This window comes from Toxorhynchites rutilus, chromosome 3 (genome assembly GCF_029784135.1).
Source record: "Toxorhynchites rutilus septentrionalis strain SRP chromosome 3, ASM2978413v1, whole genome shotgun sequence".
Taxonomy (NCBI): Eukaryota; Metazoa; Arthropoda; class Insecta; order Diptera; family Culicidae; genus Toxorhynchites; species Toxorhynchites rutilus.
Window position 1 is genome coordinate 142,885,344 of NC_073746.1, and position 1,096,919 is coordinate 143,982,262.

A 1,096,919-nucleotide genomic window follows, 5' to 3' on the forward strand; every position below is an offset into this window, starting at 1 on the left:
TAACCGCTATGGATGTATGTCGTATCGCCGCACCCTACACGGCTCTGGGGCCAAAAACACAACCAAACAAATGGAGCAGGGAAAAAGCCCCTTTTAGTGTGCTTGAGGAGCTCGCTTCTAAAAAGGGCGTAAAAAACCTGCTCATCTTTTGCTGAAATTAGAAGAGAAAACAAACGTAGTTTTATCGGTATAGGTAGATTTAGTAATTTGACATTAGATCTGATCGAATAAACCTGTATCCTTTAGGAAATCGATGGTCCTTTTTTGCTCGACGGCGTCGTCCGATAGTGCTGTCCTTATGGTGTCTGCAACCTGAAACTTTATTCTTGAAGCATTAAATTTAGGGCATGTGATTAATATGTGTTCCACCGTGAGTCTTACATTGCACGACTCACATAGTGTTGGTTCCAATCTACGGATGATAAATTTGTGTGTTAAAAATGTATGCCCGATACGTAAACGTGTCAGACATACTTGAGTAGATCGGAGAATACTATCCTTCCAGGGAAGGGTAGTATTCTTGATCCTTCTTAAGAAGAGGTCACGGAAAAAAACCAACTGTTCTCCCAGCTCAATCTGAGGGATTGCATGACCCATTTGATGGTGTCATTTGCTGGGTGGGAGGTGGTCCATAGTTCGGAGAGCCTACCCTCCTTGGCGAGACGATCAGCCTGTTCATTACCCTGGATTCCGCAGTGTCCTGGGACCCAGCAGAAAGTGATGTCCTTCCCTGTAATTTTTTCCTCAATGCTTTGTATCCAAGGATGTTTACTATCGTCGCTTTGTAGCGCCCGTAATGCACTATAGGAATCCGAGAAGATCACCACTTTACTGTCGTTATCACAGAGTGATGTCGCGACAAGGAGAGCGGCAATTTCGGCGGAGTATACCGAACATATGGAAGGCAGTTGGAATTTTAGCTCCGTGTTATTGGCAAAAACTCCAAACCCTGTTAGGTTTCCATCAAAAGACCCATCTGTGAAGATTTTGTGGTGGGTGTGATACTTGTTATGAAGGTGGTTATTAAAACAGGCCGTAACAATGCTGCTGGCTTCCCCAGCCCTGACAGCATTTTTGATTGACCAGTCTATCTTTGGCGGATGTGCATGCCATGGGCGTTGACCGACTCTGCTTAATGGGGCAATAGTCGGGAGGGTGACTTGGCTAATATTTTGCAGCCAAATGTTGGCTCTGGAGTAAATGGATAGAAGATCCGAGTATTTCTCGGACGTCCGGATGGCTTTAGTGGCTAGGATATTTGTGAGGAAGTGTTCGAAAGGAACTACGCCGGCCTCCACAAGCAGAGCGTTTATTGGGCTGGTCTGAAGGGCTCCTGATGCATATCTAATCACATTATGGTAGACAGGCTTTAAATAATTCAAGTGATCCCAAGAGGCACGGCTGAAAAGTTCGATGCCGTAACAAATTTTAGAGAAGATAATGCTTTTGCCTATGTTGTAGATGGTTTTACGAGAACTCAAGCGGCATCGGCCACCTAGAGCTTTCACCAGCCGCAGGCGGCACTTCATACTAGCTTTAGCATTTCTGAGGTGTTGTCCGAAAGATAGTTTACTGTCAACTAGCACTCCGAGAATTCGGACAGAGCTGACTCTCTTAATAGGCCTGCCATTGATTAGACATGTTCTAAACCTTTTCCTATGACCTTTACGTTTGCAGCAGTGCATTATATTAGACTTCTCTGCCGAAAACTTAAACCCGATGGAATTTGCCCAGTTACTAACCGCCGAGATTCCTTCCTGCAGTCTTCTGCGGGCCATTTCTGGGAAAGCATTTCTTGCCATCAGCAGTAGATCGTCTGCATAGGCCAGTACCTCGGTGTTTTTAGGGATAACCTCTAGAACCGACTGCATAGCAACGAGGAAAAGGGAAACTGATAGAACCGAACCTTGTGGTACTCCGTTTTCTAGGCAACGGTGATCCGAAAGTACTTCTCCGAAGTAAACTTGAAAACCTCGATTGGTGAGGAAACAGCGAAGAATGTTGAAGAGGGAGCCTTCAAAACCCCATCGGTGGAGTTGATCGATAATGTTATGACGCCATGTGGTATCGTAGGCTTTGGCTAGATCGAGTGAAGCGATTTCGCTATGTTGGCCCTTTTCGATAGTTTCTTGAAGGAAATGATCGAGTTGACTGAAGTAGGTGCCCGTACCTTTACCTCGGCGGAAGCCATGCTGTCTTGGGTCTAATAGTTGGCATTCTTCAAGGGCCGTCCTAAGTCTTCGATTGATCATTCTTTCGAATACTTTCCCTAAGCAGTTGAGGAGGGTTATGGGACGGAAGTTGTTCGCGGTCCGTTTACTCTCCTTCACCTTTGGGATAGGTATTACCAAGCCCGTTTTCCATGTATCTGGGAAATAGCTGTTAGCCCAACATTCGTTGTATATCTGAAGGAGTAGAATTTTTGCATGAAGAGGTAGATGCTTGATCATCGGATATTCGATTCCGTCTGGGCCAGCTGATTTGCTTTTGGATATTTTTATTGTCCATAACAACTCGTCCAAAGAGAACTTATCGTTGTATTTGTGGACCTGTTCCGAAGCAGGAGGAAAAACTTTAAGTTCCGCCTTCGCCTTAATAGCCTTGAATTCGTTGGTGTAGTTGGAGGTGGCTGAAATAGTGGCAAAGTGTTCGGCTAGGTGGTCGGCTATGATGCCTGGATCTTCGGTGAAGGTGCCATTAATCTCGAAGGAATAGCAATTTGAAGCTTTCTTGCCACTAAGTAAGTTGACCTTGTTCCAAAGTTCAGATGTCGAAGTATTAGGGTTGATGCAATCAAGAAATTCCATCCAACTGTTTTGCTTGGCTTCGGTTATTACCTTCCTGGCTAGAGCTCTAACCGTTTGGAAGTTGGTTAGGGCAATCATTTTGCAAGCGCTTCCATCAGGAAGGCGTCGTAGGATACGGAGGGATTTTCTTCTCCTTTTGATGGCCTGTGCAACTGCATCGTTCCACCATGGGACAGCCTTTCGGCCGGGTTTCCCACTGGTACGGTGGATATTTTGTTCAGCCGCCAAAACGATGGCGTGGGTAAATTCTTCCACGGAGCAGCTTTCATGTTCAGAAAGTAAGCTGTTGATTGTGGATTCGAAGCCTTCCCAGTCGGCCGACTGGTATATCCACTTCCTGCGCAAACGAATGTTTGGGTTTCTTGACAGGGTTCGGATGTGGATGGGGAAATGATCACTACCTCTGAGGTCACTATCAACTGTCCAGCTCAACCTGGGGGCGAGGTCCCAGGAAGCAATCGTGATGTCAATGGCCGATGATGATCCGTGATGGATATCTATCCTGGTATGACGGTGATCGTTAAGTATGATGAGGTTTAGTTTTTGGACGATTCCCAAAATTGTTTTACCTCTTTTGTCACATTTGTTTCCTCCCCATGAAGAGTGGGAGGCGTTAAAGTCACCCATCAGGACGAATGGGTGCGGTAACTGTTTGATGGCATCCGTAAGTTGAGTTTCAATGTCATTACTGTGCAATGGAGGAATATAAATGGAAGCAAGGGTTACCTGTAGAGGTCCCTTCAGTTGTATCGCACATATTTGTAATGATGATGTTATGGGGATGACGGTATGAGGAAGGTCACTCAGGACAGCGAGGCAGGCTCCAAAAAGCCCCGAGGATGGCCCTTCCTTAAAATACCAAGAAAATTTGCCGCTAAATGACCGCGCGATACATTGATTTTTTTAGCTTCTTGAAAAGCCAGTGCTAGTGGGAGATGTTGTTCCTCAGCTAACATTAGCTTAATTTCATTCATGGAAGTGGATAGCCCACGCAAGTTCCATTGAATAGCAAGTTTTCGGTTGGGTGTTTGGTTACGGGACGAAGGGTTGCTGTTAATAGCTATAGGAGTGAATTTTAAAAAAGAGAAAAAGGTAAGTGGGCTGAGGTAAGTAAATAGGGGTTCGAAGATGGGAGAAGGGTATGAGATTAGGAATGGGTAGATTTGCTGGATTTGTTCTTCAGTCTAGGATCATTTTTGGAAACGTTGGCAATTGATTTGTTGCCAGGTGGGGTGGGTTTGTTTGAATGGTTGGATTGGTTGGAGGTTTTAGTTTTGGATGCGGTGGTTGGTTGGAATGAAGTGGATGGTTGGGGGGAAGTGGATGGTTGGAGGGAAGTGGATGGTTTGGGTTCGTTGGATGGTTGGTTTGAGTTGAATTTTTGGTTTTTGGATTTCTTCCTATTGGATTCTTTTCCTCTAAAAATTTCCTCTTCTGATGATTTGAATTCATCTGAGGTTGAACTTTTGTTTGTATTTTTCCTCTTGTTGGAGGGGGTAGTTTCAATTTCCATTGAAATATCTGGGTCGGATTCTGAATCTGACGAGGAGGTGCTGAGTTCCGATTCCTGTGGATTACTGGACGGGATTGGAACTGCTTTTTCTGAAGAAGTTTGCTTAGCCTGATTGCAGTTGCATTTGCATTGAGAACAACCAGTATTCTGGATTTTGACTAGTCTTTCTTGAAGCTTACTAGCAAAGGAAGGACCATTTTTGTTCTCAAAAATGGATTTAGCTTCCTTATATGACACACCTTGGTCAATTCGGACTCTGGTAATGCTATCCTCTGCGATCCACGCTGGGCACTTCCTACTGGTTGAGGCGTGATTTCCCTTGCAGTTCACACAAGAGGCAGGTGCATTGCAGATAAAATTTTTAATTTTGTCTTTTTCATTACTATTTGTGTTAAGTTCAGGGTGGGCTACACCGCAGTTACGACAAAGTTAGATTTTTTTGGCGCACTTTTTGGAAGTGTGGCCGAAAGCGAAGCATCCGAAGCATTGCATCGGGTTTGGGTAGAAGTTTCTGGTTGAAGCACGGAGGAATCCGAAGTTAATTGCTTTAGGGATAACTGTTCCGTTAATGGTGAGGATCATGGTTGAAGTAGGGACTCTTTCCTTCAAGACTGGGTCAAATCGTAGGATTCGGCTAGTTCAGATAGGAGGACGTCTTCGTTTAAAAACATTACGTCACGACAGGACACAACGCATTTGCGTTGGTTTAAGGTGGGATGGTATAAAATTTCAATGGGTGTTTCGTCGATCAGCGACTTTGTACCCAGAAGCAGTTGAACAAGTTTTTCATCTCATAGATGAAGCGCATATTGAAGGCGATTTTTATCATCGCGTTGAGGTTTCGCGTCTTTAAATTCCTTACCGATCACTCCTTGGATCGATTTGGAAACGGTAAAAGGATTTGATGGGAGAATATTACCTTCAGTGGCTCTCAACAGTAATATTTGTAAGTTGCCACCGAAAGGGTCAGCCCATCTGGGCAAGGTACGAGTGGTGGTAACACCGTTATAAATATTGGTTGGCCTTCCGGCGCCGGAGCTGCTGGAAGCCATGATCGGGGCCTGGCTATATCGAAATACAGCCAGGCGCGGAAAAATATTCACACACCGAGGTAGACTATACGACGTGCGACGGGGGACGAAAACGGCGGAGGACAGTAACGGCGGGGGACAATGCGAACGCAGTTACAAGAACAAACACCGAAATCACTTGAGGAAAAGTTCACTGGCAGAAAAGCACTGTTTTAAAAACACTTAGAAAAATCACTTTTTAAATGTCAGTTAAATTGAAATCAATTTGGGATATGTAGTAAAAAAAAATTCTAACCTATACCCTATGGGCGTCCTATTTCTCACTAGCTCCTGGTATTAAGAAAGGTTTGGTCACTCACCGATCGTGTTGAAGAACCACTCCTAATACACCACCAAATGGTAGTGGGGTAGCGGGGAAGGGACCGGATACCGCCGACGGCAGGGCAATCGACGCAGCGGTTCGAAGCGACGAAGCGAAGACGACCTCTTTTCACACCTCCTGAGTTGCTGGTGGTTGAAGCAGAAATTGCGCCAAAATCGCGCGTCACTGGCAGGAAAAACGTTGCTGATGAGACGGGCGCAAACAGCGGGACACGCAAGGGGCAGTGAAAACTGCCGGTCAAAGTGGCCAATCCGACCGAACCAACTTCCTGAATGGCCGTTGGGGGCTTCTCGGCTGCTTCCTCCTTTCCTGGTATCCGGACAACTGTTGCTATAAGAAACGCTTTATTTAGGACCGAAATCAGCTTTGAAAAAAGCTTTGCATCCGGTTGTAGGAGAAAACTTCTATAGTTATTATTCTCTTTTAGAATGGCGCTAAAAACATAACCGTTGCGGTCGAGTGTCAGTAGCACCATGTCGAATTAAAGATTCGGGTTTTTGTATTTAGAGTGATCTGATTTGTGTGCCAGATATTTCGTAGACCTGCAAAGGCAGCACTGGCCTTTCTGATCCGTATGGCAACATCGGTCTTGGTACCACCATCCAGCGTTCTTGGGCTCCCAAGATATTGGAACGTTTCCACCTGTTCAATTCTTTGTCCCGCTACTGTGAAGCTAGAGGTATTGTCAGTGTTCACTACCATGGATTTAGTTTTGGCGACATTTACTGCGAGACCTGCTGCTTGGGAGCTCTCAGAGAGGTCGTCTAGCTTGCTCTGCATATCACTTCGACGTTGGGAGAGCAAAACAATGTCGTCGGCTAAATCCAGGTCGTTTATGTGCTCCATTTTTAAAGGATTCCAAGGCAATCCTCTGTTTGGTCTCCTGTCAATAGCTCCAACTAGTACCTCATCCATGACGATAAGAAACAGTAGCGGTGATAATATGCAGCGCTGTCTCACACCGGCAGTAACCCGTATTGGGTCGGACAAGACGCTATACCTTGCACGAAAACGCCTCGTACTGAGCCTCTATAAGATGGCCTAGCTTCTCTGGGACTTCTCTACGCCTGAGTGCGCCCCAGATGTTTTCGTGGTTGAGTCGGTTGAACGCCTTTTCAAAATCAACGAACACCAGCAGGAGAGAGTCCTGGAATTCGTTGATATGCTCCAGAATAATACGGAGCGTTGCGATATGGTCTACGTATGATCGGCCGGCACGGAATCCGGCTTGCGGCCGCCGGAGAGTAGCGTTGATTTTCTCCTGAATTCGGTTAAGGATTACCATGCAGCGTACTTTGTAACACAAAGCAGTGTGATGCCGCGCCAGTTCCCGCATTCAGTTGGGTCTCCATCCTTAGGGACTTTAACCAAACTGCCCTGCATCCAGTCCACCGGAAAAGTTGCGGTTTCCCATATAAAGGGTGTGTCACATCAAATTGCATCACGGAAAAAACGCTGTAGAAATTCGCCCAGTAGACCGATCCTTTTGAAAATTTTAGACAGTAAAATAAAAACTATTAAACAACTTTTGGCATTTTCTTTTTATTCATACTTCGAGCCCAAGCCCGTATGCTCGCACCTTCCTCTTTACCCCGTCCATAAGGTTCTGTACAACGTCAGGTTGTAGTTTTTTTTGAACAGAAATCCATTTTCTCTTGAAGTCCGCCTCCGATTTGACAACTTTTGGGTTCTTCCGGAGGGCCTGCTTCATAATCGCCCAATATTTCTCTATTGGGCGAAGCTCCGGCGCGTTGGGCGGGTTCATTTCCTTTGGCACGAAGGTGACCCCGTTGGCTTCGACCACTCCAACACGTCCTTTGAATAGTGGCATGAAGCGAGATCCGGCCAGAAGATGGTCGGGCCCTCGTGCTGCTTCAATAGTGGTAGTAAGCGCTTCTGTAGGCACTCCTTAAGGTAAACCTGCCCGTTCACCGTGCTGGTCATCACGAAGGGGGCGCTCCGCTTTCCGCAAGAGCAGATCGCTTGCCACACCATGTACTTTTTGGCAAACTTGGATAGTTTCTGCTTGCGAATCTCCTCCGGAACGCTGAATTTGTCCTCTGCGGAGAAGAACAACTGACGAAAGTCCGCTTTGACGTAGGTTACGTCGTCCATTACCAGGCAATACGACTTCGTCAGCATTTCGGTGTACAGCTTCCGGGCTCGCGTCTTCCCCACCATGTTTTGCCTTTCGTCGCGGTTAGGAGCCTTCTGAACCTTGTATGTACGCAGGCCCTCCCGCTGCTTGGTCCGCTGGACGAATGAACTTGACAAATTCAGCTTATTGGCGACATCCCATGACCGAACTTCTCGGATCACGACTAAACTGCTTAACTACGCGCTTGTGATCTTTTTCACTGACGGAGCATCCATTTTTGCCGTTCTTCACTTTCCGGTCGATGATTAGGTTCTCGAAGTATCGTTTTAGTACTCTGCTGACCGTGGATTGGACGATTCCCAGCATCTTACCGATGTCCCGATGTGACAACTCCGGATTCTCGAAATGAGTGCGCAGGATTAATTCACGACGCTCTTTTTCGTTCGACGACATTTTTCCAAATTTACGAAAAATTGACAGTGAAGCATGGCCAACGTGATCTATATACTCTTATCTGATTATAAGCGAAAGCTAAAGATATAATTCCTAAAAATTAAATTTCTACAGCGTTTTTTCCGTGATGCAATTTGATGTGACACACCCTTTATTGCTAGATAGCTGATGAATCATCTGGGCTGACAAGGCTGGGTCAGCTTTGAGCATCTCGGCTGAAATACAGTCTATTCCTGGCGCTCTACTGGACTTCATATTCTTGATTGCCACTTCAATTTCAGACAGCGATGGCGCATCGGAGTTTACGCGATTAATGCGACGAACTACGGGTGCTAAGCGCTGTTGGTTTTCTTGGTTACCGGCATTTGAGACTCGAAAGAGTTGCTCAAAGTGTTCAGTCCATCGTTTAAGCTGGTCTGTACGGTCTGTCAGTAACTAACCAGTTCTATCTTTTGACGGCATCTTCGTATTCATCCTAACACCACTAAGGCGGCGAGAAATGTCGTACAACATTTCACCATTAGCGGCGGCGGTTTCCTCCCCTTCAGCTAGGGAGTTGGTCCAGGCTCTCTTGTCCCGTCTACAAGCCCTCTTAACAGCCCTCTCGGGCTCGGCGTATCGTTAACGAGCATTTGTCTTAGCCGCTCTGGTACGCGCTCGCTCAATTCCAGCTTTCGCTTCTCTCCGCTCGTCGATCATCCTAAAGGTTTCATCTGAAATCCACTCCCTCCGCGTGCTGCGTACATTGCCGAGGGTTTCATCACTTGTTGTGATAAAGGCGTTCTTGATGCTACTCCATAGCTCTCCAACAGATCCACTAACAACTCCGAGGCTCGTAATACAAGTTGTTCAACAAATACTCTTTTCACCTCAGGGTTCTCCAACCGGCGGACGTCGTAACGACATCTAACTTTCTCCTCCCGCCATTGAACGCGAGCGACGCGTAGGCGTATCTCAGCGATGACAAGGTGATGATCGGAAGCAAAATCGGCGCTGCGCTTGTTACGTACATCAAAAAGACTCCTTCTTCATTTTCGGCTGATGCAGATGTGGTCGATTTGGTTTTTTGTTCGGTCGTCGTGGGAAACCCACGTGACCTTATCTGCCGTAATCTCGCAAAGTGACGCTAGCGCCAGAGGTAAGAATTTTTAGTACGAGACTTTTGACGTAGGACTACGTCTTTCATTTCTATACCGGGGTGTAAAATCAAAGTTTCGAAAACGAAAGCGTTACGCCGGAGACCGAGATTTTGAGTGTTAATAGCTCCTAAACAACTGAACGAAATGGTATGATAAACACTTCATTCGAAAGATAAAATGTCTACGCGTTCTATACTTGTTACTTTCTGATCCAAAAACTTGTTTCAATAGTCTTAAATTTGCTTTCAAAATAGGCTATTGAAATCACCAATCGGTATATAAGCGAGCGCCGCTCGGAAATCCACTCAGTTCTAATTGAACAGCGATTGGAGCATGTTGTCGCTGTTGTGGTGAAGCTCTTCAATTATCATGAAAGCGCGGATGAACGGTGTCACCAAGAGCCTGTTTGTGCACCTTAGGTCAGAAGGGAATCCATCAGGAGGAGAGTGATGCTACAAACGGTTCCCCGGGAAGATCTCGAAGCAGCCGCTACACACACACACACACACACACACACATACACGCACGGAATTCTTTCCGTTTGGATCGAGAAAGATCCGGAAAATAATCTGCCAGTTCCTCTAGGAATTTAAAAATACATTCATGTGAAAGAGTTTATTTGAATGTTTTCTATCCATGTAACACTGTGACCAAATATGTTTCAATCAAGTGCTATTAACAGATGGTTATCGAGTTAGCATTAACCACTGGTGGGCTTCCAGTATCGAGGAAAATGTGGAAATATCTAATCGTTACTGAAAATAATCTGCCAGTTCCTCTGGGAATTTAAAATTACATTCATATGAAAGAGTTTATTTTAATGTTTTCTATCCATGTAACACTGTGACCAAATACATTAGGTTTTGTGATTTTTCAATCAATCGCAATCAACAGGATAGCTTCTGAAGATAATTCTTCCCCATCAGTAGGATATTTCCGTATCCAATATTGGATGCATAAAACCTTGTGCCTCCAACGTAACGCTCTCGTTTTCGAAGTTCTCCAAATATTCATTCATTCAGAATGAATTCAGATTCAACTTCATACAAATGATCTCTAAATCAACGATAGTCCTACGTCACCCTTGCGGTTATACCATAGATATAACCCACTTCCTGTTTTTGTAAAATTGCATACGCGTACATTACGAAAATCTGATCTGTACAAAATGTGTGTTGTTGATGGAAAAACAGTGCCATCGACTTGATTTTTGAAACAATGCAGTTTTTAAAAATGTCAATGTTTGCGCTTGCGTCACTTTGCGAGATTACGGCAGTTATGTGCTGGTCGGTGGGGGAAGAGCGATCCACCAATCACCATGTTGTTATTACCACAGAATTCTGTAAACAGCTCTCCGTTTTCGCTCATCTCTCCTAAACCATGGCCTCCCATGACGCGGTCATGGTCCGTATTGTTTGAGCCAATCTTCGCATTGAAATCACCTAAGCAGATTTAGATGTCCCCCTTCAGGACTTTCTCAACCACACGGTTTTCTATGCTGGCTACAAAAAGATGGCCGCATAGGACCCCCTGTGACACACAACTAATTGGACAGTTTCGCCGCTAGTTGGACATTTTTGTAAACATCGAGTTGGGGACCCAAATTATGGCCCCAGATTGAAAGTCGCCACCAGACGTCGACACTGTACCACTGTCTTAAGTCTCAATCACCTCTAATGAGAGACTAAGTGGTGCCTCGGTATGTCGAATTAGAGGTAACTTGCTGTACTAGAGAGCAGCTAAAGTTGAGTTCGCTCAAGCCAGTGAAAACGCCAGAGGAGGCACTTAATAAATCCTGCAAGTTCTGGTCTACACAGCCGGTGCTTAAGATGGACGAAAGAATAGCGGTGAATGAACTTAAAGAGGTAGACAATTCCATGTTTCGATTCGATTATCAGCCGATTTTTTCGAAGTGGCCACTTCAACCATCCGGTTGGCGTTCGGAATGGTACTGTGGAGTAAGAATCAAGTACGACCGTCTGGTAGGATTCATTTCGGCTTTTCCGGGACTCTAAATACACACAAAACAGACAATGATTGAAATTAATGTCTTGTCTCGATTTTTCGAGAGGTTACCAGAAAGGTTAATCTTATTCAGATCTTTCAAGCGGTCTACACGACGGGTGTTGTCCTGCCAAAACCGGTGCCTTCTTGTCGCATCGGTCTATGAAACCGAAGAAACTGGTTGAAGTAATTTCTCGTAGATTAGCTTATTGATCAAATGGTTGCAGGTCGAGTTTTCTCATCCCTCACGGAACATCACGATACAGAGAACGATCAAACTGTATAAACTGTCGGACGATGCGAAAACACTCGGCTTCCACAAAATACAGGAAGCGGATTTGAAAGAGACCTATCGATTGCTGGAGCGCTACCTCGCGGGCTTCACTCAAACGCCGGCGTTCGACGAAGACGAGTTCCGCCTCTGGCTTTACTAACGTAATATATAAATAATTTTATTTATTTTCTACTAGCCTAAAGTTGCTAATGTGCCTATAGCGGATTTAAGTAACAAGAAAAAATAATAGCTAGCAACAATAAAGGTTTTTCATTATTTTGAATTATTTTCGACCATGTTTAGGGTATATGTTAAACCAACGTTGAACCGACAGCTTATACTGGGTTATACTGACCGGTTTGACATTTTTTTACAATTGTTATCGCGTAATATGTAGAAATAATGTGCGCTACACATACAACGTCCCGTCACCGTCAAATATTTTCTTGGACTTATTTTGTCGACGTCGAAGTTTCCGTTGCTGGTGAATATGAATGTGACCATACGATTTCCATGTGAGAATATTTGACATTTCATTCGTTTACGTTGACTTTACGGTGACGGGATGTTGTATGTGTAGCGCACTTGGTTCGTCCGGCAAAAAATGACTAATCATTGTTATTTTTACCATTTTTTCCTGAGTGTACTTTGAGTACCAAATGATGTATTGAGTCATAGTCTCATATAAGTAGGGCAGAGTATATATTAGGGCTATCCGCATAGAAGCATCATCCAACCGTAAACGAGATCCCTGGAATGACGGGAACGCACACAGGAAGTGTTTTATCACAACACGAAACCAGAATATTCATCTAAACACTAAAATCGCCTTATATTGCATACCATATTCCAAGTGTAAAGATTGTGCAGACAATATAAATAAAATAAACTTTTGGTATTATATAAAAGGTACACCTTACCGATATTAATAAATCATCGACAATAAAATGTGTGCTCACCCATTTCTTCCGGGAAATGTACAAATATAAAGTGCGATAGAACATGACTAATTTAATACTAATGTTCACCAACAAATTAGTCATATTTACAAATTATTACTATAAGTGCATTCATTACAAATGATTAAAAAAAATCATCAGTACAAATTCCGTTTGACGCTTTTGTTTTCGTTTATGCCAACGACTACATATAGAGGTGAAGCAGTAGGCGAAGTGTATCTGTATTGGCAGGAGAAATATCGTGTCGTAATTATTTGCATTCAATATGGAATGTATACGGAAGAAACAACACAATGTTTAAAGTACTCACGGTTGCATGATAATTTAAGCCAAAATTCTCATGAAATTATCAACTGGTTGTTTTTTAACAGATCACAATTCTATCGTGGCTTATTTCGATTATTCATGTGGTAAAAATGTCCAGAGAGCAGTCGTATGCTTAGTTCTCGAAAGCAGTAACATTTTCGGTGAAATTTTGATTAATTGGCGATTATTATTTCACAACATACACAACGACACTGAGAACCTTCGAAACAACAATTTCATAACGGTAAAATAATGAAACCATGTTTGTTTCTATGAACGTGGAGGAGTGAAAATGTCGAATGGAAATATCATTTTTATCCGTCCTTTTCGACGTGATTTCACAAATATTCACTCCACGCTATCACATTAGCCTCATATTCAGCGGGCTACAAAAATGTACGTTTTAATTGATAAATTACTTCCTGAAAATATCATTTTTACATGGATGCGGTGGGCAATCAAAGATATACACAACGACTGACGTCACTATTTGCGAAACCAACCAAGTCTCAACCAAGGCGATTATATCAATGTATAACAGGTGAAGCAACATCATCACTTTAATAAGAAGGGGGTTACTGTTTGTGGAGCGAGGGTTGTTTGTTTTGTTATTGCTAGGATACGCTATTTTTGCATTTTCACATGCGAGAGCGTGGGAATGAGAATGAAATTCTACAAAATCATCCCTTCTTTTTCACATAAATTCGCAAAAGCCGAACATAGTAGGCATCGTTCAAAAAAGCGTCGTAGCAGTTTGTAGAGAGCCGCCGGCAGCGTTCTGATGCTGTTTGTAAACAATACCGACAGCAATTCCAATATGGCTGAAAGTGCATTTCATAGGATTGTTTCACCTGGTATATATAGAGGCGCCTTGGTCTCAACCTGAGAGAGAGGAGCCAGCTCGCGTTTGTTGTGATCACCCTTATGTCAGCGCGAACCAGTCACGGTGAACCAAGGGGAAGTATTGAAATATGTAGAAAATTTCAACATGACATTTTTTTGCAAGACGTTTTATGTGAAAATAATGTTGACGTCGGACTACATCTTTCATTTCTATACTGGGGTGTAAGTTCAAAGCTTCGAAAACGAGAGTGTTACATTGGAGAAACAGGATTTTGAGCAATAAAACCTCTTCGCCGGTTGAAAGAAATGGTATGATAACCGCTTCATTCGAAAGATAAAATGTCTACGCGTTATATGTGTGTTACTTATTGATCCAAAAACTTGTTTCAATAGCTCAAAAATTGTTTTGAAAGCAAGCTATTGAAATCACAAAAATCTGTATATAAGTAGGTGCCAGCTCCACTCAATTATAATTGTACAGCGGTTAGATCATTTTGGAACAGTTACTGCTGCAAAAAAAAACAAACTTGCTGCTGTGAAGAAGGCGACCAGCAAGAAGAAAGCTGCTGCTACTGCTGGTGTGGCTGCCCGAAAGCAAAAGTCAAACAAATCCTCAAAAATCGTTGCATGCAAGCCGAAAACGCCGAACTCATAGAAATCAGTAGCAGCTTCGAAAAAACCTACCATCGCCACACATAACGCACAACTAGAGAGAAAACAAGATAGTGTTTTCAGCAAATCAAATCCAGTTCTTTTCAGAAAGAGTTTATCAAATACTGCGGTCAAATACATTCTTTTTTAATTTCTTCGATCAAGTGCGATCAACGTAAGATTACATCTTTCGAGCACTTATTAGGAGTACAGTGAATCTTGAGAAAGACAATTCATTCCTGCTCGAAACTCGCACCAAAAATGTTCACTCATCAATGTCACACACGGGAAGTGGGTGTTGTGAGGGGGGGCAGAGTGAGCGCAACATTTATGCAGACTGATTGGAAGCGACAGATATGTTGTATATGGGAAATGGTATACAAATTATATCACACATAAAGGGGAGAAAGAATCTTGACCCTTTTAGTTTTTTGGACAAGACTATTGGTTCACCTTCACTATCGGTCAATTCGATTGGATCTTCAGTGATACTAGTGCCTTGATTAAACCTACATGTCAAAATTGAATATTGCATATGAATGTGAATATCATGGCATAATGACGAGAGACTGGTAGTATAATTCTCATCTTCATCCGAATGCCTGTTAAAAATGCAGACACAGCATCCTTTTTAGTCAACCTAGTATTATTTCCATCGGACACAAACAAAATTCCCTCAAAATACACCTGAGAGAAATCAATGTTGGCTATTTTCATTGGAAGATTAGCTCTTATTTTATGTATTCCACATACACACAGGTTTTTTTTTTACGCGGGGGATACGTATCTCGTAAAAAAACCGCGTTAATTGGAAAATCCGCGTAAAAAAACCTAGGTGTACGCTGCATATTCAAATTGCATCGGAGATAGACAATCATCGCCCACATTGCAAAAATCGATTCGTCGAGCTTGCAGTAATAGATCAACCTGGAACCAGTGAAAGAATACAAGAATTCGCGAAAACTGAATGTACGATCGGAAAAAGTCACAAATGGGCCCAAAACACCCATAAATTCACACAAGATCTCCACCGACAAACAAATCATAAAAGTCAGTTTGCTTCTAATTTTGGATTTTGTTTTAGAAATCATCGAAATAATTCTTTAGGACAACTATATCGAAATTATCAAAAGTAAAAAATGTTTGAATGGGCCGATGCCGCTAGAAGCCATGATGTGGGCTGGTACATCTTTTATTATTTCCTACGTGATCAGTGTTCAAATTTTTACCCCCATATATTCCTGTTAGACGCAGTCCTATGTCAAAAATCAAATCGGGAATAAAACGCACAAAAATACTCACTAACAAAGGTTCACGTCAAGTTTGAACACTTTTCTCATAAATGAATGACAACAACTTGCTTGATTCATTCGTCTTCGTGAAGTCGAGGCCGCCGGGTGTATTTTCTCCCGTCTGGTGATACCGTTATCTTGTGATACTGTTGTGATACCGTTACTTTCGCTGCTGGTGAAATAATTGTTTCACCCAAACGGGATTTTTGGACAGCAATAGTGTGAAGCAAACAAAGCGGAAGGAAGAAGACCTGCATCGCGGGCGCTGTGTGCTGGCGTGTTTATCGCCATATCATCGTCATCGAAATCATCATCGCACTGTGGAGCCATACACCGTTGCAGCTGTGCTGTACGATCGACACGCGGTTCGCTGGGAACCGTTCTAATTCAACCGCACGGGTGTGCGATATAAGTATATTTTTTATTAGATTAAGGTTTTTAGTTTAAGAAATAATCAGAAAAAAAGATTGAGAAATCACTGAAAAACTGTACATCTGCCACTTTATATGGCAGAATGCGGAGAACCCGTTGACATGGAGATTGAATCCACTGTCTATCCCTCCACATCTACGGGAGGTGGGAAGTCGCTTAAACGCGTTCCCCCTTCAGAAGAAGTCTTTTCGGGGGAGGAATTAACCCACCTAAACAAGCCCCCCTCAAGAAAATTTGCAAACCTCTCCTCTTCACCCCCTCAGTCTCCTGCTACCGTTCCTCCTCTCGCTCCCGTTCTCGCTCTCCTTCTCGCTCCCACTCCCGTTCTCGCTCCCCCTCACGCTCCCGCTCCCACTGAACTCCCGATCACGCCACCCAACCCTGCTGTTTCCGCTTCCGCTCAACAATCGACCCCACTTTCCTCTCCTGTTGTGTCTCCACCCCGTGTCAAGGTTTATCCAGAAAATGCAACTGGAACTGGCCCATGGGTTGTTTTCTTCCGACCTAAACCTAAAGGAAAATCTCTGAATGTCATTCAGATCATGAAAGATTTGACAAAAAATTATTCCTCCGTGGTCGAAATTTCCAAGGTTCGCCCGAACAAACTGCGTGTTGTCGTGGCTGATCGGAAGCAAGCTAACGAGATTGTTGTCGACAAGCGGTTCATTTTAGAATATCGCGCATACGTGCCCTGCCATAACGTAGAAATTGCGGGAGTGATTACAGAAACGGGTCTGACGTGTGAATTTATTAAAAAAGGAAATGGAAAGTTCAAGAAGCTCCCCTCGATGGAAGTCGAGATCTTGGACTGTCGCCAATTAGGCAAAGTCTCCCAGGAAGGGGGAGAAACTAAATTCACGCCGTCCGACTCGTTTCGAGTAACTTTTGCTGGTTCCGCTCTCCCTGACTACGTTATGGTGGACAAATTGAGACTACCGGTGCGACTCTTTGTGCCAAAGCCCATGACTTGCAACAAATGCAAGTCAGTTGGTCACACTTCAGATTATTGTGCCAACAAGGAGCGCTGTGCAACTTGCGGAGAGCAACATGTGGGGGAATCCTGCAGTGCGACTGAGCATAAATGTCCATATTGCGGGGGAACTCCACACGCGCTCTCAGCTTGTGAAACTTATAAGAGTCGCTGGGAGAAACAGAAGCGCTCTTTAAAGGAACGCTCGAAGCGCACATTTGCGGAAATTTTAAAGGGCGCTTCTCCACTGACTCAACAACAACAACAACCAATCTCAACACACAATACTTTTTCCTCGTTGCCAGTTGATGAAATGGAAGCGGACACAGCTAGCGGGGACACACCGTTTATTTCCAAAGGGAATCCCCGGCGCAAGAATGTGACCACTCCCAAAGTTCAAGAACAAGTCCCCCCGGTGATACCCCCTGTTAGCTTGCCTAAAAAATCGAGTGCCGCGGACAAGCTAAATCAGGTTCCTCCTGGCTTCCGTGGGAATAGTTCACCTTCGAACGACCCAGCACTCGAGGGAACATCAAAAACCCCAACTGTCCCTATTTTTTCGTCCAGTTCAACTTCCCAATCGGGATTTATAAAGTTGTCTGACCTTCTGGATCAAATCTTCAAGTGTTTTAATGTTTCCGACTCCATCAGAACCATTGTCATCTCAATGCTTCCAGTATTAAAGACAATTTTGCAACAATTGATGCAAACATGGCCCCTCCTTGCAATGATTATCTCTCTTGATGTCTAATTTAAATAGAGAGGTCGGAGATATCACTGTTTTACAGTGGAATTGTCGTAGTCTCATCCCTAAATTGGATACATTCAAATTTTTAATTCATAAATTCAATTGTGATGTTTTTGCTCTGTCCGAAACTTGGCTTTCTTCGCGAGATGATCTCTCTTTCCATGATTTCAATATTATACGCTTGGACCGTGATGACAGATACGGAGGGGTGCTATTGGGGATCAATAAGTGCCACTCATTTTTTCGAATTGACCTTCCACCTATTGGAGGGATTGAAGCTGTTGCTTGTCATGCAAACATCAGAGGCAAAGACCTCTGTATTGTCAGCTTGTATTGGCCTCCGAGAGCTGCGGTTAGCCGCAAGCAACTTGTTGACATGTGCTCACTTCTTCCTGAGCCACGATTGATCTTGGGAGACTTCAACTCTCACGGAACTGCCTGGGGGGAACAGTACGACGACTATCGTTCATCGTTGATATATGACCTTTGTAACAGCTTCAATATGACCGTTTTGAATACTGGGGAAACAACACGTGTTCCTAAACCTCCTGCTAACCCAAGTGCTCTTGACCTCTCGCTTTGCTCGAATTCACTATCGTTAGATTGCAAGTGGAATGTAATCCAGGACCCCAACGGTAGTGATCACTTGCCAATCAAAATTTCCATCACCATTGGGTCGAATTCTTCTGAATCTATAAACATGGCATATGACCTCACAAGACACATTGACTGGAAAAAATATGCGGACGCGATTGCTCTAGCCATCAATTCCAGAGATGGTTTACCTCCATTGGAGGAGTATAACTTCCTTTCTCGTTTGATCTATGACAGCGCAGTTCGCGCTCAAACGAAACCCATTCCAGGTTCCACCATTTCCCGAAGGCCTCCCAATCTATGGTGGGATAGCCAATGTTCCAAGCTTTATATAGAAAAATCGAATGCATTTAAAGCTTTTCGGAAACGTGGAACTCCTGAAAATTTTCAAACGTATTTAGCCCTTGAGAATCAGTTCGAAAATTTGATCAAAGGGAAAAAACGTGTTTATTGGCGAAATTTCGTGGGAGGTTTGTCACGAGAAACGTCAATGAAAAAATTATGGAAAGTGGCTCGAAACATGAGAAATCGCTCTTCAACGAATGAAAGCGAAGAATATTCACATCGATGGATTTTTAATTTTGCACGAAAGGTTTGTCCCGATTCCGCTCCCGTGCAAAAAATTGTTCGAAATATACCACAAGATAGGTGCGATCTTGATTATGAGTTTTCGATGGTAGAATTCTCTCTTGCTCTCCTTTCATGTAACAATTCTGCTCCGGGATCGGATCGAATTAAGTTCAACTTGTTGAAAAACCTCCCTGATGTGGCGAAACATCGCTTGTTGAATTTATTCAATCGATTTCTGGAACATAATATTGTTCCAGATGATTGGAGACAAGTACGAGTTATAGCTATTCAAAAACCCGGAAAACCCGCGTCCGACTTCAATTCGTACCGCCCAATAGCAATGCTGTCTTGTATACGGAAATTGTTGGAGAAAATGATCTTGTTTCGCCTTGATCGATGGGTTGAAACGAATGGCCTACTCTCAGATACACAATATGGGTTCCGCAGGGGCAAGGGGACAAATGATTGTCTTGCGTTGCTTTCTTCAGAAATTCAAATGGCTTACGCCGAAAAAAAACAAATGGCTTCAGTATTCTTGGACATAAAGGGGGCCTTTGATTCAGTTTCAATAGAGGTCCTGTCAGACAAATTATACTCTCGGGATCTGCCGCCTCTATTGAATAATATGTTATATAACTTGCTTTGTGAGAAACATTTGAATTTTTCTCACGGGGATTCGACAGTAAGTCGGGTCTCCTACATGGGACTCCCCCAGGGCTCATGTTTAAGCCCCCTTTTGTACAACATCTATGTAAGCGACATCGACAATTGCCTTACACAAAATTGCAGCCTAAGACAACTTGCAGATGATGGAGTGGTGTCTGTCGTAGGATCAAACGAATCCGACCTGCAAGGACCCTTACAAGATACTTTGAACAATTTTTCAACCTGGGCCATTGGGCTAGGGATCGAATTCTCCACGGAGAAAACAGAGATGGTGGTTTTTTCTAGGAAGCATAGACCAGCAAAACCAAAGCTTCAACTTTTGGGTAAACCGATCACTCATGCTATGTCATTCAAATATCTTGGGGTCTGGTTCGACTCCAAATGTACTTGGGGGGCCCATATTAGGTATCTGAGTAAAAAATGTCAACAAAGAATAAACTTTCTCCGTACAATTACCGGCACCTGGTGGGGAGCCCACCCCGAAGATCTTATAATGTTGTATCGAACAACTATTCTCTCAGTGATGGAGTATGGCAGTTTCTGTTTTCAATCAGCTGCCAAAACACACCTCATTAAACTCGAGCGAATTCAGTATCTTTGTCTCCGTATTGCGTTGGGATGTATGCCCTCAACGCATACCATGAGCCTCGAGGTTTTGGCAGGCGTACTCCCACTAAAAGATCGCTTCAATTTATTATCTCTTCGGTTCCTCATCCGGTGTAAGGTTATGAACCCATTGGTGATCGGAAATTTTGAGCAGCTGATCGAGCTAAATTTTCATTCTGGATTCATGAGCTCATATCATGAATTCGTCTCCATGCAGGTTGATCCTTCTTCGTATATTCCCAACCGTGTTTGTTTTCCTGACTACATCAATTCCTCTGTGCATTTTGATCTGTCCATGAAGCAGGATATCCATGGAATTCCAGATTATCATCGATCGGGGATCGTTCCTACGATTTTCGAAGCAAAGTATGGGCGTGTCAATTGTGATAATATGTACTTTACTGATGGGTCCTCTATGAATGAGTCCACAGGATTTGGAGTGTTCAACAATTTTTTTAGCACCTCACACAGTCTTCAGAATCCTTGCTCAGTGTATATTGCTGAATTGGCAGCAATACACTGGGCGCTGGACAGCGTCGCCTCACGACCTGTTGAACACTATTACATTGTGACGGATAGTCTGAGCTCTGTCGAAGCTATCCGTTCAGTGAGGCCGGAAAAGCACTCGCCGTACTTCCTTGAGAGAATACGAGAAATTTTGAGTGCTTTATCCAGACGCTGTTATGTCATTACCTTTGTCTGGGTCCCTTCACATTGCTCAATTCCGGGTAATGAGAGGGCTGACTCATTAGCAAAGGTAGGTGCAATTGAAGGCGAAATTTATCAGCGTCAAATCGCCTTCAATGAATTTTATTCTTTAGTTCGTAAAAATACCATCGTTAACTGGCAACGCAAATGGAACGAAGATGAATTGGGCCGGTGGCTCCACTCAATTATCCCTAAGGTTAGCCTCAATCCGTGGTTCAAAAGTCTGGACTTGAGTCGGGACTTTATTCGCACCTTCTCCCGACTCATGTCCAATCACTGTTCGTTAGACGCGCTGCTTTTTCGTTTTAATCTTGCCGACAGCAATCTCTGCGGTTGTGGCCATGGTTACCACGACATCGAACACGTTGTTTGGTCGTGCGAGTTGTATCTTGTCGCCAGATCGAATTTAGAAAACTCCCTTCGGGCTGGAGGAAAGCAGTCCAATGTGCCGGTGAGAGATGTGTTGGCTCGGTTAGACCTTGATTACATGTCCCAAATATATGTTTTCCTTAAAGCTATCGATCTTCGAGTGTGATTGTTCATACATCCTTTTCCCCTCCTTTTCGTCCTTCGCGAGCTATCGGTTCCCTTCCTACTAACATTAGAATAAGTTAAATTGTAAACATATATTAAATGTAAGGATAGTTTTAAGAATTGAGTGTGAAGTGTCAGTGTGAATGAGAATGTGAATGTGAATGTGAATGTGAATGTGAGTGCGAGTGTAAACACACATCTCCTTACATCCCATCCTTTTCCTAATGAAAATGTGTCACCCTTCTAAACTCGAGTCGACCGCGAGTAATCGGTTTCCTATTTCATTAACCATAGAATTAAGGAAACAACATGTTGATATATGCTAGTTGAAATATAGTTAAGAGTTTGGCTCCATTAAACTTATGTAACTGAGCCTGTAAAAATAATCGGATTAATAAAAAAAAAAAAAACTTGCTTGATTGAAATTGTCAGTTTGGAATTTTCTTGATGAGAATGCGTAAAAAGAATAAGAAGAAAACAAACTATCTGTCATTCAGCTGGCTCCTCTCTCTCAGGTCTCAACCAAGTCGCCTAGAAGTATATCCTAAGGTGGGCCAACTTGCTAAAACCACTCTTCAGCCATCTTGGAAGTCTACTGTGTTTTGTTTGTAAACAAAACACAATACGCTATTGCCGAAGCTCACTCGTGATCAGTCTGTCTCTTTCACGCTACAAACAAATAATTCCCCTTCTGCTTTCTTCCGTACTGTTTTCATATACCGCTCCCCTAACCCACCTTATGACGAAACGGCCCCACCTAGTACCATAGACCCGTCTTGGTCTCAACCAAGGCGCTTATTTCAATGTATAACAGGTGAAGCAACATCATCACTTCAATAAGAAGGGGATTACGGTTTGTGGAGCGGGGGTTGTTTGTTTTGTTATTGCTAGGATACGCTATTTTAGCCTTTTTACATGCAAGAGTGTGGAAATGAGAATGCAATACTACAAAATCATCCCTTCTATTTCACATAAATTCGAAAAAGCCGAACATAGTAGGCAATTGAAATGTCAAAAGAGATCCAACGATCAGGAGTGTTATTTTTCTTATGATAATCAACACTATAAAAGAGGTATTGTTGTCAAGGTCAAAAATAAGTAAAATTATAAAATGAACGAACTACATTTTTCCGTCAATTGTTTAATTAACCATTGCATCTCTAAAAGAGCATCTCAGTCTTTCACTGAGCAACGCATTTTTAATGTCCCCTCTCTTTGTCATAACGTTTTTCCGAACGTAATAAAAACAACGCAGTCAGAGTCACGTAAATGTTTACTCCTGCGATTTGGAAATATTCGATAAAAAGTGGAAGGAAGAGCTGCCAGATGATTTTTAAAAAAAGTCTGTAAAAACATGTGAATGTCTGTTAAAAATGTGGAAAAGTCTGTAAAAGTGTGCAGATCTATAGAAATGTCTTTTAACGTTAATTTTCACTTATTCATTAATACTTTGTACATCACGATGCACGTAAGATTGTATTCTGTATATATATACAGCCATTCCATGCCAAACTAATATAGTGGTTCTCAGATCTTCGTCAATAGTGGTAATTTTGTTCTTTATCGCAAAACATTAAACTCGTATTTTTTTAATTTGTCATTAGGGTGCCCATTTCCATTTTAGGGTGATCCCAAAAATCATTTTTTTTCCACTTTTTCCCAAAATGACTTTTTTCAAAAATTTATAACTTTCGAACCACTCAACCGATTTAGATGATCGACATATCAAATTTTAGCCAATGAGCTTTAATTGAGAAATTTTTAACTTGCATATCTATAAAAAAAAACATCGATATCAGAGATGCTATTTTTTTTCGTTTTTGAAATATGATTTTGCAAAACTAATCGATGGTTCGAAAAAGACGGGTGGGTAATGTCGGGGACATAACCGGAGTGACGTAGGACTATACAAAGGGGACAGCTTTTGTTAAATATATATTTTAAATATATTGTTTTATTTTCTTCTCCTACGTGAATACCTACCTATCTACCTGAAAAATGGATTAGTTTACTGTTTACTCTTTATGAATATGTTGATGGTTCTGAAAAGAACCTTTGGTGTTGTGTTTTTGTTATCACTCGATATTCCCATCTTGTTCGATTAAACCTTCCTGTTTAGCTATTGCGTTTGCCACTCGCCACAGCTTTCACAGTTGGAAAATTTCTTCCCATCCAGCTTGTGACATGTTGTTCAGTAAATTACATTTAATGCGACGTGCCGGAGAAACACTTTGCCACTCACTGAAACTAATTGTTGCCTTGATGAGCGCCGAACCGAAGCTGCTCTGTTCTTGATGCGGGTTTTCTGATTGTCGTGAGCAGCTTTGCAAGCCAACTCGAGCACTCCGACGGCCGAAAATCTATAATCGCTGTTAGGTATACTGGTGCTCCGGCACCAATCCGTTCGGCCTAGTTACCCTTGCGGAGCAATCAGTGAATGCGACCAACAGGGAACTGGAGACCTGCACGGTTCGAGTGAGATTTTGCCTTTCCCTTAACTTGTCCTCCTTTGTTACGTCCACGATGCCGATGCCGTACAACCACACGGGTTTACGGTTTGAAAGAAAATAAGATATTTTTTTAGGGTCCGCGTGTTTAATACTCTAGCGGTACACACTCACAGGATAGAGACAAATCGGCAGACTCAGCCAGAGGGGCGAGTCCAACGAATAAGCGTTAAAAGGGAGCGATGGCAAAAAATACATTCATTACGATTTGTTCGCTCGTTGGATTTACATGCAGGCTAAAAAGGGTCCTTTTCAGGATCACAAAATTATCTTCAATCTAAAGAGTTTATTGTTTTGTTATTACTCGATATCCCCATCTTGTTCGGCTAAACCTTTCTGTTTAGCGATTGCATTTGCCACTCGCCACAGCTTTCACAGTTGGAAAATTTCTTCCCATCCAGCTTTGTGACATGTTGTACAATAAATTACATTCAATGCGACGTGCCGAAGCGCCACTCAGTGTCGCATTGGAGGCGATTTTAACCTGTAATTGAACATTTGCGATGACAGTGGTACAGTGTCGACTTTCAATGTGGGGTCATAATTTGGATCTCTATGTTTACAAAAATGTCCAACTAAATAAGTCGCATTACATGTCCGTCCAATTAGCTAAATGTCGAACTAATTGTAAATTACTGTACTTTCAATCTGGAAACAATTTAAGAATTGGTGAAAATTGAATAATCAGGAAAGTCCCCAACTATCAATAAGCTCAGAACAACTGTCAAATTCACATACTCATCAGATCCTGGCAAACAAATTATGAAAATATCAATTTGTGTTTTATTATTATTTTGGATAATGTTTTAGAAAGCATTGAACTGTATTTCCTAAACTCTTTTTTGGAAGGTTTAATGGCCCTGAAAAGCGCCTTGTTTTATGGAATGGTTCCAATTTAGAAAACTTTGTACTCGTGGTTTTGAAAAAAACCATTTCGAACGCCCTCGATGCCGCCTTGTTCTGGATTTGCCACCAAAGCAGTTTGTATAAAGAACAACCTTTGTTCTTCTGCTACCTGCTGCCGTTTTGCGATTGCGTTTGCCACTCGCCACTCGCTGCAACTGCCTGTTGTTGTCTTGATGTCCACCGAACTGAATGTGTTCTGTTCCGAATGCGGGTTTTCTTATCGCCGCGAGCAGCTTTGCCAGCTTACTCGATCACTACGGCGGCCGAAACTATATAGCGCCGGCTAGATGGACTGGTGTACTGGTACTAACGCGCTCGGCCTAGCTACCCTTGCGAGGAACTCCAGATCAACACGGTTCGAGCGGGATTTTGCCTTTCCCTTCACTTTTCCTCCTTTGCCATATCCAACCATGACTGCTTGTGTTGGTTTGTTGATGTGAGGTGATGCGAAACGATGTGGTGTACGGTTCGGATGAGAATGATCGTTACGGCAGCGGAGAGGGGATTTTTAAGCTGACTGGCTGGCTCGAGAATTACGCATGTGTGAGACTGCGACCAATGTTTCGTTCATTTTTTTCTTTTTCCTTTCCAATCGTGCTTCATTCTATTTCGCTGCTGCTCTGGTTGCCCGTTTTGGTCGGTACGATTTGAGGAGCACAAAATGGACCAATCAAAAATGGGCACATAGTGTATATGGACAATGCTTGATATTTCACAATTATTCAATTATTTATCTCAAGAAAAATGAAATGTTATTCGTTATGATAGATGCGTAGATATATTTCCTATCAATTGATGCAAAAACCTTTGCGATCTATTGAGAAATGCTCGAGTTATAAGCGTTCCAAATCTTGCATTTTTTCCTACTTGTTCAGTGCCTAGATTTCCATTTCACCCCCTATATCTTCCGGTTAGACGTAGTCCTACGTCAAAAAACTTACCATTATATTAAAAAATTATCTTCAGACACAATTTTTGTATGACATTTTTTCAGCACATGCATGTAAAAGTAATTTTCATTTACATAGAGTACTAATTTGGTTTGAGAAAAATAATCTTCATTCATAATTCGGATTTTAAAAGTGTGTTCATCCCTTCTGCAAACCCATATTGTCATGCAAACTCCCCTAACTGGTAACAAAGCTCAATGCCGTCAACGCGGATTGTTTGGCACGGAAAAAAACTCGTGCACTTGTGAACGTTCTAATTTGGCCAAAAAATTGTAAGAGGTTGTATCTAAGACACGACCGCATTTCCGACGTAGAACTACGCAATTTTATTATGCAATCCATTTGTTTACCACTTCGAATATTATTTTAGTTTTATTTTAATGTTACTACTTCAGTAGTAAAAATTTTCATTTGAAATTCGAATAATTTCAAACTGATAGGCCTGGCCTGGTAAACTGATAGAGAATATAATGAATATCGCTACCAAACTGTAGATTTACATATTAGATAAATAATATATTAATATATTACATTTACGATTGAACAGCGCTGCTAACCCGCACCATGATTTCCCATTGCCACTCAGATATCCGATCTCAAACTATAAACACCTTTGTTTCTATATTCCGCTTGAAGTGGAATCGATCCCCACAACATTTAATAGTAAGGTATAATGACGATTTTCCCAGACTTCTCAATTTAAAAGTGCGTTTAAGGAAAACATATTCCGGTCTGCACAACGGCAAGCGAGTACAAAAGTACTGAACACAAAAAATACCCCCGACTTGCATGTATTTGCCAAGCGGGTTCCACCAGGCACATTAATTTTGAAGTCCGTGTTAGGGAAACACAGCTCGGTAGGAACAAAAATAACCCCGACTTGCATGTTTTGACAAAGCGGATTCACCCAGGCACATTGATTTTGAAGTCTGTGTCAGGGAAACACAGCTCGGTGGGAACAAAATACCCACAACTTGCATGTATAGTTGCAAAGCGGATTTCCACAGGTACATAGATTTTGAAGTCTGTGTTGGGGAAACCATAAATCGGGCCAATCAAAACTTGGCAGTTAGGGCGTTTGGATAACGCTTGACATTCTGCAGTTATTCAATTCTTCATCTCATGAAAAACAACATTTCGTCAATTGTGATAGACGCGTAGAAATATTTCGTATCAATTAATGCAAACATCTTTCCGATCTACTAAGAAATGTTAGAGTTATAAGCATTCGAAATGCGGGTATGTTTAGCACACAAATCGACAGAACAAATGTATGGGGAAAGGAAATTCTTCCAGTTTTCATGAATTTAAACCGTTTAGAGATTAGCGAATTTTAATGTATAGCATATCAAACAAATCTTAGATAATTTCCAATTCGATTGGTATGCAAATCATGAGAATTCGTTCACAGTGAAAATAGTAATGAAGCTTAATTTTATTTCATAAAAACTTGACCTGTTTTCTGATTTGGCACCCTTCCTGAAAGACGTAGTTCTACGTCAAAAAATAGCTGCATTTACAGTGTAATACCATGGACAGACATACAACTGTACTAGCGCTGTACGTGTACAGCGTTGTACAGGTACCACGATAGCATGACACACATACTTTGGTTGTACATTGTACCGCATGTCAGACTGACAATCAGAAGTTTGAATTTATTGCATTGTATTTTCACCAATATTTCAATGAAAAAGGTTTTTATTTAGCGTCTAAACTATCGAACACAACAAATATGTTTCCAATCTGAGTTATTAACTCAAGAGAAAGTCAATGAAAAGATTGTATACCAAATGTTTTGATTCGTTTTGTTCATGCTACCCACCACTAATCGTCTATGGCGCTGCGCACAGTTCAACTGTAGCCATGTACAGCGGTAAAATAGGTCGGTACAGGTACAGCGATTGTACCGAGTTGCTTGCATGGTTCTAGCGCTGTACATGGTGACAGACATACAATTTTCGAAGTACAACGCAAGTACAGCTGTATGTCTGTCATAAGTATAACGTTACTATTTGCATTTTATCAGCGTTGAACTTCGTGAAATTGGATACACAAAAGGTTTCCACTATAATTTCATGCGATAATGTCAATTTTTATAACATAATTGTATTCGAATGTAGCAAAATCATATAACGTATATGATTGATACATAACTGCTTAACAGCCGGATGCTATGATTGATGCCTTAATCATTAGGAAAATCCCAAACAAAACCGTCAATGGGAACTCTGTTCAGGAGGAAACAAAGGCAAAATGTCAGTGGGGAACTCGATATGTTGGCACCTGTCAGTTTAATAGGGGTTCAATTGGGACACCAGCTACGTGTTTTTTACGCACTCCCAATCAAAGAGCTTCCTAGTTAAACAACACCCTGTTAGCGAACTATTACTGTAATTGATCGATTATACATTTGCTCTAAATTGAATTATGATATTAAACAATTGCACAATGTCAGAAGCAAATCGCTGAAATTTCTGCTATGCATTCGACACTCCAGTATATTCCTGCATATTATTGTATTGTGAAACGTTTGGTTTGAAACTGTTAATGTAGATTTACTATTCCCAGTATCTTCATTGATAAAACAGAGTAGGTGCTACATAAAATAATGGTTGTTTTTGTAGAGAGATATATAACATTAAATTGATAACACGTTAATATGTGCGCTAGTGTCAAAAATATGCTTTAAAAATGAACTAATTTCGAATAGTGATGAAAAAACAACAAACTATAACAAATTTTCTTTAACACTCCTATACTCGCGCATTGGTCTGTCAGACCGAGAAATCAATAATTCGTTCATTTCTCAGAAAATATCAACACTACGACTTTGCGTTTCTCTCTAGCTTTGTTATTCGTCGTTCGTCATCGATTAGCGTATCGCATGTGTTGGTACAAAGGGGACGTATGTCACTTTTTTGACACTTACGGTCTGACACACCGACTTGAGTATAGGAGTAACTTTTTTGGACAAGTGCCTTTTTTCATATTCTAGAATATTGTTGAATGAAATGTTTAAACTAATGTTAGTGGCGTGGAATATTTATTAAATATAATGCATAAGATCATTACCGGACTATTCTTATTTGATTTCAGTCCCTTTTGTAACAGGATTGAACGGATCCATATACATTCTTCTCTTCGATAAAAGACCCGAAAAACACGCAACAACTGCATGAAATGTAAAAAATATGTTCGTTTCGAGCATGCAGTTATGCTATCCCAGCACACATTAAATCGCATAACAAGCGTATATATAACATCATATGCCCTAAATTTTGGTTGGCATATAATGCGCCTAACTGGCATATGCATGCTAAAGTGGAGGCCAAATACATACATGGCAAATGCTTACCGAATTTGTTTGGATGAATTTGCAACTTCGACCGGCTATAATAGCGATTATGTTGAAATTGAATTGCGATCTAATATGAATATATTCATGAATTGTCAACGCACCTAATATGACTTTTGCCATACTCATATACGATTTATTACAGACATAGAGAAAAAACAAATGGTGCAAAATATTTTCGTAAAATGTTTATTATAGCCTCACGAATCGCCATTTTTATATATGAGTATTTATATTTGTAGAAATAATAATTATTAAATTTACTTGTGTTAGGAGTGGAATATATATGTTTAAAATGGCACAGATTGATGTTTGGAGAGAACTGATCCGATGTGGGTTCGAACTCCAGTCGTCTGGATTATCATCCACCAGCTATCTCGCGCAGCTATCTGAAATTTAATTCAACAGCGGTTAAAACTCATATATATGATTCGATATGATATAACCTAATACATTCTATGCAGTAGAATCAGTCATTCCTGGTTTCCGAGCCATATAAGAGCCACTTTTTTTAAATTTAATTATTTTATTCTTTCGTATGTGTTCAGATTTTGCACGCGAGTACAGGAGGGTTAAATCCTACACCCGAAATAAATATTTTGCAATTTTTTTGACATACAGATACGTATAAATACTTCATATCAATTGATGCAAATATCTTTGTGATCGAATTTATGCATTATTTTCTACATGTTCAGTGTTTAGTTGTTCATCTAACCCACTATATCCTCCTGTTACACGTTGTCATACATCAACATAGTTTAAAAAAATTGAAACAACAGTAAACAACGAAGCGACGTTAATTTGGGAAATACCAGAACTCACATCGCTATTTGTGCAATGCTGCCATTGTGGTGCAATAATTTCGAGGTCGTGGGATTCAGTGCCTTTGTTTCGTTAAAATAAACAATGAAGGTTGAACATATAAAAAGCCGGATACGAAAATCTCGTTGGGGTTTAAAAAAAAGGTTTTATTTAGCATATCCAGTGAATTAGATACATTATCAGGTATTATGATTATTGCGGTACCATTGTTTTATCCTTCTTACCATGTTCAATCTTTTCTTCGTTTTGCACGATCCCTATTCCGAGCACTTGTTCAGCTGCCAAAGTCCATGTTCGCTTGAAATCCTTCAGTTTGATTATCAGCTTCGCGATTGGCCAGTATTCCTCAATTGTCCTTAGATTGGGAAGTATTGACCGGATTCACCTCTTAAGCGGCCCGTACACGATCAGTAGCATCGACATTATCAGTAATGGCAATACTAGCAAGACACACTCCATTCGGCATCATCATTATTCTTCAACCCTACACGATCATTTTTATTGCTTCGAGGAATGCAGCAACTCTAGCCTTCATAGTCGTAAGAGAAATATACACATATTCGGAATGAAAACTATCAATGAAAATAAATTTTATTGTATCAAATAAACATCCACATCAATAATTTGAAAAGTTTTCTGCGAACAATGAAAAAATCTAGAATGAAAGTTGTTCCTAACAATGGTTTCTAATTATGATTTCAACAATTTGATCTGTTAATATAATGTCTTTCAGTGATGGATGAAGAAGATTCAAAACAATATGTTATGAGCATTCGAAAACCATTTTGAAATTCTTTTCATTGATCTATTCAGAATTTAAAACTGTATTTTCAATAGTAATCTCAATAGCTTATGCTTGATTCATTACCATTTAATACCTTCGTAGGTGTCGACACCGTATCTCACCTGTATGCTTCACCCACTCATTTGGGCAAAAGATGTCGACACTGCACCATCGCTATCGCGAATTACGAATTTTAAGCTTCGTGCTCCATCGTTGTGAAGCAGCGCAGACACTGTCCGGGGAGTAGCATACAGAAACAGTCTGAGAGGTCGTGTTGCCCGTAAAATGTCTTTCATCTCGAAGATGAATATGAAAAACAACTACAGTTTGCTAAGGTATATGTAATCAGACTTAAGAAGTTCTGTAACAAGTTCATTTATACGGATAAGACGAAACCAATCTCTTTGAATCGGATGGAAGACAGATGGTGTAGAGGAAACCAGGATCGGTGCTCCTGGTTTAGCTGGTTCAATTTGGTCCCCACAGTGAAACACGTCGGCGACAGTCAACTGATATATAATACGATGGCGGCTTCTGGAAATGGAACCATGGAGTGTATCAATTGGGCGATGGACAAGATAGCTTAATTGAACATCCTGAAACGTAACCTGTAGTCTCCCGTGCAGAAATTGGGCATCCTTAGTGATAACTACTTTAGAGGCGAATGAACTGCAAAGTTTAAAGCCTCTTAAAAACAAAGAAAGAAAGAAGATAACTACTTTCAACAGGATAATGACCCCAAGCAAACTGATCTCATCGTGCGGGAGTGCCTTTTCTATAATGTCCCAATGTCACCTCCGCAATCAAGTGAAGATTGAAGATTTTTTGTTTGTTTTTCAAACATGAAATAGAAAAGTGACAATTTCCATTCTTTCCTTATCACTAAGTGAGAGTAAAAAGGATCGATTTTACGATGATTATAAGTCGCTTATAATTATTTACCTTTTGACTCCTAAAAACTCAAAAATAGCAAATCAGCACGGGGTGTACACTCAATTTTGCGATTGACTGTATATCCGTATCGTTGTTTAGATCCCCTTTGCTCACTTTGACCTTTGCAGCAGCCTTTGTATTGATGATGAGCGCGAACTTTTGTAACGTTTGTTATAAAAACAATACATTCAATTTACCATTGTGCACGAAAAGAAACAGATCCTCAATCTAATGGTGTGGTGACCAGAACCGTTCTGAGTAACGAATCTCATTCTTTCAATCAGTTCTTCGTGAGACAAGAACGCGTTTACATCGATCATTTCAATGCAGATTTCAAAAGTTTGAAAATTTATCGCTAGTGCCAGTTGGAAATCGTTGTTGGTCTTTGTCCAATTTAAGCTGAAGCCGTTAGAATTTCAAAGCTGAAATTCTATGATCACGTGTTTTCTTCGAAAGGCAAGCAAAGCCATTGAGTCTGGTTGAACTCAGGTTTGTACCAGGTACGATTACCTCTACCGGAATGTTTGTTTAGCATCTTTTTCCAATCATCCCACACCTTCCATTATAGAGCGACAGAACCAGAATTCTTTTATTTGAGCGGATAGAAACTTTAAAGATGAATATAATTGTTGATCGATTATATGTAGTTTACGGTATTGATAACTATATGGTATACGGTATTGATAACTTTGCGGTAACTATCAACATTTCAGAAAAAGTTAGTTCTACGAACCCCCTTTAATTAGGGTTTCAAATAGACGTTTGTTTGAGAAACCCCATAAGTCCATGTTTTCAATTATCACCACGGACGGCACGGCGATAGATATACAATTTCATTCATTGTTTACCGATACTGTAAGAAGAACGCGCAACTTAACTTAATCGGAATGTCTTCTGATTCGAATTGCGACCCGTACACGACCCCGAAATGTAAGTGTGGTGTTCGGTGGAACACCACACCCGGTCAAAATTTTGAGAAAAACAGTTTTTTGTCTTTTTCTCGCAAGTGTCAAATGGACTTATGGGATTTCTCAAACAAACGATTCAATTATTTTCAAACCCTTTAAACATGTTTAGGGTTTATGTCAAACTAACGTTGAACCAACGGCTTATACTGCCGATTTGACATTTGTTTACCATTTTTATCGCGTTTTATGTACGAATAATTCGCCCGGCAAAATATATAATTAATAATTTATAACTGATAATTGGTAGCTTTTACCAATCAATCGGGCCAATCAAAACGAGGCAGTTAGGTCGTTTAGATAACGCTTGACCTTTTACAGTTATTCAATTGTTCATCTCATGAAAAATAACGTTTTATTAATTGTGATAGACGCGTAGAAATATTTCCTATCAATTGATGCAAACATCTTTCCGTTCTGTTAAGAGATGTTATAGTTATAAGTATTCGAAATACGGGTAGGCTTAGCACACAAATCGGCAGAACAAATGTATGAGAAAAAGGAAGTTCTTCCAGTTTCATAAATTTAAACCGTTTAGAGATTAGCGAATTGTAATGTATAGCATATCAAACAAATCTTAGAGAATTACCGATTCGATTGATATGTAAATCATGAGAATTCGTTCACAGTGAAAAAAAGTTATTAACGTCAACTTTATTTCATAAAAACGTGACCTGTTTTCTGATTTGGCACCCTTCCTGAAAGACGTAGTTCTACATCAAAAATTCGTCATATATACCATTTTCTGAGAGTGTACAAGCAATCGTTTTCAATTGCTCACAGAGTATCAGTATAATGTGGTAATGTTCAGCGAATACCTGTGGGATAACGTTGGGAAAGCGTCGGTGTATACCAAATATGTTCAGAAGTTCCATGGTCACAATTTATCTGGTGTAAAAATGGTGGAACTACATCATTAATTTTTTATATAGATGGAAAAAACCGCTTCCGATTTGCATAATTAATGAAAGCTTACGGCGAGCATGCTCTCAGAATGTTATTGCAATGTTATGATTGGTTCAAAATGTGGTAATTTTGACAACCGAAAATATTTGAAGATACCAAAAATCGGTGAAACTGTTAATAGTGAACGCTACCGAAAACAATTTATCGAATTGCACCATACTCTGTTCTAAAGACAATCAGAATAACAGAAAAGCCAACACAAAATTATTTTTCTTGATTGACTTCAATTCTCACGAAACCGCCTGGGGAGAACAATACGATGATAACCTTCATCTTTGATATACGGTCTATCGCAAAATTGAGTGTACAAATGCTACTTGACGATACATTTATTTGGTATGAAATATTTTAAATACATTGATTCTTTTGATGCATATTTGTTACTCACACATTGACCTAGCTGTACGTGCAACAAAATTCCCAGAAAAGTTTTCTGCTAATTGTTTATTCCTAAAAATTGAAAACAATCTCTATTCTAGGCATTGCAAAATTGCGTGTACACCTTAAATTTCCCCGAACAGATTAGTCTTGTAAGTAAGTTTCTTTGTGAATTAGCGTACTTTTTTCATCAGCGATTGGTGTCAACACTTAACCATGGCTTGGGCAGTGTTGGTTTTTATTTTTTATTGATGTTTGCATTTTTTTTATCAAAATGGCAAGTTAAAGGAAAGAAATAGATATTGTTAAACGTACAATGATAATAAATATGAGCTGTCGTGGAAATACAGGGTTTTCCATTTCGGGCTTCCGAAAGTATACAGCCCTGCGCTGACAACCGTTTGACATAGCTGTCAACCAAAGCGTAATATCGTTAGTTGAATGTCTGCCATTTTACAATATGGATCGTTTTAGCATCGCACAACGTGTTAATTTTGTTAAATTATACTATAAAAATGATGAAAAATCGGCAAATGTTTTTCGAGCATTACGGACGGATTTTGGTCGTCATGGACGGCCTACAGAGCACACAATCGCTAATGTAGGGCCTAAATTCGAACAAACTGGATCCGTAGCGGATATTGTGAAACCTGTGCATCATCGTAATGTGCGTTCGGCCGAAAATATTGCTGCTTTTGCTGCCAGTGTGGAGGATGACCTGAATGTTTTGATTCCACGGCGTGCTCAGCAATTCTGCTTGTCAAACACATCATTGTGGCGAATTTTGCATTTGGACTTGCACCTACAACCATATAAAGTCCAACTGGTACAATAATTAGAGCGTGGTGACCATGGAATGCGTCGGGCATACGTCGATTGGGTGAACGAACAACAGCAGCAAAATGCTGAATTTTCGCATCAAATTTTCTTCAGCGATGAGGCACATTTCGAGTTCGGTGGCTATGTGAACACCCAAAATTTCCGTATATGGGGCTCAGAAAATCCACACGTGATTGTTGAGAGGCCATTGCATCCGCCAAAAGTCACTGTTTGTTGCGCATTATGGTCTGGTGGAGTCATCGGGCCGTATTTCTTTGAAAATGAGGACGGCGAGACGGTAACTGTGAATGGTGAGCGCTATGGTCGCATGTTAACTGATTATTTTTTTTGCCACAAATTGAAGATATGGATACGGATGACATGTGGTTTCAGCAGGACGGCGCCACGTGCCACACAACACGACCGAACATGGCCATATTGCGAACGAAATTTGAGGGACGCATAATTTCGCGTTTTGGTGATGCCAATTGGCCGCCCAGATCATGCGATTTGAACCCGCTAGTCTTTTTTTTTTGTGGGGTTATGCGAAAGACCGTGTCTATGCCAACTCTCCGCAAACTCTTGAACATTTGAAAGACAACATTCGTGAAGTTATGACCGAGATACCGCCCCATATGTGCCGAAAAGTCATCGAAAATTACCTGTTCTGGTTCAAGGTGTGCGAGGAAGCCCTAGGTGGACATTAGAATGATGTTGTATTTAACACATAGTGGCATAAACCAAACTTTAATTTGAAATAAAAGTTTCATCGAAATTCGAATTCTTCGGAATTTAATTTCGGAATTTAAAGTTGGAAAACCCTGTACATTGCAGGAAATAGCAGATATAATCGGAAGACCTTAAATACGAAGGAACCATGGAAATCTCCCGAGTAGAAGACACAAACGTATCCTGTATTCTGATGATGAACGAGTAATTATGCGAACATTGCGAAAGAACCCTATAACAAACATTCCTAAATTGACTACCGAAGTGGCCGGCATCATTGGAAGACCTGTCAGCGCAGATACTGTCCGGAGAGCAGCATACAGGAACAATCTGAGAGGTCCTATTGGCCGTGAAAACTATTTCATCTCAAAGGTGAATATGAAAAAAACGACTATAGTTTGCTAATGCATGTGTGAACAGACCTAAGGAGTTCTGAAACAAGGTCTTCTATACGGATAAGCCTAAAACCAATCTCTTTGAATCGGATGGAAGACAGATGGTATGGAGAAAACATAGCGGCTTCTGGAACTGGAACAATGAAGTTTATCGATTCGGCGATGGACAAAATGGCTTAATTGATCTTCCTGAAACCCGCAGTCTTCCGTTCTGAAATTGGGTCTCCCTTGTGATTACTACTTTCAACAGAATGATGACTCGAAGCAAACTGACCTCATCGTCAACTCAAAACTTCTCCGCGATCACTGGACTTCAACACTATTGAGTATAAATGGTGGGAAATAAAGAACCATCTGTAGAATAAAAATTCCAGGGGACAAAGCGGAACTCAAAACGACGGTTACGGAAATCTGGGAGGCACTTCCGTCGACAGTGTACAGAAATCTCGGGGACCATCCAGATACTAGGGGATTGATTTTTGTTATCTGTTAACATTTCTGGACTCAAGCTCTAGAATACGCGTGACTACAGTGCAAGTCAAATGAAATTTCTTTGACGTAAAATCCCCCGGCCAGAACGGGAATCGAACCCGAACACCCGGTATGATAATGTGAGACGCTAATCACTCGGCCACGGTTGCACACTGCGGCGGCAATAACGCAATCCATAAATTCCAGAAACGGTTTACCTACATTGGAGGAGTATAACTAACTTTCTCTTTTGATATATGAATAAATTTAAAAAATCGATCAAAGGGAGAAAAGTGCACAATCGGCGAAATTGCGTGGGATGTTTGTCACGTGAAACTTCAATGTAAAAGTTATGGAAAGTGACTCGTCAAACCTCGTGGAAAATCGCTCTTCAACGAATAAAAACGAGGAATATTCAGATCGATGGATTTTTGATTTTACACGGAAGGCTCGTAACGATTCTGGTCTCGTGCAAAAAAAAATTCGAGATATTCCACAAGATAGGAGCCATCTTGATTCCGAGTTTTTGATGGTAGAACTCTCTCTTGCTCTTTTCATATAACAATTCCGTTCCATGATCGCATAAAATTAAGTTCAGCTGCCGAAAAATCTCCCTGACGTGGCGAAACTTGTTGAATTTATTCAATTCGTTTCTGACTCACAATATTTTTCAAGCTGGGCCATTTGGCTAGAAATTGAGTTCTCCATGGAAAACACAGATGGTCGTCTTTTCCCTAGAAAAGCATAGACCAGCAAAACTAAAGCTTCAACTTTTAGGTAAACCGATCACTCATTGGGGTATGGTCCGGCTCCAATTTTGATCTGTCCATGAAGCAGGCAACCTATGAAATTCGAGATTATCATCGTTCGGAGATTGTTCCAACGATCTTCGATGCAAAGTATGGGCGTATCAATTGTTATAATTTGTACTTTACTGATGGATTCTCTAAGAACGAGTCAACGGAATATAGGGAGTTCAACGAAATTTTCAGCACCTCTATGTAGTGAATTATTATAAGACAAGTGACACTTTTTCCTCCTGATTAGTGCTGGAAATAATCAATTCATTCATTTGAACTCGAACGAACAATTACCATCAGCCATGCTTGACAACAGTTCTCGCGTAACTTTTGAAAAAGGTCCAATGTAACATTTTAGTCAACTCGAGAAAAACGCAGTTGAAAACCCGAACATTATTCCACGAATTGTCTTAAAAGCATTCGATCTTTATCGCTACTCTCACTTCTAGCAGTCAAGAATAACTCTGAAAAACCAATCGTAACTGTTGTTCCGTGATTTGAGATTAAAGTTGAAGTTTCGGAGTGAAAAATGTTACTTTGGACGTTTTGACTGCCCGCGTTTGCACATTGGACATATTACTTTGCACGATAAGAATTTGAAACTGACTACTAAACAACAATCCAAATATCAGCATTTCGTTCTTAAGACAGATTATTGTTGTTATCACTCGTTGAATTGCACTGAAATCGATAACAACACCTGTAAGAAACAATAACTCAAAACGACCGAAGTACGACATCGTGTTGTTTTGACTGCTTTAGTACTTCGGGCGTTTCGGGCGTCGGAGGTAAGTGACGTCCGAAGTAACAGCCGGGTACTTAAAATCCCAATCTGTACATAGGATATTTTTTGCATCGGCGATAAAAAGATGTAGGAAATAGATACGTGAACGATTGTTTCTGTAATGCATCCAATGATTGAAAACTAATAGCGTGCATCCATTAACTCGATTTGTTTACATTTGTTACATAGGACCTTTTCAAAAGTTACGCGAGAGTTCTCTTCACACGAATATCGCGGGCTCACAGAACTAACAAAAACAACTGTCAGTGGTGTGGATTAGCATGGAAAAAGTGGGGAAGAAAACAGACAACGATCAGCTTAGATACAAACGGCTAACAAGAATTACTCATAAAGTTGTTTTCACTCCGTAGTACGGAGGAATTTTCAACAATATTTTCATTCATCATCCAGACGAAAAAAAAAGTTCAGCGTCTTTGAAATCAGGCTGCGGGCCGCATAAACAAGGCCTGACATGCGAAAACATGTTTTCGTTTCATGATTTGTTAAAAACACTCGAAGTTTAAAGTGATGACATGTCTTCTCATCTGGCATCTCTGGTGAAGACATGCGAAACAAAGGATTGCTAAGATTGCCGCCTTTTTGTAGCCAGCATACAAAATCATGAGCATAGAAATCATAACCTTAAATTAAAAATGAAGTGCTCCGCGCGTTTCTCCAGCAGTGATTTTAATGGCAAATCGCCAAGAAAGCACTCGGATGGGTATCCAAACATCGCTTGCCAAAGGAAACTATCCAACTTAATCAAATATTATCATAAACATTAAACAATACGTGAGCTCCCTATACGTAAGCCCCGTTTTAAGTGCGCTACACATACACCGTCCCGTCACCGTGAAGGCAACGTAAAGGAATGAAATAATCAAATATTCTCCCATGGAAATCGTATGGTAGCATTCACATACACCATCACCGGAAACTTTGACGTCGGCAAAATAAGTCCAAGAGAATAGTTGACGGGACGGTGACGATGACGCTATATGTGTAGCGCACTTTATGCTGCCTATGCTCAATTTGCATTGGTTGGGATAGGGTTGCCAGAGCCCCGGTTTTCGCAGTAATTCGGATGCAATATACAGTTGTTCACGAATCAATCCGAAGCAACAAAGTTTTTCAACCCGTGAGGAGATCCGATTGAATGAAATTGCATCTATATCGAAAATTTCATTGAAAACTTGAGAGTTGCTAAACATATCCTTTTACAGTTCACGGTGAAATAATTTTCAGAATGTCTTGGGACATTCAAACGTGAACATGAACGGGGAAATATTTTGACGTCTATATTCACCACTGTTTTCGCGTTCACGTCCACCGAAGTCGGTGAACTATGGTGAGTTTACCAACATCTCGATTCCACGGTGGAAATTCAGAAACGTTCTGAAATATTGAATTGAATGTTTAAACATGTTTTTCAATTAGAAAATGTTTCTTACTGTCGTTTCAAGATGTTTTACTCGCGTTTTATATATGGACTGATGAATTATTAACAAAAATGGGTAGGTTGTATCCAAGGCGCCTAGAAGTATATCCAAAGGTGGGCCAATATGCTAAAACCGCTCTGCAGCCATCTTGGAAGTCTACTGTGTTTTGTTTGTAAACAAAACACAATACGCTTGTGCCCAAGCTCACTCGTGATCAGTCTGTCTCTTTCACGCTTCAAGCAAATCATTCCCCTTCTGCTTTCTTCCGTACAATTTTTATATACCGCTCCCCTAACCAACTTAGTGACGAAACGGCCTCACCTAGTACCATAGACCCGTCTTGGGTTATATATATGATATAACGCAAGGTTGACGTGGGACTACCTTAGCTTAGCAATCATTAGTTTGTATTGATTAAAATTTTGATTGAATGAAACAATTTCCGAATCCAATTGAATTCAATATATTTGCTTTGTGAGTAAAAAGATTGTATAATGCCATGTAAGGTCAATTCATGCAATAGATTATGTTCTTCGTTACAAGTAAATTTAATGACGGTCCTTTTACGTTTGGTATGATGACATCTTGGTTTTGATGGCTATGCTAGGCAAACATATTTCAGTCAGAACAAAAATGACCCCGATTTGCATGTATTTGCAACGCCGATTTCCCCACACACCTCGGTTTAGAAGTCTTTATTAGGCAAACACATTTCAGTCGGAACAAAAATACCCCTGACCTGCATAAAAACCCAATGTCAAAATACCCCCGACTTTCATGTATTTACAATGCTGATTTCTCTAACGCTGCTTGGTTTTGAAGTCTGTGTTAGGGAACACATTTCGGTGCGAACAAATATCCCCATACTTTCATGTGTTTGCAATGCCGATTTTCCTAAGGCTGCTATGTTATGATGGCTGTGTTGGGGAAACCGTAAATCGGACCAATCAAAACGAGGTAGTTAGGGCGTTTAGATAACGCTCAACATTTTACAGTTATTCGATTGTTTATCTAATAAAAAATAACATTTTATTAATTGCGATAGAAGCGTTGAAATATTCCGTATCAATTGATGCAAACATCTTTCCGATCCAGTAAGAAATGTTCGAGTTATAAGCATTCGAAATCTTGCATTTTTTCCTGCATGTTCTATGTTTAGGTTTTCATTTTACCCCCCATATACTCCGGTTAGACGTAGTCCCACGTCAAAAAAGTGTTTGTTCACGTTCACGTTCACGGGGACTCTAAACCTGCCTCTACTTCGCACATATCGGGCGTTAGAAGAAAGTGGCGTCCCAATGTCCTGGAAAAAGTAATAAAGATGGTAGATTTTCGAGCGACATAGCATGTGCTGCCATAACTATTTCTCAAATAGTTACGTCAGTCGTTGTGTTTATCTTTGATTACCCACCGCATCCATGGAAAAATGCTATTTTCAGGAAGCAATTTATCAATTAAAAACGTTAATTTCGTGCAGTGAATATTTGTGAAATCACGTCGAAAGAACGGATAAAAGTGATATTTCCATGTGTCATTTTCACTCCCCACGTTAATAGGAACAAGAAAAGGCTCTCAGTGTCGGTGTGTATGTAGTGAGAGAATAATCGCCAATTAATCAAAATTTCACCGAAAATGTTACTGACTCGAGAACTATGCGGACGACTGCTCTCTGGAACTTTTTACCACATAAAAAATCGAAATAAGCCACGGTTCAATTGCCATCTGTTAAGAAACAAACAGTTGAATGATTTCATGCGAATTTTGGCTCAAATTATCATGTAACAGTGAGTACTTTCAACATTGTTTTGTTTCTTCCATATACATTCCATATTGAACGCAAATAAGGGGCTGTCCACATACCACGTGGACAACTTTAGGGGGGTAGGGGTCGCGAAAATGTCCACGGTTGTCCACGGTGGGGGAGGAGGGGTTTTAGATAATATCCACGTGGACACGATACATATTTTTTCAATAATGTGTTTATGAAGAAAAGTGTTGCGCTGCACATCCATATTTTTTTCATATGGCTGAACTTCTTCCCTGGAATGTGTATTCTGAAATTCATCCATATGAACTGAGAGCAATCGATTTATTTCCATTGATAGGAAAGAATCACGCATTCCACTAGAACGAACGAAATTTTATTTAATTTTTTGTACCGATTTTTAAAAAGTACCAGAAACAGTTCTACTATAGTATTTCTATTGTATAGTGTTGATTGTATAGTTGATTTTTCAAGTAATTTCAAAGATTACTTAAAATTTTCGACTTCACACTGTGTACCTCTAATTTTTTTTCGGATGTATTAAAAGCTCGACATTTTACTGTGTCAGATTGGATTGGGAAAAAAATCTGTATTACGAGCTTCTACTCTCCCAGATGGAATCCCCTTTCTCACGGGCTCTGCTCGGAAAATGCCAACTTCTCAATTCTTAGTTGGCTTAAGAAACTGTGGAAGTGCCTAAATCTCAGCTTTCAGTAGAGTTCGAGAGCTGTCCAAGTGCTGACATGGCAGCTGACCATTTTTGAGGCGAGTTCAAGGCCACAATTATCCAATATGATGGGGGTCGAATTCCTCCAGGACAATTTCAAACCTTATGTCTGTTGAACAATTCGGCCAACAATTTTTGTAGTTTGGCTGGGACTCTACCTGTCGTATTCACCAGATATTCCTTCCTTAGATTATCACCAGACAGCATAGAAATACAAAACGGTTTTAGGTTTAATACAGATTAGGTACAGATTAATTGAAATCTTCAATCACGATTATATTGCAGGTGTTTAGTTTTGACAAGGTTCATTGTAGCCGCTATGCACTACCCAAGTTTGTGTAATGTAAATGATGCTTAGAAAAAGAAATTTTTTATTAATAAACTAATTTTTATAGGTATGATGAACCTGCGGATCTCCTAAGTGCACGGCGTCAGGAATCAGGCACTGACTAACATCTATTTGAGCGACAATTCGCCCGGAAAGCGAATTGAAAACTCAAAGAACTCAGCAAACTTGCGTCGACTTTTAATGAGAATGCGTGAATAATATTTTCATATGAATTTCAGCGGACAAAACGAACTAAAATGTTTCCCGAGCTCGGTAAAAAAAGGGGAACAAACCATTTGATAGTAATAGCTTACATTTTTATCAATTGAAAAAATGGAATATAACATAGAAAATTCATTTATTCTTTTCAAAAATGAAGGGATGTCCACGTGAATAAGATGGGGAGGGGTATCAGGAATGTCTACGCTTTTCCACGGAGGGGGACGGGGGTGTCTAAATCGTGCCTTTTCTGTCCACGTGGTATGTGGACAGCCCCTAATTATAACACGATATTTTGCTTGCCAATACAGATATGCTTCGCCTACTGCTCCACCTCGATATGTACCTCATTGGTGGCGCCCAAAGTAATAGTCGAGTGCTTGAAATCCGAATCTGCAAATTGAACATTTTTGTATCGGCGATTAAAAGGTGAGGAGGATAGATACTTGAGCGATTGTTTTTGCAATGCATTGAATGATTGAAAACTAATGTGCGATTCACATAGAACGTTACGGAAAAGAACGTTTATGTTCCGTCAACGTTTCCACCAATTCACACATGCAGTCAATGCTTGTACCAGCACCGTCACGTCAAATGTCAAACGAATGATTTATTCAATGTTATTCATGGTGTCACCATCTACAACAATTTTAAATTGCAATGCCCTCTTTCAAACCAACATGCCTAGAATCAGTCCTAAATTTAGAAAAATTCAATGAAAATCATAGAACTATATTATTTAAATGCCTAAAACCTGTAGTTCCAACCTTTTTTTAACAATAATAATATATAGGCTGTTTTTCTCAGCTAGTCGTGAATTGATTTTAACTGAGAAATTTGAAACTGGGAGATATTTTGGCATAAAAAATGCAGCCAAAATCAAAACAAAAGCTCGTACATACAGCTCGTCGCGCGGATGTCGTCTATAGACGACACTCTTAACGAAAGGTTAATAGTGTGCATCCATTAGGCCTTGTTCTTACTGCAGCGAGGCGTCAGTGTGGCTTGGGCGGGGCGTGTGACGCTTACGATTAATCATGTGTGTTCTTACCGATGTGCTCACACCAGGCTAACGTGTGGCTGGCGTGCAAACGAAAACACTTCACGCTGGTGATATTTGTACTTCTCCGCTTCTCTCTAGCATATGTTTGTTCGTAGTAGTGACATAATTTAAATTGTTTTGTTTTTTTTTTAATTTTTTACGTTTTTCACCCTCCGAGTTTTTAACCGGATACGTCCAACGATGTTGGAATATTGCAAAATAAACCAATTTTCATTCTTTCATTCAAAAACACACATTGACAATTTTTATAGAACACGCCGTAGACACGCCGCTGGCACTGTGCAATGTGAGTGAATTAAAATATCGTGGCGAGAAGTGAACACGCCCCGCTCACGCCACGTTGACGCCCCGCTGCAGTGAGAACATGGCCTTAATGTGAAGGTGGAAACTAGCCATAAATGGCTGTCACAATGGCGCTCATTTCTTTCATCTCCCTCCCTCATCCCTCGCCCGAAAATCAATAATTTTGCGAAACAGTGTGAAGAAAAAGATCGTTTTCGCACACTTTCGCATCAACCAAACTCTAATCAATTACTCACAAGATATTAAATTTTCATCTGTTGTCGCACTGTATAGTGAAAAACGTTGGAAAACTCGAGCTAGTGCTCTGAAAGTTAAATTTTCAATTTACGGCAAAGGTTTTGTTTGTATTGGTGAAAGCATCGTTATTTTTTCGACACTGATGTGAGACAACATCATCGAAACAGCTATAAAAACCACCCAATAAAATGTTATTCCTGAGTCATAGCGTTTCATGTCATGAAAATCAATAGAATAAAATTGTGTTGATATCAATACAATTATAATTTTTACGTTTAATGGGTCTATAATGTAAGTTTTAGCAACTTTAACATTGGGTAAGAAAATTTTATTGCAGAGCTCGGAACACTGCCACGGCTGTCTATGCTTTCAAAAATAGTAAACGGAAAAGAATTATATTCAATCAAAATGCTTCGGTCAACGAAGAGCAAGGTTTAAGCAACGTGAATATGTGAAAACAATATGATCAACGAAGGAAAATATTAAGGAATTATCAATATCGAGTTACTATGCGGAAGAACTTGTTAATACCAAAAGAGCCCCAATTCGCATATGTTATAAATTTGCTCAAAATTCTGACGCTCGCCTATAATCAGAATTTTACTTCATATGCAAATGCACCTTCTATGTATATTTATATTTGCAATTGTTCACCGTTCACATATCGTTCATACATTTTACTTTAGTATTGAATTGTTATTTTTTCTCAAATGTATTCAAACACTCGTGTCATTGAAGCACCGCTCAGTCTGATAAGTGAATTGATCTATTTACGTGTGCTTTGCTCTTCTTCCACAAACACTATTACCCCATTTTTACACGTGGATTTACCTATACTACTACAATGGCTAGCTTCCACCTTCACCTTAACTCGATTTGCTTACATTTGTGACATAGGACCTTTTCAAAAGTTACGCGAGATTTGTTAAAAACACCTGGCATCCCTGTCTGCAAAATTTACATCGTAAACAACGCGTTCCTACACTGAGAGAAATAATTAGTAAATATAACGAATTTTTTGGTAAATACTACCAATCTATAGTCATTTTCGACCGTACTAATAAACACAAACACATAAACAAGCAGAACCATGATTCGGAAGCCCAATATCGGCTACATTTTCTCGCCGAAAATGCACGTATCAGAATTATATCCTTATTATACCTCCGTATTGCCTTATGGGAACAATGAAAATGGTTAATACGCGCTTTTCTCACCAATTTTCAGATATGACAATATACAAGCTTACTAATGTTATCGAGTAAAATATACTAATCTCTGGTAGGGATGCGGGTTTGTTGACAATATGTACAAAAAAATTTGTACATTCTACTAATTTTGCATTACCAAATGTATTTAGTAGTTTTCGACCGAGGATTTTTCTAAGGGTAGAGATACCCAAGACGGGTCTATGGTACTAGGTGAGGCCGTTTCGTCACTAAGTTGATTATGGGAGCGGTATATGAAAACAGTACGGAAGAAAGCAGAAGGGGAATTATTTGCTTGAAGCGTGAAAGAGACAGACTGATCAGGAACGAGCTTCGGCACTAGCGTATTGTGTTTTGTTTACAAACAAAACACAGTAGACTTCCAAGATGGCTGAAGAGTGGTTTTAGCAAGTTGGCCCACCTTAGGATATACTTCTACGCGCCTTGGAGATACCGTCAGTTCTGTTAGAGTTTTGCTTTCAACTTGGGGGGTTTTGTTTTCACTCGTAATTAAGAATTTAAGGGTATAAGGTAAGATACAACAATATTGAACTGTATTTCCAATATGTTTTGTTCTTACACAATCAATCAACCTGAGAAAAACCTTGATACAAAATCTATTTTTCAGTTTGAAAAATAATTTCTTATTAATATGGCGGCGGTGTTTGATGCTAAAATTTTCGATGGACTCTTCCCCGAAACTTGCATATGGCCATTGTTTAGCGTCGCAAATTTATTTTTAGCATACTTTTTCACTTCAGAACATTAAAACGTCGGATAGCAAATATCAGCTGGATCCGGCATCTAAATAAAGTACTATTCATGCAGACGTACTTAGTAAATGTCTCTTTTTTATCATATTTTGCAGTCGCTGGATTGCATGAATCATGTCGTCCCGTCTAAACTTGGTACGCACATACCTCAGCCAATCGGGGTCATCCGGCGATGCAGACCGGACCCAGCCACTTTCAGAGGGAACCCCTAACGAAACAGTCGATAGTGGGTTCCAAACTCGCACCCCGGATAGCACACCCGTTGTCCAGCGCAGGACCATTGGTCGGGGGTTGTTGACCTCAGGTTTGGGAACAACCGGAACTGGTCCATCCGGGGGGGAATCGTCTGGATCGGATCCACAATCCAGCGTTGCATCAGTTGCTCCATCATTCACCGGCCGTGGGAGAGCCCAGTTAATGCAGGCACTAGTTCGTATGCCTGTGGAAACCGCTCGTTCAACCGAACTAGATGAGTCAGGTTCGATCAGTTCAGCCAGAGTGTCGACAATTGGAGGAGGACGAGGGCGATTTATTCAAAATCTGTTGAACACGGCGTCGAATGTTCAAAGCGTGGTAAGTCCAGCTCCATCTAATGGAAGCAAGAAGGATGATCTGTCGGAGCGAATGTCGCAAGTGACTATCAGCGCAACGGAGACCGCTCCAGTTGTAAAAATTGGAAAAAGAGGTATGTGTTGAGTCGTTGCTCGTAGAAATGTATTTTGTTTCAAGAGAACATCAATTTTAGGGGCACCCGTTGAACTTATGACCAACTACATTCGGCTCGCTTGCGATGCGGATCGTGGAATTTACGAACACGAGGTCCGCTTCCATCCCGTAGTTGATTCTAAAGCAGCCCGAGCTCGATACATTGCTCAACATGCCGCAGTCATCGGGAACGCAAAAACTTTCGATGGTGTCAAGCTTTTTCTGCCGATAAAACTTCCGGACGTGGAAACGATTCTCAAATCACAGAATCCAGTCGATGGTCACGAGATAACGATTAAAATCATATACAAGCGAAAGCAGAAAATGAGCGAATGTATTCATTTCTACAATATTCTTTTTCAAAGAATAATGAAGGTTTTGAAGATGGTCGAGATGGCTCGAAAAAATTTCGATCCGTCTGCACCGAAATTGATTCCACAACATAGACTGGAGATTTGGCCCGGATACGTGAGTGCCGTAGATGAGTACGAAGGAGGGTTGATGTTGAATCTGGATGTGTCACATCGTGTGCTACTGCAGACTACGGTATTGGATCACATCAAAGTTCTCGCGAGAATGAATCCTCAAGATTTTAAGAATATGGTAACGAAATCGTTGCTTGGTGAGTATTTTTGCTAAAAGATTCAACATTTACACCAATGTTTGGTTTCACTCTAGGTGCCGTCATCCTGACTAGATACAACAATAAAACCTATCGAATCGACGATATTTTGTTTGATGAAAATCCCACTATGACTTTTATGGCGAATGGCAAACCTATTTCATACATCGAGTACTACAAACAGCAGTATAACATTGACATCCATGACTACAAACAACCGCTCCTCATCCATCGCAAGGAGCGTCGGGTAGCCGGTCATGATAAACCGCAGGAAATGATTATGTGTTTGATTCCGGAAATTTGCTATTTAACCGGACTGACCGACGAGATGAGAAGCGATTTCAAAGTGATGCGTGATATTGCATCATTCACAAGAATAACGCCGAATCAACGTTTGAACAGTATGCGTCAATTCTGCCACAATGTGAACACTAATCCGGAAGCTAAAGAAATTCTGGGGGTTTGGGGTTTGCGACTGGATATGGATCCTCTCATTATGAAAGGCCGCTGCTTCGACGAGGAAAAGGTTATTTTCGGTAATACTGAGGTCGGAGTGGGCAGAAATGGTGATTTTAACCGCGCTGTCACCAGCAATCACATGATCCAAGCAGTGAACATCAGAAACTGGCTGTTGATTTACACAGGAAAAGATTCAAAAGTAGCACGATCATTCATGGATTGCGTCGAACGAAGCTGTCGTCCAATGGGTATACAAATTGCTCCCCCAGCGGTTGAAGTACTGAATTCGGATCGAACCGACCAATACGTGCAAGCACTGCGCACAAAGATTCGAAACGATACACAAATAGTGGTTCTCATCTGTCCCACCGCTCGCGATGATCGTTACGCTGCCATCAAACGTATCTGTTGTTCGGAGATTCCAGTTCCATCGCAGGTCATAAATGCCCGGACGCTCAGCAACGAGGCTAAGAACCGTGCCATCGTGCAGAAAATCATCCTACAGATGAACTGTAAGTTGGGAGGAACACTTTGGAGCATTAAAATTCCGTTCCAAAGCGTAATGATCGCTGGTATCGATACTTATCATGATCCGAAGCAGAAGAGCAGCTCGGTTTCTGCGTTCGTTGCTTCGTTGAACGGGAATTACACCAGATGGTACTCGCGTGCTTGCATTCAGAACAAAAAGGAGGAGTTCATGAATGGACTGTGTGCATCGCTGGAAAAGTCACTGAAGGCCTACCAAAAGATGAACTGTGCTCTACCGGAGAAGATTATTATTTTCAGGTGAGTTTTGTTTTTATGCTTTGCATTTTTCTATTAAGTATTTTCAAAGTTGGACCTATTTGGGGAATTATAATGGAAAGGAACAAAAAGCGAACGAGTTTCTTTTTTTTTTGCAAAGTGTTGGACTTTCAGCATTCTTTTTCAGTTAAAATCTTCTCTCCAGCTCTGCGATTGACACCGATCATGTCAATATAATGCGCGAAGCTTAGAAGCAGATGCGACTTGGTGATGTTTTCGTTTCTCTGTAATCTATCCTTCGTACAACACCACCCAATTCACGTTGAACAGTAAATTCCCTGATTCAGATCACCTAACATGTCCCAAATCCTGCCCGCAATTCTGCCGTCACACTCTCTGATTTCATCGAGGATCTGTCGCGAGATAAATATTGTGTCCATAGAGGGACCTCGAGGCTAGACTGTTCATTTTATAGCAACGGTCGTAGTAGGCTTATCAGATATTTTTTGACAGTGAATTATTTGGAAAACCTTTGTCTTTCGACGGTAAAAATTTCACTTTGATCCGGAATGTGTTCTCGATATTGTTTTCGTGTGATTAAATAGTTTTTTTTTGACATAAGACTATGTCTTTGATATCTATATAGGGGGGTCACTTTACGAAATATGTAACGATTCTTTAAGAGTTTACAAACGCATATTACTCAAAACCGTTATTGCGACATATGTTGTGTTATATACCATTATACAGGGAATTTATCCAGCATTTTTTAATTTAAAACATGAACAGTGAATATAGTACAAAAAGTTAACAATTTGACGATTAAAATGGGTATGTTTTCTTTCGATTGCACTAACAACTTGCTTTCACCCCGACGCAACGAGCAATCTTTTTGCCTTTTCGAGCGTCAGCTCACAATGTAAGTTGATGCGTATAATGAACTATTCTCCATTTACCAATAAAAGGCATTTATCAGTTATTGTATTGAAAGTTGCCCAATCAATTCGTGCTCAATTCACGTTTTTATCGTGTAGGATGTCATAATATCGATCATGTTGTTTGGTTATGTAGAAAATGCAATTAATCAATTTAACCGGCTAGAAGATCGAAACGGTATACTCACGCATATCAGATTATGATAGCTTGAGTAGTTGCGATCTTACTATTATGCCCCATATATGTCTTCCTAAGAAGCCCGCTTCATTTCCTTGAATGCACATGCTCATCCTCCTTTTCCTTTCCTATACCTAAGCAGAACTTAGCACTCAATGAAATCAATTCACTACAGCAGCTACACGAACTTCCCAAGAGGGCATTCATGGCCGTAGGATACTCAATATACATCGACTGGTTATAAAGTTATTACAACCCCCTACAAACAATGTTCCAGGCAACGTGCAACGAAAGGGAAAATGCTATTTTAATCTATAATATAATTCTTTGGTCATTGTTTTATTTGACTTAGCTTTATAATTATGTAGATCTCGACTATTTTGACTTGTGTTCAAAAATAATACATGATGATTCTTTGTTAATTGAATAACAGAAGAAAAGGTTAGTAGTGGCTTTAGTGGTATTTTCTGTACATTTATGAACAGAATGTTGTTCTGAAGTCTACCACGATATCTCATCTTACCCGTTAAAAGGATACAAGTTCATACAGGAAACGGTTTTTTTCAGAGTTTCCATTTGATGTATCAAAAGAGAAAAAATTACAGATTTTGAACAATGAAAATACTCAATTCAAATGCAATTACTACACACAATCACAGTCCTATGTCAAGATCCCGTACGTGCCCCTAGGCTCAGACCCATCAACTTTTTTAATTTTTTGGGTCTACCCCACCTCATACGCTTCTTTTGGAGTGGGATTGACTGATTATCTTATACAATGACTTAAATCCGTAATCGTACTCCACTATGCATATTTCTTTTCCCTTCTTTTGAAAGTCGAAAATAAGTTTTCGCAACATTCTATTTATATAAAATTATAGTGTCATATAAGAGTTAGAAGGTTTGCTATCTGTTTTTAGAATAATGTTTTTTTTTTTATTTAAAAAAAAATGGCGAATGGATGTGCTAATGCAGGGGTTTTCGAATGGTGCTCCGCCGGAAATAAGTACTCCGCTATGTTTCACTGGGCGTATGTGATTCATCTTGTTCACTCTGGGTCAGATGTTGTGTAACTGCGACGTGTAACTGAAATAGAGTTGTTTCTAGTTGGGTAATGTCAATGCAAATAGGATTTGCAGGTGCTCTGCCATAAAAAAATCTGAAAACCCCTGTGCTAACCCAGTCTACTTTGTTGTGTCAAATCGGTTCCAAAAAATGGTGTCGAAAACGGTGCCGATGTCGTGTCATTTTGCAATGATTGTGTCGACCTACAGTTCGTATTCGATAACCAATTACGAACCAACACTTTGCCAATCTGGCACCTCGTCGACCGATTGAAAAATTGCTCGGCTCTTATTTTAGCATAATTTGTTCTCATAAAAGTTGAAATAAACATTAAAAAAAACGCCGTCGATGGAAATTATTTCATCTATCCACAATGCTCGCCATAAAAATGAAACACAAATTTCTGCATTACTCGAGAATTATTCAAGCAAATGAAACCAAATTGGGCATATTGAGGTATTGGGGTGCAATAAATGTTTCTATGTTGGCTAGACTCTCCACCCCCCTCTCTAGGGGGGGCTCCCATACCAATGGAACACAAATTTCTGAATTACTCGAGAAATAATCAAGCAAACGAAACCAAATTTGGCATGTGGAGGTTTCAGGATGCAATAAATGTTTCTATGATGGTTAGACACTCCTCCTGCTCTTTAAGGGTGGGCTGTCATACAAACGAAACACAAACTTCTGCATAACTCGAGAACTAATCAAGCACAATTTGGAATGTGAGGGTTTTTGGGTATGAGAAATGTCTTTATGATGGTAGGACACCCTTCCAAATATGACAATTGAAAATTTTCGGAAAACTCTGAAGGAAAAAGGGAAAATTCGGAAAATTTAATTCCCATATATTCTACAATTACATAGTGACAAGTGCTGTTAGTCCATTTGATGTTTGCGCTAGCGAAAAATTGATCTTTGTTCGAAACTGGAAATGGATTTCAATGTGATGAAACGCACTCCTATATCTTCTTCTATCTTTACCAAAGAAAGGATCGCCGGATGTGTTGATAAGAGAATCTCGAGAAACTCGAGGAAGGAATTCTCGCGTAACTTTTGAAAAGGTCCAATGTAACATTTTCGTCAACTCGAGAAAAACGAAGTTGAAGACCCGAACATTATTCCGCGAATTGTCTTAAAAGTTATCGATCTTTATCGCTTCTCTCACCACTAGCGATCAAGAATAGCTCTCCAAAACCAATCGTAGCTGTTGTTTCGTGATTTGAGTTTAAAGTTGAAGCCAAGGAGCGAAAAATGTTACATTGGACGTTTTGACTGCCCGCGTTTGCACATTGGACATATTACGTTGCACGATAAGAATTTGAAACTAACTACTAAACAACAATCCAAAAATCTGCATTTCGTTCTAAAGACAGATTAAAGGGTGTCAAATTTTATCACGGATAAAACGCTGTAGAAATTTAATTTTTAGGAATTATATCTTCAGCTTTCGCTTATAATCAGATAAGAGTGTATAGATCACGTTGGCAATGCTTCACTGTCAATTTTTCGTAAATTTGGAAAAATGTCTTCGAACGAAAAAGAGCGTTGTGAATTAATCCTGCGCACTCATTTCGAGAATCCGGAGTTGTCACATCGGGACATCGGTAAGATGCTGGGAATCGTCCAATCCACGGTCAGCAGAGTACTAAAACGATACTTCGAGAACCTAACCATCGATCGGAAGGTGAAGAACAGCAAAAATGGATGCTCCGTCAGTGAAAAAGATCACATACGCGTAGTTAAGCAGTTTAGACGTGATCCGAGAAGTTCGGTCCGGGATGTCACCAATAAGCTGAATTTGTCAAGTTCATTCGTCCAGCGGACCCAGCAGCGGGAGGGCCTGCGTACATACAAGGTTCAGAAGGCTCCTAACCGCGACGAAAGGCAAAACATGGTGGGAAAGACGCGAGCCCGGAAGCTGTACACCGAAATGCTGACGAAGCCGCATTGCCTGGTAATGGACGACGAAACCTACGTCAAAGCGGACTTTCGTCAGCTGCCGGGCCTGTTGTTCTTCTCCGCAGAGGACAAATTCAGCGTTCCGGAGGAGATTCGCAAGCAGAAACTATCCAAGTTTGCCAAAAAGTACATGGTGTAGCAAGCGATCTGCTCTTGCGGAAAGCGGAGCGCCCCCTTCGTGATGACCGGCACGGTAAACGGGCAGGTTTACCTTAAGGAGTGCCTACAGAAGCGCTTACTACCACTATTGAAGCAGCACGAGGGCCCGACCATCTTCTGGCCGGATCTCACTTCGTGCCACTATTCAAAGGACGTGTTGGAGTGGTACGAAGCCAACGGGGTCACCTTCGTGCCAAAGGAAATGAACCCGCCCAACGCGCCGGAGCTTCGCCCAATATAGAAATATTGGGCGATTATGAAGCAGGCCCTCCGGAAGAACCCAAAAGTTGTCAAATCGGAGGCGGACTTCAAGAGAAAATGGATTTCTGTTAAAAAAAACTACAACCTGACGTTGTACAGAACCTTATGGACGGGGTAAAGAGGAAGGTGCGAGCATACGGGCTTGGGCTCGAAGTATGAATAAAAAGAAAATGCCAAAAGTTGTTTAATAGTTTTTATTTTACTGTCTAAAATTTCCAAAGGATCGGTCTACTGGGCGAATTTCTACAGCGGTTTTTCCGTGATGCAATTTGATGTGACACACCCTTTATTATTGTTATCACCCGTTGAATTGAACTGAAATCGATAACAACTACTGTAAGAAACAAAAACTCAAAACGACCGAAGTACGACTTCGTGTTGTTTTGACTGCTTTGTTACTTCGGACGTTTCGGGCATCGGAGGAAAGTGGCGTCCGAAGTAACAGCCGGGTGCTTAAAATCCGAATCTGTACATTGGATATTTTTTGTATCGGCGATAAAAAGATGAAGAAAATAGATACGCGAACGATTGTTTTTGTAATGCATTCAATGATTGAAGACTAATAGCGTGCATCCATTAACTCGATTTGTTTACATTTGTTACATAGGACCTTTTCAAAAGTTACGCGAGAATTGTCCGATTCAGGGCAGTCTTTATTCTATCGTATTTTTTGTATAAAACATTTATTCCACGTAACGGAGAAACATGTTATTTGCAAGTGGTTGAAAAATGTTGAACGAGAATTGTGTCTGAAAATAATCTGATATTATAATGATAAGTTTTGTTAGAAATACTAGGAATTTTATAGTAAAAGGTAAATTCAACGGGGTCGATTAAAAGATCAATCAATGAACAGTTCTGCGGACCCGTGAACTTGCTCATAGTAAGAAAACGTGAATGTTTGACGGTATTGATAACAAAAAACTATTCTCTAACAGATTAGTCGGCCCTAAGGTAGTTTTAAATTGCTAAAATTTGAATGAATTTTTTTTTCTTAGCGTTATTTACCTACTAGAAGTACGTTGTTCTGACCCTAATTTAAACTATTTTCTATGAAGTTTCAGATATTCTCACCAAAATTTACCATTATAATATAAAATTATCTTTAGAAACAATATTTGCATGATATTGTTTCTCTATTTGCAAGCAAAAGTGATTTTCATTTACATAGAGTACTAATTTGATTTGGGAAAAATAATTTTCATTCATAATTTTATTTTTAAAGTGTGTTCGTTTCTTCTGCAAACCCATATTGTCATGCCTACTCCCCCATTCTGTAATACGAAGCTCAATGCCGTCAACGCGGATTGACTCAAACTCATAATCGTACGCTGGTTGAAATCTCTACTCGATTTCGAAGGCGTTCGTCAATTTCCTAATTCCATCATAATTATGGTATCCCTTGTGCATTCAAACTATCTTTAGCTGTCTTTAGATTTATCCACGAGTTTTTTGGTGTATTCGGAAGGTATATTTATCAATTTTTTCATTAAGTGGTTTTTAAAATTGTTATTTTGGAAATTTAATGGTTTCTAAATTTCCTACACAGATAACTTACTTAGTTTTTTACTGGAATTGATGGCGGAAGATTGTGCAGGAATATTAATAACTTTTGAGCAATTGTAATGATATAATATAGAGGATTAAAGTTTTGCCAAGACAATGACTCAGAGCTAAAGACATATAAAGTTCACACATTGTTACATTACACTTACTCAAAAGTTAATGATATTCCTTCACAATCTTCTAACATCAATCCCAGTAAAAAAACTGAAGAAGTTATCTGTTTAGGACATTTGGAAATCATGAACTTTTTTAGAATAACGATTTTTTAAAAACCACTTAATGAAAAAACTGATAAATATTCCTTTCTAATGCACCGTAGATAAGGCCAAACACAGCTAAAGATAGTTGCAATGAACAAGGGATACCATACTAATGATGGAATACGGAAATTGGCCAACGCCTTCGAAATCTAGTAGAGATTTCAACCAGCGTACGATTATGAGTTTGAGTCAATTTTCATTCATTCGCCATTTTCAGAGATATAAAAACCATTATTTTGAAAACAGATAGCAAACCTTTCAACTCTCATATGACACTATAACTTTATCTAAATAGAATGTTCCGAAATCTTGTTTTCGATTTTCAAAAGAAGGAAAAAGAGATCTACATGGTGGAGTACGATTACGGATTTGAGTCACTGTAGATTTGTTGATGTGCTTTTGCTGTAAATATATCTCTAAGCGCTTGTAGAATATTCTCTATATTATTTTGTCAATGAAAACACTATATTTATCATTACCTTTACAAACCCATGTGTCAATTTCATCGTATATTTGTAGCCATGTTGAGTATGATATTCAAATGAACAAATTAATCATATATCCATTCATCTTTTAGGGATGGCGTTGGCGATGGCCAGCTAAAGATGTGCGCAGAATATGAAATACCTCAACTACAGGAGGCCTGCAAGTTGGTAGAAACCGATTATTGTCCAGAATTTGTGTTTATTGTCGTTCAGAAGCGCATCAATACCAGAATGTTCAAGGTAAGGTCAAATATGTGACAACAATTGAACCAGTGTTTTTTTTAATTTCCCACCTTTCAGATCGACGCTCAATCGAACTTGGACAACCCAAATCCTGGGACGGTTCTTGATCACACGGTTACCAGACGAAATCATTTCGATTATTTTCTGGTTCCGCAGTCCGTGCGACAAGGTAGTGTTTCCCCGACGCATTACATTGTCGTTCACAATCAGCCCGATTACAGTCCGGATGTGCTGCAGAGATTAAGCTATAAGCTGTGCTACTTGTACTACAATTGGCCTGGAAGCGTTCGTGTCCCAGCGTGTTGTCAGGTACTTTTTGTCTACCTATTCTATATTTTTCAGTCGATAATCAATACTAATCATTTCTCGACAGTATGCTCACAAGATGGCTTATCTGATCGGTCAATCAGTTAAACGCAACCCGGATGAAGGCCTTAACGACAAATTGTTCTACCTCTAAAAAGATTGACTCTCTATCGCCATCTTGAGGAAGATCTCTATCCCAAAGAAGTTCGCCGTTTAATCTTTTTTCAGCATTTCCATATCATATTGTTGCGTTTTACTGTTTAATTTTTTTTATACGAAAAGAATTACACAATTTTAGTTGGCTTGTGCCGTACTTTAAATGAACTTGAGGTAAAAAAGTGTCGGTTTGTGTGATTCAAGAAAAAACAATTCCAAACTCATTACAATTGTTATAACTTGTAGATGGACAGTTTTGTTTATTATCATTTTCACTTTGACAGCTGGAAGTGACCATTCATGGCTCCCTGTATCACACGTTTAAATGTTTAACCCAAAAAAAAACTGTTAAAGATTGTTGTATGGCTCTCGTGCTTCATTCAGTTGCACAGATATTCTTTTCACAGCTTGAACATTTGCAACATTTTTCAATGATTCTCATTGATTTTATAGCCACTGACAGAAAGAATAACATACGTAATGAATCCTAAAAAATAAATTTGAAAAGAAGAAATATAATTTCGAGATGTATTATTTTCATCGGAAGTTTACAAAGTGTGATAAGTGTGGAAAGCTCACTATTTACACTTTTTATAATAAAAAAAAATACTCAAACCAAATGATTTTTTCCCGGTACACGTCTTATACAAGTATTATAGATGACAACGCCAAAACCATTCAGCTCGCGCAGTCCGAAGACATAGGTCGCAAATTTTATTCGCGTCTATTATAGAGCGAAGATTTTACCGTTATCAATTCGTGGCTGGTGAAGTTATTTCGCCCTAACGGGGTTCTCTGTATGGCGCGAGTGAGGAGAGCAGCAATCACAACCAGCGTGAGGAAGAAGTCCTCCACCGCGGGTGCGGTGCGTGTGCCGTATCAGCACTGTGTGTGCATCATCATCGTGTTATGGTGCGATATACCGTTGCAGCTGTGCCGAGCGAGAGATTGCCTCGCGATTCGATTGAGACACCGTTTCATTCCATTCGCATTTGTGTGCGAATTAAGTATAATATATATTAGGTTTAGGAATACGGAAAAAGTAAAAATTATATTGTTTTATATCTGCCATAATGACAGAAGGATCTCTCCTCGATCTCCCGCTTCCGCTCAACTCCCGAACTTGCCTCCCAACCCTACTGATCCCGCTTCCGCTCAACAACCGACCTCGTCCTGCCCCTCAGTTGTTTCCTCTCCTCGTGTCAAGATATTTCTAGGCGATGCACCTGGAGCTGGTCCATGGGTTGTTTTTTCCGGCCCAAACCAAAAGGATAGTCTATTAACATGGAGCGCTGTGCCACTTGCGGAGAGCAACATGAGGGGAAATCCTGCAGTGCGACTGAGCATAAATGTCCATATTGCGGAAGATCCCCTCACGAGCTCTCAGCTTGTGAAACTTGCAAGAGTCGCTGGGAGAAACAGGAGCTGTCTTTGAAGGAACGCTCAAAACGCACTTTTACGGATATTTTAAAAGGCGCTTCTCCACTGGTCCAATAACAACAACAACCAATCAACACACAAAATACCTTCGCCACGTTGCCCGTTGACGAAATGGAAGCGGACACAGCTAACGGGGGCACACCATCAATTTTCCAAGGGAATCCCCGGCGCAAAAATGTGACCACTCCCAAAGTTCAAGGACAAGCCCCTCCTGTTATACCCCCTGTTAGCATGCCTCAAAAGTCGAGTGCAGCGGACAAGCAAAATCAGGTTCCTCCTGGTTTCCGTGGGAATTATTAACCTTCGAATGGCCCAGCACTCGAGGGGACATCAAAAACCCCAACTGTCCCTGTTTTTCCGTCCAGTTCAACTTCCCAATCGGGATTTATAAAGTTGACTGACTTTGGGGACCAAATCTTCACGTGTTTTAATGTTTCCGACTCCATCAGAACCAATGTCATTTCAATGCTTCCAGTATTAAAGACAATTTTGCAACAATTGATGCGATCATGACCCCTCTTTGCAATGATTATCTCTCTTGATGTCTAATTTAAATAGAGAGGTCGGAGATATCACTGTTTTACAGTGGAATTGTCGTAGTCTTATCCCTAAATTGGATACATTCAAATTTCTAATTCATAAATTCAATTGTGATGTTTTTGCTCTGTCCGAAACCTGGCTGTCTTCTAAAAATGATCTCTTTTCACGATTTTTATATAATACGCTTGGACCCCGATGACAGATACGAGGGGTACTATTGGGGATTAATAAGTGCCACTCATTATTTAAAATTGACCTTCCACCTATTGGAGGGATCGAAGCTGTTGCTTGTCATGCAAACATCAGAGGCAAAAACCTCTGTATTGTCAGCTTGTATTGGCATCCGAGAGCTGCGGTTAGCCGCAAGCAACTTATTGATATGTGCTCACTCCTTCCTGAGCCACGATTGATCTTGGGAGACTTCAACTCTCACGGAACTGCCTGGGGGGAACAGTACGACGACAATCGTTCATCGATGATATATGACCTTTGTAACAGCTTCAATATGACCGTTTTGAACACTGGGGAAACAACACGTGTACCTAAACCTCCTGCTAACCCAAGTGCTCTTGACCTCTCGCTTTGCTCGAATTCATTATCGTTAGATTGCAAGTGAAATGTAATCCAGGACCCCAACGGTAGTGATCACTTGTCAATCAAAATTTCCATCAACATTGGGGCCTTTGATTCTGTTTCAATAGAGGTTTCGTCAGACAAATTACACTCTCGGGGTCTGCCGCCTCTATTGAATAACATGTTATATAACTTGCTTTCTGCGAAACATTTGAATTTTTCTCACGGAGATTCGGAAGTGAGTCGGGTCTCTTACATGGGTCTCCCTCAGGGCTCCTGTTTAAGCCCTCTTTTGTACAACTTCTATGAAAGCGACATTGACAATTGCCTTACACAAAATTGCAACTCAAGACAACTTGCAGATGATGGAGTGGTGTCTGTCGTAGGATCAAAAGAATCCGACCTGCAAGAACTCTTACAAGATACTTTGAACAATTTTCCAACACGCGCATTGGGCTAGGGATCGAATTTTCCACGGAGAAAATAGAGATTGTGGTTTTTTCTAGGATGCATAGACCAGCAAAACCAAAGCTTCAACTTTTGGGTAAACCGATCACTCATGCTATGTCATTCAAGTATTTTGGGGTATGGTTCCTCATTAAACTCGTATGGCACCTCATTAAACTCGAGCGAATTCAGTATCTTTGTCTCCGTATTGCGTTGGGATGTATGCCCTCAACGCATACCATGAGTCTCGCGGTTCTGGCAGGCGTACTCCCACTAAAAGATCGCTTCAATTTACTATCACTTCGGTTCCTCATCCGGTGTAAGGTTATGAATCCAGTGTTGATCGGAAATTTTGCAATGCAATTGAGCAATTGATCGAGCTAAATTTTTATTCTGGCTTCATGAGTTCATAACTAACATGCCGGGTGTTCGGGTTCGATTCCCGTTCTGGTCGGGGGAATTTTTCGTCAAAGAAATTTCCTCCGACTTGCACTGTGATCACGCGTATTCTAGAGCTTGCCACTCAGAATGCATTCAAGGCGTGTTATTTGGCATAGAAATCTCAACTAAGTACTAATAAAAATGACGCAAGTAATACTACGTTGAGACGGCGAAGTTCCTCTAGGAACGTTAGTGCCATTGAAGAAGAAGAAGAAGAAGATGAGTTCATATCATGAATTCATCTCCATACAGGTTGATCCTTCTTCGTATATTCCCAACCGTGTTTGTTTTCCTGACTACATCAATTCCTCTGTTCATGAAGGAGAAAATCCATGGAATTCCAGATTATCATCGATCTGGGATGTTCCTGTGATCTTCAATGCAAAGTATGGGCGTATCAATTGTGATTATATGTACTTTACTGATGGGTCCTCTATGAATGAGTCCACAGGATTTGGAGTGTTCAACGAAATTTTCAGCACCTCCCACAGTCTTCAGTTTCCTTGCTCAGTGTATATTGCTGAATTGGCAGCAATACACTGGGCGCTGGACAGCGTCGCCTCACGACCTGTTGAACACTATTACATTGTAACGGATAGTCTTAGCTCTGTCGAAGTTATCCGTTCAGTGAGACCGGAAAAGCCGTACTTCCTTGAGAGAATACGAGAAATTTTGAGTGCTTTAACCAGACGCTGTTATGTCATTACCTTTGACTGGGTCCCTTCACATTGCTCAATTCGGGGTAATGAGAGGGCTGACTTATTGGCAAAGGTAGGTGTAATTGAAGGCGATGTTTATCAGCGTCAAATCGCCTTCAGTGAATTTTATTCGTTAGTCCGTAAAATACCATCGCTAACTGGCAACGTAAGTAGAACGAAGATGAATTGGGCCGGTGGCTTCACTCGATTATCCCTAAGGTTAGCCTCAAACCATGGTTTAAAAGTCTGGACTTGAGTCGAGACTTTATTCGCACCTTCTCTCAACTCATGTCCAATCATTGTTCGTTAGACGCGCTACTATTCGTTTTAATCTTGCCGATAGCAACATCTGTGCTTGTGGCCAATGTTACCACGACATCGAACACGTTGTTTGGTCGTGCGAGGTGTATCTTGTTGCCAGATCGAATTTAGAGAACTCTCTTCGGGCCCGAGGAAGGCAGCCCAATGTGCCGGTGAGAGAAGTGTTGGATCGGTTAGACCCCGATTATATGTCCCAAATATATGTCTTCCTAAAAGTTATCGATCTTCGTGTGTGATTGTCCTTATATCCTTATATTTTCCTTTTCCTTCGCGAGAAAGCAAATCCATTCTTACTAACAATAAAATAAGGTGAAATGTAAATACATATTAGATATAAGATAGGCTTAAGAATTGAGGTTGATGAATGTGAGTGTGAACATTGTCAACATATCCTTATATCCTTTCCTTTTCCTGAAGAAAATACGTCACCCTTCTAAACTCGAGTAAACCGCGAGTAATCGGTTCTCTACTTCATTAACATTAGAATTAATAAAAAATGTTTATGTATACTTGTAACTATACAGATAGGAGTTTGGCTCCTTTAAACTTATGTAACTGAGCCTGTAAAAATAAACGATTTAATAAAAAAAAAACGCCAAAAACAAAAGAAAGGTAAGGGAAACGTTTATTAAATACTAGCTGACCCGGCTTTGTTTAATGTGAATTGTTTACACTTTGTGAGTTGGTTTCATCAGGTGTGCAAAAGTTTTCAAGATGGCGACGAAAAAACAGTGCGTGCGTGAGAAAGCATGAGTACTTCGAGAATGAGGATCTGTCGCATTGTGCCATCGAAAAAAAGTTGGGAATCGCGAGTCCCACGGTGTCTGGTGCCATAAAACGGTTCGAAGAACTTATGACTTTTGATCGGGAGCGAAGCGGCTTCTCCTTCTCATGGAGGCTCGCGACGGTTAGACTATCTTCTTGCTGGATTTGGCATCTTGTCACTACATGAAAGACGTGCTAGAGTAGTATGAGGCGAATGATGTCGATTTCGTGCCGAAAGATATGAACCCCCCAAACACTGCGGAACAGCACCCAATAGAAAAATACTGAGCCATTATGAAGGGACACCTTCTAAAACGGCCTAAGGAGGTGAAAAATGTAGAAGAAATGATGAAAGCATGGGTTAGTATAAAAAAAACTGGCAAAGGTTCGCGCATTCGGATATAAAGACGAAATAAATTAAATGATTCCAAAACTAACTTTAATTGTTTCTTTTTACTCCCTCAAAATTTGGTGATAATCGTATGAAAACTTGAATTTTGAGAATTAATTTTGTCTGTGCGAATTTAAAACGGTCTTTATACTTCCTTTCCTCCGGTAGCTGTTGCGTTATGTTTGTTCCATTTAGAATTTGGTTGAATAAAACTTCCAATTTCTCCACGAGGGACTAAAGCATAAAATCGAGAAAATATATTTTTGTATGTTCTTGTATTCACCTTTCAGAGAAAAATACAAGAAAAAATATTTTTAGGTTTTGGGGGACAAGAAACATTTCTAAGGTGGTTCAACACTCCTCCGACCTTTCTAACGGGGGGCTACCATAGAAATGAAATGAAAATAACTCGAGAACTAATCAAGAAAATGGAACCAAATTTGGCATATTGAGATTTAGGTAGCAATAATTTTTTTTTTATCTGTATTTTAGTGACTTTCAACACATTTGGCTGGTTCGTCACTTTGCTTCCATTTTTTTGGAAGAATGTCGGGAGTGAGAATTGAACTCGTGACCTTTTGCGTGAGAGGTATGGATGTTTCCACTACGCCAGATCGCCTCCAACAGGAGGAGCAATAAATGTTTTTATTGTGGTTTGACGCTCCTTCCCGCGCTTTAAAGAGAGAGGGGGGGAAGTTGCTGAACAACTCGAGAACTATCAAACAAATGAAATCAAACTTAGCATATAGAGGTTTTAGGGATCGATAAATGTTTCTATGGTAGTTTGAAACTCCTCCCCCCTCTCTTAAGGGGGACTCCCAAACACAAATTTCTGCATAACTCTGGAACTAATCAAGCAAATTGAACCATATTTGGCATGTGGAGGTTTTAGGGAGCACGAAACGTTTCTATGTTGGTTCGACACACCTACCCCCTCTCTGAGGGCATGGGGGCTGCTGGACCCATGAACGTGCGCTTAGTAAGGAAACATGGATGTGATAACGGAACATAAATTTTGAGCGAGACGAAGTTTTGAATTTGACCTCAAGCGGGAAAAAACATTGGTTAACCCGGTTCTTAACTGATTTATGATGAAGACACTTTTGAAAGAATTGCTACGAGGTGTTGACAATCCAACCTGCCTATATTTTCATAGATAGGAAAGATTATCTTGAAGGGTGTACCGTTTAAAATCCGCAACATTCAAATTGCTCAACTCAGGGGTGTTCAGATTTTGTTTATGGCAGAGCACTTTTTATAGCAAACAAATTTGACGGAGCACCTGTATTTTTGAATCAATAAAACAAATCCTATTTGCATTGACATTACCCATCGGGGAACAACTCTATTTCAGTTACGCATCGCAGTTACACGACATCTAGCCCGGAATAAACAAGATAATTCACTATAAGTCCAGTGAAATTAAATTAAAGAATTTTTTTTTCAAGTGGGAGCATTTGCTATAACTTCGCGGAGCACTATTCGAAAACCCCTGCTCTGACACTTAATCCGTTGGAAAGGTGGGAGGAGTGTTGAACCACCTTAGAAATGTTTCTTGTCCCCCAAAACCTAAAAATATTTTTTCTTGTATTTTTCTCTGAAAGGTGAATACAAGAACATACAAAAATATATTTTCTCGATTTTATGCTTTAGTCCCTCGTGGAGAAATTGGAAGTTTTATTCAACCAAATTCTAAATGGAACAAACATAACGCAACAGCTACCGGAGGAAAGGAAGTATAAAGACCGTTTTAAATTCGCACAGACAAAATTAATTCTCAAAATTCAAGTTTTCATACGATTATCACCAAATTTTGAGGGAGTAAAAAGAAACAATTAAAGTTAGTTTTGGAATCATTTAATTTATTTCGTCTTTATATCCGAATGCGCGAACCTTTGCCAGTTTTTTTTATACTAACCCATGCTTTCATCATTTCTTCTACATTTTTCACTTCCTTAGGCCGTTTTAGAAGGTGTCCCTTCATAATGGCTCAGTATTTTTCTATTGGGTGCTGTTCCGCAGTGTTTGGGGGGTTCATATCTTTCGGCACGAAATCGACATCATTCGCCTCATACTACTCTAGCACGTCTTTCATGTAGTGACAAGATGCCAAATCCAGCAAGAAGATAGTCTAACCGTCGCGAGCCTCCATGAGAAGGAGAAGCCGCTTCGCTCCCGATCAAAAGTCATAAGTTCTTCGAACCGTTTTATGGCACCAGACACCGTGGGACTCGCGATTCCCAACTTTTTTTCGATGGCACAATGCGACAGATCCTCATTCTCGAAGTACTCATGCTTTCTCACGCACGCACTGTTTTTTCGTCGCCATCTTGAAAACTTTTGCACACCTGATGAAACCAACTCACAAAGTGTAAACAATTCACATTAAACAAAGCAAAATTTCAATTAATTTTACCCAACGGATTAAGTGTCAGAGCAGGGGTTTTCGAATAGTGCTCCGCGAAGTTATAGCAAATGCTCCCACTTGAAAAAAAAAATTCTTTAATTTAATTTCACTGGACTTATAGTGAATTATCTTGTTTATTCCGGGCTAGATGTCGTGTAACTGCGATGCGTAACTGAAATAGAGTTGTTCCCCGATGGGTAATGTCAATGCAAATAGGATTTGTTTTATTGATTCAAAAATACAGGTGCTCCGTCAAATTTGTTTGCTATAAAAAGTGCTCTGCCATAAACAAAATCTGAACACCCCTGAGTTGAGCAATTTGAATGTTGCGGATTTTAAACGGTACACCCTTCAAGATAATCTTTCCTATCTATGAAAATATAGGCAGGTTGGATTGTCAACACCTCGTAGCAATTCTTTCAAAAGTGTCTTCATCATAAATCAGTTAAGAACCGGGTTAACCAATGTTTTTTCCCGCTTGAGGTCAAATTCAAAACAACAAATTATCCAAAGCGTGTCAAATGAAGTTAATTAATATCGATTAGTCTGGTCTATTTTTACACAAACTGCCCTAGATATCCTTCGACAGGATGTTGAAATCTCGCACACATCAAAGCCATCACCTTCCGCCCATTCTTATGTCTCCTCAGTTAGTCTACACGCTCCGGATGCTGTTCGATGGGGCAAACGATGGTAGCTACACGTTACCCACACAGGGGAAAAAGCCTTTCTCAAAAACCGTAACGCTAGGCGTGCGTTACCGCGTATCGAGAAAACTATAACTCACTACCACCATCGAGATGGCAGACACTGAGCGCGGATTCACATACACCTCTTTATACAATCCAAAGGATATGGATATAGACAAACGCCAGAATGTATGCATCAAGCGCGCGTCGTATATTAGCGTGTCTGCTTCGTTGGGTGGTAAAACAAACATTCTGCGACGCAAAAAAGCGACGTATTCCTGCGAAACGAAAGCACTCACAACTCTTTCTAATTTATTTTTCTTCTTCCTATTGCGTAGTTCATGTCAGTCGAGTGAACACTTTGATGGTTCAGAAGGTAACCAACTGAGATTGGTTTGGGTAGGTTATGATTATCATTCGGCCAAGAGCATCGTTTGAAGTGGATACGAATTGCTGCGTTTGGGCAGTTACAAACGGGGAGAATATGTAGTGTTTTCAACTTACAACTTGCTTTGGCAAAAGTTCTCATTAACAACTTTGTCATTATACGAAAACAATCCACTAATTATGGCTGGAGTTACTTCAATTGTAAACCTGAGCTGTATTTTGAATAATAAATGAGTAACTTTTCGATAAGACGCCAATTTCAAGAATTTTACCTCCTGTCAAAAAATGTTTTGACGTAGGACTTTTTGATTTCTATACAAGTCTGTACAGATTCATTTCATTCGAGTTTATTCAAATAGCAAAAAGTAGATTAAATACATATTACTCAAATGAACATACTTCGACTTTACTTTTGTTTTTCTCATTTGTTTCGAAATTGAATGAAGTTCGAGTTGAACCCCGATAGGCATTGATTTTAATCGCACTGGTAAAATTCTGATTCGAAAAACAAACGAAAATAAACAAAGTTCGAGTCACGAAAACTTTTGTTCATTTGATCGGGAAAAAGTTAAAAGACAATGGAGGGGAAAAAGCATTGCAATATTTTTTTAAGCAAATTAACTTGGAAAATAAATTTGATTGACACCGCATGCCCTTGAATGGGACATGTAACGACAGTTTAAAAGATTTCAAATACATGCAAATGTTTGAAAAGCTATACCGCCGTTCTACGCATAGTTGTCCCATGTTACTTTTTGACGATTTTCATTTTTTCTCATAAAACGTTGTTTTTATGCATAATCTTACGGAAAAACACAAAAAAATATTTTTATATATATATATATATATATATATATATATATATATATATATATATATATATATATATATATATATATATATATATATATAACATGTTATTTTCTTATCTCTTCCAGTAGTGAAAATTGTATAAATATTGACAATGGTTGAATCAAAGACGGAAATTCGAGAGCACCATCAAAAACAAGTAAAAAATGCATGTGACCTTGGAAAGTCCGGAAGTAAAACATACGTGATTTGTTTTTCAATTTTAGGTTACCTTATCATTTTCTTAGCTCAAAAACAGAATCCAGATGTCTCAGATGACGTTAGATCGCCAATTGTCCCATGTTGATATTCTATTCATAACTGTCCCACCATGTATTTTTTGTAGATCCATATCGAATAAGTCGGTTCAAGGTCAAGAATTTCATGTCACACTTTCAGCAGGCCTTATGCACTTTTTTCTGGTTTGGAAGAACGAACTAATTTTCAAACAAATAAGAAAAAGTTTAATAGAACACGTGCACACATTGTTAACGAATGCCTAATAACAATTAAATTTATATTCTGGGAAGGTTTTGCAGATCACCCATTTCTTCATAAAACGATGTTTCTATGCATAATCTTTCGGAAAAACACAAAAACAATATTGTTTGTTCCCAGTATATCAAAAAACAACATCAAGTTCGATTGTCCCATGTTGATATTCTAGGTATAACAGTCCCATCATGAATTTTTGAACCCGTAATCAAGCTTGATTGATTCAGTGAGGGGATCTCATCACATTTCATTAAACAATAGTATAGTGCTTATAAAAAACCCGGTGTATTGCTAAATCAAAATGCTTAAAGTTTTTGGTAGACAAATATGCGAGAAATTTTTGATTGCGTTTTTCTCAGTTGCTGATTTTGAAACATGAGACAACTATGCGTAGAACGGCAGTATAACTTCTTAAAAAATTAACGCATGAAGATGGGATGCCCATAAAAAATCGTTTTCTTCTTGTTTTTTAAATTTTTTTGTGGACTAACACATTTTTGCAAACTAAGTCTATAGCGAATCCAACCAACCTTATCAAACAGCTATCTTCTGATTTCTAGAACGTCCCTGTAGGATATTTCCATGCAGAGATATTTCTGTTTAGATGAAAAGTTACCTCTTCGTCTTTGCTGATGAATAATTGAATAAACAATGATTGCAGCGCAAATCAAAAGGTAGTTTTGAAAATTCCAATAAATTCTGTACGAGAATAATTGTTGCTTTGACGAAAAAAAATATAGGAGGTTGTGTCCAAGATACGACCGCATTGTTGACGTAGAACTTCCCTCTTATTTTATAATAGTCGCTTGTTTATACCTTCGGATATTATTCTATAATGCTGTTTTAAAAACAACTACTTAGTAGAATACTCTCTAATATTTTTTTTTCATTGTAGAATCAGTTGACGATAATTGATTGATGATTCATTCTTGCCTTCACAGAACAATACACTAGCTGATCGTATGTCACAATTTATTTCATGTCAATGCATTGAACATTTACCTCGAACGCTATTCCGAAGGCCTTTTTCGCAATTGACATAGACTCGTCTTCAGTAGATTAAATACATGTTGCACCAGCACAATTATTCCACATCTCATAACTACATTAATATATTTTTGGCACCGCGAGGAAACAACAACAATGACTACACTTGCAAGTATCAAATATCATGCTACATGTTATTTAGTATTGCCTCAGTGGAATTGCACCTTTAGGCATCGTTCGTACAACGTAAACCAAGCGCCAAACAAGCGTTCGCCATAGCATGCATACATAGCCATACATTGGTGGCTTGAAACTACTAGGAATATAAACACTTCTCATCATTTTGCGCTATTCTAAAAAAAACGCTTCTGTTAATATTACAAGCCTCGGATAAGGTTGCATTACTTTCTCATGCTCGAGATAAGCGCAGCTGTCACGCAGCTTTAGTGGAGGAAGTTTTGCTACTGGTAAGCGAAACCTAATTACATACAAAATTCCAGAACGACATTTACTTTCTTGGTGACTAAACAAACGAAATGAACTCTTTTAGTTAATATCAACAACCTCGAAAAGGGTAGCATTGCTTCATTATGATTAAGATTTGCGCAAATGTAATCCTAATTAAAGGCAGTTTTACGGCTGGCACGCGAACCCAAATAACTTATAAAATTCCAGTACGACATTCAAGATGCTTGGTATTCCCCAATGGATTTTTTGGCGCACAACCTTAAAACCAGCTTCGCCATAACGTCAGTTTAATGCATTCATGCAATGTCAAAGGCACCAACGAAGCCCTTACGATGACGAAAAACAAACAATGTTAACTGCTTGGAAAAAGACTGAATTATGTCACACAGCTTGTACTCTGCTGTAACACCCATCGATGCGAAATCGCTGATGAGTTTGTTGATGAGCGACCGCCTTCACCACCAGCGGGGGGAGCTTGAATCTGATTGCTACCGAAGTCGCCGTTTTTCGATGCGGTGTCACACTCGCGAAGGCTCGGTTCAGTGCGAGCGCTTTTCACTGCACCAACATCGCGTGCATCATTGGATGACGCTTCGTTTTTTGCAGGGCTCGAGCCAGCCTTCCTCTTTTTCTTGCTCATCACACACTTTGCGAAGCGTCCAATTTATAACGCGGAAAGAAAAACACACGATACGAATAACGCGAAAAACGAACTGGAAAAACCACACGACGATATCCAAGTTGAATTACCACTGGTAGGGTCCAATCTAGATTGCTCAACAGTCCGATGCCGAATGAAAGTTTGCCTCAGCGAGCTCCACCGTTTATACTCTAGGCAAGTATTCCCCTTCATTCTTATTCTTTTCCTTTGTTCACGGAGACTTTGAATCCTACTATTTCCCCTTCGTTGCTCGTCGATAAGTTGCTCGTTATTGACAGCTCTGTTCGGGAAAGCACACAAATGGACAGAACAAATGTATGGGAAATTGGAAACGCTTAAAGTTTTCATGTACTTTAACCATTTACAAACCAGGAGATTCTAATTTATTGTATATTAAACAAATCTTAGGGAATTTCCGATTCGTTTAGTATGTAAATCGCCTAAATCCGTTCGCGGCAAAAATAGTTATTAACGTTAACTTTATTTCATAAAAACGTGATCTGATTTCAGATTTGGCACCCTTAATGAAAGACGTAGTTGTACGTCAAAACAATTAAAAAATTTTTCTACATCGATTTAAAAAAAAGGTGTCAAAAACAGGTTATTTGTAGTGTTTTAGGAAATCTTCTGTTATTTTGCAAGTACTCCAGTAAGTTCTAATGTTAGTGGATACATTTAGGAATAGCACTGCACTTTCGTCGTTCTAACATTTTTTTTCGAACATAGCGATTCGATACATATTACGATTTTTTCTTCAACTGCCGATAGGAAGCACTTAGTAGATGGCAGAATTAACGGAATGAAGATGATCTTGGAAGATAATTATACCCTATGATTCCTATTCCTATGATTATACCCTAAGTTCCGACGAGCATGGTTTAAAGAATTTAATGTTGATAAAAATGATATTAAAATGATGTCCAAGTTGATGTTTGATCGTTGAACTCGCTATTTGATTGCCGATTTAAAAATTAGCGGGTCGTGATCTTAATTTTATGTTCTCTTTATTGACTTTTTTAAAAATACAAATGATACTTTCTAATCCCCTCTACTTCCTCAAATCTTCATGCCCATTCTATTACTTCAACTCTTGCAACTCGTTTACAAAAAAAACAATCCATGTAACAAACGACTCTTTTCAACGTCACCTTTGGAATATTAAATAAGTTAAATTCACGAATTTCAATGAAAAGAACCAAATTTGAGAACATTTTTTTCGAACAATAGCAGTCCTACGTCAAGCCTTCAATCGAATCATTAGGTATATTTTTTTATTCTTTTTGACATCAAACGACGTCTTTCGGTAAGGAAGCCATATCGAAAAAAATGTAAGGGGTTGTATCTAGAACACGACCGCATTCTAGACGTAGGACTACGGAATTATATTATTCAATCCACTTGTGTATCACTTCGAATATTATTTTAGAATGCATCAAAATTATTGAAATAACTTGTAAGTTATTTAGTTGTTTTTACTACTTCAGTAGTAGAAATTATCATTTTGAACATCATTTGAACAATTTGAAATGCCTTCGGGTAAACTGATAGAGTATAGTATACCTCCCTAAAAAGATATCGATCACAAACTATAACACTTTTGCTCCTAGGTTCGGCTTAAGGTGTTATCGAATCCCAGAACATGCCAAACAGTGATGTTTTCATACTGGGATTTGAAAGAATACTTCCATGAAAGATACCTTGTATCTAGATAAATGCAGTGTATGTCCATATTCCAAAAATCAGGACACTCTTGCACTCCCTAATCCGTAAGCGGTTAAAACTAATGAAAATTGGAAGCATTTCCATTTTCCTATACAATTGTTCTGTCCATTTTGATTCTCATCTATCTGTGCTGTCAATGAGGAAAACTAATACCTTCGTTTATGTCCGTTTTCATCTTATTTGATATAAATATGCCATCCGCGATTTGGAATCACAGTTACGATCCAGCTAGCGAGCGGCCAACATTCATTTCTAATGCTGATATCACACATATATACACACAATACAAGAATGGAAGGAATAGAAGATCTTCCAAAATAGCAGTTCCGAAGTAACCAGGAACCCACTATAAGATGATGATGACGCCTGGTTTTGATCGTCCAACAATGCTGAGCAACCGTATAGTGCAGCACAAGCTGAAGAGGGAGACCGAGAGTAAGGTAGCCTGATCGTTGTGAACAAATAGATGGCTAAAATGGCCGTGTCTGAACAGCAGACAACCACCCAAAATAAGTGGTTGAAGATAGATGTTCGAAGTCTGTCAACCCTCCCAAAGTCACCCAGCTACGATCGATAGATAATTGGAGGTGGTTGTACAGAATCTAATTACAAAAGTTGAAACGATATGCACAATATCACGTTACATCCCCCTACTTTAAAAATGGTTCAAGTTGATAAAAATTGGAAGCATTACCATAACCATTATGCTTACACTGTCAGAGAGTAAAAGCAGAATATTATCAATTTCTATTGACCAGTCTTGCTGGTCTCACAGTGTCGGTTTTTATGCCGCTTGGCGGAGAACACTTGTGTATTTTTGCATCACAGGTACACATTGTTATTGGTTTTTCTGTGTTGCCGAATGTAGATTGAAACGGTTACCATTGAGCGGTATTAATGTTCTATTTATTAGAAATGTGGGATAATGGTGGGATACAACAAACATATAATCACCCGTTACCGTGCGTATGTCAACTGCATCCAAAACTAATTTTTAGCAAATGTTTAGACATCCTGATTCATAACATTCAATGAGCCTAACAGTTACAAAAAATGTGCTACCCTCCCATACTAGTACAGCAATTGCATAATATATAATTGTGGAATCACATTACAAAAAAGTAAATTTAATATTTATTCTTCTTATAACCCTTACAAAAGGTCCATAAACACTAGTGTCTAAATCGTGACTGTGGTATCGTTTCAACTTTCTGATGCTGTTAAGTTGTTATTTTACCTAGGCTACGTCCTATCTGGTTCTAATGGTACGTTGGTATTAGTGACATAAGCTACTTAAGGTGCGATCCAAAGCAATGATGGTGGCTTAGTGATAACGTGGCTTGGTGATAGCGCGGCCTGTTGATAGCGTGACAAGACAGTGATATCGATACTTGTTGGCTGAGCGTAATCGTACGGGTCTGGTGCGTAACTATATATGTCTTCTTGCCCCTCTAACCTCGAGTAAACCGCGAGTAATCGGTCGAATCCTACTAACACAGATTCAAGTTGAAATTATGTACAAACAAATATTGAATTAGCGGCTCCGTAAAGCTTATGCGATTGAGCCTTACAAATAAATGAATTGGGAAAAAAAAACTAAATATGTCATAGCAATATGAGAGAGCGAAACAAGAGACACATCGCAAATAAGCACACATTAAACCTTTTTGCATACTTTGCCACATACGCGGTCTACGTCCGAAAAGGATACAGATTCATGTTTATGCTTTCCTTTTTACTCTTAGAAAACACTGTCAAGACCAAACTTCATTCTATAATATGGCGTAATATTCTCACTTATATGTGCAGCAGCACCATTGCTGGACGAAACTTTTGGATTTTATTTCAATTTTAAATTCTATCGCTCATAAAGCCTGTTTCAGTTATACTTTGGTCGCATAAAGTAGAACATTTCTCAGCATAAAAACAACGTACGAAAAAGGGAAGGATTTCATTTTGTAGTTTTTTTTTTTTGCTGAACTTGAAGGGAAAATACATGGAAATTGTTCGTCAACTATTCGAATGAACCTTCTGCCCAGTACTGCTGGTAACCGTATTTGTTATCTTGTTCCACCACTTCACACAAAAAGTTCGAAAATTCATTCGAATAGCTGACGAATCATTTCCATGTATTTTCCTCTCTAGTTCATCAAAAAAAAAACTACAAAATGACATCCTTCTCGTTTTCGTACGTTATTTCTATGCTGAGAAATGTCCTACTTTATGCGACCAAATTATAATTGATGCAGGCTTTAATGTGAAACCTTTGTGAAACTTTTTTGGCTGTCCGGAACGTTCTTCGTCTTCCAAGTCAAAATTAGCACTTTTAAACCGTGCAAACCACGTCTGACACGTTCGCTCAGTTGGAGCATGGTCACCATAAAATTCCACCAAAATGCGATGACTTTCCGCAGCTTTTTTCTTCATATTGAAGTAATGAAATAACACTCCCCGCAAAAACACTCTCGTTGGTACGAAATTCAAAATATTCGAAGTGGCAAAAAACTATGTTGCTTACGCTTCAACTTTTTAACATATACTGAAGAAGACGCGCAATGACAGTAGCTTTCCAACGAATGTCTGGAAATTTGATTCACTGGAATAATAACTAAGTTACGCCATCTGTTGTAAAACCGAAGAAACTTACTGCTACAGCTAATATTTCCATGAAACACTCATCATTTATGTGCCTAATAATTACAATCACAATTCTTCACACAACACAATCATCACAATTTTGCATGCATGCATGCGCTTGTCAAAGAATTTAAAAAAAAATTACAACTACGTCTATCATTAGCTGTGAACTGTGACAAAGATGAAAACATGTCATATTTAAATGAAATAGTATTGATATTATTCGATCTTTTTGTTGCGTGTGTATTTGAATGATTTACATACAAATAGTGAATTATTAAATTTCGTTTCAATAATATTCGAAGTGGTCGGTTTTAAGTCAGACCGGATCATGTGACATTTTTATGATTTCGAGAAAAACGAGTTTGAAGTTCAGTGCTCTGCAATTTTCAAAGCATTTAATTTTTTCGTTCTATATTGTTCTCAGAAATGTTAGCTACTCTCTGGCAATACTTTGATGTATGATTATTGTAAAAAACATCAAGTATCATACCAAAAAAGGAAGTTATTTGGCTCCCTATACATACATGGTCCACTCTGACTGAACCAAATGAAGCTTTTTTTAAGATATGGTTCACTATGACTGAACAATTTCGAAATATTTCTCAATCAAATCAGTTGTGAGTCAAAGTGTGCCATTCTGTTATGAAAATTAGAGCGAGAAGGGACGTGAGGTTGAGCTGCATAAACATTTGGTTGTGTTCAGCATAATAGTCTCTGCCATCTTATACAGGGTTTTCCATTTCGGGCTTCCGAAAGTATACAGCCCTGCGCTGACAACCGTTTGACATAGCTGTCAACCAAAGCGTCATATCGTTAGTTGAATGTCTGCCATTTTACAATATGGATCGTTTTTAGCATCGCACAACGTGTTAATTTTGTTAAATTATACTATAAAAATGATGAAAAACCGGCAAATGTTTTTCGAGCATTACGGACGGATTTTGGTCGTCATGGACGGCCTACAGAGCACAGAATCGCTAATGTAGTGCGTAAATTCGAACAAACTGGATCTGTAGCGGATATTGTGAAACCTGTGCATCATCGTAATGTGCGTTATGCCGAAAATATTGCTGCTGTTGCTGTCAGTGTGGAGGATGACCCGAATGTTTCGATTCCACGGCGTGCTCAGCAATTGGGCTTGTCAAACACATCATTGTGGCGAATTTTGCATTTGGACTTGCACCTACATCCATATAAAGTCCAACTGGTACAAAAATTAGAACGTGGTGACCATGGAATGCGTCGGGCATATGTCGATTGGGTGAACGAACAACAGCAGCAAAATGCTGAATTTTCGCATCAAATTTTCTTCAGCGATGAGGCACATTTCGAGCTCGGTGGCTATGTGAACACCCAAATTTCCGTATATGGGGTTCAGAAAATCCACACGTGATTGTTGAGAGGCCATTGCATCCGCCAAAAGTCACTGTTTGGTGCGCATTATGGTCTGGTGGAGTCATCGGGCCGTATTTCTTTGAAAATGAGGACGGCGAGACGGTAACTGTGAATGGTGAGCGCTATGGCCGCATGTTAACCGATTTTTTTGCCACAAATTGAAGATATGGATACGGATGACATGTGATTTCAGCAGGACGCCACACAACACGACCGAACATGGCCATATTGCGAACGAAATTTTAGGGACGCATAATTTCGCGTTTTGGTGATGCCAATTGGCCGTCCAGATCATGCGATTTGAACCCGCTAGACTTTTTTTTGTGGGGTTATGCGAAAGACCGTGTATATGCTAACTCTCCGCAAACTCTTGAACATTTGAAAGACAACATTCATGAAGTTATGACCGAGATACCGCCCCATATGTGCCGAAAAGTCATCGAAAATTACCTGTTCCGGATCAAGGTGTGCGAGGAAGCCCTAGGTGGACATTTGAATGATGTTGTATTTCACACATAATGGCATAAACCAAACTTTAATTTGAAATAAAAGTTTCATCGAAATTCGAATTCTAAGTGTGTTTTATTTCAATTTACTTTCGGAATTTAAAGTTGGAAAACCCTGTACAAGCATGAATATGATTACATGTTACAGCATATATTCCCCATTTTCAATCATATTAGACAGTATTCGTCGATAGAATCGTCAAATTCGAATTCATTGTCATCACTAGAGTCTAAACCGCACTATGAAATAGTACATTTTGCTATCATTCACACTGAAGACCAACATTTTTCACCGATCCGTTCAGCCAGAGTGGACCAGGTTTATTTCTCAATATACTCAGAATGTGAACATTTTACTCTAACGGATTCAAGCACATTTCAATAAGGTACCTATTAGCTTCAAGAAAAAGTTTTGTTTGTTTGAATTCGGCGCTTAAAAATGGTTTAAATTCAATATACAAATGATTGTCACATGGTCCACTCTGTCTGCACATGATATAGAGCCATTTCGCCATGGTAAATGGTACATGATCCGCTCTGATTGCATACAATCGGAGTTTTTCGTTGATCAATCATAACAATTTCGATCCGTTATTCCTGCTGTATGCATTATTTTCCGAATGTTATAAATGTGGTATGTAGCTTACATAATGCTTAACCAAATGTAATAAATAACTCGAAATTTTCAACTTTGCGGCTTGGTCCCCTCTGACTTAACACCGATCAAGTGATCAACATGTTAATAGAACACCCAATTTTTCACACTCACATTCGGTAACAAATATCTAGCAGTCATTTGGTGCTGAATATAGACAGGACACCGGATGCTCAATTAATCCGATACATTCAGTACTCAAATATTGGTTAATTACAGTGGAATCCGATTATAATGATATCGAAGGGATTTACAAACGTACCATAATAGGCGGAGGTCATACAAAACGTTTTGTGAAAATATGATTGGACATAATTTATTAAAAATGGATCATAACAGACGACATGCCACTGCAAATGAAGTCATTACATCCGACTTTTTTACAAATAATTTTAAATGAAACCAAACTTCGTTGTGTAATTACGTCATAATGAGCTATTGATCAATATAAACGGAGTCATAATAAACGGATTCTACTGTAGATGAAATATGTGACATATTATTCTAGATTTATACCAATTTAGTGCATTGTGTGAGTTACAAGTGTTTGAATTAGTCCAACACGACTGAAATTGTATTTCGATTCGAGAGATTTTCTGCATGCTGCTCAATTGTTAAAGAATAAATTTTCGCATATTTTGAACACCATAAAGCAAAACATAGCTAAACATTTATAGCTTACCCTCTCCTAGCTTATATAACAACAAACCATCTCTTGAAATCTGCCCCGAATATACATGGAGTTGCATTTATCAAAACGCCGTATCCTTGTGACCTACTTTCCACGTTGAGCCGCTCCGGTTTTAACTCCCCTCGTATAATTTTTTTTTGTATCTCTGTCCCTCTCGAACACATCCACACGTGCCGCGGCTAGAAGGTTCGCCAGTGTTCATCATAACACACGATACGGCGCAAAAATGGGCGTTGTACGTGAAAAATCACACGAAGAAATCCCCCGTGTCTTTGCTCTCTGTCCGCTTCATGTTCCTCCTCCAGCAGAAGCCAGGGCCATCCAACGCCACCGGCCGCCAGATGGTGTAAGCGGGAGGTGGATCGGTGGAAAATGCTTTCATGTTCACACGCATACCATCGTAAGTGGTAGCATAAAATAAGGCGCATTTTCTGTTTCGTTGAGTGGAAACGAGCGAGTCGTTCTGCTGGTTGCCGCCATTTGGATGTAAACAGTGAGCACTCACCGAATTAAGCGCGCGTGAATCCTAATTTTAAGAGGAAGCTTCATCGTTGTGACGGACAACATTCAAGTTATTCAATATAACTACAACTTATAATTTGTGATAAAAAATATACATTTGGTCTGAGGTGTAAGAAACGATTAGAACGATAAACGACAAGATTATACGAGGTGGAAGCAGGAGTAAGTAGCCTTATATAATTAACTTCTTTTGAATTTATTAGTCAATTGGTAATATTTGCATCATGGGTTTGACAACGTACACTACTTTATCACATTTTTTACCAAAGGTGTCAAAAGACACTTTCCAACGCTGTTTGTACTACGATTTTGTGTAAACCTATTTCGATAAAGTGTCCTTTGGTACCTTTGCGTTTTAGTAAAAAAAAATTATAGGAGCTTGTGTCCAAGATACGACCGCATTGTTGACGTAGAACTACGCTGTTATTTTATATAAGTCGCTTGTTTATACCTTCGGATATTATTCTATAATGCTGTGGAATTTTCGAAACAACTGCTTAGTAGAATAATCTTCGAAAAGGTTTTTGATTGTAGAATCAGTTGACGATAATTGATTGATGATTCATTCTTGCACTCGCAAAACAATACACTAGCTCAGGGGTTTTCAGATTTTTTTTATGGCAGAGCACTTTTTATAGCAAAAAAAAATAGATGGAGCACCTACATTTTTCCATCAACAAAACAAATCATACTTGCATTGACATTACCTAACTGGGAACAACTATATTTCGGTTGCGTGCCGCAGTTACACGGCATTTTACCCGAAGTAAACAAAATAAAGCACTGTATGCGCTGTGAAATCGAATTAAAGATTGTTTTATTCCAAGGTGGGTTTTCAAGTGGAGCATTTGCTATAACTTAGCGGAGCACAAATTTCCGGCGGAGCACCATTTGAAAACCCCTGCACTAGCTGATCGTATGTCCAAATTTATTTCATGTCAATGCATTGAAAATTTACCTCGAACGTTATTCCGGTGGCCTTTTTCGCAATTGACATAGACTCGGCTGCAGTCGATGCAACATGTATATAGTTGCACCAGCACCATTATTCCACATCTCATAACTACATCAATATATCTTTGGCACCGAATGGAAACAACAATGACAACACTTATAAGTATCAAATATCATGCTACATGTTATTTAGTATTGCCTCAAAGCAATCGCACCTCTAGGCATCGTTCGTACAACGTAAACCAAGCGCCAAACAAGCGTTCGCCATAGCATGCATACAGAACCATACATTGGTGGCTTGAAGCTACTAGGAAAACAATACTTTTGTTAATATTACTGACCTCAAAAAAAGTTGCATTACTTTCTCATGCTCGAGAAAAGCACAGCTGTCACCCTTAGTGGAGGAATTTTTGCTACTGGTAAGCGAAACCTAATTACATACAAAACTCCAGAACGACATTTACTTTTTTGGTTCCTAAACAAGCGAAATAAACTATTTTTGTTAATATCAACAACCTCGAAAACAGTAGCAATGCTTCATTATGATCAATATTAGCGCAAATGCAATCCTAGTTGAAGGCAGTTTTGCGACTGGCACTCGAACCTAAATAACTTATACCATTCCAGTAAGACTTTCAAGATGCTTGGTATTCCCTAAACATTTATTTGGGGCATAACCTTAACGCCTGCTTCGCCATAACGTCAGTCTAATGCATTGATGCAATCTCAAAGGCACCAAGCCGTTAACATTTTTGACCGACGCGCCGAAATCGCCTATTTTGCTGTTGTTCAATGCGGTGTCACACTCGCGAAGGCTCGGTTCAGTGCGAGCGCTTTTCACTACACCAACATCGCGTGCATCATTAGATGACGCTTGCCTCGAAATTTCATTGCTTCTGGCAATGCGTTCGATTTTTGCAGGGCTAGAGCCTGCCTCCCTCTTCTTCTTGCTCATCACACACTACGCGAAACTTCCAATTTATGACGCGGGAAGAAAAACACACGATACGAATAACGAATAACGAACAGAAAAAGCAAACGACGATATCCAAGTTGGATTACCACTGGTGGGTCCAATCTTAGATCGAAGCGCAGCGAAAGCAAAGTGAACTGAATTGCTCAACAGTCCGATGCCGAATGAAAGTTTGTCTCAGCGAGATCCACTGTTTATACTCAAGGCAAATATTCCCCTTCATTATTCTACTTTTCATTTGTTCACGGCGACTTCAAATTCTACGATTTCCCCTTCGTTGGTCGTCGATAAGTTGCTCGTTATTGACAGCTCTGTTCGGGAAAGCACACAAATGGACAGAACAAATGTATGGAAAAATGGAAACGCCTATAGTTTTCATAAATTTTAACCATATACAAACCAGGGGATTATAATGTATAGCATATTAAACAAATCTTAGGGAATTTCCGATTCGTTTAGTATGTAAATCGCTAAAATCCGATCGGGGCAAAAATAGTTATTAACGTTAACATTATTTCATAAAAACGTGACCTGTTTTCTGATTTGGCACTCTTAATGAAAGACGTAGTTCTACGTCAAAAACTATAAAAAGAATTGAATGTTGCAGAAATGCTTTGACACTTTTGGTAGAAATAGTGTTGAAGCACAGTTGTTTGGTAGTTGTCACGAACTTCCAATGGATTTAAGTTTATGTTATCTTTTGGCTGTTAGGTATTCGTTCATAGTTTGTCTGACGGGTACATTTTCCAATTGACCCTATTATTATCATTTCGATGATCCGGATAAGCAGAAAAGTATTCTTCACCATTATTCTACAGAGTTTGATTATGTGTATTCATGTTTGAAATTCAGAAAATGTTCTTAAGGACTCGTGATTTTATCAGGATATGAAAAAAATATTCGAAGTTCAACGTGTTAAGCAACTTTGCATACATGAATTCTCGCGTAACTTTTTAAAAGGTCCTATGTAACAAATGTAAACAAATCGAGTTAATGGATGCACGCTATTAGTTTTCAATAATTGAATGCATTACAAAAACAATTGTTCACGTATCTATCTTCTTCATCTTTTTATCGCCGATACAAAAAATATCCAATGTACAGAATCGGATTTGAAGCGCCCGGCTGTTACTTCGGAGGCCTCTTTCCTCCGACGCCCGAAACGTCCGAAGTAACAAAGCAGTCAAAACAATACGAAGTCGTACTTCGGTCGTTTTGAGTTTTTGTTTCTTACAGCTGTTGTTACCGATTTCACTGCAATTCGACGAGTGATAACAATAATAATTCGCCTTTAGAATGAAATGCTGTTATTTGGATTGTTGCTTAGAAGTTAGTTTCAATTTTTTGTCGTGCAACGTAATATGTCCAATGTGCAAATGCGGGCAGACAAAACGTCCAATGTAACATTTTTCGCTCCTAGTCTTCAACTTTAATCTCAAATCACGGAACAACAGTTACGATTGGTTTTTCAGAGTTATTCTTGACTGCAAGTGGTGAAAGTAGCGATAAAGATCGGAAGCTTTTAAGACAATTCGCGGAATAATGTTTGGGTCTTCAACTTCGTTTTTCTCGAGTTGACGAAAATGTTACATTGGACCTTTTCAAAAGTTGTGCGAGAATTCATCAAAAAAAAATTAGAAAAGTCTTTTTTTCTCAATTATTTACCAAAATTTACAACTCAACAACTATTTACAAAATTTTGGTCAAAAATTAAAAAGAGGAAAAAAAAGTAGCAAATTGCTTAAATTTTAATGTTTTTTTTAAATTACACTGTAAAAAAATTAATTGAAAATAAATTTTCTCAAAAACGGCTTTTTTTTAATTCTCAATAATAAATTATAGGAGCAGTCCTCACAATTTCCAACAAGTCACCCATACATTGGAAGATGGGCACAATCACAGGCAAAAAGTTTTTGCTAACATGAACCTTTTCATGTTTTTTTTTAATTACAACTAATCCTAATTTTGTTCAAAGTTGAAAATAGTGAACACTCTGCCCAACTTCTATAAGACCAGGTGATGATCTTGCTGCTTTGCGTTATTGGTGATTACCATATACCGTATGATTTTCATATGCGTGTGTGCAGGCGCTGAGTATAAACAAATGTTTTTGCATTTTTCAAATGTCAAGTCTGTATAAGACCAGTTACATTTCCCATTGTTTTAGTTGTTTTGATCAATAAATCTGGAAAATGCAGAATGGAAGAGTGCTCACAGAGAGAGAAGAAAGACAAATCGATACATTTCACTGTCCGGGATAAGCGGGAATTAGTTAGAACAGCTTCGAAAACATCAAAATCGCTTATACAAATAAAGCAATCTGTGCATTGAAATGTTTCCCGGGAGACAATTCGTCAAGTTTTGGTGAAAAGTACTTACATGAAGAGGGCTAAAAAGGTTTAAGGTCAAAGTTCACATGAACCGACAATGAGGCATGGTATGTCATGACAAATAATGTTTTCAAAAGAATACATTTTGCTATATAGGGAAGAAGTACCTATTATCGCAATAGTACCGATTATCGCAATAGTACCTAATATGGTAATACGGGTGAGTTTTTTATTATTTTAGAAAACATATCTTATTTTTAAAGGCTCTAATATGATTTTTGAACATCACAAATCTCTTCTTTGTCGATGTTGATACTTGATTTCATGCGAAATAATGTTATTTTGTTGAAAAATGCTTCTTAGCATTATGCTAAGGAATATGCGATCAAAATAATGAAATTTCGACGCATACATTACAACCTTCTTGATGTTGTGGTTTGGCCGATTTATACGATTTTATCGAAATAAACATGTATTTTTGTTCTAAGGTACACCAGGGCAAATGATTTTTTTCGGAGTTCAACTTGAATATTATCTTAAAAAATCACTAAATTAAAATCTGTTTGCAGCATATACAAGGTATGACAGATGACTTTCGATAAAAAATAGAGATTCACACATGATACTTCGAAAAACATCAATTTTTAAAATGTTTAGCTATCATATGCATTGTATCATTAGATATGCAGTTTTGCTTCTCGACTACCTACAACTGATTTACTAATAACTGATAACACTAAATTGAAAGGATTACATATAAACATTTGAAAAAAGGGGGTTAAGTACACGTGAGATGTGGGGGAATAGTCTGAAACATACAAAATGGACACTACATACTAGAATTAATATTCGAAACAATATCATCAAGAATACTACTTTAGACGCTTTCATGTCAGAGTAGAGTCGCTGAAAACGGTCACAAATGAGGTTTGTGGGATCAAATAATATTCAAATATTACGTAACGCACTCAGAAAGGGAGTAGGGGATTGGGAAGAGGGAGTCAAAAATAGTAAACACAGCAAAAATACAATTTAAAAAAAATCATATCTTTTAAAGGACTGGACCGATTCATATGATCGATATATCAAATTAAAGTCTAGCTAGTCCTTTTTGTAAAAATATTATGCTCGCAAAAAAATTGGTTTTTGCTTTTGTAATTATTGATTGTATTTGTTTCCCATAGTTTACATGGTTTCGGGACCAAGGGCGCTATATCGGTATCGATACCTGTAAATGATGCTAAAATGAAGTCTATAACTCAAAAAATGTCAGGGTTTTGAATATTAAATTATTTATAACATTATAGTTCAGTAAATTCACATTGAAAAATGAAGTGTTCGCGATTTGAATCATACGTAGAAACTTGATTCATGTTCCGAACACCAATTCTAATGAACATTTCTGTATAAAATATCATTTCATTTCATCGATTTATTGTAGATTCATACCGTTTCTAGCACATAACATGAAAACAAGAAACAAAATTGTTGAAAAAACTACAAAAACTGAAAAATTAACCATGCTTGTTTTTTACGAAATTTGCTAATGCAAACATTTTATCGTTGGTTTTGATTGCCACTTTTTTAGAAAATGCTTGATATCAAAAATTATAGGCTTTATCAATTATTTATGACATTGAAGTATAATAAATTTACATTTAAAAATGAAGTGTTCGGAATATGAGACAAAACGGTACGAAATCGCTTTGGTATTCCGATAATAGGACTATTATGGTTGTACGAAAAGCTCACGTTTCAATCTGTGCAATTGCATATCATAGGGCGCTTTCGAACGCTCAGCAGAGTAGTGAAATAGCACTATGCGTGACCGACCGAAGCATATTTGTTTGGTCCACTCTATTGAAAAATGAAATATTAGGTTAATGGGTTAGTATCCTTTGTTCAGTTCCTGAAGAGAAGCGATAACTACATCACCACCCTCACCTTTTTGTGTTTCTCCTGTCAGCTAGAAGAGATACCTAACAACGAGGAGCAGGCAGTTATTTTCTAACCGGGAAGAAACTCAACAACAGTCTAATCTAGAGATGAAACGGATATCCAACAACTATCCGGCATCCGGCCGGGTAGCCCGGATATATATATATATATATATATATATATATATATATATATATATATATATATATATATATATATATAACAAGCGACTTAAATAAAGTAACAGCATTGTTGACGTAGAACTACGCTGTTATTTTATTTATGTCGCTTGTTTATAACTTCGGATATTATTTTATAATGATGTGAATTTTAGAAATAACTGTTTAGTAGAATGGTTTGATCGCCCTGAAATGGTATTTTAAATTGTAGAATTAGTTGTTGATAATTCATTGATGATTCATTATCGCCCTCGCAGAACGATACCCTAATCCTATCGTATGTCACAATTTGTTTCATGTCATTGCATTGAAAATTTATCTCGAACGCTATTCCGGTGGCCTTTTTCGTAATTGACATAGACTCGGCTGCAGTCGATTATATACTTGTTGCATCAGTACCATTATTCCACATCATATAACTACATCCATATATCTTTGGCACCGTATAGAAACAACAACAAGAACAATATTCGCAAGTATCAAATATTATGTTACCTGTTTTAGTATTGTCTCAGTGGAATCGCACCTCTAGGAATCGTTCGTACAACGTAAATCAAGCGCCAAACAAGCGTTTGTTATAGCATGCATACAGAGCCATACATTGGTGGCTGAAAGCTACTAGAAATATAAACACTTCTCATTATTTTGCGCTATTCTCAAAAAAAAACTCTTCTGTTAATATTGGCTGGTCTCGAAAAAAGTTGCATTACTTTCTCATGCTCAAGATAAGCGCAGCTGTCATCCTTAATGGAGAAAGTTTTGCTACTGGCGAGCGAAACCAAATCACATACAAAATTCCAGAACGACATTTACTTTCATGGTGATTAAATAAACGAAATAATCTCTTTCTGTTAGTCTCAACAACTTCGAAAAGAGTAGCATTGCTGAATATTTGCCTCAGCTGAAATTCATTACTAATACCCTAGCGCAAATATTTCCCTCCCACTATCTTTCTTCCTTGTTTAAATTTATCATTACGGCTGCATAATTTGCACCACCAATGCACACGGGAGCAGATACAAATGGGGTTTCAGCGTAGCGAAGATGTACTATTTTTACGTACGGGTTATGAAGCAAATCCATATATCGAAATATGAAAATATCCATATATCGATGGCTTGAAGCATCTAAATGTACACACACTTATCTCCGTTTTGCGATCTTCTCAACAGCCTTTTCTATTAATATTGCCTGTCTAGATTAGCTGTTAGCTGTTTTAGCTTAGCTATTAGCCTTGGTGGAAAGAGTTTTGCTACCGCCATGCGAAACCAAATCAGAGGCATAATTCCAGAACAATTATTTTCTTGGTGAGCCGACGATAGCCTAACTTGATGATTTCCCACACAATTGTGTAGCTCAAAACATTAATGCAATGGCATCAGTTTGATGCAATGATTGCAATGCGATGCGAGTGAGTAACTTGCAGTTTATTCGCGTCTAAGCTTGCCTCAGCGAGATCCACTCTTTATAGGTACTGTAGGCAAATATTTCCCTTCGTTCTTCTTCTTTTCCTTTGTTAACGGAGATAGTGATCCCCGATAATCGTTCGATTAATCGAATACTTCCTACAGAAATCGATTATTAATCGAACGAATACTGCACAACCAATAATCGAAGCGAACGAATAATTTACGTCGATTAATCGATCCAAACTCAGAGAGAAAAAAACGTACGGCCGCTGCAGTTTTATCCTGAAAACAAATCATTATCTTTGACGCTCCCCTAAGTTCGTAAACAAAGCTCAATGCCGTCAACGTGAATTGAGCTTCGTTTACGACTTTAGGGGTGAGTAAAAGATAATAATTGATTTTCAGGCGGAATGAACACTTTTTTGATTTCATATGGCTTTCTAGCAAATGAGAAATAATAATCTAACTAATTATTTCTCTCAGTGTGGCGATTAATCGATTATTTGGGCCGATTAATCGTATCGAATAACAAACTGCTGAAAACTATTCGATTAGCTGATGAACGATTAATTTCAAAAATCGGGGATCACTACACGGAGACTTTAAATCTTACGAATTCTCCTTCGTTGCTCGTTATTGACAGCTCTGTTTGGGAAATTACACCAATGGACAGAACAAGTGTATGGAGAAATGAGATTGCTTCCAATTTTCGTCAATTTAAACCATATACAGACAATGGGTAGTAATGTATAGCATATCAAACAAATTTGAGAGAATTTCCAATTCGATTGGTATGTAAATCGTGAAAATCCGTTCATAGCAAAAATAGTTATTAACGTTAACTTTATTTCATAAAAACGTGACCTGTTTTCTGATTTGGCACCCTTAATGTAAGACGTATTTCTACGTCAAAAAACTTTTGTAGCGCTCTTATTGAAAAACCCGATATCGAGCAGACTTATTGCCGGCATTGGAAGGGCTGACGTTCAACTTTGAGTAATCGTGCTAAGCGGCTGACAGTCAAAAATGACGAGTAGGATAAGTTGGGTGATTTGGACCACCCCTTCATCTCGAAAAGTACGGCTTAACTTGGATTATTTATAATATCATCTCCTATTATTGTTGAACCGTATGTACCTAACGCAAAAAACTTTGGTAAAAGTTGACAGGTGGGGAGAAATGGTAGCATGAACAAATTGGCATTAAAACTTAAATTCTTAAGCTTTTGCAACACTGTCTTCTAAAAGATTGAGAATCAGAGGCAAAACAGTAAACAACAACGCCGCACAGTATACTCTATTTGTTTTTTTTGGCGCACAAGAAAACTGCTAAGCGACGTTAACGCTTAATTATTCCGTCTCTTTCTCCCACATCAACAGAGCGAAGCACAGTCTGCTGAGTGGTTGAGATCCGAAATGAATGAGTTGCACAGTGCTTTGGATTCCCGTTAGCTCACCACTCGGTGCTGTCGCTCTTCCGCTACTGCAGTATTATTTTGATTTGGTGGGCACACGTGTTAGTGAGAACGGCAAGCGTGCTCTCGCTATGTGTGTACGCCCTGAGGCTGTGTGCGTGCGAAACACTCAAAAAAGCCAAGATGGACGCGTTTTACTACGTAGTGAAAACTTGTACTGCTAGAGGAAATAATCAAAACACATGGTTTTCCGAATGGATTTTCGGCTGATTTTCGCTCGATTGGACAGAATTCCCGCTGGTTTGTACCGTGATCGAGATATTCGTGCGTGCCGTGGTAGTTTTCAGTGAAATATCGGTAGTGTTTTGTGTTGGCGCATTCAGAATTTAAAGGGGAGCCAAGTATATTGGATTGCGCTGGGGGTAATTTGCTCTATGGCGTAGGATCTGTTTTTTACCTATGCTTCTCTTGCGCTCTTCTTCGCAATCGTGCAGTGCTACCAGGATTTGTACTAATAGTTTCAGTGACAAGGTTCGCGAAAGTCTCCTAGATGCATAATCGTAATAAACAATCACCTTCGAAAGAAACTTTAGTGTATGTTTGGAAAACTGGTGTTTTCCGAAAAAAAATCCTGAATGTATCAGAATGCCGCCCCATAGATGTAACATCAACGAATCTGAAAACACTGGATCACGTTCAATTGAAGAAGCATTCAATTGTTTGATCGGGAGCATCTTTCGTGGATGTGTGGGCTTCGCCCTCTGATCCTAGAGAGCAGAGTACCTTGTTAAGTGGCAAAATACGAAAAAAAAAGTGAATCTTCCCATCGTCAGTAGTCGCGGAAATTCCTGAAGAAGAGCGCAGCAATAATAACAGTGGCTTCCGAGAATGGTGGCAATAACAGAAGCGCGTGTTGTGTGAGGTTTTTGTTTGTCTATCCCTTCGATAATAATTCGATCGGATCATAATAGGCACTGGCATTGCGTTGTTTTGATACAAAAATAAATGATTATTTTTGTTTTGATCGGGTAGAAGACAGGAAGTAGCGCCGTATATGTGTGGCATAAATGTGTTGCTTGCACAATTGCTGTGTAAAATGGAGAAGAACGTGACGAATAATGTTTTGCACAAGAGTGGCCAAAAGCAGTGGACTTTCGGAATTGGACTCGGTGAAACAGCTTCCTGATGTAGCATTCGAAGGTGAGTTCACTCTGGATGTGGGATGCTTTATGTAACGGTGGTGAAAAGTAAGTTTAGTGAATGTTTTCTAATTTCTGTGCGGTGAAACGATTGGAATGTGAACCATGGCCTTCAAAATACTGGCATGTTTAGAAAGTGTTTTCTGTTTATGATAACTAATGGGCAGAGCTGCCTGGAATGATTGAGGAAATGAACAATTTAAACTGATTGATAACTCATGAAGGTATGCGTTGTGGCTGCTGTTGTTTGTCTTATATTTCGACGTCCTTCCTCGTAATACACAAATTTTAGCTTCAGAGTGGCCATACACAGACCTCTCTGTCTGTGCTTTACATCCATACGCTTCTTATTTGTCGAAAGCGAGAAAAATGTCAATATAGTATGCTAAACAACAAACAAGTTTTTTCCCAGTGATCATTTCCATTAACACAACATTCGTCTTGGAAAGATAAGCAAAACTTCACTGTCTACCTCGAAATTGACATGTTGCTCTTGATTATATGATCCTTCTTGGAAGGAGCTATCATCAGTTAGAAATCATCTTGATTCGGGATCAAGTTTTGACACGTTCCGTTTCGATTCGGTTTCATAGAGAATGTGAATCGCATTAACACTTGAAAAATGAGGGCGGGAAACGGAAAACTCATTTAATACGTTATGAAAGAAATTATACTTCAGAAAAATGAAGGATACCAGCAATTTAGAATAGAAATTTAAATTGGTGCTCTGCTATGTATCTTACTGTCAGCTAAAAAGAAATTTTCGTGAATGTTCCATGACACATTCTCATTGACATTTGATTTCTTTACTTCTCAGTAGATCTTTGATATAATTCGAATTGGAGTTATCATTAAACTCACTCTACTCACTCTAACTGAATTGTCGTATAAATGAAACGTGATAATTAGACGTCCCACACGCCTAGAAGTTTAAACAAATAATATTATAGCTACAAAACTTGGCTGGGTCACTCACAATTCCCCTTTTCTGCTTCACAATCTTCGCTTGCGTACCGGCACTAACAGTGCATGGAATTCTTGGGCAACTTGTTTCCGCATCCAAGTAACAAATATTCGCACAAAATTGTCTTCATTTGGACTGATGCATTGTCAAATCTTCATTGATCGTTTCGCTACAACTGAAATAAATGTACGTTACTCCGGAGTGAGTTATTGAAACTTTTCATTTGAAATATAACCAAATCACTGGTTAAACTAATCCCGTTGTTTTTTGGAAAGAACTAATAGTGCGACTATACATCAATGAACCGAATCGTGCGCCTCGTCAATGAGTTAGATTGTTATGAATTAATAGTTTGCTTTCAAAGCAATTTTTGACCTTTGGAACATGTTTATAAATTTTTAGGTTATTGAAACAAGTTTTCGGATCAATAAATAACAAGCATATAACGCGTAGAAATTTTATCTGTCGAATGAAGTGGTTATCATATCATTCAGTTCAGCCGGAAAAGTGGTATTAACGCTCAAAATATTCTTTCTTCAATGTAACGCTCTCGTTTTCGAAACCTTGAACTTACACTCCAGTATAAAAACGAAAGACCTACGTCAAAAACATTTTTAGCCAAACAAACGGTTAATCAAATAGGCACTAAAATGTATTAAACGGGTTGTTGTGGTCGTGATGCTTTCTATGGTATGAAATTTCTACTATAAGTGAGCTTCGAAAGCGTCGAGATGTGAACGAATTTGTGCAAGAAGTTAAGGATAGACACCCGTGAATTGTGTTAAAAATAAACATTCGTTTGGTCGATAGCAGTCCCAACCAACCAATCTTGCACAGGTCAGAACAAGGTGGAAGATTGGCATTGCATGGAAGTCGGCTTGGGGAGAATCGTAGTATCACATTTTATTTTAAAGCGCATTTACTTTCGAGAGCTTCATTGGACGAGAAACCCCAAACGCTTCCATTAACACGTTCGACGCCCAACGCGACGTTTTTGAGTTTCTTGCAGAGCCCAACATGCGATTAAATTATTAAATGAAGATCAATAAGTATAAGTATAAGTGGTTTCATCTCAGCTAACATTGAATCGTGGTTCGCCCCGTAGTGTTAAGAAGTAATGTTTGGGTTTGGGGAAAATGTAATGATCCATCAAGAGTTTTCAAACGCATAGTGAAAAAGCTAACAATATGACGATTAAAATGTGTATATTATTTCGATTTTACTTGCCACTCGTTTTCCCCAACAACGCAACGAGGAATCTTTTTGCCTACAATTCGGCGTTAGATGCGTATTATGCATTATTCTCGATTTGCCGATAATGTGCATCTACCAGTTGACAGAATCAATGGAGAGATGATCTAGGAATGATCTTAAAGATATTGAATGGTTTCATTCTATTCTCCCCAAACATTTGACGAGAGGCTGGCTCAAAAGATTAAACGTTGATAGAGATGTTATTAGATTGAAGTTCAGGTTGTTGTCCAATCAGTTCCTGCTCAATTTTCGTTTTATCGTGTAGGTCTTGCTACTAACGGTTCATGTAATTGTGGTCCAGGATGTCATTATATCGTACATGTTATATTTAGAAGTTCGAAAGGGTATTCTCACGTATATTTTCAGGGCTTCCATGTGATGTATCAAAAGATAAAAAAATATTTTGAACAATGAAAAAACTCAATTCAAATGCAATTACCACACACAATCACAGTCCTATGTCAAGATTCCGTCCGTGCCCCTAGGCCCAGACCCATCAACTTTTTTCCGGTGCTAGCATCGATGAAAATGATCAATGAACAAAGATGTATGTTTTTATTTGGATTTCCGTTCTTTTAGTCCAGAACTAAATTTGTGACAAGTACTAATATGAGGAACATTAGTTCTAAAAAGATTGTGATTAATTGTTTAATTGGATCTTGTAAGCATACTGTTTAACTTGTTCAGTTTCCGATTGGTTTATCGACTGAAGCTTCAGGTTCACGTAAACCAAGAAGAAGAGAGGAAATCAGCCGAACGCATACGGTGATTCAAGGTAAAATATTTCTTTCAAAATTTTTGGAAAAGAGGAAAGATTCAGTAGACATATATATGCAATGTCAGAAGCTTCAAAACTCTGAGATAATATTCTCCAGTAATCGTTTGGACAATTGGATCAAACATCTTATAGAGACTTAATAACATATACTTTTTGATCCGTAACATAATTGACACACTGTGTATCATTTCGTATCTCTTGTATTTTCCAAGAATGAAAAAAGAACAAGTTGAAAGTCACTGAGTGGGTGAGTACGTAAATTGCGTCGTTAGTTGAATTAATCATCCTCGTTTCGCTTACACAAGAAACTGGTAATGCGAATGCGCGCCACAAATCTCTGTAAGGTGTGTGTGGTACGTGGGGTTGTGCGTAGTAAAAGCACCACCACTACCACTAGGGGCGTGTTTGCTTCCAACCCAAACAGGGCAATGAGAGACACTCACTCGTGTGCACATTCTTGATTCATAACATCGTAGACACGATACTGTTTACTGTCGCAGTCGCGGACTTTAGACGTGCATAGGTGTGTTTGTGCGTCGTCGTGTTTCTGCCGCTATGGATGTGTATGTATGGGTGTGTTTTTAATGAAAAATAGTATGAATGACCGACGAAGTCAGCAGCAGTCGTGATAGAGAGAGAGAGGAGGTAGCGAAAAGAATAACAATAATAAACATGTTTTTCAGTTCGTCAAAGGGAATGAAAAACAACGGGTCGTGAAGTGAAGTGTCGATATTCAATTGGTTTGTTTACATGTTTGCTTCGTTTTACGTCTCGTTCAATTATTGTGTGAGCAGCGATAATGAGCTTTTGGGAGTATTAATATGTTATTTCTTGTTATCAGCAGACCAATGTTGAGGTATTACGATAACCAGAACCCGACTGTTTCAGACGATGATCCGAAGGTAAACATTTTGTGTGGTCGGTAGAGTATAACTCGAAGCACAACGTAATATAGCAAAAGATGTTTGTTAACTTGCAGTGCAGTGCATTGTGGGTTAGGTGTGGAGCAGGGGGAGTGAATATTAAGGGAAGCACCATTCATAAAGGGCCATCGTCTGCATAATGGTGAGCTGATTGCATGCTTCGCTCGGTTCCGCTGCATGAGGACTGTATCGTCGCTTCCAGCCCGTAACCGCGTTTAAAGTTTGTGATGAGGATTGGACAGAGAGATTAGAGTAGCTTGGATTCTACAAGTTTTGGGTAAGCTCTTTTTCCTTCACTTGAAACAACATATGGACATAGATGTAACATTTTCTAATTGTCTGCAAACAACAAATGTCAGCCGTATGTTTACCCAAAACCTATGATATTTCAATCAACGTTGTTGTTTGCAATGGGTGTGTCCGGTAATTTCCACTTCCCTCAAAAACATCTTTTTCGTAACTCTTCCTGGCAAAACGCCACTAAAGCTAAAGTGCATTATTCGGAAATTGTTTCTTCGGGGTAGCTGGCCCAGTTTTCTTTCTTGCTGTTGCAGTTTAAGTCTATCAAAGTTTATGTTTTCCTGTTTCTAGCAACCATAAATTCTACTTCAGCTAACACACAACACTCCTCGGGAGCTGTGTAGTGAGCTTAGCCATGCTGCAGTTGTGAAGGCAAAATCCCCCAACCGATTGCATCGTCGTTGCACCTCTAACCGCATTTCTCGTTTGTTGTTTTTTATCTTTCTCTTTCCCTCCCGTCCGGTGCATTTTTGCGTCGTAGCGTGTTATGAGTTGGGTTGGGTAAAATCGCGAGTGTCTATCTTTTTACGATGTGTTTTTGTTTACTCATTATTTTACGTTTCTTCTACGTCGAACCATTACGGGCTATACTACCTCTCCCTGCACTCCACTCTCTGAGGTCTGGTTTGTGGTGGCAACACACGAAGAAACACACCTGGCCAAGGCTGCGGTGCGATTTGGTTGTTTGGCTTAGATGGCGTGTCTCGGCGATTCTACGGCGGCTCGGTGGAGGTCGTCGGCGTTGTAATTTTCGTCGTTCGCTCACTTACTTGAATGTCTGATTGGTACAGACGGGTGGACCGGCCCTACCGAAAGTGAGATGTGCGCTATTAGCCTGCTGTTGGTCTGGTCGGGAAGTGCACTCATTGCGGTGTGGTGTAGTTGCACCCCGTTTGTTTGTAATGGTCAATAGAAACATTCGCTGCAACAGAATTGTTTGCATTCGGTCTTTCGTCTTATCGAGTACAGGTCGGACTCGATTATGTACAACTTTGGACTCGAATATACAGTGACTCAAATCCGTAATCGTACTCCACCATGCAGATCTCTTTTCCCTTCATTTGAAAGTCGAAAACAAGCTTTCAGAACATTCTATTTAGATAAAATTATAGTGTTATATGAAAGTTAAAAGGTTTGCTATCTGTTTTCAGAATAATGGTTTTCATTTCTCTAAAAATGGCGAATGTATGTGCTAATGTATGAAAATTGAGTCAAACTCATAATCGTACGCTGGTTGAAATCTCTACTCGATTTCGAAGGCGTTGGCCAATTTCCTAATTCCATCATTATTATGGTATCCCTTGTTCATTGCAAATATTTTAGCTGTCTTTAGATTTATCTACTAGTTTTTTGGTGTATTCGGAAGGTATATTTATCATTGTTTTCATTAAGTGGTTTTTAAAATCGTCATTTTTAGAAATTTTATGGTTTCTAAATTTACTACATAGATATCTTCCTTAGTTTTTTACAGGGATTGATGTCGGAATATTGTGGAAGAATATCAATAACTTTTGAGTAATTGTAATGTAACCATGTGCGAACTTTTTTTTTTGCTGAGAAACGGTTTGTCTCTCTGTGCTCGGACATTCAAGCTGCCCTTCCTAGGCACATTACAAGCTTTTTGTTTGCTCAATTTGGTTTTTATCGATGGTGTAATGGATCAGAATGTTTACTTGAACAACCTAAAGGTGTAGCATGTAGCAAAGTGTGAACAAAATGAGATGGAATCGAGGATTCAAGTTTTGCCTAGACAATGATCCAGAGCTCAAGACATATGAAGTTCGCACATGGTTACATTACAATTACTCAATAGCTATTGATATTCATGCACAATGTTCCGATATCAAGCCCAGTAGAAAACTAAGCAAGTTATCAGTGTAGGAAACTTAGAAACCATTAAATTTCTAAAAGTAACGATTTTAAAAACCACTTAATGAAAAAATTGATAAATATACCTTCCGAATACACCAAAAAACTCGTAGATAAATCTAAAGACAGCTAAAGATAGTTGCAATGAACAAGGGATACTATAATAATGATGGAATTAGGAAATTGGCCAACGTCTTCGAAATCGAGTAGAGATTTCAACCAGCGTACGATTATGAGTTTGAGTCAATTTTCATTCATTAGCACATACATTCGCCATTTTAAGAGAAATAAAAATCATTATTCTGAAAACAGATAGCAAACCTTTTAACTCTCTTATGACACTATAATTTTATGTAAATAGAATGTTCTGAAAGCTTGTTTTCGACTTTCAAATGAAGGGAGAAGAGATCTGCATGGTGGAGTACGATTACGGATTTGAGTCACTGTATGCAGTTATACAGGCAAAAATATGTGCCGTGAGAGTTCCTAGCGGCCACGTTCGGCGAGGACACCAGCAGCCATTAAGGTTGTGAGGGGCGGTTTCTTAGAAAATGAACCGCTCGATCCTGAAGACCGCAGCTTACCTGGATATGTCGATCGGAACTGCATACACCATCATGCCGAAGGACCTGGGATACAAGCCGTACAAGAAACGCAAGGTTTACGGGGTAACGAAGGCTACAACGAAGAATAAGCTGGACAGAGCCAAACTGATGCCGTAAAGGTTCTCAATAAACATCGCCTCAATAAAAATTGACGCAGAAAAGAATATCTCGTATTTTTCATTCTTTTAACACATTTTCAAAGTGTATTCGAACTTACTGATCACCCTGTATATTGGCATGACAGGTCGCAAACAAATAGTAACAAATTTATAGATGCCTGTGTCCTAATCGCTATTCACTCCAATTCACATGTGCCTCAATGATCCCGGTAGAAAACAAACAAGAACATAACATTTTGCGGACCGCTACGAGATTTCTCGTGTTTCGCGTTTCGTCTGTTATGGATGGAACCAGCGTTGCCAATGTTCCAGTTTAAACTGGATTCTTCCAGTTTTTTTTCTTCGATCCAGTCAAACAGTTAAACCTTGAAATCTTCCAGTTTTTTCAAATATTGTCTAGTTTTATCCAGTTTTTTTATATTGTGCTTCAGTTTTACCAATTTTATGTGAAATAAATTCACAATGTATAAATATTATCCCTCCCTCGCCCTTTCTATTCCTTAACCATTTCGTATTTTGACATTATTCGTTCGATCGATCAAAGGGGTATTTGCCTTGAATCGATACTTCTTTTCTTATACGCTCTCAGTGTTATTTTACTCCTGCTTACACTTCCGAATTCTATACGATTAGTGCGCAGAGCGTGTGGTATCTACCCAAGCAGCAACGTTCTAGGTTTATATACATATTATATGTTCTAGGTCCTCCAAAACATGCTGAAGTTCAGACCAATTGATCTACCATTTCAACAACGACTGGTGCAATGTTCATAGCAAGAAATCTAACCCTAAGTGGTTCATAGAGCCCGCGTGCTATGCTGACTTTGAGTTTATATACATGTTATATGTTCTAGGTCCTCCAAAACATGCTGAAGTTCAGACCAATTGATCTACCATTTCAACAACGACTCGTGCAATGTTCATAGCAAGAAAACTAACCCTAAGTGGTTCATAGAGCCCGCGTGGTATGCTGACTTTGAGTTTATATAAGCATTATATGTTATAGGTCCTCCAATTCATTCTGAAGTTTAGAAGATCATAGGATCAATGTGCTCCATTGACTTTAATTGATATGAATATTAAACCCAAGTAATCTTGCTTCCGTTTACATCCGTTTACATCAATCGACCCTTCAACGAAATGAAAATCCGAAAATCTCATGTGTCACAACATGCGACAAAGATTATTTTTAGGTAACCTAAAAAGGAAAACCTGTAAAATTAATTAGACCGGCTGTATTTTCCTCAATCGAAATCCATTCCATCCAATCCAAAAGAGCTTCTCACAATTAAAACCTGAGAAGGTATCCGAGAGAACTTCTCTAAAATCAATCGTCCCGGCAATACGTTATTCATAGCTTTATAGTACTCCATTCGCGACGGCGGAGAGTTATCTTTGGGAAACATGAAAAGATAAACGGAACAATTCTAAAATCAATCGGACCGGCGTTATATTCCGTTATTCATCCATATTGAATTTCCATCTCGAAGGGACATAGTTATCTTTCTGAGAAGCCGAGAGAACTCCTCTAGAAACAATCATCCCGGAGCTATCTTCTAGCTTTATAGAAATTAAATCGCGACGGAGGAGAGTTATCTTCAGGTAACCTGAGAAGATTACCGAGAGAAATCCTCTGAAACCAATAGAAATTCCTCGAATATTGTTTCACAGTAATGTTCGAGTGGTGGGAAACGTTATTTTGATCTGCTCGAATGGTTGATTAATGGTTCATTTCGCTATTCATGAGCTACATGTAAATATTACACGAAGCTTCGAAGTAAGGTCTATTTCTCAAGCACTGGAATAGATAAAAAATATGTTTTGAATAACTCAAAGCAGAACTTCTTAAAATAAATCGATTTTTCAGGATCCAGTTTTCTTCCGGTTTTTTTAGGAGCCATCTCCAAGTTTTTTGAAAAATATTATTGGCAACTCTGGATGGAACACGAAATAAGGTGTGTTTTCTACACTTGATGGTTAAATCCATGGTCTGCCAAGAATCTCACAAGGCCTACCGATGGTTCGCCTTCGTCTCATCCACACCGAAGGAAACGATCTCATTCGTAGCATCCGAACAAATGAAGCGTACAAGTTTGCCCCAAAACGTGCGGTCCTTGAAGTGTTAACCTACATTCTACTTCTACCAGTTCCCACTTATGTCGAAGCAGACAGATTTATGGCATAAATTTATTTTTAATGCAAAACTGTTCAGGCAGTATTCTAGTCCAGAAATTTGAAAAAAAATCAGTTTTCTTTTCCTTCATATTTCTGTAGTTGAGGCATTCAAGAATACACCCTAGGAAGGCCTTATCGAAAATCCTATTATTTACCGAGTTAGAGCTATTTTAGTGATGTGGTATCTAACCTGGTACGGCCATAACAATAAACTTCAAATGCGTTTTTTTTCGAAACTAGTTTTTTTTTCAAACTGGCGTACACGATATCTCAAGTTCTACTGAACCGATTCATGTCGAATTTATATGGAAATAATCTCTCTATTACATGAACCTCTAAAAACGATATTTTCAAAATTTTACTTTTTTTAAAAAATCGGGAAACGTAAGAAAAAGTGTTTAAAATCGCATTTTGTTTTTCAAACGGCCGCCATTTTGTCAAAAAAGATGCTTTCTACTTGGGTTCATACGATAGCGGCATCTTTTCTGATTCAGAATCTGTTCGATTTTGTTGTTTCAGATAACCAGAAGGACTGGAATCATGTATGCCATGGCTCAACTTTTTCTTGAACCCTCTCACCTCATCAGCTCTTAACTATTCTAGTTATGAATATTTTTTCGCCGTTCGTTTTTTGTTTTATTGTTAAAAGATAGACGAACAAATAATAATATAATGAATAGTAAAAATATTCTTTGATTTATTTTTACGGAGCTCGAAAAAAGGTCCGAAATTCGTGTCTCTACACTAGAATACCCCCTGGATCGTATGCAGTCAGAGTGGACCAAGTGCATACAACCATAGCGACTAGAGAGTAGCCACGTTTTCCATCAGCCAGAAAGTGGAAGGAATTTAAAATGAAACATTTGATTTCTCCGTATCAGAAAATTCTTCCCTTCGTCCTTCAATGAACGCGGAAAAGTAACTCATATCAGAACAGAATGTATATGTTTTTCGAACAATTCAAAGTTATCGAAAAACTAATCGAATATATTATTATAGTTTGTTCAGGCGGAGTGGACCAAAGGCCGAAGAGTAAAAAATTGTGATTACTAAACTTTTCATGATTGATTTCAAATCCAACCATGGTTTTTCATTGACTGGGAGTACAGGCAAACATTTTTTTTTCAAAAAAAAATCTGTAAAAACTTTACCAGTAACTTTAAATAATCGTGTTCGGTACACAATTTGGAAAAAACTTTTTTGTGTGCGGTAGATAGGGACCGTATAAAAAAGTTACTCCCAAGAAAATAACTGGCACTCGAATCCACGCCGGTCACCGTTCGATTTCCTTTTGTTTTTCTGCTTTGCGATGGGAGAGTTTGCCGTTTCGGTTGTGCGTGGCGGTGTTGTGCTTTTAGTTGCATGTCTAAACTTGTTGATGTTAGAATTCATGTCATGCGCAACTTAGAACATTTGATGGAAGGATGGGAATTATTTGAGAAGTGGATAATTTAGACATAAATATTCTTCATTCGCACTGAAATGCATCTAAACCATCGAAAAAAAAAACTAAATGGACGATAACTTCGTCAAATATGCTTCTTTCCATATACCGCACAAGAACAGAAAACCGTCCAAAAAATCGCACAAATGTTTAGTGAAGGAAATTCTACAGTTTAAAATCCACGTCGACTGTGTACTGAATAAATGATATGATAAAAAATATTTTTGATTCGGTCAGAGTGGATCAAGTAGGTGAGATGGGGGTAAGACGGACATATTAAGGAAAACTTCAATAGTATCTTTCTCATGTTTTCCAAAACTTAAAAGCAGTTTATATACTGGTTTTCGAAATAATTGGCCAAATGTTTAAAAAAATGTGTTTTTTCATGTTTTTACTGAAATCAAACAAGCCGAAAAGTAGAACATTTTTATCGATGCGGGTATAATGGACATGTAGTGGGGGGAATATGGATAGGTCAATAATATACGAAGCGTAGAAGTTTATCGCTCGCGAGAGGAATAATTTCGCTCTCTCTGAGTGTTTGTGCGTCCAGTAACTGAAATAGAACAAAAAGAGAAAGCAAAATAAAAAAAGTGTTCAATACTCTTCCCTTCAGTTTCCATCATGCATTGGATGTTATTATGGATGTGACCCAATCAGTGCAATTATTTCAATAATTGAAATTTACCACTTAAGAACGAATTTACTATTCCGTACATACCTGATATCGCTCCTCTGTCAACCCACTAACCATAATATAACCATCAGTGAATTCAATTTTGCAATTAAACCACTCAATATCGAAGCCGCAAAAATTACATCCACACGCGGAATCATGTTTGATTTTCAGTTTTTGTTTCCCTATTCCACTTTTGATCAGTATTCATTGTCATAGGATGATTTAAATATTCTAGAATAGCATGTAGAAGGAGTTCCCATCAACAGAAATTTGAAATTCATAATCCAACTATACAAATGAACCACCTGTCCATCATACCCCCTACACATAGTCAGTCGTAAAACCCCCTTGATTGACCTTACAAAGCTTTTTTTTGTAATAATGCCACTACGCGACATTGCTAAAGATTAACTAAGAGATGTAGAAAAACAATTGAGCAGAATGATTGGAAGCTACTAAAACTACGCAGATTCAAACTTTGAGTTCGATCTACTTGAAATTATTATTACACCGACCTTATAACTCTTTCGAATCACGTCGCACATGAAGCCCGAGAACAATATTGGGTGTACAAATAAGTTTGACTCAATAGGTTCGCCATTTCAAACATACACATCGGACAACACTGAACACAACTTTATTATGAAGATAAGCGTTGAAACTTCAAGTATCAGTGCGTATTAAGTCCTCAAAGTCAAAACAACATTTTTCCCATTACTCCAAAAATGGAAAATTTCGTTCCAACGAAGCCGTTTTTGTGGGGAATTCTTTTGCATTACTGCAAAAAAAAAAGAAGACAGCAGCTGAGATGCATCGGATTCTTGTGGAGAGTTACGGCAAGCATGCTCTGTCAGAACCAACATGTAGAGCTTGATTTCACCGATTCAAAAGAGGTAATTTTGACCTCTAGGATGAGCACACCGACGCAATATGATATCGCTATCGCCTTTGTGGAGCAACACATATCGCTAGCAACACGACGTGTTGGTTGAAAAGCAACTTATTGCTCATAATTTGGCAAGTTTTGTTCATTGAGCAGATTGTTTGCATAATGTCAGGCGTTTTTATTGCTTTGGTATGCGAAGCACAACAAAATATGTTGTCTTTTTGTATAGCTTTCTGAAGAAAGCTATACAAAAGAACTTCGATATAATGTACCCTCGATATGATCTTACTGCTTTGTGTCTCTGTAAACACACAATGGTTCAATTTACATTCTAGTGTATTTGTATTGGTGACCAGTGTTGCCATATTTAAATCTATACCAGAAGGGCTAAAAATCTTTCTTATCTGTAGTTTTTTTTCCAAAAATCCGTACCATAGAAAATTTTCGTTGTAGAGAAAAAACTAATTTATTAGTATGAAAAAAAATACTCATTTCTTTACTACAAATACTACATTTACATTTGCAAGTCAATCATGTGTTTGATGCTGTTTATACATAGTTTTTTCTGAATCTATTTTGCACCATCCATTAAAATTTCCGAGCTGCCGCCACGATGATTGATCAAATATTAGGCTGTCAAAAAAGTCCTGCGGTATTTTTTTTTGAATTTTCATTTGATCATAAAATTAGTTACAATCATCTCAAATTAAGTCAAATATGCGCCGTTTTGTTCGATGACTTGTTCCCAACGAGATGCCAACTTCATAATACCCCTGTTATAGAAGCTCGCTTCCTTATTGGCAAAAAACTCGGATAGCCAATTTTCACAGGCCTCTTTTGTGGCTAACTTCTGACTATCTAGCTCGTACGCCATGGTCAAAAACAGGTGGTAGTCACTTGGTGCAAGGTCCGGACTATACGGCGGATGCAAAAGAACCTCCCATCCGAGCTCCCGGAGCTTCTGGCGCGTCACCAAAGAAGTGTGTGGCCTGGCGTTGTCCTGATGGAAGACAATGCGGCCTCTGTTTATCAAAGATGGCCTCTTCTTCATGAGTGCTACCTTCAAGCGGTCCAGTTGTTGGCAGTACAGGTCCGAATTGAGTGTTTGGCCATAGGGAAGCATCTCATAATAGATTATTCCTTGACAATCCCACCAAACACACAGCAGAACCTTCCTGGCCGTTAATGAGGGCTTGGCCACCGTCTAAGCTGCTTCAGCGGGCTTCGACCACGACCGTTTGCGCTTCACGTTGTCGTAAGTGACCCACTTTTCATCGCCAGTCACCATCCGCTTCAGAAACGGGTCGATTTTGTTGCGATTCAGCAGCGATTCACATGCGTCGATACGGTCAAAGATGTTTTTTTGCGTTAACGTGTGTGGCACCCATACATCGAGCTTCTTTGTGAATCCAAGCTTCTTCAAATGGTTAATAACGGTTTGATGACTTATCCCCAGGTCTTGGCCGATGCTACGGCTGCTACTATGCCGGTCTTTCTCGGCTAATTCAGCGATTTTGTCGCAATTTTCGACGACAGGCCTTCCGGAGCGTGGCGCATCTTCGACGACCTCTACACCAGAACGAAAACGTTGAAACCATCGTTGTGCGGTGGAAATGGAAACTGTATCGGGTCCATAAACTGCACAAATTTTATTGGCAGCTTGAGATGAATCTTTGCCTTTGTCGTAGTAGTACTGTAAAATATGTCGGATTTTCTCTTTGTTTTGCTTTATATTTGCGACACTATAACTCACGAACGACTTAATCAAACAAAACACTGTCAAAGACTATATTATAGCGCGCAAAAATACCTTTCCAACAAGCTATAGTATGACTCGATACAATGAATACAACTAGAACTACGTGCTTAGAGCCGTGGAGTTGCCGGCCTAGAATAGCACTTCGGGTCTTGGTCCCTGTCCCTGTCGTATGAGGCGACTAATCGGGTGACAACGCGAGTAAGGGCGCGGTAAAGCCTATTGGAGATTGCACGGGGGAAATACCGTGTACAGGAGCCACGAAAGGAGTGCCAAGCACATCAGGATTGACGCCAGTAAGATCCTGATTACGACATACTGGTTACGACATAGAAAACGGACACGATACGGAAACGATTTCAACACGACGCTAAAGGCTGACAGTCGTGCTATCCTGTTCCCTGAGTAAGGAAGGGTGACACCTTCCTGAAACGGCGTGTAGGCTAATAGTGCGATTGCCCCCGTCCCGGTAATAACTTGGCAAGTCTTCGGGTACGTTCAATGCTCGTCTAGGCTCAGGCACTAGGTACTAGGCGTCAGATGTCACATTCCTGACTTGCGCTGATCTGGCTCTGAACACGGTCCCTATGAAGGACCGTGTCAACCCCTGCATGGCCTCACTGCTTGCATAGACAACCATGGGATCACTGATAGCGACTATGTACAACGAGCGGAGATAGCGGCCCGAAGTTGGGACCCAACAGACATGAATATCATCGAACAATTCAACAGACGAAACGACGGTAATGAAGACACACCAACGGGAGAGGCGAGCGTGTTCGCAAGGAGCGGTAAGCTCCAGAGATCACCAATTCGCAACCAGACAACCATAGCGAATCCTATAGGACACCAACAGCATCCACAACAAGGAGAGACTAGCCTGATACAAGTGCATAAAGCCAACACCACCACTTCTTTAGAAGGGCTGCAGGTCGGGAGGTCAAGCTTGATGGAGGTCAAGAAAAAAGTGAACGAGCTCTACGAGTTCATTAAGGACAAAAACAATGTCCATACTAAGATCAAACATTTAGTCACAAGCATCAAATCCGCCGTTACGGCTGCTGACCGCGAACAGAAGGAGATGATCACGCGAGCAGAGGTTGTTGAAAAAGCACTCGCTGAAGCAAGGGAGAAGATGTCCGTCGAGATACAGGAGACGCCGAAGACGCCACGAAATCCACGATCGGACAAAAGGAAGAGGGATACCCCAGGGGATGAAGAAGACCTGAAGAAGGTTAAAAATGACAACCTGGAAAACAAAAAGGAAGGTGAAGGCAGTGGATGGCGAACTGTCGAAAAACAGACGGAGAAACGGAAGAAGAAAGAAGAAAAGAAGAAAGGTGTGCAGGAGACAAAAAAAAAAACCAGGCCCAGACGCGAGCGAAGTAAGGGAGATGCTCTGATCGTCGAGGTGAAGGAAGGAGTGACTTACGCATCACTCCTGCGGAAAGTGAGAGACGATCCGGAGTTGAAAGAACTGGGAGAGAATGTGGTGAAAACCAGGCGCACCCAGAAAGGAGAGATGCTCTTCGAGCTCAAGAGGGATCCGGCGGTCAAAAGTTCAGCCTTCAAGGAACTGGTTGCGAAGTCGCTCGGTGAGGAGGCGAAGGTGAGGGCTCTATCCCAGGAATCAGTGGTCGAATGCAGAAATCTCGACGAAATCACGACAGACGAGGAGTTAAGGCGCGAGTTAATAGAACAGTGTAAGCTGGACAATACACCAATGACGATCCGTATGAGGAAGGCGTATGGTGGCACGCAGACGGCGTCGATACGGCTCTCAACAGTCGCAGCCAATAAGATGGTAGAAACGACCAAAATAAAAGTTGGCTGGTCGGTTTGCTCGCTGAAGATGGTGCCCCGGGTGGCCAAGCGGATGGAGAGATGCTTCCAGTGCATGGGCTTTGGACATCAGGCAAGAAGCTGCACAGGCCCCGACAGGTCTGAACTGTGCAGGAGATGCGGTGAGAAAGGGCATGTTGCGAGAGACTGCACGAAGCAACCGAAATGCTTGCTCTGCAAACCAGAGAACGGCAGCGACCATGCGACAGGAAGCTTCAAGTGTCCCTCGTATAAGAAGGCGTTAGCAGAATCGCAGTAACGGAGATAATTCAGATCAATCTGAACCATTGCAACACAGCTCAGCAACTGTTGTGGCAGTCGACAACAGAGACAAAATGCGACGTTGCAATCATAGCGGAGCCGTACCGAGTACCCCGTGATAATGGCAGCTGGGCGACGGATAGCTTAGGGATTGCTGCAATACAGGTGATGGGCAGATATCCTATCCAGGAAGTGGTTGGAGGTTCACATGAAGGTTTCGTAATCGCCAAAATTAATGGAATCTTCATGTGTAGTTGCTACGCACCCCCGAGATGGACAACTGAGCAATTCCACCAGATGCTAGACGCAATGACCGAGGAACTAATCGGCAGAACACCGATCGTCATTGGAGGCGACTTCAACGCGTGGGCGGTGGAGTGGGGAAGTAGATGCACCAACATCAGAGGGTACAGTCTACTGGAAGCTCTAGCAAAGCTGGAAGTAACGTTACTAAACGAAGGTACCACTAGCACTTTCCGGAAAGATGGGCGCGAATCCATCATAGACGTTACTTTTTGCAGTCCGTCGCTGTTGGCGAGTACGGAGTGGAAAGTGTGCGAGTCGTATACGCACAGTGATCACCAGGCGATCCGGTACAGAATCGGTCAACGAAACCACGTGCTAGTTCGGAGGACAACAAGCGGTGAGCGGAAGTGGAAGACGAATGCTTTCGACAATGACCTTTTCGTCGAAGCACTTCGTCTAGCTGGCGGAGCTTCAGATTGGAACGCAGAAAAGTTGACAGATCTACTGGTGAGAGCATGCGACACTACCATGCCGAGGAAAGTTGTACCAAAAAATGGAAGACGCCCAGCTTACTGGTGGAACGACTCTCTTCGCAACCTTCGCGCTAGCTGTCTTCAAGCCAGAAGACGCGTTCAGAGAGCACGAAATAGCGCTGATAGAGAGGAACGAAATACGGTGTACCGAGCAGCTAGAGCCGCCTTGAAACGGGGAATTACACTGAGCAAAGCGAACTGTTTCAAGGAGCTGTGCCGAGATGCAGATGCCAACCCATGGGGCAACGCGTATCGAGTCGTGATGGCGAAGATCAGAGGACCTGTGACGCCCGTCGAATCGTGTCCCGTGAAGCTGAAGGTCATTGTGGAGGGTTTATTTCCGATGCATGATCCTACGATATGGCCACCGACACCGTACGCCGAAATAGCTACCGAACGTTCTCAAGTTTCCAGTGAAGAACTGGTAGCAGTGGCGAAGAGACTGCAGGTAAACAAAGCGCCCGGCCCCGACGGAATCCCCAACGCGGCCTTGAAAACGGCGATTCAGGCGTTCCCGGACATTTTCAGGATAGTGCTACAGAAATGCTTGGATGATGGTCACTTTCCTAAGAAATGGAAGATCCAAAAGTTAGTGTTGCTGCCAAAACCAGGAAAGCCCCCGGGGGTACCAACATCCTATAGGCCTATATGCCTGCTGGATACTCTTGGGAAACTCTTGGAAAGGATTATCCTCAACAGACTGACGAAATGTACGGAGAGTGACCATGGTCTGTCAAAGATGCAGTTTGGATTCCGGAAAGGTAGGTCCACCGTTGATGCTATCCGGACAGTGGTTGAAAAGGCAGAGAAGGCGTCACAGCAAAAGCGGAGGGGCGACCGACATTGTGCTATAGTAACGATCGACGTGAGGAATGCTTTCAACAGCGCTAGCTGGGAAGCCATTGCTGAGTCCCTACACCGTATGAAGGTTCCTGGGTACCTGTGCAGAATTCTAGGAAGCTACTTCCAGAACCGCGTCCTAGTCTACGAGACGAGCACGGGGCAGACAACGTTGAATATAACGGCCGGAGTACCACAAGGCTCTATCCTGGGCCCAACGCTCTGGAACGTAATGTATAACGGAGTACTGAATCTGAAGCTTCCCAAAGGCGTGGAGATCGTGGGCTTCGCGGATGATATCGCTCTCACAGTGGCAGGCGAGACACTCGAAGAGGTGAAGATGCTTGCAATCGAGTCCATCGTCTCAGTAGAGAACTGGATGCAAGCAGCGAAACTGCAGATTGCTCATAATAAAACGGAAGTATTGTTGGTGAGTAACTGCAAAGCCGTGCAGCGAGCGGAAATCACAGTCGGGGAACACGTGATAACTTCTAAGCGTAGGTTGAAATACTTGGGAGTTATGATCGACGACCGGCTGAATTTCAACAACCACGTCGACTACGTCTGCGAGAAAGCAGAGAAGTCCATTAGCGCGATAGCGAGAATAATGCCGAATAACGCAGGACCTTGCAGTAGCAAAAGGCGTCTCCTGGCTGCTGTATCCTCGTCCATACTGCGGTACGGAGCACCAGCCTGGTCTGCGGCTCTCGAAACCCACCGGAATCGTAGTAAACTGGACCGTACGTTTCGGCTCATGGCGATGAGAGTTGCGAGCGCGTATAGGACGATCTCGTTGGAGGCAGTCTGCGTTATCGCCGGCATGATCCCTATTGGCATCACTCTGGCGGAAGACAGAGAGTGCTACAGACGAAAGGAAATCAGGGGTATCCGGAAAACAGCGAGAGTAGAATCACTCTTGAAGTGGCAGCAGGAATGGGACACGGCGGAGAAAGGCAGGTGGACGTATGGGCTCATACCGGTACTATCGACCTGGCTGAACAGGAAGCACGGGGAGGTGAATTTTCATCTGACACAGTTCCTGTCTGGACATGGCTGCTTCAGGCAATATTTGCACCGGTTCGGGCACGCAACGTCGCCACTCTGTCCGGAGTGTGAAGATGTGGAGGAAACACCAGAACACGTGGTATTTGTGTGTCCCAGGTTCACCGCAAGACGCGAGGGGCTGCCTGCCCTTCATGCCGGGAACATAGTAGAGAAAATGTGTCGCGACGAGGGCACCTGGAACGCTGTGAACAGTGTAATCATACACATCATGTCCGAGCTACAGCGGAAGTGGAGGGCCGACCAGCGTAGTAATAACCCCTGACCATAGAAGAGGAACAAATGCGAGGGCTGTTGCAAAGTGTAGTACCCCACGAGAGTCGTTGTGACGGAGTGCGCGTTATGTTGGAGGGCACTGCCTAATCGGCGCTCCGTTGGGAAGAGAAATCCTGCGAGGGTGGCTGTGACGGGGCGCGCATCAAGTTGGAGGGCGCTTCCTAATCGGTTCACGTCTCGACAGGTGAGAAACCCCGCGAGGGTGACTGTGACGGGTTGCGCGTCAAGCTGGAGGGCAATTCCTAATCGGTACACGTCTCGACGGATAAGCGGAATCTGGAGAGCAGGGTCAAGAAAATGCTGGCAATGCCTGTTGGTGGATTGAGAGAGGAACATTGCGAGGGTCGTTTCGGCGGAGCGAGAGCCTAGGAGAGCATCATCAAATCGGTGGGTACCCCCACGAGAGTTGCTGTGACGGAGTGCGCGTTATGTTGGAGGGCACTGCCTAATCGGCGCTCCGTTGGGAAGAGAAATCCTGCGAGGGTGGCTGTGACGGGGCGCGCGTCAAGATGGAGGGCGCTTCCTAATCGGTTCACGTCTCGACAGGTGAGAAACCCCGCGAGGGTGACTGTGACGGGTTGCGCGTCAAGTTGGAGGGCAATTCCTAATCGGTACACGTCTCGACGGGTAAAAGGAAGCCTGTGCTGCGGATGTGCGTGGCGGAGTACAACGGAAACGTAAATGAGATGTATAGAGAAAAAGGGAAGGATCAACGCTAGTTAGCGTTGAAAACTCGTGAAGTGCATGAGCACAGCCGCCCCCTGAAGTAGTCGCCTAGATGTGGTCCCGGGGGGAATGAGGCTACGAGTAGAGGGCTTGGTTTTTGTGGGTGCGATCCCCACTCGACGTCTGGGTTATCCCTTCCCAGATAAGGCTGGAAGAGCGTTCCTCACCTCTATAAAAAAAAAAAAAAAAAAAAAAAAAAAGAACTACGTGCTTACAACGACACCTCGCGGAAATACCGCAGGACTTTTTTGACAGCCTAGTATTTTGCACCATCCATTAACATTTCCGAGCTGCCGCCACGATGATTGATCAAATATCTTGATCTCAAAATAGCGCTCATTGTATCGTTGCTGTACCGGTTTCGTAGCTTATTTTTATTGTTTATTGTTACAAACAAGACATCGGACTGCCGAAATGCGAGCGAACCGTCAATCCTTTTTAGACATCCAATTTTTGTCCACTAACCCTGCACATGCTTGTTTCCTGAAACTGTACCGTATGAGTACGGAATTAATTCTCCACATTTTGTACATTCCCATTGTAGAATCCTGTAGAATTCTAACACGTCAATGCTTGTCAAATTGGAAATGTTTCTGGGATTTAACATTGCCGCAGCCTTGAGCGTCGGATCATCGAAATCGAATCTTTTTCTCATTTGCTGCGACAACTGCGACAAATATCCTTTGAAATGATCTGCCTTTCGCTGTCCATTGTTCTGGCAATTTCTTCTGCTGCTATTCCAACCTAAAAATTCTTGTCGCTTTTCAAATGTACCTCAATATTCAAATGTAAGAAATGGAAAGTGGAGAAAATCTGTACCAATCTGTACTTTTTGACGAAAATCTGTACTCTGTACCGTACAGAATCTGTACCAGAAATAACGAAAAAATCTGAACCATTCCAGATAAATTTGAACGTGTGGCAACACTACCATACTGTTGCGGGGGTTTCGGAGGTTCTTTTCGGCACGCGTGTTTACAGTTGAATATAGCGAGCTCAAAGCTGTATTTATTCAAGAAAGCGTTAATTAATTACAGTTTAATATTACAAAGTATTACCTACATTTGAACTTCTCATTTTTATGTTCAAAAGCACGACAGGCTGATTCAATTAATTTACTATTTATAATAATGAAACTCTATTCCATATTTGTGGTTAGCAAAGAATGTGTGGTACGAGTGAAAACAAACTTCAGAATGACAGTGATGACAGCTAGCTGTCAACTATTGTCAGTTTTTTGGGAAGAAATATCAATAACTTTGAGTAAAGTTGAGATATTGACAAGTTCTGCTTCGAAAAATGTTTGTATTAGTAAGCTCTAAAAGTCTTTCGAAGACAATTTGTATGTAAAATTTGAAATAGAAAAGTTAGAGCAAAATAAACAGTTTTTCTCATGGTGACCCTAACGTAACTTAGAAAATCGGCTATATCGGTTATTTCAAGAGACAGAGAAAAACTTTGTTCCACAAAGATGTCTCAAATAATCTCTTTGTTCTACAAAGATGTCTACAACATTATCGAACTATGTTTACCTCTATCTATAAAGATAAGAAAGTTAGATTTGAAATGAAATGAAATAATCGACAATTTTGGTCACCCTATTTTTGACAACAAAAAAACGAGCGTTTTATCATGAGTAACATCTTTGTCTAAGACAGTTTTTGTCTAGAGAATAACTGTCAACCTCTAAATGCTAATTTCCACTTAAATACATCTCCTGGACCATTGTGCAGTGGGGTCAAAATCGTCATTTTTGAAGATTTTGCTTGAATTTTCGCCAGGAATTGTTTATATCAATATTGCAGAGAAATTAAGACAGATAGAAGTTGGGTGTCAAAGAACAAATTGTAGAGCGGTTAGACAGCTTAAATTTAATTTATAGAAAAAAATTAAATTCAATGTGAATTTTTAGGATAAAATTAATAATGACCCATTAAAAATTACTAACTTTGAAATGTATAACTTTCAAAATGTTATTTAAATCCACTTATTTAGATGTTTCACAACTATATCCTGTACTAAATTTTCTCATCTTTCTAATGGAATCAATAGAATGGTCTTCTGTAGCGTACTTTTTTATGTAGCGCCAGTTTGAGGCAAGAGAGTCAGAAACAAACAAATAGTTCTATAACTCAGTCATTGGTGAAATTCGAAGGATTTTTTCATCAAATATGATCCTCTATCACCTCCTGAAAGAATTCGGATTTTTTATGTGAGAAAGGTATTTTATGACGTCAAAGGGATGAATCAAAAATTAAATCCTTTTTATGTTCAAAAAACGAAAAATATATGTATAAAAAACGATTAATTTTTTTTTATACTCGATTATATACAGGATTCGATTATATACGGTAAAAATAAATCCATAATTGTATATAATCGAGTCCGCCCTGTATTGTATTTTCTTCAAACATGAAATGAACATTTCACATTTCTATTCGAACGTCAAAGGCATTTCAGTTTGATTCTCAGAATAAAGGTCATAAAAACATGAAAGCCCAGAAAAATGTATTTTTAGGACATTCATCTTGAACCATTATGGAATTATTTGATTAAATAAATTAATTGAAAATTAATATTGAAAATTCAAAAACTGATATTCATCCAGAACTCCGCTGAAAATCCAGTTGAATCCAATCGTATCATACGTCTGGTATTTAGTCGAAATTTTGGTAGTAGTCCCAGTTCTAGAAAAGAACGCTTCAGCTGGACCTCATATCACCATCCCATCTCGTCACAATTTTCACTGTCAGCCTAGTGAATCTGATGGTGTAAATATACTTGTGACCACTTGTTTTGTAATGACCGAACATACAAAACTGGTTCTTCTAAACATACGACCACTAATTTGACAACCTTGAAAGAAATGCAATGTTTATGAAATTGGTTCTTGGTGAGAATCAATGTTTACTGAAAAACAAATTTACAATTTTCTTTCTACGATCAAAAAGATCGGGAAGATAGCGAAGAAAAAAATCGATTTTCGCGATTTTTTAAATAGAAGAATAGATCCGAAAAATCGGAAATCGGAAAGGAAAAGATCGATCTTCTAAATATCGATCCAAGATCACCCAATCCTATCCACTATCACTAATTTGACATCCTCGAAAGCTATGTTTATGAAATTTGTCAAGTGATGAGATTAAAATCAATGTACACTGGAAAAAACTCTAAGATCGAAAAAAATCGAAGGAAAAAGATCGATCTTCATGATTTTTCCGATTACAATGAATCGATCCTAAAGATCGGAAATCGAAATGGAAAAGAATCGATCCAAGATCGCCCAATCCTTATTCGGTGACGAAAAATTTCAATTTTTTCAATTTGGATGGTCATGATGCTCAAGATAGCTCAAGATGATGAAAACTCAAGATAGCTTTCACATCATTCGAACTGAATAGCAAGGATTACAAGGATGTTCTCGAATCCTCTCTTCTACCATTTTTGCGTAGATATCGTGGCAAAAAAATCACATTTTAGCAAAACAATGCTACTATTCATACCAGAGAGGAAACTGAGCAACTGACCAAAAACTTATTTTCTTGGACTGGCCGGGTCGCTCACCATACTTGAATCCTGTTGAACATTCCAGAAGGGATCCTTGTACGCAGAATCTACACTGAGGGAAAGCGGCGGTACACAATGATTGATGAGCTCAAGGCCGCAATATCGGAGACATGGAAAAACATCGAGAAATCCGTTCTGCAGAATTGGATAAATAGTATACCAACACGAATTTTCCAGGTTTTGACGTAGGATTACGTCTTTCGGGAACATATTGGGGTACAAATTGAAAATCGAAAATCGAGTACATCGTGAAAATTGTCCAATTTCAAACGCTTATTACTCAGTCATTTAATAATGGATTGATGAAATTTTTGCGTCAATCGATTTCGGCATTCCATAACAATTTTTTATATTGAAGAAAATAATATATGTCATGAAACTAACCATCGAACAATTGAAAAATCTCAGCCCCTATCCTAACGGAAATACCCTCTTTTGATTGGTCGAAATTGACGACACAAGCGGCGGGTCCCTAACAGAGACATCAAAAATCAAGCTGCCTGGGGAAAATCGGCATTGCAAATACATGAGAGTAGGGGGAACTTTTGTTCCTACCGAAATGTGTTTCCAAACAGAGACATCGAAACCAAGCTGCCTGGGAGAAATCGGCGTTGCAAATATATGCAAGTCGGGGGCATTTTTATATTGCAAGTAAGGTGAGTGATACGATTAATTCTAGCAAATAAAAATTAAATTTGGAACTTTAATGTTTGTTAAATTTCATATCAATGACCGATCATGTATTGTGAAAAATTTAGTACATGTGTTATTGTAAAATTGTATATGGTAGCAGTTGTGTTAAATATGACTTGATATATGAAACGATTTATTTCAATTTTCATAAATAAAAACTAAGGTGTGTTCCCGCTCGAGAACGGATCGTTTGGTTTAAGTTGTCTGTTTTGTTGTTTTCATTTTCACCCAAAGAAAGTTTATACGGCGAGAAAAATTGGAAAAGTAAAGAAATATTAGAAAAAAGTTATTTCCCATATGCTCTATAAATAGCGTTAGGTGTTGTAAGTCCATTGAAAATTCGCATTGGGTTGAATAAACACTCAGAAAGTAAAAATTATAAAAGAAAATTACCTTTTCCATTTCAAATATGTTTTCTCTATATTAAAGAAACCTGTTTTTACTGATGAGAAAAAATGATAATTGTGTTCGGTATTGGTAGTTATCTTATATTACATTGGTGAGTTTTTTTTTTCTTTATTTCATCCATACATATCACAGGAGGTATCTCGTCTAAGATCGATGAGAGCGATTTTCATCATATCTCGTTCCACTTCAGTATCTTTTATCTGATACGCACCAGCAAACGACTATTTACCATCCTTCTGTCATCATCACTCGGTAAACACTGGTGGAGTGAACAAACAACACCCAACAACCAAACAAAATGGCCCTTTTCAGGGCCACCAAATCATTATCAAAGAATTTAACGATGTAATTCTTCAAACATATCCAAAATCAACAGATAGCCTAACGGAATCCTACGGCAACTATGCGGTCGTGTCTCGGACACAACCCTCCAGTGACTTTTTAACCGAAATGACAAGGTTGCCGATTATTGACAGGTAAATCAAACGATCGTTTTGAATTTTTCATTGATAATACTTATGAATTTTGAATGGTCTAATAGAAACTGGACAGCTGAAATCATTAAATTGAATTACTCCGCATTGGACGTAAGCCCAATAAATAAACAAACGACTCTTTTGAACAAAATTGACGTTAAATATACTTTACTCTAAGCATTCAACAATGTATGAAAATATCTCGTTGAAATTATAACTGTTTGTGGTACAACGAAATATATTCAGGGTGGTCTTATAGAAGTTGGACGGAGAGTAGCTTACTTAAGGTTGAACTATGATTATAGACAACTTTTCTTATTCATGTTTTGGTCATTACTCGAACCGTTTTAGTCACTAATGTCATTTTTTCTAACTATCCGAGAATATAAAATTGTGTTCAGGGAAGTTGATGGTCATTAAAGATACAAAAGCCAGATCATTCGTTTAGAAAAAAAATAAGTTTATACTTCAATGCTCTAAGATGATCAGGAATTTTACGAACTTCTTCATAGAAACATGGAAATTAACGGAGGATCTGCAAAAACTCGGGAAGCTAACATTTTGCTGAAGATCTCGAAGGGTGATTCAATTTGAGAAGGATCTTACAATTCTCGATTACCAATAGGTTCATGATTGCGTTTCGATTTATGAAGCGAAAAGGTAGTTGCAAAACGTTATCTGCATTGATGAAACACCTATCAGGACTCTAAGACTCATGCTTATCTAAAAAAAAAAATCTCTTTATTACCCTTCATAATTTGGTTTGAGGGGCTTAGAATGAAAGGAGTGTAAGTGATTCGATCGATTTCTCTACATCGACTCTCTCTTTTGGTCATAACTTAGCTGCAAATACATTCCGTACTGTATTTGGCAATGTGGAAGATAGGTCAGAACCTCATCTATCGGACTCTATAGCAAACTTAAATTGGAACGTTTTTGCAGTTGAGTTATTAACTAAAGAAAAAGTTGATGAAAAGAAATCGATCAAGTCACTTATACCCCTTGCATTCTAAGCCCCTCATATGTTTTTGTCGAACTGTGGTTTTCCATCATTTAGGATGACATTTTTTTCAAATGCCAGATTAAATGTACTGGTCCACAGTATTCGCACCCTACCATCGAACCGTGTCCGTGTAATTTAAAACGATTGAAGGTGAACCTAAGCGTCACTCTTTTGGTTTATATCACTCCACTGCAGAAAAACCCCCGGTGCTGTTTTGCGGTACTAGAGCAGCGGCTCAGAGACTGCAACTGATTGCGTGTTGGGATAGGTCTTGTTCAACTTTTACGTTGTTCTAGCCAGTTGGTGCAGCAACTCGAAATGCAAAATTGAATGGAATGCACGACCACCGACGGCACGTTCCCCCTCTTAGATAGGAGAACAAAAAAATCGGTTCTCGTGATGATTTATACTTATTAAACCACATGTGTGCACACAGTCGGCGTCAAATGATGCGTCTTCGATACTGGCAGGAGGAGAAACAAATATTACGAACCTTCATCGGACTTCTGTGTTTATCAATTATTTATAAGCCTTTGTGAACTTTCATTGGCAAACACTATATATTATTTTCCGCCGCTGGTTTAAGTGTTTGCTGACTAATGGATGAAGCCGACCGATTTAAATTAAACATCTTGTTTACGATCCCGCTTAATGCCTGAAACACTAATCTAATCATTGCGTTTTATCCGTCTCGTTTCAGACCTCTTGGAGGAAAATATACAAAATTGTGTAACTGTGTCGTTCACAATAAAAAAAAACTTTTACGGGAATCATTAGTTTTTTCTTAGAATCGAAAACTCCGAGTATCTGATAAAGAGCAGGTACCTAGTGCAACTGAATATTGCCAAATTGTCGTGAAACCTCATACATCGAAGATTTATTCGCTATAATAGTGGTAGTGAACGTTAGCGATCTGAGAGTAATAGCAGTAATACATACAAGTAGTAATATTGATAGAACAACTTATTACATGTCCTAGAGTGATTGCTTTCGAGGAGTCGAGAAATGATTCAAAGTGATTCAGGCGAAAGAAAAGTGCTGTTCGTCTGAGCCAGGTGCTTATTGTTAGGTGTGTAAATAGTGAAATTTGTTTGTGTTATTTGTGTGAAACAAAAGTCTCGAAACGTTGTGAAAAGTTTTACGCTGGAGCTTCCGGACGAGAAAGTTACGCTCTTCGTAGAAGGTATGTACAAAATGTTTTTTTTCTCGATCACCTAATTAAATTGAGTATATAAATAAGAATATATCACACACAACACTCATTTTCATCGCTGATTTATGATTGATGCATGTTGACGTTTTCCTAAAGAGACGTACAATCTTTAGCTGATAGAAACAGCATAAAATCTCCTTCTACTTGGGTTTTCCGTTGTTTCGCAGAGGGGACATTTTTCAAGCCACAGTCGAGAACAACTAATTTTGTTTTTGTTTTGCTTACCCTAGCAGTATCCGATCTTATATAATTCCGTCTAGTCGTCTCACCGTGTCCTATACACGTATACGCGATTCAATTTCTACTCCAGGAGGGCTTGATGAAGTCGTCTCATTTTTCTGTCGGATTAAAATTACTCTGATGAAGCGTAAAATTGTTTCTGCAACTTTTCGGAGCTTTACTGTTTCGTGTGATGCTTGGTTGGGATGGGTATTACCATCATCAGCACCACTAGCACCACCCAAGCCGGACCGACTGGACCGGACTCAATCTCTCGATCTGGACGATTCGAATTAGTTTCTATGTACAAATTTCAATTAGTTCGGTTTGTGGTTCGACGAGGTTTCGGTACAACTTTGCTGGTGTAAGTTACCGTCGTAGAATGATTAACGAACGAAATGGTCCATAGTTTTCAAATAGTTTGAACAAACATCGCTAATTAAAATACGAGAGACATGTCACTTGTATTACAGTGTTTTTTTGTATTTCTTTCACAAATGTTCCAATAATATGACGATTCCATAAAAAGGATTTCGGTTCGGAAAATTTCTGGATCCGTATTGAGTATGTATATTCTTTATAACGTTTTCAGTATTATTGGATTTTTGGAAATTGTTTTTGTACACGTATTTGTTTTTGTTTTTATATATAAAAAAAGAATTCAATTTTTTATTCGTCCCCTTGAAGTGAGAAAACGCTTTTTTCAAATAAAGAAATCAATGTTCAATATCAAAAAATTAGAGCGATAATGGAACGGAATCGCAAATATCATCTTTTTTTACTCCCGCCCGTTGGAATAGGTCGCAAACGGGTGGAGCTCAAGTTGCAATATTTTCATTCGCCACAGTGTCCGTAGAGCAACACGCACTGTGCTTGCATTTCGAGTGAGCGGTTCTCGTGCGACTGATTCGCAGTGGCATATAAATATTTTGCCTCGCCGCTACATAAGCTGCTCGTTCGTCTATGACCGTAAACAGGTAGGAAAGAGAAGCACAGAAATACACAGAGCAGTTGGGAAAATGGGGATACTCCAATTTTCGTCAATCTAAACCGTTCATAGACTGTGAATATAAATTTTTTAAATGTTCTTAACTCTTTAATTTTTGACAGATCGCAGATATGATTCCATCGATTGAAAATATTTTTACGCATCTATTTCTATGAAGAATATTGTCATGTCATGTATTATTTTTACGAAAATTTCACATTCTGATTGGTTCATTGGCATGAGCAATCTGTGTTCCCCCAGCTGTGATGTCAAAAATGAATAAGTAATGGCGACGAGTCACAATTCAACAGACAAGGGTAATAACGTCGTAATGTTTCTTTCTGTTTCGCTTCAGAAAGCGAGTAGTTAACACTAACATATGTATGTTGAGTGACTTCTTGTTAATTTTCTGTCGATGCCAATCGATCGCGCCCAAGATATCGATTAGTTAGGTTTTCTTATTCTATTCGTAAAAACTGAATTTCACGAAAAATTCCTTAAAGGGGTATTCTAGTGTAGAGGCACGAATTTCGGACTTTTTTCGAGCTCCGTAAAATTAAAACAAAGAATATTCTCACTATCCATTACATCATTATTTGTTCATCTACTTTTTAAAAATAAAACAAAAATTGAACGAAAAAATATTCATAACTAGAATAGTTAAGAGCTGATGAAGTGAGATGGTTCAAAAAAAAGTTGTGCCATGGTGTACACGATTGCATCCCTTCTGGTAATCTGAAACGAAAAAATCCAACAGATTCTGAATCAGTAAAGATGCCGCTACCGCATGTACCTCAGACAAGTCAAAGACATCTTTTTTGACGAAATGGCGCCTGTTTGAAAAACAAAATGCGGTTAAAAATGTTTTTTCTTACATTTCCCAATTTTTTGAAATATGATAAAATTTTAAAAATATCATTTTTTTAGAGGTTCATGCGATGGAGAAATGCATGCAAATTGTACTCATATAAATTCGACATGAATCGGTTCAGTAAAACTTGAGATATCGTGTACGCCAGTTTGAAAAAACTAGTTTCGAGAAAAACACGCTTGATGTTCATTGTTATGGCTGTACCAGGTTAGATACCGCATCACTAAAATGGCTCTAACTCGATAAATAATAGGATTTTCGATACGTCCTTTCTAAAGTATACTCTTGGATGCCTAAACTATAGAAATATGAAGGAAAAAAGAGATTATTTTCAAATTTCTAGACTAGAATACTGCCTTAAATACAATGCGCACAAAACTGCCGAATGGCTACCGAGAGAGCGATTTCTGTTTTCATTTATATTTTGTCATGCAACACCTCTACTGAAGTACGGGATAACCCAATAGACATGAAACTCTTCAAATATAGGGTGACTATCAATACGGCATCAATAGTCAATAGTTATACTACCAAACAAGTAAGTGAACAATTTGCCCTCAATGACAACTGTGCCCTCATCACCCCTAAATAAAAATGAATCGCCAAATGTGTTGCTAAGCGCAAAACTAGAGAGCGGATCGTTCGATTTGAGCTAGTTTTATTTTGTTGTGCTCGTCTCTGTTTTTAAATCAATTATACGGCGAGAAAAATCTGAAAATTTTGGAGGAAAATGGGATATTTCGGGGAATATAATCTCCATATGTTCTACAATGATAATTATTCTACAATGTTAAATAGTTATTCGCGTTAATTGAATTGATCCTCGTTCGAAAATGGTAATGGATTTTCAGACGGAAAAACGCACTCCTATATTTTCTCTTCTATATCAACAAAAATGATCGTCCGATTCGACCTGTCTTTATTTTTGTTGTGTTCGCCTCCGCCCATAAATCAATTTTATGGCGAGAAAAATCGTTTTTTTTTGTAAAATATTTATGAAAAGTAGAAAATTCAATTCTAATAATATGTGGATTAAGGGGGTAGTACATTATGATCACAAAAAAAGAGTTTTTCGTGATTTTTTTCAACGAAAATATAAATCACTATGATTAATCTGATATCACAGTTTTATTAGGTATGTATTATTGATTAAACAAAGAATGAATTGGTACAAATTGGACTGTCCCCTGAATAACTGCAACCGGTTTGTTGAATCCTTGCAGCCAAAACCTCGTAAACTGATGGGAGCTCGGCAAGTTTTTCTAGTGGACCGATTTCAATCATTTTTTTTTATTTTCACGTGATCTTGGATATATTTCCTGTCATCGTACGTAGGATTTTTTCAAAATATTAATTTTTACGAAAACGCGAAAAACGAAAAATGCGTTTTTGCCTAAAAAATCGAGACAAAAACATTCACCAAAATATTATTTTTCAAAATATCGAAAGAATCCTACCTACATGGCAGGAAATTTAGTGGAGAATCTGAGAAAAACAATTTCATCAAAAACAGATAGGCCGTTCCGGAGGTAGAACTCCCACCAGCTTGCAAAACATGGTTCCAATAAAAACGCGTTTTAAATTTTAGATACACTTATTTCGTTCATTTTACATCGTATCCTCAGTCTGCAATCCCTGGACCATAAAACCAACGCTTAAAAAGTGATCTTCCTGTCATTTTTTTGTTGCCAAATTAGACTTGCGGGCTTCTCTAGTTGCTTATGACATCCACTACTCTGCGCGTTCGATTCGTTCCTTATCCAATTTTCCGCAGAAATTGTTGCACTCCGGTCCAATTTCAAGCTTAAGTTCATTCATTATCTCCAAAACGTCTTGTAGACCATCATTGAAGTTACAGGTTGCTATATTTGCTGCAATTTCCAAAACTTTTGACTTTTGGTTGCTTGCATCAATATTGCAAATCCACCGCTCTGTTCGCGATAGTAAACGATTCGAGTTGTTCGAATCTTTGATCGACAAAAGCACTTAGGAGCAATTCAAAAGTCATTCCTCACGCGCTCCTTAAGCAAAGACTTAGGTTCACTAATTCGCTTGTAATTTCGGAACGGAGCATCGGGTAAAACTGTGACAAAATCTACAGTAAAGTAGACAACCCATAGAACATAAGCCCTTTTTTCATTTTTTGACGTAGGATTACGTCTTACGGGTACATATTGGGGTACAAATTGAAAATCGAAAATCGAGTACATCGTGAAAATTGTCCAATTTCAAACGCTTATTGCTCAGTCATTTCATGATGGATTGATGAAATTTTCGCGTCAATCGATTTCGGCACTCCATCACAATTTCTTATATCGAAGAAAATAATATATGTCATGAAACTAACTATCGAACAATTGAACAATCCCAACCCCTATTCTAACGGAAATAACCACTTCTGATTGGTCGAAATCGACGACACATGCGGTGGGTCCCTAACAGAGACATCAAAACCATGCTGCCTGTGGGAAGCTTTCGTTCCTACCGAATTATTAGGGAATAACAGAGATTTCAAAACCAAGCTGCCTGGGGGAAATCGTCATTGCAAATACATTAAAGTAGGAGGAACTATTGTTCCTACCGATATGTGTTCCCTAACAGAGACATCTAAACCAAGGTGCCTGGGGGATTCGGCATTGCAAATATATGCAAGTCGGGGACATTTTTATATTGCAAGTAAGGTGAGCGATGCGATTAATTCTAGCAAATAAAATTTAAATTTGGAACTTTAATGTTCGTTACTTCGTGAAATTTCATATCAATGACCGATCGTGTATTGTGGAAAATTTAGCACAAGCGTAAGTGTAAAATTGTATATGGTATCATTTGGTTTAAAAATGACTTGATATATGAAACGATTTATTTAAATTTTCATAAATGAAAACCAAGGTGTGTTCCCGCTCGAGAACGGGTCGTTTAGTTCTTGCTGTCTGTTTTGTTGTGTTCATTTTCACCCAAGGAAAGTTTATACGGCGAGAAAAATTGAAAAAGTGAAGAAATATTAGAAAAAGTAATTTCCCATATACTCTATATATAGCATATTAGGTGTTGTTAGTCCAATTAAAATTCGCATTGGGTTGAATAAACACTCAGAAAGTGATAATTATGAAAGAAAATTACTTTTTCCATTTCAAATATGTTTTCTCTATATTAAAGTAATATGTTTTTACTGATGTGAAAAATTGATAATTGTGTTCGGTATTGGAAATTATCCTATATTACATTGTTTGTTTTTTATTTATTTATTTCATCCATGCATATCACATGCTTCCTGTCTTGGATCACAGAGGGCGGTTTTCATCATATCTCGTTCCACTTCAGTATCTTTTATCTGATACGCACCATCCAACGACTGTTCGCCATCCTTCTGTCATCATCACTCAGTAAACACTGGTGGAGTGAATAAACAATACCCAACAACCAAACAAAACGGCTCTTTTCAGGGCAAATCATTCTCAAAGAGTTTAATGATGTGATCCTCCAAACATATCCAAAACCAACAGATAGCCTAACGGAATCCTACGTCAACTATGCGATCGTGTCTCGGACACAACCCTCCTGTGACTTTTTTTTTCAAGTTTCCACAGTGTACTACCCCTTAACGCACTTTGAAAATATAAACGTTATGAACATGTTTTTTGTAAGTGAATCTTGAGTTGTGTCTAATAATTATTTTTAATAATGACGAGTTCTGGTACCATAGATGTTGATACTGTATATTCGTCATCGCGAATTGAGTGATTGATTGATTTTTGAACTATTCTTCAGATTACAAAGTTCTTTGGTTGGCTTTTAGTCTTTTAAAATTCCAATCGGAAGATCAATCAATGAACTGGCCTTATATTGAACCAACGAACATTGGCTTTGAACGAAAACGTAAATATTCGAAATTATTCATACTAAAAACTCAATTTTCGGCCAGACGAAGATTGTCGGGTTAGCTAGTTATCTGGTTTATGGTTTTATAACCACAAAAATTTCACCAGGACGCGATGAAAAAGAATATTTGCGACTTCAACATTCGATGACATCGGGAATGAACTGATATTTCTGGCGATGAAACGATGATTAGATCAAAACAAACGCAGTCAAATATTGATAAAAAGAAGTGAGTATCGGCGGTGGAGCTAAAAACTAATAAAAATTTACTTTCCGTATTCAACATGTTTTGCCGACATTTTGCATCCCTGGTTGGGATCACTGATATATAGTGAATCATTTAGTTCAACATTGTTTGTCTCTTCGTCGGCTTAACTGTGCAGACGGCAGAACAAAATAAAATCTAGGCGGTTATTCTATATCTAGAATAACACAGCAGCAAAATTTTGATCATGAATTTTTTCCTTGATAGTTTTTGTATTTGTCATAGATATAATCTAGTAATTCTCATACCTACAAACTTAGTGCCCATCTTCTCAGTTAATGTAACTCATTACATGTCAAGGATACGCTGAAGTTTGAAGTCATAACTGTGTCACATACATGCGCGGTTGGTGGTATAATACTTCGTCAAGTATCGTTCATTTTTATAACATCCAGGGTGGCTTTCCACTTTATTGCATCACTCTGAATATACTTTACTTTCTCCTTGTAAATTATGCATGCTTTCCTAGAACTATTCTTTTTTTATTGAATCTGTCACATTGGAACATTACAACTTCTGTGTGTTTAGCCTCATGTCATTTAACCTCAGTGTTTGATCCAGCTACAAAGGAGTGTGTTTTTATCAACACGACGCAGAACGAGAACAATTTTTCAATCACCACAAATCTAGTCCAATAAACGCAAAAGAAGAAACTATGTAGCGTCAAATGCGTTTCGGCGGAGCGTTTCATGCGCCATAGAGAGATTTGCCTCTGCCAGAAATACGACGCAATTACAGCTTCCACAAGTTACGGGCGTAATAATAATGTACATCATTATGTACACGTAAAGCGTGGTGAGTACATGCTTGTATACTCTGGTTACAGTCTATGGACTGCTGCTGGTGGTGCACCAGTCGGAGCGAGAGCGATGGAGAAAGAGAGCTGCATCATCACAAGTTTTGTGTGGATATGTGATCCTGACCCAATTTCGCATCGCTTCTGCTATCTTCTATGGCGGCTATGTGTACATATGCATATCGATTCGTTTCCAACGATGGAGACAATTAAGCATCCATTTCTCTTACACGTTCTTTGATGCATAAGAATAGAAAAAAAAGCCCACATTGCATAGAGCTCTCGGGTGCGGGGAGTGTGTGCACCTTGTTCGGCGCGCATACTTATGTTTTGAGGTTTACCTACTCGAATCTATGTGGGTTCTGTACGAGGGCTCAGGCTTCAAATTCTGCCATGGTTTTATGTATAGCAGTTTCATTCACTCGCGGTGGGTTTGAATCTTCAAAAAATGTCGTTGAGGTCTGCGTGTTTCTTATCTATGTGGTATGAGGCAGGCTATGTCTATGTGGAATTTATATTGGATGGCTAGATTTTTCATCTACATTAGGCCATCAAACTCAAAGGTTCCGATTTTGAGATTCTGTGAGGCAAGTTAGACATTCATTATCCCACAGCTGGATGACAATAAAGACATGTCTACAGCTCTAATAGAAACAAATCCATCGTTATTTCGTTATTTTCGTTATCGTTCGTTATCGTTATTTTTAATTTTTTGTGCAATTCGCGTTCGCCGATAATAGATGTACTATACATCTATTATCGGCGAACTATACATCTATTATACATACATCTATTATCGGCGAACGCGAATTGCACAAAAAATTAAAAATAACGATCCCCGAAGAAAGCAATAAAGAACCGAAAATGAGGCTTTTTTGTTATAAAAAAAGATATTTCTGCATGAAAACTACGTTATACCAATACTGAAATTATTGGAATACTCATCTGTAAGGTCGTGTACACTATGTGAAAGTCATGACTTGCAAAATAGCAAAATAGCAAGAGCCTATCACTCAGTGACCAACTTCGGGAAGGCCTATATAACTATTATGTTATATAGGCTCATGAGTATTATGGAACTCGCTTCCGCAAATAATCGGAGGGAAATATCTCAGATGTAGAGGCGAATTCCTGGTCGTCTTCAGGTTGCTTATACCTTCCGCATTGACACAATCCCTTAACTACCTCAGTGAATCCTGATTATTACCTCTTCTCACCAGGGCCTTACAATTTCACTTCAATTGATACATCGTTACTCGATAATTCGCCTATTGCCTTTCATTTTCATGCAAACTCATGCAGGCTGAAAATAGTGCTACTCTTCACGCTCAATAAAAAGAATATCACTTCATTTTCGTACAGTCTCGTTTCATTTCACGTTCATTTCTTTCATTATTCATACTGAAGCGAAATTATCAAATCATCAAATGAAAGGATCTTATATCGAATGAAAGCGTCTCTTTTCGAGTGAAAATTTCGTTGGAGCTCGAACCGTATTCACTAATGAAAATGACGATGTGAAAGAATGTGCAGTATGACAGCAGGTGTAATCTGTTGTTGGCATAGCTGGTAAGATTCATATGCCATTATAATCCATTTTATGGAAAAAAAAACGGTCCGGGAAAGTTAAGTTTGGAAAAAAGAAATCGAATGAAACTTTCAGTTAAAAGCATTGATCCTTCTTTCACATATGGAACTGAAAGTGACATATAGCCCATTCAAATGATAATGAATGGAGCAGTTTCAATCGTCAACTGAAAGCGTCTGCTTTCAAATTCAAAGGATATGACTGCAGAACGAAAACGAAATTGAAGAATAGATGTTTCAGTATGCGTAGTGAATACACACAATCGAAATTGAAATTGGCTGAAGAGAAAGGAAGAAGTAATGAAGTCAATGTAATCTTTTAGAAATCTTTTAGTAATTTAGAAATTGCCAAGCTCTGTTCCTCACTAACAAATAGCCATTCTATGATTATCGCAGGGGAACGTTTTCTGGCTGCGAATGTTATACTAACATTCCATTTTCGACAGTTTTAAGTCAGCAGTAGGAACTAGTGCGACATCTCCTTGCCCTAGATTCTATAGGAAGTCCTTCACGAAGTCAGTAAATTGGCTTTTGAACTGACGGAAAAACGGACGGAAGCATTCGTTCTATAAACCAACTCAGATGACTAATATGGCTGAAATAACCCAACTTAGATAGACCTGAAAAAATGAGAAAAGCTAAAAGGCCCTTCTAGCCTTCTAGGTGATTTTAGTCATGCCTTCTTGTTCGGTCATTTTGAAGGCCTATTTGAAGTCCTCAACTTATTGAGTACATCGACGTGAATTACAAAATAAAACATTCCAGTCCATCTGTCTATCCTTCCCTTCAAGTGTCCGTCTTTCCCGACTCATTCTTTTTTTTTTGACGTAGGACTACGTCTTACATTAAGGGTGCCAAATCAGAAAACAGGCCACGTTTTTATGAAATAAAGTTAACGTTAATAACTATTTTTGCTGCGAAGGGATTTTGTCGATTCGCATACCAATCGAATCGGAAATTTTCTAAGATATGTTTGATATGCTATACATAACAATCCCATAGTCTGTATATAGTTTAAGTTTATGAAAATTGGAAGCATTCCCATCTCTCCATACATTTGTTCTGTCCATTTGTGTGCTTTCACGAACATAGCTGTCAATAACGGGCAACTTATGTAGCCGCTAGAATAGAAACATCGAAGGGGGTAGTGAAAAGAGAATCCATTAAACTGTGTTACAGGTTTGTACATCACTAAAATTTAAAATAAAATTGTAATTTATCAATCATACATATGTGTCCATCTCCCTATCCTGTCGGTTTTTTTTCCGAACTTCCCCGCCCATATACATTATACATTTCCTCAATTAGTCATTTGAAACACAATATAGATTAAAAATAGTTTTACGAGAAAAAAAAATATTTCCCTTTTCCACTTTTGATCAGTATTCATTGTCATAGGGTGGTTTAAATATTATAGAATAACATGTAGAAGGTGTTCTCATTAACAGAAATCTGAAATTCAAAATGTAACTATACAAATCAACCACCTGTCCATATTACCCCCACTGTCCGTATTACCCGCGGTTCCCCTACTTTCAATTTTCTTACTGATTTCCGAGAACTTTTTGATTGAAGTGTCAGCAGCTATTTTATTATTTCAATTATTATTATTTAAGCTCAAAAAATCTAGCTTAGCGAAAGACTGAATCTCTGATATTTCTATGGTAATGTTCATGACACGGTTTTACGCCTTCGTTAACGTCAGTTAACAAATTAGGAGAAAACTCATAAAATATTCCCTGTTACGAACCCACCGTGAGAGCTGGTGACGGTGAATTATTTCGCTTGGTCTCTGGTCTGTCTCTCTACGTGTTTGGGTGGAGTACTTCGTAAATGCGCGCTCGGCAAGGCGAAGGAATCAGACGTAAAAAGGGTGGTTTGTTTTGCACCTGTCCCCGTCACTGCGCACCACCACTCACTCTACTGCCTGGTTGGTTGGTTGGTTGGTTGGTTGGCTGTGTGGCAACACGAGCGGAACTGTACTTGGTGGAGGTCGGTCGGATGGATGTTGGCGCTAGTAGTAGTAGCAGTAGTAGTGGTGGGTACTACGTTGTTTTTGACTCCATCTACGGCTCTCCACGCAAATTCGCCAAACGCTGGCAAGAGACGCTGGTCCCGCGCAGAACTTCTTGTTTTGACTAGGTCGCGTTCGTGCTGCTGCATTGGTGTGCGTGTGGAATGTGTTCGCCCAGACGCCCAGTTTGCTCGGTCTGTACATATCCGCAAAAAGGGCTCTGTGGTGGTGGTGATATATTTACGTCAGGGAGCTCACTCCGTCCGTTCGTAATATGTAGTCCAGACAAACATTTCATTTCATTTTTTCTCTTGCCAGCCACCATCACACATCCGCAGTCGAAAAGATAGTGAGAGAGACATGATGATGAGATTTGGAATTCTCTCCCGCCCAGCGGAACAGGAAAACAGAGCCGAACTCAACAGTTCCCCAACTGGTGGCGCGATGCGACTGCTTCCACTCTCGGCTCAACGCGTCACAACAGCGGGGCAATCATTGGAGCAACTTCCGGCTCAGTAATTATGAATGAACTTTACGTTGCGTAATGATTTGTTTTTGTTCGGTGTCCGTATAGACACGGTGTGTGTCGTCGCGTTGGGTGGATTGGACGACTGTTCGCTGACTAACCGCATGTGTTTTTCCTTCCACCGAATCCTTGCACGGACAGTATTCCAACGATGGATGTAATTCAGTTTGTGTATGTGTGAATAACGGTGTGTTTGCGGTTTACAAAGAGATTGCTGAAAGAGATCTTCGAGAGAAGCAATTGATCGAATCATCGATACAGCGTCGACGTAAAATAAATCTTTTTGTGTATCTCCAACTCTTGTTTTATTACAAACCTGATGATAATTTAGATAATCAAAAAACAATATTGATTCCAATTCCAAAACAATACATAAATGTGTAGTAAATCGTTCTTGGTCCGTACCTAATTAATGGAAGTATAGCATGTGTCGTGAGATACTTTCTAAACTTTATCCATGTAGTACAAGTATATGTATGAGTATTAAAATTACTCAACCTATCTTACTATAGCTTTCAGTCTTCTACTTCATCAAGAGGCAGTAGATAAGCTTGGAGCGTAGTGGAAAAAAATGGGGCATACCAAAATAGTTCAAAATAATGGACGCAGTGGTTCACACCCAACAAAGGGCAAACAATATAACTGTATCGCATTTGAATGTAGAGTATATCTTATTTTCTTGATTGGATTTGATGCATTCTTATTCATACAAGCTGTAGTTGTTGAGAATGTAGAAACGGTACTAGAGGCAAGTCCGCACAGGCCTGTTACCACCAGATCAAGTAACATAATTGCTGACTAGTTTTTTTTGTAAACAAGTGTACAGGTCGTGTTGTTTGTGCTAGAATAGTAGTTTATGACCAAAATCGTCTTTTTTCAAGTAAAGGATATTTTGTCTAGAGGCATACAACTTTAAGTTGAAATGAAACACAGATAATTGTTGTTAATTGTCATGAATTTGGCTTATCCCATAAACAAATTTTTTTTTGAATTTTTATTTGAATTTTTATTTGAATGTGATTATCGGTTTTTGACTACCTTGGTATGCTCGGAATAAGTCCAATTTTCGATCTTTTTCTGTAGATTATTGCGAATGTTGCCGTTAATCGTCTTCAGCTTTTTTGCGTAGACCTTAATCTTCACAAAGCACCACAAAATATAATCCAACCGTGTTAAGTCGCAGCATGATCTTGGCGACTAATGCATGGATCTATTACGCGAAATTATTCCTTCACTGAACGTTTTCTTTCAATAAATCAAAAAAAAATCCTAAAGTACACCAAGCATCTTCACGCACTGTACGAAGTCTCTGATGATGCGTATTAGGTGCGATTCACATACAACATCCACGTCACGTTCACGCCCCGTCGCGTTCCGTTACGTCAGTTATTCTACCATGCAATTCTTATGAAAACATTCACATACACCGGCAACGTAACGACCCGTCAGCATACGTTCAACGAAAACGACCGGCAGGATTTGTAGAAAAGAATAATTGACGGAGACGGACGGCTCGTTTCTTATCCTCGATTGATGGGGACTACGGCCCCATTACGTTGACCTCAGACTAAATTTAATTAAGAAAAACCAATTTATAATGAAAATTGCGCTCCGATGGCGTTTATACTTAAATACCCCAAATCCCAAATACGCATTTTCGTAGCCCTAAAAAAATGACAAAACACTGCATACAACAAGGCAACAACAATACAAATAATATTTGAATGCCAGTGCGAACAATAAAAATGCTATCTATTGTATTTCGACTCCGGTGACGTTAATACGAAAATAACTATTTTTCATTGAATTTTTCTAAATATAGAACTGATTGTAAGCATGCTGATTCGAAAGAGGGCATTGCAATTTGAAACTGTGCAGGTGGCGACACCGTGAATAACATAATAAATCAATCGTTTGACATTTGACGTGACGGTGCTGTTGCAGGCATAGATTGCATGTGTGAATTGGTGTAAACGTTGACGGAACGTGGACGTTGTTCTCCGTAACGTTCTATGTGAATCGCACATTATCCTGTAGCGCAAACAATTCATGATTGTTCGGGATGTTCTAGTGTAGAGGCACGAATTTCGGGCGTTTTTTCAGCCTCCGAATAAATAAAATAAAGCATATTTTTACCATCTATATTATTTCATTATTTGTTACTTTATGTTTTAACAATACAACAAGTACTAAACGCAGAAAAAAATATTCAAAGTAGAATAGCTTGTAGGTGAAAGGGGGTTAAAAAAAAGTTCTGCCATGGCGTCCGAAAAAAAAATCGAACAGACGAAAAATGAAACCTCTGAAAAATAAAAAAAGAGACAAAATGGTGGCCGTTTGAAAAAAACAGCTTTCAGCTCGTTTTTAGTGACGATTTAAAAAAATTTCAATAGGAAAATTGAAAAATAATATTTTTTATTGATTCTTGCGATAGAGAGATGTGTGAATCGGCTCAGTAGAACTTGAGATATCGTGTACGCCAGTTTAAAAATAAAATAGTTTCGAGAAAATTGCCTTTGAGGTTTTGTGCCAAGGCCGTTCTAGATTACACACTGCATCACTAAAATGTCAATAACTTTGTAAATAATGGGATTTTCGATAAACTTAACACAAAACAAGCGACAACTGTCAAAATAGTGCAAGTATGTGTCACCGATGTTGATGGATACATGCTCAGACACGCACAATGAATATTGATTACAGTAGGGGAAATGGGGGGAATTTGGAGGGACCCGAGGGACCGACACAGGGCCCAATAGTGTTAACGATTCATTCTTGTCTTCGTGAGAGAAATACACGCGCCCTGTTCTGAATATTTTTCGCGAACGTTTTATTCTTCATGGTATTATAGCTATAACAGCCATAAGGGCGGTCTTTTTCGCAGTTGACACACAAAAGCGAATATATAATATGAGTACCGGTAAGTTTCTTGTTTTTTTTTCAAAAATTAATACTTTATTCCGCCAAAATGGTTACAAATTTAATATTCAAGGTATTGTCCATCGCTAGTCACAACTTTTTCCCATCTTTCTGGCAATTCACGGATCCCTTTGCGGAAATAATCGGCCGGTTTGTCGGCTAACCACGAATCGATCCAATTTGTGACTTCATCAAAATTGGAGAAGTGCTGGTCAACCAGGCCATGTTGCATTGATCGAAAAAGGTAGTAGTCGGACGGAGAAATGTCTGGAAAATAAGGCGAGTGGTATAGGACCTCCCATTTCAGCGTTTCCAAGTATGTTTTGACCAGTTTCGCGACATGCGGCCGAGCATTGTCGTGTTGCAAAATAACTTTATCGTGTCTTTGCTCGTATTGTGGCCGTTTTTCCTTCAGTGCACGGCTCAAACGCATCAATTGTCGTCGATAGAGGTTCCCCGTAATGGTTTCATTCGGTTTTAGCAGATCATAGTACACCACACCCAGCTGGTCCCACCAAATAGACAGCATAACCTTCTGGCCATTAATACTCCGCGCGGCCGTCGATGTTGATGCATGGCCGGGGTATCCATACGTTGCCCGATGTTTAGGATTGTTAGGACCCACTTTTCATTGCCAGTAACGATTCGATGCAAAAAAAACCCCTGGTTTGCTGAGGAACCCCAAGTGTATCTGCAAGTTCTTGTTGCGTTTGTGACGGATCTTGATCGAGTCAAGCCTCCAATTCTTCATCTTCAAACTTTTTTGGCGGTCCGGAACGTTCTTCGTCTTCCAAGTCAAAATTACCACTTTCAAACCGTGCAAACCACTTCTGACACGTTCGCTTTGTTGTAGCATGGTTACCATAAACTTCCACCAAAATGCGATGACTTGCCGTAGCTTTTTTCTTCATATTGGAGTAATGAAGTAGCACCCCCTGCAAAAACACTCTCGTTGGTACGAAATTTGACATATTCGAAGTGGCAGAAAACTATGTTGTTTATGCTTCAACTTTTTGACATATACTGAAAAACGACGCGCAATGACAGTAGCTTTCCAACGAATGTTTGGGAATTTGATTCACTGGAATAATAATTAAGTTACGCCATCTGTTGTAAAACCGGAGAAACTTACCGGTACACCTATTTGTACCAACACCAACATCATTCCATGTTTTTCAATCCCATCAATTTTTCTTTGGCAACATATAAAGATAAATAACAATCTGTGCGTGTGATGTGCCATCTAATAGTAAACATGTCCCCTAAGCTTTCTACATGAGTGGCAGTAAACACGATATTTTTTCTTTTTTTTGTGTGGCTTCAATGTGAGTAATCCTCTTGACACAAAAATTGATTAGAAGCATACAATGACCGGAAATCAACTTCTTGTTCTCAACAAAAAAAATAAACAAAAAAAGAAAAAGACGGGTGGGCAATGTCGGGGACATAACCGAAGTGACGTAGGACTATACAAAGGGGACAGCTTTTGTTAAATATATATTTTAAATATATTGCTTTATTTTCTTCTCCTACGTGAATACCTACCTATCTACCTGAAAAATGGATTAGTTTACTGTTTACTCTTTATGAATATGTTGATGGTTCTGAAAACAAATGGCAAACTGGCAAACAAATTATGAAAAAATCAATTTGTGTTTTATTATTATTTTGGATAATGTTTTAGAAAGCATTGAACTGTATTTCCTAAACTCTTTTTTGGAAGGTTTAATGGCCCTGAAAAGCGCCTTGTTTTATGGAATGGTTCCAATTTAGAAAACTTAGTACACGTGGTTTTGAAAAAAACCATTTCGAACGTCCTCGATGCCGCCTTGTTCTGGATTTGCCACCAAAGCAGTTTGTATAAAGAACAAACTTTTTTCTTCTGCTACCTAATGCCGTTTTGCGATTGCGTTTGCCACTCGCCACTCGCTGCAACTGCCTGTTGTTGTCTTGATGTGTTCTGTTCTGAATGCGGTTTTTATGATCGCCGCGAGCAGCTTTGCCAGCTAACTCGATCACTTCGGCGGCCGAAACTATATAACGGCGGCTAGGTGGACTGGTGCACTGGTACTAACGCGCTCGGCCTAGCTACCCTTGCGGGGAACTCCAGATCAACACGGTTCGAGTGGGATTTTGCCCTTCCCTTCACTTTTCTTCCTTTACCATGTCCAGACATGGCTGCTTGGGTTGGTTTGTTGATGTGTTGTGATGCGAACCGATGTGGTGTACGGTTTGAATGAGAATGATCGTTACGGCAGCGGAGCGGGGATTTTTAAGCTGATTGGCTGGCTCGAGAATTACGCATGTGTGAGACTGCCACCAATGTTTCGTTCATTTTTTTCTTTTTCCTTTCCAATCGTGCTTCATTCTATTCTTCTTCTTTTTGGCTTTAAGAGGGTTTAAACTTTTCAGTTCATTCGCCTCTAGGCCGACGCTTCATTCTATTTCGCTGCTGCTCTGGTTGCCCGTTTTGGTCGGTACGATTTGAGGAGCACAAAATGGACCAATCAAAAATGGGCACATAGTGCATTTTGACAATGCTTGATATTTCACAATTATTCAATTATTTATCTCAAGAAAAATGAAATGTTATTCGTTATGATAGATGCGTAGATATATTTCCTATCAATTGATGCAAAAACCTTTGCGATCTATTGAGAAATGCTCGAGTTATAAGCGTTCCAAATCTTGCATTTTTTCCTACTTGTTCAGTGCCTAGATTTCCATTTCACCCCCTATATCTTCCGGTTAGACGTAGTCCTACGTCAATAAATCGAAACAAATATTCAGCAGTAAATGTGACCTCCTTTGGCCTCAATAACCTTTTGCAAAGTTGCAAAATAGTTGTTTATTTGGCACATCTGTTATGTTCATCTTTTTGTCGTGGATAACCCAAAGATGTTCAATTGTGCTCGAATCGGAACTCTGGAGTGGCCATTCTATGGTTGGTTGTTGGTTCGATGGTTGATGGTTCGTTGAAGATATCTTTCCTGAAGTCCCTCGTCGCTCTTTCGCTACACTCTTAATCGCTGTTTCTTATTCGACAGCTCGAACGACAGCTTTTCAAAAATTAATGCTTCATTCTGCGAAAATGGTTACAAATTTTATATTCAAAGTATAGTCCATCGCTAGTCACAACTTTTTCCCATCTTTCTGGCAATTCAGGGATCCCTTTGCGGAAATAATCGGCCGGTTTGTCGGTTAACCACGAATCGATCTAATTTTTGACTGCATCAAAATTGGAGAAGTGCTGGTCAACCAGGCCATGTTGCATCGATCTCTCATTTCAGCGTTTCCAAGTATGTTTTGACCAGTTTCTTGACATGCGGCCGAGCACTTTATCGTGTCTTCGCTCGTATTGTGGCCGTTTTTCCTTCAGTTTCTTCCAATTCTTCATCTTCAAACTTATTTAGCGGTCCGGAACGTTCTTTGTCTTCCAAGTCAAAATTATCACTTTTAAACCGTGCAAACCACGCCTGACACGTTCGCTCAGTGCAGTCGCAGCCTTTTTTCATATTTAAGTGATGAAGTAACATTCTCCGCAAAAACACTCGTTGGTACGAAATTCGACATATTCGAAGTGGCAAAAAACTATGTTGTTTACGCTTCATATACAAAAAAGACGCGCAATGACAGTAGCTTTCAAACGAATGTCTGGAAATTTGATTCACTGGAATAATAATCAAGTTACGCCATCTGTTGTAAAATCGAAGAAACTTACTAGTACACCTAATACATATTTCTAAGCTTGAGATTCGTAATGTTCTAAGTCACGCATAATCAGATTTCGTGTTTCATTTTGAAAACAGCAAAACAACAAATAGCTTCAAAAACATTAAATATTATCTTGATCACAAGAAGTTAGCTAAAGAGCTCTAGGGTTCCGTCAATGTAAAATACACAATAAAATATTTTTCAACAATAAACCTTTTTAATGGAATAATTGATCATGTGTAGACAAATTCATGCATGACAGAATGAAAAAATGGTAACTATCAATGACCGTCTGATCAATACTTTATTGATTTAATATTTCATGAACCTTCCTTCAAATTTTCATGAACAAGCATTGTGTTAATAATTTGTGAATAGTTTATTGTTTCTTTGCTAAAATGAATAACATTATGATGCCATTAGAACTCCACGCATAGTTTGAACATGGATCAGCCAAAAACTTCCTTGAAATCAAAAAAAAAATTATAGGAGGTTGTGTCCAAGATACGACCGCATTGTTGACGTAGAACTACGCTGTTATTTTATATAAGTCGCTTGTTTATACCTTCGGATATTATTCTATAATGCTGTGATATTTTAGAAACAACTGCTTAGTAGAATAGCCTCTGAAATGTTTTTTTCATTGTAAAATCAGTTGACGATAATTGATTGATGATTCATTATTTTCCTCGCAAAACAATACACTAGCTGATCGTATGTCGCAATTTATTTCATGTCTATGCATTGAAAATTTACCTCGAACGCTATTTCGGTGGCCTTTTTCGCAATTGACATAGACTCGGCTACAGTCGATTATATACATGTTGCACCAGCACCATTATTCCACATCTCATAACTACATCAACATATCTTTGGCACCGCATGGAAACAACAACAATGACAACACTTGCAAGTATCAAATATCATGCTACATGTTATTTAGTATTGCCTCAAAGGAATCGCACCTCTAGGCATCGTTCGTACAACGTAAACCAAGCGCCAAACAAGCGTTTGCCATAGCATGCATACAGAGCCATACATTGGTGGCTACTAAGAATATAAACACTTCTCATCATTTTGCGCTATTCCCAAAAGAAACGCTTCTGTTAATATTACTGGCCTCGAAAAAAGTTGCATTACTTTCTCATGCTCGAGAGAAGCGCAGCTGTCACCCTTAGTGGAGGAAGTTTTGCAACTGGCAAGCGAAACCTAATCACATACAAAATTCCAGAACGACATTTACTTTTTTGAAGACTAAACAAGCGAAATAAACTCTTTTTGTTTATATCAACAACCCCGAAAACAGTAGCAATGCTTCATAATGATCAATATTAGCGCAAATGCAATCCTAGTTGAAGGCAGCTTTGCGACTGGCACGCGAACCCAAATAACTTGTAACATTCCAGTAAGACATTCAAAATGCTTGGTATTCCCCAAAAAATCTTTGGCGCACAACCTTAACGCCTGCTTCGCCATAACGTCAGTTTAATGCATTAATGCATTCTCAAAGGCACCAACGAAGCCCTTATGATGACGGAAAACAATGTTAACTGCTTGGAAAAAGACTGAATTATGCCATACAGCTTGTACTCTGCTGTAACACTCATCGATGCGAATTCGCTGATGAGTTTGTCAAGAGCGACCGCTTTCAGCACTAGCGGGGGAGCTTGATTTTGGTTGCTGCCTGGGTAACGACGTTTACCTTTTCGACCGACGCGCTGAAATCGCCTACTTCGCTGTTGTTCGATGCGGTGTCACACTCGCGAAGGCTCGGTTCAGTGCGAGCGCTTTTCAACATCGCGTGCATCATGAGATGACGCTAACCTCGAAATTTTATTGTCCCTGGCAATGCGTTCGTTTTTTGCAGGGCTCGAGCTTGCTTTCCTCTTCTTCTTGCTCATCACACACTATGCGAAACGTCCAATTTATGGAGCCGAAAGAAAAACACACGATAAGAATAACACGAAAAACGAACAGAAAAACCAAACGACGATATCCAAGTTAGATTACCATTGGTGGGGTCCAATCTTAGATCGAAGCGCAGCGAATGCAAAGTGAACTGGATTGCTCAACAGTTTGATGCCGAATGAAAGTTTGCCTCTGCGAGATACACTGTTTATAATCTAGGCAAGTATTCCCCTTCATTCTTCTACTTTTCCTTTGTTCACGGAGACCTTAAATCCTACGATTTCCCCTTCGTTGGTCGTCGATAAGTTGCTCGTTATTGACAGCTCTGTTCGGGAATGCACACAAATGGACAGAACAAATGTATGAGAAAATGTAAACGCTTAAAGTTTTCATGAATTTTAACCATTTACAAACCAGGGGATTCTAATGTATAGCATATTAAACAAATCTTAGGGAATTTCCGTTTCGTTTAGTATGTAAATCGTCAAAATCCGTTCGCGGCAAAAATTGTTATTAACGTTAACTTTATTTCCAGGGGGTCTCCGTAGCCACATTGGTTGCGCGTTCGCTTAGTAAGCGATCGATCGTGAGTTCAAAACTCAGGGCCCCCATTGACCATCTTTGTGTTGTTACAGAATAACTACGTCCACGCAACGATCATCAGCGATGGAGATCGATCCACGGTCGAAATAAGATCGATTTATCCATTTAACTGCTCTGCTCTGCAAGAAACATCGGGCTGCTGTTCTATAAATAACTCAACAATGGATCAACAACTGTCTCCGCTGTCCAGTCTTAACTGGATAATGGAAGAACCGATAGAAAAATCTTACGCCTAAATGGCTACTGTGTAAATGTGTTCCATATGCAAATGGTATAGAAGGGAATACTCTAACGCCGAAAAATGGCAACTGTGTAATGTGCTAATTATGGATATGATAAATATGTGACATGTACACGATTAAAATTCGGCTCTGTTACAGCTAAAATCCTGATGAGCCTAAAATAAACAAAAGGAATAAAAAAAAACTTTATTTCCTAAAAACGTGACCTGTTTTCTGATTTGGCACCCTTAATGAAAGACGTAGTTCTACGTCAAAAAAATTGGATACCTGTAAAGCATCTATTCGTCAAATTCTGACCGAACATGTTACCTGCGGAAAGATTTTTTCACGCACGAATTGATTAGTTCACTTTGAAACGCAGGAGAAAAAAACAACATCCGGCAGTCATTATCGACATCATTCATTACCATTAATCTTTTGGCAACGTTGTTGTTTTCATCTACTAAAATTACAACCATTTTCCGCCACCCTCGAAGGTCGGGGGACCGCACGCACACACAAACACCCACCCATCCGCTTCCGAATGTTCCTCTCACTTGTTCGTTAATTTTTGTTTGTATCTTAGATTAGAGAAGAAACAGCGCGAAAAATAATAATACCCACACACAATATGTTTAGATAATTTCAGGAGTTGCGAGGCCAAAAAATTGCGCATTTGAAAAAAATCACTCTTCGCCCCCACACGCACACCCACAACGAGCGAACCAGCATCGTCGTCGTGTCGTGCAGACGAATCCGAATCATAGAAGATATGCTTCCCGTGGGGAAAAGCGGAGGCAGGGGACTAGACTAGAGTGCAGCGGGCAAATGTTTGCTTCCAAACAAACATCAATGTGTGAGGGTGGACAGCAGAATTTGCTGCGCGTGGAGAGTCTCGTGAATTTTTGCAATGTTTTATCTCCGGTGGTGATGTCGGTTTATTTCTATTCCGGGCCCGATGCTGTCAATCGTGTGATTGAATGCCTGAGGAATGCGGCGAAGCACAGTTGTTTGTTGCTGTCGCGTGCAATTTTTATCATCTAACATCATTGCCGCGGGGCAGAGTTCTGTTGGAAAAGAGTTGTGTTCAGTGAAACCGGAAATACAGAAACCGCTGTCTCCGCTGGGAGAATCTGTAGAATTGGTGCACGTTAATTCAGAGCGGAGTAAGTAACAAACTCGAAAAAATTAGATAATGATTGCGATGGATCAAATATTTGCAAGTATCTACTGCGATCATATTTAATAAATGTTATGAAAACCATATCACATGAAATTCATTCAAAATGATCAACGTGAATAATGTGGATTACGCCTTCAATCATGACAACAGGCGAAAAGTCTCACTGCTTGAATTTGAGAAAATGGAAAAGTTTATTCACGATTCTTCAGGCTTTCCTCATTCTCGGGAATGTTTCTTCCATCCTGAAATCAATGTTGAATGTTTATAGCATTCCCGGTGCAGACAGAGTGAACCAAATATGAAAAAACAAAAGCTGAAATATTTGGAGCTTTCATAAACGACTGAAAATAGAAATATTACTCTTTGCAAGCAGCTCATCTTAGAGAATTGTCGATTCAGTTGAGAATCGATTTCTCACCTGCTCAATTTTTAAAGATAAACTAGCTGACCCGGCAAATTTCGTCCCGCCCAAAACTTATTTTTCGTCATCGCATCCACGTTTTCTTACTAAGCGCACGTTCATGGGTCCGATCGCAGAACTTTTCATTGATTGATCTTCTAATCTACCCTTCAAAATTATTTTTTACTATAAAATTTCAGTTCTTCGTCTAAAACTCGTCATTATAATATCAGATTATTTTCAGACACAATTCTCGTGTAAGATTTGTCCGTTACATGGAATAAATGTTTGAGACAGAAAATATTATAGAATAAAGACAGCCCTAAATCGGACAATTTCTTTCTCGAGTTTTGTTCTTATCAACACATTTTGCGATCCCTTTTTTATTTATATAGATAGAATAAGATATAGGAGTGCGTTTTAGCACATTAAAATCCATTTCCACTTTCGAGCGAAGATCAATTTCGTTAGCGCAAACATCAAAGAGTTATGCAGAAATTTGTGTTTGATTTGTATGGCAGCTCCCCCTTCGAGAAGGGGGGAGGAATATCTAACCACCATAGAATCATTTATAGTACCCTAGAACCTCCATATGCGTAATTCGGTTTCATTTGCTTGATTAATTCTCGAGTAATGCAGAAATTTATTTTTATTTGTATGTCAGCCCCCCCACCTTAGAAAGGGGGGAGGGGTCTCGAACTATCATAAGAACCTTTTCCGACCCCAAAAAACCCTATATACCAATGTTCTTGTCGATCGGTTCAGTAGTTTCCGAGTACATAAGAATCAGACAGACAGACAGACAGAAATCCATTTTTATATATAAAGATGTTTACATTGAAAGAAAATAGATGCTTATTTGAAAGATGTTGATACATTCCATCTTACATGCTCACATCTCCTGTATAGTTTTATTTGAAGCTCATTCATCGCTGCTGAATGGGGTTAAGGCAGCCTATTAGAATTTTTCCTAAGAATATGCGTAAAACGATACGAATGAAAGCACTTCGGCAGAAGAAAACAAAAGTGAACGAAATATATTTTAATCTAATGAAACCATGTTATTGCTTCCGCTCCACGTGCTCGACAGGTAAGCTACGTGTACATACTCGTAATTGTATTGCTTCCTCCACCGGGAGGCCACACCGATGTCTGACCTAAATTTCGACGACACCGATTTGGTTCTGCCTTTTTTCATTTTCGTGTTTTGCCCGCAAAACAATACTACAAAAGGTTCCGCATAATTTGTATGCGTTGAAATTCCAAGCGAAGGTAATATCTAATGTTCGGTAGTGATTTACATTGACGCGTTGGAAATTATCTCCAAGTACTGATGTCATCCTAGACATCTCTTATTTTTTTTTTGTAGTATGAAATTTGATGCGATCAACTGCTGGAATTATGGGAGTTGAGCAACATTTCATACGTTTGTCATTCTACAAATTCGAAGTACATTACACAGTCCCTGGACGTGGCTTTTCTATGAAGAGGAAATGGAGGCAAGTTTTCGTACGAATAAGATGAGAAGCGTTTCTTTCCTCTGCGTCAACTTCGCAGAAACCATATTTTCCAGGATTGCTTACGACGCTAATGGGATACCTTGAAGACCATCGAAAGAGCAACTTGATTTCTGGATTCCAGAAATATGAAATATATCCGACTCATGTACAGCCGCTCCTAAAGGGCACCTCCATGTTTCGAGTTTGCTGGAAAAAAGAGGACAATTTCAAAGATTTTCTCAATTCGACACGAGAGGTACTTTTTGAAGGCTACACACGAAAACGACGAAATAAGTTAGATACCTCTTCAGCAACCAACATCACGGCAGAAGATGTCGTCGACGGCGGAAATAGGGGAAATCTTCATATCCTTTCGTACTTCTAGGTGGATTAATACTATTTTCGTAACTCAAATAATCATTCATGACACTTATATAGGGGTAGTGGGGGCGAATTAGTCATGGGGGGCAAAGCGGTCACTTGTTTGGTAGTATACCTTTTGACTATACATGCCGTATCGATAGACACCTTATATTTGAACAACTTAATGACTTTTGAGTCACCCTGTACTTCAGTAGGGCTGTCAAATATCAAAATACAAATAAAAACAGAAATTGCTCTCTTGATAGCCATTAGGCCGTAGTTCTGTGCGCATAGTATATGAGGAATTTCTCGTGAAATTTAGTTTATTCAATCTGATATATTGAACGAATCATCAGTTTGTACGACTGTTCACATATTTTAGGAGATATTTTGTTTAATCTCAGCGATTAATTCGCAAAGAAAATACTTTGATGTTTGGGGGCAAAGTGGTCATAGGTGAACAACGACTTACCATGTTTTGTATACTAAAGCTGATATACCGCGTCACATTCTGCTCTTGAAGAGGATCCGTTTGTGGCTTTGACCCTGGATAAATATCCAACTAAGCTAAGCCTCATTATGCGAAACGTTCTGTGTTTCTTACTACGTGTTTGTATGCATGAGAAAATTTAAAATGAGACTCTAGGTTCACCCTAAGTTCACTCTAGGTTCACCAGACCAAGCTTATTTCATGCATGTACCTGCATGTATCAAATAAGGTTTGAACAAATTTGGACGAAAAAAACGCATAAATCTATCCCATTTAGCTTGATATGTGCGTGTGACCACTTTGCCCGCACTAGGTGACCACTTTACCTTCAAGCAAAAAAAATGTTCGTTTTTTTCACCTTTTTTTCTAATGATGAAAAGTGTACTATTTTAAATTCTTATAGTAAAAGCCAGTGGCTATCTTGAAGAACAATTAGTTGCACTATGATATTCTTCGAGAAACGGAAATTGAAGCGGTATGTGGACGCTGAAAATGGGCTTATTCCTTAGGATGACCACTATGCCCCCACTTCCCCTATTGTCAAATTATCTAGATTTTGCTCAAAAAATTATTTCTAAACATATTTCTTGAAAGAAAGCAATATTCATTACATTGACCGATTGTCACTAACGTGTGAGATTGGGTCAACTCTCATTTAATCTCAGTTCAGTGAAAAACTGATACAATTTTTCTCTGAACAATCATAAATTCATTATTTGAGAGTATATCTACATAATCATAAGTGCGCTCCACTCTAATTTACGCTAGTTATCCAACAAACAATTCGAACAGTTCCTGTTTTGGTCCCCAACAAAGGCACTTCTATACAACATACAAGACTATACAACAATTTCCCTTTGAAGGGGGGGCAACCCCTTCAAAGTACTCCCCATCGACTGCAACACACTTATGCCAGCGCTCCAATCCTCGAGAGTTATATTCAATTTGCGGTATGGCCATCAGCGCCATCTTCGATTTTATCTCATCTCGGGTGCTGAAACCTAGTTTCTTGAGTCATTCGAATAGGAAAACGTCGCAGGGAGCCAAATCAGGTGAATTCGGAGGTTGCGGATGTTTTTAGTCAAATATTCACGAATAATGATTGATTTCGCAAATTTTGCAAATTGTACAGGCATACACAATAGCAGATGTACCCAATACAGCGTAACTTTTAGAAGTGTAAGTGTATTAAAGTGTATCCCACTACAAATTTCATAGAATGTCAATGACAGATGAGCCAACCTACAAAATAGAAGAAAAATAAAACGGGTGACTAAAAGCGCCACACGGTATTTATTCCGTGAACTTTTTTTATCAAGATGGTATATAGGAGTTCAATTAATTTTATAGGTTATCCTTCTCAGGATACCTAAAAATAATTTCTGCCGCGTGTAGTGACATATCAGAGTTTCACATTTTCGTTTCGTAGAGTGGTCGTCAGTTAGCGTTTATATAATCACATCACTTACCGCAGTGAATCCTGATTCTTACCTCGGCCCACTAACAACTAACCGCTCCATGATAAACGCTAGGGAACCACGCTATAGAGGCGACCCTTCTGGCCTTCGGGCGGCGAATATCATACTAACATTCCTTCCCTTCCCCTGGTGACTGTAAGGACGTGGCCGGCGTCGTTATTGACCATTTAAAGCTCGAATCACCGAAAATTGCACAACGAGAATGATTTGCTAGTCCCAAGCGTCATTCTGTGTGTTCTTTGTGCAATTTGGTTGGTTCAGGTTCAGGTTCAGGTTAGGCTAGAACATTCTTCGAAAAACGGGGATTGTAGCGGTATGTGGACGTAGAAAATACGCATATTCCTTAGGGTGTTTATTTTATCACCTCTTCCTCTACCAAGAAAATAGTCCGTAATTCGACTATAGAAGTAGTCACATATCATAAAATATCCGAGAACAATTTTTTTCATATTTCATTATTTTGAAATTGCCAAACCCAGTGATCGACGTATTTCTAACGAAAAGTTCATCGTCAGTGCCTAGGTACCGATACGGAGCTCAACGTGTTAATTAATTTACTCGAACTATGAGTTCTCACCTGAAAAGAAAAAAGGCCAACTGGCACAATCGGTTGAAGATACAACGTTAATCTTTTTTGTGATAAAATGTTCAAATCTGTTGAAAAAAGTGTATTTCAGTACAAAAACTATTTTGGAAAATAATATTTTGACGTAGGACTACGTTTTTCATTAAGGTCAAATTATTTGTTTTGATATGCTGTACATTACAATCACTCGGTGCGTAGAGTCTTTAAATTGATGGAAACTAGAAGCACTTCCATTTTCCCATACATTTGTTCTTATGCAGTCGTGAGAATGGATAACTATGGGGGTACCTCAAAGAATATTTGCGACGCAAACTCTACCCTGGCACAGAAAGTACACTGCCGCTATCGTATAAATATTGCATATCTTAAGAGAAAGGTTTTCAACAAACACAAACAACAACAAATATTCAAATGCGTGTGGTCAATTGTGTGTTGCAAATGCGAAAAAGACCGCTGTGAGCGTGATGAATACTCAGCGCAATGCGTGCATTTACACGAAGAAACAAATTGCAATATATGATCCCATCGTGTATTGTTCTCACAAAGGCAAGAGAGAATCTCTGCTTCAAGGTTCTGCTTCTACGAAGCCAAGGGTTAATGCTTTACCCATTTTTAGGCACACTGGAACTAATCTAATAAAGAGTGATTCATGAAATTTCTTCGCATTGATGAATAATATCCGAAATGATGAACAAGCAAATTGAATGGAACGAATGCGTAGTCCTTCGTCCTAAGCGGCCGTGTCTTGTACCGTGTACCCCCTACATTTTTTTTTAAATAGCTCGTTTAAAACCATGTAATGAGAAAAAAATATTTCACGGCCTCTCGTAGTATACGACTAGTCGAAGACGGTGTAAATAAATAAATAAGTATAGTATACATTGATTATCTCCTATTCACTATTGATTGTTGATTATTGATTATTCTAATTGTTTCCATTTTTCTAATGACTTTCCCTTTTCAATTTTCAGGTACGTACAGTTGACTTTTATTGACCATGCGAGGAACTTATTATGTTAAGTAAGTAAAATCGATTTAAATGCTATTGATATTCCCGTTTTCAAGCGTGATGGAAATCGCTTCAAATAATGTTGAACATTTAAAAATTCAGCACACATCTGGTTAATAGAATAATTCTAGCGGTTTTTGTAAGACCAGAGATATCGTCTGCGAGTATTTCAGATAATTTTACGATTCAAGATCGATTTCCGAATCCGAGATTCAAGTATTCCATTAATCTCCAAACCAAAATACCTATAATTGTGGAAATTTCTTCAGATCGTGGTTCAATAGTTTGGAATTGCAATGAATGATATATTTCAAAACAAAAATTAATCGAGCAAATGTAATGCACCAGGCAAACGTATGCCATCCGACGCTCGCTAAAGCTCGGTCCTTGCTAAAGGATCGTATTCTGTGTTTCAAATTAACCGGGAGCTAAGTAGAACACAGGTTTGCGTGCGGGAGACCGCCGCTTCCGACGGCGGGTTGGCGGTCGACTCGGATCGCGTCATCTTAGCGACATGGACCGCCTCGATTCCTGATCCTCGTTAAATGGGGACGTTTGTGAGCGGTTGTTTCTGTTGCAGCTGTTTTCTGGGACGATTTTTCCGGCCACGAACCTAACATAATCCTAAGGAAAATAACCCGATGGTTTGAAATCGATCTCGATCTCAGCGATCTCAGTTGTGAGAGCCATTTCGCAATATTGTCGAATCATAGAACCTTCCGCACATTCAATCTATCGTAAATCTGGCTGTGTGTACACGGTAAAGCCATCTTCAACTCAGGATCGCCTGGGGACAGTTTCTCGGTCAGCATAAACCAAAAATCATTCGGGCGCTTTCGTTGTTATCTGCTCTACGATGGATCGTGTTTTTTTATTTTTCACCGTCAGATGAACATTACCGCATATTGGAATGAGCTTCCCAGACTGTATTGTCTCTCTCAGCTGCAAATTGTGGATGAGTTCACGGTGGGTAAACAATGGCGCCATCCATTCATGGGGTAACTATTTTTTGACGTAGAACGTCTTTTAGGAAGTGTGCCAAACCGGAAACAGGTCACGTTTTTATGAAATAAAGTTAACGTTAATAACTATTTTCACTGCGAACGAGTTTTCATGATTTGCATACCAATCGAATCGAAAATTCTTCAAGATTTGTTTGATATGCTATACATTACAATTCGCTAATCTCTAAACGGTTTAAATTCATGAAAACTGGAAGAACTTCCTTTTTCCCATACATTTGTTCTGCCGATTTGTGTGCTAACCCTACCCGTATTTCGAATGCTTATAACTCGAACATTTCAATTCAGATCGGAAAGATGTTTTCATCAATTGATAGGAAATATTTCTACGCGTCTATCACAATTAATAAAATGTTATTTTTCATGAGATGAACAATTGAATAACTGTAAAATGTCAATGTCAATTATCTAAACGCCCTAATTGCCATGTTTTGATTGGCCCGATTTACGTTTCCCCCAACACAGACTTAAAAATCGACGTACCTGTGAAAATCCGCTTTGCAAACAAACATGCAAGTCGGGGGTGTTTTTGTTCTCACCGAGCTGTGTTTCCCTAACACGGACTTCAAAATCAATGTACCTGAGGGAATCCGCTTTGTCAAAACATGCAAGACGGGGGAATTTTTTTTCGCACTGAGCTGTGTTTCCCTAACACGCACTTCAAAATTAATGTGCCTGGGGGAATCTGCTTTGCAAATACATGCAAGTCGGGGGTATTTTTTGGTGTAGTAGTGATGGAGTCAGGTTGAATGGAGAGGTAGATTTGTATTCATTCGCCACGCCAATTAGACTGTAAATCTCGACGTGTCATGAAATTTTAAGACATTTGGCACAATTTTTTTTAAAACCCTGATTTCCGGTGATTTTTCGGTTTTCAAAAAACTCAAATTTTAATGTTTATGACACCAGTAAATGAAGCCCGAATGAGCTAATATTTTGTATAGGGTATATTACCGTGCAAACCAACATTTCGTAGTTCCCAATGGAAAATCGAGGTAACTATTTTTATTGGCACCCAAAACCATACTTTTCGATTCGTACTCCGGAAAAAACTAAGTTCCAGAATGCCGATTTTTGACAAAAACATTTTTTTTTCGAGATGACACTAGATCTCGACGTTTCATGCAATTTTAAGACATTTGGCATTAATTTTTTTTTTCGAAAACCCCGATTTCCTTTACTCTCCCCTTGGGTGATTTTTCGATTTTCAAAAAACTCAAACTTTGACCGCTTTGCGCCACTATCCCTTAAGTCCGATTAAGCTGAAATTCGGCATAGGGTGTTTTTTCGAGGTGGTGAACATTTTGTATAGGGTAACTTTTTGAAATTTTAGGGTCGATTTTTTCCCATACATTCATTGGCACCCCTCTAACTGTCATGCCGCTAATAGATGACCATTTACCTCTGGGTAATTGAGGAATATAATAATCATCTCAGGTGTATTTTTGTGGAAAATGATTGCTTTGTATGTTCATAAATGACGATATCGATAAAAAAATCAAACGATATTAATTGATGAAACTCTTCAGAACATAAAGTAATTCAATTGTTTAGTAACCGATAATTATTTTCATTTTATAAAATAATTTATCATTGAATATTTATTAGTACCAACGTTTTTCCTTCTATAAAACCTCTCAAGTCTCGGTCGAGAATCAATAATTTTGTTTTTTGAAGAAAAATATTTTGTGGGATTTTTTTATTTCATAATTTTTTTTTACTTTTTTTTTTCTTTATTATAGTGACTTTCAACACATTTCGGCTGGTTCGTCACTTTTACTTCCATTTTTGGAAGAATGTTTCGAGTGAGAATTGAACTCGTGATCTCTGCGTGAGAGGTATGGATGTTACCACTACGCCAGATCGCCTCCCTTTTTTTTTTTACTCTAAACAACGGTAAAAATTGCAAAATTACAGAGACACGCACAGTCTGTGAGACACGAATTATTATTTTGCGCGCGAGTATAGGAGGGTTAAAGCTATGTTTTATTGCCTAGTACTGCATTCATTTTGTAATGACTTTTTGATACAGTAAACGTTGGTAGACCGCGGCCTGACATTTGAATAATCAGTCGCCCGTAATGCCCAAAAGTTTGACCACCCCTGGTATGCAACATAACATATATCGCAATAACTATTTTGCGTAAAATGCGTTTGAAATCTCTTATTAAATCGTTACATGCTTCGTTTTCAATTTCGTAGAGTGACCCCCCTATATAGAAATCAAAGACGTAGTCATACGTCAAAAAATGGCATCGCTTACTACTGATGGAGCTCCTTGTATGGTTGAAAGACATAATGAATTAATGAGTTTACAATTGATTATGTTATTCCAAAGGGCCTGGCCTGGTAAAAAGTGCCCCCAAACCAAATCACCAGCTGTATGGCAAATATTGTATAGGGTACTAAATAAAACATTTTGGCAGTTGAACAATATATTTGAGTCCTTATATGGTCCATATGATCTATGGTGAAAAATGCACCTTTTCGTTTTTTTCACGCCATTCTCAATAGCTTTGAGACAAACATATGGAAAAAAAACCGAAAGTACATCTTACTAAGGTTATCGATCAATATTTTCAAAAAATTTTTCCAGCAGAAAATCAAACATTAAAAAAATTAAATGAATTTCTATTCTAATTTTAAATTAAATTTTAGTTTAGTTTTTTATTTTGAGATTCAGTACTACTCTAGTTTGTATTAAATTTTTTTCCTACGTCTATTTTAGGTACATGTGATTTTTTTCAGAATTTTTGGAGTGTTTTTCGTAGTACAAAAAAAATTATATATATTTTCAGGCATTTCGAAATTTTGAAAAAAAAATATTGCTTTGAAACCCAATTTTACTCTAATTTTTATTTAAATGCGTTCGTATATGTTGTTTTTTTCTACATGTAGCGTAATTGTTTCTCGAAGTTTTAAGGGGATTGAGCGAAAAAAAAAAAAATTACAAAAATTGTTTTTCTCGTATCTTAAAATATATGAGATTATATTTACATTGGATTTAGATGGTTTAACAAATTCATAAGAGTCAGCAGTACGATAGAGCTCTGTGAGAAAAAATAGAGTCCTTGTGGAAAGATCGTTCGGATTAATGAGAAGAACACTTAAAAAAATCCAAATTATTTTAATTTTTTATATTTTAATCTTTTAATTGAAAACCACGAATACCATAAAATGATCGATTTCAAGAAAATAAAAATAATAATGCAGACGATGAAGAAAATTATTTTTGTGTCTCGCGATGCAGGAAAATTCAGGAAAAATTACGCCACATGTAGGAAAAAAAGGACACATACGAACGCATTTAAATAAAAATTAGAGCAGAAGTGGGTCTCAAAATAATATTTTTCTTCAAAACATCGAAATGCCAGAAAATAAATAACATTTTTTTTTGTACTGCGTATTTAAATTTCATTTCATTATTAGATTTTTTGATGAACAAATAGTTTGAAGATATTCATCGACACACCTGAGTAAGATGTACTTTCAGTATTTTTTCATATTTTTGTATGAAAGCTATTGAGAATGGCGTAAAAAAAGAACAAGAAGATGCATTTTCACCATAGATCCTATGATGTACCATATAAGGACCAAAATATATGGTACTACTGCCAGAATGTTTTATTTAGTACCCTATACAACATTTTCCATACAACTGGTGATTTGGTTTGGGGGACTTTTTACTCCCTTACTAAGCCAGACTTTTGGAAATATAAAAAAAATATTTTTTTGTACCACGCAACACTGAAAAAAATCTGAAAAAAATCACTAATATCTAGAAAAGCCGTAGGAACACATTTATATATGAATTAGAGTAGTACTGAATCTCTAAATCATAAAAAAAAAATTCTACACATGAGAGCACAAATGAATACGATCGTTAAGGTGATAGAAAAAAATGGTTACGAAATAAGTGTGAAGGAAGATTTAAAGATATTTAAAAAATACAGCACTTAATGTATTTATGACATTCCCATTCAACACAGAAGAAATATCAATGTCATTAAAAAGCACTAATTGAAAATCAAATCCGCAGAATAGTCGGGCAAGGTCAACCCATAGAACGAAAATCGCGGATAGCGCAATAAAAGGCTAGAAATGAGTTGCAAACACGAAAAAAACATATTTTAGCATGAAAACTATGTTTCATCATTACAGAAATCATTCAACTATCCATCTGTAGGGTCGTGTACACCAGTAATCAGATAATGTGAAAGCTATGACCACAACAAGAGAGCAAGATCCTACCGCTAACGTTCAATTTTTGGATTAAAGGGTGTGTCACATCAAATTGCATCACGGAAAAAACGCTGTAGAAATTCGCCCAGTAGACCGATCCTTTTGAAAATTTTAGACAGTAAAATAAAAACTATTAAACAACTTTTGGCATTTTCTTTTTATTCATACTTCGAGCCCAAGCCCGTATGCTCGCGCCTTCCTCTCTACCCCGTCCATAAGGTTCTGTACAACGTCAGGTTGTAGTTTTTTTTGAACAGAAATCCATTTTCTCCGATTTGACAACTTTTGGGTTCTTCCGGAGGGCCTGCTTCATATATTTCTCTATTGGGCCCAATATTTCTCTATTGGGCGAAGCTCCGGCGCGTTGGGCGGGTTCATTTCCTTTGGCACGAAGGTGACCCCGTTGGCTTCGTACCACTCCAACACGTCCTTTGAATAGTGGCACGAAGCGAGATCCGGCCAGAAGATGGTCGGGCCCTCGTGCTGCTTCAATAGTGGTAGTAAGCGCTTCTGTAGGCACTCCTTAAGGTAAACCTGCCCGTTTACCGTGCCGGTCATCACGAAGGGGGCGCTCCGCTTTCCGCAAGAGCAGATCGCTTGCCATACCATGTACTTTTTGGCAAACTTGGATAGTTTCTGCTTGCGAATCTCCTCCGGAACGCTGAATTTGTCCTCTGCGGAGAGGAACAACAGGCCCGGCAGCTGACGAAAGTCCGCTTTGACGTAGGTTTCGTCGTCCATTACCAGGCAATGCGGCTTCGTCAGCATTTCGGTGTACAGCTTCCGGGCTCGCGTCTTCCCCACCATGTTTTGCCTTTTGTCGCGGTTAGGAGCCTTCTGAAGCTTGTATGTAAGCAGGCCCTCCCGCTGCTTGGTCCGCTGGATGAATGAACTTGATAAATTCAGCTTATTGGCGACATCCCGGACCGAACTTCTCGGATCACGTCTAAACTGCTTAACTACGCGCTTGTGATCTTTTTCACTGACGGAGCATCCATTTTTGCCGTTCTTCACCTTCCGGTCGATGGTTAGGTTCTCGAAGTATCGTTTTAGTACTCTGCTGACCGTGGATTGGACGATTCCCAGCATCTTACCGATGTTCCGATGTGACAACTCCGGATTCTCGAAATGAGTTCGCAGGATTAATTCACGACGCTCTTTTTCGTTCGACGACATTTTTCCAAATTTACGAAAAATTGACAGTGAAGCATGGCCAACGTGATCTATATACTCTTATCTGATTATAAACGAAAGCTGAAGATATAATTCCTAAAAATTAAATTTCTACAGCGTTTTTTCCGTGATGCAATTTGATGTGATACACCCTTTAACAGTCCCAGCAAAATTTTGAACCACGATTCCATAGATCGGTTTCAATCTTTAATATTTTGAAGCTTCCGAGAATGTGTTACATTTAAAAAAATATGAAAATTTTGCGAAACAATGCACGTTTTGAATTCTCACGAATGTTGACGTCAGCGAATGATTACTCCAAAACTAGGCGGAATATTTCGTTCCGAGAACAAATTCAAATAATGAGAATCGTATCTTCCGATTACACAGCACGCAGAAACATTGGGTGCAAACTTTCCACATTCCCTGGCATATCCCCGTACCATCGGTAAATACGGATTCAGGATTCGACTACTACGTCTCTGCGTTCGCAATTTCTCCGAAGCACATAGCCGTCGGCTATGGAAGCGGGATACATAAACCAATCCTTTCGGTGGAAATCATCACCCCACTTTGTCGGCAAAAATCACGTTATGGCACTGCTGCACAAATATCGTCCATGTTGCCCACGGTCTGGGTCTGGATGCTCCCAGTTTTCTAGTAATATTGAACTTTCACACTCACACAGCCCTGTGCGATTGCGCTTCGGTAGTATTTTCCCCCGTCGTATACACACGGTGTGGTGCACTTCGGTCCTGACCACAGACGACGACATCCTTTTTTGTGCACGCGAAACACACGGAATAGGGTGCGATGGGGGTGCATTTCTATCCCGCCGTGGCGAGAGATGGATGCGCGCAGTGTGTCTAGTGTTGGGGGAGTGAAAGATGGTGGCAAACGATGCGACCAGGTTCACATCATTTTCTGGAGATCCCCGTCTCGTAGCATCCTGGAAGGTTAGTTCCAAATCGATGGTTCCCCACAACGGACCGTTCTGTTTTCTGCAGATTCCGAGCGTAGAGAAAAAAAGTTAGACGTAGGAGCGCCGCTATAACGAAGAAACACCCCAACAGCTTGCAACAACTTGAAGCACATGGTTTTTCAGTTCCGTGAACATTAAAATGCAATTAAATTTCATGTTTTGCGACGGGTTGTTGAATACTTTGGTATCTACGTGTGAGTGTGTGTGAAGTGCGGGGAATGTATTCTTGCCCCGTGAACAAGAAAAGGAAGAATAAGAAGAAGGTAGTTGATACGTAGTTGACCTTGAGACAGTGGCTAGGATCTTTGTTTGAGATTGTTCCCGTCTTTATTTTCGCTTCAAGTGTACACCATTAAGAGGAAGGTATCAGCCAGCCAGCCAGCCAGCAAAGGACCAAACCTCGAAAAGGAAACGGATCTTTTATCGCAATTTATTGTTTGTTTTCAAGTACCGAGCAAGGAGCAAAAAAATATGGGGGAAATGTTTGCCTCTGTCGTGGTTGTTTTGTATTCCCTTTCCATACTCTCCTCGTCCTTGTCCGTCGATTTCTCGCTATTGTGTCGAAAGACTTTCTTTTAATGAAAACCAAAGAAAAAAGATACCGATCGTCAGGATACGGCTTAAATAGTTAGAAATTAGGGAGATATCGTTTTCATTTTTCATTTGCTACCACTATAATGAGGAGCGGACAGACCATTCGAGAATCGCGGAAGTGCGGAAAATGAAAATCTATTTTTATATGTTTTGCGATGGGGAATATTCGCTTGTTGTTTTCCATCGGGGCGATGGGAGCGAAACAAAAGGATAATGTTTATTTTCCGCGATTGAATCGAACGTTGTCTCTTTTGTGTGTGGACTTGTGTTTCTCTGAGAACATGCTTTTCCAGCATCATCATCATCATCATCATCATTTTTTAGAGGGGACGGAAATTGCGTTTTGGACACTCTTAGAATTGGTTTTTAATTGGATTATAAAAGGACAATGCATTTTTGTAGAACTAATGAAACAGGCTTTTGTTCGACTGGAGTTTATTTAAATAGGATTCTAGGAATAGAATGAATTGAATGGTGTCAACAATACAGTGAGTCATTGAGGGAGGGTTGAATAATTTTCTTTAGATGAAATAGATAGCCGTTTGAAAATGGTGGAAAATTAGAAGATGAAATGAAGAGCTTCCGTTTTCGCTTCTAATCAAAATACGAGAAATGTACACATCTTATAAACTTCTCCCCAAAATCATGCGCACTGTTTTAATTTTCATTATGCAAATCTGTTTGCCAGCGATGAGTGTTCTCACCTTCGGTGTTTTAAAGCACGATAGCGCGGACCATGTTATGACTTGCCACCTAACACAGCTCCAGAAACCGCACTCTGGGCGGCCGTAATCCAATTTCTGCTCGAAATAATCCCGTGATTAATCATCACCTGTCCCCGCTCCCCACAGGTCTCAACCTTATTTTTCGCCGTTCCTCCCAGACGTTCTCTCTGCGGTGGGCGAAACGAGCCGCAAAAGACGACACGAGGCTTTAGTGTAAACAACCAGAACTGGTTTCACGTTCGCACTCTCAGTTGTTCACCTTTCTTTATGTCTGACCGTTGTTTTGCCGAGAGGGTCCAATGCCGACAAACAAAACATCATCATCGGCGATATAATCGAGCGGCATCAGCATCTCATCCACGGTGTCCGATTAGGGAGGGAGGCGCGGGGGCTGCGATCTGTGCCAAACGAGTCTGGAGCAGCGGGCGAGATTCGCGCAAAGGCCACCAAAATTGACAACAACCACCCCGCGTTCGTACTTTGTGCGTTCGCTACATCCGGTTCGGTGAACTATTAGATCAAACAGACGGAGCAAACTCGAACACTAGGACGGATTGAGCTGTGGGATATTAGATGTTGTTCAGGTTTTTCAGGGTGTGTATGTGTTCAAGGGGCGAGTATGCGGACTGTGGTTAGAGGCTGTCCACATACCAAGTGGACACAAATAGCACGATTTTATACTCCCCTCTCCCCCTGGACAAACAAACGTGGACATCGACCAGACCCCTCCCCCTGTTATCCACGTAGACATTCCTGAATTTTTTTAAATTTAAAATTACCATGTAAACACCTCGATTGCACTCTTGTTCCATTTCAAATTTAGTTCAGATGACTTTTTCCACTCACACGAATAAAAAGTTAGGAGTTCAAGAGTTTAGAGGCGTACGAACTGAAAAGTTTAAAACCTCTTTAAAACAAAGAATGTCAATAGGAGTTAAGGAAGTATTCCTGAATCATTTGCTGCCGTTTGCATCGAAACCACTGTGCTATTCCAACAGAATAAAGCATCATTTCAAAAAAGTCACTGGAGGGTTGTGTCTGAGACACGACCGCATAGTTGACGTAGGATTCCGTAAGGCTATCTGTTGTTTTGGATATGTTTGAAGAATTACATTGTTGAACTCTTCGATAATGATTTGGTGGCCCGGAGAAGGGCCGTTTTGTCTGGTTGTTAGGTATTGTTCGTTCACTCGACCAGTTTTCACAACCGAGTGATGATGATAGAAGGATGGTGATTAGTCATTGGATGGTGCGTATCACGATAGAAGATGCCAAAGTGGAATGAGATATGATGAAAGCCGCCCTCTGTGGCCCTGAACGAGATGGCTCCTGTGTTATGTATGGATGAAATGAAGAAAGAAAAAAACTCATCAATGTAATATAAGATAATTATTATTCTCGAACACAATTATCAATTTTTCTCACCAGAAAAAACGTGTTACTTTATTATAGATAAAATATATTTGAAATAGAAAAGGTAATTTCATTTATAATTTTTACTTTCTGAGTGTTTATTCAACCCATTTTCATTTTTGCTTTAAACCCAACGGAACACTGAACTCCTTCATTTGTCTAATTTTTCTCGTCGTATGAACTTTCCTTGGGAGAAAAAAATCGTTTCATATTTCAAGTCATTTTAACACAACCGCTACCATATTCAATTTTACAGTTACATTTGTGCTAAAAGTTTTACAATGCATGATCGGTCATTGATATGAAATATCACGAAGCAACCAACATAACAGTTCCAAATTTAAATTTTGGAACTGTTATGTTGGAAAACTTGATTCTTCCAGCACTACACCTCCACCCTCATTACCTTGAGAAAGGCACTCGATCCCTCGTCGTCCAGCTCGTCCAGCAACGATGTTGTCCAGTCGGTGTCCTCACGAAGAATGTTTTGTTTGTTAAACTATCGACCACGAGGGTATTTATTTCCCCCAAGTACCTTGGTATTTGAAATCTCTGTTAGGGAACACGTATCGGTGGAAACAAAAGCTCCCCCGGTTTCATGTATTTGCAATGCCGATTTCCCTCAGGCAACTTGGTTTTGATGTCTCTGTTAGGGAACACACCTCGGTGGGAACAATACTTCCCTTTAATTTGATGTATTTGCATTTTAAATTTCGACCAATCAGAACGAGGTTTTTTGGTAATCAGTTTGGAGATTTTCTGATTGTTTGATAGTTAGTTTCATATGATATATTATTTTATTCATTGTGATGAATTGTTATGGAGTGCTCATATCGATTGATGCAACTATCTCGTAAATCCATCAGGAAATAACTGACCAATAATTGTAAGTACATGAGCCGCCGCATGTGTCGTCAATTTCGACCGATCAGAAGTGAGTATTTGCGTTAGGATAGGGGTTGAGATTTTTCAATCGTTCGATAGTTAGTTTCATGATAAATATTTTTATATTTAATCTAAAAAATTGTTATGGAGTGCCGAAATTGATTGACGCAAAAATCTCATCAATCCATCATAGAATGACTGAGTTATAATTTTCACGTCGTCCTCGATTTTCGATTTTCAATTTGTATGTTTGTAGGTTCAATATGTTCCCGAAAGACGTAATCCTACGTCAAAAGTCAGAAGTCCTTTACATGGTTTATTGGACTGGGGCTTCGATTCTGGATTACCCTGTTTTTTTTACCAGTTCCAACCCCAATCGATAACTTATGTAGAATGATTGCACGAAGAATAGAAGAATAGAACTGCTGAAGAATAGGCAGTATGTGAGTTTTATTGAGCTTAAACGAGCAGCTACCTCTGCGTGGAGCGAGATTCAAATTTCCACATGCCGTAGCTTGGCCGAATACGTTGTTTGGATAGATTGGAAACTAAGGACGGCCTACGAATTATAAACTTGTTGTCATTCGTGCGAAATTTGTGGTTAGTTTTGTGAAAAAGTGAAAATTTTTTAATTTTGTTCAAATTGCTCGTATTTCAATTCCTCGCGGAAGTGTACATTTTTGGAAAAAGTAATGCAAGTAAAAAATTAAATCTTCGCGTTCGTATGTCTGTTCTCAGCCAAAAAAAACCCTTTTTACCGTGCAAAACTAGTCAAAAACCAGGACCTCATTTTGAGGGACTGTTTCGAAAGATGGCACACGAACGAGAGTTTTTGAATATATTTTTGTTTATATACAGGGTTTTCCATTTCGGGCTTCCGAAAGTATACAGCCCTGCTCTGACAACCGTTTGACATAGCTGTCAACCAAAGCGTCATATCGTTAGTTGAATGTCTGCCATTTTACAATATGGATCCTTTTAGCATCGCACAACGTGTTAATTTTGTTAAATTATACTATAAAAATGATGAAAAACCCGCAAAGGTTTTTCGAGCATTACGGACGGATTTTGGTCGTCATGGACAGCCTACAGAGCACACAATCGCTAATGTAGTGCGTAAATTCGAACAAACTGGATCCGTAGCGGATATTGTGAAACCTGTGCGTCATTTGAGGGACGCATAATTTCGTGTTTTGCTGATGCCAATTGGCCGTCCAGATCATGCGATTTGAACCCGCTAGACTATGCCAACTCTCCGCAAACTCTTGAACATTTGAAAGACAACATTCGTGAAGTTATGACCGAGATACCGCCCCATATGTGCCGAAAAGTCATCGAAAATTACCTGTTCCGGATCAAGGTGTGCGAGGAAGCCCTAGGTGGACATTTGAATGATGTTGTATTTCACACATAATGGCATAAACCAAACATTCATTTGAAATAAAAGTTTCATCGAAATTCGAATTCTAAGTGTGTTTTATTTCAATTTACTTTCGGAATTTAAAGTAGGAAAACCCTGTATATGTGTCTCTAGTTAACACAACCAATCCACATGGCACACATTCTGTTCTAATTGCAAACAAATTCACCTACACATATTTGTAATTCTATCCCCCCTCACCGTCCTCGTGAAGTTTCCGTGAGCATCGTTAAAATTTGTTGGAAACCGGACCTCTATCAACCCCATCTCACGCATTTTAATTATGCTAACAGCATTCCCATGTTAAGGAAGAAAACTTGTTCGGTAATTATTCCCCGGTGGTCAGTTTTCCCCCACATTACGGTGCCTATGGTTCCGAACCAGAATACCTACGGTTTAGATTACGTTTTCGGCATTGCTCCTCGGGGCCCGAGAGACATTGGATCGGCTCGGAAAAATGGGGAAAACAAGAGCCTTTCTCTCGAAAAGCTCCTCTATGATGAGTGCCCCCGATTCGATCGTCTCTCACTTTTCCAACCACTCCTTCCGAGCTGCGGGTATGTATTACGTAGTTTGTTTTTATTGGCACATCCTCCACCCAATCTAGAGCGCAAAGAGTTTGTGCGGGCAAAAACGGAAAAACGGCATATCACGATATGGGGGGCAGCACACACTCTGATACTCACGGAAGCAAACGCCACCGCTTCACGTCGTTCGGACGACAAGTTCGTGTTCGTTTGTACGCTATCCTTTCTTCCTTCGCCACAAGCGAAGCGCGGCGTTTCGTTCGTAATCGATCCACCGAGAGCAGCCCGAACACACGAAAACAAACATGTGGACTGCTGCTGCGGCGTTTGTTTTGATTGTGGAGTGCTTGCGTTCGGTATTTTCACGCGTCGCATTTTACGATTCTTCTCGCGTTGCCGCGCCACTCACAGCCAGGGTTGCCACTAATATTTATAAACAAACCTGGAAGATTGGTCTTAAAAAAAACTGGAAGAAAACTGGATCCTGTAAAATCGTTTTATTTTGGAAAGATCAGCTTTGGCTCATCAAAAATTCTTTCCAATGCTTGGAAAATAGATTCTTTTCGAAGTTTCGTTTAGTATTTATATTGTAGTTTGAGCAGATCAAAATAACGTTTCCAGCAACTCGAACATTACTGTGAAACAATATTTGAAGATCTTTTCATCTAGTATCACTAAAAATGCTGATAGATGATAGAAAATGGTCGCAACACTGCTCGATAATGTGATTGATTGAGGTGCATGGGGATAGGATTTCTGGTTATAGATCACTACATCGAACAATACCTCTGTTCTTATTCTTCTAAGGCGACATTTTGACATTTATGTAGTGTTTCTGTTGACCATTTTCGTTGCTAGCTATTCGCACTCACGAAAAACGTAGAAAAAAGTCACAGGCATAGTTGATGTAGGATTCCGTTAGGCTATTTGTTGATTTTGGATATGTTTGAACAATTACATCGTTAAACTCATTGATAATGATTTGGTGGTCCTGAACAGAGCCGTTTTGTTCGGTTATTGGGAAATGTGTGTTCACTTCACCAGTGTTTACCGAGTGATGATGGCAGAAGGATGGTAAACCGTCGTTGGATGGTGCGTATCAGATAAAAGATACCGAAGTGGAACGAGATATGATGAAAACCGCCCTCTGTGATCCTAGACGATATGCCTCCTGGGTTATGAATGGATGAAATAAAGAAAAAAAAACTCACCAATGTAATATAAGATAATTACCAATACACAATTATCAATGTTTCTCATCAGTAAAAACATGTTACTTTAATATAGAGAAAACATATTTGAAATTGAAAAGGCAAATTTGTTTTATAATTTTTACTTTCTGTGTGTTTATTCATCCCAATACGGATTTTATTGGACTAACGAAAACTAATACTAAATGTAGAGCATATAAGAAATCACTTTTTCTAATATTTCTTCACTTTTCCAATTTTTCTCGCCGCATAAACTTTCTTTGGGTGAAAATGAACACAACAAAAAAGACAGCTTAAATCAAACGACCCGTTCTCGAGTGGGAACACACCTTGGTTTTTATTCATGAAAATTGGAATAAATCGTTTCATATATCAAATCATTTTTAACACAACTGCTACCATATACAATTTTACACTTACACTTGTGCTAAAAATTTTCATAATACACGATCGGTCATTGATACGGAATTTCACGAAGAAATGAACATTAAAGTTCCAAATTTAAATTTTATTTGCTAGAATTAATTGTATCACTCACCTTACTTGCAATATAAAAATGCCCCCGACTTGCATATATTTGCAATGCCGATTTCCCCTGAGCACCATGGTTTTGATGTCTCTGTTAGGGAACACATCTCGGTAGGAACAGAAGTTCCCCCTACTTTCATGTATTTGTAATGTCAATTTCCCCAAGACAGCTTAGTTTTGATGTCTCTGTTAGGGACCTGCCGCATGTGTCGTCAATTCGACCAATCAGAAGTGGGTATTGTTAGGATAGGGGTTGAGATTTTTCAATTGTTCGATAGTTAGTTTCATGACATATATTATTTTCTTCAATTTAAAAAATTGTTATGAACCACCAAAATCGATTGACGCAAAAACTTCATCAATCCATCATGAAATGACTGAGCAATAAGCGTTTGAAATTGGGCAATTTTCACGATTTGCTCGATTTTCGATTTTCAATTTGTACCCCAATGGGAACATACGTAATTCTACGTCGAAAAAATCAATATATTACTACACGGAGCCTAACCTTACCTTTCGTTTGACGTTTTTGCTCCCATTCGTTAACATTTGAATAAATGCAAATGGAAATTGCGACGAATAGGAGCTGAAACAAAATACTCAAAACTGTCACAATGTACTCCGTGTACTGATTTATGCAGTGATCCATGTGCAAAAATACTGGAATATTTTTTTATTAGGTCCCACAATATTATCCCATCAATAAAATGAGCACTTCCAATATCAAAATAACACTGCTCAAGTATTACTTTGATATTAAAATTATCAAATTTTGGTATTGAAAAACTACTTCTTTCCAACTTTTTGGATTTATTCTTTGGTATTTTACTTTTCATATCAGGTTTGCTGAAACAAAATTTTGGTATCAAGATCAAAAAGAAGGTATCGTCAAGTATTCTCTCCTCCTTGAGGAAGTATTTTTGAAAAAATATATACTTTGTCAAATATAATATATATTTGTAATTTCAAATCTTCCCGCTTATTTTTTCTCATTTTTTAAATTGGTACTGCTGCCAGTGGTCTAAATGTCAATTTTGAGCAGTTCGAGTTTGTTTACACCGTCATTAGGAACAAATTAACTTTTGTTTGCTCTGCAATTTTTGGTATAAATAATTCTATTGGTCAAAGATATCATGTGAAATTTTGTGTTGCAAACAAAATTTCTTGTGCAGAATACATTTGGTGACTCAACTATGTCGAAAACACGGGTTTATGAATGGTATAAGGAATTCCAACGAGACTGTTTGTCATATTTTGGTTAATGTTTTGGGCATGAAAAAAGTCGCAGCACGACTAGTGTCAAAAGAGCTCAATTTTCATCAAAAATTTTATCGCAATCAAGTCTCATTTGCACGTGAAGTTACTGGCGATATGGCCCGTGTCACTTTTACTTACTCAAATTACCGCTTCGTGGGATTGTTGTTTTGTTTTGAAGGCGGTAATATAAATTTAGATGACGAATAAATTATTTTATTTAAAACCACAAATTTCCGTTATATATTTGACAGAGTATAAGGGAAAGGGGGGCAGTTTCGGACAACGATTGTTAATATTAAGTGGTACAATTTTTAAACCAAATTCACAATATAAATAAGTTAACAGCCCTTCCACCAACAGCTGTCATATGGTTTGACATCTCCTGGTCGTTTGTTACTTACGAAAACGACACAGTGCTCTTTTTGATACACATTTCGAAACTTTTGAGCTTGACGTTGTAAGTATTTCCCTAAATTATAGATATGATAAACATGTGACATGTACACGATTAAAAAATTCGGCTCTGTTACAGCTAAAATGCTTATGAGCCTAAAAATAAACAAAAGGGATAAAAAAAATGTCCGGAAGTGACCCAGGACTATCCGAAACTGCCCCACACATGGGGCAGATTCGGACAAAAAGGCAATTTTCAAAAATTCGAATAAACCATTCGTAATCGCATCAACGCACACCTCTAACACGCTCATATGATACATTGATGTCCAAAAGACATCCAGAATGAATTCAGGGTTTTTTTAAGTTTACAAAAAAATATTAAAAATCAAGGAAAAAAAGTGTCCAAATGTTTGACTGGATCGAGTAAAAAAAACTGGAGGAATCCAGTTTAAACTGGAACATTGGCAACTCTGCTCACAGCAGCCACTGCTTTGTATTGTACTCTGAGATCCGGATTGGGGGGATTCGCTGTTATTGGGTCAATTTTCTCCCTCATTCAGCCGAGAACCGAAAATCACCGAACGGTTCTCATTCGTTCTCTCGCTCTCACTCTCCGAGAGGGTGAACGACTATCGGCCACTGCGGCCGCGAAATTTCCGCGGACACCTCTAATTCATAACAAATTTGATTCTTGTTTTTAGTTAGTATCCGTCTCTCCGATAGAAGTGAGCGTTTTTCTTCTCTCGTGTGGCTTTCGTACGCGTGCCTCTTTCAAGCGCATATTTTCCGGATTTTCCTCCTACTTATCGACTGTGTTGTTGTCACAATCGTGGTTTCGGTTAGTTTCCACCTTTCGGCACCCATTGTTTTGTGCGTGCAGAGTCCGCGAGGATCCGCGAGTGTGTATGTGTGTCTGTGTGTTTCTGCGTGTCACCTACACTCAACAGGCGACCGAATTTCTCGATCAGGATTCGGATCGGGTGGGATAAAGGGAGAACGGTGATCCCGGTAGTGAAATATCAAGTGCCGTGGTGTGATAAGCGGCACATTTTTTTTTTAGCCATCAACCCTCGCCAGGAGCAGCGGAAGCAACGAAAGCGACGTCTGCGGTCAAATATTGGGTAATTGTGCGCGAAACACTTCGTGTGTTATTTTTCTTATTTCATGCCTTCGCGAATTATCGCGAATATGCTGCTGCTGTTGCGGTGTGTGGGGTGAATCGAAAATACCACGAAACATGTGCGTGATAAGTAGTGAGCACGGCATCTAGTGGTGGCAAAAAGAGACGAATAAAGTGTGTGCGACAAGAAGAATCGGAAGAATAAGGGCGAGGGGAGGCGTAAAGAAGAAGTTTGGTTTTGTCAAAGTGCGCGAGGGGATCGCGCAGTGCGTTCCGATCAAATGGCCGCGGAGCGAAAGAGATTGAGCCGAGGATCGAAGCGAAGATTGTTCCGCAGCTTCTGAGGGGTTTGTGGGTTTGTGTGTATGAAAACAGAACGTGTATATCAACTTGTTCGAAGTGATATTGGCGTAGCTAGCAAAAGAATCTGTTATAAATTGTGGTGTATCCATCTCTCGCAATCGATTCCTTCATCATAGAACACAGTTCCGTGGGAAATACAAAAACACCATTCAAAGTTGTTTTTACATTCTCCAGGAACCAGTTTCGCATTGTGAACACACTTCGGGCAGTGATTGCATTCGAAGAGCAAACCGCATGAATCAGCGAAATTCCGGATATTAATGGCGTTCGGCGTAGAGCAGTTCAATCGAAGCCTAAGTATTCACTTAGACCCGAATTCGCCCCGCTGACTTCACAATGATGATTGAGATGATGATGGCGTTAAATCGTTTGAGGGACCGAGAAAGCACCCGTCGGATATGTGGGAAAGGGAAGCACCGCATCGTCGTTACAAGTGTTTAACGATAATCACGATAAAACGTGGAACCGTGGGACCTCCTAAATATGTGTGTTAGATAACATTGTGTGTCGAGGATTTTTTTTCGCCTTCTGCTATGGAAAACATGTGTTCATCTGTGGTTTTTGATACGGATGTGTTTATGCTCTTCTTATTTTAGAAGTGCCGTCCATGTCGTTAAAGTATATCGATCAAAAGATCCATTCATGCCAAACCATCAATATGTATTCTATCAAAATTGTCCAATATTGAATAAAAAAAAATTGGGATCTTTTGTATGCAAGTCAGAAATTATTAGTTTTCAATGAAAAAAAAATAAAACTCTGTCAACCGAATTCAACGTTGCAGTAGACGTTGATAAAATTATTGTTTCCTACGTCAAGTGGTCAATTCATATTCTGACTGAGAGATTTTTCCGTCGAAAAAAACTCCTCCGATTTGCACTGATGTAGTATTTCAGCAGAAACATTTGTTCTAAATAACCCCTTTCATCTCCCTTTTATGTTTTTCGACCTTACTGTGCCGGAGGCATAGATGATATTCATGAACACAGTTCAAAATAGGGACCATAGGTAGTCGGGCGAGAGCTCACCTTAACTACAGCCTCGAGTTCCGTATCACGTATCAGTATTTCGGTTGCTAGGTGCAGCACACATTCCAATTGAATATTGATAGCCTTGCTCATCACTTTGTAATTCTAAGCTACTCATCTCACTAAACCATATATTCTTCTGGGCACATAAAGTTCACGCCGGTAGAATATACATGCATATTTATCGGTTTCTCGATCTTTGACAGCGCAGCAGCTGCTCTGCCTTTGTGATGAGATCCATAAATCTCCTGGAATCAATGAGCGATCAACATCTGACATCGACAAAGATTAGCTCGACCTGATAAGTTGGTTTTCATTACACCCATCACTCATTAACTTCATGGGATGAGATTGATACCTTTGCGGTTAAATAGATTGAGTCTGTTGAATTTGACCGACCATGGTCAGAAAAGCTTTATAAAATGTCATATAGAGTAACAAAATTACCCTCACTGAAGAAATTGATGACAATGACATTTGTTCCCTTATTATTGAGCATAAAGGAAAAAAAAATCCAAAAATTATTATCGGTTATCATGCTCAGCAAAAATTCAGAACCATTTCCATTGTCGACCGCCATCAGAGTAACAGCGGTTCTATCTAAGCGTATTCCAACGAACGATAATCGCAATCATCGATCCACAGCTCTGGTATTTTTCATGATATTGAGTTTGATCTTTGCTCATCCATTTGACGGACGAATTGTGGCATCTAGGTTACCACGATTCGCTCACAAAATTGCTGTACGATTTCTGGCTCGCTCATCTACGCGAAGCTCGGGACAAGGTTTAATAATTTCCGCGAATCACTTTTCATTACGAGCGGAAAGCTTAAACGTAACCTCGAAGGTGGCTTACGGCGCACGTTGTCGTCAAGGAATAGGTATCCTTCTTCTGATTAATCTGGCGTTTCCAGGACAGTTCCGATACGGATTGACCCCGTTTGATCCTAGTGGGTAATTTTTACATTTTTTCGATAAAGCAAGCGGAGAACATTACAAAGCGAATGTTAGCTCTCAATTGGAGGAACAAGTTTCATTCCATCCAACAACGACGTGATTGATATAATACTATATTAATTGACATGACTGAATGAAGAGAGTTTGTGATAGTGTACATGTTAGTTTTCATAATTTGAAGTTTGCTCCATTTCGAATTTGGCCGCACAAAATTTCCGATTTCTCCATTGGAAATAAAGTACATAATCGGTTAAGATATATTATATTTTTGTAGAATTTTCATCAGGCTTTAATAAAAAAAAAACTCTGTCTTCCAATAAAACCAACATAATTATTATAAGTGGTTTACGAGCAGTTGGGTACCGATTTGAAAAAATCCGGAGTTAACCAAGCTCGGATACGTTAATACTTCTTGGGATCAATGATCTTTTTCGAACGAAAAATCAATTTATAGAAAAAATAAATTAAATACACTACCTGTTCTAATTTCGATGACACGTTCAAACATTTCACGTGCCCGAAAACGAACCGAATCTAAAGCTTTCACCTTCCATTCCTTGGCTCTCTGAGTTCATATTCGGATTAACATAATAAAAAAATTGTAAACGACCGCATATTTTCGACGTAGAACTACGCAATTATATTATGCAATCCACTTGTTTACCACTTCGAATATTATTTTAGAATGCATCGAAATTTTTGTGGAAGATTATGTTCTTCGTTACAAATAAATTTGATGATCGTCCTTTTACGTTTGATATGATGCCTAGGACTACCAAAATATGTGAACGGAAGAATTGTCAAACGATCATTGTATTCTACATTTTCCTCTGAAATTCTCGAACCGCGAAAGTTCATTCACCTCTAGTATCTGAAATGATGATTTTCCCAGGCTTCTCAGTTTAAATGCACGTTTTAGGGAAACATATTCCGCTCTGCACAACGACAAGCGAGTACAAAAGTACTCAACACCAAAAAATACCCCTGACTTACATGTATTTGCAAAGCGGATTCCCCCAGGCACCTTTATTTTGAAGTCCGTGTTAGGGAAACACAGTTCGGTGGGAACAAAAATACTCCCGACTTGCATGTATATTTACATAGCGAATTTCCACAGATACATCGATTTAGAAGTCTGTGTTGGGGAAATCGTAAATCGGGCAAATCAAAACTTGGCAGTTAGGACGTTTAAATTACGCTTGACATTTTACAGTTATTCAATTATTCATCTCATGAAAAATAATATTTTATTAATTGTGATAGACGCGTAGAAATATTTCCTATCAATTGATGCAAACATTATTCCGATTTGTTCGAGTTATAAGCATTCGAAATACGGGTAGGGTTAGCACACAAATCGGCAGAACAAATGTATGGAAAAAAGGAAGTACTTCCAATGTTCATGAATTTAAACCGTTTAGAGATTAGCGAATTGTAATGTATAACATATCAAACAAATCTTAGAGAATTTCTGATTCAATTGGTGTGCAAATCATGAGAATTCGTTCACAGTGAAAATAGATATTAACGTTAACTTTATTTCATGAAAACGTGACCTGTTTTCTGATTTGGCACCCTTCCTGAAAGACGTAGTTCTACGTCAAAAACCGAATCGCTCCAAAATCGAACGGGAACATTTCTAGAATACACTTCACAAATACTGTACTACATTTACAGTTGTGTTCAAAATAATAGCAGTGCTGATTTAAAATCTGAAATAGGATAATAATTTATAATTAGCGCTTTGCTCCGAATTTTCTTCATCGTGTATTTTGAACAGAGTTTCAATAGAACAAGTTCAGGTATTGGTTGCAAGGTTTCATTTTATTATTCAATAAAATAATCATTTGTTCAAAAAAGTTACTGTTCAAAAAAATAGCAGTACTTCAGTCAACGCCAGGAAAACATGATAAAAATGATGAAAGATTTCGAAGTTGTTCTGTAACATGATTATCCACCTTAGTACTTTGTAGCGTAGCCCTTATTCTTAATAACAACAGCACACCGTTTCGGCATAGAGTCCACAGGTGCTTGGCAGCGAGAATCAGGTATTGCAGCCCACGAATCACGAATTACAGACCACAATTCTTCCACATTTTTTGGTCTGGCTTCAGAAACAGCGTATTTGACATTTCCCAACAGATTCTCAATAGGGTTTAAGTCTGGAGACTGCGCTGGCCACTCCATAACCTCAATATTCTTCTCCTTAAACCACGCCTTAGCACGTTTGCTCGTGTATTTAGGATCGTTGTCCTGCTGCATCGCCCATTTTAGTGACATTTCCTCCTCAGCATAAGGTAACATAACCTCACTGAGTATCTTGATGTAGCCATGTTGATCCGTGATGCCTGGTATGCGATAAACTGGCTCGACACCGTTGTACGAAAAACTTCCCCATATCATAATTTTTGCTGCGCCCTGCTTAACTGTCTTAACCGGGTACTGCGGTTGATATTCCGTATTGCGTGGATGTCTCACATACTGACGACGACCTTTTGACCCGAACAAAACTATTTTGGACTCATCCGTCCACAAAACACTACGCCATTTTTCTTTCGGCCAATCGATATGCATTTTAGCCAATTTGAGGCGATTCGAAACATGACGTTGTGTCAACAATGGTACTTTCCGAGGACTAAGTGCGTATAGTTTGGCTTCCGTCAATCGTCGTCTGACAGTAGAAGTGCTCACAGTCAAGTCTAGTTCATCTTTGATCTTATTAGAAGACAAAGTTGGATCAGTTCGTGACATCTTGATGATTCTTCGATCAATTCTTTCAGAAGTGCAACGTTTCCGGCCACGAGTCTTTCAAAGCATTGCTTATCATTTTGGCCGAGCACCCCACGGTTTGCTGTACTTGTCTGTAAGTTTTGCCTTGATTTATCAACGTTTTGATAAACTTGCGCTGCTCCTCAGAGCAATGCAAAACAAACATATTTTCTTACACATATCTTAGTTTTTATATACTTACCGACTAACAAAATAGCAAAACTTGTATCAAACTCCGAATAGAAACAAACTTTGTTTGAACTCGTTTTTCGCTGCTATTATATTGAACAACGCGAAACGGACTCAGCCGGAAGTGTCAAATGAAATAAACACTGAACGAAATTGTATTGCTATAAACAATCGTCTTGCTCACAACTCTGGAGCGGAAAGCGGCGGGCCCATCATTATCATGAAGCAAATTAAATTGGGAGACCATTTTTAAAATTTATGATTGAAATTAATCCCAAGTTAGACAAGTTAGAATTGGCCTTCTGAATTTCTCCAGTATTCAATCATTCTCGTAATGTTGGTGTCACATCATAATACTGCATTAAATTAGATAAATGTGAGAAGAATAAAACATTTAAGTCCCTTAATATTTGTCCAAGTTAAGAGTGCTTCGGTTTCGACCAAAAATTTTCTCATCTGTAGTCATTCTAGTACAATATGTAGCGGAACTATTGGACGGACAGTAGTGATAGTCATGCGGTTGATTTGAATAGTTAACCGAATTTCATATACAAGTCGGACTCGATTATATACAGACTCAATTATGTGATTCGATTATATACAATTTTGGACTCGATTATATACAGTTTGGAAAAAAATATTTTTTTTATATTTCAAATATGGCCTATTTAAAGAAGAAATGTAATCTTTCAACGTTAAGGTGAAGTTTTAGTGGCTATTACATGTACAGTGGGGTAAAATCGTGATTTTTGATGATTTTGCTTGAACTTTTCACCAGGAATTGTTTATATCGATATTGCAGTCAAATTAATAAAGATAGAAGTTGGGCGAGAACAAATTGTAAAGCGGTTAAAGAACTTCAATTCAATTGGCAGAAACAATCTAGTTCAATATAATTTTTTAGGATAAAATTAATAATAACACATTAAAAACTAATAACTTTGAAGTTTTTCACTTCCAAAATGTTAATTAAAACCACTAATTTAGTTGTTCTACTACTATATCCTGTATTAAATTTTCTCATCTTTCAAATGAAAGCCTCAGAATCGTCTTCCATAGCGTACTTCTTAATGTAGAGCCAGTATGAAGCAACATATTCAGAAACAAAAGAAAAAGTTCTATAGCTCTGTCTGTGTTGAAATTCGAATATATGCGTAGGAGGATTTTTTTCATCAAATATGATCCTCTATCACCTCCTGAGAGAATCTGGATAAATTTATTTTTTCATATGTGAAAGGTGTTTTCTGGCTTTGAGGGGATGAATCAAAAATCAAATTCCTCTTTTATTTTCAAAAAACGAAGAATACATGCAAAAAAAAACAATTAAATTTTTTTTTTGACTCGATTATATACAGGTTTCGAGCGCAGCAAAAAACTGGGGATTTACTACGACAGATCGTCAATAGTCAGCCAAATTGAGAAAGATACTTCTATCTATGGGTGTCAAAGAACAGATTGTATAGCACTTAGAGAGCTTCAATTTAATTGATAGAAACAATCAAATTTAATATAAGTTTAACACATTAAAAATAATCAACTTTTAAGTTTTTCATTTCCAAAATGTTATTAAAATACACTAATTTAGATATTCCACTACTATATCCTGTATCAAATTTTCTCATCCTTCAAATGAAAGCAACAGAATCGTCTTCCGTAGCGTACTTTTTAACCCTCTAAGACCCATGTTTTTTTTTTATCTAAAAAAACCTATTCCACTTTTATCTCGAATTTCCGGCTTTCAACATAAAATACTCCTAGCAGAAAGCTGCCAGCATAAAACCAATGTGTATGTGTGGAAGATGAAAATATTCTAAAGACGTTCCAGTAGGGGTGACAATAATGTCTGAATAATTTGAAAAGAGAATCCGTGAAGCCCGCCTAAAGGCGGGCTTGGGCAGTAGAGGGTTAATGTAGAGCCAGATTGAGGCAACAGAGACTGAAACAAAAAAAAGTTCTATAACTCTGTCATTGTTGAAATTGGAACATATGCGTATGAGGATTTTTCATCAAATATGATCGTCTGTCACCTCCTGAGAGAATCTGGATAAATTTATTTTTTTCATGTGAGAAAGGTGTTTTCTGACTTTAAGGGGATGAATCAAAAATGAAATTCCTTTTTATATTCAAAAGACGAAAAACACATGGTGCCAATGAATGTATGGGAAAAAATTCACCCTTAAATTTCAAAAAGTTACCCTATACAAAATGTTTACCACATCGAAAAAACACCCTATGCCGAATTTCAGCTTAATCGGACTTAAGGGAGAGTGGCGCAAAGCGGTCAATGTTTGAGTTTTTTGAAAATCGAAAAATCACCAAGTTTTCGAAAACTCGGGGTTTTCGAAAAAAAAGATTGATGCATTGATGTCTTAAAATTGCATGAAACGTCGAGATCTGATGTCATCTCGTTTTTTTTTGTCAAAATCGGCATTCTAGGACTTATTTTTTTTCGGAGTACGAAACGAAAAGTATGGTTTTGGGTGCCAATAAAACTAGTTATCTCGATTTTTCATCCGGAGTTTGCTACGAAATGTAATGCAATTTAAAGACATCTGGCACTATATTTTTTTTGAAAACCTCGATTTTCGGTGATTTTTTGTTTTCCAAAAAAACTCAAATTTTAACGTTTATGACACCTGTAAATGAAGCCCGAATGAGCTAATATTTTGCATAGGGTATATTATCGTGTAAATCAACATTTCGTAGTAAGTTCCGAATGAAAAATCCAGATAACTATTTTTATTTGCACTCAAAACCATACTTTGCGTTTCGTACTCCGAAGAAAGCTAAGTCCTAGAATGCCGATGTTTGACAAAAAAAAATTATGAGATGACACTAGATCTCGACGTTTCATGCAATTTTAAGACACTTGGCATCAAATTTTTTTTTCGAAAACCCCGTTTTCCTTTACTCTCCCCCCTTGGGTGATTTTTCGATTTTCAAAAAACTCAAACTTTAACCGCTTTGCGCCACTCTCCCTTAAGTCCGATAAAGCTGAAATTCGGCATAGGGTGTTTTTTCGAGGTGGTGAACATTTTTTATGAGGTAACTATTTGAAATTAGATATGACAATTTTTATTGGCACCCTAGTATACATGAATACCCCTAAAAATGGGCACTCTAAGGCGTTACTGACACTTCCTTTTTTTTGCTCTCAGAAGGATGAAGATAGAATAAATTAAATTGTTTTTGACAAGTGCCAACATGATCTTTTTTGAAGCTCAATGTGGTAATGCTTCTCATGGTGTTTTAATCATAAGTTTCTGCAGTATCTATTCGAACTAGTGACTATGGTTAGGAAGTGATTTTTTTCTTTATGAAATTGTTTCACCCTTCGTTTTTGCTTGGACGGTATATAACTTTTTTGATAGTAGAATATTAAAATGACATCAAAAACTTCTTTCAAATATCCTCTATCCATGAGGCACCAAACATATAATGTTGTGTGATAATAAAACAAATATTTTGAACAACCAAATACAAAAAATCTCAAACAGTTTTATTTTTTCAAACAGTTCCTCATCGAAACATAAACATAATACAGGTCGGACTCGATTATCCGGAGTATTGATTTTTTTTTTCACTCCGGATAATCGAGTCATTAAAAAAAACGGATTTTCTCTCGGTAAACGTAATATAATTATGATTTGCACTTATTTATTAATCATTATAAAACTGCGTATTCCATGATCTTGAAAATCCGAGATGGCGGCCGCTACAAAATGGCGGATTAAAGGGTGTGTCACATGAAATTGCATCACGGAAAAAACGCTGTAGAAATTTAATTTTTAGGAATTATATTTTCAGCTTTCGCTTATGATCAGATAAGAGTGTATAGATCACGTTGGCCATGCTTCACTGTCAATTTTTCGTAAATTTGGAAAAATGTCGTCGAACGAAAAAAAGCGTCGTGAATTAATCCTGCGCACTCATTTCGAGAATCCGGAGTTGTCACATCGGGACATCGGTAAGATGCTGGGAATCGTCCAATCCACGGTCAACAGAGTACTAAAACGATACTTCGAGAACCTAACCATCGACCGGAAGGTGAGGAACGGCAAAAATGGATGCTCCGTCAGTGAAAAAGATCACAAGCGCGTAGTTAAGCAGTTTAGACGTGATCCGAGAAGTTCGGTCCGGGATGTCGCCAATAATTTGTCAAGTTCATTCGTCCAGCGGACTAAGCAGCGGGAGGGCCTGCGTACATACAAGGTTCAGAAGGCTCCTAACCGTGACGAAAGGCAAAACATGGTGGGGAAGACGCGAGCCCGGAAGCTGTACACCGAAATGATGACGAAGCCGCATTGTCTGGTAATGGACGACGAAACCTACGTCAAAGCGGACTTTCGTCAGCTGCCGGGTCTGTTGTTCTTCTCCGCAGAGGACAAATTCAGCGTTCCGGAGGAGATTCGCAAGCAGAAACTATCCAAGTTTGCCAAAAAGTACATGGTGTGGCAAGCGATCTGCTCTTGCGGGAAGCGGAGCGCCCCCTTCGTGATGACCGGCACGGTAAACGGGCAGGTTTAGCTTAAGGAGTGCCTACAGAAGCGCTTACTACCACTATTGAAGCAGCACGAGGGCCCGACCATCTTCTGGCCGGATCTCGCTTCGTGCCACTATTCAAAGGACGTGTTGGAGTGGTACGAAGCCAACGGGTTCACCTTCGTGCCAAAGGAAATGAACCCGCCCAACGCGCCGGAGCTTCGCCCAATAGAGAAATATTGGGCGATTATGAAGCAGGCCCTCCGGAAGAACCCAAAAGTTGTCAAATCGGAGGCGGACTTCAAGAGAAAATGGATTTCTGTTAAAAAAAAACTACAACCTGGCGTTGTACAGAACCTTATGGACGGGGTAAAGAGGAAGGTGCGAGCATACGGGCTTGGGCTCGAAGTATGAATAAAAAGAAAATGCCAAAAGTTGTTTAATAGTTTTTATTTTACTGTCTAAAATTTTCAAATGGATCGATCTACTGGGCGAATTTCTACAGCGTTTTTTCCGTGATGCAATTTGATGTGACACACCCTTTATGTACATATTTTCTCAAAATCACATCAATATGAGTTTTCCCAAAACCCCATCAATATGGGTATCGAATGAAAGGGCTTAACCAGTAGAACACAATCATTTATGGAAAATGAAAATCAAAGATGGAGACCGCTACAAAATGGCGAATTACATATTTTCTCAGAAACGCTTCAATGTGGGTATCAAATGACGAGGGCTTGACTAGTAGAACACAGTTATTTATGAAAAATGTAAATCCAAGATGGCGGATGTTACAAAATGGCGGATTACACATTTTCTCAGAACCCCATCAATATGTATATCAAATGAAAGGGATTGACTAGTAGCCATTAAAAAGTAAAAAAAAGTAATTGGATTTGGATTTTTCATGATCTATTGTGTTCTAACATTCGAGCACTTTCATTTGATACCCATATTGATGGGGCTTCGAAAAAAGGATGGTGCCGTTTTGTGGTGGCGGCCATTTTGGATTTGCATTTTTCACAAATAACTGTGTTCTACTAGTCAATTCCTTCCATTTGATATAAATATTGATGGGGTTCTGGGACAAATATGAAATTCGCCATTTTGTAGTGGTCACCATTTTGAATTTGCATTTTTCATAAATAACTGTATTATACTAGTCAAGCCCTTTCATTTGATACCCATATTAGCTATTCAATATGGAATTATTATACAAATTATTCAATATTTCCGAAAATCAAAAATAAAATACTCCGAATAATCGAGTCTAAAATTCCGGATAATCGAATCCCGGATAATCGAGTCTCCGGAAATTCGAGTCTCCGGATAACCGAGTCCAACCTGTACCTAGCGTTGTCATGAAGGAATACCGCTACCTAATATCAGATCGTATATTTCGGTCTTTTCTGGTTCGGCCGTGTTATTTTCAAACGAATGAATCGTTGTCTATAAAACTAACTCTTAATTATTCGAACCGATTTTATCAGTTCATGGACGACATCTGAAAAAAACAGGGCATTACTCCAGTGCTATGAATTTTTGGTTTATGCGTGAATAATTTTAGAGATGTTAATTTTTTTTTAGTTTTCCATATTCTCCATTTACCTTCTATTCAAAGAAATGGTTCAGTAGTAATTCGACACATGACAAAAAAATTATTTCGACACATTGAAAAACTGTACCCACATTTTTATTTCTTTTGAATATATTCTCCAATGAGCAACCACCGTTTAAAGGTAGGCGCAAGTAACGTACGCATTCCCGCCCGCTCGAAAATCGGTCCCTTTAATCGGCTTAATCGCCAGGAAAACATTTTCTCACGAGCTCGACCCATGCCAATTTATATTGCTTTCGCCACGACTGCTGCTATCAGCGCGACCAGGATCTACACGTTGACGGCCCCCGTCCAGTTCGCGTTTCTCGATAAAACAATAACCCCAATTTATAACAGTCAACTCGGTGCAAGCTATACCGATCTCACTGATGGTCGCGCCGGTTTTTGGTTTCAGGCAAATGCACGCCAATTGTGTGTGTGTGTGTACAGAGAGGTGCAAGCGAGAAATAAAACATAACGTAATCGAATGAAGTATTCGTGAAAATAAAACAAAAAATAAGCAGGAAGAAATCTCCATTCCCGAAACGGGAGAAAAAGTGAAAGGGAAAAGAAGTGCAACGAAGAGATAAAAAAAAGTGCCCGACAAAGAATGTAAAAGTTGGAAACAATCAAAGTTGAAGTTGTAAGTGATTCCATAAGAAGACTGCTGCTGCTGGGTGCAGTTGGTGGGTTTTTTTCCCGGCATGTGCTCTCGCTCTTTCGCGCGAAAATAAAACCAAACGAGTGATTCATAAAAAAACGAGTATCAAAAAACACTTGTTTTTCTTCCCTTTTTGGGGGTGCACAGGAAAATAAAATATATGCGTGTACAGCGAGAAGGAAAGAAATATATCGAGAGTTACACACGAAATAAGGAGCTTACGTGAAGGTGTGAGCCATAAAGCAGCGAGTATCCAGAAATTTATGAAAAAAAAGCAGTCAAATCAGCCGAGTCCCCTGCCGTGTTGTGGACATTTTTTGTACGTGTGTCAATGTCTGTCAGTGATTTTTTGGTGCGCTAAAAAGTGTGTGTGTGTGAGTGAGTGCGTATTGCGTTGAAATAACGTCAAGTAGCGATCGAATGATTGCGTAAGTTCGTGAGTCGAACTAATGTGATTGAACAACACCAGTTTTCCCCAAGTGTCTTGAGGTCCTTGGTGCCGTTTCGCGGGAAGAAAAGAAAGCCGATTTTACCGCCCGAATAGTTAAGCGATTGTGGTTGAAGAATCGAAAGGCATCCAGAGTTGGTTTTCGCTGAGAAGGAAAAAAAAAGATCCCTCCACCGGTCTGTTTAGTTTTGCTTGGAGGGAAAATCCAGCGTCCCGCAATCGGAAGACGCAGGAGAAAGTGTTGTTACGTGATCAAAGCTAATAAATTGGAAATTGATTTTTTACCCCTGTTCAAACCAAAGTGCTAATGTAATACACCTCATCTAGAGGGCAGTAGCGAAGTGTGTGCGTGTGTGTAATCATCGGTGCGACTTCTCGTGTTCGAAGAATAGCAGAAAATTTCTAATCCGCCAAGGGACGGTTTGAAAATATATCAGTTGATCCGGCAAATCACGTCGGAGTGGGTGGCCTTGCGTTGAGGCTAATACTTCGATTGCCTAGCTTCAACTTTACGTAAGTGTTGTGTTGACTCATATTTTTACTGTCATGTCCCGTGGGAACATTAAAAAAAATTATAATCTCATCCCGGAGTTCTCCCCCATTATGCACCGATTTTTCGCGACAACCACATATATTCGTAACGCTCCATTCATTATAGCGACGACTTTAGCCGCCGCTGCCACCGCCGCCGTTCGCCGTATCCGCTCCGCAGATTGGGGCTATAAATCAGACATTCCCGCCGTCCAGTTACAGGAACAATGGGACCGTCGGTTGGAGGAGCACTTCCCCGGTGCACGAGTTAATTTTCGGAACAAAACTTTCGCAGAAGTAAACAAACCATGCTCTTTCCAAATACCTTTCGTCCGGTTCTTCCAACCAGACATCCCGGGTTGTACAGTCCGAGATAGTATTCTTCAAGCAAAACTCGTTCAGTGTTTGGTGGTACGTATGGCCGGTCCGTGGGATTAGCTTGGCTAGAGAGGAAACAGACGAACATAAATTTAAATTTTCGCTCCCACATATTTGTACGTTATCCTCAAACCGCGTTTGTTCAAGACGGTGCGACTGTTGGACGATCTTTTCAGCTCTTACTGTCCATCGATCACAATGACGTTTCGATTGGGTGTGATAGTTTGTTTTCAAATTCGGCCTATTTTTGTTATGTATGAAATACAAATACAGTTTCAATTAATAATGTTTGATATGCAGAAATAATGTGTGATATGAATGACGTCATTTCTCAAACTCTAATTTTTCAAGCATTTCTAGGAGTGCATATTTATCCGAAAACTGCTCCAGATGTAGGCAGGGTATACAAATTACTTAACGCTAAAAATGCGGTTTTTGTACCATCCATCCACGTTAATTCCGAATTATGAACTGGCTTGATCATTCCTTGATTCAGAAATAATATCTGATTCAGGTAGCACGAACACCCTTTTAACGAACTGCAACGTACATTGGACCACTGTGTTCAACTGTTTCAGCATGACCAAGGGACCCTAGCTTTATTTTGCATCCTGCGATAACGACGGTCCGAAACTGTTCGAAGTTTACTTCCAATCAGATTCAGATATCGAAACACTGTCAACAGTACGAGAATAGTTCCTACCCATTATAAGGGCTTACAAAACAATATAACTCGGAAGCTATTTGATCAAAATATGGTGTTCGACAGATTTGGTGGAATGTCCACGAAATTATAACCAGATAAGTCAGGCTTTCCCAGACTTTTTGGCACGTTCCCTGATACACTGACCAACGCTCAATTTTGCCTGATTTTTATGAGATCCTGAATTTTGTACATTTAATTGTATTACAATGAAAATTATCCATAGTAAATATACTGGGATCCCTGCCAAAGTTTTCCTAGCTGGAATTAGAAATATCATAACAGTGTTTCGCGTTCTCGAAGGTACAGTCTATCGTAAAATTAAGCATACACTTCGTGTGGCTTTGTTTTTTTTTTTGAGTTTTTCGTAGTTAAAAAATAAATAATTAAATTCGACTCATATTCATCGTAAAATTGATCCATTTACTCTCATGTAGCGATAAAAAAAATTAAAATTGTGATATTTCTACTTCATATTCAATACAGTGCGAGAAATTCCTATAAGCGCACATGTATATTTTGGCTGTAAGATTAACTAGATATATATTTCCGAAATACTTTCATGGGATTTGAATGACCTTCGAACATCAAGTTTACCTTGCCAATAAAAGTCCCAATCCTATTCGCAACAGTTATTCAGAATGAGAAAAACGTGTTTTCAAGGTAGAAATTCTTATAAGCGCACATCAGACTTTATTCTCAAAGAAAGATTTATACATGAAAATGACAGCATTCAATATTTGGTTGGTTTACCATTTTTCAGAATAGTTTCATAGACACGGTTTGGCATTGACTCAATCAGATTATCCAACATTTCATTTGGAATTTTATTCCACTCGTCCCTTACACATCTCTCCAACTCACGAACTGTTGCAAATTGCCGTCCACCACTGTAGACTCGCCTTGGCAGGATTCCCCAGAGATTCTCGATGGGATGGAGATCCGGGCTACGAGCTGGCCAGTCCATAACCTGAATGTTTCTTTCGAAAAACCATGACAATGATTTCTTGCTTACGTGAATGGCAGCATTATCCTGCTGGAAGATGAAGTTGTCGTCCATAATGTCTTCAGTAAATGGCACCAAAACACTGTCCAGTAGCTCTACATAGTTGTCGGAGTTCATCCTTGTCGAAATAGTGGCGATAGGAGTCTTCCCTTTTCTTGAAAACGCAGCCCACACCATGAGACTTCCACCACCAAAATTCCTACTCAACTTCACTTCGGGATTTTCTCGTAGATCATGCCAATAACACTCGCAGCAGTCGGGACCATCAAGATTGAACTTTTTCTCGTCGGAAAAGATCACTTCACCCCACTCTGCCTTCCAATCCATGTGCTGTTTAGCGAAATCCAATCTTGCTTTAATGTGCCTTGGGTGAGGTTTGGTTTCTTTGCCTTCTTCGTGTAAACCAGATGTCCAGATCCTCGCAAAATTTGGGAAACACGTCGTTTGGATATGGGAAGGTCCAGTTCTTGCTTTATTTCCGAAGCATTAAATTTTCCAGTCTCCCCAAGCTGAATGATGCGGTTCCGGTCGCGGTTTGAAATTTTGCAGTTATCTTTATTCTTTCTTCTGATGCCATATTTTGGGCCCTTTTTGAAAAAATTCCGGACCACTGTTTCTCCTCTATCGATCCTCTTTGCTATCTCCCGGTTGCTTAAACCAATATCCTTCAATTCGGTTATTAATCTCCGCTCACTTTCGTCCAAGAACTTTCCTTTCGGCATCGTGCTTCAAATTCAATTGCGCTACTTCACTGCTTAGCTGATTGTGGTTAACTCGTTCTCATGTTACAACCTTACCAGGATGTGCTGAAAAATGGCCAAGATGTTTACATATTGGTGGGAAAATATTTAAAATGCCAGGTGCGCTTATGAGAATTTCGCACCATAATTTTAAAAATGTTTTAGTAAAAAAAATATGTTTGCACCAATGATGACTTAAACAACAAAGTTAGTACACATTTAGTCATTAGGAAATCACTACGTAAAAAAGGAATGGTTTTATCTACTATATATCTAGAACTTTCAGAAAACAAAGGTGCGCTTATAGGATTTTCCCCCACTGTATACAAACAAAAAATCTCCAATTAAGACGTGGAAAAATTGAGTGTACAGTTAAAGTTTTTCCTAAAAAGAAAATTAAAATCAGTTCAGAAATGTTTACATGTTAACAAAAATCAATCCCCTAGTATCTGGTATGGTCCCCCTTTGGCGGCTAGCACTTTCTGCAAGCGCCGTGTCGAGATTTCTGAACACTGTAGACGGAAGTACCTCCCAGATTTCCGTAATCGTCGTTTTGAGTTCCGCTTTGTCCCCTGGATTTTTATTCTTCAGATGGTTCTTTGTTTCCCACCATAGATATTCAATAGTGTTCAAGTCCGGTGATTGCGGAGGTGTTTTGAATTGATTGGGACATTATAGAGCAGATATTCCCGCACGATGAGGTCAGTTTGCTTCGGGTCATTATTTTGTTGAAAGTAGTAATCACAAGGGAGACCCAATCGATAAACTCCATGGTTCCAGATCTAGAAGCCGCCAATGTACCATAGGGGAAGTGGGGACAGAGTGGTCACCCTAAGGAATATGCCCATTTCCAGCGCCCACATACCGATTTAAATCCCGTTTTTCGAAGAATATTATAGTTCAACTCATTGTTCTTCAAGATAGCAAACGGCTTTTACTATAAAAATTCAAAATAGTACACTTTTGATCATTACAAAAAAAGGGGAAAAATCGAACTTTTTTTTTCATTGGAGGTAAAGTGGTCACCTAGTGGGGGCAAAGTGGTCAACCGCACATATCAAGCTAAATGGGATAGATTTATGCGTTTTTTTCGTCCAAATTTGTTCTAATTATATTTGTTACAGAAGGTACATGTATAAAATAAGCTTGGCCTATTCACCTAGAGTCTATATTTAAATTTTCTCTTGCATACAAAAACGTAGTAAGAAACACATTACGTTCCGCATAATGAGGCTTGGTTTAGTTAAAGTGGCATATTTATCCAGGCTCAAAGCCACAAAAGGATCTTTTTCAAGAGCAAGAGTGTGATGAGGTATATCAGCTTTAGTAAACAGAACATTGTAAGTTGTTATTCACCTATGACCACTTTGCCCCCAAACATGAAAATAATTTCTATGCTAATTAATCGCTGAGATTAAACAAAATATTTGTTCACCGCACCTAGAATATGTGAACAGTCGTCCAAACTGATGATTTGTCCAATATATCAGATTGAATGAATTAAATTTCACGAAAAATTCTTTAGATACCATGTGCACAGAACTACGGCCGAATGGCTATCGAGAGAGAAATTTCTGTTTTTATTTGTATTTTGACATGCGAGAGCTCTACTGAAGTACAGGGTGACTCAAAAGTCATGAAATTCTTCAAACATGATATAGTCAATATTTATACTACCAAACAAGCAGGTGATCACTTTGCCCCCCATGACCAATTTGCCCCCACTACCCCTACATCATCTGACTACCGCAGCCGTGTTTTACTGTGGGAACCAAATGCTGAACCTGGAGCACCGATAGTGGTTTCCTCCACACCATCTGTCTTCCATCCGATTCAAAGAGATTAGTTTTCGGCTCATCCGTATAAAAGACCTTGTTCCAGAACTCCTTAGGTCTGTTGACACATGCATTTGCAAACTATAGTCGGTTTTTTGACGTAGAACTCCGTTTTTCATTAAGGGTGCCAAATCAGAAAACCGGTCACGTTTTTATGAAATAAAGTTAACGTTAATAACTATTTTTGCCGCGAACGGATTTTGGCGATTTATATACCAAACGAATCGGAAATTCCCTAAGATTTGTTTGATATGCTATACATTACAATCTCATAGTCGGTATATGGTTTAAATTGATGAAAATTGGAAGCATTCCCATTTCTTCATACATTTGTGTGCTTTCCATTTGTGTGCTTTCCCGAACAGAGCTGTCAATAACGAGCGACGAGCAACGAAGAGGAAGACGTAAGATGTTAAGTCTCCGTGAACAAAGGAAAAGAAGAAGAACGAAGGGGAATATTTGTCTAGAGTATAAGCAGCGGATCTCGCTGAGACAAACTCTCATTCTTCGTGAGTAATAAATATACATCAAAACAATCAATGTATTCAAAATATTTCATACCAAATAAATGAAAAGTATCGTCAAGTAGCATTTGTACACTCAATTTTGCGATAGACTGTATATTCGCTATAACAGTTGAACAGTGTCGACGTCTTATGACGACTTTCAAGTTCATGACGATATTTTGGGTCCTAAACTCGAAAGCGTAATCTCTATTAGATTAGAAACCACGAAACGAGTTTTTAAATGCTAAATTTAGAACGAACATTTTTTACATCACGTTATTTAATTGTTTCACCGCCTGCAAAAAAGTGTTTTTCATTTACATAGAATACTAATTTGATACGGAAAAGTTAATTTTCATTCATACAGGGTTTTCCATTTCGGGCTTCCGAAAGAATACAGCCCTGCGCTGACAACCGTTTGACATAGCTGTCATCCAAAGCGTCATATCGTTAGTTGAATGTCTGCCATTTTACAATATGGATCGTTTTAGCATCGCACAACGTGTTAATTTTGTTAAATTATACTATAAAAATGATGAAAAACCGGTAAATGTTTTTCGAGCATTACGGACGGATTTTGGTCGTCATGGACGGCCTACAGAGCACACAATCGCTAATGTAGTGCGTAAATTCGAACAAACTGGATCCGTAGCGGATATTGTGAAACCTGTGCATCATCGTAATGTGTGTTCGGCCGAAAATATTGCTGCTGTTGCTGCCAGTGTGGAGGATGACCCGAATGTTTCGATTCCACGGCGTGCTCAGCAATTGGGCTTGTCAAACACATCATTGTGGCGAGTTTTTCATTTGGACTTGCACCTTCATCCATATAAAGTCCAACTGGTACAAAAATTAGAGCGTGGTGACCATGGAATGCGTCGGGCATACGTCGATTGGGTGAACGAACAACAGCAGCAAAATGCTGAATTTTCGCATCAAATTTTCTTCAGCGATGAGGCACATTTCGAGCTCGGTGGCTATGTGAACACTCAAAATTTCCGTATATGGGGCTCAGAAAATCCACACGTGATTATTGAGAGGCCATTGCATCCGCTAAAAGTCACTGTTTGGTGCGCATTATGGTCTGGTGGGGTAATCGGGCCGTATTTCTTTGAAAATGAGGACGGCGAGACGGTAACTGTGAATGGTGAGCGCTATGTTAACCGATTTTTTTTGCCACAAATTGAAGATACGGATGACATGTGGTTTCAGCAGGACGGCGCCACGTGCCACACAACACGACCGAACATGGCCATATTGCGAACGAAATTTGAGGGACGCATAATTTCGCGTTTTGGTGATGCCAATTGGCCGTCCAGATCATGCGATTTGAACCCGCTAGACTTTTTTTTGTGGGGTTATGCGAAAGACCGTGTCTATGCCAACTCTCCGCAAAATCTTGAACATTTGAAAGACAACATTCGTGAAGTTATGACCGAGATACCGCCCCATATGTGCCGAAAAGTCATCGAAAATTACCTGTTCCGGATCAAGGTGTGCGAGGAAGCCCTAGGTGGACATTTGAATGATGTTGTATTTCACACATAATGGCATAAACCAAACTTTAATTTGAAATGAAAGTTTCATCGAAATTCGAATTCTAAGTGTGTTTTATTTCAATTTACTTTCGGAATTTAAAGTTGGAAAACCCTGTATTTTTATTTCGAAAGCGTATTCATTCCGCCTGAAAATCAATTACAATCTGTGATGCTCCTCAAACTCGTAAAACGAAGCTCAATACCGTCAAAGCGAATTGATGACATGGAAGAAATCCAGTATTTTACTTCAAGGAAGACAGATCATGAGGATAGGTCATAAACTATATATGATACCGCTAGGATACCGATTTTTATATATTTAACCCTTTGCGGTCGGAATTAACTTCCCTTGAAACAGACCCTCTTATCTTTCCACGCTAATAATATTTTGTTTATACCGAGTACCATTACCTACTATTAATAGAAAATTCGTATACGTTCGTAAAAAAGTTCTTAGACATAAAAATTGGTTTAGAAAAAAAAGAACTATTATATCGTTCAATAAGGTATTTAGTATAATTCCGTGCTGTGGTGGCTGAAAGCAGACCAACGACCGCAAACGGTTAATACCGATTAGGGTGGTTCTATAAAAAACTGACTAATTTTGTTTTTGTATTTTTTGCATAAATTTGTGTTGAAAAAATACATATAATCATATATAACCGATTTTCACGCCAATTCTCTATTTTTAATTGAGATATTTGTATTTTTATATAAATAATACCAAATGATTGATCCGTCGTTTGTTTTTCGAACAGTACGAATTTATTTACGTTGTTAAATAACATATGGCACTTCGTCTCTTCATCGAACTTTCAATTCAAACATACGTAAGTAAACTCAATTCGGCTAAAGCTAGGCGCATCGCCGGCGAGCTGTGAGCACAATGAACTATTGAAATTATTCTAATCACACACACATGCGCGCTATTGTCGACAATCCTGATAAAAACCAACTGGAGAGCACGTGTGTAGATCCAATGCGCCACAGTTACTGCAATCATTAAGAACATCATTATTCATTTTGAACTAATATTTTCGAACGTGTTGTTGGAGAAGACGAAATAAACAAGAGAGTGCGATCGATAGATTTTTATGTGTGTCGTTTGATGAATTGGCGCGGTCAAGACAACGTCATTCTACGATGTCTTGAGCTGTGCCAATAATCCATGGTCAACATATACGCAAAGGTAGAGCGCGAACGACTGCGAATCCTATGACACAATAAACAGAAGCGGTTTGAGGAAGAATACATCCACTTGCGAGACGCTATCATGAGCAACCTTTATTCAAACGACAGCACGTGTGTTAAAAAAAATGAAGTATTTAATGAGCTCCATTACAAAATTACACAGACACGAAAAATGTCTCTGATAATGATTTTTGACGTGGAACTACGTCTAACCGGAGTATATGGGGGGTAAAATGAAAACCCAAGCACAGAACATGCAGGAAAAAAATGAAAGATTACGCATGCTTATAACTCGAACATTTCTTACTGGATCGGAAAGATGTTTGCATCAATTGATAGGGAATATTTCTACGCTTCTATCGCAATTAATAAACTGTTGTTTTTCTTCAGATAAACAATTGAATAACTGTAAAATGTTAAGCGTTATCTAAACGCCCTAACTGACTCGTTTTGATTGGCCCGATTTACGGATTCCCCAGCACAGCCATCAAAACCAAGCAGCCGAGCAATCGATTAATTTTGTAGATCTTTAAAACATTTAAACACACTTACAGTATATTAGTTGTTTTTTTTATTGAACAGCCAAAATATTCACTAGAAATAATTTATGTGGCAGAACAACCTTTGCTGGGTCAGCTAGTTTTGAAATAAAATGAATAAGCCGGTGTTTCATAATTTATTGAACTCCTTTAACATTGTTACTCCTTTGCAAAATGAACATAAATTTCGGATGGGTTACAGCAAGATTTTAGTACATACGACCTCTTTTTTTCTCAATAAGTCCAAATAATGTATCCGGCATGCCATCAAGCAACCTGCGACATGTCTCGGTCCTCGCAGTTTTTTTTAAAGTAGGTTGATCGGAGATCTTTACTTTATTCATCAATTCGATTTTTTGTCAGTTTCGTCACAACACGAAAAAGTGAAGAATGAAGTTGCTAGGAATAATAAATTTATAGAACACCTGTTTTGAGTACAATTTTTTGTTTACTAAATGTTACGATGGAAATTTCCATCATCATACAAACAGGGATTAATCCTTCTTGGCAATAGTGAGAAAAAATCTTTGTTGTTTTCTTAAATTTATTTTTATCCATAATATATATTTTTATTAAGGCTCATATGACGTCAGCCTAACGGGGCCGGGAGTTCAATATTTTGACAATGTTTGCTTACACCTATGTTAGTAATATGAACCGATTACTCGCGGTTGGCTCGAGGTTAGTATTACAAGTGTCCTCATAATTGGGATGTTGCAGTCTTCAATGCTCTGTACGTGTGCCCGACACGGGATACTTCCTATTGGGATGCAGCTGACCATTAATCAGCAACGCCCCCCTAGTCTGTACCCCATATCTAGCGTGGTACTTCTTTCTCGACTCAAGGAATCCAGGATATAATGATCACTAGCCGGCGCAATCATCAGCTCGTGTAGAGTTGTCATGAGCGGTACAACCTTTGGCTCTTGTTGAATCATCATTAGACTGCACAACCTTCGGCCCGTGTAACTGTAAAGAGTGTGTGTATGTATTGCCGCGACTAAGTAAAAGTTTATAGATCGGATAGGAGGGATATGAAACAGGGGCACAACGAAGGAAACATCATTAAACGTTGACATCGGCGTTTCTGAGGAACAGGTATAGATGGAGCAGAAGATCAGGATCACGGCTACCTAAGATATTCCGGACGGGGATATCCGATTGTCTGCCTTGTGCCCTCAATGCTCTGGAGAGCTGAGAGCGGGCAGCATTGAACCGGATACACGACCAGATAACATGCTCGATGTCGTGGTAGCCATCGCCACAATCACATAGATTGCTTGCTGCGAGCCCAATGTGATAAAGATGCGCGTTTAGGATGTAGTGATTGGACATAAGCCGAGATATCACGCGGATTGCCTCTATTGAGCTGAGACTGTTTGAAAAAATAAAATAATGGTCGATGGGCAATGTTTCAATGATCCCTAGTGTGTAGTATATCGCACCCAGTTCAGCGACATACACGGAACAAGGATCTTTGAATTTGAAAGAGGCACTGGAATTTTCATTGAAGATGCCGAAGCCAGTGGACCCGTTTATGTATGAACCGTCAGTAAAGATCATTTTATCAGATGTAACTTTCCCATATTCTGCCGAAAATATCGGCGGAATAGAATCGGAGCGTAGGTGATCTGGGATTCCATGGATTTTTTGTCGCATGGACAGACCAAAAATGACAGAAGAATTGCAAAAGTATGGGAAGCAAACTTGATTGGAGATGCCTGGTGAAGGGTGCACGTCGTGGGTAGGGTACTCATGGTATAAAGACATAAAACTTGACTGAGGAGTCAGTTGGAGTAGATTTTCGAAGTTATCAATCACCAATGGATTCATGATCTTGCAACGAATGAGAAATCTGTAGAATAATTCTGTGAACCGAAGAGTAAGCGGGGTTACTCCTGCCAAGACTTCGAGACTCATCGTATGTGTCGAATGCAAACATCCCATGGCTATACGCAAGCAACAATATTTTATCCGTTTTCCCAAATGTCTGACGTAATTATTCCCGCCCACGATATTATCCAAATTAAGTGAATCATTAAACAGTTAAGTTCACTACAAGTAGAATCGAAGAGGTGAAACACTAAACGAGGGAGGTGATAATGGTGCTGCATATCCTCTCGGATGCATGACGAGATCACAGCATAAACAAGCTCGAACTCGCAGGTCAGCGATTAACTTTCAGCTTAGTGCCGGCAGTCGTTGTTTTCTATTTTCGGAGGCAGAAGCCGGTCGCGACAGTAAACAAGCTGTTCAGCTGCGGCTGTTGTCGTTGTTGTTATTATTGCTGCTATCTGTTCATCTACATCTTTTGCACGATGCTTTCGTCGGTGTGTGTTTTCCTGTCGTTTCTAAACACCAAATCCACTGCATTCGTCGTTGCCGCTAGCAGCATGCCGGGAAGTCCCTCCATACGTGCGGGTACGCACACAACCTGCGTACCGGCTCTTCCTGATGCGGTTAGAGTGAGCCAAACACACAGTCGCAAGGCGCACACCAGTCCGCAACGCACCAACAACCATGACACGGCATCGTTGCGCGAATTTAGACAGAAATGTCAATGAACGGCGCCAAGGTTACCGCAGCTTGATAAACAAATTAATAGTCATTCTAAAAACAAAATTCAGCCATAGCCTTGAACGCGCGGTACGCATTCGGGCACCAACACATCCACAAAACTGCGTCGCACACATCGAAGGGTGTGAGGGAGACGAAACGGGCCCCCGCGTAAGGAAGCACACAAGTACTTCATGACGAATGATATCGAAAAAGGTGCTCCAGATTTGGCGTGGCGGCGGAAGGCAGGGGAGGAACTTTGGGAATGTTGAAGCCATGTTATCGCTGGAAATGTTGACGTGAACTTATTGAATTATCACCAAGAAATTGGGGGCAATGTTGAATTTCAAGCTAACAATTATCAAACCGTTTAGGTGCAGGAGCAAAATCACGCATGAGATATGTCGATTTATTTTTCGGAGTTTGATACGTTTCCTCAAAACATACACACATACTCACACCCTCCCAATACAACGCAGCGTACCCGTTTAGAAAATACCACCAATATTTTGCTCGTGAAATTTTTCGCAACATTCGGAAATCTAAAATATGCGCATTTTACGATCGCACTCTGCTGGACCGACGAACAGGCTTTCGCGATCGCGATACACGCCCAAATCAATGAATTAGATGCGGATTTCTTCGCTACCTTTCCGCAGTCGTCGTTTCACTTTGCTGAAGTTAGTAATGAAACGGACGAAAAAATAAGTGCGAATCCAAAGAAAACCACAGACCAGTACACTACTGGAATGTAGATTTTTGTTCGTAAAAACTATCCGGACTGAGTGGAATAATTCGAGTTGTAATTCAATTGGGCTGACTTATCAACTAGTATCGCTATGGATTACAAGAGAAAAAACGGGAAAATGCTCGCCATGGCGAGGTTTATTATCCCCAATCGGATGCTACCTCGTCCCGCCGTTTGCCGCCGCCAGATCGGAGTGTCAGTAAATGGCAAATTGAGTTTATGATTCGCTCAAACATTTATTGCCACACAATAGTATCGGCGGTGTTACGGTGCAATTAAATACATTCTGGTATAAAGTGGGGTTTTCTGGTTTATTTTCGGCAAGACGACCGCCAACCAAACATATGTGTGATGCTAAAAATAGTTGGGCGAAGATCCGGTTTAAACTGTTCGGACCATTCCGGATAGTAGTAAAATCCTTGAATCCATCACCGTCTAGACACTCTGTCGAACTATTTTGTTTTGTGGATGTGTTTGGCTGCTAATAATGATGAATTCTATTTCGAGGGATTTAGTCGAAAGGTCCTATAAAGTTTGACGCATTTTTTTACTCAAAATTTACTTAACTGAGACGTTACTCTTATTTGTTTGTGGCAAAACAAAGTGTCATATGTTTATTAAATATTTCCTTTCTCCGAAACGATTTTCTTCTATTTTCTTTACAACGCACTAATTTCGCCTCAAATTGAAACTGATCATTTATGAAGCTATCCAGGAATCGATCCACTTGATTCCTCCTTTATAAATTCGTAAGTCATCGTTCGCAAAAGATGATAGATAGTCTATGACTGATGGGGTGGAACTCCACATCGCAACGAACTTCACCATTTCCGTAACATGAGTTCGAGCATTGTCATGCCACAAAAGCACTTCACGGTTTCTATTGATATGTTGCTTGAACGCTTCGTCGTTTGTTAACCTTTTTTTTCAAACTTGTGCTTACACTTGTATTTCACTTCAGGCGGTGTGGTTGACTTGTCGCTGGAGTAGTAATTATCATTTCCTGGAATATGCGTTTTGACAGCGGAAAATAGCTTTCGTCGTCCAGAACGAAAGACGTCCCGCGGTATTTCTTGGTCATCCACCGACACTGTGATTTAACCGTCTCAATCTTCTCCTCCGTGTACTCCGGCGACCTCGTCTTCTTCCTGCAGACGATTCCTTCCATCTTGAGGGTCCGATGGATCAATACGTGGGAGCAGCCATATTTCCAACCGGCGTCACGCAGGCTGGTTGCGTCCTTGTTGTCAAACAGCTTCTTTAACGATGTCTTCCTCGGCTTCGTCATTATCGTCACCGGACGACCATTTCCGACCTTCCGCTCTACGTTCAGGGAACCCAGGATACGATATACCGTACTGACAGGTACATTTTCTTCCTTAAAATGTGCCACCGTGAACTTTTTTCCTTGCTGGAAATGCGTTTCGTAGAACCGTACAATACGTTCGCGTGCTGTTTCGACGCCATCTTTGCTTTGACTAAAATCAAACTAGCAAAACCAAACACGCCTACTGTTTCTAGGGAGCCCAAAGAGCAATTTTCTTGGAGAAAGAAAATTTTACGCTCTTTATTTGAGTTACTGAAAGGTATTGAAAAAATTCTCATTTTTTATTTAACACCCGTTAATATATTAGACCGAATCCTATATAGATTTTGAACTTTTAGATCATCTTAAACATTTTCTTCATCGAGGGATTACTCCGACATATACTAAAAGCGCACGAATATATTTTATTGCATAAAACGATTCAGTCTTTAAAATATTCTTCCAGATTTATTCTTGCTATTATAATTATGTAGTTTATCACATTTTCACAATTGTTTTGAACCTAATGGCAAGCATATTGAGCTTGAGCTTGGGCTTGGGTAGACTGTACAATTCGTAGTTGCTCTCCGTGATTGACCTGAACCAACCAAATTGCACAAAGAACACACAGAATGACGCTTGGGACTAGCAAATCCTTCTCGTTGTGCAATTTTCGGTGATTCGAGCTTTCAATGATCAATAACGACGCCGGCCACGTCCTTACAGTCACCAGGGGAAGGGTAGGAATGTTAGTATGATATTCGCCGCCCGAAGGCCAGAAGGGTCGCCTCTATAGCGTGGATCCCTAGCGTTTATCATGTAAGGGATAGTTTGTTAGTGGGAAGGGGTAATAATCAGGATTCACTGTGGTAAGTGATGTGATTATGCTAACGCAAACTAGAGATCACTTGACGAAACGAAAACTTGAAAACCAAATGCATTTCGTAGCCGTGAAGATATTAAAGGGTGACCTGAAAAGGTCTCTGCAAAAGGATCATAACTCTGGTAAGTGAATTAATTTTGTAAGCGTGGACCCAATTACTCGTTGAAACGAAAACTCGAACATCAAATGCATTTCGTAGCAGCTGAACGGTAACCTGAAAAGTCTCCTCTGTTCAACGGAGCAAAAACTCGAAAATCAAATGCATTTGAAGATTGAATATATTGAAGGGTCACCTGATAAGGTCTTATCAGACTCGGATCGGACTTAATACTTGTGCCTAGTCGCACGTCATGCTCTTCCATTGTAATACACGGAAATCACGGAAGTTTTCCGAATTGGGACTCTAGCATCTTGAACCTAGTCTTGCAATTTATATTTGAACCTCGAAAAGGAAAACTTGATACCTGCGATTTGGATTTGTAATAAAAACTAACAATTTCTCAAGTAATCAGTCGAGCAATTATTAACGAAATCATTGTTCTTGTAGTAAGGGTTAGAATGACATAATTGAAGGAAAAGCAACGTCAATCCTCTATTCAAAAAAAAAAACCGAAAAGGAGATACATACAAGAAGAACTCACTGACATTCAAGGTGAACTACTAATCCCAAGAAAAAACATGGGTGAGCAAAAGAGACAAATGTAAGTTAATTCAAACTTTTCTCTGGACCTCCGTCCCATTCTCATGGTCGAAACGCACACTACATTGAATATTCTTGCATGGAAATCTTATGGCCGCTTGTACATACACATTTGAACCTAATGGCAAGCATATTATACATAAAATACAAACGGATATATTTATCGCACATTTTTTTCCTCTATTTTCAGGTAAGCATCCATATGTTCTGAATCGTTTTTGCATGTTGCTGAACAATAAAAAAGGTTTGACTTTTTGGCATCTTTAGTTCGATCTTTTCAATATCTAAATTAATTCGTGTGGAAAATTGTATTAACGCTTTCACGTACAACATCGAGTCTGCGCTTGCGTATCACAAGGCGCTAAGGCGATCAGCAGAGTAGCGCAGTTATTCGATGCGTGACCCATCGAAGTGTTTGCATTTGGTCCGCTCTTTTGAAAAATAAATTGTACGCGAAGGGGTTAATGAAGAAATTTTTCTGATGCACAACTAATGCACGGCAAATTACCTCAGAGAATTTTGGCCATTATGTTCAATATTTTCAAAAGTCGATTAGTAGGGGAATTGCGGGTAATACGGACAGTGGGGGTAATATGGGCAGTAGGGTGGCAGCGAAAATGGTCAAGTCAAATTGCAAAAACCGACCATGTACATTTTGTTTATTGGCTCGAAAAAAAGACCTGTACAAAATTTCAGCTCAATCGGACATGATTTAGGGGTGCCTCAAAGCAATCAAAGTTTTGATTTTTTGGTCACTCAGTCCCAAAAGGTCGATTTTCGGCAAAACAAATTTTTTTTATTCGTTATGACACCAGATCTCGGCGTTTCATGCATTTTCAAGTCAAGTCAAAATTTCGATTTTCCAAATTTCCTTTACTCTCTTGGAAGATTTTCGAGGATCAAAAAACAAACTGAGCGCTTCGATGCACCCCTAAATCATGTCCGATTGAGCTGAAACTGTGCACAGATCATTTTTTTAACAAATAAACAAATAAACAACATGTGCATAGTCGGTGTTTGAAATTCGATGATGAATATCTTTCCATACATCCATTGCCACCCTAAGGGACAGGCAGGGTTGCCAACTATAATTTGAAAAAATCAGGAAGAATGAAAATAAAAATCAGGATAAATCAGGATAGCTCATATTGGATTGTCCGAAATGTTAATGTTGATTTTTGGGAAATTTTATTCATTAATAAGCATGGTATAAGTCCTCGCATAAGCGGAAATGTTAGTGTTTCGCCTGACTTTTTGATCGTTTATATTTTTTTCCGAAAAACCTACAGCCTACAGTCAATTGCAGAGAAATCAATATTCAAGTTTTCACTGAATTCATCATCCATGCTTCGGAATAAATTGTTACTCAACAAATGAGGAGAGCATATCAGTAGTGGAAGACTTGTTGATTTTTTTCCTAATTTTTATGATACAATTACATATAAAATCTTTCTATATTGACTGTGGATTCAAAAATTTACTCTTGAGTAATTTTACACTCTGAAACGTTTTCCTACATTAATAACTCTGGGGATACATCTACATACGCATTATCTCCAATGAAGCAATGTTGTTCCTCAAACTTAATCTCGTGGTAATTTCATAAATTCGTTAGGCAATCTAGTTTCATGAAATTTTCTAGCACTGCTTTGGGAAGCGACGAAACAATTGAGGGTAGAGATAAAAAAAGTGAAGTACACAGTTTAACTTGATGTATGATATATACAAGTGCGAACCGGAGAACTAACATGACAGAAAACTTTGGCATGGAAACCAGTAGATTTATTACAAATGATGTAAAGAGTACAAAAATCAGGAAAAATCAGGATCATTTAAAAAAAATCAGGATAAATTGAGTGTTCGCCAGGAAATCAGGGAGCGTGCTAAAAAGTCTGGGAAATTCTGAAAAATCAGGAAGGTTGGCAGCTCTGTGGACAGGCATTGTATAGTTACATTTTGAATTTCAGGTTTCTGACATTTTTAATGAGAACTTTTTAATGGGAACACCTTCTACATGTTACATGTTATTAAAACCAAATAACATAAATGATTCCACGTATAGATGTATTTTTTGCGGCTTCGATATTAAGTATGATGCATGACGCTGATGGATGGATTTCGGTTTGTGAGTTAACAGAGAAGCGATATTAAGTATGTACGGTAAATTCATTCGTGAGTGAAAAATTTATATTAATGAAATAATTGTACTGGTGGGGTGGAACGGACAGTTGCCAGTGGGAGTAAGATGGGCTGTGAAAAGTCTGTTTAATCTACTCCTACATAATGCCCTGCATCTGTAAACGGAAAGCAAATCGCCAAAGATGGATTGTCTAGAAATTGATTGGAACCATAAGCAAGATATTTGAGGATCTGTCCGTTTATACTGCAGAAAAGCACAATACCACTTATAGGTGGATTTATTCGATTACGGACATTCGTGATGTGTTCAGATCTTGGTTGAATAAAATTATTTCTCTCACAAACGACAAACCTCTCCGCTTCGTATATTAAAAACCTGTCCATATTCCACCACCATATGTCCATTAGGGTACCAATGAAAATGGTCATCTCGAATTTCAAAAAGTTGCCCTATACAAAATGTTCACCACCTTGAAAAAACACCCTATGCAAAACTTCAGCTCAATCGGACTTCAGGGAGAGTGGCGCAAAGCGGTCAAAGTTTGAGTTTTTTGCAAAAAAATTTTTTGATGCCAAATGTCATAAAATTGCATGAAACGTCGCGATCTACTGTCATTTCGAAATTTTTTTTTGTCAAAAATCGACAATCTGGGGCTTACGAGACTTCGGAATACGAGGCAAAGCGTGTGATTTTGGGTGCCAATAACAATTGTTGTCTCGATTTTTCATTCGGAACTTGCTGCGAAATGTTGATTTGCACGATAATATACCCAATGCAAAATATTAGCTCAATCAGACTTCATTTACTAGTGTCGCAGAAGTTAAAATTTGTGTTTTTTAAAAACCAAAAAATCCGGAAAATCCGGAGAAAACCGGAAATCGGGGTTTTCAAAAAAAAATTGTTGATGCCAAATGTTTTAAAATTGCACGAAACGTCGATATTTACTGTTATCTCGTTATTCCTATAGCTTTCACTTAGTTTTTGATTTATGGCTCAGCAACGGCCGCACTATGCTTTGGAAATACGAATAGGTATCCTGTTGTTGAAAGTATTAAGGTGAGCTGATTTTCGCACAGAATGTGCTACACTAGACACTAATCTTTTTGTGTCCACAGAGAATCAATCCACTTGTTTTGGCTAGCAGCCATTCAACTATTCGTCGTTCTTCAGTTGCTCCGAGAACAATTACTTTTTCAGGAGCTGGTCTGAAATACTTTCCTAAGACTTTCTCGTACAATGTTGATTATATGATTCCATGAAATATGGCCGCCTTTCGAAAGGAACATACCGTTATGTTTTTTCTTGCTCTTAGTTAACCGTGACTGAAGGTTTGTCGCAGCATAGCTACTATGTATAACTTCAGTTTGGGCTTATACGTAGCATAGAAGCGAGTATGAAAGAGACTTTATATGCTATTTGCATCGTTAGTCGTTTCTATCAATGAACAACCAACAACCTTTCTTATGGCTAAGCGTGTATATTTGTATTTTCTGCGTTTGTTCATCGTATCTGTGAGTAAAAGCGGAAAAATCTCCTCTACAGTTTATTCCTAATGCTTGTGCCATTTTAAAATGATATTTGAATTGATACACAAGCGAAATGAATGATATAATTTCTTAGTCCTACATCAACAATGCGATCGTGTCTTGGAGAGCACCTTTTATATTTGTTCTATCATGGAACATCATTGAAATCACAAAGTGCATCTGCCTTCAACAAGGAGGGTCCTGCAATTCAAATCATGATCGTTCGCTCAAACCATCCCTCCTCCGATTCACCGGGTGTATGTATATCAAACCGGAATTCACATACTGATAGTTAAACATACCAATGTAAAAGGTTTATAGTCATATCGATCGACCTTATTTTACGTTTGTGACATCTGCCCACAGTATCCAATTAAAAATATCAGAAATTTTATGAAGCCACAATTGTTGATTTTGATGTGCGATATGAGGTACGAGGAAAACAACCGACATCAAACTTTATTGGACGAATACGATGGACAATCAACAACTCACAGAACCATGTAATGTTGGCCGATTGACTGTTTCCTGACATTTCAAAGCCACGGAAAGATCCTGAAGATTGATATTAGGTTCAACGGTTCCCGGGAAAAATCGCTCCAGAGAACAACTGCAACAGGAACAACCGCTCAAAAGAGGGTAAGGTCACAAGTAGCACAGCTTTGCGTACGAGAGACCGCCGCTTCCGACGGCGAATCGGCGGTCGACTCGGCTCGCGTCATCCTGGCGGCTTGGGCCGCCTCGGTTACGTATCTTCGTTAAGTGGGGACTTCGTCCACATTACATTGACCTCAGAACAAATTTCGAAAACGACAAAATTAACTTATAATAGAAATTCTACTGTTTTCTGTGAGGCATTTATACCCAATATGTCTTTCCCGCGCCACAATATTTCTAGTCTACTATTGCAGTTGTTCTCTGGAACGATTTTTTTTACGATCACAGGGTTCAACATAAGCTGACCGAGCGATTACAAGAAAACCGTAAACGCATTTGAGAAACTTCGCTTGTTAGGTACAAAAAAGTTACCTGAATGAATAGAATCCCAAACGCAAAATCGGTCACATCGACCGCAAGGGCGTCGGTAAACAAACTTTTGAAAGAAGAAAGTATTATGAAAGTGTGAGAACGGGCAAAAATTGATCGAAAAACTAGAAATGAGTTATATTTGTGGATATCTGTGATGGGAAGGAAGGTAATGAATTATAGAGACTTTAAACTTTTGCAGTTCATTCGTCTCCAGCCTTGAGCAAGACCTTTGGGAAGCTTTACTATTGCCTTGAGAAATGCATTCGATTCCTCGCCGTACAACTTGCCCAGCAAACGATGTTGTCCAGTCGGTATCCTCACGAAGAATGAGCACGACGATCGATTGCGGCATTCGTAAACAAATAATTTTGTAACGCTGCTTTCATCAATATGATTTCTTTGGTATGGTGCAATATTCACTATATCATATCAAATATTTTGCATTCTTTACTGTCAAATCCGTAGCCACCTGTCGAATCACTGTCAAATCAATTATCATCGAAACCTCGGGTTTCGCTCAATGCTCCGTTCGGTCCGACTGCAGAAGAGAAATGGAATTGGGAAAAAGAGCATAATGCATTGACCTGAGTGTGACCTTCCGCATCTCACATCGCCGCATCAACTGAATGGATTTTCAGAGTGTGCGCCAGCTTAAGTATGGTTTCAGCCTGTTTTCAAAGCAATTTTTAAGCTATTGAAACAATGTTTCGATAAGTAGCATGCATATAACTCTTTGACATTTTGTCTTCCGAATGAAATAATTATCATACCACTTCGTTCAGCCGGCCAAGAGGTATTAACGTTCAAAATCTTGCACTCCAAGTGTCACTCTTCCGTTTTCGAAACTTTGGACTTACACCTCGGTACAGAAATGAAAGACGTAGTCCCACATCAAAACGAATGGATCATCAAAAAGACAACACCCCCGTCACACCAAGCAACACCGGCCAGGGGAACATGAGCTACTCAATTCGGATCAACTACCGCATGCGGGTTTGTCATCAGGTTTTACTCCTACCGGTTGCAATTCATTTTAATCGATAAATTATGAACTCGCTGAACAGCACTAAAATCCTCACGATATTTGTAGTAATTACTTTGGATAAAATATTTCAAATCATCCGATAAACGTACATTCTATATGGAAAAAAATATAGGAGGTTGTGTTCAAGACACGACCGCATTGTTGACGTAGAACTACGTAGTAGTTTAATTCAAGTCGCTTGTTTATAACTGCGGATATTATTTTATAATGCTACGAAAATTTTGAAATAACCATTCTACCAGTTTGTTCGCCCTGAAATGTTTTTTTTTATTGTAGAATCATTTGACGATAATTGTTTGATGATTCATTCTTGTGCTCGCAGAACAATACACGCTCGAGATAAACGCAGCTGTCATCGTTAGTGGAGAAAGTTTTGCTACTGCCAAGCGAAACTAGTTTCGAATAGAATCGTTTTCATGATTCTAGCTCACAGGTGGCTCACAACTGGGTCCATTGTCTTAGCTAATTTCCCAACTAACGGTCGCATAAACGGGAAAACTGTTTCTCAATGTTCTGGAACATTTGAAAAGTGTAGCAAAAAGCAACGTAAACGAATCAATTTCAAAAAAATCAAAAAGTCATTGCTCTTTGGAAACAATTAAATATTGCCGAGAAAATTGCACAATTCATGTATCTTTTCCAGCTTATGTCACAAATCGCTGACAACCGCTAGATAATTCAGTTATGGGCCCTTTCAAGCAAAAGCTCTCAGTTTCCCAGAACGATTGGCTACTTTTGAATGCTCAAATGATTTCACCTACTGGAGCGGAGGTAGCAACTGATTCATCGGGTAATACACCAATGCTGCAAAACATTGCGTCTATAGCACAGATAGATTTCATTTTGGCAACTTTGTCCCCGGAAAATGTTGAACCTTTTCCAAAAACTTCACCACGGAAAACCATCACTCGAAAACGGAAGGAAGCAAAATCACGATTTTCTACTGACTTCCATAGCAAGCAGTTTTCGTTCAGACAAATACTGATAAACAGAAAAATGCAGAATATGCTGGAAACAAGAGGAAACAGAAACAATTGCTGATAAACATAAAATTTTAATTTTTTTTCGTTGTCCGAAAGTGCCCCAGGACTGTCCGAAACTGCCCCACACAAAAAGGCGAAACATTCGGACAGAAAGGCAATTTTCAAAAATTCGAATAAACCATTCGTAATCGCATCAACGCACACCTCTAACACGCTCATATGATATATTGATGTCCAAATGACAACCAAGATGAATTCAGGATTTTTTTTAAGTTTATAAAAAATATTAAAAATCAAGGAAAAAAAAGTGTCCGAATGTGCCCCCCTCTCCCCTACTTATTGAATAACTTGATATTCCCCGAATAATTTTTTGATGCACAACCTTAACACCTGCCCCACCATAGCGGCAGTTCAATGCATTGATGACAGAAAACAAACAATGTTAACTGCTTGGAAAAAGGCTGAATATTTGCCTTAGCAAAGATTCATTACTAATACCCTAGCGTAAATATTTACCTCCCGCTATCTCTCCCCCTTGTTTATATTTATCATTACGACTGCATAATTTGCAACACCAAACAATCTTCAATCATAGCATAATAAAATTAGGCGATTGTTGCATCGTTACAGAGCCACGGGAGCAGATACAAATGGGGTTTCAGAGTAGCGAAGATGTATTATTTTTACGTACGGGTTGAGAAGCACGCACGTACGCATACAAAAACCCATAAATCGATGGCTTGAAGCAACTAAATATACACACATTTATCTCCGTTTTGCGCTCTTCTCAACAAAAGCCCTTTCTGTTAATATTGCCAGTCTAGATTAGCTTAGCTGTCATCCTTTGTGAATAGAGTTTTACTACCGTCATGCGAAACCAAATCACAGACAAAATTCCAGAAAAATTATTTTCCTGGTGAACTGACGATAGCCTAGCTTGATGATTCCCCACACAATTGTGTAGTTCAGAACCTTCATGCAATGGCGTCAGTTTGATGCAATGATTGCAATGCCAGAGACATCAGCGAGTGGGTTATTCGGTCGCGTCCACAGCCTAACCCGAAACGAAGACATGTGATGACGCAAAAACAGGAGGAACAAGCGATATCCATTGCTTTGAATACAGAACGAAACTGAAAGTTTGCCTTCCTTCCTTGCTGGAGACTTTAAACTTCTTCAGTTCATTCGTCTCTAACCTTCAAAAAGGCCTTCGGAAAACTTTACTTCATGCATTCGATCTCTCGTCGTCCAGCTCGCCCAACAACGATGCTGTTCAGTCGATTTTCTCATGAAGAATGAAAGCTTGCCTCTGCGAGATCCACGGTTTTTACTCTAGGCAAATATTCTCCTTCGTTCTTCTTCTTTTCCTTTGTTCACAGAGACTTTACATCTTACGATTTCCCCTTCGTTGCTCGACGATAAGTTGCTCGTTATTGACAGCTCTGTTCGGGAAAGCACACAAATGGACTGAACAAATGTATGCGAAAATGGGAATGCTTCTAATTTTCATCAATTTCAACCATATACAGACTATGGGATTGTAATGTATAGCATATCAAACAAATTGGTTTGGTATGTAAATCACCAAAATCCGTTCGCCACCAAAATCCGTTCGAACGGTTCGCGGCAAAAATAGTTATTAACGTTACCTTTATTTCATAAAAACGTGACCTGTTTTCTGATTTGGCACCCTTGATGAAAGACGTAGTTCTACTTCAAAAAAACATTTGCATACATACGAATGTATATCTGGTAGTACTTTATCCTAGTTCTATCAGGTCCTTGGGGTGACCTACATATGCAAGTCTGTATAATATTTCCTAGATATCCGATTTCGACGGCAATACAATTGTTGTATTTATTGTAATTCGATTCTACGAATTGCGTTGATACTGGAGTCCGGATTGAGCGGTGATGCGAACAAGACGTGCCCGTTGCGCTTGGTGCTGGAGTATCGGTATTTGTGCGGCGTTTCGTTTGAAAAATTATTTTAATCTCGTAGAAAGTGTCCTTCTGCCTCGGCATATTTGAATCCAGTAGTGTTAGCTAATAATACCAGGATTATTTTACGAAAAAATAGAAATGAAAAAATGATTTGCCCGGCGAATGTTTTCATTTTCTCATGTTTAGTGTGGTCGCGTTCGCTGCTCTCTCGATTTCTCGTTGCTACTTGTCTCTTTTTTCGACGCGTGTTCATCGTATGTGTGAGTGTGTGTATATGTAATGAAACCATTTATATGTGTTGCGTTGTGTTTTATTGAAATGATTCCGGTTGTGTGAATATTGCGCTGCAGTGTGTTGATTATTCGAATTTTCCGATGCTAAGTTATGATAAAAAGTGTATTACTGTGCTAACCGCGTGAATCGACTGTATGTGTGCGTTAAAGCTGCGCAAATAGTCCGTGCATTGAAGAATAATCCAATCGGTTTCAAATTTCCAATTGGAAATTGATGTGTGAAGTGAATAAAATCGCCCAGTGCGAAAATTTTGAGTTAGCTTTGTATTTCAGTTTCTTTTTTTATTTTCACGATAGTAAAGTGCGTGTGTGAAATGCTTACGTTTCGAGTGGTATTTAGCAAAATATTTGGAAATTAGATGAAATCGAATTTTGCAGTGATTGTATCACCATGCCCTAACAGAGATGGACTGTGGTTTATTATGACAGTGTTTATATTTTATATTTTGAATCCATATTTAGTTTCATATTTTAGATTATAGATTATATATGTATATAAGTTTTTTTTTGTGTTGAGTGCATGATACCAGATGTTAGAGGTGATGTCTTTCTCTGGAGAAAAGAGTGGAAGCTTTCTCGGAGAGAATATGAAAAAGAGAAGAATAGCACAGGGTGTACCATGCAATGAAAGATAAGTAGTAATAATGAAAAATAAAATTTCAATTTAAAATCACAAATCATATGGGTAAATTTAACGGAATATATCGTCAGTTTGATTGGTTTTGGAGGGGTTCTCTCGATTGCTCTTCGCCGTCGCAATAAGATATCTAATCGCAATGCCGCAGAGTTGTCTTTCGGTGACCTAAGGAGAGTTGCCGGGAGAGCTCCTCTGGGACCGATCGAACCGGCGCAAAAGCGTACGCACGATGAATAACGGAAAATGTCACCGGGACGTGTGTTTCAGGAGAAGTTTTTTTCGGTGACCTTCTTAGGTTTTCCAAAGATAGCTCTCCGTCACCGCGAATGAAGTTCGATACAGAGTACAATTGTTTCTAGGGAAGTTTTCTCGGTGACCTTCTCAGGTTTACCAAAAAAAAAATAACGAAACATTTCGTCGGGACGATTACCTTTAGATGAGTTCCGGCGATTACCTTGTCAGGTTTCCCACTGCTAATAGAGGCGACCCTTCTGGCCTTCGGGCGGCGATTATCATACTAACATTCCTTCCCTTCCCCTGGTGACTGTAAGGACGTGGCCGGCGTCGTTATCGACCATTTAAAGCTCGAATCACCGAAAATTGCACAACGAGAATGATTTGCTAGTCCCAAGCGTCATTCTGTGTGTTCTTTGTGCAATTTGGTTGGTTCAGGTCAATCACGGAGAGCAACTACGAATTGTACAGTCTACCCAAGCTCAAGCTCAAGCTCTACGAATTGCGTTGATACTGGACAACTATTGCATCGTGTAGCGAAGAAGCCTGTTTTCGTTCATTGGCATCCAGAGTATAGTAAAGACAAACCGCACCATCTGTTTTTCTGATGAAGTTGAATATTATGTTGATAATTACTTCTGATGTGGGCTTCCACTACTAGCCAAATTTCAATCCATCGTAAATTTGTAAATAAACTCGTCGCATTAGAACACACTGTTACCATCGCTACCCCAATAAATTATTAGTGTTATAGCGTTTCGAGAGATCGGCCAATGTTCCAATCACATGACTGCGAGCTCTTATCACGCTGCTGCCTATGGCACGTTGCGTTGAAAACAAACAGCAATCAGCTGCTTCCGTGCTGATAGCGCCGCATACACCTATTTAAACAGAGCCCGAAAGCAGAAGCGCCATCGCGCGTCGAGTAATACCATGGCGATAAGAGAAAAAAAAAGAGCCGTTTACCAATCTGAAACACATCCGCACCCCCCGTCATAGCTTCTTGCAGCTTTCCTGAATCTGAAATCTGAGGTAAGACGTGACAGACAAATCATCTGTGATAAGAGCAGCTATTGTAAGACGGTCGGTTGATCGACTAATCGAGATCCGTCTGGCTAATGGCGCCCGGTTCCCCGGCGCTCGGCCGGGAGAGTAAACAAAACACGGACGACCCGAAACGTTTGCCAGTCATCTACAATTTCATATACATTATAGAGAGATACCGTGACCATAGTGACGGCTTTTTCACTAACCACTGATTAAAATTTCCTACAATATTTGGTGTACACGCTAAGAAATAAACGCCCAATTTTACAGTCAACGTGTCAAAATGACGGAATGATTCAAAACGCAAATCTCTTCCCCTCGGTGCCGTTTTCATTGTATTCGGGTTTGGGTGCACATTTGCGGCTATGCACGCATGAGAATTGTTGAACACAACGCGTCAAAACAACATTTTATTCATATGTTTCCATCCATTCTTCGGCTCGCGAGCTGTTACCTGTTACCAGCCAACCGTGCGAACGCACATACGACAGTAGCAAAAGCTCACGACTCTAGCCATGAAATCACCTATTAGCAGGTATAACATATACACAAGCACACGAAGAAGAAAGAAGAAAAAAAACCTTCCGAAATCATCGAGTGACCGTCGAATAGGAAATCCATTCGCCGAAACCGCTGCTCCTGCTGCTGCCTCCTTTCCCAAGGCTCTTCAGCTACAGCCGCGTTGGTGCTCAAGGTGTTGAATTAGTCTAACTGTAACAAACACAGGCGGAGGCGAGCGAGAGCACACGCATATGAGAGCCGGCATTAGTCGCTTTTAATTCTTCGCTTCCCACCCTCCCTCAATGGTAACGAAGAATGTGTTATATTTCAGCAGGTCTACCTTGGCCGGATTTTCGCTGTTGTGTTATGTTTACATCGCTTGGCTTTGACCACATTTCGTTTTTTTTTCGGGGTGGATAGAGCTTCGTAAGGCTGCTGAGTGGTTCAACGGTGGTTTAAATTTGGCCACGATCGATCGGGGGACCCACCGATTGCTTGGCGTAGCCAACTTGTGTCATTCAGTTTGGGGTACAATAGGTACCCTTCGTATCATCATTCATTGAGGTTCGAAAACAATTTCTTCACTTGCGTTCCTCGCATAATTCAGCCAGGTGAGCTGTAGTGACGCACATTGGGGGCGTAATTTCGGTGAAACGCTTGGCACTAATTGGTGCACTGGGGAAGTTTGGCCGTCGAACGTGACTCCACGTTCGCTGGATTACGGCTCCACATTACAGCGTTTGGTAATAATCATAAAAATGCCTATCGAGAAAGCGTGCTTCCTGCGCGAGATCACTCCCAATAAGTGTGTGAGTGCGTTTCGTGAGCGTTGAACGAATGTCAAGCTGCTAATTGTCGGGTGTCGAAAGTGAGGACCCTTTTGAAGAGCACCACTGTGGGAAGGGTCCGCGAAAAGGGGGCTCGCCTATACCGCTGGCTGCGATTGTTTTCCACTCTAACGTCACGCGGGTCGTCAGCGGCTGATCGAAGAGCTGGTCGAAAAATTAAGCAACGCCCACAGTCAATTAGTGCGGCAGCAGTGGTCGGCTTTATTACGGTTATTTCTCAGTTGGGAAATTATCAGCCCCCCACCGGTTGACGTCAGGGGCACCGCGCCATTTTTCGAAGGTTATGTGTGCCTTGTTTCGCATCATTACTCGGGGAATTATTTCGTTCGAATAATTGAGACATTCCTCGCTTCGTTGGTTTTGCCTTGAAAATTTGGCTTCCTCATCGGTGGTCTGTGAGTGCGGCACACATTGCTTCGGTAAAAGCCGGTACCCTTTTAAAGCCATAATTAGACATCTCTGTGGTCCTCGATGTGTGCGACGCGGGATGAAGATCGCATGAAAAGTTCTCTCCGGTTTTTTGGTCTTTTCTTTTTTGGGTATTACCATAAAAACTAAAAAGGGGGTCTCCGTAGCCACATTGGTTGCGCGTTCGCTTAGTAAGCGATCGATCGTGAGTTCAAAACTCAGGGCCCTCATTGACCATCTTTGTGTTGTTACAGAATAGCTACGTCCACGCAACAATCATCAGCGATGGAGATCGATCCACGGTCGAAATAAGATCGATTCATCCATACAACTGCTCTGCTCTGCCAGACACATCGGGCTACTGTTCTATAAATAACTCAACAATGATCAAACAACTGTCTCCGCTGTCCGGTGTTCTAACTAGATAATGGAAGAACAGAAAGAATACCCTTACGCCTAAATGGCTACTGTGTGAATGTACCATATGTAATGATATAGAAGGAATACTGGCGAATGGCAACTGTGTAATGTGCTAATTATAGATATGATAACCATGTGACATGTACACGATTAAAATTCGGCTCTGTTACAGCTAAAATGCTAATGAGCCTTAAATAAATAAATGGGATAAAAAAAACTTTAAAAAATAGTTTAAAAATTGCATATGTTAAGACGCGTCCACATTACGCCAATCGGCCTTGGCCGCCCGGTAAAGCCGGCCAAATGTGGACGTACCGCCCGGGCTTGCCGACGTGCCGAAAACCGACTCGAATCAAACCGAACCCAACCCGAAATAAGTGGGTCCGGTTCGAGAAAGTCGAACCAAAACAAAACGAAGTAAATTAGCGTTGACGACATAGTGCTTCGTGTGTTCGTGACGGCTTCGTGCATCCGATGGGACTTCGGCTTCGTGCACCCGATGGGGCGTCCACATTACATAACGAACCGAATATGCCGCTTGGTACAGGCCGATCGGCATCATTCGGCATAATGTGGACGCGCCTTTATAACAGGGCGGGTTTGATTATATAAGCTCTTTTTTCACAGTATACGATTATACTGTATATAATCGAATAGAAACAAACTTGTTCATTGTTTTATTTTTTGTTTTTTGAATATAGCAGAAGAATTTAATTTTTGACTATGTTAGTAATAAGTACCCGATTACTCACGGTTGGCTTGAACAGGACTCTGCATAGTCATAGTCAACTGAGGATAGTCGACTGACTATCTGACTGACTATATCCGTATTCAGTTAGTCATGACTTTTGGCGTCTTCACGCAGTTTCTCCGCCAAAACGACTAAGCAGAGTCAGTCGGGCGTTTAGTCGCTATCTCCCTCTACCGACTCGACTACATCATTTCATTCTTCCTAGTCCAATTGTCCTCATTGCATTTTGAAGAGACATCCCCCAAAACGAATTCGTTCCTCTCTTTCTCTCTCTCCCATGTATGTGTGCATGCATCGATGTTCGAGTTCAACGTGGTTTGACATACGTTACAGGTGAGCTAGATTCTTTTGTATCGTACACGAAAATTACTCACACGTATAAAATAGCGTGCAGTGTGTGCGCTATTTTGCACGCTATTTACTAATACTAACGCGAGGACCTTTATAGCATACTTGATAAATGTCTAAGTTCGTTGGTTTGAATTCACGATAGGTAGACAATAAACCGCACATTGATGGGTAACTTCTTTTTTGCATCAGAAATTATGTTTTCGTTCCTCTTTAAAATAAGATTGCGTACGCGGGAATAAAATTAGTGTCAGGGGGGAAAGGAAATGTGGATTGAAGTCAGTTCAATGAAGAGGCAGATTTGTATTCATTAGTAGTATAAAATAACCACTGACTGGACTAGTTCAGCAGTCATCCTCGCTAGTCAACGCTAGTCAATTCATTTTCTAGTCAAGTCACTTTTTGTTGGCGGCGACTGCCGAAGCAGTTCTAGTCGAAGCGAAGCTACGGAGAGTAGAGTCGGTCTTCATTTTTCACCTTCGAAGATTTCGGGCCCTGGGCTCGAAGCTAGTATTACAAAGGTTCTCATAATTGGAATGTTGCAGTCTCCAATGCTCTGTACGTGTAGCCGACACGGGATACTTCCTATTGCGGTGCAACTGACCATTTATCAGCGACGCCTCCCTAGTCTGTGCATCATATCAATCGTGGTGCATCTCTCTTGACTCGAGGAATCCAGGGTAGAATGGTCACTGGGCGGTACAATCTTCAGCTCGTGTAGAGTTGTCATGAGCGGTATAACCTTTGGCTCTTGTTGAACGATCAGTGGCCTGCACAATCTTCGGCCTGCAGGTTCACTTTGAAAGATGAGAAAATTCAATACAGGATACAGTTGTGGAACATCTAAATTAGTGGATTTAAGTAACATTTTCGAAGAAAATAAATTAAAGTTAGTGGTAAAAAGATTGCGCAGTCCTACGTTCTAAGCGGTCGTGTTTCGGATACAACCCCTCGAATTTTATTTTTCTAATTTCGCGGCAATCTCATTTTGAACAATTCCTGGTAAGTCTTCAATTAGAATCTTAAAAAATCACGATTTTTACTCCACTATACTTAACCTGTACTTGAGCGCGGGAGAAGGGCTATAAATTGAACAAATCTAGATTTGTTCAAAATTTGAAATTTCTTTCATCGTGTCGTGATTTTAAATCCGAACACTTTTGCTTTCAAATCCGGACACCTGTTTTTTTTTTGCAATTCTTTGAGAGAAATTATTTATTAATTATTGTAGAACTTATTAACGGGTGCGTCATAAGTAGCAGGATTGGAGCCGATCTGGCGTGGAGGTAACATCCATACTTCTCACGCTCAAGATCACGAGTTCTCACTCCCGACATTCTTCCAAAATGGAAGGTAAAAGTGACGAACCAGCCAGAAGCGTAAAATGTCACTATAATACAGAAAAAAAAGTAACAGGACTAAATGGAAACGGGTATGGTACAAAAGTTTTTTATTTAATTAATTGTTTATTGTATTTTCACAAAATGACTACTACAAGATGGCGCCATTTATATATATTTTCAAAATCCTATCAATATGGGTATCAAATGAAAGGGCTTGATTAGTAGAATACAGAAATTTATAAAAATAGGTAAATCCAAAATGGCGGCCGCTACAAAATGGCGGATTAAATATTCTCTCAGAACCCCATCAATATGAGTATCAAACGAAAGGGCCTGACGGGGCCGTGCATGACATAATTACATAGCAGAACAGAATTATCGATGAAAAATGTAAATCCAAGATGGTGGCCGCAACAAAATGGCGGATTACATATTTTCTCTAAACCCCATCAATATGGGTATCAAATGAAAGAGCTTGACTAGTAGAATACAGTTATTGATGAAATATATAGATCCAAGATACCCATATTGATGGGACTTAGAGAAAATATGAAATCCGCCATTTTGGATTTTCAAGATTATGAAATACGCAGTTTTATAATGACTGCAGAGATAAAGGTGTGTGCCAAATTTCAGACCAATCGGTCAACAGGAAGGGGTTAAATTTTTATTAATGTGGGACAGCGCTACAGACAAAGTTACAAAGTTACCCACGTACATACAAACGGGTCATATAATCGAACCCGTCCTGTATACCGAAGAGTTTTGCGGTTTCCCGGATCGCAACTCCTTCAATGATAAATGAGAAAGTTGACGATTAAAACTTTTGACGGTCCGGATTTAAAATCATTTTCTGAATGCTTTTCATTCCGGACATGTGTTTGTGAAGTTCACATTGTTTTTTTGATTTTTAACATTTTTTTTTTGTTAACAGCTAGGTACCATGTTTGACACTAAACTAAACTGACACAATAATAACTATCAGTCATATCAATTCAACATGCAAAAAATGTCATGGTTTTGACATAATATTGAATGTAATGAAAAAGTTTCCGGATTCAGAAGCATCACTGTATGTTCACAAAATTTTCTCCGCACTCAAACGGTTCAAATAGCCAATTAGCTTTCACTTCAATGTTGCAATATTACATTATTTCTTAAAGAAGTCATATTTGAAATATATAAAAAACGGTGTGCGAGTTCAAGAATGTATATAATTGAAGAGTATATAATCAAATCTGTATATAATAGTATACATTTTACTGTTCCTACCAATGAAACCGCTTCTTTTGTTCTAATGCCTGGGTTCGCCTGGTTTTATTTAAGCTTCTTCGCATGTTGGGTTCTTATAAGAAAGCAGTTATCATATCTGTTAATTATTCGATGCAAGAAAACCTTTCTTTTTTATGCAAACAATTTATCGAGTCTCTGAATTGTTGAACTATTTCCATTGCTTGTTAGCGCAAATTCACGCCAACTTGGTCGACAAATAGTCGATTTGAACCCGAACCTGATGGACTTTCTAATAAAATAAAAATTATTCACACTGTTGAGAAAAACTTACTTTAAAATTAATTTAATACTAGAAAATTTGAATAAATATTATATATTTAAAAAAAAACTTTATTAAAATACATACTCATTTCTTTAAAGCTTGTGATTAGAGGTGCGGCGATGCACTCACGGAAATGTAGACAAATTAGTTTTCAAAATAGATGAACATTTAATATTTTGCCAAACTGTATCTTTTACAAGAAAAGTAATACAAAAATAACTTCTATGCGAAGCTCGACGTTAAAACTGTATGAAGATTATGAAATTATGAATTAAGTCTAACCCTTCTTGAGGTACAATATATTATTACATTATACTTTTTTAACATTTCAAGGTTGTATAATTCCGAATATTGTGGTAATTTGGATTCCACAATTTCCAACGGGATATTTTTGAGTAAATTTATGCGACAACAACGATCCGGTTTCATGGTGAATTTGTCGTTAAACCTGTAATATGTTTTTTTTTGTAATTCAAATTGTTTAGTGTAATTTAGACATTGTTCAGCAAAATTAAGTATAACATTAGTTGAGAAGGAATTACCTAAAAAGTAGTATTTAAAACCATGTAAGAAATTATGAAAGATTTCGAATGCTTATTACTCAACCATTTTTTTTATGGATCGCAAAGATGTTTGCATCATCCAAGCGTATTGAATTCCACGTTTTGATTGGTCCCATTTGTGCTTCTTAATTTGTCTCGACCAAAAGCAGCAGCGAAGTTAAATTTGAATACATCAATACTACTGCGAAAACAATCGTAGCTGTCCACCGTGCATATCATTCTATCCAAGGAAAATAAAAATAAAAGATGGTTCCTCATTTTCTATTTTGCTACCATGTTGAGCGAACGTTCAATTTTTTTTTCTTCAGAATACATTCTTGGAACATGCACAAAGCAAGTATAGTATAGAGCTTGCCCTGACGCATAAAAGGGAACAGAAGAGAATTATTGTGAAATACCTGTGCGAAAAAGATTCATTCTTCGCCCATCGAACAGTGGGTTTTTCTCGAATCGCTTCAGAGAAAGAGGAGAAAGAGTGTTAATAAAAGATTTCAAACCGCGTTGCTATTTTGATTTTTTTAATGTTAATTCTCAAATTCATAGAGACGCAGCCTGCGTTCGATTTCGTTATGTTTTTTTTCATTTTGTTCACCTGGAAAAAATGTTTTGCCGATGAAACACAGTAGCTCTACATGGACGGAATAATCAAATTAGCCGAGAAATGGCGAAAGTTTATAGATAATAGTTTTTTTTTACTGAATTATAGAGACCTTCTACACTGGTTTGTCACTTTACTTTCTTTTCTAGAAGAATGTCGGGAGTGAGGATTGAACTCGTGACCTTTAGCGTGAGAGGTAAGGATGTTACCACTACGCCAGATCGCCCCCCAATTTTCAATAGAGAAAACAATCTTTCGAAAATTGAACAAAAAACTACGATTTCTCAAGTAGCTCAAGTAAGAGAAGATTTATTAACTTTTTCTACTAATATACACTTAGGTTTCTGTCCCTGTCAAAAATAAAATCGTTTGTACGTCACTATTGACAAAAAACCATATGGCATGGTTGTTGTTTAACTTCGAAATTATTTAAATTAATTCGTTTGTTTCTCAATTCGAATACTATTTTAGGATCGAAATAATTTTAGAAATAACTCTTTAATATAAACTTTTGGTTTTGTTTTGTTGAAGCAGTAGAAGATGGTTTATAGATGATTCGTTCTTGCAGTCGCAAGAACAATACACAAGCTGTTCATATGTGTTGCTGTTTGGGTGAGGAACTAGAAGACAAAGTCAGTCTTGCTTATGATGTTTCCCTTCGTACTGTGGATTAAAGAAGCATGATTCATTTAGAATCCGAAATCACAAAACCAATTATATTCCGGGATTGGTTAAAGGTACAAAGCTTGTTTTAGTATAAGAAAACAGATAATTTATTGTTCTTTCAGAAAAAAACGAGGGGTTGTATCCGAGACACGACCGCTTAGGACGTAGAACTACGCAACCTTTTTTTTGAAATTTGTTGGTTTATTATTTCGGATATTAGTTGCGAATACGTCGAAATTTCATAAATAACTCTATGATATCAAGGATGACGTGGGACTATCTTAGCTTAGTTATCATTTGTTTGTATTGATTAAATTTTTGATTGAATGAAACGAAAAATTTTTTTTTCGAGATGACACCAGATCTCGGCGTTTCATGCATTTTTAAGTCATTTGGCATGGAAAAAAAATCGATTTTCCAAATTTCCTTTTCCCCCACTTGGAGGATTTTCGAGGATCAAAAAATCAAAACTTTGAGCGCTTTGAGGCACCCCTAGATCATGTCCGATTGAGCTGAAACTTTGCACAGATCATTTTTTGGGGCCAATAAACAAAATATATATAGTCGGATTTTGAAATTTGACATGACCATTTTCGCTGCCACCCTGGTAAACAGATTTCAGTCGGAACAAAAATACTCCCGACCTGCATGAATTTGCAATCCCAATTTCCCTGGACATATTGGTTCTGAAGCCTATGTTGAGGAAACCTTTTTTTTTGGTCGGAACAAAAATGCCCCCGACTTGCATGTATTTGCAATGCCAACTTCCCCACGCTCCTTGGATTTGAAGTCTATGTTAGGGAAACACATTTCGGTGGGAACAAAACCTCCCCCTGCTTTCATGTATTTGCAATTCCGATTTTCCCAAGGCTGTTTGGTTTTGAAGTCTGTGTTGGGGAAACCGTAAAGCGGGCCAATCAGAACGAGGAAGTTAGGGCGCTTAGATAATGTTTAACATTTTACAGCTATTCAATTATTTATCCAATCAAAAATAACATTTTATTAATTGCGATGCAAACATCTTTCCGATCCAGTAGAAAATGTTCGAGTTATAAGCATTCGAAATCTTGCATTTTTTCCTGCATGTTCAGTGTTTATGTTTTCATTTCACCCTCCATATATTCCGGTTAGACGTAGTCCCACGTCAAAAAATTCCGGGGACCCTTAAAAGGTTCAATGGCTTGCGTGGTTTTGTAGTGGTTTCGAGAAGTAACGATTCTTTCTTGCTTTTGCGAAAGCAATACACTAATTGGTCATATGTCGCAATTTTTTCTTTATATCAATGCACGCATTGCACTGAGTATTGGCCGAGAGGCATCTTCCTTGCATCGCCATTCAACAAGCATCAAACATGCTTCTAATAGATGCACATAGTTGCAGCGATACAAAATAAAACATCGCGAGAATGATCGTTTATGAAAAATCATTTCTCGACTCTCGGTCGAGCAAACAAAACGAGCAGAATAAACGACCTTCATTGTTTCGGGCACAGAAAGATACGGAGAATTTTTCTCAGAGGAGATGCAATACTTATACAGCTTACTTACTATGCATCCCTTTCGTTGTTTCTATTCCGTCGGCTGCATAAGTTGCCCGTTATTGACAGCTCTGTTCGGGAAAGCACACAAATGGACAGAACAAATGAATGGGGAAATGGGAATGCTTCCAATTTTCATCAATTTAAACCATATACAGACTATGGGATTGTAATTTATAGCATATCAAACAAATCCTAGAATATTTCCGTTTCGATTGGTATGCAAATTGTTAAAATCCGTTCGCAGCAAAAATAGTTACTAACGTTAACTTTGTTTCATGAAAACGTGACCTGTTTTCTGATTTGGCACCCTTAATGTAAGACGTAGTATTTGCACTTACCACTCAAAAAATCATTATGGCATTGACATAAAAATCACAAATAAGTATTGAGGAAAATGATGCAAGTAATAGTAAGATAAGAAGATGAAGTCCCTCTTTCAAACGTTAATGTAATTTAAGAAGGAGCAGAATGCCGCAAAACGCAAAAAGCCTCCAAAGATGAAAAAGAATTTACGCGATTAACTGTCGTCTATATAATAAAAACAATTAGATGTAAAACAAGGACCTTCGAAGGATGGTTCTCAACATATACGAAAAAGCAAAATTTTTCTTTCGAATTGTGAAAATCGCTTGCAATAAAAAACGTTACTTACTACCACAGCACCAATAATTTGCCCAGTTCATTGCTCCAACGATAAACCCTCTGAAATAAAACGTCCCACTTCTCATCCCCTCTCCACCGGTTGCACCGCACGACGCAATTGAGGCAAGGAAGAGAGGAATAGTTTCGCCACTTAAAATTCAAAACCACACCCTTCCCAGCAACTAATGAGCGGCCGAATGCCACCGAAGTTAGGAAAACGGGTGGCGCTCAATGAGCAGAACCGAATGATTTAATTCAATTATCAACCGCCACCGCGCTGCTCCTCTTCCGCTTCCAGACCTGGAACCGTGCCGTTGCGGCCGCTAAATACTCCCGAAGGCAGATGCCTACGTTCTGCCTTCGCGTGCTTCTCGCTTTCCGGTCGGAACGCCGCGCTCGAATACACGGCGATAGACACCTACCACCGCCAACCGATTGCGGAAATGGCTCCTCTCCCTGTCAAGAACCCTGTCGATTGCAATTAAATGTGGGGCCACAGCAGTTGAAGGGGAGAAACATCAAAATATTCCATGATGAGAGTTGTTTTGTTGTCCATCGACTAGCGTTTATCGTCCGGACACACGGATACACACACATCCATGTTTGTGTCTTTCGAAACGAAAAGAAAGCGAACGAAATTTTCCACTCTCAGACGCTTTTACGGGGCCAAAATTTTATTACATTACAACAGAGTTTACCTTGGTCTGCTGTCTTGCGTTGAAGATCGGATGGCTGTAAAAAGTTGTTTACATGGCCGCGACAGATCTACGACCGTGAATGACATCGAGGGCACTGTTTGGAGGCCAGAAACTGGTTACAAAACAGAGAAGGTTAACGTAACCTGGGCAAATATTTGTGCTTCGGAGAATGACTTCTGCGAACGTACGAAAATGGAAAGGTTCGCGGTAAATCCATTCCCCCCACTCTAAGTTAGCTTCGCTCCGCTCGATCGAAAACGTGAGGATGAGCGCAATTATGGAGAACCGAAGGAAGTTTTGACTTGAAGCGGCTGCCAACTCGAATGGTTGCTAATTTTGGTTGAAGCCTACGGCAGATTCATTGAAGAATAGTTTCTTTAAATTAGAAACCGCTGACTGCAACGATGAATCTCTTGTCAATGAAAATCTAACTCGGGGTTATTGTGTGGAATTCCTGTGAACTGGAGATTTTGACTCACAAATTGTTGGAACATCTCACTTTTTCTAGAATAATGAAAGGCGGTGCATTCAATAAATCACTCGCTCAGCTACTTGCACCATTTGCAAGAATTGTTTTAAGTTTTTTATCGGATTACATGGGATCGAACGGGAACTAACCTTTTCCATCGAATGACGAGCCATTATGCATGCTGGTGAAACCAGTGCCAAAGTTTGCCTCAATTTTACCGTAATGATCTTGGTTTACTATTAGGAGCTGAGATAATTTTGTTTTCATCAGATGCCGCCACTAATGGAGTTAACTTGTTCAGAATGACTGACCACATTTGGGTGCGTAATGGGCTGTCTCATCTATCCAACCATGGTCAATGGTCTCGTTGAGTCAAAAAAGGTCCTGCGGATAAGGATCACATTCCAGCGCGAACGAAAACCGTTTTGCCTCTCACTTCTTGCTTCGGACCCCTTGCACAGACAAAGACACCACGGCGATTGATTGCTAAGAAATGGGCTCGGCTCGTCGTCGTGATTAAGCGTATATTTAAAATTAGTACCCTCGCATACTTCATCTTGATTTGACGCCTAAGGCTATCGACGCACTTTGCCAAGTTGCGTTTTTTTTTCTTCTGCTTCCTCATACAGACAAACTCTCATTTTCTTATGCTTTGCAATTTTGCGCACACGCAGTTACGCACACGGCTTTAGCGAATCGAATTGTGCTGCTCGAAGCGGTCGGATTGGAGTGTTAACTTTTTCGCGAGAGATTGATTGGTAATCATCGATTGCGGAGATAAATTAATGGGCCAATTTATAAACTACCATGGGACCGAATCTAACTTCAAACCTTTCCCCGCTGTGTTTCGCACAATATCAACGCAAACCTTCAATTATGCCAGCCGCCTTTCAGCATTGGCTTCATGTTCGTTCCGAGCCGTCTGTCCACTTCCACTCCGCAGCCGTCTTTTTGTTTGCATAAATTTACCTGTACGCAAGACGTCACATTCGATTAACCTGAAGTAACCTACCCCCGCTTATTTTGTCGTTAGGGAGCCGTTCGCCAAAAAGTCAATAAAATGCAAAGCCCGAACCGGATGCAGGTGTCACTGGACTCGATGCGACGTCCACGGTCACCATCACCCCGTTGTCTGGACTGTGCTGCGTTGATGGAGGGGGCGGTGGTGGCGGCTGCGACAGTAAGCTGGCACCGCGCCGCAGAGCCACTCTGTTTCGACCCTTCTCTGTCGGGGAGGATTTCAGTAGGAACGTGATTTGAATCAAGGGAACGTTGGTTAAGTCAATTATGCTAAGGATCTCAGCGAAAATACTGTCGAATGCATAGTTTTCTACATTATGAGAATTAAACTATTTCAACAAAAAATCCTCAAAAAACCACATAATACAGTCTTGTTTGGAAACTTCTTTTTGCTAAATCAGGCTGTAAACTCGAATTTGATTTGATTCGAATATTTTAAACTTTTGAAATATTTTGTCTCTTTTCTTCTTATATCTCGCCCAAAATTTATTTTTCGTTGTCACATCCACGTTTTCTTATTAAGCGCACGTTAATGGGATCAATTGCGAAAATATTCATTGATTGATTGAAATTCCTAGTACTTCTACCAAAACTCGTCATTATAAAACCCTCACATCCCAAATTTGGCCCAATTTGCTAGATTATTTCTCGAGTTATACAGAAGTTTGTGTTTTATTTGTATGGCAGCTACCCCTTTGTGAGAGGGGAGCAGTGTCTATTCACCATAGAAACATTTCGTGCCCCCTAAAACCTTCACATGCCAAATTTGGCTCCATTTACTTGATTAGTTTTCGAGTTATACGGAAATGTGTGTTTCATTTTTATGGCAGCCCCCTCCCCTCCTTAGAGAGGAGGGTGGAGCATCTATCCACCATAGAAATATTTATTGCACCCTAAAACCTTCACATGCTAACTTTGGTTATGTTTGCTGGATTAGTTCTTGAGCTATGTAGATATTTATGCTTCATTAGTTTGGAAGACCACCATAGAAACATCTTATAAACCCTAAAACCTTCACATGTTAACTTTGGTTTCGTTTGCTTGATTGATTCCCGAGTAATGCTTGATTAATTCCCGAGTAATGCAGAAACTTGTGTTTCATTTGTATGGCAGCCCCCCCTTAGAGATGGAGGAGTGTCTAGTGTCTAACTACTATAGAAACATTTATTGCACCCTAAAACCTTCACATGCCAACTTTGATTTCGTTTGCTTGACTAATTTCCGAATAATGCAGTAATTTGTGTTTCATTTGTATGGCAGCCCCCCCCTTAGAGAGGGGGGAGGAGTGTCTAACTATCATAGAAACATTTATTGTACCTTAAAACCTTCACATGCCAACTTTGGTTTGGTTTGCTTGATTAATTTCCGAATAATGCAGAAATTTGTGTTTCATTTGTATGGCAGCCCCCCTCTTTAGAGAGGGGGGAGGGGTCTCAAACTGTCACGAAAACCTTCTCCGGCCCCAAAAACCCCTACATACCAATTTTCATGTCGATCGGTTCAGTAGTATCGGAGTCTATAAGAATCAGACCGACAGACATCACTCCATTTTTATATATATATAGATAACTTCCTGCAATTCACAATATTTGTTATGTTAAGGAACCTCTCAACGATATCGTTGTCAAAAAAAAAATAATCAATGACTCACTTTGTTAATATTTTGATGCCAAATAAACTTCGTCAAAACAAATAATCGAAAAGAATAGTAAATTCAATACTCAAGATAATTAAGCAGCGCATTCATTTGTGGTTGATTTCTCTAACAATTTTAATGTCCAACCTAGAGTTTTCCCCTCAGATTTTATAAGTTTCGTATGTTCATCTCATAATGTGATATATTAAGGGATAGATAGATTTTTTCGTCATGACTTCGACGCACATGATCATGTAGGATACGAACATGAAGAAGTGTCTATTCACCATAGAAACATTTCGTGCCCCCTAAAACCTTCACATGCCAAATTTGGCTCCATTTACTTGATTAGTTTTCGAGTTATACGGAAATGTGTGTTTCATTTTTATGGCAGCCCCCTCCCCTCCTTAGAGAGGAGGGTGGAGCATCTATCCACCATAGAAATATTTATTGCACCCTAAAACCTTCACATGCTAACTTTGGTTATGTTTGCTGGATTAGTTCTTGAGCTATGTAGATATTTATGCTTCATTAGTTTGGAAGACCACCATAGAAACATCTTATAAACCCTAAAACCTTCACATGTTAACTTTGGTTTCGTTTGCTTGATTGATTCCCGAGTAATGCTTGATTAATTCCCGAGTAATGCAGAAACTTGTGTTTCATTTGTATGGCAGCCCCCCCTTAGAGATGGAGGAGTGTCTAGTGTCTAACTACTATAGAAACATTTATTGCACCCTAAAACCTTCACATGCCAACTTTGATTTCGTTTGCTTGACTAATTTCCGAATAATGCAGTAATTTGTGTTTCATTTGTATGGCAGCCCCCCCCTTAGAGAGGGGGGAGGAGTGTCTAACTATCATAGAAACATTTATTGTACCTTAAAACCTTCACATGCCAACTTTGGTTTGGTTTGCTTGATTAATTTCCGAATAATGCAGAAATTTGTGTTTCATTTGTATGGCAGCCCCCCTCTTTAGAGAGGGGGGAGGGGTCTCAAACTGTCACGAAAACCTTCTCCGGCCCCAAAAACCCCTACATACCAATTTTCATGTCGATCGGTTCAGTAGTATCGGAGTCTATAAGAATCAGACCGACAGACATCACTCCATTTTTATATATATATAGATAACTTCCTGCAATTCACAATATTTGTTATGTTAAGGAACCTCTCAACGATATCGTTGTCAAAAAAAAAATAATCAATGACTCACTTTGTTAATATTTTGATGCCAAATAAACTTCGTCAAAACAAATAATCGAAAAGAATAGTAAATTCAATACTCAAGATAATTAAGCAGCGCATTCATTTGTGGTTGATTTCTCTAACAATTTTAATGTCCAACCTAGAGTTTTCCCCTCAGATTTTATAAGTTTCGTATGTTCATCTCATAATGTGATATATTAAGGGATAGATAGATTTTTTCGTCATGACTTCGACGCACATGATCATGTAGGATACGAACATGAAGACCACAAAATTGGTGCTATTTGGTGCGATTCGCAAACTATCCTATATAACTGGAACTGTCCACAGAATATTTGAACAACCATTATAGGAATCGAATCAAATCGAAAAAGGAGAAAATTGCGGGAACATTCTACATTTTGGTATACTTCCCCCAATTTTGGAACGAATGACAATTATGTGTTATTCGTGAACTTAACTGTTCAGGAAAATCCAAGTCAACTTCAAAAACGATAGGAGGAGCCTTCAGTAGTCTTTTTTCCATGCTGTTATGAAATTTGGTATTGTGGATGGTTCGAATATAATGGTTTGCAAACAAAAATTCTTTATATTTGTTCTTCTTTTATTGCTGTCCTTCTTCTTCATCTTTTTTTATTTTTTATTTTTCCTGCAATCTTATATTTTTTCTCATTTCTTCCTGTTTTTTTGTTGCTTCTTCTCTTTTCTTTTTCGTTCTTTCCTCAATTTTCCTTCATTATTATTATACACTAACTCTTCTTTTTCATCCTCTTTTCTAAATTTTCTTCTTAATTCATTTTTCTCTTACTGTTCTTCCTTCTATTGTTTTTTTTTCTTACAATATATTCTTTGTGCTTCTCCTTATTATGAGAATATTTTTTCTTGAATACAAAAAATCTCTGTTTGGAGATATTCTAGACGTTTATTGGAAATATTTCGTTTAATGCGAATTTCTAAAATCTTGTATTTTAGAAAAAAAAATGCTTTTTCGTCGCTCATTTAGTGCTGAAAATATGGAAAATGGAACAAAAGTGAAAAATCAAAACTAATTTGACCAACCTGATTAACCTGACTTGACTAATCTCTCAAATCAGAACCGTTGTTGACGTGCGAGAAAGAAAAAAAAATCTGAAAACGAGACCATTTTTCGGCAAATCATAACTCGCCGAAAAATAAAAAATTGCGTTTCTCGCGAAAATCGAAGTGAGCGTACAACATTCCCTCGTTTCTCATATTCTCAAATATCTCTCGCAGGAGTGAAAATGGATGTTTTCTTTTCTCAAGTAGGCGAACATTTGGGTGAAAAAGCATCAATAACTTCAAGTAGGATTAGGATATTGACAAGTTCTGCATCGCAAAATATTTGTCTTGATAAGCTCTAAAAGTCGTTCGAAGACAGTTTTGATGTAGGGTTTCAACTATAAAAGTTAGAGGAAAAAAAAGTTCTTTCATGGTCACCCTAATGAAATTTAGAACAAAAAGCGCTATATCGGATATTTCGAGAGATAGAACAAAACTTTGTACTACAAAGTTGCTTAAAATAACTGAGGCTACAACATTGTGAAATTATATTTACCTCTATTTATAAAGATAAGAAAGTTAGATTTTCTTCGAAAATTTTGGTAACCCTATGTGAATGAGCCTCCTATCATATGTAACAACTTTGTCGAAGACAGTTTTTGTCTAGAGAATGAAGATCTTCTCTAAAGTTGATTTTAGCGCTTTCTTTTTAAGTTGCGCTTGGGTCACCATGAAAAAAACGTGTGTTTTGCTCTAACTTTTTTATTTCAACCTCTACATAAAAATTGTCTTGGAACGACTTTAAGAGCTTATCCTGACCAACATTTTTCGATGCAGATCTTGCCATTATCTTGATCCTACTCAAAGTTATTGATGGGTTTCCACCCAAAAACTCTGATTCAATTTTAATTTACTCAAATACAAAAAATAACATAGTTTTGGAAATATCACATTATGTAGAGTGAAGTATGTTCTTTCAAATGCCGTCAGCAAACATTTTTTATGTTTGCCCCAAAAATAATGACAAGCGAATGGAGAGAGCGTATTTGTTGGAAAGAATTATCAACAACTTTGAGTAGAATTTAGATATTGACAAGTTCTACATCGCAATATATTTTCTTAGTAAGCTCTAAAAGTGTCCTGAAGACAGTTTGCATTAAAATTTGAAATATAAAAGTTAGAGCAAAAAAATCGTTTTTTTCATGGTGACCCTAACGCAACTTATAAAAAAGCGCTATATCGGTTATTTCGAGAAATAGAAAACAACTTTGTTCTTAAATAACTAGGGCTATAACATTGTCGAACTATGTTTACCTCTATCTATAAAGATAAGAAAGTTAGATTTTTTATTTCTTCGATCATTTTGGTCACCCTATTTTTGACAACATAAAAATAAACGCTCTATCATGTGCACCAACTTTGTCGAAGACAGTTTTTGTATGTCGAGCTCTAAATGCTGATTTCCACCCAAATGCACCTCCTGGAACATTGTGCAATGGTTTGGACGCGAATAGGGTATTTTGTTTCTATTCAATTCACATTATTTTTTTTCGTTTTTTCCTATTCTCTTTATGTTTTATTTTGCTTTTCACAGTTCAATATACTGGTTTTCGAAACAACTGGCCAAATGTTTTATAAAAATGTGTTTTTCCATGTTTTTACTGAAATTAAAACTATCGGTGCGGGTATAATGGACATGTAGTGGGGGGGGGGGTATATGGACAGGTTCATAATATACGAAGCGTAGAGGTTTATCGCTCGCGAGAGGAATAATTTCACTCTCTCCCAGTGTTTGTGCGTCCACTAACTGAAACAGAACAAAAAGAGAAAGCGAAATAAAAAAGTGTTCGATCCCTTCTTTTCTTCACTTTCTATCATGCATTGGATGTGATTTTGGATGTGACTGTCCATTTCATTCCCCCCCCCCCCAGTGCAATTATTTCGATAATTTAAATTTACCACTTACGAATGAATTTACTTCTCCGTACATACCGGATATCGCTTCTCTGTCAACTCACAAATCGAAATATAACCATCAGCGAATTTTGCAATTAAACCACTTAAAATGCTTAATATCGAAGCCGCAAAAGTTGCATCCACACGCAGAATCATGTTCGATTCTCGGTTTTTGTTTCTCTATTCCACTTTTGATCAGTATTCATTGTCATAGGATGGTTTAAATATTATAGAATAGCATGTTGAAGGGTTTCCCATCAACAGAAATTTCAAATTCATAATGCAACTATACAAATCAACCACCTGTCCATCATACCCTCTCTGTCCGTCTTACCCGCGGCTCCCCTAAACTGGTACGACCTTCTGGAAATGTTAACAGTAGACGACTTTTTCACCATACCTGGCTCCTTCTGATTTACGAACGAACATACTCTTGCAACCAGGTTCAAAATCAGGCAGAATGAAAATAAAAATCAGGAAGAATTCAGGCTAGCTCACAGCAAGTTCGTGCCGATTTTTAGGAAAACAAAACATCATATTCATAGAAAGGCTTACATCTGTTCAATATGATTCTATATTCTACATTCTAATTATTTTGTTCTACAATCATTTGCAGGGGGTCTCCGTAGCCACATTGGTTGCGCGTTCGCTTAGTAAGCGATCGATCGTGAGTTCAAAACTCAGGACCCTCATTGACCATCTTTGTGTTGTTACAGAATAACTACGTCCACGCAACAATCATCAGCGATGGAGATCGATCCACGGTCGATATAAGATCGATTCATCCATACAACTGCTCTGCTCTGCAAGACACATCGGGCTGCTGTTCTATAAATAACTCAACAATGATCAATCAACTGTCTCCGCTGTCCGGTGGTCCAATTGGATAATGGAAGAACAGACAGAATACTCTTACGCCTAAATGGCTACTGTGTGAATGTACCAAATGTAATGGTATAGGAGAAATACTGGCGAATGGCAACTGTGTGTAATGTGCTAATTATAGATATGATAGCCATGTGACATGTACACGATTAAAACTCGGCTCTGTTACAGCTAAAATTCTAATGAGCCTTAAATAAATAAATGGGATAAAAAAAAATCATTTGCCATCTTTCACGCAGCTTAAAATTATATGCTCCCAGAACTATGTTTATTTTCTCGCGGAAAACTATTCAAATTATTTTGTGTGCTGGTCATAGATTGAAGCTTTTGGTTAATTTTTGTTTGTGCTAAGGTAAGGACATTTGACACCACTCACGATAAGGAACTAGGACACATCACTTATAGTCCTCACAAACAGTAAAAACGATTAAAATTACCTTTATCGTCGTGCGGTTTTGGGCTCGATGTTGCCCATCTACTGGACGGTGTCCGCCCTTTTCTTCAGGTCAGAAAGGTCGGACACCGCCCAGTAAATCTTATTATATTCACTTTGAATTCAAAAAGTATCTCTGGATTAATACTACACTCTGAAAAATATTCCTTCATGAATAATTCCGCGGCTACTAATACATAAATATCATACAAGGCAATGTTGTTCCTCTAACGCGTTATTATTTTTTAAATTCGTTAGATATTCTGATTCCATGAAATTATCTACCACTGTTTTGGAAAGCACCGAAACATTTGTGAGAAATGAAAATTATCGAAATTTTCACTCTGGAAAAGCTTATTCGGTCGATTTGCAACGATCGTACATATTAATATTAAAAAAAATAGATTTTTTATTCCATTGGCAATTATGGTCACCCTATTTTTGATAACATAAAAATGAGCGATCGATCATATTCAACAACTTTGTCGAAGACATTTTTTCTGTAGAGAATAACTGTCTAGCTCCAGATGCTAATTTCCACTTAAATGCACCTCCATTGTGCAATGAGCAATCATATAAAATAAAATATTTTGATTTTTTTCTAGAACAATAAATGTGTATTCCAATAACAAAAATTGGGTCTCATATGCATACACCTGGTATTTGATATTCATCATCATATCTATTCAGAAAATTGAAGGCAATTCCAAAAAATAGGATGTAATTAACAGGTATCATCATTGTGTCTCATGCAGTTATACATATAAATTTGACCCTTGTGGTGATATTTCTAATGGTTTGTACACGAAGATTGTTTATCCTTCGTTTTTCTTCTCATTTTGACTTATTTTTTCATGTCTTTCAGCAATGCCCTTACTGAAAGTCATCGGAAAGCATATCCCATTTTTATGAAATAATGTTAACGCTGATAAATATTTTCATTGCGTACTAATAATTTACAAACCAATCGAATTAAAAATTCCTTACGATTTATTTGATATGCTAAACATTACTATTCCTTCATCCAAACATAGTTTAAATTGACGAATGCCCATGCAATTTTCCGATTCATTTATTCTGTGCATTTCTGTGCTTACCCACTCATGCCGTCAATGATTAGTTACTTGTAGCGATGATAAAATAACCATTTGCGATTCTTAAATCACTGGATTTTTTTTTCTATATCATAGTGACTTTCAACACTTTTGGCTGGTTCGTCACTCTAACTTTTATTTTTGGAGAAGACTGAGAATTGAACTCTTGACCTTGAGCGTTACGGATGTTACTACTACGCCAGATCGCCTCCGCTAAATCACTGGACTGGCCAACAGGTGGCAGTGTTTCATGAGGCTGTGACTGTGTTGAGGATGAGACTTGAAGTAAGAGTTGGAAAATCTGCCTTTCAGACAGTACGAGAAACTTACAACAAAATCTAAGGGCCGCCAACAAATATACTCTTGGACACCATCCTTCTATTTTTTTTCTCCTTTTCCTTTTTTCCTTTATACTTGTTATTTTTCCCTTCTTATTCTTTATTTCAGTTTTTCCCTTATTTTATATTTTTATTTCATGCCTTTTTTCTTCTTGATTTGCTTTTTTATATCCTTATGTTCCTTATCTTTTTCAATTTCCTTAATTTTTTTTACTGTTCTTTTATCTTTTATCTTTTTATTTTATTACATCCATATACATTAGGGTGCCAATGAAAATAGTCATCTCGAATTTAAAAAGTTACCAAATTAAAAAAATTTTCCCACCTCGAAAAAACATCCTATACAAAATATCAGCTCAATCGGACTTAACAGAGAGTGGCGCAAAGCGTTCAAAGTTTGAGTTTTTTGAAAATCGAAAAATCACAAAAGGAAATCAAAAAAGGAAATCGGAGTTTTCGAAAAAAAATTTTGATGCCAAATGTCTTAAAATTGCATGAAACATCGAGGTCTAGTGTCATCTCGAAAAATTTGTTTTGTCAGAAATCGACACTCTGGGACTTAGTTTGTTTTCGGAATACGAAACGAAAAGTATGGTTTAGGGTGCCAACAAAATTAGTTATCTCATTTTTTCATTCGGAACTTGCTACGAAATGTTGATTTGCACGATATAACACCCTATGCTAAATATTAGCTCATTCGGGCTTCATAGTATAGGGTAACTTTTTGAAATTTTAGAGTCGACTTTTCCCCATACATTCATTGGCACCCTAATATATATGCTTATTATTTTATTCTTCTTCGTTTCAATTTTGCTCTATTGCTGTATTTCAACCTAAATAAAAAAATTCTTGGAAACGGTTAGCTTCTAAGAAAATTTCGGCATAACTTCTAACTTAATTGTATCAATATAGATCACCATGCCAAATTCACACCTGAAATTTTTTTTTTTTAGCTTGGGTGAAACGGACCGTTCGAGAAAGAAATAAATGAGGAGCAAAATTTATCCCTCGCCATTTTTGTTTCTCTCATCGTTGGTTTGTCTCTCAGAATTACTAAAATGTGAACAGACAAAGAGAAGAAATGTGAACACATGAGAAAGGTAATCTCCAGGACACGATTGAATTGTTAATGTAGGATTACGGAATTTTTTTATTCGGATATTGTATTAGAAAGGAACGAAAATCAATATTTACCTTCTTAGAAGAAAATAAAACATTTTAAGAATGACAATTACAAAACCTGAAAATCAACTCTCAACTTCAGCATATGCTGTTAACCGCTTGCTGGAGCGACACTGGATGGAAAATCACAAAAAAAAATTCATACTCTTGTACAACAACATGTGCCGACCGATCCACACATCAGCATAAAAACAAGCAGTAAATACATATTTTGTTCGTTTTTGATCGTTCATTTAAGAGTCGCTAGTATTTGTAAAGAGCCATGGCCCGGACGCTCTTTCTGACGAACTTCATCATCTAAGCGGCTCCTGAGCCTTCGTCCAACTCTAGTTCAAGCTAACAATAATTAGAGGCCTATTAGAGGATGTGTTTGAAGTCGTTGAAGATAATGCCGCTCAAAAAGACCTTTAATTATCCAAACTGAAAAAAAATGTGGAACCGTGCGATAGAGCTGGAGAGCGCTCACGTGCCACTTGTTTGAAACGATGAGCTTTTAAACTAAGTCACGGACATCTGAGTCACGGCACTCAAATGAACCACAGTTCTCAATAGAACAACGACTCTCTAAAGAACCACGGCTCTCAAATAAGCTCAGGTTCGTTTTACTGAATGCATGGTTTTGAGACACTCAATAAAAGGAGCCATTTTGCCCATCTCTTGTGTGTAAATATTTGAGCATTGAGCGGCTCATGTAGCCATCGATAGCCACAAAAATAGATAAAGAAAGAAGGGTGATGTCCAAGATACGACTGCATTGCAAACGTAGGATTACGAAATTATAACCGACGAAAACAAACTTATTCATTAATTGAACTCTTTATACAATCTCTCGGTAGCGTTGACAAGGCCAGATGAACGAATGCCTCAATTGAGTGTGTGATCAGATTTTTAATTAAACTCTCAGAATTAACATGCACTGCTGATTCCTCGCTGCCTAGATCGGCACTGAAACGAGGAACTTGCAGAACATCCAAGTAGATTTTCAATATCTCTTAGCAAAATTACATTTCAGAAAAACTCATAAAAACCGAACAGAACCGGATGTTTGGTGACGACAGAACCGGATTCACGAATTCACGAAAGTGAATTAATCGATGGGGAAAAGTTATCAATAAGTAATTTACGATTTATCAGTCATCCTGCTAGCGACCAGATGCCAGTGGCCAGTAAGAAAATTCTAAAAATGAATTCGCTTTTGACAACTTCGGATATTATTTAAGTATGTATCAACATTTTCAAAATAATTTCTTAGCCGAAAGTTTTGGTGGTCCTGTAAAGAACCCGTTTTGTGGAAGCAGTTGAAGATGGGTGATTCATTCTTCTTCTCGCGAGAACAATACGCGAGATTTGTGTCCTTGTTGCCTACGTACGTAGCACACTAGTATGCGTTGTGAAAATTCTTCTCGTGATTCAGCCCAAGGCTATTACATATTTGTTCCCCACTACCGTTATTTATCGGTGCAAGCTTTGCACAATGCTTACATATGCGTATTCTGAGAATGCATTCTGGGGTGAAAAATTTTGCACGTCCGTTCAACACGGAACAGTAGAAACTGAGGTTGGCCGGGGCGAGCACAATATTAATAGTGCTTCCACGGCGACATGCATCAACCGCGGAGCAACTTTGCTTCGATTGTTTTTTCTGGCACTATAATAAAGAGAGAAAAAAAGTTGACTTCCTTGTAGTTCTAAAGTTATGGAAAAAGGCTGTTGTGTCAATAGCTAACATACATCAATCATACACATTTTATCTATCGAAAGTGATTGTCATACCACTTCGTTCAGTCTTCTTCGTCTTCTTCTTCAATGGCACTAACGTTCCTAGAAGAACTTCGCCGTCTCAACGTAGTATTACTTGCGTCATTTTTATTAGTACTTAGTTGAGATTTCTATGCCAAATAACACGCCTTGAATACATTCTGAGTGGCAAGCTCTAGAATACGCGTGACCACAGTGCATGTCGGTGGAAATTTCTTTGACGAAAAATTCCCCCGACCAGAACGGGAATCGAACCCGAACACCCGGCATGTTAGTTATGACGCTAACCACTCGGCCACGGGAGCACTTCGTTCAGTCTGCAAACAGGTATTAACGCTCAAATCCTCGCACCCAAACGTAACGCTCTTACGTTCGAAATTATAAACTTACACAAACCAGTACAGATGCAAAAATGATGCGGTGCTAAAATACAGAAACACTTTCTACCAGACGGCATAAAAATCGGTGCGGTGTCTCCACCCAACAAAACTGCATCATTGTGTGCTATATCTATCTTGAATAATGATGATTTTTCTATTTTTGATCTATAGAGGCTTTAAAATTTCGCAGATTATTCGTCTTTAGTCTTGAAAAAAAAATTATTTTGCAAAACTGAAATATACTCTCGGCATTGTGGATTGCTCCACATTTTGATTATTGTGCATCCGTGTTATTCCTAGCAAACAAGAGATTTATGTTAGAATGCCTACAATGGATGTCAGTCGGCCAGCGTATTAAATACTGCACGCTCACGTTTATATTCAAAATGACCACCAAAAAAACTTAAATTCCAGTATTTCATAACTATAGAACCAGATGGAAAAACTATCACTCCTTTACAAAATAAATGTCAAATTCCCATGAATTACAATAAGTTTCTAATTCTTAGGTCATCTTTAGTTCTCAATCAGTTCAAATAACCCATTCGGGATGGTTTCGACCAAGATGTGCCATGTTGTAGTGTGTATCTCGTTCTACGCAGAGGATACAGCTCGTTTAAGCTCTTCAAATCGCTCATACTATTTGTAAGCTGCATTTACTATTCGTACAATCGCTTCTCATAAGTTCTTGATAGGGTTTTGATCCGGTAAACAAGCTGGCCAATCCAGAATCTGAAGCCCTTATTCATTAAACCATGCCATGACTGTCCGAATTTTATGAATTGATGCCAAATTACCCAATTATCACTGTATTTTTCATGCATTTTTATGCAAAACCAGCAGTAAATGATTCTGAATTACTTCATCGCTTTTTTAACTGTGCATTCTTGTTGGTGAAACACTATCTGAACCAGGCGTTTTTGAAAATATTTTCCTCAAACCATCAAACTCCCGCCTGCAAAGTTACGAATTGAAAAATTACATGATGCCCTCCGTAAGTCCTTCCAGTATGAAGAAAGTCTATTCAAGTTGAATTTCTTGTGATCAGCGAAGTTCCCCTGAAATATTGAAACTCATGGGATTAGCTTCCACTTTAGTTTTTGGACCCGCAACTTTGGAGATTAAATTTTCACTGTTTGGGGTGATTTTTCTCAAAAAGGCCTGATTCAGAAAGCTTACCAGCAACACGCATTAACAGTCAGGAGCAAGCAAACCATTTGTCATGACAATTGTCACGCGTAAATGCGAAAACAGAATAGAAACATACGGTATGAGGCATGATGTCGACGCCAACCTCTCTCAGTTTCTATTCTGTTTTCGCATTTTCGCATGACAATTGTCATGACAAATGGTTTGCTTGGTCAGGAGTGCAACGAAGTATTTCAAATGCATTTGCTGCTGTTTTTGCATCAAAATCAATGTGATAATTGGGTAATTTGGCATCATTTCATAAAATACGGAAGATCATAACATGGTTTAATGAATAGGGTCTTCAGATTATGGACTGGTCGGTTTGTTTACCAGATCAAAACCCTATCATGAACTTTTGAGGAGTGATTGTACGAATAGTAAATGCAGCTTACGAGTAGTATAGTGATTTGAAGAGCTTAATCGAGCTGTATCCTCTGCGTAGAATAAGTTACAAACTACAAAATGACGCAGCTTGATCGAAACCACTCCAAATGGGTTATTTGAACTGATTGAGAACTAAAGATGACCTAAGAATTAGAAACTTATTGTAATTCATATGAAGTTGACGTTAATTTTGTAAAGAAGTGGGAGTTTCTCCATCTGGTTCTATAGTTATGAAACACTGGAAACCTTAGTTTTTTGAATATTTTGCGCCTGAACATAACAATAAAGTTCAAATGGCCAGTCTTATAAATGAAGATAGTTATTATATCCTACACTACATACGTCAATCCAACCGACTTCTTACATAACTCAAAATAATTACTCTGGAAACTCAGAAAAATATATAGATTCTATAGTTATGAAATGCAGTGTATATTTAAAAGGTCATTTGGAAAGCCTTGCTGGTCGCTAACTGATGATTCGTGAACGCTGTGAAATATCGAATATTTTTTTATACTCAATAAATTGCAATATTTCAATATTTCCTCTATTCACATTGTCCGTAGAACGAACCAACCCGATGGGCCAACCGGAGAGCGGGCCACAGGTTGAGCAACGCGGTCCTAGAGTATTTGAAAGACTTATTCCGTCGTAAAAAATCATGATGATTTTTTTTTTGTTCAGAAACTCGTTTTCAACCCACTCTGTATAGCAATTTGTTCAACTTTTTTTCAGACATGTGAAACCTTCGGAAGTATAAATTCATGGTTTTCTTTTTAATAAAAATTAATTTTAATATTTTAATATATAAAAACTAGCTAATTTAACAAGCCCTCCCCGCTTAAACCTATCGTCCCTCGCAGGATTCCGTACAGGTTGGATTCGATTATCCGGAGACTGGATTATCCGGGATTTGATTATTCGGAATTTTAGACTCGATTATCCGGAGTATTTTATTTTTGATTTTCGGAAATTTTGAATAATTTGTATAATAATTCTATATTGAATAGCTAATATGGGTATCAAAAGAAAGGGCTTGATTAGTAGAATGCAGTTATTTATGAAAAATGCAAATCCAAGATGGCGGCCACTACAAAATGGCGGATTACATATTTTCTCAGAACCCCATCAATATGGGTATCAAACGAAAGGACTTGACTAGTAGAATACAGTTATTTATGAAAAATTCAAATCCAAGATGGCGACCACTACAAAATGTCGGATTACATATATTCTCAGAACCACATCAATATGGGTATCAAATGAAAGGGCTGAATAGTAGAACACAGTTATTTATGAAAAATTAAAATCCAAGATGATGGCCACTACAAAATGTCGGATTACATATTTTCTCAGAACCTCATTAATATGGGTATCTAATGAAAGGGCTTGACTAGTAGAATACAGTTATTTATGAAAAATTCAAATCCAAAATGGCAACCAACACAAAATGGCGCCATATATATTTTTTCACAACCCCATCAATATGGGTATCAAATGAAAGGGCTTGATTAGTAGAATACAGTTAGTACACTACTATATCCTGTACTAAATTTTCTCATCTTTCAAATTAAAGCATCAGTAAGCGTCTTCCGTAGCTTACTTTTTAATGAGAGCCAGTTTGAAGCAACAGAGTCCGAAACAAAGAAAAGTTCTGTAACTCTGTCATTGTTGAAATTCGAACATATGCGTAGGAGGATTTTTTTCATCAAATATGATCGTCTATCACCTACTGAGAGAATCTGGATAATTTTTTTTTTCATGTGAGACAGGTGTGTTCTGACTTTAAGGGGATGAATTAAAAATCAAGTTCCTCTTTTATTTTCAAAAAAACGAAAAATACATGCAAAAAAACCAATGAAGAAAAAAATTGTTTCGACTCAATTATCCGGAGGATTCGATTATCCGGAGTGAAAAAAAATCAATACTCCGGATAATCGAGTCCGACCTGTACCTCCAGGCCATCCTCGAGTTATTGTCCGCATGTGGGGTGTCGGCAGCAATCTAAATTCAGCTCATGCTCAGCCCGCTCTCGCGGACTCGTTGCTGCGGATCAGCATGGGGTCCCACACGGTCGTCCACGAACGTGTTGGTACCGCAGAAGAAGCCCCACTGTAGCGCGCGAGTGCGCTACATTTTCAAGTGGCGCAAAACTTTGTTTTCAATTTATTTTTACCGCAGCTGTGTTTATTTCCTCTGTCTCTGCGTCGAAGTGGGGCGTATAGAAGACATGAGCAGCCAGCCAGTGTGTTGTGTAGTGCAGTGGTTGTTGTCGTTTTGGCTCGGATTCTTGTTTTGCTGCTTTGATGCCCCCATCGACGACTGATGACGGTAGGAAGGCATCGACTTCGGAGACGAGTCGAGTTCTTACCTTCTTTCTATAGCAGGGAGTAGAAAAAAAATTAGGACGACGGGTGGCGGAGGATATCAGCCGGCGAATGTCTCAGATGCGCTTGTTTCGCCTTTGTTCAAAGTTGGCAAAACATTTGTAGTAACAATTGTATGGGAAAAGTTGTTTCGTGTGCTCTCCGAAATGGGCCATTGGACGGGGAGGGTGTAGTGGGTGCCTCAGATGGCGGGTGTCAAAGGGAACATTAGCTATTAGATGACGCGGAATCAGCTTGGTGTGTTTGCTGCATAGGGAAGGGTGAGAGTCGTGTTGGCAGAACAAACAGAGAGGAGTTGAACAAGTGAATCCGTTTTTTGTTGGCAATGATTTCTTGATAGTGCGACACTGCGAGGTGCACAATCTGCGATAGTTCTGGATACGGATTTCTGGCAAAGTTTGTGTCACTGTGGATGAGAATAGCTATGAGAAGGTCATAAACTTTGGCACCAATAGTGTTGAAAACATTTTTTATTCGTAACTTATTTACTCATCAATTCACATTCGGTGCTCGAAGGGAGTACCCTAGAAGATGGATGGAAATCGTGATTAATACAAATTTGTTAGCTTCGAGTTTTCGGCACGAAAATTCTATTCTGACCAATGGTGTCCGTCATCGTGTACTCAAGTGGGTTTCCCCGCTGCCTTACCACCTATCGTGCATTACATCTTGGCACGTTAGTCTGCTTGTTTAGAGTGAAAACTTATTTTTCGGTAATGGTGCGGTATGATTCAATTACGTTTTATTTATACTCTTGTTTTTTTTCACGTGCTCAAGTTGGGGAGAGACCAATGTTACCTTCGTGCGGTGTCTGTAAAGTTATTTTCTCATATCCACAGAATCGGTTTTCAGGTTTGTTTTCAGGGCAATGACATTTTTCTAGCTTGCTTCGAACGGATGAGATGAGCCAGACATGTGCAGCAGCCCCCTACCATTTGTCGTGGCGTTGTGACTAATCAGATAGTAATTCATCTTTTTTTCCTGTCTATTTTCAGACCATCAAAACGTCTTCAGAAAAGCCGCCCTCTCGGTCACAATCACACAGTTCTCATGGGCCACCGTGGCGCAAAATTGCCGCCGCGATGTCCACACTCACTAGCAGTACTAGCAATAACAACAACAACAACCTTATCATCAACGCGTCCTCGCCACTTACGACAACGTCGTCCAGTCTTAACAACAACAACAACAATAACAACAGCAGCAACACGATTAACAACAATAACAACAACATCAGCCCAAATACCCCAGTGTCAAACACAGCGACGCTCCACCATCACCACCCCCATCAAAGTGCGCTTGCTTCCGGTGTTAGCAGTGCGAAAAGATTGCTTCCGTTCGCCCGTAGCATGTCGTCGTCGAACGGCGGAAATACCGCGGCCGGTTCGGGCGCCGCTTCGGCGGGTGGTGCTGCGGTCGGGTCCAGCAGCATCGCGGCCGGTCTAATTCCCGCCGAGTTGAATGTGGTCCTGCATGGGTACCACCGGAAGCTGAAGACCAACAAGAAGAAGTACTTTGTGGTGTACGACGACACGCCGGACAAGAAAGCCCGGCTCGAGTACTTCGACAGTGAGAAGAAGTTCAAACAGTCCTGGCTGAAGAACAGCTCGGTGCAAGCCAAGCGAAGCATAGTGTTGCGCAGTTGTTTCAACATAAACAAACGGCACGACACCAAGAAGCACGTGATTGCGCTGTACACCAAGGACGATTGTTTCTGTATTGTGTTCGACAGCGAGGATGAGCTGAACCGATGGCTGCGGACGCTGCTATCGCTGCAGCGTGGCGAGGAGTCCGAGGGCGAACCTCCGAGACCCACTTTCGGTGAGTAGTGCGGAGATTCTTTTTTGTTCTTCAATGTTTCGCAGGAATGTTTTTGTTGGTTATCACGGGTTTTTTTTTAATGTAGTTTCTGAACGTTTCATCATTCTGTGTTCGATTACATACAATGGACAGAAAAGGTTAACCAATTGAAAGAGCACTTCTTTGATTCTGCGACAACCTATGACTCCATGTAAAGTGTGTTTAGTAACAAATTTAATTTCAATACAAGTTATTTCACTGATTTTTTGGTGAAAAAAAAACATTCGTGATTAATACCATTTCGTTAGCTTACTGTTACGTTATCCAAAGTCGCTCTATCGGAAGCCACAATCATGACCCATTTTTCAGACAATTTTCAGGTAATGTTTGAGGACTACAGCGGGTGAGATAGAACCTCCCAGTTCGTTCTTTCTAGATTCTTGACGTACCCATGAACATGTGTTCTGGCATTGTCATACTGTAAAATTATCTTGTCTTGTCTATTCTAACATTCTGGTCGTTTTTCCTTTAGAGCTCTGTTCAAATGTTTTAATTGTAGTCGGTAGCACTCATCAATGATAATTTCAGAGTATAAGTTGGAGTGCCAATGAAAATGGTCGAGACGCGAATGACGATATCGTTAAAGCGTTTATAATAAAATTTAAAAAAAATTTAAAAAAAAATTAAATGGTCATCTTGAATTTCGAAAAGATACCATACAAAAAATGTTCACCACCTCGATAAAACACCCTACGCAAAATATCAGCTCAATCGAACTTAAGGGAGAGTGGCGCAAAGCGGTCAAAGTTTGAGTTTTTTGAAAATCACCCAGGGGGGGAGTAAAGCTAATGGGGGTATTCAAAAAAAATTTTTGATGCCAAATGTCTTAAAATTGCATGAAAAGTCGAGATCTACTGTCATATCGTTTTTGACGTAGAACTACGTCTTTCAGGAAAGGTGCCAAATCAGAAAACAGGTCACGTTTTTATGAAATAAAGTTAACGTTAATAACTATTTTCACTGTGAACGAATTCTAATGATTTGCACACCAATCGAACCGGAAATTCTCTAAGATTTGTTTGAAATGCTATACATTACAGTTCGCTAATCTGTAAACAGTTTAACTGGAAGAACTTCCTTTTTTCCCATACATTTGTTCTTCCGATTTGTGTGCTAACCCTACCCGTATTTTGAATGCTCATGACTCGAATATTTTTTAACAGGTCAGATCGGAAAGATGTTTGCATCAATTCATAGGAAATATTTCTACGCGTCTATCACAATTAATACAATATTATTTTTCATAAGATCAACAATTGAATAACTGTAAATAAGCGTTATTTAAACGCCCTAACTGTCAAGTTTTGATTGACCCGATTTACGGTTTCCCCAACACAGACTTCAAAATCGATGTACCTGTGGAAATCTGCTTTGCAAATATACATGCAAGTCGGTGGTATTTTTGTTTCCACCGAGCTGTGTTTCCCTAACACGGACTTCAAAATCAATGTGCCTGGGGGAATCCGCTTTGTCAAAACATGCAAGTCGGGGGTATTTTTTCTCACTGAGCTGTGTTTCCCTAACATGGGCTTCAAAATCAATGTGCCTGGGAGAATCCGCTTTCCAAATACATTCAAGTCGGGGGTATTTTTTGGTGTTGAGTGCTTTTGTACTCGCTTGTCGTTGTGCAGACCGGAATATGTTCCCCTAAAACGTACTTTTAAACTGAGAAGGAAAATTGTCATTTCAGATACTAGAGGTGAATGAACTTTTGCGGTTCGAGAATTACCTAAACATGAGATATGCAATAGTTTCAGAGGAAAATGTAAAATACAATGATCGTTCGGCAATTCTTCCGTTCACATATATTGGTAGTCCTAGGCATTATATCAAACGTAAAAGGATGTTCATCAAATTTACTTGTAACGAAGAACATAATCTGTTACAAAAATTTCAATGCATTCTAAAATAATATTCGAAGTGGTAAACAAGTGGATTGCATAATATAATTGCGTAGCTCTACATCGAAAATATGCGGTCGTGTCCTAGATACAACCCCTTACATTTTTTTTGTCAAAAATCGACACTCGGACTACTAGACAAAACTTATGGTTTTGGGTGCCAATAAAAATAGTTATCTCGAATTTTCATTCGGAACTTGTTGTCCACAATATTAGCTCAATTAGACTTCATTTACTAGTGTCGCACACATGCTAACTTTGGCATAATGTTGATAGTACGACATTCATATGCTGAATCCATAAAGTTAACATGTACATCTAATTGTGTTTCTGAATCACCATATACGAGGTTTATGAGAATTTCTATATAAAACACAAGCATATCAATGAAAATTTCAGTTCAAAATAGTCCCCTTGCAACTCAGAACAACAATTCCAACGATGCTCCCACGATTACGGGCAGCCTTGATAGTCTTTCGCAGCAAAGCCATTTAGCGCCTCGAAGCGCTTCGGTCGAAGCTTTCTTAACTCAATTTTTGGACTTTTTTCCCCCAATGTTGATTTTGTTTACGGGAATAATTTTCAGGGAACGTGAGTGTTCGAAATTATTTAAATCAAAATAGGAATTGTGGGCGGGACGAGATTTGCCGGGTCAGCTAGTAAGCATTACTTTGGCGTTTCAATATATCACACATGTATCACTCTTAACACTTGTTGGTTAGTAGTAACTCAAACATATTTTCGGCACCAGCCAAAAGCGACCACGACGTTCTAGTTCGCATGCTTGTGTATCATGAAGTGCCATCCGAAGCAGAGTTTTCTCTGGTTCTGATGGACTCGCACCAGAGCTCCGGCATCCCTATCCCAACCAACGCAAATTGAACGTATGCAGCATAGAAAGCTGTGCTCCCTTAGCCGAGTGGTTAGTGTCATAACTAACATGCCGGGTGTTCGGGTTCGATTCCCGTTCTGGTCGGGGGAATTTTTCGTCAAAGAAATTTCCTCCGACTTGCACTGTGATCACGCGTATTCTAGAGCTTGCCACTCAGAATGCATTCAAGGCGTGTTATTTGGCATAGAAATTTCAACTAAATATTAATAAAAATGACGCAAGTAATACTACGTTGAGACGGCGAAGTTTCTCTAGGAACGTTAGTGCCATTGAAGAAGAAGAAGAAGCATAGAAAGCTGGGAAGTTCCTAATGTTTGAAGTTTGTTTCGTAGTTTCGTGATTTTTCATACTTGACCTCCGTTTCAAATATACTGTATGATTTGAAAGCGTTTCTTGAAAGTCCACTGCTCGATGAACTGTACCACATCCAAAGCAGTCCAATGATTGGCTTCGTTTAGGTTAATTTCAACGGCCTTCATAATTTCCACGGAATCTTGGTATCTCTAGCGAAAACTGTTTTTCCAAAACTTCATCGTAGAATTTTTAAATAAGTAATTCGTAAGAATTGACTTTTCAGTTCGTTGTCTGATTTTTCGAAACAACATAATATTAGGTTGTCAAAAAAGTCCTGCGGTATTTCCGCGAGGTGTCGTTGTAAGCGCGTAGTTCTAGTTGTATTCATTGTATCGAGTCATACTATAGCTAGTTGGAAAGGTATTTTTGTGCTATAATATAGTCCTTGGCAGTGTTTTGTTTGGTTAAGTCTTTCGTGAGTTATAGTGTCGCAAATATGGAGCAAAATAAAGAGAAAATCCGACATATTTTACAGTACTACTATGACAAAGGCAAAAATACATCTCAAGCTGCCAATAAAATTTGTGCAGTTTATGGACCCGATACAGTTTCCATTTCCACCGCACAACGATGGTTTCAACGTTTTCGTTCTGGTGTAGAGGTCGTCGAAGATGCGCCACGCTCCGTAAGGCCTGTCGTCGAAAATTGCGACAAAATCGCTGAATTAGCCGAGAAAGACCGGCATAGTAGCAGCCGTAGCATCGGCCAAGAGCTGGGGATAAGTCATCAAACCGTTATTAACCATTTGAAGAAGCTTGGTTTCACAAAGAAGCTCGATGTATGGGTGCCACACACGTTGACGCAAAAAAACATCTTTGACCGTATCGACGCATGTGAATCGCTGCTGAATCGCGACAAAATCGACCCGTTTCTGAAGCGGATGGTGACTGGTGATGAAAAGTGGGTCACTTACGACAACGTGAAGCGCAAACGGTCGGGGTCGAAGCCCGCTGAAGCGGCTCAGACGGTGGCCAAACCCTCATTAACGGCCAGGAAGGTTCTGCTGTGTGTTTGGTGGGATTGTCAAGGAATAATCTATTATGAGCTGCTTCCCTATGGCCAAACGCTCAATTCGGACCTGTACTGCCAACAACTGGACCGCTTGAAGGTAGCACTCATGAAGAAGAGGCCATCTTTGATAAACAGAGGCCGCATTGTCTTCCATCAGGACAACGCCAGGTCACACACTTCTTTGGTGACGCGCCAGAAGCTCCGGGAGTTCGGATGGGAGGTTCTTTTGCATCCGCCGTATAGTCCGGACCTTGCACCAAGTGACTACCACCTGTTTTTGTCCATGGCGAATAAGCTAGGTAGTCAGAAGTTAGCCACAAATGAGGCCTGTGAAAATTGGCTATCCGAGTTTTTTGCCAATAAGGAAGCGAGCTTCTATAACAGGGGTATTATGAAGTTGGCATCTCGTTGGAAACAAGTCATCGAACAAAACGGCGCATATTTGACTTAAAACAGATGAATGTAACTAATTTTATGAACAAATGAAAATTCAAAAAAAATACCGCAGGACTTTTTTGACAGCCTAATATTATATAAAAATATATATTTCAAATCCAACTGTTTACTTTGTTGTCATCATCCGAGCGTATACTATAAACTATTCGCAAGGCAATGAAAAGTCAATTTGAAAATTGTCAAATTAACATTCAGCATTAACATGTATTGATGAATGCTCGATGTCTAGAGAGACACCGAAACACTGGGATTTTCGTTTAAATAATGCTCTACAATTTTCACTTGTTAAATAGTTTGTTTCAAAAAGTATATAGGGTAAATGATCTTGGTTTGTCCAATTTGGGGTGTTTTTACGCAACTAGTAAATGCAAATCGATTTTTCTTCATGAAAATCACACATAATCGATACGAGTTTGGGTTTGTTGAAAAGCCCCAAGTCTCTAGTTGCTAATACTACCATAAGGTGTTGAAATTATTCAAATTTTTATGTTTTTTAACGATTTTCCTTAAAGAAGAATTATGATCATGGTTTGACCACCTCTGATCATGGTTTGCCCAAAAAAATGATCATGGTTTGTCCGGTTTTAGAAATCTCCATTTTCGAATGAAAACATTCGAATTCACAATTAGATGTTGCATTTATCATTGCTTGAGTTTACTGTCATCATATTGATTCATTCATAATTTAGGCTTTCTTCAGAATATTGCCTTTTCTTGGGCATTTTAGAAGTGTTCACCTCAACACAATCAACACAGAAAAACCATACTTCTGCTATGCGCGAAGCACACCATAAACAAACATAAACAAACTGCAGCGCGCCAAGCGGTTGCCATAGAAATCATGTGGACAAAACAACATTATTGAATTGGACAACTCATGATCAGAATTGAGTTCATCAAAATGCGTTAATTTAATGGTTTAGCTATGTAAATCCGATACAAATGGTGAGCAAGCATGATGTTTACAATAGTTATAAGTGTTGTAATCCAGAAAAGGTCTGAATACGTGCCAAATAATCATCTGGTGATCGATTAAAAGTTAGCTCGAATGAGGGGCGCATTGACACAAATAGAAGGTGTATTTTATAATCCTTTAAAACATGTGATTTCGTAAAAATATACTATCAAACTACTATAAATCATGTAAAAGGCAATTTCATTTATATGTTTCGAAACATTCGAAGGCCTTATTTGACATAGGAGCGCTGAATTAGAGCATTCAAAAAAGTGGGCAAACCATGATCATATTTTCGACTGGACAAACCAAAATCATTTACCTTAATTTTCTTTACTGTAGTAGGTGCGTGGAAAAATTTTCAACAGTAAACACATAATTCATTATGTTGCTTCTTATACATATTATTATGCACACATTGAAGATGTAATATAAGCCAACTAATTGCTTGTACTTAGCGGCGCAAACGATCACACACAAAGCAATAAACATATGAAAAAAATTCAAATTGTTTCTCATCCTCAGCATTAACATGTAGTGTTGATTGCGTACTGTCGAGAGCGAAACTGAAACACTGAACTTATGCAACATCCAAGTAGTTTTTATTTAAATTTCATTGTTTTAGATAATTAAATCTTCTTTGAAACTAGAACTACAGAATTAGTAAAAAATTTGATTACTAGACTACATCAGTAATTTTTCTGAAAAAGGGTCTGGCTGGGTATGGGTGTAAAAAGTGCCCCGAAACCAAATCACCTGCTCTATGGCAAATATTGTATAGGGTACCAAATACGAAATTTTGACATTTGTTCTTTGAACCCCTATGAGGTTCACCATAGGATCTATGATAAAACACGCCCTTTTCAATATTTTTGCAAGTCATTCTCGATAGCTTCGAGATAAAAAATTGAAAAAAAATACTGAAAGTGCGTCTAACTATGGTGTATCGAGAAATATTTTCAAAAATAGTTTATATATTTTCCCATCAAAAATTGAAAATTGAAGTACTAAAAATATCTTGAAGTATTTTTTGGGGATTTAGAGATTCTGTACTGCTATAATTGGTATTTAAATGTTATTCTACGCCTTTTCCTCGATATTTGTAATTTTTTCAGAATTTTAACAGTGTTTTATATTTCTAAAATCAAGTTTTTTTTTATGTTGAGACCCATAACAGATTAAATTTATGTTCGAATATATATGTTTATTTGTTTGTGTATGTGTTTTTTGATATTGGTGATCTTTTTTCGGAATATTTCGAGAACTGCACGGTACGAAAATATCTAATAAATTTTTAATAAAAAAATTTTAATTCCATTTTTTGTAATTTTGAAATATTTTTTTATTTTCCTAAAATATACTATGGTATTGCATTCGTGTATTCAAAAAAGAGCCCTAAACCTTATAACCAGCGCTATGGAAAGTATTGTTGCAAATTAGTAAATTAGATAATTTTTCTGATTCACTATATGGCTCACTATAAGAGCTATGGCTAAAAACGTAGTTTTTTTTTCTTTTTTTCACGACATTCTCGATAGTTAGAAAATAAAATATGGGAAAAATACTCATAGAACATATTACTATGATAAAATTGCCATCGCAAATTCATCTTTTTGGCATTTAGATTTTGTTATATGAAATTGAATAATTCTATAAATAGATCAGATGTTGATATGTTTAGTCTTATGAACTTGAATTCACGATTTCATAAATATTAAAAGAAATTTAGACAGTGAAAATTAGGAACAAAAATAATACGTTCAATCCTCGATACATCATGAAAAAAAATATCAAAAATATAAAGAAACACCTACGAATACATTTCAAATCGGTAATGTGTCTCAAAACTTAATTAAATAATTTCAAAATTTCCAATTACGAAAAAATTTTACCGCACAATTCTTAAATTCTGAAAAAAATCATATATCAAAAACAGATATATTTAAATGAAAATTATGTTTTAATGTATATTTAGAAATACCGTTTTGTCTCAAATTCCAAACAGTCTCAAATTCCGAACACTTCATTTTTAAATGTAAAATTACTGAACTTTAATATTTTCAATAATTGAATAATAAATACTCTGACATTCTTTGTGGTGTATGCTGCATTTTAACATCATTCACATATATCAATACTGTATATAACTTATAATACTAAGCATTTGCAAAAAAGTGACTGTCAATACCAGCGATAAAATGTTTGCTTTAGCAAATTCGGAATTGGAATCAAGTTTCGAAGCACAAAATCCAAATTTTTGGGAGTGTTATATTTTTTCCAAAGAAGAATAGCAAATTCGCTTTGATTCGATATATAGATCATCTGAATCGGTCTAGTAGCTCAAAAGTTATAATTGAAAAAAAAATGCATTTTGGGTGTTCGGAATTTGAGACAAATGTGATCAAACATATTTTTAGTTTTTCACCATGAATATGAATTTATAAATTAATTTAATGGTGGCCAAATGAAAGAAAAGGCTCTATTGTATCAAAAACCACATTAATTTCGCTAAAAAGTACCATTTTGAATGATGAAGCACTGTTTAATGGCCAAAAAAGCTTAAGTGTCCGGAATTTGAGACAAAACGGTACCAAAAGCAAATTTAAATTTAGAAATTTTATTTTCCATAAATATTTTTTATAATGTTTTTCACGAACACATGCATACGATACAATTATAGATTTTAGGAAAATAAACAAAATAGAAATAAAAAAATTAAAACATTACTGGGTATTTTCGTACAGCGCAGTTCTCGAAATTTTCTGAAAAATATGACAAATATTTAAAACAAAAACGAACAAAACACGAACATATTAAAATAGAAATGAAACCAGTACTGAGTCTCAAAATTTAAAAAAAAATCAAAATTTTATAAATATAATAGGAGTACTGGTAAGTTTCTTCGTTTTTTTTCAAAAATTAATACTTTATTCTGCAAAAATGGTTACAAATTTAATATTCAAAGTATTGCTAGTCATTGCTAGTCAAAACTTTTTCCCATCTTTCTGGCAATTTACGGATCCCTTTGCGGAAATAATCGACCGGTTTGTCGGCTAACCACGAATCGATCCAATTTTTGATTTCATCAAGAAGTACTGCTCAACCAGGCCATGTTGCATCGATCGAAAAAGGTAGTAATCGGACGGAGCAATATCTGGAGAATACGGCGGGTGGGATAGGACCTCCCATTTCAGCGTTTCCAAGTATGTTTTGACCGATTTCGCGACATGCGGCCGAGAATTGTCGTGCTGTAAAATAACTTTATCGTGTCTTTGCTCGTATTGTGGCCGTTTTTCCTCCGGTGCACGGCTCAAACGCATCAATTGTCGTCGGTAGAGGTTCCCCGTAATTATTTCATTCGGTTTTAACAGATCATAGTACACCACACCCAGCTGGTCCCACCAAATAGACAGCATAACTTTCTGGCCGTAAATATTCCGCAAGTCCGTCGATGTTGATGCATGGCCGGGGTATCCATACGTTGCCCGACGTTTAGGATTGTCGTAATGGACCCACTTTTCATCGCCAGTAACGATTTTATGCAAGAAAAACCCTTTCTTTTATGCCGTTGGAGCAGTTGTTCGCACGTGAAAAACGGCGTTCGACGTCTCGTGGCTTCAACTCATACGACACCCTATCTTTCGGATCATTCCGATTGCTTCTAAACTATCGGATATGGTTTGCTGAGCTACTCCAAGTGTACTCTTGTGTGTAGTTCTGTGTAGTGTAGTTCTTGTTGCATTTATGACGGATCTTGATCGAATGAATACTCCAATTCTTCATCTTCAAACTTTTTTGGCGGTCAGTCTTCTTCGTCTTCCAAGTCAAAATTACCACTTTTAAACCGTGCAAACCACGTCACTCAGTTGGAGTATGGTCACCATAAACTTCCACCGAAATGCGATGACTTTCCGCAGCTTTTTTCTTCATACTGAAGTAATGGAGTAACACTCCCCGCAAAAACACTCTCGTTGGTACGAAATTCGACATATTCGAAGTGGCAAAAACTATGTTGTTTACGCTTCAAATTTTTGACATTTACTGAAAAAGACGCGCAATGACAGTAGCTTTCCAACGAATGTCTGAAAAATTGATTCACTGGAATAATAATCAAGTTACGCTGTCTGTTGTAAAACCCAAGAAACTTTCCGGTACACCTAATATATTTTGTTATCGCGTAACCCTGTTAAAATTCTGAAAAAAAATCACACATATCCAGAAAAGACATACATTTAAATACGAATAAGAGTAGTACAGAATCTCAAAATCCCCAAACTTTTTTTTTTGCAATATTTCAAAATTTTTTTAGTGCTATAATTTTTGATGAAAAAAAATTTGATAATTTTTCTGATACACCATAATAAGACACACTTTCAGTATTTTTTTCTTCAATTTTTTATCTCGAAGCTATCAAGAAAGGCGTGTAAAAAATGGAAAACTACGTTTTTTTACCATAGGTCCGAGGTTCACCTTAGGACCTATGGTAAAAATCGTACTTTATAGGGGTTCAAAAAAATAGTCAAAATTTCTTATTTGGTACCATATACAATATTTTCCATAGAACGGGTGATTTGGTTTGGGGGCACTTTCTATTTTCTTATCAGGCCAGGCCCTCACTGGAAATCAGGATTTTTTTTGGGTTTTGAGTCCACACCCTGTCATAGTCTGAATTGTAGCAAAAAATATGTGGCGCAGAAAAATTGTTGAATAATAATTGTTAGTCTCTAGGTCCAACAAAATCGTAATTGTGGCCAATAAATGTAGTTTTGTGTAGATCATGGTTAATCATGTTAAATTGCGCGTTATAATTTTTGTTTTGTATAAACCAAATGAACGGAAACGGAAGTGGGTTTCGTCCAGGTTAGATTCAAATAAACGCAGTGTTGTAACTGGGCCATCGAAAGCGGTGATACCAACCCTGAGACGCCGAAGATACAATATTTCGAATAGAAGCCTGATTCTAACACCCTCGAAACACTGAACACATGAAACAAACTGTTTCATGTATGTTCGTCACTCGCGAACTGGACAATCACTGGGGATAACTAGACTGTTGATGGTACATAGTATCTATCATATTCTCGCACATCACCGTTCGCCCTTGAACTTGGACTTCAATACAAAAATCACATCATTTAATTGTGACCACCGTCCACTACTGTTGCTATTTGTGTATAGTAACGCCATAAAACGGTCATTGCTTTTGCTTTACAATGAATGCATAGTGAACGGTTTACCGTAGTATTCCCACGTTAGCTGTGCACGAGAAAAAAAACCGCTCAACTCAACTGTTAATAATATTATTCGGCTATAGGAAAACTTATGGGCGTTGTTTCTAGAAATGGTCATCCATCTCAGGGTTCAAGGCGTTCCTCAGAATATTTTTGCAAATTTTTGTCGTAAATGTAATTCCGAAGGCGCTGGTCGTTGAAGCTGTTGTAGATGTCGATGAATTGGTTTTTATTTTATCAATTTGAATAAAAATCAATGATATAACAGAACGGTACGTTCTATTTTTATTCATCGTTTTGAATCCTGTTACAGTACACACTTTTTTTCCCGTGCAACCCCCGATGTTTGCACTTTGACGGGGAATTCCCATCAATGGAAGCCCGGCGGTTGGTTACGAGTTCTATCCCCAATACACAGTGTGTAGGTTTATGCGGCACAAAACTCGGTGGTTGTGCCGCACGGAGCGAAAACAAAACAAAAACAAAAATCTGCCCCGGAGGCAACCCGAGACTTTGGCAATTTACACGGCTGGAACAATGAACTTTCGTCGTAACGCCGCGGCACGGGAACCGAACGCGTCGTGCACTGCGAAACGCTTCATCGCCCATTCGTCGTGTTCTACTTGACGATTTTTACGACCGGTCGACATTGTTGCATGGAGAGTCTCGCCCGTTAATTGAGCTGCTGAAATGTTATGGCTTTCGTTGAATTTTAATATGAGACAATTGTTCGCCCGGATGTGTTCGGAGTAAAGCTTTCGATTCGCACACATTCCCACCGTTAGTTTGCGATATTTACGACTGTCAATCGGAGTATTTCCGGATATCGCAACAAAAAAAAATCGCATGTGCTAACTTTTCAACCTTTTCACCACACGTTTCACCATCGTTGTCAAATGGGTGATTATTTTACTTCGACGGCGACCGAGCAGCACCTTCGGCCGAGTTCATCGTTCTCACCCCAGACAGTATCGGACACCAATTAATTTTAATTATCTCGAGGTACTGCTGCACTGCAACAGCCCCTAAAAACCGTACCATATTTTGCTACAGGTACACCACACCGAAGCCGTCGTTGCCGTGGAGCCGAACCGTGTCCTCCGGCGAACGAAGGGAATCAAATGTCGAAAGAAGTAATTTGTTCCTTTATTGTCAATCTCTGGACATGACACCTAATTATGAGGAACTAAAATAGCCGGCCCAGGGCCTGCAGAAATCACTACAACAACAGGTTAAATGCTTGCTGCATTTCCGTATTTTCGGGCTCTGTGTTATCAGATGTTGAGCGTCGTCTCTCCGGGTAACCCCGTAGCGGAGCTGAATTTGAGCCTGGATTGGTTGTATCGTAAAATCCAAACCAAAGCTAATAACGGGCTGCCGAACATGCCTGGCATGAATTTGCGCTATCCGATTGGATTCCCATCGTTCGATGTGGACGCGCATAGCGGTGCCCCTGCCACTCCTCCTCCCGGTGCAACCGTTTGCTGCCTGCCAGGTGCGATTATCAGTGCATGAATTCTCGGTTTCGGCAGCCGCCGTGTACCGTTTTGGATTTATTGAACGTTCCCAGGGACGGTGGATGGTGGCCAACTCTCGGGCTTATCGCGGGTGGCGGTGGTAAGTGTGAAGACAAAAAGCTGGTGCGGCGTGGTCAACAAATTCTCCCCACTCACGGACCGGATCTAGTAAGCCACTAATTGATCGCGAGCGGTTTGTATTAATTCTCGGTGATTGGATTGGGTAACCTCTCCGCGGGACTGACGGAGGAATCCGTTAGCGAAATGTTTGATCATATTGGAGAATTGTGGGAATGCGAGGAATTTTTCCTGTCGCAATAAGTTGACTATTTCATAGATCGGTGATTCCTACAGATGAATGAGCATCACCATAATTTCTACGCTGTCAAATGCCCAGCGTAACGTTGTCAATTCAACAATATACACTGAGCAAGGAAACTGAAGACAGTGGCATGTGCCGGAAATTTCGGTGAATACTCCAAATCCTGTGGACTTGTTCATAGAGGATCTATCAGTGAAGTACCTATTACCACAATTGATCTCCGACCTCTCTATTTAAAGTAGACGTCGAGAGAGTAAGTCATTGCAGGGAAGCCATTTCTGCATCAATTGCTGTAAATATGTCTTCGTTATAGGGAGCATTGCGTCGGACGGCGTAAATTTCGTTTTCCCCTTCATGGGAAATGTTCCAGCATGTTCCGAGTTGGCAACAGTCCACAATGTTGACTTTCCTCGAGTTAATCTTTTCGAATCAATTTTTTCACTTTTCATAGCTTTGTACGTCAAACCCGCTTTAGTTATCACTCAATTTCTACGTCATGCGAAGGGATGTAGACACGCTACTTCAATGTAAAGTGTTCATCAGCAACAATCTCATTTGTGTGCTTCCGGTTAGACACGAAAACTCACAGTTTGTTCGGTCTAACCTTACACATTTCTGTTACGGGAGGATACCTGGTCAGAGCTGTCATGATTCGAATGTCCTTTGGGCTTTATCATTCGGCTTGGATCGAAAAAAAGCATGAACCGGTTTCAAAGTGAAAGGAATTGTCTGATCTAGGGCTGTCTTTATTCTATTTTATTTTTTGTATATATCTTATTTTTTGTATATTTTGTAATATTTATTCCATGTAACGTAGAAACATGTTATTTGCAAGTGGTTGAAAAATCTTGAACGAGAATTGTGTCTGAAAATAATCTGATTTTTAATGACGAGATTTGGTAGAAGTACTAGGAATTTTATAGTAAAAGGTAATTTTAAAGGGTAGTTTAGAAGATCAATCAATGAACAGTTTTGCGATTGGACCCATTAACGTGCGCTTAACAAGGAAACGTGGATGTGATAACGAAAAATAAATTTTGGGCGAGACGAAGTTTGTCGGGTCAGCTAGTATAACATAATATTGGTTATAGAACACTTACGTACTCTCTTTGATATTGATTCCACGAGGTTCCTGCTCGTATTGACAGTATTAGCGTACCATGTTTCCGAGTTTTCTCATCGAGTCATCTTCAATCCATGATTACCCAGGGTTCACGAACTTTTCTGGGATCCTGAGACCACTTCTTTACAGTGCGAGCTGCATGCTTCCAAAGTCATTTTCTTCCATAAACTTATCTATTTTGTGGCATTTCCTATGATAAGTTCTTTTCTTCATCCACAAAATACAACCAACCTCATATCAGGAGGAAAATCCCCATGATTGATCTCCTCCGTCTTTGAATGCGGGAATTTGGGCAGGCAATACAATACGCATATCGAGCTTTGGAAAAATTTGATCAAATGCAAGTTTGGATTTGTGTCAAGTAGATGTCACTTCGGGACAAAAAATCGGCGTGGCAAGTGAAATGGGAAGCGAAAATGCAATACAACGGAGAGACGAATATTTGCACAAACGTAACTAATCAGGCACTGACCACCACTGGAAATACCAAAACGGAAACGAAATTAAAAAAATAGGGAGTGGGCTATAACTGTGGTATAACCGCAAGGTTGACGTAGGACTATCGTTAGTTTAGTGGTCATATGTTTGAAATTGAATCTGAATCAATTCTCAATGAATGGATGAATAAATATTCCGGAGAATTTTAAAACGAGAGAATCACGTTGGAGGCACAAGGTTTTGAACGTCAAAACCTCTTTGTCGACTGTCAAACGAAGTGACATGATTATCATTCCATTCGAAAGATAACATGCCTTCCAAGCAAACTATTGGTAAAGTCTAATTAACTGAAGAAGTTGTATGTCTCTATAATTCAAGACAACAATAATTGAAATCACAGCAATCTGTAAATATGGGTACCTGCTTGGAATTTCATCTGTCATGATTAATATGCTGGCGATGCAAAACACGGCTACCAAAGCAAGATTGTCGTTCGCTCTGTGTATTTGTGTACATTGCTTGCCACTTATTCTGAAACAAAAATAATTAATTATTAACAAAATGTATTTACTCGCAGTATTATATTTCAAAGAAAAACTATGTGTGGCGGCAGTCTTAAATGCCTCAAACCTTTTCGATGCTGGTGCTTTCTTGGTCGCCTTCTTAGCGCATTCCCTTTTGGCCTTCGGGGGAATTTTTAACGAAACCGACGCACCAATGCCGTTTGTGTGCACAAACATGCTCTTGGTGACACCCTTCATTAGTGCTTTCATGATGAACGAAGTTAGCTTCGCCACAACAGCGATAACATGCTCCAATCGCTGTACAATTATAACTGAGTGGATTTCCGAGTGAGCACTCGCTTATATACAGTTTTGTGTGATATCAATAGCCTGTTTTGAAAGTAATTGTATAGCTATTTAAACAAGTTTTTGGATCAATAAATAACAATCATATAACGCGTAGGTATTTTATCTTTCGAATAAAGTGTTTATTATACCATTTCGTCCAGTTGTTTAGGAGGTATTGACGCTCAACATCTTGTTCCTACAGCGTAACGATTTCGTTTTCGAAACTTTGAACATACAGCTCAGCATAGAACTAAAAGACGTAGTCCTACGTTAAAAGTTTAAATAAACACCGAAACGGAATTTACCATCTCAAAACAACACTTGTTGTACAGTTGACAAATACTATCATCTGTTACGGATACCTGATTACAGATTTCGACTGCATATTACAAATTCGATTCCTGATGACAAACCTAGTGTTTAGATCCAGATTACATCTGCATACTTTAGATCTTAGATCAGGGTTGCCATAATAAAATCTGTGTTTTTGGTCTCAAAAAATCTTCTTATCTTAGTTTTTTTCTTAGAAAATTTGTATCGAAATCTGTATTAAAGGGCCTGGTTGGCTCTATAGAAAATATTATACAGGTCGGACTCAATTATATACAGACTCTATTATACAGGTCGGACTCGATTATTTTTAATCGCAATTTCACTTTCAACGTTAATTTTCGAATCGAATACATAATCGAATCACCAAAAAAATATTTTTCTATTAATGTTTGACATTTATACATTAATGAAAACATTGTTTTCTTGAGATTCGATTATGTATAGGATTTGATAATAATTGTTGAAAAAAAATGGTCGACTATATATAATCAATCTGTATATGATTCGATTATATACAGTTTTAATTTTTTTTAATATATATCAAATATGACTTATTTCAAGAAAAAATGTAATATTGGTGAAATTTATTTGGTTATTATAGGCGGAGTAAAAATCGCGATTTTTCAAGATTTTGTATGATATTTTCACCAGGAATTGTTTATAACGATAAAGAGGTGAAATAAAGGAAGATAGAAGTTTGGTGTCGAAGAACAAATTATAGAGCGGATTGATGACTTTAATTTGGTTGGTAGAAACAAACAAGTTTATTATGAATTGTTGGGTTAAAATCAACAATAACACCTTCAAAAGCACTATTTTTTGAGTTTATCACTTCCAAGATGTTTAAATTCGCTAATTTAGATGTTTCACAACTATATCCTATAGATAAAAAGTACTATTTATTCAATGTAAAGCTAGCCGGCGACACAGACTTTTGTATATTTTTGCCTGATTAGACATGAGGAAGCAGTTCTTCACGCTACATATGAACGCCAAAATGGCTCTCATTCAGACTGATTCGAATGTTTTACGAATAAAATTGGTGAGATGGGAAAAAATATCATTGAGGTCATGCCATAACTTATATTGGATCATTATTTTGAAAAATCTGTAAATCTGTAATCTGTAACTACTGATTCTTGGTTTCAAAAAGTCTGAAAAATCTGTATAAATACATATTATTCTGTAGATATGGTAACCCTGTCTTAGATACGGGTTCTAATATACAATTCCAGGATTTCAGATTTTCGTTCATAATCTTTTGAACTTAGATTCCTGAGCTCCAATTTTTAATTTCAAAATTCAGATTATTGGTTTCAATAAGCCATCTGTAGCTAAATAGTCAGCAGTGTCAATCAGGGTTACAATATCTACAGAATAATCTGTATTTATACATATTTTTCAGACTTTTTGAAACCAAGAATCTGTAGATACAGATTACCGGTATTTGGGGTTTCATACATAATATATAGATTTTTTGAAACAAACCTTTTAAACCTAGTCATGGCTTGATTTCAATATTTTTTTCCCATCTCACCAATTCTATTCAATCTTGTTTTGAATCAGTCCGAATGAGAGTCATGTCTTTTCGACATTCATACAAAGCGTGATGTCCTGCTTACTCATATTCGATCTAAGACGAAAAGATGCAAGTGTGCCCCATCGGTTTAAACTGTTTCCTTCGATGTGGATGAGACGAAGGCGAGTCATCGGCAGGCCTTGTTAGATTCTTGGCAAACCAAGGATTTAGCCTTCAAGTGTAGGAAACACGGGTTATTTCGTGATCCATCCGTAACAGACGGAACGCGAAACACGAGAAAACTCGTGCGCGGTCCGCAATGTGTTAAATTTATGAGTCCAATTTTGAAGCATGAGTACCACTGATTGACATATTTAGAATTGTTACGAGGATGTTGTTGGTTTCCAAGTGGAGCCTGCAAACATTTGCACTGTAGTGAAAATACAATGTTTCTCTGAAGTGTTTACATTGTTATCAGAGCATGCTTGTTTTTATTACGCTGCGTAAATACCTTATGAGAACAAATTTCTGGTACAAGTGTAATGGTAGTTATGAATTAAAAGGTAACAAAAGTTCAAAAACTGAAGAACTGTCAACGCTTCAAAAAAGAGACATAAAGTTGCTATGATGCGAGAGTATAGAGTTTCTTCTGATGCTGCCTAAAAACACAAAAAAAAGAGATAAAACAAAAAGTGAAATGTTATGATTTCCGAATAAGAATAAGAATCTTCTAATTGGTTCTTTACAATTCCTTCCTAGTATAATTTTCTTATTATTTCTACCAAAACTCGTTAATTTTATTTTCATACTAGCTGGCCCGGCAAACTTCGTTCCGCCCATTTTTTTTGTTATCAATATCTTCAAACATTCACGTTTTCTTGCTAAGCGAACGTTCATTGGTCCAAACGCAGAACTTTTGATTGATTGATCTTCTAATTGAATTTTTACAATTTTCCTTCATTATAAATTCCTTAGTACTTCTACCAAAACTCGTCATTGTAATATAAAATTATTTTCAGACAAAATTCTCGTTCAAGATTTTTCAATCACTTGCAAATAACATGTTTCTCCCTTAGATGGAATGCACATTTGATACAGAAAATATACTAAAACTATGACATCTCAAATATGACGATTGCTTCTTCGAGTTTTGTGCTTACCCCTTTGCTTGATTAGTTCTCGGGATATGCAAAAATTTGTGTTTCATTTGTATGACAGCCTCCCCTTGAAGAGAGGGTAGGAGTGTCGAATTATCCTAAAAACATTTCTTACCACTTAAAACCTTCATATACCAAATTTGGTCCCTTTTTCTTGCTTAGTTCTTGAGTTATGCAAAAATTTGTGTTTCTTTTGTATGGCAGCCCCTCTTTAAAGAGAGGGGAAGAGTATCGAATCACCATAAAAACATTTCTTACCTCCTAAAACCTCTATTTTTTCCGTTTGCTCGATTAGTTTTTGAGTTTTGCAGAAATTTGTGTTTATTTTGTATGGCAGTCCCCCTTTAAAGAGAGGGGAAGAGTGTCGAATCATCATAAAAACATTTCTTACCTCCTAAAACCTCCACATTCCAAATTTGGTTCCGGTTGCTTACTTAGTTCTTGAGTTATGCAGAAGTTCGTGTCTCATTTGTATGGCAGCCCTCTCTTAGAGAGAGGGGTGGAGTGTCTGACTACCAGAGAAACATTTATTGCACCCTAAAATCTCCATATGCGTAATTTGGTTTCATTTGCTTGATTAATTCTCAAGTAATGTAGGAATTTGTGTTTCATTTGTATGGCTAACAACGATGTCATTGTAGAACACATGGGAATTATTTTTTTTCGAACTTTCTCACGAAATTTTTCAAAAATTAAAAAATCTAACCATAACATAACATTGATCTACGGGCAGAGACGAATACAACAAAATTATGAAGGCTCAAATCGGTCCATTCTTTCCTTGGGTTTTGCGCTTACCAACACATTTGACTTTCCATTTTTATATACATACACCCAAAGTTAATTTTTAGCACATGTTATGGCATCCCAATTTATTACATTAATTGAGCTGAAAAATAACAGAAAATGTTCTACTCCCCAATACATGTGTATCAATTGTATAATATACAGGGTTTTCCATTTCGGGCTTCCGAAAGTATACAGCCCTGCGCTGACAACCGTTTGACATAGCTGTCAACCAAAGCGTCATATCGTTAGTTGAATGTTTGCCATTTTACAATATGGATCGTTTTAGCATCGCACAACGTGTTAATTTTGTTAAATTATACTATCAAAATGATGAAAAACCGGCAAATGTTTTTCGAGCATTACGGACGGATTTTGGTCGTCATGGACGGCCTACAGAGCACACAATCGCTAATGTAGTGCGTAAATTCGAACAAACTGGATCCGTAGCGGATATTGTGAAACCTGTGCATCATCGTAATATGCGTTCGGCCGAAAATATTGCTGCTGTTGCTGCCAGTGTGGAGGATGACCCAAATGTTTCGATTCCACGGCGTGCTCAGCAATTGGGCTTGTCAAACACATCATTGTGGCGAACTTTGCATTTGGACTTGCACCTACATCCATATAAAGTCCAACTGGTACAAAAGTTAGAGCGTGGTGACCATGAAATGCGTCGGGCATACGTCGATTGGGTGAACGAACAACAGCAGCAAAATGCTGAATTTTCGCATCAAATTTTCTTCAGCGATCAGGCACATTTCGAGCTCGGTGGCTATGTGAACACCCAAAATTTCCGTATATGCGGCTCAGAAAATCCACACATGATTGTTGAGAGGCCATTGCATCCGCCAAAAGTCACTGTTTGGTTCGCATTATGGTCTGGTGGAGTCATCGGGCCGTATTTCTTTGAAAATGAGGACGGCGAGACGGTAACTGTGAATGGTGAACGCTATGTTAACCGATTTTTCTTGCCACAAATTGAAGATACGGATGACATGTGGTTTCAGCAGGACGGCGCCACGTGCCACACAACACGACCGAACATGGCCATATTGCGAACGAAATTTGAGGGACGCATAATTTCGCGTTTTGGTGATGCCAATTGGCCGTCCAGATCATGCGATTTGAACCCGCTAGACTTTTTTTTGTGGGGTTATGCGAAAGACCGTGTCTATGCCAACTCTCCGCAAACTCTTGAACATTTGAAAGACAACTTTCGTGAAGCTATGACCGAGATACCGCCCCATATGTGCCGAAAAGTCATCGAAAATTACCTGTTCCGGATCAAGGTGTGCGAGGAAGCCCTAGGTGGACATTTGAATGATGTTGTATTTCACACATAATGGCATAAACCAAACTTTAATTTGAAATAAAAGTTTCATCGAAATTCGAATTCTAAGTGTGTTTTATTTCAATTTACTTTCGGAATTTAAAGTTGTAAAACCCTGTATATGCTAGAGCCGATATGAGCGAGTGAAACTGGAGACACATTTAAATGAAAGCATATGAAAGCTTTTGGTATAGTTTTCCAAATACACAGAGAAAGATATATTCTCGATATATTCTCGTTCATGTTCTTCTTTATCCTCTTAGAAAACACTTTCCAACTTCATTTTATGATGAGGTGTAATATTATCACGCTTTTATATGTCAGCGCTGGCAGCTATATGGATAGCGTGGTTGTGTGAAATGTCTTTGCATTCCAGTCGGCCTTGGTTCGATCCCCGTTGACGTCGTATGGACTTGTTTTTGGCACAATCCCAAATGGAATTAGAAAAGAAAATAGAAAGAGATGTTTGCTCGCATACATACAAACCATTTTTAAGCTTCTAAAACAGCTCATTTTTGTGCATTTGACCCTCCAGCATACGAAATGGCATCATTTCTGCCAAAGATGAACTGTTTTCTGCCAACGCTAGTTTGGGTGTAGATACAAAAGAATCCGAAGTTTCTGACAGATAATGAGCTCCAAAATGCTTTGCCTATTCATTATATAGAGAGGACTATCCGTTGGTGTCTTTGTACAACTATTTTACATTCGTTTTGGAATAGGGGGTTATTTTATGATCGCTTATTATTTTCGGTAGGTGACAATCATTGAAAAATACTGAGCCGCAAACAGATGACTGACTGATGGCACCCAACGATATTTTTGAATTAATTTTTCGTTTTGTGAACGACAACTACGTGCCATCTTTCAATGCGTGATAATTTTCTATCGTTCTTGTATACGACGCGTACCGAAAGTTATGGCGCAACCGTTGAGAAAGTGTAGTGCCACAGCTGGAATCGCGCGCAATGCGTACAGATGATCATTGCGTCGAACGGATGCGTGACTCCAATGTCAACCGCGCGTCTGATGTTGTTGTGGTCGCGAGTGACCGGAATGGATAAACGTTTCTGTGTTCTGTGTGCCGAAATTGGATATTTTTCAACAGCAACAGCAAACAGTGATTGCTGCCGCTGCCGCCGAAAACGATATAATTGCTCCACAATTTAATCCGATTGTGTGCAGTCATCTCTTCCCCCTCCCATCCCGCGTACGCACTTCTCCTGAAATAATTGCATCAGCTCGACAGGAGTCCATTGAAGTTCAATTATTGCCCTTGGTGTGCGGTTTGTCGAAATCGAATCAAACGCTTCAGTGCAGATATACCAAAGTGATGATGAGCAAAAAAATGGAATGGATTTTCGGTGTGTGTACGAATGATTAAACCCATATTTTCTAATCCAATGCGGCATCCAAAATCGAGTATCACTCGATATTTTTTCAAATATATTTGCACAATTCATTAACCCCCAAATATACTCCAAAGAAAAGAAAACCATGGATAGCCAATTTCGCATGCATCGAAAAACTTAACAAGTTTATCTGTGAGCTTCAATTCTGATCCAATGCCGTGCTAAACTTTATGACAGGAAGTATCCGTAACAATAAAACAAGTTCGAAGCATTAGTGCCGCGTTATGCATCAAACATCAGAGAGTCGAAGAGTTCAGTGCCTCTCCTTTCAGGACTCAAACGGATTCACATCTCGAGACAGCCGCGATACGTAATGTGACAGATTACGAAAAAGTTTGCCGCCGTAATTTCGTCGATTGATTTTCAGTAACATTTCACTCTGTTGGCTCGCTCGCGCGCAGGGAAAAGTGTCTTTTTTATGTCGCACACGAATCAATCTTCCGCGACCGATGGACTTCGAACAACGAAAGCGTCCGCGTCCATTCATCGGGGCGAACTTATACAACGCTTGACAATTTTATAGGTGATCTACGGTGTCGTTTACGATTTACGACTTGTTGTCATAACCAATAAAGAACCACTCCGCCTCCATTGTGAAAAGACACACACACAATTTCATACCGTTTTCTCTGCTCCATATTTCGATGCACTGTATCTCGATGCAATGGCTCAAATTGTTTATTTTTTCTCGTAATCGTTCACTCGAGCATGATCATCTGCCTGTACCTTCCCACTTTATCTCTGCCACTGTTGCTCTATCGTGTTTTATGGCCTATAAATGACTAAATGATCAACTAAATCCATCTCTAAGAGTGCGTTATTAATGTTTGCTCTGCAGTTGCACTTGTAAGGGGAAACACTTCAGCGGGGATAGCAAGCGACTAACTGCTCACAGTATCTCGCACTGGTCCCTTCTGGGGGATTCACGTCAATTCGAAGTAATTCTCCCCCCACAACACCGACCCCATTGGCGATTGCACGTTGACATGGATTCCACGAACCGTACCGATCGGTCAAATATGTGCTTTATGTTATGGTCTCGGCGTTCTGGTCGCGGAATGAAGGTTATATCATTTGCGTCATTGCGGACTTCTCAGAAGCATGCTACAAGGCTTGTTCAAAACAATATATGTTTTTTTTCGGCTATGCTGATTCCTCAAATCATACACGCACGATAAAAAGACGGTGATCATAGCCTGGCTGGCTGGCTGGCTGGCGGTGGTCTCCTGACACGGATAGAATGATTAATGACACCGCCACACCACTGGCATCATTCCGCTGGTAGATAGAAACGGCTCACCTTAAAGTGCAATCGGTGCAATTTGAGCCATCACTCAGATGAAAACACGCATTAGGAGCGAGCAGTCGCCAGACCTGAATTCAGCCTGTTTTCGATTGAACTCAGCATGGGAATTCTTTTTTTTTTGCGCTGTTGCTATCAGTCACCCCCTTCAAGATATTGTTAAATGTTTATGCATGAGATAATATGAATCGAACCGATTGTGTGGCGGCGGCGGATGCGATAGCAAACGCTGCGGAATGAATTTTCACCTTCAGTTATCAACCGAAGAACACTGCGCTCACTGCTGATAAAAATCTTCTTCGCGTCCGGCTTTGAATGCGATTAACTTTTACGCCCCTTTTAATCCGTGAACAATTCATGAAATTTGAGTGATCGATTGGAAAAAGTCACCAGTAAACCCAAAACACACTCCTAAACTCATGCAGGAATTCTCATGAAAAAATCAATCAAACGCAATTTTCTTCTCATTATTTTGAGTATTATTTTAGAATGCATCGAGCTTCAGAAAAAGTTTTAGTGACCTTGAAAAGAACCAATAGTTTACGTGCGTTTATGGAAGCAGGTGAAGATGGTTGATTCATGATTCATTTTTGTTCTCACCATATCATTATACAAGCTGACCGTATGCAGGAATTTTGTTCCTTAATGCCAATTCACATAATGCATCTCTTCTTCGCACACACTAATCTAACAAGCAAGACATTGAACTCACTTAATAGTGACTATTTCAATCTACATTTGACAACGTGTTATGCGTGTGATGCACGAGCGCTCTCCACCAGACAGCATGAAAACGTACATTTTGTATCATTTCATCGAGTTCCACCTTGAATTTAAAGTTGCGAACAAAATCAAAATCATTCACAACACTACAAACTATCGACCACCCAAAATGGTGTTGAACCCTCACTGGCAGGACCAGACAGATTAATTGAAAATGAACATGCTCTGTTTTTACACTCTGACCGTGTTGCTGCTTGCCATCGAGCGAAGCTTGAATTGCAATATTACACAATACCACATGTGGCATTTTATATAATACAGTAGAACCCCGATTATCCGCGGAATAGTCTGGCTAGGTCACCGCGGATCACGAAAATCGCGGATAATGCAAATAATGACAAAAAAAGAGATACAAACACAATATTTCAGCATGATAACTATGTTTTATTAATAAATGAATCATTAAACTATCTGTAAAGCTGTGTACACCAGAAGTCAAATAATGTGAAAGTCATGACCAAAACAAAAATGCAAAATCATACACCTCACTGATAGTTTCCGGGAAAGTCCACAGCATTACTATGGCACTCGCTTTCGCGGATAAACCGCATCGCGGATCATCTGCTCGCGGATAATCGAGGTTCCACTGTATATCCAAAAATCAGATATTTATTCTTTTTCTTTTTTATGTTTCGTTTTTTTCGCAATTAACCGAAGGTCCGAAAAATATTTTTTTCCCCTTTTTCCAAAAATGACTTTTAAATTCATAATTTTTGAACCACTAGATGACTAGACCGATTTAGATGATCCATATACTAATTTGAAGTCTTCTAGAAAAGATATGAAACATGCGAAACAACTGGATTTTGTTTTCATGATTGTTTTTTTTTATTCAGAAATATATATTCCGGGAGTTCAATATTTCGACAATGTTTGCCTTACAAACTATGTTAGTAATATGTAACCGATTACTCGCGGTTGTCTCGAGGTTAGGTATTACAAGTGTTTTCGTAATTGTGATGTTGCTGTCTCCAATGCTCTGTACGTGTGCCCGACACGGGATACTTCCTATTGGGATGCAGCTGACCATTAATCAGCAACGCCCCCCTAGTCTGTACCCCATACTCGAGGAATCCAGGGTAGAATGGTCACTGGGCGGTACAATCTTCACCTCGTGTAGAGTTGTCATGAGTTGTCAGTGCACCCGTGGCCGAGTGGTTAGCGTCTCACATTGTCATGCCGGGTGTTCGGGTTCGATTCCCGTTCTGGCCGGAGGATTTTTCGTCAAAGAAATTTCTTTCGACTTGCACTGTGGTCACGCGTATTCAAGAGCTTGCCCCTCGGAATACATTCAAGGCGTGTTATTTGGCTTTGGAAATCTCAACTAAGTATTAATAAATGACGCTATTTAATGCATACGTTGAGACGGCAAAAGTTCCACAGGGAACGTTAACGCCATTCAAGAAGAAGAAGAAGAGTTGTCATGAGCGGTACAACCTTTGGCTCTTGTTGTATGTTCAGTGGGCTGCACAACCTTCGACCTGTGTATCTGTAAAGAGTGTGTGTATGTATTGCCGCGACTAAGTAAAAGTTTATAGATCGGATAGTAGGGATACGAAACAGGGACACAACGAAGGAAACATCATTAAACGTTGACATCGGCGTTTCTGAGGAACAGGTATAGATGAAGCAGAAGGTCAGGATCACGGCTACCTAAGATATCCCGGACGGGGATTGTCTGCCTTTTGCTCTCAGTGCTCTAGAGAGCTGATTCATGATTCATGATTGTTGATTGTATTTGCTTTTTATAGTTTACATGGTTCAGTCTCGAGACCATGTAAACTATAAAAAGCAAATACAATTATTATTATTTTTCTTGAAAGCTGAGTTGTTTTTACATTACATATCCAAAAATCAGAGAGGTGTTTCTTTTCCCATTTTTGAGTTATGATTTTTCAAAGTTGACTTGTTTTCAGTCTTCCTTCAATATTCCTATGGAACTAGACTAGATCTTTTTTGACTGGGATCCATTTTTTTTTAATTTTTAATTTTTCAGACAAGCTCATTGATTTCAATTTAATATGTCGATTATCTGAATCGGTCCAGTAGTTCAATAGTTATGAGTTTTTGAAAAAAGGCATATTTGGAAAAAAGGGGGAAAACTTTGAACAGTCATAGCTTAAAAACGAAAACGGATACATCTCTGATTTTTGGATACGTTATACGTAAATCATCAGTTACCTTTAGTACCGAGACCCATGTAACCTATAAAAAAAAGAAACAATAATTACAAAAAAAAAATCTTTTTTTTACATAGGCAATAATTGGCCTTAATTTGATAAATCGATCGACTTCGATAGTTGTTCAAAGGTTATGATTTTTGGAAAAAAAAATTTTTTCAAAAAGGGGAAAATTAGATTAGATTTGACACAATGGAAATGTGAACAAATAAGATTTTTTTTAGATAACTGTAAATCTCGACGAGTAATGCAATTTGAGGACATTTGGCATCCAACATTTTTTTTCAAAACCTCGATTTTCGGTGATCTTTCGTTTTACAAAAAAAAACCACCAGTAAATGAAGTCCGAATGAGCTAATATTTTGCATAGGGTATATTATTGTGCAAATCAATATTTCGTAGCAAGTTCAGAATGAAAAATCGAGATAACTATTTTTATTGGCACCCTAAACCATACTTTTCGTTTCGCATGCCGAAAAAAAACTATGTCCCAGAGTGTCGATTTTTGACAAAAAAAAATTTTTTTTGAGATGACACCAGATCTCGACGTTTCATTTTAAGACATTTGGCATCAACAAATTTTTTTCGAAAACCCCGATTTCCTTCACTCCCCTCTTGAGTGATTTTTCGATTTTCAAAAAACTCAAACTGAAAGCTGAAAACTGAAATTTGGCATAGGGTGTTTTTTCGAGGTGGTGAACATTTTGTATAGGGTAACTTTTTGAAATTTTAGGGTCGACTTTTTCCCATACTTTCATTGGCACCCTAGGCTGTATATTAGGGTGCCAATGAGTGTATGGGAAAAAATCGACCTTAAAATTTCAAAAAGTTACCCTATAGTAAATGTTCATCACCTCGAAAAAACACCGTATGCAAATTTTTAGCTCCATCGGACTAGTAGTCCGATGGAGCTAAAAGTAGAGTAGTCAAATTTTGAGTTTTTTTGAAAATCGAAAAATTACTCAAGATGAAGTAGGGGAAAAGGGGGGAATTTGGACCACCTAAGCAAATCGCCTTATATTTCCAATCCAATAACGTCTAAATCAAAAATGTCACATTGTATACTGAGCTACACTTGTTTTCTCTCAATCGATAATGTTTAATCATTATATCAAGCTTCAAACTACAACATATATCATAAAATAAAAGAGATGATTTGGGATTTGGACCGTCTGTGGGGTGATTTGGTCCAGTGTGTGTTTCATCGAAAAAAAACATGCTTATGTTTATGTAAAGTATTTTGGGATAATGTTACAATCAGTAACAGTGCTTTGGGATCGATACCAGGTGTCTTGGCCAGATTCCAGACCAGAAAAATTGGATTGACACCATCTTGAATTCTGCATGAATATTTTCACTGTTGTTCGAGCATTTTCAAACACTTTCGTTGATGGTCAAAGAAAATCCGTTCTTGATGGCCTGAGTTGCTCTTTCAAGCTCCTACTTCTTCCAACGTTGTCTGCCAATTGTAATTCCATGACATCTGGAAACAATTAGATCAAAGAAAAGCCTCAAACCTGTAGGATCAATTCACCCCACAGAAACGTGTCCATGTCACCCCACACAACATGCAAAAATTAAAATGCAATTATTTTCATTTATTGTTATCAAACTTACAGTTTCGCTGCATCAAATTGTTCCTCTTCTGTAGGCGAACAGAACTTTACTGTACAATACTCGAAATATTTGTTTAATCAGCGGGAAAAACCTTAGCACCACGATCACAAAACTCACATTTTTTGACAAAGTGCTTGCTGTGTTCATGCTACCGTTTCCTTCCACCTGTCGAATTTTACCAAAGTTTTATTTACGTTAGTTCCATACGGTTCAATAATAAAAGAAAATGACATTATAAAAAATCCAAGTTGAGCCGTACTTTTTGAGATGAAGGGGTGGACCAAATCACCCCGTGTTACCCTACATGAAAATTGTGTTTTCGAAAAAAAAAATGTCTTAAAAATGCATAAAACGTCGAGACGTACGGTTGAAAATGGTCATCTTTTAAAAAGCAGACGTTAAAATTTATGTTTTTTGAAAAACGAAAACTTGGGTGATTTTTTTGATTTAAAAAAAAAACTTAAACTTTGCGTCACTCACCCTTAGGTCCGATTTAGCTGAAATTTTGCATAGGCTGTTTTTTTCAAGGTGGTGAACATTTTCTATAGGGTAACTTTTTGACATTTTTAGATCGATTTTTTCCCATACATTCTTTGCATACCCTAATGTATATTGCAGTGAAAAGATAAAGGCATTTGATCGACATACACATATTTCGAAAAGATGTTAAATTTCGATGGATATTGTGGAAATTTTATTATGCAGGAAGTCGAGCTAGAGAAATACTGTTCTAGAGAAATGCAATTTTCTTCACGATGGTCCATGTCTCGAAGCGGATCATAATATGCATTTATGAATTGAACATAGCTCATCTCTGGTGCGCTTACGCCAGAGAATTTTTCACGTTCTGTAATTCCCACCAAAGAGCAAAAAAAAATGCAAGTGCGGTTGTTGGCTACGAAACGCATTGCAGTCACGTTGAGCATGATTAAGACGATGGTTGAATTGCGAAAATTGAATATTCATTCGTGCAGACGGACGGGGTATTTCAGGGCGAAATTACTGGTGGCCACAAGCATTTTTGGAATTTATGGTTGAGTTTAATTGATTTCGATGACCGCATAATAAAAAAAAGGAAAACTCATCAAAATTACATAAAACACGATTCGAATCGAACAGTTTGATTCGGATGCTGATGGTGATCGTCATATTAGGAAAAAAAATCGTAATATGAAAATATGTTTCTCATTGAATACGTCGCAACACGAGAACGGAACAGTGCTGATTCGGCAAACATTCTGCTATTGGCACAACAAAAAAGAAGCACAAAAACCATATGCCACCAGAAACCTCCTTTGGCAGGAGAGAACTTCGCGGGCAGGGATTGAAGGATGCGTGCGGTTTCTGGGACGGTGGAAAATCAAACCGTGGGAAGGGGTCATCTGCTGAGCAAGCACTGTGTTTGCTGTTGTTGTTTTATTGTGTCTAAGGTCTGTGGCGGCTTATTTCGTTCTGTTCGTTCGGTGGCGCCCTCCTCCTCGCTTTCTACGAAATAAAATAAGATGAGATACTTTATGACTGTTTTTGAAATTTATATCGAGTGCGTTTCGGAATATTTCATGCTTCATTAGGCAAGCTCAAATCGGCTGGAGGCCGATTCTGTCGGCGAGCGGGCGAGCTCTCGCTCAGTGCTTCTGTTTCTTTTTCTCGAGGGTGGCGATGGTGATGGTGAGGGGTCGTAGGTCAAGTGTAGGGTTGGCGTTTGATGCGCCGAACGGTTCGGTGGGTGAATTCTGCTGCTGCTCTGAACCGTTAGCATTGAGCAACACATTCCTGGAACGACAGCAGCAAACAAGGCTTGTTTGATGGATATTTCATATAATCCATAGTCAATGAGGGCAACAGCAGAGATGCCATATTTATTTTTGTGTAAATCCGTAAAATTTTTCGACTCCCTCGAATTTCGCATTACATTTGGGAAGATGGAATCAGGATAAACGAAATAGAGAAATGTTCTGATTTTTTCTAATACGGAGTAAAAGAGTAAAATTCTCGAGTATACACGTTGTTTGTCGAACGCAAACGGAGGCCACGCACACATCCTGAAATTAAAACATCATCTTCTCCGGCACATCATCTCCGCACCAAGGAGAGGGTGTATGGAACCGGTTCGATCCACCTGTTTGACGTCAACACGCGCGGCATATGTCTTATCCCAAACTACGGGACACGTGTTATCTTCACACATTGCGCATCTGTCATTCCGAGACGATGCGAAAGCAAACATTAAAGTGCGGCGGCATAGTGCAAATGGTCTACTCTTTGCTCGCCTAATCGAACCAAATGTTCGATGATTGTGGGATCCGTGCCGTGGTCATACTTTTCCACTTGCTTACCTCGCGTCTGCTATTTTCCTTTTCGTCGACCCCATGGAAACCACAGCCGTCATATTGTGAGAGGCCATTAATTCGAAATCGATACAAACAACCTGATGAAAATCACAACCGAAATACGCTCATTAACAATGAGTGCTTTTATGATGTTTTATGCGATAATTGCGCTGCGCTAATATTCTCTGAGTGCGATTTCCCCTACCCGCTCCAATGTTTCGCTTGTACCCGGTAACGGGGGTTTTGGTTGGGCTCATCTCTGCGCAACACTGTTCGGCAAATGGGGTTTCAATTTTGGCAACGAGGCATTTGTACTGGTTGGACCAACAAGAAATTCACGTTTGCTGTTGAGAAAAATGAGTAAAATGATAATGATGAATCTATTTTCATTTAAACAGCATTTTCGTGCACTACTTTGTTTCTAAGTTGTTTTATGGAGCAGTGGCTCTGTGTAAACAAAATTACTTCTCGTTTCTCTGCAACAAAACTCCACGCCAGTTAAGAGTTGCCACCTGTCTTGTGTGAAGAGCAGCTAAAAGAGACAAAAAACAGGTGCATTTCCCCCTCCACGTTGAACTTTCAGCTCTCTCACAGAATCCAGGTTTATCAAATTTACACCACAAATCTGCGCCCAATGGCATCTTGCGTTCTGGTGCCTGTAGGGTAAGGAACTTCTTTATGTCAATCTTTCTCTTGTTCACTGGTACTGTCACTGCACAGTAAGTGAGCTGCTAATTTATTCTGGGAAATAGATAAAATAGTTACGATGGATTTTTTTTTTGCTTTTTACCTGATTGTTAACAATAAACCTGTGACCTGAATGCTCGCTTTGCGATTTTTTTATCATTAACTAGCTGACCCGGTAAACTTTGTACCTCCCAAAATTTGTGTTTTGTTATAAATACTTTCAAACATCGACGTTTTCTTACTATGAGCAAGTTCATGGGTCCAATCGCAGAACTGTTCATTGATTGATCTTCTAATCGACCCTGTTGAATTTACCTTTTACTATAAAATTCCTAGTATTTGTAACAAAACTCATCAATTTTCTATCAGATTATTTTCAGACACAATTCTCGTTCAAGATTTTTCAACCACTTGCAAATAACATGTTTCTCCGTTACATGGAATAAATTTTTCATACAGAAAATATGATAGAATAAAGACAGCCCTAAATCGTTAAATTCCTTCCTCGAGTTCTGCTCTCATCAACACATCCGGCGATCTTTTCTTTTTTGTATAGATAGAAGATAGGAGTGCGTTTCATGACATTAAAATCCATTTCCAGTTTCGAACAAAGATCAATTTCGCTAGCGCAAACATCAAATGACCTAACAGCACTTGTCACTATGTAATTGTTGAACATATGGGAATTTAATTTTCCAAATTTTCCCTTTTTCCTTAAGAGTTTTCCGAAAATTTTCAATTGTCATGTTTGGCTGGAATATTTTTGATTGAAATATGTGTAATATTTTTATGGGATCCCCTTTCCATTCCAGAGGAGGGAGGGATGTCATACCATCATAGAAACATTTATCATACCCAAAAACCCTCACATCCCAAATTGTGCGTGATTAGTTCGCCTCCAAATGCCAAATTTGGCTGCATTTGCTTGATTAGTTTTCGAGTTATGCAGAAATTTGTGTTTCATTTGTATGACAGCCCCCCCTAGAAGAGGGGGAAGGTGTATCTAACCACCGTTAAAACATTTATTGCACCCTAAAACCTCAGCATGCCAAATTTGGTTTCATTTGTTTGATTAATTCTCGAGTTATTCAGATATTTGTGTTTCATATGTATGGCAGCTCCTTTTTAGAGAGGGGGTGGAGTGTCTAACCACCGTAAAAACATTTATTGCAACCCTAAAACCTCCACATGCCAAATATGGTTTCATTTGTTTGATTAATTCTCGAGTAATACAGAAATTTGTGTTTCATTTATATGGCAACCCACCAACCCCCCCACCTCCCCTTAGAGAGGGGCAGGAGTATCTAACCACCGTAAAAACATTTATTGCATCCTAAAACCTCCACATGCCAAATTTGGCTCCATTTGCTTGATTAGTTTTCGAGTAATGCAGAAATTTGTGTTTCATTTGTATGGCAGCCCCCCCCCCCTTAGAGAGGGGGAGGAGTATCTAACCACCATAAAAACATTTATTGCACCCTAAAATCTCCACATGCCAAACTTGGTTTCATTTGCGTGGTTGATTCTCGAGTAATGTAGAAATTTGTGTTTCATTTGAATGGCAGCCCCCCCTTAGAGAGGGGGAGGAGTATCTAACCACCGTAAAAACATTTATTGCACCCTTAAACCTCCATATGCCAAATTAGGTTTTGTCACACTATCACGAAAATCTTCCCCAGCTCCAAAAATCCCTACATACCAATTTTCATGTTGATCGGTTCAGTCCGAGTCCATAAGAATCAGTCAGACAGACAGACAGAAATCCATTTATATATATAGATAGATAGTATGCAATCTAGATTAAATGAATATTTTTTCATGCTAAATTTCTACAACGAATATTTTGGTACAGATTTTTGTTGCAGATTTATGGACGAAAAAGTACAGAAGAGAAAGATTTTTAACTCCTCTGTTTTTTTTTAACCCAACCAACCCTGCACATGCTCGTTTTCTGAAATTGTGATTGCCTTACGGAGTAATTTTATCTTTAGGCTACAGAATTAATTCTCTACATCTTGTACATTTCCATTGTAGGATCCTGGAAATGCTTCTAACACAACGTTAAGTTCAACGCTAGCTCAAATTGGAAGAATTTCTAGGATTTAACATTGTCGTAGACTTGAGCTTCGAATCATCATAATCGAACCTTTTTCTCATTTGTTTGATCAGCTCCATGGAAAAACAAATATCCTTTGAAATGATCTGTCATACAAATGAAACACAAATTTCTACATTACTCGTGGATTATTCGGGAATTAATCAAGCAAATGAAACGAAATTTAGCATACGGAGGTTTTAGGGTGGAATAAATGATTTTATGGTGGTTAGACTCTCCACCCCCCTCTCTAAGGGGGGGCTGCCATTCAAATGAAACACAAATTTCTGCATTACTAGAGAATTTATCAAGCAAATGGAACCAAATTACGTACATTGAGGTTTCAGGATGCAATAAATGTTTCTATGATGGTTAGACTCTCCACTTCCCTCTCTGCCATACAAATGAAACATAAATTTCTACATTACTAGAGAATGAATCAAGCAAATGAAACCAAATTAAGCATAGGGAGGTTTTAGAGTGCAGTAAATGTTTCTATGGTGGTTAGACTCTCCACCCCCTCTCTAAGGGGGAGGCTGCCATACAAATGAAACTCAAATTTCTGCATTGCTCGAGAACTAATCAAGCAAATGAAACTAAATTTGGCATGTGGAGGTTTAAGGGTGCAATAAAGGTTTTTACGGTGGTTTGATACTCCTCCCCGCTCTCTTGGTGGTGGTGGGAGTTTGTCATACAAATGAAACACAAATTTCTGCATTACTCGAGAATAAATCAAACCAATGGAACCAAATTTGGCATGTGTAGGTTTTAGGATTCAATAAATGCTTTTACGTTGGTTAAACTCTCCAAACCCCCCCCCCTCTCTCTAAGGGGGGCTGCCATAGAAATGAAATTCAAATTTCTGCATTACTCGAGAATGAATCAAGCAAATGGAACAAAATTTTGCATGTAGAGGTTTAAGGATGCAATAAATGATTCTATGGTGGTTAGATACTCCTCCCCCTCTCTTAGGTTGAGCTGTCATAAAAATGAAACACAAATTTCTGCATAACTCCCATAAAAATATTACACATATTTCAACCAAAAATATTCCAACCAAACATGACAACTGAAAATTTTCGGAAAACTGAAGGAAAAAGGGAAAATTCTGAAAATTAAATTTCCATATGTTCTACGCACGATGAAACGCATTCCTATATCTTCGTCTATCTATACCAATGAAAAAATATCGCCGAATGTGTTGATAAGAGCAGAACTCGAGGAAGGAATTGTCCGATTTAGGGTTGTATTTATTCTATAGTATTTTCTGTATAAAAAAATTATTCCATGTAACGGAAAATGATGATTATAATGATGAGTTTTGTTAGAAATACTAGGAATTTTATGAAAATAAAAAAAAAAGGTAAATACGATGGGGTCTATTAGAAGATCAATCAATGAACAGTTCTGCGATTGGACCCATGAGCTTGCTCATAGTAAGAAAACGTGAATGTTTGAAGGTATTGATAACAAAAACAAATTTTAGGCCGGACGAAGTTTGCCGGGTCAGCTAGTTCCAGATAAATCTGTACGTGTGGCAACACTGATCATAAGCACCAAGTTTAAAAAAAAAGTAATCGGAGAGGGTCCTGTCATAATTTGCTGTTTTCAGGCCGATTTGGCGTGGAGTTGCTCAGCAGTCCAGATATGTGATGTTGAACTTTTGTGAATATTACAGGAATGAAATTATGGTTAATGGTTATGGTTAATGTTTTGCAAGTGACAGTGTGTTTGTTGGATAGGTGCAGATAGTTTTTTTTGTTTGTTTAGGCTCTTCTAGAAATTTGTGAGAAAACATACCCAAGTGCGTTGATAATAAGCTTATGTTGTCGTCCACATTGCGCCTATTGTGCGCGATGTTTCATATTCCTCGGCGAATAGTCACCAGCTCCAGGACACGTGTGAGCGAACGGGGGCTCTGTTTGGTGACACAGGATGCACCACGACCGCCCCGTTAAATTAGAACACGTTTCACATCACAACCATTGTGCAGCATAATGCCATTTCGGGTGGCACTTGTATAGTGTTTCTACACACATTCATATCCACACCCACAGTCACACAAATATGAAACTAAACGATGGAATGAACCGCTGGAAACATGGTTTGGAGCCTTGCCATCATACTGCATGCTATATACTCCCACATGCAACAAAGTCCTGTTCCTCCAGTTCTGGGTCGTGTGCGGATGATAGGATTTTCCTAATGAAATTGAACACTTTATCGTTATGAGTGCGCTGAGAAAGAGGGTAAGTCTCACGGAACACAAAGCAACCGTTCGGCAGTACTCCCGGGCAGGATAGAAACTAGTGGTGGCATTGGCTGAGAAATGGGGAAGTATGCAGTATATGAGCATACCCCGATTACACGGTTATGTTGATAATATATTGTAACAGTGATGTGATTTTGTAATCTGAGTTATTGCGAATTAGTTTAGGTATTGCTTGCGTTGTTTTAATTAGTACTTGGTTAATACTTTATTGTCAGTTTTTTTTGGGACGACATCCGCATGTTACCAGCAGGTGTAAGAATTGTTTTTTATGACATGAATAATATAGCATTCTAAATTTGGTAGTTTCTTGCATAAAAATTCACAAAAGCGATGATCAATCAACTTGTTTTGGATAATTACGGCACATTCCTTTACCAGCATTCCTCAGTGACAATCCAACGAGCACAAATTGGAATGCCGTAGTTCATACAAGTGGCGGACAGCGAGTCGATGCACCTTATATCACCGAGGCACCCATATATTCGCTTTGGTCTATGCGTAGTTGCGTAGTGGTTGGCATTCAGTGCGTGCTTTCCGGTTACCACCAAAATTGTAAACAGCACCAGCCGGTGCAGATCGTGTTGTTAATGGGATGGCCGTGGTCTTTGCATCTTTGTTAACCACAGCCCTTCAAATAGTCACGGCTTTAATTACTGTCATATAAGACGCTGACGCTGTTTCGCAGGGAATGCGTCTCACAATCCGTGGTACAAATAGAGTCTCACGGGGGAATTTATGTGTATGCCTAAAATAAACATGGTATTCAATATAAATGAACCGGAGCTGCTTAGCTACCCAAGGTTAGTATGATTTCTCATACCTTGACGATAGAAACATTCCAACGTTTTAGCAATCACTCATTGACTACTTTGCTCCAAGTGTTATTCATTATTAGCATAGCCGATATTCCGTTGGCTTATGTTCCTCTTTCATCTGGTTAAATTCAATCCCTTTCCACTAATGAATATAAAAAACCCCATAAACGCCGATAATATTAATAAACTCATCACAGATTGCCCGTCAGTATACGCCACTAGACATGTCACTTCGGGGATAGTGTTTCCACTACCAACCGACAGTGGCTACCAATCGGTAACTAACGTTTTCGAGGCCACTCGAGGGGCTCTCAGTGGGGAATCGGAGCGGATGCTCAAACGACCCAAGCCGCCTTACTGTCGGAATTTCATCGCCCAGCCAAAGATATCGTTTTACATTGTCATCCCCAAATAGAGTAGTGCCGGCGGCGCGATTGGATGTGGCGAGGACAAATACCGCTCCTCGGGATTACAAGCCGAATTTTCCCTCCCTCTCCCGTTGTGCAGCAGCAGCACTTCAAAGCAGCAGAGATGGCAATCGTTTTCGTGTGTTTGACACGCGGTAATCCAACGCCACTTTCGACAAATGCGTTCGCTCTCTCGTATGACGTTCGATGGGAAATTTGTCAAGCAACTCACACAATCCACGACACACGAACTGCTCGCAAGTTTGGGTATAGGATTACGTGCGGTTCGAAACCTTCAGGGTTCTTCCCGCGCAGGCAGGCAGGTTCTGATTATCGCTCCGAACAAATGGAACTCGGAATGAATCATGATGGAGCCCCCTGAAGTCGCCGTTGTGAGTGATTACTTAACCAGCAAAGTAAACACTTTCCGCGCGGAGATATGCAAATTCTTCTTCCCAACCAAACCCAACGCAGCCGCTTCGATTCGTAACTTTCCTTCATTTTGAATACAAATTTGCTCATTTTTTTTTCGGCTGGGCGGGAGAGAGTAGAACGCCATCACCACCACTGACTGATATTATGTCAATTTTCTCCCCCCTAATTGGAGTGACAAATCGGCATCATTACTAATCCTTGTTACTCATGCAAACAGAGTTCGTTACCGCAGATCCCCTCCACTTCAAACCTCGAAAGCCGTATGTGTGTGTGTTCTTATGATATGGAAATTGCGTGCGGGAAAAGGGGAGCTGGTCGTCGTAAGTGAAAATGCGGTTTCGTGTGTGATTTCCCAGTGCTCATCTATTTCGACTTGTAGCAGGTAATAATTGGGAATTATGGTGTTCTGTGATAGGGTCGTACAACATTTCCCACTAAACAGCGTCCATTTTCTTTATTAATTAATGTTGAATGTGGGTCTAGTAATGTCGAATATCTATCCTCTGTTATTTAGTACACTGAGTTAATTGCTATACATTTGTATATCTTCATAGCCTGTTAGGGAGTGTTGTATATTATGGCTTTTCATATTGCTGAATACACACTGTGTGTTGCATTTACAAGGCGAACTCGATTATGTACAGTCTCTGATTTCTTTTCACTGTATATAATCGAATCCTTTACAGGCAAACCTGTTTTTATGCGGTCTTTTTTTGCGTGATTCCTCGTTTGTGCGTCCTTTTTGTGCTATTTTATTATGACATCGAGTCTCGAATCACACAAACTAATCGCATCTAAACAGTCACACAAATGAGAAATCGCGCAAAATGCAACCGAACAAAAACAGGTTTTGCCTGTATATAATCGAGTCAAAAAAAAAAATGAATGAATGTTTTTATGAATGTATTTTTAATTTTTTGAAGATAAAAGAAGAATTTTTGTTTCATCCCCTTAAAGTCAAAAAACACCTTTTTCAGATGAAAAAAAAAATATCCATATTCCTTCAGGAGGGGATAGGCGATCATATATGATGAAAAAAATCCTTCTACGCATATGTTCGTAATTCAACAATGACAGAGTTATAGATTTTTTTTTCATTTCGGATTATATTGCCTCAAACTAGCTCTACATTAAAAAGCACGCTACCGAAGACGATTATGTTGCTTTCATACTTAAATTTTACCTTAAAGTTGAAAGGTTTCATTTTTTCTTGAATTACGTGGGCGGTCCGATAAGTGCTTAGCCTCATCGCCCGATGGTGTCAGTATCGCAAGAGAGATTACTTATCGTGTGATTATCGTGACATTCTCGTAAACGGTTACTGTCAAAATTTCAGCTGAATCGCAGTATTGGTTTGACCGTGTGTGGAAGCGGACGTGTCCGCGGATTTTAGAAAAATGGAAAAAACGGAAATTTATGTGTAGTATTTGCAGTCGCCACGGCCAAATTGGTCGAATTACACTACGAACTGCTACCCCATCCACCGCATTCTCCAGATTTGGCCTCGTGCGACTTTTTTTTGTTTCCAAACGTGAAAAAGTCACTCGCCGGACAGAAATTTGAGTCGGATGAGGAGGTCATCGCCGCCACGGAGGCCTACTTTGCAGACCTCGAGAAAACGTATTTTTCAGATGGATTAAAGAAGTTGGAGTGTCGCTGGGTCAAGTTTTTCGAGCTAAAATGAGACTATGTTGAGAAATAAATCGCCACTTTTCTATTTTTTTTGGTTTTTTTTTGTAGGCTAAGTACTTATCGGACTGCCCTCGTAAGTCATATTTGAAATATAAAAACAATATTTTTTTTTACAAACTGTATATAATCGAGTCCAAAATATATAGAGTCGAATCATATATAATCGAGTCCGGCCTGTATTATGTTTTATAGTCTTTTTTGAGAATTTATCAGCCCTCAAGGGTGTAGAAAATTAATTGGTACAATTTTCTTTCGTTTTGGCGTTCCTAACACACCTTCTAAAACACGTATCGACGGATCGAATCATCGACACGTGTTTTAGAAGGTGTGTAATATTTTTGAATCGATTTTTAAGTCATAAGTTCCAAGTAGCAATCAATTAATCATTTAGTTCCCATTCCAGTGATCCAATCGGATCATGAAACTGAAACTATTGAGAAGGCTTAAGGTATTATGATAGTTCATGAAGTGGTTGAAATGGACACAATTTCTCGCTATACAAGGCTACTGCGGGTCAGGGTTGCCAATAATATTTTCCAAAAATCTGGAAGATTGCCTTTAAAAAACTGGACGTAAACTGGATCTGTAAAACCGTTTTATTTTAGGAAGATCGGCTATGATTTATCTAAAATGATGTTTTTTTTCCAATGCTTGAGGAATAGAATTTTCTTTGAAGCTTCGTAGTAGTATTAATATTTAAATCATACAACTGTAACCGTAACTTCGATGGGTCATAAGGTCGTTGCAAATCGATGTGACCTTCCATCTCTTCCATCCCGGTGATGACCCCATCGCCATCTAATCAATTTAGGAGACTCCCAAGTTAATCGTTCACGGTAATTACCTTCAAGTACATATAAAAGAGAAAAACAAGTTTTAAAGTTATAGACACGACCGCATTGTTGACGTAGGACTACGAAGCTTTGTTAATCACATCATTTGTTTATCGCTCTTTAGTATATTTTTTACACAGCGTATTACTGTCGTACGAATATTAATCGACTGCATGCCTCGAGTTCTCGAATGTACACGTACCGAACCCCGAAATCGGCTATTGATGTAGTTATTCAGCCATTCCATGCTAAACTGATATAATGGTTCTCAGATTATCGCCAAAAGTGATATTTTTTTTCTTGTGGTAAAACATTAGACCCGTATTTTTTTATTTTTTTTTTATTAGGGTGCCCATTTCCGTTTTAGGGTGGTCCAAAAAATCATTTTTTCCACTTTTTCCCAAAAATGTTATTTTTTTTCAAAAATTCATAACTTTTGAACCAATGAGCTAGTCTTGTATTAAAAAAGAATGAACTTGCGGGAAAAATGGATTTTATTTTCGTAACTACTGATTTTATTGTTTTCATGGCTTTGGACTAGAGGGTGCTATATTTTTTAATATTTTTTCTTGAAAGCTGAAGATTGTTTAATAACATATATCGATATTAGAGATGCTATATTTTTCGTTTTTGAGATATGATTTTTCAAACTTAATCGATGGTTTGAAAAAAACATTTTTTGTATTTTTTGAATAAAAGTCATTTTTGAGAAAAAGTGGGAAAATTAATTTTTCGGAACACCCTAAAATGAAGATGGTCACCCTAACGAAAAAATAAAGAAAAACACCGGTCTAGTATTTTGCGATAAAGAACAAAACTACCGCCGTTCATGGAAATCTGAGAACCACTATATCGGTTTGGCATAGACTGACTGTAATTTCAGTCACTTGCCCCGTAACGATACATCAAAAATCTTCCCACGTCGACCGACGCACATACACACACACACACAAACAAACACTTAAGAGCTCAAAACCAACTCTTGTAGCCTTTCAAACGACAGTGGAAATTTTCTAAGTTAGCTATAGCATTGTGAAAGTATGTTGCCTGCTCGCTGTCGTGAGTGAAACTGTAGTGAAAATCGGTTTCATTCTTATTTATACTCTTTGGAATTAAAATCGCCAATTAAATTTTCTTTTATACACGCCCAGCGTAAGGGCGAATCTTGAGTTATTCTTTCTCATCCCGTTTGATTCTGCGCGTCAGTGCATGCGCTACACTAAGCATGTTTTGTGCGTATTCTAAGAATACATTATAAAACAATTGATTTTGTGTATTCGTTCCGCATGGCGGAAGCAGAATTTATTGTGCTGTTTCTTCATTGACGGTTCGGTTTATGAAGCACATAAAATGTACAGAACAAATGTATGAGGAAATGGGAATGTTTCCACTTTTCATAAATTAAAACTTTTTGAAGACTAAATCATAATGTGTAGTATATCAAACAAGATTAAATAATTTTTGTTTCGATTGATTGAATCATCAAAATCTGCATGTGTGCATGAAACAAGTAAAGGAATACATTTTAGAGGTAAATAAACACATTTATATTTAAAAATAATGAACTATTATTAAATTTTCCATTTAGAATAAATATCCTTTGATGGGGTACCAAGTATTCTGCAAGAAATCATGAACAGTTTTTTTTTCTGGTAAGAATTTTCTACAGGGTAACTTCGATATAACGTACATTTTGCTTTCAAAATTGTACGTTGTATCGGATTGTACGTTATATCGAAGCATAATAAAGGCACACATTTTGAAAAACCTTTTTTGTGCGGTAGATAGGGACCGCATAAAAAAAGTTTCCCCCAAGAAAATAACTCAAATCCACGCCGTTCACCGTTCAATTTCCTTTTGTTTCCCTGCTTTGCAATGGGACAGTTTGTCTTTTCGATTTCCCGTGGCTGAGTTGTGCCTTTAGTTGCATGTCGAAACGTATTGCTGTTAGAAATCATGCCATGCAAAAATTTAGAATAACATTTGATGGAAGGATGGGAATGATTTCAGAAGTGGATAATTTGGACGCAAATATGCTTTTTTTCGTACTGAAATGCATATAAACCATCGAAATAAAACTAAATGGATGATAACTTCGTCAACCATGCTTATTTTCATATACCGCACAAAAAAAATCGCACAAAAACAGGTTTTACTGTACTTCGAATTTAAATAAGCAAAGAACATCAATCCGTTATTTTCAAAATCAATCAGATAAAAAAACTTAGAACAGTCTTCAGGGATGATATTCTGAGAAAAGGCACACGGACTCACAACAGTGGTGCTTCAGGGAGCAGTGTATTAGGCTCCTTTAGCTATTTGAAGGAAGAAAAATACAAGTTTGGGCCTCTCCTGTATATTTAAGGTAATTTCGCATGTTGCTACATAAAAAAGGTATTCGGATAAGGATGAGACAGCAGATATAACATCGAACTTATCTCACATGAGAGCATCTTTAAACACTGGATTGGGAAGTCGTTTCAATTACTTATCAGAAGGCTCAAATTATCAAATCTCAACCTTTTTGGGCCCGACTTTCAAGTTCTTGAAATGGAAACAGCCCGGCAGAATTTTTTTTTACAGTATATTAAATATCTTGCGATGAATATTCTGAAATTTTCAAAGCATTTATGAGCATTTCAGTAATCAAACCCTATTTTTAATTATGTATGCATTATGTCAATAAGCGGTTTTGTTATGATTTATCTTGTGTTAATGAAAAATTATTGATTTTTTCTAATATCAGGTAACCGGCCGGATAGTTATCGAATATTCGTTTCATCTCTAATAAAAATGTGACATGTCTTCAGAACAGTACAGTAGGAAAGAATTTGAAGAGAATAAGACTGTTTCGAAGAAGAAAATCACAAGAAGGAGAATTATAAAATGAATTTTTTTTTATAAAACTGCGCATTAAAACAGCTTCAAATTGCATGAAACGTCAAAATCTACTGTCATCTCGAAAATTTATTTTTTTTTGTCAAAAATCGGCTCCCTGGGACTTGATTTTCAGAATGCAAGGCAAAACGTATGATTCAGGATGCCAATGAAAATGCTTTTTCATACGGGACTTCCAGCGTAATGTTGATTTGCCCGATAAAATAACCTATGCAAAATTTTTGCTCAGTCGGACTTCATTTACTAATTTCGCAGATGTCAAAAGGTCAGGTTTTTTGAAACCCGAAAAATCACTCAAATGGGGAAATGCGGGTTTTAAAAAAATGTTTTAACATTGCATGCAACATCGAGATTGACAGTTACCTTAAAAAAATGGTCAAAAATCGACTTTTCCGACGGAAAAACGATCGTGCCAAATAGGCAATTTTTGACAAAAAAAAACATTTTTACGGTAAATCTCATCGTTTCAAGCAATTTTAAGATTTTTATAATCAAAAAAACATTTCTTAGGACTCCGATTTCAGGTATGATATATTGGGGCTATATTGGTGATTTTTCGGATTTCAAAAGACAGAAGTTTTGACATCTACGACACTAGTAAATGAAATCCGATTGAGTTAAAATTATGCGTAGGGTATTTTATCTGGAAGTCCCGTATGAAAAATCGACATGATCATTTTCATCGGAACCCTAAACCATACGTTTCGTCTCATATTCCGAAAAAACAATTAAGTCAGAGGGAGTCGAGTTTTGAAAAAAAAAATTGTGATGACAGTCTCGACGTTCTATGCAATTTGAAGACCTTTGACATCAAAAAATTTTTTTTAAAACCCGTTTTCATGAACATTTTATCAGAAAAATACGTATATTCCGAAAAATCGACAAAAAAGTCGATTTTTCAGAGCGCTCCGATGGGGAACAGTCCATCCTGAGGACGAAATAAAACATGGGCCTAAAATTATTCAATAGAGAAAAACATTCAAGTTTTGACTATGGGTGATAGCGCATTGAACAAATGGATTGGTAACATTTTATTGTATTGTTGATAAAAGTGCGGTAGCGTTTGGGGACAGATTTTTACATCCAATTGTTGGTGTGATGAAAAATGGATTCGTTGAAACAACTGGAAGCGCAACGAATAATATGCAAAGTACGCTTACCCTGAAACTTGAATATATATGACAAGATACGATGTTGAAATTTTCCATCATTACAACGCTCGGTGTCATGTTGGTGTATCGATTGAGAACTACTTGATGATGAACATAGATGGAAAGTTATGCATCACTCTCACTCAAACCTTGTCTTTTCTGACCTCTACCCGTTTCGCACTTCCACTGGGATACGTTTTTTAGAGAATCATTCTATATGAAGATTCAAATAGAATAAAAAACGATTTGTTGTTTAACATTGTGTCTGTGCAAATCATAAAAGCAAAATTTGTTTCCTGGTGTAGATTATCTAAACTAGTTTTCGTGATCTCGAACATAATATCAGCACCGGCTGACAACCGTAAAAAGTGATGACCACCGTTTCGAACACATCTGTAGCGAAAGCTTCAATTCCTCTATATTAACTATGCATAGAATTGGTCCTTTCTTACATCTGCCTTCGCCGTACGGATTCGCGATTACACTTCTTTCTTCTTCTCCCACGGATAAGTGCTATTGTGATAACCCACCCGTAAATAACCACCTAAACAACACTACGATCGTAAACTAGAATACCCTCCCCCCCTTTCGGTAGCGCTTACCGTATGAACCCAACCAGATACCGGTTGCCGATTACCTACCAATTCGGGATAAACCCTACGCTTCACAGCCCTTTGTGCCGGCACTATCTGACCTTTGGGCGGCCCCATTCCTAATAGGATCGGAACCTGATGAAGGTCAGGAACCGGGCCGAACTCTGTATTGGCTGGCTGTGTTTTTGTGTGTGTGGCTTGGTTTGAAGATTGCGGAATCGAGGCGCACTGTCGGTGGTTCATTGCAATCGGTTGGAGCGGAATTTTCCTCTCTCACACCGGGAATGGCACCGAAAAGTCGAGAAGAGGAGGTGTGAAGGTGGAGTACACAAATAGAACTTACTTTGTGTGTGTCAGAGAGGAGGGGTTCATTGCGAAGACGGAAATGGTGATATTTTTGGTTGCAATCGATGATAGACAGAGGAAATCCACTCCCGGAAATGTGACACGAAACCTTTCTGTGGACAAGTCGTCACTGTCGCCTTCGGGCGGACGGAGGAAGCCTGTTGACATCCGTCGCTTGCTACCGAATTTAGGTGATTTGAATAAACTGAATCGCCTTTGAATGCCGATCGTAGAACAAGTGATGTTTATCGAGTTGATGATAATCACGGTTGAAAATCCATTTCATATAATTTATATCCCTCATTCAGATTGAATAAAAACTCATAAAAAAAACTTCTGATGCGTTCAATGGGGCCCCTCCAAAACACCACCAGTGGCAGGATGGGTTTGGTGGTAATAGATGTGGAAGGTGATTGGAACGAAAGAAAAATATTTGTCGTCATCATTAAATGGCAGCAACAGCAGCTAGCATTTAATTTTCATCAATAAAAACTTCCAGAGAGGCATCTGTTCTCTCTAGCATTATCCCGCTGGCCGTTCGAGGAGGAATTTGCAATGGGCATTCATTGCGAGGCCGAGGTGAAATGAACATAATCATTGCCGATAAGGATCCATGGAATTTATGTGTGCGATTTGAGGCGTTTATTGAATATGCTAGACACTGGGAACGTTATAGATCCAACTTATTACGGTGAGACATCGTTTTTTTTCGCAATGGCATTTGACAACAGAACTTGCAGTACGAATCAACGAGGCAACAACCATAAAAACGCGACCAGAGAGCGGTTCAGCCAATTGTCAACTCGGTCGAACGGGATCCGACAGGAGGCCGTCTCGTCAGATAGACACGCCTGAGATCCGCCCGAACGGTGGCAAAATCTTTGACGTGGTGAGAAGCGAAGTGCAACAATAACCATTACGGTGGAAAATCGTTTCATTTCATCGCCCAGGGCGAGGCAAGGCACGCGGGGAGACGTCAAGCAACGCGAAATGCGCGTCTCGTGCAATCATATGGTGACACAAGGAGCGTGACGTTTCTTCTTCCCTCTTAATAATATAGAATGACGAGAATAACCAGCTGAACGTGGGAATAAACTCAGTCATCGTTGGGTATATCAGTGACGAATCGAATCAGTGGCGTTTCGATTGGGAGATTGTGAGCTAACCGAATAATACGATGGATGCCGAGATTGTCAGCGTAATCAGCATCCTGTAGTCTCTTCGCCGAGAGCAGTTTTGGGTTGGAGAACAAAATGTATTAAGCATATTTAGCGAAGAATGGGCAATACAGGGTAACTTCGATATAAAGTACATTTCGCTTTCAAAAATTGTATGTTGTATCGAATTGTACGTTTTATCGAAGAATAATAAAGAACCTACAAACGTAGCCTATAATACATTATTGTGTTGCTGTTTTAGTAAAGTTAATAAATAATTTTAATTAGAAGACGAAGCCAGCCTTTCTCATGATGTTTCCCTTCGTACTGTTGATTAAAGCTTGATTTATTTAGAATCCAGAATCACAAAACCAGCTGTATTTTGGGACTGCTTAAAGGTACAAAACATGTTATAGCATCACAATACAGATAATTCATTGTCCTTTCAGAAAAAAAATGTTCAAAAAAAATTTCCTTTACACTTTGGAAATGTGTACGTTATATCGAGGTAAAATGTACGTTATAAATGGGGGTACGTTATACCGAAGCTTCCCTGTATTCGAGATCGACGGAACTAGGGATTGCATTACCGTGACAAAATTTCAATAACCGGTTATTCAGTAATGAAAATATCACTACCGGTAAAACCGGTAAATTACCGGAAAAAATACTATGAAGTAAAGCATTTTCTTGAATGAACGACTTTTATTGATAATGATCAGTTTACAGGAAAACAATTTGCGAGGTTTTGCTACCCAGTTTTTTGGTTAAAGTAATACTTAGGGACATAAATAATGTTAATTTTGTCGCCTTCTAATCTAGATCGGACCTCATCAAAGAAATTTCCAGAAGAGGGAAACGCACGTTCAAAGTCCAATGGTGCTGGGCGTACAGTACGAAGAGCATCGGAAGCCATTGCCATGTACAGGGTTTTCCATTTCGGGCATCCGAAAGTATACAGCCCTGCGCTGACAACCGTTTGATATAGCTGTCAACCAAAGCGTCATATCGTTAGTTGAATGTCTGCCATTTAACAATATGGATCGTTTTAGCATCGCACAACGTGTTAATTTTGTTAAATTATATTATAAAAATGATGAAAAACCGGCAAATGTTTTTCGAGCATTACGGACGGATTTTGGTCGTCATGGACGGCCTACAGAGCACACAATCGCTAATGTAGTGCGTAAATTCGAACATACTGGATCCGTAGCGGATATTGTGAAACCTGTGCATCATCGTAATGTGCGTTCGGCCGAAAATATTGCTGCTGTTGCTGCCAGTGTGGAGGATGACCCGAATGTTTCGATTTCACGGCGTGCTCAGCAATTGGGCTTGTCAAACACATCATTGTGGCGAATTTTGCATTTGGACTTGCACCTACATCCATATAAAGTCCAACTGGTACAAAAATTAGAGCGTGGTGACCATGGAATGCGTCGGGCATACGTCGATTGGGTGAACGAACAACAGCAGCAAAATTCTGAATTTTCGCATCAAATTTTCTTCAGCGATGAGGCATATTTCGAGCTCGGTGGCTATGTGAACACCCAAAATTTCCGTATATGCGGCTCAGAAAATCCACACGTGATTGTTGAGAGGCCATTACATCCGCCAAAAGTCACTGTTTGGTTCGCATTATGGTCTGGTGGAGTCATCGGGCCGTATTTCTTTGAAAATGAGGACGGCGAGACGGTAACTGTGAATGGTGAGTGCTATGTTAACCGATTTTTTTTGCCACAAATTGAAGATACGGATGACATGTGGTTTCAGCAGAACGGCGCCACGTGCCACACAACACGACCGAACATGGCCATATTGCGAACGAAATTTGAGGGATGCATAATTTCGCGTTTTGGTGATGCCAATTGGCCGTCCAGATCATGCGATTTGAACCCGCTAAACTTTTTTTTGTGGGGTTATGCGAAATACCGTGTCTATGCCAACTCTCCGCAAACTTTTGAACATTTGAAAGACAACATTCGTGAAGTTATGACCGAGATACTGCCCCATATGTGCTGAAAAGTCATCGAAAATTACCTGTTCCGGATCAAGGTGTGCGAGGAAGCCCTAGGTGGACATTTGAATGATGTTGTATTTCACACATAATGGCATAAACCAAACTTTAATTTGAAATAAAAGTTTCATCGAAATTCGAATTCTAAGTATGTTTTATTTCAATTTACTTTCGGAATTTAAAGTTGGAAAACCCTGTATTTGCCTCTGATGCCCTCTGAACGAAAACTTTTGTCTGAGTGTTTTCATCAATCCGTTCATAGACGTTAACCTGGGGCGAACGTTGATACCTTTGATCGCTGCAGTCACCGTTCAAGGTTTTCCTTGATGCTCAACTATTCTGCAGATTCTGCATCGTTCAGTGGATTTTTCCCTCCTGTTGTCCAGCTACTGAATCATTATCATAATCGTCGAATTTCATAAAGTCACGAACGATTTCAAATGCCTGCTCGATCAATGCATTCCGTGACGTTTGATAGGAAACGCCGAAGTCATCATTAATTGTGTCACGACCACGAGCAGAATGATTATTCATACACTTTGTCCAACTTCTATAAGACCAGGTGATGATCTTGCTGCTTTGTGTCATTGTAAACGAACAATGCATAAATTTATATTCTAGTTTGTAGGTATTGGTGACTACCATACATTGCATGATTTTCATATGTGTATGTTTGTAAGCGCTGAGCCTAAACGAATGTTTTTATATTTTTCAAGTGTCAAGTTTCTATAGACCAGTAACCAGGGTTGCCATAATAAAGTCTGTGTTTTTGGTCTCAAAAAATCTTTTTATCTCAGAATATCTGTATCGAAATCTGTATTAACTCTTTACGGTAGTTTGTCTGCTTTTAGCCACCACAGCAAAGAAGTATACTAATACTATAATTCATGCAAAAATTCATCAGTTCAAACTTGTTCTAAACGAAGTTTAATGTCATGTGAACTTATTCACGAAACAAAACGGTTCTACTAGGAATAATGGATAACGGTACTCAGTATAAACAGAAATTGGCATCCGTGCTTAAGTAAAGGATTAATGCAAAACTCCATGTATTGCGGTGCTGTGTAGATGTAACGAGCATTGTTCTGCATGTTCAAACAGAAAGATAAAAGGCGAAAGACGCCAAACTAATTATTTTTGTGTTACATACGAAAGATATCACACGAAAAAGAATTATAGCAAATATTTTTAAAACATAAACAAAAAAACTGTTTAGTAAATACTTATCAGAAAACATAAAGAATCTTGTTCATCCTTCATAATTTCACATCACAGCCTATTCGTGTAAAAATAATTGCGACCAGTACGACACACATGTCGAAATTTAATACGACTCCAAAGGATTACATTTATAAGTTCAATCTTGAAGCATAATCTTAGTATCATCGATTGGCATAGTTATTATGAATTTGACGATGTTGATGGTATCCACGTAAAAATTCGTATTCACTGTGCTTTAGTAGAAAAAATGTTATTTATTTATTGAAAGGCTAGCCGATGACGTAGATTTTTGCATTTTTTCGCCTTAGATTGAACATGAGAAAGCAGTACTAAACGCTACATATGAATGATATAATGGCTCTCATTCAGACTGATGTCGAATGATGAAAAATCTGTAATCTGTATCTACAGATTCTTGGTTTCAAAAAGCCTGAAAAATCTGTATAAATACAGATTATTCTGTAGATATGGTAACCCTGCCAGTTACATCTTCCGTTGTTTTAGTTGTTTTGATAAATAAATCTGGAAAATGCCGAAGGGAAAAGTACTCACGGAGGGAGAAGAAAAACAAATTGATGCAAGCCAAGAAAATTTTGGTAGCAGAGAAATTGCTCGGATTGGACGATCCCATCAAGTAAGGTAAATGATTTTGGTTTGTCCAGTCGAAAATATGATCATGGTTTGCCCACTTTTTGAATGCTCTAATTCAGCGCTCCTGTGCAGTGTTGTAAACGGTCGACATTTCTCTCAACCATCACATACTGCTCTTGCGCGAGAGTCACAGCTCAATATGTATTGCGAATGTGACCAAGAATGCATTGCTCGGTTCCAACAGTCACCTATGAAATAAACGCATAGCCGCAAACACGACAATCAATTGAACGTTTATATTGGGCTGTCAAAAAAGTCCTGCGGTATTTCCGCGAGGTGTCGTTGTAAGCGCGTAGTTCTAGTTGTATTCATTGTATCGAGTCATACTATAGCTTGTTGGAAAGGTATTTTTGCGCGCTATAATATAGTCCTTGAAAGTGTTTTGTTTGGTTAAGTCGTTCGTGAGTTATAGTGTCGCAAATATGGAGCAAAATAAATAGAAAATCCGACATATTTTACAGTACTACTATGACAAAGGCAAAAATGCATCTCAAGCTGCCAATAAAATTTGTGCAGTTTATGGACCTGATACAGTTCCCATTTCCACCGCACAACGATGGTCTCAACGTTTTCGTTCTGGTGTAGAGGTCGTTGAAGATGCGCCACGCTCCGGAAGGCCTGTCGTCGAAAATTGCGACAAAATCGCTGAATTAGCCGAGAAAGACCGGCATAGTAGCAGCCGTAGCATCGGCCATAAGCTGGGGATAAGTCATCAAACCGTTATTAACCATTTGAAGAAGCTTGGATTCACAAAGAAGCTCGATGTATGGGTGCCACACACGTTGACGCAAAAAAACATCTTTGACTGTACCGACGCATGTGAATCGCTGCTGAATCGCAACAAAACCGTTTCTGAAGCGGATGGTGACTGGCGATGAAAAGTGGGTCACTTACGACAACGTGAAGCGCAAACGGTCGTGGTCGAAGCCCGCTGAAGCGGCTCAGACGGTGGCCAAGCCCTCATTAACGGCCAGGAAGGTTCTGCTGTGTGTTTGGTGGGATTGTCAAGGAATAATCTATTATGAGCTGCTTCCCTATGGCTAAACGCTCAATTCGGACCTGTACTGCCAACAACTGGACCGCTTGAAGGTAGCACTCATGAAGAAGAGGCCATCTTTGATAAACAGAGGCCGCATTGTCTTCCATCAGGACAACGCCAGGCCACACACTTCTTTGGTGACGCGCCAGAAGCTCCGGGAGCTCGGATGGGAGGTTCTTTTGCATCCGCCGTATAGTCCGGACCTTGCACCAAGTGACTACCACCTGTTTTTGTCCATGGCGAACGAGCTAGGTAGCCAGAAGTTAGCCACAAAAGAGGCCTGTGAAAATTGGCTATCCGAGTTTTTTGCCAATAAGGAAGCGAGCTTCTATAACAGCTAACTTTTAATTGATCACCCGATGATTATTTAGCACGTACTCAGACCTTTTCTGGATTATAACACTTACAAATATTGTAAACATCATGCTTGCACACCATGATCATTTTTTGGGCAAACCATGATCATTTTTTGGGCAAACCATGATCATAATTCCTCTTTAGGGAAAATCGTTAAAAAAACATAAAAGTTTGAATAATTTCAACACCTTATGGTAGTATTAGCAACTAGAGACTTGAGACTTTTCAACAAACCCAAACTCGTATCGATTATGTGTGATTTTCATGAAGAAAAATCGATTCGCATTTACTAGTAGCGTGAAAGCACCCCAAATCGGACAAACCAAGATCATTATACTCAATTATTTGGCGAATCCTCACGGGTACGGTAAGAAGGAGAGAGCTCCACGTAAATCGAAGCTCTCTGACCGGGATTAACTGGAAAAAGCTAGAACAGTTTCGAATACCTCAAAATCGAATACCTTATGCAAATAAAGCAATATTTCATTTTAAATGTTACTCGGGTGACAATTTGTCATGCTTTGATAAAAAAATCATCACATAAAGAGGGCTTAAAAGGTTAAAGCTCTTCATCTTACACCATCTTACATCGGAAGACGTCTGAGTTTTGCCAAAGCTCACATGAACCGACAGTGGGACATGGTATGCTGTGACAAAGAATGTTTCCAGAAGAATACATTTTGCTATATACCATAACGAAAAGTTCTTCATTGTATAGGATGGTCCTGATCTATTGCTTCAACGGGTACTGGCGTGATTTACGGAAAAAGGAACAGTATTTTTTAACCAGGAATTTTTGTGGAGGCTCGTGCATGGTTTGGGCGGGATTTTGTACAACCGGAAAGCTCAAGATAGCTTTCAAGGATTACACATATGTTCTGGAATCCTCTCTCCTACCGTTTTTGTGTGGATATCGTCACAAAAATAATCACATTCCAGCAAAACAATGCTACTATTCACACCAGCAAGGAAACTAAGCAATGGATCATTTTTATTTATTTGCAACGTCTCGAATGTTATAAAACGATTCCACAGACTGATCTTAACCTAATAGCCCTTAATCCTATTTTTAAATACATTTTTAGACATGTCAAATTCAAATACATCACAAACACTGTTGAACAAACGAAAACAAACATCCAACGGATTATTGAGACCATAAGAGGTTCTATGTCGTCTAATGAACAGTAAGTCACGCTCACGAAGTTGACGGGAAGGTGCATAAAACGAAACACTGGACAACAAAGATGGACAGTCGATGTTTCCCGAAATCAAATCAAAGACAAAAACCCGTTGTAGATTGGATCGTCTGGAGGCAAGCGTTTCGAGAGCGATAAGTCTACAACGGCTTTCATAATCGGGCATGTTCGTTGGGTCAGACCACGGTAATGAGCGAAGGGCGTAACGAATGAAGCTGCGTTGCACTCTCTCCATTCGGATTGTTTGGGTTGTGTGAAATGGAGCCCACACACATACCGCATACTCCAAGATACTACGAACTAATGAGCAGTATAGTGTCTTCATGGCGTAGATATCCTGGAAGTTGCTGGTACTACGTCGAACAAATCCTAGGACTGAGAACGCTTTGGTAGTTGTTAGGTTGATGTGTTCGTTGAATCGAAGCTTGTTGTCGATGGTCACACCGAGATCGCGGATGGAAAGAACACACTCCAGGGGTACGGACCCGATTGAGTACATGAATTCGATTCGTGATTGTCGGCGAGAAAATGCGATAGACTTACACTTTTTCACGTTTAGCTCCATACCGTTCTCAACGCACCATTTTTGCAATTCATCAATATCGGCCTGAAGTGCACAGCAATCGAGGTGAGATGCGACGGATCTGTAAATCTTCAGGTCGTCGGCGTAAAGCAGCTTTCGTGATTTCAATCGGAAGCACAGATCGTTCACGAACAGCACGAAAATTAGTGGCCCCAGCACGCTGCCCTGTGGCACACCGGATGTAATTTGGAACACACGAGAATGCGAACCGTTGATATTGACGAACGCCTTACGTTCAGTCAGATAGGAACGCAACCACTCTGTGATCCAGTGAGGGAAACCCAGGTGACGAAGTTTCGTAATGGCGAGGTCGTGAGGTACTTTGTCGAACGCTTTCGAGAAATCGAAATAAATGGCGTCTACTTGTTGCTTTTTCTCAATTTCAGACGATATAAAGCTGGTGAACGCCATGAGGTTTGTTGTGGTTGACCGCTTCTTTACGAATCCATGTTGAAATTCGGAGATAGTTGTTCGGGATGCTGAATAGAGAACGTTATGCACTAATTCCTCTAACACTTTCGCCAGGCAACACAAAATGGAGATACCACGGTAATTTTCCACGAGGTGATTCGAATCTGTTTTAAATATCGGGCAGATAGAAGCTGTCTTCCATAGCTTCGGGAAAACACTGTGACGAAGCGACTTATTGAAAATCGTTGACAGTGGCTTTTTCAGAGACTCCGCACATTCCTTCAGGAACAACGGTGGAAGATTGTCGCTCCCGGGTCCCTTGGAAGCGTCGAGTTTATTCAAAATAGTCCAAATTTCGAATTGTGTTATGTTGAAAAGTGGTAGATTCACATTCAACGTAGGGCAGTCTCTGATGCTGACAGGTGAAAAAGCTGGTGAGTTAGTGCTATACACACTTTCGAAAAAATCAGCGAACAAATTAGCTACACCGTTCGGAGAATCAGCAGTCTTGTCCCTTAACGTCATCTCAGCGGGGAATTGCTTACACCGTTTACGATTGCGAACGTGCATCCAAAAAGCAGAGGGATTTTGCTTCGCGGTCATCTCCAAGTGAGCAATGTAATCACGAAACGATGCAATCTGGCATTCGTTGTACAAGGTTTCAATTGAACGAAGATGATTGCGATTATCATCTGTCCTTACTCGGAAAAAGCGTTTCCGAGATTTTCGAACAACGTTGCGAAGTTGTTGCAGCTCGGATGTCCACCAAGGATGCTTGTGAGAATGCTGTCTGCACCGTCTACGCGGAACTAACTGATCCAAAATTTTATACACTTTGTCATAAAATGAACATACCATTTCGTCTGTGTCAAGGCCGTTGAAAATCATGTCCCAGTTAACAGCGGAAATTGCAGTGTTCAGCTCCGCATAGTCGCATCGTCGAAAATCGTATTTGTCAGTGTCGTTCAGGCTTCCAGGAAACTGCATAAGAAAGTCGTCAACATCAATACGAAGAACGAACGGCATGTGGTGGTTGTCGAGTTTGAGGAGAGCTGAAGGCGGTTCAATCAATTCAACGTCACTTGGCTCGTCCACGAATGCTAGATCAAGTATCCGACCATTTGAATTCAACAGGCTATTGATTTGGTGTAAACCCGAAGCAACCAAGGTTTCGATTAGCACGATCTCTTGTTCAGAGGATGCGTTTGATGGCAGCAAACCCTTGACATCGTCGTCTTTCTCCCATATTAGACGAGGTAGATTGTAATCGCCGACTACGACAATCTTGTCAGAATCCGAGATACGTTCGCGAAGCTGTTGAATTGCCTCGGAATGTGCAGAATACAACGACGGTTGCGAGTTGGGTCGGAGGTAAATTCCGCATACGTAGATCGTTGAGTTCAAGAGCTTTATGCGAACGACGGCTTGTTCGAGATTACTGCAGTCTTCCAGAGTAACCGAACTACAATTCATAGAGACTTTAACTGCAATCAAAACTCCCCCGCCGCGTTGAAGGCCGCTGGTGGCAGTACTCCGATCGCATCGAAAAATGCTGTATGTTGAAGCTAGCTCAGCGTTATTGATGTCCGGGCGTAACCATGTTTCTGTGAGTACAACAACATCATAGTCGCAGGACGATAGCTTGAGAAATAGTTCCCGCGTTTTAGTACGGATGCCTCTAACATTTTGGTAGTATATCGTCAAGTATTTAGAGCAAACGTCAGAAGAGCCTGAAGGGGGATTGCGGGTATCGGATGGATTTATATCTATAATGGAACTTGTTGATTGGGCTGGTGTTGCAGCAGATTCGGGGAGGTTGCTCCTGGATCGAGACGCTGCGTAGGTTTCCAAAAATGCCGAACATTACAATCATTGCTGATAAACTCTCGAAATTCTATTCCTTGTGGCCATGTGGCAGGATCCATTGCTTTGGATTTGAGATTCTTAGGAATACTCACTTTGAAAGACACGAATGATAGTGATGATGGCAGTTTTCCTTTTGGAATCAATGATTATATTTCATGGACTAAAAACTTAATTTTTTGGACTGGCCGGCTCGCTCTCCAGGCTTGAATCCTGTTGAAAATCTTAAGGGGATCCTTGTACGCAGAATCTACACTCAGGGAAAGCAGTACACCACGATTGAAGAGCTCAAGGTCGCAATTTCGGAAACATGGAAAAATATAGAGAAATCCGTTCAGCAAAATTTGGTAAATAGTATTCCAATACGAATTTTTCAGGTTATTAGCCGAAATAGCAAGGTTGCCAATTATTGACTTGTAAATCAGTCGATCGTTTCGAATTTTTCATTTCATTTCACTTATGAATTTGGAAATGGTCTTATAGAAACTGGACAGCTGAAATTATCATATTTAAGCACAATGAATAAACAAACAACTCTTTTGAACGAAATTGACGTTAAATATACTTTATTCTAAGCATTCAACTGTATGAAAATATCTTGTTGAAATTCTAACTGTTCGTGTTGCAACCGAATAGAATCAGGGTGGTCTTACAGAAGTTGGACAGAGTGTATACGTGAACAAATTTACATATACGAAACGTTTTTCTGCAATCCTTTCAATCAGGACTTCTAGCGGCCGCTTCGAAATTTCGGATGGTTGCTCCGATAGCTGTTCTAGCATAAATTGCAATCCGACGTCAGCTTCATAAAGGGTGCAGTTCTTCCGACATAGTAGTTCAACAGCCAGAACCAGAACTGGTTCGAGAGCATCTACCAATTCCTTTATCGCTGTCAGTTCTTCATCGTTGAAGCCTATTCTGTGTCTCGTTTTCTGATCGACCAGCGATTTTTGAACTGAAACTCGGAGGTCGTAGAATCGACGCAACACTGCCAGTTGGTTTTTTCGATCTTATTTTGATTCTCGAGTAATATTTCAAAACGGCATCAAGGCGATTATTGTTTATAGTCCAAAAATGAAAATTACCGGCTATTGATTGTAAAATTACCGGAAATTCGGTAATGAAAAATGACCCGGTATTACCGATAAAATCGGTTAACAATTTCTCGACGGAACAGAATTTTTACTTAAATTGAGTGAATTATTTATGAATTCTATAAGGTATACAAGTCTGACTTCACGTTTTTTCAAATAAAAAAAAACACACATTCGTTTGAAACACAAAATTTTATTACTTACTTCAAAGAATGCTCTACCGGAATGTGGCGGGTGCACTCTTTCTACATAATTCTTGACGTATCCATGAACATGTGGTCTGGAGTTCTCATGTTGTAGAATGATCTTGTCGTGTATATTTTCATTCCAATCGTTTTTCTTCAGAGCTCCATATTAATTATAGCCGATACTATTCACTAGTTATATTTTCAGGCGGTTGGTGCTTCTAATTGTGTGTCTTGATTTTTTTGTGGTTTTACATGTGTTTTATCATCCAAATAAAAGCGACATTCGCCACATATTATAAATTCGTAAAGTCATACTTGTACATCATTGTACAACATTATCGAACACAAGTATTGATAATCCCATGGACAGTATTATATTGACAAACATATTAGAAAAGACGGAGTAATATTCACATACCCAATATATGGACGTTATTAAAATTGTAACTCGGATAAAAACAACTGCTCAGTGAATCCTTGCCACTTCCGGCTAGTAACCAACAATTATATTTCCTCCGGCCCAGCATATCTTTAGCTCTAAGAGACTGCACAAAATTAAAATTCTTCCAATGCGACGCGAAACGGCGGATGCCGTTTGTGCCAGAGTTAATGAATTATTTGGCATTCTTTTGGCGTTGGTGTGGGCGTTCGGTTTAGTGGATGGGCCGATAACTGCGCACTGCCTCAGTCATCGGTACATGCATGTCACAAGACAAGGTGGAAGAGCTGTGAAGACTTCCGGCGCAAAGCACCGGAAGAAGACGACAGGGAAGATGGCAGTAGCTACTCGTGGCGCTTGAAACATAAGGCGCCAGTAGCCGCCCCGTCTCGGGTTTTCGAGCGCCCTTTGACCGACAAAGAAAAAAAAACGTATTGAGGTTCGACAGGGCCCATCAAGAGCGAAGCAGCGACAGTTTTTCGCAGCCATCGTCGTTAATTGGTATTCATCTGATTTGTATGCTAATCGCGCGAGCTTCAGCGTCATGCTGTTTTCCGCCGCTGCTCGGCTCGGAGAATGCCTGGTTTTTTTTATTTCAAAAGTGAAAGCAGGGAGGAGTGAGAACCAGCCGATGTTGAGGATACAAGATGGTAAAATTGTTAACAAACTTTTTCGAAAGTAGTAGTAGTGACCAATACGTTTTACCGTTCGATAAGAAAATACGTCTTTATTGCTTAAGATTAATTTGATTATTATATATAATTTTCTCAAGCTTCAATGCACATGTTCCAATAATTGTCTAACTTATGCATTCCATCCCTAAAGTAATTTTCATTATAATGTACTGATTTTTACAACAATTTTTAAGCCGTGTAAGAGTGTGCGTTGTTTTGATGAAAAAAATGACAGATTCGCCGGTCTAACAGGTTACAATATTAATGTGGGTTTACTGTTTCATCAATTAAGATGTTATCCACGAATTAAATTCGTTTTTGCACTAAAAAAAACCAAGACTGCAATTTCTGGAATTCAAACCTGTACTTCGAAGCCAACATACCGGGACCAAACCACTGTTTGCCTCTCGTTTTTATTTGAGTTATTATGGTGGTAGATTATGGTGGAAGTCACATCCATAGTAATAAAGAGACGCACAACATGCTTTTTTTATTCCTAAAATACTCCAAATTCTGTTGAGACGGGGTTTTCTTTTCTTTTATAAGCCCATTCGGCGCCAATTGTTCTGAAACTCAAAATTTCCGCTCTAACTCTAAGAGTACGCTACTAAGAACAACTCTGTTTGATTCCATTTGAAGATGCGAAATTTTTATACTGGATACAGTTGACATTTAAATTTATGAAATTGAGAACTTATAAACTTTTTTTTTGTTTATTAGGGGTTTGCATGATACCATTCCAGGATACCCAAGAAGGCACGATACAGTTGATTGTTTCTATTAACCAGATTAAAACTCTAACCGCTCTCTACTTCGTTCTTCGTCACCCAAATCCTATCATTTTTGATCCGCTACAATTACAACACTTCCTGATGAGCCTTAAAATCGAATCTTCGAAAACCACTATTTTGACTCCTCTCTGGCACAAAAACAATTGCTAAATCACAATCATCTTAATGTTGAAATATTTTATTGAAAGTTTCAGTATGCGTAGAGAATTGAGGTTCGACAGGTTACTTATCAATTCTTATTTTTGAAAATTACTAGTAAACTGGGGAGAATTTCCTCCTTTGAATTGCTCTAATACACAAAATTGAACGAATTAATTTGCCCATTGAAAGTTTTGACGTATATTGCAAATCGATTTTCGGCTGTATTAAATCTAATTATTATTTTTCCTCTTTCAGGTAAGAATGGCACATGGATGTCCAATTCGCGTTTATCGCGTATCGTCTGACAAACAGTAAAATATCTATCCTATATTATCTACATAAGGTCGAGTAAGTATTCGTCCAACCGTGGTATTTATTCGAATCCCAATTATCATGTTTTGGCATGAAAGAAATGTAGGAGGTTGTGACTGGAACACGACCGCATTTCTGACGTAGTGCTATAAACTTATATTTTTCAATCCGGTTGTTTTTCATTGAATCGAAATTTTTGTAATAACTTTTTATTTAGGAAGTTCTAGTGGAGCCGCGGTTTTGGAGAATCAGCTTAAGATGTTCGAGTCAATGAACAAGCGTCGTAAGCGTTGTTTTTCTCCTTGGTTTTATCGCTATACAGCAATTCCAAATAAAATCGTCCTAAAAATGCAGATTTTAAAAACTTGTATTTTTGATTCCAATGAAAGTGTGTGCTCCGTTTGGGTTGGAGGAAATATGAGTTTTTCACAGCAACTGGGAATTTTTTGACTCAAGCGTAATTTTTGAAAAGGTCGTATCGATTTTAGTAAGAGAAATCTTTGATAATTTATATCTCAAAAACTATGAGTCGTACCGGAATATTGTCTTAGAAAGAGTTATAGAGATCAATACTCTATAACTCTTTCTAAGACACTATTTCGGTACGACTTTCCACTTTCGATATTCCACAAAGTTCGTCAAAAATAGTTTTACCATCTTGGGCCCATTTTTTTGATATTGCAAATTGAATTTTTATTTTGTAAATAAAAAAAGAGTACTAATTTTTTTTCTCAGTGTACATTTTTTTCATATTCAACCATCAATAGTTTGAATATGAAAAAAATGAACACTGAGAAAAAAAAATAGTGCTCTTTTTTTATTTACAAAATAAAAATTCAATTTGCAAAAAATTGGCCCAAGATGGTAAAACTATTTTTGACGAACTTTGTGGAATATCGAACTTTTAGAAATTTTCGAAACTTTGAGTTTTTGTATATTAGTAGTCATTTTTAATCACAAATTGTGAATCCTGATGTTATTTGAAACAAAAAATGTTATTATCAATCTCCTTCTAAATGCAACCATTCTCGAGATATTTAAAAAAATATTTCTAATTTATTGTTTTTTTTTTATAGTAAATAATCCCTTTTAATATGTGTGTCGTGTTATACAGTCATGTTCATGAAATTTTATGAATTTGCTTATAATTTCCAACAACTTTTCCGAATACATCATTATGGTTAATTTTTTGACACAAGTGTTATTTAAATCACATCAGGATACATAATGTGGCTAAAAATGATTTTAACATACAACAATTCTAAGTTTCGAGAATTCCCAAAAATTCGATGTTCCACAAAGTTCGTCAAAAATAGTTCTACCATCTTGCCCAATTTTTAAATTTTCTGCATGACTTCTATTTTGTATGAAAAAATAAAAAAAAAAATAAAAAAATTTGTATTTTGGATATTGCAAATTGAATTTTTATTTTGTAAATAAAAAAAAGAGTACTAATTTGTTTTCTCAGTGTATATTTTTTCATATTCAACCATCAATACTCTATAACTCTTTCTAAGACACTATTTCGGTACGACTCATAGTTTTTGAGATATAAATTATCAAAGATTTCTCTTACTCAAATCGATACGACCTTTTCAAAAGTTACGCTTGAGTCAAAAAATTCTCAATTGATGTGGAAAACTCATATTTCCTCTAACCCAAACGAAATACACACCTTCATTCGAATCAAAAATACTCATGTTTTGTTATTTGTCGATTTCATTTGGAATTGCTCTATAACGTTAACGATTCCAATTGACATACACACGTCCACGAGTGTTATTCTAACAACACAAAACATTAAATTCATCTTATGGTAACCGTTTCAATCTACATTTGGCAACGCGGGAGAACTAATAATTTGTACAAAAATACGCAAGTGCCAGTATGAAGATCGACATTATGTATCATTTCATCGAGTTCCACCATGTATTTGATGCTGCGAACCAAACACACACTGTAGAGCCTTCAAACAGATGTTGACCGCTCGCCGGCAGGAGCAAGACTGGTTATTAGAAATTGAAAATTCTGGTGTTACGCTCAGACTGTGTGAGTTAGTTGTCATCGAGCGGAGCTTAAATTGCAGTATTTTCGCTGTCCACTTTGGCCGTAGAACCAACATAAGATTTGGATTCTGAACGTTCGATTAAGATGCGCTTGATTCAGAGTGGTATACTTCGGTGTGCTTGGCTGCTGTATTAGTTTGAACTATTCGACAATCATCAAAATCTGTTCGCCGTAAGCTGTAAAGAAAACAGGTGAACAGAAGTAGAAAATTATAATGAGAAAATTGCAATGCTAAGTGGGGCGGGCTAGACCAGCAATATTTGCTTTGCCCTCATCGTCCGTAAAGGGATCATTGCATGTTCAGCGAGCGATTAACATGTAACTGAGACGCAGTGATAAAAAGTTGAAACGCATAGAAAAATGCATGGATGAATTCCATTGACTGAGCGCTGGTTGGAACAAGACTATATGCTAGAAATCGCGAAAAATTAGCTGATCCGGCAAACGTTGTTCTGCCAAATAAATTATTTCTAGTCAATATTTTGGTTATTAAATAAAAAAAAATCACTAATGTATCGTAAGTGTTTTCGAATGCTTTAACTATCTATGAAATTAATCGAATGTGATCAATAAAATAGAACGAATGAAATGATTTGAACGAAAGTGTGTTTGATGTTTATGCTGCCGGAAATGACGGTGCGCATTGTCATTCGATGAACAAACGTGAAACGCTAATAAAAATGACGCAAGTAATACTACGTTGAGAAGGTAAGAGTTCCACTGGAATGCTAGTGTACGAGGCAATCCTCGCTGTTACCTTTCGGACGAATACATTCTACAGCGTGTGAGATCGACTACGCGTAATGTTGTAATAAATCTCATCAAAGACATCATTTTTTGTTCGAACACACGTGTCATGAAACGTCATGAAAATGCATTGTGTTTTGGCCTGACAATAGCAAAGGTTGTGTCGGCGTTGCTCCTGATAGCGTCTCGTAAGAGAATGAATGCTTCCTAGAAATCGCAGCCGTTCGCTCTCTACCTTCGAGTAAACAGCGACAGCCCACGACATCGTAAAATAACGCTGTCCTGACCACGTCGGGTCGTCATACAATACACATCAAAATCCTTCGAGCTCTCGCCACTCTCTTGTTTGTTTCGTCTCCTCTGATTGCATGTTCATAAGTATTGATTCAAAATAAGAATTGACGTTCATAATGAAGGAAGTAATTGTGGCAAGATCTTGTTGTTTAATGTTTATGCAATATCCGTCTTGTCTGTTGAAAACGGTCGCGGAATTTTACGTAAAAAAATTCTTTCTCCGGATTATTGTTTCTCCTTTCGAATCAAAATTTCTCGCGTTGTTCTGGAGTCGCCTACCATGATTCCAGTACCTTCTTCAACAGCATGTACATTCGATCAATAGCGTGATTATTATTTTGCAATCCGAGCATCTGTGATTTGAAGAATTTTCAATAATTCATTGTACTCATTCAAAAAGGCTTTCAGTTCGCCGGCGATGCACCTGGCTTTAGGCAAATTGAATCTGTCATTTAACAACGTATATAAATTCATTCTGTTTGAAAAATAAACGACGATTAAATTATACTACATAAACATGAATACTAATATCACGAATTAAAATAGGGTATCGTGGTAAAAATTTCGGCTTTTTGTTTTTTGAAAGAAAGTTTTTTGTTCTGCACACAATCACACTAATCTGAATTAAATGTAAAGTAATCGGTACCGTAGCTGTATCATAACAGTTCGTCTGAAAAGTTTATAAGGTAACACAGTAAAACTACTTTTTTTTGCAAAATTCAATTTTATTATTCAACATAATTCAATATTTTCGATACCATTTTGATAGTATTCTTTCGGTTTTTCCAAAATAGGCCTCAGTTTCGGTAATCACTTCATCATCGGTCTTGAAATCCTTGCCAGCGAGCATTCTCTTCAGGTCTGCGAACAGAAAATAGTCGCTGGGGGCCAGATCAGAAGAATACGGTGGATGCGGAAGCAATTCATGCAATTTTGCCATCGCTTTTTAATTGATTTGTGATTTTTCCATTTTTTTCACAATAACAAAAGTTGCTTCACTCTCAATGCTGTAACTCACGAACCAATCGACCGATTTCTGTCATATTTTGACACGTATCCTTTGAAAGATGGTGCTTTGTGATAGTCAAGTAGATTTTTGCAAGAGGCGCCATCTAGACGTCAACGTTATGAACTTTTCAGCCGAACTGTTATATAGTTTACGACCTATTCTCATGTCTACCAAGTTATTTGTGCATAATTTCACAGAAATCGGCCGAGCTGTTTCGAAGGAGTTCGATCACGAACATCGTGACCCGAGATTTTTATATATAGAATAAGTTATCAACAGAAGGTGCTTAAGCTGCAATATTTCCTCTCTTCACTGTGTCCATAGAACGAACGTTGCGTTTGATTCGCAGTGGTATATGCTCCCAAAAATAATTTTAACCACATCTTTTGACGTCCTGATTTATTAAATTAAATGAGCTTAAAAATAACAAAAAATATGCTACCCTCCCATCAGGGTTGCCACATTAAATTCTGTAATTTTTTTTTGAAAAAAACTATCAAAAAACTAACGGAAAAAAATGAAAAGAAAGATTTATTTTCATTTGGAATTTATTTTTCTTATTTATGGCTTGTTAAAGTCGTATCAATACAACAAAATAAATCATGAAAAGGTTTTCTCATGATAAATTGCATGATGTTTAACATGGTTTTGTTGAATTTGTCTTAAAATTTTCCGTCAATTTTATCCTTCACACTCCTCCTCGAGCCGGTTCACAGTTCTTCGCTTTCAAAATAGAGTTCATCATTGTGAGAGCCAACTGATTTCTAAACTTTGTTTTGTTGGCAATGTAAAGCGAAAATATTCGCTGAATACATGCTGATGAATGTGGAACTATCAAAAAGTGTCCCACAAAATACCTTAGCCGGAGTGGAGAGGTGAGGTGACATTTTCTTGACATCTTCATGACTCAACGAAAAAAGAGTTTATTAGTAATAAGGTAGACAGAGAAAATTTACTGTAAATAATTGAATATTTAAAAACGAATTTAAAAAAAAAATCTTCAAATTCTGTATAGTTGCTGAAAATCCCTGTATCTGCAATTCAGCGAAAAATCTCTAAAATACAAAATATTCTGTATATGTGGCAACCCTGCCTCCCATACTGGTAAGAGCATTTTTAGAGAGCGAAACAGGAGACACATTACAAATTAGCACACATTAATCCCTTTGCAACATACACGAGCACCGTCCGAAAAGGATTGGGTTCACGTTTATGCTCTCCTTTTTACTCTCAGAAATCATTACTCAGATGTAGAGTAATGTGGGGCAAAGGTGCACACCTATCTGTTGTCGTCCAATAACTCTTGAAATAAAAGCAAATAAAATACCGTTTGCTTACCAAATTGTAACTATACATATTTTCTTCGAAACGTAGTACAAGCATTTCTCGAGTTGTGTTTGTAATTGGACAAATACATATTTTAATACAAAACGACAAACGCGCATCTTTGAACCATAGTGGGGGCAAAAGTGCGCACCGTGCGGGGCAAATGTATTGAATTGAACTTCTGAGATAACTTATACCAAAACAAGATGCTTTATCATCAGAAGCGGCAGAAACATCATTACTAGAGAGTGTAGGCACCGTCCAGTAGGCAGGAGGGGGGTGTTGTATGTTTTTTTATGGGTGGAGAAGAGTGGGTGTTATGGTCGAACATACCACGTGGAAGTTTTTGGGGGGGAGGAGACTGACAATTTAATAAATCCGAAAATGTCGAGCATTTGGAACAGAATTCGTTTTTATTAACAAACTAGCTGACCCGGCGAACTTCGTCCCACCCACAATTAATATATTGATATAAATCATTTCGAACACTCAAGTTCCCGCAGAAACTATTTTTATGTACGTAATCTATACTCACGGTATATAATTTCTTTTTTGACATTTAAACCTGATGCAGACTTAGACTCATCAATTCTGATACTGACTGTTTAAATCCGTTGCTCCGTTCTTGAGTTAAATCGTGAGGAACGAAAAATAATTTTTATTTATATAGACTTCAGTCGGGCCATTTCGAGTATTTCTGGAGTGCATTTCTTCAAATTAGTTTTCTTCTTGTGAGTTCCGTTAAAAATTTTGTTGAAAACATTTTATAATTTTTTTCAGAGCAAAACGCTAGTGCGAACTTTGTGGAGTCACTGCGAATTTTTTAAAAAAGCTCTTGAACTTTTTCACAAAAATGAATACGCACTCTCATCTACTATAGAATGAAGATTTCCTTGACAGTGTAGTTTCGAACTTCCCAGTTATTTTAGGTAAGTAAATCGTCATCTCCAAAACTGAATACATCGCATATCTCTTTTTACCGTATAACTTTTTGCCACTTTCATGAAATGTATCTTGTATATATGTGTGAGCTGCTGGTGTAATAATGTATCAAACGAATACACTTTTGTCAAATTTTTATGCTCGTTTGCTTCAAAAAGGCCAATGCGTACTTTTGCCCCGTGCGCACCTTTGCCCCGCACTACTCTAACGGTTGTCTGGAAGCCCTCTAACAGCGTCATGTTTATGTTGCTTTTGATTCAAGGAATCGTTTTCTTTTTTTTTTTTTTAGACAGTTTACATCCCCAATCTATGATCCAAGATGATTCGTTTCCATCCAAATTGCCACTCTACCATACTTCTAAAATCTCTTCTCTTTCTTGGTGTTTCATTCACACACACGCGCACACGCACACACACAGAAAAGTGGCTAACAATAAATACTCGGTAACTATTGCTAAGTAATCCCCGGCAATTCATCACCACATGCCGAGAGTGTCACGACTGCGAAAAGTATAAGATAAACCTATCTTCCTTAAAATGCGTCCTTGATGTGTTCCCTTATCTTTCCGATCTATTTGCTGCTCTCGGGCGGAAGACGAAGACCGCCTCTCTCGCCCTTCCGGTTCCATACAATTAGTGCGCTTCGGGGAGGTACGGATACGTGCGTCTCAGGGGACAAACCCGTGCTCTGCTGCCTTCCGTAACAACGCGCGGTCTCTTGTGTGTCTTCGCTTGTCCCGCGAAAGCTTTCCTCTCTTCCGTGGAAGTGAAAAATTGGCCCAGTCGGTTCAACACGACGCCGCCGCAACCGCCAGCGCACTCCTCATTCTCGAGCAAACAACCCAATTTCATTGAAACGGTTCTTGTCCGGCGACGGACATGTGGCTATTTTTTCTCGGATTTTCTTTTTAATTTCAGCTTTGGCTCTCTGATAAAGTGAAAGAAAAATCACTTTTCCATTTGTTTACCGCGTCAGTCGCCGCGCTCTGCTATGTGTCCTATTGCGCTCGGCTATCTCTATGTTTCGGTCGATTGAAACCGAAGATGGGACATCTAGACTTACCTTACTTCTGTAGGGGTTGGGAACGGGTGAACTCCATCCACAGTAGCAAAGTTTTTTTCTGAATAGACCCACGGGACATTTCAATCGAGTCGGTTCCAATTTACCCCAAATGGGTTTTTCTGTTTCGCCAATATTATGGGTGAATCTTTGTTGGGAGGATAACAGGCGAGAGGGTGATGGCTTCCCTCGTACAGGCCGTGGAAGGATATGGGCGCAATATTAATATATCTGTCATTTGGGAGTAGATGGGTCATTTCCTAAAGAAAGAAGAAGAAAACTTGGATTGTTGCAATGAAGTAGATAATACTTTTTCATACAAACCTTATGATTTTTAGTTCTGTGCGCGTCTTTGTGGAAAACGCTGAATCCTGTGCTGAGCAACGACACTCCAGACAGAATCATAATTATTCGTGAAAATAGTTGGTAAGCAGGTTTCCTAACATAGAAAAATAAAGAAAAAAATACCGTTCAAACTAATGAGCTATTCACGCGAATCCCTATCCTTATCGATTGATTTCAATTCCTCGCCATGCGATGGCTACCCATTTTTTTGACGTGGGACTTCGGCCAACCAGAATATATGGGGGGGGGGTGTTAAATGAAAACCTAAACACAGAACATGCAGGCAAAAAGGAAAGATTTCGAATGCTTATAACTCGAACTTTTCTTAATAGATCGGAAATATTTTTCCGTCAATTTATAGGAAATATTTCTACGCACTATCGCACTTAATGAAATGTTATTTTTCATTAGATAAACAATTGAATAACAGTAAAATGTCAAGCATTATCTATACGCCCTAACTGCCATGTTTTGATTGGCCCGATCTACGGTTTCCCAACACAGACTTCAAGACTAAGGAGTCTGGGGATATCGGCATTGCAAATACATGCAAGCTGGGGGCGTTTTTGTTCACACCGAAATGTATTTCCTAACACGAACTTCAAAACCAAGGTGCCTGGGAAAATCCTCTTTGTTTGATGATTAGGCAAAATGCTGTCATTAAATTTCCTTTGAAACGAAGAACATCACATTTGTTCAAATTCTTTACTTACAAAGCAAATATGTTGAATTCAATTTAATTCGAACATCGTTTCATTCAATGAATACATAGGAATGATTACTAAGCCAACGGCAGTCCCATGTCAACCTTGCGGTTATTTCATAGAGCAATTCCACGCCAAACCATTTGACCAATTTGAATTACGACTGATTTATGAAAAGGGCGTATCAATGATCTTTCTTTTAAAAAAATTGTTACTCAAAATCGAGATCTCTGATAAAAATATGATGTTTGACAAAGTTGTTGGAAAATAAATTAGCTGTTTAGGAAAAATAACATTCAAAATACACTGTTAAAAAATCTTACTCAAAAATTGAATTTAATATTAAAGATTTTTATATCTCAAAACAACGCTCCCTTCGATATTTTTTGTATATTTTTATTGAAAACCCCTTCTAATTCAACGTATTTGCGTATAGTGGTTCCGTGTTGGACTCATTTAAAAGGATACTTTGTGAAATCGTAACTATTTGAGAAAAGTAATATGAAAAATAGAATCTACATACGATTCAACATGAAAAACTATATATATATAACATTCTGTCCAAGGACTAACCGTTCTCGAGATATGACCAATTTAAACTAATAGAAATCATGTTTGTGAAATATCAGAAAATGCATACTGCTGATGCAAACTACGACTGATATTCCAACACTACACTAAAATTATTTTCATTATAAGAAATTGGTTATATCTCAAGAACGGTTAGTTCAAGGATAAAACGTTATACAGGTCGGACTCGATTATCCGGAGTATTGATTTTTTTTTCACTCCGGATAATCGAGTCATAAAAAAACAATTTTTCTCTTGGTAAACGTAATATAATTATGATTTGTACTTATTCATTAAACGGTTTTATCTGGCTTGACCCGTTTGTATGTTTGTGACTTTGTAACCTTGTAACTTTGTAACTTTGTCTGTAGCGCGGTACACCACATTAATAGAAATTTAACCCCCTTCCTGTTGACTGATTGATCTGAAATTTGGAACACGTCTATATCTTTGGTGTCATTATAAAACTGCGTATTCCATGATCTTGAAAATCCAAGATGGCGGCCGCTACAAAATGGCGAATTATGTACACATTTTTTCAAAATCCCATCAATGTGGGTTTTCCCAAAACCCCATCAATATGGGTATCGAATGAAAGGGTTTGACCAGTAGAACAAAATTATTTATGGAAAATGTAAATCTAAGATGGCGGCCGCTACAAAATGGCGGATTACATATTTTCTCAGAGCCCCATCAATATGTATATGAAAGGGATTGACTAGTAGAATAAAGATATTTATGAAAAATGAAAATCCAATTTTTGTTTTTCAAAACTTCATCAATATGGGTATCAAATGAAAGTTCTCAACTAGTAGAACATAGCAGCTCATTAAAAATCCAAATTCAAGATGGCCGCAGTCCCCGAACAACTAATTACTTTTTCAATGGTTTCATTCAGCTTGACCTGTTTGTATGTATGTTTGAATGTTTGTAGGGTTGTCCCATATTAATAGAAAATTGACGTCGTTCCTTTTTATTGATTGATCTGAAATTTGGAAGACACCTTTGATTCTACTGTCGTTATAGAACTGCGTATTGCATGATCTTGAAAAATTCAATTTGGCCGTCGCTAAAAAGTAGCTGAATGACTTGACTTGGAGAACACGAAACATAATAAACAACAAAAAATTTAAAAAGGTCGCCGCAGCTAAATGGTCGACTATGATTCTGCAGTGCAATAGATCAAACTAATAGTCGCAACGGTACAATGCTCCTACAGAAGATATATTTTATTTATTCATATTTTGATGATGTACTGTATTCTATTAGTTAAATCAATTCATTTGATACCAGTATTAAGGGGATTACACAAAATACATAGTCGACCATTTTGTGTCGGCGACCTTTTCGAATTTATGTTGTTCATAGTGTAGTGTATTCTCCAAGTCAAGCCATTCAGCCATTTTTTGTGGCGGCCAAATTAAATTTTTCAAGATCATGGAATTCGCAGTTTTATAATGACAGTAGAATTAATGGTATGTTCCAAATTTCAGTTCAATCAGTGATGAGGAAGGGGGTCAAATTTCTGGGATAACCGTACAAACACTCCAACATACAAACAAACAGGTCAAGCTGAATGAAACCTTTAAAACGTAATTGTTTATTTGGGAACTGTGACCATTTTGGATTTGGATTTTCCATGATCTACTGTGTTCTACCAGTCGTGCACTTTCATTTGATACCCATATTGATGGGGCTTTAAAAAAAATGTGGCGCCATTTTGTGGTGTCGGTCATTTTGGATTTTCATTTTTCATAAATAACTGTGTTCAATTAGTCAAGCCCTTTTATTTGATATCCATATTGAGGGGGTTGTGAAAAAACAGGAAGTGGGTTATATCTATGGTATAACCGCAAGGGTGACGTACGACTATCGTTGATTTAGAGATCATTTGTTTGAAGTTGAATCTGAATTCATTCTGAATGAATGAATATTTGGAGAACGTTGGAGGCACAAGGTTTTATGCATCCAATATTGGATACGGAAATATCCTACTGATGGGGAAGAATAATCTTCAGAAGCTATCCTGTTGATTGCGATTGATTGAAAAATCACAAAACCTAATGTATTTGGTCACAGTGTTACATGGATAGAAAACATTAAAATAAACTCTTTCATATGAATGTAATTTTAAATTCCCAGAGGAACTGGCAGATTATTTTCCGGATCTTTCTCGATCCAAACGGAAAGAATTCCGTGCGTGTATGTGTGTGTGTGTGTAGCGGCTGCTTCGAGATCTTCCCGGGGAACTGTTTGTAGCATCACTCTCCTCCTGATGGATTCCCTTCTGGCCTAAGGTGCACAAACAGGCTCTTGGTGACACCGTTCATCCGCGCTTTCATGATAAATGAAGAGCTTCACCACAACAGCGACAACATGCTCCAATCGCTGTTCAATTAGAACTGAGGGGATTTCCGAGCGGCGCTTGCTTATATACCGATTGGTGAAATCACCTATTTTGAAAGCAAATTTAAGACTATTGAAACAAGTTTTTGGATCAGAAAGTAACAAGTATAGAACGCGTAGACATTTTATCTTTCGAATGAAGTGTTTATCATACCATTTCGTTCAGTTGCTTAGGAGCTATTAACACTCAAAATCTCGGTCTCCGGCGTAACGCTTTCGTTTTCGAAACTTTGATTTTACACCCCGGTATAGAAATGAAAGACGTAGTCCTACGTCAAAAATATATATGGCGCCATCTTGTGGTGGCGGCCATTTTGGATTTGCATTTTTCATAAATAACTGTATTCCACTAGTCAAGCTAGTCAAGCCCATATTGATTATCCAATATGGAATTATTATACAAATTATTCAAAATTTCCAATATAAAAATAAGAAAAATCAAAAATAAAATACTCCGGATAATCGAGTCTAAAATTCCGGATAAGCGAATCCCGGATAATCGACTCCGACCTGTATTAGGTTGGGGAAAAAGTTATCCATTATTTTTGGGTGAAATTCAAAACTATTTTTAATATATATCGGGTTGTCCGATCTGGGTCAAATATGCACCGTTTTGTTGTAATTTTTTTTTACCATTCTAAAGGTAGTTTCATAATGTCTCTATCATGGAAGTCTTGGTCCTTATTGGCGTAAAACTCTAGCAATATATTTTTACAATCCTCTTATGATCCCAATTTCTTGTCGCTCAGGAAATTTTGCAATGCGATAAAAAGGTTGTAATCACTTGATGCCAGGACTACAGGGCGCTTGCACAAAATGATGTATTTAATCAAATAATTATTTGAAAATCGTATATGTATTGAAATTTACCTTTTTCACTGCATTTACTGCATTTTCTTTCAAACAATGAAACTTTTTTAATGGATTTTATTTGAAACAGTTGCCTTCATAGTCGCTAGGTATTGTAAGACTGCTGCAAGCTTATTTTACCATGTCGCAATTTAGTGACGTCATTAGCTTCATGATTTTTGACTCCAATTGTTCCAATTGTTGCGTTAGAGGCTTTATTAGTGTCCCGTTCATTGACGCCTTACACAAAATAATCCAATGGATTGATATCAGGAATGCTAGGCGGCCAAACTTCCTTCTCCCAGAATTCTGGAACATTTTCCGCAAACCATTTCTTCGTTTTTTAGCAATAGCTCAGGAGCATATGTTGTTTTATCCATTTTCCAGGCGATCTTTATGTAGTACACTGTTCTTTTCGACACGTTTACGTGTTGAATTATATCGTTTACACTCACTCCGGCGCGCAGAAAATTGACTGAGTTGATTGAGGACAATGAGTATCCTCTTGTTTCGCCATATTTCTCTCTTTAGCAGTTATTATTCGTTCACGGATACCTATCAAATCACCAGCTGTATGGCAAATATTGTATAGGATCTAATCACACATATATAGAAAAGTCGTAGGAACACATTTGAATATGAATTCTAGTAGTGCTGAATCTCTAAATCCCAATTTTTTTTCAAAATTTGAATATTTTTTTTAGTACTTAAATTTTTGATAAATTTTTTTTTGATAATTTTTATTGATACACCGTAGTAAGATGAACATTCAATATTTTTTTCAAATTTTTATCTCGAAGCTTTTGAGGATGTCGTGAAATAAACGAAAAAGTACGTTTTTCACTATGGATCCTACGTCAAACCACATAGGGGTTCAAATAAACCGTCAAAATTTCTTATTTAATACCCTATACAATATTTGGTTTGGGGGCACTTTTTACTTCCTTACCCGGCCAGGCCCTTTGTTACAATCGTACAACAAGCTCTCGGAATTGTGTGTGAGTTTTACGCCAATAAGGACCAAGTATTGCACACAAAAAAAAATAACAAAATGTAAAAAAAAAATTAAAAATAATTTAAATTGCGCGTATTTTAAACACAATTCACAATTTCAGCGGCCTGACTTGCATTGTCGCCTTTATAAAAAAAGACTGTAAATTTCTCTTTGTTGACCTCCATTGTTAACACCTTGTTACTCAGAACTGAATGGAACAAACAAAAGACAGCAAATGATTTTTTTTGTGTGAAACGTCACCTTGAATCATATTGAATCGCATGAATATTCTATTATTCATATTACTTTTCTTAAATGTTTACAAAGTATTAAAATCTCATTTTTTTTGTCGATTTTGCGTGGAATTGCTCCATGGATATAACCCACCCATTTCTTTTTTACATAAAAAAGGGAATTTTCTATTTAAATGGAAATTTCAGAACGGCTTGACTGATCGAAATCAATTATCCGAAAATATTGCTCTTGAAAAAAAGTACGTTAACAAAAAATAATTTACATCACCGAGTAATCGTTCAAAATACAACCGATTTTGTCCCAACACTTTCCGATTTTTTTCGTATCATATGTTAAAGTTTAATTACAGCTGATTTTTATGTGGTCATGTTCACAAACATTTTTTAAATCGTAATTCGAAATCCAGCTATTGGAAACGGATTGCGTTGCACATATACATACACACACACCCATATTAAGTTTCAATGAACTCATTCCCTTCTTCCTTCCAAGCCGCCCGTCCAAATTCAATTGCGTTTTTCATTGCGAAACAATGTGTGTACACGCAGCCGTTATAAATTATGATAAGAATCTAATGTGTAACGCGTTCCTGAGATCTCTCGCGCGCGCTCCATCCATCCAGCTCAGCCGGTGACGGCGGGAACTGCTGAGAAATCCGACCGGGGGAAATAAATCCTGAATTCGGCGCTTTATTAGCGAACGCAAAACCGAAAAAAAAGGTACACACAGGCAGAGGAAAGTGAGGCTCGCGCCGTCAGCCTTCGAGGGCGTGTTGAACGCCGCCACCTCTTTATGCTTTTCACTATGTTTTTTTTTGTGTGTGTTATTATATTCTCTTGTTGACTGCCATAAATCTCGGCCCTTTTATCGCTTTCTTATGTTTTTGTTTCCCCGGCCATAACAGCGGCAGCGCAATATTCAAAGCAGCCCCAGCAGACTCGGGGCCACGAAAACACCCAGTTAGGTCGTATGGTAAGCGCGCTCCGACCATCATGTGCCTGGGTGGTTGCTAGTTGTTGACGGTTTTTTTTTGGGGGGTTTTATTAGAAAACAGAGCCGATTATCGTCACAAGCAAAGATTTATTTCTCGCATGGAATAATGGTTGGGGTATATAAATATAATCCTTCGAATAAAAATTGCTGATGTACGGGAACGTGGGAAAATCGTGGTTAGTAGTAGCGATCGGAAAGGGTGAGTATTTGGACGGGGGTCACATTTTGCTGCCTTGTTGACAAACTTCACCTTATTCCTTGTATACTCTTCCATAGTATTCGAGTGAAGGGTTTTTTTGGGCTTTCGAGTTAAAGTTCGACGTTCTGTTCCGACGACCGAAAGCGTTAGAACAAACGGGCATCGCAAATATTGAGATCCCACTGCAGGCAAAATTCATCATGAAGCAGTCGTGATCTCAGAGAAAAAAAGAATAACTAAATAAAACATCTTCTCACTTATCGTTCGGTTGCAGAGAAACTGCACCACCGACGACGAAAAGAGGAGATTCCACAAAGTGGATAAATATAAAATACACCATCGAGCATACGGGCCAAAAGTCGCAGTCATCCGCACGAAACGGGACGAATGCGATACAAATTGATGAAAATCTCCACTGAATCCGCTTAATCCACCTAACGGCTAATGGAGGATAAACAATTTGACTGGTGCTGTGGGTACATGCAAACATTATTGTATCTATCTGGATTATGTCACATTTACCCTAAAACCACTCACCCGAAAGACAGTTACCCGAAAGACATTTACCCGAACTGACACTTACCCGAATGCAACAGTTACCCGAATGCGACAGTTACTCGAATGTAACGATTACCCGAATGTAACAATTACCCGAATGTTACATCTACCCGAATGCGACGGTTACCCGAAGGAACCATATTTTCGAATAATACGCGAATTTTATTATTAGAAAGTATTTGTACATTTATTTCTGATCAGTGTTATTGTTGCCGCGAATTCCAGTATTGCTGGGAACCCTGAGGACTGCTTGAAACCACATGGCCTGCCAAAGAGTAGACCATGTAGGTGACAGGAAAGTTGAAGGTAGAAGATGCCAGAGAATAAAGAAGAAGAGGAAGGTGGTCAAAAGTAAACATAAACAAAAAATAATAAAGATAAAAGATAGGATCGTGAACTATTGTGAGATTTGAAAATTAATATTATCTATCTACAGTTAGAAAGTATAATTTAAATTGAATTGAAAAGTGTAAAATTACTTGTATTAAAACAATAATCAGGGGGTCTCCGTAGCCACATTGGTTGCGCGTTCGCTTAGTAAGCGATCGATCGTGAGTTCAAAACTCAGGACCCTCATTGACCATCTTTGTGTTGTTACTGAATAGCTACGTCCACGCAACAATCATCAGCGATGGAGATCGATCCACGGTCGAAACAAGATCGATTCATCCATACAACTTCTCTGCTCTGCAAGACACAACGGGCTGCTGTTCTATAAATAACTCAACAATGATCAATCAACTGTCTCCGCTGTCCGGTGGTCCAACTGGATAATGTAAGAACAGAAAGAATACTCTTACGCCTAAATGGCTACTGTGTGAAAGTACCATATGTAATGGTATAGAAGGAATACTGGCGAATGGCAACTGTCTAATGTGCTAATTATAGATATATGATAACCATGTGACATGTACACGATTAAAATTCGGCTCTGTTACAGCTAAATAGCTAATGAGCCTTAAATAAATAAATGGGATAAAAAAAACAATAATCACCTGCAATGAAATTCATAGGTACAATCTTATCGCGCACAGTTATAGGAATTGTCAAAAAACATTTTTAAAACAGTTATTGTAAGTAGAACTTTAAAACAAATGAATTCTAACTAAATAAGTATTTACGCAGATAAAAAAATTATTCGATACCGTGAAAACAGTGATTAAGTGAAAATCTACACTGAATTATAAGATGGTACAATTTTTAATGTTATATTACCCAACTAAATAAATATCATAGCTTTAGCAATCGCTTGAAGAAAGTGCTCGCTTATTCTTACGAACATTTATATAAAAATCATATTTGTCCCGTACGTTCATTTCCATTCGAAAAGTATTTTTCGTGGGTAGTGCAATTTGAGAAATAGTGGCGTTGAATAAAATTCTTTTCAAAGTAATGAAAAGTGTAAGAATGCAGTTTTATAACGTATTATGAAGTTTATCCATTATATGGAAGACACAGATCGTTTACTCAAAGGAAAGCTGCCAATTTTGGTACATACGTATTATGGCACTGAAGTGCAATTTGGATTATGAATTTATTTTTTCGCAATGTAATTAATTATGAGATCACTGCAATGGGCAGCAAATCACGGCATGTCGATTGTCCCTACACCAATTTCTAAAAATAACACAGCGAAGTCTTCACATCGACTTCGAATTTCTTCATTACAATTTCTCATTTCACTTCGTAATTTCGTAACAGGAGATTCGACAAAACTCATAATCTTAATTGTCGGAATTTTTCATTCGGGTAAATGTTGCATTCGTGGAAATGTCCATTCGGGTATTTGTCGCATTTGGGTAAACGTCCATTCGGGAATATGCTACATTTGGGTATTCGTTACATTCGGGTATGTGTTACATTCGGGCAAATGTGCTCCGGGTAAACGTGTTTCGGGTGAATAGGACACAACCAGCTATCTTATAGTAAAATTGTCGTTTTTCATTTTCAATGCGTTTGCCCTTCTCGTTGTAGTATTTGTAGAAATTTGATCCAACTTGTATTATATATATTTGAAAGCCCCCGCTCACCTCCATCTCTGAGAAACTCTGTGATGCGGATAGTTTGGGTGTATTAAAAAAACTGTTTAGGTCACAAAAGATGTGCCAATGAAGAAAAAAACACATGAAACGGGCGGTTTATAAAATTGATTAACATTAACTTATTCATATATATATATATATATATATATATATATATATATATATATATATATTTGTAGAAATATATATACATATATATATATATATATATATATATATATATATATATATATATATATATATATATATATATATATATATATATATATATATATATATATATATATATATATATATATATATATATATATATATATATATATATATATATATATATATATAGGTAGCTATTCCATGCTTACGAACATTTATATAAAAATCATATTTGTCCCGTACGTTCATTTCCATTCGAAAAGTATTTTTCGTGGGTAGTGCAATTTGAGAAATAGTGGCGTTGAATAAAATTCTTTTCAAAGTAATGAAAAGTGTAAGAATGCAGTTTTATAACGTATTATGAAGTTTATCCATTATATGGAAGACACAGATCGTTTACTCAAAGGAAAGCTGCCAATTTTGGTACATACGTATTATGGCACTGAAGTGCAATTTGGATTATGAATTTATTTTTTCGCAATGTAATTAATTATGAGATCACTGCAATGGGCAGCAAATCACGGCATGTCGATTGTCCCTACACCAATTTCTAAAAATAACACAGCGAAGTCTTCACATCGACTTCGAATTTCTTCATTACAATTTCTCATTTCACTTCGTAATTTCGTAACAGGAGATTCGACAAAACTCATAATCTTAATTGTCGGAATTTTTCATTCGGGTAAATGTTGCATTCGTGGAAATGTCCATTCGGGTATTTGTCGCATTTGGGTAAACGTCCATTCGGGAATATGCTACATTTGGGTATTCGTTACATTCGGGTATGTGTTACATTCGGGCAAATGTGCTCCGGGTAAACGTGTTTCGGGTGAATAGGACACAACCAGCTATCTTATAGTAAAATTGTCGTTTTTCATTTTCAATGCGTTTGCCCTTCTCGTTGTAGTATTTGTAGAAATTTGATCCAACTTGTATTATATATATTTGAAAGCCCCCGCTCACCTCCATCTCTGAGAAACTCTGTGATGCGGATAGTTTGGGTGTATTAAAAAAACTGTTTAGGTCACAAAAGATGTGCCAATGAAGAAAAAAACACATGAAACGGGCGGTTTATAAAATTGATTAACATTAACTTATTCATATATATATATATATATATATATATATATATATATATATATATATATATATATATATATAGGTAGCTATTCCATGCCAAACCGATATAGTGGTTCTCAGACTTTCGTTAAAATTGATAGTTTTGTTCCTTATCGCAGAATATTAGACCCGTTTTTTTAATTTTTTTTTTCATTAGGGGGCTCATTTCAATTTTCGAAAAATAACATTTTCCTCTTTCTCCCAAAATGATTTTTTTTCTAAAAATCAAAACTTTTGAAGTACTGTACCGATTAAATGGTCAACATACCAAATTAACGCCAATTAGCTAGTCTCCTTTGAACACTCGCAAAATAATGGATTTCCCATGTTTCTATTAATTACCCGCAACCATTAAACAACCGCAACCAAAACAGCTTAAATTTGAAAAATCATAACTCAAAAATGACAAAGATTACATCTCTGATTTTTGGGTAAAAATAATAAAATCTGAGTGATCAAGAAAAAAATATAAAAAATATAGCGCGCTTTGTTTCGAGATCTTGTAAACTGTAAATAACAAATACAACTAATTATTACGAAAACGAAATCCTAATTTTCTGCAATGTAATATTTTTTTTCAAACAAGACTATCTATTTGGCTTTAATTTAACATGTTGATCATCTGAATCCGGTCCGGTTCGCCCTAAACTGGAAATAGATAACCTAATGAACAAATTAAAAACAACAATTTTAACGAAAATTTGAGAACCACTTTATATCGGTTTGGCATGAAATGACTATATGTACAGTAAACGTTCACTAACTGGGCGAAAAGAGAAGACCAGTTGTCGACCTTCGCGTTTTAACTGGTCCGGCATGTTAAACGTCAAATAAAATCGAGGGGAACTTCAATGAATTGTTTGATTCGCGCGTTGATCATGAAATTGGATAAACAAAGGGATTCCGATGGAAGTTTCGCATTCGGTGCGACAACTGGTATGAAATATAATTTGAGGAAATTATTTTTCTGTAATTCAATCAATGGTTTTGTCATGCGACAATAATGTCAATTTTCATAACATTTCAAATTACATTCGAATGCCCCTCACAGCAAATCATCCATTTGAATATGGCGTCCTTGTTTATGAAATTCTGCTTTTTAACTGGTCCAAGGAACAAGGACGTTCGCCCAGTTAAGAACAGACCAGTTAAACCGGGACCAGTTAGCGAACGATTACTGTATATATATTTTTTTAATAATGAAAAAATGATGGCTTGCTGCACAAAGCGCGTGCAGTCCTCTTTTACAAAATTTCCTGGTAGCTTTTCAAGTGCCTTTTCTTAAATCCATCGAAAAATAGATGACCAATACGCGATAGAATCTAGATTTTTTTCAATTTGTACCTCGAACATGTTTCCGAAAGACGAAATCTTACGTTCAAATGTCAAAAATGCCAAATTACACGCAGTTTTGGCATATAATTTGGTACCGTGAGACTTTTATAGAAAAATCATCTCATTTTCAGAATATTTTCAAAATAAGGTTACACATTGAGCTTGGGTAGACTGTACATTTCGAAGTTGCTCTGTGTGATTGACCTGAACCAGCGAAATTGTACAAAGAACACACTGAATGACGCTTGGGAGTAGCAAATCATTCTCATTGTGCATGTTTCGGTGATTCGAGCTTGCAATAGTCAATAACGACGCCGGCCACGTCCTACAATCATCAGAGGAAGGGAAGGAATGTTAGTATGATTCTCGCCGCCCGAAGGCCAGAAGAGTCGCTTCTATAGAGTGGTTACCTAGATTATCATGGGAGGGATAGTTGTTAGTGGGGAGAGGTAAGAATCAGGATTCACTGAGGTAAGTGATATGATTACGTAAACTATCGACCATTTGACGAAACAATATTCCAAAGATCTTATGAGTTGCACACGCGGCAGAAATTATCTTTAGATATCCTGAGAGAAAAAACATGTGAAACTATTTGGATCGGCTGTATATTCTGTTATCTATCACACGTAATTTTATCGAACTCCAATCACGACGGATTATTTTTGGGAAACCTGAGAAGGCTTCTCTTCAATTGCGATGGTGGAAACTCCAGATAGTGGAGATTTAACTGTGTGAAATCTGATAAGGTAACCGAGAAATTCCTTTAGAGCCAATCGAATCGATACATTCATTCCGTTAGAAGTCGCGCCAACTTTGTATCGAACTCCAATCACAACGGTGATAAAGGTAACATCACTAACATTAGCAATATTTTCCGACCAAAATAAGGTTACACATTTAGTGCACCCGTTGCCATGTGATTAGCGTCACACATATTTCACATATTTTTCGTCAAAGAAGTTTCTTTCGTTTTGCACTGTAGTCACGTGTATTTTAGAGCTTGCCACTCAGAATACATTCTAGGTGCGTTATTTGGCAAAAGAGATCTCCAGAAAACCGATAATGAATTTATGGAGATCCGAGACCTGGATTTTACTGACTTCATTGTAAACGAACGCTAGGTGGCTTCTTTTGGGGTAACTGCCATACAAATGAAACACAAATTTCTGCATTACTCGAGAATTAATCAAGCAAATAAAATCAAATTTGGCATACGGAGGTTTTAGGGAGCAATAAATAACAAATGAAATTAAACTTAGCATTTAGAGGTTTTAGGGATCGATAAACGTTGCTATGGTGGTTAGACACTCCTACCTCTTCTTTAAAGGGAGGCTACCATACAAATGGAACACAAATTTCTGAATAACTCGAAAACTAATCAATCAAATGGAGATGGAAATTTCGCATGTGAAGGTTTTTGAATATGCTAAATGTTTCTATGATGGTATGACACCTCTCCCTGCTCTGAAATGGAGAGAGTGTTCCGTAAAAATAATGCACATATTTCAACCAAACATGACAATTGATTTTTTTTAATGTGATGAAACGCACTCCTATATCTTCTTCTATCTATATACACCCAGGTTTTTTTTACGCGGTTTTCTTAGGAGGTTTTTTTTACGCGGATTTTCCATTTAACGTTTTTTTTACGCGGATTTTCCAATTAACGCGGTTTTTTTACGCGGATTTTCCATCGAACGCGGGTTTTTTTACGCGGTTCCCGCATAAAAAAAGACCAGTGCAATATCACATCTCCCCCTCAGCTTACATTTTTCTCTCGTGTTCCCTCAGAGCAAATTACGGTAATTAGTGCTTGTAACGGAGTTTGGTGCTTAGTGCCGCACCTTATCACGATTCTTACGTGGATTTTAGGTGTTGGGTAACGGGGAGCTCGCCGGGCGATACAACGGGACGTTTTTACGTTTACGTTTACGGTTTTTACGGGCAGCTATGAATGAATGTCTTTCCCTGTCTACTTAGCTCTGGACGGAACAAAAGTGGTACTGCACGTGCGTCGGCAGAAGAGTGTACAAATTACTAGGGAATCTTCTAGCAACAGCAGATGACCTCATTCGTGAGGAAAACCGAACTATAGCTACCAGTAACCAATGAAATTGCAAGAAAAAACTACGGGTTTTCGGAAGCGAGCAGCACTCAACTTTTTACTTCCGTTCTACGTAAAGATAGTTCCATTTGATATCTATCGTTAGGTGACATGGTTTTTTTTACGCGGATTTTCGAATTAACGCAGTTTTTTTTACGCGAATTTTTCAATTAACGCGTTTTTTTACGCGGATTTTCCAATTAACGCGGTTTTTTACGCGGATTTTCCAATTAACGCGGTTTTTTACGCGGTTTTTATTTACGAGGTACGTATCCCCCGCGTAAAAAAATAACGCGTGTAAATAATGGGTGTAAATAACAATGGATCACTGAATATGTTGATAAGAGCAAAACTCGAGAAAGGAATTGTCCGATTTAGGGCTGTCTTTCTATCATATTTCCTGTATCGAGTTTTGGTAGAAGTACTAGAAATTTTATAGTGAAAGGGTAGATTAGAAATTCAATCAATGAACAGTTCAGCGATTGGACCTATGAATGTACGCTTAGTAAAAAAAACGTGAATGTGATAACGAAAAATAAATTTTGGACGGGACGAAGTTTGCCGGGTCAGCTAGTTCATAATAAAAATAACGTCCCGGTGGCGTTAATACGTAAGTACCAATGCTACATACTAATACTGCCACTGTATAACCTATTTTTTTATTGATAATATAAACAAAATTGAAAAAAAATTAAAAATCAACTCATTCAGCTTTATTTCAGTTGTGTTAAAGAAAAATCCAGTTTTTCCCCGTTTTTTCATATTTTTCCACCTTTTTCAAAGATTTGGTTGATATCACTGCCCATGATATGCCACTCGGAATTTTTGATCGTTCTTTTGCACGACTCTCAGGAATAATAGTTTTTTATGTTATTTGAGATTAAATTATCAATTAAAATAATAAAAAGAATAGGGTGCTAATGCAAATCTACTGTTTCAGTGGTCAACGATTCTATCACTTACTTTTTTGGACTAATCATACCCAATATAATTTTCATAATGTGCTATCTGCACAAATCTTGAACTGATCTAAATAGATAAAAATGGAAGGCTAAATGTTGCATTCATCTTATTCCGTAGATCAACATAACGGAGAGATAAATCGGAAAATTTTCGGAAAACTCTGAAGGAAGATCGGACAATTCGGAAAATTTAATTCCCATATGTTCTACAATTACATCATGATAAGCATGGTTAGTCCGTTTGATGCTTGCGCTAACGAAATTGATCTTTGTTCGAAAGTGGAGATGGATTTTCAGGTAAAAACGGCCTCCTATATCATCTATATAAATAAAATAATATATAAATAAAAATGGATCGCCAAATGTGTTGGTAAACGCAAACCTCGAGGAAGGAATTTTCCAACCTGCCTTTATTTTATAATATGCACTATATCGAACATCGAACATGTATTCCATGCAACGGATAAACATGTTGTTCGATGAACGAATGCAGAGCCATCTGTATGAACTGATCGACATCGTTTGCAAGAAAATCTATAACCTTCAAGCTACAAAAAACACGAACAATTCAATCGAAGTAAAGGGTGTGTCACATCAAATTGCATCACGGAAAAAACGCTGTAGAAATTCGCCCAGTAGACCGATCCTTTTGAAAATTTTAGACAGTAAAATAAAAACTATTAAACAACTTTTGGCATTTTCTTCTAATTCATACTCCGAGCCCAAGCCCGTATGCTCGCACCTTCCTCTTTACCCCGTCCATAAGGTTCTGTACAACGTCAGGTTGTAGTTTTTTTTTTGAACAGAAATCCATTTTCTCTTGAAGTCCGCCTCCGATTTGACAACTTTTGGGTTCTTCCGGAGGGCCTGCTTCATAATCGCCCAATATTTCTCTATTGGGCGAAGCTCCGGCGCGTTGAGCGGGTTCATTTCCTTTGGCACGAAGGTGACCCCGTTGGCTTCGTACCACTCCAACACGTCCTTTGAATAGTGGCACGAAGCGAGATCCGGCCAGAAGATGGTCGGGCCCTCGTGCAGCTTCAATAGTGGTAGTAAGCGCTTCTGTAGGCACTCCTTAAGGTAAACCTGCCCGTTTGCCGTGCCGGTCATCACGAAGGGGGCGCTCCGCTTTCCGCAAGAGCAGATCGCTTGCCACACCATGTACTTTTTGGCAAACTTGGATAGTTTCTGCTTGCGAATCTCCTCCGGATCGCTGAATTTGTCCTCTGCGGAGAACAACAACAGGCCCGGCAGCTGACGAAAATCCGCTTTGACGTAGGTTTCGTCGTCCATTACCAGGCAATGCGGCTTCGTCAGCATTTCGGTGTACAGCTTCCGGGCTCGCGTCTTCCCCACCATGTTTTGCCTTTCGTCACGGTTAGGAGCCTTCTGAACCTTGTATGTACGCAGGCCCTCCCGCTGCTTGGTCCGCTGGACGATTGAACTTGACAAATTCAGCTTATTGGCGACATCCCGGACCGAACTTCTCGGATCACGTCTAAACTGCTTAACTACGCGCTTGTGATCTTTTTCACTGACGGAGCATCCATTTTTGCCGTTCTTCACCTTCCGGTCGATGGTTAGGTTCTCGAAGTATCGTTTTAGTACTCTGCTGACCGTGGATTGGACGATTCCCAGCATCTTACCGATGTCCCGATGTGACAACTCCGGATTCTCGTAATGAGTGCGAAGGATTAATTTACGACGCTCTTTTTCGTTCGACGACATTTTTCCAAATTTACGAAAAATTGACAGTGAAGCATGGTCAACGTTATCTATACACTCTTATCTGATTATAAGCGAAAGCTGAAGATATAATTCCTAAAAATAAAATTTCTACAGCGTTTTTTCCGTGATGCAATTTGATGTGACACACCCTTTAATCAGGAAATTAAAATTTTCACTTCCGCCAATTAACATCTATAAAAGGCTGTTTAATTGTATGCGGGGTCGTTTGGAGGCGAATGAACTGCAAAGTTTAAAGCCTCTTAAAAACAAAGAAGAAGAAGAATATGCGGGGTCTCTTTTCACCGTTCGGTTTTGACCGATGAAGACCAGCAGCTGGGAGTGAACCTGGAAAATAATTCGTGTTGTATTATTGAAATACTGAATTGTGATGTGAAATTATGGAGAAATAAAATTAGTTTACTTACCTGCATCGCGTCGTCACCGTTCCGGAAAACGCTACTTGATAGGAAACCTGCCTTACTTACCCTCAAAGTTGCTGCCCAGTGATACTGCTCTTCTTTGCTATCGACACATGTTATTTGCAGGTGATTGGAGAATCTTGAACGAGAATGGTGTCTGAAAATAATGTTATAATATAATGACGAATTTTGGTAGAAGTACTAGGAAATTTATAGTAAAAGCAAATTCTAAAGAGTCAAAAAGTAATCAAACAATGGAGAGTTCTGCGATCGGGCTCACGAACGTTCGCTTCGTAAGAAAACGTGGATGTTTGAAAGTATTCAAATAAAAAACACAATTTTGGACGGGACGAAGTTCGCCGGGTCAGCTCGTGAATTTATAAATATTCTGATTTACGATTTCATTAAAAAAAAAAATTTCACATCTATTTTTTTCTAAATTACATTGATTGTATCTTTTAGAACTTCAAAATCTTTTTCTTATCATCAACTAACTGAACGACGAACATATATTTCTCTATTCTCGTTATTCAAACATTCATGTTTTATTTTTGGTCCAAAAGTTTGATGAACTCCCACCAAAAGATGGTTAAAAAGATTATTGAAAACGATATAGATAGATTCTTGCTCCTTTCCCCGCATTGCAAACGACGATGCCGAGGTGAAAACGAGCGGTTGTTGGAAAAATTAAACATTTTCCCAGACGTCTCGTCGATTTGCCGTTTTTTTTGTTTATTCAATTTTGATTCTGCCCCAAACACTGATTGCTGGCTTCTGTTAGATTTTTCTTGCTACTTCTTTGTTTCTTTCACTGTTGCACTTTTTTCTATCCTTCATCAGGCAACTGCCAACAGCTTGCACACAGCCACCCAGACATGGCACATCAAGGTACAAACAAGGTTGAAACACCATCGGGGGCGTGTTTTGGAAAGCTTTGAGCAACTCGTGTGCGTGTGTGTGTGTGTTACGGAGAGGAAAAAAATCAAGACCAAGTCTGCAATTTTGATGAAACATGAAACATTCTTCTACTGCAGTGCGCAGCAGCGTTTGTCGCAATTCATGGCGGTCGATAATTTTGGAGATCATGTCAGATTCTCACGCACTCAGCCAAAAGGAGTTTTTTTTGCGCTGCTCTCCATCCCCCCCGGATGGCACGGCATCAAATTATCGGCCATAAAAGTGTTCGACAAATCAAATTATTTGCCTTACAAGCTTCAAACAAGAACGAAGCTCTGGGGGTAGTTAAGGAATTCCTTACGGGCCATAAATTCTTTGCTGCCGTTGTCGCGTCCTGCACGTATGTGTACAGAAGGAATCTTGTCCGCCGTCTGCTCGCACGGGGGCATATTTGCTCTCCGGAATCGTCTGACAGATCCGCCGGTGAAATGAGTATGTAAATTGGCGCAAGCTTATGTTGGCATTCCCGGAATTCATAAAATACACTTTAAAATGACATTATTGGCCAATAAATTTAGCCCATTGCTCACGGAGTAGGATCTCGCATGCCATAATGGTTGCTTTGGCTTTTCCTCTGGCGACAGCAAAGCAAACGGATTGCAGCAGCAGCAGCGAATGCGATGGGAAGAGGTCAGGCAAATCGAATACCATTAGTTGCAGATTCCCTGGGGTTGAACGATTGAGCGGACGAAACGATGGAATAAACGCCGCGATGTCTTGTTTAGCTGTGGGAATATGTGTGTTCCTGTGTGATCTACAGATATAACTTTCGGTTCGTGTACCTCTTTTTCCCATTTCCTTCTTTCCACTAGCTCACGGGTATTTTACGAGCGTTGGCGTACTTTATCAATTGCTTCATTTTGTGTACATACTTTCTAACCCAGTTCGGTGCACAGTTGGGGAATTTCTGCGACAGTGGAATAATGGAACTTTTCAGCAGTGGGCAATTTGCATTGCCCTGGGCGCTGAAATGAGTCATTATTAGGCGCCTAATGTATGCTCTTAACCCTGCAACTCAATAAAATTCAATATTTCAAAATATCCCCCCTAACAGAGATAATGATAAATCATAACAACTTTCTTCTGTACGCAATGAATTTTACGAGTTCCATACAAATGAAGGCTCTATTTCAGCCCTCTCTGGTTGGCAGAAGTATAGCTTTGCCCGTTCTCCGTTCACAAGTACCTTCCATCGTTTGACTGTTGATAGCCTACTCTCGTTTACCGAAGTGAACATCTACCCATCGCTGCCGGCCTGAAGCGTACCGAGGTAGTGGAAAAGGGGGAGGAAGTGAGGCATGCCATAAAGGGGTGAACCTCCAACCCCATTTCTGGCAGAGCTCTTCGGTATACTACTTTCGGTTTTCTTAAAATCTTCGCAAATTTATTCATGACCGATTGTGTCTCTTTTCCTGGTGTGTGCGCGAGGTGGTTACCCGAAGGGTGGGAAGAGCGGTGACGTAAACCGTTCCGATATAGACGAACCAAAAAAAAAAAAAGGATTACTCTGAGTGAACCATCGAGCGCGCACTGGAAGGGGCATGTCTACAAAACCGCTAACGGCAATAAAATTGCCGAATTTATATCTTATTAATTTTTATCGATGTTTGGCTGATTTAGGGCCCGAGTTGTGCCAACACGGGACAGTTCCCGATGTTCCGTAATACACGTGCAGCTTCGTAGCGCCATTGCGTGGTTGCATGGAAGAAGAAAAACAAGGATATAGCCATGTTACTACAAGGTTGACTTCGAGGATATAGACATCGGAATACCGTTCACCATGTACGCAGTGTAATATATTTTCATTCGCCTTGAAGCTTTCACTAACTGATATGTAAATGAGGTGATAGTAAATATGGCAATGATATACTCCGAGCTGTTAGAACTGAACGAAACTGTTACCGATAATGTTTACTGTTGCTAATGCGAAAAACCAGCATTTGCAAGTAAGATGCGCAAAAATATGAATGAAGAATGAAGAATCAAGTAATAATATGAATGAATAATGAAGAATCAAGCAACCATATTCAGCTGCTTGTACAAAACCACACATCATATCGTTAGGTGGAGAGTGTTTGTTCATAATTGAGTCATACGTAAGTATTTTAGATTTTATGCGGTGTCAAAGGTGGTGGCGTTAGAATAGCCTATGGTTGTAATGTCTATCAGCTATGCATTTAGACAGCCATCCTAAGCCAAACCGATATAGTTGTTCTCAGATTTTCGTGAAAAGTGGTAATTTTGCAAATATTAGACCCGCATTGTATTTGCATGCATTTAATTACGAATATAAAACCCATTTTTTTTCGAATGTATTGTTATTTTTTTTTAAAAAGACTATCTCATTGGCTTTAATTTGGTATGTTGATCATCTAAATCGGTTGAGTAGTTCAAAAGCTATAAATTTTTAGAAAATAAGTCATTTTTGGAAGAAATGTGGAAAAAGTTGATTTTTCGGACCACCCTAAAATGGAAATGGACACCTTAATGAAAAAATAGAAAATACGGGTCTAATATTTTGCCATAAGGAACAAAATTACCCCTTTTCATGAAAATCTGAGAACCACTATATCGGATTGGCATGGAATGGCTGTAGAAGAAGTGGTGTATTCTGAGTGTCATGACATATCTTGACATATGACCTGCTCGTGTATTATTCTTGTGAGAACAAGAATGAACTACGAACCAACCATCACCAGTTGCTTACATGAAACCACCCAAACCATCGATTCTATTCATCAAATATTCCCCAAATATTAGGCTGTCAAAAAAGTCCTGCGGTATTTCCGCGAGGTGTCGTTGTAAGCGCGTAGTTCTAGTTGTATTCATTGTATCGAGTCATACTATAGCTTGTTGGAAAGGTATAATATAGTCCTTGACAGTGTTTTGTTTGGTTAAGTCGTTCGTGAGTTATAGTGTCGCAAATATGGAGCAAAATAAAGAGAAAATCCGACATATTTTACAGTACGACTATGACAGAGGCAAAAATGCATCTCAAGCTGTCAATAAAATTTGTGCAGTTTATGGACCCGATACAGGATAAGTCATCAAACCGTTATTAACCATTTGAAGAAGCTTGGATTCACAAAGAAGCTCGATGTATGGGTGCCACACACGTTGACGCAAAAAAACATCTTTGACCGTATCGACGCATGTGAATCGCTGCTGAATCGCAACAAAATCGACCCGTTTCTGAAGCGGATGGTGACTGGCGATGAAAAGTGGGTCACTTACGACAACGTGAAGCGCAAACGGTCGTGGTCGAAGCCCGCTGAAGCGGCTCAGACGGTGGCCAAGCCCTCATTAATGGCCAGGAAGGTTCTGCTGTGTGTTTGGTGGGATTGTCAAGGAATAATCTATTATGAGCTGCTTCCCTATGGCCAAACGCTCAATTCGGACCTGTACTGCCAACAACTGGACCGCTTGAAGGTAGCACTCATGAAGAAGAGGCCATCATTGATAAACAGAGGCCGCATTGTCTTCCATCAGGACAACGCCAGGCCACACACTTCTTTGGTGACGCGCCAGAAGCTCCGGGAGCTCGGATGGGAGGTTCTTTTGCATCCGCCGTAAAGTCCGGACCTTGCACCAAGTGACTACCACCTGTTTTTGTCCATGGCGAACGAGCTAGGTAGTCAGAAGTTAGCCACAAAAGAGGCCTGTGAAAATTGGCTATCCGAGTTTTTTGCCAATAAGGAAGCGAGCTTCTTTAACAGGGGTATTATGAAGTTGGCATCTCGTTGGGAACAAGTCATCGAAAAAAACGGCGCATATTTGACTTAAAACAGATGATTGTAACTAATTTTATGAACAAATGAAAATTCAAAAAAAATTTTTGACAGCCTAATATTTGTACCAAAGAGTTCATTCTTGAATTTCTATAATGTTTATTCTTATCGGTAATAATTTTGTATTCTACGTTAACAATGGTCGCGTATTGAGCACCACCCTTCCATTTATTTTTTTAATCAAGGGTGTCAGATTAAAAAGCATGTGTTTCAAATGGTATAGTTTTAATTTTAACAATAATTTTTTTTAGCCATATTTCTTGAACATACAAGCGGAAAAATAGAAACGAAGGCAATACATTGTGCCATTGATGCGTCAAACAGTCAGTTGTCGCTTTGCTACCGTGCGGATTGGTCGTGCCAGATCTTTTTTGACGTAGGACTACGTCTTTCATTTCTGTACCGGGGTGTAAGTTCAAAGTTTCGAAAACGAGAGAGTGACGCTGGAGTGCAAGGTTTTGCACGTTAATACCTCTTTACCGGCAGAATGGAGCGGTATAATAATCTCTTCATCCGAAAGATAAAATGTCAACAAGTTATATGATTGTCACTTATTGGTCCAAAGAATCGTTTCAATAGCTTAAAAATTGCTTTGAAAGCAAGCTATTGAAATCATCATTGCTCATTGATGATGATAGGTGATCGCAATGTGTTCCCGAACACGGACGCAAAATCTTGGCACCTGGAGAAACCGTCATAGCGTATACATGCAAGTTGCAACTTCTTTTGCTCGCTTGCATTGGGGAACCACAGCGGACACAAGGCGTGAGTACTTTTACTCGCATCAGTTTCTGTTCTGCTTTCGCATGGAACAGTCATGAAAAATAGTTTGCGTGTGAATGCGTCCAAACGACCGAATATTCGCATTTGCGCATTCGACTTGGTATTCCCGTGATGCAATCCAATTGACGAATTTACGCAAAGCTGGATCAGCTCATGCGACACCTACATTAGTGTTCAGAACCACAAAAGTGATGATGTTTGTTTATTCTACGCACTGAAAAGCAAGATTCGGTCGTGATTATTCATTTCATTTCTATTTAGATTCATGTCAACCATTAAATGTCTTCAGTATATGGTAAGAAAGTTAGGGCTTTGTATATTTACGATGATTTCAACACGCGATCGTGTCAATGACCAAAGTCATTGATAATCTTCGAAAATTTTGAGTTTGATAATGCTTGCAGGTTCTGAATACTATGGATAATGGTGATGAAATCGATATCTTATTAAGTTGGATTATATCATTGATAATGTAAGGGCCGCTACACGAAGGATTTGCAGTATGTTTAGCACGACACATGCTACTCATCGTTTATCTAGTTGAAAAAAAATAAAGTTACAACACTTATACCATTCTCCTTTTCCTTTTCCTTCGCGAGAAATCAAATCCCTTCTTACTAACAATAGAATAAGGTGAAATGTATATACATGTTAGATATAAGATAGGCTTAAGAATTGAGTATGATGAATGTGAGTGCGAATGTGAGTGTGAACATTGTCAACAAATCCTTATATTCCATCCTTTTCCTGAAACAAAATGTCTCCCTTCTAAACTCGAGCAAGCCGCGAGTAATCGGTTCTCTACTTCATTAACATTAGAATTAATAAAAAATGTTTATGTATACTTGTAACTATACAGATAGGAGTTTGGCTCCTTTAAACTTATGTAACTGAGCCTGTAAAAATAAACGATTTAATAAAAAAAAAACACTTATACCAAGCCATTTTTCAAAATATACATACCACATTGTAAAATGGCGATTTTCTAACCTTTTCAGCGTAGAAAGAATACGGGAAACCGGAAAATTTGAAGATAAATTGTGATTTTTTCAAAAAATTTGAACGACAAAAAAAACAAAACATCATCATTTTACTCGCTGCACCATCTGGTTGTAAATCTAACGTAAATTCGTCAATAGCATCAGTTTCTGTTCTACTTTCGCATGGATAAATCATGAAAAATTGCCACATCACGACAAAAAAGAAATGAATTTTATGCAAGGTCATATAGACTTTATTTCGTTTTCACCGTGAGGTGGCGCCCTCAGTTTCTATTCTGTGCATCGAGTGATCATGAAAAATCTCGTGTTATTCTCACGAAAACAAAAATGAATCATGTATCAAACATCTTCAGTTGCTTTTACACGGCCACTCAAATTTCATCGGTTCTTTTCGGGACCACCAACAAGTTCGAAAGAGTTCAAATTTATGTTAAAAACAATTCCATACTTATACTCACCCAACCACACACTAGCAAGAAAAACTTTCAGCAATCTTTCAAACTATTCATTCATTCATTCAATTGGAATTGATTCAGATACAATTTCAAATAAATGATTACCGAGCCATCGGTAGTCCTACGTCTACCTTGCGGCTATATCACAGATATAACCCACTTCTTGTTTTTTCTGTTTGGTTTGGCTGTTTGCTTGTTTGATTTTCCTGGAGATTAAAACATTATTTTTATAAATCCTAAAAAACATGTTACTGAATATATTGAAAAAAAAGCTAGATGTGGGTTATATCTGTGATATAACCACAAAGTAGACGTAGGAATACCGTGGCTTTGCAATCAATAAGTAACAATCATGTAGCTTTTAGACATTTAATCTTTCGAGTAAACTGGTTATGGTAACTACTTATCCGGAAAATAATTATTCACGCTCAAAGGAGGAATCGGTTCCTCCTCGGAAATACCCTCTCGAACCAAATACTACCTCTCGAACCCATCGGTCGATAGCGGTATTCGTGAACATTCGATAATAGAATTGCTGCTTTTACCAAAGCGGTTCCGTTCGGTCCGGCGGCAGAAAAAAATGGGATTAGGAGAAAATAGCATAGTGCTTGGCGAGCTAGCGAGACCATTCTCACGTTGCTTCGGAATCACAACTGAATGGTTTTCTTCCTCTCCTTCTTCTAGTTGTTGAATTTCGAACGTTTGCAGTTCACTCGTCTTCGGGCTCTTGGGACTTGACAAAGACACTTCATTGTCCGCTTCAGCAAATATCAAATGACGCTCCTGAAATGGATTTCCGAACGGGCACCAGTTTATATACAGATTTGTGATTTCATTAGCATGTTTCAAAAGAAATTTTTAAGCTTTTTCGAATCATCAAGCAGCAAGCATATAACTCTTGGACATGTTATATTTAGTTTGAAATGATTATCATACCATTTCGTTGATCCGGAGCAGAATTATTAACACTCAAATATGAAATGGATTCCTCCTCGGTATTACATAGCACAAATAATAACCCGCTTCCCAACAATTGGAAACGGTGACCAATTACAGCATTGATATGGTGAACTATCCACTACACCGTATTAAACATTTCGTATTCTTCACTATCAAATCCATAGACAATGGCACTCATCTGTATCGAACTATCGTTTGTACTTCGATTTTCGCTAAATATTCCGTTCAGTCCGGTTGCAGAAAAGAAATGGAATTAGGAAAGAAGAGCATAATGTATAGGCGTGTGAGCTTGACCTTCCACTTCTCACGTCGTATAACACCTGAATTGTTTTCCAAGCGGGCGCCAGCTTATATACGGATTTGTATGATTTCAATAGCAATTTTTATAGCAATTTTTGTGTGGCAGTTTTTCCTTTACTGCACAGCTCGAACCTATCAATTGTAGCCGTTGGAGATCATCTGTAATTATGTTTCATTCGTTAGACGATTAAACTTTTTTTTCGGATCTTCTCGATGCGAAAGAGCACCAAAATCACGATTTTTAAAACATGTAAACCAAGCCTTTTGCGTTGTTTTCGACAGAGCTTCGTCGCCGTAACTCCCAATAGGAATGTTGTGTGCTGCATTTGCTGATTTTGTCTTTCACTTTAGTAGTGTAGTGATATTCCACGCATGTTGAATTTGAAGATTATATATGTATATGCAAGTCGTGCTCCCGTGGCAGAGTGGTTAACGTCACACCTAACATGCCGGGGGTTCGGGTTCGATTCCCGTTCTGGTCGGGGGAATTTTTCGTCAAAGAAATTTCCTCCGACTTGCACTGTGGTCACGCGTATTCTAGAGCTTGCCACTCAGAATGCATTCAACGCGTGTTATTTGGCATAGGATTCCCAACTAAATACTAATAAAAATGACGGAAGTAATATTACGTTGAGACGGCGAAGTTCCTCTAGGAACGCTAGTGCCATTTAAGAAAAAGAAGTTATGTATATAGAAGTGATATAATCCGTATAGATGCGCTACATTCTTAAACTATACGTAATAACTGTAATAAAACTGAATTTGTAATCAATACGCAGTGTGAAATGTGGAGCTGTTTATTGAATTCAGAGATCTGGAATTAAAAACAATCTGAATATGAAATCGGAAATATCTACCTGAGATCTACATCGAAAATCACTAATCTAGTGTCTGAAACCGGAAGCCGCACTTTTGAGGTAGGGTCCCATATACGGAAGCTTAGATTCAACTCCGATTTGGTAACCTGATCCGTCATAGTTGTGGATTTTGGAATTACAAATGTGCAATCTGAATAATATGGAATCGATAATCTTAATTAATGATTAGTGATATCGGCATTTTGAACAAAATTCTGAATATAGCACCAAATCTCTAATCTCTAGTTTTGAAATTCCATTAATATCTCAAGATCCATTCCCATTCCTATCCCAGCACTAAGACCTCAGAACTCAGATTTAACATTTTACACCAAGAACCCATTTTTTTTATAAAAGCTTCAAATTCCCTACTCCCCGCTTTCCAGTTGGATTCGTGTCCTAGAGAATAAACGCAGATTTCTTATCCAAAGTCAAGTAGCAGACTAATAACTGTTGTTCCAGATTCATATTGATATTTATGAATTCCGAATCCCGCCCAGTTCTAGATCTTGATACTGTAGGGTCTTGAACCAAAAAGCTAATATATGCTTCTGTAATTGTTTGTACAATGCACTCAAAATATAGCACAAATTGAAGCTGACACCTTCATCTCGAAAGGCAAGTCTGGATCTTATTCTGAAATCAATATTCGGAATCTGAAATCGGATCGAAATCGGATAACGACCCTAGATTTTGTACTTGAAATCTAGTAGCATACATAAAACAATATTTTTTTATATTTTAAATGTGAAATCCACAATCTAAAAAATCCGTAATCCACACATCCGTATTCCAGATCAGGAATCCAATTTCGTTCTGAACACATACTCTGTCATAATTCTGAATTCTGGTGTTTAGAATGTAGAATCTGCACATGATCTGGAATATTGATTCAGGATGCTTCTATATGGTTCTGAAATTCACAATCTCTATATATATTGCAGTAAAAAAATTTAATTCAATCTGAAATAATGCATATCGATATAAAATCTGAATTCCGCAAGCGATTGTCACATTTCTGTAATCGAAACTGATTTTTTTTTCCGGAAAATGAAGTCTAGTACCTCGAATAACGGGGGATCAATATTAGGAAGAATCCCAAATTAATTTTCAAACATTTTTTAATCTATCTCTGGATTGGAGATAACGATTCTGCATTTCGAACCAGTGAAGTAAATCTGTACATTCACGTTGGTGAATCCGAAGTTTGAGGTTTTAGGATGGTATCTGATTGGAAATCCGGGATCTTTAATCTCAATTTTAGATCTGAAATAGATTTGAAATCTGTGGGATCTAGGATCGGAGATCCATAATAGAATCATGATCAAGTTTTGAATAATGAGTTTAAATTCTTGAATTTTGTTATTTTTTCTAGAAACAAATCACTGATATGTTACTTAAGAATTTGGTGAGTCTGACAACTGTATCAGGGACTCAACAATTACTTCTAGAATCGATAGTAAAAATATTGAATCTGAATTTAAGAAATCCCTATGTCAAATTTGAATTCAGGTATCTTGAAACCGTAATTCACAATCAATAAATGTTTCGCTTTTATTGACGAAAATAATAGACGAAGTCTAGGTAGAATTGCCGCACTAATATTATTGATTCCTCAATCTCTAGCGAAAATTAAAATAGTAAAAAGATTGAGATTAAACTAAGGGAACAACTATAAAAAGAGGGAAGTTGGAGGTAGCTTTGTGTGCACCCGTGGCCGAGTGGTTAGCGTCTCACATTATCATGCCGGGTGTTCGGGTTCGATTCCCGTTCTGGCCGGGATATTTTTCGTCAAAGAAATTTCATTCGACTTGCACTGTGGTCACGCGTATTCTAGAGCTTGCCCCTCGGAATACATTCCAGGCGTGTTATTTGGCTTAAGAAATCTCAACTAAGTATTAATAAATGACGCTAATTAATGCATACGTTGAGACTGCAAAAGTTCCACAGGGAACGTTAACGCCATTCAAGAAGAAAGGAGGTAGCTTAACTTTCAGCACAGAGATATAAAATGAAAAATCTAACTAAGTATAGGAATTGGATGATTTAAAGACGTAGGTGTTGGGAGAGTAATGAGAATTAGAAAAAAATAGACAGTGAGTATTGAACAACTTCTGGATGTTTACTCTGTATTTTTTTTTCAAGCATATTCTTCATTCTTTGTATTTATTTTTTATTTGTTTTTGCTTTTCGATAATTCTTTTCAGAAGTAAATTGTTGACTGTCTATATGCTCTCATAAGATGTGTTTCTTCAGTCAGTCTAATCCAAGAATTTGATTGGCATTCCATGAAAAAAAAAATTTCAATATCTATGAGCTTTAACTTTTTTCCTGTGAGCAGGCCGAGGCCGAACGTCACGGGTTCAAATCCCCTCCCGACAAGTCACGAATGACCCTTAACGGTTAAAGAGATTACAATCGAACAAAGAAAACTACATACATGCAACTTCTTGTGTGACTTCGAGAATGTGCTTAGGGTTCACACATTCCGGTTTTTGTTGAATCTTGGCACGTTCCTTATTCGACCGAGGGAGAAAACTGACGCGCACAGTTTGGTACACAGAAAAGTTTAAACTAAATTTCATCTTTCTTCCTTGTTCGGAGTTGTGCAGCAGTTTTTTTTATCTCTCTCTCTCTCTTTTTCCCTGATGTTGATGCTGATATAGCTTTTCTCATTTACTTAAATGCTGCATTCATACAAGTGCTGCTTCTGCTGCTTTCCACTAAACCGTGAACAAACTTCGCTCAGACTCCCTTGGTTTTCCTCCCCTCACTCCTGCTGCGCCTTGTTGCGCTTTCCGAACCAAGGAAAGAAAAGGGGTCGCTTTTAATTAAACTGTTATTATATAGTAGCTTCGCTGCACCTGCCTTGGCTCTCTTGCGGCGCTCCTCCCCCCACCAACGAAAGGGGGAGTGTAAACTTTATCTAATTTTTGTTGCTAATTTTCTTTATTTCGCCCCTCTCTTTCTCGTTTTAGGTAAGTTGAAAATTTAATCAAAGGATGAACCACAAGATAAACCGATCAGCCATGGCAGCAACGGAAGCAGATGTGCCAAATTTGTGCCAGTAGGACATCGTTTAACGGAGCGCACTTGGGGCAAGTGCGTAGCTCGTAATTGGTCACTGATCAGGATGTTCGTTTCATGATGGTAAGGTTAACTTCAATGTAGGTACCCCAAGGATATGAGAAATATTTCAGTGACGACGAAGATTTCAAAATGAACACAGCTTTTCGCACTTATTATTTCGATGTGACAACAGGGCTGAATCTGAATCGATGAATCTGAAATCCGGATCAAGAATCCAAATGTGAATCTTACGTATAATTCTGCCTTTTGAATCTAGAATCTAGAACATGTGTCAAGAGTCAGAATTTGGATCTGACGTCTAGCAATACTTTATTTGAATTCTAGAACCTGTTCATTGATATCTGAAGTCTAGGCCGAAGTCTAGGATATAAAATAGGAACTAGATCTCCAAGGAGACATATGAAATCGACATATAAATCTAGACTTCGAATTTCGTTTCGATCATTCTCACTTCCTTACAGTTCATATAAGTATTTTGCATTATTTTTGACCCGATTATAGCTAGAAGCATAAAGTATTTCATACAATAATACTTTCCGTGACCTGTGTAACCAAAATAGTGTCTCATCTGATGCTTTCGCATAGCGAAAAGTCGTTTAGAAAAACTATATTAGTTAAGGACTTCAGGTTCAATGAAACAGTGATAGTGTTTGAGCTCTAGACTAGAACTAGTTTATTTCACATTGTTTCCCATTTTTATACACGGCTAGAAACTTTACTTTATCTACCCCTCCCAGCATAGGCGAATTACCTGTATCTCCTTTATTTACCCTGTTTCCTAGCATTGTCCTCGTTCAATGCGTACCCACGTGGAAAGTATGCTCTATGTTGCTTCTATGGTTGTTTACCTTATTTATTCTTTCCAATAGTTGTTCTTCATTGAAAAGATGGATGACGTTACGATAACAAACAGGTAATACGCTTCAATATTTGAATAATTTTCATTTCTCGAAATACAAATTTGTAAGCTATCCGAATATTGGAATCTGAATCCCAATACGAAACAAAAAATCTGAAACTTGGAATTGAGTTTTAAATCCAGAATTTAGATGAAGATTTTAAATCTAGTATCTTAATTCCTGATTTAGAACAAAAATTATTATTTTGACGTAGGACTACGTCTTATATTAAGGGTGCCAAATCAGAAAACAGGTCACGTTTTTATGGAATAAAGTTAACGTTAGTAACTAGTTTTGCTGCGAACGGATTTTAACGATTTTCATACCAATCGAATCAGAAATTTTCTACGATTTGACATGCTATACATTACAATCCCATATTCTGTATATGGTTTAAATTGATGACAATTGGAAGCATTTTCATTTCCCCGTACATTTGTTAGCTGCCATTCGTATTTGCTCTCGTGAGCATCGGCTCTGTTCTGCTGCAACAAGTTCCTAGCTTTGTTGATGGTTTTGACCGAGAGTCGAGAAACAATTTATCATAAACGGTCATTGTCGCGATGTTTCTTTTTTATCGCTGCAACTGTGTGCATCTGTTAGACGCGTGTTTGGTGCTTGTTGAATTGCGATGCACGGAAGATGCCTTTCGTTAAATACTCAGTGTAATGCGTGCATTGATATAAAGAAACAAAGGCAAGAAAGTATAGTTGCTTCTCGAAATGATTCTACAAAACCACGCAAGCCATTAAAGCTTTTCAGGGTCCCCGGAACTTTTTACTAAAGAGTTATTTATGAAATTTCGAGGGATTCGAAAATAATATTCGAAATGATAAACAAATTTCAAAACAAAAAAGATTGCGTCCAAAGCGGTCGTGTCTCGAATACAGCTCCTCGATTTTTTTTTTATTATGCATTCAGTTATTGTACTCTATCATGCGGAATGTAAAGTTCCGTTTCTGGTATTTAGATAACTGAATCCAAAATTAAAGATTTGGAATATGATGAATCTGAATCTAAAATCTAAAATAAATAAAAATCATAATTTTAAGAATGATTCTAAATGAACCTAGAATGTGTGATCCAATGTGGAACATAGCATCTGAAAATGAAAATTCGGAATTCATGATCTGAGACAAGCAAACATCGCAAACATCGATGATCTGAATCTGAAATTCCAGTCTAGAATCCAATGGAAAACTAGGTCTAGTCCTAATGAACCTAGAATCTGGATGTAAATCACAATATATAGGCTGAATCCAGAAACTAAATCCAAAATCAAAGTACCAAATTTAAAAATCAGGATTTGGATTCGATGTCTATCAATATATTATTTTAATCCGGAGTTCGGATTCTGAAAGCTATAAATAGAAACCTGAGATCTAGATCTAGCTTAAATGAATCGAAAATCTGAATATCAGATCAGAGCCTGGAATGTTAATTTAAATTGGAACATAAATGATGTTGTGAAATAAAACCTGAAAATTAGGTCTGACTTTAATGAATCGATAATCTTGATATAAAATAAGAACCCGAAGATTGGATCTAGATTGTTTATTGAAACTAAATTAAAACATAGAATATGCATAAAATTTTATTTCAGACTTTGAATTCCCAATTCAAACCTTGAATCCTAATTTAAAATATGAAGTATGATACTGCAATCTGCATTTGGCTCATTGAATGTTGATCAGTGGTTGGGATCTGCATTTCTGTATCGAGGTGTAAGTTCAAAGCTTCGAAAACGAGAGCGTTACACTCGGAGTGCAAGGTTTTGAACATTAATACCTCTTTGCCGGTTGAACAGAGCGGTATCACTTCATTCGAAAAATAAAATGTCCAATAGTTAATTGCTTGTAAGTTATTGACCCGAAAATTTGTTTCAATAGTTGAAAAATTACTTTTAAAATATGCTATCGAGATCACACAAATCTGTATATTAACGAATACCCGCTAGAAACCCCACTTAGTTACGATTGGGCAACGGATGATGTACGATCACTGAAATGTGTTCCCCCAACACAGACTTCAAAACCATGCAGTCTGGGGAAATCGGCATTGCAAATATAAAAAAACTGCAGGTACTTTTGTACCCGCATGCATTTTAGCACCCCGGAATGAGTGCGGACTTCAAAAGCGGGATGAACACAACGCTTTGGATCGATTATTCAAGACTGCATCCCTTCATGTCTTCAGCTTACTGAACTACGGTTACTACAAAATGGCGGATTGCATATTCTGAGAAAATATGCAATCCGCCATTTTGTAGTAATCCCCATCAATATGGGTATCTAATGTAAGCGCTTGACTAATAGAATACAGTTATTTATGAAAAACCCAAATCCAAAATGGCCACCACCACAAAATGGCGCCATATATATTTTTTCACAACATCATCAATATGGGTATCAAATGAAAGGGCTTGACTAGTAGAATACAGTTATTAATGAAAAATGCAAATCCAAGATGACGGCCACTACAAGATTGCGGATTACCTATTTTCTCAGAACCCCAATATGGGTATCAAATGAAAAGGCTTGCCTAGTAGAACACAGTTATTTATAAAAATGCTCAAAAATGTATCAAAAGAAAGTTCTCGACTAGTAGAACATAGCAGATAATAAAAATCCAATTTCAAGATGGCCGCAGTCCCCAAACAACTAATTGCTTTTTGAATGGTTTCATTCAGCTTGACCTGTTTCTATGTATGTTTGAATGTTTGTTGGGTTGTCCTACATTAATAGAAAATTGACCCCGTTCCTGTTGAATGATTGATCTGAAATTTGGAACATACATTTAATTCTACTGTCATTATAAAACTGCGTATTCCATGATCTTGAAAAATTCAATTTGGCCGCCGCAAAACATGGCTGAATGGCTTGATTTGGAGAATACACTACACTATGAACAACACAAATTCGAAAAGGTCGCCGTCACAAAATGGTCGACTATGTATTTTTTTTTGCAATTCCCTTAATATTGGTCTCGAATGAAATGATTTGACTAATAGAATACAGTACAGGTCGGACTCGATTATATGTGATTCGATTATATACAATTTTGGACTCGATTATATTCAGTTGGGAAAAAAATATTTTTTTTCATATTTCAAATATGGCTTATTTCATGAAGAAATGTAACCTTTCAACGTTAAGGTGAAGTTTAAGAGACTATTACACGTACAGTGGGGTAAAAATCGGGATTTTTGAAGTTTTTGCTCGAATTTTCACCAGGAATTGTTTATATCGATATTGCAGCCAAATTAACAAAAATAGAAGTTGTGCGTCAAAGAACAAATCGTGGAGCGGTTACAGAACTTCATTTTAATTGATAGAAACAATCTAGTTTAATATAATTTTTTAGGATAACACATTAAAAATTATTAACTTTTAAGTGTTTCACTTCCGAAATGTTATTAAAATTCACTAATTTAGTTGTTATCCTGTACCAAATTTTCTGACCTTTCAAATGTAAGCATCAGAATCGTTTTCCGTAGCGTACTTTTTAATGTAGAGCCAGTTTGAAGCAACATAGTCCGAAACAAAACAAAAGTTCTGTAACTCTGTCATTGTTGAAATTCGAACATATGCGTAGGAGGATTTTTTTCATCAAATTTCATCAAATCACCTCCTGAGAGAATCTGGATAATTTATTTTTTTCATGTGAGAAAGGTGTTTTCTGACATCAAGGGGATGAATCAAAAATCAAATTCCTCTTTCATTTTCAAAAAACCAAAAATACATGCAGAAAAACAAATAAAGAAAAAAAAATTTTTTGACTCGATTATCCGGAATGAAAAAAAAATCAATTCTCCGGATAATCGAGTCCGACCTGTACTAAAAAAATGCAACCACAGAACAGACAGTTTATTTCACTAGAGCAAACGGTACGCAAATTCTCACGATACTCACCTCATAACCCTCATGAACAGGGTTGCCAACTACAATTTGAAAAAATCAGGAAGAATGAAAATAAAAATCAGGATAAATCAGGGTAGCTCATTTTGGGTTGTCCGAAAAGTTAATGTCGATTTTTGGGAAAACAAGAACATCATTTCTAATCAAAGCATTATAATTTAATTTTATATCCATAGTTCTGTTTCACAATTTTTCGCCATCTTTCTTTGAGTTCTTTTTTCAACTCAAATATTCTATTCTCCCAGAAAATGTTTGCTTCCTCGTCGAAAACTGCTGCGGACCATACACGTGAGAATCCATTCCAAATTCCACCAGAAACAGAGTATATCTTTCTCGGGTGAAGACCGGATCTGTGAAAGAATTAATAACCATGGTATAAATCCTCGCATAAGCGGAAATGCTAGTGTTTCGCCTGACTTTTCGATCGTTTATATTTTTCCGGAAAACCTGCAGCATCACTACAGTCAATTGCAGAGAAGTCAATATTCAAATTTTCACTGAACTCATAATCCATGCTTTGGAATAAATCTTTACTCAACAAATGAGGCAGTCCCATCATTAAAGTTTATTCTACTTTGAATCAGACGAACAAATTACATATAATTTTTTTTTATATTAACTGTGAATTCAAAAATTTTCTCTTGAGTATTTTTATACTCTGAAACGTATTCCTACATTAATAACTTTGGGGAAACATCTACATACACATTATCCTCAATAAAGTTATGTTGTTCCTCAAACTTAATCGCGTTGTAATTTCAAAAATTCATCAGACAATCTGGTTTCATGAATTTTTCTAGCACTGTTTTGGGAAGCCACGAAACAATTGAGGGTAGAGATGAAAAAGGTTAAGTACAAAGTTTCATTTAATGTAAGATATATACTATCATGACAGAAAACTTAGCATGGAAACCAGTATATTTATTACGAATAATGTAAAGAGTACGAAAATCAGGGAAAATCAGGATCATTTCAGAAAAATTAGGATAAATTGAGTGTTCGTCAGGATATCAGGGAGCGTGCTAAAAAGTCTGGGAAATCCTGAAAAATCAGGAAGGTTGGCATTTCTGCTCATGAGCGTGATGAACCAAATATTAAGATTTCATCATTCTTCAGGATGTAAAATCAATGCAAGAAAATGGATTCACACAGCCGTCACTGACACGCAACAGGGAAGATCGAGAAATGTAGAATTTATCAGTCGACATAACTTTGGAAAAATTACATGTTTATAAAGTTATAATTGAATACGAATACGACAATCACCCAATTCACCCACAATACCAGCAGTAGAGCATTGTCATGTTATTCCCGACCCGATTACGCGTTACTAAACCTCAGTTCCACGCCGTTGAAAACAACACCTGAACGCTGCAGACACTGCATCATTGTCGTCCAGTCGTCCGCCGCCGTATGCCAAATGAAGTAATAAACATAAATTGCAGCACCACCCCCTGCCGTGGGACCGACCACAACACATTCCCAGTAATTCGATACGCGCGGTACCGTTGAGCCGGTCGGGTTAGACCACACAAACATCCACGCGAGACCCCTTCTCACCAGACGTTCCAAACGCGCTCGCTGGTGGCGCATTGGCATTGACAGGCAGTAGGTCAAAAGCTAAACGCCACTTCGCCAACCACCCACCCGTCGGGCGTTCAGGACACCACCGTGGGAGGAACCGTCAATCCAAATGCTCGTGTACACATGCACATACACACACACACACACACACACACACACACACACACACACATAAAAAAAAGCGTAAACAAACAGCAAACTTAGGAAAACACTTAAAATATTAATCACGGTAATATATGACAGTTTGCATTTATTTCAATAGACTACGGCTCGTTGCGGCGGATGCGAGGAAGGAAGGGAACGACTGAAAAGTGGTGGTGGCAAAATAAAACCATTAAAGTGAATTTGCTCTTAACTCAATTTCTTTTTAAGTCAAGATTTACTGCAGCTGCCGTTTGTTTGTTGGAGTGCGACAGTGCATAAAAGCTAGTTAGGCATTTCGTCGGAGGAAAGTTATGTGCAGTTGTATCTCTGAGGCATTCGGGGATTCGAACCCTGGGAGGACCAGCGGAATGGGAGGGTGTGATGAACGGGGTGGTGCAAAGTAACGGCAGCACTTTTCACCTCTATGTACATTCCGTTTAAGTACGCGTTCACATTTTTGCTCGCAGCCAACTGCCGGAGCAGAGACTGTTTTTGTCTGTGTGTTTATGTGTTTATGTGTTTATGTGTTTATGACTATTATGTCGGGGATGAGCGGTGTAATGCTTCTTGCATTCGTGGAAGGGAACTTTAGCCTGCCACCACCTCGCACTGCTCATTGACGAGTGCACGAAGGGTTCGTGTCACGCCATGTGAATAAAAGTGTCAACCCAAAGAGGGAGCTACAGAAGACACCGTTTCGGCAAAACAAAACATTTCACGAACTCAATAAAATTGAAACATTTAAAAATGCAATAATGATTAAAATATTTGTTATTAAAAGTAAAACAAGTTCAGTAGGAGGAGGAAGAAAAGCGACGACACGGAACTCCCTTTCACCGCGTGACCAAAAAGAGAATAATGAGCAAACAATGATCGAAAACATGCACCACTCGGTTAGATTACTTATTATTTGCCTCGCCTGTTGCTACAAGAAGGTTTATGTTCAAATCGACAATCTCGTTCCCACGGTTTCGCCAGGTTAGCTGTGCAAGCTTTCTCCTTTTGTGAAAACGAACGACGTCGAAATATTTCGGGGGCGAAGGAGGAAGTTGTGCAATGTGCTGCTTTGCTGCCGAGCTATAAGGGACAGGTAAAAGGCAGCACACCACCTCACGTATCAGGAGAGAGGGATACGGGCACGGGTACCCTGTCGGAGGTTTGCTGGTGGCAGTAGCGGCCCAGGCGGAGGCGGTCTGTCCAACGAATACTCGTTCCTGAGTATTGAGAACACTGAGGAGTGTTTGTTTTGGTTGGGTGACGTGTGAAGGTAGCGGAGACGAATAATGGAGTCATTTCAGGTATTTTTCTAAACTTTATATTACACAATCGTGCATCGATGAAACGACATTCGCACTAATATTTTCTTTATTAAACTGAAAAAAAAGTAATAATTACCTTATTACTAATTACCATATTTTGAGACGTAAGTTTTACAAAACAACTTGAAAAAACATACTATCGCGAGTTGGAATTGAATAGAAGAACTGTTTCTTCTGCTCTGACTTTTTTTATCCCATTTGTTTATTTATTTAGACTCATTACCGTTTCAGCTGTAACAAAGTCGGATTTAATCGTGTGCATCTTCTATATCTATTATCTATTATATATATAAAAATGGACTTCTGTCTGTCTGATTCTTATGGACTCGGAAACAACTGAACCGATCACCATGAACATTGGTATGTACGGGGTTTTTGGGGCCGGGGAAGGTTTTCGTGATAGTGGGGGGGGGGGGGGGTGCTGCCATACAAATTAAACACAAATTTCTACATTACTCGGGAATTAAACAATCAAATGAAACGAAATTTGGCATGTGGAGGTTTTAGGGTGCAATAAATGATTCTATGCCAAATGGAGCCAAATGGAGCCAAATTTGGCATGTGGAGGTTTTACGGGGCACGAAACGTTTCTATGGTGAATACACCCCTCCCCCCTCTCTAAGGGGGGCTGCCATACAAACGAAACACAAACTCCTGCAAAACTCGAGAACTAATCAAGCACAATTTGGGATGTGAGGGTTTTTGGGTATGAGAAATGTTTCTATAATGGTATGACACCCCTCCCTCCTCTGGAATGGAGAGGGGGTCCCATAAAAATTTTACACATATTTCAACCAAAAATATTCCAACCAAACATGACATTTGAAAAGTTTCGGAAAACTCTAAAGGAAAAAGGGAAAATTCGGAAAATTAAATTCCCATATCTTCTACGAATACATAGTGACAAGGGCTGTTAGTCAATTTGATGTTTGCGCTAGCGAAATTGTTCTTTGTTTGAAACTGGAAATGGATTTTAATGTGATGAAACGCACTCCTATATCTTCTTCTATCTATACCAAAAAAGGATCGCTCTGAGATTATTATATTTTTATTTTGACCAAATCTCTAGTCCAAATATTCAGAATAATACGTAAAAACGTGAACAAAACAGTTCATGTTAAAAAGAAGCAAAATTTTCTATAGAATGATATTGTTCTCTTGCCTCTCAACCAGCGCGGAAAAAAAGGTGTTTTGTTTAAACTAATTTCCATAAATGGAATGGCGAAATCGTTCAGATTAATTTTCAACTTCGTCATTGCTATTTCTGATATAACGTTGTATTGAATTGATTTTATTGATCATTAGGAGATTTGACAAAAGTTATAATCATATTCTCGCACAGATTCTGTACCATTTTGATTTTTGACAGATCCCAGACACCGAATAAACATTGTAAACCGTTCGAATGGTTAATATGTGTGTTGGAATCGTTTCCCGTTCCTTCAAACTGATTTGTTATCGCCAACACCGTTTCATTAAATACAACTGTCACGATTTTAGCTCATTTAACCCAAAGACAATTACTCGAATGTAACATTTATCCGAATCACACATATGAAACAAAGATTTGGTTCGTACGTATAACTGATCATCACAAGAGAGCGGATAGTTAGACTTCAGCTGTCTTTATTTTGTTGTGTTTGTCTCCACCCAAATTAGAATGATAGAATAAATTCGAGAATACTGACAAAAATAAGAAAAATCGATTATGCATATGACGAATGCCAACTTGTCGTAGCTGAAAAAAAATTTTTTTTTATAAAACTCATTTTTCTCAAAAATGTATTTTTTTAAATTCTCAAAAAATTATATGAATAGTTCTTGCAATTTCCAACAAGTCGTCCATACATCGGAAGATGGGCACTTTTACAGGGGAAACTGTTTTTCTAACAACTTTTTCATGTTTTCTTTGTAAAATTTTTGAAAACATTACAATTGAAATTTCGAATAAAATTTGACACAAATTTATCAGACCTATAAAATTTTTGTCAAAGAATGAGATGTAGAAAATAATTCATGTTTTCAATGAAAAATATTGAACAAATTTTTGAAAATAATATATTTTGAAAATTAAAATTAATTTTCCTCGAAAAAATGTTTTTCCAAAATTCTGAAAAAAAATATATATGAATAGCCCTTACAATTTCCAACAGGTCACCCACACATCGGATGACGGGCACTTTTACAGGGAAAAAGTTTTTCGAACAACAACTTTTTCATGTTTTTCTTTGAAAAATTACTATCAATGTTTAATTCGTAACATTTTTATCGTGATTAATATGCTCTGCTATCTTTTTTCTGTTTACAAACATATCAAGAACATGCCAAACGCAAGAATTCACACAAAAAAAATGTTACGAGTAAAACATTATTTTTTCAGGAATCTTAATAATAAAATATTTTCTACTCCAGAAACTATAAAAGATAGAAAGTTGACGTCTTCGATCATATTTTAGTAAGATCCAAAACTTTGTCGAATACATTATATCGCTATCTTGACTATGAAGAAAATTAGGATAAGCTGTGATTTTTTCGTAGAAAACATGAAAAGTTGTTGTTAGAATAACTTTTGCTCTGTATAAGTGGCTTTCTTCCGATGTATGGACGATTTATTGGAAATTGTAAAGGCTGTTCATATATATTTTTTGAGAATTATCAAAAAAATACGTGTTTGAGAAAACATAATTTTAATTTTTCAAACTAAATATTTTAAAATTAAAATAGTTTTTTCAGCGTAATTTCAAAAAAATGGTTTTTTTATGAAAATTTAAACTATTTCCTACATTTTATTCTTTGACCAGAATTTTGCAGATTGAGTGATATTGTTTTTTGTAAAAAATCAAGAAAGGTTTTTTGGCCCTTTTCAAAAAGTAGTCTTATTTATTTTTTGAATATTTCAAGTATGTAAAGTTGGGGGTCTTCGTAGCGCGTTCGCTTCGTAAGCGATCGATCGTGAGTTCAAAACTCAGGGCCCTCATTGACCATCTTTGTGTTGTTACGGAATAACTACGTCCACGCAACAATCATCAGCGATGGAGATCGATTCAATGTCGGAGTCCTGGCCTCTCTCTATCCATATGCAAGCCCTTTTTGCAACAAGAAAAACATCGGGCTGTTGTGCTGTGAATAACACAATAATGATCATATCAGCTGTCTCCCGCTGTCTGGTGGTCTAACTGGATAATGGAAGGACAGAAAGAATGCTCTTACGCCTAAATGGCTACTGTGTAATGTACCATACGGTATAGAAGGAATTCTTTTTCGCCGAAAAATCGCAACTGTGTAATGTTCTATTTATAGATATGATAAACATGTGACATGTACACGATTAAAATTCGACTCTGTTACAGCTAATATGCTAATGAGCCAGAAATAAACAAATGGGATAAAAAAAGTATGTAAAGTTGCTTAGAATGCCCATGTCTTTACACCCACATCACTGATATCTGAGATGGTGCTGCCAACGGCCAGTCGTGAAAAATTGAAATGACATGAAATTTGTCATATGTTCTACAGCGAAAATTTTTTCCAATTGGAGTGAATGTGAATGAGAAAGTGAATGAGTGAATGAGAAAAATAATGAGATAGAAAGCGAAAAAAAGAAAGAAAAAGGGAGAAAGAAGTAGAGAGAATGGGAGAGAGGAGGAGAAAGAAAGAAAGGAAGATAAAGAGACAAAGAAGGAGAGAAAGAGAGAGGGGAAGAGAAAGAGAGAGAGAGAGAGAGAGAGAGAAAAAGAAAGGGAAGGAGAGAAAGAGAGATAGAGAGAGAAAGATAGAGATAGAGAGAGGAAGATAGAGATAGAGAGAGAGACAATAAAGAGATAGGAGGGGAGAGAAGAAGAGATAATATAAAGGGAAAGGGAAAAAAGAGAAAGAGAGAAAGAGATTACGGAAAAAGAAGAGGGAAAGAGACAGACGGAAAGAGATAGGGAGACAAAGGAAAAAGTGAGTCAGAAAGAGAGAGAAAAATAGAAAAAAAAACAAAGAAGAGAAGGTTGAGAGAAAGAGAGAAAGATTCACTCTAGGAAGCGAGAGAGAGAGAGAGAAAGAGAAAATAAGTTTGAGAGAAAATAGGTGACAAAGAAAAATAGAAAGAAAAAAAGATAGGAAGAAAAAGAGAAAGAGAGAGGGTAAGAGATGAAGAGGAATATGGAGTGAAAGAATGAGAGAGGGAGAGAGAAAGAGTGGAGGAAAAAAATAGAGAGAAATAAAAAGCGTTAGAAAGAGAGAAAAAGAGATTGAGGGAGAGAGAAAGATATAGAGGAAGAGATAGAAAGAGATAGAGGGAGAGAGAGAAAGAGATAGAGGGAGAGAGAGAAAAAGATAAAGAGAAAGAGAGAGAGAGAGAAAAAGAGAAAGAGAGAGAGAGAGAGAAAAAGAGAAAGAGAGAGAGAGAGAAAGATAAAGAGAAAGAAAGATAGAGAGAAAGAGAAAAAGATAAAGAGATAGAAAGAAAGAGAAAGAGAGAGAGAGAGAAAAAAAAGATAAAGAGAAAGAAAGAGAGAGAGAGAAAAAAAAGATAAAGAGAAAGAGAGAGAGAAAGGGACAAAAAATAGAGAGAAAGAAAGAGAGAGAGGGGGAGAAAAAGATAGAGAGAGAGAAAGGGACCAAAAATAGAAAGAAAGAAAGAGAGAGGGGGAGGAAAAGAAAGTGAGAGATAGAAAGGGACAAAAAATAAAGTGAAAGAAAGAGAGAGGGGAGAAAAGGATAGAGAGAGAAAGGGACAAAAAATAGAGAGAAAGAAAGAGAGAGGGGGAGAAAAAGAAAGAGAGAGAGAGACAGAGAGAGAGAGAAAGAGAAAGAAAAAGAAAAAAAGAGAAAGAGAAAGAATGACAGAGAGAAAGAAACAGAGAGCGGAAGAGGGAGAAGAAAAGGAAGTGTGCAATCTTCCCGAGCTGAAGTCCTATCTTAGAACAATATAAGTAATCACGAGGTACCAACCCAAGTAGCAAGGAGAGAAAACGTTTCAATTCAGCTACCAAAACTCTTAAAATTTCCGAAATCCAAAATGTATGATGTTCTGCAACTGTCCGGGAGGAGCATGCTCATCGCCCGGAAATCCGGAAGTTGCAAGCCGGTAAAGCCAACGAATCCTAACACATTTGTTGAAAGTAATGGGTCGTTTCAAGTGGAACCCGAAACTAGCAAAGCGGAAAGGCAAATGTTTCTCATTCGTACTTCCAAAAAGGGATGAAATCGACTGTACTCACTTTCAACGGGATAAGCGTCTATTACCTTGATTTTGTTTAATTTTTTTCGTATATTGACTTTTTGTTCGATATTCATCTTGCGCCTACTGTCATTCATGAAGCTACAGCTCGACTCGATTATATCGTCCATCATTCGTATTTTTTTTACATATCACTGTTCAGCCTATCCAACACAGGTGATCATCAATAGTCAACAGAATGTGCTATTCTAAAAATAACTTCGATTCCATAAAACGCACATTGTACGCATACTGCTACATTCCATTCTTTTCACGCCAGGTGAATCATAATCAATTAGCCTTTTCAGATCAGCCGAGAACAATTTCACAGTCAGCAATGTCCGTTTGCGCCGACTCGGGGTCGTTTTGCGCCTCTGTCCACGACATTGTCGGCCCAAAACGCGCTCAACGCGTAGACACAACGAACAGCCTTAGCAGCAAATTGTTGCGCCGCATTGTGAATGCGGGGGATGAATGAAAACCACTCTCGCAGCCGCGAGTCGCGCTCGACACACGGAATTGTGAAGTGAAATTATGAATGAATGGATGAAATATGAAAAGTGAGTAACGGGTTCTCTACTGCGACCGCCCTCACCCAATCCTACTCTCAATCAGTTACCAGCCATTCGCTTTTTAAATTATGACCACCATAATAACACGGATGGCGGTAGTGGTTGATGGCAACACTCCGCCCCAACAACGGACTCCTCTATCCACCGGGGCTCAGAGTTTTGTTCGCGCAAGAAATCACATCATATTCATAATTGTGATGGAGATTGAAAATGAAAAAAAACGAGCGCTGTTTGTAAGGTTCGCTGAATGGACCCTGACTGAATAGCAACAGAAGCAGCAGCAGCAGCAGCATGACAACAGTCAACAGACGCGCGGGGGGAAACAAATGAATGACGTTTACGGCGGAGACTGACTGCGCGCCACTGTTTTCGCTGACTTTCATGAATGAAAAATAAACGCGTTAAACCGCGAAACCGCGCCGAGCGAGTTCGGCGCGCCGAGCTTTAGTTTTTTTTTTGGCGCGGGAAATAATGAATGGGCCACGCTACGGTGGGAATAACTAATAGGAATGGAGCACTCAATAATTGCAGATAGCGCTGAGTTTGGAAGTAGCAGAAGCTGCCCGAGAATTGCGGGAAGTGGGAGAGATTCCAACGCGATTGCCACTTTTGATCAAATTGGATATTCTGCGATGCGCGGAACCATGGCCAAGTAGCAGCTGCAGCTACACTCCGTAAGGTCAGTGAGCTTCTCGCACGGCTTCCGTTTTCTTTTGCGCCATGTTTTCCACCGGTCTTGCCACCGATGATGGCATTCGTCTCGGCGTGGTGTTATTTTTGGTATGTTTATTGATCATTAGGGAGCTTTTCTGCCATAAGACAACGAACACTCTTTCGGACCTCTTGAGTGGGGTCCGGCAGATTTCACGATCTCCGACGTTCCGATTCAGCTTTGAAGATAAGGAAATGAATTTCGGAAATATGTTTATGAAAATGTTCCCCAAATGCAATTTTATTGACATGATGATGTTCCGAACAGACTTTTGGGTACGTTACTTGATCCACAGACAGCCACTTTGATTTTTATATCGTTTCCTACGGCAAATTTAAAATCAATCCGCAATCTGTTTCGATCTGCGGCATTCGATTACTGGAGAATCAGTCGATTCGGAACGTGATAGGTATTCCATGAAAGTGACGATTGGGCTACTACTGCAACCGAACAATTCCTGCGAAGGTCAAGGAAACATGAAAAATGACAACAATGACCATAATGGCGAATCCAATTTTGTGACAACATGAGATGCCATCAATACCCCATATGTACAGGATGGTCAATAGTAAAGTTTCTTTTTTCAAATTATACACTTTGTGAAAATTCAGAAAACCCTCAGGTGATCCAGATATTGGTACAACAGGAAACATTGTACAGTCATTCCATGCCAAACCGATATAGTGGTTCTCAGATTTTCGTCAAAAGTGGTAGTTTTGTTCTTTATCGCAAATTATTAGATCAGATGTTCGACACAGTAAATTAAAGCCAATTAGCTGGTCTTTTTTGTACAGAAAATTTGAATTATGTTTTCATTATTATTGATTGTATTTGTTTTTTATAGTTTTCATAGTCTCGGGACCAAATGCGCTTTTTTATATATTTTTCCTGGAAAGCTGAGGATTTTTCACATAAAATATCTCGAAACCAGGGAGGTGTTTTTTTTCGTTTTTGAGTTATGATTTTTCAAAGTTACCCGATGGTACCCCTTGGATGGCTTTTTTCCCAAAAATTACCTTTTTCAAAAGTTTATTACTGTTGAACTACTGGACCGATTCAGATGATCGACATATCAAATTAAAGTCTACTAGCCTTGCCTTTTTTGAAAAAATAACGCACTTTCCAATTAATTGGATTATAGTCACATACATCCAGTCCAGTCGCATAGAAATATTGAACGAAAGCTGAAAATATGTTAACTTTGAAAAATCATAACTTAAAAACAAAAAAAAAACGCCTGCCTGGTTTCGAGATATGTTATGTGAAAAATGCTCAGCTTTCCATAAAAAATATAAAAAAAGCGCATTTGGTCCCGAAACGATGTAAGCTATAATAAACAAATATAATCAACAATTACAAAAACAAAATTCATTTTTGTTCAGAGTGTAATATTTTTTCAAACAAGACTAGCTTATGTTGATATGTCGATCATCTGAATCGGAATGATTTTTTGTAGTGGAAAAAATGGAAAAAAATGACTTTTCGGACCATCGGTTAACTATGATGAAACATAACTCAAAAACGAAAAAAAACGCCTCCCTGGTTTCGAAATATGTTATGTAAAAAATCCTCAGCTTTCAGGAAAATATATAAAAAAATATAGCGCCTTTGGTCCCGAGACCATGAAAACTATTAAAAACAAATACAATCAATAATAACGAAAACATAATTCAAATTTTCCGTAACTGTAGTATTTTTACAAAAAAAAGACCAGCTAATTAGCTTTAATTTAATGTGTCGAACATCTGAATTGGTCCAGTGGCTCGAAAGTTATGAATTTTTGAAAAATGTCATTTTTGGCAAAATGCAAAAAAAAAAAAAAATTTTCGGACCACCTCAAAATGGAAATGGTCACCCTAACAAAAAAATAAAAAAATACAGATCTAATGATTTGCGATAAAGAACAAAACCATCACTTTTAACGAAAATCGTAGAACCACTATGTCGATTTGGTATGGAATGGCTGGTAGTTCGTTTGGTTAGGGACGTGAAAAAACATATTTGTTTTTGCGCAACAACTCATAAAAAATAACAAAAAGAAGCCAGGGTAGAAACAAATTGTTGTATCGTGTTATGAGAACGAAAACTGTAGGGGTTTGTGTTCAGGACACGACCACATTGTCCACGTAGAACTACGAAATTATTTTAATCAATTTATATATTATTTGTGAATGCATCCAAATTTTGAAAATAAATCATTCATATGGCCTTGAAATGAGCCGCTTTGCGTGGTTTTAGTTGAATATGACGAATTGGAGTTGGCAGCACCATTTCAGATAGCAGTGGGTGTAAAGACATTGGTCATTGAAGAAACTTTGAAACTTGAAATCTCAAAAAAAATCAGACCACATTTTTAAGAAGGTCAAAGTTTTTTTTTCTCAATTTTGGAATAAAAAGTTAGCAACAATAGTTTTCATTTTCTTACTTTTTTTTTGAAAAAATAATCTATCTCCAAATCTAAATACCTGAAATATTTTAGACAATGAATGGAATGTAAGAACTTATTTAAATGTATATTCGAAAGTATTGAAATAAATTTGAAAAAAAATTCAATGAAAAAAAATATTTTGAAACTCAAGAATCTTTTTTTTGTTAGAAACTCATTTTTAGAAAAAAAAATATGAATAGCTCTTACAATAACCATGGAGTCATCCATGCATCGGAAGAAGGGCACTTTTTTTGGAAAAGCGATTTTCATACATCAAGTTTTCCAAGTTTTCTTTGTTTTCTCCTTTTCACGTAAAATTGCCTTATATTTCATAAGCTATAACAGATAGAAAGTTGACATTTCAACCTACCTTTGATAACGCACAAAAACAACAAAAATACAGAAGCGCTTTTCATCGTTTAATCGAGTGATCGGATTGGATTTGAAGAGTCGAACAAAATCGCACAGCTGTGCACGACTTGTATATTTCACTCACAATATGCTTCGAAGAGATTTCTCTCTCGCATTCCGTATCAAGTGAAACCGTTTCGTGCGACCGCAGCGTTAAAAAAACACTGTTAACCATCGGTGACTGCAGCGAGACTGTGTAATTGTAATAGCAATTCCCTTTCTTCTCAGTGTCCGTTGAACGAACACTGCATTCGCATTTTGAGCGAGCAATTCACACGCGTCTGATTCTCAGTGGTATGCAAAAATTGCTCTGCACTGAGCTTGTTTCGTGCATATTCTGAGAATGTATTGTGAAGTAAACAACTTTTTTTGTCCGATCAGTACGATAGCAAATTATAAATTTGTGCCCACTTTTTTCCAAGAACGACCTTTTTAAAAAAAATTGAGCTTTTAACTTTTTGACCGATTGAGATGATTGACATATTATATTAAAGTCAATGAATCTTTTTTGGAAAAATATTACATTTGCAAAAATTTTGGATGTAGTTTTCTTAATTATCAATTGTATTTGTTTTTTGGTTGTTTCGTGGCCTTGAACTAGAGGGCGCCATATTTTTTTATATTTTTCTGGAAAGCTGTGGTTTGTTTACATAACATATCCAAAAATCAGAGAAGTGATTTTTTCCGTTTCGGAGCTATTATTTTCCCAAGTCCAAAAATTACCTTCCTCAAAAACTCTTTTTTAACTTTTGAACTACTCAACCGATCCAGATAATCGACATATCAATTAGAAACCACAGAGCTAGCCTTCTTTAAAAAAATATTATTGTATTATATATATTAAAATATTTAAAAATATTGGATTCTAGTCGCAGAGGAGTATTGAACGAAGACTAAAAACAAGTTAACTTTGAAAAATCATAACTCAAAAACGATATAAATCACATTTCTGATTTTTGGACATGTTACGTAAAAAAACCTTAGCTTTCAAGAAAAAATATAACAAATTATAGCGTCTGTGGTCCGAATCTAAGGAAACTATAAAAAATTAATACAATCAATGGGGGTCTTCGTAGCCTAATTTGTTGCGTGTCCGTTACTGAGAGAACGATCATGAGCTCATTACTCAGGGCCCTCAACTGACCATTTTTGTGTGTTACTACGTCTACGCAACAATCATCATGCGACGGTAATTCCAGCCCCTTACCGCACACATTACGATCTGCTTCATCGGTAATTGGCACTATTAATAACGCAACAATGGAAGCCTCATATCAACAGTCCTGCTGTGAACAGTCCAACTGTGAACATTCGAATAATAGGAGTATTCTTACGCCGAAAAAGGCGATATGTGTCGTGTATCGATAAAATATGAATACTCTTACGCCTGAAAATGGTAACTGTGTAATATACAACGAAAATTGGCTCTGTTACAGCTGTATTGCTGAATGAGCCTAATAAACAGATGGGATAAAAAAATACAATCAATATTTAGCAAATAAAATAAAAGTTTTGTGCAAATGCAATATTTCTCCATAAAAGAACAGTTAATTGTCTCTGATTTTATATGTCGCTCATCTGAATCGATTCAGTAGTTCAAAAGTTATGAACATCCCAACCAGCATGACGAGCGTTGAGAGTTTGAGCGGTGCGAAAATGGGCATAGCAACAACATTCCCAAATAAACTCTCAACGTCAATACATCAAGCTGGTCGGGGTGTGACTGAATGTTGTATTTCCCGCCCTTCTCTTATATATGCATCGCGCATTGATGGAATAGAATAAGTTTTTCGTTCTTTCAATAATTGAAATTCGAGTTGTGTCATCTGTTTTCGATCGCGGATATTCGATTAAAAATATATAAAAAATCACTCTATGACATGTAAAGGAACTGGTACAAATTCGGTACCCCATTTTGTTTTTTTGAACTTAGCTCTTGGCCAATGCTCGGAATTTCTTCATATTACGTCAGCTTATGAAGGGATCTATTGCTGACATTTCCCCGCAAACCGATTTCAAAAAGCTTGATTTGGCTCGGAGCTTTGAGCATAGAAGTGAACCAACTCAATTTCGAGTACCCGAGATGCCTGGGTATAAATTTGGCACCCCATTTTTTTATTTTTTTCAAATTGAAAGAATCGTCCTGAAATCACTGAAAAAGGCATTTTTTGACATTTTCATACAAAATAGAAGTAAACTATCTTACGTAAATTAACTCAACTTTGACAAAAAAGCATGCAATTTTACAAAACAAAGAGGAACAAAAAAACGATTTTTTCAAAAAGAAGTGAACACATTTCATCTCGATTTAATTCTAACTAAGATAGTAAAACGAATCAAAAGCCTTTACAAAAGTCGCAAGCGTAGTAATCAGTCTCGCAATCGGTGCAGGCGGAATAGCATAGTATATCATCAACACTATGTTTACATTGGGGTGCCAAATTACCCGCATACCGGATTTTCACTTTGGAATGAAATCTATGGAAAAGTGTGATTAAAATCTCGATACACTTACTCGAATTCGTTGAAGAAAATCAATTTCTTGATCCAAATCAGCTTTAATATTTAAAATCGGCTTACTACTCGTTTTTTAATGATTTTTCAAAAGACGCACATGAAAAATTTTCTAGATTTCAAAAACAACAAAACTTGATTTTTTGTTAAAAACACAGATATTTTGGGTTTTTGGTATCTGACGTTTGTTACTACATTACTGGAACACTTTTTTTTTATTCACCACCAGAGTGCGCTTATTACCGCCGGAAATCCGGGTGGGTACCAAATTACCCACGGGGTACCGAATTTGTACCAGTTCCTCTATATATTTTTTTATTAAAAAACTAGCGGAACTGACGAACTTCGTCCAGTCAACAATTGATTTGTTTAATTAAATAATTTTGAATATCACATTTCTTCCTGAAATTGTTTTCTTGAACGTAAGCTACGTCGATTTAGTATCAATTATTGATTGAACTCAACAGGATGAGCAAATCACATGTAGTTCATTTCAATGCTTTGGGGTAGATTATGTTCTTCATCGAAGGTACATTGATTCTGGACATCCGTAATTCCTCATGTACGTCAACATGCGACTTGGGTATATTCATGCTTATGTCTAGGACTTTCGAAATATGTGAACGGAAGAATCAATGTTTTTAACTGTTTCCTCCGAATCTATTGCATCTCTCAAGCGTGCGTACGGAAGCTGATGAAGTTTAGGAACTCAGTCTCAATTTTGACGCACACGTCCAACGCATATTGTTAGAACAATCGAGGTAAATGGTTATCAACATCATGTCTTATCATTAAATGCCCCAAAAATTGACAGGGAAATCAAACAACAAATGTAACAAAATGTAGTTTTCATCAGTCGGTTGATAATAGAAATCATTCAGCAGATAAATTAAATGTGAATAAAACTCACTAAATGAATTACTTTTTAATTTTCGATTATCTTTCATAACTTTTTGACCTAAGAATAATTGTTTGAATTTATTGATCCGTTCCCGAGTTGAATTGTGACATACGGACACTAAATCTTGTTTATTTATACGGATGTGGTCATGTCACCTGAGTATCCTTTATAATATAATCCATTGTCGCGAAGTGAAAGACAATGGAGCACTAATTGAATTCCAATTGGATCAACGAATTCCAGTTGGACAAAGTTCCCACTACAGAAAACATGGTACATAAAACTTTTTTTTTAAATGTTCGTATTTTCCTCCAAATAGTTTCAACTTTTCTCACCGCCATTTCTCTGTGGGAGTCGAACACAACGGCTCTACGAATGCTATTTTGTTTTATATATAAAAATGAATTTCTGTCTGTCTGTCTGATTCTAATGGACTCGGAAACTACTGAACCGATCAACATGGAAATTGGTATGTAGGGGTTTTTGGGGCCGGGGAAGGTTTTCGTGATAGTTTGAGACCCCTCCCCCCTCTCTAAGGGGGGGGGCTGCCATACAAATGAAACACAAATTTCTGCAATACTCAAGAATTAATCAAGCAAATGAAACCAAATTAGGCATATTGAGATTTTAGGATGCAATAAATGTTTCTATGGTAGTTAGACTCTCCACCCCCCTCTCTAAGGGGGGGGGCTGCCATACAAAAGAAACACAGAAATAATCAAGCAAATCAAACCAAATTAGGCATACTGAGGTTTTAGGTTTTGAGGTTGTTTTTACGGTGGTTAGATAGTCCTCCCCCCTCTGTTAGGGGGGGCTGCCATACAAATGAAACACAAATTCCTGAATTACTCGAGAATTAATCAAGTAAACGAAACCAAATTTGACATGTGGAGGTTTTAGGATGCAATAAATGTTTCTATGGTTAGACACTCCTCCCGCTCTCTAAGGGGGCTGCCATACAAACGAAACACAAACTTCTGCATAACTCGAGAACTAATCAAGCACAATTTGGGATGTGAGGGTTCTAGGGTATGAGAAATGTTTCTATGATGGTATGACGCCCCTCCCTCTTCTGGAATGGCCATACAAATATTACACATATTTCAACAAAAAATATTCCAACCAAACATGACAATTGAAAATTTTCGGAAAACTCTGAAGGAAAAAGGGAAATTTCGGAAAATTAAATTCCCATATGTTCTACAATTACATAGTGATAAGTACTGTTAGTTCATTTGATGTTTGCGCTAGCGAAATTGATCTTTGTTCGAAACTGGATGTTTGAAGGTATTGATAACAAAAAACAAATTTAGGGCGGGACGAAGTTTGCCGGGTCAGCTAGTAATCGAAATTAAAAAATTGCGTAAAACTTTTCGAAAAGGAAAATATATCGAAGAAAAATCAGAGCAATCAGAGAGCAAGATCAGAGCAACACAGCTTCATTGTTACGTGCTCGGAACATTCAAATTCTGATAATATATTTTTGAATTACACCCTACAATTCATAATAACCAATCTATATTAACTCTAATTTTAGATGAGGTAAAGATTCTATTCATGATGAAATCACAAACAAATATGATCGCTTGAATCATAACAATTCAAAGTTTGATGACGAAGCTAACAACAACAGAAGATAACCACTGCGATAACTTTGAAGTCAATAACACTTATTCTATGTCAAAGAAGCAAACCTATGGGTAAGCAAACTCCGCAACAATCAGCTCGCTTGTGAAGAGACACGCTTATTAAATGTGTTCTCATCAGTTGCTACCGCCCAGGATATCGACTTCAGTTGTGTTCCGCCACAAAATCACACAGAAGACAATCTTCTTCAGATTTATCCTTCCCCCCATAACCACATAATTATTACGATTACCCCCCTCATAGTTCCTACCACACTTCCAAAACTTCGACCAGGGGGAAGACCCTGGGCCATTGGAAAGGTTAATGAATGATGATGGTAAAATCTTGGGGTCCAACCAATGAAGCGCAAAGTAAACACTGCTCAGGCTGCCTAGCTGGCCATTGGCATCTGATATTGCAGCTGGTGCACTCATCATTTCCTTCCGTCAATATTTACGATATGTTTGCTGGAGGGTGATGGGTGTGGGGAGCGGCTCCTCTGGTGCTGGCCGCAAGCTAGCTAGCTTTTCCGTACCATCATCAGTTGGTGAGATCATGAATTTCCATCTTAGAAGTTGGAAGGAGTTACCGTTCTCTGCTCATTACATTTCTTGCCCTGCAAACAATGAGATTTCTTTTTCTTCCTCTGCCCGAGCACACTGAGTTTCTTTCAAGCATTCGTTCGAGTGGGAATGGTGAGGAAAATTGCATAACTTTTGAAAGAGCGATGATACTTCCGTTGGAATGGATCGGGATGTAATCTCCGGATTTTTTTTTGTATTCTTTCTTACGTTATTGTCTCATACAAGCGAGGGTGGTTTCAATAGCGCTGCAATTTCTATCATTCCGTGTATCCGGAACGATTCGACCGAACAGCGAACTTCAACCCTGAGATAACTTCCGTCGGCTCGCTGATCCGAATCCAAATTTAGCAACTGGTGAAGCATAAAGGCCCGCTTCTGTACTCTCAGTTCATGAATCTTATGCACCACCATACTATTCATACATTGTTTGGAAAAGCAATTCGCCGGGAGTGGACCGACAAAATTGAAATGAGGCACACAGCGCGCTGTCGGTCATAACGCTACAAATAATGCTGTAGCCGCTTTTGACGTGGGCAGCAGCAGCAACAGAAGCGGATCGTAATTTGTCTGCTGCTCGAAAGATGAACTCATTGAAACTTCCTGTTCTCATATTTTCACTTATTATTCCTGCCACAGATTTCTCAGCCAGGCAGCGCGCATCGTGGACATATCGCTTTCGGCGGGGGTGGACAGCTACAATTCAAGCAATTGTTGATTCCGTGAGTGAGTTGTGGAATTTTCAATCTAGATAGCCCTCGGCTGGCAAATGGCGAACATCTCCGCGGGAAGCAGCCTCGGAAAAGTTGCTCAAACTCGCGCACTTCAAAGTTCGAACTCATCGATGCGCGGGGAAGGGGGCAGATTTGTTGCTTGAAGCTTTGAAATTTAAAACACCACTTAAAAACTCGAAACTGTTCCACTGTTAAATCCTGGAAAATCTGTCCTACCTTTCAATCACTTCGGAAAGTTTCCTACCACATTTGCCAGGTTGCCTGTAGCAGTTCGAGCGAAGAATAAAAAAAGATTTCTCAAATCACATCACTTTCAGATGCATTCTTTTATTTTCTCCCATTTCCAAGATTCTCGTGTTTTCGACAGGTAAACTTGAGTGTAAAACCAAATCACACCCACACACACACACCCACTTAGCAGGTGTGCATCTCACCCAGAATCCGAATTGGATCCAACCTCTCTCCTGGGCGCCATAAATGGCCATAAAAGTCTGCACCACAGCGAGAGATTCTCTTCAAACTTGCAACATTGTATTATTCTTAACCGCCTCAATTTCGGTTTGGGTGTCTGTTTTATTTTCGTTTGAGTTCTCAACAGGATTGGCGAGCTGAGAAGCACTAAATGAAATGAAAAGTGCTAATTGGTGAGACTATAAAACTGCATTCCAGCAGGGCTTTTTTCTCCGTATTTCTTAGCTTGAAGTGGATTCTAAAACGGGACGTTTTATCAAAGCAACCGGAGTCAATTCAACGTTTCAATATGAAACCGTTTGTAACAATTATATTCACGAACTAAGAACTTTTAAAATTGCCTCATGTGGAAGTTCCTGAGTAATTTAAGTGGGTAATCTAGTGGTACGAATTTCGGACGACGTTTTTTCGAACTCTGAACAAATGGAACAAGGAATATTTTTACAATATTTTTTTTTTAATTTTTCGTTTATTAATCTTTTAAAAATATAAAAATAATTAAAAAAAACTAACCAATTCCAACCAAGCAAATTTGCGATCCGAGAAATATGTAATTAAATCAAATTGAAAATAAAGGATCACATATATCTCTGCTAGCCCTATACTTATATAAACCTAAGTTGCGTACAAATGAATGCGCATATGAGCTTTCTTCATTCTGTTGTGTTGGTCTCTGCCCAAAGACAGTTTTTGAAAATCATCTTGGAGTTTTGAAACCTTGGAATCTTGAAATATTGGAATCTCGGAGTCTTGAAATCATGAAGTCATGGAACCTGGAAGCTTATAATGTTTTAATCATGGAATCTTGGAAATCTCTAATTTGAAATCTTTGAATCTTTGAATATTGAAATCATGGAATCTTGGAATATTGGAATCCTGGAATCCTGGAATCATGAAACCTAGAAGCTTGGAATCTTGGAATCTTAGAAACTTGGAATCTTGGAACATTAGTGCCTTGAAATATTAGTACCTTGGATTATTAGTATCTTGGAGTCTCGGAATCTTGTAATCCTGGAGTCACGGAACCTGGAAGCTTGAAATCTCGGAATCTTAGAACCTCGGAATCTTGGAATCTCGGAATCTTGGAATCCTGGAGTCATGGAACCTGGAAGCTTGGAATGTTTGAATATTTGAATTTCGAAATCTTGAAACTTTGGAATCTCAAAATCTTAGAATCATTGAAATTTGAATCCCTGGAATCTTGGAATATTGGAATCCTGGAATCTTGGATTCTTGGAACATTTGTATCTTGGTATGTCGGATTCCAATCCTGGGGTCACGGAATCTGGAAGCTTGGAATTTTGGAATCCTGAAGTCATGTAACATGGAAGCTTGGAATGTTTGAATTATGGAATCATGGAATCTTATCAGCTTGGAATCTTTGAATCTTGAAATTTCGGAATCTCAAAATCTTGGAATACTTGTATATTAAAATTCTGGAATCTTGGAACATTCGAATCCTGGAGTCATGGAACCTAGAAACTTGGAATCTTGGAATCTTAGAATCTGGTAATCTTGGAATCTTGGAATGCTGGAGTCACGGAACCTGGAAGCTTGGAATCTTGTAATCTTGGAGTCTCGAAATCTTTAAATAATGGAACCTGGATCCTGAAATCTTGAAATTTTGGAATCTTGGAACATTGGTATCTTGGATTATTAGTATCTTGGAATCTCGGAATCTCGGAATCTTGGAATCTTGGAACACTGGTATTTTCGATTATCTAGGAATTTCGGAATCTTGGAATCCTGGAGTCACGGAATCTGGAAGCTTGGCATCTTGAAATCTTGGAATCTTAGAATATTGGAATTTGAAATCATGGAATCCTGGAATCTTGGAAACTAGAAGCTTGGAATCTCGGAACCTTAGGATCTGGTAGTCTTGGTTTCTTGGAATCCTGGAATCTTGGAATATTGGAATCATGGAACCTGGAATCTTGGAAGCCTAGAAGCCTAGAAGCTTGGAATCTCGGAATCTTAGAATCTGGTAGCCTTGGTATCTTGGAATACTGGAATCTTGGAATCTTGAATTCTTGGAATCTTTGAATCCTTGAATCTTTGAATTCTGGAGTCATGGAACCTGGAAGCTTGAATCCTGGAATCTTGGAATACAGGACGGACTCGATTAGATACAGACTCTATTATATATGATTCGATTATGTACAATTTTGGACTGAAATAATGTGCAGTTTGAAAAAAATCACAGGAGTGTTGTGTCCAAGACCCGACCGCATAGTTGACGTAGGATTCCGTTTGGCTATCTGTTGATTTTGGATATATTTTATGAATTACATCGTTAAACTTTTTGATAATGATTTGTGGCCCTGAAAAGGGCCGTTTTGTTTGGTTGTAGGGTATTGTTTGTTCACTCCACCAGTGTTTACCGAGTAATAATGGCAGAAGAATGGTAAACAGTCATTAGAAGGTGCGTATCAGATAAAAGATACCGAAGTGGAACGAGATATGATGAAACCCGACCTCTGTGATCCTAGACGAGATGCCTCCTGTGTGAATAAAGAAAAAAAAAACTCACCAATGTAATATAAGATAATTACCAATGCCGTACACAATTATCAGTTTTTCTCATCAGTAAAAACTTGTTACTTTAATATAGAGAAAATATTTTTGAAATGGAAAAGGTAATTTTCTTTTATAATTTTTACTTTCTGAGTGTTTATTCAAACTAATGCGAATTTTAATTGGACTAACAACACCTAACGCTATATGTAGAGCATATGGGAAATCACTTTTTCTAATATTTTTTCACTTTTCCAATTTTTCTCGCCGTATAAACTTTCCTTGGGTGAAAATGAAAACAACAAAACAAACAGCTTGAACCAAACGACCACACCTTGGTTTTTATTTATGGAAATTGAAATAATTCGTTTCATAAATTAAGTCATTTTTAACACAACTGCTACCATATACAAATTTCACTTACACTTGTGCTAAATTTTTCACAATACGCGATCGGACATTGATATGAAATTTCACGAAACAACCAACATAAAAGTTCCAAATCTAAATTTTATTTACTAGAATTAATCGTATCACTCACCTTACTTGCGATATTAAAATGCCCCTGATTTGCATTTATTTGCAATGCCGATTTCCCCCGAGCACCTTGGTTTTTTTTTTTTTTTTTATTAAATCGTTTATTTTTACAGGCTCAGTTACATAAGTTTAAAGGAGCCAAACTCCTATCTGTATTGTTACAAGTATATATAATCATTTTTCATTAATTCTAGTGTTAATGAAGTAGAGAACCGATTACTCGCGGTTTGCTCGAGTTTAGAAGGGTGACATTTTTTTCAGGAAAAGGAAGGGATATAAGGATATGTTGACAATGTTCACACTCACATTCGCACTCACATTCATCATACTCAATTCTTAAGCCTATCTTATATCTAACATGTATTTACATTTCACCTTATTCTATTGTTAGTAAGAAGGGATTTAATTTCTCGCGAAGGAAAAGGAAAAGGAAAATTTAAGGATATAAGGACAATCACACACGAAGATCGATAACTTTTAAGAAGACGTATATTTGGGACATGTAATCAAGGTCTAACCGAGCCAACACATCTCTCACCGGCACATTGGGCTGTCTTCCTCTGGCCCGAAGAGAGTTTTCTAAATTCGATCTGGCAACAAGATACACCTCGCACGACCAAACAACGTGTTCGATGTCGTGGTAACCTTGGCCACAAGCACAGATATTGCCATCGGCAAGATTAAAACGAAAGAGTAGCGCGTCTAACGAACAGTGATTGGACATGAGTCGAGAGAAGGTGCGAGTAAAGTCCCGACTCAAGTCCAGACTTTTGAACCATGGTTTGAGGCTAACCTTAGGGATAATCGAATGAAGCCACCGACCCAATTCATCTTCGTTCCACTTACGTTGCCATTTAACGATGGTATTTTTACGGACTAAAGAATAAAATTCATTGAAGGCGATTTGACGCTGATAAATATCGCCTTCAATTGCACCTACCTTTGCCAATGAGTCAGCCCTCTCATTACCCGGAATTGAGCAATGTGAGGGGACCCAGACAAAGGTAATGACATAACAGCGTCTGGTTAAAGCACTCAAAATTTCTCGTATTCTCTCAAGGAAGTACGGCGAGTGCTTTTCCGGCCTCACTGAACGGATAGCTTCGACAGAGCTAAGACTATCCGTTACAATGTAATAGTGTTCAACAGGTCGTGAGGCGACGCTGTCCAGCGCCCAATGAATTGCTGCCAATTCAGCAATATACACTGAGCAAGGATTCTGAAGACTGTGGGAGGTGCTAAAAAATTCGTTGAACACTCCAAATCCTGTGGACTCATTCATAGAGGACCCATCAGTAAAGTACATATTATCACAATTGATACGCCCATATTTTGCATTGAAGATCGTAGGAACGATCCCCGATCGATGATAATCTGGAATTCCATGGATTTTCTCCTTCATGAACAGATCAAAATGTACAGAGGAATTGATGTAGTCAGGAAAACAAACACGGTTGGGAATATACGAAGAAGGATCAACCTGCATGGAGATGAATTCATGATATGAAGTCATGAATCCAGAATGAAAATTTAGCCCGATCAGCTGCTCAAAATTTCCGATCACCAATGGGTTCATGACCTTACACCGGATGAAGAACCGAAGAGATAATAAATTGAAGCGATCTTTTAGTGGGAGTAGGCCTGCCAAAACCTCGAGACTCATGGTATGCGTTGAGGGCATACATCCCAACGCGATACGGAGACAAAGATACTGAATTCGCTCGAGTTTAATGAGGTGTGTTTTGGCAGCTGATTGAAAACAGAAACTGCCATACTCCATCACTGAGAGAATAGTTGTTCGATACAACATTATAAGATCTTCTGGATGGGCTCCCCACCAGGTGCCGGTAATTGTACGGAGAAAGTTTATTCTTTGTTGGCATTTTTTACTCAGATACCTAATATGGGCCCCCCAAGTACATTTGGAGTCGAACCAGACACCAAGATACTTGAATGACATAGCATGAGTGATTGGTTTACCCAAAAGTTGAAGCTTTGGTTTTGCTGGTCTATGCTTCCTAGAAAAAACCACCATCTCTGTTTTCTCCGTGGAGAATTCGATCCCTAGCCCAATGGCCCAGGTTGAAAAATTGTTCAATGTATCTTGTAAGGGTTCTTGCAGCTCGGATTCTTTTGATCCTACGACAGACACTACTCCATCATCTGCAAGTTGTCTTAAGCTGCAATTTTGTGTAAGGCAATTGTCAATGTCGCTTACATAGAAGTTGTACAAAAGGGGGCTTAAACATGAGCCCTGAGGGAGGCCCATGTAAGAGACCCGACTTACTGCCGAATCTCCATGAGAAAAATTCAAATGTTTCTCACAAAGCAAGTTATATAACATATTATTCAATAGAGGCGGTAGACCCCGAGAGTGTAATTTGTCTGACAAAACCTCTATTGAAACAGAATCAAAGGCCCCCTTTATGTCCAAGAATACTGAAGCCATTTGTTTTTTTTTCGGCGTAAGCCATTTGAATTTCTGAAGAAAGCAACGCAAGACAATCATTCGTCCCCTTGCCCCTGCGGAACCCATATTGTGTATCTGAGAGTAAGCCATTCGTTTCAACCCAACGATCAAGGCGAAACAAGATCATTTTCTCCAACAATTTCCGTATACAAGACAGCATTGCTATTGGGCGGTACGAATTGAAGTCGGACGCGGGTTTTCCGGGTTTTTGAATAGCTATAATTCGCACTTGTCTCCAATCATCTGGAACAACATTATGCTCCAGAAACTGATTGAATAAATTCAACAAGCGATGTTTCGCCACATCAGGGAGGTTTTTCAGCAAGTTGAACTTAATTCTATCTGTTCCTGGAGCCGAATTGTTGCAAGAAAGGAGAGCAAGAGAGAATTCTACCATCGAAAACTCGGAATCAAGATCGCACCTATCTTGTGGTATATCTCGAACAATTTTTTGCACAGGAACGGAATCGGGACAAACTTTCCGTGCAAATTTAAAAATCCATCGATGTGAATATTCTGAGCTTTCATTCGATGAAGAGCGATTTCTCATGTTTCGAGCCACTTTCCATAATTTTTTCATTGACGTTTCTCGTGACAAACCTCCCACGAAAGTTCGCCAATAAGCACGCTTTTTCCCTTTGATCAAGTTTTTAAATTGATTTTCAAGGTCCAAATACGTTTGAAAATTCTCAATGGTTCCACGTTTTCGAAAAGCTTTAAATGCGTTCGATTTATCCTGATAAAGCTTGGAACATTGGCTATCCCACCATGGATTGGGAGGCCTTCGACGAATAGTGGAGCCTGGGATGGGTTTCGTTTGAGCGCGAACCGCGCTGTCATAGATCAAACGAGAAATGAAGTTATACTCCTCCAATGGAGGCAAACCATCTCTGGAATTGATGGCTAGAGCAATCGCGTCCGCATATTTTTTCCAGTCAATGTGTCTTGTGAGGTCATATGCCATGTTTATAGATTCAGAAGAATTCGACCCAATGGTGATGGAAATTTTGATTGGCAAGTGATCACTACCGTTGGGGTCCTGGATTACATTCCACTTGCAATCTAACGATAGTGAATTCGAGCAAAGCGAGAGGTCAAGAGCACTTGGGTTAGCAGGAGGTTTAGGTACACGTGTTGTTTCCCCAGTATTCAAAACGGTCATATTGAAGCTGTTACAAAGGTCATATATCAACGATGAACGATTGTCGTCGTACTGTTCCCCCCAGGCAGTTCCGTGAGAGTTGAAGTCTCCCAAGATCAATCGTGGCTCAGGAAGGAGTGAGCACATGTCAACAAGTTGCTTGCGGCTAACCGCAGCTCTCGGAGGCCAATACAAACTGACAATACAGATACCCCAATAGTACCCCTCCGTATCTGTCATCGCGGTCCAAGCGTATTATATTAAAATCGTGGAAAGAGAGATCATTTTGAGAAGAGAGCCAGGTTTCGGACAGAGCAAAAACATCACAATTGAATTTATGAATTAGAAATTTGAAAGTATCCAATTTAGGGATAAGACTACGACAATTCCACTGTAAAACAGTGATATCTCCGACCTCTCTATTTAAATTAGACATCAAGAGAGATAATCATTGCAAGAAGGGGCCATGTTTGCATCAATTGCTGCAAAATTGTCTTTAACACTGGAAGCATTGAGATGACAATGGTTCTGATGGAGTCGGAAACGTTAAAACACGTGAAGATTTGATCCACAAGGTCAATCAACTTTATAAATCCCGATTGGGAAGTTGAACTAGACGGAAAAACAGGGACAGTTGGGGTTTTTGATGTCCCCTCGAGTGCTGGGCCGTTCAAAGGTGAACCATTCCCACGGAAACCAGGAGGAACCTGATTTTGCTTGTCCGCTGCACTCGATTTTTTAGACATGCTAACAGGGGGTATAACCGGTGGGGCTTGTCCTTGAACTTTGGGAGTGGTCACATTTTTGCGCCGGGGATTCCCTTGGAAAATGAACGGTGTGCCCCCGTTAGCTGTGTCCGCTTCCATTTCGTCAACGGGCAACGTGGCGAAGACATTTTGAGTGTTGATTGATTGTTGTTGGGCAAGTGGAGAAGCGCCCTTTAAAATATCCGCAAAAGTGCGTTTTGAGCGTTCCTTCAAAGAGCGCTTCTGTTTCTCCCAGCGACTCTTGTAAGTTTCACAAGCTGAGAGCACGTGTGGGGATTTCCCGCAATATGGACACTTATGCTCAGTCGCACTGCAGGATTCCCCCACATGTTGCTCTCCGCAAGTTGCACAGCGCTCCTTGTTGGCACAATAATCTGAAGTGTGACCAACTGACTTGCATTTGTTGCAAGTCATGGGCTTTGGCACGAAGAGTCGCACAGGCAGTCTCAATTTGTCCACCATGACGTAGTCAGGGAGGGCCGAACCAGCAAAAGTTACTCGAAACGAGTCTGACGGCGTGAATTTCGTTTTTCCCTCTTCTTGGGATACTTTACCTAGTTGTCGACTGTCCAAAATTTTAACGCCCACCAAAGGGAGTCTTTTGAATTTACCAACTCCTTCTTTTATCAATTGGCACGTCAGACCCGTTTCAGTTACCACCCCCGAGATTTCTACGTCATGGGAGGGCACGTAGACACGATACTCTAGGGTGAACCTCTCGTCGATCACAATTGCATTTGCGTGTTTCCGATCACTCACGACAACACGCAGTTTGTTCGGCCTAACCTTAGAGATTTCGACCACGGAGGAATAAAATCTTGCCAGATCTTTCGAAACCTGAATGACATTAATAGATTTTCCTTTAGGTTTGGGCCGGAAAAAAACAACCCATGGACCAGCTCCAGGTGCATCGTCTGGATAGACCTTGACACGAGGAGAGGAAACAACTGAGGGGGAGGACGAGGTCGATTGTTGAGCGGGAGTGGGATCAGTAGGACTGGGAGGCAAGTTCGGGAGTTGAACGGAAGCGGGAGATGGAGGGGGCGAAGAGGAAAAGTTTGCCAATTTTCTTGAGGGGGGCTTGTTGAGGTTAATTAACTCTTTCTCTGAAGAGACATCTTCTGAGGGGGGAACGCGTTTGAGCGACTTCCCAGCCCCCGTTGTAGCTAGTGAGGAGGAAACAGTAGTTTCAATCTCCATTTCAACTTGACCTTCTGCCATTACGGCAGATATGAAATAATATAATTTTGAATTCTTCTATCTTCCTAAACCTAATATATATATTATACCTAAATCGCACACCAATGCGAATGAAATGAAGCGGTGTCCCAATCGAACCGCGTGGCAATCGCTCGGTACAGCTGCAACGGTAAATCGCACCACCACACGATGATGGAATCGATGACGATGATAAAGCACACACAGCGATGATACGGCACACGCACCGCGCCCGCGGTGGAGAACTTCTTCCTCCCGCTGGTTGTGATTGCTGCTCTTCTCACTCGCGCAATAAAGAGAACCCCGTTAGGGCGAAATAACTTCACCAGCCACTGATAACGGTATAATCTCCACTATATGATAGACGCGAACAAATTTGCGACCGATGTCTTCGGACTGCGCGAGCTGAATGACCTTGGTTTTGATGTCTCTGTTAGGGAATACATTTCGGTAGGAACAAAAGCTTCCCATACTTTCGTGTATTTGCAATGCCGATTTCCCCCAGGCAGCTTGGTTTAGATGTCTCTGTTAGGGACCCGCCGCATGTGTCGTTAATTTCAACCAATCAGAAGAGGGTATTTCCATTAGGATAGGGATTGAGATTTTTCAATTGTTCGAGAGTTAGTTTCATGGCATATGATATTTTCTTAAATATAAAAAATGGGTCTGGAGTGCTGAAATCGATTGACCCAAAAATTTCATCAATCCATCATGAAATGACTGAGCAATAAACGTTTGAAGTTGGACAATTTTCACGATGTGCTCGATTCTCAATTTGTATTCCAATATGTTCCCGAAAGACGTAATCCTACGTCAAAAAAATTTTTTTTTTTTATATTTCAAATTTATATATATTTTTTATATTTGAAATATGACTTATTTCAAGAAAAAATGTGACATTTCAATATTAAGGTAAATTTAACTGGCTATTATAAGTTCGATGGATTAAAAATCGTGATTTTTGAAGATTTTGATTGAATTCTCACCAGGAATTGTTTAGAACGATATTGTAGCGGAATTAAGAAAGATAGAAGTTGGATATCAAAGAACAAATTTGGATCTTAGAATCTGAAATCTGAAGACTGGATTTTGAAATCTGACAATTCGCAACGCGAAGTATTACGAAACATATCGTCGGTCCGTTTCACTATAGAAATGTTTTCTCAGTTGCTTTCTCAGGTGGCCTATGGATACCCTTCGATGTCGGTTATTGAAATATAGTATTGTTTTTATAATACGTGACGCAATCAATGGCAAAATATATCGTGGGTCCGTTACACTATAGAAGTTTTTTCCCGGTAACCTTCTCAGATTGCTCATATCCTCCGTTTTCGTTTGTGAAAATACGTAAAGTATTTGAAATTTTGATTGAAAAAATATTGTTGTTGATATTTTTTAGATATTTCATAATTCAAGACGCGAATAATCCAGAAATATATTATCGGGCCTTTTTTACTGTAAAATGTTTTTCTCGGTTGCCTTTCTACCTAAAAAGGCAACCGAGAAAAACATTATACAGTAAAAGTAGTGTAGTAGTGTTACAGTGTAGTCAGCCTTGTCTATGGATAACCTTCCGCTGCTTTCTGAAATATGTGATGGATAGGGAACAGTATGATGTAGAGATGGGCGAGCGCTCACGAGCCACTCATTTGAGCCGGTTGTCAGAAAGAGCGTACAATCTTCAATTCTTTGAAAATGAGCCACGGCTCTTAAATGAATCACGACTCTCAAATGAACCACGAATCATAAATGAACCACGGTTCGAAATTAAACCTCGCGAATAATCCAGAAATATATTATCGGGCCTTTTTTACTGTAAAATGTTTTCCTCGGTTGCCTTTCTACCTAAAAACTGACCTAAACCTAAAAACTGACCTGAAAACTAAAAACCTAAAAAGGCAACCGAGAAAAACATTTTACAGTAAAAGTAGTGTAGTAGTGTTACAGTGTAGTCAGCCTTGTCTATGGATAACCTTCCGCTGCTTTCGGAAATATGTGATGGATAGGGAACAGTATGATGAGCGAGCGCTCACGAGCCACTCATTTGAGCCGGTTCGTCAAAAAGAGAGTACAATCCTCGGTTCTTTAAAAATGAGCAACGGATTCTCAATGAATCACGGCTCCTCAATGAATCATGGCTCCTCAATGAATCACGGCTCTTAAATGAACCACGAATCTCTCACGGTTCAAAAAAGAACCTTAATTCATAAAAGAGCCGCTGTTCAAAACGAACCATGCTTCAAAAAAGAGCCGCGGTTCAAAAAAGAGCCGCCGTTCAAAAAAGAACCTTGGTTCAAAAAAAGAGCCGCAATTCAAAAAAGAGCTTCGGTTCAGAAAAGAACCACGGTTCAAAAAAGAGCCGTGGTTCAAAAAGTAGCATCGATTCAAAAAAGAGCCACCGTTCAAAAAAGAGCCTCGGCTCAAAAAAGAGCCTCGGTTCAAAAAAGAGCTGTGGTTCAAAAAAGGGCCGCCGTTCAAAAAAGAGCCTCGGTTCTTCAAAGAACCAAATTTAATTATTTTATAATGATTTTGTTTTTTTTTTACGTTTATCGGCTTTCTCCCTGACGAGTGAAACTGATTGCCTTACAATACTATTGAATTACAATAAAATATTTGCTCCAACTAAAAAAATTGAAATGCATTCTACGAAATCATCTCCACCCACTCGCAACTAATTTCACTGTAGCACTAGAGAGTCATTCTCGGAATTACCCATCCACCCACGGATGACCACATCAGTATTAGCGCGAAAATTGATACTATCATCTCGCAACACTGGATTCGGTATTGTTTGTAGCCAACCTTCCCCCCCTATCCAGAATCAGCGCGGTGTATCGATGTGATTAGCAAAGCGCGCACATAAATTATCGCTGTCAAGTGCTGCTCGAGGTGTGTGGTTTGCACAAGAAAACAAACCGATGGATTATAGATTAGTTGCATTTCAAAACAGATAACGAACGAATTTCGACTGGCTATTTTTGGGACAGTCGACCCCTCGCCCAACGTTTCCACTCTCCGTAAAACTTTCCGACCCCGCGCGCGTTGTTGAACAATTCGGAAAGTACAGGATCTGTCCTCCCCATGTTTGTGTCGCCACACGTGAACAAGAAATTTCGCACTTTCCGGGAGATTTGATCTGTAGATTTATCTGGAAAATTGGGATAAAACAAGCGCACGCTGCGGTCAGTGCCGATAATGGGAATAATGGGGTTGAGAAAAACTTTGGCACATCGCATTTGGTCGATTATCGGCTGGCGTCGATCTTAATTTGTTCTAATTAGCTTGTAGCTCTCGACGATTTGCGATTTGCGGTCGGCTGGGCGTGTTTCGGATGCGTTAATCTCGGCTTCGCGGCGGTGTTATTGTTGTTGTTGTATGTTTTCCCGGATGTGGCCGTTTAGGTGATGCAATGTACAGTTTATTCAGAACTGATCATCATTTGCCCCGATACAAATTTGCAATTCAGATACGATACACGGATAAGACGCCTAATGCGCCGGGGCGTCTGGGCGTTGGCTTCTTCGGAAATAATCATTAATACATTACACGAAGCGACATGCCGTTCGGTTTCTTTTCATCTTATTAGTTGAAAGGGAAACTGCGTCTTGGCTAGGGGATTTGCCCCAAATAATCCATTCCGTCGAAGCGGAAGGTTCGCTGTGACAGCCTAATTCCAAACGACAAGGACAAGCAAAACAGGTCGCAGAGAAGGGAAAGAGCGAGAGAGAAAAAAAAACATCCTATCGAAGCCAAACCAAACAAACCCTGCATGAATGTAACAATGAAATTCACGTGAGATGACATCCCGCATAATTACTTCTGGCCTTCGAATTAATTACTGTTTCCCATTTTCACCCCACGAAGCAAATTTCGTACGGGAGAAATGAGCAACCAACTCTATTACTTCCGTATGGTTGAGACCTTATTTTTTTCCTCCACTTTCAAGCTCGCCATAGGATTATTTTACCATCCCCTTAGAGGGGTTTACGAAATGACGATGATCAAGTTGACGATTTAATTATTCCGCGATGACAATGTATGGAAGTAGCCAGTAGCCAATTCCGACACTGAATTCGGTTTCACATTCCAGTGCAACCAAAAGTGATGTAATACGTAAATTTACTCTACAGTCATAAATTTTTTTTTTGCTGTCCGCCTGTCTGATTCAGTTGCGATACGAAACGGGGGATGGAATTGAGAAAACGTTGTAACTGAACGTAACCATGACACATTCGCTTAGCACACAGTGGTAGGTATGACTCAGGAAAAAAATCATCATGGTGTCATCCACGCTCTGGAATGAATGCCCAATTTGTGGCATTGCAGTGTATTTGGTAATTGAGACTAACCATAGTTACGTGCATTTTTTTTTAAACGAATGGTTTGAGTTCAGATACATACACACAAAATATCATTTTAATTCTAAACCTGCATTTTTCTTTGAAGTTGTACTAACTTCATATTTACATTTACTTACATTAATGTTTGCAAGCCTCGAATAACTAGTGCGTTTGATGATGTTTATACATACTCTTTCTTAATCTTAATTGCATAGTATCATTCAATAAAGTTTTCGATCCGCCGCCACGATGTTCAATCAAGTCTTTTGATTTTAAATTGCTTTCATCGTGTCATTGCTGAGCTGATTTCGATGCTTATTTTGTCCTGATTATATTCAGAAAAAACGTATGCCGAAGAGTGCGGCATGATGAAATTGTTAACCACCGGATTAACGAGCGAACCGTTCACTCTGTCAGGAATTCAATTATTGTTCACCAATGCAATTTTTTTTTCTGAAATGGTGATTTCCTTACAGAACAATTTTACTTTTAGGGCAAGGAATTCGTTCTCCAGATCTTGTAAAAACCCATCGTAGAACCCTGGAAACGCTAACTATACAATATTGATGCTTTTTGAATTGGAAAAAAAAATCTGGGATTTAACTTTCAAATGATCTACAAATTCTGTACCATTGGACATTGAAACAGCGTAAGATTGGTTAAATTGGTTAAATGAAAATCCCCCAGCGTCGTGAATTCAGGTACTTCAGTCTGGAACAAACAGTTCAATCTGTTGATTTAAGGTAAAATATACTCCAATAAAGCAACAGAGGTTATATCATTGCGTCTTTGAGGGCAGTCAGTATATTTTCAGATGTACTATTTCTTTCAAGAATCTGTATCGCAATCTGTACTATTCAAAATATTCATTAAAATTCAGAAAAATCTGTTGGAAAAATAGAACTCAAGGCACAAATTACTCATTCGTTAGATGATTGTTGCATACACTCTTGCTAAACTTTGACTACTTCAGTTATCAAAATTTTCGAGCTGCCCTATACTGTTTGATCAAATGTTTAAAATTCAAGATGGTGATCATCGTATCGTTGCGTAGATGATTAGTTTTGTTATTGTTATTGTTTAGTTTGAGGCAATAGATTTTTGATCAACAGAGATTTATTCACGGAGCAATTTGAAATTTAGACACGGTATTTATTCCCTATCATTAGAACCTGAAAACGGATCCAATACTCGAATGCTCGTTAGATTGGAAATGATTTTGGGATTCAACATTGCAGCAGCCTTGACGGTCCAATCATCGAAATAAAAACTCTGCCTTATCTATGTTACCAACTTCACGTGTTATCAATTTATTACTCCAGAAAATCTGTACCTATCTGTACTTTTGTACCGCATAGAAAATTTAAAAAAATCAGTATTTTTCCAAAAACCTTACCCCAATACATAATTTCACTGGTTCCAGATTGACTTATTGCTGCCAGCTCAGTGATTTTTGCGATGTGGACGATGATTGGATACTCTCCGATGCAATGGAAATATACAGTGTACAGGCAAACCTTTTTTTGTACGCGGAATAGGGACCGCACAAAAAAAGCCACATAAAAAAAATCATGCAAAACTTCACCAGTAGCTTTAAAAAATCGTGTTCGGTACACATTTTGAAAAAAACTTTTTTTGTGCGGTAGATAGGGACCGCATAAAAAAAGTTTCCCCCAAGAAAATAACTCAAATCAACGCCATTCACCGTTCAATTTCCTTTTGTCTCCCTGCTTTGCAATGGGACTCTTTGCCTTTTCGGTTGCGCGTGGCTGTTTTGTGCTTTTAGTTGCATGTCGAAACATGTTGCTGTTAGAAATCATGTCATGCAAAAACTTAGAAAAACTTAGAGCATTTGATAAGAGAAGGGAAATTATTTCAGAAGTGGATAATTGAGACGCAAATATGCTTTTTTCGCACTGAAATGCATATAAACCATCGAAAAAAACTAAATGGACGATAACTTCGTAAAATATGCTTTTTTTCATACACCGAAAAAAAATCTCACAAAAAAAAGAACGCACAAGAACAGAAAACCGCACCAAAAAAAACCGCAGAAAAACAGGTTTTACTGTATGTGAAATACATAAAATAAGAAAAAAAAATACAGAAAATAAGAGCCCAAAGAAAAAAGTCAACATTGATTTATCACAGATGCAATAGACAAAATATCTGTCACTTCCAATCAGTCTACATAAATGCTGCGCTCACTCTGTCCTTCCTCACAACATTCACTTTTCGTTTGAGAAATTGTTGAGTGAAGATCGTTTGTTCGAGTGTCGAGCGGGAATGAATTGTCTTACCCAAGATTCTGTAATCTTACGTTGATCGAAAAAAATACTAAAATAATGTATTTGATCGCAGTACAGGTCGGACTTTCAACGTTAAAGTGAGATTGAAAGGGCTATTATATGTACAGTCGAGTAAAAATAATGATTTTTGAATATTTTGCTTGAACTCTCAGCAGGAATTGTTTATATCAATATTGCAGCGAGATTAAGAAACATAGAAGTTAAGTATCAAAGAACAAATTGTAAAGCGGTTAGGAAGCTTTAATTCAATTGATAGAAAAAATCAAGTTTAATATGAATTTCGAGGATAAAGTGAATAATAACACATTAAAAATTACTAACTCTAAAGTTTTCACTTCCGAAATGTTATTGAAATCCACTAATTTAGATGTTCCACTACTATATCCTTTACTAAATTTTCTCATCTTCTGAATGGACGCAACAGAATCGTCTTTTGTAGCGTACTTTTAATGTAGAGCCAGTTCAAGGCAACAGAGTCCGAAACAAAAAAACATTCTATAACTCTGTCATTGTTGAAATTTGAACATATGCGTAGAATTGTTTTTTTCATCAAATAAGATCGTCTATCACCTCCTGCGAGATTCTGGATAAATTTATTCTTTATGTGAGAAAGGTGTTTTCTGACTTTGAGGGGAAAAAATCAAAAATCAAATTCTTCTTTCATGTTCAAAAAATGTTTGTCCCGATTATATACAGGATTCGATTATATACAGTGAAAAGAAATCAGAATCCGTATATAATCGAGTTCGTCCTGTATTTGATAAACTCTTTCGTTTCAAAGCATTTTGGAGTTCTGGAAAGAACTGGATTTGATTTGCTGAAAACACAACAAAATCTATCGTTAGTGGAGTAAGTGGATTCCCAAGCTGGCACTTGCTTATACAGGTCGGACTCGATTATATACAATCTTAGACTCGATTATACACAGTTTAAAATTTTTTTTAAATTTTTCAGATATGACTTTTATATGTACAGTGAAGTAAAAGTCGTGATTTTTAAAGATTTTACTTGAATTGTGTACCAATTGTTTATATCGATATTGCAGCGAAATTGAGATAGATAGAAGTTGGCTGTAAAAGAACAAATTGTAGAGCGATTAGAAAGCTTTAATTTAATTAATAGAAACAATCAAGTTCAATTGGAATAAATAATAAAAAAATAATAACACCACATTAAAAATTACTAACTTTGAAGTATTTCACCTCTAAAATATTATTTAAATCCACTAATTTAGATGTTTTTAAGTCAAATTTTTATGTCAAATTTAAGCAACAGAATCATCTTCTGTATCGTACTTTTTAAGCCAGTTTGAGGCAACAGAGTCCGAAGCAAAGAAAAAATTCTATAACTCTGTCATTGTTCAAATTCGAACATATGCGTAGAAGGATTTTTTTCATCAAATATTATCCTCTATCACCTCCTGAGAAAGGTATTCTATGACTTTGAGGGGATGAATCGAAAATTAAATTCTTATTTTATATTCAAACAACGATAAATATATACATAAAAAACAATTTTAAAAAAAATGTTTTTTTGACTCGATTATAAACAGAATTCGGTTATATACAGTGAACATAAATCCGAAACTGTATATAATCGAGTCCGCGCCGTATACAGATTTTTGTGATTTCAATAGCTTGCCTTCAAAACGATTTTTGAGCTTTTGAAACAATAAGTAACAAAGTAACAACGTGTAGACATTTTATTTTACGATTGAAGCGGGTATCATATCATTTCTTTCAACAAGGTATTAATGCTCAAAATCTGGTTTCTTCAATGTAACGCTCTCGTTCTCGAAACTTTGAACTTACACCCCAGTATAGAAATGAAAGACGTAGTCCGACGTCAACATTATTTTTTCATTAAGAGTATTGGAAAATCATTTGATGTTAAAATTTTCTACAGATTTCAATATTCCCCTTGGTGCACCGTGACTTGTGCACGCTGACACAAGGGCGATCACAACAAACGCGAGCTGGCTCCTCTCTCTCAGGTTGTAAGTACACAATTGAGCAGAACAAATGTTTAAAAAAATGGATATGCTTCCAATTTTCTATCAATTTAATTCATTTGCAGACTGCACAATTCTCAGAGAATTTCTCACTCGATTGGTGTGCAAATAGTCTAATTCTATTTGTAGCAAAAACGTTATAAACGTTGAAAATATTTCATGAAAACGTTACCTCTTTTCTGATTTGGCAACCTTACTGAAAAACGTAGACATACGTCAACAGTCAACATTCATTAGTGGAAGATTGTTTATTGATTTAAATTTCAGTCTTAGATTCTGGCTTCCCGATTTTAAATTACTATCAAGATTCGAAACTTCGTGTATACCATTGCCGTTTGCAGATTTTTGGATCATGTTTCCATTCTCAGTCTTTTGATCATAATTTCAGATTCCAGAATTCAGATTTAATTCCAACATTCAGATTTAAGATTCTAGGCTCCATAATTAGATTCCAAGAAGTTGTTCTTAATGCAGATAATGGATTCAAATTCCAAGATAATGTTTCCCAGTCTACTTTCGGAGTGCAATCTTAACTCCACCATGTTTTTCACGTTTTTTCTTCTTAATTTTATATTGAACGTAAAAAATAATTGGTTTTTTTTTAATGTGCTCATTTTGCCACGTATTAATTATTTGTGGCTAATTGTACTGTCTTGAATGAAAAGAATTCAACAGTTTGTAATGAAAATGGTGTTTTCGAAAAAAATTTATGCCAAATGTCTTAAAATTGCATAAAACGTTGAGATCATCTCGAAAAAAACTTTTGAGTTATGACACAAAAACTAAAAAAATCTATAATTATTGGATATGTTATGGAAAAAAAAACTCAGCTTCCAAGAAAACATATAATAGAATATAATAAGCGCTCTTAGTCCCGAAATCATATAAACCATATAAAATGAATGTAATAAATAATTACGAAAACAATTGCAGATGTAATATTTTTTCCAAAAAAGATTAACTCGTTGACTGCAATACAATATGTCGATCATCTGAATCGGCCATGTAGTTCAAAAGTCATGAATTTAAAAAAAAACATTTTTCAGAAAAGGGGAAAAAGTTTATTTTTTGGACCTCCCCAAAATGGAAATGGACACCCCAATGTAAAAATAAAAAAATACGCAAGAACAACACACGAAATTTCGCTGAGCGTGCATTGGGAACGTTTTGACGTAAGGTTACGTCTTTCGGGAGCGTATTGGGGGCGCATTTCAAAAAAGAAAATCGATCGCATCTGACGGATTTCATGCCAACTCGTCTTAGGAGTTGGCAGTACAATATCGGATAGCAGTGAAACGATGTGGATATGAAGACATTGGTCATTTAAGCAACTTTACATACTTGAAATGTTCGAATTAGACATTTTTAGACATTTTTTTTAAAGGGCCCCCTTTTTTTACAGTAAATTATAACCCAAAAACTATCATATCTACCAAATTCTGAGTAAAAGATGAAATTGTTTAAATTTCCATTAAAAAAATACTACAATTTTTTTGAAAAAAAATTTACACTGAAAAAAAATATTTTAAAAATTGAATATGAAAAAATGAGGTTCTCAAATGGGGATCAACACTAGGGTAGGAGCCTACCTGTTGGTCTCAAATGTTCCTATCTCACGCCTCCACGAAGATCATATGACGACATTTTTAGATCGGGCGTGAACTGGAAACACACACCTGGTCTTGGCTCCGAGAACGGGTGTCGAAAGTGGCTAAGTGAGGGGGTGCGAGCGAGTCAGAGCACTATATCTCTCCCGGGGAAGGCCTCCCGGGTCATGGAGGCCTTGCCAACCCGCTGTCTCCCGGGCAAAGGAGATACACCCAGACAATGGAGCTAAGGTCAAGACGAATACTACGAATGCGATCACCCGAGGAGGGTCCCCGAACTGGAGCTGGTCCTGGAACGGGCGTAAGAGCGAGCGGCCAGCGGCTGGAGGGCGATGTGCAAGAGCGGGCCACCAGCCGGGTTCAACCCGAAGAGCTACCGCCACACGGAAACAGCAGCCATCGACATCACCAACGAAACGCTGCGCCTACGAGGCGTGTTGCGACTGTCAGACGACTGTCGTCCACACTTGTGGGTACTACTAGGCGACGGATCATGTGGACACACGAAATGAACGAATTCGTGATCCGCGCCTATTACATCTGCACTGCTTTGGAGACGGACATGAGCGGTCGCCCTCGAATACTCGCAATGTTCGAGGAAGCGTATCCAGAGTTCGTCGGGAGGCTTGACCAAAACGCGATGAACGCGAGGCGTAGAGCGATTGTACGCAACAATATGCTCTCCCAAACGCAAGTCGACGAGATCAAGCAGCAGGTGCAGAGAGAAAAAAAAAAAAAGAAATTTATTTTTCTCAAATTTTTTCTTTTAAGATTATCAAAAAAATATGTGAATCGCTCTTAAAATTCCCAACAAGTCACTTTAAACAAAATTAGGATTAGTTGTATTTTTTTCAAAGAAAACATGAAAAAGTTGTTGTCCGAAAAACTCCTTACCTGGAAAAGTGCCCATCTTCCGATTTATGGGTAATTTAATGGAAATTGCAAGCGCTGTTCATATTTATTTTCTGCAGAATTCATAAAAAAAATATTTTTGAGAAAATTTAATTTTAATTTTCAAAATATTTTTTTGTTCAATGAAATTTTGTTTTAAAAATTTGTTCGATATCTTTTATTGAAAACATAAATAATAATCCTACATTTCATTCTTGACCAACATTTTGTAGATCTCACAGTTTTTGAGCTAAGATTTTACGAAACAAAAATTGATAAAAAACTCTAAATAAAAAAAAAATACTCAAAAGCTAAAAGACCTACAAAATATTGGTTTGAGGAAGAAATGTAGGAAATTATTGAGGTTTTAATAAAAAATATCAAACTTTTTTTTAATTTCGTTGAAAAAAAATATTGTGAAAATTAAACTCTTTTTTCTCAAAAATGTATTTTTCTCTAAATTAGAGAAAATATGAATGAGCGGCCCTTATAACTTCCAACAAGTCATCGAAATATATCAAAACACATCAAAAGATGGGCACTTTTACATGGAAAGAGTATTTCTGACAACAACTTTTTCATGTTTTCTTTGAAGAATTACTATTAATGTTTAACTCGTAACATTTTTATGTATAAATTTCAGCGATTTACTGCAAACTTTTTTCTGTTTGAAAACATGTCAAACGCAAAATGTTGCACACTAAAATGTTTACGAGTAAAACATTACTTATTTCAAGAGTCTCCACACAAAAATGTCATGTACTCCATAAACTATAGAATATAGAAGGTTGATTTTTTTTAATAATTCGTTTATTTCTAAAGGCTCAGTTACTTAAGTTTAAAGGAGCCTAATTCTTAAATATAATTTTAAAACTATATATATAAACAATTTTCTTACATCTATGGTTAGTAAGGTGGGAAACCGATTACTCGCGGTGTACTCGAGTTAAGAAGGGTGACATATTTTTAGGAGAAGGATGGGATATAAGGAAATCGTAACAATGTTGATGAACACTCAATTCTTAAATCTATTCGTATATCTGTATTGTATTTACGTTTCAACTTATTCTACTATTTATAGCAAGGGGACGAATTACCCGCAAAGGAAGGAAAGGAGGGTATAGAAGGTTGATGTCTTCGACAAAAGATCTTGGTTTCAAACAAAATTATGATTGGTAGTATTTTTTTCAAAGAAAAAATGAAAACGTTGTTGTTAGGAAAACTTTTCCCCTGTAAAAGTGCGCATCTTCCGTTGTATGGGTGACTTGTTGGAAATTTTAAGGGCCATTCACATTTTGAGAATTAAAAAAAAACTTTTTTTAGAAAAATAAATTTCAATTTTTAAAATATTTTTTTTCAGTGTAATTTTCTTTAAATTTTTTTTGGCGTTTTTTTATGAAAATTTAAACATTTTTGGCCTTTTTCAAAATGTAGTCTAATTTTTTTTCAAATATATCAAGTATGCAAAGTTGCTTAAATGACCAATGTCTTTACATCCACATCATTTAGAACTAACTATCGAACAATTGAAAATTTTCAACCACTAACAAAACGGAACTCCCGTCACCTATTTATCATCGAAGTAATTTTTCAAACATTCAAAAACATATATCTGTTCCACCAGTTCCACTATAACCATTATTCCACGTTTCTCACAAAAACGCAAAACTACCTATCTATCCAATTTGAATTCATTACAAATTTTAAGTTTCTTCTTTCTTTTGGAACAATCAAAGAACAATGGTCCAGGACATGCATTTAAGTGGAAATTAGCATTTAGAGCTTGACTGTTATTCTCTAAACAAAAACTGTCTTAGACAAAGTTGTTACTCATGATAGAGCGCTCGTTTTTATGTTGTCAAAAATAGGGTGACCAAAATTGTCGATGAAATAAAAAACCTAACTTTCTTATCTTCATAGGTAGAGGTAAACATAGTTCGACAATATAGTGGCTCCAATTATTTGAGACATCTTTAAATAACCAATACAGCGCCTTTTTTCTAAGTTACGTTAGGGTCACCATGAAAAAAACAGTTTTTTTGATCTAACTTTTATATTTCAAATTTTACATGCAAACTGTTTTCGAAAGACTTTTAGAGCTTACTAATACAAACATTTTTCGATGCAGGACTTGTCAATATCTCCACTGTACTCAAAGTTATTGACATTTCTTCCCAAAAACACGCTCTTTTCATTTGTTTGTCATTCTTTCTGGGGCAAACATAAAAAATGTTTGTTGACGGAATTTGAAAGAACAGATTTCACTCTATATAATATGTGATTTTCAAAACTATGTTATTTTTTGTGTTTGTATTAATTAAAATTGAAATCATGAGTTTTTGGATGAAAACCCATTTTGATGTAGAGTTTTAAATATAAAAGTTAGAGTAAAAAAACCCGTTTTTTCATAGTTACCCTAATGCAACGCAGATAGGAGACGCTAAAAACAACTTTGTGGGAGATATTTATTGTTTAGACAAAAGTTGTCTTGGACAAAGTTGTTACATATGATGGAGCGCTCTTTTTTATGTTATCAAAAATAGAATGACTAAAATTGTCGATGAAATAAAAAATATAACTTTCTTAGCTTTATAGATAGAGATAAACATAGTTCAACAATGTTGTAGCCTCAGTTGTTTTAAACAAGTTTGTAGAACAAAACTTTTTTCTATCTTTTAAAATAATCGATTTAACGCTTTATTCTAAATTGCATTAGGGTGACCATGAAAAAACTTTTTTTTCTGCTTTAACTTTTATTTTTCAAATTCTACATCAAAACTGTCTTCGTACGACTTTTAGAGCTTATCGATACCAATATTTTGCGATGCAGAACTTGTCTGTATCTTAACCCTACTCAAAGTTATTGATGGTTCTTTACCCAAAAACTCATGATTTCAACAAAAAATAACATAGTTTCGAAAATCACACATCATGTAGAGTTATATATGCTCTTTCAATTGCCACCAATAAACTTCGTTTACTTTTACCTCAGAAAGAATGACAAACAAATGGAAAGAGCATGTTTTTTGGGAAGAAATATCAATAACTTTGAGTAAAGAGGATATACTGACAAGTTTTGCATCGAAAAATGTTTGTATTAGTAAGCTCTAAAAGTCTTTCGAAGATAATTGCATGTAAAATTTTAAATATAAAAGTTAGAGCAAAAAACAGTTTATTTTATGGTGACCCTAACGTAACTTTGAAAAAAGACGCTATATCGGTTATTTCAAGAGATAGAGAGAAACTTTGTTCTACAAAGAATTCTCAAATAATTGGAGGTACAACATTGTCGAACTATGTTTACCTCTATCTATAAAGATAAAAAAAGTTATATTTTTTATTTCATCGACAATTTTGGTCACCCTATTTTTGACAACATAAAAACGACACTCTATCATGAGTAACAACTTTGTCTAGAGAATAACTGTCGAGCTCTAAATGCTAATTTCCACTTAAATGCATCTCCTGGGCCATTGTGCAATGGTACAGGGTTTTCCATTTCGGGCTTCCGAAAGTATACAGCCCTACTCTGACAACCGTTTGACATAGCTGTCAACCAAAGCGTAATATCGTTAGTTGAATGTCTGCCATTTTACAATATGGATCGTTTTAGCATCGCACAACGTGTTAATTTTGTTAAATTATGCTATCAAAATGATGAAAAACCGGCAAATGTTTTTCGAGCATTACGGACGGATTTTGGTCGTCATGGACGGCCTACAGAGCACACAATCGCTAATGTAGTGCGTAAATTCGAACAAACTGGATCCGTAGCGGATATTGTGAAACCTGTGCATCATCGTAATGTGCGTTCGGCCGAAAATATTGCTGCTGTTCCTGCCAGTGTGGAGGATGACCCAAATGTTTCGATTCCACGGCGTGCTCAGCAATTGGGCTTGTCAAACACATCATTGTGGCGAATTTTGCATTTGGACTTGCACCTACATCCATATAAAGTCCAACTGGTACAAAAGATAGAGCGTGGTGACCATGGAATGCGTCGGGCATACGTCGATTGGGTGAACGAACAACAGCAGCAAAATGCTGAATTTTCGCATCAAATTTTCTTCAGCGATGAGGCACATTTCGAGCTCGGTGGCTATGTGAACACTCAAAATTTCCGTATAAGGGGCTCAGAAAATCCACACGTGATTATTGAGAGGCCATTGCATCCGCTAAAAGTCACTGTTTGGTGCGCATTATGGTCTGGTGGGGTCATCGGGCCGTATTTCTTTGAAAATGAGGACGGCGAGACGGTAACTGTGAATGGTGAGCGCTATGGCCGCATGTTAACCGATTTTTTTTGCCACAAATTGAAGATATGGATACGGATGACATGTGGTTTCAGCAGGATGGCGCCACGTGCCACACAACACGACCGAACATGGCCATATTGCGAACGAAATTTGAGGGACGCATAATTTCGCGTTTTGGTGATGCCAATTGGCCGTCCAGATCATGCGATTTGAACCCGCTAGACTTTATTTTGTGGGGTTATGCGAAAGACCGTGTCTATGCCAACTCTCCGCAAACTCTTGAACATTTGAAAGACAACATTCGTGAAGTTATGACCGAGATACCGCCCCATATGTGCCGGAAAGTCATCGAAAATTACCTGTTCCGGATCAAGGTGTGCGAGGAAGCCCTAGGTGGACATTAGAATGATGTTGTATTTTATTTCAATTTACTTTCGGAATTTAAAGTTGGAAAACCCTGTATATTGACTGACTGAGGAGCGCTTCCATTTATATTACAATGCCAAAAATGGGTCGACTTATAGATAATCTCTAAAGACTGTCGTTTTCTTCCGACACTGAATTCAAATGCGGCCAATAAGGTGGGCAAAGGTAAAGTTTGAAATGAATTATATTTTGAGTGTTGTGTTGCTGTGTTGCTTATTCGGAAATTTTCAACTCACGAAAATTGTTAAGAAATTACGAGTATGATTATCACATTACTCCACTTCTTCTAAAACGGTAGGAGGGAGAGGCTTACCATACCGTATCTTCTGTCGTTACCGTCATGGTGTTTATGCAGTCTTAGGTCGTGAAAACAATTTTGCCTCCATACAATCGACATCTAGTTGGATCATATATTTCATCCTCCTAGAAAATTTCTCGTTTTCCCAAATACTTGTTATAACCGGTCGCGAACTCGATATAGTTGCGGTGACATCGGGGTGCAATCTGTTCGAATCCCACAAAACATGGTCCCAGCTCGAAGCTGCCAATATGTGGCATAGGTTCACGAATTGAAACACATCCCGAGCATATTTTTCGTGCATGTAGCGTGTGTACGGGCGCTCGGCTGATCTCTATTTATCTGCGAAAAGTGACTGATTTGAATATTAAGTCAACTGCCTTCGAGTGCCCTAACCAAGGAGCACTACCACTACTGACTGGGTCGGAGTTTGTCTTGTTCGTGCTGTCTTCCCCTTTAGCGATTCCGCGCGCGGATTGTCCCTGGTAGGAAAAAAAAAAGAAGTGGCAGGCAGGCTATCTTTACTGTTCGCTTGGGTTGTGAGTCTCTTTCGTCGAAGACTTATGTCTGGACGTGAGGTGACACTGCGATCTCAACGATTCGCCCCTCGCACTGTCGGTTCGCGAGCCTCGGGTTTTGGTGGTGGCACAGCCGGTCTCTTATTATCTATTTCACAATATGGAAATTGGTGTGGCGGAACGCTGCAATGAATTAGTTCAATCTATATGGAAATCGTTCCGCTGCTTGTTTAAATTGTGACTACACAATTCTCATGTTGGTACTGCTGATAGCTGGCATTCCGTTTGGCCACAGATAACTAATGGAGTTTTCTTTTTCTCTGTCTTCTCTTTTTAGGTACGTACAATCGAACGGGGCATGGTTTGACAAATATTCGATTCTCTTACAAGGACTTGTGGAGAGTTTGGTGAACGTTATGAATTCGTGGGCTGTGTCTAGCCCTTGAGTGGTTCAATTTACAGAATTACAGTGTAGGTATCCCCAAGAGAATTCGTATGGCGCATATAAATCAATCAATTTGTCGCATTGTCCCGTCGTTTCATTTGTTAATTGAATCTATCGATGGATTAAGACAAATTGACTAACGCTGTTCAGCGAACCGTGGTCCCAAATATGGTTACCAACTGAACTCAGCAATGGATGCCAACAATGCGAACAATCATACGTTTTGTACGCGCCTAGCAAAAACGCAGTCCCAGTTCACAGCAACTCTAATCGAGCCGTTCCAGCTGGTTATCGCCGCCCCCACCCGCTGCTGTTGTTCCTTCCGCTCTGCTGTGCTTCTGTGACCCCACGCTGCGGAACGCCATGTTGTTGTTATACGTGCTGTTAATATGGCTGGCGACAATGTGATTGAAACTGACAACGAACCACTCCATACCGAGCCGTAAGTGGATGCTAGCCTGTAGGATTGAGTGCAAAGTCTTACAAAACTTACTTTGGTTGCCGCCGTCGCCGCCATTACCACACACCACTAACTGACCGGCTCTGCAAGACACTAGGCAAACTGAGGGCGAGTAATCTAATAACAGCTTGCTCGAACGCCTCCTTCAGCACATCCCAACTGCTGCTGCAACCCAAATACGAGCGCATATAAGAGTAAAGAAGTTTCTGGCAGTTTTTTGCCTCTGGGAGGATGTGTGAGAACAAGAGGCGGAACTACGGGGTGGATGTATTTAGTGTTTTTGCCCTCCTCCCAATCGCTGCTCCTGTTGCTTGTACGCTAGGGAATTTCGGGCAGTGATGAGAGATCTGGTGTGGATGTGTTTCTACGCTTCTAGTTTGGCATCATTCTTGGGCTCTCAAAATATTCGCCAGAGGTTTGGACCTTTTCAAAGAAGGCATACTATAGTTCGGTTATAGCCATAGTTACATAGTTGGACTAGTTCTGCCACGATGTCGATGCTCTTGAACTTGGGTTGAGGTAGACTGTACGATTTGTGACTTAATGCCTTACCACACAATTTTGTGCTTGAAGTAGCAACCCATATTTATTATTCTAAATACGGTTGAACGAACTTTGAGTACTCGATAATGATGACAGCTATGTTGTTGGAAGGGATGAATATTCCGAGAATGAAATGTAGGAAATTATTTATGTTTTCATCAAAAATATCAATCAAATTGTTGAAAAAAAATTTTGAAAATTAAAATTTATTTATCTTGAGAACATGTTTTTTTTAGAATTCTGAAAAAATAGATATGAATAGCCCATACAATTTCCAACAAGTCATCCATACATCGGAAGTTGTGCACTTTTACATGGAAAAAGTTTTTCTACCAACAACATTTTCATGTTTTTCTTCGAAAAATTACTATTAATGTTTAATTAGGGACATTTTTATATATAAACTATCGTGATTTACATGCTCTGCTAACTTTTTTCTATATACAAACATGTCAAGAATTGAGATGTTCTCAAGAACGAGCATTTACACACAGAAATGTAACTAGTAAAACATTATTTTCCCAGGGGTCTATATCGCTATCTTGACTTTGAACAAAATTAGGATGAGTTGTAATTTTGTCAAAGAAAACATGAAAAAGTTTTTGTTAGAAAAACTTTCCCTATAAAAGTATCCATCTTCCGTCCATCCCCGTATGGATGATTTGTTGAAAAATATAAGGGCTATCCATTTATTTTATTTGAGAATTTAAAAAAAAACGTTTTTAGGAAAATTCAATTTTAGTTTTTAAATATTTTTTTTCAGTAAATTTTTTTTTTTAATTTCAGGTAATTTTTATGAAAATTTAAACAATTTCCTACATTTCATCTTTTGATTACAGTTTTGTAAGTACAGATCGAACTTGATTATCCGGAGTATTGATTTTTTTTCACTCCGGATAATCAAACCCTCCGGATAATCGAGTCATTAAAAAAACGGTCTCTCGGTAAACGTAATATAATTATGATTTGCACTTATTTATTAAACGGTTTTATCTAGGTTGACTCGTTTGTATGATTGTGACTTTGTAACTTTGTATGTAGCGCTGTGCCACATTAATAGAAATGGATAGTGGCGCCGACCTTTTCGAATTTATATTGTTTATTATGTTTTGTGTTCTCCAAGCCATTTTTTAGCGACGGCCAAATTGAATTTTTCAAGATCATGTGATACGTAGGTTTATAATGACAGTATAATTAAAGGTGTTTTCCAAATTTCAGATCAATCAGTCAACAGGAACGGGGTCAATTTTCTATTAATGTGGGACAGCCCTACAAACACCCAAACATACATACAAACAGGGCGAGCTGAATGGAACCATTAAAATGAGGTCATCTTGGATTTGGATTTTCCATCATCTACTGTGTTCTACCAGTCGAGCACTTTCATTTGATACCTATAGTGATGGAGCTTTGTGATGGAGCTTGTGAAAAAAATATATATGCCGCCATCTTGTGGTGGCGGCCATGTTGGATTTTCATTTTTCATAAATAACTGCGTTCTACTAGTCAAGCCCTTTCATTTGATACTCATATTGATGGGGTTCTGAGAAAATATGTAATCCGTCATTTTGTAGTGGCCGCCATCTTGGCTTTAGATTTTCCATAGATTACTGTATTCTACTTTTCACGCCCTTTCATTTGATGTCCATATTGACAGAGTTGTGAAAAAAATATTAATGGCGCCATCTTGTGGCGGCCATGTTTGATTTGCATTTTTCATAAATAACTGCGTTCTACTAGTCAAGCCCTTTCATTTGATACCCAAATTTATGGGGTTCTGAGAAAATATGAAATCCGCCATTTTGTAGTGCCGTCTTGGATTTGCATTTTTCATAAATAACTGTATTCTACTAGTCAAGCCCTTTCATTTGATACCCGTATTGATTGGATTCTGAGAGAATATGTAATGCGCCATTTTGTAGTGGCCGCCATCTTGGATTTACATTTTTCATGAATAACTGTATTCTACTAGTCAAGCCCTTTCATTTGATATCCATATTGATGGGGTTCTGAAAAAATATGAAATCCGCCATTTTGTAGTGGCCGCCATTTTGGATTTGCATTTTTCATAATAACCTGCATTCTCCAGTTAAGCCCTTTCATTTGATACACATATTAGCTATTTAATATGGAATTTTTATACAAATTATTCAAAATTTCCGAAAATCAAAAATAAAATACTCCGGATAATCGAGTCTAAAATTCCGGATAATCGAGTCTGACCTGTATTATAGTTTTTGAGTTATATTTTTTTTGTAAAAAATAAAAAAAAATTGTTGGCCCTTTTCAAAAAGGAGTCTAGAAGTAGTTAGAATATTTCAAGTATGCAAAGATGCTCAAATGACCCATGTGTTTACACCCACAACGTTTCACTGCTATCTGAGACGGTGCTGCCAACTCCTAAGACGAGTTCGCATGGAATTCGTCAATTGTTCTATATTGTTAAAGATGTATTTCAAAATGTAAATTTTTTTTCCTCAAAATGGTCATTTCGGAAGTGACGTTAATCACTGAAAATAGAATGGGCATATGTCGGTAAATAGTATTGTTACACTATTATATCTTCATGACAGGAAACTATTATCAAAATAATATTCAAAACACGAGTGTTTGATTCCATTGCAGTAGACATATAAAAGTTGTTGATGGAAAAAAATCTTTCCATTTTGCGAAGTTTGGACGACTTGCAGCCAAGTATATTGCCTGTCAGTTTTCAGCAATTGAAGCCGTTTCCGAAATTAGTGAATTAGGTTCAGGAAAAAAATAATTTTTGTCTTGGGATAATTTTTTTCAGTGTGACAATTGAAATTTTTTTATAAATTTTCTATGAAACATTTATAGATTTTTTTCCTCCTTCAAACATGAGCTGTTCTTTCGCATTTGTTTAATCCGCTATGAAACATTTATAGATTTTTTTCCTTCCTCAAACATGAGCTGTTCTTCCGCATTTATTTAATTCGCTCTAAATATATAAATGCTATAATTACAGAAAATTAGTGTGTCTTTGACAAATGAGCCATTCGTTGCCGTAGTGTTCAACTGAGTTTAATTTATTATCAGGATTATTAACAAAATTGTGATCTTTTTCCGAAAATTTCTTTCTTTTTCGGGATTATCTATCATTCGGATGAATGTTCTACCTATATAAATTGTTTTTAAAAAGTCGTTTTTGGGAAAAAGGCGAAAAATTGGATTTTTCGGACCGACCTTAAATGGAAATGGGCACCCAAATGAAAAAAATTAAAAAATACGGGTCTAATGTTTTGCGATAAAGAACAGATATACCACTTTCCACGAGAATCTGAGAACCACTATATCGGGTTGATATGAAATGGCAGTATATAATAATGTTTTCAAGTTCATTGTATTGAGGTAGAATTTATTTGTCGGATATTCAACAAAATTTCGTAGAATTGATCATTCAAATAATTATCATTTCAATGTATTGTTTGTCTTTCTGTGTGTATGTTTTTTGTAAGCGCTTTTAACGCTTATTATTATTGAATATTACTTATTCATTTTCCCTGCAGCCAGATTCATTTTCGATTGATTCATTTTAGACTATCGGGGTAAAGTGAAATCGGTGTATTCTTTATGCATACTGAAACACCGATTCTTCTGTTTTGTTCACTTCTGTTGTATTTTCCTTGCAATTTCCAAAAGGACACTCGCAGCTATTCAATTTAAAGTTTCATTAGTGTCCTCTTTCATCCATTTCATTTGGTTGAAAGGGATTGCCCCTTTTTTCAAAAGAAATGGCATTTAATGAGACTTATGAGGGCTCAAGCTTACCACTAAACCACCGCAGCCTGCAATTAATTTCACTGTTTGCATTTGAATCGATTGAAAACTTCGCATCGGTTTAAAGCAGGGATTCTCGAAGTGGTCGATAGTGGTCACGCAGGGGTCGACGAAGTCTAAAAATCGATTCTTATTAATTACAACAAGTTCCCACTTGAAATTTTCAAGATACTGTTTAAATTGTGTTACGTGTACCAACTTGTTATAAGAATGCGTAATATTTTAGTAGAAAATATCATTGTTGTAATCCCTATTAATAATTACTAAAAAAAATTACTTAATAATAATTACTAATTACAATTGATATTTACCGAATTTTATGTTAGTTATTGATGGGAAAATGATGTTAAGTTTACTTACATAGCCAACCCCATAGTTTTTGAATCGGTAAGTAAGATTGAAATAAATTTTTCAAAGAAATTTGGCTATCACTTCATTCTGGAAAAGGGTCTCTTGCCCAAATAGTTTGAGAAGCCCTGGTTTAAAGAATGAAATGAATAAACGTGAAGCGACATGAGCATATACGATGGAGAAGGGATATTTTTTTCATCGAACGTGAACAAAGAGCAACATTACATTGTGCCAGCTTGAATAAGATGCAACTTGAAATGCTGTAGGTTCAATATTGAGTGATGATGGTCAATGAGAGTTACCCTGCAAGGCTCTTTTCGTGAATGTTGTGCATCAGATCTGACGATTATTTTTTCTACAATACGCGGCGGTAATAATTTCCTAAGCTAGACCACTGCAAGATCTCGCAACCAGCTTTTCTGAATAATGCAAACAAACAAACATAATGAATGTTTACTCTTTTTTTATTTATTTAATAATAAAATAACCTGACTTGTAACCCGTAGTTTGTAATCTGTAATCTGAATACTGAATTATGAATTTATGAATGTTTATGTAATACTGAATTATGAATTTATGAATTATGAATGTTCTCATTTTTTAAGACGTGGAGTTTAAAATTTGAATCCGAATTTTATCCAGAATTTGCGATTGTAATTTGATCCTAAATTCTGAAAATGGAATCAGGATCTCGAAACAGTACCTAACACTAATTACGATATTGCAATGGTCTATTTGACATTGAAGATCTGTAATCTGTATCTAGTCTTACCAGTTTACCAGTTTACCAGTCTGTACCAAATTCATAAACGCCGAATGAACACAGCACATAATTCAGCTACTAAACATCACTTCTCATTTGTGTGATGCGCACCTCATTTTATACATACACACATCAAATTCTAGGGTCCGTTCAGTCATCGCTCGTTTTAAGCAAAGCATAAAAGCAACAGCGCGCCTCCATACCAACCGTATACGCTTGTGTGAAAAAAATAACTCAACAGAGAAAGCAAACCAAATTCAAGTGCGATGTAAAACAGATATAGAAATACGGCGCAAACTCTTTCGCCAGAGCGCATGTGTATACAAGGGGTGAGAGCAAAAAACTTGTGGAAAATGTTTATTTTTGAATGTTCAAATCAATGATAAATTAGAAGTTGTAAACAAACTTAACAAATCAAATCTGAAAAAATACATTGTTAAATTCGCGGACTGAGTTTAACGCATTTTTAACACACGTTGTATGAAATTTTCACAGTCTAAGTGGCACTAAAACCATGCATAAGCCAACAATTGCATCAACTTTAATCAAAATACAAACAGTCACAGACAAACCGCAGTAATGCTATGTTATTCCTAATAATCTAATTTAATCTGAGGTTTCGATATGAGGACGGCAAATCAGTTGGCACCCGCCTACAAATACCTCTACCACGAGTCACTACATTAATCACCATTCGCTTCAAATCAGCCCTCGAAACAATTCCACATGAGTGAGTAACGTAGCAAACTTTACCTTTGCCGCGCAGACAAACATACACTCACACACGCACAATTCCACGCCTCAACAAATAGCGAATCGTTTGCTGCGTTGTTTACACCTTAAATCCCCCACAATCAATGGGTTTGGTTATTTCCACCATTATATGCTGGGGGGGGGGGGGGGTACTGGGGGATGAACATTTCCATTCTTGTGGCGCGCGCAAACTTTGTGGCCACGGTGGAGGAGGCGTTACAGTCTCTCACACCACTCCCACCGGCCAATAGATCCGGCTTTCATATGACGCTGCTGCTGTTAATGAGAGTGGGGAATTGGAGCCCACCGCATTTGAAACTGTAAACAACAACAAAAACAACAACAGCTACGACGGGATTCATACGCACAGTTGAAAGCAAAACTTGCTCTTTTCGTTGGTTGAGTGGGGAAATAACCCAATGGTTGGACTTCCCGAGCACTGGTTACTGGAAGGAACCCTTCACAAGTGTAAAGTTGATGAACGATGTGAATTCGAATGACGAATGTGAAACTTTTGTACAGGCGGGTGGGTATTATGTGTATTACAGATATGAATTAGTTTTTAATTTACATCATGACGGTCATCTAAGTAAATACATGCTACTAAAGGTTTGAGTCATGCTAGGAGCCGAGTAACTAACGGTCGTAGAACTATGAGACACAACCCGTGCAACATCGGCACAACAAAATGCTTGTTTGAAATATAGTCGCGAACTTTTCCATGGTTTACAATAATTTCATTCGCGAATTGCAAGCTGAAACTATCATTTATGTCCAAAAACTGTTTAATACCTTCACGTACGATATCGATTCTCACTCGTGATGTACTTGCATATCAAAGGGTGCTAGGACGCTTAGCCTGCCATACAACTGAACAAAAACAAAAAACAAATTTTGGGCCGGACGAAGTTTGCCGGGTCAGCTAGTGTAAATTAAAAAAACAAAAAATCTGGGGGGTTGTTCCCAAGACCGTATTGTTGACGTAGGACCACGAAACTATTTTATTCTATTATTTATTCTATTTGTGTACTAATGGTTCCATTTTAGAATGGAACAAAATTGAAAAAAAAATTTACTCTTTATAAAAATGTTGATGTATTCTAAAAAGAATCTTCGGCGTTGTCATTGACGTTGATGCTGCTGGATCATAGATTTGGTGCTGTCGATGGTGTTGCTTGATGATTGGTTTTGCGCTGACGTTAATGTTACTGGGGTAATCTGTATTAGGGTGCCAATGAAAATGGTCATCTCTAATTTCAAAAAGTTACTCCATAAAAAATGTTCACCACCTCGAAAAAACATCCTATGCCAAATATCCTCTCAATCGGACTTAAGAGAGAGTGGCGCAAAGCGGTCAAAGTTTGAGTTTTTTGAAAATCGAAAAACCACCAAACTCCCCAGTATAGGAAATCGGGGTTTTCGAAATCTTTTTTTGATGCTTTTTTGTCAAAAATCGACACTCTGGGACTTTTCGGAATACGAGACGAAACGTATGGTTTTGGATACCAATAAAAATAGCCATCTCGATTTTTCATTCGGAACTTGCTGCGAAATGTTTATCCCTTTTATTTATTTTAGGCTCATTAGCATTTTAGCTGTAACAGAGCTGAATTTTAATCGTGTACATGTCACATGTTTCATATCTATAATTAGCACATTACACAGTTGCCATTTTTCGGCGTTAGAGTATTCCCTTCTATACCATTGCATATGGTACACATTTACACAGTAGCCATTTGGGCGTATGAGGTTTCCTTATGTTCTTCCATTATACAGTTAGACCGGACAGTCGAGACAGTTGATTGATCATTGTTAAGTTATTTATAGAACAGCAGCTCGATGTGTCTTGCAGAACAGAGCGCAGTTGTATGGATGAATCGATTTTATTTCGACCGTGGATCGATCTCCATCGCTGATGGTTGTTGCGTGGACGTAGTTATTCTGTAAATACACAAAGATGGTCAATGAGGGCCCTGAGTTTTGAACTCACGATCGATCGCTTACTAAGCGAACGCGCAACCAATGTGACTACGGAGACCCCCCGCTGCGAAATGTTGATTTGGACGATAATATATCCTATGCAAAATATTAGCTTATTCGAACTTCATTTATTACTGTCACAAACGTTAAAATTTGAGTTTTTTTTTGAAAAACTAAAAATCGCCGAAAATCGGAGAGTTGAACGAGAATTGCGTCTGAAAATAATTTTATATTATAATGAGTTTTGGTAGAAGTACTAGGAAATTTATAGTAAAAGAAAATTGTAAAGGTTCAACTAGAAGATCAATCAACGCATAGTTCTGCGATTGGATCTACGAACCTTCGTTCAGTAAGAAAATGTTTGAACGAAAAATCGATCTTGGACGGGACAAAGTTTTCCGGGTCAGCTTGTAACTGAATAAAATAACCAATTTTCTTCAGTTTGATTTATTTCTAGATTTTTTCCGTCCATGCCGTCTACAGGTCTTTTCACGAATGACCGTTATTTTTTTATGTTCATACAAAGAGTTGTCCAAACATCCTCTTAAGGAACTAGCTGAAACGGAATACACACTAATCAGAAATATATAAGACATGGAATATAACGGATATACTCGGGAAATAAAATTGCTATCTGGCCTAGGATAATTCTGGATTCGATTTTCGTTCGATACTCATTAGTTATTTTATTGCTAAACCATTTTCCAATTCCTTCTGATTTTCTTTAGGATTCTTTTTCTTTTTCTTTTTTTCAGGTTTGGCTTTGTACTTAAACGTTCATTCGACGGGGATGTTTTAATTGTGATGATGTTGTCTTGAACGATAGAGATTTTATTTTTTTCCAGTTCATTCGCCTCTAGCTTAGGAAAAGGTCATTTTGAGAAACTAAATCTAAACTATCAAAAAGAGATAAAAAAGTTCAAAACCTACACACATTCCCCACCGTAACATTGGAATAAAGTCAAAATAAAATTGTTTTGCCACTGCACTATGGTCCAGGAGGTGCATTTAAGTGGAAATTAGCACCTAGAGCTCGACAGTGATTCTCTAGACAAAAACTGTCTTCGACAAAGTTGTTACATATAATAGAGCGCTCATTTTTATGTTATCAAAAATAGGGTGACCAAAATTGTCGATGAAATTAAAAATCTAACTTTCTTATCTTTATAGATAGAGGTAAACATAGTTCGACAATATTGTAGCTCTGGTTATTTTAAGTAACTTTGTGAAACAATGTTTCTTTCTATCTCTTCAAATAACCGATATAGCGCTTTTTCTCTAGGTTGAGTTAGGGTTACCATGAAAAAAAAGGTTTTTTTGCTCTAACTTTTATATGTGAAATTCTACATCAAAACTGTCTTCGAATGACTTTTAGAGCTTTCCAATCCACGCATCCACGGTGCATAACTTGTATGTATCTTAATTCTACCCAAAGTTATTGATGTTTTTTCCCCGAAAGCATGACCTTTTCATTTGCTAGTCGTTCTTTTTGGGGCAAACATAATAAAAAATTATTGATGGCATTTTAAAGAGCACATTTGATTCTACATAAGGTGTAACTTTCAAAAGAGTGTTATTTTTTGTATTTGAGTAAATTAAATTTGAAATTATGAGTTTTTGCATATAAATGAACAAGTTGCAATTTTTAAATGCATATAGTAAGCGTAGACTTTAAAGCAGCATGACTTCAGTTCAGACTTATAGCCACTCAGCAAGGAGGTTCAAAGAAGACACATTTTTGTTTTTGTTTTCGGTGGACGAAATATAGAAGACGTTATACAATTATTACGAGAAAAATGCCAAGATATATGTGTTTTGAGTGCCAGAAAGTACCTGAAATTTGAGAAGTTAAAGTTCTCAACACGGTGGTCGAAATGTGCTCGTAAACGCCCCCGATTTGAACGGCAAAATGCCACGTGGCTCGAAGAAGTCTTGGTTTTCTCAAAAAATACCTTTTCTAATACTGCTAGAAGGCAAGAAAGGAAGCTGAGCAAGAAAAGAAGCTCTGAGCTGAGCCAAAGGTTAAAGCGTAACCGTGTTCGGGAGATTACAGAGAAATTTTCTGCTGAAGAACTGGGCTTCGCAACAGCTTCGGATCCAGTATTATCTCTTAGTAATAGGCAAACACCAGAGTATTCCGATCTTCTGATTCCGGAAAATGCTAAGCATTTGATTTTGTAGTTTTTTATTTGTATGATTTTTATTTATTACTATGAATTTAATTTCCATTATAACAACTAAAACAGGTTAAAATGTACATACAGAAGATTATAAAAATAAATTTGAATAAAACAATAGGAACAACAAAAGTTTGGTAAAATAATGTCATCAATCAACTCATCGCCAGTAAAATATATCAATATATAACTAAATTAGAAAAAGAAAATTTTTCTCGTAATAATTGTAACTCCTTCTATATTTCGTCCACCGAAAAAGGAAATCAACAATGTGTCTGTCTTCTTTGAACCTCCATGTTGAGTGGCTATAAGACTGAACATAAATGATGCTGCTTTAAAGTCTACGCTTACTATATGCATTTAAAAATTGCAACTTGTTCATTTATATGCAAAAACTCTCATAATTTCAAATTTAATTTACTCAAATACAAAAAATAACACTCTTTTGAAAGTTTCACTTTATGTAGAGTCAAATGTGTTCTTTAAAATGCTATCAATAATTTTTTATTATGTTTGCCCCAAAATGAACGACAAGCAAATGAAAAGGTCGTGTTTTCGGGGAAAAAACATCAATAACTTTGAGTAGCATTAAGATACATACAAGTTATACACCGTAAAATGCGTGGATTGGAAAACTCTAAAGATCATTCAAAGACAGTTTTGATGTAGAATTTTACATATAAAAGTTAGAGCAAAAAAACCTTTTTTTTCATGGTAACCCTAACTCAACCTAGAGAAAAAGCGTTATATCGGTTATTTGAAGAGATAGAAAGAAATATTGTTCCACAAAGTTACTTAAAATAACCAGAGCTACAATATTGTCGAACTATGTTTACCTCTATCTATAAAGATAAGAAAGTTAGATTTTTTATTTCATCGTAAATTTTGGTCACCCTATTTTTGATAACATAAAAATGAGCGCTCTATTATATGTAACAACTTTGTCGAAGACAGTTTTTGTCTAGAGAATCACTGTCGAGCTCTAGATGCTAATTTCCACTTAAATGCACCTCCTGGACCATAGTGCACTGGTACCGGTAATAAAAGATTCTTGGATTGTGAAAATATTTAATGATTTTATAAAGAATGATTCTGTTAGTGAAACCATGTATTAGGTTGGAGGAAAAGTAATCCATTATATATGGGTGAAATTCAAAACTATTTTTTATATGCTTCAGACAATCGATTTGGATCAAATATGCACCGTTTTGTTGTAAAGTTTGTTTTTATTCTAAAGGTAGATTCATAATGTCTCTATCATAGATGTCTAGGTCCTTATTTGCGAAAAACTCTAGCAATAGGTTTTTACAATGTTTCTTTGATCCCAATTTCTTATCACTCTGGAAATTTTCATTCTAATTATACTGTTGCGATGTCGACACCATAAACACTATTCACAATTTCAGCGGTCTGGCTTGCATTTTCTCATTTATAAAAGAAAATGTGTAAAATGTACCGAATTTTCTCTTTGTTGACCTCCATTGTTAACACCCTGCAACTGAATGGAACAAACAAAAAACAGCAAAAAAAATGTTCTAGTGTGAAATCAGCTTTACAACGAGCCTATACTTGAAATTGAATGATTGATCTTACGCGAGATATTGATCACTGAAGCCAGCTATCGAGAAAATAATGGATAACTTTTTCCTCAACCTAATATTATACTGACATTGGCACATTTTTGGCACAGTGGAGTAAAAATCGTGGTTTTTGAAGATTCTAATGGAAGGCTCATTGGGATGTGTTTAAATGATATTGCAGTGAAATTACAAAAGATAGGATATAGGTGATACATAACAGCTATATATTGCCTTGTTTAACGGTTTCTATTTGCCGTGAAAAGATCTAAAATCGATCAAGCAATTTTTAAATTTCAAAATTTTGTTTGCTGACAAAAATTCAAGTATCTTTTCATAGAATTATTGACAAAATGCGAAAGAAAGCAAAACAGAGAGTTCGTTATCAAAAAACTGCGATTTTCAAAATACAACTTCTGACGAATAACCCACAAATAAGCGGATCGTTTTTGCGCAGCGAACACACTCAACAACACAAGAAGCCCTCAATCGAATCAAGAACGAGCAAAAAAAAAGTTCCTGAAGTCTGACTTATTGCTATCATTAATCTACCCAGCAACTATATGAAATGAGCAAAGCAAACCGATTACTCACATAACTACTTTACACACACTTCCGAGCAGCGAGAGAGAGAGAGGGTGCCAACAAATTTTGCTAATTGGATTGTGTCCTCGAAGCTGTAACTTCTGCGGTACAATGGAAGTTAACAGATGCATACGACACATTGCCCAAAGGCAATTATAATGACGACAGCAATAACGAAGAATTTCGATGGCGGTGATGAAAAACCAAATCTTCAAGCTTTGCCCCTGCTGCTGCTGCTGCTGCTGCTCTCTCACTGTGGAATAGTAAAACGAATCCTTGAACCGCGCACATTGTGTATTTTCCAAGTGGATTTCATGGTGGCAAAAACGCCTGCAAAGATGGTGACGACGACGACGATGGCGATAACTTTCATATGCGCCATAATGATGATAATAATGGCGAGAATGTGCTGAATTCGAAAGAACTGTATATTAAATTAATATTCTCATTATTCGGGCCTTCCGGATGAAAAGGTGTAGTTCGAGCACTATCAGCTCTGAGACACTGTTAAGCTTCTACGGATCACACTGCGTAGTATATCCATCTGAGTTGTGACTGTCCATTGAGCAATTTCAAAAGAAATCGTTCTAAAAATGCAGATTTCGAAAACATGAATTTTTGATTCGAATGAAAGTTTGTATTCCGTTTGGTTTGGAGGAAATATTAGTTTTCCACAGCATTTTTTTAAAATTTTTTTAACTCAAGTAAAACTTTTGAAAAGGGCGTATCGATTTTAGTTAGAGAAATCTTTGATAACTATAAGTCGTACCGAAATAGTGTCTTAGAAAGAGTTATAGAGTATTGTAAAAGTAAATATACACTGAGAGAAAAAAAAAATCACAAAAAACCTTCAATTTGCAATATTTAAAATATGTATTTTTAATTTTTTCATGTAGAAAATTCAAAAAATGAGTCCAAGATGGTCAAACTATTTTTGACGAACTTCGTGGAGCTTCAAATTTTTATGAATTTTCGAAACTTCGAATTTCTTGTATGTTAACAATCATTTTTAGTCACTGTTGTGTACTATGAAATAAGTCAACTGTGAACATCCTTCTGTCACAGTATAGTTAGAGTGAGGCAGAAAAGAGGCTGTCAGTTTCCCCTTTTTCTGCTCAGATGCCATTAAATACAGGCAAATTCAATACACACACACACATAGTTAAGCTTTATAACACAGATAGGGAAAAAGCTGATAAAAGGAATGAAAGCTTATTGAAATATATCAGAATAGGTTTTGTAGTCCAAGAATCCCGTCCTAGAGAATTAAATTCAATTAAAAGAAGAATTGTTCGCGCAATTGTGTTCCTGAATAATAATTTTGAATTTGAATCCAAATCGAAGTGAAGTTATCCGACCGCTTTCGAACCATTCCCAACAGTCACAAATTATGAATCCTGACGTGATTTGACCCTTTGCGGTCGTATTATTTTTTTATGGGCGTCATACTGGTCGGAATAAATTTCCTTTGAAAGAGAATATATCACTGCATTTATCATGTAAGATTATGAAAGCTAAATAAGATCTGTTTATTTCTTGTGAATTTTAAATATCCATTTACTGAACAATGTGTTTCTTTGGGTTTTCGTATAACAATTATCTATACAGTCAAAGCTCTCCACAACGACAATCTTTATAGCGAGAAAACTCTCTATAACGACATATCCAAAGGTCCCTTCAAAATCGCATAGAAATTATTTTCTTTACTGCGACATTTCTCTATAAGGACCTTTCCCTATAACGACACATTATCGATTCTATTTACTAAAACATAACATTCTCTATTGCGACAATTTTCAATTTCACTCCACTCATAGTGTTTGTGTCAATGTCAGTGCCCACGAACGTAAATAGTCTATGTTGTGTATTATAAGGTTAAATCAACTGTGAACATCTGTTCACGCCCGCGCGCTGCAGTTTGTTCATTGTGTATTTCGCACATAGCAGAAATAAAGTTTCTCTATGTTGAATGTGTTGAGGTGAACATTTTTAAAATGCCCGAATAAAAGGCAATATTCTGAAGAAAGTCTAAATTATGAATGGATCAATATGATGACAATAAACTCAAGCAATGACAAATGCAACATCTACTTGCAAATTAGAATTTATTCATTTAAAAATAGTGATTTCTAAAACCGGACAAACCATGATCATTTTTTGGACAAACTATGATCAGAGGTGGTCAAACCATGATCAGAATATTTCTTTTTGAGGAAAATCGTTGAAAAACATAAAAAAATAATAATTTCAACACCTTATGGTAGTATTAGCAACTAGAGACTTGGGGCTTTTCAGCAAACCCAAACTCGTATCGAATATATGTTTTTTCATGAAGAAAAATCGATTTGCATTTACTAGTTGCGTAAAAACACCCTAAATTGAACAAACCAAGTTCATTTACCCTATTGTTTGCGCAATTTTCATTATATGGATAAAGATTTTGATATCAAATCCAGGCAATGACTTGAAGTATCGATTGTTTCACTTCGAAAACATTCACTGCCCAAAATGAGTTGAAATACACGACAATCCTCAACGCTAAAATTGGACATACAGTAGAACCCCGATTATCCGTGAATTAGTCGGGCTAACTCACCACGGATCACGAACACAAACACAAACACAAAAAAAAAGATTTTTCAGCATGAAAACAATGTTTTATAAATACAGGAATCATTGAACTATCCATCTGAAAGGTCGTGTATACCAGTTGTCAAGTAATGTGAAACCAAACAAAAGAACAAAAACTTACCACTCATTGACAAATTTAGGGTAGGTTCATAGAATTACTATGGAACTCGCTTTCGCGGATAAACCGCACCGCGGATCATCCGCTCGCGGATAATGGGGGTTCTACTGTAATTAAAAAGTTCGAAAAGGGTACAAAAAAGACAACATTGTCTAATGAATTCAATGTGCCGCACAATATAAAATAATGCATCAAAAGGATGCAGTGAAAGGGTTAAGATTATTGGCTTCTAGATGTTCAATTGGTATATTTTGTCTGGCGATGAGATAAATGAAATCGAATCATTTATTAAATCAATGCCTGAAACTATAAGCGCACTCTCTCAAAACCAGCAAGCAGATGCTTTCCAGATTATCTAAACTGGTTTATGACCAAAAATTCAATTGTTAATTTACTAATTTTTCTATCTAGAGAAAAAATTGTATCGGACGAATGAGCTGAATTTTATATTCATTGTTCAATGTTTTTTGTTTCATGATGGTTAGTCATCAATTGTTTTTGTTTCTAATATAATTTGATTGTTTGGCGTGAACTTGGGCATTTCTCTTCTTATAGTGACATCTAAGCTATAGAGAGCTTTCACTGTATATATAAAAATGGATTTCTGTCTGTCTGATTCTTGTGGATTCGGAAACTACTGAACCGACATGAACATTGGTTTGTTGGGGTTTTTGGGGTCGGGAAAGGATCTTATGATAGTTCGAGACCTCTCCCCCTCTCTAAAGGAGGCCTGCCATACAAATGAAACACAAATTTCTACATTACTCGAGAATTAATCAAGCAAATGAAACGAAATTTGGAATTTGGAGGTTTTAGGGTGCAATAAATGATTCTATGGTGGCTAGACACTCCACTCCCTCTCTGAGGGGGAGCTTCTATACAAATGAAAGACAAATTTCTGCATTATTCGAGAATTTATCAAGAAAATGAAACCAAATTTAGTATGTGGAGGTTTAAGGGGATACGAAACGTTTCTATGGTGAACTCCTCTCCTCCCTCTGAGGGGGATGGGGACTGCCATACAAATGAAGCATACATTTCTGCATAATTCAAGAACTAATCAAGCAAACGGAACCAAATTTGGCATGTGGACGTTTTAGGGAGCAAAAAACATATCTAAGGTGGTTCAACACTCCTCCCACGTTTCTAGGGGAGGGCTGCCATAGGAATGGAACACAAATTTCTGCATAACTCGAGGACTAATTAATCAAATGGAACCAAATTTGGCATATGGAGATTTTAGGGAGCAATAAATGTTTTTATGGTGTTTTGACCTCTCTCTAATGATGGGGGGAAGGGTGCTGAACAACTCGAGAACTAATCAAACAAAAGGAATCAAACTTAGCATATAGAGGTTTTAGGGATTGATAAGCGTTTCTATGGTAGTTCGACACTCTTCCCCCTCTTTAAAGGGGGACTGCCATACAAATGAAACACAAATTTCTGCATAGCTCGAGAACTAATCAAGCAAATGTAGTCAGATTTGGGATGTGAGGGTTTTTGGGTACGAGAAATGTTTATATGATGGTATGACATCCTTCCCTCCTTTGGAAAGGAGAGGGGGTCCCATAAAAAGAATGCACATATTTCAACCAAACATTTTTTTTTTACCGCGAAAAACGTTTTTTATTCAAAAATCAAAGAAATTATTTACATCGCATATTTACCAAAAAAAATGGATTCATGAACTATTTTTCTACAAATATAATGCTTATCACATGTTCTTATATTATTTTAACAATTTCCGCTTCAACAAATCGTAATTTCCATAGTTTACATATTTTGGAGTTAGGAGAGGAATGTAGAATGCTCTATAAAGCTTGTTCGAACTTTTTGTATTTAAAAATTTTAAACTTTTCACTATTTCCCATGTCTTTGGAATAATTTGGTTCTACATCCTGAATGTTATAGTGTTTACCATCATCGAAATTGATCAAAAAATCACAGTTTGAAATATTGACCAACATATACTCATTCGCACGATTCATGTTGTTGAAGTAGCTATGAATGATGGTTGTTCCATTTTCAGATTGACTGAAATATGTGTCTTTGTAATAATTTGGTTCTACATCCTGAATGTTATAGTGTTTACCATCATCGAAATTGATCAAAAAATCACAGTTTGAAATATTGACCAACATATACTCATTCGCACGATTCATGTTGTTGAAGTAGCTATGAATGATGGTTGTTCCATTTTCAGATTGACTGAAATATGCCGGTAACATTCCATTGAAATGAGATCTTATGAACCGTAGGTTGTAATTGGCAGGTATGAAGAAACTACCTGGAAATCTGTGCCATTCATTTCCAACACAAATATTTTGTTCTGTAGATGTTTTCTGGAGTGGTAATGATATTCTCATTGGAGCATGATAATTACTATACAATGAATATAATCTTGATGCACATAAAACAAAAATACACCATTTTAGTACATGATTCGTGATTTTGGTTAGTAAATGAAAGTATGTTTTCTTATCAAATCTCAGAACATGGGCAAAGTAATTCGCGATTATTCCTGTCGTACAAATGGATACGGCTCCACACAAAGTCAGTAAAGGGTACACTGGAAATAAAAATCTACAAAAGTCGAAACAACTGTAAGGAAAATGGGAAGTTTTATTTTTTTACTCCACCATGCCGAATGTCAAATACATCGAAAACGAGCTTGGGAGTAACGCTGTACCAGATATGAACAAACCCGGGCTTATTAGTTGAAAAGTCAACCACCAACTGGCAATTTTGTTTCCAAAACATTGACTAATAACTTATTTACTTTGTCTTCTTTGCTTCTTGCAGTTCACTATATTCTCGACGGTGTGACCTTTCTGCTGACCGGCGGTCGCCAATTTTTTGTTGTCCTGTTTCTTCTCCGTTGTGCTACGGTCGTCGTCGCTGCCCGATTCTACCTTCGCTCGCTTCAGCTTCGTTTGTCGATCCGTTTCGGAAATATTCTCGTTCATGAGTTCGTTCGATTCATCGGAAATTGTATTGACTGCTTTCTCATTGATGTCGTTTACGGCTATCTGCTTTGCTGTGATGGGTATATTACGGGTGGTTGACGGGGTGGCCGGGATGGCCAACGTAGACGCTTGAGATGGTAGTGGTGAGTTTGACCTTGACGATGCTTTGTTACTGTCGGTCATTGCACCGCTTCCATTCTTTTGACCTAGCGGAGTCATTGTAAGCGAAAGGGGTTCGCTGTTATCAATGATCGGTTTTCTTCGTGACACTCCAGTGGGTTGATATCCATCAGCTTTCTCACTGTTTTTCGAGATGGCCGCCAGTTTTGGACATTTCGATTTCACATGACCTTCTTCCCTGCAGAAAAAGCATTTGTTTTTCAGCCCGTCGTATATACGTATATAGAATATACGGGCTCGAAAATGACCGATGTAAATATGCGCTGGGATTTCTTTCGACACCTCCATGTGGACTCCTCTGATTCCCGTGAAAATGTTAACCTTCATCTCATTGGGGAACTTTTCTCGCACGTGTTGTCGGATTGTCCCATATTGTCCCAGTACGTACTGGATCTCACGATCATCAATCTCCGGAGGAAGATTAAAGATTCGCACGTACCTGAAGATCCGCGAAGCCTGGTCAATCGAAACTTGTGCCGTGGTTTTGTCCTCGTACCAGAACACGTAATGTTCTTCCGTTTCCGCCATGAACTCTGTAAATGTATTTTCGTCTACAAATTTAATGTAGAACTGGCCACCATTCTCATCCTTGTAGATGCTGTGGATGGTCCGAAATTAAGTTTCACCGTGTTCTTTCGCACGCTATTTGCCATTTTCACTCTTCCTTAGTAGAAAGATTCCGCTTAAAAAAATTATCACTATCGCAAAAAACAATAGCCACCGAAGGCTATTGTTTAAAGTCGAGATCGCACTTTGTTGGACACACTCTATAAATACGTCTGTATCGCGCGAGCTCACGTCCGCTAATGAACATATTCCAACCAAACATGACAATTGAAAATTTTCGGGAAACTCCGAAGGAAAATGGGAAATTCGAAAAAATTCAATTCGCATGTGGTCTACAATTACATATTTACAAGCGTTGTTAGTCCATTTGATGTTTGCGGTAATGAAATTGACCTTCGTTCGAAAGTGGAAATGGATTGTGATATGACGCACTCCTATATCGTCTTCTCTATCTATATAAATTAAAATGGATCGCCGAACGTGTTGATTAGAGCAAAACTCGAGAAAGGAATTGTCCGATTTAGGGCTGTATTCATTCTATCATATTTTCTGTATCAAACATTTATGACATGTAACGGGGAAACATGTTATGTGCAAGTGGATGAAAAATCTTGCACGAGAATTGTGTCTGAAAACAATCTGATATTATAATGTCGAGTTTTGGTAGAAGTACTGAATAAGTTTATAGTAAAAAATAATTGTAAAGAGTAGATTACAAGATTAATCAATAAACAGATCAGCGATTGAACCCATGAACGTGCGCTTAGTAAGAAAACGTAGATGTGATAACAAAAAATTAATTTTGGGCGGGACGAAGTTTGCCGGGTCAGCTAGAATTTTATAATAATTTTATAATTTCCACACGAGAATAAACTACAAGTCTGACGAACCAGCCTGCCGCTGAAATTCTTTCGAATAAAGGCAATGAACCTAAGTCATTCCACCGACTTGCGTACACATTTTTGTACTTTTTCCCTATTTATATTGTAGTTTAAAATAAAATTTTCATCGTTTCATCGTTTTACTATAACTGTTGTGTCCGATGTACCGTAGCTATTCAGCATCGTGAGTATCCTTTTATGTTTCCACGCTAGTAATCTTCTGTTTATACTGAATACCGTTATCCATTATTCATAGAAGCACCATATTAACTCGTGAGTAGGTTCACCAGACATTAAGATTCGATAAGAAAAATTCTACTGATACATGGCTGAACAAAGTATAGAATTAGTATGATTCCTTGCTGTGGTGGATGAGAGCAGACAAACGACCAGAACGGTAAAAAAGGTATGGTAGCTGAGAGCAGACAAGCGACCGCACAGAGTTAAAACAAAAAAGTTCTTCATCAATCTCCTTCTAAATGCAGCCATTCTAATTTATTGTCTTTTTATAGTAAATAAGCTCTTTTAATATGTTTGTCGTGTTATACCATCGTGTTCATAAAATTTTATGAATTTGCTTATAATTTTCAACAACTTTTCCAAATACATCATCAAATAAATGGTAAAAATTAAAAATGTTTTTCAAATATCTAGAGAATGGCTGCATTTAGATGGAGATTGATAAAGAGCTTTTTTATTTTAAAATACAACAGGAATCATAATTTGTGGCTAAATATGATTGTTAACATACAAAAATTCGAAGTTTAGAAAATTCATAAAAAATCGATGGTTCACAAAGTTTGTCAAAAATAGTGTTACCACCTTGGACTATTTTTTCGAAATTTTTACATGATTCCTATTTTATATGAAAAAATAAAAAATTAAAAAAAAAATAAAAATACATATTTTAGATATTGCAAATTGAAGTTTTTTTGTGAATAAAAAAGAGTACTATTTTTTTCTCGATGTATATTTTTTCACGTTTAATCATCAATACTCTATAACTCTTTCTAAGGCACTATTTCTGTGCGACTCATAGTTTTTGAGATATAAATTATCAAAGATTTCTCTTACTAAAATCGATACGCCCTTTTGAAAGTTACACTTAAGTCAAACAAATTCCCAATTGCTGTGGAAAACTAATATTTCCTCCAACCTAAACGGAATACAAGCTTTCATTCGAATCAAAAATACTCATGTTTCGTCATTTGTCGATTTCATTTGAAATTGCTCCATAGTGTTGCAGTTCGAATTTTAGATTGCAAAAATGCTCGTTGTAGTGGAAATTACATTCCATATTTCTTTCTTCAATCAACTAGTATGAAGATGAAACATTCCTGCAAATGACGTCGATAAATAATTCGACTTTATATATGCAATGAAACATTGGTTGTTTACACTTCAACCAAATGAACTGTACTTCGTTCTGAAATTAAAGCACACACCTTTCCAATACATGCTTTCCCGATTTCGTTTGGGTATATATTACATATGGTTTGGTTTGGTATTAGTGAATATATTTGGGAAAATGTATTCTAGGCGAATGATATTCGGATAAATATTTTACAACCCGATTTGTCACGCTATTAAGGCTTGTTTCGCAGTAGCGAGCTGTTAAATCGTTAACAAATCCCTGTCTATTGAAAATCTATAGTAACCGTCGCAGCAGCGGAGGAAAGACGAGGCAAGATCCCATCCACTCACTCTCCACCCCACCGGTGTCACCACTATGACTTTAATTCTCGCAATTTATCAAAAGTTTCTTAACCACTTTTTACGCTGTGAGAAATACGGTGCGGAAAATAATGGGGATATCGCCGGTTGCCGAAGTAACAAGATCGGCATACATGATTACGGAACAAGAACAGTGCACAGGGAGGAAAAAAAACAAAATTTCGCGTCTTCTCAAGCATTGACCGGCTCGGCGTTCGACAGATTCAACAGGGTTCAATCCCAGCTTTGGACCGACATCGGCAAACCTTCAAATGGTACTTTACTTTTTCTGCAAAACATAGATTGATTCCGAGTATCGCCGTAGCTCGGATTCATACGACAAAATATATTTTGTGTGTTTCGGATCCCGGAAATGCACCACCATGCGACTGACTACGCCCATCAACATTAAAGGACCGCCGCGGCTGCTGGGAATTCAATGTGCCCTTGTTCCCGAGTCGCTGCAATCGCTTTGGGACGGTTTCTTTTTCGTGTACCTCTCAATCTTTCGTCGTCCGGAGCCTCTCGTTGGTTTATTATGTGCGCCTTTTTTTTGCCTTCCTCCGCCGCCGCCAAGAAAATGTATTGGATCTCCTTGTTGGCGTTCCTGCTGTAATCGTGTGATTGGTGTCCCGCGCTCCCCACTCGTTCATATTTACTTATTTATAGTGTGTTGCTTTTATGGACATTATGCACACCAATTCGCCTTGTGCTAGGATGTTTTATTAGGCACAGTGGTCGAGGCGATTTCGATGTGGACAAAAAATAACATTTCCTAATTATTTAGATTCATTCTCCTGAATTATAATTTCCATCCGATGGATTTGATTATGCGTTGATCTGTTTCGAATGAAATTTTCCACAAAATGTTATAATTCATCACAACCGAAAAAAGGGTCAACAAGGGACCGACAGGGAAGCGGTGGTGGGAGTAGAAACAACTGCCCAAGTAAGACAATTTTGCATTCTCCTGTCGTTATTGTCTCTCGAGAGTTTGGTTCCACATTCCCTGCAGTAGTTTCTACCGCCCGTCACCACCATCATTCCTGTTTTCTGCCGAGCGGCTTCGACGCCGCTGCAGAAATCTTATGCAGCTTGTATTTTATTATTTATTTCTTTTCCTCATTTATGTATCACCAGAGAGCATCGTTTTCGCGTGGAATGCGGTTTTTGTGCGCTTCCCACTCATCCACTCATTGCTGCTAACTCGCTTGTTGACTGTTGACCAGCTGAAAGTAGCAGCAGCAGCAGCAGCAGGGCAGCAGTATTTTAGAGAAAAGTGAAGAAGACTTTAACAAGCGCTGTTCTGTCACTGGATCTTTGCGTCTCTAAGTGGAAAGCTTGTTTCCTCGTTATCGTCATTTCGACAGCGCAAAGTCCACCTACGGGTAAGCAGCGAGTGAGTAGCAAGACTTTTTGTATGATGTTATTGAACCACCACACTGATAGAATAAGTGTAGGTAACTAGATGAAGCAGCGATTACATTCAATTTTTAAAAAATATAAAAAAATTAAAATTAAATTCTAACATAAATAAAATAAATGTGAGGAACAGTAAATTCGAAACTTTGTCGTGCTGTTGGATGCGCTAATTTTTGCATTTTTTCTGCAATGTAAATGCACTTTAAACTATGTACAGGATCTTTCAGATTAAACCGCTTCTTATAATTTTTTTTCTTTCGCTCAGTCGATGGAACACTGCCAATTCATTTTCTAGTCAAGTCAAATCGTGCGAACGTCGGCGAATGTCGAAGTAGTCCTAGTCGAAGCGAAGCTACTGAGAGGAGACTCGATTTTCATTTTTCATCTTCGGAGATTTCAGGCCCTGGTAGAGGGTTTAAGCTTTCTCAGTTTATTCGCCTCTAGCCTTGAAAAAGACCAATTTAAAATATCGCACTTAACAACACGGTTTTGAGAAATACTATTTGGAAAGCTGCCTGCTGCTTGGATAACTGATAAATTTTTGGATGATTGATCGATTTTTTTAATCGATCATTCAATTTTCCTGATTTCGTTGTTGAAAGTGACGTAAGGTATTTTTCAACGTTGAGAAATGTGTTCTTCGGTGAAAAACTGAAGTTGAAATTTTGTTTCGATTGTATTGCTTCCGCCTCCGCAGCCACCACATAATATGTTCGGTTCGGCTTTTCTGTTACCGTTCTGCGTTTGCTGAGATGCTTCGTTCTGCGTTGGAGATTTTTTGCTACGTTTTGCTAAGAGATATTGGAAAACTACTCAGATATTCAAGAAGTTCAATATTCCAGTTTCAGTGCTCTGGACAGCGAGCAATCAACAGTACATGTTGATGCTTAAAATTAATTTGGAAATCTACTCAAATTGCTTTGCAAAGCATTTGCTCTCCTCACTCAGTGAAAGCATTCATTTGTCGACCCTTGTCATTGCTATCGAATATTTGTATCAAAGAGTTTTATTATTAAACTAGCTGACCCGGCAATCTTCGTCCCGCCCAAAGTTTTAGTTTTTGTTATCAATACCTTCAAACATTCACGTTTTCTTACCAAGCGCAAGTTCATGAGTCCAATCACAGAACTGTACATTGACAGATCTTCTAATCGACCCCGTTGAATTTACATTTTACTAAAAAATTCCTAGTACTTCTACCGAAACTCAGATTATTTTCAGACACAATTCTCGTTCAAGATTTCTCAACCACTTGCAAATAACATGTTTCTCCGTTACATGGAATAAATGTTTGTTACAGAAAATATGATAGAATAGAGACAGACCCCTCCCCTCTACTCCACTTAGAGAGGGAGGACTATCTATTCACCATAGAAACGTTTCGTGCCCCCTAAAATCTTCACATGCCAAATTTGGCTCCATTTGCTCGATTAGTTCTCGAGTTATGCAGAAAGTTGTGTTTCATTTGTATGGGAGACCTCCTTAGAGAGAGGGGAGGAGTGTCGAACCACCTTAGAAAAGTCTGTCTGTCTGTGGTATCAATTCTTCCCCATAAAACCTCCACATGCCAAATTTTGTTCCGTTTGCTTGATTAGCTCTTGAATTATGTATGCTTCATTTGTATGGCAGCACCTCTCCCCCCTCAGAGAGACAGGAGTGTCTATTCGCCATAGAAACGTTTTGTATCTCCTAAAACCTTCACATGCCAAATTTGATATTTTCTTGATTAGTTTTCGAGTCACGCAGAAATTTGTCCTTCATTTGTATAAGCTGCCCTAAAACCTCCATATACCTAATTTGGTTTCGTTTGCTTGATTAATTCTCGAGTAATGCAGAAATTTGTGTTTCATTTGTATGGCAACCTCCCCTTAGAGGGGGGAGGGGGTGGAGTGTCTAACCACCATAGAATTATGTATTGCACCCTAGAGCCTCCACATGCTAAATTCCGTCTAATTTGCTTGATTAATTCTCGAGTGATTCAGAAATTTGGGTTTCATTTGTATAGCAGCCTCCCCTTAGAGAGGGGGTGGAGAGTCTAACCATCATAGAAACATTTATTGCACCGTAAAACCTCAATATGCCCAATTTTGTTTCATTTTATTGATTAGTTCTCGTGTGATGCAGAAATTTGTGTTTCATTTGTATGGCAGCCCCCCCTTAGAGAGAGGGTGGAGAGTCTAACCATCATAGAAACATTTATTGCACCCTAAAACCTGCACATGCCAAATTTGGTTTCATTTGCTTGATTAATTCTCGAGTAATACAGAAATTTGTGTTTCATTTGTATGGCAGCCCCCCTTTAGTGAGGGGAGTGGGGAGTCTTACCATCATAGAAACATTTATTGCACCCTAAATCCTCCATATGTTTTATTTAGTTCCATTTGCTTGATTAGTTCTCGAGTAATACAGAAATTTGTGTTTCATTTGTATGGCAGACCCCCCTTAGTGAGGGGAGTGGGGAGTCTAACCATCATAGAAACATTTATTGCATCCTAAAACCTCAATATGCTTAATTTGGTTTCATTTGCTTGATTCATTCCCGAGTAATGCAGAAATGTGTGTTTCATTTGTATGGCAGCCCCCCCTTAGAGAGGGGGAGGGGTCTCAAACTATCACGAAAACCTTCCCCGGCCCCCAAAACCCCTACATACCAATTTTCATGTTGATCGGTTCAGTAGTTTCCGAGTCCATAAGAATCAGACAGACAGACAGACAGACAGACAGAAATCCATTTTTATATATATAGATAGATAGATTGAAAAAAGGTTGAGTACCGCCGTTCCAGAGATTCAGCGCAATTTCGTATAAGGTAAAATGGCACCCCAGAGATTAGATTCTTGGTTGATTTATTGATTGACTCCACTACCAAAAATATAGTATCTAGAGCCAGTGTTCGAAATGAGGTATCTGCTATACGTAGCTTCATATGAACAACTGAGCTCTGCGTATAAGGATTCTCAAAATATTGTATTTGGAATCTGATTCTGATTCCACGTTCTTAAATGCACATTAATTCATTTCGGAATCTATTTCAGGGTTTAATCGAATCCTATACAGTCTCTAATATTTTTTCACTGTATTTATTCGAATCCTGCATATAATCTATTCGATTTACAACGTCAACATTAACGTTACGTAAACTATTCACTCGAATTTAGTTATTCAATAAGGCGTCGTGCACAAATTACGTTACGCGAGTAGGAGGGGGAGGGGGCAAGATTTCGTTACTTAATGTGACATAGGGGGAAGGGGGAGTAGCCGTGATCGTTACGTAACAAAATTCAATTTTTATTCCTAAATAAATTCACGGGCCCCTATATGCTTTAGCAGCTAGTTTCGATTCTGATGCCGAATGAGGTGTGTTTCCTGAGCCAAGATGATAGAGCACGTGTTTTAATGGATTTAACAGCAGTCAGTAAGCAAGCACCGATAGATGCATCTCGAACAGAATTACAATATCTAACAGATTTTTCAAAATAACGTTGCAATAATGGCTTTAGATTGATGATATTTTCCCCATCTCATCTATTTTATTCATATAGCGTTATAATAAATAAATAACATCGTTTATCCTTTTCCTACTAAAGTATGTAAATTCGAAAAGTGCATCCATACTGTTGTGAAAATTAGTTTCGTTTTAAAGTATATTTTTCAAATGGATTGGAAATGTACATTTCAAAGCGAAAAGAAGGGATGAAATCAGTTCAGAAAATATTAAAGCTCGAACCAAAATTACTGAATCCGTTGCCGGCTCTCACTGAAATCCTTCGTTAAGCATAACCTAAAAAGATTCAACTACGACCGAAATCCTATTTTGCTGTGTTTTGAACTAGTTTTTTCTATTGATTGTTAAATTAAACAAAACAAACTGAAACACCTGAATTCACTCAGATAAATTCGGACAGCAGAAGATTTTATCTTACTTTTTTTTTGTGTAATATATGACAAGAATACATCAAATCTGAAGTTCCAGAACCAGACTTTGGAGATTTAGAAAGGCATCGGAAGATATATACATAGGTGTTGAAGATATAGAAATAGAAGCTATTGAACTGGGCGCGAACAAAACAATAACTTTTAGAACCATCTGCTGAACCATCAAATTGTTGGACGAATAAAGTTTGAATAACAAATAGAAATTTGAATAAAACCATACTCGATTAAATTGTTTAGAATGAAAAAATCCTGTTCTGTCCATATCCTCAGCATTAGCTATATAGTAACTTTATGTACCCTTCTCAAGCGTTGACAGTTCCCCAGTTCAGCCTCATTATGCTACCTTTTAATATTGTCATTACATTTTTGTGTGTACTTGAAATGTATCATTGAATTTGATTTTCTGTTAACAAGAAACGTGTTCAGTGCTAGGATTAGAGAATTAGTATAGTTAGTTTTGAGTCAGTCTGTGCGACGTAGTCGAAGATGATGTACTAAAATAAAAATAAATAAATAATGAAGGTATTTACAAGGTAACTGAATAAATTTCCATTGCACCTCAATAAACCAATGTATTTTTACTAATGTGTATATGTTTCCAGAAATGTGGATACCATCAACATCGTCTAATCAATGACTTCTATGCCAATCGATAAAGCGGAATTAGTACGATATTAAGCCGACTGTTTTACTCGTCACTTGAGGACACCCCAGAGCCTTTTGCAAGTAGTGAAATGTAACGACAGGAACTGCTGCATTGAACCAAGGAGTAGTGTAAATCAACATCAATTTATATGAGTCCATGTTGCTCTTAGCTTAACGCCGAATGGGTTGAAAGTACCAATCTCAACCCAATCCCAATTCAATGTCAGCATTAATTTTCCGTCTATGTTTGTTCAAAATGCTATGAACTTGTCGAAAGTTCCTCTTATGTCACTTGCATATAAGAAACATCCGTAAGAAAATTGGATTCAGACCTTGGCAGATATAGATAAAAAAATTTCAGATGTTGAACGAACGACTTCCAATTTGTGTGAAGATCACAAGTCGAAGGGAGTTTTGAAAGCTTTTTGTTTTGGAATCGATGCTTAATATTTGAATGAATTTTTCTTTCGTCAAAGTAACACATTATTCTTGTACAGAATTTATTGGAGTTTTCAAAACTGCCTCATCGAAGACGAAAGGAAACATTTTGCATTCAAACAACAATATCACTGTGTTGAAAGGGGCCCCAAGAACGTTATATAAATCAAATTAAATCTGGTTGATAAGACTAATTGCATTTGCTATTGACATTGGCAAACATTATATTAGTCCACAAAATCATTTAAAAAAAGGGAAAGATTTTTTTTATTTCTTACCGCTATTTTTGTCCACTACATCTATACACACCAAAATAAAAATTTGTTCGTAAAATGCACAAAATTTGAGAGTTTGAGCTTAGAAATGATGTACCGTTTTGTCCATTTTCCGAACACTTGAGATTTGATGGCCATTAAACAGTGTCTCATTACTCAAAATGGTACTCTTTCGCGTTATTAATTTGATTTTTGGATACAATAGAGCCTTCTTTTTCATTTGACTACAAGAAAATTGATTTACAAATACATATTCATGGTGAAAAACTAAAAATATGTTTAATCACTTTTGTCTCAAATTCCGAACAGCAAAAATACAATTTAAAAAAATCATAACTATTAAACTACTGGACCGATTCATATGATCGATATATCAAATAAAAGTCAATTAGCTAGTTTTCTTTGGAAAAATGTTATGCTCGCAAAAAAGCTTGATTTGCTTTTGTAATTATTGATTTTTTTTCCTATAGTTTACATGGTTTCGGGACCAAGGGCGCTATATCGGTATCGATTCCTGTACATGATGTTGAAATGAAGTCTATAACCCAAAGAATGTCAGGGTTTTGAATATTAAATTATTTATAACATTAAAGTTCAGTAAATTCACATTTGAAAATAAAGTGTTCGCAACTTGAATCATGCGTAGAAACTTGATTCATACTCCGAACACTAATTTTAATGAAGATTTTTGCATAAAATATAATTTTATTTGATCCATTTATTGTAAATTCTTACCATTTCTAGCATTTAACATGAAAACAACAAACAAAATAGTTGAAAAAACTACAACAACTGAAGAATTAACGATGCGCAAACATTTTATCATTGGTTTTGAGTGTCATTTTTTTGCAATTTTTTAATATTATAAATGATGTTATGATGTTAAAATGAAAGCTGTAGCCCAAAGAATTTCAGGGTTTTGATTATTCAATTAATAAGACCATTAAAGTTCAGTAAATTTACATTTGAAAATGAAGTGTTCGGAATTTGAATCATGCGTAGAAACTTGATTCATATTCCGAACACTACTTCAATATACATTTTAATGAAGATTTCTGCTTGAATTATTTTTTTTTTCACCCATTTATTGTAGGTTCGTACATTCTCTAGCACTTAACATGAAAACCAAAATATTTGAAACAACCACAAAAACTGAAAAATGAACGATGCTTGTTTTTTACGGAATTTGCTGACGCAAACATTTTATCATTGATTTTGACTGTCCCTTTATTGCAAATGTCTAATATTATGAATTATAGGCTGTATCGATACCTGTAAATGATGTCAAAATGAAGCCTATACCTCAAAGAATGTCTGTGTTTTCATTATTCAATTATTTATAACATAAAAGTTTAGTAAATTTACATTTAAAAATGAAGTGTCCGGAATTAGAGTCTGTTCGGAATATGAGACAAAACGGTACATCTCATCTGTACGCGTTCATTCCAAATATGTACAAAAAAATGTTTTTCATTTGTAATGAAACAAACATCGGCAATCACTTTTCGGGCAACCCAAATGTTTTGGTGTTTTTAATTATTACATCTTTTTTCGAATCCAGGGTGTCGACTACCTGGAATAACCTTGAAAACCAGGGAATATCTGGGAATTCAGAAAATATCAGGGAAAATCAGGAAATATCGAGGAATTTCGTCCCTAATCTGGAAAAAAATGCAATACCGACGATTATAATTTTGATTACTGCAGTAATCAGAAAGACAATGATAAAAAAAAATTTTTTTTGACTGGTTTGAATCTCTGTAGGTTTTTCAGTATGTAGTTTGGTTTTGTCAGTATGTGAAGTTAGTCCTTCAGAAGGCTTCTACATTCGCGCTGTTTCTGCTGGCAGTTGACAGATATGTATGCGTAAGCAGAAAGTTACGTTAGAGTCATAAATTTTTCTGGCATTCTTCCCCAACTGTTAACTAAAGCGAAAGTGATCGATGATTCTTTGAACAAGTCTACAAATAGGTTGCAAATAGATCTGAATGTTAGATTTTGAGATGAAGAGGAGAAGGGAAGCCTGGACTTTCAAAATGGAGAAGAAAAGATTTTGAATATAGGTGCAATTAACAATATTTCACATGGTGCAACCGATGATGGATGGATACAAAAAACTCGTCAACATTTTATGACAGACGAATCCTGTAATTTCGCCTGGTATGCGAAGGGATGTTACTGGTTTCCGAATTTGATTCCGATCAAAACTTGGCTGGAAAACGATTCGGGAAGCTTTTGACTGTGGCACTGAAACGGTTGTGCTATGCGACAAGTTTATAATGCTATGTTTCACTTTGGATATCAATATAAATGTCGATCTCGAAATTCTTATTCTCTTTATCTAGAAGACAAGGAAAGTTGGAGAAAAGAAGGTTTTGCAGTCTCGTGAAATTGATCCGACAGACCTTCGAAAATTTCATCGTTTAAGCTGACAAAATGTTTTAAAAAGTAAGTACATAAGTACAGAACTAGTAGAAAATTTGATTGCTGGTATGCATCTGGATTTTTTTCTGAAAAATTACTGGAAAATCAGGGAATATCAGGGATTTTTTTTGAGTTTTGAGTCGACACCCTGGAATCCCAAAATGGCCGATTCATAGTCTAGTCTTCTGAAAAGGTTGGAACGAAAATTGTTGTCAAGCTTGTTTTGTAGCTCCTGTTATATTGGTCTTAAATCATAAAAAACACGGCCGAAAACGCTCACGGTCGAAATATCGAGTCCTGAATTTTGAACCGGATAATTCTTAAATCAATTCAAAACTAATGGGTAGAACTAATTTTCTTTCGGAGTTTCTTCTTGACGTGCTTGACTCCACATGACTTATATGTATTTCCCCCACACTGACGTTCTACGCATAGTTGTCCCATGTTTCAAAATCAGCAATTGAGAAGAACGCAATCAATATTTTCTCGCATATTTGTCTACCAAAAGCTTCAAGCGTTTCAATTTAGCAATACACCGGGTTTTTTAAAAGCACTATACTATTGTTTAATGAGATATGATGAGATCCCCTCACTGAATCAATCAAGCTTGATTACGGGTTTAAGCATTCATGGTGGGACTGTAATGCTTAGAATATCAACATGGGACAATTGAACTTGATGTTGTTTTTTGATATACTAGGAACAAACAATAATTCTTTTGTGCTTTCCGCAAGATTATGCATAGAAACATCGTTTTATGAAGAAATGAGTGATCTGCAACACCTTCGCAGAATATAAATCTCATTATTATTAGGCATTCGCTAACAATGTGTGCACGTATTCTGTCAAACTTTTCTTATTCGTTTGAGAATTAGTTCGTTCTTCCAAATAAGAAAAATGTGCATTAGGCCTGCTGAAAGTATGACATGAAATTCTTGTACTTGAACCGATTTATTCGATATGGATCTACAAACAATACATGGTGGGACAGTTATGAATAGAATATCAACATGGGACAATTGTGCTTGATGTTGTTTTTTTTAAGTTGGGAATAAACTATATGTTTTTTTTGTGTTTTTCCGTAAGATTATGCATAAAAACAACGTTTTAGGAAGAAAAGTGAAAATTGTCAAAAAGTAACATGGGACAACTATGCGTAGAACGGCAGCACAAGAGCCAGAAATATCGCATTCTTCAATTTTGAATTAATAATTCACAATCACAGACAAATCACAAATGAATGAATGAATGAATGAATAATAAGTAGGAAAAATAATAATAAATGAAGTTTGAATCTCGTTCGATTATGTTCTTTGAAAAAGCCCATTGTTATAGACCACCTTACATTGCTCAAAATTTATGCATTTTTATCAGCGGCTGAAGTTTCTGAGAACAATTATAGTTCAATGGAATAAAAATTGTGTTATTAATGACCACTTCTGAGAAATTCATCCCTCCCGTTTCTCTCTCTCAGAGATGGAACTTTAAACTGGTCGATCAGTTATATGAATTGATGTGTTTCACAGTCTTTTAAACTAACAATCCTGCGGGCAAACAATTTATTATCATAACTCAACCTGTTGATTTTCACCAATTTGCGAAACTGATACGTCAAACTCATTTCTGATCTATGAGACAACCTCTATCAATTAGTTACTCACTAAAGTTCAACACCGAATCGAACCAAGCGCCATCCCATCATTTCAAATAACACCCCTCAAAGAGTATAAACAAAACAACAACAGTTCGAAAGGAAAGAACAATAATAGCCGGAGTGGTGCGAAAGTCCTGGGCTCACCATCTGCAAAAACATCCATCATTACTGTCATTAATGTTAATTGAACTGAAACGCCCTCTAGCAGTAATATTTCCCTTTCTGTCTCCATATACCTCCACAGTGCGCTGCTGGCAGGCATACTTGCCAGCGCGATTGTGGTTGTTGGTTAGTTGATAATCGCTCTCTGATTATCGACCTGCACTCAGCTGCCTAGTTTTGCCCTAACCTATTTCCCTGGGAGCCTTGGAGGGCGGTACGAGCTCGGCGGTTTCCGTTGACCCGCCACCGGCGGGTATCTGTGGGTATCATTGGCGGCCCCCAAATTCCCATGCATGTACCAGGAATGGCTTCTGGAGAGTTATAATTTGCGCACCCCCAACGAACGAACAGCTGAAATGAGTGATTGGAAGCGGCGGCATGTGAATCGACTGTGTAATTTATGCCAAGTTTTGGGAAAGTGCTATGGGTAGGCTTTGAAGGCTGCCCAGCGAAGCTTCGTGCGGATATTTCAGTGCAATATATTTTTATCCCCACATACTACAAGCCCCACTGGGAAAGCGCACTGATAAATCGCGGTAAAAATTTTATTAGATTCCACCACCATTCAAAGCCGGGAAGGAAACGTGGTTCCGTTAAGTTCGATCATGGAACCGGTCTCTCGTAAGGCAGCAAATCGAAGCACAGAGTTTGAGCGGAGTTCAAAGTCCAGGAATGCGATGCACACCGGTGTGGTGACGAGAAGTGAACGCCATAAAACGGCGGGAGCAACTCTTCGGCCATCGAAGATTCCGCGCGCTAGCTGCGATCGAGAGTTCCTCTCGGCGTTGGTGGTGGTGCGTAAAGCGAGGAAGTGCTGTCGTATGTAATTTATTGGTGCGACAGAACCGACCCCGAAGCGCTCCAGGCCACTGCTCTTGAGAGGAATGTTTGTGCAATTTTAACCTTGAACTTGGGCAACGCGCGCGGCCGTGTTGCGTCTCTTCCCGCGTTCAGATTTTCTTTATTTATATACTGTTGTTTATTCCACTTCCAGGTCTTTCGTTTGCCTATCTGGCTTCGAAATCCCACACGCAAACTCAGGGGCAGCGGTGCAGAGGGTTGAAAGTAGAGAACGGAACGGTACGGAAAGGGAAAAAAACATGAGTGCTGCATCCATTGTGGCTATTTTGTTCGTTGTTTATAAATATTCAATAATAAACAACCACCGATGAATGCCCGCCCGGTGCGGACGACGAGAAACCCACGGAAACGAGCCGTTCATGATTTGTTTGCCGCGAGGAATCGACTTCTCGAGCGCGCAGAGAGAAAGGCACTGAGGACCACTCTCTCCCACCCGAAGCGTCTGAGTCCGAGCCGATTGGGTGTGGGCAATATTTCTCCCGATCGAATTTATGGCTTCAAAATAGATATTGTACATTAAAACTGGTGGATATGATACTTGACGGGGAAAACTACTGGAAGCTGGATCATTTTCAATGTGCCACTAAAACATCTAACCTGTTATGGCTCTTGTGATGTGATTTGTTTAACTCGGGCTCTATTGATATGGTTGGGTCATCTGTATCATTTTCAAAAGGCTTCAACTCTTAACCTTTTTCTCATAATTTAGTTGTTTTTGAAGGTGCTCATTCATTTTCAAAATCATAGCAGTATGTGGTTCGGAATTCGGATTATAAAAACAATTGTTGATTATTGTATCAAGTGTTCCATTGTCAAAAATTATATAAAAATTGTAAAGAAATTAACCAAACTTTAATTACTCCCAAAAAGTCAGGTTCAATTTGGAATGCGATATCTATGAATCAATAGGTCGAATACGCATTAACACTAGATTTACCAGCTATTGAAATATAGCTATTTCTACTAAAACCAGTCAAAATGACTGGTGTATCAGAAAACATGCTAATGTGGTTTCCTGTCTTTATTACTCTTAAAAAATGACAAAAAAGCTGAACCATATTATTTGTAATAGATAAATGGATAACATAAAACTTAGTTGTCGCTCACAATTTCTACATACAGCCATTCCGTACCAAACCAATATAGTGAGCCTCAGATTTCCATGAAAAGTGGTAGTTCTGTTCTTTACCGCAAAATATTAGAGCCGTATTATTTAAATTTTTTATATTAAGTTCGAAAAATCGGCTTTTTCCTCTTTTTTTTTTCCAAAAATGATTTTTTTTCAAAAATTCATAACTTTTGGACTACTGAACCGATTTGGATGATCGATATATCAAGTTAAAGCCAATTAGCTAGAAAAATATTATACTTCAAAAAATTTTGGATTTCGGTTTTTTAATTTTGGATTGTTTTTGATTTTATATAGTTTTCATGGTCTCGGGAACCTAAGAACGCTAGATTTTTCTAATATTTTTTCCTGAAGCTGAGTTTTTTTACATAACATATCCATAATTCAGAGAGGCATTTTTTTTTCTTGAGTTATGATTTTTCAAAATTAAACGATGATCCGAAAAATCATTTTTCTCTTCTTTTTCCTAAAATGACTTTTTTTTTAATTCATGACCTACTATGTCGATTAAGATGATCGATAAACCAATTTGAAACCAATGAGTTGGTCTTCTTTGAAAAAAAATAACACATTTAGTCACATAACACATAGTCGCATAGATGTAGTCCAGTCAAATGGGAATATTGAACGAAAACTGAAATTAACATGTTTTCAGTTTTAAATGAATGAACAATCATAACTTAAGAACAAAAAAATAACGCCTCTCTGATTTTTGGATATGATATGTAATAAGTCATCAGCTTTCAAGAAAAATTTAAAAAAAAATACCGCCCTTGGTCCCGAGACCATGTAAACTACTAAAAAAACCAATATAATAAATCCTTTTTTCAAAAAAAAAACTAGCTAGCTTATTGGCTTTAATTTGATATATCGATCATCTGAATCGGTTCAATAGTTCAAAAGTTATTATTTTTTGAAAAAAGACATTTTTAAAAAATGGGCACAAAAAATAAAAAAAATACGAGTCTAACACTTTGCGATAATGAACAAAATTGTCACTTTTCACGAAAATCTGAGAACCACTATATCGGTTTGGCATGGAATGGCTGCATATGTAGATTTTGCTGACTGACCATTTCCGTTCAGAAACCGTGCCATTTATAGTTGGTGTATCAGCTTCAAATGGTTTTTGCCTTAAAGTTTGATATTCTGAAGCTAGCTCTTCTGTTAATCGACACAGAAAGTCTTTCCGTAAGGTAATTTGGTACAATATCCAGCTATTCATTCCGGCTAAATCTAAAATATTGAAAAACACTTGAAGTGGTCACCTTCTAGAACCTGATTTCACCGTATATTTGATCACTGACATTGTGCCATTTTATCATTGTTCTTTTAGTTCTTTAGTTCTTTTATAAAACAATGAGTAATTCCAAATGAAATCGACAAATGACAAAACATGAGTATTTTTGATTCGAATGAAAGTGTGTGCTCCGTTTGGGTTGGAGGAAATATGAGTTTTCCACAGCAATTGTGAATTTTTTGACTCAAGCGTAACTTTTGAAAAGGGCGTATCGATTTGAGTAAGAGAAATCTTTGATAATTTATATCTCAAAAACTATGAGTCGTACCGAAATAGTGTCTTAGAAAGAATTATGAAGTATTGATGGTTGAATATAGAAAATGTATGCTGAGAAAAAAAATAGTACTCTTTTTTTATTTACAAAATAAAAATTCAATTTGCAATATCCAAAATACATATTTTTTAATTAAAATTTAAAAAATGTGCCCAAGATGATAAAACTTTTTTTGACGAACTTTGTGGAACATCGAATTTTCAGGAATTTTCGAAACTTCGAATTTTTTTATGTTAACAATCATTTTTAGCCACAAATTATGAATCCTGATGTGATATAAAACAAAAAAGGTTATTATCAATCTCCTTCTAAATGTAGCCATTCTCGAAATATTTAAAAAAATATTTCCAATTTATTGTCTTTTTATAGTAAATAATCCCTTTTAATATGTTTGTCGTGTTATACCGTCATGTTCATGAAATTTTATGAATTTGCTTATAATTTCCAACAACTTTTCCAAATGCATCATCATGGTTAATTTTTTGACTCATGCGTAACTTTTGAAAAGGGCGTATCGATTTGTATGGTTGCATTTAGAAGGAGATTGATAATAACCTTTTTTCACATCAGAATTCATAATTTGTGACTAAGAATGATTGCTAACATACAAAAATTCGAAGTTTCGAAAATTCCAAAAAATTCGATGTTCCACAAAGTTTGTCACAAATAGTCTTACCATTTTGGGCCCATTTTTTAAATTTTCTACATGACTTTTATTTTATATGAAAAAATTGAAAAAAAATATAAAAAAATACATATTTTTTGATATCGCAAATTGAAATTATATTTTGTAAATGAAAAAAAGAGTATAAATTTTTCTTCTCAGTGTATATTTTTTTCAAATTAAGCCAACAATACTCTATAACTCTTTCTAACACACTATTTCGGTACGACTCATGTTTTTTGAGATATAAATTATCAAAGATTTCTCTTACTCAAATCGATACGCCCTTTTCAAAAGTTACGCATGAGTCAAAAAATTAACCATGATGATGTATTTAGAAAAATAAAAGTCTGCAGTGTGCGGGGGCTCTAAGTGTGCATCCATTGAGTTGGTACAACAACGTTGAGAAACGTGCCATACTGTCATTTTTCAGTTTGCAAGTTTTCGATAGTTCCCTCTTGTTTGCGCGTGTTGATGATTCCAAGCAACGAAATATTTTAGATATTAATTTTAACGCCAAAGAAATACTTGTAAAAAAAGTTATTAGTTATTCAAGTTTTACCCGTCATGGTATATGGTTCAAGAATGTCCATTACGATAAATTCGCTTAGGTGGTTTCGAGTTTCGTCTATTCAAAAATACAGAAAACCATTTACCACATATATCGTCTTTACATCAGACGCCAACCAAAATTGTGTGCCAAATTGATAGGGGTTGTTTGCAATAATTTAATATTTAATTGAGTAGATCTGCATCTGGCCTTCGATGAAAAAAGTAGCTTATTCACGGTAATATAAGCTCCCGATTTGAAACGATTTTTACTGTTTTCAATAAATTTATCCCAAACTACTGAGATTAAACCGAACTTTTCTGTTTGCAAACGTTGACTCCTCTGATTTCTTTTGACGGAATGAATGTATCGCAGGATCTCAGTAAAATCTCGTCTACCCATTGTGCTAGAGAAAAATGATGGTCCTCATTTGTTGTTCCACAAACATTGAAGCCTCAAAGTATTTCCTTCGTACGCCCCACGTGCGTACAATATTGCACAAAATATCTTCAATTTTTCAATTTTTCCCCAAAACTCGAGAGGCTTCTACCTCTGTTCGATTTCGTATATATTTCTAAATAGATTGTCGATCAGAAATCAGCTACATATACTGCAACGGTCTCATGATTCTCTCGAAATCATACATTTCTACATAGAAACATGCATCAGTCATTTTGACTGGTTCTGGTATAAATGGCAATAACAAAAACTTTATTTGTTACTAATACATATAAAGTAACGTTAAGATCATAAAATTTATTCTCTACTTATACCTACAAAAGTCATAACTTCATTTGGGAAAGCATATGTTATATGTAATAGGTATTTTGAATTGAAATTACACGACCAGTCAAAATGACTGGTCTGGTAAATCTAGTGTTAACAAAAACATTGAGAAACATCACCATCATAAGTGATAGTAATAATAATCGCTCTTCGTTTAGTACGAAGCCAACTATTTCCTCGAACCGCACGGCGAACTATTCTCCCTTATCGGAAAGTCCGGCGCCTTCATAATTCTTGAGAAGCGCGCAAATGAGCGATTGAAACCGCCCCTTTTTTGCGCACCCCAAGGCTCCACTCTATTTCACTCCGAATGCTTTATCACCCGGAACAGTGAGACCAGCCCCCGGTTCGTTCACACATCTTTTTTGGCTCCTATTTTGGGTGCGAAGAAATGAGTTTTGCCTTATCTGAGTTTCTTTTTTTTTCTCTCGCAATTTTTTTCCCCAATTGTTTAGTGTTGTTTCCCAGCCTTTTACTTCACGCGTTTGTTTGTTTGTGTGTTCCGAATGTACTAGCATAAGTTGAACAAGTTGCTCCGGAAGGCGGCCGGAATAGCGGTATTACGAGCCCATTCTTTTCCATAATGTTCCAATAAATAATCCCATCTGTCTGATTTATGCACTCGATCGCCGCTGCCTTGGCAAGGCTTCCGCCTAGGTTCGAACCGTTGAATGATACTGTTACTGACTGTCTTCGGCCGGATTCAATTTCGGAACGCTAAATTGCGTTTGCTAGTTTTAATCGGATTGTATTGATTTCGATAGACTCGACACTATTCAAGTTTTGTGAAAATCGAAAGTTGATTTTATCATTTGTTTTAACTAACAGTTTCTCATCCATGATTTTTTTCCGAACGGCTAAATTCCAGAGGATAAACATCACGGAAATATGTTATGATCGAAGATATATTTTTAGCTTAATCATTAACAAGACGTGTTCTAAAGCGCTATCAAATGTCATCCGTGCAAACGAAACGAAAATATCATCAATGTGTCTCGAACCAGTCCTGCATGGGAATTATATATTGTTGAATGTCATCTTTGGGACCGCCTTTAAGAGGGAATCCTGCAGTAATATTTCTCCCACTGAATTCTGCCTAATCATATGACGTTACTGATTTTTTTTTTTTCCATTTTTCTGTCTTATTTCAGGTATGTTCTTTTCTTCAAATTTTTGACGCTTGGAGGTTTGTTGTATTTTCGAGGATGTCAAGTTGCCTTCGGTGAGTCTTGCTTGTTTTTGCTGTGTATCTTGAGATCATCTGTGATGAGTAGTGGCGAGTAGTGAATCGCCAAATGCGTATTTCTACTAGCTTAGTACGAGTGGATTTCATTCGTTTTCTCCGTTTGGAAACGTTTTCATTTCAATAAAACCAAACACAGGGTGATGATACACATTCGGACAAAAAAGGGTTGAGTATTATCCATTCCACCTAAAGTCAGCTTAAAACGATTGTCAAAATTATTCATGCCGCTAAGTGAACGTGATATGTTATTTAGTTTGTTTACAGTCTTCGATATGAATTGCTTATGTGAAGGAACCAGCATACTAGATTATGCAAATGAATATTGACCCTTTACGGTTAGAATTAATTTCCCTTGGAAGAGATCCTCTCGACGAATTTCATGCCAACTCTTTTTAGGAGTTGGCAGCACCATCTCAGATAGTAGTGAAACGTTGTGGGTGTGAGGACATGGGTCATTTAAGCAACTTTGCATATTTTAAATATTCGAAAAAGAATTATACTACTTTTTTTTATGACTTTAAAACTATGATACCCACAAAATTCATGTCAAAGAATGAAATGTAGGAAATTGTTTAAATTTTCACAAAAATACTAAAAGTTTTTTGGAAAAAAAAAATCGCTGAAAAAAAAGGTATTTTAAAAATTTAAATTCATTTTTCTCAAAAACGTATTTTCTTAAATTATCAAAAATATATATATGAATAGCCCTTAAAATTTCCAACAAGTCGTCCATACATTGGAAGATGGGCACTTTTACAGGGAAAAATTTTTTCGAACAACAACTTTTCCATGCTTTCTTTGAAAAAAAAACAACGTATCCTTATTTTGTATAAAGTCAAGATAGCGATATAGTGTATTCGACAAAGTATTAGATCTTGTAAAAATATAAATTTTTGTCGACGTCAGCTTTTTATCTTTTATAGTTTCTGGAATATAAGTCATTTTTGTATGAAGATCCCTGAAACAAATAATGTTTTGCTCGTATCATTTTTGTGTGTAAATTCTCACGTTTGACATGTTCTTGACATGTTTCTAAATAGAGAAAAGTTAGCAGAGCATTTAAAATACGATAATCTATCTGTATATATTAAAATGGATTTCTGTCTGTCTGTCTGTCTGATTCTTATGGACTCGGAAACTACTGAACCGATCAACATGAAAATTGGTATGTAGGGGTTTTGGGGCCGGAGAAGGTTTTCGTGATAGTTTGAGACCCCTCCCCCCTCTCTAAGGGGGGGCTACCATACAAATTAAACACAAATTTCCACATTACTCGGGAATTAATCCAGCGAATGAAACGAAATTTGGCATGTGGAGGTTTTAGAGTGCAATAAATGTTTTTACGGTGGTTAGATACTTCTCCCCCCTCTTTTAGTGGTGGGGGGCTGCCATACAAATGAAACACAAATATCTGCATTACTCGAGAATTAATCAAGCAAATGAAATCAAATTTGGCATGTGGACGTTTTAGGGTGCCATAAAAGTTTTTACGATGGTTAGATACTCCTTCCCTCTTAGGGGGGGGGGGGCTGTCATACAAATGAAACTCAAATTTCTGCATTACACGATAATTAATCAAGAAAATGAACACCAAATTAGGCTTATTGAAGTTTTAGGGTGCAATAAATGTTTTTACGGTGGCTAGACACTCCACCCCCCTCTCTAAGGGGGAGCTGCCATACAAGAGACAAATTTCTGCATAATTCGAAAACTAATCAAGCAAATGGAGCCAAATTTATCATGCGAATGTTTTAGGGGACACGAAACGTTTCCATAGTGAAAAGACACTCCTCCCTTCTCTCAGAGAGAGGGACTGCCACAGTAATGAAGCATACATTTCGGCATAATTCAAGAACTAATCAAGCAAACTGAAACAAATTTGGCATGTGGAGGTTTTAGGGGGCAAGAAACATTTCTAAAGTGGTTCAACACTCCTCCCACCTTTCTGAGAAGGGGGGTGGGCTGGTTGGCTGTCATAGAAATGAAACACAAATTTCTGCAAAACTCAAGAACTAAAAACACAAACTTCTGCATAACTCGAGAACTAATCAAGCACAAATTGAAATGTGAGGGTTTTTTGGTACGAGAATTGTTTCTATGATGGTATGACACCCCTCCCTCCTATGGAATGGAGAGGGGGTCCCATAAAAATATTACACATATTTCAACCAAAAATATTTCAACCAAACATGACAATTGAAAATTTTCGGAAAACTCTGAAGGAAAAAGGAAAATTTCGGAAAATTAAATTCCCATATGTTCTACAATTACATAGTGATAAGTGATAGAATAAAGACAGCCCTAAATCGAGCAATTCCTTCCTCGAGTTCTGCTTTTATCAACACATCCGGCGATCCTTTTTTGATATCGATAGAAGAAGATATAGGAGTGCGTTTCATCACATTAAAATCCATTTCTAGTTTCGAACAAAGATCAATTTCGCAAGCGCAAACATCAAATGGACTAACATTATTTGTCACTATGTTATTGTAGAACATATGGGAATTAAGTATTCCGAATTTTACCTTTTTTCTTCAGAGTATTCCGATTTTCAATTGTCATGTTTGGTTTGAAATATTTTTGGTTGAGATATGTGTAATATTTTCTCTGGGACCCCCTCTCCATTCCAGAGGAGGTAGGGTTGTCATTTCATTATGGAAACATTTCTCATACCCAAAAACCCTCACATACCAAATTGTGCTTGATTAGTTTTCGAGTTATGCAGAAATTTATGTTTCATTTGTATGACAGCCCACCCTTAGAGAGCGGGAGGAGTATCTAACCATCATAGAAGTATTTATTGCATCCTGAAACCTCCACATGCCAAAGTTGGTTGCGTTTGCTTGATTAATTCCCGAGTAATGCAGAAATTTGTGTTTCATTTGTATTGCATACCCCCCTCAGAGAGTCCAACCATCATAGGAACATTTATTGCACCCTAAAACCCCAATATGCCTAATTTGGTATAATTTGCTTTTATAATTCTCGAGTAATGCAGAAATTTGTGTTTCATTTGTATGGCGGCCTCAGACCCTCCCCCCCCTTAGAGAGGAGGGTGGAGAGTCCAGCCATCATAGAAACATTAATTGCACCCTAGAACCTCAATATGCCTAATTTGGTTTCATTTACTTGATTAATTCTCGAATTATGCAGAAATTTGTGTTTCATTTGTATGGCAGCCTCATCCAACATCCCCCGCCCCCTCGGAGAGGAGGGTGAAGAGTCTAACCACCATAGAAACATTTATTACACCCTAAAACCTCCACATGCCAAATTTGGTTCATTTCTGTTTTTCTCGAGTAATGCAGAAATTTGTGTTTCAGTTGTATGGCAGAACCCCTTAGAGAGGGGGAGGGGTCTCAAACTATCACGAAAACCTTCCCGGCCCCAAAAACGCCTCCATTCCAATTTTCATTTTGATCGGTTCAGTAGTTTCCGAGTCCATAAGAATCAGACAGACATTAAACTACAAAATCCATTCAACTAGAGAGCTTTGAAAAAGACTAATCACTCAATGGAGGGTCTTGGGATTGAACCCAAGATCGTTCGCTTGATGACCGGACGCGCAGCCTTTTAGGTTATGAAGGCCGCCAATCTGCACAAATGTTTATCGTAACGATGCCCAGTTTTACTAAATTATTACATTACGTCCATATTAGCGTTATTCCCTCACGGTAGTCAAAAATGTATTGAGTTAAAGGGTGTGTCACATCAAATTGCATCACGGAAAAAACGCTGTAGAAATTTAATTTTTAGGAATTATATCTTCAGTTTTCGCTTATAATCAGATAAGAGTGTATAGATCACGTTGGCCATGCTTCACTGTCAATTTTTCGTAAATTTGGAAAAATGTCGTCGAACGAAAAAGAGCGTCGTGAATTAATCCTGTGCACTCATTTCGAGAATCCGGAGTCACATCGGGACATCGGTAAGATGCTGGGAATCGTCCAATCCACGGTCAGCAGAGTACTAAAACGATACTTCGAGAACCTAACCATCGACCGGAAGGTGAAGAACGGCAAAAATAGATGCTCCGTCAGTGAAAAAGATCACAAGCGCGTAGTTAAGCAGTTTAGACGTGATCCGAGAAGTTCGGTCCGGGATGTCGCCAATAAGCTGAATTTGTCAAGTTCATTCGTCCAGCGGACCAAGCAGCGGGAGGCCTACGTACATACTAGGTTCAGAAGGCTCCTAACCGCGACGAAAGGCAAAACATGGTGGGGAAGACGCGAGCCCGGAAGCTGTACACCGAAATGCTGACGAAGCCGCATTGCCTGGTAATGGACGACGAAACCTACGTCAAAGCGGACTTTCGTCAGCTGCCGGGCCTGTTGTTCTTCTCCGCAGAGGACAAATTCAGCGTTCCGGAGGAGATTCGCAAGCAAAAACTATCCAAGTTTGCCAAAAAGTACATGGTGTGGCAAGCGATCTGCTCTTGCGGAAAGCGGAGCGCCCCCTTCGTGATGACCGGTACGGTAAACGGGCAGGTTTACCTTAAGGAGTGCCTACAGAAGCGCTTACTACCACTATTGAAGCAGCACGAGGGCCCGACCATTTTCTGGCCGGATCTCGCTTCGTGCCACTATTCAAAGGACGTGTTGGAGTGGTACGAATCCAACGGGGTCACCTTCGTGCCAAAGGAAATGAACCCGCCCAACGCACCGGAGCTTCGCCCAATAGAGAAATATTGGGCGATTATGAAGCAGGCCCTCCGGAAGAACCCAAAAGTTGTCAAATCGGAGGCGGACTTCAAGAGAAAATGGATTTCTGTTAAAAAAAAACCACAACCTGACGTTGTACAGAACCTTATGGACAGGGTAAAGAGGAAGGTGCGAGCATACGGGCTTGGGCTCGAAGTATGAATAAAAAGAAAATGCCAAAAGTTGTTTAATAGTTTTTATTTTACTGTCTAAAATTTTCAAAAGGATCGGTCTACTGGGCGAATTTCTACAGCGTTTTTTCCGTGATGCAATTTGATGTGACACACCCTTTATCTAAGAAGTCATCGTTATTTTTTGTTCAATTTTTGCATAAAATTTACATTTATTGAAAATCTATTTTGATTATTTTATTTTTTTTAAATCTATTTTAAGTATTTATTGATGGTAGATATCTAATCTACATCCTACTTTCGTTTTCGTTTTTCATTATTCCATCTGTGTAGAACTTCATTGGTTTATCGGCGAACAACCAATGTCAACTTTTCAAAAAAAAAATGGACAGCTCTTATGTCGAAACAAATGGTATTCAGATGGTTCACGGTCCGGTAGTATTTTTTTTAAAGAAAACATGAAAAATTTGTTGTTAGTTGTTGTCTCTCCCGTATATCCTTATTATGTTTTTTTTCTTCTTTAAAATGCACTTTCACATCCCACACATTTTGCTATATTCGCAATCGTGGCGTCACTCCTCTCGGCTCTTGCTCGTGTATACATGATCAACATATTTCGCAACAAACAAACTCCCACACAAAAGTGTTCATTATTTTTAATGACACAATCTGCTGCCCTCCCACCTTCCGGGCTTGCCTAGTCCGCCGGAGGAGTGGGTAAAAGTCTCGAGCAGATCCAGGGAAAAAAAATCCACTTCAAACTATCGATGATACGCGTGCTTTCAGCATCGTCGCTTTCTTCTTGAAATTATTCACCGATGCACAATATCCCTCCATAAAGGCAGAATGTCTGAGTCGCTCGGAATACTTGCGCCATAATTACATCCCGTCGTTAAGATATCTCTGATTCAACTATTACCCCCGAATGGGGTGACGAGCAAACGGAACAGTTTACGTTGGTTGCCAAAAAAACAACATTTTCGCCCGAGGCATTTGAAGCCTACCAAGGAAACCGGGCCTCTGCGCTACTCCCCGGGATAATCTCCCTGGTGAAAAGTTGCTACGTCCGGCGGTGGTAAAATTCGCCCAAGATTCGTATCATCCAGCAAGCAGTTCAACAAAAGACGCAGACCCAAATCGAGTGGGTGTTCGTTCTCAGGCTGTTTGGGCAGGCTATGGCAACGGCGGCAGCAGGCGTGGGTGGGTTTTAGTGGTTGGCTGAGCCCAGATGAAAGTGCGACGCTAATATAGTCCTCAGCGTGTGCTGCTTCTATGTCGAACTCGCATTTATTGCGAAATGAGGAAACAGAGGACGGATGGTGTGGGCGGATGGGAGAACATAAGGCGGGGGGAGGGGGGGGACAGGATAAAACATGCTATCTGCGATCGACTCCAGCAATGTGATTCCATTTCCATTACCACCTCTCGAGAGCTTCGCCGAGAGGACGCCATAAATTTAAAGTTAATAGACCATTTGTAACAATTAGCATATTTTGCAACATTGTTTCAGCGAATTGAGTCGCTGGGGAAACGTCACGTTGTTTACTCCGTCGGTGAGAGCGAGTGGGGATCGGAGGGATGGGTGTTTTTGCTTTTCGTTCCCATGGTTGGCTTGGTCTTGATCTAAAAATAGTACAAGAATTTGTTGTTTCAGTTTGTGTACATCTCTCGGGATGAAAACCATAGTATGTGTGTGTAGATAGGGGGCGGAAAGCACAATGGTTTCATGGCATTTCCTTACGTTAATTACCCGTGCGGACTCTGTACGAAACATAAATCGTTATTAAAGTTACAGTAGGAATTGATTCGGCGGCTGTATCGGCATTACTTCCTGACGGCATAATATACATTAATATACACTATTAGACAAGCTGCGCATAGTTCATATTGATAAGTCAATTAAAATTTTAATAAATTCTAATATTTAGATACAGTGCCAATCAGATTCATTTGAATATAAAATTTATTATTCGTATACAACAATTGATGTAATTACCAAGAATAAAAAATCATTTTCATCTTGTACTAAACGAATGTAACTACCCAATATTGTGCACAAAAATTGAATTTGCTTACATATACTGAATAAGGCTGTCAATAAAATTTGGGGAAACCCAAGCCTTGGAGGTTATTACCACCACCAAGGTGCTGAGAAAATGGCTGATTTGTGGTTGATTCCTGCCCTCGCGAGGATAATACACAAGCTGGCTATATGTCGCAATTTATTTCGTTTCGCAATGGTCTTTTCCATAGCTGACACACATTGCGGTCACATGCAGTTATGTATTTTTTCCACCACCACCTTTATCTACCTTTAACAATGCATAAAAACAACAATGTGTAGGAGTGATTCAATGCAACTGTTAACAGAGCCCCACTTTGTATTTGAAAACAAAAATTCTAAATAGATCAACATTACTCTGCGGTAAGACTTTTCTTCTTTCATAACACTATACTGGCCTTCTTGAGCGATTTCACTCTCAGACTTTGCGTTTAGACAGCGCTTGACACTTTCTGATTATTGATGGGTTGTTTCAACAAAATAACTTTTTTGATTATTGCGATAGATGTGTCAAAAGTTTTCAATTCATTGGTTGAATCATCTCTGCGATTTATTCGTGAAATGGTTCGAAATCGACCATAATTTTGTTATACGTTCGATTTTTAGATATTGATTGCATATTATTTATTTTGTTTCGAAACACGTAATATAAACGAAACATTTTCAGTAATAAAATCGAGAGTGATATAAACGAGACGTGATACAAACGCCCAAACGGTGAGACGTTACTGTATTTAAAAAAATATTCCTTCACACTTTGAAAATGTATACGTTATATCAAGGTAAAATGTACGTTATATTGGATGACGTTATATCGACGGTAGAAAATCAAAACAAACCTGCTAACGTTACGCACGTTTCCAAAAAAAAACGGAACATTACGCTATGGTACACATGCAAACAAACTTTGTTAGCGCATCAAAAAATAACAATGTATGCGAGTGACGAATTGCATGCCAACTCAGCTTATGGGTTATCAGTACCATCTCAGATTACATTGAAACTTTATGGGTATAAAATCATTTTAACAGCCTACATACTCAGCATCTCAAAAAAATCTAAAATACTTTTTGAAAAGGGCCTATTATAACTTTTGTTAAAAAAAACAAAACAAAAACATACAGGGTCTTTCAGATTAAATGCTCCACAACAAATTTTAATAACTTCTACAAAAGGGAACCGATTTTTATTTAAAAAAAACGGAAATAAAGCTTATTTTAGAACATTTTCGATGTGACCACCCCTTTTTTCGATAACACGTTTTAAACGGTGAGCAAAATTCTCCAAGCACAACTCTAACATTACGACTTCAATGCTGTTGAAAATTCGTGTTATTTCTTCTTTAAGTTCCTCCAAATTTTTGTGGCTTATCAACATAGCAACGGTCCTTCACGTACCCCCAGAGGAAGTAATCGACGACGAGAAATGTTGAAATTCTTACAATAAGAGGACAAAGTTTCGTTAAGGCTTCGGTTGCTCGAGTAATACGATTTCACTATCTTGTAAATTGTACATCTTGACACTAGAAACCATCCGATCAGACTGAACGAGTAGCCGAATGCTATCGTCCCGAAGTGGGGAATGCAGTGTTACCATCGACGGAGCGAAAACAATTTTTTTTATAAGGAGCTATTCGATTTTTTTTGCGTGAGCGTTTAATCTGAAAGACCCTGTATGTCCATAAAAATTTTGGTCAAAGAATGTAGGGAATTTCATAAATTTTGATTAAAAAAAAATCAAAAAAAACATTCACACTAAAAATTAACCACGGCACTGAAAAAAAATATAAAAATAAAAATCTATTTTTCTCAAAAAAAAAAGTATTATTCTAAATACTCAAAAAATATAATGAATATCCTAAATATAACCAACAAGCCATTCATACATCGTAAGAAGGGCACTGGTTTACTCTTAACATTTATTTGTGTAAATTTAGGCGATTTTACATATTCAGCAAACTGTTTATATTAAACAATATGCCAAGAACAAATCAAACGCAATATTTTTTTCAAAGAAGACTAAAAAAAACTTGTTATTAGAAAAACTCTTTCCCTGTAGAAGTGCCTATCTTCTGTTGTGTGGATCATTTGTTGGTTATTGTATGGGCTATTCATGTAATTTATTTCATAACTTTACGTTTATACCTTTTTGAGAAAAATTGATTTTCATTTATAAAATATTCTTTCTCAGCGTCTTTTTTTTTAAAAAAAAGGTGGGTTATATCTATGATATAACCGCAAAGTTGACGTGGGACTACCTTTAGTTTAGTAGCCATTTGTTCGTATTGATTAAATTATTGATTGAATGAAACAATTTTCGATTTCTTTTGAATTCAACATATTTGTTGTGTAAGCAAACAATTTAAACAAACGCCATGTAATGTAAGGCACCTTGGTTATGATGGCTGTGTTAGGGAACACGCTTCGGTGGGAACAAAAGTCCCCCCAGCTTTCATATATTTGCAATGCCAACTTTCCCAGGGACCTTGGGTTTGAGGGCTGTGTCAGGGATCATTCTTCGTTGGAAATAAAAGCTCCCCCAACTTCCATGTATTTGTGCCACTTTCCCTAGGCAGCTTGATTTTGATGGCTGTGTTAGGGAACATACTTCGGTGGGAACAAGAGTTCCCCCAACTTTCATGTGTTTGCAATACCAATTTCCCCAGGCAGCTTGGTTTTGATGTCTGTGTTGGGGATCCCGTAAATCGGGCCAATCAAAACAGGATTTTACATTTATTCAATTGCTTATCTCAGTAAAAATAACATTGTATTCATTGTGATAGATGCGTAGGAATACTTCCTATCAATTGATGCAAACGTCTTTCCTATCTATTTAGAAATGTTCGAGTTATAAGCATTCGAAATCTTTCATTTTTTTTCTGTGTGTTCTGTGTTTAGGTTTTTATTTCACCCCTCATATATTCAGATTAGACGTAGTTTTGTTTGATATTTTTTAATGAAAATTTTAATAGAAATTTTTGTGAAAAATTTAGTAAAACATCATCTAGTTTTTATTTTTTGAGATCTGAAGTATGTAAAGTTGCTTAAATAACCAATGTTGGCAACGCAGACCCAAACAACTTTTACTTTCTGCAGAAAAATCGAAAATCGCCCAAGAGGTTACATGTTTTACAAAATCTAACTATTCGATGAAAAACAGAAAACAAACAATATATATGGAACCTTCAAAATATACCTTCCTGAATTCTAATGTAATGTAAAAAGTGTGAGCTTACGAAAAACGACTAAAGCTGTCAGAATTTCTGCTTTCGACACCTCAATAGACATTATGAAACGAAAGTTTTTAATCATTTTAAAGGATAGTAAGAAACCCATCAACATGATATTAGTGGACGCTAAACATATTGATTCAATCTCAGGGTGATTCCAATTTTGCCAATTTTGCGGCTCAGTTTTCTCGAAACGGCTGAATAGATCCGAATAGACAAAATAGATCGCGACAGGTTCCATTTAAAGGAATTCTTAAAGTTTTATTGGAATTGGTCTACTGGTTCCGGAGATATGGCCGGAACAAGTTCAGGGGCCATAGCTTTCGGAACCCAAAACATCACGAAACCCACCATTTGGGGTATCACATTTCAAGATTTTTCAAAACTAGTTTATTGGTTTTTTATTAGTGATAAATTCAAGTCTATATGACCTCATTGACGTAACCCGGATATGTTCCGGATTGGGTTTCCACTTCATGACCAGAACCAAATCCCATCATGCGACATTTCAAATATCATGGTTTGTCAAAACTTCATGATAACCATTTCAAGGATTTTTGACCACATTAAGATACCCCGGATGGTCTTCGGATGACCTGAAGATCAAACTTTAGATCGAGATTTGAGGAAAGCCCAACTATACCTTAAGGTTGATTGAATCAAAGTTTGTATCTTCAACCTCTCGAATAATCAGGTATAGGAATCAGTGAATTTCTATACATTTTCGTGCATATTACCCTAGAAAAAAATATGAAAAAATGAATTGATCAATTTCACTCCAAAGCTTTGTTTTGAAATTTTTCACTAAAGAATTTCCAAACGTTTGAGGATTTTTTTCAACGAAACATTTCATAACGTTTTGTAACCTTAGTACCAGTACTAGTTTTAAAAATAATTAAGTATAAATTAAACAAAAAGTTTTGAGAATATTTACATTTTTCTTAAAATCGTGATCAATTTGCCCCCTGTTTACGGTATCGGTAGGTGGTAAATTGATATCTATCTATATATATAAAAATGGAGTGATGTCTGTCTGTCTGTCTGATTCTTATAGACTCGGAAACTACTGAACCGATCGACATGAAAATTGGTATGTAGGGGTTTTTGGGGCCGGGGAAGGTTTTCGTGATATTTTGAGACCCCTCCCCCCTCTCTAAGGGGGGGCTACCATACAAATGAAACACAAATTTCTGCATTACTCGGAAATTAACCAAGCAAACGAAACCAAAGTTGGCATGTGAAAGTTTTAGGGTGCAATAAATGTTTCTATGATGGTTAGACAGTCCTTCCCCCACTCAAAGGGGGGGGGGGCTGCCATACAAATGAAACACAAATTTCTGCATTACTCGAGAATTAATCAAGCAAATGAAACCAAATTTGGCATGTGGAGGTTTTTTGGATGCAATAAATGTTTCTATGGTGATAAGATACTCCTTCCCCCTCTCTTAGAGGGGGCTGCCATACAAATGAAACACAATTTTTTGCATTACTCGGAAATTAATCAATCAAACGAAACCAAAGTTGGCATGTGAAAGTTTTAGGGTGCAATAAATGTTTCTATGATGGTTAGACAGTCCTTCCCCCACTCAAAGGGGGGGCTGCCATACAAATGAAACACAAATTTCTGCATTACTCGAGAATTTATCAAGCAAATGAAACCAAATTTGGCATGTGGAGGTTTTAGGATGCTCCCTTGGCCGAGTGGTTAGCGTCACATATATATAATTTAAAACTTGTATAAAATAATTTAAAACTTGGATTTATTCGACAAAATCGACAAGAATACGGTATACAGATGACCCTAATTCAAGATGCGACTTTAGAGGCGAAATGAAAATTACATTTCGTAAAGCGTTTCCCAAACACGGACTAGAAAATCGAACATCTTGATGCAATGCATTCGTGCAGACCTGAAGACGAATAAACTTTGTAGTTTGAAGCCTCTATAATAGGAAAAATCGATTTATCATTTGTGCAGAACGCAAGGTGATTTCCCAACACGAACTTAAAAATCAGGCTTAGAAAATCTTGACGACATACATCTTCTAACATTTTGTAAACAGTTTGTTCAAATAGCGTTGAAATGAAATCTCTAATTTCTCATAAATTTGTTCAGACTATATCTAGAATGTCAAGTAGCGTTACGAGATCGCCATTGACAATAAAAGAACGATGCTGAGGTTATTGTACTCGAGCGAGAGAATACGATTTCGAATACATTTTCCCTAACACGGATTGCAAAATCAATCACCAAATACAAGCAAGGTGCATAGACTCCCGTAGCTGGGCGATAGAATAAAATAGATCGCGCCACGGATAGGTTGAAGTCAGCAGCAAGGTATCTTTGGTCGAATGCAACAAATGTCGTAACGTGATTCAATGTCAACTATGCGGTCATGTCTCGGACACAACTATTCAACTTTTTTCCATGGATTTACCGAAAGGTACAATTGATTTGGAATGTAACGAGCAGCATTCACATGTCGCCTATGAAATATCAATTCGAAGACAATTTTCGAACCATTAGTCCATGTTAACCGCAGTTCAGGCTCACAATGGGAATATGTTTTTTGATTTTTTTTTATTTGAAAAAATAAAACTTGAACCGCATTCCCTCATATTATTTTTTTTAATATTTCCTTTTTCCTTTTTTTCGACTCCTGCCATCCGTTTGTTCACTTTTTGAAACATATGTCACTTTGACACTAACAATTCTTATTGGTCGAAATGGACAGGAGCTCAGTATGGTGAATTTGCGGTACAAAATTTGTTGTTGTAAGCGTTGTACGTTCTAAAATTTTCTAATATTAAAAATGGCTAAGTCCATTTTTACCAGGGCGATTCTTGAATATAAAATTGAATTTTGTTGCCATCTTTTTTGACGTAGAACTACGTCTTTCATTAAGGGTGCCAAATCAGAAAACAGGTCACGTTTTTATGAAATAAAGTTAACGTTAATAACTATTTTTGCCGCGAACGGATTTTAGCGATTTACATACTAAACGAATCGGAAATTCTCTAAGATTTGTTTAATATACTATACATTAGAATCCCTTGGTTTGTAAATGGTTAAAATTCAGGTTAAAATTCATGAAAACTTTAGGCGCTTCCATTTTTCCATACATTTGTTCTGTCCATTTGTGTGCTTTCCCGAACAGAGCTGTCAATAACGAGCAACTTATCGACGACCAACGAAGGGGAAATCGTAGGATTTTAAGTCGCCGTGAACAAAGGAAAAGTAGAAGAATGAAGGGGAATATTTGCCTTGAGTATAAACAGTGGATCTCGCTGAGGCAAACTTTCATTCGGCATCGGACTGTTGAGCAATCCAGTTCACTTTGCTTTCGCTGCACTTAAGATTGGACCCCACCAGTGGTAATCTAACTTGGATATCGTCGTTTGCTTTTTCTGTTCGTTATTCGTTATTCGTTATTCGTATCGTTTTTCTTCCCGCATCATAAATTGGACGTTTCGCGTAGTGTGTGATGAGCAAGAAAAAGAGGGAGGCAGGCTCTAGCCCTGCAAAAAAAACGAACGCATTGCCAGGGGCAATGAAATTTCGAGGCAAGCGTCATCTAATGATGCACGCGATGTTGGTGTAGTGAAAAGCGCTCGCACTGAACCGAGCCTTCGCTAGTGTGACACCGCATCGAACAACAGCAAAATAGGCGATTTCGGCGCGTCGGTCGAAAATGTAAACGGCTTCTTTGGTGCCTTTAAGAATGCATGAATGCATTGAACTGACGTTATGGCGAAGCAGGCGTTAAGGTTATGCTCCAAAAAAAATATTTGGGGAATACCAAGCATATTGAATGTCTTACTGGAATGTTATAAGTCATTTAGGTTCGCGTGCCAGTCGCAAAACTGCCTTCAACTAGGATTGCATTTGCGCTAATATTGATCATAATGAAGCATTGCTACTGTTTTCGAGGTTGTTGACATTAACAAAAAGAGTTTATTTCGCTTGTTCAGTCACCAAGAAAGTAAATGTCGTTCTGGAGTTTTGTATGTGATTAGGTTTCGCTTACCAGTAGCAAAAATTCCTCCACTAATGGTGACAGCTGCGCTTCTCTCGAGCATGAGAAAGTAATGCAACTTTTTTTGAGGCCAATACTTTTGAGGCAATATTGACAAAAGCGTTTCTTTTGAGAATAGCGCAAAATGATGAGAAGTATTTGTATTCATAGTAGCTTCAAGCCACCAATGTATGGTTCTGTATGCATGCCATGGCGAACGCTTGTTTGGCGCTTGGTTTACGTTGTACGAACGATGCCTAGAGGTGCGATTGCTTTGAGGCAATACTAAATAACATGTAGCAAGGTATTTGATACTTGCAAGTGTTGTCATTGTTATTGTTTCCATTCGGTGCCAAAGATATATTGATGTAGTTATGAGATGTGGAATAATGGTGCTGGTGTAACATGTATATAATCGACTGTAGCCGAGTCTATGTCAATTGCGAAAAAGGCCACCAGAATAGCGTTCGAGGCGACTTATATAAAATAACAGCGTAGTTCTACGTCAACAATGCGGTCGTATCTTGGACACAACCTCCTATAATTTTTTTTCTATATTATAGTGTCTTTCAACCAGTGTCTTAGAGTATAAACAAATATTCACGAGTAACGAATCTGATTTTATTCCAGTAAATACATGACTTTTCCTCAGCTTGAAACACACTGCCCTCATTATATTGATGACAATAACAAACGAGTTCATTTCGTTCATATCGCTGTGCATGAACAAACTTGCTATAATGAACGGATGCAGCATTGAGTGCGGTTCATAACTACGCTGTTATTTATACTATGAATATCAAAAGCAATAAATTGATATTCATCATATTCGAAACGATATTCGTTCTGGCAGTGAACTTGAGTCCAAAAATAAATTTTAGACGGTAGCAACAGCATATGCAGAATAGATACAACGAGTGGTTGTAGGTACTGTCAAGTCATTCGCGACATCGGGAATTTCATAAGGTATTTCCGAACACGGCATCCGGCAGCTGCAAAGAAGCTGCAAAAACCAACCGCACAGCAGCTCCAGGTTAGAAGTAAACAACAGCTGATATTCATTTGACTGAAATGAAATTCAATTCTGACGTCTTCAATAATCAAGATGAAAATGACACTGAAGAACAAAAGTTCTTTTGCTCATATTCACTGGTTGCCTGGATCTATCATTTTAATTTTCGTTTGGAACATATAGGTTTTCGATGCAACCTAACCCGAAAATCTATACATTTGAGCTAAGCGAAGATGATTTTTTTCCAACACTGCTTTCAACACCTATTGGCTGGTTCGTCACTTAAGGTGCCATCTTGTCATACGTATTGAGTGATATATTACTCCACACTTCCAAGTAAGATCATACAACAGATGTTGCTCAGAGCAACAAGTATCTCGCACCATCCAAGATCAAAACAAACCATTACCCTTTAGAGTTCGATTATTTCCCTGGGGAAACCGGGCGCGAAGGAGATCCACAAGATTCTACATTCAGCCTTCTACCTCCATTGAGGCTAAACTCTGAGTCTAACGAATCACCTAAGCTACAAGAGCAATGCTAATTATGATCGGTCCCATCAATGGAGGAGGCAAAAGAGGGATTAAAACGTTTGCTGCCGATGCATGAATGTGTATTTTCCTTCTTTTCTCGCGTGCCTGCGTTTGTGGATAGCTGGAGGAAAAGGAGAACCACCTCCCAAGGCTGTTTCTGTTGCCTGCTACACGCGGTTTACTCTTTCCTAGCGGAATGTCTTTATCATGCAAGAAGGTGGAAGGCGGGTTCGAGAGGGGTGGTAGTGATCTGGTAACGAATGGAAATTGCACATGATCGAAAAAAGTGGAATTAATATGCAGCCAGGGCAGCCCGGTACTCTCGACTGGTTGATTTAGTGTATGCGCTGGGTTTCAGAAGGGAAGGAGGCGTGCACGAATCGGGTAGTAAATAAATTAAATGTGGCGCGTTGCAACAATGTTGCAGGGGAGATTGGCCGTATCGCCGGCGGACATTTTCGAAGTATGTACCCGGTTTGGAGGGGAAGAAAAGGCCAGATGGGGAGCACAGATGAATGAAACAACTAATTCAAGTCGTGGAGGCAGCAACGCTGATGTCGATGATGAGTAACCGACGGAGAAGGGAACATAAATTCCTTCGCCCGCGTTTATCTTTATTGGTGATTTAAACTGTAGAATGGGATGTAAATGCCATCGGAAACTCAAGAAGAAGTCGCCCTTTCGCTGTGAATCGTGAATTGTACGATTATATGCATTGAACACACGTTTACGGTGGTTTGATCGTCAGCTATTAGCTGTTGCTGCAAATTACATACCTTTATCGCTTGTGCAAAGTGGTTCGATTATCTGAGATTCTTAATGGAAACAACATTTCCATTCCTCCTATTCCTATTCCTATTCCTATTCCTATTCCTATTCCTATTCCTATTCCTATTCCTATTCCTATTCCTATTCCTATTCCTATTCCTATTCCTATTCCTATTCCTATTCCTATTCCTATTCCTATTCCTATTCCTATTCCTATTCCTATTCCTATTCCTATTCCTATTCCTATTCCTATTCCTATTCCTATTCCTATTCCTATTCCTATTCCTATTCCTATTCCTATTCCTATTCCTATTCCTATTCCTATTCCTATTCCTATTCCTATTCCTATTCCTATTCCTATTCCTATTCCTATTCCTATTCCTATTCCTATTCCTATTCCTATTCCTATTCCTATTCCTATTCCTATTCCTATTCCTATTCCTATTCCTATTCCTATTCCTATTCCTATTCCTATTCCTATTCCTATTCCTATTCCTATTCCTATTCCTATTCCTATTCCTATTCCTATTCCTATTCCTATTCCTATTCCTATTCCTATTCCTATTCCTATTCCTATTCCTATTCCTATTCCTATTCCTATTCCTATTCCTATTCCTATTCCTATTCCTATTCCTATTCCTATTCCTATTCCTATTCCTATTCCTATTCCTATTCCTATTCCTATTCCTATTCCTATTCCTATTCCTATTCCTATTCCTATTCCTATTCCTATTCCTATTCCTATTCCTTTTCCTATTCCTAGTCCTATTCCTATTCCTATTGTGGACCATTACTAAATGAAATGCTTCTCCGTGGAACACTTCACCGTTCACATGGGCAATTTTGCAATACTTATTCTCGACTGAAAAAAATCAAACAAAAGTAAACACGTGCAAAAAAAAACAAACCACAAACAAATTTCATCCGTCCGCCGACACAACATCACAAGCTCCGAGCGATTGCTGCACAACACCTTCTGCACTCGTCTCTAGTCACACTCACCCACCACCAAGTTGAGGAAACAATAGTTTTCATGCCTCTGGCAAGAGCCAAATTCCTGCCCCAAGAGAGATCAATGTTATCCGGTGACCACAACATTGTTGCTTGAGATCATAATCCAAAGTGGCAAGTACTTTGAATATTTCTCCTCCACTGCTCGCGGAACCGGTTGGAGCGAGTTCTCGATGCTTTGTTGTTTTCAATTCGGTTCACGATCGCGGCCGACGGCGGGTCCTGTTGTGTGAAATATGAGTACCGACGCCGCCTCAGTGATGCTGCACTTGTGTGGAATAAATACGATGTGCAGCACTAGGGTTCAGACGACGCGTCTCGATTAATAGCCCTGGTACTTGTGGGATAAATAATATTTATCCATTCGAATCACTCGACGTTTTTTTTTGAATAATTAATTACTCATACAAATTGTACATCATCAATAATTGGTTTGTTTGGTTGTTTAGTTGATCAATTCAATGTTTATTTTATGATGGTGCAACAATTGTCGGACTGAAAATTGCACTCAGTGTTGACGCCTGCGAGACGTGATACAATATTTACGAACATAATCGTTCGCACGGTCACTCTCCCGTGCCGAAGGAGACGATACAAAAACTGCAGCGCGGTGATCGAAGCGACAGTTTCTGGCGCGCAGACGACGTAAACGGCGCAAAATAAACATAACTCGGAACGCTTCTCGCACAACGAGAATGTAAACAAATTGAGCCGCCGCAACATTGTTGCTTTGCTGTGGCGCGCAAGGACCGACTGTTTATAGACTGTGCGAGCAACGGTTGAAAGCACGTGTTTTTCCCGCCCACGAAGTGGTGGTGAAGTGCTATAAGGTGGGTTGGAACCCTGCCGGAAAGATTTAGCGAGTAGATTGCGGCAGTGAAATGGTGCAAGTTGTTGTATTTGAACACGTATCGGAACTCGCGACGTGGATATGGATATTATGCAGAGAAACCGCACGTTTCCACGATGATTATATAACGTTTACCCGAATACCATCTATCCGAAATACGTATGTTCAACACGTTCACTCGAATTTTATCTAAAAGTACTCTAACATTTTACACAAATGAAGGAAAAGAAAAAAAAAGTTTCTGATTTTTTTTAAACTTCCTGAAAATAAATAAGAGTAATTCATTGGCACGTAAATTTTCAAACATAAATTGTAATGATGAAAATTAATGAAACTCGGGATGTAATGTTCGAGACATAACCGGAAACACGAATGACTACACCAAGGTCTGTCAATTTAAATAACTTATTGAATATACAAGTAGTTGTATTTTGTGTCTCATCATTCCAAAGAAATAATCCAAATAATCCATTATATGATGCAATATTTTTCGTAGAACGTTTCGTAGAACAGGAAACCCGAAATCCAACAGCTTTCTCTTCAAATTCTACAAATTCTTCTTCCCATCTGGCTTGCAATGTGTTGTACTTTGACGTCTCTTTTGTCCTTAAAAAAAGCATGATTCGTGAAGGTTGAATGGTCGACCAGACCAGACAGGTCGACCAATTATTATTAACCTGCTTGGCCTATTTTTGATCTCTTTACCACAAACTAAAAGTACGTAATTGAACTTTATATATGAACTTTTTATATGATTTTTGAAAAGCGTTTTTAAATAACATATAAACAATTTAAGAAGATATATATTTTTATTCACATTGAAATCATGTTTCAAAAACCCTCAGGTTTTGGTTCTTCTACTTCTTGAATGACACAAACTTTCCCAGTGGAACTTTTGTCTTCTCAACGTAGGTATTACTTGCGTCATTTTTAAAAGTAGTACTTAGTTGAGATTTCTATGCCGAATACCACGCCTTGAATGTATTCTGAGTTGCAAGGTCTAGGATATGCGTGACCTCGGGAGAAGTTTATTTGATGAAAAATCTCTCTCTCTTTCTTTTTCGCTCTCTTTCGCTTTCTCTCTCTCTCTCTCTATCTCTCTCTTTTTCTCTCTCTCTCTCTTTTTTTCTCTCTCTCTCTCTCTCGATGTAACGTGACATCGAAGAAAGAAATCATACGATGTAAGTTAACGCTCAAATTGCATGGAGGAAAGCTACTCGTAGCATTGTGGAAGAGTGTGAGCGAGTAAAATCGAAAACCTACCTATTTTATTCATTACATTGTTTACGTGTTTTACTTTTTTCTCTGTATATGTACGTCGTATATCTACGTTGAGTCGGCAAAAGTTCCACCGGGAACGTTAATGCATGCAGGGGGTCTTCGTAGCCACTTGGTTACGCGTTCGCTTACTAAGCGATCGGTCGTGAGTTCAAACTCAGGACCCTCAATTGACCATCTTTGTGTTGTTATAGAATAACTACGTCCACGCAAACATCATCAGCGATGGAGATCGATCCACGGTCGAAATTAGATCGATTCATCCATACAACTGCTCTGTTCTGCAAGAAACATCGGGCTGCTGTTCTATAAATAACCAAACAATGATCAATATCATCTGTCTCCGCTGTCCGGTCTGCTGAACAATGGAAGAACATAAAGAATACCCTTACGCCGAAATGGCTACTACTGTGTAATTTACCATAATGTAATGGAACAGAAAACTTAACGCCTAAATGGCTACTACTAACTACTGTGTAATTTACAGTTTATAGAAACATAAACATGTGTAAATGTACACGATTAAAACCCGGCTCTGTTACAGCTAAAATGCTAATGAGCCTAATAAATAAATAAATGGGATAAAAAAAAAGTTAATGCATCTCAAGAAGACATAGCTGGGGATATTTCCTAGTAATTCGTGTATTTGGTACTAAAATCCATCCATTAATTGAAGAGATATAAACGTTCATACTCTATCACTTTCCCTATCGCAACATTGAAATGGGCATTTATATTAAAAGGTTTGACGTAGTCCTTCGACTAAAAATCAATCACGTGCTTTTTTCTTCCATTTGCACAATAAATGAGATTTTTAACCCGTTATTTTTACAGGAAATAAGAAAAAAATCATATTTTTAGTTTTCGAGGAATCCTTCTACGCATATGTTCAAATTTCAACAATGACAGAGTTATTGAGCTTTTTCACTGTTTGGGGATCTGTTTGCCTTAAACTGGCTCTAATAAAAAAACGCAATCATGACAACTATGTTGCTTTCATTTAAAAGATGAGAAAATATAATATAGGATACAGTTGTGAAACTTAAAAAATATGGATTTAAGCAACAATTCATTCTGTGACACCCAATTCCTATCTTTTCATTTTAATTTCGCTGCAATATTATTTGAATCAATTCCTGGTGAATCATGAACTAGAATCTACCAAAATCTCGTTTTTAAGTCCACTGTACTCATAATAGCCAATCAACTTTTACTTTAACGTTGAAATATTTCATTTTCGCTTGAAATACTATAAAAAAAACTATGAACAAAATATATTTTCATATCATATCATATCATATCATATCATATCATATCATATCATATATCATATCATATCATATCATATCATATGATATCATATCATATCATATCATATCATATCATATCATATCATATCATATCATATCCAGGGTGGCCACCCATTCGGGAAAAGCGGGAAATGCGGGAAAAAGTCGGGAATCAAAATCCATCGGGAAAAATGCGGGGAAAAATCGGGAAATGCTTCATGAAGTCGGGAATTTTTTTGTTCAGTGTTTTTTTCTAGCGATCTAAAATGATACTGTATGTTAGCGTATGAAAACGTCGCACGAGATACAAAAAATCTCTCTCTTCGGTGTACCAAGATGAAGATCTCTTGTTTTCAACAAAATTTGTTTCGAAATTTGAAGCGAAGGAACGTAAAAAAATGAAGATGTTGGCTGACGCCCAGAAGTCTTTAGAACCCAGAAAATTAGAAAGTGTTGAAAGTTGAAATGAATTTGTAATAACGCCTAAACATATAATACTAGCCTATGATCAGAAAATACCGGGAATTTTTAAATAAAACAAAATAGAGTTAAATATCAGGTAAATTTATTTTATCTCCTACAAAATGAGGAGTGTAGGGTGTAAATGTAAGTGACATCATCATCCATTTTTCTACATCGACTTAGCTGCAAACACATTCCCAGTTGTATTTGATAATCCGGGAGATAGGTCAGAACCAGATCTGTCGGATTCCATAGCAAACTCAAAACCCTCTCCCCGTTTTTGCAGTTGAGTTATTAACTAAAGAGAAAGTTGGATAAGAGAAATCGATCAAGTCACTTACACCCCCTTCCTTTCCTTTATGATCCATCTGAAGCAACACACATGTGCCAACGCTTGACCCAGTCCTCCATGCATTCCTGGTAGATCGATGAAGGGATGGCCTTTAGTTCCCTCGTCGTATTCTCTTTAATCATCTTGATCGACTGAAATCTCTTTCCACGAAGTGGCAACTTCAACTTGGAGAACAGAAAAAAAATTGCACGGGGCCATATGATGTGAATATGGTGCTTGTTCGATGGTATTTACTTGATGTTTGGTCAAACAATTCAGTACAATTAGGGCTCGGTGCGATGGCGCGTTATCATCATGCAAAATCTCTGAATTGTCGGCGGACACTAATTATTGGATAGCACTAAAACAGATGTGCGTCTTAAGGTCGTACCAATATAAGAAAAACAAATAAACTGGTTCCAGCATGCACGGTACATTTAAATAAAACAAATCCGGTACTTTCCGATCATAGTATATTAATTCACATTCTTTTTTCTTGTGGTTTTCTTATGGTATCCAATAGAAACATTCGTACCATTGAAAAAATTATGGTTGATAGTCAAAATGTAGATTCGATGTATGGGCCGAAACAAGTTCTTAAAATAAATCAAGGTGCTGGAGTAAAAATGGGACGCATTTCAGAGAAAAAGGAATCAGATTCAGGATCATTGAAAAAGTGCTGCTTACTTCGTGTTATTTACTTCATCTTGTCTCATTTGCTCCTATTCCTGCTAAGCATTTTTGTCCAGTGTTATTTTACGAAGAAGGGTATTCTGTGTAATTTTATTTGCGATAGTTAATGAAATAATTCAGTTCGGATTATTACTTTAACCCCTTGAACGACAATTTATTTGCAGTCAGCACTGCTCTGCCAGACGATTTAATTTTCTTAGTTTTAAGAGGAGGGATTGATATCGAAACTCACGGTTCATATTTACTCAATTCAGTTCAGTTCAAAGCGCTTCAGGTCCTAGATGCATATATTCCAGAAACAATCTAACAATCTAATCTAACCCAAAATCTGTTGCTGAATAACGCACCGTCCATTTTTTTTGTCACTTGCGGACATGCGAAATATTTTCGCAATTGGGTTTTCAAAAATCAATGTTTCACTAATGATACAATATTATTAAATTTTTATTTTTGAGAATCGAGAATTTCGTGAAATCGTGCGAGAAAATCCGGGAAAAATGCGGGAAATCAAATATGGAAATTGAGTGGCCACCCAGTATGTACTGAGAAAATTTTTATCTAAAAAAAGAACGTTCGTTTTTTCTCAATATTAGGTCGTTCTTTTTTTAGACAAAAATTTTCTCAGTACATACTCTTTCTCGTTGTGTAAAAAAGACTCAGTTCTCCAGGAATCGTTCGGAAAACCTGGGGTCTTTTTGATTTTGATACCACCCAGATACAATATTTTATTATTGTCAAAATGTAGAAATTTGAGCAGCAGCTTAAAACTTGTCTTATTAAGTTTTCTAATATATGCTATGTTAGAAAATCTAACCTTTCCAGAGAAAAAACTAGAATCTCTTATGTCTTGACACTTTGAAAACTAAAAAAAATAATTTTAAATGTTTCGACCAGAAGTACACATTTGAGGTACCGTTCAGTAACAAGTTCACTTAAATACCTGGTCAGACATTTTGAATTGGCTCATCGGTTAAAATTTTATGAATATTCTTAAATCGAAAAGTAAAATCGAAAAGAAACGATTTTTCTGAACAGCCCAACTATAGTAGGAAGATGCACCACACTTTAGGTACACAAAAATAGGTGTTTCATTTCTTCGACAGCTAATATATTTAGATGATTTGAGCAGATGTTCAGAGCAATTTTTATTGGTCAATCCGTTTTTCACAGAATTGCTGTAAATGTAGATAAACCATGTTTTTCCTAAATCTGTAGTGTCTCTAACGAAGAACAAATCAAATTCAGGTCGGAATGGAAACGAAGACGCAAAATTGAAAAATGTTTCAAAAACCACCACGTGACGTTCCTATTGCTTTAAAATGTTTTCAAAATGATTTTGAACGCTTATGAATCGACCATTCCTTGATAGATCAAAGAAATTTTTGTATCAATCGATTGGAAATATTTCTACGCATCTATTGAAATCTCTAAATAAACTTTTGAATAATTGAAAAATGTCAAACATCCTCTGCCCGAAAATCGCACGTATTGACTGATCCATTGACAAGTGCAATATGACTTTGACACGCAATCCCATCATCCAGTGAGGAAATTCTGATCACTGCAGATTGAAAAAACGAATCGGTGCTCATAGTTTTAATGGTGAAATTGTATGACGAATTAACATGCAATGCCAATGATGATGCCCTTACATGTTGAGGTTTCTGGAAACAGAAAATTTTGCTAAGGAATCTTTACCAGGAATATTTATCGGACAAAATTTAAATTCAGTGAGTACAATCAAATCTCATGGATGTCTCATATATGTTTTGTTTTAACAATAATATCATATCTACAATTTTGTATAAAATGAACATTGAAAAATTGTAAAAAATATTGTTGGTTTTTGACGTGGGACTACGTCTAACCGGAATATATGGTGGGTAAAATGAAAATCTAAACACACAACATGCAGGAAAAAATGAAAGATTTCGAATGCTTATAGCTCGAACATTTCTTACTGGATCGGAAAGATATTTGCATCAATTGATAGGGGATATTTCTACGCATCTATCGCAATCTATGAAATGTCGATTGAATAACCGTAAAATGTTAAGCGTTGTCTAAACGCCCTAACTGCCTCGTTTTGATTGGCCCGATTTACGGTTTCCCCAACACAGCCATCAAAACCAAGCAGCCTTGGGGAGATTGGCATTGCAAATACATGAAAGTAGGAGGGCTCTTGTTCTCACCGAACTGTGTTCCCTAACACAGACTTCAAACCCAAGCAGCGTTGGAGAAATCGGCATTGCAAACACATGAAAGTAGGGGGAGCTTTTGTTCCTATCGAAATGTGTTCCCTAACAGAGATTTCAAAACCAAGGTAACTGGAGGTAATCGGCATCGCAAATTCATGCAAGTCGGGGGTATTTTTGTTTCGACTGAAATGTGTTTCCCCACCACAGACTTAAGAACCAAGCTGTCTGGGGAAATTGGCATTGCAAATTCGTGCAGGTCGGGGGTATTTTTGCTCCGACTCACAAAAACTCACAAATCAAATATATTGAATTCAATTGAATTCGGAAATTGTTCCATTCAACCTAGAATTTAATCAATACAAACAAATGATTGCTAAACTAAGATAGTCCCACGTCAACCTTGCGGTTATATCATATATATAACCCACCCATTTTTATTTTAGATTCGTTTTGATTCTGACAAAGCGAACCTAAATTTTGTTATTTCTGACAGCTCTTATCTGATTCGAAACGTGTGTTAAAGTAAATTATAGAGTGATTTACTTAGTCCCTGTAAGATATGTTAGATAACAAAATAAAGAACATTTTAGTTGCGTGTCATCGAAGTCATTGTCGTTTACTCCAGTTTATACCTATTAAAAGGCACATTGAAACACTAAAAAAGTTCAACTTCAAACGCAATGCCAAAGTGGACACATTATAGTGCGTGCAATATTATTTAATTGAAGCCCTCTGCAATCACGTTCCAATTATGTGATATTTTTTGCATCAAACCGTTCGAAGGCCTTCGACCGCAATGGCTCAATCAAACAGGCACGTTGCAATAGCACAAGTGCTTCCGCGGAGAGCAACATTGTTGCAACTGGTTACTTAATTTGTTTCTTTTCTGTCCCAATGATCCAAACAAGCGTCCGCACACAAACACACACACACACACACACACACATATATCCTCTCGCAGCTTATAGCATCAGCATCGTTGGTCGGGCTCATTAAGATTTTCATTTGCATCATCGCCGCTCGTCGTTTGTCGCCTTGGCTTGCACTCTCTGATCTGTGGACCCCTGTGCCTTCTCGAATCCAGCATTTTAGCTTTTCTCTTATTTCTAGCAATTTGAAATTATTAACAATTTGCATATTTTGCTGCATTCGCAGCGCGCCAAATGTTTGCGAGCGGAGCTCATCCGGGGAGACAGGTTCTGATTTTATTCGCATCGCGCTTTCACCATTTGCATTTACAAAACAAAAAGTAATCTCGTCCAATTGTGTATCTGTGTGTCCCGGTCCCGAGCGTAATGCCTTGGTGATGACAGATGCGTGACACACAACACTAGTGCCATCTATCTACGCAAGAAACGTATGGTGACGCTGTTTGGCTTTACTAAACAAATAAACGAGGATAATGGTTAAATTCCCGGTTACAAAACCAATTCCCAAGAGGTTTCGGTTACTCCGGCGAAGAAAACGAGATGCGCAAAAAACGTCTGAACCACAACAACAAAACTGATGTGCCACGACGAGAAGAATCGGATTCGCCGAAGCATGAAACGAAACGACACCAGGCGAAACCAGAATCGCAACGCAACAATGTTGCATTCGATGTGACGACGATCATCATCGATCACAATTTCTTCCCACCCCTTGCGTTGGTTCCTTTGGCACGTTTCAACCGTTTGCATTAATGGCTGGCAGCCATAAAAGTGAGCGGGAGAAGTGGCAGTAAACAGCGCAGAAGACAAGGGAAAATAATAATCACAAAGAATGCTTATCATCGCGCGCTGGACGATAAGGATTCGGGAACTGGGCAACCACGGACAGTGGAGGTGCACCATGTGCGGAACATTGAAGAATGAAGACAAGATGTTCGAAAAAATGGATTGTGAAGTTTGCACTGAGGGCTCTCAAAATGGGTCACGTCTTTTGGTGCGAAAGAACTTTGGTTATTGTATTTTTGGCAACCCATTTACTCCGATTACATCATCACAAATTTTCAAATTTTCAAAACATTTTCACACAATACCAAGCGTTTCCTAAAATTTATTGAATACATGGAGTAGCACGGTTGTTTATTATTAAAAAAAACTAGTAATGCATAGCGCCTTAGCGAGTACAAGGTGGAACAAATAGTAGGGGGAATAGGTGCGATCTTCAGAATTAACTGATTGCTCATTTTTAAAATCGCCTTTCGACGTGCCTTTCATGCCGTGCTCAGTTTCCTAACTTTCGGATGAATCCAAAAGAGTTTTGGCGCTAGGAAATAACTACTTATGTCACGCCTGATAATTCTTGCTTTCAATACTCAATTGTTGAGTAAAGTTTTTAATCTTCTTCAAACTGTTTAGGCTTTTCAACAGTGCACTGTTTGTTTTTGAAGTTGAAACAACCATTATTAAAAATCTCAATTCACTCCTCACACTTTGTGTTCATTAGAAAATGTTGGCCATACAATTTCACAAGCGAACGATGACTTATCGAGCCATTTGAAAAATGCCTTAGCGGAAAATCGTCAAAAAATAATCATACGCAGAAAAAAACATTCTATGAAATAATCGACTAGCATGTTCGGTTTCGCATTCAAAGTAGGATTTGATGTTATATTCCAAATACAATATAAAGTTTGATTTAAAAAGAGTAACGAAAATTACAAAATCAACAGACATGAATTTTCCCTAGTGATTTTGCGCTTGTTCCAAGCGTAGGTTGACAGTCGTTGACTCAAAAAATAACATTCAGGGTTTCAGAATAAATGCGCATTCATGTGTTCAGTGAGTTCTCACTTAAGAAGAATGCACCAAAGAATAAGTGTATTTTGGCTCAAAAGAATAGTATGAATAATGATGTCACCCAAAACAATCACATTTGATGAGACTATTATACGTATTTCTGTAAACTGATTTTAACCCTTTGCTGTCGGGATTGATTTCTCTTGAAAAAGATCATTTTATCATATGGTTGGATAAAGTATTTACCATGATACCTTACTGTGGTGACTGAGAGCAGCCATACGACCGCAAAGGGTTAATAGAGGTACATACACATCAAATATTGAGACCATTTGTAAGCTCCTTCTCTCTTCCTCTCCCTTTCTCTCCCTTTCTCTCCCTTTCTCTCCCTTTCTCTCTCTCTCTCTCTCTTCCTCTCTCTCTCTCCCTTTCTCTCTCTTTCTCCCTTTTCTCTCTCTCCCCTTTTCTCTCTCTCCCTTTTTCTCTCTCTTCCTTTTTCTCTCTCTTCCTTTTTCTCTCTCTCCCTTTCTCTTTCTCTCTCCCTTTCTCTCTCTCTCCTTTTCTTTCTCTCTCCCTTTCTTTCTCTCCCTTTATCTCTCTCCCTTTCTCTCTCTCTTTCCCTTTCTCTCTCTCTTTCCCTTTCTCTCTCTCTCTCCCTTTCTCTCTCTCTCTCCCTTTCTCTCTCTCTCTCCCTTTCTCTCTCTCTCCCTTTCTCTCTCTCTTTCTCTCTCCCTTTCTCTCTCTCTTTCTCTCTCTCTTTCTCTCTCTCTCCCTTTCTCTCTCTGTCCCTTTCTTGTTCTCTCTCTCCCTTTCTTATTCTATCTCTCTCCTTTTCTCGTTTTCTCTCCCTCCCTCTCTCGTTCTCTCTCTCCCTTTCTTGTTCTCTCTCTCTCTCGTTCTCTCTCTCCCTTTCTCCCTTTCTCGTTCTCTCTCTCCCTTTCTCCCTTTCTCATTCTCTCTCTCTCTTCCTTTCTCGTTCTCTCTCTCTCCCTTTCTCGTTCTCTCTATCTCTCTGTCTCTCTCTTTCTCCCTTTCTCGTTCTCTCTCTCTCCCGTTCTTTCTTTCTCTCTCTCCCTCTAACTATCGCTTTAACTATCAGAAAGCAGTCTTTCTCAATGCTAGTGTCACACACAGCGGTATTGCTCCGATTCTGTGCTCGATTATACTGTGCGGTATTGGACATTTTTTTGCATGCCGTCTGGTGAAGAGTGTCTCCATATTTTTGCATCACATCATAATTGAATTTTAACTAGAGTGTTAGTTTAAAATTTCAAAAACGCGAGCTTTTCGTTTAGTTTTGAGAGTTAATATCTCTTTGTCGGTTGAACAAAGTGGTATGTCAATGACTTCATTCGAGTGATAAAAGATGTATGACTAATGCTGGTTACTTATTGATGGAATAAATATATAATCGCCTGGAGTCGCACTGTTTGTAGTATAAGGAATGCATACTGAGTGCGTTACGTGTATTATTCTGATTGTGTCGTTTGTTCTCGCGAGCACAAGAATGAATCATGAATCAACCATCTTCAATTGCGTCGACAAAACAACGCAAATGGTCGCTGGCGTTTTTGAAATTTCGATACATTCTAAAAATCTATTTTATATTTATTTCAAACTGAAGTGAGTTTCTGTGAATTCAGTAGTATGTTTGGATTTTTATTTGTGTAATGATGTTGTTTTGATTTATAGAGGCTTTAAGCTTTCTCAATTAATTCATTTCTAGCTTCTAGAAAAAAAAGAAACAATTTGAAAAACTCAAATAAACAACGCCTCGAGAAAATTTTTGATGTTTTTCAATCGTTCATTAAATTTTAATTATTATTTCCGGATTGAGAGTTGTGTTCTACGGTGGAAAACTGAAGATGAAAATTTGTTTCGATGCTATTGCTTTCGCCTCCGTCGCCATCACGCAGTAGTTTCAGTTCGGATTTTTTGTTGCCGTTCTGCGTCTTCTGAGATGTTTCGCTCTGCGTTGGAGATGTACTTTTGCTAAAGGATACTGAAAAACTACTTGGATATTAAAGAAGATCAGTATCAACGCAGTGAAAATTCAATTTCAATCGAAAGATATCGTCGAAAAAGACATATAATACCATTCGTCATCAAAGAAAGCATTGCTCGATCGTTTGAATTTGGTTAACCTCGTCAACTGATATCCGAAAGGGTCCATTGTCAAACGAAAGCTATTCCTTCCCATTTTAACGAGGTGAATGTATTGAGTCGAACGAAAACAAATAATTAATTTTCACATCCTCGGCTTTCCGCATTGAAGCATGCTCTCAGTTCATGCACTATTATATAGGCAAGGTAAACACACAGCAAGCGATGGGAGAGCATTTTCGAATGTCTCCTTGCTCATGTATTGGCGGCACACTCTCACAGTAATGAAAGAAATAACAAAAAATCACTATAGCCGGCTGTTCTTCTGTTTCTCATCTGAAAACAAACCATAGCATCGTCGGATGTCAATTGAGTCCCGGTTCTTAGTTCAATTGATAAGAACAAACGTAACTCTCAAATAACAGCATGACGAGCGGCTTGAGTGATTCAATCGAACGGAACGAATAAAGGGAGAAGATATCCGTGTGAATGAGACATGGCCATTCGTCAAAACAGCTCGTGAGCCCGCGATATTCGTGTGAAGAGAAGTGTTGTCAAGCATGACTGATGGTAATAGTTCGTTCGAATTCAAATGATCAGAATGATCAGCACTGATCAGTATTTCAGTTTCAGTTCAGCGAGCATTCAACAGTACATGTTACTGCTTAGAATTAATTTGACAATGACAAAGACAACTCCTCACTCAGTGAATGCATTCATTTATCGGCTTTTGTCATCACTATCAAATAATAATTATTAAATTTCTTTAATGTTTTTTTTCGCCAGCAATAATTTCGTGGTTCTATGTTAACAATGCGTTTGTGTCTTGGACATCACGCTAATATTTTTTGCGGTCCGCAATAGAATAATGCATAACACGTATTTGTGGCCCCTATGAAAAAAATGTTGAGTACCGTTGTTGTAAGTGATGTTATACGGAAGAGCATATCGGGGCAAAAGAGCGCATTGGCCTTTTTGAAGCAAACGAGCATAAAAATTCGACAACAGTGTATTCTTTTGATACATTATTACACCAGCAGCTCACACATATAAACAAGATACATTTCATGAAAATGACAAAAAGTTATGAGGTAAAAAGAGTTTTGCGATGTGTTGATCTAATTTTTTCAGTTTTGGAGATGACAATGTATTTACCTCAAATAACTGGAAAATTCGAAACTACACTGTCAAGGAAACCTTCATTCTATAGTAGATGATAGTATTCGTATTCGTTTTTGTGAAAAAGTTCAAGAGCTTTTTTTAAAAATTCGATTAGTTAAAACTGCTTGTGGGGCAAAGGTGCGCAGTGGCTGTGGGGTAAAAGTTCGCCTTAGCGTCTTGCTCTTGAAAAATTTATAAAATGTTTTCTACAAAATTTTTGACGGGACCCACAAGAAGAAAACTGATTTGAAGAAATGCACTCTAGAAATGCTCAAATGGCCCGACAGAGGCTTCAGGAGGGAGTCTCGAAGCGTCGGATTGCGGCCTCGGTATTTTTGAATCAGCTCTGAGGAAGAGGCTCATATCAGAAAGTAATTTATGACTATGGGGCAAAGGTGCGCATTTGTCTCTTTGTTTTAAAACATGTGTTTGTCCAATTATAACATAACACGAGGAATGCTTGTACTACGTTTCGAAAGTAATATATATAGTTTAAATTTGGACGACAACAGTTAGGTGCGCACCTTTGCCCCGCATTACTCTACTGATATTGGGCTAATGCTCTTGATGTAGACTTAATAGAAGGTGCAACAAGAATAATGCGGGGCTCAACGTGTTGGAATTTTCTTTTTATATATCTGTATTATAGTGACTTTCAACTCATTTGGCTGGTTCGTCACTTTTACTTCCATTTTTGGAAGAATGTTGGGAGTGAGAATTGAACTCGTGACCTTTAGCGTGAGAGGCATGGATGTTACCACTACGCCAGATCGTCTCCACAACGTGTTGGAATGAATTATTCAGTGAAAATAACATTTCAAATACACCGTTCAAAAATCTTACTTCATGTTAAACATTTTCATAACTCAAAACATGCATCCCTTTTTGATACTTATTTAAACATTTTTAATGTAAACCCCTTCCAATTCAACTTTATTAAAGTCAAACTTTGTTAAATTAAATGAGTTTTTTAACGAAATTTTTTGTTTTCAAAATGTCAACAAGGGCATGTTCAAAATTGTAAAAATTTTAAATATAAAAATATTTTTTGAGTAATATTTTTAACAGTGTGCTTGAAAAGATATTTTTTTTAAATAGTTAATTAATTTCTCTACAACTTTGAGGTACATCATATTTCAGACAGATTTTTGGATTTCACTGAGTTTGTTAGAGAAAAACCAATCGTATTAAGGCGTCGTGCACAAATTACGTTACGTGATAAGGGGGGGGGGGGGTGCGAGGTTGCGTTACTTTCTGTGTATTAGGGTAGGAAATTGCGTTACGTAGGGGGGAGGGGGTCCAAATACCGGATTTTTAGCGTTACGTAATGTGTGCACGAAGCTTAAGATGCGATCATGACTTCAAATGCACCCTCTAATTGAATCGAAAACAAGCGGACATGATTCGCTTCGGACATTACACAATCAATTCACGCAAAGAGAAAACATCAAAATAACTCTACCAAGCCATCCAAAACAAACCCATTCAGGCCCCCCGAAAATATGCACACAACAAAAATTAACTCACCGCATCGCTGCTGATAGCAGTCACTACCGTTTTATGTGAGTTGCATTCCCAAAATTCGAACACATTCCGTCGTTTCATTCATCCATCGGTCGGCCAGTTAACCACTACACTTTGCCGTTTGCTGTTCATTCATCCCACCCAAAAGCATTCGAGCGATTCGCTCGATGAACGTCATCGTATCAGAGCCATTCGGCATTCGGATCAGGTATTGCCGCAGTGTTTTTTTTCAGTTTTTTTTTTCACTCGAATGACCACCTCGTTGCTCCCCTCGGGGCGAATCCCTCCCGCACCACTTACCTCGGCGAGGTTATGTTTTATGTCGATGCAAACAACCGCGATAGGAGCAACAATGTTGCAAGTGAAAAATGATTCGTCCGTGTTTCTTCAGCGCAAAATTATCAAGCCATCCCGGAACCGTGGCGGAGGCACAAAGTGAATGGCGCGCTGCTGGTCAGAATGCGAAAGGCACAGAAGAGCAATTCCAAATGAAATCGACAAATGACAAAACATGAGTATTTTTGATTCGAATGAAAGTTTGTATTTCGTTTGGGTTGAAGGAAATATGAGTTTTCCACAGCAATTGGGATTTTATTGACTCAAGCTTAACTTTTGAAAAGGGCGTATCGATTTTAGTAGGAGAAATCTTTGATAATTTATATCTAAAAAACTATGAGTCGTACCGAAATAGTGTCTTAGAAAGAGTTATAGAGTATTGATGTCTAAGAAAAAAAAATAGTACTCTTTTTTTTTTATTTACAAAAAAATTTTTATTTGCAATATCCAAAATACATATCTTTAATTTTTTTTTAATTTTTTCATACAAAATAGAAGTCATGTAGAAAATTTAAAAAATGGGTTCAAGATGGTAAAACTATTTTTGACGAACTTTGTGGAACATCGAATTTTTATAAATTTTCGAAACTTCGAATTTTTGTATGTTAACAATCATTTTTAGCCACAAATTATGATTCCTGATGTGATTTAAAACAAAAAGGTTCATTATAAATCTCCTTCTAAATGTAGCCATTCTCGAGATATTTTGAAATATATTTCTAATTTGTTGTCTTTTTTATAGTAAATATTCCCTTTCAATATGTTTGTCGTGTTATACCGTCATGTTCATGAAATTTTATGAATTTGCTTATAATTTTCAACAACTTTTCCAAATACATCATCATGGTAAAAATATATGCTTAGGAGTTACGTTGAAAATCATTTGAACACGTGTGGGTTAATATAAAACGTAGCGATATTGAAAAATGTTTTTTTTATCTTTATACAAACTTTTAACATGTTATACATGTTGCGCCAACAGAACACAACATTTATAAAAGGAAAAAAATATAATTCTCTACAATTTGGTCAAATATTTCCTATATTTATCGGAGTTTATGAGATACTAATAATAATACTAGAATTTTTAGCATTTATTTTGTATCAACATTTATTTTTATCAACTAACAATTTTGTTGTATATAATTTATTTTTTTCATTATTTTCTTATATTTCTATACACATTATGATAACTTGCTACATTGTCGTTAGAGTACAACTTTGCTGCTACTTCATTCTCGGATACAGGTACAAAAGAATGCTACTCAACTCTTCAACACCCTGATCATATTCTTCTTGTGACATATATGAAAATGACAATTTTGTAAGATAGTCTTCTTTTCGCTTGCTAGCCCAGTCAAATAATGTTTTTGCACTCGTAATCGGATGTTCATGCTGCCTAGCCAAACTAGCTCTTGTTGCCATCCGTCTTAATGTACCACCAATTGCATCACAAGGTCCTTTGCCGTGTGATGTTGCAAAAAATGCCATTCAGCGTCAATGTCCTATTTCGATTTGAACTGACATAAACTCGCAAAATTTTTTCTATTTTTATACTGGGATGCAGCACCATCCGACATGAATTTTATTCTTTTTACCTGCATTTGTTGTTTCAAAAATGTTACCAATTTAGAAATAAATACTTGCACAGCTATTGTGTCATGACTTAAAACTTCAGATATAACTACAAGGCTTAAATTTGCCAGAGAACCTCTTTCATCTCTATAATAAACAACGAATGGATGGATTGTTGCTTGATCATTGTTCCAGTGATGACTTTGAACTTCATCTTGAAGCACAAATGAATAATTTTCGGAAAAATCGCAAATGACAACAACCTCATCTTCTTGCAAATTAGTTTTTATATTGTTAAGAAATGTGGACTGTTGTGTTTTAATGTAATCATGAGTAAGTAATTTTTCTATTTTTCGCAAAAATACGATACAAATTCTTCCACCGGTTTTACAAGAGTTTCTATGTCGCATCGATCAGTAGAAATCCATTGTGCATAAGTGATTGCAATTAAATTGCGTTCCTGAAGCTCATCTGGAAACCAGTTCCCAAACTCGTCCATTGTTGGGCATTTTTTACATTTACGAAGGTAGTATTTTGATCTATTTGATATGTTACATAGTATTTTTTCCATATATTCTTTGCATTCAATGTTAAAGGAATATTTTTTGAGACTATGAAGCATAAGATTTACATTTTCATGGAATGTACAAACACAAACGTTATGATTTCCTGAACTACTCAGCAATTTGCAATGCTTCGGACGCATTGATGCAAAAGAGCTAAATCCAATTTTACAATTTGGATTAAGTTCCTTAAATCTGTTGAAAGTTTATGATCTTATTAATAACGTTTTTTGGATGTGTTGACGCTTCCCATCTTTGGCTACAGAAACATAGTCTCTTTCTCCAGGTAATGATCGACTGATATCTAAAATTCCGAAACATTATTTTTAACATCTTCACTTAAACTTGGTCCATATTTGCTATGTGGTGTCGACAATACACCTTTTTCATTTGCCAGTTTTTTGGCTTGAATTGCCATATTATTAACGCCAAATTTTTCTTCCATTTTTTGCACGGACCAAGACTTAGGCAAAACTGTTAAAATTCTAACTTTTTCTGATCAGAAATCATCAGAAATCATAAATTGTGGCTAAAAATGATTGTTAACATACAAAAAATCGAAGTTTCGGAAATTCATAAAAATTCGGTGCTCCACAAAGTTCGTCAAAAATAGTTTTACCATCTTGGACCCATTTTTAAAATTTTCTACATGACTTCTATTTTATATCAAAAATTTTAAAAAAAATTAAAAAATATGTATTTTGGATATTGCAAATTAAAACTTTTTTTTTTGTAAATAAAAAAGAGTACTTATTTTTTTCTCAGTGTATATGTGTACTTTCATGTTTAGACATCAATACTCTATAACTCTTTCTAAGACACTATTTCGGTACGACTCATAGTTTTTGAGATATACATTATCAAAGATTTCTCCTACTAAAATCGATACGCCCTTTTCAAAAGTTACGCTTGAGTCAAAAAATTCCCAATTGCTGTGGAAAACTCATATTTCCTCCAACCCAAACGGAATACAAACTTTCATTCGAATCAAAAATACATGTTTTTAAAATCTGCATTTTTTGGACGATTTCATTTGGAATTGCACAGAAGTAACTTAAGTGATAATGGGCGGCGTAAACACACAGAGCGATGTGATTAATAACGGGATGCGGATAATGCGATTTTTGCCATTCGAAAGTGGTTTAAATGTTGATAGGATTGATTAATTCTGTTGTTCGTTTTTTCCTTCCCGCATGGTACTGATTCAAGAAGTTAGTTGATGAATGTGACAAATTATTGATGCAACCGTGTTTTTTATGTTTATCGCAACGCGCTAATTGGGTGATAAATTTCAAATTCGTTTCTCAAATTGGTGCTTTAATGTTTCGATATTGATATTGATATGCGTACCTCACCAGCGAATTAGCCGATTCAAGCACAACCACACCCTTGAAATACTAAAAAAAAAAAGTGAATCTAATCACTTCCAGAGTTCTTCGCTCAGCAACTGCATGGAAGCAAGTGCAGAGCAACTGGCTCAGGTTTTCCCAGGTTTCACCACTTGAAGTGTACGGAATATCCATTGCATGAGTGGCTTTCTTCGTTAATGTTACATCTTATTCAGACTGCTGCTAGCATACTTTCTCTTTCGCGGAATACAGAGAAGCAACCCTTGCTATCGACCACTAGGTGGAGAGTTCCCGGCAGCACAACAATAGTGGCGCATAAAAAGGGATCCGTCCAGTGCTCGAGGGGGACCACTATAGTTGCTTGGTAGGATCGTCCGCAGGAAACATGACTTCTTTGTTAGGTTTTGATAACGTCGTGCAAAGCCAGTAACAGTTACTGTGAATAGAATAAGTTACTATGCACACGAGCTGAGCGGTCGTGGTGCTTTCGATAGTTTTCCCCTCTGCAACCAGCCAATTCTAGTTTTCCCATTTTATCTAGCGTGTACGCTTTATGTAAAATTTAATTTTCCACTTGGCTTGTAATTTCTGGAAGCGTTTTTATCGTTGGTTGATGTTATTGTGTTATTATTGTTGTCAATATTGTTACCGACTTTAGTACCTTCCCCTCGGTATCAAATGGCTTCAATGTATTTTTTTTAATTTCAAACTAATTTCTTCATTCTGTCAGTCGTTGTTGTGAAAAAAAATATAATTCATTTTATCAATTTAATTCAAACGAATTGCGATTACTTCGGATAACCAATTTATCACTCATCATTTCTCAACAATATTGTAATTCGTTACACGCTAGCACTTCTCATGAGTTCGAGTTCAATTACTGGGTAGAAAAACGAAATATCAAAATTCAATGATAGGATATACAGCGGACAGAGTCAACCAAACAAAATTCAAAGTTTGCATACCTCATGTAACAACAGTGACCTCTCCTCCTTACCATTCTTCTGCCATGCGCGCATCCTTAAATTAAAACTTCATATATCATGGCTCTCACACTCCCCATGCAGTGATTGTGACTGTTTCCACCGGAAAATATCGCCACTCTGCCTCAAACCGCTTTTTCCCACTGTGTACAAACACACACACAGAACTCATTCTCTGTTGCCTGTTTGCACACCACGCCGGCAGTAACAGATAAAACGGAAAGCATCCAATTCTGTGATATTACTTTTATGTGGAACTTGGATAGAGTAAACAGAGACAGCAGATGTCGAAACAATCCGTTTTCTGTTCGAGTGAGTCCTCGCCGCCGTCAGACTGTTTCCGGCGTTACAATTAGCTCAAGCAAAGTGACAATCGAAGAGGGCAATACTTATCGGTAAGCACCGAAGTAAATTATAACGAGAGCCCACCAATATTTTTGGAAGTTCGAACATTATAAACTCGTTCCGTTTTGCCTTCATTACCCCCATTTTTTGGCAGTCAAGAAAAGCATTTCATTTCCAACATCTCATTTCAAAAATCGATCGCAACTATGACTTTTATGTTGGTTTGTCAGCCAAGATTGCTGATTTTTTCAGAATTTATCGTTCACACCTTGTGTATATTGCAGAGTTTTTTTTTCGAAACAGGTTTTGTTTACGAATTCAATTAAAACCCCTCATTGCCATTCAATGCTGAGAAATTGGAGTTCATGAATTAACTTCAGAATCGTTGTTGTTAAAAAAAAGTAATGTATTACGTTCTTTTTTGTTCGGGAATCGAGAATAAAATTCGATGAGTGCCATGATTTCATTTAACTTGGATGATGTTTCAAGGCACCCTAACACCACACACTTACGTGAATTAGGTGGTGGATTTATACTTGATTCACGAATCGTTATCGTTTGAATCGTTACGAATCGTTCGTTCTGAGAGCCGCGTAAGATTTTGTACTTCGGACGCGATTTGCGATAAAATGCTTCTCTAATTTACTACAAATTTTGAAAAATCTTCTAAAAAAACGGCTGAACGTATCAATATGAAACGTTCACAGATGTTTAGGGAATACACTAGGCTGAAAATTTGCCTGCAAACATTAGAACTTACTGCGATATTTGCAGAATTACAGTAGATTTTGTAAAGTACTAGAAAAATCCTGTTTTTGGCACATTTTTGAAATCGCTGCAAAAAATTTAAAAAAAAAATATGGTTTTTTATTGAATTATTCATCATCAAAGACGAATGGGTAATTTGTGGGAAGATCCTACAGAAACGTTCTTGGAACAAAATAAAAGCTGGTTGATAAGGTTAATTGGATTTGCTATTGAAATGGTTAGCAAAAAATTGTGTTAGTCCAGAATATTATTGAAAAAAAAACAAAGAAAAATCGATTTTTCATTTCTTCCCGATATTGTTGCCCACTACACTGACACACACCAAGATAAAAATATGTACGTAAAATATTCTAAACCTGAAAGGTTGTATCTTCGAAATGATGCACGTTGATTTTTCACGAAGTTACAACATGTCAAAAATCACTTAAAATTTCCGACCTCGCACTCTGTTCCTCTAATTTTTTTGTCGAGTGTATATATGCAGCCATTCCATGTCAAACCGATATAGTGGCTCTCAGATTTTCGTCAAAAGTGGTAATTTTGTTTTTTATCGCAAAATATTAGACCCTCTTTTTTATTTTTTTTACTAGCTAACCCGGCAAACTTCGTCCCGCCCATTTACTTGATTAATTCTCGAGTAATGCAGAAATTTGTGTTTTATTTGTATGGCAGCCACCCCTAAGAGAGGGGGGAGGGGTATCTAACCACCATAGAAACATTCATTGCACCCTAAAGTTTCCATATGCCTAATTTGGTTTAATTTGCTTGATCCCCAGCCCCCTCTAAGAGAGGGGGAAGGAGTATCTTAACACCATAGAAACATTTATTGCATCCTAAAACCTCCACATGCCAAATTTGATTTCATTTGCTTGATTAATTCTCGAGTAATGCAGAAATTTGTATTTCATTTGTATGGCAGCCCCCCCCCCCCCCCCCCTTTGAGTGGGGGAAGAACTGTCTAACCATCATAGAAACATTTATTGCACCCTAAAACTTTCACATGCCAACTTTGGTTTCGTTTGATGAATTAATTTCCGAGTAATGCCGCCGGCTAACTTTAAAAAATCATATCTCATAAACGAAAGAAATAGCATCTCTGTTATGTTAAAAATCTTTAGCTTTCAAAAAGCTTTCAAGAAAAATATTTTTTGCAGGCTCAATATTTTTAAATAGAAGGATATCTCATTGGCTTCAATTTGATATGTCAATCATCCAAATCAGTTCAGTTGATCAAAAGTTAAAAAAAGTCATTTTTGAGAAAAAGTGAATAAAATTGATTTTTTGGACCTCCCTAAAATGGAAAAGGTCGCCGTAATGAAAGAATATAAAAACACAGGTCTATTATTTTGCGATAAAGAACAAAACTACCACTTTTGATGGAAATCTGAGAACCTCTATATCGGATACAATATAGTGTAGTTACAATTTGGTAAGCATACTGAACCCTATTTGCTTCTTTTTCAAAAGTTATTGGACGACAATAGCTTGCGTGGAAACACTCTAGACGGCTCTCCCGCTCGATTTTCGCAATGACAAGTCGTAACAGGAGCTTAATGTAAAACACATTCAGCGGCTTTCGAAGCCGTCGAAACTGTCATTATTACACCCAGGTTTTTTTTTACGCGGGGGAAAACGTAAAAAAAACCGCGTTAATTGGAAAATCCGCGTAAAAAAACCGCGTTAATTGGAAAATCCGCGTAAAAAAAAACCGCGTTAATTCGAAAATACGCGTAAAAAAAACCGTGTTGATTGGAAAATCCGCGTTAATTGGAAACTCCCCGTAAAGAAAAAAAGGTCACTTAAAAATCCTCTTGAGAATCGTGATGGGGTGCGGCATACGCTCTGAGGGAGCTTGAAAGGGAGAGATATGAACTGAGAGAGAGAAGTGATGTTGCTCAGGTTTACGCGCAAAAATCGTGCAATGGGATTGATGCTATGCATGAATTTCATTGTGTGTGGCTCTCGACGAGCGGACTTAAATACATGTACATGAATCTTTCTTCCCCCAGCCGTTATGTGGGGTTGGATGAAACTTCGTTGCACACGAAGGTCGTACGGAGGATTTCTGCTTCGCAGTGGTGTGCTCATCAACCCATTCTTGCACAAGCTTTATGCTATCTCGAGATACTTCTTCTTGCACTTGCAGATTCATCAGCTAGCGACCCAGCTTGTATTTTTCCTGGAAATGCTTTCTCTGCAGCGCTAATTGCCTCTGTTCCAACTCTAGCTGCTTCTGGTCTAATTCTTTCTGTTCTGTCAGGCATTTGCGTTGCAAAATCTGTCTTCCGACTTGAAGTGGTCGTTCCCATCGAAACTGGCATAGGCGGTGGTGAACAACGCGGGCAAATTGAATCTGTGTTCGCTACAGATGCATCGAACCTGGCACATAGGTGCGGCACTAATATCTGTCAATAGCACTAAGTTCCGTCATATGGTCTCAGGAAGCATGAGGGACAGATTTGATATTGCTCAGTTTTTTTTACGCGGTGACCGCGTTAATTGTAAAATCCGCGTAAAAAAACCTAGTTAATTGGAAAATCCGCGTAAAAAAAACCGCGTTAATTCGAAAATCCGCGTAAAAAAAACCTCGTAAAAAAACCGCGTAAAAAAAACCGCGTAAAACAAACCTGGGTGTATATTTTTATAAACGGATGCAAGACGAGTCTATGATACAAGGTACAACTGTTCGGACAGTAAGCGGATTAGAGGGGCGGTATATAAAGACAGAATGGTGGAAAATAGAAGAGGGGATGTTGACCTGAGCGAGAGGGAGAGAGAAGTTGATCACAAACGTTTGAAACATTGCATTTCTCGACATTTTGGATGGATGGAAGGATCTGCAGCTACATGACCGCAGAGTGGTTTTCTCGTATTGGCGCACCTGATAGTACATTTATTGTTGCCTAGATTTATGTACACATTTCAAAAGCGCATAAACACTAATACCATCACAAAACCGTTGCGGAGCATCATCTCCATCGAGCCACCGCAAGAATGAGGAACCTTACAACAGTGACTTTAGAACCGTACATACTCGCTCCGCCTTTTGTGTTTTATCTCATTTACATTCCACTAACTGACTCGGCAAATTTCGTCCCGCCCAAAATTTATTTTTTCGTTATCACATCACGTTTTCTTACTAAGCGCACGTTCATGGGTCCAATCGCAGAACTGTTCATTGATTGATCTTCTAATCTACCCTTAAATTTTTTTTTCTATAAAATTTCAGTACTTCTACCAAAACTCGACATTATAATATCAGATTATTCTCAGACACAATTCTCGTGCAAGACTTTTCATCCACTTGCAAATAACATGTTTCTCCGTTACATGGAATAAATGTTTGATACAGAAAATATGATAGAATGAAGGCAGCCCTAAATCGGTCAATTCCTTTCTCGAGTTTTGCTCTTATCAACACATTCGGCGATCCACATCCGATCGATCTCTTCTTTTCAAAAATCATCTAAAAAGCAAGCTTGACACCTCAAAAACCATTACAATAGTTTCATTTAAAATATTCGTCTAAATATTGGGCAGTTTACAATTTTTCTAGAAAATTCACTCAAATATCTTCCATCAGATTTCATAAATCGAAAATCGGTCGGGTCGTTTGAAAGTTACAATGAGTATATTTTTCGAAATCAACATAAAAATGGGGGGGGGGGGGTAAATTAGGTATCTAAAAGAAAAGAGCGTTCCTGGAATTTTGATATTCTAAGCAAAAAAAATGCTCATTTTTCTAAGAATGATACAAAAAAAATAGGGTCTCCTAGGAATCGATACTCCGAAAATCACGAAAAACAAACATTTTCAAACTTTGAACCTCAAATGTCATTTTTACGTAAGGTGGCGCATTAGTAGTAGTGATCGCTTCATACATAGCTGACTGCGTTCGTCCGGTCGCACTTGAAGATGCAGAAACGTGTTTTTACTGCTCGTTTCGTAGTGTTGTACTGCGTGCGGGTCGTGTGGTGTAGTCAAGTGTCAGATTACATTCTTCACGGTGGAGGAGTTTCACCCATATAGAAAAAAAATGAGGATATTGGGGACAATTTGGAAATTATAATTAAATTACCTTCGATAATTTCTCATCTATGATATGAATGTGAATTAATACATTTTTTTTTTCTGGAATTTTCTACCTGTCCTATGCTCAGTTTAAACAGGTGGGGGAGACGCCACTGGATGGAAGTTCGGCCCAAATGCGTTGACCCTACCATACATAGGGCTTTTTTTTCGTGTCTACTCATATTGAAGTTGTTTCCAAACGGATTTTTGTGCAATGCATAGATTCAGGCATTCTGATCACACAACTGCATCTGAAGAGCATTAAATTTGCAGATTGCAGTAGATTAGCAATATATTGTGCCGAAAATCAGATGATGATTTCAATGCTTATTGGTACTCGTAGTTACCATTTTTGAGCTATTTTTGTGATTAATAAAAAGTGCATTCCACTGTTTTCAGAAAACAGTACAGTTCAATTTTGGGAAAGTCAAATATTCAAGCATTTGATATCTATATCTATAAATGGATTTCTGTCTGTCTGTCTGATTCTTATAGACTCGGAAACTACTGAACCAATCGACATGGAAATTGGTATGTAGGGGTTTTTGGGGCCGGGGAAGGTTCTTATGAATTTCTGTACAGCTCGAAAGCTAGTCAAGAAAGTAGAGCCAAATTTGGCATGTAGAGGCTTTAGGATGCTATAAATGTTTCTACGGTGGTTTGACACTCCTCCCCCTCTCTAAAGAGGGGGTGACTGAATATCTCCAGGACTACTCGAGCAAATGGAATCAAACTTGGCATATAGAGTTTTAGGGATCGATAAACGTCGCCATGGTTGTTCGAAACTCCTCTCCCTCTCTAAGGGGAGGCTACCATACAAATGAAACAAAAAATTCTGCATGACTCGAGAACCAATCAAGCAAAACGAGTCAAATTTGGCATTTGGAGGTTTTAGGAGGCACAAAACGTGTCTATAGTAAATTGACATTCCTCCCCCTCTCTAGAGGAGGGCTTCCATATAAATAAAACCCGGATTTCTGCATAACTCGAAAACTAATCAAACAAATGGAACCAAATTTGGCATGTGGAGGTTTTAGGAGGCACAAAACGTGTCTATGGTAAATTGACATTCCTCTCCCCTCTAGAGCTGCCATACAAATGAATTCCGAATTGCTGTATAACTCGAAAACTAATCAAGCAAATGGAACCAAATTTGACATGTGGAGGTTTAGGGTGCAATAAATGTTTATATGGTGGTTTGACAATCCTTCCTCCTCTCTAAAGGTAAGGGGGCTGCCATACAAATAACACACAAACTTCTACATAACACGAGAACTAATCAAGCAAATGTAGCCAAATTTGGGATGTGAGGGTTTTTGGATACGAGAAATGTGTCTATGGTGGTATGACACCCCTCTCTCCTCTGAAATGTCCAGTAAAAATAATACACATATCTCAACCAAACATGACAATTGAAAATTTTCGGAAAACTCTGGAGGAAAATGGAAAATTAGGAAAATTTAAATTCGCATATGTTCTACAATTATATAGTGACAAACGTTTTTAGTCCATTTGATGTTTGCGCTAACGAAATTGATTTTTGTTCGAAAGTATGAATGCATTTTATTGTGATAAAACGCACTCCTATATCTTCTTCTATCTATATAAAAAAATGGATCACCGAATGTGTTGATAATAGCAAAACTCAAGAAAGGAATTGTCCGATTTAGGACTGTCTTTATTTTATCATAGTTTCTGTTTCAAACATTTATTCCATGTAACGGAGAAACATATTATTTGCAAGTGGTTGAAAAATCTTCGAGAATTGTGTCTGAAAATAATCTGATATTATAATGAAGAGTTTTGGTAGAAGTACTAGGAATTTTCTAGTAAGAGGTAATTTTAAAGGGTAGATTAGAAGATCAATCAATGAACAGTTCAGCGATTTGACCCATGAACGCGCGCTTAGTAAAAAAACGTGAATGTGATAACGAAAAATAAATTTTGGGCGGGACGAAGTTTGCCAGGTCAGTTAGTTATCAAATATTTTCACACCACAAGTTGGTTGAGTTGGCGCGAAATCCATCATCTAGATAAAGAAGAGAATAAATAAAACCCATCATTTTCAGTATAAAATCAAAATTAACCGAGTAACGAATGAACTATTCTGTGTGGAGTCACTGTTTATAATGCAAAATGTATAAAAAAAATTTATAATAATTCGTTATCTGAAATCACCAGTTATGTATGCAAATTTTTTACAGGCAACTCAACATCCTTAATGCAACTCGCCCCCACACTTAGCGATTCGATACTTACAGTAATGTTTCAACCACTTTACTTTATCGAATTGCAATCAACCCGAGAGCCATTCCAATAATTGTTATTTTTTCTCTTCCCTCCCGTTACAGGTAAGCGCACCGCAATCACAACTCATTAAATTGGCATTAGTGGGGCAGAACCAGAAGTAAGTCATAACCGTCAGTCATTCTGTGTGGTGTGTAAACAATCGTTCCAACGACTCTCTGGTGGGCACAACAACACCTGTTCGTTCTGTCCACTCGGAAGTTACGCAACCCAGCGGCACCAATTGGCGGCGGCGCGTCCACGTGCGCTTGGCGCTTCGAGTGGCGCTCGATTACATCACACGCGCAGCTTTGGCGCTACCGGCCAAAGTCGCAAACTCACTACTTCACGCCACCTCGTCTCGGGTGCGGAACGGGTGCGCATTACCTCCACGGTTCACGGCAATGGCGATTGTGCCATTTCTTCCCGCCATTTTTTATTTGATAGCGAGGAACGCGCGCGAGGAAGGAGTGGGTGGGAGAAGGTGCAGTTCTAATTAGTTTACAAACTGGAAGGAATCGGTGCAAACCGTTCCGCAGGAATGCTGCTAATAAGCGCTAATGGCGCCATGAGTGGGTTGTTTTGAAATGACATACGAATCGCTCGGAGAGAGTGATTTGGATGTTGTTTATTGGTGTTTATCTTTATTTAAAATCAATACGCGCATTCCACAAGGGTTATTTATACGATTGGGATTATTAATGCTCGCATCAAACGACAGGTCCCCATTATTACGTGCATGTAAGAAAGTATCGGAAAGTCATCAGACCCACCGACTGAGTGCATGTCGTGAATTGCTACAATGTTTTTAACCTCCAGAAGTTTATGGTGTTTGTTTGCGCTCAGCGCCGTTTAATTAGTTTTAAATTATTAATCAATACTCGCTGATATTTTTCCTCATGTCTGGGGTGATGCCGGTCGAAAAGAGGACGAGAGCGTTCCACACTATCTGGTCAACAATAATCAATTAAATTTATTTTCAAACTACACTATCATCGTCCCGCAACCGCTCTCTGCTTTCACGCCCCCTCGCGTCTTCGACAACATTAACGATTGCAGTTGCAAACGGGGGTCGGAATCTATTCGCCTTGGAAGTTTATACACAAAAATACAATGTCGGGAAGGTTACAATGCTATCGTCAGTCGTGCGGCGCGTTTTTGAGGGGCGTGGAAAGAGACAATAGGGTGCTGAGGTGGGCGATCTTGTCTGCGCTAACCGATACCGCAAGTGCAGTAAACAAACAAACAAACGGCGCTGATATTTCAACGGGCGATAGGACTCAATCCGCGCCATACAGAACGCTCCGGACGGGCACGTGTTGCAAATAATAATAAGTGTTACACAACCTGCCGCAGAGAAGCTTAACTTCTGACCAGGATTGAAGTCAGGAAGGGAGTTTCCGTTGGAAGTCGCTGTCGGTAGATTCGACGTTTTTTTTCGGGATACAACCCTGCGCTAGGCGCCCGTTAGTGGTGAAGGGATACCGTACCGAAGTTGTGCAGTAAATTTTCTAACGAGCCCGGTAATTCCCGCCGACAGCAACCGCTGCTGGGGGAACGACAACCTCTGGACGACATGCTGCACGAGAGTACAGTGGCAAACCAGTAAACGAACTGGATGCCAGCTTCAGCCATCGTCCCCCTCCAAACCGTCGTCGCCGCCTCACTCCAACATCCATCATGTCAAGGAGTGCATCACCATACATCGCACAACTAGAGAAGCACAGGGCGACAATGTGTGGAAGACGACAGACGACGACCGTTCCTTATCTGTTGTTTAGCAAATGCTTCCAACCTATCACACTTGCTGCGACACCTTGATAGACACTTCAAGGTCGGTGCAAATTATTCACTGTGCATTGATTTTGTGCGGTTGGGTTTATTTTTACCCCCAAGGTGGTCGTGGGTAAAGCGGGTTAGATGGGATTCACTGTATTCACCGTTGTTACTGGAATGTGATACGCAACATGACAGCGCTCGTTAAATCATTTTGCAAATAAGACATTTTCGCAGCTTAATTTGTTTTTCTTCACATTTTTTTCGCAATGTGAGACAGTAACATAAACATATACGATCTTCGACCTCGAGAATCCTGATTTTCCAAAGCAAATTAAAAAAATAGGGTCTTTGCCTAGAGCCACTCCCTTTCTTTTTGTCATTTTCTCTCTTTTTTCTCTTCTCTCTCTCACTCCTTCTCTCTCTTTCTCTCTTCTTTTTCTTGTTTCTCTTTCTTCTTTCTTCTTTCTCTTCCTCTTCTCTCTCTTCTTTCTCTTCTTTATCCTCTTTTCTCTCTCTCTCTCTCTATTTTTCATTCTCTTTTTTCTCTCTCTCTCTTTCTCTTTTCTGTCTCTCTGTCATTCTCTCTCTTTTTTTTCTATATATTTTCTCTCTTCTCAACAAATAAACCTGGTACAAAATTGATTGAAGTTTTCAAAAATGCATCTCGGTTCTGGTACGATCCTCGTTTACTGACTTATTCATCATTATCAAAGACGAATTGGTACTTATTGTTTCAATCAAAATATCTATATATCTTCTTATATATAAAATTCTCGTGTCACGATGTTCGTGGTAGAACTCCTCCGAAACGGCTCAAACGATTTTCAAGAAATTATGCACAAAAAATTTGGTAGGCATGGGAACAAGACGTAAACTAAATATGATACCGCTAGTATACCAATTACCATATGTTTAACGGGTGGTCAACAAAAAATGAGAATTTTTTCAATACCTTTCAGTAACTCAAATAAAGAGCGTAAAATTTTCTTTCTCCAAGAAAATTGCTCTCTGGGCTCCCTAGAAACAGTAGGCGTGTTTGGTTTTGCTAGTTTGAATTTAGTCAAAGCAAAGATGGCGTCGAAACAGCACGTGCTCCGCGAACGCATTGTACGGTTCTACGAATTTCCAGCAAGGACAAAAGTTCACGGTGGCACATTTTAAGGAAGAAAATGTACCTGTCAGTACGGTATATCGTATCCTGGGTTCCCTGAACGTAGAGCGGAAGGTCGGAAGTGGTCGTCCGGTGACAATAATGAAGAAGCAGAGGAAGACATCGTTAAAGAAGCTATTTGACAACAAGAACGCAACCAGCCTGCGTGACGCTGGTCGGAAATATAGCTGCTCCCACGTATTGATCCATCGGACCCTCAAGATGGAAGGAATTGTCTGCAGGAAGAAGACGAGGTCGCCGGAGTACACGGAGGAGCAGATTGAGACGGTTAAAACACAGTGTCGGTAGATGACCAAAAAATACCGCGGGACGTCTTTCGTTCTGGACGACGAAAGCTATTTTCCGCTGTCCAAAACGCATATTCCAGGAAATGATAATTACTACTCCAGCGACAAGTCATCCACACCGCCTGAAGTGAAATACAAGTTCAAGCACAAGTTTGAAAAAAAGGTTATGTTGTACATCGCCATTTCCGACCGGGGCATTTCAAAGCCTTGGTTTAAGCCGAGCGGTCTGGCAATCAGCCAACAAATCTATCGAGAAGAGTGCCTCGATAAAATCCTGCTGCCGTTCCTGAACGAGTATCACGCGGATGGGAAGTACGTCTTCTGGCCAGACAAGGCGTCTTCCCATTACGTCAAGAAGACGCTAGCGTATCTTGAGGAGAAAAAGATACCGTTCGTGCCGAAAGATCGTAACCCAACAAACTTGCCCCTGTGCCGCCCAATAGAGGATTTCTTTGGCTCACTCAGTGCCCTAGTGTAAAAAAAAAATTGGAGGGCCAAGTACACTAAGCAACTGACTACAAGAATCCGGCATTGTATCCGGAAAATGGACGTAAGTGCCGTACAACGTTCTTGTGAGAGCATCGCGACAAAGTTGCGTCGAACAGCAGACCACGGCCCTTACTCAAACATTCACTGACATTTTTTTGAAGAAAATACATTATGTTATTAATAAAAAATACTGAAATCGATGAAAAAAAAATTATATGTGATTGAAAAAATTCTCATTTTTTATTTAACATCCGTTAATACCGATTAGGGTGGCCCTATGTAAAAAAAATCTAAATAATTTTGATTTCTATTTTTTCTCAAATTTGGCATAAAACTATATATAACCTATATATATAGGTTGTTTTTCAAAGAGAGCGAATTTATTTACGTTGTTAAATGACATATGGCGCGTTCACTCCATTGAACACTCATCCTCACATGCGCCAATAACCTTAATTCGGCTAAAGCCATGCGTATTGCCAGCGAGCTGGAAGACTTTTTGGATAAACATAATGAATTATTGAAAATCATGCTCGAAATACTCGGTTTGCAAGTTGTGACGATCACGTTATTTTCATCAATTCTAATCAATGTATACATTCAATACGTATGTCGTTGAATACATTGCTGGAGTCATGGTGGGCGACTGCACAGTGACGCGAGGAATTGTGATTCAAAGAAGAAACAACAATATGGAGTTCAAACGTTGACACCCACCGTTCAAACGACACTCTCCATCTTCTTCTTCAATGGTACTAATGTTTCTAATGATCCTAACGTTCAGCATCTGAACGTAGAATGACTTGCGAACGATATAGAGGCAGAGAGCGAACGACTGCGATTCTAAACAATCAGAAGCGGTGTGAGGAAAAATACATTCACTTGCCAGACGCTATCATGAGCAACGCCGACGCAGCCTTTGATATTGCCAAGTCTAAACACATGCATTGTCATGATATTAAATACAAAACGTGTGTACAAACAAAAAAAAAATGAATGAAATGTAGAACGAGCTTCATTACAACGTTACATGTATTCGGTTCCACACCTTGCTGAATGTATTCTGCTGGATGTCAAAATTACAAAAGATTTTGATTACCTCATGTACACATTTTCAATTTGGATAATCGACAAAATACGCCCTGAGGAAATCGATAGTGTAATTTCCTCAAAAATTCCAGTAATTGAGCTTCGTGTTCCATTTCTGTGAAGCGTAAATTGTTATGAATTTTCGAGTGGTATAAACACGCTTCTAAAACAAAAAAATAAACGAAATATGGCTCTTTTGTGTGTTCTGTGTAGCAGAATAATACATTCTCTTCAGGTATCTTGAACAAGAATAGTCTCTGCTAATTATTTTATATTTTGAATACTATTTTGGTTGAAATGCAAGGAGATCAATAGATAATTGTTAAGTTAGGGTCTGGACTATGTCTATTAAGTATTGAAACAACATCGAATAAAAATTTCAACAACTTAAAATTGCTTTTATTGTTCGATATTGTTATTATAAACATGGTTCATGACCGTGCGGTAATCTAAAACTTTTATAGCCTTGCATAGCAGATGGAAAGTGTACAATGCATTTTCTCAAAGAATTCACCATTCGATGAAGAGCAACAAATACATTTGCAACAACGAAATTTATATTGATATTCTTCATTTAATTTGTCTACTTTACGACAAAAATATATTCCTATTTTCACTTCAGATTCGTTACTGAAATTCATCGGGACTGTAATACAAAGAATAGTTTGTGTTTTTTTCCAATTTTTGTCGGTGGTCATCGACTTGGCGCTCTATTCCTCGGTATGTCAAACACAAGAGTAACGAACGTTTCACGTATATGTAGATCGTTAAAACGTTTAAACACACTTACAATACAGTAGTTATTTTTTATTCAACAACCAACATATTCGCTAGAAATAATTTTTATGGCAAAACAACGTTTGCCGGGTCAGCTAGTATATATATAAAAATCTCGTGTCACGATGTTCGTGGTCAAACTCCTCCGAAACAGCTTGACCGATTTTAATTAAATTATACTCAAAAATCTTGGTAGGGGTGAGAATAGGTCGTAAACTATATATGATACTGCTAGGATGCCGATTACTGTCGATTTAATATTTATGTAAGAATTTTTTTTTCTGAATGATTTTTTTTTTGTATTTTTTGCATAAATCTGGTTTGAAAAAATACATATAAAATACATATTTTAACTCCTATCTCCAATTTTCAACCGCGTTATTTGTATTTTTATATAAACAATACCAAATAAATGAACCATCGTTCGTTTTTAAAACAGGACGAATTCATCTACGTTGTTAAATGCCAGATGGCACTTCGTCTTCTTTTTCGAGCTTTCACCCCATACATACGCAAATAACCTCAATTCGACCAAAGCTAGGCGCATCGGCCTAGCTCATTGTGGATGAGCACAATGAATTATTGAAATTATTTTAAACACACACATGCTCGGGATGCGAAGTAACATTCACGCAATTGTAGTCAATCCTGATAAAAAACCGAGTGAAGAACACGTGTGTAGATCCAATGCGCCACAGTTACTTCAATCATTAAGAACATCATTAATCGTTTTGAATTAATATTTTTAAACATGTGGTTAGAGGAGACGAAACAAACAAGAGAGTGCACTTCATAGATTCTTATTTTTGATGAATTGACGCAGTCAGGACAACGTCTTGAGCTGTGCCAGTAATCCATGGTCAACATACACGCAAAGATAGAAAGCGAACGACTGCGATTCCTATGACATAATCAACAGAATGCATTAACTTGCAATACGCTATCATCAGCAACACCGACACAGCCTTTGTTCGCACGACAGTACATGTGTTCAAACAAAAGAAATGATGTCTTTAATGATCTCCATTACAAAACTACACGTGTTCCGTCCACCACGTGTTTAATACACAACAAGCTATATCCAAACGGTTTGGGCTTCCATAATATCAAAGTGCAACGAGTATCCAGATTCCTGAGCTATGAGAATCCAGCCCTCCTTCAGCCGAAGTATTCGCCATCTCCCTCAATGGTGTGATCCACCAAGGACTCCACCAAAAAAATGAAGATAGTCTTTAATATGTGTTCTGTGTAACAGGAAAACACATTCACAATTTGTCTCTGATAATGATTTTATATTGTGAATAAAGTTTTGGTGGAAATCCAAAGAGATTTAAAGAAGAAACGTTAAGTTTAACTGTCTAGTATTTAAACAACCTCGAGTAATGATGTTCATTCAAATTTTAGCAATTTATAATTGCTTTTCTTAACAGCATTTAAGATATATATATATATATATATATATATATATATATATATATATATATATATATATATATATATATATATATATATATATAAATGCATTTCTTAACAGATCGGAAAGATGTTCACATCAATTGATAGGAAATATTTCTACGCGTCTATCAGAATTAATAAAATGTTATTTTTCATGAGATGAACAATTGAATAACTGTAAAATGTCAAGCGTTATCTAAATGCCCTAACTGCCAAGTTTTGATTGGCCCGATTGATGGTTTCCCCAACACAGACTTCAAAATCGATGTATCTGTGTGCGCTTTGCAAATAAAGGGTGTGTCACATCAAATTGCATCACGGAAAAAACGCTGTAGAAATTCGCCCAGTAGACCGATCCTTTTGGAAATTTTAGACAGTAAAATAAAAACTATTAAACAACTTTTGGCATTTTCTTTTTATTCATACTTCGAGTTCTTCCGGAGGGCCTGCTTCATAATCGCCCAATATTTCTATTGGGCGAAGCTCCGGCGCGTTGGGCGGGTTCGTTTCCTTTGGCACGAAGGTGACCCCGTTGGCTTCGTACCACTCCAACACGTCTTTTGAATAGTGGCACGAAGCGAGATCCGGCCAGAAGATGGTCGGGCCCTCGTGCTGCTTCAATAGTGGTAGTAAGCGCTTCTGTAGGCACTCCTTAAGGTAAACCTGCCCGTTTACCGTGCCGGTCATCACGAAGGGGGCGCTCCGCTTTCCGCAAGAGCAGATCGCTTGCCACACCATGTACTTTTTGGCAAACTTGGATAGTTTCTGCTTGCGAATCTCCTCCGGAACGCTGAATTTGTCCTCTGCGGAGAAGAACAACAGGCCCGGCAGCTGACGAAAGTCCGCTTTGAGTAGGTTTCGTCGTCCATTACCAGGCAATGCGGCTTCGTCAGCATTTCGGTGTACAGCTTCCGGGCTCGCGTCTTCCCCACCATGTTTTGCCTTTCGTCACGGTTAGGAGCCTTCTGAACCTTGTATGTACGCAGGCCCTCCCGCTGGACGAATGAACTTGACAAATTCAGCTTATTGGCGACATCCCGGACCGAACTTCTCGGATCACGTCTAAACTGCTTAACTACGCGCTTGTGATCTTTTTCACTGACGGAGCATCCATTTTTGCCGTTCTTCACCTTCCGGTCGATGGTTAGGTTCTAGAAGTATCGTTTTAGTACTCTGCTGACCGTGGATTGGACGATTCCCAGCATCTTACCGATGTCCCGATGTGACAACTCCGGATTCTCGAAATGAGTGCACAGGATTAATTCACGACGCTCTTTTTCGTTCGACGACATTTTTCCAAATTAACGAAAATTTGACAGTGAAGCATGGCCAATGTGATCTATACACTCTTATCTGATTATAAGCGAAAGCTGAAGATATAATTCCTAAAAATTAAATTTCTACAGCGTTTTTTCCGTGATGCAATTTGATGTGACACACCCTTTATACATGCTAGTCGGGGGTATTTTTGTTCCCACCGAGCTGTGTTTCCCTAACACGGACTTCAAAATCAATGTGTCTGGGGGAATCCGCTTTGTCAAAATATGCAAGTCGGGGTTATTTTTTTCCCACTAATCTTTGTTTCCCTAACACGGACTTCAAAATCGGTGTGCCTGGGTGAATCCGCTTCGTCAAAACATGCAAGTCGCGGGTATCTTTTGGTCTTGAGTGCTTTGGTACTTGCTTGTCGTTGTGCACACTGGAATATGTTTCCTTAAAACGTACTTTTAAACTGAGAAGCCTGGGAAATTTGTCATTTCAGATACAAGAGGTGAATGAACTTTCGCGGTTCGAGAACTACTTAAACATGAGATGTGCAATAATTTCAGAGGGCAATGTAAAATACAATGATCGTTTGACAATTTTTCTGTTCAAATATTTTGGTAGTCCTAGGCATCATATCAAACGTAAAAGGACGTATATTAAATTTATGTGTAACGAAGAACATAATCTGTTATAAAAATTTCGATGCATCCTGAAATAATATTCGAAGTGGTAAACAAGTGAATTGCATGATATAATTACATAGTTCTACGTCGAAGCTATACGGTCTTGTCCTAGGTACAACCCCTTACAATTTTTTGCGTTTGTATTTTTTTTGTGTGTGTATCACACTTCACCTGCCCGCCTTGAAGGCCAAAACTGATAGCACAACCATGCTTGCCATACTCGAAAACCTCTGTGTGCCTTTTTTTACAAAGATCGGATCATTATTTACATATTGTGTTTTTACTGAGCATGCACAAATTTAAACATGTAAATGCTATTATTCATTAATTTGTTTCAAAAGTTTCTACCTCCTCTGGCCAATCGACTCCTACGTATCTGGCACCCAGGATTGCTGCATGATGCGCGGGTAACACTACCTAATATGCAATTGTCATTCATATGCACAAATGGAGCAACTTCAGAAGCAAATTAAGAACCGTGTCACCGATGATGGTTCTAATTGACAAATATTGGACAAGATAACACGTCATGAGCAGGTGATCAACCGCCTGCTCACCCTCGGCACAGTACAGTTCTACACCCAAACTAGCGTTGACAGGAAAAATATCATCTTGGCTGAAGGAACAAAAAAAGCCCATTTCTCAAGTTTTTAAATTTTTTTGGATGTATGGGAGCAGACCTCTCTTTTTCTCAGACTGAACATCAGCTTGGAATTGTACCTAAAAAAAAAAGCCAAACGATGCCAAGCAGATATCGGAACAAGGCCGTCTAGAATGCATGGCTGTTTTACACGACTACGCTGTCCACTTAGTCACTGGTGCTGTTGTACAAATAAGTGAGAATATTACACCACATTATTAAATTAAGTTGGATCTCAAAAGTATGCATGGAAAGTGTTTTCTAAGAATGAAATGGAAAGCATAAACGTAAATCTGTATCCTTTCCGAACTTGAACCGTATATGTGCCAAAGTATGCGTAAAGGGGTGATGCGTGCTTATTTGCAATATGTCTCTTGTTTCACTCTCCCATATTGCTCTTATATTGCTATGGCATATCTATTATAGAAATTCTGTACTAGTGTGGGAGGGTAGCATTTTTTTACTTTTTGTTATTTTTAGGATCATTTAGAGTTATAAATCAGGATGTCAAAACATGTGCTAAAACTTAATTTTGGATGTGAGATGTAAAGTGTGATACCAACATCTGAACCTATACATCTTACCCGGACTCATTGGTGTAGCGTGACCGGGTGGCACCCGGGCGTTCCTCCAATTTACTGATCCAAGAAACCTAAATTAGAGGTTAATTATTATTAGTAAGACGGGTGATTTTTTAAGCGTTTGCTTTTTATCAACAGAAATTGAAAATCACCGCACAATATCGATAACTATTGTCAGCAACATTGTTCTCATCTTCATCATTAAAGAAGTACGGTCCAGTGATTCCTCCGGACCACAAACGGCACCACACAATACATTTTCGGGATTCATTGGCAACTCTCGTATTATTTGTGAATGCTTATGTGACCAAATACGACAATTTTGTTTATCAACGTATCCGTTCTACCAAAAATGTGATTCATCGCTGAAGCATTTTTAACAGAGCATTGAATTTCACAACAAAATTAAATTATTCGTAAGTTCAATAATGAAATGTCAATGAACAATTGCAACTTTAGTTTTGACACATGACACGAATTACTTGTGATCTGTGATAACAGTGCGCTGAAAAACTAAACAGAAAAAAATCACGACAACAAATCGTAAAATCATTACACGTTTCGACTTAACAGCAGCAAATTGTCTGAACACATCGTCAAAGTCAACCGAGTTAATCAATTTACTTTCGATTGACAACAAAGCCAATCCATTTAAGCATGCCGATCCCATCGTTGAAATACTTCTTCTTTTTCTTCTTTTTTCTTCTTTGTTTTTAAGAGTAACTTTGCAGTTTATTCGCTTCTAAGGAAAATACATTTACAGCGCGGACTCGATTATATACAGTCTTCGATTATTTTTCACTGTATATAATCGAGTCAAAAAAACATTTTTTTTATTTGTTTTTATGCATATATTTTTTGTTTTTTGATTATAAAAGAATAATTTAATTTTTGATTCATCCCCTTAAAATCATAAAATACCTTTCTCATATAAAAAAAATCCTAATTCTTTTAGGAGGTGATAGAGGGTCATATTTGATGATAAAAATCCTTCTACGCATATGTTCGAATTCCAACAATGACAGAGTTATTGAACTTTTTCTCTGTTTCGGGCAGTGTTCCCCCCACTGGCTCGAATTCAAAAATTACGCTATGTAGTACAATTCTGTTACTTCCATTTGAAAGATAAGAAAATTTTATACAGGATACCGTTGTTAAACTTCCAAATTAGTGGATTTAGGTAACATTTTGGAAGTGAAAAACTTCAAAGTTTGTGGTTTCTAAGGTGTTACTCTTAATTTTATCAAAAAAATACATAATAAATTTGAATGTTTCTATCAACCAAATTAAAGCTCTTTAATTGCTCTACAATTTGTTCTTTGACACTCAACTTCTATCTGTTTTAAGTTCGCTGCAATACCATTTTAAAGAATTCCTGGTAAATCTTCAACTAAAATCTACCAAACTCACGATTTTTACTTCACTGTACTCGTAATAGCCAATTAACTTTCACTATAACGTTGACACATTTCCTTTTCGCTTGAAATAAGTCATATTAAAAATATAAAAAAAATATTTTTTTTTAATTGCATCTAATCGAGTCTAAAATTGTATATAATCGAATCATATATAATCGAGTCTGTATATAATCTAGTCCTGTAATTCCGACCTGTAATTCGAATCTCTTAAACTGGCTAGTGGTCCTGAAAATCGATGGGTCTTAATAATTGTTCTCGTGGGTTCAATACACAAGATTTGTGTCCTTATCGCCAGTATGTATCACTGTATCATTAGACATTTACTACCGCCACAGACGAATTTATATTTGGTCCATTATATATTTTTCTCAACATAGAAAAGAAACAACCCCTACGTGCGATTCAGTACACAAATTCTCTGCACCTACGGAACGAAAATCAACGATGTACAGAGTCCATGTAAGCTTCTGCACAAATCTACTCAAAGTTTTCTTGAACATTCAATTCTGGGATTGTTGCTTTTATCAAATAAGGCGGTTTATTTGACATGGTGAAATATTCTCTATAAACCCAAGTACAGAAATGGAAAACGTTGTCCTACGTCAAAATCAGACAAAAAAGATGAACAAAAAGACTGAAATAACAAAAAACCGAAAAAGGCAAGGTAAAACAAAATAAGACAACAAAATTGAAAAAGACAGCAGAAGACAGGAAAATACGAAAAGCCAAAGACATATAAATAAAAAGACAAATAGAATCACAGAAAAACAGAAAAGGGTCAAAAATACAAGTGAGGAAGGAATAAGCCAAAACAAGACAAAAAAGACAAAAAGACAGAAAAAGATAAAAAAAACAAAACTGAAAAGGCAGAGAAAAACAGAAAAAGGCCAAATAAGACAACAGAAGTTAAAAAAAAAACAAGAAAAAACAGAAAGGACAAGAATAACAACAAAAAGCACAAGTAGATGAGAAAAGACAAATGTAGAGGGAAATAGAGCGAAAGGCAAAGAAAGAATAAGGCAGAATAAGACAGAAAAAGACGGAGAGAGTCAGAAAAAAATAGACGATTATAGAAACGAGTCGAGACAGAAAGACAGAAAGTTAACACGTTCGAAGATAACATTCGTCATTCCATTGCTATAACCACAATGGTCCAAAATTGGGTTTTTCGATTGGACTACTTCCGACCCATCCGAGGAATCCATAAGACTAAACATTCAAATAAAAACGACGAAGAATTATCTATCGCATGAAGCCAAAACGATGGCAATAAACCTCAGTTATGCGTGTTTTATTTCAATTTGAAGTTCTATGCCTCTAAATAGATCCTGTATTTTCTAGCTGTAACCTAGCGTTCCAAAGTGTTCAGTTTCGTTGATTGTTCTGAGGGAAGTCAGAAGTGTGTTGCGAATACGAAGTATCGACTTTATTCAAATATATATTTTTTTTTCATTCAATCATTTCTGACACACAAAACGCATGAAAACTATACAGAAAATACACCAGAATCTCTGTAAATTTACCTATTAACATTAACATAAAAGAACTTTAACACTGTCGGCAATCTTAATGTAATGCACTAAATTTTGTCACTCCATTTACACGGGACGTCATAGAAATGACTGTACTACTTTTGATGCCTAAGCAATCGTTCGCACAAAAGTAAGCACCGTACTGAAACTCCTAATTTTTACTCTGATTGGTTCAGAACATGAAGAGTTTTAAGTCTGTTCATTTTTGTGTAAACTCAGGTATCATCATCACATCAAGCTTCTTGTTGTATCCTTCCATTGGATCCATTTTATTGTGCAATGTTTAGCTCCTAGGAAACTTTTAATCATCTCTATGATTTTATCCGCGTTTTTGACAACGGGATTCTATGATGAACTACAAAATATCTAAAGAGGATCACGAAAAAATAAGAATCAAATGTTAAAACATCGGCACCATAAACACCGTCCTCATCAAAGGGAAATGTATAAATGTATCAAATTCTCTCGGTTTTGATTTCTATTTCCAACATCCTGTAATTCACTACTTATTCTGAAATTATTTTTTTTTCAAATTTGTATTCCAGTAAAAAATCATGTTGAAGTTTATAATTTCCGCCAATAAAATCCTTGATTTGAATCTGCATTGGGGAAAAAACTACTCCTCCAGCAGTTTGTCTACGGCTTAATCAGCGCATTCTGCAAACCTGCTAAGAGTGGAGCCAGCAACTCCTGGGGTCGGATCGTTTTTGGAACGTTGCTGTGTTGCAGTCAGCAGTGCAGGGCAGCTGTCAAATCTATAAACCTCGCCACTGGGAGGTAGAGAGACAGTGCAGTCGACGGTCCGATGCTTGCATCAAAGCGGCGATTCATCCTTATGCTTTTCCCTCTGGCGGCCTCTCGACCTCTCTCGTTCCGTCGGATACCCGTGTGCACTAGCCAAGACACAGACGCCGGTGTGCAAAGTCTATGCACCCATGCAATATATAGTTGTTAATTGCGCGTTAAAATTAGAGACTCAGTTTGAAATTTATTTATTTAAGTCGGCAGTCTTGTGGCATCCTCTGGCTCTATTTGTGCTCGGGAGAAAGAGAAAAAAAGGAGTGGAAAGAGCACGAGAAGTCTGGCGGTGATGTGGGCATTGAGGCAAATCTCTGCTGCTGCCGCCACTGCGAATAAAAACAGACAACCGGAAAGGTGATAGCTCGCACTATTATGCACGAGGTGCAGCGAAAGAAGTAGTTTTAAATTATGACCAATGAAATTAATTTGCACAAGACGAGATAATGAATGCTTAGTTTTCGGGACGCGTAGCGTGCCGGAGTGGACCGAGAGCGGTCGCTAAAGTTGCAACAAAGTTGCTGATTTATGAGATGTTTCTTTCGTAGTATGCTAATTTCGTAATTGTTGTGGCAGAGAAGCAAATGCTGCAATTGATATCACGGCAAGCGTGTTCAAGTGTCCTTTCGCGCAGAGATACCAAACCAGGAACTGTTCATTACCATCAATCAAATCCCGCATAAATTTCAGCATAATAAAAAGTATAAAGCTGTCACACACGTCAAACGAATTTAACAGAAAATGCTGAAAATACCGCCAACATTTTGGCAGCCAAAGGCGAACACAGTTTTCACCGCAACAGGCGGCAGATCACGATGACACACATATCACACGCAATTGACTTCGTTTTTCGGTGGCTGGGCATAAATTCAATTGAAGGCACGCAACGCCACTTTCGATTTAATGCTGTCACTCGGCGGAGTTCACGATGCATTAGCGCGGCTACCGTCATGACTGTCGACAAACGGACGGGACTCGGGTTGTCACTTTGATGACAACTGCAGCCTGTGAGCGAATAATTCAATCACTCGGAATAAACATTCAAATGTATGCCTTGTTTTCGGAATCTGGTCATCAACAACGTTCGCCGTATCATAATCGCCATAAATAACAATCCAGCCTCTGGGTGCAATTGGAAGTAATTACATTGTAATTACATGAAAACATATAATAAACGTTAGGACGCCATCCTGTCTTGTACACGCATATACCCTGGTTCCGGGAGACAATCCCCTGCTGCTGTTCGTCACGCCCGCATAGAGGGTGCTTTTCGAACAAATTCCAAGTGGCGCTCTTCTGCTCTCTCCATACAGCACACTCCCCTTCAGGCCAGTCGGTGGTGGATCGCATGTTCACGATTGTATTTTTATTCAAATTTTTATGAATTCTCAATTTTCTTTCCCTTATATCGGTTTCGCTATTCGGCGGCGAGCTAGTCCCACCGCCGAGGCTCGGGGAAAAAGGGATAAAGCTCCGCTGGAAAATGTCTTCTATAAATATCATAACCCAACATCTGCATGCCAACAGGTACGACGCCGTACGACTATTTTTGCAGCCCTAGCCGCCCTATTGTGGTGCGCTGAGCCCCATAAAATGAAGTGAATATAAACCAAATAAACGCCCACTCCCCCTCACCCCCTCCGGTTCCACCAGGCGTCTCACCGGCGGGACAGGATAACAAAGCGAAACGCCATCGTACGGCGCTGGAAGAAATCGGTCGAGTCTTTCGTCCAACGGAAATGTTCCTCAGCGCGCTATCCCCCGCTCATGGATACTACTTCCGCTTCCGTTTTCTCCCTCTCCCTCGCAAATTGTTGTATAGTAGCTCTGAAATGATCACTTGACGCGTCTATTTGCGAGAGGATGGCTCTTCATTATGTAATTAATTTGAATTTATAATTGGATGTAAAATTTTTGTAAAGCAATTTGCGTTAATTCGCTCATTAAACGTACGAATGCAGCAGAATGAGGCGGGGAAAGTTTTCGAATGCCACTCTACTACTGCACTTACCACTGCATCGTCGTAACGTTGGCAGTTCGATGGAAAAGGTTCTCAGGTGAGTCCTTGTTTCATCGCAGGAAAAAACGCCGTCGTGATCCTCTCCTTTTTTGAAAGAGCTTGAGTTCTAAATAAATGCCTGCACATTGCGTATGAAAGCAATTCAATTATTCACTTCCGAGCAGTGTCACCATAGTCGGAGACGAAGGAGTTATCACCGATAGATAATACGTTCAAACTCACCCAACATCAACTGAAAAAATTGTGTAACGCAACTCTTGGTTAGGGGCTACGGATGCTTGACTTCTGCTTGTTTGATGTTTGTTGAGTTCCCGCAGTCTCATGTAGAGCGACAAAAAGGTACACATAATTCGCTGACTAAGCAAAATATCATAAATCAGAATTCATATTTACGGTCCGTGGCAAAGTGTGCTCAAGTGGTTAACCGCTCGTTTACCTAGACACGACTGCTGTGGCTACCACTAGACTGGTATGTCTGGTAGCTATCATACTTTGTAATGTGTATTTTGTTATGGAATCTTCTGCTTCCAGCTGCCTGCGACCTGTTGTGGTTCCGAATAAACTGTTGCTGTTTATCCATATACTCCGGCAGCAGTATATATTTCAATTTGTTGAGGGGATTCATTGTGAAACATAGCTTGATTTACTACCATGAAGAACATTATTGACTCGTTTTTTTCGACTTTAGCCTTCACTAATTTTGTTACGAAATCATACGTAGTTCAGTTTTCAATAATGTTTTACTAGTAACATTTTTGTGTGTAAATTCTTGGAAGTGACATTTGACGTGTTTCGAAATAGAAAAAAGTTTGCAGAACATGTTCATCGGGAGAACTTACACACAAAAATTAGTTTTTCAGAAGTCTCTATGCAAAATTGCCATAGAGAAGTGTGGGACAAAAGTGCGCATTGGCCTTTTTGAAGCAAACGAGCATAACATTTCGACAACAGTGTATTCATTTGATACATTAAAGGGCGAACACGAAATTATTGCGACACCGAAAATGTCATGCCAATTTTCTTATAATGTTTTGAATCAAACCAAAATTTTAGGGTAGTTTTATACATATATTTACTTCAAAAATCAAAAGAAAAGTTAATCGATAGAGCCTTGAGTGTAAAATTGAACGCATTTTCGCTTGATGCGCTCCATCAAAGTCTTTACTGTGTCATCCGGTACGAGTTTCTCAGTTTTTTTTCCATTTTCTTAACATGTCCTTGTCGTCTTTGACTGTCTTCTTGCTCTTCCGAAGTTCCCGCTTCATTATTGCCCAGTACTGCTCCACCGGGCGCAGCTCCGGACAGTTTGGCGGGTTCATATCCTTTGGAACAAAATGGACAGAATTGGCCTCATACCACTTTTAGAATAGTGGCATAATGCCAAATCTGGCCAAAATAGCGGAGCTTCGTCGTGCTGCTGCAAGAACGGCAAAAGGCGCTTCTCGAGGCACTCAGATTTGTAGATCTCGCCATTTACTGTGCCCTTTGTCACGAGAGGCTCACTCCTCAGTCCGCAAGAGCAGATGGCCTGCCAAACGAGATATTTGGAGGCGAACTTCGACATTTTCTTCTTCTTAAATTTGTCGTCCACATTGAACTTGCTATTGCCGGTGAAAAACTCCAACCTCGGAATTTGCTTAAAATCGTCTTTTATATACGTTTCGTCGTCCATCACACAGCAGCCATATTTTGTCAGCATCCTCTCGTAGAGCCTCCGTGCCCGAGTTTTAGCCCTCGATTGTTGCCGCTCATCGCGGTTTGGCAAGTTCTGTACCTTGTATGTATGTAGTCCAGCTCTCTTCTTTGCATTCTGGACGTAGCTCTGCGACATGCCGATCTTTTTAGCCAAATCACGGCTTGAGACGTTGGGATTTGCTTTGCTTTAATCATCCGCTTCACCTTTCCCCCCGTCTTTTTGTTCTTCGGTCCCAGTTTTCTTCCAGCTCCTTTGCTGTGGTCCAACGTCAAGCGCTCCTGGAACCGCTTCAACGCTCTGGAGACGGTTGAATGGTGAATGTTCAACATTTTCCCCAACTGCCGGTGCAGGAAATTCCAGGTGTTTGGAAAGAATTTGTTCTCTCGACTCGCGTTGGTTCACCTCCATTTTCGTTCAATCGAAAAACACGACTTCGAGTTTGACAGCATGTAGACAATACACATCAATGAGAAAGTGTGCAAAATTTGGTTGATTTTTACCCAATGGTAAAAAAGTTATGCCCTGTTGAATGTATCGCAATAATTTCGTGTTGGCCCTTTATTACACCAGCAGCTCAAACATATAAGCAAGATACATTTCATGAAAGTGGCAAAAAGTTATGAGGTAAAAAGAGTTTTGCGATGTTTTGATCTAATTTTTTTTCAGTTTTGGAGATGACGAATCACGTACCAAAAATAACTGGAAAGCTTGTAACTACACTGTCAAGGAAACCTCCATTCTATAGTAGATGATAGTGCGTATTCGTTTTTGTGAAAAAGTTCAAAAGCTTTTTTTTAAATTCCATTAGTTCGAAAATTGTTTGTGGGGCTAAAGTTCGCACCAGAGCTTTGCTCTGAAAAAAAATTATAAAATGTTTTCAGTCAAATTTTTAAAGGGACCCACGAGAAGCAAACTGATTTGAAGAAATGCACTCCAGAAATGACCCGACAGAGGCTTCGGGAGGGAATCTCGAAGCATCGGATTGCGGCTGACCTCGATATTCTGAGGAAGAGACTCGTATTTGTAAGTGATGTATGATTAGAATCTTCTTTTATTGACATTTCTACTTCTGCTGGTATGTACCAGCGAGCACCTAGGGTGGTTCAGACAAGTATTTACGAGTGAGCAGTCTGAGGATATTGCGGACCACTGCAGAGCACTGGACGAAGCTTTCTATGGTATGACTCTCAAAGATTTACGTCATCTGGCATTTGATTTTACGGAAGCCAACAACCTCTAGCATGAATTCAACCAGGTTGCAAAACTGGCTGGAAGAGATTGGGATTCTAGCTTCATGAGGAACCATCGTCTGTTTCTTCGAACCCCACAACAGCGCAACGAAGCAACAGCGCTCCAAGGCAAAGCGTTGGAATCCTCAGAACCGAAACCCAAGATGAGGAAGAAAAATAAACAATTGCTTTAAAAAATTTTACAATGAATTTCAAATGAAAAATGTTTTTATTTAGACCATGCATTCAATTCAATAACAGTTATGTTTCGTTTATGTTTATGTTTTCACAATGAACTTCAAATAAATATTGTTTTTCAACAATGAGTTTCAAATTAATCAAGTGAAGGTAACTATGTATTTATAAACTTGATCAATATTAATAAAAATAATTTGGTGTCCGTTTCTCCCGATTTAACTCAAGAATGGAGCAACGGATTTAAACATTCAGTATCAGGATTGATGCGTGTTAGTCTGCATCAGGTGCATATGTCAAACACGAAATTATATACCGCTAGCATAGATTATGTATATAAAAATAATTTCTGTGGGAACTTGAGTGTTCGAAATGATTTATATCACTACTAGCTGACCCGGAAAACTTCGTCCCGTCCAAAATTTGTTTTTTGTTATCAATATCTTCAAACATTCACGTTTTCTTACTAAGCGCAAGTTCATGAGTTCAATCGCAGAACTGTTCATTGATTGATCTTCTAATCGACCCCGTTGAATTTACCTTTTACTAAATAATTCCTAGTACTTCTACCAAAATTTTCATTATAATATCAAATTATTTTCAGACACAATTCTCGTTCAATATTTTTCAACCACTTGCAAATACCATGTTTCTCCGTCACATGGAATAAACATTCATTAAGAAAATATGATAGAATAAAGACAGGCCCCTTCCCTCTTCTCCCTTTAGAGTGTGTATTCACCATAAAAACGTTTCGTGCCCTCTAAAATCTTCACATGCCAAATTTGACTCCATTTGCTTGATTAGTTTTCGAGTTATGCAGAAATTTGTGTTCCTTTTGTATGGCAGACCCCCTTAGAGAGGGGGGAGGAGTGTCGAACCAGCTTAGAAATGTTTCTTCCCCATGAAACCTCCACATGGCAAATTTAGTTCCGTTTGCTTGATTAGTTCTTGAATTATGCAGAAATGTATGCTTCAATTGTATGGCAGTCCCCCTCCCCCCTCAGAGAGACGGGAGGAGTATCTATTCACCATAGAAACTTTTTGTGTCCCCTAAAACCTTCGCATGCCAAATTTAGTTTCGTTTGCTTGATTAATTCTCGAGTAATGCAGAAATTTGTGTTTCATTTGTACGTCACATCATATTTTGAGTAACTACTGGTTTAAATTTTGTTAAAGTAGGTGTTTCAATGAGCAGAATAATTGGTTGCATAAGTGTCTTATGCCATCTGAATAATCTCATGTAAAGAAATTTTGTTTGTTAAAAGTGAAAAGTGCTGATCTTTTCGGATACAAATTGCTAACATTAATTACACATTTATTGCATCAATGGCAAAAGTGTCTCATATTCAATGGATAATCAAGATAAAATAATATGTATGTATATTTCATATAATTTACTCTTGGAGACTGTTTCGAAAGATTTCACACGAAGACGAAATATAAAATATAAACTATATAAATAAAAATGTAAGGCAAAATCTGTTGGTAAGCGGAAAACGCGAAGAAGGGATGGCCCGATTTTAGCCTTCTTTATTTTGTTGTATTCGTCTCTTCCCGTAGATCAATATAGGGGAGAGAAAAATCGGAAAATCCTGAAGTAAGGTTGGAAAATTCGGAAAATTTAATTCCCACATGTTCAAAAATTACATCATAATAAGCGTTGTTAGTCCATTCGATATTTGCGCTATCAAAATTGATCTTTGTTTGTAAGTGGAAATGGATTTTCATGCGAAATAACGTATTTCCATATCTTATATCTATAAATAAAAATGGAAGGCTAAATGTGTTGGCGTGCGCAAAACCCGAGGAAGGAATGGTTCAATTCTAGTCATCTATATTTCGTTGTATTCGTCTCTTTCCGTAGATCAATATAGCGGAGAGAAAAATCGGAAAATTGAATTCCCATATGTTCTACAATGAGCCAAGCGTTGTTAGTCCGTATGATGTTGGTGCTAACGAAATTGATTTTTGTTCGAAAGTGGAAAAGGATTTTCAGACGGAATAACGCATTCCTATATCTTCTATCTATATAAACAAAAATGGAAGGCCAAATGTGTTGGTGTGCCCTAAACCCGAGGAAGAAATGGTCCGATTTGAGCTGTCTTTATTTTTGAATTTTCCCTGTATCAAACATGTATTCCATGCAACGGAGAAACAATGCTTGAAGAATCTTGAACGTGAATTGTGTCTGAAAATAATTTTATATTATAAGGACGAATTTTTGTAGAAGTACTAGACAATTTATAGTAAAAGGAAATTGTAAAGAGTCAAAGGGTAATCAATCAATGAAGAGTTCAGTGATTGGACTCACTAACGTTCACTTAGTAAGAAAACGTGGATGTTTGAAAGTATTCAAATCAAAAAATCTATTTTTGGCGGGACGAAGTTCGTCGGGTTAGCTAGTTTTAATATAAAAACATCACATTAAAACACATTGTTGAGTTAATCCATATACATATATAGTTCACAAAAAAAAAGTTTATTTTTCATAATCTTGCATGAATTACTGCTTTTTCAAGGAAAAATAATTCCGACTCATGCCCAAATTTAATACGACCGCAAAGGGTTAAACCACATAGGGTTTCAAAAAAAAAACCGTCAAAATTTCTTATTTCACATCCTATACAATATTTCCCGTACAGCTGGTGATTTGGTTTGGGGGCGCATTTTACTCCCTTACCCGGCCAGGCCCTTTCATTCAACTTTATTCAAGAAAATTCATTCAAAAATCCCGAGTTGGCAAATATTGATATTTTATGTGACTGAGTCTTTTTCACATAAAATATCAACGTTTTCGAATTTACAAAAATGATATAAACTGTCTCTCGACCGTGGATCGATCTCCATCGCTGATGATTGTTGCGTGGACGTAGCTATTCTGTAACAACACAAAGATGATCAATGAGGGCCCTGAGTTTTGAACTCACGATCGATCGCTTACTAAGCGAACGCGCAACCAATGTGGCTACGGAGACCCCCTAAACTGTCTCTCGACACCTTAAAAATGATTTTATATGTTTGAAGAATTAAACTGCTTGATAATAATTTGGTGGCTCTGAATAGGGCCGTTTTGTTTGGCTGTTGGGTATTGCTTGTTTACGCCACCAGTGTTTACAACCTAGTGTTGATGACAGAAGGATGATAATTAGTCGATAATTAGAATATTAGTGATGAAAACCGCGCTCTGTGACTCTACACGAGATGCCTCCTGTGTTATGTATGGATGGAATAAAGAATAAAAAACTCATAAATGTTATATAAGATAAATATCAATACCGAACACAATTATCATCTTTTCTCATCAGGAAAAACATTTTATTTTAATATAGAGAAAAGATATTTGAAATGGAAAAGGTAATTTTGTTTTATAATATTTACTTTCTGTGTGTTTATACAACACAATGCGAATTTTAATTGGACTAACAACACCTAATACTATATGTAGAGTATATGGGAAATCACTATTTCAAATATTTTATTCACTTTTCCAAATTTTCTCGCCATATAAAATTTCCTTGGGTGAAAATGCACACAACAAAATAGACTGCTTAAACCGAATGAGCGGGAACACACCTTGGTTTTAATTTATGAAAATTGAAATAAACCGTTTCATATATCAAGTCATTTTGAACACAATTGCTACCATATACAGTTTTACACTTACACTTGTGCTAAATTTTTCACAATACACGATCGGTCATTGATATGAAATTTCACGTAGCAACCAACATTAAAGTTCCAAATTTAAATTTAATTTGCTAGAATTAATCGTATCACTCACCTTACTTTCAATATAAAAATGCCCCCGACTTGCACATTTTTGCAATGTCGATTTCCCTCGAGCACCTTGGTTTTGATGCCTCTGTTAGGGAATACATTTCGGTGGGAACAGAAGCTCCCCCTACGTTCATGTATTTGCAATGCCGATTTCCTCTAGGCAGCTTGGTTTTGATGTCTCTGCTAGGGAACCGCCGCATGAGTCGTCAATTTCGACCAATAAGAAGTGGGTATTTTCGTTAGGATAGGGTTTGATATTTTTCAATTGTTCGATGGTTAGTTTCATGACATATATTATTTTAATCAATATACAAAATTGTTATGGAGTACCGAAATCGATTGATGCAAAAATTTCATCAATTCATCATGAAATGGCTGAGCAATAAGCGTTTGAAATTAGACAATTTTCACGATGTGCTCGATTTTCGACTTTCAATTTGTACCCCAATATGTTCCCGAAAGACGTAATCATACGTCAAAAGAAAACGCGCGTTCACGCAGGGAAATCGTCGGTCAAGAGCTAAGTATTTTACCTTTACTCTTCTTATCTTTACTTCTCTCTCTCTCACTGTTTCTTCTTGAATCTCCCAATGCCAAAACTACCCACACAGTGTCCCCTTTGGAGAATTTGTGTGCGAGAAGCAGTTGTGAGTAATGTGGTACTCACAACAATATACAATATATTGAGAGCCATTTTGATGCGAATTTTCATCCTACGCTCTCATATTTGCATAAATACGCTTCTTTTTCACCTTCGCGCCACTCTAGAGCTTGTGCGGCGCACGGCGTATAAAACAAGGCAATGTATACTCGACTGCGAATTGGTAGTTTGAGTGTAGACGTCATTATTATTTACGTTGTGTTTATTGAATGTCATGACGTCATTATGTATGCGTCAGTATTACACATTTTTTTTGTAAAAGATTTGATGTTGTGGGAATTGTGTTGTTTATAAAGGAAGGTTGCCTCTGGAGTGTTCAAATGTGTAAAAAGTTTACGACTCGAAATGTATCGTCGATATATTTTATTATAGAGGTATGTTCCCGGTGACCTTCTGACGTCGTCTTCGAAGAAAATAAAAATATTGTGACGCTAAATATATCATACCGACGATTTGGAGCTTCAGTTTTATTATAAATGTATGTTCTCATGGATGTTTCCGCTTTTGAGTATTCGAATATGCGAAAAACAAAAAAAAAGCCCCGCGAAAATATTTTCGTTACGTTTTATCATAGAGATATGTTGCCGGTGACCTTCTTAGGTTGCCCTTGGAGAAAAATTAAAAAGAAATATTGAGACGCAAAAAATATCGTCGATGCGTTTCATTATAGCGATGTGTTCCCGGTGACCTTGTCAGGTTCCTATTTGATATCCTCCGCCATCGTACGTTCGAAAGTGTGAAAAATATTCAAAAGTTGACATAAAATGTTCGACCCCAACGAATCATCAAATATTGAGGGTCGCTGTGTTATAAAATATATTCGATTTCGCTTCGTCAAATGATTGAAAACCGTGTGCACAGAATCACATCACTTACCGCAGTGAATACTGATTTTTAACCTATCCCACTAACAAATATCCCTTCCATGATAAACGCTAGGGAACCACGCTATAGAGCCGACCCTTCTGGCCTTCGGGCGGCGTATATCATACTAACATTCCTTCCCTTCCCCTGGTGACTGTAAGGACGTGGCCAGCGTCGTTATTGGCCATTTAAAGCTCGAATCACCGAAAATTACACAACGAGAATGATTTGCTAGTCCCAAGCGTCATTCTGTGTGTTCTTTGTGCAATTTGGTTGGTTCAGGTCAATCACGAAGAGCAACTTCGAATTGTACAGTCTACCCAAGCTCAAGCTCACAGTTTTGCAGTCATTCGCTGATTAAAGTATTTTTCATTCGCTGCCAGGAGATCAATAATTCTTAAAAAGGCTATTTTGCCGAAGCAAAAAATAATCAGGCCACCTCAATTCAAGATGACATGCACCTTAGCACAAAATAAAAGTATTTATTTTTTTAAAGGAATGAATATATGAGGTTTAAGCTAAATGAGAGCAATTTTTGAGAAGATAATTTTTCATGTTTTCATGTTTCATGTTTTTATTCATTGTCTGAGGAAAGAGAAAACTTCATATAGCACGTAGCTTTTTCTTTAAGGCACGAAATATCTAATAAAAGTTTGAGCAGAATTGGTATGTCACCTCACAAATCAGTTTACTTATTTATTACTTATTATTATAGTGTTACTCATTAGAACCCAAGGTTCTCATGCAAGTGATTGCTTGAGAGACGCAATATTCTATTGCGCTCCACAGAAGAATATTTCCGGACCGCTTCACCATCAAACGATGCGCTAACGCGTTATAAACTTTCCATCCGTGCGCACACTTCAAACAAAGCAAGACAGATTGCCCGCCACGGAGCGGCAAATTGGCTCAATTGGGGGGAACAAAACAGCTCGATCATCCCATATGGGTTTGCTGTTTGGCCCACAATGAAAAGCGCACGCGGACCGGAGTATAATTCCTTTTGGCGGGAACTCGACTGCTGGGCGCGCAGCGTGTAGACGGCAGGAAACGCTGCCGGCGTCGGCGGTAATGCTCCGTACCATCTTATCCAATTTTCAATTTTGTTCAATTCAAACCACACACATATTTACACCGCCAAACGAGAGCAGCAGCTTCTTCAGTGCTCTGGGATGGAAGAGTTGCGACGCGACGCTCCTCGCGTGTATATCTCTCTGGCACTGCAAACAGGGCCCAATTGGATCCACCAATCGGAAACAATAAATATAAATCTAAATCTGAATAAGTGCGCAGCACCACTTTTATCCACGAATGCTACATTTTCTAGGCCTGGAAACTGCTGAAACCGACTCCGATCTGTTTTTTTTACTGTATTCTACCGGAAGCTGTGTGTTTTTGCAGCCGCACTCGAAAGATTCTACTTAGCGAAGACCCGACATACGATATAACACAGTGCAGTGAAAAGCATGCCAAGCACACACAGTCTATAATGAGTTTATGAATAAAAGCCGGAAGGAAGTACTTAGTCACTGGGGGAATAAATTTCACTTCTCCGTTTTTACCGCGGCCATAGACAATAATCAGTGCGCTTCGTGTAGTTGCTGAGGTGGAAAATTAATCGCTAGTTGCAATATTCAAAACCTATGCATAGATATTTCTTTTTCCCATGCAATCAGTGTCTGAAAATTTGTACTTCAAACGATTTTAGGCCCGAAAAGACTAATTGGTGTTCGTCTCACAAATGCTGTTTCACGTTCTACTCAATTATGGCACACCCCTTGGAAAGCCCGGAGAGGCCGATAACACATCATCACGTGGAAAGAATCTCCGATTCTGGAGAATAAAAGTACCTTGCTTTACATGCATAATTTTGCATGCCCAATTACATAACTGACTTAAAAACGGCGCACGGAATGCCAAACGAGTTAATGGATACATTGTAGCTACAATGTTGCAAACGTCTTTCGCAGCAAAAAAAAAAAAGTTGTTACAATACAGCGACGATTTGCGTCTTAGAACGCAGCAAAAAAAAAAATCTTTCGCCGGATCCGTTTTTCGCTCGACGAATAGCTCATTCGATACAGTCGCTGTATTGTAATATTGGCCACTTCTCGGCACAGCGCTCAGGGGAAAGAAAGCGACTCCGGAGGAACTCCAGACACGCGAGCTCCTGAATCCAAGGCGCTCCGTCAGCCTCTCCCCCCAAAACGTAACACTGCAGACTGCTAGCGAAACAATTAAAAATTTGCGCTTTTTAACCCATCAAACGTCAACCATAGTTTCTTCCTAATTACGTTTTTGCGTTTGCCGTCCACTCGATGACTGATTTTTTAAAACCTTCAACACGCCGCCACCGGCTGCTAATTGAACGGTGTTGATAAGAATTTGTTTCCGTTCTGCCCACTTTATTCCGAAGCGCATTGTTGACTTCCTAATGGTTTTTTTTGCTCATGCTTTCTTTTTTTTCTCATTCTTCCTTCACAGGTGAGTTACCACAACCATAGCAACAGGATGGAATCGATAACGAGAATTTCCTCCGGGGGCGGCTGCTGGTACCCTGCGCGCTGCAATTTTACTCGAAGTGCTATTCGAACATTTTCTCTGGATCATAATCCATCCCCCCAAGGATAGCGATAATCGTTCGGTTCATCGCCGCCACAATTCGAAAATCATCGAAGCTACTGATTTTGATTCGCACAAAAACGCAGTCATCGCGCAAGGGGAACCGGAAACTTCCCTTAATATTGCAATCAAATCAACTGTTGAGCGAGCAATCACTGGAAGCAAGCAGGATGAAGCGAAATCGTACTCCTGCAGAGCCCGCCGTTCTCAACTTGTTGCTTTTGACGTAGGAATGGGATGCAGGGTAAAAAATGCGGAAAGTTATTTCGGGTCTTTTATAGCTTTTTAAAGAGCTGCTTTGCGATTATCGATTGACGAGAACGATGAACATTTTTGAAGGCGATTTTATATGACAAGGATCATTGGTCGATCAGAATGAGAGAATAGCTCCTCATATAGACGAGCCGTCGCTATTGTGTCTAATAATGTTGTTTAATTTATGAAATGTAGTTTACATCAATCAGCACGAGCCTCTTTTCAACATGGTGTCAGATTATGTGGGAACCAGCCAAAATATAGCTTTTTCGCGGCAAAATGATCGTACCAAACAATATGTTTACTACATTGCATTTTTTTTTCGTTCGGAATTTATGTTATCAGACACAACAATTTTTTGAGTCAGTCCCTTCCTTCGCCGAAAGACAATTTTTAAGTGAATAGAATGCAAGACAAATCGAATAGCTAATCGTTCTGAATAAGGTTGCGGTCAAAGACTTATTAATGAATTCATCTGATAGTTTCTGAAAATTCTTAAAGTTGCCAAACATATAGAACTATAAATAGTGACCTCGTTTTTCTTATGCATTCTGTCGAATATATATATAATGCATAACTTAGATATAACGTACATTTCATTTTCAAAATTGTACGTTGGATCGAAGCATAATAAAGAACTCAGAAACATAGCTCATATTACTTTATTATGATGCTGTTCGGGTAGAATTAGTAAATATTGGTGGAAAAAAAATCAACTTGAAGGCAGTGTTGCACACGTACTGATTTTTCGTTATTTTTGGTACAGATTCTGTACGGTACAAGGTAAAATTTTCTTCAAAAAGTACAGATTGGTACAGATTTTTTTGGCGTGTGAAATTTCTTGCATTTGAACAAAGCAACATTAAGGTACATGACGACTTTAAAATCGCAGTATTCCTTTGTGCTGCTGATCATAGAAACATTTATAATGCAATAATTGCTCAGTATCATAAGGACGGAATTCCTTACAAGAATCGTCTGAAAGAATTCTCGTCGGAGGGTTTCTGAAAAACTATGTATAATCATCATATTAAACACGAATGAATTGCAAGTGTAAATGTACTACAGGTCGGACTCGAATATCCGGAGTATTTATTTTTTTTCACTCCGGATAATCGAATCATAAAAAGATTTTTTTTTCGGTAAACGAAATATAATTATGATTTGCACTTATTTATTCAACAATTTTACCTGGTTTGGACCCGTTTGTATGTTTGTGACTTTGTAACTTTGTCTGTAGCGCCGTACCACATTAATAAAAATATAACCCCCTTCCTGTTGACCGTTTGACCTAAAATTTGGAACACATCTTTATCTCTATGACTATGTATTTTTTTGCAATCCACTCAATATCGGTATCGAATGAAATGATTTGACTAATAGAATACAGTACATCATGAAAATATTCCAAAGAAAATTAGGTAAGAAATAAACGTTAGATTTCCATTATCCACAGTTAGTTGTTTCATCATATACCCCACGATTTTATTTTAGTCTCATCATTGCCCTAGATTATTGAAGGAACGAATGTGTGTGTCGGCTAACTGCTACTTGTCTAATTATTTTCTAGCTTTTAGTACATTAAACCGTATAACTTAAAAAATTGTTTTCCTTTTTTCATTTTCAAGTTCTTAATAAATTATCTGAATCATTAGTATACTTCTCTTCAATAAAACCATTCAACTTTTTTTTTTAATTTTTATTTCTTACCTAACTTTCTTCGGAATATTTTGATGATGTACTGTATTCTATTAGTCAAATCATTTCATTCGATGCCGATATTGGGGAGATTGCAAAAAATACATAGTCGACCATTTTGTGGCGGCAACCTTTTCGAATTAATGTTATTCATAATGTAGTGTATTCTTAATAACAACCTGTCGGCCGTTGGGGTTTCGGACAAGAGATGTGACGCGTAGCGTGTTCTGATTCTTACTGAGTGTTTATTCAACAAATGTCAAAAGCTTATATTCTACCTAAAATTGTTTGTGACCTAGACACAGGCAAAACATCGTTGGTGGTAAACATCTGTATAGGCAAAACATCTGGTTATTTATTATGCTAGTTATGTAATGTAATGCAGAAGGTGGGTAGTTTATGCAAAGCGTACGAAAAAAAGTAAACTAGGGAAATTTATCGGAAAGACCTTGAATGTATGTTTAATTGTTTTATGGCTCGTAGTGTTTATGTTTTATGCCCTTGGATATTTGGCTGACATATGAAGATTAAGTTTTAATGATACAATGAATTCTATGAATGCTACACCTTCCCCTTTTAAAAGGATTGGTTTGCCTATCCTATTTTTTTATATCAAAATATTATAATATATTGTAATTTTTCCTTAATTGAAATCTGTTAATTTTAACTAACATTTTATATTTCTGTTTTTATGGACTACATATTGAGCAAGGGTTTTTTCATCAAGTAGAGTTATATTTGGGTGAGTTATATTTATAACTTTAAATGGTCCTTTGTACACATTATCTAACTTACTTATATTTATGATTTTCTAACATTAATACATCATTTATTTTAATTTGTATAGGATTTGCTGCTAATTGTTGATTTGTTTTCCTTATATTTTTAATCTTATCCATGATTTCTCGAGTTTTTATTGCTGCACTTTGTAATTTGTATTTTCATTCTGAGAAGTAATTATCGTAATTATAAATTGGTTCAATATGCTTAGGGTTTCTTAAATTGTTAGGTATAGATGGAATTCTTCCAAATACTAATTCGAAAGGAGTATATGGCATATTTGTGCATGAAGTAGTATTATAGCAAAATGAGTAGTATGGTAGCCATTCGTCCCAGTCTGTATGAGCTTCGTTAATAAATTGTCTTAAATATTCGTTCAGGCAACGATGATTTCGTTCCAGATTTCCTATTGTTTGTGGATGATACGGTGTAGAAAACGAATGTGTGAAATGTAATATTTCTGAAATTTTGTAAAATGTCTCGTTTTTTTGTATTCTGTGCTTTGGTCTGTTCGGATCATTGAAGGTGTACCGTAAATTAATATGCAACTTTCAATGAATGCTTTTGCAATTGTTGTTGCTTGTTTATCTTTGATTGGTTTTACTATAATATACTTGGATAAAACGCATTGAATTGTCAAAGCATAACGATTATCGTGATTAGATTTTGGAAATGGACCTATTGTATCCATTGCTATGGAGTCAAAAGCTCTCATAGGAGTGGGTGTGTGTTTTCGTTAGTTCTAACTGTGTGTTTGTTCTGCTTACATGTGATGCAGTTTTTGACGCAATTGTTTATTGTGGCTTTCATTTTTGGCCATTTGTATAATATTTTGAGTTTACGGTATAATCTGTTCGTGCCAACATGTCCACCAAATGCAGAATCATGATTTTCGGCAATAATTTTATTTATCGTTTCTGAATCTTGTATAACCTGCTGTGGTTCGTACATGGTTATTTGTAAATTTTCGAGTATTTCGTTCCCTTGTTGTTTGAAGTCGTGCCACGTTTGTAAATTCAAATATTGTACTTGATAGCGCTAGAGCTATTTTTCCAATATTTGTTTTTCTTGATAATTCTTCTATTTTTATGAACATGTTCTTCAATGAATAATTCGCATTTATTTGGATACTTGACTCTTGTGTCAAATCCTTTTTGTAATTTTTATTGACAAGTTTGTATGTTAACGCGTTTGAATTGTTTGTGGAGCTCCTCATATATAGTTTTGGTAGGTTGTATACTTCATTGTTATTGAGTGATTCAACCACATTGAGGTGATCAGTCTCGTCGTGAGTTGAATTCACTAATTCGTGTTGTGTATTTGGCTTATTCTTCTTTGACATAGCTCTTGTAGTGTCTCGAAGAACGGTCATATTTTTAAGTGTGTCTGAGTTGAGTTGGATTCTTGAGAGAGCATCTGCTCCTACATTCTTTTTCCCTTGTACATAGTCAACATTGAAGTCGAATTCTTCAAGTTCTAATCTCATACGAGTAAGTTTGGAACTCGGATTCTTCATAGAAAACAGGTAGACAAGTGGTCTATGATCTGTTTTAATTGTAAATTTTCTTCCTAAGGAATATGGTCGAAAATGTGATACTGCCCAATGAATAGCTGTCAGTTCTTGTTCGGCAGTAGACTTGTTTGCTTCGCCTCTCGTGAATGCTTTACTAGCAAATGCGATTGGCAAATCAATGTTGTCGTAACTTTGAGCAAGGATTGTACCGCGTGCTACCTCTGAGGTATCAGTAATTAAAATGAATTCTCTTTTAAAACCAGGAAATTTCAAAATGGGTGGTGACATAATTTTGCTTTTCAGTTTATTGAATGCTGTTTTACACTCGTTGTTCCAGTCAAATTTTGCATTTTTTCTTAACTGTTTATTTAATGGATGTGTAATTTCCGCGAAGTTTGGTATAAATCGCCTATAATGATTACAGAAAGCGACGAATCTCCTAACTTCGTCTGAGTTCTTAGGTTCTGGGAAATTTTTAATTGTGTCAAATTTGGATGAATCTGGCTGAATATCTTTTTCAGAAATTTAGAGTCCTAAATAGGTTACATCATGTTTGAAAAAATTACATTTTGTAGGGTTAAGTTTTAAATTGAAGTGTCTTAATTTGTGGAGCCGATCTGGCGTGGAGGTAACATCCATACTTCTCACGCTCAAGATCACGAGTTCAATTCTCACTCCCGACATTCTTCCAAAATGGAAGGTAAAAGTGACGAACCAGCCAGAAGCGTTGAAAGTCACTATAATACAGAAAAAAAAAGTGTCTTAATTTCTTGAACACTGTTTCTAGATTGCTAAAATGATGATCTAAAGAGCATCCAATGACAAGGATGTCGTCAATATATAGAAAGGCGCACTCCGGTGGTAACCCGCTGAGTGCTATCGTCATTATCCTTTGAAAAATGTTGGGTGAGACGTTAAGACCAAAAGGAAGACGATTAAATTCATAGTGTCCTGAGTCGCTAGAAAAAGCTGTACAATGTTTGGAATTTTCATTCAATTCGATCTGGTGAAAACCACTGGTGAGATCGAGGGTTGAAAAATCTTTCGCTCGACCGAGATTGTCCAGCACTTCATCGATTCGAGGTAATGGAAATTTGTCCACGATTATCTTTTTATTAAGTTGGCGGAAATCTACAACTAGTCGCCTTTTTTTCTCATCACTATTTGATTTCTTGGGTACAATTAGTAAAGGGGAATTAAAGGGAGATGTTTACTGTCTAATTATCTCGTCTTCAATCATATTTTGTATCTGCTTGTTTACTTCTGTTTTATGTGTATGTGGTATACGATAATTGTTTGTATACACTGGACTGTCTGATTCCAGTCTTAGTGTTTGTTTGTAGAAATTATTTGCTGATAGTGGTTCATGGCTCATTGCAAATACATCGTTGTAATTAAAACAAAGTGGTTGTAACCTATTTTTTATTTCTTTATCTGATATGTTGGATACACCAATTTCGTAATTTTTGATTTCTTGTATCGTTCGAATAATTTTTGCTTATGTTGGCCAAAACGAATTCTTTAAGTGGTAAAATTTTTGGTTTGTATCTATAAGGAATAGATTCTGTCGTATTGTTGGTATTGAGGATATTAATATATTGTATACTATTGTTAACCACGGAATTCCCTACGAATAATCCTGGTTTAATATGGTCAGCTAATATGACGCTGTCTTCTTCTATTTCTGGTATATATAGTCTTTGATCACTTGACATCTAGGCGGTATGACGAAGTGGTCTTGGAATTTATCTTCAATTGGAGCTTCTATTATTTTGTTATCTATATTAAATGTCAGTAACCATGATTTTAAACAAATGTTGCAACCATAGTCTGTTAAAAAATTTCTTCCCAAAATTCCGTCAGTGTATATGGGAAAGTTTTTATCTACTACTTGGAAATTTGCTGGTATTTTCATATCATTAATAGAAATGTTTGTTCGGGTAAGTAAAACGCTGTAAATTTTTCCATCGGTTATCCCATTAATTGTGCAGTTTCGCTTTGGGTATATTACTTGTGTTATGTTTAATATTTTTTCTTTGATCTATGTATATATAAAAATGGATTTCTGTCTGTCTGTCTGTCTGTCTGATTCTTATGGACTCGGAAACTACTGAACCGATCGACATGAAAATTAGTATTTAGGAGTTTTTGGGGTCGGGGAAGGTTCTTATGATATTTCCAGACCCCTTCCCCTCTCTAAGGGGGGGCTGTCATACAAATGAAACACAAAGTTCTTCATTACTCGAGAATTAACCAAGCAAACGAAACCAAATTTGGCATGTGGGGGCCTGCCATACAAATGAAACACATTTTTTTGCATAACTCGAGAATTAATCAAGCAAATGGAATAAAATTTGGCATGTGGAAGTTTTAGGGTGTAATAAATGATTCTATGGTGATTAGACACTTCACCCCCCCTCTCTAAGGGAGGGCTGCCATACAAATGAAACACAAATTTCTGCATTACTCGATAATTAATCAAGCAAATGAAACCAAATTTGGTATGTGAAGGTTTTACGGGGCACAAAAGTTTTCTATGGTGAATACACTCCTTCCCCCCCCCCTTCTCTAAGGGGGGTTGCCATACAAACGAAACACAAACTTCTGCATAACTCGAGAACTTTTTTTTTTTCCAAAATATATATTTTTATAAAGGCTCATATGGCGTTAGCCTCACGGGGCCGGGAGTTCAATACAATTTTTCTTATTATCTATGTTAGTAATATGTAACCGATTACTCGCGGTTGGCTCGAGGTTAGTATTACAAGTGTTTTCGTAATTGGGATGTTGCTGTCTCCAATGCTCTGTACGTGTGCCCGACACGGGATACTTCCTATTGGGATGCAGCTGACCATTAATCAGCAACGCCCCCCTAGTCTGTACCTCATATCTAGCGTGGTGCGTCTTTCTCGACTCGAGGAATCCAGGATAGAATGGTCACTAGCCGGCGCAATCATCAGTTCGTGTAGAGTTGTCATGAGCGGTACAACCTTTGGCTCTTGTCGAATGATCAGTGGACTGCACAACCTTTGGCCCGTGTATCTGTAAAGAGTGTGTGTATGTATTGCCGCGACTAAGTAAAAGTTTATCGATCGGATAGGAGGGATATGAAACGGGGACACAACGAAGGAAACATCATTAAACGTTGACATCGGCGTTTCTGAGGAACAGGTATAGATGAAGCAGAAGATCGGGATCACGGCTACCTAAGATATCCCGGACGGGGATATCCGATTGTCTGCCTTGTGCTCTTAGTGCTCTAGAGAGCTCGAGAACTTATCAAGCACAATTTGGGATGTCAGAGTTTTTGAGTATAAGAAAAGTTTCTATAATTTCTATACCCCTCCCTCCTCTGGAATGGAGAGAGGGTCCCATAAAAATATTACACATATTTCAACCAAAAATATTCCAACCAAACATGACAATTGAAATTTTTCGGAAAACTCTGAAGGAAAAAGGGAAAATTCGGGAAATTAAATTCCCATATGTTCTACAATTGCATAGTGACAAGTGCTGTCAGTCCATTTGATGTTTGCACTAGCGAAATTGATCTTTGTTCGAAACTGGGAATAGATTTTAATGTGATGAAACGCACTCCTATATCTTCTTCTATCTATACCAAACAAAGGATCGCCGGATGTGTTGATAAGAGCAGAACTGGAGGAAGGAATTGTCCAATTTAGGGCTGTCTTTATTCTATCATATTTTCTGTATAAAACATTTATTCCATGTAACGGAGAAACATGTTATTAACAAGTGAAAAATCTTGAACGAGAATTGTGTCTGAAAACAGTCTGATATTATAATGATGAGTTTTGTTAGAAATACTAGGAATTTTAGGGTGAAAGCTAAATTCAACGGGGTCAAATAAAAGATCAATCAATGAACAGTTCTGCGATTGGACCCATGGACTTGCTCATAGTAAGAAAACGTGAATGTTACACATTTCCACATTTCCAATTTAAGAGTAACAAAAATTGAATGCCTGATATTTAAATAAATGATATTTAAAATTTTCATCTCCTTGGATGTGCAATTGGTTCCCCATGTTCCGTTTCCACATCGACCTTAAATGTATAATTCGGTCCGTTTTTTTGCAAACGGGATGTTACTCTCCAGATAGTTAATAATTCTACTTGTTATTAATTTTGTTTCTAAGTTTATTCTAGCAAAACTTTCGTTGTCTAGAGTCTCTTCTAAACGAACGAGCTCAGAAACTATTTCTCCCTTTAATTGTTTTGTTTGTTCTAATTTTTTCAGCAAAAAGGTTTTTGTGTAGGGTCTATTTGGAGTATTTTTAAAATTACTCTCAGTTTTCTTCAATTTCCCGAGGTTTATTTCGATAATCATGGATAGAGAGGATGCCGCTATCGTATGAACCTTGAAAAAGTCAATTTTTTTTCTTTTGACAAAATGGCGGCCGTCTGAAAAAAGAAATTGACTCTTTACACGGTTTTCTATGACAATTTCAATTTTTTTTAAATAGTAAAATTAAAAAAAAATTGTTGGTTAATGCGATAGGGAGATGTATGATTCACATCAAATTTGGATTAAATCGGTTCAGCAGAACTTGAAATATCGTGTACGCCAGTTTGAACAAAAAATAGTTTCGGTAAAAACGCGTGTGAAGTTTTGTATCAAGGCTCGAAATGTCTTTTCTTAAATGGCCAAAACTCAGAAATATGAGGAAAAATGTTGATTTTCTTTCAATTTTAAGACTAGCATACTCTCTTAGAAGAAAAATCCGTGTACTTCGTGTAGATAGGAAAATATAGCTTTTCCTTGCCGGCGTAGTTAATTATAACATCACCAAACGTCCACAATTGATCATATGATCACTTTCCTCCCCCCATATGAATACAATATGTTTTGAATACTAAAACACATGTGGCTGCCGCAACATCCCAGCGTCCAACATTGTCAATCGGTACCTAGGTTTAAAAAAAATATTTCACGTGATCTCCGGCCTCCAGACTCGCCAAAACAAGTCGCATTCGCGGCTCGAGCTGCGGGGCAGATGAGATGATTCATTTCGTCTGGTCGAGAAAGAAAAATATCAAAATATTATTACCGCGCACTTATTGAGTCAGAAGCTGTTTCCGAAAGTTGACGAACTCGACGACAAGGCGGCGCTCGTCGGTGGGGGCCCAAAAATAGAATCAGGAAAACATATTTTCACGTGGCTCACGACAAGCGAGAAGCGAGGCGGACAATTATGACTCTGGGTTCCTTCGAATTTCCACTCTAGCCACTGGGAAAAAAAAAATACTCAATCAGTAACCGTGATAGCGGTCTAAACGATCCAATTATTAGCAAAACACTTCTACCAGTCCGCTAAGAAATGGTTTCGACTGTACGATACGGCGAAAAGTATTCCCTTATATAATAGATATGATCCGTTTAGTCGGAACTCCGTCCGAAAGCGCTGGGGATGGGATTGTTTTGGATTGGTTGGAAAAATATACTTCCATTTAGAAGAGATTGAATTTCACCGCCGCAAAAAAAAATACAGTGAACGCGTGGAAAGTTGTTGCATCGAACCGCGCTCGAAAGCGGCGGCGAGGCAAACATTACAAAATAACAGTGTGGAACAGTAAAAATGTACACATGAAATATGCGAGGCAGTAAAGCGCCACACAACACAATAAGCTAAAAATACCGATTCGCCATGTCGTTCTGTGCTGTCAGACGCCGGTTTTTCGGCTTCTGGGTGATACCTGAGATACCATTTTTTTCGCCGCAACGAAAGCGCTCTCATGGGAGCGATAATACAGCGAAATTTTCTATTTTCAAACGAAATGATTGGATTTTTCTCCAACCCTTGGCCGTATGCTGTGAATCGAAAAATTCTGCAACATTAAATGATTGTTATTGTTTTTTCATCCTTGCCGGAGCGCCCCATTCCCATGGGGCAGGGAAATTGAAAATATTAAGTTCAAGCATGAAGGCATACCTCAGTGAACCACTGTCGTAATTTGTAAACTTTTAATTGTGCAGAATGCTCTCAACAAGACAGTGGTTTTTATTTTCTGCTGCCCATAATCTGCTCCGAGAGAGTGAGTGAGAGGGTACCTTTTTCCGGATATTATCGTTATTGTAATAAATTCTGGCACACGGACAACACTTCGGGACCTTTCCCGCGAGTCACCCCTCCTTCCCCGCTGGATCTCGGGAATGTTTCCAACGGCGAACTTTTTCTATTCTCTGCCAGGCGCATTAATTATTACATCGTTAATTTTCCTCGACTCCAGAAAACCCGGAATCCCTGAACCGGTGGCTCGCACCGTAGACGGCTAGTTGTAATACACCACAGGCCAAATAAGGACGACGAGTCGCATTGGAATTGGCACTAAAATTACGAGGACCACAAGGGCTATTCATCGCTTTGGCAAAAGTAGTTCATATTTCACCACTGCGGCTGCCGAGAGTTTATATTCCAAGTTTCAGCCAACCGTCGGCTTGCCCAGCGCTCTGTGTTCCGATTGTGAGTGTGCTTTTTTCTCGGGCTTGTTTGGGTATGAAGTTTTCGTTTCCGCCTGAACCGCCTCTCCCCGTTTGGGTTTCCACCCCGGATCGAGTTGGACGGGGTCTTACGCTAAATTTCATTTACTGCTCGTTTCACTTAGCCGGCTCATTAATCCTTGCCCAAGAACGAGAGTGTGCGTGTAAATTATTCCCTTGCTTTCACCTTGGTTTGGAGGGTCACTTTTATCTTTGCTGCTGCGATGCAGCGGCACTTTCATGCATGACGTCGTTAACGGTGCTGCGATCTTTGACCTTGGATAAGGTTTTTCATGATTATTAATTATTCGACATTGCAGAGTAAGGTTTCATGCTGTTATACGTACCCATTTTCCAACATCCATAAAAGTCCCGAAGAATGCGTTTGTGCTTTTTCAAATTAAATCACTCTTCTTCATAACTTTCCAGTCTTTTTTCCCATAAAATATGTCTTTAATATTTTGTGCTCTAACCCTTTGTAATTTGAATTAATCGAGAGCACAGCCTCGTACGCTTATGACATCCACGTTCTGACATACGAACTTTCGTATATCACGATCCACATCGTTCAACGAATGATCATGCTTACCATGTTTTCGAGTCTATTCCGATCTTTTTCCCATCAATGCAAAGTTTAAATAAAAATTTGTATTCACTGTTTCACCCGGTTTTTGTAGCACCATGGTACACCATACCCTCTTGGTCCCACCACGCACTCAACATCGTCCTTCGGCCGGAACAATTTGGCTTTGAAGCAGACGAGCCGACTTGAACAAATAGGATCCATGATTTTTTGCACTTAAGGTTCTCGATATAAATCTATAACATATTTTATTTCTCGTTTCCTCAAGCGAACGATGTTTTTCGACCGCTTTTATCTTCAAATAAAAAAAAACAAAGTAGCAAAGAGCATTCGCACTCTTTATTCGGAACGAATCTGGGCATTTTTCATACGTTGAACAACTAATTTACTTTGTTTTAACGCAGAGTGACACTAACATATTTTTGAAATTTGATGTCAATTGAGAAAAAATGACACATACGTCAAATTAATTGTTACAAATACGAAAAGATATAAGGTTTTTATGCCCTTTTGAGTAAAAGATTCATTAACTCAAAAGGGGTTTTCCTCATCATGAAACAATTCACGAGGGCGTCAAGCTAAATGAAAAAAATTAAAGAAAATAAATAAAAAAAAATTGATAAATAAATAAATAAATAAAATAAATAGAAGTGAAGAATACAGTCAAACATTGAAGGCTGCTTGACTCAAAGGCATAAGTTATGCTCCGTATCGAGCTCCTGTGATGGTTTCACCTGGTTTCAACACTGTATAATATACAAATGTGGGTTGATCCTACCAAACATCACAGTCATCGTACGGAATTGGAATCTGAAATCTGGAATATGGCTTTGGATTCCGAATCTTGAATTTGTTTCATGAATCTGAATCCAGAATGGATCTGAACTTGGAATTTGGAACTGTAATCTAAATTTGGAACGTGAGTCTAGAATTCGAACTTGGAATCCCAAATCAAATGATAGATCTAGAGTTTGATTAATGCAACTTGGATTCAAAATCTTATTTTTCATAGCGAATTTGAATCCGAAACAAGCATCTGGAATCTGAATCCATGATCTAATTCTGGATTCTGAATCTGTATTTGTAATGTGGAATCTGGAACTGGAATTTGAAAGTGGAATCGAAATTAGAAATGTAATATCGGGATTCATATTTGGAATCTTAATTCCAATTTTGTATCTGGAATCCGAATCATGGTTCTGAATCCAAAATCTAATTCTGCATCTTGAATCTCAATCTGGAATCCGAGTGTGGAATTTGTGATATTTTGGGTTTTGGAACCTGAATATAAAATCTGTATTTGAAATGAAAATCTAACTTCGAACTTTGCATAAGCACATGAATGTGATTTCGGAACTCATATCTGGAATCTAAACCTGCAATTTGAACTTGTAGTCTGAATTCAAAATTGCATCGCAATTCGAATTTAAAGTATGAATAGGAATCTAAAATCTAATTTTCAATTTAGAACCTGAGTTTGAAATACATTTCGGGAATCTGAATTTGGAATCTCAGACTAAAATTTGGACTTTGTATCAAAATCAAAAATCTAATTTGATATCTATTTCTATAATTCAAATTTGAAATATGAATCTGGAGTTTTCATCATGAAAATCCAAAATACAAATCTAGATTTTGAATCTGAATTTGGAATATGGAAACTGAAATTTAAATTTGAAACGTAAGTCTAAAACTCGAACTTGGAAACTGAAATCTACTTCTGGATTTGGATTCTGAATCTTGATTCTGAAATCTCAATCCAAAAATCCGAAATCTAATTCTGAATCCGAATAAAAAATTCGGATCAGGAATTTAAACTTGGAATCTGAATTTGAAACTCAAGTCTGGATCTTGAACCTGCATTTTCAATCTATATCTATACCCAATTCTTTATAGGGAATCTAAATCTGAAAAATTTCCTGAATCTGACATTTAGATTTTGAAATGGAAATCTTAATTTGGGATTTGATTTCGAAATATAAATCTGTATCTGTATCTGGAATCCGAATCATGGTTCTGAATCCACAATCTAATTCTGCATTCTGAATCTCAATTTGAAATTCGGGTGTGGAATTTGAGACCCAAATCTTAATAGGGAATCTAAATGTGTAATTTCCTGAATCTGACATTTAGATTTTGAACTTGGAATCCGAATTTGGGATTTGATTCCGAAATCGAAATCTGAATCTGGAATCTGAATCTTGAATCTGAAATCAAAATCAAGATCCTGGATTTTGAATCCGAATCTAGAACCACACTCGTCAAAAGCAATCAGTGTGGGAATATTCTGAACTATTAAAATATTCAGAAATATCTCTGTGTTGAAAGATCCTACGGCAACGTTCTAGGAATGAAATGAAAGCTGGTTGATAAGGGTAATTAGATTTGCTGTTGACTTAGTTAACAATAACAACTGTGTGAGTCCACAGAAACTTTGGGAAAAAATAGAAAGAAATCGATTTTTTATTTCTTTTTGACACTTTACCTACACACACCAAGATAAAAATGTGTCCGTGAAGTATTCCAAAACTTGACAGTTAAAGCTTTAAAATAGTGTACTATCTCCATGCGTCGATTTTTCACGAAGCTACAGCATTTCAAACATTACTTGAACATTATGACTTCGCACTCTGTTCGTCTAATTTTTTTTGTCGAGTGTAGTTTCTGTTTGGAATATGGAATATGGAGTCTGAAATATCAATTTGGAATGTTGGTTTAAAATTTTAACTCGGTATAGAACTATAAAATCTTATTCTGCATATGGAATCTGAACCGAAATTTGAATCTGGAATCTGAATCAGCAATTTGAACTTGTAGTCTGAATCTTAAATTTAGTTCTGAAAATGAAATTTGGGTTTGAAATTTGAATCTAAATCTGAATATTCAATCTGAATATGGAATCAGAATCTGAAATCTGAATATGGAATCTAAATCTGGAACTTAAACTCGAAATCTGAATCTGGAATCTAAATCTGAAATCTGAAATCTGAAATTTGAATCTGGGATTTAGAATATGACATCTGTAATCCGAAATCGGAATCTTAAATCTGAATCTACAACCTAAATTCGGAATCTGAATCTGGAATCTGAAGTTGGAATCTGAAATCTGAAAACTGAATGCAGAATCTGAATCTTAAATTTGGAATCTGAAATCTGGGATATGAATTTGGATTCTCAAGCTGGATTCTGAAATTCTGAAATTCACCCATTTCCTGACTGTTTGCGACAATTGGTCGGAACTTTAGTCGCAGCTCTCGGAAACATGTTTGTGATATATTTTTGGCTCTTTTCTATCCCTTTGAATCACCCATCAGTGTTTTTGGAATCAGAAATTTCAATTTGGCAGTAGAAATTGTCGATACAGGTACATTCTTCTCTTCAGGTTAGCCCCGTTGGGTTTGTTGAAAATCTTGAGTATCAGGCTTCGTGTACAAATTACGTAACGCGTAAAATAGAGGAGGCGCTTGAGATTGCGTTACTTGCCATGTATTAGCATACGACATGTGTCACGTAAGGGTAAGGAAAAAAGGGTTCCAAAATCTGTATTTCTTTATTTTGTGCAGGGTGGCTTACCAATATTGGTAGTCGTTTCACTTCTTCTAATTACCTTTCCGTGTAAAATCGCTCAAAATCACTCTACAGATGGTGAACACATGAGGAATGGAACGGCATGTTGAAATTGGTGCTCAGAAACCAAAGATAAATGCATATTTTATTTAATGCAAACGTTATGTAAATTGAACCATATGTTCGCGACGCCTGACCAAGTGATCACCAATCACCAACTGTGTGTGTTTTCCATTGTTTCCATCGGCTTCGTTCAGCAGAAAACTTTGAACGTCAAATGTCGTTTTGACGCAAAACGGCGCATTAGTAGTAGTGATCGCTTCATACATAGCTGACCGCGTTTGCCCTGTCGCGTCGCGAGCATTAATACCTCTGCCGGTTAAAATAAGTGACATGGTAATCACTTGTTATGAAAGATAAAAGTTCTACGAGTGATATGCTTCTTACTTACTGACCCAAAACTTATTTCAATAGCTCAAGAAATGCTTTGGAAACAAACTTAAAAATAAAATCTATAAATATGGTTACCTGCTTGAAATTCAATCTCAGTCATGATTAGTCAGCAGTTGATGCATTGTATTCGCTTGTAATCAGGTAGATTCGAATGTGTTTCCCTAACACGGACTACTAAACGAAACAGGGAGCACTTTTGTACCCGCATGCATTTGTGGACACCGTAATGTGTTTCCTAAATACTGACTACTAAAGCGGGTACCTTAACGTTATCGTCACTGACGATGAAACAAACTGCGAGAAATTTCGATGGCAACGGCATTTGACAGGGCTACAAAATACTTGTACTGAAGAGACCATTCATAGTGGAGGCGATCTGGCGTAATGGTAACATCCATGCCTCTCACGCTAGGTCACGAGTTCAATTCTCACTCCCGACATTCTTCCAAAAATGGAAGTAAAAGTGACGAACCAGCCAAATGAGTTGAAAGTCACTATAATACAGATAAAAAAAAGGACCATTCATAAATTCCTAGTCCTACGTAAACATTGCGGTCATGTATTGGACACGAGTAGGTGCTCTCTAAAAGACGGTATTTCGCTGGCGATCGAAAAATCGATTTTTTCGATTTTCCGGGACCCTAATGAGTCTTTGGAGTTCATAGCCGTTCATAATTTTATGAACTTTAAAATTTTTATGATGTCGAAATTAACTCAAGTCTCAGCGTATAACATAACGCAGCTCAAAAACAATAAAAAAATCATCTGTGATTCTTGGATATGTTTTGTACAAATACCTAAGCTTTTAAGAAAACGTATAAACTATGAAAACAATAAAAAAAACAAATACAATCAATAATTACGACAGCAAAATTAATTTTTTTGCAGGTGTAACATTTTTTTCAAAAAAAGGCTAGCTAATTAGTTTGAATTTGTTTTGCCAATATGCCGATCATCTGAATCGATCAAGCAATTTTATATTTTTTGTATTTGTGCTTAGGGTGGTACTTAATTTCTTAATTTATTACAAAAATTTATAACATAAAAACTATGATACCTACAAAATTCATGCCAAAGGATGAAATGTAGGATTTTTTTACCAAGAAATGTCAAAAAAATTTTGGAAAAAAAATTCACTGAAAAAAAATATATTTTAAAAATTAGAATCCATTTTTCTCAAAAACGTATTTTTTTAAAAATTCCCAAAAATATATTTTTGAATAGCCCTTAAAATTTCCAACAAGTCGTCCATACATCGGAAGATTGGCACTTGTTTTATCCCATTTATTTATTTCTTAGGCTCATTAGCATTTTATCTGTAACAGAACCGGGGTTTCATCGTGTACATGTACATATGTTTTATGTTTCTATAAATTGTAAATTACACAGTAGTAGTAGTAGCCATTTAGGCGTTAGGTTTTTCTGTTCCATTACATTATGGTAAATTACACTGTAGTAGCCATTTAGACGTAAGGGTATTCTATCTGTTCTTCCATTGTTCAGCAGACCGGACAGCGGAGACAGTTGATATTGATCATTGTTGGGTTATTTATAGAACAGCAGCCCGATGTTTCTTGCAGAGCAGAGCAGTTGTATGGATGAATCGATCTTATTTCGACCGTGGATCGTTCTCCATCGCTGATGATGGTTGCGTGGACGTAGTTATTCTATAACAACACAAAGATGGTCAATTGAGGGCCCTGAGTTTGAACTCACGATCGATCGCTTAGTAAGCGAACGCGTAACCAAGTGGCTACGAAGACCCCCTATTGGCACTTTAACAGGGAAAAAGTTTTTCTAACAACAACTTTTTTATATTTTCTTTGAAAAAAATACAACTAATCCTAATTTTGTTTAAAGTCAAGATAGCGATATAGTGAATTCGACAAAATTTCAGATCTTATTAAAATATGAACTTTTGTCGAAAACAACAACTTTCTATCTTTTACAGTTTTTGGAAAATCATTTTTGTATGAAGATTTATGAAAAAATAATGTTTTGCTCGTAACATTTTTATGTGCAAATTCTCACATTTGACATGTTCTTGACATGTTTCTAAATAAAGAAAAGTTAGCAGAGCATGTAAATTGCGATAATTTATACATAAAAATGTTACGAATTAAACATTACACGTATTTTTTCAAAGAAAAAAAATGAAAAAGTTGTTGTTCGAAAAACTTTTTCCATGTAAATGTGCCTTTTCTTCTTTATTTAGAAACATGTCAAGAACACGTCAAACGTGAGAATTCACATTCAAAAATATTACGAGCAAAACATATTTTTTTGAGGAGTCTTCATACAAAAATGACTTATATTCCAACAACTACAAAAGATAGAAAGATTATGTTTATGTTTATGTCGACAAAAGTTTATATTTTAACAAGATCTAAAACTTCGTCGAATACACTATATCGCTATCTTGACTTTAAACATAATTAGGATAAGTTGCATTTTTTTCAAAAAAAAAAAATTAAAAAAATTGTTGTTAGAAAAACTTTTTCCCTGTAAATGTGCCCATCTTCCGATGTGTGGACGACTTGTTGAAAATTATGAGGGCTTTCCATATATATATTTTAGAGAATTTTAAAAAATACATTTTTGAGAAAAACAAATTTTAATTTTTAAATAATTTTTTTTAGCGAAATTTTTTTTCAAAAATTTTTATGTTATAAATTTTTGTAAAAAATTTGGAAAAAAAATTGGCTTTATCCAAAAAGTAGTCTAATTATTTTTCGAATATTTTAAGTATGCAAAGTTGCTTAAATGACCCATGTCTTTACACCCACAACGTTTCACTACTATCTGAGATGGTGCTGCAAACTCCTAAAACAAGTTGGCATGAAATTCGTCAGCTGTATTATTTAGTGCTCCCGTGGTCGAGTGGTTAGGTAAACACCTAGCATGCCGGGGGTTCGGGTTCGATTCCCGTTCTGATCGGGGGAATTTTTGGTCAAAGAAATTTCCTCCGACTTCCACTGTGGTCACGCGTATTCTTGAGATTGCCACTCACAATGCACTCACGTGTTATTTGGCATAGAAATCTGAACTAAGTACTGATAAAAATGATGCAATTAATACTACGTTGAGACGGCAAAGTTTCTATACGAACGTTAGTACCATTTGCGAAGAAGGCTGTATTATTTAAAGTATCAAACCTTTTTTTTTTGCCTCAAAAATACAATGCGTCTCCACTGGTTCAGTGCAATTGCATTTAATCGGCAGTGTGAATAAATTTAGAAAATCTATTAATAAATCAAACAGTAACTCTATCCGGAGTGCGTTATTAATTTGCGGACCAGTCTATGAGTATGTCTTCCATCAGAACATTGAAAATTTTCGTCCAATCTCTATCACGTTATTTCCATATAAAGGTCATGGACACTTCTTGTACGAAATTACACATTTCAAACATATTTTCCAAATTTGCTACAAATGCAAATGCTTTGATACACAACATCTCATAACGTACACGATATGGTAAGCACACCACATCCAAAAAAATAGGTATAGATTTGTGATCGCATTACTGTTTAGCATTCGACCTGTGGGCAGGCGAACACGCCACAGCACACTGTGATCCCAAACAGATTGTTCGAATAATTACGCAAATCCTGTCCCCCCCTCATTGTGCCGTCGTACCCGGCAGTTGGCCAAGAATCCCAACACCGGAAGGTCGAGAGCACATTGGAAGTTATGTGTCACCCGCGATGGGATCGAAATTGGAAATCGATTAACAAATTTATTCACACATTTACTTCTTCCCCGCAGGGAGGAGGAGGAGAGCATCGTCCACTCGGCGCGCACATTTCATGGAGTGTTTCCCCGGATTCTCGTGTGATTCTGCGATGATCAGCTGAATCGTCGTACTTTTTCTTGTTTTCTCTCTGTTCCCATCGAACCTATTACCGACAGCAGCCTTTTTGCCTCGCGCCATGTATAGCTTTGACAGTCTCATGAATTTTTATGCTTTGTCTAGAGGCGGGTGTTCGGGTGGCGGCATGACGGCAGATATTGGTCGGTCCCTCCGCGTTCAATCCCAAAACGAATGCAGAGAGTATTATTCTTTATTCATACGAATTCGATTATCCCTAGGCCAGGATTTGGTACTCGTGTATGCGCTCCGTGTGTGTGACCGAAAACGTCTGTACGAATTCCACAGAATTCCGATATGGTGTGCCAGAAGGACAACAACCAGCTATTGGACAGCAAGGAATTTGAGCCGAGGAGCGAGAAAAAAAAAGACCGGAGCGATAGTTGCGCGTACCACACATATTACAGGATATGTCATTTAGGAACGCTTAATATTGCATTATCAGAATGGTATATCGTTGTGTGGTAGGGGAAAGCTCCACGATCAACTGGTTGGGTTCGCTCTTTTTTCTTATTTTTGGACGCTGATCTGTATTCATAACACATGGCTAATCTGCAGCTTCGCAAGGGTTTATCCGGGTAAATTATTTATGATGAATGGCTTGGGACGAAGAGGAATTCAGAAGAGAAAAAGCTCTAATATTATTTTTAAAAAACTACATTCATGTTTTTGAAAAATAGTATTAGGATTACAAGTGTGACTTCGCGAATGAATTTTAAATTTTGGACCGGAAACGCCTTTCGCGGTAAACTTTTTTGCTTTTTTATAATGTAGTTGATGTTTCGATGTCTACACGACCTGCATTAATCAAAACATTCTGCCAAGTGTCATCAAAATGTATTCCACTATTCCTTTAAAACGTATTCATGCAATGCAACATTCGCTGTTTTATCTTCTTTTTTTGACATCGATGTAAACATTTTTCCCACTCAGCGGACAACCCTTGCTGAGGGAATCAATGCTGCGAAGCTCCCGCTGCTTCTCGCTTTCACATTGCACGAACTGCTGCTAGGGAGATCCAACCAATTCCCCGAATCATGCCAAGCCAAATGGGTACAAATAATAAAAATCGCAAGTAAATCCTGCTAACAAATCAGCGCAGAGGTAAGATCCCATTGGCTTCGCACTTCTGCTGCGCGGCCCGACTGGAAGGTGCCTTTCCAATGAATCATCTCATTCGTTCGAGAGATTACTGGTCTCGATTTGGCGGTAAAAAAAAAGATAACATCGTGTTATATTTGTTCCGACAATGCTCGGATGCGGATGCCACGCGGGAATCGGAGCCACTCTTGACACCCGAAGGACGCGCTCTCGGTCCATAGAAACCGGTAACAGTAACTTCCGGCGTGCCACAGATACGAGAAACAAGATACGGCTTTTGAAGTGAAAATAAGGACCATAAAATATGTAATCGGCTGATGTGCAAAGACTTTGACTGTAAAAAGGAGCGAACGTGTTAAACGAAGAGTTTTCCTCAGCGGATTGGGAGGAGATGGAACAAGTGGTATCATTTTCCAGGAATGTGTTCTTTTATATTTCAATAAGGAGATGGCAACTACAGATCCCTTGCTGAGTTTATTCCGGTGTGTATGTGTGTATGTGTATGAGCTCAATCCTTTTCCGGGTGAGTTTCTGCGAGAAGGACGGCGCGGCCGTTTATGGGCGATGGTCGTGAAGGTTTGCTGAATGCGAACATAAAAAATTACAAAACAATAATAAAAACAGGAAAACTCATTCAGTGCAGATTGGCTCCGGTTCAAGAACGGACCAGATCACCATAGAATGACGCATAGATTTTCTGGCCTTTCGGGTCGACTCTCGAAAACAAAAGCATCACTAATGTTTGTATTTCCGCTTTCCGCTATGCGGGGATTAAGTGCTTTCGAAAGAAATAATTTATGCCGCTCGGGTGCATTTATCTTGTATTTCTGTTTTTTTTTTTTTGTTTTCTCCTGTTTTCTCCTATGTTCCCTTTGTGTGGGCATTGTACATCTCTTTGGCGGAAGCAGCTCTAACTGGTATCATCACACTGCGTTTGCGTTTTTTTCCCCGAAGGATTCGACACCGAAACACGAACTACGTCTTTGGCGCAATATCTGCTATCTGATGATATTATTTGTCATTGTGGATTATTCATTGGCTTCCATTGGTATGAGCAACCTCTCAGTATCTGTGTACTAACAACTCTTTTGTGTCATGATATTGGATGTTTTGTTTGTTTTGCATATCTTCGGTTGTAAGCAAAAATTTTTACGCTTCTATTGATATATTTGGCTTCGAGGAATGCTCAACGTATTGCTCTTATGTAACAAACACGGTATATTCTTTCTCTTCAAAACTCTCCTAGAATAAAAGTCGTATATGACTGATTCATGTTTTGTGGAAGCGATCTGGCGTAGTGCTAACATTCGTACCTCTCACGCTAAAAATTACGAGTTCAATTCTCACTCCCGATATTCTTCCGACATGGAAGTAAAGTGACGAATTAGCCAAAAGTGTTAAAAGTCACAAACATTACAGAGAAAAAAATAGATTCATGAGTTCATGAAATCGACCAACTAAACAACTAACAAAATTTGTGAAATTGGCAATCTTTTTTACTCCAGAGTATTGTTTGTATCAATCGAGCGATGATGACAGATGGATAGTAATTAATCGTTCACATCACGATAAAAGATGCCGAAGTAGAATGAGAAACACTGATGGGTGCAAGAAAAATTCACTCCCATTTGAAATCAAAGTGTTCTAATAATCAATTTTGTTCAAACCTTTCGGCATCCCAGTCAATACTACTAAAAAATAGGTAATTAGTAGACCATTTTGCCATTCCAGTATCGTTGATTTATTTTTTAGAAAAAATTGCAAGGGGTTGTATCTAGGAAACGACCGCATATTTTCGACGTAGAACTACGTAATTATATTATGTAATTCACTTGTTTACCACTTCAAATATTATTTTAGAATGCACCGAAATTTATGCAACAGATTATGTTCTTCGTTACAAATAAATTTGATGATCGTCCATTTACGTTTGATATGATGACTAGGACTACCAAAATATGTGAAGGGAAGAATTGTCAAACGATCATTGTATTTTACATTTCCCTCTGGAATTATTGCACATCTCATGTTTACGTAGTTCACCGTGAAAATTCACCTCTAGTATCTGAAATGACGATTTTCCCAGGCTTCTCAGTTTAAAAGTACGTTTTAGGGAAACATATTCTGGTCTGCACAACGACAAGCGAGTACAAAAGTACTCAACACCAAAAAATACCCCCGACCTGCATGTATTTGCAAAGCGAATTCCCCCAGGCACATTAATTGTGTAGTCCGTGTTTGGGAAACACAGCTCACTGGGAAAAAAATACCCCCGACTTGCATGTTTTGCCAAAGCGGATTCCCCCAGGCACATTGATTTTGAAGTTCGTGTTAGGGAAACACAGCTCAGTGGGAACAAAAATACCCCCGAATTTGCATGTATATTTGCAAAGCGGATTTCGCACGTCGATTTTGAAGTCTGTGTTGGGGAAACCGTAAATCGGGCCAATCAAAACTTGAGGGCATTTAAAAGTGAGTGCGTTTAGATAACGCTTGTTATTTTACGGTTATTCAATTGTTCATGTCATGAAAAATAACATTTTATTAATTGTGATAGACGCGTAGAAATATTTTCTATCAATTGATGCAAGCATCTTTCCGATCTGTTAAGAAATGTTCGAGTTATAAGCATTCGAAATATGGATAGGGTTAGCACACAAATCGCCAGAACAAATGTATGGGAAAAAGGAAGTGCTTCCAGTTTTCATGAATTTAAACCGTTTAGAGATTAGCGAATTGAAATGTATAGCATATCAAACAAATCTTAGAGAATTTTCGATTCGATTGGTATGCAAATCATGAGAATTCGTTCACAGTGAAAATAGTTATTAACGTTAACTTTATTTCATAAAAACGTGACCTGTTTTCTGATTTGGCACCCTTCCTGAAAGACGTAGTTCTACGTCAAAAAATGACCTTTGTTCCTAAATAGGTATTTTTAGGGTATGACATAAAGAACATCCACGTGTGTAAATTTGTTTTACTGTGTTTTCTGCATCAATGTACCCCTCGGTTTTGACAGCTACATCTACATCTGACACAAACATAATTTTCGTAGCTGATTAGTCGACTTTTCGTGCGTAGTGACGTGTTTTTGGACGGAAAGGAAATCTCATCAGGCCGGGTATGGAAGTAAAAAGTATCCCTAAACCAAATCACCCGCTTTAGGGAAAATATTGTATAGAGTACTGAATAAGAAATTTTGATTATTTTTTTGAACCCCTATGAGGTCCAACATAGGATCTATAGTAAAAAACGTAGTTTTCAATGTTTTTCACGCCATTCTCGATAGCTTCGAGATAAAAATTGGAAAAAAATACAGAAAGTGCATCTTATAATGGTGTATCAAGAAATATTACCAAAACAATTTCCATCAAAAATTAAAATACAAAAAAACATCTTGAAATATGAAAAAAATGGGTGATTTCAAGATCACTACTATTCTTATTCGGTTTTAAATTATTTTCCACGCCTTTTCTAGATAAGTGTGAAAAAAAAATATATGTTTTGTAAAATTTTGATTTTTTTTAGAATTTTGAGATTCAGTACTGGTTTAATTTCTATTTAAATATGTTCGTAACAGTACGGCTGAAAAGTTCATAAGGTTGACGTCTAGATGGCACCTCTTGCAAAAATCTACTTGACTATCACAAAGCACCATCTTTCAATGGATATGTGTCAAAATTTGACAGCAATCGGTCGATTGGTTCGTGAGTTACAGCATTGAAAGTGAAGTAACTTTTGTTATTGTGAAAAAATGGAAAAGTCCGAATTTCGTGTATTGTTAAAGCATAAAATAAAGTCTCAAAAGGTCGATTTACGGGCAAAAAATTTTTTTTCGAGATGACACCAGATCTCGACGTTTCATGCATTTTTAAGTCATTTGACATCGAAAAAAAAATCGATTTTCCAAATTTCTTTTTTTTTCCCTTAGAAGATTTTCGAGGATCAAAAAATCAAAACTTTGAGCGCTTTGAGGCACTCCTAAATCATGTCCGAATGAGCGGAAACTTTGCACAAGTCATTTTTTTGGGTCAATAAACAAATTGTACATGGTCGGTTTTTGAAATTCGATGATGATTTTTTTCCATACATCCATTGCCACTCTAATGTACATGTTTCGTGGACTGAAGTTCCCGCAATCCAATGAGAGGCAAGATACTGTGAGTCTCATTTTGATACAAATTTAAAGTAGGGTACAGACTCGGTAGCCTATAAATTCTTTTGAGACACCTATTCTGCGATGTCTGTATTTGTTAAGTCTTGTTTTGCATGCATAACCCCAGTCCAGTAGCCCATACTGGAGTTGACTATGGATGCATGCAAAATAGAAGTTGAGTAGAGCTTTGTGAGGCAGGAAAGGTGACCCTTTCTTCAAGATACCACAAAGGGATGCGAGTGTTTTCTCGACGAAATTTACATGGAAGCTCCAAGAAAATGTTGAGTCTAGAATGACACCCAGGTATTTGAAGCTATGCACCTTTTCTATAGGTACATTTTAAACCTGGGGATCGGGAACTATCATTATTTTCTTCCCAGGTGAATGGAAGAATATGTTTTTGGTCTTCGTTGGGTTGAGCGAAAATAGATTGGCCTGAAAATAATCTCCAAGGAGAGCCAGATCATGCTCAATATGTGACACTATAGTTCCCGAGTCCGAACTAGGGTAAAATAGTGCTGTATTATAAGCAAACAGTTTTACAGTCCCTTTTAAAGGTAGATTGTCAATTTCGTTCACATAGAACAACAATAACAGAGGTCCAATATTGCCGCCTTGAGGTACCCCAATATCTATGGAACACAATGTGCTTTTGGCATTATTTACTGCTACATATTGCTGCCTACCAGTTAAATAACTGCGCACTAAAGGGTGTGTCACATCAAATTGCATCACGGAAAAAACGCCTTAGAAATTTAATTTTTAGGAATTATATATTCAGCTTTCGCTTATAATCAGATAAGAGTGTATAGATCACGTTGGCCATGCTTCACTGTCAATTTTTCGTAAATTTGGAAAAATGTCGTCGAACGAAAAAGAGCGTCGTGAATTAATCTTGTACACTCATTTCGAGAATCCGGAGTTGTCACATCGGGACATCGGTAAGATGCTGGGAATCGTCCAATCCACGGTCAGCAGAGTACTAAAACGATACTTCGAGAACCTAACCATCGACCGGAAGGTGAAGAACGGCAAAAATGGATGCTCCGTCAGTGAAAAAGATCACAAGCGCGTAGTTAAGCAGTTTAGACGTGATCCGAGAAGTTCGGTCCGGGATGTCGCCAATAAGCTGAATTTGTCAAGTTCATTCGTCCAGCGGACCAAGCAGCGGGAGGGCCTGCGTACATACAAGGTACAGAAGGCTCCTAACCGCGACGAAAGGCAAAACATGGTGGGGAAGACGCGAGCCCGGAAGCTGTACACCGAAATGCAGACGAAGCCGCATTGCCTGGTAATGGACGACGAAACCTACGTCAAAGCGGACTTTCGTCAGCTGCCGGGCCTGTTGTTCTTCTCCGCAGAGGACAAATTCAGCGTTCCGGAGGAGATTTGCAAGCAGAAACTATCCAAGTTTGCCAAAAAATACATGGTGTGGCAAGCGATCTGCTCTTGCGGAAAGCGGAGCGCCCCCTTCGTGATGACCGGCACGGTAAACGTGCAGGTTTACCTTAAGGAGTGCCTACAAAAGCGCTTACTACCACTATTGAAGCAGCACGAGGGCCCGACCATCTTCTGGCCGGATCTCGCTTCGTGCCACTATTCAAAGGACGTGTTGGAGTGGTACGAAGCCAACGGGGTCACCTTTGTGCCAAAGGAAATGAACCCGCCCAACGCGCCGGAGCTTCGCCCAATAGAGAAATATTGGGCGATTATGAAGCAGGCCCTCCGGAAGAACCCAAAAGTTGTCAAATCGGAGGCGGACTTCAAGAGAAAATGGATTTCTGTTCAAAAAAAACTACAACCTGACGTTGTACAGAACCTAATGGACGGGGTAAAGAGGAAGGTGCGAGCATACGGGCTTGGGCTCGAAGTATGAATAAAAATAAAATGCCAAAAGTTGTTTAATAGTTTTTATTTTACTGTCTAAAATTTTCAAAAGGATCGGTCTACTGGGCGAATTTCTACAGCGTTTTTTCCGTGATGCAATTTGATGTGACACACCCTTTATATCATTGGCTACCCCATGGATGCTATACCTGTTTAGCTTATTCAATAATATGCTATGATCGATAGTGTCAAAGCCTTTTTAAGGTCTAGAAAGAGTGCTCCAATCATCATTTGTCGATCAATTCCACTGATAATTTCATCTACAAGCTCAGTGACTGCCGTTGTTGTACTACAGCCTCGCCTGAACCCATATTGATGTTTGTAGAGAACTTTATTAATGTCGAAGAATTCGCACAATGTGTTCACAAGCATCCTTTCAAAAATCTTGTTGAATACAGATAGCGTTAAAATTGGTCGATAATTGCATGGATTCCAGGATTCACCGGATTTGAAGACTGGCACTACTGTAGCTATTTTGAGACAATTCGGAAAACTACCTGTGGTTAGTATTTTGTTGAACATGTCTGAGCAGATCCTAACGAAAGCTGACGAGTTTTGTTTAATTAAATGTGCCGGAACAATATCAGGACCGCATGTTTTTTACTGTTCAGATTACTTATTATGATTAAAACTTCATTTGGTGTTGATGGATACAAAAAGATCGAGTTTTTGACATATCACGAATAAATCCGCGGTATGTGTTCGTTATTTTTGGGAATTTTGTTCGATAACACATGACAAATTTTAGAGAAATAGTTATTGAAAATTTCGCACACTTCCTCATCGTTAGAAATTTTTGCACCATTGTGGGTCAATGTAATTTCTGATTTCTGGGTAGAGCGTCCGAGCAAACAATTTATTGTCTTCCACATTTTGAATTCACTTGAGTAGTTCAACACTTGTTGGAAATATACTCTTTTACATCTATGTTTTTCAGAGAGAACTTTGCTAGTTATGTGTGTTTACATCTCTTTCAAGTGCGTGTCATTTGGTCGAGTCTTAACCTTTTTCAGAATTTTACTTTTCATTTTTATCAATTTCGAAAGGTCAAAAGACATCCAAGGACAGTGTTTCTCTTTGGTTTTTATCTCCACAGAAATTGTTTTAGAGCATTGGGATAACATTGAGTTGTACCGATCCACAATTCTACACAATTTTTGGTCTCTTCGGCCAAACCACGCGTTCAAACATCGAGAAAAAGCAGATAGTAGTGGTACATCTGGAGAATATGGCGGGTGGTGCAGGACGGTGTATGCGAAACCACGTTTTTCACTTCCGAAACGTTACTTAAATCCATTAATTTAGATGTTTCACAACTATTTCCGGTACTATTTTCTTTTCATCTTTCAAATGGGAGCTACAGAACCGTTCTACGTAGCGTACTTTTTGAGGTAGATCCAGTTTAAAGCATACCAAGCCCGAAACATTAGGAAAGTTCAATAGCTCTGTAATTTTTGAAATTCGATCATATGCGTAGGGAAATCTTTCCATATGATCGTCTATCACCTCCTGAAAGATTTTGGATATTTTATTTTCATGTGAGAAAGGTGTTTTCTGACTTTAGCGGGATGAATCAAAAACTAAATTCTTCTCTTATATTAAAAAAAAAAACTAAAAATACATGCATAAAAACCAAATTTTTTTTTTTACTCGATTATATACAGGATTTGATTATATACAGTGAAAAGAAATCGGAGACTGTATATAACCGAGTCCGCCCCTTATTAGATTGGGAGAAAATAATCAATGATTTTCTGATAGATGAATGTAGTGATTAAAATCTCGTAAAATATCGAAAGGAAAATTTCATACGTTCGTTGGAAAGCTAGAATACCTTTTTGCACTAAAACTTTTCGCATCACACGCACACATTGTTGTTGTTTTTTTTTTGCTTTACTGAAAGTCAATCAAAGTGGTTAAGAAATGTGGGAGTGGTGACTCTCCAGAAACTCAGAGAGCTTGGTTGGGACCTAACACCAAGCGATCACCATGTTTTGTTCGATTGTAAAGCTTCCTCAGTTCTAGGAGATTAATTTTCAAAGAAGGTTTTGAAAATTGACTGCTCTCGTTTTATTACTGCTAGGAAAAAGAGGTTTGGTGGAAGAGGCACAATGGAATTACCGTCCAAATGGTAATAAGATACCGAGCAAATCGGTGCATATTTGACCTTAATCAGATTTTTCTTACTATGCTAAATTACCTTGATTGAGCTTCGAAAATAATGGAATTGGTCATTTAATTATTGCGTTTCCGTATAAGTTATCATGTGATTTTATTTGATGGCCATAACTAATTATTAAACGTAGCATCCATAATCTAAGAAAGCTGTCTTTGATAAACGGAAAGCTCAACAAACGCTCTCATGACTGTGTTCCGTTATTTCGCCAGTACAATCCCCATCTCGTCCATTAGCGCTAGCATAAGATCCGTGTTCATTCACTCTCATTTGAAGCCCGGCCATCGAGAGAAAGAAGTATTTTTCCCTTTAACCACCCTCGCACAGTGTACCAACATACAATATGGCGAGTCGAAACTCCACGACGACGACGGAGACGCCGTAAAAAAAAAAGCTACATGTCACCCAAGGCAAGAAAGCAAGCTTCTCGATAGACGAGAGATGATAGCCTTGTTCGCTAATGCAGTCTGTCTGCTGTTTTCCCCTTATCGTCCAGTGCCCGAAACTCCTTCCAAGTTTGCGAGAAGGACTGCCTGCTACTGTGTGGGTGGTACCGTCGGAGTGTCGGATCGTGCTGTGCTTCCCATCCTCCCGTACCGTACCAGAGAAGAACGCCATATATCACTTCTCCTTCGCAACATGGTGACTTTTTATTACCCGACACGCGATTCCAGAAGAATCACATTTTTGTCTATGTTCATTCGATTCACTCGAACCCAGAAGAGAGATGCTGCTTGCCCAAATGGCACATACTTCACTCTGGTTGGTCCTGAAATTTCTACGCGATGATTTATTTGGAGTTTTTGAACGGCGACCATCCCCCAACTCTGTCTCCTCGGCTTGTTTGATGTTTAGCAGCAATTTATTTATCTCTCTATTATGGCAGTCATTTTATTGCACCCATATCATATGCTTTATGCACTCTGTTTCCGCCATATCCTCTCTCGACTGCCCTTTGGCGATCAGTAGTATCGCCTCGTTGTGAAAGCTCGGCCACACAAACATCGCCAGAGCTGTGCCACACAATAGATGGCACTTTTATCGTATGACAGTGTCCAGTTCCTCCGTATCACATCTTGTCCAGCTGTGTGCACACACAAGACGGCCAGCGCATAAAACTTTTTGATACAATTTATCATTTTTAATGCTCACTTAATGGCATTCTGTGTATAAATTTAATATTATGTCTTGTTCTCTTTCTCTCACTGTTGAAATATATATATATTGATTGTGGTCATACGCTTGCATTCATTCGTCCTTTGCCCACATAATTCAGTTTCTCCGGGAGAAACTTTTTTCCACATCATCGTCATCATCATCTCATCACCCTTTTCCCACCTTGGGCTACCTCTTCTCCCGTCCCCACTCCAGACTTGCAGGCTCCTTTACGGGAGTTTGGTTTTCCCATGAATTGGTCATGCATGTCCATATACATCCTTCTTCTCCATTGTTGGTTCCTTCAGGTTGCCGAAAACGATGTTTATCGGTGAAGCTTCTTCCCGATTTGTCACTTTTTTTCTACGGGTTACTTGGGCGGTAATGGACGGTTTAGACGAGGACGCTTTTCGAGGAAGTGAATAGGTTCACAAGCACACTCTCAAATGGACGATTCGCCGCTGAAGAGACAGGGGACGATAGCGAAACAAATTTACGACTTCATACCTCGCGGGTACGGTCGGGCAGATTATGCAGAAAAGAGCAGCTCGATTATTTTGTTTACATTTTGAACGACATTGCGTGACATCTATTATGAGGTTAGTTTTATATGTACATAATGGTTAATTGTAAATCTGCCGTAACGACTGTGTTTTATTGCTCAACTGGAGAGTGACGCATGTTGTGACCAAGAAAACAAGTCGAATAATGAGCATTTACAATGTGTTGATAGTCAGGATGGAGTTATTCCATTTCACACTGAAGATACTAAATTAAATGAGAATGTCGAATTGATCTTGAAGAAATCAACACCAATCTCACTATCTCTTGATGAGAGCAGGGTCACGGGCTCACGATAATCTCCCAATCCTCAAGTACTGGTCAATGTTAATTAGATGTGATGATATTAGCAGTACCTTTGCATATTCATTTTCTCCAGAATGATTCTAGACTGCTTTCTGGAAAGGACAATCTTTTTTTTTTGTTCTTTTTTTTCCTAAATCGGTATAGCTTAAAACAGTTAATCATACAGAAATTTGTTCTATGAGTGACTTATAGTAAATCACAATGAAAATGCGTTTTTAATGATTTTTGCATCATTAATGCAGGAAAAAAAACTGCTTGTGGTCGTATCGTTTTAAGAATGCGTTTATAATAAAAACCTTTTAGAGCATCAGTTTATATATAGTCATTCCATGCCAAACCGATATAGTGGTTCTCAGTTTTTCGTCAAAAGTGGTACTTTTGTTCTTCATCGCAAAACATTAGACCCATATTTTTTCATTTTTTTCATTAGGGTGCCCATTTCCATTTTAGGGGGGTTCGAAAAATCATTTTTTTCCACTTCTTCCCCAAAATGATTTTTTTCAAAAATTCATTACTTTTAATTTTTTTCATTTTTGAGGTATGAATTTTCAAAGTTACCCGATAGTTCCAAAAACAATCATTCCCTCCTTTTTTCCACAACAAAAATTTATTACTTTTGAACTACTGGACCAGTTCAGATGATCGACATATCAAATTGAAGCTTATGAGTTAGTTTTCTCTAAAAAATATTACTTTTGTGAAAATTTTGGATTTTCGTATTTGTAATTATTGAGTGAGTTAGTTTTTAATAGTTTTCTCGGTTAAAGATAGAGGGTGCTATATTTTTTTTATATTTTTTGGAAAGCCGAGATTTTTTTTTACATAATATATCTGAAAATCAGAGGTGTGTTATTGCCCGTTTTTCAGTTATTATTTTGCAAATTTAACATGTTTTAAGTCTTCGTTCAATATTCCTATGTGACTAGACTAGACATATGCGGCTGGAATCCAATCTTCCCGCAAGAGTGATATTTTTTCAAAGAAGGTTAGCTTATTGGCTTGACTTCGATTTAGTATGTCGATTGTCTAAATCGGTTCAGCAGTTCAAATGTTATGAACTTTTGCAAAAAGTAATTTTTGGATAAGACCACCGGTTAATTTTGAAAAATCATTACTCAATAAAAAAAAGCATCTCTAATATCAAGATAAGTTAAGTAAAAAAACTCACTTTTCAAGAAAAAATATTTAAAAAATAACGCCAAAGTCCAAAGCCATGAAAACAACAAAAAACGATTACAATCAATAGTTACGAAAATAAAATCCATTTTTTGCGAGTTCAATTTTTTATAAAAAGCTAGCTCACTGGCTTCAATTCGATATGTCGATCATCTGAATCGGTTGAGTGGTTCAGATGTTATGAATTTTTGAAAAAAGGCATTTTTGGGGAAAAGTGCTAAAAATGATTTTTTGGACCACCCTAAAATTAGAATGGTTGCCCTAACGAAAAAATAAAAAATATGGGGCTAATATATTGCGATAAAGAACGAAACTACCACTTTTCATGGAAATCTGAGAACCACTACATCGGTTTGACATGAAATGGCTATATAATAAAGTCCAATAAATAAATTAATTCTTGAGCTGGAACGCACACTTTATAAGTTCTTTTAATATACAAGGCGGACTCGGTTACAGTCTCCGATTTATTTTCATTATATATAATCAAGTCAAAATTTTTAAATTTTTTTATACATATATTTTTGGTTTTTTTTTAATATGAAAGAAGAATTTATTTATTGATTCATCCCCTAAAGTCAGAAAACAACGATTCTGTTGCTTCCCTTTCAAAGAAAAGAAAATTTGAAAAGAAAAACATCTAAATTAGTGGATTTAAATAACATTTTGGTGTGACAAACTAAATCTGTCTTTTAGTCTGTATATAATCGCGTCCGACCTGTACTAATGAAGTATGACTGACGAGAAGATGCAAAATGACGCAGATGACAGTATTTTTCACTGAAATGTGTCTGCCTTCAACTGCTAGGTGGTTGTAAATTTACATCGCTAAATATATCTGCCTATGATTTATTCCAAATTTGTACTCATAAATTAACTATGGAAATAAATGGAGATTTCCTACAAAAAAGTGAGATGAAAAAATCTTCTATACCAAACACGCGTCTTTCATTATGGTGACTCTGGTACAGTGTCACCATAATGGCCTCCCAAAGCAGTGCGAGAAAATTTCATGAAACCAGATTTTCTGATGAATTTATGAAATTACAACGAGATTAAGTTTGAGGAACAACATTGCTTTGTCTAGGATAATGTGTATGTAAATGTATGTAATAATAATGTAGAAATACATTTCAGAGTGTAAAATTACTCAAGAGAATTTTTTTGAATTCACAGTCAATATAAAAAAAAATTATTCGTCTTTAGAATAAACTTTGATGGTGGAACTATGGTAAACATATCTATAACCGTAGTAAATATCATAAAGATTAGGAAAAAATAAACAAGTCTTCCACTGCTGATATGTTTTCCTCATTTGTTGAGTAAAGATTTATTCCAAAGTATGGATGATGAATTCAGTAAAAATTTGAAGATTGATTTCTCTGCAATTGGCTGTAGTGATGCTGAAGGTTTTTCGGAAAAATGTAAATGATCAAAAAAGCCAGGCGAAACACTAGCATTTCCGCTTATGCGAGGATTTATACCATGCTTATTGTAATGCTTTGATTGAAAATGATGTTTTTGTTTTCCCAAAAATCGACATTAACTTTTCGGACAACCCAATATGAATAATCCTGATTTATCCTGATTTTTATTTTCATTCTTCCTGATTTTTCCAAATTATAGTTGGCAACCCTGATCATAATACAGGTTGGGTGGCCTCCCCAATATCATGGAAAGACATCTCGGTTACAATCCAACGGATCTTGTCTCTCCGGATGGCATAATTTATTTACATTTTTTTGATATTTTATGAAATCAACATGAATTATGGTAAAATAATATGTGGGAAAAATACAAGTAATGGAAAAAGCAGCTTTTACCATATCTCTTAAAGAATGGTTGGTTGCCACGAACTCCGAAAAGATTTCAACGCAAGAAAGCATTTCAGTCAGATGCAATTAGTTGCAACTAAACAATCATCTTCATATAGTTATGATTACCTTTAACATTGACAAAGTTTTACTAGCCTAATTATTTTATTTCTTCTCTCTACATGTTCTGAAAGTTCTAATATCCATAATTGACATTTTCAAACTCAAGTTTGCAACATACACAGTGAGAGTGAATCCGAATGAATGAAGAACTCCCGAACACCATTGAATTTTCAAATTTAACTTGGGTTCAATTTCGTTGGATTGGGTCAATGGTGGAGAGCAATTATGCATTTTAAAGCCCACCTAAGCTATAGCTCGAGTTTTCTACTTTTTTTTTGTAATGAGAAGGGTTACAATTTAAAAGATTGATCGCCTCTGAAGCTCGAGTTTAATTTCATTGTGTCTCCATGTATCACGCATTCATGCCTAAGATATGTTCAATCACCATGAAAATATTTTTTTTTGTAACAACACTTATTACAATCTTGGAGGTCTGATGTTCTGGTCGGTATGGTAACTGAAAGGTTCCCTTAAAAAACTTCTTCTATATACCTCCATTAAAATGGTCACGATGTTCTAAAAAAATGGTGGGTTATATTTATGATATAACCGCAAGGTTGACGTGGGACTACCGTTGGCTTAGTAATCATTTGTTTGTATTCAATAAGTTATTGATGGAATGAAACAACTTTCGAATTCAATTGACGGATTTCTTCTTGGATGGCACTAAGGTTCCAGTGGAACTTTTGCTTTCTCAACGTAGCATTACTTGCGTCATGTTTATTGGTAGTACTTCGGTTGAGATTTCTATGCCAATTAACACGCCTAGAATGTTCTCTGGAGTGGCAAGCTCTAGAATACGCGTGACCTCAGTGCAAGCCGGAAGTTATTTTTTTTTTTTTTGATGATTGATCCCCCGGCCAGAACGGGAATCGAACCCGAACCCCCGGCATGATAGTGTGGGACGCTAACCACTCGGCCACGGTGGCACACAATTGACGAATTTACGCAAAGCTGAATTAGCCCATGCGACACCTACATTAGAGAACCACAAAAGTGTTTATGTTTGTTCATAGAACGCACTTAAAAGCAAGATTCGGTCGTGATTATTCATTCTATTCCTATTAAGAGTCATTTCAACCATTAAATGTCGCCAGTATATGGTAAGAAAGTAGGAGTTTTGTATATTTACGATGGTTTTAAAACGCGCTTTGACCAAAGTCATAGATAATCTTCGAAAATTTTAAGTTTGATAATGCATACTGGTTATGAATACTGTGGATAATGGCGACGAAATCGATATCATATTAAGTTGGCAGATATAATTGATTATGTAAGGATCGATACGAGAAGGATTTGCAGTACTGTTAGTGCAATACATACTACTCATCGTTTGCCTAGTTGAAAAAAAATATACACTGCGTTTCACTATAGAACCACTCATTTTTTTTAGTTTCCAGAGATATGTCAGGAGTCGCTTGAATTGAAGTATATAGTGTAGAGTACAATAACTATCTTCTTTTATAAGACTGGCCATTTCAACTTAATTTTTGTGTTCAAGCGCGAAACATTCAAAAAGCTGAAATTTCAGTGATTCATAACTATAGAACCAGATGGAAAAATGCTCACTCCTTTACAAAATTAACGCCAATTTAACATGAATTACGATAAGTTTCTAATTCGTAGATCAGTTCTCAATCAGTTCAAATAATCCATTCGGGGTGGTTACGACCAAGCTGCGCCATGTTGAAGTAGATATCTCGTTCTTCTTCTTCTTCTTGAATGGCGTTAACGTTCCCTGTGGAACTTTTGCCGTCTCAACGTATGTATTAACTAGCGTCATTTATTAATACTTAGTTGAGATTTCTTAAGCCAAATAACACGCCTTGAATGTATTCCGAGGGGCAAGCTCTAGAATACTCGTGACCACAGTGCAAGTCGAAGGAAATTTCTCTGACGAAAAATCCCCCGACCAGAACGGGAATCGAACCCAAATACCCGGCATGATAATGTGAGACGCTAACCACTCTGCCACGGGTGCACTGGATATCTCGTTCTACGCAGAGGATATTGCTCGTTTAAGCTCTTCGTCACGTCACTTCAAAGTGAAAACGGAATGAAGTGCATATACCCTTGCATATAGATCATTACGTTTTCACCGTGAAGTGACGTTCGTGAGCAGGCCCTTGATTTCATCTGTGTGTCGTAGATATACTGCGAAATATTGTTTGTTATTTCCCAATCTCAATAACAATCGTTGTAAATAGAGCAATACATTCGTTTATTTCTTTCTTTGATAATCCCCCAAAAAAAGCTCTGTTGTGACACGGAACTAGAGCTGTGTACCGTTTTCATCCATGCTTGACAACGACGCTACCGTGAAGACGTGGAGACAAGGTTGCTGGCGGCAACTTCCGGGAAAGATTTCCCCGTTTCCACGCTGCACAATCTTAATAGATCGATGTAAACACATAAAAGCACGACACGGCAAATTCTTGAACCAATTACGATGCTGCCGGTCATCGGATCCCTCGTAATTAATCACGCTTCATCCGTGTCTTCCGAATGTGTATAGATGCATTCGGCATTAATAATTGCTAATTGAATGGGACAGGAAATTACACACAATTTCAGCATTTCAGCCCCGCGCCGCAATTAATTTCTTCTCAATTATCTGCCATCACAGGAATCTCACGCGGCGCCTTTTTCGGACGTCGAGCGCGGCGAACAACAATAACGATGCACACACACAGCGCGTCGTGCATCGCTGCATCGTCTATAAGGTGCGTTAAGTACGCCAAGACAGGCGGCGGACGGAAAGAGGTGCGAGAAACAATTGCACGTTTAATTCAATTCAATTAGTGCTAATTAGGTGCGATACCAACCCACACACAGCAGCGCGCCTTGGGACCGTCACACAAAAACAATGGTAGGCGGATAAAGAGAGCAAGGGTAAGGGCGTGGTTCCTAGGGATTGTCACCCGACCACTCCAACAAAGCACTCCACCTCCTAAACCGCCCAAAGAAATGGAGCGAAAATTAGTGACCCTAATCTTTAAGCCGATTAGTGTACTTTAATACCGATCGCTGTCAATCAAAGTGTAACTCAAACCTAGGCATTTGTGATACCCTTTTTGAATGTTGGATTGGAGACTAGTACAAGGACGACCATTTTGGGAAGTTCGACACACAACGCAGAGTATAAAACATTACAATGCTGCCGGAAAAGAGCATCTTGCAAATTAGATTGAATACACTTAGAGGGCTGGGAAATCTTCACCAGCGAGAACAGAGGGCGAGAACAAATGCACAACTCAATTTCATTTGCATGCAGATGTAAGGCATTTGAAAGACAAAAAGAGAGGGGGAGAAACAAAAACTCATGTGCGGCAACAACGGAAAAAGTGATGATGAGTTGTCGAGGGATACAAACAGCTACAAAGGGCTAAACACTTATTGCGAAACGAGTGGAGAGGGAAAGGGTCTTTACGAAGAAAATGATCGCCACAACGCAGCGCTCTCTCGTCGCTGGTGGCAAAACGCGCGCGTACTCTGGTTTTATGTCGAGTCATTTGTTTGTTTCAAGAAAATTTAAATAACAAATAGACTTAATGTAAAAGTGGCAATAACGTTTGACGGTAATTACGCAGACGGTCGGAAGCAGAGCCAGAGTGGTCTTTAGTGGGGCGAAAACCGAAAATGTTGCAATTGCGGAAATGTATGGGGGATATATGCACACTAGCGGTTCGATTGTAAACGATAGTCATGGAAGCATAAAAAAAAGAAAAATTCCAAGGTGCCAGTCACAGAGCCACGCTAATCATACATTAAAGAATATTCAATTCTTGAGACAAAGCTGAAATAGTTGGCTTCAAATTTCATTTCCGAAGAATCCCTCGACCAGTTAGAATCCGGAATCACTGTTCATTTCATAGCAGCGGTCGTAGTAGGCGTATCTGGAATCTTTTGACAGTAAATTGTTTGGAAACCCTGTACCTTTGGACGGTAAAAAAATCACTCCAATCCGATTTGTTTTGAAAAAATAATGGTCGATGGGCAATGTTTCATTGATCCCTAGTGCGTAGTTTGAAACACTGGAATTTTCATTGAAGATGCCGAAGCCAGTGGACCCGTTTATGTATGAACCATTTAAAGTCAGTAAAGAACATTTTATCAGATCTAACTTTCCCATATTCTGTCGAAAATATCGGCGGAATAGAATCGGAGCGTAGATGATCTGGGATTCCATGGATTTTTTGTCGCATGGACAGATCACAAATGACAGAAGAATTGCAAAAGTATGGGAAGCAAACTTGGTTGGAGATGTCTGGTGAAGGGCGCACGTCGTGGATAAGGTACTCATGGTATAATGATATAAAACTTGACTGAGGAGTCAGTTTGAGTAGATTTTCGAAGTTATCAATCACCAATGGATTCATGATCTTGCAACGGATGAGAGATCTGTAGGGTAATTCTGTGAACCGAAGAGTAAGCGGGGTTACTCCTGCCAAGACTTCGAGACTCATCGTATGTGTCGAATGCAAATACCCGATGGCTATACGCAAGCAACGATATTATATCCTCTCCAACTTGAGAATATGAATCCTGGCAGCTGATCGGAAGCAAAAACTGCCATATTCCAACACTGATAATATCGTTGTTTTGTACAACTGAATGAGGTCTCCTGGATGGGCACCCCCCCAATTTCCGGTTATTGTTTGGAGAAAATTGATTCTTTGCTGGCATTTCTGTCTCAAATACGCAATGTGTCTCCCCCAGGTACACTTAGAATCAAAATATATACCCAGGTATTTGAAAAACATGAAGTGTTGGATCGTTTTGCCGGATAGGTGAAGCTGAAATTGGGCGGGTTCGTGCTTCCTAGAAAAAACGACCATTTCAGTTTTCTCCGTAGAGAATTCGATACCCAGCTTAAGGACCCACGTGAACAGATTATTCAGGGTATCTTGCAACGACTTTTGCAGAGCGACGGGATTAGTACCCGTGATGGAAATAACTCCATCGTCTGCAAGTTGTCTCAGCGTGCAGTCTCTAGTTAGACAATCATCCATATCATTGACGTAAAAACTGTACAAGAGGGGGCTTAGGCAGGAGCTTTGCGGTAGGCCCATAAAACTGTAACGAGAAGATTTCGAGATGCCATGAGAGAAAAACCTTTTCATTTCTGACAGTAAATTGTATAGGAAATTATTCAGAATTGATGAAAGTCCACGATTATGAAGCTTCTCTGAGAGAATTTCCATGGAAACTGAATCAAATGCCCCGCTATAACTTGAGACTGAAAAGTACAATCACAACACAGTCAAAACGACACTTGTAGCACAGATTGTCGTCTTTAAATAGCCGTAGAGTATGACCCGATGCGATAAGTACAACACAAGATATGTTTATGTGTACCATATATTGACAAAATACGACATTTCTTTTTCCCCAACCCAATATTTCCGCAAATTTCCAACAGTCAATATTCTTCGTTAGGTCTAGCATATATGTCTAGCATGCTTGCCCGTGCAGGAAGGTTGGCCATTCTAGTTGCTTCCCCAGTATTCAAAATTGTCAATTTGCAGTTGTCGCACAGATCATAAATCAAAGTGGCACGGTTGTCATCGTAGAGTGATCCCCATGCTGTTCAATGGGAGTTGAAATCACCTAAGATCAACCGCGGCTCCGGCAATGCCTCGATAGTATCAAAGAACTGATGGCGGCCTACCGTAGTTCTGGGAGGAATATATATCGAAGCCATGCAGAGGTCTTTGCCATTGATTTGTGTCTAGCAAGCGACAACTTCAATGACTGTCATAGATGGGAGAGTGACTCTATAGAAGGAGTGACATTTTTTTATCCCCAATAGTACGCCACCAAAGGAGTCATTTCGATCGAGGCGAATAATGTTGAAATCGTGGAAATTAAACTCGTCGGCTGAAAAAAGCCATGTTTCATAGAGGGAAAATACATCACAGTTAGAACTATGAACTAAAAGTTTAAATTGATCTAGTTTAGGGGTGATGCTTCTGCAATTCCACTGTATTACAGTGGTCAATTCCTCTTGCACTGGACCTCTTGCACTGAATCAGGCATCAAGGGAAATGAACGCTGCCAAAAAACCACATTTTCGTTTCAAAAATGTTCTCACAATCGGAAGCAAACATAATACTATGCTTTTAAGAGGGTCGTTTATATTTAAAGCATTTAAAATGTTGTCCACCAGGTCAGAAAGGTTGAAATTTGTTGGGAGAAAACAGTTTTTTTAGTCAACTGCGATGCCGTCACATCTGTCCCATCGCATGACGAAGTCTTTTATGATGCAAGTTATAGATGTTATACTAGACGATGATGAGCATATCGTTACAAATCGTTACTGTGGTTTTGATTGCTATGACGATGACTTTTTTCTGTGCTAATCCTAGCATTCCTTTTCTTCCCCCTGTGACTGTAAGAATGTGACCGGCGTCGTTTTTGATTATTCATATTTTATTATCCTATTTTATAATTTCAGATTTTTTATTATTTCTAGGAAAAATTCTATGAAAAATAATAATAGATCTTTGAATGTTAGATTTTTGGAATGTAAATATTCGGGATTTCAGGATTTGGATCCAAGATTTTTAAATTTAAGATCTCTTGATTTTATACTTTTTTAAATCTCTTAAATCGAATTTCAGCATTCGATTTTTTCGGGAGTATAAGTTAAATATGTGAATCCGAAATATCTTTCGGACTTCAGTGTACATTGAGGTTGGTTTGCTACATTCAACTCGCTGTAGAGTATTGTGGGGCAAAGATGCACACTGAGAAAAAGTGCGCATTAGCCTTTTTTGAAACAAAGGAGCATAAAAATTCAGCAACAGTGTATTGGTTTGACACATTATTACACCAGCAGTTCACACATATAAACAAGATGCATTTCATGAAAGTGGGAAACAGTTATGATAAAAGAAGACTTTTGCGTTGTTTTGATCTTTTTTTTTAATTTTGAGGATGGCGATTTAGTCACCTAAAATAACTGGAAAGTTCGAAACTCTATTGTCAAGGACACCTTCATGCTATAGTAGATAATAGTGCGTAAAAGAAAACTAATTTTTAAAAAATGCCAGAAATTCTCGAAATGGCCCGACAGCATTCAATTCAATAACGGTTAAGTTTCGTTTATGTTTTCACAATAAACTTCAAATAAATATTGTTCTTTTTTTTCAACAACGAATTCCGAATAAATCAGATGAAAGCAACTATCTAGGTTTAAGTATGATTTGTTAATATAAATAATTATGTTTCACATGTTGGACATTTTATATTGTCAGACTCCTCCCTCCCAAAAATTTCCACGTGGTGTGTGGATCGCCCGTTATCATGTTTCTAGGTGCCAAGAATCAATCAGCACATTACAAAATAATGTTCGACCATAACAGCCTTCTCTACCCATAAAACATCACACAACACCCCTCACTTGATGGTGCATACACACTCTAGTAATGATGCTTCTTCCGCTGGTAATGATAAACCATTTATTTTTGCTACAAGTTATCTCTGAAGTTCAATTCAATAAGTGCGCACTTTTGCCCCCACTATGGAGCAATGGTTCGCATTTGTCATTTTGTATTAAAATAGGTATGTGTACATTATACCTATTTTGTACTACATACAAAAATCGATTCTTGTACTACGTTTCGAAGGTAATATATATAGTTACAATTTGGTAAGCAAACTGAATTTTATTTGTCTTTATTTCTGGAGTTATTGGGTGACAACAGTTAGGTGCGCACCTTTGCCCCGCACTACTCTAATGGTTTTACTTTGTAGAAACATTTCAATTTGATTCAAAAGGTACCATAAAATGTTTACAGTGGAATTGTTACAAAAAGAACACCTCCACCATATTTGTGCTAAAATCCTTATGATTCAAACAAAAAATCGTCAAAAGTTGAAAATGAATATGAACAAAATTTCAACACTGAGTTAATTTCTTTTTCGTGGAATTATTTGTTTTTCGAAATAGAATTAAATTATAAGCAGTTTAAACATATTTGTGATCAGTCGCTAGTTCATGGAAGCGAAAAATAATTCAATCACCTTAGTGAAGGGGGTATTCTAGTGTAGCGACACGAATTTCCGACGTTTTTTCGAGCTCCGTAAAAATAAAACAAAGAATATCCTTACTATCTATTATAATATATCATTATTTGTTCATCTATCTTTTAACAATAAAAGAAAAATTGAACGGAGAAAAAACATTCATAACTAGAATAGTTAAAAGCTGATGAAGTGAGAGGGTTCGAAAAAAAAGTTGTGTCATGGCGTACACGATTTCAGCCCTTCTGGTTATCTGAAACAAAAAAAAATCGAACAGATTCTGAATCAGTAAAGATGCCGCTATTGCATGAACCTCGGACAAGTCAAAAATATCTTTTTTGACAAAATGATGGCCGTTTGAAAAACAAAATGCAGTTTCAAACGTTTTTTCTTACGTTTCCCGATTTTTTTTAAACAGTAAATTTTAAAAACTATTTTTTTAGGAGTTCATGCGATAGAGAGATGTCTGCAGATTGTATCCATATAAATTCGACATGGGTCGGTTCAGTAGAACTGGAGATATCGTGAACGCCAGTTTGAAAAAAACTAGTTTCGAGAAAAACATTGAAGTTCATTATTATGGACGTACCAGGTTAGATACCGCATCACTAAAATTGATCTAACTCGATAAATAATAGGATTTTCGATAACTCTTCTCTAGGGCCTAAACTACAAAAATATGAAGGAAAAGCAATTTGATTTTTTTCAAATTTCTAGACTAGAATATTCCCTTAAGGTGAATGTGGAAGGAAGCCACAAATGATTGCCACGATGGCGCTCACTTCATTAATTTCCCTCCCTCACCCCTAGCCCGATATGCACAAAAAAATCGACAATTTTGCGAAACAGTGTGTAGAAAATAATAGTTTTCGCACACTTCCCATCAAGTAATATCAACCAAACTCTAATCGATTACTCACACGATATTAAACTTTCATCTGCCGTCGCAATGTATAATGAAAAAAGGCGGAAAGCTGGAACTAGTGCTCTGAAAGTTAAATTTTTCATTTTCAATTTTCCGCAATGGTTTTGTTTGGATTGGTGAATGCATCGTTATTTTTTCGACACTGATGCCAGACAACAACATCGAAACAGCTATAAAATACACTCAATAAAATGTTATCCCTGAGTCTTAGCGTTTCATGTCATCAAATCAATAAAATAAAATTGTGTTGATATCAATACAATTGTTATTTTTACGTTTAATAGGTCTATAAAGTAAGTTTTAGCAACTTCAGCATTGGTTGAGAAAATTTTATTGCAGAGCTCGGAACACTGCCACGGCTGCCTCTGCTGTCAAAAATAGTAAATGGAAAAGTATTACATTCAATCAAAATGCCACGGCCAACGAAGAGAAGGGTTAAAGCTCCCCAACGTGGATATGTGAAAAAATACGATCAACGAAGGAAAATATTAAGAATTAACAACATCGAGTTACTGTTCGGAAGAACTTGTTAATACCAAAAGAGCCCCAATTCGCATGTGTTATAAATTTTCTCATGTTACGCTGGCATATAATCAGAATTTTACTTCATATGAAAATACACCTTTTATATATATTTATATTTGCAATTGTTCATCGGAACACATCGTTCATACATTTTACGGCTTTGCGACACTAGTAAATGAAGTCCGATTGCATTTTGCATATTGTATTATTTTTTTTGTGGATATCAACATTTCGCAGGATATCCCGTTTTCAAATTCAAGATAAGTATTTTTTTTTTTGCAAACTAAATTATGTGATTACGCGAACGCAAATTCTCGGCCACTTGATGAATCGAAATCACAAATATCCAATGTATTTCGATTAAACGATGGCGGGGGATGCCGATAAAAATAAAAAATAAAACGGAAAGGAGTAATTCCAAATGAAATCATCCTAAAAATGCAGATTAAAAAAAACATGTATTTTTGATTCGAATGAAAATTTGTATTCCGTTTGGGTTGGAGGAAATAAGAGTTCCACAGTAATTGGGAATGACTTGACGTGACGTATAGATTTTAGTAAGGGAAATCTTTGATAATTTATATCTCAAAAACTATAAGTCGTACCGAAATAGTGTCTTAGAAAGAGTTGTAGAGTAGGGGAGAGGGAGGCAAGTTGGCGATGTTAAGCTTTGGCGAGTTCTGGATCTTGGAATTATTTTTGTTTTAATATTGATGCTGATTCATATAGCCTGAAGTGTTTTCTATCATATTATCTATTGGATGGGCAAAAAAACTAAAAAACTTGTCCACCCAAAATTTTTGCGCAAAAAGCGTCGAATTCGCCATATGGTTTGGATACCTAAAAATGAACAAAATATAATAACAATTATTTATTTATCCTTGGTTGGAACAGTGGAAATGCCATTTTCATCAACACTGTAAATGTCACACACGGGAAAACGTTACTGAGCTCGTATATCTCCCAAAGTTCGAAAAAATAAGTCGCAATTTTTTTTATTGAACGCCATTAATCCAGCCGCTGAGGTATTTTCTGGCTTTCTCAAAGATAGCTTATGAGCCTTCATAAACATTTCAACCCATGTCCGTCCAGCGCATGTTCCTTTGAAAGAGTGCTCTATGCCATTTTTAACCGCAAACGAATAAGAAATTCTTCGAAGCTGGACCTGAATGTGGCTTTAAAGCGGCCTTTATTGGACGACGTATCCTGAAATTGATACAGATTTTATATTTCTTGCATAAAGAACATGGAAACCCAAATGCTGAATTGAAAATCTAACCTCCATGTCAGGATATTTTCGTCGATAGCGTCTCAAAGTTGGTTCTGGCACACCGAACTGTTTTGAAGCACCCAGAACAGACAAACCTTCTTCTATAGCTTTCATAACATTCTCCGAACTGGTGTCCGATCAATATTGGTCTCCTTTTCGCTTATAAGTTCTAACCATCTGTAATAAAAAACCAAAAATTAACTTAACACTTTTTCAATAAAAAAAAAATAGCTGAAAAAAATTCATGATAGAAACTCGCCGGAAACAAACAGATTATGTACAATAGAGTACCTTTATCATGTATAAAATTATTTTGAAATTTTAACTTTTCTAATTTTAAGTGGATAATAAAATTTGTAAAAACGGAAAAAAATAACAAAATCACGATTTTTCTCATTTTAATTTCACTTTTTTTGTGATAAAAAGTAGGTGGCGCTACCTTCATTACAATTGGTCAAATTACCGATTCATCATCTTGCCTCCCTCGCCAACTTGCCTCCCTCTCCCCTACTGATGTTTAAACGCGAAGAAAATATACACTGAGAAAAAAAAATTAGTACTTTTTTTTTATTTACAAAAAAAAACTTTTATTTTGAATATCTAAAATACATATATTTTTTTATTTTTTTTTTCATAAAAATAAATTGTGTAGAAAATTTGAAAAATCAGTCCAAGATGGTGAAACTATTTTTGACGAATTTTGTGTAACATCGAATTTTTCAAACTTCGAACTTTTGTATGTTAACAATCATTTTTAACCACAAATTATGAATCCTGATGTGATTTGAAATAAAAAAAGGTCTTTATCAATCTTCTTCTGAATGCAGCCATTCTCGAGATATTTGAAAAAACATTTCTAATTTATTGTCTTTTTTAATTAAATTTTTTACGTTCTTTTTATTTTTTTTTATATATAAAATAGAAGTCACGTAGAAAATTTAAAAAATGAGTCCAAGATGGTAAAACTATTTTTGACGAACTTACCCATGTTAGTTACCCATGTTATGTTTAGGAAGTTTGACCCACATGTCTTCCAATGTTTTTCAACGTAACTCTTAAACATATATTTTTACCATAATGATGTATTTGCAAAAGTTGTTTAAAATTATAAGCAAATTCATAAAATTGAAAAAACGACAAACATATTAAAAGAGCCTATTTACTACAAAAAATAACAATAAATTAGGAATGATTTTTCAAATACCTCGAAAATGGCTGCATTTAGAAGGAGATTGATAAAGAGCTTTTTTTTATTTTAAATCACATGAGGATTCATAATTTGTGGCTAAATATAATTATTAACATACAAAAATTCGAAGTTTCGAAAATTCATAAAAATTCGATGTTCCACAAAGATTTTTTTTTTCCCAAAATATATTTTTTATTAAGGCACATGTGGCGTTAGCCTGACGGGGCCGGGAGTCCAATATTTTGACAATTTTTGTCTTACAACTATGTTAGTAATATGTAACCGATTACTCGCGGTTGGCTCGAGGTTAGTATTACAAGTGTTCTCATAATTGGTATGTCGCAGTCTTCGATGCTCTGTACGTGTGCCCGACACGGGATACTTCCTATTGGGATGCAGCTGACCATTAATCAGTAACGCCCCCTAGTCTGTACCCCATATCTAGCGTGGTGCGTCTTTCTCGACTCGAGGAATCCAGGATAGAATGGTCACTAGCCGGCGCAATCATCAGCTCGTGTAGAGTTGTCATGAGCGGTACAACCTTTGGCTCTTGTTGAATGATCAGTGGACTGCACAACCTTCGGCCCGTGCATCTGTAAAGACTAAGTAAAAGTTTATCGATCGGATAGGAGGGATATGAAACGGGGACACAACGAAGGAAACATCATTAAACGTTGACATCGGCGTTTCTGAGGAACAGGTATAGATGAAGCAGAAGATCAGGATCCCGGCTACCTAAGATATCCCGGACGGGGATATCCGATTTTCTGCCTTGTGCTCTCAGTGCTCTAGAGAGCTGAGAGCGAGCAGCATGGAACCGGATACACGACCAGACAACATGCTCGATGTCGTGGTAGCCATCGCCACAATCACAAAGATTGTTTGCTGCGAGCCCAATGCGATAGAGATGCGCGTTTAGGTTGTAGTGATTGGACATAAGCCGAGATATCACACGAATGAAATCACGACCTACATTCAATCCCTTGAACCATGCACTCGTCGAGACCTTAGGGATAATCGTGTGTAACCAACGACCGAACTCATCTTCACTCCACATGCGCTGCCAACTAACGAGTGTGTCCTGACGAGGAATGTGAAAAAATTCATTATAGGCAATTTGCCTTTCAAAAAGTGTGCCTTCTGAAGCGCCCACCTTAGCTAGCGAGTCCGCTTTCTCATTCCCCGGAATCGAGCAATGAGAGGGAACCCATGCTAAGGTAATCTTGAATAAATTTTCGACCAAAACACTCAATAGATGTCTTATTCTTGTTAGGAAATAAGATGAGCGTTTATCAACTTTCATTGAGCGGATGGCCTCTACTGAGCTGAGACTGTCTGAAAAAATAAAGTAATAGTCGATGGGCAGTGTTTCAATGATCCCTAGAGCATAGTATATCGCACCCATTTCTGCGACATACACGGAACAAGGATCTTTGAGTTTGAAAGAGGCACTGGAATTTTCATTGAAGATGCCGAAGCCAGTGGACCCGTTTATGTATGAACCGTCAGTAAAGAACATTTTATCAGATCCAACTTTCCCATATTTTTCCGAAAATATCGACGGAATAACATTGGAGCGTAGGTGATCTGGTATTCCATGGATTTTTTGTCGCATGGACAGATCAAAAATGACAGAGGAATTGCAAAAGCATGGGAAGCAAACTTGGTTGGAGATGCCTGGTGAAGGATGCACGTCGTGGGTAAGGTACTCATGGTATAAAGACATAAAACTTGACTGAGGAGTCAGTTGTAGTAGATTTTCGAAGTTATCAATCACCAATGGATTCATGATCTTGCAACGGATGAGAAATCTGTAGGATAATTCTGTGAACCGAAGAGTAATCGGGGGTACTCCTGCCAAAACTTCGAGACTCATCGTATGTGTCGAATGCAAACACCCCATGGCTATACGCAAGCAACGATATTGTATTCTCTCCAGCTTGAGAATATGAATCCTGGCAGCTGATCGGAAGCAAAAACTGCCATATTCTATAACTGACAATATCGTTGTTTTGTACAACTGAATGAGGTCTCCTGGATGGGCACCCCACCATGTTCCGGTTATTGTTTGGAGAAAATTGATTCTTTGCTGGCATTTCTGTTTCAAATACGCAATGTGTCTCCCCCAGGTACATTTAGAATCAAAATATACACCCAGTTATTTGACAAACATAGAGTGTTGGATCGTTTTGCCGGATAGGTAAAGCTGGAATTGGGCGGGTTCGTGCTTCCTAGAAAAAACGACCATTTCAGTTTTCTCCGTAGAGAATTGTCCACAAAGATTGTCTACATTAGTTTTATCATCTTGGACTCATTTTTTCAATTTATTTTTTTTTTAATTAAAAATGCAAATTAAAGTTTTTTTTGTCAATGAAAAAAGAGTACTAATTTTTTCACGTCTTAACATCAATACTCTGTAATTCTTCCCAAAATACTATTTCGGTACGACTCATAATTTTTGATATATAAATTATCAAAGATTTCTCTTACTAAAACCGATACGCCCTTTTCAAAAGTTAACCTTGAGTCAAAAAATTCGCAAATACTGTGGAACATTCATATTTACTCCAACCCAAACGGAATAAAAACTTTCATTTAAATAAAAAATACTCATATTTTGTCATTTGTCGATTTCATTTGGAATTGTTCAAAGAGAGGGCGTTCCTAGCATTTCCGTAGAAGCCTCTGCACGATACCTTTCATTTGTCGATTCGAAGCGGCTAAAAAGTAACAAATTTTCAAAAATGGTTAAATGGAATAAAACCGAGCGGATTTCTCAAATCTTACTTGAATTAACGAAATATTGAATTTACTTTTTTTTCAAAATTTTTATTAGAAGAAATCCAATTTGTGAAAAAAACAACGGCAAAGCTCTGAAACTAATCATTTTTGTAAATATTCTTTTTCTACATAAATCTAACTGAAGAATTTGGTACTAAATAGTCGAAGCAAATGTTAAGAAACTCCTTTTTGCTGTCGGAAGAAACTGAACATACGAAAAGATTAAAGAGTTCAAACTCGGTTCAGTGGATACATAAATATAGCATAGTGTGTTTTTTTTTCATTCTTCATCCAATTCACTCACTAATTAGTTGTCGAAACGGACCGCCATAACATTTATGAATTCTATTTTCGTGCGAATCGCCTACGCCGCCGTCAAAGCAGCGGTATAAAAATAGTCCAAAAAACATCAGCACTTTTCTCCGAATTAGAATTGAGCCATAATTCATCCGAGTTGTCAGCAGCCCGCATAATAATGAGTTTAACGAACATCATGGGGGAGAGGCGGGTACATCACCTCCCCCTCCCACCGAAAACTCGTAAAATGATTTCATTTGCAGCAATTTCTGCTTCTTTGCTGCCTTCCACGGTTCCATCTCTGGCGGCATATCGATGGAACAGTTAATTTGATATAAATTGAGCCCGCCGTGGAGAAGAGTACCGCAACATACTTGTTGCTCTCACGTACGGGCCTGTCTCCCGAAAAGAAGGACCGTGCATATCGGTGGGAAAATTCCACGTTCCGATCCGATTCGATGGGGATCTATTTTAACCGCGCCAACAACATTGCAAACGAAAAAAAAGTCCCTCGCGACACGAGAACCACTACTACTAGCGCGGTGTTGTTTTTCGGGTCGAATTTTTCATTGATGAGATGTCCCGCCGCCAGTTTCGTTGTTTGTTTGTTTAATTTATTTCCACCACTTGGCTTGGCTGGCTGACTGGTTGACTGGCTAGGTGGTATGGTGGCGGCGGTCGACGGATGCTTCGTCGGCGGGAGAATTGCATCACCCACCAGAACACCACCACCCACCTACCACCACCACAAACCGTCCCATGAACCGCGTGCCGATCACAACAGCCCCAGTTATATGCTGTTGTTTTGCTATGTCTCGCGCATTCAGGTTGTAAACAGATTCTAAATTTGATTCCGCGAGACGGCGAATTTCGCGTCGCGAAACTCGAACGATGGCCGGCATCAACGCCGGTAGGTGGGCCCCGACTGCAGCAGTTGAAGTGTGGTCTAAAGCTAGGGGAACCGGACGGTAGAGGGGATGATCGGGATTGGGGTGATTCAGAAAAGTGGATCTCTTCTTCTGCTAGCGATGGATGATTTATTTTTGGCAGACAGTCGCGAATTTTTGATTCGAAACGATGCGACAAATGTTGTTGTTTACTTGCAGCGAAGCGAGAATCTAGTGCATCCCACAGGGTTGTGGTTGATGTGGATGTGGCGGGGGCTAGGGGAAGGATCTTGCAGGTACGTCTAGATGTTGTAAATTTACGATTAGAGTTATGGAGAACCACAACGTGAGGATGTGCGTTCAGCAGATTGGAATTGATAGAATACAGGGTGTCCCACATCAAATTGCATCACGAAAAAACCCCCGTACAAAATTACCCAGTTGACCGATCCTTTTCAATTTTTCAGACAATAAAATATAACTCATTAATAAGCTTTTGTCATATTTATTTCATTGAATTTCAGTATCATAACCTAATGCTCGTACCTTACGCTTAGCTCTACTCATAAGGGGCTGTCCACATACCACGTGGATAGAAAAAGCACGATTTTATACTCCCCCCTCTCCCTCCGTGGACAAGCGTGGACATTTACTAAACCTCTCCCCTCTTGTCCACATGGACATTTTTCCGTTTCCATTTTCGGATCAAGAAAATAATTGAATTGTGTCTATATTTAAAGCGTATTTCATATTACCGGAACTGTAACGTTGATCTCGCTTTATCCTGATTGTAATATTAATTCAAACGATCGGCTTTGTGGAAAATCATAGGTTGTGTCTAAGACACGACCACATTGTTGACGTAGAACTACGCTGTTATTTTGTTCAAGTCCTCCACTTTGTGCTCTTCTCAATAGCTATTAATATTTCCGGTCTCGATTAGCTGAGCCGTCATCCTTGGTGGAGATGGTTTTGTTACTGTCATGCGAAACCAAATCACACACAAAATTCCTGAACAATTAGTTTCTTGTTGGGCCGATGATAGCCTAGTTTGATGATTCCCAACACAATTGGGTAGTTCAGAACCTTAATGGAATGGCGTCAGTTTGTTGTAATGATTGCAATGCCAGAGACATCAGCGAGTGAGTAATTTGGTCGCGTCCACAGCTCAATCCGAAACGAAGATATGTGATGACGCAAAAAAAGGAAGAACAACCGATGTTCATTGCTTCGTATCTGAAACGATACTGAAAGTTTGCCTCAGCGAGATCCAATATTTATGCTCTAGGCAAATATTCCCCTTCGTTCTTCTTCTTCTTCTATTCTTTATTCACGGAGACTTAAAATCTTACCCCTTCGTTGATCGCCGATAAGTTTTGCTCGTTTTGACGACATGGGTAGGGAAGCTCACAAGCAGTGTTGGAAAAAATCATCTTCGCTATGATCAAATGCATAGATTTTCGGGCTAGGTTGCATCGAAAACCTATATATTCCAAACGAAAATTAAAATAACAGATCCAGGCAACCATTGAATATGAGCAAATGAACTTTTGTCCTTCAATATGTTTTGATGTTTATTTTTTCCACCCAGTGTCATTTTCATCTTGATTATCGGAATCGTCAGAACTGAATTTCATTTCAGCCAAATGAATATCAGCTGTTGTTAATTTCTAACCTGAGGCTGCTGTGTGCGGTTGGGTTTTGCAGTTGCCGGATGCCGTAATCGGAAATACCTTATGAAATTCCCGATATCGCAAATGACTTGATGGTAGCTAAAACCACTCGTTGTATCCATTCTGCATATGTCGTTGCTACCGTCTCGCCAAATAAAATTTATTTTGAACTTAAATTCACTGCCAGAACGAATATCGTTTCGGATGTGATGGATATCAATTTGTTGCTTTTGATATCCAAAGTATAAATAACAGCGAAGTTATGAACCCCAATCAATGTCGCATTCATTCATTATAGCAAAATTGCTCATGCGACAGCGATGTGAACAAAATGAACTCGTTTGTTATTGTCATCAATATAATGAGAACAGTGTGTTTCAAGCTGAAAAAAAGTCATTTACACTGGAACAAAATCATATTCGTTTCTCGTGAATATTTGTTGATATTCTAAGACACTGCTCACAAGTGACAAATGTATGGGAAAATGGAAATGCTTCTAGTTTTCATCAACATAAACCGTTTACGCACCAGTGGATTGTAATATACAGCGTAAAAATAAATCTTAGGGAATTTCCGATTCGTTTGGTATATAAATAGTCAGAATCCGTTCGCGGCAAAAATAGTTATTAACGTTAATTTTATTTCATAAAAACGTGACCTGTTTTCGGATTTAACCCCCTTAATGAAAGACGTAGTTCTGTGTCAAAAAAGCAAATTGGTTTAATTAGAAGTCGTGTTTTTTATGTCTTTTGAGTTCTTGGAGAATCAAAAACCATTCTAGTAATAAAGATAGCAGTTTGCTGGAAAAGAATGAATCATCGTAAAGCAGTATGAGAATATGAATTTATTATTTTAAGTATCTGGATGAGTTCATTTACAGTAGAACCTCAATTATCGCGGTGCGGGTTATCCGCGAAAGGGAATACCATAGCAATTATATAGGCCTTCCCGAAATTCGTCAGTGAGAGGTAGGATTTTTCTCTTTTGTTCTTTTTGGTTTACTTTCCCATTATTTGACCACTGGTGTACATGACCATACCGATTGGTAGTTAAATAATTTCAGTATTGATAATAGTTTTCATGCTAAAATATTGTTCTTATCGTGCTTGCACCTCATTTTTAATCCTTTAATGCGTTATAGCGCGTCACGAATCTATCCTGCACGTACGCAATGAAAATCCGGACTATCCTGAGTCGGCTAAACTTTTCAATAACCCAAAACTTCACGATATTTCAAGTCCTGTTACAATTTGAAGAAGGTCTAACCATCGATGGGGAACCAGAAAATCGAAGCAAAGGCAACTGATCCCAAAACTCACTCGACAGTGGATGCTCTTTTCAAACGGACCCCGATTTTGTCATCGACAGACACGGAGAAAATGACACGAGCAATCCTAAATTCAAAAATACAAATGAAGAAGTGGTTTGAGAAATGTCGAGACACAAGTTGTATCGAACCGTAATGCGAAATAAAATCTAGAAGGAACGCTCAAGAAAGCACTACAAAAATTTTCTGATGATTTACTGTTGCATCGTTATAGATGATAGCACTGAAAGGCCGTTGTTTCCGGAAATGGACAGAAAATTTAATACCTCATAAGATCTGCAAAGTGCCCATGAAAACACAAAATAAAAAATGGTCAAATTACACAAATTAAACATATCTTGTGTTGTACTTATCGCATCGGGTCATACTATACGGCTATTTAAATACGACAATCTGTGCTACAAGTGTCATTTAGACAGTGTTGTGATTGTCCTTTTCAGTCTCAAGTTATAGCGCGTCATAGATGGAGTCCACCAAGCAAGAAATTCGCCATATTCTACGTTTTTACTACCTGCGAGGTAAAACTGCAACGAAGGCGTCCGAAAAAATTCGTGTAGTTTATGGACCCGATACTGTAACGATTCGCACAGCACAGCGTTGGTTTCACGATTTCGTTCTAGTGGCTGTCGAAGATACACCCCGTACTGGTAGGCCAATCGTCGTGGAAACCTATAAAATCGTTGAAATCATCCAAGTAGATCGGCATATGAGAACTCACCAAAAAAACCGTTTGGAACCATTTGCAGAAGATTGGATTCCAAAAAAAGCTGGATGTATGGATGCCACACGAGTTGACGCAAAAAATCTTTCAGACCGAATCAACGCCTGCGATGCACTGCTGAAACGGAACGAACTCGACCCATTTTTGAAGAAGATGGTGACTGGTGATGAAAAGTGAATCACGTACGACAACCTAAAGCGAAAAAAGTCGTGGTTGAAGCGCGGTGAGCCGGCCCAAACCATCGCCAAGCCCGGATTGATGGCCAGGAAGGTTTTGCTGTGTGTTTGGTGGGATTGGAAGGGAATCATCCACTATGAGCTGCCTCAACTAGGGCCAGACCCTCAACTCGGTTCTGTACTGTGAGCAGCTTGACCGTTTGAAGCAGGCGATTGACCAGAAGCGGCCAGAAATGATCAATAGGAATGGTGTTGTTTTCCACCAGGACAACGCTCGGCCTCACAGATCTTTGATGACCCGCCAGAAGCTAAAGGGTGTGTCACATCAAATTGCATCACGGAAAAAACGCTGTAGAAATTTAATTTTTAGGAATTATATCTTCAGCATTCGCTTATAATTAGATAAGAGTGTATGGATCACGTTGGCTATGCTTCACTGTAAATTTTTCGTAAATTTAGAAAAATGTCGTCGAACGAAAAAGAGCGTCGTGAATTAATCCTGCGCACTTATTTCGAGAATCCGGAGTTGTCACATCGGGACATCGGTAAGATGCTGGGAATCGTCCAATCCACGGTCAGCAGAGTACTAAAACGATACTTCGAGAACCTAACCATCGACCGGAAGGTGAAGAACGGCAAAAATGAATGCTCCGTCAGTGAAAAAGATCACAAGCGCGTAGTTAAGCAGTTTAGACGTGATCTGTGAAGTTCGGTCCGGGATGTCGCCAATAAGCTGAATTTGTCAAGTTCATTCGTCCAGCGGACCAAGCAGCGGGAGGACCTGCGTACATACAAGGTTCAGAAGGCTCCTAACCGCGACGAAAGGCAAAACATGGTGGGGAAGACGCGAGCCCGGAAGCTGTACACCGAAATGCTAACGAAGCCGCATTGCCTGGTAATGGACGACGAAACCTACGTCAAAGCGGACTTTCGTCAGCTGCCGGGCCTGTTGTTCTTCTCCGCAGAGGACAAATTCAGCGTTCCGGAGGAGATTCGCAAGCATAAACTATCCAAGTTTGCCAAAAAGTACATGGTGTGGCAAGCGATCTGCTCTTGCGGAAAGCGGAGCGCCCCCTTCGTGATGACCGGCACGGTAAACGGGCAGGTTTACCTTAAGGAGTGCCTACAGAAGCGCTTACTACCACTATTGAAGCAGCACGAGGGCCCGACCATCTTCTGGCCGGATCTCGCTTCGTGCCACTATTCAAAGGACGTGTTGGAGTGGTACGAAGCCAACGGGGTCACCTTCGTGCCAAAGGAAATGAACCCGCCCAACGTGCCGGAGCTTCGCCCAATAGAGAAATATTGGGCGATTATGAAGCAGGCCCTCCGGAAGAACCCAAAAGTTGTCAAATCGGAGGCGGACTTCAAGAGAAAATGGATTTCTGTTCAAAAAAAACTACAACCTGACGTTGTACAGAACCTTATGGACGGGGTGAAGAGGAAGGTGCGAGCATACGGGCTTGGGCTCGAAGTATGAGTAAAAAGAAAATGCCAAAAGTTGTTTAATAGTTTTTATTTTACTGTCTAAAATTTTCAAAAGGATCGGTCTACTGGGCGAATTTCTACAGCGTTTTTTCCGAGATGCAATTTGATGTGACACACCCTTTACTGGAGCTCGGATGGGATGTCCTATTGCACCCACCGTATATTCTGGACCTGGCTCTAAGTGATTATCATCTCTTCCGGTCCATGCAAAACGCTCTTGGTGATACTAAGTTGGTCTCAAAAGAGGCTTGAGAAAACTGGCTGTCTGAGTTTTTTGCAAATAAGGAGGGGGGTTTTATAAGGGAGGGATAATGAAGTTGCCTTCTAAATGGCAACAAGTTTGCGAACAAAACGGCGCATATTTGACCTCAATTGGATAATTTTCAGTATGTTAAATAAAGCGTCAAATTTCAATCAGACATACGATATTTCTTTTTCCCCAACCCTATATGATACACTTCTTTAAGGTGTATATATATAGAATGTTTAAAATAAATTCAGGCATATGTAAACGCTGGTGAATTTTTTACTGGTCAGAAATCACTCAAGTTGGATGCAATTCTAGTTGAGGTGAATGAATTCTACGAAAATATGAATATATTCATTATATAAATTCGCGCTAGTGTAAACGGTTGATGGGATTTTTATAAATCTCATCAAATTTTTAAGAGAAAATACCCAATGGATAATTTTTTACATCGTTTTTTTTTCGTGATGCAAAAAAACACCCTCTACCTACATACAGCGTAAGTTTCAGAATTGGATTCAATTGTGTTGTTTGTTAAGTCGTAAACTCTAGATTAGGATCCAGATATACAGGGTGGCGCATACGTCACGCAACCGATTTGCACAAAAAAAAATCGTATGAAGAAAATGTCCTACGATACAAAATCTTTATTCTCGAAAAAAACGATACAAAGTCGACAACAGAACCGCTTAGGAACCAACACGCTCGATAGTTGCAGCGCGATCGTTATTTTTTTTCCTTCAGAGAGCGTTGCGTGACTTATGCGTCACCCTGTATTGCAAAAAAAATTGGAAACGAAATCAATTGAGAAAATATCTCCATATCACATCCTGATCGTTCATTTACGAGGTGAATGGTTTGCCTCCAGAATAATTTGTTTAGATTCGTAACTACAATGTTACGACCCAATTTTATCCGTGAATTCCGTTGGACCCCGAAAATCAATCACAAAATAACCTACCCAAATCCACACACTCCGTGGTAGCAATGACACCTAGGGGGTCTCCGTAGCCACATTCGTTGCGCGTTCGCTTACTAAGCGATCGATCGTGAGTTCAAAACTCAGGGCCCTCATTGACCATCTTTGTGTTGTTACAGAATAGCTACGTCCACGCAACAATCATCAGCGATGGAGATCGATCCACGGTCGAAAAAAGATCGATTCATCCATACAACTGCTCTGCTCTGCAAGACACATCGGGCTGCTGTTCTATAAATAACTCAACAATGATCAATCAACTGTCTCCGCTGTCCGGTGGTCCAACTGGATAATGGAAGAACAGAAAGAATACTCTTACGCCTAAATGGCTACTGTGTGAATGTACCATATGTAATGGTATAGAAGGAATACTGGCGAACGGCCACTGTGTAATGTGCTAATTATAGATATGATAACCATGTGACATGTACACGATTAAAATTCGGCTCTGTTACAGCTAAAATGCTAATGAGCCTTAAATAAATAAATGGGATAAAAAAAATGACACCCAATTACCGATGTGGTCTTTTTAATTAACTTTTCGATTTGCTTGTTTACAAATCAAAACGGAACCGCGCCGCGGGTTATGGCGACGAAATCATACGCTCATTTGTGCAGCACATTCTACCTGCTGCAAATACACCACACGCAGGTAATCAGGTAAGCTGGTGGAGGGATCGCATTTGTGCCGCATAATAATAGAAAATTATGGGGGGTTTCATACGAAAATTGTTTTCTTGCTATCACACAGCCGTGTGCGGTGTGGCCACACGCGACGCTTTCTCCTCCTTCTCCAAAGCACCAAAAGCGGCGGTTTGAGGGCAGCAAATCCGCGGACACAACGACTCTATATATGCGCTTTATCATTGGAGCAAAAGGGGCAATGAAACGAAACGAATTCGATGGCAGCAGCAGCTTTTTTTCTGTTCCCATCTTTATTACGATCACTGCGCCTCGAGTTAAAAGTCGCAAAACTACTACTTGTCAAGTGGGGGGGGGGGGGGGAGGAATAAAGGAAGTACGGTTCCGTGTTTGGCGGCAGTTTGCCGATTGCTTGGTTTTCGGTGTTTCGTTTGTGCTTAATGGTTTCAATTTTTCCGGACCTCTTGTTGTATACTTCTACTCGCGCGCCTCTCCGGTGGAGATTTCCTTCGTTATTTTATTCTTATGTTCCGCCGACCAATAATTGGCAAAATTACCGTCGAAAAAGTTGGAGCGGAGCCGAATAATGATTTGCATATAGCTGCTGCATATACAGCGCCGCTGTAATGACAGCCTGTGTGCGATTATTTTTCGTTTCGGGGGCCTAATTTGCGGCGCTTTTAATGCTCAGCGAATTGATCGCGACAAACTGACTCGCTTCCGCCTGGAAGAAGTCTGTCCCCCACGAACGAGTAGGGGCCGGAACGGAGCAATATGGTGCAAAGAAATTGTGCGAAAGTTTCCTTGAGCTAAAATTGTTCAGGTATATTAAGTACTGTAAAATAATTTCACTCCACGCATTCTATGGATCAACAAGACTTGGCCATCTTTAAATTGGTTGAAACCTTGTTTATGTTTTTAGTAAGGGAGACTGTGTACCTTTCGCATGTGTACCCATTTCTCCGGCTATGACTAATGATTTCCCTCGATTTCCCAGTTCCGGTTCCGGTTCTGGATCCAATTCCGGTTTCGATTCCAGTTCGGTTCGAGTTCCAATTCCGGTTTCGGCTCCGTTTCCGGTTCCGTGTCCGGTTCCGGTTCCGTTTCCGCTTCCGTTTCCGCTTCCGTTTCCGCTTCCGTTTCCGTTTACGTTTAAGGTTCCGTTGGTGACCATTTAGAGCCATTATCAGCAAACCGGAAGTCAAAACAAGATTATATTCGTTTTCCGTTCGTCAGTTATTTTCATCCACTACCTATATAATTCGGAATGTATACTATTCCCATGCAGTTGGGAGCAGGCTCGCTGCAAGAAGTACATGACCGGTCCTGGACCATGGGGAGGTCTTTTCAGGACCACCATTTTTTAAGGTGTCGAAAAATACAATTTCCAATTTGGCCTCTGTTTTTTCAGTTTTTAGCGCTCATGAAACAAACCGACCAGTGTAAAACATAGTTTAAGAGTTATAATATTCATGCAATCTCTTCGCTACTCACTTCAAGCGAGCATTCAATTACCATTTGTCCTCCGAAATGCAAGTTGCTGCTGCCGTTAGAGACACTCAAACCAACATATTGAATCTCGACATCTTTCGAGTCACCAGTGATGTTGTGGAGGCTGCGATCCGCAAATTGAAGTATTCTTTGACTACCGGTCCGGAAATGTGTATTGAAAAAATGTGCACCAGGTCTTGCGCACCCTTTAACCTATTCGACGCCTCTCTACAACAGAGTATGTTTCCTTCGCTATGGAAGCAGTCAGTGATGGTTCCAGTGTACAAAAAAAGAAGACAAACATAACATAGAAAACTATCGAGTAATCAAATCACTTCGCGCTTGTTCGAAAGTTTTTGAAATCAATGTGTTTTCCTCTTGCAAGAACTATCTGTCATCGGATCAGTAGGTTACTTCCCAAAAAGGTCTATCGCAACCAATTTGATCTACTTTGTTTCCATCTGTCTGCGCAATATGGAGCAAGGTACACAGGTGGACGCAGTGTATACGGATCTTAAGGCTCCTTTAGACCGCGTCGATCACAAAATCCCACTAGCAAGGCTGAACAAACTCGGGATTTCATTAAGACTTACGACATGTAAGTAGTAGTAAGATAGACGGATGTGTGTCAAAATTGGACCTGTATAGTTTGCGACTTCTCTAATCCTTCGGGAGTGCCTCAAGGAAGCAACCTAGGTCCATTGTTGTTTTCACTATACATCAACGAAGTGTCCTTGATACTTCTAACTGGGTGCCGCTAAATTCTACGCCGATGACGTGAAAATCTATATGGCAATCAGGAACGCACTAGATTGCCATAGGCTTCAGGATCTGGTCAAACACTTTGGAGAATGGTATTTAAGAAATATGATGTCGATCAGTATGTCGAAATGCAACACTATTTCGTTTCATCGAAAGCTCAAGCCAATTGTGTTTAACTACTCCATTTTTGACCAAGTCCTGTCGCGAGTAAGCCACATCCGTGACCTTGGACTGACCCTTGATAATGCGCTCAGTTTCCGACTGCACTTCAACGAAATTATCGCTAAAGCCAACCGGTAGTTGGTTTTCATTCTTAAAATTACGAGCGAATTCCGTGATCCACACTGTCTACGATCTCTATACTGCTTGCTAGTTCGATGTACACTGGAGTTTAGCGCAGTTGTCTGGTGCCCGTTTCAACTGGATTCTGGGACTGGATTCGTAGAGTCTATTCAGCGGAAAGGGTCTGGCCGGGCAAGGGAGTAAAAAGTGCCCCCAAACCAAATCACTAGGTGTATGGCAAATATTGTAAAGGATATTAAATAAGAAATTTTGGCGGTTTATTTGAACCCCTATGTGGTTTGACGTAGGATCTATAGTGAAAAACGTACTTTTTCGTTTATTTCTCGCCATCCTCAAAAGATTCGAGATAAAAATTTGAAAAAAATACTGAATTTGCATATTACCACGGTGTATCAAGAAAAAACATTAAAAAAAAACTTCATCAAAAATTTTAGTACTAAAAAAAATATAGAAATTCTGATTTTTTTTTTATTTTTTATTTAGAGATTCAGTACTACTCTAATTCATATTTAAATGTGCTCCTACGGCTTTTCTAGATTGATAAATATCTTCAAACTATTTTTTCATTTAATAATAAAAAAAATAAATACACAGTACAAAAAAATTTTATAGATTTTCTGGCATTTCGAAATTTTGAAAAAAAATAACTTTGAGACTCACATCTGCTCAAATTTTAATTTAAATGCGTTCGTATGTGTCTTTTTTCTACATGTGGCGTAATTTTTCCTGAATTTTTAAGAGCATTGCGACGCACAAAAATAATTTTCTTCATCGTCTGCATTATTTTTTTATTTTCTTGAAATCGATTATTTTATTGTATTCGTGGTTTTCAATTGTAAGATTGAAATAAAAAAAAACAAATCGGATTTTTTAAGTGTTTTTCTCATTAATCCTAATGATCTTTCCACAAGGACTTAATTTTTTTCTCACAGAGCTCTATCGTACTGCTGACTCCTATGAATTTGGTAAACCATCTAAATCCAATGTAAAGATAATCTCATATATTTTAAGATACGGGAAAAAAGTTGTACAGCGCAATGCTCTAAATATACCGACAAAATTTAGACATAAGAAAAACAAAATTTAAAAAATATTAGAGCAGTTATGGGTCTCTAAATTCAAAATAAATTAAAAATGCCCAAAGGCCAAAAAAACATTTTTTTTCGCACAATCCTCATAAAAATTCAAGAAAAAAATACGCTACATGTGGAAAAACAACACATACGAACGCATTTAAATAAAAATTAGAGTAAAATTAGTAATATTTTTTTTCAAAATTTCGAATTGCCTGAAAATATATATAATTTTTTTGTACCCCGAGAAACACTCTAAAAATTCTGAAAAAAATCACATATACCTAAAATAGACGTAGGAAGAAATTTGAATACAAACTGGAGTAGTACTGAATGTCAAAATAAAAAAAAATAAAATTCAATTTAAAATAAAGATAAAAATTAATTTAAAAATTTTTAGTGTTTGATTTTCTGATGAAAAAATTGTTTGAAAATATTGATCGATACACCTAACTAAGATGTACTTTCAGTTTTTTTTCTTCTTATTTTTGTCTCAAAGCTAATGCTATGACGTGAAAAAAAACGCCAAAGATAATATGGTGTACCATATAAGTAGTCAAATATATGGTACTACTGCCAAAATGTTTTATTTAGTACCCTATACAATATTTTCCATACAGCTGGTGATTTGGTTTGGGGGACTTTTTATTCCCTTACCCAGCCAGACTATTTGGAAGTATAAAAAAAAATTTTTTTGGTACCGCGCAACACTGAAAAAAAATTGAAAAAAATCACACATATCTAGAAAAGCCGTAGAAACACATTCAAATATGAATTATAGTAGTACTGAATCTCTAAATCCCAATTTTTTTTTTAATATCAATTTTTTTTTTTAGTACTAAAATTTTTGATGAACTTTTTTTTGATAATTTTTCTTAATACATCGTAGTAAGATGCACATTCAGTATTTTTTTCAAATTTTTATCTCGAATCTTTTGAGGATGGCGTGAATTAAATGAAAAAGTATGTTTTTCACTATAGATCCTACGTCAAACCACATAGGGGTTCAAATAAACCGCCAAAATTTCTTATTTAATATCCTATACAATATTTGCCATACCATATAGCTAGTGATTTGGTTTGGGGGCACTTTTTACTCCCTTACCCGGCCAGGCCCGTTGTGGGAAATGCTCTCTGGAATCTTCCGTGACGGGATCCACTAAATGCCACCTTACGAGGCTTGTTGTCAACTCTTGGGACTGGAGACGCTGGAAAGGAGACGTTTCAGGCTATGTTTGTCGCCAAACTTTTGACCGGAGAAATCGACCGCCCTGCACTGTTGGCGCAAATTAATATGCATGCGCCTGAACGTATTCTTCGTATCAGAAATTTCTTGTATCTTGAAGGACGCAGTGTGAACTATGCGTTGCACAATCCTGTTCTTTTTATGTCAGTCCGTTTCATTTATGTGTTCGATGTATGATTGGGCGATCTTTATAAAAAAATCGATTTCTTAAATGAAATAGGGATCGATCCACTGATCAAATCGGTGCCAAAGAATCGATCTTTGCCGATCTTTGAAAAATCAAAAGCCTTTTTCCGATTTATCTGCTTATAATATAGGAGTGCCGTCTGTTCCTTAAACAGGGTGCCGTTTTATAAAATGAATTAATTGGAGAAGCAGTATTAGTAATTCAACAACTGGTATCTGCCCAGAACTCAGTTGACATCGATCACACAAAAGCCAATCGTGCCGTAGTCTGTCATTTAGTTGAAGCCGATTCTAGATTTTGGCGCCAGTTCTAAAAAACAACATTTCGTCTGGAATTGATGTCAACATCTCGTTCAGTTATCCTATGAGCCACTGATTGCAATACATCCCCTCAGTAGCTGCCGCGATCTACATGTTGACAATATGTTCAAAAAATGTTGTTAGGTGGTCTTTGGTGAGATTAAAATCGATGTATTCTGAAAAACAAATCTACAAAAAGTTTTTCTAAGATCGCAAAAATAGAAAGCGAACAGATTTATTTTCTCGATTTATCGAGTACAAAAGATCGATCCAAAAAATCGTAAATCTGAATGGAAAAGATCTTCTAAAAATCGATCCGAGATCGCGCAATCCTAGTTCGATCTATTTGACTTTAATATCTCTTCGGACACCTTTTACAGATGACTCACTCGTAGATGATTTTTTTTTGCGATGAATGGCCGTTGCAATTTAGGGGGTCGGACCAGTGCCACCTTCCCCTATTTGTAACTGATGTGCCCAGACGCGCAAACTCAAACTCCAGCGAATTCATACATAAAATCCTCAGGATTATACTTAACTTGGGCAAGAATAACAGAGCTCTGGGATCTGGCTGGGATAATTCCCTCTCAATCCTATCGTGTGCAATTGGGCAAATCACACAATCCCTCGACACGGGGAACCACGTACAAAAAATCGGGGTTTTGAAAAATAAGTCTTTTTGCGCCAAATGTCCTCAAATTACGAGGCAGAACATATGATATATAGGGAACTTTATCGCAAAGGTTTATAAATCTGTCCTCAACATTTCTCAAAGGACTTTAATATTATTTCAATGCATTATAAAGTCTTTAATAGTACGCAATATCTTACAAGAGTGGTTCAATCATTTTTATCTAGGTACTCTAGGCAATGGTGCAAAATCTGTCCCATTGGAAATATTAGCCTGGTAAAATATCAATCAAGATTTAAACTACTCATTTGTTGCTTTTGTTAAAATTAGACGGCATACTATTATTTAATAAAACTTCGAGCTGCTCGCTGTTTAATCAGATCTTTGGATCTTAAGATAGCGTTCATCGTGACGTTGCTATGCCGATTTTAAGGCTGAGTTTTGTTAAAATTTAAGAAAATACACTAAACTGTTGCGAAAGTATGACGCATGGAATATTTGAAAAAGAGACTTCTAAGTGCTGATAAATACCAGCAAATCGTTATTTTTTTACAGGCAACCGATTTTTGTACTCCAATTCAGAACATGTTCGTTTTTTTCAACAGTGATTTTCATCCGAAGCAATTTCACTTTTAGGACAAGGATATTCGGTCGTGAGATATTGTAAATCCCAATCATAAAACCCAAACGAATTCAAAAATACATTGATGCCTGTTTGATTGGAAAGGTTTCTGAAGGTTAACATTGCAACATTGTCCTGAGCGCCGAATAAATTAAACGAATCTCTTCCTCATCTACCTTAACCTGGCCCACGAAAAAACTGCGGAAAATATCTGTCTTTGGCCATTCGGCATCTATTAGCCGTCCTAATATAGAGGCATTTTTTTTGACATGTTTTCGAGCTCTGAACAAACAAAACAAATAATACTTTTAATATACATCACTTTGTTCTCTGTTCTTTGATCATTTATTCAAGAATACAAAAGAAATTAAACGAAAAAAATATTACAAATAAAAATGAAGCTACCGGCGTTTGAAGCAAGAAAAAGTGTCCAAAAATTAAAATTGATTTTTCTCAAAAACGTATTTTTTTGAAATTCCCAAAAATATACATATGAATAGCCCCTACAACTTCCAACAAGTCGTCCATACATCGGAAGATGTGCACTTTTACAGGGAAAAAGTTTTCCAAACAACAACTTTTTGATGTTTTCTTTGAAAAAAACACAACTTATCTTAATTTTGTTTAAAATCAAGTTAGCGATACACTGTATTCGACAAAGTTGTAGATCTTGTTAAAATATAAACTTTTGTCGAAGACATCAACTTTCTATCTTTTATAGTTTTTGGAATATAAGTCATTTTTGTATGAAGAATCCTGAAAAAAAATAATGTTTTGCTCGTTACATTTTCGTGTGTAAATTCTCACGTTTGGCATGTTCTTGACATGTTTCTAAATAGAGAAAAGTTAGCAGAGCATGTAAATTGCGATAATTTATACATAAAAATGTTACAAATTGAACATTAATAGTATTTCTTCAAAGAAAAAATATGAAAAAGTTGTTGTTCGAACAACTCTTTCCATGTAAATATATCCAAAACTTGTTGGAAGGTTAAAGGGCTATTTATATGTATGATTATTTATATGTAATGAAAACCTAAATAATTTCCTACATTTCATTCTCTGACCAACTTTTTGTAGATCTTATAGTTTTTAAGTTAAGATTTTCCGAAAAAAAAGTTGAAAAAACCCAAATTAAAAAAAAAAACTACAAAAAATCTATCAGACTCACAAAGTTTCAGTTAAAGAATGGAATGTAGGAAATTATTTTGGTTTTCATTGAAATGATCAATGAATTTTTTGACCAACCTATAAACCCGAAATTTCCTCCTTCCCCCTTTAAGTTGCCTCATTGTGGGTAGGAATACATGCATTCAATAAAGACCGCATGGAAGAGGGTGTTTAAGACCCGTGAACAGCCTGCCGTGAAGGTCTCTAGCCGGACCTGTGTTTGTAACAGTCTTCCTCGATGTTAGTGGTCAAGGTCGTAGTGCGTCGTTAACCCTCCTGTACTCGCGTGCAAAATCATAACACGTATACTCGCGCACGGTGTCACAGACCGAAAATTGAACGTCTCTGTAATGTTGCCATTGTGTATTTTTCAGGCTTTATTGGCATTTATTTGGAGAATATGGTATTATTAAATGAAAAAAACTCCAAAAAATATGTTTTCTTCGTCTTTATTATGTTTTAATAGTCATCTAATTAAGCCTCCTCAAAACAGATTAATTTCTGATACTCCAACACAAATAACGAAATTCGAATTTTTCACTGTTATTAATTAAAAATAAGCAAGCGTAAGCCGTAAGCAATTCATGGAAGTATAAAGAGCTATAAAATAACATAAAAATGAATTAATCGATTGTGGTTTCATTGGAGTAAGAATCAGAACATAGCATAACTGCATGTTCGAAACAAACACGTTTTTTACATTCCATGCAATTGTTGCGTGTTTTTCGGGTCTTTTATCGAAGAGAATAATGTATACCGACCTTCTAGATAATCACCAGACGATAAAGGTTCTGGAATATAAAGTTTACATATTTCTAATATTCTTTGTCTCTTTATTCTTGGTAAACTAAAAATGAATGCCTTTTTATAGATAGGACATAAAAAGATGATATAAAAGGATTTCTAGGAGCTTCCTTTTCTTTCTCTTGTTTTCTTGTTGATATTGTCCATTATAAAAAAATATCCCCGAAACTGTAACTGTTAAAAATTAGCATAAACCACCGATTAGTTTGTAGTTTACTGTTTACAATTATTCCACAAGTGAAATTCTTTCACAAGTGTGTATATGTATGACCATTATACTTAGCGAATAACTATACGAAAGTCAAACATTTACATTTTGCTTTTGAACATATGAATCTAACGACGAATATATCGACGAATAGTTAATATATGGATCTATTCAATCCAGTTACAAAAGGGACTGAAACCAAATAAGAATAGTCCGGTAATGATCTTATGCATTATATTCAATAAATATTCCTCGCCACTAACATTAATTTATACATTTCATTCAACAATATTCTAGAATATGAAAAAAGTCACATGTCCAAAAAAGTTACTCCTATACTCGCGTCGGTGTGTCAGACCGAAAGTGTTGAAAAAGTGACACACGTTCCCTTTGTACCAACACATGCGATACGCTAAACGATGACGAACGACGAATAACGAAGCTAGAGAGAATCGCAAAGTCGTAGTGTTCATATTTTCTGAGAAATGAACGAATTATTGATTTCTCGGTCTGACAGACCAATGCGCGAGTATAGGAGTGTTAACTATTTTGAAAGAGCAATGTGACATTTCCTGCCCTGTGCGGTACGTTTTCCGACCTGCAATTATTTATTTAAAACTGCATTAGAAAGTCCGCTTGTTTTTTTTCTTAAATTTTCACAAAAAATTATAGTTCTAAAACTATATGACTACGCAATTTTCGTGAAATAATGATATTTATGAAATGAGAAGAACAAAATATCGACCAAATTTAAAAAAAATCACTGTAGAAAATAGTTTTAAAATTTACAATTAATTTTTCTCGAAAAACTATTTTCTAAAAATTTCAAAAAATATATTCGAATTTTACGATGTCACTGCATGTTACCATGCAATGTTTTCAGCTGTACTGAAGAAGTGGAAAACCATTATCGGCATCAAGAAGTCATGGAAAACGAATCATTTCTCGGCAATCGTATAATATTATAATATAACATTCTCTCGCCTTCTCAACTATTTTTCTCTGTGGGCGAAAACGGATGTTTTTAAAACTATAATTGGTTTGTGAACACATTTTGAGGGAAATATTTTAATTAAGAATATTATTTTTTTAATTTCAATTTTCAAAATGTTTTCAGTGTAATGAGTTCTAAAAAATTCTCCGATATTTTATAATGAAAATCTAAATAATTTCCTACATTTCATTCTATGGCGAAAATTTTGTTGGGATTGAGGAAAAAAAGTGGTTTAGATTTTTATTTGGAAATTTCGAGTGTGCAGAGTTGCTTATATTTTTAGACTCACTAAGTTTTACTGCAATCTGAGCTTGTGCTGCCGATTGACTGTTAATTTGTATGGGTTGAACTATAATTTGATACACCATTTTCCAGAATTCGCCCCAATATATCCAAGCTTGGAAGGATTTCTCCAGGAAAAGAGATAATATTGACAGAGGTTAACAAAGACGCATTATGGAAAAAACATGTTCTCATTCATTTCCAGTCGAAGAGCAGAACGCCTATAAATTATCAAACGCTGGCAATGGTTGAAAGTACAATTCGTTCGTAGGTTGCAAGCAGAAGGCGCCACAATTTGACACCATCAAGGCAGAAACCGTACAAGTTAACGTTTACTTTGCGGTTGCCTCAAAACTGGCTAGTTTTAAATGTGCAAACTTGTGTCCCCGGGTACTTAGCACCGATTCAGGCCACGGTTACGCAAATAAACACGTACGGATCGATACAAGCTTCCCGTCCCCTGTGTGTCAGTTGTTTTCTCCCAGTACTCAAGTTGATGGTTGGAATAATATGTTTTCATGTTTTTCCTTCCAGTAATAATATTATGCCATTACTGTTTTGATTCCCGAACCAAATGAGCCCCACGAGCAGCCAAACGTCGGTAAATCAAATCAATGTAAACATTTGCATAAGCTTCTTGGGAAGGGATTTCTGACTTGGGCGTAGGTATCGAATTCCCGGTATTTGTCAAGATCTCGAACCGAATTCTGTGAATCACTTAGGGCTCCGAAAATGGATCTTTTCGATCCATTTTCACCCTACGCTTTAACAACGACTTGACATATCCAACTCAAACACGCACTATCCACGATTGAAACCCTCCACCCACTGCTCTAGAAAAGCCCCAGTCGAGAATCGCGATATTGGTCAACGTGATAACGAGCTAATTTCGCAACGACAAATCGTGTTCCCTAATTGCATTTGATACGATTCAAGAGGCGCTAGACGGAGGTGGGTGAAGTACACCATGACGGTTTGTGATGGACAGGGCTATCGAGCTGGCGACGCGGACCGGAGAAACAATGTTGCCTTTGGGGCGTCGCAAAGTGTGGATCATTTTTCACCTAGAATAACTCTTCTCGTAAAAAGCCGCCCATTTGTATTTACTGCCACTACCGATGTTATTGCTGCTGCTGCTTTACTGTTAAATGCGTTAAATGTGGTAAACGACCCCTCGTGGCTACTGAAAGAGGGAAAATTGTGCCGCGATTCGAGTGACTTGGTTTTGTTTTACGACGATCATAGTATTCCGTTTCCTTGATATTTTTTTATTGTCGACATTTACATTGCGGAGGGAATCGGCGAATGATTGGTGACTGCAAATAGTTGGTAGCAGTGTTACCACATTTTAATCGGTACCAGAGGGGTTAACAATCTTTCTCATCTGTTCGTCCAAAAATCTGAACCATCGAAAATATACGTTGTAGAAATTTAGCATGAAAATATACTCATTAATTTACTACAAATACAGGGCGGACTCGATTATATACAGTCTCTGATTTCTTTTCACTGTATACAATCGAATCCTGTGTAAAATCGAGTCAAAAAAAAATTTTTATTCCTTTTTTATGCATGTATTTTTTATTTTTTTGAATATATTTGATTTTTGATTCATCCCTTTAATGTCGGAAAACACCTTTCTCATACGAAAAAAAAACTATCTGCATTCCTTTTTTCAAAAATTCATAAGCTTTGAATTACTGAACTGATTTAGATAATCGACATATCAAATTGAAGGCAATGAGCTGTTATAAAAAAACTAGCTGACCCGGCTAACTTCGTCCCGTTCAAAATTTATTTTTCGTTATCACATCCACGTTTTCTCACTAAGCGGTTCATGGGTGCGGTTCATGGGTCCAATCGCAGAATTATTCATTGATTAATCTTCTAATCTACCCTTTAAAATTACCTTTTACTATAAAATTCCTAGTACTTCTACCAAAACTCGATATCATAGTATCAGATTATTTTTTTTCAGACACAATTCTCGTTCAAAATTTTTCAATCACTTGCAAATAACATGTTTCTCCGTTACGTTACATGCCAAATTTGGTTTTATTTGCTTGATTCATTCTCGAGTAATGCAGAAATTTGTATTTCATTAGTATGGCAGCCCTCTCTTAGATATGGGGGGGGAGTGTCTCATAACCGTAAAAACATTTATTGCACCCTAAAACCTCCACATGCCAAATTTGGTTTTATTTGCTTGATTAATTCTCGAGTAATTCAGAAATTTGTGTTTTATTTGTATGGCAGCCCCCTCTTAGAGGGGGGGAGGGGGTCTGTTTAAACAACATAGAATCTTTTACTGCACCCTTAAACCTCAATATGCCTAATTTGGTTTCATTTGCTTGATTAATTCGCGAGTTATTGCAGAAATTTGTGTTTCATTTGTATGGAAGTCCCCCCTAAGAGAAGGGGAGGGGTATATAACCACCACATCATTCATTGCACCCTAAAACCTCCACACGGCAAATTTGGTTTCATTTGCTTGATTAATTCTCGAGAAATTTAGAAATTTGTGTTTCATTTGTATGGCAGCCCCCCCTTAGAGAGGGGGAGGGATCTCAAACTATCACGAAAACCTTCCCTGGCCCCAAAAACCCCTACATACCAATTTTCATGTCGATCGGTTCAGTAGTTTCCGAGTCCATAAGAATCAGAAAGACAGATAGTAAACTTGCAAAAAATTCATTTCCGTAATTATTGACTGTCGTCGTATTTATTGTTTTCATGGCTTTGGACTATGCAGCGACCAATAAAACAGGCGGGTTTTGTATACCCAAAATTATCAATAGGCTCGAGCCTAAATAAATACATCTCCCCGAACGATCTTTATGGCGGGTCGTGTAAATAGTTTCAATAAGAATTTATGATTTTAACGGGAAAGAGATAGGGGACAATCCAACCAAGGATTTTCCAATATGAATGTAAGGAGGAAGAGAAGGAATGGAGATAGAGCGTTAGAGAGATAAACAGAGAGAAGGTAAGAATGAACAAGCTCCGCCTCTGGAGTTCAGTCGGTAGAAATTAAGATTAGGAATGCTTCGTTAAAAGAAAATGGATCAAATATTAGAGTCGGAACTCACAGCTTGGAGAAAAAAGTTGTATTTATTTCCTAAAGAAAGTGCCTTGGACCGCCCGGGCGCTACAACTAGAGAACGCTATATATTTTTTATTTTTTTCTGGAAAGCTGAGGATTTTTTACATAACATTTTTCGAGATATGATTTTTCAAAGTTCACCGGTGGTCAGAAATATCATTTTTGCCCTTTTATCCAAAATGACTTTTCGCAAAAAATCGTTATATTTGAACTACTGAACCGATTTAGATGATCGACGTATCAAATTGAAGCCAATAAGCTTTGAAAAAATATCACACTTGCGGGAAGATTGGAGTCTAGTCGCATAGGTCTAGTCGAGTCACACAGGAATATTAAACGAAGACTTAACACATGTTAAATTTGCAAAATAATAACCCAAAAACGAAAAATAATACATCACTGATTTCGGACATATTATGTGCAAAAACCTCAGCTTTCCAGAAAAAATATAAAAAAATATAGCGCCCTCTATCCTTAACCGATAAAAATATAAAAAAACTAACTCAATCAATAATTACAAAAACTAAAATCCATTTTTTTCGCAAAAGTAATATTTTTTTCAAAGAAAACTGACTCATAAGCTTCAATTTGAATTTGATATGTCGATCATCTCAATCGGTCCAGTAGTTCAAAAGTTATGATTTTTTTGTAGTGAAAAAAAGGGGGAAACATTGTTTTTTGAAGTCGAGGCGAACCAGCCCAGGAGGCTGAAGTCCTCTCAAATGAAGAATTAAAAAAATATTGTTTTTTGAATCATCGGCTAACTTTGAAAAATCATAACTAAAAAACGAAAAAAATAGCATCTCTAATATCGAGTTATGTTATGTAAAAAATTCTCAGCTTTCATGAAAAAATATTAAGAATATAGCGCCCTCTAGACCATAGCCATCAAAACAATAAAAAACGACTACGACTCGACAATAACGAGAATGAAATATATTTTTTTGCAAGTTTAATATTTTTTAATAAAAGGCTAGCTCATTGCCTTAAATTTGATATGTCGATTATCTAAATCGGTTCAGTGGTTCAAAAGTTATGAATTTGTGAAAAAAGTAATTTTAGGAAAAAAAAAAGAGGAAATGCTCACCCTAACGAAAAAAAAAAATACGGGTCTAATGTTTTGCGATAAAGAACAAAATGATCATTTTTTACGAAAATCTGAAAAACACTATATCGGTTTGGCATGGAATGGCTGATGTAGTAGTGGAACATCAAAATTAGTGGATTTTAATAACATTTTGGAAGTGAAAAACTTAAAAGTTAATAATTTTTAATGTATTATTGTAAATTTATATTGAACTTGATTGTTTCTATCAATCAAATTGAAGCTCTCTAACCGCTCTACAATTTGTTCTTCGACACTCAACTTCTTAATTAGGTTGCAATATCGATATAAATAATTCGTGGTGAAAATTGAAGCAATATCTTCAACAATCACGATTTTTACGCCACTGTACATGTAATAGCCACTTGAAATAAGTCATATTTGAAGTATGAAAAGAAATATTTTTTTCAAACTGTATATAATCGAGTCCAAAATTGTATATAATCGAGTCTGTATATAATCGATTCAGACCTGCACTACATTTACATTTGCATGTCCTTCGTGTGTTTCATAATGCTTGTACATAGTTTTTTTGAATCTAGATTGCGTACTATCATGAATTATTTTTTTTTAATTGCTACAAGCGATACTGCGGCGTAAAAGTCGTCATGTATCTTAATGTTGCTTTGTTCGAATGTAAGAAATTTCACACGCGGAAAAAAATCTGTAAAAATCTGTACTTTTTGACGAAAATCCATACTCTGCACCGTACAGAATTTGTACCAAAAATAACGAAAAAATCTACCTTTCCAGATAAATTTCTACGTTTGGCAACACTGGTTGATAGAGCAATTCATAGGGAAAGTTACAATTAATAGGAGCTGGATTTTTTTTTATATTTCTCTTACGAAAAAACAAGAATTAAGAATGCGAAACATAAGCAACTGTCATTTGATCCACTTCTAACCCATTGAGATAGCGCAGCAAACCCGATGTTGTTGTAATTCATCCGTGGAAAAATATTTGACGATCTAATATTGACGATTCGCATCGCACACTACATTAAAGGCTTAAACTCGCGTCGTTTCGACCAACACCGGGATAAAAACAAAAGTGATAAGAGCTCCTATGGCGCATGCAGGGCGCGCGCACACCGAGCTGACATCATTATGCCACGCTCTAATGCTCTCGTGTGTGCTGCCGTGCCACACAATCCGGGGGCCACCAACAACAAATAGCAATAGGCAAAGGTGCAGGGAAAAACTGGTGTCATACTGTCGCAACTCGTAGGCGCCATATCGCTACAAACATCGCCGTAATTCCGCCGACCAGCTCGTGCTCCGATATATATCATAGCGGTTGGTTCGTTGGTTAGTTCCAAACTCGGGGAAAAGCACCTTCATCACATGCCACCGCAGCAGCAGCAGTAGATATTTTGCTCGTTTTTCTCCTATTCGTGGCACCGGGGGAGCTCGCGCCACCAGAGAGAACCAACCTTATCAGCAGGATTCAATCATATGTCTCCGTGGACAAACTCCGCACGATTCGTTAGGTTAACACCTAGTTGACCGAATTGGTGATAAACGGTATTATTTTTGTACACCTGCGAGCGCTCGACAAAAAGGGCTCAGGGCATACACTCTGTTTCTTTCGTATAATTAATTTTACAACCCTCGAAAAGGGAACTGCATTACGGTTGGAAGTTTGCAGCCAACGACACACGTTTGAGTTGAGTTCAGACAAAAAAGTTAGCTTCTACCGGCCGCTAATATCGACCTCCCTTTGAGTTCTACATTTTTCTGAATTGTGGAAAATTTTAATTAATTCAACTGCGAATTAATATCAAATATACACCCGTCATGAACACAAAACCCCAGCGGTGGCGAACAAACGTAACCAGAATGGTCGCGTGTCGTACGATCATTTTAACGAGCAGAGGCAGAGAAAGGAAAAACAAAGTGAATTAAATTGCACTCCACTTGTAGAGCACCTCGGACACTCCATTTACTAATTGTACATTCGTCTGATTCTAACGAAATCACCTCGTAGATTCAAATGTGTCGAGTCGAGTTTGCCGAACAGAGAGCGGACGGAGACAACTTTGAAACTAATAATAAAAAAAAAACTTTTGAATTACGATGTTTTTAGTATTTCGAGTTTTAATCTGTTGTTTCTCACCCCCTCCTCCTGTCTTTCTCTCTTTCTATTTCAGAACATGTTTGGGATGTGTTCGTTCAGCGGAAAGGACTGGGCGATAGCTACGGGATACTGGGCAACTACCGCCTCTGCATCACGGACAAAACCCTGTCGCTGGTACGCATCGGACCCGCCGTGACTTCCACCGGGGACGACCGGGTTGAAATTGTGGAATTTTCGCTAGCATCGATTCGCAGGTAAGTCGGACGAGATTAATGGATATTACATTTTTTTCTAATTAGAATATAAGCGTCGAAAAGTGGGTGTGAAAAATCCCCGATGAATGATTTTTTTAGCCTAATTCATTTATTATAATATCTTAATCAAAAACTCTATCTTCCGGTTGTCTAGGAAGATATAGTTTTTGTGTCGTGACATTCCGCTGTAGACCAGTTGCTGTGTTTATTTGGGTCATTTTTAAAATTATCTGTCCTAACACGTTGAAACACGGGGGTCGGCCCCATGGGACTGGCGTTGAGCTTTTCGTTAGAAAAAACGTTGAACACTGGGACTAACAATTACAAAATATGGAAATATGAAACAATAGTTTATTTATACGTTATTGTAGGTTTTTTATACACTCATACCTCGCTTTACGGCCTAGATACGTTCCTGGGCCGTTAAGATTTTTTTTTCAAAGTCAGCCGATGATGGTCCGAAAAACCATTTTTTCCACTTTTTTCCAAAAGTGATTTTATCAAAAACTCATAACTACTGGATCGATTCAGATAATCGACATTTCAAATTGTAGCCAATGAGTTAGTCTTGTTTGAAAAAATATTATACTTGCGAAAAAAAATGGTTTCTAGTCGCAGACTCCGGATAATCGAGTCCGACCTGTATATCTAACAGGTCGGACTCGATTATCCGGAGTATTCATTTTTTTTCACTCGAATAATCGAATCCTCCGGATAATCGAATCATAAAAAAAAGAATTTTCTCTCGGTAAACGTCATATAATTATGAATTGAACTTATTTAAAAACGGTTTTATCTAGATTGGATCCATTTGTACGTTTGTGACTTCGTGACTTTGTAACTTTGTCTGTAGTGCTGTACCACATTAATAGAAATTTAACTTCCTTCCTTTTGACCGTTTGATCTGAAATTTGGAACACATCTTTATTTCTGGTGTCATTATAAAACTACGTATCCCATGATCTTGAAAAATTCCCAAAATCCCATCAATAAAGGTTTTCCCAAAACTTCATTAATATGCGTATCGAATGAAAGGGCTTTACTAGTAGAACACAGTTATTTATGTAGAATGTAAATACAAGATGACGGCCGCTATAAAATGGCGGATTACACATTTCCTCAGAACCCCATCAATATGTATATCAATTTTTTTATTTATAATGATACTACATCCCATTGAGAGATTAGATCTTCTTCACAATTTTTCGCCAATAGTCCCGATCCATGGCTGCAGTTCTCCAACTCCCGGCTGCACCGATTTTTGCCAAGTCCTGCTCCACCTGGTCCAACCACCTCGCTCGCTGGGCTCCTCTCCTTCTTGTTCCTACCGGATTCGATGCGAACACCATCTTTGCAGGGCTGCTGTCCGGCAATCTTGCAACATGCCCTGCCCATCGCACTCGTCCAGCCTTGGCGACTTTCTGAATGCTGGGTTCGCCGTAGAGTTGCGCCAGTTCGTGGTTCATTCTCCTTCTCCATACTCCGCTTTCCTGTACACCACCGTATATTGTTCTGAGCACTCGGCGTTCGAAAACTCCAAGCGCTTGTGAGTACTCTTCAAGCATCGTCCATGCTTCGTGCCCATAGAGAACAACCGGTCGAATTAGGGATTTGTACATGGTACACTTCGTACGGGGTCGGAGTTTGTTGGACCTCAAGGATTTGCGGAGCCCATAGTAGGCACGACTTCCATTGACAATGCGTCTTCGAATTTCACGGCTGTTGTTGTTGTCAGTTGTTATCAACGAGCCAAGGTAGACAAATTCCTCTACCACCTCGAGCTCGTCGCCGTCGATCACAACACTACTACCAAGAAGAACTCTGTTGCGATCAGTCCCTCCAGCTAGCATGTATTTAGACTTAGACGCATTGATCCCAAGCCCAATCAGCCCTGCTTCGTGTTTCAGTCGGGTATACAAGTCGGCTACCGTCGCATGTGTTCTTCCGATTATGTCCACGTCGTCGGCGAAGCAGATAAACTGACTAGACTTGTTGAAAATCGTGCCCCGCATGTTGAAGCCCGCTCTCCGCATAACACCTTCCAGCGCCACGTTGAAGAGCAGACAGGAGATTCCATCGCCTTGTCGAAGTCCCCTGTGAGTCTCAAATGATTCCGACAGCTCACCTGAGATCCGCACACTGCACCGCACACCGTTCATCGTTGCCTGAATCAGTCTTGTCAGCTTTCGGGGAAAGCCGTGTTCGTCCATGATCCTCCATAGCTGTCGTCGGTCGATTGTATCATATGCGGCCTTGAAGTCGACGAAGATGTGGTGTGTAGGGACCTGATACTCGCGGCACTTTTGGAGGATCTGCCGCAGTGTAAAAATCTGGTCCGTCGTCGAGCAACCGGGCATGAATCCGGCCTGATAACTTCCCACAAATCTACTTACTATTGGCGATAGGCGGCGGAAGAGGATCTGAGACAAAATTTTGTAGGCACCATTCAGGATTGTGATGGCACGATAGTTCCCACAATCCAACTTGTCGCCTTTTTTATAGATGGGGCAGATTACCCCGTCCTTCCACTCCTCCGGTAGCTGTTCTGTGTCCCAGATCCTGACTATCAACCGGTGCATACACTCTACAAGTTTTCTCGGACCTCCCTTGAAGAGCTCCGCTACGAGGCCATCCTTACCAGCTGCTTTGTGGTTCTTGAGCTGATTAATGGCCTCCTTAACTTCACCCATCGTCGGGGGTGGTACGTCGTCGTTGTTCATTGCACCGGTGTAGTCCTCCTCAACGCCGTCTAGGTCTCCTGTCTGCGCGCTGTTCAGGTGTTCATCGTAGTGCTGCCTCCACCTTTCGATCACCTCGCGTTCGTTCGTCAAGATGCCTCCTTCCTTGTTTCTGCAAATTTCGGCCCGCGGCACAAAGCCTTTGTGCGAGGCGTTTAGTTTCTTGAAGAACTTCCGCGATTCTCGAGAACCTCACACTCTTTCTCTTCCAGGCGGCGCTTTTTTCCCGAAAGAGATGTGTTTGCTGCCTTCGTTTCAGTCTGTATCGTTCCACGTTTTGTCGAGTCGCTCGTTGCAGCATGGCTGCGCGTGCTGCATCCTTCTCGTTCAGGAGCGCTCGGCACTCGTCGTCAAACCATTCGTTCCGTTGTCCTCGTTGTTCATACCCGATGACGGTCTCTGCTGTGCTGCTAATTGCTGATTTTAAGGAGTTCCAGCATTCATCGAGGGGAACAGCATCCAGTTCGTCTACCCCCGGTAACGCAGCTTCAAGACGCTGCGAATATGTTGCAGCAACGTTCGGCTCCTGTAGTCGTCGTAGGTGGTACCGTGGTGAGCGCTGGTGTCTTATGTTATTGACGACTGACAGTTTAGAACGCAGTTTGACCATCACCAGGTAGTGGTCTGAATCGATGTTAGCGCCCCGATAGGTTCTGACGTCGATGATATCCGAGAAGTGCCGACCGTCGATCAAAACGTGGTCAATTTGTGTTTCTGTTTGCTGTGGTGATCTCCAGGTGTAACGGTATTGGAGGCTGTGCTGGAAGAAGGTGCTACGTATGGCCATGTTCTTGGAGGCAGCGAAGTCGATAAGTCTTAGGCCGTTTTCGTTGGTTCGCTGATGGGCGCTGAACCTACCAATTACCGGTCTGAATTCCTCCTCCTGGCCGACCTGAGCGTTCAAATCACCGATGACGATTTTGATGTCGTGTTTTGGGCAGCGATCGTATTCACGCTCTAGCTGCGCGTAGAATTCTTCTTTATCGTCATCGGTGCTAGCTAGATGGGGGCTGTGGACGTTGATAATGCTGATATTGAAGAAGTGGCCTCTCATCCTCAATCTGCACATTCTTTCATTGATCGGCCACCAACCAATCACCCGTTTTTGCATCTCCCCCATCACGATGAAAGCTGTACCCAGCTCGTGTGTGTTGCCGCAGCTCTGATAGATGGTATATCCACCATGGAACGATCGCACCATCGAACCTTTCCAGCACACCTCCTGCAGCGCTACGATGTTGAAATTGCGGGCTCTCAATATTTCCGAAAGAATTCGGGTACTCGCAAGAAAATTGAGAGACTTGCAGTTCCATGTTCCGAGTTTCCAATCTCTAGTCCGTGTTCTTTGCGTAGGTCTAGTCCGATTGTCCTGTCTCGAATTTCTTTGTGAATTTTCCTGTGCGTTTTATTTTTACGGATGGCTTGCAGGGCCTGCACCAACCCCCTGTCTCGCCGGAGGACCGTCGTGCACAGCTCTTTTTAGAGTCCCCGCTGGCACGAAGACAGTGATCAGCCGCCCCTAACATGGGGATCAGACGCTGTTTTGAGCCGCACCTCCATGGTGAACAGACGCTGTATGTATATCAAATGAAAGGGATTGACAAGTAGAACACAGTTATTTATTGAAAATGCAAATCCAAAATGACCGCCACCACAAAATAGCGCCATATATATTTTTTCATATTCAAAACCTCATCAATATGGATATCAAATGAAAGTGCTCGACTAGTAGAACATAGCAGATCATGAAAAATCCAAATCCAAGATGGCCACAGTCCCCAAATAATTCATTACTTTTTAAATAGTTTCATTCAGCTTGCCCTGTTTGTATGTATGTTTGACTGTTTGTAGGATTGTCCCACAGTAATTGAAATTTGATCCCGTTCCTGATCACTGATTTATCTGAGATCTAGAACATACTTTAATTTTGCTGCCATTATAAAACTACGTATTCCATGATCTTGAAAAATTATATTTGGTCGCCGCTAAAAAATGGCTGAATGGCTTGACTTGGAGAATACACTACATTATGAACAATTTTTTGCAATCAGCTGGTGCGAGTCTGTAACTTAAGGATGATCATGATTTGAAATATTCGAATACACCTCTAGCTTTGAAAAAGGCCGATTTAGAAAACTAAACTAAACACTTGGCCCTGAGAAAACACATTCAGAAAGCCTAACTGTCATCTAGTCCCTTGTTGGATGAATGACGAATCGTGAATGCTGTGAAATCTGGGAAATCGCCTGATTGATTCGACGAGCATGGAAATCACCGAAATTTGTTCACAACAAATAGTTAGAGTTAATAATGTTAGAACTATTCCACGAAAACGAAATATGTTCTCTGATTTGGCAGCCTCAAACATACGCAAGAAACTAAATCAATTAAAAGAACTGCCGGAGCCATTTTGGCCAACACCAGAAAAGTTGCGCAGTGATTTGTTGCACCTGATTGAATTCAGATGGTAACAGGAAAAGCTATCCTGACGAGTACAAGAAGATATCGTGATACTCCAGGAGTATAAATCCCGCAGTTTTCGGCAAGGAAAAACAATTAGATCTGAAATAAATGTTTCGAAAATCTCGATCAAATAAGCGAATAATACCCTCAGCAACGTGTGAACAAGTGAAAATGTGAAGAAACGTAAATGTGGATCAGGTCAGGATCAGTTTATGAGACGATTGCCGGGCTGACTCTGTGAAGACGATCTGGCATAGATCACGCTAAAGATCACGAGTTTAATTCTCACTCCCGACATTCATCCGAAATGGAAGTAAAGTGACAAATCAGCCGAAAGTCTTAAAAGTCACTATAATACAGAAAGAAAGAAAAATGGATTGTCGGGTTGCCGTTCAAGCATTTCGGCTTACGATGGAACCACATTTGAACATAATTTACGAAGTGCATACAAAAGAAATTGTTTTTGGACAGACTCTATGCGTTCTTCGTGTGCGACAATATAAGGATTCCATACAATGCTGCAGTATTCCAAAATAGGCCTTACATATGTGGTGTATAATGTTTTTATTGTATATGGGTCCTGGAAGTTATGTGCAAAGCGTTTTATAAAGCTTAACACTCTATGTGCTTTGTTTATTACTGAGTTGAAGTGTTCAATAAATGTGAGTCTAGAGTCAAGAATGACGATTATATCTCTGACTATTCTGCATTTTTTTACAGTTTCGTTTCCAAGGGATATTACAGTATTTGGTGTTTGTTGTTTTCTGCTGAATGTTATTGCACTACATTTTTTTTGCATTAAATTGTAAGAGGCTTCTTTTACACCACGTGTAGAATACATTTATTTCATTCTGGAATGATTCAAAGTCGCTATAATTTCCAATTTCCGCGAAGAGCTTCTTGTCGTCAGCATATATGAGGGAAACTTCGATATAACGTACCCTCGTTATAACGTACCCTCGATATAACATCACTCGATATAACGTACATTTTACCTCGATATAACGTACACATTCTCAAAGTCTAAAGGAATATTTTTTTTAATATTTTTTTTTCTGAAAGAACAATAAATTTTCTGTATTTTGATACTAAAGCTTGTTTTGTACCCTTAACCAATCTCGAAATACAACTTTTTTGTGATTCCAAACTTTAATTAACAATACGAAGAGAAACATCATGAAAAAGATTGGCTTCGTCTTCTAGTTGAATTTATTCAATAACCTCACTCAAACAGCAACACAATAAAGTAATATAAGCTACGTTTCTGGGTTCTTCATTATGCTTCGATATACCGTACAATTCGATACAACGTACAATTTTGTGAGTAAAATGTACGTTATATCGAAGTTACCCTGTACATTTATACGCTTAATAATAAAGGAAATGTCATTAATGTACAAAATGAAAAGAAGAGGGCCGAGATGGGATCCTTGCGGCATTCCTGAAGTGATTTTAATGGGGTTTAAATGGTTGTTTTGGAAACGAACTATTTGTTCGCGTTCTATTAAATATGAGTTAAGCCATTTCAAAAGACCGTGTGCTATTCCTATTTTATCCAGTTTGAAGATTAATAATGGGATGTAGATTCGGTTAAATGCTTTACTAAAGTCCGTATAGAGGGCTTCTACATGTTTGCCATTGTCCATTGCATTTAGTAAGATGGTGACGAATTCTAATAGGTTAGTTGATGTGGAGCGGCATTTGAAAAAAACCGTGTTGTCAACATGCAATTCGACTTTTTACTTGTTAAAAGATTTTTTCATTAATAATTGATTCAAATAATTTAGGAATGCAAGAGATAATAGCAATGCCACGGTAATTAATATTCCAGTTTTTAAAGACATATTAAATAGGAGATGAAGAGGATGCGTAAGTAGGGGAGGCGATCTGGCGTAGTGGTAACATCCATACCTCTCACGCAGAGATCACGAGTTCAATTCTCACTCCCGACATTCTTCCAAAAATGGAAGTAAAAGTGATGAACCAGCCGAAATGTGTTGAAAGTCACTATAATAAAGAAAAAAAAAAGGATGCGTAAGTTTGTCAGCCAGCCAATTCAGTGGTTTATGTATTTCCTGATGTGTGATATTGTTCACCGATATGTTGTTGGAAAATTCCGGTAGAAATGAAAAGTACTTTCGGTCACGGTTTTGCTCGGAGAATGTGGTATAGACTTCCTGAATTTATTTTATGTGTTTCTTTTTTTTTTCATTTTTAAACTTCATTTGGTCGTTGGTAATACACGAACTGATATTGCAGAACAAAATAAGACGATTTGATTATTTTGTTCTGCAATATCAGTTCGAGTATTACTTAAGATAATTATTTGTGAAAGACGTCTATAGATGGTCATTTCTCGAAATTGTGCGTCAATCTAAGTTGAACAACTTAGTTTCGTTGCTCCCTCTGGACATAACGCTTCAGTGCTCATTTTATGATCGTCGAAAAATTAAAATAACTGATGATGATCGGTCTATTTCCCAAAAAAGAAAAGCTGCGTAGCGCACGTTCAAATAAAGCAACCAAATTGTAAATCAGTGCATTATATCTGTTAATTGGAGCACTCCACAATTAATTTAGCTATTAGCCACAAATAGAACGGATAAAATAAGCCAAAAACAGTCGAACAGTCGTGCGTGAGCGGATATACCACACCGAAAACAGCAATCGAATCGCTAAATTTTACGCTCTGAACACCATTCCAAATTAGAAGAAAACTACGCCTCAATAAATATCAAATCAAACCAAGTAAATATACCTAATTGCACCGAACTGAACCCTACACTCTCTTTCATGTCTCGTTTCAGATGCGGCGCCTCCCAGCGCTACTTCTATCTTGAGGTTGGCCGCAGCTCGAAGACCGGTGCCGGGGAGATATGGATGGAAGCCCAGGATGCCATCATCGCCCACAACATGCACACAACGATTATGAAGTAAGTATGGAGTGATCATTACCGTCACTGTCGGCAGGAGATCTCGTCTCGAAAAGCTCGCTGGGGAAGTTGGAACGAAACAGAAGAAGTGCCTCTCGTAATTAAATTATCATAATTTCCGAATGATGTGTGCGGTGCGAATGTGTGTGTGGGGAGTTGTATATAATTTATGAGGTTAACAATAAGTGTAAGCAGCCAAAAACAAGCGTGGAAGCCAAATAGGGCAATAATCATAATTGAGTTACAAGTAGCTTCACGCTCGGGTGAGAAAAGCCGGGGGTTTGCAGTTCTCGGTGTTTATATCCTTTCCGTCGTCGTGTTCCTGCTCCGTCAGTTCAAAACGGAGAAGTATAATCTTTAGGCCAACAATAAAACAACGTGAATGACAGCAAAAAACATCGCCGCCCGGAGACAGAAGAAACCGAGACAGAGAGAGAAGAGCTACACTAAATATCATAATAATAATAACCATCATCATTGAAACTGCCTCGCCGAGGTGGGTGCAATGAGTGGTGTGGCCAGGAGGGATATACGCGCGCTTACGTACTCTCGTTGTTGTCCTTCGGTTGTCTCAGGCCGAATAATTGCATGCTTCCGGAGAGAGAGGAAAGCCTCCGCTTCTGTCCTCCTTCCGAGTGTTCGGTACGCGGTGGAGTTGATCGGAAGCATTTTTTGGTGAAAATGCCTTACGCTTCAAAAGCGAATAATTATATTCAGATTTTTCATAAACGTTCTACTAATAGCAATATTCTAAATCTAAATACCCGCAACTTGGTCTTAACACCACCCATCGAATTCTGTGCAACAATTGCGTCATCTTTCGTACACACATTAATCCACTCTTTCTTCAAATCCTGATCGTTTTTGAAGACCTACCCTGTTTTCAGAGCTTGCCTGGGTGATTATGAAACCCAGAATAATTCTATTCGGTTTCGAGTAATGGCCAAATGCCAAATCCGTCCAAAACAAAGTATCACCTTCGTAGGACCTGGGGAAATGCAGCAGGTGCTTCTAGAGGCATTTCTCTTTAAATATTTCGCCGTTGATTTGCCAGACTGTGACGAAAATTTTACACTCTAAACTAGTTTCAGGGGGTCTCCGTAGCCACATTGGTTGCGCGTTCGCTTAGTAAGCGATCGATCGTGAGTTCAAAACTCAGGGCCCTCATTGACCATCTTTGTGTTGTTACAGAATAGCTACGTCCACGCAACAATCATCAGCGATGGAGATCGATCCACGGTCGATATAAGATCGATTCATCCATACAACTGCTCTGCTCTGCAAGACACATCGGGCTACTGTTCTATAAATAACTCAACAATGATCAATCAACTGTCTCCGCTGTCCGGTGGTCCAATTGGATAATGGAAGAACAGACAGAATACTCTTACGCCTAAATGGCTACTGTGTGAATGTACCAAATGTAATGGTATAGAAGGAATACTGGCGAATGGCAACTGTGTAATGTGCTAATTATAGATATGATAACCATGTGATATGTACACGATTAAAATTCGGCTCTGTTACAGCTAAAATGCTAATGAGCCTTAAATAACTAAATGGGATAAAAAAAAACTAGTTTCACCCAGAATTTCATGAATTTTTATCCATGCAGCTAAACTTTAAACACATAACAAAATGGTGCATTTTTTCATTCAGCATACAATTTAAGCATTCAACTATCTAAGTTTGAAAATAGTAACTATAATTTAGACCTCTTAGAAAAAAAAACATAATTGTTCCATATCTGGCTTTTCGCCTTCAAAGTAGACCCCTTCTAGCCGCGATATATCTCAATGGCATTATCAGTAACGAAACGGTAATTCAATCAACTTGAAAAATCCAAGCGATAATGTCCAAATTGGAAAAAAAAGTCAACCGGAGCTAAATAATGTTTGGCTTGCTTTAAGCCAGAACTTCGGACACGGTGTGTGCGATAATACCTAATAGTGGTACAGAATTCGTTTTTTCCGAAAATTTGGACCAGATAAATATTGATAGTAAACAGCCACTATTACCTCGAATGTTGATAGACTTCGACGTGGGTTTTTTTTTTCTTTTCGGCTCAATTGGAAGGCACCATTTCAAAGCTTCTTATGTCAGATTTTCAGAATTTAATACTTATATTTAGGTTCATACTTCGAACTCAAATAATCATTGATTATCAATTCAAATTTCTGATTTCGAATACATCCTGATTCATTTGTCGGATAGGAGATTCTTGTTAATTGCTGATTGTAAATTTCAAAAATCAAACTTCTTATTCTGGGCCTTACCTGAATTTCAGGTTCCAAATGTCGATTCTATGTTCAAATCGATATTCGCTTATCTGATACCAGATAATTAACGGAGAATCAGATTCCAATAAAATTTTTGTGATTCATATGATTTCAATGTCTGATTCCGTGTACCCTAGATTATGGTGACATAATGGTGACAGGTGACATGTTTTTTTACGCGGATTTTCCAATTAACGCGGCTTTTTTACGCGGATTTTCGAATTGGTTTGGTTGCGCGTTCGCTTAGTAAGCGATCGATCGTGAGTTCAAAACACAGGGTCCTCGTTGACCATCTTTGTGTTGTTACAGAATAACTACGTCCACGCAACAATCATCAGCGATGGAGATCGATCCACGGTCGAAATAAGATCGATTCAACCATACAACTGGTCTGCTCTGCAAGACACATCGCGCTGTTGTTCTATAAACAATTCAACAATGATCAATCAACTATCTCCGCTGTCCGGTCCAACTGGATAATGGAAGAACAGATAGAAAACTCTTACGCCTAAATGGCACCTCTGTAAATGTGTACCATATGCAAATGGTATAGAAGAGAATACTCTAACGCCGAAAAATGGCAACTGTGTAGTATGCCAATTATAGATATGATAAACATGTGACATGTACACGATTAAAATTCGGCTCGGTTACAGCTGAAGTGCTAATGAGACTAAAATAAACAAAAAGGAATAAAAAAACTGCGAAGCGTTATATTGATAGAGTCAAATTATTCACAAAAAAAGTTACTTTATGTTTTTGAGGTCGTTAACATTTCCTCCGAATTCTAATTTTTCGATTTTCCAGGAAGGGTTTTTCTCTTAATGTCAATATTAGATGGCAAATTTATTTTATTTATTCTTATCAACGGGTACAATTATGCCCTAATGACGATCACTTACAGAACTTACATTTTACTTGTATATATATGAACGTAAAAAAAAATTAATCGCTAATAGCAGTGGCTGTAATTGCGGAGGTGTATCGTTTTTTAAGTAATGCGCGAGACAATGCGAAATCGAAGAAACGACTGTAGCAATTGAACTCACAGCACATGCTCGACCAAGGCTCATTGTAGCCATAGTTTGTGTTAGAAAACGGTATTTGAAGGAAACTGTGAGACCTCAGGTTTCTTGTTTGCACGTTGGAATTAACCTTCTGCAGAAGCTCTGGACAATCAATATGTGACAATATCAAATCTGATATAAAGCAGGTTTTGGAAATCCTTCGACGATCATGCAGTGTTTCTATTCCGATAAGTTTGCAGCGATTTTCATAGCTGGGGAGATTATGAGGATTACTCCACGGTAAACGGCGAAATGCAAACCTCATGAACTTCCGCTGGACAGCACACGTAGAATACCGTTTTGGTAGTAGGGTGCCCAAACAATGGAGCCGTACTCCAATAATGAGCGGACCAGGGCACAGTATAAAGCTTTTATGCAATAAATGTCCCTAAAATGTTTGGTCGAGCGAAATATAAAGCCAAGTGCTTTAGATGCTTTAGAAATTATGTATGCGTTATGCTCGCGAAACGTAAGCCTTGAGTCCAGTATGATTCCTAAGTCCTTAACACAGTCAACACGTTGTAGAGTTATGCCTTTAAGCTTATAAACATAATAAGCTGTTGAACGTTTACGAGGAAAGGATATTATCGAGCATTTGTTTGGGTTCAAAATCATCCTGTTCGCGTCACACCACGCAGCAAAGGTATTTATTTGTGTCTGAAGAATCTCAGCATCAGCTTCACATTCAATCTGATGGTACAGTTTGAAGTCATCCGCATATGATAATTTCTGGCACTCAAGAGAGAAATTGATGTCGTTGAGGTAATGTAAGAAAATATATGGACCGAGATGACTTCCTTGAGGAACTCCTGAAGTAACCCGAAATAGCGAGATAGTGTCACCAATTTTCACTGAAATTTTTCGGCCTGTCAGATATGATTGCATTCAACCCAGAAAAGAACCACTGAAGCCAAGACATTGAAGTTTGGCGATTGTTATCTGGTGATTTATTGAATCGAAAGCTGCTGAAAAATCAGTGTATATCGCATCGATTTGTTGACGCGACTGTAGAGCCCGTGTTATTGAAGATGTGTAAACGATCAAATTCGTTGATGTGGATCGATTGGGATAGAATCCATGTTGCTCTTGGACTATGTAGCTTTTACAGTAATGAGAAATGCAATCCAGTATAATTATTTCGAACAATTTCGAAACCGCGCATAAGCAAGCAATTCCTCGATAGTTTTTACATCCTTTTTGCAACCCTTCTTGAAAACAGGGAATATGAAAGAATTCCTCCATGTTTTCGGAAAGATGCCACATTGGATGGAGCAGTTGAATATGATGCTTAGTGTTTGAGACAAACTTGTCGAGCACTTCTTCAGAATAATGGCGGGAATGCCATCAGGTCCAGGATTTGTAGGCTGTTTCAGCTTACTGCATGCTGCGTCCACGATATTGGGACTGATCATAGGAGGTGTTACAGGCGAGTTAAACTGGGGTGTGTTATTAACTGCAGCGGTGATTTGATCATGATCAAGGTACTCTTCCACTAAAACGCTATTGAACTGAACTCGAAACAGTTCGCAGATATCTTCTCTATCGAAGCTCCAATGTTGTCGCGCACCATTACAGTCGGTAGTCCGGACTCTCTCCTTTGGTCATTAATAAATGACCAGAAACGTTTCGGGTTGCTTTTCAATGAAGATTGCATGCGGTCCTGATATTTGCCGAATAATGAACTGTTCAGGCGTTTATAATTGTTGTTAGCTATTGCATAACGTGCTTTCCACAAAATACATCTATTTTTAGAATATTTTTTTAAAACGAATCGTTTAGTTGTTTTTAAGCGTTTCAACTGATAATTTGACCAAGGTGGATGAAGGGTTGTACGATTCTTTTTTTTCGGAACAAATTGGTCGATGGCGTAGAGCAACACATGAGAAAAGATTAGAGTAGCTGCCTCTAAATCTGAGTAGTCTAAAATTTCGTTCCAGTTCATGCTCAAGAAAAATCTATTCATTGATGAGTAATTAGCTTTCCTATAATAGTAATATACTGATTCTATCGTGCGTGTGAATTCGGCTGGATGTCAAACACGTAACGAAATGAGAAGCGGAGGGTGATGAATACACGATTTCACCAGAGGAGAGGGCGCCTCAATCACAGCTACGCACGGTATGATTTCGGTACTGGTAAAGCATAGATCGAGAATCCGATTATTTTCATTAGGAACTCCATTTGTTTGGCATAACCCAGCAGAACTGAAACTGTCTAGAAGATGCACGGTTTGGCGATTCATGGTTGACCGTACAGTATCAGGATAGAAGTATTTCGAAGAACTATTGATCCAGCTAATGCCCGGTAAATTGTAATCACCAAGCAGGAGAATGTTGTAATTAGGTTCCATTTGTTCGGTTATCCAGCCAAGCGATGAAATATGCTGATCGATCACTGATGTTTCGTTGGTTAGATCGGGTGGAATATATGCAACTCCGATAAAGGTGGTGTAGAAGCGAAGTGGAACAGCAACCCAGATCTGTTCTATAAACTGTCCATTGGGAGGAAACAATTCACGTGCATTGAGCTTTGAGTTAATGGCAAGAACAACTCCGCCACCATCAAGACGAAAAACGTCGTAAAATGGCCCGAAAATTTGTTTCGACAAAGTATTACCATTAAGCCATGTTTCAGTGAAAGCGATGCAATCGTAAGAGGTACCGGAGCAAGCTTGATAATAATTCGAAATAATGGTTGCTGCCATTATTTACAAATAATGGAACACATTGAGCATGTTCTGAGAACGCTTTGGGAACCAAACGATTTAGGCGCGACAGAACCGCACGATAGCAGAACAACAACTGACAGTTTATCCGGGTGAAGAAAAAAACCCTATTGATTGAGTGCCCTTTTTGTTTTTTATTCGCTTGTGTATGATGATGCAGTACTGTTGTATAGTATGGGTATATGAAATTTTTTAACATGAAACAAAAAAGTAAGAACTGAAATGAAACATTATTATTTCAGAGAAACGAAAATATAAACATATCTCGTTCGTTCAAACCCTCCTTACAAATATCATTAGTGCAGTAATGACACCCGACTTAGTCTTCTGACGCTGTCTTGCCAAGTCGCTGTCAGTTGGAAATTTAGGGGGAATTTGGGAACGATTATTACTTGCTTAACAGCGAAAACGAACAAATCTTCCAAAGTTCTCATATCAATTTCACTTGGGTTCCCTCATCCATTCTGCTAAATAGCAAAGATTCAGATCTTTCAATTCGAGCTTTTTGTCTGTATTGAGATGTCCGTTATTCTACAGAATCGAATACCGACCAACCATCCATAATAAAATCTGTGTTTTTTGTCTCAAAAAATCTATTTATTTGAGTTTTTTCTCAGAAAATCTACTCTCTTGTCTACTCTCAGCCACCACAGCAAAGAAGTATAGTAATATTATAATTTATGCAACAATGTATCAGATATTAGGTTGGGGAAGAAGAAATGTCGAATATTGTCAATATATGGCAACACTTAAACATATCTTATGTTGTACTTATCGCATCGGGTCATACTATACGGCTATTTGAAGACGACAATCTGTGCTACAAGTGTCGTTTTGACATTGTTGTGATTGTCCTTTCCAGTCTCAAGTTATAGCGCGTCAAAGATGGAGTCCACCAAGCAAGAAATTCGCCATATTTTACGTTTTCACTACATGCGAGGTAAAACTGCAACGAAGGCGGCCGAAAAAATTCGTGTAGTTCATGGAACCGATACTGTAACGATTCGCACAGCACAGCGTTGGTTTGATCGATTTCGTTCTGGTGTAGTGGCTGTCGAAGATACACCCCGTATTGGTAGGCCAATCGTCGTGGAAACCGATAAAATCGTTGAAATCATCCAAGTAGACCGGCATGTGAGCACTCGCTCGATTGGCCTATGGGTATAGACCATAAAACCATTTGGAACCATTTGCAGAAGATTGGATTCCAAAAAAGCTGGATGTATGGTTGCCACACGAGTCTTTTAGACCGAATCAACGCCTGCGATGCACTGCTGAAACGGAACGAACTCGACCCATTTTTGAAGAAGATGGTGACTGGTGATGAAAAGTGGATCACGAACGACAACCTAAAGCGAAAAAAGTCTTGGTCGAAGCGCGGTGAGCTGGCCCAAACCATCGCCAAGCCAGGATTGACGGCCAGGAAGGTTTTGCTGTGCGTTTGGTGGGATTGGAAGAGAATCATCCACTATGAGCTGCTCAACTATGGCCAGACCCTCAACTCGGTTCTCTACTGTGAGCAGCTTGACCGTTTGAAGCAGGCGATTGACCAGAAGCGGCCAGAAATGATCTATAGGAATGGTGTTGTTTTCCACCAGGACAACGCTCGGTCTCACACATCTTTGATGACCCGCCAGAAGCTACGGGAGCTCGTATGGGATGTCCTATTGCACCCACCGTATATCCCGGACCTGGCTACAAGTGATTATCATCTCTTTCGGTCCATGCAAAACGCTCTTGGTGATACTAAGTTGGCCTCAAAAGAGGCTTGCGAATACTGGCTGTCGGAGTTTTTTGAAAATAAGGAGGGGGGAATTTATAAGGGGGGGGGGGGGTTTAATAAAGTTGCCTTCTAAATGGCAACAAACTTGCGAACAAAACGGCTTAAATTGGATAATTTTAAGTATGTTAAATAAAGCGTCAAATTTCGATCAGAAAGACGACATTTTTTTCCCCAACCCTATATGTATGTATTTTTCCAAATGAGTTTTAATGTCTTGTGAACTTAATCACGAACCAAAACGGTGCTATTATGAATAATAGATAATGGTACTCAGTATAAACAAAAATGTCATCCGTGCTCAAGGAAAGGATTAATGGAAAACTCCTTGTATTGCGGCACCGTATCATTGTAAAGAGCATTATTTTGTATGTTCAAACTGAAAGATAAAAGGCGAAAGACGCCAAACTATTCATTTTTGTGATACATGCGAAAGATACACGAAGAAGAATTATAGCAAATATTGTTGATCATAAACATAAAAACATTGTTTAGTAAATCCTTATCAGAAGTTTACAAAAAAATTAAGGAATCTTGTTCATCTTTCATAATCTAACAAAGTTTTATATCATTGCTTTAACATGTAAAAAAAAATGCGCTCAGTACGACACACATGTCGAAATTCAATACGACCACAAAGAGTTAAATTTATAAGTTCAATCTTGAATCATAATCTTAGCTTGTTATAAATTCGACGATGTCGGTGGTATCCACGTAAAAATTCGTGTTCACTGTGCTTTAGTAGGAAAAAGATAAGCAGTGTTATTTATTTATTGTAAAGCTAGCCGATGACGCAGACTTTAGCATCTTTTCGCCTTAGATTGAACATGAGAAAGCAGTACTACTCACTATATATGAATGCCAAAATGACTCTCACTCAGACTGATTCGAATGCTATATGAATGAAATTGGTGAGTTGGGAGAAATATTATTGAGATCAAACCGTAACTAATATTTGATTGTTCTTTTGGAAAATCTGTAAATCTGTATGAAAACCAAAAAAAAACTGTAATCTGTATCTACAGATTCTTGGTTTCAAAAAGTCTGAAAAATCTGTATAAATACAGATTATTCTGTAGATATGGTAACCCTGCCAACCATCGATTTGATTGACAACCGACCAATCAGTTAGGAGGCATCCGAGTCGCGCACGCCATGAAGGCGGCAGCCACACGCACCCCAACGGGCCCATTATTGCTAAACGACGCGTAAAATCGAGGAATACTGCTGCGGAAATGTGCCAATTTTCCACGATGGCCTGGCGGCACGCACCATTTTCATATTCCGACATCGTCGTCGTTAGTTAGCGTTATTTGCGACGGTTTCGGACGCCGAAATTGGTGCGACAAGGTTATCGGAGTCGGACAAGGTTGATCGATTATGAATTCTCTGCTTCCGTGGTGTTCGGTATCCGAGCAGTGAAGGACTTTTGCGTATTTACGTAAATATGGTGAATTGAGACGCGCTCAATTCACAGTGAATGAAAAATGACACAATCTCATGGATCAAATTTTGATGATTTCTCATCCAACTTGTTTTCATTCGAGTTGTTTATGGATATTAAAAGTAATCCATCATTTATGCCGATCATCGTTTAAGGGAATGAGTTTGTTTGAGTGTTTGAAAATCTGGCAAATCAAAGCACATCGAACAAATAAAAGTAATGTTGAGAGTCACTTGTCATTTTCTTCGATATCAAGCAAAATGCAAAAGGCATGATTTTATATTTTTTCTCTTTCCAGATCCGCCAAAAGCAAGGACGGTGACAGCCTTGGACCCATCCAGCGGAACCGTTCCTCGTCGGCGAATGCAGCCTCCAAGCCAACCCAGATGCTAGTGCGCCGCCAGACGCACACCGGCCAGAAACCGATCAACTGTTCGCCCTCTGGTGGTGAGTTTGCACAAGTTCAGATCATCCAGTTTTATTACACTATTTTACCAGCCCTTAGAACACACTCTTTCTCTGTCATTTCCTTCCGTTCGAATACCACATACACACACTTACCTCTCCACTAGGGAGACCTAGAGTAGACTCTTAGCTCTAAACGAGAACAATATTGCGTTTGGTTGTTTTACATTTATTTATCTATTTTGTTACGATTTCCAACGCAACGCACAACATTCACCCTTTGTTACACACACTTTCCGTTTGAATATTACCATCATAAGTTACGTTTAGCTGGCAAACAAAAAGTAGAATGTAATTAATCACGGTTTTTCTAGTGAATAGTTTCTAATCCAATGTAGGTGATGTTGTGATCATTAGTTTTCTATCAGTTTTTTTTTCTCAATTTGGTGCTACTTACTCTTGTGAATAGATTTCATTCTGTTTAGAACTATTTTTTGTTTTATCCATTGTTTGTTTCAGTAGCGCGACGCACAGTAGTGGTTTGAAATCATATTTTCACTAATTTGCCTCTAAGTTCGTATTTCTTTTTCCTGTGTCCATCACAAACAAAATTTTCATTGAACGAAAAAAAATAAACACCACTTTCCGTGGAGCTCGTTATGTTTGGAGCCGCTCACTTTTAGTGGACGTTTGTTTCTGTAGATATGAGTTATGCCATGAAGAATTGGTTGCAAATTGATACAGTTTGAAAAGGTAGTGGATTTGGTAGTTTCAGTTCATTTCCTCGTTAGGTTTTAAGTTGGTATTATTTCGTTGTTTTTTTTCATTTTCTGTAAATAAACGCAAAGCCAAAGTTTTAGGTTTATAATTTGCTGGCAGTTTAGGCTATACACGCGGCAAAGCATTCAAAAAGCAATACCGGAATTAAACCATAACCCTTGTACTCATTGGAATCGAACTAAAAGTATTAATTAGTTTAATTTTGCTGCATCTTACAGAAGATAAAAGTTCCCTACATGCATCCCATGCACAGAGTTCTGAGTCTTCCTCGTCGGCCACTAGCACTAAAACAGTAGTTATGGTCCCACAAAATCCAAATTCCAGTCAAAATTTGAAAGCCAATCAAAACCAACAAGTAAATCTGGATAAGCTATGCACACCTGTTACCTCTAGTCCTGCTAGTACGAGTCACCATCCAGTTGCCGGTCGAAGCCAGACGATGGGTGGATCCCCCGGCGGCCCTATCCTACCACCTTCCCACCACTGCCCTTCCTATCCATCGCCAACCCCATCCTACTGCAAGAGTTCCATCAAAAAGCCCAAACTTGATCCACCCCAGGAGGAAGAAGGTAGTGCATCTTCCCCCTCCTCGTACGCCTCAATCCGCCAACCGATAGCCGCCGGGGTGGCTTCCACTCAACCGGTGAAGCTGGCCCAACCCACTGGAGTCCCTGTAGGTGTTGGTGTCGCTGGAACGCTCCCATCCGCCAGCACTGCCAGTGTGTGTACTAGCGCATCCGGCAGCACAACCATCACAACCACTGAGTTTCCGTCTCCGACTGATCATGGTACGACACTGTTTTATCGCAACTCTATCGGTACTAGCCTTTATTACGTTTTTTTTTTGTTTTACTACCTTCATTTCAAACTCCTCCCGTTTAACACCTTGCGTTTTCTTTTGCATTCTCATCGTTCATCGTTCATTGTTCTCCATTTGTATGTTCCGTCGTGAGATCGAGACACGCGAAGCCTACTGAAACACGTATCGGTGCAGTGATTCGGTTTATTTGCGCCTTGAAGCGGTCAACACTATTGGTTCTCGCGTGCACTGCACCGGCATGGTCAGACTAGGCAGTGTCTTTCCGCAGTCGTTTAAGAATCGTTCTGGAGTGAAATGACAGATGCTTAACAGATATGCATACTTAGTGTACGAATTGTAGACTTCCCCTTTTATTACACCATGACTTTTTCTCATTTCATTTCACGTGTTGAAAAGAAATACCAAGGGTAGGGGTAGTGGGGGCAAATTGGTCACTGGGGCCAAAGTACTCACCGGCTTGTTTGGTAGTATAACTATTGACTATAGATGCCGTATTGATAGTCATCTTTTGTTTGAAGAATTTAATGACTTTTGAGTCACCCGGTACTTCAGTACTTCAGTACCAGTACCAGTAATGTCGCATGTCAAAATATGAATGAAAACAGAAATTGCTCTCTCGATATTGATATATTGGACAAATCATCAGTTTGGACGACTGTTAATATATTCTATGAGAGGTGAAAAGATATTTTGTTTATTCTCAACGATTGATTGGCATAGAAATTACTTTGATGGTTGGGGGCAAACCGGTCATCAGGTATGGGCAAAATCGCATCGAAATTCGTTCAACAACAACATTCACAGATAAAACACACCCTTATATTCTCCGTTTATGCCTCAATTTATTTGAGACAGAAAACATTCACCTATCATCTTCGCAAAATTCATTCTCGAGGAAAAATATTGTTTCGATTCCGCTCATCTATTCTCAGAGAATTTTGCATTCCCTCATTTGCCTCTCGGCATGACGTCAGATGGTGAGAGAATCGCATTGGAAACTTTTGCTTGAGCCAGCGAGTGTCTCTGTAAAATCATTCGTTATACACTCAAATAACAATCATTGAGCCTCTATCGCGGTAGTAAAATATAGGTAGAAAGTTGAAATCGAGTTGTTTCCTGTGCACTATTGCAATGACTTTTTTTTTGCTTCTAGCATGAAACGATCTAAACCAACGCAAAAGACCATATTAACGCAAGTGGTGAGCGGGATGGTAGATTGATGTGCACTCAAATGCTGAGAAGCAAAAGAGTACAAGGGAAAATGAAATCATACATACACGCAGATTGAGTCTATTTTGACGCACTCGTGATTTTGTTTCGTGCGATCCTTCCAAAGGAATATTCATTCATTGAATGTTGTTTAACACTCTCTGTTTTGTTATATTCATTTTCGATCCCGAATGAAGATGATCGGATAGTGTAAAATGATTCATCGGGCCATCTCACGATTGCTTGCTGCATTCTTTTCGCCATGATAATTCCAAGCAGATACAAGAGTGATTTATAATCAGGTGTGCAGAAATGAGCGAGTGAACTTTTCCATACTTGCCGGTCATAGGTAAATAACGACTTACAATGTTCTGTTTACTAAAGCTGATATACTTCATCACATTCTGTTCTTGAAGAGATTCCTTTTGTGGTTTTGATCCTGGAAAAATATGCCACTCAAACTAAACCAAGCCTCATTATGCAGAACATTATGTGTTTCTTACTACGTTTTTGTATACATAAGAAAATATAAATTGAGACTCTAGGTGAATAGGCCAAGCTTATTTCATACATATACCTTCCACATCAAATTTGATTTGAACAAATTTGGACCAAAAAACACATAAATCTATCCCATTTAGCTTGATATGTGCGAGTAACCACTTTATCTTCAAGCAAAAAAAAAAGATCGATTTTTGACTTTTTTTTTCTAATGAAAAAATATACTATTTCGAATTTTTATAATAAAAGCCGTTTTCTATCTTGAACAACAATGAGTTGAACTATAATATTCATCGAAAAATGGGGATTGAAGCGATATGCGGACGCTGGATGGGAATATTCCTTAGGTTGACCACTATGCCCCCACTTACAAAGATTACTCATTTCGCGGAATCTTTGTCCCATATTTGGTCAGAACTCAGGATCGTTCTCACTGCAGCGTGGCGCGAGAGCGATTTTGGCGGAGCGTGCATCGCGCGTTTATTCGTTTACCTTTGATTGTGTGTGTTTATACCGATGTGTTCTCACTGAGCCGCCACACATGTATGTCATGATTCTGCTAACATAAGCAGTAAAATTGTCTGAGTTGATACGGAAATTATAATATTTTTGTGATTGAGGGGATAATGGAAAATTGTTTCTTCCTAATCCAGTTACATATTCGCTGTACAATTTTTTTGTATGAAAATACTGTGAATCAGATTTTTTGTCTCGCTTTATTACAGAGACTTTCAACAGTAGGCTGGTTCGATTTTGCTGCGAATCACAACATACTCGTGTAAAATGTGTGTAAAACATTTAAAATTACGAAATTTGATAATTTACTCTTTAGCAGTTTTTTTTTGCTCCGAGGTTTAAGTGGTTTTGCCGCAATTAAAATTTGCAAACTTTCCAATAAAATGCCAGCTTTAACAAAGGCTGCTCGCTGGTTGGAGCGATACTGTAACAGAAATCGCAAATTACATATTTTATACTCTCGCCCGGTGTGCCATGTTCTCGGTCGACAAATACGCAGTGGCATAAAAACAAGCAGCATATTTGTTTGTAATGGTGCGCGTAAGTGTCTTTTAAATGTTGATATCTTGCTGGCGGAACGTTTATCACTTTATCACTATATGGCCGAAACGTAAAAATGTATTCCACAACGCGTAGCGTAGCGGTTTTCTAAAATTTGGAAAATTGGCCAAAATTCCGGCTTTATGACTTTTCTAATGTTTTTGTAGCATAATCGCCACTTAAAATTTTCATATAAATTAACACGTAAAAAACAAATTCTAGCCAAATCGATCACATCGATTCTGGAATAAATATGCCGTCAGGCGAAACAACAAGGTTTCGAGAAAAACGCGATTTTGTTTACCTTTACTACGATGCGTTGTAATGAATGACCCCATATTTATCGTTATAACTTTGTAAAAGGACCAAATATGTGAAAAAAAATTGACACAATATTTGTGATACCCGAAAATGTAAAAAGAAAAAAAAATATTTTTCGATTTTTCAGGTCGGGTCCCTTTGAGGTTGTTACATTTCTTTTCTCACTAGAGTAGATGTCGGTTTATATAATCGAATATCTGCAATTACAATTCAGTAACTCTGTATCGAATAAGGGGCTGTCCACATACCACGTGGACAACTTCAGGGGGGGTAGGGGGTAAAACAATGTCCACGCTTGTCCAGGGAGAGGGGGGAGGGGGTATAGATCGAGTCCACGTGGACAGGAAGAATTTTTTTTTAAATACAACCACCTATACATTGAAAATTAATTTAAATAACACATATTCAAGAATTTATAAACTCTACGTATAATCGTATTTTTTCTCATATAATCTTCAGTGTAATCTGTATCATAAAAATATCTCACGTAAACTGTTAATGACCAAGCTTTTTCCTGTGGTCGAACTTTTATAGTTACGGGGTATGCATAGACACTCATAGTTCAAAACTATAAGAATTAAACGATTTCATGATAATCGTAAATGATTTTTCATCAAATATAATTTTCTATACACTTTGTTATATCTCGAGAACAGTTAGTCTTAGGATAATAATGTCTGTAAAGTTTTTCAGTTTTGTTCTCCATTTTTTTTTTAGAATTGCATGTGAAATAATTATACCAAAGTATTTTATTTTAATCAATTTCCACTAGTCGTCAAAAAATGGAGCCAGTGTTCTGATAAAAATATACGTGGAATTAGGTAGCTGATTCGGAATATTTCAGGGGGTGATAGAGGATCATATTTGATAAAAAATTCTACGCATTTGGTCAATTCTCAACTAGAGTTGTTGAACTTTTCTTGAGTCGAATTTTATGTCTTGAACTGACTCTAATTTAAAAAGTACGCTACTTAGAATAATTATGCTACTCATTTGAAAGATAGAAACATTTTGCGTAGAATGCAGTTGTAAAACATTTAAATTAATTGAACCAAGATATAGATAAAACTTAAATTTTTGTGCTTTTATAGGTTTTCATAAATTTTCCAAAAATGCATGATAAACTGGATTGTTTCTTTCAAACAAATTGAAGCTCTCCAACCATTTTACAATTCTTTCCTTGACACTACACTGTTATCCTTCTTGTTATCTTGTAAAAATTCAAATGATTCACAACATAATTTATGCACAATTTTCTCAAATGAAAGCAATTTAATCGTGCTAATATTTCGAATCGATCGGAATACAGAATAGGGGTGGTAGTTTTACCCCGCGAGCATTTTGAAAGCCATCTAGACATTCAATGAAGAATGGTCAATAAGCAGTTGAAAAATTAAAATAATATACATTGAAAATATTTCTAATACGCTATTAGTATCCTCTGAAAATTCCCGGAATTATTGCGGAAAAGGTTTCGCAATGCGAAATTCGCATTGCACTGATGACTTAAAGTGAAGCGAATGAGTAAATGAATCGACTTTTCCTGTGACCAATCGTACTCCGAAGTGAGCAAAAAAAACTACACTCGGCAAATCCACTCGATATCCATAAACCAGAAGTATGTAGTTTGAAGATGCTGAATTTTTTGTCTTCATGTCATGATTTATATCGAAAGTGCAGGCGTTTCGAATCACTTAGAAATTTCGATCCAATCAAATCTTTTATCAAATTAAGATCTTTAGATATCAGTGCACGGTCTCTTTTCTTTTCTTTTCTTGAAATTCTTTTCAATTTCTTTTCAATTGAAAAATCTATGCATATAAAATTGTTCTGCTTGTTTCTGTGCGCCTCATAAACTCGAATAGTTCGCCACTGATGGAGCTCATATTATGACACAATATAAAATCCACTTCAAGGATTGTTGTTGCAAACTTCGTCCCGCCCAAAATTTGTTTTTTTTATCAATACCTTCAAACATTCACGTTTTCTTCCTAAGCGCAAGTTCATGAGTCCAAACGCAGAACTGTTCATTGATTGATCTTCTAATCGACCCCGTTGAATTTACCTTTTACTAAAAAAATCCTAGTACTTCTCCCAAAACTCATCATTATAATATCAGATTATTTTCAGACACAATTCTCGTTCAAGATTTTTCAACCACTTGCAAATAACATGTTTCTCCGTTACATGGAATAAATGTTTGATACAGAAAATATGATAGAATAAATACATACTTGTGCTTTCTTCTCCCCTTAGAGAGAGGGGAGGAGTGTCTATTCACAATAGAAACGTTTTGTGCCCCCTAAAATTTTCACATGCCAAATTTGGCTGCATTTGCTAGTTATGCAGAAATTTGTTTTTCATTTGTATGACAGCCCACCCTAAGAGAGGGGGGAGGAGTTTCAAGCCACCATAAAAACATTTATTGCATCCTAAAACCTCCACATGCCAAATTTGGTTTCGTTTGCTTAATTAGTTCTCGAGTTATGCAGAAATTCGTGTTTCATTTGTATGACAGACAGACAGACAGAAATCCATTTTTATATATATAGATTAGAGAGCATTCAGGTGTATACCTGTAAAATTCATAATTCGAGAACAAAATGAGATAAAAACCCAAAATTTTACTGAAGGTATAAAAATATCCAGACCTCAGAATAGATATGGGCAACGTAGTTCACTTTGAAGAACGGCTCAGTCGCTAACCGTTCACCTAAGCGAACTAGTTCTTTTGAACCGTTTTTGAATATTGAAATCTAGCTGGAACAAGATATGAGTTACCTCACAGCTAACATTTTAACATTTTTGGCAAAGTTATTTGACCATTTCTTCTTCACGTTCATACATAGGTTGTAGTGTACGAAACACGAATCGTTCATTGATAGAAAACGGTTTGAGCAGCTCTAAAGCTTTTTACCGTTTCCCGCACTTAAAAAACGTAACAGTTGCCACACGCTTTTCGTACCGACTGAACTTTATCGTAGCTAGAAAACCGAACAAGTACTGATGGGACCACGAAACTTGGTGAGAGTGAAGGACGACATCCTCGAATCCTGCATTCGTAGGAAGAAGGCAAGGGAATTCCTCGGTATCTTCGAAATCCTGCTCTCATCTATCACACTGAATAAAATACTTACTTGGCAGCTCGTTCTTTCAAACTTTCAAACAAACAATTTGCGCTCCTAGCTCAACCAATTTTCCAGCACAGGATGTGGCAACAAACTTGTCCATTGTTGACGCATGTTTCGACTCATATTTTTGTTTCAGATTGAACCTTCAAAACAGCAGCAGCTTCATTACAAATCAAACAAACCATGACTTATGCACGTGAAAAAGTATATTTCAAACAATTTCCCTGGAATACACGTCCTTCGTCAGCCACTTTTCATTTTTTACCAGTGCAGGCTTCCATTTTGCTTTTAATTTATAAAACACACACAGTGGTAAATGAACTCGACTGCACTCTAATGACGAGAGCACAGCAAAATCGAATGAATTTTCTCTCAAACTTTCTCTCTCTCTCTTGTGAACTCACGCGTACATACATCCCGTTCTCTCTCATAAGACTCTTGAAAAAGTTTCCAGCAGTTAAGCCTGGTTTATACGTTGTCAGTTACTCGGTTGCGAGTAAACGACAAACCTTCCGAAGAATAACGAACGTACATTTTATTTGCTTGTATGAGGTTATTCACAATCGAGCTACTTTTTTTGGCTACTCGCCCGTTTACCCCATAAATACAAATCAAACGTAAAATGTCATGGTATAGGTATTAGAGTGCCAATGAAAATGGCCATCTCGAATTACCAAAGTGAACTTGATTAAAAATGTTGATTCCCACGAAAAACTAGCCTATGCAAAATATCAGCTCAATCGGACTTCATTTAATAGTGTAGAACAGCGGTCAAAGTTTGAGTTTTTTGAAAACCGAGAAATCGCCCAATGGGAGAGTAAAGGAAATCGGGGTTTTCGAAAAAAATATTCTTGATGCCAAATGTATTCAAATTGCATGAATCGTTGAGATCTACTGTCATCTCGAAAATGTTTTTTTTGTCAAAAATCGACACTCTGGGACGTTTTTTCGGAATACGAGGCAAAACGTATGGCTTAGGGTGTCAATGAAATTCGTCATATCGATTTTTCATACGAGACTTCCTACGAAATGTTGATTTGCATGATAAAATACCCTCTGCAAAATATAGGCTCATACGGACTTCATTTACTATTGTCGCAGATCTCAAAACTTTAGTTTTCTGAAAATCGAAAAATCTCCCAAAGGAAATCGTGGTTTAAAAAAAAAAGGTTTTTTGATGCCAAATGTCTTAGATTTGCATGAAACGTCGAGATTTATTGTTATCTCGAAAAAAAATTTCTGTCAAAAATTTACTTTTAGACACTTAGTCGTTTTGACGTAGGACTACGTCTAACCGGAAGATATAGGGGGTGAAATGAAAATCTAGGCACTGAACAAGTAGGAAAAAATGCAAGATTTGGAACGCTTATAACTCGAGCATTTCTCAATAGATCGCAAAGGTTTTTGCATCAATTGATAGGAAATATATCTATGCATCTATCATAACGAATAACATTTCATTTTTCTTGAGATAAATAATTGAATAATTGTGAAATATCAAGCATTGTCAAAATGCACTATGTGCCCATTTTTGATTGGTCCATTTTGTGCTTCTCAAATCGTACCGACCAAAACGGGCAACCAGAGCAGCAGCGAAATAGAATGAAGCGTCGGCCTAGAGGCGAATGAACTGAAAAGTTTAAACCCTCTTAAAGCCAAAAAGAAGAAGAAGAATAGAATGAAGCACGATTGGAAAGGAAAAAGAAAAAAATGAACGAAACATTGGTCGCAGTCTCACACATGCGTAATTCTCGAGCCAGCCAGTCAGCTTAAAAATCCCCGCTCCGCAGCCATAACGATCATTCTCATTCAAACCGTACACCACATCGGTTCGCATCACAACACATCAACAAACCAACCCAAGCAACCATGTCTGGACATGGTAAAGGAGGAAAAGTGAAGGGAAAGGCAAAATCCCGCTCGAACCGTGTTGATCTGGAGTTCCCCGCAAGGGTAGCTAGGCCGAGCGCGTTAGTACCAGTGCACCAGTCCACCTGGCCGGCGTTATATAGTTTCGGCCGCCGAAGTGATCGAGTTAGCTGGCAAAGCTGTTTGCGACGATAAGAAAACCCGCATTCGGAACAGAACACGTTCGGTTCGGTGTACATCAAGACAACAGGCAGTTGCAGCGAGTGGCGAGTGGCAAACGCAATCGCAAAACGGCATCAGGTAGCAGAAGAAAAAAGTTTGTTCTTTATACAAACTGCTTTGGTGGCAAATCCAGAACAAGGCGGCATCGAGGGCGTTCGAAATGGTTTTCTAAATTGGAACCATTCCATAAAACATGGCGCTTTCCAGGGCCATTAAACCTTCCAAAAAAGAGTTTAGGAAATACAGTTCAATGCTTTCTAAAACATTATCCAAAATAATAATAAAACACAAATTGATTTTTTCATAATTTGTTTGCCAGGATCTGATGAGTATGTGAATTTGGCAGTTGTTCTGAGCTTATTGCTAGTTGGGGACTTTCCTGATTATTTAATTTTCACCAATTCTTAAATTGTATCCAGATTGAAAGCACAGTAATTTACAATTAGTTCGACATTTAGCTAATTGGACGGACATGTAATGCGACTTATTTAGTTGGACATTTTTGTAAACATAGAGATCCAAATTATGACCCCACATTGAAAGTCGACACTGTACCACTGTCATCGCAAATGTTCAATTACAGGTTAAAATCGCCTCCAATGCGACACTGAGTGGTGCTTCGGCACGTCGCATTGAATGTAATTTACTGTACAACATGTCACAAAGCTGGATCGGAAGAAATTTTCCAACTGTGAAAGCTGTGGCGAGTGGCAACAAATCGCTAAACAGGAAGGTTTAGCCGAACAAGATGGGGATATCGAGTGATAACAAAACAATAAACTCTTTAGATTGAAGATAATTTTGTGATCCTGAAAAGGACCCTTTTTAGCCTGCATGTGAATCCAACGAGCGAACAAATCGTAATGAATGTATTTTTTTGCCATCGCTCCCTTTTAACGCTCATTCGTTCGTCTCGTTGGACTCGCCCCTCTGGCTGAGTCTGCCGATTTGTCTCTATCCTGTGAGTGTGTACCGCTAGAGTATAAAACACGCGGACCCCAAAAAATATCTTATTTTCTTTCAAACCGTAAACCCGTGTGGTTGTACGGCATCGGCATCGTGGACAAAGGAGGACAAGTTAAGGGAAAGGCAAAGTCTCACTCGAATCGTGCAGGTCTCCAGTTCCCTGTTGGTCGCATTCACTGATTGCTCCGCAAGGGTAACTAGGCCGAACGGATTGGTGCCGGAGCACCAGTATACCTAACAGCGATTATAGAGTTTCGGCCGTCGGAGTGCTCGAGTTGGCTTGCAAAGCTGCTCACGACAATCAGAAAACCCGCATCAAGAACAGAGCAGCTTCGGTTCGGCGCTCATCAAGGCAACAATTAGTTTCAGTGAGTGGCATTGTTTCTCCGGCACGTCGAATTAAATGTAATTTACTGAACAATATGTCACAAGCTGGATGGGAAGAAATTTTCCAACTGTGAAAGCTGTGGCGAGTGGCAAACGCAATAGCTAAACAGGAAGGTTTAACCGAACAAGATGGGAATATCGAGTGATAACAAAAACACAACACCAAAGGTTCTTTTCAGAACCATCAACATATTCATAAAGAGTAAACAGTAAACTAATCCATTTTTCAGGTAGATAGGTAGGTATTCACGTAGGAGAAGAAAATAAAACAATATATTTAAAATATATATTTAACAAAAGCTGTCCCCTTTGTATAGTCCTACGTCACTCCGGTTATGTCCCCGACATTATCCACCCGTCTTTTTGTCTGAAAAGTCGATTTTTGACGAAATTTTTTTTTTCGAGATAACAGTAAATCTTTTGAGTAACAACGAGAACAATTGTCAGAAGGTTAAATTAGCAAGGAAAAAACGGAAAAGAAAACAGAAAATGATCAGCTTGGATACACACGATTAACAAGAATTACTCACAAAGTTATTTTTATTTAATTGTATGGGATAATTTTCAACCACATTCTTATTTTCGTTCATATGATTTTTTTTTCAAATCCGGCTGCGGGCCGCATGAACAAGGCTGGAGGGCCGCAGGTTGGCCACCACTGCTCTAGAAAGTCGGAAAAATTGATTTTTTTCGCATTTTCGGAAAGCAATGTTGCAATGCAATGTTGTACCGTAATGATTTTTCGATATTTCTTCTTGTTAAAAAGTTACAGCAAAAACTGTAAAGTAACCTCAACCAAAATAGCATTGTTGTTCGAATCTTAAACGCGGTTTTCTCGAAACTCTCGTTTATCTCAAAATCCAAATTTCATGCAAAAATTATTATTCTGCCCTTCGATGTATTTTTTTAAACTATATTCAATGTACCTTTTAAAATCATTACATCATATTTTTTTATCAATGTCTGTTCATTATTATTATGAAGAAAAATATATTCACGCATTTAATCGAATACCGAAGAACAAGTATTTGAATGAATTGCGAATTGCAATATTTCCCAACGATTGAACCATAAATGATTGACCAGTGTCCGTGGAGCAAGTACCATTGCTCGTTTTTGTCGACACGGGAAGGATCACACTGAAACGCATAGAAAAAATATATGGGAAAATATCAATGTTCCGATTTTTTTTGTTAAGGTATCCAATTTCGAACTAGGGAATTGTATAGTCTAGCATATCCAAAAATCATAGAAAATTACCCGGGGTTTAATTAACAAAAATCCCAAATTTGAACAAAATTATGAACAGTTTGAAAAATGAATACGGAAATACAGTAGAACGACGATAATCCGCGAGCGGATGATTGGCGGTGCGAGTTCCCTTGTAATTATATAGACCTTCTTGAAATTTGGCATTGCTTGGTAGGGCCTTGCGCTTTTGTTTTGGTCATGGCCTTCACATTATCTAAACATTGGATGTACACGACCTTACAGATGGATAGTTTAATGCTTTCTGTATAGAGGAAACATAGTTTTCATGCTGAAATATCTTTTTTTTGTTTTAAACCTCATTTTCAACCTTTCATTGCGTTTTCCGCGATTTTCGTTATACGCGTTGACCTAGCCCGACTATTCCTCAGATAATCGGGGTTCTAGTGTACAGGAAAACCTGTTTTTGTGCGGTTGCTTTTTGTACGATTTTTCATTTTTGTGACTGTTTAGGTGCGATTAGTTTGTGTGATTCAAGACCCGATGTCATAATAAAATCGCACAAAAAGAATCGCACAAGCGATCAATCACCCGAAAGGGGACCGTACAAAAACAGGTTTGCCTGTATAATGAAGAATAAACTCTGAGGTAGCTACCAGTATATTTACAAGGTTTCGCAATCAATAGATTGCACGTGTGATTGCTCATCAGTAATATTTGAACGTTTACAGCAGCGATCTACACGCAGCTGAATCATGAATTCGGTCGCTACCATTGTCTCGACGCTCGGGACGGCAAGAAGTAATAGTTCATATCGGTAATTGAGTGCAGCGATAAGCATAATAGTGTGAAGATCTCGGTCGGACTATCGAAATCGTTGGAGTCCTGCAGTAGGCTTCCACTAGTCGACAATTATGTTTTCTCCTTCTCAATCTGTTGCCCCGATAACTTGGAACTGGAAGGATTTACGTTCATCGACTTGGTCTTAGCGATGATGTCTCACAGACCTGCCCTTACCCTTGGACCTGCTTTCTGAGAGGTCATCAAGCTGCTAACCGTCGGCGAACCTTTTTTTTTTGTCGAGGGATTAAAAACCATGCCTTTAGCGTCACTCTCAGAAGAGAGACCACCCGTCGCTTTAAATGCCCGGCTATGGTAGAGCCCCTCTATCAAACGGTCCCGAACGGTTCAGGTCTTCAAGACTGCCGCCTTCGAACAACGAAAACCTTCGACGTCTGGTTGCGCCAGAATGGTCTACACCTATATAACAATAACCGAAAACGCCGCGGACAAATACCGAAGTTGGAGCTTCGCAAGTGAAGAACTTGTTTCGAATAACGTAAATTTGAACAGCACGAATCACTTGGAAAAGAAAAACCTCTATTCTCAGTAATTAGCTTCCATTCTATTCTTACTTCACATTATCTCACTTTCTACAATCTTCCATCACTCTTCTCTCCCTTTTTCTTTGCTTTCTCTCTCTATCGCGATCATGGCCATGTCACTAAAGCTATCGTACCTGCGCGCAGGGTTTTAACCCCAATTTGTCGATAACCGGATCTGCTCCGGAACTCGAAAACGTGCTGGGCTTCGGGTAGTCTGCGATTGGTTGCCCTTCGTGGAATTCGCAATGCGTATGGCTTGCACCGCGGGACACTGCCTCCGAGTATCGGTCGAACGTTCGGGTAGACTCCCGTCCGTTTGCTTGTGGATTGGGACTCACCCGGTAATTTTCCAGCAGCAAGGCCCTAGATAAGTCGCCTGATGAACAGGCTTTCCTTGATTATTCTTAAACGTAATCGCGAACGGAACACTATAAGCTTTTTTTTAAATTATACGAATATCGAAACAAGCTGATCACTTAGGTACGTTCCGTTTACCGATCACTCCACAAACGAAAATCGAAGAAATCCAAATTCGGTTTGATCATACCTCTGAGTATGCCAAGTGGCTGTAATTAGAATTCGCCCGTAATACCTGTTGCCACGATCGCAGTAAACCTGCCGATGTAGTCATAACGACGGTTACTTTGAAAAATAACAGTTTGAACAAGACGTTTAGCAGCATACACGCGATTGAAGATCACAGAAAAAATATATATAAACGGACAATTTTGTGATAGAGACAGGAGTTAGGAACAATTTGAGGGACATCGGAGAAATTAGAGGTTCAGGTTTTGAAACACCGCACTTTTATCTTGAAGCTATACAACAATTATACTACGAATTAACAAATAAACTGTATTGCTATCAGGAATGGTGTGAACCCGATTGTTTTTAATAACAATACCCATAGTAATACAGCAGACATTTTCCGGAATTCAGAGCCCTCTGCAAGCGAGTCTGTTCTAATCCTCGCCATATTCAAAGACCACCCTCAATTGGGAACTCCACATTTTTTAGGGCATTTTTGAATTTAAATTGAATAATTTTTTTCCTTTTTTTTCTCAACATATTTATTTCCACCAAACGTTGAACGTATAATTTTTTTTTTTCACCAAACGTTACAAGCTTGCTCTGCAAAGCGGCTCCATCCTCGTTGGATGAGCAAAACATCGTCGTCGGCCAGATCAAGATTGTTCAGTTGATCCATGGTTAAAAAATTCCATGACAATTCTCGGTTCGGTCTGTTGTCAATATCTTCAACTGAGATCTCGATGAATTTCATCATGATACAAAGGAGTCACGATAATAATACGCATACCTTTCTCAGCATTAACCCGTATAGTGTAATACTTCATGTCTCCAAAGTGTTCGTTTACATGGTACAGTGCTTGTTCACAGCACTTGCATTTCGAGAGACCCCAATTAAACCTAATTGTGGTAATCTTCAGAATACACTAAACTTTTTCAAATGATACTATCCATACTTCATTGTTCTCTCTTCCGACTGATATTGGAAATGCTTCCATTTTTAGTGGTCGCGCTCTGCGCTCTCCGCTTCAGCGGGCGCGACATTTTCATATTCAAGTATCACATGCTAGTGTTCCAAATTCCTTCAAGCAAGACCGCAGCATGAACTGTTTGTCTATGTTCTTATTCCAACATAACCAAGTCCAAGATATTCCAATACGTTATTTAACTTAATATGTGACTTTTGGATTGTATGCATGGTTTGGTCAACGAATATTTTAATAATAGCAGTTTGGAACAAACCTATGCAACGCTTCATATGCTTCACGGATCCGTCACATGTCGCTCCCGCATGACTTCCAATCTGCATCCCATTTCAAAATTCCACTCGATTTCAGGTTCGTATCGTCAATGGCTTGCAGTGATTGTGAATCCTATACATAATTCACCTACTAAAATCTGATGAATTTAAAATTTACGATTGGGAAAAAAAATAATTCCAAACGATGTTCGAACCAGTCTTGCTAATGGTCACCATTATAAAACTACATGAACATTTGTTCGTTTTATTCATTTGACGTTTATCGTTCGACAATCAACTAAACGCATGCGTAAATAATAGGGGAAATTTGCTTTGGTATGAGCAACTCGTGTAAGTACCGTCAGCCGATCATTAAATAACCCTCGAAAACATTTTGCTAACCCACTGAACTAGGGGCTTTAGAACAAAATACTATGGTCATATGGTCATATGGGTAAGCAGTGAATTTTTGTTAATTTTTTTTTGCAGATTCTTACTGATTTGACATATTTGGTTTAATGGAGGCGTAGTAGTAACATCCGTACCTCTCACGTTAAAGACCACGAGTTTAATTCTCACTCCCAACATTCTTCCGAAATGGAAGTATGTACAATGACGAACCAGCCAAAAGTGTGAAAAGTCATCATAATACAGGAAAAAAAATGTTGATTTGCCATTAATTTGTTATGAAATTATTCGGGCATTGTTTCTTGGTTCTGCCAGAACGAACCAAGCGCCAAAAACATTATTTTGAGATATTTCTATTCCAAGCCTGGGCTCCCTCTAATTGACCGTAGTTGATCAAATCTATTAGTTTATCGCTCATGTGTTACAAGCAGGATGTCTACAAAACACTGAGACTATGAATGTCTGTAAAATAACGCATAATTATTGAAAAAAAAAATACTTTCAGTATTGGTACGCATGCACTCAGTTCACTTTGGCAGAACAAAAGTTAAAGAATATGGGTTTCAGTTCAGTGTGGTTGGATGTATTTTTAGTCTGAATTATTACTAAAATTATACAATTAAAATGATTGAAAAAAACTTAAGATTCTTCGTCGCTGATCAGGTCGTAATCAATATCAACATTGTTTTGATAATCGGGAACCACCTTCATGAAGAATTCATGGTTTACAGGAGGTACTTATTTCATCAGATGTTGGATGTCGTTGTACTTCGCAAAGAAAATACTGTGCCCATTTAGATGTAAAAGTTACATTTTGGCTTGACTAAAAAATGTGAAGGGCCTCCTAATCTCTTCCTCAAGTCTAACTCAAAGAATGGATCATCTGGGCCGTGACTATACTTAAACATATGTATTCCGGGTTTCGATTTTACCACAAAAATTACTTTCATATTTAGACAGTTCACATTTTCTTTGTTCTTATCCTTTTTTCTATTGATAAATAACTTTAGCAACGCTTCAGTGGAGAAACGTTCCTCCGTTGAACCATTGAAACACGAGTTGATTTGGCAATAAATGCTGTTTGTGTTCCTCACGATGCTTTTTCATAAAACTATTTGAAATTTCACAGACGTTGTTCAAAAGACATTTTGTTATGAACAATTTTTGGACAACAATAGAAGTAATTGGCTTGAATCTTCTCAGCCGCAACTACCACCCCTCGTATGTTGATGCATGATTTTCCTGCATTTATATTACGCTTACGTGGTTTTTTCTTCCAAAATTGAGAATCAGCATGCTTACGTTTTTTGAGACACGGCGACGAATCTACGTTCTCCTGATAAATATCCGAGATTTGTTCAATTGTTTTATTTCTTGCTTGTTCTAAAGTGTTATGATCGGAGAAAATTTAAAAAAATGTACAGCCAGAGTGAATTTCGGATCCAGATTCTTTAATAAAGTGAAAAATAAAATTATGTAGCTGCTGGACACGCAAAACTTCTTTATCTTTGCAGCCAGAGCGAACCAACTACATGCTACCTATTAATATAATATTATCACACAACACATTAGTATTTTTTAACGGCTCTTGAGTAATTTGATGAATAGTACATCTATTGACTCACTTTAACTCTTTTCGATAAAATAATATCAAAATAAATGAAAATAAATTAAATATAAAATGTATTATACTTGGTTCATTATGGCCGAACGCAATTTTGAAAAATGCAGATCAGCCCTCTTAACACGATTTTACACTTCAGGGCAGCCCTCAGATTATCTTACTTGCCAGATCCCGACGACAACTGTTCCCAAGAGCTGTCAGAAACAGAAAAATTTGATAGAGATTCAGATAAATAAGAAAAACTGCCTTTTTGAAGAAAACGATCACTATTGTCCATGCCATGATGTTGGTTTATAGTTCACTCTGGTTGAATGCAATTTCGTTTTTTTTTCACAGTCTGCTACACAGAATTTTTGTTTTGCAGCTGTTGTCAACTGTCCGAATGACACGGTCATTTTTTAGTCGCTTTTATAGTTTTATATCCCGATTTATTACATTAAATGAGCGTAAAAATGACAGAAAATGCCATGACTCACAAATACTGGTAAGCATTTGTATAATATATATGGTACGGCAATATAAGATTAATACGAGCGAGCGAAACAAAAGACACGTTTCAAATAAGCACGCATTGCTTGGCCGAGATGGATATATATTTCTCCTTTATGCTGGAAAGTGTTTTCTAGGAGTAAAATTAGAAAACACTTTCCAGCTTCAATTTGTAATAAGATAATATTATCACGCTCATCCCTAACAGCTGTATGGAAGCAGTCTTACATTCCAGCCGGCCTTGGTTTGATTCCCGTTGACTTCGTTTGGACTTTATTTTGGTGCAATCCTAAAAAACATGTAAAAAGAAAAAAAGAAAGAGATGTTTTTAAAGCTATTTGACGCTTCAAGGAATGGAATGACATGTTTTTTGTCAAAAATGAAATGCTTTCTGACAACGCTAGTTTGGGTGTATAATTCGTTTTATGACACTCAACTCCCATTTTTTTTAAATTTCGCTGCAATATCATTTTGAACAATTTTTGGTGAATCTTCAACTAGAGTCTACCAAAATCAATCTTCTCTAAATTTTTTGTAAATTACCCTCATTAACCCGATAAATAACTGTTTGATGTTGATAATTAATTTGCACAACCACAAACTGTCGTTTAAATAGTAAGGCAATTTGTTTTTCCAAAACTGCCCAGAAAAGAAAATTTTACAAACACAGTGTGTCAATAAAAAATCGGAACTGATAGCGAAAATGAACATTATTTCAAATTATGTCAACATTTGCTGAATTCATTATTCAAAGTAGTTTCCTCCAGCTTCAAAACGATTTCGTGTGAAAATTTTATCACTAGTGGCGATGCGGATGACACCCTCAAGGGCGATGTTGAATAGCAAGCATGATTGTCCTTCCCCTTGTCTCAAGCCTTTTTACATCCCGAAGGGATTCGAGAGTGCCCTCGAGACACGCACGAAGCACATTCAGGGTGTCGATTCAAAATCCGAAAAAAAATCCCTGATATTCCCTGATTTTCCCTGATTTTCCAGTAATTTTTCAGAAAAATTCCAGATGTAGACTAGTAGCTAAATTTTCTACTAGTACTTAGCTGTAGTTCCTAAAACATTTAGTTAACTTAAACAATGGAATTTTGGAATGTTTGTGGACATCTCCCAATAAACGAATTGTTGGTCAGATTATAGATTATAGATAGACCCAGATATGGGTGACACTTTCCTCGTTCAAATTGAAAAGTATTTAAGAAAAAATAAATTTAATTTAAAAAGTAAATGTAACTACAGAATGTGCAGAAAAATAATAAAATCATAATCATATTATTATAATATTTATACTATACTTTTTATTAATTTATAGTACGGATGGTTTATACTGCAGTTTTTTGTGAAACTCATATAATATGACTTTGGCATGTGTGATTGTTGTCAATTCGTTTTCAAATTAAGAAAAATATTGCTAGATCATGTAAGAGTTATCTACAAACTAAGTTTGATCTTCATTTAACAATTTATTCGCAAGTTGGCCCTTACAAGACACTCAAAAACGTCGCGTAGGGCGACGTACGTGTTAAAAAAATAGTTTTACTGATACATTTCATAGTTATCTTGAGGAACTCTTAAACACTAGTACAGAATGAGTCATTTTTATTTTGGTTCGGATCAATTTCATGAAACTGTTACGATTTTAACGAAATGCTTTATCTTGCAATCTTTCGGCTCCCTTCTGTGAAATTTTATGAAATTTTCTTCGTTTTACCTCCAGAGATTTCGCTTCTTCCCGTAGCCGTTTCATTAACTTATTCATATGACGATGAAATGAATGAGAATTTCGAACTAGTTGAATTAACTAGCCTTTTTTGTTAATGAATTAACTAACATTTTATTCATGCTATCCAACCAAAGAACAGTATAGCGTCATAAACTTATCGTATAGCACAACCGTTTCCTCTCGCATATTTGCATAGAAACACTCGGTGTTAACAGAAAAGTCTTCTCAACGATCGGGTCTTACACGAGATATAGATGATCATGTTTTTGGTGAAAAGTTCGAAATTTCGTAAAATTTTGGCGAGTATTTTCGAATCCATCAATCCTTTCACGAACCTTGTAAAACATGCAATCCGAAGCTACCCAAATTCAAGAGTTATCTCCTTCATTTTGAAAGACCAGTTGCAGCTCGCGTAATATGACCAGTTCACGTTGATACCGTCCATCGACACAAGAAGTTTGTTCAAATATATAGTTTCCAGCCCTTCTTTGGAAGCTGCAAGTTGATCTATGATGCTCGAGAACGTCTCAAATACATTGACGTCATGAAACGATTTACCAACTCCTTCTCTTCTTCATCCCAAAATCTGACATTCAGATCCATCTGCAGGCTTTTTGAAGTCTCGTTCAGACTCGTCAAAACAACGACAATGTATAACTCACAAAGTTTCATCGAGCCAAACATCATAATAAAGCTCATTATGAGGCTCATCACGCCCTAGTTGTATTTTCTCAGCTTTCTGGTTGTGATGAAAAATTCTTCTCAATGAAACCATGTCTATTTCAGAAGTGCGGAGTGATTTGTGTCACATAACTGTTTTTTTTCCAAGCACCACAGGATCTCAGCATTGATAGTATGATTTTCATGCATGAACTTATCGATAGTTTTCGAAGAAGAAAAAAGGAAGGGAATTGATTGAAGCTAAACTGCAGATACTGATGCCAAATACCAGTAAAAACAACGCGAATGTTCACCTACAGGCAAACAACATATATTGAAAAACCTACAGAGAGTCAAACTGGCCAAATACAACTTTCTTGGTTTCATTACCTATCTAATTACTCCAATAATCAAAATTCCAATTGGCGGAATTTCTTTTTTTTCCAGTTTGGTAACGAAATTCCCTGATATTCCCTGATTTCCCCCGACATTGTTTGAATTCCCTGATATTCCCTGATTTTCAAGGTTTTTCAAGGTAGTCGACACTCTGACATTACATGGTTCAGGGCAGCCTTGATCAGTCAAGGCGACGTTTGTCGGGGTGATTGAAAAGATTTGGTCCGTAGTACCGCGGGCTCCCATGGAACCCGCCTGGTAGTAATCCACGAATCGTTAACGAATCGTTAAAGGTGATAGACGTTGGGATATCTCTAAGAAATCTGGATCTGGGAAAGTAATTTGTATGCGGCGTTGATGCGAGCTTGTCGCCTTTCTTGTAGATACGACGACTCCTTTTATCCACGCTTCCGGTAAATAAACGAGGTTTTAGAAGAACTTATGTTTTGGAATAGACTCCCCACCTTTAAGACGTAGTTCTCGTGGTGAACTCTCTGAACTCAAAAGAAAGAAAGGAGTTACATGGTATTAATTATAAAAGATGATTGTTGTACGATATTCGGTTTTGACATGAAACTCACGAAGTGGGATTTTCAAACTTAGTGAACAGCCCTTCAAAACGCATAAAATCAAATAAAAGTTCAGGAATTGTTGCAATCTTTCAATCTCTTTTTTTATTTAATCCCCTTTTTGATTAGACCAACATTCCTGAAGGATTTCCAACACGTCAGAAGTCATTTCACTCCAGGACCGAGCGGATCTAGCGACATATCTATCCATCTTCATCGTATCATATTCATTTCTTGCACCTATATCTTAATCCATTCAACCATTAACTGTTTCCTCATTCATTTCTGCGCGAATCGAACAAAAATTTCGAACAAACCCGATTATACCCATTGCCATATATCCTACCCAATCCATTCTCTCCACTCCAAAAAAAGAAGCAGTAAAAATGTAAATCACCACCACTGTCGTTTTGATTGCAATCAGAGAAGAAAAATAAAACTGAGTATTGAGTATTGAGAATTGGAATGAAGGTGACAAGGAAAGGGACTCTAACGTTTTGATTTTCCCAGTAGAAGTGCTAGTAACTCAAAGCTGCCGCCGCCTGAATGAACAAAATCTCAAGGTTTTCAAAGCGCATTTCGACGGCGTTATCCTTTGAAAACAACACCAAAAAAAAACAGTTGAATTTGTTTTACCCCTCCATTGCATGTGTGCATATTATTGATTGGACGTTTTCTTGTGAGATGTAGCATGAATAGAATGGCGGTTGTTGTGAACGGTGTGGTATAATGTAATCTTACTCATAAATGTTTTTTTTTGATAGATTTGGTCAATGTTTTAAAAATGCTTTCGCTGTAATATTATTGTGTGTAACTCGGCGCTGTTGCAATTACCAAAGTCATCAAATAATTCATTCATTCCTTTTAGAGCGTAGTTGCTTACTTCACTCACCATCCCATATTGCACACACACAAACCTTTGGCACTCATTTTAACCAATAGTTCCATTATTGCGTATGAATTTGTTTAATGAATGTATTGTCTAAAAACGAATACTATGTGTTTGATAAATTTGCAATCGCTGATTTTTATGGCATGAGAAACTTCACATAAATCAGTCAAACAGAAGAATTCAGTTGTGCTGTGGTAGCTGCAGCTGCTGAAGTGAGTGCGAGATTGTGAAAATCAGGATTTTTTTTTTCAGAAAACGAAAACGTCAAGCGTTATTTTGGTATATTTTGAGATATGGTTGAAATAGTACTGAATAAAAACAAATATGAACAAAGACCATCCAGACCGTATCGGTTACTTCATTTATAATCTATAAATCACACTTTTGATCTACATCACACCAACAGTTGTTCTCGCCACCACAACAAATGATGCGAATTCTAAGCACTTTTTGACTCTATGAATTACCCGAAACGACAAGCACTGGCGAGAGTGTCAATTACCATTAGCCAGACCCAAACAATGGACAAGGTCTATGCGCACGAATCCACCACTTCAAAGAGAGTGCAACGTAATGACGGTTAGTGACCGTCAAATTAGTGCTCTGTTTCCGGCGGTTCCATCTCCGGGATTTGTTGTCTGCGCACTCTCGCTGCCTTATTTTTAATTCATGTCGTTCGTATCGTTGTAACGGAGTGAAGCCCCAACCAAGGGGGGGAGGGAAGAAAGCAAATGTTGGTTTGTCTATGCGCGGAATTTCCGATCCCTGTCATGATCCTGTGTTGAGGAAGCAAAAGCCATCCTCAAATGCTCACTATCACAACAGAACTTGAAACTGACACTCTGCGAGTGAATTAAGAGCGATCCACCAATTAATTATGCTTTTTATATAGCCTAATTGGATTTGCCCGGCTATTAGTTGTCATTATAAATTATTCCTGTCCACCGGCGTGTACCTTCACGAAGCCACAACTTCCGGATTGCCGCTGATCCAGAGTGTGCGAAAAGGGAAGTCAGTCTGATGTTTGTTGATTCCGATTCAGTAATTATAGTCCCATCACAATTAACACAAAGTAGCAGTATCACTAGAGTAGTAGTTTAACGTAATAACCCTTTCTGTTGAGTATGATGAATTCTGTTCTCAGGAGCCTAACCAACCAATTAAGGTGTAGTTTTTTTGTAATAAGCAGCTTGTTGTTACCCCAACGCCTTTCCATTCTGGCAACAAAGTTGTACTTTCCGCTACGTGCGTAGCCTTATCAGATTATCTGCGAATCATTTTGTGACAGCGATGAAATGAAACGAATAAGCGACGATAATCATGTGCAAAACGGATGTAAATTGTGTACCGCCGTCACCTGTTATCACATGCCATATTATCTCTTTCATCTCCCTTCCATCCATTGATGTCGTCTCTCATTGGCGGAGTATGCCTTTCTGTTTTTCCTCCGTCTTATCGCTTGTATCTTTGAAAGGTTTTATACCTTCTCTCGGAACGAAAAAATAACATAAACACCGACGAACTGCGTATGCTAAAATATTACACCGTTCCACTAACAGCAACAATAACATGAGACAAAATAAAAATTATTACATTTCAAGCCTTTTTGTTATATTAATCAATAATGCGTGAATATGTAATCTTCAAGCTTCATTTTAACATCCAGTAACAACTAATTAAGGAAATTTGATGGTCGATACGCCATCGAGGTAAAAGACGCCACCGCGATAACAAGCGGAAAAAAAATACCTGACAGGTTTTCCTGTGCTAATAGCTTCATATTCGGTTGTAAATACACCACTAAATATACTGTGGCGCAGAAAATCTCGCCTTACTTCATAAAACTGTTATACAGAATGTTCAACAAGTTCGAATACAACTTTTCATCGCTTTGTAGGTGCGCACCATTTGCATTATGTGTATTGGTATGGGTGTCAGCTATAGCCTCATGTATAGACTGATCAGGCTTTCGTGTTTTCTGATGAGAAACTCTTAGTCTTGCAACAGCCGTACAGTGTTCAAAATGATCGGCTGTGGGCGCCGACGTTGGCCAGCATCCCCTCGTCCCACATAAACATCTCGCGGTTCCAGAACGCCGCGTCGGTGATGGTTTGGGGGTACTATAAGACCGAGGTTCTGGATAAGCTTGTAACCCCGGCACTTCGGGACCTCTACGAGAACGATCATTACGTCATTCAATAGGACGGCGCACCGCTGCACACGGCGAATATTGTCCAAGCATAGCGTTGGGAGAATTTGATTGATTTTCTCGATAGGACTTTGCGCCCCCCAGCTCCCTGGACCTTAACCCCTGGCCAAGCAGAGCGAATATTAAGTGAGCACTATGGCCCAATTTAGGAAGCTCATTTCCAGAATCTGAGATGCCGATTTTTTTTTTGCCTGGATGGCAAATCATTTTCTGATACCTATTCTTGATCTATGCCATTCATCTTGTGCCGTCGAGGAGTAATTAAGGCAGAGGCGACGCGTGACCAACTGAGCTACCTGTTCAATTTCATTTGCAACATTAAAACAACAGTATTGCGATGACAGATTTTAGCATTTTTATTTCTCAACATTTATATATACAATAAAACCAGCTTTTGTGCGGTTTTTTATGCGATTTTTTGGTGCGAATTTTTTTGTGCGGTTTTTGAAAGAAAATGAAGTAATCGCTCATTTTTTTCTATCTTTGATATGTATTTTATCGCTCTAAATAGGGACTGTGTCAGTTAATTCCTATTCTCATGTTTTGTTTTGTTTGTGTTAAGGTGTCATTAGGAGCTTATTGACAGGAGCAAAGAGTTGATTTTATGATCTGCGCAAGTGAGTAGGCCGCTTATGAAAGTGAAAAAAGGAAATCGAATGTTGATCACGAATGGAATCATTAGGATTTGGGTTATTTTCTTAAGGATTTTTTTCATGCGATCCACCACATAACATAAAGTTTTTTCCTCAAATTGGAAATTCCGTATTAATTCGTGAACAGGTCTACTAGATATTAAATTTCTTTTAGATAAATTGTAAACTATTACATGATTGAACAAATCATTGATTCCTTTCTGTGGTGGCTGAGAGCAGACATACGACCGCAAAGAGTTAATCATAAAGTCCAGCAGCAGTATGCATAATCTTTTATTTCACGAACATGATTTTCGTACGAAAAATGGTGGGTTATATTTATTATATAACCGCAAGGTTGACGTGGGACTACCGTTGGCTTGGTAATTATTTGTTTGTATCCAATGAATTATTGATGGAATAAAACAATTTTCGAATTCAATTGATGAATTTACGCAAAGCTGAATTAGCTCAAAAAAAAAGTGATGATGTTTGTTTATTCTACGCACTTAAAAGCAAGATTCGGTCGTGATTATTCATTCTATTCCTATTTAGATTCATTTCAACCAATAAATGTCGTCAGTATATGGTAAGAAAGTAAGAGTTTTGTATATTTACGATGGTTTCAACACGCGATTTGACCTAAGTCATAGATAATCTTCGAAAATTTTAAGTTATGAATACTGTGGATAATGGCGATAAAATCGATATCATATTAAGTTGGCTGATATCATTAATTATGTGGGGACCGATACGAGAAGGATTTGCAGTATTTTCAGCGCAATACATGCTACTCATCGTTTACCTAGTTGAAAAAAATAAAGTTACAACACTTTTACCAAGCCATTCTTCATAATATGCATACCATTGTAAAATGATGATTTTCTTACCTTTTCAGCGTGGAAAAAATACTCGAATCCGGGAAATTGAAAGGAAAAATCGGATTTTTCTAACAAATTCTAACGAATTTCATGCCAAAAAAAAACATCATCATTTTACTCGCTGCGCCACCTGGTTGTAAATCTAACGTAAATTCGTCGATTGAATTCAACATATTTGTAATTGTGTGAGTAAAGAATTTGAACAAACGCCATGTAATGTAGGTCACCTTGTTTTGATGGCTTTGTTAGGGAACACATTTCGGTGAGAACATGACGGCGGCTGTGTTGGGGAAACAGTAAATCGGCCCAATCAAAACGGGTCAGTTAGGGCGTTTAGATAGCGCTCGACATTTTACAGTTATACAATTGCTTATCTCAGGAAGAATAACATTTTATTGATTGTGATAGATGCGTAGAACTATTTCGTATCAATTGATGCAAACAACTTTCCGATCTATAAAGAAATGTTCGAGTTATAAGCATTCGAAATCTTTCATTTTTTCCTGCATGTTCTGTGTTTAGGTTTTCATTTTGTTTCATGAAAACGAGTATCTGATCTGTTGGAGTTATGATTGAAGGTTCCCAATGGCAATAAATGAACCCGGTGTTCATTCCAGAAGGCGCTAAAGTAAACATGCTGGTTTACAACGGGATGTATGTTCTTTCGTGGATCAACGTGGATCAAAAGAAGCATATTTGACGAAGTTATCGTCCATTTAGTTTTTTTCGATGGTTTATATGCATTTCAGTGCGAAAAAAGCATATTTGCGTCTCAATTATCCACTTCTGAAATCATTCCCCTTCTTCTTCTTCTTCAATGGCACTAACGTTCCTAGAGGAACTTCGCCGTCTCAACGTAGTATTACTTGCGTCATTTTTATTAGTACTTAGTTGAGATTTCTATGCCAAATAACACGCCTTGAATGCATTTTGAGTGGCAAGCTCTAGAATACGCGTGATCACAGTGCAAGTCGGAGGAAATTTCTTTGACGAAAAATTCCCCCGACCAGAACGGGAATCGAACCCGAACACCCGGCATGTTAGTTATGACGCTAACCACTCGGCCAAGGGAGCACAATCATTCCCCTCCTCTCATCAAATACTCTAAGTTTTTCTAAGTTTTTGCATGACATGATTTCTAAGAGCAACACGTTTCGACATGCAACTAAAAGCACAAAACAGCCACGCGCAACCGAAAAGGCAAAGTGTCCCATCGCAAAGCAGGGAAACGAAAGGAAATTGAACGGTAAATGGCGTGGATTTGAGTTATTTCCTTGGGGGAAACTTTTTTTATGCTATCTATCGCACAAAAAAAGTTTTTTTTGAAAGTGTGTACCGAACACGATTTTTTAAAGCTGCTGGTGAAGTTTTGCACGATTTTTTGTGCGGTCCCTATCCCCCGCACAAAAAAAAAAGGTTTGTCTGTATTTGATATGTCACACATCAAGTGTTTTCAGTACTCTGCTCTGTTCTAGCGCCCTATGTTATGCAAGTATACCACGAGTGAGACTCGATGTTGCACGCGAAGGTGTTAAAACTTTGACGTCCGCAAGATTAGTAAAAAAATATTCGCTTGGCGCCAGCAGCGCTAATTCGGATTACTTGGCTTGTCGCCGCCCGTTCTTGACATTATCGGGAAATTATAAATTGTTATGCTTTACTAATCTCAACGTTAGTTTTCATAAGTTCTCAACCCTGTCCTCCTACTTTCATGACATTTCGATGATATACATACGTAAATATTACAAACCTGTCCATATTCCCCCTACTAGATGTCCATGCAGGTAATCATCAAAAAAATGTTCTACTTTTCGGTCTGTTTTTATTTTAGTAAAAACATTGAAAAACATTCGGTCGATTAATTCGAAAAACAGTATATTGAAATGCAAAAAACTGCATTTAAGTTTGGAGAAACATGAGTTTCGAAAGATATAATTGAAGTTCTTCTTAAAATGCCCGTATTTCCCCACCTCCCCACCATTTATAAAAATTCAGAACTTGTCGGGCGTGTGTAAGTTAAGTGTGTAAGACACATTCAACAATTACTTCAGCACTATTAAACCTCAGCTCTCCTATTCCATAAATTGTAGTCGTAAAATCGGCAGATTCGGAACGAGGCAGCCGTTATCAAATTCTATTTTTCTACAATCTACGTCAGAGCAAGAAGTAATCTTGAGGATTAATGTCCTGAAAAGTAGGAAAAGCTGTGGTTTTGTTGAAGTTTCCGCGGAATTTGTCAAAAAACACCATCCAGCTCTAATGAAAAAATGCAGAAAATGATGGGAACGAAAAGTTTGAAAATTCATCCGAACAGCTGACGGATAATGTTCATGTATTTTTTTTAAACCTACAAAATACATCCTTCCTTTCTTTTCGGTACGTTATTTCTATGCTGAAAAATGTTCTACTATATGTGACCAAATTATAATTGAAACAGGCTTCAGATTCAGAAAACAACAGCTAATGAAGAATTTTATAGTGTAGGGAACCCTTGAATTAAAAAATATATTTGGGATCCGAAAGTTTATTTCTTTGGCGTGGCCTTGATCCGAAAAAATAAAAAAAAATATGTTAATAGTCACCAATAAATATGTTATCAAATGAAAGCTATATGGTCAATACCAATGGAATGTATGCCCGACTTAGTATTTAACTAATGCTAATCACACGCTAATATAACGGTGCAATCAAATAATTACTATAACACGTTCGTAGATAGTAACACTTTAACCCGAAGACAAACTAAATATTCGACGGTTGACATGCCCCGGGTAACTTTTGGGGAAAAACAGACAACGATCCGAATTGCTGGTTGTGTGTGACGTCTTATTTCGTGAATTCTACGACGAAAGTTTCCACCTTCCTCAGATTTTCACTCTCAATAACAGTTCTACTTCTCTAATGCTACACATCCTCTATCCGCTACACTCGATAGACCTCTTCTTCTTCCACTATCAACAAATGTTTTCCGAGTTGTGTCACTGTGATTGTTTTTTTTTTCGTTTTCCGTTTTTCTTTCTTTTTTCTCTTATCCGCAGTTACATCCGCAGTGATATTCCATCAAAGAGCTTTATCATTACCAAGCGCCACCCCCATGCTAAGCCATTCTCCCCATAGCAATTCGACCACCCACCACCACCTGGCGACGCAAAAGTCCTCCCAGGGCGTTGTAGACAGTAGTAGCAATGTTAGTAGCAATCCTAGTTTTAACGGCCAAACCGGTGGTTTCTTCGGCAAGTATGCCACCGGCGGAATCCTGGTCAGTTCGATTCAACCCGTCCACCACCGAACCCGCTCACTTCCGCTCACGGAGGAAAGTGCAATACGTGTCACGAACAATAGTCTTCCCGTTGGGCCGCAGCAGCACCACTACCAGCAAGTGGCTAATCGCAAACATCAGCAATCGTTCAGCTTACCGATTGCATCGCTCAAATGCACCTGTCCGTCTACTGGCGGCGGGCCACCACCGGTCGGACTCGTCGGAAGTAAAACAAATCATCATAATTTATGCTCGCAGCACGGCGGTGGCACTGCAACGACAGCCACTCTAGCAGCTGTCCCGACGTCATCCACTCCGCAGGACTATGAGAATATGAATAAATCATGCTCGTATCTGCCGTCCTCGTCTCCCCCTATGGGACATCAGAATGACCAGCAGCATTACTACAGCAATCATTCTTTCGAAGCGGCCGATAACAATCAACCGGCAATCGCAACGCCGTCTCGCAGCTCAATGGAGAGCATAATCGAAGATCAAAAATATCTCCCGATGGACATGAAAAAGCCCCCCAATCAACCGGACGACAAGGAGCCGGCGAGCATCAATCCTAACCTCCAATTTATCAGTCGATTGCTGCGGAGCACGAACCTCCAAACGGCCAACAATAGCAAGCTCTCGGCGCTGAAAATGGCCACCGCCAGCATCCAAGCCTTCAGTAGTAGTAATAGTAGTATCGGTAGCGTCACCAACAATAGCAGCAACAGTATCACCGCAATCGCTTCCGGTGGCGGTGTCAATCACTCGTACGGTAGCAATAGTGGCGGCTCCCTGTCGAAGAGTAGCACTTCCGGCTCGCCCCCGGCCACATTACAGCGCCGCAGTGGTCGCAACAGTGCTAAATCGAGGCGGAGTATGTATATTTGTTTTGTTCTTTTTTTGTTCTTCGATTTTAGGAAAGTTCTTTCAAATCCCCGTTTTTTATTATGTCCTCACATATTTCTATTTCCCGCATTGTTGATATGATATTGTATGTTTTTTACAAACACACACACGCACGCACGATTATGTAGATTTGTTTGCACCACCGTATTTATCATAGATTTTTCAGAATTTTGAACCTTTGCAACAGCGCTACGCATTTATAACGAATTTCTTATGTGTACCCCACCGTTTGCATAGGTTTTACGGTTGAATGTATGATGGTTTGTTGTGAAACATAGAGTACTCCGATATGTAGCGAGAAAGTAGTTTTGACTATTGTTTCCGGTATTCGAACGAACGATGGAATTGAGCATATATCAATATACAGAAAATTGTTTCACAGATATTAGGTATGGCGCGTTAAAAAAAGAGGCAATATAAAGGTATTGATGCCACTGTAAAACGTCGAAGAACAGATCGTGAATCACTTTAATCTTACGGGGCGCGAATACGTCGTCCTCACTATCAAATAATTCTATTATATTCTTACCATATTACTTTTCAAATATCCTAATATCAAAAAAAGAAGAATACAGTAATTTATAAATAAAAATGGAAGACCAAATGTGTTGGTATGCGTAAAACCCGAGGACGGAATGGTTCAATTTGAGTCATCTATATTTCGTTGTATTCGTATCTTCCCGTAGATCAATATAGCGGAAAGAAAAATCGTAAAATTGGGAAAATTTAATTCCCATATGTTCTACAATTAGCTAAGCGTTGTTAGTCCATTTGATGTTGGCGCTAACGAAATTCATTTTTGTTCGAAAGTGGAAAAGGATTTTCAGACGGAATAACGCATTCCTATATCTTCTATCTATATAAACAAAAAGGGAAGGCCAAATGTGTTGGTGTTCCCTTAACCCGAGGAAGGAATGGTCCGATTTGAGCTGTCTTTATTTTGTAATATTCTCTGTATCAAACATGTATTCCATGCAACGGAGAAACATGTTATTTCCAAATGCTTGAAGAATCTTGAACGAGAATTGTGTCTGAAAATAATTTTATATTATAAGGACGAATTTTTGTAGAAGTACTAGACAATTTATAGTGAAAGGAAATTGTAAAGGGTCAAAGGCTAATCAATCAATGAATAGTTCAGTGATTGGACTCACTAACGTTGACTTAGTAAGAAAACGTGGATGTTTGAAAATATTCAAACCAAAAAATCTATTTTGGGTGGGACGAAATTCGTCGGGCCAACTAGTTTCAAACAATTATCATGTATTATGAAAGTGTATAATTCTATTGAGAATAAAAAATAACATAAATACTCTAGAAAAACTTCAGTATATGAAATCAACCAGCAATTCAGCTTCCTGTCCAAAAATCTCAAACCACATAAGTTTAAAAATTTCGACACTTTACGCAAAAAAACTCGCTCACAATGAATGACGACTGGGCTGAGCTGTTATGATGCAACATCGAGCCGATTTTGGCGAATTCAGGTCGCACGCAGAAAATGCGAATATCGAAAAAAAAACTTCGCGTTCATTGGAGACATTTAACCTTTTGCTTTCGTTGGACGCAGCCCACCCTTTTCAACTTACAACTGACTTTGTTTACGAGTCTCGAGGTCACACTCAAATATACACGCCTCATCTCCAGTGACTACTCGATTCATCCGGTATCTGCCTTCGTCCTGAATGTGAAACAGCAAATCACCTCATTCGCATAAATTCTGTTCGACTCCTGTAACGGTTTACCCTGGTTTCAACAATTCATAAAACAACAAGCAACGCCGGGTTGGCCCCTCTGAATATACAGTAGGATCTCCGAACCATAGATGGCTTGACCATCGGCATTGGTTTAGGGCCGCGATTATCCCCCAATTTTTTACTTTCAATTGTCGTAGTGAATCCATTTTTGACGTAGAACTACGTCTTTCAGGAAGGATGCCAAATCAGAAAACAGGTCACGTTTTTATGAAATAAAGTTAACGTTAAAAACTATTTTCACTGTGAACGAATTCTCACGATTTGCATACCAATCGAATCGGAAATTCCCTAGGATTTGTTTGATATGCTATCCATTACAATTCGCAAATCTCTAAACGGTTTAAATTCATGAAAACTGGAAGCACTTCCTTCTTCCCATACATTTGTTCTGGCGATTTGTGTGTTAACCCTACCCGTATTTCGAATGCTTATAACTCGAACATTTCTTAACAGATTGGAAAGATGTTTGCATCAAGTGATAGGAAATATTTCTGCGCGTCTATCACAATTAATAAAATATTATTTTTCATGAGATGAACAATTGAATAACTGTATAATGTCAAGCGTTATCTAAATGCCCTAACTGTCAAGTTTTGATTGGCCCGATTTACGGTTTCCCCAACACAGACTTCTAAATCGATGTACCTGTGGAAATCCCTGCAAATATACATGCAAGTTGGGGGTATTTTTGTTCCCACCGAGCTGTGTTTCCCTAACACGGACTTCAGAAGCAATGTGCCTGGGGGAATCCGCTTTGCAAATAGTGATGTCTAAATTTTTCATTTATTCGATTATCGATTAATCGTTGGGGCATTTTTCAATATTCGATTTATTCGAATAATTGTTTTCCAATATTCGATTAATCGAGCGAATATTTTTTTCTTGTAATAATCACGTATCACGTTGTCATTCTGGTCGCGTGGTCTATCGGGTTGTCGCTGTTAGATGGTTGGATGAAAAAATGTCGGATAAAAAAATTATATAGCCTAATTCTTAACATAAAAATGCATTATCCTTGAGGAAAAATCTTTCTTTCATTAATCGCGATTACAGTGGTAATTATTCGATGTATTCATATTTTGATTTTAAATTATTCGATACAAAATTACTCGATTATAATTTCAGATATTCGATTATTTGAATTAATCGAGCGATTAACCGACGTCTCTATTTGCAAATACATGCAAGTAGTGATGTCTGAATTTTTCCTTTATTCGATTATCGATTTATCGTTGGGGCATTCTTCAATATTAGATTTATCGAACGAATACTTATTTCTTGAAATAATCACGTATCACGTTGTCATTCTGGTCGCGAGGTCTATAGGGTTGTCGATGTTAGATGGTTGGATAAAAAAAATTATATAGTCTAATTCTTAGGGTGGTTTTAGACTAGTGATATATTCATGTGAAGAAATATGATAAGATTTATAGAAATCGCATCAACCGTTTACACTAGCGTGAACTTCTATAATGAATATATTCAATATATTCACAATATATTCATATATTCACCTGAAGTGGAACTGCATCCAACTTTAGTGATTTCTCACCAGCAAGAAATTCACAAGCGTTTACATATGCTGAATTTATTCAAGTTATATATACCTCGAATAAGTGTATCATATTTATTCTCACCCGTTTACACCTATTTTCACGCGAATAAATCCATCTATATAGCTCCCTCCCTAATGTAAACCCGCCATTAGCCTAAATATGCATTAACCTTGAGAAGGATTCGTTCTTTAATTAATCGCGATTACAGTGACAATTATTCGATGTATTCATATTTTTATTTCAAATTATTTGATACAAAATTAATCGATTATAATTTCAGATATTCGATTATTTGAATCGATCGAACGATTAACCGACGTCTCTACATGCAAGTCGGGGGTAATTTTTGGTGTTGAGTACCTTTGCACTCGCTTTGTACTGAGAAGCCTGGGAAAATCGTCATTTCAGATACTAGAGGCGAATGAACGGTTCGGTTCGAGAACTACGTAAACATGAGATGTGCAATAATTTCAGAGTGAAATGTAAAATACAATGATCGATTGACAATTTTTCCGTTCAAATATTTTGGTAGTCCGTAATTTACGTTACGTCTTTTATCAAACGTAAAAGACGTAACGAAGAACATAACCTATTACAAAAATTTCGATGTTTTCTAAAATAATATTAGAAGTGGTGAACAAGTGGATTCCATAATATAATTTCGTAGTTCTACGTCGAAAATATGCGGTCGTGTCCTAAATAAAACCCCTTACAATTTTTCATCCCCAGTAACAATCCGATGCAAGAGCCCCTTCCCACAAAACTAGCTCGAAGTCTCTTGGCTTTAATTCTTATAAAAATCAATTCGTGTGCTTTTCCCAACCGATATGAAATGGCTAAAGACACCAAACCAGTCATTTGCGTTTGCCTGAAAAGGCTAGTTCTACTGTACATCAAAATATTAGGTTGGGGAAAAGTTATCCATTATTTATGGGTGATATTCAAAACTATCTTTAACATGCTTCGGATTGTCCGATTTGGGTCAAATGTGCACCGTTTTGTTGCAAAATATGTTGCCTTTCTAAAGGTATCTTCACAATGTGTCTACCATAGAGGTCTTGGTCCTTATTGGCGATAAACTCTAGCAATAGATTTTTACTATCTTCTCTTCATCTCAATTTCTTATCACTCTGGAAATTTTGCAATGCAAGAAAAAGGTGGTAATCGCTTGGTGCCAAGTTCGGACTATATGGTGGATGCATTAAAACACCCCAATCAAACTCTCGGAAATGTTTAGCCTTGCGTTGTCCTGATGGCCAGTTTTAAACGTTTCTCATCAATCGCTAGCTTCAAAAGGTCCATTTGTTGACAGTAAAGATCTCTATTTAGTATATTCTACTAAAATGAAAATTCAAAAAGAAATTGAAAAAAATTTTTTTTTAAATTAAAAATTTAAAAATAAATTAAGTTGCAAGTATTTCACTGTTACAGAGTCGACACCATACACACCAATCGCATTTTCATCTTCCTTGCATTTTCGCATTTATAAAAACAAAAGTGTAAAATGTACTGAATTTTCTCTTTGTTGGCCTTCATTGTTAACTTTAACTCACAACTGAACGGAACAAACAAAAAACAGCAAAAGAATTTTCTTAGTGTGAAATGTCACCTTTTCAATGAGCCTAAACTTGAAATTGTATGATCGATATTACGCGAGATATTAATCACTGAAGCCAGCTATCGAGAAAATAATGGATAACTTTTTCCCCAACCTAATCTACGAAGAACCTGTGAAGTTCTGGCAAGCGGTCATTATCTTCGAGATGTATTTTAGTGGTATCGTGACAATAAAGTTTTTTTTTATAGGAGAAAAGGTATTTTCTGACTTTAAGAAGATTAATCAAAAATTAAATTCTTCTTTTATATCCAAAAAACAAAAAAAAGTATGTATTTAAAACAATTTGAAAAATTGTATCCGAGACACGACCGCTTAGGATGTAGGACTACGCAATCTTTTTTTTTAATTTGTTCGTTTATCATTTCGGATATTATTTGCGAATACGTCCAAATTTCATAAATAACTCTTTAGTAGAAAAGTTCCGGGGATCCTGAAAATGTTTAATGGCTTGCGTGGTTTCGTAGAATCATTTAGAGAAGCTACGATTCTTTCTTGCCTTTGCGAGAACAATACACTAATTGGTCATATGTCGCAATTTGTTTCTTTATTTCAATGCACACACTGCACTGAATATTTAACGAGAGGCATCTCCCGTGCATCGCCATTTAACAAGCATCAAACACGCGTCCAAAAGATGCACACAGTTGCAGCCAGCGTTGCCAATGTTCCAGTTCAAACTGGATTCTTCCAGTTTTTTTCCTCGATCCAGTCAAACAGACAAATCTTTAAATCTTCCAGTTTTTTGAAATATTATCCAGTTGTATCCAGTTTTTATTATGTGTACTTCAATTTTACCCATTTTATGTAAAATAAATTCTGAATGTATAAATATTATCCCTCCCTCATCCTTCTTATCCCATGACCAGTTTTGTTTTTTAAATTTATCGTTCAATCGATCCAAGGTGTATTTACATTGGATCGAATCTTTTCTTACAAACCCACCTCAGTGTTATTTTTCTCCTGCTTACACTTCCGAATTCAATACGATTAGTGCTCCGTCTGTGTGGTGTCTTTGAATTTATATAAATATCAGATGTTCTAAGTCCTCCAAAACATTCCAAAGATCAGACCAATTGATTTACCGTTCCACTTCGACCGGTGCAATGTTCATAGGGGGAAATCTTACCCAAAATGGTTCATACTGCCCACGTGCTATGCTGGCTTTAGGTTTATATAAACATCAGACGTTGTAGGTCCGCTAAAGCTCAAAAGATCATATAATCAATTTGCTCTATTGACTTTTTTAATAGGAATATAAATCCCAAGTAACCTTGCCTTCTTGGATTTTTAATTATCCATACCATTAATATTACGCATGATCCGCATGAAATTTGAAAAATCGAAATTTTATTTTCGATGCCAAATGACTTAAAAATGCAACGTCGAGATCTGGGTCATATAGAAAAAAAATATTTTGGCCGAAAATCGACTTTTTGAGACTATGTCTGAGAGACAATGAAGGTATGAAAAAAAAATTATCGAATTTGAAGAACCGACCATGTAACCATGTTTCGTTTATTGGTCCAAAAAAGTGACCTGTGCAAAGTTTCAGCTCGATCGAATATGATTTAGGGGTGCCTCAAAGCACTCAAATTTTTGATTTTTTGGCCACTCAGGCCCAGGCCCCACCAAGTCCCAAAAAGCCAAAATTAATACATACGGGATAACACCAGATTTCGACGTTTTATGCATTTTTAAGGCATTTGGCATCGAAAACAAAGTTTTGATTTTTCAAATTTCCCTTGGAAGATTTTCAAGGATCAAAAAATCAAAACTTGTTTTTTGGTCCAATAAACGAAATGTACATGGTCGGTTTTTGAAATTTGACATGACCATTTTCGCTACCACCCAAGTATACATTTTCCAAAAATATTTTCTCGAGCTGGAGGGAATACTTAAGGATACCTCATTCTGATTTTGATGACAAAATTTGGATTAAACAAGCCTGATATTAGAAGTAATTTTTTGGTATAGAATATGCTCATTTAAGTCTTAGAATAATATCGTGGGACCTAATCGAAAATTATTCCAGAATTCTAATGTATATTCCACTGCATAAATCAGTGCATGGGAGCTAAAATAAACCCCCAAAAACTTCTAACCGAAGGTAAGGGTTGATTTATTGATTTCTTCAATTCTACACCCTTCGTGGAAAAGATAGCAACGAAGATGGTTAAAACTACAGAAAATAAAATCGCGTTAGAAGAAAATGAACAGAGGATTGAGGTTAGGTTCCATGCAGTGATCCAAAACCAGCAAACGTGTCACATAGTCGAGTAATTTTACGACGATCTTCTGTCAGCGATTGGACATGGAGCAATAAATACGAGATTTCTGATGTTTCATCCAAATAAAACCGTTCTAGGAGATCCTAAAGAGTTGGTACTTTTTGAACAGATCTACCAGTACCAACATAATACCACAAAAAAAAACTAGAATCGAATATACGTAACCCGCGTAAATTCGAAAGCCGCGATACTTTTTGAACAGACCTCGTACATCGAAAAGAAATTGGATTATGCATATAATCGAGTCCGCCCTGTATCTATAAACACCGTTCATGAGCATCTGATGAAGCTTGATTACCTAAACCGCTACGAGGTATGGATTTCTCACAAACATTTATGGAAAGTGGGGGAATGCGGACGCTCCGGAAGGTTTGTTTTGACGTAGGATTACGTTTTATGAGAACACATTGGGAGAGCAAATCCAAACACGGTGTCCTGGTGTCTGCCGCATGTCGCGAAACCGGTCAAAACATACTTGGAAACGCTGAAATGAAAGGTCCTATCCCGCCCGCCGTATTCTCCCGACATTGCTCCGTACGATTACTACCTTTTTCGATCGATGCAACATGACCTGGTCGACCAGCACTTCTCCAATTTTGATGTAGTCAAAAATTGGATCGATTCGTGGTTAGCCGACAAACCGGCCGATTATTTCCGCAAAGGTATCCGTGAACTGCCAGAAAGATGGGAAAAAGTTGTGACTAGCGATGGGCAACACTTGAATATTAAATTTGTAACCATTTTTGAAAAAGAACGAAGAAAATTACCGGTATTCCTATTAGTGTTATACCAATGTCCCGGAAAAAGGATAATGAAGATGATGGAGTTTCCAGTTTTCATTAGAAATTTGGCTCAAATAATCATGAAACCGTGTGTATTTTGAACATTGTTTTGTTTCTTCCATATACACTTCATATGGCACGCAAATATTAAGCTGTCAAAAAAGTCCTGCGGTATTTTTTTTTGAATTGTCATTTGTTCATAAAATTAGTTACAATCATCTGTTTTAAGTCAAATATGCGCCGTTTTGTTCGATGACTTGTTCCCAACGAGATGCCAACTTCATAATACCCCTGTTATAGAAGCTCGCTTCCTTATTGGCAAAAAACTCGGATAGCCAATTTTCACAGGCTTCTTTTGTGGCTAACTTCTGACTACCTAGCTCGTTCGCCATGGACAAAAACAGGTGGTAGTCACTTGGTGCAAGGTCCGGACTATACGGCGGATGCAAAAGAACCTCCCATCCGAGCTCCCGGAGCTTCTGACGCGTCACCAAAGAAGTGTGTGGCCTGGCGTTGTCCTGATGGAAGACAATGCGGCCTCTGTTTATCAAAGATGGCCTCTTCTTCATGAGTGCTACCTTCAAGCGGTCCAGTTCTTGGCAGTACATGTCCGAATTGATCGTTTGGCCATAGGGAAGCAGCTCATAATAGATTATTCCTTGACAATCCCACCAAACACACAGCAGAACCTTCCTGGCCGTTAACGAGGGCTTGGCCACCGTCTGAGCCGCTTCAACGGGCTTCGACCACGACCGTTTGCGCTTCACGATGTCGTAAGTGACCCACTTTTCATCGCCAGTCACCATCCGCTTCAGAAACGGGTCGATTTTGTCGCGATTCAGCAGCGATTCACATGCGTCGATACGGTCAAAGATGTTTTTTTGCGTCAACGTGTGTGGCACCCATACATCGAGCTTCTTTGTGAATCCAAGCTTCTTCAAATGGTTAATAACGGTTTGATGACTTATCCCCAGCTCTTGGCCGATGCTACGGCTGCTACTATGCCGGTCTTTCTCGGCTAATTCAGCGATTTTGTCGCAATTTTCGACGACAGGCCTTCCGGAGCGTGACGCATCTTCGACGACCTCTACACCAGAACGAAAACGTTGAATCCATCGTTGTGCGGTGGAAATGGAAACTGTATCGGGTCCATAAACTGCACAAATTTTATTGGCAGCTTGAGATGCATTTTTGCCTTTGTCATAATAGTACTGTAAAATATGTCGAATTTTCTCTTTATTTTGCTCCATATTTGCGACACTATAACTCACGAACGACTTAACCAAACAGAACACTGTCAAGGACTATATTATAGCGCGCAAAAATACCTTTCCAACAAGCTATAGTATGACTCGATACAATGAATACAACTAGAACTACGCGCTTACAACGACACCTCGCGGAAATACCGCAGGACTTTTTTGACAGCCTAATAATTACGACACCATATTTTGCTTCCCAATACAAATATACTTCGTCTACTGCTTCACCTCGATATGTACCTCATTGGTGTTATGCGAAAAAACTGAATTTTTCAAATGTTCTGCCGTGATATCGTAGTAGGCGTTGTTCAAAGTACGTAGAATTAAAGGTAAGGGATATTTCCTGTGTATACACACTAGGGTGCCAATGAAAATGGTCATCTCGAATATCAAAAAGTTACCTCATAAAAAACGTTCACCACCTCGAAAAAACAGCCTATGCTGAATTTTAGCTCAATCGGACTTAAGGAAAAATGGCCGCAAAGCGGTCAAAGTTTGCGTTTTTTAAAAATCGAAAAATCAGCCAAGGGGGGAGTAGAGGAAATCGGGGTTTTCAAAAAAAAAAGATTTTGATGCCAAATGTCTTAAAATTGCATGAAACGTCGAGATCTAGTGTCATCTCAAAAAAAAAATCAAAAATTGGCACTCTGGCACTTTTTTTCGGGGTGTAAATGCCAAATGTCTTAAAATTGCATGACACGTCGAGTCAACTATTTTTATTGGCACCCAAAACCATACTTTTCGTTTCGTACTCCGAAAATAAACAAAGTCCCAGAGTGCCAATCTTTGACATTTTTTTTTTCCGAGATGACACTAGATCTCCACGTTCCTTGCAATTTTGAAACATTTGACATCAAAACAATTTTTTCGAAAACCCGATTTCCTTTACTCCCCCCTTGGCTGATTTTTCGATTTTCAAAAAACTCAAACTTTGCTCGCTTTGCGCCACTCTCCCTTAAGTTCGATTGAGCTGAAATTCAGCATAGGGTGTTTTTTCGAGGTGGTGAAAATTTTGTATAGGGTAACTTTTTGAAATTTTAGTGTCGATTTTTCCCCATACATTCATTGGCACCCTAATACACACGGAAAGCGCATGTGTTATACACACAACGAAGTTAATAATAAAAATCCTCAATTTGTTCGAAGTTCTGCAGTGTTTTCAATATTTCTCGATTAATAGTTCTAAAAATCATAAAAAGTGACAAAATCGCAAGTCGAGCCGACGGTAAACACGCCTCTTTCGCTGCAATAAAGGTTTTATGTGATTTTTTCTATCAATTTCATGCTGCACAGTTCTTGTTTACTTCAGAAAAATGTTGAAGTACCACGTCCCGCGATGCCAGAACAGAATAATTTCGAATGAGATAAACTAATCGGAAATGTTTTCAGCTATCGCTCCTGGAACGGGAACGACGCTGCTTAGATATAACCTCTCCACACATTTATTTATCGGTTTTGCATTATTTTTATAGCACAGGTGCAATAATTTTACTATTTAATTTTTTTAAATAATTAAGTAAACCGCTATTTCATCATTTCAAAATATATTTTGAGACAGTTCTTGTGTTATAATTTAAGAAATCAAAAAATGTTTGAATTTAAATGGATTCGATCGATGGTTTATTACTATTTTTTGTCTTTTTTCTCTGCCTATCACTACTTAAACAAATCAGGGAGTAGACTACCTTTCTTTTCTACATACTTTTGGCGTTGGTAGTCCAATCGTGATTTGTGTTGACGGCATTGGGCTTCATTTACTAGTTTAGGAGAGCGTCAAAGAATGATTGATTTTCAGACGTTTTCAAAATTAGAATTATGAATGAGAATCAACTTTTTCGTATCAAATTATTATTCTGTTTCAATGAAAAACACTTTATTTTGCAGGTGATGAAGAAATCTTTTACAAAAATTGTTTTTGAAGACAACTTCATATTATAATGAAAATATTCAGTAACAATGTTGGAAATGTCAACACAAATGGTTGAATAGAAGTCAGAAATACGCGTTACAAGTAATTAAATAACATGATGTGATCATTTTCATTCAAATTTTAACATTTGAAAACTGGCTTCTTGTCTTCTAATCTTATAGAGTTTACACTAACGAGTTTGGGACCCATATCATGGACCCTAATTGAACGTCGCCACCAAACGTAGACACCGTACCACTATTATCGCGAATTACTCGTGGCTTCGTGTTCCGTTGATTTGAAGCGAAAATGGCAATGAAGAATCGAATCTATTTATTCACCTTCCTTATATACTTTTTTATTATTTTATCCATGTTGTACAATTACGGTGGATAACATACGGCGCCTCTCGAATTACAATTAGTGAATGAACATTTTACAACTTTTCGAATCCATATCACGGTTAAATGCACAATGCTGATTTATTCCGGTTCCTAATATGCCAGCGAAAAAATTGCGTTCTCCATTTGCTTCGAATCTGTAATGTTATTTGTAATCTCAAAATTGGTTTAAGAAATGATTCTGATGAATGATAAAGCCTTAGTTCTGAAGAATGGCAAAAAAGCGCAAGTGTTCAGGTTGTTGCGTCCATGATAATTTGACTTGGCACCTGCACAACACAATCCTCTAGCGAATTGTAATACGTGCAATACTTTAATGCAATCCAATATTTTGTTTTTAGAATTGATCGGCCAAATGATTCTAAAAAAAGTGTTCTTAAATGTATTTTCACTGAAATTAAAACAGACCGATAAGCAAAATATTTTTCTTTTGGATGTGGATAAAACAAAAAAATATTGAGGGTATAACGGACAGGTTTATAATATACAAAGCATATAAATATCGCTCACGAGAGACCTAATTTCACAAACAGAAAAAGAGAGAAATAAAAGTAACTAATATTTTAATATTTTACTGCCCATTTCACCTTCTTCTTCTTCAATGGCACTAACGTCCCTAGTAGAACTGTACCGTCTCAACGTAATATGACTTGCGTCATTTGCTATATAAGTACTTAGGGTAGAAGAACATATCATCGCAATAGCATCTATTATGACAATACGAGTGAGTTTTTTTATTAGTTTAGTAAACCTATCTAATTTTTTAAGGCTCTAATATGTTTTTCAACATCAGAAACATTTATCTTTTGCTGAAAACTTTAGTTTTAAAAATAGTGTGTCCCATTGATGCTTGCTTCTTAGCATTTTGCTAAGAAATATGTCGTCAAAATAATGAGATTTTCATGCTGTGAAGTGGCTATTTTGATGCAAACACAGTGTAGACGCATACATTACAACCTTCTTGATGTTGTGATTCGACCAATTTATACGATTTTACCGAAATAAACATGCACCTACGTGCCAATTATCGCAATATCGGAAGCTGCCTTGTTCATATTATGGTTGTACGAAATCGCTGCAAAGCTGAAAAGCAGAGCTGCTGTTCCTGAAGAGAAGCGAACACCCCTTCCAGCCCTCACGCCTTTGTGATTCTCCTGTCAGCTAGCAGAGAGGCCTAGCAACGAGGAACAGGAGGAGTTCTTTTATAACCGGGAAGCACATAACAACAGTCTAATCTGGAGATGAAACGGATATTCGGTATCCTGCCTATCCGGCCAATACTTGGTATCCAGCCGGATACCGGATATTAGAAAAAAAAACAATAATTTCTCATTAACAGAAGATGAATCATAACCGGAACTTGTAATGCTTGTTAATATTTTTTTGATTTGTGGTAGATAAGGTGTACCTTCCCTCAGATCATCCGGAGGTTCTTATTTGTTTTATTTTGAATACAAATAATTGGTTGATGTTCTTTGCATATTGAAATTATGTGGCACAAAATCTGTTGGGATGTTCATGGTTATCGTAAAAGAAAGTTAATTAAAAGAATCGAATCGAAGCAAAAATCTATCAAAACTTTTTCCTACAAGAGCGTTCTTGGAATCTAATGGATGCTGATTGATGAGGTTAATTGGATTTACTATTGACTTGGTTAGTAAAACACTGTGTTAATCTACAAAATCTTTAAAAAAACAGAAAAAATATATTGTATTGTTATCCACTACACTTACACACAAAAAGATAGAAGCGTTCAAGTATTACATCTCAAAACTTGAAGCTTTAAATGAAGCTCTAAAATAATGTATGTAATAAGGTATTTGTTGGGTTTTCACAATGTTTCTAAAATCACTTAAAAACTCCGACTTCGCGCTCCGTTCCCATTATTTTTGTCGAGTGTAGAATCAACGATTGCATACTAGGAATAAGATTTAGAGGCATAGTTTTATTTAAAAATTATGATTGAAGTATTATTTTAATCCTAATAACACTTTTTCCATGTGACACCGACTTTTACCACGATATGTATGTACACTTATTACAAAACTCCAGGAACACTATTACCATAATGGGTACATGGAAGTGGCATTTTCAAAAATGTTTTTCATACAATTTAGTCAACTAATCAACGAAATATCAGTGAGAATCTCCAAAAACAGAGTTCAAACTGCTAGAAAAAATATACTTTTGTATGCTTCTGAACTAAAATAAAGTATTTATTCGCCAATTTGTGCAAGTTGGTGACATATGTCCTCCACCCTACCAACCCTAGTTGAGATTTTAATGCCAAATAACAAGCCTTGAATGTATTCGAAGTTGCAAACTCTAGAATACGCGTGACCACAGTGCCGGTCAGAAGAACTTTATTTGAACCCGAACCTCCGGCATGATAAGTATCGGAGGTTCGCGTTCCAGGTGCAAACATTATCATTAAACATAATCACATTATCATACGGTATACTTGCGTCTGGTGGACGAACAAAGCATAAGAGCCCAATTGTACAGTGAGACTAGCTGAAGAGCGTACTCCTTTCAGCCAGCAAAGAGGTATTAACGTTCAAAAACTTGCACTCCAAACATAACGCTCTCGTTTTTTAAACTTTGAGCAGTGCGAAAATGAAAGATGTAGTCCGCGTAGAAAAAATACCTCACCCCTACGCTAGCTATTCGTTTTTTGACTTGGGAAGCCTTGGGAAGAACAAAACAAAAATCCGGGTAAATGTGGCGGCTTCCCATTTTCAACGATTTGAACTATTTCAAAATTGGAGTATCATAATTAAAAGACGAACAAGCAAATCTCAGAGAATTGGCAATTAGAATATTAGCAATGGTGGGCTCTGAGATTGAACTCTTGCTTAGTAAGTGAAGGCGCAATCATTCGTATGCGTAGTCAATTGTGCCGTCCTCTAGTCAGATGAAAGGCTGTTGACTCCTCGATGATTGGATCGAGACTTTAATCGGGTAATGGAAGTAGTAATAGTAGTTTTGAATTACAGAGGCTTTGCACTTTTCAGTTCAATTACATCTCTGTATTAATAATAGAAAAAACATATTTTATGCTCTCGCCCGTTGCAATAAGTTGAAAACGGGCGGAGCCTAAGTTGCAATATTTCTATTCTCGATTCGGTTTTACAATGGTAGTGGTATATAGATATTGTACATCTACGCTACATTAGTTGTTCGTTATTGACTGAATGGGTAAGAAAGCACAGAAAAAGAAAGAAAAGTATGGGAGAATGACGGTTTTTCTAACTCCCGCCAATTTTGCTTTTTACGAAATAAGGGATTGTTATTTGTACCATATCGCAGCAGAAAGTTCTGATTTGTCCCCCTTATAAAAGCCCTAGTCCCACGTTTAAAAAATGTTCATCTTTCATGCTTGATCGCAAATCTTGTATAATTTCACCGAACCACGAATAAATCGTAACATGCTGACGAACACAACCAACTAACCATATAAAGCTTCATTACATAATAAACTATGTGTCGTTGAATCATTGTTCATTCATTCGTTAAGTATCTTCATACAATCATTTCTCCACCACACATCTGTCAAATGCACACTAACCGCAATAATTTGCGTTTCCCCGAATGCAACGATCGTCCTGCTTTTCTCAATATGCGTGATTAGCGATGAGTCGACATGCATGCTCGAATCAATCATGTACTGCCATTACTGTTAGACGGTCAATATGAAGTCTAGTACTATCAAATACTTTTCGTCCAAATCTGAGAAATATAAAATATGGAACTAACCGACCTATCTCTTTCAACCCACCCTCCACAGGCGCAGCCATCGCACGCGAACGCTGTGACAGTCTTCCATCGCGCAACAGAACGACCAGTGAAACCAGTGGCCACCAACAGCAGCTGATCATGAACAGCGGTGGAATGCCTCCACCCAGGACAATTCCATCGGGCAGCTTCACCCGACCCCAATCGATGGTCGTAAGCCGGCAGAGCCACAGCCATAGTCCGCCGGTGTATTCATCTCCGCTGAGTCCACCCTCGACCGGTATCTACACCGGCAGTGACGGTTCCTCACTCAGCATCGACGAGACGGACAGTTTCGTCGGTTCGCTCACACCGGACGAGGGCAATGGCTTTTCTAAGGTCATTAAGTGAGTCTCTTCTTGATTCGATGCCGTTGTCCCGGAGTGGGTTTTTCATTGATAAAACAACTTTGCTCTGTGTTCCCCCTCTTCCCAGCACTCTCAATTCGGGCTGTTCCATTCCGGAGGAGAATTCAGAAGAATATATCCACAACTATGGCCGTATCAACCAGCGGCCGTTCACGCAGCACCGCACCATCGATGAGTTTAGTGGTCATGTGAGTATCCAGTATCCGCGTTTGTTCTCGTGGCCGATCAACTTTCAATTTGTATTTTAAATTTCAAAATTCAAAATTTGCTCACACAACTATAAAAATTGGCAAAATTGATTATTTCCGGACTATGTTTTATTTTTCTTTCTCTTTGGCGCTACAAACTCCCGAACATGAAATCATGCAACCCAAAATTTAAACAACATCTACCACATCCACCAACCAATCGGTCGACTGCATGGTGAATCTACAAAACCGAACCAAAAAAAAAAAATAATACAATACCCGCAAAATAAACAAAAAACCAAATTCGAAACAGATGAGGCACAGTTACAATCCACATTCTTTTCCTTACGGTTCGATCGAAAACCAAAATGTTCTCAAATCGAAACAGCTAAGGCACAGTTATAACTCACTATCGCTTCCAATATCGCAGGCGATCAGAAGAGGCAGTCCAGCACCGCCAACCCACGTGGCCGGCTCGGCCGAAGGCAGTGGCAATTACATGGAGATGTGCAGTCCATGCGGTAGCTCACCGGGCGATCCGTCCGGCAACGGAGGCTACATACCGATGTCTCCAATTACGGACTTCCCCCGAGGGTAAGTATTGCATGAGAGGCATTCCATCAATGAACACGAAACCATTTTAATTTCATATTTTTGATTCACGCGGAAATTTTGCCAACTTTTTGGACACTAGGTACGATGCCATGTTACGGTATTAGTTTTTAAAACACGATCACAACTTATTTTTTGCAAAAATAGAATCATTTCAAAAAATAAACTATAACGCTAACTAGTTATTTGGTCGTCTTATGCAAAGTTATAAATTATAATTTTGCGATTCTGGAAAAAGTACTACTAAACCACTACAAAAAACTTTTCTTTGACTGAAAAAAATTAAAATAAGGACGAATTTCATGCCAACTCGTCTTAGGAGTACCATCTCATATAGCAGTGAAGCGTTGTGGGTGTAAAGACATGGATGATTTAAACAACTTTGCATACTTGAAATATTAAAAATATAAAAAAATATAATATTAGGCTGTCAAAAAAGTCCTGCGGTATTTCCGCGAGGTGTCGTTGTAAGCGCGTAGTTCTAGTTGTATTCATTGTATCGAGTCATACTATAGCTTGTTGGAAAGGTATTTTTGCAGGGTTTGCAGGGTTGACAGGGTTTTGTTTGGTTAAGTCGTTCGTGAGTTATAGTGTCGCAAATATGGAGCAAAATAAAGAGAAAATCCGACATATTTTACAGTACTACTATGACAAAGGCAAAAATGCATCTCAAGCTGCCAATAAAATTTGTGCAGTTTATGGACCCGATACAGTTTCCATTTCCACCGCACAACGATGGTTTCAACGTTTTCGTTCTGGTGTAGAGGTCGTCGAAGATGCGCCACGCTCCGGAAGGCCTGTCGTCGAAAATTGCGACAAAATCGCTGAATTAGCCGAGAAAGACCGGCATAGTAGCAGCCGTAGCATCGGCCAAGAGCTGGGGATAAGTCATCAAACCGTTATTAACCATTTGAAGAAGCTTGGATTCACAAAGTAGCTCGATGTATGGGTGCCACACACGTTGACGCAAAAAAAACATCTTTGACCGTATCGACGCATGTGAATCGCTGCTGAATCGCAACAAAATCGACCCGTTTCTGAAGCGGATGGTGACTGGCGATGAAAAGTGGGTTACTTACGACATCGTGAAGCGCAAACGGTCGTGGTCGAAGCCCGCTGAAGCGGCTCAGACGGTGGCCAAGCCCTCGATAACGGCCAGGAAGGTTCTGCTGTGTGTTTGGTGGGATTGTCATGGAATAATCTATTATGAGCTGCTTCCCTATGGCCAAACGATCAATTCGGACATGTACTGCCAACAACTGGACCGCTTGAAGGTAGCACTCATGAAGAAGAGGCCATCTTTGATAAACAGAGGCCGCATTGTCTTCCATCAGGACAACGCCAGGCCACACACTTCTTTGGTGACGCGCCAGAAGCTCCGGGAGTTCGGATGGGATGTTCTTTTGCATCCGCCGTATAGTCCGGACCTTGCACCAAGAGACTACCACCTGTTTTTGTCCATGGCGAACGAGCTAGGTAGTCAGAAGTTAGCCACAAAAGAAGCCTGTGAAAATTGGCTATCCGAGTTTTTTGCCAATAAGGAAGCGAGCTTCTATAACAGGGGTATTATGAAGTTGGCATCTCGTTGGGAACAAGTCATCGAACAAAACGGCGAATATTTGACTTAAAAGAGATGATTGTAACTAATTTTATGAACAAATGAAAATTCAAAAAAAAATACCGCAGGACTTTTTTGACAGCCTAATATGTTACGAGTTAAACATAATTAGTCATTTAAGGAAACACGAAAAAGTTGTCAGAATTTTTTTCCCTGTTAAGGTGCTCATCTTCCGATGCAAATTGTAAGGGCTATTTATATTTTTTTTCAGAATTTTTAAAACATGTTTTTGAGAAAAATAAATGTTGAATCTAAAAATACTTTATTTCAATGATTTTTTAAAAATATGTTTGCTACCTTCAAACGAAAACATACAAAATTTCCTACATTTCATTCTTCGACTAACATTTTGTAGATTTTATAATCCAAAATTCCAAAATTAAATTTAAAAAAAACTGAAAAAAACCAAAAATTTCAAACAAAAATCTCAGATCCACAACATTTTGAAATGTAGGAAATTATTTATTATTTATGTTTTCAACAAACAAAATCAAACAAATTTTTGGAAAAAAATGAATTGAAAAAAAAATATTTTGAAAATAAAAATTCATTTTTTAGAAAACATGTTTTTCAAATTCTCAAAAAATAGATATGAATAGCCCATACAATTTCAACAAGTCACCCATACATCGGAAGATGAGCACTTTTACAGGGAAAAAAAATTTCTGACAACAAGTTTTTAATGTTTCCTTAAATTATATAATCTACTAGCTGACCCGGCAAACTTCGTCCCGCCCAAAATTAATTTATTTGTTATCACATCCCTTAGAGAGGGGGGAAGTGTCTAACCACCATAGAAACATATATTGCATCCTAAGACTCTCACATGCCAAATTTGGTTTCATTTGCTTGATTAATTCTCGAGTAATGCAGAAGTTTGTGTATAATTTGTATGAAAGCCCCCCCCCCTCCCTTAGAGAGGGGGTGAAGAGTCTAACCACCATAGAAACATTTATTGCACCCTAAAACTCTCACATGCCAAATTTGGTTTCATTTACTTGAGTAATTCTCGAGTAATGCAGAAATTTGTGTTTCATTTGTATGGAAGACATCCCCCCCCCCTTAGAAAGGGGGGTGGAGAGTATAATCACCATAGAAACATGTATTGCACCCTAAAACTCTCACATGTCAAATTTGTTTCCATTTGCTTGATTAATTCTCGAGTAATGTAGAAAGTTGTGTTTAAATTATATGGAAGCCCCCCGTTAGAGAGGGGGAGGGGTCTAAAAACTATTACGAAAACCTTCCCCGGCCCCAAAAACCCCTACATACCAATTTTCATGTTGATCGGTTCAGTAGTTTCCGAGTCCATAAGAATCAGACAGACAGAAATCTATTTATATTATATATATATATATATATATATATATATATATATATATATATATATATATATATATATATATATATATATATATATATATTCTTGCCAAAAATGACTTTTTTCAAAAATACATAACTTTTGAACTACTAAGACCGATTCAGATGATCAACATATCAAATTAAAGGGGGAAAGGATTTTTTGGACCATCGGGTAATTTTGAAAAATCATAACTCAAAAACGAAAAAAAACGCCTCCCTGGTTTCGAGATATGTTATGGGGAAAATCCTTATTTTTCCAGAAAAAAATATAAAAAACTATAGCGCCTTTGGTCCCGAGACTACGAAAACAATAAAAAACGAATACAATCAATAATAACGAGAGCAAAATTTAAATTTCCTGCAGGTGTAGTATGTTTTCAAAAAAAGACCAGGTGATTGGCTTCAATATGATATGTCGATCATCTGAATCGGTCTAGTAGTTCAAAAGTTATGAATTTTTGAAAAAAGTAATTTTTGGAAAAAAAAAAAGAGGAAAAAGTTGGTTTTCCGGACCACCCTAAAATGGAAATGGTAGGGTACCCAAAAAAATAAAAAAATATAGGTCTAATGTTTTGCGATATAGAACAAAATTACAACTTTTGACGAAAATCTGAGAACCACTATATCGGTTTGGCATGGAATGACTGTATATATAGATCAGGGTGGCAATGGATGTATGGAAAAAATTTCATCATCGTATTTCGAAAACCGATGATGTACATTTTGTTTATTGGTCCAAAAAAATTGACCTGTGCGAAATTTCGGCTCAATCGGACATGATTTAGGGGTGCCTCAAAGCACTCAAAGTTTTGATTTTTTGGCCACTCAGGCTAAGTTCCAAAAAGTCGATTTTCGTCCAAAAATTTCTTTTCGAGATAACACCAGAACTCGACGTTCCATGCATTTTTAAGTCATTTGGCATCGAAAAAAAATCAATTTTCCAAATTTCCTTTACTCACCCGTTGGAAGATTTTCGAGGATCAAAAAATCAAAACTTTGAGCGCTTTGAGGTACCCCCAATGAGGTACATATAGAGGTGGTGCAGTAGGCGAAGCGTATCTGTATTGGCAAGCAAAATATCGTGTCGTAATTATTTGCATTCAATATGGAATGTATATGGAAGAAACAAAACAATGTTGAAAGTACTCACGGTTGCATGATAATTTGAGCCAAAATTCTCATGAAATCATTCAACTGGTTGGTTATTAACAGATGACAATTATATCGTTGCTCATTTCGATTATTCATGTGGTTAAAAGGTCCAGAGAGCAGTCGTATGCTTAGTTCTCAGTAACATTTTCAATTATATTTGATTAATTGGCGATTATTATCTCACAACATACACACCGACACTGAGAGCCTTCGAAACATCAACTGCATAACGGTAAAATAATGAAACTTCGTTTGTTTCTATGAACGTGGGGGAGTGAAAATGGCACATAGAAATATCACTTTTATCCATCTTTTTCAACGTGATTTCACAAATATTCACTCCACGCTATCACATTAGCCTCATATTCAGCGTAGCTCTAGAAAAATGTACATTTTTAATTGATGAATTACTTCCTGAAAATAGCATTTTTACATGGATGCGGTGGGCAATCAAAGATAAACACAACGACTGACGTCACTATTTGCGAAATAGTTATGGCAGCGCATGCTATGTCGCTCGAAACTCGACCATCTTCATTACCTTTTTTCCAGGACATTGAGGTACTCCTAAATCATGTCCGATTGAGCTGAAACTTTTCAACATTTTTTGGGCCAATGAACAAAATGTACATGGTCGGTTTTTTTAAATTTGGCATGACCATTTTCGCTGCCACAACAAATATTCCATTCGGGGTGATTTCGACCAAGCTGCGTCATGTTGTAGTGTGTATCTCGTTCTACGCAGAGGATACTGCTCGTTTAAGCGCTTTAAATCACTCATACTGTTGGTGAGCTGCATCTACTATTCGTAGATCACTGCTCATAAATTCTTGACAGGGGTTAGATCTAGTGAAGAAGCTGACCAGTCCAAAATCTGAAGCCTCTATTCATGAAACCATGCCATGACCTACTGGATTTTACGAGTTGATGCCAAATTACTCAATTATCACATTGCTTTTTTATGTAAAAACAGCACTAAATTATTCTGAAGTACTTCCTTCCTCTTCTGACTGTTCATTCATGTTGATGGTAAGCTATCTGAACCAGGCATTTTTGAGAAAATTCTCTCCAAACCATAGAAATCCCATCTCTAAAACTGTGGGTCCAAGAACTCATGTGGACGCTAATCCCATGAGTTTTTACTGTTTCAGGAGAACTTCTCTGATAAAAAGAAATTCAACTTGAATAGAATTTCTTCATACTAGAAGGACTTACGGAACGTGCTATGTAATTTTTCAACTCGTAACTCGTTTCATCAACACGAATGCACAGTCAGAAGTGCAATGAAGTGCTTCAGAATCACTTAGTGCTGTTTTAGCATCAAAAACAATGTGATAATTGGGTAATTTGGTATCAAATCATAAAATCCAGAAGGTCAGGGCATGGTTTTATGAATAGGAGCTTCAGATTCTGGACTGGTCAGCTTGTTCACCAGATCAAAACCCTATCAAGAACTAATGAAGAGTGATCGTACGAATAGTAGATGCAGCTAACGAGCAGTATTAGTGATTTGAAGAGCTTAACCGAGCAGTATCCTCTGCGTAGAACGAAATACACACTACAACATGGAGCAGCTTGGTCGAAACCACCCTAAATGGGATATTTGTACAGATTGAGAACTAAAGATGACCTACGAATTAGAAACTTATTGTAATTCATGTGGAATTGACGTTAATTTTGTATAAGAGTAAGAGTTTTTCCATCTGGTTCTATAGTTATGAAACACTGGAATTTTAGTTTTTTGACTGTTTCGCGCCTGAACACAACATTAAAGTTCAAATGGCCAGGCTTATAAATGAAGATGGTTATTACATCCTACACCATATACTTCAAATCAACCGACTTCTTACATATCTCCGGAAACTCAGAAAAAAAATGAGTGGTTCTATAGTTGTGAAACGCAGTGTATACCCAATGTCTTTACACCCACGATGTTTCATTACAATCTGTTGTTACTGCCAATGGCCCGTCGAGTTGGCATGAAATTCGTCTAAAACATTGCGGAAGACACCAAGCCAATTGGACCAACCGTTTCTGAGTAATTTTTTGACGTAGAACTATGTCTTTCATTTCTATACCGGGGTGTAAAATCAAAGTTTCGAAAACGAAAGCGTTACGCCGGAGACCGAGATTTTGAGCGTTAATAGCTCCTAAACAGCTGAACGAAATGGTATGATTGACACTTCATTCGAAAGATAAAATGTCTACGCGTTATATACTTGTTATTTTTTGATCCAAAAACTTGTTTCAATAGTCTTAAAATTGCTTTCAAAACAGGCTATTGAAATCACCAATCGGTATATAAGCGAGCGCCGCTCGGAAATCCACTCAGTTCTAATTGAACAGCGATTGGAGCATGTTGTCGCTGTTGTGGTGAAGCTCTTCATTTATCATGAAAGCGCGGATGAACGGTGTCACCAAGAGCCTGTTTGTGCACCTTAGGCCAGAAGGGAATCCATCAGGAGGAGAGTGATGCCACAAACGGTTCCCCGGGAAGACATCGCTACACACACATACACGCGCGGAATTCTTTCCGTTTGGATGCCATTCAGCATCGAGAAAGTTCCGGAAAGATCTAATCATTTCTGGAAAATAATCTGCCAGTTCCTCTGGGAATTTGAAAATACATTCATGTGAAAGAGTTTATTTGAATGTTTTCTATTCATGTAACACTGTGACCAAATATTTCAATCAAGTACTATTAACACGTGGTTATCGAGTTAGTATTAACCACTGGTGGGCTTCCAGTATCGAGGAAAATGTGGAAATATCTAATCGATACTGAAAATAATCTGCCAGTACCTCTGGGAATTTAAAAATACATTCAAGCGAAAGAGTTTATTTTAATGTTTTCTATCCATAAAATATACATATAATACATTTGGGTTTGTAATTTGTCAATCAAGTACAGTTAGCAGGTTAGCTTCTGAAGATTATTCTTCAGAACAAGGTTTTTCGTATCCTATATTGGATGCATAAAACCTTGTGCCTCCAACGTAACGCTCTCGTTTTCGAAGTCTCCCAAATATTCATTTATTCATTCATTCAGAATGGATTTAGATTCAACTTCAAACAAATGATCTCTAAATCAACGATAGTCCTACGTCACCCTTGCGGTTATACCATAGATATAACCCACTTCTTGTTTTTTTTAAAAAACTTTAGTAAATCAAATCTAGAGTCAAAATGCAAAATCGATGATTCTGATTGCCCTTTTTGGTCATAAAGAGCCAGATCAAAAAATATATAAAGAAAATTTATGAAAACAAATCGTCATTTTTTCAATCTTTCCGTCTCAATCAAAATCTTTCGTTTCAATCTAAATCGTCTTTTTTCTTTGCTTGCAGTTTATACACGGCTAGCTCGAGTGCACATTCGCGTGCTTCCAGCCTGGCGGAAGACACCGTCGACGGTTACGTTCCTATGGCGGCGCCATCCCACACGGAGGAGTATGTGGACATGGAGCCATCCAACACTAGCAACAATCGCACCACGGGACCAACGGCGGTACCGAGTGGAGGTGCAGGTGGTCCAGGCGGAGGCGCTAACAGCAACATAAGTTCGGCCGCTTCCAGTTGCAGTATAATCTCGGGAACGCCTTCCACTGATATGCGCTTCTCAGAGTATCACTTGGAGAAAGTTGTGGCGAGATTCACTCCGAGCGAGGACGACGAAATGGATCGGCCTCTGCGGACATACTCGGTCGGTAGCCGGTTGGAGCATAATAAGCGCAAGCTACGTGTCGATATGCTCAGCTCGGAGGGGGCTTCCAACTCGCGGGTGCGTGCTTTCTCGGTTGGATCACGTGCCAAGGTACCTCGATCGGATCTGTACAAAGGAAGCGGCGGGGCTCCCATAACGGCACCGTTGCTATCAGCCGGTAGCTCCGGCAGTATACAGGAAAGTACCAGCAACAGTGGTAGCATTACGAACACTGCGATCGGAGTGAACGTGGCATCTTCCACTGCGAGCGCTTGCAGTGGAAGCTCCTGTAAGGTTGGCAAAAAGTCTTCAAGTGCACCAGTGCTGCCAATCAAATCACATGGATCATTCGATCCGATGGATGACCTAATGGAGATTGATTTCGGAACACAATTCCAAGGCGAGCAGGAGGTGAGCAGTAGTACTCCGCAGAAATCTCTCGGCATGAACGACTATATGGAGATGACTGCCAGCGGCGGTTGTGGTGGTGATGGTGACAGCCGAAACAGTGGCTATGTTGAAATGAAACCTGGCCATATTACCTATTCGACGAACACCAGTCTCCACGAGGAAAGCGATTACCTCGATATGAGACCGGGAACGAGACTCGAAACAAATCTGTCGACGAAAAGCACAAGCTCTCCAATTCAAATTACGTCGCCGAAAAAATTCAACAACGGTAGTAATAGTGGCGGCAACAGTAACAATAGCTACCCCCAGTTGTCCCCTCGCAGCATTACCGGAGGGACAATGGCTTCGTCTTCCTCATCACAACTCCACAAGACAAAAGTATGCTCTGAAGATTACCTGAATGTAAGTCCACTGATGGTAGCTAGTGCAGGGGGTGACAGCGGCAACGAGGACAAAATGATGCACGAAGAGGACGAAATAGTTGCACCCAGCAGTGCTCCCGAGGGTTACATGGAGATGTCCTGGAAGCAAACCAAGTCTAGTCACAAGCCCGAAGGTTCTATGCAAGCATCCGACGAGTACATCAATATGGACTTTTCGCGCAAAGAAGGCAGCAGAATTTCAGCGGGAATCGAACCGCGACAAAGTTCACAACCTATCGCAATTCAAACGGGAGGCAATAATCGGGCTTTGTCAGGAGACCTAATGGATCCGAAAATGGGCGGCGCCCTGTCGAATATTCCAAATTATCTTCCCCTCAATCCAGCGGTTCAACAACGACACCCGGCTGCAGCACAGATTGGTTACAATCTCGAGCAGAACACTGTGAGGACGCGGTGTGATTCACGAGACAGTGGCATCGTTACACCGTCAGGCAGTCAAGCGACAATATTCCCATTTAGTCCGGGCAGCCCAATCAAATCCTTCCCTATGACGACCGAATCAAGTTCCGAGGAGCGTAAATGTTACGTAGACGGAACGACGGGTACGTTGCGTATCAGTGAAATGGACGAAGAGAACAGCGAAGAGTCGAGTGAATTCCAGGACATGAATCAAGAGCAACACTCCAAAGACCCGGAAAACACAAAATTGGAAGATTTAAGTCACAACTACGCGGAGTTGAGTTTAGGTCAACAACAACAGCAGCAGCAGCAACAACAAAAAGCTGAGAACAGCCATCCAAGTTGCTTCGACAATACCAAACGTGCGAATCTGAGTTTGATACTGACACCATCCACTAACACCAGAACAACACCGACGGTTACGGCTATGAAGTCTATCATAGAGTATCCAGATTACGTCAACTGTAGCCCAGCAACTACTCCAGTTGCACAGAAGCCTTCAACCCCAACGGCAGTGGTGGCAGCATCCGCAGTATTTGATCAAGCTGGAGACTACGCAATCATGAACCCCGCTAGCCTGAGGAAGTTATCCAGCACTTCCCAGTCGGAACTACCAACCTCCGACGCTGGATTGCCTCCATTGACGCGAAAATCCAACCTCATCGGCTTCAAGCCGATAACCTCAAGTCAGGACGAAGCGCTGCTGAAAAAATCCAGCGCAGCCTCTCCGAAGCCCACTTTCAGCCGACAGTACTCAGAGCGACGCACCGGAATGTCCAGCTCTGACACGTCCGGTTATGAGATCCTCCAGCGCACGTCCCACTCACGACCGAACAGCGTCAACAGCGAGAAGATCGGCGGTAAATGTTTACCCTCGGTCAGTTCGACCACTCGGCCAAACTCGGCCAACAGCGACCGGCTTCCCATCATATCAGCTACCTCATCATCCGCTTCATCGGCCTCAACGCTATGCGAAAGCAAGAACCAGAGCCCAACAGCCTCAAGCACCATGATTGCGATGGCGGCAGGCGCAGCAAATCGCCTCGAATCCGCAGCCTCGCTTACCAACCCATCCGTCATCTCACGGCCCCCCTCGGTCAGCTCGGAACGTGAACTACACTACGCAAGTCTCGATCTTCCACCATGTGGCACAGCTTCCACTGCAGCAACAGGAACAACCTCATCCAACCGCATGGATATCGATTCGGACAGTAGCGCTCCACCATCCGCATCCGCCACGAGCCGCATTGGAGAGCCAGACTCCCTGAATTCCACCCCCAGTCCGAACTCCGGGTGCACCTCGCAACAACAGACTGGATCTGCCTTCACGTATGCTCAAATCGATTTTGTCCGCTTAGTTGCCCAGTCGGGTGGCAATCAAGCGCCCAAACAGACCCCAACCAAAAGTGACCAACAACCGTAAGACGAAGAAGAGGAAGAAAACAAAAAAAAACACAAGAAAACGAAGAGCACACATGCGCCCAGACACACTGATACTGCCAACCCGAAACAACAGAAGATCCCCTCCTTCGTTCGTAAGTATAGCAGTTAAGTCCTTCTCTACACCCCCTGCGAAATCGCGAAACGGACAGTTCGTGGAAGAAAAAGTGTAAATATACATTACGTGAGCTTCCTCCACCCCGCTCCCATCCTCTGTATAACGCCTCAAACCCAACAACCCGTGTGGGATGAGTTCGACCATCCGCACGAGTGAAAAAAAAATTATGGGAGGGATAGAGGATATCCACCCGTGTTTTGATCGGGATCGGCGGCTAGTAGAGTGCGGCTAGAGTGCAGTGTTCGCAAGTTCTGTTCGTTTTGTTTCGAGTTAGTGGCCTGAAGCGCATACGTAATTGAAAGCAAAATATTCCAAAAAAAAAAGAAGAAAAAAAAACAACAAAAAACATCCCCAATGCAAACAAACAAGAGATATGAGATGAAAATTGAAATGCCAAAATAAGCTTTACACGATTATATTATGTTTTTTGTTTTGTTTTTGTTTGTTCACACTCATCAGGAAATAAGAGAGAATTACACGACTAGAGATGAGCGAGAGAAAGAACGAGAGAGAGAAAGAGAAAGAGCGAGAAAAAGAAAGGGAAAATACACACATACACAGAAAATTGCCTAGAGAGTAAGTAAATTAATTGAGGATAAGCGTAAGGTTAGGCTAATGTAGAGTGAAAGAAAACTTTATTTTTTATCGAAAAAATCAACTTTTTAGCACATAAGAGCATAGAGTTAGGTGAAAAAGTATAACTTATACATATTTAAGTTGAAGAAGCAAAAAGGTGGAAAAATATAGAAAAATATCTATACACTAATTTAAGACAAAAAAAACGTAGCGAGATAAGGTTGCGACCTTTAAACTATTCATATTCATATATACAGAAGTGGAAGATACACATAAACCATACCTACACAAAAAAAACACACACACAGCTGAATCAGAGAGACAGAGTGAATAACGTTTTTTTTTCTTGCAAAGTAGTTAAAACAAGAACAAAGGAATCAACTCTAGGGATACGTTTAAGTATAGAACCGGAATGATCCTGTGCGCAGATCGCAAATACCCCTCGCGTAAGAAGAAGAAAAAACAAATACTGTATTTTGTGTACGTTTATTACTGTGGCAGATGGAGAGCAGGTATATATAGTTAAAATATACATGTTTTAGTTACAAAATTTACTTAGTTCCGTAAGAAGAAAGTAGGATGGATAAACACACGAGCAGTGACAGAATTTTTGTCTGTGTAAACACAATCAAATTACCACAGTTGTTGTTGAGGGAACGCTTAACACAGAGGAGCACTGCGTGCGCTAGTTTGTAAGGCTAAAAACGGCTTCATGGCTCGCACGGAAGGAGGTGAACAAACGTTGTTTTCTTCGGTACCCACATTCTCGGTGGCGAAACGACCTTCGCTGCTCCATTAAATATGTTTAGCACAAAGTTTGAACTATTCAACAGAGATAAAAAAATACCCCGATTGAGCTTTGCCTATGTCTGATTCGCGTTTATTTCAATACTTTCTGTTGTGAGGCGTAGTTTGCGTAACCTACGTGAAAACAAAAATGCATGCATTTGCGCTGCTTGCAATTAGTTAATGTTTAATAGTTTCATTTTTCTTTTTATTCGCGTTGTATTCTTTTTTGTTGGCTCAACTTGATTACCTTATTTACTGACTTTTGTTTGGAATGTTAACTGAATTGGGTTGATGATCGATCTAGACATCTGAACCCGAAGCTGTATTATACCTTACCACGACTGTCACTCTTACGATCGAGAAAATGTTTTAAAAACAGGTGCTACAAACCGCGAATCGGGGCGACCCTTGCGGATATTTTTTCAGATTGGGATTTAAAGCTAGCTATCGATTCTGTCACGGAGAATGTCTCAAGTTATGGCTATATTGTAAAGGGTGTCCCACATCAAATTGCATCACGGAAAAAACGCTGTAGGAAATTACCTAGTTGACCGATCCTTGTCAAACTTTCAGACAATAAAATATAACCCATCAGTAAGCTTTTGGCACGTTTATTCCATTCAACTTCAATACCATAACCGTATGATTGCACCTTACGCTCAACTCCATTCATAAGGTTCTGTACAACATCTGGCTGCAGCTTCTTCTGTATGGAAACCCACTCTTTCTTCATGTCTTCCTCAGATTTGACCTCCTTGGGATGCTTCCGTAGTGCCTGCATCATAATAGCCCTGTATTTTTGATGGACTGGGGAGAGGGGAGGGGCCCGGGGGGATTTCATGTCCTGAGTTACAAAAGTGACCCCGTTGATTTCGTGCCACTCCAGGACACCCTTTGAATAGTGGCACGAAGCTAGTTCCGACCAGAAGATTGTAGGGCCCTCGTGTTGCTTCAACAGAGGAAGCAGACGCATCTGTAGACTCTCGTTGAGGTAGATCAGCCCGTTTACGGTCCCGGTACTCACGAACGGCGCATTCCGTTTGCCACGTTTGCCAAATCGCTTACCAAATCATGACAAACAAATGACAAACTTGTACTGGGAGGTAAAGAACAGTAGCCCCGGAAGCAGACGGAAGTTCGTCTTGACTTCCATGATGAGACAATGAGGCTTCGTCAGCATCTGGGTGTACAGTTTCCGGGCCCGTGATTTTCTCACCACATTTTGCCGTTCGTCGCGATTTGGTGCCTTCTGCACTTTGTACGTATGCAATTCCTCCCGGTCATTGGCTCACTGAACGAAGGACTTGAACAGAATCAAATTTTTGGCCACATCCCTGACCGAAGCATTGGGATTCCGCTTAAAAGCTTTCATGACACGCTTGTGATCCTGATCACAGACCGTATTCCTCCCTCTGTTCGATGCTCAGGGTTTCGTAGTAACTTTTAATCACACGACTCACCGTTGGCTGCACGATTCCGAGTTTTTTCCGATATCCCGATGAGAGAATGAAGATTTTCCAGGTTCTAGCGCAAAATCAATTCGCGACGCCATTTTTCACAATTGTCGAAAAACTGACAGCGATTAAAATACAGTGTAAACAATGAACTCTAAACTTATTCTAGCCAAATTTTTACGAGAAAATACCTCATGGGGAATTTTTTAACCGTGATGCAATTTGATGAGGAACACCCATCACCTTGACTATATTAATCCAAATTCCCAAATTCCAAAGCAATCTGTTAACATGTGGGGAAATCAGGGTAAAACAAACACCCTAAGGTTTTCCACATATTTTCAAGAACTCATACGTATCTTTGACTTCAAATCAACAGAACCTCTCTTAAACTTTTCATGCAGAACGTGTTGATATTTATCGAATAGAACTCAAATTTTGATACAATACAAAAAGTTGTGTTTTTAGGGAAACAAAGGGTAAAACCGATACCCTGATAGAACACTAATGAAAACTTGTAACGATAATTTCAAGGCACTGAGATGATATCCATATACTATGTGGACACTTCAATAGGAGAGAGGAGGAATAGTGGCGAATGATACGTAATTGGTTTGCACATATTAGATTGGGGAAAAAGAAATCCATTATTTTCTCGGTAAATGATTATTTGTCGATATATCGAAAACCATTGATCAATCAATTTCAAGTTTATGCTCGTTGTCAAGATGACATTTACTGAGGAAAATTCTTTTACTGTTTTTTGCGTGTTCCATTCAGTTGTGAATTACAGGATGTTAACAATGGAAGCCGACAAAGAGAAAATTCGGTACATTTTACTGTGTTTCTTTGATAAAGTTATGAGTTGCTCCCGTATGATCAAACACTAAATTCAGATCTCTACTGTCAACAGCAACAATGTTTTTTATTATTGTAGAATCATAATTGATTGATGATTCATTCTTGGTATTGTCTCAGTGGTATCGCACCTCTAGACATCGTTTGTACAACGTAAACCAACCAGCGTCACACACGCGTTCAGCATAGCATTCATACCGAGAAAAAAATACTTCATTTTGCCCTAATCTCAAAAGAATACTGTTGATATTACTATTGCTCGAAAAAAGTTGTATTACTTTCTCATGCTCGAGATAAGTGCAACTGTTATCTTTAGTGTAAAAAGTTTTGCTACTGGCAAACGACATCCAATCACATGGAAAATTCTAGAACGATATTTACTTTCTTGGTGACGAAACAAATTCTGTCTGTTAATCTCAATAACCTCGAAAAGAGTTACATTGCTTCATTATGATCAAGACAAGCGCAAACGCAATCCTTGTTGAAGGCAGTTTTGCGATTGGCACAAACCCAAAAACGAACCCAAATAACTCACAACGTTCAAACACAACATTCACTATGTTGTAGCTTGATGTTCTTCAAATAATTATGTGCCGACGAATCCCTCATGATGACGGAAAACATGCGGTGTGAACTGTTAACATTAATTCATACCCTAGCGCAAATATTCCTCTTTCATTATCCATCATAGCATCAAAATATTAGGTGATTGTCGCATCACGACAGGGCCAAGGCACACGGGAGCAGATACAAATGGGGTTTCAGCGTAGCGAAGATGTGATATTTGTACATACGGATTATGAAGCTCGCACGTGCGTACGCAAAGCCATATACGATGGCATGAAGCAACTAAATATACACACACTGATCTCCGCTTTGCACTCTCCTCTACAGAAGCCCTTTCTGGTATCGATTAGCTCAGCTTTCATCCTTGGTGGAGATAGTTTTGCTACCGTCATCCGAAACCAAATCACACAAAAAAATCCTGAACAATTATTCTCTTGGTGAGCCGATGATAGCCTAGTTTGATTATGCTCCACACAATTGTGTAGTTCAGAACCTCAATGGAATGGCGTCAGTTTGATGTAATGATTGCACTGCCAGAGACATCAGCGATTAAGTAATTTTGTCGCGTCCACAGCTCAATCCGAAATGAAGACATGTGATGACGCAAAACAACGATAAACAACCGATGTTCAATGCTTCATATCTAGAACGATACTGAAAGTTTACCTCAACGAAATCCAATATTTATGCTCTAGGCAAATATTCCCCTTCGTTCTTAATCTTCTTCTTTTTTTGTTCATGAAGATTGTAAAACATTCCCCTTCGATGTTCGCCGATAAGTTGCTCGTTATTGACGACACCGGTAGGGAAGCTCCCAAATGAAGTCCCCCTTTCCCCAAACGTAACGATTTGGCACCCTCTGTACCATGGTTTTTGCGGAACTGTTACCAGAAATTCTAACAATATGTCTGACCCATCGCACACTCCAGGCTTGACGATATTCTAGAAACGATGCGATGCGGTAGCCATGCGCCAATTCGTTGGTCATTCTCTTACTCCATGCTCTGTATTGGGTCGTGAGACATTGTGAACATTTGATTTCCAGGAACGACTCCTCGAACATCGTCCACGCATTACGCTCTTTTTTATATATAATGATACTACATCCCATTGAGGGATTAGATCTTCTTCACAATTTTTCGCCAATAAACCCGGTCCATGGCTGCAGTTCTCCAACTCCCGACCGCATCGATTCTTGACAAGTCCTGCTCCTCCTGGTCCAACCACCTCGCTCGCTGGGCTCCTTTCCTTCTTGTTCCTACCGGATTCGATGCGACCACCATCTTTGCAGGGCTGCTGTCCGGCAATCTTGCAACATGCCCTGCCCATCGCACTCGTCCAGCCTTGGCGACTTTCTGGATGCTGGGTTTGCCGTAAAGTTACGCCAGTTCGTGGATCATTCTCCTTCTATATAGTCCGTTTTCCTGTATACCACCGTATATTGTTCTGAGCACTCGGCGTTCGAAAACACAAAGTGCTTGTAAGTCCTCTTTTTTGTCAGCTTTCGGGGAAAGCCGTGTTCGTCCATGATTCTCCATAGCTGTCGTCGGTTGATTTTATCATATGCAAATGCTTCAATTCAACGAAGATAGAGACTTGATACTCGTGGTACTTTTGGAAGATCTACCGCAGTGTAAAAATCTGTTCCGTCGTCGAGCAACCGGGCATGAGTCCAGCCTGATAACCTTCCACTTACTATTGGCAATAGACGGCGAAAGAGGATCTGAGACAGAATTTTGTAGGCACCATTGTACCATTGTACCTTGTACCTCGTTTCGACAAAATTCGAAATCAAGTCGAATTGGTTCCAGTATTATGTATTTTTTTCAAGTTAATATTTTCAGTGTACTAGATTTAGAGCAAAATTTGTCTCGTAGAGAAATGTAAAATTTTTGGGTTCGTAAACAAAGCTAAGTCAAAGTGGTCGAAACGAACAAAAATTACTCGTTTCGAAATGCGCAATGTCACCCCAGCTTGTCATCTTTTTTATAGATAGGACAGATTACCCCGTTCTTCCACTCCTCCGGAAGCTATTCTGTGACCTAGATCCTGACTATCAATCGGTGCATATACTCTACAAATTTTCCCGAACCTCCCTTACAGAGCTCCGCTACGAGGCCATCCTTACCAGCTGCTTTGTGGTTCTTTAGCTGATTAATGGCCTTCTTAACTTCACCCATCGTCGGGGGTAGTACGTCGTCGTTGTTCACTGTTCACTGTTGTTCAAATAGGCCTCCAATCCATGTTCTTCTTTAGTGTTTGTTCAATCTCAGACACATCTCTAAACTCAATCAGCCCTGCTTCGTGTTTCAATCGGGTATACATGTCCACTACCGTCGCAAATATTCTTCCAATCATGTACACGGCGAGGCAGTCAAACTGACTGGACATGTTGAAACTCGGACCCCGCATAGCACCTTCCAGTGTCACTTTGATAAGCAGACGAAAGAAAAAAAAAGTCCATCACCATATCGAAGTTCCCTGTAAGTCTCGATCCGCACACTATCCATCACACATACGTCGTTTTTTTTTAAGTTCATCAGCGAAAACTGTGCTCGCCCTTCATTCTCCATAGCTGTCGTCGGTCGATAGTATCATATGCGACTTTTTAGTCAACGAAGATGACGTTTAGCGCTTTGGGAATTTTTTTGATGAAAAAGTTTGGGTTAAGTAACCTTTAATCACACGACTCACCATTGACTAGAGTAAGCTTTTGGCATATTTATTTCATTCAACTTCAATACTATAACCGTATGCTCCCACCTTACATTTAAATCCACTCGTAAGGTTCTGTATCACATCTGGCTGAAGTTGCTTCTGCACGAAAACCCACTTTTTCTATATGACTTCCTCAGATTTGATCTCCTTGGGATGCTTCCGTAGCTTCCGTATTTTTCGATGAGCCATAGTTCCGGTGCGTTGGGGGGTTCATGTGTTTGGGTACGAACGCGACCAGGTTGACTTCGTACCACTCCAGGACCTCCTTTGAATAGTGTTTCGAAGTTAGATCCTACCAGAAGATCGTAGGACCCTCGTGTTTCTTCAACGGAGGGAGCAGACGCATCTGTAGATTCTCCTTGAGGTAGATCTGCCCGTTTACAATCCCGGTAGGAAGTTGCCGATAGTTCGCCTTGATGAAGTCTCATCATCCATGATGAGAAAACGAGGTTTCGTCAGCATCTGGGTGTACAGTTTCCGGGCCCGTTACTTTCCCACCGTATTTTGCCGTTCGTCATGATTTGGAGCTTTCTGCATTTTGTACGTATGCAGTCCCTTGATCAAGATTCCTCGCTGACAAGTTCTCTATTGTATCAATATTTTAAGGCCAGTGTACGAAATACTCCGAAAACGAGAGATATTATCGACCGCACGTTGCCTGTTGCTTATATACATAGAAAAACATAGCGATTCGACATAGTCAGATAGAAATCGCTTGTAAAGTTGCAAGGTGATTTCTCCGTTTCTGCTGTTCGATATCGGTTTGACTGCCAGGTCAGCAACTCGCACAGTGCAAACACTTCCACCGAGGTTATAATGGTTTTCTTACTGCATTCAGCATTTCATCTTTGCTAGTCCGCAACGGTTGATATGCTAGTTATGCCTTGGATATTCAGATCTTAAGAATCAAAGTTTGTCAGTAGTTGGCCCAAACTGATCTAAAAAATTCGTAATATGTGTTTATACACCACTATAAAAGATTCCCAGATATATTTCAAGCTATTGCACATTTGCATTACAACTACGATGTTATTCGAAGTTCTCCAAAATACCACGTTCGCCCAAATTTCTAGACGCCATGAATATGATGCCAGGACAGTATAATCCATTCATCTAATGATGCCTGTTTCACTCAGAATATTGTTGTCCTGATAGTTTAATGAGACATTACTTGGATAAGAGACCATTCACAGTAGAAGAGGTAGTGTACGCTATTACATCCATAATTAGATAATTCAATGAACCCTCCAGCTGACTTCTACAGTTGAACTTATCCGGTTCTCCGTGACCTATGAATCCGCCCCTTTCGCTTTGTCTGCTCTGCTAGCGTTAACAAAAGACACCCGAAAATAATCCGAACAATCGGTACCATTCAAATGGAACATACCATAGCTGATTGCATAACAGAACGAATAGGTCTACTGCTAGCCTTATTATGTTTTGTTTGCTTATTATACCCTGTTATCCAACTATAGCCAATGAAGTTTGTTATAATTTCATACGATAACACTAAATTCAACTTTAGCAATAGATAAATAATTCATTGGATTTAGAATAAAACTGCAATCTGCTTTTTTGTTTAAACGAGCTTTTCTGTTGTTCCTACTTTTGTTAATTTACCTTATATTTATACTCTGTTCAATTCCTACGTACAATACACGCCATTCTTATTAACCGTTTGCTCATCTTAGCGTTAATTAAAGGTTTAATCGAGAAAGCGAAGGTATAAATAGTAAGAAAAGTTTAGGATAAAGCCGTTTTCAGAACAACAGTTTCTCATTGCGCGGTAAGCCGTTTCAATGAAGTTTGAACGAGAAAAGATTGTAGCGGAAAGAAACGAAATGTGAGAAAGAGAAAGAAAAAAACACATTAGACTAAACGATGCGTCAACATCGCAAAAAAAGGGAAACATTATCATTCAATTCACAGTTTTTGGGGAACTCATGTCAAAAAATCTTTAAGAAAACAACTGCAAAAAATTCTATAAGAAATTAAACAAGAGACAGTAGGTTAATTTTAGGCAAATTTTTGGAACATTTGGACATTAAAAATAAAGAAAAGATTTCTCAAAATACAACGCAAAAACTTCTTAGACTATTAGTTTGTGTCAATGCAACTTGGCTACAATATTTAGAGGTTAAAGAAAAAAAAAACAGTAATCCAACAAGAACCAGTCTCGATTGTAGGGAGAATTAAACAGAGTGTATTGGCTAGTTTTTAATTTAGTTTATCACTTTTGGGCAATACGGAATAAGTGAATGTTCCGGTGGCTATCGCATGCCTCAGTTTGAAGGATAACACGCATTGAAAGGAATGCTAAACTAGGGCTTAGATGTAAAAGTGGTATCTTTTAAGTATGCAGAACAAACGGTACATTGTGGAAATTTTATTCTAACAGCTACAGAAAGGAAAACAACACTTAAACACTAAATTTAAAAAATTAACAACAAGAGAATTAAACCGGAAACACTGTGTTCAATTTACGACTCTGAATTCATACATTGATATTGATCAGCTTTACTTTTTATTGTAACAGATAAAATAAAAGAAAATGCGAAATATATTACAAAAACAATGTGTTTTTATTTCACAACACGCAATATAATGTTTGAAAGAAATCACCTTTTGTGGTATCCGAAACGATGATACTTGTTTCATATAATGGCAAACCCGATCGAGTGGAGCATCGGAACGGAGCGGATGTTATGCTTTATGTCGTAGAATTGTGTCTTTTGAGAACAATATAGAGATACAGGTTGAAAAATTACTAGGCTCACGAGAGAGCAAATAGACATAAATAAAATGTCTTCAATTTTCACAAAACCATCGTACGATTTGCAGAAAATAGCAAACCACAAAAATTGGTCCCAGTAGGTTTGACAAATGGAAAAATAATAGAACATATGAAACAGTTCAACCGATAAAACTAACAAACACGGAACTGTAAAATTTAGAAGATTGTCAATGGAAGACCCTGTGACTGAACCCTCGATCGTCCGCCTAATAAGCGAAGACGCAACACACGACTTCTGTCGCTCTTGGATCTACGATATAAATTTGGTCAGCTGATTGTCCTCCCAAAAAAGTAAAAGTAGGAATTTTAAGAGTGGCTACACAGTCTTTATTATCTTAATTCATCATTATATCATAAATGTTTTGAATATGGACATCAGGAACTAAAAAGAATATATTTTTTGTTGTTGTATTAAAATGACTTTCAGCCCTTTGGTTAGTTCGTCACTCGGACCAATGGCTTTACTTTCATTCCGAAGGAGGAATGTTGTGAGTGAGAATTTAACTCGTGACCTTTAGCGTTAGAGATACGGATTTAACCCACAGCGAGATCACGCCCAACAGAAAAAATGCTACAGCTGCTCTGGAAGGCAGAAAAGGTAAGTAGGGGAACCGCGAGTAAGACGGACAGTGGGAGTATGATGAACAGGTGGTTGATTTGTATAGTTGCTTTATGAATTTCAAATTTCTGTTGATGGGAACCCCTTCTACATGCTATTCTAGAATATATAAACCATCCTATGACAATGAATACTGATCAAAAGTGAAACAGGGAAACAAAAACCGAAAATCAAACAAGATTCCGCGTGTGGATGTAATTTTTGCGGCTTCGATATCAAGCATTTTGAGTGATTTAAATGCAAAATTGAATTCGCTGATGGTTATATTTCGGTTTGTGAGTAGACAGAGAAGCGATATTCGGTATGTACGGAAAAGTAAATTCTATCGGAAGTGGTAAATTTAAATTATTGAAATAATTGCACTGGTGGGGTTGAAATGGACAGTCACATCCATAATCACATCCAATGTATGATGGAAAGTGAAGGGAATAATATTGAACTCTTTTTATGTTGCTTTCTCTTTTCGTTCTATTTCAGTTACTGGACGCACAAACACTGAAAGAGAGCGAAATTATTCCTCTCGCAAGTGATAAACTTCTACGCTTCGTATATTATTAACCTGTCCATATTCCCCCCACTAAAGGGTGTGTCACATCAAATTGCATCACGGAAAAAACGCTGTAGAAATTCGCCCAGTAGACCGATCCTTTTGAAAATATTTTAGACAGTAAAATAAAAACTATTAAACAACTTTTGGCATTTTCTTTTTATTCATACAGGGTGGGCCATTTAAAGTGGAAGGATTTGTTTTTGCAATAGCAAAGTAAAGAAGTGGAATTTTAAATATTTTTTTTTTTAAATTCATTTATTTTGGTCCAAGGAGATTTGTTCTAACTACTTTTTGATTATGATATCTCGTAAATGACCGCTTCTGGCCTTGACCGCAAAATGTGCCCTTTTTTCGGCATTTTCCATCACTTTGCCCAATGTTTCGGCCGATATGGCAGCAATTTCTTGTCGGATATTGTCTTTCAGCGCAGCCAGGGTCCTGGGTTTACCAGTGTATACCTTGGATTTTAAATATCCCCATAAAAAAAAGTCAGGAGGCGTCAAATCAGGTGATCTCGGTGGCCAGTCATAATCGCCGTTTTTCGATATTAATCTTCCGGGGAACATTTCGATGGTCCATTTCGCAAAATCAAGTCGACGTGGTAAGTCAGATGGGTTAAGTTGTTGAGCCATTTGAATTTTATACGGAAACATTTTCAAATCAACACGAATTATGCGTCGGAGAGTGGTTCGAGCGATGCCTAACTCTTGCGAACGATGGCGACCTGATGTCGATGGAGTCTCTGCAACACTGGCTCGAACGGCATCAATATTCTCGTCGAAACGTCTTGGTCGTTGTCTGGACAGATGACTGGCATTACCAACACTACAAGACGATATAAATTTGGCATATAATCGACGTATAGTGTTATCTCCAGGCGATGTTTTAACTTTATTTTTATTTTTCCACGCACGTTTAGTTAACACAATTGAGAAGTTATTTTGAATGTACAACTGAACAATTTCAGCGCGTTGTTTAGGTGTGTATTGTTCCATGGTTAAAATTGTACTGAAATGACGCTTCCAACGCGGTATGACATTTGTTAATCTGACATCTCTGTCAAAAGTTATGGGGTTGACAGATGCTTCCACTTTAAATGGCCCACCCTGTACTTCGAGCCCAAGCCCGTATGCTCGCACCTTCCTCTTTACCCCGTCCATAAGGTTCTGTACGTCAGGTTGTAGTTTTTTTTGAACAGAAATCCATTTTCTCTTGAAGTTCGCCTCCGATTTGACAACTTTTGGGTTCTTCCGGAGGGCCTGCTTCATAATCGCCCAATATTTCTCTATTGGGCGAAGCTCCGGCACGTTGGGCGGGTTCATTTCCTTTGGCACGAAGGTGATCCCGTTGGTTTCGTACCACTCCAACACGTCCTTTGAATAGTGGCATGAAGCGAGATCCGGCCAGAAGATGGTCGGGCCCTCGTGCTGCTTCAATAGTGGTAGTAAGCGCTTTTGTAGGCACTCCTTAAGGTAAACCTGCCCGTTTACCGTGCCGGTCATCACGAAGGGGGCGCTCCGCTTTCCGCAAGAGAAGATCGCTTGCCACACCATGTACTTTTTGGCAAACTTGGATAGTTTCTGCTTGCGAATCTCCTCCGGAACGCTGAATTTGTCCTCTGCGGAGAAGAACAACAGGCCCGGCAGCTGACGAAAGTCCGCTTTGACGTAGGTTTCGTCGTCCATTACCAGGCAATGCGGCTTCGTCAGCATTTCGGTGTACAGCTTCCGGGCTCGCGTCTTCCCCACCATGTTTTGCCTTTCGTCGCGGTTAGGAGCCTTCTGAACCTTGTATGTACGCAGGCCCTCCCGCTGCTTGGTCCGCTGGACGAATGAACTTGACAAATTCAGCTTATTGGCGACATCCCGGACCGAACTTCTCGGATCACGTCTAAACTGCTTAACTACGCACTTGTGATCTTTTTCACTGACGGAGCATCCATTTTTGCCGTTCTTCACCTTCCGGTCGATGGTTAGGTTCTCGAAGTATCGTTTTAGTACTCTGCTGACCGTGGATTGGACGATTCCCAGCATCTTACCGATGTCCCGATGTGACAACTCCGGATTCTCGAAATGAGTGCACAGGATTAATTCACGACGCTCTTTTTCGTTCGACGACATTTTTCCAAATTCACGAAAAATTGACAGTGAAGCATGGCCAACGTGATCTATACACTCTTATCTGATTATAAGCGAAAGCTGAAGTTATAATTCCTAAAAATTAAATTTCTACAGCGTTTTTTCCGTGATGCAATTTGATGTGACACAGCCTTTACATGTCCATTATACACGCATCTATAAAAATGTTCTACTTTTCGGCTTGTTTTAATTTCAATAAAAAACATGAAAAAACACATCTTTATAAAACATTTGGCCAATTATTTCGAAAACCATTATATTGAACTGTAAGAAACTGCTTTTAAGTTTTGGAAAACATGAGTTTTCAAAGATATAATTGAAGTTTTCCTTAACATGTCCGTCTTGCCCCTATCTCCTCTAAGTAGATAGAAAAAAATATAGGAGGTTGTGTTCAAGACCCGACCGCATTGTTGACGTAAAACTACGCTGCAGTTTAATGCAAGTCGCTTGTTTATAACTGCGGATATTATTTTATAATGGTTTAAAAAATTTTTAAATAACCATTCAACCAGTTTGGTCGCCCTGAAATGTTTTTTTTTATTGTAGAATCATTTGACGATAACTGTTTGATGATTCATTCTTGTGCTCGCAGAAAACGAAACATGTTCGAGATAAACGAAGCTGTCATCCTTAGTGGAGAAAGTTTTGCTACTGGCAAGCGAAACCAAATCACATACAACATTCCAGAACGACATTTACTTTCATGGTGACTAAATAAGCGAAATAAACTCTATCTGCACGCAAACCCAAATAAATTAATGACTTATTATAACTTATTGAATAACTTGGTATTCCCCAAATAATGTTATTGGGTGCACAACCTTAACACCTGCTTCATCATAGCGTCAGTTCAAAGCATCGATGTAATGTCAAAGGCACCAACGAAACCTTTATGATGACGGAAACAAATAAACAAATAACAAATAATAATACCAGCTGCTTGGAAAAAAGCTGAATATTTGCCTCAGCAGAGATTCATTACTAATACCCTAGCGTAAATAATCTCCCCTCCTTGTTTATATTTATCATTACAAATGGGGTTTCAGCGTAGCGAAGATGCACTATTTTTACGTACGGGTTATGAAGCACGCACGTACGCACACAAATATACATATATCGATGGCTTGAAGCAACTAAATATACACAGAAGCCCTTTCTATTAATATTGCCAGTCTAGATTAGCTTAGCTGTCATCCTTTGTGGAGAGAGTTTTCCTATCGTCATGCGAAACCAAATTACTGACAAAATTCCAGAACATTTATTTTCTTGCCTATCTTGATGATTCCCCACACAATTGTATAGCTCAAAACATCAATGCAATGGCGTCAGTTTGATGCAATGATTACAATACCAGAGACATCCGCGAGTGAGTAATTCAGTCGCGTCCACAGCTCAGTTCGAAACGAAGACATGTGATGGCGCAAAACAAGGAAGAACAAGCGATGTTCATTGTATCGTATCTAGAACGATACTGAAAGTTTGCCTTTCCTTGTTGAATTAAAGAGACTTCAAACTTCTTCGGTTCATTCGTCTCTAGCCTTCAAAAATGCTCTTGGAAAACTCTACTCTTTCCTCATATTACTCCTCCACTCCCATTACCTTGAGAGAACCATTCGATCCCTCGCTGTCCAGCTCGCCCAGCAACGGTGTTGTCCAGTCGGTGTCCTCACGAAGAATGAAGTTTGCCTCAGCAAAATCCACTGTTTATACTCTAGGCAAATATTCCCCTTCGTTCTTCTTCTTTTCCTTTTTTCACGGAGACTTTACATCTTACGATTTCCCCTTCGTTGCTCGTGGATAAGTTGCTCATTATTGACAGCTCTATTCTCGGAAAGCATACAAATGGACACAATCGGCCTTATTCTGCGTGGCGTGTGAGGTGAGATGACAATTGTCACTTATGTCACGCGATTCCACCAGGCGTATGCCGTGAGAAATCTCACTTGAATGAACTCTCACTTTATTCCCGCTCTCAAATATACGTGACGATTGTCACATGAACTGGGATTTCTAGGTGACAATCGTCGACATGTCTTGAGGTGTCGACAGTGCATGAAAACAAATGAAAAAAGGAAGAGGAATAATAAGTGTTTTTTTGGGTCGTATAGAATCGATAGTAGGGGAAAAGGGGGGAATTTGGGCCACCTAAGCAAATCACCTAATATCTCCAAACCAATACGGTCTAAATTAAAAACGTCACATTGTACACTGAGCTATACTTGTTTTCTCTCAATCATCAATGTTTGATAATCATATTAAGCTTTAAACTATCAAATATATAGTAAAACAAAAGTGATGTTTTTTGGACATTAAATTTTGATGAGGGGTGATTTGGTCCATCTGTGGGGTGATTTGGTCCATCAGTGGGGTGATTTGGTCATAGTTGTCGATCATATGAATAATGTTAAAAATGTGTGTGTTTCATCGAAAAAACATACTTATGTTTATGTCAAGTAATTCAGGATTCTATTTCAATGAGTAACAGTGTTCTGGAATTGATACCAGGTGTCTTGGTCAGAAGCCAGACCAGAAAAATTGCATAGAATCCATGCAATTCCTTTTTCACATTTTATGGCATTACCCAAATTTTTTTTATTTCAAAATAATTTCGAAGTTATCCGTTTATAATACCATGTTCTTTATTATTATTTAACATGACTTGGCACTCTTTCATTTCATTTCACATTGATTTACAACATACATATGGGGCATGTTACGCTTTCATTCTCTGTGCATTGATTGTGATACCATACTTTACAACTAATGCACAGCATCCACCCTAATTGGGACTGACTGAATAATGCTGCGCAATACTCGCATAAAACATCCTCTGTGACATCCGAATCCATTCCCTTCCTTTTACGATTTCTCTTCGGAACAACTTTTTTCTGGACTTTACGCATAGCTTTGATCGACTTTTGAACTTCAGCTTCTAACAAACTTTTACGATGACTTGTTGCTGTCAACTCGCAAGATTTATCAGGTATTCGCTTCCTGTCATTTGATGCAATTGCTTTCGGTAGAGGAATGATGTCTGACGGGCCAACTTCGAAAGAATCATCCGCAGCATCCACAGCTTGATCAACACCGTCGAATTGGGTTTGATCGTGGGAAGATATCGTTTCAGTTTCTGGTTGATTAGTAACTTCTGCGGGTGCAAAATCGTCCACTTCGAATATTTCCCGATTGAATGGACAGATTCCTGTAGCAGAAAAACCGTTCGCAGCTATCATTTGTGTCGCTGCACGCGGAAAAGCGATTCCGACCAAACCCGCTATGTCGTATTGTGTAACTGCTTTGCCTGGAGTTTTCTTCAAAAGTAAGCCGGTAGCATCTCCGTAGAACTTTTTGAAAGGACCCATGAAGCTTACGTCCAACGGCTGCATACGATGACTGCAATGAGGTGGAAGCACGATTACTACAACGTGCATCTTTGCAGCAGTTTCACAAAAATCGAAATTCTTGCTGTGGGAAGAATGACCGTCAAGAATCAACAGAAGAGGGCGTTCCGATGTGGGTCGTGCATGTTGCACAAAATGCTTGAACCATTCCGAAAACAATTCTGTGGTCATGTATCCAGAAGGATTACAAGCAAATGTTGTACCGTGAGGAGCACCAGTTTTCAATTGATCGTTCATTCTCATGCGGGGGAAGATTATCATTGGTGGTATGTAATGTCCCGACGCAGACATACACATTACCACTGTCGTCGACTCGCCTCTTTCCGCACTTGTTATGATGCCCACACGCTTCTGGCCTTTCTTTGCAGCTATTTTTATGCTGCTGTTTGGAACCTTGCGAACCAAAAACAGAATATTAAATTCATATTAAGAAAAATAAAATAAAATAGTTTTATACTACCGTGGAAACACTCGTTTCATCAACATTATAAATTTGTGATGGTGTGTATTGCATTACATTCAATTTGCTCTCAAGAACATCGAAAAACCGTTGGACTGATGGTTTATTGAATGCTCTAGCTCTTGCTACTGATGTTCCTTCTGGCGTTCGCATTGAAATTGTTGGATGGCGCTTCATGAATCCGATGAACCAATCTCTTCCGGCTAAGCGAGTTTTTGGATTGAACGGATGAGGAAGTCTATTTTTTTCGGCTAATTCAAATGCCATTTTCCGGATATCACGTGCCGTCAAACCATATAGCCGACTTTGCAGGTTGAGAACATGGTTGAGCATCTCCTGTTCCTGCTGGGAAGAGAAAACGGTTCTGTGTGTTTCTTCGGATGCGGCCGACGAATTTTGCACAATTCTCATCAATGTTGTTCGAGGAATTGCAAACACTCTCGATGCTTTGCGCAGAGAAAATCCGTCCTTGATGGCCTGCGTTGCCTTTTCAAGTTCCCCCTCCTTCCAACGTTGTCTGTCCATCTTTTTTTTGTATTTCCGCGGCATCTGGAATCAATTAGACCAAAAAAAGCTTTAAACTTGTAGGACCAATTCACCCCACATAAACGTGACCATGTCACCCCACACATCATGCGAAAATTTAAATGCAAATTATTTCATTTGTTGTTATCAAACTTACAGTTTTTCTGCATCAAATAATTCCTCTTCTGTAGACGAACCGAAATGTACTGCACAATACGCGAAAAGTTTGTATAATCAGTGGGAAAAAACCTTAAAACCACGATTGAAAAACTTCTAATTTCATTCAATCAAAGTGCTTGTTTTGTTTATTTCCCGTTTCTCTCCACCTGTCAAATTTTACCAAGGTTTTTTTGCGTTAGGTACGTACGGTTCAACAATAAAAGGAAATACCGTTATAAAAAATCCAAATTGAGCCGTATTTTTTGAGATAAAGGGGTGGTCCAAATCACCCCATATGTCCAAATCACCCCATGTTACCCTAATGGTATTATATGTATCAATAAATTCAATTTATCTTCAATTTTCACAGTACGAAAGACAAATTGCAAGTAGTTTGTTTTTTTTTGTGAAAGCGGTAGTGAGTCTGTTATTCCTCAATTGGACGAATAAGCACACCGAAATTATTTTCATTTCATGAAATCTATTTATTTTCTCTAAAATATATCTATCATATGGGTCTTGTGTTTCATCTATCTATCCGCGAGTCATCGTCACCGAACTGCATATCCATTTCAGAAGCCGTGGTATATGCCCGAGCCGGAGCCAAAGCAACAATTTAACACTGAGAGTGCAGAGAGCAGCAGCAACTACGACCAAAACAAACAAAAATGCTAAACTTTACAGGATGCCATCAACTGTTTCACCAAATCTAAATCAAATACCTGCAAATTCGGCAGAATGTCCTGATACACTAACAACAGGCCAGGTTAAATCAGATCTATAGATACGGTACTGACTGCAGCAAAACAAATATCTGACCTCTCTGAGCGAAACAAATAAAATTCTGGGATGCCAGATGTTTTTTCTCAAATATATGCGATAAAAATCTGAAATATTTGTAAATATGTGCTAATGTCTGACATACTGACCAGCTTCGTTTATCATATGGAATCAATAATGTTTTGTCACTATTTTAAATAGCCTGCAGCAGGAATAAAAGGTTGTGATAAAAGTTTAATGTCTGCAAATTCGTGAACACATGTGCGAATGTGGCATCTCTGATCAGATTTGGCAACCAGCAGAATGAACGCCTTGTCACTTGCTGTTCATCCTCTCACATACATCAAATGAACCTCTCACGGCATCCGAAACGACTGTAGGAATAGAGTGAGGAGAGTTGCGTGATGGTGATGTGACAATTGTCATCTCACCTCACACGCCGCGTAGAATCAGGCCGAATAAATGTATGAGGAAATGGGAAAGCTTCCAATTTTCATCAATTTAAACCATATACAGACTATGGGATTGTAATGTATAGCATATCAAACAAATCTTAGGGAATTTCCGATTCGTTTGGTATGTAAATCGCCAGAATCCATTCACGGCAAAAATAGTTATTAACGGTCACTTTATTTCATAAAAACGTGACCCGTTTTCTGTGCCTAATGAAAAGACGTAGTTCTACGTCAAAAATATGAAGAAAGTGCCCACTGCCTGAATTGTAAAAGGGCCATCGATCAAGCAGCACAAAATGGGGAAGTATCAGAAGAAATTTAACATCTTGAATTGATTTTAATGTATTCTATGTGGACGCTTAAAATGAGTTGAACACAGGAAAGTTAGTCATACCTAGATAACAGCACAATTCAGAATCGTAGCGACAAAAATACAACACATATGGTGTCCAATAAGAGGCGAGATGATCAGATTTCCAGATTGATCAAAACCACGAAAGAGAAAAATGAAAAAATTAAATGTTTAGAGTTAAAATCTATCATCAAAACGACCGTTGTACATCTCTTCTAATCTATCCAAAACGAATTACGGCTGACCGAAAGTCAACCGAATGTGACTTTGAATCAAAATCAGAGAACGAAATGGATGAAGTGGTGTACTTGTTTGAAAATGAAATGGAAGCAAACATAACCAATTAACTTTACTCGCCGAATCTAAATCTCAGAACGTCATCAAAGGTGACCCACGCTTCAACATGCACCCATATTGAATAGACGAGTGGTTTCAAATCCAGACTGCTTTGAGGCCAAATATTTTTCGGCTAAAATGACATGTTCTCCTTCAGTCAGGTTTGAGTCCTATGACATGGGATCCATCTTGCTGGAAAACTATTTCCTTATGTTCATCGAGGGTTTCCTGAATCCACGGAAGCATTCAATTCTTCAAAATCCCCATGTAGACTTCACTTTTACACCTGTTTTTATGAATTCAGCGCAACCGCTCCAAAAACCATCCAAGAGGGATCCAAAAACCTCCAGAGGGATCTTTGGGGGTAAACCTAAATTTTAAATTCTTTGGAACATCCTCAGTTTTCAGGGATGAAATATACTTGCGGCCCTTGGTTGTCAATTATTCGGTTTCCGTGGACATGGTCCAACAAGAATAGAATAGAAGATTACAAGAAGATTTTTTTTTCTTTTGAAACAAACTGGTCACTTTCTCTTTGCGTACATTTTACCGATATAGCGTATATTGCACCACTACATTGTTTACATAACTTGGCAGATAATGTTGAAAGATTTGGTTACAATCCTCGAAAATATGCCAAAAATTGACAAAAACTACCCAAAAGTGAGTCAATATTATAATCACTTTTTGCTAACTTTCGACTCTCATACAAGATTGGACCCTATTAACATCGGAAATCTGTCTCTCGATTGCATCTTCGGAATTAATCCAACTACAGTGGAAAGTAGATAACGAAACATTGTCCCATGTTGATAATCTCCGCAATCAGTAGTCCAAAACTACAACAATGTCGGAAAAGACAAAGTTCACAAAACTTACTTTTCAAGAAATCCATTGTAACGCGCAAGTAGCACCGTCTTGTTGAAACCACATATCATTCAAGTTAAGATCTTTCAATTCTGGCCAAAAAAGTCTTCCAACATGTTGCGATAGCGATGGTCAGTGTTTAGTCAGACCTGTGCATATGACTTATGTGCATATGACTTATGATTTCGAGAAAAACAAACATGAAGTTCAGTGTTCTGCAATTTTTGAAGCTTTAAATTTTTTTTATCATTATTGTTCCCAAGGGGGGTCTCCGTAGCCACATAGGTTGCGTGTTCGCTTACTAAGCGATCGATCGTGAGTTCAAAACTGAGGGCCCTCACCTTGACCATCTCTATGCTGTTATAGAATAACTACGTCCACACAATAATCATCAGCGATGGAAATCGATTCAGTGGCGGAATCCTGGCTTCTCTATACATATGCAAGCTCTGCTTGCAACAAGAAAAAACATCGGGCTGTTGTGCTATAAATAACACAACAATACAACAACTGTCTCCGTTGTCCGGTCTGCTGAAGAATTGAAGAACAAAAGGAATACTACGCCTGAATGGCTACTGTGTAATGTATCATGTGCAATGGTACAGAAGGAATAATTTCACGCCATAAAATGGCTATTGTGTAATGTACAATTTATAGATACGATAAAACATGTAACATATACACGATTAAAATTCGGCTCTGTTACAGCTAAAACACTAATGAGCCGAAATAAATAAATAAACAAATGAGATATAAAAAAAAATATTCTCAGAAATGTTAGCACAAAAAAATCGTACAAAACACACACACTGCCTGAATAGGTACATAGGGACCGCATAAAAAAGTTTCCCCAAGAAAATAACCCAAATCCTAATGATTTCATTCATGATCAACATTCGATTTTCTTTTTTCACTTCAATAAGCGGATCTTTTTTCACTTGCACATATCGTAAAATCAACTCTTTGCTCCTTTCAATAAGCTCGTACTGATACCTTAACCCTTAGCGAACGAATGCCGCCATACTCGCGACATTGCAAACATTCTAAAAAATCGACTTCCGTTATATTTCAGGAATTCTGTTAGGTTATCCATTTTTTATGCATGCAACGTGATCTGGAGCAAATTAATACATTACATATACACAACTATTCCTTTATTTCAACTCGCATTATTTTTCTGAAATTTTCATTTCATTATCCTTTTGTATGGACATATCCAGAGCACGAAGGTGAAAAACGAGAACCGACTCTACTCTCAGCAGCTTCGCTTCGACTAGAACTGCTTCGATAGTCGCCGCCAACAAAAAGTGACTTGACTAGAAAATGAATTGACTAGCGTTGACTAACGAGGATGACTGGTGAACTATTCCAGCCAGTGTTTATTTTAACTGACTCGACTAATGAATACAAATCTGCCTCTTCATCCAACTAACTTCAATCCACACTTCCATTTCCCCCTGACACTAATTCATACCCGCGTACACAATCTTATTTTTACGTCCATATAAAGAGGAACGAAAACATGATTTCTGATGCAGAAAATAAATCACCCCATCAATGGACGGTTTATTGTCTACCCAACGTGAACTCAAACCAACGAACTTAGACATTTATCAAGTATGCTAGAAGGGTCCTCGCGTTAGTATAAGTTAGTATTAGTGCAAAATAGCGCGCACACACTGCACGTTATTTTATACGTGTAAGTAATTTTCGTGTACGATACAAAAGAATCTAGCTCATCTGTAGCGTATGTCAAGCCACGCTGAACTCGAACATCGATGCATGCACATGTACATGGGAGAGAGAAAGAGAGGAACGAATTAATTTTGGGGGAAGTCACTTCAAAATGCGATGAGGACAATTTGACTGGGAAGAATTAAATGATATAGTCGAGTCGGTAGAGGGAGATAGCGACTAAACGCCGACTGACTGTTCAGTCGTTTTGGCGGAGAAACTGCGTGAAGAAGCCAAAAGTCATTACTAACTGACTATGGATATAGTCAGTCAGTTAGTCAGCTGACTATCCTCAGTTGACTACGACTATGCAGAGCCCTGAACATACCTGTTCATATACTACCTATTTATACTGAAGATCTCCATAAAATCCAATAAAGCCATATTAATTATGCACCTTTTCTCGCTCTAGAAATAAAGCACTTATGCCTTTCCCGTACAACATCGTGTCTCACCCGTGGTGTTCTTGCATAACGTAGGGCGCTAGGACGCTCAGCAGAGTAGTGAAATTACTTGATGTGTGATGTATTAAATAATACGGGAAGGAGTTTCTTAAAAATCTGTCGGCCAACTGGTCATCGTTCTAGAAACTAGAAACTAGAAACCGCACAAAAAAATTGCACAAGATTTTTGATGCATTTTTGGTGCGATCGCACAAAAAATGCATAAAAAACCGCGCAAAAATAGTTTTATTTACGCTAACGAGTTCAATCACATTTCAACAAGGTACCTATTAGCTTCAAGTAAAAGAATTGCACTTTTGGGAGAATTGTAAACTGTAAACTATAAACTAATCGGTGGCTTATGGTTATTATTTACAGTCACCGTTTCGGGGATATTTTTTTTAAATATATGGCATGAACAATATCGACAAAAACACAAGTCGCAGAAAGTTCCTAGAAATCCTTTTATATAATCTTTTTATGCCCCATAAAAAAACAGGGATTTATTCTTAGTTTACGTTACAACAGCATGAAATGTAAAAAAATATATTTGTCTCGAGCATAAAGTTGTGGTATTTTCTGATTGTTACACAAATGCACAATGGTCCAGGGGATGCATTTAAGTGGAAATTAGCATTTAGAGCTTGACAGTTATTCTCTCGACAAAAACTGTCTTAGACAAAGTAGTTACTCATGATAGACCGCTCGTTTTTATGTTGTCAAAAATAGGGTGACCAAAGTTGTCGATGAAATAAAAAATATAACTTTCTTATCTTTATAGATAGAGGTAAACATAGAAAGTGAATTATTCAGAAAAAATTGGTCCGTTCGATAGAGGTTCAACACGTATCAGACTTTCTCCTTCCCACTCAGATATCGATCACAAACTATGAACACTTTTGCTCCTATATTCCGCTTGAAATGTGATCGAACATAGTGATCCCCGATAATCGTTCGATTGATCGATTAATCGAATACTTCCTACAGAAATCGAATATCAATCGAACAAATACTGCGCAGCTAATAATCGAAGCGAATATATTCGATGCAGCATTCACGTCGCAATCTCGCATTTCTTCATCCCATTTAATGTTGTCGAGAAAAGGGATCATTCTAACGAGGTCAGCTTTCCAAAAGTCGTATGAGATGTTTTCTGTGGCGTTTCGAAAAGGAAAAGCCTGGCACAATTTTAGCGATACTTGTAGAGGTGGGTGGTGAATGCAATGTTTCACTAGTGGCTCGGGTGCCTCAAAAATTGAGCAGTTGGAAATTAGCTCCTGACTGAGAAAACATAGATCGAGCAGTCTATGATTCGCATTGGATACACTATTTAGTTGACGGAGGCCTGCAGTACTATAACTATGCAGAAGGGCAGCCGCCAAGGGTCCAATGTTTGAGCAACTCGGTTGAGTATAAAGGAATCCGGCATCGTTTACACACCATTTGAGTGAAGATAGATTGAAATCACCAATAACAAGAATGTCATCGTTTGTACTCATCTTCGATACAATCCAGAGTTTAAAGTCTCTATAATACAATACCTTCCTTCCTTCGATACAATCCAGAAGAGAGAATTTATGTGTTGATTTAGCAATTCAGAATCTCTTACTCGGTCGGGAGGCAGGTATACTACACAGATGAAAACAGATTTTGATTGTAGAGTGAAGGACATCCACAGTTGTTCAACACCAGTGCAATTCGGTGGATGGAGCTGTTGAGATTGAAAAGTTGACCGAATGGCAAGTAAAACTCCACCACCATTATTTTTAGGGCTCGTGTCTCGTGACCGATCAGTGCGATGTAACTCTGTGTTTGCCAAGAGAGCGTGCTGCTTTTAACCATGTCTCCGTGAATGCATAGATGTCGTAACAGTCGTCTGAACAAGCCAATCTGTATTGCGCCACTGACGTGTTGATGCCTCCAACATTCTGGTAATAGATGAGTACGTTATCTTCCAGTGATGTGTTATGGCTACACGGGACACGGTCGCTGTAAAGCGAAGATCCATTATGTGGAGAACAAGATGAATACAATGGATACTTTCCTGATATTACAGGCTGGACGACTCTTCCACCAGACCCAAGCACAGGCCTGGGACGACTGTTGAACGCAGGCAGGAAATGCACGACTGTGATGGGGGGCTCAGAGTCTCCCATAATACTAAACGGTTTGCGTCCCAGGTGATGAAGACTCTGCACACCAGAGAGTACAGAGTGATAACAACGGTCGGGTAGCCTTGCATTGTGGTATTGCATTACATCAGAGTTGAAGAAGCTGCGATGTGATGGATTTTCAACGTATGAAATGTTCGTATTTAGAGTGTACTTGCCAGAGGGGCGGCACGGAAGACCCCGTTTCCAGAACGGAACACAGAGCCAGGACGACTTGGACACTGCTGGTTAGACTCAGGATGCAGCACGACTGGTCAGACGGAGAGGAGTCTTCCATAGTGCTTAATTCGGTGCGTCCTGTCATGCGATGATCTAAGTTGCAGTTAGGTGACGGATGGATGACCCGTTTTTTTTGGTTACCACATCAGGCCAGTACCATGAGTCACCGACAATTTCAGATACGGCTTTTGATACGACAACTTTGAAAGATACGAAAGAGAGATCTTCTAGACTCTTCCCTCGCGGGGATTTTGGTGATTTTTAATAGAGATGAGTCAATGTTAGCAATATCATGCTTCTATGCTTCTTCAAGTCGTTCTCGTTCTGTTCCGGTGCGAAGGGGTAACATAGAAAGACACCATGTCGTTGTCAGCATGATCCTTTTTTGCCACTTTCAGGAATGCGGTATTGGGCCTTGTAGTGCATCCAGTCTTAACACGCGATGCAGCATCAGAGTCGATGCGAGACCGATTGCCTTCATCTTATCGACAATAGTCGAGCGATTCAGAATTTGGGTTGGAGTGGATTGACACTAAAGGTTATTACGTGATGGAATGCTGCACGTGGGGCGGGATATATTGGTGGAGGAGAGTAAGGCGATTCAGGTCATGCAAAAAAGTTGATTGATGTGTTGGTTTATTTTGTTGATTTTGTTGCTGTTTGTCATAAATTGTTTAGTTAATTTTGCGAAGATTTTCTCCATAGACTTCTAGACGAGTATCCATTGAATCAATTCGAATCATTAGCTCACGTAGAGCTTTCATGATGGTTTTTTTCTCGGTCGTAGACGGCTGGCTCAAAATTCAAGCGACAAGCATTGCAGAACCAGAACTGCCCAGCACTGGCAGTCCAAAATGAATATTGGACCTTAGTAAGTCCTACGCAAGTATGATGAAATGCCGTACCGCATGTTCCACTGCAGATTATTACCTTACCTGAGTTCGGGGGTCTCGTGCAAACATTGCAGGTATCGATTCTGTTGTGGTAATGAAAACAGTTTGTAGCGATTCGGTTCAATTCACCACTATATGACGGTAGTTGATAGCGCCCAGATGTAGGCAGTATGTTCAGCGAGTTTGCGACTGATTCTGTTGAGTGATGCTGATGTGCATAAACAATGCGAACGTAAATGAATAGCGCAGACAGAAACAATTACAGAGCACTTTTAAAATCCACAAAATGTTCCATACAAGACACTCTAATGTCCACTAACACTGGTAATGGGAACATCAACCACAGGATACACGGCAAAAAATATATGAACAATTTACAGTGCGGAAAACACACAGTAGACGGGTATAAATAAAAACGTAAACAAACAAAACACATCAGTTCGACTTATTCATCATTCAGAACAATTCACATCCGTTAGTCCTGCTGGATGCAAGATTTTCCAAATCTGAAAAATGTGGCATGTAACTTACGAAATGCTCAATCTAATAGAATCAATAACTGTTTTTTTTAATTTTTGGACTTGGTCCCCTCTGACTTAACACCGACCATTCGGTCACTGAACTATGCACAGCCTGCCGGCATTGGAGTGAACGCTCTTAAAGTTGCAACCACCGACTCCGAATTTCGGTAGTATTATAATTGTTCGGCGTTGCTCGTTCATGTACTTTACCATGATAAAGATGTTGATTTTGACTAACGTTTTGACATTGATAGACCACTAAAATGTTTGAAGGGTTCACTCACACGAAGACACAAATAAGTCGCTAATGGATGACTCCAGCATGAATGGAGGAGTAAGAAAAGGTTAATCGGTTCAAAAGTTAAGAATATTTTAAAAAAATCATTTTTGTAAAAAAGGGGGGAAAATTGATTTTTTCGGACCAAAACGGATTAAAACAGAAATGGAAAACTCTAATAAAAAAATTTAAAAGTAGTCTAAATACGGATTTGCATGATGGTCTACGGAGATACAACTGTAACTAGCAAAATGCGAAATATTTTTCCAAAAGCATTGTTGAGAAAAATGATCCCATTGGATACTTTGTTCTTGGCTTGTGGTGGAACTTTTATAGCATCCAACCATTGTTTGACCCCTTGAATAGCGGGAAAGTTTGACGTGCGAAACAATAGAAATATTAAAAGGGATTCAGTAGTTTTTAACCTGTACCACAGATCGATCGCAATTATTATCGTCTAGATTGTCTTTACGACTTATCCGAATATAAAACCTCTGAAAGCTCACTACACCGTAAAGGTTTTCACGGATATCTCAATATTTTCTAGCAAAGTTTGGCAAACCATGTTATCACACATTATATACTACAGTATCTGTGTATTTCTAATACTTTCGTTCCATCGCAATAACTCGACAATAGTGTGGGAAATGTCACTGATAAGTATATGCTATTTTATCATATTGTTTGTCGTCAACTCAGAAGTCCTTGTAGAAAAGAATGCAAATTGAAATAATAGTTGGCTGCTGATCTGCATTCAGTGGAATATGAAGTAAATGGCAATACTTCTATCGATAATTAAATAGATCTTCGACTTTCGTTATTGAAATAATGTCAGATTCGCTAAGCGCAGTCGGCAACGGAAATGAAAAATTCTCAATTGAACAAGATGCTTACCATCGATCAAGCGTTCCTCTTAAGGGTCCAAGTTTTCCGAGGACAGCTTAGGTAATTTACTGGGTGGTGCCGCAACGAGATCGGCAATCGACGAGAACTCCATTCGTTTTTTGTACGGTGGGAGGATTTGTGACGACGCAGACGGAGCAGTTTGCATGGATGGAGTCGCCGTCATATCCACAGGTGGTGTCTGAGGAGTTTTCCTAGACAAATCGGCAACGCCCAGGGGTGACGAAGCGGCTAATGGAACGCTCGACACGGCAAGATCGACCGCACTGAAGTTATACTTTGGCCCGAGAGAAGGACTGTCTCGGCTCGCAGATTTGGTGGGAGTCGATCGAGCGCCGGGAGACGCAATAATCGGAGGTGGCGTTTCGATCTTACTGGAGGATGACGTTGAAGAGGATGACGATTTTGGCGGTTTCATCATCATCGAATTGAAGGCTTCTTGCTGCAGTTTTAGTAACGAAGCCGAGGGAGCGAGATACATATTGTTGGCTTCGAGAGTGGCCTTAGCCAACGGATCTGGAATTTCAAACTTGTCCGACTGGAACAGTGCCGACATTTCCGGTAATTTAGCCGCAGAGAAATTCGGGAACATCGAGAGATAATCTAAGCTTTGCTTAGCGGCAGCAGCGGCGGCAGCTGCTGCCGAGGTTGACGTGGTATTAGAACTTGAAGAAGATGTTGGTGCGCAACTAACACCTGCGCCACCAAACAGCATACTCAAATCGGAAGCACCTTTGCCTTGTCCATAAAGAAGCGCGTTCATTTCAGCTGCACTTGCGCCTCCAACGGCTGACGTGAACAGGCTGTTCAACATATCGGCAGGGTTGGACGCAACGTTAGTGGTGGCGCGATCGAGGGATCCCTTATTTTTATCTGCTTTGTTTGACTTGCCAGATGATGGTCTTTGAACCGGTTCAAATAAGGCTGATAAGTTACTAGCTGAGAGATAGGGGTTCATTGCTGCCGCGGCTGCTGCAGCTGCAGCAGCATTGGCGTTGTCCCTATCCCGTTCCCTTTCTCGTTCACGCTCACGCTCTCGTTCTCTCTCCCTCTCTCTTTCCTCCTTAGCAGCGGCACTCTTGCTCGATTTGCTCGTTCCTTCGCCTGTTCCGTAGTTTGAGCCAACGCCGGAAGTTCCTTGTAGGAATGCGGCGAAATCCAACGTATTATTAGACAACGACTGAGCCTTGAGAAGAACTTGAATGTCATCCAAGTTACCGGAGTTCAAAATTTGCTGTATCTCCGGTACTTTCTGGGATTGCTCTGCAAGTAGGTTAATATCTGCTGCCGTTGGCATTGGTGGCAGATACGAGTCGGTGGAGAAAATTGTCCGAAGTTTCATAATCAAATCGCTTGCCGAGTCCTTTTTATTGCTATGGTTGTTGCTGTTGTTATTTGGGTTATTATTGCTATTGTTGTGATTATTCGAAGCTCCGCCACTGCCTTTAGACGAAGGTTTCTTTATGATAGATATCTCGCTTCCAAGACTGCCCAAGGCTTGTGCCTGTTGGAGCAACATTTGCGAATATTCAGGGGATTTCATCAGATCGGCAAGTTTGCCCTGATCGAACTTGTTTGTGAAATCGGCGTAATCCATGAGAGACTGATGTTGCTGCTGTTGCTGGAGTAGATGTTGTTGTGCTTGCTGCAGTTGTTGCTGAACAGACTGTTGTTGAGATTTCGATCGGGAAGATTTGCTGGATGAGCGACCGGAGCCCGATTTACCACTTGTGTCTGGAAAAAAATCAAGAGTTGTAACGAGGATATAATTTTATGTAGCGAAAAGTGATGACTTACTGTTCGTTCCACTGTTTCCTACAGTATGTTGACCGGCACCTGAAGTTTGACCTGTCAGTCCAGTCATGCCAGCTAATGGATTAGCGTATTGTGATTGCATCAGCAAACTCAAATTACCTTTCTCAAGTTGCTGCATAAATTCTTTCATATTGGGAATTGGAGGCAGAGCTGAATTGTTAGCGGCAGTCACTGGAGGTGCCGCTGTTGATGGTGCCGTACTGGAAGTCATAGTTGATGCACCTGTAGTTACAGTCGATGTTTGACCAGACTTTGTCGAAATACTCCGATTGAGACTATGAAGAAGCGTTTCGTTTATTTGTGAGTTTGAGATACCCGAGGCTGCAGCCACTTGGGCTAAGGCATTCAAAGCTGAAAGCCCATACTCATCTCGTTTTGTGTTTTGAAACAGCGAGGCATAGTCTTGAGAGAGTAAATTCGATGGAATAGAGTTCCCGAGGGAAGCAAAGGTTGCCGCATAGAGATCGTGAATGTTATTAACATTACCGCCCATATTTCCAATCAAGGAACTTAATGTTGGACTATTCCGATTACCTCCGCCAAGAATGTCGCCGATGGATAATTTTCCCGGACTTGGGGCGGGCGAGTTGCGGGTACGACTTCGACATGATGATGTGTCCGACTTTGCAGGCGATGGACTAGCCCTGACAGGTATTTCAAACTTGGCGGGACTTGCTGAATTCGATGGGATTGTTATGGGACTATCTCTGGGAGACGTATTATTCGTTATTGATCCACCGTGATTATTTGTGTGGTTGTTGCCACCTGTGGTATTATTCTGACTGAGATTCGTGGGCAGTACAACTAATGCACTAGACAGCGGTGAAGGCGTCATATTTAGCCCAGAAGGTCGTTTAAGTTGTGCCTGTAGGCTTGGAACCGCTAGCGAAGGTGTCTTGGAATCGTCATCTTTTAACGAAATGACGTCAGAGTCTTCCATCTCCGATACACCATCAAAATCCTCCTCATTTTTCGCTTCAGTTGTAATGCTGCATTCCTCTACATTTGTCAAATTAACGACAGCTGATGTTGAAATCGTTTCCGGAACTTTGGGTATGTTGATGGGTGCAGTAGGCATTGGCGGGGGCTCTGGAACAATCACAATCTCCTCTGGATCCAGCCCCAGTAGCTCACGAATCCAATTCCAAAAATGTCCAGATGTTGAATCCAGTGGAAACTTTGACTGCAATGTCCTTTTCAATTTCTCGATGAAAGTAATCTCATTTTTGTACACCAGCTGGAAATTAATCAGTTCTCGTTTAAATTGCTTGTAATAATCCACAGTGAGCATCATCTCCTCTTTAATTTCTTCCGACAGAGTTTCGTCCTGAACCAATGAATATGACATCAACATCGGACGCCCATATTCGGCCGGCCGATTCTCTGGCGGAGGCAGAACCCAGAATGTCATAATACTAGATTCCAATGAAGTACTATCATCATTATATGGCGCTAAAATTGTGATTAGTAAATAATATGTTATATTGTCCACGGATTCAACTTACAACAAATGAATCCTACACATGGCGTATAGGAAGCTTCAGTAGGACCCCTCATCTTGATCTGATATTCTAGCTGAGCATCACAGTCTCTCAATGTTGGCTGTACGGAAAATCTCGGATGAGAGTGGTACCAACCAACCAGGTTGAGATTCTTCTTAACCATCAGCTTTTGTATCTGCAATTCACACATCGCAGCTTTGTCTCGATCGAAGCGCGAATTGCGACAAGGAAATGCGTGCGTTATAGACAAATTGTGCGCGTTGATATCCCACGTACCACCGAGATATCCGCACACCTCGTTGCTCGTTAAATGACAGTGGAAGTCCATCAGCAGAATTGTGGATGAATTGACAGACACCAAGAATGGCTGGATCTTGCCTAACGACGTGAACGGAACCGATTCTATCAACGTGTTTGCGTCGCTGGAAAAGACAAAGATTCATTGCAACAAAATTGTAATCTCAGCCTAGGTGGCAGACATACTGCAAAATGTTCCGGTTACTGATTGTGTTATGTTGGACTACATTTCGTCTAATAGGTGGTGGTTCCATCGCTGTTTTATCTTCTTCTATGTCGTCTGGAATATTTTTAAGGTAATATTTATCGAAAATATGCATAATTTTACTCAGGCTACATTACCATCAGCTGGAATCGTATCATCTTTGTGATCTTTCTCCTTGAGAATCTGCTTACGATGATAGGCAGCCTTATAGGCATCCAACTTTCGGCCCTTATATTTTACCGAAGCCCAACCACAGCCTGATTTCTTATCCGGATTAATAATACGTTTGCAATATATTGCCCAGGCGCTGGGAGAACAGAAAATCGTTTCCGTTTCGTGTGATTTTATTTTTCCGTCCGGTAGCAAATCACCGATGAATTTTTGACCCTGTAATCAATAAATTGTTCAAATATCATTAACAGTTCACTACTTTTGAAAATAGCGCAGTTAGATTTTACATCAGTTCAATTTTGATGCAAACACTCCACAAACATTGAAACTCAGGATTAAAATCTACTTGAAAATACTGCAAATGAAACATTAGAACCAGTGCTCAATGTATGCACCCACAACGTAGGAGGCAACCGTGCGCAATGGAAGGGGTGATTTGTAGGTGGGGCAGACTTACCAAATATTCGATGCTCATTGCAGCTTTCCCAGGTTGAAGAACATTTGCCCCTAGCAGCATTTGCAAAGTGACCGTTTTGCCCGGAAAATAGCCAGCTTTATCGCCGTCCTAGAACATATATTTCAACACATAAAATCTTATTCTGGAATATACACACAAGTAGTCACAACACAAACATCATCGATAAACTCATCCGTAATATCGCTCTCATCATGGTGTGACTCCTCTTCGCTTGCTTTTGTTGACATTTTAGAACGCGATTTTCTTTGCCGAAGCTATCGCAAAATCGATGAATTATATGGTAGTTCACTTCTTCGATGATTTCTGCAACTCCGTGTAATTACTTCATTCACTTTAGTGTACTTTTTCACGTATAAATATCGCAATGGAAATTACAATCCACGGGGACAATCCGAAGCGGACACGAGAAAAAAATTCACAGTACATCGCCGAATGATGCATACAAAGCGCACCGTGACATTTCGTGGTGTCCTTTTGTGTTCATCATTCTGGTTCATCGTACATATCCAATTACTCTGGTATGCTGTCGAGCTACTTGCATTAGTATTTGTAGATAGGTAAACGAATTAGGCCGATTACACATTATCCGGTTTCTGCCGGACCGGTCTGAAACCCAAATGGCAAATTTCAACCGTACCAACCTGTTTACGGCGCCGTGATGCAGCGGTCTACTGCGACTGCAATGTCCGGTGACCGGACAAGCATTATACGCGATGACAGTAGTATTGTATCGACATCTGGTGGAGACATCAGTTTGGGAAAGCAAATCATTCTCTATAACATTCTCAGACCATAAGACAATTTTAAGTTGTTCAAGCTTTGAATGAAAATTTTCACTTCAAATTATTTGATTACTCAAAACACGTGGAACTGATTCTTACTTAATTATGTTTGTATAACGTTCTTGATGTTTTCACCAAAACTTATAATTATAATATGAAATCACTATCAAACACAATTCTTGTTCATGGTTTTTTCACTACTTGCGAAAGAACGTATTGCTATATTACATAAAATATATTTATTACAAAAAATGTTTATTTTCATTCATAATTTTTATTTTGTATATGTGTTAATTGCACCTAAAAATTTATTTTTACTGCCACTTCCCAAAAGCAAAACACGAAACTAAATACCATCAACGCGAATTGACAGTTGTTTGTCATGTCTGTTAGTATTAGTACGATTCAGGCAATTTTTCGTCCCATGTATTAGTATGTGTGTGCTATTGACGTTTGTTTATTTTGAAATCATTTCAAAAGTTGCAAGTGATATGGATGCCGAAAATTATATTTCGCTTTATTTCTCTGCTGTAGAACAAGTGAAGTGATGAAAATTTCTGCTCAAAGTGAAGCAATGGTCTCAGGCGCACGAGGTCATCATGGAGTGTTTTGCCATGGATTGTGTTCAACGGTGGGTAATGTCAGCGACAAATTATTCATAATTCATTGATTAACTTCTGTTTTTGTTTTGCTCACAGAAAACTTCCATCATTTAAATTCGATACTGAACGAGTTCTAGAATGTCAAACAAATTTTCAACTGTTCCATCAAGGGGCAGATTTCGAGCGACTTCATCCAGCTGAATATGAAGGTGAGTGTTTGTTAACTTGAACACACCAAAATAGTTTCTCTTCTAATATTCTTATTCGGTATTTCATACAGTTCAACCTGACCCGGAACGCGATCGACGAAGAGGTGGTCAAAGCTTGGCTCGAGGAATTCAAGACCAAACTGTCCGATCTGTGCTCGGTGATCAAGATGTTTCCCTGCCCGACGCTGAAGCATCGACTCTGTCAGAACGCAATCACCCAGCTATTGGTCATCCGCTATGCGTTGATGCAAAATGCGCTCGAGGAATACGTCCTTCTGCCCCAGGAATACGTCCTCGAGAAATTGCGGCTGAGCGCGTTTCTGGACGAGGATCCGCGGAAGCAGCGATGAATAGCGTTTGAAAGAAATGTATGATGTAATTTTAATCGCAAAGCAATATTACTACAATGCTGAAACAAAAAAAAACACTCTAGAATAAATGGATGGGTACACATCCTTTCGTACGCAAATTTCAAGATGATCACAGGAAGTGAACAGATAATACATATAAATAAGTAGTGCCCCTGGCTTGTTAGGCGATGTTATTATAATTGGCTCATAAAAAATTGTTCATTTTTATCTAACTATCTGAGACTGTTAAAAAAGTATGTGGCAACAGAGCGTGTGAAATAAATCATGCTGTTTGTGTATGATTAGAAATAAAATAAATTAGTGAGTGAATGAGTACACAGCAACTGGACAAAAGTTAGTTTTTATAATACTGTTGATGACAGCCAAGTCTTTTGTCCTGTAAGTTTTTCATGTTCATTTATCATTGCAAATTTACGTTGCCGTCGTTGTGAGAATCATTGTAAAACGAGATGCGCCTAAGATGAACGTGTGCGCTCTGCAAATTACGGAAAAGGTTTGCGAACGTATTTTGAAATGGGGCGGAAAGGTTTATTACACCTTTGACCGCTCTGACGGCACTTATCGGTAAAAACACCGTCCTGATGTGCGCCTGCGAGGCCTGCACTCACTTTGGCCGTGCCAAACTTCGACATTCATATGTACTTTCCAAGAAACGCAAATTTGAGCAGGCTCGTGGTTGCAGCAGCAGCTGTGGTTTCAAGATTTTTCATATGCAATCTGTTCATGACCCATCCCCAAAAGGCACATCATGAGAGGGTGCTCACAAACAATGGTGGGAATTCAGAAAACACGGGTTCGATCAGCTCGGTGCAGCTGTACCACAGGTAATAAGAACAAGGTACAGATGCTTGATCTTCGCTCACTCATATGCGATCGGGAAGCGAAAGATGCGCAAGGGAATTGGGGAGTTCACCGCTGCCGATAGCGATCGAGAACATCGCACAGATATGCGATCAGCAAAGCGTAAGCGGAAATGATTTTATTATTCTGCCGAGCAGATACGTCCGAATCGTTCACTATGGAATCAACAATAAATTAAATATTTTATCGGATGTTTTGTTAAATGAATACAAGTTGTAATGTTGTGAAACTGTACATTATGAATATAAGTTTTATATACCTAGTGTTTTCATGTGAATATATGTAGTTCTACCAGAACTGTATTTTGAATGAAGAGAAGGATTCTTCGATGTTTGTGCCGGTTGTTCCGCCGTTTTGTATTTACTGTCGACATTGCGTGGAGTGCAGTTCAATTTTTTGTTCGCCGATAGCAACTTGTGGTGGGGAAAATAATTTCCCCATACAATGTTGGCAGCTGGAAATTGTGGCCTGTCGAATTGAGCCAGCCACCTAACAGCAATCAGTTGTATGTAGCAGAAATATTTGCAGCAATGTTCACCTGTCAAACCACTGTATAAACAAATGCATGTATGTGTATGTGAAAGATGTACGGTTTTGTATAGCGCGAGGTCTCTTTCACATTGTTATCCGGTTATCCGTCCAAACCCAGCGGCGCTTTTTGAAACCGGTCCGGCAGAAACCGGATAATGTGTAATCGCCCTTACTGTGCCAAACTTGGTGGTTTTGCACAAAGTAAATAAAATAACTCATTTATGTTATAAAATAACCTAAATTAGTAACTTATTTTATTTACAACTGAACCGGCGAACTTCGTCCTTAATAATTTGATTTAAGTAATTTCGAACACTCAAATTCCCACAGAGATTATTTTTAAGTACGTGAACTATACTCGCGGTATATAATTTCTTTTTTGACATATAAACCTGACGCAGACTAAGACGCATTAATTTTTATACTGACTGTTTGAATCCGTTGCTCCGTTCTTGAGTTAAATCGTGAGGAACGGACACCAAATTTTTTTTATAAATACAGATGGGTTCTGCAAAGTATTTCATTTGTGTTTGATATGAAACAAAAATACACAACGTAAAATGCATCGAAAACAGCATACCTGTATCGGATATCAAATTACATTGATTCTGGTGAACAAAATCAAGGCGCCTAGAAGCATAACCCAAGACGGGTCTATGGTACTAGGTGAGGCCGTTTCGTCACTAAGTTGGGTAGGGGAGCGGTATATGAAAACAGTACGGAAGGAAGCAGAAGGGGAATTATTTCCTTGAAGCGTGAAAGAGACAGACTGATCACGAGCGAGCTTGGGCACAAGCGTATTGTGTTTTGTTTACAAACAAAACACAGTAGACTTCCAAGATGGCTGAAGAGTGGTTTTAGCAAGTTGGCCCACCTTAGGATATACTTTTACGCGCCTTGGTATAACCCAAGATGTATAGAAGTATTACTAAGGTGAGTCCGTATCTTCAGTAAGTTAGCGAGGGGAGTGGTGAGTAGCGAGGAGTGTGAGAGGGGATTGTTTACAAAAAATGCGGAAGGGGGTCACTAATACATATGAGCATACGAACATATGTGCGAAACTTTTTCAACTATTTCGTTTTGTTCTATTCAGAAAACAAAATAAAGCGTGAGGAACTATCAACAAAAAATATTTCTTCAATTCTCGATTAACGATGATCTATTTACAGCGTGAAACGACGGCCATGTAATGGAATTTGGTACAGGTGACAACCAACGCGAGCAGTAATTGGAGTCGTAATTGGAGCTAGTGATCCCCGATTTTTGAAATTAATCGTTCATCAGCTAATCGAATAGTTTTCAGCAGTTTGTTATTCGATACGATTAATCGGCCCAAATAATCGATTAATCGATTAATCGCCACAATGAGAGAAATAATTAGTTAGATTAATATTTCTCATTTGCTAGAAAGCCATATGGAATCAAAAAAGTGTTCATTCCGCCTGAAAATCAATTATTATCTTTTACTCACCCCTAAAGGCGTAAACGAAGCTCAATTCACGTTGACGGCATTGAGCTTTGTTTACGAACTTAGGGGAGCGTCAAAGATAATGATTTGTTTTCAGGATAAAACTGCAGCGGCCGTACGTTTTTTCTCTCTGAGTTTGGATCGATTAATCGACGTAAATTATTCGTTCGCTTCGATTATTGGTTGTGCAGTATTCGTTCGATTAATAATCGATTTCTGTAGGAAGTATTCGATTAATCGATTAATCGAACGATTATCGGGGATCACTAATTGGAGCTGGCATCTGGGAGATGGTTGAAAATGTCGTGGATTTAATTTGCATTAATTAAGTAATCGAAGTATTTGACCTCCTTCCAGTTGGATCGGCTCTTCTTCAGTCGTGAATGGTAACAGTAGTCGCGAAGCAGCGTGAACCGATTTTTTAACTCATCATCCTCTTCTACTCACAGATACGGAATGGTTTATTATACTGGAGACACGTTCGTCAACAAGTTTGGTAAAAATACCTTCGAACTTTAGGAGGGATTAGTTTGCTTCTAGCGCCGATTGAGTAATCGGCACAGATATATACCTTCTCGTCAGGTTTCCTAGCGCTGCGCATCTCGTTTCAGGTTCAGTGCAGTGACCCAATCGGTCTTAAAAATCGTCGGGAAAACCGAGTAGTGTGCAGTAAACATTCAGTTCAGAAAATAAAACAAGCTTGAAGAATGAATAATAATATGCGTCTGTTTTCTCAAATGTTATTTGTCTATTCACCATGCGACTCTATCCCTTCAAGGCTATTTGGTTATCGATATACTCTAAATAACATATTCACAAATGAAACCATAGAATGTTTGCTACCCTTTTTCGGTTTTTGTGTGAGCATGCAGAAGGCTTTTTTCTATGTTTCTCCTTTTTTTCTAATTGTTCTGCTGAACAATTGGCATCTGAATCTGGTTCCCACGAAGTCAGTCGCGTCGGTAACTCCGAACACGGGCGGGTGTCGGTGGGATCATCCTACCATATTGTTGAGTTTATCATAGCCTCCGCCAATGACCAATCAGTTGATTTTTTCCGCCGTCGGGGAAACAGTCACTGGGTGGTTTGTAGCCGTCTGAACTCCATCCATTCTCTTCTCGTTCGGCCACTGAGAGCGCAAGTATACCAGCAGCTCTTTAATGAAGTATAAAAAAAAGCAATGAAATCGTTTAAGCTATTTTAAAGAACTATAGACGCGATAAGCACGATTTTTTCTAACTGATTAATTATAAATAGCAACGTACGTCTTAATTAATATAGTCATAAAACTATGATCGTTTATATAAAACTATGATGATGAATTTTAATACAATACTTTTAGACATTGTAACGTAGAAAAATGTCGAACAACTAAATATAGATTTTTCAATCATTAAACTAGAATCATCTCTCGGAATAAATAAAATCTTGAATGTCGAAAATGAATATTCAGATCAGCACGATCAATATTTATTCAGATAATTGTTCCGATTTTCCGCAAAATACTGAAATACATAAATGTTTATATAAAAAAAGTTTAAAGTTTTCTTTTTAAATACATAATTCTATTAAATATGTACATATAAATTTACGAAATAGTATGTTCACACTTATTCATCCAAATAGCAGGTCAATTATTTATCAATGAGCAAAGCAGTGTCGTTACTGCTCGAATTAAAAACGTTTAACGTACTTAAATGAACATTTTTTTTCACTAACTCTTTTTTCTGGTCTATAGATTTTTCTCTTCACTATCATCCCCGCTGAACTTTACATCGATCACCTTATTCCGACCCATCGGTTTTGCGAAATAGCAAATTAATTTTCTAATAAATTCTGCAATAATTCTTCCCGCTCGCATCTCAACCGTATCGGAAAACATTTGCCGGTCCTCAACGTCCTCATCCGGATGTTCATACACATCAGCATATTCAATGTTACTCAAGAGCATAGCTTATCCTTCTTGGTATCCTTTCTAAACCATCAACATTTGTTCATTGTTATATACGATGTTGTGAATCAGTGCAATGAACCTTTTACTCCGGAAGGTTTTACTGTAACCTTGGTCGCTTCTGCACGAGCGGTGGTAAATCGACACCAAACTCGAAGTACACAATGCCCAAACACGATACTTTCCATACCTCAAGTTTACTAATAGGTCTGTTGGTCGGCAAACCTTTCCAGTAATTACACATGCAGTTGCTATCAGTATCACTTCTAGTAAGTGAAGGATGATAATAATAAGTAAACTGAATTATTTTTCACGCAACTGATGTGCTCACAAAAAATGCGTGAAAATATTGCGTAATTTCAAGAGAATCGCGTAATAAAAAGATTGCCCCTTCATCGGTGCGCGCTCGTTACAACCACACTCGCACGCGCACTCACAGAATTTCTCTTCCCAATGAGAAAGTGTATCACTATAACAATCCCTGCTTTGCATGTTCTTGCACGGATGTCCTTTAGAACCATGTGTTGTTGAACCAAAATATCTGTTGGACAGAGAATCATTATTAGAAATACTGTTCAAGAAATGGTCCCGTTGTTTCGTTACATATGTGTTCGTGCCGCAAGGAGAAACAGAATCCGAACGACAAATTGTAATTGATGTGCAAAAGACGACATCCACCTTCTGTCCCCACAGCTGGAAGGAACTCCGGGGAAAGCATATTATAGTAATCTTCTATAAGCACGTCGTATTGTTCCCTTCTAAAATAGCTCATTGCCTGATCCACGGAATCATTGTATATCATCCAACAGCCACCTCCGGTGGCATCCATTCGGAATGAAGTGCATTTTGGGTTTGAGCGGTGGGATCTGTGGACGATTTTTTAATTAACTTTGTGGCATCAGATACAATCAATACTATACCTATAGCAAGGTTTTCTCCAGCTTTGAGTTTTACACTATTCGAAGGTGCGCTCGTAGGAGTTATCGTCACTGACGGTGTGATGATTAGATTGGACCCTGTTCGGATTGCTCCAATAGGTAACATATGTCGCAGTATAATAAGTACCTCCCGGGAGTAAAAGTAAACGTTGAAGCGGTTTCGCGATATTGATAGGTGACCCATGACTGAAATGGAAGGATGAATATAAAAACGAAAAGTAAAAAAGTCTTACCTGACTGGATTTGTATTAACTGACATTATGTTTTTCGAATGAGCTGGAAATGCGACCGCACTGAGTAACCCTTTCGTTAGGGGACTGGTATCGAAGCTCGAGGGTTGTTCATGTTTGTATTACTTGAAGTCACGATGCAATTTTCCATAATCATTACGTGTTGAGACTGTTTCAACTTCTTCAATAACATCAACATAGTTTCTTCGTTGCGAAGTTCTCCCTGAAGATTCTTCAAACCTTGTTCCCGTTTCAAAATTTTCTGCGACTGTCAATTTTTGGTACGATACACTGGTCATCCTCATATTTGGACAGTACTGTGGCTGGAGTGGCAGTAGCAGCTGCAGCAGCAGCACCATTGAACGAACGATCATTAGCTTTAGCTGGTAGCAACACTATCTGGCGTTTCAGCGTATGATTTGGGCTCAGTACAGGGACGCGACACCGGTCTTTCTGGGATGCCACTGGCCACTGAGGGTGGAAGTGCCGGAGTAATAGTCCATCTAAAACATTCCGTTAAAAAACGCAGATCACGAGCCGTTACGGGAGATATTGTAGATATGTAGAAGCTCCAAAAGAATGCACCACTCGTTGTGGGACCGGGTCTAAAAACGAATGTGAAGATGCCTGCAGAGCAAACAAATGTAAACATTACAAACATTAACGAAGATGGTCAATAACTACTTACTTCAACCGGGATTATATCTCCAATTTCCAACGAATCTGCTTTTTTATCCGTGCTTGTGTCTTCATGCGTTGAAAAAGTCCGATTAAACAAAAAAAAAAGATCAACAAGATCTATTGAAATCATTCGTTTCAATGAAGAGACGTCTGTAATGTAAATGGCCGTATCGCATGGCAATTTGGTTATAAAAAACGTATTGTGTTTTGTTTGTAAACAAGAGTGTGAAAAACTGTTTCATTATTCCGCGGACGCACTTGAACATCCTTTAATCCATATCGTAAATAAGATTTGTGTTTTGATGCTGCAATTAATTAATATAGATAAGAACATGCGGAAATAACATTAAAATATCCATCTAAACCTTTTTTGATAAGTTTATGAATGTTCTTGGTTAATTTCTTCGGCGCCATGGGCTGAGTGATTGCATTCGTATTTTTAAGTTTCACATCATATTCTTCCTTAACGATAGTTGTGTCGTTTTCGGCATCTGGTTTCTCTACCTTTATATTTCCTATTATTATCTCGAAATCAGGGGATAGTTTAGTTGACCAACGCCTTGCAATACCGCAATGCTATTTCTTGCTATTTCTTGATTCCGTAAACTGTCGACCGTGGAAGGCCCGTTTCGTCAGCCACTTGTAGAACACTCTCACCACGATTTATCAAAATGTTATTCTGAGTCCATTTTGATGTTTTTCTTGATTTGATTGATTGGTTCTAACTTGTTTTTCACATTCTGTTTTTCGTTTGTGCTGTGTTTGTTGATATTCGCGTTGACGGCACTGAGCTTCGTTTCATGATTTTGGGAGCGTCCAAGATAGTAATTAATTTTCAGGCGGAATGAACACGTTTTCAAAATTAAAATTATGAATAAAAATTAACTTATTCGTATCAAATTAGTATTCTATTTAAATGAAATACACTTTTTTTACATGGGGTAAAAAAACCTTATACGAAAATCGTGTTTGAGAACAATTTTATATTATATATAATGAAAGGCTTCAGTCAAAATATCAGAAGTGTATAGACAATCGATTAAATAAGAATCAAAAATACGTGTTTCAAGTAATTAATTAACATGGTGTACAAATTTTCATTCAAATTTTATTATTTCAAAACTGGCTTCGTGCCTTCTAATCTGATATAGATTACACTATCGAGTTTTGTCCCTAATTGAAAGTCGCCACCAGACGTCGACACTAACCACTGTCAGTGCGGATTCACCTCTGGTTCGAACAGGTTCTGAATCAGTAAAGATGCTGCTGTCAAAGAAACCTCGGACAAATCGAAAATATTTTTATTGACAAAATGGCAGCCGTTTGAAGAAAAAAGTGCTCTTTAAAACGTTTCCCAATTTTGAAAAAAAGTGAAATTAAAAATAATACTTTTTATTATTTCATGCGATAGAGAGATGCATACAGAATGTATTCATAAAAATTCAACATAAATCGGTTCATCAGATCTAGATATCGAGATATCGTGTACGCCAGTTTGAAAAAACGCGTTTCAAGTTAATTGTTACGTCCGTACTAGATTAGATACCGCATCACTGAAAAGGCTATTACCCGGTAAATAATGGCATTTTCGAATGCTTGAATGCCTAAACTACAGAAATATTAAGATTTTTAGGTCAAGGTAATGAGGACGAAGTTCACAGGACGAGTTCATCTCGTTAAGAGATAGCTCCCAGAATCAGAAGCAAGTGTTGTTATCTTTTAGTTTTCGTTTGAAATGCATGCTTCATCATTATCGGTAATTCATCAAATTTTAATGAAAGTTATTGCTTGCTGTTACTTGAATACATAAAACCCGTAGCACTGAACCTTACTTAATCAATTTTCTATATTTTATTCCGAAATGCGTACTAAAATTCATCATCATAAAATAAAAATATACCTAGATTTTATTTTAGTTCAAGATTTTTTCACCATTTGCGGAAAAACCTGTTACTCTATTACGTAGAGCAACATATTTGATGCGAAGAAAATGATTTTCATTTTTATTTTCTTATTTTCAAGTTTATTCATTCCACCTAGAAATCCGTTATCATTTTCGTTCAGTCATACCATTTATTTATTTATTCATTGTCAGTCATTACCATTGAACCAAAGTAGACAGATTGGTCCACTACCTCGAACTCATCGCGTCGATCATTACACTACTACCTAATCAGGCCCTGTCGTGCTCGGATCTGGAAGCCGACATGTATTTGGTTTTGGACGCATTGATTTTCAGTCCAATTATCTCTACTTCGTGCTTAAGTCTGGTGTTATGGTCAGCTACCGTCTTAAATGTTCTGCCGACAATGTCTAAGTCATCAACGAAGCAGATGAATTGACTGAATCTATTATAAATCGTACCATACAAGTTAAACACCGTCTCTACTGTCATGATTGCCGCTGTGTTAGACGTTCGGTATTTTTTGTCCCAGTTGATAATCGAAGAGTAACAAAAAAAGTAGTATTTTTTACCAAATTTCAATGAAATTTTATCTGTAATAAAGTGACAAATATTTTACCTCCGGTCAAATAAGGTGACCATACACTGTTTGTCCGGAGGTATTGGGCACTTTTTGTCAGGTAAAGTTTGGTTTAAAATTTGTACAAACACTATTTTGTTTGACACTCTTCAATTATGAACAGTGACAAACAATGTCAAACATCGAACATTGGAAAATTGACAGAAATATATACCATCTACCGATAGGCTTGAAAAATAGACTGACAAAAATATCTAGGGCATCCAATAATTGAATATTTGCTTGTCGTGTGTTGTGTCGAGTATATTTGATCGGTACACGTTGATCAAATTTTATTTGTCAAAAAGAGTCAAATATTTGGTTTCGGTCAAACAGTGTATGAGCACCCTAACGTATATGGAAGCACGGACAGCAATGCATGAGAAGATTTTTTATTATGCTTAATTTGGCATCCCAACGCAGAACATTCCAGTTTCCAGCGTTCCCATGAAACAAAAGTCATTTTGTGAGCGAACGTTTCTATCCTGTGTAGTCTGGCCGAAATTTATGCTCCTACCGACATACGATAAAAATCGGTTTGAGCAAGTCTTTTCGTTTGTCAGATGTGAACATGAACATTTATTTCTGTTAAAATACAAATATCTTTACATATCCTGTGTCAGCTACGAAAAACATAAACAAGCTGCAGTTGCTGCAGGCAAACATCGCGCTGATCGATTTAGGAAAATATATAATATTTTACTAATTCCACCGTCATGTTCTCAGAAAAAATAGGACAACTTACACAGTTGCTCGAGAAACAAGAAATAGAGGTAGGTTCAAACATATTGGTTTGATCAGTTTTGCTTCATTACATCATCTTTCTGTGTTATTGGTGTAGGCACCGAATGGGATAGTTTCAGTTCAACTATATTCAGAATTATTTGCAGCGTATTTGTACCGAGACGACCTGTGAGTATTGTTTAGAAATTAATTTCATAATGTGGTGGTCAACTATGTTTATTTTCAATACTGGTATCAAACTTATCGTGCTTTTTCCACCCAACCGGTATTTCGAATACACAACATTTCATACATATGTAGTTGCCACCCAATATCAATTGATTATGTTATTATTACAGGTGCAATGCCCGATTTCTGTGGAAACGTATTCCCCTTAGCGTCAAAACCGGCCATGCTGAACTGGAGCAAATGTACAAAGTATATCAGTGCCTGTGGAATAATGACATTGCCGGATTTTATAAAGTCATAAATCACGACTGGTCCAAGCATGTGTCAGAGCTTATGTTTGAATTGAAGGAAAAAATTCAACACGAAACTATCAATCTTATTGGGCGGGCGTACAGTTCGATCCTTGAGAATGTTTTCTCTGAAATGACCAACCAAACGCCGGATATGATCGATGAAATGTGTAAAAATCTCAAATGGGAAATCGTGGAAGGACCCCGCCCTAGGCTAATTCTGCCAAAGCATCCGGTAGCAGAGAAACCGTTAGTAGTAAGTGCCGAAGATCAGTTGCAGGAATTAACCAATTTCGTTTCATTTTTGGAAAACTAAGAATTTTGTGTGCAAGAAAAATGCTATCAGTTTTCGTTCGAATAAATTATCGCCTGAAATTCTGACAATTTTTCCTTTAATTATTTTATTGATGAACACGTTTAGCCCCGCGACTAACCCTAAGGATCGACACTGAGTTTTTTTTTGCTAGAAGAGCGTTGATCACTGGAACTGACAGCTACAAAGTAACAAAACAAAAAAATATATGGTTTTGACTTCGGATATGTTGCAAAATGTGATTTTTCTAATCGAATTTCTGACTATTTCATTTTTATACAATAAATATTTTTGGGAGCTGAGACCGTATTGCCGTTTTCATAATATCCGGCACGACTCGTTTCATACAAGATAAATAGTATTGCAAGTGTTTTAAAGGGCCTGGCCGGGTAAGGGAGTAAAAAGTGCCTCTAAACCAAATTACCAGCTGTATGGCAAATATTGTATAGGATATTAAGTAAGTAATTTTGACGGTTTATTTGAACCCCTATGTGGTTTAACATAGGATCTATAGTGAAAAACCTACTTTTTCGATTATTTCACGCCATAAAAATATTATTTCGTATATGTTTGAACAGAACGCAAGACAATTCCGAAGGAAAACAAAATATCCATTCATCCATTTATTGAGAATTGTTTTAGATGCAACTACAAATCTCGCGTAACTTTTGAAAAGGTCCAATGTAACATTTTCGTCAACTCGAGAAAAACGAAGTTGAAGACCCGAACATTATTCCGCGAATTGTCTTAAAAGTTATCGATCTTTATCGCTCCTCTCACCACTAGCGATCAAGAATAGCTCTCCAAAACCAATCGTAGCTGTTGTTCCGTGATTTGAGTTTAAAGTTGAAGCCAAGGAGCGAAAAATGTTACATTGGACGTTTTGACTGCCCGCGTTTGCACATTGGACATATTACGTTGCACGATAAGAATTTGAAACTAACTACTAAACAACAAAAAAAAATCAGCATTTCGTTCTAAAGGCAGATTATTATTGTTATCACCCGTTGAATTGAACTGAAATCGATAACAACTACTGTAAGAAACAAAAACTCAAAACGACCGAAGTACGACTTCGTGTTGTTTTGACTGCTTTGTTACTTCGGACGATTCGGGCATCGGAGGAAAGTGGCGTCCGAAGTAACAGCTGGGTGCTTAAAATCCGAATCTGTACATTGGATATTTTTTGTATCGGCGATAAAAAGATGAAGAAAATAGATACGTGAACGATTGTTTTTGTAATGCATTCAATGATTGAAGACTAATAGCGTGCATCCATTAACTCGATTTGTTTACATTTGTTACATAGGACCTTTTCAAAAGTTACGCGAGAAATGATTACTAAGCCAATGGTAGTCCTACGTTAACCTTGCGGTTATATCACAGATATAACTCACTCCTAGTTTTTTTTTCTTTCGAGTGGGAAAAGATGCAGTTTTGAATAACGACATCCTTCAACAACTGGAAGGTCAGAGTTTAATTTTCATGAAGTCCCCTTCGCAGGCTCCGGCCGCACTAACCATCTTCTTCTTCTTAATGGCACTAACGTTCCTAGAGGAACTTCACCGTCTCAATAAAGTATTACTTGCGTCATTTTTAGTTAGTACTTAGTTGAGATTTCTATGACAAATTACACGCCCTGAATGAATTCTGAGTGGCAAGCTCTAGATTAGTGGCTGTCCACATACCACGTGGACAGAAAAATCGTGTTTTTGAACCCCCCCTCCCCCTCCGTGGACAAACGTGGACATTCACTATACCCCTCCCCCTGTTGTCCACGTGGACATTACACCAATTATTTCTAAAAAAATCCAAATAAAATTGAACCTCTCTTAAATTTCATTTTGGGATTGATTCTATTTTGTGTTCTATAGTTTTATGGATAACAATGTTAGCTTAAATAATAATAGCGGTTTATTTTAAATTCGTTTATTCTCTATCCAGCTTTCTCCGGGAAGTTATTTGTATCGCTCTTTAGTTTCTTCTAAATTCCATTTATGCTGTCAGGTTGTTTTTACCGCTGAAATCCATATAAAAAAATCACTTGAGAATCTATTCTCGGGAATTCTTTTTTTCTTATTCTTATTATCATTCTTTATAATCATATACAATTATTTGCCAATTTTATTTATTTGGTTGAGCTGTAACAGTTCGGCTGAAAAATTCATAAGGTTGACGTCTAGATGGTACCTCTTGCAAAAATATACTTGACAATCACAAAGCACCATCATGGATACGTGTCAAAATTTGACAGCAATCGGTCGATTGGTTCGTGAGTTACAGCATTGAGAGTGAAGCAACTTTTATTATTGTGAAAAAATTGAAAAATCACAAACGAATGAAAACTATGGCAACATTGCATGAATTGGGCTTCGAATTGCTTCCGCATCCACCGTATTCTCCAGATCTGGCCCCCAGCGACTATTTTCTGTTCGCAGACCTGAAGAGAATGTACGCTGGCAAGAAATTTAAGACCGATGATGAAGTGATTACCGAAACCGAGGCCTATTTTGAGGAAAAACCGAAAGATTACTATAAAAATGGTATCGAAAAGTTGCAAATCGTTTTACTGTGTTACTTTTCAGCCGAACTGTTATATGTTTTCAAAAAAAAAATCAGACAATGAAATCTAGGGCTTCATTACGAAATCGTTATTGGAATCGCAAGACAAAGCAGCAGTGATAAAAAATCGATATCGGTATCATCATGATGTTCAAGTTATAAGAATGTCGTGTTAAATTATGTAGTGTTAGTTTGTTTAACACACAAATGGCGGCTCAAATGAACAATAAACCTGTATCGTGATCGCTGGCTTCATCTACCAATGATTTTTCTGTTCAACCTCGTAAGACTTGGAAAATATTAGGTTGTTCCCGAATTCGTGCCGACTTTAAGGGAAAAAAATCCAAAGTATCATTCTTACAAACACACAATTATTCGAATGTATTGGGTCATTTAAAAAGTATTCGCGTTTTTCTGTTTAATTTCTGAATGTTTTTTTTATGTAGGACTACGTCTAAAAATTTCGGACGCTTATATCTCGATCATTTCTTAATAGATCGCAATTATGTTTGCAAGGTCTGGGATAAACCATGGATGCATCAAAAATTCCCAACTAATCGCCCTAATTTTTTGGAGCGTCATCAAAAATTTATGTGACACTTTTCTGTTGATCGATTCTGGTGGTTTCTTCCATAATCGCCTCGTGAAATCTATCCAGTTGTGAACCGTACAACACGGAATTAACCTTTTGGCCATGTAACTCCTCATAATCGGAGATTCGCTTCCAGTTCCACCATACACACCGCGTCCCTTTTTGTGTAATCCTGGCTTTGATGTTATTTGCAGTGGTTTGTCTTGCTTATCCCATGATCTTTGCAAACAATATCGTATTTTACCCATTTCTATACACCGTGATCGATTTTCTGATGAAAATTCAGTCCAAAATTTACAAAATGTAGCAAAAATTTACTATAATTCATGTGGCTTCCAAACATCGAGTTTCTTTACGAAGTTTTTTTTTAATATTGATTGGTTAATTCTTATGCCTAGTTTACACAGTGTAAGGTATTGCTGAATCGATCCTTCCGCAATTTCAAAACCCAACCTCCCAACACTTGTTTGGTTTCTCGTAAAAAAACTGGACAAGGTTCTTTTCCATGCTACCCAATGGGCCGAAATTATTGCGCTCAAGAAAAGTGGCCCGAAAAATTAATAACCGGAAAGTGCAATATCTGGTGATGATGGCGGGTGAAATAGCACTTCTCAGGCAAACCTAACATTTTCGGCCAGGTTGTCAAAGAGAAGGAAGATTGACATTGTCCTGATGGAATATGACGTCTATTTTATTGGCTAATTATGTTAGTTTATTCTGGACTTTAGTTTCGTTTAATTATAAGCAGTTCTTGTTAGAATCTATCGAAGCTCTGTAGAAGCACATTAAACGGAATTCCTTTCCAATCTCACCAGACACAAGACGCAAAAGTATGGAACCGATATATTGTAGATTTATAGAAATCGCATCTACCGTTTACACTAGCGTGAACTTCTATAATGAATATATTCATATTTTCGGTGAATTTATTCACCTGAAGTAGAACTGCATCCAACTTTAGTGATTTCTCTCCAGTGAGAAATTCACAAGCGTTTACATATGGTGAATTTATTCAAGTTATATATACCTCGAATAAGTGTATCATATTTATTCTCATCTGTTTACACCTTTTTTCACGTGAATAAATTCATCTATAGCTATAGATCTCCCTAATGTAAATCCGTCATAACATACTTTGATGGTATCTTCGTCCTGGCGGAATGTATGATCCTCTTCTGCCAATGTAAATAAATCCATCACTCTCAGTTCATGTGCGTTACTCTCAAAATACACATTTCAGCGAAACAGTTCAACAATATGAAAAAATATGGTCTCTTATTGATAAATACGGAGTACTCGCAAGGGGCGGCAAGATTGAAATTTGATAAAAATGCAGAGCAGATTTTATTCTTTATTGATTATGGATATTAATGTATTTTCAAAAATATTCATTTTATGTATCCACGTGGACATTATCTGAACCCCCTCCTCCCTCTCCGTGGACAATCGTGGACATTTTCGTACCCCCTACCCCCCTAAAGTTGTCCACGTGGTATGTGGACAGCCCCTTACGCGTGGCCACAGTGCACGTCTCGGTACCGTATTGTATTTATCATGTTCAGGATCAAATCAAGGAAATCAGTTTTTTGTTGGGAAAGCAAAATAAAAAAACCTTATCCATAGGGTTTGTAGACAACTCTTTGGACTTATGAGGACAACATGATTTTGCTAAGTTTACTAAGAATCTAAGGTGTGTGTGACATTATTAGAGCTATTTAATCTTTTTACTCGTTTTTCGCAGCTACAACTGATCGCTGAGAAATATATTATTATTTATTTCTATATTTATTCATTTGACTATTATCGTTCTCATGAAAATGTGATGGGTCACACATGTGTTGTTGTGGTCAAAACCGCAGGGCTGATAATGATGTCCCTGTCGCAAAGTGAGGTAGTCATTATACCAACATGACCGACAGCGCAAGAACAGAAAAAGAGTAAGAAGAAAGACAAAGAAAAAGAGTTCCCTTGGAAAAACGTAACACGCGAAAATAGTCTGAGTTTGAAGTGAAAAATAGTTAGAAAACCAATCTAGGAGAATTATAAAAAATACTAAATTGAATTTAGTATAATTTAATTTGTTTATCTGTGAATATGCGATTGATATAATTTTTTCCCAAACAAAATTGAGCTCAACCATGAATTTTCACACAGAAAAATTTGAAATCGTATTGGCAGAAACGAATCATATCTGCAAAAGGGGTTAAGAAACTAAATTTGTGATTTGTGATGGATTGAGAAACTAAATTTGTAATTTTTTATAAAAATAACCCAAATGTGAACTTTGAAAAGAAAAAATATATGTTTTTTGCTTTGATCGCGCTAAAAACTAGCTGATTTGCATCGAATTAGCGGAAGAAATTCGAACAGGTGTGTTAGAAGATTATCGCAAACTCGATGAAGTGATCATACTGCTGTGAAACCAATTTATGGGGCGATCACAGCCACTGGTATTGTGCAATTCAAATACTGGATCAAGTGCTCGATCCTTCCTACCAGATGTTTTTTGATTTTATACCTCTGTGTTATCTGTACTTCTGATGCGTTGCACCGCATGAAGTAGATCTAGCGCAGTATATTTGCAAACCAAAGGACCAGCTCTGAGTAACGTTGTGATCAGACTCAATGCACAGGTAATACTTCTCGCTGTTGAAAGGAACAGTGAAGTTGAAATGGCCATTAAATTTTTTTTATTAAATCCATTGATTAAAAATTTGCTACTGAAAGGAGAACTCCTAAGATACTTCTAGATAGATAGATAAGATAAAATGAACAAACCAGGCGAAAGACCTTCCGGATTCGGTCCAACGATAGAAGAGGGAGTGTTGGAGTACATTGGTCATTTTAATTGGGAATTACAAGAACGTCCAAAACAATCTAAAGAAGAAGCCGAAATTTTTGAAGCAATTCAAGCTCGACACATGTTATGAGTACCAGACAGCGAACTTGAAAAATCGATTTGATGAACTGACAACTACGAAGTTTCGGAAAAGGAGTTTTTGCTAGAGATTCCAGGACTCCTTAGTCATTTGAAGGCAGCTGGAATTAATTCTAATGAAGTCATTGATGAGATTGCATTGTATGTGTTACAGTTCATCACGAAGTGGGACTTCCAAGAATCTGTTTCTAAACGTGTACGGTCTGCGGTTGCGGTCTTATGGATCGAGCGGTAGGGTCTCCGGAAATGTCCACGCTTGTCCACGGTGAAGGGGGAGGGGGTTTAGATAATGTCCACGTGGACACGTTAAATATTTTTTAAAGCAAAAAAAATCATGTTTGTAGTCAAAAATGAATGAGATCTGCTTTGTATTCACAAGCTTTTTAAACTTTACGCCCACCTTGAATACTCTGTATTCATCATAAAATAGACTGAGTGGTCTGAAAGTGCTGTCCGGTCAAATATTCACATCTTTTCATATCTAGATCAACATGTCTAAAGGGTCTATCTTCTTTGATCGATTCTCTTCATCTACAATCTCTTTCATTAATAACTCAACAGTAATAGGATTGCCTGATGTGTTCGACGACAAGGAGTGTGAAAGGGGACCTCGTTTATCAAACTACATGGTAAAACTGGAGCAAAATCTGTCTGAAAGGCCGTGGTTATCGAAAGAGAAAGACGGTTAAAAGAATCGATCAAAGAAGATAGACCCTTTTGACATGTTGACCTAGATATAACTGAAACGCATATGAAAGAAACGCACTGGAATCGATCCGTTTATTCCAATCGGTAATAGAGTATCTTGAATTCCGTCAGGATAAAACCACCCAAAGATAATTGATGGAATTTTCGTAGTATTGAAAATCCCGACTTAAGTGCGGGTTTTGATTCAGCTTCCGCTCTTGATGACAAAACTGCTTCCTTTCTATTTTTCAACCACTCCCAAGGTTTTACCAAAAATTGAAACGAACAAGAAAATCTTCCATGGGTGCACAGGTCGTATCTCTAAAGATCTGTTTCTTGCAACGATGGTTTTCTTTAATGTTATTCGGTAATTTTTGTATTACGCTTCTATTGGGTTGTCTGGAAAGTCCATGCTGCTACTGATGACAACCAAAGAACTCGACACCTGAATTAATAGATTCGCTACAGATGTCTGAAATCACCGTTCAGGTGCACCTGGTGAAGCATGTGTACGAAAAACGCTATAATGTATGGACTACGTTTCAACCCATATTTCGGAACCCAAACATGTTTGACATATCGCAATTCGAAGGAAATCAACTTTTGCATTCTGCAATCCATGGTTGAAACATTGGCACGGCCCTATAGCATTTGACCTAATCAGATTAAAGAATGCAACATTGTGTTAATATATAGGAATAAGGGTTTATTTTACCGGTAATCAGCGATTCGTTCCATAAACGCAACGAAAATATATATATTTGTGGCGAATTGTGAAGGGCAAATCATTCACAATAATGTTGAGTTGAAAAAATCTGTGAGCAAGTGAAAAGAAGTAATAGTATTGGCGCGGTGAGAAAAGTGGCATAGGAAAAATCTGTATTATGAGCTTCTACCAAACAACTAGCCTCGATGAATTCCAACAAGTACTTCTCGCAGCTGAACGTATTAAAATCCAGAACGCTTCCAGGGTGCTTTTAAGACCCCACTCGCCTTACTCACCAGATATTTTATCTTCAGATTATCAACTGTTAAGATTCCTGTAAGAACTTCAACTCACTGTATAGCATAAAAAGCACTTTGTCCAGTTTTTTTACGAGAAAACAAAGAAGTTTTGAGAGAATGGAATTCTAAAGTTGCGTGAAAGATGCTAAATATTATGGAACAAAACGGTGCACCTAAAGAGTGTGTCACATCAAATTGCATCACGGAAAAAACGCTGTAGAAATTCGCCCAGTAGACCGATCCTTTTGAAAATTTTAGACAGTAAAATAAAAACTATTAAACAACTTTTGGCATTTTCTTTTTATTCATACTTCGAGCCCAAGCCCGTATGCTCGCACCTTCCTCTTTACCCTGTCCATAAGGTTCTGTACAACGTCAGTTTGTAGTTTTTTTTGAACAGAAATCCATTTTCTCTTGAAGTCCGCATCCGATTTGACAACTTTTGGGTTCTTCCGGAGGGCCTGCTTCATAATCACCCAATATTTCTCTATTGGGCGAAGCTCCGGCGCGTTGGGCGGGTTCATTTCCTTTGGCACGAAGGTGACCTCGTTGGCTTCGTACCACTCCAACACGTCCTTTGAATAGTGGCACGAAGCGAGATCCGGCCAGAAGATGGTCGGGCCCTCGTGCTGCTTCAATAGTGGTAGTAAGCGCTTTTGTAGGCACTCCTTAAGGTAAACCTGCACGTTTACCGTGCCGGTCATCACGAAGGGGGCGCTCCGCTTTCCGCAAGAGCAGATCGCTTGCCATACCATGTACTTTTTGGCAAACTTGGATAGTTTCTGCTTGCGAATCTCCTCCGGAACGCTGAATTTATCCTCTGCGGAGAAGAACAACAGTCCCGGCAGCTGACGAAAGTCCGCTTTGACGTAGGTCAGCATTTCGGTGTACAGCTTCCGGGCTCGCGTCTTCCCCACCATGTTTTGCCTTTCGTCGAGGTTAGGAGCCTTCTGAACCTTGTATGTACGCAGGCCCTCCCGCTGCTTGGTCCGCTGGACGAATAAACTTGACAAATTCAGCTTATTGGCGCCATCCCTGACCGTAAATCTCGGATCACGTCTAAACTGCTTAACTACGCGCTCGTGATCTTTTTCACTGACGGAGCATCCATTTTTGCCGTTCTTCACCTTCCGGTCGATGGTTAGGTTCTCGAAGTATCGTTTTAGTACTCTGCTGACCGTGGATTGGACGATTCCCAACATCTTACCGATGTCCCGATGTGACAACTCCGGATTCTCCAAATGAGTGCGCAGGATTAATTCACGACGCTCTTTTTCGTTCGACGACATTTTTCCAAATTTACGAAAAATTTACAGTGAAGCATGGCCAACGTGATCTATACACTCTTATCTGATTATAAGCGAAAGCTGAAGATATAATTCCTAAATATTAAATTTCTACAGCGTTTTTTCCGTGATGCAATTTGATGTGACACACCCTTTATAATCGAATAAATGTATATCTTGAAAAATTATGCTTTTGATCTCTTTCTTAGAATCGATACGTATTTTTCCGGACAATATTTAGCATGATAGCATGAAGAATTAAGGGTTATAGGTCAACGAATTCATCGATCGCTATAATACTGCAGGTTTTTTGTTTTGACTAAGTACATTATAGTTACCAGGCGCTACCGAACTACCGCGATGATATCAACATGTTCAATAACTGTTTTCAAACAAGGTGCTTCATTTCATTGCCTGATTTTTTGAATGCTCAAAAAGCCTTAATAAGAATAATTGAGAGTAGTTTCACAAGTGATATTTGATATGGATATGGAGATAACGTAAAAGGAATTTGGAAGAAAATAATTAGCTTCCTGGACAATGTTAAAAAAAAATCGAAGAATTTAAAGCAAATCGACTTAATAAGACTGTCATTTTTATCAATAAAAACATGGAAAAGAAAATACGAACAATCTTGAAATGAAATTCAATGCGAAAAAAATAGAATTTTTCTGATTTTTTCCAAAAGTTGGAGGAATGTCCACGTGGACAACACGGGGAGGGTTAAAACAAATGTCCACGCTTGTCCACGGAGGGGGAGGAGGGTGCCAAAAATCATGCTTTTCCTGTCCACGTGGTATGTGGCCAGCCCCTTACCCATCCGTTCAATCTCGAAACTCGCTCAGCTTGGAGAGATTGGTTTGGCGGATTCATGAAGTGCCTAAAATGTCACATTCAACAATCATTGTTATCGAGTATGCTGCATGTTGGGTAACGCCATTCTTTTGTACCATAAATTTTGCAATTACATTTTTTCTGGTCTAGTTTCTGCCAGGTGTCTGGCATCGATCCCAGAACTCTATTACTGATCAAAATATTATCCTGAATTTCTTTACATAAACATCAGTATTTTTTTTTCGCTGAAACACGCATTTTTTTCTGTGTTATAGTGACTTTCAACACTTTTTGGCTGGTTTGTCACTCGAACTTCCATTTTTGGAAGAATGTCTAAATGATCACCAGATCGCCTCAACACGCATATTTTAACATTATTCATATCAAGTGACCAAATTACCCCACAGACTGTCCAAATGACCGCACATAAAATTCTAATGTCCAATCACTTTTGTGTTATTATATACTTTGTAGTTTGAAGCTTGTTATATTGAATAAACATTATTGATTGAGAGAAAACAAGTATAGTTCAGTGTACAGCGTAACTGTTTTGATTTAAATCGTATTGGTTTGAAAAAATATTAGGTAAATTGCTTAGGGGGCCCAAATTACCCCCACTTACCCTACATTGAAAAAATGTATTTTCTGTCGATTTATTAAATTAATGAATACTACTGCTACTTGAATGCTACTTTCCAAGGAACACGACGGTGTTTTCTCCCATAAGGAATGTACAGTAAACGTTCACTAACTGGTCCTGGTTTAACTGGTCTGCTTTTTAACTGGGCGAACGTTAACTGGTCCTTGAATCAGTTAAAAAACAGAATTTCGTAAACAATCGACGCAATGGAAGATTTGCTGTGAGGGGCATTCGAATGTAATTTGAAATGTTATGAAAATTGACAATATTTTCGCATGACAAAAACATTGATTAAATTACGGAAACATAATTTTCTCAAATTATATTTCATACCTCCTGTCGCACTCAATGCGGAACTTCCATTGGAATCCTTTCGTTTATCCAATTTCATGATCAACGCGTATCAAACAGTGCACTGAAGTTCCCCTCGTTTTGATTTGAAGTTTTACAAGCCGGACCAGTTAAAAAGCAAATGTCGATAACTGGTCTTCTCTTTTCGCCCAGTTAGCGAATGTTTACTGTATATTTAAAGAGCAGTGATGAAGTTCATACTTTACGGAATCACCAAACGGATACAATTATGTTTTTCGATTCACTAGGTTTCGAATACAACATTCCACAATCTCCTGGTAAAAGAACGAAAAAATCATATTTCTGGATATAATTATTCATTGTTCTAATTAATTCGATCGCAAACAATGTGAATGATATAAAACGTTGGTTCGCACGCGGGTACTAAAAATGCGTACTAATGAGAAACATCAAGATCAGTCATCGCTCGGGAAAACTTAAACAATCATCAAGAAATCAATCTGGTCGAATCAATATTATTATTTCATCTCTTCGCGGTGTACTTGAGACACTCTCCGCGGCCGCTGATATATAATTTTATAAATTCCACATCATTCAAATTATTGCAAATGAGGGAAGCGTTCCTTGCAATTTTGAAAAATTCCGATTTCAGCGAAAGGTGGTTTCGCTGTTGCTTCTAATACTGTACCCCGGGGGAGCGTCTTGGGAAGTGTCGATTCTGCCATCTCGAAAATACTAACGACTTCCAACAGACTGTCAGAAAAGTGTCCTCCTATATTATTCATCGTCCTGTCCCGAGGCCCGAGCGGAGCCAGCCAGACATCATATGATGAATTTGTTGGCAGTTTTCATTGGCATCATCTGGGCGTGTTGCGGCGATGCACCGATTCACGCCTCGCGAGCAAAGGGTGATCTCCACGGGTGATGGTCTTCGATAAGTGAGGCTGGCCTCCGCCACTCGTTGCCATGTTAATCGTTTATTGCGGTAAACGATTCACTGATTAATTGCTGCCGGTATCTCGTTTGTTGAATTCGGCGGAATTTTCACCGACTGCGCTACTTATACTCGTAATTTGTATTTTTTTCGGTGATATTGTTTCTAGGGTAACCAACTTGACTGATATCTTATATAACTGTTTAATATGTTTAAGATTCAATTCTGTAAAACTATTGTTATTGATTTTGATTTGTGACAAAATGAAAATTCAATTCCGGCTTCATTCTAGTAACTCTAACCTTCTCAGACGCAATTGTCACGCTTAGAAGCAACGACAACGACGAGGGAGCGTTCGGAGTGAAGCTAAAGCGTCTCGAGGCTGCACGTTGATCGTCGGGTGGATGCAGGGCTCTGGATTGCTTCTGAACTTTTATCAGAACCTGCCACACTAGCATGTAATTATTTCTACATGTGTTGGCATCCTGCACGAAGTACTCAAAATTCATAACATAATCGTCCCCTATTTTGTCTTTCCACCGTGGGCAAAACGTGTGAGCGAAACGATTTATTTGAAAATTCATTTTTCAAAATCACATATTATACATAATTAGCTGCTGTAATGTACGTTATTTTGGCTGGGAAACGATTCTTCTCAATTCTCATCCTTTGTTTTGTTATCCTGACCATCCTTCTAACGACATGTTCGCGGCAAACGAGTCAAGGGCCTGATGGGACAGAAAAGTGCTTCCGAAATAAGCGATGGGCTGCTCTGCATTCTCACTTTTGCGCCTTTTTATTTTAGCGACCAAATTGACTTTTGATTAATGAGCCCCGGGATGTGATACGACGTGGGCAATTTATTCATTTATCTTCTAACCAGAACGACGCCGGTCGAAGTCAAAATTATACCTACGATCTCATTTTCAGAAGATAACGTCTGCATAATGCCCGATTTAGGAAGAACATTTGTAGAGTAACGAACAACGCGGAACAGAAACAAGCGCAGATATACGAATCATTCACTTGTTACACCCTCGCCACAATTGTACCATTCGATCCAATCTCGGTTGGTGACGTTTTGTCGCCGATGATAATGAGTTGCCTAATAACTACACATTGGGCCCTCCTTTTTCCGTCGAATGCAAAAGCGTCTCGGATGCGAATTATTATACAACTGAGAAGCACCTTGATAGTAACTGTGATGCACCACGAAGAATCAATTTATAGTTCGATAATGAAGGAAGCATAGGGCGTGTATTGTTAGAGCCACAGAGGATATGAGATTGAAAGTATTAACTATGAATCCACTGCAACGCTATTATGGATTTTTATTCGATGGAGGATTGTACACATTTTACTGAATGTAAAATACCGAGGTATATTTTCATAACTTTTGCTCGACATGATGATTATCCAAGGAATTAGAAAATTGGAAATGAGAACCTGAAATAAAACTTTTGACGTAGGACTACGTCTAACCGGAAGATATAGGGGGTGAAATGGAAATCTAGGCACTGAACAAGTAGGAAAAAATGCAAGATTTGGAACGCTTATAACTCGAGCATTTCTCAATAGATCGCAAAGGTTTTTGCATCAATTGATAGGAAATATATCTACGCATCTATCATAACGAATAACATTTCATTTTTCTTGAGATAAATAATTGAATAATTGTGAAATATCAAGCATTGTTAAAATGCACTATGTGCCCATTTTTGATTGGTCCATTTTGTGCTCCTCAGATCGTACCGACCAAAACGGGCAACCAGAGCAGCAGCGAAATAGAATGAAGCACGATTGGAAAGGAAAAAGAAAAAAATGAACGAAACATTGGTCGCAGTCTCACACATGCGTAATTCTCGAGCCAGCCAGTCAGCTTAAAAATCCTCGCTCCGCTGCCGTAACGATCCATTCTTTGTGTGGACACCGACTGGACAACATCGTTGCTGGACGGGCTGGACGGCGAGGGATCGAGTGCCTTTCTCAATGCAAGAGGGCGGAGGTGGTAGCGCTGGAGTAGAATAGAGTAGAGTTTTCAAAGGGCCTTTCTCAAGGCTAGAGACGAATGAACTGCAAAAGTTTAAAGTCTCTATAACACAATACCTTCCTTCCGTAACGATCATTCTCATTCAAACCGTACACCACATCGGTTCGCATCACAACACATCAACAAACCAACCCAAGCAGCCATGTCTGGACATGGTAAAGGAGGAAAAGTGAAGGGAAAGGCAAAATCCCGCTCGAACCGTGTTGATCTGGAGTTCCCCGCAAGGGTAGCTAGGCCGAGTGCGTTAGTACCAGTCCACCTAGCCGGCGTTATATAGTTTCGGCCGCCGAAGTGATCGGGTTAGCTGGCAAAACTGCTCGCGACGATAAGAAACCCCGCATTCGGAACAGAACACATTCGGTTCGGTGGACATCAAGACAACAGGCAGTTGCAGCGAGTGGCGAGTGGCAAACGCAATCACAAAACAGCATCAGGTAGCAGAAGAAAAAAGTTTGTTCTTTATACAAACTGCTTTGGTGGTAAATCCAGAACAAGGCGGCATCGAGGGCGTTCGAAATGGTTTTTTTCAAAACCACGAGTACTAAGTTTTCTAAATTGGAACCATTCCATAAAACAAGGCGCTTTTCAGGGCCATTAAACCTTCCAAAAAAGCGTTTAGGTAATACAGTTCAATGCTTTCTAAAACAATATCCAAAATAATAATAGAACACAAATTGATTTTTTCATAATTTGTTTGCCAGGATATGATGAGTATGTGAATTTGGCAGTTGTTCTGAGCTTATTGATTTTCACCAACTCTTAAATTGCTTCTAGATTGAAAGTACAGTAATTTACACTTATCTCGACATTTAGCTAATTGGACGGACCTGTAATGCGACATATTTAGTTGGACATTTTTGTAAACATAGAGTTTGGGGTCCAAATTATGACTCCTCATTGAAAGCCGACACTGTACCACTGTCATCGCAAATGTTCAATTACAGGTTAAAATTACTTCCAATCCGATACTGAGTGGTGGTAATGCGACGTGCCACTGAATGTAATTTACTGTAAAATATGTCACAAGCTGGATGGGAAGAAATTTTCCAACTGTGAAAGCTGTGGCGAGTGGCAAATGCAATCGCTAAACAGAAAGGTTTAGCCGAACAAGATGGGGATATCGAGTGATAACAAAACAATAAACTCTTTAGATTGAAGATAATTTTGTGATCCTGAAAAGGACCCTTTTTAGCCTGCATGTGAATCCAACGAGCGAACAAATCGTAATGAATGTATTTTTTTGCCATCGCTCCCTTTTAACGCTCATTCGTTCGTCTCGTTGGACTCGCCCCTCTGGCTGAGTCTGCCGATTTGTCTCTATCCTGTGAGTGTGTACCGCTAGAGTATAAAACACGCGGACCCCAAAAAAATATCTTATTTTCTTTCAAACCGTAAACCCGTGTGGTTATACGGCATCGGCATCGTGGACGTAACAAAGGAGGACAAGTTAAGGGAAAGGCAAAGTCTCACTCGAACCGTGCAGGTCTCCAGTTCCCTGTTGATCGCATTCACTGATTACTCCGCAAGGGTAACTAGGCCGAACGGATTGGTGCCGGAGCACCAGTATACCTAACAGCGATTATAGAGTTTCGGCCGTCAGAGTGCTCGAGTTGGCTTGCAAAGCTGCTCACGACAATCAGAAAACCCGTATCAAGAACAGAGCAGCTTCGGTTCGGCGCTCATCAAGGCAACAATTAGTTTCAGTGAATGGCAAAGTGTTTCTCCGGCATGTCGCATTAAATGTAATTTACTGAACAACATGTCACAAGCTGGATGGGAAGAAATTTTCCAACTGTGAAAGCTGTGGCGAGTGGCAAACGCAATAGCTAAACAGGAAGGTTTAACCGAACAAGATGGGAATATCGAGTGATAACAAAAACACAACACCAAAGGTTCTTCTCAGAACCATCAACATATTCATTAAGAGTAAACAGTAAACTAATCCATTTTTCAGGTAGATAGCTAGGTATTCAAAAAAAAAATAGGTAGGTAGGTAGAAGAAAATTAAACAATATATTTAAAATATATATTTAACAAAAGCTGTCCCCTTTGTATAGTCCTACGTCACTCCGGTTATGTCCCCGACATAACCCACCCGTCTTTTTATTATAATTAGGTAAATTTTAATTAATTTTCAAATTTCATGTAAATATAGATTAATTTTTTTGTATACAAACGTTAATTGTACTTAGTTCTCAATCGACAGACAAGTATGATACCTATTCTAAAAGTTCAACATTATTAATTTTCCAAAAATTGAAATTTCAGATAAAAGATGTTGATTGCCACGAATTTGGCTCTATTCGAATTATACTTCTTTGACCTTTTTATTTGCATACTAGCTGACCCGACGAACTTCGTCCCGCCCAAAATAGATTTTTTGATTTGACTACTTTCAAACATTCACGTTTTCTCAATAAGTGAACGTTAGTGAGTCCAATCACTGAACTCTTCATTGATTGATTACCCTTTGACCCTTTACAATTTCCTTTTACTATAAATTGTCTAGTACTTCTACAAAAATTCGTGCTTTTAATATAAAATTATTTTCAGACAAAATTCTCGTTCAAGATTCTTCAAGCATTTGGAAATAACATGTTTCTCCGTTGCATGGAATACATGTTTGATACAGAGAATATTACAAAATAAAGACAGCTCAAATCGGACCATTCTTTCCTCGGGTTTAGGGCACACCAACACATTTGGCCTTCCATTTTTGTTTATATAGATAGAAGATATAGGAATGCGTTATTCCGTCTGAAAATCAATTTCGTTAGCGTCAACATCAAATGGACTAATAACGCTTAGCTAATTGTAGAACATATGGGAATTCAATTTTCCGAATTTTCCGATTTTTCTCTCCGCTATATTGATCTACGGGAAGAGACGAGTACAACGAATTATAGATGACTCAAATTGAACCATTCCTTCCTCGGGTTTGCGCTTACTAACACATTTGGCCTTCCATTTTTGTTTATATAGATAGAAGATATAGGAATGCGTTATTCCATCTGAAAATCCTTTTCCACTTTCGAACAAAAATCAATTTCATTAGCCCCAACATCAAATGGACCAACAACGCTTAGCCGGGGACTAGCCACTTGGTTACGAGTTCGCTTACCAAGCGATCGATCGTGAGTTCAAACTCAGGGCCAATTGACCATCTTTGTGTTGTTATAGAATAACTACGTCCACGCAACCATCATCAGCGATGGAAATCGATCCACGGTGGAACAAAGATCGATTCATCCATACAACTGCTCTGCAAGAAACATCGGGCTGCTGTTCTATCATAACCCAACAATGATCAATATCAACTGTTTCCGCTGTCCGGTCTGTTGAACAATGGAAGAACAGAAAGAATACCCTTACGCCTAAATGGCTACTACTGTGTAAATGGCTACTACTAACTACTGTGTAATTTACAATTTATAAAAACAAACCCATGTACATGTACATGTGTGAAACCCGGCTCTGTTACAGCTAAAATGCTATGAGCCTAATAAATAAATAAATGGGATAAAAAAAACGTTAGTTAAGCGTTTTTTTTAGAACATTTGGAAATTCAATTTTCCAAATTTTCCGATTTTTCTCTCAACTATATTGATCTACGGGAAGATACGAATACAACGAATTATAGATGACTCAAATTGAACCATTCCTTCCCCGGGTTTTGCGCTTACCAACACATTTGGCCTTCCATTTTTATTCATAGACTAGCTGATCCGGCAAACTTCGTCCCGTCCAAAATTTGTTTTTTGATATCGATACCTTCAAACATTCACATTTTCTTACTAAGCGCAAGTTCATGAGTCCAGTCGCAGAACTGTTCATTGATTGATCTTCTAATCGGATCCGTTGAATTCATCTTTTACTATGAAATTCCTAGTACTTCTACCAAAACTCATCATTATAATATCAGATTATTTTCAGACACAATTCTCGTTCAAGATTTTTCAACCACTTGCAAATAACATGTTTCTCCGTTACATGGAATAAATGTTTTATACAGAAAACATGATAGAATAAAGACGGAGCTTGGGGGTCTCCGTAGCCACATTGGTTGCGCGTTCGCTTAGTAAGCGATCGATCGTGAGTTCAAAACTCAGGGCCCTCATTGACCATCTTTGTGTTGTTACAGAATAACTACGTCCACGCAACAATCATCAGTGATGGAGATCGATCCACGGTCGAATTAAGATCGATTCATCCATACAACTGCTCCGCTCTGCAAGACACATCGGGCTGCTGTTCTATAAATAACTCAACAATGATCAATCAACTGTCTCCGCTGTCCGGTCTAACTGGATAATGGAAGAACAGAACGAAAACTCTTACGCCTATATGGCAACTGTGTAAATGTGTACCATATGCAATGGTATAGAAGGGAATACTCTAACGCCGAAAACATGGCAACTGTGTAATGTGCTAATTATAGATATGATAAACATGTGACATGTACACGATTGAAATTCGGCTCTGTTACAGCTAAAGCTAATGAGCCTAAAATAAACAAAAGGGATAAAAAAAAAGACGGAGCCCTCCACTCTTCTCCCCTCAGAAAGGGGAGAGGAGTATCTAACCATCATAGAATCATTTATTGTACCCTAAAACCTCCACATGCCAAATTTCGTTTCATTTAATTGATTAATTCTCGAGTAATGTAGAAATTTGTGTTTCATGTGGATGGCAGCTCCCCCTTAGAGAGAAGAGAGGAGTATCTAACCATCATAGAATCATTCATTGCACCCTGAAACCTTCACATGCCAAATTTGGTTTCGTTTATCAATTATCAATTGCGCTTTGTGATAGTTTGCAATTCGGCGTCTTCAAACACTTTTGGTGGTTTTCCACGTTCCTCATTGTTCACATCAAAGTTACCACTTTGAAATTATTCGATTCACTCATGACATTGCATTTTTCCGAGAGCATGCTCACCGTAAACTACACCCTCACTCCATGCGAATCGGAAGTGGATTATTTAGTTTAAAATATGGCAATGAAGTATGCAGCTCGTGGTTCGTAGGCACAAAATCCACCATGCAAGAAACTTATATTAGCATGTGTAACTTATAATGTATGAATTCCGGTTTCATCTGCACACACTTGGTATGTTCATGGTATTGAAACAGTTCAGCAATCGCAGACGAAATACGTAGGTGGAAGGATTGAGAAATTGATTGTGCAATGAATGGAAAAAAACCTTTTTTTATTACAGGGATTGTGATGAACCTTGTGCATGAACATTCTATCACCCATTTCCATCGTTGGGACGATGGATTGAGTGTGAGGGCATATAACGCTGTATGTGCGTTGCCACTGCCGCTTAAATCATAAATGCATTTATCAAATTTTATTTACCCATTAGGTTCAAAGCCAATTGATTTTTTCCTCCCTGCAGCGGTGGATGGGTCTATAACGCTTGCAACGAACGATCAGTCGCGCGCACTAGGTGGAGAAGCTACAAAAAGTTCACCCACATTCGACCCGTGTGTGTCATGAAAAGCGGCTTTCACTCTCCCATTGCTTCCTGCTGTCCAGTTGTCGGAACAGTTTCATGGTCCGTTGGAGTGTGATGCGGTGCGGCAAACGAGACATCTACTGCTCCAATATAGTAACGACAATAATAACCGGAGTATGCATATGGTTTAAATGGTTTCACTCATGTGCTTATCCCTACGGCGTGTGGCATTCGCCTTCGCGTGCGGAATCAATATGTCACAATCTACAGTCAAGAGGAGAACTAGGGATGTGGGCTCTAAATTTCTAACGATTTGTTCCAATAGTTAGCTGTGTTTTCAATCGAATGTGAAACACATGAATCAACAACTAATCGTTGGTTCTCTACATGCTCCACATTGGGGATTCAAACAAAGGGAATAGTGAGCCCATAGTCAGTATATTTGGTAAATATATTGTTCAGTTTTGACAACAATGTTTGCATTTATCACTAATATTTATCACATCGAACCCTGTCTGGGTTTTCAAAAGCTTTATTAAAATTATTTATCCTTGGGTTACGCCACATCGGTACAAATTTCTGCGCAGCTGTTGAGTTATTTAGAAGAATGGAAAAACTTATTATATGAGTGATTAGAATAAGAACGAGTAAAAAAAATAAAAGTCACGGTGACATGACCCATAAGTAAAAGCGAATATCAAAAAATACCTAAAATGTAAGATATGCTGACTGAAATCATATTAGAGTATTAGAAATCCATTATTTTCATTTAAACTTCAAGATTTATTCCGACTAGTTGGAATGATCCGATTTAGGTAAAATATTCACCGTTTCGTTCGAGAATTTTTGAAGATTCTGCCCCTCTCGAAGAGTCCCTCGTGCTTATTGGAAAGATATGGAACAGACGATTTTTATAAGCTTCACTTGAGTCGAATTTTTCACCAGCAAAATCATTCGCCATAGACAAGAACAGGTGGTGATCACTTAGTGTCCGGTTCCAACAGCGGTGGATGCATAATAACCTTACTACTAATCGCCTGGAGTTTCCAGCGAGTCACTATCGTTGTTGGTCTGTTGGAGCACAATACTTCGGGACACGATAGTTGCGGCGATCGCCTTTTCTATAGATGGGGCAGACGATTCCGTCCATCATTTCTTCCGGTAGTTGTCCTCCTCCCAGACCCTGGACATAAACGAGTACAGTGATTTAACTTTTCGATTTCTGCATGATCATGGTCCCCCTGTTGGCACTTTTTGACGTAGAATTACGTCTTACATTAAGGGTGCCAAATCAGAAAACAGGTCACGTTTTTATTAAATAAAGTTAACTTTCATAACTATGTTTGCTGTGAACGGATTTTCACGATTTACATACCAATCGAATCGGAAATTCTCTAAAATTTGTTTGATATGCTATACATTACTACCCATTGTCTGTGTATGGTTTAAATTGACGAAAATTGGAAGCAATCTCATTTCCCCATACATTTGTTTTGTCCATTTGTGTGATTTCCCAAACAGAGCTGTCAATAACGAGCAACGAAGGGGAAATCGTAAGATTTCGAATAGTTTTCAGCAGTTTGTTATTCGATACGATTAATCGGCCCAAATAATCGATTTATCGATTAATCGCCACACTGAGAGAAATAATTAGTAAGATTAATATTTCTCATTTGCTAGAAAGCCATATGGAATCAAAAGAGTGTCCATTCCGCCTGAAAATCAATTATTATCTTTTACTCACCCCTAAAGTCGTAAACGAAGCTCAATTCACGTTGACGGCATTGAGCTTTGTTTACGAACTTAGGGGAGCATCAAAGATAATGATTTGTATTCAGGATAAAACTGCTTTTTTCTCTCTGAGTTTGGATCGATTAATCGACGTAAATTATTCGTTCGCTTCGATTATTGGTTGTGCAGTATTCGTTCGATTAATAATCGATTTCTGTAGGAAGTATTCGATTAGTCGAACGATTATTGGGAATCACTATCTCCGTGAACAAAGGAAAAGAAGAAGAACGAAGGGGAATATTTGCCTATAAACAGTGGATCTCGCTGAGGCAAGCTTAGAGGCAAATGAACTGCAAAGTTTAAAGCCTCTTTAAAACAAAGAATTGAATTGAGGCAAACGTTCATTTTTCATAAAGACACCGACTGGACAACACCGTTGCTGGGCGAGCTGGAAGGCGAGGGATCGAGTGCCTTTCTTAAAGCAATTGGGGTGGACGCGACCAAGTTACTCACTCGCATTGCATTGCAATCATTGCATCAAACTGATGCCATTGCATTAATGTTTTGAGCTACACAATTGTGCGGGGAATCATCAAGTTAGGCTATCATCGGCTCACCAAGAAAATAATTGTTCTGGAATTATGCCTGTGATTTGGTTTCGCATGGCGGTAGCAAAACTCTTTCCCACAAGGCTAACAGCAAAGCCTAAACAGCTAACAGCTAATCTAGACAGGCAATATTAATAGAAAAGGCTGTTGAGTAGAGCGCAAAACGGAGATAAGTGTGTGTATATTTAGATGCTTCAAGCCATCGATATATGGATATTTGTGTGCGTACGTGCGTGCTTCATAACCCGTACGTAAAAATAGTACATCTTCGCTACGCTGAAACCCCATTTGAATCTGCTCCCGTGTGCATTGGTGGTGCAAGTTATGCAGCCGTAATGATGAATTTAAACAAGGAGGGGAGATAGTGGGAGTGAAATATTTGCGCTAGGGTATTAGTAATGAATTTCTGCTGTGGCAAATATTCAGCAATGCTACTCTTTCCGCAGTTGTTGAGATTAACAGAAAGAGATTATTTCGTTCATTTAGTCACCATGAAAGTAAATGTCGTTCTGGAATTTTGTATGTGATTTGGTTTCGCTCGCCTGTAGTAAAACTTTCTCCATTAAGGATGACAGCTGCGCTTATCTTGAGCATGAGAAAGTAATGCAACTTTTTTCGAGACCAGCCAATATTAACAGAAGCGTTTTTTGAGAATAGCGCAAAATGATGAGAAATGTTTATATTTCTAGTAGCTTTGAGCCACCAATGTATGGCTCTGTATGGCTCTTAACTCCGCCTGCGAATGACGGATCTCAATAATAGCATGTCCGAATAAGAACCTGAAATTATTGAGAAACCAGAGCAGTGGGTCCAAAGCCCCAGAAAAGGAGGATGGTTGTAATAGCTGTTATCCATGGTTATTATGGAAAGGAAGTAATGGATAAACCCCTAAACCAAGGTGTGAAGCGACCCGTGCCGAGGGATGAATGGTAGGGGGGGTTTTAAACCTTGCCGTTAACGGAGCCTGTGGAGCACTAGGGCTCCCTCCACAGTATCGTCTGCCCTTGCTGCATTAAGCCGGTCACTGATGCAGTGGACCTTCTTTACCGAGAGACTCGTGGGACTTCTATGAATAATCCACATCCAAATGAACAAAACGAGCGGTCGAAAATAACGCAGAACACTAAGGTTCTGCAAATAAATCTCCATCACGCTAAAGCAGCATCTAGTGTGCTGTCTAGGAGGTTTATTGAAGACGCTATGGATTTAGCCTTAATTCAAGAGCCTTGGGTCCACAAAGGAAGAATACTTGGTATTCATACTGGTTCATGCAAGTTATTCTACGACGACAAGCATGACTCCCCAAGAACTACTGTTCTAGTAAAAGCAAATATTAAATGCTTTCCTATAACAGAGTTCATTCAAAGGGACATCGTCGCGATCAGAGTTGAGATACCAACCGCCAAGGGAAGATCCGACATAATAATTGCGTCGGCTTATTTCCCTGGTGACGTACCTGAGGCACCTCCCCAAGAGGTTGCGGCGTTCGTAAATTATTGCAGAGAAATCAAAAAAGACTTCATCATCGGCTGTGATGCCAATGCTCATCACACTTTGTGGGGTAGTACTGACATAAACAGTCGAGGTGACTGTCTTTTAGAATTTCTCTCTTCAAACAACATTGACATTGCCAATATAGGCAATGAACCAACGTTTATAAACGCTATCAGACAAGAAGTCCTGGACCTAACACTGTGCAGTCCGGTAATTTCTTCGAAAATACACAACTGGCACGTTTCGGAAGAGGCGTCTTTGTCTGATCACAGACACATTATCTTCGAATGGGATGGTGGCTTAACAGTACAGAGAGAATATCGTGATCCAAGAAAAACCAACTGGGAACGATATTCACTTGAACTCGAGTCAGAAACTCTTAACACAAGAATAAGGTCGATTCAACAGCTCGAATCAACTTCAAAAGAATTAAATGATACGATAGTTTCTGTCTACAACAGTAATTGTCCACTTAAGAGAGTTTCTTCGACAAGAAACGTTCCATGGTGGAACAAAAGGCTCGAGCGGCTACGTAAAACAGCGCGGAAGCTGTTCAACAGAGCTAAAATTAATTCGGATTGGTCTCAATATAGGAGCGCCCTAACCGAATATAATAGAGAACTAAGACGATCTAAACGAAAATCTTGGGTAAATAACTGCGAAAGCATTGAAAGTACCCCAATCGTTGCAAGACTAAGTAAGACTCTTGCAAAAGACCACTCGAACGGGCCAGGTTCCCTCAAAAAGGACGACGGTTCGTTCACAAAATCTCCCTCAGAAGTATTAGACTTACTGATGAAAACTCACTTCCCGGGATCTACATCGGTTCATTCTGATACCAGTCCTAACTACAACCGCGACATGAAATGCTCTCGAAGGAATTCTCAAAGTGCAAAGGATGTCGCAAAGATAGTTGCTGGAATGGTTTTCACGAGGGCCAGAGTAGAAACCGCGGTGAGATCCTTTCAACCTTACAAATCCGCAGGTGCAGATGGAATTTTTCCAGCCCTGATTCAAAAAGGAGAATCTAAGCTGATTCCATATCTAATCGAGATTTTTAAGGCAAGTCTGATACTAGAGCACATTCCTTCCACATGGAGACTCGTTAAAGTGGTCTTCATTCCAAAAGCTGGGAAACGTGATAAATCACTCCCAAAATCATTCAGACCAATTAGTTTATCATCAATACTGCTGAAAACTATGGAAAAAGTATTATATGAATACATAAAGTCTGTATTCATGTCCAAATGCCCTTTATCTAAATATCAGTTTGCCTATCAATCAGGCAAATCCACAGTCACAGCGTTACACACGCTTGTGACTAAAATTGAAAAATCTCTTTCGTCAAAAGAAACTGCATTATGTGCGTTTCTTGATATCGAAGGGGCTTTCGACAATGCTTCCTATATATCAATGGCACAGGCTATGAGAAGAAGACATTTCGATGACTGCATAGTCGAATGGATCAAAGGCATGCTCACAAATAGACAAATCACCTCGGAGCTGGGTGGGTGATCGACATATGTGATTGCAACGAAAGGTTGCCCACAAGGAGGGGTTCTATCACCTCTACTTTGGTCACTGGTGGTTGACGACCTTCTGATTAGTTTGGAGGCGAATGGTTTCGAAACCGTGGGTTTTGCTGATGATTTAGTCATAATGGTACGTGGCAAATTCGACGATGTGATATCGAGTAGGATGCAGATGGCCTTAAACCTTACACAATCATGGTGTATCAAAGAAGGTCTGAGCATAAATCCCTCAAAAACAACAATTGTTCCTTTCACCAAAAAGAAGAAACTGCATCTGCAGACTCTAAATCTTGGAGGAGAGGAAATAAAATTCAGCGTTTCAGTGAAATATCTAGGCGTAATCCTAGATGCTAAACTAAACTGGAACGCACACTTAGATGCAATTATCAGTAAGGCCAACATTACCCTATGGGCATGTTCTAAAATGATAGGTAGAATATGGGGCCTGAAACCAAAAATGGTTATGTGGGTCTATACAGCAATTGTGCGGCCTAGGATAACCTATGCCTCATTAGTATGGTGGCCAAAGACTAAGGAGACTGTAGCTACAAAAAAGCTAAACAAACTCCAACGACTGGCATGCGTTGCTGTAACAGGAGCAATGCGAAGCACACCCTCAAAGGCATTGGAGGCTATCCTTCACTTGTTACCTTTGGGTCAACATGTTCAGCTGGAGGCTAATAGAAGCGCTCTAAAGCTAAAAAGATATAAAAAAATATTAGACGGGGACAAAACTGGTCATTTGAGCATCCTGAATCTCTTACCCGTTGGACCAACCTCAGAGATGAACAGCGATTGGATGGAGCCAAGGACCAATTATGACATTCCATACACAGTGATCGAACTTTCTCGTTCAGTATGGGATGAGGGTGGTCCCGATGTTCGTAATGGTTCAATCCTGTTCTATACCGATGGGTCGAAAATGGGTAACAGAACAGGTGCTGGAGTGTATGGTCCCAGAATAAAAATTTCTGTAGCTATGGGGAACTGGCCAACAGTTTTCCAGGCAGAAGTAGCTGCAATAATAGAATGTATAAATGTCTGCCTTAAAAGAAATTATAGACATGCTAACATTTGTATCTTCTCAGACAGTCAAGCAGCACTTAAAGCCCTCAATGCTTTCAAGTGCTATTCAAAAATTGTCTGGGAATGCATTTGCCTTTTACGACAACTGTGTCAGAGAAGTTCGGTACAACTGTACTGGATTCCTGGCCATTGCGGTATAGAGGGAAATGAACAAGCAGATGAACTCGCAAGACGCGGCTCAAGCTCACCCTTCACTGGTCCAGAACCATTCTGTGGAATTTCTGAATGTGTGTTGAAGAGTGAGCTGAAGAAATGGGAAGACCGGGAAGTAATGGCCAACTGGATGGCTGTACAACTCAACCAGTCAAAAAAAATTATCACGCCGAGTATTAAAATTACTCAACAATTGCTGAGTCTTAATAAGAAAGACTTCAGCACATTCACTGGTCTTATAACAGGACACTGTCCGAGTAAATACCATCTCAAAAACATAGGTTTAGTGCAAGATGATATTTGTCGCTTTTGTAATGCCGAAAGCGAAACCTCGGAACATTTGCTCTGCAAATGCGGAGCACTAACAAGACGCAGACTTCAACACCTTGATAAGGCTATTCTGGAGCCCAAGGAAGTTTGGTCTGTGTCGCCGATCAGGACTATAAATTTTATCAAACAGATTATTCCTGATTGGCACCTATCTCGCTATAGCTTTCAGTCTACTTCTTCATCAATAAGCAGTAGATAAGCTTGAAGCGTAGTACAAAAAATGGGGCATACCACAATAGTTCAAACTAATGGACGCAGTGGTTCACACCCAACAAGGGAAAAAAAATGCATGCTATAACAAACGCTTGTTTGGCGCTTGATTTACGTTGTACGAACGATTCCTAGAGGTGCGATTCCGCTGAGGCAATACTAAATAACAGGTAGCATGATATTTGATACTTGCTAATATTGTTCTTGTTGTTGTTTCCATACGGTGCCAAAGATATATGGATGTAGTTATATGATGTGGAATAATGGTACTGGTGCAACAAGTATATAATCGACCGCAGCCGAGTCTATGTCAATTGCGAAAAAGGCCACCGGAATAGCTTCTTCTTCTTGAATGGCGTTAACGTTCCCTGTAGAGCTTTTGTCGTCTCAATATATGCATTAACTAGCGTCAGTGATGGAAATAAAGTAAAGATCAAATGTTGGAAACGATATTCTAAAGAATCCTTGTCTCAGCTTGTGTCGGCAAGCCTGGATTTTGTGGCAATGACTGGACATCTGAATGATAAAGCAGCTGTTCTAACTAATATTTTGAGAGAGTGTACGAATAAATTAGTAGTTGAAAAACATATTGATTTGAGCAATTCGAACAGCTGGTACTCTTTGGATCTGATGCGCCTCAAACGCAAAAGAGACAAAAAGTACAAAAAGTTTTTGAGAACTAATTCAGAAAACCATTGGAACATGTACACCTTAGCGCGGAACATATATTCACGGGCCTTGAAAAAGACTAGATGTGAATATATACAGAGGAAAATCGATGAACATCAAAATAATAGTAAAGGGCTATGGAGAATATTAAAAACATTATTAAATTCGAAAAATAGTATACCGCGTTCCATAGTTTTCGGAGGGTCAGAAGAACAGTCAGACCAAATTATTGCAGAGAAATTTAACAGTTATTTCGTTAATAGTGTTCTGCTGATCAACCAAAGTATTGCGTTGGTCAGAGAACCTGACGAAATAATACAGCCGATTACTATCAATAGCAGACTAGATTGTTTTTCACCTATCACTTTTGTTGAATTGAAAGGTATCTGTTTTTCATTGCAAAAATCGGCTGGTACCGATAATGTCAACGCGAAAGTGATTCAAGATTGCTTTCACATCATTGGACACGATCTGCTGGACCTGATAAATGACTCTTTACGAACTGGGCACGTGCCAAAGGTTTGGAAGGAATCCCTTGTGATTCCAATCCCCAAAGTTAATAGGACGGATAAAGCCGAAAAGTACCGCCCTATTAACATGCTGCACATATTAGAGAAACTGGTAGAACTTGTTGTGAATGGTCAGCTGATACATTTTATAGATAATAACAGTTTGCTAATTCCAGAACAGTCGGGATATCGAGAGGGACACTCTTGTGAAACCGCGCTGAATCTGGTATTAGCAAAATGGAAAGAGAATATCGAGGCGAAAGAGACTATATTTGCGGTATTTCTGGATCTTAAACGCGCTTTTGAAACAATTTCTAGGCCCTTATTGTTACAAACACTGAAGCGCATTGGAATTGTAGGGATGGCGTACAAATGGTTTGAAAGCTATTTGTGCGATAGAACTCAAAAGACTCGTTTCAACGATTCTGTTTCCGATCCCATTGGCAACTCACTCGGGGTGCCACAGGGAAGTGTTTTAGGGCCCATTTTGTTTATTTTATACATAAATGATCTGCGACGAATTTTACGATACTGTGACATTAATTTGTTCGCGGATGATACTGTCCTGTTCATCGCAGCTAAGGATATAAAAGAAACCGCGGAACACATAGACGAAGATTTGCATTCTCTGGCTCAGTGGCTTAAATTTAAACAATTAAAGTTAAATGTTGGCAAAACAAAATACATGCTCATTTCTGCAGCAAACTCCAGTATTGACGTAAATTTTGAAATAGATGGTGAGACATTAGAACGCGTGAAAGAAATCAAATACTTAGGAGTTATTATTGATGACACGTTAACTTTCAAGTCTCACATCAATAATGTCATCAAAAAGATTGCCAAGAAGTACGGCGTTTTGTGTCGTTTGAAGAAAGAGTTGACAATAAACAGTAAAATTAAATTGTATAAATCATTGATTTCACCGCACATAGATTTTTGCTCGTCGATCCTCTTCCTTGCAAATAATACACAATTAACGAGATTGCAGCGTTTACAAAATAAAGTAATGCGTTTGATTTTAAGATGTAGTAGATACACTTCCTCCAGTTTGATGTTGGACGCGCTACAGTGGCTATCTGTGAAGCAGAGAATTTATTACATGACAATGGTGTTCATCTTCAAAATTTTGAACGATATGCTGCCTCGATATTTGTGTGATCGAATTGAAAGAGGAAGTGATGTTCATAGATACAATACAAGAAACGCGAATGATGCAAGAACACCCAACTTTATGTTTAGTAGGTCGCAGAACTCGTTGTTATATAAAGGTATAAATTTCTTCAATTCGATGCCCAGAGAAATTAAACGTGCGGCAACAATGGCAGAGTTCAAGAAAATGTGTATTTCACACGTAAAATCTGTTTTGTAAACAGGTTTTATAATTTTTCCTAAATCATTCATTTATGTTTGCAATTGATAAAAATTAATAAAATTTATTTACAGGTTAAACTACCATGTTCGTACTGATGATGATGATTTTTTTTTTTTTGTTTTGTTTATGTATATTGTAAAAAAAAAAGTAATAAGCGTTGTCTACGAGAGTTTGAGCCTCGCGCGCGTTTGGTCGGCCTGGACTATGTTAATGGAACACTGGCAGAACACTGATATATAATGAAATTTTTATGTGGGTCTGAAGTGGAAACTGGAATGGGGATAGCTCATTCAGAATTGTCGTAAACTATCTTATCATAAGATGGTTATATCGAGTATTTGTGAATGTGGCAGATCTCTATCATGTTCTAAGTAGACACTTTTAGATATTGGGTTCGATTCCCAATCTGTCAAGGATCTTCCCGGGTTGGAAATTTTCTTGACATGCCTTAAAAAAACTTTGGGTCTGAAGTTGGGATTATCATTATGATAATGTCGATAAGGATAGGACCATTGTTTTTCTTTTAAAGTTTTTGCCTATTTATGATGTTCGATTAATAGAAATTCATGCCTGCAACAGAGTCAGTTCGCTGTTTTGTTTTATAATACTGATATCTTAATTTGGTTAAATATAAATATTATCTATTAGATAAATCGGCCAGTTCAAACCTTTGTAGGGGTATGAGGTGGGTCATCATCATCATCATCATCATTTATCAATACATAGTTGAGATTTCTTATGCCAAATAACACGCCTTGAATGTATTCCGAGGGGCAAGCTCTAGAAAACGCGTGACCACAGTGCAAGTCGGAAGAAATTTCTTTGACGAAAAATCCCCCGACCAGAACGGGGATGGAACCCGAACACCCGACATGATCGTGTGAGACGCTAACCACTCGGTCACGGGTGCACTTGCCACCGGAATAGCGTTCGAGCTAAATTTTCAATGCAATGACATGAAACAAATTGTGACATACGATAGGACTAGGGTATTGTTCTGCGAGGGCGATAATGAATCATCAATTAATTATCAACAACTGATTCTACAATTTGAAATACCAAACGATCAAACCATTCTACTAAATAGTTATTTCCAGGGCCTGAAATCTTCGAAGGTGAAAAATGAGGACCGACTCTACTCCCAGTAGCTTCGTTTCGACTAGAACTGCTTCGGCAGTCGCCGCCAACAAAAAATGACTTGACTAGAAAATGAATTGACTAGCGCTGACTAGCGAGGATGACTGGTGACCTAGTCCAGTCAGTGGTTATTTTAACTGACTCGACTAATGAATACAAATCTGCCTCTTCATTCAACTGACTTCAATCCACATTTCCATTTCCCCCTGATACTAATTTTGTACCAGCGTACGCCTGTTCATATACAGAGGAACGAAAACTTAATTCCTGATGCAAAAAAGTAGTTACCCTATCAAAGGACGGTTTTTTTTCTACCCATCGTGAACTCAAACCAACGAACTTAGACATTTATCAAGTATGCTATAAAGGTCCTCGCATTAGTATTAGTTAGTATTAGGCGTGCAAAATAGCGCACACACACACACACTGCACTCTATTTTATACGTGTGAGTAGTTTTCGTGTACGCTACAAAAAAAAATCTAGCTCACCTGTAGCGTTTGTCAAACCACGGTGAACTCAAACATCGATGCATGCAAACGTGCATGGGAAAGAGAGAGAGAGGAACGAATTCGTTTTGGGGGAAGTCACTTCAAGATGCAATGAGGACAATTTGACTGGGAAGAATGGAATGATATAGTCGAGTCGGTAGAGGGAGATAGCGACTAAACGCCCGACTGACTGTTCAGTCGTTTTGGCGGAGAAACTGCGTGAAGAGCCATAAATCATTTACCGACTGACTATGGATGTAGTCAGTGGGTTAGTCAACCGACTATCCTCAGTTGACCCCCCTGGTTGTTTCCAAAATTCACAGCATTATAAAATAATATCCGAAGTTATAAACAAGCGACTTGAATAAAATAAAAGCGTAGTTCTACGTCAACAATGCGGTCGTGTCTTGGACACAACCTCTTATAATTTTTTTCCATTTGGCAGCTACCTCCCAAAACAATGAGTTATCACGAGTTATTACAGTACCATGCATTCTAAAGTGATATCCGAAATAATAAAACTAATTCGATATTCCAAATCATATTTGTCAATTGATCCCTTGGTGAAGTCCTACGTCTCTGCGGTTATGTCCCCGACATAAGCCACCCGTTTTTGTTTATTATGGATAAAGTTATTGTGAAAATGCAATGAAATCTATAGCAAAAAAGATAAATTAGAGTCAACACGATGTGTTCTATGTGTTTCAACAACATCGAGTAATAATTTTCATTCAAATTTTAACAATTGAAAATTGTTTTTTGATCTGAGAATCTGATAGAGAGTAAGTTGCTCTACGAATACGGATGAATTCTTTTCACGTTTACTATGCGACAAGGCAATGTAGTCACATTTGCATAAAATGGTTGAGTTTAAACGGATTCAAGAATGCAAAAGTCGATATCGATCGACTCGTAAAATTCGATCGAGCTTCAAATCTATCGGATTCCGGAATATGAATGACTGTTCGATACCACAAGTATGGTTAATGGCCCATGCGGTAATCTGAAACTCATATCGCCTCATATCGTGCACCCGTGGCCGAGTGGTTAGATTCTCACATTATCATGTTCGGGTTCGATTTCCGTTCTGGCCGGAGGATTTTTCGTCAGAGAAATTTCCTTCGACTTGCACTGTGGTCACGGAAAACATTCAAGGCTTAAGGCTTAAGAAATCTCAACTAAGTATTAATAATGACGCTAATCAATACATACGTTGAGACGGCAAAAGTTCCACAGGGAACGTTAACGCCATTCAAGAAGAAGACGAAGAAGAAGAAGATCGCCTTGCATGGCAGATGGAATATGTACGAAGCGTTTTCGTAGAGATTTCACCGACGACACGATCATATGCGTAGGTAATGATAATGGCGGACAATCATTCACAAATATCAACACGACGTAGACATTAACATTGAAAAGAGGTATAGAGGGCAACGAGCGAGCAGATGAACTTGCCAGGAACGGCTCAAACTTACCATTCACTGGTCCAGAACCATTCTGTGGACTTTCTGACTGTGTGTTGAAAAGTGAGCTGAATAAATGGGAAGACCGGGAAGTGACAGCCAATTGGATGGCTGCAGAACTTAAACAGGTGAAAAAATGTATTGCCCCGAGTATTAATATAACGCTAAGCCTTAGTAAGAAAGACTTCAGCACATTCACTGGTCTTGTAACAGGACACTGCCCGAGTAAATACCATCTTAAGAACATAGGCTTAGCACAAGATGATATATGTCGCTTTTGTAATGCCGAAAGCGAAACCTCGGAACATTTACTCTGTAACTGCGGAGCTCTAACTAGACGCAGACTTCAACACCTTGATAAAGCTATTCTGGAGCTCAAGGAAATTTGGTCTGCGTCGCCGATCAGTATTATAAATTTTATTAAACAGATTATTCCTGATTGGCACCTATCTCGCTTTAGCTTTCAGTCTACTCCTTCATCAATAAGTAGTAGATAAGTTTGAAGTGTAGTATAAAAAGGGGTATACCACAATAGTTCAAAATAGTGGACGCAGTGGTTCACACCCAACAGGGAAAAAACATTGAAAATCGTTGAGTAGTACTAAAGCAATCAATGCTCATATTAATTTTGAGGTCTGCAGATCGGTGAAGAGCAATTAATACATTTGTTAGTCCGTGAATAGAGGAAGCAATCTGGCTGTGTTTCAAATTTAGAATACCGATGTGAACACTTCTCGGTTGAATAACAACGACATAAGAATGCGGCTTCAAATAGGCCGGTACATCAGCTTCATTTGAATTGTCTGACGTATCATTGGTTTCCCAATTCATGAATGTTTGGTAGTAACGCACCCCCTTAACGCGCTCCTGCGTTTACAACACAGCGAACGGACAGAACGGATTATGGCAGAGAGTGAGTGCCCTCACTGAATGAACCATCATCGTCATCACCTACACCAGCGATACTCAACCTGCGGCCCGGTTAGCTCCTTTGGTTAGCCCACCTGATGTTTTCACTAAAGAGCTTCATTTTTCATTTTTCATAATGTTTGTTTCTCGCCGGTTATAATTTCGTAGTTTTTTTTTTGTTTTCGGCCCGCGACACCACGCCTAGCATGTGTTTGTGGCCCCGCTGAAAAAAAAGTTGAACACCACTGACCTACACTATCACCGACGATGATTGAACAAAGGACCTTTGTATGCCGGGATATAAAAGCCAGAATCCTCTAAAAAGGAAATAATTGTGTTGCGCAAAAATGGTCGAAGAATAATTGTTAGTCTTTTTTTCCCCTGTTGGGTGTGAACCACTGCGTCCATTATTTTGAACTATTGTGGTATAGGGTAACACGGGGTGATTTGGTCATATGGGGTGATTTGGACCATCCCTTTATCTCAATAATTACGGCTTAACTTGGATTTTTATAATGTCATTTCCTTCTATTGTTGAACCGTACGTACCAAAAGTAAAAAAAACTTTGGTAAACCTTCACAAGTAGAGGGAAACGGTAGCATGAACTCAGCAAGCACTTTGATCGTCAAAAAATGTGAGTTTTCCGATAGTGGTTTTAAGGTTTTTCCCGCTAATTAAACAAATTTTTCGTGTATTGTGCAGTAAAGTTCTGTTCGCCTACAGAAGAGGAACAATTTGATGTAGCGAAACTGTAAGTTTGATAACAATTAATGAAATTAATTGCATTTTAATTTTTACGTGTTGTGTGGGGTGACATGGACACGTTTCTGTGGAGTGATGTGGTCCTACATGTTTGAGACTTTTCTTTGGTCTAATTGATTCCAGATGCCGCTGAATTACAAAAATAGGATGGACAGACAACGTTGGAAGAAGGATGAGCTTGAAAGAGCAACGCAGGCCATCGAGAACGGATTTTCTTTGACCAAGCATCAAAAGTGTTTGAAAATGCTCGACCAACAGTGAAAAGATTCATGCAAAATTCGAGATGGTGTCAATCCAACTTTTCTGGTCTGAAATCTGGTCAAGACACCTGGGATCCTAAAACATTGAACATTATCCTAAAATACTTTACATAAACATAAGTATGTTTTTTTCGATGAAACACACACTGGACCAAATCACCCCACAGACGGTCCAAATCACCCCGCATCAAATTTTATTGTCCAAAAATCATCTATTTTATTTTATGATAGATTTGGTAGATTGAAGCTTTATATAATGATTAAACATTATTTATTGGGAGAAAACAAGTGTAGCTCAGTATACAATGTGACATTTTTTTATTTAGACCGTATTGGTTTGGAAATATTAGGCGATTTGCTTAGGTAGTCCAAATCCCCCCCTTTTCCCCTACCCCTTTTTTTATACTTCAAAGCAGTTACAGAGCAAATGTTCCGAGGTTTCGTTTTCGGCATTACAAAAGCGACATATACCATCTTGTGCTAAACCTATGTTCTTAAGATAGTATTTACTCGGGCAGTGTCCTGTTACAAGACCAATGAATGTGCTTAAGTCTTTCTTATTAAGGCTTAGCAGCTGTTGAGTAATTTTAATACTCGGCGTAATTAATCCAATTGCCAAGCGTAATTAATCCAATTGCCAGTGACATCCAATTGGCTGTCACTTCCCGGTTTTTCCCATTTTTTCAGCTCGCTTTTCATCACACAGTCGGAGAGTCCACAGAATGGTTCTGGACCAGTGAATGGAGAGTTTGAGCCGTTCCTGTTAAGTTCATCTGCTCGTTCGTTGCCCTCTATACCGCAATGGCCAGGAATCCAGTACAATTGTACCGAAATTATCTAACTTAATTGTCGTAAAAGGGAAATGCATTCCCAGACAATTTTTGAAGAGCATTTAGAGCTTTAAGTGCCGCTTGACTGTCAGAGAATATGCAGATGTTAGCATGTCTATACTTTCATTTGAGGCAGACATTTAGACATTCTATTATTGCAGCTATTACTGCCTGAAAAACTGTTGGCCAGTTTCCCATAGTCACAGAGATTTTTGTTCTGGAACCATACACTCCAGCACCTGTTCTGATTCCCATTTTCGACCCATCAGTGTAGAACATGATTGAACCATTACGAACGTTGGGGCCAACTTCATCCCATACTGAGCGAGAATGTTCGATCACTCTGTATGGAATGTCATAATTGGTCCTAGGTTCCGTCCAATCATCGTTCATCTATGAGGCTGGTCCAATGGGTAAAAGATTCAAGATGCTCAAGTGACCATTTTTGTTCCCGTCTAGTATTTTTTTCCACCTTTTAAGCTTCCGAGCGCTCTACCTGAACATATTGGTTCAAAGGTACCAGGTGAAGGATAGCCTCCTATGCCTTTGAGGGTGTACTTCGCATTGCTCCAGTAATTGCAACGCATGCTAGTCGTTGGAGTTTGTTTAGCTTTTTTGTAGCTACAGTCTCCTTAGTCTTCGGCCACCATACAAGTGAGGCATAGGTTATTCTAGGCCGCACAATTGCAGTGTAAACCCACATAACCATTTTTGGTTTAAGGCCCATGTTCTTCCTATCATTTCAGAGCATGCCCATAGATCTGAGTTGGCCTTGCTGATTATTGAATCTAAGTGTGCGTTCCAGTTTAATTTAGCATCTAAGATTACACCTAGATATTTCACTGAAGCGCTGCTTTTTGTTTTCTCTCCCTCAAGATGCAGAGACTGCAGATGCAGTTTTTTTCTTTTTGGTGAACGGAATAATTGTTGTTTCTGAAGGATTTATGCTCAGACCTTTGTACAGTTCGTGCCGTCGTGGTTCTGCGAGTTCCACAGCTCCTTATTCCAATTGAACCTTTGCTTCTCCGTATTTCACACGCCCGTTCACCAATCCGGTATCTTCTCAACTGCCCCGAGTCTCCTCCCCTTGTCCAGCATGTCCGTTCTCCTTTTGCTTGTGTGAGTGTTGCCTACGTTTAGCACTTCGCTGCTTTAGTACTACAAAACTCTCCACATACACCGTTAATATAATTCACTCAGAGTAACATAATATGGTTACGCATTTTAATATTTATTTCATCACAACTCTACAACCTTCTGTGATACACCAAGATTGTGTAAAGTTTAAGGCCATCTGCATTCTGCTCGATAACACGTCGTCAAACTTGCCTCGTACCATTATGACAAGATCATCGGCAAAGCCCAGAACTTCGAATCCTTTTACCTCTAAACTTATCAGAAGCCCAGCTCCGAGGTGATTCGTCTATGTGTGAGCATGCCCTGGATCCATTTGACTATGCAGTTATCGAAGCGTCTTTTTCTCATCGCTTGTGCCATTGATAGATAAGAAGCATTATCAAAGGCATCTTCGATGTCAAGAAACGCGCATAGAGCGGTTTCTTTTGACAAGAGAGATTTTTCAATTTTTGTTACAAGCGTGTGTAGCGCTGTTATTGTGGATTTGCCTGATTGGTAGGCAAACTGGTATTTAGATAATGGGCATTTGGACATGAATACAGACTTTATGTATTCAAACAATACTTTTTTCATAGTTTTCAGCACTATTGATGATTAACTAATTGGTCTGAATGCCTTTGGGAGTGATTTGTCACGTTTCCCCGCTTTTGGAATGAAAACTACTTTAACAAGTCTTAATATCGAAGGAATGTGCTCTAGTATCAGGCTTGCCTTAAAAATCTCGATTAGAGGTGGAATTAGTTTTGATTCTCCATTTTGAATTAGGGCTGGAAAAATTCCATCTGCACATGCAGATTTGTAAGGTAGAAAGGATCTCACCGCGTTAACTACTCTGGCTCTCGTGAAGACTAACCCAGCAACTATGTTAACGACATCCTTTGCAATTTCTATTATAGCCATTATAGCCAGGATTTGTATTCGAGTGGACAGATGTAGATCCTGGAAAGTGAGTCTTCATCAGTAAGTCTAGTACTTCTGAGGGAGTTTTTGTAAACGAACCGTCGTCCTTTTTAAGGGAACATAGCCCGTGTGAGTGGTCTTTTGCCAGAGTCTTATTGAGTCTAGCAACGATTGGAGTACTTTCAATGCTTTCGCAGTTATATACCCAGGATTTTCGTTTGGATCGTCTCAGTTCTCTGCTGTACTCAATTAGAGCCGTTTTGTATCCGAAGTAATTTTTGCTCTGTTGAACAGTTTCCGCGCTGTTTTGCGAAGCTGTTCAAGTCTTTTGTTCCAAGGAACGTTTCTTGTCGAAGAAACTTTTCTTAGTGGGCAATTGTTGTTGTAGACAGAGACTATCGTTTCGTTTAATTCTTTTGAGGCTGATTCAAGCTGCTGAATCGACCGTATTTTTGAGTTTAGAGTTTTTGACTCGAGTTCAAGGGAATACCGATCCCAGTTGGTTTTTTTTGGGATCTCGGTTTTCTCCCTGAACTGTCATGCCACCATCCTATTCAAAAATAATGTGTCTATGATCAGACAAAGACGACTCTTCGGAAATGTGCCAATTATGAATCTTGTCAAGAATAACCGGGCTACACAGCGTTGGGTCTAAGACTTCTTGTCTGATTGCGCTTATGAATGTTGGTTCATTTATTTTGTTAGCAATATCTATGTTGTTTGACGAGATAAATTCTAATAGACACTCACCTCGGTAGTTAATGTCGGTACTTGCCCACATTGTGTGATAAGCGTTGGCATCACATTCGATGATGAAGTCCTTGTTGATTTCCCTACAGTAGTTGGGTAACCTCAGGAACGTCGCCAGGAAAGTAAGCCGACGCAATTACGATGTCGGATCTTCCTTTGGCGGTTGGTACTTCCACTCTGATTGCGACGATGTCCCTTTGAATGAACTCTGTAATAGGAAAGCATTTAATGTTTGCATTTTCTAACACGGCAGCTCTTGGCGGAGTCATGCTTGTCATCGTAGAACAACTTACATGAACCTGTTTGAATACCTAGTATTCTTCCTTTGTGAACCCAAGGCTCTTGGATAAGAGCTAGATCCACAGCGTCTTTTGTAAACCTCCTGGATAACACGCTCGACGCTGCTTTAGCGTGATGGAGGTTTATTTGCAAAACTTTAGTGTTCTGCATTAGGTTGGGTTGACCGATCCGGAGGTTTATTTGGGAGAATCGGAGCCCCATCTGTTTTGTTGAAATTATGGTAAGGTTTTTTGCTTGTTCCAGTGTCCATGCTCGTTTTGGATCTGGCGTGATGGGGGGTTTGAAGAAACTCACCTTTTTCACTTGACGTAGTTGAAGTTCCTACCCTTTTTTGCGATTGCTTTTAAGTTTGAACCGCTTGGGCCAGGAACAGTCAGATTTTCAAGTTCCTTGTTTTTCGAAGAAACTACTCGAGGAAACTTCGATTTACCAGAAACCCTGCTGATGACTTTTCGAGCATTTTGTGGCTCCTCAAGTATGGAGTCACTGGGCTCTGAAGACTTCAGATTACCTGGGTTTTTGGAGTTATGAAGTTTCTCGTGCCTTGACACCAGATCTCCTTCGAGCACACTGGAGTTTTTTGAGTTGCGGTTTGGCGCTGCTTTGGATTAGTTTTCCTCAGCTTAGTTTCGCCAAATCGGAAGTTTATTTTTAAGTGGTTGCTAAGAAGTTGACGCATTGAAGCTTCGTCGACTGTTAGTGTTCAATCCGCGTGGATTTCATTAGGATTGGATCCCTTTAGTATTCGCCATTTATCGGTGGCGAGATTCTCGTTTTGGCTCTTAATGAGGCTTTTGAGTCTCTCGTCGCTGTATGTTGCGCTTTGTGGAAAAAATGCATGAAGAATCTCTGGACGCGGAATATTTTTTGCATCTAGAACAACCAGTTTTATGTTATCTTCTAGGGTTATCATGGGAACCACTTTCTTAAACCTTTCCGAAGTTTGATGGTCTTTACAAGAAAGGATTAGATAACCCGACTTATATGAGCAGTCGAAAAACTTGGGTTTCACCGGCTTTGTTGCTCTATTGCAGTGAGTAGAGCATTCTGAATGGAATCTAGTTGAGCTGTAGTCAGTTCAGTGTTGGAATAGTCCTCCGGGAGAATACCAACTTTGATCTGCTCTAAGGCTTCTTTGAAGGATATTCCAGATTCGATAGTGGTGTGGACATTCCAGATTCGATAGAGTGTTTTGTGCAACTTTTTTCTGCTCATTCTGTCCCGCTCTTTGTCGGGTGCAGAAATTTTGCTTCGATTTTTTAGGAATCGGTTTTTCATCACTACTAGGTAGCTCCGAGCCTCGGGGGCGTTTTGTTGACCCAGAGATATGCTGACTCAGTGCCTTCAGATGAGCTTCCTTTGCAGGAATCCCAGCTGCGACCAAGTTCTTCAGTTTCCTTCTCTGACCCTTGTTGAGGTTCTTTTTCCACGAAGAGTGGACCTCGACTGAATCTACAACTTTAGATTGCCCTGGTGCTCCACGGGCTCCGTTATCGGCAGGGTTTAGACCCCCCCCCTAACATTCATCCCTCGGCACGGATCGCTTTACACCTTGGATAAGTGGTTTATCCATTACTTTCTTTCCATATTAACCATGGATAACAGCTATTACAACCATCCCCCTTTACTGGGGCTTTGGACTCACTGCTCTGGTTCTCAATAATTTCAGGTTATTATGCGGACATGCTATTATCGGGATCCGTCATTCGCAGGCGGAGTGAAAAGATAAAATTTCATTATTCTGTCGATATCAAGGCGCCATAAATCAATTGTTCTCAGAGAAATAGTAAACTTTTTTTGCCAATTTTACCCATCCCCGAGCAAGTGTGCGATGAGCTCTGTGACACTCCTCCCCCTCATGGTGGATGTATAGTACGGAAAGGATCAACCAACCGGACGAATGTGAGGTAGGAAGCGAGGCGAGAGAAAAATAAATATTTTTCCCGATAACTGACGATGAGTGAACAGGCGTAGCCGTGCGGCGTTACGGCACGTGTGGCTGTGCGTCGTTGTTGTCGAAAAGCCGGATGCAGCAATCGGGAGCGCGGTTGTCTCCGGTTGGAGCGAGCTGGAGCGCACTCGGAAGTACGCTGAGTCAGCACGGTATGGTGTTTGCCAGAGGCGGTATGGTGTTTTATGACAGAGGTGAGTACATTTAAAGCAGAGACAGAGTTGCGTTAACGACACGGGTATTTAATCAGTCCGACTGTCCATGGGAGGCTATTTTCATGATGAATATTCCGACCCATCATTTCTATATTTTTCCGATCAGATTGGGTACCTAGTTTCCAACCGAATGATGGGGCACGCTCCACCCCGCAGCCGTGTTGATTTATGACCGGAACCGCCCGCCGGACCATAGGGCGGTGATTATAAATGGACACTGGGAATGAGGGCGTCGGGTCACGATTGTCGCTCCCGCCCTGGTATGGAGCCGGGGGCGACAGTAGTGGTATCGATAGTCGATGCGGTAAATTGGTTTTGAAAACACGAACGGGAAATACCATGCACGTAGCGGTCAGAGGTGTTTTTCTGTACCGCGTGTCCGGCTTATCAAATTTTCAGCTTTTACGTACTATTTCATGACATGCAGATTGTTGAAAGGAAGGTCAGACAACGTGAAGCGAAAAAAATGTGAGTGATTGATTTTTTTACAGAAGGTATTTGGTGAAAATTGGTCGATTTTGTGGCGCAGTAGTTCGTACTAACATTTGATAACAAGGTTCCAGGTGTTTTCAAATATATCTATATTTTTGTTTGTTACATTCATAATACAAAACAAACGGTTGCAGTGCTCCACCAATACTTGCGGTTGCTTATCTCAACGCAACGGAGTTGTCCCACTTACGCTTTCATCAACCTTCGCATACAATCCTACGCGCGTCGTCTGTTTTCAATGTAATACCATGAAATACCCATCTCCACCCTCGCAGCTGTCGAGTGGAATCTAAAATCCAAGCACGAAACGGGTCATGAGACGACACATCCCTTCTGCCAGGCATGGGAGTCAACGAGCGCTCCTATCCACTGCAGAGGCGAGAGACAAAAAGGACGAAAACAAGTGGCAAAAAGTTGCACATAAAGTCTATCACGAAACCTCCTCTGGGTTCGCCTTCATTCGCACTAGCACACACTCCTTCGAGTAAAAAAAAGGGAAGCAAAGGATGAGCAAACACGATAGACGATAGCAAAAACAGGACGGTCTCCAAGCTTCGATACCGGGCCCAAAGAAGAAGGATCCATTGAGTCTGGCAATCTCTGTTCGGAGAATAGCTGCCACGTGCGACGCTCGACTGTACAAAAATGTTTGTCTACGACCGTGTCGTTAGTGTCCTTTTTCGTCCCTCGCGCCCCATTTTCGTCCCACCCTTCCCCCATACATAGGAGCAGGTTGTTGAAAGCAGGGGAGGGGGCGGTCTAACAAAAACCACATCCAACTTTTCCCAGCTCTTTTCGTGCCGCGTGCCTCGCCCGCTTCGAAGAAAATAGATTCCTTTCCGCCCCACGTCGGTTAGCACGATGACCGTGGCAGCACTCCCGCCACATGGTGCTGTTGGGCGTGCTCACAATTAGACGCCCCGGTGGGTTGACCAGCTGGCGGTCGTTCGATAACGAGCAACTTTTATGCGACAGCGGCGACCGACGGCTGAGGTGAAGGTAGCCTTATTTTCGCAATGAGCCTGATGTGAATTAAAGAGGAAAACGCACGGGTACGATGGATGATTAAGTTCGTCGTTTCACTAAGCCAGTGTGGATGGTGGTTTTAGAAATTATATCAATGGTGCTTTTTTGATATGTGATTAACGCTCCAATTACTTCAAATAAGTTATTACGAATGTCGAATGTTACGAATAACGAATGTGCGGTGTAATTGTTTTGATAGGTGAATATTTTGATGTAGATTTAACAGGTAGAGAACATAGAATTCTAAATTGAGATTGATTTATTGAATGAAACATTTGATGACAGAAACATTTTGAGAAAGATCATGCGATTTTGAAAGGCAGCATTCTCCACATTATTACTGATATACGGCCTCCATTGATACAAAAAGGAATTCAAACTTATTTTACCCAATGGAACTTACTCCGAGCCAACTGAGGTATCTGTCTAAAGAAGCCACATTCACGATAATTAACACATTTATCTGTGTTTTCTCAAACTCCTCCACATTGAGGGTATTGTATACAGGTGAACTTCGATATAACGTACCCTCGTTGTTTCGAACCCTTGATATAACGTACATATTACCTCCAGAATCGATACTCAGAGTTTGATGAACAATTAATTAAATAATTATGTCAGTCTCACAGTTTCAAAGAGGTTATTTAGTGGCCTTTGGGCATTGGAATTTTCATAAAAATAATTAAATCAAATCTCTATATATATGAAAATCTCGTGTCACGATGTTCATGGCCGAACTCCTCCGAAACGGCTCGACCGATTTTAATGAAATTATGCACAAAACCTTTTTTTTGGGTCTGAGAATAGGTCGTAAACTATATCACATACCGCTAGGATACCGATTACCCTATATTTAATACCGATTAGGATGACGCTATATAAAAAAAACAATTTTTCTGAATAAATTGATTTTTTTTGTGCATTTTTTAAAAATTTGGTTCCAGAAAAAAAACATAAGAACCCAAATTTTCATCCTTTTAACCCCGTAAATTTTTTTATTTTATATTTCGCGATTTTAGTATTTTTGTAAACCCAATATCCAAATAAAAAATTAACCGCCGCTCAATTTTCCAACAGGACACATTTATTTACGTTGTTGGATGAGAAATGGCGCTAGGTACGCTTCATCGAACTTTCACCCACACATGCGGTAGTAACTTCAATTCGTCTAAAGCTAGGGGCATCGACGAGGTACTGGAAACCTTATCGAATAAGCACAATGAATCATTGAAATCCTTCAGATCACACATGCTCGGATAGCAAACTGTCAATCGCGCTATTGTCATAAATCCAGATAAATTATCAGCTGGAGAACACGTGTATTGATTCAATGATTCGAATAAATATTTATAAATATGTAGTTACAAAGACATTACGACAATTACATTACATTAGTTACGAGACAAACAAGAGAGCTCGGTGGATTTTTATTTTATAACGATGATTCAACGCAACTAGGGCAAAGTCATTCTACGAAGTCGTGTGCCAACAATTCATGGACGGCATGTATGCGTTCGCCGAAGAACTGCGATTCCTACGACACAATCGACAGAAGCAGCAGGAGGACGAATAAATTTACCTGCGAGAAGCTATCAAAAGCAACACCGACACACCCTTTGCTATTGCTAGGCTAAAACGCAATGCATTGTTATTGAAATCGATAGTGTAATTGCTTCGGAAATTCCAGATCCGTCTCCTGATCAATTATTCACCCGTATTCTGAAATACGATCGAGTCAGAATAACTCGAACGGATCGCAGTCTGTATTCCGTTCGACTCAAGTCCAATTAAGTTGAGATAATGTGATAATGCTTGGCATTTGACATGTGATAATGCATGACAATACGACATTGAGCTTCGTGTTCTATTTCTGTAAAAATAGGAACGAATTTTCTGGTGGAATAAACACGCTTCTAAAACTAAAAATATTGATGGAAATTAGCTATACCCTTTCAAATATTTTTTGTATTTAACACAGTAATACATTTTTTGCAAGTGGGTAAAAATTGTGTACGAAAATTGTGTCTGATAATGGGCCTGATCACGAACATCACTGCTTACACACTCTCTTAATCTGTTTGTGTCTATCATCATTGCCACGGACAGTTGCATGTAAAAATAAACTAAACGTGAAGTGAAAGAGTTCATTCCCGTTTATAAGAGACATGCCAATTGCATAATTTCGGGTATTTGAACGTTATGTCGGTTGCAGAATTTCGGACGATTGAACATTATGTAGGTAAAATTAATACCGTGTATGAGATAATATTCCATTTAATTAAGCGTATGTTTTGGAATGACAAGTTTGCGATTACACCTCAATGATTCGATATTTCAATGCCAACTATTCGGGCTAATTCTATGATTCATTTGTTTGGTGCGTTGGGTTTGCTGAATCAAACGCTGGTTCAAAGATGAGGAGGAATACTTGATTGCTAGTGAATAATATAGTTGTTGAACATATGGGAATGTAGTTTTATTTCCTCTTTCTATAAATTACTCAAGTGACAAAGCATGACTATCATGAGTTTAATAATCGCTATCTCGCATACTCTTGTACTCAGTACTGAGTACTTTCTTACTCAGAAGCATCAGAAGCATAATTTTCATATGGGACATCTGATGAGTTTCAAGGAATTTTCCAAAAGCAGAGAATGATTCAGATATTTAAGAGAAAGGGAGATGTGGCACCCTGTGCCTAACGAACGTTATAAGAGCTGAGTTCTACTCTGTCTGTGCGAGAGCAGGAAGTCGAGAAAGACACACACACAAACTGACGCCATATATCGCAATCTTGTCGAGAGAGAAAGTCCACTGTGTATCTGTGCCCAACAAAAAATACAAAATTGTGTGTGAAATCCTGTCTAAATTTGTGTTAAGTTATATCCATCTGTATGCGTAGTTGTTACTGCAGGAAGTCCCACGATTGAATTTACAATTGAACGATTTATTATCTACTTAACGTGAGAGTATATTCACTTAATCCTGTAAAATAAGCGTATCAATTCACTGTACTGCACGGCAAATTTGAATTGATTTCGCCCCGCTTTGTGTGTCATGTGCTGGTTACAATGCACGAAGATATGGACATAGGAAACAGAGGTGATGAGAATTGTTTCTCGCAGCCGTGTGCTTTGTGCGCTGTGCCTATAGCCGAGCATGATGCGAGTGTAGAGTGTTTTGGAAAATGTAAGCTCTCTATTCACATGACCTGCTTGCCTGGAGCGTCAGTGGATGAAATAGATTTATTGAAGAAGCTCCCCAATGCAGTGTTTGTTTGCGATGCTTGTTTGGCTTTAAGCGAATATGACGATAGCCACAACGAAAAATTGTTGAATGAAATCGGTCGTAAATTGGACGATTTCACGTGTGTGCTAGACTTTGTCAAAAACTTCGAGAAAAATGTCAGAAAAATCATGAGAGATGAACTATTGCGAATAAATACGCGATCCATTTCCGCAGCTGACGACAAGGAGAATTCTGCGTGTAATGTTGTTACACGATCCCTTGCCAAAAAAAGGCGATTGGAAAATACTACGGATACGCTATTAAAAACGTCAGCATCGAACGAATCCCCAAAAACAAGCTTTGCTAATGTAGTAAAAAATGACATGATAGTAAATGGAACCGAACTGAAAAAGAAACAGCATTTGAAGCCTAATCCAATCGCCGTCATAAAGCCAAAGGAAGGCGTGCATGTTGATGATATTAGAGTCGAGTTGCGAAATAAAATTGATGGCAAAAATTTGAACGTTAGGCGGGTGACAAGTAGTAAAGATGGGTCGGTCATAGTAGCTCTAAAGGATGATGCGTCAATCAAGCATCTTGAAGAGACAGTTGACAAACAACTGGAAGGTCGATTTGAGGTAAAAGTGCGCGAGAACATGAAACCAACCATTAAAATAATAGGAATGAGCGACGAATACGACGAAAGCGAACTAAAGGGTAAACTGACTAACCAAAACGAAGTTTTTGCAACATTGAAACATTTCAAATTGCGCAAAACTTACTGCAATTTGAAGTGGAGATACGACAACTACAGCGCAATAGTCGAGTTGGACCCCGAGACGTTTTTCAATGTGATACAACTTGGGAAACTGAACTGCGGGTGGAATCGATGCCGAGTGGTTGATGGGTTGCAGGTCATAAGGTGTTACAAATGCTGCGGGTTCAATCATAAAATAGTCGACTGTAAAGTAGAGAAAGTTATCTGCCCTATTTGCAGTGATAACCATTCGATTAAAGAATGCACATCCCGCATAGAAAAATGTGCAAACTGTTCGAAACTGCGAGTTGAGCGTAAGCTGAATATTGAAACTGACCACTCTGCCTGGAGCAGTGAATGCCCGGTTTATAAAATTCAGCGAGAACGGCGAAACAAAATGGTGGACTATTCAACATAGCAACCAAGATCCTCTTCATTCAACCAACTTCCTGAGTCAACTAACTCACCGGGATGCATACCATCAAGCACGAAGGAGGCCTTCAATCCTCTCATCGCAGTCGAGCCATTTCCGCCAACGCCCAGCAGCCATCCCGGTCCTGCGATTGAGTCTGGATTGGGGGTTCTCCAAGCCTCTCACTCAGGCAAGTACAGCTGTGATTCGAGCAATTCCATCTCGGTAACATATGTTATTCCTAGTCTACTACCCACGTATGCATCACAAACCAGTCAACCGGGACGCACACCTGCAAGCTCTATGGATGCCTCTGACTCCCTCGTCACAGTCGAGCCATTGATGTCAGCGACACCCAGTCGTCCCGGTCCTGTGCTCGAGTGTGGGGCAGCTGGCATCCAACCCATAAATGCAGGCAAGTACACCTTCATTCCGAACAATGCGCTGCCTGAAATGCGAAACACTTCTAGCTCATCGCCATCTTCGGGCCACCAGCGTCCGACAAACGCATCGACACAGCGGAACGATCCTGTAGCTCATCATCCTGTGCTTCCGGTTACTGACTGTGGTGATTGTGATAGTCTCTCGCCAAAGCAACACTTTCTCTCCATTTACTACCAAAATGTCAGAGGCCTTCGCACTAAAACTTCACGCTTACAACTAGGATTGTCGAGCAGTCATTATGATGTTGTCATTCTTACTGAAACATGGCTCCGGTCCGATATATGCGACGCTGAATTATCATCCGATTATTCACTTTTTCGTTGTGACCGTAGTGAAGCAACCAGTAGCCTCACAAGAGGTGGCGGAGTGCTTGTCGCAGTGAAAGCCACACTGCACTGTACCGAGGTTTCGATACCTCATTGTAGTACGCTTGAGCAAATGGTAGTTTGTGTGAAACTATCCAACCGATATTTGTACCTCCTCGGCATTTACTTTCGACCAAACTCTGAGACGGCGTTGTATTCCAACCACACCTTCGCTGTTCAGTCCTTGACGGACCGATCTTCGGCTAACGATATCGTTTTATTGCTCGGCGATTATAATCTTCCGCATCTGCAATGGGGTTTTGATGAGGATGTCAACGGATACTTGCCTGTGAATGCTTCTAGCGATCCAGAACTCGTGCTAACTGAATCCATCTCATCCTATGGCCTCGTACAAATCAACTCTATTCCAAACATCAATGGCAGACTACTTGATTTGGTTTTTACAAACGCTCCCGATAATTTTGAAGGCCAGCCGCCGATATCACCACTTCTACCCGTTGATCCGCACCACCCACCATTCGAACTACAAATAGACATGCAGAGCTGTGTGCATATTTCAGCCACAACTGATTCCTTTGACCTGGATTTTAGACGATGTGATTTCAACTCTTTAAATAGCGTATTTTCATTGGTCGAATGGGAGGTACTTCTTCAAGATCGTACAGTTGATTCCGCCACCCATATGTTTTATGATACCCTGTTTGAGATCATACATTCGAAAGTACCCCGACGCCACCGTTCTATTAATAGGAACACCAGGAAGCCTTGGTGGACTGCAGAGTTGCGAAGGCTGCGAAACAAACTGCGTAAAGCACGCAAACAATTCTTCATCGATAAATCAAACGAAAACCGTGAATCTCTTCGCATCGTGGAAACATGCTATAAGGATCTTGTAGAGAACAGCTACAGGGCCTACCAGCAGAGACTTCAATCTGATATGAAACGGAACCCTACGGCGTTCTGGAAATTCGTTAGAGAGCAAAGAGCGAGTAATCGAGTACCACAAGTTGTCGAATACGGTAACACAACAGCAAACCTACCTGATGAAGTTGCTGATCTTTTTCGACGATTCTTCCAAAGCGTGTTCAAGACTGAGCTGCCTCAACCAGGATCTGGATGTTTTCGCAACCTACCGTCGCATCATATCCACCTACCATTCTTCAATTTTACCCACGAGGAAGTTTTAAGATCATTGCAAAAACTAGACGCGACGAAAGGAACTGGAGTGGACGACTTAGCACCTATCCTGTTGAAGAACTGCGCTTCATCATTGGCCTTTCCTCTGACAATACTCTTTAACAAGTCGCTCGAGGAAAGAACATTCCCTAGCCTATGGAAAACTGCGAAGATGATTCCTATCTACAAATCAGGCAGCTTGCGGCGCGTTGAAAATTACCGTGGAATATCCATCCTTTGTTGCCTAGGGAAGCTACTCGAATCACTGATCCACACAGTGCTACTGTCTGCAGCGAAATCGATGATATCTGAGTTCCAGCATGGATTTGTACCCCATCGTTCCACAACGTCCAATTTATTATGCTACACCAACGTGCTCTTTCGTGAAGTTGAACACAGAAATCAAGTGGACTCTGTTTATATTGATTTCTCGAAGGCTTTCGATACTGTTCCGCATATTCTTACAGTGAAAAAAATGAAGCACATGGGTTTTCCTGATTGGATATCCGATTGGTTGATGTCTTACCTGACCGGTAGGAAAGCTTTTGTTGAGGTGAACTCAGCACGATCCACAACATTCGATATAGCGTCCGGAGTCCCCCAAGGAAGTGTACTAGGGCCATTGATATTTGTAATCTTCATTAATGACTTGTGCCTACGAATATCTTCTGGAAAACTATTGTTTGCCGACGACCTTAAAATTTTCCGAGTCATCAAATCAGCTGCGGACTGCTGCAGCTTGCAGGCCGATATCGATTCTCTAGCGCAGTGGTGCAAAGACAACGGCATGCGTGTGAACACAAGTAAGTGCAAGGTGATCACCTTTAGTCGTTGCTACGAGCCGATAGACTACCGATACAAGATCGACACTCTTTTCTTGGATCGTGTACATTCTATCCGTGACTTGGGTGTTATCATGGACTCAAAGCTACGTTTCCACGATCACATCTCAGCTATCACCTCCAAAGCATTCTCTATCCTGGGATTTATACGTCGGAATGCGTCACAGTTCACCGACGTATATGCACTAAAAGCTTTGTACTGTAGTTTAGTGAGGAGCAACTTAGAGTACGCTGCACCGGTCTGGGCCCCATACCACGTTTCCGAGATTGTACGTATCGAGCGTGTACAGAAATGTTTCATTCGATTTGCATTGCGACATCTCCCGTGGAATGATCCCGTCCATCTTCCCCATTATTCGGAACGTTGTCGTCTAATCGACTTGGAATTGCTCACGGCAAGGCGACTGAAGATGCAACGACTGATTGTATTCGACATCCTCAGTGAAAACATCGAGTGTGCCGATCTTCTTCTGCATATTCCAATAAACGTTCCTCAACGTCAGCTGCGTTTCTCCGCATTAATTGCTGTTCCCGGACATAGAACATGCTATGGCTACAATAATCCATTCAGTTCCTGCCTTCGAGCCTTCAACAATGTCTGCCAAATTTTTGATTTCAACATGGCCAAAGATTATTTTAAAGCTAGGATTAAGAATATATCATAAGTATAACCAGTCTGTACGATACTCTCGAAGACGATGAATAAATAAAATAAAATAAAATAAAAAAAAAATTCTAGTTCATGACTTCGTGCTAAATAAAACATAGACACCGTTGTGAAGATATCTCAAGTTCTTATTAATTATTTAGTTGCCGATAAACTGAGTCCCTCGGAGTTTAAAAGTGGCGACGAGGATCGGAGCTAGATTTGATTTTTTTTTCTCGATAGTATTGTTTGAATTCTGGAAAATTGGATATAGCATCGTGAGTGCGCATAGCGGAAAGGTATGAGAGGATTTAATGTTTAGTCTCACAAGAGTACCAAAGAAAATAGTTCCAATGCTGGGAACTTGACTTAAATGCAGTGGTAGTTATGCCGGAAAAAGCGGAGGCTTAATTGCCGTAGGCTTTGATGCCAGTATAAGAGGTTGCTTATAAACCGAAGAAAGGAGGATTAAATTCCGTTGGCTTGAATGCCGGAGAACAGTGGATTAAATTCCGTTGGCTTCAATGTCGTTGAATGTGAAAAAAAAACATTTTCACATTCCTCCTCCCGAAAGACAGCAACACATTGAACCCATCACAGTACAGACCGATAACGTGCCTATTGAGTCTGTACAAGATATTAAGCAGCATCATAACCGCCAAAGTTTCTGCTCACTGCGAACAACATCACATCATCGCAGAAGAGCAGAAAGGATGCAGGAAGAATACGCATGGCTGCAAAGACCAGGCCATCATCGACGCAGCCATCGTCGGCCAGGCGGTTTATAACCAGCGGAACCTAAGCATGGCCTATATCGATTACAGGAAGGCTTATGACTCCATACCTCACTCGTTTCTCGTCCGGGTATTGGAGCTCTACAAAATTGATCCCGTCGTCGTTAGGTTCCTGCAGCATGCGATGAGGCAGTGGAGTACGTCTCTGCACCTTAGTGATGGGGAAAATGTGTTGCAGTCTAGAACGCTGCAGATAAAGAGGGGGATATTCCAAGGCGACTCTTTCAGCCCGCTTTGGTTTTGTCTGGCACTGAACCCCCTCAGTAGGACGCTCAATAGGAACGGTCATGGCTATAAGTTAAGGTATGGGGACGGCGCCAACGAAGAAGGGACCCATACCTTTTACATGGACGATCTCAAGGTCTACGCTGATTCACGTCAGCGTCTAGGTGTAGCTATCCGGGTTGTCGAAGATATAAGCAGGGACATCTGCATGGAGTTCGGCCTCGACAAGTGCCGCTGTGTCCATCTGCTGAAGGGACAACTTACCGAATCCGGAGGCTACGAGGTCTATGACGGCGAGTTTATACAAGACATGGTTCGTGGCGAATCCTACAAATACCTTGGATTCCGACAGCTCACCGAGATTCGCCACTCCGACATCAAGACGGAGCTGCGAGACAAGTTCTTGAGTCGAGTGAACTGTGTCCTGAGGACTTTCCTCAACGCGGGGAACAAGGTACGCGCGATCAACACATTCGCGGTTCCCCTGCTGACCTTCAGTTTTGGTGTAGTCAAATGGAGCAAAACTGACCTAGAGGACCTTCAGAGGAGGATGAGGAAAGCATTTAAAGAGGCCGGAATGCACCATTCTCAATCGGCACTGGAGAGAGTTTCACTGCCACGCAAAGAAGGGGGACTTGGAATAGTCGACATATCTGCACTGTGTGTTGCCCATGTACGACAACTGCGTGAGTACTTCGCAGAACGCGCCAACCAAAACGCGCTATACCGGGCTGTCTGCGCCGCCGACAGAGGATACAGCGCTCTGCACTTGGCGCAAGCGGAGTACCAACTAAACTGCAATCTGCAGACAGTGGAGGAGAAGATTGCAGCTTGGAAGCAGAAGGCAGTGCATGGTGCCCACCCCCATCAACTGGACCGGCCACACGTCGACAAGGCCGCATCTAATCTGTGGCTAACGCGTGGTGAACTTTCTTCAGTAGTAGAAGCCGACATGATAGCCATCCATGACAGGATAATGCCGACGAGAAACTGCAGGCTGTACGTCTGGCATCAAGACGTTGATGACATTTGCCGGATGTGCCATCAACCAGGTGAAAACATAGAGAACATTATGGGAGGCTGTCCCGTTTTGGCCAACGCAGCCTACACCGAGCGCCACAACAACGTGGCCCGTATTGTTCATCGACAACTGGCGCTCCAATGTGCTCTACTGGAAGACAACGTACCAAACTACCGGTACCTGCCTGCACCTATCCTGGAAAATGACCGTTTCAAGCTGTACTGGGATCGCACTGTTCTGACCGACCTCTCGATCCACCACAACCGCCCAGATATAACCGACCATTGGCCGTGGAGCTCAAGGAACTGTGGGGGCTAAGGGAGGTCCCAAGAATTGTTCCAGTCGTTCTCTCTGGAACTGGAATTGTCCCGAAGACACTTCTGGAAGCGTTAAAGGTGTTGAACATGGAGAAGGAATTGGCCGGCATCCAAAAGTCGGTCATCCTTAGCACCTGCGCGATTGTCCGACAATTTCTCGGTCAGGACTGAAACAGCACGAGCATGCAGATACGTGCATTTCGCAGAGCCTAGTCCCCCTTTGGCATTCAGAAACCCGGGGGCAGGTGAAAATTCTGGCTAGGTTCGCCTAGTTAAGAAGTGAGATAAGTCTGCCAAAAAAACAATAAAAAATAAAATTATTCTACTTGCGCCGCCTGACCTTCGTGAGAAACTTTTACAACAGGATAAGCTTACGTTAGACAATGTATTTAAAATTGTCGCTTCGCACCAATCAGTCAAGTACCAGTCTAGTCAGATGACAGCAGCAGGCCCTTCCGGACAGCCAATTACAAATTCAGCAGAATTAAATCGATTGCATGTTAGTTCGAGTTCCAGTTTGTATAACCGAAGCACTGAGTGTTTTAGATGTGGTCGGAAAGGTCACATGGGGAACGACCGTAGATGCCCGGCCCGTGATAAAGAGTGTTTACTTTGAAAACGAATTGGGCATTCTTCTAAGAAATGCAAGACGGCCAGTTGGAAAGACGCTGTCAGTAGCAATGTTAAAGGCAACACAAATAATTATTCCCATCATGTCAGAGCCGTCTCTTCTGTTGAAGAAGAACAGCCAAGCGAACAGTTTAAAAGTGAAGAACCACAAAGTTTGATATTTGCCATTGGAGACGGAGACGAATTCATTTGGATAAAAATTGGCGGTGTTATGGTCCAAGTCCTCATAGATTCTGGAAGCAACAAGAATATCATAGACGATTGTACGTGGGACCGACTAAAGATGCATGCAATAACAGTCCGAAATGCAACGAAAAAAACAGATCACTCGTTCCGCGCTTACGGGAAAGATGGAGACGGCAAAGCGACTTAATGTTTTAAGGTTGGGGCTTGCAAACCCACAATCTGGTGTCAACCAAATTAACAGTTGTATACCGTTTCCTAAAATGAAAGGAATTAAACTACGCATACCTGTCGATACATCAATAACTCCTGTTACTCAGCATGCCAGGAGACCACCAATAGCGCTTCTTGGAAGGATCGAGGAAAAACTTGATCAATTGGCATCGGCCGACATAATAGAAAAAGTGAAAAGCTATAGCGACTGGTTGTCCCCGCTTGTGATCATCGTTAAAGATAACGGAGATTTGAGACTTTGTGTCGATATGCGGTTGGCTAATAAAGCTATCAAGCGGGAATACCATTTGATGCCAACGATTGACGATTTCCTGCCTAGATTCAAATCTGCCACGTATTTTTCTCGTTTGGATATCAAAGATGCCTTCCATCAGGTTGAACTGGATGAAGCATCACGTTCGGTCACGACCTTCATAACGCATCGCGGAATGTACAGGTATAAAAGGTTAATGTTTGGTGTATCCTGCGCACCTGAGATGTTTCAAAGGATAATGGAACAGCTTTTGGCAGAATGTGACAACTGTGTGAGTTTTATTGACGATGTTGTCATATTCGGAAAAGATGAATAGGAGCATGATCGGTGTCTTAGAAAAGTACAAAATGTCTTGAACAGTCGGAACATATTTCTCAACACGAGTAAATGTTTATTCAAAGTAACTGAGCTCGAGTTTTTGGGACATCACATCTCATGCGACGGAATAAGACCATCTGAGGGCAAAGTGGAAGCACTAATGTCCTTTAGAAATCCTAATAACGTTGAAGAACTCATTAGTTTTTTAGGCTTGGCAACCTATGTTGGACGTTTTCTGCCAGATCTCGGTACCGTATCTGTGCCATTGCGTGAATTAACTCGTCGCGGAATGACATTCCAGTGGACAGAAGTTCATGGCCAAGCGTTTGAGAATCTGAAAAGTTTAATATACGATGTTAAAAATTTAAAATTTTCGATAATTCCCTGCGTACAAGGGTGGTTGCAGATGCTTCACCCGTTGCATTGGGGGCAGTACTTTTGTAATTCAAAAGCCAACGTGACGATTCTGAGCCTCGCATAATCTGCTATGCAAGCAAAAGCTTGACATCAACTGAACAAATTTTACTGCCAGACAGAAAAAGAAGCGTTAGCACTGGTCTGGGCAGTAGAAAGGTCGCCGGTTTGAACTTGAGACTGACCATAAGCTACTAGAAGCCATTTTTGCCCCAACCTCACGAACATGTCCACGGATTGAGCGATGGGTTCTCCGTTTGCAATCATTTACGTTCGACGTGAAATATCGGAAAGGATTCGACAATATTGCCGATCCATTTTCGAGGCTAACTGATCACCGTCCAGCTAGTAATGTACCTAACAAAGGAAAAGATCAATTTTTGATTCTTGCGATATTGGAGTCAACAGCGATAGATGTAAGTGAAATCGAAGAAGCGTCTATGGCGGACCGAGAATTGAGTCTAGGTCGAGACAACCTTCGTAGCGGTTTAAGGCGCGGAATAGAAACGAAGCAGTATGAAGCGTTCCAAGGCGAATTGGGTGTGGTTGGAAAAATCGTAGTTCGAGGAAACAAAATGGTGATCCCGACTAGTCTGCGTAAGAGATTCTTACAGCTAGCTCATGAAGGGCATCCCGGTGAGTCGGCAATGAAGAGAAGATTGCGCGAAAGAGCTTGGTGGCCGGGAATGGACCGGGAGATCTCAAAATGGGTAGCTACCTGTGAGGGTTGTCGTTTGACCGGGTTACCTCAGAAACCAGAACCAATGCAGAGGAGAGCTTTACCTACAGAACCGTGGACTGACGTGGCGATAGACTTTCTTGGCCCTCTGCCATCTGGAAAGTATCTACTGGTCATAATAGATTACTTTAGTCGTTACAAAGAAGTGGAAATTATGACAAAGATAACAGGTAAAGAAACAGTTGAAAGACTTAGCAAAATTTTCCGCCGCTTGGGATTTCCAAGAACTATAACTCTCGACAACGCTAGACAATTCTTGAGCACTGATTTTGGAAACTATTGTAAGGAAAACGGAATATATCTCAATTTTACAATACCCTATTGGCCACAGCAAAACGGAGAGGTCGAGCGGCAGAATCGCTCCCTCTTGAAAAGACTTCAAATCAGCCACGCGTTGAAAAGGGATTGGCGGAATGACTTGGATGATTACCTAATAATGTATTATTCTACGCCCCACTCTGTAACAGGCAAGACGCCAACCGAACTTTTGACAGGCAGAACCATCCGAACGAAGAAACCTTCCTTGAAAGATATCGATACCGCTCCTTGTAGTGAAGATTTCCGTGATCGCGATAGAATGCAGAAGCATCTTTCTGGTGAACGAGAAAACAACAACCGAGGAGCTAAAGATTCGTTGATAAGGGAAGGAGACAAGGTATTGATGCAAAATGTCACTCCTGGTAGTAAGCTGATTCCCACTTATTCCCCAACTGAGTATACTGTTATCGAGCAATCAGGACCCCGTGTAACAGTACAGAATGAAGAAACCGGAAAAGCATATCATCGAAGTTCTGCTCATCTCAAAAGGGTTCCCCCATCATCTGAGGTACAAATTTCGTCTAGTGATCATCAGGAATCGAACGAGTGTTCCGTAGCTACAGCATCTGTGGATAAATCAGTTGAGGCATTCAGACCGAAGCGCACTTGTAAGCGGTCCGTGCGTTTGGCGGATTATGTGATTGATGGCGAAGATTCAGATATTTAAGAGAAAGGGAGATGTGGCACCCTGTGCCTAACGAACGTTATACGAGCTGAGTTCTACTCTGTCTGTGCGAGAGCAGGAAATCGAGAAAGACACACACACAAACTGACGCCATTCTAGTTTATGACTTCGTGCTAAATAAAACATAAACACCGTTGTGAAGATATCTCAAGTTTTTATTAATTATTTAGTTGCCGATAAACTGAGTTCCTCGGAGTGTAACAAGACGGATATCAAAATTATGGAAAAAAACTAGAGAATAATTTAAAAATTATTAATTTAAAAGCTTTGCAATTATAGATTCTTTTTTTCTTATTTGAAACTTAAATATTCTTTCATTCAAAGTATGTCTTCAAAACAATATCGTTGAAAATAGCTATTACGTAAAAACAAAAGAACAATGGCCTTATTCGATGTAATTATCGTCCTGATTCGGGTCTTGTCCACCAATTGCGAATGTTTGAATTACAAAAACCAGCTCTGCAATTACAGTTATTATTTTATATTCAAAATATCAACAAACCAATTCTATACATAATCAATCATAATTGTCGTTTTGGGCCAGTGGCCTCCATTGCCATTTTATGGGGTTGCAACTCTCTGTTAGTCTAAAGGCGCGTCCACATTATACCGAATTATGCCGATCGGCCTATAGCGGCGGCATGTTCGGTTCGTCACATTCGGGTCGACACGACATCCATATACATAATGTAATGTGGACGTCTAATCGGTTGCAGTGCGGCTTAGTGTCAAAAATGCTGGATGACGAGGACGTTGCGTTAGCAGCTTCTGCTGCAATTATAATTGGATTTGCTGCTTTTCATCATTGACGCCGCCGCCCTTGGAGATTTTGGGTTCGCCCCAGCATCATTAACGGTCGAAAGAAATATAGGGCCAGCAAGTTTATGGAATATCCGCTTGAAGATGAAGCTGACGAGCTAAATTTGGAGAACCGGAATTACATAGGATTCACCAATTTCTTCAATTTCTTCAGGATGGAGAGGAGTGATTTTGAGTTGCTCCTAAGAATGGTTCAACCCAAAATCTCGAAAAATAACACCAAGTTTAGAGAAGCTATCCCAGCAAGTGAACGACTCGCCGTCACTCTACGTTTCCTTGCAACTGGTGATTCTTATCATTCTCTGATGTATGCCATGAAGATATCTAAACGAGCTATTTCTGTTTTTGTGCCAGAGGTTTGTGACGCCATTGTTGAAGCACTTCGAGACTATGTTAAGGTAAAAGTAATAATCACAACTTTTAATATAGTTCATTTTTATTTACATTATTACAAAAATCGAATCAAGAACAATAAATACAGTCAGATAAAACATATGTAGGGGATTGTGATTGTGGAGTTTGATAGGCCATGCTAGGTGGTCCGGGCGGTTGATAGAGCATGGGGACGAATACCATTGGCGAGGTGAATTGCGACGGATTACTAAGCGCAGCTGTTTTTGGCGCACTATGTATTTGGTTGAAGGATTGTTGAACATAAAACCTTGTTCGTGGTGGAATCCTGCGTAGCCTAATCGCTATCTGTTCGCCATACAAATAATGTTCGTCTTTTATGTCTACTCTTTTTGACTGAATGGATTTCATGAGATTCACAGCTTCATCAAAAACGAGTGCACTGGAAGTACCGGAAGTAGCCATGAGTGTACGTTTTGAGGATTTGGTCTTGAGTGCCTTTGGGGATTCAAACTCTTTGGTTTTTGTCACTTTTGAAGCAATGTTCCGAGTTCCGCAATGTTGTCGATGCCTGCTTCACTCGAGAACTTCCGGATTCAATATGGATTTCATTCCCAATGTCTTTGTCTTGACTATCGTTGTGTTCATCCAGGTCCGCTGAATCCTAAAAAAATCGCTATTATAATTCATTTCACATCGTTGCTTTACTATTATGAATATTTTTATTTCATTTTACCAGATGCCTCGAAGAGAAGAAGAATGGGAAGCAATCGCCCAAGAATTTGAAGAAAAGTGGAACTATCCGAACTGTATAGGTGCCATAGATGGCAAACATATCGCACTGAAAACTCCTGTTTATTCAGGCTCAGAATTCTTCAACTATAAAGGGTTTTGCTAGCTGTTGTGGATGCCAGTTATAATTTCATATTCGTGAATGTGGGATGCCAAGGGAGAATCTCTGATGGAGGTGATTTTACAATACATTTTTGAAAAAAAAGCTCTTGAATAAAACTCTCTACATTTACCTCCTCCGCGGGCTTTGCCAGGGAGAACTTCCCTAACACCGTTTGTGTTAGTTGCGGATGATGCGTTCCCTCTTTCTCCAAATAATATGAAACCATACTCGGGATTATCCGAAAAAGGATAAAAAAAAATTAGCTATCGACTGAGCTGGGCTCGTAGAGTCTCAGAAAACACATTTGGAGCCCTATCTACAAGTTTTCGTGTGTTTCGATCTCCAATGGAATTGCAACCTGACACAGCTACAAATTGACGATGGCTGCTATCCACCTGCATAACTATTTGAGGAAAAGCACTTCAAGATTTGTTTACAATCCTGTCGGAATGTTCGACAGTGAATCTACTGAAGACGGACAAGTTACTCCTGGATTTTGGAGGCAACACACATGTTCTTCTCAACTAAACAACCTTCGAGGAGTTCCCAGAAAAAGTACTGTTTCCGCACTAAACTATCAGAGATGAATTCGCGGAATATTTTGTTTCTCCTCAGGGCGAAATAAGTTTTCAGCAGGACAAGTGAAGAAGATATTGCGGTTCATTTTTTTGTTTTTGTCAATAAAGTTGACCACTCACGTATGAATCTCTACTATAATAAAATTGTACTTGTAATGAAAAGATCAAATAAACAAATGAATTTCACCCACTACGATGTATCTGGAATTAAGAATAAAAATACCAACTTACCTCGACATTATCCTTTGTATTTCGTGGTTTGTTTTTGTTAGCCAGGAACATCATTGCTTGGAAAGCAAACCATTTACTTTCATATGGTTCGTCCGCACCACTTCCAGTTTTTCTGCACACCGTTTCTTTTTTTCTTTCCCTCAGGAAATGACTTTATAATTTTTTTATTTTTCGTTCAATTTCTTGTTTGTCGACACCAAATGACACTGCGAGTTCAACTAAATTATCGTGTCTCCGATTTTTTATTTTTGTAGTGCACATTATTGCTGTCCCACAATGTTGGACGAGCATGGTACATTTCAATTAAAGCCAATGTTTCCTCGCCCGTCCAGACCATTGCGCAAGTGAACAAACTTTAAAACATCGACTAGAAACCGAGCTTCCGCAAGCACACCGAGCTCACCGCAATGACAGATGTACAGTGTCGACGTCTGATGGTGATATCCGTTGTGAACAAAACAATCTCTATCAGATTAGCCGGCCCGAGGGCAGATTTCAGTTATTAAAATTTGAATGAAAATGTTTACTTCATGATATTTGATTAATACAAACACGTCGTACCGATCCTTACTTAATAATTTTTAGATAAATTTCCTGATTTCTTCTGCTATAAAATATCATTATAAGAGAAAATCATAATCAAATACCATTGTGGCTCATGATTTTTTTATCATTTGCAAAAGAAACACGTAACTTAATTGCATAGATTACATATTTGGTATGAAAATGCTTATTTTCATTCATAGTTTCTGTTTTGAGATATATGCTCATTCCAACTGACAATCCGTTATTATTTTCGCTTCACAAATTGAGCACACGAAGCACAATGCCGTCAATACGAATGTGCTTCGTTTTGTTTCGGCTTGACTTCTTTCGATCCGAACCCACTTGTTTCGGTTTGGGTTCGGTATGATTCGAGTCGATTTTCGGCACGTCGGCAAGTCCGGGCGGCACGTCCACACTCATTCGGTTTTACCGGGCGGCTAAGGCCGAACGATGCCGATTGCCTTAATGTGGACGCGTCTTAAGAGCTGTTTATTCTTATACCTTTGACATTTAGAGCCCCCGCACACTACAGACTTTTTTTCAGCCGACAGTTTGGTCGGATCGGCCTACTGGTGCAAAAACTGACCCAACTGAATCGGTGTAATGTGCGCACATGCATACCTCTCCGTACTGATTATAAAGCCGACCGAACTATCGGTCGACAAGTCAGTCTGCAGTCTGCGGAGGCTCTTATACCCTTGTGGCGTTATACAAAGTCAAGGTATTTATATAAAGGTGTAACATTTTGTGTTATTTAAAGGTGTGGACATTACATATGGACAGCCCCGAATAAAAAATGGGTGCCAGATTCCCGAAATTATTTGAAAAACCATGTTTTTTTCGCAATCAACAACGCATTTTTTTTTGCTTAGCCAGCCTTTGTATGGAGTCACCCCACTATGCCTTTGACAGCATTGAAAACATAAAAACGAATTCACTGCGTGAACTGAAGACAGTTCCTGAATACAGCTATAAAAAGTGTTTCGATGACTGGATTGTTCGTTGAAAAAAGTGAAGGCTTCAGAAGGAGCCTATTTGAAATTCTCGGTATATAGTTGACAGAATGTAAGAAACCGAACAGCGATCGGGATATTAGATTGTATTAAAATTGTGTATTACAGGAATGTAAAAGTATTGTAGTTGCAGTAAAATCTAAGCAATATATTCCTTTTTTTTCCCAAATATATATTTTATTATGGCACATGTGGCGTTAGCCTGACGGGGCCGGGAGTTCAATATTTTGACAATTTTTGATGTAAGACAAAAATTGTCAAAATATTGAACTCCCGGCCCCGTCAGGCTAACGCCACATGTGCCATAATAAAATATATATTTGGGAAAAAAAAGGAATGTATTGCCTAGATTTTACTGCAACTACAATACTATTATATTTAGCATCGTTATTTCAAATCTGAGAAAAGTGCAGCAAATTTCCGAACAGATTAAATGTTGTTTCCGTTAAACTAACGAAAATTCAACATGACGAATTTGACCTATTCTAACCATACGTCCGTTGCTGCCATCGGTGAAATATCAGACTAACACGAAACTAAACACCAGATGCAATGTGGGCATTCGCCGCCATGGACTGAAAACTTTTCGACAGAACGTGTGCCTCTCCTAGGCGGATACCTTCGTGTAGGTGTAACTCTACCGTCTAGCAGGAGGTCTTCTCGTACGGTGGATGCTGCCACTATTGTGCTCGGTCGTCTGAGAGTGCCTCATAAACTTTTTCAGCACTAGAAAAGTGAAGCTCTAATACAGACGTAGAGGTGAACTTTGTAAGTGCACAACCAAACAAAACTCGCAGGTTGCGATGCAGGAAAAGAAGTGGGCCTCGTTCGTCCTGCGGATGCCGTGCTACAACAAATCTAACTTCTTCTGCTCTTACTCACTTCGTCCCTAGCATCTGGTCATAAGACTTCCTGTTCCATCGTAGCTGGTGGTATTGTTTTATCGAATACTAGGGTGCACCAGCAATATGCCATGGGATAGAAATCGAAACCAGTACTAGAGTGGGCTTATTTTAAGCTGTTCATAATGTCATCGATTATAAATTACTTCTAGAAAATTTTCATTGAAAATTTAAAAAAAAAGACTTATCTTTTCCGAAGATCTTATGTTGTTTGTATGTATACCCTGAAGTGTGGATTCGACTTGGATCGAAATACACGTATGCGCTCTGTGGGTATGACCAAAGAGGCAATTTATTGTTACTTCGAATAAGTTTTCATAGATGTCCAACAGCTTCGAACTTCGAGTGTGCAGCTTAAGTAAGTAGCGAATCTATGTATCATTGTACACTTGTTAACTCTCTCTCTCTCTCTCTCTCTCTCTCTCTCTCTCTCTCTCTCGTAGTGACAGTGTATTGAACAGAACAACATGTCGAAACAATTTCTTGGAGGAGACAAAAACAATTAAAGGAACGAATTTTTTAGACGATTTTTGAAATACTGTAACTTTGCAAATAATCAACGCATGAAAATGGACTATATCTCATTTTGAAGCTACAACTTCTTTCTCTTTGAATACGATCACATCCTTATATGGGTGTGTAGATGTAGTGGACGTACATATCGGGAAGAAATAAAAAAGCCATTTCTTTCTGTTTTATCAAACTTTTTTGTAGACTAACACAACTTTTTGCTAATCAACTTATTAACAAATCCAATTAACCCTATCAACCAGCTTTCATTTGGCTCTTAGATCGTTCATGTAGAACCTTTCCATACAGAGATATTGTTGTTTTAATGAATTACCCCTTCGGTTTTGATGGTTAATAATTCAATAAATAATGATCTCACCGCAAACCGAAAGGCAGTTTAAAAAACATCATTTGATTTTTTTTGCATCGATTTTGAAAACGCAAGATTTTAAAAACTAAAAACTGAAACTTTTATAGTGTTTTAGAAAATCTTCCGTTATTTTGCAAATATTGCAGTAATTTCTAATGTTAGCTGACGAATTTTGAGCATAGAGTATCCCCTAATCTGTCTGCCTTAAAAGAAAATATAGACATGCTAACATCTGCATATTCTCAGACAGTCAAGCGGCACTTAAAGCTCTAAATGCTTTTAAATGCTCCTCAAAAATTGTCTGGGAATGCATTCTCCTCTTACGGCAACTAAGTCGGATAAGTTCGGTACAACTGTACTGGATTCCTGGCCATTGTGGAATAGAGGGAAACGAGCGAGCAGATGAACTTGCCAGGAACGGCTCAAGCTCACCTTTCACTGGTCCAGAACCTTTCTGTGGAATATCTGACTGTGTGTTGAAAGGTGAGCTGAAGAACTGGGAAGACCCGGAAGTATTAGCCAACTGGTTGGCGGTACAACTTAACCAGTCAAAAAAATTTATCACGCCGAGTATTAAAATTACTCAACAATTGCTGAGTCTTAATAAGAAAGACTTAGGCACAATCACAGGCCTTATAACAGGACACTGTCCGAGTAAATACCATCTCAAAAACATAGGTTTAGTGCAAGATGATATTTGTCGTTTTTGTTATACCGAAAGTGAAACCTCGGAACATTTGCTCTGTAATTGTGGAGCTCTAACTAGACGCAGACTGCAATACCTTGATAAGGCTATTTTGGAGCCCAAGGAAATTTGGTCTGCGTCGCCGATCAGGATTATAAAATTTATCAAACAGAGTATTCCTGATTGGCACCTATCTCGCTATAGCATTCAGTCTACTTCTTCATCAATAAGTAGTAGGTAAGCTTGAAGCGGAGTACAAAAAAAATGGGATATACCACAATAGTTCAGAATAATGGACGCAGTGGTTCACATCCAACAGGGGAAAAAAAAAAAATCCCCTAATCTCCTGTGAACGTTTTATATTGATACGATCAGTCGATTTTTCAAAGTTTCCAGTAAATTAGAAGAACATTTTATTGCAAACTGTACCAAGACTAAAAATACTTTACTAACCCTCCAAATGAACGATTCGAAACATTCTTTTAGGGTCGTGGATGGATGTGTTCGCTTTATTACCTCTTAGAACCTGTCTGAAAAGTTGCGTTCATATTCCACTGGATAAAACGTCTGAGTTCATTTGTGCACGAGTTCTATTGTACGCGCTAGCAGTGATTGTGCCGATAAACCTAAACTAGTGAAACATTCCTGGGTATCAGTCAAGAAACTGGAGTCCACGGAAAGATAGAGCCGAAAGACTGTTCTCTCTCATACCCGGCCGGTGCAGCATTCATTATTCACCAACCATCCAGCTTGCGGCCTGACGACAGCGAGGTTTTTCTCAAGTCCGAAAGTTTAGTTCAGTGTTCCAAAATGGCTTTTTTTCAAGACTAGATGCGAATGAATTGAGAAATTTTAAAGCCTCTATAATTCAATCCATGATCATCATTCTTCAAGTTACAGTCGCGCTCCAGCTAGCAGACAACAGTCTTTCTCAATGCCGATGTCAGACACAGCTGTTTTGTTCGATACGAAAGAATGGAAGATAGACAACGCACACAGTGGTACAATTTTGTTCCGTGGAGACACCGCGCCTATTTTTATGCTATCTGATGAATTATGCTCGCCTGTGCAACCTCAGTTTCTATTTTGCTACCGTGCTAAACCGACGTAACAACATTTTCGCCTCAGAACACACGCGGAGAGCATTATGCGGAGATTGCACTGACGGACTGAAGCAGAAGAGAAACATTAAAAAGGATGTACTGCGTCGGTTTTCATACGTTATATGGAGAATGGTTGTGTATGGTGAATAACACGTTGATGATTTCATGAGTTTTAAATATAACGCTGATGGGGAAACAAATATGTAATCGTCTTGTTCTAGTACACGATTTGTTCGAAAACCCGTGCCTCAAACTATGGTTGTTTTTTACTAGAAATCGGTTAATGACTTTCAAACACTTAACATTTAGTTTTGTTTGACAAGTCGACAATTATTGAAGGAATTATTATTTTTGAGATACAAATATGGAACAAAGAATCCCTGCCAGTTGCAAATTGGAAGGTGCAAATGTTTAAAGAAAATTAATGGAAAACGAATTTTAAGAGTGTAAGAATTCGTGAAGCTAAAGGATTATAGAATAATTCCACTAATTCCATAATTCCAATTAAATCAGCCGACCGCTGCCCGAAGCTCTCCAATTTTTTTAAACTTCGTACGTATTATGCCAGGTACGGAAAATCAATATTTTCATTATCTAATTTTCTTACCAATTTTGGGCGTATTTAGAAACATTGACCTTTCTTTGCGAAAAATAATAACTCGGAATCCAGACGTCTGCTTAAATTATGATGTACGGCAAAGTTGATGGATCATAAATGGATTATTTTGGAAAAATAACATGGAATCATGTTTTGAGCAATCAAATTTTTTTATTATTGAACTCAATTTTTGAATACGGTTTTTTAACGTTGTATTTAAAATTATTTCATTTCATTATTTCATTTCTTAATTATTTAATATTGATTTCTCAACAATTTTGAGGAATGATTTTTTCGCCAAAAAAGGTCAATTTTATTGGATACGCCCTTATAAAAAACAATCGTGATTGAAATTTGTCATCTAATAATGAAAATTGTTATATTGAATAGTTGGCGCAAGCTTTAAAAAAAATTAGAAGGGAGGTGTCCAAGATTCGACCGCATTGTTAACGTGAGACTACAACATTGTTGCCGGCGAGTACAAGTGTTGCGGAACAAACGTTCATCTTCAGTTTTCGCCGAAGAGCACAGTTTTATTATATCCAACTTGAAACACGCTGGGACTTTAAAGCCACTTTCACCCGGAAACAATGCACAGCATTCTTGCGTTTTTCATTTTCCAATATCAATATATATAATATCTTGTTCCGCCTGAAGCTCCGAGAGTTTCTTCAAACTCCGAGAGTTAAAAGTGTTGCCTACCGTAATTTAAACCTCTTCTTCCGCATCCCTTCAGTTTAGCACGAAATACGTTTGGAGCGCAAAGCACCATCGAAAGCACTTATACCTAGAGATGCCAACCTTTCTTATTTTTCAGTATTTCCCAGATTTTCTGATACGTACTCTGATATCCTGACAAACACTTAATTTACCCTGATTTTTCAGAAATGATCCTGATTTATCCTGATTTTTGTGAAATTATAATTAAAAATACACTGCGATCCTTGTCAAAGTTTTCCTGGTTCGAAATGAGAACTGCAATAATAATTCTCCAGTCCGCATGTGTATAATGCTAACATTAAATTTATTTCTTCTGATACAAAGCCGTAGCAAACTTTTTTATCAATATGTATGATCGTTGCAAATCTACTGAATAAGCTTCTCAAGAGTGAGAATCCCGAATTATTTTCACTTCGCACAAATATTTCGAGGATTTTCGAAACAGTGCTAGATAATTTTAAGAAACTAGAATATTTGACGAATTTAAGAAATAATAACGAGAACAACTTTACCTTGTGTATGCACGAGTAGCTGTAAAGTTATTGATATAGGAATACATTTCAGAGTATAATATTACACAAGAGAAGATTTTTGAATTCAATGTCAATATAATATAATTCTCTATAACATTTGCTGGTCAGGTTGGAAGTAGAATAAACTTCAATGGTGACACTATAGTCGAATAATATAATCGAATAAAAAAACAACAAAATAAAAAAAATCAACAATTCATCCACTGCTCATATGCTCATATGATTCATTCCATAGTGTGGACGAAGAATTCAAAGTAATTTTGAATATTGATATCTCAACCCAATGTAGTGATACTGTAGATTTTTGGGAAAATATATAAATGATCAATAGATTCCTGAAATATTCCCTCAATGGCAAGGACTTCAATTTTATGGCCAGCATAAACAATACGCGAAAACAAACATGTTCTGGGAGGACAGAATGTTTAAACTGCGTGGAAGACGACGAATATTGTAGAACAAAATGATAAGAATGTAGAATAAAAAAGAATACATGCAAGTCTGCCTATGAAAATGATTCTTTTGTTTACCGAAAAAAACAAAAACGATCAGGAATAGTCAATATGAGCTATCCGGATTTTTCAAGATTTTTATTTTCATTTTTCCTGATTTTTGAAAATTTTAGTTGGCAACTCTGCTTATACCCCTCTCGACGAGATTTCCAATAAAACACATGCAAGAAGCGGTTGCCAAAAGCATCCAATTTGACGCACCTTGACGCCACTTTTAACCCGAAAACAATGCTGAATTCGAGCATAGAATCAAAATCGAACAAAATTGCACTACTGTTTACTTTTTCTTCTATTCTTCCTATGAATCGTGTAGACCTCTCCACATAAGGAAAAAATGTGCTTCCAAGTTTCGTTTGCGCAATCACGATGTGTTCATCAAACAAATCTTAGAAAATTTCTGATTCGATTGGAGTGCAAATCATAAAAAACATTCATTGCGAAAGTAATTATTAACGAAAATTTCATTTCATAAAATCGTGTTTTCTGATTTGGCACACCTAATGAAAGACATAGTCCTACATAAAAAATGGAATGGAAAATGGTAACGCATCTGTTAAAAGGATTTTTTCTACAATGAACAATATATGGACAATGGAAAATTACGACTCAATGTTGAAACCATGAAAGTTATGATAATTATTTAACAGAACTTCGATCTGGAATGTGGCAAATTTTATGATAATGATAATGATAACCTTCTTCACAACGCCGCTTCATCATCTAAATATTCCTTCGTTCTAGAGAATAAAGCAGGTACTTTAATGTTTGATTATTTTGTTTTATACTCGGTATTATTTACTCAGTAAATTTTTTCGAAAAATATTAAAAGATCATTTGGTTGACTTACGTGTCCCGTTTTCATACCTGAGCTATTTGGTAAGTCTACAGTAAGGACACAAGTTTCGTGTATTGTTCTCGCGAGAACAAGAATAAATCATGAACCACCCATCTGCTTTTACATAACCATGCAACCCATAGGTTATACTAAAAATCTCGATGCATTCTAAAATAGTATATGTAATAATCAAAAGCGTATTATATTCATATTTTTTCGTTGGAAGAGAACTTCTGAATTCAAAGCGTGTTCGGATTCATTATCGTACTGATAATGATGTTTCTCAATTAGGATTATAGAGGATTTCTCAGACTCTCAGACTTTCTCGATTCATTCGCATTTAACACTAAACCTACCACGAGGGGTCAAATGACCCATTTAAAACATTTAGTTAAAATAATTTGCCTGCACTACTTCTTTTAAAACATACATCGAATGTATTTTTCAGTGTCTACTCCTCTCTTGTTATTTTTTTACTGAGAAATATATGCAATCTGCCCTAACTACCGCAACGGGTCATTTGACCCGTGCAAACATTCATATGGTATTAGAAAGATTTGTGTGTGTGGTTGTTATACAAAACCATTCCATTACACATTTTTGCTATTGCTTTATATATTTTTTTTTGTATTTGTGAATGAATAGTGAATGATTAGAATTATTTGCATTGCAGAATATCCAAACGAGACAACAGTAACCATTCCAAGCTACAGTGCTGTTTTGCGTGTCAAAAATTGTAATTTCATTATTTTGTTAACAATCGTTATTCTAAAAATGTCGAAATATACAGGAGAAGTATGGTATGTCACGTTTCTCAACAAAAATATATAAATCGAGTCATTGTTCACTAACTATTCATAAAGGGTCATCTGACCCGCTGTGGTAGGAATAGGTATACATGAAACATCGGTGGTTTGGTGTTAAAAAATACCAATTTGTAAAACTACACTAAACACTCGGCCATTTTGAAAGCCTTTGGTCGTTAGCAAGATGACTGATAAATCGTGAATGACTTATTAGTGACTTTTTCCGTTCTGTCAATTATTCTCGTGAATTCGAGCATTGTTTTCGGGTTTAAAGTGGCGTTAAAGTGTAGCGCATTTCAAGCCGGATGTGAAAAAAGTATTTTTCAGTGGTGAGAGCTGCGTTATTCAGGCTCGCTCTGGACAGCGGAAAACAGTATATGTTAATTCTGAGAGTTAATTTGAAAATCTGCTCAAATTGACATTTGGAAAGTATTTATTTATCGGCACTTGTCAGTGCTTTGTACGAAAGAGTTTCATCCTTCAATCCTCTGAAAAAAAAAGGTTGAGTATCACTGGTCTAGACGATCAACATTAAAATCGTGGAAATTGAAATCCTCATCAGGGGAAAGCCATGTTTCACAAAGAGTAAATACATCAGAATTTATATTGTTAGCTAAAAAATTTAACGATTCGAAGTTGCTGTCTTGTTTTATATCATATTTTTTCTGTCGTCTAAAGAATCTCTTATGAAATTATGATCACCCCTCGTTTGAGCACACATGAAAGATCAACTTATGTGCACGTTAAAACTTGTACTTTTCCTCCCGTCGGAACTTGGCCGTCTGTGTAGAGCTAAATGTAAAGGCAGCACATCAGCAGTATGACGGCCATACTGTCGCTGAGCTTTCCTCCACACCACGCTGACTGTCGGCGTGTTATGTGCAATGCCATGTGTGACAAAGACGATGATAATGATGAGTGGGAGGATTAGATGAAATTATCGTACGCCTGTGTGCAGTGCCTGCAGTTCTTGGCTTTTGTCATGCGGAATGGTGGGCAGCAATTTGGAATAATAGCGACAAGTGCGGAAGTCTCCGTACATTTTGTGGCTGTGTTGTTGGAAATCATGAAGAGCATAGAGCTTACCTAGTTACGAGCGGGAAAAGGAGGTGTTAGAGGTCGTGATTTCCGTCACTTCATCCGTTTCGCATCTGATTGGAGAGACCATCCGGTGTTGGTCTGAAGAAAGCCTTAAACAGTGATTTTACGTGTTTTTAATTTACATAATTTGGAGATGAATGAAAAATTGTGCGTTATTCGATAAGTATTCGCGAAGATAAGACCGAAAGTCAATCGAGTTATTGCCTTTCTATAAAATACACGAGTACTTATAATTCCAGCTGTTGGAGCAAGGCAACTTGAACTCATCAGTTTGTGTCTTTTGAGAAACAAATGTTTTGTAATTATATTTATGAGGGACCTAAATTTTAGAAGACCCCATACATACAGTGCTATTCGAAATAAATGCAGCGTATTTTGGATTTTTTTAACCGCGTTATTTACTTATGTCGATGTAATCTTTAGCTGACTCCAAGCAAGCACGCGTGAGTAGTCGCGAATGAGAATTATCCCTTATTATCACGACCCTTTTGTTTCGTAAGTCATTTGTTCACAGAATTTGGTTGTGTTTTTCCGAAGCAGGCTTTAGCAGCTTGTTCCAAAAAATAGCAGCGCTCGCAAAAATATTAGTTTAATGCGTCAATGTTTTGAAGATTCAATATTCATTGAAGTACATCTATAGCGGTATGAGATGTAAAGAATAGATAACTTATATTTGATAAGTAATCTGCTGAATTTATTTCAGGAAAATGGGCCGCTTTAAGCACTGTACATTTGAGGAACGAGATCTTATCAAACGGTTGATTGTGGTTGGAAAAACATATCGCAAAGTGCAAGAAATATTACATTACTCTGCTAAAAGGCATATAATGTATTGTGATGGAAATGAAAAGGTAGAACTCGCGGTCCAAAGCGAGCAACGTCTTCACAAATCGATCGTCAGATGGTTCAAATCGTGAAAAAGTATCCGCATATCACTTCAACAGAACTGCAAGGAGAATTGAATCTCTCGATTGATACGTCGATGATACGAAAACGTTCAATTAAGGCCAAATTGCATGCAAGAAGCCCGAGAAAAGTACCACTGCTTCCGTCAAGACATATTCGTAAATCCTTTGCTAAGTTCTACGTGTATTGGCCTGTCGAAAAATGGCGTAGCATTCTATGAACCGATGAGAGTAAAGTTGTTGTGTTTGGCTCAGGTGGCAAGCGTCTATTTGTACAACGTTCCCAAGGTACAGAATGTCTGCCCCAGTACACCGTGAAGACAGCCAAACATGGCGGCGTCAAAATCATGGCATGGGGATGTTTTTCATACAACGGTGTTGGACCTATACATCGTATAACAGGGATCATGGATGCTGTTTATCATGCGGAAAATCGTAGAAAATGTTATGCTACCATACGTCGATAAAGAAATGCCCTTGAAATGGGTGTTTCAACAAGACAATGATACGAAACACACGATCAGAAGAACCAAAGCATGGTTCAAGGATAATAAAGCCGTAGTGATGAATTGGTCGGCTCAATCCAATGCCCTCAATTCAATTGAAAAATTTTGGGGCGACATTAAAAAAGCGGTTTACTAAGCAATGCCATCAAATATCAAGCAATTGTGGGTTGTAGTTCAACAAACGTGGAAATACCTACCAAGACTGTAGACTACCTACTGTAATATGTATTTGATGTACTAGTCGAATGCATCACAAATGAATAAGAAAAAGAAATAATAAAGAACAAAAAAAATAAATACGAATATTATTCTCTTTAATTCCGAACAACTGCTATTATTTCGAACAGCACTGTACATTAATAAGATCCTCACCCGGTCAAAAGTCGGATATTTTTTTAGACAGCTTATAAAAAAGCTAGAGGGTAATTCATTGTACTAAATTTTAAAGTATTCGAATGGTTGTGAATGTGAGTTCAAATCCAAGACACTCATCCATCGCTCTTCTAATTGACCTTTTTCAAAGCTAGAGGCGAATGAACTTCGTAGCTGAACATACCATTTCAAAAACGAAGATAAGATTTGCAGCCAAATCTTCCGATTAAATATGTTTGATTTTCAAATGTATGATTTGCACCAATGAACAACATATATACGATGTCGCTGATGTGAATTAGCGTAACAAAACTGGAATGAATGCATTCCTTCAGGTTCACTATCGGCTGGAAGAGATCTAAATCCCGAATACATGTTTCCTATACGCTACTGCACAACTAATACCAAATCTTTCACTTTCTTTCCTACCACTCGTATTGAAGAACGAGAAGAGCCTAAGCCTTAGAGCACACACACTGAGCATCCGGGTGGCGCAGAGACGCAAAGGGCTCATCGGTGAGGCCAACCCGACGTATGTGTTCTATCAAGTCAGCCACAAAAACTACACCCAACTGTGCAGACCGACGTCGTCCTCGTCGTCATCTCGCCTCTGTGTGTGCACAGGAAAAGCTGTAGGGATCTCCTCGAAGCCAAAGTTCGTGCATTGTACCTCCAACTTGCTGTACCCTTTCACCTCTTGGAGTACGCGGACAAGAGCACGGGTAAACGGGTTCGAGAAAATTGGACCCGACGAGAGGCACGGAACACGGGTACGGAGGGCGGTCCAAAGGCAACCTGCGCCCAATAAAAAAAAGGCAAAAGCGTAAAACGAGTGAGATCGTACGGACTTTGCTGTGTGCACACGCTGCTGAGGATGTTGAAGGCGAGAAAATCTTCCGCACCGAAGGTACCTACATAGAACCGTTCGCAGGATGGGGGTATTGCCAAGTTTTGAAATGTGTCATGAAAGGGAAATACGGGCGGTGATGGCCTTGCGGGGAAGTGAAAATACCCACGGCTGCTGTTTTTCCTCTTCATTCAGATGTACGTGTGTGCCTTGGTCGTACCGAATCTATGGATCAGAATGCCGGTTCGGTCGGTGGTGAATTGTGCCTTCAGGCGACTAAGAGCGGACTCCCAATTCGATGCGAGTAGGCATTCGCTTCTGTTGCTGCTGTGCACACGCACACGGTCCTTTCCCAGGAAGGCTTCGCCTAACCTCTGTCGAATAGCACTGAAAGATTTTTTTTAGTTTTGATGGAGTGTTGTTGTTGTTATTTAAAATGGAGACGCGTGGTATGCATTTCTTTGCTGCGCAAATTTTTACTAAACATAATGGAAAGGACCTACAGGAACGTTCCAGGAATCAAAGAAATGCTGGTTGATAAAGTTAATTAGATTTACTATAGAATTGGTCAGCAAAAAAATGTGTCACAAAATAAAAATGTGTACGTAAATTACAGGTAGGACTCGATTATCCGGAGTATTGATTTTTTTTCACTCCGGATAATCGAATATAATTATGATTTGCACTTATTTATGAAACGGTTTTATCTAGGCTGACCCGTTTGTATGTTTATGTCTTTGTAACTTTGTAACTTTGTAACTTTGTATGTAGCGCTGTACCACATTAATTGAAATTTAACCCCCTTCCTGTTGACCGATTGATCTGAAATTTGGAACACATGTTTATCTCTGGTGTCATTATAAAACTGCGTATTCCATGATCTTTAAAATCCAAGATGGCGGCCGATACAAAAAGGCGGATGATGTATATATTTTCTCGAAACCCCATCAATATGGGTATCCAGTATATATATATGGCTTGACCAGTACAATTTATTCGTTCGACTCCAGAAAATCACACGTCCCATTTGCACCGACGTCTTCCAGTGCGAAGTAGTTGATTGTTAAGCTGCTGGCCCGGATCGGCAAATGGCGCCGTATGAAAATGAACAACAGCCTGCTGTTCTGGTGTACCGGATGGACACAGTGAGGAAGATCAATTCAAAATTTCAAAATTTTAATCGCATGAAAATCCCAGCGAAAATGAAAGAAATTTATCAAAATATTCTTTCAATGTTATTCCTGCAACTGCAAATTTTTGGAAATAATTTTAATGTATTCCGGCACGACCGCAACTTATCGTTGTCTCAGAAGAAGTCCGGAGGAGGGGTCCTCATTGCCATTAAGGGGGTATTCTAGTCTAGAAATCTGAAAAAATCGAAATTTTTTTTTACCATATTTCTGTAGTTTAGGCATTCAAGAATATACTCTAGAAAGGACTTATCGAAAATCCTATTATTTACCTAGTTAGAGCCATCTTAGTGATGTGGTATCTAACCTGTTACGGCCATCACAATGAACTTCAAACGCGTTTCTCTCGGAACTAGTTTTTTTCTAACTGGCGTACACGATATCTCAAGTTCTACTGAACCGATTTATGTCAAATTTATATGAAAATAATCTGCATACATCTCTCTATCGCATGAACCAATAAAAATTATAACTTTTTAATTTTACTATTTTTAAAAAATCGGTAAACGCAAAAAAAAACGTTTTAAACAGCATTTTTGTTTTCAAACGGCCGCCATTTTGTTAAAACCCATGTTTTTGACTTGTCCGAGGTTCATGCCATAGCGACATCTCTACTGATTCAGAATCTGTTCGATTTTTTTGTTTCAGATAACCAGAAGGACTGGAATCGTGTACGCCATGGCACAACTTTTTTTTGAACACCCTCACTTCACCAGCATGTAACTATTCTAATTATGAATATTTTTTTTTCCGTCCTATTTTTGTTTTATTGTTGAAAGATAGATAAACGAATAATGATATAATGGATAGTAAAAATATTCTTTGTTTTATTTTTATACGGAGTTCGAAAAAACGTCCGAAATTCGTGTCTCTACACTAGAATACCCCCTTAAAGCAAATTTCACTTCTGAAGAACTTATAACAGAAAAAACATAAAGAATTTGAACATGTTTGGGCAAACTTATCTATAGCTGGCGAAGTACACATATTTGCTACCGTGTATTTCCCACCCGAACACGCAAATAAAAAGTCGTATGAATTATTTTTTCAAACGGCAAATCGAATTACAGAAAAACTAGAGCCAGAAGTGAAATTGCATATCTATGGCGACTTCAATCAAAATAAAGTAGACTTCATTCCCGATAACGATAATGAATGCATTCTACTTCCAGTCGTCGGGGAAAATGAAACCCTTGATTATATATTTGACGAAATTGCACATCTCGGTCTTAATCAAATAAATCACGTAAAAAATTCCCAAAATTATAATTTAGACCTATTATTTACTAACATCACCGACGACTTTTGTGTGAATGAGTCCATGAAAAATGAAAAATTTCACACAGCAATTGAATAATCAATCTTTGTACATAACAGACAATTGCCCATCGACTGGGAGTACGAAGAAGTACCTGAATACAACAAGACGAACTTTGAAGCAATTGTAGCATATCCTTAATCTATTCTCCTTTCCCACGCATGTTTCATCTCATTTCACACTTAGTGAAATTCAATTATCCAATTTCCCAAACCCCCGTTAAACCACAAGTCATAAAGTATTAATCACCCGCTATATGCTTTACGACCGATGGAATAACATTCAAGCACCATAAATAAACACGACACTTGTAGCTACATGTTTAGCCACACAGCGCAAGTGTCCGATGTTATGTTTATGACCCACTTAAGCCACGCTTGCGCAAGCAAAGCGGAAGGTTAAAACTCACAACATTTTGTACCACTTTTGGCCGTCCGTAGTCTATCTCTTTCTATTTTACCCTACTGGTGAGATGCTCCGCCCAGTAATAGCAATAAGGAATGTTTTGTGTAGAGTTAGGGAAAGTAAATGTAAACTAGTATTTAAGCGGACACTTGTAAAATATACGGAGAGTCACGGTCATGATGAGACATCTAGATACGTCTTTATTTCTATATCACAAAGCCTCCACTATTCCACATGGCGACCTGTGATAGTTCTAATCGAGAACCTGAATATTTCAAAGTGTTGTTTTGGCGCTGAAAAGAGTGAAAACGAAAAAGTGAGCCGAGGAGACAGATTTTAGAGCCTACTGTTGTGTTGTGTTGTGTGGTACTGCAGAAATAAATGACCGCAGCAGCTGTGCAATAGGATGGGACTTCAAACAATACTAGTGTTCGGTAAAGAAAAATTCGACAAACTGAACCATCCGGGTACGGTGCGAGTGTGAATCAATTATGTAAAGAAGCATTCAGTGAAAATCGCCAAGATGATGAAAGTGAAAATCACCAAGATGGTGAAGAAATTGGACCCCATCGGAAACTATTGAAGCCGTTTCCGTAAAATTAAGAATTGCAGACACAGTGAAATCGTGAAGCCGACAGTATTCACCAGACCAGCCAAACTAAATAGCAATTACAAATCAAACAATATTCTTCAAAAATGGCTTTTGATCTGGTTCATGTTCGTTCGTTCATGTGTTAGAAGAATTGTTCCTCAGTGCTTCCCGGGAGTAACCGACGGGCACATCGCACATAGTGACTTCGTTGGTACTCATAAACGCACAAGTACCACCTGCAGCCGTAGCGTTACCTCATCACAACATCACTAGTTGTAACTCCCTCTGCGACATAAAATATCGGTGAATGTAATTGATCAATCGCGAGCAAAGAAGGCGACTAACCGATAATGAAAGCATCAACATAGGGGCGCAGCAGGAAAAGCAAACCACCGGGTAGCATCAACAACCAACCAGCTAGAGAAGTGCAGTATAGCGAGCCAGCAAAAAGGGCGAAAATAGAAGTAAGTCAAGCTTAATTTTTTTTCCTTTAGGGCCCACCAAATCGCGACTTCCAGCGATGGTTAAGACCAACAAAAAATAAACAAAAAAAAAAGAGAAAGGAAAAATTAATAATAAAACAAATACATGAATTAAGGTGTAAAAATTAGGGAGATAAAATTGGACATGTATATATAATTTTTTTTAACACCCATGTGTTACGAAACAATGGGACTGTTCAATTCAAAAAGAGTTGCTAACACCGGTGATCCCCAGGTTCAAATTCTAAACCACTTGGAGAACCACGGTATTATGCATGAAGGCCAAGGTACTATACTATGTATCATCCTTGGAATTTTGATACTTTTGATAATATTCAAGCTGCATAAAGCATACAAATCATGCACACATAAACAAGCGCTAAAAGCTGCGCGCACCATTAGCAGCCTACAAAATGTATAAATAAAAGTTAATAGATGGCACAAGAAGTAGAAATCGCAGCGGCAAAAATTAGGGAACAAATTGAAAAACTAAATATCCTTGATAAAATAATACAACAAGACAGCGTCCAAAAATTAAGGAAAAATACCCTCACTCAGAAGGCGAAAGAAGGAGAATTGATCTATAAAGAGATAAAATTAATAGCACAACCTTATACAACAGGCGAGTTCTCATTAGAATTTGTGAAATTTATCGTAGACACTAGGAAAATATATAAAAATATTATCAGCTGTTTAGAAATAGAAGAAAAAACCACAATGAGTAACTTTGATTATAAGGAAGCCTCAGCCATGGTGCCCATCTACGATGGTTCACCAGAAGGTTTAGATAGATTCATTAGCTCTGCGGAACTTCTTTCCGATATAACGCCAAGTGTTAACAAAGCATTGGCATATAAATTCCTTTTAACGAGATTGGATAAAAAAGCCAGAAGGGCCATAAACGGTAGCACCGATACAACAACATTAATTAAAAATTTAAAAATATCTTGCAAATCTAATGCTAGCTCTGATAATGTACTAGCCAAATTAAAAGGGTTGAAGCTAAAACCAATTGACGAGTTATGCAAAGAAGTCGAAGAACTGACCGAACAGTTAACTTCACATTAAAGAAGAAACCACACCGCAACGCGCAGCAAAATTTGCTTGCCAAGCGGGCGTGGATGCCCTCATAGAAGGTATTCAAAACAACGATATAAAAACAATCTTACGCGCAGGGACTTTCACCACAGTCGCGGACGCGATCGAGAAGGTCAACAAATATAAAACGTTAACAAACAAACCAACTACGGTGTTGGCATACCATACACACCGTCCAATGCAAAATCGCCAAACCCAATATCAACAACCCAGATATAACAACAGAGGCAGACCGACAAATTTCATACACCATGGTCGCGGAATGTATCATAACAACCGCTCCAACAACAACAATAACAACAATTTTCATTCGCGAACAAACTTCAGGGTCAATCAAAATAGCGGCAATGGTCGAAACTTTACTAATCAGTCACAGCGATATATTGGCTTGGCGGAAAACTTAGGCAATCCGACGGTGGACCTCCGCGCCGACACGGAAACGAACATGGAGGAAAACCAATTTTGAAAATTTTTAATTACAATTTAACTTGTTCTATGTTTGTGACAGTAAAGCTACGCATGTGCCCAAAACCATGTACATTAATTCTAGATACTGGATCTGACATTAAAGCTGACGGCATTCTGGGCTGAGATTTTCTAACAAAATACAAATGTAACATTTGCTTAAATTCATGGTTGTTATCTTTTCTCTATAATAATAATACTTTAGAACTACCAATCCAAGACAACTGGGACGATCATTTCGTCGTTCCACCCAGATGTCAAATCATTAAAGAAATTAAAATACCAAAGCTAGATAAAGATTCAGTTATAATATCGCAAGAGATTAAACCAGGCGTGTTTTGTGCAAATTCCATCATCAGCCCTAATAAACAATTTATAAAAATTATTAATACTAACACTGCTGAAACAATCATCCCCAAAAATTTCCAACCCTCAACGTTACCACTCGAAAATTTTACAATTAAACACACCAACTATAACATCAAAGAAAATAACACTGAACGGATAAACAAATTAATTAAAGAACTCAATTTAAAAAATACTCCACCAGAAGCTAAAGAAAAAATCTTAAACCTTTGCAAAAAGTATAACATCTAGATACGTATAACATACGTATAACATCTAGATACGTCTTTATTTCTATATCACAAAACCTCCACTATTCCACACAATCAAATGTAGCCTACAAGCCATACTTTATTCTTCCCGAAATTCTGAATAACATAATATCAGAATTTGTGCCGAAGAAAAGAAGACGAAGAAATTCAACCAGCAAATATCATATTTGGTATAACGCTCAAATGAGAAATTTGAAGAATAGAAAACAAAAAGCACACAAAAAATACAAAATAGACAAAAGTAATCAAAATTTGCTGGAATGACATAATATTTCCAAAGAACTAAATTTTGCCATTAAAAGTGCACACGAAAAGCCGAAGGTCGAAACAGAAGTCAAATCATGTCCGAAGAAATTCTTTAATTACGTAAAGTCTAAGCTCAAAAGCAATAACTTTCCATCGCAGATGCATCTCGATGAAGATGTAGGGAATTTTTCGAACGAAATTTGTAATCTCTTTGCAAATTTCTTTCAAGAAGAATATACCACATTTTCCGAAGAAAATCGCGATCGGGACTACTTTTCATTTTCACCGGAATATCCAAATGACAACTATCTAACTATCTTTCACAACAAGAAATATGCCATGCATTAAAGAAATTAGATGGAACGAAAGGAACAGGACCTGACGGAATAGCACCTGTATTTCTGAAGAACCTGGCTGAGGAACTCACCCTTCCCTTATATTGCATTTTCAATATGTCACTACAAACTGGAATATTCCAGAAAAAATGGAAACAATCTTTTTTGGTACCTATCTTTAAATCAGGCGCTAAATCTAACGTACGTAACGCGTACAGGCGTACACGAAATTATTGCGACACATTCAACAGGGCATAACTTTTTTACCATTGGGTAAAAATCAACCAAATTTTGCACACTTTCTCATTGATGTGTATTGTCTACATGCTGTCAAACTCGAAGTCGTGTTTTTCGATTCAACGAAAATGGAGGTGAACCAACGCGAGTCGAGAGAACAAATTCTTTCCAAACACCTGGAATTTCCTGACCTGTCGCACCGGCAGTTGGGAAAAATGTTGAACATTCACCATTCAACCGTCTCCAGAGTATTGAAGCGGTTCCAGGAGCGGTTGACGTTGGACCACGGCAAAGGAGCTGGAAGAAAACCGGGACCGGAGAACAAAAAGACGGAGGGAAAGGTGAAGCGAATGATTAAAGCAAATCCCAACGTCGCAAGCCATGATTTGGCTAAAAAGATCGGCATGTCGCAGAGCTTCGTCCAGAATGCAAAGAAGAGAGCTGGACTATTTACATACAAGGTACACAACTTCCCAAACCGCGATGAGCGGCAACAATCGACGGCTAAAACTCGGGCATGGAAGCTCTACGAAAAGATGCTGACAAAATATGGCTGCTGTGTGATGGACGACGAAACGTATATAAAAGCCGATTTTAAGCAAATTCCGTGGTTGGAGTTTTTCACCGGCAAGAGCAAGTTCGATGTGGACGACAAATTTAAGAAGAAGAAAATGTTCGCCTCCAAATATCTTGTTTGGCAGGCAATCTGCTCTTGCGGACTGAGGAGTAAGCCTTCCGTGACAAAGGGCACAGTAAATGGCGACGAAGCTCCGCTATTTTGGTCAGATTTGGCATCATGCCACTATTCTAAAAGTGTCCTGGAGTGGTATGAGGCCAATTTTGTCCATTTTGTTCCAAAGGACATGAACCCGCCAAACTGTCCGGAGCTGCGCCCGGTGGAGCAGTACTGAGCAATAATGAAGCGGGAACTTCGGAAGAGCAAGAAGACAGTCAAAGACGAGAAGGACATGTTAGGAAAATGGAAAAAACAACTGAGAAACTGGTACCGGAAACTACCCTAAAATTTTGGTTTGATTCTAAACATTATAAGAAAAATTGGCATGACATTTTCGGTGTCGCAATAATTTCGTGTTCGCCCTTTAGTGAATGATAAAGTACAAGTAAAGAATAGAATAATGTGTATGCAACATGGCTTCTTTAAAGGCCGCTCAACTGCAACTAATCTGTTGGCATTTGTGACTTTTATTTTGAATGCAATGGAAAATGGCAAACACGTACGAGCTCTTTACACTGACTTCAGTAAAGCATTTGACCGCATCGACATTCCATTACTATTCTTCAAATTGCAGAAAATTGGAATGGAACAGGGACTCTTAAACTGGCTGAATTCTTATCTAACAAATCGTGAACAAATTGTTCATTTTCAAAATTCTCTCTCAAATCCAGTAAAAGTCACTTCGGGAGTCCCACAAGGCTCTCATCTTGGTTCTCTTCTTTTCATTCTGTACGTTAATGACATCTCCTTCGTTCTCAAGCGTATAAATGTACTTGTGTATGCAGACGACATGAAGCTTTTCGCGGAAATTGGTGATGAAAACGACATCGAAGCATTCCAAAACGAAATACATATAGTCCATACTTGGTGTAATAAAAATCTACTAAAACTGAATGTAAAAAAATGCAACTCCATTACATTTAGCAGAAAAAATCATGTACCAAATATTGTAATACGTCTTGGAAATCAAAATGTAGAGAAATGTGAAATAATTAGAGATCTAGGCGTCGTCCTGGACTGTAAACTCACATTCATAAAACACTACAACTCTGTAATCAAAAAGGCAAATAGTGTGTTAAGCTTTGTCAAACGCTTCTCACATAATTTTTCAGGACCCATACACAATCAAGCTTTTGTATATCACATACGTAACATCGTTTGGAACCCATTCTGGAATACTGTAACATCGTTTAGAACCCGTATATGGTCGTACATGAAGAACGCATTGAGTCAGTCCAGAATTATTTTTTTCTTATTTGCACTCCGTAAGTTGAACTGGACCTCATTTCCACTTCCTTCATATGAAGCACGCTGCATGCTCATAAACATCCAAGCACTAAAGGAACGTCGTGAATTTGCAATGGTTTCTTTTGTTAATGATCTAATTTCGCAACGAGTACAATCAGCTGAATTACTAGAAAAATTAAATTTCTATGTACCTGAGCGTCAACTGAGAACACGGAATTTGTTTCTAACCAAAACATCCAGAACAAATTATGCAAACAACGCTCCTATCAATCGCATGATGCGTATATAAGTTACCCATTGGATCACCCACGAGCCCAACAAATAGTCCACGTACCCTAACGAGTTATCCAGCGAATCGCCCACAAGCCCAACAAATGGTCCACGTACCCTAGCAGATAGTCCACGTGCCCCAAAGGAGGTCGTTCAACCACATAGCGATCACCAGCACCAAGTTTATCGGGAACGCAACATCAGCAGTGACGAGTCCAGAGGCCAATCAATCGCATATTGCTACATCATCGATCAGAGTGCTTGGTGCACGCATATTGCACCATCGGCATTTCAAGCGCACCGAAACACCGATGAACGAAATCCATTGATCAGCAACCCCGATGCCAATGACGAAAAAAACCGCAGTCAGCAGAACGTGGCAGCCGGATGCCTGGTTAGGGACTTGAGTTTAGTTTTAAGTTAGAAAAATAAAGTCAGTCTTTTCCCAATATTCAACTGTGACGGTTCGGTCCTTGTAGTTTTTAAAAACTCCCCCGAACCTCCAAACCCGTTAACTTATATAATCAGCACTGCGAATTAATTGACACAACAATGAATGAAAAACAGCTAAAAAGAAACATGTACCGTAGGAATAATATTTAACTTAAGAAAACATTGTAACATTAATATATAAGTATGTAGTTTACATTTGTTTGACGAAAATGAATAAATAAAAGATGCTCCAATCCAATCTACACTTTTTAGCTATCGGATCCATTGGCGCCCCACAGTGGTCCCTCAGAAATTCAAGGTGGCATTAAATAGAAAAATGAACAACAATTAGAGACGAATGAACTGAAAAAGTTTAAAGTCTCTATAATACAATACCATTACCACCAATGCCTGACATTCGCTATCCAACTCTTGACGAGTAAAGTTCAGTGTCGTTATTGTGCGTTGCCACTTTTACTATTGTGCGATTGGTATAGTGTACGAGTGAAGGTCATTGCTGTCCGCTTTCGAATTGACCTTTTGTGAAGTGGAACAAAGGAAGCAGCGCTCTTGCAGCTTGCAGCCCTTGGCGGCTGTTGAACATCGGCATAACGGGATCGCCATCGTGTGGCTGTCGTTAACGGGAATTATCATCACGTGACCGTGTGAGCTATTCTTGCGCTATTGTGTTGATCCATAGCGCGTAGCCTCTGTCTCTCCCTGGTTAGGGCAGTAGAGCGCAGTATCGGAACAACTTTTATATTAAGGTACACCTATTTAATATTAATATTATTATTCAACTCATTTGTTCATTGTTTAATATTATTATCATAATTCATTTTTGTTTTGTTATTTTTTTTTTCGAGATTATTGTTAAAATCAATAATATATTAGAAATAAGACAGAAATTTTTGTAAAATGGAGGATAGTGGAGGATCTCCAGAGATGGAGATCTCCGATAATGAATCCCATTTAAGATCTGGGAAAAAACATAAACGAGTCCCTCAAAAAGAAGATAATTCTTCTGGGGACGAATCTGCTCATCCTTCCAAGCCCCCCTCTAAGAAAATAGCAAGCCACCCTTCTGAACCGACTGTTACTTCCACTCCCCCTCTCCCATCATCGATTTCGCTTCCCCCTTCTGATGTTTCCGATCCAACCCAATCCTCGTCCTCGTCTTCTCCCTCTGTTGTTTCCGCTCCACGTGTCAGAGTTTATCCAGAAGATGCACCTGGAACTGGCCCGTGGGTTGTTTTCCTCCGGCCAAAACCAAAAGGAAAAAGTCTTAACGTGATTCAGATCATGAAAGATCTGGCCAGATACACTTCTGTATCTGAAATTCGCAGGGTTAGACCGAACAAATTGCGGGTTGTCGTGAATGAACGGAAACACGCAAACGAGATTGTTACTGACCAACACTTCACTCTCGAATATAGAACATTTATACCCTCCCATAACGTAGAAATTGAGGGGGTGATAACTGAAACGGGTCTGACGAGCGAACAAATAAAAAAAGAAGGAAAAGGCAAGTTCAAGAAGCTTCCCTCAATGGAAGTAAAGATCTTGGACTGTCGCCAACTCGGGAAACTCTCCCATGATGGGGACCAAACGAAATTTACGCCATCCGACTCGTTTCGAGTCACCTTTGCTGGTGCCGCCCTCCCTGACTACGTTATGGTGGACAAATTGAGATTACCTGTGCGACTCTTCGTGCCAAAGCCCATGACTTGCAACAAATGCAAGTCAGTTGGTCACACTTCAGATTATTGTGCCAACAAGGAGCGCTGTGCCACTTGCGGAGAGCAACATGAGGGGAAATCCTGCAGTGCGACTGAGCATAAGTGTCCATATTGCGGAGGATCCCCACACGCGCTCTCAGCTTGTGAAACTTACAAGAGTCGCTGGGAGAAACAGAAGCGCTCTTTAAACGAACGCTCGAAGCGCACTTTTGCGGAAATTTTAAAGGGCGCTTCTCCACTGGCCCAACAACAACAACAACCAATCTCAACACACAATACCTTTTCCACGTTGCCAGTTGATGAAATGGAAGCGGACACAGCTAGCGGGGGCACACCGTTTATTTTCAAAGGGAATCCCCGGCGCAAAAATGTGACCACTCCCAAAGTTCAAGAACAAGTCCCCCCGGTGATACCCCCTGTTAGCTTGCCTAAAAAATCGAGTGCATCGGACAAGCAAAATCAGGTTCCTCCTGGCTTCCGTGGGAATAGTTCACCTTCGAACGACCCAGCACTCGAGGGGACATCAAAAACCCCAACTGTCCCTGTTTTTCCGTCCAGCTCAACTTCCCAATCGGGATTTATAAAGTTGTCTGACCTTTTGGATCAAATCTTCAAGTGTTTTAATGTTTCCGACTCCATCAGAACCCTTGTCTTCTCAATGCTTCCAGTAATCAAGACAATTTTACAGCAATTGATGCAAACATGGCCCCTCCTTGCAATGATTATCTCTCTTGATGTCTAATTTAGATAGAGAGGTCGGAGATATCACTGTTTTACAGTGGAATTGTCGTAGTCTTATCCCTAAATTGGATACATTCAAATTTTTAACTCATAACTTCAATTGTGATGTTTTTGCTCTGTCCGAAACTTGGCTTTCTTCGCGAGATGATATCTCTTTCCACGATTTTAATATTATACGCTTGGACCGCGATGACAGATACGGAGGGGTACTATTGGGGATCAATAAGTGCCACTCATTTTTTCGAATTGACCTTCCACCTATTGGAGGGATCGAAGCTGTTGCTTGTCATGCAAACATCAGAGGCAAAGACCTCTGTATTGTCAGCTTGTATTGGCCTCCGAGAGCTGCGGTTAGCCGCAAACAACTTGATGACATGTGCTCACTCCTTCCTGAGCCACGATTGATCTTGGGAGACTTCAACTCTCACGGAACTGCCTGGGGGGAACAGTACGACGACAATCGTTCATTTTTGATATATGACCTTTGTAACAACTTCAATATGACCGTTTTGAACACTGGGGAAACAACACGTGTGCCTAAACCTTCTGCTAACCCAAGTGCTCTTGACCTCTCGCTTTGCTCGAATTCACTATCGTTAGATTGCAAGTGGAATGTAATCCAGGACCCCAACGGTAGTGATCACTTGCCAATCAAAATTTCCATCACCATTGGGTCGAATTCTTCTGAATCTATAAACATGGCATATGACCTCACAAGACACATTGACTGGAAAAAATATGCGGACGCGATTGCTCTAGCCATCAATTCCAGAGATGGTTTACCTCCATTGGAGGAGTATAACTTCCTTTCTCGTTTGATCTATGACAGCGCGGTTCGCGCTCAAACGAAACCCATCCCAGGTTCCACTATTCATCGAAGGCCTCCCAATCTATGGTGGGATAGCATATGTTCCAAGCTTTATGTAGAAAAATCGAATGCATTTAAAGCTTTTCGGAAACGTGGAACCCCTGAAAATTTTCAAACGTATTTGGACCTTGAAAATCAATTTAAAAACTTGATCAAAGGGAAAAAACGTGCTTATTGGCGAAATTTCGTGGGAGGTTTGTCACGAGAAACGTCAATGAAAAAATTATGGAAAGTGGCTCGAAACATGAGAAATCGCTCTTCAACGAATGAAAGCGAAGAATATTCACATCGATGGATTTTGAATTTTGCACGGAAGGTTTGTCCTGATTCCGCTCCTGTGCAAAAAATTGTTCGAGATATACCACAAGGTAGGTGCGATCTTGATTCCGAGTTTTCGATGGTAGAATTCTCTCTTGCTCTGCTTTTATGTAACAATTCTGCTCCGGGATCGGATAGAATTAAGTTCAACTTGCTGAAAAACCTCCCTGATGTGGCGAAACATCGCTTGTTGAATTTATTCAATCGGTTTCTGGAGCATAATATTGTTCCAGATGATTGGAGACAAGTACGAGTTATAGCTGTTCAAAAACCCGGAAAACCCGCGTCCGACTTCAATTCGTACCGCCCAATAGCAATGCTGTCTTGTATACGGAAATTGTTGGAGAAAATGATCTTGTTTCGCCTTGATCGATGGGTTGAAACGAATGGCCTACTCTCAGATACACAATATGGGTTCCGCAGGGGCAAGGGGACGAATGATTGTCTTGCGTTGCTTTCTTCAGAAATTCAAATGGCTTACGCCGAAAAAAAAATAAATGGCTTCAGTATTCTTGGACATAAAGGGGGCCTTTGATTCTGTTTCAATAGAGGTTTTGTCAGACAAATTACACTCTCGGGGTCTGCCGCCTCTATTGAATAATATGTTATATAATTTGCTTTGTGAGAAACATTTGAACTTTTCTCACGGAGATTCGGCAATAAGTCGGGTCTCTTACATGGGCCTCCCCCAGGGCTCATGTTTAAGCCCCTTTTGTACAACTTCTATGTAAGCGACATCGACAATTGCCTTACACAAAATTGCAGCCTAAGACAACTTGCAGATGATGGAGTGGTGTCTGTCGTAGGATCAAACGAATCCGACCTGCAAGGACCCTTACAAAATACTTTGAACAATTTTTCAACCTGGGCCATTGGGCTAGGGATCGAATTCTCCACGGAGAAAACAGAGATGATGGTTTTTTCTAGGAAGCATAGACCAGCAAAACCAAAGCTTCAACTTTTGGGTAAACCGATCACTCATGCTATGTCATTCAAGTATCTTGGGGTCTGGTTCGACTCCAAATGTACTTGGGGGGCCCATATTAGGTATCTGAGTAAAAAATGTCAACAAAGAATAAACTTTCTCCGTACAATTACCGGCACCTGGTGGGGAGCCCATCCCGAAGATCTTATTATGTTGTATCGAACAACTATTCTCTCAGTGATGGAGTATGGCAGTTTCTGTTTTCAATCAGCTGCCAAAACACACCTCATTAAACTCGAGCGAATTCAGTATCTTTGTCTCCGTATTGCGTTGGGATGTATGCCCTCAACGCATACCATGAGTCTCGAGGTTTTGGCAGGCGTACTCCCACTAAAAGATCGCTTCAATTTATTATCTCTTCGGTTCTTCATCCGGTGTAAGGCTATGAATCATTGGTGATCGGAAATTTTGAGCAATTGATCGAGCTAAATTTTCATTCTAGATTCATGAGTTCATATCATGAATTCACCTCTATGCAGGTTGTTCCTTCTTCGTATATTCCCAACCGTGTTTGTTTTCCTGACTACATCAATTCCTCTGTACATTTCGATCTGTTCATGAAGGAGAAAATCCATGAAAATCCAGATTATCTTAGATTGGGGTTCGTTCCTACAATCTTCAATGCAAAGTATGGGCGTATCAATTGTGATAATATATACTTTACTGATGGGTCCTCTATGAATGAGTCCACAGGATTTGGAGTGTTCAACGTATTTTTTAGCACCTCACACAGTCTTCAGAATCCTTGCTCGGTATATATTGCTGAATTGGCAGCGATATACTGGGCGCTGGACAGCGTCGCCTCACGACCTGTTGAACACTATTACATTGTAACGGATAGTCTTAGCTCTGTCGAAGCTATCCGTTCAGTGAGGCCGGAAAAGCACTCGCCGTACTTCCTTGAGAGAATACGAGAAATTTTGAGTGCTTTATCCAGACGCTGTTATGTCATTACCTTTGTCTGGGTCCCTTCACATTGCTCAATTCTGGGTAATGAGAGGGCTGACTCATTGGCAAAGGTAGGTGCAATTGAAGGCGATATATATCAGCGTCAAATCGCCTTCAATGAATTTTATTTTTTAGTTCGCAAAAATACCATCGCTAACTGGCAACGCAAGTGGAATGAAGATGAATTGGGCCGGTGGTTTCACTCGATTATCCCAAAGTTATCACGACATCGAGCACGTTGTTTGGTCGTGCGAGGTGTATCTGGTCGCCAGATCGAATTTAGAAAACTCCCTTCGGGCCCGAGGAAGACAGCCCAATGTGCCGGTGAGAGATGTGTTGGCTCGGTTAGACCTTGATTACATGTCCCATATATATGTTTTCCTTAAAGCTATAGATCTTCGTGTGTGATTGTCCCTACATCCTTATACCCTCCTTTCCTTCCTTTGCGGGTAATTCGTCCCCTTGCTATAAATAGTAGAATAAGTTGAAATGTAAATAAACTATAGATATACGAATAGATTTAAGAATTGAGTGCTCATCAACATTGTTACAATTTCCTTATATCCCATCCTTTTCCCAAAAATATGTCACCCTTCTAAACTCGAGCACACCGCGAGTAATCGGTTTTCCACCTTACTAACCATAGATGTAAGAAAATTGTTTATATATATATATATATATAGTTTTAAAAATATATTTAAGAATTCGGCTCCTTTAAACTTAAGTAACTGAGCCTGTAAAAATAAACGAATTAATAAAAAAAAAAAAAATGCCTGACCAAAAGAATGGTCTAGTTTTGTTCTAGAACCTTCAGAGCATCTGGTATCAAATATGGCAACAGTGTCCGTGACGGTTTTCGTTGCGAGAACGACGTGGCAAAGAATATTAAATACATTTTCAGGAAGTTTGAAAGAATGCATTTAGACACCCCACACGTGTTTTTTCCGAAAATTTCAAATTTTACCCCGTCCCCCAGCCCTTGCTTTGGAGTTCATAGCCAAAATGACTCAAAAATAGATTCAGCACCTTCGAAAACCCCCGTACACCAAGTTTCAAGGCATTTCCATTCATTTTTCTATTTAATGCCACCTAGAATTTCTGAGGGACCTCTGTGCGCCCCTTCGCGTAGCTTCAAGGGAACACAGAGACGAAGATCGTCCAATCTGATTCATAACTTTGGTCGGATCAAATCATAATCTTTCACAGGGTGTCAACACAAATATGAATATCGTTCGCAGAGTTCCCTATACGTTATCGATTGGGGAGGCAATACCAAACAACAAATCGTTCTAACTGTAATGAGAAACATTCGGAGAGGATTGAAGGAGTGTATGGTGTTTTAGGCGGCAACCGTCAACCTCACACTCTAACCAGTATTTACATGGCCATTCACCATGGTTATTCAAGCATGTACGACACAAAACCTCTTGGTGGACAATTTTCCACCACTCATCGATGCTTAACGATTTGAACTGATGACAGTCGGCCACTCGATGTCCTTCTCGATAACATGTTGCACATGGCTTACCTGTTTTTGTTTTGGTTTGCCAATGCATTTGAAGACGACGACGCAGCTAGCATCGCGGAATGGGCATGTAGTATACCTTTCTCCTTGGGCTTTCGTGGATCCTTTCGTGTAGTCCCGGCTGGAACTTGGTAGTTCGAAGGATACTTGGCTTGCTACAGTCGCTAATCCTGACATGAAGTCGTTGAAAGCTGCCAGCGTCGCGTATGGCTGCTTACTTTTGTACACCGCCCACTCCATTTTCGGAGAGCCGGGGAGCTTCTCGATAGGTCTCTGCATGAGCACCGGATTGGCCAAGTGGGTAAACTGGTTTGCTGCCTTTAGGTGATCGGCGTGATTTTGAACGGTTAGACCAAATTCGGTAACCGTTTCGAGACGATCGTGTCGAGGTGCTGGGGCTCGATGGACCTATTGGACATGGGAAGAGGGAATCATCTGAGTACGTATAATGAGATCAGAATTTCCGGCTTTGCATTTTTTGTTCCCGTCATAATAAATAAATTAGCGAATAAAAAAAATCTCCAACTAAATCATTCACGTTGAATACGAAAAAAAACTTTTCAGTGTTTGCTACTAGATCCTTCTCTCCAGCGCTGTGCCGCTTGAACGTGCCGAGTGAAGGTAAGCTGCCGGAGCCACCAAATCCAGCAAAAACTATAGAGACAGCCAAGTCAGGGTGCTTGACGCCTGCCTCCGAAGCGGATGACACGTCAGACTCTGCTGGCGTACGACCCAACCCATCTCGCCACGCCACGCCAGCCCCGAGCTAACCACAGTGGAGTGGGACGAGAGAAAAGTTTCGCCCACCACCCATCGTAAAGCAGCAGAGCACGATCTTGTGGCCGCTATGGCAGAGTATATGGTATGGTATGGCAGAGTATGGTATGGCAGATGGTATGGCAGAGTATAGGCAACGTTATGGCTCTGAGTGCTGTTTGGGGGTTCGCCTCAAGTTTTTCCCTCTATTACGTCGTTTGGCGCGGGATTGCACTGTGGTTTCTTCTGGACAAAAAGTGGACAAACTTTAGTGCAAAATGCGCTTCGAATTATTACCACCTGAACGAAATGGGCACTTATTATTTTTGATTACTCCTTTTTTAGACAAATGTCTCTTTTTCTCATTGTGCCTGGACCCTGAACGTCGCATGGCGGGATGCCTCCGGATATCAAAATAACACCGAACGGTGAAGAGTGGCAGCAGCAGCTATAGCTAGAAACCCCACATGGCACAAAACTTCCCCTGCTCCAAGCTCCTCTGAGGGTTGCGTCGGTGTTGTACTGATTCAGCTAAACTCTGCAGGGACCGAGCTACTTGTGGAGTTGTAGTTTTCAGCTAGGAGGCGGGGGGGAAAACCAAGGATACGACTGCTTTTGGGGATATCAGACAAGCAGCGTGCTATGGGTTACGGTATCATAAACGATGTCATCGAAAGGAACCGACGTAGACCCGGGCAGGCGGTCTCCCAGCTTCCGAACTCCCTTGCGCTTGGGCGCTGCAGGTTTTGCGTTTGCACGATAATACCGCACTAGTCAATCCGGTCCGGTGTTTGGGGTGTAAACGCTTAGGAAGCGGTGCGACGCTAATTGCGAAAACGACAGGTAGAAGTGAGATGTGCACTCATAAACTGGAATGATTTCATTTTTATTATAGAACCGGTGCTCTTCCGTACAGCGGAGGAACGGGAATCAATACTGTACGAGGACTGTACGCTTCAGGAGAAGAATTACTGCATCACAGAATGGTAATTGTACTGATGGTATTCAATTTTCAATACTCAACATTGACATGCCACATTTTTTTTCCTTACTATAGACTGCTTTTGAGTTTACTCGTAATAAATAACATAATACAGCATGATCAATTCTTTTTATGTTAAAAGTAGAATTTTGTACAAAACAATAATCACAACCAAACACAAAAGAAGAACGACAGATTTGTTGAGCTCCTAAAATAACACGAAAATGTCCTGTTATTCTATGTGGGTTTTTTTTACTAAAGATCAGTCATTTTAAACATTTTAAACATTTATTGGCCTTGTTGAAAAGGTGATGTGATGGTGATGGTGGTGATGAAGTTGATGAAGAATCTTTGGGAATAAATATTTTCAAGAATTCCGAACGAATTTTTAGGGTGTAAGGAGTTCGTGAAGTTTAGTAATCATATTTTGTGTCTGGCTGGCGACACCACACCGATTGAATGGATTTTTTTCTACGAAGAACAATGTGTGAACAACGGAAAGTCGGAGAATAATTGCCAAACAGAACTTTAATCTGGAATATAAAAACTTTCATGATAAAATTTCTAAAAATCATAATCCATTTCACCAATTCTCTCCATCATTGTAGAGAACAAATTAGATTCACTTCGACTATCTAAAACGCAAAATATCGTTTGTAAAGTTCGGCCAATCAGAACATCAACGCTTCTTTTGCTACAGATTCCGTAAATTGCCAGAAATATTGTAAAAACTAGAGGCTAGTGATGACTAATACAGGTCGGACTCGATTATCCGGAGTATTTTATTTTTGATTTTCGGAAGCTTTGAATAATTTGTATAATAATTCCATACTGTATAGCTGATATGGGTATCAAATGAAGGAGTAGAATGTAGAATGATTAGTAGAATGCAATTATTTATGAAAAATGCAAATCCAAGATGGCGGCCACCACAAAATGACGGATTTCATATTTTCTCAGAACCCCATCAATATGGGTATCAAATGAAAAGGCTTGACTAGTAGAACACAGTTATTTATGAAAAATGTAAACCCAAAATGGCCGCCACCACAAGATGGCGCCATATATATTTTTTCACAACCCCATAAATATGGGTATTAAATGAAAGGGCTTGACTGATAGAACACAGTAGATCATGAAAAATCCAAATCCAAGAAGACCGCAGTTCCGAAATAAACAATTACTTTTTAATGGTTCCATTCAGCTTGCCCTGTTTATATGTATGGTTGAGTGTTTGTAGGGTTGTCCCACATCAATAAAAAATTGGCCCCGTTCCTGTTGAATGATTGATCTAAAATTTGGAACATACATTTAATTCTATTGTCATTATAAAACTGCGTATTCCATGATCTTGAAAAATTCAATTTAGTGCCGCTAAAAATGGCTGATTGGCTTGATTTGGAAAATACACTACACTACGAACAACATAAATTCGAACAGGTCGTCACCATGGTCGACTATGTATTTTTGCAATATGATACCAATATTGTATCAAATGAAATTATTTGACTAATAGAGTACAGCATGACATCAAAATATTCCGAAGAAAGTTAAGTAAGAAATAAAAATTTAAGAAAAAAACAAAGTTTTGAATGGTTTTAATGTAGAAAAGTATACTAATGATACAGATAATTTACTAAAAACTAGAAAATAAAATAAGTAAAAAAAGCATTTTAAGTTAAACGGTTTAATGTACCAAAAGCTAAAAAAATATTAGACAAGTAGCAGTTAGTAGTTATCACATCTGTTCCTTCGTTAATTTAGGGCAATGATGGGACTAAAATTAAATCGCGGGGTATATGATGAAACAACTAACTGTGGATAATGAAAATCCAATGTTTATTCCTTACCTAATTTTCTTCGGAATATTTTCATGATGTACTGTATTCTATTAGTCAAATCATTTCATTTGATACCAATATTGAGAGGATTGCAAAAATACATAGTCGACCATTTAGTGGCTGCGACCTTTTTGAATTTATGTTCTTTATTAAGTTTCGTGTTCTCCAAGTCAAATTATTCAGTCATTTTTGACCGACGGCCAAATTGAATTTATCAAGATCATGGGATACGCAGTTTTATAATGGCAGAATTGATTGTATGTTCCAAATTTCAGATAAATCAGTCAACAGGAACGTGGTCAATTTTCTATTAATGTGGGACAACCCTACAAACATTCAAACATACACAGAAACAGGTCAAGCTGAATGAAACCATTTAAAAAGTAATTAGTTGTTTGGGGACTGTCATCTTGGAATTGGATTTTTCATTATCTGCTATGAACTTTCTTTTGATACCCATATTGATGAGGTTTTGAAAAAAAATATATATGGCGCCATTTTGTGGCGACGGCCATTTTATATTTGCATTTTTCATAAATAACTGTGTTCCACTAGTCAATCCCTTTCATTTGATATACATATTGATGGGGTTCTGAGAAAACGTGTAATCCACCATTTTGTAACGACCGTCATCTTGAACTTACATTTTTCATAAATAACTGTGTTATACTAGTCATTCTCTTTCATTTGATATACATATTGATGGGGTTCTGTGAAAATTTGTAATCCGCCATTTTGTAGTGGTCGCCATTTTTGATTTTCAAGATCATGGAATACGCAGTTTTATAATGACATCAGAGATAAAAATGTGTTCCAAATTTCAGATCAAACGGTCAACAGGAAGGGGGTTAAATTTCTAGTAATGTGGTACAGCGCTACATACAAAGTTACAAAGTCACAAACATACAAACGGGTCAACCTAGATAAAACCGTTCAATAAATAAGTGCAAATCATAATTATATTACGTTTACCGAGAGAAAATTCCTTTTTTTTTTGACTCGATTATCCGGAGGATTCGATTATCCGGAGTGAAAAAAAATCAATACTCCGGATAATCAAGTCCGACCTGTACTTTGAATGATGTATTAATCCATTTTATTATTCAAATAAATGTTTTTTTTCATACAAAAAAGGACGAATTAAGTTGCAGCCCCTATATTATGTCTTTTCGTTTATTTTTTGTTTTCGGTTCGCTTGTCCCGTTTTGTTTTTTTTTCATACAAAAAAAGGACGAATTAAGTTGCAGCCCCTATATTATGTCTTTTCGTTTATTTTTTGTTTTCGGTTCGCTTGTCCCGTTTTTAATCCTGAACTATTTGGTCAGCCTACCAAACTACTGATAAGACATCTGAGTGATTCGTTCGTCTCATCTGTCAGCCATGTCTTACATAATATAAATAGAGAAAATTTGGATTGTAAAAGCAAAAGCCCAAAAATTCAATTCTTATCAGTTCTTTTCAGCTTGTGAATGGTTATCTCTTTTTTCGTTCCAATATGGCCATTTGACTATATCTGGACCCAAGATTGGCACCTAGATGATAGGAGAAGGAAAGACTAATCTGATGACGAAATTTTCCATAAGGTTTTGCCAGGGGTGACAACATTTTGAATGGTACTAGTAGTATAACTTTCTTTTTTTATGGCACATCGAAAGAAGTTCAAGGTACTCTTTTCATTTGTTTCACGTGAAGGGCTGCTGACTGGTTTCAATTATGAAATGAAAAATATGAGTAAAACACACGGATTAGCATCTTGTTCTCTAGAGGAGTGTGGTGTAACATTGACTATTTTTCATCTTGTAATGCGCGGAAATGTTTTAGGGATCATGCTTTTGCTCAATTAGAATATGAGGCGAACCGCGAGAACTGTGCGTTTGATTCGCGATTTACCTCGAACGAATTTTGTTTTTGTAGACGATGCAAATTCGATCTACATAAATTTATTAAACAATATAACATATGTTTGAAACGGAAATACAAGTCCCCATGGAAGAATACAAGTTTGGTGTCATAACAACTTTCACAATTGCCTCACATTTCGCGTCAATAGATTCCAACCAAGTGGGGTCAAATCTACAGTGCTAATTGGTTGATCGATCGTAGTCACCAGTTACCGTCACCTCATCAAATCGTCGTATCAATATTGAATGCCGCTCAATACTTTCTATATTTACGCGTGCCCACTGAAGCCTCTCTTCCGCATGATAACACAATATGACTCTCGTGTCACCCACGCTATGTGCGTTTTTGTTGTAAGAACACCCTTGTGATTACATTCTTCCCCACGCCGTTTTTTTTTCCAACAAATATACGGTTGAACTCGTGCTTGTTGTTGTTTTTAACGAAACGTGAACCGCCGACCCGGCAGCCACCCTCGATAACAAGGGAGGTTAAGGATTCATAGCCACCGCCACGCAGTACTTCGTAATTGCTGCCCTGAATTGGCCTGGTGGGGTGGGCGAGTGAAAGCTGGAGTGGTTGCAGCAGGTGGATGTTTTTCAACACGCTTTTTCGCGCTCTACCCGTTCGCCGAGTGCAGCATGGCAACGTTGCGTGGGAATTCGCTTCTTTGAACATTCATGCAATAGGCCGCGAGGCGGTTGATAGAAGCAGGACGTAATTTTAGCGCGAGATAATCATCCACCGATTCCTAATGGCATGGAGATGATTTATTCCAGTTGAATTCAGTTGCCAATGAATCAATCATAGTCCTCTGACGGGTAATCACGGTGGATTAAATTACAATACAGAAATTTGAAGTTTCCTCAAAGCTAATGCAATTTTATATTGAGTTTGAGCCTGAGCTTGACTGGTCTGAATCAGGGGAATTGTATACAAAACATACTGAATGACGTCTTCGAGTAGCAATATATTCTTATTGTGCACGTTTCGGTGATGGGCCCTTTGAATGGTCCGTAATGCATTATATTCTTCTGCGATAAGATCTTCATATTCCTCAGTTTAAGAAGAAAACGATCTCGATCTCTGTAACGATCTCTGTAACGTGAATGCACGGCGACACGGCAGAATGAATACTTGTAATGACTTTTTTTTTTCATACGTACATTTATTGAATCTTCCTGATGTGGAAATAACAATATTTGGTTATACATTTAGTTCTATCATAATAATGTATTACGTTTGTTATCAATTCTTACAGTTAAAATTTCACATTTGTGCTGGAGCACAACACTAACGTTTGACCACGTTCAAATAATTAAGGTTTTTTTCGTCAGACGTGTTACCATAGTTTGACCGAGTCGCCTTGCTAGTGGGTTTTGATGATTCTTCACCTTTTCCGCATATTTCCTCCTCGTTTTATGAAGTTCTTCTTTAACCGTCGCCATCCCTAAGTCTCGATGTATGACACTATTGCGGATGTACCAAGGGGCGCCAGTAATTTGTCTTAGCAGCTTATTTTGCACTCTTCCGATGATTTCGATATTACTTGCTGAAGCTGTTTGCCAAAGTTGACAGCCATAATGCCAAATAGGCTTCAGCATGGACTTGTATAGAAGTAGTTTGAACTCCTGTTTTATATTCGACTTCCTCCCGATTAGCCAATGTATTTGGTTTGCGCGTTTTCTTTGCTTCTATGTGTTTCTTCTAGGTTAAACGGCGGTCTAGGTGTACACCGAGATATTTAATTTCAGTCAATTGAGGCACTGCAGATCCATTGAACTTGATTTGTGGGCATGTGTTCTGATTAAGCGTGAACGTAACATGGACACATTTTGTTTCATTCACTTTAATTCTCCATTTTTGAAGCCACTTTTCCACGACCGTTATGTGTTCCTGGAGATCCCGTGAAGCAATCGTTCTGTTTTTGTGACTGCTGAGAATAGCTGTGTCTTTTGCGAATGTTGTAGTCATTAAGTTCCGCGCGGTCGGGAGATCAGCTGTGTAGATGAGATAGAGAACTGGTCCAAGAACACTGCCCTGAGGAACGCCAGCATAAATTTCTCGCTCTTTCGATAGTGTTTGGTTATACCGAGCATGAAATTTTCTTCCCAGTAGGTAAGAACGCATAATTTAATATACTTGTGGTAGCATATTTTTAATTTTATAGAGCAGTCCTTCATGCCAGCCGATGCTTGATTTTCATTTTGTTTTGGTTTGTAGCACCAGAAAATTCGAGCGTTTCTTGATTGGGTCCCGATTGATTCGGAGTGAAAACTTTTTGAAGATGGTTTGCAAAAGTTTCTGCTTTCTCATCGTCATTTCTGGCCCAATAACCAGAGGGCATTCTAAACGGCGAGAACTGTAACTGAGGTCGTTTTAGATTCTTAGTTGCCTTCCATAGTGAGTAATTAGTATCTTGATTTGGCGACAATTCAGTCAAGTAATTGTGGAATTTTTCATCTTTCTCGTCTAGTAATAGCTTTCTTAATTTACGTACGTTGTGCCATATTGAATTGGTTTTTAGATTCTGGCGATCGTTTGTTTTGCCAGATACGTCTTAATCGTCGCTTTCCTGCAACTGCTGCTTTTATGTGGGAGGCAGTAATAGGTTTTTTGTGTTTCTGGGTCTTCATAGGTAGGGTAGCTATCTTCGCAGCATTCTTCATGAGTACACTGAGCTGATTAACTGCGTCCTCGATATGATGTTCGTTATCCAGAGGTAGATCGAGAATGTTAGAGGAGATATATGTCTTATATTTTGGCCAGTTCGTTGAAAAGTTATTGAGATTAGATGACGTCTGCTTCATTTCCTTTTCTATGAAGTATTCCAGGAGTATTGGTAAGTGATCACATGATAAGTCCAAAAGAAGCTTCGATCTAATTCGTTTACTATTAATATTTTTTGTGACAGCGAAATCTAGCAGGTCCGGAAGTCATGCGAGATCCTCTGGCCAGTGTGTCGGTTCGCCGCATGATGCAATATCATAGCCAGAATCAATGATGACGTTGTGTAATACGCGACCACGAGTGATCCCCAAAAGGTGTGTTTTGCGTTGAAGTCACCAGCGACGATAAATCGGTACCCTTGGAGTGAGAAGAAGTTTTTCAGTTCATCCTCCGAAGGGTGGTGGTTCAGTGAAGAGTAGAGTGCTGTTAGTACTAATTTCTCTGATCTCGTTGCACACAGCCGCTGCTTGGATATTCAGAGTACTGTGACGGTGCCATAAATAGTGTGGAATATCTCGTTTGATGAGGACCGCAGCCCCTCCTCTTGATGACCCGTGCGGGTGATTTGACCATAGAAATCATATCCCGTGACTCTGATGTTGTAGTGATCCGTCAGATGAGTTTAATTTCATCAAATGTTTGCATTCCAATAGCAGATTTTCAAAAAAATTATTTTGAACATTGCAATTTTTGGATGAGAAGTTGCTGTCTGCGCAACATTTCTTGCATCATTGTTTGCATTGATGTCATGAGTTGCATAAATACTTGTAATTGGTCCACGGGAGGGATCTTGTAATGAATAACATTCGCTTTATAGAGAAACTAGCTGACCCGGCAAACTTCGTCCCGCTCAAAAATTTGTTTTTTGTTATCAATACCTTCAAACATTCACGTTTTCATACTAAGCGCAAGTTCATGAGAACTGTTCATTGGTCGATCTTCTAATCGACCCCGTTGAACTTACCTTTTACTGAAAAAACCCTAGTACTTCTACCAAAACTCATCATTATAATAGCAGGTTATTTTCAGACACAATTCTCTTTCAAGATTTTTCAACCTCTTGCAAATAACATGTTTCTCCGTTAAGTGGAATAAATGTTTGATACAGGTGCCCCCTAAAATCATCACATGCCAAATTTGGCTCCATTTGCTCGATTGGTTTTCAAGGTAATGCAGAAATTTGTTTTTCATTTGTATCACAGCCCACCCTAAGAGAGGGGGGAGGAGTGTCGAACCACCATAGAAACATTTATTACATCCCAGAACCTCCACATGCTTAATTTGGTTTCGTTTGTTTGATTAGTTCTCGAGTTATGCAAAAATTTGTATTTCATTTGTATGGAAGACCCCCTTAAAGAGGGGGGAGGAGTGTAGAACCACCATAGAAATGTTTCTTCCCCATAAAACCTTCACATGCCAAATTTAGTTCCGTTTGCTTGATTAGTTCTTGAATTATACGGAAATGTTTGCTTCATTTGTATGGAAGCCCCCCTCCCCCCTCAGAAAGACGTGAGGAATGTCTATTCACCATAGAAACGTTTTGTGTCCCCTAAAACCATCGCATGCCATAATTAGATTTTTTGAGAACTCAAACAGCTTAGTCAGATCACACCGTTTTTTAATAGCAATACCCGAGATTAGATTCACCACTACTTACTTTGATATGGGTTTTAGCGGAGAAACAACAGGATAGCATAAATAAAATTTGTAAGAAACTAAACAGCTTCCCGGACGTTGTTGGAGAAAAATAAAAGAAGCTAATAATTTCTCTAATAAAAACACAATAAAAATTATAAACAAACTTGGAATTGAATTTGAGCGCAGTTCAGTTATTTTCATGAACTTTCTCCAAAAAATATAAGAATGTCCACGTAGACAACACAGCTTAATTATCATTGAAAGTTTTATCATCCAAGTAGTTCTGCAAAGATCGAAACTGATAGTAATCTGATGGTGCAAAGTCAGGGCTATGTGGTGGTTGTAACCAGGGGTATGACTAAAACGTCAGATCCCTCGTATTGCCAGTGTACCCAATATTGCTGCGGTTTACTGACATTTTGGTTCTATCAATTACTATTGTTTACAACTCGATACGGTTATATAGTCGAATAGTGGCTAACTTTAAATTCCATGTTAAATTTGAACACCTCCATGTGAAACCGAAATATGAAAATCGCTCATACAGTTAAAAATAAAGCATACTATCTCCGTGATTTCAATGATTTCAATCCTCGTAAATGATATGTTAGTAAACAAATGACGCCATATTGATTTTGATTTTGGGTAGCCTATATTCAATTGATGTTTAACCCCTGGTTGTAACATCAATTCCCAAGCAAGCTCCATTAATTTTTGGCGAGTGATCAATGATGTGTTTGATCCGTTGTCCTGGTGGAAGATGACGTCCTAACGATTGATTAATTTTGAACGTTTTTCGATAATCGCTGCAATCAGTTCGTCCAGTTGCCGACAGTAGACAGTGGAAGCTTACGGCGAGCTTGCTTTTGGCAAATCAAATTGTTAAGGGAATTCAAAACTTTTGTGGGTACTTTGATGAGAGGAACGAGTCGACCGAAAATCGGTAAAACTGTTAAAAGTGAACGTTATTCAAAACTCTGCTCCGAAACGATCGGAATATCAGAAAAGACAACATAAAGTGATTTTTGTTTGTGACACTGTCCCGTCACACTGATCAAGACCGGCCTGCTAAACGGTTGAGCTACTCAATTGGTATCAGTTACCCCATTCTGCTTATTCACCAGACTTTGCCATTTCCGATTATTATTCGTTCTTATCGGTGATATACGGCTGACCAGCACTTAAATTCTTATGAAAATGTGCGAAAATGTCTCGATGACAGGTTGGGCTAAAAAAGCAAAGATTTTTTTGAGAGGTTTTCCTGAATTCCGAAAAAACGTTCCAATGGCCAATACGCGTATTTCAAGGTCCGTTTTCATCCGGAAAAAACTGGTTTTTATACACCTGGTATAGCAGACATTTGTACAGCAGATTGAATTTTCTTTATTTAACCATTAATTTATTTAACATAAGCGATAATAAAAACACGTGTGCATCTTGATGTAAAAACGATCAAACATTGCTCATTCATGAACGATTTTTGAAATCAAAACGCTCTGAATTATTGCTCTACTTGTTCCCATAAAGCATCGGATGAAATTTTTCCCTCAAGACAAATCTACCACACCCACAAAAGTTGGGCTTCGGCTTCGAAGCGGAAAAGGACCACAAAAGAAAAACTGCTCCAATTTTTCTCACACATTCCGCGTTCGTTCAATCGAAAAGCCGCATCACAACCGGAAAAAACACGGCTAAAAATTTCTCTACTCCTAGCAAAATTTATGAAGGGATGAAACCGACAGTGCTTTTGACCTGCTAAAAGGCGTAAAACGAAAAAAAGAAGCAAGAAAAAAGGAATCCACCCACCGTATCTGAATTCTGTGGAGAAAACACCGCCAAGCGACAGAAGAAAAAAAATTTCGGACAAAAACAGCATACGGGTGCTACGAAGGAGAAAAAGGAAAAATCATCAGAAGTCTCCCCACTTCTACGAAAAGCAGCCACGTGCTGCTGCTTTAGGGCTGCCGTGCCAGGAGAGAAGTGTTTGTCTGCTGCCATCATCACTGACGTTGTTTTCCTTGCCGCCTCCGTCGCCGCCAACGTTTCATTGCTTCATTCTCCTTCACCGCCCTCAGAGGAAACCACATCAATTTTAGCAGCAAAAAAGGAGCCCTACCTTTGTTTTTCCTCTGCCAGTGGAAACGAGCCGTACCCCTCCCACTGCAGCCACCCACTCATCAACAGCTTAACAGGCTGAGATCACTTGGTAGTCGTCAGTCGTCCGCTCCACGTCCGTTGTCTCCTTCCCCACAGCTGAGGGCTGATGGCTGAGTCGGTCCGTGTGCTACTTTTGTCGGCAGGTCATCTATCCCCAGGCCGCACTTTATCTGTTCTCCGGATTCACATTTTATCCTGTGCCAAAAAGGCACCGTTCGTAGGAAGATGGGAAGATAAGTTGCAGCTGGTAGGAAGAAAACGGACTCTACGGGAAGGAAACCGTAACGTCGTAAGCGAGAGTGCCGGAGTGAATCGTGTGCACAGCTGGGGATGGATACCTGCGAAAATATATATCGCATTCTAGGCCTTTGGGTTGAAATTGGTCAAAAAATTGTATTGATTAATACCAGACTAACTTTCTAATATCGATATTTAGCAGATTTTCACGCTTACTCCTTACAGAATTAACTATTTGCTCGAAAAAGGTATTTAAAAACTTTCATTATTAACAAGTTGCTATGCAGCCATTCCATGCCAAACCAATATAGTGGTGATTTGGTGATTTTCGTGAAAAGTGGTAGTTTAGTTCCCATTAGATGCATATTTTTTTATTTTTTTAGTAGGGTGACCATTTCCATTTTAGGGTTGTCCGAAAAATCAACCTTTTCCCATTTTTTTCCAATAATGACTTGTTTTCAAAAATTCATAACTTTTGAACTACTAGACCGATTCAGATGATTGACATATCAAATTAAAGCCAATCTTTTTTGAAAAAATACTACACCTGCAGAAAATTCTCGTTATTATTGATTGTATTCGTTTTTTATTGTTTTCAGAGTCTCGTGACCAAGGATGGAGAACAAGGGAGCATAATGAGATTCACGATTAATCGCAAACTGCACAGATCGTAATCTGTGCATACTGCGACTAACTATTAATCCTCTCCCATCATAACCAAATGATTTTCTCTTGGTAACTCTGAGTTGACCAAAGCATTGCTAGACTGAAACTAGTTCGAATAATTGAGTTACTCTCCTTCCTCGTTCTGTTTACAACTCCTAACAAGAATTTGCTCCATGGGAATGAGTATCTCTATGACGTACGCTTTACGATTCTCGCTCTCTCGTCCGGGAGTTCAATTTTCCTCTCCGAGCGCGTTTACTTCGATGAAACTATGTGAGGAAAAAATGCGCTACAGCAGATAGGACGACATTAATGTTTAATGTTCCACAGAGGATTTCTCAGATGGTGTTTAAATTCATCTACAAGAGACTACAAACAATAATCCCCCTCAAATCACTAATTTTATGAGTTAATGTAAATGCGTTATTGGCCAAGGCTATTACGATATCGAACACGAGGTCTTGCGAGATATATTTTTCCGCCAGCACAAATACAGAACACTCCTTTCGGGCCCGAGTAAACTTGTGGCTAGAAAAGACCATAATTACCTTGAATTAATCAAAAACATAAATTAGCGCAAATATGTCAACATGTGTTTTTTTGTGTAAGCACGTAAATATTTACTCATTAAATTTTAGGACTTTGGAACTCTACATAATTTGTATGCAGATAGACTATCCACAATTTGTGGGGAGAATACTCATACAACTCAAATGGGTAATGATTATCTGCTATCACAAAGCTGAGAAACGTTTTGACGTTTTGTTTTACTACTGATTCATTAAAAAAAATTAAGCTTTATTTTAAAATGTTTTCTTATCCTGAGACTGGCTCACCATACCGTAGGCTAACCTCAAGGATATTTTTTATCCATTTTCGGCGAATAATCAATAGAGTGCCGTGTTATGAAACATCAGAACAATAGCAAAAACAACATCACGATCATAAGGTGTTGGTTCGGTTATTCCAGACGACATTGGAATATACTCCATCTGATCATCTTTAGGAAGGTTAACGACCTTCAAAGGATAAATTTATCTTGGGAACATTAAATTGATGTTCATGACTTCCAGTCGGACGTTTATTCGCTCTGATAATAATTGTGTGGTCCTCACAAAGCATATATTCCAAAGCCGTCAGTTCACTTAAAATCTTTGCATACCATTTGATGATTAGGTAGGATGTTGATAATCATTTTCTGCGATACCGATTGTTCCAACAGTATTTATTCGACAATATGGAGATTGAATACCTGAAATTAACCAGATTCAACCAAACAAATCTACGGACAAAGCAGTATGTACACTCAAGAGATGCAACAAGTTTGAAGGGATATGAAAAAAAAAAAAGCATTGGTCGTTCAATAAATCTACTGCCACATATGTCGGAAGTCCACGATATATGAATAACATATGTCCATACTAATTCATTACATTTATTTGCAACGAAAAACGTAACAACACAGAATTGAATTAATCAAATATGTGATCCGTTTTATCTACAAAATAAAAAATTCCATTGAATTCGAAAAGTGTTTCGTGAAATCACTAATTGAATTATTATTAGAAAAAATATTTGAAGAGAAATGTGAATGTTTAGAATTATTGGAATCTAAAAAACGATTTTGGGCGGGATGAGATTCGCCCAAATCTGCTGGTAATAAAATGATTCAATTGCATCCATTTCCCGTCTGCTGTTTATCGGGCGGGAGTCGACAGCAAAATAAAATCGACACGAGACTGAGTCAGCCACTCACTGCGGTCAGTCCAATAGAGAATTAAAAATCCCTCAACGAGTGTCGTAAGATTTCAGTTGATCGTCTCTTGTTACACTTTCCGATCAAGAACTCATCATCCGCTCTATGGGATGGGATTAATCGTTTGTGGCTTGCACTCACGACAAACCTTGAGTAGTAGAAGTAATGCTCCGAGAGTGCTTGCAGTGGGGATTCCTCTTTCATATTGCTTTTTTGAGATCTTGGTAGCTCACCGTTCCAAGTATTCTCTCTGTGTACATATGAAGAATAAAAGAGCATCGCCTACTGGGAGTGATTTAAAAACATCCGACTAGAGGGATATACTTATTCATTGATCGTTGAATGTGATTTTTTACCATCACTGCTCGTGACCAAGGGCGCTATATTTTTTTTATATTTTTTCTGAAAAGCTGAGGATTTTTCACATAACATATGTCGAAACCAGAGAGGCGTTTTTTTCGTTTTGGAGTTATAATTTTTCAAAGTTAACCGATGGTCCAAAACATAATTTTTCACTTTTTTTCCAACACAAACAAATCATAGTTTCTGATCTACTGGACCGATTCAGATGATCAATACATAAAATTAAAGCCATAAGCCATAAGCCTTGTTTTTAAGAGACTTTAAACTTTGCAGTTAATTCACCTCTAGGAATGAAAACCGAAAATTTCTGCATTGGGCTTTCTTTGTGCATCATTTGAGAAGTCATTATGAAGCAAATAATTTTGCATGTATGTTATGCATGGTAGCAGAACATACACCGACGGTTTACCGCAGCAGAGGCAGTTTCTATTGTGCTGCTTATTTTTGTTCTTTCCCTTGGATAAAAAGCTACACGAACTAGAAGGCGAGGTCACCGCGGACAACGAAAATCGCGGATAACGCAGTAAAGGACTAAAAATGAGATGCAAACACGAATAGAAGGTATTTGGAAGCATGGAAACTATGTTTTTTTCAATACAGTAATCATTAAAGTATCCCTATTGAACAAAACATTCGAGTGCACCAGTGGATAACGTGGAAACCATGCCCAAAACAAAAGAGCAAGGGCCCACCACTTACTGACAAATTTCGCACCACGGATCATTCGATAATCGAGGTTCTACTGTAACTGCGAATGTATGCACTGAAAAAAATAACCAGTTCAATGGACCAAAAAAGAAACTAAAAAAACTAGTTCAATGGACCAAATTTTTCTTGAATGCTATATTTATAAAGTCTTCTAAAAAATGATCCAACGCTCTGATGGGCAGTCTCATAGTAGTTGACCAATTGACGAGAAGCAGATATTTTTCTAATTTTTCTTGAATGATACATTTATAAAGTCTTCTAAAAAAAAGATCCACAAAAGTCTTCTAAAAAAATGATCCAACGCTCTGACGGGCAGTCTCATGGTAGTTGACCAACTGACGAGAAGCTAATACAAGAATGATTTATGATTAGGTGTGGATAAATGAGCGAATGAACTTTTCCATACTTGGCTGGGACCGATAGAAAAATGCTGGGCGAGCCACTAACGGAGGGTCCTCTCCTACATATATAAAGTCTTCTAAAAAGTAGTTGGTGACATGAGACTGCCCGTCAGAGTGTTGGATCATTTTTTTTAGAAGACTTTATAGATATAGCATTCAAGAAAAATTTGGCCATGATTGATGAAAAGATAAATATCAGAAAGTTCTTCAGATCTTTCGTGGCCTTGGCGAACAGCTGCTTCAGCTTTTCTGTTTGATCACGAAATTGGAGAAGATCCTCCGTTTGTGACTCGCCCAGCATTTTCTATTTTTCTAGTTGACCAACTACCATGAGACTGCCCGTCAGAGCGTTGGATAATTTTTTAGAAGACTTTATAAATCCACACCTAATTATAAATCTCTCTTGTATCTGCTTGGAATAATCATGGCGAAAAGAATGCAGCAAGCAATCGTGTGATTGCACGATGAATCATTTTTTCATTCTCCGACCATCTTCATTCGGGACTGAGAGTGAACACAACAAAACAAAGAGTGGAAAACAACATTCAATGAATGAATACTCCTTTGGAAGGATCGCACGAAACAAAATAACGAGTGAGTCAAAATAGACTGAATCTGCGTGTATATATGATTTTGTTTTCCTTATACTCTTTTCCTTGTCAGCTTTCAAGTGCACATGAATCTACCTTTACGCTCACCACTAACTTGCGTTGATATGGTCTTTTGCGTTGGCTTAGATCGTTTCATACTAGAAACAAAAAAATGCCATGACAATAGTGCACAGGAAACAACTCGATTTCACCTATCTACCTATATTTTACTGCCGCGATCGAGACTCAATGGTTGCTCATTGAGTGAAAAACGAATGATTTTACAGAGACACTCGCTGGCTCAAGCAAAAGTTTCCTATTTGATTCTCTCACCATCTAACGTCATTACGAGAGGCAAATGAGGGAATGCATAATTCTCTGAGAATAGATGAGTGGAATCGAGACAGTATTTTTCCGTTCAAATCAAGAATGAACTTTGCGAAGATGATAGGTGAATATTTTCTGTCTCAAATAAAGTGAGGCATAAACGGAGAATAGAAGGGTGAGTTTTATCTGTAAATGAGTGTTGTTGAACGAATTTCGATGCAATTTTGCCCATACCCGGTCCCAGCTAGGGGACTTTGGAAGGGTTGGCGGACTTCAGTACAACATCTATCTTCAACGGTTTTTTCTGGGTGATTGCCAGTTGCTCAGACACGGTCGGCCTAGACTCACGCTTCCGCATAAAGTTTTTCACAGTTTTCGCTAAGGCTACTGAAAATCGTAGGATTTATAGAATATTTGGTCTATTGAATTATATTTTGTAGCTTTTTTAATGCAGACGTTACATTGGTTGCTTTTTTTTTATTTGCACAGTGCGTGAAGCTTAGATAGGACCTATCAAAATGTACAATTTTTGTTAAGATCTTCACATCTTCCAATCGACCAATCGACCACATCTTCCAATCGATTTTTATAGTTTGTTTAAAGGAAACTATTTTTTTTTTCATTTGATAGAAAGCCAGATAGAGAGCCAGAACATCACCACTTTGTTGACGTAGAACTACAAAATTATTTTAATCAATCCGCTCGCTTGTTTGAAATTATTTTAGAATGAATCGACATTTTCGAAGTAACTCTTAATAGAAAGTTTTGATGGCCCTGAAAAAAGGCCATACTTTGCGTGGTTTTCCCTCACAAAAATAATACGGCGAACGCAAGAATATTAGGGGGTCTTCGTAGCCACTTGGTTACGCGTTCGCTTACCAAGCGATCGATCGTGAGTTCAAACTCAGGGCCCTCAATTGACCATCTTTGTGTTGTTATAGAATAATTACGTCCACGCAACCATCATCAGCGATGGAGAACGATCCACGGTCGAAATAAGATCGATTCATCCATACAACTGCTCTGCTCTGCAAGAAACATCGGGTTGCTGTTCTATGAATAACCCAACAATGATCAATATCAACTGTCTCCGCTGTCCGGTCTGCTGAACAATGGAAGAACAGATAGAATACCCTTACGCCTAAATGCCTACTACAGTGTAATTTACCATAATGTAATGGAACAGAAAAACCTAACGCCTAAATGGCTACTACTACTAATGTGTAAAATTTACAATTTATAGGTAATTAAACATATGTACATGTACACGATAAAAAAACGGCTCTGTTACAGATAAAATGCTAATGAGCCTAAGAAATAAATAAATGGGATAAAAAAAAACGCAAGAATATGAGCATGCGCCGCAAGCTATTTCTCATGTTTGAGTTATAGCTATAACAGTTATTGCGGTAGTCTTTTTCCAGTGAACACGTTGATCTCCGAAATGTTCTTGCTGCGTTTTTGATTCAACCCGCATCAAGAGTCCCAGCTCCCAAAATTATTTATTGTATGAAATTACCATTTTTGTCCATTACCATTTTTATCTAGGCTTGACAACGCATGAAAATAATAGCAATGTGTGCGTGTCGAATCGATAGCACGAGAGCGAAGACTTTGGTCGGGTGGTGTGCTGTTTCTCTGGAGAAAACGGGCCTTTTCACCTTGGATTTGAGGTTGCGAACAAAATCACATCGAAATTTGATGCTAACTACTCGCTGGAAGAAGCAAGTCTATGTAATAGAATATGCAAACGCTTTTACCGCGCCAATAAGTTGCCATCGTGGCAGGCTTAAAGTGCAATATTTCCTCTCTACCCAAATTTAACTTTTAGCATTTGGAAAATCGTTCTTTTTTGCTAATGCTAATTTAATTTGGGAAACTATAGCTGGCTGAATAAAACCTTAGGAAGAAGTACCTGACTAAAATATCGCGAACTGGTATTGATTTTCTCAATGGGCATCCATATTAGTTCTGTCATTACAAAATTTTAAACATTATCAACGTACTTAATATTATCATTTCCTTTAACATAAATTGGTAATAGCAAGACCTACAAGTGCTCCCGTGGCCGAGTGGTTAGCGTCCCACACTATCATGCCGGGGGTTCGGGTTCGATTCCCGTTCTGGCCGGGGGATTTTTCGTCAAAGAAAAATTCTTCCGGCTTGCACTGTGGTCACGCGTATTCTAATGCTTGCCACTCCAGAGTACATTTAAGACGTTTTATTCGGCATAGAAATCTCAACCAAGTATTACTAATAAAAAATGACGCAAGTAATGCTACGTTGAGAAGGCAAAAGTTCGATCGGAACGTTAGTGCCATCCAAGAAGAAGAAGGGGGGTGAGGGGGGAGGGGGTATGGATAATGTCCACGTGGACACGTTAAATACATAATTTGTAAAAAAAAATCGCATCTGTATTTAACAATAAATAAAATTAATTCTGCATTTCCGATAAATTTATCTGTATTTATCAAGGTTGAGCTGTCTGATAGTGCTTCCCTTTCGAAAATTTATATTTTTTCATATCGTTGAACTTCTTTGTTAAAATGTGTATTCTGATAGTAACGTATATCAACCGAGAGCGGCCGAGTTATTTTCATTAGTTAGAGGATAACGACGAAAAGACAGAATGAAGACCCCGTAAAAGCATGTTAGAATGTTGTAATATTGAAAATACAAGACATTGTTTTCCTAGATGGAGTTTTCGGTTCAACTTCCGCTCTTGATAGAAAAACCGTTTCGCTTTCAAGGCTTCCAAGACTTCGCGAAACTGGAATACAAACAACAAATTCTTTTATGGATACACGCAATATATCTCTCGAGAAGTGTTGTTAGCAGTGATGCTCTACTTCGTTCTGGAATACGCTTTTATTGCGTTGCTCAGAAAGTTCATGCCGTCACAAATGAATCATTTCGACAATTTCGAAACTAAAAGATGAAAACGATTTTTTTCTTCTTCCTTTCTCTTCAGCCAATTTCAATTTCGATTGTGTGTATTCACTACGCATATTGAAACATCGATGCTTCTATTTCGTTTTCGTTTTGCTATCGTTTCCTTTGAAGTAGACGCTTTTACACGACGATTGAAACTGCCCTATTTATTATCATTTGAATGGGCTATGTGTCACTTTCAGTTTCACATGTAAAAGGATGATCATTGCTTTCAATTGAAAGTATCATTCGATTTCATTTCTCAAAATTAGATTTTAGATTAATGGAATTAAAAGGGGCATATGAGGGTATATTAGTTTTACAACCAGATTCGATAAATGATTACGCCAGCTGGCACACTGCATATTCTACCATATAGTCATTTTCATTACTTTTAGTGAATACGATTCGAGCTCCAATGAAATTTTCATTCAAAATAAGACATTTTCATTCGACGATTTGATAATTTCGCTTCAGTATGATGGATGAAGGAAATGAATGTGAAATGAAACGAGACTGTACGAAGCTGAAGTGATATTCTCTTGATTGAGCGTGAAGAGAGAATAGCACTATTGTGAAATTGTAAGGCCCTGCTAATGATAATCAAATCGAGACGCTGATCAAGAATAATCCTCAGTACACGACACATGAATTAGCTGCTTCATTACAAATACAGTAGAACCCCGATTATCCGTGAAATAATATAAAAATATTTCACCAGAAAACATTTAATGGATCGTATTTCCGTCACCTCGTATTTCCAAACTCACTGTTTTGAAGCAAATCGTGACTGGTGATGCAAAATCTAAGCATTCATAACAATGTTGAGCGAAAAAAAAAATCTTTGAGCTAATCAAATGACCTCCGTTAGCTATCTTCGAAGCCTGTCTCCACCAGGAGAAAGCCTTTCTTTGTTCAGATATTGCATCTACAGATTATCATTTGTTAGGGCCGGTGGAAAAGATAATTAAAGGGCAAGAATTTCGATTCATTGGATATAATAAAAAGCACGTTACGCAGTCTTTTGAGGGAAAAAAAACAAAGAAGTTCTGCGATGATGGAATTTTCAAGTTGCGTGAAAGATGACGAAAGATCTCATAAGATATAGCGCGGACTCGATTATATACAATCCAGGATTTTTTTACTGTATATAATCGAATCCTGTATATAATCGAGTCAAAAACCTTTTTTTTTTCTTAATTTTTTATGCATATATTTTTCGTTATTTGAATATAAAAGAAGATTTTTTTTTATTCATCCCCTTAAAGTATTCTGTTGCTTCCATTTGAAAGGTGAGAAAAATTAGTACAGGATATAATTGTGGAACATCAAAATTAATGGATTTAATCCATTTGGAAGTGAAAACTTGAATGTTAGGAATTTTTTATGTGTTATTGTTAATTTTATCCTAAAAATTCATATTAAACTTGATTGTTTCTATCAATCAAATTAAAGCTCTCTATTCGCTCTACAATTTGTTCTTTGACACCCAACTTCTATCTTTCTTAATTTCGTTGGAGAAAATTCAAGCAATAATTGAAAAATTCAGGTTTTTACCTCACCACTTAAATTTTACTTTAACGTTGAAAGATTACTTTTTTTCTTGAAATAAGTCATATTTGAAATGTAAAAAAAATATTTCAAACTGTAAATAGTCCAGTCCAAAATTGTATATAATCGAATCACATATAATCGAATCCGACCTGTATTAGGCAATGACTAACGTCTATTAGTTTGAGCAATTTAGGTGTTGATCAAATCAAAACTACATAACACCACACACCATTTTAGTATTTTGAACAGCGTGATGAACTCCATATCGCTTTTTTTATACCACTGAGGTATTGTTTCGCTTCAGCTTTTCTTAGATGATTTCGACTAACTCAATTCCACTAACGAAGCCCTCGATTTCATTGTTTGATTTTCTCCAAAACTTAAGCAGCTCAGCCAGTTTACGTCAGTTTATGCTACTAAATATCCGAGTTAAGAATTGTTCACGTGGACAACAGGGGGAGGGGTATAGGAAATATCCACGTTTGTCCACGGAGGGGGAGGGGGTGTCTAAAATAGTGCTTTTTCTGTCCACGTGGTATGTGGACAGCCCCTAAGGCGTCCAAATTTTTGTTTTTCAATTATACGGTGTTAAATGGCCCAGCAGAAGTATAATATGCCCATGAGTTGTTTCTCTCAGAGACTTTAAAGCTCAGAGAAACAGCTTGTATGAATGAGTGATTCCATCAATCTATTCACTTCATGCCCACCAGCAAAGAGAAGAAGTCGTTTCTCCGGTGAGCGTATTCTCCCAGTATTCGTGCATTAATTATCCAGTCCGGCATTCTCTGAGCACATGGTAGGATTCTATCATTGACTAGCACGACTGCCTATATCCATTGCATTTTTTTCTTGCTGGTTTACGAGAAAATCAGGCGGGTCAAATTGTCCGGCAGGCGCGTTAGACACATCTCCTCTACTATATTGGTACAGTATATTACACAACAGTCATTCAAATGAAATCATTATCATCGTTAAACCGTATTGATCCTGGCTCTCTCAGAAACTTTGCGAATTATGAAGAATCAGAGTCGGGACTTTATTGGCACCTTCTCCCAACTCATGTCCAATCAATGTTCGTTAGATGCATTACTCTTCCGTTTCAATCTTGCCAGCATCAATCTCTGCGTTTGTGGCCAAGGTTATCACGACATCGAGTACGTTGTTTGGTCGTGCGAGGTGTCGCCAGATCGAATTTAGAAAACTCCCTTCGGGCCCGATTGAAGACAGCCCAATGTGCCGGTGAGCGATGTGTTGGACTGGTTAGACCTTGATTACATGTCCCATATATATGTTTTGCTTAAAGCTATCGATCTTCGTGTGTGATTGCCATATATCCTTATACCATTCTTTCCTTCCTTTGTGGGTAATTCGTCCCCTTGCTACAAAGCAGTAGAATAAATTGAAACGTAAATACACTATAGATATACGAATAGATTTAAGAATTGAGTGTTCATCAACATTGTTACGATTTCCTTATGTCCCTCCCTTCTCCTAAAAATATGTCACCCTTCTAAACTAATAATCGGCCGTCTCGTCGTCCTCCTTACTAACCATAGATGTAAGAAAATTGTTTATATATATACAGGGTTTTTCAACTTAAAATTCCGAAAGTAAATTGAAATAAAACACACTTAGAATTCGAATTTCGAAAAAAAATTTATTTCAAATTAAGTTTGGTTTATGCCATTATGTGTGAAATACAACATCATTCAAATGTCCACCTAGGGCTTCCTCGCACACCTTGATCCGGAGCAGGTAATTTTCGATAACTTTTCGGCACATATGGGGCGGTATCTCGGTCATAACTTCACGAATGTTGTCTTTCAAATGTTCAAGAGTTTGCGGAGAGTTGGCATAGACACGGTCTTTCGCATAACCCCACAAAAAAAGTCTAGCGGGTTCAAATCGCATGATCTGGACGGCCAATTGGCATCACCAAAACGCGAAATTATGCGTCCCTCAAATTTCGTTCGCAATATGGCCATGTTCGGTCGTGTTGTGTGGCACGTGGCGCCGTCCTGCTGAAACCACATGTCATCCGTATCCATATCTTCAATTTGTGGCAAAAAAAATCGGTTAACATGCGGCCATAGCGCTCACCATTCACAGTTACCGTCTCGCCGTCCTCATTTTCAAAGAAATACGGCCCGATGACTCCACCAGACCATAATGCGCACCAAACAGTGACTATTGGCGGATGTAATGGCCTCTCAACAATCACGTGTGGATTTTCTGAGCCCCATATACGGAAATTTTGGGTGTTCACATAGCCACCGAGCTCGCAATGTGCCTCATCGCTGAAGAAAATTTGATGCGAAAATTCAGCATTTTGCTGCTGTTGTTCGTTCACCCAATCGACGTATGCCCAACGCATTCCATGGTCACCACGCTCTAATTTTTGTACCAGTTGGACTTTATATGGATGTAGGTGCAAGTCCAAATGCAAAATTCGCCACAATGATCTGTTTGACAAGCCCAATTGCTGAGCACGCCGTGGAATCGAAACATTCGGGTCATCCTCCACACTGGCAGCAACAGCATCAATATTTTCGGCCGAACGCACATTACGATGATGCACAGGTTTCACAATATCCGCTACGGATCCAGTTTGTTCGAATTTACGCACTACATTAAGGATTGTGTGCTCTGTAGGCCGTCCATGACGACCAAAATCCGTTCGTAATGCTCGAAAAACATTTGCCGGTTTTTCATCATTTTTATAGTATAATTTAACAAAATTAACACGTCGTGCGATGCTAAAACGATCCATATTGTTAAATGGCAGACATTCAACTAACGATATGACGCTTTGGTTGACAGCTATGTCAAACGGTTGTCAGCGCAGGGCTGTATACTTTCGGAAGCCCGAAATGGAAAACCCTGCATTTTAAAAATTATATTTAAGAATTCGGCTCCTTCAAACTTAAGTAACTGAGCCTGTAAAAATAAACGAATTAATAAAAAAAACATATAAAGGATCGCCATCTTCCAAGATCTTCTCCTCTCCATTGATTCCATCATTGATAAATGTTTGCTGTAGGCAAACGTGTATGAACATTTAAAAACGTGCCACATCTTTCAATATTGAAATCAATAGTCGAACTAAATGTAAGAAAAAGCGTCAAATGTGATATTGATAAGCAAATTCACAATAAACGAATTCTGGAAAACTGAGATTCTCCTGAACTACCTGAAATCATGGCTAGAAAACAAAAACAACGCTATCATCGCCCACTGTGCAGAAGGATCAGAACTGCGGATACCGTACCATGGTGAAACTCCTCGGTGCCTCCCAGGAACAGGAAAAATATTGACGCGATGAAATGCCTTCTCTCGCGCGTGCTGTCCTTCTGGCAGCAAGAGGATACCGTGAAGGCGAAACGAGGCGGCGAAAAACGGAGACGAGAATAATTCAGGCTTCATCCTTTTATAACACCCGACGACGACCCAATAGTTGCCTTGTGGTCCCTTTTTCCGCGCCATCCACTTTCCCGGTCCATCCCTGGTCCACGGCTGCAATGAAGCGCCGGAATAAAATGTGGGCAGGAGAAATAAAGGTTAAAGTATTTTTATGTCGGGTAGGGTTTGAGTTGATGATTCGGTTTTGATCTCCCCCTGCTGCCTGTTTCCCACGGCTCCGGCTCCTGCCACTTATACCATGCCAACCAGTGCTGACACGGTCCTTTCTTTGCCCAGGGGATCACGTGGGGGATCCAGCAGTCGTTCGGTCAGAAAAGAAGCGAGTCTCGTCCGCACAGCTTAGCTTGCCTGCCTTGTGGCGACGAGTGGGAAAATCATGATACCGAACGGAAAATAAAACAGGAATGGGACAGGTTTTTCGGTATGGAAACAGATAAAATTATTGTTCAAAGGACGGAAGCGGTTGGATCTCGTGAGACTGGAAGAAAAACGGTACGGACCGTGGATCCTTTTGTTATGTTTTCATTTCTTGTTATAATCCTTGGGCCATGCGATTGGATGGACGTGTTTTCTTCGAGAAGCACAACAGTAGCCCAGAACAAAAATCTCATATTTAATGCCCTTGGATAAATCTGTGACCTGAGCATCGCCATATTGCGTTCATCGAATTCGACTTGCTTACAGAAGTACGTCATCGTTTATGTGGAAATCTTTTTCGCCAACCTGAATATCTGTTCTTCAGTAAATGTCACAACGAATATGTGATGAAGAGGTTGAAAAACCGTACGATGGTCCCGCATATTATAAATATGACAACTGAGTGTGCTTCCCATGTCACGTCAATAAAACTAGAGAAAAAAACGTATGTTGGTGCCTATGTTCAATTCAGATGAGCGCCCTATGCAGAACAAAGCATCGTACATACTCGGTACCGGCATCATCAAACGACCTTATCTCCATTTCAACCGGCGCCCATATCTATGCTATTCAGCAGAATATGTAACACACATCATATCGTATCCCATTTGGAAACAATATTCTAGCTATTTGACCCCCTCCACCCATAATTAACTAAACGCTCACATTTAGCTATCGTCGACATGAACCTCCCACGCGTAACTGTAATTTGAGCAGACACAACACCTAAAAAGACGACACCGACGGTATGCCTCCCTTGAGTCAGGAAAAGCTGTTCTAGTGTGGCCGATGGTACAATGATTTGGTATCATCGTATCCCGAAGTCCGGTGACAACCCATATACTGTCGGACCTATTTCTTCTTCAATTGCACTACATTTTCTCAGTGGAATTTCATCTTCTCAATGTCGTTGAGGCTTCCATGCAATCTCACCATTAGATGCGCTATTGTTGTTCCCTTCGAACTCACAACTGATTCGTATTATGTGATTACCATTGACACCGCTAACCGCTCGACTACGACGACAGTCACACATAAAACGGTAGAATAAACCACATGAAGGTAGAACCATTCGCTACAATCATCCGAAAAAAAATACGATCATAGTTACTCTGCACGTTGCCACCCACTCGGCCGCCATTTAGTTTCAAATTTCGGCAAACGGGATCTGAGAATAGAAACTGGACACACAAAAATACGACCAACCGTTTGTGAATATTTCTGTGAATAGTACGACAGCATATTTAAAAAGGGTGTCAGTTTTAAAAAATGTCCTTTTTCTATTTTACACAATATTCCAATATTCTATTCTAATAAAGGATGTCCCACATCAAATTGCATCACGGAAAAAATGCTGTAGAAAATAACCCATTGACTATTTTTTCTTGAAAATTTGGGTAAAACTATATTGGAGTGGTTTACACTGTATTTTTATCGCCGTCAGTTCTTCGAAAATTGGAAAAAAATGACGGGGCCCGAAAAGCAACGTCACGAATTGATTTTGCGCAAACACCTGGAAAATTCTCAACTCTCTAATCGGGACATCGGAAAACAACTAGGAATCGTGCCGTCAACGGTAAGCCGTGTGATTAAACGTTACTACGAAACTCTGATCATTGAACGGAAGAAATGGTCATAATGGATGATAAGTGATCAGGATCACAAGCGTGTCGTGAAAGCGTTTAAACGGAATCCCAATGCTTCAGCCATGGGTGTGGCCAAAAAAATTAATCTGTTCAAGTCTTTCGTGTTAAGAGCCAAGGACCGGGAGGGACTGCATACGTACAAAGTGCAGAAGGCTCCAGATCGTGACGAACGGCAAAATACGGTGGGAAAGTCACGGGTCCGGAATCTGTACACCGATATGCTGACGAAGCCTTATCGTCTCATCATGTATGATAAGACTTGCGTCAAGGCGGACTTCCGGCAGCTTCCGGGGCTACTGTTTTTCACCCCCCAGCACACGTTTGATGTCCAGGAGGAAGTAAGGAAGCAGAAACTTTCAAAATTTACCAAGAAATACATGATTTGGCAAACGATCTGCTCATGTGGCAAACAGAGTGTGCCGTTCGTGACTACCGGGACTGTAAACGAGCAGATCTACCCCAAGTAGTGACGACAGAAGCGTCTGCTTCGAAGTCAACGGGATCACTTTGTACCTAAGGACATGAAACAACGAGCGGGAATGAATTGTCTTTCGCGAGACATGGGATGGAGTTGGAGTTAGGTTATCTACAACGACCTTTTTCAGGGCTAGAGACGAATGAACTGGAAAAAGTTAAAGGCATCTTTAATACTTAACTCAGAAACGAAAACAAACGAGGAACTTAGTTGTTTAAAGCCTCTATAATAGAAAAAAAAATCAATCAAACACACAGCGGGGTCTCCGTAGCCAAAGTTGCTAGTCTTATTACTGAGCGAACGGGCGAGGGTTTCATCCCAGGACCCTCCCTAAATAGATCTTTTAAAAAACCTTTTTCAAGGCTAGAGGCAAATGAACCTTCACAACAAAAGAAATCGATCAATCAATCAGAATGATTCCTATTCAAATTCTGTTCCAAAACCGAATTGGGCGAAGAACCGGGCGAAAAAAAACCGCTGATAGCGTGAAGAAAAGAAAACTTCTCACTAAAGAGTTGATTCTCATGTTCGAAGATGAATCACCTGAAATGTTGCCCATAACCAACTACAACTTTTCCCCATCTTTCTGATAGAGCTCGAATACAGTTACTATAAAAATCTTCGATTTTTAGAGTTATCCACAAACAAAGCCATTCAGTGAAGTCTTCATTTGAGCGAAACTTTCTACTTCTTGTATTGTGGCTGTTTTTTACGCAGTGCTCAGCCCAATTGAACATAATACAGTTCCTCAATGATGGTTTCGTTCGTCCATTAACCATTCTAGTTCCACTAAATACATATCAGTTGACGTCGTTGAAGCATGACCGGTTAGAATCCATGACTTTGTTTTCTTAGGGTTGAGGTAATGAATTCATTTTCATCGTCCGCTACAATGCATAGTGTTTACCGATTGAACGTTTCACTTAATAAATCACTTTCGTTTGTTGAAGTTTGTTCTTGGAGAAGTCATTTCTGCCAGTGGCATTCGTTCATTGTTACTTGCTACGAATCATGTCACAAACGAGCACAAGAGAGCTCTGCTTCGGTTAGCACTTCATGATACATAAGCATGCGAACCAAAACGTCTTGATCGCTTGCGCTGCTGCAAGTCCCTTCCCCCCTTTCCTCATACATCTTGAAGCAACAGAATTATACAGACTACGTAAGGCGGATGATTCATACTTTGTTACCACAACTGAACCCGGCCCACGGTGTGAGCATCAAGGAAGATTATATTTTTTGGCTCGTCTTCCCTCTCGAATAATATTCAGAGCGGAATCAATCATGTCTTGCTGACATCGAAAATATGTTTGAGTTGAATAAACATAAACGAACACAACGAATAACTCCATTAGTAATGGCCCAAAAGTCAATACTACCCGCGTCTGTATGTCGCAAAAGAACTGACATTCGCGTGCCAGGCAATAGAACCATCGACAGCAGTATTCCACTTAAAACACAATTTGCACACATGTAGACCACAAAGTACTACTAGCAACACCGATCCCATGAGAGACAATACCTCTCTCGTTTTAGTTCTTCCCTCACTCACCGCTGAAAGGTTCCTCAATGCTACATAATTCAACATAATTTCGCTCTTGGGCGCCGAATGATGGCGTTTGTAATACTTTATGTATCATTCATCACTTTGTCTGTGTGGATTGGCGATTGGCGATAGATAGAAATAGAAGATGTATGCTGTTCAAAAGTGGATACAATCATTAAACGTGCTGTCCGCTGCTGTCAGTTCGGATATGCAGTCAACAGGCTTCGTTCCTCGTCTTGTTTATCACTTTGTACACTTTGTACAACTTGATAAGTACCCTCATTCTTTGCAAGTATCTAAATCATTTACTCATTTTCGATTATATATTCGTGAATGGTAAGTAGCATGATGTGTGGGTTTTTTTCTGAATATTGACATATTTCTAAACACTACAAAGCCCTTCCCTTCCTTGCAACAGACAGATTTCAAAATACCTATCCAAATGCCAATCAGTGGCTGCTACTCCTCAGACGCTCTTAACCCTTTTTACGCCCAAGGGAAATGTTTTTTCTTTCTACAAAAATCGTTATCGATTGTTCAATTATTGTTCAATCGATATTTTTTCTACTGAATGTCAAAATAAAACGTATGTCCAAGGCAGTAAATGTGTTTCTGAACGAATAAAAAAGAACTGTCAAACATGGTCCGGTCTGACTTAATAACGACCACATAATAAATGTGTTATGTGCAATGTCTACTTGTGCTTCACAAGTAAACGAAATTGTTTCGTAGAATACCATATCTAACTATTTATTTTACTTTTCTGATGATTTTTATTATGTTTTTTGTATTACAAAGCAATAAATAAAATAACGATATAATGAACCTAACTTTTCGTTTATTTATTTTTAAGGTCCATAGAAGAAGTGCGAGGTCTATCACGAAGCAATCGATCTCTATCAAGGTTTCTGCTGAATCAAATATCCACTGGATGTCCGTTAACCATCCGTACTATATGGCTGGACCACTGTAGTCTGCCGTGTTATGGCCATTTTCTAACGGTCGCAGCTGGGCCGTTAGGAAGGTTGGCAGACTTCGGTACAACGTTTATTTGAGTCGATCTATTCCCTCCAATGATCACTTGGTATAATGGGCCGAAACCACGTCCGGTCAAACAACCACATCCTCCTTCGCGCGATTCTTTTGACGAAGGTGACAACTTCCTGCAAGCACTTCGTCCTGTATATCTTTTAACAACAAGCCCCAAAACGAACAGCGGCTTGGTCATTCTCTTCTCGCTCAGCCACAGAAGGATCTTCTTCACGAACTTGGTTTGTCCAGTCGAAAATATGATCATGGTTTGCCCACTTTTTTGAATGCTCTAATTCAGCGCTCCTGTGTCAAATAAGGCCTTCGAATGTTTCGAAACATATAAATGAAATTGCCTTTTACATGATTTATAGTAGTTTGATAGTATATTTTTACGAAATCACATGTTTTAAAGGATTATAAAATACACCTTCTATTTGTGTCAATGCGCCCCTCATTCGAGCTAACTTTTAATCGAGCACCAGATGATTATTTGGCACGTATTCAGACCTTTTCTGGATTACAAAACTTATAAATATTGTAAACATCATGCTTGCTCACCATTTGTATCGGATTTACATAGCTAAACCATTAAATTAACGCATTTTGATGAACTCAATTCTGATCATGAGTTGTCCAATTCAATAATGTTGTTTTGTCCACATGATTTCTATGGCAACCGCTTGGCGCGCTGCAGTTTGTTTATGTTTGTTTATGGTGTGCTTCGCGCATAGCAGAAGTATGGTTTTTCTGTGTTGATTGTGTTGAGGTGAACACTTCTAAAATGCCAAAGAAAAGGCAATATTCTGAAGAAAGCCTAAATTATGAATGAATCAATATGATGACAGTAAACTCAAGCAATGATAAATGCAACATCTAATTGTGAATTCGAATGTTTTCATTCAAAAATGGAGATTTCTAAAACCGGACAAACCATGATCATTTTTTGGGCAAACCATGATCAGAGGTGGTCAAACCATGATCATAATTCTTCTTTAAGGAAAATCGTTAAAAACATAGAAATTTGAATAATTTCAACACCTTATGGTAGTATTAGCAACCAGAGACTTGGGGCTTTTCAACAAACCCAAACTCGTATCGATTATGTGTGATTTTCATGAAGAAAAATCGATTTGCATTTACTAGTTGCGTAAAAACACCCCAAATTGGACAAACCAAGATCATTTACCCTATATGAGAAGATGTGATTTTTAACTTTCTAGACGGTATGGTGGTAACATCCATACCTCTCACGCACAGATCACGAGTTCAATTCTCACTCCCGTCATTCTTCCAAAAATGGAAGTAAAAGTGACGAACCAGCCGAAATGTGTTGAAAGTCACTATAATAGAGAAAAAAAAGCTGCGGAAAATAAACTTTCGCATAGTAACGCCGCTGAAGAGACTTGCAGTTGCAACATTTGAAAAAAATGTTAATCTAAATTATATTTACAATTGAGCTCAATAAGCAGATTCACAAATGACAGATGTTGGCTCGGCCTAGTACATCTGATGGAAACAGATCATACTCGTTTTCTGGGGACAATCCGAAAAACAAAATGTGAGAAGATAGTATCAAGTACAAGTCCCATTGATACAAACCGCACCACTATTCGCTATATCTGGCCTCTCTATTTTTTATTGTATTATTATTTACCTATTATTAATCCTCACTTTTAACGGACGAAGTTGTTTACATATAAATGAGTGATTGTTGGTTCTTTTCTAGTGAGAACCTGAATATATGTGTATTCTTATTGTATACTAGCTGACCCTGCAAACTTCATCCCGCTCAAAATTTATTTTTCGTTAACACATCCACGTTTTCTTACTAAGCGCACCTTCATGGTCCAATCGCAGAACTGTTCATTGATTGATCTTCTCATGTACACTTTAAAATTACCTTTTACTATAAATTTCCTACTACTTCTACCAAAACTTCTAATTATAATATCAGATTATTTTCAGACACAATTCTCGAAGATTTTTCAACGTTTCTCCGTTACATGGAATAAAAGTTTGATACAGAAAATATATGTGATAGGATGAAGACATTCCTAAATCGAACAATCCCTTTCTCGAGTTTTGCTGTTATCAACACATTCGGTGATCCATTTTTTATATAGATAGCGCAAACATCAAATGGACTGACAACGTTTGTCACTATGTAATTGTACAGGGTTTTCCATCTTTAAATTCCGAAAGTAAATTGGAATAAAACACACTTAGAATTCGAATTTCGATGAAACTTTTATTTCAAATTAAAGTTTGATTTATGCCATTATGTGTGAAATACAACATCATTCAAATGTCCACCTAGGGCTTCCTCGAACAGGCAATTTTCGATGACTTTTCGGCACATATGGGGCGGTATCTCGGTCATAACTTCACGAATGTTGTCTTTCAAATGTTCAAGAGTTTGCGGAGAGTTGGCATAGACACGGTCTTTCGGATAACCCCACAAAAAAAAGTCGCATCGCTTGATCTGGACGGCCAATTGGCATCACCAAAACGCGAAATTATGCGTCCCGCAAATTTCGTTCGCAATATGGCCATGTTCGGTCGTGTTGTGTGGCACCTGGCGCCTTCCTGCTGAAACCACATGTCATCCGTATCCATATCTTCAATTTGTGGCAAAAAAAAATCGGTTAACATGCGGTTAACAGCGCTATGCTCACCATTCACAGTTACCGTCTCGCCGTCCTCATTTTCAAAGAAATACGGCCCGATGACTCCACCAGACCATAATGCGCACCAAACAGTGACTATTGGCGGATGCAATGGCCTCTCAACAATCACGTGTGGATTTTCTGAGTCCTATATACGGAAATTTTGGGTGTTCACATATCCACCGAGCTCGAAATGTGCCTCATCGCTGAAGAAAATTTGATGCGAAACTTCAGCATTTTGCTGCTGTTGTTCGTTCACCCAATCGACGTATGCCCGACGCATTCCATGGTCACCACGCTCTAATTTTTGTACCAGTTGGACTTTATATGGATGTAGGTGCAAGTCCAAATACAAAATTCACCACAATGATGTGTTTGACAAGCCCAATTGCTGAGCACGCCGTGGAATCGAAACATTCGGGTCATCCTCCACACTGGCAGCAACAGCATCAATATTTTCGGCCGAACGCACATTACGATGATGCACAGGTTTCACAATATCCGCTACGGATCCAGTTTGTTCGAATTTACGCACTACATTAACGATTGTGTGCTCTGTAGGCCGTCCATGACGACCAAAATCCGTCCGTGATGCTCGAAAAACATTTGCCGGTTTTTCATCATTTTTATAGTATAATTTAACAAAATTAACACGTTGTGCGATGCTAAAACGATCCATATTGTAAAATGGCAGACATTCAACTAACGATATGACGCTTTGGTTGACAACTTCCCATTTTCCTTCAGACATCATCATATAAATTTGATTGATTGATTAGTTTTCGAGTTATGCTGAAATTTGTGTTTCATTTGAATGGAAGCCTCCCATTAGTAAGGGGCGAGGAGTGTCGAACCACCATAGAAACATTCATCGATCCCTAAAACCTTTATATGCCATGTTTGATTCCATTTGCTTGATTAGTTCTAGAAGTATTCAGTCCCCCCCCCTCTCTTTCCAGAGGGGAAGGAGTCTCAAACAACGATAGAAACATTTATTGCCCCCTAAAACCTCCACATGCCAAATTTGGCTCAATTTTATTGATTAGTTTTCGAGTTATGCAGAAGTTTATGCTTCATTTGTATGGCAGAGGGGGGAGAAATGTCTAACCACCATAGAAACATTTATTGCACCCTAAAACCTCCATATGCCAAATTTGGTTCATTTGCTTGATCAATTCTCGAGTAATGCAGGAATTTATGTTTCATTTGTATGGCAGCCCCTCCTTAGAGAGGGGGAGGAATGACTTACCACCATAGAAACATTTATTGCCCCCTGAAACCTCCACATGCCAAATTTGGCTCTGTTTGTTGGATTAGTTCTTGAGTTATGCAGAAATTTATGCTTCATTTGTATGGCAGCCCCTCCTTAGGAAGGGGAAGTAGTGTCTATTCATCATAGAAACGTTTTTTGTCCCTTAAAACCTTCATATGCCAAATTTGGCTCCATTTTCTTCATTAGTTCTTGAGTTATGGAGAAATTTATGCTTCATTTGTATGGCAGCCCCTTAGCCCTCTTAGAGAGGGGGAAGGAGTGTCTATTAATCATAGTAACGTTTCGTTCCCCCTTAAACCTTCACATGTCAAAATTTGGCTCCATTTGATTGATTATTTCTCACAAAACCATGTACTTTAAATTCATAAAATCGAAATCATCTTAAAGTACAGTTATCCTAGATTGAAGTGTATTGCTGTTCTCACATATAGCTCATAAAGATTAGAACTAAATAGTTCAAACTCATCAATTTAATTGTTGATTACAAGGATTCCCTAATATGTAGTGTCTTTTTTCTTCAGGCATCAAGGGACAAAACTGAAACTGTTTTACTTCGGACAATTTCGGACGGCATTATGTTATTTAACACGGATGGTTTCCATTGCATTTTGAATTCGAAAAAATCGGTGCTGTCCATAATTATTACAATCGGGTTCTCAACTATGTTAACCTGCTCGACTCATGCTACAAAGTTGGGTAAGTATGTGAATTCTTCTTCCTGATGCTTCGCTCAACGGCAGCATGTTGGAGAAAATAATTGGAAACAGATTCTCACATACTTTGATGGATGAACGCCAATCGGTTGTGGAAACAGCGATTTAAATTGGCTGTTTCCAAAACAAATTGGCGTTGGTGGCATAGCTTAAATAAAACTGCATTTTTTCAAAAATCAAGCCGATGGAAATGTTTTTCCATCAACAATACACATTTTGTACAGATCAGATTTTCGTATTGTACGCGTAGGCTGATTATACATGCAATTTTACAAAAAGTCTCGTACTGGAAATTCTTACCTCTGGCGCTTGCGTCACATTGCGAGATTACGACAGTACAGTCAAGCAACTACACCTGATGCTTTGTTCGTACTGCCAGTTCCTCCTCGGAACCAGAAAGTTGGACATCGTGAGGCACTTCGTGTTTACAACATTCTCTTCGCTCTGGAGAAAGGGGAAAGCGCCGATCGAAACCCGATTATGGTCGCCTGACGGTGATGCGCGAACGTAAAGTGTAGCAGAAGCTGAACATATACAGATATACAGTACGAATTGCTTGATGGAGGTTGTTGCCTTCATCAAGAAGTATAACGCGAAGAAGGATGAGGTCTTTTTGCCGGGCCTAACCTCGATCCATTATGTCAAGAGATCACTGGAGAAGATGGACCATTTTACCGATAGAATTTTTTTTGGCGAAACTATAAACGGATCTACTCCAATAAGTTCAGGTCCAAAACGTAAAAGCAGTTGATCGCTAAGGCCACGGAAAAGCAGAAGAACATGTTGACATACTTCTTTTCATCGGCCGTGGCTTGGGTTCTGGCCAACTACCGCCCAACAAACAGTAATTAGATGTTATTGAACTCCGGAGTTAGTCCATTTTTAATGCATACGTTATAGAGTACAACTCAAGCTCAAGGCTCAAGGGCGAGAGTTAAGATGTTAAAATAAAAGTGAAACCTTTTCAATACAAATGAAAAACATGAAAATATGGATATGTGTCGACGACACAAAAAAAAAGAAATGAAATTTGAAGGGCATGTCAGCCAGAAGAAGCAACCAATGACGTTATGAGTGCTTGAATTCGTATGCGAGTTCACTATGAATGTTTTAAGTTTATTTTTAAATTCAACATACATTTTTTTTGTGTTTGGCTCAGTTTAAACATACTTTAAAGGTCACAAACCGTGTGAAAATTTAATTCGTCCAAATTATGCCGTGCACACGACTACTTGCCGATGCAACCGTGCATGGAGTGTCGGATGCCCACCACTGCCCACCCACAAACATCAAGCCACTTACCGCTTTAGTGGAGCGACCACCTTATACCGCACACGCATCCGTTTCTAGCGAAAAGTCCCACACACTTTCGTCGTCGTACGTATCATCAACATCCATCGTACACCTTCTGGTCTATGCTTCGGCTGCTGATGCTGATACTGCTGCTGCTGCTGCTGCTGTTAGTGTTATTTTCCTTCGCTCCCGTTGAAGTACCATCAACTTTCCAACCTACCCGACATCCCCCGTATTATCGTACTCGGTAGTGTGGGGAGCAAACGGCAAACAAACATAGCCATAGAATACTTTGTAAAGTGCACCAAAGGCAAGCTGGAGCAAAAAAGGACGAGTGCGGGACTGTGTCTGATCTAGGCTTCCTCCTCCCCCCGCCCAAACCGGTAGTTCCTATTTCGCCGTTTTCCGCAACGTACAAGTCAGATCAGGAGCTTTTCTTCCTAACAGCATGGCTCAAAATGTCTGTTATACGTTCGCATTGCCATCGCTGCTCTGCTCGGTGAACGTCAGCACTACATAAAACACTATCCTTGTGTGTTAGTTCCTCGTGTGAATTTTATCCTCCAGCCAAGCCAGGGCAGTCGAGCGTCGGTGTCATCATCTAGTCCCATACCATGCACATGGAAAGGCAGCAACATCCACATTGCATTGAAGTATGATTGCACAGTTGCGCTAAGTCCTACGCCATGCTCGAACCTCGACCCCCTTTTTCCCATACTCTCCCACACTGCAGATGTCTTCTTGAGTTTTGTGGTGGCAGAGCTCACGTCGATAGCAAGCTGCAGCCGCATCACAGCATCACACAGTGATACGGCAAGTACGACAGACTAAAAGTTTGAAATTGCCACTTCACTTGGTACACACCGTGACATCCTTCCAGCCAGCCAGCCAGCCAGCCAACCAACCAATCGACCGAGCAAATGACGACGGTAGGGATGATGATGCGAGCATGATGATCCAACGAGACGAGATTTGCCACGGTATGATTCCATCATTTGCACTTTTGCAACAATGTGTCCCTGCTGCCGGACCGTTACTGCCCTGGCCGGCCAGTCCGGTATACCGACGACGAAGGACTAAATCGTTCCCGTCCAGTTTCAGTGCGCGTGGTTCAAATCCAATATGCGACATTATCGTAATTTCTGCTGCGGCTCTCGGACGGATCGTGTATGTAATTTGATAGTATTATCGGACGGTGAAATTAGAACTTTCCAGCTTCGAATCATGAACTTGTCCGCTGTTAGGTTTTGGTTTTGGGGATAGTAGTCTATCTTTGATAAAACATTTTTTTTTTTCCAAATAGGAAATAACAATTATACGGAAATTCCAAACTAGACTCAATGCTCAAAAATTAGAGTAAAATTCAATTCAGAAAGATATAACAGAGAACAAAGACTGATAAGCTTTGTCCGTTAACTCTATGTAGAGATGTAAAAATAAAAAGGATGATCGTGAATCCTTCAACTGGTACTGAATATGGAACAATTCCATGCCAAATCTGCCGGCCTCTGCTTGTAACTTTGTACATATGGTGACAGCTACCTAAAAATAAATCACATTATTACATTATTACATTATCACATTATCAAATGAACAATTTTAATTACGACTGATTTTTATAAGGGCATATCCAGAATCATTTAACTTTTTTGCAAAAAATCATAACTCGGAACATAGATGTCTGATTGAAATATGACATACAGCGAAATTGTTGGAAATCCGCAGCAGTATGAGTTTTCTATTGTTTCACGAACATAATTTTCATTATCTAAAATATATAATAACTCGAGAACGGTTAGTTCTAGGATTAAACGTTAAATATTATTTTCAATGTAAAATGCCATATAAGCTCCATATTTTATAATACGAGAGAGAATGTAAGAAAATTTTTCATAGGAACTAGGAACTAGAAACTAGAAATAAATTACAAATGTAATGTTGTTTCCCATTCAATAATGATAGTACAACTTCATAAACTTCGAGTTTGAAAGTAAATCAACACTGCTAAATTCACTGCAACGCTCTAAGTAGTGGTTCAAGAATGTTTCGAATGTTTCAATTAGAGTAAGAACTAATCAAACAAATGGAATTAAACTTAGCATAAAGAGATTTTAGGGATCGATGATCGTTTCTATGGTGGTTCCATACTCCGCTAACTCGCTAACGAAATATCTGTATCTTCTTCCATCTATACCAATAAAAATGGATCGCCGAATGTGTTGATAAGAGTACGAGGAAGGAATTGTCCGATTTGGGGCTGTCTTTATTCTATCATATTTCACAGTTCTGCGATTGAACCCATGAACTGGCGCTTAGCAAGGAATGATTGATAACAAAAAACAAATTCTGAGCGGGACGAAGTTTGCCGGGTCAGCTAGTTTGGTATAAATAAGCAATCCGTGATTTGGAATCACAGTCGCGAGCGAGTTACCAAGCACATCACAACGAGCGAACATCATTCGTTCCTAATGCTGATTTCACACACACATATACACATTAGAGTGCCAACGAGAATGGTCATCTCTAATTTCAAAAAGTTACCTGATAAAAAATGTTCACCAACTCGAAAAAACTCCCTATGCCAAATATTAGCTCAATCGGGCTTAAGGGAGAGTGGCGCAAAGCGGTCAAATTTTGAGTTTTTTGAAAATCGAAAGATCGGGGTTTTCGAATATTTTTTTTGATGCCAAATGTCTTAAAAATGCATGAAACGTCGAGATCTAGTGTCATCTCGAATTTTTGTTTGTCAAAAATCGACACTCTGGGACTTTCGGATTTTTTTCGGAATACGAAACGAAACCTATGGTTTTGGGTACCAATAAAAATGGTTATCTCGATTTTTCATTCGGAACTCGCTGTTGATTTGCACGTTAATATACCTTTTGCAAAATATTAGCTCATTTGAACTTCATTTATTAGTGTCACAGACGTAAAAATTTAAGTTTTTTTGAAAAGCCAAAGATCACCGAAAATCGGGGTTTTCAAAAAAATTTTTAGTGCCAAATGTCTTAAAATTGCATAACTCGTCGAGATTTACTGTTACCTCGAAAAAAACTTTTGTCAAAAAAAAATTTGTTTTTGACACTTCGTCGTTTTACCGTCTGAAAAGTCGATTTTTAACAAAAAACAATTTTATGAGATAACTGCAAATCTCGATGTGCCATGCAATTTTAAGACATTTAGCATAAAATTTTTTTTTGAAAACCCCGATTTCCGGTGATTTTTCGGTTTTCAAAAAACTCAAAATTTAACGTCTGCGACACTAATAAATGAAGTTCGAATGAGCTAATATTTTGCATAGGGTATATTATCGTGCAAATCAACATTTCGCAACAGGTTCCGAATGAAAATGAAAAATCGAGATCATTATTTTTATTGGCACTTAAAACCATACGTTTCGTCTCGTACTCCGGAAAAAAACTAAGTTCCAGAGTGATTACACTAGATCAATTTTTTTTGTTTCGAAAACCCCGATTTCCTTTACTCCCTCCTTGGGTGATTTTTCGATTTTCAAAAAACTCATACTTTGACCACTTTGCGCCACTCTCCCGTAAGTTCGATTGAGCTGATGCTTGGCATAGGGTGTTTTGTTTTTAGGGTGTTTTAAACATTTTGTATAGGGTAACTTTTTGAAATTTTAGGGTCGACTTTTTCCCATACATTCATTGGCACCCTAATACAGGTAAACTTCGAAAAACGTACATTTCACTTTCAAAATTGTACGTTATATCGAAGCATAATAAAGTACTAACAAACGTAGTCTATAATACATTATTGTGTTGCTGTTTTAGTAAAGTTAATGAATAACTTCAATCAGAAGACAAAACCAGCCTTTCTCATGATGTTGATTATAGCTTGATTCATTTAGAATCCGGAATTACGAAACCAGCTGTATTTCGGGATTGATTGAAGGTACAAAACTTGTTTTAGCATCACAATACAGATAATTCATTGTTCTATCAGAAAAAAAATATTGAAAATTTTTTTCCTTTACACTTTGGAAATGTGTACGTTATATCGAGGTAAAATGTACGTTATGTCGAGTGACGTTATATCGAGGGTACGTTATAGCGAGGGTACGTTATATCGAAGTTTCCCTGTACACATACAGCTCGATACAAGAATGAAATGAATGGAAGATATTGCGAAACAGCAATTTCGTTCACATTCACTACACACCCTCGATAAAGATGAAGCCCTTTGTATCAAGGTGTGCTACGACAAAGGAGGAGCCTGCATCATACGGGAAATTTTCGTGCCAGTGTGGATATGGAAGAGTATCCAGAATTTTGGGATATGCGATATGGAATATGCACTTATATAGATACAACGTATCTTTCATGGAAGTTTGCTTTCGAATCCCAGTAGGAAAACTTTACAGCTTTACAGCAGAATATAGAAGTAGAAGTGTTCTGGGAGGGAAAGAGAAAGTCTGGTGCGAGTTGACAGCGTATAGGCGTATAGTGAGGACGGAACCAAATACACGAAATGCGATTTTTGACGATTCACTCCACCAGTAATTTGTTGTAGAAGATCCGAAATATGCTGCCGTATACGTAATACACGAATCAAATCCAGCGTTCATTGTATGTTTACTGAATTAGCAACAATAAATTAATAAACAAATAATTAAAAAACTATTTCCAAAATTTCGATGCATTTTAGAATAAGATCAGAAGTAAAAAATAGACGAATTGAATAACATAATTCCGTAGTTCTACGTCGAAAATACGGTCGTGCCTTGACACAATCCCTTACAATTTTTAGTACTGTTGTAGAGTAGTTCGTTTCGTTTCACGAAACTTGGGCCGGAAAATGAAAATATATCTTTGTCCAAAATTTAAAATTCATCATCGACGTAAAGCACAAACCTAACAATAGTTATCGGAAATTTTTTTTAAAACAAAGCGGACGATGAATTAGAGAACCTTGTAGTCAAACGACGAACCTTATGGTGCTTGGACATGCATGATGGCATGTCCAAGACACGACCGCATTTTTAACGTAGCACTACGGAATTATTGACGACGAGGAGGAACATTATAGAAATTTAAAGCTGAACTATTTAGTACAAAAACTTAGTAGTCCTGACAAGAAATTTTCGAATTAACTCTTTAGTGGAAATAATTGGGGGCCATTAGACGCAACCCAACTTACATGGTTCTGTGCAATGTAACAAAATATTGGGTTACGATATGGACGTTGGCGAGGAGGCCAACCATTGTTTTGGACTTTATTCCAATTTTGTAAAATATTCGTCTTATAGTATGAGATACCAACACTCCGTGTCCACAGCTAATGTTTGAACTTTCTGTAGTTAAACATATGACAATAAGAAAATGTAGTATTGGGAGTCTGTGATTAACTATCGTAGGAAAAGATGACGTGTGAGTCCAATTTAATTGTATAAATTGTTGGTGTTTCACATAACGTTTTTTTTCGTGGTAGATTTTTTTGTAGTTGGGGTTGGGTACTTTTGTATTCATTTATTTATCTATTTATTAATTTATTTGTTCAATTATTTACATATTCAAACTCTATTGTTTTTTGTTCAGTTCATTGCTTATCTATTTCTTTATTTATCTGTGAGGAAATAAGTGTTAGGTTTTATTGTCCAGGTAAAGCATCCTACCTTAAATATTTAGTTATTAGTCGTGACAACAACCGAAACCAATACATTTAAGTTGTGTTTTTATGTCGAACTAGACATCGTGTGTCTCGTCGTCGCAGCGAAAGAGGGGTAGCTAGGGCACATGCATTGGAATCAGGATGTAACGGAAAATAACGAGGAGACCTGAATAGAGTTGAGCGCTTCGATTGTTTTAATTAATTGTAAATGTACTGAAAAGGAAAAAAGAGGATTGACTACATCTAATAGTCGAAAAATGGAGGGTCTACGCGAAGATCTGGTCACGGACGGACGCAGTTGTAATTACTACGAAAATTTATTGGAAGTTATCCCTAAACCCTTGAACCGCGACTTCCTAAGGTTCCGGTTTCTGGCAGATTTCTTTCGATGTCCTCCCATCGTCGATCCAGCAGGCCAACACTTTGAGAAAATACAGGCCCAATTCACTCAATTATTTAAACTCTAAACTAGCGATTAATACAACGTTTATTCTCCCGTGGTCGAGTGGTTAACGTCACATCCATCATTCTGGTTGCGGCATTTTCCTCAATGAGGTTTCTTGGAAATAAAGTTCCAACTCGTTTCACATGCTCACATGCTATTCTCCAGACTCCCTAGAACTACTATTCAAACGAGGAGGTGATTGCCAAACCGAATGGTAATTCTATTATTCGGAAGAGATCAACAAACTAGAGCAGCGTTGAACGAAGTGTATAAATCTAAGAAGAGACTATTTAAAACAAAATTAAAAATGATTTACCCCAAATAATGAAGTAGTTTTTATTTTTGCACGGACTTTTCAAACGAACCTCGTACTGGATGATGGAATGATTCTCCGATGGGACAGGCACTTGTAGAGCAGTATTCCGCGGAATATAAAGGCATCGAAAAATGAGTCGCCGAATGATTTTCGTCGAAACAAAATAAAATGAATTGGAAAGGAATCCACAATTTTGAGAGATGGGCGAAATGTCTAAATCAAACGAAGATTATTTCGAATAGAAATATTTTGAGGCTCTTCTCAAAATTATATGTTTCCTTCATCGAAAAAACCGGACAGTTTCAACTTGCACACCTGATAGTTGTTATTAAACATCGATTGATCATTCCATTACAGATGGAAACCGAAAAAATATTTTGGGCTAAAAAACTATTAACCTGACGAAGGATCTGTAGCTGCATTCCAAAATAACCTCACCAAGCTTAATGTCTTCTATTTTAATCTATCGATTCAGCTTGAGTGATCTCAATATCTTTCATTTTTACACTCTGTCCAACGTCTATAAGACCAGGTGATGATCTTGCTGCTTTGTGTCATTGTAAACACACAATGCTTCAATTTATATTCTAGTGTGTAGGTATTGGTGACTACCATACACTGCATGATTTTCATATGTGTCTGTGCAAGCGCTGGGGAGGATGGATAAGACCAGTTACATCTTCCGTTGTTCCAGTTGTTTTGATGTGGAAAATACCGGAGGGAAAAGTGCTCATGAAGAGAAAAACGATGCATTTCACCAAGAAAATGTTAGTATCAGAGAAATTGCTTGATGGATTGGACGATCCCATCAAGTAGTGCTCAATTATTTGGCGAATCCTCAAGGATACGGTAAGAAGGAGAGAGCTCCACGTAAATTGAAACTCTCTGACCGGGATAAGCGAGAAATAGCTAGAACGACTTCGAATACCTCAAAATCGCCGATGCAATATGTCAATTTAAATGTTACTCAGATGACAATTCGTCAATTTTTGGTAAAAAATCCTCACATCCTCAAAGAAAGATTAAAGCTTCTCATCTTACACCCTCTCACATCGGAAGACGTCTGAGTTTTGCCAAAGCTCACATGAACTGACAGTGCGACATGGTATGTTGTGACAAAGAATGTTTCCAAAAAAATACCTTTGGCTATATACCATAACGGAAAGTTCTTCAATGTATAGGTTATTTTCATTGACGAAAGAAATTTCAATTCGGATGGTCCTGATGGTTTCAACGGGTACTGGCGTGATTTACGGAAGAAGGAACAGTATTTTTCAACCAGGAATTTTGGTGGAGGCTCGTGCATGGTTTGGGCGGGATTCTGTGCAACCGAAAAACTCAAGATAGCTTTCAAATCATTCAACGATGACATACATGTTCTGAAGCCCTGAAAATCTTAGGGGGATCCTTGTACGCAGAATCTACACTGAGGGAAAACAGTACACCACAATTGAAGAGCTTAAGGTCGCAATTTCGGAAACATGGAAAAATATCGAGAAATCCGTTCAGCAGAATTTGGTTAATAGTATTCCAACACGAATTTTCCAGGTTATTAGCCGAAATGACAAGATTGCCAATTATTGACATGTAAATCAGTCGATCGTTTTGAATTGTTCATTGATAATACTTATGAATTTTGAAATGGTGTTATATAAATTATCATATTTATAAATAAACAAACAACTGTTTTGAAGGAAATTGACGTTAAATATACTGAGCATTCAACAATATATGAATGTATCTTGTTGAAATTCCAACTGTTTGTGTTGCAATGAAATAGAATCAGGGTGGTCTTGGACAGGTTGGACAGAGTGTATAAATGCATTACCCAAAGTCATTACAGTCATAACATCTCAGAACCGACCAACAGGATCGCTGTAGTAAATCGAGCAGAGCGTGCAGATCTCTAGGAAGCAAACTTTACCAGATAGTGTTGGAATGTTTAATAACTACCAAGTGTGCAAGTTGAAATTGTTCTGGTTTTTCGACGAAGAAAACACATAATTTTGAAGCAAAGATACTGTTCTGCTTTATATTGGTAAAAAGACTGTACATGAGTACGTCTCATCAGTGCGACATTAAAGCATAGAAAGCTCATCCTGAAATTGAACAATAATCATTCTTCCCACGCCACGCCACCACTCGTAGGTGTCATCATACGGGAATCTTTCGGTCCACATCCATCCGTAATAACCGAAACCGTATAAAAATAAAATCATTCCATTTTATGAGCGTGCCTTCCAATCCTGGTCGTTCAATGTTTGCGCCATAAGTTTTTTTTCTGTGCTCTCCTGGCGGTCGTGAAGAATTTTTTAGGGTGTTTTAAACATTTTGTATAGGGTAACTTTTTGAAATTTTAGGGTCGACTTTTTCCCATACATTCATTGGCACCCTAATACAGGTAAACTTCGAAAAACGTACATTTCACTTTCAAAATTGTACGTTATATCGAAGCATAATAAAGTACTAACAAACGTAGTCTATAATACATTATTGTGTTGCTGTTTTAGTAAAGTTAATGAATAACTTCAATCAGAAGACAAAACCAGCCTTTCTCATGATGTTGATTATAGCTTGATTCATTTAGAATCCGGAATTACGAAACCAGCTGTATTTCGGGATTGATTGAAGGTACAAAACTTGTTTTAGCATCACAATACAGATAATTCATTGTTCTATCAGAAAAAAAATATTGAAAATTTTTTTCCTTTACACTTTGGAAATGTGTACGTTATATCGAGGTAAAATGTACGTTATGTCGAGTGACGTTATATCGAGGGTACGTTATAACGAGGGTACGTTATATCGAAGTTTCCCTGTACACATACAGCTCGATACAAGAATGAAATGAATGGAAGATATTGCGAAACAGCAATTTCGTTCACATTCACTACCGAGGGTGTGTAGATGATGATGAAGCCCTTTGTATCAAGGTGTGCTACGACAAAGGAGGAGCCTGCATCATACGGGAAATTTTCGTGCCAGTGTGGATATGGAAGAGTATCCAGAATTTTGGGATATGCGATATGGAATATGCACTTATATAGATACAACGTATCTTTCATGGAAGTTTGCTTTCGAATCCCAGTAGGAAAACTTTACAGCTTTACAGCAGAATATAGAAGTAGAAGTGTTCTGGGAGGGAAAGAGAAAGTCTGGTGCGAGTTGACAGCGTATAGGCGTATAGTGAGGACGGAACCAAATACACGAAATGCGATTTTTGACGATTCACTCCACCAGTAATTTGTTGTAGAAGATCCGAAATATGCTGCCGTATACGTAATACACGAATCAAATCCAGCGTTCATCGTATGTTTACTGAATTAGCAACAATAAATTAATAAACAAATAATTAAAAAACTATTTCCAAAATTTCGATGCATTTTAGAATAAGATCAGAAGTAAAAAATAGACGAATTGAATAACATAATTCCGTAGTTCTACGTCGAAAATACGGTCGTGCCTTGACACAATCCCTTACAATTTTTAGTACTGTTGTAGAGTAGTTCGTTTCGTTTCACGAAACTTGGGCCGGAAAATGAAAATATATCTTTGTCCAAAATTTAAAATTCATCATCGACGTAAAGCACAAACCTAACAATAGTTATCGGAAATTTTTTTTAAAACAAAGCGGACGATGAATTAGAGAACCTTGTAGTCAAACGACGAACCTTATGGTGCTTGGACATGCATGATGGCAGGTCCAAGACACGACCGCATTTTTAACGTAGCACTACGGAATTATTGACGACGAGGAGGAACATTATAGAAATTTAAAGCTGAACTATTTAGTACAAAAACTTAGTAGTCCTGACAAGAAATTTTCGAATTAACTCTTTAGTGGAAATAATTGGGGGCCATTAGACGCAACCCAACTTACATGGTTCTGTGCAATGTAACAAAATATTGGGTTACGATATGGACGTTGGCGAGGAGGCCAACCATTGTTTTGGACTTTATTCCAATTTTGTAAAATATTCGTCTTATAGTATGAGATACCAACACTCCGTGTCCACAGCTAATGTTTGAACTTTCTGTAGTTAAACATATGACAATAAGAAAATGTAGTATTGGGAGTCTGTGATTAACTATCGTAGGAAAAGATGACGTGTGAGTCCAATTTAATTGTATAAATTGTTGGTGTTTCACATAACGTTTTTTTTCGTGGTAGATTTTTTTGTAGTTGGGGTTGGGTACTTTTGTATTCATTTATTTATCTATTTATTAATTTATTTGTTCAATTATTTACATATTCAAACTCTATTGTTTTTTGTTCAGTTCATTGCTTATCTATTTCTTTATTTATCTGTGAGGAAATAAGTGTTAGGTTTTATTGTCCAGGTAAAGCATCCTACCTTAAATATTTAGTTATTAGTCGTGACAACAACCGAAACCAATACATTTAAGTTGTGTTTTTATGTCGAACTAGACATCGTGTGTCTCGTCGTCGCAGCGAAAGAGGGGTAGCTAGGGCACATGCATTGGAATCAGGATGTAACGGAAAATAACGAGGAGACCTGAATAGAGTTGAGCGCTTCGATTGTTTCAATTAATTGTAAATGTACTGAAAAGGAAAAAAGAGGATTGACTACATCTAATAGTCGAAAAATGGAGGGTCTACGCGAAGATCTGGTCACGGACGGACGCAGTTGTAATTACTACGAAAATTTATTGGAAGTTATCCCTAAACCCTTGAACCGCGACTTCCTAAGGTTCCGGTTTCTGGCAGATTTCTTTCGATGTCCTCCCATCGTCGATCCAGCAGGCCAACACTTTGAGAAAATACAGGCCCAATTCACTCAATTATTTAAACTCTAAACTAACGATTAATACAACGTTTATTCTCCCGTGGTCGAGTGGTTAACGTCACATCCATCATTCTGGTTGCGGCATTTTCCTCAATGAGGTTTCTTGGAAATAAAGTTCCAACTCGTTTCACATGCTCACATGCTATTCTCCAGACTCCCTAGAACTACTATTCAAACGAGGAGGTGATTGCCAAACCGAACGGTAATTCTATTATTCGGAAGAGATCAACAAACTAGAGCAGCGTTGAACGAAGTGTATAAATCTAAGAAGAGACTATTTAAAACAAAATTAAAAATGATTTACCCCAAATAATGAAGTAGTTTTTATTTTTGCACGGACTTTTCAAACGAACCTCGTACTGGATGATGGAATGATTCTCCGATGGGACAGGCACTTGTAGAGCAGTATTCCGCGGAATATAAAGGCATCGAAAAATGAGTCGCCGAATGATTTTCGTCGAAACAAAATAAAATGAATTGGAAAGGAATCCACAATTTTGAGAGATGGGCGAAATGTCTAAATCAAACGAAGATTATTTCGAATAAAAATATTTTGAGGCTCTTCTCAAAATTATATGTTTCCTTCATCGAAAAAACCGGACAGTTTCAACTTGCACACCTGATAGTTGTTATTAAACATCGATTGATCATTCCATTACAGATGGAAACCGAAAAAATATTTTGGGCTAAAAAACTATTAACCTGACGAAGGATCTGTAGCTGCATTCCAAAATAACCTCACCAAGCTTAATGTCTTCTATTTTAATCTATCGATTCAGCTTGAGTGATCTCAATATCTTTCATTTTTACACTCTGTCCAACGTCTATAAGACCAGGTGATGATCTTGCTGCTTTGTGTCATTGTAAACACACAATGCTTCAATTTATATTCTAGTGTGTAGGTATTGGTGACTACCATACACTGCATGATTTTCATATGTGTCTGTGCAAGCGCTGGGGAGGATGGATAAGACCAGTTACATCTTCCGTTGTTCCAGTTGTTTTGATGTGGAAAATACCGGAGGGAAAAGTGCTCATGAAGAGAAAAACGATGCATTTCACCAAGAAAATGTTAGTATCAGAGAAATTGCTTGATGGATTGGACGATCCCATCAAGTAGTGCTCAATTATTTGGCGAATCCTCAAGGATACGGTAAGAAGGAGAGAGCTCCACGTAAATTGAAACTCTCTGACCGGGATAAGCGAGAAATAGCTAGAACGACTTCGAATACCTCAAAATCGCCGATGCAATATGTCAATTTAAATGTTACTCAGATGACAATTCGTCAATTTTTGGTAAAAAATCCTCACATCCTCAAAGAAAGATTAAAGCTTCTCATCTTACACCCTCTCACATCGGAAGACGTCTGAGTTTTGCCAAAGCTCACATGAACTGACAGTGCGACATGGTATGTTGTGACAAAGAATGTTTCCAAAAAAATACCTTTGGCTATATACCATAACGGAAAGTTCTTCAATGTATAGGTTATTTTCATTGACGAAAGAAATTTCAATTCGGATGGTCCTGATGGTTTCAACGGGTACTGGCGTGATTTACGGAAGAAGGAACAGTATTTTTCAACCAGGAATTTTGGTGGAGGCTCGTGCATGGTTTGGGCGGGATTCTGTGCAACCGAAAAACTCAAGATAGCTTTCAAATCATTCAACGATGACATACATGTTCTGAAGCCCTGAAAATCTTAGGGGGATCCTTGTACGCAGAATCTACACTGAGGGAAAACAGTACACCACAATTGAAGAGCTTAAGGTCGCAATTTCGGAAACATGGAAAAATATCGAGAAATCCGTTCAGCAGAATTTGGTTAATAGTATTCCAACACGAATTTTCCAGGTTATTAGCCGAAATGACAAGATTGCCAATTATTGACATGTAAATCAGTCGATCGTTTTGAATTGTTCATTGATAATACTTATGAATTTTGAAATGGTGTTATATAAATTATCATATTTATAAATAAACAAACAACTGTTTTGAAGGAAATTGACGTTAAATATACTGAGCATTCAACAATATATGAATGTATCTTGTTGAAATTCCAACTGTTTGTGTTGCAATGAAATAGAATCAGGGTGGTCTTGGACAGGTTGGACAGAGTGTATAAATGCATTACCCAAAGTCATTACAGTCATAACATCTCAGAACCGACCAACAGGATCGCTGTAGTAAATCGAGCAGAGCGTGCAGATCTCTAGGAAGCAAACTTTACCAGATAGTGTTGGAATGTTTAATAACTACCAAGTGTGCAAGTTGAAATTGTTCTGGTTTTTCGACGAAGAAAACACATAATTTTGAAGCAAAGATACTGTTCTGCTTTATATTGGTAAAAAGACTGTACATGAGTACGTCTCATCAGTGCGACATTAAAGCATAGAAAGCTCATCCTGAAATTGAACAATAATCATTCTTCCCACGCCACGCCACCACTCGTAGGTGTCATCATACGGGAATCTTTCGGTCCACATCCATCCGTAATAACCGAAACCGTATAAAAATAAAATCATTCCATTTTATGAGCGTGCCTTCCAATCCTGGTCGTTCAATGTTTGCGCCATAAGTTTTTTTTCTGTGCTCTCCTGGCGGTCGTGAAGAATTCCCTCGCACATAGTGAAATCGGTCACCGCACGTAGGATAGGATCCGCTCGGACTAAAGCTGCTTGGGATCGGAGCATATACACACACGGTATGTATTCGTACGTAATGTCAGCAGCAGCAGAAGCGAATATAGCGACTCTCAGAGGCCGCCCGAGTCCTTCTTTCGACGATGTCATTTATGGTTGCCTTGCTCCAACTTCCGATTTCCACACGCGAAGCGCTTCCGTCCTCCTACGGCTCATCTTCACCATCCCATCCCCATGCCTACGGGACACGGCCGGGCAGACGGATGGAGCATAACACAGCACGCGATTGCCGACCGACTATTATACACGCTCCTCTCGTGCCGCAGCAGCAGCAGCTGCCCGGTTCCGGTCCCGTAGCGAGCCTTGCTCACTGTTATTTTGATGTACGTGTATATATCTAGAGGCATACCACCGCACGTACGGTTACGGGTTTCAGAGAAGAAGAGTTGCCAAGGCTCGGAGAAAGAAATAAAATTTTCAGGTTATACTTTTCCTGTCACATTCGTTCTGTTTTAGCTAATTACTAATTCATAGCTGTTCAGAAAAAAAAATAATATGGCAAATCGAGGTCAAGAATATTAGTGTTTTGTGGTTTTCGAGGTACAATGGAACCCCGATTATCCGCGGAATAGTCGGGCTAGCCCACCGCGGATTACGAAAATCGCTGATAACACAACAAATGACTAAAAATGAGGTGCAAACACAAAAAAAAAACAGATATTTCAATATGAAAACAATGTTTTATCAATACAGGAATCATTGAACTATCCATCTGTAAGATCGTGTACACCAGTAGTCAAATAATGTGAAAGTCATGACCAAAACAGAAGAACAAAAACCTACCACTCATTGTCAAATTTAGGGTAGGTTCATAGAATTACTATGGAACTCGCAGACGGAAAAACTCTAGGAAAAACTGTGAACTGCGTCTCAGTTTATTCGAAAACTTTTCATTTGATGTAAAAAAATTGGAAATCGGTTGAGCGGTTTGAATGATACACAATTTTTAAAATGAATTTAACTTACGAAACCAGCATGAAAATGGGAGGAAATCATGGGCCTTATTCTTGTATACACTTCACGGTGAAAACGAAATGAAACATATCCGCGATAACAACGGTAAGGTGTCGACATCTGGATACGAAATTAGTTTTTAACAAGGCATACTACTCTCTATCAGATTAGCCGACCCGAAGGCAGTTTCCAATTGCTCTAATTTGAGAAAAAAACATTATTTGGCGTTATTTATTTACTTAAAACATGTTTTCCTCACCTGTGAATCCGTTTCACCGTGGAGTGTATACGGAAATAAGGCTCCATATAACCCAAAAACCTTTCCTTCCATTTTAAGACATCGCAGATCGGTTGAGCGGTTCAAAATTCAACAAATTTTTAAAAATGAGTATGTCAACAAAATATCTTTTTTTCCAAACCACCCTTATTCTGAATTATGCATCTTGGGAGCAAAAAAAACGCGTTCAAAATTTGTCGAAGAAAAAAATAAATATACGAGGTTTGAGCAAAATCAGAGCGTTGACGTAGGACTACGTCTTTGATTTATATATAGGGAGGACACTCTACGAAATTGATAATGAGACATGCAACGACTATCAACCAGCTGAAGAACAATAAATCCGCTGGGAAGGATGGCATCGGAGCGGAGCTTTTTAAGATGGGTCCGGAGAACTTGGCCATTTGTCTGCACCGGCTGATTGTGAAAATATTTGGATGCAGAACGACTGCCGGAGGAGTGGAAGGATGGGGTTATCTGCCCGATCTACAAAAAAGGCCGACAAGCTGGACTGTGAGAACTATCGTGCAATCACCGTACTCAATGCTGCATACAAAGTGTTAAATTTTTTTCCGCCGACTATCACCAATTACGAACAGATTTGTGGGTAGTTATCAGGCCGGCTTTGTTAAAGGACGGTCAACGACGGACCAACGTTTACGTTGAGGCAGATCCTCCAGAAAAGCCGTGAATACAGACTCCCCACGCACCATCAGTTCATCGATTTCAAAACAGCTTATGATACCATCGACCGCGAAGGGTTATGGAAAATTATGGATGAGAACGGCGTGTTATAAGCGGAAGTCGTGCCTACTATGGGCTTTACAAGCAATTGCGGTCGAACAGACTGAGCCAAAGTACAAAATGTACACTAGGGTGCCAACGGATGTATGCGAAAAAATCGACCCTAAAATTTCAAAAAGTTTCCCTATATAAAATGTTCACCACCTCGAAAAAACACCCTATGCTAAATTTCAGCTCATTCGGACTCAAGGGCAAGTGGCACAAAGCGGTTAAAGTTCGAGTTTCTATGAAAATCGAAAAATCACCCAAGGGCACAATCCCCAATTGAAATGAGAAAAGTAAAATTGCGCCACTCTCCCTTGAGCCCAATTGAGCTGATATTTGGCATAGAGTGTTTTTTCGAGGTGGTGATCATTTTTTTATGGGGCAACATTTTGAAATTCGAGATGACCATTTTCATTGACACCCTAGTGTACACTGTACAAGACGCTTATTAGACCGGTTGTTCTCTACGGGCATAAAACGTGTACAATGCTCGAGGAGGACCTGCGAGTGCTCGGAGCTTTGAAAAGACGAGTATTAAGAACGATCCTTGGCAGCGTGCAGGAGAACGGAGTATAGTGGCGAAGGATGAACCATGAATTCGCACAGCTCTTCGGCGAACCAAGTATTCAAAAGGTGGTTAAAGCTGGACGGATACGATGGGCAGGGCATGTTACAAGAATGCCGGACAACTATCCTGCCGTAATCTCGCATACTGACGCAAGCGCCAAAGTTGACGTTTTTCGTTTTTCGTTATAGATCGATAAAGAATACCAAATACTTTCAATAAACTGCGAAATTTTGCAGAAATGTGGAAAAATGACCCCGTAAAAGCTTGAAAACGAAGTGGCGTAAGCGCCATTTCCACTGTGAGGTGGCGCAAGCGCCAATTTTCACTATGATGAAATCAAGCTGATTGTGATGCGATGAGATTTTTTATCTGATTTGAAATTTCACCCAACAACATATTCCGCGATGGACGTTCAGCATAATGAGAGTCACATGTCTTCTTTCTTGTAAGAAACCACATTTTTGAAAAGGTTAAGCCAAATGTTTTAATAAAAAACAGTCCATCTCCACGCAGTACTACATTTATAATAATCATCTTCTATTAGAACTGCAAACCACGCATTTAGAATCTCTATTTATAAATCTAGTTATATATTAAAATTCATAAAATCAAAGTCAGCTTAAAGGAATAATTGTTCCTAGATTGAGATGTATTTCTGTTATCGTATTGCACATTACAATATTTATTGTAATCGAATAATTAATCGTCATCAATGTTATTGTTGATCGTGAGGTCTTCCCAAAAGTGTCGTTTATTCTCAGGCATCAAGGGACAAAGCTTCTTGACGATATTTTCTTTCCTCGACTGCGCAATTCCTCTTTCGGAAGAATTGAATCTTAGTGTTGATTGGAGGGTGAATGACGGTTTCTTCACTTCTTTCAGCTGCGTTTTGGTGAACAGTTGCACTCTCTTAAATTCTCCATCAAAACGCGTCTTGTAGCAAAACTCAAAGCATCATCGCGTGAACTGTATCTGTTTTACATCGGATAATTTGGTACGCTGCTTCATGTGTTTTAACGTGGATGGCTTTAATTGTATTTTGCTTTGGAAATAATCGGTGTAGTTCATTATTGTTACGATCGGCTTCTCAACTACATTAGCACGTTCGACGCACGTAACAAAGTCGGAAAATGTGTAGAGCTCTCCTTTCTGATGTTTCTTCATACTTCGCTCAACGGCGGCATGAAACGCGTCAGCAGACATGAAAGTGTGCCCGGATTCTAAGTATTTGAACAAGATTTCTTCAGTGTTCACGAGTGAAGAATTGACTAACAGAATCATGTGAATAAAAAGGTTCCAATTCTTGTTCTGGCAATTGTCTAGCCAGTATAGAACCGTGTTCGTGAACCATTCAAAATCAGATGTTTTGAGAAAACACTCATCAAATCTGATGACTTTCGTCCGCTTTCGTTCCATAACACAGCATGGACTGCTTCATTCTTTCCTCCTGCTAGTGGTGCAAATGTTTCATTCATGGCAACAATTCTCCTGGCAAAAATGACATCCTTAAATCGCTCCATCCTAGGCAACTGGATTACCTATTCTAGATTGAAGGAGAGATATAGGTATTAATTAACTGAAAAAATATCAAAAAAAATCAAACCTTCTGCATATCCACGGAAACTTTGAGACCTTCAGCAAGTTGTTTATCTTTTTCATATTCATTTCGCGATGTGATAGCTGCGTCACGGTGTTCTAACCAAGCAATGCATTCAGCACATTTCTCATCATTCACTTCTGGTGCAGCTGAGACGAATTCGACACTACAGTTACTTTCAGCCCGCTCAAGATGATTTTCATTCTCATCATATTTGTCGTTGGCCATTGAAACTTGGTTGCGAAACTCAATCCCTTCGTGGTTCTGCTTCCGATGACCAGTCGTTTTCATATGAATCTCTGCCACGCGACACTTTTCACAGAGTTCATGACCAAGTTTGGTGAAGTGAATTTTCATATCCGATAGTATCCGACGGTAAGTAACGGACATCCGGCGCGTGCTCTCTTCTGTAGTGTGAAATGGTTGGATTGTAGGACAGTATATCTTGATGTACAGCTTGTGCAAGAGGGTTCAATGGAACCTTCCTTGAATTGTAATTATTCACAGGCAGCACCTTGTTGGTTGATTCATGTGTTCTATATATTAAATTGCTAGAATAAATTACACATTATGGAATATTGACAATTTTAGTTACAAATAATAAATGTATTCTGTAACTTACTTGCTGTTCGATTGATATTCTAATGTGTTTAGAAAGAATGTTAAGCATACTGGATAGACAGAATCACTTTCGTCGGTCAGTCTATAAGCATACGTATACGTCCGCTTGAAACCAGAACCACGTTCAACACGTCTACGTTTTATATCCTGACGAGAGCTGTGTTCCAGTATGAACGAACTTTTCTTATCCAAAGATATGTTCCAATAAAATTCATTGATTTCAATTCTTCTACTTTTTGAAATGTGTGAAGAGCACTTCAAATCACAGAAACAGTCAACAGCTATTACGCCCCGTGATAGTCTTCTACGCTCTACATACTGTTGATGAGCTTCCTGGCGCTTGCAAAGTGGCTTTTTTCGGATCTCAACAGGTGCTTCACGGACCGCCGCTTCTTCAGATTCACTATCACTAGTGCTATCGTACTCACGAATTAGCTCCATATCTTTTCACTCACTTGTATTTAGGTGGAACTTGGAAAACGCGAAAGAAAATTGACTGGTTATGTGCAAAAATAGTTGGAGACAGATTCTCGCATGCTTTGATGGATCTACGCCAATCGGTTGTGGAAATAGCGATTTTAAATTTGCTGTTTCCACAACAAACTGGCGTTGGTAATATTACTCAAATAAAACTGATTTTTTTCAAGAATCAAGCCGACGGCAATGTTTTTTCATCTATTGTACACATTTTGTACAGATCAGATTTTTGTAGTGTACACGTATGCTGATAATACATACAATTTTAAGAAAAGTCTCGTACTGAAAATTCTTCCCTCGGGCGCTTGCGTCACCTTGCAAAATTACGGCAGTATCCTGCGAAGATGGTGTTTGTCTCAAATCCGATAGGTACAAGACGACCAGAAGCACAGCGAGCTAGACGGTTAGACCAGGTGGAGCGAGATCTGGCGGCGAGTACGCGATGCATTGTTCATCAGGTCTTGTCTAAGGGTGCTCATACACTGTTTGACCGAAGCCAAATATTTGACTCTTTTTGACAGATAAAATTTGGTCAACGTGTACTGATCAAATATATTCTACACAAAACACGACAAGCAAATATTCAATTATTGGATGCCTAAAATATTTTTTCAGTCCGTTCTTCGAACCTGTCGGTACATGGTTAGGTTACCTTGAATATTTCAGTTGATTTTTTCCATGTTCGGTGTTTGATATTGTTTACTACTGTTGAAAATTGAAGAGTGGCAAACAAAATAGTGTTTGTACAAATATCAAATCAAACCTTATCTGTCAAAAAATATCAAATATTTGACCTCCGGGCAAACAGTGTACGGCCACCCTAAGAGATATCAAATACATATTTCGCAGCATTGTTGTTGTAATATATGGCATGCAATATACGATTAGTGGGCTCCCGTGGCCAAGTGGTTAGCGTCACACCTAGCATGCCGGAGATTCGGGTTTGATTTCCATTCTGTTCGGGGGAATTTTCCGTCAAAGAAATTTCCTCCGTCTTGCGCTGTGATCACGCGTATCCTAGGACTTGCCACTTAGAATGCATTCAAGGCGTGTTATTTTGCATAGAAATCTCAACTAAATACTAATATAAATGACGCAAGTGATACTACGTTGAGACGGCGATGTTCCTCTAGGAACGTTAGTACCATTTAAGTAGAAGAAAAATATACGATTAGATAGGAAATTCATCCAATAATCTAAATAATCAATAATCTATGTAAAAACAAATCCAACTCATGCGCATTCAAAATCAAAACATGTCATGTCTCTTGCATTTGAGACATGATGTTGAAAAAAAGTTAAAACAATAATAACAAAACAATGTGTCCACCCCTCTGGCTCACATAGTTTTGATACTTCTTGTGACCACCTTTGGTTTCAATAAATATTCGGCATCGTTGTAGTATCGACTCAACAAGTTTGCAATTGTTTCCGGGGTGATTTTATCCCATTCATTGGAATTACCTGCAGCAATAGCTGGATGCTTGTTGGTTTTTTCTCCTGGAGCTTAATTTTCAAAATTGACCAGAGATGCTCAATCGGATTAAGATCGGGTGATTGTGCTGCCCACTCCATAATCCTAATACGCTTTTCCTTGAACCATTGCGAAAACAGTTTTGAGGTGTGCTTCGGATCTCCGTCTTATTGGAACGTATATCTGCGCCGTAACATTAGCTTTTGTGCAGACGCTGGTAGTTTTCGCTTCAAAATGTCCAAATAAACCTCCTTGGTCATGATTCCATCGATGAAATCTAGTTTTCCAACGCCGGATGTAGCCATAGATTCCCGAAAAAAGTCAAACTCATGCTCAGTTAGTTGAAAAATCAATGTAAAAGAAAGAAACTCACCACCGCCATGCTTGACTGTAGGTCGCAAACACTTCTTTTTCAAACACTCACCGCTTCGCCGCCTTTTTTGTGTGATACTATCAGACCCGAACAGCATTACTTTCGTCTCGTCTGACCAAATCACCCTATTCCAGTCTTTACTGGTCCACGAAACGTGGTCCTTGACCCATTCCGATCCTTTTCTGATATTTTTAGCGGACAACCTTGGCTTCTTAAGTGCTATTCTGCCCTTAAGATCTTTCTTGAGAAGACGATATCGTACAGATTATGATGTCAATTGAATTGAAAACTCGCTTTCAATCTGTTTCGCAATTTTTGGAGCTGATAGTTCCCGGTCCAGCTCCTCCTTCTTCACGATAGCACTGTCAATTTTGCCAGTTGGCTTTGAAGGACGCCCCGGTCGCTTAGCTGGTTAGATAGAACATCACTTTTGTGATGTTCAATGATCAAATTTCGTAAGCTGATCGAAATTTGTGCTTTTTGGGCATTTTGCAACAAATAACATTCAATATTGAATACGAAACTGAAATTCTGAGCACGAAAACTTCAAGAGCGTTAAATTTGGTACGGTTTTTATTCGTTTTAACTTTGTTCTGTTTTTTTTCGGACAAAGCGAATCGATGCTTGTGACGATTTTTTTCTTTGTCGACAGCGAACACTTACCAGATGGCAGAATCAACAGAATGGAGATGAACTTGGAAGATGATTATACTCTATTATTATTTTGATGCTTTGAACAGTGCAATATTGATAGAAATTTCGTTAGAATGATGTCCAGGTTGATGTGCAATCATTTCGCTTTCAATGCAATTCATTATCGTGTAATTATTGCTACTAACAATTTATGCGATTGTGATCCAGGATATCATGATAACGAACTCGTATCGGGCATTCGCTATGAAAGAAATAAACTGGTTGGTTTGAGAGGAACAATTACGCATACTAGTTTGTAATATCTAAGTTACGATCTTATGTTCCCCATATCTTCTTCTTCTTCTTCAATGGCACTAACGTTCCTAGAGGAACTTCGCCGTCTCAACGTAGTATTATTGCGTCATTTTTATTAGTACTTAGTTGAGATTTCTATGCCAAATAACACGCCTTGAATGCATTCTGAGTGGCAAGCTCTAGAATACGCGTGATCACAGTGCAAGTCGGAGGAAATTTCTTTGACGAAAAATTCCCCCGACCAGAACGGGAATCGAACCCGAACACCCGGCATGTTAGTTATGACGCTAACCACTCGGCCAAGGGAGCACATGTTCCCCATATATGCCATCCTAATAATTAGAAATGTTTGGAGAAATGTTAACTTTACTGCTCCAAAGATGCCATGTGACTCTTCTTTTCATAATGGTTTCGGAGTTTTCAAGCCACTTAAAATCTTACAACCTATTTGAAAAAAACCAATCCGAACAAACGGCTCTCACTACAATAGATCAAACTATTGGTCGCAGTGGTAAAATGCTCCTACAGAAAAGAACAAACGACTCTTTCCAGAGCTACTATTTGGAAAATAAAATTATAAAAATTTACGATTTTTTGAACAATTGAAAAAACTAAATTCAAAATTAATTTTATCGAAAAATCACAGTCCTGCAGTAAGCTTCTTATACTTTATTTCGAGAATGGAATCGCAGATTTTTTATCCCATTCGTTTATTTGGTTCCTTTGCAGTTGAAACAAAATAGAATTTAATCGTGTACATGTTTATCGTTTCGATACACAGTATGATAAATTACAAACGCCTTTCCTGTGCTTTTGTTCCACCGTTCAGTAGGACCTGACAGCGGGGACGGTTGACAGTTGTTGGAATAGATACTTCTTTTGAGATTCGTCCATACATTTTTAATATGTAGAGGCACAACAGACTTCAAATCCTCCGGCCTCACTGAGCAGTCTCAACAGTACAGCCTTCCGCTACAGTCGGTATGCAAATGAATCGACTGATTCTGTGTGCAAGCATTTCGTACTCACAACCAGGGATGCAAAATTTCGAAAGAGCATGTAGAAATCGAAAACCAAATTTGCCAGTGCAAAATATCTCCACCGACACTCTTCACTTCTTTCTATCACGTTACCTTTAACGATTTTACTGCTGGTTCACCATCACGTTTGTTTTGATAGACACTCTGTCCAACTTCTATAAGACCACCCTGATTCTATTTCGTTCCAACACAAACAGTTAAAATGTCAACACATTACATACATTCATAGATTGTTGAATGCTTAGAATAAAGTATATTTAACGCCAATTTCGTTCAGAAGAGTCGTTTCGAGCACTTCAATCGTGGTATACCGTTTTCCCTCAGTATAGATTTTGCGTACAAGGACTACCCCCCCCCCCCATAAGATTTTCAATAGGATTCAAGTCTGGAAAGCGAGCCGGCCAGTCCAAGAAATTAAGTTTTTGGTCCTTAATCCATTGCTTAGTATCCTTGCTGATATGAATAGTAGCATTGTTTTGCTGGAATGTGAATTTTTGTGACGATATCCACGCGAAAACGGTAGGGCAGAGGATTCCAGAACATGTATGTAACACTTGAATGACGTGAAAGCTATCTTGAGCTTTCCGGTCGCATAGAATCCCGGCCAAACCATGCACGAGCCCCCACCAAAATTCCTGGTTGAAAAATACTGTTCTGTAAATCACGCCAGTACCCGTTGAAGGACCATCCAGATTGAACTTTTTTTCGTCAGTGCATTGAAGAACTTTTCGTTATGGTGTATAGCAAAATGTATTCTTTTGGAAACATTCTTTGTCACAACATACCATGTCCCACTGTCGGTTCATGTGAGCTTTGGCAAAACTCAGACGTCTTCCGATGTGAGATGATGCAAGATGAGGAGTTTTAACCTTTTATGCCATCTTTATGTGAGGATTTTTTACCAAAATTTGACGAATTGTCACTCGAGCAGTTGAGTAGTTGAAATATTGCTTTATTGCTATATTGAAACATGCGATTTTGAGGTATTCGAACCTGTTCTAGATATTTCCCGCTTATCCCGGTCAGAGAGTTTCGATTTACGTAGAGCTCTCTCCGTCTTACCGTATCCTTGAGGATTCGCCAAATAATTGAGCACTACTTGATGGGATCGTCCAATCCGACGAGAAATTTATCTGATACCAACATTTTCTTGGTGAAATGCATCGATTTGTCTTTCTCCTCTCTCCGTGAGGACTTTTCCTTCGGCATTTGCAGATTTAATTCATCAAAACAACTAAAACAACGGAAAATGTGACTGGTCTTATAGAAACTTGACAGTTGAAATGTTGAAAACATTCGTTTACGCTCAGCGCTTGCACACACACATATGAAAATCATGAAGTGTATGGTAGTCACCAATACATACACACTAGAATATAAATTGAAGCATTATTTGTTTACAATGACACAAAGTAGCAAGATCATCACTTGGTCTTATAGAAGTTGGACAGAGTGCAGTCTTCGTTTCATCGACAGAAATATCAGTTCATTCTGGATATTACTGAATGTGCAAACCGTTCATTGAGTACTGGTCAAATTTTCGTTGATCATAAAACCATAAATCCAGTACTCGAATATGCCGTTGCCTATCGAAGTGTGTGCAATAATTGGATGTATTGGACATATAACGATTGCATTCCGAATTTCCGAACGACTGAGTCTATCATATGAACAGAATACATCCATATGAAGAGTAAGTCGTATACAGTACACAACGGTAGCTCTAACAGTTTGGCTGAAAAGTTCATAAGGTTGACGTCTAGATGGCGCCTCTTGCAAAAATCAACTTGACTATCACAAAATACCATCATCTTTCAATGGATACGTGGAAAAATCACAAATCAATGAAAACGATGGCAAAATTGCATGAATAGGGCTTCGAATTGCTTCCGCATCCACCGTATTCTCCAGATCTGCCCCCTGCGACTATATTCTGTTCGCAGAGCTCGCTGGCACGCTGAATTTTACAAAAAAAAAAGTTTTACTGTGTTACCTTATAAACGAACTGTTATATGTCACAAGACATCCTCACTGTGCGGCTGTCGTTAAAAGATCAATTGGAAGGCTTTCATATGAAAAAGAAGGCGACAGCCTTCGGAACACTGTTGTAAGCAGTGTAGGAAAAAATCATCTTCGCTAAGATAAAATGCATAGATTTTCGGGCTAGGTTGCATCAAAAACCTATATATTCCAAACGAAAATTAAAATGACAGATCCAGGCAACCATTGAATATGAGCAAATGAACTTTTGTCCTTCAATATGTTTTGATGCTTATTTTTTCCACCCAGTCTCATTTTCATCTTGATTATCGAAAACGTCAGAACTGAAATTTTTTCCATTTCAGCCAAATGAATATCAGCAGTTGGTAACTTCTAACCTGAGGCTGCTGTGTGCGGTTGGGGTTTGCAGTTGCCGGATGTCGTAATCGGAAATATCTTATGAAATTTCCGATGTCGCAAATGACTTGATGGTAGCTAAAACCACTCGTTGTATCCATTCTGCATATGCCGTTCCTACCGTCTCGCCAAATAAAATTTATTTTGAACTTAGATTCACTGCCAGAACGAATATCGTTTCAGATGTGATGAATATCAATTTGTTGCTTTTGATATCCAAAGTATAAATAACAGCGAAGTTATGAACCCCACTCAATGTTGCATTCATTCATTATAGCAAATTTGCTCATGCAACAGCGATAAGAACAAAATGAACTCGTTTGTTATTGTCATCAATATAATGAGGGCAGTATATTTCAAGCTGAAAAAAAGTCAAAATAATATTCGTTTCTCGTGAATATTTGTTGATATTCTAAGACACTGGTTGTAAGACAGTACGTTTGGTACGCCTGTTCGAGTAACGCTGCACTTCGTTCAAAGACCTTTCCGCCTAATAGGGTGATGCAAGATCAGACAAAGGACATTCACATGGTACTTCCGAATCAAACGAGCATGTTTCGGCAAACAATTGGTGTATGTTTCAGCTTTGATTACTAGGCCTGAACAGAAGAAAATTGGTTCCGACATTCCTTTTTCGCTAATTGTTAGCCACGGTAGAACATGCAATGGAATGTGCAATGACTTCATCGGTTACAAGTTCTCTTGATAAGTATGCTAGCTAATTCCTTGCCATTCGTTTCCATCCTACGTCAAATCAATCTCGTTATCCATAATCACAGTAACGACATTCTTGGCATAAAACCCTTCCTATGGTCATTTGGAGCCTTCAACCTTCTTGTTCAGCCGATGCTTTAGGGTTATGGCTTGTTGATCTGATACTGTCGAGCGAGATTCCTGTCTTTCTATTTCTAGCGTACTTTGGCGTCCTTCAGCACGGTGGAGTGACCGGCACCAGCCATCCTTTGAATCGTTTTACCATGTTTTAGCAAAGAAACGATCTTATGAGTGTTTGATCAGCTGTAACCCATTAAAAACCACAAAGTATTTTACTATAACACATTTCTTCACCCCACGATGCAAATTGTAGAATGAACAATCGTCGCACAGAGGCCTTTCACACTTTTAGCCGTAACTTCAGGATAATAACACGCTCTCAACCCTCCTATACTCACGCACTGGTCTCACGGACCCAGAAATCAATAATTCGTTCATTTCTCAGAAAACATTAACACTACGACTTTGCGAATCACTCTAGCTTCCTCATTCGTCGTTTGTCATCGTTTAGCGTATTGCAAGTGTTGGTACGAAGTGGACGTGTGTCACTTTTTTATCACTTTCGGTCTGTGACCAAAGTACGTAGAATAGAAGGTAAGGGATATCTCCTGTGTATACACACGGAGAGCGCATGTGTTACACACACAACGAAGTTAGTAATAACAAATCCTCAATTAGTTCGAAGTACTGAAGTTTTTTCAATATTTCTCGATTTTAAAAGTTCCAAAAATCCTAAAAAGAGACAAAATCGCAAGTCGTGCCGACGGTAAACACGATAATATACCGCTTTTTCAGTGCAAGTAAGTTTTTATGTGGTTTTTTATCGATTTCATACTGAACAGGTTTTGTTTACTTCAGCGAAATGTTGAAGTACCACGTCCCGCGATGCCGGAACAGAATAATTTCGAATGAGATAAACTAATCGGAGACGTTTTCAGTTATCCCATGCATTCGCTCCATGGATCGGGAACGGGAACGACACTGCTTCGATATAACCTCTCAACACATTTGCTTATCGGATTATTTTTATAGTACAGGTGCGATAATTCTACAGTTTTAAATTTTAAAATAATTAAGTAAACTGCTATTTCATCATTTCGAAACATTTTTGGAGACAGTTCTTGTATTATAATTTGAAAAATTAAAAAATGTTTAAATTTATATGGATTCGATCGATGGTTTATTACTATTTCTTGCTTTTTTCCTTTGCCTACCACACTTGAACAAAGCAGGGAGTAGACTACCTTCTTATTCCACGTACTTTGGTCTGTGACAACGACGCGAGTGTATGAGTAACTTTTTCGGACAAATGACTTGTTTCCTGTTTTTTCATTGAAATGTATAAATTGATGTTAGTAGAGTAGAATATTTATCGAATAATGCATAACCTCATTACCGGACTATTCTTATTTGATTTTAGTCCTTTTTGTGACCGGATTCATTTATTAGGTTGGGGAAAAAGTTATCCATTATTTTTGGGTGAAACTCAAAATCATTTTTAATATGCTTCGAAATGTCCGATTTGGGTCAAATATGCACCGTTTTGTTGCAAAATTTGTTGCCATTCTAAAGGTAGCTTCATAATGCCTCTCTCTTAGAAGTCTTGGTCCTTATCGGAGAAAAACTCTAGCAGTAGATTTTTACAATCTTTACATTTACATTGTTTTACAATGCGAAAAAAAGGTGGTAATCGCTTAGTGCAAGGTGCGGACTATATGGTGGATGCAATGAAACATCCCAATCAAGCTCCCGGAGTTGTGTTTCCTTGCGCTGTGCTCATGGAACAAAACACCTCCTCTGTTAGCCGATTCTGGACGTTTCTGGTCAATCGTTAGCTTCAAACGGGCCATTTATTGACTGTAGAGATCTTATTTCAGTGTATAGCACTAAAAAAGTTAAAAAAATAACAAAAAAAAATGTACGTATTTTACTGTTATAGTATCGGCACCATTAGCACCATTCACAATTTCAGCGACCTAGCTTACATTTTCGCCTTTATAAAAGAAAAAGTGTGAAATGTATCGAATTTTCACTTTGTTGTTGTCTTGTTAACACGCTGTAACTCACAACTGAATTGAACAAACAAGAAACAGCAGGAGCATTTTTTGGTGTAAAGGTGACATACAACGGGCCTGCACTTGAAATTGTATGATCTATATTACGCGAGATATTGATCACTAAAGTCAACTACCGAGAAAATAAGGGATCACTTTTTCCCCAACCTAATATTATTAGTCGATATATTCGTCGTTAGATTCATACGTGCAAAAGCAAAATACAAATGTTTGACTTTCGTATAGTTACACACTTAAAACAATGGTCACACATATACACACTTGTGAAAGAAATGCACTTGTAAACAGATCGTGAACTGTAAACTATAAATTAATCGGTGGCTTATGGTTATTTCTTACAGTTACAGTTACAGTATCTTTTATAATATATGGGCTGAACAATATCGACAAGTAAACAAGTCGCAGGATGTCCCCAAAAATGCTTTTATACCATCTTATTATGCCCCATCAAAAAACAAGCATTCATTCTAAGTTTAACAAGAACACAGAATATTGGCAATACGTAAACTTGATATTCTAGAACCTTTATCATCTGGTAACTATCTAGAACGTCGCTATACTTTCTTCACTTTACTTTCTTTACTTTCTTTACTTTCATGGTGACTAAATAAACGAAATAATCTCTTTCTGTTAATCTCAACAACCTCGAAAAGAGTAACATTGCTTCATTATGATCAAGATTAGCGCAAATGCAATCCTAGTTGAAGGCAGTTTTGCGACTGGCTCGCGAACCCAAATAACTTATAACATTCCAGCACGACATTCAAGATCCTTGGTAGTCCCACAACCTTTACGCTTGCTTCGCCATAGCATCAGTTCAATGCATTGACGCAATGTCAAAGGCACCAACGAATCCTTTATGATAACGGAAAACAAACAATGTTAACTGCTTGACGGAAAACAAACAATGTTAACTGCGGCATAATTTGCGCCACCAATGCGCACGGGAGGAGATACAAATAGGGTTTCAGCGTAGCGAAGATGCACTATTTTTACGTACAATTTAATATACACACACTAATCTCCGTTCTACGCTCTTCTCTGTTAATTTTGCCTGTCTCGATTAGCATAGCTGTCATCATTGGTGGAGAATGTTGTGCTACTGGCACGCTAAAGCAAATCGCAGACAAAATTCCAGAACATTTATTCTTTCGGTGAGCCGACGAGCTTGATGATTTTCCACATAATTGTGTAGCTCAAAACATCAATGCAATGGCGTCAGTTTGATGCAATGATTGCAATGCCAGGAGCATCAGCGAGTGAGTATCTTGATCGCGTCCACAGCTCAGTCCGAAACGAAGACATGTGATGGCGCAAAAGTTTATACTCTAGACAAATATCCCCCTTCGTTATTCTTCTTTTCCTTTGTTCACGGAGACTTTAAATCTTACAATTTCCCCTTCGTTGTTCGTCGATGAGTTGCTCGATATTGACAGCTCTGTTCGGGAAAGCACATAAATGGACAGATCAAATGTATGGGGAAATGAGATTGCTTCCAATTTTCATCAATTTAAACCATATACAGACTATGGGATAGTAATGTATAGCATATCAAACAAATCTTAGAAAATTTCCGATTCTATTGGTATGCAAATCGTTAAATGCGTTCGCAGCAAAAATAGTTATTAACGTTAACTTTATTTCATAAAAACGTGACCTGTTTTCTGATTTGGCCCCCTTAATGAAATACGTAGTTCTACGTCAAAATGCGTTGATTGGAAAACCGCGTAAAAAAACCTCGTAAAAAAACCGCGTAAAAAACCTGGGTGTAGTTATGGTATGTTCTGATTCTTACTCCAATGAAACCTCAATCGATTAATCCTTTTTATGTTATTTAATAGCTCTTTATAGAATTATATTCAGTTGATTACGTTCAATCAATAACAGGGAAAAATTTAGTTATTTTTGTTGGTATATCTTAAATTACTCTGTTTTGCGGAAGCTGAAATTAGATGACTATTAAAACTGAATGAAGATGAAGAAAACATATTTTTTTAAGTTTTTTCATTCAAATATACCCTCTTCTTCAAATAAATACAAATAAAGCCTAAAAATACACAATATCAATGTTACAGAGAAGTTCAACTTTCGGTCTGTGACATCGTGCGCAAGTACAGGTGGGTTAAATTCGGAATGTAAACACTAAACAAATGACAGATTGAGATGGCATTTTAGAATTTGACGCTAGGTGGCAGGATTGTCGGACAGAGGTCAAAAGAAATTATCTTTTTTTAACGAACACATAATAATGTAAGCGATTATCTTTTTCAAAAAAATGCACGTCTGACGCTGTATCGAACACAATCTCTATTTGAAAGGTTGAACTTTGTTGGTCGAATTAAGTTCTAGACATTCGACGAACCTTTGGCAACACGTCCCACCAGCGTGTTCCGATGACGATACCGAGGCTCTCCTATGGGAAAGGAAAAGTTTATGCCGAGTGCTGCTGCTGCTGTTGCTTCTGTTGTTGTTGGCTAGCGCATACTGGAACGGATCGAGGGCATCATACCTCTACTTACGACGATGGAAAGCATGACCGGTTGTTGGGTGGTTTTTACTGGCCCGCTTGTTTTCCTCTGAGTTGTGTGCAGAGTAGCTTGGAATGGGCAAAACGCCAACAGAGAGTTCGGTGTCGTCCGTCTGGTACGCAGGCAGCCGTAGAACCACCACCACCAGCAGCAGCAGCAGCGGCAGCATGATAATCGCCTTCGTTTGCTTGCCTTTGGCAGTGGCACTGCCACACTTTGCCGGCTATACAGCTGCCAATGGTGTGGGTGGCCTAGAGCAGTGAAGAGAGCACAAGTGTGTCGTGCAGAAAGAGCAAGTCTTGAACCTTACGGACAGGCTTCGGATGGGACCGTTTCCGGTGGAAAATGTGTAACATGCGGGGCAAGGGATGGTGCTGCACGTATGGAACGAGAAGCACAAACAGCAGCCGTGGGTATTTTCACTTTTCGTCCCGCCCCTGCTTTCTGTGTGCTCAGATCATCTCCAACCCCTTCAAGAGCCTTCTTGGAAATGGTGGAGCGAACATCACGTCGTCCTTCATTGAAGATTTTCTCGCTCTTTGCCCTTCGTCTGCCCTGTCCCGACTTCCTGCACACCCAACCAGAAACAGTGCGATCATAACGTTTCGTTCGTTTTTCGCTTTTGCCTTTTTTATTGGAGGTGATTTTCCTTTTCCGCAACCCTCACACCCACTTAGGACCTTTCCGCTCTTCCCATCTGATACAGAGCAGTACTGTCGACACCGGGCTTATATCCCTCCTGAGTGAAGTTGCACGAAAAGTTTGTGGAATCCCCTTTCCCACGCCACACGACGCCCCCTCCGGCGGGCACCGTGCTAACCGTTTGTATAAAAAACTGCGCCAAACCCCCGAGGAGTACGGGGCGGGTCGCACTGCGAAAATCTTGCCCCGAGCTGCTCCGACGAAATGTGGGAAGGTAGTTGCGGTTGACTTGATAAAATAAGTCGTCCTAGCTTGTCGCTACCGTTCTGCACGAGGTGAGGCGTCATCCTTATTCGTCTAGATTCTTTTCCTGTTCACCCCGTCGGAAGAGACATTTTGCGGCGGGCGGTGGGTTGTCGGCGGATCATTAGCTTCGATGACGACGACGACTGGGAGGGGGACGATGATGGCTCGAGATGGTGCCGCTGGGGCAACACACTGTGCGTGCCACTGTGTGGCGCGTGGTCGTAATTATAGACGGTGAAGTGAGCGTTCTTTTTTTGTTGGTCGCTTAGCATGAGAAATGACTGACTTGCCCAGATGTTTGTGGATCGATCTGTTGTTTGTTGTTTTTGAATGCCCGTGAATCATTGAAATTAAAATATGAGTTTGAGATAGAGATTTTGAATTAGAAACATCGGCATGTAAAAAAAAAGACAACCGTTGTGTAAACCGACGCGACGGCGGGAGATGATTGTGGATAGAAGCCTACCGAAGGAATTATTCGGTTGTATTCGGTTGTATTCGGTTGTATTCATAATGTATTCACAAATCTAGAATTTCAATCTGGAATCTGATTCTTAAATATAAATTAGAAATCTGAATCTGGAATCTCAAACTGATTATTGAATATTGGATCCGAATTTTATAACTTTTTGAGAGCTGTCTCAGAGTAGGTGTTTTTTTGAAATAATATCAGCATTATATTATGTTGGGGAAAAAGTAATCCATTATTTTCTCGGTAGCTGGCTTTAGTGATCAATATCTCGCGTAATATCGATCATAAAATTTCAAGTTTAGGCTCGTTGTAAAGGTGACATTCACACTGTTTTTTGTTTGTTCCATTCAGTTGTGAGTTACAGGGTGTTAACAATGGAAGTGGACAAAGAGAAAAATCGGTGTATTTTACACTTTTTTTTATACAGGTGAAAATGCAAGCCAGGCCGCCGAGTTTGTGAATGGTGTTAATGATGCCGATACTGTCACAGTAAAATACGTGCATTTTTTTAAATTTATTTTTTTTTAACCTGGATTTATTTTTTTTATTTTTTTCGCCAAAAATTTTTTAGCGCAATTCACTAAATTCAGATCTCTACCGTCAACAAATGGACCATTTGGACCGAACGATTTACCAAAAACTTCCAGAATTGGCAGAGGAGGTGTTGTGTTCCATCAGGACATCGTAAGGCCACACAACTCCGGGAGCCTGATTGGAATGTGTTAATGCATCCACCATATAGTCCGGACCTGGCACCAAGTGATTACCACCTTTTCTCGCATTGTAAAACTTCCTGAGTAATAAGAAATTGGAATCAAGAGAAGATTATAAAAATTATGAGGCTACCTTCAGAATGGCAACAAAAATTTCCAACAAAACGGTGCATATTTGACCCAAATCGGACAATACGAAGCATATAAAAAAGTTTTTGAATGTCACCCAAAAATAATAGATTACTTTTTTTCCCTCAATATATCATTGCGAATTCAAGCTAATTCGTTGAACCACAATCACAGGAACGACGGCAGTTTAGGTATTCGCCTTGATATCCACATCTGAGATCTTCCTTATCCCAAATCTTTCCTTTGTTCGGGACCCATTCCCAATACTACTATTTCCTCTTTTTATTAAGACAAATTTTAGGTTCATTTCACCCTATACATTCCTCTTCATCGAGTGTCATATGGTATCGAGCAATTACAGCTCTCATAAGATATGTTTATGGTGAGAGGACTATCCAAACTCTGGATTGAAATTTGAAACTGGAAACAGAAATCTGAATCTGTAATCAGAATCTGGCATCTGGTGTCTGGTATCTGGAATCCTGAATTATGAATCTTGAGTCTTGAGTCTTGATCTGGAATCGAAACCTGAAAGCTGAATCTGAACCTTAATTGGAATCAAAGTCTAGAAATTGCATGTAGAATTTAAAATAGAAATTTGGGACTGTGAATCTGAATCTGGAATCAGAACATGGAATCTCAATCTGGAATCTGGAATCTGGAATCTAGAATCTAGAATCTAGATATTGAATCTGGAATCAGAACCTGAAACCTGAATCTGAAATCTGAATCTGAAATCTGAATCTGAAATTTGAATCTGAAATCTGAATCTGAAATCTGAATCTGAAATCTGAATCTGAAATCTGAATCTGAAATCTGAATCTGAAATCTGAATCTGAAATCTGAATCTGAAATCTGAATCTGAAATCTGAATCTGAAATCTGAATCTGAAATCTGAATCTGAAATCTGAATCTGAAATCTGAATCTGAAATCTGAATCTGAAATCTGAATCTGAAATCTGAATCTGAAATCTGAATCTGAAATCTGAATCTGAAATCTGAATCTGAAATCTGAATCTGAAATCTGAATCTGAAATCTGAATCTGAAATCTGAATCTGAAATCTGAATCTGAAATCTGAATCTGAAATCTGAATCTGAAATCTGAATCTGAAATCTGAATCTGAAATCTGAATCTGAAATCTGAATCTGAAATCTGAATCTGAAATCTGAATCTGAAATCTGAATCTGAAATCTGAATCTGAAATCTGAATCTGAAATCTGAATCTGAAATCTGAATCTGAAATCTGAATCTGAAATCTGAATCTGAAATCTGAATCTGAAATCTGAATCTGAAATCTGAATCTGAAATCTGAATCTGAAATCTGAATCTGAAATCTGAATCTGAAATCTGAATCTGAAATCTGAATCTGAAATCTGAATCTGAAATCTGAATCTGAAATCTGAATCTGAAATCTGAATCTGAAATCTGAATCTGAAATCTGAATCTGAAATCTGAATCTGAAATCTGAATCTGAAATCTGAATCTGAAATCTGAATCTGAAATCTGAATCTGAAATCTGAATCTGAAATCTGAATCTGAAATCTGAATCTGAAATCTGAATCTGAAATCTGAATCTGAAATCTGAATCTGAAATCTGAATCTGAAATCTGAATCTGAAATCTGAATCTGAAATCTGAATCTGAAATCTGAATCTGAAATCTGAATCTGAAATCTGAATCTGAAATCTGAATCTGAAATCTGAATCTGAAATCTGAATCTGAAATCTGAATCTGAAATCTGAATCTGAAATCTGAATCTGAAATCTGAATCTGAAATCTGAATCTGAAATTTGAATCTGAAACCTGAATCTGAAACCTGAATCTGAAATCTGAATCTGAAATATGAATCTGAAATCTGAATCTGAAATCTGAATCTGAAATCTGAATCTGAAATCTGAATCTGAAATCTGAATCTGAAATCTGAATCTGAAATCTGAATCTGAAATCTGAATCTGAAATCTGAATCTGAAATCTGAATCTGAAATCTGAATCTGAAATCTGAATCTGAAATCTGAATCTGAAATCTGAATCTGAAATCTGAATCTGAAATCTGAATCTGAAATCTGAATCTGAAATCTGAATCTGAAATCTGAATCTGAAATCTGAATCTGAAATCTGAATCTGAATCTGAAATCTGAATCTGAAATCTGAATCTGAAATCTGAATCTGAAATCTGAATCTGAAATCTGAATCTGAAATCTGAATCTGAAATCTGAATCTGAAATCTGAATCTGAAATCTGAATCTGAAATCTGAATCTGAATCTGAATCTGAAATCTGAATCTGAAATCTGAAATCTGAAATCTGAATCTGAAATCTGAATCTGAAATCTGAAATCTGAATCTGAAATCTGAATCTGAAATCTGAATCTGAAATCTGAATCTGAAATCTGAAATCTGAATCTGAAATCTGAATCTGAAATCTGAAATCTGAATCTGAAATCTGAATCTGAAATCTGAATCTGAAATCTGAATCTGAAATCTGAATCTGAAATCTGAATCTGAAATCTGAATCTGAAATCTGAATCTGAAATCTGAATCTGAAATCTGAATCTGAAATCTGAATCTGAAATCTGAATCTGAAATCTGAATCTGAAATCTGAATCTGAAATCTGAATCTGAAATCTGAATCTGAAATCTGAATCTGAAATCTGAATCTGAAATCTGAATCTGAAATCTGAATCTGAAATCTGAATCTGAAATCTGAATCTGAAATCTGAATCTGAAATCTGAATCTGAAATCTGAATCTGAAATCTGAATCTGAAATCTGAATCTGAAATCTGAATCTGAAATCTGAATCTGAAATCTGAATCTGAAATCTGAATCTGAAATCTGAATCTGAAATCTGAATCTGAAATCTGAATCTGAAATCTGAATCTGAAATCTGAATCTGAAATCTGAATCTGAAATCTGAATCTGAAATCTGAATCTGAAATCTGAATCTGAAATCTGAATCTGAAATCTGAATCTGAAATCTGAATCTGAAATCTGATTCTGAAATCTGAATCTGAAATCTGAATCTGAAATCTGAATCTGAAATCTGAATCTGAAATCTGAATCTGAAATCTGAATCTGAAATCTGAATCTGAAATCTGAATCTGAAATCTGAATCTGAATCTGAAATCTGAATCTGAATCTGAAATCTGAATCTGAAATCTGAATCTGAAATCTGAATCTGAAATCTGAATCTGAAATCTGAATCTGAAATCTGAATCTGAAATCTGAATCTGAAATCTGAATCTGAAATCTGAATCTGAAATCTGAATCTGAAATCTGAATCTGAATCTGAAATCTGAATCTGAATCTGAAATCTGAATCTGAAATCTGAATCTGAAATCTGAATCTGAAATCTGAATCTGAAATCTGAATCTGAAATCTGAATCTGAAATCTGAATCTGAAATCTGAATCTGAAATTTGAATCTGAAATCTGAATCTGAAATCTGAATCTGAAATCTGAATCTGAAATCTGAATCTGAAATCTGAATCTGAAATCTGAATCTGAAATCTGAATCTGAAATCTGAATCTGAAATCTGAATCTGAAATCTGAATCTGAAATCTGAATCTGAAATCTGAATCTGAAATCTGAATCTGAAATCTGAATCTGAAATCTGAATCTGAAATCTGAATCTGAAATCTGAATCTGAAATCTGAATCTGAAATCTGAATCTGAAATCTGAATCTGAAATCTGAATCTGAAATCTGAAATCTGAATCTGAAATCTGAATCTGAAATCTGAATCTGAAATCTGAATCTGAAATCTGAATCTGAAATCTGAATCTGAAATCTGAATCTGAAATCTGAATCTGAAATCTGAATCTGAAATCTGAATCTGAAATCTGAATCTGAAATCTGAATCTGAAATCTGAATCTGAAATCTGAATCTGAAATCTGAATCTGAAATCTGAATCTGAAATCTGAATCTGAAATCTGAATCTGAAATCTGAATCTGAAATCTGAATCTGAAATCTGAATCTGAAATCTGAATCTGAAATCTGAATCTGAAATCTGAATCTGAAATCTGAATCTGAAATCTGAATCTGAAATCTGAATCTGAAATCTGAATCTGAAATCTGAATCTGAAATCTGAATCTGAAATCTGAATCTGAAATCTGAATCTGAAATCTGAATCTGAAATCTGAATCTGAAATCTGAATCTGAAATCTGAATCTAAAATCTGAATCTGAAATCTGAATCTGAAATCTGAAATCTGAATCTGAAATCTGAATCTGAAATTTGAATCTGAAATCTGAATCTGAAATCTGAATCTGAAATCTGAATCTGAAATCTGAATCTGAAATCTGAATCTGAAATCTGAATCTGAAATCTGAATCTGAAATCTGAATCTGAAATCTGAATCTGAAATCTGAATCTGAAATCTGAATCTGAAATCTGAATCTGAAATCTGAATCTGAAATCTGAATCTGAAATCTGAATCTGAAATCTGAATCTGAAATCTGAATTTGAAATCTGAATCTGAAATCTGAATCTGAAATCTGAATCTGAAATCTGAAATCTGAATCAGAAATCTGAATCTGAAATCTGAATCTGAAATCTGAATCTGAAATCTGAATCTGAAATCTGAATCTGAAATCTGAATCTGAAATCTGAATCTGAAATCTGAATCTGAAATCTGAATCTGAAATCTGAATCTGGATTCTGTAATCTGGAATGTGGAATCATGAATCTTGAATCTAAATCCGAAATCTAGAATCTGGAACCTGAGTCTTGAATCTGAATTTGGAATCTGAATCTGGAATTCCAATCTTTAATTCGAATCCAGAATCGGAAACTGAAAGCTGAATCTGGAACCTAACTATGGAATCTGAATTGGGATCAAAATCTGGAATTTGCATCTAGAATCTGAAACTGAAATCTCAATCTGAAATCTGGATCTGGAATATGAATCTAGAATCTGAGTCTGGAGTCTGAATCTGGAATTTCGAACCAGAATCTAAAACTGAAAATCAGTAAATCTTAGGATACATCAGACATTTTTTAAATCATTGGCATGTTCAAGTTCTAAGTTCCTGGAATCTGGAATCTGAAATGTTGAATCTGAATATCAACCATACCACCACCAAGTTTCTCCCTTGTAGCCAGATTCGCCTTCCATGTGATGTGATGTGATGTGGAAAAGAATGAAGTTTTGTGGAACAAATCCATAATAATTTTGGAGAAATGAGACGTTTCCGAATCTGGTTCAACAAAGTTCATTAGCCTCTAGTCTTGAAAAAGGCCTATTAGAAGATCAATCAATCGAGGATACTGTGATTGAACCCACGTTCATTCGCTTAATGAGAGAACGCGGACTGTTATGGGTACGGAGACCTTCTGAAAATTTTCCGCAGCGAATATGCACTATTTACACCCTAGCGACGGCGTAAAATTTGAACAAAGGCGAATTTAAGTAGCAAATATTCCCTTCTCGAAGGCTTCCTTCATTGTTTATGTTGTCATCGCAGCATTTATTGCTTGTTATTTTCGACATGGGTAGGTAACATTGAACCAAAGAAATGTATTAGTAAATGGAAATGCTTCCAATTTTCAACAATTTAAATTATTTTCACACCGGGGAACAATAAAGTAGGACATAATAATCAAATCTTTTTTTTTCAATTCAATTGGTATGCAAATCATCAAAATACGCTCGCATCTAAAATAGTTATTATCGTTAAAAACATTTCATGAAAACGTGATATGTTTTCTGGTTTGGCCTAAAAGAAAGATGTAGTCCTACGTCAAATTGTAGGAGATTCTTTCCGGCACACGGCCGCTTTGTTGAAGTAGAACTACGTAATTATTTTATTCAATTCACTCGTTTATAACTCCGGATATTATTTAAGAATACATCAAAGAATTTAAAATAACTTCAAGGGTCACCAACCTTAAAAGAGTCGATGGTTTACGTGGTTTTGTGAAATAAGCTGAAGTTGGTTATAATGAACATATACCGCAATAGTTACGCTTCTTCTGATGTAGCTATAACAGCTATCGCTGCGGTTCTCTTCCAGATGACATACGCAGGGTCATAAGCGACGCATGAAAACAACAACAATGTGTGCGTGTGATGCAAAAATACACAGGCGCTCGCCACCAGATGACATGAAACCAGACGCTCCGTATAATTTCATCGAGTTGCATCTTGGATTCTTGGTTACGAACAAAATCGCACCGTGATTTTATGGTATTTGTTTGCTGACAGGAGCAAGGCTATGTAATAGGGGTATCCAATGATCTGCTTTTAGTTGTCAACAGGCGAGGCCTCGTATTTCAATATTTCCTCTCTTCCATTCACATAATGCAGTGTTTCTCGTTTCATCAATTTGAACTTTTTTCAAACTAAGGGATATGCATAGCAATCAAACAAATAATAGAAAACTTCCTATTCGAATGGTATGCAAATCATCAAAGCAAAAATAGTTATTAAAGTTAACATGGTATCACAAAAACGTGACCTGTTTCTGATCCTTACTAAAAGACGTAGTCCTATGTCTAAATTGATTACAAATGAATCGTTCAAAAAATTCTCCATCACTAGCCTCAAGTTTTTCCTCATCCTTTTGGCAGAACTTCTCATCTAGGTCTTTCGGGAATCTATTTAAGGTACGAATTGAAAAACTATACAAGGTAGTTTCGATATAATGTACATTTCACTTTCAAAATTGTTAGTTGTATCGAATTGTACGTTATATCGGAGAATAATGAAGAATTCAGAAACCCAGCTTATATTACTTTATTGTGTTGCTGCTTGGGTAAAGCTAATGAATAAATTCAACTAGAAGACGAAGCTAGTCTTTCTCATGATGTTTCCCTTCGTATTCTTGATTAAAGCAAGATTCATTCAGAATTTGGAGTCACAAAACCAGTTGTGTTTCGGGATTGGGTAAAGGTACAAGTCATGTTTTAGTATCAAAACACAGATAATTTATTGTCTTTTCAGAAAAAAAAATATTCAAAAAATTATTCCTATACATTTTGAATATGTGTACGTTAGGGTGCCAATGAAAATGGTCATCTTTAATTTCAAAAACTTATCACATAAAAAATGATCACCACCTCGAAAAAACACCTTATGCAAAATATTAGCTCAATCGGACTTAAGGGAGAGTGGCGCAATGCGGTCAAAGTTTGAGTTTTTTGAAAATCGAAAAATCACCCAAATGGCACTGTGAATTTCGACGTGTCATGCAACCCTAAACCATACTTTTCGTTTCGTATTCCGAAAAAAAAATCCAAGAGTGCCGATTTTCGACAATTTTTTTTATTTCGAGATGACACTAGATCTCGGCGTTTCATGCCATTTTAGGACATTTGGCATAAAAAAAAAATTCGAAAACCCCAAATTTTCTTTACTCTCCTCTTGGGTGATTTTTCGATTTTCAAAAAACTCAAACATGGACCGCTTTGCGCCACTCTCCCTTAACACGCTAAGCCCCGATTTTTTCTTGCTCCACTTTCCATTCAGTGCGCATTAACAGCGTTTGCACAATATCAGTTTCGGTCCCAGCTCCCAAAGACACTTATAGTATAAATAGTAAACAGTCAGAGATTCGACTAGAAAGTAGTCACATTTTGTGAAACATCTGAAAACAAACCGTATATATTTTTATTTTCTTATTTTGTAACTGTCAGTCCCAGTCAGTCCGCGCTTTCCTACCAAAAAGGTCAACGTCACCCCCTAGGGACCGACGTTGGGCTCAACGTGTTGAGTCCGATTGAGCTGAAATTTGGCATAGGGTGTTTTTTCGAGGTGGTGAACATTTTGTATAGGGTAACTTTTGAAATTTTAGGGTCGCATACATTCATTGGCACCCTAATGTACGTTATATTGAGGTAAAATGTACGTTATATCGAGTGACGTTATATCAAGGGTACGTTATAACTAGGGTACATTATATCGAAATTCCCCTGTATCACAAAAAAAAACAAATTATTCACGTCACAAAAAACGTCCAATTTTGAGGCCTTATTGCTCAGTCATTTCTGGATTGGTTCACCGATTTGGACACACCCTTACAAACTATTGTAAAATTTCTTCTTTTCTGACGATAGAGATTCTCCTTAGCCTAAATGGCTATGCGTCCGCTCGCCAAGCGAACGATCGTGGGTTCAATCCCAGGACCCTCCATTGATCGATTTGCCTTTTTTTTCGCCTCTAGAATGAACTTTGTAGTTTAAAGCCTCTATAATGAAAAAAAAATGAATCATCATTGACGATACTAGCAAGCTTCGAGGGCTATCGTACTCCAGCGAGAAAATATTATTTCCATACAATTGTACAAAATCGATCAACGTGATGAATTCGTCACTTAAGATACGTATCAATTACGATTCGGCAGCCATCCAACTAGTTACGCTCTCGTTTTCTAATTTCTGAACATACAACGCAGTACAGAAATGTAAGACGTAGTCCTACCTCAAAGAATGTGTCACCTATTATCTAGAAATAGAATTTCAGCAATTAACGAAACATGACACTCCATTGTCTCCGCACGATTCGAACCGGAGAAACGGCACCCATCTCATTTTACACACTCAAATAATTTCTCTTCCACACATAGCTGTTGATTCTGAACATATGAAATAAGTGCTAGAAGAATTCAAAAGAAATGAGTGGTATGCGCTACAAATTCCAACGTAAGTTGCACCAGAGTTCGCACGATTGCTCAAAACCTTATTTTACTTACCCTTTAAGCTACAATATCGATTCTCGCACGTGGTGAATCCATTGGGCCAGAAACTATGACACCGACCCAAACTCGTAGCGCCATTGCACATCGCAAGGCGCTAGGTCGTCCAACGTTCGGATTTGGTCCGTTCTTTTAAAATTAAAAAACCATTTGAACTTTTCACATTATTTCTCATGTTTCGAAAAACGTGATGAAAAAAAAACCATTCTCATTGCTACCAACAAGATATGATAAAAATCGCACAGTAATATAATAGGGTTTATAAATTAGGTACATTTACCGCGATGCGACAGAACATTTTGAGACAATTTGTGGACCGGTGTTGATGAAACCATTTTTAATCCAAACCATTTTTGTTCACCATGAGAACTCTAATCATGCCTGAACTTAAGTGCATTTTATTGACATCAAAATTCCTCTATTCTTGTGACGTGACAATGATCCAAAACACGTGTTTTTCGAATCTTTCATTTCTATAAATTTCAAATCAAACATAATTATTATTATATAATTCTGTTTGATTTTATATTATTATAATTATTATATAATTATATATAAGTATTCAATTATAGCTTGAAAGATATATAGACATAAGAATTGTGTTGTACAAGAGACGAAATATTTAAAAAAACATAAAAAAATAAACAAAATCCAAAAAGGTAATAAGTTTTTAAGGTTTTTATCAATTACTGCATATTTCAATATGCACCTCTCCAAATCTTTGTGCATCAAAGAGTTCTAATTGTTGGAATGAGATTATATTCAGATACCGTTTTGTTCAAATTCAAAATTCCGAGCAGTGTCAAATTCCGAACAATTTATTTTCAAATGTATATTTATCCAACTTTAATGTTATGAATAATTGAATAATGAAAACCCTGACATTATTTGGAATATAGACTTTATTTTAATATCATATACAGGTATCGATACATCCTATAATTTATAAGGATCAGTTTTTTTGCATTTGCAAAAAAACTGACTGTCAAAACCAGTGATAAAATGTTTGCGTTAGCAAATTCCGTAAAAAACCACATCGTTTATGTAGGGTAACACGGAGTGATTTAGTCATATGGGGTGATTTGGACCACCCCTTTATCTCAAAAATTACGTCTCAACTTGGATTTTCTATAATGTCATTTCCTTCTACTGTTGAACCGTATGTACCTAAAGTAAAAAAACTTTGGTAAAACTTCACAAGTAGAGGGAAACGGTAGCATAAATACAGCAAGTACTTTGAGCGTAAAAAAAATGTGAGTTTTCTGATCGTGGTTTTAAGGTTTTTCCAGCTGATTAAACAAACTTTTCGTGTATTGTGCAGTAAAGTTCTGTTCGCCTACAGAAGAGGAACAATTTGATGTAGCGAAACTGTAAGTTTGATAACAATAAATGAAATTAACTGCATTTTAATTTTTGCGTGTTGTGTGGGGTGACATGGACACGTTTCTGTGGGGTGAATTGGTCCTACAGGTTTGAGACTTTTCTTTGGTCTAATTGATTCCAGATGCCGCTGAATTACAAAAAGAGAATGGACAGACAACGTTAGAAGAAGGAGTAGCTTGAAAGAGCAACGCAGGCCATCGAGAACGGATTTTCTTCGACCAAGCATCGAAAGTGTTTGAAAATGCTCGATCAACAGTGAAAAGATTCATGCAGAATTCGAGATGGTGTCAATCCAAGTTTTGTGGTCTGTAATCTGGCCAAGACACCTGGTATCGATCCCAAAACATTGTTACTGATTGTAACATTATGCCAAAATACTTTACATAAACATAAGTTTTTTTTTCGATGAAACACACACTGGACCAAATCACCCCACAGACGGTCCAAATCACCCCGCATCAAATTTTAATGTCCAAAAATCATCTCTTTTATTTTATGATATATATGGTAGATTGAAGCTTTATATAATGATTAAACATTATTTATTGAGAGAAAACAAGTGTAGCTCAGTATACAATGTGACATTTTTTATTTAGACCGCGATTTGGGCGATTTGCTTAGGTGGTCCAAATTCCCCCCTTTTCCCCTAGTTGTTCTTACAATTTTGTTTGCTGCTTTCATGTTGAGTGCTAGAAAATGTATGAATCTACTAGAAGTGGATGTACAAATGACATTTTTGCATAAAACTTCATTAAAATTAGTATTTAAATAGTGTTCGGAATTTGATACAAATGTAATTGAACATGTTTTTTTTTTGCCATGAACATGTATTTGTAAATCAATGTTATTGTAGCAAATGAAAAAATGGATCCAAACATCAAATTAATTCCGGTGAACAGTACCATTTTAAGTAACTAGTCACTGTTTAATGGCCAACAAAGCTTAAGTGTTCGGAATTTGAGACAAAACGTAACCGTTAAACATTTTGATTTGAAATTTGATTCGGTGGTGCATAGCTAACCACATTGATTGAGACGAAAATGCCATTCAAAATCAATCACATTTGACAATAGGATTGCGAATGTGATTTTTGATAAGTACAGGTCGGACTCGATTATATACAGACTCGATTATATGTGATTCGATTACAAGGTAACTTCGATATAACGTACATTTCGTTTTCAAAATTGTACGTTGTACAGGGCGAACTCGATTATATACAGTTTCTGTTTTCTTTTCACTGTATATAATCGAATCAAAAAAAAAATTTTTTAATCGTTTTTTTGTATGTATTTTTTTGTTTTTTGGATATAAAAGAGAAATTTGATTTTTGATTCATTCAGTGTTATAGAACATTTATTTTGGCTCTACATTAAAAAGTACGCTATGGAAGACAATTCTGTTGCTTTCATTAGAAAGATTTAGTACAGGATACAGTGGTCGAACATCTGAATTAGTGGATTTTGATAACATTTTGAAAGTGAAAAACTTGAAAGTTAATAATTTTTAATGTGTTATTATTTATTTTATTCTGAAAAACTATATTAAACTAGATTGTTTCTATCAATTAAATTGAAGCTCTCTAACCGCTCTACAATTTGTTCTTTGACACCCAACTCCTATCTTTCTTAATCTGACTGCAATATCGATATAAACAATTCCTGGTGAAAATTCATGCAAAATCTTCAAAAATCACGATTTTTACCCCACTGTACATGTAATAGCCATTTAATATTCACCTTAACGTTGAAAGGTTAAATTTTTTCTTGAAATAAGTCATATTTTTTTCCAAACTATAATCGAGTCCAAAATTGTATATAATCGGATCACATATAATCGAGTCCGACCTGTATCGAATTGTACGTTTTATCGAAGCAAAATAAAGAACTCACAAACGTAGCCTATAATACATTGTTGTGTGCTGTTTTAGTAAAGTTAAAGAATAAATTTAATTAGAAGATGAAGCCAGACTTTCTCATGATGTTTCCCTTCTTACTGTTGATTAAAGCTTGATTCATTCTGAATCCGGAATCATAAAACCAAAGAACATTTTCTTGAGCGGTTAAGAAGCTTCAATTTAATCGATAGAAACAATCTAGTTTAGTATATTTTTTAGGATGAATAATAATAACACATTAAAAATTGTTAACTTTTATGTTTTTCACTTCCGAAAGGTTATTAAAATCCACTAATTTAGATGTTCCACTACTACATCCTGTACTAAATTTTCTCATCTTTCAAATGAAAATGAAAGAATCGTCTTCTGTAGCGTACTTTGTAATGTAAAGCCAGTTTGAGGCAACAGAGTCCGAAACAAAAAAAAAGTTTTATAACTCTGTCATTGTTGAAATTCGTAGAACGATTTTTTTCATCAAATATGATCGTCTATCACCTCCTGAGAGAATCTGGATAATTTATTTTTTTTCATGTGAGAAAGGTGTTTTCTAACTTTAAGGGGATGAATCAAAAATCAAATTCCCCTTTAATATGCAAATAAAAAAAACAAAAATACATGCAAAAAAAACCAATAAAAAAATTTTTTTCTACTCGATTATATACAGGATTCGATTATACACAGTGAAAAGAAGTCAGAAACTCTATATAATCGAGTCCGCGTTGTATTCCTTCTCCTTCTTCAAGTGATTTTTGCAGTCGACAAAAGGTCAATCTTTGAATTGCCTCATAAATATGAGGGAATTTTTGTGCCTCTACTGAAGAATGTAGTGTCATTATTTTGAGGAAATGCTACATTTCAACACAAAAACATATCTCAAGACATTCCTAAATGCCATGAACAATTAAGCAAAAACCCTCTTTGAAGATTCACCGCTATCATTGTACCAGTTTACCTGTTACCCAAATCTTCACAACACTACAAACTTTCGTAGAAGGTCTCATTTGACCTATGCTCCAGGAAATCACATCCAAAAAAAAACCCCAACACTGAAACACCGTGCAACACACATTTTCACTTTTTCGACACATCCCAACAAACCCTTATTTACGATTCTACCTCCCATCTCCGCAATACTCCGAAGGGACAGACATCTAAAAATCCCAACGGTTCTGCAAACGAACCAAGCATCCACTCAATCTGGTGGCAGTAACGAAAACAAAAGGAATGAGTAACGACGACCAGTGTGTGCTCTTGTCCAAACTTATCCGCTGGCTTCAATTCCCACCGTGAAACTTACAATTTATCGTACGCCTCGCTTCGGAATAGACGTCCGATACATTTGCGAGAAACAACAAGAAAATATCCAGTGTTTATCAGCATTCACCCCCAACTGGCAAAAGCGACCGCACTACGATAATCGTTCTTTCCATCCCCCACCCGCCCGGACAATCGGCGATGATAGCAGTAGGAGATGGCGAGAGTCAAGTTACGAAATTGTATTATAAAATCATCATCGCGAATCCTCCAGTCGGCATCCCTATTCCGCATCGAATCCCAGCCGACCGCGCGTGCCGTCTGAACATTATACCACGCGTGAAATCCTTCTTCCTGCTGACTCGTTTGGCCTGCCCACCCCCTCCCGTATCCATCGGTCGTCACCATCAGCTTTGGCCCGTGCTTCGTGGGGACACGTGGGGTGAGGACCTTTTTGGCCTCTCTTGTGGCTCCTGCCTGATAATCGCTTTGGCACTCTCTCACGTAACATAAATTTTCTCTCGCGTGCGCGTGCCAATTTCTCATTTTTCTCTTCTGGCCAACCAGCCAGTCCCTACGGTTTGGAGGAAATCCTGACAGCCGCTTGCCAGCCAAAAGTGTGGCACAATAATAGACGGCAGTCTGTGGCACGACGTTGGAACGTTCGCATGTTTTCACCGAGAATCGGGGTTTCACCGTTCGCGTCCTTTTTACTCTGTTAGTTCATACTGAAAGCACGTGTGAGCGTCGTTATTCTTCTGTGGTGCACAAAAACGTCTCGTGTGTGTGTGATTCGTGGTGACCATAAGTGGTTGAAAATAAGATTTAGCGGTTTCCATCTACACTAGTCAGGTGTTGCGGCGCAGCCACAAAATCCTAGGATACAAAACTTTTACAAGGATAGCAGAACGACAAAAAAAAGCAACGGAACGGCCAGCGTGCGCTGGGCGAAAAAGGTACATTTTTCTTAATCCTTCCTTTGCTTTCAGAATACCATCACTCTGTCATGTCGGGTCAATCCAGAAAAAGAAAGAAGAGTGGTAAAAGCCAGTAGTAATCCCCGAACCATAAAAAGAAAATAAGCGTAAAATCATAACCTTTCCGACACCCGTCACTCACATTGTGATCCTTTGCGCCGTCGGCCACACGGTCCGTTCAGAGCGGCCACCCACACTGGCCATATCCGTTCGACCACTTGAAGCAATCAGTCACCGACCGCAACCCAACAGCACACCCACACGTGCGCCACCTTTTTCACCACCTTGTGTCGCCCAGGAAAAACACCCACCACCTCCATCACCACCCCCCATCATTGCCACAGCATGCACACACACACACACACTTTTTCTGACACCCAGTCGGTGTTCTGTCTGCTGCCTTTGGCTTCGCTTCTGCCTGTCGGCAGCAGTCCTGTCGTTGACGACGGCAATGACTCGACCCACCTATACGCGCGGCAATCCAGTTCAAGCGAAATACATAAAATAAAATTTACAAGTTCATGGCTCGGTTATTTGTCATCTGCTGCTTCTGGTCTCTGACAGAATCGGGAGGGAGGCGTCACGTCTGCCTCACACGCGATGAAATAAGGCGGAATGACAAGCTTTGGGTAGCCGCGCGTCGTGTTGCTCCTGCTGGCGGCTCCTTCCATAGCGATGGAGGAAGCGACGTCGAAGTTTTATTGCGGTGCTATGCTAACGATTTCGACAGTAGCGTCATTATTGCGAACCGGGGTGTGAGCGGCATCATCTTTAGCGCCTGACTCCTTAATCCTTCGCAGTCCCGTGCATTTACCGGGAAGTGAGTTGACATGTTGAGATTGGCGTGGGCGTTTGGCGGATGGCACTTGAATATTTTACGGTTCTGCACGTGCTGGGGGTGGGATGGTGGTTACACGGACTTTCATTTTGACTCACCCGAGAGTCGCGCACGCTAATTAATTTCGATATCAAGATTTGAACCGGTGCGGATGCAGCACATCTGATGTTTAGACGTTTATATGAACGACGCGGTTGTGCGAAATAGTATACAGAAGTATTTCTAGCTTTGTGCTGACAATTTTAGACTTCAGTTTTCTGGGTTTTCTGGACTATTTTCTGAACATGAACCGCGAATGTTTCAGAATTTGAAGAAAACAGTTAGGACCATTTAGTCAAAACGTGCGCTTTTCAACATATTTTGTTTTTTTTTATAATCTAGTTATTCGCGTGCTATCAATATTCGCTCCTCTAGTGATGAAAACCTTAGTTTTCCAACTTAAGATGTCCTGCTAAGCCATTAGTTTGTGAACGAGTGCTGTAAAAAATTTGAACCGCGATTTTTCCAATATCTCTTTCCACGTTAGTCCCATTATTCACCAGAATACAAACTATGAAAATTTAAAAATACATACGCTCATACGGCTTCCTTTTGGGAACAATGTTTCGTTTCGGCGTCAGTGATTGCTGACATGATATGGTCGAAATTTCTTCTCGCATAATGATTCGCCGAACTGTACCGAGTAACGCAGTTCTCCTTCCCGACAAATCCCGTCCGAAGCATTTAGCTTCTTTTTTTTGTACTGCCCTAATAGTTCAGGAGTAAAAACGGGACACGTTAACACAAAAAAACTAAACAATTTTTTAAAGAATTATTAAGAAATTAAACATTCTTAGATATACCGGCTTTGGTCTCTAGAAAGAACAAAAATTTACATGCTCTGTTTGTTTGTTGTTTGTTTGTTTATTTGTTATCAACAGGTCTGAACAAGAGTGTCCTAATGATATGCTTAAATCTAACTTAAATTTTACTCAATATCAAAGAACATTAGAATAAATCTTTCTCAGATGTGAACGGGTCAAGTTAAAATCGTACGAAGTGTACGAGCGGTTGAAAACACGACACATACTCGAAACGGGTTCATTATACCCGTAATTAGTGCGTGGAGAGGATGAATGTATGAGAGCGCAAAGTTCGTATCCTTATATTAAAATTAATTAATTGGAGAAGATTAGAACAGTCGATGTTTGAGAGGATCAGGTCTGATACGAATATCGCTTTAGCGACGTCTCTACGTAGACTTAGTGGGTCTAGTCCAATTAAATGAGAACGATCTTCATAACTTGGAAGATTTGAAGGATCGTTCCAAAGCAAATTTCGCAGAGCGAACGAACGAATTTGAGTTGAATCGCCTCGATTCGCTGAACGCCATTTTGATAATAAGGCGACCATACCACACAAGCGTACTCGAGATAGAGACATTATAAAGACTTTAAGCAATGTATGTCCCTGAAATCTTTCGTAACGCGAAAGATGAATCCTAGGACTCTGGATGCTTTACAGGTGATATAAGCTACGTGTTCATTAATCGTTAATTTAGAATTGAGGATGGCGCCAAGATCTTTGATGGCTATAACACGGTTCACAATGATATTTCGTGATTTATACGTGTAGACAACAGCTGAACGTTTCCGCGAGAAGGTGATAATGGAGCATTTTGCTGGATTCAAAATCATCCTGTTGATTTATTTATATTTATTTATTTATTTAATCGTTATCAACAGGCGGAATTTTGCCCTAATGATATTAATGAAAACTACGTATTTATTCAAAAAATTGTTGCCGAACCGCATTTCTTGAGTAGTGGAAGTCGAAATCAGGAGCTACTTTGTTGAACAGGCGTTGGAGACCCAATACGGCTGAGTTGTATCCATGAATGGAACGACGGAAAGGAACTCGGAAGAAAGCACGGTCCCGTAAAGCTCGAGATCGAACCAGAAGTTTGATGTTCTCCAGAATTACTGGGCATTCTGTCCTAGCCAATAGCACAACATATACAAATAAGGCGCGGTTCACATCCCTTCGCACGTGCAACGTGTCAAGAGCCATTGGTTGGCACCGGCTTTCATAGCTAGGTAGCTGATGAGGGTTACTCCAGGGTAATCGTCTTAAGGCAAACCGAACAAATCGCTTTTGTACGGTTTCGATACTGTTGACTCCGTTCAGATAGTGCGGATTCCAAATTACAGTATTCCAGACTTGAGCGAACTAGAACGCTGAACATAGATTTGAGGCAGTGTACATCGGTGAAATCCCTCGCAGTGCACTTGATGAATCCAAGACTACGGAAAGCTTTTCCAACCACGTAGTTGACGTGAGTTTTAAAGTTCTGTTTATAGTCTAAATACACTCCTAGATCCTTCACGCAGTCGAGTTTAATTAGCGGAGCATCGTCGAGGTTGTAGCGAATAGGATCTTTCCTTCTTCTGAAAGTTATCGTGGAACATTTGCTTGGATTCAGCGTCATACGATTTTCCACGCACCATTTCTGGAAAATTTCAAGTTATTGTTGAAGAAACAAGGTATCAGCCTCCAAGTTAACGTGGAAAAATATTTTCATATCATCAGCGAATGAAATATGAAGGCCCTCCAGGATGAAATTTACGTCATTAAAATAGATGAGAAATATCAGAGGGCCGAGATAACTACCCTGAAGTACCCTGATGCAACAGGGAATTCTGCGGAGAAACAATCGCCTATTTTAACCGCGAGGGAGCGTCTGATCAAATATGATGTAAGCCCATGTAGAATATTGCCGCTGAAGCCAAGCTTATCCAATTTACGCACTGTAATATCATGGTTGAATTTATCAGAGGCGGCGGACAGGTTCGTGTAAATCGCATCCGTTTGGGACATACCGCCGGACTTTCCGTTAGCAATATATGTCGTAAACCAAAGAAGATTCGTTGTGGTGCAATGCTTCGGCATGAAACCATGTTGATCGATAGATATGTGATGTTTACAGTGAGTGAAAATCGATTCGATGACTACAAACTCAAACAGTTTAGAAAGCGCGTTCATAGCGGAGATAGCTCGGTAGTTGTCGACGTTTCTTATATTTTTTATGAACCGGGAAAATGTGAACCTTTTTCCAAAGCGATGGGAAGATGCCTTTTGTCAATGAAAGATTGAACAAAAAGCATAGTGGAAATAACAGCCCTGCTGCGCACTTTTCCTCAATTGATGCTGGGATTACATCTGGTCCGACGGAATTCGAGGATTTCAATTTGCTGATGCCCGATTCCAACATTGCATTATTCACGGTGATTCGGAACAACGAGCTGTTCTGTATTGGAACGTTTCTTGTGGCCCTCAAGAGCTGGTCTAAGGATTCTCTTTCGAGAAAGTGCTGGGAAACTTAGAAGAGAAGAGGTTGCAAATTTCCTGTGTGTCAGACACTTCATGTCCATCGTGAAACATAGAAGACGGTAATCCAGACTCCTTACGTTGCTCATCGACGTATTTCCAGAAAGATTCAGGATTGCTCTTGAATGTGCGCTGAATAAAGGGTGTGTCACATCAAATTGCATCACGGAAAAAACGCTGTACAAATTTAATTTTTAGGTATTATATCTTCAGCTTTCGCTTATAATCAGATAAGAGTGTATAGATCACGTTGGCCATGCTTCACTGTCAATTTTTCGTAAATTTGGAAAAATGTCGTCGAACGAAAAAGAGCGTCGTGGATTAATCCTGTGCACTCATTTCGAGAATCCGGAGTTGTCACATCGGGACATCGGTAAGATGCTGGGAATCGTCCAATCCACGGTCAGCAGAGTACTAAAACGATACTTCGAGAACCTAACCATCGACCGGAAGGTGAAGAACGGCAAAAATGGATGCTCCGTCAGTGAAAAAGATCACAAGCGCGTAGTTAAGCAGTTTAGACGTGATCCGAGAAGTTCGGTCCGGGATGTCGCCAATAAGCTGAATTTGTCAAGTTCATTCGTCCAGCGGACCAAGCAGCGGGAGGGCCTGCGTATATACAAGGTTCAGAAGGCTCCTAACCGCGACGGAAGGCAAAACATGGTGGGGAAGATGCGAGCCCGGAAGCTGTACACCGAAATGCTGACGAAGCCGCATTGCCTGGTAATGGACGACGAAACCTACGTCAAAGCGGACTTTCGTCAGCTGCCGGGCCTGTTGTTCCTCTCCGCAGAGGACAAATTCAGCGTTCCGGAGGATATTCGCAAGCAAAAACTATCCAAGTTTGCCAAAAAGTACATGGTGTGGCAAGCGATCTGCTCTTGCGGAAAGCGGAGCGCCCCCTTCGTGATGACCGGCACGGTAAACGGGCAGGTTTACCTTAAGGAGTGCCTACAGAAGCGCTTACTACCACTATTGAAGCAGCACGAGGGCCCGACCATCTTCTGGCCGGATCTCGCTTCGTGCCACTATTCAAAGGACGTGTTGGAGTGGTACGAAGCCAACGGGGTCACCTTCGTACCAAAGGAAATGAACCCGCCCAACGCGCCGGAGCTTCGCCCAATAGAGAAATATTGGGCGATTATGAAGCAGGCCCTCCGGAAGAACCCAAAAGTTGTCAAATCGGAGGCGGACTTCAAGAGAAAATGGATTTCTGTTAAAAAAAATTACAACCTGACGTTGTACAAAACCTTATGGACGGGGTAAAGAGGAAGGTGCGAGCATACGGGCTTGGGCTCGAAGTATGAATAAAAAGAAAATGCCAAAAGTTGTTTAATAGTTCTTATTTTACTGTCTAAAATTTTCAAAAGGATCGGTCTACTGGGCGAATTTCTACAGCGTTTTTTCCGTGATGCAAATTGATGTGACACACCCTTTATGACGTAGATAGATTGCATAGCAACGTTTGCTTGATATTTGGTACTGATGGTTCAGTTGTAGGTATCGTTGTTTCAAGGATGGGAGACGGTATTTCGAATATTTTCTAAGTGCAGCCTTCTTAGCGGTTTTGAGTCAACGAAGGTCGGTAGTCTGCCAGGGTTGACGAGTGGATGATCGTATATACTTCTTCGGAACATGTCGGTCGATTAGATAGCTCACAATGTTCGTGTAGGTTTGGACAGCCGCATCGACGGCGTCCTTGTCCAAAATTTCATACCAATCAATGTCTAAAAGCACTTCAATTATGTTATTGAAGTCAGCACTTTTAAAATCATAGTGGACGGCGGTAGGAACGATGCAGAACCTATTCACACTGATAATCATAGTGAAATGAAGTGGAGGATGGCGAGGCGCTGATTTCACTGGCACCTGCGCCCTTACATCTGGGCTACATCAGGTTTGCTGTCAAAGCAGAGATCGAGCATACGGTCATTTTTATTTTTAATTGAATTGATTTGTTGAAGCAAATTATAGCTATAACCGTCGAGTAAAGCATTCGTTCCAGCAAGGTAGGTTAAATGGGCAGGATCAGCATACAAAAATTTTCCAGAATCAAATTGCCACTTTAAATTTGGGAGATTGAAGTCACCAAATACAACAATTTCATCAGCAGGAAGCGCACGTGAAGCTATTGTCGACACCGATTGTACATTGTACATGGCCAAGAAGGGAGAAGATACAGTGTCACCGATTTTCACTGACATCACGCGATCGGTCAGGTACGAACGCAGCCAGTTCAAAAAGTTGCCATGAAATCCAAGACGTTGTAGTTTGGCTACGGCAATTTCATTGTTTATCTTGTCAAATGCAGCTGAGAAATCTGTATACACAGCATCAATTTCGTGACTGTAGGGAGCGAGCGATGAATGAGGTATACAATACTAGATTTGTGTGTATATCGTTTTGGAACTAAACCATGTTGTTCATCAGCGATGTAATTGCTGCATGGGAGATGAAGTCCAGAATTATCAGTTCAAGAAGTTTGGAAACCGAGCAAAGGCTACCGATCCCTCTATACAGGTCGGACTCGATTATATATAATCGCAATTTCACTATCAAGGTTAATTTTCGAATCCAATACATAATCGAATCACAAAAAAGCTATTTTTCTATTAATGTTTGACATTCATACATTAATTAATGAAAAAATTGTTTTCTTGAGTGTTGATTCGATGGTGTTTGCAAAAACGGGCGGAAACAGTTCAAGTAATGATACCAGAAGCGGAAGATGGAGGCGACACATTTTCACTAAAGCAGAGGGAGCTGATGTTACAGTCGCATTGTGGACCATCTCTGAATTGACGAAGCATAGATCGAGAATACGATCGTTGTTGTTCAAAATTCCGTTCATTTGGTACAAATCAGCAGATTCATAGAAGAGCACGAGGAATTAGGATATAAATAATTAGATGTGCTTCGAATTCAGGTGGTACCAGGTAAATTGAAGTCGCCAAGAAGCAAAATGTTGTCATTCAGTTTCATTTGATTCCTTATCCAAATAATCGATATCTATTACTGCAGAATCGTTTACACGATCCGGAGGAATGTACGCAATACCAGTATAAGTCTCTTCTTTCTATATTCTTCTTCTTCTTCTTAAATGGCACTAACGTTCCTGAAGGAACCTCGCCGTCTCAACGTAGTATAATGCGTCATTTTTTATAAGTACTTTGTTGAGATTTCTATGCCAAATAACACGCCTTGAATGCATTCTGAGTGGCAAGCTCTAGAATACGACTGACCACAGTGCAAGTAGGAGGAAATTTCTCTGACGGAAAATTCCCCGCCCAAACAACCGGCATGATAGGTGTGACGCTGACCACTCGGCCACGGGAGCACAACCAATATAAGTAGAATGGCTATAAGACGTTACGGCAACCCAAACTTGTTCCACACTATGGCCATCTGGAGGAATTAATTCTCGCGAGATGAATCTAATCTCAGACCAATCCCACTATCTTGCAAGAGGACTATCGGAGGATACTGCTGTTTTACGTCCCTAGTACCACCAGGGCTGGGCAAAGACCATTATAGCGGCGTCAATGTGTCGTCATTGTTAAGCGAATCAACATTAGGGATGTTATGTTTTGGGTAGCCGAGGCTTGGAACGAGGTATCGGCTGATTCCATTGTCAAGTCACGGAAAATGCTGGTTGATGATGACATAGTCAACATTGTTTTGCATCCAAACACATATTTCTACGATGATGAAAATTCGTTTTTGACTACCGAGGGTGCGAATGCTTCGTCAGTTTTGTGGAATTATGTGGAATGTGGAATCGAAAAATGTATTACTTAGACTAAGGAAAATGGATTACTATTGGAAAAACAATTACGAGTTATTGCGAGAATTACGACAATAACAACGAGAATTACGTAAAAATATTTTAGAGAAAAATGTTAATTTTTAATGGTTGCTTCGTTGCATATTATGCACGTTAGAGTGCCAATGAACGTATGGGAAAAAAGTAACCTTCGAATTTTCGAAAGGGATTTCCTACAAAAAATTGGAAATCCCTGTTTAAATATCAGATCCATGTACTCATTTAAGTTCGTGATTCTCAACGTATGTAAATCTACTGCGGAAAATCGAAACTACACCCAAACTAGCGTTGGCAGGAAACATTTCATCTTTGGCAGAAATGATTCCATTTCGTGTGCTGGAGAGTCAAATGCGCAAATAATGAGCTGTTTTAAAAGCTTAAAAATGGTTCGTATGTATGCGAGCAGACATCTCTTTCTGTTTTCTTTTCTCATTTCATTTGGGATTGTGCCAAAAAAAAGTCCATACGACGTCAATGGGGATCGAACCAAGGCCGGGTGGAATGCAAAGCTATTTCGCACGACCACGCTATCCATATAGCTGCCAGCGCTACTATAGAGAAGCGTGATAATATTACACCTCATCATAAAATGAAGTTGGAATGTATTTTCTAAGAGGATAAAGTAGAACATGAACGAGAATATATCTTTCTCTGTCTGGGCCGTGTATTTGGCAAACTATACTAAAAGCTTTCATATGCTTTCATTTAAATGTCTTCGGTTTCGCTCGCTCATATTAGCTCTAGCATATATATTATACAAATGATATACATGTATCGGGGAGTAGAACATTTTCTGTTATTTTTCAGCTCATTTGATGTAATGAATCGGGATGCCATAACTTGTGCCAAAAACAACCTTTGGGTGTACTCGTATGGAAACCCCCTATCCCAGCCCCCTCCTCTACCTAGCTGAGTTTTGTTCAGATAATCATATTTATAAAATATATTTTAAAAAATATTCGAAATTTCTGATCAAAAATTAAAAAAAAATCAAAACTAAAATATTTCCGGATAATCGAGTCTAAAATACGGGATAAACAATGGCTTAAAAGATACAGCTTGGAATATTTGCCTGAAACCAAACAAAACGAGCAGAGTTTTGTTATAACTTTTTAAATCTTATATATGAACTAACAAACCCGAAGAAATCCATATTCGGTGATTTGATAAGAAAAATGTCCTTTTTATTTTTATTTCATAAAATATGAATAGAAAATGAAGAGAAAACGAGCGTTATTCGGTGGCAACGTAAATACATCTGCCTTTAGATTCCTAACAAACGACTACTATCCCTGCGGCTATACTTAAAAATCAACATTTCCAAATTATATGAGGCCAAATCTCCGTGCACCCATTCCAAATTCAATAGTTAAAGTGGCCGACACCTCAGCTTTACTGGGTTCATCCGACGTCGTTGGAATTTTTGAAGAATGCATTGGTTTATTCTTCCTTCGAAATGGGGGATGAGCTGTTTCACCCGGCCCATGGGCTTGTTGAGACTAATAGATGGATTTCATGTGAATTCGCACTCAAATGCGTCAGTGGCACTCGAATGTCGCGAAAATTCAGCCGAAAAATAAGTGAAGACAAAAACATTGAACAATGCTTCGAGGATCCACTTTTGAAGAACCTATCAGATTCCCAAATGATTCGGCGCCTGACTGATAAGCGCCGGCTCTTAAGTCTGCTTTTACCATTTCCTCATTTTTGCTCCAACAGAGCATTATTTAACATTATAAAATCACGGTAAAAAAATTATTGAAAAGAACTGTTGTGTTATAAGAAAATATTCGTGATATTGTTTGAACCGCAAACTATTTCTTCGTTAAGGTTTTGTTCTAATTAACAGAAACGTATGCGTACATTAACTCGTTGAGTGCCGCGCGGTTTTACAGCGGCTTTCCCGTCAGGCCGTCGTAGTACAGCAATGCGAATCGCAATACTAGAAAATTAGAATTTACTCGATGGAAGTTTTTGAACGTATTATTCACTGCGTATCAAAAGCATTGAAATTTCTGCGAAAAAAAAAATAAATGTCTACCTTTATCATCATATTTTATACTGTTAGTCACTGGTGACTGATGCGGAAGTCAACGTGTTAAAAAAAAGGCGTCACAAATTCAACTGCAAAAACCTTTAAAAATGTGCTTTTAAAAAGCTAACCCTTAACTATAATTATCGGATTTAAGGAAACACATCTTTTTTTTCGGAGAAGCATATCGTTTTAATAATCAGTCACCCCTAGTACTGTTTGGCCGAATTTAGGCTCCAAAAGAGTTGTGTTCATCAATGTGCTAAAGAAGGCAAAGGTAAAAAAAAATCTCAGCAAAAGGTCTGTTTAAGATAATATTGCAGGAATGCTTGTATAATTCCAGCACGTCGTTATGAAACATCTTCATAGTGATATAAATTCAAACGCTAAACAAACATTCCTTCAAAATATTTCGTGAACATTTCTAACATGAGTGAAGTCAAAGAATTTTCTGCCACGCGATCGAAGTACCTGCAATGGAAAAAGATTGTATTTACTTATTATATTCTCGATCCCTTTATTAAATTTAAGCACATGACAAAATGCTCTCTGAAAACGTCAATTGCCAAAACCCGCAAAAGTCAAACACGTTCCCAATTCATCCTGCTCAAGACTAAAGGAAACGTTTAGCTTTTTTTTTGTCTTGTTTTGTTTTCAGTACCGCATATCTTCCCCCGCAAAATGTCGTCGTGACGGGCGGGCACAAAAGTTTGCACATCAAATTAGCGTGAAGCCAATCCGTTGCGAGTTCGTTCACCAACTTTCAGCCGTATGCATCACATTTAAATTCTTCAAGCCGCGCGTACACGAGTTTTCTGTCGTGCTTGATTGGTTGATCTCACCCTTGCGGCCAGGGACACTCGAGCAGAAACCAAAAAAAAAGTTGTGAAATCCGTCATCTGTACGCTTTAAACCCCATCCGCGAGCAGGGTGAGCATATCCCCAAATTTTCAACGGTCACACCATTTCACCGGGTCGGATACCGAGCCACGCTGCGAGGGAATATGACAAATGGGTGCTTTTCTCGTCGGAAAAATGCTGGTGGCAATTTTCTCCGCCCTCCCCCCGGCACGAGTGGAACCAGCCGTAGCTAAAGCGCTCGCACGTGCACATAAAATGGGGAACAGGAGACCAGAACGCAAACAGTCAGACAGACAGAACGACAGGAGCGGAACGGTAGGCAGGCGAAAGTGAGAAGTGTGGACGAAATCACGGAATCTACCGTGACGAGACGTGAAACTGAGAACCAAATGCTGCGAATATTTTATTTGTAACTAGCTAACCCGGCAAACTTCGTCCCGCCCATTTACTTGATTAATTCTCGAGTAATGCAGAAATTTGTGTTTTATTTGTATGGCAGCCACCCCTAAGAGAGGGGGGAGGGGTATCTAACCACCATAGAAACATTCATTGCACCCTAAAGTTTCCATATGCCTAATTTGGTTTAATTTGCTTGATTAATTCTCGGGTAATGCAAAAATTTGTGTTTCATTTGTACGGCAGCCCCCTCTAAGAGAGGGAGAAGGAGTATCTTAACACCATAGAAACATTTATTGCATCCTAAAACCTCCACATGCCAAATTTGGTTTCATTTGCTTGATTAATTCTCGAGTAATGCAGAAATTTGTGTTTCATTTGTATGGCAGCCCCCCCTTTGAGTGGGGGAAGGACTGTCTAACCATCATAGAAACATTTATTGCACCCTAAAACTTTCACATGCCAACTTTGGTTTTGTTTGATTGATTAATTTCCGAGTAATGCAAAAAAATGTGTTTCATTTGTATGGCAGCCCCCTCTAAGAGAGGGGGAAGGAGTATCTTATCACCATAGAAACATTTATTGCATCCTAAAACCTCCACATGCCAAATTTGGTTTCATTTGCTTGATTAATTCTCGAGTAATGCAGAAATTTGTGTTTCATTTGTATGGCAGCCCCCCCTTTGAGTGGGGGAAGGACTGTCTAACCATCATAGAAACATTTATTGCACCCTAAAACTTTCACATGCCAACTTTGGTTTCGTTTGCTTGGTTAATTTCCGAGTAATGCAGAAATTTGTGTTTCATTTGTATGGCAGCCCCCCCTTAGAGAGGGGGGAGGGGTCTCAAAATATCACGAAAACCTTCCCCGGCCCCAAAAACCCCTACATATCAATTTTCATGGCGATCGGTTCAGTAGTTTCCGAGTCTATAAGAATCAGACAGACAGACAGACATCACTCCATTTATATATATATATAAATTCGCTGGTTGTCCTTCAGGTTTTGTATGGTTTAAAACACTCGCTGCTATTGTCCCGTTCTGATGTGATAGCTACCGCCGAAACAGTGGTCACGTTCACAGTACATAACATTCACACAATGGTAAATGTCAACCGTTTACAAAACTGTCCACCACACACAGAGAAGCGTCTTTCTGCCGAAACGATTCGACTTTGGCATACAACTCTGCTAGCAACATTTGAAACATCAACTGGACAATTTCAATCTTGGTAATCCAAAAATTGGGGGTAATCCAAAAAGTGAAGGTAAGACGGACAGATTCAAAAGAATTTCGATTGTATCTTCGGAAACCAAAACTTAAATGCAGTACCGTGCAGTTTCATATACTATTTTCCGAATTATTCGATAAAAAGTTTCTCAGCAAAGTATTTTTTTACTATTTTTCACGGAAGGGCTCGACAAAGTCATATTCAACTGAGGATAGTCAGCGGACTACGGAGAAATTTGGAATTTCTTCCAGCAGTTTCTCCGTCAACATGACTCAACAGTCAGTCGGCGTTTAGTTGCTATTTCACTCTACGACGCGGCTATCTCATTTCATTGTTCCCCGTCAAATGGACTTTAATGCATATTGAAGTGCCTTCCCCCAAAATGAATTCGTTTCTCTCTCCCATGTATCCCGTATGCATGTATCGATGTTTGAGTTCAACGTGGTTTGACTTTAACTACAGGAGATCTAGATTTTTCTGCATCGCACACGAAAATTATTCACATATAAAATAGAGTGCAGTGTTGGTTCAGAAACACTGATAAATTTGTGAATTTTGTTGATTTAAACCCGTTTTACTGTATGTTTTTTTTCACAAATTCAAAGTCAAAGTCAGCTAAAATTTTGTGAACTAAACTACCGTTCTACGCATAGTTGTCCCATGTTCCAAAATCAGCAACTGAGAAAAACGCAATCAAAGTTTTCTAGCATATTTGTCTACCAAAAGCTCTAAGCATTTCAGTTTGGCAATACACCGGATTTTTTATAAGCAGTAAACTATTGTTTAATGAAATGTAAAGAGTTCCCCTTACTTGAATCAATCAAGATTGATTACGGTTCAAAAATACATGGTGGGACAGTTATGCATAGAATATCAACATTGACGCTTGAACTTGATGTTACTTTTTGAAATACTGGGAACAAACAATAAGTTTTTTGGTGTTTTTCCGAAAGATTATGCATACAGACATCGTTTTATGAAGGAGGGAGTGATTTGCAACACCTTTACAGAATATAAATCCCATTGTTATTAGGCATTCGCTAACAAGGTGTACACGTTTTCTGTTAAACTTCTTTTATTTGTTTGAAAATTAGTTGGTTCTTCCAAACCAGAAATGAGTGCATCAGCCCTGCTGAAAGCGTGACATAAAATTCTAAGTTCTTTGGTTTGAGTTAACGGCGGGTAGACAATAAACCGTCCATTAATGGTGTAACTCATTTTTTGCATCATAAATAAAGTTTTCGGTTCACTTTATATGGACGTAAAAATATGCTTGTGTACGCGGGTCACAAGATTCATGCCAGGGAGAGTAGAAGTGTGGATTGAAGTCAGGTTGAATGAAGAGGCAGATTTGTATTCATTAGTCATGTCAATTAGAATAACCATTGACTTGAATAGTTCATAAATCTCACTCGCTATCAACGCTCGTGAATTTATTTTCTAATCAATTCAAATCATGCTGACGGCGAATGCCGAAGTAGTCCTAGTCGAAGTGAAGAGTCGATTTTCATTTTTCACCTTCGAAGATTTCGGGCCCTTGTTCAAACAAACGGAAAAGTAGAACTTAAGACGGACAGATATTTTTTTTTATTTACAATGATGCTACACCCTATGAAGAGATTGCATCTTATTCACAACATAGATTCGCCACAACACACCGACACTTGCCAAGTCCTGCTCCACTACAGGTAATGTAATATACGCGTAAAAGTTTATCGCTTGTGAGAGGAATAATTTTATTCAACCAAAAGTATGCAATAGTTTTGCATACAAATTCAATTTTTTTCCTTACTCATGAGTGACAAAATACCAATTTCTGCTTCCATCGGGTATTATCGTATCCGAGCGCTTCCGCTTGGTTATAAATAGCATCTTCGCGACGCCAAATCGTCAGTTGTTTCTCTGATCCCGTGAGACCAGCTACTGAGCTTTAATTTTTTTTGTGGCCTTCATAATGAGTAACAAAATTAAATGTCTTTGATGTTTGAATAGAAATATAAAATTTGTTTTTCCTGTTTAAAGAAAAGACGGGTCTCATATAGAATGAATAAAGAAATTGTGAAACATACGTTTGGTTTTTCAAAGATCGATTCTTTGGTACCGATTTAATCAGTGGATCGATCCCTACGCCGTTTAGAAAATCGTTTCGTCAAGATCGATCTTTTTTTGAAGAGCATCCATTCCTAGTCGTGACATAATTAATGATGACTTAGGCGTCTTTTGTCGAAGGTCACGGAATGCGTTGATCAAGCAGGCATTTGAAATCGTTCGTGACTTCAGACTTCAGTAGCTGGACAACAAGAGGGAAAAATCCATTGGACGATGCAGAACCTGCAGAATATATGAGCATCAAGAGAAAACTTGAACGATAATGACAGCAATCAAAGGTATTAACAGAGGGCATCAGAGGCAAATACATGAAAATGGTATTCGATGCTTTTCGTACTGTACGCCCAACACCATTGAACTATGAACATGTGTTTTTCTCTCCTGGAAATTTCGTTGATGAGATCCGATTAAGATCAGAAAACGATAAAATTAACATTATTTGTGTCCCTAAGTAGTAGCAAAATAGCTACTAAGTAGCAAAAACTTGAAAAATGTTTTCTTGTAAACTAATTATTATCAATAAAAGTCGTTTCTTCAAGAAAGTGGTTTATTTCAAAGTATTTTTTCACCGGTAATTTACCGGTTTTACCGGTAAAGAAATTTTCATTACCGAATAACTGGTTATTGAAATTTTGGCACGGTAATGCATTCCCTACATTCAACCCTTCTCAGCTCCTTCTATAAAGTCATCAAACATTACCACAAAATAGCCAGGTATTACAAATTTGGTGTAATTCTGGAATAAAATCGGAATTTAATCAAATTGTTTCGTAGTCTTACGTCAAAACTGTGCGGTCGTGTCTTGGGCGTCATTCTGTGCTTTGCACATGGGGAGTTTCATCCAAAAATCTTCAAAACAAAGGAAATTCTCAAATAAAAGTGAACGGCCGACAAAGGATGAAAAATGAATAACGACAATCACTCAACCCCAGAAATGTGAACCTCTTTTAGTTTCATACAATAAAACCAAAAAGAATAAACATATGCCAGATTCGTGTGACTCTGGAGTTTTTTTTTGTTTCATATAAACTTTATATAGCACAAGTCAACTTCAATATGTTTGGTCTGACCGCAAAATGACAAAATAGGATATCGAATATATGCTGCGCCGATGAAACCACTAAGTCTAACATGGAACTTAAGTAATTTTCTAAATGATGTTCTTTCCTTATCCTCATTCTCTATCGACAAAACAAGTTTCTTGAAGCGTCGGTGGTCATGTACCGTTTTTTCCTTTCCGTTATGAATTATGTGTTGATAACAAACTTAGCACATTAAAGCTGAAAGGTGGAATATTTTAACGCACATTTCAACGTCCCCACGAAGAACGGTAAAAGCACCACCCAGCCAAAATCATACCGCGCGCGCCACCCGTTAGCGCATAGCTCGCTGGGGACGAGTGAGTGAACATCATCAACCACCAACGGTCCGGTTTGGTGCGATTACAGGCGTCCTGCTGTGTGCTGAGTTTTCGTTGTTTCCCAACCTTCCGGTCCTTCGCCACCCACTCCTGTGCGCACTGTTCTGGCATCTGTCTGTCGCAGGTGGTGATTCTTGTTTTCGGTAGGGTGAGGTGTCGACAGTGGGGTGTCGAAATCCTTTCGGAGAACAGTAGCAACAGCAGTAGCAACAGCAGCAGCACAACCACCACCACTGCCGCCACCAAATGGCAGGCAGGCGGCACGCGAACAGCCAGCGAGCAAGAGTGAAATATGCGGTACCGTAAATCAGAGAAGCGGACCTGAGAATGGGTGGTTTGGCGCCATACCACCGCCTCTGTGCAGCTCCGACAGAACCTGGTGGGAGAGTGTGCTTTCGGAAAACTTTGTGGAATTCAAGCGTTCTGTGGTTTGGGGTGTGCTACGCCGAGTGAACTGGAATGGCTAGGGGATGAAGGGTGTAGCATAGGAGTGGCGGTAATGGTTACGTTTGGTTTGGATTGGCATGGCGCGTGCACGAAAACGATTACCAGGAATGTGTCGAGTGCCGGCGACGACTACGACGACGTCGACTGCCAATGCTTTTTTCGGGGTACCGAGCGTGTGGAAGGAGCGGTTGATCCTGGGGTGGTTCGGTGAATAACAGCACGAGGTGATGATTCAGATAAGTGGCAGCGTGGCGTGCGTGCGTGCAAACCGGAGTCAACCCAGCGAGCGAATCATAATGCCCTACCCCAGTTGTTGTTGATGGTTGGCTGAGTGGCAAGACGCCCGGCGTTGATGATGGCAATGATGGTGGTGTCGTTTGAGGGTGGTTTATTTTTTATGCATGACACCTCGCTCGCGCGCGCATTTTTTATGCTCAGGGCATTCTTCGGTGAACTTTTGGTTCCCGCTTGGGGATCCGGACAGCGCACACGGTTGTCGCGTGAGTTGAGATGTCATTTGACAGAAGATTGTTGGAACCATTCGTCCCCCCATGACCACAATCGGGTGAGAGTGCGGGGAAATTGAAGAGAGAGGGGAACAGATGACTATGGCTTATTGAGCTACACAGGAGCTACGTCCGTATTATACATTTTTACGTGTTGCCTGTCAGGGACCGCGGACTAATAGCGGTAAACATGTTTGAGCATTCGGATAAATTTTATAGTTGGAGAGCCGAATTAGAAAACTTCATCGATAGCAATTTGTGGAATTGTGAGGATAAAATATTAGTTTACATCACGTCGTATGATGTTATATAAATTTTTCGGACTAAGAGAAATTAACTTTGGGCCTGATCACGAACGTCACTTCACGGTGAAAACGAATAGAATTGTATGCGATTTGTATGCATTTCATTCCGTTTTCACCGTGAAGTGATGTTCGTGATCAGACCCTTTATCTTAGATATACAAAACTGTGCATTTTATTAGCTTTTGCAAATATGATTTGATAAAATTCCCTAATTACACCAAAAAACGCTCAGTCCGTCTCATTTTATTCAAAGTACTTTATGCGAAGATTGCTTTTCGGTTTACGAAATTGAACTGAGAATGATTAACACCGACGGGGACAAACATAAAAGATATCCACAAGATAAATTCCACCATCTGCCGTTTGCTAAAACTTCTCAACCACAAAGTGATCAGCGTTAAACAGTGTTGCAAATATAACTACAGGAGAAGCTTACCAGGTAAGAAACCAGAATTATCACATTAATAGTTCTACACGCTAATGTGAAAAGTTGAAAGTCATATTGATCATTTTTTCATGTTTTTGACATCTGTCAACAACATTCAATTTAAAGTACCAAAAGTCTCATACAGCCATCGAATTTGTTAGTTGTTAAAAATTGTGGACTTTATGTCTGCGAGCTACGATTTGCGGATATCGTTGATTTTTTGCTATAAACTATTAAAACGATAAACGAGGAACGTGAAAAAAACGTTCGAAGATAATTAATCGAATTAATTAATCGAAAAAATTGCTCCAAAAACGACCGGAATATCAGAAAATGCAACACAAAGTATTTTTTCTCAATAACAATGCCGGCTTATTCACCGGACTTAGCCCCTTTCTATTACCATTAAGTGGCTCCTGCCATTGCGGGAATGACGGAATCTTCGGCTGAAGGAAGCCTCGATGTTGATAGCTCTGGATTCGGGATAATGTCGCACTTTGGTCTTATTATGATAGGAAAATTAAATGCTTCGAAATACAATCTAATAACACGGATGGTTTATTTTCACGATCTAACGCGGTTAACACTTTCGTCGCCCAACGCGATTGGGTCGAGTTTCTTGCGGGGTCCAAATTCAACTGTCGGTGCGCTAGAGAAATGAATTCGAGTTCGATTAGGACTACTTTTCTGTTGAATGCGAATGAAATCAACCGACTGCTAATAAGAAAACTTATACAAATAATTTTTCAGCCAATTGTACAGTGTTGCCAATGATAATAAAAAATGAAATTCAACCAAACGTACTATACTATAATACTATATTCGATGACGATAAATAACTAGAATTTTATTGGAGAATATGGAGTATTCCGTTCAATCGATTGCGAAGATTCTGTGAATACATCATACCAAGAACATATGTCAGTTTTGTGGGAAAAGTAATCGTCATAAACAACTCCCACTTTTCACCAGATTCGTTTTTATTGTTCATGTGCGTATAGTAGATAAAAAGCTAAAAAAAAAGCAAGTTGCAAGATTTTTTCTGAGAATGAGATAATAATTGCGCAACTCGGATAGGCTCCTGTTGTTTCCAAAAAGTTTTTTCTTAGACACACATGTTTTTTTTCATGCTCAAAATGTTCCCCGTACAGCGTAATAGTAAATCTGAAAGCGAAGGAAGTAGTGACGACGACATAGTGCGAAGCGTTAGAAGAAACGTTTCGGGTATTATCTCATCAAGTTCCGATTCGGATACGCAAGTGACGACCTGGACGATATGTTAGAAAAACTTACTACAGACGACATAAAGATATAGAAGTTTTTAATATTAAGTTTAATTTTTGAGAAGGATTTTTTAACAATACATTCAAAATGTGATTTTTCTCAAACGATTATTGATTCACCAATAACTTTGTCAAACATCGTATTTTAATTTGGTTTTGGAGTTACAATTCTTTGGAATAAAGATCAATCATTTGAACTACACCCTTTTAATAGAATCAGTCGTAATTTAAATTAGTCATATAATTATGAAAATTGTGATTTCCCTTAGCTTCCATCATTTGAACCAAACTTCAAAAAAATCGGAAAGCGTCGGGTCAGCAGCCGGCTGATTTGGGATGGAATTGCTCTATACGAGAGTTGTATGAATACAAGTAATTGGCAATTTTTAATTTTGACTTTTCATGATCTAATGTGTTCTACTAGTTAAGCCTTTTCATTTGATAACCATATTGATGGGGTTTTGATAAAATATGTAGTCCGCCATTTTGTAGCGGCCGCCATCTTGGATTTTCAAGATTATGGAATACGCAGTTTTATAACGACAGCAGAGATAAAGATATGTTCCAAATTTCAGATCAATCGGTCAACAGGAAGGGGGTTATTTTTTTTATTGATTTGGGATAACCCTACAAATAAACATACTTACAATAGATCATGTTAATTAAAACCGTTTAAAAGTATAGTATAAAAACTATATTTTTATGTTCTTGATTTTGTTATTATTCTACATATCCCATATTTACATTTAAGTACCTATTCTATCAAATTCCGTTTAAAAATCCTATTCAAATTGAACGAGAAAAGTGTCACCCAGATCTGGGTGAAGGGGCAATAAAAGCAGTCTTCAGAAAACAAACGCAGCGCTGCGCTTGAGTTTAATTTTCTCGTATTCTCGTATTCTATCTTGGTGCGAAGAGCACAAAATTCGTAAGCACGACAGCGCAAAAGGTACCCGGCGCAGAACTCAGATACTAAACATTTCTTCTCACTTGTGTGATGCGCGTCTCATTCTACACACGCACACATACACATCAAATTCTAGCGCCCGCTTTGTCTTCGTTCGTTCTTAGCAAAGCATAAAAACAGGAAGTGGGTTATATCTATGGTATAACCGCAAGGGTGACGTAGGACTATCGTTGATTTAGAGATCATTTGTTTGAAGTTGAATCTAAATCCATCCTGAATGAATGAATAAATAAATATTTGGGTGACTTCAAAAACGAGAGTGTTACGTTGGAGACTCAAGGTTTTATGCATCCAATATTGGATACAAAAAACCTTGTTCTCAAGAATAAGCTTTCCTGCTAACTGCACTTGATTGACAAATCACAAAACCAAATGTATGTGGTCGCAGTATTATATGGATAGAAAACATTAAAATAAACTCGCTTGAATGTAATTTTCAATTCCAAGGGGAACTGGCAGATTATTTTTCAGAAACGATCAATTCTTTCCAGGTTTCCTCTCGATAACCAGCAAACGAAAAGAGTTGCGCGCGTGTATGTGTGTGTGTGTGGCGGCTGCTTCTATGTCTTCCCGAGGAACCGTATTTCGATGCTGATACTCTCTTGGTCACGAGAGTATCAGCATCGGCTTTTCTGCGCTCCCTCACAGTTAAAACAAACTGATTGCATTTCAGGTCAGGTCAGGCCAGGTAATGAATCCCTCGATCCCTCGCCGTTCAGCTCGTTCAGTAACGATGTTGTCTTGTCGATGTCCTCAGGCGTCGTGCACAAATTACGTAACGCTAAAAATCCGAATTCTGAACCACCTCTCCCCCCCCCCTTTCGTAACGCAATTTCCTATCTCTAATAAACAGAAAGTAACGCAACATCTACCCCCTCCCCCCTTATCACGTTACGTAATTTGTGCACGACGTCTCACGAAAAATGAATCGGTTTCACCACCACAATATCATTTCAGTATGCTTTTCGTGCGTGATTGAATCGAGAGAAGGTGTGGTTAACGATGGCAATTTGGAAGGCAAACTAGAGGAGAATGAACTCTCTGAGTATGAAAATTTCGGCGACTGAGCAATAATCGATTGAAAATTATATAATTTTCGCGATACGAAACATTTTCCGTTTTTCATGTTATGCATCCAATATTGGATACGAAAATATCCTACTGATGGGAAAGAATAATCTTCAGAAGCTTTCCAGCTAATTACACTTGATTGAAAAATTACGAAATCAAATGTATTTGGTCGCTGTGTTCGCCATATAATTAGAAAACATTAAAATAAACTCTTTCGCATGGATGTATTCTTCAATTCCCAGGGAACTGGCAGATTATTTTTCAGCAACGATTAGATCTTTCCGGAATTTTCTCGATGCTGTATGGCATCCACACGAAAATTCTCGTTTCAGTTTGGCCTGTAAAAACTTTTCTAAACTCTAATCCATCAAATTTGGAGCCCTGAAAAGGGCCGTTGATTATATGCTAAGCTAATATAGCACCTTCTCCTTGGATTCGATGGGCCAGCTGAATGTCCTTGTGCATGATGTCGTCACATCACGTTTCACGTTTTGCGTGGATAGCACACAAATTGGTATCTTCGAATAAGCCTCCTGCAGCGTCATAGCCGCGGAACTTTGGAAGCGCAAGTCGGTTTTGAAGTCCTGAGCAATTCCACGATCCAAAAGCTGCAAAGGTAGCTTGCGGATTAGCAATTCGGTCGACTTCCGATAGCGATGAATTTCACGCAAAGTTCCCAGTCGATAGCGATGTGGCTTCTTCACCTATCCTGCGGCTGGTGCGCTTATCCGAGCTGCTTTCGTGTGCCTTACCACTGAAAGACTAACTTGCTATCTGCTTGGTCCCAAACAAACGAGTCGTCACGGTGCGAGAGTAGAGTAAGAAATGAACGAAAGCAAAGGAAGCGTCATTTTATAAACCATAAAAGTATAGAATCTAAACCCCACCCTTATTATATTCGTTGCTTGCCCTGAGAGAGAAACGAATAACACCGAAGTAAGTATACAGTAATGTATTTGAATCCGGACACTTTGCGTTACATTTAATACCATACCGCAGCCACAACATTTTCTGCATGTTGAATTAATGCGATTGAATAGTAACTATCAAGAAACTATCAGTAACTATATTAGTAGCTAAAATAAATTCAACATGAAAAAAATGTTATGGCTGTGGTATGATATTGAATGTAATGCAAAGTGTCCGGATTCAAAAGCATTACTGTAAAAAAGAGTTAACTCGACTGAAATTTTTTCGGTTCGGCCTGCAAAAACGAAATTAAGAGCCCCCGCCGACTGCAGACTGACTTGTCGACCGATAGTTCGGTCGGCTTCTTAATCAGTACGGAGAAAAAAAGTCTGTAGTGTACAGCATAATGCATAGACGTAAGTATGAGCTTCCCCATCTCACATTCCAATAAGATTAATGGGTTTCCAAGTGGACGCGCTACATACGGATACGAATGATTTCAATAACCTGTTTTCGAAGCTATCATTAAGCTATTGAAACAATTTTTCGACTCAATAAATAGCAATCATATAACTCTTGGACATTTTATCTTTTGTATGAAATGATTATCATACTGTTCCGTTGATCCGAGGCAGAATGAATCACGCTTAAAGAAGGAATGGATTTTTTCTTGGAATTTAGTCAGCAGAAATAATGCCCTTTCCCAACAATTAAAAACGACACACGGTAAACAGTTTCATCAAAGTGATTTCTTCGATATGGGGATATATTCACTACATCATGTCATATATTTCATATTCTTCATTATCAAATCCATATCCATGGCACCTACCGGTAACGAATTATTATCGAAACCACGATTTTCGCTAAATGCTCCTTTCAGTTCGGCCTGTAAAAAACTTTTCTGTACTCTAATCCATCAAATTTGGAGCCCTGAAAAGGGCCGTTGATTATATGCTAAGCTAATATAGCACGCTCTCCTCGGATACGATGGGCCAGCTGGATGTCCTTGGGCATGATATGACGCGTTTTGCATGGATAGCACACAAATTGGTATCTTCGAATAAGCCTCCTGCAGCGTCATAACCGCGGAATTTTGGAAGCGCAAGTCGGTTTTGAAGTCCTGAGCAATTCCACGAACCAAATGCTGCAAAGGTAGCTTGCGGATCAGCAATTCGGTCGACTTCTGATAGCGACGAATTTCATGCGAAGTTCCCGGTCGATAGCGATGTGGCTTCTTCACGCTTCCTGCGGCTGATGCGCTTATCCGAGCTGCTTTCGTGGTGCCTTGCCACCGAAAGACTAACGAGCTGTCTGCTTAGTCCCGATGAAACGAGTCCTCACGGTGCGAGAGTAGAGTAAGAAATGAACGAAAGCAAGGGAAGTGTCATTTTATAAAGCATAAAAGAATCGAATGTAAACCCCACCCTCTTTATTGTATAAGCTTACTGTATACTCACGAATATAATAAGGGTGGGATTTAGATTCTATACTTTTATGGTTTATAAAATGACGCTTCCTTTGCTTTCGTTCATTTCTTACTCTACTCTCGTACCGTGAGGACTCGAGCTCGTTAGTCATTCGGTGGTAAGGCACACGAAGTCAGCTCGGATAAGCGCACCAGTAGCAGGATAGGTGGAGAAGCCTATCGACCGGGAACTTTGCGTGAAATTCGCTATCGGAAGTCGACCGAATTGCTGATCCGCAAGCTACCTTTGCAGCATTTGGTTCGTGGAATTGCTCAGGACTTCAAAACCGACTTGCGCTTCCAAAGTTCCGCGGCTATGACGCTGCAGGAGGCTTATTCGAAGATACCAATTTGTGTGCTATCCATGCAAAACGCAACGCGTCACATCATGCCCAAGGACATCCAGCTGGCCCATTGTATCCGAGGAGAGCGTGCTATATTAGCTTAGCATATAATCAACGGCCCTTTTCAGGGCTCCAAATTTGATGGATTAGAGTACAGAAAAGTTTTTTACAGGCCGAACTGAAAGGAGCATTTAGCGAAAATCGTGGTTTCGATAATAATTCGTTACCGATAGGTGCCATGGATATGGATTTCCTTATGAAGAATATGAAATACATGACATGATGTAGTGAATATATCCGAAGAAATCACTTTGGTGAAACTGCATTATAAAATTATTTGTGTACGAATGCCGCAATCGATAGTCGACTCTAATTTGCGCTGGGTAATTTCCTCGGAGGACTCGATTCCTCCTTTGAGCATTAATAATCTCTTTCTGGCAAAACGATGTGGTATGAATCACATTATTTGAATGATAGAATGAAGAAGTTTTCTGCCAATTTCCTTCAACCTCCAAACGTATCTTTCTCCCGTTTGTCGTTTTCGCGTTCGCTAATCCTCTCTCACAACACCCATTTCTAGTTTGAGAAATTGTTGAGTAAACATTGTTTGTCAGTGCGCGTAGAGCGGGAATTCCTAAAGATTCATTGCACCTCTAATAAATTGCCGAAAGACGTGGTCTTACGTTGATCGCACTTGATTGAAAAAATCAAAAACGAAATGTATTTGGTCGCAGCATTATATGAGTAGAAAGCAAATAATCGCTCGAAAATGACTTGATTTTCGCGATGTGAAACATTTTCCGTTTTTCATGTTATGCATCCAATATTGGATATGAAAATTTCCACTGATGGGGAAAAAAATATTCAGAAGCTTTCCTGTTAATTGCGATTGATTGAAAAATAACAAAACCAAATGTATTTGGTTGTAGTGTTATATGGATAGAAAACATTAAAATAAACTATTTCGCATGAATGTATTTTTCAATTCCCAGGGGAACTGGCAGATTATTTTTCAGCAACGATGATAGCAACGAGAATTCCGCGCGTGTATGTGTGTGTGTGTGTGGTGGCTGCTCCGATGTTTCAAGCGGAACCGTGGCATCACTCTCCTCCTGATGGATTCCCTTTTGGCCTTAGGTGCACAAACAGGCTCTTGGTGACACCGTTCATCAGCGCTTTCATGATAAACGAAATTAGCTTCACAACAACAGCGACAACATGCTCCAATCGCTGTTCAATCATAACTGAGTGGGTTTACGAGCGACGCTCGCTTATATACCGATTGGTGATTTCAATAGCCTGTTTTGAAAGCAATTTTAAGACTATTGAAACAAGTTTTTGGATCAAAAAGTAACAAGTATATGACGCGTAGACATTTTATCTTTCAAATGAAGTGTTTATCATACCATTTCGTTCAGTTGTTTAAGAGCTATTAACGCTCAAAATCTCGGTCTCCAGCGTAACGCTTTCGTTCTCGAAACTTTGGTTTTACACCCCGGTATAGAAATGAAAGACGTAGTCCTACGTCAAAACAACAGCGCGCCCCCATTTGCACAGTATACGCTTGTGTGAAGAAAAATATCTCAACAGAAAGAGCAATCCAGTTCCAAGCGCGCAGTATAGAAATTCGGCGCAAATTTCAGCGTAAAACTCAGCTTAACGCTGGGCGCAAATCTCTGCGTAAGAACGGCGCTGACAACCAAACATTTCATCTGTGTTTCGTTTCGCCAGAGCGCATGTGTGCATGAGTGGGGGCTTAACTGGGTACAAAAATCTCGTTGCGCATCAGCACCGAGTTGCATTCTGAAGACTGGATAAAAGTAATAAAGGATGAATATGGAATGATATATGGTAATGGTATGGATCGATTTCATATGTGTTCATATTCTTAGGCGGCTGTGTTCGGCTTCTGTTCGGCATCGAGAAGTGCTGCTGTTATTCGTGCACCACACATTGCATTATTGAAGGGGAGGAGAGGCTTTATTTGAAATAAGGATAGGGAAATTTGGAAAGAAACTACTTAATGGGGCTGTTGGTCGCGAACATCATTTGTCGATGAGATACGCGCTTGTTGAGCAGCGTTTCAATTTTTATGAAAATGTTTGAAAACGGTTAGATGGTTGGTATGGCTCAAAAACAAAGATTTTTTTTAGCGAAACATTTAGGAATGTGAATTATATATCATTGAATTATAATTTTCACCTGACAAATGGGGGGAATGTGCAGCTTTCAATGGCAATTACTTTTGATAAAATATGTTAAAGTTTAAATACAATAAATATTTATTGTTAACGGACAAATTACAATTCCATATTAACGAGGGTCGTTCGTAGAGTCCGTGTAAAATCAGAGAGATGGCACTACTGGCACGCATCGAGGTTATGTTTAGTTAGTAGCATCTCTTGGAAGAACTCACACCAAGTTTCAGCCAGATCAATCTGTTTTTTTTTTGTTTTTGGTATTCATTTGAATCGTGGAAGTCGAAACCCGCTAGATATCAAGGTTTCCAAATGATATAACATTTCGGAAAAAATGGCAACACAAGTAACATATGTTCCATGTACTGAACAGAAGAGTTTACGAGTATTCAGGTTGGGCTTCATCCCAGTTTCTACTTCCACTGTTCCCTTGAAATGATTATACTCTCAACTTTCTATGTCTTTCAACGCTATTTTGGAAATTGAATCGTAGGCTAAGGGGTTAAGACAACGATGACGGTGTACGATGCAATTTGCGGAATCGTTCGAGACTCACAGAGGACTTCGACAAGACGATGGACTCTTGTCTCTATGGCGAACACAGTATCCAGAAAGTCGCCAAGGCTGGCGAATGCGATTGACGGGCATATTATTAAGATGCCCGATAGCGGCCCCGTAAGGATGATGTTCGCATCGAATCCGATGTGGACAATGATGAGAGGAACCCAGCAAACGTGGTGGTCCATCCACTTCGTGATAAAGCAGGACTTGAAAAGAATTGGTGTAGCCCGGGTTCAGAAAACTGCAGTTAAGGACCGGATTTATTGCAAACAATGTTGTGGATGAGATCTAATCTCTCTTGCGATGTAAGATGGATGATTTTAAAAACTACGCAGATTCACATCAGCAGCTAGGTGGGATTAGGTGGGATCGAATCAGATCAAGGACACCAGTATGGTAATCGGCATTTCTGCATTTTGTATTGTCCGAATACGATACTTAGGAGCTCAAGGCTCTGAAATATGGGACTGAATTAGACTGAATCTGGTCATTTCAATACATATCTCCTTTTTAAGCAATAAATTCCCTGTTTGCCACAGATGGATTTGCTATGGGTACCGTGATCCGGGGACAAGTTGATCACCAGGGTGACATTGATCAAACGTACTACTCAAAAGGAATTTCAATTTGAGGAGGGATTGATAATTAAATTTAAAACTTTTTTTATATGACATGCGATTATTGAGCATGTCATATAAAACAAGTCTGAAGAATCTATTTGCCAATGATTCCTAACGAATCGCTTATTAAATTACATAAAAAAATATTTCTTTTCTAAATAGTGGAAAAGTTTGTAACAGTTTCGTTCCCATTTCCATGTATGGTAAAGAAACATATTTTCAACACATCAAATTTTTATAGACTTCTAACATATTCATTCACACTTATACAATACTTTACGAGTTGGAACAGTAATTAACCCTTTCCCGTACAACATCGAGTCTCACTCGTGGGTACTTGGATAATATAGGGCGCTAGAACGTTCAGCAGGCTAATGAAATCACTTGATGTGTGACGTATTAAATAATACGGGAAGGGGTTAAATAGTTGTACTATTGAAACAAGTGAGAAAAATCTATTTTACAAAAAATCACCATGAAAGACAACTTTTTTTTCTTAACCAGACAACCCAAATTTCACTCAAGGCACTTCTGCATCTAAAACCACACTGCTCTAAAAGTACCATTATATTAATCAGCTTCAGGAGTAACCGTACTGTTTGTTTACTTTTTCATCCTGCGTTCGGAAAATCCTTGAGTGTTGTTTAAACTAAAGTTATTTTCGTTCTAAATGACTCGAACTCACTAAAAGCAATTGGGTGCAGAAACTGATCTGAACTATTCATCCGAAACAATTTAAAAGGCGATGTCAACATACCAGTTGAAGCTTACGTGAACTCATTTATGTAACCTGGATATGTTCTTGATCAGGTTTTCTAGGGATGTGATTTCTTTATGAGCAGAACCAAATCCCATCATGCAATTATCAACTAAATAAAATTATCACATTGGCGAACATTCCAAGGGTTTTCGGCCACATTAGAATAATGATGACCTGCAAATCTAACATTAACACTAAACCTACCACGAGGGATCAAATTACCCATTTCAAGATTTTAGTTTCTACACTACTTTTCTTAAAACATACATCAAATGTATTTTTCAGTGTTTACCTCTCTCTGGTTATTTTTATTAGAAATATATGTAATCTGTCTCAAATACCGCAACGGGTCATTTGACCAGTGCAAACATTCATATGATATCAGAAAGCTTTGTATGTGCGGTTGTGATACAAAACCTTTGCATTATACATTTTTGCTATTACTTTATATATTTTGTTGTATTTGTGAATGAATAGCGAATGATTAGAATTAAATGTATTGCTGACTATCCAAGCCGAGCTAACAGTAACCATTCCAAGCTACAGTGCTATTGAGCGTGTCTAAAATTGTAATTTCATTATTTTGCAAATAAGTGTTATCCTAAAAACGTCGAAATATACAGGAGAGATACGGTATGTCTCGTTTCTCAACAAAATTATATAAATCGAGTCATTGTTCACTAACTATTCATAAAGGGTCACTTGACCAGCTGTGGTAGGAATAGGTATACATGAAACATCTGTAGGTTTAGTGTTAAATGACGATATGAGAAAGACAGGACAACACTTTTAGGTGGATTAAAGCATAATTTTGTATACTCGAATCCTTGAAATACCATTTAAATGACCGTAGACAAAGAAATCATTGAAGCATATTACTCTGGAAAATCATGAAAAAATTTGATCAATTTAAGCAATGTTTCAAAAATGTTCACCACGTTTTATGATCTTAGTACCAGTACCGGTTTTAACAATGAATATTTACAGCCAAAATGTGCTTTCTGAACCGCAAGGGATATACAGTCTACACTTGATTTAGTTTACCATTCTGTCAGTGGAACAGTTTGTACCTGGCAGTACATAGCCACCACCCCAGGCAATTCGAGTCACACGCCGACAAGGCCGCATTTACCGCTAACGCATGGGAAACTCCCTTCAGTAGTTAAAGCCGTCACCATAGCCATTCAGGACAGGATAACGTCAACGAACAACTGCTGGCAGTATGTCTAGCAGCTACTTTGAAGACATATATCGAATTCCGGATATCTATTTCACTGAATCAAAATTTATAGGAGACGGTCCGGTCGCAAAATAAGCAATTACTGACCATTGTCTTCCTTATTTCTTTTCTAGAGGCTTTAAACTTCAAAATTCATTCGACTCTTAACATACAGATAAGTGCGTTTCGTATACCCAATTCCCCCTTGTCATAAGAATACTCTGGGACAGGCGAAAGTTACTATGTTAGGAACGAGCAAAAACTGATCCCTTGAATTTGATAAGATCCACCATACTATCCACAACAATTAAAACCACTCTGGCACGACAACACAAATAAACCCATAGATAAGGTTATCATTCATCTATACGAAATTTTAAAAACTTTATACGTATTTTCAGTCGTAATGACACATCGACGTGTAATAAATGATATGATGAAATATAATATGTCTGAAATGTTTGAAATCAGATCCACCATGCTACATTTAATTAGGCATTCTCTCACTTTAGGAGGCCCTTCCTAAAGTGAGAGAATGCCTAATTAAATGTCTTCAGAACGCAACTCGGAGCTTCCACTCCTTGTGCACACACGCGCTCAGACGAATGAGCACGCTCCGAAACACAGATGAAATGTTTAGTTGTCAGCGCCGTTCTTACGCAGAGATTTGCGCCCAGTGTTAAGCTGAGTTTTACGCTGAAATTTGCGCCGTGTTTGCGCCGTATTTCTATACTTCGCGCTTGAAACTGGATTGCTCTCTCTGTTGAGATATTTTTCTTCACACAAGCGTATACGGTTCAAGTGGGGGCGCGCTGTTGTTTTTATGCTTTTCTTAGAACGAACGAAAACAAAGCGGGCGCTAGAATTTGATGTGTATGTGGGTGTGTGTGTATAGAATGAGACGCGCATCACACAAGTGTCATGCTTATGAATGCTCTTCGCACCAAGATAGAATACGAGTTTTCTTTGAGCGCGTGCTGATGAAAATTAAACTCCAACGCAGCGCTGCCTTTGTTTTCTGAAGACTGCTGGTCGAGAAATAACGGATTTTCGTTTCATATTTTTTTTTTTTTTAATGTTGGAATTCAGGTTGGTGGGACATTTTGGTGATTAGCCAAGGTATATTCGAAGATGTATTTTAATTGTTTGGATGCAAATACAGTGATTATTTTAAAATGAAACAAAATTACACAAAATAGAAGAAATAGTTATTTGAGACTAGTAATCGTACTTTGAATTGGACCAAAGTATCAAAATGTGAGCCATTATTTTTTTTTTCATTATAACTTTTTAATCTGGTTAATGAAAGAACATTAGATAGATATGTTTACTGATTTCCCGTGAGCAGTTATAAGCAAACATGTATAATTGTTCGTTGTGATCCTTCAACAAACATTCGACCATTTTGGCTCCGTAATTTGAACAGCAGGCGATGTTCTAGTATATGGACCTACATCCTTCTTATATTCCGCATCCAAATCGTTCATAGACAGTATCCATTTACATCACCTCAATTCCCTAACGTCACATACCGTACGCTAACCAACGTTTCCAGTCACACATCTTGGACAATGTCATGAAAATAAACCCATCGACGTGTCGGTTCCGATGGGAATATGGGACTGTATCGCTGGATAAACATGCACATCCACTGACCAAGAGCCCACATATGCCAGTGTCCATAGAGACGTACGACGCTCACAGGTGGAGGAAGAATGTGCCGCTGGCACCTGAATGCTTAGGGGTGTCCCAGTATTATAGCTTCATACCGTCACATAGCATGCATCCGTCACCCTCGTCATTGTCATTCGTCGGTTGAACCTGGGCAGGAACAACCAGTGTGGCATATCATCATCATCATCATCATCGTATGCCATCCCCCCACGCGCAAGTTGTTCTCGTTTCTCGCAACAAACGAATTCATTCTTTTAGGACGATGGACGATCGTAATAAATTATTTGGGATGCGTTTGGTGAGAACACTCTTCGTTGCAGAATTAAAATATTTACTGGTTAATTTCAAAGTCCACTTAACAATGTTCAATCCATTACAGTTTCCTATAAAATACCTGACAAGTTTACAATGAAATGATGAAAGAAAAGAAAATGAAAGAAAATAAAAAAAATAGTTTTTACATGCCACATTTTGCGAAGCATACGATCAATTTTTCCAAAGAAAATATTTAAAAGAATATTCAACCACATTCGACATCCGTACGTTCGATCTACCCGGCAACTGTTACTTTTGATTGTGCTGAACAAATATAATATGCTGTTTTCTAAGAGAACGTAAAATAGGAACTGTAAAGGTGAAGCGACAAAAAAAAATCTCCACCCCTCTTGCAGCTAGCTGGTAGGTGGCAGACCGTCTATATCCTTGACGCGTGCGAGTTGGCTCTGATGCTCGGATCTACACAACAAAGCACAGCTTCCTCTATTCATACAACGTGTGTCGTTTGGCTGCTCACGTGCACTTTAAACGGTTCTCTCAAGCCGTGGAATTCCAGCGTGTCGAGTGCACAGACTTTGCTTACCTGCTGAGTATGTCAAACGGTCGTAAAAATGTGTGATCTACAGTGGTGCTCGCCAGATTCTATGGGACAAGCGAAAGAAGGAATCCACAAGACTATATCATGGAAATGTCCGATGCAATATTTGAATAACTTAACAAAGGATTCAGTGGCGTACCAGCAGCATACGTTTTGAGAGACCAACACCGAAGTTTTTCCGAAACCAAACAGAAGAATACACAATACGCACGAATACCGTCAAGTGGGGATATTTTCTACAACTCTCGTGATTTTTTTTATTTAAAGATATTATAACTACCATATTTTACATGGTTTCAACTTGGATACGTACGTGACATCACGTTCACGATTTTCTTCAACCAAAACACTTTCTACACGTCTTATTTTTGAGTTGTCTCTTATATTCAACTGGGTATTCCATGCTTTCAGATGGCAGCTGGTCAACGATTTCATGGAGATCTAACGATTCGCTTCCACACTTCTTTTATTAATTCTAACAAACAAGATTCTAATGTTATTTAATAACAGCAAAGTTTGCTAACCGTGCTGCCCTTCACGCCTTCAGTGTGACTGGTCCCAGGAGCTTCGTAAGTTGGTCCGCTTGCGTCTGATCCATTGAACAGTCCTGAATCATAACAACGCCATATGTAACCACACCCTTCACAAAACAGATACTAGTGCCAATGTGTTTGCGCTATGCAACATTGATTATCTTCCTATATCTCAACCCTTTCGCGACGGCACGCCACTTTTAATTCATATAAATAATTTATTTCTCTTACAAGGCGTCGTGCACAAATTACGTAACGCGAGAAGGGGGGGGGGCTGAGGATGGTCGAGTTTGCGTTACTCACTGTGTATTAGAGATAGGAAATTGCGTTACGTAGGGGGGGAGGGGGCCCAAATTCTGGATTTTTAGCGTTACGTTATTTGTACACGACGCCCAATAAACTCTGCCGCTACCGCTTCAATCCGTTAGGTGATTTCCGTATCTAGAGGGCATCAGCTGCTGCAAACTAATGAATAACTGCCGTGAATAAGCGACATCAGCCTCTGTGGATCAAAAAGTGGCTGCCGTATGAAGACGGCACCCGTCGCGAAAGGGTTAAGTGGCTATGGTAATAAAGGGTGTGTCACATAAAAATGCATCACGGAAAAACGCTGTAGAAATTCGCCCAGTAGACCGATCCTTTTGGCCAGAAAATGGTCGGGCCCTCGTGCTGCTTCAATAGTGGTAGTAAGCGCTTCTGTAGACACTCCTTAAGGTAAACCTGCCCGTTTACCGTGCCGGTCATCACGAAGGGGGCGCTCCGCTTTCCGCAAGAGCAGATCGCTTGCCACACCATGTACTTTTTGGCAAACTTGGATAGTTTTTGCTTGCGAATATCCTCCGGAACGCTGAATTTGTCCTCTGCGGAGAAGAACAACAGGCCCGGCAGCTGAAGAAAGTCCGCTTTGACGTAGGTTTCATCGTCCATTACCAGGCAATGCGGCTTCGTCAGCATTTCGGTGTACAGCTTCCGGGCTCGCGTCTTCCCCACCATGTTTTGCCTTTCGTCGCGGTTAGGAGCCTTCTGAACCTTGTATGTACGCAGGCCCTCCCGCTGCTTGGTCCGCTGGACGAATGAACTTGAAAAATTCAGCTTATTGGCGACATCCCGGACATTCTCGGATCACGTCTAAACTGCTTAACTACGCGCTTGTGATCTTTTTCACTGATGGAGCATCCATTTTTGCCTTTCTTCACCTACCGGTCGATGGTTAGGTTCTCGAAGTATCGTTTTAGTACTCTGCTGACCGTGGATTGGACGATTCCCAGCATCTTACCGATGTCCCGATGTGACAACTCCGGATTCTCGAAATGAGTGCGCAGGATTAATTCACGACGCTCTTTTTCGTTCGACGACATTTTTCCAAATTTACGAAAAATTGACAGTGAAGCATGGCCAACGTGATCTATACACTCTTATCTGATTATAAGCGAAAGCTGAAGATATAATTCCTATAAATTAAATTTCTACAGCGTTTTTTCCGTGATGCAATTTGATGTGACACACCCTTTATTGCACCAAGGTCAGTAAAAATATTTTCCGTAATCGCTGAAGACATTCAGTCAACGTACCATATTCAGCTTCACAACTGGAAAGTGCTACTGAAGTTTGTTTCCTGAAAATCCCTGTTAATCCACCATCTAGCCTAAATATGTGTTAGATCTGCGATCGGTAACTGTTCCAGTTTAATCAGCATCCAAGAAAGATCCAAGCTGCAGTTGTTCACCACTTCCTGAATGCAATTCGTAGTCCTCTGGGATAAGGTAAAACTTCCTTTCATTCGGTCCAGTCAACATCGGTCATCCAGTGTTTCGAGAATAGATATCGCTACAGATATATCCGGACCTGTATTGACGGGTCTCCTATCCTCCTACTTTTGCTGTAGAAAGCCACTTGATATGGGAACATTCGAAGGTTTACAATTTTGCAGGTTGAATTCCAGAAGAACCTTCGAAATGTATGACTCATACATACATTACTAGCCTCACATGAATGCCCAGGAAAATAAAACTTTTTGTTTCTATGTTGAACCATCACCATCGGAGAGATGTTCTCACTCTGGCAGGCAAAGCTGATGTCGTCAACATAAATGAGCGAGTAGGTTAAACGTCACGTATGAAGACACCGATCCGCACTTGAACGGTGAAAACCAATATCCTTCAGTGCTACATTAAGTCGTTGGTTCCAAACGCGTGCCGCCTTCTTCAAACCGTACAAACTTTCCCTTAAACGGCAAATGGTTGTGGGATCACCAGTATTGAACTCATGCGCGTTGTTTCTTGTACCACTTCGTAAAGCTAGGTTGTCTTTATATACACGTGCCTAATCAACAGCTTGCGCTTACTCGCCAACGTTAGGATGGTTCTGCCCCAAAACTGGGGCGAAAATATAACAATCATATCCAAAACACTGTAAAAAAAGTTGAGGGAACCAGTCTAGCTTTACTCTTTTGGAACACGCGAAACATCTTCGATTTGCTTGTCTTTAATCACCTCTGGAAATTTTACGTCACGGCTTAACACATTTTTTACGATTTTCGCATCTGCCAATCTGTATGCCCTACCTTCAGAACAGTAGCTAACGAACGTCATCTTCACATCCTTGTCGTCAAGTTTCTCCCGCTTTCGTGGAGGTATCCAGACTTAAGCGTTGCGTCCAAAAATCTCCATGTGTTTCAAATTCGGCATCCTGTTAAATCAGATTTCATATAGTGTAGTCCCAATCGCCCTGGACAGAAGTCTGTTCTGGATATACATGACAGTGTTCGTTGGATCAGCCCAGATCCAATATCGAACAAAATCCGATCTCGTTGAGCGACCTCATCCTGTTGTGGGTCGTATCCAGCTCTGCTCGGTTATCTTTATCTACACAGAACTTCAGAATGATTTTTTCCATTATCCACGATACGGAGGAATAACATAAGGTTTTCTACCGAACTGATTCTGGCTGAAGTGGGCATATTCACGAATTTTATTTTCCGCTTCGGATTTAGCTCTGAAAACATAGATCAGTGTATATCGGCAGTGGTCACCAATCTCGGTCATGTTTAGATATGTCTTAATTTTTCATGTTAATCGTGGGGCCATTTTTAAATATTCGATTCATTCGGATAATTGTCTTTCAATATTCGATTAATCGAGCGAATATTTATTTCTTGTAATCAAAATGAACAGACATTTATAATAAAAAAAATGATGTCACTATTTATTAGTTACATTAAATATACTTTCAAAATAAACATGGTGCAGTATAGTGGGTTTTGAAAGAAAAGGTATTTCAGTTTCTTGATAAATGTACCATTTCATGATTTTTGCGGAAGTTTGAAAAAGAACACATTATGAAAACGAGTTGGTACCTATAACTACGAGTTCAAAAGAAGTATATTTATAGAATAATTGACCACTAGTATGGTATATTTTCCTTGGCACTCTGAATTTTAATACTACCACTTTAGTACGGGAGCTTAGACCACCTCCTCCAATTCCGCCTTTAACTCCTGCAGACGTTGAATTCATCTTCCTAGTCTCCTCCCCCACCAGGAAATTATGTTTATACTTCAACCATAAATGGTTTAGCATGTTCGATGATTTTCGACAAAACACCACGGCGATTAAAAAAATTTGCACTGTGCTTTTAAAAAAATGGTTCCCTGTTTCATTAATCGCGATTACTGTGATAATTATTCGATGTTTTCATATTTTGATTTTTCATTATTCGATACAAGATTACTCGATTAACATTGCACATATTCGATTCACTAGGATGAATATCGAGTATATTTTTTCTTTAATACACACTCTCACGTCATACGGATTCCGCACATCTATCCCAGTTGCAAAATCGTTTACCCCGATCTCCGCAATTGCCTCAGGATAGCTGTGTTCGAGTTCACGATATCAAGCATGAATACATTTTCTACTGGGCTTTTCTTGAAGTAAGCTTCCTCGATGCAATATTTCGCCATGTGGGTGGCCAGTTCACTGTTGGACTGTTCCGTTCCACCCTTGACAGTTCAGTCTGGTTGATGAAGTGTTGATGAATTTGATCGACGGAAAGGTTTCGTTGGATACGGTAGGAAGTTTGGGATATGTTAGATAAGATCATTTGAGGGTCGGTAAGAGATCTTTTGGGATTCGTAGTTGGGGATTTCCGTTAAATAGCAGAGATCCATAGAAATGAAGAGATTCGATCTCAGACAAATGTCGGTTCATTGTAGATGATTTATATTTTAGCGCTGGTAGTTGTAGCTTCAGACATCTTTCTTCTTTGCTACGCACCAGCTGCATCTTCGAGAAGCGGGTAACCCATCCTATCCACAGAAACCTTCCCACCGTTCATGTTATCTTCGCTGTATCACATTCGTTATGATGATTTTTGATGCAGCGTCAACGTGCGCAGAGAATGCGAAATTTCTCCATCAGCGCATTGCAGTTCAAAGACGTCATAAGATATATGGAGTATGTGAAAATAACATGTGTGTTATTTTGACTACATTTGGTGCTTGCAGCCATTGGGTGTTGATAGTGTGATTTTCGCAAAATCCGACGTCAACAGCAACAGTTTTACGTAGGTTCAATTCTGCTCCGGCATCCCTCTAGAAGTTAGTAAACTGCCCATTCATTACTTCGATTTGACTTGCCGATGTGACGATCACATTAATTGTATCTACATATGCTACCAGTAGATCGTTTCTGCAGACACGTTCAGGCCAGACCAGGGGATGAAGGTGCAGTACGAAGAGGTGCATTGACAACGGGTCCCCCTGTTGTACCGATCGTAGAATTTCGAACGGACGAGGGAGATGACCATTTATTAAGTGGATCGACTGATAATATACAGTATTAGAGCAATTAAATCGAGGTTAAAGCTGAGCGAACGCATGATCTTGAAATGGAAAGAATATGGTCGAAGACTCACAATACTATCATTCAGAGCGAGAGTGACTTCGAGTTCGAGCATTTCTGCCCATCGCTTAGAACGTGGTGTTCTCTCATCACACAGCTTTGAGGACACGGGAGACCAGTTTGTAAGAGTTGTTAAACAGTGGAATCGAGCGATACCAACCGAGATTGTCTCCGTTTCTCTTCGTGACCACCACGATAATACCCTCCACGAATGCTGCAGGAATATTGCCGTTAAGCGTCTCATTCAGCTATAGGCTCAACTCGCGGTGGATGTCATCAAACATGCGATGGTAGAATTCTCTCGGAATACCATCGCATGCAAGGGACTTTCGTGATGCGCACCAGGTTTTTGCAGTCTGGAATATTGTAACTGGAATATCGACATGGGTTCATCCGCCACATGTGTCTTCGTTTCAAGTCGGATGGCCGGTCAACATTTCTGGTTAATATCAATCGTAAACTTGCTGCAACATACTGTAGAGAAACTGATGTCCTCTGTAGAATTCCTTTAAGGCGTCTCGACACTTCCGTACAACGTTCTCTTCTTTGGGCTTCTTTGAGCATTTTTCTCTACCAAACCTTTGTTTTCAGTTAGGTACATTTTGCACATCTAATCTGTTTTGCCACAGTGAAAACAGGACAGCAACATGACTTTGATATTTTTGGTATAACCATAAATGCTTCCACAATCCCACAATTAGTCTAGGTTTTGAAAAATGTGGTTTGTGGTTTGAACGCAATCATACTAACATTCTTTCCCTTCCCCTGGTGACTATAAGGACGTGGCCGGCCGTGGTCGTTATTGACTATTTAAAGCTCGAATCGCCGAAACTCGGTGTTCTTTGTGCCATTAACGAATGAGCAACGCACCTATCCCACGATGACGCGAAGTCATCAAAAGCCTCACGAAGGACATGGTTTATGTTCATGTTCCAAATTACAACTTTCATTAATCCATAGCTCATAAACTTCAAAAAATGTGTGTTAACGATATGCGTTCTCTTTCTTTGTCGTGGAACAGATCATTTTAATCCAGAAATAACCGCACGGGAGGAACAGATGACACCTCATAACGACATACAAGTTGGATTTTCCAAAAAAGATTAGATTTTTGGTTTAAACCCTGTCAGTAGCAAACATACAATGACTGCAAAGAAAGACAAAGACTACAAGGGACACAAACACGGAAGCGGTGAGTACTTACCACAATTTTCTCAATGTAACGTATATCGAACTCACCGATCTCTTCTTTCAGAAATAAGTGCTACAGCTCTATCGTCAAAGTTAGACGCACACCTGCAGAACGGCAATTCTGCCTCTGGCATAATCACATCTCAGGACCCTCTCAAGCGTACAAATAAACCACTGATGGAGAAGCGAAGGAGGGCTCGAATCAACCAAAGCCTTGCCATTCTCAAAGCATTGATATTGGAATCAACGGTGAAGACAAAGTCTGGCGATGGTCAGACCAAACATTCCAAATTGGAGAAGGCCGACATCCTAGAACTGACTGTTAGGCACTTTCAACGTCATCGAAATCTGGATAACCCGGTCATAGACAAGTACCGAGCGGGCTACACGGATTGTGCTAGGGAAGTCGCCAGATACTTGGCTACTCCGGAACCACCGCCTCTCCCAAGTGTTCCCACACTGACCGATGCTGGTTCGAAAGCTCGTTTGTTACGCCACCTAGATAACTGTATTGCTGAAATCGACACCGAAATTTGCCCTAAAATACTCCCCAATGGGAACGTACCGGATGTGGTGAAGACGGAGTCCCTTTACGATAATCACAATGGACTGAAAAAGGATCTTCTAGATTACAGTGGTCAAGACTCAAACCCATTGGATTTCAGCAAAACAAATCGAGAGATTGGTAGATCACCTTTCTCTTATCGAAGTCCGACAGTGGAACTTGCACTACATACGCCAACACCCAAAATGGTACGCATTTTAATTTTTGTTTGAATAGTTTGTGAATTAATTCAATTTCTGTTCCAATGATTAGCAAGATGAGAATAATAATCGTGGAAATCATCGAGCAAAATCCATACACTCGCCCCAGCCACTTGTTTCACACCACCTCGATGACACAAACCATAGCAATGAGCTAGCTGGCTTATCTCCTCAACCAGGAAGCAGCATTGGTGTCACCAGCTTTTCCAACCATGTATCACTTAACAAGATGATATTGACCCAACAACAAAAACTGATTGACATAACGAGTTTGAAGAACTGTCGAGTAGATTCCACCGTCATTAAACAGGAACCTGGTATGTTGGCAAGTTTTCCCGCCACTTCACCCACAATTGCGTCGCCCACTCCATCGTCGGGAAAAGTTGAAATGGACAAGGATGTTCCAAATGTAAGTGAATAACCACACTAGGTAGCATATAATGAAATAAATAACGGTGTTTTTTTTTCTTTTTTAGCCATCGGAACACATTCCTGCGCCTCCATACCCATCACAAATGCGCATCAACGACAGTCAAATGGCACTGCTACTTCCGGATCACTACATCCAATTGGCGACAGCACTTGGTTTGAACACGCAACCTATCGTAGAGCATCCCAACGCTCACTCCGCGACCGATTTCGAAACACTCATCGAGCAAAATAGGAGACAGGCCGCGCTGCACGAAAAAATGACCTCCGATATTTTGACAAACCTTCATACACTGCCGGAAAATGTTGATGAAAATTACTGGGAGTTGTATAAAAAATCACTCGGCATCCCCGACTCCATCACTAAAATGACTCTGGAGGATGTAAGAGCACTAATGGCTAAATCTGCACCAAAACCTCAAACACCACCGCCGCCAGTTAGTAAGATGGAAGTGGATGATCCAGCAGACGAGATACATCCGGCATCTACCGAAGTCGAAGATGCAGAAAATGAAACATCTAACCATAGTATTAAGAAGGAGCTGAACCCAACAAGTCCAATCGCTTCATCGTCACATGAACAAGCAGAGGACAAACAAGACGAAGAACTGGAGTCTTCTTCACAAGTTCAAGGTAATTACGAGCCCGTGTCCTCCAACGAAGCGTCTTCAAACGAACATCATAATGACGGTTCCAGCGATGACAGCATGTGGCGCCCGTGGTGAAAAAATTATTCATCGTCGTAGAAAAATGTAAATAGATTCCTAATTGTGCAATATTTGAATCGCTAAGTACTAGGCACTATAATCCTAGCTTATCGTGACCCATGATGACCAGTGTGCGCAAAGTAGATGGTTTGCACGCCCAAAAAACCTAGCATCATCCAGGAATATAACCGAACCCCTTGCTATAGACGAGTGCCAATTGGAAATTCTCTCAGATCCTCAAAACACTCCAGCTAAATGTCTTAGACAGCCTACAATAGAGCCATGCTGCGAATAAGTTGGAAATTCCGTGCATATTGCATATAGCCTTCGCTTGTACCATCTAAACTAAAGTGAGCAGTATTACTTAAATGTACTTTTCAACGTGAAAGATGAAATGAAATTTCTCCGATGAACGAAATGGACTCTAGATTAGGAAACATAATTTATGCAAACAGAATGTAAGTAAGAGATACAATGTCCCCATGGAAACATAATTCGTGGGGGCAGTCGAAACCAAAACCATGAATAGAGAAAATCAATTCAAAATTGGTGCAAACGTATATTGTTGTTCAATGTTTCAGATAGTATGATAAATACCGTAAACACGTATAACAAATACACACACACCTTCGCTAAATGCTAAACGGTAGAGTGTAGAAATAAACATTCTCAAAACATTACTGAATCGTTTGTTTTTTTCTATCTCACAATGTGTTCCCTTTCCATCACGTGAATTTTTATTAAATCGATATCCATGAAATGCAGATTCTCATACACAGTATTTCAATTAGCGTATGTATTAAAAAAGGACTGATTTCAGAGATTTTTCATGCGATTATCCTGCCACCTGGTGGTGAATCCACCAATGCATCGCCAACGTAGCAATCCTGTTGTGCAGAAAATAAATTTGACAGCGATATTAGTCGATTTGCAGCAGCCAGGAAAACCGTCAAGCAAATACTCTGGATGCTCAAACGGAAGCCTAGGGTGGCATTCCGCATTTCGTAACGAGTGATTTTTTTGTTTCGAACACTTTTGTCATTATGGATTTTGAAAACTGCTCAATGAAACGAATAAGGCAGTAGTATAATTTCGAGCAAAAATTTGGCATTACGTAACATTGTGTTTTTAGCTCGAAACGAGAACAAATGTCTCGACAAGAAATGGATGATCGAAAAGAAATGGTATGGGAAAGTGCTAGTGAAACGTTGTTTCTAATACAAAACCTTTTTTTTAATCCCATTTGTTTATTTTAGGCGCTGCAACAGAGCCGATTTTTAACGAAGGCGAATGAACTTCAAAGTTTAAAGCCTCTTAAAAACAAAGAAAGAAAGAAATAAATTGTGTACATGTCACATGAATATCATATCTATAATTAGCACATTACAAAGTTGCCATTTTTCGGCGTAAGAGTATTTCCTTCTATACCATTGCATATGGTACATTTACACAGTAGCCATTAGGCGTAATAGTATTCTTTCTGTTCTTCCATTATCCAGTTAGACCACCGAACAGCGGAGACAGTTGATATGATCATTGTTGAGTTATTAATAGAACAGCAGCCCGATGTGTCTTGCAGAGCAGAGCAGTTGTATGGATGAATCGATCTTATTTCGACCGTGAATCGATCTTCATCGCTGGTGATTGTTGCGTGGACGTAGTTTTTCTGTAACAACACAAAGATGGTCAATGACGGCCCTGAGTTTTGAACTCACGATCGATCGCTTACTAAGCGAACGCGCAGCCAATGTGGCTACGGAGACCCCCAATACAAAACCTTACATCAAACAAAATTTTAATTGCTTGACGTCTATTTCTACCTGTGTGAGTATAAATAAAAATTGTAAGGGGTTGTATCTAGGACACGACCGCATATTTTCGACGTAGAACTTTATAGGATATTATGCAATCCACTTGTTTACCACTTCGAATAATATTTTAGAATGCATCGAAATTTTTGTAATAGATTATGTTCTTCGTTACAAATAAATTCGATGAACGTCCTTTTAAGTTTGATATGATGTCTAGGACTACCAAAATATGTGAACGGAAAAATTATCAAACGATCACTGTATTTTACATTTCCCTCTGAAATGATTGCACATCTCATGTTTACGTAGTTCTCGAACCGCGAAAGTTCATTCACCTCTGGTATCTGAAATGACGATTTTCCCAGGCTCAAGATTTTTTTTTTTCATTATTCTATGCCAAGAGTTAAAACTCATGTTCATTTCACGTGGCATTTTTTTTACCGAACCGACTGAATTTCGCCGGAAACGTTGCTCTTTGACCACTGCTGCAACTTCGTATTTTACCCAATTTCATTTTTGGAATAACTGTGTCAGTCTCCTAATATTCAGATGTGACAGCCTTCTTCTGATTTGTATGTTGCTCGTTCCAACAAAGTGCATCCTGATTTGTGATTTGTGCTCTACTTGAATACATTTAAATTTTCCTCTGGAAAAGGCCAAACACTGACTTCATTGTTTACAAGTAAACTACGAACATGTGTCGCAATCGAAACAAACACAACTGATCATCGAGATAGGTAGAGTTTACAGCGGGAAGCACTAGACTATGTGTATCACTTGCTGATGGTGATGGAAAGAATCTCGCCGATCCGGGAAGCCACAAATTGAAGTGGTAACCATCGGATTTAAGCCAGGAAAGTACAGGGTTTTCCAACTTTAAATTCCGAAAATAAATAGAAATAAAACACACTTTGAATTCGAATTTCGATGAAACTTTTATTTCAAATTAATGTTTGGTTTATGCCATTATGTGTGAAATACAACATCATTCAAATGTCCACCTAGGGCTTCCACCTTGATCCGGTACAGGTAATTTTCGATGACTTTTCGGCACATATGGGGCGGTATCTCGGTCATAACTTCACGAATGTTGTCTTTCAAATGTTCAAGAGTTTGCGGAGAGTTGGCATAGACACGGTCTTTCGCATAACCCCACAAAAAAAAGTCTAGCGGGTTCAAATTGCATGATCTGGACGGCCAATTGGCATCACCAAAACGCGGAATTATGCGTCCCTCAAATTTCGTTCGCATGTTCCATGTTATATAGCCATGTTCGGTCGTGTTGTGTGGCACGTGGCGCCGTCCTGCTGAAACCACATGTCATCCGTATCCATATCTTCAATTTGTGGCAAAAAAAATCGGTTAACATGCGGCCATAGCGCTCACCATTCGCAGTTACCGTCTCGCCGTCCTCATTTTCAAAGAAATACGGCCCGATGACTCCACCAGACCATAATGCGCACCAAACAGTGACTTTTGGCGGATGCCCCATATACGGAAATTTTGGGTGTTCACATAGCCACCGAGCTCGAAATGTACCTCATCGCTGAAGAAAATTTGATGCGAAAATTCAGCATTTTGCTGCTGTTGTTCGTTCACCCAATCGACGTATGCCCGACGCATTCCATGGTCACCACGCTCTAATTTTTGTACCAGTTGGACTTTATATGGATGTAGGTGCAAGTCCAAATGCAAAATTCGCAACAATGATGTGTTTGACAAGCCCAATTGCTGAGCACGCCGTGGAATCGAAACATTCGGGTCATCTTTCACACTGGCAGCAACAGCAGCAATATTTTCGGCCGAACGCACATTACGATGATGCACAGGTTTCACAATATCCGCTACGGATCCAGTTTGTTCGAATTTACGCACTACATTAGCGATTGTGTGCTCTGTAGGCCGTCCATGACAACCAAAACCCGTCCGTAATGCTCGAAAAACATTTGCCGGTTTTTTATCATTTTTATAGTATAATTTAACAAAAATTAACACGTTGTGCGATGCTAAAACGATCCATATTGTAAAATGGCAGACATTCAACTAACGATATGACGCTTTGGTTGACAGCTATGTCAAACGGTTGTCAGCGCAGGGCTGTATACTTTCGGAAGCCCGAAATGGAAAACCCTGTACAGTTGATGAATCCGTCCAGAAAACTTTCCTTGTAATCGCAAGCGTCACATTCTGATTTACTAAATCCATCAGGCAAGCTCCGATCAACGCCGCCTGCAATTCCAATTTGGGTATGGATACTGGTTTCAATGGTGCCTCTCTAGTTTTGGCCATGACAAAAAAACATTTTACTCCGGATTCGCCTTCTGTTCACAGGTAAATAGCGCACGCGTATGCTTGGCGACATGCACCGACAAACGCATGGAGCTCTGATTTTCTCAATCTGTGTCGATGAGTACAACCAAGCAAAAATTGAATAATTTTTACTTCGTTCAAACGGAACAAATAATCTTGCCATGTACTCCAACTACTTCGTTGGTTTTCTGGTATCAATGCATACCATTCTATTCAACTTCAACAAACAACAAACCCAGCGAATCAAAAATGCTTATTATAACGCGAAGCATTCGGCGCTTGGTGGGAGGTTGGCTGGATACGAGTGACGTTCTTAAGTTTAACGGAGAGGTAAACGTGAAAATATCTGATGCAGGAACTCAATACATTCCTAGAATACGCTCGTAGTTTGGTTCTAAATTGAGATTTACGTTTTCCACTTGCCGCTCTCCCAAACTCTTCAATACTTTCGAGACGAACTGCCAAATTTCGAATCCGCCGTTTTCATGGATGTATTTTACCTCCTTCATCAAAGTTATTGCCTTTTCAGTAGTATCCATACTGTACAGATAATCATCGACATTTCTGTTTTTAATATATTGCGCAATACACTGGGAACAGAATGCACCAAACATTACCACGTCCATCACATAGACTTGTTGTGAATCTTCCGGCTGTATTCTCCATAAAAATCTCTGAAATTGTTTATCCGTTGTCCCCACCGTTATTTGGCGGAACATTTCGAGCAGGTCTCACCCAATAACTATGCTTCTTTCACGCAATCTGATCAGTACGGAGATCAATGAAACCATTAAATCGGGACCTTTCAACAAAAGGTCGTTGAAGCTCAGTGCTTCCACAGTTGCTGACGCATCCCAAATCAAACGAATTTTACTAGGTTTTTTAAGACTTTGAACCACTCCAAAGGGGGGAAAGCCCATGTTTGATTGTCTCCTACGAACTGTAGTTCATCATTCGATGCACGATATGCACAACCCTTCTCGATGTAACTCTGAATCAGCTCTTTAACTTTAATGTACAGGTTTGGATTCCACAATAAACGGTTTTCTAAACATTTCAAGCGACGAAGTGCCGCATTCGATAGATTATATTTGTCCTTTTTCCATAAAAGACCTATTTCGAATCCTGGCTGGATTCGCACAGCGGTGTCTTCGAGCATTTTTAGAGCTCTTTTATTGTCTCGAGAATCGGGTTTTATGGTTATACAAGAGTCTCAAAACTGCTTCATCATATCATGCAGCGTGGCATTATCTGGGTGAACTATGTCTTGCTCGATATGAACGTTTAAATTCACCGGTTGTATTGGTTCGAATGCACCCGTGGCCGAGTGGTTAGCGTCTCACATTATCATGCCGGGTGTTCGGGTTCGATTCCCGTTCTGGTCGGGGGATTTTTCGTCAGAGAAATTTCCTTCCACTTGCACTGGGGTCACGCGTATTCTAGAGCTTGCGCCTCGGAATACATTCAAGGTGTGTCATTTGGCTTAAGGAATCTCAATTATGTATTTATAAATGACGCTAGTTAATGCATACGATGAGACGGCAAAAGTTCCACTGGAACGTTAACGCCATTCAAGAAGAAGAAAGATTGGTTCGAATTGACTACCGTAGATACTCCATTCCAGTCTAGATTTAACGGCTTTATCGCCACTTTCTAGAACTTTCAACGCGCTAATCAGATTCACGTTGTCTACTCTGGTAAGTAATCGTGGTACGGCAATCGTATAGCTTCTAACGGGTAAGCCCCTGACACTACCGTCATCGGGTATGAACAACAAGAGCAACGGAACGAATACTTTGACGACGAGTGCCGAGCGCTTCTGAGTGAGAAGGATGCAACACGCGCAGCTATGCTGGGCGAAGTTAAGGGGGTCAGCTAAAGAACCGCAATGCAACTGATTAAAATGGCCTCGCAGTGGAACTCTTCTAGGGAGGCCCGGAAAACATGTAGATTATATGCACTGGATAATAGTCAGGACCTGGGAAACAGAACGGCTCGAAGGGGTGGAAGGATGGAGTAATCTGCTCCATCTATAAAATGTAACAAGCTGAATTGTGGGAACAACCGTGCAATCATGACCCTTGCCGGACCAGGCCGGATTCATACCCGGTCGCTCGACAACGGACCAGATTTTTACACTGCGGCAGATCCTTCAAAAGTGCCGCGAGTTTCAGGTCCCTACGCACCACATATTCGTCGACTTCAATGCCACATATAAACACAATCGACCAACGACAACTATGGATAATTATGGACGAACACAACTTCCCGAAAGCTGACAAAAATGAGTCAGAAAACGATGAACGATGTGCGGATGTCAGGTGACCTGTCGGAATCGTTTGAGACTTACAGGGGACTTCGACAAGGCGATGGACTCTCCTGACTGCTCTTCAACGTGGTAGGAAGGTGTTATACGGAGAGCGGGCTTCAAGATGAGGATTTTCGACAAGTCTGGTCAGCTTATCAGCTTCGCCGACGGCGTGGACATAATCGCAAGAGTGCATGCGACGGTAGCGGATTTGTATATCCGACTGAAACAGGAAGCAGAGCTTGTTGGGCTTAGGATCAATGCGTCTAAGACTAAATACATGCTACATGCATACATGCATGTACTGACCGTAACAGAATTCTTCTTGGTAATAGTGTTGTAATCGAAGGCGATGGGCTCGAGACGCATAGTCAACGGAAGTCGCGCCTACTATGGGCTCCGCAGATCCTTCAGATCCAACAAACTCCGACCCCATACGAAGTGTACCATGTACAAATCCTTGATTCGACCGACTGTTCCCTATGGGCACGAACCAATATCATTGGCTTTAACTTGATATGTCAATTTTATGATTCGATCCAGTAGATCAAAATGGAAAAAGCGGAAAATTTTATCTAAAATTTAAAATGGAAATGGTCACATATAAAAATGGAATGTTGTCTGTCTGTCTTTCTGTCTTTCTACCTGTCTGATTCTTATGGACTCGAAAACTACTGAACCGATCGATATGAAAATTGGTATGTAGGGGTTTTTGGGATCGGGGAAGGTTCTTATGATAGTTCGAGACCCCTCCCCCCTCTCTAAGGGGGGGCTGCCATACAAATGAAACATAAATTTCTGCATTATTCGAGAATTAGTCAAGCAAACGAAGCCATATTTGGCATGTAGAGGTTTCAGGATGCAATAAATATTTCTATGATCGTTAGACAATCCTTCCCAGTCTCTAAGGTGGAGGGGGTAGTGGGGCCGCCATACACATGAAGCATAAATTTCTGCATAACTCAAGAACTAATCACGAAAATTGAATCAAACTTGGCATATAGAGGTTTTAGGGATCGATGAACGATTCTATGGTCGTTCGACACACCTCCCCCCCCTCTCTAAGCGGAGACTGCTAAACAAATGAAACACAAATTTCTGCATAACTCGAGAACTGATCAAGCAATTCGAGCCAAATTTGGCATGTGGTGGTTTCTATCGTGAATCAACACCCCTTCCCTCTCTCTACGGGGGAGGAGGGCTACCATACAGATGAAGCATAAGTTTCTGCATAACTCAAGAACTGATCAAGCAAATGGAACCGATTTCGGTATATGTATGTTGTAGGGGGCAATACACGTTTCTATGGTGGTTTGACACGCCTCTCCCCTCCCTAAGGGGGGCTGCATTACTCGAGAATCAATCACGCAAACGGAACCAAATTTGGGATGTGAGGGTTTTTGGGTACGAGAAATGTTCCTATAATGGCATGACAACCCTTCCTTCCTGTACATATTTCAACCAAACATGACTTCTGAAGAAAATGGGAAAATTTGCGAAAATTCAATTCCCATATATTCTATAATTTCATAGTGACAAGCGTTGTTAGTCCATTAAATGTTTGCGCTAGCAAAATTGATCTCTGTTCGAAAGTAGAAATTAATTTGAATGTGATAAAACTCACTCCTATAGCTTCTTCTATCTATATAAATAAAAATGGATCACCGAATGTGTTGATAAGAGCAAAACTCGAGAAAGGAATTGTCCGATTTAGGGCTGTCTTTATTCTGTCATATTTTCTGTATCAAACATTTATTCCATTTAACGGAAAAACATGTTATTTGCAAGTGGTTGGAAAATCTTGAACGAGAATTGTGCCTGAAAATAATCTCCTGATAATAATATGACGAGTTTTGGTAGAAATACTAGGAATTTTATAGTGAAAGGTAATTTTAAAGGGTAGATTAGAAGATCAATCAATGACTAGTTCTGCGATTGGACCCATCAACGTGCGCTTAGTAAAAAAAACGTAAATGTGATAACGAAAAACAAATTTCGAGCGGGACGAAGTTTGACAGGTCAGCTAGTGACAATATAAAAATACGGGTCTAATATTTAACGATAAGGAACAAAACTACTAATTTCCACGAAAATCTAAGAGCCACTATATCGGTTCGGCGTGGATTGGCTATATTACAAGACTAATATGTCAAATGGTTTGTCATCTGAATGATCGTCTCTGGACAACATATTACTGTGTATGTTTATTGCGCACCCTAAAGAATATTGTTTTAAATCGCAATCAAAATAAAGCACCCCTATTGATTGCACATATCCACCTTAGGCTGTTGGTATGGGTTGGGAAAGTTGGGCACCATGCTACCCGGGTAGTGTCCAAACGGATACCGATGAGTCATCAGATCGACCGGACTGCTTGGAACTGAGTCCGACATCCGGCTTAGATCGTGATGTGGCGACTGGGGTACACTCTGAACATCGTTACACCCAACGGATGATTGAGCTACCGAATACGTAGAACTACTGTTGTTATATGCCTGAGAGATCGGAGCAGTCACGCTCGCCGTTACGGGCACCGGACCATTCATATCTCTTTGTGGAGGAGTCGGCGGAGTTGGCTTCGGTCGAACGCAAATAGACGGTTGATAGGGTGCCATCAACTTTGTGATATCAAAGTTTTGACCACATGTGTTCCGCTTCTGGTGAGTCTTCAAGTCGTTTTTCTACTTGTGATATTTATAATGGTGTACATTCAAGTATATAAAGTTTTAGAAGCATACACTTTATTCGTTCGAGAATGTAAACATACCTGTGCGTAAGCACGACCACATGGACAAGCATACGGCTTCTCGCCAGTGTGCGTTCGAATGTGAATTCGTAGCTTATCTCGCCGAGCAAATCCACGCCCACAGGTGGGACATTCGTGAGGCTTTTCACCTGATACCGAAAAAACAATTAAACAAATGGATCTTATATTTGGATACAGGTCATATATACCTGTATGTCTCCTCATGTGCATAACCAAATCAGCCTTTCGTGGGTATCCCTTTCCGCACACCGAACAAGAACATATCGCCTGGCCGTTGTGGCGACGCATATGCACTGTTAGATTACTGGAAGACCCACAATTCCGTCCACATATACTGCACAAGTATATCTTTTTCGGAGGAGCATCTGGATCAGCTTTAATTTGCTTGGTATGTTCCGGTCCATGAGTTTTCATGTGGTTCGTGTAGTTGGACTTGTATTTCATCTTCTTACCGCACACCTCGCACTCAAACTCCTGTAAATTTCAAACAATAATGTATATGGTTAGACCGGTGGATTGTAATGCCGTTTTACCTCTTCTGGCTTCTGAACCTTTTCCTTCATGTGTGTTTGCAAGTGTCGATTCATGTACTTTGTCGTGGGGAAATCTTTGCCACAGTAGACGCAGAGGAAAGTACGGTCGTTCTGATGTATTTTCTGATGATCTTTGTATTTGTCCAGGCGCCGAAATTGCTTCTTGCATTCTGGACAGCTCCAAATTTTCTCCGAATGCAGCTTCATATGGCTCATCAAATGCTCGAACGTCATGTAGTTTTTCTTACACGTCACGCAATGATGCACCCTGATGGGAGGAAATCGTTCGTAGGTGAACGATTGAATTACAAACGATCAGCTTACCTGGGAGAAGATTCATCTAGCGGAATATGCTCACTCTCAAGGTGAAACTTTACATATATGACACGTTCGAATGCCTCGTTGCAGATTGGACAATTTTTGGGAGCATCTGGGTTCGGCTGAAACGAATTCTAAAGATGGTCGAAGGATGACACTAATAATTTCGTATTCTTTTTTAGTTTTGGTCGAATTACCTTAATGGATTCTTCTTTATCTGACAAGTCAAAATCTTCCTCTTCTTCCTCCTCGTCGTCGTCATCGTCTTTATTGTAGTCAGCGGGATCGTAATCACTCTCGCTTGACTCATCATATTTACTGTTACTCTGGAAAAAGTGAAGAAGATTCTAGAGGAGTAATGCCATTTCTTGTGAACATCTCGGTAGAATTGAATATAGAGTTTTCATAATTTTCAGTCATTTTTAGCTCGTTCTTCTGTAAATCTTCCTACATTCGCGCACAGATCTCACAAACCGAAAAATCATTTATTCGTTGATATTTCAGAAAATATGACTTTGCGATTCACTGTAGCTTGCTCATTTGTTGTTCGTTTGGTGCGAAGGGAACGTTTGTCACTTTTTTACTATAATCGGTAAGTGAGACCGAAGCAAGTAAAGGAGAAATTTTTTTGGACAAGTGACTTTTTACTTTTTGAGAATATTGTTCAATGAAATGTATATTTTGTTTTTTTTTTTGTGTAGAATATTCATTAAGTATAGTACATAACATTATTACAGGACCGCACTAAATAACAGTAAATCTCGACGTTTCATGCAATTCTAAGACATTTGGCATCAAAACACTTTTTTTGAAAACCCCGATTTCCTTCACTTTTCCTTGGGTGATTTTTCGACAACAATAGTAAATGAAGTCCATATGGGCCAATATTTTGCAGATGGTATTTTATCGTGCAACATTAAATATTGCATTAATTTAAACATTAAATATTCAACATTTAGCAGGGAGTCCCGCAGTCTTCCATGTTTCACAAAAAACACTGCGTCCGGAATAAACATGTCCACGCTGCTGTTCAGTTTTGTGTTTGAGTACAAACATGATTTTTTCGTACCTATGTTAGAAAATGTGACATGTTTGTATTCGTGGTATGTTTGGACATACGATGTTTAATTCCAATGTTTTACATGATGTTCGAACTTGGTGTACAGTTTCTCTTGCATTTTCACCCCAAGCACCGGCAGTGCGTAAAGTAGAAGAAGCGAATCGGACACCACACCACCACCACTCAACGCGTGGTGTGTTGGTATGTTGACATGGAGAAAATGCTTTCTTTCATGACAATGGGTGCTTCATCAAAAATATTGGGAAAATAAAATAAACCTCTTTTTCTGTTCTGAACAAAATAAACATCGATTGATATGAGAGTTTTTCACATTTGATATCATTATTTAGTGCACGCATCAATTTATATATTAAATTCATGTAACATTCGCTATTATTAGCTATTTGAACAAGTACTAAAATTGAATTATTCAGCAGTGACATGTTAGGCGTGACGCTAACCACTCGACCACGGGAGCAACAATTTTGGCTGGATCTTTGAATACAAATGGCCAATACTGCTTGTTCGCGACGATCGCGACCCAAGCTATAAAACGAGCGGAGAAGAGGAGAAGAAATGATGATGCAATCGCATGCACACATAGCATATGTAGTGCAGTGTAAGTGTAGCTTTTAGTTTTTTCATTCATTCAGTTTGTGATAACATCGAGAAATTAATGGTGTGTTTTAGCCGCTGAAATTTCTCTGCTGGTTCTGCTGTGTGCCGCTGAAGGTTGCATCTAAAACTAATTTTTGGGTATTTATTTTTTTGGTCAGCATTTGTACGACGTTGCCCGCTATGCAGTCGGCTCCCCAGACTTTAATTGCCAACTTGCACGCAAAAAAATAAAAGGTTCTTTCTATTCAGAGAATGTTTTCTTTGAACGAAACCAAGGATTATTTAATCAGACTTGCAAAATGTGCATGAACGATCTATAAACTTTTACTTAGTCGCGGCAATACATACACACACTCTTTACAGATACACGGGCCGAAGGTTGTGCAGTCCACTGATGATTCAACAAGAGCCAAAGGTTGTACCGCTCATGACAACTCGACACGAGCTGATGATTGCGCCGGCTAGTGATCATTCTATCCTGGATTCCTCGAGTCGAAAAAGACGCACCACGCTAGATATGGGGTGCAGACTAGGGGGTCGTTGCTGATTAACGGTCAGTTGCATCCCAATAGGAAGGAATCCCATGTCGGGCACACGTACAGAGCACTGAAGACTGCAACATCCCAATTATGAGAACACTTGTAATACTAACCTCGAGCCAACCGCGAGTAATCGGTTACATATTACTAACATAGTTGTAAGCAAACATTGTCCGAACATTGTCAAAATATTGAACTCCCGGCCCCGTTAGGCTGACGCCATATAAGCCTTAATAAAAATATATATTTTGGTGCATGAACTTATAGCCTCTTAGTTCGTGCAATTTTTGAAATGCGAACTAAATTTCATGTTCGTTTCTGTGAAAAAGTATTCTACGAAGAAATGTTTTGGGATGAATAATTTCTTTCCGTGTATGAAAAGAAACGAAACGAAAGCAATGAATACTGCGACATCGGGTGATATGTTTGTACATGATGTTCTTGAATTATAAACATCGTGTTTGTTTTCACATGTCTATGTTTGTGTATCATTGTTCGTGTTGGGGATAGACACTCAACACTAGCGAGAATCGTGTTCGAATTCAAACAAAAACATGGAATTTTCACATCGCGTGGACATGTGTAAGTGTTTTTCGGAAAACTGGAGTCCCGTATGAAAAATCGATTTGACGATTTTCATTGGCACCTCAAACCATAAGTTTTGCCTCGTATTCCGAAAAAACGAATAAGTCCCAGAGTGCAGATTTTTGAAAAAAAAAAATCGAGATGACAGTAGATATCGACGTTTCATTCAATTTGAAGGCATTTGGCATCAAAAAAATTTTTTTTTAAAGCCCCGATTTCCTTGATTTTTGGGTGATTTTTCGGTAAAAAAAACTCAAACTTTGAAAATTCGAGGGTCACTTTTTTCCTATACATCCATTGGCACTCTAATGTACATCGATTAATAAGGTTTCAAATCGTAAGGTTTTGACATGTAGCATAATTTATGAATGCATGATTCAGGACGTTTCGTTCTTGGGGGGACCATACTGCCCCTATCTATCCTACATCATTGAAGATACGGATGGCTGTTTTGAAAGGTTTAAAGTAACCTACAAAAGTTTAGAACAATGAACCACGCCGTATGACGAAGAGGATTAGTTGCTGAATTTCTTCTCGCCTATCATGTAATGTTCTCATTTGGAATAACATATACATAGCTAGCAGGGCAATCAGGAAGATAAGACGAGTCGTTCGATAGTAGGTTCCGTAATTCTAACTGAATCCGAACTATTCTGATGAAAATCGAAACCTGATAAGAGGTCCAAATAAGGGCCGCAAATTCAACATTCTATGATCAGACTACCGAGTAATACTTTTTGTGCGCAGACGCCAGTAAATTGACAAGACACGCTTTCTCGTTTGCTCCGTTCGTAGTAAAGGGTGTGTCACATCAAATTGCATCACGGAAAAAACGCTGTAGAAATTCGCCCAGTAGACCGATCCTTTTGAAAATTTTAGACAGTAAAATAAAAACTATTAAACAACTTTTGGCATTTTCTTTTTATTCATACTTCGAGCCCAAGCCCGTATGCTCGCACCTTCCTCTTTACCCCGTCCATAAGGTTCTGTACAACGTCAGGTTGTAGTTTTTATTTAACAGAAATCCATTTTTTCTTGAAATCCTCCTCCGATTTGACAACTTTTGGGTTCTTCCGGAGGGCCGGCTTCATAATCGCCCAATATTTCTCTATTGGGCGAAGCTCCGGCGCGTTGGGCGGGTTCATTTCCTTTGGTGACCCCGTTGGCTTCGTACCACTCCAACACGTCCTTTGAATAGTGGCACGAAGCGAGATCCGGCCAGAAGATGGTCGGGCCCTCGTGCTGCTTCAATAGTGGTAGTAAGCGCTTCTCTAGGCACTCCTTAAGGTAAACCTGCCCGTTTACCGTGCCGGTCATCACGAAGGGGGCGCTCCGCTTTCCGCAAATGCAGATCGCTTGCCACACCATGTACTTTTTGTCAAACTTGGATAGTTTCTGCTTGCGAATATCCTCCGGAACGCTGAATTCGTCCTCTGCGGAGAAGAACAACAGGCCCGGCAGCTGATGAAAGTCCGCTTTGACGTAGGTTTCGTCGTCCATTACCAGGCAATGCGGCTTCGTCAGCATTTCGGTGTACAGCTTCCGGGCTCGCGTCTTCCCCACCATGTTTTGCCTTTCGTCGCGGTTAGGAGCCTTCTGAACCTTGTATGTACGCAGGCCCTCCTGCTGCTTGGTCCGCTGGACGAATGAACTTGACAAATTCAGCTTATTGGCGACATCCCGGACCGAACTTCTCGGATCACGTCCAAACTGCTTAACTACGCGCTTGTGATCTTTTTCACTGACGGAGCATCCATTTTTGCCGTTCTTCACCTTCCGGTCGATGGTTAGGTTCTCGAACTATCGTTTTAGTACTCTGCTGACCGTGGATTGGACGATTCCCAGCATCTTACCGATGTCCCGATGTGACAACTCCGGATTCTCGAAATGAGTGCACAGGATTAATTCACGACGCTCTTTTTCGTTCGACATTTTTCCAAATTTACTCAAAATTGACAGTGAAACATGGCCAACATGATCTATACACTCTTATCTGATTATAAGCGAAAGCTGAAGATATAATTCCTAAAAATTAAATTTCTACAGCGTGTTTTCCGTGATGCAATTTGATGTGACACACCCTTTATAACTTGTTTCGTTACGACACGATCGAACGCGTTTCGGTATTATTTACTTTTTCAACTGCTGTTATGTGCAGTTTTTGTTTTTTGAAAGTGGCTTTGAAGCAGTAATTGTCTGTGGAGGGGCAGTTGTTTTCAGTCTGCAGGAGGAACTTCCCTCAGAGTGATTTGCAGCAGCAGCATTTCAGATGAAAAATATTCGCCGTTAAATCATCCGTTTGTACGGTGCTTCCACCGATTTTTACAGCTATTTTCTGGAGGCCAGGTTCTAGAGACAATTTAACAGTGACAGAAGAAAGAAAGAAAGAAAAAAGCATTTCATGTTAATTTTTCTTCCATTTTACGTTTCTGTTTGCGCGTGGTTTTGTTTCTGCGCCCCGGAACTATGAATCATCGCAATTTAAATAGGTGTGCGTGTAATTCCATACGCCCTCTCGAATATAGATATTCGCTCTGACGCAGTGTATACTTTTGAAAGTTCTCATGCAATGACGGTTTTTAACTTTTTACTTTTTCTTACCACAAATCATTACCACTTTTTCCTCTTAAGTTCCACTTCTCTTCTCTGCTATCATCTTCTTTTTCATGTAACGAATATCTTGAGTGCATGATACAATATGCTAGAACGAAGTAAATAGAATACCAGTGAAAGAACTGGCAGCTTCCGGAGAGGAAATATGAGAAAGAGAAACACAGGGTGTATCACACGAAACAAGATAAGTATCAATCATAACATTAAATATCTAAAATTTAGAATCGACAATCATATGACTCAATTATCGTGTAGCATTTGAGGAGGATTTGTCTGCTTTGATTGGTTCTCTTCATTGACTCTCTTCCAATAACCACGGTCTTGCAGTCAGATTTTGCCCTATTTTGCCACATCGTTTAACAAACGAAGTTCTATTCTACACTCTTGATCGTCGACCATATCTGACTGTGCTTTTATTGCTAAGTTATCAATGTAAGAGAATGTTGAGGAAGAGAGTTGTACGAAATTAAAGCGAAGTGGATGTTTGGTTTCGGTTGTCAGTGGAGCGTTGCTTAACCGGCCACCGACACGAAGGATGTTGTCTCGATCGATGAATGGGTTCAACCATTTGAGTGGCGAATTTTTCGCGACTCGTTCCCCACTTGTAAGGTTGGAAATTTCCTCCGCAAACATTTCGGCTTGCGCCAAACGACATAAGAAGTTTTCTGCTCTACGAAGTTCCGACGAATTAAGCGGATCAGGCATTACTAGTGCTGATGACGATGTTCGATGGTTTTAAATTTTCTGAATTCTCACGTTGAGCTAAATAACGGCTATGTAGGTTTTCTATGTAGCGTTGACAGAAAGCTGTGACACGACGTAACTTGGTGAAACTCGAGAACCGACTGAATAATTCATTGCAAAATGTAGACTGTACTGACGTCATTGCAATTAATGGAGATTTTCGGCTTTCCGACAATGCACCAGCGGTTTCTTCCTTGGAAAATGAGGTGATGGGCCAGCAGTCAGAAGGAAGTGCTAACCATGGTGGCCCTCTCCACCATCTAGTGCGGGTGATAATATCTGCAGGCTGTAGTCCTCTGGAGATATCATCAGCGGGATTGTCAATACCCGCAACATGTTTCCAACAGTCAACATTGGTGTTGAGTTGGATTTGTGAAACTCGATTCGACACAAATGTTTTCCAGCGGCTTGGCGAAGCGTGTAACCATTGAAGGACCGTGGTAGAATCCGTCCAAAAGTGAACAGTCGAAGGAGTTTGAAGGGCGTTGTTAACCTTCTTGAAGAGCAGCATAGATAGATGTGCTCCGCATAGCTCTAGTCTAGCAATGGAATGTCGGGTTGACAATGGGGCGACCTTTGACTTGGAAGTCAATAATTGGACCGAGATTTTATCGGATGTTTCAGTCCTGACGTAACAACAGGTACCATATGCGTTTTCCGACGCATCAGAGAAGAAATGAAGCTGAATGCTGACGGAGTCAGGCATCGATACAAATCGCGGGATACGAGCTTCACTAAGGAGATTGAGTGTAGAATGGAACTGTTTCCATTCTTCTTGCAGTTTCAATGGGAGGGGAGTGTCCCAGTCCCAGCTTTGGCCGTTGTGCTTCAGAGCCCACAAACGCTGCATGAACAGTTTGGCCTTAGAAATCGTAGGACCGACTAGTCCGAGCGGATCGAAGATCCGTGCGATGTATGACATCACCTTTCGTTTTGTCAGAACGGCAGCGGGAAGCGGCAAATGAACATTGAACCGGAGTGTGTCGGACTTTGGTTCCCAGACAAGAATAAGAGTGGAGACAGCTTGCTCGTCCTGGAGGCTACGGTACGGAAGAATGGCCAAATCCTCTGGCGGCACATCCTCAAGAACTTCAGTTGCATTAGATGCCCACTTTTTCAGAGGAAACCCAGCGGAGCTGAGCATTGCGGATAATTCCCGACGAAGTTTGATTGCTGATTCTACGTCTGCTGCACCAGTGAGCAGATCATCGACATAAAAATCTTCCCGAAGTGATCTCACTGCGTGGAAATCTGATCCACCATAATCATTTGCAAGTTGCTGGAGTGTTTTCGTCGCAAAGTAAGGAGCAGACGATGTACCGTAGGTAACCGTCTTCAATTGATATGTAGAAATGGGATGGTCTGGACTCGATCGCCACAGAATGCGTTGAAATGACTGATCATCGGGGTGAACCAGTACCTGCCGGTACATTTTTTCAATGTCGGCAACAATTACAACATGATGTATTCGGAACTTCATGACGATGGAAAGTAAGTCACGTTGGACGACAGGACCAACCAGTAATGTGTCGTTTAGCGAATAACCAGAAGCTGACTTGCACGATGCATCAAACACAACCCTGGTTTTCGTTGTGGTGCTTGTCTCTTTGAATACTGAGTGATGTGGTAGGTAAAAATGAGGTATTGTATCATTCACAGGTCCTTTAATCTGCTCCATGTGTCCAAGTTGCACATATTCATCCATGAAGCGATGATACGCTTTCCTCGTGACTGGATCTCGCTGCAATCGTCGCTCTAAACTAAAGAGTCTGCGTTCGGCGACAGATCTCGAATCTCCCAGTATAACTTCCGGTTTTTCTGTTCTGGGTAGACGAACGACGTATCGCCCTGATGGATCACGAATAGTTGTTGTTTTATATAATTCTTCACAATAATTTTCTTCGTCGGAGAACGAAGAACAAGTTGGAACAGTTTCTATCTCCCAAAACTTCTGAAGTACTGTTTCCAGACAATCATTTGCGGTGGAAAGGAAACAAACGTTTGGCGTTTGAGAAATGGAATTGGTCGTAGAACCAGACACCGCCCATCCGAATGGCGTTTCAGCAAGCCATGGACGATTATTCCCAAGTGAAATTCTTTGTCCTGTATGCAGTTCCCAGAATGATTCACTCCCTATGACGAGGTCAATTTTCCCAGGGACATTGAACTGAGGATCAGCCAATACAACATTAGGGATGTTCCATTCCGACGTATTGATAGGAACAGTCGGCAGCTCTGCCGATGGATGCTTCAAAACTAGAAATTCCATCTTCGTGGAGAATGGTTGAAATGGTGATTCGATAGTGGCGGTAATCGCGCTCCTAATCTTCTGTGTTGATAAACCGATTCCTGCGATGGAAACGTCTACCTTGATGCGACGATTGAAGAGGCTCTTAGCCAGCTGTTGCGACATAAAATTCGACATTGATGCTGAATCGAGTAGTGCCCGTGCCTTATGTGTGTTTCCGTGATCATCAACAACATTGAGGACAACCGTTTCCAGCAAAACCGTGGGGCATGCGGATTGGACCGTCATGCTAACCTGAGATGTAGCCGAAGAACTACTGGAGGGATCCACGCGACCTGACGTGGATGGAAGCGATTGTTGAACGGGAGAAGACGATGATACGGAAGAGTTTTGCGACACTTTGGCTGAATCGTGCAGCAACGTATGATGCCTGTCATGACAAGTACGACAGGAGAATTTAGAATTGCACTTCTTCACATGATGACCGGAGCTTAAACAATTCCAACACATTCGTTTCTGCGAAACTAATTCGCGACGTTGACGGACATTTTTCGTAAGAAACACAGGACAATTTCGAAGGTTATGGCTGTCTGAGCAGGATAGTATGCACTGAACTTGAGAACTATTCACTGCGTTTGCGGAAAATTTCACTCTTGGAATTTGGTGTGTAGTTGTCGTCTTTGATAGTGAGGGTTGATGGTGATCTGAACCGACGGTATTCAAAATACGAACTCTTTGGTAAAGGAATTCAACAAATTCATCGTATTTGACATCATCTTTATTGCTTGTTTTTTCCTCCCAAGCCCTCAAAGTAGATTGATCTAATTTATATGAAAGTAGGTTAATAAGCGGTGTGTCCCAATGGTGTACATGCTCGTCTAATTTTGCGAGAGCTCGTACATGACGCTGAAAGTCGTCGATCAGCCCGTGAATACGTTTGCCTACTTCTTCTTTCACTACTGGCAAGTCGTAAAGAGCTCGAAAAAGTTGTCTTTTTAGAAAACGACGGTTATCGTACCTCTTAAGCAGGACCTCCCAGCTGACAGCGTAATTATCTGCTTCAATATCGATGGATTCAAACGGCTTCTTTGCTTCTCCTTCAAGTGACTGCAACAAGTATTGCAATTTGGCGACGGTGGGAATGTCCCCATTCGAGTGGACCATGGACGTGAATGTGTCCCTAAACGACAACCAACGTGAAAAATCACCATTGAATTTGGGGAGGTCGATTTTCGGAAGACGAAGGTGAAAATTGGTAGGGTACGATGATGAATTCGCAGTAATCGATGTATTTAACAAAGTTTGATTTGCATCGTTCGAACGTCTGGACAGGAGGAAACCCTTCGCTTCACAAAACCGTTGTTCAAAATCGACACGTTCTTCCAAATGCGCTTCCAGCATCTCCGATTTGTCTAGTCTCTCAATGGCATCCTGAACTTCGAGAAAACTAGCGTTGACCCGATCCAAAGACTCTAATCGTACCGAGATTTGATGAGTATCACGCTCTGCGTCGTAATTCTCAATAAATTTTTCGATTGCGTTACGTGTTGCAAAAAGTCCTTGCTGTTGAACCAAACGCTCAGCCAGCATTTTCTCCTCTTTCGGTGGCATTGTGATCCAATCAATGAAATTCTATTCGACAAAAACTAGCTGATCTCAGGCGAAACCGAACCAAACGAGAACAATACACAAATCGAATCGATTGCTCCTTCCCGTCGCGGTGTATTGATCTATCGCGATCGCGAAATCGAACGGAAGTGAGCAGTTTATTTAATCGAATCGTGAATCTCCTTCCCGTCGCGAACGTACCCACTTCTACGCGGTATCGCAAATCGAGGGCGCGAAACGGTTTTCCACTCGATTCGCGTACCGTCAATCACCAATTGCCACAATGACTCTAATAATCAGTCACCCAACTTTGAATTGTATGTATAAAACTTAATTGAAGCTACTGCAAATCACATGCGAATAATATGGAACGTACTCACCGGGAAACTCGACCGGGAAATGTGATTTTTAAGAATGGTGCTCCTTCCACCACTTCATTAGGCAGGAATTTTCCGATGTGAATTCAGCGTCCAAAATGGCGTGGCGTCCATGAATAGTCGTGTTCGCAAAATGGACGACTCGTCCTCAGAATCTTCACCACAATGAATAGAGTAGCATCCGCCTTGATGCTATCCCAAGCGCAATACGCGATTTTTCGATTGCACTCACTGCCAATTCTGGCTTTATCAATTTTTGATAGTTGAATTCACACACGAACGAACTTATAGCTTCGACCACAATTTCGACTGCTTGCGAAAGCAGAATTACCGACGTGTATTCACGACGCAATGGCGCAATGTTTGTCCGTCTTGGTATCACTTCCAACCACTAACGCGTTTCAATAACGAACCGATATCAGTTTTATTCGAACGACACACGCGATGCACTTTCTGGCCGGAACACCTTCGATCCGGTTCGAAGGACCAAATGTACGAAATTAAAGCGAACACTGTAGTCCGGTTTCGAAGGACTTTCTTCACTGCAATATGCAGCACCAGAAACGCACCGAAATGTACAATTGTACGCGCGTCACTTGAGCGGAAACGGATCTTTGTCACCGGATGAAACGCGTGAGCTTAACAGCCGACTGGGACGACGAAACGAATAGAAAAATACTTTGTGAGATCACACCGAATGAATTAAACACTTGTATATCGTATGATGATTTATTGGCGAAAGAGAGAGTGCATGTGGATTACATGCGTAATTTATAGTTTCTTGTGCCTATTGTTTTTCGGCAAAGCATTTTTGGGGAATTGTTCTCGGACAGTGGTCAGTGACCACGGACGACGATTTTGTCATACCGTCGCGTGAGTGTTATGTGAGAGTGTGACAATTATTTTTAACTTTTATTTTATTTAGATTCTGATCAAGAGTCGATCGTTGCGGATGGATCCTTATCGGGAGTTGTGCGGGAATTCATACATAATGAATCGTTGATTGTTTTTTCCAAGTCGTAAATCATAAAACGTGAGTTATAAATCGTAGATCGCGAATCGCAAAGGGTCAATCCTTTGATACTTTAATTTACTTTTCTTTATTCTGTTTATCATGCGAATGGAGTTCGACAGAAATTATCTCGGTTATATATATATATATATATATATATATGACTGTAAGGACGTGTAAGGACTGTAAGGACGTGGCCGGCGTCGTTATTGACCATTTAAAGCTCGAATCACCGAAAATTGCACAACGAGAATGATTTGCTAGTATCAAGTGTCATTTTGTGTGTTCTTTGTGCAATTTGGTTGGTTCAGGTCAATCACGGAGAGCAACTACGAATTGTGCAGTCTACCCAAGCTCAAGCAGATGCCAGTAAATTGACAAGTGAAGCATCAAACGAATCTTAAAATATTGAAGGCTTTAGCCGTGACTAGCGAGGCGTGTTCGTTAAACCCCAACTTGGAGTCAATCATGACACCATGATCGCAAATCGAAGTATCTCGCGTTAGTGGAGCGGATCCAACTGCTTACTGATGGCCGATGGTGGTGTTGACGCTCATGTCGTTTTCAGTGCATCGTAATAGCAGTTCATCGATGTCATTCTGTAAGACAAGGCCATCGAGTGCAGTTACTCTAATTCAGTGGTTTTCAACCTTTTCCGCTCCATTCCCCCCAATACGAAAATTAAGTGCTTCCAGTGCTTCCAGTGCTTCCCCCTATCAGTATTTTGTGAGAAAGTCTGTAGCATATCAATAAAATAATGAAAGAATACAAACAGCTTTCAAGTTATACTCAAGTTATACCTGCATCTGAATGATTTCCGCCAAAATCGTAATTCTTGAGCACATTGTCGAAAAGCACACCTCATGCCATCTTCGATATCCACTCTGTTACGGTGTTTTCTTTCCATCAGCAGCATTGTAGGAAATCCAGATTCACATAAGTTCTACACACAAGACAACAACACTCGTAACGCTTAAATAAATCGATCATTTGCAGATCGATGAGTTTGTCCTGAAATTGATCTGAAACTCTCGTTACTGCCAGTCGAAAGGGACTTCAAACCATGTCCAAATCTTGTTCTTTGATATAAGGAAAATATGTTTCAAGTTTAACTTGTTGTAAAAACATATTGACAAATGCTGTACAATTTCCTTTTAAATGGTCTTCTGTACTGTTTCGTCGTCTGTTCCACAATCATTCTCTGACGAAAGTCTTTCAAACATTGTGAAGTTGTTCAATCGAACATTACATTCCAGATTTGGAAATGTTTGCCGAGGATCGCAAATTTTAGCGTATTCAATAAAGTTTTTGTTGCATTTTTTGTTAATCATTGTCAAACTCAAATCGAAGTAAATGTGCAATAGTCCCTTGCAGAATTCCCCCCTTTTAATGACCAAATTCCCCACTAGGAGGAATTCCCCACCGGTTGAAAATCACTGCTCTAATTTGACTAAAAGAACAAACAGCAGTGGGCCAAGTACGCTTCCTTGTGGTACTCCTGATATGATTTTGAAGATTGAAGAATGAATGAAGTGAATCAAGAACCATTTCACGCCGAAGCAACTGTACCCAGAACCAGCGGAAAACAGGGAGTTAAGACAGTTCCTTGGTGGAATCCTGATGTAGAAAAAGCTGTGAAAGACCGCAGAAAGAAACTACGCGCACTTCGGAGAATTAGTGACGAAAAAGCTGAAGCACTTCGAGCATTCCAAGCTGCCCGTTCAGTAAGCCGTAAAATTATTTGCGAAGCAAAATTGAAAAGGAAAATTTCGTGCAGATCATAAACCCTCAAACTCCGAGTAGTCAAATGTGGACAAGAGTCAACCAACTGCGAGGGAAAAGAAAAAACAATACGATAACATTGAAACTCTCAAATGGATTTACGAACGACGGACAAAGAGTAGCGAACATGTTTGCAGACGAGTACCAAAATAAAACATCGGATAATAGCACACAGAAAAGTTCCGGAGAATAAACCTGAAGGAAAAACATGCAATATCGAAAACATTACGTTCAAAGGATCATAAACGGTATAACGAAATTTCCTCGATGGATGAGCTGATATGGGCCCTGGATCGAAAAGGTGGTTCATCTACAGGGAATGATGACATCGGCTATCCACTTTTAAGAAGACTGTCGCTCTCAGCGAAGCTCTCACTGCTCAAGCTATACAACCAAGTATGGATAAGCGGAATATTCCCGAACAAATGGAAAGAAGGAGTAGTCATTCCGATTCCAAAGCCAGATGGAGATCGGAGTAAAGCAGACGGCTATAGGCCAATTACCCTGCACAGCTGCTTAGGGAAAAAAATTGAACGTATGGTGAACCGTCGGCTCGTCACTGAACTTAACATCATTGATAAACTCGATCCTCGTCAGCATGCCTTCCGCGCGGGTAAAGGTGCCAACACTTACCTGGCACAGTTGGAAACACTACTAAACCACGGCGAGCGCCAGCATGTAGAAGTAGTATCACTCAACATCTCCAAAGCTTACGATACCATTTGGAGGACGGCAATCATCATGGAAAATATCCGGACATTTGCTGAACATCATAATCAGTTTCCTCAACAACAGAACATTTCGAGTTGCAGCTAATGGAGCTATATCTAGCATTCGTGTCGCAGAAAATGGCGTGCCATAAGGTTCTATGCTGTCGGTAAAACTGTTTTTAGTTGCAATGCAACCTATTTTTGAAAATTTCCCAACAAATGTTCAAATCATAGTTTATGCTGATGATGTAATTCTAATTGCCAAGGGCAGTTATGCAGTTATTAAAGTTATCAACTGGACAACTAGTGTTGGATTTTCCATTGCTGCAGCAAAATCAAAATTATTGCACATTTGTGATATGAAACATAGGAAGCGAGGTCGGACCATCAAAGTAAATGGTACTCCGACTCCATATGTGAGAAAGTTACGAATTCTTGGGATACTACTAGACGCAAAAATCTTCTTCAACACTTCAAAGAGACCAAACACAGTTGCGATCGTAGATTGAACATACTCCGAATACTGGGACGCCGTTTAGTCAGAAGCAGTCGCTCAACCCTTCTAAACATAGGGTCAGCTCTTGTAACATATAAACTATTGTACGGATTAGTCTTCACTAGTATCAAATTAGATGCATTGGAACGCATCCTTTCAACAACGTACAATGAAGTAATAAGACAAGCCTCAGGTGCGTTCAAAACCAGCCCCATCCACTCCATTATGACTGAAGCAGGTTGTCTACCATTTCGTCTTGTACTGATACAGCGCTTATCACAACTCACAGTGCGACTCGCGGAAAAAAACAGATCAGCAACTGTCCTACCGGTAATGAAACGAGCAGCTGATTTTTTCTCAGCCCGAACAGGACAATCTTTGCCAAACGTTTGTAACATATTGAGATTAAACGACAGGGAGTGGATTCCCCATCACCAACTATATGTAGCGATTTAAAGGAAAAAATCAAAGCCGGCACTGCAAACCAAATTGTCGGCCAGCTGTTTGGATGCTCTTCAAAAAGGGAAATCAACTCATCCCTGGATTCAAGCGAATGGACGTGAAGTGGGAGGTAGAAATGTTATGTTCTGTTAGATTCCTGGTCATGCGGGAATTTCGGGGAATGAGGAAGATGATAGATTAGCGAACCAAGGACGGAACGAAACTCCACAAATCATGGCAATTCCCGCACAAGATGCTGTACATTTCATTAAACAACGCATCTGGTGTGTTTGGGAAAACGAGTGGAGACAAACACATGCACACTTACGACAAATTAGGCCATATCTTTTGAAATCATCAATGTGGATGTGGATGTAGATCAAGATTTCACACAATTCACACCCTTTTTCTTCGACACGGTTTCGATTGATTGATTGCTACTCCAGGACCTTTTGATACATCATTGTTAGGTCATGGGTAGATCATACCTATGATGTAACCGCAAGGTTGACGTAGAACTACCGTTGGCTTAGTAATCATTTGAATGTATTGATTAAACAATATATCAAACGAATTCAAATCAAATCGAATTCAATTGCAAACAAATTTCAGCTTAGGTCAGGTTAACGCATTGTTTCAGACTACGTTCATCGTTGCAGGTCTGACGTATGGCATGATGTCTTGTTCATTTCATTCATTTATCGTGGACTTTCAAAATTGTGAACGGAAATATTGTCAAACGATCAATATTTTACATTTCCCTCTATAGTGATAGAAAATAAATTTGCAATGTCGTTTTCCCCAGACTCCTGGGTTTAGTTGAGGAAACACATTCCGGTCTGCAAAAATGCATGCCATTATAACAATTAACAAGCGTATAAATCTTGGACATTTTATCTTACAAATGAATTGATTATCATACCAATCCGTTCAGTCGACAAAGAGGTATTAACGTTCAAAACCTTGCACTCCAAGTGTAACGCTCTCGATTTCTAAATTTTGAACCTACACCCCGATACAGAGATAAAAACGTAGTCCTACGTCAAGAATCTGGAAATCCTAGCGTAAGCAACTTCGAGATGATTGCTAGCAGTGACCGCACTGATACGGATACTAGACCGCTGGGATTTCACAAACTGCCAGGATTTCAACGGGTTTTCCTTCGTTCCTCGTGGCTAGACTTTAAAAGCACTGCAGTTCGATGATTCCGAGGCTATTTTTACTATAGATTGTTTGAGTGCTCAGATATCGTTTGTGCGACTTACGCAGTACATTCCATAAGTTGCATTATTCAGGAGTCCAGGGTTGCAGTGAAGCGCGGCTAGTGACACATCTTTGAAGAGGAACTCGAGTTGTTGCCAATCGATAAAAGACAATCCGCTGTCCAACGAGCCGCAGTTACAAAGTCTAAAATTCAGTTGAGGGAAGATTTGCTACCGGACGAGACAATCGAGTTGTATTGAGCGTCCATTTTTTTTTTTGGTGTTTTGTGTGATTTCCGATAATGGAGCCGGAGCTCAAGAAGCTTTACAACATCTGGTTCGCCGATGAAGGCAAGCTGAATCAAGCATTTTGTCTATCATGTAGAATTTCCTGATATCATGGCATCTTCATCATCATTGCTACACATTAATCTATGTTTTCAAAGCATGGCAAAAACAAATAAAACTGTACAAACTTACACTTTTCTCTCCTTTTTTCTTATGCATTCGCTTGTGTTTAGAAATGTATTTATGGGAAGTGAAGTCCTTCTCGCAGATATCACATTTGTAGTGGCGCTCGTTCGCATGCATCCGCAAATGGTCGATGAATTTTCCCTTCTTTTTCATCTCTTTGCCACACATCGGGCAAATCCACTCGTTGCGGCGATGAAAATTCAGATGAATTTTCAAATACTCATAGTTCGAATACGCCTTTGGACAGTAGAAGCACTGTCGTATTCTGCAACAGAGAAACGATTCACATAAATTTATCAAATAACCGTCGCACAACATACTTATCCGCAACAGGAGTCTTCTCGTCGGCGTGGTCGCTTTTGATGTGAAACTTTATGTGCGATTTGTTCGTAAACTTCTCCTCGCACAGTGAACAGTCATGAGCCGTCCCTCTGGCCATCTTCGCAATCAACGGTTCATCGTCGGAGTCATCCGTCACAGTACTCCGATTACTACGTTTCTTTATACGACGAGCAATTTTCGCCTCTTCTCCATCCAAATCATGATCGACATTGTCACTGTCACTGTCGCTCCCTTCGGCAATCTCAAAGGTATTCCCTCCTTCGTCCGATTTCTCGCTCGCCGTATCATCTATCTCACACTTGATAAATTCCGGTCCCAGCGGAATACCCACCCCTTCCTCGAACACAAGTTCGGGCTCGTGCTTAAGAATATTCTGTTTGCGATCATCGCTCGTTTCCGAAACGTATTCCCTTAAGGTTCTATCAGTCTGAATGCAGCGTTCCTTGAACTCCGCAACATTTCCTGCGTATGTCATGCAATCCAAGCAAATCTGCTTAGGAAACTCGTCATTTTCAAGTACCTGCAAAACGTCGCAGAGGATCACAGTCAAAACAAATACAATTATTGCTACGTGAAATCTTCCTCACCTCTACTCGGGAGAGGTCTCGCACTAGCTCGGGAATGTCTTGTGGATGACCAAAAATCGACTGTAAATCATCGCTATTTTTCATGCAAATACGACACACCTGATCAAATTGGATAATATTCGGTTTTTGATCCATAGTTTAGGCCGATGTTGTAGTGTAAATAGAGAAAGAGTGTAAACTTTCCGACAATTCTCGCATTTTTCTAGCGAACCAAGCGAAATACACAAGACGCGTCTAGCTTTTTTGTTTATATGTCAAATCTTTGTCAAAATTTTCCCATACACTGATAGAAATAATTAGTAAATACAACGAATTTCTTGGTACATGTTACAAATTCTATAGTCATTTTCTACCCTTCTAATCATTAGTACATGCTACAAAAGAAAAATGGTAGGCACAAATGTCAAACGAACTTCGATTTGTTGGTCCAACATATGTACAATATCAGGGAAAATGTTGCTTCTTATTTGTGAGAGATAATCAACAGGGATAATGACAATATTTTTGAGGATTATTTTTCAATTTAAAAGTTGTATTTGATTTCATCTAATTCTACATACTTAGAATACATTATAATTATAACATATAACTTATTCTATATACAATACAATTCTACAATAATTATCGTCAATAATAATAACATAATACATAATAACGTCAATAAATCTCGTTGCAATTATATTATAAGCAGTGTACAAGGGGAGAGTTATAAACGCAGCCTCAACCACATCAATTTCATGCGCTTTTCCATAGTCACGAGTACTTCAACAAGTTTCCGTTTCTCTTCCTACTGCATCGCTCTGGTTTCGTCCGTATGCTCCAATGTCCCTATGAAGAAGAAAAATACACATATTTTAATGATGTAAAATATGCAATAAAAATGTATGTTTATGTTGTACCCGACATTTCTTTTGGATAGTACAGTTGTCCTGATAGTATACTGTGCGGTTCAAATTCAGCCGCTCGCTCCGTCCATTTAGTCTGAAGTTGGAGAAGAGAAATACCAAATGATCAGTGACGAATATCAGGCCATTATTATTAAAACATCCGTTTGTTTCTCCCCGGAAAGTCTCGACCAAGGAGATGTTTACATGCAATAAAACATAATAAGAATAAAAGGCTTACCACCGAATCGTTCCGTTTCCCAAAGAGAAATGGCGATTGCAAAGTGCGCACATCACAAATGTTAGGTATGACAAAAAAAACAAGATTACTAATGGTATGGAGTAAAATATACGAATCTCTGGTAGGGACGTTCAATGAATCTGACATCACTTTTACTGAATTTTGGTAATATTTACAAAAAATTTGTATATTTTACCAATGTTTTGGCTACTAAAGATTTGGTAACTGCATTTACTAAACTATTTCTCCAGTGTAGCCTCGGATCCAAGATGGTGGAGTTAACAGGTGGCTCGTAATTTACACTATTTAGAAAAGACGTATGAGGAATGGCAAGACGAAAAGTTTGGATTTGTTTATGTTATTACTTACGTTGGTATGGTTGCATTTGATTTCGTCGAAGGTATTTGAAGCAGTAAAATAAATAAACAGTTGTCGTTGAAAATAGTAACCTGGTAACCTTTATGCATATGCTTCCGCCAGCTGGCTCGGCTAATGTGATTCAGGGAATGCTTTGATCTTGGTACCGCCACTGGCGCATAATTTGCAGCTTTGTTTTTTTGTGCTGGTTTATAACGGCAATCAACCGTGCCGGCGAAACTATAGTCAATGTTTAGTGTTGTTTGGATACCATCTATGTAAATAAGTTCAAACTTACGGGATACATCCGAACGGCAATTCTGACATTACGTTTTACCTTCCACTTCACTTTCCTTGCTCGGATCCAAACAGTTTCGAGACGCGCTGTTTTACCCGCCACTGAAAACACATTTGGTGCAATGAAAAATTTGTGAATAAAAATGAAAATGAAAATCCACACTGACTTCTACTTTTTTAAAATCAAGTCAATTACATGTGATTTTCCCGAAACATCGCAGCTTCGATCAAACTCGATTTTTGCGTTCTGCAATCAACTCAAATTCAATCGAGCAGTACAAGTATGTTGATCTTGTTTTGTCACAAATCATTCATCCCTGCTTGTGAGGAAATTTACTCTCTATCTGATGGGCATACTAGGAAAAAAATATTACTAGATGTTATAACTCACGATTCCTGACCCGTACTCGTCTATTTTGACGTAGGATTACGTCTTTCGGGAACATATTGGAGTACAAATTGAAAATCGAGAATCCAGCACATCGCGAAAATTGTCCAATTTCAAACGCTTATTGCTCAGTCATTTCATGATGGATTGATGAAATTTTTGCGTCAATCGATTTCGGCAGTCCATAACAATTTTTTATATTGAATAAAATAATATATATCATTAAAATAACTATCAAACAATTGAAAAATCTCAACCCCTATCCTAACGGAAATACCTACTTCTGATTGGTCGAAATTGACGACACATGCGGCGGTTCTCTAACAGAGACATCAAAACCAAGCTGCCTAGGGGCAATCAGCATTGCAAATACATCAAAGTAGGGGAAGCTTTTGCTCCCGCCGAGATGTGTTCCCAAATAGAGACATCAAAACCAAGCTGCCTGATGGAAATCGGCATTGCAAATACATGCAAGTCGGGAGCATTTTTATATTGCAAGTAAGAAGAGTGATACGAATAATTCTAGCAAATAAAATTAAAATTTGGAACTTTAATGTTGGTTGCTTCGTGAAACTCCATCTCAATGTCCGATCGTGTATTGTGAAAAATTTAGCACAAGGGTAGGTGTAAAATTGTATACAATAGCCGTTGTGTTAACCCTTTCCCGTACAACATAGAGTCTCACTACATATAGTACATATAGTATTAGGTGTACGGTATAGTATTAGGTGTACGGTATAGTATTAGGTGTTGTTAGTCCAATTAAAAATCCCCATTGGGTTGAATAAACAATCAGAAAGTAAAAATTATAAAAGAAAATTACCTTTCCCATTTCAAATATATTTTCGCTATATTAAAGTAACATGTTTTTACTGATAAGAAAAATTGATAATTGTGTTCGGTATTAATAATTATCTTATGTTACATTGGTGATTTTTTTTCTTTATTTCATCAATACATATCACAAGATGCATCTCGTCTAGGATCATAGGGGGCGGTTCTCATCATATCTCGTTCCACTTCGGTACCCTTTATCTGAAACGCACCATCCAACGACTGTTTATCATCCTTCTGTCATCATCACCCGTGAAACACTGGTGAAATGAACAAACAATACCCAACAACCAAACAAAACGGCCCTTTTCAGGTTCACCTAATCATTATCAAAGAGTTTAACGATGTAATTATCCAAAATCAACAGATAACCTAACGGAATCCTACGTCAATTATGCGGTCGTGTCTCGGACACAACCCTCCTGTGACTTTTTATTTCAATTTTCTAGTATTTCCGTAAAAACTTCGTCATTGTAATATAAAACCATTGTGAGACATAATTTCTGTTTAAGATTTTGTTACCTCAAAGAAAATCAGAAAACTCTATTACATATATAGAATACATATTTGATACATAAAAGTCAATTTTCTTTCATAATTTTCATGTTACAAGTGTGTTTATTCCACATTCCAAAATTCATCACTATTCTCGCTTCACATAAACGGAACACGTAGCTCATGTCGTCAAAGTCGAATCGTGGGTTACTCCGGTCGGATCATGCTCAAATCGAAATGTCCATTGAAAGTACATTTATTTTGTGTCGAAACTGAAAGTCTCTATAGTACGGAATAAAAAACCTATAAAGCGGAACAGATGTACGAGGGCAGTCCGATAAGTACTTAGCCTACAAAAAAAACAAAAATTTTGGAAAAGTGGTGATTCATTTCTCAACATAGTCTCCTATTAGCTCGATACACTTGACCCTGCGATGCTCCAACTTCTTTAATTCTTCTGAGAAATACGTTTTCTCGAGGTATGCAAAGTAGGCCACCGTGGAGGCGACCTCCTCATTCGACTTCTGACCAAGTGACTTTTTCAAGTTTGGAAACAAAAAAAGTCACAGGAGGGTTGTGTCCAAGACACTACCGCATAGTTGACGTAGGATTCCGTTAGGCTATCTGTTGATTTTGTATATGTTTGAAGAATTACATCGTTAAACTCTTTGATAATGATTTGGTGGTCCTGGAAAAGGCTGTTTTGTTTGGTTATTGGGTATTTTTGTTCACTCCATCAGTCTTTACCGAGTGATGATGGATTACCGAGAAGGATGTTAACAGTCGTTGGATGGTGCGTATCAGATGAAAGATACCGAAGTGGAATGTGATCCTAGACGAGATGCCTCCTGTTTTATGTATGAATGAAATAAAGAAAAAAAAAGCTCGCCAATGAAATATAAGATAATTACCAATACCGAACACAATTATCAATTTTTCTCATCAGTAAAAATATGTTACTTTAATATAGAGAAACCATATTTGAAATGGAAAAAGGATTTTTCTCTTATAATTTTAACTTTCTGAGTGTTTATTCAACCCAATGCGAATTTTAATTGGACTAACAAAACCTAATACTATATGTAGAGCATATGAGAAATCACTTTTTCTAATATTTCTTCACTTTTCCCATTTTTTTTACCGTATAAACTTTCCTTGGACAGGTTTGTTGTGTTCATTTTCACCCCAGAGAACGACCCGTTCTCGAACGGGAACACACCTTGGTTTTTGTTTATGAAAATTGAAATAAATCGTTTCATATTTCCAGTCATTTTTGACACAACTGCTACCATATACAATTTAGCACTTACACTTGTGCTAAATTTTTCACAATACACGATCGTTCATTGATATGAAATTTCACGAAGCGATCAACATTAAAGTTCCAAATTTAAATGTTACTTGCTCGAATTAATCGTATCACTCACCTTACTTGCAATATAAAAATGCCCCCGACTTGCATATATTTGCAATGCCGATTTCACTCGGGCACCTACATTTTTGTGTCTCTGTTAGGGAACACTTTTCGGTGGGAACAAATGCTCTCCCTACTTTCATGTATTTGCAATGCCGATTTCCCCAGGCAGCTTTGTTTTGATGTCTCTGTTAGGGACCCGCCGCATGTGTCGTTAATATCGACCAATCAGAAGTGAGTATTTCCGTTAGAATAGGGGTCGAGATTTTTCAATTGTTCGATAGTTAGTTTCAATGTATATATTATTTTCTTCAATATAAGAAATTGTTATGGAGTGCCGAAATCGATTGACGCAAAGATTTCATCAATCCATTATAAAATGACTGAGCAATAAGCGTTTGAAATTGGACAATTTTCACGATGTGCTCGATTTTCGATTTTCAATTTGTACCCCAATTTGTTCCCGAAAGACGTCAAAAAAATGGCACGGAGCCAAATCTGAAGAGTACGGTGGATGGGGCAGCAGTTCGTTGAGCAATTCGACCAATTTAGTCGAGGCGACGGTGGAATTTCCATTTTTTCCATTTTTCTAAAATCCGTGGACACGCCCACTTCCACACAAGGTCAAAACAAAACTACGAGTCCGATTTTTTGACTGTAGCCATTTATGAGAATGTACTACACGATAAGTAATCTCTCTTGCGATACTGACACCATCGGGCGATGAGGCTAACTACTTATCGGATCGTCCTCGTAAGACCACATAAAAATATGCGAAAGAATAAAATAAATGTTTCTCAGAAAAGACATGCACGAAAATACGCGCAGGAGTAATATTAACAATAAATTATTACGGGTCGTCTTAATCTGATAGAGATAACGTTTGTTTCACGCTAATTTGATGTTTTTTGTAAATTTCGACAGTTTTTCTTTGACATCACTTCAATTTTTCTAGACACAATTCACAGATATTTTTTAATTTTACAGACATTTGAAAATTAAATATCTGGTAACACTGGTGTAGTAAACAGAGGATACATCACCTCTGAGTCGGACTGTGGAGTTTTCTTTTCTGGCAGGAAGGATTTTTTTAGTGGTTCCGCGTATTTTTTTTCACAAGCATTTCTGTTCGGCTAGTTACGCTCGTTTCAATCTTGCATCAGCGTCACAGTACCTAATGGAAAGCGATAAGATGGAGATCTATGAGTCGCTTATTCGTTGGCTAAACGTACTCCAGTTGTCCGCCCCTCACGAAAACGTCCAGCAGCTGAGCGATGGTGTTGCGCTAGCCCAGGCCCTGAACCAGATAGACTCGGAAATGTTCAGCGAAAATTGGCTTAGTAAGATAAAATCGGACGTGGGACACAACTGGAGACTGAAAGTGAGCAATTTGAAGAAAATTATCGAGGGAGTGTATATTTACTACCAGGATATCCTGAGCTTGAATCTTTCGGAGGAGCTGAGACCTGATGCGATGAAAATAGCTGAAAAGTGTGACGGCTTTGAACTTGGTAGATTGCTGCAACTGATACTCGGCTGTGCCGTCAACTGTTTAGAAAAACAGAAATACATCACCCAAATCATGGACCTTGAGGAGTCTCTACAGCGTAATATTATGGCGGCTTTGCAAGACATCGAGTACGTCTGGCAGGGAGCTTCTCCCTCGCGCAACTCGATAAATGCTCCTAGCTTGGACGTGAAAACGCTCCAGGAAGATCGGGATGGATTGGCTCAGAAGTGCCATGAAGCGAATAAGAAAATGCTGATACTAATCGAGGAAAAATCGGTCCTCCAGCAGGAAATTAATAAACTTCAAGCTATCATCGAACGGTACGAAAATCCGAACCTCATCGGTGACGATGGAACGTCTCTTGGACCCATTCAGCTCGGCTCGTCGAGGTATAACGACCTTCGTAAGATTGTCGATGCCCTGAAGGACGATTTGCTGCAAGCGGAAACCGCGAGGGATGATTTGAAAATGAAGTCGGCCATGCAGGAGAAGGAGATTGCCGAGCTGCAGGCCAAAATCGACGAGTTACATGTAAGTTATTAGAGAGTTGTGTTTGCCTTGATGTAGGTCGGAGAAATTGTTTTCATTAATGTTAATCAAATGCTTTAGGTACAAAGCCAAGAGTGGGTGTACATACTAAATATTTATCTAATGTGTGTTTTTGACGACCTCTCACATGCCGTATGTTTAAGTTACGCTTGAAAGGCGGAATGTTTTGTTCGTTTTCGAAATAGTCATTCGATGGCGTAGATTATTTCTGAAACAGTTTCGTTTACTAGTCATTGCATGTAGAGTACCGGATCGCCCTTACTCCATTAAGCGGGTCACTAATGTAGTTGACATTCTTTATCGCGCAATTATTGGGGCTCATGTGAACAATCCTAACAAGCTTTTCAGGTTCCAGAGCCTCTTTCTGAAGAATAGAGGCGAACATAGAATAAGGTTTATTAAAATGAACCTCGCCAAGGGAGCAAGCAGTTTCCTATGCAAAAGGTTCACTCACGAAACTCTGGATCTTATTCAAGAGCCTTGGTTTAATAGTTCTAGGATTCGAGAAATCTCAAAAAAAAAATGTAAACTTCGCTATGATATAACAAAAACTGCACTAAGAGCAGCAATTCTTATCCGGGATAACATAAGGTATGTACCCATCACAGAATTCATCAATAGAATTATCGTGACAATACCGACCCGAGGAAACATCGTTATCATCGTCGATTTGGTTTATTTCCTAGGAGGCAACGTTGAAGCTCCTCCATTAGAAGTTGCTGGGCTGGTCCAACGGTGCATATTAAGATGCGAAACTAATGCCCAGCATACGATCTGGGATAGTAGCGACATCAAGCGTTACAGCTTGAAATAGTTTCACCAGAATTTGAAACCATTATCAAATCTACCTATGAAGAAAACTGTTCACTGCATCGGAAAACTTCAAGGAAGGATGCATCTCAGTGAAACAAAAAAAAATTAAAAACTTGTAAATCTGTCAAGAAAACTCTTCAACAAAGCTAAAATTACTTCTAATTTTACAGATTACAAAAACTGTCTAACAGTATATAACGAAGAAATCCTTAAATCTTAGGGTGGGTTTAGACTAGGGATATATTCATGTGAAGAAATATGATGAGATTTATAGAAATCGCATCAACCGTTTACACTAGCGTGAACTTCTATAATGAATATATTCATATCTTCGGTGAATTTATTCACCTGAAGTAGAACTGCATCCAACTTTAGTGATTTCTCACCAGTGAGAAATTCACAAGCGTTTACATATGCTGAATTTATTCAAGTTATATATACCTCGAATAAGTGTATCATATTTATTCTCACCCGTTTACACCTATTTTCACGTGAATAAATCCATCTATAGCTATAGATCTCCCTAATGTAAACCCGCCATTAGAGAAGGGATTGGAAGTTCATCTGTGGACAGGTAAAACGTTTACCTGTTGTGGCAAGGCTTCATAAAGTTCCTTCAAAGGATCGTACTAATCGACTAGGTAGTCTGAAAAATGAAAACGGTCAATATACAACCAATTCCCAGGAAACACTTGGTAACATGATGGATAATGAATGTCTCATATCAAATTGCATCAAGAAAAAAAACGCTGTAAAAATTACCTAGTTGACCGATCCTTTCCAAACTTTCAGACAATAAAATATAATCCATTAGTAAGCTCTTGACATATTTATTTCATTCAACTTTGATACCATAACCGTATGCTCGCATCTTACGCATCACTCCACTCATAAGGTTCTGCACAACATCTTGCTGTAGTGTCTTCTGCACGGAAACCCACTTTTTCTTCTTGTTTCACGTCTTCAGGGTTGACCTCCTTAGGATGCTTCCGTAGTGCCTGCTTCATATTAGCCCAGTATTTTTCGATGGGCTTGTGGCATGTACTTGGGTACGGAAGTGACCCCGTTGGCTTAGTAATACTCCAGGACATCCTTTGGATAGTGGCACAAAGCTAAATCCGGCCAGCAGATCGTAGAGCCCTCGTGTTGCTTTAATACAGGAAGCAGACGCTTCTGTAGACACTCCTTGAGGTAGATCTGTCCGTTTACAGTCCCACATGAGAAGATCGCTTGTCAAATTATGTTTTTTTTTGCAAATTTTGAAAGTTTCTGCTTCCTTACTTCCTTCGGAACATCAAACTTCTGCTGGGCGATGATATGTAAATATTTAGCCCCGGAAGCTGCCGGAAGTCCGGCTTGACGTAAGTCTCATCATCCAATGAGGCTTCATCAGCACATGGGTGTACAGTTTCCGGGTGCGTGACTTTCCCACCGTATTTTGCCGTTCGTCAGGATTTGGAACATTCTGCACTTTGTACGTATGCAGTCCCTCCCGGTTCTTGGCTCTCTGAACGAAAGACTTGAACCGATTCAATTTTTTGGCCACATCTCTGACCGAGCATTGTGATTCCGCTTAAACGCTTTCACGACACGCTTGTGAACCTGATCACTAATAGAACATCCATCCAGACCGCATTTCTCCTTCCGTTCGATGCTCTGATTTTCGTAGTAACGTTTAATCACACAACTCACCGTTGACTGCACGATTCCGAGTTGTTTTCCGATGTCCCGATGAGAGAATTGAGGATTTTCGAGGTGCTTGAGCAAAATCATTTCGCTTTTCGGGTGACGCCATTTTTTTCCAATTTTCTAAAAACTGGCAACGATAAAAATATAGTGTAAACAATACATTCTAAACTATGTCTACTCAAATTTTCAAGAGAAAATACCCAATGGGTAATTTTCTACATCGTTTTTTTTCCGTGATGCAATTTGAGGTGGGGCACGCTTTAAGCACAATTAGACATTAGTAACAGCACAATCCAAATAACTTCCGGACACGTACAGGTCTTCAACACAGCTCAATCCTGTCCAATCAGAGACGGGGATAGAGCTAAAGAAATGGCCAGGACGGTCTTTACGAAGTCAAGGGTTGAATGGGCAGTGAATCCCTTAAAGTTCTTTAAATCTCCAGGACCACTGGTCCGGGTTATATTTATTCCCAAGGTTGGTAAACGTGACAAGACGACTCTCAAAGTGTACAAACCAATTGAAAGGCTCAAAATGAAAGGTGTGTATGTGACCATCGATTTCCTTCCCTATATCAAATCACCATATTTGAACAGGGGACTTTTGAACAAATTTCAATTTGCCTTCTAGGCAAATAATTCAACTGAAACAGCGCTTTATACGTTAATCTCAAAAATAGAGACGTCTTTTGACGCTAAAGAAAAAACATTTTAATTTTTGCATGTTGTGTGGGGTGACATGGACCCGTTTTGTGGGGTGAATTGGTCCTACAGGTTTGAGACTTTTCTTTGGTCTAATTGATTCCAGATGCCGCTGAATTACAAGAAGAGGATGGACAGACAACGTTGGAAGAAGGAGGAGCTTGAAAGAGCAACGCAGGCCATCGAGAACGGATTTTTTTTGACCAAGCATCAAAAGAGTTTGAAAATGCTCGAACAACAGTGAAAAGATTCATGCAGAATTCGAGATGGTGTCAATCCAACTTTTCTGTTTTGGAATCTCGCCAAGACACCTGGTATCGATTCCAAAACATTGTTACTGATTGTAACATTATCTCAAAATACTTTACATAAACCTAAGTATGTTTTTTTTCGATGAAACACACACTGGACCAAATCACCCCGCATCAAATTTTAATGTCCAAAAATCATCTCTTTTATTTTATGATATATTTGGTAGATTGAAGCATTATATAATGATTAAACATTATTTATTGAGAGAAAACAAGTGTAGCTCAGTATACAATGTGACATTTTTTATTTAGACCGTATTGGTTTGGAAATATTAGACGATTTGCTTAGGTGGTCCAAATTCCCCCCTTTTCCCTTCTATACCATTGCATATGGTACATTTACACAGTAGCCATTTAGGCGTAAGAGTATTCCTTCTGTTCTTCCATTATCCAGTTAGACCACCGGACAACGGAGACAGTTGATTGATCATTGTTGAGTTATGAATAGAACAGCAGCCCGATGTGTCTTGCAGGGCAGAGCAATTGTATGGATGAATCGATCTTATTGCGACCGTGAATCGATCTCCATCGCTGATGATTGTTGCGTGGACGTAGTTATTCTGTAACAACACATAGATGGTCAATGGGGGCCCTGAGTTTTGAAAAAAATAAAGCTTAGAAAAATGTACGAAACGAAACCAACTAGAGGTTGCCCTCAAGGAGGAATTCTGTTTCCTTTATTGTGGTCCCTAGCTGTCGATGATCTTCTTCATAACCAAGCTAATTCAGGATACGAAGTCATTGGTTTCGCTGTGAGATAAATGTCAGTATACTATTTCCAATAGAATGCAAACAGCCCTTAACCACACACACAAATGGTGCACTTTTCAAGTACTGAATGTTAATCCTTCTAAAACTGTCACTCTTAGATTATGAGGTGTACAATTGTAGCTTTCAAATCGAAACCAAATATTTAGGTCTCATGCTTGACCAAAAGCTAAATTGGAACGACTGACTGGAGTATACAATATCTAAGGGGCTGTCCACATACCACGTGGACAATTTTAGGGGGGGTAGGGGGTATGAAAATGTCCACGCTTGTCCACGGAGAGGGGGTAGGGGGTATAGACTATGTCCACGTGGACACGAAAATTGAATATTTTTTCAAATATAATCACCGATACATTCTGAATTAAATAAAAACTGTTCCATATTTAAGAATTTTAAAACTTTCCGCCCAACTTGAGTATTCCGTACTTATCAATAAACGAATTGAGCTGCCTGAGAGTGCTTCATATATCATTGAACTTCTTCACTGAAATCCATATTCTAAAAATAACTCACGTAAACTGTGAGCGACCGAGATATTTTGTATGACCCTATAACTTTTATGGTTGCGGGCTATGCATAGACGTTCCTAGCTCAAACCTATAAAAAATAAGCGATTCCATAATGGGAGGCGATCTGGCGTAGTGGTAACATCCATGCCTCTCACGCTAAAGGTCACGAGTTCAATTCTCACTCCCGACATTCTTCCAAAAATGGAAGTAAAAAGTGACGAACCAGCCAAATGAGTTGAAAATCATTATAATACAGATAAAAAAAAAAGCGATTCCATAATGGTTAAGTTTCCTTGATATTACACATATGGTTTTTTTGTCAAATACAATTTTCTATAGAGCTTGTATAGAGCTCTCGAGAACAATTAGTCTTAGGATAATAATGTCTGTATAGTTTTTCATGCAGAATTTCATGTATAATCATTTTTTCGCATTACTTTTCTCGAAAAGTTAGAATTTTTCAAAGTACTGGAATCCCGTCAATTTCTAGGGATTAATATTTCATTTACGTGAAATGATCCATGCACTACTAGCCGTCAAACATGAATCAATTAACCCAGTATTCTATTTTTTTCAGAAAATTTCGCATAGATTGCAGTTGTAAAACATTTGAATTGATTGATTAAGGTGCCTTTTAGAAGTGAAAAAATACTTAAAATTTTTCGTTTTTTAAGGGTTTTATTATTTCCCCCCCGTGGAGCCGATCTGGCGTGGAGGTAACATCCATACTTCTCACGCTCAAGATCACGAGTTCAATTCTCACTCCCGACATTCTTCCAAAATGGAAGGTAAAAGTGACGAACCAGCTAGAAGCGTTGAAAGTCACTATAATACAGAAAAAAAAATATTTCCCCCCAAAAAATAGATGATGAATTTGATTGTTTATATCAACAAAATTAAAGCTCTCCAACTCTTCTAAAATTCCTTCCTCGACACTACAATGTTATTCCTATTGTTATCTTTCACTATTTAAAATGTTCTACAACAGAATATTACGGAAAATTTTCTCATTTTTCAAATGAATTCAATTAAATTGTTCTATGTAGCGTACTTTTGAATTAGGATCAATCTAAGGCAAAAAATGGGTCTCAAGAACTGTTCAACTTTCATATTTGAGATTTGAGCTCGATTTCATAGTTGGGAATCAAAGATACGTGAGTTGTCTAATGTAATTCTTCCCCGCGAGCACTTTGGAAGTCATCTAGACAATCAATGTCGAATGGTTTATAAGCATTTGAAAAATAATAAAATATCTCAATACGCTTTGAATACCCTCTGAAAATTCTCTGAACTATGGCGGAAAAGGTTTTGAATTGCGCTGCCGACTAAAGGTGAATCGGAATTCCAGAGTGAAGATGAATCGCCATTAGCAGTGATCGATCATATCCCGGAGTGGGCAAAGCATTATTCATCTAAAATTTTGAGTAACACTGTTACTCTGCCATAAAACAATGCAAAACAATGCATCTCTGTAGTAAAATATCCTACTGGAATTCCATATGAATCAAATGGAAGAAATTAATCAAGGGAGACAGGGGTCTCCCTTAAATGGAATGAAAAATTAAATGGAATTTAGACGCAAATCAGTTCTTTCCTTAATTATTTTAATTTAAAAAGGAAAAATGTCCACGTGGACAAAGGGGGGTAGGGGTATGAAAATGTCCACGCTTGTCCACAGAGGGGGAGGGGGGAGTCTAAAACCGTGCTATTTCTGTCCACGTGGTATGTGGACAGCCCCTAAAGCTCAAACAAAATTTTCGCGTGATATAATCGAAACGTGATATATTCGAAACAATATTTTTTGTGACGAAAAAATCTGCGTTTTATTTCCAATATGCTTTTTCCCTGTGACATGCAAAATACAGGGTTTTCCATTTCGGGCTTCCGAAAGTATACAGCCCTGCGCTGACAACCGTTTGACATAGCTGTCAACCAAAGCGTCATATCGTTAGTTGAATGTCTGCCATTTTACAATATGGATCGTTTTAAGCATCGCACAACGTGTTAATTTTGTTAAATTATACTGTAAAAATGATGAAAAACCGGCAAATGTTTTTCGAGCATTACGGACGGATTTTGGTCGTCATGGACGGCCTACAGAGCACACAATCTCTAATGTAGTGCGTAAATTCGAACAAAATGGATCCGTAGCGGATATTGTGAAACCTGTGCACCATCGTAATGTGCGTTCGGCCGAAAATATTGCTGCTGTTGCTGCCAATGCTTCGATTCCACGGCGTGCTCAGCAATTGGACTTGTCAAACACATCATTGTGGCGAATTTTGCATTTGGACTTGCACCTACATCCATATAAAGTCCAACTGGTGCAATCAAAACAACGCAGCTCATCAGCTCATTACGGAGCTGGAGAGCTGATGAGCTGTTGAGCTGTTGAGCTCATGAGCTGCTGAGCTGTTGAGCTGATGATCTGCTGAGCTGTTGAGCTGATGAGCTGCTGAACTGTTGAGTTGATGAGCTGCTGAGCTGTTGAGCTGATGAGCTGCATAGCTGTGGAGCGCAAAAGCAGCAGAGAGTGTGAATTTTGAGACGCGGAAGAATTTTTCGTCTCCCGCACTTTATGATAGCTTTAGCAGAGATGCCAGAGAGGAAAAAGGTTTTTGTTTTGAAGATATTCAATCGTTCCATTAAATTTTTCTTACATCGCCAAACAAAATAATAAAAATTATTATATGCTTGTAAATGGAATTACTATATTATATTGTTATTAAAACATGAATTTTAAAACACACAAATTTATTTCCGCGTGCTGAATCAAAACAATTCAGAAAACTACCCGCCATAAATGCTGGTGATTGATAATGGTCCTTTTGTTACCTTTGTTATGGCGAAGAATTGTTTCTCGTTGCGCCTATTAATGGATTTATTTTTACATCCTTGGATGCAAAAAAAAATATCTCGGTAGTTTTATCAAAAAACGTTGTCTCAGCCAATATTTCTGAAGGCATTTTATTTGGCTACTGCTGGTTCTTCTGTTGTTTAAGTTCAGCATATCATAACCATCTTCTATGTTGGATTTCAGCATTCAATATTTGTTGTATATTATATTATTAGAATCCATATTAAATTTAGTTTGTGTACAATTACAAATTAAATTTGTATATTTTTTTGATTTCCGTCTATTAAGAAAATGAACACTATAAAATGTCCCATGGTAATTATGCAGTTGTGTGGACAGCCGCAAAATTCAATTGAGCTGAAGAGCTGTTCCGAATGAGCAGCTCACTTGTATGAGCTGGACGACTCTGAGCCGCACACCATGATGAGCTGATTTGCCCATCTCTAATTGTAATGTTTATCACATGAGCTGTATCAACATATTATTAAACAATGCAACATAACATATCAAGATTATTGTTGCAAAGCTTTTCTCATAGCAATTTCTCATATATTTCTTAAAAATGCTCGTGTACTATAAAATTAATTTGTTCTGCCAGTTCAATCTTTTAACTCGAATTATGTATTGTCAATCTGTGTGAATTGTCTTCTGCTGATGTTATACGATCACATATTTCAGAGTTGTTTTTTCCAGTTGACATCAGTATGCATTCACTTACTTCTTCATCTTCCTCAAAATCAATATCTTCAATCCATTCTAATTGTCGATTCTCTATAATGATAACATGTGACACTGTGACGCATTCTTTCTTCTTCGAGTTCCGGTACAACTATTCGAGTCTCAGGACCTGCTCCTGAGACATGGAATCATAAAACATGGAACATGGAATCATAAAAATGGTGCCAAGATCGGAATAGTAAAAATAAACCAAAGTAATACATCTTACAACGCTTCTTAGTGCCTTGTTCAGTTTTTCTGAATTTAACATGATTGACGATTCTAATTTTTCTCGGTAGGTTAGTTTCATATTTCGAATTATTTTCTGATCCATTGGTTGAGCAATAGATTCGGTCCCTATGGGCCGACGTTGAGCTTTTTGGTAGGAAATCGCTGACTGTCTGGGACTGACAGTTACAAAATGAGAAAATATATATGGTTTGATATTTTACAAAATGTGACTACAGGTAAACCTTAAAATCGCATAAAAAATCGTGCAAAACTTCACCAGTAGCTTCAAAAAATCGTGTTCGGTACAAAATTTGAAAAAAAAACAGGAAGTGGGTTACATCTGTGGTAGAACCGCAAGGTTGACGTAGGGCTATCGTTGATTTAGTGATCATTTGTTCGAAGTTGAATCTGAATCCATTCTGAATGATTGAAGAAATATTTGGGGGACTTCGAAAACGAGAACGTTACGTTGGAGGCACAAGGTTTTATGTATCCAATATTGTATACGAAAATATTCTATTGATGGGGAAGAATAATCTTTAGAAGATTCCTGTTAATTGCACTTGATTGAAAAATCACAAAGCGAAATGCATTGAGAAAACATTAAAATAAACTCTTTCGCTTGAATGTAATTTTCAATTCCAAGGGGAATTGGCAGATTATTTTTCAGCATTTTCCCGGATTCTTCCACCAGTGGTTCAACTCGATAACCACCAAACTAAAAGAGTTGCGCGCGTGTATGTGTGTGTGGACCAATTTTCGATGCTGGTACTCCATTGGTCGCCTTCTCTTCCCCGCCTAATGGATTCCTTTTTGGCCTTAGGGGGAATTTTAACTATCCCGAAGTAAAAATCGGCCCTTCTGCACTCCCTCACAGCGCTTTCATGATGAACGAAGTTAGCTTCACCACAACAGCGACAACATGCTCCAATCGCTATGCAATTATAATTGAGTGGATTTCCGAGCGGCGCTCGCTTATATACCGATTGGTGATTTCTATAGCCTGTTTTGAAAGCAATTTTAGGGCTATTGAAACAAGTTTTTGGATCAAAAGGTAACAAGTATATAACGCGTAGACATTTTATCTATCGAATGAAGTGTTTATCATACTATTTCGTTCAGTTGTTTAGGAGCTATTAACGCTCAAAATCTCGGTCTCCGGCGTAACGCTTTCGTTTTCGAAACTTTGATTTTACACCCCGGTATAGAAATGAAAGACGTAGTCCTACGTCAAAAACTTTTTTGTGCGGTAGTTAGGGACCGCATAAAAAGTTTCCCCCAGAAAATAACTCAAATCCACACCGTTCACCGTTCGATTTCCTCTGCTTTGCGATGGGACAGTTTGCCCTTTCGGTTACGCGTGGCTGTGTTGCGCTTTTAGTTGCATGTCGAAACTTGTTGCTGTTAAGGCGGTATTCCATCTATTAAACATGCTACATGCTACAAATCAATGGTAAACAACTATGGATATGATAATTGCGCAATTTTTTATGTTGTTTCCACCACAGCCACTACACAGAAGTATGTGTGAGCTCACTGCTCGAACATATCTGTTCTGATGTAATTGTTTTTATGATTGAATAATTTGCTGTTCCATTATTATGATGAATTATGATAATCGTCAATAAATGACGTAGTTGCTCCAATATTGTCGTACATGTCGTGCTACATACGGCGCACCGATCCGCAGGTCATTGGATAAGGCCAACCGTGCTCGACAAGACCAATTATGTCGCAAAGGGAGACGCTCCAATAAGCAAGAACCATTGACTTGTAGCATGTAGCACGTTGAATAGATCGAATTCCGCCTTTAGAAATCATCTCATGCGCAACTTAGAGCATTTGATGGAAGGATGGGAATAATTTGAGAAGTGGATAACTTAGACGCAAATATGCTTTATTTGTACTGAAATGCATATAAACCATAAAAAAAACTAAATGGACGATAACTTCGTCGTATATGCTACTTTTCATATACCGCATGAAAAAAAGCAAAAAAAAACCGCACATGAACAGAAAACCGCACAAAAAACTTGCACAAAAACAGGTTTTCCTGTACTTTCTAGTTGAATTTCTGAATATTTTCTATTTATACAATAAGTATCTTTGGGAGCTGGGACCGACACTGATATTGTGAAAACGCTTCAGATGCGGACTGAATGAAAGCGCAGCAAAAACAATCCGGGGCTCAACGTGTTAATGTAATGTTTTAATATTTTGAAAAGTAAACTAGAATCGTCGCGATTCTCAAGAACATATTCCTGGTTGAAATAAAATAAAATAAAATACTGTACTACTGATTCTTAGACGGATCAAACATGAGAAACGGCACGGGCCGTACATCTCATTTCAAACAATCAAAGAGAAAGTTGCTCAGAATCATCCATAGATGTTGAGCTTATGAAATTAGTACGAGAGGCTTTCAAAAGAAATGTGCAATATTCGCTACAAATCCCAAATAAAAAAAAAATCATAGGCTTCGTTAATACGGTTGATCACTGAAGGCGGTATAAATCCTTAAAAATATTTTTTTCTGCTTAATCCTCATTTTTTGTTCAATAACTCAACGACGAATTGCCGTTTGCATATTATTTCTTTTGTTAGGAAAACGTGATATAAACGAAACGTTTTCAGTGATAAAATCGAGAGTGATATGAACAAGACGTGTTAAAAACGCTCAGTGATATAATCAAGACGTCACCGTAGTATATTCGGAAAAAAGTGGGACCTACAACCGAGAATGATTCACTGGCAATATTAAGACCCAGACTAACATAGGCTTCGCTAGTGTGATGTCAATGCAGTAGTCTAAAACTACACAAACATCAGCTCAGAAAAAGCGTGATAAACTACAACGTCATGCCTAATTAATGTTGCAGTTATTAATGCTTATCAATAACTGGAGCAATGCCCAGCTCACCATCCAAAGCCCTAGATGCTCCTTTATACCTTCTACCCTTGTACCAATATGTGCAACTTGAAGCGGAAAAAATCTGCTCTTAAGCTGAAACCTTTTTCTAGAAGGAGATCTCATAGGGCATTAACAAATCCTGAAAGAAAGAAAACTATAATAAGCATGAATGAAGACTGGACGGAAACAAAGACCAACTTCAGTGTTCGTTTCAAAGTAATTGAATTCAACTGCAGTGAATGGGGGAGAAGGTGATCCTTAAACTCACCAAGGATCAATAGTGTTTTATACCGATGGGTCTAACATTGGCAGGAGCTGGGATTACTGGACCAGGAATCGACATGAGACAGTGGCCTTCACTGACCTACATTATTCCAAGCAGAAATACATGCTATTTTAACATGTACACATATTTGTTTGGCTACAAAATACAGGTATGCCAATATCTGTATCTTTCTTCGATTTTTTAGCATGATTGGGATCCTCAACTCAATTCATAGGGCTCGAGCCATTTTGTGGGTTATCTATATCATGCCTGAAATCAGATCTCGAAACCAGAGAAATATCGATGATTGAAGCCAACTGGATGGCTCTATCAACACCAAGACAATCCGAATTATTCATAACACCTCGTAACAGAATAACACGCAGCCTACTCAGCTTACGAGTACGTTGACCGGACACTGTCCGAGCAGGTATCACCTTAAAAAATCGAAAAACTAACATATGATAATTGCCGTTCCTGTAATTTCGAAGCTGAAACTTCAGAACATTTACTGTGTCAATGCTGTAAATTAATTCAGCGAAGACTGCGGATTCTTGCTTGGAAAGGGCATTCTTATGCCTAACGAGATTTGGTCTGTCGAACCCAAAAAGGTAAGGAACTCCATAAAAGACGTCATACCTGTAGATGCTATGTCCTAGGGCGACTATCACCAATTCCCTGAGTGATGAATGATGGATAGTTTAATAATTTCTGTGTTGATGAAACATAGGTTTCATGCTAGAATATATTTTTTTCGTGTTTACCCTCATTTTTAACCCTTTATTGCGTTATCCGCGATTTTCGTTATACGCGCGGCAACCTTGCCCGATTATTCCTCGGATGATCGGGGATCTACTGTATAGCAAACTGGAATACACTACAATAGATCAAATAAATGATCGCAGTGGATCAAGGCTCCAACAGAAAAAAAACAATGACTAGTCATAGATTATCGCATGACAGTTGACGTGATAATTGTATTGACATCCTTGCGATTCATTTGCAACCTCTGACATTCATTCACAGCCCGCGACAGCAGAAATAGCCCAGCTCAAGGATGAGATCGATATTCTGAAGGAAGCGAACGACAAACTGAAAATATGTGAAACACAGCTGCAGACATACAAGAAGAAGCTGGAAGACTACAATGACCTCCGGAAGCAAATCAAGATGCTCGAAGAGCGCAGCGCCGACTATCTCAAACAGAACATCATGCACGAGGAAGAGGCTAAGAAGTATGCCGGTCTCAAAGGTCAGGTTGAGTTGTACAAGAAAGAAATTCAGGACCTGCATGCGAAGCTCGACTCGGAAATGAGCAGAACCATGCGAACGGAATTTGAGTACAACCAACTGCACGCTAAATTGTCCGCCGTACAAAGGGAAAAAGAGAAACTGCTTAGCGAAAGAGACGCTTTGAGAGAAACATGCGATGAACTGAAATGCGGACAAGCGGCGGAAGACTCCGAAAGTGGTAACACAATGTCCAAAGAACTGCATTCGAACGATGTTCGTGAGCGTATCGAGCGGCTGGAAAAAGAAAATAAAGCCTTGAGGGAAGGACAAGGAGGCCAGACAGCGCTCGCTGTAAGTATAACTGAATGGTTTTCCTTTCTTGAAGCAGATGTTAAGTTTTTTTTTTCAATAGCAACTTCTGGATGACGCAAATCATCGCAATGAAAAATTACGCGAACAACTGAAAGCATCAAACCAGCGGATCTTACTGTTGACCCAAAATCACAGCGACGAAAGCAGCACTAAAACTGATATGGATATCCAGCTGAAGCAAGCGCTGGAATTGAACGAACAGCGTTCATCACAAATTGACGAAGCACAATTACAAATCACACATCTGCACACAAAAATTGCCAATCTGGAAGCAACGATCGCCGCTAAAGATCAAGAAATTCTAACAGCTGATTCACGGTACAAAAAATGTGTTGAAAAAGCCAAGGAGGTCATAAAGACGCTCGATCCTCGCGCAGTTAACGGTATGGCTCTACACAGTAGCAACTGAAACTAATATTGAGCGGTAAATTAGCTATCAATAACCCAATTGTGTTATATATTTTGCGTATTTCAGAGGCTCTTCTTCTGGAGAAACCTTCCCAGGAATCGGAAGGTTCGTCGTCTTTGGTAGCAGGCAGCGGAGGTGATGCATCCACCCTTACTTCAGCAACTACTTCGACGCGGATTCCGATGGGTGTGCAAGAAGGACAACTCATCGCAACCGCTTTCTATCGTCTGGGAATGACATGTCAGCGTGAGGCAGTCGACTCGAGACTCGCGCTGCTCAGCGGACCTGGACAGAGCTTCCTCTCGCGACAGCGTCAACCGCCTGCTCGCAAACCTATGAACATAACGTTTGCTAAGAAGTAAAATGTGATCACAATCTTCCGCAGTGGTATGAAGTTCAAAATGCAACAATCCCAAGGCATTCACTGATGTTGCCTTAATAAAAAAAACTGAAAATAAGTATTTTTATCAAACAATATATCTAGGAGTAGTTGTTATCCTCGATGGAGAATAGCTTACAAATTTATGTTCAGATTATATTTTATTTCATATTTATTTATTGTTTTATTCCTATTTGATCAGGCTTTCGTGTCAATTGGATTGAAAAAAATCTTATTAAATAAATTAAGGAATAAGCTGATATCAAAATACAACATATGCGGTAGAATCCGATAATTTACAAGCCTGATCGTGACATTTTGAAAAAAATCTTAATAAAGAGTATGGATGAGGATTATTCCGTTTATTTGTCTGGAGGCGTACTGAAAGAAAAACAGGAATCTAAATCGCCTGCAATGAATTATGCAATTTCCAGCCATCAGGAAAAGCCAAAAGAACCCGGTAAGCTCTGCTGAGCGAGTTGATGCCGCGTCTTTGCCTAGTCTTGATGGTGCTCAGGACGTAGACAACAGTATCAAGATGGTCCTGATGCGTGATAACGTATGCATAAAAAATTAACTCATTTCGGAAAACGATGAGAAAAAAAACTACGGAAGATATTTCAATAGAACAAATTATTCTCAATTTCTACGAGGGTCATTCCAAAAATAAGTTTCAGTGCCTCAGACATCGCGGAAAAATAAAGTTAGGACAAAAAACAAGGTGATTTTCGTAATCTACGATTTATTTTCTATTTTTCTACATAATCGCCGTAACGTTCGAGGCATTTTTCATAGCGTTGCCCGAGTTTTTCTATTCTGAGCGCGGAGTGCGTAGCGTCCAACTTTTTGAAGTACGATGTAACTGAGTCACAAATTTCTCCAGTGTTATCGAATCGTTTGTTTCATCACTGTACTATTGTGAAGTTTTGGACCGATTGAAACCGCGATTAAGAACAAAAGGCAAGGTTTATTGACGAAAGGCGTGTTCCTCATCCACGATAATCGCGTAACTCAAGAGCAATTGAAAAAATTCAAATGGACTGAAGAAATTCGTGACGCAGTTACATCGTACTTCAAAAAGTTGTACAATTTTGTACCATTTGAGTAACTGACTGGTATGCCTGGTATGTGAACTTCCTATCTTCCTGGCTACTAACACAATCGAAGTTCAACACAACTAAAACCCGTGAATCTTCCCACCTTCTATCAACGGGGTGAGTCAACGGTTTCCTCTCTACCGTTACATCATTACATCCCCAATCTAAGATTTTTATGATCTTCTTGAAGACATACTCGAAGGCAAATGTTAGAATCCAATGTCTGAACGATAAATACTGTAGTTAATCATCTATATCTTGAAAATTCTATCTCTCCAATCTCTAGGCCTCCAAAATCCTCTATCAAAACCACTCACTGCCAAATCCTCACTATCATCTGAGCAAGTTTTTCTTCTTAAATGGCTCTAATGTTCCTAAAGGAACTTCACCGTGTCAACGTAGTATTACTTGCGTCCTTTTAATAGTACTGAGTTAAGATTTCTATGCCAAATAACACGCCTTGAATGCATTCTGAGTGGCAAGCTCTAGAATACGCGTGACCAAAGTGCAGGTCGGAGAAAATTTCTTCGACGAAAAATTCCCCGACCAGAACGGGAATCGAACCCGAACCCCCAGCATGATAATGTGTGACGCTAACCACTCGGCCACGGGAGCACAGCATATCTGATAAGTTGGCTTCATGATTATCAGCATTATCTATACTTGATCTACCTGACTGGAGGTGTAAACTATCTCGGCTGTCTGGAAGATCTATTTGCTGATCAAAAAGGCTTGATTTTGACATTACAGATGAACATCCCGCTTGGTCAGAATCACGATCAGTAACGCTTGTGTCTGCCACATACGACGCGCTTCGTTCCTGGTCAACTACCGCATAATCAGGAGAGTTCACCATGGCCGATGAATTAACTTTATCTTCGATGTTTTTGGCGGGAACGCTTGGATTAACCACAGAACCTGGCTGGTTATCGAAGTCTTGATCGGCAATATTTGATTTCATCTTGACTGGTCGTTTAACTGGATCCGAATATTTTCTATCAACACCAGATCGACATGGTTGACTGGTGACTGTGTAGCCGGGTGTCCGGGACTAGTTAGAATTTGTTTGATACCGTTAGCCGCAAGAAAAGTTTTAACATATTCTGTTATAAATTGCGTGCTATTATCACTGACAAGCTCGTCGAATAAACCAAAGCGTGCTATGCATTCCATCAATTTATCCAACACAAATTCCGCTGAGCAATACTTTGTAGGGAATACTTCAGACCATTTAGAGAGTGCATCGTTAAGGATTAAATAACTCCATCCATTCACCGGACCTGCGAAATCCAGATGTATTCTACTCCATACAGCAGACGGTGGCCTCCAAGGTATTAGCTGTGCTTTAGGTGAAGACTAGTTGTGTGAAACGCATGCCGAACAATTTGTCACAGTACTTTCAACGTCAAAGTCAACATTGGGCCACCACACATTAGTTCTAGTAAGTAATGCTTTTAGATTTCCCGATTCCTCAATGCGATTTACGAATTTGCGTTGATACATTGTTCCTTAAAGATGTTGGTACCATGATAACGACTTTTTCTAAGGATAGTTCGTCGATTACATTACCATATGGTCCTGCCTTAATCTTATCCATTCCAATTTTTCCATTTAAATAATCCATGACCATTTTAAGATGCGTATCTGTGTCAGATTCTTGTTTTAACTTCTCTGTTGACAGTAATCCGCATACCTCTCGATTAATAAAATTTAAATACGAATCTTCTTCCTTCCATAGTCTCCAGGATTCCGTGGGAAATCGTGATGCAAAATTTACTACGTTCAACTGTGATCCAACATGACCGATCTAATAATTGAAACCTGATAGGAAGTACGTGCATCTCTGCATGCGGCTGGCTGCAATAGTGGGGATTCCCTTTCGCGGATGAAGCAAACTCAATAACGGGTTATGATCCGTTCGAATGACAAACTTGTTACCCACCAAGTATAAAACATATTTATTCAAGCCGTACACTTTTGCGAGGGCCTCCCGGTGTGATAGACCGAGATTTTATATAATTAACTTCTGACGTATGGAGTCTTATCCGACCAACGTGTTTGTTTAGCATTCTTTCCTGGTCGGTACAGCTCGCGTCTCTCATTCTTCGTGTAGTTCACCTCTGCACAGGCTTCTACCTCATACTTCAGTGCTATTTCCTGTGCCTTTTCCAACGTTAACTTTTCATCTTCTTCGCAAATTCGGTCGAAAACTTTGCCATTCAGCCCGTCCACAAGCTTGCTAATCAAGTTATGTTGCAGTTTGTCTCCAAATTTGCAGTTAGAAGCCAGATTTTTCATTCGAACGATCCATTCATTTACAGTTTCCGGTCCACCTTCTCCACGTTGAGCTCGAAGGATCACGCTTCTTTCCTTGTGAACTATTACCGGAGGGGTGAAATAAGTTGACAGAGCTGTACACAAGAAATCATATGTTTTTGCTTTCGATTGATCCGGTGTACACAAATCCCTTAGCAACTTATACGCTTTTGCACTGAGATGATTTATATCTGAATCTGGTTGGACACAAAAAACTGTTCCAATTGTTTGTTCTTTGTAAAGTTCCCATTCCTCGAATTCGCCTTCGAAATATCGGAAACTCGTGAGCTCATTTGGGCAATCTTCCTCAGCTATCTGATCACATGAGGAAAGTGGGGGCATAGTGGTCACTCTAAGGAATATGTCCATTTCCAGCGTCCACATACTGCTTCAATGCCCGTTTTTTAAAGAATATTATACCTCAATTTATTGTTGTTCAACATAGCAAACGACTTTTACTTAATACGTAACACATCAAGTTATTTCACTACTCTACTGAGCGTTCTAGCGCCCTATGTTATGCAAGTACACCACGAGTGAGACTCAATGTTGTACGGGAAAGGGTTAATAAACAGAACATTTTAAGTCGTTATTTACCACTGATCACTTTGCCCCCAAACATCAAAGTAATTCCTATGCGAATTAATCGCTGAGATGAAACAAAATATCTGCGATTTCTGATTTTATTCATATTTTGACATGCAACAGCTCTACTAAAGTACAGGGTGACTCGAAAGTCATAAAACTCATCGAACTTAAAGTGACTATCGATATGGCAGCTATATCAGTGGCGTCGACTGGTGGGTACCAGGGGTTAGACATCAATTGAATATAGGCTACCCAAAATCAAAATCAATATGGCGTCATTTGTTTATCAACATATCATTTACGAGGATTGAAATCGAAAAATGCGCTGCTTTATTCTAACTGCATGAGCGATTTTTATATTTCGGTTTCACATGGAGGTGTTCACATTTAACATGGAGTTTAAAGTTAACCACTATTCGACTATATAACCGGACCGAGTTGTAAACAACAATAATTGATTGAACCAAAATGTCAGTGAACCGCAGCAATAAGTGCGATTCACATACAACATACACGTCACGTTCACGTCCCGTCACGTCACGATACGTCAATGATTCTACTATGCAATTCTCATGAAAACATTCACATACACCAGCAACGTAACGACCCGTCAGCATACGTTCAACGAAAACGACCGGCAGGGTTTGTAGAAAAGAATAATTGACGGAGACGGACGGCTCGTTTGGTTTTTGTCTGGGCTTTGTGTCTCGGCTTTTGTTTTGATTTGGTTATACAGTAATTTACATCTACATCGACATAAGGCTAATTGAACAGATCTGTGATGCAACACGTTTAATTAGACATTTTTACCTCTAGTTGGACATTTTTGTAAACATTGAGTTCGGGGCCCAAATTATAGCTCCACATTGAAAGTCGCCACCAGTCGCAAATGTCAAATTACTGGTCAAAACCGACTCCAATGCGACACTGAGTGGTGCCTCAGCATATCGCTTTATAAGTAACTAACTGTACTTTTTATGCCAACATATCTCTTAGCTCCAAATTTCGGAGTGAAAATCATTCGCTTAGTTGAAAGAATTATTCTATGTATTATTGTTATTACATAAGGGTCGGACTACGGGGTTTAAGCTTTTAAATAATTGAATTCAATGATTCACATTGAATTTTTAAAAATTTAGAACTGATTCTAGGCATGCTGATTTGAAAGAGGGCATTGCAATTTAAAATTGTTGTAGGTGGCGACACCATGAATAAAATTAAATAAATCATTCGTTTGGCATTTGACGTGACGGTGCTGGTGGAAGCATTGACTGCATGTGTGAATTGGTGGAGACGTTGACGGAACGTAGACGTTCTTCTCCGTAACGTGCTATGTGAATCGCACAATATTGGGTACACTGGCAATATGAGGGATTTGACGTTTTAGTCGTACCCCTGGTGGGTACGGACCGCCCCGGGTACACGATTTTGCAACCAGACACTTCCGCCCGGGTGCGAAAGCTCCACTCGACGCCACTGAGTTAAGTGCGATTCACATACAACATACACGTCACGTTCACGTCACGATACGTCAATGATTCTACAATGCAATTCTCATGAAAACATTCACATACACCAGCAACGTAACGACCCGTCAGCATACGTTCAACGAAAACGACCGGCAGGGTTTGTAGAAAAGAATAATTGACGGAGACGGACGGCTCGTTTGGTTTTTGTCTGGGCTTTGTGTCTCGGCTTTTGTTTTGATTTGGTTGTACAGTAATTTACATCTACATCGACATTAAGCTTATTGAACAGATCTGTGATGCAACCCGTTTAATTAGACATTTTTACCTCTAGTTGGACATTTTTGTAAACATTGAGTTCGGGGCCCAAATTATGGCCCTACATTGAAAATCACCACCAATCGCAAATGTCCAATTACTGGTCAAAACCGACTCCAATGCGACACTGAGTGGTGCTTCAGCATATCGCTCTATAAGTAACTTACTGTACTTTTTATGCCAACATATCTTTTAGCTCCAAATTTCGGAGTGAAAATCATTCGCGACTTATTATTATTGTTACATAAGGGTCGGACTACGGGGTTTAAGCATTTAAATAATTGAATTCAATTATTCTCATTGAATTTTTCAAAATTTAGAACTGATTCTAGGCATGCTGATTTGAAAGAGGGCATTGCAATTTAAAATTGTTGTAGGTGGCGACACCATGAATAAAATTAAATAAATCATTCGTTTGGCATTTGACGTGACGGTGCTGGTGGAAGCATTGACTGCATGTTTGAATTGGTGGAGACGTTGACGGAACGTAGACGTTCTTCTCCGTAACGTGCTATGTGAATCGCACATTATAGTGCATACACTGAGAAATAATTAGTAAATATAACGAATTTTTTGGTAAATACTACCAATCTATAGTCATTTTCGACCGTACTAATAAACACATATGTCAAGCAGAACCATGATTCGGAAGCCCAATATCGGCTACATTTTCTCGCCGAAAATGCACGTATCAGAATTATATCCCTATTATACCTCCGTATCGCCTTATGGGAACAATGAAAATGGTTAATACGCGCTTTTCTCACCAGTTTTCAGATATGACAATATCCAAGCTTACTAATGTTATCGAGTAAAATATACAAATCTCTGGTAGGGATGCGGGTTTGTTGACAATATGTACAAAAAATTTGTACATTCTACCAATTTTGCATTACCAAATGTATTTAGTAGTTTTCGACCGAGGATTTTTCTAAAGCCGGGTTCAGACGGTGCGAGTAAGCATACGAGTCGGTCTAGTCAGTTACTGCAGTGCAGCTACTCACACCGTGTGAACACATCATGCCAGTTAGTGTCATGTGTAATCCGGCGTGCGAGCTACTTCAAAGTTTTTTGAATTCACTCGCACTCGCATCTCTCAAAACGTCAAAAACAGAATTTAGCGTTCGAATCAGGGATGCCAAATGTAAAGACATGTCTCAATTTTTTAAATATTTGAAAATATGCGAAGATATTTATAGACTTGAAAATTATTGGAAAAACAAATAAAACCCTCATAGTTTCTAAATGAAATCGTTGTTATTTTGATATGCACGCTGGCTGGGCATGCTTTCTTTTTGAGATAGTTTTCTTGAGAATCTCTAATATAGAATCATTATCAGGCACAACTTTCATTCAAAATTCTCTCACAACTTGCAAAGAAAGTATTGTTCTAAAAAACACAATACATATTCGATTTTAAAAAATACATTTCCATTCATTATTTCAATTTTTGACACGTATTTATTCCACCTGCAAATCTACCATCATTTTTATTTCACAAATTGGAACACGAAGCTGCTGGCAAGACGAACTAAATAAAATTTTAAAAAATCTTCAATGTTGTCATTTATAGCATCACATACTTCCGGAATTATCTTAGTTATGAATGCTTTCGAGATTCTAAAAAATAACGACAACAATCTGAACGATATTCCAGAAGCAAGGCACATCAATGTCGTTTTTTAATTTCACTCTTGCAGGTATAGCATCCCTCATGAGTGTATCTCGGCGTTGTATTTTTGGACCAATGAAATCCAACAGTGTGCTACTGGAAACCTGAGACGAATACTGCCTATAGAGGAGTCGAATTCGGATCAATCATCTGTCATATTCGGACCTGATTGCTGTTCCTGACTATTTGATGGACATTTGAAAAATCATCTGGCATCCCTGGTAAGCCAATGCTGCAGTATCTAGTTTCGTGTCAGCAGCTCACACCGTGTGAACGGACAAGGCGAGTCAACCAATTGTCAAGCGAGTTCACCGGGTCAGTAGCTGCTCATTCAGTCAGTCAGCTACTAGCAACGTATAAATGGGCCTTAAGGGTAGTTATAATCAAGGCGCGTAGAAGTATATCCTAAGGTGGGCCAACTTGCTAAAACCACTCTTCAGCCATCTTGGAAATCTACTGTGTTTTGTTTGTAAACAAAACACAATACGCTTGTGCCGGAGCTCGCTCGTGATCAGTCTGTCTCTTTCACGCTTCAAGGAAATAATTCCCCTTCTGCTTTCTTCCGTACTGTTTTCATATACCGCTCCCCTAACCAACTTAGTGACGAAACGGCCTCACCTAGTACCATAGACCCGTTTTGGTTATAATCAAGGCGCGTAGAAGTATATCCTAAGGTGGGCCAACTTGCTAAAACCACTCTTCAGCCATCTTGGGAGGCTACTGTGTTTTGTTTGTAAACAAAACACAATACGCTTGTGCCCAAGCTCGCTCGTGATCAGTCTGTCTCTTTCACACTTGGAGGAAAAAATTCCCCTTCTGCTTTCTTCTGTACTGTTTCCATATACCGCTCCCCTAACCAACTTAGTGACGAAACGGCCTCACCTAGTACCATAGACCCGTCTTGGTTATAATTAGAGATGGGCAAACCGTTCACGAACGGTACGAAAGAACTAGTTCGCTGAAAAGAGTGAACGAGTGGTCGTTCTTCTTCAAAGACCGGTAGTTCTCCTCACGAACTGATTGCGAGCGAACGGTTTGTAAACGAACTGATTCCGTAAGAACGGTTTGCGAGTGAACTGTTCGAGAGTGAACTGTTGGAGAGTGAAATGTTTGTGAACGAACTGTTTGCGAGTGAACTGTATGGGAAAGAACTGATTGAGAGTGAACTGTTTGGGAACGAACTGTTTGAGAACGAAGTGTTTGCGAACGAACTTGTGCAGCTGAACTGATTTGCGCTGGACGGAATGGATAAATATAACGAGAACGCTTGTAAGGAAAATAAAACGATTTGTCATTTATAAGCAAAATGCATGTAACTCAGGGTTTATTTTGTTAATGTATACTCAATTTTGGGTTAAAAATTAAATTAGATTTTCGTAGTTTTAAAAGCAAGCTATATATTTTCAATTTCTTGTATTCTTTCAATTCCGTGTAACAATCATATACCTATACTACCTATACTTTGGATTAGGTAAACATAAAATTTTATAGTGAGGGCATGTTGAGAAAAAAAGTTTTTTCGTTGCTTTCAATTCATTGTTCGGCCGATTGCGTGTACGTGTTATCGTGATTTTTTGTATGATTGATTGTTAGTGAAAATCGCTGCGGATTTTTGACGTAGAACTACGTCTTTCAGGAAGGGTGCCAAATCAGAAAACAGGTCACTAACGCTAACGCTAACGTTAATAACTATTTTCACTGAGAACGAATTCTCATGATTTGTATACCAATCGAATCGGAAATTCTCTAAGATTTGTTTGATATGCTATACATTATAATTCACTTATCTTACTCTAAACGGTTTAAATTCATGAAAACTAGAAGAACTTCCTTTTTTCCCATACGTTTGTTCTGCCGATTTGTGTGCTAACCCTACCCGTATTTCGAATGCTTATAACTCGAACATTTCGTAAGGAGGCCGTACACTGTTTGCCCGGAGGTCAAATATTTGATATTTTTTGACAGATAAGGTTTGATTTGATATTTGTACAAACACTATTTTGTTTGCCACTCCTCAATTTTCAACATTGGTAAACAATGTCAAACACCGAACATGGAAAAAATCCGCTGAAATATTCAAGGTAACCTAAGCATGTACCGACAGGTTCGAAGAACAGACTGAAAAAATATTTTAGACATCCAATAATTGAATATTTGCTTGTCGTGGTTTTGTGTAGAATATATTTGATCAGTACACGTTGACCAAATTTTATCTGTCAAAAAGAGTCAAATATTTGGCTTCGGTCAAACAGTGTTTGAGCACCCTTAACAGATCGGAAAGATGTTTGCATCAATTGATAGGAAATATTTCTACGCGTCTATCATAATCAGGGCCCGAAATCTTCGACGGTGAAAAATGAAGACCGACACGACTCCGCTTCGACTAGAGCTGCTTCGGCAATCACCGCCAACAAAAAAATGACTTGACTAGAAAATGAATTGACTAACGTTGACTAGCGAGGATGACTGGTGAACTAGTCCAGTCAGTGGTTATTTTAACTGACTCGACTTATGAACACAAATCTGCCTCTTCATTTAACTGACTTCAATCCACATTTCCATTTCCCCCTGACACTAATTTTGCCACCACCGTATGCAATCTTATTGTACGTCCATATAAAGAGGAACGAAAACTTGACTCCTGATGCAAAAAAGAAGTTACCCCATCAATGGACGGTTTATTTTCTACCCATCGTGAACTCAAACCAACGAACTTAGACATTTATCAAGTATGCTATAAAGGTCCTCGCGTTAGTATTAGTTAGTATTAAAAGTCGATTTGGCGGAGAAACTGCGTGCAGAAGCCAAAAGCCATTACTAACTGACTACGGATATAGTCAGTCGGTTAGTCAGCCGACTATCCTCAGTTGACTATGACTATGCCGTGCCCTGATCACAATTAATAAAATTTTATTTTTCATGAGATGAACATTTGAATAACTGTAAAATTTCAAGCGTTATCTGAACACCCTAACTGCCAAGGGTCGATTGGTCCGTTTTACGGTTTCCCTAACACAGATTTCAAAATCGATGTACTTGTGTAAATCCGCTTTGCAAATATACATGCAAGTCGGGGGTATTTTCGTTTCCACCGAGCTGTGTTTCCCTAACAAGAATTTCAAAATTAATGTGCCTGTGGGAATGCGATTTGCAAATAAATGCAAGTCGGGGGTATTTTTTTATGTGCTTTTGTACTCGCTTGTCGTTTTGTAGACCGGAATATGTTTCCTTAAAACGTACTTCTGAACTGACAAGCCTAGGAAAATCGTCATTTCAGATACTAGAGGTGAATAAACTTTCGCGGTTCAAGAACAACGTAAACATGAGACGTGCATTAATTCAGAGGGGAATGTAAAATACAATGATCGTTTGACAATTTTTCCGTTCACATATTCTGGTAGTCCTAGGCATCATATCAAGCGTAAAAGGACGTTCATCAAATATTTTGTAACGAAGAACATAATCTATTACAAAAATTTCGATGCATTCTAAAATAATATTCGAAGTGGTAAACAAGTGGATTGCATAATATAATAACGTAGTTCTACGTCGAAAATATGCGGTCATGTCCAAGATACAACCCCTTACAATTTTTTTCCCTGAATGAACATTATGAATCCAGATAAATTGGCTCAGCTTTTCTAAGCTCAACGCGAGCACTGGATTTGATAGACGGATTGCAGAAATATTTTGAATCTAAACCTAGTTTGAAGTGGATCAACTCAGAATTGACGGTTTCCATGTTAGTTGCAGAGTAATGAAGCAGTTGAATAAAGAAATTCGTGAAACCCGAGGCAGCCAAAACTACGAGCTAACGAATATAGGTAACGGTTTGCATGTTGTGCACAATTCATTCAGAGAAGGAATGAAAAAGACTGGTTGGAAAATTGATGAATTCCTCCAGTGCTTGTACAGCCTATTTAAGAACGTTCCGTTAAGATTTGTGGAGTACTTTTCAACTACTGGATCGGCAAAGTTCCCCCTGAAGTTTTGCGCAGTTAGATAGATCGAAAACCAACCGGTGGCAAAAATAGACCTGGACATGTTGCCCTTTTTTCAAACCTACGTAGCTGCCGTCTAAGCACAAAAGGAACATAAGTACAAAGATACACATCTATATATTCGTAGGAACTTTGCTGCTGTTTTCACAACCAGTACCTTTAGAGTAGTTGCAGAGGCTGTTGAGGATAAACTGTTAGGGGCCTACACTAAGCTTTTTCTTTACATCAGCTGCTGCAATTCAACCATTTTTGACGAGCCTATGTCACCTTTCCTTTAGGAAATCTAAAGTCCCTCATAAACGTCTATCTTTCTGATGATTCGTTTCTGCCAGCAGCTGAAATTAAATTGGGATTTGCTGTGAAAGCTGCAATCAAAAGTGTTGTGGAGAAAAATCAAGACTTCGTGAAAAATATCTTGATTTTTCGATAGATCTGTAAAGAGTACTACATAGCATTTCTTCGAAAAATGAAGGAACGATCACCTTTGTCGTATCCTGTGACACGATATATTTCTTGTATCGATCTAGCAGTTATTACAAACCTGAGATTACAAACTATCCTGTTGTGGCAAAAAGCGCATGAATTTTGCCCTTTAACATTTCGTAGAGAAAAATAGAATCAGTGGGACCGTGGCGGACAAAAGTAAACAGGAATTCGTCGAGTTTTGTGATACCTATCCGCCATTATCGTAGGAAAGCAGAACGTTTGGACATCTTGGGGGTGGAGAAACCCATAGGTGCAGCGGTAAAAAACAAACTTGTTCGACTTTGTCAAAGGGATCCTCATTCTATCGCATGGCAATGCTACATTGGAGCGAGGTTTCTCCGTGAACAAAGTATATTCGGTTGTAAACTATAATGACCAGAGCTTGGCAGCATCATTGTAGACAATGAATTCATCTTGTTTTGCAAACCTGTAGAGAGTTTGCATGTATATTAAAAAACAGGTTTTTTTTAAATCTACCATTGAAACCGGGAAAAACCCAGGAATTTCAGGGTGGTATGCAGAAAAAGGGCAGTTACTCAGAAAAGCCAAGGGTTCGATGACCTAAGAAGAATGAGAGAACAACAAATCCTGTCCAGACTGGGGACCGATCACTGCTCGGTCTCGCACGGATTCAACAGCAAATCTTTCCGTCCACTCTGTGATCACTGCCAGATTCACAACTCTGTCAAATATTTCCTGTGTGATTGCCGGAAATACGATGATGTGCGAAACCTCTATGGAATCTGCGTCAGTGTATGAGACATCTTGAGCGACAATTCAACGAGAGTAGCAGCGCTTTTTCGTACTTAAAATATGTCGAACTGTTCTTCAGGATATAACGTGGATCAGCCATGCAAGGGTATTCGATCTTCCCTCCACGATGAAGAAGAATAAGAACATTTTGGCACCTTTAACAGCACGGTTTTCTTCCCATTGGTCTGGCCATGCCCGGAGGACATGTTATGTTTTGATGTGTTTAATTTTTGTATCATTTTGTATCATTCCAATTTTTTTTTTTTTTTTTTTATCCAAAATATATATTTTTATTAAGGCTCATATGGCGTCAACCTGACGGGGCCGGGAGTTCAATATTTCGACAATGTTTGCCTTATAACTATGTTAGTAATATGTAACCGATTACTCGCGGTTGGCTCGAGGTTAGTATTACAAGTGTTTTCGTAATTGTGATGTTGCTGTCTTCAATGATCTGTACCTGTGCCCGACACGGGATACTTCCTATTGGGATGCAGCTGACCATTAATCAGCAACGCCCCCCTAGTCTGTACCCCATATCTAGCGTGGTGCGTCTTCTCGAGGAATCCAGGAATTTTATGTGAAATGGTTTGTTTCTAATGAAAACTTGCGCAAATGTTCACTGCTGTTGATATAGAGACGAACCAGCCCAGGAGCCTGAATGCATCCCAAATAAAGATTGATAAAACTTGCTTCGCTGACCGTATCAGTTGATTTGCGGCAACCTTGACGAAAACAGCCAAGCAACTACGCCTCACTCCACCGCATGATTATCCAAACTATGTGAAAACATCTTAACTGTACTCTTCTTTGCTTGCAAAAAAACTGACAATTTTCAGAGACACCTTTGGAAAATTAGACCGGTGTTCTCATGTATTTAGAAGAAACAAACTTTCGAAATTAATATAATCCACATTAATTTTAACAACATATTTTATTTCGAACCTTTGTCTACAAATGGGTTAGAAACTGTTCTAGCTCGTCTCCATCGAATCTTCAGTGACTTTATCTATCGCCAAAAGATCTAGCTGTTTTGAACCAGCGGATTCCACTAGATTCTTTGCCCACGTGAGGTTGTTGCTGACTTCCTGTATCTTCTCAACAGCAGTCCAAGACAGATCATGTTCGAGTCGGTAGCTTCCCACGTAGCTCTGATTGATGGCACTCGTTCCCCACTCTGCCGGAGAAAGCATACTGAAATAGCGTTGTCCCGATTCCCTCTTGTATAGATGGTAAATATTTCCAGGAATCTTCTTAAAGTTACAAGCCGCATGATGTAAATCCTGCGCAGATTGTGTTTCCTCCAGAATTTTGCGAGCCTGCTCCTGAAGAAACCTGACCTGTTCGGCTATGACCAGTAGCTTCGCGCAAGCGTTGTTTTTCACTTGAATGTCCGACGCTTGGATTTCTTTGGCAAGTTCGACTATGTCCTCAGCCTCGCGGCGGCCACTGCGATATAAGCTGACGATCGCGGTCCCATTAGGACAAGGATTTCGTTCTACCAGAGTTACCTTAGCCATCGCTTCCTGATACTGCTCAGCTGTTGATGTATCTGCCATTCTTTTCATGTTATTCGAGGACAACATTTGATTATTAGCGCGGCAACTTATTTATTGATAATTTCACCCCAATATTCGCCAACACATGTTAGTAAATTACAAAACCAAGAAATCTGTTTACAAACATTGATCCTCCAGGTGATTGCACTCCAACGCAAGATAATGGACTATAGGTGTTTCGTTCTTGACACTTTCAGGACATGACGTGAGACGAGTAGCGAGACGTAACTTTCAGAATTATTTACTTTTTGTTTGGGTGTGTGGTTATGATTTCAATGTCAACTCGCTAAGGAAAATAATTGAAGGAAAAAATAAGCAAATATATATTCGTGGAATATAGTGCAAACCTCCTTTTGCTTTAGCCAATAACTTGTAACGGCCCTTTCCGGATCTCCTTCCCGGTATATGCACAGCATTCTCCTCCTTCCTGAGCGAAATCAGTAGAGCCACAATCAGCGTTATTTTTTGTCACCATCGCCGTAAGCTGATAGTACTCTTTTCCCCGCCGATGGGAGCCAAACAGAAGTACATTTTGCTTGGAAAGAAAGGCGAAAAGATATATCAAAACATCCTTCTGCACTGTTATGATTCGACAATAAAGCGCGAGCAGCTATTTTGCCAACGAATGCATTTGTCACCAAAAGATACGGCTTGTTTTGTAAACAAATTTGTTTTTTCACGAGCAATGGCCGAACAGCAATTTTGACATTGCGGTCCACCTATAGTACAACACCTTGCTCCAACGTACATAGGCAGTTACCAGAGGTATGTCATTATTTTTGTTTTACACACAAAGTTACACAGTAAATCCAATTTGCTGAATCACGATGTGTTGTTCTAATTTAGCAACAATTTGATTTTTTTTATCCCATTTATTTATTTATTAGGCTCATTAGCATTTGGCTGTAACAGAGCCGGGTTTAAACGTGTACATGTACATATGTTTATGCTTCCATAAATTGTAAATTACACAGTAGTTAGTAGTAGCCATTTAGGCGTTAAGTTTTCTGTTCCAATACATTATGGTAAATTACACAGTAGTAGCTATTTAGGCGTAAGGGTATTCTTTTTGTTCTTCCATTGTTCAACAGACCGGACATCGGACACAGTTGATATTGATCATTGTTGGGTTATTTATAGAACAGCAGCCCGATGTTTCTTGCAGAGCAGAGCAGTTGTATGGATGAATCGATCTTTGTTCCACCGTGGATCGATTTTCATCGCTGATGATGGTTGCGTGGACGTAGTTATTCTATAATAAGGCTAGGCGCAAATTGAGAAGCGTATAGCGCCTGTAGGCGAACGCGAGACTACCAACACGACTCATACGTGCCACAAACGTAGCGTGGTGGAGCGCATATTGAGTCGCAGTTTGGTGTAAATAACATGCCACACGCATACAATGACTGATTAACCCAGAGTTGCGCGATATTTTTATTTACTAACACAATCACCCGACCAGTACAGCCATACAGTGTCAAACCCACGGCGCTATTTCATTGTTCACCAACACAACTACCACAACCGGCATGACCAGCACGAGAAACTGTGGTTCAGCCACAGCGTCGCGTCTCACGAGCTCTCACGAGCGCTCCACCATCTCGCGTGATCTGGCCAATTTGCGCCGTTCTATCTGTTTTCATTAGCCACAAAAACAGGCGCTATATCGCGCCAAGTTACTCGCGCTATATGCGTCTCAATTTGCGCCTTGCCTAACACAAAGATGGTCAATTGAGGGCCCTGAGTTTGAACTCACGATCGTTCGCTTGTTAAGCGAACGCGTAACCAAGTGGCTACGAAGTCCCCCTAACAATTTGATGAATTTCATTAAAAATAAACTTTGTTTTACAGTATTTTACTTACTAATACAAATACCAATACTATTCTAAGCGATTACACACATAGCCATTTTTTTAGTTTCTCGTATATGGTGATGGGTTTGGTTTGGGTGGCTTGGGTTTCAACTCTCGTTCTGGTTCGAGGTTTTCCATCGAGCACTTATCAATAAAACTACATTGAAAAGATTTACACCCCAATGAAATGTTAATTTTGAAAACAAAGACGCCAGTGATACTACGTTAAGAAGGTGTAGTTTCTCTTGAAACATTAGTGCCGATTGAAAAGTATCCAGTATCCAGAATAAATTCCATTCATGCTGATTGTCTATCGTTTCCTTCCAAAGATAGATCTAGTTAGATATCGTATCGAAACAAACTGAGGAAAAATGTGATGAATGTTATATCAGGAAAGAAATTGCAAGAGTTCAATCAGTTTAGTTTTTTTCGAGCCAATGTCGTCACCTTGAACTCATGTGATTCCTTCCCTAATAGACACCAATAGCGGTTGTAATGAAAATAAATTCCCAGCAAACATTAAATCGCATAACAAGCGTATATATAACATAATATGCCCTAAAATTTGGTTGGCATATAATGCGCCTAACTGCCATATGCATGCAAAAGTGGAGGCCATATACATACATGGCAAATGCTTACCGATTTTATTTGGATGAACATGCAACTTTGACCGGCTATAATAGCGATTATGTTGAATTGAATTGCGATCTAATGTGAATATACCCAGCAAACATTAAATCGCATAACAAGCGTATATATAACATCATATGCCCTAAAATTTGGTTGGCATATAATGCGCCTAACTGGCATATGCATGCAAAAGTGGAGGCCATATACATACATTGCAAATGCTTACCGAATTTGTTTGGATGAATATGCAACTTTGACCGGCTATAATAGCGATTATGTATACGATTTTTTACAGACATAGAAAAAAACAAATGGCGCAAAATAGTTTCGTGAAATGTTTATTATAACCTCACGAATCGCCATTTTTATATATGAGTATTTATGTTCGTAGAAATACTAATTGATTGATTGACTTATGTTGGGAGTGGAATATGAATGTTTGAAATGACACAGATTGATGTTTGGTGAAAACTGCTCCGATGTGGGTTCGAACTCCGGTCGTCTGGATTATCATCCACCAGCTATCTCGCGCGGCTATCTGAAATTTAATTCAACAGCGGTTAAAACTTTCGAGTGCATCAGCATTTCATTGACGTTTCAATATGATGTATGTTCTTTATTAGGATCTAATATGATTACTGTTTCATGATTTTCTTCAGCATGCAACACGATTTACTACAGTACTGAATCGATTTAAATTATACGCGTATACGACTCATAAACTGCAACAGCGTAATATAGGCATATGATGCGGATTAAATATAATTTACGACAATATACATCATAAAATTGATGTTTATTATACCGAATTGCGACTTAATTTGATAATGGTATATAAAATCGAGTTTTTACATTTTATGCGATTTCAAATATACACAATACATACTTTGATCGATATTATATGCGATTCTGATTTATTCGGATTTCTTGTAAGACTTGGCACGTGCAAAATTATACGATTTAATGTTTGCTGGGTATTCATGAATTGTCAAAGCACCTAATACGACTTTCGCCATACTCATATACGATTTATTACAGACATAGAAAAAAAACAAATGGTGCAAAATATTTTCGTGAAATGTTTATTATAGCCTCACGAATCGCCATTTTTATATATGAGTATTTATGTTTGTAGAAATAATAATTGTTTGATTGACTTGTGTTGGGCGTGGAATATGAATGTTTGAAATGACACAGATTGATGTTTAGTGAAAACTGCTCCGATATGGGTTCGAACTCCGGTCGTCTGGATTATCATCCACCAGCTATGTCGTGCGGCTATCTGAAATTTAATTCAACAGCGGTTGAAACTTTCGAGTGCATCACCATTTCATTGACATTTCGATATGATGTAATATGTTCTTTATTAGGATCTAATATGATTTACTGTTTCATGATTTTCTTCAGCATGCAACACGATTTACTACAGTACTGAATCGATTCAAATTATAAGCTTATACGACACACAAGCTGCAACAGCGTAATATACGCATATGATGCGGATTAAATAAATTTTACGACAATGTACATCATAAAATTGATGTTTATTATACCGAATTGCGACTTAAGTTGATAATGGTATATAAAATCGAGTTTTTGCATTTTATGCGATTTCAAATATACACGACACATACTTTGATTGATATTATATGCGATTATGATTTATTCGGATTTCTTGTAAGACTTGGCACGTGCAAAATTATACGATTTAATGTTTGCTGGGTTGCAAATATACTGTTTCTTCCCATGATAAACAGAGTCTCATCTGAATTAAGCTTTTCGCTCGGTACCAACAGGTCGAAATTAATCTTACTAATTTTCTCGATCCTGTCTTTCAAAGATGGATGGATAGGGTAAATTTTTGGATCCACAGTATGGCCTTTTCCTTATGCTGTTTTCATAGCTTAGGTAGATTATACACTTCGTAGCTGCTCTCCGTGATTGACCTGAACCAGCGAAATTGCACGAAGAACACACCGAACGTCACTCGGGAGTAGCAAATCATTCTCATTGTGGAAGTTTCGGTGAATCGAGCTTTGAATAGTCAAAAACTACGCAGGCCACGTTCTTACAGTCACCAAGGGAAGGGAAGAAATGTTAGTAAGATTTTCGTCGCTCGAAGGCCAGAAGGGTCGCCTCTATAGTGTGGTTCCCTAGCGATTATCAAGGACGGGATAGTTGTTACTTGGGGAAGGAGCTCATGTTGCACTCATCAATAATATTACCTCAACCATATCTTTATCCGAATTTAATTTGAAATGGTCTGTTGAGTTGGCACAATGAGATAAATTATAGTGTTCTACAGTATTTGTTTAAGGTATGAGAAATCGATTACCTTTGATCCTCTAATTTTCGTGCTATTCATCAATGATCTGAGCTACACGCTGCGCTCGAAAAGGACACTTACGCGGATGACCTTAGTCGACTGTGGGCTGTTGTGAACTACTGGCTGACATCCAGCGGCTTTCCGAGTGGTACCGAGTAAATTGAATGTATATGAGTGCTGAGAAATGTAAGGATATATCATTTACATGCTCACACTCATCAATTATGAACGTCTACAAGTTGCGGTTTCTGCCATTGGAGAGGATCCGAAGATCAAAGATCAAGGCGTAGCTCTAGAAAATAAGCTGTGGTTCCATGAACACATCTCTCTAACAGTGGCAAAAGCGAACGCAATTCTCGGATTCTTGCGTCTTAATTGTCTTGGGCACCGTACCATGTTGTACATGTTCATAGAATTGAACGAGTTCAAAACGCTTTATAAGTTATGATATATTTGGCCTTCCATGGACTGATCATACGAACTTTCCACCCTATGAGTATCGTTTGCGTTGCATCCCAATTGAGACGGTTGATGCTACAACGATTGTATATTTTCGATGTGTTAATCGGTAACATTGACTGCAACGATCTTGTTGGATACACAATTGTATAGATTGTAATAAAACTTCGGCAAACCTCCTCGATATAACATAACTTTTGGGGCATGGGCTAAATTGGATACATTTGGATTATTCTCACCAATACAAGAGAGATTTGAAGACCACATAAAGCATAAAGCAAAGATAAGGGAAATAATATAGATCATAGAAAATTGTTGAAACCTGTCAAAAATAGTGATTAGAAGAAGGAATAGGAACAGTTGGAAAGAAAGAAGATTGAGATTTTTAAATATTCAAAGTTGTATTATACCAAATTGTTATAAACAAGTTTTGAAATTGCAGACCTTGTGAGATAGGGTCCTTTTATAGAAATCGAGGCGATAAGAACTTTGCTCGTTAGCTCCATTTTGCTATTATAGATACCGAGAAAGTCGATAACATCGACCGAGTAAATGCTATCGGTACAACTGTCATAATTTTTCGAGCAGTTTGTTTTGGTTTAGTTGTTGTTTTTGTTGTATGTTTTGATTCGTTCGTTTGTTTTGATCAGTATTTGTTTTACGGTGCTGCCAGAATAGTTTTACAAGGTGAGTGTTCAATCCAGAAGCGTTTATATTCATCATGTTAAAATATATAATGCAGAACATACTTCCAGCGCATATTGGAAAATTAGTGAACAGAGGAAAAAACTAGAAGTGGAAATGATATAACCGCAAGGTGAACGTACGACTAACGTTGACTTAGCAAGAAATAAGTAACAAACATATTAATCTTAGACATTTCATCTTTCGAATAAAGTGATTATCATACCACTTCGTTCAGCCGGACAAGAATTATTAACGCTCAAAGGGGGAATCGATTCCTCCTCGGAAATATTCAGCGCAAATAGTACCCACTCCCCAAGTCCCAAGAATTGGAATCATCGTTGATCCGGGGCAGGATTATTAACACTTGAGAAGGATTCCTCCTCGGAATTACACAGTAAAAATAAGAGCCCCTGCCCAACAATTCCAACTTCCCAATAACGACGATCGATTGCAGCATTCGTAAACAAATATTGATATGTAATATAATATCCACTACACCATAACATAGCGTGTTCTTCACTATCAGATCAATAGTCAATGGCATCCATCGGTATCGAATTATCATCGATACCTCGGTTTTCGTTAAATGCTCCGTTAGGTCCGATTGCAGAGGAGAAATGGAATTGAAAAACGACAAATGGGAGAAAGAGATGTTGGAGGTTGAAAGGGGATTGGCAGAAAACTTCCGCATTTAATCGTTCGAATAATATGATTATCATACTACTTCGTTTTGCCAGAAAGAGATTATTAATGCTCAAAGGAGGAATCGAGTCCTCCGAGGAAATACCCATCGCAAATAAGCAAATTAGAATCGACTATCGATTGTGGCATTCGTACACAAATAATTTTATAACGCAACTTTCATCAAAGTGATTTCTGTCATATATTTTGTATTCGTCATTATCAAATCGGTATCGAATTATCATCGACGCCACCATTTTCGCTGAATGCTTCTTTCAGTTCGGCATGCAAAAGCTTTTCTGAATTACAATCCATCAAATTTGGTGTCCCTGAAAAGGGCCGTTGATTATATGCTAGGGTACTAAGATAATAATGACGAAAGCGGAAGCGCGGCTATTTAAGCACATTCTCCTCGGATACGACGGGCCAGCTGGGTGTCCTTGGGCATAATGTGGCGCGTTTTGCGTGGATATCACACAAATTGGTATCTTCGAATAGGCCTCCTGCAGTGCCATAACCGTGGAACTTTGGAAACGCAAGTCGGTTTTGAAGTCCTCGCGGATCAGCAATTCGGTCGATTTCTAATAGCGACGAATTTCACGCAAAGCGACGGTTCCCGGTCGATAGTGATGTGTCTTCACACTTCATGCGGCTGGTGCGCTTTTCCGAGCTGCTTTCGTGGTGCATTATCACCGGTAGATTTACGAGCTGTCTGCTTGGTCCCAATGAAACGAGTCCTCACAATACGAGAGTAGAGGTAGAAATGAACGAAAGCCAGGTCAGGTCAGGTTTTGTATTATAGAGACTTTAAACTTCTCCAGTTCATTCGTCTCTAGCCTTAAGAAAGGCCCTTGGAAAACTTTACCCTACTCCTGCACTACGCCTCCACCCTAATTGCCTTGAGAAAGGTCGGTGTCCACACAAAGAATGAACGAAAGCAAAGGAAGCGTCATGTTTTATAGCCATCCGTTCAGTTCAACTGCAGAAGTGAAATGAAATTTGAAAAGAAGAATGGGACCGTCTTCATCACATCTCAAAAAAAGATTTGGCATTTCAAAATATTTCAGCACTACCGCTGACATTCGAGCAAGGGTAACGAATCGAGCTGGGGTGGCATTGCGCGTTTCGAAACGAGTAACTCGCTTCGAGAAAATTCAAACTCACATCGAATTGGTTTTTTTTTATCTCATTTATTTATTTATTAGGCTCATTAGCATTTTACCTGTAACAGAGCCGGGTTTTAATCGTGTACATGTACATATGTTTATGTTTCTATAAATTGTAAATTACACGGTAGTTAGTAGTAGCCATTTAGGCGTTAAGTTTTCTGTTTCATTACATTATGGTAAATTACACAGTAGTAGCCATTTAGGCGTAAGGGTATTCTTTCTGTTCATCCATTGTTCAGCAGACCGGACAGCGGAGACAGTTGATATTGATCATTGTTGAGTTATTTATAGAACAGCAGCCCGATGTGTCTTGCAGAGCAGAGCAGTTGTATGGATGAATCGATCTTATTTCGACCGTGGATCGATTTCCATCGCTGATGATGGTTGCGTGGACGTAGTTATTCTATAACAACACAAAGATGGTCAATTGAGGGCCCTGAGTTTGAACTCACGATCGATCGCTTGGTAAGCGAACGCGTAACCAAGTGGCTACGAAGACCCTCTGTAATTGGTTTTAGTATTATGTATCTTTTCCAAGTTAATATTTTCAGTGAACTAGATTTAGAACAAAATTTGTCTCGTAGAGAAATGTAAAATTTTTGGGTTCGTAAACAAAGCTAAGTCAAAGTGGTCGAAACGAACAAAAAACACTCGTTTCGAAATGCACAATGTTACCCCTGTTTTCCTCGATTTCTATAACTCCATGAGTGGCATTTCGCATTTCGAAACGAGTGATTTTTGTTCGTTTCGATCACTTTTGCCATTATGAATCTCGAAGCGAGTTCGAAATGAGCGAAATAAATAAGGCAGTAGTAGAGTTTCGAGTTTCGAGTTTCGGAATCACAGAAAAATACAATGAGCATAATATTTGCAGTACATTTGTTTATTTTCCGTAGGCCTTAGAATGGATATATGAGTACCATCAATACACCGGATATCTTGAATTTGTCGAAGAAATATTGGGTTGTTTCATTAAACGATATTGTATCCAATACGATCCCTTTTTCGCATAAGATTCTTTCCAGAAGGCGCATCATTTCATTGAACACTGATGAAACTGTTGGTTGACCCATACCAAGTAAAAAGCATTCTCCTTCATTGCATTAATTTGGTACGACCAGAAGCCAAAAGATTCAAAACGGCCGCTAATTTCAAAGCTGCACGAGTAGAAGTGCTTTTGAATGTTGTTTGGAACACGGTTGTATCCGAAATATTTTTAAGTGCTTCTCGACTAAGTCTGATATACAGCAGAAACCTTGAATCAAAAGAATAATTATTATCATTTATATCGGAAACATATATAAGACAAACTCACTCATTTTCACTAAGCGAAAGAGTCATTTTTATCCCTTAACTGTCATCTGTCATCTTTAATCCTTAACTGTCATTAAGTCATCTGTGGAATAAACGTGTTTTCTTCTTCCCTATTGCTGTCGTCAAAAAACATTTCGTCATCTTTTCTTTTTAATCACAATTCTAATCTATCAATGATGAATTTGTTTTTCATCATTGATATTTGCAATAGCCGTGAAGCCGTTTTGTTTACTAACCCAAAATTTTGATATTTCTCTTCGAGACAAATTTTACTCGAAATTCGATTCGAGTTTGTATTATCTCGAAACGAGTTATGTGCGATTCACATAGAACGTTACGGAGAAGAACGTCTACGTTCCGTCAACGTCTCCACCAATTCACACATGCAGTCAATACTTCCACCAACCCGTCACGTCAAATGTCAAACGAATTATTTATTTAATGTTATTCATGGTGTCGCCATCTACAACAATTTTAAATTGCAATGCCCTCTTTCTAATCAGCATGCCTAGAATCAGTCCTAAATTTTAAAAAATTCAATGAAAATCATTGAATTAAAATGCTTGAACTCCGTAGTCCGAGCCTTATTCAACAATAATAATATATAGACTATTTCTCTCAGCTAGGCGCGAATGATTTTCACTCCGAAATTTGGAACTAAGAGATATGTTGGCATAAAAAGTACATTATGTTATTTATAATGCGACATGCCGAGGCACCATTTAGTGTCGCATTGGAGGCAATTTTGACCAGTAATTGGACATTTGCGACAGGTGGCGATTTTTAAAGTGGGACTATAATTTGGGCCCCGAACTCAATGTTTACAAAAATATCCAATTAGAGGTAAAATATCTAATTAAACGTGTTGCATCACAGGTCTGTCCAATTAGCTAAATGTCGAATTAGATGTAAATTACTGTACAACCCAAATCAAAACAAAAGCCGTGACACAAAGCCCAGACAAAAACCAAACGAGTCGTCCGTCTCCGTCAATTATTCTTTCCTACAGATCCTGCCGGTCGTTTTCGTTGAACGTATGCTGACGGGTCGTTACGTTGCCGGTGTATGTAAATGTTTTCATAATAATTGCATGGTAGAATAACTGACGTAACGTGACGTGACGGGACGTGTATGTGAATCGCACTTTACTCGTTTCGAAATGCGCAATGTCACCCCAGATTTTCCTCGGTGTGATAGTGATAGTGATTGTATCGAATCCTCGATTCGATTTCTAATATAGGGCTCATAGTATTGAAAATAAATAAATTTCTCGCAGTAACATTGATCTATGGGAAAAGACAAATACAGTGATTTGCCTTTGATAGGACATACCGAGGCAACACTCAGCGTCGCATTAGAGACGACTGTGACCTTCAATTGGACATATCAACAATCACAATACAATGTGAGGAGGTGATCTAGCGTAGTGGTAACATCCATACCTCTTTCACATAGTGAAAAACATGTTAAAACAGGAGAATCATTGAAAATGTTACAAGTAACCATTAGTAAAGTGTGTGAAAAGACTTAATCTATTAAAATTGTTGAAAACGCTTCTTAAAGTTTTGTAGAAACTGGCACAAAGAATGTTTACAAAAATGTCCAATTAGAGGCAAATCACTGTATAACAAATTAAAGACGGCTCAAATCGGACGATTCCCAATTTTCGCGGTTAGCAAATAATTTGGCGATCCATTTTTATTTATACAAATTAAGTTGTACCTAGGAGTCTGTACGACCAAACGGTCGAACATGATGAAATTGTGAAACAAAATAATGAAATAGGAATGTCATTGTGGACACGACTGAACCCAACTCACATGACCTCTTTATATAGCGACTTTGCAAACTGCTCGAATGGGTTCAGTTCAGCGCCGTATGCTAGCTGTCAAGTGGATTGAATTTGTCGGAAAACTCGTACGAAGGGGACAGGAAAGGGAGGCTGAAGTCTGAAATTGCTCGGTGCTGTAGTGTGTATTTTCTCGTGGGTGAGGTGTTTTCTTGTAGCTGATAATTTTGAATAGTGTTCACGTTTTGTAAACTCTCAAAGTAGAACAAAGTGTTTAGCTTCTCGTCGATTGCTGAGATTTTGACGGATTGTGGCAAAAAAGTGGGTCTGTGGACGAAGAAAGGCGTGATAAGAAGTTGCAGCTCGCGAAAGATTCAGAATAAATAAATTGGATGAAAATGTGTGTTTGCTGCTAAATAAGGAAGAATTGCGGCAAAGTGTGCAGGAAGTTATTTTTCTGAGGTTTGCTGTTAGAGAATGTCACCAGAAATTGCTTAGCGAAAAGTGTGAGTGAAAAAGTGCGACGACTTTCGGTGGGTTGAATCCATTTGGTGCCGCGAGGAAAGATACATCGAAGGAGTTTGGCTGTTTTGTGAATATTTTTGTCCGAATCGAATAGCACTAGAAAAGGCGAAGTCTGTGGCCAGACATCTCAAATAAAGAAGAAGTAAGGGCGAATGCGGAGACGGCAGCAATAGAAACAGCAAAAGCAGCAGCAGCAGCTAAAAATAAGGAATGTAAATTCAAAGCGCGGCCTGTTGGGAGAGAGAGTTTTGGCTTTGTCGAATTATGGTGAGTGGCCGAAAAGGAATCGTTTCTAGTAGAAGCTAAATTTAGTCGGCTTTTTGGTGCCTTGGAGAGATACGATGGGACCGCATCTCCATGGCTACCTGTTTGCGTTTGATGCTGGGGTTAAGATTTTAAAGCCAGGATTCATTGATAAACATTCATTTTTTTCGATCAGCACCAGCAGTTATTATAGCAGGAAACACACATAGGAATAATATATCTTAATGAATAATTCATCACTTCAATCGCCACTCCAACCACTGGCCCCTGTCTAATCAAGTTCTACAAATGGGGAACTTGTGGGGGCGGAATATGATAAAAACGAACATCGCCTCTACGTCACTAATCGGAAGCAGGTTTCAGTTCAATCATTGTTTAATGTGTGTCGTAGTATGCAGTTATAATAGTAGTGATAATAATACTATGGTTGTATCGCCGCTATGTATTCGTTTATCGTAGGAACGAGTAGCACTAGCAGCACAGGGAAAAACAACAACAAAAAAAAATGAAATGCTTTTTGTGATGACTCAACGTTGGTTCTGTTTATTCTAACCGCTAGAAAAGCAATATGGTTCAGCCACATATGGAAATCGCAGGCAGACAGGCCTTTCAATGGGGAGATGTGTGTGAGTTTGAGCTTTTTACTGTTAGCTTACGAAAAATGGAGTGCCGTTCCACACCGGTGGTGTCGTTGGTATGATGAAGTGCATTCAACTTTAATTCGATACTATAATGTAATAGAATTGAGACGATCCGTAGGCGTCGGCAAAGTCGATCTACTTTCGGCAATTATTTGGAGTTACTTGTTGATTTAGTAGAAAGGAAGGACGTTGTTGTTTTCAGCGAAAATGATGCAATATATGCCTGGCCGTATTAAATGCTTCGAGCGGTTCGTTTGTTGTCTCTTGTGGGTGCAATTATTGACTTATTGCATGCCAGCGGCTGATCTAACCCGTACAGGAAAACAAAAATCGTGAATCATTAGCAATACATCACGCACTGCCCACAATTATGACTTGCGGCAAAAAGGGAATCAGTCATTTGCGAAATGAAGCAGATCAAGTGCAATAGATGTCACTTTGCTTTTGGGTTTTTTTACTGATGCAGAGTTTGATCGGAATCTGTCATTGAGTTTGTTTTGTGTTTTTTATATGAAACTAGCTGACCCGGCGAACTTCGTTCCGCTCAAAATTTGTGTTTTGTTATCAATACCTTCAAACATTCTCGTTTTCTTACTAAGCGCAAGTTCATGAGCCTAATCGCAGAACTGTTGATTGAACTTCTATTCGACTCCGTTGAATTTACCTTTTACTATAAAATTCCTAGTACTTCTACCAAAACTCATCATTATAATATCAGATTATATTCAGACACAATTCTCGTTCAAGATTTTTCAAACACTTGCAAATAACATTTGTCTCCGTTACATGGAATAAATGTTTGATACAGAAAATATGATAGAATAAAGACAGACCCTTCCCCTCTTCTCCCCTTAGAGAGGGGGGAGGAGTGTCGAACCACCTTTGAAATGTTTACCCCATCAAACCTCCACATGCCAAATTTAGTTCCGTTTGCTTGATTAGTTCTGGAATTATGCGGAAATATATGCTTCATTTTTTATGGCAGACCCTCCCCCCCAGAGAGACGTTTTGTATTTACCATAGAAACGTTTTTTGTCCCTAAAACCTTCGCATGCCAAATTTGGCATTTTCTTGATTAGTTCTCGAGTTAAGCAGAAATTTGTCTTTTATTTGTATGGGAGCTCTTCAATTCTGGCACGTTTTCGATTTACGGCCTAAAATATTTCGTTATAACGGCAAACGAAAAAATTGTATTTTTTATGTTTATTTTATGTATGTATTTTTGATTCAAATGAAATAAATTTAATTGAATTTAATTTTTGATTCGAATTTAATAAAAATAAAAAATTAAAATGCAATTTGAATGATAAACCATGTTACATATTTAATAAATTTGGAACCGATCTGATTGAACTTGTATGAGTTGGTATAATTGATTCCTTATACGGCTTTTCGCTTTGAAGCCGAATTTCGTGGAACGTATCTAGGCCGTAAAGCGAGGTATGGGTGTAGAGTGAAATTAAGATAAATAGAAGTTGGGTGTCAAAAAACAAATTGTAGGGCGGTTAGGAAGCTTTAATTGAATCAATATAAACAATCAAGTTCATTATAATTTTTTAGGATTAGATCAATAATAGCACACTAAAAATTACTAACATTGAAGTTTTCCATTTCCAAAATGTTATTTAAATCCACTAATTTAGATGTTTCACAACTTTGGAGTTTTGTATGTTTATATGTATGTTTATATCCTGTACAAAATTTTCTCATCTTTTGAATGGAAGCAACAGAATCGTCTTTTGTAGCGTACATTTTACTGAGGCAACCGAGTCCGAAATAAAGAAAAAGTTCTATAACTCTGTTATTGTTGAAATTCGAACATATGCCTAGAAGGATTTTTCATCAAATATGATCCCCTATCACCTCCCGAATGAACTTGGATTTTTTACATGAGAAAGGTCGAACGTGAAATCGTGAAAATTGTCCAATTTCAAACGCTTATTGCTCAGTCATTTCATGGTGGATTGATAAAATTTTTGCGTCAATCGATTTCGGCGATCCATAACAATTTTTTATATTGAAGAAAATATTATGTGTCATGAAACTAACTCTCGAACAATTCAAAAATCTCATCCCCTATCCTAACGGAAATACCCACTTCTGATTGGTCGAAATTGACGACAGAGACATCAAAACCAAGCTGCCTAGGGGAAATCGACATTGCAAATACATGAAAGTAAGGGGGAACTTTTGTTCCTATCGAAATATGTTCCCTAACAGAGACCTCGAAACCAAGCTGCCTGGGGGAAATCGGCATTGCAAATATATGCAAGTCTGGGGTTGCGTCGTGAAATTTCATATCAATGACCGATCGTTTATTGTGAAATATTTAGCACGAGTGTAAGTGTAAAATTGTATATGGTAGCAGTTATGTTAAAAATGACTTGATATATGAAACGATTTATTTTTATTTTATTTCCTAAAATTAAATACCAAGATGTGTTTCCGCTCGAAAACGGGTCGTTTGGTTTAAGCTGTCTGATTTGTTGTGTTCATTTTCGCCAAAGGGAAGTTTATACGGCGAGAAAAATTGGAAAAGTGAAGAAATATTAGGAAATGTGATTTCCCATATCCTCTATATATAGTATTAGGTGTTGTTAGTCCAATTAAAATTCGCATTGGGTTGAATAAACACCCAGAAATTAAAAATTATAAAACAAATACCTTTTCCATTTCAAATATGTTTTCTCCATATTAAAGTAACATTCGGTTCGGTATTGGTAATTATCTTATATTGCATTGGTGAGTTTTTTTTCTTTATTTCATCCATACATATCACAGGAGGCATCTCGTCTAGGATCACAGAGGGCGGATTCCACTTCGGTATCTTTTATTATTTTACCATCTTTCTGCCATCATCATTCGGTAAACACTGGTGGAGTTAACACACAATACCCAACAACCAAACAAAACGGCCCTTTTTTAGGGCCACCAAAACATTATCAAAGAGTTTAACGATGTAATTCTTCAAACATATCCAAAAGGCACAGATAGTCTAACGGAATCCTATGTCAACTATGCGGTCGTGTCTCGGACACAACCATCCTGTGACTTTTTTATGACTTTAAAGGGATGAATCAAAAATTAAATTTTTCTTTTATATTAAAAAAAACGAGAAATATATGCATGAAAAACGAACAAAAATTTTTTTTGAATCGATTACATATAGGATTCGATTATATACAGTGAAAAAAAATCTGAAACTGTATATAATCGAGTCCGCGTTGTAATATAAATTTATTTTCAGACACAATTTTCGCTCAAGATTCTTGATTCACTTGCAAATAACATGTTTCTCCTTCACATGGAATACATCTTTCATACAGAAAAGTAAATTTCCATTTATAATTTTTATTTTGAAAGTGCGCTATTCCAGCTAAGAATCTATTGCTTGAACTCCAAGTGTAACGCCATCGTTTTCGAAACCTTGAACTTACACCCTGGTACAGAAATGGAAAAAGTAGTCCTACGTCAAGAAAAATCACCTACATTATGTAACCTCCCCGCTGAAGCTGTGAATCATTATTTTTTCGTCAAACTTCTCAACTGGTGACTGTAACAGATTTCATTATGGAACAAATACCAATGGCTTCAGCTTTCAGCCCATAGTTGGCTATGAATTTATCAACTCATTATCTATATGAAGAAAAATGGTAGGCCAAAAGTGTTGGTAAGCGCAAAACCCGGGGAAGGAATAGTCCAATTGGAGCCGTCTTTATCTTTTTGTAGTCGCCTCTTCCCGGAGAGGAAAAACTGAAAATTTTCGGAAAATTCGGAGAATTGAATTCCCATATGTTCTGCAATTACATCATGATAAGCGTTGTTAGCCCACTTGATGTTTGCGCTAACGAAATTGATCTTTGTTCGAAAGTGAAAATGGATTTTCAGGGTGGTCCGAAAAATCTCTTTTTTTCACTTTTAAAAAATGAATTTTTCAAAAATTCAAAACTTTTGAACTACTGGACCGATTCTAAAGATCGACATATCAAATTAAAGCCAATCACTATTTTTTTAGAAAAAATACATTCAGTTGCAGCAAATTTAAATTTTGTTCCCTTTTTTATTGATTGTGTTTGTTTTTTTATGGTTTTCATGATCTCGGGAGCAAGAGCGCTATATATTTTTATATTTTTTTCTAGAAAGCTAAGGTTTTTATACATAAAATATCACAGAATCAGAGATGTGTTCTTTTTTATTTTAAGTTATGTTTTTCAAAGTTAGCCGATAGTTCGGAATCTCACTTTTCTCGAATTTTTATTCTCACGAGAACAAGAATGAATCGTTGATCAATCATCTTCAGTTATTTCTATAAAGCCACGCAAAGTCTTCGATCCTTTTCAGGACTATCATCTAGTTCGAAAGAGTTGAATTTTATGTATTTTCCTGTACCAATTATAGTTCAAAACATTTATTCACCCACTCACACACTTACAAGAAGAACGTTCAGCAAATTTTGAAAATATCCGTTTATTCATTACTTGAGAACTGATTCAAATGCAACTTCAAACAAATGATTACAAATCCAACGATAGTCCTACGTCAACCTTGAGATTATATTACGGATATAACCCACCTCTTGTTTTGTTTTCAACCCAAATCCGAGGTAAAAAGAAACACCGCGTAGGTTTCAATACCGTCAGGTGGAAAGTGTTTGCGTGCGATTGAAACACATGTACGCGCTGTACAAGGTTGGTGATGGCGGTGATGGAACAAATATATAATCGCTTGACGCTGAAGTGTGTGTCAGCTGTGCATCTAGAGAAGAGATATGCAGTATATTCCTAACATCGCCTTATCTGCCAAAATACAGGGTCTTTCAGATGAAACGCTCACGCAACAAATTTTAATAACTTCTACAAAAGTGAACCGATTTTTATTTTGAAAAAAGAATATAAAGCTTATTTTAGGACATTTTCGATGTGACCCCCCCTTTTTCCGATAATGCGCTTTAAGCGGTGAACAAAATTATTCATGCACAACTCTAACATTACGACTACGATGCTGTTGAAAGTCCGAGTTATTTCTTCTTTAAGTTCCTCTAAATTTTGTGGCTTGTTAACATAGCAACGATCCTTCACGTACCCTCAGAGGAAGTAATCGACAGCGAGAAATGTTGAAATTCTTACCATTAGAGGACAAAGTTTCATTAAGGCTTCGGTTGCTCGAGTAATACGATTTAATTAAAAATACACGTTCTTATAAGTTGTACATCTTGACACTAAAAACCATCCGATCCGTTTAGAATGCAGTGTTACCATCGACGGAGCAAAACAAATTTTTATAAGGAGTTATTCGATTTTTTTTTGCGTGAGCGTTTAATCTGATAGACCCTGTATAAACACTCGTGAATCAAATTTTGAATTATTCCGAAGAAATCGAATCAAAGTCGATCAACAGGCAAGTTATTGATTGTTTTCTTTGATGATATGTACTGTGGATAGCTCGTTGTTAAGAGCGGCACTGAAACACTGAACTTACTGAATATCCAAGTAGTTTTTCAGTATCTCTTTCAACGCTTCAAAAACACTCAGGAGAGCAACAGAAAATCCTAACCGAATCGGATCAGTGTGATGGTCGGTAGCAACCGCTGTAGATTGCCAACGCATCTCATCGCAACTTCTTCACATTCGGTTTGAAATACTCTGAACATTGAGGCCACTTTGAATCCGGAATCAATGCTCGAATTCACGAAAATTACCGAGAAGTAATTTACGATTTATCAGTCATCCTGCTAACGACCAGAAGCCAGCGACAGCGAGGCTTTCCAAATGGCCTTTCGCAAGGTCGAGTGTTTAATTTAGTTTTTCGAATTGGCCTTTTTTTTTTTTAGTTGTATTCGGTCTTCGGTGGTACCGTACAGACTAATCCCTATACAAAATTTTTAAGTCTACAGATGAACCATTGTCTGGTTATATTGAAATCAAATTTATCACAGATGGCATTGAAAGCTTTGAGACATGAGCATAGAGAACTGTTGTATCCGTAATTAGTCCTGTGCCTAGGAATGGCGATTAGAGCGGAGTGTCGCAGCTGGCGAGGGGGTACAATAAGTGGAATTTCACGTAGTATATCGGGACAGTCAATGTTGTTCGTCAGGACGTCGAATATGAACAGCTGTTGCAGCCTTAGTCGTCGTACCGACAGGAGCTCGAGATTAATCAAGCGGCAACGATCTTGGTAGTCAGGAAGATTTAGTGGATCATTCCAAGGCAGGTTTCGAAGTGCGAAACGTATAAACACCTTCTGGATGCGTTCAATGCGGATTATCTGATACGTGTGGTAAGGTGCCCAAACCGGAACAGCGTATTCTATAATGCTACGCACTAATGCGCAAAAAAAGCGATTTCAGTGCATATACATCGGTTAGCTGAGCAGCATTACGGCGAATAAAACCAAGTGCGGAAAAAGCTTTGGCAATACTGATAGAAACGTGCTCATGGCGAATGATCTAAGAAAGTCTGAGAGTCTGACCTCTCAATTCAATTCATCATCATCAGTACACCAATAAATCCGAACATGCTCCTAAATTTATAGAAGTTACTAATCAATCGCATTAATTCAACATGCACAAAATGTTGATGCGATTGATTGGTAAGGCACCACGAAAGCAACTCGGAAAAGTGTCCCAGCCACAGAAGGTGTGAAGAAGCCACATCGCTACAGACTGGGAACCGTTTCTTTGCGTGAAATACGTCGCTATCAGAAGTCGACCGAATTGCTGATCCGCAAGCTACCTTTGCAGCGTTTGGTTCGTGGAATTTCCCAGGACTTCAAAACCGACTTGCGCTTCTAAAGTTCCGCGGTTATGGCACTGCAGGAGGCTTATTCGAAGATACCAATTTGTGTGCTATCCACGAAAAACGCGTCACATCCTGCCCGAGGACATCCAGCTGGCTCGTCGTATTCGAGGAGCGTGCTATTACCTCAGCATATATTCAATGGCCCTTTTCAGGGACACCAAATTTATGGATTGGAGTTCAGAAAAGTTTTTGCAGGCCGAACTGAAAGAAGCATTTAGCGAAAATAGTGGTGTTGATGATAATTCGATACCGATGGACGCCATTGACTATGGATTTGATATTGACGAATACGAAATATATGATAGTGGATATTTCACCATATCGAAGAAATCGCTTTGATGAAAGCTAAAATGCAGATGTTTTCTGCCAATCTCCTTTCAGCCTCGGACATCTCTTCCTACCGTTTGTCGTTTTTCAATTCCATTTCTTCTCTGCAGTCGGACCTAACGGAGCATTTAGCGAAATCCGAGGTATCGATGATGATTCGATACCGATGGGTGCCATTGGATTTATGGATTTCATAGTGAAGAACACGATATTATATGGTGTAGTGGATATTATCGAAGTGGATATTATATTACATATCAATATTTGTTTACGAATGCTGCAATCGATCGTCGTTATTGGGAAGTTGGAATTGTTGGGAACATACATTCCTGCTTGGCGTCTGGCGATAGAAGCACCATCGCTTTCTTTATATAGTCATATAGTCTACGTTGTAGCGATCGCCTATTCTGCGTGCCCCCATCGTCTTCACCTTGTCTCTACGTATCGCCCGTTCCTGTTGTTGCTTGTAATGATTAGCTGTTTGCTGCGGTAGCGCAGACAAAATGTATGGGAAAGTAGGGATTTCTTTCTTCCAATTTTCATCAATTTGAGGATATTTCCTTTTGATTCGTGTATTAAGAGTCAAAATCCATCGTTAAATTAAAGAGGTATTAACGTTCAAAAACTGAATACTTTTTCACATCGAAATATTGAAAGGTAAACGTAGTCCTACGTCAAAAAAATATAACAATCGATTCGCTTCTGATTACTTCGGATATTATTTCAGAATGCATGGAAATTTTCAGGAAAGTTCCTTTGCCGAAAGTGTTTTTGTAGAAGCAATTGAAGATGAGTGAATCATGCATGATTCGTTCTTGTTCTCGCGAGAACAATGTACGAGATTATTGTCCTTATTGCCAAAGCACGTAGCGCACTCAGTATGCATCGCGGAAATTCTTCTCGTGTATGTGATTCAATCATACACATCCAATCTCCACATAACGCTATGAAACCGTTTAGTTTACTCAAATACTAAAATATAACCTTTTGACGTAGAACTACGTCTTTCATTAAGGGTGCCAAATCAAAAACCAGGTCACGTTTTTATGAAATAAAGTTAACGTTAATAACTATTTTTGCCGCGAACGGATTTTGGCGATTTACATACTAAAGGAATCAGAAATTCCGTAAGATTTGTTTAATATGCTAAACATTAGAATCCCTTGGTTTGTAAATGGTTAAAATTCATGAAAACTTTAAGCGTTTCTATTTTCCCATACATTTGTTCTATCCATTTGTGTGCTTTCCCGAACAGAGCTGTCAATAACGAGCAACTTATCTCGTCAAAGTCTCCGTGAGCGAAGGAAAAGTAGAAGTATGAAGGAGAATACTTGCCTAGAGTATAAACAGTGGATCTCGCTGAGACAAACTTTCATTCGGCATCGGACTGTTGAGCAATCCAGTTCACTTTGCTTTCGCTGCGCTTCGATCTAAGATTGGACCCCACCAGTAGTAATCCAACTTGGATATCGTCGTTTGGTTTTTCTGTTTCTGTTTTTCTGTTTTTCGCGTTATTCGTATCGTGTATTTTTTTCCGCGTCATAATTTGGACGCTTCGCGTAGTGTGTGATGAGTAAGAAGAAGAGGAATGCAGGCTCGAGCCCTGCAAGAAACGAACGCATTGCCAGGGGCAATAAAATTTCGAGGCAAGCGTCATCTAATGATGCACGCGATGTTGGTGCAGTGAAAAGCGCTCGTACTGAACCGAGCCCTCGTGAGTGGGACACCGCATCGAATAACAGCGGAGTAGGCGATTTCGGCGCGTCGGTCGAAAATGTAAACGCCGTTACCCAGGCAGCAATCAAAATCAAGTTCCCCCCGCTGGTGGTGAAGGCGATCGCTCTTGACAAACTCATCAGCGAATTCGCATCGATGGGTGTTACAGCAGAATACAAGCTGTGTGGCATAATTCAGTCTTTTTTCCAAGCAGTTAACATAGTTTGTTTTCCGTCATCATAAGGGCTTCGTTGGTGCCTTTGAGAATGCATCAATGTATTAAACTGACGTTATGGCGAAGCAAGCGTTTAGGTTGTGCGCCGAAAAATTATTTGGGGAATACCAAGCATCTTGAATGTCTTACTGGAATGTTATAAGTTATTTGGGTTCGCGTGCCAGTCGCAAATCAGCCTTCAACTAGGATTGCATTTGCGCTAATATTGACCATAATGAAGCATTGCTACTGCTACTACTCGAAAAAGTTGTTTTTAACAAACAGAGTTTATTTCACTTGTTTAGTCACCAAGAAAGTGAATGACGTTCTGGAATTTTGCATGTGATTAGGTTCCGCTTGCCAGTAGCAAAACTTCCTCCACTAAGGGTGACAGCTGCGCTTCTCTCGAGCATGAGGAAGTAATGCAACCTTTTTCGATGCCAGTAATATTAACAGAAGCGTTTCTTTTGAGAATAGCGTAAAATGATGAGAAGTATTTATATTCCTAGTAGTTTCAAGCCACCAATGTATGGCTCTGTATGCATGCTATGGCGAACGCTTGTTTGGCGCCAAAGATATATTGATGTAATTATGAGATGTGGAATAATGGTGCTGGTGCAACATGTATATAATCGAGTCTATTTCAATTGCGAAAAAGGCCACCGGAATAGCGTTCGAGGTATGAAATAAATTGCGACATACGATCAGCTAGTATATTGTTTTGCGAGGGCATGGATGAATCATCAATCAATTATCGTCAACTGATTCTACAATGAAAAATCCATTTCAGAGATTATTCTACTAAGCAGTTGTTTCTAAAATTTCACAACATCATAGAATAATATCCGAAGGTATGAACAAGCGACTTATATAAAATAAGAGTGTAGTTCTACGTCAACAATGCGGTCGTATCTTGGATACAACCTCCTATAATTTTTTTTTGAACCTTCGTCTCATGTAGAGTCAAATGTGCTCTTCAAAAATCCGCCAATAAACATTTTTTATGTTTGCCCCAGAAAGAACAATGTATCTAACAGCGTTTTGTTGAACCGATGGTTCCATGCATTGGCGCTGTCCCGAGCTGCTGAACTGCCTGAATCAAACGTTGAGGGCTGCCTGCCAACTATCAAAGCACCTAATGTTTGTGGAAAACCTAATCCTCGTTGTTCTTGCGTAACTCTATCAACAACCACCTGCGTGGTATTGGAATAATGACCACCTGCGTGGTAGATTTAATAATGACTATATAGGAATAATCGGTGTCGTAGATGTGCTAATTGTATTGCAGACAGGACGGTTAAATATCTGATTTCGGTCACCTACTGCTGGAATCAGGCTTTTCTTGTCAACCATGAGTGTGTTGGTTGTCAAAAAGGAAGTTTTTAGGATGCTACATCTCTTGTTGAATCGCCGAATATAATCACTCGTGCTATCCTGTTCATAAAATCTGTGCATTGTTATCCACTGTAATTCGTTAGTGAAATTGAAACTTGGAATGCAACTGAACTGTCAATGAAGCAGACGCTTGAACAAGTTACAAAAATGTATACCATCATACGACTGTTGTCAGGTGTATATGAGCACGAGCGGTTCTGGATCTGTTGAGTGTCAATATGTGAAAGAGCAAAAAGCACAATTGAAAATTCTTGCATAATTTACCCAACGAAACAGGAAGTGCTTTCCTTCTTTCCTTCTCATCCGGAAGCTTGCCTCTCAGATCAATTTTCTCTACCTTTAGCACGACATTTGATATTTGCCTTGCTTGGGTAGACATACTTTCGTCGAACAATCGCGAGGCGCTATCCAGTTCATTCCACGGCTTTGCACAGTTATTAAAACATTCTTTACCGACGATTTTTTGGATTCATGCAACCAAACTGGTTGACAAAATCGCGTGACCTTTTTAACAATTATCTTCTGCTCTGTGTTTCGATAAATTTATTCCACATTCAATGTTGGACTCCAATGTCGAAGCACCCTCGCTTATGATTTCCGAAAAAAAAACAACTCGCTCGAATTAACTCAGTTCCGGCGGCCAGTCGGGTTAACCCTCATGGCATTCAATAAGCGTTTTCGAAAAAACGGAGGCCAGACGAATGAACTTTTTTTCCGGTAAGCAAAGCGCAGCATATTTTTGAAACGTGTTTTAAAATCACACTGGGTTTCTGATTACTCGGCCCCTTTTTTATGTCATCGCTGGCCCGATTCGTTTATTTTTTCTCCGCGCGCTCCAATTGCACAAAATCTATCATTTCGATGATCTAGCTATGAGGTGCTACTCACTTGGTCGTGAAGACGGTGTGGGATTTTGCCTTCGATTTCCAACGTGAAAATCGCGCCCAAGGTGAACGAATATCCAAGAGTTCTCCTCCTATTCAACGCTTGGTTACACATCAACAGCACTTTTGCGGCTGGAAATGGAATACTCTCGGTGAGGAAACGCAAACCATCATATGCTCACCCGCATGGAACCGGAAGTTATTACACTTTCAAAAGAAGACGGCTTGCAAAAACAAAATGAAGGTGTATAGGCGTAAGTGTGTGTGTGTGTGCGTGTGTGCGACGATGAGTTGATGAAGATTCGCTTGGTTTACCCCTGGTCCCGTTGGTCCCACCCCTTAGTAGGTATGTCCCAAAGGAATATAAATAATGTAATGGATGCATTCTGAGATTTCATTTCCAGAAGGAGAAAAGCATCATTCCAAAGCGAGATGTTGAAAAAATTCAAGTAGCGCTCCTTTCGGTACCTTTTAGAAAAGATCTGAAGCAACATATTACGAGTGGAAAAAGCCTCTAGAAATGTTGCAAAAATGAAAAACTAACAACAGCATCGGATGGCGACAAATTGGTGCAGAAATCTTCTTCGGGAAACACACATTCAACTGGTACGGCGCGGCACACGTCATTCTTTTTTGCGTCTTTGATACGACGATATGACTCACAACGACACACTCTTCAACTGCCGCATCGCCATGCGAAATGACGTTGCTGCAGTTTGTAGCCCTTCTCCAACCAATTACTAATCTCGTACCTAACGTTTACGGTCGTTTGTGTGTTCCCGTTCCGTTTTGAGAATATATCTTGCGAATTGATGCTACAGTTGTGCTTTGTATTATTTATATTAGCGTGCCAGCTACGATGCGTTGCTAGCGCCCTTGCAACTTAAGTTCTCTGCGATGGTCGAAAAGACTAGGTTATTTTATGTGTATTACATACTTTTGAAAATAGGTTTATAGTAAACAACATATGGGGGGAGGGCTTTCTGTTGGTTTTTTTTTAAAATGATTTCAGGCTTAGTGGTATTAACTGGATCATTCGGATCAGATTTGAACTTTAAGATCTTGTTCCTTTTTTGTTTAACCTTTTGAGTGCGGAGCAAATTTTGTGAGCATATGCCAAAAATGCGGATGAGTTTGGGTATATTTGAAAAAATACTAAAGAACGCAGACGATTGATTATTTATTAAATTAAGGTAAATTAAGGACTACTCCTTTTCAATTTCTACGATCAGTTGTATGTTTGTGCGGAAAAGAAACTTATACTATCAATTCCATATAACAAAATTCTATAATTTATAATTTCAAGAGAGAAATAGAAATGAATAGAAATGAAACACAAATTTCTGCATATCTCGAGAATTAATCCAGCAAATGAAACCAAATTAGGCATGTGAAAGTTTTAGGAAGCAATAAATGATTCTATGGTGGTTAGATACTCCTCCCCCCTTTCTTAGGGGGGGGGGGTGTAGTGCTGCCATACAAATGAAACACAAATTTCTGCATTACTCGAGAATTGATCAAGCAAATGGAACCAAGTTTGCCATGTGGAGGGTTTTTAGGGTGCAATAAATGTGTTATAGTGGTTTGACACCAGTAGTGAGGAATTAAGGAGATTTCTGCCGTGAAGCACGTGACCGACTGCTGTTTATCGGTCCTCCCCCGACAGCTCCCGCAGGTGAGTGTGGACACGATTCGACCGACAGTGGTCTAGCTGACACAATGTAGCTATGAATTATCTAAAATCTAAATCATCAAACATTTAGTTCAGCGAATATATGCTTCAAGTGTAGGAGAAGATAATGAAAAATATGTATCAGTGTGTATTAAAAATTAAAGTAAAGCAAAAGGGGGCCTTCGATTCTGTTTCAATAGAGGTTTTGTCAGACAAATTACACTCTCGGGGTCTGCCGCCTCTATTGAATAATATGTTATATAACTTTCTTTGTGAGAAGCATTTGAACTTTTCTCACGGAGATTCGGCAGTAAGTCGGGTCTCTTACATGGGCCTCCCCCAGGGCTCATGTTTAAGCCCCCTTTTGTACAACTTCTATGTAAGCGACATCGACAATTGCCTTACACAAAATTGCAGCCTAAGACAACTTGCAGATGATGGAGTGGTGTCTGTCGTAGGATCTAACGAATCCGACCTGCAAGGACCCTTACAAGATACTTTGAACAATTTTTTAACCTGGGCCATTGGGCTAGGGATCGAATTCTCCACGGAGAAAACAGAGATGGTGGTTTTTTCTAGGAAGCATAGACCAGCAAAACCAAAGCTTCAACTTTTGGGTAAACCGATCACTCATGCTATGTCATTCAAGTATCTTGGGGTCTGGTTCGACTCCAAATGTACTTGGGGGGCCCATATTAGGTATCTGAGTAAAAAATGCCAACAAAGAATAAACTTTCTCCGTACAATTACCGGCACCTGGTGGGGAGCCCATCCCGAAGATCTTATAATGTTGTATCGAACAACTATTCTCTCAGTGATGGAGTATGGCAGTTTCTGTTTTCAATCAGCTGCCAAAACACACCTCATTAAACTCGAGCGAATTCAGTATCTTTGTCTCCGTATCGCGTTGGGATGTATGCCCTCAACGCATACCATGAGTCTCGAGGTTTTGGCAGGCCTACTCCCACTAAAAGATCGCTTCAATTTATTATCTCTTCGGTTCTTCATCCGGTGTAAGGTTATGAACCCATTGGTGATCGGAAATTTTGAGCAGCTGATCGAGCTAAATTTTCACTCCGGATTCATGAGTTCATATCATGAATTCATCTCCATGCTGGTTGATCCTTCTTCGTATATTCCCAACCGTGTTTGTTTCCCTGACTACATCAATTCCTCTGTGCATTTTGATTTGTCCATGAAGCAAGATATCCATGGATATTTAGATTACCAACGATCGAGGATCGCTCCAACGATCTTCGATGAAAAGTATGGGGGTAACAATTGTGATAATATGTACTTTACTGATGGGTCCACTATAAACGAGTCCACAGGATTTGGAGTGTTCAACGAATTTTTTAGCACCTCACACAGTCTTCAGAATCCTTGCTCAGTGTATATTGCTGAATTGGCAGCAATTCATTGGGCGCTGGACAGCGTCGCCTCACGACCTGTTGAACACTATTACATTGTAACGGATAGTCTGAGCTCTGTCGAAGCTATCCGTTCAGTGAGGCCGGAAAAGCACTCGCCGTACTTCCTTGAGAGAATACGAGAAATTTTGAGTGCTTTATCCAGATGCTGTTATGTCATTACCTTTGTCTGGGTCCCTTCACATTGCTCAATTCCGGGTAATGAGAGGGCTGACTCATTAGCAAAGGTAGGTGCAATTGAAGGCGAAATTTATCAGCGCCAAATCGCCTTCAATGAATTTTATTCTTTAGTTCGTAAAAATACCATCGCAAATGGAACGAAGATTAATTGGGCCGGTGGCTCCACTCAATTATCCCTAAGGTTAGCCTCAATCCGTGGTTCAAAAGTCTGGACTTGAGTCGGGACTTTATTCGCACCTTCTCCCGACTCATGTCCAATCACTGTTCGGTAGATGCGCTACTCTTTCGTTTCAATCTTGCCAGTAGCAATCTCTGTATTTGTGGCCAAGGTTACCACGACATCGAGCACGTTGTTTGGTCGTGCGAGGTGTATCTTGTTGCCAGATCGAATTTAGAAAACTCCCTTCGGACCCGAGGTAGACAGCCCAATGTACCGGTGAGAGATGTGTTGGCTCGGTTAGACCTCGATTACATGTCCCTAATATATGTTTTCCTTAAAACTATCGATCTTCGTGTGTGATTGTCCGTACACCCTTATCCTCTCCTTTTTTTTCCTTCGCGAGCGACTGTTTCCCTTCTGACTAACTATAGAATAAGCTGAAATGTATATACATAATAGATATAATAATAGAAAAGGAGGGGATATAAGGATATTGTACAATGTTCACACTCGCATTCACACTCACGCTCATCATACTCAATTCTTAGAGTATGATGAGCGTGAGTGTGAATGCGAGTGTGAACATTGTACAATATCCTTATATCCCCTCCTTTTCCAAAAGAAAAATTGTCACCCTTCTAATCTCGAGTCGACCGCGAGTAATCGGTTTCCTACTTTATTAACCCTAGAATTAAGGAAACATATTGATATATACTAATAAAAGTATAGCTAAGAGTTCGGCTCCTTTAAACCTATGTAACTGAGCCTGTAAAAATAAATGACTTAAATAAAAAAAAAAGTAAAGAAAAATTCTATAGCCAGCAAGTTGGAAGGTGATCCGTTTGAAGCTAAAAGATAATTGTTCAGTGTTATGTGACGAAAGGTCTGTCGTACGAAAAAGTTACTGTTAGTGAATTTGATATTATTTCGTTGTTTTTGATATGAAACCATTTTAAAAATTTTGCAGCGTTTAACTGACAAAATTTGACATAAAATTATTCGTCTCCATGAAACTTCTCCATAACTGATTCAAAATAAATAAATCTTTGAGTAAGGGTGACAGGGTCATTTGGCCGAGTTTTTCAACTATCCACAACCATTAATGAAATATACTGATGTGGTGACTTCATGATGGCAGATGCATAGGTAGAATTTTGCGGATGAAGCGCCCCTTTATAATTAATTTAATAAAAAAAATTCTATCCATCCATATATATAAACAAGGATTTCTGTCTGTCTGTCTGTCTGATTCTTATGGACTCGGAAACTACTGAACCGATCGACATGAAAATTGGTATGTACGGGTTTTTGGGGTCGGGGAAGGTTCTTATGATAGTTCGAGACCCCTCCCCCCTCTCTGAGGGGGGCTGCCATAAAAATGAGACACAAATTTCTGTATAACTCGAAAACTAATCAAGCAAATGGAGCCAAATTTGGCATGTGAAGATTTTAGGGGACAGAAAAGTTGCTATGGTGGATAGACACTCCTCCCCCCTCTCTAAGGGAGGAAGGGGGGGGGTTGTCTTTATTCTATCATATTCATATTTTCTGTATCAAACATTTATAATAATCTGATATTAAAATTAATTATAATAATGATGAGTTTTGGTAGGAGTACTAGGAATTTCATAGTAAAAGGTCAATTCAACGGTGTCGATTAGAAGATCAATCAATGAACAGTTCTGCGATTAGACCCATGAACTTGCACTTAGTAAGAAAACGTGAATGTTTGTAGATATTGATAACAAAAATCAAATTTTGGGCGGGACGAAGTTTGCCGGGTCAGCCAGTGAATGATGAAAACAATAATGGTCCAAGGACCGATCCTTGGGGAACACCTGATAGTATGTTGGTTTGCCTTGAAAGCTTACCGTCACTATCTACGACTTGAGTCCTTCGAGACAGGTATGATTCAATGAGAGACACGGCAGCACTAGAAAATCCAAATTGACTGGACAATTTTTTTTAGAAGTTTTACGTGAGAAACCCTGTCGAGTGCTTTGGAAAAATCAATAAGTATCAGGAATGCTGTACCTTTCTTATCAGTGGTTCGATGAATGTCATCATGAACCTTTAGAAGTGCTGTAGTAGTGCTTATCACACATGCTGAATTTTAAGCCATTGTCATTCATCGCTCATCATCACGCGTGAAATTTTCACTAAAATGTTCATTGATCTCCTTACACGTGCTGGAGGGTTGTCATTCGGGTAAACGTGTGTAGGGTGAATGGTATTCGGGCGAATGGGACACAACCCATCTTCAGTTCTCAATCAGTTCAAATAATCCATTCGGGGTGGTTTCGACCATGCTGTGCCATGTTGTAGCGTGTATCTCGTTCTATGCAGAGGATACTGCTCGTAAGCTTTTCAGATCATTCATACTTCTTGTAAGCTGCATCTACCATTCGTACGATCATTGCTCGGAAGTTCTGGATAGGGGTTTGATCTGGTAAATAAGCTGATTAGTCCAGAATCTGAAGTCCCTATCCATTAAACCATGCCATGACCTTCCAGATTTTATGAATTGAAGCCAAAATACTCAATTATCACGGTGTATTTGATCCAAAAACAGAAGTAAATGGTTTTGAAGTACTTCACCGTACTACTGACTGTGCATTCGTGTTGATGAAAAGCTATCTGAACCATACCTTTTTGAAAATATTTTCCTCAAACCATCAAACTGCCGCCTGCAAAGTTACGAGTTGAAAAATTACGTGACACGTTCCGTAAGTCCTTACAGTATGAAGAAATTCTATTCAAGTTGAATTTCTTTTTATCAGAGAAGTTCTCATGAAATAGTGAAATCCATGGGATTAGCTTCCGCATTAGTTTTTGAAGCCGCAGCTTTGGAGATGGGATTTTCATGGTTTGGGACTATTTCCTCAGCAACGCCTGGTTTAGATAGCTTACCATCAACTCGAATGAACAATCAGAAGTGCAACGAAGTACATCAGAATCATTTACTGCTGTTCTTGCGTCAAAAACAATGTGATAATTGGGTAATTTGGCATCAATTCATAAAATCAGGAGAATTATGATATGGTTTAATGAATAGGGGTTTCAGATCTAGGACTGGTCAGCTTGTTTGACAGATCAAACCCTTATCAAGAACATATGAGGAGTGAGTGTACGAATAGTACATGAGGCTTACAAGAAGTATGAATGATTTGAAGAGCTTAAACGAGTAGTATCTTCTGCGTAGAACGAGATACACACTACAGCATGGCGCAGCTTGGTCTAAACCATGGATTATTTGGACTGATTGAGAACTTTGCTTCGGATGGACTTATAAAACTTGCCCCTCAAAGTGTCTTTTATAACTCAGCACTTGAGTTTTTCACCCGAAATCCCCCCTTTTAGATTTTTTCTCAATATTAACCCGAAATCAGCCGTTCCATGCCAAACCGGTATAGTGGTTCTCAGATTTTCGTGAAAAGTGGTAGTTTTGTTCTTTATTGCAAAACATTAGACCCGTATTTTTTTATTTTTTCAGTAGGGTGACCATTTCCATTTTAGAGTTGACCGAAAAATCAACTTTTTCCTCTTTTTTCCAAAAATGACTTTTATCAAAAATTCAAACTGCTAAACCGATTCAGATGATCGACATATCAAATTAAAGCCAATCACCTGGTCTTTTCATATTTTTTTCTGAAAAGCTGAGGATTTTTCACATAATATATGTCGAAATCAGAGAGGCGTTTTTTTCGTTTTTGAGTTTTTTTTTATCTTCGTTTATTTTTCGTCGGCCTATTTCCGTCACTTCAGTGCCAATCACCGACATCAGGGAGGCGACTCCACCTGTTCCTACCGATCAGACTCAACAACTCATGAGCCGGGCCTACTTCTTTTACTTCCCCTCCGAAGGAAGACGTAACCAGAGATTTTTCGCCTCAGAAAATCCCAACGACGCCAGCTGGGATTGAACCCAGGCCGATCGGATTGTGAGGCTGTTACGCTAACCACACAACCACTGGCGCCGTTCGTTTTTGAATTATAATTTTTAAAAGTTAACCGATGGTTCGAAAAATCATTTTTTTCTCTTTTTTTTTTGTTTTTTGGTGAAACATGCCTTTTTGATGCCAAACACGATAAAAACTGAAAATCTAGAACTTTGCCCCCTAGCCCCTCCCCTCCTTTGGTTTTGGTGAAACAGAGGTGAAAAATGAATTCAGCGTATCCGAAAACCCCAGTCTACCAAAAATTGGGTTTTCAGCTAAAAAATCTGAGTTTTGGCCGCCTAAATTTTCTCAGGGACCACTGTGTGGCGTACCAACAAGCTCAGATCAGTGCTTGGATTTTGAATGAACTGAATATGAGCCTATGTCCTTCATTCGTTTTCTCATTCATGTACGTTGCTCCCTTTGAACCATTCAACACTACGGTGCCAGGCGAATTGCCTTGATTCACTGCCATCGACATCGGTGAACCATCAACATTCGAAGCTTGAATTTTAAAAGAGGAGCTCGAGCATTCTAAGCTCATTCTTTCTTCTATTCGCTATGATACATACTTGTGGACGTCATCCACTCACAGCTGTAAACTAAATACAGGCGCTTGTGCTCTCTTAGCGGGCTGTGGCCGAGCCTTGGCTGCACATATGGTGCACGGGAGGAGAATTGGATTGAAGCATTTTTCTAGTTTCGCATTTATTTTATTCACAGCAAACTACTAGGCTTAAACGTGAAGTTTATTAAACTTTTAATGTCATAACGTTTTATTTGAACGTTACGTATCTTTCAGGTAATAATATGAAACTTGAACTATTATGGAAGTTCAAATATTCTATTTATAACAAGTTAATCTACCTAACAATGGTTTTAGGCTCGAATTATCTCCAGCAAAATAGGTTTTTCAGAAAATCATCATAATTTTTGAACTTCAATAGTAGGGCTATGTTGTTTCATTTAGGAATGTAACACGGATTACATTTTCCTTTTCAACTGCAAACCGGAAACTGGCGCTTTTTATAAAGTAAAAAACTTTAGTACGCGAAGATAAGCGCTTTGGTGTTGCATGTATTGACATAAACTTATATACAGTATCAGAACAAAGCCATTCCTTATACTTCTATTAGGCATGGTAGAGATTGATGAAAGGCACAACTTGACAAACCTGACCCAAAAAAGTTATTCGATATACAATTTTGGACTCGAAACTGTATACAGTTTGAAAGAGAAATATTTTTTTTATATTTCGAATATGACTTATTTCGAAAAAAAAGTTACCTTTTAACGTTAAGGTGAAATATAAGTGCCTATTATAAGTACAGTGGGGTGAAAATCGTGACTTTTGAAGATTTTGTTGAATTTTTACCAGGAATTTTTTATATCGATATTGCAGCAAAATTAAGAAAGACAGAAGTTGGGTGTCGAAGAACAAATTGTAGAGAACTAGAGAACTTTAATCCAATCGATAGAAACAATAATGTTTAAAATGAATTTCTGGGATAAAAGTAATAATGACATATTGAAAATTACCAACTTTTAAGTTTTTCACTTCCAAAATGTTATTTAAATACACTAATTTAGATGTTCCAGTACATTATTCTTTAGCGTACTTTTTAATGTAGATCCAGTTAGAGGCATCAGAGTCTGAAACAATAAAAAGTTCTATAACTCTGTCATTGTTGAAATTTAAACATATGCGTAGAAGGATTTTTCTCATCAAATATGATCGTCTATCATCTCCTGAGAGATTCTGAATAAATTTATTTTTTTCGTATGAGAAAGGTGTGACTTTAAGGAAATGAATCAAAAAATTAAATTTTACTTTTATATTAAAAAAACGAAAATATATGCATAAAAAACGAATAGAACAATGTTTTTGACTCGATAAAAAACAGAATTCGATTATATACAGTTCAAAGTTCGTAAAAAGTTCGTAATGTATATTAGCAAATTCCGAAACTGTAAGAAAGTATAAAACGCTGTTGAAAACTATAGAGAAACTGCTATACGCGATGTCCAGAACAACAACTACATACAGCTTCGCATAGTAGTTTCAAAACAATTGATTGTTATTTCAAGCAATAATTCCAAGAGTACAAATCTAAACATATAACTTTTAATCGATTTGTTAATAAAACTTGTCATTATCGATGCGCGTTTTTATTAAAAACATAATCGAAGTTACAGAAAGACATAGACAAGTTTGTTAGAAAATACATTATATCGTTCCTATTACACGATATTGCAATAAATTCGATTTCAGAAAGTTTTGAGGTAAGTTTACTGCTTGCTTTATTCACGTGAATACATTCCTCGTACAGCGAAATACAGCAAATATGTACAGTGTTGTCTACCGTAACTTTCTTGGTGGAAGGAGTAATATTACATATCAATCCAGTATATAACGTATGAACGTTAAGTTATGAAATATCATTAAAGATAATTATACGGTAATTCAAGTGAGAATGAAAATATCTTATAATTTATCGAACATTGCATCGCTCACCCAATCATCACATTATATTCACATAAACTTAAACTCAAAACATATGAAGGAGCGCCTTATGAATCTGCTTCAAAATAATGTCGACGATCTCGCGCGAATTTCTAAAATATAGGTTCTAGCTGGCTCAAATGAAATACGCTTGAGGAATTATTTGCATTCAAATTCAGTAGCACACACTGAATTTGAATGATTCAACTGCAAACTGGCACGTGAATCTCATATGCTACTGAACCAAATATACTGCTTACAGCCTACGTTCAGGGGATAAAAAAGAATTGCTAGACTCTCTTCCAAATAGTCTCACGACTTTTTAGCGTTATGAGTACAAATTCTTCAGCACATATGGATGGACACAATCGTTCTCACTTTTATTTCTCGTGTGGTATCTTCAGCGCGAACAGCAGTTGCTCGGTACGTTAGTGTGAGAGCTTTAGAGCAACTGAACTGTTTTACGGTTCGTTCATTCAAATTTGAATGAATGGTGAAAGCACTGGCTCAGATCCTATCCCACAGTTACTGCTTATTTCTTCCGTGTACACCGACCCTTTCACGATCTCCCATAGGTCTCTCATAGGGTTCAGATTCAGTGACTGCGCTGACCATTCCATGACGTCGACATTGATATCCTGGAACTACTGTTTGACGGTCTTGGTGGTGTGCTTCGGATCGTTATCCTGTATGAACTGCCATTTCAGGGGGATCTCCCACCCGGCGTGTTACAACATAACATCCCAAGTTTTTCCGTACGAGCCGATTAGGTTTACCTCCGTTTCATCCCACCACAGTATTTCGCCACTACTTTTGCTTCTCCGGACCGATCCAATCGAAGTGGTCTTTCGCGAATTTTAGCCGCGCCTTCAGATGCTTCGGCATCAGCATCGGGATCTTCCGTGGACGTTTACCGCCTCGCCCCTGCTCCACCAGCCGCCGCTGAACTTTCCGAGAGCTCACGGACAAGTTCAAAACGTCGCGGATCTTTTTCGAGGCCTTGAAGGGATCTTTCTTGGAGACTCGCTTTATGGCAGAGTCATCCTTAACGGTCGTTTTCCTGAAATGGACGCCCAAAGTCGTTTTAGATTTTTTGCGGTTGTGGAGAACATTAAACACGAAGGTTTTGGATCGTCCCAATATTTGGACATTTTGCGGATGACCATCCACTGTGTTTCCGTGCAATTATGCACGCGACCCATTTTTCGTTCACTGCAACTAGAATTCGAGAATCAAAATCTTACATACTTCTTGTTTACATGACAAATACTTACCAAGATCCGAAAAACACACAATACCACCGAGAATCAATAAATTTTCTTCAAAAATCGATCGAAACAACGCTCGAAACAGCCGAAACGTGGGACTGGTCATAAATTTTGTCTCGTCATTTTAGTTGTTAAGTATGCTTAAAATGCATTTTAAATGAATGGCTATTATTTTAACTGCACTGCCGTTCTACGCATAGTTGTCCCATGTCCCAAAATCAGCAACTGAGAAAAATGCAATCAAAGTTTTTTTTCCATACTTGTCTACCAGATGCTTCAAGCATTTCAGTTTAGCAATATACTGGGTTTTTTTATAAGCAGTAACATATTGTCTAATGAAATGTGACAAGATCCTCTCATTTGAATGAATCATGCTTAATTACGGGCTTAAAATTCATGGATGGACAGTTATGCCCAGAATATAAGAATATCAATGAGCTTGATGTTGCTTTTCCCTAATATTGGAAACAAACAATTTATTTTTTTGTGCTTTTCTGAAAGAATATGCTTTATGCAACATCGTTTTATAAAGACGTGAGTGATCTGCAACACCGTTGCAGAATATAAATCTCAATGTTATTAGGCCCTAGCTAACAATATGTACACGTATTCCGTTAAACTTTTGACGTAGGACTACGTCTTTCATTTCTATACCGGGGTGTAAAATCAAAGTTTCGAAAACGAAAGCGTTACGCCGGAGACCGAGATTTTGGGCTTTAATAGCTCCTTAACAACTGAACGAAATAGTATGATAAACACTTTATTCGAAAGATAAAATGTCTACGCGTTCTATACTTGCTATTTTTTGATCCAAAAACTTGTTTCAATAGTCTTAAAATTGCTTTCAAAACAGGCTATTGAAATCACCAATCGGTATATAAGCGAGCGCCGCTCGGAAATCCACTCAGTTCTAATTGAACAGCGATTGGAGCATGTTGTCGCTGTTGTGGTGAAGCTCTTCGTTTATCATGAAAGCGCTGATGAACGGTGTCACCAAGAGCCTGTTTGTGCACCTTAGGCTAAGATCTCGGGAAGATCTCGAAGCAGCCGCTACACACACACACACACATACACGCGCGGAATTCTTTCCGTTTGGATGCCATTCAGCATCGAGAAAGATCCGGAAAATAATCTGCCAGTTCCTCTGGGAATTTAAAAATACATTCATGTGAAAGAGTTTATTTGAATGTTTTCTATCCATGTAACACTGTGATCAAATAAGTTTCAATCATGGATGCATAAAACCTTGTGCCTCCAACGTAACGCTCTCGTTTTCGAAGTCTCCCAAATATTCATTTATTCATTCATTCAGAATGGATTTAGATTCAACTTCAAACAAATGATCTCTAAATCAACGATAGTCCTACGTCACCCTTGCGGTATAACCCACTTCCTGTTTTTTTTACTTGTTTGAAAATTAGTTCATTCTTCAAAGCCAGAAATAAGTGCATCAACCCTGCTGAGAGCGTCACATTAAAAACTTGTACTTGAACCGATTCATTTATTATGGATCCACAAAAAATACATGGAGGGACAGTAGTACCCAGAATATCAACATGGGACAAATGAGCTTGATGTTGGTTTTTTAAAAGCTGGGAACAAACAATAACTTTTTTTGTGTTTTCCGGAAGATTAGGTATAAAACCATCGTTTTATGAAGAAAAGTGAAAATTGTCAAAAAGCAACATGGGACAACTATGCGTAGAATGGCAGTACAGATGTTATAAATTTATTCGAACAATGTGTTAGATTCCAGAACATTCATATTAATATGTAGTCAATGTGAACTTGGATCGTTGTTCAGTTGCCATGACGATCTAGCACTTGTTATTTAATTTTCATTTTCATTCCTTGGACACCGTTTGCTGTGAAATGACGTGAATTTGTTAGCGTTAAATAAATTATGAATTAGTCTTTAATAAAGCAAAGAAGTTTGTTAACCCTGGAATTGGCGTCGTTATTGTTTACGTCCAAGATTACGTCCGTGGACCATCCCGTATACAACACAATACAAATAAATTATTATAATTTTTTTCCCAATGTCCTGTCACTTTCTTTTTTTTTTCTTGAGCAGTGGTCTCAATGTTTTGTCCAACACTGTATAAAAACTATGCTATTAATGTTTCGCTAAAGTTTGACATGAACTTTTTGGACAACTTCAATACAATGAAAATATATGCATGATAAACATAAGAAGTTAGCCAAGCGACAATTGGTGTTTTCGTGTATTTTTTTTTAATAATTATGATATGTAATTGGATAAACTAACGGCATTTATTTCTTTATTTGATTCAATCTTTGGAGTCTGTTCTAACTTCAATACAATGAAAATATATGCATGAAAAACATAAGAAGTTAGCCAAGCGACAATTGGTGTTTTCGTGTATTTTTTTTTATAATTATGATATGTAATTGGATAAACTAACGGCATTTATTTCTTTATTTGATTCAATCTTTGGAATCTGTTCTAACTTCAATACAATGAAAATATATGCATGAAAAACATAAGAAGTTAGCCAAGCGACAATTGGTGTTTTCGTGTATTTTTTTTTAATAATTATGATATGTAATTGGATAAACTAACGGCATTTATTTCTTTATTTGATTCAATCTTTGGAATCTGTTCTAACTTCAATACAATGAAAATATATGCATGAAAAACATAAGAAGTTAGCCAAGCGACAATTGGTGTTTTCGTGTATTTTTTTTTATAATTATGATATGTAATTGGATAAACTAACGGCATTTATTTCTTTATTTGATTCAATCTTTGGAATCTGTTCTAACTTCAATACAATGAAAATATATGCATGAAAAACATAAGAAGTTAGCCAAGCGACAATTGGTGTTTTCGTGTATTTTTTTTTTAATAATTATGAAATGTAATTAGATAAACTAACGGCATTTATTTCTTTATTTGATTCAATCTTTGGAATCTGTTCTAACTTTTGTTTCATATCAGCTTTCAACGTGCGATGCAACAAGTTGGGTATTGAAGCCTTCGTAACAATCTTGTGACGAGATCCCATCCCGAAGAGATAATGATGATGGTCCCGCCTCCTTCCCCTACGGAGATTTGAGCAAGACGAGTTATCTAAAAGATAATTTAGTTATTTTTTTCAGCATTGGAATCAGTTAGGCAAACAAAAAAAAAACAACGAACTGATTTTATTTACAGATATAAGTTCAAAAAATTGCTATGTCAAATGACAAGTCAATACTCAGTCATGTCCGCAACAGAGCCGATACGGTCCCGACGAGGCCCTTGCAGCCGAGTGGTCCACCAGAGCACAAGCCCAACCGCCAGCCTTGTATTGGATTGACTATGAATATCCTCATCCAGAGAAATCGAGAAAATTTCTAGACCGGCACTTAGAAAACTTTCAATTTAATATCCTTTATATCTGTGTTACGCGCGCGACGCTCAAACTTATGTAGACTACTTTTATTTTTTTTTAACTAATATAATATAAAACAACAAAATAAAAATAAAAATAGTCCATCATCACCAAGATCATGACGGACATAATAGAGAGGACATAAATACAAATTAAAAAAAATTAAGTTTGCAAAATATAATCCGTTAAAAAAAAACTTCGTCAGGCTAATTGAATCCAAAAAATCCCACATTAAATTATCCGTTGGTATAAAACTTCGTCAGACATAAAATTTCGTCATAAATTTTAAAAATATATCGGTCGGCTGTTAATGAAACACAGCTTTCACGTGTGAAATACAGTGCCTCTTAAATTCTGTAATTGTTGTTGCACGTTTAATATGTCTTGGCATCGAGTTTATACCATTTATACCTTTGAAATACAACGAATTTTGTGAAGCACATGTCAAGAAATTGTGTGTTCTCAATTCATTCGCGTTTCTTGTGTTATAACTATGAAAGTCACTTCCTCTTTCAACTCGATCACACAAATATCGAGGCAGCAAACCTTTAACTACTTTGAAAATGAACACCATAGTTAAATAAACGATCCTTTGCTTCACGGATAACCATTGCAGAGCGTCCAAAATTAAAGATGAGGAAGTGAATCTGTTACATTTTAGTATCAACCGCATTATTTTATTTTGCAAACGCTGTAATCTCGATATTTGTGCTTCATTGGCCAGAAATAAAATGGAAGAGCAAAAGTCTAAATGAGGAGAGATGAATGATTTGTATAGCTGTATTTTGCTGCAAATAGTTAAATCGTTTTTCAATCGGCATAAGATTCCATACTTCTTGGCAATTTTCTTGATGACATTGTCAATGTGAGTGTTGAACTTGAGTTTGTCATCAATAATCACGCCAAGATATTTAATTTCCATCTACTTAAAGAATGCAAATCTCCATTTAAATGTGACGCGACCTGGTTTAAATCATTAGCTGCAATGAATAATACAGTATCATCTGCAAAAAGATTGATATCACAAAATCGTAAAACTCGTCGCATGTCATTAATGTACATAATAAATAAAATGGGCCCTAATACACTTCCCTGAGGTACTTCAAGATTATTCCCTACGGTGCTGGAAATGAAATCGTTAAAAATAGTCCGTTGAGTTCTGTCATACAAATAACTTTCAAACCATTTATATGCAGTACTCGTAATTCCAAAGCGTCTCATCGTGTTCAACAACAAGGGCCTAGAAATTGTCTCGAAAGCGCGTTTTAGATCCAAGAAAACAGCAATGATGGTCTCTTTACATTCTAAATTATCTTTCCATTTTGCTAACACCAAGTTAAATGCGGTTTCACAGGAATGACCTTCCCGATATCCCGATTGTTCTGGTATTAGCAAAGTGTTATGATTTAAATATTCCAACAGCTGGCCTTTAACAACTAATTCCAATATTTTCTCTAATGTGTGCAACATGTTGATGGGACGAAACTCTTCGGCTTTAATCGTTCCAGCAACCTTTTGAATAGGGACTATCAGGGATTCTTTCCACACCTGAGGTACATGTCCAGTTAGTAAAAATTTATTGATAAGGTCCAGCAAGATGTAGTCAATAACATGAAAGCAATCTTGAATAACTCTAGCATTAACACTATCTACTCCAGCCGTTTTTCCTAAAGAAAAGCAAATAGTTCTAAGTTCATTTAATGTAATTGGGTGAAAACTTTCAAAACTACAATTACTATTTATCTGAATATATTCACAACGAGTTTTCTTAACAGATTGTGAATATCTATTGCGCGCGTTCGTGTACATATTCCAATGATTTTCATTATTAGTTCTACGAAATTTATTGTACCACCTGTCTCTCTTACGTTTGAGACGCAAAAGATCCAAATTGTACCAGCTGTTCGAGTTTTTCACACATACAAACTTTTGCGTAACTAATCGATTGGTACACGTTTTCAAGACATCAGTTAGAACAGCTGCTGATTCATCTAAATTACTCGTCCCGAATGGAAAATCCAAGTTTGTCAACACAAGATTCGAGACGGCATGTTTCGAATATTTCCTCCAGCACTTTAATTTCACAAAATCATCGTTATTAACGAAATTATCTACTACATTAATAACTAAGGTCTCATGATCGGTTATTTTTAACTTTTTATCAGCGACAGAGCAAACTGTATCAAAATTGGAATAAGCATGATCAATTAAAGTTTCACTGTGCCTGGAAATACGCGTAAAATCATTTACTGTTTGTTTTAAATTGAAAAAGTCTGCTAAACGCTGCAAATGGTTTGAATTATGGTTATCTCGCCAATTGATATTGAAATCACCAGCCAATATATTTAATATGCTGGAATCAAGGAACATTTCTAGCCAATTTTCTAAAATTTCAACAAAACGTTGGTCACTTGAGCTTGGAGAGTGATACAAAACACCATAGTTACCCATCTTCATGCCACGTTCAACTGTAATGCCCAAAAACCAGTTACCATCAATAACTTCGTTGAGGCGAATATTGAATTGAACTGATTCTCTGACATAAATAGCAACACCGCCAGTATGTCTAGAATGTGATAGACAAGCAGCAACATTATATCCCGGAATACTATACTGATCAAACGATACTATTTCAACGATGTGTGTTTCCGACAAGAGGACCAAAAGTGGACGCTTTTCTTCAACAATCTGACGTAAAGCTACGTAGTTTGTTGACGGTTCCGCAATATTCAAATACAAAATATAATATTGGTTCACAATTCTTCTGGACCCTGGTTGCTATTTATTGAAATGCAAGCTGCTTTTTTTCAAATCAAACCTGACTTTAAGAAAAAAAATAGAAAGGTTGTTTATCACGTAGTAAACATTTATCTTGACCAAATGATCTAACATTGGCTCGTTACTGGCTTATTTTTTAACGAGCTTATCGGAGCGTTTTTATACCCACCAAGCATTTCTTAATTCGCCGAAACTCACCCATTTCCATTGAAGAAAAAATACGTACGACTGCGCAGCCCACGCCGTTGCAACCTTTAATGAGAACAACGACACACAAGTCGCTTCACCAACTCGTCCTGCCGCTGCTGTAATGTCATTATACTTATTTTGGCTCAAGTGAGTGATTCGGTGTCACCATCAAGTGGACATAACCATCAGAAGAGCCGCCACTTTTTCCGGGAAGAGCAAATCATATAATGGATGGGACACTTTCGGCGCATTGAATCGAAAACACTTGGGACTGCCGTCGATGACTCAGGCTAGGAAGAGCTTTTGTTGTTGTTGTTGTTATTGTTGTTCACCCATCTCTCTTTCTCTCGTGTTTGCTCTTCCAGCAATCGCCGGATCAGGAAGATTGCCTCTCGTAACCTGTTGGGGATTTACTGGAGCAGTGGTATGCTGTGGTGGCAAGTGTTGCTCCATTATGTACTTATGAACGAATGGAATATGCCGATAAGAACTGCCAGGAATTCCGGCACGAACGAGCCTGTTAGTCATACACATTACGTTGCATATGGCACTATCTGTGTAAATAAATGAGTTTATATATAATCCAATTTCAACCCATAGACGGCAGCTCGCGTGACTGTCGGGATCTCCCATTAAATGTGGCTCCACTTGTTGCTTGGTATTGCATTTCTGCCTGAATGGGACGACGGGTATAATTACCCCATTCTCGGGTTCAACAGATATAAATTATGAATGGTTCCGTATCGCCGGATGCTTTTGATGGAAAGTGACAGATTATCCGAAGTTTGAATTTTAATGGCAATCGAATGAGTCTGCTGGCAAAGTTGGCTTTGCCTTATTTATTTGTTCATTCATCCAATAAATAGAATTAACGTAGCCCAACTGATTAATGACCTGCCTATTTTTAGAAAAGGTCGAGAAAATATAGATATTATCCTCGTTTAATGGTACGGACGCAGAACAGTGAATGATGAGACGACGGACGATACCTTTCAGCCAACGCGAATTTGCGAATGTTCCAGCGAACCTTGACCAGGTCTCGGTGTCACACCCTGGGTAAGCTGATAAGCGGACCGATTGTGTATAATCGATGGACACTCCACACGGGAAGAGAGAAGCGTACGTTTGTATCAATTAATGTAATTGATACTCTTTTGTAACAGCTCTCGGTCGGGTGAAGTTATGGGGGGTAGGTACTGTGGGATTCTATGGTTGCAATCATTGCCTTTCACCCACCGCAGAGCGGTAAATTTATGTGTGAAGCAAACAAAGTCAGACAAACACAAAGACCATATGAGATAACGGATATGTGGGCCACAGGTGATCCATTGCTGGCATGTGGGGGCTTGCCGCGAGTAATGTATTTCAGCCGAGGATATTAACGGTCATTTTCACTAATGTACGCTGCTCGTCATCATAATAGATTCGGCCTCACCTGCTCTGGTGGCAATTGAGCAGAGTGTCCACGAGAGACCACCATTCGCTGGTGGTTGGCTGGCACACTGGTGTGATGGCAAGTGCAGTGCTAACATCGAAAATCCATTTTCGACCGCAAGTTTAAATGGTAACAGATTTATGTTTCTGTTTTAGAAGGTCGTTAATAGTGCTCGCATTTTCTTTTCGGTGTACCAATGAGTGGTGGTGGCCAGTGGTTGTTGTTTCAACTTTGTTTCACGCTGTGCTGAATTTTGAAACATGTGAAACACGAATTATTTGATTTTGAAAAGTGAAAAACGTTAGCATGATCAAGTGTTCAGCATGTCTCAGCAGGAAGTTAATCGGTTACACTTGAAATCATTCCACCAGTTTGGTAAAAATGCATAATGATGTTAAGTATGTCTAAATATGCACGAAGCTTTTATGTTTAGGAATTTTCGTCCAATGAATTCACTTTATTGTACGTGAATGGTACGAGCTGTTGGTTGGAAGTGTGTACTATTTAATCATTCAACTTTCTCCCATCATTCTGACAAGAGATGAAATCATTTTTTTGTCGATTCAAATCTGCTGTTTTTATTTTTTTTTTGGTGGAAAATTGAGAATCTTTTACACGACATCGAAAAATCAGAGTTAAGTGGCTATTTCAAGTACAGTGCGCAATGGTCCAGGAGATGCATTTAAGTGGAAATTAGCATTTAGAGCTTGACAGTTATCCTCTAGACAAAAGCTGTCTTAGACAAAGTTGTTACTCATGATAGAGCGCTCGTTTTCATGTTGTCAAAAATAGGGTGACCAAAATTGTCGATGAAATAAAAAATCTAACTTTCTTTTCTTTATAGATAGAGGTAAACATAGTTCGACAATGTTGTAGCTCCAATTATTTGAGACATCTTTATAGAACAAAGTTTTTCTCTATCTCTTGAAATAACCGATATAGCGCCTTTTTCTAAGTTACGTAAGGGTCACCATGAAAAAAACTGTTTTTTGCTCTAACTTTTATATTCAAATTTTACATGCAAACTGTTTTCGAACGACTTTTAGAGCTTACTAATACAAACATTTTTTGATGGAGAACTTGTCAATATCTCAACTTTACTCAAAGTTATTGATATTTCTTCCTAAAAAAACATGCTCTTTTCATTTGTTTGTCATTTTTTCTGGGGCAAATATAAAAAATGTTTCTTGACGGAATTTGAAAGAACAGATTTCACTCTATATAATATGTGATTTTCAAAACTATGTTATTTTTTGTGTTTGAGTAAATTAAAATTGAAATCATGAGTTTTTGGATGAAAACCCATCAATAACTTTGAGCAGGATGAGGATATTGACATGTTCTGCATCGCAAAATGTTGGTATTGATAAACTCTAAAAGTCGTACAAAGACCATTTTGATGTAGAATTTTAAATATAAAAGTTAAAGTTAAAAAACCCGTTTTTTCATAGCTACCCTAATGAAACTCAGATAGAAGGCGCTAAAAACAACTTTGTGGGAGATATTTATTGTTTAGACAAAAACTGTCTTAGACAAAGTTGTTACATATGATAGAGCGCTCATTTTTATGTTATCAAAAATAGGGTGACCAAAATTGTCGATTAAATGAAAAATCTAACTTTCGTGTCTTCGTACGACTTTTAGAGCTTATCGATACCAATATTTTGCGATGCATAACTTGTCTATATATTAGTCCTACTCAAAGTTATTGATGGTTTTTTTTACCCAAAAACTCATGATTTCAATTTTAATTTACTCAAACACAAAAAATAACATAATTTTGAAAATCACACATCATTTAGAGTGAAATATGCTCTTTCGAATTCCGCCAATAAATTTTGTTTACGTTTGCCCCAGAAAGATTGATAAACAAATGAGAAGAGCATGTTTTTGGGATGAAATATCAATAACTTTGAGTAAAGTTGAGATATTAACAAGTTCTGCACTGAAAAGTGTTTGTATTAGTAAGCTCTAGAAGTCTTTCGAAGACAGTTTGCATGTGAAATTTGAAACATAAAAGTTAGAGCAAAAAACAGTTTATATCGCTATATCGGTTATTTCAAGAGATAGAGAAAAACTTCGTTCTATAAAGATGTCTCAAATAATTGGAGCTACAACATTGTCGAACTATGTTTACCTCTATCTATAAAGATAAGAAAGTTAGATTCTTTTATTTCATCGACAATTTTGGTCACCCTATTTTTGATAACATGAAAACGAGCGCTCTATCATGAGTAACAACTTTGTCTAAGACAGCTTTTGTCTAGAGAATAACTGTCAAGCTCTAAATGCTAATTTCCACTTAAATACATCTCCTGGGCCATTGTGGAGTGGAGTAAAACTCGTGATTTTCCAAGTGTCTAATTGAAAACACGCTGGAATTCTTTAAAAATGATTTTGCAGCAACACTAGAAGATAGAAGTTGAGATGAAATTGTGTGCGCAGATAAAAAAGTTTTGAGCAGGTTCATCTGTCACTAGCTTATGTGTGAATTTTGATGACATCTCGTTTATTTTGTTCACAAACAACAATTGTTTGAGTGTCACTACCTGAGCATTCGTATAGAAAATGGAAAAAGAGGAATATCGTATTTTGATCAAACATTGCTTTTGATGGGATAAACTCTTGAACAATCAATGGAGTTATTGACGAAATGTTATTCCATTTCTGCTCCTTCTAGAACAATAGTTTATCGGTGGTTTAGTGAATTTAAAATGGGCCGTAGAAGAACCGCACATGCACCTCAAAGGGCAAAATAGGCTACGAATCCAGAAATCGTAAAACAAGTGCATCTACTCGTTTTGAACGATCGTAAAGTGAAGTTACTCAAGTTAGCTGAGACCTAGACATTTCAAAAGAACGAGTGGGATACATTTTGCACGACATTTTGGACATGAAAAAGCTATCCGCGAGATATGTGCCGCGTTTGCTGACCGTCGACCATGAACAGCGGTGCGTTGATGATTTAACAGCCGATTTGGCGTTGTTGAAGCGTAATCGAGTGAACTTCATCCGAAGTTCTATGACAATAAATGAAACGTGGATCTATTACCACACTCCTGAGTCCAATAGGCAGTCTGCAGAGTGGCTGACAAGCAACGAAAGCCGGTCAAAAGACCAACGATCGGTCGGGAAGGTTTTAGTCTCCGTTTTTTTGGGATGCGCATGGCATGATCTTCATCGATTATCTGCAGAAGGGAAAAAACAATTACCGGAGAGTATTATGCAGTATAGTAGTATTATCGGCCCCATATGTCGAAGAGAAAAGTTCTGTATTGTTGGGTCATTTACGATTCGAATTGGATGTTCCCAGACCTCAAGCGGAGGCTCTAGGGAAAAAGATTCACATCGAATTAGGAAGCCATTGCAGATACATATTTTGAAGACTTCGACGTTTCGTACTACAGAACGGGAATCGAAATGTTGGAAACTCGCTATACCAAGTGTATTGTCCTCGAAGGAAACTATGTTGAGGAATAAATACAGTTTTGCCCAAAACACGATTGTTTTCATTAAAAATCCCGAAACTTTTCAGCCCCTGAATTCATTTTTCGTAATGAAATTAAATTTATTCTGAGGTCGATGTAATGAGGGCGAAATCCTCATCTAACGAAGATATGGAACAGAGGCGGCACCAAGTCGGCGATGTGACGCAATCCGGGTGAGCCGCCGTTAGTGGGGACCACTTGCAAGCAAACCTGTTTTCCAACATCCTATTAGTTTTTATTAATTTTTGCTTTAAATATATCATTTATATTTCAAAGCAAGCCGTGTTAGTGTTTGTTAGTGTGGCCATTTCTATTCTAGCGTCGTCCGAAAAATCCATTTCTACGCATTTTTGCCAAAAATGCCTTTTTTTCTGAAATTCGTAACTTTCGACCCACTGGACCAAATCAAATATTCGACATATTAAATTAAAGCCTTTTAGCTCATCTTTTTCGGAAAAATACTATAGTCGAAGAAAATTTGATTTATGTATTCGTTATCATTGATTTCATTTGTTTTTTATAGTTTTCATGTTCTCGGGACCAAAGGCGCTATATTTTTTTATATTTTTTTCTGAAAAGCTGAGTATTTTTCACATAACATATCTAGAAACCAGAGAGGCGTTTTGTTTTCGTTTTTAAGTTATGATTTTTCAAAGTTACCCGATGGTCCAAAAAACAATTTTTCCCTTTTTTCCCAAAAATGACTTTTTTCAAAAATTTATTACTTTTGAACTATTGGACCGATTCAGATGATCGACATATCAAATTAAAGCTAGCCTTTTTGGAAAAAATAACACATCTGCCGATTAATTGGATTATAATCACATACATCCAGTCTAGTCGCATAGAAATATTGAACGAAAACTGAGAACATGTTAACTTTTAAAAATCATAACTTAAAAACGAAAAATAACACTGGTATTCGGATAAATTTTGTGAAAAATCCTCAGCTTTCAGGAAAAAATATAAAAAAAATTATAGGAGGTTGTGTCCAAGATACGACCGCATTGTTGACGTAGAACTACGCTGTTATTTTATATAAGTCGCTTGTTTATCCCTTCGAATATTATTCTATAATGCTGTGAAATTTTAGAAACAACTGCTTAGTAGAATAATCTCTGAAATAGTATTGTCTCAAAGGAATCGCACCTCTAGGCATCGTTCGTACAACGCAAACCAAGCGCCAAACAAGCGTTCGCCATAGCATGCATACAGAGCCATACATTGGTGGCTTGAAACTACTAGGAATATAAACCCTTCTTATCATTTTGCGCTATTCTCAAAAGAAACGCTTCTGTTAATATTACTGGTCTCGAAAAAAGTTGCATTACTTTCTCATGCTCGAGAGAAGCGCAGCTGTCACCCTTAGTGGAGGAAGTTTTGCCACTGGCAAGCGAAATCTAATTACATACAAAATTCCAGAACGACATCTACTTTCTTTGTGACTAAACAAGCGAAATAAACTCTTTTAGTTAATAACAACCTCGAAAACAGTAGCAATGCTTCATTATGGTCAATATTAGCGCAAATGCAATCCTAGTTGATGGCAGTTTTGCGACTGGCACGCGAACCCAAGTAACTTATAGCATTCCAGTAAGGCATTCAATATGTTTGGTTTTCCCCAAATAATTTTTTGGCGCACAACCTTTACGCCTGATTCGCCATAACGTCAGTTTAATGCATTGATGCATTCTCAAAGGCTCCAACGAAGCCCGTATGATGACGGAAAACAAACAATGTTAACTGCTTGGAAAAAGACTGAATTATGCCACACAGCTTGTACTCTGCTGTAACACCCATCGATGCGAATTCGCTGATGAGTTTGTCAAGAGCGACCGCCTTCACCACCAGCGGGGGAAGCTTGATTTTGGTTGCTACCTGGGTAATGGCGTTTACATTTTCGACCGACGCGCCGAAATCGCCTACTTCGATGTTGTTCAATGCGGTGTCACACTCGCGAAGGCTCGGTTCAGTGCGAGCGCTTTTCACTGCACCAACATCGCGTGCATCATTAGATGACGCTTGCCTCGAAATTTTATTGCCCCTGGTAATGCGTTCGTTTTTTGCAGGGCTCAAGCCTGCCTTCCTTTCCTTTTTGCTCATCACACACTACGCGAATCGTCCAATTTATGACGCGGAAAGAAAAGCACACAATACGAATAACGCGAAAAACGAACAGAAAAACCAAACGACGATATCCAAGTTGGATTACCACTGGTGGGGTCCAATCTCAGCGAGATCCACTGTTTATTTATACTCTAGGCAAGTATTCCCCTTCATTCTTCTACTTTTCCTTTGTTCACGGAGACTTGAAATCCTACGATTTCCCCTCCGTTGGTCGTCGATAAGTTGCTCGTTATTTAAACCTCTGTTCGGGAAAGCACACAAATGGACAGAACAAATGTATGGGAAAATGGAAACGCTTAAAGTTTTCATGAATTTTAACCATTTACAAACCAGGGGATTCTAACGTATAGCATATTAAACAAATCTTATGGAATTTCCGATTCGTTTAGTATGTAAATCGCCAAAATCCGTTCGCGGCAAAAATAGTTATTAAGGTTAACTTCATTTCATAAAAACGTGACCTGTTTTCTGATTTGGCACCCTTAATGAAAGACGTAGTTCTACGTCAAAATATGGCGCCCTTGGTCCCGAAACTATGTAAGCTATAAAAAACAAATATAATCAATAATTACGGAAACAAAATTAATTTTTATGCAGAGTGTAATATTTTTTTACCTATTTCATTGGCTTTGATTTCATATGTTGATCATCTAAATCGGTTCAGTAGATCAAAAGTTATGATTTTTTGTATTGGATTGTATTGGGAAAAATGTGATTTTTCGGACCACCGGTTTACTTAGAAAAATCATAACTCAATAACGAGATATGTTATGTGAACAATCCCCTCAGCTTTCCAGAAAAAATATAGTGCCTTTGGTCCCGAGACAGTGAAAACTATAAAATACAAATACAATCAATAATAACGAAAACATAACATAAATTTTCTGCAACTGTAATATTTTTCCAAAAAAGACCAGCTAATTGGCTTTAATTTAATATGTCGTACATGTGAATCGATCCAGTGGTTCGAAAGTTATAAATGTTTAAAAAAAGTCATTTTTGGCAAAAATGCGAAAAAATGGATTTTTCGGACCACCCTGAAATGGGAATGGTCACCCTAATAAAAAAATAAAAAATACGGGTCTAATGGTTCGCGATAAAGAACAAAATATCCACTTCCCACGAAAATCTGAGAACTACTGTGAATGGTGAGCGCTATGGCCGCATGTTAACCGATTTTTTTTTGCCACAAATTGAAGATATGGATACGGATGACATGTGGTTTCAGCAGGACGGCGCCACGTGCCACACAACACGACCGAACATGGCCATATTGCGAACGAAATTTGAGGGACGCATAATTTCGCGTTTTGGTGATGCCAATTGGCCGTCCAGATCATGTGATTTGAATCCGCTAGACTTTTTTTTTGTGGGGTTATGCGAAAGACCGTGTCTATGCCAACTCTCCGCAAACTCTTGAACATATGAAAGACAACATTCGTGAAGTTATGACCGAGATACCGCCCCATATGTGCCGAAAAGTCATCGAAAATTACCTGTTCCGGATCAAGGTGTGCGAGGAAGCCCTAGGTGGACATTTGAATGATGTTGTATTTCACACATAATGGCATAAACCAAACTTTAATTTGAAATAAAAGTTTCATCGAATTCTAAGTGTGTTTTATTTCAATTTACTTTCGGAATTTAAAGTTGGAAAACCCTGTACTTCGTTTATGTGACGTTAGTTGGATCAATTATCGTCATGCTGATGATCAAAGGGTCAATGAAATTAATTCGTTTTAAAACTTGTTTGAAGAGTGCTATGTAAAAACTTATCGAATCGGTCTTCAATTCAGCTACGGCGTTGTCTGAAATTTTACACACGGGCAAATATCCATTGATCAACATTTCAGTCGCGGAACATACATAAACATTACCCATACTGACATAATTTTCCAGATAGAACTGTACGTTGTTCAGATTGGTTATATCTTTCATATAGTCTGCCTTAAAAAAGTTATCCAAAGGTATCCTGAATAATCGTGAAATGCTCGAATGCAAAGTAAATAGTTTCGGACTTTCGCTTTGAAATAATCTGTCAATACTGATTACCGTGCTTGAAGCATAAGAGAAAAAAGTTAAATATATTATCGTTACGGTCTTAGATAGTTCTTATCTACTTGAACATCCAAAATAAATTCGGAGCGGTTCTTAACTGTTGACCGCGGAGGAGCGAGGTAGCTCTGCTCTTGTTATATGCCAAAAGTGCGGGGAGCGCGATAGAGCTCTTTTTGTTTTATGTTAGCATTTTTTAACGTAGGATTTAGTCATTCAGGAAGATATTGGGGGTATAAATTGAGAAAAATCTATCACTTTTTGCTCTACCATTTTTCGATTGATTTAAAAGGTTTTGGCACCAATCTATCAGTCCATATAAATATACCTAAACTCATCCGCATTTTCGGCACCTGCTCACAAAATTTGCTCTGCACTCAAATGGTTAACGTTCCAATATACATTTGCATACACTTTCCAATGAAATTCAACGCGTGGTTTTGAGTTTCAGCGAACTTCTGGTTAGTAACGGATTATAGCTGAGGTAGGAGAAAATATTCTTACACTTTTTCCTGGCATCCTTTTGAAGATTGCTGGCATGCTTGAAAAAAAAACTGGCAATATAAAAAACCGGAAGATTGGCAACTCTGCACATGGATAGCGTATACATTGGTTAGGACTCCCGGAAGAACTGTTGGTGAAATTGCTTGTATCATACTTTCGTAGTAGCAACAGTTGATTGCAGGGTTGTCAACTATTTTTTTGAGAAATCAGGGAGAATGAAAAAAAAATCAGGGAAAATCAGGATAGCTCATATTGGGTTTTCCGGAAAGTTCGTACCAATTTTTGAGAAAACAAAAGTATTATTTTTTGAATTTTATATGCACAGTGTTGGTTTGCAATTAATTCAGGAAGTTCTGAAATCTTTAAGGTAGCCTAACAATTCTAAACGTTATCTAATTATGGAAGCTAATTGTCCAGTTGCGAGCAGTATTTGTGGGAATGTATCGACTGGTTGCTTGGTAGAAGCTAACAATACAGAATTCCTCTCCAATACCACCTGAACCAGATCATAATTTTTTTCAGGTGAAGACCGGGTCAGTCTGACTGTTTAAAATTACCTGTTTTCATCACCCGCCACGATTTGCTTTAAAAAAAATCGATGTATAGACGAAACGCACAAGTCGTAACGATTTACGTAACCATGTTTCAACTGATGCACATGAACGGAGATTTTAAACATATGTAGTGTACCTGCTAATTCAGTTATCGTGCCTGACGGATCATTCTTACAACTTCTTGCTTTACAAACAATTTAATATATATTCTTCAAGAAATAAAACACTTTTTAATAATAATTACAGTTTAATAAAAAAAGATGCTTACACGTTCTTACTTCTAAAATTCTTGTACATTGAATGTTATTTGCTGCGAACATGTAATGAAACCTGTATCGTTTTTATTTAACTGTACATAATTTTTGGTCGCTAATATTCCTTTCATTGTTTCCGTTCCAATTCTGTTTCTAATCTTTGTTTTATTGAGATTGAATTGCGAGAACCTTCGGGCATATGATTCTTATAGATTATATTTCTTTTACGTTAACTTCAAAATTCAAAAAATGTCGACACTGTACCTTCGAATATGTGAACAGTATAATCGAAAGGAAGAGTAAGCATTATATAAGCGCGAACCGAAAAGCTTTTTAATGTAGACTATTATGACAGTTCTCATACACAACCAGCAAAACTCCCAGTATATTTATATGGATTTTTTTTCTGAGCAAAAAGTAAAAAGTAAAAAATGCAAAAAGCAAAAAGTAAAAAATCAGGGTAAATCAGGATCATTTTATAAAAATCAGGGAAAATTGAGTGTTTGTCAGGATATCAGGGAGCGTGCCAAGAAGTCTGAAAAGTCCTGAAAAATCAGGAAGTTTGGCATCTCTGGTTGATTTGTAAGGACTGCATAAAATAAGCCTCAGAAATATACAGTCGGCAGAATCGGAATATATGTGTTCGCTCGATATTTGTATGTTTTGTGTTGACTTCAAAACCGACAAGCTTCGAGGCCGGATTGCAGGATATCCGACAGCCGGATGTTCAGTTCTTTATTCGCGAATGCGAAATTGGGAGAAACTGCATGTGTTTATGAAGCAAATAAAGTAATAAAAATGTTTTTACATAAAATAATGAATTATGATTAACTGCTAACTAAATCGACTGTTATGCGAAAACATTTCGAATCGATCACAATAAAGTACTTACGTTTGGTGGGCATTAAACTCTAAGCAGTACCCTCAATCGACAAGGTTTGCTTGAGTTTATGATTCAGCTCCTTGCAGTAGTGTTTACTGTAACTGTTCTCTTAAGCTGGCCTGGCCTAAGAAGCAAAGCGTAATTCGACGGTTAAAAAAGTCATAATGAAAGTCATAGCGTTAATGTGTTAATATTAGAGATGAAACGGATATCCGGTATACCGGATAGTAACTCACTATTCGGCCGGATACGAACACAATAGCATATAAACATCATTCACACGTGATTAAAAATAAAGTGTGATTACTGACATGTCTAAATATTATTGAAATTGAATTATTAACAATTCATATCATCAAAGTTCTATTTAGCTCCATCGCAATGAGCTGTTATTCTCAGAAGATTCGTCTCAAGATATTTTTGTAAGATGATTTTTTGTCTGTCTGTTTACGTTTCGAGTATACCTAAATGGTCTGACCTTAACCTCGGGACTAAAAAGGTTGCAATCAGATAATTTTGATATTCTTCTAAGTAGTTAAAACTACCTCTCCAGCGTTTAAAGATGTTCTCATACGAAGTAAGTTCGGTGTTCTTTGTGAAGTCTCGTCCTTATCCAAATACTTTTTTGATGCAGGAACATGTGGAATTACCTCGAAAATATAAAAGTCCAACGCACTTCTTCATCAAGCCAGTTGTTGAGTCTTCAAATTAGTGAATTTGTCGCCGATCATAATAATTTCGATTTGTAGTGAAATAAAAGTGTACTCTCTCTCTCTCAGACTACCATCCCTGGAAACAGTTCTAAGTTCAGTCTCAATGAAATTAATTGATTGCTGAATGCATGTAACTCTTACTCTTACTCGGCCTGTATTCGAATTATCTCAATACACTCACAAAAATCTATTTACAACAATATAACACCATTATCAGACTTAAACGCAATAATATAACACTTGTGATACTCGGAGTTTTTTTCAATTAGCAATTAGCCGTTTCTCTGAATTTTGTATTTGCTAATAAAGAACCGAACATCCGACCTCGAAGCTGGCCGGATATCCAGTATCCGGTATCCGGCCAAACCACTATTCATTTCACTAGTTGATATTATTAGTATTAATTTAATTTTAAAATCATATACAGTAAAACCTGTTTTTGTGCGGTTTTTTTTGTGCGAATTTTTGTTTGTGCGATTTTTTTTGTGTGCTTCTGTTCTTGTGCGGTTTTCTTGTGCGATTCTTTTTTGTGCGATGTATGAAAAGAAGCATATTTGACGAAGTTGTCGTCCATTCAGATTAGTTCGATGGTTTAAAGGCATTTCAGTTCGAAAGAAGTATATTTGCGTCTCAATTATCCACTTCTGAAATCATGCCCCTCCTCTCACGAAATGTTCTATTGCTATTTTTAACAGCTCTGTTGCTATTTCTAACAGCAACACGTTTCGACATGCAACTAAAAGCACAAAACAGCTACGCGTAACCGGAAAGGCAAAGTGTCCCAAAGCAGGTAAACAAAAGGAAATTGAACGGCGAATGGCGTGGATTTGAGTTATTTTCTTGGGGGAAACTTTTTTTATGTGGTCCCTATCTACCGCACAAAAAAAGTTTTTTTTTTCAAAATGTGTACCGAACACGAAAAAAAAGGTTTGCCTGTATATGATTTATCTTGTGTTAATGGGATTTTTTTTTTAATTTTTGCCTCTCGGATATTCCATTTTTCAGAACTTCAGAACTAATAAGAAGATAAATGACTCAAAAAAAAACCAACTTTTATTGAGCAGAAAGAGTTTGCCAAAATACAAATAAATCGTTGTAAAATAAAAGAAATATAAAAACTTCACTTATGGAATACCGAAAAAAACGATTTACCTCACTAAATATGGGTAAAATCAGTGAAAATTCTCGATTTATTAAAAACTTCTCAGATCAAATCTTTGCTGGGAAAAGTCCACTAAAATGGAAGATTATTTCTAAATGGTGACCGAATATACGACAAATTCAAAATTTAGCCGTTTCACGACTTGATGATTTTCGTGTTTTGAATGTCTCTATCAAATCAAAAAATCACTGCTGAGGTTTCACCATCGCTACTAGTCCGAACAAACAACTTTTCAGTGAAAAACGCCCGCAAATTCAAGCGCAAGCTGCCGCTCTCCAACCGCTTTTATTTTCAAACATCTATTCCACACTGGTTATTCCTTTCGCTCCAGTTGCCACATAGCCTATTGTCGTTGTTTTTTTTTGGTAGCCTGGTATCCGTCAAGTGCACATCAACACTTTATGACGGGCGCCGCCCGCCAAATGTACGCAAGTGCTCTTGTATACTCACTCATATATATACGCCGAGGTGTCAACAAATGAAAGCGGTTTTTATTATTCCACGCCGCGGGGAAGCGATTCGCGTTGTGTTACCAGCGCAACTGGAGGAATGATGTTGCGTTTGATTAGAAATATTGTTTCAGTATCAAGGTTTCAAAATGGTTTTGTATATTTGATAGCAACGTCAAATCGACAGTAATTCGAGATATTCATGTATTGCAATCGTGCAAGAGTCTGCTATGTGGATTGATACTGCCGACTGATAGCAGCAATATTGAAACTGCGGCGTACAAGCGCAAACACCCCAGGCACACGACGGGATATTTCAACGGTTCGTTTATGCATTTCCGAATTATTATTGTTGATGAAAAGGGTTACAAGCTGTGAACAAGATGGAGAGCACTAACTCGTCTGGCGACTAGACTCTGCGTATGCGCTGTGACAGATTTGTTTTGTTTTTGTGCCAGAATTACGATCAGTTGGTCAATGTCTGTGAGCTGGAATAATTACTACCGTTGAAATGGAGATTGTTCAATGACCAATTAAAAGCAATCAAAAACATAAATTGCTAATGCATAAACGAGTTTGTGTCAATGTTATGATTGCAATTCCGATCCGTTATGGCCTTGGGACTTGCTACATTTCATGGGGTTTGTTGATTCCAATCAGGAAACGGGACTGTTCAAATGATTTCGGAACAGTTTTTTGTTTTCAAATTTCGCGCTTGCTTCAAACATTCGTTCGACATGGAGAAGACAACTGATTTGGACATTTTTCGATCTTTATTACGGATGCATACTGCAAGGTCAAGCATTGTTTTGTTTTTTTTTCCACGCTGGAATGCACCAAAACGGAGGAATGGATGGCAATGGCTTATTAGCAATTGATTACGTTGGGTTAATTCAGCACTATAGATTTCAATTGCTCGAATGGTGTTAATGGCGCTGAGTTGAACTAACGGCATTCGCCACATATTATAAATCCGTAAACTAACGGGTTTATTATATGCGGCGAATGTCATACTGTTTGCATTATGTTGAATTTGGCCACATCTGTTGTTGCGAATCAATTCAAGAATCATCTAGAACAGGGGTTCTCAAACTATTTGGAGCAGTAGACCCCTTTTCCAGAATTAAGTAATACATCAGACCCCTATAGCCAAATATTTTAAACAAAAAATGTATTTATTGTTTTTGTCTTATTCACACAAAATACTTACTAATTTGAAGATATTGCGGTTGGTTAACCTGTTATAAGTTATAATTTGTTTAAATTGTTGATATTGTTTTTATTTTTGTATAACCAAAGGCACAATAAAATAAGCTTACTATGCAGTGGCAAGCAGTGTTTTTGGGATTAACGGACAGTGGCAACTATATTGCCATCAATTTTTTCAACTGTTTCAATAGTCTATTTCTTATCTAAGATGATATGTTCTTCCTCATGAAAGGGTTATGTTCTCTGAAGTTTAAGTCGATTCCTTGCCTAGTTTCCCCTGCCTTATAAAGGGTTAAGTCAGGGTTGTCAGACAGACATCTGGATGTTGGAAAATCAAGAGTCTAGATTTGTCTGGATTTTTGTCGGCATTTGTTATATTTAATTGCAAATTTTATTGAATATTTTTACGAGAGCGTCGTTTAACGTTTGTGGAAGCGGACTCGATTTGCTGACGAGCAATGCCAATGATGTGTCTTTCTCAAGGAAGGTGAAGAAGGAGTTTGGAATGAATTTGTCCACAAGGGCCCTTCTCAGGACTATAACTGCAAAAGTTTAAAGTCTCTATAATTCAACACAATCAATCAATCCACATTTTAACAGTTATTTCTTCTAATCATCTATCGACGCATTATACTTAAACTTGATAGTTGTAGACATGTGCACCAAACCACTTTCTTCGGTGTTCAGTAAATTTTTGGTATAAATTTTCTTAATTGCGGGTACGCCATTTCACCACTACGGGTAGTTGTGGCTAGAACTTTACCCCGAATTATGACTACATTGGTTCATCCGGAGAATAGTCTGAAAAATCAACATTGCGCAGCTCTCTGAATTTCGCCTCAATTGGCTGAGGAACTAGATAAGGAAAATATTCAATAAGCGATAGAATGATTTGGTGTTTTCTTCTGATGACATTGCATTAGTCCAGCATGGTCAGATTTATCATAACCGAGTAGTTGAAATCGAAGTTGATACATTACATTAGCCTCAAATTCGTTGAGCCGATCAACAGATATTTTTCCATCGTTTACGTACTTCCTAATGAGTTGTTCAGCCGTTGTCCCAACCACAACACATTCTAAGCTCTCGTAATTTTATTGATCAAACGCAACTTTATTCAGATCTTTTAGCGTTTGCATGAACTCATTTATGGAAAAATATCCAATACCGTGCCTAAAAGTCGTGTAATGCTCGAATGAAGAATCGGTAGGACGCTCACTTTAAAACAGCTTGCTCATGTTGTTAATCACTTTGAGTATGTATGACAAAAATGTTAAATAAATATTAGTTTACCACTTTGAAGTTCTCAACACGATTAATATGTTTCACAAATCCAAAGTAGATTCGGAGTGGTTCATGTCTGTCAAGTACTCTTTGCACCACTGCCATTTAATCGCGTATGGACGCGGCAATTCCAAGGGTTTTGAATCAAGAATTTCCTGAATCTAATCACACTAACTAGTTCGCAAGGGATTGTAGCTAGGACAGCTATTGGTTTGCTCAACTTTATCTGGAATATGCTTACACGCATACGAAGAGCACAAGGTAGAACTTCATTACCCAACATATTTTCTGGGCTGTTTTTCGAACCTGTCGGTGCATGGTTAGGTTACCTTAAGTATTTCAGTTGATTTTTTCCATGTTCGATGTTTGACATTATTTGCCACTGTTGATGATTGAAGAGTGGCAAACAAAATAGTGTTTGTAAAAATTTCAAAACAACTTTATCTGTTGAACGGTATCAAAAAGTGTCAATTATTTGACCTCCGGACAAACAGTCTGCGGATACCTTAAGTGACTATTTATTCGACAGATCCGTCGATTCGTCAGCATTCAAACTGAACGGATGGCTTCGCAGATGACTAATGGCACCTCGTGTTGGCCATCTCCGAGAACGAGAACTTCTGCGCTTCTCAGTCGCAGCATGCTTCAAGAAATCCTTCAATCCTACAAGACACTTAATGTCTTTACTAAATACTTTGTAGAAACCAGTATGCTTATCGGTGCACTGGGAAAGTTAGCTCATTTAAATCTGGAAAAATCTGGGCAAAGTGCGGAAATTCTGGACTAGACAAAGGACGGTCTGAATATCTGGATGCTTTACCAAAATCTAGAAGATTCCATACAAATCTGGAAGTCTGTAAGACATCATTTTCGTATCAAAGTTCAACTAAATAGATAGATTTAAAATCATATAAATATCAATTTAATTGTAAATATGTTAATACAAATTACTCAACAAATTTGACAAAATCAGTGTTATGAGATCCTGATGACTTTCTTTATATTTCTACTAAAGTAATCTCTTGAATTAAATTAGTAAATGAGTGTATTCAAGTTCCAATAAATTTCAGAACGCAAATGCCAAATGCACTTGCCAAATTTTTCATCTAATACGAACTTATGCGTGCTCATCTATTTGTTGAGTTTTTGAAAAGTACAACAATCATAACAGTTCGGCTGAAAAGTTTATAGGGTAACACAGTAAAACTATTTTTTTCTTGCAAAATTCAATTTTATGATTCAACCTAATTGCCTTCGAGGGCGATACAACGATTATAGCTATCTTGCAACTTTTCGATACCATTTTTATAGTACTCTTTCGGGTTTTCCAAAATAGGCCTCAGGCCTCGGTAATCACTTCATCATCGGTCTTCAATTTCGTGCCAGCGAGTATTCTCTTCAGGTCTGCGAACAGAGAATAATCGCTGGGTGCCAGATCTGGAGAATACGGTGGATGCGGAAGCAATTCATAGCCCAATTCATGCAATTTTACCATCGTTTTCATTGATTTGTGATTTTTTTCACAATAACAAATGTTACTTCACTCTCAATGCTGTAACTCACGAACCAATCGACCGATTGGCTCAAAATTATGACACGTATCCATTGAAAGATGGTGCTTTGTGATAGTCAAGTAGATTTTTGCAAGAGGCGCCATCTAGACGTCAACCTTATGAACTTTTCAGCCGAACTGTTATTTTCTACGTAATACAACCTGTGCTGTTTCAAACTACTCAATATTGTTTGTGTTAATTAATGAGGGTCGATTATTAGACCTCGTCGACCCCCAAAATCAATTTTCGCTTATGTCGACCCCTGAGAAACCAATATCGACTCCAAGGGGTCGATATCGACCACTTTGAGAACCCCTGATCTAGAAAGTCATATTTCCCAGACATTGCTCCCTCAGATTACTATTTGTTTCAGTTGGCTTGATAACCGGATCGCTTTAAAACACCAGACTTCTGTTAGCCAGAAATCCGTGTATTACCTGACAGATAGGTTGTGGCTTATGATGGAGTATACATCCAGGTTTTTTTACGCGGGGGATACGTACCTCGTAAAAAGAACCGCGTTAATTGGAAAATCCGCGTAAAAAAAACCAGGTCTTCTAAAGTCTACGTAAGCATCGTCATAGAGTGCGGCACTAATTTCCGCCATAAGTGCTAAGTTCCATCGCGAGCATCGTCATATGCTCGGAGGGAGCATGAAGAAGAAATATGAGCTGAGAGAGAAATGTGATATTGCTCAGGTATTGAAAAATCCGAGGTTATTGGAAAATCCGCGTAAAAAAACCTCGTAAAAACCGCGTAAAAAACCTGGGTGTACTATGATTGAAGTGGTAGCAAGTTTTATGTTTCAAACGAAAGCCCTTTAAAAAATCTCTGAAGATATATTTGTACATCTATCATTCATTATTAGAAAGTTCATTTCAATTATTTTGCACAAGATGGTTGATTTTCAATACAGGTCGGATTCGACTATAAATGTGATTTGATTATATACAATTTTAGACTCGATTATATACAGATTGTTTTTTTTTTCTTTTATGGCCTTTTCCAAGAAAATATAACGATTTAACGTTAAAGTGAAAGTTAATTGGCTTCTATAAGTTACATTGTAGTGTAGATCGTGTTTTTTGAAGATTTTGATTGAAGGTTTACCAAAAATTGTTTTTAATAGCATTGCAATAATAAAGATGGAAGTTGGGTGCCAAAGAACAAATTATAGAGCGGTTAGAGAGCTTTAATTTGGTTTATTGAAACAATCAAGTTTATTACGGGGTTTTGAGATGAAATTTTTAGTAATAACGACATCTTATAAACCACTAACTTTTATGTTTTTCACTTCCAAAATGTTATTTGAATCTACTAATTTAGACGTTTCACCACTATATCCTGTACTGAATTTTCTCATTTTTGGAAGCTATAGAATCGTCCTACGTAGCGTATTTTTTGAAGCAGAGCCAGTTTGAACTAACAGAGCCCGAAACAAAAAAGAAGTTCAATAACTCTGTCATTGCTGAAAATTGGAATATATGCGTAGGAGGATTTTTTCATCTAATATGATTCTCTATCACTTCCTGAAGGATTCCGAATATATGTATTTTTTATAGTAGAAAGGCATTTTCTGCCTTTGAGAGGATGAACAAAAAATTAAATTCGTCTTTTACATTCAAAAAACAAAACATTTATGTACAGGCTAAAAAAATTCCAATTGATAAAATCGTACTCAATTTCACCAATAACTTTAAAAAATAGTTTTCGCTACACAATTTGAAAAAAAAACTTTTTTTATGCAGTGAATAGGGACCGCATAAAATAGTTTCCTTAAGTAAATAATCCAAATCCTTATGTTTCATTCGTGATCAACGTTCAATTTCGTTTTGTTTACCTTCTATACATTGAGACATGTTGCCTCTTCGTTTCGCACAAACAAAGCGCACAAAAACATGTTTTACTGTATATGAAACAATTAAGAAAAAAAAGATTGTGGTAACACGCTTCATGCTCTCTTTGCCTGACTTGATTTGATGTTCAGGATATTTCGACTAAAGATTGATATATTATTATAAAAGTTTTCATTATGTCGTAAACCATCGGTGAGCAGATAGCTTTATTTCTATTAGTTATCACCGCACTTTGTATAATGGCTCAATATTTTCTACAGAATTGAATTTGGCATCAATATATATTTTCAGCGCATCAAAAATATATTGCTGTGTGTACTACCGGTGGTACACGTGTTTCGAAGATCCATTTTAATGTGAACCACCGGTGGTACACATTGTGCATTACATGGGAACTGTTAACGAAGAATGAATATAAAAAATCGTTTGCGTTTGCTTGATTACCACCCAAAAAATGTTCGATAAGTCGTTGCTATTTCGAAGGTGTAGCCAAGAAAAGGTCGATTTTTATTCATAGTAATAATAGGTGAAAGTTACATGGCGTCAATTCCGTACTATAAGCAATACTATCTCAATCATGCTTCCGGCGCTTTTGGCGCGACATTATCGATGTGTGTGGCGTTGTCCTGATGAAACATAATACACGTTCCATCGGTGAGAGATAGCCACTTTTGGCTTTAACAAAATATCTATTATTTAATCTAACCATTTGTTGTGTTAATGAAATTGGATAAGGAATAGGTAAAGAGAGTTTTTTTTGTTGTATTATAATGACTTTCAGCATTCTGGCTGGTTCGTCCACGGCTTTACTTCCAAACCGAAGGAAAAAAGCTGGGAGGGAGAATTGAACTCGTGATCTTTAGCGTGGGGCTTGTCACCTCCTTGCCCAGAAGCGCATGAGATGGAGACAAAAATTCTATTATTGTTCGGACGTTGCGAAGGCTCTAGTCACCCGACCCAAGTGCGCTCTATAAGGCAACGTCCAAGTCCGAGGTCTTGGGAACCACCGACTGAATCCTGAGTCATTCCACACAGAAGGAATAATGAGCTGTACCATAAAATGACGAACACGATAAGATTTGTACTTAGAATATTTATTCAGTGTATGTGTATGTGTATGTATGTAAAATTGTGTAGTGTCTCCGGGTTGGCTGATTCAGGCTAAGCTCAAGTGTCTGGGCAAGCGGACCTCTCCATAATATGGCGTAGCGTGGTATCTAAAGGGTGTGTCACATCAAATTGCATCACGGAAAAACGCTGTAGAAATTCGCCCAGTAGACCGATCCTTTTGAAAATTTTAGACAGTAAAATAAAAACTATTAAACAACTTTTGGCATTTTCTTTTTATTCATACTTCGAGCCCAAGCCCGTATGCTCGCACCTTCCTCTTTACCCCGTCCATAAGGTTCTGTACAACGTCAGGTTGTAGTTTTTTTTGAACAGAAATCGATTTTCTCTTGAAGTCCGCCTCCGATTTGACAACTTTTGGGTTCTTCCGGAGGGCCTGCTTCATAATCGCCCAATATTTCTCTATTGGGCGAAGCTCCGGCGCGTTGGGCGAGTTCATTTCCTTTGGCACGAAGGTGACCCCGTTGGCTTCGTATCACTCCAATACGTCCTTTGAATAGTGGCACGAAGCGAGATCCGGCCAGAAGATGGTCGGGCCTTCGTGCTGCTTCAATAGTGGTAGTAAGCGCTTCTGTAGGCACTCCTTAAGGTAAACCTGCCCGTTTACCGTGCCGGTCATCACGAAGGGGGCGCTCCGCTTTCCGCAAGAGCAGATCGCTTGCCACACCATGTACTTTTTGGCAAATTTGGATAGTTTCTGTTTGCGAATCTCCTCCGGATCGCTGAATTCGTCCTCTGCGGAGAAGAACAACAGGCCCGGCAGCTGACGAAAGTCCGCTTTGACGTAGGTTTCGTCGTCCTTACCAGGCAATGCGGCTTCGTCAGCATTTCGGTGTACAGCTTCCGGGCTCGCGTCTTCCCCACCATGTTTTGCCTTTCGTCGCGGTTAGGAGCCTTCTGAACCTTGTATGTACGCAGACCCTCCCGCTGCTTGGTCCGCTGGACGAATGAACTTGACAAATTCAGCTTATTGGCGACATCCCGGACCGAACTTCTCGGATCACGTCTAAACTGCTTAACTACGCGCTTGTGATCTTTTTCACTGACGGAGCATCCATTTTTGCCGTTCTTCACCTTCCGGTCGATGGTTAGGTTCTCGAAGTATCGTTTTAGTACTCTGCTGACCGTGGATTGGACGATTTCCAGCATCTTACCGATGTCCCGATGTGACAACTCCGGATTCTCGAAATGAGTGCACAGGATTAATTCACGACGCTCTTTTTCGTTCGACGACATTTTTCCAAATTTACGAAAAATTGACAGTGAAGCATGGCCAACGTGATCTATACACTCTTATCTGATTATAAGCGAAAGCTGAAGATATAATTCCTAAAAATTAAATTTCTACAGCGTTTTTTTCGTGATGCAATTTGATGTGACACACCCTTTACTATCGTTCCAGCAATAAGAGAGCCCATCTCTCTTTGTGGGTTCCTTTTATATCCTCCAAGATGAGTGATCAGCTTCCTCCATGAGTACCAGTATTCTGGAGAGAATGGAGATTAATTACACCCACTGACCACTTTCATTTAGCCCCAGCCAAGGTGCGGTATGTTCTGTTGTTCTGTTGATACGCGTAATGATACGAGGACAGTCCGATAAGTACGATAAGTAAAAAAGTTTTGGAAAAGTGGCGATTAATTTCTCAACATAGTCCCCTTTTAGCTGGATACACTTTACCCAGCGATGCTCCAAATTCTTTAACCCATCTGAAAAATACGTTTTCTCGAAGTCTGCAAAGTAGGTCCCCGTGGAGGCGATGACCTCCTAATTCGACTCAAATTTCTGCCCGGCGAATGACTTTTTCAAGTTTGGAAACCAAAAAAGTCGCACGGGGCCAAATCTGAAGAATACTGTGGATGAGGCAGCAGTTCGTAGTGCAATTCGACCAATTTGACCGTGGCGAAGGCGAAATTTCCATTTTTTTTCCATTTTTCTAAAATCCGCAGACACGCCCGCCGCAATTCAATTTGAGCAATCAATTTCAGTGAAGATTCAGAACTGATTCCCCAGAATGCATACCCCTTGATGGAAGTCTGTCTTCAAATGCAATTCTCCAAGTTAGTTCCTCCACTGCTTCACTTGTTTAATTTTATTCATCGGTTATTTGGGTCTCACATTTGAACAAAGCTGTATCCATATTTTCATTGAAGTTATGTTTGCAAAAAAAACAACAAACAAATGAAATACTCCCGCAGTATTATACACAATCAGTAGTGAATCTTTTGTTTGCGATTAAACTGGGTGCACATGAATAAAAATGAATAATGATGAAGTTACGTACAGAATGGCAACATTGCGGCCGTTCGTGTGATTATCATTGCATTAGGGAAGCACTAAATGAGTCGCCGCTGTAAACGGAAACAATTTTGTGTATTGTGCCATTGTTGCCAAGCTGCAGCTTCATCATCATGTTTTCATAACGGTAGAGGAATGTCTCACGATTTTATCACACCAAGCTGACAGCAAGGAGAAAATGGTTATCGGAGAATAGTTAAAATGTTTGCATCCTTCTCATAGTGATCCGTTACATGAGCTGTTGTTCGTTCGCCTAACAACTTGTGAGATGTTCGCTAAGGTATTTACAAAAACATGCATCAAAACTGAACAACATGCTGCGTGCGAACAAACCGTTTTAAAGTGAACGTAACAACATAACCATGCTAACTTAGTATTGGCTGAAACCACTTCGCTAAATTCCATTCGCTAGAAAGTGAAATCTATTTCATTTGTTTCAACGTCGAGTGATTTTCGGTTTCTGGTAGTGGCGGTGCACTGATGGATAATTCCTTTACATCATTAACTATTTGAGTGGTGAACGAGGGAATGAAGACCGATCTATAATATAATTAATAATTATTGTCGGGCGTCAGGTGGTACATTGTATTATATCACAAGGATATTTCATGGATTCATTCGTTGCTTTCGTGTGTGTGTGTGTGTTTGCGAGGAGTTTCTCGTTTTTATGAGTGTGCTTTGGTTTATGAATGTAATAACTGTGTCATGTTGTATGATGGTGACTCTATTTTAGGGGTTTCTATTACGCTGACTTTATCACAAAATATATCAGAAGACGAGCAACATTGGTTGGTTCGTCATCAAATTCGATTGCTGCAATTGATACCCGGAGAACTAAATCATTATTTGTTCTATTTTTATCTTCGACAGATTGTACAAGATCATCACTTGAAGTAAGCAGAGAGTAAGAAAGAGAGCGATAGAGCTACTCACAAGTGCTTCTCCGTTGGACAGTGTAGTGTTTACTCTGGATCGAAAGGAACGGGAACGCCATAATGTTGGCACCAGGAATCCGAGTCGTTCGAGGACCCAACTGGATATGGCAGAATCAAGGTATGTATTGATATGTGTCAGCAGAATGCGGATACATCGGTAATATATATCCTAGTATGATCAAATATTCATTTCCAAGTCGAGAACACCAAATTTGATTCAACCACAGCAAAGAAGCGCACTGTGTTTGGCCCCTGTGTCGCCTCGTACAGGAAACGGGAAACATGGTACGCCACTGTAGGAAGCGGGAAACGAAAATTAAATCCCCTTTGGAGGAGAGAGTCGTTGACCTGAAACAAGAAGTCAAATGCGGGAACACCATTGATTCGGGTTGTTCGTGTCATATGCGTGCATTTATATGTTTCCGAGTTGGAAACATACGAAACATACAGCGTTCAACTGTTATGACTATGAGACAAACTTAGTACTGAGTACTTTCAGCGTGGAAATATGAAATCTCAACATATCTGCGCTTGTATCGGTCTGTTAGAGAGATTAAAAATTTTGCGGCAAGGAGAATCGTTCTAAAATTAGATTTTCGCTTTCTGCTCTTGCACAAAAGATAAATAAACCACTATTCGTCTGCGGATAGATTTGCTCCATACTTTTTGTTCGCGGTTTCATATTAACGCATTTCCCTTTCAAGTGTTGCGCTAACTTACTTTTAACCAGGGATGCCAGATCTGTGGAAATATCCGTAAGTCTATGGATGAGTTATTTGGACATATTCCGACGCTAAAGGCTCTGTATGATAATCATAATCTTTAAAAGACTCTTAGTAATGTTATGGGCTAGCACGTAAAGCAGAATAAGATTATTTCGGGGAGAAATCTTAAAGTACTTTTAATTAGTGAACCAATAACTCAACTTAGGCAATGCTTGATTCTATCGCTGATGAAATCAACTTCAAGCTCTGTAATGTAATGTTTTTGCAAATTACATTTACAGGCAAACCTTTTTTTTTTGTGCGGGGGATAGGGACTGCATAAAAAAAATCGCATAAAAAATCGTGCAAAACTTCACCAGTAGCTTTAAAAAATCGTGTTCGGTGCACATTTAAAAAAAAAAACTTTTTTTGTGCGGCAGATAGGGACCGCATAAAAAAAGTTTCCCCCAAGAAAATAACTCAAATCCACGCCGTTCACTGTTCAATTTACTTTTGTTTCCCTGCTTTGCGACGGGACAGTTTGCCTTTTCGGTTGCGCGTGGCTGTTCTGTGCTTTTAGTTGCATGTCGAAACGTGTTGCTGTTAGAAATCATGTCATGCAAAAACTTTGAAAAACTTAGAGCATTTGATGGGAGGAGGGGAATGATTTCAGAAGTGGATAATTGAGTCGAAAATATGCTTTTTTCGCACTAAAATGCATATAAACCATCGAAAAAAACAAAATGGACGATAACTTCGTCAGATATGCTTCTTTTTATATACCGCACAAAAAAACGCACAAAAAAAAAATTCGCACAAAAAAACCGCTCAAAAACAGGTTTTACTGTACTCTAATTCCTGATTGTAGGGTGCCAATGAAAATGGTCATCTCGAATTTCAAAAAGTTACCCCATAAAAAATGTTTACCACCTCGAAAAACACCCTATGCAAAATATCAGCTCAATCTTAAGGGAGAGTGGCACAAAGCGGTCAAAGTTTGAATTTTTTGAAAATCGAAAAATCACCCAAGGTAAACCGAGGTAAAAGAAATCGGCGTTTTCGAATATTGTTTTTGATGCCAAATGTCTAAAATTTGATTAAAACGTCAAGATCTACTTGTAAAAAATCGACACTCTGGGACTTACTTTTTTTTCGGAATATGAGACGAAACGTATGGTTTTGGGTGCCAATAAAAATAGTTATCTCAATTTTTCATTCGGAACTTGCTGCGAAATGTTGATTTGCACGTTTTGGACTTCATTTACAAATGTCGCAGACGTTAAAATTTGAGTCCACTATCGTGCAATTCAACATTTCGCAGCAAGTTACGAATGAAAAATCGAGATAACTATTTTTATTGGCACCCAAAACCATACGTTTCATCTCATATTCCGAAAAAAATTATAGGAGGTTGTGTCCAAGATACGACCGCATTGTTGACGTAGAACTACACTCTTATTTTATATAAGTCGCTTGTTCATACCTTCGGATATTATTCTATAATGTTGTGAAATTTTAGAAACAACTGCTTAGTAGAATAATCTCTGAAATGAATTTCTCATTGTAGAATCAGTTGACGATAATTGATTGATGATTCATTCATGCCCTCGCAAAACATTATACTAGCTGATCGTATGTCGCAATTTATTTCATACCTCGAACGCTATTCCGGTGGCCTTTTTCGCAATTGAAATAGACTCGATTATATACATGTTGCACCAGCACCATTATTCCACATCTCATAATTACATCAATATATATTTGGCATCGCATGGAAACAACAACAATGACAACACTTGCAAGTATCAAATATCATGCTACATGTTATTTAGTAAAGGGTGTGTCACATCAAATTGCATCACGGAAAAAACGCTGTAGAAATTCGCCCAGTAGACCGATCCTTTTGAAAATTTTAGACAGTAAAATAAAAACTATTAAACAACTTTTGGCATTTTCTTTTTATTCATACTTCGAGCCCAAGCCCGTATGCTCGCACATTCCTCTTTACCCCGTCCATAAGGTTCTGTACAACGTCAGGTTATAGTTTTTTTTGAACAGAAATCCATTTTCTCTTGAAGTCCGCCTCCGATTTGACAACTTTTGGGTTCTTCCGGAGGGCCTGCTTCATAATCGTCCAATATTTCTCTATTGGGCGAAGCTCAGGCGCGTTGGGCGGGTTCATTTCCTTTGGCACGAACGTGACCCCGTTGGCTTCGTACCACTCCAACACGTCCTTTGAATAGTGGCACGAAGCGAGATCCGGCCAGAAGATGGTCGGGCCCTCGTGCTGCTTCAATAGTGGTAGTAAGCGCTTCTGTAGGCACTCCTTAAGGTAAACCTGCCCGTTTACCGTGCCGGTCATCACGAAGGGAGCGCTCCGCTTTCCGCAAGAGAAGATCGCTTGCCACACCATGTACTTTTTGGCAAACTTGGATAGTTTCTGCTTGCGAATCTCCTCCGGAACGCTGAATTTGTCTTCTGCGGAGAAGAACAACAGGCCCGGCAGCTGACGAAAGTCCGCTTTGACGTAGGTTTCGTCGTCCATTACCAGGCAATGCGGCTTCGTCAGCATTTCGGTGTACAGCTTCCGGGCTCGCGTCTTCCCCACCATGTTTTGCCTCTCGTCGCGGTTAGGAGCCTTCTGAACCTTGTATGTACGCAGGCCCTCCCGCTGCTTGGTCCGCTGGACGAATGAACTTGACAAATTCAGCTTATTGGCGACATCCCGGACCGAACTTCTCGGATCACGTCTAAACTGCTTAAGGGGGTATTCTAGTGTAGAGACACGAATTTCGGACGTTTTTTCGAACTCCGTAAAATAAAACAAAGAATATTTTTACTATCCATTATATCATTATTCGTTTATCTATCTTTCAACAATAAAACAAAAATAGGACGGAAAAAAAATATTCATAATTAGAATAGTTACATGCTGGTGAAGTGAGGGTGTTCAAAAAAAAGTTGTGCCATGGCGTACACGATTCCAGTCCTTCTGGTTATCTGAAACAAAAAAATCGAACAGATTCTGAATCAGTAAAGATGTCGCTATGGCATGAACCTCGGACAAGTCAAAAACATGGGTTTTAACAAAATGGCGGCCGTTTGAAAACAAAAATGCTGTTTAAAACGTTTTTTTTTGCGTTTACGATTTTTTAAAAATAGTAAAATTAAAAAGTTATAATTTTTTATTGGTTCATGCGATAGAGAGATGTATGCAGATTATTTTCATATAAATTTGACATATATCGGTTCAGTAGAACTTGAGATATCGTGTACGCCAGTTAGAAAAAAACTAGTTCCGAGAGAAACGCGTTTGAAGTTCATTGTGATGGCCGTAACAGGTTAGATACCACATCACTAAGATGGCTCTAACTAGGTAAATAATAGGATTTTCGATAAGTCCTTTCTAGAGTATATTCTTGAATGCCTAAACTACAGAAATATGGTAAAAAAAAAAATTTCGATTTTTTCAGATTTCTAGACTAGAATACCCCCTTAACTACGCACTTGTGATCTTTTTCACTGACGGAGCATCCATTTTTGCCGTTCTTCACCTTCCGGTCGATGGTTAGGTTCTCGAAGTATCGTTTTAGTACTCTGCTGACCGTGGATTGGACGATTCCCAGCATCTTACCGATGTCCCGATGTGACAACTCCGGATTCTCGAAATGAGTGCACAGGATTAATTTACGACGCTCTTTTTCGTTCGACGACATTTTTCCAAATTTACGAAAAATTGACAGTGAAGCATGGCCAACGTGATCTATACTCTCTTATCTGATTATAAGCGAAAGCTGAATATATAATTCCTAAAAATTAAATTTCTACAGCGTTTTTTCCGTGATGCAATTTGATGTGACACACCCTTTATTGCCTCAAAGGAATCGCACCTCTAGGCATCGTTCGTACAACGTAAACCAAGCGCCAAACAAGCGTTCGCCATAGCATGCATACAGAGCCATACATTGGTGGCTTGAAACTACTAGGAATATAAATACTTCTCATCATTTTACGCTATTCTCAAAAGAAACGCTTCTGTTAATATAACTGGTATCGAAAAAAGTTGCATTACTTTCTCATGCTCGAGAGAAGCGCAGCTGTCACCCTTAGTGGAGGAAGTTTTGCTACTGGCAAGCGAAACCTAATCACATGCAAAATTCCAGAACGTCATTCACTTTCTTGGTGACTAAACAAGTGAAATGAACTCTTTTTGTTAATAACAACCTTTTCGAGTAGTAGCAGTGGCAATGCTTCATTATGGCCAATATTAGCACAAGTGCAATCCTAGTTGAAGGCTGTTTTGCGACTGGCACACGAACCCAAATAACTTATAACATTCCAGTAAGACATTCAAGATGCTTGGTATTCCCCAAATAATTTTTTGGCGCACAACCTTAACGCTTGCTTCGCCATAACGTCAGTTTTATGCATTGATGCATTCTCAAAGGCACAAACGAAGCCCTTATGGTGACGGAAAACAAACTATGTTAACTGCTTGGAAAAAAGACTGGATTATGCCACACAGCTTGTATTCTGCTGTAACACCCATCAATGCGAATTCGCTGATGAGGTTGTCAAGAGCGACCGCCTTCACCACCAGTGGGGGGAGCTTGATTTTGGTTGCTGCCTGGGTAACGGCGTTTACATTTTCGACCGACGCGCCGAAATCGCCTACTCCGCTATTATTCGATGCGGTGTCCCACTCGCGAGGGCTCGGTTCAGTGCGAGCGCTTTTCACTGCACCAACATTGCGTGCATCATTAGATGACGCTTGCCTCGAAATTTTATTGCCCCTGGTAATGCGTTCGTTTTTTGCAGGGCTCAAGCCTGCCTTCCTTTCCTTTTTGCTCATCACACACTACGCGAATCGTCCAATTTATGACGCGGAAAGAAAAGCACACAATACGAATAACGCGAAAAACGAACAGAAAAACCAAACGACGATATCCAAGTTGGATTACCACTGGTGGGGTCCAATCTTAGATCGAAGCGCAGCGAAAGCAAAGTGAACTGGATTGCTCAACAGTCCGATGCCGAATGAAAGTTTGTCTCAGCGAGATCCACTGTTTATACTCTAGGCAAGTATTCCCCTTCATTCTTCTACTTTTCCTTTGCTCACGGAGACTTTGAATCCTACGATTTCCCCTCCGTTGGTCGTCGATAAGTTGCTCGTTATTGACAGCTCTGTTCGGGGAAGCACACAAATGGATAGAACAAATGTATGGGAAAATGGAAACGCTTAAAGTTTTCATGAATTTTAACCATTTACAAACCAAGGGATTCTAATGTTTGGCATATTAAACAAATCTTACGGAATTTCCGATTCCTTTGGTATGTACATCGCCAAAATCCGTTCGCGGCAAAAATAGTTATTAACGTTAACTTTATTTCATAAAAACGTGACCTGTTTTCTGATTTGGCACCCTTAATGAAAGACGTAGTTCTACGTCAAAAAAACCCGGAAAAAAGTCCGAGAGTATCGATTTTCTACAATTTTTGTTTTAGAGATGACAATAGATCTCGACGTTTTATGCAATTTTAAGACATTTGACATCATTTTTTTTTTCGAAAACCCCTTTTTCCTTTACTACCCCCTTGAGGGATTTTTCGATTTTTAACCCTTTCAATACGGCAGTGCACTCCGCCGGAGTGATACCGCTTTACGGAGTACTGCGCCGAAACGTATGCACATCGCGCTGGTGTGATCGATGTGCAGTATCACTCTCATGTCGTCTAAAGACGACGCTCATACACACAGCTCATCGCGCGGATGTCGTCTATAGACGACACTCGTAGCGAAAAGGTTAAAAAACTCAAACTTTGACCGCTTTGCGCCACTCTTTCTTAAGTCCGATTGAGCTGAAAATTTGCATAGGGTGTTTTTTTTTCAAGGTGGTGAACATTTTGTATAGGGTAACTTTTTTGAATTTTGGGGTCGATTTTTTCCCATACATCCATTGGCACCCTATTGTACGGGTTAAAATGAACCTAATCATGACATCTGCTTTGAGCTCGAATATGAAAAAAGATCCAAGACAGTCATAATCATATGAAAGTAAAACATAGAAATCTCAGTATTGTTTTTTAGCCTGTTTTTTATAAGTTTGGATTGTATTGTTTCTTATTTTCTCCACTTGGTCTCGGGTCCCAAGGCGGACGACGCCAATGTTGTCCTACATGTTTTAGTCTGTATGTGTGTTTCAGTGCAGAGCAATTGTCAGTAGATAAATGATGCGGAAATGTAGCCATGTGTATGGCATAAATCAAGCACAATTTGCTTAATTGCACGTATCATCTTCCGATGCTATTGTAACGGTCCCAATTATACGAGCACTCGGCAAATGTTTATTCTGAGTGTTTTTGTTTTAGCCAGAAGTGCGTGATTTTTTCCTTCGCAATTTCAGTTGCTAGGCTTCGACGGCGAAAGCTGTAGTGTGGTAGGCGTCATCGATTATCATTATCCTAATATCATTAGTCGATATGCCGGCACACATTATTTTCAGACCGACTGACTGACATGCCACTTTTCTTGCTAAGCCTCGACAGCAATTTATGGGTTTTGCGTCTGGGTATTGCCGGTATGTTCCAACGGCGGAAGTCTATATCATGCGGTGGTTGGCTTGCAGTAGTCGAGAATGTAGGCATTAAAAAATCAATAGCAGCATTGCGGATGTTTTATTCGGGTAAGGACATATTTACACTCCGGCTCGGAAGGTGTTGATTTGAAGCCGCAGGCGTTTGCCGCTGGGAGCGCAAATGATAGGTAGTAAATATTCATGATTTATTTAGTTTAACGATGCGCGCTCCATCAATTTTTAGTGCCGTTTCTTTTACGATAAATTCCTGATCGTAGAACTAGAAGTTATTAGATTTTTGCTGAAGTATAGAAAAGAGAAAAAAGTTCAGTTTTCTTCTGAATAATACAAACATACATGAATACATGAACGAGATTTGTGTACAAGTTTTACAATGCATATTATATTTGTATCTCAAAACCTTCCTTCTAACTTTTACCTGCAGAAGTGTATTTTCAATTAAACAAAAAAAAAAGTAGCAGGTTAGTATCCAAGTAACTTTAGTAGTAACTAGAGTAGTAACTCTGAAGCTCAACTTATGCTGACTGCTCGTTGTCTAGAGCGACACTGAAATTGAAATTACAATAAACATTTTCAACATGGGATTTTCTTTTTGATAATGCTTGACATTTTTCAATTGTTTCACGACTCGTTAAAATAGTATAATTTTCTTCATTCTAATATGTGCGTAGAATTATTTCCAATCGAAACTCTGCGATTAACCATGAAATGATAGAGAAATAGGCGTTCAAAATCTTTCATTTTTTCGTTAAATATCCTCAGGTTAAATTTTTAAGTTAATTTTTTAAGATTATCATTTCAGGTGATGTCCACGTTTTTCAAAGATAAAAACGGCGTTGAGCATTATAGATTTTTGATAGAACATCAGAGAGTAAGCAAGAATTAACTGATAGTTATAAGATTTTCAAATGAAGAGAAAAAAAAGAATGATCCGTGAGCCAACAATTTGTGTATTTTTCACCACAATAACACATCGTCGAACGATTTCTTTTGCTAATAATGAAATAAAGAATACATTTCTTTTTAATGGAAAAATCGAAGATGATTTCCATAACTAAAATTGTTTTTCAATATAGTCTCGAGCGCTAACAAGAGTGCGTTACAGGGGTGTGTTGAAGAGGGCCATATGAATTTTGATGGGCGAACTTGACATTTTTAAATGATTTTCAGATACTTTTAGAAGAGTCCAATTCTTTCTTTACTTTTTCTTCGCTTTCTTTGAAATCATTTTTTTCTTTTTCTCTTTTTTTCAATCTCATTAGTTTTCTTTTATATCTCTTTATCTCTGTCTTCCCTTTTCTCTCTCTCTCTCTCTCTCTCTTTTATATGTATCATATCGGTTTTCTTACTTTCACAACGCTTACTTTTGTCGCCTCGCCATTCTCACTTTTCTTCCTCTTCAGTTTAGTCTTTCCTTTTTCTCTCTTTTGTTTCACTTCGTATCTTTTTTTTTCAAATTTTCCATCATTCACCCTATTTTCTATCTGTCCCTTCATTCTTTCTATTGCCTTAATTCTTCTCATTCTCTCTTCTTGCTTTTTCTTATTCATTCCTCATTGTCTTCCGTTTCGTACTTCCGTATTGTTTTCCCTACTTCTTTCGTTTCTCTTGTCTATTTTTTTGCGTCTTTTTCACGTTTTTTTAATTATTCTCTCTTTTCTTTTACGTCCCCCCTTCCTCTCTATTCTTTTTATTCGCCTTCTTTTTCTCTCTCTATTGTTGGTCTGTCTTTTGTGCCTTTTCAGTCTCTTATCTGTCTTGTCGTTCTTTTCTCTTTATCCCACTCTCCCATTTTCTCTCTCCTCTCTATCTCTTTCTTCTTTTCTCTCTATCGCTACCATTTTTACTTCGCTTCTCTCTATGTTCTTCTTGAATGGCGTTAACGTTCCCTGTGGAACTTGTGCCGTCTCAACGTATGCATCAACTAGCGTCATTTATTAATACTTAGTTGAGATTTCTTAAGCCACCTTAACACGCCTTGAATGTATTCCGAGTGGCAAGCTCTAGAATACGCGTGACCACAGTGCAAGTCGAAGGAAATTTCTCTGACGAAAAATCCCCCGGCCAGAACGGGAATCGAACTCGAACACCCGGCATGATAATGTGAGACGCTAACCACTCGGCCATCATGCAAGGGATAACTGCTCGTGGAGAGAGTTAAGATTCAAGATTAATTTTTGAATTTTTTGATTGAACGAATCAAACATATTTCAAACCACTGCGGATATCCTCCGCCTCTTAGCATTATGAGATGACAACTGAAAGAACTTCTCTATTATAAAAAATGAACTGTCTATACATATCGTGACTCATCGCGAGTAGTGTTCTATCCTATTTATCGTACCTGGAGGTTATTCCTGGTTAATCTGAAAAACTCCTCTATAATAATAAATAAAGTACACTGAAGTCGCTTTTTACGCGGTTTTATTTTACGCGGCTTTTTTACGCGGTTTATTTTTACGTGGATTTTGGAATTTACGCGTTTTTTTTACGCGGCACGCATCAACCGCGTAAAAAATCAATATGCGAATTGATGTGACTTTTCACGAAATTAGTTTGTATTGTATCACTAATTAGTAGCTGAGAAATAGAAGAAGATACAGATAGCATGATTGTAGCATGCAAAGAATTCAGGTAATCAATTGTTAGAATATAGGTTGCATTTGAAACTAATAATTTACTGTTTGTTAGATTTTTAAGGAGATTTTAAAAATTACCTGGTTTAGTTTTACGCGGATTTTGGAATTTACGCGGTTTTTGTTTACGTGGCACGTATCTCCCGCGTAAAAAGCAACTCTAGTGTACTGTATTATTAAGAGAAGATAATTCGCATTTTCCAACTAATGCGAAGAAAGCTAAGTCCTTAATTAAAAATACATTGCTGCCCATTAATCCGGAATTTATATTATTTCATGGACCAATTTTTAGTGGATAATCAAAGTGCAGAAAATTTATTCAACACATCGTATCGCACATAAAGGGTGTGTTACATCAAATTGCATCACGGAAAAAACGCTGTAGAAATTTAATTTTTAGGAATTATATCTTCAGCTTTCGCTTATAATCAGATAAGAGTGTATAGCTCACGTTGGCCATGCTTCACTGTCAATTTTTCGTAGATTTGGAAAAAACTCGTCGAACGAAAAAGAGCGTCGTGAATTAATCCTGTGCACTCATTTCGAGAATCCGGAGTTGTCACATCGGGACATCGGTAAGATGCTGGGAATCGTCCAATCCACGGTCAGCAGAGTACTAAAACGATACTTCGAGAACCTAACCGTCGACCGGAAGGTGAAGAAGGGCAAAAATGGATGCTCCGTCAGTGAAAAAGATCACAAGCGCGTAGTTAAGCAGTTTAGACGTGATCTGAGAAGTTCGGTCCGGGATGTCGCCAATAAGCTGAATTTGTCAAGTTCATTCGTCCAGCGGACCAAGCAGCGGGAGGGCCTGCGTACATACAAGGTTCAGAAGGCTCCTAACCGCGACGAAAGGCAAAACATGGTGGGGAAGACGCGAGCCCGGAAGCTGTACACCGAAATGCTGACGAAGCCGCATTGCCTGGTAATGGACGACGAAACCTACGTCAAAGCGGACTTTCGTCAGCTGCCGGGCCTGTTGTTCTTCTCCGCAGAGGACAAATTCAGCGTTCCGGAGGAGATTCGCAAGCAGAAACTATCCAAGTTTGCCAAAAAGTACATGGTGTGGCAAGCGATCTGCTCTTGCGGAAAGTGGAGCGCCCCCTTCGTGATGACCGGCACGGTAAACGGGCAGGTTTACCTTAAGGAGTGCCTACAGAAGCGCTTACTACCACTATTGAAGCAGCACGAGGGCCCGACCATCTTCTGGCCGGATCTCGCTTCGTGCCACTATTCAAAGGACGTGTTGGAGTGGTACGAAGCCAACGGGGTCACCTTCCTGCCAAAGGAAATGAACCCGCCCAACGCGCTGGAGCTTCGCCCAATAGAGAAATATTGGGCGATTATGAAGCAGGCCCTCCGGAAGAACCCAAAAGTTGTCAAATCGGAGGCGGACTTCAAGAGATAATGGATTTCTGTTCAAAAAAAAACTACAACCTGACGTTGTACAGAACCTTATGGACGGGGTAAAGAGGAAGGTGCGAGCATACGGGCTTGGGCTCGAAGTATGAATAAAAAGAAAATGCCAAAAGTTGTTTAATAGTTTTTATTTTACTGTCTAAAATTTTCAAAAGGATCGGTCTACTGGGCGAATTTGTACAGCGTTTTTTCCGTGATGCAATTTGATGTGACACACCCTTTACTCGGCAAACGTACAGTGCGTGACACTATAATCGGCTTGTTGAGAAAAAAATAGATTTATTGGAAGATCAATTTCATTGAATTCTATTTTCCCGAAAGATATTTCGAAGGGAATACAAAAAACACGGATTTAAGTTCTATAAGGCACATTGAACAATAAATCATGAGATCAGCGAGAAACACGGACATAGTTTTACGATAATAGAGAAACAAAAAATATAAAAAATGCAGACCTAACAATAAAGCAAAATGGAGGAAAAAACAAAACAAAAGAGAGGAATATGAAAATCAGTGAAAATAAAGTGAAGAGAGCGAGGTAAAACATTTATAAGAGAATAAAGAGAAGAAACGATATAAAGAAGACAAAAAAGAGAAGAGAAGGAATAAATGGGGGTCTTCGTAGCCACTTGGTTACGCGTTCGCTTACCAAGCGATCGATCGTGAGTTCAAACTCAGGGCCCTCAATTGACCATCTTTGTGTTGTTATAGAATAACTACGTCCACGCAACCATCATCAGCGATGGAAATCGATCCACGGTGGAACAAAGATCGATTCATCCATACAACTGCTCTGCTCTGCAAGAAACATCGGGCTGCTGTTCTATAAATAACTCAACAATGATCAATATCAACTGTCTCCGCTGTCCGGTCTGCTGAACAATGGATGAACAGAAAGAATACCCTTACGCCTGAATGGCTACTACTGTGTAATTTACCATAATGTAATGGAACAGAAAACTTAACGCCTAAATGGCAACTACTAACTACTGTGTAATTCACAATTCATAGAAACATAAACATATGTACATGTACACGATTAAACCCGGCTCTGTTACAGCTAAATGCTAATGAGCCTAATAAATAAATGGGATAAAAAAAAAAAAGGAATAAATGAAAATAAAAAATAGGAGAAAAAACAGGGTGATAAGAAAAAAGAGATAAGGAATGGAAGAAAGAAGAAAAAAGATTGCGAATTACGAAGAGATAGATGAGGTATGTGATAGAAGTAAAAAGAGATATATGGAAAAAATTGGAATCTAACGAAAGAAATGGAATGTTTTGAAAGTTTCCAGAAATAATTTGGAAAACTCAATTCATTACATAATAAGCACAGCTGCTCATCTCGAACTTAAACCTCTCAGGCAACTCACCATTTGCGACCCTATTCTCGCAATCATTGTAAAAATACTGACGAGAAAAATGTTGGACGCCTCCCATACAGAATTAGTTTCACTGTTTTGACAGTGATAATTCCAATTCTCAACCTCAATTCTCACCTTTGGTAAATTTCAGTCATGAATTTATATTAAGGTGTAAACAGAAGACAGGTTGGAATTATTTTCAAAAAATATGATTCGAACTCACTGATAAATCCATGAAAAAGATAGAATTAAGATGTATCAAATAATGGAGAGTGAAGAGGGACAATGGGTTAAGTTAGATCCAATTCTTTAAAAGCAATTTAAGTACCATAAGTTTCAAATAATTGAGCGTGATTTTCCACAAAAGCAGCTGATTTCAATTGCGTGATTCCAGAGCATCCTTCCTGTCTGCAATTAACTTTTTTGTGGCGATGACACCAGACTGCCTGTTAGTTAAAACCAACACGCAACGTTTGATTAAAAATAGGAAAACAACGCATAGCTGGTAACGAAATGCACATTTAACATTCGATTCGCGAGCGTGTTCTTTGGTTTCCACGAATTTCACGATCTACTTCTGTGCAATCAAAATGTCATCAAATCAGCTGTTTCTATTTCCCTCTATGTGAACATATTCAAGAAATATAAAACCAAATAAGAACGAAATGTGCGGCTTCATATCCTCTCAGTACACGCGGATGGGAATCGATCAGAGCCGAAAATTCCCAGAATTCTGATGATGTCATTTACCCCACATTTCCTGACGCGACCGCCCTGGTGACCGATGATGGTGGGATTGAAGCTGCTGTCTGTTACATGTTTAGCACACATGTTTGAACTCTTTCGTTCGGTGCTGCACTGTTTGGTAGATCGTTAATAGGCCATCCCTTGGGATTGGGACAACCAATTTCTGAACCCGCCAAAGCTTGTTGTGAGGCAGCAACAAAGGAAACTTCGCGACCCGCATATGTCATTTGATGTGTGTACGAAGAGCGGCCGGGCATTTCCACAAAGCAGCATTTCCAACAACCAGACGACGGGGAGAGATTGTGTGACCTCTCTAAAAATAGTGATGAAAAATCTTATTTTTAACACATTCTAAAGGGCGCGTGCCATCGGAAATGTCTTCCGATTTTTTTTCCTCCGCTGCTTATGTCGCTCGTTCCAACACCGTATGTTATGCTCTACTCCCCTGGCACGAGAATAGCAGCGTGAGCGAAAGAAGAATTGACTGTGATTTTTATGTCAACCACATGTGCGAGACATGTAATCGTTATAATGTTTGGATAAGGCAGCACCACTCATGAACCTCGAAGCGCACTGGTAAATCCCAATGCATGTTAATATCCGCGGCAAGCCAAGGCAAGCCATGTTTGCTTGCGTGTGTGTGCATTGTGTGTGTGTTCGCGCGGCATATGGTTTTCTTTGTGTACATTTTTTTTTGATTTCAAATCCTCCAAGGAATAAAAAGCATACTTCGAAGCAAGAGACAAACCAAATCCCAGCCTTCAGTTGGTAGAATCACTATAACAAACCAACTGACTAAGGAAACGGAACAAGGATAGGAGGGGGTAACATGATAGACTTTTAAATTTGAGAGTATTATTTCCGTCTGGTTGTCGGTAAAATATTACCAATAAATGATTATTCATATCTCTGGGAAAATTCGAACTATATGCAAAACAAGTTAAAAAAGGTTGCGGGTGTGAGGCGCCTTCCGTCGCTGAAATGTAGAGAAAGAATTGAATGGAGTCCGCCAAAATTAGATTGAAGATTATTTAAGATAAATTGGAAGTGGTAGTATTTGTATATTTTTGGATTCTCCTTGTTCTGACTATTTCAAAAATTACGTATTTTGCTGATTCCATGAAATAAATTTGTAAGGTTGTTGGAGAAACGACCGCATAGTTGAAGTAGAATTACGCAAAACTTTCAATGATAATTGATCATTCATATATAATGGAAATCAATATAAAGTTATCCCTTATGCCTTTTTTACGAATGTTGCATAATTTGCCCTGAATGAAAACAAACCAATAATCTCATGTTTCATCACAGTCATTAATAACCTTTTTTTCCTATTAACCTCAACAAACAGCAACGTATCAAGTCGTTTGTAAATAAGAAATTCATCTGTACCATATCCTGAATTAAGGTAGTCTGAAAATCGTCGTCGATTTTGCGGGATATACCAATTCAGAAAAATTCGTAACGTTTGAATTGCTAAACCGATTTTCAATCTCATGGAAGCGAATAAAACATATTTTCCCTCGGAAAACTCTGAAGGAAATTTGAAAAATTCGGAAAATTCCCATATGTTCTACAATTACATAGTGCCAAATGTTGTTTGTCCATTTGATGTTTGTGCTAACGAAATTGATCTTTGTTCGAAACCGGAAATGGATCTTCAGGTGATAAAACACTCTCCTATATCTGCTTCTATCTATATGAATAAAAATGGATCGCCGAATGTGTTGATAAGAGCAAAACTCGAGGAACGAATTGTTCGATTTAGAGCTGTCGTTATTCTATCATATTTTATGTATCAAACATTTATTCCATGTAACGGAGAAACATGTTGAATGTAATTGAAAAGTCTTGAACGAGAATTGTGTCTGAAAATAATCTTATATTATAGTGACGAGTTTTAGTAGAAGTACTAGGAATTTCATAGTAAAAGGTAATTTTAAAGAGTCAATTAGAAGATTAATCAATGAACAGCTCTGCGATTGGACACATGAACGTGCGCTTAATAAGAAAACGTGAATGTTTGAAGATATTAATAACAAAAACATAAATTTTGGGCGGGACGAAGTTTGCCGGGTCAGCTAGTGAATGATAAATTTCCTGCAGAACACGCAAGTGAGTTCGGTTCGTTTTGCGGTCTCGTCTTTGTCCAGATATTATTTTCGATTCAGCACCACGCGGAATTTCCTCGTATATAGTAGGTTGGAGAAAAAGTAATCCATTATTTTTGGGTGAAATTCAAAACTATTTTTCATGTGCTTCGGATTGTCCGATTTGGGTCAAATATGCATCGTTTTGTTGCAAAATTTGCCATTCTAAAGGTGTGGTCATAATGTCTCTATCATAGAAGTCTTGGTCATTAGTGGCGATAAACCCTAGCAAAAGATTTTTACAATCTTCTCTTCATCCCAATTTCTTTTCACTTTGGAAATTAATATAAAAGCTCAACACACCACTCCATCAAGCCTAACAGTTGTTAGGTCGTTTTATTAACGAATGTGTCTCCGGTCATAATAATGAATTAAGTGAACCCCCTCTCAGATTACCATCTCTGAAGTTTTTTTTTAACTCAATAAAGATAATTGATTGCTGTTCTTAAAACACTTAATTCGTCATTCTAGACCAGCATTACAGTTATTTCAATACACTTACAAGAATCTCATTATTAAACCATTTTCAAAAAAGAAAACTATTTCAGATTCCTCGTAGAAAACTTGACACATTTTTGAATAGGATATTTATTATGAACGAAAATTTCAATATTCATTCATTCATTCTTATTTAAAAATGGTTTTATTTCTTTTCAAAGTTTCTATTAATTTTGTGTTAACTTACAGTTTCGGACAAAACATGAAGACTACTACAAGCAAAAAAAGAAAGTGACAAAATTTTAAGAAAAATTAATCCAATCCAGTACTTTAATCTATTAATTTTCATAATGTATTTGCATAGTTCGAAGAAATTTATAACATCTGTAGTTAAAACAATAGCCATTCATAAAAATGCGTTTTAAGCATACTTAACAACTAAAATGAGGCGATAAAAATTAAGATCGGTTTTAAAATTCATGGTAAAAAAATAAAAAAAAATATATACCGTGAAAAGCTTCTGGGGTTAGTACATGGTCGTGTAACCTTTGTTACGCATCCCTTCACGCACCCGGTTCGGCATGGATTCCACCAGCTTCTGGCACGTGGTGACCGGTATGGCGTACCAACAAGCTTGGACCCTATATCCCACAGTTACTGCTTATTCTTCGACTTCTCCGTATACACCGACCTTTTCACGATCTCCCATGGGTTCTCTATAGGGTTCACTGCGCTGGCCACTCCACGACTTTGCTATTCTGGAATCACTTTCTGACGGTCTTGGTGGTGTGCTTCGGATCGTTATCCTGCATTAACTGCTATATCAGGGGCATCTCCCACTCGGTGTGTGGCAGCATAACATCCGTTAGGATTTGGGCGTAGAGGTACTGATCCATGCTCTTATCCACCCAGTACAGGGGTCAACCCCGTACTAGGAGAAGCATCCCCACACTGCTTCTGTCCGTCAGAGCAAGCTCTGTTCTATGCTTGCTACGTGCATGTTCTGAAAATAGAAAATAAGGTTGACAGCCAACCGATGACATGCATCAACTGCTGAACAATCATGACTGAGAAAGATTTTCAGGTAGACACCCATATTTATTGATTCGTTTGATTCCAATCGTTTTCTTCCAAACAAGCTTCTGAGCTATTGGAACAAGTTTTTGGATCAGTGAGTAACAAACATAAACTTTTATCTTTCGAACATAGTGATTATCATATCACTTCGTTCTTCCCGGCTGTACAAACGTGGTATTAACGCTCAAAACCTAATATACCAAGCGTAACGTTTTCGTTTTCGAGCGCAATAAAACAAAAAATCGGAAACAATTTCTAAAAAGGAATAAATATACACTGGATTATTTACGTGTTTTTAACGCGATTTTCTTGAAATTACGCGATTTGGCACTGCCTAATCGTCGCCTCGTCGTAAAGAGAAATCCTGCGAATGTTGATAGTGATTATTGTGTTTAGCTGAGGAATCTCTGAGGGAACTTCAAACACTAACTCACGACGCGGATCACAACAAAATGGTGGAAGAGACTTTTAAAACATTTTTCTTGGATGGCGGTAAACAAGATTTACACTGGAAAACCCTAACACAAAAACAAAGAAATCCGCGGTTTGGACGGCCACACAATAAATGAACTTAATATATAATTTTTGTATAGGTACTTTATTATAAATATTCTCAATTTGGCTCGAGCTCACTGGTTTTCGTTGCGGCCGTTCGCTGCGTTGGTCGACTATGTTGGATCCTCGTTTATTGGGGCTGGCTTTAGCTGGACATTATACCTAACACTTGTTTCCGCGCAAATACATAAATAAATGAATAAATAGATGGATGAATAAATAAATAAATAAATAAGTAAATAAATAAATAACTGAGTAAATAAATGAATAAATATGTAAATAAATATATTTCTTTCCTACTACTATATAAATAAAATACAGGCAAACCAGGCATAAATGAATCGTACAAAACTGCACCAGCAGCTTTAAAAAATCATGTTCGGTACACATTTTGGAAGAACCTTTTTTTGTGCGGTAGATAGGGACCGCATAAAAAAAAGTTTTCCCCAAGAAAAAAACTCAAATCTACGCCGTTCACCGTTCAATTTCCTTTTGTTTCCCTGCTTTGTGATGGGACACCTTGCCTTTTCGATTGCGCATGGCTGATTTGTGCTTTTAGTTGCATGTCGAAACGTGTTGCTGTTAGGAATCATGTCATGCAAAAACTTAGAAAAACTTAGAGCATTTGATGAGAGGAGGGGAATGATTTCAGAAATGAATAATTGAGACGCAAATATGCTTATTTCGCACTGAAATGCATATAAACCATCGAAAAAAACTAAATGGACGATAACATCGTCAAATATGCTTTTTTTCATACACCACACAAAAAACGCACAATAAAACCGCACAAGAACAGAAAACCGCACAAAAAAAAATCGCACAAAAAAAATTCGCACAAAAAAAACCGCACAAAAACAGGTTTTATTGTAAACAAAACTAACTAACGAAAAAAATAACTCTTTGTGAAACATCAACCTGGGGGTCTGCAATTAACTGTTTATTTAGATATTTACAAAAATTGAACTTATACGTCAGCTTTTACTACTTCAAATAACTGCTGACACCCAATACTACATGTCTATTATTTTCATATGCGAAACTACGGAAGGTCAAACACAAATTGTGGACATCAACTGTTGGTTTCTCATATGACAAGACAACACAAACAAATATTTTACAATCGCGTAATTTCGATGCACGCAATTTGAACAGAATCAGAGCGGTGCTTTATTTTTCGTGGAATTGATGACAATTATGTTGAAGTTGAACAGCAAATTGCATAAATCTTCTGCTGTACAAATTATAAAATTGAATAAAATCATACTTATCAAATATCCAAATGATTTCAAGTCTTTTTTCGTGATTCGCTGCGTCACCCTGCCAAAGTGATATGTAATGATATATATATATATGGATCAGTGTCGTTCTAAATAATCACTGATAATTATCTGGTAATATTGATCATTGCCCGTGATTGACCATGACCGTGCGAGCTACGGCTTTATCATAAATACACATCGTTAATTGTGTCTACAAGAGTGAACAAACAAAAGTATGTACCAGGATGAAACTCAAACAGAACATAGCTTGGCGGATGAATTTAAGTCTTATGCAGTTCTGCCCCGTGTTTCATAATTCCATTGAGTCAAAACATCAATTCTCGGATTCATTTCAAATTCTAAGGAAGCGTGGTATGAAGCTTTATGTTTTGCTAAAAATAACATAACACAATGATTTTAAAAGTTAATCTATCGGATGAAAAATCAGTCGAGTGTTTCGGTACAAAAATCATTTTGAAAGCTCCCTCATTCAACCAACTTCCTTCAACCAAGAGGTAATCTGGTTAAAACCGACAAAATATGCATAAAGTAAAAGCTATTCATGTATTCATCCTTGGATTGTTTTGAAAGTACCTTTAAAATAATGCACCGACCATGTCAACCATTGTGGTGAAGTTGTTGTTTAAATGTGGTTTCAATGACACGACCGACGATTATTTCCTCTGCATTATGAGGAAAAACTATTGCTTTCTCGGGTTGACTTGCAGCCGATTCAATAAAATCGATGCATCAAATATGCACATTAGTTCAACATCGGCTCCGCTCTCTTCTAAAGCGGCTTAGGCAGTGACGTTGAATGAAAAAAAAAACATAAAAAGAAGGGATAGGAAGTGATGTTCTTTTTTATTTTTGTTTTGTTTTGCTTCATTGTATGGGCTACCATGCATTCGGGGGGTATATGGGAGGAAACATGCAAGGGTGCCGATGACGACGACGGCTATGATGCCACGAAGACTACGAAGAACGCGATGCATCATGGTACACCGCGTCGCTTGATTGTTGGAGGAAATGAATTCCCCAATCGCGCGCCGTTCGACATAGAGGATCCTCCTCCGTGTAGCAGACGAAGCTGGGCTAGGTTCATTTACTATATAGCGAGAATATTGTTGGCAGCAGCAGCAGCCGCCACCGCAGACGCCGCTAAAGAATTGACTTAAGGGAGAGATGTTAATCTAGTTTGTGCCGTAGAGCAAATCGGTCGCGCATCGCTGTAGCCATCATCCTCGTTGGCGGTCCTCGTCGCTATCAATCGCGGTTTCTGTGGATTTCTACCACCTCCATCTTGGATTTGTTTTGGTTCCCATATATTAGATTTTGTAAATTAATTTAATCCAAGTGAAAGTGTGACCATAATGTAACGGTGTTGCCTCTTTTCCTCGCTTCTCCACAGATGACGGTGAGGGACACGTTGGAACGTTGTGCGAAGTAGGACGTTCCGGATCGACGCACTCGCCGGAGAAAACAGTGGTAGTGAACTGGGACTCGGGTCATCGGACTAATTACCGAGTCGGCTATCAGAAGCAATACGATCTGATCGTGGTGGATAACGCCCAGATAGGTGTGAAGCACCCGAACATCATCTGCGACGGTTGCACCAAGCCGGGCATCGCGGGTATACGGTTTCGCTGTGCGGATTGCTCCAACTATGATTTATGTGCCACATGCTACGGGAATGATGTTCACGATTTAGAGCACTCGTTCATCCGCTACCAGACGGCAAACTCTGTCGGGTGAGTTGTGTATTTTGTTCTGTGTGTGACATTGCTAGATTCGTATTAGCGTTTTGATTACTGAGAGACAATAACGAGTCGAAACGTTCCAAATGAGGATCTGTGTTTGTCCCACAAATTAAAGGGCCATGGAGAAGTGCCAGTGAATTAGTTGTGAGTGCGTAATCAAGTGCTCCGAATGTCATGAAGACATCATTCAATCGTTGTCTTTTGAGACAGAAATATATTCATATCTCTCCTGTTTAGAATGCATTAAATGTATGGCTATCATTGTAGTAGCAGTCGACAGTATCCTTGGGTCGGTCGGGCAAACTGATATATATTTGATTTTTTGACACACTCTCGATCGCTGTTAGTTTGAAAATGAGTTTGCAAGACAACACAAAGATTTATTGAACACAATCAGATTCGTAGTATGAATATTAATGGGAGTACCAGTAAGTTTCTTCGTTTTTTTTTCGAAAATTAATGCTTTATTCTGCAAAAATTGTTACAAATTTAATGTTCAAAGTATTGCCCATCGCTAGCCACAACTTTTTCCCATCTCTCTGGCGATTCACGGATCCCTTTGCGGATCGGTGGCCGGTGATGACCTTGGCCGGTTTGTCGGCTAACCACGAATCGATCCAATTTTTGACATCATGAAAATTGGAGAAGTGCTGGTCATCCAGGCCATGTTGCATCGATCGAGAATGGTAGTAATCGGACGGAGCAATGTCTGGAGAATACGGCTGATAGGACCTCCCATTTCAGCGTTTCCAAGTATGTTTTGATCGGTTTCGCGACATGCGGTCGCGACATGCGGTTCGACGTCTCGTGGCGTACGGCACCCAAAGTCCTATCTTTCGGATCATTCCCATTGCTTTTAAACGATCGGATATGGTTTGCTGAGCTACTCCAAGTGTATCTGCAAGTTCTTGTTGCGTTTGTGACGGATCTTGATCGAGTAAAGTCTCCAATTCTTCATCCTCAAACCGCCAAAAAAGGTCCGGAATGTTCTTCGTCTTCCAAATCAAAAATACCTCTTAAACCGTGCAAACCACGTCTGACACGTTCGGTCAGATGGAGGAGCATGGTCACCATAAACTTCCACCAGAATGCGATGACTTTCCGCAGCTTTTTTCTTCATATTGAAGTAATGATGTAACACTCCCCGCAAAAACATTCTCGATGATACGATATATTCGAAGTGGCAAAAAACTATGTTGTTCACGCTTTAACTTTTTGACATATGAAAAAGACGCACAATGGCAGTAGCTTTCCAACGAATGTCTGGAAATTTGATTCACTGGAATAATAATCAAGTTACGCTATCTGTTGTAAAACTGAAGGAACTTACCGGTCGTCCTAATAAATATCTATTTTTGTTAATATTATTTTTTGTTGAGTTATTATCTAAGTAAACAACAGAAGGAAACATAAGGTTCCTCGAAATTCACGATAAAATCGAAATTTTTTTTTCAATGCCAAATGACTTGAAATGCATAAAACGTCGAGATCTAGTGTCATCTCGAAAAAAAAAACGGCGATCTTTGGGACTTAGCGTGAGAGGCACTGAAGGTATGGAAAAAATATTATTATCGAATTTAAAGAGCCGACCATATACATTTTGTTTATTGGCTAAAAAAAATGACCTGTGCAAAATTTCAGCTCAATCGGACATGATTTATGGGGTGCCCCAAAGCACTCAAAGTTTCGATTTTTTGGTCATTCTGGCTAAGTCTCGAAAAGTCGATTTTCGGCCAAAAATTTTCTTTCGAGATGACACCAGATCTCGACGTTTTATGCATTTATAAGTCATTTGGCATCGAAAAAAAAATTACGATTTTTGAAATTTCCTTCAAAGATTTTCGTGGAAAAAATAAATCATAGCTTTGAGAGCTTCGAGGCACCCCTAAATCATGTCCGATTGAGCTGAAATTTTACACAGGTCTTTTTTTGGGCCAATAAACTATATGTACATGGACGGTTTTTGAAATTTGACATGACCATTTTTGCTGCCACCCTAACCTACATACTCGTATCTAGTTTGTTATCCAGGCTCTCGATTGCTGCCATTTATCGTAGGGTATCATCTTGATCTTCTCCTGTAGGAGTTTTGAATCACTGTGACCATTAGTTTGATCTATTGTGGTTTACTTCAGAATGATATATGGCGATAGCCGCTCTGGAATCCTTTCCCTGGAAATCCGAAGTCTTCGTTGTATCAACACATATACTCGTAGTAGTTTCAGCTTCTACAAAACTCTTTCATTTCACAAAAGTCGGAAGACCATGGTTGATTGAACTGCTTATTTACCAGTTCAAAACATAATCGAGAGCTTATGGAGAGTAGCCGTATAAAGAATGGGCTAACAGGCAGTATTCGAGCTTTAAGAAGTTTAAACGAGCATATAAGCTACATATGCAAGCGAGATACAACATTCCACATGCCGTAACTTCGTCGAAAGCACGCTGAATAAGTTGTTTTGATTGTTTGAGAACTGAGAATGACCAACGGATTAAAAAACTTGTTTTAACTCATGCGGAATTGCTGTTTATTTTATGAAGGAGTGTTAGTTTTTCATGTAAACATTGCGGATGCATCTGGACTTGACTTTCGTCGAACCAGTTCTGAATGATTACTAGAAGCCCCTCGCCAAACTGATTGGCATTCCTTAGAATCCGCAGACATCTTCGACACTTTTGGAAATTTGCGAAATCAAAACGGAAGGATAACAATGGGTTGCCCGCGGAAATGTTTCTGGGCAACGAGGTTGTGAATTCAACTGCAGAAAAATGTAGATTGCTTGCAACTCACTTCTAAAGCGCGCTCAAAGACACGATTCCATCAGGATACCAAATCTTGGACGCTTGTAGAGATACACTAAGAGATGTGTGCCATCTGGGAAACTTCGAGATCACACCGAATCAAGTGAAATTCGTCATAAGTAAATTGAAATGTTCAATATCTAGTCCTGATGGAATACCTATCTACATCATTAAAAAATGTTGTGATGAGTTGGTTTTTCCACTCACGGCCATCTTTAACCCCTTCCCGTATTATTCAATGCGTCACACATCAAGTGATTTCACTACTCTGCTGAGCGTTCTAGCGCCCTATGTTATGCAAGTACACCACGAGTGAGACTCGATATTGTACGGGAAAAGGTTAATGTTTCATGAGGACAACGCTGCTTTCCCACAAGCTGGAAGACGTCAATCATGTTTAAAAAAGGGGATCGACAGAATGTTGAGAACTACAGAGGTATAACTTCGCTTTGTGACTGTTCCAAGGTTTTTGAAATTCTTATGAACGAAATAACCTAGTTCTGTTCGCCTCTTTTTGTATAAAAATGTTGATGCTGGTGTTCAAGTCGACACCGTCTACACAGACTTCAAATCAGCCTTCGATAGAGTTGACCATGGGATGCCGTTGGAACGATTAGGGAGGTGTCTCCGCGGATATTATCATCTGGTTTATACCATACCTTTTAAATCGTAGATTCACTGTTAGAATTGGGTCGGTAACTTCGGAATAATTCTCGAACCTATCTAGCGTGCCACAAGGGAGCAATATGAGTCCCTTGCTATTTTCAATATTCATTGATGAGCTCTCTGTCATACTGCCACCTGGCAATCGACTGTTTTACGCAGACGAAGTCAAAATCTACATGCTCATTAGGAGCATTGAGGACTGTTACGCTTTACAACGGCTGCTGAATCGTTCCACTGAATGGTGTACACGGAACATGCTAACACTAAGTACTCATAGATCCAACGTTATCACATTCCATCGCAAGCCCAATCCGTTGAAATATGATTACGCAATTGACGGACAGTCACTCGATCATGTCTCAAGTTCGTGATCTTGGCATCATCCTAGACTCAGCATTCACCTATCGATTACACTACAACGGTATTATTTCTAAAGATAACCGTTGGGATTTATCTTTAAAATATCCCGAGAGTTCAACGACCCACTTTGCTTCCGGTATCTATAACGCACTCTGGTCCGATCGATTCTGGAATTTAATTCCCTAGTTTGGTGCCCATACCGATCATAATGGACCGCTAGAGTCGAAGCAATACAGAGGAAGTTCGTTGGATATACCCTCCGACGTCTTCTGTGGCGAGATCCGATGAACCTTCCCCAAAACGAAGCTCGATGCAGATTGCTGGAACTGCAGACACTGGAGAAGAGAAGTAGTATTGATCAAACTGTGTTTGTTTCAAAAATTTTCAATGCTGACGCACCGGAATTATTAGAACAATTTAACATCGACGCTCCTGAACGATTGCTTCGCTAGCGGAACTTTCTGTTTCTTGAGCCCCGAAATACTTCATGTCGTCAAGTTTCAATGAAGTCTTTTTTCAATTTGATTTCGGCTCTACTGCGTCCGCATTCAAACAGACTCACAGAACTGAATAGGATGAACCACTGACAACGGCGATAACAATGGACAAGGGTCCAGTTCAGTTTATTTTTTTTATGATCTGACCACAATTGACGCCTATTATTTATTTATTTTTTTATGTTTGTTGTGTTCAAAATATGTTGCTTTTTATATTCATACTAGCTGACCCGGCAAATTTCGTCCCACCCAAAATTTATTTTTTGTTATCAATACCTTCAACCATTCACGTTTTCTTGCTAAGTGAACGTTTATGGGTCCAATCGCAGAACTGATCATTGATTGATCTTCTAATCGACTCTATAAATTACCTTTTTTTATAAAATTCCTTCTACCAAACTCGTCATTAAAATATCAGAATATTTTCAGACACAATTCTCGTTTAAGATTTTTCAATCACTTGCATACATCAAGAAGATATAAGAGATCTGTTCAAAGAGTATCGCGACTTTCGAATTTACGCGGAAAAAATTTCAATTGTCATGTTTGGTTGGAATATATACAATATGTGTAATATTTATATATAATATTATAAATATGTGTAATATTTTTATGGGACCCCCTCTCCATTACGAAGGAGGGAGTAGTGTCATACTATCATGGAAACATTTCTCGTACCCAAAAATCCTCACATCCCAAATTTGGCTCCATTTGCTTGATTAGTTCTCAAGTTATGCAGAAGTTTGTGTTTCATTTGTATGGCAGCCCCCTTTCCCTTAGAAAGGGAGTAGGTTTGTCGAACCACAATAGAAATATTTTTTGCTCCCTAAAACCTCCATATATAAAATTTGGTTCCATTTGCATGATTAGTTGTTGAGTTATGCAGAAATTTGTGTTTCATTTGTATGGCCCTTCAGATAGGGAGGAGGAGTGTCAAACCGTCATAGAAACATTTATTGCCCTCTGAAACCGTCATATGCCAATTTTTTTTCCATTTGCTTGATTAGTTCGTATGGCAGCCTCCCCTTAGAGAGGTGGGAGGAGTGTTGAATCACCTTAGAAACGTTTTTCGTCCCCTAAAAACTCCGCATGCCAGATGTAGTTCCGTTTACTTGATTAGTTCTTGAATTATGCAGAAATTTATGCTTCATTTGTATGGCAGCCATGACAGGCTTTTTTGGTACTCGAAAATCTTCCAAGGGGGGAGTGAAGGAAATTTTGGAAACCGATTTTTTTTTCGATGCCAAAGGACTTAAAAATGCATAAAATGTCGAGATCTGGTGTCATCTCGAACAAAACAGTTTTGCCTGAAAAACGACCTTCTGAGACTTAGCCTATGTGGCAATGAAGGTATGGAAAAAAATAATCTACGAATTTAGAAAACCGCCATTTTGTTTATTGGCCCAAAAAAATGACCTGTGCAAAGCTTCAGTTCAATCGAAAAGGTTTTAGGGGTGCCTTAAAGCACTCAAAGTTTAGATTTTTTGGCACTCAGGCTAAGTCCCAAAAGGTCGATTTTCGGCCAACATTTTTTTCAAGATGACACTAGATCTCGACGTTTCATGCATTTTTAAGTCATTTGGCATCGAAAAAAAAATCGATTTTCCAAATTTCCTTTACTGCCCCTTGGAAGATTTTCCAGTATAAAAAAATCAGAACTTTTAGGCACTCCTGAATCATGTCCGATTGAGCTGAAATTTTGCACAGATCATTTTTTTTTTGGGCCAATTACCAAATGTACACGGTCGGGTTTTGAAATTTGACATGGCCATTTTCGCTGCCACCCTAATATATATACAGACAAACCTTTTTTTGTGCGGACCGCACAAAAAAAGGCGCATAAAAAAATCGTACAAAACTTCACCAGTAGCTTTAAAAAATCGTGTTCGGTACACAATTTGAAAAAAACTTTTTTGTACGGTAGATGAACCGCATAAAAAAAGTTTCTCCCAAGAAAATAACTCAAATCCACGCTGTTCACCGTTCGATTTCCTTTTGTTTCCCTGCTTTGCGATGGGACAGTTTGCCTTTTCGGTTGCGCGTGGCTGTGTTGTGCTATTAGTTTCATGTCGGATGATTTGAGAAGTGGATAATTTAGACGCAAATATGCTTTATTCGCACTGAAATGCATATAAATCATCGAAAAAAACTAAATGGACCATAACTTCGTCAAATATGCTTCTTTTCATATACCGCACAATACAAGTTTTCCTGTAGATATGTTCTGCATATGAATGAGAAGATATGGGGTTTTTAGGCCTTCTCTTTTTGTCTTTTCCCAATCTTAATTCATTAAGACCCATAACCTAACATAAAAGCGAGTGACTTTGTTATCTCATGTCACTTGCGGTGCAAAGTATGACGGAACACGCTGCCGTGCCATATTTATCAATTATAGCGATGAATCATTGTCCTTGATCACCACGGTGATCTTCCGTTCCTATTGAATATCCTAAATAAACCTGACGCAGCGCTGTGAACTATTGATTTACTGCAACTCTGAAATCATCATTATGTTGGAACCTGGATTGTCCGTTCAATTGCTAAAAGAGACTTGTTTCATTGAGTGTACAATCAAATCTTAATTTGAATGTGTTCGAATGCTATTTCCTAGAAGATTCGATATGGAATTATTGAATTAGTTCGACTGTTAACTATAAAATTGTCTTCCTACTGGCGTGGCGCATGAGATATTCAACCATTCAACAGCTCCTTATTTCCCACAAATCACACTCGGATGATGGGACCTCTACCTAAATCATTTCAATGTCACTCTCGGCGACGTCTGAATGAGATGTTTATTGTGTAATAATGTTAAGCTTCAACCGCGCACATTGCCGCCGCTACACATCCGAGAGCGTGTGTTTTTATTCGTGGAATTTCCCTTTGTGAATCAGCAGCAGCAGCTCCGTTGGAACCTGCGCCCGTTTACATTTATTTTATTTTGATGAATATTCGTTTCGGAGCCGTTGGAAAAGAAAGTTCAGGTAAGCGAGTGACGGACACACAGTGGTAAACGATCCCTTGTTTCCATTAATTCCAATCACTTTTCGGAGGTATCTGCAGGCATGAAATGAAATGCTTTGCGGTTCATTTCGGTTTCGCACTGTTGCGCATTTTAGTTGTTCCCCGTTGCTATAAGCACTTGATGGCTCCGGGAAGGATTTTCTCGCTCAAAATCGTTACCGTGAACTAGTGATTTCTAAAATAAATAAAACCAGCGCTGTGGATGTTCGTTTGCAGTTTTTTTTAACGCTTGCATTTTATAACATTGCAGTGTTCGCGTCCCGCCGCGGAAGGGAGCAATCAAGACACAGCTGAAAGGTATCTTCGTTGGTGCACGTGTCGTACGGGGACCAGACTGGGAATGGAATAACCAGGACGGTGGGCCGAGCAAGACTGGACGTGTTATGGAAATTCGAGGTTGGGACAACGAATCGTGTCGAAGCGTAGCAAACGTGTCCTGGGCTTCCGGATCGACGAACGTATACAGGTTAGGACATAAGGGAAACGTGGATCTGCGATACGTACAGCCAGCCGTTGGAGGATATTACTACAAAGATCACATGCCTGTGTTAGGTATATTTAGAAATCTTCGTGTATTCTGTAAAGTCGATGTTATAGTTTTTCTTGTCATCTTTTAGGTCAACCAGAGGAGCAGCAGCCGGTGTCACCGCCGATTCGCTCGCATTTCAATGTCGGTGACCGTGTTCAGGTAGCCATCCCGGAAGAAAGGCTCATGGGACTACAACAGGGACATGGAGGCTGGAATCCTCGGATGGCGGAATACCTCTCGAAGATTGGCATTGTACACCGGATCACGGACAAGGGTGACATCCGAGTGCAGTACGAGGGGTGTGCGAACCGTTGGACGTTTCATCCGGCAGCCCTCATCAAAATCTATAGTTTTAATGTAGGGGACATTGTTACCTTTATCACGGATGCGGCGAAAATGCAGCAGCTGCAGAAGGGCCACGGCGAGTGGGTTGAAACGATGCACAACGTGTTGGGGAAATCGGGAAAGGTCATCAAGATTTATGGCGATGGTGATCTGAGAGTCCAACAGCTGGATGATGAACTGGCGTGGACGGTGAATCCCAAATGCGTGAAACTGGAACGATCGCTGATATCGCAGGCAACGGCGACGGAACGATCGAACAGTATGATGGACTTGAGCAATCAGCGCACGAATGAGCACCACATTACGCCACTTTCGGGGTTATCCGGAACGTCGGCAGCTGATAGGCTTGTGCGGGAGGCTGCCCAAGGAAATATGGATTTTGTTCAGAACTATCTTAGGTGAGTGGAATTCGAAGTGCTGTAAGAGTTTTTGTTTTTTGATTCTAACTTTTTTTTCAAAAAAAAGCACTGGTTATTGCTTGCTGCTTATTTTATTTATCGGTCCCTTAGTTTACGGGTGCAGTCATTTTATTCCATTCGAATTTTTTAATAATTTTTTCACAATATTCAAAAATCTTGACGTGTAATATAGCATGCCTCTGGAAGTGATATTGTGTTGGCGTCTTCTTCATTCAATGTAGTTTGTAGATCGAAACCGGCAATTATGTTTGCGTTTTCTGGTAGTATTTTACAGTAGCTCTGGATTGTGAAACATTTCGTTGGGTTCGTCGAACAAACTATTGTCGGATGTAGACATATTGGTCATTTAAGCAATTTCACATACATGAAATCTCCAAAAAATAATAAAACTACTTTTTGAAAAAGGCCAAGAATTTTTTTCTTAATTTTTTTGCAAAAGGAAATTTTTATAAAAAAATTAGCTGACCCGGCAAACTTCGCCTCGCCCAAAATTTATTTTTCGTTGTCACATCCACGTTTTCTTATTAAGCGCACGTTAATAGGTTCAATCGCAAAAATATTCATTGATTGATCTTTTAATCTACCCTTGAAAATTACCTTTTAATATTAAATTCCTAAAGAAAAAAAGTCAGAAAACACATTTCTCACATGAAAAAAAAAAAAAAAAAAAATATATATATATATATATATATATATATATGTATGTATATATATATATGTATGTATATATATATATGTATGTATATATATATATGTATGTATATATATATATGTATGTATATATATATATGTATGTATATATATATATGTATGTATATATATGTATGTATATATATGTATGTATATATATGTATGTATATATATGTATGTATATATATATATATATGTATGTATATATATGTATGTATATATATATATGTATGTATATATATGTATGTATATATATATATATATATATATATATATATATATATATATATATATATATATATATATATATATATATTTATATATATATATTCAAGCAAAATCTTCTCGGGTAATGCAACAATTTGTGTTTTATTTGTATGGCAGCCCCCCCTTTGAGTGGGGGAAGGACTGTCTAACCATCATAGAAACATTTATTGCACCCTAAAACTTTCACATGCCAACTTTGGTTTCGTTTGCTTGGTTAATTTCCGAGTAATGTAGAAATTTGTGTTTCATTTGTATGGCAGCCCCCCCTTAGAGAGGGGGAGGGGTCTCAAAATATCACGAAAACCTTCCCCGGCCCCAAAAACCCCTACATACCAATTTTCATGTCGATCGGTTCAGTAGTTTCCGAGTCTATAAGAATCAGACAGACAGACGGACATCACTCCATTTATATATATATATATATATATATATATATATATATATATATATATATATATATATATATATAGATATATATATATATATATATATATATATATATATATATATATATATATATATATAGATATATATATATATATATATATATATATATGTGTATATATACATAGATGAAAGACGATATAGGAGTATGTTTTATCACATGTTTAAAAATCCATTTCCACTTTCGCACGAAGATCAATTTCGTTAGCGCCAACAACAAATGGACTAATAACGCTTGTCAATATGTAATTGTAGAACATATGCGAATTGAATTTTTCGAACTTTTTCATTTTTTTTTCAGAGTTTTCCGAAAATTTTCAATTGTCATGTTTGGTTGGAATATGTATATGTGTATTATGAATATGTGTATTATTTTTTTGGGACTTCCTCTACATTCCAGAGGAAGGAGGGGTGTCATACCATCATAGAAACATTTCTCGTACCCAAAAGTTATACAGAAGTTTGTGTTTTATTTGTATGGCAGCTACCCCTTAGCGAGAGGGAAGAAATGTCTATTCATCATAGAAACATTTCGTGCCCCCTAAAACCTTCACATGCCAAATTTGGCTCCGTTTACTTGATTAGTTTTCGAGTTATACGGAAATTTGTGTTTCATTTGTATGGCAGCCCCCACTTAGAGAGTGGGAGGAGTGTCTATCCACCATAGAAATATTTATTGCACCCTAAAACCTTTACATGCTAACTTTGGTTCTGTTTGCTTGATTAGTTCTTGAGCTATGTAGATATTTATGCTTCATTAGTTTCGCAGACCAGGAGTGTCTAACCACCATAGAAACATTTTATAAACCCTAAAACCTTCACATGTTAACTTTGGTTTCATTTGCTTGACTAATTTCCGAGTAATGTAGAAATTTGTGTATCATTTGTATGGCAGCCCCCCCTTAGAGAGTGGGACGAGTGTCTAGCTACTATAGAAACATTTATTGCACCCTGAAACCTTCACATGCCAACTTTGGTTTCGTTTGCTTGACTAATTTCTGACTAATGCCGAAATTTGTGTTTCATTTGTATGGCAGCCCCCCCTTTAATGAGGGGTGTCTAACTACTATAGAAACATTTATTGCCCCTTAAAACCTCCACATGCCAAATCTGGTTTCGTTTGTTTGACTAATTCCCGAGTAATGCAGAAATTTGTGTTTCATTTGTATGGCAGCTCCCTCTTAGGGGGGGGAGAGGAGTGTCTAACTACCATAGAAACATTTAATGCACCCTAAAACCTTCACATGCCAACTTTGGTTTCGTTTGCTTGACTAATTTCCGAGTAATGTAGAAATTTGTGTTTCATTTGTATGGCAGCCCCCCCTTAGAGAGGGGGGAAGAGTATCTAACTACAATAGAAACATTTAATGTACCCTAAAACCTTCACTTGCCAACGTTGGTTTCGTTTGCTTGTCTAATTTCTGAGTAATACAGAAATTTGTGTTTCATTTGTATGGCAGCCCCCCCCTTAGAGAGGGGGAGGGGTCTCAAACTATCACGAAAACCTTCCCCGGCCCCAAAAACCCCCTACATACCAATTTTCATGTTGATCGGTTCAGTAGTTTCCGAGCGTATAAGAATCAGACAGACAGACAGAAATCCATTTTTATATATATAAAAAATACAATTTTTTCAAAATTCGGTTCTTAAATTTGATACGGTATTTCTAAAACGACATACCGCACACACATTTTTGTTGTTCTGTATATGTGTCTAAATGAATTTATGATCTTTGATTTGTTGATTTTAGATTTTAGGAGATGTTCTAAAATTTAATGTTCACACAGATCGATTTTATAATATTCGTGGCGGTTGTAGAGAAACTCTCTTGTCGGCACTCTTAGGTTTTTCTAAATATATCTCTCCGACGTCGTGATTGGAGGTCGATAAAGAGTTTGCTCGATGATTAAATAAATATGTCGCCATGAAACTGGCGAGAGGTTTTTAGAGGAATTATTTTGGTAACCTTCTTCAGGTCTCGTAAATATATCTCTCCGACTTCACGAGTGCTCGATGATTAACAAAATTTTGGTTACCTTCTTAGGTTTCCCAAAGTAAGGATTGAAGTTCGATAAAAATGACGCCCTATAAATAATATATTGTATAGCCGGTCAAATTAATTTACAGGTTTAACATCTCAGGTTGACTAAAAATTATCTCTGCCGCGTGTTGTAACATAGAAGATATACGGAATTTTATTTTGTCGAGTGGTCGATAGTTCGTGTTTACATAATCACATCACTTACCATAGTGAATCCTGATTCTTACCTTATCCCACTAACAACTATCTCTCCCATGGTATTCGCTAGGGAACCATGCTATAGAGGCGACCCTTCTGGCCTTCGGGCGGCGAATATCATACTAACATTCCTTCCCTTCCTCTGGTGACTGTAAGGACGTGGCCGGCGTCGTTATTGACCATTTGAAGCTCGAATCACCGAAAATTACACAACGAGAATGATTTGCTAGTCTCAAGCGTCATTCTGTGTGTTCTTTGTGCAATTTGGTTGGTTCAGGTCAATCACGGAGAGCAACTACGAAGTGTATAGTCTACCCAAGTTCAAGCTCAAGCTCAATTCGGTTCTGGAATTTGATACGGGATCGACGGTAAACATGCTCTTGTCGATGAACAGGATTACCGGTGTTTTTGGATCGAGTAAGTTCATGATATTCTTACATCACTCGGCTGTTGGTAATCATATGAGTTTTTTCCGTGCCTCCGACTTCACCCATTCAATTTTCCTTTACGATCTTCCGTGTCGTAAAGTCGCTGATTCCCTGTTCCATCGCCATTTTTCTTATTAAACGCACTGGATTCGCCCGAATCTTTTCTTCGATGGCAACGATAACCCTCGGAATCCGAGCCGACCGTTCTTTCTTTCCTTGGGTCTAAGATTTTTTTCACGGTCCAACGGGACACTACCACGGAAAATGAAATGTCTTTGTGCGACATATGTGCGTGAATACAAGAATACGCTGCCACTTAGCCATGGTGCAACTGTCAAACTAAGGACATCGGTTTCTTTTACTCGCAGCCTATTATGAGATGAATTGTAGCTTACGTGCATGCAAAGAAAACCAAAGCATTGTATGCACAGGTGAAACGGGAACCTTAATTGAACGATGGTGCAAATATTATCACACATACAGTAGAGTAGGGATGAGTTTTTCGAAGTTTCTGTTTGAAATCATTATTTCTAAGATCCAATATTCTTGCCTGGCATACCCTAGAGAGATTGTTTGACAAATATTTTTGTTCGTTCAGCCCAGTTTGTTCGATAATAGTTAATAGGATAATAGAATAGGCTGATTGATGATCGCCTGGGTAGAATGACTCAGATCCCGCAGCACAGGGTACTGATTGGATGGCAATTCCTCGAATACGACAAGGGTCCTCAGGGATAGCCATTTTAGATAGGAATACATCCAGGATGGAATGAACTCCCGATTTATGAATCCTGGTTGGATTCTTCGGCGCCGGAATGTTATAATAGCCGGATGATGCCAGTTTCATTTCGTTTTCGGTTGCCCCACAACTAGGCTGACCGAACCTACCGTTTTTAACGTGACAGTACCGTTTTTTCGACCATTTTTGACTGTCCCGTCTTTTTATCAATCTGTACCGTATTTTGAGTATTGAAAAATATTGGAATTTGGATTTTAACCTTGCTCAGAGTATTCGCAGGGAAAGATTTTGTCCGCCAATTGTGTGTTAATGTAGAATAATTGAAGTGCTTTTGCGACTTCTTCGGTGAACATTATGCAGAATTGATTGAGCAGGTTAACGCATTACTCCTCCTTCTTTCTATCGAGAGGATTCTGAGTATTTTTGACCGATTACCTTCTTATTTTCATTCGCAAGAAGAACGTCTTATTTTATTATAATTTTGTAACAGAAAAGGGGAGAAATGTTTTTGACTAATGAGGTGCAAACTATTCTAAAAAGTCTAGTTGATTCAGGTGGAATCAAGAAGGCAAAATTTCTTAAAACTGTTTCAAAGTAGCATTAGTAAATACCTTCCTGTTCAGAGATATGAAAACATTTAATGGTGGAACAAATATCCTTGCCCGTTGTAATTACTGAACTTTGATCTGGATTCGTTCTTGGTTTCAAACAATGAACGCTTCGCGACGGAATCTGATGGGAAAAAAGGGTTAGCAATGGCCAATACTTTGAATAATGTTTTAATTCATTTTATTATTAAAATAAATGTTTTTTCATGCAAAAAAACATAACGTAGTAAGTTGCACACCCTATATATATATATTGATATAAAAGTTTTCCTAGTTTACGTGTCCCGTTTTTATTCCTGAACTATTTGGTCAGTCTACCAACAACTAACACAGTAGAGAGCACAACCTTCCCTGATCCTGGAACACGTAGGTCGCGATGGTCGATCGAAGTGTAGATTTCCACCTCCATGACTTCGATAGTTTTCAGTGCGAAACTTGTATGGAGTCGCCATTGGATGTTGCTCCGCAAATCGATGGCAACTCCTCCACCCCCGGAACTGGTACGACCAAGTTTTATTAGCCGAGAATCAGGGAGGTAAACGATGATTCGCTCGTTTTCACATTAGCCTACGATTTAATTTAGCAAAGAGCGGATCAAATCCAAACTTTTCAATGGGTCACGCATCGAGTAATTTCACTACTCCGCTGTTTGTCGTAGTGCTCGAGTTTGTCGGATGGTTCACGTCCCCAACAGTTGGGCCGTACGGTTGTCGATTAGGAGCGGTGGAAGCACTGGAACCCGATGCCGTTTGTTAAAAGACGGAAAATTTTCTTCACTAAGTTGTGAAGTCTTTTGGGGTTTAGGTTGGTTGGATGGATCGAAACAAATTCCGAGCGTTTGGGACATTTTCGGCTAGTAACCTTGTGAGCCATCTCCACAGTTGACAAATTTTGATCAGCTTCTTCCATCAGCTCGCTGTTTGCTGGTTTATTTGACGCAGCGTGGGGCGATGTGGCAATGTTTGTTCCTATGATCAAACAGCAAGCAGTTCATACATCGTGTAATATCGCAATGATCCGACTTGTACCTTATTTAAGAAAAATGCAAATCCAAAATGGCCACCACCCCAAAATGGCGAAATATGTATTTTTTTCAAAGCCCCATCAATATGGGTATCAAATGAAAGGACTTGACTAGTAGAACACAGTTAGTTCTGAAAAAATGTAAATCCAAAATGGCGACCGTTACAAAATGACATACTACATTTATTCTGAAAACCCCATCATATGGGTATCATATTAAAGGGCTTGTCACAGTTATTTATGATAAATCCAACTCCAAGATGGCCAATTACTTTTTTCATACAACTCCCGCATATGGGTATCGAATGAATTGATTTGACTAATATAATACAGTTAATCATGAAAACATTCAATTCGAAACATTTTAAAAATGTTTGGGATATAAAACGGTAAGAAAACTGTGTCGTTGTCGAAAACTGCTATACTCTCCCAACTGATAATTCGACGTGATCAAAATTATATGGATCAAGAGAATCAGTTCAAATGATTATAAAAAAGCTCTGTAATGAATTGATTCCGGAGCTGGACTCCATACGGTTCATAATTCTTCCATAGAGGGGCTGAGAAAAACCGACTGGAATTTGGATGATTTGAGAGCATTGTACAGTATGTTTAAAAACATTTCTCTGACAAGGGCAAATTACACTGCGAGTTCAACTGTATTTCCGTTGAAGTTTTGTGATGTTCGCTAGGTTGAAAACGAATGTGTTGCGGGACGTGCAGTTCAAGTGTTACCCCGCCTCAGACGGTTTATCGGCGAGGCAAAGAAACAAGAGGAGCATAAGCTTAAGGAAAGTCATCTTTACACGGAGTTTTGCATCAGTTTTCCTTCCAAAACTATTCGAGATAATCGCCAATGGTGCTGGGACCGAAATTGACTTTTTGCGTTACGGTAGCATCGATAGTTGAATCGTTTTTGCATGAATATCAGACAGGCACCGATGGTTTATTTTCCTTTCGATCTAACGGACTTGTAAGAGCTGTTATGGAGAAAATTATGGAGCCCGAACAACTGGAAGTGAAATCTAAATCACTGATTAAACTTGGACTCACAGAAACCAACTTACTGCTGGCTGGAAGTATTGAAATGGGATTTGTAACGAAATCCGCAATCAGAGCAGCAAGGGATTCCGCCAAAATTTCCGATAAAATGTCCTAATATTTCGTACCAGCTGTCGTGATTTCTACTGCAGATTTTTAAAGAAATTGTTCATACGATCATCTTTGACATATCCCAGCACTCGTTTATTGTGCCGGATGTGATTTCTAACTTTCCGGATATAGTGAAGAAACAGATGGAGTTAAGCTTAGAAGTATTCATCGATTAACAACATCTGCCTGGCGCTTGTGCAGATAACAAAAAGGATGAGTATGGACAATTGTTTTCAACGTCTTTTGAAGATGCTGGCGGACGTCCAGAGAGATGCAGCCTTGATGAACGAGAAAATGCAAATTCTCAAAGAGTGTTGAAAGTTGGAATGAATTTGCATTAACGCTTAACAAACACTATCCGATTAATTCACATTTTTATGGTTTTCTCATGGCATCCAACAGAAACATTCGTATATTTGAAAAAAAATTAGTTGATAGTTGAAATGTAGATCTAGAATAGGGGTCTGAACAAGTCATTAAAATTAATCCATTAAAAAAGTGCTACTTGCTTCGTGTCAGTGGCGTCGAATGAAGTTTTCGAGAGAGAGAGAGAGAGAGAGAAACAATTCCGTTTGTATCTCCTGAACCCTACATCCAACCCGAAATATGTTACTGAGAAACACGCCGTCCAATTTTTTGTCACTTGGGGAACTTGGAAACAATGAAGTAAACATATTTTCGCAATTCGGGTTTCAAAAATCAATTTCAACTAACGACACAATATTATTATATTTTCATTTTCGATAGTCGGGATTTTAGTGAAATTACGCGGGAAAAATGCGGGAATTCAAAAATTTAAATTGAGTGTCCACCCTGACAAAGAACACACTGAATGACGCTTGGGAGTAGCAATAGAGGCGAATGAACTGCAAAGTTTAAAGCCTCTTAAAAACAAAGAAGAAGAGAAGAGTAGCAATTCATTCTCATTGTGTAAGTTTCGATGCTTTAAATAGTCAATAACGACGTCGGCCACGTCCTTACAGTCACCAGAGGAAGGGAAGGAGTATTCGCAAGAATGAGTGATGTGATTTTGACAGCGCGAGTTTTCAACTATTCGGCGAAACGAGAAATTGGAAATAATATTTTGTTATTCAGCGTCCAAAGTATGTTAAAAACTCTCGAACTATATTTTTTTCATTCATTAGTCTTAGTATATTTAATTTTTTTTTTCAATCGTGGCCACCGAGATTATTTTTGGCAACCTGAAAAGGTCGCCTTAAAACATTGTTTAATATTCCGCGAATAAACGATATATTTTTCAACTTGAGAAGGTCACAGGTGAGATTCCTGGCTCAGGGATTTCTCCATTTTTTTCTATGCATAATAGCCATGGATAACAGCTATTACAACCATCCTCCTTAGGGGCTTTGGACCCTCTACTCTGGTTCTCAAAAGTTTAAAGTTATTTTTCAATCATGCTAATAAGGAGATCCGTCATTCGCAGGCGGAGTTCTTACTGTAGGAGTTTCATCAAGTATGCATGTAAGCCCTAGAAAGAATGAAGCAAGAATTGGGGCACGTTGGATTTCCGTTATCCATTAGTTAATAGTTTCATCATATGTCCCACGATAAAATTTTAGTCTCATCAATGCCCTAGATTAAAGGAAGGGTGTGATAACTACTAACTGCTACTTGCCTAATTATTTTTTAGCTTTTAGTACATTTTCTGTATTTTTATATGTTTTATCACAATGAAACCGTTTAACTTAAAATGTTTTTTTCTACTTTTTTTTAAGTTAGAGTTTGGAACAAACTTCGTCCTACTGTAATGATGGAACATGGCGTCGAAATGGGCCTGTTTATGTTTGAGTTTGTAGTGTGCTATCATAAATTAAGCATGAAAGCAAGCAAGAGAAGCAGTTCAACTGTTATTATTCAAGGCATTACCAACTGATAAATGTATAGATAAATTATAATTTCTGGGGGTCTTGGATTATCTTCAACAATGTCAGCAGTGTCTACTTAAATACTTACTTTATTGACTTAATTTCTGTACAGGCATTTGCTCCATTTTCAACAATATCTCATAATCATCCTTTTCTTATTGCAGTGCCAACCAGGAGGAGGTGGATTGCGTCAGCGGAGGCAAAACGTGCCTGCAGGTGGCCGCCCATCAGGGCCACGTAGATCTGGTGAAACATCTACTCGCGCTGGGTGCCAACGTGAATGTGGTCGACAAGGAGGGAGATTCTACGCTGCACTACGCGGCATTTGGGAATCAGCCGGAAATAATGCGAATTTTGTTGCAACATAATGCCAATATCGACGTGCTGAATTCTTCCCACTGCTCTGCGCTGCATATTTCGGCTCACAAAAAACCACCGCACTGTGTGAAGGTACTGCTAGAGTTTGGTGCGAATGTGAATGTTCAGGATGCGTACGGCGATACGGCGTTGCACGATGCAATCGGTAAGGAGAACACCGAAGTGGTGGAGTTGCTTTGCAACTGTTCGACGCTAGACCTAACGATTAGGAACAAGAGGGGATTCAATGCGCTGCACCACGCTTCGCTGAAGGGAAATGTACACGCAGCTAGGAATATTATCCGTCTGGCGCGACAGTTGGTGAATGTGCGGAAAGACGATGGATTTTCTGCACTGCACTTAGCCGCACTAAACGGACACTCGAAAGTGGTAGAGGTTCTGGTGAAAGAAGGACAAGCAGATATCAACATAAGAAACAACAGACGGCAGACGCCATTCTTGTTGGCAGTTTCGCAAGGACACACCGCAGCTATCGAGAAGCTGGTCGAGTTGAAATGTGACATTGCAGCGAAAGACGAAGACGGGGACAACGCTATGCATTTGTGCATTATAAAGAAAGCTAACTTGGTACAAGAAGTGTCGGCAACCGATTCGCCGAAGATTTTCGAAATGTATCAATCACTAGCGTCAGTTGTCAATGAGAACCGTCTAATGTATGCACTCTTGTGTTTTCTTGCTAAAGAAGGCTGTCCGCTTGACGTGAATTACAAAGGAGCGCGAGTGCTGGATTGGATACCTAGTCAACAAATTAAGGATATTATTATTGGATTTGAGAGAAGTAGAGTTACAAGAGAGAAAACGACCATCACCGCGCCTCCAGTTACAGATCGATCGTTGAATAACTCTAGAGACGAGGAAGATGATACACCGCTGAATCACGTTCAGATCAATCTGGAAGCGATCAATCTAGCTGGAAACAATCTGGACGAAGGGGAAAGTAATAATTCGGCTCTATTACCGGAAGGAGTAGCGAACCCGGGGACGAGTGGATTTTGCCAATCCAACCCTCCGACACCGGCTCGCAGAAATAGAGGCCACAATCGGGAAGCAGTATTGGCCACACCACCACCGATTCCGAGTCATCATTCGAATGTTTTATCACCCGAGGATGAGTCCAAACGAATGAACATCGAACCGTCTGCACCCAGTGATGCATCCGGTCCTAGCGCACCCTTAGATAGTCCCGCACGTTTCCAATCACCAAGTCGAGCCTTATCGCCTATTATGACGGGCACACCGGAATCCGGCAGTGGCTCATCCAAGCATATCAGCCGCCGTCAGTATTCGGACAAAAATCCAACCCCTTCTCCAGTGTCCGTTTCCGCTAGCCCGCCAGTAATCAATCACAATCCTCAGGAGTGTATCGTGTGCAACGAGTTGTTACTGTTGATCATATTTGAGCCCTGTCAGCATCAAATTTCATGCGAAGAATGTGGAATCCGAATGAAGAAATGTTTATCCTGTGGGGTTTACATTGAGCGGCGTCTAACGATTAGCGGTAAACTCTTGTTCAATCCCAAGGATACTCGGCAACCTTCGGCTGATCGTCTACGGTATCTGGAAAGCAAAATCATGGAGATTGAGGAAACCCATTGTTGTAGCATCTGTATGGAACGTCGACGGAATGTGGCTTTCCTGTGCGGACACGGGGCGTGCTCGAAATGCGCTGAAACGCTCAAAGTTTGTCACATGTGCAGGAAAACGATCACCAAAAAGATCAATCTTTACTAGAAGTTATATTTTATCCGCGAAAGTTTCTCCAGCTAAGTCGCGAAGTTACCAAAAAAAATCAACGAGATCCTTCACTTCTTCTTCCGCATTTCCAATTTTGTGCTTCTGTGTTTGTCACTCTATCGCACTCGAAGTATTTTTTTCTTCTACTCAGGGTGCTCATACATTGTTTGACCGAAGCCAAATATTTGACTCTTTTTGACAGATAAAATTTGGTCAACGTGTACTGATCAAATATATTCTACACAAAACACGACAAGCAAATATTCAATTATTGGATGCCTAAAATATTTTTTCAGTTTGTTCTTCGAACCTGTCGGTACATGGTTAGGTTACCTTGGATATTTCAGTTGATTTTTTTCCATGTTCGGTGTTTGATATTGTTTACTACTGTTTAAAATTGAAGAGTGGCAAACAAAATAGTGTTTGTACAAATATCAAATCAAACCTTATCTGTCAAAAAATATCAAATATTTGACCTCCGGGCAAACAGTGTACGGCCACCTTCACCACTATTCTATGTGTAAATAAGTAAATCTTTATATCAAATAAGTGTATTTATGTGCATGTTTTTCCCGGAATGCTACAAAAGGAGAGCGAGCATAAAAAGGATAGAAAACGAACGGTTTATCATTGATTTCGCGTGGACTGAAGTATAGCATAGAAGCTAGAGTGCAGCTATTTGTTCATATGTATATTCATTCACATATACAACCTGATCTATGCACGGACGCACTCTTCAAAACAGTTGTCGTAATAAAGCTTGATTGTATATTGATTATTTTGGGCAATCTGCAGGAAAGTTTGTTTGTTTTTGTTTTGTTCGCTTAACCATACATTTATAACTTCTGATAGTAACACAATGTTTTTCAAAGAAAATGTGAACGCGAATAAACCGAACGAACAGCAGAATAAGTATGCAAAAAATAAAATGAGTTTTTAAAAATATATATTGTATATCAATACGCGGCCGTATTCGATTGTTATCATTGGAGATAAAGATTGCGAAATGAGTTGTTTGTACGCACACGAATCGAGAAGCATACACACATTAATAAACTGATATTTATTTCATTGTATCAAAATATAAAAACAACTGTTTCATTTCTGTCGTTGCGTCAGTTGTGGTTGAGTAGTGACGTCTGAGATAAGTGGAAACTTCTTCGACAATAATACTGGAAACTTTTGTTTACGATGAAGAGATAAGAGCGATGACTGCCATAAGAAATAGTATTTTGATTAGGTTTTTCGTGCCCCCTGCCAACAGTCGGCGTACTTATTTACATTTCTACGCGTCAACAAAATATATTTGTATATATATATAACTAGCTGACTTGGCAAGCTTCGTCCCTCCCAAAATTTATTTTTCGTTATCACATCACGTTTTCTTACTAAGTGCACGTTCAATCGCAGAACTGTTCATTGATTGATCTTCTAATCTACCCTTTAAAATTATTTTTTACTATACAATTCCTAGTACTTCTACCAAAACTTATTTTCAGACACAATTCTCGTTGAAGATTTTTCAACCACTTGCAAGTAACATATTTCACCGTTACTTGGAATAAATATTTGATACAGAAAATATGATAGAATAAAGACAGCCCTAAATCGAACAGTTCCTTTCTGGAGTTTTGCTCTTATCAACTCTATCGCAACTCTATCTGATCGTCGAATCCATTTTTATTTATATAGATAGAAGACGATATAGGAGTGCGTTTTATCACATTAAAATCCATTTCCACTTTCGAACGAAGATCAATTTCGTTAGCGCAAACTCAAATGGACTAACAACGCTTGTCAATTTATAGAACATATGCGAATTGAATTTCTCGAATTTTCCCATTTTCCTTCAGAGTTTTCCAAAAATTTTCAATTGTCATGTTGGGTTGGAATATGTGTATCATTTTTATGGAACCCCCTCACAATTCCAGAGGAGAGAGGGGTGTCATACCATCATAGAAACATTTATTGCCTCCTAAAACCTTCATATACCAAATTTAAAAAAGTAAAAAAAAGTAAAAGGAACTACTTGATTAGTTCTTGAGTAATGCAGAAATTTGTGTTTCATTCGTATGGCAGCCTCCCCTTAGAGAGGGGGGAGCAGTGTCGAACCACCATAAAAACGTTTATAAATCCCTAAAACCTCTGTATGCCAAGTTTGATTCCATCTATAGGAGAAGTGTGTAATACGTACCCCCTAAGCGAGAATGGATTTATTTTGACCGTGCTCTCAAAATTTAAGGTAATAACTACGTCAGTACGTAGATTAGTTAACCCTCAGTCATCTGTACTCGTTCTGTATTTTAGATACTGAATAACAAAAGTGCTACGAGTTTTAATTTGTAAGGCGCCCAAATTCCAAATTTCCAATCATACGGTGTTAAATGGCCCAGCAGAAGTATAATATGCCCATGAGTTGTTTCTCTCAGAGACTATAAAGCTCAGAGAAACAGCTTGGTTAATTCTCGAGTTATTCAGACCTCCCCTCCACATGCCAAATTTGGCTCTGTTTGCTTGATTAGTTTTCGAGTAACACAGAAATTTGTGTTTCACTTATATGGCAGCAGACACAGTTAACAAGAGCACACCGTTTATTTTCCAAGGGAATCCTCGTCGCAAAAGAGTATCCATTCCCTAAATTCAACGATAAGTCTCACCGGTGAAAAACCCTGTTAGTTTGTCTGCAAAACCAGTGCAGCGGAAAAGCAAACATAGGACCCTTTTGGCTTCCGTGGGAGTGAATAACTCGAGGGAACATTAAAACCCCAACAGATCAACTGTTTAACCGCCAATAACAGCATCCCAATCGGGATGTCTGACATCGTGGATAAAAACTTCACGTTCATTAATGTTTTCCAATCCATCAGAACCATTCCATAAGCATTAAATTTTGGCTCTATGATAGCACTAATTCAGCATATACAGCCAAATGGCAGTATATCTGCTTCTTCTTACCATATAGTGTTTACAAGCATAAGTATAAAACATTTATACATTGCACAATGAGATGTATTTAAGTGGAAATTAGCATTTAGAGCTCGACAGTTATTCTCTAGACAAAAACTGTCTTCCACAAAGTTGTTATATACAATAGAACGCTTATTTTTATGTTATCAAAAATAGGGTGACCTAAATTGTTGATGAAATAAAAAATCTATCTTTCTTATCTTTTTAGATAGAGATAAATATAGTTCGACAATGTTGTAGTCCCAGTTATTTGAGACATCTTTGTAGAACAAAGTTTTTTTTCTATCTCTTGAAATAACCACCTTTTTTCTATGTTACTATGTTACATGGCAAAATGCATCGCAAAAAGGTATTGATATGCTCTAAAAGTCGTACGAAGACAGTTTTGATGTGGAATTTGAAATATAAAAATTAACACAAAAAACCCATTTTTTCATGGTCACCCTAATAACTGAGACTACAACATTGTCGAACTATGTTTGCCTCTATCTATAAAGATAAGAAAGTTAGATTTTTTATTTCTTCGACAATTTTGGTCACCTTATTTTTGACAACATGAAAATGAGCGCTCTATTATACGTAACAACTTTGTCGAAGACAGGTTTTGTCTAGAGAATAACTGTCAAGTTCTAAATGTTAATTTCCACTTAAATGCATCTCCTGGACCATTATGCATTGAGTATTGGATATCTGGCTGCATGTGTTTGTGTCGAAATGAACATAACACAATCCTTTGAATTATTATCGAATTGCGATAGGATTTTTTTGTTTATTTCCAGACCTGCTCATACATAATCTTTTTGTGCAAGTACAACATTCGAAGAACAGGTAATTTTGAGCAGAAAAAATGCTGTTGGTGCAATAGAAATATTGTGCATCATTTTCATGATGTGCTCTTTTTTCCAATCGTCCGAAAAAATCAAGAAATGATTAATTTATCAATATACCGAAATACTATTTCATTCAAAAACCATTATTCCGTACCACGTATTTTGAAATTGTATTTAATGTAACTTTTAAAATTATGACATCATAATCTTTTTCATGTCTGTTCATTTCGATTACAAGAAATAAATATTCGCTCGATTAATCGAATACTGACAATTATTCGAATGAATCGAATACAATACAATTATTCGAATGAATCGAATATTTAAAAATAGTCCCACGATTAATCGACAATCGAATAAACGGAAAATCCAGACATCTCTAATTGCAGCTATTTCTGCCTGAAAACTGTTGACCAGGATGATCAATAATATTTTCTAATATTTTCTTCCATCGATTTTTCAGCTTTAGAGCGCTTTTCTTAGCACCTAGCTGAACATGCTGACTCAAAGGTAACAGTTGAAGGACAGCCTTCATGCTTTTGAGGGTGTGTTTCACATTGCTCCAGTTATAGCAACGCATGCGAGTCGTTGGAGTTTGTTTAGATTTCTAGTAGATATAGTTTCCTGTGTCTAGGATTACGCCTAGGTATTTCAATGAAGCGCTGCATTTTATTTTCTCTCTTTCAAGATGAAGAGACTGCAGATGCTGTTTCTGCGTTGTTTTGGAGTAATTTATGCTCAGGCCTTCACCAAGACTGTGTAAGGTTTAAAACTATCTGTATCCTCAGCAAAACCCACGATTTCGAAACCTTTTGCCTCCAAGCTCCAAGAAGGTCGTCAACCACTAGTGACCAAAGGAGAGGTGATAGAACCCCTGCTTGTGGACAACTTCTATTGAAATCCCAGACATCGACGACCGTCCCAGCTTCGAGGTGATTTGCCAATGTGTGAGCAAGCTTTGGATCCATTCGACTATACAGTCATCGATATGCAGTCTTTTCTCATGGCCTGTGCCATTGATAGATAAGAAGCATTATTGAAAGCACCTTCGATATCTAGAAACGCATATAATGTAGTTTCTTATGACGGAAGAGATTTCTAAATTTGCTACCGTAGAATAACTTACATGAACCTATTTGAATTTCAAATATTCTTCCATTGTGGACCCAAGGCTCTTGAATTAGAGCTAAATCCACAGCGTTTTTGATAAACCTCTTAGATAGCACGATCGACGCTGCATTAGCGCGATGAAGATTGACTCGCAGAACTTTGGCTAGTTTGGGAAAGTCGGAATCCCATCTTTTTCACAAAGCTTGATCAAAGGCGTAGAATCTTATCTTTACCAGAATCCCTGATTATGTCTCTTCGAACTTTGTGTGGAACCACAAACTTGGCGCCACTAGCCCCGAAGACCTCAGATTTCCAAGGTTTCTGGAGTTTAGAGATTCCGGGCGCCGGAACCCGAAAAATTGTGATTGCGTAAAATTATCGTTCGGGTGGACTACAGTTGTAGTAGAGCTCACGATCAGTAGCTGCAAAAAGTTTTATGTCGTTACGGCCCGAAAATAAGTCCAAGTTCTTATTTACTAGACCGAAGCTTGGATCATTCAGAAATGTGCCTCTTTTGCGACGATTTCTTATCTTGGCGATAGTGGCTCTCTTAGTGGTCTGATATGCACGCACAGCTATTTATTGTCTGTAGTCAGTTCTGTTAGGTTTGATTTTTCACGGCTAAAAAGTATCGTGATTCCGAGATATACATCACGCAGAAGGAATAAAGAAAACTAATTGTGCACATTTATCATTCACCAAAATCTATCAGCGTCAACTCAGAAGCTGGCAAAATTGCTGGACTATTCCAAATCGTACTAGCGTACGAGTGTTGAAAAGGTACAAGAAAACTCTCACGACTGTTTCAAAACGCAAACCAAGCGTCGACGAAGATCGTCAACTATGATTAGAGGTCTTTTGGAAAGCTGATCTCATCATCTCGGATTATGATTTTGCGGAAAAACTGAATGCCGGACGCTATGCTGTGCGGAAAATCCGTCCCCTGGAAGATTACAAGTGTTACCGAGCAATTAGACAATCCGACCGAAGCCTCAAACACCAAACCGTGGCTAGTATCCGGGCTCGTAAGTTCTACGACCAGGTCGTACGTGATGATACGCTATGGCTTTGTCTCGATCGACGATGAAACTTTTGCGAAAGCCATTTCCAACCAAATCCCGGGACAAACAATACAAGGGTTCTGCTTATGACAAGGTCTCTAGCAAATTCAAAATTTGTTTCATGGTTTGGCGAGGGATCTGTTCCTGTGGCAAGAAAACCAGCGTTTTGTGAAGAATAAGATCATGAGTACGGAAGCATACAAGACGAAGTGCCTCCGCAAAAAGATTTGACTCTTCATGTAGTCCTTCGACGGACCAGCTATCTTCCGGCCAGCTAACGGGTGTTAAATAAAAAATGAGATTTTTTTCAATACCTTTCAGTAACTCAAATAAAGAGCGTAAAATTTTCTTTCTCCAAGAAAATTGCTCTTTGGGTTCCCTAGAAACAGTAGGCGTGTTTGGTTTTGCTAGTTTGAATTTAGTCAAAGCAAAGATGGCGTCGAAACATCACGTGCTCCGCGAACGCATTGTACGGTTCTACGATACGCATTTCCAGCAAGGAAAAAAGTTCACGGTGGCACATTTCAAGGAAGAAAATGTACCTGTCAGTACGGTATATCGTATCCTGGGTTCCCTGAACGTAGAGCGGAAGGTCGGAAGTGGTCGTCCGGTGACGATAATGACGAAGCAGAGGAAGACATCGTTAAAGAAGCTATTTGACAACAAGGACGAAACCAGCCTGCGTGACGCTGGTCGGAAATATAGCTGCTCCCACGTATTGATCCATCGGACCCTCAAGATGGAAGGAATCGTCTGCAGGGAGAAGACGAGGTCGCCGGAGCACACGGAGGAGCAGATTGAGACGGTTAAATCACAGTGTCGGTGGATGACCAAAAAATACCGCGGGACGTCTTTCGTTCTGGACGACGAAAGCTATTTTCCGCTGTCCAAAACGCATATTCCAGGAAATGATAATTACTACTCCAGCGACAAGTCATCCACACCGCCTGAAGTGAAATACAAGTTCAAACACAAGTTTGAAAAAAAGGTTATGTTGGTTATGCCATTTCCGACCGGGGCATTTCAAAGCCTTGGTTTAAGCCGAGTGGTCTGGCTTCAACCAACAAAACTATCGAGAAGAGTGCCTCGATAAAGTCCTGCTGCCGTTCCTGAACGAGCATCACGCGGATGGGAAGTACGTCTTCTGGCCGGACAAGGCGTCTTCCCATTACGCCAAGAAGACGCTGGCGTATCTTGAGGAGAAAAAGATACCGTTCGTGCCGAAAGATCGTAACCCAACAAACTTGTCCCAGTGCCGCCTAATAGAGGATTTCTTTGGCTCACTCAGTGCCCTAGTGTATAAAAACAATTGGAGGGCCAAGGACACGAAGCAACTGACTACAAGAATCCGGAATTGTATCCGGAAAATGGATGTAAGTGCCGTACAACGTTCTTGTGAGAGCATCGCGACAAAGTTGCGTCGAACAGCAGACCACGGCCCTTACTCAAATATTCACTGACATTTTTTTGAAGAAAATACATTATGTTATTAATACAAAATACTGAAATTGATGAAAAAAAAAATTTTTTATATGTGATTGAAAAAATTCTCATTTTTTATTTAACACACGTTATGACCAATAGGGTGGCAGCGAAAATGGTCATGTCAAATTTCAAAAAACCAACCATGTACATTTTGTTTATTGGCCCAAAAAAATTACCTGTGCAAAGTTTCAGCTCAATTGGACATGATTTAGGGATGCCTCAAAGCGCTCAAAGTTTCGATTTTTGACGTAGGACTACGTCTTTAATTTCTATACCGGGGTGTAAAATCAAAGTTTCGAAAACGAAAACGCTGGAGACCGAGATTTTGAGCGTTAATAGCTCCTAAACAACTGAACGAAATGGTATGATAAACACTTCATTCGAAAGATAAAATGTCTACGCGTTCTATACTTGTTACTTTTTTTTAACCAAAAACTTGTTTCAATAGTCTTAAAATTGCTTTCAAAACAGGCTATTGAAATCACCAATCGGTATATAAGCGAGCGCCGCTCGGAAATCCACTCAGTTCTGATTGAACAGCGATTGGAGCATGTTGTCGCTGTTGTGGTGAAGCTCTTCGTTTATCATGAAAGCGCGGATGAACGGTGTCACCAAGAGCCTGTTTGTGCACCTTAGGCCAGAAGGGAATCCATCAGGAGGAGAGTGATGCCACAAACGGTTCCCCGGGAAGATCTCGAAGTAGCCGCTACACACACACATACACGCGCGGAATTCTTTGCGTTTGGATGCCATTCAGCATCGAGAATGATCCGGAAAATTATCTGCCAGTTCCTCTGGGAATTTAAAAATACATTCATGTGAAAGAGTTTATTTGAATGTTTTCTATCCATGTAACACTGTAACCAAATATGTTTCAATAAAGTGCTATTAACAGGTGGTTATCGAGTTAGTATTAACCACTGGTGGGCTTCCAGTATCGAGGAAAATGTGGAAATATCCAATCGTTACTGAAAATAATCTGCCAGTTCCTCTGGGAATTTAAAATTACATTCATGTGAAAGAGTTTATTTGAATGTTTTCTATCCATGTAACACTGTGACCAAATATTTTTCAATCAAGTGCTATTAACAGGTGGTTATCGAGTTAGTATTAACCACTGGTGGGCTTCCAGTATCGAGGAAAATGTGGAAATATCCAATCGTTACTGAAAATAATCTGCCAGTTCCTCTGGGAATTTAAAATTACATTCATGTGTAAGAGTTTATTTGAATGTTTTCTATCCATGTAACACTGTGACCAAATATTTTTCAATCAAGTGCTATTAACAGGTGGTTATCGAGTTAGTATTAACCACTGGTGGGCTTCCAGTATCGAGGAAAATGTGGAAATATCTTATCGTTGCTGGAAAATAATCTGCCAGTTCCCCTTGGAATTGAAAATTACATTCAAGCGAAAGAGTTTATTTTAATGTTTTCTCTCCATAAAATATCCATATAATACATTTGGGTTTGGGATTTGTCAATCCAGTGCAGTTAGCAGGAAAGCTTCTGAAGATTATTCTTCAGAATAAGGTTTTTCGTATCCTATATTGGATGCATAAAACCTTGTGCCTCCAACGTAACGCTCTCGTTTTCGAAGTATTCATTTATTCATTCATTCAGAATGGATTTAGATTCAACTTCAAACAAATGATCTCTAAATCAACGATAGTCCTACGTCACCCTTGCGGTTATACCATAGATATAACCCACTTCCTGTTTTTGATCCTCGAAAATCTTCCAAGGGAGGAGTCAAGCAAATTTAGATATTCGAAATTTTTTTTCGATGCCAAATGACTTAAAATGCATGAAACGTCGAGATCCGGTGTCATCTCGAAAAAAAAAGATTGGCCGAAAATCCTTTTGGGACTCGAATTTTGAAGAACCGACCGATAATTTTTTTTGGGTCAATAAACAAAATGTACATGGTCAGTTTTTTTAAATTCGATGATGATTTTTTTCCATACATCCATTGCCCCCCTAATGACCAACTGTCATTACATTAAGGATGTACTGTACCCTTGATCGGGATCAGGAAGAGATTTTCAGCTATGAACAAAGATCAAGGTTTTCATTACAAATAATTTTACTAAACGAAGATACAATCGGAATAGTACCTTAGTAAAGCAATATGGTAAACCCGATCAAATTGCACAGCTCCTTGTGAAGTTTTGATTATGATGAGACAGGTTATGAAGTTTTGACCAGATTTGGCTCCTTCCGGATATGGAAGCTTTGCTCGAATAAGATTAAAATGCAATCTGCGACAATCAACAATTCGTTACGAACAATTTTACCGCCTACTAGATCGGTCAAAGCATATTGACGAAGCTCTGTTACAGACATAGTGTTGCATCGTAGTTCGTCTGTCCCCATTCGACCAAGATTTTTGTCAATAGACGAACCTACGTAAAGCTGTATCATCTCATGCGACACCTACATTAGAGCTCAGAATCACAAAAGTGATAATGTTTATTTATTCTTCCCACTTAACAGCAAGATTCGGTCGTGATTATCCATTTTATTTCTATTTAGACTCAACCATTAAATGTGATCAGTATTTGGTAAGAAAGTTAGAGTTTTATATTTACGATGGTTTTAACTCGCGATTTGACCAAAGTCATAGATAATCTTCGAAAATTTCAAGTTCGATAATGCAAACATGTTATGAATATTGTGGATAATGGCGGTGAAATCGATGTCATATTAAGTTGGCTGATATTATTGATTATGTATGGGCCAATACAATGTCCTGGAAAAAGGGTAATGAAGATGGTCGAGTTTCGAGCGACATAGCATGCGCTGCCATAACTATTTCGTAAATGGTGACGTCAGTCGTTGTGTTTATCTTTGATTGTCCACCGCATCCATGTAAAAATGCTATTTTCAGGTAGTAATTTATCAATTAAAAATGTACATTTTTGTAGAGCTCCCGCTGAATATGAGGCTAATATGATAGTGTGGAGTGAATATTTGTAAAATCACGTCGAAAAATACGGATAAAAGTGATATTTTCCATGTGCCATTTTCACTCACCCACGTTCATAGAAACAAACGAAGTTTAATTATTTTACCGTTATGAAGTTGATGTTTCGAAGGCTCTCAGTGTCGATGTGTATGTTGTGAGATAATAATCGCCAATTAATCAAAATTTCCCCAAAAATGTTACTGCCTTCGAGAACTAAGCATACGACTGCTCTCTGGACCTTTTTACCAAATGAATAATCGAAATAAGCTACGATATAATATTCATCTGTTCAAAAACAACCAGTTGAATGATTTCATGACAATTTTGGCTCAAATTATCATGCAGCCTTGAGTACATTCAACATTGTTTTGTTTTATCCATATACATTCCATATTGAATGCAAATAATTACGACACGATATTTTGCTTGCCAATACAGCAATTCCAAATTAAATCGTCCTAAAAATGCAGATTTTAAAAACTTGTATTTTTAATTCCAATGAAAGTGTGTATTCTGTTTGGGTTGGAGGAAATTTGAGTTTTTCACAGCAACTGGGATTTTTTTGTCTCAAGCGTAACTTTTGAAAAGGGCGTATTGATTTTAGTAAGAGAAATCTTTGATAATTCATATCTCAAAAACTATGAGTCGTACCGAAATAGTGTTTTAGAAAGAGTTATAGAGTATTGACGGTTGAATATGAAAAAAATGTACACTGAGAAAAGAAATTAGTACTCTTTTTTATTTACAAAATAAAAATTAAATTTGCTATATCCAAAATATATATTTTTTAATTTTTTTTTAAATTTTTTCATACAAAATAGAAGTCATGCAGAAAATTTAAAAAATGGGCACAAGATGGTAAAAGTATTTTTGACGAACTTTGTAGAACATCGAATTTTTAAGAATTTTCGAAACTTCGAATTTTTGTATGTTAACACTCGTTTTTAGCCACAAATTATGAATCCTGATGTGATTTAAAACAAAAAAGGTTATTATCAACTTCCTTCTAAATGTAGCCATTCTCGAAATATTTGAAAATTTTTTTTTTAATTTATTGTCTTTTTTATAGTAAATAATTCCTTTTAATATGTTTGTCGTGTTATACCGGCATGTTCATGAAATTTTATAAATTTTCTTATAATTTCCAACAATTTTTTTGATTGATTGAAGTTTGTATCAAGATAAAAAAAAATTTTAGTTTCGCTACGTTTTGTATTAACCACATGTCTTCGAATGTTTCGTAACGTAACTCCTAAACATATGTCTTTACCATAACGATGTATTTGGAAAAGTTGTTGGGAATTATAAGCGAATTCAGAAAATCTCATGAACATGATGGTATAACACGACAAACATATTTGAAGGGCCTATTTACTACTAAAAAGACAATAAACATTTAGAAGGAGATTGATAATAATCTTTTTTGTTTCAAATAACATCAGGATTCATAATTTGTGATAAAAAATAACTGCTGACATACAAAAACTCGAAGTTTCGAAAATTCCTAAAAATTCGATGTTCCACAAAGTTCGTCATGGTTTGTTACCATCTTGGGCCCATTTTTTAAATTTTCTACATGACTTCTATTTTATACGAAAAAATTGAACAAAATATAAAAAAATACACATTTTTTGATATCGCAAATTGAATTTTTATTTTGCAAATAAAAAAAAATACTAATTTTTTTTCTCAGTGTACATTTTTTCATATTCAACCATCAATACTCTATAACCCTTTCTAAGACACTATTTCGGTACGACTCATGGTTTTTGAGATATAAATTATCAAAGATTTCTCTTACTAAAATCGATGCGCCCTTTTCAAAAGTTACGCTTGATTCAAAAAATTCCCAATTGCTGTGAAAAACTCATATTTCCTGCAACCGAAACGGAATAAATACTTTCTTTGGAATCAAAAATACAAGTTTTTAAAATCTGCTTTTTTAGGACGATTTCATTTGGAATTGCTGAAATGATATGTTGGTAAACAAATGACGCCATATTGATTTTGATTTTGGGTAGCCTATATACAATTGATGTCTAACCTCTGGTATTCTTAGCGCAACACATGCTACTCATCGTTTACCTAGTTGAAAAAAATTAAAGTTACAACACTTATACCAAGCCATTCTTCATAATATACGTACCACATTGTAAAATGAGGATTTTCTAACCTTTTCTGCATGGAAATAATACTTGAAACCGAAAAATGAAAATTCGGATTTTTCTAACAAATTTAAATGAATTTCATAGCAAAAAAAAACAAAACATCATCATTTTACTCGCTGCGCCATTTGGTTGCAAGTCTAACGTAAATTCGTCAATAGGATATGACTAACTTGGCTCGTCAGTTGTCAGTGATATTGATGAAACAGTGCAGCTCTGTTTTTAAGGTTATGCTCAGTTAGTAACATCTCTTGAAAGGACACCAGGCTTTAGCCATATCGATTTGTTTCTTTGTATTTGGCACTCGTTTCAATCGAGGAAGTCGAGTGATTTTTTTTTCATTACGACAACGCACCAGTTCACGCCTCTGCAGTTGTGGTTGTGGAATTAATGAAAATTCGGTTCCAACTCGTTTAAAATCCCCCCTAGTCTCCAGACTTGGTTCCCTTGGGAGGAAAAGCATTATGCAACTGTTGATGAGCTCAAGATTCCGATTCTGTAGGCAAGGGCAGATATCGAAAAATTTGATTTGTAAAATCTGGTAAATAGTACGCTCAGCCGATTTTCCAAGTGATTTAGCGGTAAGGTGATAGATTATTGATATCTGAAAGATTTTGACGCTTATACGCTTTTATAATAAGTATATTCTGGTCTCAAAAGACACTGTACAATTCTTCCGAATGAAATGGGGGTCTACAATGCTACTAGAAGTACTAGGTGTGTATCACATATGTTACAATGGAAGACATTGGAAATGGTCTTGTACGGGGTCTAGTATAGTTTACATGTTCCAAAAAATTCATTGGCTAGTACAATTTATCCGTTTTGGATTGTCAATTTTGTGAACAATAATACCAGAACTGCCAACGTCCGAATAAATCAACCACGCTGGACGCATGTTCGTATCATTGTCTGATGCCGGCTGCAAACACGAAAGTACGAAGTCTATGGCAACATAAAACAGCGAAACCAGATTAAATTGAGTCGCGCCGAGACTCTCCATACATTGAACTCTTCATGACTGTGTCGACAGGCCCTTAGAAACAAGTGACAAGATTGTATGGTGGTCAGAAACAAAAATACAATAACTCATAAACAGGAAAAGTGAGTCACAGAGTGGTGTGTACAAGTGAACCGGTTAAGTGAGTGAGTGTTCTGGTGGAAGCTCGATTCTTATCAAAATTGTTGACCTGCAGTATGCTCAGATTGCGTTCATATGCGAGTCTGTGCACAGCTATACACTTTATTATCTTCATGTCCATATCACCTTTTTAAGAATTTACTTGATTTTGAAACCAGGATTTATTTGGATTGGGATTGGGACACTCCGAAGAAACAGTTCATCGATTGAATCAACCTTCCTAAAAACTTTCTACCATCTCTTTGCCCTCCGCAATACGCACAATTGCGAGAAAACAAATACTTTGATCCTGCGAAAACAGAGAATCGAAGTACTGATCAGTTTCATTATCATCATACCAGCAGTGCCTCTAGTGTTCGTGTCGTACGATTGCTCTGAAATCGATGAGACCCTTCCCGGGCCGAGAACCTCGTTAGTTGAACATTGGATGTACTGCCGTTCGGTTGTTCAGCGATCTCGGTAACAGATAATACTCAATTGTAGTTGACATTAGTCTTCTAGTAGTTTATTAGCCATAATTGATTTTGACTGGAGCAAAAAAAAATGCCGCTGCCAATTAAGAATGTGCTCGTTTGCGATGCGGTTGATAACGCGTGTGTGAAATTGCTGCAGGATCATGGGATTAATGTCAGTTGTGAAGCTAACTTTGCCGGTCTTGTCGGTTAGAAATTTATCGAAGTTCTCTCGCATTTCTAGGTGGATTATAAGTTGAAACTTACCAAGGCCCAGCTGGTAGAGGAAGTTAAGGTAAGATGGTGAATGTATATGTGTTCTTCTTATTTTTTTTTTACTTATTTCACGTGGGGGGACTCATTGAAGCTAGAAATGCTGCCACTTCGTGCTGCTATATGAAATACGGTCGACTGTAAGATGAAAATGCATCTTCGATGCATTGAGAGTATTCACCGAATCTATCAATATATAATGCTCTACAGAGCTAAGGATCGTATTTTAAAATAAGACGGATTTATTTGCAAATAAATTCCTCATCTTCGTCTCTTATACAAATAAAAACACCAAAGCTATTGGTGCAACTTTGATTATTTGTGTTCAAGAAACCTCAATGTACAAGAACCATTTTAATCTAATTATTCATTTTTCGATAAATTACTTTGAAAAATGGAACATTGGACAAAATCTGCTTTTATTTTCCTGTGGAAGATTCAACCCATTGTAAGGTCGTGGCAACTATATTGCAACCATCCAAAACTATTTTTTTCGCTGCGCTTGGAATATTATTTCAATATTTTACTTAACCAAAATACTTCTAAAGGTATCTGGCAATACTTAATTTTTTTTGGGCTGCTAAAAATGAAGGATGTTAGTTTGAGAGACACTTTTATGTAACAAAACCGCGGTTTTAGAGCATCGTCAGAAAATTCTATAGAAATTCGTTGAAAATGTAACAAGTTAAAAATGGTGTATTTGTTGAAAAATTCAAGTATTATATTTTTATTGCAAGTCTATATAAAAAACATTTTTTCTCGCTGCACCAAAGGCACAATAAAGTGAATTTACAAGGCAGTGTTTTTGGCCTTAACGGGCAGTGGCAACTCTATTGCCACCAATTTTTTCAACTGTTTCAATAGTTAAAATTTTATCAAGGGTAAATATGTGTTCTTTCTCATGTACAAGGGCTTGCCATACAAATGAAACACAAATTTCTGCATTACTCGAGAATCAATAAATCAAACGAACCCAAATTAGGTATATGTAGGTTTCAGGACGCAATAAATGTTTTCACGGTGGTTCGACACTCTACCCCCCTCTCTAAGGGGGGCTTCCATACAAAAGAAACACAAATTTCTGCATAACTCGAGAGCTATTCAAGCAAACGAAACCAAATTTTGCATGTGGAGGTTTTATGGGGAAGAAACATTTCTAAGGTGGCTCGACACTCCTCCCCCCTCTCTAAGGGGGGGCTGCCATACAAATGAAACACAAATTTCTGCATAACTCGAGAGCTATTCAAGCAAACGAAACCAAATTTGGCATGTGGAGGTTTTATGGGGAAGAAACATTTCTAAGGTGGCTCGACACTCCTTCCCCCTCTCTAAGGGGGGGCTGCCATACAAATGAAACACAAATTTCTGCATAACTCGAGGGCTATTTAAGCAAACGAAACCAAATTTGGCATGTGGAGGTTTTAGAATGCAATAAATGTGTCTATGGTCGAACCACCTCCTTCCCCTCTCTTAGGGTGGGCTGTCATACAAATGAAAAACAAATTTCTGCATAACTCGAAAACTAATCAAGCAAATGGAGCCAAATGTGGCATGTGAAGATTTTAGGGGGCACGAAACGTTTCTATGGTGAATAGACAGTCCTCCCGCCCTCTAAGAAGAGAAGAGAGGAGGGGTCTGTCTTTATTCTATCATGTTTTCTGTATCAAACATTTATTCTATGTAACGGAGAAATATGTTATTTGCAAGTGGTTGAAAAATCTTGAACGAGAATTGTGTCGTAAAATAATCTGATATTATAATGATGAGTTTTGGTAGAAGTACTAGGAATTTTATAGTTAAAGGTAAATTCAACGGGGTCGATCAGAAGATCAATCAATGAACAGTTCTGCGATTGGACTCATGAACTTGCGCTTAGTAAGAAAACGTGAATGTTTGAAGGTATTGATAACATAAAACAAACTTCGGGCGGGATGAAGTTTGCCGGGTCAGCTAGTTCTAAATAAATACTCATATAGAGGGTCTTTCAGATTAAACGCTCACGCAAAAAAATCGAATAGCTTCTTATAAATTTTTGTTTCGTTCCGTCGATTGTCACACTGCATTCCCCACTTCGGGACGATAATATTCAGTCAGTCGATCGGATGGTTTTTAGTATCAAGATGTACAATTTACAAGAACGTGTATTTTTAGTGAAATCGTATTACTCGAGCAACCGAAGCCTCAATGAAACTTTGTCCTCTTATGGTGAGAATTTCAATACAGGGTAACTTCGATATAACGTACATTTCACCTTCAAAATTGAACGTTGTATTGAATTGTACGTTATATCGAAGCATAATAAAGAACTCAGAAACGTAGCTTATATTACTTTATTGTGTTGCCGTTTGGGTAAGGTTAATGAATAAATTCAAATAGAAGACGAAGCTAACCTTTCTCACGATATTTCCCTTCGTACTGTTGATTGAAGATGGTTCATTTAGAATCCGGAATGACAAAACCAGCTGTATTTCGGGATTGATTAAAGGTACAAAACATGTTTTAGCATAACAATACAGATAATTGATTGTTCTTTCAAAAAAAAAAAATAAAAAAAAAATCAAAAAATTATTATTATAAGGGTAAAGACTTTGACAATGTGTACGTTATATCGAGTGACGTAATATCGAAAGTACGTTATAACGAGGGTACGTTATATCGAAGTTTCCCTGTATTTCTCGTCGTCGATTTCTTCCTCTGGGGATACGTGAAGGACCGTTGCTATGTTGATAAGCCACAAAGTTCGGATGAACTTAAAGAAAAAATAACTCGGAACGGAAGAATTTTGTTCATGCGTTATAAAAAAAGGGTGGTTACATCGAAACTGTCCTAAAATAAGTTTTTTTTTCATTTTTTGAAATAAAAATCGGTTCACTCTTGTAGGAGTTATTAAAATTTGTTGCGTGAGCGTTTAATCTGAAAGACCCTGTAATAAATGAATATCACCATTTTTCGTGCGTTCGTATATTTTTGGCTTTCAGATGTGGTATCTCTAGCTGTTGGTTGATATCACTTGAAATATCTTTAAAAACAAAAAAATAACTCCTTAACTTCCCCAAGATCAGATGTTATACTTCGTCCCGATGATTTCATTCCCTCGTCTAGAGAAATCCGTTAATGTCCGTTACATCAATCATTTGTTAGCCCCTTCTGGCACTGACGCGATGCCAAAGCGGAGTAATAATCTCTTCCTCAATATAATCAAACGCATCGGATGTTTCTTTATCTCATTTTGCACTACATACTTCTGTTGTTTCTTACTTTCCCCGCAGGGTTATGACGCACTAATCGTACGCTCCGATACCAAAATCACGGCCGAGATTCTGGATGCTGGCGCTGGACAGCTGAAGGCCGTTGGTCGAGCTGGAGCCGGTGTGGACAATATTGACATTGAAGCTGCAACGAGGAATAATGTTGTTGTTCTTAAGTAAGTATGAGAACTGAATTCCTGGATGTTAGTACGTGTCTTCCTTCGCCCTGGATAATATTTTCGTGTTTTTATTTGATTGTAAACGATTTATTTGAGAGGCTCATTTACATAATGTCCACAAAGTTGACCGCAAATGAGTAGTCACGGATTTCTCGAGATAATGTATCGTAGTGTAACACAAATTTGTCGAAAGCCCAGAAAAAACTGCTGTTACATCTATTCAAAACAATGGATTAACCTATTTATCGGGATGTGGACGAGTGGATAAATGAGTATTTGCCTCTTGCAATTCTAAGAGCAAAAGCTTGGTTCGTATCATTCACTCCTTATAATCACGACTTTAAAGGGTGGAACGACTAAAAAGTGCTGAGACAAAATAACGTTTAGAGTATGTTTATTCTCAATTTAAAATTTCATGTTTTTGACGTAGAACTACGTCTTTCATTAAAAATGCCAAATCCGAAAACAGGTCACAGTTTTTAGATATAAAGTTAACGTTAATAACAATTTTTGCCGCGAACGGATTTTGAGAATTTACATATCAAACGAATCGGAAATTCCTTAAGATTTGTTTTTCATGCTATATATTACAATCCCTTAGTGTGTAAACGGCTTAAATTGATGAAAACTTGAAGCATTTATATTTTTCCCATACATTTGTTTTGCTCATTTGGAAGCTTCCCTACACATGCCGTCAATAACGAACAACTTATCGGCGATCAACGAATGGGAATGATTTAAAGCCTCCGTGTAAAGAGTAAAGAAGAAGAAAAGCGAAGGGGAATATTTGCCTGAAGCCTAAATATTGGATCTCGCTGAGGCAAGCTGTCAGTATCGTTCCAGATACGGAGCAATGAACATCGCTTGTTCTTTCTTGTTTTGCGTCATCATATTTCTTCGTTTCGGATTGAGCTGTAGACGCAACCAAATTACTTACTCGTTGGTGTCTCTGGCATTGCAATTATTACATCAAACTGACGCCATTCCATTAAGGCTCTGGACCACACAATTGTGTAGGGAATCATCAAACTAGGCTATCATCGGCTCACCAAGAGAATAATTGTTCAGGAATTTTGTGTGATTCGGTTTCGCATGATAGTAGCAAAACTATCTCTACCAATGATGACCGCTAAACTAATCGGGACTGGAAATATTAATAGAAAGGGCTTCTGTTGAGAAGAGCACAAAGCGGAAATAAGGGAGCGTGTGTGTGTAAAATAATATCCGAATTTATTAAAGGCGACTAGAACAAAATAACAGCATAGTCAACAATGTGGTTGTGTTTTGGACACAACCTCCTATATTTTTTTTCTTGTTGAAGTTCATACATTACATTATTAAAAAAAACTTTGTTAGTTTTTCTGCGGCCAAAAAAAAACAATGAAAGGCCATCATTTTCACATGCTGCATCAGATTTTGTACAGTCGATTTTTCGACCTTCTCAGCTGCTACACGCCAGTTCGCCATGAATTGCTGCTCGTCCCCGACGTTTTTTTGTGTTCCGTAAGTTCCGCTTTACGATGGCCCAGTATTGTTCGATCGGGCGAAGCACTGGGGTGTTGGGTGGGTTCTTATCTTTAGGCACGAATTGGACGTTGTTGGCCGCATACCACTCCAGGGCCTTTTTGCCGCAGTGGCATGAGGCCAAATCCGGCCAAAACAGCACGGAACCCGTGTGCTGCTGCAGGAACGACATGAGTCGAAGTTCTTTGACGTAAACTTCCTGGTTGATGGTGCCGGTTGCTACAAAAATGCTGCTCTTCTCTATCGCCTGCCAAACCAAATATTTCTTTGCGAATTTCGACAATTTAATATTTTTAAACATCTCTGTCACTTTGCCCCTTCCCGTCGCCGTGTAGAATTGCTGTCCCGGAAGCTGGTTAAAGTCGGTTTTGACGTATGTCTCCTCATCCATAACGATACAGTCGAATTTAGGCAACATTGTCGTGTAAAACTTCCGTGTCCTCGTTTTGGCCATTGTTTTTTGCTTTTCGTCGTGGTTTGGGGTCTTTACCTTTTTGTAAGTTGACAGCCCAGCTCTTTTCTTGGCGTGTTGCACCATGGTGTGGGTCACTCCGACTTTATCTGCCACATCCCGGATCGATACGTTTGGATTCCTCGTGTATGTCCTCTTCACCGTTTTGGTTGTCTGTTCGACCGTCGGGATGCGGCTTCCTCCACTTCCAGGCTTGCGAGTGGTGGTAAACCTCTCCCCAAACACTCTAATCACTTTAAACTCCGTCGTTTGAGGCAAATTGAGCTTTTTCGCTAACTGGTTATGCGACAAAAGCGGAAATTCTTGGTGCGCGTGCAGAATTTTTAAACGCCGTTCCTCTTGCGTGGAGTCCATTTTGACAACTGAAGAGCGTGTGCCAAAAACAAAGTAGGCACATCATTCTACACCAGGGATGCCAGGTGATTTTTTCAAATGTCTTCACATGACACGGAAAAATGTCTTCAAATGTCTTCACAGTCATGTCGGATGAAACTAAAATTCATAACTTTATTTTGAGCATAGTTTAATAGCTTATTCAATGTTTATTCTAATTGGTATTGGTATAGCCCTTTTTATTAACCCCTTCCCGTATTATTTAATACGTCACACATCAAGTTATTTCACTACACTGCTGAGCGTTTTGGTACCCTATGTTATGCGAGTACACCACGAGTGAGACTCGATATTGTACGGGAAAGGATTACACTTTCTTTGAGGTTTTGAAGTTTATTTCAATGAACATGAACATAGAATATATCGCGCAACTGCGAACTAAATTTGATGAGTTTAGAAATGATATTTGGTTTGATAAACCGTTGACTGAGTGAATATAGCCCCAGTTCATCCACAAAAACGGAACAGTGATAACTCGGTTTGTTTATTTCAGCTTTGAAGTTTTGGTTGTAACTCAAACCATAACCATAAAACTAATTATCGCAACGGTATCTAACCGGAAAACCTTTGATTTGTGAAGTGATCGTTTGAAAAAAAGGTTAATCTACTGTATAGTATAGGCCCAAACTAATAGAAAATACAATGTCATCAATCAATTCTCGAGCGCTAATGAACTAATGTTTCTAGAGGCAATATGCATTCAGAACGTTGAAAGTTCTCTAGAAATTAAAGTAAGAGGCGATTTGTTGTTTAATTCATTCTACAGGGTTTTCCATTTCGGGCTTCCGAAAGTATACAGCCCTGCGCTGACAACCGTTTGACAAAGCGTCATATCGTTAGTTGAATGTCTGCCTTTTTACAATATGGATCGTTTTAGCATCGCACAAGGTGTTAATTTTGTTAAATTATACTATAAAAATGATTAAAAACCGGCAAATGTTTTTTGAGCATTACGGACGGATTTTGGTCGTCATGGACGGCCTACAGAGCACACAATCGCTAATGTAGTGCGTTAATTCGAACAAACTGGATCCGTAGCGGATATTGTGAAACCTGTGCATTATCGTAATGTGCGTTCGGCCGAAAATATTGCTGCTGTTGCTGCCAGTGTAGAGGATGACCCGAATGTTTCGATTCCACGGCGTGCTCAGCATTTGAGCTTGTCAAACACATCATTGTGGCGAATTTTGCATTTGGACTTGCACCTACATCCATATAAAGTCCAGCTGGTACAAAAATTAGAGCGTGGTGACCATGGAATGTGTCGGGCATACGTCGATTAGTTGAACGAACAACAGCAGCAAAATGCTGAATTTTCGCATCAAATTTTCTTCAGCGATCAGGCACATTTCGATCTCGGTGGCTATGTGAACACCCAAAATTTCCGTATATGGGGCTCAGAAAATCCACACGTGATTGTTGAGAGGCCATTGCATCCGCCAAAAGTCACTGTTTGGTGCGCATTATGGTCTGGTGGAGTCATCGGGCCGTATTTCTTTGAAAATGAGGACGGCGAGACGGTAACTGTGAATGGTGAGCGCTATGGCCGCATGTTAACCGATTTTTTTTTGACACAAATTGAAGATATGGATACGGATGACATGTGGTTTCAGCAGGACCGGGCCACGTGCCACACAACACAACCGAACATGGCCATATTGCGAACGAAATTTGAGGGACGCATAATTTCGCGTTTTGGTGATGCCAATTGGCCGTCCAGATCATGCGATTTGAACCCGCTAGACTTTTTTTTGTGGGGTTATGCGAAAGACCGTGTCTATGTGAACTCTCCGCAAACTCTGGAACATTTGAAAGACAACATTCGTGAAGTTATGACCGAGATACCGCCCCATATGTGCCGAAAAGTCATCGAAAATCACCTGTTCCGGATCAAGGTGTGCGAGGAAGCCCTAGGTGGACATTTGAATGATGTTGTATTTCACACATAATGGCATAAACCAAACTTTAATTCGAAATAAAAGTTTCATCGAAATTCGAATTCTAAGTGTGTTTTATTTCAATTTACTTTCGGAATTTAAAGTTGGAAAACCCTGTATATGGATGTGAATTTTCTGCTTGAAAAAGTTTGAAAAAAGCATGTTAATAACCCCGAGACAAAAGTCTCCTTTGATTATTAAGAACAAAAACGAACGAATGACACTGATACAAAAGTCCTAATTCTTTTGATGATATATTCGTACAATAGTTAGAATTTCATGGAAATAATATCTCTCAAAAACCCACATACGCTATCATACTGAAATGTCTTCATATATTTCATATTGTCTTCAAAACGTCTTCACAAATCAAATGTCTTCACAGTTGGGCAAATGTCTTCAAAATGAAGACATGTCTTCGAACCTGGCATGCCTGTTCTACACACTTGTGCCAACAAAAATAGGGGTTCCCATTTTTTCGAATAATCGATTATGGGATTAATGCCAGGTTGAAGTTAAGCACTTTTTGGTCGTTCAACCCTTTACTACGGGTGTAAGTCCATCAAATTATGATACTCCACAGACTGCCAGTTTAACAAATCTACAGTCGTCAAAAATTTAGAGGAACAAAGTGCGAAGCCGAAATTTTTAGGAATGCTGTTACTTTGTGAAAATCATTGCTGTTGAGGTATTCCAAGCAGTTCGTATTCTTTCCTGCATGTGTGAAGTTCTCTTAGTTGTCTTGTATTCTCCGTGATTTGACAAGTAATTTATATCACTTGAAATGGAATTCAATTCAGCGATCAATTCAATTTCTCTAATTTTCCCTTTTTAAATTGTAGAATTCACAAATTTGTTCTTTTCCTTTTTCCGTAAGCACTTTTCCTTAAACATTTTGAAAAGTTCGTATCCAAAAAAGATGGAAGGTAATGTAGGGGACATAATCGGAGAGACATCAAGATGTGTCAATTTAAATAACTTATTGAGTATTCAAGTAGATATCTGTATCTCTTTACAAAATTACATCTTCAACATCATTCCCAAAGAAATATTTATATATATAATAATATAATAATCCACAAATTATACCTATCGCAGAGAGGTAACAGAAAATCCGAAATCGATTGTGTTGCTCTTAGTTATAGCGAGCGCATTGGCACGAATTTTCCATCTTCACCTTTCAACCGATGATCAAAACTGTTAAATGTCTTAAAATTGCATTAAACGTCGAGATCTACTGTAATCCCGATTTTTTTTGTCTCCCTTATGTCCGATTGACCTGAAATTTGGCATATAGTGTTTTTTTTTCATTGGCACCCTAGTGTATATAAAGATAGTACTGACTTTAAAAAGCTTAAAAAGTTTTATAATTTATAATAATGATATGTTTAGTATTCAAACTTATCTGTCAAAATGTGTTTTTCTAAATTTCTAGCGTCTTTATCTATTATGTCGGGTATTTTTCCGACCACCGTATACGTATATTGATTTATGACAGCATATCGAGAAGAAACTATCCCCGATATTTGCTTCGAATGATGCATTTCGGCAGAAATAATAATCAAAACTATTCAATATGTCTCTTTCCCGTCCACAGCACCCCCGGGGGGAACTCAATCGCAGCGTGCGAGCTCACGTGCTTTCTGATTGGGGCTTTGGCTAGACCGATTTGTTCGGCGGCTACCAGCATGAAGGAAGGACGCTGGGATCGTAAACTTTACTCGGGGAGCGAACTGCACGGCAAGACGCTAGCCATCCTGGGGCTAGGTCGGATAGGACGTGAGGTTGGCTTTCGGATGAAAGCGTTCGGGATGCGTGTTATTGGATTCGATCCGATCACCACCCAGGAAGAGGCCAAGGCAGCCGGCATCGAGAAAATGGAATTGGATGATATTTGGCCGCTGGCCGATTACATTACCGTTCACACGCCGCTGATTCCGGCGACCAGGAGTATGTTTGATTCATTGATATTAAAAATAGAAGACTGTTGTTTTGCTAAGAAAACCAAACTATGACTTGTCTATCAGATCTCATTTCGGCGACCACACTGGCAAAGTGTAGAGCGGGTGTGCGGGTGGTGAACGTGGCCCGTGGTGGGATAGTTGATGAAGCCGCCCTTGTGGACGCGCTGGAGAGCGGCCAATGTGGTGGTGCTGCTGTTGACGTGTATCCTGAGGAGCCACCGAAATCGGACACCACCAAAAAACTCATCAATCATGCGAAAGTTGTTGCAACTCCTCATCTTGGTATGCGAATTTACATTCCTCTCCTTTTTTTCACTTCCCACATCCATTGTAAAATACTAATCGGTTATTGAAAATCCACAGGAGCTAGCACGACTGAAGCCCAGGTGCGTGTTGCAGTGGAAGTGGCCGAGCAATTTATCGCCTTGACGGGGACATCGAAGGTTTACACTGAATACGCCGGCGTTGTCAATCGGGATGTTCTGAATAATGTATTTTAAATTGAATATCGGGTTACTGTTTCCCCAGACGTGATGACAGCCAGTGATAGCGAGAAATATCATAACATCTTCAGGTAATCATGTTATACAGGGAAAAATGGGAAACCTTATAGTTAGGTAATAAATTCGAATAAAACACAGTGGCGATTATCGTTATGCGAGTGAAATCTTATACGATTTGCCCCCAAAAATCCAAGCTAAAGAAAGTATATTTTTGATTCTGAGACTAGCGTCAACGAGCAGAGGAGATTGCGGAAATCTTTTTATCCAATCTGTGGGCTGTGTTAATTTTCAAAGCCGATTATAATTCGATTATCAAGGCCGGTATATTAATTGATTTTAGTCATTTCCACGAATCATTATAATTGCTGATGGTAGAAAATAGAATGAACTGTGAGTGATAATCTTCATGATATTATGTGTATACAGGACGAAAATCAGCCGTTATTGATACTATCCTCCGAAAGTGGGGTCAACCATGATACCTGCTCATGTTCGTGCGGAAGCATCCTGCTCTATTTTGGTTGCGGCGACATTCGTCCAGTTTCAGGGAAATAACTGCGTTTCATTGTGAAATTTTACAAATGATTTTTTTTTCAATAGGGAGACCTCAATACAAGTGAATGGTTTGTTTGAGAAACCCCATAATTGCTTTTGACGTACTTGCGAGAAAACGACTAAGAACTTTTTTGACGTATGACTACGTCTTTCATTTCTGTACCGGGGTGTAAGTTCAAAGTTTCGAAAATGAGAGAGTAACACTGGACTGCAAGGTTTTGAACTTTAATACCTCTTCACCGGCTGAATGGAGTGGTATAACAATCACTTGATAAAATGTCGACGAGTTATATGATTGTCACTTATTGGTCCAAAGAATCGTTTCAATAGCTTAAAAATTGCTTTGAAAGCAAGCTATTGAAATCATTGATCATGGTTGGTGATCGCAATGTGTTCCCGAACACGGACGCAAAATCTAGGCACTTGGAGAAACCGTCATAGCGAATACATGCAAGCTGTGATTTCTTTTGCTCGCTTGCATTGGTGTTTGGGAAACCATAGCGGACACACGCAAGGCGTGAGTATTTTCACTCGTATCAGTTTCTGTTCTGCTTTCGCATGGAACAGTCATGAAAAATTGTTTGCGTGCGTACGCGTACGAGCCAAGGTATATTTACACCCATTTACGCATTCGACTTGGTGTTCCCGTTATGCAATCCAATAGCATCAGTTTCTGTTCTGCTTCCGCATGGAACAGTCATAAAAAATTGCCACATCACGATTAAAACGAAATGAATTTTATGCAAGGTTTCTATTCTGCGCATGGAGTGATCGTGAAAAATCTCGTGTTATTCTCACAAAAACAAACATGAATCATGTATCAAACATCTTCAGTTGCTTTTACAAGGCCACTCAAATTCTATCGGTTCGTTTCGGGGCCACCAACAAGTTCGAAAGAGTTGAATTTTATGTTCATAACAATTCCATACTTATACTCACCCACCCACACATTAATAAGAAAAACTTGCAGCAATTTTTTAAAATATTCATTCATTCATTCATTTAGAGTTGATATTACAGATATAACCCACTTCTTGTTGACGTAGAACTACGTCTTTCAGGAAGGGTGCCAAATCAGAAAACAGGTCACGTTTTGGTGAAATAAAGTTAACGTTAATAACTATTTTCACAGCGAGCAAATTCTGATACTTTGCACACCAATGGAATCGGAAATTCTCTAAGATTTGTTTGATATACTATACAGTACAATCCACTAATACCTAAACAGTATAAATTAATGAAAACTGGAAGCATTCCCATTTTCCCATACATTTGTTCTGCCGATTTGTGTGCATTCCCGAACAGGGATGTCAATAACGAGCAACCGATACATTCGTTCTGGAAGAGTATCCAGAATTTTGGAATATAGATTTCAGATTCCATCATATTTCATAAAAGTATGCTTTCAAATTCCAGAAGAGTAACCTTACTGTTGTATGTTGTGGGGTTCGATCACATCTCAAGCGGAATAAAGGGTTCATAGTTTGTGATCGATATCTGAGTGGGAAGGAGAAAGTCTGATGCGAGTTGAACCAAATAAACGAGAAGTGCTTTCGACTCTACTCGACTCTTTCGAGTCTACTGAAGGAATAAAAAATTAAATAGCTAAAAAGTTATTACAAAAATTTCGATACATTCTAAAATAATATCCGAAGTGATAAACAAGTGGATTGAATAATATAATTCCGTAGTTCTACGTCGAAAACTGCGGTCGTGTCCAAGATACAATCCATTAGCATTTTTTTTTCAAATTTTTGACCTGGTCCTCCTATTTGTTGATATTAGGTTCTGTAATTACATATAAAACCACTTAAGTTTAGTTTAGGGGGATTTTCAAACAAACGAGAAATTAGTTGTGTATTTAGCGGTTTTGAAATGATTTGATTCAATTTCATTTGCTTTCCCAGCAAACATTAAATCGTATAACTTTGCACATGATAAGTTACATATAAATTCGTATCAAATCACAATCGCATAAAATATCAATCAAAATATCGATCATGTATATCTAAACTCGCATAAAATGCAAAAACACGATTTTCCATGTCATCGATGGATTGAGTGGTAATATTGTCGGATCAAATCGCATATCAGTCCAGAAAACATCGCATATCGTTATATACGGCTTTATATGCGTACAAAATATGGCATATACGTATATCGCCTCCACTTTTGCGTGTATATGCTAGTTATATGCATCATATATCATACAAATGTGTCTTGGTTGTATGTATATCGCCTCCAATTATAGCTATTCATACGACTTAATGTTTGCTGTGTTTTAATGTTCATAATGTGGCTGTTTATAAGTTATGCTCTGCATTGAAGGAGGGAGGATCGATAAATATTATTTGTTTTACTCTTGATGCATAAGGAATACAAAAATACGTTGTGGAGGAAAATAGAGGATATTTTAAAATACTTTTTGAGTTACGTTATATATGAAAAGTATTTAGTAAGTACTACGGGGCTTTGTCTGCCTTTCAGCTTAGTGTTCTTTGTGCGCTTCCATATTTCTTTATTGAGGGCTTACTATGCGTTTCCAGTATCCAATCATGCATTGCGTGGCAAACATAACGATATGTTTATTGCTCAAGGGCTGTCGAACGAGTTTCCAATCCCAAAAATACGTGAGACAGTGGCGGGATTCGAACCCCCAACCTCCGTCTCGTATAACCGACGCGCTTAACCATCTGCTTTATTAAGCCCCAGATTTTACTTAAAATACTTAAAATACTTTTACTCAATACTTAAAATAGTTTTTTACAGCTGCAGAGTGAGGCATGTGAATATTGTATATTCATTAAATGAAATAAATTTTAATGGCAAGCAAACTTTAAAATGATTTTATTGGACAATTCATAACATGAAATTTGCTAGCTGAATTGGATTACTGGCCCGGGCGTTTTCAGCTCGGGCTTCTGTGTTATATAATCTTCATCCGCAATAGAGATTTTAAACTTCCCGATGTCCTCGATTTTCTTAATGTTGATCGGATCTTTTCCATTGGTAGGGAGGCTCAACTGAGCTGGTTTCGAATGCAGAAGTCAAGAAGTACTGCTGTTGGGGTCACGTATATGATTCTTTTTCACCGCCATGTCCTTGACGTCTTTCGAGTGAGAAAACTGATTGAACTGCGTATACTTGAAGTGGATTTTTGGTCATTTGGGGTTTTCCGACAACTGTTTTCCAACAAAATATGTTTTCTCGCGTAGTTTCTGGTATGTTGTGACAAAAAATGTTTCTAAAAGAATAAATTTTGCTATATACCATAACGGAGAGTTCTTCAATGTATAGGTTATCTTCACTGACGAAAACAAGTTCAATTTGGATAGCCCTGATTGTGTGATTGGTGGAGGCTCGTGCATGGTTTGGGCGGGATTCTGCGCAACCGGAAAGCTCAATATAGCTTTCACATAGTTCAAGGATTACACACAGGTTCTGGAATCCTCTCTCCTACCATTTTTGCGAGGATATCGTCACAAAAAATTCACATTCCAGCAAAACAATTGTTCTATTTATACCAGTAAGTAAATTAAGCAATGGATTAAGGACCAAAAACCTATTTTTTTGGACTGGCCGACTCGCTCTCCAGACTTGAATCCTGTTGAAAATCTTAGGGGAATTCCTTGTACGCAGAATCTACACTGAGCAAAAACGGTACACCACGATTGAAGAACTCATGGTCGTAATTTCGGAAAAATGCAAAAATATCGAGAAATCCGTTCTGCAGAATTTGGTAAATAGCACTCCAACACGAATTTTCAAAGTTATTAGTCGAAATGGCAAGGTTACCAATTATTGACATGTAAATCAGCCGATCGTTTTGAATTTTTCATTGATAATACTTATGAATTCTGAAGTGATCTTATAGAAACTCGACAGTTGAAATTATCATATTTAAGTACAATAAATAAACAAACAACTCTTTCGAACGAAATTGACGTTAACTATACTTTATTATAATCATTCAACAATGTATGACTGTAACTTGCTGAAATTCTAACTGTTTGTGTTGCAACTAAATAGAATCAGGATGGTTTTATAAAAGTTGGTGAGAGTGTATTCCTTAATATTCGATCCAGGACTACTTTTTGAATGAGTATGGTGAAAAATTACTCAAACTGTGCTTCACAGCTGGGTGTATCCAGATTAGATACTAGTGGAAAGAAGTAGAATGGCCTAGCCATTAAATTTATTATTAAAAACCAGAGATCGAGATCGATTCTCGCTCGGCTGCGCGATAAATATTCAGTCAATCAATCTAGTTTTCGATGAACCGTTTATTGTTGATATTTTCGTCTCTTCATTTTCACCGAAAATTCTTTTTCAGAGAGAAAGAGAAGTGGAAAATCTCACCAGTGAGAAATTCACAAGCGTTTACATATGCTGAATTTATTCAAGTTATATATACCTCGAATAAGTGTATCATATTTATTCTCACCCGTTTACACCTATTTTCACGTGAATAAATCCATCTATAGCTATAGATCTCCCTAATGCAAACACGCCATTAGTCTGTTAGGAAGGCGTCCAAACGATCTGCATTTGGACAGCGTCTGAATTGTACAAATATTAGGCTGTCAAAAAAGTCCTGCGGTATTTTTTTTGAATTTTCATTTGTTCATAAAATTAGTTACAATCATCTGTTTTAAGTCAAATATGCGCCGTTTTGTTCGATGACTTGTTTCCAATGAGATGCCAACTTCATAATACCCCTGTTATAGAAGCTCGCTTCCTTATTGGCAAAAAACTCGGATAGCCAATTTTCACAGGCCTCTTTTGTGGCTAACTTCTGACTACCTAGCTCGTTCGCCATGGACAAAAACAGGTGGTAGTCACTTGGTGCAAGGTCCGGACTATACGGCGGATGCAAAAGAACCTCCAATCCGAGCTCCCGGAGCTTCTGGCGCGTCACCAAAGAAGTGTGTGGCCTGGCGTTGTCCTGATGGAAGACAATACGGTCTCTGTTTATCAAAGATGGCCTCTTCTTCATGAGTGCTACCTTCAAGCGGTCCAGTTGTTGGCAGTACAGGTCCGAATTGAGCGTTTGGCCATAGGGAAGCAGCTCATAATAGATTATTCCTTGACAATCCCACCAAAAACACAGCAGAACCTTCCTGGCCGTTAATTAGGGCTTGGCTACCGTCTGAGCCGCTTCAGCGGGCTTCGACCACGACCGTTTGCGCTTCACGTTGTCGTAAGTGACCCACTTTTCATCGCCAGTCACCATCCGCTTCAGAAACGATTCAGCAGCGATTCACATGCGTCGATACGGTCAAAGATGTTTTTTTTTGCGTCAACGTGTGTGGCACCCATACATCGAGCTTCTTTGTGAATCCAAGCTTCTTCAAATAGTTGATAACGGTTTGATGACTTATCCCCAGCTCTTGGCCAATGCTACGGCTGCTACTATGCCGGTCTTTCTCGGCTAATTCAGCGATTTTGTCGCAATTTTCGACGACAGGCCTTCCGGAGCGTGGCGCATCTTCGACGACCTCTACACCAGAACGAAAACGTTGAAACCATCGTTGTGCGGTGGAAATGGAAACTGTATCGGGTCCATAAACTGCACAAATTTTATTGGCAGCTTGAGATGCATTTTTGCCTTTGTCATAGTAGTACTGTAAAATATGTCGGATTTTCTCTTTATTTTGCTCCATATTTGCGACACTAGAACTCACGTACGACTTAACCAAACAAAACACTGTCAAGGACTATATTATAGCGCGCAAAAATACCTTTCCAACAAGCTATAGTATGACTCGATACAATGAATACAACTAGAACTACGTGCTTACAACGACACCTCGCGGAAATACCGCAGGACTTTTTTGACAGCCTAATATTAATCCATCTCATGTTCACTCCACGATGAAACCCAATATTGCCTCATGTTTTCATGCAATGTTTTCAGCTGTACTGAAGAAGTGAAAACCCATTATCGGCATCAAGGAGTCACTGAAAACGAAAACATTTTTCGGCAATTATAACTCGACGAAAAATAAAAATCGGCATTGAATTTCTCGCGAGAATCGAAGTGAGCGTATAACATTCTCTCGCCTCTCATTATCTCAGCTATTTTTCCCCATGGGTGAAAACGGATCTTTTTCGTCTCAAATCGGCGAGCATTTCGATCTCTGTTAAAAACTATTTAATGAAGGATGCACATTATTTATAGATAAATTTTACACGAGTTATGACTTAACCATACTTAATTTTTAATTTATGATGCACTATGTTGGAACTGATAACAAGAAATACATTCCAATACAATACCATAACATTAGGAGACTCTTAAGATGATCGGAAATATAAATTACTAAAAAGTATAGTATATGAATTAAATTTTTATTGTTTTTGATTTCATAAATTTTCTATGCATCGTCTATTAATATTTGAGTGGATATTCCATCAAATGTTCTCAAAAAATTCTATTCGATTTGAACGAGAAAAGTGTCACCCGTATCCGGTTGACGGGGCTTTTAAACTACCGGGCCGATCCAGATGATCGATATACCAATTTGAAGCCACATGAAATACCACATATGCATAAAAATTGGATTCTAGTCGCATAGATGTTGTCCAGTCGCATAGGGATATTGAATGAAAACTGAAAACATGTTAACGTTGCAAAATCACTCGAAAAAGAAAAAACCTCAGCTTTCAAGAAAAATAAAAAATAAAAAAAAAGGTGACCTTAATTCCGAAACCATACAAGCCATGAAAAACAATTACAATCAATAATTTTTAATTTGCTTTAATTTGATATATCGATCATCTAAATCGGTCCAGTAGTTCAAAAGTTATGAGTTATTGAAAAAGGTCATTTGTGGAAAAAAGGGGAAAATGTTGATTTTTCGGAGCACCATAAAATGGAAATGGCCACCCTGATGAAAAAAAAAAATACGGGTCTAATATTTTACAATGAGGAATGAAACTACCAATTTTCATGAAATCTGACAATCACTATATCGGTTTGACATGGAATTCAATTTTGCGCGTAAATGCGTAATTGCGTAAATAAGAGATTATTTCTAAAATATTCAAATTCGAATGAAAATAAACAATTTTTGATGTTCAAAATCAGTAATGACTCATCTGGCAAGACTTTAAAGAATAATTCCATTCAATATTTACAATTTTAATAGTTCTGTATAATGCTGGGCATGAGATTTTTGCTGAGGTGTTATTTTATGGCTATTTGAACATCAAACTTTGATGAATTATTAAATAATAACTATATGTACTACAGTTAAGTATTATGTATTGGAGGTTATGGGTATATGTCTCCTATTAAATGGCTCACGGCAATATTTGTCAAGATATTACTAATAGTAACATTCTCCATTTTGGACCCAATTTCACCCCTATAACCCATTTTCACCTCCATCGACGGTACTTCAGAATCATTTACTGCTGTTTTTGCACCAAAAACACCGTGATAATTGGGTAATTTGGCATCAATTCATAAAATCCGGAATGTACTGGCATGGTTTAGAGGATAGGGGCTTCTGATTCTGGAGTGGTTAGCTTGTTTACCAGATCAAAACTGGCTAGATGGCTAGAATCATATTTGACTGACCGCACGCAAATGGTAAGATTTAATGGGAAAATTTCAAAACCAATATTTGTTACATCTGGAGTCCCTCAAGGCTTTCATTTGGGGCCACTTTTGTCCATTTTATTTGTTAATGGCGTTTGCGTTTTTCTTAAAAGTGTTAAGGCACTTATCTACGCAGATGATATGAAGCTGTATATGGAAATAAAGAATGTAGAAGACTCTCAAACATTCAAAAATGAAGTTGACTTAGTTTATAATTGGTGCACTAAGAGTTTATTACAGCTCAATATTAGGAAATGTAGTTTGATGACTTTTACAAGAAGAAGAACACCATTGAACAATGGTGTTAAGTTGGGAAATCGATCCATCAGTAGATGTCAACGAGTAAGAGACTTAGGCGTGGTCTTAAAGTCTGCTTCATTTAATATTGGAACACAAACAATTGCGTGTAGTTCAGTCATTTATTAACGAATTCATAATTTGTTTTTCATACAAATGTAGCATTTTCTTTACTCTTTCATAAAAAAAAAATAAAAAAATTATTCATTGCTGTTTCGAAGAAATTCTCGTACTTTTCCCGTAATACGGCACATTAGGCGGCGCACACCCTTTTCGTCCACCGTTTTGGCGATTTGATTCCACCAGTTCTTCATTTGAGTCGTGTTCCTAACAAGTTTTCCCTTTGCCTTAAGCCTCCGCTTCGTGATTGCCCAGTATTTCTCTATCGGCCGGAACTGGGGGCAGTTTGGGGGGTTGAGGTCCTTCGGTATTACGCTGACCCCGTTCTTTGCGTACCATTCCATAACCGTTTTGCTGTAATGGCAGCTTGCGAGGTCCGGCCAAAACATTACTGGACGGTCGTGGGCACGAATAAACGGCAGAATCCGTTTCTGTAGGCACTCTTTTTTGTAGACTTCTGATGTCATTGTCTTGTCAGTGAGAAAGACTTTGGTTTTCTGTCCACAACTGCATATCCCCTGCCAAATCATGTACTTGCGGGCGAATTTATCCGCAAACACGAACTTAAATTTTGCAGGTACATCCCCCCGAGCCGTCGCCAAATAAAATTTTTGACCTGGGATTTGCCCAAAGTCCGCCTTCACGTAGGTCTCATCGTCCATCAGAATACATCCGTCGAACTTGGTCAGCACTTGGTCGTACAGCTTTCGAGCACGGATTCTGGCCACATTGTTCTGCTTCAGCGTCCGATTTGGCTGTTTGCTGGCTCGGAATGACCTTATTCCTTCCCGGAGACGAATTCGTCGCACCGTACTGTGAGCGGCCTGGAACTTATTGGCCAAATCGCGGTCTGAAAGATTGGGATTCCTCTTGACGGCCTTGATGACTTTCCCACGCAGTTTCCGGTCGACAGTTCCACTCCGACGCTTCGAATGCGGCTTCCGAGCCGTCGTCAATGTTTCCTTGTACTTGATAACACGCCATACGGTATTTCTGGGCATTTTAAGCTGTTTAGCTAGCTTAGATGCCGACAACAATGGATTTTCAAGAAAACTGTGCACAATTTTATCTCTCCGTTCGGCTTCCATGGCGGTTGTTTACAAAATGCTATCGTTTGGTGTTATGACATAAATACATGGTGAAAGGTAATGAATTTCCCGACACGTGGGTGAAAAAAGTTTCCAAATCCGTCCACTAGGAGCGCCACAATGAGCAAAAGAATTTGTTCCAATATTAAATGAAGCAGACTTTAGATCCGAAACTAACCTTTGTTGATCATTATAATACAATCATCCATGGAGCAAATAATATGTTGAGCTTCATCAAATGCTTTAGTTACCATTTGCACGATCCGTACACAATAAAAACATTGTATATTACATACGTCAGATCAGTTCTCGAATACTGTAGTAACTTCACACGAAGACAGAATTGAATCTGTACAAAAACAATTTTTATTATTTGCACTTCGTAAATTGGGCTGGTCTTCATACCATCTCCCTCCATATGAGGCACGTTGCATGCTAATCAATATGAAAAGCTTAAAAGAACGCCGGAACTCTGCCTTGATTCTATTTATTATTGACATCATATCACAACGAGTGGGCTCAGAAGAATTATTAGGAAACCTAAATTTTTACGCACTGATTAGGTACCTGAGAAACCCTAACATTTTCTACATAGATTACCGAAGAACGAATTATGCCAAACATACTCCTATTAATCGTATGATGAGACTCTGTAACGAACACAGTGAAATAATTGATGTAATCATGTGAAGGTCAATGCTCAAAGACTATCTGAAAAGAATAAGATATAGTTAAATTCCACTGTAATATTTGGGCAGCTATGCTGGTTTGACGAAACAAATAAATAAATAAAAAAATTTTGATAATCTAACTTGTTAAAATCGTTTTTTGAATTAAATGGACAAATTATCCAGCAAGCTCTCTTTAGTTTTTTTTTAGTTTTAAGTAATTAGTTTTAAGTAGTATTAAGAATGTATCGGTCTACAATTTTGATTGACGACAATAAATAAATAAATAAATAAAAATAAATAAACCCTATCAAGAAGTCAGGAGTGATCGAACGAATAGTAGATACAGCTTACAAGCGGCAAGTGAAATTTGAAGAGCTTAAACGAGCAATATTCTCTGCGTACAACGAGATACACACTACACCATGGCGCAGCTTGGTCGAAACCACCCGAATAGGTTCAAAAACAAAAGCGACAATGTTTTATTCCTATAGAGTATATAGGGGCAAAGGTGCGCACCTAACTGTTGTCGTCCAATAACTCTTGAAATAAAAGCAAATAAAATTTCTTTTGCTTACCAAATTGTAACTATATACATTACCTTCGAAACGTAGTACAAGCATTTCTCGAGTTGTGTTTGTAATTGGACAAATTCCCTATTTTGATACAAAAAGACAAATGCGCACCTTTGCCCCATAGTGGGGGCAAAGGTGCACACTTATTGAATTGAACTTCTGAGATAACTTATACCAAAAATAAATGCTTTATCATCAGAAGCGGGAGAAGCGTCATTACTAGAGAGTGTAGGCACCGTCCAGTAGGCAGGAGAGGGATGTTCTGTGTTTTTTATGGGCGGAGAAGAGTGGGTGTTATAGTCGAACATACCACGTGGAAATTTTTGGGAGGAAGGAGACTGACAATATAAGTTATCCGAAAATGTCCAACATTTGAAACAGAATTTGTTTTTATTAACAAACAAGCTGACCCAGCGAACTTCGTCCCACCCACAATTGATATATTGATATAAATAATTTGGAACACACAAGTTCCCACAGAAATTATTTTTATGTACGTAATCCATACTCGCGTTATATACTTTCTTTTTTGACATATAAACCTGATGCAGACTGAGACGCATCAATCCTGATACTGACTGTTGAAATCCGTTGCTCCGTTCATGAGTTAAATCGTGAGGAACGGACACCAAATCATTTTTATTTATATAGATCAAGTTTATAAATACATAGTTACCTTCACTTGATTTATTTGAAACTCATTGTTGAAAAAAAAACAATGTTGATTTGAAGTTCATCGTGAAAACATAAACATAAACGAAACATAACCGTTATTGAATCGAATGCATGGTGAAAATAAAAACATTTTTCATTTGAAATTCATTTTGAATTATTTTTAAGCAATTGTTTATTTTCATTCCTCATCTTGGATTTCGGTTCTGAGGATTCCGACGCTTTGCCTTGGAGTGCTGTTGCTTCGTTGCGCTGTTGTGGAGTTCGAAGAAACAGACGGTGGTTCCACATGAAGCTAGAAGCCCAACCTCTTCCTGCTAGTTTTGCAACTTGGTTGAATTCGTGCTGGAGGTTGTTGGCTTCCGAAAAATCGAACGCCATACGCCGTAAATCTTCGAGAGTCATACCATACAAAACTTTGTCCGGTGGCCTGCAGATCCTCAGACTGCTCACTCGTAAATACCTATCTGAACCGCACTAGGTGCTCACTGACACATTCCAGTAGAAGTAGAAATGTCAATAAAAGTAGATTCAAATCATAAATCACTTTCTGATATGAGCGTCTTCCTCAGAGCTGATTCAGAAATACCGAGGTCTGCCGCAATCTGACACTTCGAGACTCCCTCTCGAAGTCTCTGTCGGGCCATTTGAGCATTTCTGGAGTGCATTCCTTCAAGTCAGTTTTCTTCTTGTGGGTCCCGTTAAAAATTTTGTTGAAAACATTTTATAATTTTTTTTCAGAGCACAACGCTAGTGCGAGCTTTTACCCCACAGCCACTGCGCACCTTTGCCCCACAAGCAATTTTTGAACTAAACGAATTTTTAAAAAAAGCTCTTGAACTTTTTCACAAAAACGAATACGCACTATCATCTACTATAGAATGAAGGTTTCCTTGACAGTGTAGTTTCTAACTTTCCAGTTATTTTAGGTAAGTAAATCGTCATCTCCAAAACTGGAAAAAATTAGATCAAAACATCGCAAAACTCTTTTTACCTCATAATTTTTAGCCACTTTCATGAAATGTATCTTTTTTATATGTGTGAGCTGCTGGTGTAATAATGTATCAAACGACTACACTGTTGTCGAAATTTTATGCTCGTTTGCTTCAAAATGACCAATGCGCACCTTTGCCTCGTGCGCATCTTTAGAACGGCAGCTACGCAAAGTTGTCCCATGTTACTTTCCGGCAGTTTTAATTTTTCTTCATAAAACGATGTTTTTATGCATAATCTTTCGGAAAAACACGAAAAAACTTATTGTTTGTTCCCAACTTTTAAAAAACAACATCAAGCTCGATTGTCCCATGTTGATATTCTAGGAATAACTGTCCAACCATTTTTTTTTTGTAAATCCATGATAAATAAATCGGTTCAAGTACAAGAATTTTGTGTCACGACGCTTTCAGCAGGGCTAATGTACTCATTTCTGGTTTGGAAGAACGAATTAATTCTCAAACAAGTAAAAAAAAAGTTTAACTGAGCACGTGTTTACCTTGTTAGCGAATGCCTAATAACAAGGAGATTTATATTCTGCAAAAGTGCTGCAGATCAATCTTTGCGCTGATGTTTGATGTTTTTAGGCATAATCCTTCAGAAAAAAAAAACAAAACAACTTGATATTCGTTCCCAATATTAAAAAAAACATCAAGTTAAATTGTCCCATGTTGACATTCTAGGCATAACTGTCCCTCGTAAGCTCGTAATCAAGATTGATCGATTAAAGTGAGGCGATCTTTTCCCATTTCATTAAACAACAGTTTACTGCTTATAAAAAACCCTGTGTATTGGTAAACTGAAACGCTTAAAGCTTCTGGTAGACAAAAATGTTAGAAATTTTTGATTGTGTTTTTCTCAGTTGCTGATTTTGGAACATGGGACAACTATGCGTAGAACGGCAGTTTAGTTCTCAATCAATTTTAACTGATTGGGAATCAAAGATGACCTACGCGAACAATGTAATAATGTAAATAATGTAAATAATGTAATAACATGAATAACGAGTATCATGTTACTAACGACCGTGAGCTGTTAATTTGTCAACGAATAAACTGAAATACATGATAGAGTAAACCCGAATCCAGAGCATGCCTCTACCGACATCCAGATAGAAAAGTTTCAACGGGAAACTTTTAACCCACAACTAAAGCCAAGAGGGGTTTCGTTTCCAGAATCGAACAATTTCCCTTCCGAGACGTGTAATCATTTTCCCGAAATTACTATTTCGTGCGAAAACATAATGGTACATAAGGAAGCACGTGCTCGCCGAATCGTTTGTAAACAAACAATTTCATTCAATAAGTCGAACC

The 1,096,919-nt window shown here is 38.6% G+C and overlaps 12 protein-coding genes and 2 long non-coding RNA genes across 31 annotated transcripts; 8 read left to right on the forward strand and 6 right to left on the reverse strand.

Annotated features, from left to right (window-relative positions):
- The first annotated feature begins 32,233 nt into the window (after positions 1 to 32,233).
- Positions 32,234 to 56,571, forward strand: LOC129777948 (protein argonaute-3). 2 transcript variants are annotated; one of them, XM_055784560.1, is made up of 7 exons: positions 32,234 to 32,343; positions 46,308 to 46,897; positions 46,958 to 47,539; positions 47,596 to 48,784; positions 55,706 to 55,853; positions 55,914 to 56,165; positions 56,230 to 56,571. In XM_055784560.1, exons 2-7 carry the CDS (start codon positions 46,327 to 46,329, stop codon positions 56,314 to 56,316), a joined length of 2,829 nt encoding a protein of 942 aa, XP_055640535.1. In that variant the 5' UTR covers positions 32,234 to 32,343; positions 46,308 to 46,326; the 3' UTR covers positions 56,317 to 56,571. The 2 variants fall into 2 exon arrangements, with proteins under 2 accessions (XP_055640535.1, XP_055640533.1); XM_055784558.1 differs by lacking the exon at positions 32,234 to 32,343 and adding an exon at positions 45,832 to 45,970.
- Positions 56,572 to 86,359: 29,788 nt separating this feature from the next.
- Positions 86,360 to 639,482, forward strand: LOC129775257 (mucin-12). Of its 9 annotated transcripts, none has more exons than XM_055779759.1 (13): positions 86,360 to 86,627; positions 87,238 to 87,405; positions 113,789 to 114,271; positions 227,068 to 227,893; positions 557,701 to 557,881; positions 565,890 to 566,015; positions 575,609 to 575,757; positions 576,714 to 577,283; positions 604,870 to 605,961; positions 621,354 to 621,687; positions 621,776 to 621,896; positions 622,210 to 622,490; positions 629,988 to 639,482. In XM_055779759.1, exons 4-13 carry the CDS (start codon positions 227,155 to 227,157, stop codon positions 633,016 to 633,018), a joined length of 6,624 nt encoding a protein of 2,207 aa, XP_055635734.1. In that variant the 5' UTR covers positions 86,360 to 86,627; positions 87,238 to 87,405; positions 113,789 to 114,271; positions 227,068 to 227,154; the 3' UTR covers positions 633,019 to 639,482. The 9 variants fall into 9 exon arrangements, with proteins under 9 accessions (XP_055635734.1, XP_055635740.1, XP_055635738.1 ...); XM_055779760.1 differs by having other exon boundaries at positions 86,491 to 86,505; XM_055779765.1 differs by having other exon boundaries at positions 86,360 to 87,405; positions 622,327 to 622,490.
- On the reverse strand, positions 594,046 to 665,648 carry LOC129775259 (MPN domain-containing protein CG4751). Of its 4 annotated transcripts, XR_008742902.1 has the most exons (9): positions 665,336 to 665,648; positions 665,160 to 665,267; positions 664,669 to 664,918; positions 664,513 to 664,606; positions 664,033 to 664,451; positions 662,510 to 663,979; positions 660,704 to 662,446; positions 650,078 to 650,626; positions 648,726 to 650,010 (listed from the first exon to the last, which is right to left on the reverse strand). XR_008742902.1 is itself a non-coding variant. In XM_055779771.1 (8 exons), exons 1-7 carry the CDS (start codon positions 665,405 to 665,407, stop codon positions 660,723 to 660,725), a joined length of 4,137 nt encoding a protein of 1,378 aa, XP_055635746.1. In that variant the 5' UTR covers positions 665,408 to 665,648; the 3' UTR covers positions 594,046 to 594,149; positions 660,704 to 660,722. The 4 variants fall into 4 exon arrangements, 3 of the variants coding, with proteins under 3 accessions (XP_055635746.1, XP_055635745.1, XP_055635744.1); XM_055779771.1 differs by lacking the exons at positions 648,726 to 650,010; positions 650,078 to 650,626 and adding an exon at positions 594,046 to 594,149; XM_055779770.1 differs by having other exon boundaries at positions 648,725 to 650,626.
- Positions 665,649 to 666,463: 815 nt separating this feature from the next.
- On the forward strand, positions 666,464 to 667,468 carry LOC129775265 (nuclear pore complex protein Nup98-Nup96-like). Of its 2 annotated transcripts, none has more exons than XM_055779776.1 (3): positions 666,464 to 666,593; positions 666,661 to 666,773; positions 666,845 to 667,468. In XM_055779776.1, exons 2-3 carry the CDS (start codon positions 666,768 to 666,770, stop codon positions 667,121 to 667,123), a joined length of 285 nt encoding a protein of 94 aa, XP_055635751.1. In that variant the 5' UTR covers positions 666,464 to 666,593; positions 666,661 to 666,767; the 3' UTR covers positions 667,124 to 667,468. The 2 variants fall into 2 exon arrangements, with proteins under 2 accessions (XP_055635751.1, XP_055635752.1); XM_055779777.1 differs by having other exon boundaries at positions 666,471 to 666,597.
- A 2,010-nt stretch (positions 667,469 to 669,478) lies between these two features.
- Positions 669,479 to 674,732, reverse strand: LOC129775266 (uncharacterized). 2 transcript variants are annotated; one of them, XR_008742904.1, is made up of 8 exons: positions 674,170 to 674,732; positions 673,812 to 674,109; positions 673,151 to 673,750; positions 672,876 to 673,079; positions 672,559 to 672,821; positions 672,393 to 672,496; positions 670,576 to 671,159; positions 669,479 to 670,510 (listed from the first exon to the last, which is right to left on the reverse strand). It is a non-coding gene; the product is annotated as an uncharacterized LOC129775266 (long non-coding RNA). The 2 variants fall into 2 exon arrangements; XR_008742903.1 differs by having other exon boundaries at positions 670,576 to 672,496.
- A 2,102-nt stretch (positions 674,733 to 676,834) lies between these two features.
- Positions 676,835 to 677,920, forward strand: LOC129775263 (COP9 signalosome complex subunit 8). Its single transcript, XM_055779775.1, has 3 exons — positions 676,835 to 677,099; positions 677,168 to 677,238; positions 677,409 to 677,920. The coding sequence occupies exons 1-3, from the start codon at positions 677,043 to 677,045 to the stop codon at positions 677,842 to 677,844; spliced, it is 564 nt and encodes a 187-aa protein (XP_055635750.1). The 5' UTR covers positions 676,835 to 677,042; the 3' UTR covers positions 677,845 to 677,920.
- Positions 677,921 to 734,657: 56,737 nt separating this feature from the next.
- Positions 734,658 to 736,690, reverse strand: LOC129775267 (uncharacterized). Its single transcript, XR_008742905.1, has 2 exons — positions 736,295 to 736,690; positions 734,658 to 735,254 (listed from the first exon to the last, which is right to left on the reverse strand). It is a non-coding gene; the product is annotated as an uncharacterized LOC129775267 (long non-coding RNA).
- A 112,185-nt stretch (positions 736,691 to 848,875) lies between these two features.
- Positions 848,876 to 890,108, forward strand: LOC129775262 (uncharacterized). Its single transcript, XM_055779774.1, has 5 exons — positions 848,876 to 849,203; positions 887,392 to 887,562; positions 887,626 to 888,314; positions 888,379 to 888,735; positions 888,803 to 890,108. Exons 2-5 carry the CDS (start codon positions 887,514 to 887,516, stop codon positions 889,478 to 889,480), a joined length of 1,773 nt encoding a protein of 590 aa, XP_055635749.1. The 5' UTR covers positions 848,876 to 849,203; positions 887,392 to 887,513; the 3' UTR covers positions 889,481 to 890,108.
- A 7,968-nt stretch (positions 890,109 to 898,076) lies between these two features.
- LOC129775261 (zinc finger protein ZFP2-like) lies at positions 898,077 to 917,192 on the reverse strand. Its single transcript, XM_055779773.1, has 9 exons — positions 916,948 to 917,192; positions 916,339 to 916,880; positions 916,025 to 916,283; positions 899,707 to 899,835; positions 899,516 to 899,643; positions 899,192 to 899,459; positions 898,847 to 899,132; positions 898,659 to 898,786; positions 898,077 to 898,572 (listed from the first exon to the last, which is right to left on the reverse strand). The coding sequence occupies exons 1-9, from the start codon at positions 917,080 to 917,082 to the stop codon at positions 898,150 to 898,152; spliced, it is 2,298 nt and encodes a 765-aa protein (XP_055635748.1). The 5' UTR covers positions 917,083 to 917,192; the 3' UTR covers positions 898,077 to 898,149.
- On the reverse strand, positions 899,844 to 916,018 carry LOC129775260 (uncharacterized). The gene is made up of 2 exons (XM_055779772.1): positions 911,714 to 916,018; positions 899,844 to 911,649 (listed from the first exon to the last, which is right to left on the reverse strand). Exon 2 carries the CDS (start codon positions 909,525 to 909,527, stop codon positions 905,622 to 905,624), a length of 3,906 nt encoding a protein of 1,301 aa, XP_055635747.1. The 5' UTR covers positions 909,528 to 911,649; positions 911,714 to 916,018; the 3' UTR covers positions 899,844 to 905,621.
- A 5,701-nt stretch (positions 917,193 to 922,893) lies between the features above and the next one.
- On the forward strand, positions 922,894 to 938,259 carry LOC129778399 (protein hook). 2 transcript variants are annotated; one of them, XM_055785280.1, is made up of 4 exons: positions 922,894 to 923,898; positions 936,718 to 937,275; positions 937,337 to 937,679; positions 937,772 to 938,259. In XM_055785280.1, exons 1-4 carry the CDS (start codon positions 923,035 to 923,037, stop codon positions 938,065 to 938,067), a joined length of 2,061 nt encoding a protein of 686 aa, XP_055641255.1. In that variant the 5' UTR covers positions 922,894 to 923,034; the 3' UTR covers positions 938,068 to 938,259. The 2 variants fall into 2 exon arrangements, with proteins under 2 accessions (XP_055641255.1, XP_055641256.1); XM_055785281.1 differs by having other exon boundaries at positions 937,337 to 937,720; positions 937,772 to 937,908.
- Positions 938,260 to 951,696: 13,437 nt separating this feature from the next.
- Positions 951,697 to 952,979, reverse strand: LOC129777882 (uncharacterized protein C1orf50 homolog). Its single transcript, XM_055784454.1, has 2 exons — positions 952,688 to 952,979; positions 951,697 to 952,626 (listed from the first exon to the last, which is right to left on the reverse strand). Exon 2 carries the CDS (start codon positions 952,365 to 952,367, stop codon positions 951,756 to 951,758), a length of 612 nt encoding a protein of 203 aa, XP_055640429.1. The 5' UTR covers positions 952,368 to 952,626; positions 952,688 to 952,979; the 3' UTR covers positions 951,697 to 951,755.
- Positions 952,980 to 963,412: 10,433 nt separating this feature from the next.
- LOC129777657 (E3 ubiquitin-protein ligase MIB2) lies at positions 963,413 to 1,059,306 on the forward strand. 3 transcript variants are annotated; one of them, XM_055784057.1, is made up of 6 exons: positions 963,413 to 964,043; positions 1,017,356 to 1,017,538; positions 1,037,780 to 1,038,119; positions 1,045,731 to 1,046,032; positions 1,046,098 to 1,046,752; positions 1,056,414 to 1,059,306. In XM_055784057.1, the coding sequence occupies exons 2-6, from the start codon at positions 1,017,481 to 1,017,483 to the stop codon at positions 1,058,356 to 1,058,358; spliced, it is 3,300 nt and encodes a 1,099-aa protein (XP_055640032.1). In that variant the 5' UTR covers positions 963,413 to 964,043; positions 1,017,356 to 1,017,480; the 3' UTR covers positions 1,058,359 to 1,059,306. The 3 variants fall into 3 exon arrangements, with proteins under 3 accessions (XP_055640032.1, XP_055640033.1, XP_055640034.1); XM_055784058.1 differs by lacking the exons at positions 963,413 to 964,043; positions 1,037,780 to 1,038,119 and having other exon boundaries at positions 1,017,388 to 1,017,538; XM_055784059.1 differs by lacking the exons at positions 963,413 to 964,043; positions 1,017,356 to 1,017,538; positions 1,037,780 to 1,038,119 and adding an exon at positions 1,045,328 to 1,045,440.
- A 12,868-nt stretch (positions 1,059,307 to 1,072,174) lies between these two features.
- LOC129777864 (D-3-phosphoglycerate dehydrogenase) lies at positions 1,072,175 to 1,083,035 on the forward strand. Its single transcript, XM_055784426.1, has 6 exons — positions 1,072,175 to 1,072,714; positions 1,072,784 to 1,072,834; positions 1,076,082 to 1,076,236; positions 1,082,163 to 1,082,515; positions 1,082,593 to 1,082,811; positions 1,082,893 to 1,083,035. Exons 1-6 carry the CDS (start codon positions 1,072,631 to 1,072,633, stop codon positions 1,083,027 to 1,083,029), a joined length of 999 nt encoding a protein of 332 aa, XP_055640401.1. The 5' UTR covers positions 1,072,175 to 1,072,630; the 3' UTR covers positions 1,083,030 to 1,083,035.
- The last annotated feature ends 13,884 nt before the right edge of the window (positions 1,083,036 to 1,096,919 follow it).

Excerpts from the sequence above, each read along its gene's own strand:
- LOC129777657 (XM_055784057.1), top strand. The coding sequence starts at position 1,017,481 with ATGTTGGCACCAGGAATCCGAGTCGTTCGAGGACCCAACTGGATATGG. Across the intron at positions 1,038,120-1,045,730 it reads CAGACGGCAAACTCTGTCGG|TGTTCGCGTCCCGCCGCGGA; the intron begins GTGAGTTGTGTA and ends ATAACATTGCAG. Across the intron at positions 1,046,753-1,056,413 it reads TTTGTTCAGAACTATCTTAG|TGCCAACCAGGAGGAGGTGG; the intron begins GTGAGTGGAATT and ends TTCTTATTGCAG.
- LOC129775262 (XM_055779774.1), top strand. The coding sequence starts at position 887,514 with ATGACTGCAAAGAAAGACAAAGACTACAAGGGACACAAACACGGAAGC. Across the intron at positions 887,563-887,625 it reads GGGACACAAACACGGAAGCG|AAATAAGTGCTACAGCTCTA; the intron begins GTGAGTACTTAC and ends CTCTTCTTTCAG. Across the intron at positions 888,736-888,802 it reads TGGACAAGGATGTTCCAAAT|CCATCGGAACACATTCCTGC; the intron begins GTAAGTGAATAA and ends TTTCTTTTTTAG.
- LOC129775259 (XM_055779771.1), bottom strand. The coding sequence starts at position 665,407 with ATGTCAACAAAAGCAAGCGAAGAGGAGTCACACCATGATGAGAGCGAT. Across the intron at positions 663,980-664,032 it reads ATGTGTAGGATTCATTTGTT|CGCCATATAATGATGATAGT; the intron begins GTAAGTTGAATC and ends TCACAATTTTAG. Across the intron at positions 662,447-662,509 it reads AGGAAACAGTGGAACGAACA|ACACAAGTGGTAAATCGGGC; the intron begins GTAAGTCATCAC and ends ATTTTTTTCCAG.
- LOC129775263 (XM_055779775.1), top strand. The coding sequence starts at position 677,043 with ATGTTCTCAGAAAAAATAGGACAACTTACACAGTTGCTCGAGAAACAA. Across the intron at positions 677,100-677,167 it reads TCGAGAAACAAGAAATAGAG|GCACCGAATGGGATAGTTTC; the intron begins GTAGGTTCAAAC and ends TTATTGGTGTAG. Across the intron at positions 677,239-677,408 it reads TATTTGTACCGAGACGACCT|GTGCAATGCCCGATTTCTGT; the intron begins GTGAGTATTGTT and ends TTATTATTACAG.
- LOC129777948 (XM_055784560.1), top strand. The coding sequence starts at position 46,327 with ATGTCGTCCCGTCTAAACTTGGTACGCACATACCTCAGCCAATCGGGG. Across the intron at positions 47,540-47,595 it reads GGTAACGAAATCGTTGCTTG|GTGCCGTCATCCTGACTAGA; the intron begins GTGAGTATTTTT and ends GTTTCACTCTAG. Across the intron at positions 48,785-55,705 it reads GAGAAGATTATTATTTTCAG|GGATGGCGTTGGCGATGGCC; the intron begins GTGAGTTTTGTT and ends TTCATCTTTTAG.
- LOC129778399 (XM_055785280.1), top strand. The coding sequence starts at position 923,035 with ATGGAAAGCGATAAGATGGAGATCTATGAGTCGCTTATTCGTTGGCTA. Across the intron at positions 937,276-937,336 it reads GAGGCCAGACAGCGCTCGCT|CAACTTCTGGATGACGCAAA; the intron begins GTAAGTATAACT and ends TTTTTTCAATAG. Across the intron at positions 937,680-937,771 it reads CGATCCTCGCGCAGTTAACG|AGGCTCTTCTTCTGGAGAAA; the intron begins GTATGGCTCTAC and ends TGCGTATTTCAG.
- LOC129777864 (XM_055784426.1), top strand. The coding sequence starts at position 1,072,631 with ATGCCGCTGCCAATTAAGAATGTGCTCGTTTGCGATGCGGTTGATAAC. Across the intron at positions 1,082,516-1,082,592 it reads GCTGATTCCGGCGACCAGGA|ATCTCATTTCGGCGACCACA; the intron begins GTATGTTTGATT and ends CTTGTCTATCAG. Across the intron at positions 1,082,812-1,082,892 it reads TGTTGCAACTCCTCATCTTG|GAGCTAGCACGACTGAAGCC; the intron begins GTATGCGAATTT and ends GAAAATCCACAG.
- LOC129775257 (XM_055779763.1), top strand. The coding sequence starts at position 227,155 with ATGTCCACACTCACTAGCAGTACTAGCAATAACAACAACAACAACCTT. Across the intron at positions 227,894-557,700 it reads ACCTCCGAGACCCACTTTCG|AACATGTTTGGGATGTGTTC; the intron begins GTGAGTAGTGCG and ends TTTCTATTTCAG. Across the intron at positions 575,758-576,713 it reads CAACTGTTCGCCCTCTGGTG|AAGATAAAAGTTCCCTACAT; the intron begins GTGAGTTTGCAC and ends TGCATCTTACAG.
- LOC129775260 (XM_055779772.1), bottom strand. The coding sequence starts at position 909,527 with ATGCCACCGAAAGAGGAGAAAATGCTGGCTGAGCGTTTGGTTCAACAG.
- LOC129777882 (XM_055784454.1), bottom strand. The coding sequence starts at position 952,367 with ATGTTGTCCTCGAATAACATGAAAAGAATGGCAGATACATCAACAGCT.
- LOC129775261 (XM_055779773.1), bottom strand. The coding sequence starts at position 917,082 with ATGGATCAAAAACCGAATATTATCCAATTTGATCAGGTGTGTCGTATT. Across the intron at positions 899,836-916,024 it reads AGAAAAAAGGAGAGAAAAGT|AGTAACAGTAAATATGATGA; the intron begins GTAAGTTTGTAC and ends CACTTTTTCCAG. Across the intron at positions 899,133-899,191 it reads AGGTTCAGAAGCCAGAAGAG|GAGTTTGAGTGCGAGGTGTG; the intron begins GTAAAACGGCAT and ends TGAAATTTACAG.